This window comes from Schistocerca cancellata, chromosome 8 (assembly GCF_023864275.1).
Source record: "Schistocerca cancellata isolate TAMUIC-IGC-003103 chromosome 8, iqSchCanc2.1, whole genome shotgun sequence".
Lineage (NCBI taxonomy): Eukaryota > Metazoa > Arthropoda > Insecta > Orthoptera > Acrididae > Schistocerca > Schistocerca cancellata.
This window is the reverse complement of record NC_064633.1, coordinates 71,440,027-72,593,459: the sequence shown is the minus strand read 5'-3', so window position 1 is coordinate 72,593,459 and position 1,153,433 is coordinate 71,440,027. Positions and strand designations below refer to the sequence as shown.

The following is a 1,153,433-nucleotide window of genomic DNA, read 5'->3' as shown; positions in this document are numbered from 1 at the left end:
GGTGAATTGTGAGGTAGAATTTGATAGCCCAAACAAGCAGCATCTGCGACAGTGTCCTGTTCAGAATAAGCTAGTGATTTCCCTAGCGAAAAAAAAGAAAAAAAAGACCCTTGGGCAGCGTCCCTCACTCTGCATCTTGACAGTCTCGTGTAATATCACCAGGAGATTTCGGCAGTACGTTCCTGTGACGATTTTCCCCTTATGAGCAAAATCTGTTAGCAAAAAACGCTCACCATCACCTACCATCACCTTACTCGATGATGGTTAGGTAATCGCCATTTTCAGCGGTGGTACACCTAGGTGTTTGTACTGCTTGATTTGTCCATGCTGTCCCTGTAACGAAATTATATGGGTTGGCCTGACACAGCAGCAAGATGTATGCTGCCGCCTCGGTTCATCGGACTTTTTAAAACGGGTGTGTACAGTGACAGAATCCAGTGGACGGCAACTTCTGTCGTGTTCAGAATGCCCTCACGATGTTGCAAACTGGTCCAAGATTCATGTTCGCTTTGTTCAAGTAGCACTGGACCACCATAACCATAAATTGTAGTATTAGTATAAACAAATTACATCTTACTTATTTAAAATATAATTTGAGGTGAGTGATTTTAACTCGGATCACATTTCTGTTTGTAAACTATAGAGTTAATGACTATCGATTTAGACAGTAAGATAATGTTTTTATTTTAACAAGTGAATGGAGAAATTAGAAGAAGTACTATTTGTGTCGGTTCATAGTCCGTTACTCGTATATTGACGGAACAGGGTACGTATACCTACATGCCCAACACATTTAGATTTCCTGCAGTTACCCTGACCTGCTTAAACCGAATGTCGGTAGCGACTTCTTTGAAAAATATACATTCTGTGATCTGAATGGGTATATATAGTCTGCTTATTCAGCATCCAGATCCTGAAGATCTGACGCATATTATGTGCAAACTTTCTAGTAAGCATACAGAACTCCATCATGCAATATTGTCAAAGTCTGTAAATTTCTTTTACCAACGATGACTGGCTCATACCGAATTCACCTTTCCTTTAAATCAAACTACTTCTTCACCCGTACGAGGATACGTAAATGGACTAGAAAAGACAAGGTTGCTTTATCTAGAAAACAGTAAGAGCTTTATATTTATTTGGGCGGTATTGGTCAAAAGGGCAAAAGGGAAGTGACAATCGCTTTAGAGTATGTAAATGTGTGTGTGTGTGTGTGTGTGTGTGTGTGTGTGTGTGTGTTTTTTTTACTATTCAGAAATCAGTTTTGTGAAGAACGCAGGTAAGCTGTGGTGCTGCCACGAAGTGACGAAAACAATTGCATGAGAGCATCTAGAAGGAAACTTATTGCTTTGTCAAAGAATGCCACTGGAAAACTGCTGCGAACAGAATCAGTCACAGTCAAGTGCTCCGAAGTAACAGCCTGTAGATTATTGGGCCTGCTGCCAGAGCTTCTTCTTCTTTCCCAGAACGCACTGAGTTTGACGGAATCGTTGCGTGTTTCTAAGGCGGCACGCGTCCAGATCGCCTGCACTGATTGTTCGCTAATGTCTGCACGCGCAAGTGAATGAGTCAGTATTTTCCGTGGAAAAATAGAAGTAAGCACGCATAGCAGCAAACGGCTACGACTGTATGTGTTCCGCGAATGTGAAAGGTGCAACCAAAGCTGTAGACGATTATTATTCCTATTGGCGGACAAATTATTCGATGGCAATTGCTAATTTGTACGGCTTCGCAATATTTATTAAAACCACACTGAGAGAATGTAGCTCCCATTTTTTTAATGTTTCTAGAATTTCCTGATAATGTTCCGTATGACTGTTACGATGCTGTACGTTTCATTTTCTTTTTTTTCTGTTATGATGTAACTGTTGGGCCAAGTTCGTGATCGGTAAGAAACGCATCCATGTTTAATTAACGCTATCATAAACAGGTGATACTAGGTATTGCTTGATTTCGAAAGATGATTGAGTAACAACAACGAATAATTCACTAACTGATTATCATATTCATCCATTGTTGCGGATAAGCATACATTTCAGAGCTGTTAAAATGTAGATAGTAAATGTATCTGCTTGTAAATCATTACGTAAACAAGAATATATACCTTTGTTTACAAACAACCGTTCAACATACCTGACAAGATTGATTCCTTATTTAGGGTTTGATAACTCATGTTGTAAAATGACACTAAACAGTGATCAGTAAGTATAAATGAACAAAAATATCATATACCTGATTTCTCGATTGTAATACACCCCACCCCCCACCACACAGACACACAATTTACATACTCGAAATAAACTATCACTTACCTTTTCCACTTGGCCAGTAGCGTACAACGCATTATTTTGTAGATGAAATGAACTTTGACGAACCTCACCTTTCGTTATATTCCATTTTTAGATATCATTGAGACACTTAATTACAGGTACTAAAGGGGTTTGATTTAGAGGAAAGGTGAACTGCGTATCAGCCAGACATCGTTAATAAATGAATGGATTAAGACAAACTGAAATCTTACGTTACTGATTCACAGACTGTGAATATCGAATGATGGAGCTGCGTATTCCTACCAGAAAATTTGCACATAAATGCGTCAGCAAGAGGTTTGGAGTTTGGATGCAGAATAAGCAAACAGTTTAGAGCCTGAGTATGACTATTGTAGTGGAGGTTGGGACTTCTGGAAAAGTGAGAGCCACGTTGTTCACCAGGTCAGAAACAAATCCTGATGGATCCCACCAACGAAGCAATAATGTCAGCCACAAGTAGATAGGGCGATATTCGCTATTGACTTGTACGTAAATCATAAACTGCGCGCTGGTCGTGTTAGCTTATTGATAGTGTACAACTTGTTTACTCGCGAATGACGAATTTTTTGCTTACTTCCTAACTGTGGGAGCTGACAGCTGTCATGCTACACTTCGTAATGAATCACAGTGCCATTCTCATCCCAGGCGGTCGTGTTGCATATTATGGAGGCGGGGATAAGCTAACGAACGGGTCAAGTAGACTAACCTCTTCATGTTCATATTTAATAGGAAGCACCACCATTAGGATACTGCTAGCGCTTCACAAAGGTGGGAAATAAACACTCCGATAGTGAAGCCGCTGCAGTGAGTTCACTGTTTGTTACATGACTACCGAGTGTATTGCTTGACGTGTTATAATTTTCGAGACACTCAACATAACATCTCGTAAAATAGCAGGGTGACGTCTACAATAAATACATCGCACGGTGTGCGTTTCACGACCACTATTCATTCGTGTCCTATTGTTGTTAATCCTACTCCAAAAATCGAGCCGATTGGAACAAGATAAACTCACGAGATTGTCATTCTTATTGAACGCCATCTGCCGGGAGACTTCTGTACGTACATCTTAATCGTTCTCTTCGTATTCCTGTTGCATTCTCCGTAAAGAAGTAGCATATCTAGCTAGCTTCGCGTGGCGTGTGAAGAACATTTACTTCTTCAAACTAACCTACAGGCTGAGGGGTTCTGTCTGATTTTGTGCAGCCCACATCACGTGACGGCCACTCCTGACAGCAAAGTGATGCAGCGGCACAGGGACTCTGACGCAGAAAGTACAGGACAGTGCTGGTCGTCCCCTCGTATGGCGGGACATTGGAACACGTAGCGCACTCAGGTCCGTAGTCGAACGTGATCGTTTTGGTGGTCCATGTGCTATGGTGTGTGTTTCTTTGGAAGAGGAGGTGGGGGAGGGGGTGTGGCCTTACTGACCTCTAGACCTTTGTATAAGGTACTTTCAGTGGTCAGTGTTATTGCGACACTGTACCCCTTCGCCATGTGCCTCATACCTAGGGAACATTCGATTTCGACTTCATTCTTACAGACGACAATACGCGATAGCCTCGGTCAACGCAGGTAGAGGAGATCCAGCAACAAGAGGGTATTCAGCGAATGGACTGGCCCGCCTTTCCTCCCGACTCACACCGGTGACAGAAGTTACAGGATAGCGACATGCACATATGGCGGCAGTGACGCGTGAACAAGGTATCAGAGAGCAGCCCCCTGGCGGAGCTGTCGGCGGTAGTCAGGGGACCCACGTGAACAGCCTTTCGACGCGACTGTGGCCGCAGACTTTGAACGCGGAGTGGTAGTTCGAGCTAGGAGCAAGGGACATTCCAGTTCGGAAATCGTTAGCGTATCCGGTATTCAGAAATACACACTGTCAAGACTGTGCCGAGAATGCCATATTTCAGGTATCGCGCACAAGCAGCACTGCGTGAAGTAACCGCAGAAATCAATGCGGGACGTACGACGAACATATCCGTCAGAACAGGGCAGCAAAATTTGGCTACGAAAAAAATGAAATGATCATGTGGCATGGAAACAGACCGACGCAACTGCCCACAACGTCGCCTGCAGAGCCTCTACATCTACATTTCTACATTTCTACATTTATACTCCGCAAGCCACCCAACGGTGTGTGGCGGAGGGCACTTTACGTGCCACTGTCATTACCTCCCTTTCCTGTTCCAGTCGCGTATGGTTCGCGGGAAGAACGACTGTCTGAAAGCCTCTGTGCGCGCTCTAATCTCTCTAATTTTACATTCGTGATCTCCTCGGGAGGTATAAGTAGGGGGAAGCAATATATTCCATACCTCATCCAGAAACGCACCCTCTCGAAACCTGGCGAGCAAGCTACACCGCGATGCAGAGCGCCTCTCTTGCAGAGTCTGCCACTTGAGTTTGTTAAACATCTCCGTAACGCTATCACGGTTACCAAATAACCCTGTGACGAAACGCGCCGCTCTTCTTTGGATCTTCTCTATCTCCTCCGTCAACCCGATCTGGTGCGGATCCCACACTGATGAGCAATACTCAAGTATAGGTCGAACGAGTGTTTTGTAAGCCACCTCCTTTGTTGATGGACTACATTTTCTAAGGACTCTCCCAATGAATCTCAACCTGGTACCCGCCTTACCAACAATTAATTTTATATGATCATTCCACTTCAAATCGTTCCGCACGCATACTCCCAGATATTTTACAGAAGTAACTGCTACCAGTGTTTGTTCTGCTATCATATAATCATACAATAAAGGATCCTTCTTTCTATGTATTCTCAGTACATTACATTTGTCTATGTTAAGGGTCAGTTGCCACTCCCTGCACCAAGTCCCTATCCGCTGCAGATCTTCCTGCATTTCGCTACAATTTTCTAATGCTGCAACTTCTCTGTATACTACAGCATCATCCGCGAAAAGCCGCATGGAACTTCCGACACTATCTACTAGGTCATTTATATATATTGTGAAAAGCAATGGTCCCATAACACTCCCCTGTGGCACGCCAGAGATTACTTTAACGTCTGTAGACGTCTCTCCATTGATAACAACATGCTGTGTTCTGTTTGCTAAAAACTCTTCAATCCAGCCACACAGCTGGTCTGATATTCCTGGGCTCCTGACCATATATCGGTTGCACTCCAGGCAACAGGAAAACCGTGGCCTGGTCAGATAGTCCCGATTTTACTCGGTAAGATCTGACGGTAGGGTTCGAGTTTGGCACAGACCCCACATAGCCACGGGCCCAAGTTGTCAGCAAGGCGCAGCACGAGCTGGTGGTGGCTCCATAATAGTGTGGGCTGGACTGGACAGGGTCCTCGTGTGCAGCTGAACCGGTCATTGATGGGAAATGGTTACGTTCGGCAACATGGCTCAGTATTCCTGCAGAGGACTTCCAACGGCTTACAGACTCCAGGCCGCCTCGAGCTGCCGCACCCCGCCGGGCGAAACGAGCTCCGTCACGATATGGGAAGGTATCCCGTGGTTCTCGTCGCCTCAGTGTAGGTCCCGCCGAGTACGTACGGAACGAGTTGGAGACATGTATTGCGACACGTCCACATACAGCGAGGTCATGCAACAATTGTCGGCCACTCTGCTGGAAATATGAAGAGCCCTATCACAAGAACTCGAAACCGAGCATAAGAACAGCATAGGAGCACGTTGCAGAGCATGCGTGGCCGTCCGTGGTAACTGATCACAGACCTATTAAGAACCGTGTCTCTTTGTAATGTCTAAGTGACCATCGTGAATCGTGACGACTTCAGGGTGATTATTGTCTATGAATAAAAGTGTCATGCCTGTTCGTCTCATTGCACACGTCTTTTAGCTACCTTCTTTACTGTACTGTACTGCAACACTTCTTTCATTGTATGGTCCAACTTTCATCGAGCTACATCGTGTCAAACTTACTTTCGTCCCTTTGTTTGGCTCATTAAAGTGTGTGTATTTGTGTGTGTGTGTGTGTTTGTGTGTGTTCCTCGTCAGAAGGAGGGTAATCATTCCCATTAAGTGATTTAGGGAAACTACGAAATCTTAAACTTAGATAGCCAGACAAGGATCTGAACAGACGTCTTCCTGAACGCAAGCTCAGTGCTTTCTTAGCCCCACTTGCTGCTGCCTGAGGTCCAGATTTTCGTGACACTGTGGCTGCTAGTGCTGACGTGCGAACACGAAGCAGCTCAGGTGAGGCGTCTTCCATGAAGCAAATCTGGACGCCCAGTCACCAGCGATCGCGGTCCGACAGAGGGGACTGCCAGAAGGACGTGGCCCAGTGTCTGGGCGCGCCGCTGCCATACATTAAAAAATCAATAGGCGGCGCTTAGCTGCCGGCACGACAAGGCGCGTCGCGACGCGGGCTGACGCAGCCGCCACTCTGCACTCCGCCGCTACGACATGCGACACCCGGGCGAACCACCTGTATCAGCCGCTATCTGTGTGTACTACGTCCTCACTCCCAATCAGCTGTTTTCTATCTTTTTGCTGAAAAAATTGAAATCAACGAATCGCGAGCGCACTGTGTTCCAAGCCTTGAATTCGTGATTCAGTGTGTTTATGGTGTAAAAAATGATATTGGTGAGAGTAGTTAATTGCACGACTTGTTAGCACCTGTCTCTTAACAATTAAAAACATTCGACCTGCAACTCTTCAGTCCCACATCCCTGGCAGCATCGGAAGTCGAACTTACAGCAAGCATTTCCGATAGAATAAGCAATATAACAAGTCACCTGGAGAAGGCCAGGAACACGCAACAGACAACCAGTACATTAATGCAATCATTGTACGCTGATGAAGAACACGACATCAAGAAAATAATTAAAGTGGAGTGATTAAATTTACGGAATTCTTTTATCCAGGTAACATATTTAAGTAATTAATATTGCAAGATCGCAGATTAACGTAAGCGCGTGATCAGCCATTGCAAATGTGGAACGCTGTTACATTAATAACCGGTGTGACCGACAGAATGTTGAAAGCAAGCACGCAAACGTACGTGCATTCTATTGTACAAGTGCCGGATTTCAGTTTGTGGGGTGAGATTCCATAAATGTTGTAAATGGTCGGTCAGTACAGGTTAACGCTGTTAGTGAATTCTGCTGGAGCTGTCGTCCGAAAATGTCCCATATGTACTTGATTGGAGACAGATCAAACACGCCAAGGTAACATGTCGACACCCTGCAGACCATGTTGCATTACAACAGCAGCATGTGGACGAGCGTTATCCTGTTGGAAAACACCCCCGCAAAGGTAACATGTCAACACTCTGCAGACTATGTTGGATTACAACAGCATCCTGTTAGCCGGCCGGAGTGGCCGAGTGGTTCTAGGCGCTACAGTCTGGAACCGGGTGACCGCTGCGGTCGCAGGTTCGAATCCTGTCTCGGGCATGGATGTGTGTGATGGCCTTAGGTTAGTTAGGTTTAAGTAGTTCTAAGTTCTAGGGGACTTCTGACCTCAGCAGTTGAGTCCCACAGTGCGCAGAGCCATTTGAACCATTTGTTATCCTGTTAGAAAACACTCCCTGGAACCCTGTTCACGATCGAGAGCACAACAGTTCCAATAACGAGACTGACATATACACTCCTGGAAATTGAAATAAGAACACCGTGAATTGATTGTCCCAGGAAGGGGAAACTTTATTGACACATTCCTGGGGTCAGATACATCACATGACCACACTGACAGAACCACAGGCACATAGACACAGGCAACAGAGCATGCACAATGTCGGCACTAGTACAGTGTATATCCACCTTTCGCAGCAATGCAGGCTGCTATTCTCCCATGGAGACGATCGTAGAGATGCTGGATGTAGTCCTGTGGAACGGCTTGCCATGCCATTTCCACCTGGCGCCTCAGTTGGACCAGCGTTCGTGCTGGACGTGCAGACCGCGTGAGACGACGCTTCATCCAGTCCCAAACATGCTCAATGGGGGACAGATCCGGAGATCTTGCTGGCCAGGGTAGTTGACTTACACCTTCTAGAGCACGTTGGGTGGCACGGGATACATGCGGACGTGCATTGTCCTGTTGGAACAGCAAGTTCCCTTGCCGCTCTAGGAATGGTAGAGCGATGGGTTCGATGACGGTTTGGATGTACCGTGCACTATTCAGTGTCCCCTCGACGATCACCAGTGGTGTACGGCCAGTGTAGGAGATAGCTCCCCACACCATGATGCCGGGTGTTGGCCCTGTGTGCCTCGGTCGTATGCAGTCCTGATTGTGGCGCTCACCTGCACGGCGCCAAACACGCATACGACCATCATTGGCACCAAGGCAGAAGCGACTCTCATCGCTGAAGACGACACGTCTCCATTCGTCCCTCCATTCACGCCTGTCGCGACAGCACTGGAGGCGGGCTGCACGATGTTGGGGCGTGAGCGGAAGACGGCCTAACGGTGTGCGGGACCGTAGCCCAGCTTCATGGAGACGGTTGCGAATGGTCCTCGCCGATACCCCAGGAGCAACAGTGTCCCTAATTTGCTGGGAAGTGGCGGTGCGGTCCCCTACGGCACTGCGTAGGATCCTACGGTCTTGGCGTGCATCCGTGCGTCGCTGCGGTCCGGTCCCAGGTCGACGGGCACGTGCACCTTCCGCCGACCACTGGCGACAACATCGATGTACTGTGGAGACCTCACGCCCCACGTGTTGAGCAATTCGGCGGTACGTCCACCCGGCCTCCCGCATGCCCACTATACGCCCTCGCTCAAAGTCCGTCAACTGCACATACGGTTCACGTCCACGCTGTCGCGGCATGCTACCAGTGTTAAAGACTGCGATGGAGCTCCGTATGCCACGGCAAACTGGCTGACACTGACGGCGGCGGTGCACAAATGCTGCGCAGCTAGCGCCATTCGACGGCCAACACCGCGGTTCCTGGTGTGTCCACTGTGCCGTGCGTGTGATCATTGCTTGTACAGCCCTCTCGCAGTGTCCGGAGCAAGTATGGTGGGTCTGACACACCGGTGTCAATGTGTTCTTTTTTCCATTTCCAGGAGTGTAATTTGACAGTCGGCGTGCGTGGAAGAACCAGAAGAGTGCTCCCGCTATCATACGAAATTTCACCCCGATCATATCCCCAGCTGTAGGTCGAGCGTATTTAGTATGCGAAGAGGTAGGTTGCAGGCTGTCAACTGCTCTCCATCTGATCAACCCAGGCCATCACTGGCACCGTGGCAGAGCCAGCTTTCATCAGAAAACGGAACAGATCTCACCCCTGCCATCCAACGACCTCTCGCTTGACATCACTGAAGTCGCAAAAGGCGGTAGTTTGGGGTCAATGGAATGCACGCTACAGGGCTTATGGCTCGGAGCTTACCGATTTGTAACAGTTCGTTGAGTAACTGCTGCTCAAAGTGCTGCTGCAGATGCAGTACGATGCGCCAGAGCCGTACGCCGAACACGATGGCCTTTCCTCTTGCTAGTGCCACGTGGCCGTCCGAAGTCCGGTCTTCCTGCGACTGTAACTTGCCGTGACCACCGCCACCAGCAGTCACCTACAGTGGCCACTTCGTGCCAAGTCTTTCTGCAACATCAACATCTACATCTACATCTACATCTACATCCATACTCCGCAAGCCACCTGACGGTGTGTGGCGGAGGGTACGTTCAGTACCTCTATCGGTTCTCCCTTCTATTCCAGTCTCGTATTGTTCGTGGAAAGAAGGATTGTCGGTATGCCTCTGTGTGGGCTCTAATCTCTCTGATTTTATCCTCATGGTCTCTTCGCGAGATATACGTAGGAGGGAGCAATATACTGCTTGACTCTTCGGTGAAGGTATCTTCTTGAAACTTTGACAAAAGCCCGTACCGAGCTACTGAGCGTCTCTCCTGCAGAGTCTTCCACTGGAGTTTATCTATCATCTCCGTAACGCTTTCGCGATTACTAAATGATCCTGTAACGAAGCGCGCTGCTCTCCGTTGGATTGTCTTGTATCAACCCTATCTGGTACGGATCCCACACTGCTGTGCAGTATTCAAGCAGTGGGCGAACAAGCGTACTGTAACCTACTTCCTTTGTTTTCGGATTGCATTTCCTTAGGATTCTTCCAATGAATCTCAGTCTGGCATCTGCTTTACCGACAATCAACTTTATATGATCATTCCATTTTAAATCACTCCTAATGCGTACTCCCAGATAATTTATGGTATTAACTGCTTCCAGTTGCTCATCTGCTATTTTGTAGCTAAATGATAAAGGATCTATCTTTCTATGTATTCGCAGCACATTACACTTGTCTACATTGAGATTCAGTTGCCATTCCCTACACCATGCGTCAATTCGCTGCAGATCCTCCTGCATTTCAGTACAATTTTCCATTGTTACAACCTCTCGATACACCACAGCATCATCTGCAAAAAGCCTCAGTGAACTTCCGACGTCATCCACCAGGTCATTTATGTATATTGTGAATAGCAACGGTCCTATGACACTCCCCTGCGGCACACCTGAAATCACTCTTACTTCGGAAGACTTCTCTCCATTGAGAATAACATGCTGCGTCCTGTTATCTAGGAACTCCTCAATCCAATCACACAATTGGTCTGATAGTCCATATGCTCTTACTTTGTTCATTAAACGACTGTGGGGAACTGTATCGAACGCCTTGCGGAAGTCAAGAAACACGGCATCTACCTGTGAACCCGTGTCTATGGCCCTCTGAGTCTCGTGGACGAATAGCGCGAGCTGGGTTTCACATGACCGTCTTTTTCGAAACCCATGCTGATTCCTACAGAGTAGATTTCTAGTCTCCAGAAAAGTCATTATACTCGAACACAATACGTGTTCCAAAATTCTACAACTGATCGACGTTAGAAATATAGGTCTATAGTTCTGCACATCTGTTCGACGTCCCTTCTTGAAAACGGGGATGACCTGTGCCCTTTTCCAATCCTTTGGAACGCTACGCTCTTCTAGAGACCTACGGTACACCGCTGCAAGAAGGGGGGCAACATCTCAGAAGGTACATCCACCTTCTCGTAGCTCTATTTCACGACCTCATTCAGACAGTGAGGTGTTGATAATAGCGTCTTTGTCGTCTTGCGTCAACTCACCGTGTCCAGTTTCAAACGTAACTAACGCTCACGACCGTCACGGTGTGTATTTAATGCAAAGCTGATTTGAATACTTGTACTGGAGCTCCTAGCGTCACTCTCACGAGACTGTCAAGAGATATGGACAGACGTCTTTCAGATAAAGAAACACGCCTACCAACTTTCGTTTATACTGCATAGATCCTTCTCGGTGTTGTGACTTTTCTTTCCTCTTCTGTATATTGCCCGACTAAAAACATTTCTAAACATTAATCCACAAACCTGGATTCCTCGGTCAGATTGCCAGTTCCTCCGCGGGAATTAAAACTAAGAAGAGGAAAATAATCTAAGAAGAAATAAATGTCCATCCCAACTAGTCAAACGTGGTAAACTGTCTTCAGAAGTAGGCAGAACATGTTGTTGGCTAAGAGAGACGAGGAACTGTAATATAAAGAGCAGTAAGTACAGCGACTCTTACACCATCATCACCGGTGAGTGGCATGCAGGTTGCTCACAGAGCAAGCTGCGGGAGCGAGTGATTACGGCAGCCGCTGAGGGCACGCGCACACTCTCACAGCAGGAGCAAATTTCTGCCGATGTGATTTTACACACGACTTGTTCCCAAGTCGTGGAAGCCAGATCATGCCTATTATAGGTGACTTCCCCGCGCTAGCAATTTAACGACACAATTGCAAACCCACATCCAAATGGGCTGTCCAAAATCTGCAACTCAGTGGGGCCTGGAAAGCAGTTCTCAGACTTTTTATTACCTTTGACAAGAAAAGGTGTTCCTGTAGGCAGACTTATTGGGGGAAGAATGGGGCACACGGGGAGGGGGCCACTGCTGGCGATTGCTACGGATTTTTGAACGGAAGCGCCCGGAAAATTCCTTAGTACTTACCTTGGTCATTATGCAAAGGCACCACGAGCGCGAAACCCGCTAAAAACAGATCTGTATCTCCAATTTCAGCATAACGGTTTCATTCTTTGATGATGTATGGAACATAAATAAACATAGATTGCAGGGAAAAAAAGGCGTATCAATTTATAAAACGAATATGACCACAAAATGCTCCAAGATTGTTTTTAATATTATCTTTCTGCGGTTGAATTATGTGCAACTTACTTTTAAACAAAATTATGAACGTTTTTATGGTGATACGAGTAGCACATGTATAACTAACTGACCATTATGAGGAGGCGATATAGTCATCATAGTTTATCTCTTCTCAGAGATCTTCGTCCGTCTGTACTATGCAAATGGGGCTCATACAAATGTGACATATAACAGAAAATCTGCGCGTGGCGTTATTAAAGCATACAAGTTTTTATGGTGAGAGCGTTTCGCCTCAGTGTCAAATTACAATATTACACGAAGACGGGTTTGCTATTCCGACTTCCAAAGCGAAGGAAAAAAATTAATCTCGTAATGGAGAACACAGAGATTTGAGCGTGCAACACACATTAGCTCTGATGTAGATTAACGAGTCTGCAGTGATGAAAACCGGAGAATATAATATGGGAATAAAATGGAAACCCAGCACGCCGACTCGTTAAATAGCTGGCAGATTCGTTTTTATAACAAGTCTGAATACTATGATCTTAACATCATAGAGTTTGCCAGTACACACTTGCACTATTGAGTTTTGTTCGCTGCTTTAATGTTTGAGGAATGGCATTAGTCTTTGCTGTTTCCGCCTTTTTTTGCAAAAAAAAAATCATATCCCTTTGCAAATATTTGAAACTTACTTAATAGCTTAATGAGTACTACACGAGAACTATAAAATTATTACTGATGCCGTAGTTTTGCGTATTCTCGTTTTTTATTATTACACTAGAATTTTGTCATGCATTGCATTTGCCGTAATTATGTTATATTTTACATCAACCCGCATCGCCTTAGACAGTCCTTAAAAATCTTAATTCGCGATAGGAACTGATTATTTAAAAATAACGCAGTTTACATAGTGTGCAACAATTTCAGCAAGAAAAATGTATGACGGTTAGTAACCAAAGTTCTGTGTAGTGTTCGTGGATTTTCCAGAGCACTTTTATCTTTTTTCGTCTTTCATATAAGGTATACCGTAACCACAGAAGTCATCTGCACAGAGAAAAGGAATAAATTATAGTACATAATTCTTGTGCGCAAGGAAAATCTCTGACGGAGTACCTAATACTTCACTGATAAAGAAACAAACCCTGTTAAAACCACAACAGACAATGCTCGAGAAACATCGCTAGGAACTCCTAATTCTCTTCTTACATGGTGGAAGAACGTGTAACTACACTACTGCAAAATCGGCACCCTCCTCTCGTTGTCTTATAATTTCAACTAGACAGAAGATGTAACAATAGTGTCACGAAACATGTTCGTGGGTGCATTAAGTGTTCCCCTATACGACGGTACGTCCAGCATTGTCGAACATGATGGTTTTGGTGGTCGAGGTGTGGGGAAGCATAATGTTCCGTGGGCGTACTGCCCTCCATCTCTTGGAACACGATGCATTCATCCGTCAAAGTTATTGTGACACTGTTCCCTTCGCCACGTTCGTCTTTTCTGGGGTGCATTCGGCTCTGAATTCAGTCTTGTAGATGACAATGCGCCGCCGATTCGAACGGCGCAGATAGCGGTGGTGTTAGAAAGAGAGGATGCTAGGTGAATGGACTGGACTGCCGTTTCCCCGACTTAAGCCCCGTGCAGTACGCGTGGGGGGCGAGCTCTTCGACCATAGATACTAGTAGACTGGCCTTGCTGTGCAAAAGCTATAGGGCTGGTGTGGCTCCAACATAAACCACGTGACTGTTGGCAAAACGTGGCGGGATTTCAAATCAGCGGTCTGTCATCCTATGTTTGTATCGTATTTTACCCACATTTCTCAGTTGACTGCCAAACGCTTCCAACAAAAATTACTTTTTTATTTGCGAAAAATTATGTCAGAACTGCATTTGACCTGGATTTGTTCATAGTACCATTTATAAAATCTAACAAATACATCGAACGCCCCTCTGGTGGCCAGCGGGACGAAATTACTATAAACTAAGTAAAATGTCGTTAAAATTCTTTTAAACGGTAAGAGTGGGCTCGTGTCAAAACTTCTAACATTGGATTCGCCACGTTTTGAGCTCTAGTCAGTTATAAAAGAAAATGGGATATGGGAATTACGTCAACTATAGGTGCCAAAATTGTCGACTTTAGGAGCAGGTCCACTTTAGAGTATCAATTTTAGGTGCACTCTAAAGGTTCAGTTCCTACTATTTTTACAAAAGTTTAAACTATCAGTTTAAAAAAAATGACATTTTAGATGAAAGGTGAGACTTTGAAGTTTCAGAAAATAATTTTGGAGCCTACATTTATTTAATAGTATCAGAAGGTAGAAAAAAATTCTCTTCATGTGTCGACTATAGGTGCTCTTACCCTATTATAATTTCACTTGTATATACAAAAAGGCGCGTATGTGCAGATGGCTTAAAGTTTTTCCATTTCAGGGCCTGTATCCAAAGCAGCCTTCGGTTTTCATCCTTAGGGAACCTATGAGTAGGAACGAGAAACAGTTATACTTACTTCTGTAACCGAATTATCACAGATACTTTCGAAAATGGAATATGAGTCTGACTTCACAGGCATCACTTTCAACACTTTAATTTACGTGATACTCTATTTCATGTGTAAAAAACATAAAAGTCACTTCAGCAGATTTCCATAAACGCATCTGCACCATCATAGGAACACTTACACGTGAAATGTAATGCCATTTCCCCCGACAAAACGCTGAGTACAGCCGAAAGCGCAACACGAAACAACCATGTTTTGCCAACAGTCACGTGACTTTAGCCCTGAGATGTTGGAGCCACGAAAATGACGTCAGGGCCAGTCTATTATATTTATGGTCGAAGGGCGCGCTGCAGTTTGCCCACGTGCGCCGTCCAGGCCGCCGGACGGCAGTCAGCAGCAGCGGAACGCCCTGCCGGGAGAACGCGTTGACCGTCGGGTGGCCATGTATTGCTGTCCACAGTCACCACACACCCTATTAATAACCTTGTACCTCCTTTCGTAATGTCCAGATGACCATCACACATCGCGGTGACTGTCATTATTGTCTTTGAATAAAAGTGTCATTTCTGTTCGTCTCATTGCGTATTTCTTTCGCTTACCTTCTGTACTGACTGTGCTGTATCGTACTGTACTTTAGCAGTTCTGTCTATGTATGGTCCAAGTTCCATCGGCCTATGTTACTTGCCTGTGACACATCATGCGAAAGTTAATTTCATCCCTAAGTTTTACACCCCACTGTTCTCCACTCCAGTTGTAGGACCGAGCGAGGTGGCGCAAATCGCATCTGACAAATGCCGGGATGGATCCTTAGAAAGGACACGGTCGACTTCCTTCCTTAATCCGATGAGACCGATGACCTCGCTGTCTGGTCCTCTCCCCTCAACTAACCAACCAGCCAACCACCTGTAGTGTTTTCCCTGCGATTCACCATTCAGAACTTGTCGATAAATAGTTGAACTTGCTCTTGTCATAACAGTTTCGATATACATCTGATAGATACGTACGTACATAATTGCGTATCTCAATCTCCATTTGTGTTATACAGCTAAAAGTATACCTAGTGATATTAGCTTCGATTGCCTTACGAAACAGTTTATTTGGTTGGTTGTGTTTATCGTGGTCTCTACTACACCTCTGGAGATTATCTATGACATTCGAGTCGTTTTCGTTATATAAGGGAAATTAATAGCTTGAAGGTCGTCATTGTTTGGAAAGAGTAACCTGTGAGACTGGCGTAATTTTTACTAAATAGTATTTCGTACAGCAGAAAAATGCTCGGCTTAAATATCACAGGGGGTTGTGATCATTAACAGAAAAGCATTTAATGAAAAAACATCAACGGTGTCCGATGCGCCGACAGACTCGCCTGTATTTTCCTGATGTATAGTTAAAAAATCTGATACATAAAGTTTTGCTCATGGTAATACTTTAGATTTACTATCGGTACACACTGAAGCGCCAAAGAAATTGATATAGGCATGCGTATTCAAACACAGAGATATGTAAGCATCCAGAAAACGGCGTTGCGGTCGGCGACGCCTATACATGGCGAGTGTCTGGCGCAGTTCTTAGATCGGTTACTCCTGCTACAGTGCCACGTTATCAAGATTTAAGTGAGTCTGAACGTCGAGTTATAGTCGGCTCACGAGCGATGGCACAAAGCAAGTCCGAGGTAGCGATCAAGTGGGGATTTTCCGGTACGACCATTTCACGAGTGTACCGTGAATATCAGGAATCCGGTAAACATCAAATTCCCGACATCGCTGCTGCCGGAAAAAAATCCTGCAGGAACGAGACCAACGACCACTGAAGAGAACCGTTCAACGTGAAAGAAGTGTAACCCTTTCGCAAATTGGTGTAGATTTCAATGCTGGGCCATCAGCAAGCGTGAGCTTGCGAACTATTCAACAAACATCAACGATATGGGCTTCCGGACCCGAAGATCCACTCATGTACCCTTGATGACACAAAGCTTTACTCCTCGTCTTGGCCCGTCAACATGGACTTTGGATTGTTGATGACTCGGAACACGTTGCCTGGTCGGACGAGTCTCGTTTCAAATTGTATCGAGTGCATGGACGTTTACCGGTATGGAGACAGCCTCATGAATCCATGAACTCTCTATGCCAGCAGGTGACTCTTCAAGCTGGTGAAGGCTCTGTAATGGTGTGGGGCGTGTTAATTTGAGTGATATGGAACCGCTGATATGTCTAGATACGACTTTGACAGCAGACACATACGTAAGCATTCTGTCTGAACAACTGCATCCATTCGTGCCCATTGTATATTCCGACGGACTTGGGCAATTCCGCCAGGTCAATGTGGCACACTTCTAGAATTGCAACAGAGTGGCTCCAGGAACACGCTTCTGAGATTAAACCCTTCCGATAGCCACATTATTGAGCATATCTGGGATGCCTTGCAACGTGCTGTTCAGAAGAGATGTCCACCCTCGAACTCTTACGGATATATGGACAGCCCTGCAGAATTCATGATGTCAATTCCCTCCATTGCTACTTCAGACATTAGTCGAGTCCATGCCACGTCGTGTTGCGGTTCTTCTGCTTGCTCGCGGGATCCGTACACGATATTAGGCAATTGTACCAGTTTCTTTGTCTCCTCGTGTGTATGTACATTCGTAAGTACATACTGTAGTGTCCATTTGAGCTATATAGCTATTTTGTTAGTCTTGCTGCGATTTCTTTACCATAAATATGTTTAATTTTAAGTTTGAGCTGTATGTCACGATACACATTACTGCTGCAGAGATTCTTTTACGATAAAACGTTTTCTTTCCGGTAAACTGCTGGTGAATTATATAACCAGCCACAAATACCTTCAAAATGGTGTATCTCAATGCCGTAACCGGTTTCGGGCTGCCGTGTCCATTTTCAGGTGACCAACGTTTCCGGTTACATTTTTTTCCATCAGCAGCATGTTATACAATCCTGTACTACACAATAATATTCCAGTTTTTAGCGCAAGTCTACACTGATGAGTCAGAACATTACGACCACTGACCACCGCGACGCTGGACGCAGCCTGGTGGCGCGGCGGGAGCAGACGGGGACGGCGGATCACCCTAGCCAATATACGGGCTACAAAAGGGCAAACCCATTGAGATAAACAACTTTTACATAGAGCAGATTCTTATTACGCAGAGCCTGTGAACGAGCATCTCGAAAACGGCGAAACTGGTCGAATGTTCACATGCTGTTGTTATGAGCATCTACTGAAAGAGGCAGAAGGGCAGTGAAAGTTTCACTATGCGCTAAATGGTTGGACGTCCCCGACTCTTCACAGAATGTGGGTGTTGAGACTTGTCTGCTCTTTAAAATAGGATACATGGTGATCTGTGGCATCTATGCCGAAAAGCAAAATGCACAAATGTTTCGGAGCACACCGTTCATCGTACACCGTTGAATATCGAATTACGCAGCCGATCATCCTTACGCGTTAACATGTTGACCGACCGAAATCGTCATCTACAATCGCAGTGGGAACGGAACCATCGGTAGTCGAACGTCGATCAATGGAAACCTGCCGGCTCTTCTGGTGAATCACATTTTTGCTGCACTAGACCGATGGTCATCTCCACAGACGCCGTCATCGAGGCTGACGGTGGTTCGAAACGTGCCGTGCTCCAGGACACAGGCTGGTGGTAGCAGCACTACGCTATGGGAGCCATTCTCCTGCTCTCTCGTGGGACCTGTGGTAGAAATCGAAGACACGCTGACAGCTGTGAAATACCTGCATCCGTTCACACTTGATGTCTTCCCCGACGGCGATGTCATCTTTCGGCAGTATAATTGTCCGTGTCTCGGAGTCAGAACCGTGCTACGGTGGTTGGAGGAGCATTACAGTGAACTCGCGTTTATGTCTCAGCGACCAAATTCGCCTAATTGAAATCCTTTGGAATCCATCTGGGGCGCTACCGGACGCCATCAGCACGTATGAAAATCGGCGGTCCGTTACTTACGCGAATTACATGACCTGTGCGTGGACATTTAATGCCACATACCTCCACAAGTTTTCTAGTTTTCCTGCTTGTAGCAGAGTTCTGACGTTCCAGGTACCAATTCTCGTTTTGATTTTTTTGCCTCCTTTCAAGTTGTCCCCCCCGGAGATCCGAATGGGGGACTATTTTACCTCCGGACACTGATTTAACATGAGAGGAAGCCATTTTTTGTGCATAAAATGGAGACTGCATTATGCAGGGAAGATAATCTGCGGTGGTATTCCGTTGCCTTCCGCAGTTCTGGAGGCCGCCCCTAACATGGGATAGAGACGCCTTTTGCAGCCGCCCGCTCCGGGTCAGACGCTACATGAGAAGTATAGTTTGGAAAATGAAAGACCCCTAGCCCTCGAAACCTAATAGCGTCAGGGTCGGAAAAGAACAAGAGCTGGCCGAGGGTGGCCAGATAGGAAAGATAAAAGTGAGGAGCCTGGCATAAGTAAGTGGAAGCAACGCCAGGACTCAGCTCGGGGCCCCGTGGTCGCCAGCCACGTATCACTAGGTGTGGCTCCCTGAGGATATGGACCTCGTAGGAGTTGCTGAGGTAAGATGGAATGGACATGGAGAGCTGGAGTCAGATGAATATATATTCTACTACTCGGGAGGAGAAGTAAAAGGAATTAATGGAGTAGGAATGATTATGACAAAGGAATTGGCTAAATGTGTGGAATATGTAGACTATGCAAATGACCGGGTTATTGGTGTAAGGCTGAAAGGAGCACAAAAAGATTTACTGATTGTCCAGGTGTATATGCCAACTTCAGAACATGATGACCAAATTGTAGAGGAAACGTACAATGTAATAGAGAGAATAATGGACGAAAATAAAAAATGCTGCAAAATAGTAATGGGAGACTGGAACGCCATTGTGGGAGAAGAGAAAGAGGGAAACATAGTAGGCAGTCATGGTCTTGGAAAGAGAAATGACAGAGGTGAATGGTTAATTGACTTCTGCAGGGAAAGGCAGCTGATAGCAGCAAACACATGGTTCAAGAACCATAAGAGGAGGCTATACACTTGGAAATCACCAGGGGATAAATACAGAAACCAAATCGATTTTATACTGGTAGAAGAAAGATACAGGAATGGAATCAAGAAGGTGCACACATTACCAGATGCAGATATTAACAGTGACCACAACTTACTTATGGCAGAAATAGAAATAAGAATGAAAAAACTGAAAAAGGCGACAATGGTGAAGAAGTGGGATTTAGAGCAGATAAGGTCCAACAAAGAACAAATTACAGAAATGCTGTCTCGGGACTTTCTAAACACATTACGAGACCAAGAAGCACCTGATAATGCCAACGAGTACTGGAATATGCTGAAAGAAGGAATCATTAAAGCAGGACAGCAAAATGTAGGATATGTAAAAGGGAAAAGATCAAAAAAACCATGTGTCACACAAGAAATGATTTCCAAGATGGAGGAGAGAAGAAAATTGAAAAACAAGAACACTGAAGATGCAAGAAAGATATACCGAAGGTTAAATAACGAACTGCGAAGAGAAACAGAGCAGGCTAGGAAAAAATGGCTAAAAGAGGAATGTGATGAAATTGAAGAACTGGACAGGAAGGGAAGATACGACTTACTATACAACAGAGTAAAGACTATGACATGGGAACAAAACAGAGCAGGAAGTGCTACTATGGAAATTTTGAGTAAAGACGAAGAGGTAGTGTACAAAGATCGTGACGATGTCCTCCAGAGATGGGAAGAATATATAAAAGAGCTATATGACACAAATAGCAAACCAGAAACTCTGGAGCTTGATTCACACAACAGTGTAAGTCATGAAGAGAAAGGACCAACCATCATAATGGAAGAAGTAAAGGCTGCCATTGCTGCAATGAAAAATGGCAAAGCAGTAGGTACAGATACAATACCGGGAGAAATACTAAAATGCTTGAACCACAATGGAATAAGAGAAATTTATGTAATAAAATATATGACAGTGGTGAATGGCCTGAGGATTTTTTGACAACAGTAATAATTCCATTACCAAAAAAACAAGGAACCAAGAAATGCAGCGATCACAGGACAATCAGCCTCATTTCACATACAGCCAAAGTGATGTTAAGAATAATTAATAAAAGACTTGAAAAAGTAATAGAGGAGAATCTCGGCGAGGAGCAGTTTGGCTTTACACGGTATACGGGCACCAGAGATGCAATAGGGCTCCTACGAATCTTGGGAGAATGGTTTATTGAAAAAGGAAGAGACCTATATATGTGCTTCATCGATTTAGAAAAGGCATTTGACAATGTGGTTTGGGACAAGCTGGCGACTATTATGAGGGAAAAGAGAGTGGACTGGAAAACCAGAAGACTTATAAACTCATTATACCTTAATCAAAAAGTTTCAGTTAAAGTGAGAGGAGAAAGTACAAACTGGATCAGTTTCCCTAAAAGAGTAAGACAAGGATGCTGTTTATCACCTACTCTTTTCAACCTGTACTTGGAAAATATGAATGACCAATGCTCATTAGATGACAAAGGAGTAGAAATTGGAGGAAGAAGAGTAGGGTGTTTGAGATTTGCTGATGACATGGTCCTTCTAGCCACAGGGGAAAAAGAATTACAGGATTTGGTGGACACCATTGCAACTAACGGAAAAAAAATGGAATGAAAATTAACACAAGTAAAACAAAAGTATTGGCACTAGGAGGAAATAAGGAAATAAAAATTGTGCTGAATGGAGAAACATTAGAACAGGTGCAAAATTTTAAGTATCTTGGAAGCAGGATAGACACCGACTGGAAGTGCACCACAGAAATTAAAACAAGGATAGCAATGGCAAAAGAGGCGTTTTATAAGAAAAGGAGAATCTTCTGCAGCGGTCTGGACAGAGAACTCAGAAAGAGACTCATAAAATGTCTTGTATGGAGTGTTCTTCTATATGGTGCTGAAACATGGACTATGAGGAAGAAAGACAGAGAAAGGCTGGAGGCTTTTGAGATCTGGACATGGTGGAGGATGGAAAGAATAAGTTGGATGGACAAAGTAAAAAATGAAGAGGTATGAGAAGAGTGGGAGAGAAAAGACAGTTACTAGATGTAATAAAGAGAAGAAAAAGAATTTGGATTGGGCATATATTAAGAAAGAATGACGGACTGATAAAAACAGTTTTAGAAGGTTATGTAGAAGGGAAAAGGAAGCGAGGAAGGAAGAGATTCCAGATACTGGATGACATGATGGACGGTACAACATACAGCAGCCTTAAGAAGGAAGCAATGGATCGCAGAAAATGGAGAGGCAAAGGACCTGCTAATATAGCAGATAACTGATGATGATGACCTCCACAAACCTACCAAAATCCTTCGGATCCCTGTTACGCAGAATCAGTCATGTATTTCGTTCCAAAGACGGACAGGCAAGGTATTAAGCCGGTGCTCATGATGTTTTCTGTCATTAGTGTACACGTATTTTCGATTGTAACAATATGTTAAAGTGCGTGCGATTATTTGGATATTGGACGAAACAGTTGTACACACTTACGTATGTTCCAGTGTATGGCGCTTTGTTTTGATACGACCTTTACTGTTTACAGGACAATGTTCGCGTATAACCCGTTCCAGTGCAAATAGCATACACATTCTACATAAATCACGGTGGCACAGGAATAGTTTAAAATATTCTTCGCGTCACCTTGAGCTTGGACCATGTTCTTTACATTAGATGTTTTCGTTTGCAATACAGAGTATGTATTAAGCAAAGATATAATTCATTTTCTATTGATCATACACCTACACTAAACAGATATACTTTGTGGGAAGTGAAATATGTTAATAACAGAAAATACTTTTGTTCCAAGATTGAACTTGTTATTTAAGGACAAATTGTTTTTCGTGTTTTCTTTTCAACAGCTGGCAGTGTAATTTTTAATGAAAAATTGTAAACCCATCAGACTGCATACGATAAATTAAACATATATGAAAAATTAGACGTATATGAAAACACACACACACATTTACGTACATTTGATGATCAAATAATTTGTTGTTGTTGTGGTCTTCTGTCCTGAGATTGGTTTGATGCAGCTCTCCATGCTACTCTATCCTGTGCAAGCTTCTTCATCTCCCAGTACCTACTGCAACCTGCATCCTTCTGAATCTGCTTAGTGTATTCATCTCTTGGTCTCCCCCTACGATTTTTACCCTCCGCGCTGCCCTCCAATACTAAATTGGTGATCCCTTGATGCCTCAGAACATGTCCTACTAACCGATCCCTTCTTCTGGTCAAGTTGTGCCACAAACTTCTCCCCAATCCTATTCAATACTTCCTCATTAGTTATGTATAATTTATTAGTTACTTTAGCGCAATTCAAAATGAAAAAGTGGCGGGTGCAGGAGGGCCAGACATTTGCTCAGTATTCCACTTAAGAGGTAACTTCGTAACGACATCATAAACTATTTCAAATAATATAAATAGGCCTTGGAGCGGTACCGACCGGCCGCCGTGTCGTCCTCAGCCCACAGGCGTCACCACATGCGGATATGGAGGGGCATGTGATCAGCACACCGCTCTACCGGACTTACAAATAACATATGCGCAAATTGTAATTACAGAATGTTTTATGAAATGTTAAAAATTGAAAATACTTGTTAGTAGGCTATTCACAAGGTCTGTTTAGTGTGGTTATTTTGGTCTCTATTTCTTTCGTTCCATAGTAGCTGGTGCGATGTTCTACGTGTGCTCCTTTTTTTTATTATTATTCTCGATTCTAAAGGTGGCAAGGGTAAAATACAGGGAGCGCAAGGCTATATACAATTTGTACAGAAACCAGTTGGCAGTTATAAGAGTCGAGGGACATGAAAGGGAAGCAGTGGTTGGGAAGGGAGTAAGACAGGGTTGTAGCCTCTCCCCGATGTTATTCAATCTGTATATTGAGCAAGCAGTAAAGGAAGCAAAAGATAAATTTGGAGTAGGTATTAAAATCCATGGAGAAGAAATAAAAACTTTGAGTTTCGCCGATGACATTGTAATTCTGTCAGAGACAGCAAAGGACTTGGAAGAGCAGTTGAATGGAATGGATAGTGTCTTGAAGGGAGGATATAAGATGAACATCAACAAAAGCAAAACAAGGATAATGGAATGTAGTCTATTTAAGTCGGGTGATGCTGAGGGAATTAGATTAGGAAATGAGACACTTAAAGTAGTAAAGGAGTTTTGCTATTTGGGGAGCAAAATAACTGATGATGGTCGAAGTAGAGAGGATATTAAATGTAGACTGGCAATGGCAAGGAAAGCGTTTCTGAAGAAGAGAAATTTGTTAACATCGAGTATAGATTTAAGTGTCAGGAAGTCATTTCTGAAAGTATTTGTATGGAGTGTAGCCATGTATGGAAGTGAAACGTGGATGATAAATAGCTTAGACAAGAAGAGAATAGAAGCTTTCGAAATGTGGTGCTACAGAAGAATGCTGAAGATTAGATGGGTAGATCACATAACTAATGAGGATGTACTGAATAGGATTGGGGAGAAGAGAAGTTTGTGGCACAACTTGACCAGAAGAAGGGATCGGTTGGTAGGACATGTTCTGAGGCATCAAGGGATCACCAATTTAGTATTGGAGGGCAGTGTGGAGGGTAAAAATCGTAGGGGGAGACCAAGAGATGAATATACTAAGCAGATTCAGAAGGATGTAGGTTGCAGTAGGTACTGGGAGATGAAGAAGCTTGCACAGGATAGAGTAGCATGGAGAGCTGCATCAAACCAGTCTCAGGACTTAAGACCACAACAACAACAACATTCTCGATTACCTTTCTAGTTGTTGAGGGGCCATTCTGTGTTTCATTTGTGTGAAGACCTACAGGAAACTATGTAGACATTGTTTGTTGGCTAATTCTAGTTGCTCATTTAGAACGTAGTGAAGTGAACTGAGGGGGTGAATGTTCAAGTTCTTCTAGGAGGTTCATTTTACTGCCTGTATTAGCTGTACGTAATATTCGTAAGTTATTTTAATGTAAGTTATGTGAAGATGGCACAAGAGCCCGATACCGGTTATGATATTGAAGTAAAGCATTTTAAAAGTATTTGCGAGATTCGCCGACATTAATTGACGGCAGCGGAGCTCACGAAGTCCAGTATGGATAAATTTTACGATAAAGGTTTCTTTTATTCATTCTTGATTCGGAATCATATTTGTAACTCGAGACATATGTTTCCCCGAGGCAGTCAGTTCTCGTAATTAAAACTGACTGTTTCATTAAAGTTTCAAAATATGGCCAAGGATTTGACGTTATAGTAGTCATGCTTTTACGTCGTCTGACGCATATTCACTGTGTCACTGATCAAAGCCGGCGTCTCCTACCACATTTTCCACTTTATCCCACCAAAATACCATGCCTTAAGTATAATCTGACATTCCCTGTACGGACGTGGGATTCGGCCTAGTTTCATTTACCAAGAGAAATTACTAGAGATCACGAAGCAGCGTTAGCTGAATATGTGTATTCGGCGCCCTCTCTAACACAAAATCGCTGGCTAATATCCAGCTGCGTCTCGCCCATACGTCTCCGTGAGGAATGCTCTTTGCCAGCAGCTCATGGACCACGAAATGAAACTGCTCACTCTCCCCCCCCCCCCCCCTTCCTGTCTCTTTTTGCGTTCAATTACTTGTCTTGCAGTCCTCCGTACGCTAAATCTTTAATTGAGGCAATTACTCTGTCCCTTGCTTAATGAGCCGCTCCGTCTCAGACGCCGTTCCAAATGAAATTCGGTAGTATGTCACTGGCTCCAATTAAGTCGCTGCTCCTCTGGGAGGACACTCCGCATGCCTTATAAACTCTGACTGACGGGGCTCTCTAAGCCTCGCGTATTTTCTTCGGTTGTATTTGCCACAATAGTGTCTTCAGTAGTCAGACCAAAACTTTGTAACTCCTTCCTCCATTCTGGCTGCAAGTGACTACCCGATGCAATGCGTCCAGCACTCTCTTGGTGTTTGCGGCGAATTCAGAATTTGATAATAACACTGTTATAGCATTCCCAGATGTCTTTATAACTGCAAATTTCCACCCTAGACGTCTTCACAAGCGTAAGAGATATTTTCCACAATTATCTCTCTCTCATTTGCAAATAACTCGTGTCGGCTTTTTGCTGCAGAACACTAACTTTCACTGTGCTATACAATAACTTTTCTATACATACATGGTTCACACACTGTAAATAATTTACTATTTAATCCGTCTGAATGATGATACATATATACAATTGAGATAAAGGCTGTTTTTCATGGAAAAAGTATCTGCCAAACCACTTGCATGGCTGTAAATAATTGTAGAAGATGCAGTAAAATCGTAAAGAATGAAGAAAACCTCCGCTGTCCCTTGCGCACGTTGAAACTTGTTCGGCCGAAATATTTGTGCTTCAACAATCGCGAGACCTTCCACAGTTAGCAATGCTACGTGCCAAAGGAAACGAGATTATAAGCAGCACGAAGCGTCGCTGACAACTGGCCAAAAGTGGAATAAGACGACTCTGATCCAGCAGTTAATGTTGGGAGTGTTTTATAACTTTCTAAAAGTTCATTCAAACGCAAATGGTATTGCGTAATTCATTTAGTATCGAATCACGTTAACGTTAAGCATATGGCAGGTAAATAATACAAATATCGCTTAGTAATGTCTGTGAGCGTCCTAACTCATCCAATCTAATAAACGAACACGTTTTGAGTTAGAATTTTTGCGATTAACACCTTGATCTGTGGTTTGCAAATCACTTACATAATGCATCTGTGGTTTGTAGACGGCGTCATGTTGTAAAATGATGTAACGTTTCGGCAGTAGTGGGGCAAGGTTCGTGTCAGCTCACTCTGCATTGTTGCCAAATTTATTCAAGATGGCAGCGATGACGTCATCCAAGATGGCGGCTTTTGGCGAGATAATAGGCCAATTGTGCTACGACCATTAACCTAACCTCCAGAAAAAATCGCGGGAAGTTTCAATTTTGGCGGGAAAATAAACCAATTGTGCTATGTCCACTAACCTAAGCCTCCAGAAGAAAAAATGGCGGGAAGTTTGATTCCAACAAGTTAATGCATGCAAAACCGTACTTGTCTCTATTATTATTCATTATTATTGATTATAATTTATTAACATTCATTATCATTTATTATCATTTATTATTATTTATGTTCGTTTATTATCATTTATTATTATTTATTAGTATTATTGGCCTACCTCCACTAACATAGAAAATCGCGCCAAGTTCAATCATTTATTCTTATTTATTCAATATGCCTGATTTTGGCGGCAAGAAAGCCATTTCCGTTACAACCATAACAAAAAATCGTCCACAAGTTCATATTCCAACACGATAATCGGTCACACGTACTAGATAGGCCATCTCATCGTAGTAAGTTTGAAATTTTTCGTGGTCACTTATTGTTTCACTTATAAGCTATCAAAATCTCATCAAATAATAATAAACTACACTTCCACTAATCTAAGTCAACTCCTGTGAATTCGTGGGAAATGGACTGAGGTCTTTACTTCAAACAGTACGGTCATCACTAGTTCTCCAGCATCACATCTTCGAGATTGCAGCAGCATCCACCGTGCCCGCTACGAGGTCTGGAAACCAACTGTGTGTTAGTTCGTATCTCAGCCACCCGAGGACGTCGCCGTGACGTCATTTAAGATGGCGGCAAGTAAGGCTATTGGACCACGTCCACAAAGTTTGAATTTTTGACGTCACTTATGCTTCCGCCGCTAAATTATTAAAATCGCTCCACTTGTACTAACCTAAGTCACCAGGTGGGGAAATGACTCTTTATTTCAGGCATTACGGTCAAGCAGGTGTGTCCCAACTGACTTCTCGATGCTCACACAGCGAACTCCAGAGCGCAGCTAATGTAGGCGCGGCCAGCTGAGCGCGCTCCATCGGCCGCTCCCTGGCCGGCTGACCAGTGTCGCCCGCACAGCCCCTGGCCAGAGCCCCAGGTAAGCGGCCAGCGGCGCCTCAGGGTCCAGCCACAAATGGTCAGCCGCGCTCGCCTGCGAGCACTTAACGCTGGACAGGATGGAACCTGTCGACCCCGCGCTGGACAAAGGACACATTCTACCCCAAATTTATTTTTCTGAACAGGTTCGAACCTACCGATAGGATATTTTTTTTCGCACGCTGTACAGATATACTGGATAAGTGCACTGTTTTGTGTCAAATGTGTATATACTGTATTGTGAAGTTAATGTGGTTTACATTGTGTAGCGTTTGTATATACTGCACTGTAAAGTTAATATTGTTTATGTTATGTGATGAGTAGAGAGGAAGTCGTAAGGACAGTGGAGATATTTCCAGAGTAACAGCGGTCAAGAGAGTGTATTTCCGATACTTAGCTCATTGTAGAATGCCAATCAATTAAGACCGCGATCGTGAGATTTAACTGTAAGTATAATAACATCACGGACTTCGGTATTCGGGAGTGCGAATATAATTTTTTGGTCTGTTTGTTTCTAGTTATTCAGTGGTTTACAGGATGCTGTAGTTAGAGAAAAATTGGTGTGTTCTTGTAGTCTACGAGTCTGGATAAGTTTGTAGAAAAAAGGGAGCGGGCAAGGACGAAGAAGGGAGAGTAACGCATTTGTGTTGAGGGGAAGCGATCGCCGAATTTGTGGAACAGTTCTGAGAGGAACTTTGGTCCGTGGTCCGTTGATGTAGAAGGGCTGATTACCGCTGAGTGTGCCGTGTGTAGAGAGAAAGAAAGAAAGATCAGGTTCACAGTGCTTCCTTAGGAGTGGAGAGAATTGGGGTATGTAGTGGGTATTGTAAAGTTAATGTGGCTTACATTCTGTAGGGTTTGTATACATAATGGATTGTAAAGTTACTATTGCTTATGTTATGGGATAAGTACAGAGGAGGACCGTGTGTGTGTGTGTGTGTGTGTGTGTGTGTGTGTGTGTGTGTGTGTAGATTGAGGGGGCTGTGGAGGTAATTTAGCGATTTCTGTAAAAGTAAGCACAGAAAGCCTCAGAAAGAAGAGCAGGATGGTACATCGATAACGGGTCCTTAGGAAATTAGGCCAGTAAATTCGATAAGAAGGAATAAGAATGATTAATCGGTTGTGCGGGGATGTAGGAAGGTTGAGAACATTTGCGTATGTTGAGAGCTGGAAAGGTAGGAGGTTAGGAGCGCATTCAGTATTACTTTGGTGAACAAGTTCTGATAGGGTATGAATTTGAATTTACAAATAAGCTGAGAAAACACGAAAGCGAGCGTGAACTATTTTTGGGGGCACTATACAATTTCGGATAGGTTGACTAGGCTCTTATTATTTTTTTTTTTTTTTTACATTGTCAGATGATCGTTTTAGATTGTGAGGGGAGAGAAGCGCTGGGATGTGTGTGGACGGTGTGTGTGTGTGTGTGTGCTCCTTCTGGGCTGTTATGACAACAGACGTGAAGGTGGAGATGTGTCGCATATAGGCCGGCAAGCAATGGAATGCAGTGTGTTGGACCGCACTGAGTTACGACGGTGGCAGACGGCGCGCGCGGCCTGCCTCGGATAGTCATGTTCGGCGTCCAGGTGATGTGAATGTCTCAGGTGTTAGGTGTGAATGCGGCTGTCATCGAGTCATGTTTGAGGGGTCGAACAGAGGCCTTTGAGCGAATTGAGAGCTGTCGGACGTGTGACTTAGTGTGGGACAGGTTGATTGCGCGTGTCTGTTGAGTTATTTTGCTATGCGTTATTTGGACAGATTAAGAGTACATGGCTATAACAAATGATTGAAGCGATTTCATAAATTCACTGTAGCTCTATTCATTGACATATGGTCACGACACACTGCAGATACGTAGAAAAACTCATAAAGTTTTGTTCGGCTGAAGCCGCACTTCAGGTTTCTGCCACCAGAGCGCTCGAGAGCGCAGTGAGATAAAATGGCGACAGGAGCTGAGAAAACGTATGTCGTGCTTGAAATGCACTCACATCAGTCAGTCATAACAGTGCAACGACACTTCAGAACGAAGTTCAACAAAGATCCACCAACTGCTAACTCCATTCGGCGATGGTATGCGCAGTTTAAAGCTTCTGGATGCCTCTGTAAGGGGAAATCAATAGGTCGGCCTGCAGTGAGCGAAGAAACGGTTTAACGCGTGCGGACAAGTTTCACGCGTAGCCCGCGGAAGTCGACGAATAAAGCAAGCAGGGAGCTAAACGTACCACAGCCGACGATTTGGAAAATCTTACGGAAAAGGCTAAAGCAGAAGCCTTACCGTTTACAATTGCTACAAGCCCTGACACCCGATGACAAAGTCAAACGCTTTGAATTTCCGGCGCGGTTGCAACAGCTCATGGAAGAGGATGCGTTCAGTGCGAAACTTGTTTCAGTGATGAAGCAACATTTTTTCTTAATGGTGAAGTGAACAGACACAATGTGCGAATCTGGGCGGTAGAGAATCCTCACGCATTCGTGCAGCAAATTCGCAATTCACCAAAAGTTAACGTGTTTTGTGCAATCCCACGGTTTAAAGTTTACGGCCCCTTTTTCTTCTGCGAAAAAAACATTACAGGACACGTGTATCTGGACATGCTGGAAAATTGGCTCATGCCACAACTGGAGTCCGACAGCGCCGACTTCATCTTTCAACAGGGTGGTGCTCCACCGCACTTCCATCATGATGTTTGGCATTTCTTAAACAGGAGGTTGGAAAACCGATGGATCGGTCGTGGCGGAGATCACGATCAGAAATTCATGTCATGGCCTCCACGCTCTCCCGACTTAACCCCATGCGATTTCTTTCTGTGGGGTTATGTGGAAGATTCAGTGTTTAAACCTCCTCTACCAAGAAATATGCCAGAACTGCGAGCTCGCATCAACGATGCTTTCGAACTCATTGATGGGGACATGCAGCGCCGAGTGTGGGAGGAACTTGATTATCGGCTTGATGTCTGCTGAATCACTAAAGGGGCACATATCGAACATTTGTGAATGCCTAAAAAAACTTTTTGAGTTTTTGAATGTGTGTGCAAAGCATTGTGAAAATATCTCAAATAATAAAGTTATTGTAGAGCTGTGAAATCGCTTCAATCATTTGTAATAACCCTGTAGTGATGGTGTTTACAGTTATGTGTACTGCATTATTTAGGAGCAGTTTGATATTGTGCACTGAAATTAGGAGCTGTTTGCGTGTCTGCTGACTGCAACATGACACCAGGTACATCAGCGCGAGTGTTTTTTGTATGAGAGTGATCAAGTATATTCGATGAGTAAATAATATGTACGTTAAGTATTTGTTGGATGACATAGAACATGAGAGAGTACGAATTGGTTCTTATTTTTTCTACTTGGAGGTTTTGTTAGATCGAATTGCTGAGGCGAGAACTACGATAGCGCGAGGGATGTGATTGCAGCGTATCTCCGTCTCTCAGCGGTTAACTAAAGATGGGGCGAGCAATGTTCTCGGCTTAGGTACTGGGGGTGTGCTCTGGCCATGTGATAGACCGTGTGGATTGAACAACAGTATTAGGGTCATAGTTTAGCTAGAATATTTACAGAGGAGTATGTCCGACGCGAGTATAAAGGTCCAGGCTGTGATGTGGACGGTCTCGCGCTCGTTGTGTGTGAGAGAGGCAAAGCGGACGATTTTGAGTCATCACAGGCGACTTAGGTTAGTGACTTCGTTTGCCACAATTTTCTTGTGTTGGTAGCGAAACACGAACTGACCATCAGAATTGAGGCTTGGCTTATTTGTATAGACAAAATGTGATATAAGTTAATGTAGGTTAGTACACGTTAGTGCACGTTAGTAAACGGAAGCAAGCATTAGTACATGTTAGCCATTAAACATGGGTCGGTAAAACGACGTGGTGGTCGGTAGGGACTATTTCATTTCATGTCCTGGTGGGCGTGTCAGTGGCGAAAATTGGTTCCAAGTCTAGGTGGTTGTGGCAGTTTTCCACATCAGAGAGGTTAATTATCTGATCAGATTAATCAAACAGTCATGCGAAATTTGTTACATTCACTTGGTTCAAATGGTTCAAATGGCTCTGAGCACTATGGGACTTAACATCTATGGTCATCAGTCCCCTAGAACTTAGAACTACTTAAACCTAACTAGCCTAAGGACAGCACACAACACCCAGCCATCACGAGGCAGAGAAAATCCCTGACCCCGCCGGGAATCGAACCCGGGAACCCGGGCGTGGGAAGCGAGAACGCTACCACATTCACTTGCGGAGGTAATAATCTATGTGCGCGCGATGGCTCATGTGTACGGACGTGTGTTTTCGCGAAGATCTTGGATTAGGTAATCGAAGCATGTGGGGTGAATAATGAGAATGAGGTGATCAGTTAATTTAGTGAGAGCGTTCTCTGTCCGACAGAGCCACGTGGTCGATCGCGCCTTGTGACGTCAAGTAAGTTTCCATCTCGGTAGAAAAAACATTCCAGTTCAAGCGTTCCGGTTCCTGTCTATCGATCTGGAATTCCGAAGTTTATGGGGATGAGAGCGTCCTTTGTGCTCCAGCACCCGTGCTGGTGGCGTGGTATGTGGCGGGAGGGTGGTATGTGGCCGTCGGTGCTGGGAATCTGCGAACTTTAGGACCGATATAGCTTTTAGCGTGTCACGTGATAGAACTTTGCAAACATCTCGGGCGGTTGTGTGGGTTAGGTATCGGCAGGTTCGAACATGTTCAGAAAAATAAATTTGGGGTGGAATATGACCTATCTCCAGCACGTGGTCGACAGGTTCCATCCTGTCCAGCATTAAGTGTTAGCGGGTGCGGAAAGATGTTTACGTAGCCGGACTCTGAGGCGAGCGCGGCTGACCATTTGTGGCTGGACCCTGGGGCGCCGCTCGCCACCTACCTGGCGCTCTGGTCGGAGGCTGTGCGGGCGCCGCTGGTCGCTTGACGTCAGCCGCCCAGGGAGCAGCCGATGGAGCGGGCTCAGCCGGCCGCGCCTACGTCAGCTGCGCTCTGGAGTTTCGCTGTGTGAGCATGGAGAAGTCAGTTGGGACACACCTGCATGACCGTAATGCCTGAAATAAAGAGTCATTTTCCCACCTTGTGACTTAGCCTAGTACAAGTGACGAGATTTTAATAATGTATGTCCGGGTGCTGATTTAGAAATACGTGGCCAGATTTGACTGTCCAACAAAGCAGGTTGCGACTGGCCTATCGACGGGTGTGACGTCAGGGCAGATTCCCCTCTCGAGCAAGCAACTTCGGCGACGAACGTGTGGCGGGGCGTTGCTTGTCCCACAAAGCCACGTGGTGGATCGCGAACCGACCGGCCGATGTTTACGCCGGCCGAGTGGCGCCTGTGACGTAAGCGGCGGCTTGCTGGCTGGACCAGTGCCGCGCGTGGGCTACCGCCGACCGACCTCTGCTGGCGACGACGTGAACTAAACCATTTGGGCTCTGCAGTTCGCTGTGTGAGCATCGAGAAGTCAGTTGGGATACACCTGCTTGACCGTAATGCCTGAAATAGAGAGTCATTTCCCCACCTGGTGACTTAGGTCACTACAAGTGGAGCGATTTTAATAATTTAGCGGCGGAAGCATAAGTGACCGCAAAAATTCAAACTTGGTGGACGTGGCCCAATTGGCTTTCTTGCCGCCATCTTAAATGACGTCACGGCGACGTCCTCGGGTGGCTGAGATACGAACTAACACACAGTTGGACTCCAGACTTCGTAGCGGGCACGGTGGATGTTGCTGCTTTCTCGAAGATGTGATGTTGGAGAACTAGTGATGACCGTACTGTTTGAAATAAAGACCTCAGTCCATTTCCCACGAATTCACAAGAGTTGACTTAGATTAGTCGAAGTGCAGTTTTATTATTATTATTTGACGAGATTTTAATAGCTTATAAGTGAAACAACAAGTGACCGCGAAAAAAATCAAACTTACTACGATGAGATGGCCTGTTTAGTACGTGTGACCGATTATCGTGTTGGAATATGAACTTGTGGACGATTTTTTTGTTATGGTTGTAACGGAAATGGCTTTCTTGCCGCCAAAATCAGGCGTATTGAATAAATAATTTAAATGATTGAACTTGGTGCGATTTTCTATGTTAGTGGAGGTAGGCCAATAATAATAATAAATAATAATAAATGATAATAATGAACATAAATAATAATAAATGATAATAAATGATAATGAATGTTAATAAATTATAATCAATAATAATAAAGACAAGTACGGTTTTGCATGTATTATCCTGTTGGAATTCGAACTTCCCGCCATTTTTTCTTGAAGTTAGGTTAGTGGATGTAGCACAATTGGCCTATTTTCCCGCCAAAAGCCGCCATCTTGGATAACGTCATGCGCTGCTGCCAAGTCTACATGCCGCCATCTTGGATGACGTCACCGCCGTCATCTTGAGTAAATTTCGCAACAATGCAGAGTGAGCTGACACGAACCTTGCCCCACTACTTTCGGTTTCGTTCAGTGGGTTATGTGCTATAACAAATGTCACACAGCATGGTAAAGGACATTTGCAGTGGGGAACTTTTGTGTGTCATTTACCAAAATGTCGCCGTCTACAACCCACAAGAGTCTTATGAAAACTCACTCTGACTGTAAAAGCGGTAGGAACTTGGTAGCCATTGCAGCTGATTGAATTAACATACACTCATTGAATGAGATAGAACATGGAGAGGAGCTGAGATTCTGTCTGGGCACAAAGATTTATTTATTCAATATTTTTCGTTAATCGACAAAATGAATGTGTCAATGGTTTATTTGAAAACAATGCTGCCAATTTATCATCCACATCCATGTCAGATACAGCGCTCGGTCTCTAATGCTTCTGTCATCGATGGCACAGGAACATCTAGCCTCCTTTCCCTCCTTCAACATACTGTCAATTTGGATTTTGAATATATTAAAAGAAGGGAAAATTTAGATACCAATGGTGAAAAACTAGAGACCTGAGCAGTAAGTCATACTCTTCAACTAATTCATGATCCAAAGCTGCCGGCATCCTTCAACAGTGGTCGTTGGAGGAGAGGCTACAATCCCGATAATATATTCGTGTCATCAACAGTTGCTAGGAGCTGTGTCAAGATGATGGGTAAGTCCATCCCATCCACGCAACATAGACCTGTAATCTGCAAAGCGAATGCCAAGGTAATGCCAGGGGAGGTACCTTCCATAGGAAGATTTAATTTTCAGAAGGCCTACTGGGAAAGATTCACCAACGAGCTCGACACAGAAATTGCCAAGAATCCACCGGAACCTGAGATGTACGATGCATTTGTCAAAGGCGTCCTGACAGTTTCAAGAAGGACTATCCCAAGAGGCTGTAGAACAAGTTACATACCAGGACTGACTGATGACAGCAAACAGCTAATGCACCGCTACAAAGACCTTTTCGAGGTAGACCCATTTGCTGATGACACTAGCCGGCCGGAGTGGCCGTGCGGTTCTAGGAACCGCGTGACCGCTACGGTTACGGTTGCAGGTTCGAATCCTGCCTCGGGCATGGATGTGTGTGTTGTCCTTTGGTTAGTTGGGTTTAAGTAGTTCTAAGTTCTAGGGGACTTATGACCTCAGCAGTTGAGTCCCATAGTGCTCAGAGCCATTTGAACCATTTGATGACACTATCGAGGTTGAAGAGGAATTGCTGCAAACAATCCCGGCAAATCGCAAAGCTAAATGGACATCGTTGGTAGAGAACCTTAACATTAATTTCAATAGTAGGTGGGCTTGGAATCTCCTGAAAAACCAGAACGGTGACCCAACGAAATCTAGAAACGCCATCGCAATAACAGCAGATCAGATTGCAACACAGTTACTAATGAACGGGAAGACTAAAGGTCGGAGTACACGGGAACAACTGGACCGAACGCCAGGATGCGAGAAGCATAACCTTGGAGAACCATTCAACTTGGATGAACTAGACTCTGGCATCTCACCTCGAAATTGAACAAAGCTGCTGGCATCGATGACATCAAAGTAGAGCAGATCAAGAAGTTCGGCCGTACCACTCTGCAATGGCTGCTTAGAATGTTTAATGAATGTGTATCAGAGTTGCATATTCCCAAGCTATGGAGGAAAGCTCGTGTGGTTGCACTACTTAAACCTGGTAAGGAACCAAACGACTCTAAAAACTTTCGCCCAGTATCACTGTTATGCCACTGTTTCAAGGTCTTCGAGCGTCTTATCCTTAACCGAATTAGAGGCATCCTCTAAAAAAGTTCATCCCTCAACAAGCTGGCTTTAGACCTGCAAAGTCGTGCTGCAGTCAGATACTGAACCTCACTCAACATTTCGAACAGGGTAAGATAACAGGAGTTGCCTTTGCCGACCTAACAGCTGTGTACGTCACTATCAACCATAGGAAGTTGCTGAGGAAAATTTACCAACTCACCAAGGATTACCAACTAACATGCCTTATTGGTGCTCACCTGCAGAACAGAAGATTCTAAGCGTCTCTCCATGGTAAGAAGAGCAGATGGCGCATACAAAAGGATGGTTTACCTCAAGGCAGCGTGCTCGCACTTGTGCTCATAACGGAAAATTCCAGGCTTCTCATTTATGCTGACTATACTGCTGCTCAAGGAAAGACGTTTGAAGAAGTAGAGGAAGAGTTGACTTCTGTGCCAGATACGCATGGCCCATACTACAAAGCCAATCATCTAAAGCCAAATCCCAACAAGAATCAGGTGTGCGCATTTCACTTGAAGAATAGAGAAGCTCGGCGGGAAATGGACGTTACACGGCAAGATAAACGACTGGATCACTGTTCAGCACCAGTATATCTGGGTGCTACCCTTGACCGAACTCTGTCCTTCGAGAAACATTGCCATAACACCAGGCTGAAAGTTCACGGAATAATTTCTTGAGGAAGCTCACATCCACTGCCTGATGACCAAGTCCTCTCCCATCCTGAGAATTTCGGCTCTTGCTTTGTGTGTGTCCGCTGCAGAGTATGCTTCACCTGTGTGGAGTGCATCTACTCACACCAAACAGGTTGATATTGCAATCAGTGAGACCGTCCGAATGGGATATATGAAGCCAACTCTAGTCGATAAAATCTACTTGCGCGGGATTAGCCGAGCGGACTAAGGCGCTGCAGTCATGGAGTGTGCGGCTGATCGCGGAGGACATTCGAGTCCTCCCTCGGGCATGGGTGTGTGTGTTCGTCCTTAGGATAATTTAGGTTAAGTAGTGTGTAAGCTTAGGGGCTCATGACCTTAGCAGTTAAGTCCCATAAGATTTCACACAATTTTTTTTTAATTGTTGGAATAGCTCCCCCCCACTATTAGAAGGGCTGTTTCTGCTGATGTAGAGAGGGCTAAGCAAACTTATGATCCCCGACATCCCCTGCATGATCATCAGACTGCAGTCCGTCGACGGATGTCGAGAAAGAGCGTGATCGCCAGGACTCAACCACTGGAAGGAACACCAGAGTCTATCCGCATCACCAGGTGGAAGAGCAAGCTACCACCTGTATCCAGCTATTTGGAGATCGCTCAATCGTCTTAGGGTGGGCGTTCCTCATTGCAAGACCAGCATGCGAAAATGGGGCATTCTTCCAGCTGACAGAGATACATCCTGCTAGTGCTGAACAACACAAGATCCGGCCCGCTTGCTAATTTGTCCTCAACTTGAACAACCTTGCACAACACAGGACCTGATCGAGGGAAACGACAAGGCCATCGGAGTTGCTACCTTCTGGAAATGCTGACCGGACACGGAAATGAATGAATTAATGAAGGGAAAATGTAAAACTGGAATACAAACCACGTTCACTATGTATGGTACTGAATATGGCATACTTCCTCTTGGAGTATGAGACTCGTTTTCCTCAAAAAGTTAAAAAAAACTGCATGGAAAGCTCAGAGCACAATGAGGCAGTCCGGAACTGGTCCTGTTATTCAACAGCGGAAGGAATGTTAGGGGCCACAGAATTCATTAACGTAAACTGCCGCTATACATTCTAGACTAGAGAAGCTATTATCCTTTTCAGCGTCCACTTACTGCAGAAAGACAGAAATGAAATGCATATTATTAAGTTGAAAGTTATAACTAAAATGACCATCCGAAAATCTCACAAAGCTGCAGGTTCGTATATACCTATACTAATAATATAGGTGAGAAAGTAATTCTGTCTGTCACGTTTTCCCTGAACTGATTTTGATGAAAATTGGTAGACTGTAGATAGCTTGAACTCTGAGGAAGAACATAAGCTACTTTTGAGAGGAGAAATAAAAAAAGACTTCGGCACATCACAGAGCGAAGCAGAGAATAGAATATCTTTTATTACCTCAGACAACATAAATCATGTTTCAATTTGTTGTATAATGTACACTTTGTATAACATATAGCTGGCTGAGTACCACGACGTGTGGATGTGGCGTCCAGCTCATTCGCTGACACCGGCACCGCCCAGAAGTGACGCTGCGCGCGTCGCCGTGTCGTGCACAGTGGAGCAGCTGGGAGCCAGGAGGGGGGGGGGGGGGGGGGAGGGGGCACATCACGAACACGCGACGGCAGCTGACGTTATTCCACACACAGTAGGTCACTTACTCGCCATCACTCATCGTAACAGGGCTAATGGTACGCGCGTGCGGCTACAGGTAACAGTCAGTAATTAAATAAATAATCAAAGAATAAGCAGTCACCGTCCCAAATGCTTAGTATTGTCAGATAGAACACACAAATATCACATCAAATATGCGTTAAAAAGTCCTCCATCAAGCGGATAAGACATTCGCAATGTTTACGACAGTCAAAAAGGCAATATCGTTCATGGCGAATACAGCCAACGTACCAGAGCAGCGGTGCTGTTGTGTTTTGTAGAATATGCGGGTCGTGCCAAGCACTCACGATTTGTGTTTACAATAATTATACAAAAGGCTCTACAAACTCGAAGTGTGGAGAATAAAATACGCCAAGAAAAGAGAAAGAGTAACTCGTGAAAAAAAAAAAACGAACTAAAACTTTAGCAGCATTAACACAGAATGTAAATGCCCACAAGAGGCATCTTCGAAGTACAAGAGGGATCAACCAAACGAGTGTTCTGTGGACACTCCAGTCCATCGCATTTGATCCTCTTCACATTTCGCTGCATCTACATCTTCATGGCAGTGACTTCCAAAATTAGTTACAGTTCTCCGAATCTTATCTACGAAAAGTGTAAAGCGATGCGTCGTATCTATGTAGAATTTTGTTTAAGGAACAAGCACCGTTTACAAGCCACGGGCATGTCAGTCTTCGCAGTACAATTAACCGTCAGCTGGAAAACCCAACTGACTCAAAGAAATTGATAAAAACAATGCTCTCGGTCTAAGAATGTTTGCCGACTGTTTCGTAACTTCCGCATCATTTATCCCTGTTTTAATGATGGGAAGCTAAATACACTCAAGTATTTCCGAGTCCCTAAGATGTGCTGCTGCCGCAGTTATTGGAAGGCATCCCACTTTACACAGGGCATTCAGTATGATACCAACATGACGGATGTCCCTCCCACTGCACAGATTTATTGCGAAAGAACATTTGGAGAGCACTGGAGTGGCCGTTCAGGCGACACAAAGTGGTCCGCACACTCTCCAAATTTAGCATTTCCATACTTTCACCTATGGTGAAAATCAAAAAAAGAGGTCTATTATGAAACGCCAACGACTCCCGAAAGAATGAAATATCTTATAACACGAAACTGCACCGCTGTTAATTCCAGATGAAATTGAATATGCAATATTGTTTCTCCAGAAACAGTATACAGCGAGAGTAATGCTCAAGGTCAATATTTTGGGCACTTGATATGACAGACGTGATAATAAACATACGAACATTACCTCAGTTAAGTTCTTTCTCGCTTACATTCGGTATAATACGTCAGACGTTTGTCGAACCTGCAGTGCTGTTATCTTGGTACTATTGGATCAAGTCATTCAAGCTCCCTCATACGAGGTGTGTGGGAAAAGTAACGAGACTGACAACAATGCGAGCGATCTGGCAACGCTGTGTTGCTCTGCTCGTGTGGATTGGTGTGTCAATCTCCTTCAGAAGCTCAGTCCGAGTTTGGGCTCCGTACAGCTATCATACCATTTTTCAGAGCGCCAGCACTGTCTTGTTGTTGCTGTGTGTTACGAAAGTGGAATAGCGGAATTTATAGCAACATTATGCCAGCAAGTTTGCGTTAAACTTGGAGAATCTGTGAGTGTCCCTCTGGAACGTTGAAACAGAACTATGGAGAACATTCATCAAGAGTTTTCCGCTGGTACAAATCATTTTTGGAAGGCCGAGAACACAATGAAGATGAACCTCGCTCACCGAAATTTTGCACATGGGAAAGGTTTGTGCCAAAATAGTGCCGCGAAATCTCACAGCTCAGCAGAAGGATAATCGAGGAAACGTGTGCGTTCATCTTCTCGAGAGGGTTGCCAGTGACCACCAACAGTTCACTCGTGTGATCACATGTAATGAACCTTGGATTTTTGAGTACCATCCTGCGACAAGGAGGCAAAGTGAGGAGAGACATACTGAGATACCTCTACGGAAAAAATCTCGAATGAGCGCATCGAAGATCAAAATAATGCTAATTTGCTCTTTTGACAGTAGGGATATGGTGCACAAAGAATTCGTTCCTCCAGGAAAAAACTGTCAACCGAGTGCTTTACAAAGATGTGCTTGAAAGGCTCAGGAAAAGTGAAAATCGTGTAAGACCGAACACTGAAGCCAAGTGCATACTGCATGACGACAACGTCCCACGTCACACGGCCAATTGTTCCACAGCCCCCCCCCCCCCCGCCCCCTTATTCACTGGATCTGGGTCATTATGATTTCTTTCTTTTCCCGAAATTGAAATATGTCTTAAAAGGACGTCATTTTGCGACTCTGGAGAACATTCAAAAGAATGTGACGGACATGTTAAAGGCCCTACTAGTTGAAGCCTTCCAGCGCTGCTACCCAGACTGGGAACGATTCCGCCGGTGTGAAGCTTCCGAAAAAAATAAAAATCAGTCTCATTACTTTTCTCACACACCTCGCCACCTTCTTTCAGATACCGCAGTGAAAAGTATATAGGTATATTAAACGATAAAAATTACTTGCGAACATCAAGAATTTCGACTAATGCCCACTATAAGTTGGCGAAAACCATACCTCGATGTAATTATTCATTCTGGACACATTCGTGGTGGCCTGTCTTGGCTGCCTCACCTTACATATCTAATATTTTTTCGAAGTTTTGTGGTTCAAAATTCCTACCACCTGCGGGATTGCTAAGTACGTTTGTTTGTCGTTTAATCAACGTCTCGGTGACAACTTTGCAAGTTAATTACAGCAGTGAAAGTAATTTAGAATTTTGATTCCAAGTTCATGCGCTGACAGTGAGATTCACCGTAATATCGTTTCCGACGTCAAAAACGCAAATGAGGCGCTCTTAGAAGAGGTGGTGCAGATGCACTCGGAGACGTAAAAGTTTCTGTGGAACACGGTTTGCGGCGGCCGGGCCATTCGCTCGCGCTCTCGGCAAACTTGTCAAGTGCGCCAGGGAAGCGCGCCCGGCGCCCGGCGCCCATTGAAACACTTGCGGCGCTGGCGGGCGCTGCGCCGCGCTAGGCTAGGCTGGCAACTCGCTTCATTAAGCCCGCGCCGCAACTTGCCTAGTTTATAGAAAGGCGGCGCCTCTTTCAGGCAGGTTACACTTCAGTGCAGGTCAAGTCCCAGCCCTGGCGGCGGCTGCGCTTCTACGGGATTACGCCACACGGATGAGCTGCACGACGGTCTCGTTCCGACCCAATAAATGCAGACGGCGGGGCACGTTGACGCTGGCGGTGGCGGGTCGAGCAAGACAGACGGCGCGCTCTTTCCATTCCGCCCTTCCGTATTTAGTATACCTGTACTTGTGGTTCCCCTACTCACTCTGCCTCGTTTAACAAAAAAGGAACTCCGTTTTCTCGTTCTGTACATGTCAAGTCCGAATTTGTGCTCCATCTGTAAATGACTACGTAGTTAGCGAGACCTTAAAGCCTACATTTCCTTCTTTCCTCACCTTCATTACAGGGTGATTCTTATTTAAAAACCCACGAAGTGACATAGTTGATGCTGAGACAAGTAATTTAATAAAAGACATCTGGGACCATAAATGTCGGGAAATACCCCTAAAGTGGATGACAAACGTGAATATGTGACGTCACCAGATGACATACCTTGCCGCAAGTGAAGCATCTGTATTCACACGGATGTCGCTCCCGAGCCTACATGTGCGACTTAGCGGCTAAAACTCAGGGTTCGAGTCTAGCGTCCTGTAGGTAGCGCTTTTTTTTCCATTGCATTACACGATCGTCGGTCTACACTGAGGTCTTGCGGTCTCCGACGATTTAGTGCGAAGTACAGTACCGTATTGCGTCAGAAGGAAGTGCGCATAAGCTTCCGAATTGCGCCTCAAACAGTAAATGACCGATGTTTTCTTTAGTAAATAAAACCTCATTTCAGAACACAGCCTGTACGACTTAATTACATTTTTTTGTCTTGCTCAGGTCCCCTATTTCACGCACTGGACGATCCACAGTAGCAAACGACACACTGTAGGAAACGCTCGGCGTAAGTTCCTCTTGCTGCAAGATCATTGGAATTAGCAGCACCAAAACAGAGACGCATGTGTGCAAGCTCTTTAAATGTAAACCGATTCATGTGTTACCACTACCGCGAGCACTACAGCATCACATCGGATAGGGCAAGGACGAAAACAGAGAGCCTAGCAGGGCGACGATTAGCGCAGCCCCCTGTCGGCTAGGACACGCGTAGTGAGTTACGTCTTCTGATGACGTCACATGTTCAACATTTGTCATCCACCCTTGGGGGTATTCCCCGACTTTTGCGGCCCCATATGTATTGTATTAAATTACTTGTCTCAGCACGGCCATGTACATCGCTTTGGGGTTTTCAAATCTTAGTAAGACTCACCTTGTATACTATAGTAATATAAATTGATGGTTCAGAACATTATGAGCATCTGCTTAATAGCGTGTTGGTTCAGCTCTGGAAAGTTGTAAAGAAGTGGTACTGCGCAGCGAGGATCAACAAGTCGTTGATAGGTATGTGGTACCAGTACCTACGGACAGGTTACGTAATTCCAGTAAAATAGAAGCTGGTGGTTTGTGCACGCGGTATTTGTGTGCTACATTTGTTCCAGCAACATCATCGATGAGATCAGGCCAAAGCATCAATTTGTGCTCACTATCAAGTTCCCCAAATCGCTATAATACGATCGTAGCCTAGTAACACGGACAATTATCATGCTGGAAGATACTGTCACCGTTGGTGAAGACACAGTCTAACATGAAGGAATACAGGTGGTACGCAGTAATTTAATGTTCAGGTAAACCACAGTCGTAATGACGCCTCCGATTACTTGCTCAGGACCAGTGGACCCCAGGTGCATACTCCTCGTTTCCGCTAATAAAGTGTGTCTAAGAGACGTCAGGCGCATTGCAGATTCGTCTTTTCAATGTGTAGCTGGATTCAGCCCAAACAAATACTGCCCATCACGACGTTCATGCGACGATCAGTATAGACGCAAAGAGACGGTTTGTCTCGCGTTATGAACAAAATGATTATTAACGCGGAATTTTACGTTCCGGTTCGATAGAGAGGTCCCAGATTAGTCTAATATTATATTTGTACTATCGCTATGTATTAGCAGCGACAGTAAAACGCGAAGAATGGCCATTACTCCACCAGCGGCTGACCAGCGCCGCTGCTTGCCGGTAGCAGTCAGCGCGCATCAGGACGATGCTTCCGGTGCTGGGATACTGGTCAGTCTTGCTGTTTTACTGTCCCTGTGAACACATATCGATAAAAAGAATATCACACTAGACTAATCTGGGACCGGTCTATCAAATATACGCGTAAAAAAATGGTTTAAATGGCTCTGAGCACTATGGGACATAACTGCTGAGGTCATCAGTCCCCTAGCACTTAGAACTAGTTAAACCTAACTAACCTACAGACATCACACACATCCATGCCCGAGGCACATACGCGTAAAATTCCGGTTTAAAAATCATTTTGTTCGTAACGTGAGACAAGCCGACTCTTTGCGTCTGTATTGGTCGTCGCATGAGGGACGGATGAAGAGTATCTATTTGGGCTGACTCCAGCGGCACATTGCAAATGAGTTTGCAGTATCTGCCGAAACATTAGAGAAAATGCGCGTGCAAATCTTAAGAGAGACACCCGGCATCTGTTCCTCACTGCACCACATGCCCGCAACTGCCGCCAGACAGCATTCAGTCTCGCGGTCGGCAGTGGTCATAATTTTTCGACCTGTCACAGCAGTGACCAAACTAGAGGACGCTGGTCTACGTTAACAGGATATGCTTGTGGTGATACATCATAACGATCACATTGTATAAACTGCCTGAAAGTGAACCTGTATTTCCAGCGAAATAAACTTCAAATAGAAACAAGAAGCAAAAGTAGTAAAAGAGTAGCTTTTGTTATGTGTAGTAAAATATTTCACAGCTGACACCCCCAAAACTTCCAGCACTATGGAACCAAGAAGTTTTCTTACGCTTCTGTGGTTTCCCTAAATCATTTGCGCCGAATTCCTGGCTGGTTTGTTTGATGAAAGCGCGTTTTCACGCCGTTTCTTCCTAAAAAAAAAAAAAAAAATAAAATAAAATGAAATGGCTCTGAGCACTATGCTACTTAACAGCTGAGGTCATTAGTCCCCTAGAACTTAGAACCACTTAAACCTATCTAACCACACATCCATGCCCCAAGCAGGATTCGAACTTGCGACCGCAGCGGTCGCGCGGTTCCAGACTGAAGCGCCTAGAACCACTCGGCCACCCCGGTCGGCTTTCTTTCTCCAGCCAGAACTGGCGCACCTTGTGAAATGACATCGTCGTTTACCGGACGTTAAATCCTATAGTTTCTCCTTTCTTTACTGGTGCTGCTGCGTGTTAACATACGTCTTCAGGCTTTCGTGGCCGTTGCCTCAGAAGGTAAAAACCTTCTGTGTTATTAGGCACGGGCATCTGCTAGGATCGAATTTACTAATATTCAGGTGCCCCAGATGGCTGAAAACTGTCGAATACAGGAGTCGCATTCACTTACGAAAGGATATGTTCCCCTGCTTGTTTCGGGGAAGTCGAGTTTTTGTGTTTATTATTTACAACATGCAACATTAAAATATTTGTAGTACTAAAAGGTGATCTGGAGCTTTGCGTCGGGCATGGATGTGTGTGATGTCCTTAGGTTAGTTAGGTTTAAGTAGTTCTAAGTTCTAGGGGACTGATATTAAGTCCCATAGTGCTCAGAGCCATTTGAACCATTTTGGAGCTTTACGCTACCATTCTTCCTTCCCTTACCGACCAAATACTGGCAGTGAAAAGGGGAAATCCAGTTATTGAGTAAAATTTTTCATTCTTCTACCAGTGAACTAGTGTTGTTTGTAGTAACAAGCAGCGAATGAGAGGAGGAAGTATTCACCAAATTACACTGACGGAAAAAATGACAACACCAAGAAGAAGTCGTGCGACATAAAGTAAAGCTGGTCGGCGTGTTTCTACATCTGAAAGATGATATCTACTCACATTTCACGCTAGTCGAATAACAGTGGCGTTAGTATCGCCACTATGAGGATGCAAATCAGATTTGCATTAAATAAAGTCGTAACGGTCGTGAGCGTCAGTTACCATTTATACAGGGTTATTACAAATGATTGAAGCGATTTCACAGCTCTACAATAACTTTATTATTTGAGATATTTTCAAAACGCTTTGCACACACATACAAAAACTCAAAAAGTTTTTTTCGGCATTCACAAATGTTCGATATGTGCCCCTTTAGTGATTCGGCAGACATCAAGCCGATAATCAAGTTCCTCCTACACTCGGCGCAGCATGTCCCCATCAATGAGTTCGAAAGCATCGTTGATGCGAGCTCGCAGTTCTGGCACGTTTCTTGGTAGAGGAGGTTTAAACACTGAATCTTTCACATAACCCCACAGAAAGAAATCGCATGGGGTTAAGTCGGGAGAGCGTGGAGGCCATGACATGAATTGCTGATCATGATCTCCACCACGACCGATCCATCGGTTTTCCAATCTCCTGTTTAAGAAATGCCGAACATCATGATGGAAGTGCGGTGGAGCACCATCCTGTTGAAAGATGAAGTCGGCGCTGTCGGTCTCCAGTTGTGGCACGAGCCAATTTTCCGCGGGCTACGCGTGAAACTTGCCCGCACGCGTTCAACCGTTTCTTCGTTCACTGCAGGCCGACCCGTTGATTTCCCCATACAGAGACATCCAGAAGCTTTAAACTGCGCATACCATCGCCGAATGGAGTTAGCAGTTGGTGGATCTTTGTTGAACTTCGTCATGAAGTGTCGTTGCACTGTTATGACTGACTGATGTGAGTGCATTTCAAGCACGACATACGCTTTCTCAGCTCCTGTCGCCATTTTGTCTCACTGCGCTCTCGAGCGCTCTGACGGCAGAAACCTGAAGTGCGGCTTCAGCCGAACAAAACTTTATGAGTTTTTCTACGTATCTGTAGCGTGTCGTGACCATATGTCAATGAATGGAGCTACGGTGAATTTATGAAATCGCTTCAATCATTTGTAATAGCCTTGTATTGGACGTGGTGAGCTGACGTTAGTCAAGAACACCTTTAAGGCGACAAAGACGCGCCATTATCAAGACCTCACTGAGTCTGAACGAGGTCGCAGAGAAGCTGAATGTTACTACCGCGATACTGCAGGAAGACTTGGCAGTAATGTAGACACTGCACGTGATTGCTGGCAGCAGTGATCACGAGAATGCACAAATAAAACAAGACTGCGCTCTACCGAGAGAGAAGACCATCGTATTTTTCATATGGCTCTGACGCATCGTACTGTGTCTGCACCAGCAATTTGAAAAGCGGTTGTCACCACAGTGACACAACGACCTGTGACTTCAGTGGTGTCAAGCGAGAGCTGATTGGAGAGCGGGATGGAGATCCACCGTGCTTTCTGATCAAAGCTTGTTCTGCGTCGCTGCCAGTGAGCATAGACTTAAACGACGTATTGGAGAACATCGGCTGCATGAAACGAGACTGTCGCTTAACTGAGAGCCAGCACAGCTCCTGGCAATAGTTTGTTCTTCGAGAATATCGTAAAAGTAACAGAGGGAAACTGTGGCCCATTGCAAGAGATTGCCACCTCCTCGTTATACAGTATGGTGCAGGCACTTCAACACCTGGTCTCAAAAATGGTTCAAATGGCTCTGAGCACTATGGGACTTAACTTCTAAGGTCATCAGTCCCCTAGAACTTAGAACTACTTAAACCTAACTAACCTAAGGACATCACACACATCCATGCCCGAGGCAGGATTCGAACCTGCGACCGTAGCGGCCGCGCGGCAACACCTGGTCTCATTGGCACGCGCACGATACTCACCAAATCTACGTTTCATCAAATTTCGCTCGTGTCTCACTGTAGGCTGCTAAAAAGCATAAGTAACAGTTGTATAGCCTCATCGTATTTCATGCTCTACCTGTCATCCCGCTCAACTCTCGGTCGAGCGAATTTGTATGCGTGTATCTGAGTGTGTGTGTACGCGCGCGCGCACCTGCATATTTCTGTGTGTGTGTGTGTGTGTGTGTGTGTGTGTGTGTGTGTGTGTGTGTGTGTGTGGATGTGTGTCTGTGTGTGCGAGCGTTGGTGCGTGGGTGAGTGTGCTTACTCCATAAAAGAATGGAACGTGCACAAATCACTGTTTTCCGTTGTTTATAGCCCAAAGGACATCCATGCAGCTGTTATTAGGTCGGCATTCATATAAATGCCTCTGCGTCAGAGCAGTACGACGATAATCCCCTCATTAATTTACAGATTGTCATTTCAGATTAGCGCCGACAGGTGTCGACATTTGTTTCATCGCCCATCAGAAGCCTCTGTCTTTTTGTGCTGTGTTTCTCCCCGCTAAGCTGGCTCTTCCACTGTGCAGTTCGTATTACAGATTCCATCGTTTCGTGAAAACAACATCGAATTCATCCACGAGTAGAGTACCACAGATGATCAGTAATAAGGTGAAATTCGTTGGTTAAAGCACAGTTTCTAAACATCGGGCTTCTACCTAGACAGGAGAGTAGGTTATACAGGGTGAGTCAGCTGCCCCTGTCCAAGGATTTTGTGCAATCCGCAATGCCTTCAAACATTATTCTTGAATAATTCGAAGACTATGGCCTGTATCGAAAACGTATACCCGTAAAAAATTTTACTACATTAAATTTCCTACAAAAAGGCCCTGTTCCCTCCTTCTGTTGGACTAGTTTGTGAGTAGCAAGAGAGAGAATATGATATTTGAAGACATTGTAGTTTCCATAAAACCCATGGATAGTGACAGCTGAATCACTCTACATAGCGGTTTCGCACACTTACGTCTTTACATCAAAATACAGGGTTGCGTTTATTTACAACATGGTCCACCTGATCTGGTCCTTTGAAAAAACTGCGACTGTCACAGACATCGATATGTGTTTTTCGCTAAGTAGTAATGTGTAAGGAATAGATTATTTCGTTGTAAGTTTAATACTCGAAGAGTTTTTATTTACCTAGTTATAGTTGTAATACTTGGTACAGAGGCTGGTTTGATGCAGCTTTCCATTCTAGACTATTCAGTGCAAACCTCGACATCTCTTCATCTATTTGAAACCGTCTACCTTAATCAAGCATTGATCTCCCACTACAATTTCTATCCTGACCCCTTCCCTCAACGTTACCTACTGTTCTGAAAACGATGATTTTTTGATGTCTCAGGATTTGTTGTATTAATCAGTTCATTTTTATAACTGTATTCCAGAAGCTTCTGTTCTCTTCTTGTCTGAACTCTCCCCATTTCCACCCAACCCACTCCGGTTCTTTCCTCTTCCTGCTGCGCTGACGTCCCTTTTTCCTCTTTATTTGTGAGTTATCCCAACCCCTTCACTGATCTGTGTTGTTTGCGTTGTTTCTCTCTTGATTTCTGCCATCCTACGTCATGGGACCGATGACGCCGCTGTTTGGTCCCTTCCCCCAAATCAACGTACCAACCATCTTCTTGTCTGAACTGTTTATCCTCCACGTTTTACTTCCGTGCAAGACTGTATTCCAGGGAAATATGGTCAGGACAGATGAACTAAAACTTACATTTATATTCGATGTTACCATTTTTTCTATTTTAAAAACGCTTTTTTTTTGCTATTGACGCCCTGTATTTTTATTCCTCTCTGCTTCGATCATTGTCAGTTATATTTTTCCCCAAATAGCAAAACTGATGTACTGATTTTTGTGTCTCATTTCTCAACCGAATTGCCTCATCTTCGACTGTTTCAAATACATTCCTCTTCCCTGTCTACGTTTCTTTGTGTTCATCTTACAATCTCTTTTCAAAACGCTGTTTATTCCTTTCAACTGCTCTTTGAGGAACAAAAGCAGCTGTTCCTGTATTTATACACTTTTAACATCATTCGATAGCTCGTAAAAAGTGACGCGTTATATATTAATGTTCATAAAAAGACGTTCCTCGAATAAAATGTGAAGAAAATGTCTGCCAACTCAATGCCCATTCCGCTCTATTAGGCTATTTTTATAACGAAGTTGAACTGAACAAACATCACCTTAACACATTTCAGCGGGATATTTAGCCGAGTTTTGAGCATTCGCTTGTGAAGTACTTCGTTCTAATCATCAACACATGCCAAACTACTTTATTTTGTTTGCGAACTATCGACAACTGATAAGATAGAGCACAGGTTCATTTAAAAAGAAATTGCTTTTGTCTATCTGTAAACAAAGCTGTTCTTTGTGTTAAACTTATCGCACAATAATAACCTCCTTATACACTATTACTTAGCGAAAACTGTATTTCGAGATGTGCAGTGCTTGCAGACATTTAGGATGTATACTTTAGATGGATCACCCTGTGTATCCGTGCTGAACAGATCAGTGATCATCACTATAAACCATCTGCCAGGGAAGAAGGCACGAAAGGACAAACTATATTAATACTATGAGGGCTCCCCAATGAAGAATCATCATAACTTTTGTATATTGATACTTTTACTCATCCTCATAACTTTGACGGTTCTTCTCGAAACAGCCTTCTTTGAATTCGATGCATTGTCGCGGCGTCTCTACCAGTCTCTAAAGACACGCTGGAAACAGTTTTTTTAAAATTTCTTCTGAACCGCCTCCGCAGCCTTCACTACTGCATATGATGATCGAAAACACCTCCCACGGTATTTATTCAGGTTATGAAATAGACAAAAGTCGCACGGGGCTAAACCCGGAATATAGGGAGGCTGAAGGATGCACTACACATTGATTTTTACAACTGCAAAATGCGGCCGTGCATTATCGTGGTGCAGTATCCAGTGTGGGTCACGGATATGTAGATTTTTGCGCCAGGTATGAACTAACAAAGTTTTGAGTATATCCCTTAGTATCTTCCAGTTACTGACGTGTGTGCAGGTGCAACGTGCTATGAACCAATCTATGAATATAAAAAAGAAACTAATGACCATATCTTTCCTAGGAAAAGCAACCACATCTGCTATTTTCGCGGTTGGTGATGAAGGAGTTTTCCTCACTGAACTTTTCTCTTGCTGTCAGCATCAAAATCATGTACCCAAGTTTGATCAACAGTGATTACCTTTGAAACAAACTCCGGATCTTCCTCTAGCATCAACTTCATCTGCATGCGAATGACCTTCTGTTCGAAAATCAGCAGTCTTGGAAAGCATCGGCACAATCTCGTTTCGTCTGTAAATTTTTTGTCACCAAATAATGCGTGACACCCAACGAAATTTTCAGCATTTTAGAAAGTGTTGGTAAGGTTATTTGTCGAACTTCTCTCACAATAACATCAGTGTGTTTTGTTTTCCTCTGTAAGAGCAGTATCTAGAGCACCGGTTCCACTTTCCCTGCAAATGGGCTGTTCCTCGTCTTTAAACAATACACGAGCTGTTGTGTAGGGAAGAACTTATCGCGCTTTACCTGCATTGTTGCGGTAGATGATAGTGAACATGTCTTATTTTACCCGTATGTGATAGGCAGGAGCTAGGAGTGCTAACAACGAAACTATATATTAAACTAACTAAATATCATTACATTAAATTATTCTTTAATTAAGAGCCCTAGTACGCAAGGAGCATTGTCTAAAAGGAATTACGCTTCAGCGCAGTGGAAATGACCAGTTGTAATCCCAGTTCATTTGTGGTCGAACATTGTGAAATGTTTTGACGACGCGACTTCTGTGCATTTGCGATTCGCGAAGTCCAGCCGTAGGTATCACTGGAAAGTCTCTACCGATCCGTCAGAAACTACGTACGTCACTGCAGGGAATTACAGCGACGGAAGCATGGCCCTTAATTACCCTCGAGGCATGTGGTACCTATCCTGCCTGCAGTTTATCAGCGCTAGCGGACGGCAAACGGAAATCGATGTGTATACTGCCTGCCTCCTGCGCTTCGTAAACGTCAAGGCTGCAACGACTGCCAAAGCTCCGGAAACAGCAAAGCTTCTTCCGGTAGGAATAATCCTGAAGCACAAATGATCACGTACGTGGGTCACTTTACCTTCTGAAAAAAAAATGAAAGACGACCATTTTTTGCTTGAAATGGCTTTGTTCTTTCTAGAAATATTCGCCTTTGAAATTTATATACTTTTGCGTTCCATCCAATTATAGACAGATTTTTTCCCACTCCTATGTTGCTACATCAAAATATGGTGTCGGAAGGTGTCAACAACTTGATGAGTGATGAAAAAGGCTGTTTTTCTTTGACATAAATGAGCAAAAATAGCCCGCGAGCCAAAACATTACGTGAACACGGGCAATAACACGTTACTTTGGTGTCTTCTGGGGTCAAATAACCAATTAAATTGAGGCGCTGTGTGACAGCTGACACTGTGAGTATGAAGAATGATGTGACGTTTTCTGTTGTTTCCTCTAATTTCATCGGTAAAGCCTGTAGTAAACGCATCGTTGTGTACTATTCAGTAGGGCCGCGCACGCGATGCTGACCTTGGAATGGGCTTGAGAATTCCCTACTTGCCAGAGACCTCGATACGGTGTCGAGACTGTTTGAGCTATGACGTGATTCGAGCGGAGCAAAGGACCACGAACTAACCACCGCAAGAACTACTCTGCTTCAATTTTACCAGTTTGCGAAGCACAAGAGGAAATAGTATTAAATTCTACCTCTGCACAAGTTCATGTTGCGTTCGAACAAGCGCAACAAACGTTCTCATCCAGTATTTATGGATATATAAATATCTATGGTGGTTTTTAAGCAAAGCTAACAGTCAAAGGCGAAACCGATGTCATTCAAAAAGCACTTGATTCTGACCCAGTGCAAAATTTTATTTCTTTGTTGGAGGCTATAACCTTTCGCCAAATGAGTTGCAAATTACCATTTGAGTCTCCGTTCACACATTAGAATGATCGGTAAAAAGTTACAACCTTGAAAAAAAGACCGCAACATTCAGATGAAAGAAGAAAAAAAAATTAAGAAGGAAGAATTCATATTACAACTGACTGTAACTGAGGCTGTGATAACATATTACTGTGACACGACATCTCGTGGAAATATTGTAAACACGAGTCACTAGATCGCAGTACGAGCGAAATCTCGAAAACTGGACTGAATGTTTATCGCAAGTTTTTATTTATATATTAGTTGCTGGTTTTAGTTATGATGTGCAACCTATATCATATTACAGTTCTCGTTCATAACTTAAATCCACAGTACATTAGTAATGTTAGACATCTTACCAAAAGAAGTAGTTAGATCGCGGGCCAATCAAAACTCCTAAGGTGTGACGTAAAGTACTCCAACTGTACGATCCGAGCTCAAGCATAGGTCTGGAATTCAGCACTGATACTTCTTCGACCCTCTGAAACGATTAACGGAACATGTCAAGTGTAGCCAAAGAAACAATCGTTTCCTTGGAAGCGCTTAGCGAACGAACCACTTTTGCTGGACACCAAGACATTTGCCTTTTTCTTAGTTTCCAACTTGTGCGTGTATATACATTTTTTCTCCTATCACGATCTTGTGCTCAGATCTGACATTTCCCCGTTTTTTGAACGCTCCCTTAGACCAGGTGACACTTTGCTATCTAAAACTTTTATCCATTATGTATGAAGATAATTGCGACTGTGGAGAATAAATGTTTCTTTAAATTACTGCAACCAGTCGCCTTTTGTTTTGTTCTTCAGTTTTATTATCTCTTTACCGGTTTTGAACAGCACGTAAAGCACGTTTCGTAAAGCATGTGGAACGTGTTACCTGTGGCTTAGTGTGTGAAGTGCAGGAAAATCAACATCACTGGAAAACATTTATTATGGTTTCCAGTACCAACAATCAATCAACGGGATTGCTTCAAATAGCTTTGTTCGTTCTAGAAATATTCGCATGGGCACACTGCTGCAAACAATCAATAAATATGTACCATCTGATGATGACTCGCTAGGTGGTTCAAAACCGGTAATGGGATAATAAAATTGAAGAATAAAACAAAAGGCGACTGGTTGCAGTAATTTCAAGCTATCTGCTTTTGAACTTGGGCGACATTGTGCGACAACTATCGGGAACGTCACACCTCTTCAGAGCACAGATTTCATTTACTTATTATTTTTTTGTGAATAACAACAACCTATTATGTTCGATCTTTACGAAGTTCACCGTCGACGGAAACGCGACCACGATGAAATTTCGCGAAAAGTTGTTAACAGTCTTTTCGGAAGTGAGAGATTGCCAGAAACGGATCGAAGCGATTCAAGACACTATTGATCAATTAGACCTTTACGAAGGTCATAAAAACAATTTTCTAACGAAAACCTTCGCGTAAAATTAACATCTTATTACTAACGTTGTTCCTTTAAACTCTCACTGTAAAGAAACTACTAGTCCAATTTCTGAGTTGTCATTGAAAATTTAAAGGAAATGTAAAATTTTAAAACAGTAGCGTCGTGTCTGAAAAATGCACTTGGCTTCAAAGAATTAAATGTGGCAGGACGATAACACCCTACCCTGAAGTAGCTGCTGTTATGAGGTGGCCCGCTTGCATGAAGCAACTACACAGATTTGCAACAGGGCAAAATAGGGATAGGCAACAGCTATGGCAAGAATAGATGGAAAAACAGATTAGCAACAATTCACACCGATTTATTGTTAGAAGTGTTGGAATGCTTAACTGGATGATGAAGATTGTGCGTGGCAATATACTTAAATTTTCGCTTGCATTAATACGTCTTTAAGCGTAAGTATAGTCCCAGATCCATTGAACGATGACTGACATCACTTGTTTAGTGTCCCGTTTGGCTCTTCTTGACGGCGACTGTAAATGAGTCCTGATGCTCTCGCTGAAGACTGTCCTCATACTGTATTATTTGCTGCTGAATGGAGAGGTATGTCTGCTTCTTTTCACGCTTGGCGGGTGGATATTTACTTAGAACATATTTGTGTGACGTTAGGTGGAGGTGTGACATAGTCTTCGTCGAGTGCGCCCTCTCTGCAGCCCAATCATAACTATTGTATGTCGCGAGTCGGCGCTTTTCTGGGAAGGCTGTGTCCCGTATTTTCTCGAGGCCACAGCAGATAGTAACGCCACCTTGCAAAAGCACCACATAGTGGTCGTAAAAGCTTCAAATGCGCAATATTTTCATCCAGAACTAGTTTCAGAGGTAATTTAACGTTGCAGGGCCGCGCGGTTAGAGGCGCCATGTCACGAATCGCGCGGAGCATGGGTGTGCGTGTTGTCCTTAGCGTAAGTCAGTTTAACTAGTGTGTAAGTCAAGGGGCCGATGACATCAGCAGTTTGGTCCCATAGGAATTCACACAAACATTTGAAAGTATGGTTATGTTGATCAGTTACACAACACAAAAAATTGAAAATGTTAAGCTCGAATGCAGTTCGCGCATACACCAGTTACGGTTATGCCACTCTAGTGAGTGACAATATTTCCAAGCTACGACGAAAATCCGCGAAATCTGACTGCGTTACCTGTAACACGAGCAAACAGCCCAATTACTGCGCATAAAAGCTTCTCTTTACACTAACGAGGAAAACGAAATTCGAAATTGCAACAACGAAGTGGCTCAAAATACTGATTGCGCTGTGGCAAAGAGCAAGCTGAAATCAGCCTACTCGCTACTACACATTACTTCGTTGTGGATACAGTTTTCAAAACTGAAAGTTTCAGTCTATTGCTTTATTCTGGGAGTTATACTAAATAGGCAATCGATGTACTCGTATAACAGGAAAATATAAGTACGCAACTATACTGAAAATATACAAACTTATAAACTGATTACAAAACGGTAAACTAACGACTTCCTAGTCAGTACCGGCACTGGAAAGTCTCAACTCTCAACAGATAATTTGAGGCTTAAGTATTCTTATAATCCGACTTTTCATGTTGGCTTAAGGATTCATAAATAAACAGGACTTGTACGCATTACGAATTGTTGACGGAAACATTTTGTAAGTGTGAAGCCTAGTCCAGATTGCATACCCAAGATCAGAAGAGGTGTTCATCAATCGTTCCGTGCTGACACCACAGTGTTAGAGGCTCGGTGAAATAGCCGATTGCACAAGATTACATTTGACATTGTGTGGAAATATATTACGAAATTCTGAAGTTCATAGGAGCATGTGGCAACTGTGTTACTAAATCTACAGACGATTTCCTAAGTCGTTCGGAGCACTGTAAAAAGTCAATTTCACCGACGCTTATTCGTAGAGGCTCTTTATATGCTAAACGTAAAGTTTGCGTGCCTACGCCAACATGCGTACGGATGTCACACATTAATGAAGACTGTCGATATCCTTCAGTAAATATCCAAATATCAATAACGTTACCGTCAGGGCAAGAGATTTACACTGACGAACCACGACATTTTGACCACCCTCGCCAATGTAGAGGCGTTACGGGCAATTGTAGCGGTAAAAAAAAATTATATAGCTGGGCAGAGACGAATGAGGGGAACCATCCTAGTTGCAATACGGGCCACCTGTGGGGAAATGCGCTGTTCGTCGGGGCTCAGTTCCAAGCGGGTTCCATCACTGAAGTCTATCTGCTGCACTCGCTGAGACTCCAGGCCACTTTCAACATACTCACGCCTGCTGCTATCTAGACAGGCAAGATGCCACTTGTTATGAGCGGAACGCGCAAGCTATGTCTTTTTTTTCTTTTTCGGCGTATTTCAGTCCTATTTATTTATTTAGCTATGAACGGCTTTCTCTGCAACTCTACCCTCTTTCCAATATTGGCTTTTCTCGATTCGAACCATCATCAGGTCACTTATAATATATGTTTCCTGTAGCAATTAGAACCATCTGTGAAAGTCGCGATTCTTTGTACCTAAGAATCCGAAGATGTCTATTTTACTGCAACGACAACTAAAGTAAGGTTTTGGAAGTCTAGTTCCTGTAACCTTAGTGTGCTGCAGCCAGACATGATCCCAGTTACACCAATTTTAATTACTTCTTTCAGGATGTGTATTGCGGGTTCGCTGGATTAATTATAAGTGGCCAAAATAGTTCATTCTAAATTCCGCAAATGGATGTAGCAAACTGGTAGTTCATTTTTCATATTATAGTAATGTAAGAAGTAAATGTCTTTCATACTAAGAACTGCGTTGCAGACAACCAGAATGCTGTTTTCCATATCCACTGACCATTTTTTTTTTCTTTCTCAGTGAATAGTTGCCCTGAATTTAGAAAACCTACATATTTCTAAACGACATCAAGTCCTTAGTACAATTTCCACACATCTGTTAGCCACTAAGTCTTTGTCCTATTTCAAAATATGGTATTTATGGAGTGAGGAAACTGCAGCTCAAATTTACAGACATGTCGCAACATACTCGAGGTTCACGAATGAGTGTTTAGTAACTTATTATATAATCTATATTTCCAGACAACAATCGATTTATCAGAAGCTGCCTCATAAACACATGGAAAATTTTCCCCTCCTCGTCTTGGATTCTGTTTCCTGAGTTGTAATTCCTCAATTTTTTAAAGTTAAATATCTAGTACATTGTTTTTGTTTATTTCATACTAGTTTTCGGCTTGTTGAGCCATCTTCAGCAAACAACAGTCGTGTCCCGAAGCCGAAAACTAGTTCGAAATAAACAAATATTAGTAGAACATAAACAATGTATGTGTCATTCAACCTTAAAATTTGAAATAGTTCTACCAAGAAAGTCTGGACTGCACATCTTGCTTCTCCCACCGTCAAGACAGCTGAGCTTCAGTGAAGTTACCCACATAAACTTACACCTGACAATTCTGCAGTCACGTTGGTTTCATAGAGCAACCTTTTGGCACCATGAACCGTGCCAGGCTTACGGAAATCCAAGATGGCCTGCTTCAACCACTGTGCTTCGGTACACACGTACTCTTATGTCTCCGATGCAACAGAATGAGCTGTTTTAACGGTTACGGTGGACATAGGGGCAGGTGGGCTGGAAGAGCAATTTGTGTATCCTGGTCTGGACAGCGGTGGGATGCCAGACTGACTGTGGCCCACCATACTGCTCGACAGCCAGGACTGACAGTCTGGGATGCCATTTCTTTTCATAGCAGGACCCTCTCGTTTTCAACTGAGCCATCATTACGGCACGGCGGTACGTCCGTGGTATTCTACTGCCCGTTTTGTTGCCCTTCATGGCAAGACACCCTGTGCTTACATTTCAGCATGGCAATACCCGCCCGCACACGGCGAGAGTTTCTAGTTTCTACTGCTCGTCTTCGTGCGTGCCAAACCGTATATAGGCTAGCAAAGTCGCCGGATCTCTCCTTAATTGGGAAATTTTGGAGCGTTTTGGGCAGGGCCCTCCAAACATCTCGGGATTTCAACCATCTGAAGCGCCAGTTTGACAGAACTTGACACGATATCCCTCAGGAGGACATGCAACAGCTCCCTCAATCAATGCTAAGGCAGGTTACGGCTTCATAAGGGCCAGAGGTAGACCGACGCGTTATTGACTTGCTCTATTTCTGAAGCTCTTTCTCACGAATAAATATCCCATTTTTTCTGAAAGTGTCATAATTTGTTTGTCTGTATATGCACATCGCATCTACCGATTCCGTTCCATTCAGATACTTCCTTCGTGGTGCGTCGATTTTGTCTCAGAATTCAATGTTACGTAAAAGATTTAACACAGTAAGTCACGTATTAAACAAAACAAGTGCTGTATTCAAGAAAGTGTGTACACATCATGAGGGAGCGTTAACACATGGCGCGCAAACTATCCAGACTACATTCGTCCAGTATTTGACAATGTTAACGCTTTAGGACTTCCAACAAATTTTATAAGTAATTTCAAACATTTTCGAAACTTTTTCTCACTGACACCCCCGCAAAATAACGAAAGGAAAAAAAATTATTGCTTACTACCTTTTCGCTGTTCATGCTGTCAGACCTCAGCATCAGGCATGACGCAACACATTTTCCAGACAATATCCACGTATACCACTGAATCCACCTGCAAAATTATATCGTGGTACGACATTCGGTTCAGGAGATATGACCTCAAAAAATAGAGATGTGTGAAAATTTAGCTTTTCTAAAAACGGAACACAAATTACCCAGTATAACTCATCCAGTATTTAAGAACGAGAGAACCAAAGAAAAAAATGGTTCAAAGGGCTCTGAGCACCATGGGACTTAACATCTGAGGTCATCAGTCCCCTAAAACGTAGAACTACTTACACCTAACTAACCTAAGGACATCACACACATACATGCGCGGTTCCGGACTGGAGCGCCTAGAACCGTTCGGCCACTTCGGCCGGCACGAGAGAGCAATCCGGCCTCCCAACGAGGTTCAAACATAATTTGAAGCTGTTTGATACAATGGAGTGGGGAGAGAGCTAGGAGGGCTACTGGTCACATATAAACTCTGTGGAACTCAAAAACCACATTGTTAACTTGAGTTCCACTTCTTACCTGCCTTCCACATCTGAAGAACGAACAGAGGTAGGTTTTCAACGATCTCTGCTTGTGGAAATCATGTTCATTCCTACATGATTGTTTGGCCTCCAGAAATGTCCACACTAGAGAACACAGTATACTTTACATAATTCAAGACTGTTTCTCGGTCTTCCGGTTTCATAGTTCTTTGTGTTGGTCTGTCAGCAGACGCCTACGCGTTCTTTCTTGAGTATTAACTTTCATTTCAGAGATCAAGGAGAATTTGTAGACAATGCTAACACAAAGCCTCAGCTAAAAAACGAACAAGACTACTCTATATTGCCATTTTCTTTAGTGTTTAAAGTTACCAAATGGAGGTAGCAAGCAAGACGGCGTTGAAACCTCCAGATACTAGGCGACTTTTAAGTGCGAAAACGAGACTTGATGCGGAAGTAAATAAAGACAGTTCGGGCAGTGAACTCAGAGGACAGAAGTGAACAAAACGGTGGAGTTTCTGCTCTCCTTTGTACGTACTTTCGGCGCATCAGTATTGAATCTGCGGCAGTATCAGCTAGACATTCTGCTAATAATGAAGCCTCTGGGATACGAGTATTCGATCAACTGAATGTTAGAATTCGCTTCCGATTTCCGACTTCCAACCAAGTTCACCTATTTGTCACAGCGACTTTGAAACTTCCCCGACTATTAAATGAAAAACGTTTTTCTGTTTATTACACGAATCTCTCATGTCATCAGACACTAAAATTGTTAAAAATGAGATTTGTAAAATTACTCAAAAAGGAACTACGTCTGAGGAAACAAACATCTACTGGAAGCATATGTTGAGGCATAAAGTCCACTTAGGGGGGACAACCAAATTTTTTATTCCTTCGTGGTACAAAAAACAATAAAGTAGTCATTTAAAACTCACATTCCTTGTAACTGTTCCTTTGCATTCACTGATCCAGGGAGAAAGGGGGGCCGAAAACATTACACCGTTTGGCCCCGCCCTCCCTCATCCACACCGACCAGCTCGACGTAGACATCCCGTGTCGAGCCGTGGCCCGGTGTCCACGCCATTGTCCTGCCATCGTCCTTCATTGCACTGTCAACCTTCATCTCTGTCCCAGCAACTTCGGTCAGTGACCTCTCGGTTTCGTTAATTGTCCTGCAACCTCTGTCACTGACCGTCTCCAGCACCATCCTCCAACCTAAATCACTTTTCCGTCACCCTGTTTGTCTTGTCTACTTCCATTACAGTATTGTCAATATCCGTCACTGCCAGCCTCCGTCACTATCCTATCAACATCTGCACTGAGGTAACAAAATTCGTGGGATACCTCCAAATATCGTATCGGGCGTCCTTTTCCCCGGCGTAGAGAAGCAACTCGACGCGGGATAACCTTAACAAGTCGGCGGCAGTCTCCTGCGATCCGGGTGCCCAAATCATTCGCTCAAATGGTCCAGAATGTCTTCAGACCAATCTCAAACAACTGTGGCCCGGTGACTTTGGAACGCCACCCATAAAAGTTCCATCGTTGTTAGGGGAGATGATCTCCAAGTAGACGAGCACAACCGTTTCCAGTCAGTGATCGGTGCAGTCGGACCAGAGGTCCCAGCCATTCCGTGTAAACACAGCCCACACCATTGCAGAGCGGCCACCAGCTCGTACGTGAGCTGCGTCCATGGCTACGTGAGGTCTGTGCCACACTCTAAACACACCATCAGCTCTTGCCAAATTAAATCGGAACTCATCTGACGAGGCCACGGTTTTCAGTAGTCCAGGGTCCAACCGATTGGTCACGAGCCCGGGAGAGGGGCTGCAGGCGGTGTCGTGCTGTTAGTAAAGGCACTCGAGTCGGCCGTCTGCTGCTGTAGCCCATTAACGCCTAATTTCGCCACAGTGTCCTAATGCATGTATTCTTCGTACGTCCCCCATTGATCTCTGTGGTTATTTCTTATAGTGTTGCTTGTCTGTTACCACAGACAACTCTACATAAATTACGTTAAGGGGCTCCGGAACGCCCTATACTTGCAATGTTAAAATAACGCTTATAAATTACATCTTTCCTCCCAAAGTAAGTGAGGTAGGAAGTTGAACTTTTTACAGATTATTTATTGGAATATGGGCTACAACTTAACACAGGGATTTTACAAAATTTTAGTTCAGTTATTAAAGATGATTTTTTTTCAATTGTAATGAAAATTCACAACATTTTTTTGCAATTTTTTATTTATATATTCAAAAATATACAGTTTTTTGGAAAAAGGCTGTGTTAAATTATGCAAAAGGTACTGTGTAACATTTACTGAAAGTTTGAAACAAATATGTTTGGAAGATCCATAGAAAACATGTAATTAGTATGAGAAAATAAAAGTTTTGGGAATCGAGCGACAAAGATTGGATTAACTATTTAGTGCATTCCAGGTCCATAGGATGGATTATCTTCATCCTCTGCAAACTCCTCCTTCAGCTTCCTCTTGTTCCTCCTCCTGTTTACTCTTGCTTGTATTTCTAGACTCTTTACAGACCTGTCTGCAGCCCGAAGGCGTTCCTTGTCTAAAGCGAGCATCGCTCGTACCATGTTAGAACCTATCTTCATTCCCATATTTCTAAATACCTTGCACCTTACAATGTTGCCATCATTGAAAGTCGCAACAGCATCATACATACCAAAGTGAAATGTTTCTATTCCAACAAATACAGTCTTGGGGATTCTCGACCATATAACACTATTTACACTTTCATTGGGGTTTTGAGTTTTTCCGTGAACACACTTTTTCAACAGTTCAAGTGCTGCTAAGTCTCTGAAAATAGGTTTAGCCACAACACATACTTTATCTCACCTCACTAAAATGTACCTGATGAACACGGACGTTAATAATAACACCATTTGACAGCAGTTTAACAGCGCCACAGTGGGTCACGCCCATGTAGAACACATTTCAAAAAAAATTTAAAAATAGTTGTAGTCTTCGGAATTGAATAAATTATATATCTATTAAAAGGTAATAGTCTGCAGATTCAGAAAACGCAAAAAAGTAAAAATTGAACTTTTCATGATTTTGAGCCTTTCCGGAGCCCTAAGTGACGGCCGTCGGACACTGCTTTGTCCGTGGTGAGGCGCAAATACTAAAACGTGCTATTCGCGGCACACTCTCGACGCTGTAGCTCTCAGGATGTTGAATTCCACAACGATTTCCGAAATGAAATGTTCCGTGCGTCGAGCTCCAACTAACATTCCGCGTTCAAAGTCTACGAATTCCTGTTGTGCGGCCATAGTCACGTCGGAATCGCTCTTGTATACCCTCTGTAAGCGACACTGCCGCCTTCGTACCGCTGTCCCGTGACGTTAGTCAGCCAGTGGCCAACCCCTGCCGCTGCCGCTGCCCCTGCCCTGCTAGTCTATGCTACTAACCTGTAAACCTCTCAGCGTGTGCCACGACCCTCCCAGCGTCTGCCCTATTCTGCCAACCTACACTGCTGCACCGACCCCAAGCTCACTTCCCAAAATCCCTGTTATTTCTGAATCGTCAAGTCTCGGTTGTAACAATGCCACAGGGAATGAAACGAAGAGTGGAAGAGCGGAGCAGACAAATGAGGAGACTCAAGTCAGATACTGTTCCATCTGCGAGCGTTTCTCCCAATTTTCCATCATTTTTAAGATTCTCGCTTACTTTGGAAAAGTGAAACAATACAAAATCCAAATTCTAGTTGGTTTTGTACCAAATGCTGCACGAAAACTAAGTACTTCTTTCATATAAATTTTCACCCTTTACTAACACCTTAATACTTTAGCCAATGTTCGATTACATTTACAGTCAACCGATATCAAAGCAAAGCAGCCACTACACGCATGGGAAAACTGGACTGGATACTTGTCAGTTCTCTCAGCATTCACGGCTCCTCTTTTACATGTACTCAAATCGCAATACGTATCACAGTCATGGAAATTGCCCGGAGCTGTGTGATACTTACGTATCTTCGTATGTAATAATTTTCGTTCTCCTGAGCAAAACAAAATTTGCTTGACCAAGCTCTACTCCGACAATTACAGGCAGATCCTGAAGCCGTCACGCGCCAGCTCTTTCACTGATCACAATCAAAGGCGGTTGTTTACACATATATCATTTGTACCTTTGTATCGGTGAGCCAGCTAAATGAAGTAATCCAGAAGCACATTAATGAAGGAGGCATTGCATCCTTTTCGTCCTTTCAAACTTCCTTTTAACGAGTGCACGAATTTTTGTACATCATCACTTACAATAGCAACAGCGTTTCAATATCGGAAAAACAAAAGACTAGTCAAGCGAAACAAGTAGCTTCTATAATGGTAGGCGAGTACTGAAGTGACCAGTATCGGTAATTGCACTCCACTCTGCTTCGCAGCGCGTTATTCTGGGTGATGGGTGTTCCGTACGGAAGTGTAATACGCCCATTACTGTGTATGTTACACGTAATATTTTTTAGTTTCTACACATGTACCCATCTTTCTCAATCGTACGGCCTTCACGTAATACATGACATTTCACATTCCTTTCTCTACTTCTTAAGGCCAATAAACGCCAAACAGCTTTCAATAACATGAGACAGCAAATTGTCCTTCTGCACTGACAAATTCAATTACTGGCATCAGTGCCGTTATTGGCTATATTCGCAATTATATAGTGCATCATACTGCGCTTTTGCATCGAGAAATAGACTCACTGGCCGTCATTCGCTTCCCGATTACCTACTTTCATTCACATAGTATTTCGATGCCACACAAAGAGGAAGACAACAGTATCCGTACGGTCTTCCTCAAGTGCAAGGCATGTAACATTATTTTACCCACACGGACACTGAGGGAGGTTTGTAATTGTAACCAAGCCAACTGGTAAGACACCGGACTCTGATGAGGGATGATGGCGAACAAAGGTCCAGAATCCTAAAAACCTAGCCAAATTTTCAAAATTGCTTCAATATCGCCAACAATGGGTGTAATGTGGCTTCTGACCCTTCTGGTAATGATTCTCGTATCAAAATTGAAAATATGGTGAAAAGAATTTGGAAACATTGCTGTAGTGGACAAAAACTGTTTTTGGTGAGCATTTATGATTTTAATGCGCCTATTACTGTCTTTACCACGGAAAATATATATTAGCAACAAAAACAGAAAGCTTTGCGTCTCCTTAATCTTCTTCCTCTTGTGCTTTTTCTTCTTCGTCTTCATTTTCTTCTTCGTTTCCTCCCTGCTGACATTTGTATCATCGTTATCACCCGCAGATTCTGATTCCTCGTCATCCTCTTTAGCAATTACGTCAACAGCTTCCGACGACAAAATTTCCACTTTGCTCGGAGATGGTTTCCACAAGAAGAAATATAGTGATCGATTGTTGCCAGAAGTCTCTGGAACACACCCTCCATAATTTTCACGCGAGAACACATTTGGGGAAACCATAGGCGATATTGCTTTATTATCTTGTTTGCCAATTCCGACAGTTGACTTATCGGTAAAAGTGTGGAAGCAATTATGTCCGGTCCGTGGATTGATAGACTATGGACTCTTGTTGGCATATTTTACAAAGAGCACTCGTTGACATAATGCTTGGCATTTGCAGAGGCTTATCTTCGAAACTTTTCGACGTCAGTTTCTATTTTCTCAGTGTAAATAACAGCACTTTGTAACAGCCGCTTAAAAAACGGTTCAAAGTCAGAACTGCGGCTGGTAGTTGGATTTTAAGACTGATTTGCGCAGGTAATAATACGCAGTTAATGACAGAATGAAAAAATAGGAAGAATCTAAAACTTATCTGTTTTTTTTTTCGCTAGTGTTTTACAATTTTCTTACTTGGGTTACGTAAAGAAGTTAATTAAACAAAACTAATTGTTAAATTAATGACTAAGTAATAAAATAAGTGTTTGTAATTAATTGCGTACCTTCTGTAATTGCCTCCATCTTACAAAATTTCGGCCTGATTTCGCGGAACAAGAAAGTTTCACACGAATGAGGCAGTACTTTTCGAGCCGGTCTAGCTCGCTGCATGGCTCACAAATGAATGCAACGACGGGGCCTGAAATTCAACTTTCGGAAGAAGCAGACGGCCACTGGGATTCAATAGCACCAACATTATTTCAGCCCCGTAAATCAATCACCCTCATTTCCTACGGAAAATACGAGGGCTCTTCGGAAAGTAAAATTCGATTCGTTGTGAAATGGAAACAACAGTGAAAACCCGATGAAGCTTTGCTCATGTGTTCCACAGTGTCTCTAGTATGCCCGGGAGGTATGACGGCGTGGTAATTGATTTTGCCTGATGTTATGCAGACCACATAATGTACTTCTCATCCATTTGCTTCTTCATGATGTTTCTCGGCCCCAGTCTGCAGGGGCAATGAAGATGCTACTGCAGTGTTTTCGATGGGAAGTATTTGATCACCGACCAAACAGCCCATAATTATCTCCCTGTTACGTTCATCTAAGCTCACACGAACCGCTGGTTATTAAGACATTATTTTGGCACAGATAACGAGCTGCAGACCAGCGTAAAGAATTGGCGAGAAGCACAGGCGACAGCCTTCTATGACGAGGGTATTGGAAAGTTGGTACAACGCTGCGACAAATGTCGAAGTGAGAGCGGCGACTATGTACGGAAGTAGTAGCTGAAAAGTGTAGCAAACTGTTGCAGATAAAACATTTCTGATTTTCGCTGCGGTTTATATTTCGCGACCGGTTGAACATTTCTTTCCGAATAGCCCGTGTATGAAAATGTATATCGTTGACGTCAATCTGTTGTAGAATTAGGGAACATGTTTTATGCTCAAGAAATATGACGTTTTTGCTAAATGAACATCTCTTCTATAAAAATCGCATGGATTTCGCAAACAGAGAGCGTGCGAAACTAGGCTCGATCTGTTTCTCCTTGAGATCCACAGCGCAGTAGACAGCGGCGGTCAGGTTGACGCCGTGTTCCTTGATTTCAGTAAGGCATATGAGACCGTCCCGCATTGCCGTTTAATGAAAAAATGCAAACTTACGCAGACATGCGATTGGATTCAAGACTTTTCTTGCACATAGAACCCAACACATCGCTCTTAACGGAACAAAATTGGCAGATGTAAAGGTAATATCCGGAGTAACACAGGGAAGTGTGATAGGACCGTTCCTGTTTGGTGCAGGCTCTGTCAGCTGAACCTGAACGTAAATAAACGGAACATATTGCGTATACATGGGAAAAGAAATCCACTACTGTATAGGTACACTATTGATGACAAACAGCTGGAGACAGTGTCTGCCGTAAAATATCTAGGCGTAACTACTCAGAGCGACCTTAAGTGGAATGACTACATGAAACAGATAGTGGGAGAAGCAGATATCAGACTCGACTTAATCGGAAGAATCTTAAGAAAATAAGTGGCTTGAAAGACTTTTGTCCGCCCGATGCTTGAGTATTGTTCACATATCTGGGATTCCCTGATAGAGGAGACAGAGAAGATCCAATGAAGAGAGGCGCATTTCGTCACGGGAGCGTCACAGAGATGCTAAACAAACTCCACTGGCGGACGTTACAAGAGAGGCGTTGTGTATCACGGAGAAATTTACTATTGAAATTTCGGGACAGCAATTTTCATGAGTTGGACAACATATTTCTTCTCCCCACATACGTCTCGCATATTGACCACGTGGAGAAAATTCGAGAAATTATAGCCAATACAGAGGCTTACCGACAAGCATTCTTTCCACGCACTATTCGCAAGTAGAAAAGGCTGGCGGGATCAGAGAGTGGCACCGAAAGTACCCTCCGCCACACGCCATTAGATGGCTTGCAGAGTATGATGTAGATGTAGATATGCGAAAAAATAAAAGTGCAGCTGTATACTACAGGAAACATTTCTTTTTCTAAGAGGGAGGAATAACAAAGAAAAAATCTGTGTACTGGCACACCGGGAATTTGGCAGCCTCACTACGCAAGCGCAGACTGATTACAATAGATTGCCATATCTTCTAGCGAAAAGAGACGCACCTCGCACACTATCCAAAATATAGGTCTCCTCTCTCATTTTCGAATAATGAGCCAATTTTTTATCCACCTGGAATCGAAATCGCCGTCCGACTGGTACAATTAGACATGTAAGGGGATGCCCAGTGTGACGTTTCCGAGACGTGGAGGCGTAATAAAGTTTCACTGAAACGGACGGCTGCGTCGCCGGTCCAGCCTACGGGAATGTGCCGAGTCATCGCGCGGCGGCAGCCGCGTCAGACGAGCGAAAGAGCGCAGACGTCGACGGCGAGTGACAGGCCGGCAGTGACCGCAGCCGCAAATAACGGACGCGGCGGCGGCGAGCAGACAATCGATTCCGTGCCTCGGCCGACGGCGACGGCCTTCCGCTCCGCCGATGCTGTTCACCGGCTAAATGGACCGCGGAACGCCGCCATTGACGTCCCATAAAGCGACATACGTCGCACTGCACCAAAGGGGGAGCTCTCCCTAAATGACCGCAATAGCCGTTAACGCCGCCGGCTTGCCGCTTTTTTTCGCGCATGCGCGCAGTGGACTGTCACTTTAGCGACCGCTCGGACAGACGGCCCCAATCGTGGGGATGAATCGCACTTTTTCACAATCCAGTGCTACTTACTGGTACGGAAGCGTCTCCACAATTGAACCTTAGTATCTAACACGTCCTCTCGAATTGTTATTATCACTGCAATGTTACTGCTTCGCGTGCACTGTAAAAATTTGTTTGTAGCTGTTGTGGCAGCCCTCTTTCCTAGAAGGTTGACATAAGGTTTATAAACCGAATTAAATGTCAGGATTGTAATTTTCATGTAGTTTGAATCGGGGGAGACGCCGCTATTACGGGCAAAAAAGAAAAATGGCCTGGAAAGATTAATTAACCAGCACAAAAGCAATGACTGGGTCCGTAGAACACGCATCGCATTCTGATAAAAATGTTCTCACTCTCCAGACGTAACTCGACTCCAAAGAATATTAACTGTAAAACCTTAGAATAAACAGACGTCATAGTTCTTCTTAGCAATTAAAAGTGCTCACTGTACTCAACTGAAGTAAAATACTGTCGCTTTTACTTCATTTAGTTTGTAAGTGGAAACGACAAGGTACTGAGAGCAATTAAAATATTCTTTCAAGAAAATTACAGCCAATGCGCCTCACAATACACTGAAGGGAAAAAATTGCAAAAACTAATAATTAATTAATATAGACAAATGACATTTCAGGAATACATTTGTGTAGGTAACACATCTGATTAACATTGCAAGATTAGAGGTTAATGTAAGCGTGAGATAACCAATTGCAAATGCGAAATGCTGATACTTTAGTAACCGGTGTAACCCTCAGAATGTTCAATTGAATTACGCCAAAGAGCATGCATCGTGTTACAGAGCTGGCGAATGTCAGTTTGTGGGATGGAGTTCCACGCGTGTTGCTGTTAGTCACTAGAGTGACGCTTAATGCTGGTTCTGGATGACGCTAGAGTTGTCGTCCAGTGGTGTCCCGTATGCGCTCGACTACGTGCAGATCTGACGATCGAGCAGGCCGAAGCAAAGTGTTGATAGAGCATGTTGAGTTACAACAGCGGTATGTGTGTGATTGTTGTTGTTGTGGTCTTCAGTCCTGAGACTGGTTTGATGCAGCTCTCCACGCTACTCTATCCTGTGCAAGCTTCTTCATCTCCCAGTACCTACTGCAACCTACATCCTTCTGAATCTGCTTAGTGTATTCATCTCTTGGTCTCCCCCTACGATTTTTACCCTCCATGCTGCCCTCCAATACTAAATTGGTGATCCCTTGATGCCTCAGAACATGTCCTACCAACCGATCCCTTCTTCTGGTCAAGTTGTGCCACAAACTTCTCTTCTCCCCAATCCTGTTCAATACTTCCTCATTAGTGATGTGATCTACCCATCTAATCTTCAGCATTCTTCTGTAGCACCACATTTCGAAAGCTTCTATTCTCTTCTTGTCCAAACTATTTACCGTCCATGTTTCACTTCCATACATGGCTACACTCCATACAAATACTTTCAGAAATGACTTCCTGACACTTAAATCTATACTCGATGTTAACAAATTTCTCTTCTTCAGAAACGCTTTCCTTGCCATTGCCAGTCTACATTTTATATCCTCTCTACTTCGACCATCATCAGTTATTTTGCTCCCCAAATAGCAAAACTCCTTTACTACTTTATCCAGTTGAAAAACATCCCCTGCGATGCTGTTCACGAATGGCGACACAACAGGCCAACTCGTCAGACTGACGTACAAATTTGGACTCAGGCTGCGTGGGACATCCACGAGAGTGATCCAGCTGTCATACCGAGTCGCACCCCAGACCGTAACTCGCGGTGCACGTGCAGCGTGTCGAACACGCAGACAGTTTCGTCGAACACCGTCAACTGGCCTCCTCCCGATCGACACGCGGTCTTCACTGTCACCGGAAAGCACGGTAGACCTCCACTCCGCCCTCCAACTAGCTCTCCCTTCCCACCCACCACTGGAGTCGTAAATGGCGGTGGTTTGGAATAAGTGTAATGCAAGCTACAGGGCATTTGGCACGGAGGTAAGCGGTTTGTAACAGTTCATTTTGTCACTATGCTGCTGCAGATGGTCGCCGTCCGGAGCCCGGCCTTCTTGAAGCCTCGCGCTCTGGTGACCCTGAAACGTCCCCTTAGAACAAATTATACAAAACTGTGCTTAAACTGACACACAATAATTTTAGCGCAACGCAATCTGACTATCAAAAATCCCTACAAAAGAATGGCCCAGACAAACATTAAACTATACGTTTCACAAATCACTTACCTCACCAAAAATCTTCTTTACTCGAACTACTGCAATACAGCGAGCGCCACTACTGCCAGCTAAATAAAAGATTCAAACTACGGAAGGCACTCACTACTGATAGGGATAGTTAGCAAATGAAAGATATTAATAGAGAACAAACAATGTATTTACCTTAATAGTCATAATATATATAGCAGTTCATGACAAATTACAAAACTCCGCCATCTCTCTCCCCACATCCACCACTGCTGGCGGCTCACCTCCAACTGTGCAACGCTACGCGCTGTTCACATCCAGCTGCCGCTGCCCAACGCTACAATGGCAGACAACAATGCAAACTAGCCACAGACTGCACATAGCACAGCCAGTGATTTTCATATAGAGCGCTACGTAACGTTGCCAATAAGAAAACATAAACAGCCTACTTACATAAAGAAAACATTGTTTTATGTTTTCTTATTGGCAACGTTACGTAGCGCTCTATATGAAAATCACTGGCTGTGCTGTGTGCAGTCTGCGGCTAGTTTGCATTGTTGTCTGCCATTGTAGTGTTGGGCAGCGGCAGCTGGATGTGAACAGCGCGTAGCGTTGCACAGTTGCAGATGAGCCGCCAGCAGTGGTGGATGTGGGGAGAGAGATGGCGGAGTTTTGTAATTTGTCATGAACTGCTATATATATTATGACTATTAAGGTAAATACATTGTTTGTTCTCCATTAAAATCTTTCATTTGCTAACTATCCCTATCAGTAGTGAGTGCCTTCCGTAGTTTGAATCTTTTATTTAGCTGGCAGTAGTGGCGCTCGATGTATTGCAGTAGTTCGAGTAAAGAAGATTTTTGGTGAGGTAAGTGATTTGTGAAACGTATAGTTTAATGTTTGTCTGGGCCATTCTTTTGTAGGGATTTTTGATAGTCAGATTGCGTTGCGCTAAAATTATTGTGTGTCAGTTTAAGCACAGTTTTGTATAATTTGTTCTAAGGGGACGTTTCAACCCCGCTGCCAGCAGTCATCTACAGTTGCTACTTTCGTGCCGAGCCTTTCTGCAGTATCGCAGAAGGAACATCCAGCTTCTCGTAGCCCTATTAGACCACCTGATCCAAACTCAGAGAGGTGCTGATAATGGCATCTTCGTCGCCTTAAAGGCATTCCTGACTAACATCGACTCACCACGTCCAACCTCAAAGGTGACAGTCACGATTGTTACAGCGTATATTTTAAACAAACCTGATTCACATCCTCCTAATGGCGCTACTAGCGACTTGATTATGCGACTTGCCCGAAATCTGAATAGACACCATCTTTCAGATGTACAAACACTCCTACCAACTTTCGTTTACGTTGCATCACACCTTCTGGGTGCTGCGTCGGTGTATTAAATTATCTAGCTTTCACTTTTTGGATCTGCAGCCCTCGTCCCATCTTTCCGCATTTTCAGTTATACTATAGGATGTAGGTTCCGCCTTTTTGCAAACACTCTGCTTTTTCATTAAGCTGTTCCTCTATGTATTGTAGAGCTTTCTGGGAATGCCTGCCTGAGCGACGAAATTTTCATCCTTTGGATCGGCGCCCAGCCAGGCATTCCCCATCAAATTCTATAATAAATACAGGAACACCTTAATGAAACAGCAGTGTGTTTGGAAAAAGGCAGAACCTACATCCTATAATCAGCTCTTTTAAACCAAGAACCAGTTGATTACAACACCCTTAGCTTGATGCAACCATAAATACGTCAATCCAGAATGCATACAAAACTGCGACTGACGAACAAGATTTAAAAGATTCCTTTTTTTGCTATTGCTACAACAGTGAGTCGTGGTTTTCGTGCTGTTTGCCCGATTGTTGCAAGCATCCACCTATTTCACATCAGTCTTCTGCGTACAGCATTCCCTAGAATTCGAAACTGGGTCGCGGCTAGGATGTTGATAACATGAAACACATTTCTTTCCAAAAATATTAAGAGAAGTCTTTCCCTCACTTGCTGCCCATCAATCAGCAGCAATTTGGAATTAATATTTTTTAAACTCGTATTTGAAATTAATGCTATACATTGAAATACAGGAAGGTATGTCAGTAGACCGTTAAACTGCTGAAATGCAACCGATGTCCAAAGCTAAAGGACAATGGAGATACTTAACACCATGAAATTTGCGTTTGTGGCCGATAATTTTAGTTACATTTAATTTTAACAAAATAAACAACTTAATCGCTTCATCTCGGCTACAGTTATAATTCTGTTGTACACGTGCGGAACCCATTTCTACTTTTCCTATCAGTGAAATAATAATGGTAAGATTCGCTCATCCCGTCTGTCATCCTCTGTGAAAGTGGCGAAGAATTATAAGACTTACTGAATGGAATGAACATTCTATTGAACACAAATATAAATTAAGAGTAGGCCAAAGAAAGACGAAACTATTGGGAACTAGCAGGTTCGAGATTAGTGACAGACTAATCATGCCGGCCGCTGTGGCAGAGCGTTCTAGACGTTTCAGTCCGGAACCGCGCTGCTGCTACGTTCGGAGATTCGAATCCTGCCTCGGTCATGGATGTGTGTGTGATGTCCTTAGTTTAGTTAGGATTAAGTAATTCTAAGTCTAGGGGACTGATGACCTCAGATGTTAAGTCCCATAGTGCTCAGAGCCATTTGAACCATTTTTGAACAAGGTTGGGGCTCATACAAGGGCATACAGGCGATGACTTCCACTCTCTACAGTCACGAGTGAAAAAGTAAAGGGAATGCCTTGCTGCGGTACAAATTACTCGCCGTACGCTGGCTAGCGGATCATGTTTGTTGCACATACGTCAGGACAGGTAGGTAATAGTAGTAGTACGAATAAACGTCGGTCAAACAAACTTGAGCATTTCTGCGCTGTGAAACGGAATGGAAGGTGAGCAGAGTCGCGTCAGCGCCAGTCCGTGTGACAGTGGAGAGTAGAGATGGGGGATCCGCTCTTGAACTAATTCATAGAGTTGAATCTTTCAAAGGAGTGAACAATCAGTGATCCAGAAAAAAAGAACGGTAGCTCCAAACGTTTCCCACGGCATAGAGAGAGAGAGAGAGAGAGGGAGAGAGAGAGAGAGAGACGGAGGATATCAGCAGCGCCTCTGCTGGTCAGAGCACAGTGCACGCCACACAACACAGCCAGCGCCAGCCTCTGCCCTGCTTCTACCTTGGCTACCTGCATTGTGCAGTGCCCCATTGGATTTTGTGTTTCACATATGCTGTGCCATCTCTGTGCGTCGTCTGCCACATGCAGTGTCTGGCGCAGCTTAACTTCGCATCGCACTCTGTCGGCAATCATTTCAGTCGCACGTCCTGCCCTCTGGGCAGTTGATGCGAGCAATAGGACAGAGAGCCACCTAGCGGATAACATAGGAACTACTTGCAACAACCTGCTCACAAGGGAACGGACGATTTGTCTCGGAGCGGGTGAGTTCACCGCTCCCCCCACCCTCGGAACTCGCCCGCTCAATGCTCACCCCACCGTCTCGACTCTAGCCAGAGCGTTGAGCAAAGCGACTCAGGTGTCACTCTGGTCTCTGCGGTCTCAGCTCACGAAGTAATACAGCTCGCGGCTCGACCTGCTCGACTCAGCGCCTCTGCATCGGAGTTCGTCCCTACTGGATATTGTTCTTCGTAGTAATACCGCTATGTATATTACGTTATTATGTTATGTATACATCAATTGTTTTTATTTTATTTTTATTTGTTTAAACTGATTAGATTAGGTTCCTGATGACTCCTCTTACTATACGATTTTTATTATGGACACTCGAATTTACGCTTTAATTACGAGCGAACCGATAAACGTATCGCAAAATGTGATACACCAATATTTTCTTTGTTTTATTCTGCGTAAGGCTATATGCAGCACTTTCGTTTTACAATCAAATTTATATTTTTTTTCTTATTCTGGTACGCATTTTGCGATTTTAGGCGTCTTCGGAAGGAAACGTTCACTTTAAAAATATATGGCTTGTGATGTATTTGTATGAGGTTAATGAAATTTTAATACATAACAGCCAAATATATTGTTAATGTAAATCTCAAGCTACAACATTTTCCGATCACCCAAAAAACCACGATAGTGCAAAATAAATCAATAATCAAAAACTTTGTCATATCGTGGAAATTTCAATAAACAATACAAAATTCTTACTCATTATCTGTGTTAATTCAAAATAGGATCTCTCTAGTGGAGAGAGCGCTCCAGCCAGCCCCGGCTGTGCCTGTGCCGGGAATTCCCGCGCTGCTGCTGCTGCTGCTGCTCTCGCTGGTTGCAGATCGTTACGGCGCCGGTGCCCGCACTGAATTATACAGGGCGTCGCGCCGGGGCGGCGGGCAGCGCCGGGCTACAGCTGGCCCGACTCACCCGCTGCAGCCCCCTACACACAAACCAGTGTCTCTAGCAGCACGAGACTGCGTTTCTGTGTGCGGCGTCATAAAGTGGAAAATTCTCCAAATTCGTTGCCGACGAACGAAGAGTCGAATCAATCTGAACAGTAGCAACAGTCAACCCACCTCGGCAAACTTCAACAGAAACGTCAGTACAGCAAAATCAATATGTCCACAAGGAAACACTGATGGATCATGTAGAACATCAATAACATTAGCAGAATCAACATTCATATTACAGTGAGTCTCAGCATCAAAGACTGTCTTGTAGATAGTTGGACGGCATCGATACACACGATGCATATGCCATCGAAGAATCTTTGGAGATGAGTAAAAGGGCAGAGCACTGATTTATATAGCAAAGCGCCAATACGATGATGTACGCGCGAGCGCCAGAGACTAAGTCCCACATTACCCCGGCTGCGGATAAAGGATATCTACCGTCTACTGCTTCTGTGCACCCAACGTCAACAAGATCTTTTGTGCTCCGAGTGGGAGCCCCAGGAGACGAGATACTGAGTGAGGGCAGGGCTCAGCTTTTGGCAAGAGCTACGTGTATTTATTTAGCAATCTGTTAAATTCTTCAGTCTACAAATGGTTGAAATGGCTCTGAGCACTATGGGACTTAACGTCTTAGGTCATCAGTCCGCTACAACGTAGAACTATTTAAACATAGCTGACCTAAGGACATCACACACATCCATGCCCGAGGCAGGAATCGAACCTGTGACCGTAGCAGTCGCGCGGTTCGGGACTGAACCAACCTCGGCAAACTTCAACAGAAACGTCAGTACAGCAAAATCAATATGTCCACAAGGAAACACTGATGGATCATGTAGAACATCAATAACATTAGCAGAATCAACATTCATATTACAGTGAGTCTCAGCATCCGGCTCCAGTCTACAGGTTCTTGATGTATCCTTGCGGATACTCAGCTGACGCTACAGATCTTAAATACTATTGTACTCTCTGAGCAGCCTCATGGCAGCAGACCCTCGACTTATTTGGTCCACTGACAGGATAACGATTTCCAATGATAATTTTGATATCTGGGAAACCATTCAGGCTAATATGTTATATTTTCATGACCAATTATTAAGATGTTAATTTTAATGATACTGAACAACATTTACTATTTTTTTGAAAGCCTGAAATTAAGTGACAGGTTTGCAAGTTCTACCATGGTGTTACCGGTGGACTTTTATGACATAATCTCGATGTAACCCTTGTCTCACTAATCAGATAAGAGTACATCGAGAAACGGACTGCAGGGATGAAAGTGTTTTTTTTATTTTAAATGATATTTACTGATTAATGTAGAGACACTGGATGGATGATCTTGTGATTTAGAGAGTGGATTGGTGGGCGCTCTCTGAACAGCCTCAGGACAGTGGACCGCAGACTTTCTCGGACCGCTGCTGGGATAACATGTTCCGATGAAAATTTTGAAATAGCACATGGGAGGTTGGAAAGTGTTTATTATTACTTTTGGGTGCATTCAGCGATGCCAACCTGTTAATAAATACATTCTGTCCAGCGACCTTACAACTTTTTAATAAATGTTTTATTCGGTGTCAGTTCTTCTCATTCTTATGATGCGGCCCACCACAGTTTTCTCTCCTGTGCCAACCTCTTCCTCTCACAGTAGCACTTGCATTCTGCATCTTCAACTGAACTTTGTGTTTAATGTTTTTTCACATACAGGCGCCTATCCAAATTAATAGGAAGGTAAGGATTAGAGATCAGCAATGCGAGGAGTATGAATCCAGTGTTGAGGATTGCATGCCTTATAAATGAAAGCACCGCTGTTGCGCCAGTGCTGTACTGACTTCCTTGCTTCCCACCGTAATTCAGCGAATGTGAAGAGCCTGAGAAAGGTGGCTCAGCAATCGCTTCCTACTCGTCGACTCGTTTCCTCAGGCTGTAGCGTGCAGGAGTGACGTAGCGTGGAAGTTGAGAGTACGATCTGTCTGTGTAGTGTAGCAGTGACAGGCTAAAGATGACCAACGCTTGCCACTGCATTGCCACTAACGATGCTGTGTTTTGTGAGGCTGTGGAGGGTGTAAGACGAAAATTAATTAATGCTGACATACTACACATCTGAAAATTAGATTACACAGCTGCAAATTGCTTCACAATAAGAAGAGTGACGTCTGGAGAAATTTCGGTGCTATAGTTTATACATCAGACAGAATACGTATATACTTCATTCAGTGCAAACGAAGTCTTTGTATTCTTGTTGTTATTTTTTATAAGATTAAATATATATCGTTATTATTTTTAAAATAACAATAAGACCATTTTGTTTGCACTTGGTGAAGTTTATATGTATATGTAACAAAATTTCCTGGAACCTGATCGGCCAATGTATAGTAAATAATAATCGTCGTACTCAATATCTGGCCGGCCGGTGTGGCCGTGCGGTTAAAGGCGCTTCAGTCTGGAACCGTGTGACCGCTACGGTCGCAGGTTCGAATCCTGCCTCGGGCATGGATGTGTGTGATGTCCTTAGGTTAGTTAGGTTTAAGTAGTTCTAAGTTCTAGGGGACTGATGACCACAGAAGTTAAGTCCCATAGTGCTCAGAGCCGTTTCAACCATTTGAACTCAATATCTGTATATCTAGTAGCAATACCACGAGTCCTCGGCTATACTTGCGAATTCGTGTACTACCTCTCCTTCCTACGCTCATACAGCCCACTTGTACCCCACAAAAGTCTCGAACAAAGAATTTTCAGTTACGTGGGCAGCGGTGGAGACTTGTCGGTCGAAGTTTCCGAATGAATCAGGACAGCGAGTCCCGAGATGACGTCATAGGATCAGCTGGCGAGTTTAAGGCGAACTCATAGATCTAAATTATGATCGCTATTAAGGAACCCACCGCAAAGAACACTTTGCACAAGTTTTTACACTTTTACTTACGTATATTTCCACATTTGCAGCCTTCTTCTCGAGAACAAAATAGAAACCACTGTGTTCTCATGCTTTTGTCAACAGAGTTCAGAGTAAGGTAAACAAGAAGAAGAAAGTAGCGTACTTAACTGAGATGTTATTCTCATGGAGCCCATCATTTTATTCTGTGCAACAAGATTCAAATTGCCATTAGTTAATAGAATTTTATTTGCGTCACTTTCCTCACTTACCCTTCGAGAATTCTTGCTCTCCGCCTACATACTGTTTGAGAGATGCTTACTTTCTAACTGAAATTTGACTTTGAAATTGGAGCGCGCGGTATATTTTGGAAAACCGTTTTTATTCACTATTTTCTTGGTCGCATTTGGGGAACTTACTTACCGGGTTTGACTATTATGAGTCATCATTAGAAGCATTACCTTATTACGAATATAACAAGTGAAATAATCATCTAGTTCCCATCGAAGTCACATAAAATCGAAAATTCTCAGAGGAAAACTAAGAAGCAAATGAAATTTTATAAAGTAATGATAGATGGCACTTCCAGTCTTGTACGCAACAGAATTTTGGGCTCCTCGGAAGGAAGATCTCAGTTAAAGACGCCGCTATCTTCTTTTTGTTTATCTTAATCTGGACGTTATTCAAATGGTTCAAATGGCTCTGAGCACTATGGGACTTAACTCCCGAGGTCATCAGTCCCCTAGAACTTCGAACTACTTAAACCTAACTAACCTAAGGACATCACACACATCCATGCCCGAGGCAGGATTCGAACCTGCGACCGTAGCGATCGCGCGGTTCCAGACTGTAGCGCCTAGAACCGCTCGGCCACTCCGGCCGGCTCTGGACTTTATTAACAAAAATATCGCAGCACATCGTTTGCTAAACATAACGAGGCAGTAACACCGGTCCATCTACCGATTTACAAGAGAAGCATACAGTCAACGAGTGACAGAGATTGCCCACGTTTAGCACATGTAACGGATGTTGCTCTGATACAGTGTTCCGCAAGCGTTGTCAAATAACTGACGTTCCAAGTCGACCCTGCTGAACACTATACCAGAGTGCCATCTGCCAAGTAGCAAAACTCTGCCCGTACTGTCTTGAGGTAGCCTCATTTCCTGTTCTTTCCTTTTCTCATTTTCCACCCAGCACTTGTATCGCTACTATGTATAATTTACCTTCGGAATGAGTTAATAATAACAATATTAATAATCATAATAATCACTCTGCTATATTCCTGGAGAGGCATAATCGAGGTATAATGAGAAATGAACTTTTATTTATCGGGACATACATGCTCATATCGCAGTCAAGTCGTATCGGGTTACACTTTCTTCAAGTAACGTACATCATAAATGCGATACGTTCGTAACTCCAAACATATTATACAAATGTATGTACGTATGTACCACACCACCTCCTAAACCATACGACCGATTTCAACCAAACTTCGTCACTTACTGTCCGGGAAGAATTGTTGTGGGATTAAGAACCAGATACAAATCAAAGGGATAGAGGTGGGGGTAAAAATTCAGTCCACTACGCGCGAACTCCTTTACCTTAGTCATCCAGTATTTACGAATGTGAGAACTTAGTGAACTGTAACAAACTTTACACATTTCCTTTTCTCGCTGACAAACCTCACAAAATGATAAAAGAAAAAAGTTTATCCATACTACATCCTCGTTGTTCACGTAGCAAAACTGCCGCACGAAGCGTAACGTTTTAATTTATTGCTGTTTTACTATTAACTGTATTCGCGACACATTTTGCAGACAATAGTCACATATACCACTGAATGTACCAGCAAAACTATATCACTGTCTGACACATATATCAGGAGAAATGACGCCATAAACAATGAGATGCGTGGAAAACTGATGCATATGCATCATGCATCACCTTTAAATTTATTACTTTATTGCTACTAACTCTGTTCGCAACACATTTCACATACAGTATCCATAATGTCGCTAAATGTACTACCAACAAAAATATATCATTGTACGACACACAGTTCAGGAATTTGACTTCAAATACTGAGAAGCGTGAAAAAAATGCGGCATCACGTATTACTTTTGAATTTATTACTTCTTTACAGTAAACTCTATTCGCAACACTTATCGCAGACTGGCTCCACATACGCTGCTGAATGTACCTACAGAAATATATCGTTGTGCGACACATAGTTCAGGACACTGGACGTCATAAACATTGAGCTGTGTGAAAATGAAATTGCAGGGCAAAATTGGCGAGAGATACAGATGAAATGTGTGTACAGATTCGAGTGAAATATGTTAAATATAAGTGAAATATATTTGACATGTGCGTAAGCGAGAAAATCCACAGGTAAAACGCTCATCCTAAACACCCGGACACATATAAGTGACGATGTGCAAAAAAATACTGCTGGGGAAGAAACATCAGTCGCCTTTTGGTCTGAGGGTGACAACGTGGAGAGAGAAGGGAGGAGGAGGAGTTGGACACAGATAGGGAGGAGGAGAAGTTGGAAAGAGTGAGAAATGGGGGAAATGGAGAGGGAGGGGGGAGACGTTGAGATGAACAAAAAAAGGAAAGACGAGGAGATGGACAGAGAAAGGAAAGGAGAGAAAATGGACAGGCTGAGGGCGGAGGTGGAGGTGGAGGTGGGGGTGGTCACAGAGAGGAAGGAGGAGATGGAATTAGAGTGGGCAGAGGACGAGATGGACAGAGAGAGGGGAAAGCAGGAGATGGACTAATAAAAGATTACAATACAAACATTCCCGGGTAAAGCTGGGTACTCAGCTAGTGTAACGATAAATAAAGGTTAATTTCATCCCTAGGATTCCTTATTACATCTCGATCATACAGTGCTAAATATGGGCAACATTAATTATCATTATTGTAAATACTGTTTCTTTCCTTAGAACATGAAAAATTTAAAGATACAAATGTTTGGCCTGGAATATAAGAAAAAAGGAAGTAAAAGGTGGGTGATGGGAATCGAAAGCAGTAAGAGCACATTTCTAGTCTGCAGCCTTAGCTGGTTGCGCTAAACGACTCTTAAAACTTTCAACCACGAAGTGCTACAGTGCTAAGTACGTGCTAAGAACGTGTTACAGTCGTGCGAAGAATAGGCAAAACTCGGTGACCTGTTGGGTGGTTGCTGCTAGTGTAAGATGTCTGAAAAATCGGAAAGCTGCGAATACAATACAACTGCGATAGTTGATTGTCCATTAGACGTTGACAACCCAGAAATAGAAGAATAGCTAAGGGGTTGGGATAACAGTGCCAGCAAATAGCTAATTGACCAGCGGGTCACGGAATGGAGCGAGTGCTGCTCTTAGAGCGACGGCGTGCGGACCGCTTGCAGGCCGCTGCGTGGCGCCCACTGACGACCCAGTTCTGCACGGGTGACCGTATGCTGGCGAGCTGGACACGGCAAGCCACTCAGGCCGCGCAAATAATGTACGGCCCGGACACAGCTGCGTGGTGGGCGCAACCACGGCTTGCGCCAGCGGCCGCTCTGGAACGCTAGTCCAGGTGCTTCCTGCGACCAAATCTACACACATCAAAAAAAGTTTTGCATCACCTCGATTCCGAGAGTTGCAGACCCTGTACAGAAAATTGGATTAGAGATCAACATAAACATCATTTCCGCCCTTTTTATTGCTCATGAAAATCACACATTGCATATTGTACCACCATACAGCGAGACCTTCAGAGGTGGTGGTCCAGATTTCTGTACACACCGGTACCTCTAATACCCCGTAGCACTTCCTCTTGCATTGATGCATGCCTGTATTCGTCGTCGCATACTATCCACAAGTCCAGCAAGGCACGAATGGTCCAGATTGTCCCACTTATCAACGGTGATTCGGCGTAGATCCCTCAGAGTGGTTGGTGGGTCACGTCGTCCATAAAAAGCCCTTTTCAATGTATCCCAGGCATGTTCGATAGGGTTTATGTCTGGAGAACATGCTGGCCACTCTAGTCGAGCGATGTCGTTTTCCTGAAGGAAGTCATTCACAAGATGTACACGGTGGGAGCGCGAATTGTCGTCCATGAAGACGAATGCTTCGTCTATATGCTGCCGGTATGGTTGCTCAATCGGTCGGAGGATGGCATTCACGTATCGTACAGCCATTACGGCGCCTTTCATGACCACCAGCGGCATACGTCGGCCCCACATAATGCCACCCCAAAATAGCAGGGAACCTCCACCTTGCTGCACTCGCTGCGCAGTGTTTCTATGGCGTTTAGCCTGACCGGGTTGCCTCCAAACACGTCTCCGACGATTGTCTAGTCTAAGGCATATGTGACACTCATCGGCGAAGAGAACGTGATGCAAATCCTGAGCGGTCCAATCGGCATGTTGTTGGTCCCATCTGCACCGCGCTGCAAGGTGTCTCGGTTGCAAAGATGGGCCTCGCCATGGACGTCGGGAGTGAAGTTGCGCATCATGCAGCTATTGCTCACAGTTTGAGTCGTAACACGACGTCCTGTGGCTGCACGAAAAGCATTATTCAACATGGTGGCGTTGCTGTCAGTTCCTCCGAGCCATAATCCGTAGGTAGCCGTCATCCACTGCAGTTGTAGCCGTTGGGCGACCTGAGCGAGGCATGTCATCGACAGTTCCTGTTTGTATCTCCTCCATTTCTGAACAACGCCGCTTTGGTTAACTCCAAGACGACTGGACACTTCCCTTGTTGAGAGCCCTTCCTGGCACAAAGTAACAACGCGGACGCGATCGAACCGCGGTACTGATTGTCTAGGCGTGGTTGAACTACAGACAACACTAGCTGTGTTTGTCCTTCCTGGTGGAATGACTGGAACTGATCGGCTGTCGGACCACTTCCGTCTAATAGGCGCCGCTCATGCACGGTTGTTTACATCTGTGGGCGGGTTAAGTGACATCTCTGAACAGTAAAAAAAAAAAAAAAAGTTCAAATGTGTATGAAATCTTATGGGACTCAACTGCTAAGATCATCAGTCCCTAAGCTTACACACTACTTAACCTAAAGTATCCTAAGGACAAACACACACACCCATGCCCGAGGGAGGACTCGAACTTCCGCCTTACACCGCTCGGCTAATCCCGCGCGGCTCTGAACAGTCAAAGGGAATGTGTCTGGGATACAACATCCACAGTCAACATCTATCGTTAGGAGTTCTCAGAACCGGTCTGATGGAAAACTTTTTTTGATGTGTGTATAATACTAAACGGTCGCCCAGCCGCGCAGTCTGAATTGCAGGTTGCCACTTTGTCTCAGGATCGTACTAAAAAACACAGGATTCATTAGTTGTAATCACAGGACTGAACCATTCGTGGCCACTGGCAATCCTCAGAAGATCAACGCACACCTTTCTCAGATTGTACTCCTGCTAAGATGTAAGGTTTTTGGGCACCATTTTGGCAAAACCCTCTTGCGTGCACAAGTCTTCGGTCAAAATTTGACGTAAGGTGAAAGTGTTCTACGTTTAACAGATCACCCATCATCCTTTTATAAACGTCGATCTGATCTCACAACAATACACACTGTCAACATTTTCGTCAGTTATTGAAGCTGGTCTCCTTGAGCGAGGTTCATCTTCAACATTATCTCGGCCTTCCAAAAATGATACGCGACAGCAAAGAATTTGTGGTCTTGATGAGAAATGTTCCCCATAGACCAGTTTCAACATTTCAAAACTCACATTCTCATATTCCCCAAGTTTAACGCAAAACTTAATGGCATAACGTTGCTGTAAATTGCGCTGTTCCATTATGGTAACGCACAACAAAAACACGACTTCACTGATGGAGCACTGAAATATCACATTGTGTCTGTACGGAGCTCAAACTAGGACTGTGAGTGTGGAAGGGATGAACACACCGGCCCACACGAGCAGGACAACACAGTGTTGCCGGATCGGTCGCAGTGTCGTTACTTTTCTCACACACCTCGTAGCAATGAAGCAGCATGAATGACATCCGTATGTGTGATCCAAACTCATTTCGACTAGATGACCATCCAGGAAGATCACTGTCTACAAAAGATTTAGTAATCTGACTTGAGACATATCCGTGCCTAATATTTCAGAAAGAAGGGTTGTTAGGAACAATCTCTACAAGTTCTTGGTTGATTTACTTAAAATTTCTACACGATTGACTTATGAACATCTGGGTGGACATAAGCTATATATTTTGTTAGTATACACAGTGTATAAATATATACTTACACAAATTAAATAAAGGGGAAACTTGTTACCAAACATTCCGAAAAATACTTCGCCGATTTGCTGCAAAGTCATTGCCGATTTAGTTCAAATTTCTACATTCAGATGAAACAATGAAGAAAATTAACGAAATATTAAATGCCTAACAAACGAACTACATCGTCGTAAACTGTCGTAATTCGTGTCGCGAGGATAAATTACAGCGGCAATACTTGTCTTGGAGATAGTACCATCAGACGTCAATAGATGGCAGGACGAGCGAAAGCTAGATAGTTTGACAGAAATATGATTGCACACGTTTGCGATTATTGTTTTACTTGCCGTCTTTCCATATAACATATAATCCAGAAGATATTTTAATCCGTGTTTTACAGTAATTTTATTATTAAAATTCACAATGCCACACAAACACTAAGGCAGGTCACAAATACAGTACCAACTAAAGTCAGTAGATCGCGGGCCGATGAAAACATAGAACAGAACCCGAGATTTCCTAAAGTGTGACGTCTTGCTCAAACACAGTCCTACTTGAAACAGTCAAAAATGAGATGAAATTATAGAAGACCAGTTCTCCAAAGACACAATGAGATACTTGTCGCAAAATGTAACAAGTCGCGCAACTAATAACCTTTTCATGCAGGTGAACAAGTTTTCATCCGTCGTATTCTGTTGACTCAAATATACAGTGATTCAAATATGCCCTATTTAAATTGGTTTCAGTTTTCCATGGGGCTTGTATTCGCTACGGTTATCAAAGAGGCACAGGACTAAACACTTTCTGTGGCAAGTGTTAAACATCCCGGGCAATGTTAGGCCCTGCAGCTAGTGCAAAATAAGTCGAAATTTCGTTATTTGCTGCCCTACTTGGAATTCAATAGTCAGCAGTGTTTCACGGCATGATTCGTATCTGGAGGAGAAATGGTCAGCGTTCGTCCGAATGCATTTTCCCCCGCGGAGCTGTGACGTTGTTGTGGCGAGGGAGAGCCTGGTGGGGCGGATGCGTGTCCGCCGCTGCTGGTGAATACCTGCCAGTGATGGAGGTCCGAGGCCTCCACTGTCGGGGGGGGGGGGGGGGGGGGGGGGGGGCGGACTTTCCCATTACGAGGACGACGAGCAGGCCGCACTGGCCACGAATTCCTGCCCGGGCCCCACGCCGCGCGGAAAGCCTCCAGCGGCGGCCGGCGCCCTTCTCCGACGCGAATAACAAACTCTGAGCTGGACGCCACTTCCGTATCGCTGGCAGTGCCTAAAACCAACCACTGTGGCATTCTAAATTGTTTCAAATATTTTACGTGACTAATATTGGCCGTTTATTTCCAAATGAATTTTGAGCCTGACGCTGATGTTGTGTGGTCGTGCGGTAGCGTTCTCGATTCCCGCGCCCGGGTTCCCGGGTTCGATTCCCGGGGGGGTCAGGGATTTTCTCTGCCTCGTGATGACTGGGTGTTGTGTGATGTCCTTAGGTTAGTTAGGTTTAAGTAGTTCTAAGTTCTAGGGGACTGATGACCATAGATGCTGAGTCCCATAGTGCTCAGAGCCATTTGAACCTTTTTTTGCTGATGTTGTGCGTGGTATTGAGGCGAAAAAAAATTTGGAGTGATTACTCAGAGTGGAGGAGAGAGGTAATTCTAGCTAGCAAATACAGGATTACTTGTAAGTACCTGTGGGGTTACAGACGAGGCTAGCATGAAAAAAGACATACTGTGAGTTATGCACTGAAGGAAAAAAAATGGTTTAGGCATGCGTATTCAAACATCAAATACAGAGATATGTAAACAGGCAGAATAGGCGGTCGGCTCAAAAAAGGTTCAAATGGCTCTAAGCACTATGGGACTTAACATCTGCGGTCATCTGTCCCCTAGACTTAGAACTACTTAAACCTGACTGACCTAAGGGCATCACACATATCCATGCCCGAGGCAGGATTCGAACCTGCGAGCGTAGCAGCAGCGCGGTTCCGGACTGAAGCGCCTAGAACCGCTCGGCCACAACGGCCGGCTGATGCGGTCGGCAACGCCTATTTAAAACAAGTGACTGGCGCAGTTGTTACTGTAGGGCAGCGTGGAGGGTAAAAATCATAGAGGGAGACCAAGAGATGAATACACTAAGCAGATTCAGAAGAATGTAGGCTGCAGTAGGTACTGGGAGATGAAGAAGCTTGCACAGGATAGAGTAGCATGGAGAGCTGCATCAAACCAGTCTCAGGACTGAAGACCACAACAACAAAAACAAAATATACAGAAGTTACCTGCACTTCTTTTAGACAAGTTATGCAATCAGTTCATTTCCTCCTCAGTTAGATTTAGTGTCACCTTAATAGTTATTCTACATACCCAACTAATCTCCAGCAGTCTTCTGAACTTTTATTGTCTTCTTGTTATTACTTTTTATTTTTCAAGCTTCGCTCACGACAAGTATTTTAAGAGAAGCCTTTATAACACATAAGCTTATGTTCTACTACAAATTCTCTCTCTCAAATAATCTTTTGTAGCCATCGCAAGTTTTCGTTCTATATTCCCTCTCTACTTGTGCCGTTGTCAGTCGTTTTGCCGCCCGAATATAAAATCTGTTGTACACCTTTTCATGTCTTATCTAATTTCTTTAGAATCATCTGGTTTAATTCGACTACAGACCATTAAATTTGTTCTACTTTTTGTTGGTGTTTATCTTATCATTGCTTTTCAAAACTTTTGCCATTCCTTATATGTGATCTTGCAAGTGATTTGTCGCCTCTGGCAGAACTACAATGTCATTGGGAAACCTTAAACATTTTACTTCTTCTACCTTTATTTCCTTTTTCAAAAGTCTACTTGGTTCTCTCTACTGCTTGCTCTTATGTACAGGCATGGGGAATAGGCTACATTACCATCTCAGGCTCTTATGCGATTATTGATATTTCTAGACCAGGGGGTTCCCTAACTTTTTCTCTGCCGGAGCACTTTGAGAACCCTCGTACTTTGATGGAACAACTTGTTTATTTTGAAGGTTAATATTATTAATAAAATTTTAAAGGTGAGGAAAAGACGTTTTACTTAGTAATTACTTCAAATTTAAATCATAACTAATAATTAAAAATGTCGAAAAAATGCCATTTGGTTAAAGTTATTTCCGCGGAGCACAGTTTGCAAATCCTGCTACAGACTAACGCTAACTTCTCCCAGACGCTGGAATAAACGCTTCACAGGAGAACGTGACGATGTGTTCCAGGAACTGCGGGCGATGAAAAGACACGTTAGGGGCTGGTAGCGCGAACATCCTGGTACATTTTAAATAAAAGTTTAGCTGTTGTTTTATGAAATCATAGTGGAGAAAAGAATGCATTTAGCTTGGTCTTACAGCGTTTTAAGAAAACTGCTCAGACGAATACGCGAGAAACCTTTTTGCACTGTCGACAGTTGAGCCGGATCAAACGTCAGTCTACAGTGTTCTTGGCGCGGTGTAGGTCGGTGTGGAACGCTTACCGGACGAGCTGCTATGCCGAAGAAAACTACCAGTCTGACTCCGACATTTTATTATGGCTGTACTGCGCAAAAACTTTATTCGCCGAAAACATTTTCGTTGCCAGAGTTACTGGGCAGGATTTCATTATTCTCTTTCCTACTTCGTACTTTGAAATGTGACATTAATTACGTGATTTGCGGAGAAAGAAAAGGATTTTCAGCACTTATTTTTATGAAAGATTCATTCTTTCTGAAAAGTTTTAGGAGGAAGATGTGTATGTCAGTGCTAACAGAAACGCTTTGTGCTAAGCCATGAGGAATATCGTTATCCCACAAAAATTTATAAATCCAACCAAATTATGCACGGAAAATACTACTTCCAAGATCAAAATGAAAAAATTTTTACAGATGTATTTACTACCCACAATGACGTAAAACATCCTCTCTATCAGCACTTGCCTTCACGTTCATGAATAAAAACGGCTGCGACACGAAGACACAAAGTTCAAGAAATAAAATTACGCTCTGGCTTATGTTGATGGCAGAGTTTGTTTTCCGAAATAACAAATGATTAATATTTTTACTCAGAAATTAACCTAAGCGCTCATAGGAAATGGTCTGCATTTAAATGTCGATAAAAAAATATATGTGCTAAACAATACCTCCAGTTACGCCGTGTCATATATCTTAATGTGCAAAAATAGTCCTAGCAGCACTAAAAGAGACATACAACCGAGTGTGCCATACGTATGTGAAGCCAGGGTTGTGTCGAAAAAAGATGAAACCCAGAGGACATCGAAAAAGAGATACTAGCCATTGTTTGGAGCCTCTGACGACCCTCTCGGTGGAGAGTGGGGGATGGGGATCTGAACGATAGCCAGAGTTGTATGAGCTGTTTAGAGAAACATCAGGGTTAAAGGGTTTTAGCGGACTGGTCGTGTAATGTTATCAGAAAAAGGCAGATTCATCAAGCTTGTAGTATGAATATTCCTAGAAAGTAAGTTACCATATATAACAAGGTTTCAGATTCTTAGCGTTAAAACGCGAACTACGCATTTGCTTTCGAGAAATTTTGCAATTTTTCCATTTCAGTACGAGGAGCTATATAATGAGCGACAGTGAACGGGTTGTGATTTCTGTCAGCTTACCGCTAAACTGTGTGGGTGAAACATTTCAGCCGGCCGCGGTGGTCAAGTGGTTCTAGGCGCGCAGTCCGGAACCGCGGGACTGCTACGGTCGCAGGTTCGAATCCCACCTCGGGCATGGGTGTGTGTGATGTCCTTAGGTTAGTTAGGTTTAAGTAGTTCTAAGTTCTAGGGGACTGATGACCACAGAAGTTGAGTCCCATAGTGCTCAGAGCCATTTGAACCATTTGAAACATTTCATATCACAAAAACCGTCAGCAGTTGACCTCTGCATAGTCCACAAAAGTACAAGATTGTATCGCAAAGTGGCACAACTATATCCTTTATACCTTGTGGTTATTGCGCAAAGTGAGACCGTCAAACAAAACAAACAAACACTCTTATTTGGGACGGGGTCTACGACACAGAAGTGATTAATACTTCTTTTAAAGAACTGAGTCCCGTGGCATGACAGAGCTTGTGGTTAAGTTTGTTCATTTGAGAGTAATGGTTGAATGTGCTTCACAGTTCTCTAATAAAAGCTCTTCATGTTTAAGTATTTACTACGAAAAGCTAACATCACAACTAATCAAACAATGATCGACAAGACGGCCGCTGGTGGCCGAGCGGTTCTAGGCGCTTCAGTCTGGAACCGCGCGACCGCTACGGTCGCAGGTTCGAATCCTACCTCGGGCATGGATGTGTGTGATGTCCTTAGGTTAGTTCTAAGTTCTAGGGGACTGATGACCTGAGATGTCAAGTCCCATAGTGCTCAGAGCCATTTGAACCAATGATCGACAATGTATAACGTGTGATTTTTATCTGTTCATGGTAAAACTGTCTGTGCCAGACACTTCATATGTCTCAGGAGGGAAAGCATAAAATTTCCAACGACAGAGTCGCTGATGAATCATTGTACTCGTAGCACTCAAACAGACCTTAGAGCTGTTGGTGATGTTGAAGCGTTGATCCCTTTCTCCGTGGGAAACATTCATACAACACGTTCGAACAAGTTGTCAGCTTCCGGCGAGTAATGTGTTCTTACTGTAATAGGCATTCAGATGTAACACACAGCAAGGTTTTAAATACAGTAAATACTAGTTTCCGTTAAAAATATATCTATTTTGTATTATCCGTGTAGTCTCGGATCCGCAGTAAAACGCAAAATCGGAAGCTTGCTATATCATCAACAGATTTCTATCTTGATTAACAGTCTACTGAGTTACATGTGTCGAAGGTTCACTGATAAACAAAAAATGTTGTGAGGGAAAAATCTTTGACTATGTTTTGAGTTTTTCTCTTTTACTTCGTGTGTGAAGACTGTTAGATGGGAGGCACAGTATAGTGTTCGCTAGCGCTCTACAGTTTATATCCCTAGCTTAACTAACTTCATTAGCTTACAGATTTTCCTCACCCCCCCCCCCCCCCAACCTACTTTCTTTGTCGGTTGTCTCGTTTCAAGATGGCTTGTTACGCAGTGACCTGAGCCGTAATTGGAAGGAAGCACAAACGATCCCGCGTCAGCTGTTATGTCGAGAAATTTCGCGCACGACTTGCGTTCTTGTTGATAGTTACAGTACTATTTCTTTTCCCCCGGAAATTGGCTGTAGAAGCGTCTGCAGCATTGCCTGGCAGCGGACCAACAGAAAGATTTATTGCCGGTCGTTAGCCCGTATACGAATTCACACATCTGGCCCCTGTTGCTAATGTAATTCTCACGGTGTAACAGATCTGTCGAGCTCACACAATTCAGTAACTACACTCTCCGTTATTTTCATGCGCGAAACGTTACTGTTTTACGTTAGTAGTGTTCTTATAATGATAACATGATTTACAGAAAGTGGATGATGATTGGTTCCACAACCTTCGTGAAATTTTTATATGAAATCTTTCCGCTTTAGGCTGTTAAAACATTATTTATTGAACATGCAATTTCGACATGTGGTTATTTTCCGGTATTTTGGGATGTTGTAATCCAATTAGTAACAAAAAACTATGACATGCTGTATAAGAGCAGTTTCATGTGGTGATGTTAACTTATTTGAAGTTCCATATACCATACACGTTATTTCACCAGTTTCTGACGTGTATGGTATATGGAACAGCAGATAAATTCCCATCACTACATGCAACTGCTCTAGCTCAGCATGTCAACTTTATGTTACTAAGTGGATTACAACATCGCACAATTCTTGAAAATGATCACGTGTCGAAATTTCAATCGCAGTTAATAATGTTCTAACAGCGTAAAACGGAATTATTTCATTTAATAATTTACAGAAGTATTTTATCCTCTATTAGTTTACTCTATTTTTCTCTCATTTTTGGCACTTGTTAAGTCCCTCCCCTCTCTTAATGCATAAACAAATTAAATGTGGGAACTTGAAAATTGTCTTTAGCTATTGCTTAAATCAGAGGCATTTTAAAGCAATAACAATGCTAGTGCAGTGTAGAGTGCAGCCAAAATCGGTGACAAAGAACGTCCCATTTTAAAAATTTTATTCCCCCCCCCCCCATTTTTCTAGCGTCTCCTCGACAAAAATGTGAATACGTAAAAGAAAAATGTTACGACTATGTGGTATAATACAGCTTTTGATTTTCAAGGAAGAGCATCATGTGGTTAAAAAAAAATCACTTGTTGATTTATTGCCTTCAGTTCAAATATAGTAATTAACTGAAGGGACCCCTCATACTATGTTTGTGTGGCCTCTTCTGGAGTACTGCTGTGCACTGTGGGATCCGCGTCAGGTGGGATTAATAGACTGAGAAAGGTCACAGAAGGCTAGCTCGTTTTGTATTTTCGCGAAATAGGGGAGAGTGCCACGGATATAATATGCGAACCGGGGTGGAAATCATTAAAACAAAGGCGATTTTAGTCGTCGCACGATCTTCTCATGAAATTTTAGTCACCAACTTTGTCCTCAGAGTGTAAAAATATTTTGTTGGCACCCACCTTCATAGGGAAGAATGATCATTATAATAAAATAAGAGAAGTCTCAGCTTTCACGGAGAGATTTAACTGTTTGTTTTTCCCGCACGCTGTTCGACAGTGGAATTGAAGGGAAGTAACTGGAAAGTGATTCGATGTACCCTCCGGCAGGCACTTATTTGTGAATTGCAGGGTAATCATGTAGATGTCGATGTGGATGAGATGTAAATGTTTCCACACTGTCTTCAGACTTAGATATTTCTCATTATAGTCAATCGCAATTGTTCCACTAGTAAAATATTATACTATTTCCTCAAAAACAGGTTTACGCAAGAAAAACTGTGCATTAGTGCATAATTACTCTCGAAGCTTTGATCACAAAGAATCGTTTGAATTTAATTTCAAGTGTGAAATGATATTACATCCGTATAACATGGCAATATGCGCTAACAAGTACACAACTGTCTCGTCAATATCAAATGATTTGCAGCTACTATTAAGAACAGCGACTATGTTAACACCAATGAAAGTATTTTACGGAATAAATAAATTACTTGTCTATTACTTTTTTTCTTTGAAGATATTTTAAAATTTACAGTTAACAATTTTTCTTTTGATGTCTTCACGTGGAATTAAAAGTAAGTACGTAAATTTCGCAATAAGACCAACGTATGAGAATAATTCGTTTTCTGATAAATAGTGAAACTAATATTATCCATGTTATTAAAATTGTGCGAAATGGAAAATAATGCTTTTGCATTCGTTCGTTAAGTATAATAAATCTATGAAGTGTATCAGGTAATTCTTTTCTTCGCTGTATTGACAAATACAATACGCAGCGACAGATCAGTCACCAATCAGTTCCATTACACAATGCACAGTAAAGACTACATTAATGCCATTCTCAGCTGGCTATAAAAATTTCTACTCCATGAAGATCCCATACAAGAAACGTCAAATTGATATAATGTGTTGTGGCGTATCAAGACAGCCACGCCACTCGGAAGTAGCCGAAATGCACGCGTTACACACGCCGGCGGGCGTGAGGTCTTGAAACAGGATACGTAATGAATGCTTTAAAGAAAATTACGTAGCTGCTGTAATACTTAACTTTAATCCATCATTTGTATACAGCATTCTTGATGATACAAGTGAGACTCTCTCTAGATATGGTTAATGGCGCCTTGCTAGGTCGTAGCCATGGACTTAGCTGAAGGCTATTCTAACTGTCTCTCGGCAAATGAGAGAAAGGCTTCGTCAGTGTAGTCGCTAGCAACGTCGTCGTACAACTGGGGGGAGTGCTAGTACGTCTCTCAAGACCTGCCGTGTGGTGGCGCTCGGTCTGCAATTACTGACAGTGGCGACACGCGGGTCCGACATGTACTAATGGACCGCGGCCGATTTAAAGCTACCACCTAGCAAGTGTGGTGTCTGGCGGTGACACCACATAATGTATGCTATATGCTTTGATACGCAAATGATCAGCGTTTCAGCACCACCGCCCAAAGTGCGTAGGAGTACAGTCACCTGCATTCCGGAGTCTACGTAAGAAATGATTACGCAGCGGTTGTCTCATTCAGAAATCGTGTTTGAATTTTGGTTGTTTTTCAGAAGACTGTTGAGCCTCTTCTGACAAGGAGAAACGTCAACCAACAAGTGTCTGATTTCGACAGTGACAGGCTCGTGGCCTGTGATTCATCGTTGCTCGATATTGTTGGTCGCATTGGTTATTTCACCATGGCTCCGCTGTCCTCAGTTAGCTAGATTCAGAGTTTCTTCGACTCTTGTCGTGGACAGCAATGTCTTCAGTTCTGACACGCAATGAGAACAAGTGGTCATTGGCTGCCGAGAGACTGCCAACACTCGCCAGCCGCTTCGGTTGATGGATTCTGTCACAGAGTTGAAGCTGCATGGAATGACGTATCCCTGTCTGTCATCTAAGCCCAGTTCGACTCGATGGTACACATAAAATAAATAAAATTTGGTTATTTGCTACCCTACCTGGCATTTTAATTATAATGGCCATCAGTTTACTTTTTTCTGCTGCCTTGGAATGTACTATTTCCTTTACTGATCTTGTCACTGCGTACACATAAAAGGAATGAGTGCAAGGGTTGTGAATGTAGTTAACCCGTAGCCGATCGATGTGACTCTATTAGGAGACATGGTGAGATCAATGGTATATATGCCGACAGCAAAACTGTTGATTCGTTGCACTTTGTGGAGCACAAGTTTGCAGGAACCTGCTCTCTATGTCTACCAAACAAAACAGTGTATTGACATCAGCCAATATATAACAGAAGGTACCTCGAAAGCAGTTAGCTATAGCTCCATACATTGAAAACAAAAGGCTCTATGCGAACGCTGTGGGGAGTGACCTGAAGGAACTGTCTTTGTTTTGAAGCACGGTGTTACGAAACGATATGTTGATTGTCTCGTAACAACACGTTTCTCAGTAATGCAAGTGCGTGTAAAGAATGGTGCTGCTACGAAAGCCTGCTCACTGAACACGTAACATAAATACGTGGCTTTCTTTCATGAAGCTGGTATTCGTCCCACAGCTAACAGTACCCACATATTGAAGAATCTAATAATTCACTCTTGTACAAAAGATCAGCGCAAATACATTCAGACTGATATTGGAGCTGCAAGCTTTAAAGCGTAACACATTATACCAAAACAGCTCTATAAACTCAACGTTCAAAATTAAAATCTCCACACGGACCCTCTACATCTTACCTTAGCTTGTGACCTATGCTGATGTGAACCAAAGCATATTTAGAATGAGAGTCAGAGAGGCATACCAATTGGAAAGGAAATAAATTTGCCATCGCCCAGAATAGTTAGTCTCCAGTTTCCAGAATCACCGATGTAGTATTATGGAATGTTGTGATTAAAGAAAGCCACTCTTGTTTATTTTATTACGGTATTTAGTAAAAGTAGGTACAAATTTGAAATTCTTCTCAGAGCGGCGACTCCCGCAAAGCACGAGCAGCAAACGTTAGACAAGCAAGTTTTTCTCGTGCGTAAATGTAGCACGGATCTCTTTGCGCGTCAAATTGGCGCGTCAAATTGGCGCTTATGTAAACCAAAGCCTTCGAGAAGTTCCTGTGTGACCAGTCACGAAGCCACCGAACTTCCGTATACTACCAGAGATTATATCAATTAATACGATGGAGGAACATTAGTAGCGATGCTTATTCCATTAGGTGCAGGATAACTCAGCTCATCTGTCTGCAGCATTTCAGCAGGAAGAGAGGAAACTAAAATCGTACAACGAAGTAATGGATAGTGTCGTGGTTTATGGAGTCCAAGGACGTAGATTCTCACCCTGCTACACGTTAATATTTTTTTCCATATTAGCGTTGTTAACTCATGATGGGACTTCCTTACGAATGTTATACATGTTTGTTCTGCAATATTCGATGTTATTTACATTTCCAACTGATATAACAGTGATTGACGAAATAAATATTTGGTGATTTCCGAATGTATGCTTAGTTAGGAAGCTAAGGTGACAGCTTAAATTGCTACAAGTTAAACGAGGAGCAATAAAATTCATATTCTTCCTCTCACAAAGTCGACAGCAATTCCTAAAGTTGTCAGTATTACGTGTGATGTCAAAATGACGTCATGTTTGCAGAAGGTCTCGTGAGATGAATGTTACCCTGCGACCGACTAAATAAAGTACCGCACGGCCTACAGATAACTCGTGGCAATGGCGACAGAGGAAGTCTGCCTCCACGAAAAACTACGTTATTAGCGAGTTTTCCTACCCACCATCACATGTCGTTTTGAGTATATGTGGTCCCCTCTTTACCTACATGTACGAATGTATGTTGTGTAAGACTGACATAACCTTCAGTACTGTGGGAGAAATTTAAAACCATTTTCAAACCTGAGCTGAAGAAGTATCAGTGTTCTATTTTCAGGGTGCACGAAAAAGCTGAGTCAAAGACTAACATAGATTTTTTATATTCTAAGGGAATTTGGGAAAGGTGCAAAATAGAACTGACACAGTGATTATTGAAACGTGTGAAGAGATAGGTTTCTGATTTGAAGTCAGCTGGGTTGTCTTTGTATAGGACTTATTCTGAGATACTAGAACTCTCGCGAGGCGAGCGAGCACTTACAGCGGTTTCCACTGGACGGCTTCCAGCATCGCTTCGTCCTTAAAACCTACTGTGACTGTTGGTTGGGTTGTTTGGGGGAAGAGACCAAACAGCAAGGTCATTGTTCTCATCGGATTAGGGAAGGACGGGGAAGGAAGTCGGCCGTGCCCTTTCAAAGGAACCATCCTGGGATTTGCCTGGAGCGATTTAGGGAAATCACGGAAAACCTAAATCAGGATGGCCGGACGCGAGATTCAACCGTCGTCCTCCCGAATGCGAGTCCAGTGTGCTAACCACTGCGCCACCTTGCTCGGTACTGTGACTGTGTCGAGAGATTTTGGTAGTATTCAATGTGATGATTTGTATACACGCGCATATTAGCACCACACCAACGCGGTCCCAAAAAACGCTTAGCTTTACTTAACCCGATGATGTTTTCGCCTTTTCCGGCGGTGATGAATCACTATACTTCCACTGCTTAATTTACTCCTTCGTCTCACTTCACGGTGATGGATCCTGCACACGTCCGTGGTGGTTACGCTCTTATAAAAGTCATCACGACTGGAGTGATACAGCTGTAACACTTCTCCTGTTTCCTCGGTTCGGCGGGCGATTGGCCGGAAGCAGTTGGGAACCCAGCAGTTGTCGGACTTTGCTCTGTTAAAAAATTCGTACAAGGTGTTGAAAACATTCATCAAAGAGAGAGGGGCTGCTTTATCGTTCTTCGTTATTCAGACTTGTGTGACCGTGCTGGAAGTGTCTGCGTCACTTAACCACTAACATATAGTGGTGTATTGTTACCGTATGTTCTACCAAAACAGAGTGGATTGTTGTAGCCTTGTGCCCCTTCAAGTATAGAAAACGAACTGCTGCACAGTATTATATTGTATCAGTTTACTGCCTCCTGTAGTGGCGTTCTGTGGTACTGCGGCGTAACTTTACGTAACATCATTGTTTCGAGATGATAATTAATAGCGTATGACTACAGTACGTAATTATGCACAGGGACTTTTCGCATACGAGGAGTGCGTACTTTGATGCCTTGACTGTTTTGGTCCGCCTCAACAAAAACTTTCTCCAAGAACGCGTGCGTGCGTGCGCTCTCGCATTCTTACGCCGCAAAGCGTTTCCCAGATATCTCCCATCGCTACAGTCCCGTGCTAGCGCAACCCACTCTAATCACCATCCACTCTCATCTGATGCAATAAAGCTGTGCGTGCGAGGGTAAAATCGAGTTTCACTAGCATAAATTACACAATAAGCGTTATTACTGTGTGTGGTACTCATTACAATTCAACAGTATCAGATTTTTCTGCTGTATTAAAGCTGAACCCTCTCCTTGTCCATTTTCCATATAAATCAGCTAAAGTTCATGGATCAAATTATGTTACGTCTTATTTCCTGTTAGACATCGTAGTCTTCTTCTTCCTCGTTATGTTTCATGGTCACTGAGTTCGCTTTTTATCGTGATTTGGCAATTTTTTCATTTTCTTTTAACTTCGTGTTCGGATACCGCTCCTGTTAGTTAACCAAAGGAAGGAAAGTCGTGTGCGTCATTTTCCTGAGGATCACACAATTCAGGCTTTCGCAGAGGTCAAGTGTACATGGCAACTGAAAAGAGAATCAGCGCTTGGCTTAAGGAACACAAAAGCAATTTTTGTCCGGGCAACACGGATATATCAGCTGTAACAGATCATGCCAGGGACGCACAAAATTTCATTCTCTGATACGTTAAAACTACAACGCTCAATTATTAATATGTTACGCTGTACAGAGAGATAATAGGAATTCAAGAATACTAAAATAAACTTATCAAAAAAGGATGAGAACTGAGATTTAGCCTTAGGTTTGTAGGCTTGCGGACCGCACAGTCAAACATGGGAAGCAGCGCCGACAGTGCTCCAGTGCAACCTCCGTAACACACGTCGGCGCGTCTCCGCGATTTCTGATAATGGTCCGATGACGTCACGTGCACACCGTTGCACGGTTACGTATAAACAGTTCGGCTTGCTCAGCTTCTTTGAGTCCGAAAGTCAACTGACAATGTGTTTATAGCATCTTGGGATACGAGAAGAAACGTGCATTAGAACACGGTCTAACGCCCATTTAACTGAAAACACTAAGGATGACTTTGTTCTGCGTATTATGTGCATTTCACTTTTTGCGTGCCGTGTTAATTATTGCTGGCCGGTGTGGCCGAGCAGTTCTAGGCGCTTCAGTCTGGAACCGCGTGACCGCTACCGTCGCAGGTTCGAATCCTGCCTCGGGCATGGATGTGTGTGATGCCCTTAGGTTAGTTAGGTTTAAGTAGTTCTAAGTTCTCGGGGATGATGACCTCAGATGTTAAGTGTCATTGTGTTCAGAGTCATTTGAACCGTTTTTTGTCGTGTTTGTTGAGGTGGAAATTGGGGACCAGTCCAATGTTCTGCATGGAACTTGTGTATCGTCTGACCGACACTTGCCTATAAATCGGCAAATCGATACTTTAATTAAATGAAGGAAAACAGAATGATTAGCATCAGACATAACATTGCATTTGATGTAGGTGATCATGAGAGCCTACCTAGTCTAAAGAACAGGGAATGCATTTCCGTCCATGTGGCATGCCGGAATCATTTTCAAAGCAATGCCGTTCTCTTTAGGTCGGTTTTTACAGCTGCTCGAACATACGTAATACACGTTAAAGTTTACAGCTCAGGTAAGATACTTGATTTCTAGGTGGAACAAATTGTATAGCTCCTTTTAGAAGCAATGAAAGGGCCTTTTAGTATCGATAGTATCGATCGACAATTTGCTGCATAGCGAATATCTGGTTTATGAAAAAAAAGTAAGTGTGCGCGTCACACGAGCTCAGTGCAGTTCTGCACATTTGACAGCGTGCTGAAAACCACATGAAAATATTGCTCTTTTGACCTGGTACTCTATAAGTGTGTTTGTTAATCGGACTCGCCGATCCTATCCCAGTTTGTCCCACCTCCTAGTGTCGTATGCCAGTGTGCCGCCCGCTGAGCTATAAGAGCTGATCTCGCTTATTAAGGCTTTTATCGTAAATCATGGACTGTCGTGTATGGAATGTGCGCTTGTTGTATGACGACTAGAGACAACTTGTGAGAACCAGACTGGATCAGATTCGTGTTGACTCCAAGTTCTGGAATTACGACCAGTGGTCTGGTACATCAACGTGCAAGTTTTAGGCGGTTGCCAGTTCTGAGCTGGTTTCCCTTTCCATGAAAGAAACTTAACACATATCATTTAAGAAAAAAATACTCTCAATAGATTTCCAGGCAGATGTATATGCGTCCCACCTTGTACTAAGGAGACACTGTGGCACCATAAGTGTATTTCTCCAGAAAGCATATGTGCCATATCCACAATGAGACAATACTCATTCGTTGTGAAGCGTATCGCCGGACACTTTTTACGAAGCGTACCGTCTTGCCGTAGGTTGTCAAGTTTTTATAGAGTCTGTATGTTCTTTACTGTATAATTTTTTGTTCCCCGTGAATGCACAATGTCATTAGGGGAAAAGAAACGTTGACTGAAGGAAGTGTCTACACATGAGGCCTTTATTCAGTGCAATGAAACGTATGTCGTAGAGGCGGTGTGAACCAGCTAGACTTTTACATGTAATGCAACCTGCAGGTTGATACAAGCGGCCGAGAGAATGGCCGCCTCTACAGTCCAGAAGCAATGACGTCAGAGCGTTGCGGTCAGGGGTCTCTGAGGGGCAGTTAGAACGTAGAGATGCAACTGAGCGCCGCTGGTGGCTATGAATAATTTGTATTAATTACCGAGTGCGCGTGATTAAAGTCCGTCCGCTGCCGAATGAGCGAGGCGAGGCTCAGCCCACGGGACGCGGCTGTCCGCAGCCTGTCTGATCCACGGACTCGCAATAATTACGCTGCAACAGTGCGGTAATGCCGACCAGTGGCGTGCGTTGCCGCTCTCTGTGAGAGCCGGCGCTGTTTCTCACGGTAGGAGTACCCATCCCACACGACGGGTCAGGCGGACCTAAAAAGTCCTACGTGTGACACGCATGCATTTTGTGTTATCTGCGAGATGCCCTTTCATTTTATGCAAACTCCCATACGAGCTGTACATCTGTACTCTTGTCTTCCCGTTCCAAAAGCGGATGGAGCGCAAGAGGAATGGTCGCTTAAATTCCTCTATGCTTACCGTACTTATTCTAATTCTGTCTTCACAGTCCCTACAATAATGGTGCATAGCGAGAAGAAGAATATCTCCAGATACGTCAATTAATGCTTGTTCCTAAAGTTATTTTTAAGTGAGCTTTCGCGAGATAATATGTTCAAGGATTTGCCAATTCAGATTTTTCGACATTTCCACGACCCCTCCCCCCCCTCCCCCGCGAGTTAGTTACCCGTATGACTATCCGTGCGCCCTTCTTTCAATACGTTAAACATTCTCTTTTACCGTATTTGGTATGGGTCCTACTCACTTAAGCAATATTTTAATATGGGATTCACAAGTGATTAGTAAGCAGTCTCTTTCGTAGTCTGACTGTATTTTCCCAGTATCCTGCCAATGAAGTGAAGTCTGCCACCTACTTTATCTACGACCGAACTTTTGTGATTGCTCCATTCCTAATCCCTGAGGATTGTTACAACTAGGTGTGCGCTCGTATAAGTTGACTGACTTATAGGATAATGTTTTCTTCGTATTGTGTAGTACACAGTTTTACATACCCGAAAATTTAAAGCAACTTGACAGTCGTTGCAGCGCTTAGAAATGTTATCATGATCTGATTCAATATTTCTGCAACTACCTCTAGGCAGTGCTTCATTATGGAAAAGTGCATAATCTACGAAAAGTCTGAGCTTACTATTAGTATTATTTGACTGGTCATTAATAAACAACATGACAGCTTCCCTGAGGCACGTCTGAAGTTACATTTACCTGTGGCTTAACACCAAAACATGAAGTAGCTTGTTGCTTTCAAACGCGTTTTCAATAACAGGAATTACGATACGCACAAGTAGTTTGTTTCACCCAAGTGTTAAACCTATTGTCCACTTCGAAGTCATTAATGACACTTCAAGAGAGCATTATACCGAATCAGGGGATCGATTTAGATACTTCAGCAAGCTTCGGTTTTATCTGGTGTTACGTCGGCGCGTAGAAAATGTACTATTAACAGTTAAACCGTCGTCATAATCCTTTCTTTATTCTTACACTGATGTTAACCACATACGCGGAATAGGATTATATAGTATTCCTGTGAATAAAGGGTAAGTAGTTCTCCAAAACTCCATATGCACTTTCAACACAGTGAAACAGTACACTGCTGTTTCAGTACAAGCACAAATAAAAACCAACATCTTATGGTCTCAGCAGAAACCATCTGTTTCTAGACAAGCACCTGATAGTGTACTGCTGAGCATCTGATGGTCACTTACAAGTTCTTATGCAGTGATAATATTTTTCGAAAATTTTGTTCTTACGCTGCAGCTGTACGAGTATATGCTGCAATTATTTACCCGATATTTCTCGGAATATTCAATTCCATTAATTATTACGCCATAAAGGCGCTTCTAAATTTAGCCACTACGCTGTAGTCCTCTGTTTAATGGTCAATACTCCGCCGCATAATATTTCTATTTACGTTCATTAGCACATACTAACCATTTCGCATTATAACTATCGGCTGTTCGGCTCGGAATACATCGTTACCTCACCACGACGCCGGCTCAGATATTCCCGTCACTACCCCCCCCCCCTCCCCCATCCCACCCCAAAGTATCAGAGGTCAGCTAGAACGGAAATATCGTCACAAGATGCCCGTTACAACTCAATGTCCACTTGCTGCCTCAATCGGGCGAAAGTTGTTTATCTTTTAGAAAGAGTGTCATTTAATTTTGTTACTGTGAGCTATAAATATCGTCTAGCAAAGTTTCTTCCTTCATAACTTTCACTGAGAGTTAAATGTCTGTAAATTTCCGAGGCGCTGCAGCGTAGTTTACTGCCGCTGAAATCTGAACGCTTACCACGCTCTAGCGCACCATAATCATTGCAGAAACTGGAAACCAAAACGTAAAGTGCTAGCCATTGACATTGCTGAATCTAAGAACTTAAACACCAATCTGTGTGTGCCACTCTTGTCGTACACGCACGACAGCAACCACCGGATTTTTCATTAGAGCACCTCTCTACGAACGGTCGACATCATTATCACCAGCAGTGATTTTGCACCCACTGTAGAATAAAGGCCTTTCCCAAGCTTCTCAGTGCATTGTGGCGTTCAGCTGTAAGTTTTCAGCTCCCCGCCTCATTCTCTCCTCGCTCTTATTCTTTAAATCAAGCAAAAAACATTTTCTCTGTCCAACTTCGTCGGGTACATAATCCACAATTTGCATTTCATTGTCATCACAGCTAAAATTCCGCTTTCAGCTGATCCATTTGACTGGTTTTCATTTCCCGCTAGTAATGCCCAACACGTGCTTCTCCGTTACCCGCCAGCTATCCAACTATCACTCAGTTTTAGAATGGTTTTCGCGCTGAAGGCTCATGTCCCCCTCCCATTACGCAATGGAGGTAAACTTTCGTTTTATGCGCTTAAGAAACTTGGTTTTAAAAACTATATTCAGTATTACCAGTGCCTTATAGGATATTTCTACTCTCCGTCAAGTCCTAGCGTTCAAATATCACATGTTCAAATGTGTGTGACATCTTATGGAACTTAACTGCTAATGTCATCAGTCCCTAAGGTTACACACTACTTAATCTAAATTATCCTAAGGACAAACACACATACCCATGCCCGAGGGAGGACTCAAACCTCCATTGGGACCTGCCGCACAGTCCATGACTGCAACGCCCCAGACCGCTCCGCTAATCCCGCGCGGCGTTCAAATATCCTTAAAACAAAACCGCATCAATTGTTTCTAAGATCACATTGTTAATTTGTATTACTTTCTCTTCAACACCTTGAGCACACACTACTTTAACCTTATTACAAATGAATGTTAAGTTCGCGCAGCTGCCCCGTTCGGAGGTTCCAGTCCTCCGACGGGCTTAGGTGTGTGTGTTGTCCTTAGCGCAAGTTAGTTTAAGTTATATTAAGTAGTGTGTAAGCCTAGGGACCGACGACCTTAGCAGTTTGGTCCCCATAGGTTCTTACCACAAATTTCCAGTTGAATGTTAATCTATTTGCAGATTTGTTCTACTAACTATGTGAATTCTTATTGCGCCCAGGACAAAGCAATAGCTGCGTTTCTTGTATGTCAATGGCTAAAACTGTGTCTTGTATCGTGATGCCAACTCTGATGTCTGCTATTCGATTCTCTATGACCGGTTTCACTAGTGAGGCGCCAGCACCGTCGGATGGTCCTCGTCCTGTGCCAACGTGTCAGGGCGTCGAAAGTGCCACAGTCAGACACGAAGAGCTGCGAGCTAATCTGTTCCCTGCAGTCTCATCTGTCAGATGTGTGATCAAAGCGGCACCCGGCAATGAGCTCACAAGAAACATTACAGATCCAACTCGCACCACTTCGTGTTTGTCTGTGGAATCGATCTGTGATTTAACATCCTAACATTCTATCACCGTCGATAGTAGATAATCAAAAAGTGCGCGATCCAGGTCTGTATTGGCTGAACACGGTCGCTGCGCCCTTGGCAGGCAATGTACACGTTGTTGTTGTTGTGGTCTTCAGTCCTGACACTGGTTTGATGTAGCTCTCCATGCTACTCTATCCTGTGCAAGCTTCTTCATCTCCCAGTACCTACTGCAACCTACATCCTTTTGAATCTGCTTAGTGTATTCATCTCTTGATCTCCCTCTACGATTTTTACCCTCCACGCTGCCCTCCAATACTAAATTGGTGATCCCTTGATGCCTCAGAACATGTGCTACCAACCGATCCCTTCTTCTAGTCAAGTTGTGCCACAAACTTATCTTCTCCCCAATCCTACTCAATACCTCCTCATTAGTGATGTGATCTACCCATCTAATCTTCAGCATTCTTCTGTAGCACCACATTTCGAAAGCTTCTATTCTCATCTTGTCCAAACTATTTATCGTCCATGTTTCATTTCCATACATGGCTACACTCCATACAAATACTTTCAGAAACGACTTCCTGACACTTAAATCTATACTCGATGTTAACAAATTTTTCTTCTTCAGAAACACTTTCCTTGCCATTGCCAGTCTACATTTTATATCTTCTCTACTTCGACCATCGTCAGTTATTTTACTCCCTAAATAGCAAAACTCCTGTACTACTTTAAGTGTCTCATTTCCTAATCTAATACCCTCAATATCACACGACTTAGTTCGACTACATTCCATTATCCTCGTTTTGCTTTTGTTGATGTTCATTTTATATCCTCCCTTCAAGACACCATCCATTCCGTTCAACTGCTCTTCCAAGTCCTTTGCTGTCTCTGACAGAATTACAATGTCATCAGCGAAACTCAAAGTTTTTATTTATTCTCCATGGATTTTAATACCTACACCGAATTTTTCTTTTGTTTCCTTCACTGCTTGCTCAATATACAGATTGAATAACATCGGAGAGAGGCTACAACCCTACCTCACTCCCTTCCCAACCACTGCTTCCCTTTCATGCCCCTCAACTCTTATAACTGCCATTTGGTTTCTATACAGTTTGTAAATAGCCTTTCGCTCCCTATATTTTGCCCCTTCCACCTTCAGAATTTGAAAGACAGAATTCCAGTCAACATTGTCAAAAGCTTTCTCTAAGTCTACAAATGCTAGAAACGTAGGTTTGCCTTTCTAAGATAAGCCGTAGGGTCAGTATTTGCCTCAAGTGTTCCAATATTTCTACGGAATCCAAACTGATCTTCCCCAAGGTCGACTTCTACTAGCTTTTCCATTGGTCTGTAAAGAATTCGCGTTAGTATTTTGCAGCTGTGACTTATTAAACTAATAGTTCGGTAATTTTCACATCTGTCAACACCTACTTTCTTTGGGATTGGGATTATTATATTCTTCTTGAAGTCTGAGGGTATTTCGCCTGTCTCATACATCTTGCTCACCAGATGATAGAGTTTTGTCAGGACTGGCTCTCCCAAGGCAGTCAGTAGTTCTAATTGAATGTAGTCTATTCCGTGGGCCTTGTTTCGACTCAGGTCTTTCAGTGCTCTGTCGAACTCTTCACGCAGTGTCATATCTCCCATTTCATCTTCATCTACCTCCTCTTCCATTTCCATAATATTGTCCTCAAGTACATCGCCCTTGTATAGACCCTCTATATACTCCTTCCACTTTTCTGCTTTCCCTTCTTTGCTTAGAACTGGGTTTCCATCTGAGCTCTTGATAGTCATACAAGTGGTTTTCTTTTCTCCAAAGGTCTCCTTAATTTTCCTGTAGGCAGTATCTATCTTACCCCTAGTGAGATAAGCCTCTACATCCTTACATTCATCCTCTAGCCATCGCTGCTTAGCCATTTTGCACTTCCTGTCGATCTCATTTTTGAGGCGTTTGTATTCCTTTTTGCCTGCTTCATTTACTGCATTTTTATATTTTCTCCTTTCATCAATTAAATTCAATATTTCTTCTGTTACCCAAGGATTTCTACTAGCCCTCGTCTTTTTACCTACTTGATCCTCTGCTGCCTTCACTATTTCATCTCTCAAAGCTACACATTTTTCTTCTACTGTATTTCTTTCCCCCATTCGTGCCATTTGTTCGCTTACGCTCTCCCTGAAACTCTGCACAACCTCTGGTTTACTTAGTTTATCCAGGTCCCATCTCCTTAAATTCCCACCTTTTTGCAGTTTCTTCAGTTTTATTCTACAGTTCATCACCAATTGATTGTGGTCAGAGTCCACGTCTGCCCCTGGAAATGTCTTACAATTTAAAACCTGGTCCCTAAATCTCTGTATTACCATTATGTAATCTATCTGATACCTTTTAGTATCTCCAGGGTTCTTCCATGTATACAACCTGCTTTCATGATTCTTGAACAAAGTGTTAGCTATGATTAAGTTATGCTCTGCACAAAATTCTACCAGGCGGTTCCTCTTTCATTTCTTACCCCAATCCATATTCACCCACTACGTTTCCTTCTCTCCGTTTCCCTACTACCGAATTCTAGTCACTCATGACTATTAAATTTTCGTCTCCCTTCACTATCTGAATAATTTCTTTTATTTCATCATACATTTCTTCAATTTCTTCGTCATCTGCAGAGCTAGTTGGCATATAAACTTGTACTACTGTAGTAGGCGTGAGCTTCGTGTCTATCTTGGCCACAATAATGCGTTCACTATGCTGTTTGTAGTAGCTTACCCGCATTCCTATTTTTTTATTCATTATTAAACCTAGTCCTGCATTACCCCTATTTGACTTTGTATTTATAACCCTGTATTCGCCTGACCAAAAGTCTTGTTCCTCCTGCCACCGAACTTCACTAATTCCCACTATATCTAACTTTAACCTATCCATTTCCCTTTTTAAATTTTCTAACCTACCTGCCCGATTAAGGGACCTGACATTCCACGCTCCGATCCGTAGAACGCCAGTTTTCTTTCTCCTGATAATGACGTCCTCTTGAGTAGTCTCCGTCCGGAGATCCGAATGGGGGACTATTTTACCTCCGGAATATTTTACCCAAGATGACGCCATCATCATTAACCATACAGTAAAGCTGCATGCCCTCGGGAAAAATTACGGCTGTAGTTTCCCCTTGCTTTCAACCGTTCGCAGTACCACAACAGCAAGGCCGTTTTGGTTAGTGTTACAAGGCCAGATCAGTCAATCATCCAGACTGTTGCCCGTGCAACTACTGAAAAGGCTACTGCCCCTCTTCAGGAACCACACGTTTCTCTGGCCTCTCAACAGATACTCCTCCGTTGTGGTTGCTCCTACGGTACGGCTATCTGTATCGCTGAGGCACGCAAGCCTCCCCACCAACGGCAAGGTCCATGGTTCATGGGGGGAAGGCAATGTACATTGAGATGACAAAAGTGGTGGGATACCTCCTAATATTGTGTCGGACCTCCTTTTGCCAGACGTTTGTGCAGACACGACATGGCACTGACTCATTAATTCACTGAAAGTCCCATACAGAAATACCGAGCCACTCTGCCTCTATAGCCGTCCATAACTGCGAAGTGATGCCAGTTCAGGATTTTCTAAATGATATGACTTCTCGATTATGTCCCATAAACGTTCGATGGATTTATGTTGGGCTATTTGGGTGGCCAAATCACCAGCTCGAACTGCCCACAGTGTTCCTCAGGCCAGTCGCAAACAATTGTGCCCAGTGACACGTCGCATTGCCATCCATAAAGATGCCATCTTTGTTTAGGAACATGAAGTCCATGAGTGGCTGCAGGTCTCAGTTGATTCAACTTCAGAAGAAGACTCAGTCCATTCCATGTAAACACAGTCCACACCATTCTGGAGCTACCACCTACATGCACGGTGCCTCGTTGATAACTTCATGGGACCTACGCCACACACGAACACTACAATCAACTCTTATCAACTTAAATCGGGACTCATCTGACCACCCAACGGTTTTCCAGTCGTCTAGGGGGTAACCGATATGGTCACAATCCCAGGAGAGGCGCTGCAGGTTATGTCGTGCTGTTAGCAAAGACACTCGCGTCGGTCGTCTGCTGCCACAGCCCATTGACGCAGAACATCGCCAGACTGGCCTAACGGGTACGTTCTCCGTACGTCCCACATTGATTTCTGCCGTTATTTCAGATAGTGTTGCTTGTTTTTTAGCACCGACAACTCTACACAAACATCGCTGCTCGTTGACGTTAAGTGAAACAAAAGTGTGTGTGAAATCTTATGGGATTTGACTGCTAAGGTCATCAGTGCCTTAGCTTACACATTACTTAACCTAAATTAGTCTAAGGACAAACACACACAGACCCATGCCCGAGGGAGGACTCGAACCTCCGCCGGGACCAGCCGCACAGTCCACGACTGCAGCGCCTCACACCGCTCGGCTAATCCCGCGCGGCGTTAAGTGAAGAAGGCTGTCAACATCGGCGTTATCCGTGGAGAGAGGGACCGAGCGAGGTGGCGCACTGGTTAGCACACTGGACTCGCATTCTGTAGGACGACGGTTCGAACCCGCGTCCGATCATCCTGATTAGGTTTTCCGTGATTTCCCTTACTCGGTTCAGGCAATTTCCGGGATGGTTCCTTTGAAAGGGCACGGCCGAATTCCTTCCCCATCCTGAAAGGGACCGATGACCTCGCTGTTTGATCCTCTCCTCCCAAACAAACCAACCGTGGAGAAAGGTAATGACTGAAAATTGGTATTCTTGACATACTATTGTCACTGTGGTTCTCGGAATATGGAATTCTTTAACGATTTCCAAACTGGAATGCCCCAAGGGCGTCTAGATCCGACTACCCTTCCGCGTTCAGAGTGTGTTACTTCCCGTCGTGCGGCCGTAATCCCGTCCGGAATCTTTTCACAGGAATCTCAAGAGTCACCTGAGTGGAAATAAGAGCTCCACCAATGCACTGCCCTTTCACACCACATATACGCGAAGCTACCGCCATCCGTAAATGTGTACACCGCTATCCTACGACTTTTGTCACCTCACTGCACGCGCTTGCTGAAAATCATCGGGATTGCAAAACACTGAAACTTTGCGTTCTATTACGAAGCGCCACCTCCGTCGCCCTGTCGAGCCGCTACAGTATTACGGCCTAGGAGTGGAGGAGCTGGTCGCGTTAGCAGGAGCGCTCCTTCCCGGAGCGGCAGCAACTCGTCACGGGAGCCGACGGGAGCGCGCCCCGCCGTGGCGCCATTGTTCTCCACCGTAAATCCAGGACGTGGGCGGAGGCGTAAAACACCGCCCCTTGTTTTAAGGCCAGGCCGGGGCGGCGTGATGTACGGCTGTCGCGCCGTCCCGCCGTTAACAGGGAGAGCCGGCCCGGCCGCGCGCGCCCCACCGCACAACCTGCCTCGTCTCTAAAGGTGCAGCCCGTGGCCTACATTCGTAATTGAAGTGTTCACCCAAGCTCACTTGACATTGCACTGCGCATTCTGTCATTTTACAAATTACGTGGACTGTCGTGGTCAGCAAACGCAGATACGCTTCTGAATGCTGCAACTTCACTGCTGTTGAATATTAAACCTCTGCGTAAGAAATCAGCGTATATAACCATATATACCATATATATAAGAGTCGAGGGACATGAAAGGGAAGCAGTGGTTGGGAAGGGAGTGAGACAGGGTTGTAGCCTATCCCCAACGTTATTCAATCTTTATATTGAGCAAGCAGTGAAGGAAACAAAAGAAAAATTCAGAGTAGGTATTAAAATCCATGGAGAAGAAATAAAAACCTTGAGGTTCGCCGATGACATTGTAATTCTGTCAGAGACAGCAAAGGACCTGGAAGAGCAGTTGAACGGAATGGACAGTGTCTTGAAAGGAGGAAATAAGATGAATAACAACAAAAGCAAAACGAGGATAATGGAATGTAGTCGAATTAAGTCGGGTGATGCTGAGGGAACTAGATTAGGAAATGAGACACTTAAAGTAGTAAAGGAGTTTTGCTATTTGGGGAGCAAAATAACTGATGATGGTCGAAGTAGAGAGGATATAAAATGTAGACTGGCAATGGCAAGCAAAGCGTTTCTGAAGAACAGAAATTTGTTAACATCGAGTATAGATTTAAGTGTCAGGAAGTCATTTCTGAAAGTATTTGTATGGAGTGTAGCCATGTATGGAAGTGAAACATGGACGGTAAATAGTTTGGACAAGAAGAGAATAGAAGCTTTCGAAATGTGGTGCTACAGAAGAATGCTGAAGATTAGATGGGTAGATCACATAACTAATGAGGAAGTATTGAATAGGATTGAGGAGAAGAGACGTTTGTGGCACAACTTGACCAGAAGAAGGGATCGGTTGGTAGGACATGTTCTGAGGCATCAAGGGATCACCAATTTAATATTGGAGGGCAGCGTGGAGGGTAAAAATCGTAGAGGGAGACCAAGAGATGAATACACTAAGCAGATTCAGAAGGATGTAGGTTGGAGTAGGTACTGGGAGATGAAGAAGCTTGCACAGGATAGAGTAGCATGGAGAGCTGCATCAAACCAGTCTCAGGACTGAAGACCACAACAACAACAACCACACCGGACAGAAAGATCCCCCCCCCGCACCCTCCACCCCCGCGACGCCTCATACTGATGCCATCAACCACCAACCGCGGGCTTGATAATGGCCTCGATTTGGCGAGGAAGACAGTCGACAATTGAGCTCAGATATTACATATCAAGCTGAAGTCACACATTGATGATAACACCCCACAAAAATTAAAAACTGCACTCCGTCCGATAACGCCTCGAAATTCGCAACGGTGCTAGGCCGATCGTCGTGTCGCTCTCAGCCGATAAGCGTCATAGGGTGCGGATATGGAGGGGCACGTCGCTCTTCAGACCGTTCTCAGTCAGCCCCTCAATTGGCCTTACAAGATCTGAGTGCACTCCGCTTGTCAACGAGGCTCCGAAGACCGACACGGTCACCCATCCGTGTGCTAGCCGAGCCCGACAGTGCTTAGTGCCTAACTTCGGTGATCTGACAGGAACCGGTGTTACCATTGCAACAAGCCTGTTGGCTCATAATACCTCATGGGCCTACCAAATTGCCAAAGTGCGGGGTTGTTGATCGCGACGTTCCACCCATAATTTCCAGGATTAACATGGAGCGAGCTAGCGGAACATTTAGAAGACGTAGAAGAAAGGATCATCGATAAAGCTGAAGTAAATATCCGTGTTCGTGATAATGGTAATTTTAGTGAGTGGGCTCGAGTGATCGTACATAGAACACCCCAACAAATGACACAACCACATCCGGCCCAAACTGCACACACGTCGGGTTAAAAACGAGCAGCTGGCGCTTCTGTTCTTCTTTTTGTGAGGACTGGTAGTGCCATCAGACTTGTATAGCGCTACATCTCATATTTTCATACTTTCCGGTTCTCCCGCAGAACATGATTCATTACCAGATAATGCTGTGACGTACATTCACAGGAATTTCTTCCACATTTTGAGACGATGTTTAGTGCTAATAGGCTGCTCTTGATTAGGAATGCCCTGCTTCCTGTGCTTATCCGCTTTTTATTTCTTGCTCGCTTCGTCCGTCCAGTATTATTCTACTGCCTAGGTAGCGGAATTCCTCAGCTTCGTCTACATGGTGGTCCCCAATTTTGATGCTACGTTTATCGCCAATCTGATTTCTGCTATTCCCCATTGCCTTCGTATATGCTTCGGTTTACCCTCAGTCAATATCCTGTTCTCATTAGACTCGTCATTCCGTCGAACATATCCCGTAATTCTTCTTCACTCTCAGTGAGGACAGCCGGCAAGAGTGGCCGAGAGGTTCTAGTGGCTACAGGGTGCATCATTTCTCGTAGGCACGTTAGGTAACCCGCTTTGAGACACCAAAAATAGGACAGCTCCTTTCTTATTTATTATACTTCATTGACACCCAGAGATGTCTGTTATCACCGAAACAATCGGTTTTCGGTTATATCGGCTTATTCCACGCCAGTTAAATCTTTTTAAACCGATCAAAAAAACACGGTTTCTGAAATAACCGGCTTAGTTCCTGTACTAAATATAGAAAACGAACGAAGATTGATAAACTTTGAGTCAGTTTCAAGATGTATATAATCAAAATAGGAAATTAAATAGATAAATAAAAGTCTGTCCACCGTTCACTCCTTTTCTCGGAAAGTGATAAATCGTTGTACATCACAAAAAAGGTCACTTGTATTCTTCTACTGATTTTAATTTTTTGAAATATTGATCAAAAATCATATTATAATGGGGGACCGCACCGCTATTTGGGCATTACGAATAGTCAGTGGTGAACAGTGAAAAGTGAGGTTGAAAACCTCTACTTTTGTGTTTATATAACCCCTTTCGATGGCCTATAGGTAAATAAATGCATATTACGTAGACAAAGGCAGCAAATCAGCTACTCTCTATTTTTATCGTAAACTATGCATAAATTGTTAAAGTTTTTAAGTTTTCTCCTCATATGATGTCGCAAGTTTGCTGTGGGTCTTCCCGTATCTTTTGAAGCAAATCGAGCACTGTACTTGACTGCTATCACACTTCTTAATGTCCGACAACGTCAGCGAGGAACTGCTATATAGACCAGAGGGGGCCAGTCGTGCGGCCTGCGTGCACAGCCGAGCCATCTAACAGGCCGTGCCACACGGTAACCGGTACATAACTGTTTCAGCAACGCTGTACTACTTCATAGACTATGTGTTTGTTGTTCGTTTCAGTAGGCATTGTTATGAAAATAGCACTTATCAATTTCCGATTTTCTGTTATAACGCAACATTTGAGAGAATGGAAATTTTACGCATAAAAATGACTTTAAAAAAAAAAAGAGGTTTATTTAAAAACCAAAAATTTCAGCAATGCTACTATGGCTAATTGATAGTTCGCTTTCTTACTCGGTTATTAGCAAAAAATAAAAATAAAACGTCTGTTATTACCGAGACCAAACAAATGCCGAAAAATATCGGTTACTCAGAACTAAGATACCGGTATCGGTTTTTCCCAACCCTGTCATAACCTAAGTCAGCGGTGAAAGGTCACGTGGCCGCCTGCCACCAGTTCTAGACCACCAACAGTGCTCCAATGCGACGAATGTGCCGTTTCAGGGGGTGACTAATATTTTGGCCGGTGAACTGACGTATGCGGTCTTATGTCTCCTTCCAGGTGCTTAGTGATGTCTGTTAATAATTGTTTCTGCTCGTTGGGTTGACGTGTAGATGTCGGGTGGCGTGTCTCGAGGCTCGACTGTTTACGCCCTCCTGGCAGGTGGGTGGGCGGCGCCGGAAGCCGGAGGCTCCAGTAGGGGGCGTGCGCGGCCCTGGGGCGCCCCCGGCCTGGCCGGGTCGATGGGCACCAAATGTCAAGGCTGCGAGAGCCCGCCCGCTGCGCTCCGCTCGGAAATTGAGCCAGTCTGGGCGCGCCGTTCCTCTAAGAGGCGCCGTATCGGACGCGCAGCCCGCGCTACCACTCGGGAAATTAAGCCGTGCTGCGCCACCAGTCTCCAGTAGCGCTGGACTCCTGGAGTTCAACAAGCGTCCCAGAGGCAGTATAGCAGATTTTTTGTTCTTCCGCAGCACAATCGTAACTTACGTCACCACAGCAGACTCAGGCGAGTCTGAGTACGCATCAGAACAGACTAAACATTTTAATTCCGTGTGAGCCGTCAGCTGGCAGCTGGCTTTGGCAGCAGGCCGGGTCACAAATATCAAAACTTTCACTCTGTAGCCGGCCGAGGTGGCCGAGCGGTTCTAGGCGCTCCAGTCTGGAACAGCGCGACCGCTACGGTCGCATGTTCGAATCCTGCCTCGGGCATGGATGTGTGTGATGTCCTTTGGTTAGTTAGGCTCAAGCAGTTCTAAGTTCTAGGGGACAGATGATCAGATGTCCCATAGTGCTCAGAGCCATTTGAACCATTTTCACTCAGTACGGCCTCCCCTTACCTCCTCACATTTCGCTGTAGCGGATGAAACTGACATATTACAAAACAAAACTTCCTACGTTCATACCGCTACAAAGCCTTGCTGCCCGACGTTAACCTGGGCTCAGAACATAAAGCCTTGTTCAACTCTCAGCTTCAGCATATGCATGTATAAAATTATAAATAAAACATCCTTACGAACTTTGCTGTCGAGATATTAATGAGAAAAAATAGTAATTAAGTATCTGCATTCCAGCATCAAGCTACAACAGGGACAGAGTTAATTAAGCAAAAGCTAACAGGCACACTTAAGTCTGAGTTATATGTAGCCGGAAAGTATACTGAATTTTGATGTCTTCATAGCACTGAGTTCGGCGAGATGATGCCAGGCATTTAGCTATCTGCTCTAATGTCGTTCGTCACTAAATTTTCCGCAATGAAGTTTCCGATGGGAGCTGATTCAGACATTTTTAAGGACTTAGGAAGATAAAAACTCATAGGATGCTTTAAATATATTTTATCAATAGTGTAGTCTCAGCAAATTCTGAGCCATCATTGCAGTCTACAATCATTTGATAAGAAGTCCTTCCAGCACGTCTTTGAAGCTACAGTAGTCGCTTCGCAACTCAGTGGCGTTCTCTTTCTATACTTAGCTCTTCAGTTAGAGGCTTATATGAATAACACACACCAACAAAGAGAAGAATGTAAGGTACTTGAACAGTAATTGCATTAGTTTTTTATTATTTATTATTATTCTGGATTTACAATGTGAGTACATTTTTCCAGCACCTATTCTAGATTACAGTAAGTCACTAATTATTGTTCTCCACTCTTCTCTATTTGTCCATAAATCTTCAGGAATGTTGTTCTTCCTCATTTCTGACTGAACTCCCTGTTTCCATGTATCAGGTGGTCGTCCCCTTTTTCTTCTTCCAATTGGTACCCAGTCGATTATGAATTTTGGTAGCCTTTCCTGTTCCATTCGTCTGATGTGTCCGTACCATTTAAGTTGTTTGTGCTCGATGAAATCAATAATTGAATTTTTACATTTCATCTTGTCTCTGATTACTTCATTTCTTATTCTTTCTCGTCTTGATATTCTTGCTGAACGTCTCCAGAAATCCATTTCTGTGGCTAATAATTTTGATTTCAGTTGCCATTTTGTTGTCCACACTTCTGAACCATATGTAATAATGCTCCTAACTATTGTTTTAAAAATCCTTATTTTGTTATCAGTTGTTATGTGTTTGTCCCAGAGAATTCCATTCAATAAAGAGATTGTCGTCTTTCCAGAATGTATTCTTGTTCTAATTTCTTTGTCCTGTTTCCCATCATTTGTAATTTTCACACCTAAATATTTATATTCCTCAGTAGCTGTTATTGTTCCCATCCCTTCTTCTAATATTAAGTCTCCATTCACTCCACCAATTACCATGTACTTTGTTTTATTCATGTTTACATTTAGACCTGATTTTTTATATTCTTGAATCAATTTTCTGGTCATATACTCTATGTCCTCATAGTCTTGGGCTATAATCAGTTGGTCATCTGCAAATTGTAACGAGTATATTGTTCTATCATTTATTGGTATTCCCATAGCGTGACATTTTTTCTTCCAATTCTGTAAAGTTACTTGTGTATATATTTTATACAATGTAGGTGAGACGCTACATCCTTGACGTAATCCTTTTGTGACGTGGAATCCATGTGATAGATATTTACCAATTTTTATTTTTGAAATAGAATTTTTATATAAATTTTGAATTGCATTAATTATTCTTGGATTTATTCCTATTGATATTAAAGCTTTCCATAAACTGGATAAAGGCACACTATCATAGGCTATCATAGCATTAGTTTTTTTTAATTGTAATACATGTACAGTACTATAATACCTTTAAACGTCATGTCTTGTTCAGTAAAGGTGGCCTTTGTTTAAAAGCAGCATCATTATTACTTTTCTTTTATTGCGGTTAAAGGTAGACGTAATCCTACTCAGGCAGAGGAACTTTGCACATTATAATATCCTGACCAAAACCGACCTTCCCGACGGACGTATTCGTTAGTGTGCTTTGTACTCACACAGACTTTCAACTGAAGATGATTGACTGAATGACAGATGTGCATATTCCATTTGTTTACTGTTAATATTTTTAATAGCATCATGTTTACGAAAATGGAACTCAGTTATTACCAAATAAAAAATATAGGAGCTGTTTAAAAAACGTTCTGCTGGTCATATCTTTGAAAAGAACCAAGTTATAAGAAGGGCATTCCTGCTAGATAATGTCCGTCTTGTAGCTATATAATGCTTGTATGATACATTTCTTATTTTGCTTCTGGGAGAAATGTTATTTGGGGTTGTCACCGTGTAAATAGGGATGGCGAACGGCCGACTTTGATTTATTGGGAGAATTTTAGGAGAATGTGGTTCACCTGTAAAGGAGACCAGGGATAGAACAGTGGTGTGGCTCGTTGTTTAGTACTGCTCGAGAGTCTGGAACCCCAACAGGTAGAAGCAGGTCACAAGCGAGCTGCTATATTTGTTACCGTTAGATTTCATCAATAAGCAAGTATTACGGAGATGTTTCGGAGGCTCAAATGGGAATTCCTGGAAGGAATGTGACTTCCTTTTCGAGGAACGCTACTGAGAAAATTAAAAAAAAAGGCATTCGAAGCTGAGAGCAGAACAATTCTACAGCCGCCAACGTACATTTCGCGTAAGAACAACGAACATCTGGTAAGAGAAATCAAGTTTCACATGGACGCACATAAACAATCGTTTCTCCCTCGCTCTGTTTACCAGTGGAATAGTAAAGAAAAAGACTAGTAGCGGCTCAAAGTATTCTCCGTCATTCTGGTCTGCGGAGAATGTACGTAGACGTTGATAAATGGGATACCCTCTATGTCGAACAAACAGTACGTCTATTGGGTAAAGAGTTTCGGACAGAATTATTGGCATTGCGAAGTTTAATGTATGTGCGTGTGCGTTGGTGCTGCATTAGCCAGAGGCGGCGGATTTAAGCGCAGGGAAACTTGGTAGGCGTGCCTACCCGCCCCGCCCCCCCCCCCCCTAAGACTTTCTCTCTCTCGCTTCCATTCCCCCTCAACCCACATCCACGGCACCGGGTCTCAGCTGTCCAACTCGCGCCAAGTTTGCAGCACAGTTTCGTACTTCTGAAGCCACCGCTGAGCTCTTCTTTAAAACTTGTATACTGTTCAGCCTAGCATCAGTTTCGCGCGAAAACTGTCGCAACTTTCTGTATATCGGTGCACGACGCCGTGCCTTGACGATCAGGAACAAGCTTGTTGTAAACTTTCATCAATTATGAAAATAGACGTATCATTCGCGAGACCATGGGAAATGATCTTCGAATGTGGCTACCGTAACGACTATACCACCAGTTTATCTCTATGGTGGGCAAGCGGTAGGGAAAGAAATATTGGTGTGACCTTCAGTCCACATGACCGTTAGTCTGTCCCGTCAAAGATCTTCATCCGTGCATTACTAGTGAGTCCTATGTACATTTTAACCTTCTTACTGTAGTCAAGTGGTTGTCTCCTTCTAGAAGATTGAACCGTTCCCCACCTTACACCCCCTCTCCCCAACAACACACACACACACACACACACACACACACACACACACACACGCACGCACGCGCTCCCCTCCATTAGGAAACTGGCGTTTCCTTGGTGCCCTAGGTCGTGTCGTATCAACCGATCCCTTCTTTTACTCGACATGTGCTATAAATTTGTTTCACAAATGATGTATTTTCTCATTAGTTATCCGACGTATCCATCTAATCTTCAGCATTCTCTTGTAGCAAGACATTTCAAAATCGTCTTTCCACATTTCACACAAATACGTTCAGAAAAGTCTTCGTAACACTTACATTTACATGCTAGTTCAACAAATTTCCTTTTTCTGAAACACTTTCTTGCTATTGAAATCGTGCATTTTATGTTCTCTGTGCTTCAGCCATTGATAGTTACTTTTTCTGCCCAAATACAAAACTCATCTACCAATTTCAGTGCCTCATTTACGTCTCAGCATCTCCTAATTTAATTCGATTTTATTCAATTATCTTTGGTTTTTCGTCTTATAAGCCATTTTCGAGGCATTTTTCATTCTGTACAACTGCCCTTTCTATCCTCTGAAAGAAATACACTGGCAAACCCCAAGCCTTTGAGATCTCCATCTAAATTTATCCAATTTCTCTTTTCTTCTCTTGACAGTTTTCTCAAGCTATAGATAATTCACTGAAGAGCCAAAGAAAATGGTACACCTGCCCAATATCGTGTAGGGCCCCCGCGAGAACGCAGAAGTGCCGCAGCATGACGTGGCATGGATTCGACTAATGTCTGAAGTAGTGCTGGAGGGAAGTGAACCGTGAGCCCTGTCCATAAATCCGAGGGAATGGAGAAGAATACGAGGGGATGGAGATCTCTTCTGAACAGCACGACGTGGCATGGATTCGACTAATGTCTGAAGTAGTGCAGGAGGGAAGTGAACCGTGAGCCCTGTCCATAAATCCGAGGGAATGGAGAAGAATACGAGGGGATGGAGATCTTTTCTGAACAGCACGTTGCACAATGGACATGAATGGATGCAGGTGATGAGACAGGATGTTTACGTACGTGTCACCTATCATAGTCGTATCTAGACGTATCAGGGGTCCAAAATCACTCTAACTGCCCACGCCCCTCACCATAACATAGCCACCACCAGCTTGAACAGTCCCCTTCTGACATGCAGAGTCCATGAATTCACGCGGTTGTCTCTATACCCGTACACGTCCATGATCCGCCCGATACAATTTGAAACGAGACTCGTCCGACCAGGCAACATGTTTCCAGTCATCAACAGTCCAGTGTCGGGGTTCACGGGCCCACGCTAGGCGTAAAGCTTTGTGTCGTGCAGTCATCAAGGGTACACGAATGGGCGTTCGACTCCGAAAGCCCATATCGATGAAGTTTCGTTGAATGATTCGTACACTGACGGCCCACCATTGAAATCTGCAGAAATTTGAGGAAGGGTTGCACTTCTGCCACGTTGAACGATTCGCTTCTGTCGTCATTGGACCCGTTCTTACAGGATCGTTTTCCGGCCGCAGCGGTGTCAGAGATTTCATGTTTTACCGGATTCCTGAAACTCACGGTACACTCGAGAAATTGTCGTAAGGGAAAATCGCCACTTCGTCGCTACCTCGGAGATGCTGTGTCCCATCGCTCGTGCACCAACTATAACACCACGTTGAAACTGACTTAAATCTTCGTAACCTGTCATTGTAGCACCAGCTACCGATCTAACAACTGCGCCAGATCCTTGTTGTCTCATACAGACGCTGCCGACCGCAGCGTCGTGTTTTGCCTGCTTAATATCTCTGTATTTGAATACGCATGCCTATACCAGTTATTTTGACTCTTCAGTGTATTATATTACCCCTATATAATTGCTATTTCGGTTCCATGTCCTTCGGCTCTTATAGCTGCCGCTTGGTTTCGGTACAGTTGTAGATAACATTTAGCCCCTGTATTTTATCTCTGCGGTCTTCAAAATTTCAAAGAGGTTATTCAAGTCAACACAAACAAAAGCTTTCTTCTGAGAAGTCTTAAGAGTGAGTATTGCCTCACATGTTCTTAGATTTCTTCGGAAAACATCTTCTTCTACGTCGGCTCCTGCCTTTTTTTTCATTTTTCTGATCAGCAAATAATAAATAAATAAAGTAAATCGTTTATTTAAGGAAATTTTTTGGAGATACACGAGGAAGACGTTGGAGGTTAGTGGAACAATAGAAACGTTTCCGGATGTTTCCTTTATTTATCAATCAATTGTTAATGGAGCTTGATAAGATACGTAATTTATTTTGGTCCACATATTATTGAAGGTAGGCGCTATTCCATGGTTGAGGCATCGGACAACAACACTACGAACTTTCAGGGGCTCGTAACACAGCACACACCTTCTTTGTACATTCTGACATACAAGTATTGGGCGCAATTAGTGGCCACAATAGTGGAGTCTGCAGTGATGTAACAAGTGTCACCAAACGTGCTTTGAATAGACTTCGTGTTCAGGCTCGAATCAAACGTAACCATCGCAGTTTTATCTACGAAATACAAATTGAAAACAGGACATGGGCTGTGTTCCCGGTAATTACTAATAAAAAATATGTTGACAGTTTGATAGTTGGTCGACCTCAAGGTAACTGAAGACAGAGCTCTGTGTTTGTTGAATCTTTTTTGAGAAGTAAATACGTCGTGGCTTACCTATAGACGAGAGGGTCTAGAAGCCCCATTTAGGAAACTGTGACTACATTAGTTTGGAAATTATATACGATGCACTACATTTTTTAATGTTTTTCTTGTAAAGACAGTAGTGACCAGTTAAAGTGATTTACGGGGTAAGGAACGGACTGGGCAGATTCATATTTGAACGCACTGCTATCAGTCCAGCGTCGTAACCGCCGGTTGGTTGGTTTGGGGAAGGAGACCAGACAACGTGGTCATCGGTCTCATCGGATTAGGGAAGGATGGGGAAGGAAGGCGGCCGTGCCCTTTCAGAGGAACCATCCCGGCATTTACCTGGAGTGATTTAGGGAAATCACGGAAAACCTAAATCAGGATGGCCGGACGCGGGATTGAACCGTCGTCGTTCCGAATGCGAGTCCAGTGTCTAACCACTGCGCCACCTCGCTGTAACCGCCGGTTTAATTCATTTGGTAATTAGTATGACGCGACCTCGCGTGTTTTCGAGTCATATAACTTTCCAGCCGTTTGAAAAATAGAGTTTGATAGCCAAATATAACCCCACACCATTAGCTTACGCCGAAGTCATGTTAAAACATTGGTATCTTGCGCAGAAAATTATCGGGCCTTCGCCTTTATGTAGTAAATATCGTAGGATAGTAGTCTAGCTGAGGTGTAGGATCCCCCATAACTGGTTGCCTAAGTCAGTTCAAAGGTCGGAGTAAGACAAGGGCATTCCACTTACAATGCGATAACGCCTAGTAAAGCAGTGTGGTGTTAAAACTAACCTCCTGGTGAAGAACAGCTTCATTTACTGTTGTAAATACGCTGCTGCCTGTTAAAATTGCAGCACCAGAAAGGAAGGAAATTAGAGATGCTAGTAATTGTGTGTATACAGCCTAGTAAGATGAATACATTATGAAATTTGTCGGAAATTTGGTAGTATACAGGAAGAACAATTTAATATACAAAGGTATGGCAGCAGCAACGGCTTAATTCGTCCGGGCAAAGAGTCATTCTATGCTGTTTCATATCTACGCTACGGCTGCTCATCAATCTTCGTGTATGGCGAGTGGTAGCGTGCCTATCACTCAGCAACATATGAGCAGATATTTACAGTCGGTGAGAGCTGGTCAGGGCAATAGTCGAACACATTCTGTGTCAATGTAGGTCTGAACAGCATAGGCAACATCAGTCTTTCCCGTTATTTTATAGAAAGATAACGTCACATTGATCTCGGAGCTAGCGCACAGTCATCGGCCACATCGGGCCACAAGTGTGGAGGTTGCTGTCTGTATCACACAAAGGTTATCGTGTTTTAAAACCAATATCAACCCTGCCATCGCGGTAGCTGTTGGGCCCATATGTCGATGATGAACGTGATCGGGGAACCTTTGTATTCCTCGAAGCCTTCAAACAGCTAAACGTGAAACGCGACGCTGTGCGCACAACCGGAACCCGTGTAAAAAGACGACGTTACGCCACTCCAGTATCCATTGTTGTCGTTGGGCACACCACCGTCGGCGCAGCCCCTCTCTTCTGCTTGTCAGGGGAAACCGCAGCCGTGCTGACAGTCCGTGGTGCTTCAGGTGTCGCCGTACTATCCATGTGGGTACTCGCATTGCTGGAAATGCGCCCTTTTCCTGACTCAGTGTAGATGAAGTGGCTGTATTATCCCATACGGCGCAGCGAGCAGTATGTCCGTCCTCTCGGATGGTAGGGGCCACTGAGATCGTGCATCGCGATGTGCATGGTCCTCGTGAACCCGTCGATTTCACATTCGCATAACAGTCTCGGGATCCTGACCGACACAAGCAGCAATATCACGGAAAGGCAAACCGCAGTTCCAGTCGCTGACGATCCTGCTACTTTCGAATTCCGAATCGTCCTATAAGACGTTTCTCCTTCTTACCCAATGCATGACGCGGTGTTCTCACAAACAATCAAAGTTCAAAAGCGATTTACTAACGAAAAACGCCTTGCGTAATCTTTGATCACACCAAGAGACCAGATGACATTACTCCTATCCACTTCGTGCGGCTCTGCTGAAATTGTAATCATTTGCATATCCAAGTATGTCAAATTGATATTAGTTGCTTGACATATTCATAGTGTTGCAATTTAATGGTCAATAAACTATTATCAGAGTGACTACATACGACAACGTCATATCATATGATATCAAATGAACTCGGTTAAAAACATTAAGGATTAGTATACGTTTCCTGACAGAACGGTGTATGGCGCCTTGTAGTCGGCAGATTCGTCAGCGTGAGACTGATGTTTCAAAATCTCATTTGATAGCAGTAGGCGTGATGCCATGCCACTAACTGTCACCCACACCAGGTGTGAAATGAGTTACGCAAGTTTCACTACACGTGAGACCGCATTTCCTAGAACCTCCTAGTTGTTCCATAAATTCTAGGACGAACGATAAGAGATTAACAACCTGTCGATGAATAAGTCGCTAGACATGGTGCACAAGCTCGATTGCGGAAAGGTAAGGGTGAATATCGCCCGTGCACTTTCGAATGACCCGTCCTGGCGTTAGCCTTAAGTGACTGAAGGAACTCACAAAAAATCTCACTCTGGATGATGCTCGGTAATCCAGGACGGTGGATTTTGGCGGGAAGTTTGAATTTTGGCGGGAATATAGGTCAATTGGGCTACCTCCACTAACCTAACTCCGCTCTCCTCCCCCAGAAAAATGGCGGGTCGTTCAAATTCCAACAGGATAATTAATCACACCATGGTTATCTCTACTAACCTAAGAAATCGCGGGAAGATAGGTCACTTGGGCTACCTCCACTAAACTAAGTCACCCGACCGACACATCCCCCTAGGAGCAATTTTAGTGGTAAAGATAGGTCAGTTCGCGTATCTATACTAAGCTAAGAAAATTGGGTGAAAGAAAGGTTACCTCCACTAACCTAATTCACCCGACCACCACTTCCTCCTAGGCATTCGTGGGAAAAGGAATCAGCCTGCACAGGGGTGCTGGAGAGAGGAAGGTGTGTACTTTATTTATTTTGGGACAATTTATTTAGGGATAGAGTATATTTACCACAGTGATACAGAACACACACTCTGACATACCACACAGCATACGGACCTGTAAACTACTCCTAAATAACTCATGTATAATACTCTAACCATGCGCTTGATATTTGTATAATGTCAAAATAACGCATTGCAGAGACACAGACATATAAACCACTCCAAAATAAAGCAGTACATTTATGCCCAGAGAACAAACGAATCGTAAATTGAAAAAAAAAATCCATCTAAAAGACTCTGCAAGCATGTTGGTTGATCATCAACTGTCGCAATCATGCAGCAGTCTTTATTTAAACAATTAGAGACAGCACCACCATCCAATGTGGTAGCCAGGAGGTCCGCACTCCAACTGACATAGTACACAGTACCACCACCAGAGGGCTCCTTCGTCCATTCTGTGATGTAATCCAAGATGACAGCCATGCCGTCAGCTCATGGCGCGAGTACCAATATCCAAGATGGCGGCAAACAGTGTGTTCACCATGAGGTCTGGACCTAGTACACAGCACCACCACCAGAGTGCACTATCGTCTGTTCCGTGATATAATCCAAGATGGTGCAGGAAAATTGTGAGGAAAGGGCTCTGCCTGTGCTGGACATAAGTCTTTATTGTGCAGACAGTCTCTACACTGTGAGATCTAGATTCCAACTGACATAGTACACAGTATTGCCACCAGAGGGAGCTCTCATCCCTCCTGTGACATAATTTGAGATGGTAGTCTGGAGGGGGAAAATGGTACTAAAATTACATAGCCTGCACTGGGCTGCTGAGGAGAGTGAGGAAGGAGTGTGCTGTATTTATTTTGGAACATTTTATTTAGGGATTTAGTGTTTTTATCTCACTGATGCAAAACAATCACATTGATGTACTTAGGGTCATAATACACAGTCTGCAGTCCTGTAAACTACTTCTAAATAATGCTCTCCAGAAATGCAAACAACTCAAAATTTACCAAAATAATTTCAGCACAGAAATGCAAACTGCTCCTAAATAATGCAGTACCTTGATGATCCAGCACAAAACCGTAAACTGTGAAAATAACACATAGCACAGCGCAGACCTGCTCACAAATTAATGCAAAAGGCATGCAATCCACATGTGCAGCACCACCCCCCACACCCTGTCCACTGGACCGCATAGGAGGTTAGTGGCAGCCAAAGTGAAGTGACACGGCCGTCAGCCATCAAACCACACACAGACATGCATTAGGGTTCAGCACACATGAGGTGGTGGGATCACTTTCATACTTGACAGCTGAGAAATTCCTCTTGAGATACGTATTCACTTAGGCAATGCTGACGCAACTGGGCAGGTGAGCAGATGCTCCAGTGGTGAACAAGCCATCACAGCCATGAGCCGCTGCTGGATGCAGGTGAAAGTTGTTTCTATTTTCGAGTATACAGTCAATGTTATACTGACACCACAGAAATCCAAGGCCCACTCACGAAAGTCTCATGTCCAAGACACATCTGGGCAGCATGTGTCCTTACCATTGATGACAGAGTAGCACAGGGCACATTGTTCCTAGAGAGACATGAGAGACTTGTCTATCCCTGCTTAACTGCCTGGCGTGACTGACACAACACTGCAAAGTGTGCGCACATAGCTACATATCTTTTCAAGAGCACCTAACAAGGTTCTCAATCTTATACTGATGTCACATGACTATGTAAAAAATAAGAATTGGGTCGACCTTATGGAAACTGTATAGTGCCCCAGAAATAGTTAATGCTCACATTCTTTATGACTCAGCTTGTATGCATGCAAATTCTAGCCCCAACAGAACCTCCTTACGAACATAATGCAGAATAACGTCTAATGCAGTATTCCTCACGGACCTGACTTGCTACCAAGTCCATCACATGTTCCGCTTCCTGCTTTCAACACATAAAAAGACTCTTACTCAATTACACTGCTCTCCCACTGAGTACTGGAGCTTCAATATTAGATCGTGAAACCGATCTTCAACCCAGCAATATATCACCATGCACCATGTCAATGTGGTAAAAATACAAATCACATTCTCCACCATACAAAATCATCCCTTTTACATCAGAAAGCTGTCAGTGGATCGAGGTCACTCTCAAACCTGTTGTGCAAAGACTGGCTCCTCATCCCCCCCCCCCCCCCCCCGGTACAAACTTGTTACGGTTTCTGGTCTGGACCTGCCTGCTCGCTCGCATTTCTACACCCATCTCCAGACTCTGAGATTAGAATGGCGTATCTAATTTGACATGGCTCACACTCAGCAGCATCCTACTGATCACTCACGCAATGTAATTTTTAAGATATAGACTGGGAATTATTTCTTTACAAAATCCAAAATTTTAGCTACATGGAGTGTGCTGTAGACCATTGAGTAAATAGAAACAAACAACTGAAAAATTATATCTCCAACCCACCGATCTCGGTGAAGTAACAGATTCGAAATCATCCCTATAGTTTACATGGTCGACTAACGTGGTTCTCATGTCTAGAGAACTGGCGAACTTGTCTTCCACATGCTAGATTCACACACCAACTAAATAAAGTCGCGAAATGTGCAGAAGCAGTCAAACGAACAATTTACAAATCATTCATCCTAAGAAATCGGTCACATATATATTTCATCCCCGTACTTACAACTAAATGTTATGACCGCATTCTCAGTTGAATGACATTCGACAATGAGCGAAGTATCGGAAATACACTCTGTTGACGGCTAAGGCTCTGCAAATATCAGTACCATTCTTATGATTTGACATACTCTTCCCTTTGCTATCACAGTAATAGATGTCAAATCCACACCTTCCTTATCAGTGGACATTGTCATTTCCTTTGCATATGTAGGAACAGAAACATACACTCTATAAGCCTGCTGCTCAAAGTGAACCTATCATACACCCCTTACTACTAAATATAATACTTCATCAATAACTGATTACCCATGATACAAAATAATACTGAGAGAAAATCAGCGATGGTTGGACATGTCTAATAAGTCTTTCTTATGCGTGATACCACTGTGTCTTCGAAGTACAGCCATAATCGTCTCATATGTTAAACTCAATCACAACAAATACTGTATGTTACTGTCACAAGCGGTCTTGATTCTACATGTGCACACATGGATCCATGTTAAAAGCTATACTTGCTTTATAAATCCACATATAGCGTTACCTATGAATCACGTGCTATATCCAGACAAATACCGAGACAGTGATCGTTTTACTAAACGCCATATGTTAAAAAAAATGGTTCAAATGGCTCTGAGCACTATGGGACTCAACTGCTGTGGTCATAAGTCCCCTAGAACTTAGAACTACTTAAACTTAACTAACCTAAGGACAGCACACAACACCCAGCCATCACGAGGCAGAGAAAATCCCTGACCCCGCCGGGAATCGAACCCGTGAACCCGGGCGTGGGAAGCGAGAACGCTACCGCACGACGACGAGATGCGGGCATGTGTTAAAAAACTCGATCCCAACAACTGCTGTGTGTTGCTGTCACAAGCGGTCTTGATGCTATAGATGCGTACAAGTATCAATGTTAAAAGCTATATGAAATGAAATGAAGTCCCATGCTTCTTTACAGAGCGTAGGGGAACGATGCGGGAGACTCGCACCTCCTTACTAGGCAAGGTCCTAATGGAGGTGGTTTGCCATTGCCTTCCTCCGACCGTAATGGGGATGAATGATGATGATGAAGATGACACAACAACACCCAGTCATCTCGAGGCAGGAAAAATCCCTGACCCCGCCGGGAATCGAACCCAGGACCCCGTGCTCGGGAAGCGAGAACGCTACCGCGAGACCACGGGGGCGGACTAAAAGCTATAACCGCTTTACAAATCAGGGTATGACGTTACCTCTGAATGAGGTGCTTTTTTGCCCAGACAAATACCATGACCCCATTTCTACAGCTTTCCGCATGTGAGCATTCCAATTTAAGTTGGAACTGAGCAGAAGTTGGAGAATGACATGTCCACCACACATTCTGTAACCCATGCAATAACAGAATGGTGTGAGTTAGTGCAACAGAAGTGTTTTTTGATCATTCGTTGGAAATGCGTGCAATGTGCTCCGTCTCCAAACTAGATACAGATACTACTGTCCGAAGCAGATTTGCGTCGTCTTCATCAATCAGCCAAACATGCTATCATCGTTATTCTGTACCCCCCTCCCCCCAAATGCCAAAAATTACGAACTATAAAAACTCCACTAACTTAATCCGATATAGATACTGGTGTCTTGACACTCATATGCTTTGCAGTCTAGCACCGAGAAAGAGATTTCGCAATGGTCCCCAGAATAGCATTCCTAACGGGTCACCCCACGTGTTATCGAATTTACCTGTCAAACAGCTGCTGCTGCCTATGTGGGACAATCATATTAAATATACAGCTTTTGATACATTGCAGAGTTCAGTTAGACAGTTACAACACAGGGAAACTGGAAGAGTTTGCCTGCATTGTGGAGAGTTTCCAAATTAATGTCTGAAAGTGATTCAAACTCATCTGTCACAGTGACGGAATAAATGATGGCTCTGCATTCCCTTTCGACAGATTCCTAACGTTACACCCATGTACGCGATCACTGTTTCGCTGCTAGCAACCACCAGAAATTGTCACCCATCCATAAAACTCATCCCCCAACTCAAACAAGCGTTGTCAATCAATCGTTATGTGGTAACCAACAGCATGCCAATGCATGGGTGGGATGGAAAAGACACCGCTGATGAACTGTAATAATAAGCAACACAGTTGATAGTGCAAAGAATTTTAGCAATTTTACAGTAACTTCAACACCGGCCAATGATGTGACAGCATGGTTCCCCAGCTTCAGTATTATAGCTTAACCGCCCTTTCTCTACTTTGCGAGTATCATGTAGATAGATGACTGATCAGTACGTCCATTCAGTTTTAATTCTCGAACACAAAAGTCATCAAAGTATACCAGACAATGCTCTACATATTTCTATCACCTCGAGCATAGTGGTTAATTTACGATCTAGCTCTCTGCGTATGAGAGTCGCAGAGTATTCTCGCTGTCTTACGGTAAAATTTGAGGATGAAAGACCCTCCACATACTGTCATTGACCAACCCGACCTGCAGCACCGTTACCGAATTAATCTGCACCCGATCAGAAAAAGACCACTACACGTCTCATGAATGAAAGCTGATTTCAGAGTCCTAACCCATCCAAGTCCAAGAGATTTCTCTAAATGCCCCCATGTCGAGTTGCCTAGCACTTCTCATCGATGTATAGTAACAGATTTCAAAGAGAGAGCAGACAGTTAAGAAGAACAAGGAACGAATGATTTTTATGCGTGATGGAGCTCCAGGCGGATGCAGTTCCGCGCATTTTTACGTAAATCAACGAAGCTATCAACTCTAAAGTATTGTTGTAGTGTCTGGGATCGACACCTGGTAGGTATTGGTAAGAGAGAACATAGACACACGCACTCGTAAGGCTACATTGTTCTACACTTAAAACGGGCTATAATGTTAGATCGCCTGCATTTCCAACATATCAGTCGTATGGAATGTAGCGCTATTAATATTCCAATGTGAGAAATATATTTCAAGTGCATGACATACATCCTTCTTCCCAGTTTCTGTACGATAAACAATGTTATTGAACTGTAAAACGAGAAAAATTCTACCGTAAAACATTTGCTCTGCGTGATACAAGCACAATATAGCTTTCCGGAGACGTATAGTCTCCACCCTTCACATCAGATCATGGTTCAGAAATTATGCAATGCCTGCATTAGGCCTATATAAAATGATCGGTAGTAGGGGCGGGGGGGGGGGATACCTCCTACATGGAAACAGATGAACGCATAGCAGCAGCGTCCGACATGTGAAAATTACAAGTAATTCTATCACTAACTCTGCAAACAGAACATTTTTCAGGCAAATGTGTACACAGGGATTGCAGCGCCTCACAAGCATCTATCGCTAACATAGTTATGACGGTGAAGAAGATGTAACAGGGAGGATGGGGTACATCGCATAAATCAAAGTTTGTTTAGCGGAATGTGTCAAGTTTCATCACACATGAGATGGAAGTCCTTTGATGACCGACAGGTTTACAGTTAATGATCGCAAGAAGACAGTGCTTTAATCCACATACAAAACACGTGGCTGTATACGAGTAGAACGCAGGCTATTTCATGCGAATGATGCATCTGGACAGAACAGTGGAAAAATTGGCATGCAGCAACTTCTCATACTCTAGAATGCACCAGTCTACCATTAAATCGTACCTCGTTACAGGTCCATCTCAATGGATCAACCCGTCCACTCTCAGTTATCCTTTAACGCAGATGCAAGTAAGTTTAGAGGTGAATGGTTCTGTGTCTTCCTGAAAAGCATCAAATACAGTAGTCAACTCGCGTGTATCTCTGGTACTACAATAGACACACAGTATAATGCTGCCTCGACAGAAAAAGATTGACTGCGTCCCTCATTCTCTTCGTTTTGATGCCGACGTTTTCTTGGATTCCTCTTGTTGCTGCATACTTGTTCCCATGTAGATATTGTTCGGCGCGAACCAAAAGATACGCAACTACTTCCTCAATTTCCCCGCATTTCGGTGTATATTTGGTCAATTTATACCTATTTGCTCGTCATTTTTCGTAATTCTATCGATTTTGTGTCGGATCTATCAATGTGATCATGTTCTGTGTTCCAAAATTGCTTGTAAATGTAGCACAGCTGCCAACACCTAGCCCAGATGCACTGATCAGGAGCCATAGTATAGCACTGTACTCGACTGTATACACTCACCTCCACATTTGGAGAGCTTTCGCTCTGTTTTGTTTTCTTTACGTATTTGTATATGCATGCCTCGTGGACGGCTCCAAGGACCCGGTGCCTTCTGCTGGTGGATCAAACTTTGAATACAGAAAACATGTCTAGATGTAATGCGTGGTTGGCCCACCCACGAACCATATCACAGATGTAACGTATGGTGGATCTGCCTCCGAACATAGGTCCGGATATATAGTCCGTGGCAGATCCACACTCAAACGCTAACTTGGGTGTGGTATATTGTGGATCTGCATCCCAACACCACTTTGTACATTGAGCATGGCGGATCCGCAATATGTCGAGCATGGGATAGGGATTGAAGGTGGATCTGCCACGCGCAATATAACACTGAATGGACCTACTGAGCAGTCATCTATCTACATTTGCAATGATACTCGCAAAGTAGAGAAGGGGCAGTTAAGTTATGATACTGAAGGTGAGGAACCATGCTGTCACACCATTGGCTGGTGTTGGTTACTGTAAAATTGCTAAAATTGTTCGCAGTATCAACTGTGTTGCTTATTATTACAGTTCATCAGCGGTGTCTTTTGCCATCCCACCCATGCAGTGGTGTGCTGTTGGTTACCACATAATGATTGATTGACAACGCTTGTTTGAGTTGGGGGATGAGTTTTGTGAATGGCTGGCAATTTCTGGGGGTTGCTAGCAGCGAAACTGTGATCGCGTACATGGATGTAATAGGAGGAATCAGTCAAAAGGGAACGCAGAGTCATCATCTATTCCGTCACTGTGACAGATGAGTTTAAATGTAGAGGTCGCCAATCACTTTCAGACAGTTTGGAAACTCTCCACAACACAGCCAAACTCTTGTAGTTTCCCTGTGTTGTAACTGTCTAACTGACCTCTGCAATGGATCAAAAGCTGTATATTTAATAGCATCGTCCTGCATAGTCAGCAGCAGCAGTTTGACAGGTAAATTCGATGACACGTGGGGTGACCCGTTACGAATGCTATTCTGGGGAGCATTAAGAAATATCTTTCTCCGCACTGAACTGCACTGCAGCTATGCATCATTGGCCACGCATCAGTGCCTATCTGATTTCTATATCGGATGAAGTTAGTAGAGTTTTTATAGTTCATAATTTTTCTCTGCTGGGGGGTAGAGGATGACGATGATAGCATGTTGGGCTGATTGATTTCAATTGTCTTGGATCTGCTTCGGACAGTAGTATCTGTATCTAGTTTGGAGACTGAACCTTGTCGTTTGCCACAGTTCCTGTTTTTCCCTTGGTTTACTCCTGTCCGGAGTTTCCCCGCTTTCCTAGAGCGCGTTGACGAGCCTCCGTCAGCGCCCACAGGGAGGAAGCGCTGTGTGCCGTGCCGAGGGCGGACGATTCAGTTGAGACGAGTGTTTGGCCCTAGACGACCGTTCTACAGCAGGACGCTCGGTCCCTCTATGCTAAGTCTGGATGGGTCTAAAAGCCCGGGGCACGAGGACACAAGAGGCTGGAAATCTGGTTCAAAAATGGTTCAAATGGCTCTGAGCACTATGGGACTTAACATCTGAGGTCATCAGTCCCCTAGAACTTGGGACTACTTAAACCTAACTAACCTAAGGACGTCACACACATCCATGCCCGAGGCAGGATTCGAATGGGGAAGCTATGAAGTTCGTCTGCGGCTGCCAATAACCTCAAGAATGTGGTGTCAGCACTGAAAGTAAGATTTTCCGTCTAGTTAGTGCAACGGTCGTCGTCTGGCGCGGCCAGTCTCCCGGTGTTGTGGAAGCTATTAATAACTGTGTGGCAACGTTTCTGTGCTTTGAGTTTGTGATCGGAAATTGCCTTGCGTGTGTGTTACTGCGCCCTTGCATGATTGTGCATTTGAACGCTATGCTGACTTAAGGCGCGCATCGTAAAGAAATTAAAAAAAAATTTTTTTTGGCTGTGATCCTTCTGCGAGCTGTTGTTTTTCCATGGCCGGCGTAGGTCGCTGTTTGGATAAGCATGTTGTAAAATGTTAAATAACGATGTACTGTCTGGCGGAGAGATAGAGCCAATTAATTTTATGGATGTCTGAAATGTGAGATTACGTTAATGTTTGCCAATATTTGTTGTGTTTTAGTACGTAGGCATATATAACTTTAGTCGTTGTTATTGTGTATATATTTTAGTCCCTGTGGCATTTAAGTGCTCTATTTAATTATATTTATGGTAGTGCGAAAGGTTCTATTTGGTAATCCGCCTAGCCACGACTGATGTCAGTTGCTCGGTCTGTCTAAAATGTTGGGCCTATTGAGTAGAGACTGTTGTTGACTTGCTCTCCTCAGCTCCGAAGTCCCTATTGATACTACAGTGGTAGTTCTTCCGGAATCTCATTTGCAGACGTTATCAATTATTGTGAGCACAAATAAAGCTACCTTTGCCTCTGTAGGTTTCGTCCGCTGGCCAGAAAGCTTTGGTTAACGATTAAAAGTCACCGACTGGTCTTTATCCAACCTAGTGGCTCGTGTTAGATGAACTCCCTTTCCAGTTCGGGCCACGCTGGGGCCACGCTGGGGTAAGAGTTGCCAAGCTGTCTATTGCTGCTCAATGTTCCAGTAGAATGAAATAAAAATGTTAATTATCTACTCCACCGTTATGCTCAAGAAAGGCTAATTAGAGTAGTTCTGGATAACCTATGTATTGTACACTATTAAGATAGTTCTAGGTTTGGAGAAATTGCTTTTTGTTAAAATTTAGCCTTCTGTGTCGGCAATCCGGCGTATTCCACGATCCAACATTGATACAGAACTGAAAGATTTGCTTTTGATGCATTTGCTGAGATGTGACTTAATTATTTGCTATTGATGTTAATTGCTTCCAATGAATCTTCTTTAATTTGTGGTTATAATTCTTAATGGCTGATCATCCTTAATGATGTAACATTTAATGTACGTCTGATTGTCCCCTATGTCACCTACTAACTTCATTCAGAGACTGGATAGGTGATCCCTGCTAAAGTTTATGCGACTTTTACTAATCGTTCATCTTTATTGTTTATGGTCTTAAAAATATGTTTGTTAAAAAGGAATAATTTTAGTTCCTACTATTTATTAAGTAATTCTTAAGTATTATAGCAAATATTACGAGTGCAAATATTCATTTGTTGTTACACTTGCTTGTTCTGTGGTTTACACTGAAGGGTGTGACAATAAATGCAAAATATAAAGTGAAACGATCGGGCGAATTAATCCTTTCTCTGATCATTACCATTAAAGATAACTAATTTTTTGTCCTACCGCGATTTGTAAAGCTTTTTATAGCTTTTAACATTGATACTTGTATGCATCTACAGAACCAAAACCACATGTGACAGTAATATACTTGTTGGGATCGGGTTTTTTAACATATGGCGTTTTGTAAGACGATCACTGTCTCGGTATTTGTCTGGAAAACCCATGTGATTCATAGGTAATGCTATACATGGATTTATAAAGCAAGTATAGCTATTAACATGGATACTTGCGTGCACCTGTAGAACCAAGACTGCTATTGACAGTAACATACAGTAATTGATGTGATTGAGTTTTTTAACTTATGAGACAATTACAGCTCTTTCTCTAAGACACAGTGGTACCACTCACAGAAAAGCTTATAAGACATATTCACCCATCGCTGATTTTCTCTATTATTTTGTATCATAGGTAATCAGTTATTAATGAAGTATTATGCTTAGTAGTAGGGGGTGCGTGATAGGTTCACCTTGAGCATTAGGGTTATGAAGAATAAGTTTGTGTTACTACATACGCAAAGGAAATGACTATGTCCATTCACAAGGAAGGTGTGGATTTGACGTCTATTACTGTGATAGCAAAGGGGGGAGTATGTCAAGTCATAAAAATGGTACTGATATTTCTATTTCCAGAGCCATAGCCATCAAAATTGTGTGTTTCCGATACTTCACTCATCGTCGAATGTAATTCAACTGAGACTGTGATCGTAACATTTAGTTGTAAGTACAGGGATGAAATATATAAGTGACTGATTTCATAGGATGAATGATTTGTAAATTGTTCGTTTGACTGCTTCTGTACATTTCGCCACTTTATTTAGTTAAGAGAACATGGGGTGTGCATCTAGCATGTGGAAGACAAGTTCGCCAGTTCTCTAGACATGGGAAACACGTTAGTTGACCATATAAATTATAGGGATGATTTCGAATCTATAGCATCACCTAGATTGGTATTAGCTTGTGGATATATGATTTTTCGTCTGTTTGTTTCTAGTTACTCAGTGGTCTAGAGCACGCTCCACCTAACTAAAGTTTCGGGTTTGTATAGAAATAATTACCAGTCTATATGTTCGGAATTACATTGCGTGAGTGACTGGTAGGATGCTGCTGTGTGCGAACCGTGCAAAATTAGATACGTTCTTGTAATGCCAGAGCCTGTTGATGGGTGTAGAAATGTGAACGAGCAGGCAGCTCCGGACCAGAAACAGTAACACGTTTGTACTGAGGGGGAGGGTGGAGGGGGGCGAGCCAGTCTTTGCACAACAGTTCTGAGAGTGACCTCGGTCCACTGACGGCTTTCTGATGTAAAAGGGATGATTTTGTATGGCAGAGGATATGAATTGTATGTTTACTACATCGACATGGTATGCAGTAATATATTGCTGGGTTGGAGATCAGTTTCAAGCTCTAATATTCAATCTCCAGTTCTCAGTGGGAGAGCAGTGTAATTCAGTAAGGTTCTTTCCGTATTTGACGACATGTATGGCACTTTTCGAGGTTTAGTTGTCAGTACAATATGGCGATCAGTGTAAAATAGTTGATTCCTGCTGAATGTCACATCTGTAGAAAGAAAGCAACGGTGGTCGGTGCTTCCCTTGGGCTGAGGAGCATCATGACATATATCCAGTGTGACTGTAAGCATACCAAAATTTTTTTTGGTGCTGTGCAGATAGAAGAGGTCACTGTATGTACAAAATGTGTATATATTGCTTTGTAACGTTACTGTTGCTTATGTTGTGGCGTGACTATAGAGGATGACCACGTGTCCCATCGTAATGGACATATAGATTCAGCACATCGATAACTGCGAGGGTATGGGAGAGACTTTTTACATAGAAAATCATGTGTGCTATAGATACTGAGATTCGTCCCAGAAGCACAGCCGTGGATCAGTGGCAGAGTGTAGCAGAAATCGTAATATTTAATTGTAGTTACACTGGTAAATACGTTCCTGGCTTCCAATATTCTTGTGAGTCTTGTATGCATATGACAATCTGTAAACAACTTTGCGGGTTTAGCTGTCAATGCAGTATAGCTATCTGTGCAAAATAACCACTGAAAGTCCCATCTGCAGAAAGAAAGAAAAGGTGGATGGTGCTTTGATACCGGCAGCATCAGTAACTCGGCAGGTAAATTCGATAAGATCTAATCATAATGCTCGATTCACGTCCTGGGATATAGGAGCCTCTACATAGCGGTGGGAACAATTCTGTGTGTTCAACGCAGGAAGGGGAACATCTGATGGACTGGGTAGCACAATAGGTCCACGAGGAAGACTGAATTCGACGTCATTCTGCATTGTTTTCGGAAAGAGGTTCTGTTAGGGCAAGAATTTGCGTGCATACAAGCTGAGACATCAAGAAAGCGAGCATTAAGTACTTCTGGGACACTATACAGTTTCCACGAGGTCGACCCAGTTCTTATTTATTACATAGTCATGTGACATCAATATAAGATTGAGAACCTTTTAGGTGCGCTTGCAAAGATATGTAGCTATGTGCGCACACTTTGCAGTGTTGTGTCACGCTGGGCAGTTAAGCAGGGTTAGACGCGTTTCTCACGTCACGCCAGGAACAATGTGCCCCGTGTTAGTCTGTCACCAATGGTAAGGACACATGCTGCCCAGATGTGTCTTGGACATGAGACTTTCGTGAGTGGGCCTTGGATATCTGTGACAACAGCATAACATTGACTGTATACTCGAAAATAGAAACACCTTTCACCTGCAGCTCATGGCTGTGACGGCTTGTGCGACCCTGGAGCACCTACGACCCGCCCGGTCGCGTCAGCAAAGGAGCCTAGGTGAATAAGTATCTCGAGAGGAATTTCTCAGCTGTCAAGTATGAAAGTGATCCCACCACCTCATGTGTGCAGGATGGTGGAACTGTGTACTAGGTGAGTTGGAGTGCGGACCTCCTGGCCAACACATTGGATGGAGGTGCTGTCTCTCATTGTTTAAATAAGGACTGCTGCATAATTTCGACAATTGATGATTAATAAGCATGCTTGCAGAGTCTTTTAGATGGATTATTACTTTGCCAATTTACGATTTGTCGGCTCTCTGGGCGTAAATGTATTGCATTATTTATGAGTGGTTTACATGTCTGTAGTCTCTGCAATGCGTTATTTTGACACTTTACAATTATCAAGCATATGGTTAGAGCATTATGCATGAGTTATTTAGGAGCAGTTTGCAGGTCTGTATGCTGTGTGGTATGTCAGAGTGTGTGTTCTGTATCACTGTGGTAAATATACTCTATCCCTAAATAAATTGTCCCAAAATAAATAAAGTACACGCCTTCCTCTCTCCAACACCCCTGTGCAGGCTGAGTCCTTTTCCCACGAATCCCTAGGAGGAAGTGGTGGTCGGGTGATTTAGGTTAGTGGAAGTAACCTTTTTTTCACACAATTTTCTTAGCTTAGTATAGATATGCAAATTGACCTATCTTTACCACTAAAATTGCTCCTAGGGGGAGGTGTCGATTGGGGGACTTATTTTATTGGAGCTAGCCCAAGCGACATATCTTTCCGTGATTTTCTTAGGTTGGTAGAGATAACCATGGTGTGGTTCATTATCCTGTTGTAATTTGAACGACCCTCCATTTTTCAGGGGGAGGGGAGTGGAGTTAGGTTAGTGGAGGTAGCTCAATTGCCCTATCTTTCCGCCAAAATTCAAACTTCCCGTTAAAATCCGCCATCTTGGATGACTTCACGGCCGCCATCTTGGACTACGTCTTTGCCGCCATCTTAGATAACGGTACTTTGTTGCAGAACACAGGTTGTCCCAATACTAACGTATTGTTAGGGCTCATTAAAGATGTAGATGAGAAATGAGACATTACAACTGGGACTTATACCGTCGGTCCTATTTGGTGACTTGCATCACTCGAACACATAACACACTCAGTATAAGTAAAATTGGAAATTTGTGGTAATGTCTTGTGGGACCAAACTGCTTAGGTGATCGGTCTCTGATTATGCGAAGTGTGTGATGTATAAATTAAGTCATCGTTGCTGCTCTCGCTGTAGTCAGTAGATTAGCAACCATCATATCTTGCAGCGATATTAACGCACGCCTTTCAGACTACATACTATACCATACCTGAGTAAAACCAGCCTTAACCGGTTTTCCGCGAAGTGAGCGAGCTTAGGGCACAACTAACGTTGCTTCGCGCCTGTTCTGGTCAATCTCCAGCCTAGTTATGTAGCAGCTGTTCGAACTTCGATGTTAGTAGACGCTGATTCGCACGGAATTCGCGCGTTTGGATACTTCGAGCGCAGAACACTGGCAAGGTCCCGTGACGCTGCGAGCTTCCTCGTCGCTTCGCTGTGTGGAATGGGTTACTTGCGGCCAAACTGTAGCGTTTCAGAATGTGCACTTTTCCCATTACAGTGCAGTCTTACTGCTGTAAGCGAGTAATAAATCATTTAAAACGAGACCCTCGTCCAGGCCTTCAAGGTCCAAGTCAAGGTCATTGTCAATCTCTGCATTGCGCACCCATACCGATGCGGCATGAAGGTACATGTGATTAGCACTCCGCTCTCCCGCCTTTTATACCGACTTTGCAGGGCGGGGAGCCGCTACTTCTCACGTAGCTCCTCAATTGGCATCACGAGGCTTGTTGTTGTGGTCTTCAGTCCTGAGACTGGTTTGATGCAGCTCTCCATGCTACTCTATCCTGTGCAAGCTTCTTCATCTCCCAGTACCTACTGCAACCTACATCCTTCTGAATCTGCTTAGTGTATTCATCTCTTGGTCTCCCCCTACGATTTTTACCCTCCACACTGCCCTCCAATACTAAATTGGTGATCCCTTGATGCCTCAGAACATGTCCTATCAACCGATCCCTTCTTCTGGTCAAGTTGTGCCACAAACTTCTCTTCTCCCCAATCCTATTCAATACTTCCTCATTAGTTATGTGATCTACCCATCTAATCTTCAGCATTCTTCTGTAGCACCACATTTCGAAAGCTTCTATTCTCTTCTTGTCCAAACTATTTACCGTCCAGGTTTCACTTCCATACATGGCTACACTCCATACAAATACTTTCAGAAATGAGTTCCTGACACTTAAATCTGTACTCGATGTTAACAAATTTCTCTTCTTCAGAAACGCTTTCCTTGCCATTCCCAGTCTACATTTTATATCCTCTCTACTTCGACCATCATCAGTTATTTTGCTCCCCAAATAGCAAAACTCCTTTACTACTTTAAGTGTCTCATTTCCTAATCTAATACCCTCAACATCACCCGACTTAATTCGACTACATTCCATTATCCTCGTTTTGCTTTTGTTGATGTTCATCTTATATCCTCCCTTCAAGACACCATCCATTCCGTTCAACTGCTCTTCCAAGTCCTTTGCTGTCTCTGACAGAATTACAATGTCATCAGCGAACCTCAAAGTTTTTATTTCTTCTCCATGGATTTTAATACCTACTCCGAATTTTTCTTTTGTTTCCTTTACTGCTTGCTCAATATACAGATTGAATAACATCGGGGAGAGGCTACAACCCTGTCTTACTCCCTTCCCAACCACTTTGCAGGGCGGGGAGCCGCTATTTCTCACGTAGCTCCTCAATTGGCATCACGAGGCTTAGTGCACCGATAACAGTCCCCCATCAATGGAAAATCCTCGACAATACCGGCAATCGAACTGGGTCCTCCGCATGGTTAATAAATGATTCGGATTCTCATAGCTCTCTTGCTTCTAGTACATCGTTGGTGCTTTGTCTGACTCATCCTAGCCACACCACATCGTCGTCTGTTCACGGTTTGCGCCAGTTAATCTGACCTAATAGGCCTTCCCTCTCACTAGCTGGAAGGAAATTTAAACCACCATCCCCCAGAGGCAGAGTCCAGTGTTTTACCACTGTTCCTACTCGCTCTTTAGTCTGAATCGGCTTGGCCGAACTTTACGAGCACAACAATTCGGAGTGCAGTGACGTTATATGCAGAGAACAGAAGAAATTTCAGTGTTCCCAACTTTTCGCTAGTAAGGTTTTTTTTTCATTTCTCTTATTCCTTTTATGTTTCACCTTGCATAAACACTTTGGGAGTGGAAACTTTAGACCGTAACGCTATCCAAAATTGTCTACTTCATACACAAAGGCCAGCGTGATTACGGACGGAATAAAAATGTACTGCAAGTCTGTGTGAGGGGAAAATTGCGTCGTAAATGTTTGAGGAGGCGTAGTCGCCGGTGGGGAAGCCGCGTGGCCACGGGCCACCAGACACCAGGCGTGCGGTAGCCGCAAGCTCGCCGGCGGCGGTCAACGGACGGCGCAGCTGGTGGGCTGCCAACCCCCAGCAGCTGCGAACTTCCCTCACCTGGCCCTCCCACACCAGCGACTCCGTCGATATCGCCGAGTGACGGACCCTCCGACCGCCAGCGGATGGAGCGGTCGATCATGTTCTCGCCAGTCCGGAATTAAGGGCGGGAAGGCCAAGTGTGCTATCTCGGACGCAATGAAAAACGTCTCGAGCGGCGCGCTGGCTTCGTATGCCGCTATTTGCCGACGTCACAGTCACGCGACAGGACACGTCGTAATGACGTCAGACGTCGTCCGTCTCAATTTCCGTGTGCCTGTAAGCACGGTGGTCGGCAGTGACCAGTCAGACAGAGCTCTGCGGAGTACACAGGGTGAGTCGCGTCACACGCGTCAGTTCTTTTATTTTGTGAACGGTTCGAGGTATCGAAACGAGGTTTTTGGCGAATTATAGCAGGCAGAGGCGCGCGAAATTTTCTTTGGTAACACTTCTTCTTCCACCAACCGAAATACATGGTGATTCTTATCAACGCGTAGAAACGCCGAAGCGTCGTAATGACGCTGAAACATTTAATATAAGACATATGGGGTCGCAAATATCGGAAATACCCAAAAAATGTATGAGAAATGTTGAATCACGTAACGTCATCAGATGGCGTACCTCGCAGCACTTGCAGTGGTTCGGTTTGTGCGTGAAGGGATGATTGAGCGATGCAGTACTTGCATTCGAGCAAACGCTGAAATTTTCGAACATCTCTTGTAAATGTGACCTATTGTAAACGTAGATGTTACAAAATTACCATCTTCGTTGTGACCGAGTCAGAGCGGATTTCCTGTTTCTTTGCTTTTTCTCTTCTTTTTCGTTTATAGACTTTATTCAGCAAAGAAAACGTAGGTCATTCAGTGATAACGATGCAATTCGAAAGCTTATACTGATTTACTTGTGACGCAATACGGTAGGCTCTTATTCTACTGTACTCTGCAGTAAACCTGCAGAGACGTGAGACTGGTAAAGAAAAATTAATCTTACTTCAGTATAAACATACGATTGTTTAACGTAATGGAAAAAATCCTGCCTCCCAGACGCAATATTCAAACCCTGAGCGCTGCGCGTGAAGTCACGCACGTGGACCCGGAACCGTACCGGCGGGAATACTTGGCTTGGTTTGGGATGATCAGGTGCGACACACCGATAGGGTCAACCGCTACACGTACGGTGAGGTACTTCATGTTAAGGCACCACTTGTTCAACGTTTGTCATCCACTGTCGGGGTATTTTCCGACGTTTGGGACCCCATGTGTGTTATATTAAATAAATTGTCTCAGCTTCCTCTATATTCTGAGAGAAGGAAGATTTCTTCAGCCTGTAGCTGAATGGATTGTGACCAGAGCCTACATAACTGGTTTACCGGGAAAGTAAATTTTCCCGTGACAGCGTTTCCAATATTCATTAAAGAAAAAGGTCTTGAAGTCCTTCCAGAAGGCAGCACACTACAAAAGCGCTGTAAGCAAAAGCAGGAGATGGCCAATGAGAATGCCTACATTCTTATCCTGATTCTAATTTGCTGAAATACCTAAGGGTTGAATTATTTAATGGAGTGAGTTGGAGGTTCCAGAATTCGAGGAGTCAGCTGGCATCTCCCTTACGGTGTAGAAGCCGTGCGCGCTCTGAAGAGGGTGGGGTGTTTTCGTTGTGTCTAAGAAGTCGCGAGTAGGTGATCGTTTGTGATCAACTGGGTTACTTATTGCAGTGCAGTGCACAGAAAGAATCCGAACTGTGTTCCAGGTGCAGGCATAGACCCCTGCTTCGGCATTTTCCTATTTTCTTCGTCGAGCTTGAGATGGTGTCGGATAAACGTGGTAGAGTTAGCTGGGGTTAATTTTTTGTGCCAAAATACTTTTAATTTGAGGACGTTGTTTTATGTACTTCTATTCATACTGACTTTGAGCTGTATATCTGTTTTACTGCTTTGAGTATCGCCAGGAGTTGCTAATAAGCAGTTGGAGATGGTGCAGTGAACTGTTAGCAGTGAACATATTTCTGTTCAATGGTCACATCCAGAAATGTTACCAGATAGAAGAGCTTATAATTACTGACTTTGGAGCCGTGAGACATTTCACGCACTCTTGCGGGACAAAGAGAGGGTGACTACCCTTATTTAAACTGATTTTACACATGTAACAGTGTATAGAATTAATCGGGTCCGAAAAAAAATGTTTCCGATTAAATCGGCGAAGCATTACGTCGTTTAATTTGTCTCGGTGCTGCACATAGCAGTGGGTTCATGTACTGCAGACGTGTCTGGGAGAGTGATTTCGCGCGATGCTGGGATTCGGAGAATGGGTGAGCTGACCAGTTGGCTAAGGACGCAACGACAAATGGCATACAAGAGCAACCCATCCCAAGAGATGATGTCATTGCAGTAGTTACAGCAATGGCCAATAACGTACGAAACAAGGCGTGGGGCATGAAAGATTTGCACAAGGGCACCTCCTCCAAACAAATCCAACTCCATCTACCAAAGGCTTAATAGTATACGGAAAAATGGCTTCTGAAATGCAACTCAATGGCGTAGGTAATAACAGACAATTTGTGAGAACCATTGCCAGCTTGAGACTCCTGTATATCTCATTTTGTTTTATGGCTCAAATGTCTCTGAGCACTGTGGGACTTAACATCTGTGGTCATCAGCCCCCTAGAACTTAGAACTACTTAAACCTAACTAACCTAAGGACATCACACACATCCATGCCCGACGCAGGATTCGAACCTGCGACCGTAGCGGTCACGCGGTTCCAGACTGAAGCGCCTAGAACCGCACGGCCACACCGGTCGGCATAACATTTTATGGTTTTCTGTTATATTCACCACGAAATTGCAGGTGCTATTAATTTTGCAAGACGCTGCATGTCTGGACTGGCTGTATGGGTGCAACCAAAGAGCAGTAAGAAAATTATAAAATTTAAAGTGGAAGCTCTAAGGCAAGGACTGAAGGAACGTCTCAGTTTGTGGGACCACTTCTACTGACTGCAGGACTGTCTGCTCAAATTCCATACTTGTTACGTCTCCAAAGTCTTCATCTAAGTCCCTTTACAGCACTACTGTAAAACGTGGATGTCGTAATTCAGCAGCTATAAACGTTAGAACTTACTCTTCACAATGTACGCCATAACTTAGTGAAAACCGCACCACGATGTATTTACTTGTTCCGGAGATATTTGTGGTGGCCTGTATTAACTGCACCATACTGTATATCTCAATTCTCCGCACGCTTTTGTACTTCTCGGCGAACGAGTTGACAACGAGATAGTGTCAAATGTTGGACGTGACCCGAGGCAATTCAACGTCAGACAATGTGTTCATTCCGGTCTGCAGCGACCCACATATCCGGCGTGCCGTACAGAAGGGAACCACAGATGCGTGGCGAGGCAGCAGATGGCCAGGCTGGAACAATAACGGTGCGTCGGCAGAGTTGGGGGCCAGCAGGCCGCGGGCCGTACAATATTTGTGGCGCGGCGCGCCTGCAGGTGTGGCCGCGTGGTGCGGCCCTCATCTGCGCCGCCGTCCGCGGGTTGGTGCCATCATCTGCACGGCGAGAGCGCCGCGGCCGGCCGTATCGACCGCAGCTCTCCTGGCCGCCAGTGCGTGCACCTGCGAGTAACACACGAAAACGTGGCATTCCACACTGGAGTGGTAGAAATGAAGTCGTAATTATCACCTCGAAGAAATCAAGTCGTTACCATGTAACCAGATGTTGGTGTTAGATCAATGGTTCGAGTGGCTCTGAGCACTATGGGACTTAGCATCTGAGGTCATCACTCCCCCCAGAACTTAGAACTACTTAAACCTAACTAACCTACGGGCATCGCACACATCCGTGCCCGAGGCAGGATTCGAACCTGCGACCGTCGGAGCAGCGTGGTTCGAGACTGAAGCGCGTAGAACCGCTCGGCCACAGCGGCCGGCACCGAGCAATGGCCTCTTCATCCGAGAGAAGAGGAACAAATGACAGTGTATCAAGTCGGAAAAATACCAAGGATCAGCCAAAGTTTGATAGACCAAAGAAGCAGCATGTGTTACTCCGTCCTCTGCAAAACGAGCCAGGGCTTGAACACTAACACTCCCTCCGTCAGCTCGTGTCGCTTCGTCTTGGGAGCCTCACGCAACCTGTTTAGAAGACGTCGGTCGTTTGCTCCTTCGACGGTCTGTCCCTTGCGAGCATAATCTGTTATCACTACACCATAGGAATCCCAAAGAACGTTCACGGTCAACTTCCCAGCAATGGTCGACGTGTGGTCTTCGCCTCTTTCAACGATGGTGAATCGTGTTTTCTCTTTTAACTTTTCTCTTTTCCATCGGGGTCAAATTGATGCACCCAGCACTAGCCGGCTAAACAGGAGTGACCTCGATAGACCTGACGTAGCTGCAAAATATCCACTGTGGCTCGACGGGCTTCTGTGTGTGGGAAAGAGAGAGAGAGAGAGCAGACGTGGAACCAGCAGAAGGCGACTTTCGTTTTGTTCAAAACATCTTGTAGGGTGTTGCAAACTGATTCCTGGTAGATTTTCACGTTTCCCACTATCGGTTGGATTGCGATACGCTGGTCTTCGAGCAACAGTGATATAAAAAAATTACCGCATGTTGCTGCGCTTTATTAACGGGGTGAGTCGTTTAGTTTTAGCTCCACTAGCAGCGTGCTACGGCACTGCGACGCACTGATTTCAGAGTGTATCGATTAATAACATACTTCTTTTTTGTCGACACGATACTTAAAACATTATGACTACATATGACAATATCTACAAAAGAACTTGCCCCAGGTCTTACAGCAACTTACCTTACGTCACTTCCCAGTAATTGGAAAAAGGCAAAGGCCACGCACATTTGAGCAGGGTCTCGAAAAGACGCACACCGTTATTGACCAAAGTCGGTGACTTCATTCCGATGCATAATTCTGGAACACGTATAATGCGTATGCTACCATGAACTTTGTGGACAGCGAAAAATCTCCTGTACAGGGTGTATCGAAGTGATGGCGCAAACTTACACGGCTGAAAGCACAGGATAATAGAAGCGCAAACGTCCCAGTAAACACGGGTCCGCAGACGAGCCGCTTGCGAGGTAATCACGACGGTGTGGTTCCGAGCTGCCACTGACGGCATTGTAAACATCGTCCTAGTTAGTACACATTAATTTGAAATTTAGACTTTACTATTGGGTTGTACATCGCAATTATTTCACATTTCACGTACGGGGTACCTGTTAAAGGAGGTCTCGGAAGTGTTTTCCTTGCATCTGGATACAATACTGTGCTCGTCTCTGCAAGGAATTTCGAATCCTTTCGAAAACCCCTGGATCATTCCGGAATTCTTGACAAGCGTGTACAACTCTCTGCTCCAATTCTTCAACACTTTGCTTTTGAGGTGACCCCAGAGACAAAAATACAAAGGATTTAGATCAGGTGATCTTGGAGGCCTAGGTACAGGTTCGCCTCGACCTATCCGTCTACGGCCATATCTGCGCGTTAGATGCCGTCTGACACCAGCAGCAAAATGTGCCGGGGCTCCGTCGTGCATGTACCACACACCCTGACGTTGCTGAAGGGGAACATCCTCAGGCAACGCTGGAAGGTGAGCCGAAGAAAGCTAACATACCTCCGTCCATTAATTTGTGGTGGGAGAATGTGTGGCCCAATGAGTTGATCACCTAGTACCCCTAACCACACATTCAGTGAGAAACGTTGCTGATTTGGTGACTCACGAACAGTATGTGGGTTTATTTCACACCACAAATGTGTATTATGATAGTTAAACACACCATCGCGTGTGAACCCTGCTGCGTCTGTAAATAAAATGTTACATGTGAAGAAACGAGGGTCGACTGCAGCCTGCTGTTGCAGCCACTGACAAAACATCACTCTAAGAACAAAGTCCGCATCATTGAGACATTGAACCCATTGGATATGGTAAGGGTACAGTAAATTGTCATGTAAACTTATCCATACACTACTATGGCTTAGTACAGGCACTTGTGTGGCAATTGTTCTCGTCGAGGTTCCTGGAGAGCGCTGTACTGCTTCCACCACCGTATCCTCAACCTCAGGCGCCTACCTCCTGCTCTGCCATGTGCAAAACCCCCGTGTTCTCACAGGCGCTGATAGACCCTTGTAAATGTACGACTTTCGGGATGTCTTCGATCAGGATATGTTTCTTGGTATAAGAATGCAACTTCCCGTGCATTGTCATTAGCCCTTCCTTACATGAAATGCGTATCCGCATACTCTTCGTCACTGTACGGTTCCATTGTAACTACAACACAGCATAAGTGGCACTCCTCAGAAGCAACTGATACCCTTTGAGACTGTGTACTATATCCGTCCTGCACATCCTGCGTGTATGGTGGGACTCGAGCTTCACCTCTCGGCAATGTTACGTTGTGTAAACAGCGAACACAGGACGGCCTCGAGTGCGCAAGGGGAAACCGTACGATGTTACACACAATGCCGTCAGTGGCGGCGTGGAACCGTACAGTCGAGATTACCTCGCAAGCAGCTCGTGTTCACTGGGACGTTTGTGCTTCTGTTATCGTGTACTTACAGCCGTGTAAGTTTGCGCCATCCTTTTTGATACACCGTGTATATGAATCAACAGACAACGATTGAGTGAAACCCAGCTCGTCCACGAGACTCAAAAGGCAGGTGTTGGCGCCCAGTTCGGTGCTTCATTTGCAGAAGGCATTGGACAAAGTTCTACTCTGTCACCTAATGGACAAAATAAAAGCGTACAGAATCTCAGACCGAGTTTGTGATTGGAGTGAAGAGCTTCTAGCAAATGAAACACAGCATTTTATTCTCGCTGTTATCGTATTCAGTTCGAAGACTGGTTTGATGAAGCTTTCCATGCTACTCTATCTTGTGCTAGCCTTTCTACTTCCGAATAACTACGGCAACCTTTATCTTTCTGAAACGTCATCTCTTGGCCTCCCTCTACGGTTTTTACACCCTACACCTTCCTCCATAACTTAACTGGCAATCTCTCGATGTCTCAGATCGTGTCCTATCAACCGACCCAAGTTGTACCACATATTTCTTGTCTCCCCATTTCTGTTCAGTACCTCATCATCAGTCACGCGATCTATCCAATTAATCTTCAGTCTATTCTCCCTACTGTTTCTTTGGCACTTGTTTTCACATTTCAAAAGCGTCTTTTCAAATGGTTCAAATGGCTCTGAGCACTAAACATCTGAGGTCATCAGTCCCCTAGATTTAGAACTACTTAAACCTAACTAACCTGAGTGCATCACACACACCCATGCCCGAGGCAGGATTCGAACCTGCGACCGTAGGAGCAGCGCGGTTCCGGACTGAAGCGCCTAGATCCGCACGGCCACAATGGCCGGCGTCTTTTCATATCATGTCTAAACTGTTTATCGTGCATAGTCCGCTAACATACATAGCTACACTCAAGACACATACCTCCTAACACTTAAATCTACATTCGATGATAACACATTTCTCTTCTTCAGAAACTTCTTTCTTTTTTCCATTGCCAGTCTGCATTCGACATCCTTTTTATTTCGGCCACCATCAGTTATTTTGCTGCCAAAATAGCAAAATTCGCCTACTATTCTTAGTGTCTCATTTCCTAATCTTATTCCCTCAGAATCGCCTGATGAAGTAAATCTACTTCCATTATCCTTATTTTGCTTTTGCTTACTTTCATCTCATACTCTGCTTGCAAGACAATGTCCATTCGGTTCAACTGATCTTCCAGGTCCTTTGTTGTCTCTGACAGGATTACATTTTCGCTGGAAAACCTCAATGTTTTTATTTCTTCTCCCTGAACCTCAATTCCTGCTCCAAATTTTTGTTTGGTTTCCTTTACTGTTTGGTCACTGTACAGATTGAATAATATCGGGGATAAATTACAACCCTGTCTCGCACACTTCTCAGCCACTGCTTCCCTTTCATATCCCTCGACTCTCATAATTGCCGTCGTATATCTGTACAGGTTCTAAATACTCTTTCATTCCCTTTCATTACCTTCCTTCAAGGAGAAAATCTTCATATGCAAGAATAACAGAAGCGCTAACATATTGTTTCAAGCAAGTGTTACTTTTTCCAAATAACACATCATTTACGACTCTCGTGAATGTCGTTTCTGTAGCAGTCTGTTCTCCCTACTGTTTCTTTGGCAGCTTGTCTTCTATTGTATTCAGATTTGTTTACCTTCAGACATAGAGTCTCTACAAGTACACAGTTCCACAGATAAATTGTCTTCACGGGTAGTCGGTGCCTGGCGTTAACCCTGAAATACTTCTCTTGGCAGGAAAAAGCAGTGGTGAGCTTATTGCTTCCGCTACTCTAGAAAATAGGGACTTAAACTGTCATATATTTTGTTACGCAGCATACAGCTACTTCCACACTAATTATCCATTCAATTTAATATGTTATTTGCTTTGTGTGTAATCGATTTCAAAACCCTTTACGGCTCCATTCACAGCCACTTAGGCGTAGTTGTCGAAATGAAATACTGAGTCTGTCCAGAAAACTTCGAAGCTGGATTAATAAAAAACGGAGAAGCGTTAATATGGTGGTTTTAATATTAGGGGTGTTCTACGTAGTCTTGCCGCACTTCCTTGCAGTACAACGTCCATTACATAACACTGGCTGACCACAGATCTGTGTTTACAGTTGTTAGTTCAAGATGACGTCGCTTATACGCCAGGAATAAACTCAGTCTCCGAACTTTTTGGATGGATGGTATAGGCCAGCAACTAAACCTTGTACCTGTAGCACAGCATCTACTTATGTAGAAAATGAAGGCTTACAGGTTGTGATTTCGATGACTGTGGCCAAGTGCCTGAAGAAGAGGACATAAAAGGATTAAAAAACGATTACAAATGAAGTAAACAAGATTTGTATGAAAATAGCGTTTCCGCTCGGAAACAGAAAGCAAATGAGGAAACAGTCGAAAAGGTTGCAAACGTTATCCTTTTCCACGATGTATCACCTGCAAGTGGAGAGGTGACAGCAGCTGCGCCATCCTATTGGTTACAAAGAAAGAATATTTAATTATTCAAGTAACAATATTTCCGGTCATAGATTCAAACAAAAGGCAAAATTTTTACAAATCCAATGGCCACAATCACGGGCCAATTGCGTGAATAGTAAACAAGTTAGAAAACTTAATGAGCAAATTTGTATCAAAATTCTTGGCCTTCTGCACCCACCACTTTGTTGTTTGGATGGGATAATGAGGCCAGATTAATTTTAATACCAACCTAATAAATAGTTTACGAAAGTCACAAGATGGTGTTAATCAGTAAAGTACAGAGCCATTATGGAAAAATTGGAGATGAAGACAAGGGAGTTGCCCATCTGGCACCACTGCAGTGTGACCAACTAGTGTATCTTCCACACCACTGGGAATGGTCACTGCTGGACCCTGGTAAGGTTGGCTACAGGAGCTATTTATTTTTTTAAGCAGACATTTCACTGTCTCCTACGAGGCAACAAAACCTCGCAGAAATGCCTGCTCCAGTTTCGACCTCTGATGCTGCAAATGTCAGGGGTCAGAAGGCCTGCAGGTGAGACAATGTTTTATTTGGTTATACGGAAGTGCTAACAGGACAGCTAGATTTTAAATAATTCTCACAAATCTCCCCTCTTCGATTTCATTCATCCTGCAAGACATCCTCATGAAGCAAAAATGAAGCGGCGAAAGGCGTTTCGTGGCTACATTCCCTTCGGGAGTTTTCGAAATTAATTGTTAAGGCTTTAGAGGCCACTGCTTGACAAATAGCCTGTTGGCCTGTGTCTCAGATTCTTCGGCCGACGTTTGTTTGGTGGCGGTTTAGTAAATAAAGAACTTCAGTGCAGACCAGGATGTCGGTTGGTCCAGTTAAATGTCCTGAGTCCTTTCTGTATGTGTCAGTCTTTTCCATGTGCGGCTCAAGCAGAGAGCACAGTTATACAGTACAGTTTATACGTTGATGAGTGAGGAGCGCTAACAATCGGTTTTTAATGGAACATTATTCTTATGGATCTTTGGTAATCCATGCAGCCGAGGTGACAAGGTTTCTGTGTTGCACAGGTTCCTCTGTATGTCCACTGAGACAGGAGACGCCTCGATTAACCGATTCGTATTCCGTGTGATACGCTGCGTCGGATCTGTGCTTAGTTTGCGGTACACCGTTGGATCTAATATGTCCTGGATTTTCTGCTCATAATCTTTGGTCTCAATTACATGGTGCCACTTACCTTATTAGCAGGCAGTACCCATACGGGGTGTTACAAAAAGGTACGGCCAAACTTTCAGGAAACATTCCTCACACACAAATAAAGAAAATATGTTATGTGGACACGTGTCCGGAAACGCTTAATTTCCATGTTTAAGCTCATTTTAGTTTCATCAGTATGTACTGTACTTTCCCGATTCACCGCCATTATTTCATACGGGATACTCTACCTGTGCTGCTAGAACATATGCCTTTACAAGTACGACACAACATGTGGTTAATGCACGATGGAGCTCCTGCACATTTCAGTCGAAGTGTTCGTACGCTTCTCAATAACAGATTCGGTGACCGATGGATTGGTACAGGCGGACCAATTCCATGGCCTCCACGCTCTCCTGACCTCAACCCTCTTGACTTTCATTTATGGGGGCATTTGAAAGCTCTTGTCTACGCAACCCCGGTACCAAATGTAAAGACTCTTCGTGCTCATATTGTGGACGGCTGTGATACAATACGCCATTCTCCAGGGCTTCATCAGCGCATCAGGGATTCCATGCGACGGAGGGTGGATGCATGTAACCTCGCTAACGGAGGACATTTTGAACATTTCCTGTAACAAAGTGTTTGAAGTCACGCTGGTACTTTCTGTTGCTGTGTGTTTCCATTACATGATTAATGTGATTTGAAGAGAAGTAATAAAATGAGCTCTAACATGGAAAGTATGCGTTTCCGGACACATGTCCACATAAGATATTTTCTTTCTTTGTGTGTGAGGAATGTTTCCTGAAAGTTTGGCCGTACCTTTTTGTAACACACTGTATATTCTTGATAGCCGGTAACTCTTCTTTTTTCAGAGTGAAAGCTGGTGGTTCTGCTCGGCGCAGTATCCTGGCGGTTTCAGTGCGTGCTTACTTAGTTCTTACACTAGCAAGGGTCCGAAAGGCCACTACAGTACCTAAATTCTTGCTGTGAGGAGCTTTTATACCCGCTTGTTGAGGGAAGCTATAGAAATAAGCAAGTATGACAATACTTTCAATAAAAATAAAAGTCTCAAGATGAAAGGATACGATCCCCGTCTTGTAGCGAACGACCGTCGCAGGTAGCAATGAAAAAATCGCAGCGGTAATGACCACAGAAAAGACACTGCAATTTGGTGCACGAGGTGAGTGTAATCTGCGTCCGCGAGTTGGATTCCAGTCTACCACCAGCAATGGAGGGTGTAGCTTTGACGATGCCACCCACTCGTGCTGGCGAAACGTCACAAAAATCATCAAACAGAGGTCGGCCGAAGAACCCGAGAGAGAAGCTAACATGCAATTTGTTTTCGAACTGAGTCTGTAAATTATAGCGTTGGAGAAGCGTCCTTCTGGACGCCTGTTGTAGCGAGAGCGAGGCGATATTCTGTAATCGCATAATCGAGGCTGACAGGCAGAGGAAGAAGTCGGCGCTGCCACAACGTCCGGACGCCCGTAGATCGATGGCTGGGGGGCATTAGCGGCGACTCGGGTATCCCCGCGCGTCACGCGCCGCGCCGCGCCACGGACCGCGTCCGTTTATACCGCCTCCGCCCCGGCTCCCCGTCCAGCCCAGTCCCCCATTCCCGCTCCCAACCACCATCCCTCGAGACGCAGTCGCTGCCCTGATGACACACATTCGATAATGGTTGGTCACTAGCGAAACGTCACCTCTCAATATTTCATCCCCCTTTGTGGGCCACATCGCAGCTGTCTCACGATCACCTTTTGCCGGACTTCTGATGTGGATGACCCGGCATGAAACGGAACTGTCGTAGGCTTGCGAGGACATTAAGAGGGTTTGTTCTCACGCACCCCCTGTCTGCCTCTCAACATTTCTTCTTTCTATCGTTCTCTCACTGCACTACTACCCTACTCTTCTCAATATCTAACACTTTTTCCCGCTATTCGTACCCACCTCTCATGCAACAACGATATGGTGCTTGTAAGCTACACTGCTGCCCATTAAAATTTTGTCGCAAATAAAGATAGAAAATTAGGCAGTTTTGCTTATTGTATGTATAGATTAAAGTAGGAAAAACACATGGTTAAACTTGCGCGAGGGTTAGAATAATTATTTTTATTATCACCTGGAAAAAATGTATCTCTGACCATGAAAAATGATAATGATGTTAGTCATTTTGTGCATATTCGGTCTTGAAAGCGACACTTTTTTTTCCGCCGATGGATGAACTGGTGGAGATCTCGGGTGCAGAATGCATTTCGGCTGCTTAGAAACTGTTCCACCTCGTCGTCATTCTGGAAATGCCTATCGAGCAATGGCTTGTTTGTTTGAGAAAAGAGAAAGAAATCTCTGGGTGCCATGTGAGGAGGATACGAGGATGAGGCAAAATTTGAAAGCACAATGAAACAGCATGCAGCATATGAATTTCAGACAGCACAACCTCAAGTTTCCGCTGTTAACTCTTTCTCTGCATACTGTGGTTAACACTCAACGACGAATCTATTTGGTACGAATGTGTTATAAGAAATAGGTACGGCCATTTCTGACGGGCTGCTAGAGGACAAAAAATTATAGTAAGCCTATAGGTTTTTTGCAACGTGCGGCTAATGCTGTAAGCCCATGCGTGTATAGGTAGCGTGTATGGGCAGCAGAGAATGTACATTACTGAAATACGGAGCCCTTCGAGAAGACACTTACGTCATCAAATGTTGGGAACATCTGCAGAGAGTATAAAAAATTAATCGATATCGTCTTGGCTACATTAAACCTGTGTAACTGACGAGTAATCTTCCACAGACACGTGAGGTATGAGCAAATGTAGCTGGCTGTGTGAGCAGAGAGGGTGGGAGGAGGCATGTGGAAGCGCTGTTGCAAGAGGGTCGCTACCTGTTGCCGACGGCTGGTGGGGATTATACACGGTCCCATCTGCAGCTCCCCGCGTTCGCGCGCCACTTATAGTCACTCTACGGAACGAAGCGGCGCAGTGGTTGCCACAGCGGACTCGCATTCAGTGGGGGCCGAATTCAAATCCCTGCACGGCTATATACAAGAAGTTCCCTGTGATTTCGCTGAAACGCTTAAGACAAAAACATGACTTATGCTGTAATTCACCGAATTGTAAGCAATATCAATAACATATATTATTTTCAGGGTAATTATGTAGTCATGATGTAAGGTAACGGATCAGAATGTTAGTCGCCCTGTTACGAGAGCACACTCGTCACTTTGAAGATCTGTAGACGGCGCAGGGCTTGCAGGTGCTCACTTGACCCTACCCCGGTGGCACAAGTGGTACGTACGTATCAGCTGGTTGTATTGAATCAGTGCAGTAAAATATATCATCTTTGAGGACGTACAGAATGGCAGAGACGACACACCGTGTTTCGACGTTCCCGTGACCACACAGTGGCTGTAGTTGCCCGATTTCTCGGTGTATCGACGAGAACTGTCCAACGTGCCTACAAAGAATGGTGTACCACTCTCATCCATTTAACACGGCATGAGAACAGCGCTCGTAAACAAATCCTAACCGACAGAGGCCGCCGCCGAGAAGTGTAACGCCTCGTCAGTGAAAGTCGGTTTCAAACGACAGTTATTGCAGCTGTCAGTGACAAAGTTTCCCAGCGAACATAACGAAGAGAATAGTATGCAATGGGCTTTTCGAGGCGAGTACCTCGCAAAAAGACACTGATCGCAGCGGCACATAAATCTGCATGTCTTCAGGGGTCCGTATAACACACAAACGGAACAGTAGGTATTACCTTACTCCCTCAGAAAAATAGTTCTTACTATTGTCAGTCTGCAGTTTATATCCTGTTTACTTCTGCCATTATCAGTTACTTTAATGCACAAGTATGAAAATACTATTAGTGTCCCATGTCTTAATCTAACTCCTTCAGCACAACATGAATTAAATCGACTAAACTCGGTTACTCTTGTTTTACTTTTGTTGTTGTTAATCGTATCATTTTCTTTCGTGACACTATCCACTACGTTAAACTTTTCTAAGTTCTTTGCCGTTCACCACAGAATTTGAATGTCATCAGCAAAGCTTAAATTTCTTAATTTTTTTCCTTCTACTTGATTCCTATTCCAGAGATCAACTTATTCCTCTTTACTAACTGATGAGTGTATGCGGGACATTAAAAAGTTTTAATGATCAGCTTCTGACCATGAAAGTTGATGCTAATATTAGACCTTCTCCACATACTCACCCTTGCTTTAATCAGACACATTTTTCCCAACGATGGATAACTTTGCGGGGACACTTGTTAGAGAAATCTACGTTTCCGAATTATCCACCTCGAAAATCATTACGTCATCATGCCAGAAATGCCAGCCACTCAGTAGCTTCTTCATCCGAAGAAAGAGGTAGAAGTTACTAGGTGATATGTCAGAACAATGTGCGGTCAGTCAAAATCTGATACGTCAAAGAATCAGCATGTGCGACTGCGTCATGCGCAGAATGAACTAGAGCATTGACGTGGAGCGAAAACAAGCCCTGCGATAGTTTCCAGCGTCGCTTCTTGTTGATAGTCTCCTATAATCTCGTCACGAGATTTCAGTAGTATGCTCCTATGACGATATGCCTTTTACGAGAACAGTCTGTTAGCATTAGACCATGGCAGTCTCAATATTACCTTACCTAATAATCTTTGAATCTTGGCCTATTTCGGTGGTGGTGAATCCACACGTCTCTCCTGCCTGCTTTTCTCCTTCGTCTCAGAGTCACAATAATACAGTCAGCACTTGCCCACGGTAACTAAGCGTAAAGGAGGCATCTAAATTGGCCTGATATAGTCCCAACATTTCTGCTGGTGCCTCGGTTCGGGAAGCTTTTTGAATTGGTGTAAGCAGTCCAGCGCGACTGCTACGGTCGCAGGTTCGAATCCTGCCTCGGGCAGGGATGTGTGCGATGTCCTTAGGTTAGTTAGGTTTAAGTAGTTCTAAGTTCTAGGGGACTGATGACCTCAGAAGTTAAGTCCCATAGTGCTCAGAGCCATTTGCACCATTTGTAAGCACTCACGGGACCCAGCGGGGGCAACTTTTATCATGTTGAAAATCTCGGAAAGATCCTGGAAACTGATCCATGACTAATCTTCGCTTTTTCCACTACGGTTACGATTGTGTTGAGCACCAGGGCCTGCCCTTATCTTGCGATTGCCGGTTCTCCGTAGAGAGATGGTCTTCAACTTCGAAGTGCCACATTCAGAGTTGTTTCACCACACTGGAAACGTCTGCACCACCTAACCACTGTGCCATATGATGCTGCACTGTTGTACCCTTCCACCAAGCTGGCATGGACCGAGCCGGGTAGCTCAGTGTTTATCACACTGGACTCACATTCGGGAGGACGACGGTTCAAACACACGTCCGGCCACCCTGATTTAGCTTTTCCTTGATTTCCCTAAATCTCTTAAGGCAAATGCCGGGTTGGTTCCTTCGAAACGGCACAGGCGCTTTCCTCCTCCATCCTTCCCTAATCCGAGTATGTGCTCCGTCTCTAATGACCTCGATGTCGACGGGACGTAGGACACAAACCTCCTCCTCCTTCTTGGATTGTTGCAGCGTTGTCCCCCTTCAAATGCAGAAAATGAATTACAACACAGTCCACTTTGTGGGTAGGCTGAACTTCAATTAATTACGTAATTTTAGTTATTCGAGGTGATAATTAAAAATTTATGATTTGTGTTCGTACTGACCGAGTAATCTGAACGCCCTTCTCCATTACTGCCTTCCTTCCTATTCATTTCACTATTATAAATACAGTTCGTGTTCTACACCAGTTGTAAATGACACTATACTGTAAACTGACCAGAAGACATTCTCGGATCTCAGTATAACTACGTAAACATATACACACCATCGGGGGAGGGGGGTATGTAAATAAATGATTGTAGTGGCAGTTGTCTGTGCAGGTAGAACGGCAACCAGGGTGCATTAATATTTACCCCATCTAGTCCGCTAGGCTGTAAAAGGGCATGAACACCGTCAGATGTTGAGTGATGGCTGTAAAGGACACGGAGGCGCTACTTACTCCTTTGAGGCTGCGTTATCAGGACCAGCGCTGGACACTTTGTGGTCAGCATTGGGCCAGCTGGTCGAATCGTACAATTTCCAGCTTTGCGGGGCATTCGGATGTGACAGTAGCCCGGTGTCGCACTGCACGGCAACTTGGCGTGAGGCATACTCAATGTCAAGGTTCCGGCCGACCACCGCTTCATTGTCCACCGAGCGCATCGTAATCCCTTCACATCTGCGCCGCCGTCCGAGGGCGAGCAGTGGTCTCCCTGCCACATTTCGTGTCGTCCTTTGCCGCCGGTCAGAGACTAGCAACAGCTGGACCAGGGAGTTCGCGTCGTTTGCTTAGGCTGCCGTTAAGACCACAACACGTGCGACTGTCTTTGGGGTACTGCCGTGACCGGAAAGTATGTACTGCGGATGAATGACGTCGCATTGTGCTCAGCGATGAATAGCGGGTGTGCACTACACAGGATGATCTTTTGTCGACCAGTATAGCAGCGTCTTCAGGAGAGGTCCTATTATTCCAAAGTTTTGGAAATCCGCGCGCTGTTACCCAGGCACCGTGGTGTGGGGAGCCATCGGATATGACTACTGGTTACGACCGGTGAGTGAGGGACACCCTGCGTTTTCGTGTGTTTCTTCTCGTGCGGCAGTACCGTCGGGCCATTATTCAACAGGACAATGCTCGTCCACAATTGGCACGTGTTTCAATGAACAGTCTGCGCGATGTTAAGATACTCCCGCGGCCAACAAGATCCTCAGAACTGTACCCGACAAACCACGTGATGTGCCACCCCGCCGTCATATCCGTGTCATTGCCAGTACCCGTCATATTAAGGACAACAATTGTAAGACGACATGCCTCAGGAGTAGATACGACGGCTTTATAACACCCTTCCCAATCGAATCAATGCATGCTTTCAGTCCAGAGTGAAAGCAATGTTATACTGATGAATGGGCTCATACCGTAAAGTTCCTTCTAAATTTAACTTTATATTGTAGTCACTGAAATAACATCACATGCCCTCTCGACCCACGATGTCTGATACCGTTCCCTCCTCCCTTTGTCCTGCAGTGTATGAGGCAAAAAATCACAGGTTACGCACAACTGTAGCGGAAAGGAGAGTACGACAAGCCGAGGCGCAGGATGAGACAGAGTTTCCATCTCTCTGCCTAGCACCCTATCCAGCAGGCAGGGCGAGGGACGCAGAGGGTAGCGCAGCACAGTACACGCCGGCGGTGTGTAGGCCTACCAGCCAGCAGCTCCCTCGTGTCGATACGCGTCGCTTCCCCTTCAGGTGAAATGTTGCGGAAACACGGCGACCCCTGCGCCGCTAAAACTATTTGCCGAAGCATTCGCGGCGGTGAGGGCGGCAACGGGGACGCCCAGCAAGCGCCCGTGTGCTCGCCGCCGCTGCAACCCGCGGGCCATCTTGGCCGCTGAGCAGACGGGCTCCACATAACACCTCGCCTCGATTCTGAGACGACAAAATACCTTCCGAGAAGTTTCACGTTACCACACGAGCGTCTAAATATTCGTTTTGTCGTCCCCTAAGGGAGTTTAAAATATCAGTGCGCCTTCGCTTTGAGTCTTTCTTATAGCCCCCACGCAAATATCAGTGGCAAACTAGCGAGAATGAAGATGTGCACAAGCATTCTGCGCGAGCTGAAGAGCACATCCCGTGGCTCGTCACGACCTATTTCACTCTAGTCACTACATATTTCAGTTTTCAGGGAATCCAGAATTGTGCGGAATTTTGTGCCGGTGCCACGTCTGTTACTGGGACAGTAGAAAGCTCCCAGTTACAGATATGCAGATTTAACGGTTTGCGAATAATTCGTGCATTGTTCGACGATTTTTGAAAAAGTAAAAAAGAAGCCTGAAATTTTCTATTATAACGACAAGGAATATTATCGTTTACATTATACTATTATGCATGCGACTCGTATTTTATTACGCACATCGCGGCTTTCAGGTGCACTGGTTTCTTACTAAAGTATGTAGAACAAAATTCGTTTGACTATACCGACTTCTGACTCTCGGAAAATAAGAACCGCTTTCAAGAAAAAATGAATGAAAAACAGAAAAGAAAGATTATTTCCCGCAAACAGACTGGAAGCAAGTGGTATCGTATCTTCAATGAGTAACTTTGTTAATAAGTTGCCAGTTTCCGGCGATCAATGCGTATTTATTTCAATGGGCTTTTAAATGTGACATGTAGCATGTTTTTTAAATACAGTAAATATCAGTTTCCGGTAAAAACATGTGTATTTTGGATTATCCATGTTTCTCTGTTGTCTGAGTAGCCTCGGGTCAACATTAACGCAAATAATCGGGAGTTTGCTGTAAACGCAGGATTGGTCTTCAAGAGACGAAAGAAACCTGGATTATCCATGTTTTTCTGTTGTCTGAGTAGCCTCGGATCAACATTAACGCAAATAATCTGGAGTTTACTGTAAGCGCAGGATTGGTCTTCAAGAGACGAAAGAAACCTGGATTATCCATGTTTTTCTGTTGTCTGAGTAGCCTCGGGTCAACATTAACGCAAATAATCGGGAGTTTGCTGTAAACGCAGGATTGGTCTTCAAGAGACGAAAGAAACCTGGATTATCCATGTTTTTCTGTTGTCTGAGTAGCCTCGGGTCAACATTAACGCAAATAATCGGGAGTTTGCTGTAAACGCAGGATTGGTCTTCAAGAGACGAAAGAAGCCTCTGTCAGCTTTGATCAACAGGTATGTTGCCAGATACGATTGCTGTGCAGAAACGCTTCTTCTACTTGTGTCTGAGCCTGTCTCAGTCACATCAGCATACCTGACGATTTGGTGTACGTTTTCAGTGTGTCAGTAATTTTCAGTATATCATCACAAAGCCAAAGCGTTCATTCATGAGAAAGATATGTTTTTCATCGTACATTTTCTACCACTATTGCAGAACTAGTAAGAGGAACACATAAATGAGACTACAGCAGTATGTGAAGGGTCAAAATAGACTCAAGATCTGCGTCGAGCGGTCCTGTATCCTAGATACGGTTATTATAACATCGTTCAAGAAATAGAGGCTCTGGCTTCGATTTCAGTCCAGTGTGTTACAGTGAATATTGTAAGATATTACAGTATCGGACAGATTTGTTTTTCTGAAAGCCTCAGCACAGTTTAGAAACTACACCAACACTGCGTTTCAAACTGACTTCAGTACATTTCAGGAGTGCATTTCCCATGTTGGCCGTTCCAACTCTGTTTATCAAATAACGTAAGACGTTTCACATTTCTAACCAAAATTTGCAATCTTCGTCAACAGCTGACAGTGACGTAAATCATTCTAATATGTGATCAACTGTGATTTGTCCCTTCTGAGACACTTCGCAATGAAGATTTCACATACGAATGAAAGCGAAAATTGCCCGCAGAGAGATGTTCGAGTTAGTGTGGCCTAAAGTTCAACAGAAAATTTCAAGTGCCACATAATTCACAGTTAGCAGATAAAACTGCAGTCGTCGGATGAGTAGAAGGAATAGCGTTATAAAGGGCCAAAATACTTGAACCACTCTTCATTCCAGTTGTACATCGTCATCCAGTCGCTCCCACTGGGTGTTATGGAGCAAATACATGTAAATTTGAACCATAAATTTTTAAGTTGTATGCTCTCTAAACATGCAGAAACATTATTTCCTATTTGACTTATAAAACGGCTGACTACTCTGCTAAGAATAAAAGATCAAAAGCGTAGTTTTTAAAAAAAAATTAAATAACGCATCTCCTACTCAAGTAGTTAATCTTCATTTCGATTAAGTCTGAGTGTGGTTACAAATGTTCCTTCTAGACCATTGAAAAAACCTAGAATGCGACGAAAGTGATAGCTCTGAGCTGGCCAGAAACAGAGATTCTGTTACGAACAATGAGAGTCCAAATATTGCGAAAAGAGCTCTTCTCCCCATATCAATCTTACAGTTATTTTTTTAGCTAAACTTGATAAGAAATGTAGTCTACAGCTTTCAATATATGTGGATTTGTTTCGTGTTAGCTAGGACAAATTGATAATGAAGTCTTAGAACCAGAAGACAGTGAGGAAACGACAGCAAGTAACACGAAATAAAATAGAAATTTACGGTAAAGTAATAATGGCCTGGAGTACTTTTCGTGAATTAGACAGGGTTTCGGAAATAAGCTCCTGATAAGTCTGAATCACAAATTTTACGAATTGTGTTGCCATTTTATGGCAGCGCGATACTAACTTTTAATGCGACACTAGTCAGAAACTGAAGATTTGTCGCCATGGGATGAAAAGCTGCATGTCGGAAATTAACACGACAGACAATAAAATAGGCACTTGGATCAGAGCAGGTTACTCCATAGGACACATGTTGAATACGTTATGAGTCGCGCTCTTTAGGGAGAGCTGCGAGCGCACCGCCTAGTTTCCCGGGGGAAAATTAATTATGCGAAGTCTTCAATATAGTAATAGTATACAGGGTTATGTGCACATTATTGTGCATCACTGGAAACAGCGACATAAAATTATGTTTTCAACCATTTAAAAAATACAATACTCATAATTCTATTTAGTTAACCACCGCACTGCAAATTGCATTGTTAACAGAACTTGTCTAAAAATCACGCGTTGATATACATTCGCAGCAAGCGACATAGGACGCTAACCGAAATAAACGGATAGTATGAAACAGTAAGTAATCCCCACTCCCGAATCCAAGTCTTTAGAAAATCCAACTTCCACGCATAAAACAGCTTCAAATATCTGATTACTTTACAAATGAGCTAATGTGTCAAATAGTAAACGCTAACTGTAAGCATGCAAAATCTTTACGGTTGAATTTTGGTTTTGACTTTTTCAGTAGCTTATTTGTGAATAATATGGTTAGGATTTTACATTTACATTCCATTCCAAGAGCTAGTTTTTTACGCATTTCAACGCATACGACGTCGTATCTCTTGAACCGTGTGTCGTACAATGATATAAGTTTGCTGTTAAATTCAGTGGTATACGTGGAGGCGGCCTGCAAAATGTATTGTTAACAGAGTTAGTATTGAGAAAGGAAACAATTAAAACGTCATTCGTGATGCTGAAGGTGTACTGCATGAACAGTGAAAGTTATGTAAGCATTCAACTGTAAGTGCTGTTGTTCTTAAATACTGGATGAATGTAGTCAGGAGTTGCACTGCATCGAGACATAACAGGATGACTCAACTGCCCCTACTGATGGATTTTATGCAACCCCCAACATCGTCAGTTACCACGCGCAAGATTTTCATATCCTCTTCCCCGCTTCGTGAAAACTATTAGTCCTACAGGACTTTCTTGTTAGAAATTTAATGTTGTTAAATTTTGTACTGACAAGTGAGACACATTTTTTCGCTACAGGCTGTAGTTTTCGAATTCTTCAATAAAAACTTAAAAAAGTGACCTACAGATGCATTTTTCTTTTGTAACTCGAAAAACGTGGCCTCCAATGCATTCCAGTAAAAAAATTAACAGCATTAAATTTTAGGTGTATACTTCGCACGTAGTGAGTGAGAGAATATGAAAATCTCACATGTGGTTTTTTATCACACTGTGGGTTGGATGAAACACATAGGTAGTGACAGCTGATTATGTTGGAACGTGAGGTCACTCTCGTTCGTGGTGACGGACAGGTCACAGTCAAACATCTCGTTGCACAATTGGATGTCGTTGTTGGTAGTGCTAACACACTGGTCCAGCTGTTAGGACTCAGAAATGTATGCCTCCTGGTATCCACCCTGCAGCCCTGATCTCGCACCTCCCGACTTCCATTTCTTTGGTCCAATGAATGCAGCACTCCGCGGGAAGCAGTGCGTGGATGACGGGGAGGTTGTTGTTGAATCGAGACGTCGGCTCCGACGGCGACCTGTAGGGTGGTACGGAGCGAGCGCACACGCCCTCCCAGTAAGGTGGTGTGAGACGCACACATTGAACGAAGATTATGTTGACAAATATGGTTTTGTAGCCAAATTAGAGGGGAATAATGTGGTGTATTGGACTCCTCAATAAAACCAACCTGCTTTCATAAAATATGTGTTGCATTACTCGTTGAATACCCTTATAGCTGAGTTTTGAACTTCATGTACCACGAATAATCAAAAAATATAAAAATCTTATTGCTATGTGGACCACTTTTTTGCGAAAACAAGAATAAGAGCACTCTGGTTACTTGATCACTTTGTGTATAAACGGCCTAAGCATGTTGTGGTAAAAAGTTTTAGTTTGGTTATATGATGAAGAGCCGTATTATTAATATAAGGCAAAAATTAGTACTCAAATTTGTGCAGAAAAGTTTTACTGGGCGCTCATTCATATTTTACGCAGAATAAAAATTAATGTTAAAAATTACGAGTATACATTGCTGAACAGAGACTCTGCAGTTGATCATTATTACGGAACCTCCAGGATCTTGTTTCTCCTTGATGTGAACTTGGAAAATTTGGAAATTGTGGTAAGTTCCTAAGGGATCCAAGCTACTGAGGTCATCGGTCCCTAAGCGTACACACTACCTAATCTAACTTAAACTAACACTAAGGACAACACACGCACCCGTGCCCGAGGGAGGACTCGAACCTCCGGCGGGCAGCCACGCGACCGTGGCAAGGCGCCTCAACCGCGCGGCTAGCCCGCGTGGCGTGGACTAGGGAACAGCAAGTGGTGGAAGACTTTGAACACAATAAAACTGACATGCGGAGTTATGGTAGACAGCTATATGCAACAACGAAGTTCTGTGCTGATCTCTAGAGACACCGAAGACTGAGGTGGTAGACGCCAATTGTTTACGCCTGTAGCTGTTTGTGCTTCGCAGAAGAATACTGGCAACAGTCCTGTCAGCTATCAGAAATATTCTGTCGACAATTCTGCTATAGGAGGGTGGACAGTGTTATACTTGGAGTCAGGTGGAAGAGGGTGGCCGCCCGCCAGTCACAGCTGTCTCGGGCTCCGTGGACTCACTGTTTTGTCTATTCTGCACGCAAAAGCAGAGCACTGCAGGGCCTCGTCCTTTTTTTGTGCGTGGAAACCGTCGATTTCACGAGCACGTGGCAGTGGAATGTTGTGTTCGAGCCGAACCGGCTGCTCCACTGCCCATCACAGACATCTGTAACCATACAGTTACTATAATCGAGGTACAGATAATACACTCCTGGAAATGGAAAAAAGAACACATTGACACCGGTGTGTCAGACCCACCATACTTGCTCCGGACACTGCGAGAGGGCTGTACAAGCAATGATCACACGCACGGCACAGCGGACACACCAGGAACCGCGGTGTTGGCCGTCGAATGGCGCTAGCTGCGCAGCATTTGTGCACCGCCGCCGTCAGTGTCAGCCAGTTTGCCGTGGCATACGGAGCTCCATCGCAGTCTTTAACACTGGTAGCATGCCGCGACAGCGTGGACGTGAACCGTATGTGCAGTTGACCAGTTGACGGACTTTGAGCGAGGGCGTATAGTGGGCATGCGGGAGGCCGGGTGGACGTACCGCCGAATTGCTCAACACGTGGGGCGTGAGGTCTCCACAGTACATCGATGTCGTCGCCAGTGGTCGGCGGAAGGTGCACGTGCCCGTCGACCTGGGACCGGACCGCAGCGACGCACGGATGCACGCCAAGACCGTAGGATCCTACGCAGTGCCGTAGGGGACCGCACCGCCACTTCCCAGCAAATTAGGGACACTGTTGCTCCTGGGGTATCGGCGAGGACCATTCGCAACCGTCTCCATGAAGCTGGGCTACGGTCCCGCACACCGTTAGGCCGTCTTCCGCTCACGCCCCAACATCGTGCAGCCCGCCTCCAGTGGTGTCGCGACAGGCGTGAATGGAGGGACGAATGGAGACGTGTCGTCTTCAGCGATGAGAGTCGCTTCTGCCTTGGTGCCAATGATGGTCGTATGCGTGTTTGGCGCCGTGCAGGTGAGCGCCACAATCAGGACTGCATACGACCGAGGCACACAGGGCCAACACCCGGCATCATGGTGTGGGGAGCGATCTCCTACACTGGCCGTACACCACTGGTGATCGTCGAGGGGACACTGAATAGTGCACGGTACATCCAAACCGTCATCGAACCCATCGTTCTACCATTCCTAGACCGGCAAGGGAACTTGCTGTTCCAACAGGACAATGCACGTCCGCATGTATCCCGTGCCACCCAACGTGCTCTAGAAGGTGTAAGTCAACTACCCTGGCCAGCAAGATCTCCGGATCTGTCCCCCATTGAGCATGTTTGGGACTGGATGAAGCGTCGTCTCACGCGGTCTGCACGTCCAGCACGAACGCTGGTCCAACTGAGGCGCCAGGTGGAAATGGCATGGCAAGCCGTTCCACAGGACTACATCCAGCATGTCTACGATCGTCTCCATGGGAGAATAGCAGCCTGCATTGCTGCGAAAGGTGGATATACACTGTACTAGTGCCGACATTGTGCATGCTCTGTTGCCTGTGTCTATGTGCCTGTGGTTCTGTCAGTGTGATCATGTGATGTATCTGACCCCAGGAATGTGTCAATAAAGTTTCCCCTTACTGGGACAATGAATTCACGGTGTTCTTATTTCAATTTCCAGGAGTGTATGTAGAGACATCATGGACGCGTAGTGCTGAAGAGTGTAATGCAATGAGAAGCCTAGAGGCCTTCGTCACTGTCCAGTGGTGGATGATATTTTTACATGGCTATAGCAGTCTTTGTGTATGCACAAAAATACACTGAGGTGACAACTTACCTCCTTATTTCGTGTCGGACCTCCTTTTTCCCGGCGTAGTGCACCAACTCGACGTAGCACGGACACAAAAAATCGTTGGAAGTCACCTGCAGAAGAATTGATGCTTCTGTAGCTGACCACAACTGCGAAAGTGTTGCCACTGGAGGATGTTGTGCACGAACTGATCTGTCGATTACGTCTCGTAAATGATCGATGGGATTCGTCTGAGGCGGTCTGGGTAGCCAAATCATTCGCTTGAATTGCCCAGAATGTGTTTCAAAGCAGTCGCGAACAACTTTGGGCCGGTGACGTGCGCCGCGTCGTCCATAACAATTTCATCGTTGATCATACAATGTAAGCTTTCACGGCCGGTATTGTCTTCACTTAAAACTTCCGGGCTGATAGGCCGTGGTCGAAGTATAAAACACTCTCCTGACGTTTCGTCTCCGACTGCGGGAGACATCCTCGCCGCTTTACCTCCGAGGATGTCTCCCGCAGTCGGAGACGAAACGTCAGGAGAGTGTTTTATACTTCGACCACGGCCTATCAGCCCGGAAGTTTTAAGTGAAGAATTTCATCGTTGTTTTCAAGTAGCCGTACGTAACCATTTGCAGTCAACGATCTGTTCAGTCGGACCAGAGGATCTGGTTGATTTCCTCACACCATCACGGAGCCCCCAGCACCGTGCACAGTGCCTTGTTAACAATTGGGGTCCGTGGCTTAGTGGGTACTGACCACACTCGAACCCTATCAGCTCTTACCAAACGAAATCGGGACTCGTGCGACCAGCCCACGGGTTTCCAGTCGTTTAGGATCCAATCGATATGGAGAGGCACAGGAGGCGATATAGTGCTGTTGGCGTAGGCACTTGCAACCGTCGTCTACTGCCATAGCCCATTAACGCCACATTTCGTCTTACGTCCGACATTATTCCACGCAGCGTTGCTTGTTAGCACTGGCGACTGTACGCAAACGCCGCTGCTCTCAGTCGTCGGTCCTGCGTTGTCCGTGGTGAGGCATACATTTGGTATTCTCGGCACACTCTTGACACTTGGACTTCGGATATTTAATTCCCCAACGATTTCCGAAACTGAATGTTCCGTGCGTCTAGCCGCAACTACCATTCTGCATTCGAAGTCTTTTAATTGCCGTCGTCCGGCCATAATCACGTTGGTAAGCTTTTCCTGTGACTCACCTGATTACAAATGACAGCTGCGCCAGTGCTCTGCTCTTTATAGACTTTGTCACCTGAGTATAGCTTCCTCTGTACGTGCACAAAACTACGTGTACGCGTGTTTTGAATATAAAAGACCGACCTCTTTTGCCTTTTTTTTTTTTGTAATCTTACCTTGTCTTACGGCTCATTAAAATGGCGGTTGGAAGACATTTAGGTGGAGTGCAGAAGACACTGTCTAGCAGAGCCTGTGAGACGGGGTGTTTTACAACAGCTCGTAGCGACACCTGGCATTTAGCCGGGCTCTGTTTAATAGTTGAGGAGGGTAAAGGGGGCGGGGCGGGGGTTGCCGCCTGCCGCCTGCCTCCTGCCGCCGCGTTTGTCTTTTGTCTTCCGCACAAAGGCGGTCCCTGCCCGTGCCCCGTGTCCCGGGCAGGCGGCGTCGCGTGGCGTGGCGCAGTATGGAATTTCCAGCCTTTTGCCGTTGTATAGTCGCCGCGCTTTCTGCTCAGTCGCCGCCAATCGCTTTTCCTCCTCTCCTCCCCTCCCCATACTTTGCGTTCTGCTCATGCTTTCGGCAATAATGGCTGACAGTAGACTTTCGGGCTAAAACCGAGGACCTCACGTCAATGGCAGATTGCCTCTTAATGTTTTTAAAGCACTCTTTCTGCTTACATCAAATATTACTTATTAATGCAGGTAAGAAATAGGGCGTAGAGACGTAGAGAATGAGAGGAAGAGAGAGAGACAGAGAGTGAGAGAGAGAGAGAAAGAGGGTATCACTGTCATTCTACGGCGCTAAAAGAGTGTAAATTCACACCCTTCATTATTTCAATTAGTGAAGTGCAAATGCACTCAACATATTGTCTGAAATGAAGTATTTTGTAAAAGAAAGTAATGCATCTCAGGTTGTTACCCTCACGTTGTACGCCATGTTTTTACACGCAGCTCCCTTTTAACAGACCGCAATCAAGGATCCAGTGCCCAAACGACTACTTAGTGGGACTCACCTTTAGATAAGATCTCCTCACTCACCACTTTCACTTTCAACAGAAGGTGAACTTTTTTTAGGAAATTTAATACTAGGCAGCCTTAGCTGCGGAGAAAGTGTGACATTAAATGCTCTGTAGAAATTATTATTGCTAATGTTACGCAGGTTAGTAGTATAACAGGGAAAGACCTTGGAATCTAAACATCAGTACCTTCGACTAAATATATACGTGCACCACTTCGTTTACTTCCGTGAATTGGGCTTCAATGCAAAGCCACCTCTGACTCCCTCATACCCTTAATGGACGGTGGAATTCTTCAGGCATCCTTAAGTCGCTCACTATACTACCTCACCAATTTCTCACGCCACCATATCTTGCTGGAGTACTTCTGAAGCGGGAACATTAACCGGAAAGCTCAGACTCGAATCGTCGCACAGTACTCTAGAACTGGTCGAACTGGCATCGTGTATGGTATGTGACAGACGCATTGCATTTCCCCACAACAGTTTCGACAGATCTGAGTCTTCCATTCCCCTACCTTAACACTGACTTTACGTGATTGTCTCACTTCATATAGCATTTTTGTATCACCCCTGTGTGCTGTGCTCAAGTTGTTTCTCACTAATTTTGTAATCGAATAATCTCTTTGTTGCCGGACGGAGTGGCCTTGCAGTTCTAGTCGCTGCAGTTTGGAGCCGAGCGACCACTACGGTCGTAGGTTCGAATCCTGCCTCGGGCAGGGATGTGTGTGTTATCCTTAGGTTAGTTAGGTTTAATTAGTTCTAAGTTCTAGGCAACTGATGACCCCAGAAGTTAAGTCGCATAGTGCTCAGAGCCATTTGAACCATTTACTCTCTTTGTTGTAAAAATTATCTTCCATTTATCCACGACACAGAGAACATGTGACTTTGTCACTCACTTAATACTCAAAAATCTTCTGTCAACTGATTTAGAAAAGGAAGATGGACTGACGGGAAAAAATCGCAACACACGAAAATAATTAATGTAGAGTAATAGTATTTCGGGAACACACGAAATGGATCTGAGCACTATGGGGCTTAACAAGTGAGGTCATCAGTCCCCTAGAATTTACAACTACTTAAACCTAACTAACCGAACGACATCACACACGTCCATGCCCCAGAGAGGATTCGAACTTCCGACCGTAGCAGTTGCGCAGTTCCGGACTGAAGAGCCTAGAACGGCTCGGCCAACGCGGCCGGCCGGGAACACATTTTTCAATGTAACATATGTAAGTGATTAACATTGCAAGATCACAGGTTAATATAAGCGAGAGATAAGTCATTGCAAATGTGAAATGCATGCATTAATAACGGGCGTAACAGCCAGAATGTTGAATGTAAGCATCCAAAAGTGAAAGTACTGCGTTGTGCTGGTGGCGGATGTCAGTTTGTGGGATGGAGTTCCATGCGTGTTGCACTTGCTCTTTCAATTGAGGGACGGTTAATGTTTGTTGGGGATGACGCTAGAGTTGTCGTCCGAGGATGTCCCATAAGTTCTCGATTCGAGACAGATGTGATCGAGCAGCCCAAGGTAACATGTCGACACCCTGTAAAGCATGTTAGGTTACAACGACCGTGCGTGGGAGAGCGTTATCTTGTTAGAAAACAACTCTTGGAATTCTGCTCATGAATGGCAGCACAATAAGTCGAGTCACCAGGTTTACTTACAAGTTTGCAGTCACGGTGAATGGGATAACCGCGAGGTGCTCCTGCGGTCATACGAAATCGCACCCCAGACAACAACTCCAGGAGTGCGTTCAACGTGTCTCCCACGCAGACAGGTTGGGTAGAGGTCCTCAACTAGACTACTAACCAACACACAGTCATTACTGGCACCGAGGCAGAACCAGCTTTCACCAGAAAACACAACAGACCTCTCCCCTGCCCTCAACTGAGCTCTCGCTTCACACCACTGAAGTCGCAAATGGCGGTGGTTTGGGGTCAGTGGAATGCACGCTGCAGGGGTTCCTGGCTTGGAGATTTCCTTGAAGAAACCGATTTGTAACCTTTCTGTCACGGTGGTGCTGCAGATGCAGTACCTCGCTCCATATCCATAAGCCGAACACGGTGATATTTCCTCTTGCTAGAGGCACGTGGCAGTGAAGACGCCAGCTTTTTTTTGCGATCGTGCATTCTCGTGACCACCACTGCCAGCGATGATGTACAGTGGCTACATTCTTGTCTCTGCAGAAGAAACGTGCAGCTGCCCGTAGCCCTGTTATAAGACATCGTTCAAACTCAGTGAGGTGTTGATAATGATGTCTTTGTCGTCTTAAAGGCAGTCTTGATCAACTCACCACGCCCTGTCCGAAAGATAACTAATGCTCACGACCGTTACAACGCGTTTTTAAAGCAGACACGATTTGCATCCTCGTGGAGCTTTTCTTTCGTCAGTGTATTTCACTCTTTGACAAATTTGAGTCTTCCATCCGCCTTCTCTGATACTGATTCTGAGTGATAGTCTCGCTTCATATCGATCTTAGTATTACGCCTAAATACTTACATTGAGCAGGTAAAATAAAACTAGCCACAAAATGCTTCTTGGAGTTAAAGATAGGCAGCCCATCTTTATCATCTGCCATGGGTATAGCAGGTGTAGTTTGGGTTGCCATCTTTAACTGCATGAAAGTTTCCTGGTGCACTTTTATTCCACCCATCCTGTCCGATGTGTTGTGCTCCAGAGGTTCTCCATTGATCTTTATCGGCTCTATTCCCTCTTTCATAGGCATTATTTTGAAACATTCACAACCATGTTTTTGTTCCAAACGGGGGAGAAGCATCAGCCGCAGTGCTCTCTGTGACGAGTGTACCTTGCCGTTGCTGCCGCGTGTCGCCTGCTAAGCCCGCTGAAGCCGCCGTGTTTCGCCATCTCGCCGGCCGGGCCAACAGACTCGTCTCCCGGTCGATTCCGGCGCTCCCCGGGGACCCTGGAGCCGGCCTCGCCGCCCCCGCCGCCCCCGCCACCCCGCCGCGGAACTGCCCTCGCGGGACTTAGTGGATCCTGGCCCCGGGCCCATGCACTGCCACAGTGCAAACCACCGATCCTCATTTAACGCACCCTCACGGGGCCGCACAATCCATTTTGCTCGCCGTATAGGGGACCAAATTTGTAACTGAGTTATACTGTTATGGTTTTGTCTCCGTTAGCCACGCTTAAAATTTCGTATATGGGATGACATTTCGTGGAATATTTCTTGTGTTTGCATTGCTTATCAACTAGGTAAGACGGCAGGCATAAAACGAATACAACACTCCTGCGGTAGTAGTACGTATACATAGTCTATCCTTCTTTTTTTAAAAAAAAGTAGAAGGAAGGTCAGCATTGGCCGTAAATTTTGATGATTTATTAACAGCAAAATCGATTTCCGATCACATAATGATCATCTTCAATGCTATAGCGTACAAATTAATGCTCGTAGGCACTGGTGTCTAGTTATTAGCAGTAACAGAAGCCCTGAGACGATCTCTCCCCTGACTAGTTTATTCCTTATCTTCCCCTATTAATCTTCTTCACAGCTCCCTTTAGTACCGTCGAAGTAATTCCCTAGTCTTACGACAAGTCCTGTGATGCTAGCCCCTTCTACTTACCACTTTTTTCGCATATTCCTAATGTTACTGATTCTGTAGAGAAAATTATCGTTCCACACCTTATCACTCTGTGCAACTATCAACATCTTTTTGTAGCACCAGGTCTCCAACGCTTGGATTCTCTTCCTCCCCATTTTTTTCCCCACAATTCATGACTCACATTCAAGGTTTACACTTGATGACAGTACACTTCTTTTGACGAATAATGCGCCCTTTTGACTAAGCCAATCTTCTTCTTGCTTCGTTACTTACAAAGCAGCAGAATTTCTTCGGTTGTCTGGTCCGTGGTCCTCAATTTGATCTTAAGCTTATCGCTATTGTCATTTCTCCTTTCGTCTTTATCTTTCTTCAGTTCACTCTCAACCCATAGCGTATCCTCATTCCAAGTCCTGTAGTGCTTTCTCATTTCCACTGAGAATAGCAATGTCGTCAGAGAATGTTGTTATTGATATCCTTTCATCTTATATTCTGATCCTACTACTGAACCTTTATTTTATTTTCCTCACAGCTTCGTCACTGCACAAGTTGAACAGCAGAAGAGCAACACTGCACCACTGTCTCAGACGTTTCTTAATATGAGCATCTTTTTTTATCTTACATTCTTGTTTTTCCCTCCTTTAATTTATGTGTATATTGTACGTTAGCCGAGTATTATATTTGGTAGTTTAACAGAGATATTTGGGGAAGTTAAATGAGAGTCACAGACAGATAACGTTGAACTCACCAAGTCCTAGAAAGGAAATTGAGAGAACCGATATTCAATTAAGACTGTGCTACAGTTCAATTGGCTTCATCATACATCTTGCGTAAAGGCCATGAGAATAAGATTACAAATGTTTGTTGCATATTCCTCCTCGCCCTATACGAGAACGGAATAAGAAATACAAGCGCTGATACTGGTAGTAAGTATCCTCCTCCATACACCTACAGCGGCTTGTGAAATATAGACTCATCAGCCTGAACATCACGACCACCGATCTACTGTCGATATAAACCCGTCCAGGCGATAGCAGAGTCGCTTGGCCAGGAGTGACTGCCAGTCACACACACGAACGGCCCATGTAGTATCAGTGAGGTTGCTGTCCGTGTGCAAAATGGGGAAGGCGCGCGATCTGCCAGACTTTGACCGAGGGCAGATTGTGGTGGCCCGGAGGCTCGGTACGAGTATTCCGGAAACTGCACGACTTGTCGGGTGTTCGAGGAATGCTGTGATGAGTATCTTCAGCACGTGTAAAACCAAGGTGAAACCACGTCCAGACATCCTGTGGTTGGGCGAACACGCCCTCATTACGGATAACGGATGTCGTAGACTGGGCAGGTTTCCAAAACAGGACGGGCAGGGAAATGTGGCAGAACTAACATCAGGCTTAAATGTTGTGCAGAGTCTAAGTATGTCTGAACTTCCAATTCACCGAACACTCCTAACGACGGACCTCCGCAGCCGACTTCCCAAGCTTGACCCAATGTTAACACCACGATATAGACAACTACGGCAATAATAGACACGTGACCAGCGACACTGAACGTTCGCGCAACAGCAGAGCGTTGTATGGTCTAATAAATCCCGATACGTTCTTCATCGTGCAGATGGGAGGGTGCGAATCCGTCGCGTTCCAGGTGAACAGGTCCTTGACACCTGCACTGCGGGACAGATACAAGCTGGAGGCGGGCCCATTATGCTCTGTGGAACATTCACGTTGCCATCCGTGGGTCCAATGGAGCTGGCTCAAGGCACCATAACGGCTAAGGAGTGTCGTATATTGACTGTAGACCAGGTACACCTTCATGAAATCACGATTCCCGACAGCAGTAGCATTTTTCAACAAGATAATACGCCACACCACAAGGCCAGGAGTATGATGGAGTGGTTCGAGGAACACAGTGACGAGTTCCAGTTGATGTGCTGGCCGCTCAACTCGCCAGATCTGAATCCGATCGAACACATCTGGGACGTTATTGAACATGGCGAGCTCATCCCAGTAATTTACGGGACATAGGTGGCTTTTGCGTGCAGATGTGGCGCCAACTCCCTCCAGCGACCAACCGAGGCGTCACTGCTTCCGTGCCACGATGCGCTGCCGCTGTTATCCGTGGCACGGGTAGACATACCAGCTATTAGGCAGGTGGTCATAGTGTTGATCTTACACTACGCGACGGAACAGGAAAGCTGTTGGATATTAGGTTCACGTTTGATTATGGGAAATTTCTCGTTGATAGCTAATGAAAATAATATAACCAGATCCTCTCTTAGGCGGCTGATACGTAGTAACCATTCTCCAGTACATTCTCTCCTCAGATAACCTCTTGAACTAGCCTTTGTGCTGTCTGTATGCTCCAGTAGAGTTCGTATTCCTCTTACTTTCCCCTTCAATGCTTACTGTTAACTCGTCTTCATCAACGTTTAATAGTTGACCAACTCATGCGTGTTTCCAAGTAGTTATAATGTTCAAGTTCTTAATTCGAGCTCTCTCAACTCATCGTACTTTTACCTCAAAAGCTTTTTCCTTTGTTGCTCCTAATGTTCATACCTCTTTTTTGTACTGTATTACGGTCTACACACAAACATTACTCTGCTCATTCTTATGCGTATTCTACTATCTTTCGAAATTTCGTGTCCTTTAGACTTCGGGCGATTTCCTTTTGCTTATAACTGCTGCTGTTACTCATTGTTAGACCTAACAGAGCTTCCGTTAACAGTGGCCTCAACAAATGTATGAATTACACTGGCATACATTTATAGCTGTTGCTTACGACGAACGGTGAGAAACAGTAGAGCCCACCGACGCCTAACGACAAAATACATACAATATCATCTGCAGTATATATTGATCCACGAAACACCAGTCATTGATAGTTTAAGAGTTTCGATAAATAATTGGACTCAGAAATAGTAGATAACAGTGTGTCCTTACTTCGGTACTGGTCTCAGGAAAAAAAATTTCTTTGGAAGAGTGCTGTCGTATGACAAGACACTGAAGGTACGCGGTATCACCGCTGTTTATCTTAACGTTTATTTAGGAGTACAGTACAGAACATGTTCTGAAACGACACATGACCGGAGAAAATAACTGGTTGTTGGTTAGTGCCGTACTGCTGACATCGTTGTTAATATTGTTGATAGACGAACGATTTAAAGTCCTACAAAATGCTGACTGAAAAATAATGACAGTTGTTTGTGGTGTAATATGGATCCGGAATTCGAATGGATGTTTTAATAGTTGACTTTGCTATTCCTGCACAGTATGGGACATTCTATTGATCAAGTGCAACAGGTCACTCACCATTTGACGGAAATTACTTTGATCATGTCAACATGTGCAAGTCGGCTTTTTGCGGAACTCACGTACCCTCAGTCTGTTTACATTTGTGTCTCCTCCGGAAATGGAATTGCAGTTGTAGCAATTACTGCACTGTTACCTAGTGAAGTAGCTTCACGTCTGCGTAAATTTGCTTTTAAAACGTAACGTGTGTTGCTCTGATGTTAACAGAGAAACCGCGAGGATGTATGCCTACTGCTTAATTTTCAGCAGATCTTCTGTTTCACAGTGTGGCTGTATGTACTACTAACGACGACCCCACTATTTTTTCTGACATTACAGAAAAGTGATACTTAATTTACTTCACCATCTACAGGGAGGGTTTCTGTTTTTTGTGCCTCCCATTTTCTCACGTGCTGGATACAAAGAACACACATCCAGCAATCTAAATCCTACTCGACGGATATTGACATGAGACTGTGAGATGAGTATTGATTAAAGAAATTCCAATTTGTCCATCGAAAAGTGCTGGTGCATCTGACAGTATAGAATTTACACCAGTGTTGAGAAAGTGTTACTCTTTTAACTTTGCATCCCATATATATAATGCAATGGAAACATTAGAAGAACGTACGGTGACAGGTATCCTATTAAAATTAACTGAGGTTATAAAAGTTCAATTTTAGGAATGTTAAAGCAGTACCACTATTCGCTGTAGTACTAATAATAAGAAGAAAAATATTTTAATAATGAAAGTCGTACTATCATGTTGAATGCGGCGCTTGAAACGGAATTTCTCTTGAGAAATCATATTCATTAATTTACAACACGGTCGTCCAACAGGGTTGTGTGAGTTGCAGAAACAACCACGAACGGTTTGTACTACGTCTCTACAACTCTGTCCACCGATTTTCACATTACACATCAAATCATTCACTAAACTGACGGGCGTCGAGAAAGAGTTACCTTGGTAATGGAAATAAGTGTGAGATTTTAAAATTATAGATGGATACCAAGCTTTACTACAGCAAGCAGTTTCAAGTGAATATAGTTATGCAGAGATGAAGAGACTTACACAGGCCAGACGAGTGTGCAGACTGCATGTACACAGGCTTCGGCATAAAGATCACAGCACCGCCATAAGGACAAAAAAACAAGAGTACAACTTAAGTACTTGTAGCAGTTTCATGATCAACTCCATTTAACGTTCTGCTTACAGAATACGTCATACACAAAGCCTGCCGTTCATATTTCTAGTGTTATCAAATGTTTGTTCTGAACTCATCAAAAGCATTTTCATGACATTCATGGAGTCTTATCTGTGCCTCTGGCCACAACAGACGATTTTTTTGAGGCTACAGTACGAGTGACTAGAGCTTTTTGGCGCTAAACGCAGACTGACTCACTTTTTGGTGTGAGCTCTGAGTGCAATATTTGGTCTCTATACGTTACTCTTAAAATTATTGGTTAGCTCTTGAAGGGTGCTTTCACAATGCAGAACTACAAAACGTCGTGAGTCTACGCCATTAGACAAGTTTATATTTGACATGTTATTTAACTATGACTGAAATCTGGTTTCTCAGGGCAGAGCGGATCAGGCTATGGTTGTGGAAAGGGGCCAAAATCAGTTACTGTCAGTTGCACAAAACACACAAACTTTATTTTCCTAAAAACACCTAATCACACATGCCCTTAAAAGGATTCAAAAACAATACGGTTGAAAGTTATTAAAATTGCTTTAAGAAATACACGTGGCTGAAGGCCTTATCTTAAAAAAAAAAAAATTACGTAAATACTCGGCTGAAGGCCACACACTACACATAGAAGAACTGAGGCTTAAGGCCTGGATAACTAGAATTTACAATAGAGAAGAAAATTTAAGAAGGTTTTAAACAAGTGAATTTTCAAATTTTAATCCAAAACGGCTGAAGGGCTTATATTAAAAATATTTGACATAAAAACTCGGCTGAAGGCCACATACTGAACATAGAACAACTCAAGGCTTAAGGCCTGGATAACAAGGGTTTGCAATACAGCAAAAATTCCCGTTTTTTCTTTTTTAAAAACAAGGATCTTCAAAGTTATAACTTAAGACTGCTGAAGGCCTTATTTTAAAATTATTTAGTCTTATTCTTGGCTGCCTATCTCACCTAACCTTACGTTAGAGTTACCTCCTCAGGCCGACCCTAGGAACACTTCTGAGCACCATTGTTCTGTTGTTTTAGATTGTGATTTTTGTCTCAAGTACTGTGCGAGGCCTTCAGCCGCCTATTAATTTAGTTTGTTTTAATTTTAAAATAAGGCAACCCGACCCAGGGACGGCTGAAGGACCGACCAACAATGTAATCAATTCTCTGCCGCCGACCAACGGCACGACAAAGAAAAATATCAGCGAGGACAAAGATACCAGCAGCACTATGTCTTCAAAATTGGCGTCTAAAAACAGCCAAGACACAATAGCCACTCAAAAATATGAACGACACTAAAGGCTATCGAACTACACGCCGTACGGACAGGAAAAGCACACTGCTGAACACCACGCTAATGACCTCGCCGCGGAGACTTGCTCACTGCTCTGTCTGTCCCAACCGACCGACTGCCTACTTCAGTACGCAGGCAGCATTAATAACTGCTCAGTGGAAATCACAGAAGCCACACACAGTCCCACGTTAATACTTGCACCAAGAACTCCTACAATGCTAAAACCAGTCACTGTGGAACAACAAGGAGAAATCACAAGCAGACACACAAAGAGTTTCATCTGATGAAACGACCAACCAACGGTCGTTCCCGCTCCAGTCTCCTTCCGTCGGACAGTACTTGTGTGTCGCCAGCGGTCGGCGAGCACTGGCTGCCCGCACCTCACTGACGCTCCGTCCCAACTGAACCCCCGGTTTTTTTTTTTTACTTTATTGTTATTTTAAAGCCAGTTAACAGGCAGGCTGTCAGCAGCACACTACGCTGCTCTTCAGCCATAGAATATACAAGCAGCAAAAACAGGAGAAGACACATAAGTTACAGAACGGTGGGCAATAAAACAGGAGACACATAGAGACAAACACGGAGCCGTTCACACTCGTCGATAATCCACACTGCTAACTGATGACGCACAAACACTGAAGATGACGATGGCACTGGTGAACGAGGGAGTGTGACGGTGAACACTGAGCACTAAACACGACGGCACACACGAAACACTGAGGGCGGTGATCTCCGGCGCGCGAATGGTCACTATGCGTGTGCGAGTCTGGGGACCTGCCAAGAGAGGAGGAGGAGGAAGGGGAGTGGGAGAGCGAGAGAGGAGAGCAGAGATGCCATGGGCAGGGGAGATAGGGGGAGGGAGGAAGGGGGAGGGGAAGCCCGTGGGAAGAGGGGTGGAGGGAGGGGATGGGGGAAAAGGAAAGAGAAGGGAAGAGAAGAGAAGGGCGGGAGGGTGCCGAAAGGAAAGGACACCAGAAGTGGGGGGGGCAGGGTCAAAGTTGATAGGAGGGGTAGATGGAGGGGACGAGGACATCATCAGGGAGGGGGAGCTGGCGGAAGCCACCGTGGGAGAGGGTAAGGAGGGTGGAGAGATGGAGACCGGGTGGGACGTGCGAATATAGGCGCGGCAGCGGGCGGGGGTGGGAAAGGATCGGGGAGACGAGAGGGTGAGGAGGATTAAGTTTACGGGAGGTGTACAGGATCCGTATCCTTTCAAGGAAAAGGAGGTGGTGGGGAAAGGTGATGAGATCATACAGGATCCGCGTGGGGGAGGGGAGACGGATGCGATAGGCAAGGCGGAGAGCATGGCGTTCGAGGATTTGGAGGGATTTATAAAAGGTAGGGGAGGCGGAGATCCAAGCCGGATGGGCATAACAAAGGATAGGGCGGATGAGGGATTTATAGGTGTGGAGGATGGTGGAGGGGTCCAGACCCCACGTACGGCCGGAGAGGAGCTTGAGGAGACGGAGTCGGGAGCGTGCCTTGGCTTGGATTGTCCGGAGGTGGGGAGTCCAGGAGAGGCGACGGTCGAGGGTGACGCCAAGGTACTTAAGGGTGGGAGTGAGGGCGATAGGACGGCCATAGATGGTGATGTAGAAATCAAGGAGGCGGAAGGAAGGAGTGGTTTTGCCTACAATGATCGCCTGGGTTTTGGAAGGATCTGAACCCCCGGCACACAACGAGCCTTAAATACTAGCGCTCGCTTCAAAGATAATACGACAGTGCTTTTACCGATACGCGCTGCTGCTGCCACTCACTGGCAGGCTAGCCAGAAACTTAGTGAAGCCAGTAAATAGAATAAGAAACGAGGAGACAGTTCCGTAAAGACAAGCTGTCAACCAAGAAACGGCACGAACACGAGCCGCGCACGGCTCAGTGACCCGAAATTTTTGAAATTTTGAATGCTATCGCATTTTGTTCTGCGTAGTCGAGTAGTAGCTATATATGGTATTTCAACTGAGTTAAATATCAGACTTAAACATACTCGGTTACCTTACTACGTCGAACGTGCGCAGTCAAAATACGGCTGAGGATGAACTAGCGAATACCTAATTCGCCTGAGACGTTAGTTCAGCACTGTGCGTCGACTTCAGAGCTGCTAAAAATATCCGCGCAATCGATGTAGCGAGGCCCGTACACAATCAGCAAGCGGGCACTCTTTTGAATAACAAATGAAAACCGTGCAATCACACAAAGGCTGCCTGGCGCTCTACATCGTCACTGCACACAACGGACGCGAACTGCGGCTGACGTGTTCTTTCAGTCATGTTAATTAAAGCACTCATGCAGAACAATCGTAATCACTTTCCACTGCCGCGCCTGCACATCCGTTCCGTGGCACATCCTTCAACGACACTTGAAAACGACATTTCGGCGCTGTAACGAGAGTGAAATCAAATACCACCCTGTTATGTTTGCTAACACACGTCTGATTCTTGACATAATATGGAATTAAATTTCTAGAACGCCTCTCAGTTTTTTATTAGTTGCTTCTCCCGTTCAACACAGATTTCACTTTTCACCTTCCTGCTTGTACAAAATTAGAGAGTGTCGTTTAATAATAAATCTAGATCTCCTCTTAAGCGTGTCTGTATGCTGCGAATTCAAAGATGCAATGCGTACATAGCCAAATATTTTTGTTTCGAATTGCAAAATGCTGTAAATTACCTTTATACTTCGGTGTTAAATCCTGGTAGTGCCTCTAAAGAAATGTCTGACAGATTCATGCCACAAAAGAACTGAATTTATCCGGAATGTAAAATACTAACAAGTGTTCAGTGCTGCATGAATTTTCTGTTCTCCGCTCGATATCATTCAAAAAGATATTTTGCCAAGAGAATATTGTGATCTCTCCTTGTTTAAACAGAATATTTACCTCCATAAAGATTGTATGTAAATTACTTTTGTTATTTACCAGTTTTAATTTATTTAACATGTTATTTTTCTTCTGACCAGCCACTATGACAGTTAATAGGTCAGCTCAATAAGCAAATAGGATTCTGTGTCAAATTAGACATTGCACGCCGTATACTGAATATACCTACAACTGTCGCACAGAAGATCTCAAGATGTAGCGGACCAGGATTCGATTCCCGGTTGTGCCCTGGATTTTTCCTTGATATGAGGACTGGTGCGGGATGCAGTCAGCCTTTTAAGGCCACCTGAGGAGCTTACTGGCCTGTCAGTTGCAGTTCCAAGCTCAAGAAATCCGGTAACGATGGGCAGAGCGGTGTGTTGACCACACGCCCCTCCATACAGGATCCAGTCACCACCGTGTCATGCTCTGCCAGTGACGTTATTGACAGAGGGTGACACGGTAGTCGGTCGGGTCCTACTGGCCCGTACAGGATCAGAACACAGAGCTTCACCTTTGCCTTACATATCATTATTACTAGAAAAGTTTGTGCCACGATTACTGGCCGTTCCGCCACAGGTTTTCATTTAACACATCTGCTGCGTTGAACGTATAAGAAAGGGTCGATAATTTTGCGTGTAAATAAGCCGTTTTGAGCGGCAAACGATTCGCTAACCAGTGCCGTTGGATGTTTATTTGATTTATTTAATGCTCGTAGCTATCGCGAAACAAAATATAGTGCCCGATATATTAACATCAGAATTTCTCTTTAATGTTTTAATTTGTTTCCCATCCCTGTTTGGTTTTGAGTCGATAATAGTTATGAAACAGTCTGATATCAGACTAGGAAGCAGAAGAGAAATCAGGAGAGAATAGAAAAGGCTATATTTCAGTCTTCTAGCCGCATTTACAGAATTGAGCAACTGAAGTAAATGACAAAAACCGAAAGCAGAAATGGTAACTGACTCATCTGCGGTGCGACGTACTGCGGACATCACTACTTCAACGCAGCCTGACCCGATTAACAGTAACGTTTCCTACCATGGCCTCCTGTTAACACCATCCAGTTGTTCGCTTTCTCCCACCCTCCCGCCGCCCGTTCGCGATCCATCCGCCTGTAACCCGTAATTGGTGGTCTGACATCTTGCTCATCGTACTCTGTTGTGGTGACTCGGGCTGACAGATGCTCCCGACAATATAACTCTTCATTTTTACCACTCCGTTACATTTGATGCCGACGGTGTATGACTCACATCGTTGCAGAATATCGGTACCGCGTCCACAAATTTATTCCTAGTGAAGTTGTTCCCTTTAGTTAAATGTCATCGAAACAGTCATTTCTCTACTGTGTATGACCGATTAAAAAAGGCTAGTCAACATTTTTCTCTTTAATTCTTTAGCTGACTGAATTTGGGCCAATGTACGTAGTCTACATGCAGTTTCGTACATGTCAAGAAACACAATATAGTTAACAGGGTGAATCGCGTAATACCTAACGTAAGATATCGAAATAATGTTTTCAAAATGGTGTATTGCATCTACGTATGTACGCAGCAAGCCACTGTGGAGTGGGTGGCGAAGGACACATTGTAAGAATATTATTGGTTGTCCTTTTTGGTTCATTCCCAAATTCAGTGAGGGCAAAATGTCTGTCTGTATGCCTCTGTATGCGCCTCACTCTCTCTCTTACCCTATTCTTTTAATCCCTATGCGAGACTCGATAAAGTCAGTCTTTTTTGCATTCACATTATGTAAATTTACCCAGGGAGGGTTTCGAAAGAACAAAGCCTCCTTTCTTCCAGAAATGCTCATTTGAGTTTCTGGAACATTCCGGTTACATTTTCGTTTAGGCTATACCGTCCAGTTAGTATCCTAGCATCATGTCCGTGAATTCGTCCGAAATCTGTTGTCTTTCCTGCTTAATAAGGACTCGAAACGCTGGAACGAGTAGTCTGCAATTGGTCTCACTACCGTTGTGTAAGGTATTTCCTTTACAGATGCATTTCATTTTCTCACCGCCTCTCCAAGAAATCTGAGTCTTGCCTTCGCCTTGCCTAGTACTGATTTTACGCGATCATTTCAGTTCATGTCGGATCATGATATCGCCGTTAAAAGCTTATGCAATATGATGTGCTCAAAATGTTCCGCACAAATTTTGCAGTCGGACATTATTGGGTTCTTTCTCCCTGTTGCTGGTCATTATATTACATCTGTCCACTACGCAGTGTGAACATTATTTTATCACGCCCTTCAAACTAGTCACTGTTCTATTAGCTAATTGAAGGGAAAAGATTAGAGTTTGTATCAGCTGAGATGTTGAGGCAACTCTTTTCTCCTCTCCTTTTTTTTTGACCAAATAAAGTGAAGTACACAGAAGATACGGTCGGATCTCAGTGTCACTTAGTACACGTACACTCATCGCCAAGTATGTAAATGCGCTGCGAAAGCTACAATGACCGCCAGAGTACATTAGCGTTGTTCGTGTTTAGTATTTTTACCGGGGCCTGGTTGGGTATATAAGGGGAGTGACCCGAGTTTAGGGTTGAGTAGTCGTTGTGAAGGTCACGATGACGTCGGTTGCTCGTGTGAGACAGCGTTATCAACACCTGGCCAATTTTGAAGGGGCATTGTAGGTCTCCGCTTGGCCGGCTAGCCGACCCGTGCCTGTTCATGATTTTTGGGCCATTCGGATGTGACAGTGGCCCAATGTTGGACTGCACGGGAACAAACGGGCAGGCACACTCGTAGGCAACACTCCGGTCGACCACGCCTGACCATCACAAATAAGTGTTTCATCCCGCCTACTCGTCGAGTAGGGGGTGCCTAGTAAAACCTGCTTTCTCGGATCGCTAGACAACAATTCGTGCAAATGGTATTAAAGAGTTTTATTTCGAGATGAATCAACGATAATACTTAACTTTGGCAATAACAAAGAACTGTCGCAAGCAAACGGCGACATGTACAGGGTGTTTCAAAAATGACCGGTATATTTGAAACGGCAATAAAAACTAAACGAGCAGCGATAGAAATACACCGTTTGTTGCAATATGCTTGGGACAACAGTACATTTTCAGGCAGACAAACTTTCGAAATTACAGTAGTTACAGTTTTCAACAACAGATGGCGCTGCGGTCTGGGAAACTCTATAGTACGATATTTTCCACATATCCACCATGCGTAGCAATAATATGGCGTAGTCTCTGAATGAAATTACCCGAAACCTTTGACAACGTGTCTGGCGGAATGGCTTCACATGCAGATGAGATGTACTGCTTCAGCTGTTCAATTGTTTCTGGATTCTGGCGGTACACCTGGTCTTTCAAGTGTCCCCACAGAAAGAAGTCACAGGGGTTCAAGTCTGGCGAATAGGGAGGCCAATCCACGCCGCCTCCTGTATGTTTCGGATAGCCCAAAGCAATCACACGATCATCGAAATATTCATTCAGGAAATTAAAGACGTCGGCCGTGCGATGTGGCCGGGCACCATCTTGCATAAACCACGAGGTGTTCGCAGTGTCGTCTAAGGCAGTTTGTACCGCCACAAATTCACGAAGAATGTCCAGATAGCGTGATGCAGTGATCGTTTCGGATCTGAAAAATGGGCCAATGATTCCTTTGGAAGAAATGGCGGCCCAGACCAGTACTTTTTGAGGATGCAGGGACGATGGGACTGCAACATGGGGCTTTTCGGTTCCCCATATGCGCCAGTTCTGTTTATTGACGAAGCCGTCCAGGTAAAAATAAGGTTCGTCAGTAAACCAAATGCTGCCCACATGCATATGGCTGTCATCAATCCTGTGCACTATATCGTTAGCGAATGTCTCTCGTGCAGCAACGGTAGCGGCGCTGAGGGGTTGCCGCGTTTGAATTTTGTACGGATAGAGGTGTAAACTCTGGCGCATGAGACGATACGTGGACGTTGGCGTCATTTGGACCGCAGCTGCAACACGGCAAACGGAAACCCGAGGCCGCTGTCGGATCACCTGCTGCACTAGCTGCACGTTGCCCTCTGTGGTTGCCGTACGCGGTCGCCCTACCTTTCCAGCACGTTCATCCGTCACGTTCCCAGTCCGTTGAAATTTTTCAAACAGATCCTTTATTGTATCGCTTTTCCGTTGAAAACTTCGTCTTGTTGCAACAACACTGTGTTCTTGGCGGTGGAATTCCAACACCAGAAAAATCCCCTGTTCTAAGGAATAAATCATGTTGTCTACAGCACACTTGCACGTTGTGAACAGCACACGCCTACAGCAGAAAGACGACGTACAGAATGGCGCACCCACAGACGGCGTTGTCTTCTATATCTTTCAGATCACTTGCAGCGCCATCTGTTTTTGAAAATTGTAACTACTGTAATTTCGAAAGTTTGTCCGCCTGAAAATGTACTGTTGTCCCAAGCATATTGCAACAAACGGTGTATTTCTATCGCTGCTCGTTTAGTTTTTATTGCCGTTTCAAATATACCGGTCATTTTTGAAACACCCTGTAAATAAGAAATCTCTTCGGTATAAAGACTCTAATACAAGTGAAGTAATACAGTGGATGCTTGTATCCAGGTCGCTGGTCTTGACGCTATCGTAGAACTCATAGAACCCCCTGAGGCCAGTCGGGTGCAGCGCTTGTTTTCTTCGCTTAGAGAGCGCTGGCGTCGTGTTGTCCTAGAGAGGTCGTTCCGCGTGCGATTGGCTGACGTCTTCTTCACAGCCCTCTCCCCTCTAATCCTGCAGGCAAAGCGACGGACCGTCGCCGTATATGGAGCTCGACAACGGCGGGGGAGGCAGGATCGTGGACGCTCTGAGGGACTGTGATGGCGGGCTTCCAGTCGTACCCCGCCATCCGGCCTTCGCTCTGGCGGAAACGTCCCCCGGAAAATGAGCAGAAGCGTACGCTCTGCCTCCTGAGGTCCGTACGAAGATGTAGAAGGCGTCGGCTGCTGCGGCGTGGGCGGGCCCAGGTCCATCTCTAGGACGAGAGGAGGCGGAGGAAGCGAAGGCTCCGTCTCCACGAGGTCATAATGACACGCTCTGGCGGCTACTGTGGCCGCGCTGTCTTTGGGATACGTGAGTCTGGGGGAAAGACACAGAAGGATTACCGCTGCAATCCGTCTGGGCCTGAAATGAGATACATGCATGCGCCAAGTCGACGAAAGATCTCGCCTCGCGCCCACCGTCTGCTGCCTCTAAGAACCCCGAAAAATATCATATCGTGAGGCGCGAAGCGATACTTGCGGCCTTACTTCGGCGCCGGATGCTGAGGACGGTGGAGCAGTGCCCGATGGCGGCGGTCGTGGAGCAATTCCACAGGCGATGGTCCATGTCGTGGATGCGAACGATAGGAGGTGAGAAACAGTTGCGTGTGTGCGGCGCCAAGTTTGGCCATTTGCTGCTTGAAGTTTCTGACAAAACGTTCCGCTTCGCTGTTTGACTGTGGATGCAACGGTGCACTAGTTAGATGCTGCGTGCCATTGTAGTCACAGAATGTTTCAGATTCATTTGATGTGAACTGAGGGCCGTTGTCCGACACTATGACATCAGGCAAACCTACGAGGCAAAATATAGAGGACAACACCTGAATTGTGTTAAGTGACGTTGTCGACTTTATTGGTAGAGCAAAAGGAAACTTGCTAGAAGAGTCTACCACGATCAACCGACGAATGTTCCACAAAGGTTCCGCAAAGTCACGTAGCCATGGGAATGGCGACTTAGGCCAAGCAAATAATTTTTGTGGCGGAGCGGGCTGATTTTCCGCACATGCGTGACACTGTGACGTTGTGGGGCGGCGGGTAAAAGTTAATCATTTGTTTGTTCGCCTATTTTCTCACGTGAGCCTGGCAACTAATTTTGTGGTCAGCCAGAAAGCGAAGGGAAAAATACTGACCTTAGTTTTCAGTCTGCACGGTTACATTCTGGTCCAGCCCACTGAAAGAAAAGTTTCTGTCCTATTTCTTTGTGCGATCGGGACTATGATTCTAAATAAAAGTATAAAATTCCAATCAAAATTGTATTGCGTGAAGATTCCACCATACAACACTAGGAAATACACTATTTTTAATTGAAAGCAAGTCTTTCTATTCTGGCAGCACGTTTAGCAGTTCAGAGGCGACCTCTACGGTACGTTCCTACCAGATTGTCTTTCGCCCTGACTAAACTTACTCAATCAAAGATTGTAGTAAATGTTCAAAACTAATGCTCGCCGTAAAAGTGGAAATAAAAGTCACCATTTGCCACGCGGAATTGTAATTCTCACAGACGGCACACTAACAGTTACTCTGGCGAATTCTAAGCGATTCAGGACGGTGTAAAGTCCTCGCGCGTTCATTATTCGTTTTTTACCGCAAAATACGCTCTTTGATACAGTTCGGCTCTGACGTCATCCGAGGCAGAGTGAGATTCGACGTTTGACGGACGTAGAGCGGAGCGGACGGCCGAGGGAACATCTCTTGTCTACGACTATCACTGCAGCAGCCTCCGGACGACCGCTTTCTCGGGCGCATAATCATTAATAACATGGAAACTGAAACTTCCCAGCAGATTAAAACTGTGTGCCGGACTCGGGACCTTTGCCTTTCGCGGGCAAGTGCTCTACCGACTGAGCTACCCAAGCACGACTCACGCCCCGTCCTCACAGCTTTAATTCCGCCAATACCTCGTCTCCTACCTAGAATTCACTCTAGAATTCAGAAACTTCTTAATTTTTACTTGTATACAGTTAAGTTTCAGCTGGCTAGAATGAAAACTTGGCCTTCTAGAAATTTCGTAGTGGAACTAACGGTAGATCGTTACCTCTGAAACATATCTTTACTATAACTTATGTAAGCAATTATTAATACTAAAACCTTCAAATTTGGTGTAGCTCTATCTCTTGGTATGTTTCATCATCCACTTTAACCAAAATTCTCTAGCGTTAAAGTTACAGGTACTTAATCTACAACAATTGGGTACATTTTAGTTACAAAATTGGTTTTTACTTAATTAATCAAAAACTATAAGAGGTAGCTTAACGTAGTCTTTCAGTTACTATTTCTGGGGTGAACTGAAGCATAAAACCAACCTTCATGTTTCTAAGTCCATTGTTTAGCGCCTCTGAGTTTTCCAAAAAACGTGGATTCCGGTGTTAATTTTTGTTATATGGTTTTGGAAACCTGCACCACTTATTTATGAGCTCTAACTGCACCTTCTGACCAATTCTGGCTTTCTAGCTTCATTATTTAGTGCCACTTATGTTTCTCTTAAAACTGCATTTCTACGTAAACTGTTATGTCTAGAACATAAAGACTTCGTATGTGGAACTTTATAACACTGAACTATATTTTAACAAAGCTTTAAAAATAAATTTGGATTTTTAATTTCATACTTAATTGTGGTGCAATACTTGCGCGCTACGCGCAGACGCGTTTAGTGACGTGGCGCTTCTAGCAGTGAAGCACACGCGCTCGCCCCGCCCCTGTACCTCACACACGACTCGGCGTTCGGCTTGCTTCAGCGTCATCTGTTCTATTTTGGTGTCCATACAGTGTCGATGCGCTAACTGTTTCGTACGAACAATCCCACAATGTCCTTGGTGAAGTAATTACAACACTTCGTTTTACAAAAATTTGAGGATCAACACACCTGACGGCCCACCGTCATTTTGATCTAAAACCACACCGTTCTGTACAGCAAGCCTATGCCGACGTGGAAAGTATCGGTGCATTACAGAGTTCTGTATCCCATTCTCGTCGCCAATGTTGTATCCTGCCTACTCTTCAAATACAGGGTGCCTACTAAAACCTGCTTTCTCGGATCGCTAGGGAATAATTCAAGCAAATCATATTAAATAGTTTTATTACAAGATGAATCAACAACAAAACTTTGAAAATAACAGAAGTCTCGCAAGCAAAGGGCAATATGAAAATAAGAAATCTCTTCAGTATACAGGGTGATTCAAAAAGAATACCACAACTTTAAAAATGTGTATTTAATGAAAGAAACATAATATAACCTTCTGTTATACATCATTACAAAGAGTATTTAAAAAGGTTTTTTTTTCTCTCAAAAACAAGTTCAGAGATGTTCAATATGGCCCCCTCCAGACACTCGAGCAATATCAACCAGATACTCCAACTCGTTCCACACTCTCTGTAGCATATCAGGCGTAACAGTTTGGATAGCTGCTGTTATTTCTCGTTTCAAATCATCAATGGTGGCTGGGAGAGGTCGCCGAAACACCATATCCTTAACATACCCCCATAAGAAAAAATCGCAGGGGGTAAGATCAAGGCTTCTAGGAGGCCAGTGATGAAGTGCTCTGTCACGGGCTGCCTGGCGGCCGATCCATCGCCTCGGGTAGTTGACGTTCAGGTAGTTACGGACAGATAAGTGCCAATGTGGTGGCGCTCCATCCTGCTGAAATATGAATTGTTGTGTTTCTTGTTCGAGCTAACAGCCAATTCTCTAACATCTCCAGATACTGTAGTCCAGTTACAGTAGCACCTTCGAAGAAAAAGGGACCAAAAACTTTATTGGCTGAAATGGCACAGAAAACGTTCACCTTAGGCGAGTCACGTTCATACTGAGTTGTTTCCCGCGGATTCTCAGTGCTCCATATACAGACATTGTGACGGTTGACTTTCCCGTTAGTGTGGAAAGTTGCTTCATCACTAAACACAATCTTTGAAACGAAAGATTCATCTGTTTCCATTTGAGCAAGGATAAAATCACAGAAATCGATTCTTTTAATCTAATCAGCTGCAGGCAGTGCTTGAACCAATTTCAGACGATACGGTTTCATAACTAATCTTTTTCGTAGGACTCTCCATACAGTTGATTCTGGAATTTGCAGCTCTCTGCTAGCTCTGCGAGTCGATTTTCCTGGGCTGCGAACAAATGCTTGCTGGATGCGTGCTACATTTTCATCACTTGTTCTCGGCCGTCCAGAACTTTTCCCTTTGCACAAACACCCATTCTCTGTAAACTGTTTATACCAACGTTTAATACACCACCTATCAGGAGGTTTAACACCATACTTCGTTCGAAATGCACGCTGAACAACTGTCGTCGATTCACTTCTGCCGTACTCAATAACACAAAAAGCTTTCTGTTGAGCGGTCGCCATCTTAGCATCAACTGACGCTGACGCCTAGTCAACAGCGCCTCAAGCGAACAAATGTACAACTAAATGAAACTTTATAGCTCCCTTAATTCGCCGACAGATAGTGCTTAGCTCTGCCTTTTCTCGTTGCAGAGTTTTAAATTCCTAAAGTTGTGGTATTCTTTTTGAATCACCCTGTATATTCCAATACAAGTGAAATAATACAGTGGATGCTTCTATCCAGGTCGCTAGTCTTGACGCTTCGGTAGAACTCGTTGAACTCCCTACGGCCAGTCGGGTGCAGCACTTATGTTCTCTTCGCGTAGAGGCATTTTTTTCTTTATTGTAAGGTCATTCACCTGCTCCATATTGTGCGTAGAGGGCGCTGCCGTAGTGTTATCGTCCTAGAGAGGGGTCGGTCCGCGTGCTATTGGTTGACGTCTTCTTCACAGCCCCCCCCTCCCTGCTATAACGTTCCCGACCGGCGTGCCGGGGCTTGATTGACTTTTTATTCCGCAACAGGAAGGATTACGTCACTGGGCACCAAGAACTTCGTAATCCCTTCACATCTGCGACTGCCATCCGAGAACAATGGACTCCGCACAAAACTCTGTGTCATCTACATCTACGTGATTACTCTGCTGTTCACAATAAAGTGCCAGGCAGATGGTTCAATGAACCACCTTCAAGCTGTCTCTCTCTACCGTTCCACTCTCGAAAGGCACGCGCGGAAAACGAGCACTTAAATTTTTCTGTGCGAGCCCTGATTTCTCTTATTTTATCACTATAATCATTTCTCCCTATGTTGGTGCGTGCCAACAGAATGTTTTCGCAATCGGAGGAGAAAGCTGTGGTGATTGAAATTTCGTGAGAAGATCCGTCGCAACGAAAGACGCCTTTGTTTTAATAATTGCCACTCCAATTCACGTATCATGTCTGTGACACTATCTCCCCTATTTCGCGATAATATAAAACGAGCTGTCCTTCTTTGTACTTTTTCGATGTCATCCGTCAGTCCCACCTGATGCGGACCCCATACCGCACAGCAATACTCCAAAATGGGGCGGACAAGCGTGGTGTAAGCAGTCTCTTTAGTAGAACTGTTGCACGTTCTAAGTGTTCTGCCAATGAATCGCAGCCTTTGGTTTGCTCTACCCACAATATTATCCATGTGATCGTTCCAATTTAGGGTATTTGTAATTGTAATCCTTAAGTATTTAGCTGAATTTACAACCATCAGATTTGTGTGACTTATCGCGTAATCGAAATTTAGCTGATTTCTTTTAGTACTCATGTGAATAACTTCACACTTTTCTTTATTCAGAGTCAATTGCCACTTTTCGCACCGTACAGATATCTTATCTAAATCATTATGCAAGTCGTTTTGACCATCTGATGACTTTACAAACGGTAAATGACAGCATCATGTGCAAACAATCTAAGACGCCTACTGAGATTGTGTCGTATGTCGTTAATGTAGATCAGGGACAACACAGGCCCTATAACACTTCCTTGGGGAACACCGGATATTACATTTGTTTTACTCGATAATTTTCAGTCTATTACTACGAACTGTGACCTTTATGACAGGAAATCACGAATCCAGTCGCATAACTGAAGCGATACTTCGTAGGCACGCAGTTTGGTTAGAAGACGCTTGTGAGGAACGGTGTCGAAAGCCTTCTGGAGATCTAAAAATATGGAATCAATTTGACATCCCCTGTCGATAGCACTTATTATTTCATGAGTATAAAGAGCTAGCTGTGTTTCACAAGAACGATATTTTCTGAATCTATGTGTCAATAAATCGTATTCTTCGAGGTACTTCATAATGTTCGAATACAGTATATGTTCCAAAACCCTACTGCAAATCGACGTTAGTGATATAGCCCTGTAATTCAGCGGATTAGTCCTACTTCCCTTTTTGGATATTGGTGTGAATTGAGCAATTTTCCAGTCTTTAAGTACGGATCTTTTTGTGAGCGAGTGGTTGTATATAATTGCTAAATATGGAGCTATTTTATCAGCATACTCTGAAAGGAACCTGACTGGTATACAACCTGGACCGGAGGCCTTGCCTTTATTAAGTGATTGAAGCTGCTTTGTTACACCGAGGATATCTACTTCTATGTTTCTCATCTTGGTAGTTGTTCTTGATTGGAATTCAGGAATATTTACTTCGTCTTCTTTGGTGAAGGAGTTTCGGAAAACCGTGTTTAGTAACTCTGCTTTAGTGGCACTGTCATCAGTGACTTCCCGTTGTTGTCGCACGGAGAAGGTATTGATTGCGTCTTGCCACTGGTGTGCTTTTATGTATGACCAGAACCTCTTTGGGTTTTCTGCCAGATTTCGAGACAGAATTTCGTAGTGGAAATTATTAAATGCACCTCGCATTGAAGTACGCGCTATGTATCGAACTTCTGTAAAACTTTGAAAATCTTGGGGATTTTGCGATCTTTTAAATTTGGCATGCTTTTTTCGTTGCTTCTGCAACAACGATCTGACCCGTTTTGTGTACCATGGAGGATCAGTACCATCACTTATTAATTTATGTGGTATATATCTCTCAATTGCTGTTGATACTATCTCTTTGAAAACATTCCACAACTTTTCTACACTTACATGATCAGATCGGAAGGAGTGAAGACGGTCTCTTAAAAAGGCGTTAAGAGCATTTTTATCACCTTTTCTAAATAGATATACTTTGCGTTTCTTTTTGAAGGCTGTAGGTGTTAGGATATTCAGCCTAGCGGTAACTGCCTTGTGGTCGCTAATCCCTGTATTCGTCACAATGCTCACTATTTGTCCAGGATTATTTGTTGCTAAGAGATCAAGTATGCTTTCGCAACCATTTACGCTTCGAGTGGGCTCATGAACTGATTCTTCAAAATAATTTTCTGAGAAAGCATTCAGTACAATTTCGGATGATGTTTTAGGCCTGCCGTCGGCTTTAAACGTATAATTTTTCCAGCATTCGAGGGTAGGTTGAAGTTACCACCGACTATAATTGTATGAGCGGGGTACTTATTTGAAATGAACTCAAGTTTCCTTTGAACTGTTCAGCAACTATACCATTGGTCGCAGCAGCCGGACTACAGACTACTGCCCCTCCTGTAAGCGGTCGATATCACAACACAGACGTCTGCCTTTGGACTGATGCCGTGGACTGCTGATGAATGGCATCGCATTGTGTTCGGCGATGAATCGCGTTTTTGCACTACCGCACATGACCATCGTCGGAGGGTATGACGAGACTGGGGAAGGGGTTTCAGTCTTGCAATGTTCTGGAGAGGCAGAGGCGGTGGTTTGGTGTGGGTAGCCGTGACTTCAGCTCGCGGCTGGTACTGACTGAGGGAGCTGTCACAGCTCTGTGTCACGGGTTTCTTGCGTACTCAGGTGTTATCTCACGCGATAGTTTCGTACTGCCATTTTTTAACAGGGCAATGCTCGTCTACACATAGCATGTGTCTCTGCGAATTATCTACATGATAATGGAGTACTCCAGTGACCAGCAAGCCCTCCAGATCTACCCCCCTAAAATATACTGTATGTTGGATCAGCTCGGACGTCGACTCCGTCCCAGTAACAGCATCCAGGATATGAAGGGCCTATTAGTTGCAGCCACTGAAAACAACGGAGCCCAGTTAGAAGACAAAGCCAGTGGAATACTACAAACAATTACACGATGGTGACACAACAACAAACTCAGGATGGCCTAAAACAAAACAACATATACATTAATGAAAGGATCACTTCAAAGGAAACCTTCAGATAAAATTGGAGACACAAATATCAAACGAGCACACGCTATGCGCTGTCTTGAGGTACACATAGACGAAAAATTGAATTTCCACGAACAAATAAGGCAAAAAACAAACAAAGCAGAAAAAGTACTACATAAACTGGTGAGACCAAATTGAAAACAGTACAGCCTACGTCTACCAGTGATACTGACATACCACTGTGCGCTCTTCGAATCAGTACTCAGCTTCGCAGCTAGCACGGAGGGACACAGGCTGAACCTGGTCAGCAATAATGCATCAGTCAGACGAGGGCTGAGAATATGCCTCATAGATATCACGATCAAATACAGAGCTGCAAGGTACTGATTAAAGATCGGAAGACTACAAGAGGTGCGTGCGTGCCGATACAGACGATATGTCACCTTAAAAGTTGGCGTTTGGATACATGGCAAGGTGAGTGGAACGTAGGTGATAAGGGATGTAGACTGCACGACTTCCTCCCTGACATAAGGGAGCGGTTGAGAATTAAACATGTCGATCCCAGCCGCGGTACGGTAAATTTCTTAACCGGATAAAGACATTATCCCACGCCACGCAGTTAAACCGCCTGAGTGTGAGGCAGAGACCTACATGCACGAATGGGGAAGAAGGTTCCACAGGACGCGAACAATAGACATACACTACACCCAGACTACACAGAAAGAGACAAAGATATATACATAGCAACGAAGAACAATGGGCACAATGAAACGTATTGACAAACAGTATTTCAAAAACAACACGTGAAGAGTACCTACGGACACGACACAACAGACATGCCAATGTGCAACGTAACAACAATCTCCAGAGGGTGAACAGCGATACCCAACGTGATAGCGAAAACAGTGACAATGAAGAGGAACAGGAGGAGGAAGATGTGACAGTAAATGAGCATAAGGTGCTGGCGATCTAGCCAATAAATCACCAAATCAGAACACGTATGAGAACCTGAAGTTAATCCATAGGGTTAGCAATGCATAGTATTACCAATACTGTTTCTCTACTGATAACCAATTTGGATTGTGTATGTGTGTGTGTGTATGTGTGTGTGTGTGTGTGTGTGTGTGAGAGATTGACTGGTGGTCAATAGCTCGAAGAATCGTTCAGAGGTATTCGCCGTCAGTCACAATCGGTGATGGCACTAACAAATCTCTCCTCTATCCTATCATATTTTTATATCCTTCTTAAAAAAAAAAAAACAAGAAAATTTTATTTATATTTCAACCTTAAATCATAGTCATTTTGAAAAGTATTATTCTTTTTAAATGTTATAGAAAAAACAAAAGAAAATAAAGCTGCAAAAAAGGTGAAAAACGATAATTGTAAGATGCATGACATGTTTTAAAATATCAGATAACTGGTCTATAATTTAGCAATAAATAAATAAATATGAAAGGCCTGTTTCGACAGTTGTGGGCCAGCTTAGTTCTGGAGAGGATGCAACGGGTTAGTGATACTCCTCCCAGGAGAACTAGTGCATTTCTGTAGGCCAGAAGGCGTTGCGATGGTTCAGTACCTCGTCGCTGGTCTTAAGCTCCGAGAAGTTTGTGAAACCCCGACGCGCTGGTATTTCTTCTTATGTTTGTAGAAAAATTCAGCTTGTATCAAAACCAGGACTCACCAACTCTGATTTATAGGAAGGCTTTTATTACGCATTTGGTTTCAAAACGTGATCTGAGGTTAATCAGCTAGGTACATCTCGTTTTTAAAATACTCCAAAATTCTGGTAAAAAACATGAGTATCAATAGACCAGTATTTACATTATTATTACACTCTTCTGTTCGGTGGTATTCCTTGACCCCATGGTTCGTACAGAAGATTCTTTACAGCCTCCAGTACCAATTACGGGTTTAACGTTCTTGGGGCGGCACGGACTCTCTCGGAATACCTCAGACAAAAAATAATACAACACGCAAAACAAGTCTAGCCCATTAATAAATCCTATTACATAATATTTAAACTTTCAACTTCTGGACGATGTTCCAAATACACAAACGAACAGATCTTCTGCTAGTAAAGCTTGCATTTATATTTAAAACTGGTACGAGATTTCACCCTCAGTCAACGAAATGAATTGTTTGAAGACATGTGAGAAATCTCAGGCCCTCACAGTGTTCAGAGTCACACTGGTTAGTGGGCTTAAACTGCCAAGTTCGTCGTAAATTTGACTCGATTGCGTAATCACTGAAATAACACCGCCGGTCGGGGGTGGCCGAGCGGTTCTAGGCGCTACAGTCTGCAACCGCGCGACAGCTACGGTCGCAGGTTCGAATCCTGCCTCGGGCATGGATGTGTGTGATGTCCTTAGGTTAGTTAGGTTTAAGTAGTTCTAAGTTCTAGGGGGCTGATGACCTCAGCAGTTAAGTCCCACAGTGCTCAGAGCCATTTGAACCATTTTTGAAATAACACTACATACCCTTTAATTTCGATTCCTCCTTCTCTTTTCGGTACTTCACTTTTTATCAGGCACTTTAAACATGGCCAGTCGAGCTTCTTGTACCAGGCTCCGTCGTTATATTCAGCGTGAAGATATGAACTGTTCAGCAAATAAACATCTCACTCGACTCATCCTATATACACTAGTGCAAGGAAAGTTTAGCTCTGCCTAATACGAACATGTCGTTTGTTTTTGTTGGCCCGACTTTCGCAATAAAGCAACTAACTTGATCGCTGAAGCGGCCTGTATATATGACATCATAAAGTAACGCAGTGTGCTGCACGCCTTTCGTTCAAATGCATGAAAAAGTACACAATCTTCTTCTTCTTCTTCTTCTTGTTTGTTTTCCTCTTCTTTTTCTTCTTACCCCGTTCCCTCTGCAGCGGGGTCCTTTTTTTTGGGTCAATGCACGCCATTTCCTACGGTACAAGCTGTCGAGATGTCGTAGGATGTGTCAGCCGTTTCTTCACCTCGGATGCACACAACAAAGGTGTCGTCGACGTACTCACACCACAATTTACAAGGTGACAGGTCCAGAGCCTGTCTTCCTAAATTTATTTATTGCAATTTTAAAGACATGTTATCCGATATTTCAAAACAGGTCGTTCATATTACAGTTTTCATTTGTTATCTCTTTTTCAGTTTTTTTGCATTTTTTAATCTGAAATATTTGGCATAGAATAATATTTTTTAAAACAACAACAATTTGCGGTTGGAATATAAATACAATTTTGTTGTTTTAAGAAAATATAAAAACATTATAGGATACAGAAGAGATTACCGATTTTAACTGGCGGTGAGTACCTCGAAATGATTTCTTCGTGCCGTTGACCGTCAGCCAAAACGAAATAGTTTATAGTTAGTAGTAGAGGAATGGTATTTCTAACGATATGCATTAGCATTAGATAGTCATCCGTGTACAACATTGGGTGCTTTCACGGTTAGACTGCCAGTGCCTTACGCTACATTTCCTCTAGTATTTGCAATTCCTAACTATCATTTGACTGACAATTTGTCAGCATCCTCATCCTGCTACCCCTGTTCGGTGTCACTGTGAGTGCCGCTGGAGACGGTTGTTACGTTGCATATACCTATATCTCTTATGTCGTGTCCTCAGGTAATATTTCATTCTCACTGTCTTGTCTTCCAAAATTGGCGATCACCGGACTAATTGGACCATCTAAGGGTAGCTCGTGCTGTCGAAACGTCAAAACAAAACAAAACAAAACAAATGTCGGTCGAAGATCCCGAGTCTAAACCCAAACACGCAGTTCGTCACCCGCCTGGAAATGTTTCACCGTAGCCGGAGCCGGTGTGTGACACCAGCACTGGTCGTTAACACCGGCTACAGCGGCCACACCAGACGACACGCCCCGCCGTTTTAACGGCCGGGTATCGACCCGCGTCGCAGCTGGGCAGCGGCCTCCTGCGCCGCACGCGACGCCCGGCCGTCGACTGTATCCGCCGGCTCGGCGCGGGCCGCACTCACAACCGACCTCCACCGTAAATCTCGGCCGCGATGACATCCGGCGTCGCGTGACCGGTGCCGGCGCGGCGCAACCAGTGGCAAACAAATAGCGGCCGACGGCGCTCCGCCATCGGCTTATCCGGTGCATCGCGGTCGGCCGTATCGTCTCCACCCGAACTAACGACGTCGTAGCCCAGAGCTACGACCGTGATTATCACCCGGACAACGCTAAGCGAGTAAACGATGGTATCTTTTGTGATTTCGTGAAACCGGCGCTACTTTCGCAGCCGTAGAATTTGCTATCGAATGAGATTGAGCAGTAGTTAAGAAATTAGACTTTTTGTCAGTATGGGCGAGAGTCCCACCTAGTTCCACACCAGACAAAAGTCACGGAATAGCGATACGAACATTCACAGATGGCGGCAGCATCGCTTACACAAGGAACGAGACAGCAGTGCAATGGCGAGCTGCCGTTTATACTCCAGTGACCCACGTGAAAAGGCCCCGGCGTGATGGTAGCCGCACGACGGGAATTAACAGTCCTCTAGTAGGAGCTAGGAGCGTGGGAAATAGTTAGGGAATCCAATATTCCGAGATGCACTGTGTCAAGAGTGTACCGAGAATCCCATATTTCAAGCATTACCTCTAACAACGGACAACGCAGTGGCTGACGACCTTCGCTTAACGACAGACAGCAATGCCATTCCGGTCAGTTGTCAGTGGTAACATGCAAGCAACACTGCTTGAAATAACAGCAGAAATCAGTGTGGGACGAAAGACGAAAACATCCGTTGGGACGGTGCCGTTGAATTTGGCGTTGATGGGCTACAGACAAGCTACGCGAGTACATTCGCTTTTCAGCACGACATCGCCTGCGGTACTTGTCCTGGGCTCGTGACTGTCGGTTGTACCCAAGACGAATGGAAAACCGTGGACTGGTCACGTGAGTTCCGAGTTCATGTGCTAAGAGCTGACGGTGGGGTCCGAGTGTGGCGGAGAGCCCACGAAGCCGTGGACCCAAGTTGACAACGAGGCACTTTGAAAGCTGGTATTGGCTCCATAATGGTGTGCGCTGTGTTTACACGGGATGGACTCGACCCTCTGGATGTTCGGCTACTTGCAGACCATTTGCAGCCATTCTTGGACGTCACGATCCCAAGCGACAATGAAATTTTTGTGGATGACAATGCGGCTTCTCACTGCGACACAATCGTTTGCGATGGGTCTGAAGAACATCCTTGACAATTTGAGAGAACGGTTTGGCTACCCTGATCGCATTGCGTGAATCCCATTGAACATTTAGGGGACATAAAATCCTGCACAGATAACACTTTGGCAATTATGGACGGCTATTGAGGCAGCATAGCTCAATATTTCTGTAGGACATTTCCCCTGCGACTTTTGTTACCTCAGTGTAAATTATGGTTAAACAACTACATCCCGACATTGAACGAGGCGTGAGGAGTAAATGGATCTCAAGCACGCAAACTTAAAATTGCCGATCAATAAATCGGGGGTACCTCTACGGAAAGCAATTCAGACTAATAGCTCCAATATCCGAAAGCCCTGTCGATAAATAAGAACTGTAGCCTGTAAATTATCCTGTCTAATAACCAGCACGAAACAGCTTTGCTTAAGTTTCGCTGACCATCTTCCACTCTGTTAGCCAATCAGTGACTACTGAAACTGAATAAATGTTGTCCTCTCCCACAGCAACTGACGGCTCACTGACGATTCTTAGTTCCAGCGCTAGCCGGGGTGACTAATCGATTGATGTGGAAGTGCTTGTTAGTCGGCACTAATAACGACGAACTCCTGGTGAACAAGTACTTCAATAATGTATTCCCTATTACACCTGCGATGGTGGACTGCGGAACTTAGGATAATTAATTAGTCTATAACAGGTCGTGCTTCCCCCTGTGACTCTATTTCTGAAGTCACATTACTTTTAATTATAATATCGACGTTATCACAAACGAACAAAAATAACGCTGGTGCTGCTGCTGCTGCTGCTAGTACCAGTAGTACTATTACTAGTAGAGAAAGTAGTCTAAATTTGGGCTACCGTTAATATTTAAGACATAACTCACGTTCTGTTGAAAGTAAATTAAAAAATGTTCCAGTCAACAGTTCTCTGAAGTGGCCTGCATTAATGTATTAAGACATTACGGTGAAATGTAACACACTACCACTAATTTTTCTGATATAGGACTGTATCTAATATTGGCAATTTGACACATCAAAATTTGGGCTAGTCCTAAAAATATTGAGATATCACTCAAAAAACTCAGTAAAATGAATAAATAACAGTTTATTAAATGAGTAGAATGTTAGGAACATGTTATACAGTAACTGAAAAACTAAAGAGCATATCAAAACTGTGGTCATATAAAATAAAACACTGTGTTTTATTGACAACGTCCCAGATATAAATATTTTTATAAGCCCCTGCATATTTGTTGTGAGCCCACATATTACACACAATGCTCATTAAATCACTCAAGTGATCGCAGCCTCTATTGTCCCCATAGTTTTATCTCTGATTGCACCGATCGCCTTGGTCATTTCTGTTTCGTGCCATTTCTTTCTCCTGCTCTCCGGGACATATTTTGGTTTTGTTCTCGGCATTCTTGAACGAAAACTGTCCAGATTAATCATATTGACAAAATGGTCCAAAATGTGGCTGTAGCCAAAATTTAGACCACACATAATACCCCGAATTTAGACAATAACTTCTACGAAATTTTAACTTGTTCACAAAACAGGGAAAACCAGGAGCTACACAGAAACTATAAAAAATGAACACCTGCAAAAGTTTTAAGTCAGTCAAATTGAGTTTATGTTGACTACAACTGCATGTGAGAATAAACTGACATGACGGTTTTACAGAAAACTGACGTGGCCTGAAGCGCTATTTTACAATGTTTCCGTTACGCTGCAACACTCGTAATACCAAATATCCAGCAAACCCAAATTTCGACCGTAGGCGAAATTTAGACTACTTCCTCTACTACTACTAATACTACTACTACTACTACTACTAACGCTAATACTGTTACAATTATCTCTATCCACCTCCATCATTATCATTTCTACTGCTGTTATAACATGTAGTTACGAATACTATTGTTATAGTACCAAAACAACAAGTAGTAAGAATTTAAAAATTTCTGCGCTGGAGTTTCCTAAGAGCCACCCAGGGGCAGACGCTCTCCAAATGCATAGTGCCCTGCTCCGTGATCACTGCAGAGCAAGTTGAATATGAACTTCCTATCAGTTCCTGTGCGGATAGAAGTCTTTGGCTGCACATTATTCTTCTCCTGTACTTACCGTTGCAGCAAAATTCCTCCGTCCCGAGGGTGATTTCCATTCCGAAGCGGACCGTCGCTGTATGATGATCCGCGTCATCCTGATCTCTCGAATTCCTTGCGTACGAAGACATTGCAGGGAAACGGTTTAATTCAAATAGTGACGTGCCTTCCAAGCTGCCCTCAAAATTGCGTCGACAGTATTGTAAAGGATATCTCAGCCTGACTCGTGGAACAGAATATTCTTAAGATCTGATGTTCCAGGCGTGGTCACATTACTAGCCACGTTCTGCATTCAGAGGGCAGTCTCACTCTCTGGAGACTTTTTTAGTGTTTAAGAAGCTCCATTTTCGTTCCTTTTGTAAAGGGATCTGATTTCTTACTTGTTTTCAGTTTTTAGCATTACTTCCTACAATATTCTCAACATTGTAGCACCCATTTCCCTTCAACCAGTACACAGCTGTTATATTCAAATTTGTAGACGTATTACAAGTACCACTAGAAATGCCTTCATAGATACATACCAAGCTTCCCTGGCAACCTTAAGAGTAATCCTCATTGCACCCGTTTATTGCCTGTTCTGGTGTCCCATACATGTGACAAGTTCACCCTACAAAATATTAGTCACTTCCTCAAAGGAGCACACTGGTCGTTTTGGAGCGCTGTAAAATGGATCGACGTGAATAAGCGACGGCTTGATATAAAGGAGCTTTGGGTGTGCCCGTTCCACACCGAGAGAGAAACTGCCAAAGTAGTTGGTATATATACGACTGCCCAAAGTGTCTACAATAAATGATGTACCACTCGCAGCCACGGGACACGGGCAAATTGCGGCGCTGGTGAAAAGATCAGAACCCACAGGAACCGGAAATGAGCGTCACGCCTTGACAATGACAATCGGTTTAAAACCGGTCGAAATTATCTCTGGCAGTGACTGCAGATCCTCCTCAGCAGTTTTCGAGTGAATATTTAGAAGGGAAATCCCTGCAACGAACACGTGGAGTCGGGTACCTCGCAAAAGGTCACTTGTCACAGCGACAGATGAAGCTGTACGTCTTCAGTAAGCGAACAAAACAGTAGCTGTATGGAGACGTCTAGTTTACCTCTTTTCAAATGATTCGAGGCATTGAATATACCGTGAAGGCGAAAGTACACGTAACGAACACTCGAAATGAAAGTAATGTGGATTTGCTTTTCACTAAGTGTCCTTTCCTTTTTGAACTTCCGAAAACCATGTAATATTTGCCCATGTCGAACTTTTTCACTTTTCGCTATTACTTTGTCCGAGTACTGCAGATTCTCTTTACAACAAGTTGAAACAGTTAAAAACTCTTCTTTAATCGTAATGGATTGACCATCATCTGTCATTATTTGCTGCTAAGAACTAACACGTAAAAAGTAACGACTTTTATTACATGAGCGCGTACAGTTTAAATTATATGAGCAATGGTTAGCTTAAACCCAACTAACTGCTTTACGTAAACTATTTTGTTCTTCATTTATATTGTCAACTGGTTCCACCAAGGTTTTCATAGAATATAGTGTTCTGAGGGCCTCTTTGGCACTCCGTGGGGTGATGGAAGCCCCATGCAGCTTCTGCTGCGACGTAGGCCCGTCTGTTGGCAAACTCCATCTGCCACACACTGACCATGGAGTACCTCAGTTAAATAACAAAATAGCAAAACAAATATTTGAACACTTACGGGATATCATCTATGTATAAGTAACAACATTTTGTCCCATATACCTGTTGCTTAAATTATAACAATGCTACTTTTACACGCTGTCGGTCATTTACAGAAAATGTGAGGACAGGAAACTTCACACAATAACGCTTACTGGGAATTTCTGAATTTACTTCAGCCGAATTCTGCACCCATTCAAGCTCTGGCTCAATGGGGCATTTAACCCATTTGTCTGTGGAAGGTGTACTTCAGATCGGAGTTGGTTCAGTTATATTTTAGGTGTGTTTTTAGTGCCATGATACGGAATAACTTATTTACGTGAATAAGGGCGTTTACTGCAACACTGACTGCGACCAAGAGGCGGCGTTTCTTCAGCTTCTTGAAGATGAGTAGCCAGTGGACAGTCCCATATTCCAAGAGGACAACATGCATGTTGACATGACTGCACGCAACGTCGTATGTTTGTCGAACACCGAGACAGCCTAAAGCATCTCAACTAGTCTACTATATGACCCGATCTCAGTCTCATAGAAAATGTCTGTGACCATTTGAAACAGCAGGTGACAAGCTGTAGTCCGCATCTACACAATTTTCTAGCTCTGCTAGATTTAATTATCAATGAATGGCTTCAGCTAGGTATGGCATACCCGAAGAAACTTGTGGACTGTACTCACCGGTGAACTGAGTTTATTATCGACGTTAGAGGCAGAGTTACACTGTATAAGCGAGATATCTTCTAGGAACGACTACTGTTTTGTCCCGAATGTTTAGGTACTTTCTACAAGGATGGTGAATGTGTTCGTAGCGTTTTCCATAACTCTAATAAACACAACAGACACACATAACAGAGACTTTAGTCATCAATAATATATTCTCCTTCACCATTTATAAGTCTGACAACGCTGCGGTAACGTTCCGATTTCACGACTGTAGGAATCACGTAGTTTTGAGTCGAAGAACTTGTCCAGCGTTGTTCGGAGCGCATTTTCATCCGGAAAGGAAGTTCCTTGGAGATTGTTCGATAGAGACCGGAAAAGGTAAAAATCTGAGAACGCAAGATCAGATGAATAAAGTGGCTGCGGAACGATCTGCGAACCCAGCTCCTGCATTGTGTTTCTTGCCGGTCTAGCAGAATGCGGGCGGGCGTCATCCTGTGGTAGCGTCACTTTACATAATCTTTCTGGTCGCTGCTCTTGACTTGCGTCTGCAACAGATCTCAGTTGCTGACAGTAAATGTCAGCAGTGACGGTTACACCTCGGGGGAGCAATTCGTGATACAACACACCGTCGGTGCTCAACTAGATGCATAACATTATCTTTTGTGGATGCGCACAGGACTTTGCTCGGAGAGTGACTGCTTTGTTTGAGATCAGTTATTTCTTTTATTTTCTTATGTTAGCACGAAGACACCATTTCTCGTCATCAATAACGATATAGGATGGGAATGGTGGTGTTGTTCACGAGCCAGTCGATGAGAGCGAGTAGAGAGGCACATATATGTGGCCATCAGCTGAATTTTGTGATTTTGGCTTACAAGGGGAGGCCGCCAATTGTGAAATTCAGATTCGATTCATACTGCGCATAATAAAAGCTGATGGCAAGAGGTGTATTGTGGCAAATCACCAAGATGCACTTCTCAGTCGTTGTCGAGAAAATCGACAGTTAAAAGAAACCGTTGCAGCAGTGAAATACTCTGTACGCTTTATAATTTCCTACAGCGTCGTGGCGCAGCGGTAAGCGCTCGGGTTCGTAATCCGAAGGTCGCCGGATCGAATCTCGCGTCATGTAGCCTTTTTTTTAGTATTTGTTTTTTGTAATTCAAATATATATATATATATATATATATATATATATATCCTGGGGTCTCTGCTCTAATTCGAACGTTTGACTTATACTATACGTATTCGTTTCGGAATATCGTTTCTACGCCTTCCGTTAACTACACGTGTAAACATTATGAAGACAATTAATAACATTTGTGAAATACAACTTTGTTTGCGGAAAACATAATCATGTTCGAAGTCGCCAGTTTTTCCACGACAAACGACTTTCAACAACTTATTATATGCATAATTGTTGCAACTGATTGCCGGGAATTTTTTTTTTATATATATATATATATATATATATATATATATATATATATATATATATATATTTGAATTACGAAAAACAAATACTAAAAAAAATAGTTGCATGGCGCGAGATTCGATCCGGCGACCTTCGGATTACGGACCCGAGCGCTTACCGCTGCGCCACGACGCTGTAGGAAACTGTAAATCGTAGAGAGTGTTTCACTGCAACGGTTTCTTTTAACTGTCGATTTTCTCGACAACGACTGAGAAGTGCATCTTGGTGCTTTGCCACGTTACACCTCTGGCCATGAGCTTTTATTATGCGCAGTATGAATCGAATCTGAATTTCACAATTGGCGGCCTCCCCTTGTTAGAGCAAATACCAACGCGCAAAACAAAAATGCGAAGAACTTACGCAGCAGCCTAATGACTGCACATTCCCCCGTCATGTGGGTGGGATAAAGTGACAGTAGAGCAGTACGCGGCGCTATTCGCCGCACGCTCTCACCGCCGCTGTCTGCTGAACCCTCCGCGGTGAGCCGGCAGACGGCCGCCGGGCTGACGGCTGCCTCACGGCGCCCACCCGTATCTCGCGACGCCCACCGACGGCAAGAACAGCTCTAATAGCGGCCGGAGCCCTTACTCCAGCGACGCCGGACGGCCGCATGAATAAACATGCCGTCGTCGACGCTTTGAGGAGGCGGCGCTCGCGCTGTCCGTAAACATTCACTTAGCGACGTCGGCAGCCCTCTGCGACCCGCATGCCAGCAGCCGCGACACCCGCCACTGCCACAGTCGCTGAGGCCACCCTCCAACTACATCTCGCACCACAGATACATATAGTCAGCACGCGCCACTCTCTGTACAGTGTCAAGGTTTGAAATCAGCATCTAAGTCACCTGACAGACGTAATAAAACCGAGTGTCAGTCTTTACACACTATGGGAAGTGGGGCCGGCAGTTATTTTCTCATTTATAGCTGAATTCGAGCATTGATTTTAACAGTTCGACGACTTTTTCGGTAAGTATTGCACATGCAGTAGTGCAGTTAACCCGTTAACTGCTGTTGGCGTGCTTATACTTCCTGCTACGCCGTGCCGCAAGTGTTGCGGACGTGTATACGCGCACCGCTCGCGTTCTCTTTCAATGTCAGGCACTTCTGAATACGACCTGAGCCGCCGATCTGTCACTGCTGCGGAAGAGTTACTTCCATATCTCAGTGAATAAAAAAGTTTCTAGTGCCTATCATACAACATACGTGCCTCATTACGTGCTATCATTAGCAATGAAACCTAGTTTCGATATTTGGAATAGTTTGTGACACATGACGTTCGCTACGACTACGTGATTCGGGATGCGCAAGAGCGTTAATGGGGGCGCGCAATCGTCCTTCGGATTTAAAACCCGATAACTCGAGAATGAAATGAAATATCCTTCTGCTCTCAATATTAAATAAAATTTTAATATCTTACATACACATACACTCCGACGTATGAGTTAAAATAAACCATAGGCAAAGTTTACGCAGCGCGTTTTTACCTCTGTAAAATCTTTTCAAATTTCGCGCAATGGTTTCCTTAATTAGATGTAGCACAGTAACTACGGCATATAATACAAAGAAATTCAGTCCCTTGTCAAGCGAAGGTATCAGACAATAATAAGCGTAAGAATCAAATTTTTCCACCAAATAGTTTTCTCAAAAAGTATTTCGTATCGGCTGGAACGCCATCCTGCAGCACAGATACCAGCAGTACAGCCATAACAAAAGCCTCCACGGCGAGGAATGCAAGGAGCACTTGTCTAGCAAGAAAAGGGTTAAGTTAATTTCTCCAAAATTCTCAATATTATTGTTATGGTTATTGCTTTTTATCTTTGGCAACGTGAAACAACGACACGTAGGTTTGAACAGTGTATTGACTGTACTTTCTTTTGACAAGCAACGGAATTATAATTATCCAGTGAATTCCTCTAATTTTTGCACTGAGAGTCACTTACTTCTCACTTACACAGGAGTAGAAGACACAATATCAGTATCGCAGGAAGAATTTAGTTTTCTAAAGATTCCCAAACGATACAATAATGTGTGAAATGGATTATTATGCACTTATGAGAAAAGACGTCTGGACGTCTGTTTCTATGGATAATGTCTTTTTTTTTTAGATAAAATGACCATTTACGACAAAATAGAAATTCCGACGTCATCCATATGAGGCCACTGAAATTATTCAATGGCGACCAGTAAAAAATTGTGTCTGACAACCACCAGCACCTGGGTTTCCTGTTTTACGAGAGCAGTCGCGTTACCTGCTTCGGCTGTCCCAGTACGCTTCCCGTCCAACCCAAATCACCAACTTAGCGCACACTAATGCCACAGCGCCTCCTTACTGCTCGCAGTATCTCGCACGATTCCAGCAAAAGGTCGGACCTAGGGCGCATTCACACTGAGGATACCATGAAATGCCGTCAAGGATTAGATATTATTATTGCATGTATGGCGTCTGTTGTTTATGACATGTTCGAATCAGCGTTTATGTTTTAACACATTTGCTTACTCCAGTACAGATACTCAAACAATATCCAGGTAAAAAGACTAATATATCAGAACGCGTCGATTATCGAGAGATATCTTCTAGTGACAAACTGCCTATTTACCTCTGTCTCGGATTCTTCGGCGGACGTTCGTCTGATGATTTTACTGACGTTTCGCCAGCACGAGTGGCTGGCATTGTCAAAGCTTCACCCTCTCTTGCCAGTAGGGAGTTCACCACCGTCAATGGAAAATATGTTCGCAAGCTTTTTGTTTATTTAAAAATAATTTTATCCGTGGAACGAAATATTACTTCCTCTCACTTATCATTCGGTGGAATCCAACGCTTCAGAATATTTCACTACTGTAATGAAGATACCTTTACTGAAAATACTGCAATGAAGGTAAATTCGACACTATTGCAAAAGTCACCTGCAATGGACGCTACCACCAATCATCTGATCCGGATGTTGATTTAAGTACAATAACGTCATGCGCGGTCTGTATCATCCATAAAGACCTAACGAAACAAATGCGTTACTTTTCAGTGGTTGCTCACGCTGCACCCTAACTCAATCATTTAGTTACTACCTGTGTGTATCTGTTGAAGTGTTAGCACATGCATGAAGTTAAATCCAGTGCCACCTTCCATATCTTACATTTATTGTGTTTTACATTCTCTTGTCACATCATTAAACATACTATACAGAGACTAACCCATGACGTATGCCAGGTGAAATAGGTAGACTGCTGGCCATTAAAATTACAACTTGATACAGACGGCATGGAGAAAACGTCAAATTGACATGAAGGGTACTACATTCTTTGATATGCATATGATTAGCACGTCATCGCAACTGCGGAAAATGGGTTGGACCAACGCCATTTACTTTCTGTACATAAGGGATTATTACACAGCAAGTTTCTCGTTAAGGAGTCGTATTGTAATGCTGGTTTGTGAGAAGATAGTTGGAAACATCTACAAGCACGTGCCCGAATTCGAAAGTTGCAGGCTCGTGGCCCGTTGAGGCCGCGGTGTATCAGTCCGCAATGTAGCTGCTCTCACTGGCCGCGAGCCCACGACTGCCATAGAATCGATGGGTTCGTGAGAGCCAAATTCAGCGCCGCACACAATCTCGATGGCCCCACGCGACCAGTGCTCGAAACGACAGAAGTATCAGCACAGGAGGAAGTGGTGCGGCCCATGTGGTGCTCCCAACGACGACACTGGACACGGGAGTGGCACCGCGTCGTCGTTTCAGACAAGTCCAAATCACGATGGACGTATCTATGTGTGCCAGACTGCATACGTTATCGTCGTATAGTTCGAGCACCAGGCGTGATATGGGGTGCAATTAAGAACACAAATCACCTGAGTTTCGAATAGCCTGTCATTTGGACAGCAGAGCTTACACGTCGAACTTGTAAAAATCGTTCTGTGCGCCTTGTCATCGATATCTTCACGGCAAGATAATGCACGACCGCACGTTGCTCGTGCTATCCGGACCTCCCTCTCCACTAAGGTGTTCGACCGTTCTCCTGGCCAGCACATTCCTCAGATGTCTCATCCACTGAAAACATATGGTTAAGACCTGTAAAGCTACCGTAAGGTGCAGTAGGCTATCGTAAGTAAGCGTAGACTACGATAGTTTTCTTAGTAGGTGTGGTCAGTTAAGCATATACTCTCATTACAAGTATATTAGGTCTGTTGCATACCTATTAGGCGTCAACTCATAACGATCGCTTTCTTTAAGTATGCAACCAGTGTCTTACTACATTCTCCTAAAAATTGGAGGCAGTGAACCATCTAGAAGCTGAGTGAGGATAAATAAAGAGCCACGTAACATTCGAAAAATTTTCGTTCTACTTATTGTCTTCCTCTCCGTTACTTAACAACAAACAGCATTTATATCAAAAATGAAATTGTTACTTTTTAATTCAGGTTTTGTTCAAAAATATTTGATTTGTTGTATGGAGCAGAGGAATGTTAAAGTAAAAGTAATAAAAAACAATGCAGATTTCTTCATACAGAACTATAAAATGCAATTTTCTAAAAACGTAGAATTTACAAAACAAACGCAAAAATTTATCAAACATCGCTTCAGTATTTCGTCGAGGTTATATAAAACATTTTTCTGTTACTCACAAACAACTTCTGAACTTACCAATAATAACAGGAAACTCCTGCCTTTGATCGTGATGAAGAACTTTCTATTGAGTACAAAACAACAACAATCATTATATAGATTTCTTTATGTTTGTGCATGTAAAGTACATCATAAGTAATCACTCTAGTGATATAAAAACCCAGAAGCTACGCGACAAACTAATTTGTATTACTTATAAAAAGAAATTTATATTTTGTAACGGTAAAAAATATACAAGGGACTAACACTGAACGATCTGCTGTTCTAATTATGTGCCAAATAAAAAGATAAACAGAAAGAAATCGTCAGGTCACAGTTCCTGTCACGCATTCATTTATGTTTCTTTCCCTACCAACGCTACCGATACTACCAATAATCCTACCATTTACTACGTGATTTATGTACTATACCAAAGCAATGTTTTTGTAGAGCATCACTCTACTGGCACACCACCACTCACTAGCCACTACGATTATGATTTCTGGTACGGAACTGAAGCTTGGTCTGACTCGACGAAACTAAATTTCGTACCCTGTGTACCATCAAATAACCTACAAATTAGAGTTACAGTACATAGATGACGTAGTAAATGGTCAGATTATCGATAGTATTGGTAGCATTAATAGTGGAAGAAATGTAAATGAATGCGGATAGAAAATGGGGACCGACGACCTCTCTCTAATTTTTGTATGTTTGTCGTTCAGTGTTCGTCCATTCTATATCATTACAAAATATAAATCGAAATTTTTAAATTATAAAATGAGTTTAATTCATGACTTCTGCGTTTTTTGAAACCAAAGCATTTACGTTTGATGCAAGTGCAGTTTAGACGCACAAACTTAAAAAAAAAAGGTAATTATTATTGTTGTTTTGTACTCAATGGAATGTTCTTCGTCATGATCAAGGGCAACAGTTTCCTGTTATTGATAAGAGACAAATTTGCTTATGAGTAACAGAAACATATTTTTCATAAGCGCGACGAAGTACAGAAGCGTTGTTTGACATGTTTTTCTTCTGCATTTCTTAAAAATGTTTTCTTTTCCTTGAGGAAATTGCAGTTTTAAGTGCTACATGATAAATCTGCATTTTTTTGTTTTTACTATAACATCCGTCTGCTTCACGTAAAAAATCAACAGCTCTCGAATAAGATTGGAAATTAAACACTGGTAATTTCAATGTTGGTATGAAGACTTTTTTTTTAATAACGAGGAGGAGGATAATTATGTAGAATTAAAATGTTCCGTAGTCTGTGTGGCTCTTTGTATATCCTCAGTTTGTAGACTGTTCACCGACTCCAGTTTCTAGGGGAATCTAGTGATACAGTGATCACATATGGAAAAAAAAACGATCTAAATGAGGTAACAGGCGGTCTGCAACACACCTAATGTACAGGTGACGCAGTTAATGTCTTCACTAGCGAAAGCTGCTAGGAAAACCATCATAGTCTACGCTTTCTGCGGTAGCATACGGTACTTTTACAACTCTACTACAGATATAATAATTTTTCCTAAAATTTCGTGTACTTGCACTAAGTATAATTTCGTTATTTACTACATTTCTTGGAGCTGCAATTTAATGGACAACACTGTAGTTAAGATATCGCCGCTGGCTTTAGTTAGGTAATATCCACCAGCGAGTACGTCCAGAGTGAGTGTAGTCCCGGGTCGGCTGTTGGCCAGACGCGCGGCATCTGTGCGGTATTCCCAAGGCTGCGGCAGCGGCAGCGGCACTTTGTTCGGCGGCACTGCAGCCCTTCAGGGGCCGCGTCTCCCGCTGCCACCAGCGGCATTTCGCCGGAAGCACTGTGATCCTGCAGCGCTACGGCGTGGGAAGGTGGGGGGTAAGGGGTAATCCAGGCCAGGCACTGCAAAGGCTCCCCAGGCACGGAGCTCCACGCCACCGTTTCCGTCGCTACGGAAATTACCTGCAGATGGGACGCCGTTTCGCTAACACTCTTCTCCGCCTTTGTAACGAATATTACAGTAAAGGCGCTACATCTCGCTGTAACTTTGAACTCTTGACTTTAATACGGTGTGTGTGTGTGTGTGTGTGTGTGTGTGTGTGTGTGTGTGTGTGTGTCTGTGTGTGTATAAGTGCGGCTCCTTATGCAAAAGATCGTATGCGTGAAGTGATATGGCGCAACAGTTAAACCTGTGGATTAACAGTCGGATGGCATGACCTTCAAATCCTTGTCCAGTTGTAATGTCTTGTTCCTAAAGTCCAGTTAAATGGTGATTCTAGAGGAAAGTTTTGTGGAACTTTTTCGACAAGCTGTCTACATTTTTTCGAGGGAACTGAATCCGAATTTTCTAAGTCCCACCAAAATTTCGGCGTGGAAGTGGGTCAAAGTGGTATAAATGACTAAAAAATTGACCTTTTTTCGTTTGTTGCTTATAACTAGTAAACGACTTCATTTTCGGCAAAGTTGACAATTTTTGAAAATAAAGAGGATAAAATTTTCCGCAAGATAGGTTCTTTTCTCCACCTGCTTTGGACTGCCGTTCAGGACCTTCATGGTTTGATGTGGTACTGGGCTTTACTACAACTAAGTCAGGAACTGGTCCAATCCGATGTATTATTGAGCGTTCTAATTCATTGTTTTGTCTTTCAGCAAGATTCAGAACAATCTCTTGCAGCCCCCGCTTACTTACACAATGCACTAGGTTTCATCGACTGGCTTGTTCTGTTAAGCCAAAAAATTCTGGCATGTTAGACGACCTACAAAAAATAGTTGATTTTGAAACTAAAATCTGGCTGCGCAGATAGAGTTTCTTTTCGGTTGCAACCAGCTGCAATGCTCTTAACCTCCGCAGCAATCAACATTTTCGTTAGTGTACTTTCTTCGACATGCTTCACAAACCTCAATCGCAATTTTGCCCTTCATAAGGCCAGCTGTCCACTCCTTCCCCCATCTTACTTGCTCCAAGAACATTCTTCAACCCCACTATGGGCCTAAGTGATGATATTTCTCTCCCATTACAAAACACACCATCACGTAGAAAATGCTTATCATTTGAAATCATTATGTACGACTCTTTTTTGCATTTAAACCGAATTTACCAACCTATATAGGTTCTAAGCAACCATACGAGGGCGAGCTCGTAAACAACTGCCGACGCAGAAAACCAACACAGAAGACTGACCTCCTCCCTATCAGGAGTAGGAAGAGGTGGTCACTGTCGTGTCACACATATCTTACCCCTCCACCATGGCAAGTAGTAGCTACCAACAACTCCAATTACATTGTGACACTACTGGAGTTTGGAATTCGGCAATGGATGTGCAACAAAGTACGGTAAGGATGCGGAGTGTAGGTCCTCAGATGGCCAATCTCCTCAGCTTTAAAATCACGCTGACTTCCACACATGCTACACGTTATATGGTTGGTCTGACGTAAAAATTCTATCCTCTCTATTTTCATAAAGAGTGAGTTTGCCGTAAATTGCGTCTTTGCAGAGTTATAAGCAAGAAACACTGTTGTTGTTATTGTGGTCTTCAGTCCTGAAACTGGTTTGATGCAGCTCTCTATGCCAGTAAAGCTGCATGCCCTCCGGAAAAATTACGGCTGTAGTTTCCAAAAAACACTAAAAAGTCAATTTCTTTCGTGGCTATTTCCATATTTGACCGATTTACGGACAGAATTTTTGGTGATACTTTGAAAATTACGGTACAGCGTCCCCAAACACACATAGAAAGCTTGTCAAAAAACCTTCTCTAGAACCTTCCGCTATTTGGCCTTTTTGAGCACCATTTGACTGGACTACTATTCATTACACGTCATATCCAAAGTTACTAGTACCGAGCAAGATTACACACGGCTTCTGTCGCTGCTCAATTCACTGTCCATTGATGACAATGATTTACTTTTCCTTCACCCAGTGACATATGTAACAATGTTATTTCACCCACCTGTCAACACTTTCCGCTGAAATTGTAGCATTGCACTGTTTCTCCTCGCCTTCCATGTGGCCTCCGTTTCGTGACTTTGGTTGGATAAGCAGGTACTTTACCATGCTTAGTACGGAACATTATTTTCAAATATCACACTTTTATTCACCCTTTCGTCTAGTAGTGCAGGCAATTCAGTATCGAGAAACAAGCAACATACAAAAAACCGGTGTCAATTCATCACTAAAACAATGTACTATATTCTTCATTTGACTTGGCTTGCACATACATTACAGTCCGAAACGACAAAAACGAGATGAACAGGCGGCTTTCGCAAAGGGCACATCGTTGTGGCACAGCGCCTGAGAACCAGCGTCTCTGAAACGGCGAAGATGGTCGCTTCTCCGCGTGCTCTGTCTCGAGTGTCGCGGAAAGGAAAGTGAAGGACGGCGAAATCACGAGTTGGTGACAAGGTGTCGGATATCCACGCGTCATTGCAGAACGTAGCGGTCAGAGGCTTGCCTGCCCCACGAAGCAGCATAGACGGCAATATGCGGCAGATGCGACGTCTTAGTCCAATGCTGGGGTAGGAACAAGCGTTCTGGAACATACCATTCACAGCGCACGGTAGAATGTTGACTCCGCAGTAGAGGATTCCTACATGTTGTCACGTTGACCCAATGACAACGATTTCAGTGGGAACGGGATCATCGACTTTTGACAGTGGATCAATGGAAAAGTTTTGCCCTTTCGCATGAATCAAGTTTCTTATTACACCAGATCGATAGTGGTAACCGTGTGCGTCGTCATCCAGGTACACTGTCGCTCAGAACTTGCGGACGCAGCCGGTGAGACATTACGTTGCTATGGGGGACGTTCACATGGGCTTCTTTAATTGAAAGCACCTTGACAGTTGTGGACTACGCCAACATTACTGCAGACCATTCTTCATGTGTACCCGGACGACCGTGCACTCTTCAACAGGATAACTGTTAGTTTCACAAGGGCAGACGCGCGATACACTGGTTTGAGCAGCATGATAGTAAACACACGTTGATATATTGGACACCAAATACGACTGATTTGAACCCGCTGAAATACATATCGGGACTTAACGAACATCAGCTCCGCGTCTACAAACTAACTGCTCTCAATTTACGCGAACTGCCTGTCCTGTGCGTAGACATCTGGTACTACATTTCAAGAAACCAGCCAAGCGATTTTCGAATCCCTATCACGTAGAGCCGTTGTTGTATTCCGCTGCAGAGGTGGAGCAACACGCTATTAAGTAGGTGGTCGTAATGTTCTGGAACATTTATATATGCTTTCTGGTGTGTGAGTGCTATGTTCCGAGAAATTGATATCTGTGTAAACTCAGAGGTAACGTCCGCCCCATTCTCAAGACCATGGTGTGAATGACGTGAAAAGAATTAACATACAAAATCTTCGAACTTTACTAGCTTTCGTAGCTAGTAGTCAGTTAACGCTAATTTTCAGCAGTAAAAAAATAAGTTCACTACCGAGAAGGCAGGAATTCTACGATATGTGTCATTAAAACTTTACACGCAGAAACTGGTTATTAATAGTCAATAAACTTCGTTACCACGCAAACAAATAATAAACAGGACTTCAATAACAAAACATAAATAGGACTAGTATGATGCTATAATAGCTCTACCTAACCCACTTTTTTTTGTTACATAAATTTTGCCTGTGCCGTTCCCACCGCAAGACCCAGACTACTCATGATCGCTTGTGGTGTATTTCTGCGTATAGGCTGAGTCCGTTCGCTCTCTGACCCGCATAATGTTACATTAAATATGACGATGGAGTGGCTGTTGCTACTGAGTAAACAAACAGCGCCGAAATGGGAAATAATCCGCGGCTAAACAAGAAATCCACTGTTTATACGCAGTTATGAGAGAGTTCTACAAGCATGCGTTACATGCAACCGTTACGAAGACGAAGGTAAAATTCTATCTAGATTCCGACCTAATCAATTACTCTGAAACACTAAGGATTATGACACCTATCGCTCTAGCACAGACCAATAGCAAATCCTAACAATAGGTTTAGTCGTCAGTAACATCCACGGATCTAGATGTAGTTGATACGTCGTGGTATGGGAAAACTTAACCAAAACGTAAGGTAAGCCGAGCTCAAAGGCTGCAGGGAGTGAAAGCGTAGACCCAAATGAGGTTACAGTTTCAAATACAATTTAATTTTATTAAACATTAAAAAAACTTGTTCACTGGTACATATATCACAAAACACAATAAATTTTTTTATCTCTATACCTGAAGGGCCGCTGAACATTCACAACTGTAATGTCAGAATGACAACCTTAAGATTCAACATAATAGATAATCACGGTCTGAAGGACCCAACACTTTTGATTAATTATTGACCAATACAATAAGTTAATGAAAGGAATGATTTTAATCATTCGGCCAGAAGGGCCAATCAAATATAAACACAAATGCTGTTTTGAAAATGCTACAAGAATGCAAAACCAACAGTTAATTTACTTCGTCCAAAGGAGCAGTAAAGACCAAAAGACAAATTCATATAACAAAGGTATTTTTTTAATGAAACAAGCTAACAAGATAAAATTAATAATCGAAAAGTGGTAGTGACGTCGCCACTCAGCCTGAAGGGCCTGAATATCAGTAGTAATAAATATTTGAGAATGGTTGAAGTTAGTGAGCACTTAAAACCAGCCCGTGCTCCTCACCACTAGGAAAAATTTACAGTCAGCTGTGCTAGGACTGCCTGCTTTAGCAATATGGCACAGACCAGCAGAACAACTAGAAACTTCACCAAATTGGCGAATCGTCCACATAGGGCACAGCAGCAGCTCTCTATAGCACATATCCAAGCAGGAACTGTTAATGACCCCCACTGGCCTTCGTAAATCTTCGACTTAGTAAATGTGACGGCCAGTACTAAATAAGAATAATAATAATACTCAACAAATTGTAAAATACAAGATCGTTATTGCACTTGGGTCAGAATAAAATTTCAAACACAGCTAATATATTAGGTTCAGGTAATAAGGCACATAGAGTTAACACTCTTTTCTAGTGATAGTTACACTTGACGATATAACAGCAGATCATTGAATCGGGATTTCGGGCACGCCTGAGCCTACTATTATTGCGAAACACCATGGCACACGACCTTAGAGCAATACTCACCCGACGACACGGGCAGAAATTGAGTGAGACACATCAAGAAATTCTCACCGTTAGTCCAGAAGGCAGACAAGAATTCGGCGACAGGTTGCAACCAGCACCAACTCGAGTTATGTCAATCGCCCCAGATCCGCCATAGCAACGCCGACACGCCGCGCCAACAGTTGCCACGCCGAGCTTCCTCATCACACAGCCCGTCCAGAACGACTGCCGCCCTCCCGAGTACATGCCGGCACGGTAGCTCAGCATGTTCGGTCAGAGAGCTGGTTGGCCTCTGTAATAAAAAAAAAAACTGAGTGGGAGGATCAACAAACGAACATGAACGGGTGTCATGTGACGTCCGCAACGACCAAACACAACGATCAGCAACGAACAAAATGAAAAACAAAGTACACACGCTCGTAGCAATCACGTGCGTTCACAGGAAGTTATACCACCTTTCCCGCAACATTGCGCTGCCACACAACCGGAAACTAAACTTCCCGTCTCACTCCGGCAGCAGCACTCGATACTCTCGTCGTCAGCAGGTCTCTCCCCAGAACGCAGCGCCCTCCGAAATTTAAAAGCAAACGGACCAATCGCAGCGGAGCAAAGCCAAGGCTCCGGAAGACGACACACCACACCTAGGAAAAGATGAAGATGATACGGTTCAGTAGTAAGTAGGAGCAGAGGGTGTTATGTGAACGATCATGAGAAATAAATAGCTCTTCGACCTATAATTTCCTTTAAGTCGTCAAGTCGTTGGTTATCACGCTGAAGCAAAGCCAACAATTATAAGAAATGTTTAAAAATCTGTTAAGCTGATAGACCAACCATGTCGACGAAAGCTTTCCGCAGCTCCAATAAAAATCTCGTAAGTGGTCATTTTTTAGAGTCATGGGATCATAATTTCAATTCCTTCAGTTCAAAACATCCGTCGTGGAGACAGCAAACATTCAGTCCTAAAGCCGTACATCCATTGGTTCTGTGTAAACGGTACTCGACCCTCGCCCTCAGGAATCACACACAACTTTGACAACACTAGGATGTGCTGGATACCATTTAACTCATAATGCTCAAGTAACGTACGAAAACGCCACTGGGTAACTTCCTCGAAAATCACCGATATTTCGACAGTTTAACACCCAGTCATTTTACAGGCACTAAGAAACGAGAGATTGGTGTACATAGCAATTTGAACCCGCCGGTGGGTTCGCCTCGTTCTCAAGGTCTTATAGCAACCCTCCTTTGTCGATACATCAGTTACAGCACTGGTCTTGTAGTAAGGAGCAGTAAGGTTCAGGTACTGATTTGCAGATCTATGTAGTTTACACTTCTTTTCCCTAATTCGCTCCAGATAAATTTCTTAATAGTTCCTTTGAAAAATATAAAGGCTATTTTTTCCTATCCTCCTTTACTGCAGTTAATAACCCGCCTCCAAAAATCTCTACATCTTCCAGGTGTCTAACACTGTCGATGACGCATTTTCTATTTTTACTCGCCTTTCAGTTTACGTAACTCACTGTAGAAGAGCGTGTATAGAATACGTCTAACCATATGCAGACGGAACGTTTCACTTCTCCTGACGAGAGAGATCTACGAAAGAACGAAGTGTGCAACACATATCTTAAAGTTGTTGCTCCGTTTCTTGGAAATATTCGATTATGAATAGATCGTTAATTTTAGGTCGCTTTTCAAGACAAACAAGTAAGAAACATCAGTAATTTGTGAATCATTAATAAGTTTACCTACACTTTTTTAAAAAGTATAATCCCTTACTCACCCACAAAGTACTGCCGCTTTTCATTCGTTCACTAAGGGTGCTGAAGTACAATCGTTCATTCTTTTAAGATTCATTAAGCGATCTCTTGTACTGAACACAAACAGTTTGCTCACCGTTTGAAAGAGGGAAAAGTAAGTCTTCGTTGATTCGTATGCAGATATCATTCAAAATTCTATACTCGCTGAGCATAAAATCATGCCTCCCACTTTAAATATGTTTTGAAGTCCTTGGCTAGTACTTAGACGCTATATATCAAACTAATACAATATGTTGTCGTTTTAGTGATCTTCAGCTCGAAGACCGGTGTGGTGCAGTTCTCCGAACTAGTCTAACATGTGGAAGCCTCTTCATTTCATGATAACTACCGGCTTTGATTCCTGCGACACACTCAGCTCTAATCCCATGTGCCCCATTCACCATTCTGTTCCGTGTACGTATAAAACATACACGCTTTTATTTTCTACAATCGGGACACGCAACTATTAAGCGCACGAAAACATCGGAAAGATACCGCTTCTCGTTTCGCCCTTGGTCATTTGTAATGCAGCGTTTTCAGTGTTGCCTTGTTTCAATGAAAGCAAAACTCCTACTGATTTATCAGTATATACTTCGGTCATTAATCAAACAGGGTACAAAGAAGAGTACTCAGTCACGTATTTTTTTAGACATTGTACTTTCTGTCATTACTGGGCGTTATCTGCTATAAGGTTGCACGTGAGTGCATATACACTGTCGTTGTATAGATCTGTTATGTTTTGATCCCTTTATCGTCTATTTAGATTTTTTCGTGATATTTTGAATCACGCTACATATTCATAAGTTGCGTTACAGTAACAAGACGAAATGATTATAACTCATCCCTTCTGTGTTCCCTTTCTCAAACGCAACGAGAGAGTAATAGTCTCCATAAGTGTAATTTATCTCCTGTCCTTAACCCATTGACAACCAGCGGGACATATGCGTCCCACGATAGGTTATCATAGAGCCAATATAGGTGTTTATTACATGTTACTGCTCTAACCAACTGGCAGACGGAAACCTACAAATGGTTGGCAGACTTCTTACAATTACACATTGCACCTGTAGGTTGTGCTATCCACAAGTTCCTTTGTTAACACTCGCCCTCGTATTGTCACATCGAATTAGTTTGCACCTGTAGATAGGCAGCCCAATTATCAGATTGGCAAAGCGGGCTGATTTCACGCCTTGAGGCGTATTGACGCTCACCGCATCAAAAACGAAGCCTACGTTGAGCATCTGTAGTGTGAGTTGCAAACTTTGAGAAATGTTCTGGCCACTGATGTGTGTCTGTTTGCAGTATGTCTTGTAGATTTTACGCTGTCGGCTTCTGAAGCCCTGGATGTACTTAAGAATAATCGAGTATGTTTCGCCCCCACCCCTCCAATCCTCTTGGAAAACGAAACCAGTAAATATTCTTTTTCATATTGTTATTTTTAATTAAGATGTTAATTAAAATTACCATACATTAATGTTTTTGAAATAAAATTGATAGTCAGAAGGTTAAGGAACATGTGCAATGACCCCAGCAGAATCATGTGTTTCGTATGCTTTTAACTATTTTAACCAGACTATATTCATCAGATTAAACTCTAAAAAGCATAAAATGTTAGTCATGGATATCAGATGCATCTATGATTTTTACAGCTTCATTAAGTACATGTTTATAAGATAAATTCTGCTTCGAACAATAAATGTTGATTATACATGGTGACATTACCACTGGAAATACCTCCCAAACCACAAGAAACACTGAATAACCAACTCCATAGACCGAAAGTGAGGAGAGGAGCTGGTGAAATTGGTTAATACAAACCATTGAGAAATGCACGGAAGTGATTTTCAACACATACCTTTTTTTTTAATGGAAACCTGTTATTATTTTAGTGAAACTGAAAATAGAAACAAATACTTAATCAATGTCGTTCGTTATGTTGTAAAATGTTAAGTACATCCGGAGTAATTTGTAACGTAAAGTTGACGCTTAAAGCCTCAGACATTCAGTCACGTGTTGTAACAAACAAGATCTGTAGGGGTATGTTTACGAAGACTACGATGCTTACGAGTTTGGTTGTCTTAGTGTCTGCATGTAGCGCTTGCCGAATTAGCCCTTGTACTCAGAATAACTGTAGTACACTATGTTACCTGACGTCTGTGTACTGCAAACAAGTAAAAACAGAAGTACTCACAGTAGGAACGTGAGAAGGTCGCAAGTACAACAGTGTGTAGAATGTTGTAAGAACTGTGAAAATGGTTTATTCTAACTCTGAAAAGGCAGAGATGATATTTATCTATGGTGAGTGTAGACAAAATGTAGCTGCAGCCTGCTGGCTGTATGCAAAAAGGTACCGGAACAGAGACCATCCAACGCACCGCACATTTGAAAACATCTACAAACAATTGTATGCAACAGGTATGGTCGTAACACGCAAACGGGTCCGTAACAGACCCATCACTGGAGAAGCAGGTGCAGTTGGTGTGTTCGTTGCTTTTCCGTGAACCCACATGTGAGTTCACGTGATATCGCTAGAGGCAGTGCAATGAGTCAAATTAGTGTAATGCGCATACTTCATCGTCACAAATTTCACCCGTACCATGTGTCGCTGCATCAGCAATAATAATAATCGAGCGAATTTCTGTCAATGGGCATTCACAGAGAATGGTTTGCAGTTCTTCCTGTTTACCGATGAAGAAGGTTTCACAAGCCACGGAGCAGCGAATTTACGAAACATGCATTACTGGTCCGTGGACAATCCTCGCTGGCTTCGACAGCAACCGTGGAATGTAAATGTATGGTGCGGAGTAATTGGCGACCATCTCATTGGTCTTCACTTCATGGAAGGCACCAAGACAGCTGCAAAATACATCGAGTTCCTACAAAGTGATCTGCCGACATTGCTAGAAAATGTCCCGCCGGAAACGCGTAGACGTATGAGGTATCGACATGATGGTGCTCCTGCACATTCTGCAATGAACCCTAGGCTGACCCTTGACAGAATGTTTGACAGGCGTTTCATAGGAGATGGCGGACGCATACATTGGCCAGCCTGTTACACTTTTAGATTTCTTTCTGTGGGGTACGTTAAAGGAGAACTGTGATGTGCCTACAACCCCAGAGGAAATGAAACATCGTATTGAGGCAGCCTGTGGCAACATTACACCAGATGTACTGCGTCGTATAAGACACTCATTACGGGGTAGATTGCAAATGTGCGCAGCAAATGATGGGTACCACTTTGAACATTTATTAGGCTAAAGCGTCAGGACACACTCTTTTACATTCTGTAATTGAAAACAAAAAACGAATTTTTAAGTCTAACTACATTTTCATGTTAATGTACATTTTATTCTAACAAATCAGTGCCGTACAGTATTATTCAGAGAAAAAGACTAATAAATGTGTTAGCATGTGTACTAATTAATTCGGTTCTCTCCGATACACACGATAGAACCGCTGAGGAGTTACTTAAGCGTCAGCTTTACGTTACAAATTACTCTGGATATAATTAACATATTACAATGTAGGAAACGGCACTGATTAACTATTTTTTTCTGTTTTCAGTTGTGCTAAAATAGTAACAGGTTTCCATTTACAAAAACATAAGTATGTGTTGAAAATCATACTTCCGTGCATTTCTCAATGGTTTGTATTAACCAATTACACCAAACCCCCCTCCTCTGTGGAATTGGTTATTCAGTGCTTCTTGTGGTTTGGGAGGTGTTTCCAATGGTAATGTTAGGTGACTCACCCAGTATATTTATTTAGACTAGATTGTTTACAATTCGACAAGTAGCAGCTTCACTATTTTCAAGTGCATTAAACCTGTTTAATACACGTGACGAAGTAGAGCGGTTTCCTCGCAGATTAGTAGCTATTTGTCATCTAAATTAGGTTTTATGCCTCTAGAAATTAATCATAGATTGTCTCCTACATAAATTCCTGGCAGTTATAATTTAAGGAGTAGAACACGGCAAGTTCCAAGATCCGATTTCCCAGAAACTTGTCTCAGTGGAAGAGGTGTCAAAATAAGTTAACATGTGTCTCTGCTTATCCGAAGATATTCAACAGTTTCTCAGAAAAACACTGCCAAAGATTTCAACACAATTCAGATGTCAGAGCGCGATAATCTAAGCTGAAATGGTGGCACAGTGGCTAGCGTCGTGTCCTCAAGGGACACAACGGTGTTAAGCTAACTGTAAGGCTACAACTGGGTTTCACAACAAGTGTCATACATTCGTTATTTAATGTCTATGTGCTAGGAAGTTTCGGGGTTTACAATATTTTTCAGTTCATATATTCTTATATTCCAGTCTTATGTCAATTAATATATTTTATTCTTATGTTTATTATTCAGGAAATTTGGCGCATTCTCTTAGATGATACAGGTCGTAGAAACATTCGAAACACAGAAATTCCGATCTCTACGGACATCGCGTGAAAGCAGGCCTGCCACAGTGACATTTCTTCGTATGAATTTCACTCGGAAAAGAAATGCCATTAACGTTAATGAAGATTTTAGCGTTTGCAATAATTTCGCAGAAAACCACGCATAACGGATCACGTTACAGAAAACTGATGCTTGTAAATGGTTATGAGCCAAGATATACACAGGAATTTTAGCCACCGCAAACAGTTTTATATAATTTTCCTATTTATTTGTAGTTTTTTATTTTGTTAATCATTCAGCAGACATACAATTATTAGACGAATAAGAACAACGTTACTTCAAAATAGATTGGAAAACATTCGTGTAGTAATCTCCTACAAACATGGGTACATAAATGAAAAACAAAAATAAAAATGATACTCGAATTTCGAACACTGATGCAAAAGTATTAACCTGCGAAACTGCCACTGTGCCACCGCTTGGATTGAACTGTTTATTGGCTAAACGGCACTAAGTACCTCGAAATCTTTGACCGTCGTTTTCTCAGAAACGGTCGAGTATCTACGTGTAAACTGAGACATGTATTCGCTTATTTTGAACTCTCTTCCACCGAGCGGAGTTTCTGGAAAATTGGGTTATGACACGTGTCATGTTCTCCTCTAAGTTACCAAGATTTATATCTTTATGACGTGACTCGCTCTTTGTACACTATTTTTATTCAGGATTGCTTGTGAACTTGGCTGCTATCCGAAAACTAGTCGCAAAGAACGAAAGACGAATAAAATAAAATAAGTACAAAGTATAGGTATGGAACGTCTGTTTCCAAAAGAAGAAATTAAGACAACTTGAAGACGTCGATCGGTACTCTGCCAAATCGCACTGTACGGATGGAACCTACTCAGGGCAAAACGTTACTGAATTGACTTAAACAGGGAATAGATCGAATCTAAGTGCACTGTCGGCCTAAAGAAATCATTGGTTCACTTACAGGCAGAGAAACTACAATAATAGTGTCCTTGATCTTGTACAAACAAGCGGTTATGTATTGTGGGAAAGAGACTGATAATACTGTTTCGTTTTTTTTTCTTTTTTCGCAGAAAACTCTTGGTAATGAGCCTTTATAATTGGGCACTAGCTAGGAACAACGTGTTTGTTTTTCGTGCTGCGTGAAGCATAGCCGTATTTACCCGGTCAAATATGCCCTCGGTAGCAGCGCCTCTTTAAAGTGAACGTAGGCTGTTTCAAATTAAGTTGTCCACACCATGTTTGCAATTCCAATGTAGTAACTGCACTTAATATGTTCACTAACATTCTGTTCCTGGCCAGACTGACTCGCATCTATAATATTTGGACAGATAAACAGCTAGCCAGATACTACACTCAGCTGACGTCCTACAACGTGATCGTTCCAGTGCAGTAACCTAGCATAGAAGTGACTTAAGTGTAAGTGTTGTACACTTTTAATTAACACAGCCTTGATTAGCGTCCTTAAATATTGTTCTTGAAAACTACCATTCAAATCAACTCGAAAACGATTAACACAGTTCACATTACAATCCTATCGTCAGTTAGTAAAAGGCATTATTAGAAGATTAACATATTTCATGAAGTTATTTACAAGTTCGTGGTCGATCATTAAAAAACGTCAATGAATAAACTCTCGGACACGAAATTTAGATAACTCGCGATACAGTTTCAACTTGTATTCTGTACTAAATCGTCTACGGTACATTGTCCAGTAATTTTGGGCACATAGCTCGCTCATATCATAACCTTTCGCAGACTGGCTGGAATGGGACCCAGCAGCCTCTCGTTTATAAGATTGCAATAATTAACAGTACATTCAGCTACTGTTGTTTGGTGTCTTTTTAATAATTGCAGTTACAGATTTCTATTTCTGAATAACTGAACAGTGGTATAATATTTGTTTGACTGCGGACTTTTAGGAAAACAATAATTGCTAGTGTACTAAGCTGTTTAGGTTGCCAAAATATGGGGTTCTACTTCAATAACAATGTTTTGGATAAGAATGTTAATTACTATGAAACTAAATGAGTGCCAAATCTACTGACGTGTTTCGAGCATAAGCTATCTAAATACTTAATTTTTTGTATATAGTTTTGATCTACTTCATCTAAAAGTTAATTTTTCTTTTAGGACAAAAACAACTGAATGTAACTGGGTAAATATTTATATGTGATACCGAAGTTTGAAATGTCTGGTATTTCTAGCACGGCTTTTAGGTAAACTAATTACAACAATTGGCTTCCAATTGACCAGACGAATGTAATGGGTAATAAAATTAGGTTGGCAAGTTGGTTAATCCATATATAATATTCAAGATTTTTGGTACTGTCCATATGTCAGAAAATAGCACAATCTACACATATAATAAAACTGTAACAAGCCGATGTCTGTACATGGGAGATATTTACGAAAACTCAATATGAGGGGTCTTTACAACAGCAATAAAAGCGAAAACAATTATTTTTAGAATTTTTGCTTGTCTGTCTGCCTGACCGTAAATTTTCACGCGCATCACCCAAAAACTACAGTGCGAAATAGGATGCGATTTACACAGTTGTATTGTTTGTCTAACTTAAAATGTGGTACTTATTTCAATTTCATACACTACGTAGAAGCCGAGTTACCTACAAGTACAGAATGATTTCTTCAACTGGGTGTCAGTACAGGGGAGTCGGAATCCCTAGCATATACAGGGAAACTGTCTTCGTGTAGACTTGAGATGTTTTTTTGTGAAAACAATGTTTCCATAACCAAATTTTTGGTCAAGTGTGAATTGCCCATGAAAATGAGTAAATTTGGCAATTTTTTACGTGAGTCGACTCAGTTTCGTGAAAGGATCATTTCATTATAGTGGGAGAAAAAATCAAGACAGCAGAAGTTTTATAACACTAAACTAAATAAACCAGGATATAAATTATATAATCCGTAAAAATAAGTATTTTGGAACGTTTTATCGTAATAATAATACTAATAATAATGTAAACAGTTTAATCCCTTTATTCTTAAATATTCTTGAATCGGTTTAACTACTATCTTTGATAAGTTTGTCGAGTTGATGCTACTATTATCGTTGATAAGATTGTCGAGTTGACACTAAAAATGTATTACCGTTGATACGTTTGTCGAATTGACATTAAAAATCATTTTCGTACATTTCTTCAGAGGTTCTTATCTTGTCTTATCGACATAAGTGAAGTGGTACAGTTGTGTTTTGGTATTAGTATCTTCGTGCGTTCATCTCCTTTCATTCTCGAATTCACTCTTTAATTGGTGTAACTATTGACGTTGATAAGTTTGTCCAGTAGTAATAATGTTTTGCCCGGGACTTGGTCCGTGTGGATTTGATTTCGAACCCACGCGAATAAATCCTGAAACTTATTATCGGCGATAAAAAAATAAATAAAAAATAAATAAAAAACTTTAGTTGGAGCTGTAAAAGGGGCGCAACGGTAAAGAGCTGAGGTGTTTGTAAGCACATATTCATTAATTTTCGTAATTTGTTTAGATACAACACAAGGCTGTTCCCCTATCCAGGTCTATAGATATTTCATACTCCAAGTATCTGTATCTGTGCGTGCAAACACATGAATCGTTGCGCTCTTTCGAAAGCTTCACCTTAAGTTTTTATTCCCCGTTGCACGTGATCCGCAGGTTTGCCGCGAGAGGCGCCGAGCAGCGGTGCTAGCCCCCCGACCGCGGCTGTGCCGGCAGCTACACGAGGTCCGCGAGCAGCGGAGGAGCGCGGCAAGAACCGGCCCCCCCCAAATATTGATCTGACCTGGGCGGCGCGGCGGCCATGTTCTGCACGGAGGCGCGCCCCGCGGCCCGCGGCCCGCTGCCCGCCCTCGGTGGGCCATCCGGCCGGCGGCGCTCGGGCCGCTGCGCTTCCTGCACGGGCTCGGCCATGCGCGGGGATTACCTTCCGTTAGGCTACGAGTTCCTGTAAACTGCGCTCACTAAATAGACATTTTTACATTTACACGCTATCTTGCACGAGGGACAACCGCAGGCGTAAGTAGACTCCTCGAACAATAGCCGCTAGGCTGCCCTTGTAAATAATTTGTTTAACGACTAGTTTCGTAGCCTAGAAGCCACATAATCGGGCTGGATCTATTAAATTAGAACAAGCGTTTTCTACAAATGTGGTCGAATTATCGTTACAATCAATAAGGAAAAATAGAGCACATTACTTACACGATAAATCACGACATTAATGTTGCAACACGGACGGTACCGAAAATACCTTGTCTATGAATAAATGACGCGATTAGCAGGTCGTCAGTAAGCGGAAAGTGTGGGTCCACGGCTCCTCGAGCGAGACAAATTTTTTTTTTTTTTTTAACTATAAGAACCGTAAGAAATATCCTTCCAACATAATGCGATGAAAGATCAATAACGGGCTAGAACACCCAGTCAAAAATTAGAAACACCTACTGTGAATCCGAAACGGACGATAGCAAGCCGAACATAGCGAGTTAACATTTTATATCTGGGGACAAGCCATCCAGAGCGCGTAAAAATTAATCTGAAACTGTAAACTATCGATAATAACTAAGTAATGGTTCAAGTGGCTCTGAGCACTATGGGACTTGACATCTGACGTCATCATTCCCCTAGAACCTCGAACTACTTAAACCTAACCGGGGACATGACACACATCCGTGTCCGAGGCAGGATTCGAACCTGCGACCGTAGCAGTCGCGGGGTTCCGGACTGAAGCGCCTAGAAACGCTCGGCCACAGCGGCCAGCGCCAATACTAAGTAATAAAAGCAGTAAAACTGACAGGTTACTTTGTACGGAAATGACATACCATAAATAGAGCAGACCGTGACGCACCGAGAAGCAGTCGGGGAAGTACCCAGCTAGGGACTAAGCAATAAGCCGTGTCGGCAGTGTGACAATGACAGAAATTAGCGTGGCGAGATCATATTCGTAGAAAAAAGTGTTCATATCTTGTCCTGGATAACGTAATACAATAAGTACAAGTAACAAATAACATTGAACAGAAAATAGTGCGATTTGTCATATCTTAATTAAGCACGTACTGAGAATAATATGAGTGGAAATCATTATCAGAATAGAAACGTATAAATTATTATTTGAGGCGTCCTTACTTGAGCATATGCTTAATTGTGAGTACTCTCAACAACAAGCACAACATAACGGACGTTTTTTGGGGTTGTATTCTAAGACAACAATGCTTTTGCAGATGTGACAGTGAGCACTGAAAAATCCTCGTCTACATGATACAAATTAATTCTTCTGTGATTTCCAAAGCAAGTGGTTTGTAACCTGATGAAAATGTAAGATATTTCACCAACTGACTGACTGGGAACTAGGTGCAGCATTGTCTGTTGAGAAAACGAGTTAGCGACTGCCAATCTTGGACGGCTACCAGTCAGCAACGCAGCGGGCGCTACAGCACGGGTCGCAACTGAACGCCGTTACAGAGCGACATGGACACTGACGATTCTCTCTACTTTTGTGGGTCACAGGGCTAAGAATCGATACGGTAGGCGTGCCAGGGGGCGACTGCGTTATTAATGAAAGGTTGCGGTCTCCTGGCGACCGCGCAGATTGCGTTTTGGAAATTAATTACCCAGTTTGATGGCGATCTGCCCCGCCGTTACGTGGGCGGCTGTTTTTCTGAACTTTTGAATTATTTGGCATACGTTTGATGAGGCCGTAAACAGCGCTCAAAATATAATGCCCATTCTGTTTCCCATGTCCGAGGGAAACGTTACACGGCAATGATAAACCGCTTTTACTTACCCACTCTGTCAGACCATCACGTCGCAGAAGACATTAATGTGGCTTACGTGTTTTCCGAACGTCACCACAAGTAAGTTATGCCAGTGGGTGATCTGCTCGGAAGTGACGTACTTTCGTTAAACCCGACAGTTCGATCTGCTTCGATTCTTGTTCTTAGCTACACAAGCGAATTCCCAGATGTTGCTAAGAGAGGGCCATGTTTATAACAGAAGCGTGAGCGAATGTGCGTTAATTAAGGCAATAAAAGTTGCCACTTGATGGTTTCGTTCTCATTAATGTTCGCTGATTTTGAGCTGATTTTAAGCTATTTACATTTCTATAAACTAATGTAGGTGAAAGAAGTTGATTTCACTTATAAATTGGCTTGTTACAAGTTTTTCACGTTTATTAGTGTTCCTTGACCTGGAAAGAGATACGGTCGTCGAAAAGTTAGCATTTGTCCAGTATATGATCTAAAACACACAGATAGGGCGAGATCTTTTCTTTGGAGAGAACTATCTTGATTTTGTTACTCTCCTTTAATTTTTCTTGGCTGTCATCACTCGAATTGTTTTATACTATTCCATGGTACGATAGTGCAGAATAAAAACTTTGCAGAGTTCAATGATGAATCATTTTCATCGTTATGTGCCTTTTTCTACTTGCTTTTCCAAAAACTTCATCCTCTTCGACAGCTGTTTAGCTTCCTGTTGTAATAAATTAGATGTATAGTATTTTAACTAGCTTACCAGTAATTTCTCTACCTGATTTTTCGTGGTTGTATGTTAAAGTATTTACAGAGCCAAGCCTGTATAGTCTTAATGGCTTACGCCAAGCTTCTCACTAAAGTTTTCAAAAAGTACGGGGAGAGAACACGTAGTCGTTCGTATCGGTTGAAATACTTCGCCAAGGTTGCCGAGAGCACAGTAGTAACGGAATTCGTCAGAGGTGCAGATTCTGTTGTGCCTCTGTTGCGGAACAACGGGAATCCCTTTCCCAGGCAAGCGCAGGAGTGGCCGGTGCGGGCGGCTGCCTCCACTTATCTTGTTTGTCGAAACTTGGCTCCTGATTGGGTGGGCCTGCGGTTCGTTACGCCGGACACGCGGTGTCCAATCTCAATTAGAGGCAAGTTAGACCAGAAAATCTGCTACCTTTCCTTCCCACACAGTCCAACAGAATCCGTTCCAACCGGGCTGCGTACATTGGCAGAGAAGTTTTAAATGGCTGATAAAACCCAAATTAGATTTATTTGGGATCCCATGGTTTATCCTCAAGAGTAACTTGTTTCTTGTCAGATAAATTGCTGACATTTATTTTTAACCACCGGTGTTAATGACACTGTATTTCTTCCTGCTTACTGCAAAATTTAACTATGGGGTGTCCCAAAAGGAATGGTCAGTGTTCAGGGATATAACTGAAACGATCGTCTGAAGTAAAAACTTATTGTGGACTTAACGCCCGATTCAGAATGGTTTCTGAGACAGAACACATTTAATTTACATTGTCATTTATTTGCTGTATTATTCAACAGATTGTCAGGTACGTCAGGTACGTCAGTACGTAAACACGACAGCATGCGTTTTACAAAGTATCAGTCGAAAAATGCACATTAACTTTTAAACATTAACGCACACGTCACGCATTAGCTATTGTACAGATCATAATAAATGTTTGAATATCCCACTGACAGCATCAGTGCATTTGTGCATTCGTGGGAGAACACGTTGTGTTGCTCATCAGAGCGCCTCTGCACCCTTCCACGCAGGAGCGACCGAGCAGCTCATCTCGCGTATTCACCTTTCGTCTACCACATAAACAAAAATCCTATGGCGTACGATCTGGCCATCTTGGTGGCGACTTAACCGTACTTCCACAACCAATCCAGTGATGTTTCCTCACACGTTAGCAACACGTGTTCCATCTAGGAAACCATTCGAAATAGACCATATTCCATATGAAGTCTTTTCCTTAATTGAGCGTTCCTGTCATAACCATAAATACGGACGATTCTTCCTGGGACACACCGTATAGCTACAAATATCCGGCATATTCACGAAATTAGGAGACCTAGAGACAAATAAAACCTTATGGGATCCAAAATTTAAAAAAAAAACCGTAAAATAACTGCCTGTTGCCTTTTATTCAGTTCATATCTCATTCTCAACCAGCACAACCATGGCCCACATGCATTCAGTACAATGATATTTTATTATGAATAAGTTTTTCTGTAACAAGTGTTTCCTGAGAGAGTTACCGTGCGCACCCTGAGGGAGCCAGTACATTGGCTAGCCAACTGGGCTGGCATTCGGACGGATCGGGCTTCAAAATCGCGTCCTACCATCGATATTTAGGTTTCCGGTATTATCATCTACTCCACTGATGAAAATGACGTGATGGGTTCTTTATCTTCGCGTATCTCGACTTTCATTTCCTCTTTAATGACCTAGTAGTCGACGAGACGTTAAACCCTAATCATCATCATTCTTCTTAGCCTACTCTAGTTACTGGTCAGCACAGCATTCGTCTGGACAAATATAAAGTTATCTCAAAAAATTGGCTCCCTCTAGCTCTCACTTCTTAAGTGATTAGCGTTTAAAGAATGTTACAGGATATATTGCCACAGAGACAAAACTTCGTGAACCGAGGTCATTCACAGGATATAAAAATAATAGCTCTGATCTATTTCCTTTTGCGTACCTCATCGAAAATACGTTCTTTTCGTCCGCAGCGCACATCAGGCCATTAGTATTATGTTCTAAAGTCTAATCAATGCAACTGTAACCATGTTCTTCTGCCTCATATCTTCTTCCTCGACTCGTACCCGTCTTAGTCCCCGAGTAAATTATTCTCCTCTTCTGCGAATATTTTAACGCTCGTCACAATTTTACCATTCTCTGTACTTTGTGAAATATACGTAATGTGTTTGTTGTGTTTTAATCAGTTACATCCTAGTTCCAGGACAAAAATGCTCTCTGATTCCGCATAAACGGTTAAATAAAGGCACGTCCAGAACTATATGGATGGAAGCTGAAAGCACCTGCATATTAGTTTGTGGAACACGCTCAATGGTGTATAAAACACCTTCTACAGTGTAACGCATCCTCGTGTTTACTTTCACCTCGTGATACGAAAGATACTCTTAAAATTTTAATTATCAGATGGAAAAACTTAAACTGCGACCATGATACTTGATGATGGTCTTGTTGTTGTTGTTGTGGTCATGCTACTCTATCCCGTGCAAGCTTCTTCATCTCCCAGTACCAACTGCAACCTACATCCTTCTGAATCTGCTTAGTGTATTCATCTCTTGGTCTCCCCCTACGATTTTTACCCTCCACGCTGCCCTCCAATACTAAATTGGTGATCCCTTGATGCCTCAGAACATGTCCTACCAACCGATCCCTTCTTCTGGTCAAGTTGTGCCACAAACTTCTCTTCTCCCCAATCCTATTCAATACTTCCTCATTAGTTATGTGATCCACCCATCTAATCTTCAGCATTCTTCTGTAGCTCCACATTTCGAAAGCTTCTATTCTCTTCTTGTCCAAACTATTTACCGTCCATGTTTCACTTCCATACATGGCTACACTCCATACAAATACTTTCAGAAATGACTTCCTGACACTTAAATCTATACTCGATGTTAACAAATTTCTCTTCTTCAGAAACGCTTTCCTTGCCATTGCCAGTCTACATTTTATATCCTCTCTACTTCGACCATCATCAGTTATTTTGCTCCCCAAATAGCAAAACTCCTTTACTGCTTTAAGTGTCTCATTTCCTAATCTAATATCCTCAACATCACCCGACTTAATTCGACTACATTCCATTATCCTCGTTTTGTTTTTGTTGATGTTCATCTTATATCCTCCCTTCAAGACACCATCCATTCCATTCAACTGCTCTTCCAAGTCCATTGCTGTCTCTGATAGAACTACAATGTCATCGGCGAACCTCAAAGTTTTTATTTCTTCTCCATGGATTTTAATACCTACTCCGAATTTTTCTTTTGTTTCCTTTACTGCTTGCTCAATATACAGATTGAATAACATCGGGGAGAGGCTACAACCCTGTCTTACTCCCTTCCCAACCGCTGCTTCCCTTTCATGTCCCTCGACTCTTATAATATGATGGTCTTAGCCCTCCCTATAATTCGTCCTTCTATGCGACGGCTTTTTCCCAACGATCAATGACTTTGTGGAGTATTTGACTGTAAAAGCCTGCTGTTTAGGTTCAGAAAAGCCCCTTTTCAAAAATTATCACGTCGCCATTCTGGAAATGCCTGCCACGCAATGGTATTTTCATTCAAGGAAAGAGGAGGAGGTCACTGGGTGTCATGCTAAAAAGAAATATGGAGGAAGGGGGGGTCATACAAAATTTGGAAGTCCAAAAAAGTTGCATGTGTGTTTCCTGTACAGAATGATATGTGGCACTGTATCATGCACCGGAATAGCTTCCCGAAACGCTTCGTCTTGACAGACCCGCATAATCTTGTCCGCAGATTTCGGTAGTATGCTCCTGAGACATTTTGTAGCTTACGAACGTAGTACATGGTGATCACGAGGCTAGACAAGTCATCCCGTTTGACCTTACACAGCCGCAACATTTCCGCTTGTGCTTCGGTACCGTGGACCTCTTAAATGGGAGTAAGCAGCCCGGAACTCAGCGACCTACGGCCTATGTTCTGTTCAAAATGTCGTGCAAGGTATATAAAACTGATCAACTACTCAGATTTACTTTTTACACTACATCGCCTCGTTTGCGATAGTCTTCGAGCATCACAGCATTCACTCGCCTTGTGATTCCCGATTTTTCACAGGGAGGTGGTCCGTCACTCCGGTCTCCATCACTCACAAGGGGAGGCCGCGACTTTTGGAACGCGGATTTACTGCAAACTTCGTACACTCGTAGTGCTCCACGAGGACAACAAAGTGTGTAAGCAGAAGCGCGTACTTCTCCAGCGTTATTGAGAAAATCGCAAGGTAATTTCGGTCGTCCAATATGTACCTGTAAGTGGCCGTTTTTACTATGAAGCAGCGGCAGCCGAGTGATGGCCGGCACGGTAGCTCAGCGTGTTCGGTGAGAGGGTTTAGCTACCCTCTGTAATAAAAAAAAAAAAAACTTTGTGAACGGATTAACGAACAACCTGAACAAGTGTCATCGGAGGTCCACCCCGAACAAATTCACCGAACAATATAGAAAAAAAAATTAGATAAAAAAAAGTGGTTAGCGTTCAAGCCCCGTAATCGCTGGGTCGCTGGATCGAGTCCCGCTCGTCAGGTATTTTTTTTATTTTTAACACAGTCATTTTCTTTACTATTTATATTTCAATTGATGTGGTGGGAAAAATACGTGTAATAGGATGAACTTTTATTAAATTTACAATGTTATTTGGCACTCTACAAATTTTTACTATAACAAATAATATAATATTCGTAACTACCTACTAGTAAACGACCAAACGCATAAAGTGATACTGAAAATGTATGCTTGTCCGTGACTTCAAAATTGTTCGTATTTAATAGAAAGAGAACGAGAAATTGCTTCTCTTGAAGACGCTATTAAAATACACTCGATACTGCATGACCAATGATCAGCGCCGATATTTAAGGAAATGCTGTGTTATGCATGGTTTGCTTTCAAATGATCAGCTGAAAGAGAGGTTTTTGAAAATGTTAAGGAGGTTTTTTCCCACGGAAAACTTCAGAAGACATTGCGTGTGCGGAAACATAGCATTTATTCAATGCAGCTGGTGCCGTTTAACTTTGTTTTTCATGTTTTTACGAAAAATACCATCCCGCAACTTGTACTCGTAATGTCGAAAGTGACGATTAATTGTACATCTTTCGAAAGCCGTCTGTGCCGGTCGAAACTTTGAGGTAACAAGTCGTTCCGGGCTCATTCCAGGTATAAGGGATTTCTCAAATCACGGACAAGCCTACATTTTCAGTATCACTTTATGCGTTTGGCCGTTTAATAGTCGGTAGTTGTGAATTCTATATTATTTGTGATAATAAAAATTTGTAGACTACCAAATAACATTGTAAATTTAATAAAAGTTCGTCCGTTACACATATTTTTCCCTTTACATCAATTGTAATATAAATAGTAAAGAAAATGACTGTGCTTGAACGCTAACCACATTTTTTTTTTTTTTTTTTTTTTTTTTTTTTTTTTTTTTTTTTTTTTTGCATTTTGTTCGGTATTGTTCGTTGCGTTTGGTCTGTGTGGACGTCACAAGACTTCCGTTCAAGTTGATCGTTGATTCCTTTACTTAGTTTTTTTTTTTTTATTACAGAGGGCGAACAGGCCTCTGTCCGAACACGCTGAGCTACCGTGCCGGCAATCCACTCGGCTGCCGCCGCTTCATGGTAAAAATGGCCACGCACAGGTATATATTTGACGACCGAAATTATCTTGCGATTTTCTCAATAATGCTTGAGAAGTACGAGCTACTGCTTACACATTTTGTTGTCCTAATGGAGTACTACGAGTGTACGAAGTTTGCAGTAAATCCGCGTTCCAAACGTCGCGGCCCCCCCTTGCCAGACTCCTTTGACCACGCTCTAAGCGGCTGCGCAACCCAACCGCTGCGACATATGATGGTGCACTGCTGCTGTACACCACGACCAACTTAGAATGGACTGAAACTTCCTGGCAGATTAAAACTGTGTGCCCGACCGAGACTCGAACTCGGTACCTTTGCCTTTCGCGGGCAAGTGCTCTACCAACTGAGCTACCGAAGCACGACTCACGCCCGGTACTCACAGCTTTACTTCTGCCAGTACCTCGTCTCCTACCTTCCAAACTTTACAGAAGCTCTCCTGCGAACCTTGCAGAACTAGCACTCCTGAAAGAAAGGATATTGCGGAGACATGGCTTAGCCACAGCCTGGGGGATGTTTCCAGAATGAGATTTTCACTCTGCAGCGGAGTGTGCGCTGATATGAAACTTCCTGGCAGATTAAAACTGTGTGCCCGACCGAGACTCGAACTCGGGACCTTTGCCTTTCGCGGGCAAGTGCTCTACCAACTGAGCTACCGAAGCACGACTCACGCCCCGTACTCACAGCTTTACTTCTGCCAGTACCTCGTCTCCTACCTTCCAAACTTTACAGAAGCTCTCCTGCGAACCTTGCAGAACTAGCACTCCTGAAAGAAAGGATATTGCGGAGACATGGCTTAGCCACAGCCTGGGGGATGTTTCCAGAATGAGATTTTCACTCTGCAGCGGAGTGTGCGCTGATATGAAACTTCCTGGCAGATTAAAACTGTGTGCCCGACCGAGACTCGAACTCGGGACCTTTGCCTTTCGCGGGCAAGTGCTCTACCAACTGAGCTACCGAAGCACGACTCACGCCCGGTACTCACAGGTCCCGAGTTCGAGTCTCGGTCGGGCACACAGTTTTAATCTGCCAGGAAGTTTCATATCAGCGCACACTCCGCTGCAGAGTAAAAATCTCATTCTTAGAATGGACTGTTGCAGCCTAGTTCCGTTCAACTGCAGAAAACGTATTGCCGCATGATAATCTACTTTATCAATGATATGAAACATTTTGTTTTGGCATCTTTAGCCGAATGCTACGGTACTAAGGCGTGAGAGTTTTAATGATTATCAGAACTACAGATATGTACCTGCAAAAAAAAAAAATTACTTATCTTTATTTTTCCAAGAGATAATTGAAAGTGCATGACTTGTCCTCTCCTGAACTAGTTATTCCCGGGTTCGATTCCCGGCGGGGTCAGGGATTTTCTCTGCCTCGTGATGGCTGGGTGTTGTGTGCTGTCCTTAGGTTAGTTAGGTTTAATTAGTTCTAAGTTCTAGGCGACTGATGACCTCAGCAGTTGAGTCGCATAGTGCTCAGAGCCATTTGAACTAGTTAAATTGCATAACTTGTGGCCATTTCGACACTGTCTGGCGTATCGTTGAGAGGCCGCTTCGCAACCATAATTAACATTTACTTTGTGTATAATGTTCCACACACACGAGAATAACATTCGCATCACTCCTGTTCCTTGCAGTAACTCAGGTCATTCCGGCATAAACGTTATTGGAGCCGCGACCTCCACCAGCACGTGCGCCTTGAGGAATCAGCTAGCCGTTAGCGTGGTAGTGAATTGCCTTCACTGAATAAGCGGAGGCGGAAAGCGGCAGCAAAGTTTCCGCCAAGTTCTTTGTCGCAGAGTTGAGCTGAAAGAGGCCGAGGAATGAGTTTTCTTTGCGGAAACATCCTATTATAATTTTAATAACCCGAAAAATAATATTGGCTCTCTGACGGAGAGGAGCTTCGCCTTTAATCACAACGAAGATGCTCTATCCGCAGCTGTAAGAAGCGAGTTCCGGAGTTTAGAACGGCATTCGCCGGCGGCCGGGACTGGCTGACATCTTATCGCGGATACGGGCGCGACGTCTCGCAACGAGCAGAGTTCTTCTGCCCGCGTGTTCAGTCGGCGCTTCTCGATTCGATCCACGCCATGCCCGAGATTTCCGTCGACAACTCTGCCTTGTAGTACTGACGATTCGATACTTCCCAGACTATGAAGCACTTAAGTGGACTGTAAAAAATCCTGACATGTTGAGACTACAGGCTCTCTTAATAATACAGAGGTAGCAATCAAAATTGCATCACGAGGTCGGATAGCAAATAAGGAATTTTTACTTGTTGTGGATACATACAGAAGGAAGAATATAAGGTTAAATCTGTAGGAGATTTTGGGGTATACAGGATATGAAATTTAGTACAAGCAACTGACTAAATTAAAAAAAAAAGAGAGGACTGCCTCAAAAAATGAGAGTTTAGTGGAAGTCTGAATGGGGTATTATCACTTTATTATAAACTGATTTTTTAATTACAGTTATAATAACTAGCCTAAAGAATTGCAAATATGTATAACTGAAAAGAATTTTAGATAATTAGAGATGTCGTCTAGAGTGACTCATATATATGTTAGAAATTATAGAAGACGCTAGTAAAAGAAAAGGTCGAGTCGAACGGAATCCAAACACCTAAAATGTCCAGTACCCAGTGAATGCTAAAACTACGGGAGCGTCGAAAATGACATTAAAACGGTAGCAAAGCGATTACGTAGGTGGCCCATGGGGCACACAGTGACCGCGACAGTCCATGTTTCTAATTCATGTATTCTGTAACCATTGTACTACTCTATGTTACCACCGTATTAACCAGACTCATAATTAAATTGCACATTAATGCGAAAAAACTTGTTATGATTTTATCCCGACGTTTTCACGAAATATCTACGGCGCGGACTCGAAATGCGCTCGCAGATTTATTTATTTATCGTTAAAGCTATGTGATTCCGAACATTTACCAAACTGTAGATTTAAGGCCGGCCGGAGTGGCCGAGCGGTTCTAGGCGCTACAGTCTGGAGCCGCGCGACCGCCACGGTCGCAGGTTCGAATCTTGCCTCGGGCATGGATGTGTGTGCTGTCATTAGGTTAGTTAGGTTTAAGTAGTTCTAAGTTCTAGGGGACTGATGACCTCAGAAGTTAAGTCCCATATTGCTCAGAGCCATTTTTTTTGTAGATTTACGTTTGCCAGACAGAACTGAAAAGAAAACCACAAAGAACAAGAATATTAGAATCAGATTTTAAGGAAGGCTTCAGTTGAGATTCCTCTCGTTGCGCCACCTGGCCCAATACCACCAGCATGTGTACTACGCGCCGTAACAACAGCTAGCGATGTGCAGGAATATCCATCTCTTAACCAAGCCAGAAAGAAACTTTTTCTTATTTTTTTTTTTTCAAAAAGGAAAACTTCCAGCGTGTATTGGTAGGTTGCGAATAAATTCGATACTTCGTTAGGTGACGGGCGCGTACCATCCGAAATTAAAACACATATCTCACGAATATAACAGCTCAAAACCACACATTGTGGCGTGCTCGTCAGCTGCCACTCCGGTGTCAGTCGTGCTGGAGTTTGCCGCTCCTGCGTGATAGAAAGAGAGCATGCGCCGAGGCAGTGCTGACAAATGCCTGCACGTCAGCTTCACCTCACACTCCCCGCAGCCAGACAGTTGACCACGGGCGCCCCATTTGCCCTTCCATCTGTTACGTGCGTCGGCGCTCACTCCTCACAGGAAAGCGAGTGTGTGCTCGAGGAAGCGGCCCCGCACTTCCTGTATATAACCTCTTTATTTCTCTTCTACGTCCTCCGTTCTGCAGTGATCGCTAATACTGGGCAGTGACTAATTTAGTCTGTGCCCTCGCGATCCAGTGCTGCGAATAAAATCCACGGCAACGTTACTCCAGTAAAACGTGGTTGCAACCGTGATTAAGATATAAACTTCTATGTACAAGATTGTACAAATATCGTTTCTATTTAGAAATACATCAATTTGACAGATTCCTAAAAACACACACACACACACACACACACAGACGCAGAGTGTGTGATTATGTGTGAGACCGAATAACTTTACCCTTTTGTTAAAAAAAAGAAAGTGAATTCCTCATATTGATATAGATTAATCATGTCACCGAAAAAAGGAACAATGAATATGCAATGCTATTTCCCTAGATATTTAAAGACCAGACTACTCACGGAACATAACTCATTCTCTTACGACACAATGCCTCTCTTTGGCTAGAATGATAGGATTACCCAGATGACAGCCTCCACTGAAATGGCGTTGCACATTACATGTTGATATTCCCCAGATGAGCAGTTTGCGAAATGATTTCGAATGGGTGGTTACAGCTGCCACTGACTCCATATACAATTTTGTCCTAATTAGTACAAGAGCATTTGAAACGTTTAACATTTCTATTAATTGCCCATCTATTTGAGCTCAAATTGCACCCGGTTGGGGCGTGCGGCAGGTTCGTGGCGGGTGACCGACAAATTTTGGTCACTTCTAACGCGCCATTGAGGTCTAAGATGGACAGATGGAGCAGGTGGCCTCCAAAATAATCTAACCTCAGCCCTGAAGATATTGCTGACTTGGGACAACTCAAAAGTGAAGTGTACAGCAGCCACATTTATAAAGCTGAAGAACTGGAATAGAGAATTCTACAGCCTTATCAAGATTTGTGTGATGATCCTAGAGAGTTTGGAAGAATTCGTAACTCACTGCAGAGGCACGTGCAGTACTGAATGCGAAAGCTAGACCGCTATCACACAAATTGCGAGATGTTTCGCTTGCTGTCCGTAAATCTACAGATTTACATTGGTTGTCGAAGGAAGGGCGTAGCGGTAGGCGTTGGCGCTTGTACACTGTCCAGTGAGATTAATGTGACCGGCTGCCAGGAGCCTGAACCGCGACCGTCTGCAGCGCGGACCGCTGCGAGGCGTGCACGAGGAGAGTGTGGGGAGGTTCTGGAAGACGGAGACGGCGACACGGATGTGCAGCCAGTGCGCTACGTTTCACGGTCGAGGAATTTCGGCGTGAACAACCCGATCGTTGTGATCCCGCAGATTCTCCAGTGGGTCGATGGCACGGGAGTAGGATAATCTCATCCTCGCACGTACACTGCGATCCGTGTGACACGTTGCGTTGTCCTGCTGGTAGATGGCATCGTGCCCAGGAAAAACAAACTACATCTAGAAGTGGAAATATTCGCCAAGGATAGACGAATTCTTGTGTTGATCCACTGTGCCTTTCGGAATGACGAAATCACCCAGGTAATGGCACGAAAACATCGTGTTTGCTGTCAGACATTTCAGGCCGCACACGGCCACGGTCATCTGTGCGGTGGAGCAGAAAACGTGATTCAGCCGAAAAGACCACCTTTTGTCATTCAGTGCTCGTCCAGTTACGGTACTCGCGCGCAAGTTCCAGCTTTCGTCGCCGACGGACGGCAGTCAGCACGGGCGCACGAACCGTCGAGGAGACACTGGTGGCAGCGCCTCGCTTCACCTGGGCAGTCACTCGCTCCACAGTTGCAGGTCTATTCGCCGCGCACACGTCTCTGGAGCCCCCGTTCAGCCGTCACCCGCGGCCTGTGCTGCATCGCGGTCGCCTCGGCGCCGGTTTTCGATAGCGCCATTTTGCCACGCCCAGTATACATGGTGGTACACGAATTTACAGACTTGGGAGTTTCGGAAATGCCTCCACCCTTAGACGGAAATCCAATGTTCGTGCCCTTTCGTACGTCAGATAAATCTCTGAGTTTCCACATTACAACAACTGCATTGTTCCCTCGTGACCCAGACACGCTTATACGTATGCCCTACACTGCTAGTGCTTTCTCCTGCCGTCTGTGAGTGGTTACGGTGGTCACATTAATGTGACTGGACAGTGTAGTTTCGACGGTCTCTACAGTCACCGTACGACCTTTCCAAGCATGGGTTCCTACCTTCACTTTGCTGCTCAAGACAGCCTGCACAAGATTTAGAAGTATGTCGGTAATTTTTTGATACACTAGAATAAACTCGCAAGAGTCGCAACATTATTACCACTACCCAGGTAGAGACTCAATACCGAGTGATCTGTTGTGGGCACGTGACGTAGTAAGAAAAGTACACAGTTGGAGCAGAGATGAAAAGAAAATCACTACAGCTCCAATACGGGACGCAATGGGAAAAACCAATGACATTATCGACTTTGACAAATTGTAGATTGTTATGGTGTGGAGCCAGGAAACGAGCATCTAGGAAAGGGTGAAGAGAGTAGGCTGTCCGCGTGCTTCTTTCGTGATCACCTATGAGACGTGGTTGAAGCACGATTAAATCGAGAGAAGGCGACAAGTTATTAGATATCCACGTTTCATCACAGAACGCATTGGTCGGAGGCTTGTCCTGTCTGTAGAACATGATAGGTGCTAATCTCTGGCATATCCCACAACAGAGTTGCAAATGTTTCGAAACGCACTGTTCAGCGCACATATTGCTGCGGGGGGGGGGGGGGGGGGGCCTTATGGTGGACTACCCCTACTGGTTCCCATGCAGACCGAACGAAATCGTCATTTACCATTGAACTGGGCACGGAATCAATGGAAACGTTTCTTCTGCTCGAATGAATCTAGTTCCAAGTTACACCAAGTCAGTGCTTGTGTCTGGATATGCCGTCATTCCATGGGACTGCTAGTAGTAATCGAAAGTACAATGACAGCTGCCCGCTACATGAACATTACTGCGGGCCTCCTGCATTACTTCCCCGAGGGCGGTGGCTTCCAGCAGGATAACTGTCTGTGTCACAAGGTCAGTATTGCCGCTAAATGGTTGGGGGCCATGATAGCGTACTCAGATTGATGTCTAGGTCACCAGATTCGTCTCATCTGAGCCCGATGGAACAGGTCTGGAACGTTATCCGGCGCCAGCTCCGAGTCCACAGCACCTAATTTACGAGAACTGTGTGTACTTGTTCCTACTGATGGTACCGCATATCTCTGGAAACCTACTAACGACTTAATCCATGCCACACAGCGTCGCTACTGTTTTGCGTCCCGCAGGTGGGCCAACAAGCTATTAAGCAGGTAACCGTAATGTTTTGGATCATTAGTGGAGGATCGACGTTATAATTTTTCAAGATTTATGAAGAGGCAACTTTCTATAGCGCTCTGATATTTATTTATTTCTGCAACCCGCATGATCTTATTATTGTACGCGATTTGTAAATACATTTTCGACCCATGTAGAAGTAACGAGTAACACTGTTACCGCGATTACCAATGTATCTTTACCGTAGGCCACTTAGCTTTATTCTATATACGTCTTAATACTAATGTAACAAAATCTCATGGGTAACTTGCCAGTTTTTTCGGAATCTAAAGCGTTATTGTAAGAAAAGGGTAGGCTTGGAAGAATGAAAACTAGTAATGTTTACACTGGAAAACTGGAGGTATTTCGGTTCACAAGAGTGTATTTTAAAAAAGATTTAAAAAATTTTCTAATTACAGCAAGCTCCAGATAATCTGTGTTAATACGGAATCCAAACAGCAGGGACTGCCTAAAAATCCAAACTATGCACCTTTTTTAACAGAAACTTCCACTTACTGTATTTACAAAATTTCCTACGTATATACACACACACATCAAAAAAAGTTTTCCATCGCCCCGGATCTCAGAACTCCTGAAAATAGACGTTGACTGTGGATATAGTAGCGGGCTGAAGAATATCACAAGATTCTCCACTTAATACTGCCCACATGTCTCATTTGAGAGCTCATTGCATTAATTGTGCGTTAGTCGCCGAAAACTGATAAGGTCTTCACAAAATTACGCTTAAACACACTGTATTTCGTTTCACATCCTTTCAGTTCACTTTTTGAAAAACAATGGTTGAGTTCTTACTGTTTTTAATCCAGTTTATGACGAAGATTCTAATTTTTCGGATGGTTGAGACAACGGTATGGTGAAACTCACTTTGTCCTGCATACTCCAATAACAGATCAGCGCATTGCAGTGGATGGGGGTGCGCGGTAATGGGATTCTGGGTCGCCTCATTTTCTTTGTATTCCCCGCACCAGCTGACACCCCTGCTCATTTGCTCATTGGCATCGCTGCTAAAGCATACGTGAATGTTTCCGCCCCGCACGCCATCGCAACAGAAATTTATTTCGCAAGATCAGTTACACTGGTAGCAGTATCACATTCCTCCTTCGAAGGATGATTGCATCATCTTTCGGTGGTAAATCGTGGGTTGCATGCATAATAGAGTGCTGTGAACGAAAATATTCTTTCTAATTATAACGGAATACTTGAGGCTTCATTCTTCATTTTTGTCAAAGATCTCCGGACTGTGCATGCATAATTAGCAAACCGGATAATCCAAAAGCTGATATCCGGAGGTCTACCGTTTATCGACGGCCATCTAGAACTACAGATATTTACGAATTCATAGAGACGAAGTTGTTTTAAATATATTTTGCTGTTCACTCAACATGCATAGGTATTTTCGAAATATGCCCACAAGAGGAGGAGGAGATCAGTGTTAAACGTGCCGTCGAAATCGAGGTCATTAGAGGCGGAGCACAAGCTCGGATTAGGGATGAATGGGGAAGGAAACCGGTCGAACCCTTTAAACGAAACGATTTAGGGAAATCAGGGAGAACCTAAATCAGGATGGCTGGAGATAAGTTTGAACCGTCGTCCTCCCGAATGCGATATGCCCAAATGATATCACACACATTTTAAGGAACATATATCAGTATAGCAAATACCAATTGTTAGCAATCACTAACTAATCAATGGAAATTTTGCATGGTGCAAAAAACAGCTCAACAGTCGATTAAGAAAATTCGTTCGGTCAGTGAAACCAGAGTGGTACGACTGTCGTGTCATATGGTGCGCCCACAACGCCACCTGTGGCTTAGTAGCAGTCGCTGCCCTGCTCCGCGCTAGGTAGAACAATGGCAGCTTGCCTTGACGAAAGCCTCGCCTGACAGCTATACATTCACAGTAAACAGTTCCTGTTTCACTTACCGAACAAACACAAAATGGGAATAAATTACGAGTTGTAGTCGTTATGCAATAACGAGGTAAAAATGCGCTTAAAACTTCCATAAATGATGAAAGAGTAGGTTGGTGGAAAGCCGCCCATGTACTTTAGTTTTGTTTAGTTTGTCTCACTCGCTCATCTACTCTTTCTCCTTCTCTTTCTCTATCTTTACTCTGTCAAATTATAAGCAGCAGCTATGAATATACGTCTGCCCACCATCATGACGATTAGGTTTAAGATAAACGTGCAGTTTACCATCAGTTTATGACTTCATATAGGTGATGTCATTATATGCGAACATTAAAATTAGAACCAAAATTGTATTAAATGGGGAAATAGTAGAGCAGGCAACAAATTTCCAGTGCTTCTGATCGAATGTATAGCGCGAAAGTGACATTTAATTTCAACGCAAGATAATGAAATTTACCTTAATGAATGGCACTATTAAACGAACCTTCACCAAGGAATGTAAGAAAAGATACACTTTTGAATTCTTACAAACCACTGTCACTCCGAGTTGTAATTTATGGAGACGACACCCAGATAACATCAGAATACAAGCACACAAAGAATTGCGAGTGCGGCAATGAGATTCTCAAGACACGTGGCGCGTCGCACAAGATAAGATCTCTAATTAAATATAGAAATAAGAGCAGAATTAGGATTAATATCTCCAAATCAAAATACACAAAAGTAATGAAAAGAGCACATCAGTAGGATGGAGGATATTACACTGCACTGTACAAATATCATTAACGACACGAAAAACTTTGTGACTTGGACTAAGCTCTAAAAGTAGACATAGCAATCAAAGCGAAACACTTTTAGAAGTTGTTAGTATCTCCGATAGAGTTCCTTTTTTGCGTCTTCGCGCGGTTGGCTCATTCCTTCCAAATTAATAACACAGTAATCCTGTAAGTTACTTTCCACCTTATCTCTTCTTCACAACATTATTTCAGTTTTTCTCACCTAAGTTTCCTAAGACGTATGTAATGCTAAAATATTTTGTTTTCTTGCGAACCGAATTTTTGTAAATGTATTTTTGTTGCCGATAACTGAGATAATTATGCTAGCGCAGTTGCTAATATCTTAACTGGAATATTTCGTTTTCATATAAATGAATAAGCAGTAGAGAAATGCGTACATTCATTTGTTTTCGAGATAGTGAACCTCAACGAAAATCACACTGATTGTACTTGATTCGTAAAGTTTAACGCAAACGCTTTTGTAACTAAGCAGTAATTATTTCGCACAGAATTCCAGTTGCTGGAGCTCAACGGTGTCATAATTTGGCTAGTTCACAGGACTGATAACGATCTTGTACATATGAGAAAAGATGCCACAAATCGCTTTTTCAGAGTGCGTCAAATCTCAACAACGTCACTTTTTCTTTTAACATTCCTGTTACGCAGCTGTTTCATTCTGCAAATCTGAAATTTTAAACAACGAGAGTTCTTTTATCTACTTTCTTCCTGAAATTACCATTTTGGTAGAAGGTCGACATTCTGAAACGATTAAACTCGTCAACCGAACGTTTGTCTACTGATTCGTTCGTTTACCTTTTCCGTCCAAAGAACATTCCAAACGTTGTAACATGTGGTTTTCGAAAGACGCTGGAGAGTATTTTAGGATTAGCTGTTTATGTGGAAGAATTCTGCTGAAGAACTGGATTTAGAAATTCTGCTGCTATTCGGTGTCGAGGGGGCGGGGAAGGGGGGAGGATTATACAGTATAGTGGATAATAGCAGAAATTCACGAATGTGCTGCATTTGAAAACTAGCAGCACTGCGAGGTACTCACGCGACCTCTTCTTCAGTTTTGGTAGAGATTTTGAGATTGTTACTAGACTGTATTAAATGAGAATGTCGAACAAATTTCTGCTCTCAGAGTGCCATTTAAACGTCGCTATTATGCCCAAATCCAGCGGCTGAATTACACTCATAACGTTTTGGGGAAGGAAACGCACAACAAATCGACCCTTCTTAACTCGTAATGATGGGTAGGTGCGCAGTCAGTTAATAAGTTCGCATTTTTAGGGAGACGCTGTTTAGTTGAAAACTTCTCAACTTTCGGTTGCACTGCTTACTAAAACATTCGGCCAAGAGTTAACAAGACATCCAAGATTTTTTTTGGTCTTTACAGAAACATGGTAATGTATTTCGGGAACATCCTTCAATGCTCAAGGTTTTTCAACTCCCTGATACGTATTGCCTATAAGTGCCAGAAGCTTTATTTTTCATTTTGTCTCTTAAGGAAGCTAAGGGTCTTGTTGAAAATATCTTAATAATAACAATCGTTCTGTCGACACTGTAGATACGGTCCTTAGTGTAGCCTCGGCTGCAATATTCAAACTCTGTTTCTAAAACATCAACTGCATCCTGGCTTGCAGTTAGCTTTTCACCAGATACATTAGTCTGAAATCTGTCTTAGCAAGCCGAACTTGAAATCTTTTTGTTCCTCGCCTGACAGTTAGTTCAACATCATAGCTTTTCCTCGCCTTGTCCGGCCACTGAAAGGCAAGATTTTTCTCGTTGTTGGGTGAATAAAAGATAAAAAAATCTATCCTACCTTTTAAAAGTCTGATGTTTTCAGTGTTGTAGTGCGAAGATTTTTCACGGCTTGTTCCAGAAATTTAGGCTTCGCCGATTCCAAAATGACAAAAGCACCAACACTGTAATTAACCGCAATAGCAATCAATAAACTTTCGTTTTCAGTCTGATGGCTTTACATGAGGGTAAATGACAGCTTCATTTGCAAACAATCTAAGACGACTGCTCAATTTGTCTCCTAAACCGTTTATGCAGGTTAGGAAGAACACTGATTTGAGGAGCGCCAGATATTACTTCTGCTTTACTCGATGACTTTCCGTCAGTTATTAAGAACTGTGACCTTTCTGACAGCAAATCACGAATCCAGTCGCACAACTGAGACGATACTACATAGGCAATTAGGCAATTTAATTACGAGTCGCTTTTGAGGAACGGTGTCAAGCGTTCCTCTGGGTTGTAAACATATGGAATCAGCAATCATTACTTCGTGAAAAAAAAGAGCTAGTTGTGTTTCACAAGAACTATATTTTCTGTATCGGTGCTATTTGACAATAAAGCCTTTTCTTCGAGGTAATTTATGATGATCGAACACAGTATACGTTCCAAAATGCTAGTGCAAATCTACGTTAGTGACATATGTCTGTAATTCAGTGGGTTACTCCTACATCCTTTGTTAAGAGGCGTTTCGGATAACCCGGACATCGATTGACTAGAGATAGATTAACCGGGACTTTACTGCATTTAAATGGTATTTAATGAGAATTTCATAGAAAACGAAAGGATAGTTGTAACGCTGGGTTGTAAATGGCTACTGAAGTGTGACCAGCGATACGCCCGGCAACTGCCCTCGGTCGTGCCGTACGGCTGTGTGCAGAGGGCTGCCCGCGGCGTGTAGTAGCTGTGCAGCGGACAGCCCTACTCGCTCCCCCACGCGTTCCACCTGGCCCAGTGCCCGCCGTGCGAGTATATTAGCCCCACGTTTCGCACCCTTCTTTACGGTACATTCTCTCCTCCCACATCCCCCACTCACTCTCTCCCTCTCTTTCCCTCTCTCATCTACACTCTCTCTCCACCACCTCCCCCCCACCTCCTTCTTGTTTTTTCCTGCGTGCCGTGCCGGTGCTCATCGAGGTAACTTTCCCGCGTGAGCTCGCGGATCTGTGGTAATCCGGAATGCCAGATCCGACTCCTGACGGCAGCAGGTAAATAGCTGAGCCCTTGCTTCCCTGTGACCCTGTGACTCCGTTACACTGCCTGCTACACAGTGCAATAAACACTCCGCCACACAAAGATGTGCAAAAACGTTAGAATGCAAGAGACACGACAGAGGAACAGCATTTTAGATTTTGTTTCTTTTTCTGTTTTTAATGTTTGTGTAAAGTTTCTGAGCGCTTTTTGTCGCACAGCTTCTGTAATACACAAAGAAAGTGTTTCTGTGTCTCTTGATACAATATTACAGGGTGATTCAAAAAGAATACCACAACTTTAGGAATTTAAAACTCTGCAACAACAAAAGGCAGAGCTAAGCACTATCTGTCGGCGAATTAAGGGAGCTATAAAGTTTCATTTAGTTCTACATTTGTTCGCTTGAGGCGCTGTTGACTAGGCGTCAGCGTCAGTTGATGCTAATATGGCGACCGCTCAACAGAAAGCTTTTTGTGTTATTGAGTACGGCAGAAGTGAATCGACGAGAATCCGCGGGAAACAACTCAGTATGACGTGACTCGCCTAAGGTGAACGTTTTCTGTGCCATTTCAGCCAATAAAGTTTTTGGTCCCTTTTTCTTCGAAGGTGCTACTGTAACTGGACTACAGTATCTGGAGATGTTAGAGAATTGGCTGTGCCCTCAGCTCGAACAAGAAGCACAACAATTCCTATTTCAGCAGGATGGAGCGCCACAACATTGGCACTTATCTGTCCGTAACTACCTGAACGTCAACTACCCGAGGCGATGGATCGACCGCCAGGCAGCCCGTGACAGAGCACTTCATCACTGGCCTCCCAGAAGCCCTGATCTTACCCCCTGCGATTTTTTCTTATGGGGGTATGTTAAGGATATGGTGTTTCGGCCACCTCTCCCAGCCACCATTGATGATTTGAAACGAGAAATAACAGCAGCTATCCAAACTGTTACGCCTGATATGCTACAGAGAGTGTGGAACGAGTTGGAGTATCGGGTTGATATTGCTCCAGTGTCTGGAGGGGGCCATATTGAACATCTCTGAACTTGTTTTTGAGTGAAAAAAAAACTTTTTTAAATACTCTTTGTAATGATGTATAACAGAAGGTTATACTATGTTTCTTTCATTAAATACACATTTTTAAAGTTGTGGTATTCTTTTTGAATCACCCTGTATAACACCTGACGGTAAACGCAATTTCTTTAAGGTAGACCGGTCGAGGAGATGATACAAACATCGGATAAAGCTTCATAGACACGATGATAATTTCTGACCTTAATTAACACCCACAGACAAATGTTCTAATTAACGTTCATACAAAACTAGTGTCGGACTTATTTTAACTAATCAAAGGCAGTACTCGGGTCGTGTAGGGTCAAAACAATACGGTCACCAGCCTAGGAGAGGCGCTGCAGGCCAAGTCGCACTGTCAGCAAGGGCATGCGCGTCACTCATCTGCTGCCACAGCCCATTAACGACAAATTTCGCAGCACTGTCGTAATGATTACTATCGTCGTACGTCCCACACCGATTTCTGCAGTTCCTTCACGCAGTGCTGCTTGCCTGCTAGCACTGACAACTCTACAGAAAGGCTGCTGCCCTCGGTCGTTAAGCGTAGGCAGTCGGCCGCCGTGAGAGGTAATGCGTGAAATTCGGTAGCCTCGGCGCCCTCCCGACACTGTCGATCTCGGAATATTTAATTCCCTAACGATGTCCGAAAGGGAATGCCCCGAGCGTCTAGCTCCAAACACTATTCCGCATTAAAAGTCTGTTAGTTCCAGTTGTGCGACAATCATCACGTAGGAAGCCTTTTCGCGCGAGTCACCTGGGTACAAGTGACAGCTCCGCCAACGCACTGCCCTATTATACCTCGCGTGCGCGGTACTGCCGCCATTGTACATGTGCGTATCGCCGTCCTAAGACTTTCGTCTCCTCAGTGTATACTGAACACGCTAGAGATGGGCAAACTGAAACACGTAAATGTTTCGAAACAAATGAAACAGTACAATGTAATGTTTCGATACGGTGTTTCGAAACAGTGAAACAGTTTGTGTTTTGTAATCAAATAAACCTACACATTTTATCATCTTGAATGTCTACTGTATAAGTATGTCCATATAAACACAAATGAGGTGCGAGAGCGCTAATCATAACGCAGAAAGTATGAAACTATCACTTAGGCGTCTTGGCAGTTTCGTATTTCCTGCAGCAAATGCGCTGCTTTTGTGTCATGTGACTTTCATACTTTTCAATTGGCTGAGGAAAGCCTTAGCTGAAGACAGAAGAACCACCACGAACGCAACTGGAGGTGGGAGCAAACTGCAGAAACAACAGATATGCTACTGGGATTCCCACATTCCATTAGTATGGCTAATATACCCATCCTGCTAATTTCCATGCACACGAAGGGAATCATTGTGGATAATAGACACAGTGACTATAGACTCACAAATAACGCCAAATAATTCGAATAAGTAACAAAATATAACAGAAAAAAATTTTGTGTTTCAAGGTGTTTCGAACCGTTACTATAAATTTACGATGCTTCCCGTTCACCATTACACTATCAGTGATATGTCAAACCGATTGCTTGCAATTATACCTACATCAAACTTATGTACATGTCTAATAACTGTCACTCTACGCCTTTTTTTATTTAAAATGTTGTAGTCTTACTTGCGTTTCTTAATATGTACATGAACAGAGAAGCGTATGTTATAAAAAAGTGTAATTTAACTGAATGATTTTCACATATTTATTATTTTGAATGTGAATAGTATGCGTTGTTTTATTGTTTGGTTAGTGTTTATAAAGCAGATGCTACGCCATTTTGGAATAGGACAGTCAGCTAGAACCGAAGCTTTATTTTCGGATATCTTAAGCTTCATGCTATTGCTTGTCAAAAGATTTCGACACTCTTGAAAGTGTTTCATGAAGTGGTATGTTGTGTATCAGTACCTGTGCCGAGCCCGAACCTCGTCCGACACAGAGCGGAATGAAACATCACTGTTTCGATACAATTAGTCCGTTCCAGGCACAGGTGGACTGAAACAGTCTTATTTTGAAACAACGATACAGTTTCTGTGTCTGGCTCGAGATCCGAGACAGGGGCGGAATGAAACACCACTGTTTCGAAACAGTGAACCATAGCCGTTCCGAAACACTGAAACAGTTCCAGGTAGCGATACACTGTATCGAAACATAGAAACAGTGGCCAAGTCTACTGAACACGCTATCGGGAAAGCGCAAAGAGCAGCAGCCTCGTGAATGTGTGAATACGACGACGATTTTGCGCCTTAGAGCGCGTGCGATGAAGATTCTCGTGCGTTCAGCGAGGTACGACGAATAACTGCTAGCAGGTGCGCGTGTGGTCGCGTGTGAGGCGTCGTCCCCTCCGCTGCGGCGCGGCCGTCCATTTGCAAGTACAAGCGCGCCGTCGCCGGTGTGCCAGGGACGTGGCTGAATATAGAGCAGCGCAGCCCGGGAGGCGTTAACGGCGCCCGTGTCCTGTAATTGGGAAACTGGGAGGGCAGGGCGAGAAGAGGCCGCCACGCCGGCTGACCGCTCTTTCTACTCGCCGGTAAAGGATGGATCGAGAGCGAACAGCCTCTTTTTGTTCCTCCCTCCACTGCAGTCGCCGCGAAACTAGCCGTATCTAGATGAGACGACCACTCTCCTCCAGGAACGATGATTAATCGTCCACTAATGCTCTCCTTTTAATCGAAACACACATACCGCTTATCTACATCTTCGTCTACATAAACGCATCACAAGCCACTGTACATTGCCCGGAAATGGTATTTCGTTCCAATTGTCAGCAATTTTCTTTACGGTTCCCATTCGGCTACTGAGCGAGGGAAAAATGATTACCAATATACCACGGTAAGCTACGTGTCCTAATATCTGTTACCTTTTTCTCATAATCGGTATTCGAGGTATACGTCAGGGGTAACGTACTAATCGTAAACTTTCCCTCGAAGACGGTCCTCTAAATTTACTCAAAATGGTTCAGCGAAAACTACGTCCTATTTCTTCCAGCGATTCCTCTTTAAGCTAATCGAACCATTTTCTTACCCTTTGTTATGGTATAAACCTACGTGTCACGATCCAAGTAACGCACCTCTGAATTCGTTCAATGTCTGTCGTCATGCCTTTTTGATTCAAATGGCTCTGAGCACTATGGGACTTAACATCTATGGTCATCAGTCCCCTAGTGCTTAGAACTACTTAAACCTAACTAACCTAAGGACAGCACACAACATCCAGCCATCACGAAGCAGAGAAAATCCCTGACCCCGCCGGGAATCGAACCCGGGAACCCGGGCGTGGGAAGCGAGAACGCTACCGCACGACCACGAGATGCGGGCATATGCCTTTTTGATAAGGACTCCAAACACTGGAACAACAGTCTAGCGTTGGTCGCACTAGCGTATTGTATTGGTTGCGCTTCACACAGGAACTGCATTTTCCCCGAACCCTTCCAACAAATCGGCCGGCCGGTGTGACCGAGCGGTTCTAGGCGCTACAGTCTGGAACCGCGCTACCGTTACGGTCGCAGGTTCAAATCCGGCCCCGGCATGGATGTGTGTGATGTCCTTAGGTCAGTTAGATTTAAGTAGTTCTAAGTTCTAGGGGACTGATGACCTCAGATGTTAAGTCCCACAGTGCTCAGAGCCATTTGAGCCTTCCAACAAATCTGAGTCTTCCATTCAACTCGGCTAACGCAGATTTTACGAGACTGTGCCATTCCACGTTGATTCTAAGTATTACCCCTCAATGCTTACACGATGTCACATGCTTACGTTGTTCGTCACTGAAGTTCCAATCACATACTATGCCATTCTTTCCTTTTGTTACCTTATAGTGCTTCCGATCCTATCTAATAAACAGTTCATGTAAAATGGATAGTGCAACGTTCCTTGCCGCACACCTAATGTTACTTTCATTTCTCTGGAACATTCTCCATCCATCATAGTGTACATCTACATACATAGTCCGCAAGCCAACTTACTGTGCGTAGCGGAGGGTGGCCTTTACCTCAACTAGTCGTTTCCTTTTCAGTTCCATTCGGAGATGGAGCGAGCGAAAAGCGTCTGTCCATATGGCTCCGTAAGGGCCCTAATTTCTCGCATCTAATCTTCGTGGTTCCTATGCGAAATGTATGTTAGCGGGAGAAGAATCGTTCTGCAGTCAACTTCAAATGCCGGTTATGTAAACTTTCTCAGTAGTGTTCTTCGAAATGAATGTCTTCTTCCCGCCAGGGAACCCATTTGAGCTTCCGGAGATTCGTAACACTTGCATGCTGATCGAGCCTACCTGTGGCGAATCTAGCAGCTCGTCTCTGAATTGCTGCTATGTCTTCTTTCAATCCTATCTGGTGCGCATCCCAAACACTCGAGCAGTACTCAAGAATAGGTCGCGCTAGCGTCCTATATGCAGTCTGATTTACAGATCAACCACACATTCCTACATACCGCTGAACCGATTTCTTTCAAATATGGTATGGACACAGCTTGAACACTGAGGAAAAATATACGGTACTTTAGAAAGTTAAAAAAGAAAGTCGACTCCAAAGAAGATGACGCAGGGAATGGAACATCTTTTGTTTATGTCACTAAACTTAAGGCATGTTAAAAACTGTTAGGCTTGTTGCATAATAAACACTTCGTATAGCCTACAGCTACTTCAATCGCACGATGCATAGATGCTCCTGCCACTGCGTTTGCCGCAGATGGGGACCGGGGCGCAAATCACCAGCTATGCTTCCACCAACAGACATGTGAAGCCAGCTGACGTTATTGCGTGTACAGTAGTTTACTTATTGCCCATCACTCGTAATAACAATACTACCGATATGCGAGCGCAGTTGCGTGCGACAGTTAGTTGGTCTGTAATGCTGCGAATTTGAGCTATTCCCGTTCCTGTAAACAGAAGTGACTTCTGCTCTTCACCAGTCACACAGGACTGTTCTCGATAGATAGGATTTAGCAAAGGAGCTAATTCCTCGGTGTATCCAACATAAAATCTAACTGCAATTCCTACAGGCTTTGTGTGCATTGTTCGCTTTAAGCAGACATGTTTTTCAATATCATGGGACGCTAATATCGATATTACTCAGCCGGCCGCGGTGGCCGTGCGGTTCTGGCGCTGCAGTCCGGAACCGCGGGACTGCTACGGTCGCAGGTTCGAATCCTGCCTCGGGCATTGGTGTGTGTGTTGTCCTTAGGTTAGTTAGGTTTAAGTAGTTCTAAGTTCTAGGGGACTTATGACCTAAGATGTTGAGTCCCATAGTGGTCAGAGCCATTTTGATATTACTCATTTGAGAGTCTGTACAGCAGTAGTAATATTCTCTTGAGTGAATTCTTTCTTAAACGCAGAATTTTAAATTTCTGCTTTCTGTCTGCGGACTTTAGTTTCGATATCAGAGGCATTCAAAAGAATCTTAGTCGCACCTGGTGACAAAGTTTTAAATAAGGTGGACCCTAATGCCCAAAGCACTATTCCACAGACTAGGTATAATACTGAGACGACGCTATCAGCATGCTACTGCTGTCTGTCAGCCCACGACTGTGGTGGTCGCTGATGACCTGTGGTGGTCACTGATGACCCAGTCGGGACTACTGCGACTCGATCGCCCGCGTACCGGCCTTTGGAGTAATCACCGGCCCAGTACCGAACTGCGCTCGCCGATTCTCCCCAGACCTTCACACATACGGAAGCCGCTAGTTTGTGCAGCGTTCTGTTTTCTACCGCTTCATTGAGGCACCACGACAGCGAAACTGGCACGATGAGGTGCTAACTATTACAACAGTCGTTTTGTTCTTTATAAATTAACATTTTCTGCTGCAGGTCACAACTTTCCTCCATTTATTTTCTGCACGATGCGTTTAGTGAAACTATCCCATTATCAAGTACATTTATCGTATGTTATGATATTTTTAGGCAAGATGTTTGCAATGTGTGATCTGCCAGGTTATTCTGCTGCATTTGGAATTTCTTGTTGCCCTCTTATGCAGAAACTCACGCATATTATACGTCAGTTACATAAGGGACTGAATAAAAGTGTGGAAACACCAGGAGAAATGCATGCTGGCACATAAAGCAGACGCTGCACGTAGCGCTGTTGTGTTCGGCCACGTTCGGCACCTGTGAAATGTTCTTAATACGCTGGAAGTGTCAGTCGAGGTCGGAACAGTGTTTTGTGTAGTCGTGAGTGCATTATGTCGGAGCTGAGTGAATTCGAACGTGGGCAAATTGTTCGTGGTTACACGGTGGGTGCTTCCACAGCGAACGTAACCCAAGTACAGTATTTGGTGTTTCAAGTGGCACAGTATCGAATATTTATAGATTATGCAGGGAAAGCGGAAAATTATCATTCGGTAAGTCACAACGTGGACGAAAATGTGTGTCGAGTGATGGTGGTAGATGACCATCGAAGAGAATTGCGAGGAAAAATAAGAGAATGACCACTGCAAAAGTCAGTGCAGAACTGAATTTCGCACTGGCGAACCATTCAGCACTTAAACAACATGAAGCATGAAGGGAGCTCAGTAAGCAGGAAACTGTAGCACGAGCTGTAATTCCTAAACCACTCATTATAGATGCAAATCCCCTAACAGGGAAACGTGGTGCTTAAGCCAAAAGTCTGGGCTATGGAGCAATGGAACAAAGTCATTTGATCGGCTGAATCTTATTCACATTGCTACGAACTTCACGTCGAAGCTAGTCCCAAGAGTGAAACATGGTTTCTCTGCAACGTTTCATTACTGCCAAGAATTATATGATAATTTTGGTTGATAAGGTACGCCTCATGGTACATTGTCTGTTTTCCAATAGTGATGCTGTGTTTCTAGACGACAGCGACCCTATTCATATACCTAGCATGGTCTAGGACTGGTTTTGTAAACACCCGGTTGAATTGTCGGACCTCTCGCGGTCACCAAATTCACCAACCTCAATATTATTGATCCTTTGTGGTCTACTCTGGAGTGAAGGGTGCTTCATTGCTAGCCACCTCAACGACGTTACCTCAACTTGTCACTATTTTGCGGGAAGAGTGGTATATGAGACCCTTGAAAACGATACATGACCTGTATTTATCTATTTCTAGACGACTGGAAGCTGCTTTGAATGCTGATGATTTCCTACACCATATTAGGCATGGAATTGTGTTGTTTTTGCTTCTTCCATATTTTTGTCCAGCTCCTGTAATGGACGGCCCACAGCTTATGTTAAAACAGCAGCTAACTGCTGTTCTTACCTTATCAGATAAGATTTGCAGAGAAAGTAGCAGAGGTTCAAAGAAGAGCAGCGTATTCCGTCATAGTTTCATTTAATAAGAGCAAGGACGTCGCAGAGACGCGCACCGAACTTCAGCAGCAGACGCTACGAAGAGAAGCGTTTTTTCAGACCGAGCGAGATGGCGCCGTGATTAGCGCACTGGAGTCGCATTCGCATGGACGACGGCCCAAATTCTCGTCCGGCCATCCAGATCTATGTTTCCCGTGATTTCCCTAAATTGTTCCTGGAAATCGCAAGGATGGTTCCTTTGAAAATGGAAAGGACGATTTTCTTCCCTACTCTCTCGTAATCCTAGATTCGCTCCATCTATAATAACCGTACTGGCAATGGGATGTTAAACTCTGATACTCCTTCGTTTCTCAGTAGCGTAGCAGAGTGGTTTACTGTTGAAATACGGAGAGCGCACGTTCCGAGACGAGTTGGAGAACATATTACTTGCTCCAGCATAGGTCTTGCGAAATGATCATGACTGTAAACTCAGAGAAATTCGACTTGCGCGTGTTAGCGCGCCAGCTACCGGGAGTAGGAGGTACGCCAGCCCCGGGTCGAATCTGCCCAGGTGAGACACACGCTGCCCAAGCATTTGGAACACTTTCTCACTTTTGCTCACACAATTTACTCTTTAGGCAGGTAGACTGGGTACACTGCTTCGTTCTGGGCGTAGGGGTGGTGCAGTGAATAATTAACAGACGAACTTAGCTGTTTGATATCCTTAAACACTAAATCAACATTGGCATCAGCTTTACAACTGACAAACATCAAACGACTGGAAAAGGCTGAATGGGACGTTTAGGTCCTGCCCGAAGTACCATCCGGTACACACCATAAGGTGCATGTAGATGTAGATGCTGATGATGTAGACGGAATAAAGCCCGGAATGGATGAGCATGAGAAGGGAAATCGGTGGTGATCTTTTGATAGTAACTACACGGCAAACTAAAATTTCTTACTAATATCTTGAAAAGTTGTACTATAGGAAACCCAATGACAGGGTGGTGGTGACACTCCAGCTTAGATACTGCGTAAGGCGTTGACCGTTCTGAGATCCAACTGGTACAAGCACACTTTCCATTTCTGTTACCTATAAAGTGCAAGCCACTTTATAGTGTGCTACGAGGTTACTTTGTGCAGCATTGTCACTTCCGCCTTTCCTGTTCCAGCTGCGAATGGTGCGCAAGAAGGACGATTACTGGTACGCCTCCGTATAAGCACGAATCTCTCTAACTTTACTTTCATGGCTTTTTTGCGACATATACGTAGGAGGAAGTAGCGTACTGTTCTAGTCTTCTAAAAGCGTACGCTGTCGTAACTATAACAGTAAAGCACAACGTGATGTATAACATGTGTCTTGTAGCGCTGTGTCACTGGAGCTGTACGCGCATTCCTGTGATGCTTCCGCTCTTATAAACGAACCTGCAATGAAAAGAGCCGCTCTTCTTCGGATCTCCTCATTTCCTCTATCAATCCTGATTGAAGACCAGTATTCAAGTATCAGCCGAACTGATGCCACGAAAACATTCCCTAGATCATAATGCATGCAGGGTGTTCGGTTTCAGACGTTTCAGCCGTACAGGCCAATGGCGCCGAATTTCGATAGCCGTTTCGGAGATGCTTCCATCTTGACCCAAAGGCTAAAGATCGTGCCCCTCTGGACGTCAGATAAATCGCTTCGTTTCCGCATTACGACAATAACTGCACTGTATTCCGCTTCCCCCCTCGTCACGCTTTATACACTCTCTACTGTAGTGCTCCCACCTGCTGTCTTTGAGTGTTTATTGCACTAAGTCTTACAACATAGACGGCGGCCACATTAATGTGACTGCACCGTGTATTTGCTAGGAACTCTTTAGTAGAATCACAAACCATGTCAAATATTCCGTACGCCCATATTTTGTTTGGCAATTTCTCTGTGTATCACTGACGGAATTGAGCGAAAGCTTTCCACTGTCAGCTTCAGTTTTATGACGGTAGATTATACATGTTGTACATTTGAAGAACGTAAAATTATTTACTCCTCCATTTGAGAGATTCGCTGTTCCATTGGCTCGTTCTCAAAAAGCTGCGAAATGACACTCTGCGATTCCTGTAGCTGCTGGTGGCGCTCGCCAGACGTCGGCAGAGCGACAGGGAAGATAAATTCTGCTCCCGCGGGCCGCTGACTGATGGTGATTTGATGGTGCCACCACCGCCCCGCCTAATCCCAGACGTCGTACATTATCCGAGGCGCCGACATCATACCGCCATACTTCTTGCGCGTCTGCCACCGCCAAATGCTCCTGCCAGCGTCCCAAGCATTCCACAGTAGATGCGGCACTAGCTGCTGAAATCGTTCGCCCGAAGCTGCTAATATTAACGTTCGCGAACTACTATTTATCGATGTCTTCCGGTAAAGATTATAGAAGAAAACTCGATTTTCTTTAAGTTTTATGAGAGCAGTCGCTGACAGCTTTAATGAATTTAATGAAGTCCTGGAAGAATTCCGCAGGCTCTGGACATAAAAGTACTTTATTTCATTGGAACGCAGCGGGTATCGACCTTCTTGGTAATTATTAAGTTTCTGAATAGAGAAAAACATACACGAATACAAAAGTTCATTTTAGCTGTTGTCTGAGAAAAGTAACAAATGTATGAGATTGCTTACAGGCTGAAGGGCAGTTAGATTACAGAACGGCAAGTCCGTACACTGTAGTCACATATCTCAACAACTATTATCGTAAAAAAAAACTTAAATATAACATTATAAAAAATTTAAAGCTACGCCACATACCAGTTTCTTACGATTTTTGATTTGAGTTCCGTGACACTAAAAGCTGTTCCTATATGTGACTGTATGGAACACGTTTGATTGATGGTAATACAACTGCCCTTTACTCTATGGAGTAATCTGATAGACTGGTCGTTTTTCTCAGACAATACCTGAAATAAACTTTTCTATTCACGTATAATTTTCTCTATTCAGAAAGTTCGTAATGACCAGGAAGGTCATCGCTTCAGTGAAACAAAAGTAAGCCGAAGGTGTTTTCTCAGAATGTCTTCGTGAAATTCGATTTTCTTATGTGAAGTCTCCAAGACAATAATGGAATTTCACAGCTTCATACAGGGTGGTCAGAAACAGTCTGAAAAGGTTTTAAAGGTGTTGCAGAAGAGGATGTAGCCAGAAATTCAATACGTTGCGACGTTTCCGAGTTATTTAGCATTGAAGTTAGCCTATCAGATCGCTGCGCGCGCAAATTCAGCACTTGCACGCGCTAAAATGCACAGAGATTTGTCGGTCCGTGAGTAACGACTGCTGAAATACTCGTTACAGTTAAAATGTGCCTTTTTTGAATTGATAAATTTAAGCTAGGTGCGCAAAAGCTTTGTTTGTTCGGTTTGAGGAAACAAAACGAAGAACACGTTTGGCGACTTAAATTTGCGAACTTCAGTGCTCGCGGACTCGGAAACGGCTCAAAGTATCGAATTTTTTTCGTAACAACTTTTTTTTTTTCAGCACAACCTACCCTGGAACAACCTCACAAGCTTTTTCTGACCATCCTGTATGTGCTTAGACGTATCTTCTTCTTGTCCTCATCCTCTTTCCAGCTGATTTGGGTTATCACCTATATGCCTCAAACTGCACTTATAATTTCAGTTTCATTTAGAACTGACATAATTTCGCAAACGATACAACCACAGTGAATCAACGACAATAAGTCTTCTGGTAGCTTGAATTAAGTAAATTTGAAAACAATAAATCAATCAATACATTCAATAAATGCATGCGTGGTTTGCCGCTGTAACTCTGCACCCCCCTCCCACAGCCTCAGTGTGCTACCGCTCCATCTCCCATCCATGAACATTTCATTTTGGAACTGCAGCGATTCAGTTCGAAAATACGGATGTCGAAAGAGGTCAACGTGTCAGTGGGCATATTATGGGAAGCTGGTGAAGCAGCTGCGAATCGAGTTCCGAAGTGGACAAGGCTGGCTAGAATGTTCCTTCTAGAACCCTCGAGGATGCTGAGGAACTTTGCAGAGAGTGTTGTAAACCTACCAGAGGATTCGAGAACGTTCTGGGATAGTGAAGTATATTAATGGATTTTTAATGTGTTCAGTAATATTAATATTTATAATGATCTTCTTCTTATTCATCATCGACTTCAATATTAATATTTAAAATGATCTTTTTCATCACCATCGACTTCTTCTTCATCATCGACTTCTTGCCGTGTCTTGTGCAACTACGGGATTGAGGTAATTTAAGCGACTGCTGTGGGTGGCCGAGAGTCCTTCCTGGTTTCTGATGCCACCCTTCCACCCGGGACAGAACTCGTGTACCCGATCCGTCTGCGTCTAAGGTAAAAGCATATTTTGAAATGTGAGATTGTTTTTCAAACAACGTTTAACAGGATGCCGAAAAGCAGGTGATGAGAAGATCTTGCCAGTGATGAACTGAAAAGAAGAAAACAGATGGGGAGTGAGATGCACGTTTAGCTTCATATTGAAAGGGAATGAATAAATTGAGAGAAAACTTAACAGATCCACATCGGGATGAAATTAGAGGAAAGGATCGAGTGGGAGATTCAGCAAGCACACAGAGACAAACAGCTGAAGAAACAAGATTACGTGCGTGAAGTTAGTGAAAGACAACACTCGTAAGCGCATGAACAAAACTTTAATGTACCAGAAGTGCAAAGCAGAAGTAGTAGAGATTACAGTTTGGCAATTAAACATTCCGTTACGATTCCCTAAAGTGTACAACATACACATACGAGATCTCATTGGTAAAGAGGATTAAGTGTGTCAATTCTCCTTTGCCAAGAAGTTCGGTATAGGAACAGCAAGAATGTTTCCACGAGTGGAAAAATTTCTGTTAGCACCTCTGGAAGTGCGTCCGCCAGAATTATTATATTACATGACTGGAGAAATTATGGAATAAAAACATTTTCTACAAAATACGAGAGCGTACCTTGCTTGTTTTTAAATGACAAAATTTGCTGCTACTTTCATAAACAGTGAAGAACATCAGTTCAATCCAGTGTCACGAAATTAAGGTATTTCTAAACATTTAAGTGGATTTAAAAGTGCCTGAGGGTAGTTTTGAGCATTAAAGAGTATTTTTGAGCATTAAATAGTAACATTTTTGCGATTTATTTGAATTTAATTGTTACGATGTTCTCAAACGGTCTTGAGAGGTCTGTTATGTTCTAAGAAAAAAAATAGAAAATGAAGACCAAGTGAAGCGTGACTTCTTCAGCTGGTATTCACGTAAAGGAAACAAACTATAGCACACGGTAAATAACGTAAGCAGAACACTTTCTACGCACATTGGACAAAGGGTCTCGGACAGAATTATTGGCATTGTGTATTTTAATGTTTATACGTGAGCGCTGGTGTTCCATTATCCAAAGGAGGCGGAGTTATGACAGTACACACTATCATATTTCTTTGGCAAAGAAATATGACCAAATATTCGTCAAATTTCTTTGACGTGGCGCCAAATTGGGGTATTATACTGTCATCGTATTTTTCGTCAAAGTCAAGACGGAAAATAAAAATAACTGGCTATTATGCGCTGCAGTTGCTTGTACCACAACTGCATTGTGTGTGCATTTGTAAGAGAAGCCGTGGGTCTTACGTTGATATAATAAAAGCATTCAGAAAAATTTGTTACGAGAGCTGCAAGTGGAGGACATCAGTCTTATACAAATTACTCACGAATGGAAGAGAGTAAATTTCAGTATTTACTCGTAAAGTGACTCGTAATATTAGAAAGCAGAGTACTCACTTGCGTAATGTTATATGTGCAGAGGACAGGTTCACCATAACACTGCTATTTCTTGCTACAGGAGAACCTTAACTTACTATACAGCACTCGAATACCACAGTGAGCATTAACCAAAATAATTCCAGAAACGTGTGATGTGATTTAGAAAGCAGTGAAGGAGGAATATCTGAAGATAAATAACTGTTTAATGCACTATTTGAACATTAAGAACTATCTTTATTTTTGAATAGTTTAATTAATAGAATTAGTGTTCCAACTACTACAAAATTAATGAAAAGCACGAGACAGATGAAGCGCTTTTTAACTTGTGGCATCCAGAGTTCAAAAATACACAAAGAATGAAGAGCTTAGAAATTTCTTTTTATTTGAAAGTGTATCGTCCTCTATCCCTGCTTGCTGAAAATCTGCCTTTGTGTTTCCCGAGGTGGACGGCTGAGCTGTAATTATGGATTTGAAGTCACCTGCAGTACCACCAACACACGATTAATAGCGTGCATCGTGCCCCTTAGTCAATCCCCCACACTGGTCGAAGAAAGGTTATTATAAATAGCCGAAGGAACACCCCAACATGTTTGCAAACACAGGATAGCTGTCAATAGCTGTAGCGCTGCCAGCGCGTCAACGGTTGCATTTCACACTGCAGTGTGCAGAAGACGAACGTGTTTTATGATCAAATCTACGGCGAGGCCCTAGATTTGATCGTATTTCTTCGACGAAAGGCGAGATGTGACGTAGTTCCCTATTACACTATCAAGTTTCTTTGACATAAATATTTGATATATCAGCTTTGACAAAGAAATATCACAGTGTAATAGCGGCCTTAGGCGGGAGGAAACTTGACAGGTATGTCCGCCGCCCCCCCCCCCCCTCCCCCTTCCTGCTCCCTTCACGGCACACCTATACACGGCACTCCTCCCCAGCTGTATAACTTTCGCCAAGTTTGCAGCACAGTGTCGTATTTCTGACTCCAACCCTGAGCTCTTCTTTAAAACTTGTACACCGAACAGATCAGCATCAGTCTCTCGTTAAATTACTGTTTGGCAGGTGAAGTATTCCGTTATGATCGCAATAAATAGTTCAACAATCAAAAATGCGCTGTCACTGGCAAAGTGGATTAAGTGTACCAGTTCTGCAGTGCCAAGAAATTCAGTAGAGAAAGCGTAGGAATGTGCTGCATGAGTGGAAAAATCCGATTAGCAACACTGGAAGTGGCTCCAGTGGAATTATTTCATTGAGTGACAGGAGAAACGCCGTAATCAGAACATGAAAACATGAAAATAAGGACCGAGCGTGGCAGGTTTTCTTCACCCAGTAGAAGATAAACAGAATGATTTATGGAAAGATATCTTGGCGACGTTTCGAACTTTTATTTCCAGAAAGTGCACAAGAACTTAACCATTGGGCTGCAATTACTTTTACCATGCCAAGTAAAAATTTTTAAGTTGTTTATGACATGGAAATATTACAAAATTCGTCTAACCTGGTAACAAAGCTCTTCAAACTTCCTTATACCGATGAGCAAATACTGGATTTCTCTGTGATTAAATATGGAGTAAAAAGATTAAGTTCGGGTATTATGGAATACCATTTGCTTTTGTAGTCGTACCTCCAAATTGATCACATTCTTATCGCTCAAACACATTTTATCGTAATCATCAATTATTTTGCAATAAGTATTCATATTTCTCTTAATAAAATTTAAAAAACGTACCACCCAAAAAATGTTTAAAAATTGTGCACATGGGAACTAAGATGGAATAGTCAGCAAATGTGAAACGAGGATTTTGAAATGCAGAAAATCGTGTAAATTTGGGAGAAAACCATGTTATGTACAGAGAACACAATTTCGGAGATGCTTTTAGTTTAAGTCTTAAAATAATCACCCGTAAACAAACAAAAAAAAAATTGTTTCGATGACAGAACTACTAATTTTATTAACTTCAAAACAACGTTCTGAAATAATTATGTGTTTATGCAATAGAGACGATTCGTTTTACTTGCATCTATCTGCACAAGCCACAAATCTAATCTTTGTTCTCAGCACCTGCTGACACGAAGCATTCAGTGTTGCCTGATATTCCATCTTGGACTTCAAATCATAAGAAAACCAACAGTATCCATACCAAAAATCGAGGAATACATAACGATCTACTACTCCTTTACTTAATAAACTCCATAGTCTTAATCGTTAGTGTTCATTTTCAATAGTTAATGCGTAATTTTGAAAACTGACTCCCCAAAATATTGTCAAAGCATGAGAAAAAATTTTCTGCACAGTAAATCACACGCTGTCTGGAGACGAACTGGATTCGCTACAGAGACATGAGGAAACCTCTTGAAGTAGATCATGCGCCTCCTGCTTGGAAACACCACACGACGGGTGAGAAATGACAGTATTCCATAATACCAGAAGTTCATCTGTTCTAATGTCGAGTTCTGTTCTAATGAGGTAGTGGATTTACAGGAAAGTCGTACAGGAAATTAGAGCTGCGACCTATATAAGAAATATAAAATTTACTGCTTTTAAGGCATTGTGCAAAAGCGTAGAGACAGCTTCTTTATGTAGTTGTCTTCTGTCCGAAGACTGGTTTGATGCAGCTCTCCACCACGTTAGTGTATCCTGTGCAAGATTCTTCATCTCAGCATGGCTACTGCATTATACATCTATTTGAACCTTCTCCCTAACCGATTTGTAACCCCTCTCCCCGCCCCCCTCACACACACACACACACACACACACACACACACACACACACGTTCCTCCAATACAAAAACTGACTATGCCTTGATGTCTCTGGATGTGTCTATCAGCCGGTCCCTTCCAATAGTCAAGTTGTGCCATAAATTTCTTTTTCTCCCAGTTTCATTCAATACTTCATTAGTTATTCGATCTACTTATCTTTACCATTCTTCTGTAACACCACATTTCGACAGCTTCTATTCTCTTCTTGAATAAACTAACCACGTTTCGTGTCCGTTCAACGCTACACTGCAGGCAAATACCTTTTTCTTTTTTAGAAATGATTTTGCCGGACGGAATTCAATGTTCAGACGTTTCAATTCTGATTATAAATGAAAGTACTCTAGTGTTGTGAGTAAGTGATTCGAATGTTGTAACTAACCGATGTCGCCAATAGTCAAATCTAGAACCGCCACTAATTCGTTCACTGGAATTCTTATTCATACAATAATTAATCGCCACTAAGTACCAGGATGTACACTGCCGGAAAAAAGTACACCTGGAAAGACAACGTCAATTTTGATCGACGCATGGGCGATAATATATATCCTGAGAATGGTTACGACGTTGTCCGACAACGGATGTCGTAGTGAACAGCTACCATGTGTTCCGCACAGCCAGAAGGCTCAGTGTGATGCAAACGTATGAAGCAAGCAGGCAACCACGCCATGGGGACACGCACTCGAGCTGTCTACAGCCAACCGAGCAACTTTGAAAGGGATCAAATTGTGGCTTTCCGAGTGGCAAAATGGTTCAAAAACGGCTCTGAGAACTATGGGACTTCTGAGGCCATCGGTCCCCTAGAACTTAGAACTACTTAAACCTAACATAAGGACATTACAGACATCCATGCCCGAGGCAGGATTCGAACCTGCGACCGTAGCGGTCGCGCGGTTCCAGACTGTAGCGCCTCGAACCGCACGTCCACTCCAGCCGGCGGGAAGATGGTCCTTTCGAAGAATTGGTACACAAGTTGGACGTGCTGCGTCAGCTGTTCAACGGTGCTGGTATCAGGTGTCACGCGAACGTTCTCACAACCTTACAGGACGTCCTGGGCGTCCATACAGCACAGACGACCGCCAGGACTGTGAGGGCTGCAGTAGCAGACGGCAGCACAAACAGGACGACCTGTGAATCGGTTACCAGCCCGCCCTCCACTCACGCCACAGCATCGACGTGCGCGCCTCGGCTGGTGCCCCCAGAGGATCGCGCGGAAGTTGAATAGCGCACCGTCGTCTTCTGTTTGCAGCCGTTTACGAGTACCATGTACCTGGTGACTGCTGTCTCGCAGAGTGCATTCGTCCCGCTCCAGGCCTTATAGTCTGGGGTGCGGTAGGCTACAACTCTCGTTCACGTTCGGTTCCTCGAGGGGACGCTAACCAGTCCTAGGCACTTGCAGAATGTTGATAGACCCCGTATTTTGCCGTTCTTGCAAGAGGAAGGTGACGTGCCGTTCCAATAGCATAGTACTCACCATCTGTACGATCGCCTCGATGCCAGAGCGAGCGCCTACATTGCCGGCCGGCCGTACTAATGTGTTTGCTTTAGCATGCGTCGACACCTCGTACCTCAGAACCGCATATCCTATTGATCTGTTAATGTAATCATTTTGTTGCAACAATAAACACTGAGTGATTTGGAAACCTCTAAAAGCGTGTACTAATTTTTCTACGGGAATGTACAGGGTGTTTCAAAAATGACCGGTATATTTGAAACGGTAATAAAAACTAAACGAGCAGCGATAGAAATACATCGTTTGTTGCAATATGCTTGGGACAACAGTACATTTTCAAGCAGACAAACTTTCGAAATTACAGTAGTTACAATTTTCAACAACAGATGGCGCTGCGGTCTGGGAAGCTCTATAGTACGATATTTTCCACATATCCACCATGCGTAGCAATAATATGGCGTAGTCTCTGAATGAAATTACCCGAAACCTTTGACAACGTGTCTGGCGGAATGGCTTCACATGCAGATGAGATGTACTGCTTCAGCTGTTCAATTGTTTCTGGATTCTGGCGGTACACCTGGTCTTTCAAGCGTCCCCACAGAAAGACGTCACAGGGGTTCATGTCTGGCGAATAGGGAGGCCAATCCACGCCGCCTCCTGTATGTTTCGGATAGCCCAAAGCAATCACACGATCATCGAAATATTCATTCAGGAAATTAAAGACGTCGGCCGTGCGATGTGGCCGGGCACCATCTTGCATAAACCACGAGGTGTTCGCAGTGTCGTCTAAGGCAGTTTGTACCGCCACAAATTCACGAAGAATGTCCAGATAGCGTGATGAAGTAATCGTTTCGGATCTGAAAAATGGGCCAATGTTTCCTTTGGAAGAAATGGCGGCCCAGACCAGTACTTTTTGAGGATGCAGGACGATGGGACTGCAACATGGGGCTTTTCGGTTCCCCGTATGCGCCAGTTCTGTTTATTGACGAAGCCGTCCAGGTAAAAATAAGCTTCGTCAGTAAACCAAATGCTGCCCACATGCATATCGCCGTCATCAATCCTGTGCACTATATCGTTAGCGAATGTCTCTCGTGCAGCAATGGTAGCGGCGCTGAGGGGTTGCCGCGTTTGAATTTTGTACGGATAGAGGTGTAAACTCTGGCGCACGAGACGATACGTGGACGTTGGCGTCATTTGGACGGCAGCTGCAACACGGCGAACGGAAACCCGAGGCCGCTCTTGGATCACCTGCTGCACTAGCTGTGTGTTGCCCTCTGTGGTTGCCGTACGCGGTCCCCCTACCTTTCGAGCACGTTCATCCGTCACGTCCCCAGTCTGTTGAAATTTTTCAAACAGATCCTTTATTGTATCGCTTTTCGGTCCTTTGGTTACATTAAACCTCCGTTGAAAACTTCGTCTTGTTGCAACAACACTGTGTTCTAGGCGGTGTAATTCCAACACCAGAAAAATCCTCTGTTCTAAGGAATAAACCATGTTGTCCACAGCACACTTGCACGTTGTGAACAGCACACGCTTACAGCAGAAAGACGACGTGCAGAATGGCGCACCCACAGACTGCGTTGTCTTCTATATCTTTCACATCACTTGCAGCGCCATCTGTTGTTGAAAATTGTAACTACTGTAATTTCGAAAGTTTGTCGGCCTGAAAATGTACTGTTGTCCCAAGCATATTGCAACAAACGGTGTATTTCTATCGCTGCTCGTTTAGTTTTTATTGCCGTTTCAAATATACCGGTCATTTTTGAAACACCCTGTATGTGCTATATATAAATTAGCTACACCTATTGCTAACCGAAAAGCTCATTTAGATAGCCGACATTGAATTACTCTGCTCGAGATGGCACAAGCGCCGAGACAAATCTCCCGTGTCGGGACTAGCATCGGCTTTCCCTCGTGGACAAAGTGGCGTCATAAGGCGTCCCTCGGCAGAAGCAGCTCGCGAATTAGTGCGAGGATTTCCCCCCCCCCCCCCCCACTCCCCAGGCAGCCGCCTTATCTCCCCTTGTCAGGCCGGAGTTGTTAACGTCCGCTGCGACTTTCTGGCTCCCGCCGCAATTAAGCAAAACGTTTCGGGGCGCCGAGGGCCCGCGGAAGTGCGCGAGCCCACCGGATAAGGCTCGCTTCTCACGGGTCAGTCAAAAGCACGGCGGTCAGGAGGCACAACAGCAGAAAGCAGTCTCCACTCATTTCTCATCTACACTCCTGGAAATTGAAATAAGAACACCGCGAATTCATTGTCCCAGGAAGGGGAAACTTATTGACACATTCCTGGGGTCAGATACATCACATGATCACACTGACAGAACCACAGGCACATAGACACAGGTAACAGAGCATGCACAATGTCGGCACTAGTACAGTGTATATCCACCTTTCGCAGCAATGCACGCTGCTATTCTCCCATGGAGACGATCGTAGAGATGCTGGATGTAGTCCTGTGGAACGGCTTGCCATGCCATTTCCACCTGGCGCCTCAGTTGGACCAGCGTTCGTGTTGGACGTGCAGACCGCGTGAGACGACGCTTCATCCAGTCCCAAACATGCTCAATGGGGGACAGATCCGGAGATCTTGCTGGCCAGGGTAGTTGACTTACACCTTCTAGAGCACGTTGGGTGGCACGGGATACATGCGGATGTGCATTGTCCTGTTGGAACAGCAAGTTCCCTTGCCGGTCTAGGAATGGTACAACGATGGGTTCGATGACGGTTTGGATGTACCGTGCACTATTCAGTGTCCCCTCGACGATCACCAGTGGTGTACGGCCAGTGTAGGAGATCGCTCCCCACAACATGATGCCGGGTGTTGGCGCTGTGTGCCTCGGTCGTATGCAGTCCTGATTGTGGCGCTCACCTGCACGGCGCCAAACACGCATACGACCATCATTGGCACCAAGACAGAAGCGACTCTCATCGCTGAAGACGACACGTCTCCATTCTTCCCTCCATTCACGCCTGTCGCGACACCACTGGAGGCGGGCTGCACGATGTTGGGGCGTGAGCGGAAGACGGCCTAACGGTGTGCGGGACCGTAGCCCAGCTTCATACCCCAGGAGCAACAGTGTCCCTAATTTGCTGGGAAGTGGCGGTGCGGTCCCCTACGGCACTGCGTAGAATCCTACGGTCTTGGCGTGCATCCGTGCGTCGCTGCGGTCCGGTCCCAGGTCGACGGGCACGTGCACCTTCCGCCGACCACTGGCGACAACATCGATGTACTGTGGAGACCTCACGCCCCACGTGTTGAGCAATTCGGCGGTACGTCCACCCAGCCTCCCGCATGCCCACTATACGCCCTCGCTCAAAGTCCGTCAACTGCACATACGGTTCACGTCCACGCTGTCGCGGCATGCTACCAGTGTTAAAGACTGCGATGGAGCTCCGTATGCCACGGTAAACTGGCTGACACTGACGGCGGCGGTGCACAAATGCTGCGCAGCTAGCGCCATTCGACGGCCAACACCGCGGTTCCTGGTGTGTCCGCTGTGCCGTGCGTGTGATCATTGCTTGTACAGCCCTCTCGCAGTGTCCGGAGCAAGTATAGTGGGTCTGACACACCGGTGTCAATGTGTTCTTTTTTCCATTTCCAGGAGCGTATTTAATAAGAACCTACCATTCCGAGAGAACAACATCTCTCGGCTGTCAAAGATTGTCATTTATCTTTCCTCGTGCAAAATCAATTTCTTCTGTTTATATTTTACTATCTGAAACATTAAACCAGTTCACATATAATTGCCCGCATCTCGTGGTCGTGCGGTAGCGTCCTCGCTTCCCAAGCCCGGGTTCCCGGGTTCGATTCCCGGCGGGGTCAGGGATTTTCTCTGCCTCGTGATGGCTGGGTGTTGTGTGCTGTCCTTAGGTTAGTTAGGTTTAAGTAGTTCTAAGTTCTAGGGGACGGATGACCATAGATGTTAAGTCCCATAGTGCTCAGAGCCATTTGAACCATTTTTATTACATGTAATTACAACGATGAAACGCATGAAAACATACACGGCAGAACGCACGCCCACACATCTCTTCAATAAACTGATACTGGCATCGATGAATGATGATGATGATGATGATGTTTGGTTTGTGGGGCGCTCAACTGCGTGGTTATCAGCGCCCGTACAATTACCCAATCTTTGCTCAGTCCAATTTCGCCACTTTCCTGGATGATGATGAAATGATGAGGACAACACAAACACCCAGTCATCTCGAGGCTGGTGAAAATTCCTGACCCCGCCGGGAATCGAACCCGGGAGGCATCGATGAAACGTCATTTCTTGTTTACATTTATTCCTCTAATCCAGTCGTCAACTTCCTTACTGAACGGATTGTTGAACTTAACGTTATGAAAAGAGATTTCTACTGCTACCGATAAAACTAGATATCAAATTTTACAACCAGCTGCATTGAAGTTCGTTCTTGTTCTAAGTAACGAAGACAAAAACACCTCACCGTAGCACCACAGCCTAAACATATTACTAAGCCTTGTACAACAGGTAAATTATCGCGTCATTGTAAAAGTTTAAAAAATACCGGATAGCAAAAACGAGATTCAGTCCAGTTTTTTCATATGCGTTAGGAGTTCGCAGAATTACGTGAAATGAATAAAATTTCAGTGCACATTGTAGGGATGCCATTTACTGTCATTAGCGTTTGAGGACCCCACTTGCCGGCCGGTGTGGCCGAGCGGCTCTAGGCGCTACAGTCTGGAACCGCGCGACCGCTACGGTCGCAGGTTCGAATCCCGCCTCGGGCACGGATGTGTGTGATGTCCTTAGGTTAGATTTAAGTAGTTCTAAGTTCCAGGGGACTGATGACCTCAGAAGTTAAGTCCCATAGTGCTCAGAGCCATTTGAACCATTTGAGGACCCCACTTGTTGCAGTTCGCTGCTGCCCTTACCTATATATTTCGAGGCTATTGCACCATCATCAGAGATCATTTCCTTGACGTACTGTATGATATAATATTGGACGTACATACATAAAATACTGGACGTATATAGAAGAGGGATCAGTGTGACCAATTTCGCTGGCAGTTTGTACAAATCGTTTAAATTAACATCATATTTCGTTCCACGTGCCCTCTTTACGATCAGTGATATTCTAATACAGTTTATGTCTTACTAATAATTTTTTTAGCTGTGGCATCTGTTCTATGAAGCAAAATCTTAGGCCTAAATGTGAAGTTAAAGGTTTTTGAACCATTTTTACTGTGTCTGTTATGGTCATTTACTAACTTCTTCTGAAAACTACTCCTAGAATTATATTTAGTTTATTTTTGACATATATTTTGGATCATGTATAGGAGTCCTGTCTTCTCGTTTCACAGAAAGTATACAAAAAAAATGACTAGCTGTAGAAAGCAACTTGTATATAAATAACATCTGTAATAAAGTGGGCAGACAGCAACAGGAACAGCCAAACTTGTTTCTCAGATATATGTTTTGTAAGAAGTGCCACTGAAAACAACGACCATAATCCGGCCTCCATTTACGTGTTTATGTGTCTAACAAATATTTATCTTGCACAGCAAAACAGACAGATATCCACTGTGGATGGCATAACAGTGACGAAAAATTTATGGGAAATATGAACTAGATGGAAGAGCATTTTAATAGGTGTAAAACCTAGAAATATGTGTGTATTTTTAATAAAGAAAACACCGACGTGTTACTTACCTGACATACCTTTTCCAATGGGCAGCGAGAGTGCTGGTGTTCGATGACACAGAAACCAGGCACCGTTAAGGTCGGGTGGGGGAGGGGGGGGGACTGCAGGAACACTCCGTTTTCAAACATTATTGACACTGGAGAAATACAAGCGTACATACCACACACGCTTATAAGACGCAAGTACAGACGTGTTACTTACCAATAATGCTTCTAAGCCCTGTATTGAGTCGTATATCTTGACGTATATCTTGGCGGCTTTCTGTTCTTGAACTCATCTGGGTGACTGTAACGGACGACAGTGCATCTGTCTCGGCTATTTGGAATGAGCCGTTCCTGCAACCAATTAACGTAATAAATTTTCTGTGACTAGACATCAGGACTTTCTGTTTCCATTCTTTACCGAACTTAAGAACATAGCAAACAAACATCCTGCTCTACCACCACATCACTTTCAACAGTTTCTTTGGGAGTGTCTCCATTCAGAAAATTAACGAAAAAATGTAGAAGACATTAAGCGAGGCACACGAACAAACTGTTGCGCTACAGTCAACGCGAATAAATCGCTAGTATATGCCTGTTCCCTTACCGACCATCGACAGCTCTGTTACTTCCAGTATTCGCCGCCCAGAAAAAACAGTTATTTACCTGTTTGTTTTAATTGAATTGCCTTATTGGAAACGACCCATACAACCAAATACAAGATTCATAAAAATGAGCGAAAATTAAATTGTGTTTAATTTATGAACACAGTGATTTTAAAAATTAATAATAACATTTGTACAGTTTGATTTCATGAACTACAAACACATTAAACAGTGTGTCACTTAAAGTTAAGCTTTTACATAAACTAATGAACTATGGAACTAATCAGGATTTAAGTACAAAGTGGAAATCCCATTAAAGATCCCTTTCAAATACTCTAATTTACGAATACACATACAGCCTTAGAATGAGGAGTAATCGGCAATTTCCCTGTCCAGTGACCGCAGTTTGGAGAAGCTAGTAACATCAACAGAGATTTCGTTATTTTGGTAGCCTTGTGTCCTCCTCTTACTCTATTAATGACGACAGTTTCCTACGCTAAATATCATAATTAAGAAACCATGGGGTATATCCAGTACCAAGTTGCTTTGAAGTTAATGTCCTCATTGCACGACGACGACTGTCCTCCTTTCTCCTTACCTGGAAGCCGTGGATAGCAGTATCACTGCGGAAGGAATGTTATAGTGTGTGCGACTTGCATGTTTTTGTCAAGCTGGTCAGCGCGTTCATTGCCCGTAATGTAAATGTGGCTTGGTGTACACTGGAAATAGATCGATTTTCAGTCTTTGAAACTCGTAAGATGTCTTAAGATGTCATATGATAGATATTTTGCTGTTTTCTGCGATGATCTTTCAAGGAACACTGGGCACTTATTGGATCTGTACAGATCAGGACTCTGTCGACTTTCAGCTCTGTTGGATATAGTGCGGCATTTAAGATGCCAATAACTAGAGTTCCACTGTACCAAAACTATGTTTCGGTAGTTTTGGAGCATTACATAAATGATGCAGTAAGTGGTAGGTAGGATTACCGGCAGTATTGGTAGCATTGGTAGGGAAAGAAATATAAATGAATGTGCGAGAGAGAAACTGGGCACCGAGAACTTTTCTTTGCGAATTTGTTTTTGTTTGGTTGTTTATTCTGTACATAATTTGAACCGAACATCACTTACTGTTGGTCTTTTGTGTATTTTATATCCTTACAGAACATAAATTGCATTTTATAAGTAATAATAATTAGCTGATCGTGTAACCTTTTTGCGCTTTTATGCAACTACGGCGATTACTTTTGATGCAAGTACAGTTTACACACACACACACACACACACACACACACACACACACACACACACACACACAAAATACTCAAGAAAGTTCTTCATCATGATCAAAGGCAAAAGTTTCTTGTTATTATTGATAAACGCGTAAGTTGTTTATGAATGACGTTTTGTGTAAGTTCGACGAAGTATTGAAGCGATGTTTGATATATTTTTGTTTTGCTATTTTTTTACCTTTTTGATGAGGAAATTACGTTTTATATAATGTGTCTGTACTGTTTTCTTATCAACAGTTTTCGAAACCTAAATCAAATCATGTCAATTTTGGTTTTTTTCTGTAAGTACTGTTTACTTTTAAGTACAGGCAGAAGGGTAAGTATGTAGAACAAAAATGATCCATAGGTTACCTGGCCCTTTATATAATCACCTAGTTTCTGGACGCTTCACCGCTTCCAGTTTTTAGGGGAATCTTATAAGACATTGATCGTGTACGTAAAGAAAGCGATAGTTATGAACTAACGCCCGATAGATACGCAACACACGTAAAGTACAGGTAACGGCGCTACGAGCTTAACTGACCAAAGCTGCTAATAAAACTAGCGTAGTCTACACTTACCTATGATAATCTGTTGTAGCTTACGGTCGTTTTAGAACTGTACAAATAACTCAGCTGTTAGTACTGAGGTTTTGTACTGATAGCAAGACGGACCAGTCAGGTACACATATTTCGGACGAACGATAAACAGTTGGCTCTTTGAGATGAAAGCTCAAGATGAACGTTTCATTTTTTCGGGATCGGGGCCTCGGGTGGCTCACGGGGACAGCACAGGTGGTGCGTGCGGCGTGGCGCATTCACGCGCCGTCCGCCGGCCGCCATCCGTCTCCGTCGGACGGTAATGCGGCCCAGCGGCCCGGCCCACACTGCGCTGGGGCACCATCGGATCGGAACCGGTGTCCCGCATCCATTTCTCTCCCCCGCACGCTGCGTTCGAACCCTGCAGTTCCCAGGAGCTTCTGCGTTACGTCCTACTGTGTCATGCCATCCGAGGAACAATGGCCGCCATTTGTCAAGAGAAGCTACGGCCTGCGCCCCAGTGCCGCTGTACGCGTCGCGTGCCAGTAGATCTTCTTTGCTGCGTCAGCGGCTAGTTTCTCGGAGACTAAAACTTGAAGAATCCTTTCAAGGTTAGGTCCTCTTTATTTGTTACAAATTTTCTGTATTTTTCATTCATTTTCATTTCGTTAAATTAGGTAGCTTATAAAGTTTTGGATTTAATTTTCAGTTACATTCTTTCGGACGCTAACAGACATTCTGGATGTCAAATAGGATCATTTTCAGTAAAGGACTGCAGCGTTCAACCAAAACTGTGACTTCGAGACACCTTTAAATTTGTCTCTACGACTGTAAGAATGCATTAATCGTACAGATGAAACACCAATTAATACTGCAATTAGAAATACAATATAAATGCTCTGTTCGATAATCACTAATCATGTGATACAGCTGCATTTCAGTCTGAGTGAGGAGAAGTGGGCCGGTACACTTTCTGTGCATCTAGCACAACACTATTTGGTTTGTCTCGCTCGGTTATGTTTTAAACCAGTATTCGAGCCTGGGACGACTGCGAACTACTGCCGTCAAAAGGTAGAGGCGTAACAGCTTCTCGAAGAGCAGGTGATGTCGGTTCTCCATCATTTAATTATCAAGTTTTTTACAAATAAATCAGTGTCTATATTTTATTGCTATGATTGATTGCAGCCGAATTTAGAACATTTTCAGATCTAATATATGCAGTATCTACATTGCTAAGCGGCTAAAAAGGTCACACAATCCGAGTTTCTGGGTGCCTATTTAAGGGCTTGCAGTGGCAAAAAATTTGATTTTCATTATTTCATATAGTTATTGACCGAATTTGAAAAAAATAGAGTATTGTGATAACCCAGTGATTAAGAGGTATAAATTCACGTTAATTTTTACACAAAATAACAAACAGTGTGTGAGGCGTGAGGCAGCTTAACGCATGGCGGCAAAATTACGCAGACAGTATGCATCCAGTATTTGAGAATGAAAGCGCTTAGCGACCTCCAAGACACTTTATAAATAATTTCAAACCGTTTGAAACTGTTACTTGCTGATATCAGATGAAGCATTACGTCAACGCAGCCATCTACCGGCAAAGTAAAGTAATCAGATGTTAGAAGCTGTTCGATTCCTTAAGGAACTAGGGGTGGGCTCACTGGTGACAGCTATCGCCGGCATCAGCGTCGCGTAGCACAACAGGTGACGCCACGTCTCGAATGAACACCAGAAAACGCGCGCCGTTCAAATGGAGTCGCAGTAAAAAAGATCCTAAAAATCATCTCGAATAATTTCAGCCCGAAGGCAGATAACGGTCACTGAAAGTGATCCGAGACTCACGTATTACCCTGAAAAGCGGCTAATGCGGTAGTTGATAACACCATGGCGGATAGAACACGTTCACCCGCGAACAATACGGACTGTACGATGTAAAGCACTACAGATCTGGTCAGGACAATTCGTTGACAGAACTGAGCTCTCGATTCACAATCGAACGTCCCCACTGCTTCCTCTCTTTGTTTATAAAAAGTATATAACTAGTGCTTCACCAGCACAGTTTATTTCCCAATGTGTGCGTTTCACGCGGACGTTGACAGTTGCTTATTAAAAATCTTCCCCTACACCATCCAACACAATTTCCTCAAATTATACTATGAAAACAACTCTTTGTCGAGATCATCCTAGTTTTATTACTGGTGACAAATTTCTTTGAAACTGGAAGACTCCCGGTGAGAATCTATTCTTGTGCACATTCGTTCGGGTGTCCACACATTACGTTCTCGACACCCTACACTAACTGCATGCCAGTAAGCACCTGTACCGAGTAATGCTTTTATCTTTGACAACTAGTCATCAAATGTAAACAGTCGTAAATTTCACCCTGGACACGTCACAGACGAATGTGTATTGTATTTGAAGGTAGCTGCACCCAAGTCGACGAGGCAGGCAATTATTTATGACGGAACATAAGAAGCTTAAAGACACGTGCCTAACACGTAGTGCTCACTCAAGGCCCTGACAGGGGCTGAGATATTCATTTCTGACAGTTGGTTCCTAACCTAAAGAAACTGAATTAAGTATCCTCTACCATCTGTACAGTTTCGAACGTAAATGTTCGGAACACTGTTTATGGGACTGCCCAGATACAGAAAGGCTTCCAGCGTTTACTACGATCGCGCCACGAGAAGTCCGCTCTAAGGTGTGCTGGGGCTCTGTGCGCATGCGCAGCACGAGTGATGAAGGCTTTGCGGCAAACATCAGCCGTGATAAGCAGGTCGATGTCATTAGTTTAAGCTGTAGCGTCGGTGCCACCTGAGATTCCTACAAGCTCTTGCGATTTCGACGTTGGGAAACTGAGCTTGTCGCAGCGCAAATAATGTTCAAATAACTTACGAAAATATAGCCGGGTAAGACAAACTTCAAGTGATGGATGGCTTGCTGACTGCTTGCAGCAGCGATAAGCACTGACTCAGGGTACCTAAAAGAGGCGCGGATTTTGAAGCTCTGTAGAATACAAACAGCAGTAAACGTAAGGATACTCGTGGGTCTGATTAACATTATTTATATGCAATTGAGTACCTACTACAATGAAGGCTAATTGCAAACATTAGAAAAAACAAAGAGTGCAACTGGTTGAACAACATAAGTCAGTGTCTGAGCCTATGGGGTGAGAGCTAACAGAAAAAGCAATCACTAACACCATTTTAAAGTATAAACTTCGAAAGCAGTACTCCAAGTGACAAAAACAGACTTCTTGGAGCTTACCGAGGCCGGCAACAACCGACACAGAGTCTGTGTCCCAGAGCTCTGTCTGAAAACAGAAAGAATTGTGGGGGCGCACTATTTCTCCTTTCCTTTAGTTGGCCCACCAATCCACTGGCACTTTACACGCTTCGGCAAAACTGACTAGTGACTCTGCACCTCCTTGATGCCTGTGGCCAACTACCCCTCCGCCTACTTGATAGGTAGGGATGTTTCTGGACTTTACATTAACAAACTCCCAAATTGGTAGCAACAGCGTTCATCTAAAAGCTAAAAGTCACTGCCCTCCCACTTACGGCCAACAGCAACAGTGTTTTGCGGCACCTTGTCCCGCCTAGAGGCTTTCCGTGAAAGAGGACCTCTGTAAACCCACTGACGTTGCGATTCTCAGTGGTAAGTATCGAGCCCTCTCTGCTAAGACGAGCGTTTTCGTGACCATCCTCTACTGTGACGCCCTACAATAGCGTCTAGACGGTGGACAGTCACCACTTAATTCTCTGAAGTGAAACTTCTCCCCTACGACAGCTGCACAGAGTGTCTGCAGTTCCAGGTATCTAGCCTTAGCAGTTTTCTCTGGTAGCCCAAACGCTACCACTTTTGCCTGCTGTCTGTACTGTGTGTATGATTTCCTGTCCTGGAGTGCCCCTGCTGGCTTCCAACAGCCTTAAGCTTAACAACATACAAGTTATTACAACGTTAATATATGACACTACTCCACCCATAAAATCAAATGACAGCGTATACTGATTAAAGGCATATGCAGGGAAACAACATACACTAAACGGCTAGCTTCGCCACTCAACAAAAGTGACCACTGCCACAAGTTGTCGGTAGTGAACACCAAGTGAACAAGCAGCGCTGATTCAGTCTCTCCGTTGTTTGACCCAGGCAAAGGGAGACATTTAGCGCTACTCGCTCACTTGTTGTTGGTTAATAGTTTACTGTCGACAACGCCTGACGTTTGTCATCTTTAGTTGTGCCTCTAGTATGATAAAAGAAAAAAAATAAGTTAAATATATTTCAGTTATAATGTATATATATATATATATACTAGACTGTCGTGATCCCAGTTTGGCACAGCTTTGGCACAGGAAACAAGAAAGCGGTCGAAGGCGTCCGTCTTCTGGTCGGCTCCTGATCGTTGTCAGAAGGAGGCTAGTTTTTGATTACGCAAAGGCTTCTATTGTTTGGAAAAGAACAATCCGTATTTCTTTACGTAATCAGTATGAATTTTATAATTACCTAAGGGACCTTTACGAATGAACAATAAAAAATTTGCATTTTCAAATGAAATTATTAATAAATGGGACAGATATGAATTGTATAGAAGACAAGGAGCGGCCTTCTGTCTACGACCAGGATGCCGCAGTATTCTCTGCTGTAGTAAAACTGTTTGACATTTATAAAAATAATATGACATGGAGGTAAAAAAAGGAAAATAATAGAATAAGAATTCTGGTAAACACCAAATATATTCAAATAATTCTCACAAGCAATTAAGGCTTATTTATAAACAGTATAGCTTACATAAGTAATTTTCTAACTGTATAGTGCGATCAGATTTCAGCCTGTCCTGTGCTAGCTTCTGGTTCACGTTTTTGTCACAAATTACTGTCATTACTTTTCTCCTTCCTTCCAGACAATTCTTGCACCGTTCAACACCGGTTTACAGTATCGAACATAAATTACTTGAATTTTATTAATTAATACCTGTTGTCTCCACGCTGGCAAGACCGCTCACTTCTATGGCTTAAAGACGACCTTCTTTGAGCTTGCACATTACCAGCAGAAGTACGATAAAATCTGAAGATCTACAAAGGTTTTTTACCGTCATATTTTTTATTTGGATTGAAGTGGAACGTTTAGTTCAGCTTTTGTTGAAAAGTTTCTTTGAGCAATCGATGTATTAGCGTCCGCGCTAGAGGCGCATCTTTGCAGTTGCGTAAATTATATAAAACAAATGTCTTCCAAAGAATAGGTCTCATCTGATAAGTTGATCATTTAATAAACAGCTAGGTGAATGCTTTTCCAAGGATACTCACAGTTTTCATGCGACGGAAAGCCCAATAGTATTCCACGCCTTGACGTTAGTTATTTACGATGGGTGTTGTCCCTGTGCATACGCTGTCTTTTGATTTCAGTATCGGCGTTGCCCTTCCCAGCGATGGTTTGAACTGCGATGCAGAGCGATCTCTAGTGCTATGTGTGCCTAGAAAATGACAAGCTGTTCGCCGTAGAAGTATTGGCAGTTGTCGAGAACGTCACTAAAGTGCATTCTTGTTATTTGAATACCGACTATATTATCGCTTTGCTCGTGGGTGAGGTTCTGCATCCGAATTGGAGACCCGGGCGTGTGAATGTAGTGACAACGCTTTCGCATAAAGTTTTTTCCGTGCAACATGAAAAGAACGACGAAGATGTGAGGTTACCTGTTTAGAGTGATTCGTGTGTCGTACGGTGCGGAAGGACACCCTAACTCCGTCCAGGAGTGAGTCCGGCTGCGATGTACACAACCTGCCTCGTCCCCCCCCCCCCCCCCTCCTCTTTCCAACCCTACCCTTCCCGGCGTGCATGTATTCATTCCGTTGGTATGGCGGTACACACTCTCCCAGCGAAACTCAATTAGCCAGCTAACAAACTTGCTTTCCCGGAAACCTCGCCGGGACTCAAATATTCAGCGCAAGTCCCACCTGCCCTCTCCGCTTCCTCCCCACACAGTGCACCATCCACGTGGAGCATCCACACACACACACACGCGCGCGCCCACACACATACTGGGGGGGAGAGAGAGACAGAGAGAGAGAAGTTCAACTACGAAACATCGTTACCTCTGTGTGTCACGTTAAGATCTGACAGTGACGCGCACGCTATTCCTTCGCTACCATTACCGTCGCCGAAGTATACAGAAATTGCAGTAAATAAAGCAAATGAAGGCGTAAATTGATCCTGTGAACACAATACCCTTTTTTGCTGCCATTTACAAATACGAGTAACCTGCCACCTAATGACTAGGAGAGGTCTTATTTTCACAGTGTTAAATTTTGAGTGTACATAATATAAAGCTTATTTGATTTCTTATTATTTTTGTTGCAGCTTCTAATATTTGTAAACTTACAAGTAATTAGGAAACTGAAACGCTTAAAATGAACAATTCATATATTAAGAAGATAGTAAAATACGGAGATAGAAAAGAGTTCAGATTTATAGAGTGCCACCAGCGATGCTGTCGAGGAGAGTATCCCAGAAAGGCATTGTGCACCTCGCTCCTGGGGAACCGCAGAGCCATCTTCTACTATTCTCCGTCCAAGGGCGACAATCCCAGCAATACTTGCAGCCTGTCGCTCTCAGATGGCGTTATTCTACACCTATCTTGGGTTACTCTACACGGCAGCGTGTATTGTCCTCCATTTCTACATTTCCCTTACAATATAATATTAATATGTTATGGGCACTTGTTTTCGTGGCACTTGAGTGACTATACATTTAGTCCTTACTACACGTTTGTCTGTCGCTGTCTGATCTACTACCGCTACTACTGTCATCTGTCTCGCTAACATTGTCTGTTGAATCATTTGTCGCCTGTGCTCGTTGCCGCCTGTAATCTAGTCGCCACATGCACTATTTATACAGCGCTCTAGATATTCTGCTTGCACAGTCGTTGAGATCGAACAAGGTCTTGTTTCTAATTGACCGTGTTGTATCATCCTGTAAGTGTGCTTCCACCGCGGGACACAAAGACACTGAGCGCCTTTGGTCGGAATTTAAAGGTATTGTCCACCACGTGTTACAGAAATATGTGCCTAGCAAAAATATAGTGGTGGGGGGGGGGGGGGTGGGGGGGGGGGAAGGATCCACCTTGGTTCAACAAACATATTAGGAAGTTCCTGAGAAAGCAGAGAATTCTGCACAGTCGTTTTAAACGTAGTCACTGCCTCGCTGACAAACAGAAATTATGCGAAATGAAAGCAGCTGTCAAAAGGTCAATAAGAGTTTCTTTTAACGAATTTGAAAGCGATATTTTTTGTGCAGATTCTAAAAATAGCCCCAAAAAAGTTTTCTCGTACGTGCAGTCTGTGAACGCTACAAATAATTCAATACCTTCTCCTGCTGACAGTACGGGTAACGTAACGAATCATGATAAACAGAAGGCCGAAATTCTAAACCTAGCTTTCAAAAACTCGTTTATGGTAGAGGACTGCAGTACCATTCCCCCTTTCAATTATCGAACAAACGCAAGGATGGCTGACATAGTGTTCAGTGTATCTGGGACTGTATAACAGTTAAGATACTTAGACGCCAGACAGTATCCCCGCAAGATTTTATGTTGACTATACTACAAATATAGCACCATTCTTATTCATCATCTGTCAGAGATCATTGGAACAGCGGAAAGTTCCACGGGACTGGAAGAAGGCCCAGGTCATAGCAATCTATAAAAAGGGTAGAAAATGGGATGCACGTAATTACCAGCCAATTTCACTGACATCAATTTGTTGTAGAATCATGGAACATATTTTGTGTTCAGACATAATGACCTTTGTAGACTCTGAGAAGCTCATCTGCAGAAAGCAGCACGGTTTTAGGAAACAGCGGTCTTGCGAGACAGAGCTGGCCCTCTTTGTTCATGGTATACAACAGGCTCTATATAACGGCTACCAGGTTGATGGCATATTCCTCGACTTTCGAAAGGCGTTTCACACAGTTCCGCATTGCTCCAAAAAGTGCGCGCTTACGGTCTATCCGATAACATATGCGGTTGGATACAAAGTTTTCTAACAGACAGGGAGCAGTATGTCGTCCTGAATGGGGAGACTTCAACAGAAACAAGCGTAACATCAGGTGTGCCTCAGGGCAGCGTAATAGGTCCGCTGCTTTTTACGATTTACATGAACGAACCTGGTTGATGGTATTGACAGCGGCATTAGACTGTTTCCCGATGATGCTGTAGTCTACATGAAAGTAGTATCACATGAAAGTTGTGTACAAATCAATGAGGATTTGCAGAAATTAAATGTGTGGTGTAATGACTGGCAGTTTTCTCTCAATATTTGTTAGTGTAACATACTGCGTATAACAAAGCGAAAATCCCCATTAATATATGAGTACAATATAAATGCCTAGTCTTTGGAAGCGGCAACATCCGTCAAGTATCTGGGTGTGACTATTCGAAATGATCTCAAATGGAACGATCAGATTACACAAGTAACGGCTAAGGCGAACTCTAGACCGCGGTTTATTGGTAGAATCCTGAAGCGGTGCAGTCCTTCAACAAAGGAAATTGCTTACGATACTTAAGTCCGTCCAGTCTTCAGAGTATCGTTCATCTGTATGGGAGGCTTACCAGTTGGGTCTGATTCAAGAGGTTGAGAAGGTCCAAACAAGAGCGGCAAGATTCGTGACTGGTACATTTAGCAATCGCGAGAGCGTTCTAGAAAGTATGAAGTGGAACACACTTGCAGATAGACTACGCGCTAAACGGAAGGGCTTGCTCACTAAATTCCAACATCAAATCTTCGCCGAGTATGTAGAGCGTATATTATTACCACCAGCTTTCATATCAAGCAATGATCACCCTTCAAAGACAAGGGAAATTAGAGCTCGTACTGAGGCGTTCAGACAGTCGTTTTTCCTTCGAGAGATCCGCTAGTGGTAAAGGGGGGGGGGGGGGGGGATGTAACTTTGGCGCGAATAGTGCCCTCCGCCACAAACCGCTTGGTGGCTAGCGGAGTAGATATGTAGATTTGGATGTACATGTACCTTTACTGCGATCAAGGGTCACAGAACAAAAGTGTGTGCTCTGGAGCCGGCCGAGGTGGCCGAGCGGTTCTAGGCGCTACAGTCTGGAACCGCGCGACCGCTACGGTCGCAGGTTCGAATCCTACCTTGGGCATGGATGTGTGTGATGTCCTTAGGTTAGTTAGGTTTAAGTAGTTCTAAGTTCTAGGGGACTAATGACCTCAGAAGTTAAGTCCCATAGTGCTCAGAGCCATTTGAACCATCATTTGTGTTCTGGAAGACCCTCTCCCACTACAGGCGCAATCAGTGTACTGACCGACGTTTACATGCAGCACAATAGGGTGCCAGATTTTAGATTTCGACATAAGGATCATCAACGAAGAACTCTAGCACAGTATACAGAACACGGGGCCGCGCGGTTTAAGGCGTCATGTCACAGGTCGCGCGGTCCCTCCCGTCGGAGGTTCGAGTCCTCCCTCGGGCATGGGTGTGTGTGTTGTTCTTAGCGTAAGTTAGTCTAGGGACTGATGACCTCAGCAGTTTGGTCCCTTAGGGATTCACACACATTTGAGAAGAACATGGGAACAGGCAACTGGTCGTGATCTCATTTAACTAATTACTCTGCAACTACGTCTGTATTTCACAATACGACGTACAGCCCACAGCGGAAGCACTTTGTATCAGTATTAGCGATTACCTCTGCTGTTCCATTCCCTAATGAAGCAAGAAAAAGTCTTAATTTCTTTAATCTTAATCGATGTTCTCTGAAAGCCTTCAATTGTGTCATTCATGATTTAAATAGTGAAAAACTGCATAGCTTATTTTTTCATGCATAGTCAACGAGTTCCGAGAATTTATTCTCATTTTCATGTGCATTTTTTACATTTTTTTATGTTTGCATACATCAGTTTCTGCTTCCCTTGCGTTGTAATTGCCTTTTTGAGAACATAGTGCAATCGGGAAAACGGACAAACGAATCTTGGATTGTTTTTCTGTAACATGTCTCGATTAAAAAATAAACTGTGTGTGCGATATTCTGTGAAATGGAGGAGGCACAATACTTGGAAGTAGAAAAACAAAAACACAGTATCTAACATCAGAATATAAAATACATTCCGAGACACATCTGTCCTATTTTCTGATCACATTATAGACTCAAAAAGTCAACTTCAGTGCAAGAGAGGCAGAAAGTCACAGATTCGAACATCATAAAAATAGTTATGTAAACAGATTTACTGGAAAGTGAGAATAAATTCTCGACACTCGTTGCGCTAAGCATGAAAAAAATAAGTAACTGCTGTAGTTTTTCATTATTTAAATCAAGCAAAATGTTTGTAAGTCTCTGCTCGCGTACTACTCTCTTTCACCTTTTTCTCATAATCCTTAGGCGAGATGCAGTTTGCTGGTTCTCTAAGTTTACTTAACAGGGTTTCGCGAGAGCAATGGAGCCTTTCTACCAAGCATTCTCATTATGTTCACTGATCATGTCTGTTACGCTACTATTTCGGTCACATCGACTTCTTACGACCCTAGCGCATATTTCTGAATTCGTTTAATGTCTGTTGCCACACTTCTCGATAAGGACTCCAACCACTGGAGCAAAATACTGGAATTATTGACCACAAACCCTTCCAACGAACATAAGTCTAGTGCTCGCGTTTCCTACTTACAAAGTTACGTGTTCTTTCATTATGGCACTTATTAGTATTAACCCAAAATGTGTAAACGGTAAGAAGGGATTTAGCACTTTCGCACTAATCTCGTAATCAGATAGCATTTTGCAATCGTAGGCTTCCACAACCGTTGGCACTGCCAAAAAGAATTCTTCAGGATACGTGACCGTGTTGTCAAAAGTAAATTGCTTCCACGTTTCGGCCACTGTTGACTGATCAGTCATCAAAACACTCTAAGGAAGGCTACAGTGGCTGAAACGTCGGAAAATTTTTACACTTTGACAATGCTGTCACATACCTGAATAATTTTGTTGTTACTCATCTTCAACTCGTCCTTTTTTAAAGAGAGTTGTCACTCGTTAAACTATGTGGAAATTCTGGTCAAATCTTTTCGTATTTCCTTAGGACCATCCGATGTCGATACATTCCTGTAGACTACAACATTTTCAGCAAATTGTCTGATTGTGCTGCTAGCCTCTTCTTCAAAATGGTTCAAATGGCTCTGAGCACTATGGGACTTAACATCTGTGGTCATCAGTCCCCTAGAACTTAGAACTACTTAAACCTAACTAACCTAAGGACATCACACACATCCATGCCCGAGGCAGGATTCGAACCTGCGACCGTAGCAGTCGCGCGGTTCCGGACTGAGCGCCTAGAACCGCTAGACCACCGCGGCCGGCCTAGCCTCTTCTTATAAACCATTTTTGTTCTTAGAAGAAAATAGTGATCCTACTAAGCTTCCTTGGTGTGCAGCCTAGAAAAATGTACTGGATTCTGTTAGTCAAATAATCTTCGAACCAGTCACATATTTGCGAAGTTCCTCTTATAACCGTATCTCGGTTATTAGTTGGCAATGTTGTACATTGGCGATCGCCTTTAGGAAATCTAGGATTGCGAAATACACTTGTTCCCCTTCATCTAATATTTCCAAGATATCGCCTGTGAATAGAGGGTGTCGTGTTTGACACGTGTGGTGTTTAATAAACCCATGATGATTTTGTTACTTAGACAAGCAGCAAATTCATTGAAAACGCTTATGCGACTGTTCCTTCTGAACTACTTTACATTTACACTTCAACAGTCACTATAAGCACCTAGGTGGCGGTAATTATTAAGTGTACAGTTGTCAACTTCTTTTCAGATTCCATTCACATCTGGAGCGTGCGAAGAATGACACATGCTTCTGTTACAGCTCCTATCATAGTAATTTCACCTTCACTACTAGGTAGGGAATGTAGATAGCTGAAACATATATGTAGATCTTAAACTAAAAACCCCTTCCAGAAATTTTTTTCTGTAACTAGATCCTTCCTAAGTACTAGGCCTACTTGCGATATATTAGCTGGACGAAAACAGTCTTCCGCTAGACGCTTTCGTAACGGTTTTCAAATTATCGTTTCCGTATCAGACTTGTCTTTGCTTAAATTACGCTGAATGTTTCAGTAGACTATCCTACAATGTAATTCCGTCGACATAAACCGAGCGAGGTGGCGCAGTGGTTAGCACACTGGACTCGCATTCGAGTAGGAAGACGGTTCAGCCCGCGTCCGGCCATCCTGATTTAGGTTTTCCCTTATTTCCCTAAATCGCTTCAGGCAAATGCCGAGATGGTTCCTTTGGCAGAGCATGGCCGAGTTCCTTCCCATCCGTCCATAATCGGATACAACCGATGACCTTGCTGTTTGATCCGTTCCCCCAAGTCAACCAACAAACCAACAAACCAACCATCGATGTAATCAGTCTGGCGCAACAACCTGCAACCTACTGCATTACAATGAAACTATTTGTCTCCAAGGAGATAAAAGTTGCACTGTAATATTTTTCCCATCGTAATAATACCTAAAACAGCGTACATCCATCTGTACATTAGTAAATATTCTGTACCTTTTGCATTTCATCGCCTATATATAATCAAACGTAAGAGGTGTATAGATAATTCTGAAAAAAATACAAAAGCGAAGCAGTTGTGGTTTTTCGTAAGAAATTGATTGGTTGCATAATTCCCCTTCAGCGACTCTGATAATTACAAAAGTAGAAGGCTGAAAAATACTTCATCTTTCACTAGCGAACGTCATGTCCCTCCCGTAAAATCTATCATCTCGAAATACTTTGCTTTTTAAATGTTAAAAATCTGGAAAATACTACTTTGTATGTTTTCCTATAGTTTACTTCTATCAGAAAAAGTAATGAGCTGAACGTTAACAAAGAAACGGTCTGCCACAAAGTGCGTTACTTGCGCATAGTTCAGGAAAGGGTACAAAATAAACACAACACGACCATTACAATGCAAGCGGAGAGATAAGTGGAAAAGAGATTAATTATTGGGACAACTATAGGTCCTTGCGTTGCCGAACAACAAAGCGCTATTCGTTGGTATAATACATAAAACGGAGAAATTTACAGATTTTTATGAGATTCCAACGTAAGGAAAAGCTTTACTTCATAAAGAAACAACACAAACAATTCTTAATTTTTATTGTTCTTGTCATAGTGGTAACGGAAACTGTTCATAATTATTATGATCAAAATGTACCGTTTAAACTACAAGGTACGATATAGAACGTAACGAAGAAAATTGGCCAACTGAAGGCAATGTGAAAGATACTCATCGACGCAGGAGGTGCGTCACCAAAACGCCCGAGCATGAGACGAAAGAAAGGGAGCCGAGATGTATTGGCGAGAAGTTGTGCGGTATATCAACCCAACAGCAAATTTCAAATTAACAAATTCACGGAAAAGAGCAGTTCTGAAAGAACTACTTCATGCGCTGAATGAATTAATTACGAAACTTATTACCACACATTCAACATTACAGCTTGTTGCATTATCTGTAAGTTGACGATTGCATTACGTGCTTGTTGTACGACCGACACGTACAGAAAAGAATTAAATGTGTGTTTAATGTAAGTAACTGACGTCACGAATACTTACGGATCAGAATTTGCGGATCACTCACTTTTATCACATTTAAAGCAGCAGTTTCCCATTTCCTTACAGACGCAGTGCGTCGTCGTTTTCGGCGGAAACTTTGCGCCTGGCAGTTGCTTCCATTGTTTTCGTGTTAACGCCCCTTTGTCTTGTGCGTTACTTTTGGCTCCGGAGAGCGCAGGCTCAAGTTTTAATGAAAGCGCCCTCCGTTAGTGCAAGGCAGGCTGGCCGCCACGGCGCGTTGACTCCTGTTACTCGGCAACCCGCCACCCACCACCCTATTAGGACGAGCACCAGGGACAACGCTCTGTCGCCCACCGCCTGCAATATTAATGAACGCAACGCTCCTTCTCGGATGTTCTCCCTGCACACACACACAGTGACGTCATCGTGCTACAGTGCTGCTGATAAACTCATCTGACCGAGCGTCCCGGGTGGGTACTTTCTCTTTGTCTTTTAACCGACCTAATTTATAACCACAATGTTTCTGCAGGGTGTCTCCAAATAATTTATATTTGATTTGTCAAAATAAAACAAAGCTTTAAGTCAATCGACAAAATCTTTATTTATTATTGAAATATACATTTTAGGAATTTACTTCCTAAAAATAATGTCAGTTAAGGGGCTCCAGAAAGGCTCAAAATCATGAAAACTTCAATTTGTACTTTTTTGCGTTTTCTGAATCTGCAGACTGTTACCTTTTAATAGATATATAATTTATTCAACTCCGAAGACTACAACTATTTTTAAATATTATTTGAAATGTGTTCTACATGGGCGTGACCCACTGTGGCGCTGTTAAACTGCTGTCAAATGGTGTTATTATTAACGTCCGTGTTCATCAGGTACATTTTAGTGATGTGAGATAAAGTATGCGTTGTGGCTAACCTGTGATGGTTCAATATATATCGCTGGTGTGATTGTCGATTGTTTCATGTTTATTTACTCTGTCGTTATCTCGAAAATATTCGTAATTAATTCTGTTTCTTGAGTCTCTGTTCTGTTGAAGTATAATAATGAGTAGAAGTAAAGCTATTAGAAATCCTCTGAAGGCTTTTAAGAAAAGGAGAAATGTTGGAAAGCCAAAGGTATGTGTTATTACTGTAAATAATAACATTCTAACATGGTACGAGCGATGCTTGCTTTAGACAAGGAACGCCTTCGGGCTGCAGACAGGGCTATAAAGAGTCTAGAAATACAAGCAAGACTAAACAGGAGGAGGAACTAGAGGAAGCTGGAGGAGGAGTTTGCAGAGGATGAAGATAATCCATCCTATGGACCTGGAATGCACTAAAAAGTTAATCCAATCTTTGTCGCTCGATTCCCAAAACTTTTATTTTCTCATACTAATTACATGTTTTCTAAGGATCTTCCAAACATATTTGTTTCAAACTTTCAGTAAATGTTACACAGTACCTTCTGCATAATTTAACACAGCCTTTTTCCAAAAAACTGTATATTTTTGAATATATAAATAAAAAATTGCAAAAAAATGATGTGAATTTTCATTACAATTGAAAAAAATTATCTTTAATAACTGAACTAAAATTTTGTAAAATCCGTGTGTTAAGTTGTAGCCCATATTCCAATAAATAATCTGTAAAAAGTTCAACTTCCTACCTCAAATACTTTGCGAGGAAAGATGTAATTTATAAGCGTTATTTTAACATTGCAAGTATAGGGCGTTCCGGAGCCCCTTAAATGCAATCTAGCACACCTACGGCATTATTTTAAAAGATGAACAAAATTATTCATGACGGCTCAGCCTTTAGACACTGGGATGTGTGCCATTTTGATATGGATATTTCCTTTCAATTGTTATAGAGAATTCGGATTACTGACATACAATTTAGATTTGACATATCCTCATAAAAAAGCAAACCACGTGGTTAAAATCTGAACTGCGGGGGGGCCCAATGACTGTCGCCCCTACCGGATACACGAGTTCGTAGTATATACACATCGGACGTGGGTGCTGTGGCTCCATCTTGCTGAAACCATGAGCTTTCGTTACAACCTGGGAAGTTTTGCAATTCGGACACAAAAACGTCCTTTAACATCGTCACATAACGTTCCGAATTCAGTGTAACTGCACCACCGCTCTAGTCCTCCAAAAAGTACGCCGCAATTATTCTTCGAGTCGACCTCGCAGTCCATATAATAACTGTTGCAAATGCAGGGGTTTCCACGCTTATGTTTAGGATTCGTTTCGCTTCAATAGTGGCACTTTTGCTTGTTGACGTGACCGTTCAGGTGAAAATGAGCCTCGAGAGAATACAAGATGTGAAATGAACGGCACACAGTCATATCAATGACGAACTGAAGCCTATGTTTGACATCCTGAGGCTTTCATTCTTGCACCAATTGAATTTTTTAAGATCCTTTGGTAGAGTTCCGTACAGTGATGATCTATCCACATTTAAGAAACTTGCACGCTTACGGTTGGAGAGATTATGACCGTCACGAACAGATCGATTTACACACTCCACGGAGTCGCCCATTCTTGGTTACCTTGATCTCTGGTTTTCGGTTCGTCCAGTGTTGAGACGGTCTCCTCAAATGGTTTGATCCATTTCCCGATGAGGACAATATTTGGAGCATCATTTACATTATGCAATCCACCATCACTGCAGCTACAGTCGCCGAATCACCGTTTCTGTAAACTTCCCCCACAAAGACCGTGCGATCCGCTCCCGATAAGCTCTCCATATCGACTGAATTCCTAAAGACCAAGAAAACGATGAACATACATCCTCCCCTTCCCAATTCTCCTTCGATTTTTTGGGCATGCACAGAGAGCTTTTCAAATATAAACTTTCTTTTGAGACACCTTGAATAAACCTTATGAAACGAAATTCGTAACTAGGAAAGCGTACGCTGATAGCCTTGAGTCGCTCTACCCACTTACAAACAAAATGGAGAAAATATTTACTACACTCCTGGAAATTGAAATAAGAACACCGTGAATTCATAGTCTCAGGAAGGGTAAACTTTATTGACACATTCCTGGGGTCAGATACATCACATGATCACACTGACAGAACCACAGGCACATAGACACAGGCAACAGAGCATGCACAATGTCGGCACTAGTACAGTGTATATCCACCTTTCGCAGCAATGCAGGCTGCTATTCTCCCATGGAGACGATCGTAGAGATGCTGGATGTAGTCCTGTGGAACGGCTTGCCATGCCATTTCCACCTGGCGCCTCAGTTGGACCAGCGTTCGTGCTGGACGTGCAGACCGCGTGAGACGACGCTTCATCCAGTCCCAAACATGCTCAATGGGGGACAGATCCGGAGATCTTGCTGGCCAGGGTAGTTGACTTACACCTTCTAGAGGACGTTGGGTGGCACGGGATACATGCGGACATGCATTGTCGTGTTGGAACAGCAAGTTCCCTTGCCGGTCTAGGAATGGTAGAACGATGGGTTCGATGACGGTTTGGATGTACCGTGCACTATTCAGTGTCCCCTCGACGATCACCAGTGGTGTACGGCCAGTGTAGGAGATCGCTCCCCACACCATGATGCCGGGTGTTGGCCCTGTGTGCCTCGGTCGTATGCAGTCCTGATTGTGGCGCTCACCTGCACGGCGCCAAACACGCATACGACCATCATTGGCACCAAGGCAGAAGCGACTCTCATCGCTGAAGACGACACGTCTCCATTCGTCCCTCCATTCACGCCTGTCGCGACACCACTGGAGGCGGGCTGCACGATGTTGGGGCGTGAGCGGAAGACGGCCTAACGGTGTGCGGGACCGTAGCCCAGCTTCATGGAGACGGTTGCGAATGGTCCGCTTTGCCGTGCGTGTGATCATTGCTTGTACAGCCCTCTCGCAGTGTCCGGAGCAAGTATGGTGGGTCTGACACACCGGTGTCAATGTGTTCTTTTTTCCTTTCCAGGAGTGTAGATAATTAGTAATGCATAAACGTAAGAATTAGGTCTACTGGTGTAAGTGAAAGATATGAAGACCGCAGGAATTCAGACACTGATGGTTACACCATCATAGTTTGTTCGAGAACACGTGTGGAAAGAGACAAATGAAAGTGAAAGGAAACAAAGTAAAGTGAAACAAGGTATCGCTTGGACAAAAAAGCGAAATGGAACTAAAGTCACATACACTACGTCTATTCTGGTTTAAAAGACCCAGTCGCTAGCAGAGTATATTTATTTAATTTAAATTTAGTAACTGGTTCCCACTGAATGTAGCATAACAATTTTTAAACTCTGTAACTGATGTTTCCAGTTATTTCAGTAGTAATGTATTGCTCTCTTCGTTCAGCAGTAGCGACCGAACTAGAGTCGACACATTTGTGAATGAGATTCACGATCTGTTGCAAAACTAAGATTTCGTAAAACAAACAAAACTTTTTTCTCTGTCACGAATTTTAGAATTGTGGATACTCGTGTTTTCGTAACTACAGTACTGTCGCAGTAAACCATATTTTGTGCAATACCCCATTGAGGTCTGGCCATTACACACTTCCAATCAAATGAATCCTGTACTCATTTCTATGGAGTGCTACGTTTAAAACATGAAGAACTATTAACATAACATCAGAAGTAGCTGTAAGTTTTGCACCCGACGTAAATTGTACGTAATAATGAGTTACAACGTCAAACAAACGCGCAAGTAAATGAAGTGATTGCTCTGTGATTATAAAGTTACATGAAATACGTTTCTTCAACAGCTAAATATTGGGCATTTATTTTAGCATAAGCATTGAGTTTCGTTCTTTTAAAGGATCGTCAGCGATTTTAAAATTATTAAAATGGGACTGCTCAAACTTCCCCTCACCGATTTGATTAACATCAACAATTGTGTAGGGGACGACTAGGAGTTAAGATGTAAATAGCAAGACGCAAATCTCAACAGTTTTCGAGAAAGTAATCAAGGTTTCCGCAACCAAGAGTGCATGCGCTTTGTTTCATTAGTGCGCAGTCTGTGGTTGGAAGAGGCCTGGAGACACTCGAAGGTTTCAGATAGATTATATAATGGTAAGACAGAGATTTCGGAAACAAGTTTTAAATTGTAAGACATTTCCAGGACAGATGTGGATTCTGACCACAACCTATTGGTTATGAACTGTGGATTAAAATTGAAGAAACTGCAAAAAGGTGGGAATTTAACGAGATGGGACCTGGATAAACTGAAAGACCCAGAGGTTGTAGGGAGTTTCAGAGAGAGCATTAGGGAACGATAGACAAGAACAGGGAAAATAAATACAGTAGAAGAAGACTGAGTAGCTTTGAGAGATGAAATAGTGAAGGCTGCAGAGGATCAAGTAGGTAAAAAGACACGTGGGCTAGTAGAAATGCTTGGGTAACAGAAGAAATATTGAATTTAACTGATGAAAGGAGAAAATAAAGCAGAAAAAAGGAATACAAACGTCTCAAAAATGAGATCTACAGGAAGTGCAAAATGGCTAAGCAGGGATGTCTAGAGGACAAATGTAAGGATGTAGAGGCGTATCTCACTTGGGGTAAAATAGATACTGCTACAGGAAAATTAGACCTTTGGAGAAAAGAGAACCACTTGTATGTATATCAAGAGCTCAGATGGAAACCTAGTTCTTAGCACAGAAGGGAAAGCAGAAAGTTGGAAGGAGTACATAGAGGGTCTATGCAAGAGCGATATTCTTGAGGGCAATATTATGGAAATGGAAGAGGATGTAGATGAAGATGAAATGGGAGATATGATACTGCCTGAAGAGTTTGACAGAGCTCTGAAAGAACTAAGTCGAAACACGGCCCCGGGAGTAGACAACATTCCATTAGAACTACTGATAGCCTTGGGAGAGCCCCCACTGACAAAACTCTACCGTCTGGTGAGCAAGATGTATGAGACAGGTGAAATACTCTCAGATTTCAGGAAGAAAATAATAATTCCAGTCCCAAAGAAGGCAGGTGTTGACAGGTTTGAAAATTACCGAACTATCAGTTTAATAACTCACGGTTGCAAAATACTGACAGGAATTCTTTGCAGAGGAATGGAAAAAAGTGGTAGAAGCCGACCTTCGGGAAGATCACTTTGGATTCCGTAGAAATGCTGGAGCACGTGAGGCAGTACTGACCCTACGACTTACCTTAGAAGATAGATTAAGGAAAGACAAACCTACGTTTCTAGCATTTGTAGACTTAGAGAAAGTTTTTGACGATGTTGACTGGAATGTTCTCTTTCAAATTCTGAAGGTGGCAGGGTTAAAATACAGGGAGCGAAAGGCTATTTATGATTTGTACAGAAACCAGAGCCGGCCGGAGTGGCCGAGCGGTTAAAGGCGCTACAGTCTGGAACCGCACGACCGCTACGGTCGCAGGTTCGAATCCTGCCTCGGGCATGAATGTGTGTGATGTACTTAGGTTAGTTAGGTTTAAGTAGTTCTAAGTTCTAGGGGACTTATAACCACAGCAGTTGAGTCCCATAGTGCTCAGAGCCATTTGAACCAGAAACCAGAAGGCAGTTATAAGAGTCGAGGGACATGAAAGGGAAGCAGTGGTTGGAAAGAGAAGGAGACAGGGTTGTAGCCTATCCCCGATGTTATTCAATCTAACGCTGAGCAAGCAGTAAAGGAAACGAAAGAAAAACTTGGAGTAGGAATTAAAATCCATGGAGAAGAAATAAAAATTTTGTGGTTTGCTAATAACGTCGTAATTCTGTCAGAAACAGCAAAGGAACTGGAAGAGCAGTTGAACGAAATGGGCAGTGTCTCGAAAGGAGGATATAAGATGAACATCAACAAAAAACAAAATGAGTATAATGGAATTTAGTCTAACTAAATCAGGTGATGCTGAGGGAATTAAATTAGGAAATGAGACACTTAAAGTAGTAGATGAGTTTTGCAATTTGGGGAGCAAAGTAACTGATGACGTCAAAGTAGGGAGGATATACAATATAGACTGTCAATGGCAAAAAAAAGCGTTTCTGAAGAAGAGAAATTTGTCAACATCGAGTATAGATTTAAGTGTCAGAAAGTCTTTTCTCAAAGTATTTGTATGGACTGTAACTACGTATGGATGCGAAACGTGGACGATAAATAGTTTAGACAAGAAGACAATAGAAGCTTTCGAAATGTGGTGCTACAAAAGAATATTGAAAAATGGCTCTGAGCACTATGGGACTTAACTTGTAAGGTCATCAGTCCCCTAGAACTTAGAACTACTTAAACCTAACGAACATCACACACATCCATGCCCGAGGCAGGATTCGAACCTGCGACCGTAGCGGTCGCGCGGTTCCAGACTGTAGAAGAATGTTGAAATTTTGATGGGTAGATCATGTAACTAATGATGAGGTACTGAACAAAATTAGGGAGAAGAGAAATTTGTTGCACAACTTGTCTCGAAGAAGGGATCTTTCGGTATGAGATGTTCTGAGGCATCCAGGGATCACCAATTTAGTATAGGAGGGCAGTGTGGAGGTTACAAATTGTATAGGGAGACCGAGAGATGAATACACCAAGCAGATTCAGAAGGATGTAGGGTGCAGTAGTTACTTGGAAATGAAGATGTTTGCACATGATAGAGTAGAATGGATAGCTGCATCAAACCAGTCTCTGGACTGAAGACCACAACAACAACAACAACAAAATATATAAATATGCTTAAAATTTTCAAACTCCGTTTTTTCGAAAACGTTTTAAAGTTGCGTCTTCCTGTTTACACGTGTTCAATTCGTAGTCATGCCCTACATGTCCTGTCAATGTGAATCAAATCGGTGAGGGGAAGTTCCTACGTCCACTTCTCAGCCAGAACGTAAATAATCATTAACGGCACAACGTTTTTTCCGTGTTTTACGTCAACAAATTTGTTGTACTTGAGCCAGTTTGAAATCAGACTAATATCGTCAGTCAAATCGTAGAAGTACCTGGAAAATGCGCCAACAGGTCGGTACAAAATTTTAAGTACTGACGATGCTTCAAGGGAATAAAACGAAACACGTGTTGTAAAATGAGTACATGACTTTTGTAATTATAGCGACGGATATACCATTAATAAATTATCGTGTACGTCTACTATATCACAGTAATACTTTGTCTTCATATTACATTTGCACAATCAGTACTTTGAAAATGACCTTTCGTGACAACGATATATAACCGAAGTACCGACAAACGGGCGTTTTCTGTCAGCCTACACTATCTTTCGTCTACCAGGCAAGTTGCAGCTGTTTGGGTGCACCCATACTTCCGTCTACCATGGCCCACTCTTCTCAGTTTGCAAAATTTCACTGTAGGTAGAACTGTACAACTATTATTCAGATTAATATTTTGCTCGATCTAGCGTGACAAAACGGAAAAAAAGAAAAAAACGCCTAGACTTACGTCAATTTTTTAAAATCTATTAATTTTGAAGAGTGGATTAAAAAGCGATAATAGAAGCTGTTTCAGGAGCCTTAGTAGTTAGTCTAGTGTAATAACTGCAAAAAAGTACTGCATTTCTTTCGCCATAATCCTAAACGAATTTTAACGTATTGTCCAAATACAGAAAATCAAGGCCCTCGCAGTCTGTTACAGTGTTTCTCATTAACTTTGTACACATGCCGCAAGTTTTTATTTAGAAGATGAAAACTGCAAGGTAATTACAAAACATAAGCTAGCAATAGGATGGAGAAACATTAAGATAACTTATTACCACCTCTTCAAATAATAACTCTCTTCAGAATGGAAAAACGTCAAACACAAAGAGGTAATATCGAAAAGAACTTAGACATAAATTGGATACCATGACACTAAATACCAAGAAGTGGTCTTCAAGTACTATTTGACATACACAATCGAAACAAATCGTCAGTAATGATGCATTATACCTTCACTTACTTTAAATGCTACCACACATTTCAGTGATACACACTGGCATACAAAATGTCTTCCAGAGATGAATCAGTCACTCTACAAAAAATTAGAAATTAATATTACCAGTTTTTATACATTTTTGGCTCCTTTAGAATGGTATTACCGACATTTACCTAACTTTGAAGTAAACTACATTCTTTACACAAAACGCAAAATTCACTCTACCTCAGTCTGAAATCATTAACAATTTTCAGGAGATAAGCCTTCTTAAATCAATTTTTTCCCTGTAATGCCGCTCAAGGGAAAATCTCTTTCTTTCTACTACCTCTGAAAATGTTAATATTTAAAGTTCAATCATTAATTAATACACTCCTGGAAATTGAAATAAGAACACCGTGAATTCATTGTCCCAGGAAGGGGAAACTTTATTGACACATTCCTGGGGTCAGATACATCACATGATCACACTGACAGAACCACAGGCACATAGACACAGGCAACAGAGCATGCACAATGTCGGCACTAGTACAGTGTATATCCACCTTTCGCAGCAATGCAGGCTGCTATTCTCCCATGGAGACGATCGTAGAGATGCTGGATGTAGTCCTGTGGAACGGCTTGCCATGCCATTTCCACCTGGCGCCTCAGTTGGACCAGCGTTCGTGCTGGACGTGCAGACCGCGTGAGACGATGCTTCATCCAGTCCCAAACATGCTCAATGGGGGACAGATCCGGAGATCTTGCCGGCCAGGGTAGTTGACTTACACCTTCTAGAGCACGTTGGGTGGCACGGGATACATGCGGACGTGCATTGTCCTGTTGGAACAGCAAGTTCCCTTGCCGGTCTAGGAATGGTACAACGATGGGTTCGATGACGGTTTGGATGTACCGTGCACTATTCAGTGTCCCCTCACCAGTGGTGTACGGCCAGTGTAGGAGATCGCTCCCCACACCATGATGCCGGGTGTTGGCCCTGTGTGCCTCGGTCGTATGCAGTCCTGATTGTGGCGCTCACCTGCACGGCGCCAAACACGCATACGACCATCATTGGCAGCAAGGCAGAAGCGACTTTCATCGCTGAAGACGACACGTCTCCATTCGTCCCTCCATTCACGCCTGTCGCGACACCACTGGAGGCGGGCTGCACGATGTTGGGGCGTGAGCGGAAGACGGCCTAACGGTGTGCGGGACCGTAGCCCAGCTTCATGGAGACGGTTGCGAATGGTCCTCGCCGATACCCCAGGAGCAACAGTGTCCCTAATTTGCTGGGAAGTGGCGGTGCGGTCCCCTACGGCATTGCGTAGGATCCTACAGTCTTGGCGTGCATCCGTGCGTCGCTGCGGTCCGGTCCCAGGTCGACGGGCACGTGCACCCTCCGCCGACCACTGGCGACAACATCGATGTACTATGGAGACCTCACGCCCCACGTGTTGAGCAATTCGGCGGTACGTCCACCCGGCCTCCCGCATGCCCACTATACGCCCTCGCTCAAAGTCCGTCAACAGCAGATACGGTTCACGTCCACGCTGTCGCGGCATGCTACCAGTGTTAAAGACTGCGATGGAGCTCCGTATGCCACGGCAAACTGGCTGACACTGACGGCGGCGGTGCACAAATTCTGCGCAGCTAGCGCCATTCGACGGCCAACACCGCGGTTCCTGGTGTGTCCGCTGTGCCGTGCGTGTGATCATTGCTTGTGCAGCCCTCTCGCAGTGTCCGGAGCAAGTATGGTGGGTCTGACACACCGGTGTCAATGTGTTCTTTTTTCCATTTCCAGGAGTGTATTTGCATGGAATCCAGAATTCATCACAAGATTAATTAGCGCCTCTGTTCACATAAAGTGGTTCACAACACGAACAACTGCTCTGCGCCTAATACTTCACAAGTTACATTGTTAGGACTCGGCACCAAAAACTAGTAAATAGTTATGAATACGAACAATACAGCTCCACCAAGTAAAAAAGCAGACGTTCGATTAAAACTTTTAATGAAATTATAAACGTAAATAAAAAAGTACCTAGAGCAGATCGGATTATCGAGAACGAAATTTTGTGTCGTTAGGTTAATAGCCTGTCTCAAATGGATATTTTCAAGTTTAAAATCAGTAAAATTCTCCCTTCTATGATGCCGTGAGCTGGGATCTGTTAGATAACTCAACTATCGACCGCCATTTTCGGCATAAAGAATAAAATTGCCAAAAAATACGTAAAGTTTCTTAATCTCTCACAAAATAAGTTTCAATAAGTAAGTAAAGCATCTTAAATGATGAAAAGTGACCGAAATGGAAAATACTCAGCGCGCGCTTCAACTTCACACTTCGTAATTGCATTTCCAAAGGAGTGAAGATGATGGCTGTGAATTAAAAAAAAAAGAACTACATGGGTATTAATCCGAGTTTCATCTACACGGTGACAGGAAAGTACGGATAGGGTAATAAGAATTATTCCCTGAATGATGGACAGCTCGGTGACAATTCATTGCAAGAAGATTTATGAAGCTATAAATGAGTTTTATTCGTCGCAGAAACAACACAAAAGCTTTTTAATGTACCGGTGTGTAAAAGTTTCTGTGGCGTCAGTTTCCGTCAACGTCACTGCATTTATAGAGCTTCCCCAGCACTTCCACGGAAACTTCTGAAACAGTGCCGGAGTTTCTCAAGGTGCGGCGTAGGACCTCATGTTTTCTAAAGAGCACCACAATAAGTAGTTAAGTAGTTCTGTCGACTCCACATATTACCTCACAGCACCGACACGGAGAAGAACCTCAACGTTCTAGGCTGCAGCAAGAAAGGAGTACTTCCGCTCAACATTTTCATCTGCATAATCGTAGTACAGAGGTGGCGTTGCTTTCTGTCTTTGTATCCACCCTTCCTGTGGAAACATTTTACTAGCCGTAACGCAAAATATTTGTGATGGACTCTCCTTCCAGCGTAACGTGGTGCGTTACGTACGTGGAAAAATTCTCTGCTAGGTCGTTAATCCGCCTAAGTGCTATGTGGGTACATATTTATTTTAGCACGAGTCAGTGAATTCCTGAATCAAAGGTATTTTGAAAGTCAAAGAATCCAAATCCAACCATTTAACGCTCTCTGCGGATTTATTTTATTATTTTTTTTCGTCTAAAACTGCTGTCGGTCAGCAGCACGTGGTCTAGTGGCTAGCGTTGCCGCCTCTGGATCGCGGGGTCCCAGGTTCGATTCCCGGCAGGGTTACAGATTTTCTCTGCCCGAGGACGCCGCGGTTGTGTTGTTCTCATCATTTCAGAATCACTCACGAGCGTGGCAAGATCGGACTGTGAACAGATTGGAACTCTGTACGGGTTCTGATGACCGAGCAGTTAAACACCCCACAAACCAAACATCATCATAAAATTGCTGTTTTGTATATCGACCTGTTCCTAACGAAAGCACATCTTGGCTCACGAGGTTTTTCGCACGTCATCTCAAATTTGGCAGCTTTTAGTTCCTTGAGAATACAGCATGCGGGGCACAATGGAAGCAATGTTGCAACCAATCGATTCCTTTTTTTTTTTCATTTACTATATGCCCTATGCCTTATAAACAGCCTGAAACACAACTTTTAAAGCTAAAGCCTGACGACAGTTCATTGAAGCTTCAAATTTATTTGTGTTTCCAAAGGAAACAGCAGCCTAAACAACTATTCGCAGGCGTTAGTGTGTTACATATGTCCTATATACTTGCGAAGAGAACACGGGAAATTCCATGAAACGTTTTCCGAAAAACTTCTCTCAGTGGAAGAGACATCAAAATAAGCGAACATGCGTCTCGGTTTATCCGTCAATACTCGACCGTTTTCGAGTTGCTGTACTCGCCTTTTTAACTTGAGCCGAAACGATGGTACACAGATCGGCGTCGCGGCTTCTCTCTTTTGCGACTCGTGTTCGAAACACGATTCTATTTCTTGTCCGTAGAAAATAACTGCACGAATGTTTGCCAGTGTATGTTGAAATAACGTTGTTATTATTTGTATACCAGTTGTCTGTCCGTTGAATGATTAAAAAAAACATAAATGAATGAGGAATAACCAACTGCATGCGTCAGTTTGCGCAAAAAAGTCCGTTAAGCGTGGTTTGCCGCGAAATTATTGCCAACGCGTGAATTTTTCAGCATGTCAACGACGTTTCTGTCCGGAGTGAGACTCATATGAAGGAATGTCATTGGGACGAACTTGGCGTGGTGCAATGCTCGTGTATTCTGAATCTCCATATTTCAAATGTTTCAAAGATTGGTTTATCCAGGGAATGTACTAAATCTTTCTAAATAATAAACAGAAAAATAAAATATAAGAAATTAATATAAGAATTGAAACAAAAAAGAATGTAAGAAGATGACAATTTAAAAAGATTGCAACACCTGGAAACACCAAACCCACAGATATTATATAATAAATCAAAGCCTTTTATTGTGAAACTCAGTAGTTACTTTACGATTTATAAAGCGCCCTTTTATCACGTAACGTATAAGAAAGATTCGCCTAACTCCCTCTACGTGTATGTAAGTGAAAAACAAAAATAAAAGTAGCAAACGGGTTTCAAACACGGGGCGCGAAAATCTTGATACCGTGACGCTAAGAACTGTACGATCAACGTACAGCGCACTAAAAGGCATTTACTGTACGTCGAAAACTTTTATCGTCGTTTTCTCAAAAACGGTCGAGTATCTGAGGTTAGACACGTTCACTTATTTTGACCCTCTTTCATTGAGCGAAATTTCAGGGTAACCTGATTATGACAAATGTCGCGTCCTCCTCGTCAGTACTGAGAGAACTGGGATTCAATAAATTGCGAAAGAAAATCGCACTACGGCTAATAACGTTCTCACAAATTTACTGTAACATGGTGACCAACAAAACATCTTAGAGAACAGATAATGACAAAATTACAAAACAGTTGCGAGACTAGTGAAACAGTCGAAAGGCAATCTAGTTTAGCTGTCTCACGGTTTCTCTGCATAGCTTCGGGCAGATGACGAGATAGTGCACCAAATAAGTCCATCGTAGTCCACGGGACATTAAGCTCCAGCATTCCATCCTAGAGGAAATTCTTCACGTGTGTGTAAAAGGCAATGTTCAACGATCGCACGTATGACGTTCGAACTCCAGCAATGCTCATACAGTCTTGTTCTCACACATTGCTGTTCCTTCAGATAATGACCCCTTATCAACGCAGGTAGTACCTGCTGCGTTCACGGATGAAAGATATGGTGGTGCCCGCATCTCGTGGTCGTGCGGTAGCGTTCTCGCTTCCCACGCCCAGGTTCCCGGGTTCGATTCCCGGCGGGGTCAGGGATTTTCTCTGCCTCGTGATGGCTGGGTGTTGTGTGCTGTCCTTAGGTTAGTTAGGTTTAAGTAGTTCTAAGTTCTAGGGGACTTATGACCACAGCAGTTGAGTCCCATAGTGCTCAGAGCCATTTTGATATGGTGGTAGCAAAAACAGTGGAATTGGTGCTTTTTAGTGTAAGAAGACAAGAAAAACATAATAATACCATCATGAATAAGGCGAGGACGTCCACTGACATGACGTCTGTGATTACGCAGAGCCTGAAACCTGCTTGTTAGAACGTCTCGCTTATTCACAGGAAGTGGCGCATTACGCGAGCAACAGCTCACTGAAAGTCACATAGACAAGTGATCCCGAAGGTTGCAGAGAGGCGCGGGAAGTATGTATAACCGTCGATGAAGGGTTGGGAGGCTACGGGTGCGGAATGGTTGCAGTCAGGGCAAGTCGGCGGGCCGCCACGCAGCGCTCCACTCTGTGCAGAAAGAAAGCGGCGGCGCGGTAAAGGTTTCATTACAAGAGAGCTGCTGTCGGAAGTCGCCATCTCGAGGCATCGTCGAATAAAATGAGATGACTCCCTCTTCACGCGCTCCAGTATCCTTCAGATAAAACGCAAAACAGGGCACTTAAAAATTGTGGATTGTATGAACATAACGACTTAATTAACCACACCATTTGAGGAAAGTACATGCTTATTAACCCCTCGCGTGCTCGAACCTCACAGTGGGTATTAGGACTGTGTAATCTGTAACGGGTATTCATTGGACAAATTATACTAGAACGGACATGTGATTACATTTTCACGCTATTTGGGTGCATAGATCCTGAGAAATCAGTACCCAGAACAACCACCTCTGGCCGTAATAACGGCCTTGATACGCCTGGGCATTGAGTCAAACAGAGCTTGGATGGCGTGTACAGGTACAGCTGCCCATGCAGCTTCAACACGATACCACAGTTCATCGAGAGTAGTGACTGGCGTATTGTGACGAGCCAGTTGCTCGGCCACCATTGACCAGACGTTTTCAATTGGTGAGAGATCTGGAGAATGTGCTGGCCACGGCAGCAGTCGAACATTTTCTGTATCCAGAAAGGCCCGTACAGGACCTGTAAAATGCGGTCGTGCATTATCCTGCTCAAATGTAGGGTTTCGCAGGGATTGAATGAATGGTAGAGCCACGGGTCGTAACACATATGAAATGTAACGTCCACTGTTCAAACTGACGTCAGTGCGAACAAGAGGTGACCGAGACGTGTAACCAATGGCACCCCATTACATCACGCCGGGTAATACGCCAATATGGCGATGACGAATACACGCTTCCAACGTGCGTTCACCGCGATGCCGCCAAACACGGATGTGACCGTCATGATGTTGTAAACAGAACCTGGATTCATCCGAAAAAATGACGTTTTGCCATTCGTGTACCCAGGTTCGTCGTTGAGTACACCATTGCAGGCGCTCCTGTCTGTGATTCAGCGCCAAGGGTAATCGCAGCCATGGTCTCCGAGCTGATAGTCCATGCTGCTGCAAACGTCATCGAACTGTTCGTGCAGATGGTTGTTGTCTTGCAAACGTCCCGATCTGTTGACTCAGAGATCGAGACGTGGCTACACGATCCGTTACAGCCATGCGGATAAGATGCCTGTCATCTCGACTGCTAGTGATACGAGGCCGTTGGGGTCCAGCACGGCGTTCCGTATTACCCTCCTGAACCCACCGATTCCATATTCTGCTAACAGTCATTGGATCTCGACGAACGCGAGCAGCAATGTCACGATACGATAAATCGGAATCGCGATAGGCTACAATCCGACCTTTATCAGAGTCGGAAACGTGATCGTACGCATTTCTCCTCCTTACACGAGGCATCAGAACAACGTTTCACTAGGCAACGCCGGTCAACTGCTGTTTGTGTATGGGAAATCGGTCGGAAACTTTCCTCATGTCAGCAGGTTGTAGGTGTCGCCACCGGCGCCAACCTTGTGTGAATGCTCTGAGAAGCTAATCATTTGCATATCACAGCATCTTCTTCCTGTCGGTTAAATTTCGCGGCTGTAGCACGTCATCTTCGTGGTGTAGCAATTTTAATGGCCAGTAGTGAAGTTATAAAGTGATTACATTTACCTGGAGATATACTGGCTCTTAACTTTATCACTATGTCTCCCGGAAACTGTAATTACTTCAGAGCAATACATCACCTATTACTAAGGTACAGGCAGGGTTTTCCTGTTACATGCAAAGCTGGGGTGCTATTGCAAAATAGGAAAGCCTCAGCAATACTGACGACTTAAGAAGGGGAAAATTGTGCTGGGGTGTTAGTGAAGGCATTGGACTTAGGTATTCTGTGCCGTTGTATTAGTCGTAATGCCAGGATGGTGGATAGCAGATCTACCTAGGAAGCAGGAGACCAGGTTTGAAGTTCCTGTTTCGGAAAAAATTTTAATTCATTACTTCTACTTCTATCCTTATCGTATTAAAAACTAATTCGGAAGCTCACAATGTTTAATGGTTTTCTGCTCGATTGTAGCTGGAGGTACATGTGCGTAAGAGTGAGACATCTTGAAGGACGCACTATCAGCTCAGTATCTGCACTTGACCCTGTCTAGCAGTTACCGCTAGCAGGTTTCGTAATTTCAAGTTTCATTAAAATGCTATTACTGCAACGGATAAAAAGGGAGTTGTATGACACTGTTGGTTTGGAGAGCCCGAGGGGTGGGTTCAGCCGCCTAATTGTAAAAGGTTTTCTCTATTGCCTACACAAGCAATGGCCACTATCCTCACCGTGTGTGAGAGTTGTCTCGCAGTGTGTTTGTAGAGTGTACGTAACAGTAGTGGAAGCGCCTGTACTGTCGTGTTCTGTGTGTGTGTTGCAGAAGGGAGAGGAAGGGGAGAGACAGCGGAACCCCGTCCTGTCACACAAACTACTCGTCCCTAATAGCCCCAAGAGGGCCGCCGAACTGAACGTCCCCATACGCCGGATTGATCACTATCAACGAGGTCACATACCCTCACCCTATTTAATGCAAATGTTGGCGCGAAGTTGATTATAAGGAACTTTACGTCACCACTTCTATTCTCTTGCCGACCAAATAATGGCGTAAAAATTTCTCGGACCTGCATTCTCCGAGGCGAGCGCCACCCATGTTGGCATGAGTTGCAAAACTTGGCTACAGACGCGGATACCAAGAACGACAATGACGTAAGACATTCGTAACTATTAAAATTAACCCTCGAGTCTTCCTTTCACGATTAGTGCCTGAAGAAAAGGGATAACCTGTTTAGCTGAGTGACAACGTTCTTGCCTACCACGCAGCGAGCCTGTGATCGGTACGCGGGTTGGAGATTTTCTCCGCTCCTGACTAGAGATGGGCAAAACTGTTCTTTTCAGAGATTGGATCAGAACTGTTCACTCCCTGAAATGAATTAGCTCTTTTTCATGACTCACCACTCATTTACAATAGAAAATAAATGGAAGGCACATTGCCCTTTAAACTTGGTTTATTCCAGTACTACACCTGTATTTTGATCTTATTTGATCCTATTTTGAAGTAACACAGATAATGAGTAAGAATTTTGTATTGTTTATTGAAATTTCCACGATATGACAAAGTTTTTGATTATTGATTTATTTTGCACTATCGTGGTTTTCTGGGTGATCGGAAAATGTTGTAACTTGAGATTTACATTAACAATATATTTGGCTATAATGTATTAAAATTTCATTAACCTCATACAAATACATCGCAAGCCATATATTTTTAAAGTGAACGTTTCCTTCCGAAGACGCCTAAAATCGCAAAATCCGTACCAGAATAAGAAAAAAAAATATAAATTTGACTGTAAAACGAAAGTGCTGCATATAGCCTTACGCAGAATAAAACAAGGAAAATATTGGTGTATCACATTTTGCGATACGTTTATCGGTTCGCTCGTAATTAAAGCGTAAATTCGAGTGTCCATAATAAAAATCCTATAGTAAGAGGAGTCATCAGGAACCTAATCTAATCAGTTTAAACAAATAAAAATAAAATAAAAACAATTGATGTATACATAACATAATAATGTAATATACATAGCGGTATTACTAGGAAGAACAATATCCAGTAGGGACAAACCCCGATGCAGAGGCGCTGAGTCAAGCAGGTCGAGCCGCGAGCTGTATTACTGCGTGAGCTGAGACCGCAGAGACCAGAGTGACACCTGAGTCGCTTTGCTCAATGATCTGGCTAGAGTCGAGACGCTGGGGTGAGCGTTGAGCGGGCGAGTTCCGAGGGTGGGGAGAGCGGTGAACTCACCCGCTCCAAGACAAATCGTCCGTTCCCTTCCGAGCAGGTTGTTGCAAGTAGTTCCTATATTACCCGCTAGGTGGCTCTCTGTCCTGTTGCTCGCATCAACTGCCCAGAGGGCAGGACGTGCGACTGAAATGATCGCCGACAGAGTGCGATGCGAAGTTAAGCTGCGCCAGACACTGCAAGCGGCAGACGACGCACAGAGATGGCACGGCATATGTGAAACACAAAATCCAATGGGGCACTGCACAATGCAGGCAGCCAAGGTAGAAGCAGGGCAGAGGCCGGCGCTGGCTGTGTTGTGTGGCGTGCACTGTGCTCTGACCAGCAGAGGCGCTGCTGATATGCTCCGTCTCTCTCTCTCTCTCTCTCTTTCTCTCTCTCTCTCTCTCTACCTCTCTCTCTCTGCTGTGGGAAACGTTTGGAGCTACCGTTCTTTTTTTCTGAATCACTGATTGTTCACTCCTTTGAAAGATTCAACTCTATTAATTAGTTCAAGAGCGGATCCCCCATCTCTACTCCTGACTCGGTGTTGTCGTTGTCATCATTTCATCATCACCGACACGTAAGTCGCCCAGTGTGGCATCACCTCAAATAAAACTTGCAACTCGGCTGCCGAACTTCCCCGGCCATCAATGCCACACTATCATTTATTTTACTTTTACCGAGGTTAAAAGTAGGATTTTGTACACAGGAAGCCTGTAATCGATCCTGCAACGGTATTACCTGACAAAAATATCCTTTTGGCTTACAAGCGGGACCTTACGGCTCTCCCGTTTTATTTATACTCATAGAATTTGTTGGTCAATGTCCGGACATCAATTTCCTAAAGTAGTACGACCAACTTTCCGCAAAATCGCCTTTGAAGATTAGAAGATTTCCGAGTGCAGTTAAGTACAAAACGTTTGTAGTTTATTACCGAATTCGTCAGTGGCTCATCCTGTAATTAAATAGTCTAAATGAAACTGGAACTCCGCCCGAACAGGCTATGAAGGCCCAACGGTACCGACCGGCCGCCATGTCATCCTCAAATACAGGCGTCACTGAATGCGGATATGGAGCACGGGCATGTGGTCAGCTCTCCCGGCCGTATGTCGGTTTATGAGGCCGAATTAAGCAGTCCCTAAGTCGAATTCCGCTAGTAGCCTGCTTTATTTGAGTTCCATATTTGTTAACAAATAGAAACTTTAATTAATAAATGCGCAATCATATTTTTAATAAAACTACCATCTTCTCATTTTAAACTACTATTCACACTAAGTCCTCCTTTGTAGCTTAGTGGTCAGCTTGGATGACTACCGTGCAATGGACACGGGTTCGATTCCCGGCACTCTCAGTGATTTTTCGTTGGTGAGAGGAATGGAATGCGGTACACTCAGCCTCATCATGCCAGTTGAGGAGCTGCTTCGACGAGCAGTAGCGGCTACAGGTCACGAAAATTGACAACGGCCGGGGGAGCTATTCCATATCACGTCCAATAAAGTCACTGGCGGAGGAAGACACAGTGGTCGCTCGGTACTGGTGGACCCGCCAGGGCCTGTGGATGGAGTTAACGAGTTTCACTCGCACTAAAATGCAAGAACTCACAATAAATTAAAATTTAGTACAAAAATATGAAGCATGGAAAAGGAAATCAAATAATAGCTTTGTTTGCATGACTATCTGTCGCAGCAGCTGTTAAAGTCAGTTATTACTGGTTCTTCGTCTTGAGCTTCCTGCAATTTAATCAAAGAAATTACACAAGACGCGTTTCGCCTTTATTTATGAAGCATCTTCCGTAATTATTCTGGAAATTCGATCCATACATTTGTACGGTTTTGGTTGTTTTAGGTTAAAAGCTGCGTTTCGTTTATGTAGTTGTTTTGCAAGTTACTTGCGGTGTTACTTTACGTTTTCTCCAAACCACTGCTTCTTTCCTACTTGCTAGCAGATGTTGACGTTGAAAGACTTCGATTTATATATACACCTGACAGTTTTTGCCAGTCTGCAATATTTCTTGCGCTGCATTATTTACACTTCACTTTTGTAAACTGAACTGAAGTTATGAGTGTTTCTCATTCTGCACAGTAACAGTGTTAATGTCGGTTCGTTTGTTGTCGTTCACGTTGTGAGTGATAAAACAACATATCATATTTACAAAAAGAGTTCGAAACAGAGTAGGCTAGCGGAGTTATGTGTAGTACTGCCCCCTACAGGCGAGTGATGGTTCGCCATGCCCAATCGCTGTACGAACGGCGAGGTACGTCACCTGGTGACGTCGCATTTTCGGCATTAAGTCATCCAGTTTTTGGGTGTCTCCTGACATTTGTGGAAACATGTGTTGTATATTAAATTGATGTCTCAGTGTTATCTACGTCGCTTCAGGGATTTTTAAACGTTAATCAGGTTCACCACGTACACTCTCTCTCTCTCTCTCACACACACACACACCCAACGCAAAACAATATTTTGTATGTCCTCAGTATCAATGACCGGTAATTGAACATAAAACATTGCTTTCATTAAAACTTTTGATTCCATATGTGTTAATTATTGCTTCTACGTATTAACAAATATGGAGTTAAAAAGAAAGGGTCCGCTAATCGCGAGATTCTAGACAGCGACTTTTTTATTACATTGCGCAGATTCGCTCATAAATTGCAAATGTTTTGTACTTAATCTTCAAAATCTAATCTTCAAAATCGATTTTTTCGAGTCCTTTTTTTTAATGTATCGCACTATTTTACGATATTAATGTCCGGACACTGATGGTCAAATCCTATACGAATGAAGAAAATCTAATAGAGACAGTCCATAAGGCCCCCTTTTTTGATTTCCTGCACAAACATTTTGTCATCCACTTTGATATCATCGTGTAATTGGTTAGTTGTTAGACGAGACGTTGCCATTTATTTTTGTGGCTAAGTGCAAAGTTCTTGTGAACAATACGTAACGAAGTGACCTCCCGCACAGCAGCACTGCAGTCTGTCATAGTTCATTAGGACGACGCGGCCGCTCCAGACTGCAAGGACTCGCTTTGACGGCGTGGAGGAGTGCGCAGATGGGGAGGCAATCGGTCCGCTGACGGCTGGGAGAGGCGTGCGTGAAGAGCTAACGAGACGGGCGCTGCCGCGAGCTCATTACGTTCCGAGTCGGCCAAAGAAAGACGCCGGCTTTCCAATTAACGTCTCACCGCCGCCGCCGTAATCAGCTTAACGGCCGGCGCCGCCTTCCGCCCTTCCCCGCGGCGGTCCGCACGCGCCGCTGCAAAAAGTCCGCTAATTAACTCGACCTTCCCAAAGAGGACACGCCGATAAAGCGGCCATTTCTCCTTCAGAGGCTGCAACGCCGATAATCCAAACAAAATGATTTCCCCGCAAAGCAAGTAGTTAGATGCCGCAAGACACCGTGCTAAGAACAGATTGCTGATACGCGCGGCGTCCGCCGCCGATATTACGCAGTATGACGCCAGATCCTCTCGCATCTGTAACTGACAAGGGAACATCCCCATCGCACCCCCCTCAGATTTAGTTATAAGTTGGCACAGTGGATAGGCCTTGAAAAACTGAACACAGATCGATCGAGAAAACAGGAAGAAGTTGTGTGGAACTATGAAAAAATAAACAAAATATACAAACTGGGTCGTTCATGCGTAAGATAGGCAATATTAAGGGCAATATGAGGTGAGGTGCTCTGTTGTCCCGTGGTTAGCGTGAACAGCTGCGGAACGAGAGGTCCTTGCTTCAAATCTTCCCTCCACCGAAAATTTTAACTTTTTATTTTCAGTTTATGTGAAAAACTCTTATGTTTTCATCACTTTTTGGAGTGATTATTACATCCACAAGAAAACCTAAATCGGGCAAGGTAGAAGAAATTTTTCACCCATTCGCCAAGTGTACTAGTTAGGTGGGTCGACAACATATTCCTGTCATGTGACGCACATGCTGTCACCAGTGTCGTATACAAAATATCAGACGTGTTTTCCTGTGGAAGAATCGGTTGACCTATGACCTTGCGATCAAATGTTTTCGGTTCCCATTGGAGAGGCACGTCCTTTCGTCAACTAATCACACGGTTTTGCGGTGCGGTCGCAAAACACAGACACTGAACTTACTACAGTGAACAGAGACGTCAATGAACGAACGGACAGATCATAACTTTGCGAAAATAAAGAAAGCAAAATTTTCAGTGGAGGGCAGATTTGAACCAAGGACCTCTCGTTCCGCAGCTGTTCACACTAACCACGGGACCGCGGCGCACCTCGCCTCACATTGCCCTTAATACTGCCTATCTTACGCATGGACGACCCAGTTTGTATATTTTGCTTATTTTTTCATAGTTCCACACAAGTTCTTCCTGTTTTCTCAATTGATCTGTGTTCAGTTTTTCAAGGCCTATCCACTGTGCCAACTTATAACTAAATCTGAGGGGGGTGCGATGGGGATGTTCCCATGTGAGCAGTACACGGGCAATAAACGAGAACACATCCTCTAGGCGTCTAATCAGAAGGCTATTCGAAAAATAACTTCCTTTCATTTTTGTAAACGACTCCAATAGATTAAGAATGCTTTTACGTACACTGACAGGAAAGAAAAGAAAATAGAAACACCGAGAAGATGCGCGACATAAACGATAACTGGTAGGCGAGTTTTTACATTTGAAAGCTGATGTCAATTCAGTTGTCGCGCCAGTTGCGTGAGAGTGGCACTAGCAGCGCCACAATGAGGATGCAAATCAGGTTTGCTTTAAATACACGGTGTAACGGTGGTGAGCGTTAGTTACCTTTGAGATGGGACATTAGTCAGGAATGAGTTTGAGGCGACGTAGGCGCCGTTATTAACAACTCACTGAGTTTAGAAGCCCCGTAGTAGGGCTACGAGAAGCTGGATGTGCCTTCTGCGACTTTGCAGAAACACTTGGCACGAGTGTAGCCGCTGTACAAGATTGCGACAGCGGTGTTCACAAGAATGTGCTATCGCAAGAAGACCGGAGTCTGGACGGCTACGAGGGAGGACATCGTGTTCGGCGTGGGGCTCTGGCACGTCGTACTGCATCTGCACCAGTTGCCACCACAGGGACACAACGAACTGTCCTAAGTCGGTTACTTCGAGGACAGCTGCGAGCCGGACCTCCTGCAGCGTGCATTCCATTCACCCCGCGACTTCAGTGGTGTCAAGGGAGAGCTCGTTGGAGAGCAAGGTGGAGGTCTGTTGTGTTAAGGGGCTCCGGAACGCCCTATACTTGCAATGTTAAAATAACGCTTATAAATTATATCTTTCCTCACAAAGTATTTGAGGTAGGAAGTTGAACTTTTTACAGATTATTTATTGGAATATGGGCTACAACTTAACACAGGGATTTTACAAAATTTTAGTTCAGTTATTAAAGATAATTTTTTTTCAATTGTAATGAAAATTCACAACATTTTTTTGCAATTTTTTATTTATATATTCAAAAATATACAGTTTTTTGGAAAAAGGCTGTGTTAAATTATGCAGAAGGTACTGTGTAACATTTACTGAAAGTTTGAAACAAATATGTTTCGAAGATCCTTAGAAAACATGTAATTAGTATGAGAAAATAAAAGTTTTGGGAATCGAGCGACAAAGATTGGATTAACTTTTTAGTGCATTCCAGGTCCATAGGATGGATTATCTTCATCCTCTGCAAACTCCTCCTCCAGCTTCCTCTTGTTCCTCCTCCTGTTTACTCTTGCTTGTATTTCTAGACTCTTTACAGCCCTGTCTGCAGCCCGAAGGCGTTCCTTGTCTAAAGCAAGCATCGCTCGTACCATGTTAGAATGATATTATTTACAGTAATAACACATACCTTTGGCTTTCCAACATTTCTTTTTTTCTTAAAAGCCTTCAGAGGATTTCTAATAACTTTACTTTTACTCATTATTATACTTCAACAAAACGGAGACTCAAGGAACAGAATTAATTACCAATATTTTCGAGATAACGACAGAGTAAATAAACGTGAAACAATCGACAATCACACCAGCGATATATATTGAACCATCACAGGTTAGCCACAACACATACTTTATCTCACATCACTAAAATGTACCTGATGAACACGGAAGTTAACAATAACACCATTTGACAGCAGTTTAACAGCGCCACAGTGGGTCACGCCCATGTAGAACACATTTCAAAAAAAAATTAAAAATACTTGTAGTCTTCGGAATTGAATAAATTATATATCTATTAAAAGGTAATAGTCTGCAGATTTAGAAAACGCAAAAAAGTAAAAATTGAACTTTTCATGATTTTGAGCCTTTCCGGAGCCCCTTAACTGATGAAAGCTGGTTCTGCCTCGGTGCAAGTGATGGCCGTGTGTCGGTTAGAAGGAATCCGGTTGAGGGCCAGCAACCAACCTGTCTGTTTCCTAGACACACAGGACCAACACGTGGCGCTATGGTATGGGGTGCAGCAGCACTCTAGTGGGTATCCCAAACATCCTGACTGCAAATTCGTACGTTAATCTGGTGATTCGACCTCTTGTGCCACTCATAAACTTCATTCCAGGTAGTGTTTTCCAACAGAATTACTCTTGCCCACATACCGCTATTCTAGCCCAGCATGTTCTGCAGACTATCCACATGTTGCCTTGGCCTGCTAGATCACCAAACCTGTCTCCAGTGGAGCCCGTGTGCCACATGATCAACATCATGCGTCCCTGATTGACAGACGAAGTACAACAGGTATGTAGCTGCATCCCACAAACTGGCATTCGCCACCTGTACAACACAATGCATGCATGTTTGAATGCTTGCATTCAACTTTCGGTGGCTACACCGGTTATTAATGAACCATCATTTCACATTTACAGTGGCGTATCTCGCGCTTCCTGTAATCTTGCAATGTTAATCACTGACAAATGTTGCCTACATAGAAGTATTTCCGAAATTTCATTACTCTGCATTAATTATTTGTTCGTGATGAGATTTTTTCCCGTCAGTGTATATACAACCTAAAGCTAAAACCACAACCACTTTCCTACATAATTGTCTAATACGTTAAGGTGCTTGAGAAATCGAGGAATGAGTTTTTCTGTGTCCTCGTTGTAGAATTCGGCCACCTGTGAGCCACATTATGCCTTAACACGCCTTTAACTCGTCGTAACCTTCAAACGACTGTGACATTAGCCATTTTCTTTCATCTTCGGAAAATGGTGAAAATCACTGGACGACAAATCGTGACAGAACGGAGAATGATGATACACTCCCCAGTCGAAACTGTTAAGGAATGTTTTTTGTGTGTTTGGCAATATGTGAGCTAGTGTTATCGTGAACAACAGCATCTGATGCCTTTTGTTCTGAATGGTTCAAATGGCTCTGAGCAATATGGGACTCAACATCGATGGTCATCAGTCCCCTAGAACTTAGAAATACTTAAACCTAACTAACCTAAGGTCATCACACAACACCCAGTCATCACGAGGCAGAGAAAATCCCTGACCCCGCCGGCAATCGAACCCGGGAACCCGGGCGTGGGAAGCGAGAACGCTACCGCACGACCACGAGCAGCGGACTGTTCTGAATGGTCTTCTGAGCTTGTTTAGAGTTTCACAGTAATTTTAGAGTTTATTATACTGCCTCTTTCCATAAAATCGGAAAGGAGTACGCTTGTTGTATCCCAGAAAACATTTGTCATCAATCTCTTCGCAGAAAATGTTTGGTGTCATTTAATGATGAACTAGTGTTTTCTTTACTGACTGTTTTTTCGCATTGACTTTTGCAACCCATACTTTATCTCCTGACACAACTGGAGTGAGCAATTCTTCTCTTTCTGCAACAAACAGTATCAAAAACGTCCGTTTCGGGGGCATTAGTCAGAAGCTTTTGGACCCATAGTGCTCACAATTTGTGATAATCAAGTTATTTCAAAACTTGTTGGCACATCCAAACTGTGTCGGACGGGAAAGCTAAACCAGACTACGGAGCTATCCCGGTACGTCCAGAATCGCTTAGAGTAGAAGGTGGTGCCGTTGTTAAGACTTAGGATTCGCATTCGGAAATCTGTATTGAAATCCCCGTCCTTACATACAGACTTTGATTTTCCTCGTATTCGCTAACCGTTTTACAGAAAATGCGGTCATGGTTCTTTTGGAAACAATTCGTCTATTTTCTTTCACCCATCCTTGTCATTCCCAAGAAAATGGTTCAAATGGCTCTGAGCACTATGGGACTTAACTTCTCAGGACATCAGTCCCCTAGAACTTAGAACTACTTAAACCTAACTAACCTAAGGACATCACACACATCCATGCCCGAGGCAGGATTCGAACCTGCGACCGTAGCGGTCGCGCGGTTCCAGACTGTAGCGCCTAGAACCGCTCGGCCACTCCGGCCGGCCATTCCCGAGCATTTTTTTTAATTTATTGGTTTTTGGGATGTTTCTAATCAGGCATCTGGTCAGTGAGTCCCGGGTCGGAGAAAATCTCCGACGCGGCCGGGAAGCGAACTCTGCCCCTCTCACTTTGTAGTCTGTCGCACTGACCGCGCAGTTACCGAGCTTCAGCTCCGTCTGTAACGACTTCAACGTCATGGGTAAACCCTAATATTCTTCCCTTCACCTAGGCTGTGACTATGCCCTTTCTCCATGATATCCATTTTCTCGAAATGCTCTGTAGCAAGGTATGCAGGAGACATTCTGTGAAGTTTGGTAAGCAGCAGATAGATACTGGCAGAACTGAAGGTGTGAGGGCGGCTCGTGAGCTGTGCATTAAATAGTTCAGTTAATAACATTTCCTGCGAAAGGCATGGGAGGACTTCGAAGTCTGGTGTGGCACAAAGGAAGCTTCACGGATGCTGCAATTGTTTCTCGAGGAATAAAAATAAGATTTTATTATTTTAGGTAAATAAATTCTTAAGTCACACTAGGTACAAGACATCCAGTGCATAATGACGATAGACAGCTGGAGACAAGACGATTACCTGAGGTCGCCTGTGCGGTGTAATACGGGCGCTTCGTGACTATTTTTATAGTGGAAATGAGTCAATTGAGTACCTGGGGTATCTACAGAAAACGTAACGTTACATGGGACAACCATTTACTTCACTCCCATGGTATTTGTAGCCCCACTGTTGCTTGGCTTGTGACTACGATTATTCATGGCAGTTTTTTCATTAATGTAACATCTCCACAAGGCTTCTTAACCTGCTGTCTGAGAGAACTGACACTGATATCCATCTGGTACTTCTGTATCAGAGCATATCTGTAACTTGCACTCAGGGACTCCGAATGACAGACAAAATTTAATTTTAACACTTTGTGCTACATGTTGCAGCTGGCACAGAGATATATCGTAAAGCCACACTTCAAGTTACTCCAAAGAGAACTATGAACTCTGGTATTCTTCACAGAAGATCATTTACGAAACGAAAACTGAGGCCCCTGGAACGCAAGTAGTCAAAGCTTCTCCAAATTGCTGTGAAAACAGAAGGCAAAGAAAGGGTAAATACTTTTTAAAGTCACAGTCTGCATGAACTTCAGACGTTCGGTATGAACCGAAGGGCACTCGACGTCTAAATGAACAGTGTTACCTAATCTAAAACTTCCTTTCACACAGGTGATCATTGCATCTTGTTGCTAACCTGTACTGAACCAATCATTACTCAACCATCACCCCGAAACAAGTATTTTGACTATGACTTGCCACTTACACCTCTCGTAGACCTTATGAAGCATGAACCCCAGGGCGCAACGTGCTTTTGCAGCAGCCCTACCATTAAAACTGCGATTCTTTAGTACGACACCCAGTCCTGCGTTACTTTAAATAGTAACGTGTAAGCAGGGCTTTGCGTCTCCTTCTTTCTACCTATCCATATCTTAGTGTAATTTTATGTGCTTTAATTATTTGTTTAACTATTGTAAATATTTTTCTGTACAAGAAACTGTACATAATTAAATACAATAATCACTACTTAACCAGTTGTAAACAATTTTCATGCATTATGTAAACTGTTATTTGCAAATGTACATAGAACAAAACTCACAATGAATGCTCAGGCCTCATAAACTTTCAATTATTTGGAATATTTCCGTTACCTAAGATGAGTGATGTGACTTCATAAATTTGCATCTTGTGTAGTGATTGTATAGTGTCAAATTAATTCTAAGAATGTTGTGGTTGCAAATCTTGGAGACCATTCGTCATCAAGAAGAGTTTAAGCAATGGCTTGAACAACGAAGTAGCAATCCCATTGACAAGTATTGTTCAATATCGCACCTCACCGTCCTGTATCGTACAACTTCCGTGAAGTGCACGTTGCACAAGTCACAGGTGCCACACATCCAATCCTGTTCCTTGGTGATTCGTCAGCTACCTTCATCAGCCACAAACTACTACAATTCTGAAATATGATGCGTGTATTCTTTCACATAAATGATGATGATGTGCGAATTAATTCGTGGGCTTTCTATTGCAATGTAAAGAAATAATAAATAAAACACACTTCTCCTTTCTCTTAGTTTGAAATTCGAGTACAATTTAAGAACCTCTATGAAATCCAGCATGAATGGAAGATGGGATCCCATTACATGCGACTCAGTTTAAATGATACATTGGAAGTTTAGTAAATGCAGTGAACTATGGTAAAACTAATTATGTCTCATCACTTTATTCTTGTTACTAAAGCTAATCAGCTATGAAGGTGGCTCTGTTTCGCATGGATCCTCCTTGCTGCATTCTTTCTTCGTATTTGAGTGATGGAGTCCTTAACAAATTCCCGATTTTCCTCTGCTCTTACATGTTTTGTTTCCTAATCTACTAGATGGCATGATTTTGTAGTGTATTTATATAGGCATGTTTTCAAACATTGTGAAGATGTATCATATCCAAGCTGCACTCTCTTGTTACATTGTTCAGGGACCGATAACCTTAGCAGTTTGGTCCCATAGGAACTTACCACAAATTTCCAGATTTTTACATTGTTCAGGTCTATATGGTTTAATAAGACGCTTCCACTGTGCAATTACTGCTTTGAAAAATAACACACACATTTTCAAATATCCTGTTTACTCAGTGTCCTCCGATATGTAAATTTCTAAAATAGTTAAGAAAATCAGTTACCTTGTAATATATTACTTCTACTGCCAATTACTTAATGTTAATGTGAGATAATATACCACTGTATTTGAAATTCTTTAAATATATGAAATGTTTGTAATGTTATTGGTGTCAAAAATGTTTCCATGCATGAAAAAACAAGCCAATACCATGTAAATGTTGTAATTAAAATAAAACGCAATCACACTCATGTGTTACTTCTTCTTCTCTCGCTATTGCAGAGTATTTCAGCATCCTCAAACGTTCATTAAATTCCTGTCTGAAAGTTGGACTTCAGACAGAGAACTCCGTCGATAAAATCTGTTTTGGAGTTTACTACTAAAATATTTCACTCACCCCTCACGAAAATTTATTGAATGGCAACACCAGACAGTTAATGTTCCTTTGGCGACAGTTCTGTTGTGTCCTCAGTAATGTCATTAATATAGCGAGACAACTGAGCCTTGGCGTTTTTGGTTTTTCCATAATTTCCATCGAAGTTAATACCAACTACCTTAAATGATAATATGAGGTTTTGCTTACTTTTGGTAGAAACAATAGAGGTGTGAGCTGTAAGCAAGTGAGAACAAACTATTTTCAGAAAAAGTGGAGACAGGTCGTTATAGTAGACAGTGAAATACCGGCTTCTAATGAAAATCATGAAAAACTGCTTTCCGAAAGAAGACTATCGTATTTTCTGGCGAAGTACTAAACTGTTTGTCAGTGTCTATTTCGGAGCAACAGAACGAGTAATTCACACGGATTAAATCTCAGTGCAGATTCTACATTTTAATCATAACACCCGTATTATCCCTTTATCTGGACGACAGATCAGGAATTACGTTGAGGCACGTGTGTTACAAGGCAACTCCGTGCATGTAAATACAAATAATTTTTTTGTGACAGCATTAATATTACAAAAGGACCTATGCTCTAAAATGTATATACATTTAGATAAGTGGCAAAAGGTAACCTATTAGTGAAATGAGCTTATGCACTTTAATGGTCTGTCGAAAGTATATAACGGAGCCATGTCTTCTGAAATCTCCAATGTCCCAAGTTTTATATAATTACGGATGTGCGTCCAGGTATCCAAGGTGGCGATGATGGAAGATTCGTGAGGCAAGTAGCGCGTCGTGTTCTATCCATCCGGCACATTAGATCTGCAGCGAAGAGGAGCAATCTCTCGTCAGCGCATTGTTTCATCATTATACCCGATGTGGAAATTTTTCATGTTTCTCTATCGACTTACTAGCTGAATAACGAGCTGGCTATTTGCCTGGAAACTAAACAGTTGGATAATTCTTCGTTAACTTGACTTCGTGTAACAATTTATTAACGTCGTTTTCAGTTTTTTTTTTTTTTTTAACCTGAATCAATTTCACATTCACAGTATTTGCTCCATCCGGCGAGTCGCACTATGGGACCTTGTACACAAACCCTCTTAGATTCTTTTTTACTTAAAAGGATTAGACGGACAGGGCCCAAACATCGAATTCATTAAGCATTTCGACTCGCTCCTCAAAAACACGCGAAAATTTCGGTTATGAAGACGTTAACATCAGAGCGCTGATAAAAAAAACTGTATGTCTCCTATGGAGCAGTCAAGCGCAAGGGCGCATTTTCTCTGGCGTTTCAGCAGATATTATCAATTTCCTTCTTACAACACAATCGACCCAGACAAATAATGCTCTAGAATTGATTAGTGGGATAAGGATATCATGTAGAACAAAGCGGGAATTATATCCAAATGTCAGAAGTGGTCTAAATCAACCTACAGTCGCCCATTACAAACAGTATTGTAAGGTGCTTAAAAATGTTATTAGGAAGGCAAAGCGTATGTGGTGCGCAAATAGAATAACTAATTCATAGGATAAAATCAAAACCATATGATCAGTTGTGAAGGAAGTGTCTGGTCAGCAACACAAGGTCAACAATATAAGGTTAGTTCGTAGTAAAAATATTTCTGTTACCGATAAATCAGGTATATGCACAGTATTTAACAATCATTTTTGTGCATTGATAGTGAATTAAATAAAACTTTAGTTTCTACAGGGAATCATATAACACTCTTGGAAAATGCCGTACCGAGACTGAAATACTCCTCTGTGATACTGACAAGGGAAGATTGAGTCAATAATTAAATCACTGAAGACTAAGGACGCTCATGCATATGATGGAGGCCTAGCAGAATCTTAAAGTACTGTGCAGCACATGTTACCCCTGAAATTAGCCATATTTGTAATTTTTCCTTTAGGAATAGTCAGCTTCCTGAATGATTAAAGTACTCAGTAGTAAAGCCTCTTTATAAAAAGGGAGAAAGGGATAATGTAGACAATTTTAGACCTATTTCTATGCCATCAGTGTTTGCTACAGTTATTGAAAAGGCTGTGTTGATCATTTTACATAATATAATTTGCCATCAAATGTACAGTTCGGCCTTAGAAGTCGTTTAACAATTGAAAATGCTATATTCTCTTTTCTCTGTGAGGTACGTGATGGGTTAAACAAAAGGTTTCGAATGCTAGGCATATTTTTTTGGTTTAACTAAGGCGTTTGATTGTGATGATCACAAAATATTGCTCCAGAAGTTGGACAATTACGGAATACGGGGAGTAGCTCACAATCGGTTCACTTCAACAACAGACAGCAAAAGGTGTTGAGAATGGCTGTTATGTGGGGTCTCAGTGGAGTACGGTCAAATGGGGGTGTCCAAGGGATCAGTCTTGGGGCCACTCCTGTTCCTTATTTATATACATGATATGGCCTCTGTATTATGGGTAACTCTAAAATATTTCTGTTTGCTGATGACACTAGCTTGGTAGTAAAGGCTGTTGAGTGCAATTCATGACATAAGTTTATGGCTTGTGGAAAATAAACTAACGCTAAATCACAGTAAGACTCAGTTTTTACAGTTCCTGACACACAATTCAACAAAACCCGACGTTTTATTTTCACAGAATGGGTATTTGATTAGTGAAACTGAGCAGTTCACATATTTAGGTGTTCAGGTAGATAGTAAACTGTCGTGGACAGCCCACGTTCGGGATCTTGTACAAAGAATTAATGCTCCCATTTCAACTATTCGAACGGTATCTGAAGTAAGTGATCGTTCGACACGAAAATTAGTCTACTTTCCTTATTTTCATTCGCTTATGTCGTATGGTATTATATTTTGGGGTAACTCTTCCCATTCTAAAAGGATATTTTTTTTGAGAAACTGGCGTTTCGGGCAATAAGTGGTGTAAGTTCACGAACCCTTGTCGACCCCTGTTCACTAGTCTAGGTTCATTGGCCTCTCAATGTATATATTCTTTACTGTCGTTTCTTGTTAACAGTATCAGCTTATTGTCAAGAAGAAGCAGCTTTCACTCAGTTAATACTTGGCAGAAATCCAACCTCCATTTGGTTCGGATTTCCTTAACTATTGTGCAAAAAGTTGTGCAGTATATTGCTGTATCCATTTTCAGTAAGCTACCACAAGAATCCTAAAACATTAGCAGTAATCCACGCGCTTTCAAACCGATACTGAAGAGTTTTTTCATGGGTCACTCTTTCTACTCTGTTGAGGAGTTCCTGAAAAATTAAGCTGATTCTTATGGTATATTGTTGACTGCGTTTGCTGTAACTTGTGGCTCGACTTTTTTGGGTTCATAAACATTTTATTTTGATTTATTATTACTTTTATTTTGTAATTTCATATACTGACATCTTCCATGACCTTGGAGATTTGCTTCTCAATTTGGTCCTACGGAACTTGACGTGTAAATATATAAATAACTCTCTCGCGCGACGTGTCGTTTCGACAGAAAGCCTCAAGTTTGTTTCTCATTCCAAACAAAATTATTTTGAAATCAGAATTTCACGTGCCCAATCGACAGAGGGGTCCTGTATTAGTCCAGGGACAATGAAACAGGATGAATAAACAGTAGTGTTGCAGCGCTGCGGCATCGTGCTAGCAGCCAGCGTAGGCTGTTGTTGCTGGAGTACTGGTTGTTCTTTGTGTTTCACTGTTCCTGTCAACAACACATCGCACTAGACTATTTTGAGACCGCTGCATCGAATGAGCACGAAAAATTCCGATGTAATAATAATTTAGTTTCTAAAGGGAAACAAAACATCGCTTTCAGTCGTCGCAAGAAAGACGTGACGAACGGTATATGGCTTGAGTTGATTCCAGCTATACTCCGCAAAAACGAAACTTCAAATATCTACCGAACTACCGCAGGCGAAGATGCTTCTGGCAATTCTTGGTAGAGACGCCCTGTATATATTTGAAACAGACCCACTTGTTTCCGTAACGTTGTATTGCTGTAATTGCGAGGTTGGCGCTTCGATTCTCGCTAGACGCAATTTTTTTTACTTGAATTTATATTTTTTATCAATTTGAAACGTTCATTAACAAATGCAGAATTGTTATTTTCTAGTAAAACTTTCATGTGTTAATTTTTAATTATTAATCTCACGAAGATGCGAATATTGATAATAAACTGAAATTTAGTACAAAAATACGGAACATCAAATAGAAAATAAAACACTTTTTTATTTAGATATTACAAAAAATTATATAGAAACATAATACTAAAGGGTGTAACGGGTATAAGTGCAGATTTTTTATTGGTGAGTGAACATTACATCAGTATTTATAAAATTTTCAGACTGACAATCATAGCCATTAGGAGTAGTATGTTTTTAGGTAGGTTAGTACCTCCACGTACGTGTAGCAAGAGCCATCAGTGCATATATATTTAACAGCTAAGACATTCTGCATCAAATTTTAATTTATTCAGCATGCTAGCGTTTTAATACGTTTATCAATTAAAAATAATAATTTCTTGTCTTTACTTTGAAAAATATGAAGCAGTATTTGTTAATTAACATTTAAATTCAATAATGGATACGTAATTACAGTGAAAGTACAACAATAATTTGTGGTTAGTGAGGATGTAACCAGCAAATCCGTGACTACAAGAGTAAAATGCTATGCTGTCAGTTATACATTTTACATTATTTACACTTAGCAGCGATCGTAAACATAAATGTCGATTTCTTTCGTGTTCTTGCATCGTACTGCTGCAGGAAATTGATGCCCGCGCGCGCACTGACCTTCAATCCTATAAGTATTGAGAGAACTGTAGAGGTCCAGTCTGAATGGTGCCCTTGTGAGTGCGGTATGTCATTTTTTGAGAAAAGTCGCACATAAAAAAAGGAGTTGAGCGCCGTTTACGTGAACGTATGCAACTTGGCCGCCGACGAACGGTTCGAAACCGTCGGGCAGGGCACAGTAGTAAAGTGTGGCCGAGCTGCGGCGAGTAGCGCAGAGCGGCCGCCCGCCCCTGACGGCAGGCTCCTTGTGCCGGCAGGTGACGAGTATGGCGGCGCCGACGCTGCGAGACTGCTGCCCGGGCGCGGCGTGACGCGGCGCGATGGCCCGCGGGCTGCGACCCCCGGACGCCGGCCGCCGCTGGCGCGCGCACTGCCTCTGCCTCTGCCTGTGCCCGTGCCCGGTGTGCGCCGCCTAGCCGCCTGAGCCCGGCCGCCCGCACGCAGGTTCGCCAGACAACCGGCCACCACGCGCCTCGCCCTGGCCGACGGCTGGTCCTCTACCGAGTGAGTCATCCTGCGTTTCTCATTCTGTTCCCCAGCCGAAACGCTGTTTCGATTAGAGATGGGCAAAACTGTTCTTTTCAGAGATTGGATCAGAACTGTTCACTCCCTGAAATGAATTTGCTCTTTTTCATGACTCACCACTCATTTACAATAGAAACTAAATGGAAGGCACATTGCCCTTTAAACTTGGTTTATTCCAGTACTATACCTGTATTTTGATCTTATTTGATCCTATTTTGAAGTAACACAGATAATGAGTAAGAATTTTGTATTGTTTATTGAAATTTCCACGATATGACAAAGTTTTTGATTATTGATTTATTTTGCACTATCGTGGTTTTTTGGGTGATCGGAAAATGTTGTAACTTGAGATTTACATTAACAATATATTTGGCTATAATGTATTAAAATTTCATTAACCTCATACAAATACATCGCAAGCCATATATTTTTAAAGTGAACGTTTCCTTCCGAAGACACGTAAAATCGCAAAATTTGTACCAGAATAAGAAAAAAAATATAAATTTGACTGTAAAACGAAAGTGCTGCATATAGCCTTACGCAGAATAAAACAAGGAAAATATTTGTATCACATTTTGCGATACGTTTATCGGTTCGCTCGTAATTAAAGCGTAAATTCGAGTGTCCGTAATAAAAATCCTATAGTAAGAGGAGTCGTCAGGAACCTAATCTGATCAGTTTAAACAAATAAAAATAAAATAAAAACAAATGATGTATACATAACATAATAATGTAATATACATAGCGGTATTACTACGAAGAACAATATCCAGTGGAGACGAACTCCAATGCAGAAGCACTGAGTCGAGCAGGTCGAGCCGCGAGCTGTATTACTGCGTGAGCTAAGACCGCAGAGACCAGAGTGACACCTGAGTTGCTTTGCTCAATGCTCTGGCTAGAGTCGAGAACGGTGGGGTGCGCGTTGAGCGGGCCAGTTCCGAGGGTGGGGGGAGCGGTGAACTCACCCGCTCCGAGACAAATCGTCCGTTCCCTTGCGAGCAGGTTGTTGCAAGTAGTTCCTATGTTATCCGCTAGGTCGCTCTCTGTCCTGTTGCTCGCATCAACTGCGACTGAAACGATCGCCGACAGAGTGCGATGCGAAGTTAAGCTGCGCCAGACACTGCACGCGGAAGACGACGCACAGAGACGGCACGGCATATGTGAAACACAAAATCCAATGGGGCACTGCACAATACAGGCAGCCAAGGTAGAAGCAGGGCAGAGGCGGCGCTGGCTGTGTTGTGTGGCGTGCACTGTGCTGTGACCAGCAGAGGCGCTGCTGATATGCTCCGTCTCTCTCTCTCTCTCTCTCTCTCTCTCTCTCTCTCTCTCTCTCTCTCTGCCGTGGGAAACGTTTGGAGCTACCGTTCTTTTTTTCTGAATCACTGATTGTTCACTCCTTTGAAAGATTCAACTCTATGAATTAGTTCAAGAGCACATCCCCCATCTCTAGTTTCGATGCAGCTCTCCGCCCTATATCCTATTAATGGCAAGGTTACAGGCCAATTCACACTACCGTCATTTGTTAATGGTAATGTTATAGGTCAGTCCACACTGCCGTAATGGCACTGTCACGTCAGTGTGTATTCACACAATACGTGTGATGTCTATTCTTTCAGACGATCCGAAAGAAGAGACAGTTTTGATTCTGCAGCAACGGCGAATCGAGACACAGAGGAATTGATGACATCAGCTAGCAGTCAGCAACGATATATGTCGGTGGGCCAGGATTTTAACCCAGATCTCTCGCTTATTAGGAAGATGCACCGATCACTGCGCCTTCCAGAGACATCGGTCACCACAACCGCACAGAATACCCTAGCAACCCTCCTGTCAACATACTACTGACGTAGGGCCCCTGCTCATTGGCCTCAGCGGCGGATGCAGCTCACTGATCTGAGAAGAGTTCGAGGTGAGTGTGCACTCGCGCAGAAGCGGTCGCTGGCCATCACCGCCTGTATTGTGGAAACCTGGACAGGAGCAGAAATGATCAACAAACACGTTATCAGAAGATGCACTTAACTTATACAGGGCTATTACAAATGATTGAAGCGATTTCATAAATTCACTGTAGCTCCATTCATTGACATATGGTCACGGTACACTACAGATACGTAGAAAAACTCATAAAGTTTTGTTCGGCTGAAGCCGCACTTCAGGTTTCTGCCGCCAGACCGCTCGAGAGCGCAGTGAGGCAAAATGGCGACAGGAGCCGAGAAAGCGTATGTCGTACTTGAAATGCACTCACATCAGTCAGTCATAACAGTGCAACAGTGCGATGGTATGCGCAGTTTAAAGCTTCTGGATGCCTCTGTAAGGGGAAATCAACGGGTCGGCCTGCAGTGAGCGAAGAAACGGTTGAACGCGTGCGGGCAAGTTTCACGCGTAGCCCGCGGAAGTCGACGAATAAAACAAGCAGGGAGCTAAACGTACCACAGCCAACGGTTTGGAAAATCTTACGGAAAAGGCTAAAGCAGAAGCCTTACCGTTTACAATTGCTACAAGCCTTGACACCCGATGACAAAGTCAAACGCTTTGAATTTTCGGCGCGGTTGCAACAGCTCATGGAAAAGGATGCGTTCAGTGCGAAACTTGTTTTCAGTGATGAAGCAACATTTTTTCTTAATGCTGAAGTGAACAGACGCAATGTGCGAATCTGGGCGGTAGAGAATCCTCACGCATTCGTGCAGCAAATTCGCAATTCACCAAAAGTTAACGTGTTTTGTGCAGTCTCACGGTTTAAAGTTTACGGCCACTTTTTCTTCTGCGAAAAAAACGTTACTGGACACGTGTATCTGGACATGCTGGAAATTTACTCATGCCACAACTGGAGACCGACAGCGCCGACTTCATCTTTCAACATGATGGTGCTCCACCGCACTTCTGTCATGGTGTTCGGCATTTCTTAAACAGGAGATTGGAAAACCGATGGATCGGTCGTGGTGGAGATCATGATCAGCAATTCACGTCATGGCCTCCACGCTCTCCCGACTTAACCCCATGCGATTTGTTTCTGTGGGGTTATGTGAAAGATTCAGTGTTTAAACCTCCTGTACCAAGAAACGTGCCAGAACTGCGAGCTCGCATCAACGATGCTTTCGAATTCATTGATGGGGACATGCTGCGCCGAGTGTGGGAGGAACTTGATTATCGGCTTGATGTCTGCCGAATCACTAAAGGGGCACTCATCGAACGTTTGTGAATGCCTAAAAAAACTTTTTTGAGTTTTTGTATGTGTGTGCAAAGCATTGTGAAAATATCTCAAATAATAAAGTTATTGTAGAGCTGTGAAATCGCTTCAATCATTTGTAATAACCCTGTACTTCTCCGAGCATACGACGACACATATAAATAATGCAGCTACAAATAAAGTCCAGCTCGTATTGTAGAAACGAGGATGGGGATCTCTGAACTAAAACACGAACGACAATGTCGGCATAGAATGACATAGGAAATAGGCTCAGAGTGCGAGTGGCTGTGCGGCTGCCGCCGGCCACCCTACATTGCAGTGGCCTGCTCGCAGGTGCGGCTCGACAGACGTGCACCATTCGGTCCACCGGATCCCACACGACCGCTATTGGCGCCTGACGGAAACTTGCAATTCTGTTGCCAGTTTTGTTATGCCAGTAGGGGGGTATTGATATGTGATACCACACCCTTACTTATTCAAATGGTTCAAATGGCTCTGAGCACTATGGGACTCAACTGCTGAGGTCATTAGTCCCCTAGAACTTAGAACTACTTAAACCTAACTAACCTAAGGACATCACAAACATCCATGCCCGAGGCAGGATTCGAACCTGCGACCGTAGCGGTCTTGCGGTTCCAGACTGCAGCGCCTTTAACCGCACGGCCACTTCGGCCGGCACCCTTACTTATATATGTGATGTCTGCACCTTCAGACATGTCCAGAAGTAGTGTGTGGTATAAGTTGAGAGTTTTGGTCTGACGGGAGACGGGAGGCATGCGTGGGATGTCCGTGCAGAGTGTTGGCCACCGTGTCCAGCTGATATAGTCATCAGTGCATCTGCCTAGTAAGCAGGAACCCAGGTTCTAATCGAAGTCTGGCACAAATTCTCATCGTGTCCCATTGACACAAATCAATGTGCACTGGAATCTAACGACATTAATTCCTTTGCGTCTCGTATTCACACTGGCCGTCACGTCACACGATCTCAACTCACACGGCTGTTTTCTCACGGGAATGCTCAACTGTTTCTGTGCGGGAAGTGCACGTACACAGTGCGACAGCTTATATGAAGGGCTTATTTCAGCAGTGGTACAAGTCCATTTTTGTTCATTTTGAGATACAGAGTCCTAAAGTTAAATCGACGCTGAAAAATCTGCAGTTGAGTTATCAGAAATTTTCAAGCATATGGCTTCTTGCTAAAGATGAACCTTTCTTTCTGTTTGTTTGGATCTTTAATTTCAGAACCATTATAGATAGAAAAGTGTAGATAATGGACTTGTACCACTATTGAAATAAGCCCCCTTCATATACATGAATGATAGAGTCCACATTTCTACTAAAATGACATTGTATTCATATGGCTAGCAGCTTGACAGGCTAGCTTGTAAGGAAGACGGAAGTGCGGAAAAAACTGAAAAAAAGAGTGTGGACCCGAAAAATGATGTCATTACAATCTACACAAGGGGAATTTTACACACACTACAAAGAGCTCGAGGAAGAGGAATCCGTATTTTGTAAATACTTCAGAATCTCGAAGCACCACTCTTTTTTAATTCCTTCGTCAAATTGCACCCAAAATTACGAATAGAAACACAGTGTTACGAGCTGCCATCACACCACAGAAAAAACTGATTTGTTTCAGGTGGAGTTTAGTTGCCACTCCAGCACAAATTTTTATGCAATAGCCATATCTCCCTCAATACCTTTCCCTTCAGTATTAACAGGTTTTCTTTACATTTGATATTTAGCTTTTAATAGTTCAAGTGCCTTATTTGCACTGGACTTAGCTCGTGACCACCGATATCTGAAAAACTGTTTCACACACAATCCACACAGGCAGCACAGCTCCTTGGCCTTCCACAAATACACATTTCAACGAACAACTCTAATACATTACTTGATGTATACTTCACAAAAAGTACTTTTCCACTGTTGCCGGGTCTGAAGGTTTCAGTCCATTTTTTTACCAAACATTTCAAATACCTGACAACATCCAAATAAATGCCACTTACTAATCAATCAGATTCTACACACAGTACTTCTTGAGCTTTAAGCTGCGGCCATAGCGCTACCCATTTCATTGTAAAATATTAAATTCCGATATGTATAAAAATCTGCATTATAAATTTAGTAGAGGGCACGTAATTTACAAGTGCCATTCAAAAACCATTTGTGTCACATTATAATGAAACACAAATGTTAAAAGATTTAAGATGTTTAGGAGACAGATGCCAACACATTCTTTTATTTGTTCCCCAACGCTTCGTTCCTAACAGAGTTTGACTACTTCCTACCGCTCCTGTAGTACAATTCTCACTGCTTCAATTAATCTTTCGTCATTCTTTATGAAACTATGTTTTTTAACAACAGAAATAATGAAACGAAATGGTTGCAAACATGTATCAAAAACAACAACTGATAGATAAGTAGGCTATATTTCCAGAGGCATCACAGCATGGCCGGCTGGTGTGGCCTAGCGGTTCTACGCGCTTCAGTCTGGAACCGCGCGACCGCTACGGTCCCACGTTCGAATCCTGCCTCGGGCATGGTGTGTGTGATTCCTTAGGTTAGTTAGGTTTAAGTAGTTGTAAGCTACACGGGGGCTGATGACCTCAGAAGTTAAGTCCGATAGTGCTCAGAGCCATTTGAACCATCACAGCATGTGGTGCAGGTGCTCCGTGCCCGACGACCAACAACAAATGAAAAGTGACTACAATTCAGATTTCGACAATACATTTTTACTTTAGATATACCTCGCGGCACATGTATTGTCTTATGTTTGCATAAGGTTTTTCTGCTGCTCGTTATGTCTAGCATACTTCGCTTTCCGCTTGATTCCTTGTATAGCGTATTACAGTGTTTTATCTACGTTAATCCGTTGTCCTTACAAAGAGCACTGAATTGAATTACACTGGTTGCTTGCAATTCGTCGTTTTTGCGAAGCACGTATACAGGGAATTTGACGTTTTGTTGTTAGGCTATTAGAATACATTAATGCTGCAGCTATAGCCTAATCCTCGCGTGGAGCGGATCCCAGAGGCGTGGACTGCAGCATGGCTGCAGGATAAATGCGTCAGTGAGGTAAAGTGTTAAACTTCGGGGGTGTAGCGCGAACGTGCCGTAATAATCGTACTCGACAGGCGACCTTAACGTCCCGCGAGGAGGAGACTCAAAAGATGCAACATCGAAAGTAGAGGAATCCGCAGTGCAGTGTTTAGATCTGTCTAGGGGATAAGGAATCGGATTTTCGTTTTATTGACTTATGAGATTCCTCTAACTTTCCTCTTTAAAATGAGCACAATGGGCTCTCATTCAGGAGGACGAGGTTCAAACCCGCCTCCAGCCATTCTGATTTAGGTATGCCGTGATTTCTTCCTTAGGAAGGACACGGCAGATTTCCTTCCCCAATCCGAGGGAATGACAGTAGTAAGTGTACATTTTTTTCATATTGTTATAAACGGATAGGTTGAGCACACTAACCACTTACTTACTAACATTTTCTTTATAAACGGATCAGTAGAGTGTGCAAACCAACACATCCAAAAGTCACACAACGAACTCCAGATCATGAAATTCGTCCTCATTATTTTTAGTCTTTTTCATTCCTTTACATTTTAGTTTAATGTCACAGTCTTTAAAATATTGGAAGTCCCAGTTATCTATTATTTTATTGAACCTATCTGGAAAAATAATTGTAAATTTATCACCGAGCTCGAGAGAAATTTTCTCTCCATATCTAGGTTTTAAACTTTCGCAATCAGTATTGTAATAACACTCATTTACCTGAAGCTCACTAATCTTTCTAAACAAATTAGAGTTTCTTGCATTACTGAGCTTCTTCAGTAGAGCGTCCATTTATGTAGAACAAAATTTTAATAATCTTTTAAATTTAAAATCTATATAAATATGACTAATGTGTGGGATGATATAAATTTGACATCTTTGTCAAGAGAAGTACTAATCCAATAGAGAAACAAGTTGAGTACAATACTTGCAAATAATAGTTTAAACCATCATTAATTATAGAGTACTTGAGAAGTCAGAAACATAATGAACGTGTTAGTGTATTAAAGAGAATTTATGGAGAAGAATACGCAAAGAACTTTGATAACTATGAGGACACTGATACAGAAAAATGGGAGGAAATAGAAAACTCCGATTCTCTCTTTTTTATGACCATAAAGCAATAGTGGATTTTAATTTGCCAATTAATAATTTCCCTACAAAATTACAAAAATATTTGAAAGATTATTCATTATTTTTAAAAGTTTCTCACTCCATAACCAAAAAGCTAGATAGCACAGAATACACCAAAATGAAACTAACTACTTTATATTATTTGTATAAAGACTGTGATATGAATTTGATAGTTCATTAGAAGTGATTCAGTAGCCATAAGGCGCTTTATCACAATTTTCTAGACCAACTCTTTTGTCACACTGAAATGAAAATTCTTTCTTAAACTATTTGTTGACCAGATTTTTAGTATCAACATCACTAGTTATCTGATTGTACTCTAGCTGTATCTTTTCTTGCACTTCACTTTCTGTTAGCCATCTCATCGATTCGCCATTCAACTTTTGAATATTCTTGTAATTTAGAGTGAAGCCCTTTACCTTCATCTCTGTCTTTTTATCATTATTCTCATAATAGTAACTTTTTGGGCCTATTGAAGCCCAATCTGTAATCCAAGTATTGCCCAATTCATCAGTCCATTTGCCTAACATACAGCCTGTTTCCACAGTATTTTCACCAGCATCGATATATGCTACAGAATTGGTATCAAAATACATGACAGAGTGTCCTAGTTTATCTAACATGTCATATATTCCAAGTCTTGCATTTGATGTAGTGATTGGCACTATGAAAATATTTGTGGATGCAATATTTTCCACATTATAATCCTTGAAATTATATATCATGTGAACCATCTGGTCTGTAATAAAATTGATATCTAAGTTATCTAATCGGTCATCCAGCAGTATCTCATAAAAGTGCTGTAAATTGGTCACATATTCTGTTTGACTGATATTTTTTTTGCCTTTGCCCAAATTTCCCAATAATGAATTACGACATATCTTATCAATGGCTCGTTTTCCTGGATTTTCCTTTACTCTGTCACAATCTAAGTCAATATCCATTTTCTCTTTAACTGTTTTGATATACTCTTCATCACTTTCAAAATTATGTGCACTAGCCTGTAATTTTATCTTCAGAAAATCTTTCACATAATATTTGAACAGCATATTGCCATTATTTTTAAAATCCCAAACTACATATCCTTTTTCTACAGCTTTCTTCACTTCATCAGTCAACTGAAACGTCCCCTTGTGAACATTTATACAAGACTGTGCTTAAACTGACACACAATATTTTTTAGCGCAACGCAATCTGACTTTCAAAAATCCCTACAAAAGAATGGCCCTGACTAACATTAACCTATACCTTTCACAAATCACTTACCTTACAAAAATCTCCGTTACTCGAACTACTGCAATACGGCGAGCGCCACTACTGTCAGCTAAATAAGAGATTCAAACTACTGAAGGCACTAACTACTGACAGGCATAGTTAGCAAATGAAAGACTTTAATAGAGAACAAACAATGTATTTACCTTAATAGTCATCAAAAGTCATAACATATACAGTAGCTCATGATATCCATTTTTACAAATTTCAAAACTCCGCCATCTTTCTCCCCACATCCACCACTGCTGGCGGCTCACTTCCAACTGCGCAACGCTACGTGCTGTTCACATCCAGCTGCCGCTGCCCAACACTACAATGGCAGACAACAATGCAAACTAGCCACAGACTGCACACAGCACAGCCAGTGATTTTCATACAGAGAGCGCTACGTGGCGGCGGCGTTACCAATATAAGAACCTAAACAGCCTACTTACATAGCCCCCATGCTGCCACAAAAAATTTTACAAATTGTTTTGGGCACTGGGCAATACATGTTTGTTAAAATTTTTCATTATCGTAATTATAATAACAAAGAAATCAAATGCACACACTTATTGATACAATGTTGGTCAAAAGCTAAAATTTTCTCACAGTCCATAAAGATAGTCCTGATCATTCATCATAATAGTAATTACAGTTTTTGTTTTTCACAAAGTCTCAATAGTAAAAGAAATTGCACACAGAAGTAGTGGATTTCCATGCAGTCTTGAAGAAGTAGTGTTGTCCTTCCAACGGAAAGACAGTGCTGACTCTTGACATGCTGACAGGTAATGGGCCACAACAGAGCAAACCCACAGCAAAGTCATTCGACGTTTTGAAGAATATTGGTCATCACAGAGCAGACCCACTGTAGTCCTGGTAGAGATTACGGTATTGGTGGGCCACCAGAGGTGCAGACCCACTGCAGTCCTTGTAGAAATAATGGTATTGGTGGATCATCAAAGATGCAGACCCACTGTAGTCCTTGTAGAGATGATGGTATTGTTGGGTCATCAAAGATGCAGACCCACTGTAGTCCTGGTAGAGATGGCCAGCAGCCATCTGTTGTGACTGTGCAGGTGCACAATCACTATTGAATGGTCTTGTGGATAATATAGCAAGTCTATAACCACCACTTTTGCACTCACAAAATTTTTGGAATTGTCCTTAGAATTCTTGCACACAATATAGCAAGTCCATAAACCACCACTTGTACACTCACGAAGTTTTTGGAATTATCCTTAGAACCAGCAATGCTGTTATCCAGTCCCTTGCTGAATTAGTAACACACATGCAAACACTAACAGTCCCAACTTCTCACATATTGTGCATTACTACGACCAACAGAAATGTGTGCAGTGAAATGAATGCTTACCAGTTACTTAATTTGATGAACTGGTGTCAATTACAATATTATAACATGAGAATACAATTACAAAGGTACAAAATACATAATTAAAAACATAACAATACAGATAACATTTGTAGTAAAACAGACTTTACAAAAGAATATAAATAACATATACATCAATGTTACAGGAATTATGACATGAGTACATACATAAAAGATCAGAATAACTTTCAAAACATCAACTTCACACATGAGTATTAAAACAGAACAGAATTAATAATGTCTAACATCTTTACAAAGTAAATAACATATTATTAATGAAAATTATATTTGAGGATAACAATATTCCTCATCACAGTTCATGTAGCTGAGTATTAGAAAAATTCTACAACATAAGTCTTATCAGATAAACATATAAAGACAGGAAGAACATAAATACACAAGGGTACACAAACATCTAGCGGAATAATACAAGGAAAGGACAGGGTTTGTTTTACTGCAGTATTTTGCGAACAAATATTTCTTTACTTCTTGGAGATCTCCCGCCGTTTTTCATTATTTCCAAAAAGTCCTATCTATACCTGCTTTCTGTACTTTTCTCGTATAACCTCTCAGTGTATTTCTTCAAATTCATCGCTACTCATTCTCTTATAGGCTACCCCCTCTTAAGCTAACTTAAATCTACTGAGCTCAGATGCTAAACTAAGGGACGAGGCAATGCAGCAGCACAAAACAATTGACACAAACAGCAATGACAAAAAAAATGGAAATTGGCAAAGCAATTGCAATATTACAACTAATATAAGGCACTGTGCAGCAAACAAGAAAAATGAATCCGTAGTAAAACTGGCTTAACAGCATAATACAAAGTCAAATTCAGTAACATTATGCCTGGCAAACAGCAGCAGCAAAAGCTATAACTTATACCTAAACATGACAAAGCTCAAGAAGAAAAAATATTACACCAAAGACAACAATGCAGATAAGGGAAATGTATATTCACATCTTAATGTCTATGTAATTAAAGTGGTGCACCACAAGAAGTTATTCTACCAAAAAAATTACCAAGTAGTTGAAAAAAAAATTACGTATGCAATTCCTATGAAGGGAAATGTCTTTTTATGCTCCTTCGTTTTTTTGAATAGATCATAAATTTATAATTGACTGGATCTGTAGGCATAAAATAACTATATTAGTACATCTATTAAATTTTATTTTAACCAATGCTGCAATGCAGCTAGAAACTAGATATTAAACGAAATGAGCAAATATGTACAAAGGAAGGCATGAAACATCATTCACTAGCCATATGGCATTTCATAAGATAGTAAAAAAATCTCTCAACTCTAGTAGAAAGATACTTGTCATAATCAGGTGTGCAGATGTAAGAATGTTTCCAAGTAATGAGCGCATTGTATTTGCGGTGCTTTCTATAAAGGAATGTCAATAGCGAGGTTAATGACCTCCCCTTTTTTTTCTATCTGTGCCTCTGAAAAGGACACACTAATGGCTTTTTCTCCAGCTGTCTGACACAGCTGGGTGCCCACGACGCGTTACGTGCAGGTGGTCACTTAACTTTCTTACAGAAATATTTACGACAGCAGTTTCCGCTACAGTGACAGTCTCATATAAAAATGTTTCACAGGTCAAGAATTTGCGTTACAAATCTGTAGAAACAAAATGCTATTGATATAACAGCGTCCAAAAAATTTTCGTCGGCATTGTGCTACATTCATGCATTTACATACATTTCATAACTTCGTCTTCACTGTCATTTCTCAGTTTACTTTGGAGCCTAGTGTTACGTTTTTCACACGCCATTATTGTCACAATATTTCACACGACAACACAGAAAAACACAATTTGAAGAGCAAAAATAGGGGAACACATTAACATAGCACTGAAAATAATATCTAGTTAATTGCAAGCGCAGCTGCGAAATACTTGGTGCAAATCTACATGCATGCCACAACTGTTTTACTGTACAACAATGAAAGACTGCAACTACAAAGGAAATTCTCTCTATAATTGCGCGCTAGCAATAAACAATAGCTACACTAATTACACAAACTACAAGAAAAAAAACAGAAGATTCCAATGAGGTATCCTGGCAGGGTCGCCATATGAAACGTCCCCTTTTGAACATTTATACAAGACTGTGCTTAAACTGACACACAATATTTTTTAGCGCAACGTAATCTGACTTTCAAAAATCCCTACAAAAGAATGGCCCTGACTAACATTAACCTATACCTTTCACAAATCACTTACCTTACAAAAATCTCCGTTACTCGAACTACTGCAATACGGCGAGCGCCACTACTGCCAGCTAAATAAGAGATTCAAACTACTGAAGGCACTAACTACTGATAGGCATAGTTAGCAAATGAAAGATTTTAATAGAGAACAAACAATGTATTTACCTTAATAGTCATCAAAAGTGATAATATTTACAGCAGCTCATGACATCCATTTTTACAAATTTCAAAACTCCTCCATCTCTCTCCCCACATCCACCACTGCTGGCGGCTCACCTCCAACTGTGCAATGCTACGCGCTGTTCACATCCAGCAGCCGCTGCCCAATACTACAATGGCAGACAACAATGCAAACTAGCCACAGACTGCACACAGCACAGCCAGTGATTTTCATACAGAGAGCGCTACGTGGTGGCGGCGTTACCAATATAAGAACCTAAACAGCCTACTTACATAGCCTACTTACACAACCAAGTTCCAGGAAAACTTCTTTCATCATCATTGTGATTGCACTTATCTATTTTTTCTTGAGCACATTTGACACACAAAGGAAACAACATTTTTCGTTTTTATCGATTTGCATATGTACAGGCAAAATAGGGTGATACAATCCTCTAGGACCCAATACTTTACATTTTATTAAACCATACCAATTTTTAGAATCATATTTCAGTCTATCAATTTTTCTCTCATGTTGTTCAGGATAAAAGTCATGAAATTGCACAGGAGGACAAAGACTGCATACGTCAATATATTTTATTTTTCAGCTAACACCATCTGCACTAGCTCCTAATTTTATTGCATTTGTGTGGCCGCCATAAAAAGCATCTCTTGGATTCAACAGTTCAACAATAATTTCAGGCAACTGCTTTCATTTCTTAAGCCTTTTATACTCTGCTGAGTTCAGCCAGTCACATTCCCACATCTCTACCAGATTGTATCCAGTTTTTCGTATTTCTGCAGTGCTTCTCAAAGTCCTTTGTAAATGGTCACCCATCGTATCCTTGTTTTTATTATTAATCATCTCGCGTTTGAAACATTTTTTACATCCATGCCAATAACAGCCATGATATTGATAAACAGTATTAGGTTCTTTATTAAACCTATCTGCTTTTGCATCAGCTATCTTCGCCAACATTAAGAGCATGTTGAATGTTGTTCCCGTTTAACCAAGCTATGGATTCTTTACTATAATAATACAGCAATTGTATTTTTGGGTAAATATTTAGATCTGTAAATAGCCATGCAAACTCCAGCGATGGTTAAATAACAGAATCGATCAATGTTAGCTATCTCTAGAAATTATTTTCTTAGTTCCAGCCTCTTCTCAGTATATCTACATCAGAATTACAGTACTCGTTAATTTCTTTCTACATGTTGACCACATAATTTCCTTTAACTCTAGAGCTATGCTACTTGAGAAATGCATCTCAATCTTTTGGCTTCATAATGTCAACACAGTAATATTCAGTATCACGAATAGGTCCTATGTAGTTTACATTTTCTGGCAAATTGAATAAATGTGGGAAGTAGCCTTTCTTCAATTCTTTCAAATCAAAAGTTTTTGGAAAACTACTGGTCGGTCCTTGGATAAAGTTACTGCTGTCTATAATTTTTATACCTAACAGTTTGATCTCTAATAACATCAGTTTAGTTCCTGTGTAGATGGTATATGCTTCTATTGTATTTTCAACACAGTGCTTCAAAATGAATTGGGAATCGTAATCTTTTACATAGTGATCTATGAATGTATGATAACTGTTCTTTTCAGATATCATCAACCTACAGAATTCATCATTTGCCTTAAATTTATAAACAGCATCACCTCCAAAATTGTGAAAATTTACGAGATTTGGAATATGTGTTCCAGTTTTTTGGGTTGCTTCATAGTCAAACCACACATATCTCTCAGTATAGGTATAAATCACTTTCTTACAGAAGCCTTTTTCACAACATTTAAACTCTTTACCAGCGACTACTTTATTACATTCGAAGCACTGGTAAATATAAAAATCTTTGAATTCTCCATTCACATAGCAACCTTCTTTATTACAATTTGGGCGACCTTGCACTATAAAATCTTCACCAAATCTTCTTTCATGGGTACCACCTTTTTTGAAATACAGGTTGTGTATAACATATATGATTTTCAATTTCTTCTACTTGTTTACAATTTCTGTATAGTTCAAAGCAACACTTATGTTCTTTAGACCTCAAACAAGTCTCTTTGTATCCTTCACACATGTAAGCTGTATCACAAACTTCGGGGTGATTGTTCAAGCATTCTTCATTATAACTGTATCTTTTGCATTTCTCACAATAAATCTTATTTTCTTCACTTTCATGTTGTGGACTTCTGCATAATAAGCAACCTTTTCTCTCTGTTTTACATCTGTGAGCATCCTTGTTGGGATAAGGTTTCTTACATTTATCACAGAAATATGAAGATCCCATGAAAGCAGTCATACGGTTAATTACATCGAAATGGTTGTGATCTTTGTACAGATAAATCTTTACTTCTTTCTCAGAACCGCTGTTGATAACGGAATTGAAATTTTCTGCACATGCAACATTTATTTGGATATCCAACAATTCTTCAACATTTTAGTGTCATCTAAAGTGAATCTTTCTTCATTATATTCACCCAACTGTTGATGTAATATTTCAGTTAACTCTTTCTGTAATTTCTATTTATCTCCTTCTCTGATTTTCTTAATTTCGGCTGTGGTTAGTTCCCTTCCCAAAATATTATTTGTGTGGCATGTTAAAGCCACAATTACTGCTCTAGGACAGCATAGATTATCATCATTCTTCCATGCTGTGATACACCTTTTAGTCTTTCTGTCCTCGGTCAGATTTATCACTTTCTAACGCCTACTACCTCTAGGAATTGCCAACATGTGGATATTAAATGCGCTATCTGCTTTATCAACAGTCTCGTCAGATGTTAATATATCTCTCATTTTGCTACACAAGACTTGAACAGAGTCTCGTTTGTTATTCGATGCATTATAACCTGTAGAAATTCGATAAAACATTTTTGGTTTGTTGATTGTTATATTCAGCTTATCTCCTTTCCTGAAATTAATTCTCTTTTTAGCTACATCTACCTCTTAGTTGAATACTTTCGTTATGTCATATGTATTCTCACTAACAGTATCGAGTTTGGCAATATTAGCATCGTTAAAGACAATTTTATAGTGAACAAACCATGCTTTAAATTTTCCATTAAATCTCGATCTAATTTCTTTAATCTCAAATAAATGCTTTTGTGATGGCTCAGCCTCCATTTCTTGCTCAAATATTTTGCTACTAAATGGCTAAATTTGATCTAGGCTCACTATTTTTTCCTCTCTCGGCAGGCGAGTTTTATCAATAATGTCATCATCAAATCTGCAAAAATAATTTATTTTGGGTCGCGCTTTGGTCTTGATCTAGGCTTTTGGAATACTTCTGGGTGAAATGTAAACTCTTGTAATCCAACGTCATTAATTAACTCAGATTTCTTTAATGTACTATATCCTCTAATCCAGAAACTTTTAGCTCCTTCATTCTCAAATTATCAAGAGTCCTTGTGGGAGGAAGCAATTTATTTGAAACAATTAAGTTAATGAAATCACCTTTCAGAAATCTTCTATATACTAGTAAATTATTCCTCTTGCAATTGTCACGAAATTGAGAGTCTCTGATCTTTCTAAAAGCGTCAGCCATTTATTAAGGAATAAAAAACAGTAGATTTGCAAAAAATGATAATTTTCATTTTTGGTTATTTTGATGTGTCTATTTGTCAGTAAATGTTTTTTGATATAGTTTTAACTATTTCTTTTCCACACTGACACACTGTTTTTCTTTTTTGCCTATTTTCTAGTTAACAGATCTTGCATCTACCTGTGAGCTTGTCCCTAGATGTATGGCTTAAGTAGAAACAACAAAGATCTTTAATTTCTTGACAGCCAATACATTTTTTATAATGTTGTTCTCTATTTAACACATGTTGTTGTTGTTTGTAAAAATGAAGAAAATCTTTCATGTCCTTAAACATTTCCAAAGTACTCCTATAATTACTTATAATCTGTTTAAAACGTTCTTTTTTATTAATATATGCATTTCTTCTAAGCATTTTATTACATTCCTAACAAATATTTGAATGTTTATCCTTTGTATATATGAATAAAAGTTATCAATTGACTTCTCCACTTCGCAAGTTGTACACTTCTTGTACACAAATTTTCATTACTAACTAAAATTATTCCTTAAGAAATGAATCCTTTTTCATGTTGCTGTGGGCTTCAGAACTGTGTAGATAAAGTATTTATACTCATAATTTTCCTTCTACCACTAGTATTTCTACTGTGTGTTTCTTATTTTATTTATGAGTTTTTAGTTCAATACACATTTCACTAAAAGCAAGCTCTTATCTAAAATGACACACTTTGAATGAAAACCAACCATCAATTTTTCAAAGAGAAAAAAACATTTTGTTGAATTTTTAAAAGAGAATGAAATGGAATAAGCCCGCATAGATTACCCAAATGAAAAAGTACATTTATATCTGTATATACAAGAAGACATCAGGAATACACCTTCAAATATATCTAAAAAAAGTTGGCTGCTTACAGCTATAGATAATTTTAAATGTGCAGTTATGTTCTTAAGCAACTCTAAACCCAAGGAAGTTAAAAAATATTACCTTAAACTAGAAAAATCTATCTGTCCTATACTGACTATGTAAAAGAATAGAAGGGTATTAAAGTTCAACAACAAGCTATAGAGTTAAATGACAAAACCATCAACTACAGCTTCAATTGGAAGAGACAGAAAAGAATGTCTACAATTCAAAGATGTAATATTTGATGTAGTGGAGATGAAGAAAGAACAAATTATATACATTGCCATATCAAAGCAGTATTCCAAGAATAATTATTTTAAAGTTAGTAGCATATTATCTGAAAAACATCTTTCAAAAAGATTAAGATATATTTTATGTCAGAAAATATAAATGCACTGATTACAAATTAATAGAGCAAATGCTTAACATTTATTTTGGAGTACACAGAGTGGACAAAAGAAAAGAAATATACAATATGTACTTCAACAGTCTATCTTACTTTGTTGAGAAATTATGTGAACAATTAAATGATATTGTTGAAGTAAGTGAGATGAGAAAAAATTTTTATGACAAAATTTTGACAGTTCCTGCTGTAGAATTATAATTTACTAATGTTTTTTCCTTATATGTAAATGGCGGTGCGTGTTGATCTAATGAATATAAGCCCACTTATAACAAGAAAAATATTTTAGTTATTATTGATGACAATAATGAACCATGGTTTAAAGCTAAAGATGTTGCTTGAATAAATGACTGTAAAAATTCTAGGGATGTTATTAAAACATGTGGATGGTGAAGCTAAACAAAGATTTAAAGATTTTACAGACGCCGTAAAACACAGCGTCCAAAATATTGATATAAAAACTATATTTATTGATGAATCAGGATTATAGTGTGTAATATTAAAATCAAAAAAAGAAGAAGCAAGAGCATTCAGAAAATGGGTTACACATGATATTTTACCAGTTATTTGCGAACATAGTGAATATAAGATTAGAAAAGAGATGATTCATGCTTATAAATACAAATGAAATATTTACGAATTGGATAAAAAACAAACCCAAAATTTGAGAGAAACAGTTCATGTGGCTTTTGATGTAATAAACACAAGAAAGATAGAAATAGACTCACTATTACCCCATGTTGCTCCTGAAACAAACAATCAAAATATAAGACCAGCTTTTGTTGTTTTAAGTTTATATAATTTAAATTGTGAATACTATGTGTTCTGAGCACAATTAAAAAATGTACAAAGGTAAATGGATATAATCAGAAATAGTCACCAAAACAGCGAACAAATTTTAAGAATTCATTATGAACCAAATTCGATAAATTTAGATCAGCGAATGAGATAAAATTTGAGAATTGTTTGCCATCGAAATTATTTCAATACTTTGGATAATTATACACAAGAAGAAATGATTAATGATATAAACTGTATTAATGTAAGAATTGTCGAAAATAAAGGGAGACCTCCATTGCCCCTTTTCCGATTGTCAATTTTCCAGGGATCAGAAATTTAATCCCTGCCAAATTCTTGATGAAAGTCAGTGTCTGAATTTTATGGTCGCTGTGTTTTAAAGTATGCATAAACAATACAAATTTCATCTCCATTGAGATCATATAAATAATTCACACTTTCATCAGCTAATTGATTTTTGAATGTAGAGATTTTATCTTCTTCCTCATCATCAGGATAACATAAGATAGAAAGAATGAAAGTGTCAGTTTCCTCATTCTTACTATTTGGTACATTTATATAGAAATATTTTTATTAGATTTGCAAGTATCCATATTGAGATTTTCATGGTGCAGCAGCGTGTGCGCTGATATGAAACTTTCTGGCAGATTAAAAACTGTGTGCCGGACTGAGACTCGAACTCGGGACCTTTGCCTGTCACAGGCAAGTGCTCTACCATCTGAGCTACCCATGCATGACTCATGCCCCATTACACAGCTCAGATAGTAGAGCACTAGTCCGCGAAAAGCAAAGGTCCCAAGTTCGAGTCTCAGTCTGGCACACAGTTTTAATCTGTCAGGAAGTTTTATATCAGCACACACTCCGCTGCAGAGTGAAATCTCATTCTGGAAACGTCCCCCTGGGCGGTGGCTAAGCCATGTCTCCGCAATATCCTTTTGTTTAAGGAGAAAGTCATTCTACAAGGTTCGCAGGAGAGCTTGTGTACAGTTTGGAAGGTAGGAGACGAGGTACTGGCAGAGGTAAAGTCTCGGTCTGGCATACAGTTTTAATCTGCCAGGAAGTTTCAGATTTGCAAGTTGGTAAGGTGTAAATTGTGGTCAACTAACTATTACTTTAACTACCCAACTGTTGTGTGAATTAGCAAAGCCCAACCATGAACATAAACTTTGTCTCTTTTCTTCCTCAGAACTTTGTCAACGAGATAAACATGTGGATATTTCGTTTTCTGTAGCTCTTGCTCATAAAAATTACCTTCTACATCTTTCACTTTATGCGTGATTGGATTGGAATGAATGACAGATTCAGTGTCGAACATTTTCGTTGACCAGTTGGCAGTATATCCTTTTTCAAAAAGTCCTTTAAGTTTACTGATCCTAACTTTATCTTTTTTTAAATTTAGCCTTACATTAGGCACAATGACGCCTATCTTATAGTTCTTTTCATTAACCTCTGTTGCCTTCATTTTTATAGTCCGATGAACTGTGTTACTGTATTCGCATACTAGTTTTGGGACTAGATCGATCCATTTGTAATTTCCTTGAAGAGCAAATTTATTCCACATCTTTTCCATAAGTGTTCAGTTGAATCGTTCAACAGCAGATGCTTTTAATTCTGAAAAAGTTGAATAATGATTGATGTATTTTTTCATCAGTTCTTGAAAATCTTTGTTGTAGAATTCTTTGCCATTATCTGTATGTAAATTTTTTGGTTTTCTAACTATGAAATTTTTTTCGAAAGCGTCAGCCACATTCTTACCTGTTTTATCATTAACAGGAACAGCCCAAGCAAATTTTGAAAATACATCAATAACAGTCAATAAATAATTATATCCATCGTTTAATTTTGAAATTCCTTTCAAATTATGTGAATCTATCTCTACTAGAACAGCTTGCCATAAATCATCCATACCAAGAGAAATTACATTTCTTCATGTAAAATTTTTTCTCATTGGTTTTTGCAGCTCATTAAAGATTTAAAGATTTCTTCATGGAGCGATTCACCCACGTTTTCACTGCCTGCTGTATGAACGAGATTGGAGCAGCCAGAAAGGGGTGGTGAATTGCCAAACTTCAGCCACAATTTTTTTTTACGAATTTACTTTTCTTCTTTTTGCACGCTGTACAAAGATCTTGAATCCTCTGTCGTCCATTTTTTGTTGTAACTCTTTGAGGATTATGTGTTTCAGTAATCTTTTTGCACTTCAAACAGTAGATGTGATCACTGTGAAAAGCTGAGTGCAAAGAATGATCGCTCTTAAGAGCTGAGTGCAAAGCACGATCGTGATTATCCATTCATAAAGACAAAATTTATTAAATTTTTGAATTATTTCACCAAATATAGTTAACTTAACATCTACAGGAACGATTTTAACTGTATCTTTCAATTTTACAGTTGGAAAATTTGATCTGTGTACCGTGACTGATTGATTGCTTTTGTTAACTTCATATAGCTTATCACCCACTCTTACAGTGTTGTTAAAGTCATAAAAGTTTAAGTCTCTATTTATATTCTTACTGACAACAATAACTCTTTTAAGCCTGAAATGATTGTCAGAATTGTGCATTTTTGGCTCTCCTTCACTCATGAACATAAATTCAATTACTTGTCTACAATATACTTTATGTTTAAGATTACTTAACTCATTCAGGTATGGGGTTATATATTTCACATAATCTGTAAAAAGTATTTCTACTTCTTTTTTGTTAAAGTAATCATCGAATAGTGTCAGAATGCTTGTTAAATTTTGTTTATTACTTGTTGAAACATCTTCATTATTCTGCTTTATACATTCATCAAAGTCTTTTGTAGTGACATAATTACTGAATTTTGTCAGAAACGTGCATATTCAGACTTTGCAACAACATTTGATAACTCATTGTCGAAATAATATTTGTTCACTGTATCCTTTTCATCAATTGGGCTATTTACATTCTCAAGTCTTCTACCTTTAACGGCAATATAACCTTCAGTTACTTTACAAATAGCATTAAATTCTTTCTTAAATTGTTTAGTTACATTGGATAACTCTGGATCCATTAAATTCTTTGTTAAATTGTTTAATTACAATGGCTATCTTTGGGTCTCTTGATGATTAAAATTGCATAATCATGTTTTCTATTTTTGGATCAATTTCACTTCTGAATTTTTCTAGATCAAATGCAGGAGTGCTAAGCCCTTCAGTTTGACCTATCTTATTTCCAAAAATGTCCACTTATTAAATCGAAAAAAATCATCAAACTTATAATTCCCGAAATTTTAAAACAAATAGACACAAATGACCACATATTACTTCATCGAAATTTTGTATTCTCTCAGTATTGTAGTATAGTTCTTCTTTTCCCAACTAGTTAACTAATTGTTTTGGTATATTACAAGCAAATGAATCCAAAACAAATTTTTTGTCATTATTTTTATAGTAACATACAGAGTTGGTACCAGCGTGATCAGAAGTATCTAAATTTACTATTCCACATTCAATTTTTTATGGTTTATTTGGTAATTCATCAATTACGTATACACCACAAAAGTGTTTAATTTTCAATTGTTAATTATTTAGCAATTTTTTCTATGTCAAAATTAGATAAAGGACTGTTAAATTTTTCGACCAGCTCTTCGAAATTTTTTTGTTGCTTTCTTCAGTTCACCACCTGCTTTCGTCTCCATTGCTTGATTAAGTTTTTTCTGTACTTTTAATTCTTTATCAGCTTTTTTCTTGTTTAATACTGCATTTGCGATTGCTGCAGATCCTCCAGCGAGTGAACCAATAGCTGCTAGATTTGTTATTGCAGCCAAAAGTAATGGTAGAAATTCACCTTTGTGTTAGTTCTTTTCCTTCCTTCTTTTTATTTGATATTCAATAAACTTTTTCACCACAGGAATAGCTAATGTAACAAACAAATTTCGTCCAGTTTTCTTGCGTTTTTGTGGTTCATGTCAAAATTAATTGATTTTCGTTTAGTCTTGCCACTTGGAAACAAAGTATAATCGATCTGAAAGTAGTTCATTTATACAGATTAAAAATTTAATGAGATGAAATTTTTATACTCCCAATCCATTGTCATCCACATCTAAGACCATTCCTAACTTTCGTTCCCAAATTTTATTCCTCTAACTAATGTTGCTGCAACTTTTTCTCCTAATGAATCATCACTTACATGCATTCTTTCATTTGCAGCTAACTGAAGTTTTTTAACAGCTTGGTGTCTAGATTCTAAAATGTTATGGTCGCAATAAGCAATTACATGTCTTTTACAAGCCTCGTCTAGTTGATTATTTCCTTGATCACCATGTGCTAGTCTTTGTTCAGCATCAGTGTATGGTCCACACCAATTATATCCCAGTAGATTCTTCTCTGACAATGGTAAATTTAAAGCCCAATTGACTAATCCTTTTCTATATTTATCACTTTCCCAGAATGTGTGTGGAACATACTTAAAAAATATGATCATTTAGGAAATCCCCATAGGATTGTTGATGATGAAGTCACTAAATTTGTTCATCACCATCTGCATTATGATAACATTTTCATTATGAAAATTTATATTCTCTGCTAGTTCTTTGCCATAAATTAGTGCTAATCTATCGATTAATTACTGAACATCATCCATCCAAACATACTCAATTGGTTTTTCTGTATATTTTTTTACTGAATGTTCCCCTTTTTGCTCAGGTGAACTACAATCTATAGTTGGTCTTCTTAAGTTTGGGAAATAGTCATCAACAATTGGTTTTATCATATATTTATATTTATTACCTCTACTTGCTTTCAGTTTATTTGTAGTAATATTAGAACACAATGCTTCTGAATTGTATAATATATCAGCATAATTTGATAAATCTACCCTATCAAACTTTTCACCCATATCGTCCATAGTAATATGTTTTTCAGTTAAAAGACCCATTAAGCCATCTGCTCCTTCATATGTTTCTCCATCAACTGTTAATTTATCTCCTTTAAATGTTACTGGAAATTTTCCTATATATTTAAAAGGCCCAACAGGCCTTAATCCACAAGTAATATCTTCACTATGGTTTACATATTTTAGCATTGTTTCACGTATATTTATTTTTTTTAAACATCACTATCCTTTATTCTTTTGACATGTTTGCTCTGTTCTTCATCAAATTTCTCTAGAAAATTCATTGTTTCCGAATTGTTTAATGTATTATCTCTTTTATCGTTTTCATATTTAATTGTTGGAATATTGTTGAATTGATCAAAATAATAAGGAGCCATTTGTTTTTCAACTTCTCTATTTTCTTCAATAGTTTTCAAAACATTTTCACCCACTCCTTCAATTCCATGTTTGACTTCTTCAATGGCATCGATAACTGGTTGTTTATTCCATTTTTAAAACTCTTCTTTTAACTGTTCTTTTACTCTCCAGTTCTGTCTGGATTTTTTAACGATTTATGTGCCGTATTTTGCAAACATATATTAAGAATAAAAAGCATTACTTAAAATGTTTTTACCTTTAACATTTATGTTTAAGTTTGACATGTACATTTATATTTGATATTTATGTTTATGTTCAACATTTATGTTTGATGATTTTACATTAATGTTTATGTTGTTATGAAATGTTGTGTTTTATTTCTGAACTTACCTTCATTTGGTTTTCTAGTCATGTCTATCGTAAAGAATCTGAACTCACCCTAACATGTACTACACATTTCTTTAAAACCATCAAACTTTAAATGACCACCAACAAACTCATGTAATTTAAATTTGTTTCATCCTGTCTAAAGATATTTAAAATTTTAAATTATCTCTGACTAACTGTTTCGGTATTTTTGAGTACTTTTGAGTTAAGTAAAAGCAATCTATTCCTTTGTATCTACCTCTAGTAAAATATTCTCTAACGATATCTTGGTTCTCAAGAATGAAGTCATCAAATACAACAACTGAATTTTTCTCACATTCATCTAATAGATTGATTTTTTCGTTATTTTCAATAAAACTAACAATTCTTTCATTAATTTTATCTTCAGTTTTTCATTCTTTTTATATATTCTTGATATTTTGGTTGATCTAAACTTTTTGAATAAACATACAAATTATTAATTTTTTCCAATTCAGCCATCCTGGAGCTAAAATACAATTATCAATCATTAATGTTGTTTTTCCACATCCACTCAGACGAATTATTGCACATCAAAGAGAATTTGGTAAAAGCTTACCATGTTCCTTTTTCGACTTCTTTTCTGGAAGACTTATTTTTTCCCCATCAGTTTATTTATTAAAAAATTTAATAGTAAATGAGCAGATTATTTCAACTGAGTGGTAAGTCATCAGTGCTCAAAAAAGATTTACTGTACCCATACAAGATAGCTATACTAATGTTGCACGGGTTGCTTTTTATACAACCTTTTTAACTCCAAACATTACTTCAAAAAATTATAAATTTTACTGTGATGGAAAACAATAGAAATTCCTGTAGGTCAGTATAGTTTAAAATCCTGGAAAAATTTATTCATTCGAAAAATCCTAATATTCACATTAAAGTCGATGAAATTTTAAATAGAGTTACTATTCAAAGTAATGTTAAGTTGTATATAGATATAAAAGAAGATAATCTTGCAAGTGTGTTAGGATTTAGTGATCAAATTGTTGAAGCTAATGAAAAGACTGTTGGTAACGATATGCTTCAAATTATTCCATTTGAGTTAATGAACATAAATTTTAATCTTACTGATGGAATATTTGTGAAGCATACTGATCATTTTCACAGAGAAGCTAATATTATTGCTTCATTAAAGCTTAATGCAGAATTTGTTGGACCAATAATTCATGAACCGAATTATCCTTTAAATATTCCAATTTTTTATTCAATTCAGGACTTAGAAACTACTATAACTGAAGAAAATGATAATTTGATCGACTTTAATGCTGCTTGTGTAACAGTTTTTTTTTAGAAATTTCTTAGTATTTTTATTCTTAAATAAATCATAAACAAGGTTGAGTGTTATCTGTGGTGTCACTGCCAGACACCACACTTGCTAGGTGGTAGCTTTTAAATCGGCCGCGGTCCGGTAGTATACGACGGACCCACGTGTCGCCACTGTCAGTGATGGCAGACCGAGCGCTGCTACACGGCAGGTCTAGTGAGACTTACTAGCACTCGCCCCAGTTGTACAGCCGACTTAGCCAGAGATGGATCACTGACAACTACACTTTCATTTGCCGAGACGATTGTTAGTATAGCCTTCAGCTACGTCATTTGCCACGACCCAGCAAGGCGCCATAGCATTTGATATTGAGATTATAACATGTACCGTCAAGAGCGATATACACCAATTGTGGATTAAAGTTAAGTATTATATCAACTATGTACTTTATTTGCTACTATTAATTCCCTTAACTGTTCCAGACCTCACACCAGTCAGCGTGTAATTAAACGCATGCATTTCGGCCTCCTCTAGCAACACAGTGTTGGCTCTTCTGCCAACATTTCATTATCAGTTATTTGAATCTCCCCAACAAGAACACAGAGATTAATATAAATATTGGATATGGTTGGGTTCATCCTAATCATGCCAAATTATACATTAACTTCAGTTTTATCAGAAAATATGGTACAGATTATCCAACTTATGATGGAAAATCCAATAAAAATTATTCGATAATTATGTAGCAAAACTTTTCAATGTTATCACCATATAGAAAGGTAACAGTATTTGGTCTAGAATGGAATTTCAATTTATTTCTTCATCGGTTCTTATTCAATTGACTTCGACTCTAGCCAATGAGCTAAACATGGAAGGCCATATTCTTAATAGTGGAAAGATAACAACTAAGAAAAATGAACTACTTTATCCATTAGAATTATTCAGTGGATTTTTTAAAGATTATAAAAAAACAATGTGGGAAGGAGATTTAACAGTAATTTTTACATGGTCATCAAGTGCTGGAGATTCTATTTTTTGTTTATCAGATTGTACCCAAGTTGGAGTTGAATATGTGACCACATTTCCAAAAGGGGGAAAAATTGTTGCAGAATCAATGGAAATTCGTCTTCCTGTTGTTAAATTTGAACCAGAATATTCGCTTGAATTAGAACAAGATAGACTTAAAAAACCAAAAATTCCCATATCTTTCTTTGAGCCACAATTTGTAGAGATTTCTGGATTGGATGAAAAAAGAAATTTTGAGTCAGATATTACAAATTTCAACTCTGTAGAATTTGACATGCCTTATTTCATCTTTATTGTTTTCCAGAGAAAAAGGAAAAGTAATCAGTTAGTTGACTCTTCTTTATTCGATAATGTGAAATTACAGAATATTTACTTGAAAAATGGGAGAAATGAAGTTTTTCCTCGAGAAATGTGGAATCTAATTATCTATTATAATTATCTAAAAGCGTATGATGCTTTCATTGATTTTAAGAGAACTATGCAATTGAATGGTGATGTTACTAACAAGGGAATCTCCCCATCGCACCCCCCTCATATTTAGTTATAACTTGGCACAGTGGATAGGCCTTGAAAAACTGAACACAGATCAATCGAGAAAACAGGAAGAAGTTGTGTGGAACTATGAAAAAAATAAGCAAAATATACAAACTGAGTAGTCCATGCGCAAGATAGGCAGCATCAAGGACGGTGTAGGCTCAGGAGCGCCGTGGTTCCGTGGTTAGCGTGAGCAACTGCGGAACGAGCGGTCCTTGGTTCAAGTCTTCACTCGAGTGAAAAGTTTACTTTCTATATTTTCGCAAAGTTATGATCTGTCCGTTCGTTCATTGACGTCTCTGTTCACTGTAATAAGTTTAGTGTCTGTGTTTTGCGACCGCACCGCAAAACCGTGCGATTAGTAGACGAAAGGACGTGCCTCTCCAATGGGAACCGAAAACATTTGATCGCAAGGTCATAGGTCAACCGATTCCTCCACAGGAAAACGGGTCTGATATATTCTATACGACACTGGTGACGGCATGTGCGTCACATGACAGGAATATGTTGTCGACCCACGTAACTTGTACACTTGGCGAATGGGACAAAAAGATTCTTCTACCTTGCTCGATTTAGGTTTTCTTGTGGATGTGATAATCACTCTCAAAAAAGTGATGACAGACAGATAATAATTGTCTGAAAATAAAAAATTAAACTTTAAGCTCGATGGAAGACTTGAATCAAGGACCTCTCCTTCCGCAGCTTTTCATGCTAACCACGGGACCACGGTGGTCCTGAGCTTACCTGATCCTTGATGTTGACTATCTTCAACATCGACTACTCAGTTTGTATATTTTGCTTATTTTTTCATAGTTCCACACAACTTCTTCCTGTTTTCTCGATTGATCTGTGTTCAGTTTTTCAAGCCTATCCCCTGTGCCATCTTATAACTAAATCTGAGGGGGGTGCGATGGGGAGGTTCCCTTGTAAGAGTCCATTCAATTTTATTCAAAATTATCCTATCTATGTAATAAATATGTCTATAAGTATGGATGTGTTCCCTATTAAAAAACAACAATGAAGTTTTGTGGAAGTTTTAGTGAAAAAATTCCGAAAGATACACTTATGTATGTAGTAACGTACAGCAAAAGAATTTGACAAATGATTCACAGCACAGAATTTTTGTTGAAAAGTTTTGAAGTGTCTTTTTTTATTTTTGTGGGTGTGTTGATTTGCACCCTCGAGTGATCCGTTTACAAAAATGTCAGTAAGTAAGTGGCTAGTGTGCTCAACCTATCCGTTTATAACAAAATGAAAAAAAGTCTATAAATAATCTGTGAGTGCGCCCAAGTGACCCACTTACTACTCATGACCTCACTATTTGGTCCCCTTCCCCCAAATCAACCAACCAACCTCTTTAAAATGACATACCATACATGAGAACTTTTTACATTGTAACGCATCAGCAATCGTGAATAATTTAATGATTATAAAGAATCAACCTCGATTGCAAATAGAAACCGGATGCTGACCTAGGTTTCGGCGCGAATAACCATGCCATCTTCGGAACACACTAAAACTACAAACTGCTTAAAGACGCACGGTCCAACATTAATACAGAACGCCGCAAAGGGCAAAAAACACGCATAAAATGTAAAATAAACGGTAAGTGTGTACCATGTCAATAGCTGTACTTAGCTCAAACGTCAGAAGCGTGCTTCCTCACCCCAGCCAACAATGTTCAGTGGGCCGCGGGCTCTCAGTTTACCTGACACAGACTAAGGTATGCAGACAATATAATCAAGACATTAGTGTAAAAAGCAAGATATGTGCAAAGGGGTGCCAAAATCAAGATGATTATGAAGACTGTGAAGAAGGTATTAACTGTGGATCAGGAATGTTTTAATCTTCTTTCTCATTTTCCGTAGGTTTATTTTTTACTTCTTCTAGGAACATTATCTCAGCTAGTGTTGAACCTAGAAGTCTTAAATTTTTACGACATAGTCACATTGATTTCGTATACATACTGGAACAGTGATTCTTGAATTACTTGATTTAAGAAAGATTTAGAGGTGATAATGTAGTGAAAAGTGATGGAAACATTTACTTAAGGATAATTTAAAATACCTGCGTTTCAGTATTGTTAGAACGTTTCAGTGCACATACATTAAAAACTTCATCTCTCTAGCTCCAGTAGTTTGTGAGAAAATGTTTCCTATAGTACACATAACTTAACATTGCGGGGATTGGCGATTCTGTATCCGCTTGGCCAATTCACACTAACAGTCAAGTCATATTTCGTCAAAATGTTCCGCAATGCATTTCAAAAGGCGGCACGTGGCCCCAAGCTCATTGTCTTCCGCTACACAGCCCTCCGCTCATCCTCCATTCTTCGTTTTGACGTGCTGATCGTCCTGAGCAGACATTTGTTTCCGTCAGTTTTAACCGTATGATGAACAAAGTATAGTCCATCTTAAGCAAGTCTCTGTAGCTCAGAATAACTATTGCAACGTACATCCTTACTGTATCGACATTGGTCTCCTTCTGTAATTTTTGCCAAACCCCCAAAATTAAACTTCGTGACAGTACAAAGTTGTCGATATTTGGGTGCCTGATGATGTGTGCTACCGACTGATCCTGACTGTAAGTCAAGTAGTGTCATATTGTTCTTTTCTCCCCTCCGCAACTCTTCATTAGTTATCTGATCTACCCATCAGATCATCAGTATTCGTCACATTTCAAAAGCTTCTATTCTCTTCGTGTCTTATGTATTCATCGTTCGCATTTCGCTTCGGTACAAGGCTACATTCCACACAAATACCTCGAGTAAAGCCTTCCTAACATTTAAATTTATATTTGATGTTAAACAATTTCTCTTTTTCAGATACGATTTCCTTGCAGTTGTTAGCCTGTTCCCAACGACACCACCCTCCCCAGGAGCCCTCCGCCCAGAGATCCGAATGGTGAACTACGCGCGGTGTTTAGTAAGTAAGGCAACACTTTCTTTCTGAAAGCTGGTTGGTTTTATTTAGGATTCCAATACACGATGTCATTCCCTCTCTGCTGGCTACAGAGTCCTATTTTTCCACACAATCTCCGTTCAATGCTGCGGCCTTACGCCACTTTACTGGGAGGGCCTGTATGGCCGCCATGTACCACTGTACTGGTCAACGTCGGACCCAACGTCTTGTTGCAGCAATAACCTCCCCATCATCCACGTACTGCTTCCCGCGAGCGCATCCTTCATTGGAAATTGGAGGGTGTGAGATGGATAGGAAACGACAGTCCAACGAAGTTTTGTGAGATCCACTCGGGTGCGCAGACTTGTGTGAGGCCTTGTCTTCTCATGGAGAAGGAGAAGTTCGTTTGTATTTCTGTGGGGCACGTTTCAACATTGCAGGAGTCGCATCCATGTGCGGCCGGCCGCTTTGCGCCACCTGGCTGCCACGATGACACCTCGCCCAACGACTCACCTTGTTTTTGTTCACTTCCAGGTCTCCAAAGACATTCCAAAAGTGCCAAAGAATATCTGCGATGCTCTGGTTTTCCGCCAAAAGAAACTCAATGACAACACTGTTTGGACCGCACCTCTTACACACGCCATTTTGAAGACTACGGATAGTGCCGCCACCTATCGGAACTTCATCAAACTATAGGGAATGAAGCGGGAATATTCCACGATGCATCACAACAAATTCTGCATGTTTTCAGCCGTGAATGGTCGAGATAAACAACATGTGTTGCATTACGTATTGAACGCTCCTCTACTTTACCTCCGGAATATTTTACATGAGAGGATGTCACAATGTAGAACTCAATGGCCTTGAGAAATACATCTGAATCCCCTTGCCGTTCGCAGTACAAACATTGCAAAGTCATACAGGCTAGTGTTACAATGCAAGATGAGCCAATCATCCAGACTGTTCCCCTGTAACTGCTCGAAAGGTTGCTGCCTCACTTCAAGAACCATACGTTATCTACCTCTCTACATATAGCTCTCCAACTTATAATAATTTACCGCTTTAAAATCTTATGAGTCTTCATTAGAACTAAAAATACAGAGAAGACAAAATTAAAAATTAAAATGAGAAACTAAAAAGTGAAAACGAAGAAGAAATAAAAATGTACCCAATATCAAACAGGAAGTAAACATACAATTGACGCCCATTTAGGTCACTTGACAAGTGCCGTGCTTGCTCATGCGCCATACTTGTAAAAATGGAACAGTTATGTTCGTAGAAGGCGCATCAGCAAACGCGACTTAATCTGTGGATAGTACAGTTCAATTTGTGTTCATGTTTAAAAAAATATAACGTATGATATGGTTAATGGCGCCTTGCTAGGTCGTAGTCATGGACTTAGCTGAAGGCTATTCTGTCTGTCTCTCGGCAAATGAGAGAAAGGCGTCGTCAGTGTAGTCGCTAGCAAAGTCGTCGTACAACTGGGGCGAGTGCTAGTCCGCCTCTCTAGACCTGCCGTGTGGTGGCGCTCGGTCTGCGATTACTGACAGTGGCGACACGCAGGTCCGACATGTACTAATGGACCGCGGCCGATTTAAAGCTACCACCTAGCAAGTGTGGTGTCTGGCGGTGACATCACACATATAACAACAGCTGCCGAAGTTGATTTCGTCGCAAAGGAACCCAAAGAACTTTGTAGAGTGAGAAAGAAGTGGCAGACGAAATATTAGCGTCTCTGCAAAATGAATCAGTGGAATGTCTGGTATCGTACACGCTCGACTGTGCGTACAATGTATATGACGAGTACAATAATGAGATACGTGCTGAACAACTGAAAGTAATATTGACGTAGGTGTCAAAGCCGTGTAGTTCATCATCCTTCTCGGCCAGGGAGCCACAAATCCCGTTTCAAGTGAAACGTTGTAAAGGTCACTCATTGTCTAAAGATTAATTACATACATGGAAGATTATCGGAAGCACAGCAAAAATCAACTACGAACAGATTTCTAATAAGTCCGCGGCAATATGACCGGTGTAGTGCATAAGAACTACGGATATTCAAGAGAGAACAAGATGCACTTGCTACAAAAACTAGTGTTTGTGTATTTCAAGGATGTTCGATACAATTCACAGGATAAAAGAACTAGTGACCTACCACCTTATGCACTGCAAAATGAGCGCGACATTGATTACAGTAATTTTAAGAAGTAGTGGACGGTTGCATAACTTCAAAAAGTGCTACAGAATTTGAAAATGTAAGATAACTAAATTTCAAACAAAACGTCAACTTAACGATGTACAGCAAACTGTAGGTCGTAGTCATGGACTTAGCTGAAGGCTATTCTGTCTGTCTCTCGGCAAATGAGAGAAAGGCGTCGTCAGTGTAGTCGCTAGCAAAGTCGTCGTACAACTGGAGATAAACCTATCTGATCGTTCAATAAGGAATTTGTTTTCAACTCCAGCCAATCGGGTTTTGAAGAGGAAATGTGTATGAAAGGAACCCTGGAAATTAGAGGTACCATGAAAGCTATATCATAATCAACTAACATCAATGCCTTCACGCATTCGTATTTATTATGCCGTCTGTTAATGCGGTTGGGAAACTGTCTGGAAAGTTATTATGCTTCAAGAAGATGGAGTTGCTCTGCTTCCTATGATTCTTTCTCACGTGCGTGATCTTGCAAGGGCAGTAGGGAATATTTACGTCACAGTAAGCAATAGTGGGAAATTTTCGTAATGAAACTACAGCTATGGTGTGAGCACTGGTTTTGACCAATAGATGGTCAAAATACCTTGCTTTTTCTTGGTTCCTGGCACGCGCATAAAAATCATAATCCTTTAGAGCAAACTATCCCTCCCGTGAAGTGTGTGACATTGCATTTCACACCACCTGGAACCACTGGACAAATTCAGCCTCTACATATTTGTTTTTTTTCCGTGCCTTTAAAACGTATCAGTGGAAATAGCGACTTTCACGATAATCTCCACTACAGACTGTTTCGCATTCGGTTTCTTGCCATCACATTCCATTAGTTTTCATAACGATGTTGCACCAATATGATTCTAAAACCATTAAACATATTACACTTCCTGGCAGATTAAAACTGTGTGCCGGGCCGAAACTCGAACTCGGGACCTTTGCCTTTCGCGGGCAAGTGCTCTACCATCTGAGCTACCTAAGCACGACTCATGCCCCGTCCTCACAGCTTTACTTCTGCCAATACCTCGTCTCCTACCTTCCAAACTTTACAGAAGCTCTCCTGCGAACCTTGATCTGAAATTTGGGCTACATGATCAGTGAACATTTCTCTACAAAGTTATAACGCCATGTTAAGAAAAATTTATTGGTTTTTGTTTTAAAATTTTTTTTAAAACAGATGCTTATTTTTTCTCTAAAATTTTGCACTTTTTCTTTTACAACGATTGAATTATACAATATTTTTTACAATTTATTATAAAAATGAAGGAAAAGAAGTAAACAATATTGTGTATCAATTTTATTGATATACATTTAGCAGTTTTAGAGAAAATGTTCCTCAAAGATGAAAATTTTAAAGTTACAGGAAATGGCTTCCAATACATTCCTGCCCCTTATGATGGATTATCAGCATCCTCTTTCTTTTCCAGCGTTAGTTTCCTTTTCACTGGTCTTTTCTTCCTTTTTGCTGCATGTTGTAGGCTTTTGTCTCTTCTTCCTTCACCTCTTAGTCTTTCATCAATTAGGCGCACTGTGGAAATGGTGTTGTGTCCTGGTTGGAAACCTAAACATCAAATTTGATAATGTTTCTTTCATTGTATGTTGCCACTGCATCATACACTCCAAAATCCAATGTTTTTATCTGTAAAAACACTCTTTGGGGAATCCTAATCCAAATTAAATTATTGACACTTTCATTTGTATTTTGTGTTTTCCCATGTAAACACTTTTCTAATAAACTTGGCTGTGATAAATCTCTTAATATGGGCTTACTTACAGCATTTGGCAAACTGTTTTTATGGGCATTTTCCTTTTCTGATTGGTACTTACACCATGAGTCATCATCTGTGGGGCACAGTGCATGTTGTGGGTGCTCATTTGTTGATGCAGTATGGAAAAATAATGCCCATACTGCTCTCCTCATATTGTATTCTGCCTAATTGCACACCCATAATACCTCTGGAATCTATCAATTGCTTCATCTGTCAATCTTCCTCTTCCTCCAAGGGTCTTACCATCACTAAGTTTCTGGGATCCTAATGTCTGCTTTAGTTTGCGTAAGCGAGCCCCCATGCACTTCTGCGCATGTCCAATGCACTCCTGTTTTTTAATGTGAATTTCGTTGCCAGAAGGTTTGAGTTCCTCTACAGCTTTATATCCATTAGAATCACCATCTCCTAGATAGTTATTGTATCGTACATTATACCACTCCTGTGATCTGGAAAAAATTGCTTTCACTCCCTTTACTTCCATCGCTCCACTCGTGCCGTGAAAATTTGCTTCACAACTTTCACTATGTTCGCCCTTGGTATTGCCCTTACATCTACAATGTTTTGAGAGAATAGCAGCATCAGTTACTTTGGAACTGTCTGCGCTGGTAGCTGTCACAACTCCATTTAGAGATTTATGACCTCTACGTTGCCATGATCCATCTAATGCAACAGTTAAATATCTACAATTTCCATTATCTGTCACAGCTTCTTCAACTGCTTTCTTCATTGTTGCTTGAGCAATATCTTCAGCAGAAGATCCCATCAATTCATTATAAAATCCAAACCTGGTTGGTGGTTTTGACAAGTTCATAGTTCCACATAACATTGTCCTTGCAGCACTGCCCTTACCAATGCAACGGTAGCCTAACATTTATATCATACACCTTCTTTCCACCATTACCACTACGAGGAATACTGTTAGGATTAGAAAACGAAACTTCAGCAGCATATTTGTTACACTTCAATAACATTTTACATGTCAAACCAATGTGTGAAGTTATTTTCAATTCCAGTCCTCTTTCTTTGCAAACTTGGCATAATACGTTATATTTCAAAATATTAGAGAGCAAGGAAATGTTAATTATTTCATTCAAATAATTACTGTCACTTTCATATTTTTCAAACTTTTCTTTGCTGTCACAAAGTTTCTTGCTGGAAGGAGTTCTATCACATTCATTTGGAGTAGTCGGTGAAGCAGTCTGAGCAGCATCTCCCTTCGAAACAACAAAAGATTTCATCTTCCAATCGTTGTGCCTTTTCTTAAACACTCGATTGCTGAAACGGGGCATATTGATATCCACAAAACAAATACGTAAAACAGGTACGAGAAAAATTCGTCAAATACGCAAAATTGAACAGCTAAAAAATACAAAGCAAACTCCACAAGTCAACACACACGGTATAGCGTTTATGTTTAGCGATGTGAACAGTCACTTGTCACAGAGATAAAGCCATACAACGTTGGAAAACAAAACGCTGTCTAATTCCGCAAAGATACCCTGCCTGCAGCCAGCGAGCGGCGCCGTCAGAGGTGACACACCGAGTCGCTACAACCGTCTACGCGGCGCGTCAACTTTGCAGCGATAAAAAACACATTTAGAGTGGTGAAACTTGATTCGTTTCATTCAGAAAACTCGAAATAATTTTGCTATCAAAAATACCAAAAAAAGTTAATTTTGTCATTTTCATCGTTCCGACTCCCCTTAAGAGTGGATACCGGGTTGAAAGTCCCGTTCGGTTTGTAATCGCAAGGACTCGGTCTTTGAACTCGGTGGTGCGAACGTTTAGGATCATTGTGGCGCGTCATTTTTCATTCAGTGTGCACTCATTTTCTGAAGCTTACTGTATACGTCCCACACAAGGTTGATCTCTGCGCCTGTCGGACACTCTTTTTCTGTCTGCCTCCCGATGCGCTCGGTGAGTCGTTAGCAGCTAATATTTTTTCTACCATAATTGATAACACGATATTTTCGAATAAGTCTTAATAAAGACTGAACTTGCGACCTCGCACTCGAGGGGTTCTCTGTTAGTGTGTGGACGCCTTTGCATTGCCCCCGCCGCTCCGAATGCGGACGTGGTGCGACAGTACCGAACGAGATTAGAACGACAGTGCAGATAGTCGGCCTCTCTGTTCGGCAGGGAGCAGCTGCGCTCAGCTGAGGAGGCAGCCATGGAGGCGACCGCGCCGCAGCCGCAGCCGCAGCCGCAGACGGGCGCCTCGCCGGCCGGGTCCCCGCCGCCGCCGCCCGGGGGCAGCGCCGCCACCAGCGTCGGCGTCGGCCTCGGCGTCGGCGTCGGCGTCGGCAGCTACGCGCACAGTGTCGACCTCATCATCGGCGACTTCATGGAGCGCCTCGGGTCGCGGCTCAGCATCCTCGAGACCGAGCTCAAGTACGCGTGGAGGGCGCTCGACCTGCTGTCGCAGGAGTACCTCAAGATGTGGGAGCGCCTCGAGAAGCTCGAACTGCTGCTGTACGAGCAGCAGGCCGTGATCGCGCAGCTGCTCGACTTCTACACGGCGGTGGGCACCGGCGAGGCGGGCGACGAGCGCGTGCCCGTCGTCACGGCCGAGGACCTGGAGGCGGAGCGGCTCTCGCGGGAGATCACGTCGCTGCTGCAGCAGAGCGCGTCGGCGTCGGCGTCGGCGGCGGCCGGTCCATCGGCGGCGGCGGCGGCTGCGGGGGCGGCCGAGCGGCGCGCGGCGGCCGTGGCGGCGGCGGCGGCCGCCGCTGCTGCTGCGGCGGCGGCGGCGGCCGCGTCGGGTGCCGACGACGTGCTGCACGTCCCCGACGAGGCCTTCTACCGCAGCCTCAACAACGCCTACCGCGACGACCTGGTCACGCCGGCGGACGTGGCCGCCGTGGCGCCCATCGCGACGTCGCAGCTCGGCATGATCTGGGAGGAAGCGGAGGACGTGGAGGAGAACGGCGCTTCCGTCACTGTCACCACCAAGGAAGAGCAGCCGAGCGCCGGTGAAGGTAACCGCCTTTCTTTGCACTCCACCGACATCTCTTTTACGAAGTAAAAGTCCGTGTTAACTTCGTAGGAACTGTCGTAATATTCGGCTGGTGAAACTGAAACTGCACAGTCGGTCTTCCGCTCCGTAACGTACACCGACGTGACAAAAGTCGCGGAATACCTCCTAATATCGTGTCGGACCTCCTTTTGGCCGCCTAGTGCAGCAGCTAGACGTGACATGCACTCGACAAGTCGTTGCAAATCTCGTGCATAAATATTGAGTCGTGCTCCCTCTGTAGCAGTCCAAAATTGCGGAAATGTTACCGCTGTGGGTTTCTGTGCACGAAGTGACCTCTCTGTTATATCCGGTATATGGTCGATGGGATTTATGCCGGGCGATGTGGGTGGCTAAATCATTCGAATTGTCCAGTGTGTTCTTCAAACCAACGTTCTCCGCGTAGCCGAAAATAACAATTTCAAATTAATGATCGGTTTAGTTGGGACAGAGGACCCAGTCCATTCCATATAAAAACAGACCACACTATTGTGAAGACACCGACAGCTTGTACGGTGCCTTGTTGACAACTCGGGTCCACGGTTTCGCGAGGTCTGCGCCACCGTCAGCTCTTACCACTTAAATCGGGACTCATCTGACCAGATCACGGTTTTCCGCGGAGTCCAACCGATATTGTCACAAGCCTAGGAGAGGAGCTGTAGGCGATGTCGTCCTGTTAACAAAGGCACTTCCCTCTATCGTCTGCTGCAATATTCCATTAACTTCAAATTTCTCCGCACTGCAGTAACAGATATGTTCGTCCCACACTGATTTCCGCTGTTATTTCACACACTGTTACATGTCTGTTAGCGCTGATAATTGTGCGCAAACGCCGCTGTTCTCGGTCGTTAAGTGAAGGCCGCAGGGCGCTGCATTGTACGTGATGAGAGGGAATGTCCGGAATATTGTATTCTCCGCACACTCTTGACGCCAACGGCATAGCCATAGTGGTAACACAGGTTCCCGTCAGATCACCGAAGTTAAGCGCTGTCGCGCTTGGCTAGCACTCGGATGGGTCACCGTCCGGTTGTGCAGAGAGCTGTTGGCAAGTGGGAAGCACTCAGCCCAATTGAGGAGCTATTTGCTCGAGAAGTAGCTCACCCGACACGAAAACTGACAATGGCTGGCTGGGAGACGGTGTGTTGACCACATGCCCCACCGTATCCGCATCAGGTGACAAAATGACCGGCTGTTGTTTTTTTTTCTTTTTCTTTACTTTTTTTTTCCTTCCCTCTTGACACTGGATTACGGAATATTCCAATTTCCTAACGATTTCGGAAAGGATTATCCCATGCATTAGCTTCTAGTACCATTCGACATTCAAAATCGTTAATTTCCGTCATACGGCTAAACACGTCGGAAACATTTTCACATGAATCACCTGAATTACAAATGACAGCTCCGCCAGTACCTGGAGTAAGTGATGTTACCGCCACCTGTACGTGTGCACGTAGCTGCACCACGATTCTTGTTACCACAGTGTATTAAGCACGAGGAAACTACAGTGCGATTAAAATTACTCGATAGTCGACATTTCACGTGTTGGAGCTTGTTTCCTCCAGTGAGACTACTCAACATCACGCCCGAACCGTTCGCCATTGCCAAATTGCCACAAAAATCGGTCATTTCACTTCCACTTCTTTGTCAGGCTTTCTTTCTTGATGTGTTTGGATTCCGAATCCTGGGTCTGGTCCTCTTAAGCGTATTTCATCACACACGATAACCACACCAAAAATAACACACACGCCTCTCCCCCCGCCCCGCTTCCCCCCCACACACAACAATGTTATCGAAATACATGTTTCATACAAGGCACCAACCAAACACTACTGTACTCTTCCGTACAAAACGCGATACAACGTCTCGTATCCAGTTATCTCACAGATATCCGTTTACATTAGATAAGTTTTGCACGACATTGCGTGAGCAACTGAGTCATCACGGTCATAAATATACGAATGCAACATCGTCGCTCTTACTTTTCTTCCTATCATTCTTTTTAGGCTTGGAACCTGCGTGTGCCCCTATAATCTACAACCAAGTGCCAACCAGGACTGCTCTGTTGTTGTTGTGGTCTTCAGTCCTGAGACTGGTTTGATGCAGCTCTCCATGCTACTCTATCCTGTGCAAGCTTCTTCATCCCCCAGTACCTACTCCAACCTACATCCTTCTGAATCTGCTTAGTGTATTCATCTCTTGGTCTCCCCCTACGATTTTTACCCTCCACGCTGCCCTCCAATACTAAATTGGTGATCCCTTGATGCCTCAGAACATGTCCTACCAACCGATCCCTTCTTCTGGTCAAGTTGTGCCACAAACTTCTCTTCTCCCCAATCCTATTCAATACTTCCTCATTAGTTATGTGATCTACCCATCTAAACTTCAGCTTTCTTCTGTAGCACCACATTTCGAAAGCTTCTATTCTCTTCTTGTCCAAACTATTTACCGGCCAATCTTTCACTTCCGTACATGGCTACACTCCATACAAATACTTTCAGAAATGACTTCCTGACACTTAAATCTATACTCGGTGTTAACAAATTTCTCTTCTTCAGAAACGCTTTCCTTGCCATTGCCAGTCTACATTTTATATCCTCTTTACTTCGACTATCATCAGTTATTTTGCTCCGCAAACAGCAAAACCCCTTTACTACTTTAAGTGTCTCATTTCCTAATCTAATACCCTCAACATCACCCGACTTAATTCGACTACATTCCATTATCCTCCTTTTGCTTTTGTTGATGTTCATCTTATATCCTCCTTTCAAGACACTGTCCATTCCGTTCAACTGCTCTTCCAAGTCCTTTGCTGTCTCTGACAGAATTACAATGTCATCGGCGAACCTCAACGTTTTTATTTCTTCTCCATGGATTTTAATACCTATTCCGAATTTTTCTTTTGTTTCCTTTACTGCTTGCTCAATATACAGATTGAGTAACATCGAGGAGAGGCTACAACCCTGTCTTACTACCTTCCCAACCACTGCTTCCCTTTCATGTCCCTCGACTCTTATAACTGCCATCTGGTTTCTGTACAAATTGTAAATAGCCTTTCGCTCCCTGTATTTTACCCCTGCCACCTTTAGAATTTGAATGAGAGTATTCCAGTCAATATTGTCAAAAGCTTTCTCTAAGTCTACAAATGATAGAAACGTAGGTTTGCCTTTCCCTAATCTTTCTTCTAAGATACGTCGTAAGGTCAGTATTGCCCCATGTGTTCCAACATTTCTACGGAATCCAAACTGATCTTCCACGAGGTCGGCATCTACTAGTTTTTCCATTCGTCTGTAAAGAATTCGTGTTAGTATTTTGCAGCTGTGGCTTATTGAACTGATTGTTCGGTAATTTCCACATCTGTCAACACCTGCTTTCTTTGGGATTGGAATTATTATATTCTTCTTGAAGTCTGAGGGTATTTCGCCTGTCTCATACATCTTGCTCACCAGATGGTAGAGTTTTGTCAGGACTGGCTCTCCCAAGGCTGTCAGTAGTTCCAATGGAATGTTGTCTACTCCGGGGGCTTTGTTTCGACTCAGGTCTTTCAGTGCTCTGTCAAACTCTTCACGCAGTATCGTATCTCCCATTTCATCTTCATCTACATCCTCTTCCATTTCCATAATATTGCCCTCAAGTACATCGCCCATGTATACACCCTCTATATACTCCTTCCACCTTTCTGCTTTCCCGTCTTTGCTTAGAACTGGGTTTCCATCTAAGCTCTTGATGTTCGTACAAGTGGTTCTCTTACCTCCATAGGTCTCTTTAATTTTCCTGTCGGCAGTATCTATCTTACCCCAAGTGAGATAAGCCTCTACATCCTTAAAGTTGTCCTCTAGCCATCCCTGCTTAGCCACTTTGCACTTCCTGTCGATCTCAGTTTTGAGACGTTTCTATTCCTTTTTGTCTGCTTCATTTACTGCATTTTTATATTTTCTCCTTTCATCAATTAAATACAATATTTCTTCTGTTACCCAAGGATTTCTAATAGGCCTCGTCTTTTTACGTACTTGATCCTCTGCTGCCTTCACTACTTCATCCCTCAAAGCTACCCATTCTTCTTCTACTGTATTTCTTTCCCCCATTCCTGTCAATTGTTCCCTTATGCTCTCCCTGAAACTCTGTACAACCTCTGGTTCTTTCAGTTTATCCAGGTCCCATCTCCTTAAATTCCCACCTTTTTGCAGTTTCTTCAGTTTTAATCTACAGGTCATAACCAATAGATTGTGGTCAGATTCCACATCTGCCCCTGGAAAAGTCTTACAATTTAAAACCTGGTTTCTAAATCTCTGTCTTACCATTATATAATCTATCTGATACCTTTTGTATCTCCAGGGGTCTTCCATGTTTTCAACCTTCTATCATGATTCTTAAAACAAGTGTTAGCTATGATTAAGTTGTGGTCTGTGCAAAATTTTACCAGATGGCTTCCTCTTTCATTTCTTAGCCCCAGTCCATATTCACCTACTACGTTTCCTTCTCTCTTTTTTCCTACACTCGAATTCCAGTGACCCATGACTATTAAATTTTCGTCTCCCTTCACTATCTGAATAATTTCTTTTATTTCATCACACATTTCTTCAATTTCTTCGTTATCTGCAGAGCTAGTTGGCATATAAACTTGTACTACTGTGGTAGGTGTGGGCTTCGTATCTATCTTGGCCACAATAATACGTTCACTATGCCTTTTGTAGTAACTTACCCGCATTCCTATTTTCCTATTCATTATTAAACCTACTCCTGGATTACCCCTATTTGACTTTGTGTTTATAACCCTGTAGTCACCTGACCAGAAGTCGTGTTCCTCCTGCCACCGAACTTCACTAATTCCCACTATACGTAACTTTAACCTATCCATTTCCCTTTTTAAATTTTCTAACCTACCTGCCCGATTAAGGGATCTGACATTCCACGCTCCGATCCGTAGAACGCCAGTTTCCTTTCTCCTGATAACGACGTCCTCTTGAGTAGTCCCCTCCCGGAGATCCGAATGGGGAACTATTTTACCTCCGGAATATTTTACCCAAGAGGACGCCATCAACATTTAACCATACAGTAAAGCTGCATGCCCTCGGGAAAAATCACGGGCGTAGTTTCCCATTGCTTTCAGCCGTTCGCATTACCAGCACAGCAAGGCCGTTTTGGTTATTGTTACAAGGCCAGATCAGTCAATCATCCAGACTGTTGCCCTTGCAACTACTGAAAAGGCTGCTGCCCCTCTTCAGGAACCACACGTTTGTCTGGCCTCTCAACAGATACCTCTCCGTTGTGGTTGTACCTACGGTACGGCTATCTGTATCGCTGAGGCACGCAAGCCTCCCCACCAACGGCAAGGTCCATGGTTCATGGGGGGCAGGACTGCTCATCAGTTGGTAAAGCGGCAGCTCGTCTGGACAGTGTGAGGATAGTTTCAAGTAACCAAGCTCGTGAAGATTAGCCTGAACAAAGCGATCGTGGTCTTACTTCTGCCGTACACTGTTGACAGCCTTTTTCTCGCACACACTGCAGACCACGAGGTTGTGGTTAGGTTAGGACAAGAGTTTAGTTTCAGGGCTACAGAACTAGTTGTCTGCCGCAGTTCAGTCACTGTTCACTTAAAATCAGCTGTCGATAGAGCATCTCGCTTTTCTGTCGTACCTCGCGATAGCCGCTTCCAACACTGATCCGCGTTACACATTAACGGCATTTCTAAAGTGACTCGCCGTGTTTGTTATCTCCTATAACTCAGGGGTTGCTGGCAACCGATGCGGCAACACTATAGTGACAAGTGAGAGACGTCAACTGTCAAGTAACTTTAATAGGGCTATAGATAATGCTTTGGTTGATTGTCACCGGTGCAATTACACTCATTAAAATAAATCTCTTGCATCATCCCTTACTTATAAAATTCATGGCACAAAAACAAAAATTGGCTCTGACGCATGCATATATATTCATTCATCTGCAATGTCTCCAGATTAGCCAACCAAAAAAGCAAATATTTGTGTAATGACAAAATTTTCTGTTTCCCATGGGAGCTTTTATACAGCACTCTTGAGCTACGTCAATAATAGCCCCATTGTCCGGATGCAGGCTTGAATCTGCTGTGGCATACCATCGATGAGATCGTCAAGGTAGCTGTGGTCCAGACTTTCCCACCGTTCAATCACGGTTCTGCATAGGTCCAGCAGAGTACGTCGCAGTTGTCGACGTTCAAAAACAGTCATCCCAGAACATCACTCCGCCAACACCTTGTTGCACATATGGGATATGACGTTGAAGGAGTTCCAAATTAGCGGGTTCTCACCAACCACGTTGTCTACGGTTATCAGGATACGAACAGATCCGAGTTTTGTCCGGGAACAACACCCGACGCAAATCCTGGGGTGTCCATTCTGCGTGATTTCTTTTCCACCTATAACGGAGTCTGTGGTGCTCGCCACTGTCTTTGGAAATGGAGATTTGCATGATGCAATCGTCTCCTAACAGTCTGATGCGATACAACCCCTGTACTCTCTTCGAACGCCGTATTCATTTCTGGAGCACTCGACGTTTTCTTTGACTCAACAGTCGTAGATATCTATCATTCTGTGCAGCTGTTGAACGTGAACGATCTGTGCGGTGTAAGTCCTCAACAGTGCCAGTCAGTTGGAGCCGGTTCCATTTCCACATCACATCACTTTGACTCCAGTGCAACCGTCGGCCAACTTCCCCTGCTGACAACCCTTTTACGTGTAACGTGATGATGAGGAGCCGATCACTGGTCGCGATTGTCCTTGGCGGCATGATGGGTGTCCAGTCTGTTGCTCTACAGAAGTCTCCGATGCGTCTCTACTGGTGCTTTACTTTCAACTGAAAAGCTTAAATCCACTCGAGTGTGGCGTTCTGCACGTAGATACCGCTTTTGTTAACTGTGTACATGTGTATGAACAACATCAGGAGTGACCTTCCGATCGGTACAGGAGCAGTCACAATAGCAAAATACCTGCATGACATATCTCGGTGATGCAAAACTTTAGTTCCAGTGTCTCGAACACAGATTGAAACCACATTAAGAACCTAGGAAAAGTGAGGTCGTTTAAGCATCACTATTAGTTGCGCAAAGTGCTACGTAATCATGCGGACTAGATTATGCTGCTAAAGACAGAAAACTCTTCAGAGAAGCCTGTGCGGATGAGAGAAGTAAGACCTACATCACACTCGCGGAAATTAAAACTTAGTAAACCATTTTACTACATTCGGTTAGGGTAATCTTTGACGGTATGATTGCCTCTGGCCTACATTTTTGTCTGCTGAAGTCGAACCTAGTAATTTACATTCCATTGACTAAGGAAGCAGAGGCCGATGATGGCCACATCTTAATACACCACTGTCTGACCTATTCTAGGCACGTTCCGCAAGTTACAACTTCCTGTCGTAATTAATGAGACGATTTTTTGCGAAATTTTCTGCGAATTTTTCTATGACATTGGAAAGTCAAACGAAATAGTGTCACACAGTGTTTTGCGTACTAACGAAATGAGGCCATTTGACCCACTGGGGAGACCGGCGACTTTTGTATCGGATTAGACTACAGCAGTTAATGTCTTGGTCACATGCTACTGTTCTAAAACTGATTATCGGTTTTGGCTTAGCAACCATCATCAGATCTAAAAGTTAGGAAACATGAACAAAACGATATCAGTACGTTTATAAAATCAAATAAAGGACATTAAATGTGCGAATAAAATGTACCAGTCATCTAAAAGTACACCACCGAGAACAAGACGCGTAGTCGGTAATTATTACGTAATTTTGTCACTTTATTCGCACATTTAATATCCATTTTCTTGTTTTATAAACCCACTGATAAATTTTTAGTTTGTATTTTCTCATTTTTAGATCTGATGGCGGCTACAGAGCCGCTACCAGTTATATATAACAAGTAACTAACGTAAGATACTTACTCTTACAATTTGCTCTTGCGTAATGTTTAATATTAGCCATGCATCGTAGTACATTTATGAATATTAATTAGACATGATTTTGAATCATGTTAACCAGCTACACTTCTCAGCGTAATGCGCGTTGCATTGAGTACCAGTAATTTAGGAGGAACTTTGATAGATCCACTAATTTTATACTGAACGCTATTCGTGTATGATATAGACGAACAGGAGCCAGATTATAAAGCGAGGATTCCAGTAGATGGAGTATCCTAGAACATCCGTCATGTACCTTTGTGACAGATTCTAGCAAATGCATAAGTGACCTCTGCCGCTGCAGACAAAATAATTCTGACTCAAGACGTAAGGCAGCTTCTGGTATGATGAAAATAATAAACATGTGTAGTTGTGCAAAAAACAACGAAGAAGGCATGGTGCCATTTTTAGATGTAAAGAATACATTTACCACAAACTGTACTTTCCAATGAACATAATAGCACTCCTTTTCAAATAGGTAATAATAATAACTAAAAAAAATTATTATTATTATCAACCGCATGTAATGGAAATAGTTGAATATCGTAAAAATCGTAATGCTGTAACCGTCCTTTACCTTTTAACCACAAAGTAATTATTATTGCAGATTATTTTCTAGCATTGTTACGGTTTTATAAAACTCTGTTGGGGCGCGACAGAACCTGTTTTTTGCGTCTGAAAATTTCTCTTCGTTAAGAACAACACACTGTGCTCTGTTTTCAAGGAACTCTTCAAGTCAGTCGTAGAACTGTTCTGATATTATGTACTCTCGTAAACTGTACATTATGCCACTCTGCAGATCTCTATCGAATGCCTTCAAAGAACACGGCATCTACCTTGTCGCCGGTATCATTATGCATCCGGGTCTCGTGGACAAAAGAACGAGCCGTCCTTAACGCTACCGTTGTATGCAGAGTCGTTGTTGATTTCAACTGACGAGATTTTCGGTCTCCAGAAAGGTCACAATACGCAAGCATAGAACGTGTAGAAATACTGTACACCAGACTAACGTCAGCGTGGACTGCGCAAGTAGAGGGACAACCTATGCGTCAAGACACGCTTCATTGTTGCCAAATTTATTCAAGATGGTGGCGATGACGTCATCCAAGATGGCGGCAACATCGCATAACGTTATCCAAGATGGCGGCTTTTGGCGGGAAAATAGGCCAATTGTGCTATGTCCACAAACCTAATCTTAAGAATAAATGGTGGGAAGTTTGAAATTTGGCGGAAAATAGACCAATTGTGCTATGCCCACTAACCTAAGCCTGCAGAAGAAAAAATGGCGGGAAGTTTGAATTCCAACAGGATAATGCATGCAAAAGCTGTACTTATCTTTATTATGATATTGATTATCATTCATCAACATTCATTATCATTTATTATTATTTATTACCATTTATTATCATTTATTATTATTATTGACCTGCCTCCACTAGAAGATTCCATCCAAATTCAAATTCCAACACGATAATGGCTGCAAAACCTTACTTTTGTTTATTATTATTCATTATCATTTATTAACATTCATTACCATTCAATGTCATTTACTATCATTCATTATCAGTTATTATCATTCATTATCATTTATTATTATTATTATTATTATTATTATTATTATTTACTATTATAGGCCTACATCCACTAGAAAATTGCGCCAAATTCAAATTCCAACACGACAATGTCTCGAAAACTGTACTTCTATGTATTATTATCATTTATAATTTACTCAAGATGGCCCATTTTCTCGGCGAGAAAACCATTTTCCTTACGTTCATAACAAAAATCTATCACAAGTTCAAATCCCAACACCATAATTGATCACACATACGAACTTTCTCCCTCACTTATCTTTTGTCACCGGTAGTCTATCATAATCATGTCAAATAATAATCTGCCCTTGTTGTTGTTGTTGTGGTCTTCAGTCCTGAGACTGGTTTGATGCAGCTCTCCATGCCACTCTATCCTGTGCAAGCTTCTTCATCTCCCAGTACCTACTGCAACCTACATCCTTCTGAATCTGCTTAGTGTATTCATCTCTTGGTCTCCCTCTACGATTTTTACCCTCCAAGCTGCACTCCAATACTAAATTGGTGATCCCTTGTTGCCTCAGAACATGTCCTACCAGCCGATCCCTTCTTCTGGTCAAGTTGTGCCACAAATTTCTCTTCTCCCCAATCCTATTCAGTACTTCCTCATTAGTTATGTGATCTACCCATCTAATCTTCAGCATTCTTCTGTAGTGCCACATTCTCTTCTTGTCCAAACTAGTTATTGTCTATGTTTCACTTCCATACATGGCTACACTCCATACAAATACTTTCAGAAATGACTTCCTGACACTTAAATCTATACTCAGTGTTAACAAATTTCTCTTCTTCAGAAACACTTTCCTTGCCATTGCCAGTCTACATTTTATATCCTCTCTACTTCAACCATTATCAGTTATTTTGCTCCCCAAATAGCAAAATTCCTTTACTACTTAAGTGTCTCATTTCCTAATCTAATTCCCTCAGCATCACCCGACTTAGTTCGATGTTCATCTTATATCCTCGTTTCAAGACACTGTCCATTCCGTTCAACTGCTCTTCCAAGTCCTTTGCTGTCTCTGACAGAATTACAATGTCATCGACGAACCTCAAAGTTTTTATTTCTTCTCCATGGATTTTAATACCTATTCCGAATTTTTTTTTTTTGTTTCCTTTACTGCTTGCTCAATATACAGATTGAATAATATCGGGGAGAGGCTACAACCCTGTCTTACTCCCTTCCCAACCACTGCTTCACTTTCATGTACCTCGACTCTTATAACTGCCATCTGGTTTCTGTACAAATTGTAAATAGCCGTTCGCTCACTGTATTTTACCCCTGCCACCTTTAGAATTTGAAAGAGTGTATTCCAGTCAACATTGTCAAAAGCTTTCTCTAAGTCTACAAATGCTAGACACGTAGGTTTGCCTTTCATAAATCTTTCTTCTAAGATAAGTCGTAAGGTCAGTATTGCCTCACGTGTTCCAGTGTTTCTACGGAATCCAAACTGATCGTGCCCGAGGTCGGCTTCCACCAGTTTTTCCATTCGTCTGTAAAGTATTTGTGTTAGTATTTTGCAGCTGTGACTTATTAAACTGATTGTTCGGTAATTTTCACATCTGTCAACACCTGTTTTCTTTTGGATTGGAATTATTATATTCTTCTTGAAGTCTGAGGGTATTTCGCCTGTCTCATACATCTTGCTCACCAGATGTTTTGACAGGGCTGGCTCTCCCAAGGCCGTCAGTAGTTCCAATGGAATGTTGTCTATTCCGGTGGCCTTGTTCCTACTCAGGTCTTTCAGTGCTCTGTCAAACTCTTCACGCACTATCATATCTCCCATTTCATCTTCATCTACATCCTCTCCCATTTCCATAATATTGTCCTCAAGCACGTCGCCCTTGTATAGACCCTCTATATACTCTTTCCACCTTTCTGCTTCCCTTCTTTGCTTAGAACTGGGTTTCCATCTGAGCTCTTGATGTTCATACAAGTGGGTCTCTTATCTCCAAAGGTCTCTTTAATTTTCCTGTAGGCAGTATCTATATTACCCCTAGTGAGATAAGCCTCTACATCCTTACATTTGTCCTCTAGCCATCCCTGCTTAGCCATTTTGCACTTCCTGTCGATCTCAGTTTTGAGACGTTTCTATTCCTTTTTGTCTGCTTCATTTACTGCATTTTTATATTTTCTCCTTTCATCAATTAAATTCAATATTTCTTCTGTTACCCAAGAATTTCTACTAGCCCTCATCTTTTTACCTACTTGATCATCTGCTGCCTTCACTACTTCATCCCTCAAAGCTACCCATTCTTCTTCTACTGTATTTCTTTCCCCCATTCCTGTCAATTGTTCCCTTATGCTCTCCCTGAAACTCTGTACAACCTCTTGTTCTTTCAGTTTATCCAGGTCCCATCTCCTTAAATTCCCACCTTTTTGCAGTTTCTTCAGTTTTAATCTATAGGTCATAACCAATAGATTGCGGTCAGATTCCACATCTGCCCCTGGAAATGTCTTACAATTTAAAACCTGGTTCCAAAATCTCTGTCTTACCATTGTATAATCTATCTGAAACCTGTCAGTATCTCCAGGGTTCTTCCGTGTAGCCTATACAACCTTCTTTTATGATTCTTAAACCAAGTGTTAGCTATGATTATGTTGTGCTCTGTGCAAAATTCTACCAGATGGCTTCCTCTTTCATTTCTTATCCCCAATCCATATTCACCTACTACGTTTCCTCCTCTCCTTTTCCCTACACTCGAATTCTAGTCACCCATGACTATTAAATTTTCGTCTCCCTTCACTATCTGAATAATTTCTTTTATTTCATCATACATTTCTTCAATTTCTTCGTCATTTGCAGAGCTAGTTGGCATATAAACTTGTACTACTGTAGTAGGTGTGGGCTTCGTATCTATCTTGGCCACAACAATGTGTTCACTGTGCTGTTTGTAGTAGCTTACCCGCATTCCTTTTTTCCTATTCATTATTAAACCTACTCCTGCATTACCCCTATTTGATTTTGTGTTTATAACCCTGCTCTTATAGTAACGTAAGTCACGTCCTTTGATTTTGCAGGGGGGAAGGGACTGAAGACTTTATTTTGAGCAGTACGTTCATCACTTGTTCTCCAACACAGTCAGCACACACATCTTTGATATCGCAGTGCAGTCACCATGACGTCCGCGCTCCAACTGAATTAGTTCAAATCCTCGCCACCCCCTGGGCAGCGCGCGGAGACCCTGCCTATGCCTGTCACGTGAGGCGGCCGGCCTCTACCGCGGGGGGCGAGCCCAGCGATCGCTCCCACGTCGTAAACATGTTTTTGCTGGACACGCTAGAGCTTGCCGAGTTTGACGTCACAGTGGCCCCTTGTCCGCTCACCACGTGTATTTGTCGCCTCCGCACGTTTCCCGCCAAAATTGTCTCCCTCGGAGCTAAATCACATAACGGTCGACCGTTCGCTGCCACACTTTTGGCTCCACGTTTAAACCGGTCGTTGCCGACCGCTCACCATCCATCACATGTCCCTGTGTGAGCAAAAACGCAGTGCTACACTTTTGATGGCAAAGTTTGCTCGACAGTGGAATCCGGCATGACTATATAACAGCACGTTTGGACCGCACTAGAATGCCCGCTTATTGACTCGCTCTCAAACGCGCGTAATAACTGTACAATCGCTTCGCCGCCGTCCCGCTTACGTCACGCACCCTCCATACATGCGACGGACATAGCCTTCTGTAAATACCTGTGAAATGACTCTTTATTTCAGACATTACGGTCATGCATGTGTGTCCCAACTGACTTCTCCACGCTCACACAGCGAAACTCCGGAGCGCAGCTGACGTACGCGCGGCCGGCTGAGCCCGCTCCATCGGCAGCTCCCTGGCCGGCTGACGTCAAGCGACCAGCGGTGCCCGCACACCCCCACGGCCAGCGCACTAGGTAGGCGGCGAGTGGCGCCTCAGGGTCCCGCCACAAACGGTCAGCCGCGCTTGCCTCAGAGTCCGACTACATAAACATCTTTCTGCACCCATGAGCACTTAACGCTGGACAGGATGGAACCTGTCGACCGCGTGCTGGACAAAGGGTACGTTTGGCACCAGAGTTTGACCGACAGTGGAATCCAACATGACGGTATAACAGCGCGTTTGCTCGTCGCGTGAACGCTCGCTGATTCGCTCTCACCACCCCGCTATATTAAATAATCGAATTTAGAATTTCGTATACGTTTGCAAACGTGTTCAACTCCCTAATTTCAATTACTTTTCGAGGACCAGACCGCCACCTCCTCCTCCTAGGAACTAGCGCCAAGTTTGAGATCCGCCAGTAAACAAAGCTCACTTGCTCTTCCGCCACCAACCCAAGAAAATTGTTTCAAACTAAGCCACCAGCACTCAACCTCTTCCTACACGTTTCTGGTAAACGGACTCACCCTGCACTAGGTCCATGGCTGGAGGAACGAATTTACTTTATTTAGGAATGGAGTATATGTATCACACCGACATGTCCCACATCATACAGACCTGCAAAACACTCCTACATAACTCATTCATAATGTTCTAGACACACGCTTGCTATTTGTAAACAGTTAAAAATAACTCATAGCACAGCCTTCAGACATGTGAACCGCTCGTAAATAATGCAAAACATTTACCTCCAAATAGCCAAACAACTGCTAATTTTCGGAAATAATTTCAGTGCATAGGCTGATGGAAGGAGGAACGAGTGTACTTTAATTTTTTGCGACATACGTTTTTGAAACTTTTACCTCTCATATGTCTCGATATGTAAGGCTGACATAAGACAGTTTCTGAACTCCAGTAGTACACTACACTTGGCAACACAACCACACCCATCAGGATATTCATTCCAATCCAGACCTGTAACTCCTCTACAGATAAATTTGTTCAGTTATTTGTCTACTTACTCACATTCTGACCAGATTGCCCTTTATTGCACAAAAACAGCTCACACTGCGCTGTGCTGCTTGGGGAAGTAAGGAAGGCCTGCACTCTATTTATTTGGAGCCCTTTTATTTAGTCGTGGAGTATATTTATCACAAAACACCCGCACTGATCCGATTGTGGTCATCTGACTCAGGCCACAAACACACAAACAACTCCTAATTTCACCACACGATAGCAAACAGCTCTTAAATAATGCAGTACACAATATCAGCAGACGAGCTCTGTTCTCTTAAACTCTCCAAATAAAGCACCGCACAGTGCACAGACATACTCGCAAAATAGTGCAACAGACGCGCCCAAACACCACCAGCTGCCAAACCGACCAAAAGTCTCTGCTCAGCCACCCCCAAACATGACCTCAACACATTCGCATTCGCATCTATCACCGGAGAAATTGATATCGCATATGCACCTTAGATTACGCTCCAAGGCAGGCCACGCGCTCATGTGGTCGGTGGGGAAGCGGGTTCCAGAGTCTCCAGCCAAGTTCAGCTTCTGAGCGCTCGTGACAGCCGACACATGTGAAAGCTGCATTGTTCTTCTCATGTATACCGCCAGCGTCTCAGGTCTGGACCTGCCTTCACGTCTATTGTCAGAATAGCTCATAGCTCGTTGACACACACGATTAACGCGGCCGGGAAAACATTCACTACTCGCATGCAACCGAGATGGTGACGGAAAACCAATCACTCTGATCTGCGCTGCAGCCGTGTGTAATCATTGAGAACACTCTATTTATTTCTTCGAACAACTTATTTAACCATACAGTATATCTATCACGCTATCACAAAACACCAATCCCAGATGTGCCCTGGCCCATGTTGCACAGCTCACAGACACGCACTCAATCATAATTTCAGTACACACTATAGCAAACTGCTACTAAATAATACATCACACAGATGTGTAGATAGCTGGCCGGAGTGGCCGTGTGGTTCTAGGCGCTACAGTCTGGAGCCGAGCGACCGCTACGGTCGCAGGTTCGAATCCTGCCTCGGGCATGGATGTGCGTGATGTCCTTAGGTTAGCTAGGTTTAATTAGTTCTAAGTTATAGGCGACTGATGCCCTCAGAAGTTAAGTCGCATAGTGCTCAGAGCCAAGATGTGTAGATACGCTCAGTACTTGTAAACTATCCTTATAACGCATAGCAGAGCCTGCAGATCCGCTCGCAAAATAACTCAGCAGACATGCGTAGGTACCCCCACTCCGCACCTTGCCCACAGGATCGTGAAGTCACCCATCCCTGTGACTTCAGACCTCGCACAGCCCCTGCTCGGCTTCCGCAAGCGTGAGTTGGCGCGGTCAACGCGCTCGTCAGCGGTCAAAGCAGACACATCCGTCCGTACAGGACCGCGATTCCGAGCTGCGACCACCGAACGCTGGTGAAAGTCAACTTTATATCAACGTAGCGTAATTCCAAAGCGCAGCCTCCACGCGCTAGACACACCATAGCAGCACATGTCTTTACCTCCTATGACACTGTAGCACACTGCGCATTGCTCCTCACACGACATTACACTGCCCTTTAACTACACATAACTACACATCCCTGCTCTTGCCTCGTCGCGTGACCAGCCATCTAAAACTTTCTCAATATTATTCTTACTTTACTACATTTTTTTAAAAAAATAAGACCTAATTTACACCTCCCACCGCACCTAACCTCACACCCGTCCCACCATCAACATACGCAAACGTCCTCAACCCTATCTTGACACTCATATATCACCCCACAAACCATGCCCATCAATCAATTTACCATCCTCATCCCCTCTTTTCGAATTACAAACGTAGCCTCTCTCTAAACACCAATCGACTCATCTTTCTCGCACTTTCAACAGTAAAATTAATTTTACACACACCCAGAAATATCAACCGCAATTAAAGAGTCAAACTTTTATACAGAGCATCAAGCACATACGACACTCACACCAATATTCAAAGCCTGGTCCATATTTACCACCTCCACCTTCAATTAAATATTATTACCATTGCCGCAACATTCTGCCAGCGCTCGATTTGTACCTATTTTTCCGCTCTTAACTGTTGTCACTAGTGGTCGAATATCACTATCTATAGATTGCATAAATTTCCACATAAAAAAAATCTCGCCCTGCCGTTTAGAGACTCCTACAGCCAAACACATAGCATCATTCAGCTATCAATAACTCATCCATCAGGTCTGGGGGAAAGGTCATCCCTTTCTTTCTTTCTTTCTTTCAGCAACAGACAGCTATTTTCTTTTTTTTTTTTTTACAGTGGTAGCTAAACTGCACCAACTTAACATCACCATTCGCGAAACATATCTTCAAATACGTAAACACACTTGCTCAATTACACAGCGGTCCCACTGAGGACATGACCTTCAATATTACAGTTCCTAATCCAATAACCACTGAAACAAGTACTGAATGCTTAAAGTAATCCCATAGCGCCTTACAAAGCGAGTGTCCGAGCGCCGCCGGCGGCATGTCAAAGCCACATAGCTGTCCATCTAAACAGCTGTCCACTCAGCCCCAGGACCAGAATGCTGAAGTGGGCTCTCCCTATACCTGTTCTCCAGCTATTGTCTAACGACATACAGTGCACAAATGGATTCCTTAATAGTGCAGATCTCTATCTCCCCCTTGCATCTCCAACAGGACATGTAAACAGTGCCTCCCCCAGCCAGCGAACCCGACGTCATTCACCCTTCGCTCACAATTTCCACTCGCATATATAAAACCATATTCACTCCTGCCAAAACTCACTTAATAATAAAAAAGCATTCTCCCTTTCTAAGCATAGATGAGTATGCATTTATCTTCACCCATCTGATGTCTGCAATTTAAGTTGGAGAAAGACATATCTGTTACTTTCTGCAACCTGTCTATAAACAGAACGATCTCAGTTACTACAACAGGACCTTGTTTTGACCATTCGCTGGAAATGCGCGCAATGTTGTACGCCTCAAACTAGGTACAAGTCCAACAGATCCTCAACACCTTAACATCTTTATCCTCTACCATCAAACAGTGAAAAAGTCACGAAGGCACCAATGCGATCCACCTCCGGTGTGGACAAACGGAATTCACAATACTCCTCCCGAATAACTCAGAGTGCAACCATCCAAGAATTCCTAACAGCTCGCCAAATCCAACACATCAAACTACAGATGCCTATATGAACAAGATCATATTAAATATACGCACACGCTGCAGGAACCCCTTTAAAGTTTGATAACCCAAATCTAAGCGAATGAGAAGCTGCCTCTGGTCCTTGTTCAAATAGTGTTTTCTAACACGCTTTTGCACACTGCCGAGCATTTCGTGTTTCTGACGTGACTTCGAAGTCATTGTCTGATTCTAAACAGACATTAACACGGACTGATGCACAGCCTCTCACAGGAAACTATACCTTGCACCTTGTAAATCTTATTCTTACAGTCGATAGCATAACATTGAATGATTTTAAATAAAGGACAGCCACAATACAAGGAAAATAGAAGAGCCTGCTGGCGCTGTAGCGACTTCCCTCGAATGTGATTGACCATCTCCACATTTAAACTCGTATGTCGCAGTGACCGAATAGTTTATTACTGCATTCCATTTCTAGTGATTGGACATTTTTGCACATCACCATTTTTGGTGCTAGCAACACCAGAAGTTGCGGTTTATCAACCAAAATTTGTCCCCCAACTCAAGCAAGCATTGTCAGTCAATCATTATGTCGTACCCAATGCACACATGCGATAGATAAGACACCACCGATCTGCAGTAATAGTAGCCATCACAGCTGATATCGCGAAAAATTTTACACTAAGTCCAACACTGGCCAATCATGTGACAGCTTGGTTTCTTAATTTCAGGATCATAGCTAAACCATACATCCTCTACCTTGCAAGTATCATTGCGACCATTCATAGATGACTGCTCAGCACGTCCATTCACACTTAATTCTCGAATACATAAAGACGATCAAATTATACCAGACAACGCTACACATATTTCTAAGACCTCACACATAGTACTCTATCAATCCCTCTGCATATGGCGGTCACAGAGCTATCTAGTCCTCTTACGTTAAAAGACCATCCTCACCTCAGCATTGACCTACCTACCCCGCAACATCGCTACCCAAATATTCCTCAACCGAGCAGATGAATACAGCTACACTCCACCTCTCTTGACTGAATAGAGCTTTTCTAGTCCTAACCCATCCAAGTGCACCTCATTTCTCGAAATGTAACCAAGTCTTGGAGCTTAGCACACCATATCGATCTATAGTAACAGATCTCAAAGTGCTTTAATTTAATAGCATACAGTTAAGAAGAAGAACATGAACGGAGCGATATTTATACACAACGTAGTTCGACAGATTTTTAAGCAAATCATCCAATCTACCATGTGTAAAGTATTGTTCTAGAGTCCACGATCGGTGCATCGAAGGTTGAGGTAGGAGAGAGAGAGAGAGAGAGAGAGAGAGAGAGAGAACATAAACGCACACACACTCCTAAGACTGGAACGAACAGCACTTAAAAACGGCAATAACCTTAGATCGCTTACTTTTCCGTCCTGTCAGACATACATCCTTCTCCCCGGTCACCCTACGCTGAGCTATCTCTACCCCAATCGTAAAACTATTCCTTTTTATGATACGAGCCCAATATAGCCCTGTGGAGACGTCTAGTGTCCAATGATCACACCAGATCACGAGTCAGAAGTAATACTATTACTCCATCAGGTCTATATAAAAAATGATAGTTATTAGCAGCCGGTACATCCTACAACCAAACAGATACGTATAACAGCAGCGTCCAACATGTGAAAGTTACAAGTCATCCCTGAGGCGCCACTTGCCGCCTACCTAGTGCGCTGGCCGTGGGGGTGTGCGGACACCGCTGGTCGCTTGACGTCAGCCGGCCAGGGAGCTGCCGATGGAGCGGGCTCAGCCGGCCGCGCGTACGTCAGCTGCGCTCTGGAGTTTCGCTGTGTGAGCGTGGAGAAGTCAGTTGGGACACACATGCGTGACCGTAATGTCTGAAATAAAGAGTCATTTTACAGGTATTTACAGAAGGCTATGTCCGTCGCATGTATGGAGTGTGTGTGACGTAAGTGGGACGGCGGCGCAGCGATTGTACAGTTATTACGCGCGTTTGAGAGCGAGTCAATTAGCGGGCATTCTAGTGCGGTCCAAACGTGCTGTTATATAGTAATGGCGGATTCCACTGTCGAGCAAACTTTGCCGTCAAAAGTGTAGCACTGCGTTCTCGCTCGCACAGGGACATGTGGTGGACAGTGAGCGGTCAGCGTCGACAGGTTTAAACGTGGCGCCAAAAGTGTGGCAGCGAACGGTCGACCGTTATGTGATTTAGCTCCGAGGGAGACAATTTTGGCGGGAAACGTGCGGAGGCGACGAATACACGTGGTGAGCGGACAAGGGGCCGCTGTGACATCAAACTCGACAAGTTCTAGCGTGTCCAGCAAAAACATGTGTACGACGTGGGAGCGATCGCTGGGCTCGCCCCCACGCTAGTGGCCGGCCGCCTCACGTGACAGGCATAGGCAGTGTCTCCACCCGCTGCCCAGGGGGTGGCGAAGATTTGAACTAATTCAGTTGGAGCGCGGACGTCGTGGTGACTGCACTGCGATATCGAAGATGTGTGTGCTGACTGTGTTGGAGAACATGTGATGAACGTACTGCTCGAAATAAAGTCTTCAGTCCCTTTCCCCCTGCAAAATCAAAGGACGTGGCTTACATTACTATAAGAGCAGATTATTATTTGACATGATTATGATAGACTACCGGTGACAAAAGATAAGTGAGGCAGAAAGTTCGTATGTGTGACCAATTATGGTGTTGGGATTTGAACTTGTGATAGATTTTTGTTATGAATGTAAGGAAAATGGCTTTCTCGCCGAGAAAATGGGCCATCTTGAATAAATTATAAATGATAATAATACATAGAAGTACAGTTTTCGAGACATTATCGTGATGGAATTTGAATTTGGCGCAATTTTCTAGTGGATGTAGGCCTATAATAATAAATAATAATAATAATAATAATAATAATAATAATAATAATAATAATAAATGATAATGAATGATAATGAATGATAATAATGACAATGAATGGTAATGAATGTTAATAAATGATAATGAATAATAATAAACAAAAGTAAGGTTTTGCAGCCATTATCGTGTTGGAATTTGAATTTGGATGGAATCTTCTAGAGGAGGCAGGTCAATAATAATAATAAATGATAATAAATGGTAATAAATAATAATAAATGATAATGAATGTTGATGAATGATAATCAATATCATAATAAAGATAAGTACGGCTTTCGCGTGCATTATCCTGTTGAAATTCAAACTTCCCGCCATTTTTTCTTCTGCAGGCTTAGGTTAGTGGGCATAGCACAATTGGTCTATTTTCCCGCCAAAATTCAAACTTCCCGCCATTTTTTCTTGAGGTTAGGTTTGTGGACATAGCACAATTGGCCTATTTTCCCGCCAAAAGCCGCCATCTTGGATAACGTCATGCGATGTTGCCAAGGCTACATGCCGCCATCTTGGATGACGTCATCGCCGCCATCTTGAATAAATTTGGCGACAATGCAGCGTGTCTTGACGCGTAGGTTGTCTCTTTACTTGTGCAGTCCACGCTGACGTTAGTCTGGTGTAGAATATTTCTACACGTTCTATGCTTGCGTATTGTGACCTTTCTGGAGACCGAAAATCTCGTCAGTTGAAATCAACAACGACTCTGCATACAACGGTAGCGTTAAGCACGGATCGTTCTTTTGTTCACGAGACCCGGATGCATATTGATACCGGCGACAAGGTAGATGCCGTGTTCTTTGAAGGCATTCGATAGAGATCTGCAGAGTGGCATAATGTACAGTTTACGAGAGTACATAATATCAGAACAGTTCTACGACTGACTTGAAGAGTTCCTAGAAAACAGAGCACAGTGTGTTGTTCTTAACGAAGAGAAATTTTCAGACGCAAAAAACAGGTTCTGTCGCGCCCCAACAGAGTTTTATGCTAGAAAATTGTAGCGAAATGTATTATGACATGCAGACGATCGACGTTGGGCGGCTAAAAACTAAACTCCATCTGAACAGGCCATGAAGTCCTATCAGATAGGACTGATAGAGGATATCCGAGAAGGAGCAGCGCATTTTGTCACAAGTTCGTTTACCAATCGTGAAAACGTCACAGACTGATAATTAAATTCCAGTGACAGACACTGCAAAAGGGGCGTTCACTGTGTGGTTTGTTCCTAAAGTTCAGAGAGCGTACATTCGTAGAAGAGTCAACCAATAACTTGCTTTCACCTACATGTATCTCGGAAAAGAACCATGGAGAATGTTTCCGGCTGCCTATGAAACCACGGCTGTACCCCAGGCGTGCACCTCTTCGTCCGAAGCAAATCGACGGCCACGAATGTCTTCTTCAGGGCTCCAAAAATGTGAAAATCGCGTGGGGAGAGATCGGGACTGTGTGGAGAACGCGTAAGGCTTTCCCAGCGAAACTTCTGCAACGTAGTCGTAATCTTGGTGTGCGTCATAGCTCTGCAGGTAAATGCAAACATTTCTCCATGAATGCATTGACAGTCTTGTCTCGCAGTAGGATAAATTTGTTAATCGAGATTGCGATTACTTTTGAATTATAAACAGTGTACTTACCTTTTTGCATCTGTATGATTTTCGTTTCCATGCGACTTATAATTTGCCTGAAAAAAATTAGCAGGTAAATTTAAATTAAGACTCATAATTGGTTCCCCAGAGTCTGCATCTGGCTGACTGCTCCGGCAGCCGCTAAGCACCAAACAGCGCCAAATAACGAAACAAAGCAAAATAACGTCTCAGCTTCACACAGTAATTAAAAGGGCTGCACATACTGTGAATTGATTAAAAGTAAAATAGTTTCTTTTTATTTCATTTTGTACAGGAAAAGACTGACCACTGGATTAATAACAAACTGTTGTATACTCTTCCAATAACGCTACAGGCACTACTCATCGTAGTACGTAAGAACTTACGAGCAATCTTTAAAAAGGAATAAATTATAACTGTACTAGCTCTAGTGAAAACATATATCGGTCTGTCCAGGACGATTAGGAGTCAAGGAATGACTCAAAATGACACGATTTTTTTATTTCTCCGAGACAACAACGAGTGGTGTGTTCGTTCCATTTGGGCCACTTTACTGCGCCTCCTCGGCATACAACATAGAACCCGTCTCGGACATTCTTTGCCGATTACATGAAACAACTGGACCGTTACAAAGGTAAGATTAGAGAGTACCACGAATCGTTGTACGAAAGTATCCTTCGCAACTCAATGAAAGAAGGAAGGAAGGAAGAACAGAGCTTAACACCCCGTCGACAACGATGTCATTAGAGACAGAGCACAAACTCGGATTAAGGAAGGATGAGGAAGGAAATCAGCTGTAAACATTGAAAGGAACCATCGCAGCATTTGCTTTAAGTGATTAGGGAAGTCACAGATCAGCTTATTCACGTTAGTAGAATGCGGATTTGAACCTTCATCCTCTCGAACGCGCGTTCAGAGTTCTAACCACTGCCCTACCTCGCTCGGTTACACACCGAAAGGTGGCCTGCGAAGTATGCAATATGTAAACGAAACCGTTTACAACGTACCACAGTGGTCTACGTGTAGTCGAAACGATCAGTTTGATAAAGAACACCTGGGTCTATCAAGTCGAGAAATAACGTCAAGTTAGTCTACAAAAGCAACTTAACTACGGCGCCTGCACACCGTGCGAGATTTTCAATGTCCACTCGCTCTTTTACGTCACTGACTTGGTCGGCTATTTCGTTAACATTATTAATTTAAACTTTCCAGTGAAAGTAATGAAAGCAAAAGACTTTTGTAGACGTTATGCACAAAATAATTACATTTGCATCTACATATACAGACCGCAAGGCACCATATGGTGCATGACAGAGAGTACCGTGTATCACTACTAGTCATTCCCGTTCCTGTTCCTCTCGTAGATAGAGCGACAAAAAGACGATGGTTTATATGCCTCCATGTGAGCCCTAATTTATCTCATCTGCGAGGTCCTTACGTGAAGTGTATGTTAGTGGTAGTAGGATCATTCTGCAGTCAACTTTAAATGCCGGTTCTCTAAATTTTCTCAATAGTGTTTCGCGAAAAGGATGTCGTCTTCCCTCCATGGATTGCCATTGGTGTGTACAAAGCATTTCCGCAATACTCGCTGTAGATCGAACCCATCGGTAACAAATCTAGCAGCACGTCTCTCAATTGCTTCGATGTCTTCCTTTAATCCGCCCGGATGGCGATCCCAAACAGTCGAATAGTACTCAAGAAATGGTCGCACTAGTATTTCATACGTGGTCTCCTTTACAGATGTATCACACTTTCTTGAATCTCTCTCATACTCGACTATTCGGTTTCTCTACTACACTTCTTAAATGCTCATCTTGTTTCATATCGCTGTGCAATGTTACGCCTAAATTTTGTACATTTAGAGTAAGCTGCCGTTCATCACACCGCCTAGAAATTTTGTCCAGTTCTTCTTTTTATCATCCTACGGTCACTCAATGACGACACGCCCCGTACACCACAGTGTCAACAGCAAAAAGCCGCAGACGCTATTCGTCAAGTCATTTATGTATTTAGAGAATAAGAACGATCGTATTACCCTTCCCTGTGACAATCCTGAGGATACCGTTGTCTAGAAGGCTTCGTGCCACTCACGTGTCTGAAAACCTAATCCGTACGCTCGGACCTTCGTTAACAATTTGCAGTGTCGGAACGTGTCAAACGCTTTCCGAAAATCTAGGAATATGGAATTTCTCGTTCCCCTCCATCCATGGTTAGCAGGGTATCATACGAGAAAAGAGAATGCAATCTGAGTTTCGCAAGGAACGATGCTTTCCAAATCGATGCTAATTGCGAACAGAAACTTTTCTGCTTCAAGGAAATGCATTATATTCGAAATGAGAAAATGTTCTAGAGTTCTGCAGCAAACCGAAGTTAAAGACATCAGTCTATAATTTTGCGGGTCGTCGTTTTATCCTTCTTATATACAGGAGTCGCCTTCGATTCTCTTGGGACTTGGCTTTAGACGATAAATTGGCGATAAATGGAAGCTAAGCAAGGGGCCAACGCTGCGTAATACTCTCTATCAAACCGAACTGGGTTTTCAACCGAATCTGACGACTTACTCGTTTCCAGCTCTTTCAGTTACTTCTCTGCGCCAGCGATGCCTGTTACTATATTCTTCATATGGGGGTCTTTGCGAAGTCAAACGACGGTATCTTTGCACTATCCGCCTATGTGAACGATTTCATTTAAAGCTTCAGTTTTCCTTTTGCTACCTTTTACAGTCACACCAGCCTGGTCACGGGTGGCAGGATAAAATCCTTCGACCCGCTTAGTGATTTTAAATGGACCAGAATTTCCTCAGGTTCTCGGCAAGATCGTTTGGTAAGGTATGATCGGTGGTAGTTGTCCGGATCGTGCACAGATCTTTTTGCAGACGCAAAGATTTCTGCCAACTTATGTCGGTCGTTATTTGTAAGGCCCTTTAAACCACATCCACTTACTCGGCACATACTACTACAGATTGCGATTTACAATTCGTTTAAACTTTGCCATAATTCCTCTACGTCCATCTTATTGGGATAATACAAAATTGCTAAGGCTTTCGTGGCTACTTGTTGACAAACGCCTATTGGCTTCTGCCTCGGGTTCTTCGGCCGACGTTCATCTAATGATTTTTCTGCCGTTTCGCCAGCACGGGTGGCTGGCACTGTCAAAGCTTCACCCTCTATTGCCGGCAATTAGATGAACGTCGGCCGAAGAACCCGAGACAGAAGTCAGTAGGCAGTTTATTGGGATAAATAATGTCCATTCATTGCCTAACTGGCACGACAGCAAGTGCTTAGCTGATTTTTCTAGCAAAAATTCTCTCCTAGCCTTCTTCTTGGATTTAAAACTTTAGTAAGCATAGAGAGGCCCTTTTCGCAACTACAAGGCTAAAATATTTACACAGTTCGCGGGAATCGTGTTCAACAATACTTCACAAGACTGCCTGCCCGTACCACCTACAGTGATCCCATAGACGTCTGAGTCTACTATACTCGGTAGGTTAAAGTCGCCTCCAATTAATATTGCATGATCTGGTTATTTCTGCGCTACTGAACACAGTTTTTCTTTGAATGATTCTAAAACTGCTGCGGCGGAATCAGGTGGCCGGTAAAACATCCGATGATTCACTTGAGCTCATCTGGACCCGTTAAAAGCGTCCATATAAATTCACAGTCAGAGTCAATTTCGACCTCGATAGACACAATATTTTTGTCGGTTTCAATGAACATTCTCTGTGGCGTCTAATCTGTCTTTTCGGAATACATTCAGTACCTTACTAAATATTTGGGAGCCATCTGCTTCTTGTTTCAGCCAGCTCTCTCGGGTCCGAGAGTAATTTCAGCGCGACAATTTCCCTGGAGGACAGTAAGCTTAGGAACTTCGTTACTAATACTTCGACAATTTACTGATAACATTTTGACAGTCAAAATGTCTTTACTTTGCACGCGGTCTCATTTCAGTCTCTGCGTACTGACTGGCGAGCTTTCACGCACTTAAGCTCGCGGACCACAACGCTCCCTGCGCATAAAGTCACAACTATATCTTTCGTAATGTTAATGTTTATGAGGTAACGCACTGATGTGAATGGCAGCCCTTTCCCAGCACAACACGGCAACAAATTATGCCTCAAAACGTACGTGTTTGGGAGAACATTCATTCTATTTTCACCCCACCTACTGATGTTTATATTTATTTACGCGTCATGAACATTGTGTCCTTACTTACTACGTTTTATAATAACTGCCTGAAACATTTCCGTTGCAAAATTTTACAAACCTGATAAAAAAGAAACACTGTTCACGGCACGTAAATAAATATTGATATCTGAAGGTGCGCAGTAAGATATCCTGAATGTCATCATGGAAAAATGAACCCCAACGAAAGCAATTAGTTGCAGTTAATTCATTATAAATTACCTTCAGATTCAACAGTTGCAGTATTCTGATACGGACAAGACCTATTTACTAATATTAATAAATAATAGAAAACCAAATGCAACCAAGAGATAGGCAACCCTAGTCGACAAATGATTAGGAGTGACTTTACACTTTTCGTCCACCGGTCGCGGAAGAAACCTGTCGCGGGCCGGTTGTAGTGCATGTCTGACCTATAAGGGGGAGTGCTACAATTCTTCATTCCATAACGCAGGTCCAGAAATCTGCAGCCAAGAATGTCACAGAATCGACGGAGTCTGGTTGAGACCCTTCACTCGGCTCCAACCCAAGGGGCTGTATCAGTTCGGGAACGATGCTGCAAATTGCAAGCTCCACTTGCAACCCGCGAGCAAGGGCAGCAGCCTTCACGTCTTCCGCCAGCCGCCCGTATGGACTGAGCTTAACCCTTAAGAACCACCGTAGTTGCTCATTAAGAACGACAGCCAAACAAAATGACTTAATTGTTAATTCTACACAGGTAAAATTCAAAATATTTTGAGGTAATTTTCCGCAAGCGTCAACTTTACCTTCTGTAAATGCGAGAACAAGGAATTTGTAATATACAAGGGCGATTTTAGCAAAACGTCACGCGGTGCGCATGCGCTGTAGCTTACCTTTTGTAGGCCAATTTGAGGCTGTCTACTTGCCTTGATAAACCATAAGTGTCTTAGCGGTAAGCATGCGACATCATACGTACCTAATTCGTCCAAAAACGCCGCGCCTAAAAACGGGATTTTTCCGATGCTGGTTCTATTGGTGATAAAAGTGTTTTCGATAGCCCTTGGGCTAGGGACCTTTTGTGTACCCAACAGAAGGATCGTCTTAGTATCACTATCCTCCATTACAGGGTCAAAGCGTGAATTTTATACAAATTGCTTAGGCAAATGGAGCAAATCAGTTGGTTCTTTCAGCATTTATGTTGTCTATGCCGGTCTTGATAGGACTTATGGGGGCGCCATTAGTTCATGGGCGGAAAACCGTAGAAGAGGCCTGTTTTACTATATTTTCGCCGTCACCAGATGATCAATACCCAGGCGATGGTTGCATACGGTTATGCACAGCGAATGGCTGAAAGTTTTTCTAAGATCCCGGTCTCAAAGAATCTTAAAAATTTTCTTGATATCTTTATTCATTTCCAAGATTCAGAGGTTCAAAGTTACCCTACTTCTATATGTAAAATCCGGTTTGTCGCGAAATGTATATAATAAATAACCGCAGCAAACTGTTCAAATTTTAGCACTATATCCCCTAGACATTTGTCTAAAAGACCCAAAACACTTTATCCGTTATCGAGAAACACCCCAAAAATTTGTTTTTTGGATAGCAAAACTCAGCCGTGGTTACCGAGAAGGCTTTTCTCTTTCTTTTCTTCCTAGTTACCTTTGTTTTCCTCTACAGTTTTTACCCTCTACAGTTCCCTCTAGTGCCATGAAAGTTATTTCCTGATGCCTTAACAGATGTCCTATCATCCTGCCCCTTCTTTTTCTTAGTGTTTTCCATAAATACCTTTCCTCTCCGATTCTGCGCAGAACCTTCTCATTCCTTACCTTTCAGACCACCTAATTTTCAACAGCCGTCTGTAGTACCACATCTCAAATGCTTCGATTGCCTTCTGATCCTGTTTTCCCACAGTCTGTGTTTCACAACCATACAAGACTGTGATCCAAACGTACATTCTCAGAAATTTCCTCCTCAGATTAAGACTTCTGTTTGATACTGGTAGACTTCTCTTGGCCAGGAATTCCCTTTCTGCAGATGATAGTCTGCTTTTTATGTCATCCTTGCTAAGGCTGTCACGGGTTATTTTGCTTCCTCGTGTACCTTCGTCTACTTCGTGAACACCCACCCTCGTGTTAAGATTCTCGCTTTTCGCATTTCTGCTGCACGTTATTACTTTCGTCTTTCTTCGATTTACTCTCAATGCATATTCTGTACTCATTAGACTGTTCATTCCATTCAGCAGATCCTACGATTCTTCTTCACTTTCACTGAGGATAGAAATCTCATCAGCGGATCCTATCATTGATATTATTTCACGTTGAATTTTAATTCCCCTCTCGAACCTTTCTTTTATTTCCACCATTGCTTCTTCAACGTATGGATTAAATAGTATGAGCGAAAGGTTACATCTCTGTCTTACACCCTTATTAATCCGAGCAGTTCGTTCTCGGTCTCCCACTCTTATTATCCCCTCTCGGCTTTTGTACATGTTGTACATTACTCGTCTTCTGCTATAGCTCATCCCCATTTTCCTCAGAATTTCGAACATGTTGCACAATCTGACATTGTCGAAAGCTTTTTCCAGGTCGACAAACCCTATGACGGTAGCAGACAGTAGTTGTGTTATAGAAAGAGCGAAGGAGGCATTGGCAATATGGGTAAATAAGAGGTACACAATGGCAGTCGAATATAGCTGGCAGTGACAGAACAGTACTAGAAAAAGAGTGATAGCAGGAGTGCCGGGAGGTGGGTTTGAATTACAAACAGAAAAAGGCAGAGAAAGTGGAAGTGGGTGGGAGCCAGTGATACTGAGAGACAGAATATATGACAATGACAACGAATAAGAGAGAGAGATAGTGACAGTGAAGAGAGACAGCAGCTGTAGGAAGGAAGGAATGAGATATTAGCAGTAAGAGAGAGAGCAGGAGAGAGACAGCGGCAGTGGGAGGAGGCTGTAAGAGGACAGAACGAAGGGGTCTGTGATTGTGACACGGGAGACAATAACAGAGAGACACAGAGGGATAATGATAGTGAGTTGGGCCTAATGAGTGAGGGAGAAAGGGAAACTGGTAGTGGCTGGTTATTAACGACTAAGAGCGATGGACTACTGATTGTGAGTGAGTTACAGTTAGGGGAAGCTCGTGTGAGTGACGGACGAGTTGCATCTTACAAAGAGCGCGAATATGTTCGCGTGTCAAAACTTCTGGGAAATTTCCAAAGGTACCAAGGAAGGCAGAATGAGGCAGCTGGTACCCCACTTTTCACTGAGAGTCTTTTAAATAAAGGGGAACATATTCGCATTTTTTGTGTTCCGATAGAAGCATTTATTTGCCGGTATCGATGCGTTCGTCTCGACTCGACCTACACCACCGCGGTACGTCGGAAACAGTTCGCGTTTACACCTTGTAGATGTAGACGGTGACTCCGCTTGCTCTAAGATGTCGTAATTACCGAAAATTTTTGTTTCGAGTGGTTACGCGAAAGTGCGGAAATGTCTGACGTTACTCTGATTCGTACTCGTTTCTGTGCAATAGGTAGCAGCGTGGGCGACGCCGAAGAAGAGGTGGAGGTGTACAGCGCGCTCGACTACAAGGACTACCGCGGGGACTCCCCCTGCGTGAGCGAGCAGGACCTGGCGCGGCTGAGCGCCATCGACCAGGTCGCGCTGGAGAAGCTGCAGGAGCTGGACCGGCTGACGTCGAAGCTGCAGAGGGACTCGCGCGACCTGCGCGAGCTGCAGGACCGGCTGCTGCTGGACACGCCGGCCGGGTCGGCGCTCGCCGAGGAGAAGGCCGCCGCCGCCGCGGCCGCCGCCGCCGCCGGCGACACCAGCGTCATCGACCAGCAGCTGCGCCAGATCTACGTGGACGCCGACCTGGACGGCTGGAGCTGCCTGTCCGACCTGGGCAAGTCGCGCTCCAGCTCGCGCCTCTCAACCGACAGCGGCACCACCGACCCGGAGGTGGCGGCCGCGCTGCGCTCGGCCGGGGGCGGCGCCGCCTCCGCGGCCGCGCCCTCGCCGCGGGCCTCACCCCGGCCGCACCGCCGCCTCTACTCAGACGTGGCGCCACCGCGGTACGACTACGACAAGCTGCCGTCGCCGGCGGGCAGCCTGCGCACGCGGCAGGACGGCTACGTGGGCGGGTCGACGCCGCCGCCGCCGCCCCCTCCGCCGCCGGCGCCGTCGGGCCAGCGCGGCCAGCTGGACCTGGACCTGTCGGCGACGCCCAGCCCGTCGCCTTCGAGCCCGCCGCCGCCAGCGCCGCCGGACCACTTCCCTCTGCCCGGCAAAGACACCCTATCTTCCGCCGCGTCCTCGAGACCGCCTCCACCCGGGAGCCCGGCGCCGTTCGCGGCTCCCAAATCTGCGTCAATTACTTCTCTCTCTTCCGAGCTGCAGCAGCAGCAGCAGCAGGGTCGGCTCAGTCCGAGGACGCCACACTCCCCGAAGTCGCCGCGAATGTCTCCGAAAAATGTGCTCAAGTTGTCTTCGTCCTCGTCGTCGGCCGCGCAAGCGATGGTAGCGGCTGCGGCAGCGTCGGCGACGAGTAACATATGTACCGCCAAATCGGATTCGGGGCTGTCGTCTATGAGCGGTTGGTCGAGTGTCGAAAAGTCACCCGGGTCGCCCAAGAGCTCGTCCAACAAGACCCCGCCTTCCTCGTACGCGACGGCTGCGGAGGCGCTGATGCTGGGGAAGACGGACGCATTCCCGCAGCCGGGCGACGTCAGCCCCCGTCCGCACACCAGTTCCTACGGCGACTTCCTGTACCGCAGCGAGCAGCCGGCCATATACTCCGTAGCGGGCAGCAACCGCCAACAACAGGCCTACACTTCGGTCTACACTAGCGGTACGGCTAGTTACAAGCCTACCGTAGGGGGATTCCCCGACCTCGTCGAACCGTGCAACAACAACGAACAAAACAATCTAGTCGGCGGCTACCGCAGCTACCGAGACGACCTTCAACAGCAGCCAAATAATTACCGTTACAACGACCGAGGAAGCAGCAGTGACCGCAAATATCAGCAGCAGCACCAGCCGGTGTATCGGTACTACCCCGACAACGAAACGCCGAGCTCTTACCGCTACATGGTCGAGCCGCGAGGGCAGCCACCCACCAGGAGTCTATCGACGAGCGTATACCCCACTACGTCCGCTCCCGTCGGTCAGCAGTATCCTAGCAAAAAGTCCCTCCAGCGCGGCCATTCGACGGGCTCTGTTCCCAGCCAGGGTGTTTCCAATATGGAGGGCTACAAGACGGCCATGTACAGGACTATGTTCCCCACCGGCAATATTACTGACGCTCTTTCTTATTATCCCACAAGCAATCGCTATGACAATAATGTAATGATGCAGCAGCAGCAACAACAGCAAATACAAGGCGGTAACTATGCCCAGCAGTGGGCACCACTGGATCAGCAACAGAGTATCAGTGTTGCAGGAATGACTATGAAACGTGACCACACATCCAGTTCGATTAGGTCTGTCGAGACGACGCAGCAGCAACAGCAGGATCACGCATATATGATGGCACAGTATGACCCGAGACGGCAGCACGACGCTATGTCGGATAGACGAGAAGATTACAGTGGTCCACGCGAGTACACCTGGAGCCAGCGGTCAGATTTAGAGCTAGATCTACGCAATAGGAACCTTCCAGAGCACCACCACCTAATACAAGACGGTCAAGAGTACTTCGATCCGAGCAGTGTGATAGTATCCCAGTCTGGTTACATCTCCATAGCAGCCGATATCAAAGATCCAACCTACGCAGTGGAGGAGCGGTCGAGCAAGAGGGGAAAGCTGAAATCTGCCATGAGCTCAGTCAGCAGCTGGCTGCCAGACTTGCACCTGTCTAGCAAGCGACACCGCTCCCATTCACTGCCGGCTGGCGTGCGCCGCGAAGATCTGGCGATGGGAGGCAAGGCGACCAGTCGCACAAACGCCGCCTCCAAACAACAGTACGTCAGCACGCTGCCCCGCAAAAAGAAGAAGAACCCTCTGGTTTCTACGGTCTCGGGCATCTTGCAGAAGGCCAAACGTAAGGGCGGCAGTGGCGCCCACTCACTGTCAGATCCGGAACAGTCGGAAACGGAGTGGAGCGGACGAACCAGCGTCGTATCCGACAGCGAGGATAGCGTCTTCTCCGATGCTGCGACGCCAGAACACGGTCCCGTATTCGTCAAAGTGCAACGACAACAGCAACAACAACAACAACAACAACAGCAGCAGCAACAGCAGCAGCAGCAACAACAACAACAACAACAGCAGCAGCAGCAGCAGCAACAGCAGCAACAACAGCAACAGCAACATCAGCAGTACCTGCAGGAGCAGGCGATACTAATTCAACAACAGCAACAGCAACTTATGGACCAGGAACAGCTGTCCCTCCAGCAACAGCAGCAGGTACTGCAGAAGCAACAGCAGCAGATCGAGAAGCAACAACAACAAATCGACAAACAGCAACAGCAGATCGAGAAGCAGCAGCTGCAGTTGAAAATAGAAGAGTCCAACATGGCGGCTGCGCAGCCGGAACCCAAGGCGGAGATACCGAAAAGCAGCAGCAAGCCGATCGACCTGGCCGAGTCGGCGTCGCTGTTCGCGACGGTGGGAGACGTGAAACGCAGTTCGGCCCCGACGCAGCCGGCGACCACTCCGGAGGACGGCGCGCCGCCGCCCGCCGACAAGATCCACCTGCCGCCAGGGGCCATCGGAGGCGCGTCGCGCGAGTTTGCCGTCTCGCGGGCGCTCGGCAAGTACCGCCAGAGGCAGTCCTCCACCGTGTCTGAGGACCAGACGGGGGCCGAGGACGCTGTCGGCACGGGTGCCAACAAGATGGCCGACGACAGCCAGTCGCAGGTTTGTGGTTACCGGCACACTTATGTACTTCCCCAAAGTCGCGCAGTTTCAGAAAACATCATGGCACAATTGAGCTGAAGATAGTTTTCGTTCCGCTGCAGTGACATCTCGCTCCTCCGCCCCCCCACCCCTATCTCTCTCTCTGTCCTTCCCCCTCCCCACCCACCCACCCATTCGTGGTGGAGGTTTTGAAAAGTCACTCCAGGTCAAATAAACAAATTCCTCAGCCTTTGCTTGGCTGTCCAGGATCTTTTGTTCATTAGCTATACAACATTCTGCGACATTTTTAATGGTGAATACTCACAGAGTATTCATGCTACCAAATCTGATATAAATGTCCACAGAGGTTCACGAAACTCTGCCGAGAAACATCTTATTGATGCATCTGGATTACTCCACACGAAAAGTTCCACCGTGGCACAGCCTGGAGGACAAGTGACACACTGTCAAGATAAACATCCTCACATCATGAGCATCACCGACTGTACTAATCAACATAATTTCAAAAATAGCAGCGGTTTCGAGTTTTAGCTTATTTTCAAATGTTAGGTTGAAGAAAACACAGCAGCTGTCAACATCAGGGAAAAAAATGAGACGTGTATGAGCTAATATCTCTCATGTCAGCATTGTCACATACACTATCCGTATATAACTGTTGGAAAAAATCTCTGAGCATGGTGTACGTTACTGATGTGTGTAGAAACCATCATTAAATTCCACGAGATTTTTTTCCATCTGTTATTTACCGGTGATGTATGTGACGAATGCTGACATGAGCCATATAGGCTTACATGGATTTTACTTCTTAAGTTAGAAACTGATGTTTGCAGCCCACTAACTAGTTGAAAATGACTTAAACCAGGAAACTGTAATTGTGGACATTACAATAAATAGTGTAGTCGTTGGCGAACATGATGTCATTTAAATATTCTGGTTCGCAGCCATGGAAGAAACGAAAAATGTACCGTTTGCAGTGAAACTGGCTGCTTATTGACATTTATTGGTGTCAGAATTTCTGCTTCCAGGAAGAACCTTTGACAACCTTTGACTATTAAAGGACGTACACTTGATGTAACAATTATTATCACGATCATGTCACGCTGCCCTCTTAAATATTTTTTTTAGTTTTGTTAATAAATGTCGCACCTGGTGGACACACAGTCGACATTAAGAGTGTAGTATGGATATTAATCCGATAGGAATTGTTACACAGAGTGCTACGTCCTTTTTATATTGATGACGAAGACTGCTTTCTTATTATGCATATGAGTATGTAAATATGGTTGATGAGAGGACAGTATCATATCGAAAGGTAAAATTGTGCACTGACGCAATTCATAGTGAGCACTTGAGCATGGCACAACAGGCTGAAACCGATATGGTGAATAAATATATTTAATAAATGTCTAGGCAGAAAATGTAATTTCTAAGTACTACAGGTCTGTGGTCGCAAGTAAAAACCATATTAACATATAAGTTCCTCGAGTCTTCCAGTTACGCTTTGATGTGGGCTATAGCAAACTATTAGATCCTAGCAGTGCGTCTCTGAATTGTTACGGCGTCTGTAGTCATGGCTGCTTAACAAGAACACCAAACACCTTAATATTTCAAAATTCGACATACACTCCTGGAAATGGAAAAAAGAACACATTGACACCGGTGTGTCAGACCCACCATACTTGCTCCGGACACTGCGAGAGGGCTGTACAAGCAATGATCACACGCACGGCACAGCGGACACACCAGGAACCGCGGTGTTGGCCGTCGAATGGCGCTAGGTGCGCAGCATTTGTGCACCGCCGCCGTCAGTGTCAGCCAGTTTGCCGTGGCATACGGAGCTCCATCGCAGTCTTTAACACTGCTAGCATGCCGCGACAGCGTGGACGTGAACCGTATGTGCAGTTGACGGACTTTGAGCGAGGGCGTATAGTGGGCATGCGGGAGACCGGGTGGACGTACCGCCGAATTGCTCAACACGTGGGGCGTGAGGTCTCCACAGTACATCGATGTTGTCGCCAGTGGTCGGCGGAAGGTGCACGTGCCCGTCGACCTGGGACCGGACCGCAGCGACGCACGGATGCACGCCAAGACCGTAGGATCCTACGCAGTGCCGTAGGGGACCGCACCGCCACTTCCCAGTAAATTAGGGACACTGTTGCTCCTGGGGTATCGGCGAGGACCATTCGCAACCGTCTCCATGAAGCTGGGCTACGGTCCCGCACACCGTTAGGCCGTCTTCCGCTCATGCCCCAACATCGTGCAGCCCGCCTCCAGTGGTGTCGCGACAGGCGTGAATGGAGGGACGAATGGAGACGTGTCGTCTTCAGCGATGAGAGTCGCTTTTGCCTTGGTGCCAATGATGGTCGTATGCGTGTTTGGCGCCGTGCAGGTGAGCGCCACAATCAGGACTGCATACGACCGAGGCACACAGGGCCAACACCCGGCATCATGGTGTGGGGAGCGATCTCCTACACTGGCCGTACACCACTGGTGATCGTCGAGGGGACACTGAATAGTGCACGGTACATCCAAACGTCATCGAACCCATCGTTCTACCATTCCTAGACTGGCAAGGGAACTTGCTGTTCCAACAGGACAATGCACGTCCGCATGTATCCCGTGCCACCCAACGTGCTCTAGAAGGTGTAAGTCAACTACCCTGGCCAGCAAGATCTCCGGATCTGTCCCCCATTGAGCATGTTTGGGACTGGATGAAGCGTCGTCTCACGCGGTCTGCACGTCCAGCACGAACGTTGGTCCAACTGAGGCGCCAGGTGGAAATGGCATGGCAAGCCGTTCCACAGGACTACATCCAGCATCTCTACGATCGTCTCCATGGGAGAATAGCAGCCTGCATTGCTGTACTAGTGCCGACATTGTGCATGCTCTGTTGCCTGTGTCTATGTGCCTGTGGTTCTGTCAGTGTGATCATGTGATGTATCTGACTCCAGGAATGTGTCAATAAAGTTTCCCCTTCCTGGGACAATGAATTCACGGTGTTCTTATTTCAATTTCCAGGAGTGTATTATCATCTTGTGCACTATCTGATAAAAAGTATCCCCGAGAAACATTAGTGGGTACTACCACGGTGTGTGTGCACCCATCGCTATTATGAAGGCTTAAACTGTGCTGGACACTCTTTCAACGAGGTGTCTGAACGACAGTCCATTCTTCCCTCAGAACTGAATCCAGGGAAGGTAGTGGTGCTGGACGCCGGGGTGTGGAACCAAGTCGACGTTCTGACTCCCACAGGTGTTCCATTGGGCTCAGGTCGGCTCTCTGTTGAGGCCAACCCATTTCGGGAGTGTTACTGTCCACAAACCATCACCTCACAGACGCAGCCTTACGCCAGGGTGCATTGTCATCGTCACGGCGCTGTCACTCTACTGTACGCAGTACACAGTGTTGCAAAACGTGTTCACATCCTTCTGCATTTAGCGTTTTCTCGAGCGCAGTAAGGGAATCGTAACTTAATCACGAACCCCCCCCCCCCCATCATCTCTATTTCACTGTTGACAAGCATTCACCAAATCCAAACCCTCCCTTGGGGCACAGCATGATTCACCAGTCCAAATCACTCGTTTCCAGCCATCCACTGCCCATTGGCGTAAGACTCGAGTGTCGGTTAGCTGTGAGTACAGGGATACGTGGCTTAACGCACTGTGCTGCCTGCCCTGCCTGTCACGTATGAGACAGACGTCTGGTGTTGGCTCGGCTCTGGTTGTTCCTTCGCGCTTCTGCAACCAAGTCAGACCACCCACATCTGTATACGGCAGCTGTAGAAGAGCTGAAATTGAATTGCTCCTGGATAGCAAAGGTGTGGATGTGGAAGTGGCAAGGGCTGGCTACCCAGAAAAGAAATATTTTTGTCAAAGTGAAACACATTTATTTCTCAGAGTCGTTTTAATTCTTCTCTCCTGTTTCTTTTCATAGAAGGAAATTTGGTACAATGGTAACACTGATATAAAATTAACTCATCGTTAGCAATAATTAAATGAACCACTGTACTTAGCTCAGTTGTTACTGCTTTTATCTTAATTTGAAACAAAAGTTTTCAACTAAAACAAAAGATAGAATTAAGAAATTCTAGCGTGTTTTAACGCAAATGGGCATTAGTGAATCTTTCAATAATGGCTCTGAGCACTATGGGACTTAACTTCTGAGGTCATCAGTCCCCTAGAACTTAGAACTACTTACACCTAACTTAACCTAAGGACATCACACACATCCATGCCCGAGACAGGATTCGAACCTGCGATCGTAGCGGTCGCGCGGTTCCAGACTGGAGCGCCTAGAACCGCTCAGCCACTGCGGCCGGCGAATCTTTCAATATTCAATAATAATTTACTTAACCTTAATTAACCAGATAAAACTTGAGACCCGAAAAACATTACCTTCAGTTGATTTTAAGAAATACTTACACACACGTTTGATGTAATTAACATGGAGAAAATTTGATAGTAAGAAATACATTAACCACATCGGTTAAGCACTAAGAAGAGGATTGGCGCCGTGCTGCTTGCAGCCTACGCGCTCGTCCTCCCGTCACTGGGATCCAGCTTAATACAGACAACGAATCACGCGACCTTTTAGGCTTACTACAACACATGAAAAAATAGAGCAAGTTACCAGAACGGTAATCACAGCTCACCATAGATACTGTGGTGTAGTGGAATTGCCGAAGCGAAGTAGACAATAAAATATTACCAGTTTCCCGTACAATTGGCATTAAAAGGTAGGTGAAGCATAACGCGAATTCAGAAACTGACTGCTGGAGGTAATGTCATAAAACAGTGAAATACTGGTAACAATTAACTCCTTTCCAGCCATCAAATGTATTCTCTAATTTACTCGGTAAGCAAACTAGCATGGAGGAAATAAATGTTAGAGCACGACCAGGGGCATTACAAGAACATCCTGGTGTGAACACAGTCATAGTATTTCCCAGAGACAGGTGCCCACCAAATTCAATTACGGCTGCACAAATCCAGCATTTAACACTCCAGAACACCCTCTTACCAGAGACCATAGATTACCTGTCACTAAACGTACTGCGCACTCAGGAGTGACTTGGGCCCGGAAGTTTCATGTAATCGTCCAAGCAATAGTTTGTCCCACGTCAAGGAAGTGGAGTTCCTAGCCCCACATTGTTGACCAGCCGTGTTTAACTCCACCAACTGCCGTCCGGTGTCCTAAACGAGAAACGGCCAACACTTTCTGCGCAAGCGCGGTCGGCGCTGAGTACCTGCTTCGTGGTACACTCCCGGTATCTACACGGCGACTGGAGACAACAAGTATATCGAATACCTCTGATCGTCACTAGAATGAAATCGAGCTGCAACATGGCTCACCCTGCCCCACTTAATCTGGTACCTGGGGCTCGGGGTAATCTGGCACAGGTGGATTTGTTACGCATTCGCACACAAATGACGTCCGCGTGTGAAGTCACAGAGCTCCCCTAACCAGCCCACTCTGCTGTTGCTGCTTCCCTGCTGACAACACCCTCCCTACTCTCATACTGCTGGGTCCGCCTTTCTTCACATCCAGCCGTCATTTTCGCATTACACTGAGGTGACAAAAGTAGAGGGAAAGCGATACGACCATATATCGATGGCAGCAGCATCCCATCTACAAGATACAAAAGGACAGTGCATTGGCGGAGCTCTCGTTTGTACTCAGGTGATTCGTGTGAAAGGGTTTCCGACGTGATCGTGGCCGCACGACAGGACGTAACAGACTTTGAACGCTGAGCGGAAGTTGGACCCAGACGCATGGGACATTTCATTTCCGAAACTCTTAGGGAATTCGACATTCCGAGATAAATAGTGTCAAGACTGGGCTGAGAATACCAAATTTCAGTTATTACCTCTCACCGAGGTCAAAGTAGAGGCCGATGGCCTTCACTTAACAATCGAGAGCAGCGGCGTTTACATGGAGTGGTCTCTGCTAACAAACGAGCAATTCTGTGGGAAATAACTGCAGAAATCAACGTGAGATATACGATGAATGTATCCGTTAGAATGGTGCGGTGAAAGTTTGCATTAATGCGCTATTGCAGCAGATGACCGACGCGAATACATTTCCTAATTGCACGATATCGCCTGCAGCACCTCTCCTGGGCTCGTGAGCATATCGGTTGGACCCTAGACGACTGGAGAACCGTGGCCTAGTCAGATGAGCCCCGATTTCAGTTGGTAAGAGCTGATGGCAGAGTTAGAGTGTGTGACCCCACAAAGCCGTGGACCTAAGTGTCAACAAGGCACCGTGCAAGATAGTGTTGGCTCCACAATGGGGTGGTCTGTCTGTATACGGAATTGACTGGCTCCTCTGGTCCAACTAAATAGACCATTGACCCAAAATAGTAATGTTCGGCTACTTGGAGTCCATTTTTATGGATGACAATGCACCACGTCAACAGGTCGACAAAGCTCTCCAGGCCGGATACATTTGGAACACCAGAAACACCTCGTACAATAGCGACGGTTAACCATCCGTTGCCATGTGTGAAAGAATCGTTGATGTCAATGCTGAAGTTCAGTCTGCATCCACAGAAGACTGCTGGTCCATCCAGTAGAGAATGTGCTGCGACAGACTTTATAGTAGTCTTTTTCTTGTCTGCAGCTGATGTTGTCATCTCCACGTCTTCAATTGTTTTATATATTGTCTGTCTTGAACGTCGGACTTCATTTTTATGGATGACAATGCACCACGTCAACAGGCCACACTAGCTCACGATGTGTTTGAGGAACATTCCGGACAATTTTAGCGAATAGTTTGGCCACCCAGATCGGCAAGATTAAGCCAATCAGACAATTACGGGACATACTCGATATGTCAATTTGTGCACAAAATCCAGCTCCGGCAACACTTTCGCAATTATGGACGGCTGTCGAGACATCGTCGCTCATTACTTCTGCAGAGGCTTCGAACGATGTGTTAAGTTCGTGCCACATCGAGTTGCTGTGCTACATCGGTAAAATGATGTCGGACACGATATTACGAGGTATCTCGTGACTTTTGTTGCCTCAGTGAATATACGGTTGACTCGATACTTCTGAACGGATATTGTATGCCATTTCCTCGATAGACGCACTGCACCCTCCCAGAACTTGATTGGTCTGTCTGTTGTGTTTGTCGGACAGATGTTCTCGGAAGAGGAGGACGAGGAGTTGGAGGAGCAGCAGCAGCAGCAGCTGCTGCAGCAGGAGACGGAAGTGGAGCGGAAAGTGAAAGCGATGCAGGAGGGAAACGAGCCAGCCCCGCAGCCGGCCCCCCGGACGGAGCCAGAGTGGCAACAGCAACCGCAGCAGCCGCCGCAGCCGCAGCCGCCGCCGCCGCCGCCGCAGGCAGCACCCCACCAGCAGCTGCCGGCGTTGCCCTCTGCTGAGGGAAGCCCCTCGCAGTCCGGCGTGCGGGGCGCGACGCCAGGGGGCCCCCCTCCGCCGCAGCCGCGGCACAGCCTCGAGGTGCCCTGGGGCCGCGACGTGCCGCAGGCGCAGGCGCAGGACGACGACGTGCGCAGCACGCACTCGTGGCGCAGCGCGTCGCGCGTGTCGTCGCGCCGCCAGAGCACCGAGGACAGCATAGACAGCGAGGACGAGTGGTACTGCTACGAGCTGCGCAAGCTCGAGGAGCTGGAGCGCCGCGTAGAGACCGGCGCCGCCGGCCGGCGCGACAGCTTCGACCAGCAGGTGACACGGCCGCCCCAGGCCCGCCTCGCACACTCGCAGGCTAGGGTCACCACACTCTAGGAGACACTCTCGCACCTTTCTCACTACCCGCTCGTACTCTCATCTCACAGCTCCGTCACTTCTGGCCTCCTGGCTCTGCATATCTTCCCACCCTTGCAGGCTTCACTCTCTGCCGTCGACACCTTTTCCAGCCCACATACTGTTTGTCGACGTCGCCTTGTCGATGTTGTGGTGTTCCGTGCGAAGACTCGTTTGATACAGCTTTTAGAGCGAGTGTAGTCAATGCGAGTCTCATCATCTTCTGTCCTCCGTGACCGCTCTCCCCCCCCCCCCAACCCCCATTCTTCCCTTTAATACTAAATGACTATAACTTGGTCCATCGGGATATGTCCGGTGTCAGGTTGCACCACAAATTTCTTTCCTCCGCAGTTCGTTTCAGTATCTCCCCATTATTCGATCTACCTAGTAAGATGCAGCTCTCCGATCTAGTCTATATTGTGCAAGTCTCTTCATCTCTCCGTAATTACTGCAACATGTATCCTTTTGAGCCAGCTTGTTGCAGACAAGCTTTTGTCTTCCTTTACCGTCGTCACTTCTCACACTCCCCTCCAGTACCACACTGGCGTTCCCTGGACGCCTCAGGAAGTTGCTTGCGAACCGATCACATATTTTAGTCGTGCATTACATTTCATTTTTCCCCAAATCGGTTTTGCATCTCTTTATTAGTTCTCCGATCTATTCATTTAATCTTGAACAATTATCTGCAGCATCACATTTCAAAAACTTGTACTCTTTTCGTCTCAGCTGTTTATCGTCCGCAAGTAACTACTATACAAGGATCCACTCCACACAAATAACTTCAAAAATCCTTCCTAACACATTTATATTCGGTATAACTTCGCACCGTTTAATCGCTTTTTCAAAAGTTACAGCTAGTTAGGCCATAGTGCACAACCAGTTTCTCATTATCTGGGTAATTTACTCCACATTACCAAAGATAGAGTATTACTTCAGCCTTCTTTCCTACAATCATTGTCACTCACACAAGGAGTGAAGACACCGAGCTGACAGAAACCCTCCATAGTAAAATATGAAACTATATATATTTCAAACAAGAGATCTAAAATATTAACTCACAATATATCTCTGAATAAAAACATACTTATTAACCCATCACATGTACACTGGATATTTTAAACAAGTTATGTTACAAACAACATTTCGTCAAACACATTAAAAGAGTACTGCACACATACTGAACACATTGCGTGTCCTTATAAATGTTCTTCACTGGGTTCAGTAAATGATTATGTTTACATTAAAAACTGCTGTGACTGGAATCTGTCCCAGGCGTTTTGGTTGCAATGAAAAAATTGTGGTGCAATAGATAACACTTTGTATCCTCCTACTATACGAAATTCACACATGTTTCAGCATATTTCGCATGTCGAAGAAACAAATTTCTGTCCTTTAGTAAACGGCTCGGTGATGCACGTTGCTTATTACTTTGTAATGAAAATCCTCTACGTCCCTGAAAGCTGCATTTCTTGTTTTCTTCTTACATGATAATCTTCTGATTCGAATACCACTGTCCTAAGCAATGATTCTAGTCTTTTGGTAGTACTTTATTCATTCAGTTCTCTGTTGCATCGAAGGCAACACGTGGGAATAAATAACTCACTGTTTGATTCACCGCCCTCTATTGGTAACATCTTCAGTGAGTACATCATTATATTTCGTTTTATTCTCCTGTCCTTTAAGTCCACGTAGTATCCTAAGGCACTTAGGATGTTCACTACCATCTATAATTCACTGCCAGATTACGGCCACTGTGTTTTCTCATACATGTACTGTGTTAACACGCTAATTAAGCAGACAGCCATGCAGCCACATAGCAAGTCTGCCAATTACTTGCTGTGACATGCAAGCGACTAAAGAAATCCTCATACCTGGGGGAAAAGAATATTGTGCTTCTGGCAATCAGTCGCTTTAATTTATGCTTATGTCTGGTGCTTCTTACACAGGGATGAGTTTTTTTCTTTTTTTAAAAAATGCGCTTCTTCAAGTAGGCGGCTGTATTTTAAGATTCAGAATTATATCTTGACTGTAAGTCTTCTCTGTCTGTCAGTAATTTGTGAATATCTCTAATCTTTGTGGAAGCGCACAGTAACGAGAAATATACACAGACACACAGAAATTTGCACGCACACGCACACACATACGCACGCGTGTACCACACATACACACACACACACACACACACACACACACAGATGAGCATAAGCTGACATTGGCAGGAAGGATGTGGTGAAGGGGCTAAGCGCGTCACTGAAATTTCTGTTTTCTGCGGGCGGCCATGTCAGGTGCTTCTCGAGCCGGAGCCACCATCGTTCGAGCCGGGCGAGGACATCAAGGAGCAGATGTCCTTCGTCCTGCAGGAGCTGCGGCTCAAGACGCGCCTCGTGGAGGCAGACGAGCAACCTCGCAGGGTCAGAGCCTCCGACCTATGGGGACCCGAAGAAGAGGACCAACTGGAGGTGCCGCCCACAGGGACAGCTGCAGTCCCGGCCGATGAGAGGTCCCGATCCTCCGACGAAGAGTCTTCGTCGGGGGAGACGAGTGGCCCCGATAGCCCCGACGAGGACGACATGCTGTACGACGAAATGAGGGAGGCGGAGCGTGGCCCTGTCTCTGTACAGGAGTACGAGGGGCCGACGGCGGCCGATCGAGACGGCGAGCAGCTGGTGGGCGATTCTGCCGCCACCCCAGTGGCGGTGGCGCCGCCTCCAGCAGCGGTTGACGGCGCGGAGGAGGTGGCCGCGGTGACGGCAGCGGGGGCGGCGGCAGCGGGGGCGGGAGGTCCCGGCAGCAAGTGGAAGCTGCTGAAGGCGCTCAAGGAGCGCAAGGCTGAGGAGAAGATACACGAAGCGGCCGTCGCGGCGACCCCGGGCGCCAGCACGTGCGCCAGCACGGCCGCTTCTGTAAGTAGGTTCGGGCCGAGCGCGGTCGGCATTGCTGCCGCCCAGCGCCTGTGAAGTGGCCGCTTTCGTCACGGACCCTCCACAAACAGCCCGTGGATGCCTCACCACTGGGGTTGGGAGCTAGAGCTTTTGCAAATAACAGGCCAGATAAAAATGCATCGCAGTACAAGTCCTTGACATCCAAAACTAGGCTACTGTTCGCTTTTGGTAAGATTTCATGCGGCACTCCTCCTGTGCCATCGCAAGCAGTTCTCCACCAAAGCTGTTCAATCTTACAAAGCTGTTTCCGTGACAAGGACTGTGGGCCAAACCATAATTTCCAATGTTTCATTACGATACAGTAGCCAAACTACGTAAACAGATACGTTGTTGGTGGCCAGCACGGTATTAATATGTCGTTGCACACTGAGCAGTGGAGTTCAAAACATTTGCATTTAACGAAATTCTTTGTGTACTCGCATATATTTTACGTAAAACTTTGTATCACTGTATTGGCGTTGTTAGTACATAATGTATATGTTATTGTCATGTCTAGGTAAATGTTTTCTGTGTATTGATGTTCTTTCTGTCTGCCGCCGGCAGCCAGGAAGTTTGAGCCCGTGTACAGTGCATGCACCCTGAATGTGGCAATCGTGCGACATACTAAGATGATGTGGTTTGTTAAGAGGCGTAGTTATACAAACGGTTCTGTAACACGGTAAACATAGGCCTAATGCAGTATACATTTGAGATGACTGTTGCTTTCAAGTGCATGTGGAGAATGTAAGAGAATCTGAACAATTGCAGGACTCCACAGAGGGTCGCGAAGCAACAGCGGAGCCCTCACTGGAAATAGCAGAGGTTCCCAAACACCATCATGGTACTCAGGGGGGTTTCGATACGACCGAAGGGGTAAATATTTAAGTCTTACTGCGCTCTTGCCTATAGTGCAGAACATTAGCCTCGCTAGGAAAAACGCAAGCACCAGTGACGTAGAATTGCTTTTAGTACCTTGTATTAGCGCGTAGAAAGACTCTTCCAGAGCTCGCTAACAAAATAACATCCTAATTTTTTAGTTTAAAAGAATAAAATGGGCAATGCTACCGGACAACCGAGAAGCTCTGGCCTGGAAAGATATGACTTTTTAGATCGTAATACAGTTTTACCTCGACGGCTACGTAAATCGTAACAGACGCTGCTGAAAGCCGTGAGTGTACCACTAGGATCGGTTATTAGAAGTGATGTTTGAAAGATATAAATGCGTCGTTTTTGGAAACATGGCAACATAGTTCGCCAAGTCACTAATGAATTTTAATTGCTAGCTTCTGAAGAAGACGCGAGAAACAAGCAAATACCTTGAAACACGCTGTTTCAAGGGAAACTGAAATGATGGTCACCGTTATTCCTCATGATGCTCAATATGTCCATTTAATGGGGAATGCCGGGAAACATATCTATAAAGAATAAAACATAACTTATTATTTGTGATAGAAATGCTTCCGTTCTTCTAGGCGTCACTGTACGTGAATAATTTACTTACGTCTTCTAAGAAAATCAATGAACTGTGATGTTATACATATCTCACTAATATCCGCAGGTGCTTCCTGCTATCCTCATGTATCTAGTACTAATAATATTATATGTGATATAGTAAAACACCGTATTTTAAGTATTTCAATATTAGCACAAACTGTCCACAAGTTTCAGTATTTTACGTACCCTGCAGACTTGTTGATTCTTTTTTGTACCGACTTTGGTGAGAGAGAATAACAGACGGCATTCTCTGAGGGAACTACGTGAAAGGACAGAGGCTAGGTGGCGTGTTTGCCCGTGAGTAGTGCATGCAGCCGCTAGCTGGTGCTCGCCACCACACCACAGTACCGTCCACACAGAGTGGGCGGCAGAACACCAAGTGGAATCAAGATACGAGTTCGCTCCGGGGGTTTGTACATAGCTATGCCGCTAGGTGCAAAACACTCTTGTCTTCCTCGACAACAGCGCTGAGTAGAAAGAACTCACTCTTCGCAGTTGCCACGCCATTAAATGTCGCGCGTTCCTGAGAGCTCTGTCCACGCTTTTAGCCATAATGTCAATAAAGAGTAATGTAGTGAAATACAGATTGTTTCCATCAGTGTTTTTTACGTTAATATTGACATCGAATGCGGTCGAATAGTCGCACACCATGTATACGGGAATTAAACTCCGAATTTCAAAACCTTCGTACACAGACCTTTGCGTCTTAGTGTCGTATTTTACTGAGGATGTACAAAACGGTGAGTCGTACAAATGTTCTAATACAAAAATTAGTATCGTATTTGATGAAATAGATCCCATATGCAAATAGAGATGCTCTAAGCAGAGCCAGTGTTCTTAAAAAATGCATTCATTTGTTTCATGCTTCGCTATTTATTGATGGTGCTCTGTCAAGTTGTGCAAATTTTTTACTGCAGTGTTCTATTTTTAGACTTAAGTTTTTGAGAGTTTCGTGTGCCTAATACAGATGTTTAGCTTATAGTGCAACGTACCTGGTTATATAGCCGAACTAATGCTGTAAAATGTTTCCTTTGTTAATTTAATAATTATTCCAAGACAGTTTAACCGCTGTAAACGTTGTTTCAGATCTGCACAGGAGACGAAGGGAGATTCACATAGGAAAACAAAGCCAATTAATGTAGCCTTATAAAGTTAATAACAATGTATCCATGTGTGCTAGTCATTCTCAAAACAACGATCTTGTAGTGTTACATAGCATGAGTGTAATAAATGGGAGTAGAATGTAGCATGCTTGATTAAGTAGAACCTGTAGGACATAATATTTGGTGTTTTAAAAGTAAGTCGCAGTATGCTTTCATTTCAATATTCACAATGTGTCTAAGTATAGAAATGGTAAATTTGCACAACCCCTCGACAGAAAAATATTAAACTTTTTTCATATGCAGTGCAACCTGAGACTTCATTTTCTGTTTAAATATGGCGTCTACAGCTCAGGAGAGAACAGGCATAATTATTTACTTATCTCGTGTTCGAATTGAACTGGGTGAATGGAACCAGCCCTTGTTTCATAAGTAGCTCGGAGTTTATACAAAACGATATTTAACCGTCGGCACGCCTCTTTAATACGTAACTTCCAAAAACAAGGTTGTCACCTACGCACATATTTGCCGCTATTCGTACTTGAACAATGTAGTTGAATACAAGAAACATTTTCGTAATCTCTTACTTATTTTTAGAGTCACGGACATAGCTAATTACACTTTTACACGGTGGGTAAGCTGAAAGTAAACACTTTTTTTCATTAAACGTAACTATTTCAATCTCATAGTGCCACTAAGAGTTTTGGAACGTGGCGTCAAATTCAGCGAAGAAAGGTTCAAGTCCCCTCCAGTGGCTTTTTACTGTTAATAAAAAAGCTCAAAGTAGGCAGTTTCAAATCGTTTTATATAAATATTCCGCGCAAAGGAATAGCAGTGAGATAACAAGTTTATCAGTAGGTTGTGATTTTTCTAAGGTTTTTATTATGAGTAGCGTTGCCATACATTGAAGCAATTTATCAGGGTAAGGATTTACTTTCTATAAACTTCCAATGATGACTTACTTCCTTAAATTATAAGTCCTTACATGAAACCGTCTCTTTAAACCATGTTTTCCACAGGAACTGTTCGTGTTGTGTCTATGCATTCCTTCCATCATAGAGCAATGCGCTGAAATATCAGTATGTTTGTTACCATCTCAGGAAACTGAATTATTAGACAGTATGCTAATAATACTACTTGATATACGCTTCTTGTAACTTACATGTACACCTCTACTCAGTACTGTTTATAATAGAAAACTAGTTTTAGATTATTTTGTACAAGTTTTATAACTGTATGTGTGTATTTTCTTGGCGGCAATTTGTATAGTATACATATCAAGGCAAGACATTGTATTGGTTGCTCAAACAACTGCTTATAACTAGCTGCTATAGAACTGTTATCTGTGTCATTGTGATGTCTGTTGTGTGTAAGTGGCCAGTGTGACGGAGATCTCAGGGACTAAGACACTTGCGGAAATTCGACTGCTGACTCAAAGCCTGGCACGAAATCAATTGTTGTTTTAAATAATCGTCTTTCCCTAAGCGTATCCGTCACACGGCCACATGTCGTTCTCAAAATATTTATGTATATGTCAATAACGTTACTAATATATTCGTTTTTGTCCCTTTCCCTTTCCTTCCACCCCTAGAATGGAGCGGGAGTTGGCAGTGAAAGTGGCGGTCGAGGAAATGGGTAAGTTGACTGAGTTACCTTCATTTATTTTATTTTCTATTTCCTTTCTCTCAGTTTCCGATAAGAAGGGAAGTATTACAATGCAAAAGTAAAGTAGTGTAGTTGCCTAAAACAAGTTGCATTCTTGTAAAGGAAAAATTTACTCATGTCACAACATCGAAATAATCACTGTATAAGACGTTACGCCGTGAGTAATTTAAAAAGTTATTTAGACCGTATAATGTTGCTCAGAGTCTAATAAGAACGCTTCTCTCCTAGAACGAATAGAGCAGGACGTAACATTTCTTCAGGTCTGAGAAAGAGTGTCCGAAACACAGGAAGAAGGGAAAATGTTCGAGAAGCATCCAAAACTCTTGTCAATTCTTAACAAAAAAAAAACACACACACACACACACACACAGAGAGAGAGAGAGAGAGAGACAGAGACGCCTTCTCATCTTTCGGTTACCCTGACCCCCCACATCTACGGAGTATGTATGCAGTCACATCTACGTATGTACATAAATACTCCACAAGACACAGTACTATCCGTGACGGAGGGTACCCTATACCACAACTAGTCATTTACTTTCCTGTTACACTCGCAGCACAGAGCAAGGGAAAAGCGACTCTCTGTATGCCTCAGGACGAGCCCTGATTTCTCTTATCTTAGTGTTCCTCAGGCGAAATGTATGCCGCGCGTGATTAGCCGAGCGGTCTGAGGCGCTGCATTCATGGACTGTGCGGCTGGTCCCGGCGGAGGTTCGAGTCCTCCCTCTGGCATGGGTGTGTGTATTTGTCCTTAGGATAATTTAGGTAAAGTAGTGTGTAAGCTTAGGGACTGATGGCCTTAGCAGTTAATTCCCATAAGATTTCACATACATTTGAATTTTTCGAAATGTACCTTGGCGGCAGTTGGAATCGTTCTGCAGTGATCTTCATGTGCCAATTCTCTATATTTTCTCATAGTGTTCCTCGAAAAGAACATCGGCTTCCCTGCAGGAATTCCCATTTGAGTTCCTGATGAATCTCCGTAATACTCACGTGTTGTTCAAACTACCGGTAACAAGTATAATGGCCCGCTTCTGCATAGCTTCGTCTCTAATCCTGCACTGGGTGAACGTTCTTACATCTGTTCAATACGCATAATGAAAACTATCGTAGAAAGGAGTGGAGTTTGCTGCCGGATGCTATATAAAACTCATTTCTTTTCATGTTATCTTGTAGTCTACATATCCGAAACATTTCTCCACATTGTTGAAGAGAGTCTATGAAATGAAACACGGAAACATGTGGTCGAGAAGAGTTACTATTCTTGACATGTGAACGCTACAGAAGTCGTGAACGCTCCACCGTCATCAGGTAACAAATTCGAGAAGGAGATTATCGATACGAAGGCAGAAGTACTATTACTGCTATGGTGGACGTTTAGTTCTACAAGGATCCTAAAAAATATCAAACTGCCGTTTTAGTGGCGTAAGCCGGAGGTAACTGACTTTATAAAATTCAAATTAAAAGATGAGATTTCTCTGTTACTCTGCTACAACGTGTGTAAATTTACCAAATAGTACTGGAGTCAATGACACTCGTAAAATTTCGAAAACCAGGACTCTTTGAAACAGTCTTTCTACCAAATTACATTTAGGCCTAGAGACGGATAGGTCGCGTGATTCGTTTGGTTAAGAGCTGCTACGCTAGCAGCCAACATCGGTACTTCGCTTTAATAAATGACTACGATATTAACTGACATGTCACTTATTGCAAGCAGAATAATTATCTTAAGCTTCCTGGTAATTGAAAATTGAGAGTCTGTTGGGGTAATGAACTTGAAACCTTTGCCTTTCGAGGGTAAGTGCTCTGCCGGCTTTACTTATTTATTTACTAAGGAATGGTCTGGTGGGCGCTCAGGGGCACGAAGAGTGGGCAGGAGTCGGAACCCGAGGCCTGGCCACAGTCTCCCCCTCACCGCCACAGAACCTGTGGAGCGCACGAAAATGGGAGACACAGGAATCAACGGAAATGGAAGGTTTTGTTCTTTATATATTTCCATGTTTTGTTGTAATTTTTACTGTTGTTATGAAATTGTGTGGAACATACTTCATCCACATAGAAAGAAATAAAGACTGAAAAGAAAAAGAAAAAAATATTTACGGTGCGCTCTCCCTTCCGCGGAGGTCGGAGATAGAATCGATCATAGGTGGCTTAGACACCGCCGGAGGGTGGTTAGGTGCCCTCAGCCCCAGGCACCCCGCAAATGAGTGGAGTGTAACAAAGACCCCTTGAAGATAGTTGGCAAATACTTCTCGGTAACGTGGGCTGTGTTCGACTGCTGCACGGACTGTTCGTAAATAGGTGCAGAAGTCGAGGCGGTATTTAGGTCCCACGGAGTAGGTAACCGACCGCCCACCCCTTGGCCCACGTAGTGGCATCAAATTTGGCGGCGGGAAAATGTTTATCCTCTGGCTATAGAAACATTCGCGGTTCGATTGTATCTGGTGGCACTCGCAGAGAGCAGGTAATGATCTTCTGCACGAATCAACAGACGTCGTGTGAAGAGTCGCAGGTCAGATTGTGTTGAGTTGCTGGCAAAGGAGACACAAAGAGGAGAATTCGACAAACCAATGTTGTGCAGTCGTTGTTTTGTGGCAAATTTTCTGTTGACCATGTGATACCACATTGCCCGGACATCCGTGGGGAGGAAGGGCTGTTGGATGGTATTCCACACTACGTGACACTGGAAGGAGGGGTATTTGGTCTCCATCACATTATGGGGAACACGGCACAACAGTAGGCCGTAAAAATCCTTTGTCCTGGGCGAACGAGTATCTGGGAGACAAGTATTTGTGTAACTATAGTTGACAAAAAAGGCCAAAATGAGACACAAATGAGGCACGATGTGGCCGACAGACACTGGTGGTGTGGGAGGAACTTAAGCAAGCTGTTAGAGATATGCGGCGTTCGGTCCACTGTCTTCTCGCGGTACTCACAAAAAGGCCGCAGCTCGCATATAGACATTGACGAGGCCGAGGCCAGCATCCCGTCGGGTCAGGGTAAGTGTAACGGACTTTAAACATGATACCAGCCATAAGATGGAGTTCGCCTGGAGGTTGCGCCCAATCGCCGTCGGTAGAGGGAGAACCTGCACGATGTGGACCAATTTTGGTGCCACATACCGATTAAGAAACTGAAAGGTTTGAAGGATGTCCTGGCGGCGCAGGAGGTTCTGGCGGATGTCGTTACAGATGACATGCAACAGGCGACGGAAATTCGTTGCCGATATGCGTGTGACAGTGGCGGTAAAGGAATTCCCAGGTACCGGAACGTCCGCACAAGCAGCAAGGGTGCCACATCAACTTCCTGGAGGCCTTGTCCAATGTACATTGCAGAAGATTTGACGACATTCATGGCACTGCCAGTGGCAGCTCCATAACGTGTAATCAGTTTGAGGGCTGCTCGAATCTGAGAGCCATAGCGAATGAGGAGGAGGAGGTTATCAGCGTATGCGTGACATCGAAAAGTGGTTTGGCGAAGGGTGAGACCGCAGGGCTCGGTCTTCAGGCCCCCAATGAGGGGCTCTAGGGCAACAGCATACAGGAGGGTAGAGAGGGGGCACCGTTGCCGAATTGAATGGCGGATGGGTACTAGCCTTGACGTGAACTCGCGAAATGCCACTGCTGTTAAGTCGCCGGAGGACGTCGATGAACAGAGGGGGGTTGCTCAAGCGGGCTGTCACCGAAAAACGGGAAACGGTGGCGCACTTTATCCAAAGCGCCATCGAAATCTATAGCGACGATCGCTGCACAGAGTCTGCAGGCCGCTGCTATCACAATTAAGTCGCTGTATTCCCCTGTGGCAGTCTGTATGTTAACACGTCCCCCAAGCGTCGTTTGCTCTGGGCAGAGGACATGAGGGAGTATTGTCTGGAGACGCATCGCCAGTAAGCGGGCGCAAATCATAAATAGGCGTTGAGTAGGGTGACTGTCGAACCGTGGGCTGCTTTGTAGACCGGAATTATGATACCCTCAACAAAGGCGGGTCTTGCGGTTCTTGATCAGATGTCATGAGTTCTTGAAGCATAGTCGTCCACCACGTTGCCGTGAAATCCCGGAAGGCTCGGTAAAACTGAATCGGCAAGCCATCAATATCGGGTGATATGTTGACTGCGCCCTTATCGTCTCGTGTGACCGCCACAATCAAAGTATACGCCTCTGAGTGGGGGAGCACGTGCGTGACGTAATGCAATATGGAGTAATTTGCTTCAGTATCGGCATCTTCTTCTCCGTAAGTACGACGGCAGTATTCGACGAATGCATGAACGATGTCATACTGGTTGGTCACTTTTGGACCATGAGGTGTGACCAGAATGTGATGAGCTCCCAACGATGCCATCGCTCCTCGGACAGTGTATGATGCATCGATGGAATTTCCAAACCCGCATGATCGTGGTGCTCCGTCTGTATTATCACTCCCTGCAATTTGCGGCAGTCAGTGCAATTATCCTCGCCTTAGCAGAGGTAACTTTCTTTATTTTCACACGACCGGTTTCGGACTGTTAAAGCCCATCTTCAGGTATCGTAGCTATGCTGTGAACCCCCGAGCGCCGCGTGTACCAGACGCAGTTTACTGCCTTAGTTCTTTCCATTTCAAACTGGTTGTCTAAGATTGGTGGCTGAGTATCCAATCTCGGAGAATCGCATAATACAAATCGACAGTGTTGCGATGGAAGCCGGCCAAGTCCTTCTTATATCTCATCAAAGTCCTCCAGATCGCTGGTTTGGCGCAATCCATCGACCACGTGAGTGTCGGGTGGTGGCAGGGAAGGCATCGTACGCAGGCTCCCTATGTCTTGCTGAATTGCTGGCGACTAGTCAGGTCACGCATATAAGAAGTATTTAGTTTCCACGACGCACGGCTGCGCCCTACAAATTGTGGCGGAAGGAGGACTGTGCAGCAGTAAGAGCAATGGTCAGAAAAGGCCAGAGGCCAGCGTTCGTCGCCCCGTATCGCAGATCAAAGATTCTGTGAGACATATACCATGTCTAGACGGCTTGTGGAATGACTGGTAAGAAACATATGGCCAGTATGGTCGCTATGTTGGACTTCCCAGGTATCGTGGAGCAGGAGGTCCCACACCACTATATGTAGTTCCTGGCATGTAATATAGTGTGGAACCTGATGTTTTGGGTGCAGAACGCAGTTAAAATCACCTCCTAGGAGGCAATGTTCGTATCGCCCTAAAAACAAACGAGTGATGTCCTTAGGATAGAATTGGGCCCATTCATGTCGTTGTTCGGTGCCCAAAGGGGCGCAGACAGTAATGAAACGTTTCCCCCACGGCAGTGAGTGTCGTGCCGCAAGCTGATGGAAGGAAGGAATCAGAGGCTTGGGCGGTATAGCGATTGATATCTGGGAGACTGGCCAAGTGAACTTCCTGCAGGAGGGTGAAATCAATATCGTAAGCCAGAACATATCCTGCATATGGCGCATTTTCACCCTGGAACGAATGTGGTTGGTGTTGATGGTTGCTATCCGATATAGTGGGGGCGGACCGCTGGAGGGTGGTGGAAGGGCGTAGGTGTCGCGTGGAACGGCATCCCGCTCACCCGCCGGGAGTGCTGGGGAGGGTGTGGTTAGTGGAGCGGCGTCGACGGCGCAGGATCCCGTAACGGGTGCTGCTCCTCGACTTCCTCGTTGTGCCATGCCGTGGAGATGGGCACGGGTATATCGTCCATTTTTTCTTCGTGGTGTAATTTTGGCTGTGCTAGGTCCATTAAATACTTGAGCGTCCTCACGGTGCCTTGGGGGGACGGGCGCAGGCACACCGGTGGATGTCACTGCGCTCACATCGTCTCCTTCGCCTAGTCGCGGATCCGGAAGCGTCTTTCGGGTCGACGGCGGCCTCGTCCTCGAACTGCGACGACTCCTATTGGCCAGAAACGGTGCGGCGCCTTCTCTTGCGACGCTTCGGAGAACGTCGTTTTCCTTACGCAACCTTCCGTTGCCGACGACGCGAAGGGAGCCGCGTCGCTCTGGCAAGGCCACCTTCGGGGCGATGAGCGTGTCTGTCGTGTTGCCGAGGGTTCGGTCAGCGGCCGGCCACGTCGGCACTGTCGGAGCGGATGCCGTCCGAGGCGCTCTCCGTCGAGGTACGGTCTGGGTCATTTGTGGCGTCCGGTCGGTATTGCGAGGCTGCAGGAGCAGCGAGGACACGTCACGGTAGTACCGTAGGCTGCTACGTGGGTGGTCCTTTGGATTCTGGATGTTATGTAATAAGCCGGTGTCAACATTTGGCTCTAAGGTGGCCTTCTTTGAAGCACCCGGAACAACTCCGAGGCTGGCCGTCATACACTCCTGGAAATTGAAATAAGAACACCGTGAATTCATTGTCCCAGGAAGGGGAAACTTTATTGACACATTCCTGGGGTCAGATACATCACATGATCACACTGACAGAACCACAGGCACGTAGACACAGGCAACAGAGCATGCACAATGTCGGCACTAGTACAGTGTATATCCACCTTTCGCAGCAATGCAGGCTGCTATTCTCCCATGGAGACGATCGTAGAGATGCTGGATGTAGTCCTGTGGAACGGCTTGCCATGCCATTTCCACCTGGCGCCTCAGTTGGACCAGCGTTCGTGCTGGTCGTGCAGACCGCGTGAGACGACCCTTCATCCAGTCCCAAACATGCTCAATGGGGGACAGATCCGGAGATCTTGCTGGCCAGGGTAGTTGACTTACACCTTCTAGAGCACGTTGGGTGGCACGGGATACATGCGGACGTGCATTGTCCTGTTGGAACAGCAAGTTCGATGACGGTTTGGATGTACCGTGCACTATTCAGTGTCCCCTCGACTATCACCAGTGGTGTACGGCCAGTGTAGGAGATCGCTCCCCACACCATGATGCCGGGTGTTGGCCCTGGGTGCCTCGGTCGTATGCAGTCCTGATTGTGGCGCTCACCTGCACGGCGCCAAACACGCATACGACCATCATTGGCACCAAGGCAGAAGCGACTCTCATCGCTGAAGACGACACGTCTCCATTCGTCCCTCCATTCACGCCTGTCGCGACACCACTGGAGGCGGGCTGCACGATGTTGGGGCGTGAGCGGAAGACGGCCTAACGGTGTGCGGGACCGTAGCCCAGCTTCATGGAGACGGTTGCGAATGGTCCTCGCCGATACCCCAGGAGCAACAGTGTCCCTAATTTGCTGGGAAGTGGCGGTGCGGTCCCCTACGGCACTGCGTAGGATCCTACGGTCTTGGCGTGCATCCGTGCGTCGCTGCGGTCCGGTCCCAGGTCGACGGGCACGTGCACCTTCCGCCGACCACTGGCGACAACATCGATGTACTGTGGAGACCTCACGCCCCACGTGTTGAGCAATTCAGCGGTACGTCCACCCGGCCTCCCGCATGCCCACTATACGCCCTCGCTCAAAGTCCGTCAACTGCACATACGGTTCACGTCCACGCTGTCGCGGCATGCTACCAGTGTTAAAGACTGCGATGGAGCTCCGTATGCCACGGCAAACTGGCTGACACTGACGGCGGCGGTGCACAAATGCTGCGCAGCTAGCGCCATTCGACGGCCAACACCGCGGTTCCTGGTGTGTCCGCTGTGCCGTGCGTGTGATCATTCCTTGTACAGCCCTCTCGCAGTGTCCGGAGCAAGTATGGTGGGTCTGACACACCGGTGTCAATGTGTTCTTTTTTCCATTTCCAGGAGTGTATATAATTATTGGATGGCATCCGCGGATCTGTAAGTAGGACGGAACGTGGCTTCTGAGATCAGTGGTGACCAGTCAGACGCAGGACAGGATATGTCCGAAACTGTGTCCACTTCTCCGCAGAATGACTGTGGACTGTGGCGCGACGAGTTACTCTGCAGGAATTTCGAATGGCAATCCGAAAATGCGTATCGCACGCATACCTAAGGCCGCTCGGTCGATTGTTACCGCCCCCCCACATTGCTATCAGCATATAAGAAGAGGAGCCCCTGTCTGGGCTCCTGTAGGGTTCGTTCGCACGCTGCGTCGTTAATGATTTTAACATAGACCGTGCTGCTCACGATCGACACATGTATAATATCGGTCGCCGGGATCTTGACTTCCTCTCGTAGAAAATTCTCGTGAGAAGCATTAGACAAGCTGCAACCAAAATTTTCTAATTGTTTTACAACCTGCCTACAAAATCCACACGACCACAGCGACAACGGCCAATTAACCAGCGACGATGGTAGTCCTTGACCGTCCTCGGCTAAATCTTCAGGATGCCAAACCTTAGCGCCATTGTCCACGAAGAACAGAAAGGCAAATATCTAACCACCATATCATCTCTGCCAGCAAGTAGTCAGTCAATGGTACTCCGTAAATGATATCCTGATGCGATTCGTCCAAACTGTGCAGATGACACTAAAGGTTTTTGTGTATTACATTTGTGCACCAGCACTGTGACAGCTAACGTTCACTTTCATGTCGATAGACTCGTGATTTTTCTTTCTTTTCGAAATGCTGTCATATAATGAGTATGTCGCGAAAATTAAAATCAAGCCGAACCAGGATTCGAACTAGTATCCGCATCTTACAGCAATCAGTCACTTTAATTGTAAGACTCTCTAAGCATGCGGAAACTCCTTTGACCACAGGAAATCGCTACGTTCAGAAACTTAGGTAACGGAGACAAAAGTAAATGTGGCTCCATAGTGCAGCTCAGTAAAGCACGCTGAGTCTGCAGTTGTCAACACTGTTCGGCGTAACGAGCCTACAAGGACACCGCGCCTTCTCCTCGTCATCACTTTCGTCCAAATGTATGGTCTATGCGGGAAAGTGATAGAAGTGGGAACTCTAGACGGCCAAGCACTTAGCAAATTATCATTTTTGGTGGTTTTGGGGAGGCATAAGCCAGTCCCTCAGAGACTCACACCTAGTGAGTACGTGGCTGGCGGCCACGGAGCCCCGAGCTGAGTCCTGGCGTTGCTTCCACTTACTTATGCCAGGCTCCTCACTTTCATCTTTCCTGTCTGGCCGCCCTCGGCCAGCTCTTGTTCTTTCCGGACGCTGACGCTATTAGGTTTCGAGGGCTAGGGGTCTTTCATTTTCCAAACTATACTTCTCATGTAGCGTCTGACCCAGAGCGGGCGGCTGCGAAAGGCGTCTGTATCCCATGTTAGGGGAGGCCTCCAGAACTGTGGAAGACAACGGAATATCACCGTTGATTACCTTCCCTGCATAATACAGTCTCCATTTTATGCACAAAAATGGCTTCCTCTCATGTTAAATCAGTGTCCCGAGGTAAAATACTCCCCCATTCGGATCTCCGGGAGATGGGGGGGGGGGGGGGGGACAACTTGAAAGGAGGCAAAAAATCAAAACGAGAATTGGTACCTGGAATGTTAGAACCCTGTAACAAGCAGGAAAACTGGAAAATCTTAAAAGAGAGATGGAAAAGAATCATATGGACTTCGTAGGAGTTGCTGAGGTAAGATGGAATAGACGTGGAGACTTACAGTCAGATGAATGTGTACTGTACTGCTCAGGACGAGAAGTAAAAGGAATGAATGGAGTAGGAATGATTATGACAAAGTAATTGGCTAAATGTGTGGAATATGTGGACTATGCAAATGACCGGGTTATAGGTGTAAGGCTGAAAGGAGCACAAAAAGATTTACTGATTGTCCAGGTGTATACGCCAACTTCAGAACATGATGACCAAATTGTAGATGAAATGTACAATGTAATAGAGAGGATAATGGACGAAATTAGAAAATGCTGCAAAATAGTAATGGGAGACTGGAACGCCATTGTGGGAAAAGGGAAAGAGGAAAACATAGTAGGCAGTCATGTCCTGACGACTTCCTGATAACAGTAATGATTCCATTACCGAAAAAACAAGGAACCAAGAAATGCAGTGAGCACAGGACAATCAGCCTCATTTCACATGCAGCCAAAGTGATGTTAAGAATAATTAATAAAAGACTTGAAAAAGTAATGGAGGAGAATCTTGGCAAGGAGCAGTTTGTCTTTAGAGGAAATACGGGCACCAGAGATGCAATAGTGCTCCTACGAATCTTGGGAGAAAGGTTTATTGAAAAAGGAAGAGACCTATATATGTGCTTCATCGATCTAGAAAAGGCATTTCACAATGTGGTTTAGTATAAGCTGGCGATTATAATGAGGGAAAAGAGAGTGGACTGGAAAATCAGCAGACTTGTAAATTCATTATATCTTAATCAAAAAGCCTCAAAGTGAGAGGATAAAGTACAAACTGGATCGGACTAGGAAAAGGAGTAAGACAAGGATGCTATCACCTATTCTTTTCAACCTCTACCTAGAAAATAGGATTGACCAATACTCGTTAGATGAAAAAGGAGTAGAAATTGGAGGAAGAAGAGTAGGGTGTTTGAGGTTTGCTGATGACATGGTCCTCCTAGCCACAGGGGAAAAAGAATTACAGGATTTGGTGGACACCATTGAAGCTAACGAAAAAAGTTATGGAATGAAAATTAACACAAAGAAAACAAAAGTATTGGCACTAGGAGGAAATAAAAAAATAAAAAATATGCTGAATGGAGAGATACTACAACAGGAGCAAAATTTTAAGTATCTTGGAAGCAGGATAGACACCGACTGGAAGTGCACCACAGAAATTGAAACAAGGATAGCAATGGCAAAAGAGGCATTTTATAAGGAAAGGAGAATTTTCTGCAGCGGTCTGGACAGAGAACTCAGGAAGAGACTCATAAAATGTCTTGTATGGAGTAGTCTTCTATATGGCGCTGATACATGGACTTCGACGAGGAAAGACAGAGAAAGGCTGGAGGCTTTTGAGATGAGGACATGACGGAGGATGGAAAGAATAAGTTGGATGGACGGAGTAAAAATGAAGAGGTACTGAGAAGAGTGGGAGAGAAAAGACAGGTACTAGATGTTATTAAGAAAAAATAACAGACTTATAAAACCAGTTCTAGAAGGATATGTAGAAGGGAAAAGGAAACGAGGAAGGAAGAAATTTCATATAGTGGATGACGTGATGGACGGTACAACATACAGCAGCCTTAAGAAGGAAGCAATGGATCGCAGAAAATGGAGAGGCAAGGAACCTGCTAATACGAGGTGTGGCTAGAAAAAAACCGGACTAGTACTGGTGAAACAATAAAACGAATGCAATAAGGCTGAAAGTCGCGTGGCCTGTCACGTGACTCTCGCTCCGCCTACTGCTCGAGTTTCATCTGCCTCCTGCACTCAGTCTGCCCGTGGCGCCTGTTTTAAGTAGTTGACGTTTTTGTCTGTGCGTCGGAAAATGTTGAGTGTACAGAAAGAACAGCGTGTTAACATCAAATTTTGTTTCAAACTAGGAAAATCTGCAAGTGAAACGTTTGTAATGTTACAAAAAGTGTACGGCGATGATTTTTTATCGTGAACACAAGTGTTTGAGTGGTTTAAACGATTTAAAGATGCCCGCGAAGACACCAGTGATGACACTCGCACTGGCAAACCATTGTTAGGAAAAACTGATGCAAACATTGAAAAAATCGGTAAACTTGTTCGACAAGATCGCCGTTTAACAATCAGAGCAGTGTCTGAGTTAACAGGAGTTGACAAGGAAAGTGTTAGGCAGATTCTTCATGAAAGTTTCAACATGAACAAAGTGTGTTCAAAAATGGTTCCAAAGTGTCTCACAATTGAACAGAAGGAACGCCGAAGAATGATTTGTTCTGACATCCTGGAAAACATTGAAAGTGATCCCACCTTCTTACAAAATGTTATTGCTTGCGATGAATCGTGGTTTTTTACTTACGATCCCGAAACTAAACGCCAATCGATGCATTGGAAAACTCCTGGTTCTCCACGACAAAAAAAAAAGCGCGAATGTCAAAATCGAAATTCAAGGCAATGATGATTTTTTTTTTTTTTGACATCAAAGGGATTGTGCACATTGATTGGGTACCAGAGGGACAAACAGTGAATCAGCATTACTACATTAGCGTCCTGGCTACCCTACGTGAGCGAGTACGGAGAAAACGGAACGATTTGTGGAGAAAAAAGTCATGGATCCTTCACCAAGACAATGCCCCAGCTCACAGTGCGTTGTCAGTGAAGACGTTTTTGGCAAAACACAACATTCCCATCTTAGATCATCCACCCTACTCACCTGATTTGGCCCCCTGTGACTTTCTTCTTTTCCTTAAAGTCAAATCAGCTTTGAAAGGAACTAGATTTGAGACTGTTGAAGCAGTAAAAGAAAAAGCGACGGAAGTAATGTATGGACTTACCGAAAATGATCTGCAGCATTGCTGTGAACACTGGAAAATTCGTATGGAGCGGTGTAGAGACCGAGGAGGAGAGTACATTGAAGGATATAACATGAAATTGTAAATAATTGTAAATAAATGTTTTTTTCCAGCATCAGTCCGGTTTTTTTCTAGCCGCACCTCGTATAACAGAAAACTGATGAGGATGATGAAGCCATTTATGTTAGTGTGGCTATCAGACTATACGAGGGTTGTGGGGTTAAGTCCACGTGTAAAAATGTGTTGTAGTCTAATAAAGATCAACGACAGGGCAATGGATTCTTGACACAGCTCTGGAAATTTATGTAATAAATAAGAATAAAAAGGCTACCGGTACGAATATTAGATGAAAGCCTGAGTCTCCTTGTGAACTAATAGATCACATCTCGTAGCCCTAAGTTTTTGATTAAGCAGTCACAGAGACTTAATAATTTTTCTTTGAAGAAAATTGGGATAACTTTAAAACTTCAATCTATTCAAATTTAAAACTTGCTGGCAGATTAAAACTGTGTGCCGGACCGAGAGCTTCAATGAAGTTTGGAAGGCAGGAGACGAGACACTTGCAGAAGTGAAGCTTTGAGGACGGGGCTTGAGTCGTGTTTGGGTACTTCAGACGGTTGAGCACTTGCCCGCGAAAGGCAAAGTCCCGAGTTCGTGTCTCGGTCCGGCACACAGTTTTAATCGGTCCGGAAGTTTCATATCAGCACACACTCCGTTCCGTTGCAGAGTAAAAATCTCATTCTGTGTTCAAGTTTAGTTTGTAAAAGTGGAACAGATACCATTACTATGAATGCATCTAAATAGCGGTGCTGAACAGATCAAGCTACTCAGCAGAATTCTACATTACAGCGAAATCTGATGCTCAGAACGTACGACGATCCAGCCAGTGGTAAAATACTCGTATTTGACTCGCAGTTGGGAGAACAGTGGTTCACATCTCCCGCCGGCCATTCACATTTAAGTTTTGCTTAATTTCCCTTTATCTCTTGGGGTGAATACCGCAACGGTTTCTTTGATAGGGAACGGCCGATTTCGTCTCTTCTTCCCCAATACAAGCTTCCATTGGTTCGTTGTCGCTGACGAGACGCTAAACCCTAATCTTCCTTTCTTTACACTACGACGAGTGGCAATATATCGCAAGCGTCCTTCTAGTCAAAAACAAATCGCAAAAAAAAAAAAGAAATGGTGTGGAGTACTCATTTCAAAACATCATTCGCCGCAATGAGAAACAAAAACAGTTTTGAAGCATACATAAATCCTTTAAATGAACAGAATTCGGTATCTAGACCAAGACCAATGGATAAAAACTTTGTTGTACCTTTCATGTACAGTACCTTTTACGTAAAGTGTTGTGTCCTGACATCGGTGGGAGAGGGTCAGTCTGCGCTCCCGAGCGGTACAGAGCAGAAGGCAGAAGGACAATTCGCTGTGAGGCATTTGATTGTTTTTTCTTCTGTCTGAGCCAACACTGGTACAGGCATTTACTAGAAATGCAGGTGGTGAGACTTAGTACTGAAATCGTTGTGGAGACTCTTGGACAAATAGGGTTTCGAAATAGTTGTTTATTCCAGACAGGACTAACTAATACACTGGGGGCTAGTTCTAGGGTTAGAAAAAGCTTGAATAACAATGGTACAACAGAAGGCAGTGCAGAAGTCCCAGGAGTGGACGCTAACCACAGTAGCAAACACTAACAGCATCTTAAGGCAACAACGTAGTTGCAAAACAAAAGATACTGAATGTGACACTGTTCACTGAGGCACTCCAAGTGAGAGAGCAGACTTACGCGGAGCTGGACCGAGGCTGGAGTCGACGGGCGCGGATTCGGCGCCCAGATCGTCTGACTGAGAACTCCGCCAAAATACTGAATCTACAGGTGGGGGCACTGTTTTTTCCACTTAAAGCCACCCAGCCAATCCCGCTGGTCTCTTGCAGGCGCCTGCCAATCACAATTTGGTTAGGTCCCCTCTACTGCTGCCAAGGCCGGGATGTTAATGCAGTTGCACTAAGTCCATATTTGGTATCAAAATTGTTCAGCTGAAAGCTAAACGTAACTACTCTGCAGACTAAGGCTTGCAACATTATTGTTATACGTCATTTATCCCCGCCCTTTGGGCTCCCAGGACTAGGGACTGCTAGGTCAACAGTTTTAGGGCGTCTTCGCTCTCTTTCTAACCCTTCTGAGCCTACTGACGTTGTTGTTCTCAGGGCTGGTATCGAGCTGGCTTTATACACTAATACGTACCTGTCGGTTACAGAGTTCTACGGTGGCAAACTACCACAGCACCTAGACGACATATGAAGTTCCGTGTTAATTCCTTGAAGAGTAACTAGCGCCCCAGGACCGCGTCTGGGAGCGTCTGCATTTTCGCAAGGCTCTCCCCTCACGGTTTACTTCATGTAACAATATCTCTCCTAGTTTCGTCTGCTCTCAGCATCGTCTGTGCTTCCGCGTCTTGGAGCGCCTTTCTCACAGCTTCCAGATGAAACTACAGTAGCAAGGAATAATCAATATATTGCAACAGGATGGACAGTCAGAAAAGCTTGTAATGGCGTTGCAGGTAGGTTGTGATGAGAAATAACTGTTAAAGAACCAAATTTGATACGTTGCGCTCTTTCCGATTTAATTAGTATTGAAGGTAGCCAATCAGGCTGTTGCGCGCGCAAATTTAAGCTTCCCACCAGATATACGTAGTGCCAGTTGTTCTCATAGCGCAGGTGAAAAAGCCCGTGTCCGGGTTCGATCCTTACTATCGTCCCATGTCCAATTTATGAAACGCTATCTTTCAGGAAACTAAACTAAGCATACTTTTGGCAACGTCTCTGGCGGGCCGTTTGAATTTGCGCGCACAACGGTTTGAATGCCTAACTTCATGACAATTACCTAGGAAACGGTGCAAAGTACCGAATTATTTTCTTAACAACTATTTCCCAGCACAGCCTACCCTTACATGCTTTTCGACTGTACCTGATCACACCGTACTTGCGTAGGTATCATGATCAAAAGGCACAAATAGAGTATCTTCAGAACAAAACTTTTTATGATTAATATTTACCACAGTATTAAAAAAAATACGCTCTTGTTAAGAACCAAGTGTATACTGTATACGTAGGAATGTTTCACTGTATCTTATCCTTGCATTACTAGTATGTTAAAAACAATATTTTGTACACCATGATGTCACTATCAACAGAGCAGTCAACTTGTCAAAAAAAAAAACTCCCCTTACTTTTGTTTAAAACTGTACAGCTCATTGGTGCAACCTAGAACACATATCACAGCTGTGCTTCCGCTAATTTTCATAAGTTAATATCGCCACGTAATGGCGTCCTTGGCTGCATCGGCCGCTGCGATTGTTGAACTGTAAATTACATGAATGCAGGTTAATTCAAGGAAGGCGGACATGAAATCGGGATCACTTCTTACAAATTAAAAGTGCACAATAATATTCAATTAATATATTATCTGCTTAACTCATACAAATATGCTTACGTTTGTCAGCACTCGAAAGATGTCCGTCTATACACACTCAAGACAAAAGAAGAAGTGAAGTCGATTAAAAAATTAACAAAAGAGCGTATCTTGTCGTCTCTTTAGATCATTTTGTCATAAATTATTTCTTTGCAATCTAAACCTACACAGAGAAATTATTATTTTGCGGCTACATGACAAAAATATATTATTCAATTTTTTAATGTCTCTTCTTTATAAATACTGTTTTTTAAGTCTTTTCGTAATATAGCACTGGGGACGCTATATTGCCCCCCGAAATGTTTATGTCATAAAAAATGTTCGTGTTTTTTGACATAAATATTTCCTCTTTCATGTCCACAGTGTCCACACGCAGGCTTTTCTTTCACAGTCTACATATGTCACATCGTATGTTTACACCGTAGTAATTACTGAGGCGTGTTGCACACAAGGGGTAATACAGATGAAGTTATCTACATAACAATAGAATATACAATTGGTTACGTATACAGTCATGTACAAAAGAAATGGACATAGAATACAATTAGTTTCATTTTGGCTGCTTCTTTTTAGGGTTGCAACTTTTGCAGTGTTCATAGGTATACAATCACGAGTTAGCCGATAAACTTGAAGTCCCAGGGGTGTCAACTGTTCGGTCCCCATTTGGCGCGGCCGTAGGGAAACCTGGGGAAAACCTCGGCGGAGCGACAGACTAACTGCTTTGGTCACTTTCACTTAAATGTTTCTGGGATGTCATTGGAGTACAAGATGTGCATACATTACAAACATTTTTTTGTTGCACTATGCAAAGAATGAGGTCATTATAGCAATTGGTTGCGTTGCCGATGATCTACGCCGCGACGGTTAGCTTGCGACGGCGCCGGTTGCTGTGTTCGGTGCTCGGCGTCCGCGGCGGCTGCGGAGAGGTCAATGCCCGCTCGTCTCTCGCCGTCGCGGAACGTCAGAATCAGCTGATCGGCTGCACGGTTGGCGATGCGCTTCTGTCTCGCCCAGGCGTGGCGGAGTGGGATGATATTCGCCCCCCGCGCTTGTTGGCAGGAGTCAGCTCTGCTACGCATCTCCGACGTAGTACATGAAACATACACACAACCAACGTAATATTTGTTTCCCGCTGTAGATCGTTACGCTAGTGGGAAAGAAGAATTTATTAGTGCGGCAGTTGTTGTTAAGTTTTCGCCAGTTTCCGAGTGTCAAGCTAGCACTGTCTTGCAGAATACATGACATGGATCTTCTCCCGTGAATGAAGTTTTGATGCGCCACTGTTTCCATTACACGTCAGTTTTTGTCTTGATAAAATTATTTATGTTTTCGCCGCACTCGCAGGCACTGGTGAGTGTCCCAGTACGAGCTTAGCACAAACATTCGCCGTTTCTGCGGTCGCTGTTTTGCAACAGTCCACGCATCGCATTCCAGTCTCGCATTATTGTACTCACTGAAATTACAGTCTGTCCCAAAAATATTGACTGTGGGTTCACTTCACGTTAACAGTTCACATTTATAAGCAAATTCACAGTTCTCGTGCGTAATATTGGCGTTTGGCGTCCTTACCGCTGTTGAACGTTCAATACTAGCACTTCACTGTCCATATCACAGTTTCACCTTCACAGTTTTTCACACTGCTTAAAGTAACTGTTTCGATTAGTTCACAAACACTAATGTATTTCATTCAGTCTGAACTGGATTTTGGCTAGTGCTGGACTTTACCAGTCTCTCGCACTAATTATCTCTTTTCATTTTCCACTTAGAGTGGTACTTGCCTTCAGATTTTTTGACTATATAATTGTATTTCCGTCTCATCTGAGGTAAGTCCCCATGCTATGTCTGCCCACTCATTGCGTACTTGCCCTCCAGAGCCAGGCTCGACTTTACAAAACTTTGCCTCTCGCATTATTGTAGACATTTTATAATCTAGGCCTAGCGTGCAAGTTCCTGGATTAATGTTAGATTTGTGACTTTTGTTTACACTACAAATTCGTGCAAATCTCTGCCTTAGCAGATGGCAATATATTTTAACAGTGCTTAGCGTTAGTTGTGTTTAATGATTTGCTTTGTACCTTGTCCACAACACATGAGGTACCTTGGCTGATGTACACCTTGCACTCGTGTTGTTTAGTAAATTATGATTGAGCATATTTCAAGATCGGTATAGACATAAATACATGGAACAACATATACACTATAATACTGAATTTCATAAGTTTCATTACTACTACAGTTCAAAAACATTCATGACACACTAATGAAAAATTCTTTCATCATTACATGCTGTTTATTTTTTTTAATATTTTAAAGCATTTTTAAACATGAAATTTGTAAAATATTCTTAAACCTACGTTCATTTTTTTTCTTCAAAATGCAATTGCTTAAAAATGCTGTTCTTCCTTAACATCTACAAAATTGAATCGCACTAATCTTGTGCGCCTCATTGTCTTTTAATGTTACACTAAAATCTTAACATTTACACACAGAAAAAAATACACTCTAAACTTAACCTATTATTCACATATGTAAAAGTTGCTCTACTGAGCGAACGTCTTTAAGTCTTTGTAAGTATTTTCCTTGTTTCCTTCGCAATTGCCTCCTTATTTGACCACAGGATGGTGTAGTTTGCGTGACAGAAAGTATCGCGAGGTACCATTTCGATGTTATAGGTGTAGCCCTCGATAACACCGGGTTTTTCCGAAAACACATTCTCATAATCTGTAAGTAGCTGTGTCAATTCGTTTTGTTGTGCTTCAGTCAAATGTTCTGACTCCCTGACTTTCATGGCTATCAGTTTCCTTTTTTCCTCTCTTCGGTAATAAACTCTTTATAACATGCTTGTCTTGTACTTAAGTCAGAATATAAATTCATTACCTGTATTCCTTCGAATCTCGACTGAAAGCTCCGGCAATATTTACCGTGCACTTCCCGTGTCCTCAACAACGGCAAAATTACCCGTCTACCCTCATTCGTAAGGCTTACTTCCCCGCACAAGAGGTCGATTTTTGCGTTCCTCCGGCGTAAAAATTCCATCCCCAGGATGAAAGCAACAACTAATCCTTTAACTACTAGGAACGAGCATTTCATTGCTTCATTTCCTACCGTAGACTCGACTTGCACCTGGTGCTTTATGATATGAGATTGTGCACCTATTGCACCTGTTACACGACAATTCTTCACTGGCAATACTGGTATTCTATTATTTTGACTCAAGTACTTGTAAAAATTTGCACTCATGACATTGGTTGAAGCGCCGGTATCGACTATTATCTGTACTGGTGCTCCGTACATATCTGCTTGCAATATAGCCTGCACAACACTTTCGTCGGTTCGGTTACATTTCTGCGCTATGTCTACAAGTTCCTGTTCTATTTTTGTTCCCTCATTGTATCTCAGCATACAAAGTTTATGGCTGTCATCCGTGGATGTGCCCTCACTACACCGTCCTGCAGCCAACAACGGAGAGCGTATTGTGGCTGTCTTTAGTTTAACGGATGAGCATTAGTGGGTTGACAGTTGTCTGTCACTTCCACTAACCTCACATTGTGGTTCTGGTTGTTGTTGTTGTTGCTACTGTTGGGTTGGCCGCCCTGCCTCCCCGATGGCGTATTTTGATATTGTGTGTGGCCCTGGTTTTGCGGTGGTCGGTTGTAACTTCCTGACATGTTCTGTGACGGACCTTGGTTGGCGTTCCATTGTGGCGCTGTGTTTTGTTGCCACTGTGGTGTCGGTTTATTACAACCACGCCACTGGTTTCGGTTGTTCCGCCATTGCGGATTGCCGTTACCATTATATCCATTACTCATGCATCCATCATGATGTCTCTTTCGATTTTGACGATTATAACCGTTGCCGTTATAACCATTGCCATTGTTTGTGCCTCGATTCTGTTGCCGGTGCTCTTGCTTATTCCCGTTGTTACTACCGTTACTGTGGCTGCTATTGTAATCGGCTTTTTGTTGATTACAGCCTGCATGGCTCCACTTGTTTTTGGTTTTCATATCTTCGATCAATAAGTCAACAGAATCCACTACTTCCATGAATTGTTCTATATCGTATTCCGGCACATTGATGAAATGTCTTTTAATTTCACTGGGCAACTTCATTTTTATTAATCTGATTATGTCACGATCGGACATTGGCTCGTCCTAGTACCTGGTTTTGTTTATATACTTTTCGAAATATTTGCGTAACGTTCCCATCTTAGGATTGTACATTTCTGGACTGTACAACTCCTTTCGTAGTCTTTCTTGGACGCTATCGGACCAGAATTTTTGCAAGAAAGCACCTTCAAACTGTTGCATCGTTAGACATTTTTCGGACACGTCGGTCGCCCACAGTGCCGCGTCACCTTGAATAAAGGAGACCACGAACTGTATTCTTTGTCTTTCCGTCCATGTCCTGGGAGACACATTCCTGAAGCTCTTAATAAATACAACAGGATGGACATTTCATTTTTCGCTATTGAAGGGTTGGAATGTCCTGTGTTTTATTACGTTGTCCTCTTTTTTGCACATCTGATTGTTACATTCTGGGACATTCATTACTTCGTGATGTGCGCTGCACGGTATCGCATGTTGTTCGTGCTCATAATTCACATTAGGTTGCGGTTGCGCACTCGCACTCTGCTTACAGTCTGCGTTATTATAGTAATCAGTACGCGGAGTCGGATTCATTATCTGTCCGCCACTACATTGCTTTCCAACGCAGACAGTTTCCGCGCGACCTCCTGTTGCCAATTTGGCAACTCCGCTGTCACACGGGATTTGATCTGTGTTAATTCAGCACGTAGTGCGGCAGCGCTAGCATCAATATTTACACTCGCGGCCGCAGTCGCTTGTTCTACAGCTGTTTTTACGTCGCTTTCAATCTTTGCAGATATCTCGCGATCCTTTACTTCTAGCCATTCATTTAATTCTTTTTCTACTTTTTGAGCTTGCACTTCCAAATACGCGTCAATACTTTTCCGTGCATCTATCTCCACATTATACACGCGGGTGGTTAAAGCCTGGACCTTGTCTTCAAGCCTAGCCTGCGGTATCTGTAATTTTTGCATCTCGCCGGCTAAGCTTTGCACAAGATCGGGGATTTCTTTGCAAGCGTCCCGCATCTCGGCAAGTTCGCTTTGGATACTATCTAGCTTCGCTTCACTGCGCTGCTCTTGCTCAATGAGCTTTTGCGTTAATTTTTTCTCCTGCTCATGTAGCATCTGAGCCAGTTTTTCGTCTCTTTCCCTATCACTTTCTCCGAGCCTACGCAGAAATTCAGCAAAAGGGTCTGCAATCGGTGAGCATACTGGTGCCCCGCTTAATCTAGCACTCGACTGGCCCTCCTGCCCAGGCAGTGGAGTTGTTACTCTATCCCCATTCTGCTGTGGAGCGTCATTCACAGTCCACAGATCCTCGGCCCCCGCTCCGGAAATTATGTTACCCGGGGCGGTGGCTTGGGATTCGTTTACGTGTTGCAAATGATCCTCACTTTCCATATCAACGGAATTTTGTTCTTCTGGTACGGACGCTTTAGGTTGTCCTAACTTACCCATACTAAATTCACTTTAAGCCACTGACGAATCTTTAACACTGATACACACACGAATAATTATCCCCTCCAAAAACAAACATTTAAATACACAAAACGAATAATTATCCCCTCCAAAAATAAACACATAAATACACAAAACACCGAAGGTATCTCATGTGCACTTGGGTTCGATATTCCGCACAGAGCTACACAGGATGCTTGCACAATAGGTCTTACCTTTATTTTTCTTTCTCGTGATCCCTTTTCTTTTCTACACTTTTTCTTCTCAAGCTCTCCTCAGGGTGTGGTTTTGTTGTTGTACATGTAAAGGAATTCATATAAGCATTAATATTTTACAACGATTAGACACATACATAATTACATTCATTACAATAGAATCATACTGATCGGGCCCCAAAGTTGCGGCGCCAATCTCGCGTACGTCGGCCGTCGTAATTTAATATATTATTATTGTTATTATTATTATTTTTTGATTGTTGTCGACTTACGTGGTGGGCCTTAATAAAAATGATATTCCATTTAATTTTGATTTTACGGTTAAATGCTTTCCTGAAGTTCTCCTTTTTAACAATATTAATCTCAAATTATTTGTTACGTTAATGAATGTTAGACTTGCTGCACCTTAAAACATGAGCATACAAGCTGAACAATGTAATAAACTTTCCATATTAATTTCCTCGGCTAGTCAGTTCACTTTAAAGCAAAAGATCTTTAGTTATTAATTATAATTGCGGCCCACACACGCGCGAGAGTATTTTTCTTACCTCCGTTAACCATTGTATTGTAGTCGGAGTCCTGGCTCTGGCTGTCGGCTACGGTACTGAAAATAAGAATTTTAAAGCTACGTATTTCTGCAACTTCGTGCGGCTGGGGAGAAAAATTAATATTATTTTAATAGCGGGCGAGTATTTCGCTTCCGCTAATTTTCATAAGTTAATATCGCCACGTAATGGCGTCCTTGGCTGCATCGGCCGCTGCGATTGTTGAACTGTAAATTACTTGAATGCAGGTTAATTCAAGGAAGGCGGACATGAAATCGGGATCACTTCTTACAAATTAAAAGTGCACAATAATATTCAATTAATATATTATCTGCTTAACTCATACAAATATGCTTACATTTGTCAGCACTCGAAAGATGTCCGTCTATACACACTCAAGACAAAAGAGGAAGTGAAGTCGACTAAAAAATTAACAAAAGAGCGTATCTTGTCGTCTCTTTAGATCATTTTGTCATAAACTATTTCTTTGCAATCTAAACGTACACAGAGAAATTATTATTTTACGGCTACATGATAAAAATATATTTTTTTAATGTCTCTTCTTTATAAATACTGTTTTTTAAGTCTTTTCGTAATGTAGCACTGGGGACGTTATAGCCAGTTACAAGGTTTCTACAATTAAACAGCCCTTTTTTTAAGTTTTTGGTTTTAATTTGATTTGAGGTTCCTAAAAGCTGCGCAAAAGATAATCCGCTGATACTTATAACTGGCATTGTTGTATACGAATAGGTCATAGCATTCATCGACTGCACAAGCGACTGTTTTTTTTTTTTTTCGCTCAAAACGATAAAGTGCGGTTTGTGCACAGTTCTTGCACGAAACCTGACTCATTCGATTTTTATATAGCATTTCAGAGAAGAACGAGAAGCTTCGATTTCACGTCAACTACGAATATCCCCTCTACAGATTTACTTGATCTCCAATATACTACAATATATATCGGTTGTACAGTTGCTATGCCTCAAAGACACTTGGAACAAAAGGATTACAGATGCAAATACGTGTGGCTGACAACGCACTGCCACATCAGAATTCCTATAACATATAATTTGCGGCAATCAGGAACTGAATATATGTGCATATTATAACATGGAATGCCAGGCTGACCGGCAGTACTAAAAAGTCTTCCGAACAAATGTTTTACATGCTATTTCTTTTGTGGGTGCATTGCATTGCCCTTACTAATCTCTCAGCATGGCATCTCTTTCCACTTTATGTACGCATATCTCTTTTGGTCACTATGGATGGTTACTCATAGATTTGTATGGTAGTTACCACTCCCGGTAGCAAATGGGCAATAGTGTGGTACTGTATTTCATCACCTATTTATGAGCAATGGCTGCATTTACATGCGCCCACGTCCAACTTCAGTCAATGCACTAATGGTCAGTCCTCTGCAGGACTTCACGAACTTTATTATCAATTTCCTGTCCTATTACATGCACGCATTGATCGAGTAACAATGGTTCTCTAGATATGCCTCTGCATATGTCCTAATCTATTTTACCTTATTCTCATGATCGCTACGTCAGATATACGATGGTGATGGCATAATGCTATCGGCAGTTTCTTTAAAATTACCGAATAGTATTTCGCTAAAAATACTCCGCCTTTTATCGAATGTGTTGTACCAGTACGTTACGATCTTAGCAATGCATCTAAAACTATCCCCCGACTCATTTATACGGATGTGGCTCCTTTCCGGGTCAGTCACAATAAATCACGTAAAGCGATTTTATCAGCAGCAGTGTTTTGTAACCCAGTTCTTCCATGGATGGGTTAAGTTCTTTAACATTTCTCTCAGCTCGGATCTGCTTTTGCTTTATGTGGTCAATCAACTTTAGCTCGGTCTGCATGTTACTTCTAGGTATTTTACTATAGTTACAGTATTTCTTCTCTTATGTACGCACGTTATGCTATATTTGTTTACATCCAGTCTCTCTATCAATATTTGACGCTCATCAATTCACTGTAGTCTACCAGCATTGCTATATTCTTCTTATAAAGAACGGGATCTTCTGAGACCAGTCTTCGCGTATTGCAATCAGTAACCTAAGTATGTTTTGTACACATGTCGTTACTCCCCACGGAAAAATACCTACCTAGGGAGCATATTTTGCTGTGTACATGTATTAAATTGGTGTTTACATTGTAGTTTGATAGTTATATTGCATCCTTGCACAGTAAAGCGATACACATCGCAAAACCCAAATCCGTCTGTAACGTGTTGTGATTGTGATCCCACGCAGGAATCATTGACGGATTGGTGAAGGATTCTGATATTTCCTTAGCGAGGCAGTCCCCTACCTAATCCACACATGCACACTCTTATGTGACACCGACTCCCTCCTATAATTGTTGTGTAATCTTATCTGACAGAACGTACTTACATGATTTATTTGACCCATGCACTATGTAATTTGACATATAACTTACAACGCTTCATCTTCCCTCTATTAAATTGCACGTGTTGCTGTTATATCCCTTTTATATCTAATATATATAATAATAAGGCTTCCCAGTTCTGTTACAAATTCCGATTACTTCCTGTATATACCGCTTTTTCTAAGTGTACCTGTAAATCACTGTAATACACTCCTGGAAATGGAAAAAAGGACACATAGACACCGGTGTGTCAGACCCACCATACTTGCTCCGGACACTGCGAGAGGGCTGTACAAGCAATGATCACACGCACGGCACAGCGGACACACCAGGAACCGCGGTGTTGGCCGTCGAATGGCGCTAGCTGCGCAGCATTTGTGCACCGCCGCCGTCAGTGTCAGCCAGTTTGCCGTGGCATACGGAGCTCCATCGCAGTCTTTAACACTGGTAGCATGCCGCGACAGCGTGGACGTGAACCGTATGTGCAGTTGACGGACTTTGAGCGAGGGCGTATAGTGGGCATGCGGGAGGCCGGGTGGACGTACCGCCGAATTGCTCAACACGTGGGGCATGAGGTCTCCACAGCACATCGATGTTGTCGCCAGTGGTCGACGGAAGGTGCACGTGCCCGTCGACCTGGGACCGGACCGCAGCGACGCACGGATGCACGCCAAGACCGTAGGATCCTACGCAGTGCCGTAGGGGACCGCACCACCACTTCCCAGCAAATTAGGGACACTGTTGCTCCTGGGGTATCGGCGAGGACCATTCGCAACCGTCTCCATGAAGCTGGGCTACGGTTCCGCACACCGTTAGGCCGTCTTCCGCTCACACCCCAACATCGTGCAGCCCGCCTCCAGTGGTGTCGCGACAGGCGTGAATGGAGGGACGAATGGAGACGTGTCGTCTTCTGCCTTGGTGCCAATGATGATCGTATGCGTGTTTGGCGCCGTGCAGGTGAGCGCCACAATCAGGACTGCATACGACCGAGGCACACAGGGCCAACACCCGGCATCATGGTGTGGGGAGCGATCTCCTACACTGGCCATACACCACTGGTGATCGTCGAGGGGACACTGAATAGTGCACGGTACATCCAAACCGTCATCGAACCCATCGTTCTACCATTCCTAGACCGGCAAGGGAACTTGCTGTTCCAACAGGACAATGCACGTCCGCATGTATCCCGTGCCACCCAACGTGCTCTAGAAGGTGTAAGTCAACTACCCTGGCCAGCAAGATCTCCGGATCTGTCCCCCATTGAGCATGTTTGGGACTGGATGAAGCGTCGTCTCACGCGGTCTGCACGTCCAGCACGAACGCTGGTCCAACTGAGGCGCCAGGTGGAAATGGCATGGCAAGCCGTTCCACAGGACTACATCCAGCATCTCTACGATCGTCTCCATGGGAGAATAGCAGCCTGCATTGCTGCGAAAGGTGGATATACACTGTACTAGTGCCGACATTGTGCATGCTCTGTTGCCTGTGTCTATGTGCCTGTGGTTCTGTCAGTGTGATCATGTGATGTATCTGACCCCAGGAATGTGTCAATAAAGTTTCCCCTTCGTGGGACAATGAATTCACGGTGTTCTTATTTCAATTTCCAGGAGTGTATGACAAATGGGTGTGGCCAGGAATTATAATTGTTACCTTACGGGTGGTAATGGGATTGAACATTTTTCTTTTCGATATACCCTGATACATCAACGACCCCCTACTAGCTTATTGGAGTGTACAGGTTGCCTATGGCGTGCTATTCCCACATCGCAAAGTGATCGTAAATGGATAATACGGAACTGTGTATCATACGAGGTGTGGCTAGAAAAAAACCGGACTAGTACTGGTGAAACAATAAAACGAATGCAATAAGGCTGAAAGTCGCGTGGCCTGTCACGTGACTCTCGCTCCACCTACTGCTCGAGTTTCATCTGCCTCCTACAGTCAGTTTGCCCGTGGCGTCTGTTTTAAGTAGTTGACGTTTTGTCTGTTCGTCGTAAAATGTTGAGTGTACAGAAAGAACAGCGTGTTAACATCAAACGAAAACATTGAAAGTGATCCCACCTTCTTACAAAATGTTATTACTTGCGATGAATCGTGGTTTTTACTTACGATCCCGAAACTAAACGCCAATCGATGCATTGGAAAACTCCTGGTTCTCCACGACAAAATCGAAATTCAAGGCAATGATGATTGTTTTTTTTTGACATCAAAGGGATTGTGCACATTGATTGGGTACCAGAGGGACAAACAGTGAATCAGCATTACTACATTAGCGTCCTGGCTACCCTACGTGAGCGAGTACGGAGAAAACGGAACGATTTGTGGAGAAAAAAGTCATGGATCCTTCACCAAGACAATGCCCCAGCTCACAGTGCGTTGTCAGTGAAGACGTTTTTGGCAAAACACAACATTCCCATCTTAGATCATCCACCCTACTCACCTGATTTGGCCCCCTGTGACTTTTTTCTTTTCCCTAAAGTCAAGTCAGCTTTGAAAGGAACTAGATTTGAGACTGTTGAAGCAGTAAAAGAAAAAGCGACGGAAGTAATGTATGGACTTACCGAAAATGATCTGCAGCATTGCTATGAACACTGGAAAATTCGTATGGAGCGGTGTAGAGACCGACGAGGAGAGTACATTGAAGGATATAACATGAAATTGTAAATAATTGTAAATAAATGTTTTTTCCAGCATCAGTCCGGTTTTTTTCTAGCCGCACCTCGTAGGTCACTTTTTTCGATGAAAGCGTTAACATTATGGCGTAATCATAGCCATGATATCAGGAGTTTCCCTGTCTGGGTATTATTAGTTTCAATATGTAATGCTGATGTTCAGTGTTTCGCTTTAATGAAAGAAAAAAAAAAGATACGTTCTTTGCACGTATACAATTTTACGGCGTTTTCTGCTGACTCTAATATAGTATTTGTGACTGAGCACCGCTGATGCAAAGTAAACTACGCAAAACAACGAAATGTCTTCTTGTCTTGTACATCCCCCGTGTCCAATGTGTCATGTGAACTAAAGTGTATTGCTATGTCACAGTAGTGCCATGTTTTATCATCGGAATACTTACAAGCTCTGAGAAATCTGCTGAAGAGAGACTGCATACACACACTTGTCGCTGTGTGCGTGTCGCCAGTCACCGTCCCAGCGGTGCCAACAAGTGAGCTACACGACTTTTTGTTTTTCTTTTCTACTGCTGTAGAATAATTGAGTTACAATAGTAGTGCCACATATGTGTTTTTATATTAGAAATTTTTAATAGGGAATATTCTGAGACACCTTAATACATTGGTTCTTTTTCTTATGACCTACAGAATAGCACTGTTTATAGGAACCAGTCCTAATTCGGTAACATCTATATATAACGGTATTGTGGCGAACAGTGTTCTAGATTGCGAAAATTTCTTGCTTTAATATTACACTTCAGTATTCTACTTATACTGTCTTTGTTGGAGTCTGTGTTAAGAACCTCCACATAGTTTATGAGTAAAAATTGAAACTGAAGGTTGCAGAACTTAGTTTATAATATTCCCTCGATCTTGATTGTCTGGAAGGTTTACTTGCACACCAGTCAACTTCCAAGTGTTTGTATTACCCCAGTAGACAAATTGCAGAACGCTGCTAAATGCAGCACAGAGGCTATTTTGTCAGCTAGTGTCAAACACGCATAATCCATCTCTAGTTACAAATCGTAGCATGTAATCCGGTAGTACCACTTTCTTTAGCCATGTGCATTAGACGTGCACAAGGGCACTTTCAAAACTTGATAAAATGGCTACCGATACATTTGGTGACTCATGGGCTTGTGATCAGACAGTAAATCCCATTATATATCGTTACTTTGCACTTGCACCTCAAACACGTAAACCGTCTTATTATCGTTCTCAATAAGATTACCTTACCCCAGGCAATATTCTTCTTGCGAGCAGAAGACGTGATTCGATGTTAGGTAGTCACACTTCTCCATTTTGTTAAGAATCTCACTAATATCATTGCATTATATCCACATCCATACGGTAATATTCGTGTACACACAACTATTGCAATATTACAGGCAGCTGGTTCATTAGATCATCAATTATAGCGTTGCCCAATTCCACTTTATGTGTTATAGCCACACGATTTTCATATTTTTTCGAAATTGTTTCCAGTGCTTCCCTGGCAATTTTTACAAAATGTCTCTTGCGGCCACATTATCATTTTTGTGTAAGAGCAATGGTACTTTCATCTCGACGTCATGTCTGTAGAAAGTGTAATCTTTCCTGTGTTAAATGTCATCTTCCTCTCATATCTAGTGCTAACAGCTTCATCCCGCAAATTCCAACTATGTCCTTTGTATACTGCATTTTGTACGTGTGAGCCAGCTCTTTCTGAAATGGTTCAACTGGATTTGATTCTCACATCGCTAAGCACTCGTAAAGACATAATACGGAATTGTACCATACAGAGCAAAATGTCTCAAAAGTAGTACTCTGCAGGGGATACAGTGATGTTTCTTAACCTTGTGGAAGACTGTCTACATCGACAAATGAAGATACTAATTTTAATTTTAATAATCAACAGCCTCATTTGCACCGTTTACCTAGAATTTACCAAGGTTTCAGTCGGGATAACTCAACATTCTTCAGAATAACGGTAACTACCGTTTGTCCAAGCTAAATCTACAAATCTATTAGTTATCGTCAGACTATAAAAACTTATCTGAAGCTGCCTCGGCCCCACTTCACGACCGCGATGCGGCAGCCACGAGTGCTGTACTGGAACTACAAACGGTAGTTACTGTTACTCTGAAGAAGATTGGATTATCCCGACTGAAACCTAGGTAAAGTCTAGGTAAACGGTGCAACTGAGGCTGTTGATTACTAATATTAAAATTAATATTTATACAGTTGCTGACAGGGCCGTGAAATGTTGAAGATATTTAAATGAATGTACTGTACAGAGTCTCGTCTCACAGTTCTACGTTTTGGCAGTAAATTTATCATTTTTTTAACGTTAGCCAGTTTTTTCGAGGGGAATGTAAGACCAAATCTAACCATAACTGTCGTATTAAGAATTAAGTATGAATGATGTTGGAAAAAATGACTGTGTAATAACACTGCTGCTATTTTCCTCAATGTTTATTAAGGAAGTATAATTAATATGTAACATATTAATAATATTTCTTACAAGATGGTTTATCTTCCTCCAATCCTGTCTTTTTTTAAATTTAAATATTATAAGTTCATATAGATGCTCAGCCATTGTAGCTCACTACTCCTACTTCCAAGTGGATAAGCTATGATGACTGGACATTTTAAAGAGTTGTAAGTAATAAAAACGCACATGAAGCAATGAAAAACGTTTTATTTATCACCATTTCACAACAGGACAGTTTAAAACACTTAAATTACCGATACAAAATTTATTACCTCAAAAATGTTGTTACTCTAGCTGAAACAGTTTTACAACACACAGCACAAAAGGAAAAAGGACATGCACATTTAACAAAGACGGCAATACGTCTTCAGGGAAGAAATAGCGCATTCCCATCTCTTTCTGAAAGCAAAGTTTACACAGCCAAACGTTGTCAAAACTCTCACATTCACAGTAACTTGCTGTTTTGATGCTGCTTTCAGGGTAAAAACTTTGTCAGCTTTCAGAAGATTTGATGGAAGTTTAATATTACCTGCATCCTCTGTAGCAGTTAGAGTGTCTTTTTTCTGACAAACATTATCTAAAAAATTTTTAGCCATGGTAAGAATCACAAATAAACACTAGGGAAACCACATAGCACGTTTAACCAGTGGACTGTGTATATTTTCCCAACTTTTCAACCCTCCACCACAATGGGAAAATACTGATCCCCGTCACCGGTATGAAAGCGTCCTGCTTCAGTTGGTTGTTTGGGCGTTGCTTAACAGCTAAAGACCAGCCATCGAAGCATCTTACCCTCATCACATACGTTGTTTATTTACAGTGAATTAACACAGTGTCTCACACATTAGGCACTGAACGACGAGTACCAACGGCGTTAATTCAGGAGTTAAATGCAGACAAATTTCCTTTATCTTCATGCTAGAATTACTGTGTAAAAACAGTTCGAGGTATAATATTTGACACATCAGAAACCTACTCGTACACTTTTGTCTTCCCAACACCACAGGCACCCAGTATGTTCTTATAGACATTAAAGATCCAAGATATGCACACTTCTGATCACGTCTTCTACATTTTCTTGTCGACGCAGTCCAATTGTAAACACGTAGCCTTGTTGCGCTATTTTGTGTGTGTGTGTGTGTTGGTTTGTCACTGGAATCCCCATAACCCACCCAGAACCTAACATTGCTAGATATTCCTCAGGGCGCTACCTCCGTCCACTATTCCAGACATAACGAAAGTATGTGGGTGGATCCAACCCAAACACTATTCCGGATGTAACAGGGTGGCTCCACCTCTGAACACTATTCCAGACATAACACAGGTGGATCCACCTCCGAACACTAAAGGTTGGTCGAGCCATATCCTGGGCCTATCCCGAATGCTGAGGGCTCCTGTGACAAATCAACACATACACCCAACGGTGCAAATGGGCTATAGGATTACAACTGGATTGCATCCACAAGCAAATTTAGAAGGCACGACTAGATGTAATGTCGTCATTATACACTCCTGGAAATGGAAAAAAGAACACATTGACACCGGTGTGTCAGACCCACCATACTTGCTCCGGACACTGCGAGAGGGCTGTACAAGCAATGATCACACGCACGGCACAGCGGACACACCAGGAACCGCGGTGTTGGCCGTCGAATGGCGCTAGCTGCGCAGCATTTGTGCACCGCCGCCGTCAGTGTCAGCCAGTTTGCCGTGGCATACGGAGCTCCATCGCAGTCTTTAACACTGGTAGCATGCCGCGACAGCGTGGACGTGAACCGTATGTGCAGTTGACGGACTTTGAGCGAGGGCGTATAGTGGGCATGCGGGAGGCCGGGTGGACGTACCACCGAATTGCTCAACACGTGGGGCGTGAGGTCTCCACAGTACATCGATGTTGACGCCAGTGGTCGGCGGAAGGTGCACGTGCCAGTCGACCTGGGACCGGACCGCAGCGACGCACGGATGCACGCCAAAACCGTAGGATCCTACGCAGTGCCGTAGGGGACCGCACCGCCACTTCCCAGCAAATTAGGGACACTGTTGCTCCTGGGGTATCGGCGAGGACCATTCGCAACCGTCTCCATGAAGCTGGGCTACGGTCCCGCACACCGTTAGGCCGTCTTCCGCTCACGCCCCAACATCGTGCAGCCCGCCTCCAGTGGTGTCGCGACAGGCGTGAATGGAGGGACAAATGGAGACGTGTCGTCTTCAGCGATGAGAGTCGCTTCTGCCTTGGTGCCAATGATGATCGTATGCGTGTATGGCGCCGTGCAGGTGAGCGCCACAATCAGGACTGCATACGACCGAGGCACACAGGGCCAACACCCGGCACCATGGTGTGGGGAGCGATCTCCTACACTGGCCGTACACCACTGGGGATCGTCGAGGGGACACTGAATAGTGCACGGTACATCCAAACCGTTATCGAACCCATCGTTCTACCATTCCTAGACCGGCAAGGGAACTTGCTGTTCCAACAGGACAATGCACGTCCGCATATATCCCGTGCCACCCAACGTGCTCTAGAAGGTGTAAGTCAACTACCCTGGCCAGCAAGATCTCCGGATCTGTCCCCCATTGAGCATGTTTGGGACTGGATGAAGCGTCGTCTCACGCGGTCTGCACGTCCAGCACGAACGCTGGTCCAACTGAGGCGCCAGGTGTAAATGGCATGGCAAGCCGTTCCACAGGACTACATCCAGCATCTCTACGATCGTCTCCATGGGAGAATAGCAGCCTGCATTGCTGCGAAAGGTGGATATACACTGTACTAGTGCCGACATTGTGCATGCTCTGTTGCCTGTGTCTATGTGCCTGTGGTTCTGTCAGTGTGATCATGTGATGTATCTGACCCCAGGAATGTGTCAATAAAGTTTCCCCTTCCTGGGACAATGAATTCACGGTGTTCTTATTTCAATTTCCAGGAGTGTATGACGGGAAGTGTTACTGTCTTGGATATTCATAATATATAGAAGATTTGGAGGCAAGTCTGTCTAATATAGGGATTTATGGGGTGCTAGGGAGGTAAATGCGTGAAAGTAGATCTGTGGTCAAATTTTATGCCCTAATCTGTTTTTTTTTTTTTTTTGCATTTGAAGCCTGCACACTCATCTCCTAAATTAACACCGTCATGTCGTTCAGTACATGATGCGTGAGACATTGGGTCAGTTCACCCTAAATGTAGAACAGATCATACGAAGACTCGTCGTTAGCTAGTAAACAACGTCCAGACAAAAAAACTGTACTGGATTCCTTTATACCGGTAACTGACATGATCCAGAGTATTTCCATTGTGGTGCGTGATCGAAAGGTTGGGAAGAAATGCACGTTCCTTTGGGTGAACATGCCATGAATTTTTTCAAGTGTTTGTTACGCAATAATTACTGCGGAGTCTGCACCCATTCTTAAACTTCCATCAAATCTTCTCACGGTTGACAAAACTGTTACCCTGAAAGCGGCATAGGAACAGCAAGCGACAGTGGAAGCTTTTGAGAATGAGGTAATAGTGCTTCTCCCTCCATGTAGACATATTGATGCCCGTGTGAAATGTGCACCCTCCCTTTCCTCGTGTGCTGCGTGTGTTAAACCTGTTTCAGCTACAGTAAGAGAACTTTTCATGTAATAAACCCATTAGCTGCGAATAAACTGTTTTAAACTGTTCTGTGAAGTTCGTATGTATTGCATGTGCTTTCCTTCTTCTTCTTCGCGGATGGATCACTTAGGACCACGCATAATCAACATTTGTTGGCCTTCCTTTTCGCCCAGTATTCCTTCATAAACAACGAATGGGCTAGCTTTCGTTGCGTAGACCACGTATGTCTGCTAGTTTTTCTCTCTTCTTCCTCAAAACCCCGTGTGTTTGTGATTTTTCTGATTTCATTTCTATCGTGTAGATTTGGAGACCCTAATTATCTCAGGTCTTTTTCTGTCTGTTTGTACCAGTTCGGTCTTGTAGTTTTGTTCTTTAAAAATGTATGGATTTTGTGCGTTAACCTGTTTGAGTCCATTCTTTCTAAATGCACCATGAATTGGATTCTTCTCATGCGCATTGTGTTTGTTATTTTGGAGATATTTTTATATATTTCTGCATTGGGCTTTGGATAATGCACACCATCTTTAGTTCTTGGTCCTAGGATTTTCCTCATTATTTTACGTTCTTTCACTTCTAATTCCTCTTTTAGTGTTCTGTGTTGAAGGTTTAGTGTCTCAGATGCGTAGAGAGCTTCGGGTTTAATTACTGTTGTGTAGTGTCGTATTTTGCAGTTCCACGAGAGACTCTTTTTGTTGTAAATTTTTTTTGTTAATTGAAACGCCGTCTCCATTTTCTGGACTCTTTTATATATTTAAAACTTAAAAAAAAACGTGCAAACATTGTAGCTTACGCAGTTGGGGGTAGAACAATGGAAATTCTATGTTTTGTATAAGCCCCTGCAGCTACCTTACTGACTGAGTTACATTGACTGTGCATCTATATGAACTTCTAAATCATATTAGAATTAAAAAAGGACACGATACGAGAAACATGAAACATTTTGTAACAACCATTATTATGATATTACATACTTCTATACAACGTTAATGTACATTGTGGAGACTGCAGCACCATCATTAAAATACAGTCATTCTTCTCTTACTTCAACAACACTTAGGTCACTTCTTATTACAATAGCTATGATTACATCATGGCAGTAACACATCATTTGGAAAAAAGACTGACATTAAAGAACCGTCAATTTACTGTCAAATTGTAGATTTTTCAGACAAGAGTCTGTACAATACTCCATTTGTCGATGTAAACAATCTTCCACTGGGTTATTCCCTGCAGAGCACCACTGTTGAGATGTTTAGGTCTGTAGGGTACAGTTCTGTATCAGGGTCTCAAGGAGTGCTTTCTGATGTGAGAATAGTACATCAGTTGCATCAAATTAAACCAGACTGTAAAGATTTGACCCACACTTACAAAAAGCAGTATACAGAGGATTTAGTTGGAATTTGCGGCATGAAGTTGTTAGCACTACATGTGAGAGAGAGGTGACACCATACATCGTTCCTTTAATACAAGAAAGGCCATGTCTACAGACTGGTTTGATGCGGCCCGCCATGAATTCCTTTCCTGTGCTAACCTCTTCATCTCAGAGTAGCACTTGCAACCTACGTCCTAAATTATTTGCTTGACGTATTCCAATCTCTGTCTTCCTCTACAGTTTTTGCCCTCTACAGCTCCCTCTAGTAGCATGGAAGTCATTCCCTCATGTCTTAGCAGATGTCCTATCATCCTGTCCCTTCTCCTTATCAGTGTTTTCCACATATTCCTTTCCTCTCCGATTCTGTGTAGAACCTCCTCATTCCTTACCTTATCAGTCCACCTAATTTTCAACATTCGTCTATACCACCGCATCTCAAATGCTTCGATTCTCTTCTGTTCCGGTTTTCCCACAGTCCATGTTTCACTACCATACAATGCTGTACTCCAGATATACATCCTCAGAAATTTCTTCCTCAAATTAAGGCCGGTATTTGATATTAGTAGACTTCTCTTGGCCAGAAATGCCTTTTTTGCCATAGCGAGTCTGCTTTTGATGTCCTCATTGCTCCGTCCGTCATTGGTTATTTTACTACCTAGGTAGCAGAATTCCTTAACTTCATTGACTTCGTGACCATCAATCCTGATTTTAAGTTTCTCGCTGTTCTCATTTCTACTACTTCTTATTACCTTCGTCTTTCTCCGATTTACTCTCAAACCATACTGTGTACTCATTAGACTGTTCATTCCGTTCAGCAGATCATTTAATTCTTCTTCACTTTCACTCACGATAGCAATGTCATCAGCGAATCGTATCATTGATATCCTTTCACCTTGTATTTTAATTCCACTCCTGAACCTTTCTTTTATTTCCATCACTGCTTCCTCGATGTACAGATTGAAGAGTAGGGGTGAAAGGCTACAGCCTTGTCTTACACCCTTCTTAATACGAGCATTTCGTTCTTGATCGTCCATTCTTATTATTCCCTCTTGGTTGTTGTACATATTGTATATGACCCGTCTCTCCCTATAGCTTACCCCTACTTTTTTCAGAATCTCGAAAAGCTTGCACCATTTTATATTGTCGAACGCTTTTTCCAGGTCTACAAATCCTATGATAGTGTCTTGATTTTTCTTTAGCCTTGCTTCCATTATTAGCCGTAACGTCAGAATTGCCTCTCTCGTCCCTTTACTTTTCTTAAAGCCAAACTGATCGTCACCTAGCGCATTCTCAATTTTCTTTTCCATTCTTCTGTATATTATTCTTGTAAGCAGCTTCGATGCATGAGCTGTTAAGCTGATTGTGCGATAGTTCTCGCACTTGTCAGCTCTTGCCGTCTTCGGAATTGTGTGGATGATGCATTTCCGAAAGTCAGATGGTATATCGCCAGACTCATATATTCTACACACCAACGTGAATAGTCGTTTTGTTGCCACTTCCCCCAATGATTTTAGAAATTCTGATGGAATGTTATCTATCCCTTCTGCCTTATTTGACCGTAAGTCCTCCAAAGCTCTTTTAAGTTCCGGTTCTAATACTGGATTCCCTATCTCTTCTAAATCGACTCCTGTTTCTTCTTCTATCACATCAGACAAATCTTCACGCTCATAGAGGCTTTCAATGTATTCTTTCCACCTATCTGCTCTCTCCCCTGCATTTAACAGTGGGATTCCCGTTGCACTCTTAATGTTACCACCGTTGCTTTTAATGTCACCAAAGGTTGTTTGGACTTTCCTGTATGCTGAGTCTGTCCTTACGACAATCATATCTTTTTCGATGTCTTCACATTTTTCCTGCAGCCATTTCGTCTTAGCTTCCCTGCACTTCCTATTTATTTCATTCCTCAGCGACTTGTATTTCTGTATTCCTGATTTTCCCGGAACCTGTTTGTACTTCCTCCTTTCATCAATCAACTGAAGTATTTCTTTTGTTACCCATGGTTTCTTCGCAGTTACCTTCTTTGTACCTATGTTTTCCTTCCCAACTTCTGTGATGGCCCTTTTTAGAGATGTCCATTCCTCTTCAACTGTACTGCCTACTGCGCTATTCCTTATTGCTGTATCTATAGCGTTAGAGAACTTCAAACGTATCTCGTCATTCCTTACGAGGAAACCTCCCCATCGCACCCCCTCAGATTTAGTTATAAGTTGGCACAGTGGATAGGCCTTGAAAAACTGAACACAGATCAATCGAGAAAACAGGAAGAAGTTGTGTGGAACTATGAAAAAATAAGCAAAATATACAAACTGAGTAGTTGATGCGGAAGATAGGCAACATCAAGGACACTATAAGCGCAGGAGCGTCCTGGTCCCCTGGTTAGCGTGAGTAAGTGCGGAACGAAAGGTCCTTGGTTCAATTCTACCCTCGAGTGAAAAGATTAATTTCTTGTTTTCAGTTTATGTGACAAACTCTTATGTTTTCATCACTTTTTTGGGAGTGATCATCACATCTACAAGAAAACTTAAATCGGGCAAGGTAGAAGAATCTTTTTACCCATTCGCCAAGTGTACAAGTTAGGTGGGTCGACAACATATTCCTGTCATGTGTCGCACATGCCGTCACCAGTGTCGTATAGAATATATCAGACGCGTTTTCCTTTGGAGTAATCGGTTGACCTATGACCTTGCGATCAAATGTTTTCGGTTCCCATTGAAGAGGCACGTCCTTTCGTCTACTAATCGCACTGTTTTGAGGTGCGGTCGCAAAACACAGACACTAAACTTACTACAGTGAACAGAGACGTCAATGAACGAACGGACAGATCATAACTTTGCGGAAATAAAGAAAGTAAAATCTTCACTGGAGGAAGGACTTGAACCAAGGACCTCTCGTTCCGCAGCTGCTCACGCTAACCACGGAACCACGGCGCTCTTCAGCTCACACTCTCCTTGATGTTGCATATCTTTCGCATGGACTAGTCAGTTTGTATATTTTGCTTATTATTTCATAGTGTCACACAATTTCTTCCTGTTTTCTCGATCGATCTGTGTTCAGTTTTTCAAGGCCTATCCACTGTGTCAGCTTATAACTAAATCTGAGGGGGGTGCGATGGGGAGGTTCCCTTTCTAGTACCTCCGTATCCCACTTCTTTGCGTATTGTTTCCTCCTGACTAATGTCTTGAACTTCAGCCTACTCTTCATCACTACTATATTGTGATCTGAGTCTATATCTGCTCCTGGGTACGCCTTACAATCCAGTATCTGATTTCGGAATCTCTGTCTGACCATGATGTAATCTAATTGAAATCTTCCCGTATCTCCCGGCCTTTTCCATGTATGCCTCCTTCTCTTGTGATTCTTGAACAGGGTATTCGCTATTACTAGCTGAAACTTGTTACAGAACTCAATTAGTCTTTCTCCTCTTTCATTCCTTGTCCCAAGCCCATATTCTCCTGTAACCTTTTCTTCTACTCCCTCCCCTACAAATGCATTCCAGTCGCCCGTGACTACTAGATTTTCGTTCCCCTTTACATACTGCATTACCCTTTCAATATCCTCATACACTTTCTCTACCTGTTCATCTTCAGCTTGCGACGTCGGCATGTATACCTGAACTATCGTTGTCGGTGTTGGTCTGCTGTCGATTCTGATTAGAACAACTCGGTCACTGAACTGTTCACAGTAACACACGCTCTGCCCTACAGTAGCGAGCCAGTGTGTGTGTTGGATCTTCCATCAAGCTACGGACCCCCTTGAAGATGTCTCCCGCAGTCGGAGACGAAACGTTGGGAATCACCACAGCATTCATCAACCGACCACGGCATAACAGCCCGGATAATTATAATGGGTCGGTAAATGTAAGTCGCAAGTAATTAGCGAAGTCTTGCCCATATTTCTTATGCTGTTGCAGCTTCGTGTGTCCATCCAGGAGAAAATGCCAAAAATCAATTTTGTCCTTTTCCGATTCGTTATACACGTAGTCCACCACCATTCCCCGTACCCAAGTCACTGCATTGGTTTTTTGGATCGGAAAATAAGATTCTTGGGGGAACAAAAGGGTGTCTGATGAAATTGTGTGAGGGGCGGAGCGTAACAGGAACGCCAATATCTGTTGTGCCAAGTGCCACACTGGAGCCGTCCCACTACATGCTAAACGATGTTCATCAGTGTCCACTGTTGCGCAGCCTAAACATAGTGGAGTGTCTGCCAAATGAATCGCGTGCCGCCGTTGATTCGTTGCGAACTTCCTATTTACCACCACATACCATGTTGAGCGTACCGACGTTGGGAGGTAAACGTTCCGTATAACGCGCCATATCTGTCGCCAGTTCTTGTCTGGGTACTTCGTTTCCAGGGTATTCCTGGGACACCGGCGCAGTAAGAGTTGGTATACATCTCGCGTCGTCGGTAGTCGTGTTGTTGGGAAGGAATCTCTGACATAGCTAAGCTCCAAAAAAAAATACTTGAAATGTGACAGCTTCGGTGAAATATGGCCCACATTGACTGGGGGCAGCATTGAAGTCGGCGCTAGTACATCGGCCAACGCACCCGAGATATTGCGAAATTGACCGCGCCACTGTCGGAAAATTGTACTGACGAATAAGGCCCGTGCCTTTTCATATACGTTCACTAGTCCAAGTCCGCTCTCTCCAGGTGGTAGCGTAAGCGTTGTGTATTTGATCTTAAATAGGTGTCCCACACTCACGCAGGTTCCGAAAGTTGCTTATATCCGTGATGCCATTGTGCGCGTTAAAGGCAGGACATGCGCTACGTGAGTGAGTCTCGGTGCTAGGTATACGTTAACATAGTTCACCCTCTGAATCATATCCAACGCTCTTAATTTCTGTAACAGCACCATTTCCGCATCAGCTTCAATATGCGTCGGTAGTTATCCGCTGCTGTCCGCTGCACATCCGTGTGGAACGTAATGCCTAGGCATTTTATGGCCTTAACTAACATGAGCGGGCCTTCCTCCCCCGGTTGTAATCCTCGACCGACATTCGTGCAGCGTGATTTCTGTAGATTAAGCACGCTTCCTGCCGCCATCCCGTATCGCTGTATCCATGCCAACGCCGTACGTACTTCTTCGCCTGTCCGTGCCACCAGCATCACATCGTCAGCATAAGCGCGGCAATGAAAGGTCAGTTGTGGCAACGGCACTCCCTCCAACCGTCTTCGGAGACCATATAGACAGGGTTCCAAAGCCATTGCATACAAAAATATCGAAAGGGGGCAACCTTGACGAACTAACCTTGAAATAACAATGTAGTCAGTGCCCCGTCCATTCACCGAGACCCTTGATCGCACGCCGTGTAACAGTCGCATGATCACTAGAATGAAGACCTGTGGGATTCCCAATCTGCCCATCACCGCATGCAAAAAGGTATGATCCACTCTGTCGAACGCATGATCGAATCAATTGCGACGAGTGCCCCACGCACTCGGGATGCCGCTGCTAATGCGATGATATCTCGGTAGTCACCGAGCGCCGTATGTACGTTACTCTTACCGCCGAGGCAAGTTTGATCTATGAGAAGTCTATCAGAAAGTGAAGACCGCAGGCGAGCCTCAAGGATGCGCGCGAAAATCTTATAGTCGCAGTTCAAGAGAGTGAGTGGTCTATAATCTCCTGGCCTTCTGCCACCGCGTGGTTTGGGTATTGGGATGATGATACCCTCCGTGAATTCGGCAGGTATCTCAGTCTGCGGTAACAGGAGTTCGTTGTACATCTGGATCCAAGTCCGTCCCATGAGGGATGCAAAGGCGCGGTAAAATTCAATTGGGAATCCGTCCTGTCCTGGGGACTTGTTCGGAGCCCCCCTGGCAATTGCATCTGTCAGCTCGTCCTCCGTTATCGCTGTGATGAAAGTCTCTGCATCCAGTGGTGGTCCTCTATCTGGCATTTCCGAGATGACATCATGTATTGTCTCGTGGTTCACTTGTACAGGTCCATATAACTGGCGGAAATAGTCAGTAAACACATGCGCAATATCACGCTGGTTCACACCTTGCTGGCCAGTTTCAGAGATTAGTTCCCTGATCAATGTCCTGCGTCGTCGTCGGCGTTCACGTACTACGTGGTGCATGGAGGGGGTTTCGGCAGCAACTGTGTCCGCCAATCTCGCCCTGACCATTATACCTTCCATTCTTAGTCTCGTCAGCTGTAATAACTTGGCTTTTATCCTGCGCATGGCCGTGTGCCTTTCCGGCGATGGTTGTTGGGTCATCAGCTCCCTCAGGGCTGTAAAATAAAAATCAGCCGTCGTACGGTTCCACTGCGATTTGTCCTGCCCGTATCGTATCAACGTTCTCCGTAACGTTGGTTTTGCGCATTTAATCCACCACTGGAGAACCGAGGTGTATGCTCGTTGGCGGCGAACGCAGGTCTCCCAGGTCGCCTCTATCGTCCGGCGACATTCAGTGTCACGTAAAAGTGCACAATTCATTTTCCAGTGACCCTTACTCCGCCATATTTTCTGACGCGTTAGTGAAATCGTACAGACGTACGCCATATGATCCATAAAAGCCGCTGGCCAGATTTCGGCATCCAGTACCGCCGTCCGTAGAGCTCGTGTCACATACACTCTATCAAGTCTACTCGCCGAATGTCCCGTTACAAACGTATAACCTGGTCTGTCGCCATGCTGCAGTTCCCAGGTATCCAGAAGCGCCATTTCGGTAATCAACGCACGCAGTTCCATGCATGGCACATAATGAGGTACTTGGTCCTTTTTTTCGACGACACAATTAAAGTCGCCGCCCACTATATAGTTATCATAGCGTCCAGCGAACAACGGTGCTATCTCGTCAGTGTAAAAGGTCGCCCTTTCTCTGCGTTTTGTGGAGCCAGATGGCGCGTATAAATTGATGAAACGTACGCCGTCGACAGTGATCGCTATTCCACGTGCCGAAGGGAGGGACATGACGTCCTCCAGTCCTATTCCTTCCCTGGTGAGGATCGCCACACCGCATCCACTTTCATCGTGCACTGAATAATGTGCCTCGTAGCCGTAGAACTCTGGGGGCGACGTGAAACGCACTTCTTGTAGGAGTACAATATCCACGTCCGCAGCGCATAACATATCTTTCAGCATTTGAATTTTAAGCGGTGTCCGAATGCCATTAATGTTTATCGTGGCAATGCGGTACGCCTGGCGTGTGTTCATCAGTTGTAGGGCGGTGTCATTAAGTGTCTATCTGCACTCCCGGCGCCCCTCACCACACTAAGTTGGTCAACATTTCCCGACCCCTCCCGGCCTCTCGCCAGGACTATCCTCAATCGGCGCGTTCGTATTTTCATTCTGTTCCCGTTGGTCCATTTCTTGCGCCCAGTCACCCAGCATATTTCCGGAACTGGTCGAAGGATGGGAGGCAACGTCGCCACCGCTCTGATGTTGGACAGTTGTCATCACCACTTCCGCCTTCCGGTCACCAGAAGGAGAGTTCAAGTGATCGTCGCTGTGTAATTCGTGCATCGTCATCTCGGTATCTGTTGAATCCACTGGTCTCAAGTCGATACTGTCGTTGTCGTCCACTGTCCCCTCGAGACTATGGCTGTCATCAGCAGAAGTCAGTCGACGCTTCTTTCTTCTCTTCGGCGAACGCTGTTTTCGTTGCCTTGCTTCCGCATCGGCTGTTTGGGTTTCGTATCCTCCGTCTTGGTCCTGGCCTATCACGCTCTCGGTGGAAGCACTGGCAGCCACCACGGATGTGCCTGGAGCGGTCGTCAGCTGCATCTCTTGTGTGGTGTCCTGTGTCTGCTGTGGTGGAACCGGTGGTCGGAGTTCCAGTCCGTTGGTGTCCATGTTCTCTATAGGGGGCAGCTGCTGGTGCCCATCGGAAATCTCCCTCACATCGCCACTCAGGGCTTCCACAAAGGTCAACGGTAAGACAGTCATCTGTTGTGGCGCCTGAACGTCATCATGTGGAGTTTGTACTAAACGTCGCTGGAGGCATTCCGAGCGGACGTGACCTTCTTTGCCGCACCCCGAGCAAGTGCGAGGTTGCCCATCATAGATTATAATCGCGCGACAAATGTACAAATAAGAGGGGACGTGCTTTCGCAGCTCTATCCGTATTTGTCTCACCCCATTTAAAACGGGGTACGTGGTAGAACTCGTCCATTTTTCGGCCACATGGGATATAACTGTACCGTATGGTCGAAAGGCGTCGGTAACAAGTTCAGACGGGACCTCAAACGGAAGTTCGAAGACTCGTATAGTGCGGATCCCCATTCCCGCGTGATCGACTGTAACGGCACCAACATTCCCGTCGGAATGACAGAAACGATACCCGTTCGGTGATCGTTGTAGAAGTCTTTCGCAAGCCGCCTCGTCAACAAGCTTGACATAGACGTCGCTAGAAACGATCGATAAATTGATTCCCACGATTTCCTGTGGATCGATTTTTACCTCTTCCCTTAAGAAACGTTCAATCTCGTGTGCCTTCGATCGTGTGTAGTCGTTCGCAAAACTGAACTTCAAAGTCGTTTTTCTGTACGAGTGTGCCATCTCGTTCTAGACTCACAACACCGCACACGCAAAGCTGCTCCGGCGTAAACAAACAGGCGCGCGCACCACAGCGCGGCCGGCAGGCAACACGGTCCGCACTGTGTCACTGCCGAAGGCAGACTGCCCCCTACACCACCTTACAATTACATATAAAGGCGAACTTGCCTATGCTGTAATTTATGTTCTAACAGACCAGCTGCCTGGAATATTACAACAACTATATGTACGAGAATATTAGCTTATGGATGTGGATGTAGATGCAGCACAAGATTTTGTTAGGATTTTTTAACAATATGGATATGTATGTCCACCTAACATCAAACGATGACTTCTCTGTGCAAGAATAACGCTTCCAGTAGCGATCAGTGTTACTGTGAGCAATAATAACACAGTTTCCTTGTTTGATCTCCAATTGTAAATATATACTGTATAATTGATTTACATGTCAGATCACAATCCCATGAGTGAACAATGTTAGTGGTAACCATTTTACAAAGTACAGTAACACACCTCTACTGGAACCTTTACATCTTCCATAGCTATCGAACATGACGCTACCAGACTAGAAGCTACGATTTACATTTGTGGGAGGAATTGTGCGTGTTTGACACTATCTTATCAAATAGCTGCTGTGCTGTATTCAACAGAGTTCTGACATTTGTCTGCCGGGATAATAAGAACTCATGGAAGGCGACTGCTGTGCAAGTAAACATTCCGGACAATCGAGACCGACAAGAGGTTATGAATTAATTTTTGTCATGTCAACCTATAGTTTCAATTTTTTACCCATAATCTTCGTGGAGATTCAAAAAAAGGCTCCAACAAAGACGATATAATACTGAAATGTAATACTGAAACAGGAAAAACTTATTTCTGACAATCCAGAACATTGTTCATTACAATAGTGTCAACGATAGATAATACCAAACCGGAAATAACTTCTAAAAACAATGTTGTGCCGGAGGTCTTAAGAAAAGGATTCGACGTGTCGAACAGGCTCAGACCATTCCCTGTTGAAGCATGCAGCACTACGACAAAAAGTTTGCGTATTGGCACCAATGAGATAATGACAGTTTGCATACAGTGACAAGCGTAATTCATGTCGTTTCTCTCTTTAGCAGCGTTCTGATAATGACACGTAGTACTACTGTGACCTACAGCACTACATATTAATTTACATGACACACTGGGCGCTGATAACCTCGGTGATGAGCGCCAGTAAGCTCCAGACATACACATACATATCACTTTGGACATCGGAGACATAGAAGATAAGTAGGCATTCCACGCATGGTTTACATGGTATTAGAGATACGCTGTCACAAATTGTATGGTAGAGTTGGCAGGATAGGCTGAATAGCTGTTTTTTTTTTTTTTTTTTTTTTTTTTTTTTGTTAACAACATTCTTAAGGGGCGATAAAAATTTTTCCCTTCGAAGGCCATACAGTCCAGAATCGGTTTGTTAATCACGAAAAATCGCCATGAGCAATGATTCGTTCATACTACCGGTGCACAAGGTTGAAGATACGCGTTTGGTAAAACACAGTGTCTTGCTGCGCGAAAAACTATGTCGCTGGTTGCTGCACATCCTCGTCGGACAGGAGTCGCCGAGTCCTCGAGGCCTTTTCTAAGGGACCGCTGGCGCGGGGAATGGTCACGATTATAAGGGGGGTACTCGAGTGTCTTCCACTAGAGTTGGCTAACTCCTGGACTACGACTTTTGCGATACGGAGACCTGCGTTATCACGAAGCAACTCACATCTCGGTACACAACACCACAACGGTGCTTTTCGACGGACATGCTGCCCCATACACGTTCTTCATTCTCGAATGAATGCCTACTGATGTTTATTCATTGGCATCCAAGAAAAGAATAACAGTACGTTGGTCCTGTTGGGACGCATTTGATAATGGCTCTGAGCACTATGGGACTCAACTGCTGTGGTCATAAGTCCCCTAGAACTTAGAACTACTTAAACGTAACTAACCTAAGGACAGCACACAACACCCAGCCATCACGAGGCAGAGAAAATCCCTGACCCCGCCGGGAATCGAACCCGGGAACCCGGGCGTGGGAAGCGAGAACGCTACCGCACGACCACGAGATGCGGGCACATTTGATAATAACGTCGCCATAGTTCATGTTCTGCATTTACCGTGCGCACATCGGAAAGATACGAATGCCACACTAATGCCTTGCCTACAAGTCGGTGCTTACATACCTGCACTGGATATGTGCTATGTATATACACTGCAGCAACTCCTTCAGACAAGATCTTTTCCATCGCCCCTTGCATACCGTCATGTATACCCGATCGCTATGATCAGGTATACCTGACAGGTATATTTGATCTGTACTACACAGTTCCGTATCATCTATTAACAAGGACTTTACGGTGTGAGAATAGCACAGGAGAGGAAACTTATACACTCCGCTAAGCTAGTAGGGAGTTAACGCTGTATAGAGGTGTTCCGCACCAAAGCTATATAGGGTGTTACAAAAAGGTACGGCCAAACTTTCAGAAAACATTCCTCACATACAAATAAAGAAAAATTGTTATGTGGACATGTGTCCGGAAACGCTTAATTTCCATGTTAGAGCTCATTTCAGTTTCGTCAGTATGTACTGTACTTCCTCGATTCACCGCCAGTTGGCCCAATTGACGGAAGGTAATGTTGACTTCGGTGTTTGTGTTGACATGCGACTCATTGCTCTACAGTACTAGCAAGCACATCAGTACGTGATGTCTTGATTGGGCCCCATGTTCTTCCACCTACGCTCGATGGAGCACGTTATCATGATTTAATACGGGATACTCTACCTGTGCTGCTAGAACATGTGCCTTTACAAGTACGACACAACATGTGGTTCATGCACGATGGAGCTCCTGCACATTTCAGTCGAAGTTTTCGTACGCTTCTCAACAACAGATTCGGTGATCGATGGACTGGTAGAGGCGGACCAATTCCGTGGCCTCCACGCTCTCCTGACCTGAACCCTCTTGACTTTCATTTATGGGGGCGTTTGAAAGCTCTAGTCTACGCAACCCCGATACCAAATGTAGAGACTCTTCGTGCTCGTATTGTGGACGGCTGTGATACAATACGCCAATCTCCAGGGCTGCATCAGCGCATCAGGGATTCCGTGCGACGGAGGTTCAAATGGCTCTGAGCACTATGGGACTTAACAGCTATGGTCAGCAGTCCCTAAAACTTAGAACTACTGATACCTAACTAACCTAAGGACAGCACACAACACCCAGTCATCACGAGGCAGAGAAAATTCCTGACCCCACCGGGAATCGAACCCAGGAACCCGAGGAAGTGCGACGGAGGGTGGATGCACGTATCCCCGCTAACGGAGGACATTTTGAACATTTCCTGTAACAAAGTGTTTGAAGTCACGCTGGTACGTTCTGTTGCTGTGTGTTTCCATTCCATGATTAATGTGATTTGAAGAGAAGTAATAAAATGAGCTCTAACATGGAAAATAAGCGTTTCCGAACAAACGTCCACATAACATATTTTCTTTCTTTGTGTGTGAGGAATGTCTCCTGAAAGTTTGGCCGTACCTTTTTGTAACACCCTGTATATTCAGGAATTAATTGGAATTAGTAACAGAAGCTGGAGAGCCATAATATAGGTATAATATGTAAGAGGGATATAACACCATCACGTGCAACTTAATAGAGGAAAGATTACACAGCAAAGGGAGGGAGTCGACGTCACATAAGAGTATGCAAGTATGGATTAGGTAGGGGACTGCCTTTCTAAGGAGATATCAGAACCGTTCACCCAACCGTCAATGATTCCTGTGCGGAATCACAATCACAGTAAACGTTAGAGGTGGATTTGGGTTTTGTGATGTGTTTCGCTTTACTGTGCAAGAGTGAAACATAACTGTCAACCTACAATATTAACAACAATTTAGTATACATACGTAGTTTAATATGCTACTTAGGTAGGCAGTTTTTGAGTGGCGAGTAATGGTTCGTGCGCAAAGCATATGTAGGTTGTTTACTGCGATACGCAGAGACTCGTCTCAAAAGATCCAGTTCTTTATGAGAAGAATATAGCATTGCTGGTAGACTACAGCGAATTGTAGAGCATCAACTATTGATAGAGAGAATCGATATACATAAATGTAAGATAATGTGCATACATAGGAGAAGAAATCCTATAATGTATTATCACACTGTTGATATAACAGTAACTACCTTAAAATAGCTAGAAGTAAAATCCAGAGCTAACTAAAGTGGAATGACTGCATAAAACAAACGCACGTATTAGGCTGAGAAAAATATTAAGCAAATGCAGTTCATCCACGGAAGAAGTGGTTTACAAAACACTACTATTCATGAAATTCCACTACGTGATTAGTTGTGGCTCACCTACAAAGGATAAATGATCCAGTGCATAGTGTTACAAGCTCTATGACACTGGTAGGATCGGAACATGATGGTATACCCTAATGGACAGATTTAAATAAAATACACACAACAAAGACTGTGAAACCATTATGTCGCCACCATCGTATGTCTGGTGAAGCATAAGGAACGTACAGAGGCATATCTAGACAATCCTGTGCATATGTCCCAACTCTGTTAATCAAGAGTTTCTTTTTTAAATAGATCCTGCATTTCTGCTGGAAGACAAACCCAATATTAATGCCCCCTGGTAGCTGTCTGGATACTTTTGACCAGACAGTAGATCACACATCGCACTATCAGGCAACTAAAGAGAGAGAAGTTCGCACACGTACAGTGTCCATATGGAATTATATATGCTGTATCCTACTTGAAATATGAGGTCATGCTGATAATATATTAAGCACTGTATAATTGTTACGAACGTTATTGCCTACATGATACACTATTCACGTGAGCTTTACTGTTAATGGAATGGCGGAAATTTCTGTTAATCATCTAATGTCATTTGGTACTTAGCTGTCAGGGATCAATTAGTAGCGTGGTGTGATAATATCTAAGTTAGTGTGGTAACCGCTATAGAGTGTGCTGACTATTCTTCGTTTTTTTAGCGTATCTGCTAATACATACTGATTACTGATTAAACAAACACCACACTATACGTAATTTGGCAACGCTCTATCGGATGACCACGAAAAATTCTCTTTAAAAACTTTTTTTTGGTAACATGGAACAAAGTAACGCTTTTCATCGAGATTGGATATCGTATTAAAGACACCATGAGCTGTATTTCTTTATACGAACGTTGACTACAAACTGCGAAAACGAAATTGCAATTTACAGGGCGTTCCACGCTTAATGTTACACATTTCTAGAGGTTGCAGAGGCACTTATCAGATCAAGTTTTACGTAGGAACCCATGTCTGGAAACGTCATCCAAAATTCTACAGAGCGTCAAAATTATGCGCCAGCACAATATATATATATATATATATATATATATATATATATATATGATTCCGTGATGATGTTACAAACTTTCAAGGATGATGGAGACGGATAAATGTCTCAATCTCAGGTACGGGTCCCTGGTCCGAAAACGAAGGAATCGGCAATTAAAAGCGAAAATCATTCTGATACCTCTGACAGTGGAAGTCACATACTGGCACTGTTATTGCTGAGAATGTAAGGTCTAAACTTTCGAAGGTGGAGGTAATTATCACGACAAGAAAAGAAGTCTATTAAACATGGGCTCTAAAATACATATCTGAGGAGTTTCGAACACTTGTTCATCTTCGCTAGTGTGAAATAGGCTTACATCTGTACTGACCAAGTACTCACAGCTCTTAAGGTATGCGTTTTAGAGCCAATGTTTATCAGATATTTTTTCTTGTTTTGGTCCAAACTACCACCTCTGAAAGTCGCATTCCCTGCAGTCTTAGCAACAACAGTTTTGGTACACGCATTCCACTGTCATATGTATCAGAATGATTTTCGCTTGTAACTTTCGACCCGTTCGCTACAGAACCAGGGACCCTCACTTCAAATTGATCCGCCTCCTACATCCTTGACAGTTTATTACACGATCACGGAATCACCATGAATATAAACACATTTATTGGCGCGTGCGCCTATAACGTTGACGCTCTACAGCCTCTATAAGTATATAATACGAATTTTGAATCAGCCTGCATGTGCCGGAACATCACACGAAACGTATCCCTTGAGGGGAGGCGGGAGACAGGACGCTGTGATAATGTTAGCAGTCTGAAACTTAAGCGAGGGAGAGGCTAATGCCCCATCGGAGATCCACGGCCTTGGTGGTGGAATTAACGTTTATAATCTATTACGCTTCTTTGCTGTCATAGGAGGCTCCCACTTTCATAGTTCTGGAACGAGTTCATCACTGTAACAAAAAATAACGACAGATTAGTACTCTGTCGGACGATTACCAATATGGGATGAAACAATTACAGAAAGAGAAGTGCTGATGACAATAAACAAATTGCGTTTCAGAATCGAGACAACGAAAGTTAGGAATGCATATGTTGTAACCCACACTAAATTTTCTAATAAGTGTGCAGATACTTCTCATCAGAGTGTTACATATACATCCGTCGATTACGTGCGCATACTGGAGAGCCATATATCAGCAAGTTCAGTCCATTTGCAAATCTGACAGGAAGCTCATATTTTCTATTTGCTAAAACATACCACCAATGGCGTGTAGGCGTGCGTGGTGAAAGACTGTCAACAAGAGCCTCGTATTAATCCTTGGCGCTCTCTCATTCATTCCGCAATAATACAAAAATGAGCCTCCCTTCGTTGAACTTATTTTTCTCGATGTCATCCTTCAACCCTATCTGGTGATGTTTTCTTACCAAACAGCAGTAGTCGAGAAGAGGTCTAACATGCGTGGCGTAGGCAATCTTCTTTAGCATAGATGTGCCACGTTTTCAACGTGTTGTTGCAATGAAGCACCGTTCTTGCCTCACCCTTCTATGTGGTGTAAACAGTTTAGAAGTTAATCACACTTGTGGGCTGTTTCTGTCTACGTAAAGATGTTATTTAGAACACGAAACTCACTACGAAATGAGAATTGGAATGATACTGTTACATTATGAACTGTTTACTAGGTAATATTGCCCTACAGTACCTAAAGACGAAACAATTAAAATGTGGCACAAATACAGCGTGCATGTCACAGCCTCCCCAGTCATGACTTTGTTTTTAAATACGGCAAGCAATTCAATCAGTGGACAAACCACATATCAGTGTCCGCTAGCAGTTATCTAGATACTAGTGACTGGTTATTGTATGTAGAATGTAAACTTCCCATCACTAATACGGAAACAATTTCCTGATTAGGTTTTGTAGTTCGAATGGTGGCAGCTGCCGCTTGTGGTTGATGCTAAAAAGGAAAGCATATCTATTCCCAATGCAGTCTGCATGGTGACTCGAATATGCAGGTCCACTGATCTGGGTGTGTGTGGTGGGAGTTAACTGTTTATACAACCAGCAGCTCAAGCACGGTGGGCCAGTGGTCACAGCGTGACTGCCTTGTGGCCATCAGACGAGAAGTGGTGTCCATCCCGGGAACACTGGAATGCAGTGTGGCGGTGGTAGTGGCACAGTGGCGTCGGCTTTTGGGACAGGTATGCATGACCATGCACACCTGCGGTATGCATACTTGTGGTACTCCTCCTCGTATTTTTTGTTTGTTTTAAATAAAATGCATTCCTCTCCCTTTCCAATACCACCACTACACATAACAGTGACATGTGGTTTAGGCTGCATTGGTGAGCTATACTGTTTTAAACTAGGATTAAGTGGATTTTTTTTGTTTTTGTTTTACAAGTCCACTGCTCTGCTGATAATGACATCATGGTGTGGCCACCATTGCTCCTAACACGCTATTAATGCAAGGACAATTTCCTTATAGTGAAACGATCCTACTTACAAAGACTTGAGACCCAGCAAGAGTGTATTGTTTAAAACAGTGCACTGTGGTAACTGTTAAACAATAAAAGAAATGTGTTTACAGTAATCTACTTATTTCTGTGTATCATATCTTAAAATAGTTGAAAGTGGGTACTCTGTATCCTGGGAGAAAATTGGCCAAAAGCAGTAGCATCCTGTTACAAAATTGTAACAAACTGCCCGAAAATTGTAAATAGCAATCGAAGGTGGTCATACGTTGGCAGTGGTTGATGTGTGCTCCTGCTGCACTTCTTGGTGACTGACCCACAAATGATAAGTCCACCCCATAATAATAACGGCCATACAAGGGTGAAAGAGTGGAAAAGGGGGTGTAAGACGCAACAGGTGGACGGTCATGATCTCATTAAATTATAGTAATTCAGGGGAAGGTAAAGCAGGAGACGGCTGTCTTCTGGGTCGTAAATCATGGCCATTAATATTAAGGTGAAAGCAACTGGTCACAAATTACGCTTATGTAAATATAACTTAAGAGAACATGTGACCAGTTTGTTTACAACAGGTCGTAACGTAACGTAAAAGCACAAGTGCGTGGTTTCTTTACCTAAGGGTACTATGCCGCCGCGCGGGATTAGCCGAGCGGTCTTGGCGCTGCAGTCCTGGACTGTGCAGCTGATACCGGCGGAGGTTCGAGTCCTCCTTCGGGCATGGGTGTGTGTGTTTGTCCTTAGGATAATTTAGGTTAAGTAGTGTGTAAGCTTAGGGACTGATGCCCTCAGTAGTTAAGTCCCATAAGATTTCACACACATTTGAACATTTTTTTTTTTCGTGCTATGCCAAGTGTGCGGTTTGTTTACATAAAGAGAACAGTAGACTCTGCCCCACTGCTTTCGCCGACCAGAAAATTTCGAGCCTGTTGGTGACCAGGATATTTAATAACTCACTAGCATGAGTCAGTTCATTGATTAGATGCTCAACGTAATTTTCAAGTAAGGCATTTAAAACAGTTCCATATGGTTCGTGCCGCTACTACATCCTTTAATCACCGGAGTCCCCCAAACTATAACTGACGATATGATATCTCAACCTAATACGAGGGGCATTCCATAAGTAATGCTATACATTTTTCCTCTGCCATCTTCCACTGAAAAAAATGCGGATTGTGTTTAGCGATATCGCGGCATATTCCCACTTCAGACTCTATAGTTTCACTAAGTTCCATTTGGTGGCGACGCTAAACAGAGCCTTCAGAATGGTGTATGCAATGAAGGTGCGTTCCAAGCAGGGAGCTGGCATTCTTTTTTGCGGAAAACAAGAGCATTGCAGATTCACAGGAGCTTCCACCATATCTATGGAGATGTAGTGGTCAAAAGCATGGTGTGTCCTCGGGTGTGGCGTTTGTCATCATCGCAACAAGGTCGTTCATGTTGTTGTTATTGTGGTCTTCAGTCCTGAGACTGGTACGATGCAGCTCTCCATGCTACTCTATCCCGTAAAAGCTTCTTCATATCCCAGTACCTACTGCAGCCTACATCCTACTGAATCTGCTTAGTGTATTCATCTCTTGGTCTCCCTCTACGTTTTTTACCCTCCACGCTGCCCTCCAATACTAAATTGATGATCCCTCGATGTCTCAGAACAATCCTACCAACCGATCCCTTCTTCAAGTCAAGTTGTGCCACAAGCTCCTCTTCTCCCCAATTCTATTCAATACCTCCACATTAGTTATGGTGTCTACCCATCTAATCTTCAGCATTCTTCTGTAGCACCACATTTCGAAAGCTTATATTCTCTTCTTAATTATTTATCGTCCGCGTTTCACTTCCATACATGGCTACACTCCATGCAAATACTTTCAGAAACGACTTTCTGACATTTAAATCTATACTCGATTTGAACAAATTTTTCTTCTTCAGAAACGCTTTCCTTGCCATTGCCATTCTACATTTTATATTCTCTCTACTTCGACCATCATCAGTTATTTTGCTCCCCAAATAGCAAAACTCCTTTACTGCTTTAAGTGTCTGATTTCCTAATCTAATTCCCTCAGCATCACCCGACTTAATTCGACTACATTCCATTATCCTCGTTTTGCTTTTGTTGATGTTCATCTTATACCCTCCTTTCAAGACACTGTCCATTCCGTTCAGCTGCTCTTCCAAGTCCTTTGTTGTCTCTGACAGAATTACAATGTCATCGGCGAACCTCAAAGTTTTTATTTCTTCTCCATGGATTTTAATACTTACTCCGAACTTTTCATTTGTTTCCTTTACTGCTTGCTCAATATACAGATTGAATAACATCGGGGATAGGCTACAACCCTGTCTCACTCCCTTCCCAACCACTGCTACCCTTTCATACCCCTCACCTCTTATAACTGCCATCTGCTTTCTGTACAAGTTGTAAATAGCCTTTCGCTCCCTGTATTTTACTCCTGCCACCTTCAGAATTTGAAAGAGAGTATTCCAGTCAAAATTGTCAAAAGCTTTCTCTATGTCTACAAATGCTAGAAACGTAGGTTTGCCTTTCCTTAATCTTTCTTCCAAGATTAGTCGTAGGGTCAGTATTGCCTCACGTGTTCCAAACTTTCTACGGAATCCAATCTGATCTTCCGCGAGGACGGCTTCTATCAGTTTTTCCATTCGTCTGTAAAGAATTCGCGTTAGTATTTTGCAGCTGTGACTTATTAAACTGATAGTTCGGTAATTTTCACATCTGTCACCACCTGCTTTCTTTGGGATTGGAATTATTATATTCTTCTTGAAGTCTGAGGGTATTTCGCCTGTCTCATACATCTTGCTCACCAGATGGTAGAGTTTTGTCGGGGCCGGCTTTCCCAATGCTATCAGTAGTTCTAATGGAATGTTGTCTACTCCGGAGGCCTTGTTTCGACTGAAGTCTTTCAGTGTTCTGTCAAACTCTTTACGCAGTATCATATCTCCCATTTCATCTTCATCTACATTCTCTTCCGTTTCGATAATATTGTCCTCACGCACATCGCCCTTGTATAGACCCTCTATATACTCCTTCCACCTTTCTACTTTCCCTTCTTTGCTTAGAACTGGGTTTCCATCAAAGCTCTTGATATTCATGCAAGTGGTTCTGCTATCTCCAAAGGTCTCTTTAGTTTCCCTGTAGGCAGTGTCTATCTTACCCCTACTGAGATAAGCCTCTACATCCTTACATTTGTCCTCTAGCCATGCCTGCTTAGCCATTTTGCACTTCCTGTCGATATCATTTTTGAGACGTTTGTATTCCTTTTTGCCTGCTTCATTTACAGCATTTTTATATTTTCCCCTTTCATCAATTTCATTCAATATTTCTTCTGTTACGCAAGGGTGTCTACTAGCCCTCGTCGTTTTACCTATTTGATCCTCTGCTGCCTTCACTATTTGATCCCTCAAAGCTACCCATTCTTTTTCTACAGTATTTCTTTCCCCCATTCCTGTCAATTGTTCCCTTATGCTCTCCCTGAAACTCTGTACAACCTCTGGTTCTTTCAGTTTATCCAGGTACCATCTCCTTAAATTCCCACCTGTTTGCAGTTTCTTCAGGTTTAATCTATAGTTCATAACCAATAGATTGTGGTCAGAGTCCACATGTACCCCTGGAAATGTCTTACAATTTAAAACCTGATTCCTAAATCTCTGTCTTACCATTATATAATCTATCTGATACCTTTTAGTATCCCCAGGGTTCTTACATGTATACAACCTTCTTTCGTGTTTCTTGAACCAAGTGTTAGCTATGATTAAGTTATGCTCTGCGCAAAATTCTACCAGGCGTCTTCCTATTTCATTTCTTAGCCCCAATCCATATTCACCTACTGTGTATCTTTCTCTCACTTTTCCTACTCTCGAGTTCCAGTCACCCATGACTATTAAATTTTCGTCTCCCTTCACTACCTGAATAATTTCTTTTATCTCTTCATACATTTCATCAATTTCATCGTCATCTACCAGAGCTAGTTGGCATATAAACTTGTACTACTGTAGTAGGCATGGGCTTCGTGTCTATCTTGGCCAAAACAATGCGTTCACTATGCTGTTTGTAGTTGCTTACCCGTACTCCTATTTTTTTTTCATTATTAAACTTACTCCTGCATTACTCCTACTTGATTTTGTATTTATAACCCTGTAGTCACCTTACCAGAAGTCTTGTTCCTCCTGCCACCGAACTTCACTAATTCCCACTATATCTAACTTTAATCTATCCATTTCCCTTTTTAAGTTTTCTAACCTACCTGCTCGATTAAGGGATCTGACATTCCACGCTCCGATCCGTAGGACGCCAGTATTCTTTCTCCTGATAACGACGTCCTCCTGAGTAGTCCCCGCTCGGAGATCCGAATGGGGGACTATGTTACCTCCGGAATATTTTACCCAAGAGGACGCCATCATCATTTAATCATACAGTAGAGCTGCATGCCCTCGGTAAAAATTACGGCTGTAGTTTCCCCTTGCTTTCAGCCGTTCGCAGTACCAGAACAGCAAGGCCATTTTGGTTAGTGTTACAAGGCCAGATCAGTCAATCATCCAGACTGTTGCCCCTGCAACTACTGAAAAGGCTGCTGCACCTCTTCAGGAACCACACGTTTGTCTGTCCTCTCAACAGATACCCCAGTGTTGTGGTTGTACCTACGGTACGGCTGTCTGTATCGTCGACGCACGCAAGCCTCCCCACCAACGGCAAGGTCCACGGTTCAGGGGGGGGGGGGGGGACGTCGCTCATAACCTGTCTGATTTCCCGCTTGCCAGCTGATCGTACACAGCTGTGACTCCTGCAGTGTTTGAATGTGCAGAAACTCTCATTCGGAGTGATCGGATGAAACACTTGTGTGCCCACCTAGAGGTCTTGTTAGTAGTGCTGACACACTGGTACACCAGTTGGGCTACTCTGAGGTGTGCGCCCACTGGGTTGCTCGCGGTCTGACAGAGGAGACCGTGAAGCACAACAGAGGAACATGTGCGTGGGGCGGAGTCGAACATCGTCTTGGACAATAAAACACAGGTTCGTAATTTCAAACCGGAAACGAAAGGGTAATCTATGGAATGGCGACACACCACCTCTTTTCCGAAGAAAAAGTTCAAAGCTGCGCACTCAGCGCGTAAAGTCGTGGCGACTTCTGAGAACCTGAACGGGTTATTCTCTTCGAATTCCTTCCTCACGGCTCAACGGTCAACTCTGAAGTGTATAGTGATGCCCTCAGGAAATCGAAGAAGCGACATCAGCGTGTTCGTCGCCACAAAAATGTAAACTAACTTGTCCTTTTCCCTGACAACGCACAAGTCTGCGCACCCTGGAGGAGCTCACGTAGCTTCACTGGACTGTACTTCCTCGTCCACCGTACAGCCCGGATCTCCCAACTCCGACTTCTATCTGTCAGTCCCAATGAAGGATACGCTCCGTGGGAAGCAGTACGTCGACGATTTGGGAGGTTTTTGATTCAGCAGGATGTTCGCTCCAATGTCTATCAGTAAAGTGGTACCATCTAGGCCTACATCCCAGTGCGTAAAGCCGTCGCACTAAAGGAGATGACGTTGAAAAGAAGTGTTTTGTAGGCAAAAGAGTGGGGAATAATATGGTTACTGGAATCCTGAATAAATCCAACCTACTTTCAGGAAAATGGTGTTGCATTATTTATTGCATGGCCATTGTCCTTAGCAGGAAATTTACGCAAAATATTCTCCAAGTTTCCCCTCAAATGTTCCGCCACTTCCGCCCCTGAGACAGGGCTCTGTAAAAGCATCCAATGACTGTTTGATCTACCTTTAACTCTTACCACCCAATTTTTTCTCATTTATTTTCTGCACTAACCTCACTAGATACTATCGTACTTTTCATTGATACAAACACGTCTCCACCAGTGTCGTTCAACCTATTTCGGTATATATTCCAACCAGAATTCAGCATTTCCTTGCTAATAACATCTAGTTACAACCAGCTTTCTGTCCCTGGTACTATAACGGTATTTTTGCCGTTTATAAGCTAGACTAATTCTGGAATATTTTGCACAAACGCTCTTAGAGTTAACTAATACTACATTAACATTTTCTTTCTCCGATCTGTCTTTAATTAATGGGGACAGTGCTCTTTCCTGTTTGAAATAAGAATGTTTCTTATCGGGTCTAAGAAACAGTATTTGTATACTACGTATACTCCTACACTAGTAGCTGCTTCCTGGACGATACAAACCTATTGTCCGCCCAGTAGCGGACGTCGAGAAATCTGCATCCAAGATTGTCACAGAGTCGTCAGACACTCCGTTTTAATCCTTCAGTTTGGCTTCAAACCAGAAGATAGCGATTAGTTCCAGGAACGGAGCTGCCAGCCTTCGAGCGACGGTAACCGTATTCACCGAAGCAGCCAGCCACACACAGGAGCCGGCCCGTGTGGCCGTGCGGTTCTAGGCGCTTCAGTCTGGAACCGCGTGACCGCTACGGTCGCAGGTTCGAACCCTGCCTCGGGCATGGATGTGTGTGAGGTCCTTGGGTTAGTTAAGTTTAATTAGTTCCAAGTTCTAGGCGACTGATGACCTCAGAAGTTAAGTCGCATAGTGCTCAGAGCCATTTGAACCAACACACAGGAAACGGGGATAACATCCGAACCCGAGCGGCAGATCAATATGAGCCACGATTTGTAGCCAGGTGCACCCAGTGCACACAAACGCTGCAGGCACAGCGTCCTCCACTTTCCAGATATGACGCCCCTCCCCCCGGCAAGCAAACCGAATCGACACTGGCCTTTCTTCCCGAGCTACCCACTTATTTCCTAAGGCACTAAAATTTACGCAAAAAGCTAGACTAAGTTAGTTTGTACTAGCCACCGCAGTTAGATACATAGATGAAATTCTTCCAAAAAGCTCATCAGAACAAAAACTTAGCTAAATCCTTAGTATAAACAAATCTATGGTTTCCATGATGCAGGGCGTATATTCATGCTGTTAAGCATCCTGAACGATTCTACAGCTCTTCCCATTGTTCAATGCGATGTAATACTCTCCCAGAAAGTGGAACAATTCCCAGCGACGGTAACACCTTTCACTGACCATAGCTTCGACTTGACTGTCGATTGTCTTTGAACAGACATATATAGTAGACGTTATCTGAGTAGGGTCCATACCGAAATGCTTTTCGCACACGGGCAGAAAAACACCAACAGGCAAGTGGCTGTATGCTGCACCAGAAATAGGACCCTTCATTACGGTGACCGGATCGGAAAATGTTTCCAGATTTGTTTGACGTCTTAAATAAGAGACTCGCCATTGCATCAATGGGCGAAGACAGAGAACAGATGTATCATACACTTACCTTGTGATCAACATTACGGAGATGGTCCCGAAATCAACACAAAACAGGTCGGCAGCCAGTGTGGCAGAAGCCAGGGGACAATGTAGAGCTATCTCGACGAAAACTGTTTCTACCTGTATTACCTGCAACGTCCTTTTGAGAGGTAAAGAGCACATTAATCTGCCGCAAGTCATGTTTATTGCAGATCCAGATTTCAGCGCTAAAAGACATATACAAAAAAAAGTTACAATAAGGTAACATGCATGCATTACTATATGTACAGATGTATAAGCTTTACATGTGAGTCAATAATGTGATACATAACTGCAAATATAAGTTAAAACATTATAGCCACTTATACTAAGTGAATCACCTAAAACGTGAACCGCAAATATTTAGGAAATGCCGACCGCTGTGGCCGAGCGGTTCTAGGCGCTTCAGTGTGGAACCGCGTTGCTGCAACGGTCGCAGGTACGAATCTTGCCTCGGGCATGGACGTGTGTGATGTCCTTAGGTTAGTTAGGTTTAAGTAGTTCTAAGTTTATGGGACTGATGACCTCAAATGTTAAGTCCCATACTGCTTGAGCCATTATCGCGGAAATGGATAGTGAGTGCTATTGATATGCGGCTTTCAAAGAATCGATTGGTAGTTAAGGGCTCGTGACTTTAGCCAATAAGCAGAGAGTAGCAGTACTTATAAAGTGCATATTTGTACAAAAACATCCATTATTGAAACGTAACAATGCCGGTTGACGTTATCAGACTAAAAGTAGGGTAAATTAGAATGTTCGAGGTGTTTGTTGCTGATTCTAGTGCGAGTTGTTTACGAGATATCGCATTTGAGAAGTTCCCAGGCTTACATTTGCACAGTACCTGTGGTAGCACGCACTAAAGAAGAACACAAGTGCATACACTAGTTATTTGGGTTCTGACCAGTAACGAGACAATCGCCCTTCACAAGTTGTGTCTATAATGACCACCGGTAGCGACAATTCACGCTTCCAGTCTGGTATGGAACGACTGCTACCATTTCAGCGGAGACGTCCGAGCAGGCTGCAGTAATACATTGTTGCATATCATCGAGTGTAGTTGGTATCACCTTGTAGACAGAGTCTTTCAGCTTTCGCCACAGAAGAAAAAGTCTACAGGTGTCAAATCCAGGGAACGGCTCTGTCAAGGCACAGGTCCTCTGCGTCCAATCCAGGTCTTTGGAAACAATATGTGAAGACGTGCCGTAGTCCTTCGTGCACTGTGGACTGGGCAGTCATCATGTTGGCACCACATGTGCCCCCAGTCTGCAGAAGAACGTCTTCTGACATCTGTGGAAGATGGTCTGTTAGGGTGCGACGATACTTGCGAGCTTTCAGCGTTCAGTCTATGAAACACAGACCTATGAGTTGATGGTTCACTATTCCACACGCCATGGACGCTGCCGAAGCAAACTGGGTTTTTCAATAGCCTAGTGTATGTTACCTGGCCATGATTCGTCAATGTGGCTTCGTCACTAAACAAGATACGTAATCAATTATTCAAAATGACAGTCACAATCGCATTATTTATTTTGCCGCCAACCGCTTTCAACCCGCGATGGGGTCATGGCCGAGAGGTCTGGAACCGCGCGACCGCTACGGTCGCACGTTCGAATCCTGCCTCGGGCATGGATGTGTGTGATGTCCTTAGGTTAGTAGGGTTTAATTAGTTCTAAGTTCTAGAGGACTGATGACCTCAGAAGTTAAGTCCCATACTGCTACTGCTCAGAGCCATTTGAACCATTTTTGAACCCGCGATGGGGTCATCGTCATCATTATAGTTACCAACCGTGCACAGGCAGATTGACGACTCCAGCGAGCGACCAAATGGTGTAAATTGCCCTGAAGATGACCCCATCGCGGTTTGAAACAGGTTGGCGCCAAAATAAATAATGCGATTGTGACTATAATTTTGAATAACTGATTATAAGTAAATTATCGCTGTTGCTCCACACAACTATGTTGTCTAAAAAAGATACGTAATACATTTTGAGTATCCTGTCTTAATGCCCATGTACAGAAATTAACACGATTCACATTATCGTCTTCATACGCCTCTTGACGGAGAGAGATATGATAGATAAAGAACCGTTGTCGATAGAGAACGCGTAGGACACTAGCGTGATTCACGCCACTTCCTCATGCGACTGCGCTGGAGCTAACACGCGGATCAACTGCAACAACATTAATTTCCCCTTCTTCTCTCGTCACTATTTTCCCCCTATTACGTTGTCTAGGTATGACACTACCACTTTTACGTAACTGTTTGAAGAGGTTGATAAAAAACTGCCGACATGGTTGACATCTATTGGGATATCTTTCAGCATACACGGTACAAGAACGAACTGCATTCTTCCTATAGTCTCCATACACCATGAGCATGTCGGCTTTTTCTCGACTGGTATATCCCATCACCCACTCACGACCTATTGCTTGACTATCACTCACTGTTGGACTGTCACACATTAACTGACTAGCAAGTCACACTACTCTCATGGAACACACAAGCACGCTGTAAGCAAACATAACAACAACGTACCTAGCAATTACGCAGGTTGAAGAGCACAAACAAATAGCGGTGTGGAAACTCGAAACGCAAATATAGTGTAAGCTAAAACATCCTACCTAGTAAGTACGCACGTTGAATGACACAAACAATTGTCGATGTGGAAACTTTTCAAAATAGGATATCTAGTAAAAGACTCGCACTATAATCCTGCAACAAACACCACTGACATACTAATTTACTCTACTTTTAGTTTGTTAATGTCAATAGGCATTGTTCCATTTAAAAAAGTGTATGTTTGCACAATAAATGCAGTTTATAAGTATTATTACAATCTATTTATTGGCTAATAATACTAGCCCCTGACTACCAATCCAATCTGTGAAAACAGTACATCAATAGCATTTTCCATTTTCGAAATATTTGCAGTGCAAGTTTTAGATCATTCTTCTTGTATATACACGTAGTTCCAACTGTACTATCTGTGTCATAGGCTGCTCATGTGTAATCTAGACCGAGTGTAATAACAAAAAGGTCAGTGTTGTCAAGATAGTACATTTCTTGGATTCGAACCATAGTAGCCAGATCCCAATGTTTTTTATAGAAATCTCGAAAGTGGAAGCTTTTCGTTACTACCTTCTCAGTAGGCAGCAATCCAAGAGATGATGCCTTGTCGTAAAATATTTCAAACTCCTCCAACAAGTCCACAAGAGAATCCTTCTTAAACAGATCCAGCATCTTTATATCGAGGACGCAACTGCTTTACTATGCACAATTTCAACGATGTGGGTATCTAAATTAGATTTTTCTGCTTTTTCTGCCGCATTTTTGATCTAAAATCATTTTTTCACTGGCTTCAAGCCAGAGTCAGGACATTCAATTCTACAGGCATCTGACTTACGGAATACACTTCTTTTTTAGTACTCTTTTTTAAAACTGGACCCACGTTACCTGCAGTAGAAAACGCCACATTTAGTTTTTGTTTTCTAAAAACTGACGCTATCCTGTTACTAATTTTACCATAGAATAGTAAACGATTGTACTTATCATTGCTATCTACAATGAAATAATTTTCTTTTCGCCTTTTGTTCACTATGTTGTTACAGATGTGAAATTATGTAGATAGTTACGTATTATAACTTTAGTCAATATTACTTTAGTCAAGAAATAAAATAATTGGGAGTGTAACTAATAACGATTTCAAAAGAAATACGAATGAAAAATGGATAGTTGATAGCATTAATGTGAAGCTAAAAAAATGAAGGTTTAGTTATCACAAATGTGGATAATGGAACTTCAGAAGCTGTAGTAAGTGAAACTTGAGTATATTTCAAACACAAAACGAAAAATAACGAAAATAACACTACCATTATCGGTAAATAGTTAACCATAGCAAATAAAAAATTAATCAAACATTTAAAGAATGTAGTGAAATTTTTTCACCAAAAGAAATCTATCACCTAAGAGTAATGAGTCACATATTCCTACCCTTAGAGCAAAAGTAAATGTCCACAAAGTTCCATAAATTATGCCAATTGTAAATAGCACTGATGGCCCTCTTAGTAAAGTAGCAAAGAAATGCTTTGACTTATTTTTAAAAAAAGCATTTTGTTTTTATTCATCATTACTCTGCGAAAAATATTTGTGAATTATTTCAAAAATTAAAAATATATCGGTGTCAAATGACATGAAAATAGAGTCATAAGATGGAACTAATTTGTATACTAACATTCCAATTAATGACAACACTGAAGTAATTAAATAAAACTTTGTAAAACAAAACAATTCTTCCAGTGATGAAATCAGTCAGTACATAGAGGTGCTGATATGTATTTTGGAAAATAACTACTTTAAATTGTATTGTGATATATTTTTTCAGAACGATAGTTTAAGTATGGGTAGCCCCTTTCAGGCCGTTTGGCAGATATTTTTATCAATAATTTGGCGGATATATTTTTTCGGAACGCTCTAGATGCGACAAGTAGACTGAAATATTCCTTCAGATATGTTGATGATGCTTTGTTATTAATTAGAAATGATGATGAAAATATCAAAAGAATTGTCAACAAGTTAGGTGGCCTACATAGTAAAATAGAATTCACATGTGAGATGGAGCCAATTTGGTTTTTAGATGTGAACATTACTACTGTAAATGAGAAACTTTCATCTAGGACTTACAGAAAAGCAAATGCACAGAAAAATTACACCTCATACCACGCCATTTAGTGCAAGAAGGCATATTTTAATTTTGTCATCAACCGCTTATCAAAAATTCCACTTTCAAACACAAGGCTGGATACAACAAAATATATTGCTGAAATAAATAACTACCTACGTAATTACATCAACAACATTTAGAACAACGTACTGAAGAAAAGGCGAAAAGAAAATACACTCTTGGAAATTGAAATAAGAACACCGTGAATTCATTGTCCCAGGAAGGGGAAACTTTATTGACACATTCCTGGGGTCAGATACATCACATGATCACACTGACAGAACCACAGGCACATAGACACAGGCAACAGAGCATGCACAATGTCGGCACTAGTACAGTGTATATCCACCTTTCGCAGCAATGCAGGCTGCTATTCTCCCATGGAGACGATCGTAGAGATGCTGGATGTAGTCCTGTGGAACGGCTTGCCATGCCATTTCCACCTGGCGCCTCAGTTGGACCAGCGTTCGTGCTGGACGTGCAGACCGCGTGAGACGACGCTTCATCCAGTCCCAAACATGCTCAATGGGGGACAGATCCGAAGATCTTGCTGGCCAGGGTAGTTGACTTACACCTTCTAGAGCACGTTGGGTGGCACGGGATACATGCGGACGTGCATTGTCCTGTTGGAACAGCAAGTTCCCTTGCCGGTCTAGGAATGGTAGAACGATGGGTTCGATGACGGTTTGGATGTACCGTGCACTATTCAGTGTCCCCTCGACGATCACCAGTGGTGTACGGCCAGTGTAGGAGATCGCTCCCCACACCATGATGCCGGGTGTTGGCCCTGTGTGCCTCGGTCGTATGCAGTCCTGATTGTGGCGCTCACCTGCACGGCGCCAAACACGCATACGACCATCATTGGCACCAAGGCAGAAGCGACTCTCATCGCTGAAGACGACACGTCTCCATTCGTCCCTCCATTCACGCCTGTCGCGACACCACTGGAGGCGGGCTGCACGATGCTGGGGCGTGAGCGAAAGACGGCCTAACGGTGTGCGGGACCGTAGCCCAGCTTCATGGAGACGGTTGCGAATGGTCCTCGCCGATACCCCAGGAGCAACAGTGTCCCTAATTTGCTGGGAAGTGGCGGTGCGGTCCCCTACGGCACTGCGTAGGATCCTACGGTCTTGGCGTGCATCCGTGCGTCGCTGCGGTCCGGTCCCAGGTCGACGGTCACGTGCACCTTCCGCCGACCACTGGCGACAACATCGATGTACTGTGGAGACCTCACGCCCCACGTGTTGAGCAATTCGGCGGTACGTCCACCCGGCCTCCCGCATGCCCACTATACACCCTCGCTCAAAGTCCGTCAACTGCACATACGGTTCACGTCCACGCTGTCGCGGCATGCTACCAGTGTTAAAGAGTGCAATGGAGCTCCGTATGCCACGGCAAACTGGCTGACACTGACGGCGGCGGTGCACAAATGCTGCGCAGCTAGCGCCATTCGACGGCCAACACCGCGGTTCCTGGTGTGTCCGCTGTGCCGTGCGTGTGATCATTGCTTGTACAGCCCTCTCGCAGTGTCCGGAGCAAGTATGGTGGGTCTGACACGCCGGTGTCAATATGTTCTTTTTTCCATTTCCAGGACTGTACTACAGTGGATGATAGCAATAATAAGTTCATACGTTTACCATACTGTGGTAAAATTGGCGGCAGGATGGTGTTAGTTTTTAGAGAACAAAAAGGAAATGTAGCATTTTCTGCAGCAGGTAACTTGAGACGAATTTAAAAAAAAGAGTACTGATACAAGAAATGTATTCCACAAATCAGGTGTCTGTAGAGATGTGTGTCCCAGCTCTGATGCTTGCTGTGTGGCACAAACCGGTAGACGGCTTGAAGCCCGGTCCTGTGAACGTGTGATTTTAGATCGAAAAAACGTGGCACAAAAGTCTGATTTCGTAGCCCGTCTTGTTGAAAATGAGGAAAGTGTACCAGTTGTGTACCAGCATATGAATACGCTCCATCCATGTGAGATGTGTAGGTTTAGGGACTTGTTGGAGGAGTCTGAAATTCTTTACTACAAGGTGTCGTCTCTCAGGATGCTGTCTACTGAGCAAGTGGCCACGGAAACTTCGACTTACGGGATTTATTTAAAAATCATTGGGATCTGGCTGCTATGGGCCGATTCTAACAACACACTTATCTTACAATAGCGACCTATTTGTGATTACACTTGGTGGAGATCACACATGAGTACATAGTTTCTGGAAGAAAATATATTTTTCACATACATATATCGTGTATCTGAAAGTTCATTAGTTTTAATGCGAAGCTATGTAAATTATAATGCATTTTTATGTTAAACTTATGAGAAACGACATCATGAAGCAGAAATGTTTCGGGTCTTGTTGACATCCCACTACTGGTACGGCATCTTATAACACCATTTTTGTCTGTTCTGATGCCTCCAACTATATTTATAATTTAACAAATTTATTAGTGCAGGTCGTCTGGATAAAATTTACTGTTTTTAAGCTATATTAATTGTAAAATGTGCAGTAATAAATGATGCCTCCAGTTAGTTCACAATCACCACCACATATGCTTAAACGTAAACCATTGGATATTGATTTTAGTTACAACCACCTTATTGCCTTCATGTGCATTATTTTTTAAGAAGTATAAAATAATAAATGAAATCATAATTTTAAAATAAAGTTAATATACTTTTTCAACGCATTACGCATATAGACGGCGCTGAAGAATGGTATGATGTACACTGAAGCCTGCTGTGTGCTAACTGCAAACAGCGGCGTCAATGAGAAATCACCTTTAATACTGATAGTCTAGTCGGGACTACATTTATATATAGTGACTGTAATGTTTTACCTTACATTGGCAGGTCTGTATCACAATACTGACTCAAATGTAAAACTTTCACGTCTGTACATATAGGAATGCAAGCATGTTACCTTATTGCAACTGTTTTTTATATATGTCTTTCAGCAATGAAGTTGGCCACTCCCTGAGCGAAATCTCTGATTGCAGTAACCACTGTTTGCTACTGACTGTTTTACGCTTTAACCCTAGGACGTATATACAGGCTCTCTGAGGCCCTTGTAAGTCTTCATTTTTTTTAAAAATTCTGTAATTTTTTGTTTGATTTCAAACTGCTTTCCGGTACTCTTTCACTAACATTGTGACATTCCTCCTATCAAGTCTGAACGACATAACTTTTAAGTTTTTTGTATAATTCAATACGTTTACCCATACACCATGAATGCATAAGCAGTGCTTCAGAAGCCCTCACACATTTATAAATGTTCTTTAGCCTATATCGTCTTCAACATTTGTGTGGGAGCAGTTATTAATTCAACAATAACTGTAGTGGTATTTCCAGCAACAGGAGTGCCAACAGCAACAGTAGCTGTAGTAGTAATAGGATAACTAAAAATTAATACACATTACTTTCACATATTGGCGATGTCGGTGTATTATTGATCTTTTTGCTATCAAACGTTTTACTATTGCATACTATTGTTGTCCTGTGCTGCTCTTGTCAGCCTCATTGTTATTGTAGTTTGTTTGTTGCTGCAAGGCCCACATTGTTACGAGTATGACTCGTTTAGTGCTGCACAAGCTGCCTTTTGTTGTGGCTTCGACACGCAAAGCAAGAGAGTCAGTAAGTGCAAATGCAGCTAATTTTGAAAGTGTTGTGTCTCAGTGGTTTGAAGATGATGATTCCTGCGAGGAAGGAAATATTTTTGAAGATGCAAGTAGTGAAGAATCAGCCAATGAACTTGCAGATGTGAATATTGAGGCAGATGACAGTCCTTCCGATAATATTATTTCATAAGAGTCTGAAAACGAAGAACCACCACAGAAAGGTATAGAACACCACACATACACTAGTCAGAATGGAACGATTTGGAAATTAGATCCTCCTGCAACTTTTCGTACACCTGTCCATAATATCGTAAAGAAGGCACCTGGTTCAGCCCGTGGTTTGAAAACCTATAAACCTAAGGATCCCTGGAACTATTTCATCTCCAAGGAAATACTAGAGGAAATCATCAACTGCACAAATATTGAAGGCAGAAGAGTGGCTGCTTTACGTGGTAAAACGTTTCGCTTGCTGAAATGGGGGGTTTTCTTGATCTTTTACTTCTTTCTGGTGTTGAGAAGAGTTGGGATGTCCCTATTAGAGAATTATTCTTGGATGAAAAGGCAAATCCTACATATAAGGCCACCATGTCAGTAAACGGATTCGAGGATATAAGGAGAATGATTAGATTTGATGACAGGCGTACCCATGAAGCTCAATCTGCAGGTGACAAACTTGCAGCTGTTCGCTATGTATGGGAACTATTTCTTGACAAGTGTAGAAACAGAATGATTCCCAATGATTTGCTCACAGTTGACGAACAGCTAGTCCCATTCCGTGGAAGATGCAGCTTCACCCAGTATAAGCCCTCTAAACCAGCCAAGTATGGCATAAAAATATTTTGGTTATGTGATGCTACATCTGCATATGTTTTAGACGGAATTGTTTACATGGGAAGGAAGCCCCATGAACATATTCAGATAAATCTTGGAATGAATGTGGTGAAAGATCTTGCTAAAAGCACTGAAGGATCATCAAAAAATATTACTGTGACAACTTCCTTACTAGTGTGCAGCTGGCAGAAGAGATGCTTCAGAAGCAAATTATAATGGTGAAAACAATCAAACAAAATAAACCAGAAATTCCTAATGAGATGAAACCATCTGCCTCAAGAGCGATTCATTCCCCTTTGTTTGTATTTAGAGGTGACATTACAACGGTGAGTTATGTTCCCAAAAAGAAAAAGTCTGTAGTTCTCATTAGTACAATGCATCACGACAGAAACATTGATGAAACTCATGCAAAAAAAAAAGAAACCATATGTAATAAAGTTCTCTAACTCTAAGAAGTGTGGAGTAGATCAAATGGACTAGAAAATTCGTTATTACACTTGCAAGAGACAAACAAGAAGGTGGCCATTTGCATTATGGATGAATATGATGGACGTCGCAGCAATGAACAGTGAAATTTTATTTTTCGCCCAACATCTGACATACCATAGTGGAAGAAGTGATAAAAGGCGTTTGTTCCTAAGAGATTTAGCACAGGAAATGGTAAGACCATTAATGGAACTTCGTATTCAGATCCCTAATCTTCCAAAGAAAATCGTTGATGCCATGCAAAAATGTGGTGTTAAAAAATATGTCATATTGCCAAACCAACTACCTGTTTCAGGAAAAAGAAGAAGATGCAATTATTGTCCATATAATAAACACAGGAAAAGTGCTATGACATGCATTAAGTGTAAAACCAACATTTGTAAGGAACATAATGGCTTTTTTGTGCTTCTTGTTTGTCACATGTTGAAAACTAAGAAAAATGCAATTTTATGTGAACAATGAATAATAACTTTTTGTCAAAATGTTGCCTATATACATAATATTGTGAATAATGAGTATGTTTTAATTGAAGAAATTGGTTGTAATAAATGTTATAAATTGTAAACTGCAACTTATAAGTGAAATAATAAAATTATTTGTATGTGTTGTATGTAAATGGATGTAACTAACAAAAATTCACTCTTAGAGTTTTTTTAAAAAAATAATAAAATGTTAATCAGGCCCACCAGATCCTGTTACTGTATCTCAGGAATCTTTCAATATGACAATAAATTTGACAGAAACAAATTTAACTCCAAAGAATGATTATATGAAAAGAGGAAAATTTTAAGTTAGGGCAGGGCCTTGGAGGCCCTGCATATGCATTCATGTGTGTTTTCGGCACCATGCATCCTAGGGTTAAAGCTGGGCATATCTGTTCCCACATGGATCCAAATCTAACAACGTGCTTTTGATTATTACTGGTGAATTTTCATCTAAAAGAAATTGTCGTGGAAAATTCAGGCTTTTTCACCGATTTTATTGAGAGAAGATTCTTAAGTTATTATGTGAAGTGTCGTACTGAAACATCATTTCAACAACTTTTCTAGACCATCTGCAGCCGAAATGCCGAATTCTTATAGGTAGTGACCTCTTATGGTTTCGAGACCACACTCTTCTACTGAGGCGCCATCGGACGAACCTGCGATACGCGTCTGCAATGATGTGTCCTTGCCGTTGGTGGGAGATGGCAGCAGGGGGTCTGGGCATCAAGTAATAGCGCTGCGTTTCCAATCCACCCACCCCGAGGTGACGTGTACGATACAGCGCTGCGTGATACAACACGGTATAACCGATGTGTTAGTGGCTGTACATGCACTCAGACATGCAAAGACCATGTGTAGTAGCCCTAAATGCTATTTGACGGCGATAAGCATGTCCTCCTTTCCGTTTGTTTCGTGAAATATGATCTTTCTGTTGCGTTTCTCCAATGTCCAGCTCGCTGAATACATTACGTAACACAGACACTGGATGTCATCTTCTGTCTTCTTCATCTTACTGTTCTATTTATTTGCTTCTCGAAGCTATCGTTATTGTGGAAGCTCGCAATAGGTGCTGTACCTAGGCAGGCCGGTTATCGTGTCACAGATAACTCCATCCTTGTGCCACAAGACGTCAGTCTGTGGGAAGTTCTAGGGGAGGTAACTCCGTAATAAGACACTGCACGTATTTGGGAGGATGGTGGTTCAAATCCCCGTCCAGGCATCCATATGTAAGTTTCTCATGAATTGCCTAAATAGTTAAGGCAAAGTCCGGCATGGTTACTTCTAAATGGCATAGCCGATTTCCTTACCCATCGTTCCCTAATCTTAATAATTGCTCTGTCAGTAATGACCTCGTCGTCGACGGATCCTCAAACCTTAATCATCCATGGTAAGCTTGATGTTGCAATGTTTTCTGATTAGGTGTCAGAAAGATTATACCACACCTGACAGGCAAACCACGCAAGTACTGCCTACACTCCTATAGATAGATTTTGGTTTCTGGTGTGTGACGCCTAACTTTTTCACCTCAATGATGAAAGACTGAAGTGACGAGAGAAAACTCGTGACAAGGCTGGGATTCCAACCCGGGTCTGCTGCTGACTAGGCAGATGCGCTGACCACTCCGCCACCCTGTTACAGTGGCTTCGCAGAACTTATGGCAAGTTGAAAAGGAGTGAGTACAAAGAGAGAGAGAGAGAGAGAGAGAGAGAGAGAGAGAAGGTGATATATACGTGTGTATGATAAACTCCTTTCCACATAATATTTCTCTCTTTCATACACCCTCTATGTTATCACATATGACGTGTCACTGATCTCATTTGTACTAAGACTGCAGTAAACGCGATGTGCCTATATGCTTCCACCGCGCTGAGTGGAACGCATAAGATTTAATAAATGTACCTGCAGTCTTCTACAGTTGTTGTCCCGTGCGCATAGAACAGCAATCCGTTATCCTGAGGCTGTAAGAAACTCTTAATGCGGAACTGTTACTTTAGGAATAATTAAATTTCCAATCACTTTGTTTATACTGGATGCAACTCGCTTTAATTAGCAGAACACGAAAAACTGCACAAATATATTCCACTTTAGAGTCACAAATGATTTCTATTCTTCAACAAATTCATGAACTGCGTATTTCTGCAATTAAAATCACATTGTTCTCAGCTACATAGCCATATAGCCTCATATTGCAAATAAAATCTTAACTGACATCGACCACGGCAGATATGTCTGTCCTCCGAGACTTCCGAACCAGCTCTCACATTTATAAACAAGAAATTCCAAATTAAGTCTTACCTGATACGCGGCGGACAACATGTCCGTCCTCCGAGACTACCGAACGAGCTATATCTTACAGCGAAATCACTTCGCCCGCCATCCAGTTTAGGCGTGTTCCGAAGATCTCCGAAGTGCTCCCGATCACTCCTTTTCGTTTCGCAGTTATTTATTACTCTGCTGGTTATTAATACTTGTGAAATAACGGAATGATAGCGTGCTATTGAGAATGCTTTAAATATGAAATACACGTAAATATGCTGTTTAGTTTGTCTGATATTAATAACAGAAGATTGTGATCGCTACCTCACATCACATTACGTCATCCTACCACTGCTGCCATCTCAACTGCTCTAGGAAGACCTTCTGAATATAGTGGCTGCAAAGCCAGAAATATTACTAACTGCATGGAGTACCCTTGTACGCCTCCCTCCACAAACCTAATTCCCATTCACGCCTCAGCCCAAGTGGCACTTCACCTCAACTAATTAGTGACTCATTAAAGATAGTTGCAAACTCTTTACACCTAGATGAACGATTGCTTGGAGCTCATAAAGCAAATACCGATGCGTTTATACAACTTCATAACGTCCAAGGAATTATTTTTTAAAGCCAGAACAGAAGATATATCTGAGACAAATCCATTGACATGACGCTTTTGTAGGTCAGACAAGAAAGCACGGAGTAAAAATACGAATATGAGGATTTGTGTGCTGCCGTTCCGGCCGTCTGAATGGCACGCTGCTCGGAAAGTAGCGCTCTCAGGTGATGTTTACCTCTCTCTCAACGGAGAGCGCCTCACACTTTATATACAGGGTGGTCCATTGATAGTGACCGGGCCAAATATCTCACGAAATAAGCATCAAAAGAAAAAAACTACAAAGAATGAAACTCGTCTAGCTTGAAGGGGGAAACCAGACGGCGCTATGGTTGGTCCGCTAGATGGCGCTGCATAGGTCAAACGGATATCAACTGCGTTTTTTTAAATAGGAACCCCCATTTTTATTACATATTCTTGTAGTACGTAAAGTAATATGAATGTTTTAGTTGGACCACTTTTTTCGCTTTGTGTTAGATGGCGCTGTAATAGTCACAAAGATCTAAGTACGTGGTATCACGTAACATTCCGCCAGTGCGGACGATATTCGCTTCGTGATACATTATCCGTGTTAAAATGGACCGTTTACCAATTGCGGAAAAGGTCGATATCGTGTTGATGTATGGCTATTGTGATCAAAATGCCCAACGGGCGTGTGATATGTATGCTGCTGGGTATCCTGGACGACATCATCCAAGTGTCCAGACCGTTCGCCAAATAGTTATGTTATTTAAGGAAACAGGAAGTGTTCAGTCACATGTGAAACGTCAACCACGACCTGCAACAAATGATGATGCCCAAGTAGTTGTTTTAGATGATGTCACGGCTAATACGCACATCAGTAGTAGACAAATTGCGCGAGAATCGGGAATCTCAAAAGCGTCTGTGTTGAGAATGCTACATCAACATCGATTGCGCCCGTACCATATTTTTATGCACCAGGAATTGCGTGGTGACGACTTTGAACGTTGAGTACAGTTGTGCCACTGGGCACAAGAGAAATTACGGGACCATGACAGATGTTTCGCGCGCGTTCCATTTAGCGACAAAGCGTCATTTACCAACAGCGGTAACGTAAACCCGCATAATATGCACTATTGGGCAACGGAAAATCCACGATGGCTGAGACAAGTGGAACATCAGCGGCCTTAGCGGGTTAATGTATGGTGCGGCATTATGGGAGGAAGGATAATTGGCCCCCATTTTATCGATGGTAATCTAAATGGTGCAATGTATGCTGATTTCCTACGTAATGTTCTACCGATGTTACTACAAAATGTTTCACTGCATGACAGAATGGCGATGTATGTCCAACATGATGGACGTCCAGCACATAGCTCGCGTGTGGTTGAAGCGGTATTGAATAGCAAATTTCATGACAGGCGGATTGGTCGTCGAAGCACGTTCACCGGATCTGACGTCCCCGGATTTCTTTCTGTGGGGAAAGTTGAAGGATATTTGCTAGCGTGATCCACCGACAACGCCTGCCAACATGCGTCAGCGCATTGACAATGCATGTGCGAACCTTACGGAAGGCGAACTACTCGCTGTTGAGAGGAATGTCGTTACAAGTATGGCCAAATGCATTGAGGTTGACGGACATCATTTTGAGCATTTATTGCATTAATGTGGTATTTTCGGGTAATCACGCTGTAACAGCATGCGTTCTCAGAAATGATAAGTTCACAAAGATACATGTATCACATTGGAGCAACCGAAATAAAATGTTCAAACGTACCTACGTTCTGTATTTTAATTTAAAAAACCTAACTGTTACCAACGGTTCGTCTAAAATTGTGAGTCATATGTTTGTGACTATTACAGCGCCATCTATCACAAAGCTAAAAAAGTGGTCCAACTAAAACGTTCATATATCTTTACGTACTACACGAATATGTAATAAAAATGGGGGTTCCTATTTGAAAAAACGCAGTTGATATCCGTTTGACCTATGGCAGCGCCATCTAGCGGGCCAACCATAGCGCCATCTGGTTTCCCCCTTCAAGCTACAGAAGTTTCGTTCTTTGTAGCTTTTTCGTTTGACGCTTATTTCGTGAGATATTTGGCCCGGTCACGATCAATGGACCACCCTGTGTATTTATGATTCCTAGAGCCACGAATATCAACAGGGGATTAAGATGCCCGACATTTATAGTATTATTTATAAGCATGGCCACCGGTACATTAGCTGCACCTCACCTAGCAGCGGTGTGTGATGCATGTACGAAGCATCTGCGTCAGTCAGATGAGTTTCAATGTCAGAGCACGACATCAATGAAGAATAAAAGATCAACATCGAAGAGATGAAGGTGCTGATCGTGGCTTGGGTTAGGGAATGAGTAACCAATGATGCGGTGTACATAAAACGACGATTTACATCTGCATCTATATCTACACTTCACGAGCCACCTTACGGTGTGTGGCGGAGGGTAGTTGTGTTACTACCATCATTTCTCCCTTTCCCGCTCCATTACGCGTGAGAATAACGACTGTCGATACACCTCCATACGAAGACAACACAGAATAGCGGCGACAGTATCACTGTGCACTGCATCCTATGCTGGGCTATTGCTAGCTGCTATCCGAAACATGTAAATATCGGTCCAAAGTCGTTCACCGTCTCCTGACTTACAGTTCCGTTACTCATACTAGCCAACACACCGAGTGTCTGTTTGAGTGCATGATTAGTCGAAAACCCGAGATCCGTAGCAGCCACGTGGAACAACTCCCATAGGCTACATGAAGGCGTGTCACTCACAACAGCGAACAGCGGTTTGCACTGTATGAATAAAGTGACCTTTAGCATGAAGACATGCATTTCCGTGAATATATTCATCAGACTTGTTCCGTAACCAGTTCGCAATAATGTCTGGAAGTCTGTCCTTGGTATTTAAAATCATCCTATATTCAGAAGGTTTTTTCACAATTCTATATTTGTGAACAAATGGAAATATCAGTTAACAAATATTTAATCATAATTTCAATAAAAATAAAATCCATTTATTTTTAATATTATTCGCAATAAACAAGAATATTCAGCTCAATTTAAATTTCGGCACAAAAATGTGAACCATCAGATAGAAAATATAATACTTTTTTCTAGAGATTACCAGAATTATTTATGTATATATTTTTTCATTTAATAATACGGAATTTGGCATTTCTTTGTCAAATTTTAATTTATTTTCATACCATCAGGAATTAAATGTAAAAAGTTTTAATTTTATTGAAAAATGATGATGCAGTATTTATAAGTAACATCCATTTCGTAATTTCAATAAAGATTAAAAAAGTTAGAACTACAGAGAATCAAACTATCAGTATAAAACATACGCTACGCACTCATCTACCGGCAACTTCACCAGTGATCTCTAAATGTCTTTTACTTAACAGAGCTCGGCAACTTTCTAGCATTCAAAGGTGCTTTCTTCGAATGATTCTTCTTTTTTCTTTTTTTAATTGCGTCGTACTGCGTTATGTAACACGTAATAACTATCAAATAACATAAGTTAATGTAAGTATGAAGAAAGCCGAGGAGGGCTAGTCTGCAAGGTCCCACTTAAAGTAAAAAACTTATCTCTTCTCTTGCAGCTCCCTACGAAGTAATTATTTTTGTTAATTCTGCCTGGGTTTCAGCTCGAATTTTCTCGCGATAACGCTTCTCCGTACATTACATTCACCCTTGGATATCCACATTAACCCGCTACGTCACTGATGTCTGCTATGAATAGTAATCATGCTATCACATGCGAAGTGCTTCCAAAGCTCTATTCTTTATGATAGCAATCTTTTTAGATCGACACACGACGTATTGCATTTTAAGAAATTTTCATCCCAGTCATATATTTGCTTAAAAATTCCCCAAATAAATGAGTTTTTTGCTCTATGAACTTGTATAATTTATCAAAGATTTTTCAGGATTCAGGAAAAGAATATTCTATTTGACCGCCACTAATCTGTTACTTCTTATTTTCTTGGGACAAAATTGCGGTCTGAGCTCTTTTGTCTCATGTCATTTATTTCCAGACCCGTTATGACAGCCATCATAACTTTTAAGAGAAGTAATCATTTCCAACAATAAAATGTATTCCTTAATTTGCATCGAACTGACGTTGTCAGAACAACAATTTAAAAACTAATAGTGATTGACAGACTCGCTATTTGAACTCTGTTTCACAGCATACTGCTGTTGACTTGGCAGAGATTGCGGTCAATAGAAATAAGCCTACTCGTAGCTCTCGAAATGGAATGATATCTGATGCAAGAGTACTGACAACAACTTCACACGATCATAATATCAGAGGGACCAACAATTATTTCAAGTTAACAGAATCATCTATTCATCCTTTTTTATTTGTAGGAACGGAATCTATAATTGTGGATGATTACCTTTTATCTGCGATACTAAAATAGCGTCAAGTACAACTAATCCCGGTACTTTCTTAGTAAAAAATGTTAAAAATGAGGATTCTTACTACGAAATTAAATAATACTTACGTTACACCAGAACAGTGGTAGGCACACTCATTAGTCAACAGAGCCAAATATCAGCTGCACAATCACTAAAATCTCTTTTGAGAGCCATAATTTTTAAACTTAAACTATATACGAGGGCTGTTCAGAAAGTAAGCTCCGATTGATCGCGAAATGGGAACCACAGTGAAAATTAGAAATGTTTTATTTTAACAGTTAGCTACACCATCCAGCTACTTCTCTACGTAGTTGCCGTTCTGACTAAGACATTTGTCGTAGCGTTGTACCAACTTTCCAATACCCTCATCATAAAAGACAGCCGCCAGTGCTTTCCGCCAATTCTCTACGCTGGCCTACAGCTCGTTTTCTGTACCAAAATGTTGTATTCATAGCCAGCGGTTCATGCGAGCAGAAATGAAACGCAGGGGGAGTCAATTACGGGCTGTATTGTGAGTAGTCAAACATTTCCAATTGAAAACGATGCAGGAGCATCTTCATTGCCCCTTCAGAATGCGGCTGAGAATATTGCCTTGTAGAAGAAACTGCACGACAGTTATGTAATGTTGGCTGTATAGCTTCAGGCGAAATTTCTCACCAGGTCCTCGTACTTGGCGGGAGACACTATTCTCTAGACAACTTTACGCGATCACTGTGAGCTCAGAAATGAGAGGAGTGACGTGATGCTATCTAGGGTCATACTAGAGACACTGCCCAACACATCTGTGCAAAGCTTTATCGGATTATCATAATCGTTTCCATTTCGCGATCAATCGGAGCTTACTTTCTGAACAGCCCTCGTAGGTAATTTAATTTGAGTACTCCTGAGCCGACCTTTGCTGAAGAGTTCTTTACCTGACGGAGGTACGTTCGCTAACGTCGACCACCTCCGATTCTACCACCCACGCTCGTGTCTGGTACGAGCCCACGAGAGGCGCTGCTGGTGATGTCGTGCTGTGGTCGTCTGCCGCCATAGCCAACTAACGACAAGTTTCGCCGCACTGTCCTAACGGATACGTTCGTCGTAAGTCCCACGCAGTGTTGCTTCTCTGTCAGCACTGACGACTCTACACAAACGCCGTTGCTGTCAGTCGTCGAGGGAAGACGTTAGGCCACTGTGTTGTCCGTGGTTAGACGGTTAGAGGTAACGCCTGAAATGTGCTACTCTCGGCACGCTCGTGACGCTGTGGACCTCAGAGTATTGAATTCCCCAACGATTTCCGAAGTGGACGGCCCCACGAGTCCAGCTCCAAGTACCGTTCCGCGTGCAAAGTCCTTTAATTTCCGACTTATAGCCGTAGTCATGAGAAAGCTTTTGACAATGTTGACTGGAATACTCTCTTTCAAATTCTAAAGGTGGCAGGGGTAAAATACAGGGAGCGAAAGGCTATTTACAATTTGTACAGAAACCAGATGGCAGTTATAAGAGTCGAGGGACATGAAAGGGAAGCAGTGGTTGGGAAGGGAGTGAGACAGGGTTGTAGCCTCTCCCCGATGTTATTCAATCTGTATATTGAGCAAGCAGTAAAGGAAACAATAGAAAAATTCGGAGTAGGTATTAAAATCCATGGAGAAGAAATAAAAACCTTGAGGTTTGCCGATGACATTGTAATTCTGTCAGAGACAGCAAAGGACCTGGAAGAGCAGTTGAACGGAATGGACAGTGTCTTGAAAGGAGGATATAAGATGAACATCAACAAAAGCAAAACGAGGATAATGGAATGTAGCCGAATTAAGTCGGGTGATGCTGAGGGAATTAGATTAGGAAATGAGACACTTAAAGTAGTAAAGGAGTTTTGCTATTTGGGGAGCAAAATAACTGATGATGGTCGAAGTAGAGAGGATGTAAAATGTAGACTCGCAATGGCAAGGGAAGCGTTTCTGAAGAAGAGAAATTTGTTAACATCGAGTATAGATTTAAGTGTCAGGAAGTCATTTCTGAAAATACTTGTATGGAGTATAGCCATGTATGGAAGTGAAACATGGCCGGTAAATAGTTTGGACAAGAAGAGAATAGAAGCTTTCGAAATGTGGTGCTACAGAAGAATGCTGAAGATTAGATGGGTAGATCACATAAGTAATGAGGAAGTATTGAATAGGATTGGGGAGAAGAGGAGCTTGTGGCACAACTTGACCAGAAGAAGGGATCGGTTGGTAGGACATTTCTGAGGCATCAAGGGATCACCAATTTAATATTGGAGGGCAGCGTGGAGGGTAAAAATCGTAGGGGGAGACCAAGACATGAATACACTAAGCAGATTCAGAAGGATGTAGGTTGCAGTAGGTACTGGGAGATGAAGAAGCTTGCACAGGATAGAGTAGCATGGAGAGCTGCATCAAACCAGTCTCAGGACTGAAGACCACAACAACAGCCGTAGTCATGTGCACCTGAGTGCAACAAATACACTGCCCTTTTACACCTCGTTTACTCGATACTACCGCGATCTGTATATGTGCGTATCGCTACCCCACGACTTTTGTCACTTCAGTGCATGTGCGTTAAATCTAACTTGATAGGCTATCCTGGTCAATAATGAAATTATTTATTGATAAAATTACATTGCATCCACAAAATTGAATCGTGACGATGACTGTCAAACACTAATGTGAACGATGTCATCTCCCTGGAAAGTTTGGATAACTCAAGTCTGTATGTTAGTTTTTAGTTTTAGCCAGGATGGCAGCAGGTTCTCATCAATAAGATGGCTTCTCAATTTGCACTTGATACGGTTCATTTTTCAAAGTAATGGTTCGCACGAATATACAGATCCAAACAAAGAAATTACAGCAAACGTTAGTTTTATCTTCTTCATCTTTTTCCGGATCGCACGCTTTTTTGCACACTTCGAGAGAAACGGTTTCGCTCTCCTCAGCGGAGTAGACATTCTACACATTCATTTTTGATGAACTTGAGCACGTTACAAATGCCTCACGTAGCTGACTTCGAACATCAGACAGCCCTCACTTTCGAGGACGCTGTCGCAAGCAGTAACGTCGGTGCGAGTGGCGGCGGGCGCAAGTGATCCGAGTCGCGAGGAAGAGTGGCAACTTCACCTGCACCCCCGTCTATAGCAACTTCTTGCAAATAGAGTCGCTCGGGCTCAAAATAAGCTTCTGCGCAGGGGCCGCCAAGTTTCAGTCGCACTGTACATGCGCGCCTGCACACGGTATTTTGTGGAAGAGCAACAGTCAGGGGCCGAGGGGCCGCATGTGGCTCGCGAGCTCTGTTTTGCCGACCACTGGGCAGAACACATACACAACAGCAGTAACTGCTGCGACAGAGAATCCATATTAGTTATACTTTGCTATTACCGAAGACGAAACGTGTATACAGAACGTCACATCGAATCACAGAAACAATATACGGCCGTCGGAAAAGGGTCCAAACTCCGTGCCAGGCTTTTATCTGTTGGGTTATTTGAAGGCGAGAGTGTACTCAGACAGGCCGAGATGCTTGCAGCAGTTGAAAGATCGAATTTCGGATGAAATTTCCTCCAGTAGTTACGAAAGCTGTGCTAAAAAAAATGGTTGAAACGCCTCGAGTATCGTGTAGCCGCGAATGATAGTCATTTGTCCAATTTAGCACTTCATAATAATGAATGTTGTACCTTGTGCTAAATGTTCCATTTAGTTTCGCTGTTAGTTTGTGTGTTATTGAAATGTGAAATCGCCAAAACATTGTGAAACAACCTATGCAACGCGAATAAATACTCTAAGACAAAAAAAAAGACACACTACGAACGACTTGCGAGAATTGGTCACAAAGTGATATTCACACATGTATCGGCGGAAAATACAAAATCGTAAATTCTGGCTGCCCACGGATGAATGTGTGATGCTGCAGCGCAGCAGCTGGCAAGGATAGTAAATAGGAGACACGTCTACGCCACGGGTTAAAGCATTTTCGAATTTCATCCCGTGCGCTCAGTTGGACAGTAACCATCCCTCGCAGACAAACGAGTGTACAATATACGCAAATGTCAGCATTTGAGAAGTAGTTGGCTCAAAGAAGACGGTAGAAGTAACTGGCGCATCGCTCGACATTTGAATAGGAACGATGCCACTGTTGGACAATGCAGAGAGAAATTGGTGAACCGTGCCGAATACAGCGTCAAGAAGGACGCGGTCGATCTAGAGAGGCGACAGAAGGAGAGCAAGGACCGCGCAATCGTCACAGCAGCACTCAAAGCCCCGCATTTACCATTATCATCGATCCAATGTGCAACAGGTGCTTTAGTGACTACAAGGACCACTAACAGACGGCTCGCAGAAAAGGGGGCTGACTCGCGACGCCACTTTCTAAGACTACCAGTGACCTCAATACGTCAACAAGCCCGTTTGCGGTGGTGTGGGGCATATTCGGCCTGAAATTTCGTTTACTCGAGTAGAATTGTCTTCGGTGGTGAATCCCGCTTCGAAATGAGCCCCGATGACGATGCAAAGACGCGTCCGGAGACGCCCCGAACAGGGTCGGAAACCAGCCTGACGGTGCTCGTCATATGGCCCAACAAACAGGAGTGATGGACTCGGGTGCCCTTTCATTTCGTAGCAGGACACCTTTGGTTGTCAACCGTGGCACCCTTACAGTATGTCGACGATATTTTACGCCCCGTTTTGTCGCCCTTTATGGCAAGCCGTTTGGGCTTACATTTGAGCAAAATAATGCCCGCCCGCACACGGGGAGAGTTTCTGTAGCTTGTCATCGCGCTTGCCAGACCCTACCTTGGGTAGCAATGTACCGAGTGAGGTGGCACAGTGGTTAGCACACTGGACTCGCATTCGGGAGGACGACGGTTCAAACCCGTGTCCAGCCATCCTGACTTAGGTTTTTCGTGATTTCCCTAAATCGTTTCAGGCAAATGCCGGGTTGGTTCCTTTGAAAGGGCACGGCCGATTTCCTTCCCCATCCTTCCCTAACCCGGGATTGTGCTCCGTCTCTAATGACCTCGTTGTCGACGGGACGTTAAACACCAATCACCTCCTCGGGTAGCAGTGTCACCAGAACTCTCCCCAACTGAGAATGTTTGGAACATTACGGGCAGGGCCGTCCAGCCAGCTCGCCAGCTGCATTAAAACTTTTTATTTTCGAATCTTTATCCAAATAACTTTGATGATTATTTTTATTCAATTAATTGGTTTAAATTAATATTTTAAATTTCTAATCATGCCATTTTAGTCATAATATTAAGTACTTCATTTGCCTGTATTTTGTCTCACTCATTCTGCCTTTGGAATCTTTGTGCAATACTTTTTTATGTATTAAGTTTGATTTAATTTCTTCCGTTTTATCTTTTTATATTTTCGTCACTACTACTGCCCCCATTACTTCTATTCCTTATGTTGCTTGAATTTCATTTTATTTATAATCCGTTTTCTCGTTTAAATCTTCATCTGCGATATTTTGTCCTTAGTGCAACAGCAATTCTTGTTTTCAATGTATGAGTATGAAATGTTTGTATGACGGTTACCATCCAAAGAAATGTACAGTCGTGGATAAAACGAGCGAGACCCCTCGCCTTTTCGTTATGCTGATCCGCGCGGCTTTAAAGTCTGCCACATAGCATAACAGGCAAGGCAACGAAGTGCTACCAACATACTATGCACAGGCGTGAAATTAGCAAACTATCTGAACTATTTTAGACTGTTTTCAATAATTTGTAAGACTATATTATTGCTGATTGGTGTGTTAAATACAACACGTAAATATAAGACAGAACTGAAAGACGAAACGTTGATTGGTATGAAACGGACCAATAAAAATGAATTTCAACTTATCGAGTAACATAACTGTTTCAGTAAGACAAAGAACCCCAGACCGTTACGAATTAGCAAAATATTATCCGCATTCGGCAGCGAAACGGTCTGTGTCAACGTTCAGACCAGTCATACTGGATTACCGTTGCTGACCTACCATGAAAGTGTGCAAATTTAGCAATGCGTGAAGATTCATAACGAAATTCACTTAAAAATCATTCAATGCCACACTTAAGTCAATTCCATTATTGACAGAAAAGGAAAAAGGAGGCAGTAACATGTATGAAATTCTACAAGAGTGTCATATTGACATCCACAGGGCGCCAGTACAGAATAAAGGTAGCGATAAAATGTATTGGGGGCGCGAGAATTTCTTAAAATTGCTTTACTGATATTCTACCTGCCTCCATTGAGATTAGAACCGAAAACAAACCAGACCTTCCTTTCACTACGCTAGCAGACAACCCAGGCAAACAGCCCTCTATTATTACCCCAGACATGAACAAGCCGGCAATTTCGCAATGAAAATCTGCAGTTTCTGTTGCATAGAGCTTCCTGGACTCAAAAACACGAATTTTCTTCCTTTATTTCAGCGCTTATGTGACAATCATTCGGGATGTTTATCGAAGTAACAAAATACTGTTATTAGAGAGTAAATTTTGTAGGATAATTCTGCACCACCCCAGGAAATAAACGGCTACATAGCTGCCAAACGTATTCTGCACTGTTTCGAATTCTCCACTAGACTCGCCACAGCCAGAAAACGTTCATTAGCCGAAGTGTTTCTTAAGCTAGTTTCTAAGCAATGGGAATGTTCGCACTTCTAAAACGCGGTGGCATTAATACTGGGATGTGAATTACCACGTGTATAGGCAAATGGATTCTATTTGCATTCCATGATTAATATGCTGATGTATCGACTGCAACTAGAACATTTTGAATAAAGAGTAGCGGGTGTTATTTATGCGGCCCTCGTCTTCAGTAGCTGTCGTAGCTGTTTTCGTTGTTAGGATTTCGTCACCTAAACCGGTAAAAACGGAACCCTACTAGTCTCACTTTCTTGACCGTCTTTCGGTCCACCCAACCCTTAAAACCCGTTTACCTCCAGAACGGGTGGACATAATAAGCGGAAATGTATCGCACTTCTTGCGGTAACCGGTCCCTTGCTGGTGTAAAAAAGTGAGCTTCTATGTCAACGCAATCTAAAGATACGACCGTTTATGTAAAGAAAATTTACGCGAAAGGTCAAAAAATGGCTTCAAGAACTACGCGACCTAACTGCTTAGGTCATCAGCCCCTAGAACTACTTAAACCTAGCTAGCCTAAGGGCATCACAGACATCCATGCCCGAGGTAGGATTCCAACCTGCGACTGAAGCAGACGTGCGGTTCGTGACTGAAGCGCCTGGAACCGCTCGGCCACCGCACCCGGCGAAACCCTATTCACCTCATGTATAATGATAATATATACCGTCTAGTGAGGATAAACTGTATTCGCCAGCAACTCAGATCGTTTGATCATGGAACTTTTACGAAGCTACATTCAAAGTCGTCTGCAATATCCATTTATAAACACCCTAGGAACGTCGTATGCGATATCCATTTCTGAAGACGCTGGCAGATACTGCAGTACTATAAAAGTAGGTAAGAATTTATTGTTATTGGTCCATGCATGACACTTTATTTCAATATCAATTTAACGCGCCTATGTGTTCGTATATGGCTGAAACTAATGAACAAAAAGTAAATAAACAGCAAACAACTTCGATGTTCAAATCAAATGAAAGTCACATGTCGTAATTACAACATAATTTAGTTGTTACATCTACATGACTACACCAACAGGATTTCTTTGCAATCCGGACTTACGTGCCTGGCAGAAGGTTCGGATTATTTCTCTACCGTCCCACTCATTAACAGTGTGCGGGAAAAAGGACCACTTAAATCTTTTCTTGCGAGCCTTGAATTACATTATTACTATGGTTTCTTCCTGTGTAAGTTCCCTAGGAAATAATGTTTTGGCATTCAGAACAGATGGTGGTGATTGAAATTTCGTGAAAAGATCTCGTGGCAATGAAAAACGCTTATGTTTTCATGAATGTTACCCCAACTCCGTTATCAAATCTGGGATCCTCTCTCCCCTATTTCGTGACATTACAAATCGTGCTACCGTTCCTTGGACGTTTTTGCGTGCACAGTCAATCACGTCTGTCAAGGATATTATAGCAGTGGACGGACAAACGTAGTGTAGGCAGTGTTTTCAGTAGGCATAATGCGAATTCTTAGTGTGCGGCCAATAAAACGCAGTCATTTGTTTGCCTTCCCCACAAAAGTATGTTTTCGATAGTTCCAGTTGAAGTTTTACTGGGTACTGAGATGAACTGACAGTGCTTCGACTTGTGTTTTGTCACGTAACCGAAAGTTAATCATTGTTATTGGACGCAGCTTTCGTGTTTAATGTATTCCTCATTCAACAGAGTACACTCCTCGTACACCACACATAACTGTTTCAAAGTATTAAATTGTTACTGATCTTACCAAGTTGCAGTGGTCATCTTAACTTACCGTTTTGAAACAAAGGAAAATATTTTAGCGAAATGTAGCAACTAAGAAGCGGAGTATCCAAACAAACAAACATTTCCGGTTTAAGTAGTTGCAGTAGGTCTACTCCACAGTAACGTAAATTAGGAGCAAAGTCCATAAGTAGATCGTTATCAGGAAAACCAGCCCTCATAATGCAAAGTGCCACTACAAGAAAGAAAGTTTAGAAAAAAATGTCAAAGAGTAGTCGAGGAAAGTGGACGCATTCTGTCTACTGAATCCCAACGCACGCCACTTACGAGGGGACACGCCAAGTGTCACACCCCGATCTTGCTGAAACTTCGCTCAGTGAAAGAGGGGACAAAATAAGTGAACACGTGTCCCGGCTTATCTGCTTACACTCTACCGCTTCTGAAAAAACGACGGTCAAAGTGTTCAATGTGTTGTTGCTATAGTGTAGATACCTCTTAGCGGGTAAGGATTCAACTGAAGCGGTGGCTCTGCGGCTACCATAGCGACTTCGGAACTTTGCGCTGCGAGTTCGAAACCCGGTTTTTCCTTTTTTCCCCCCTCACTCTCTGAATTATCTACGAATGTTTATTCCAATTTATGTTGAGACACTGTTGTCGTTATTCGTCAGTTAATTTACTGTGTAAAGAGAAAAAGTTAAAAAAGAACATACAGTGCGTAGTGGGGCGATCACTCTGTTGTAGAAATAACTCAGAAGCCAGATCGCTTGAATACTGTCTACTGGATAACCCGTTTCAACACACTAAAGGTGCCATCATCGGATCTGAATGTAGATTAACATTTATAAACCATTTGGATATAACGATACATGAGGCAGACCAGATGATTTTAGATCAGCTTGTCTCATTCGTTTATTATTTTTTTAATTCATTAATTACACATAAAGTTAAATGGCGAATAATGACAACATTATTTCAACATAAATTAGAAGAAAAATACGTAGATAATTCTGATAGAGAGGCAGGAAAAAAATAATAAAAAAACCAATATTGACCCGAACACGGGTATCAAAGTTAAGAAGGAACGACGGTAGCCACCGCTTCAATTGCGTTCTCGACTGCAGAAGGTATCTACACTAGAGCAACAGCGCGTTGATAACTTTGACCGTCGTTTTCTCGGAAACGGTCGAGTGTCTGCAGATAAGCCGAAACACATGTTCGCTTATTTTGTCCTCTCCTTCACTGAGCAAAGTTTCCGGACAATCAGCCTATATGACACCTGGCGAGTTCCCCTCGTTAGTCGAGTCGCTTCTTACGCCCGGCGAGAATTCTGCATGCCTGAGAGCAAACTGCGCCACTTGGAAACACGGCGAGCGGGGATAAACAAGTTTTCCTTCTTATAAGGCAACCTTCTACAGATAAAATTCACGAAGTGTTCTTCAGGTTGTCTCTGATATTTCAGAAATGTTTCTTGCGTTAGGCCTGCCGCATATGCAAAACGTAAACATTTCATTTCATGTAACATTTATCAGGTTAAGACATGACGAGAGTGGACCAGTCCCTTCTGAGAAAAATTACAGATTCTAAGTTGCTCCACTATGTAATGACACGGGTACGGGCTTGCGATCTCTCGTTTATGCCATCGATTTTCGTGTTACACATACTTGGCCACTGTGTTGTGGCTGCCATCGTGGAGGAGGCAGTCTGTTTCCTGCCAGCGCTGTTTCCGCAGCCGATATTAACCGCGACGAATCATTCAGTCAACGCTAAATGGCCCATCTGGCAGGGGCAGACAAGGCCGCTATAGTAGCACTTCATGCAGAGGGAGACGCCCATCATGTTGGAAATACATCGCCATTCTGTCATGCAGTGAAACATCTTGTAGTAACATCGGTAGAACATTACGTATACTGTAAAAAATAGCTTTCTGCAAAACACGTTTCTTAGATAAGTATCCTTTTTTATTTATGAGAATCACATATCGTATGTACGATACGGTTTACACTCACTACCTAATGAGCTTTCATATCTGACTTCCTCTTGTCATCTGCTTCCAAGAAGTAAGTTACAAAACATATGTTTTCCCAGGCTGGCGCAAGAATAAAGATCATGCGTGCAACTGAATGTTTAACTGCAAATGTGATCTGCAAAATGAGTTGACTTTTATTATAATTTAGTTCTTATTTCTTATCAGACTAGTTTATAATTAATTACTGTCTTTCCTTCAGCAAATTATGTTTTTTAGTTTTATGTTTACTGACATTTGTTGAGTTTCACAGTTATAAATATATTTTGAATTTTGGTATAGTAACTGAGAACGTTGCAAATAAATATTTGATGTTAGAAAACAGATTAGTTCATTCACTTTCCGATTTTTTAATAATAATTTGGAAAAATTACAACTGGATTTAAGTATATGGTATTACAAAACGGTTTTGTATAGACAAAAAACACATACAATGTATGAAAAATGACCATATAACGTCGACAGCAGAAATACTCAAACGACAATAGCATGGTGCAAACTTCCATTCCAGAAACCACAAGCATTGAAATTTTCTGTTAACATATCATGATTTGCAGTCAGTACTCTCTTTCCGGTTCTGTTTCTAGCTGCTACATCTACATTTCCAATACAGTTCACCTGCGGAAAATATACGTATGTGTATGCTCACCACTCGAGCAACAAGACACACTTCCCAGGGTGCATAGCGATAGTTCCAGATATGCCATGTAGAATAATGCTGGACAGTACACTTACAGAAAGTTTAACTCTTGGCATCGCTCGACCACACCACTCTCCGGTATACTGCTGCCATCTTTGGGTTACGCAGAGGAGAACTGCTTCGTGTTGGGTCTAAACATCCAGCGTGAAAGTAAATCAATCAGCTTGTACACAGGAGTAAAAAACTATAAGATAAAACTAATACACTTATTGAAGGGAAAGAAATCGCAACTCCAAACAATACTTAATTTACGAAATTTCGGGAATAAATTTGTGTAGGTGATTAATATTGCAGATTGACGTAAGGCGGAGATAAGCCATTGCAAATACGAATTGCTGGTATATGAACAACAGATGTAATCGCCAGAATATTGAATGTAAAAATGCATTGACTGTGTTGTACAGGTGCTGGGTGGCAGTTTGTGGGATGGAGTTCCATGTGTGTTCCACTTAGTCGGTCAATACTGGGACGGTTAATCCTGTTTGTGAATGACGATAGAGTTGTCGTCGGATGATGCCCATGCGTGCTCACCTGGTGATCGAGCAGACCAAGGGAACGTGTCGACATCCTCTAGAGCATGTTGGTTACAACAGCAGTATGTGGGCCAGCGTTTCCCCGTTGGGAAACACACCGAGGAATGCTGTTCATGAATGGCAGCACAACAGGTCGAATCACCAAATTCAGTACAAATTTGCAGTCTGCGTGGGTGGGATAACTACGAGAATGTTGTTGCTGTCATACAAAATGGCACCCCAGACCATAACACCAGGTGTAGGGCTGGTGTGTCCAGCACACAGACAGGTTAGCCGCAGGCCCTGAACTGGCCTTGTTCTTACCAACAAATGGCAATCACTGTCACCTAGGGAGAAACAACTTTCATCAGAAAACACAACAGGTCTCCTTCCGCCCTCCAATGAGCTGCCGCTCAAGTCGCAAGCGGCAGTGGATTGGACTGGGTTCAGTGGAATGCACGTTACAGGGCGTCTGGCTCAGGGCTGTCCTTGAAATAACAGATTTGTAACAGTCAGTTGTGTCACTGCTTCTCAAATTGCTGCTGCAGATGCTGTACGATAGGCCGGAACCATACGGACACGCTGATCTTCTCTCCTGTTAGTGTTACGTGGCTGTCCGGATCCCAGTCTTCTTGCGGCCAACGTTGCCAACAGTCATGTACAATGGCTACATTCCTGCCAAGTCTTACTGCATTATGGCAGAAGGAACATCCAGCTTCTCGTAGCTCAATTACAACACAACGTCGTTCAAACTCTGTCAGGAGTTGATATTGGCGTCTCGGTCGTCTTAACGTCTAACATCATCTCACCAAATTCAATATCAAAGGTAACGAACGCACACGGCCGTTACAGCGTGTATTTAAAACAAATATGATATGCATTCTCACAGTGGCACTGCTAGTGCCACTAATTGGAGCTTGCTGTCTAATGCTGATCCGTAGAACAGGTGTCCGTAATCAAAGTGTTTCCGTAGCAGGAACCGGTATAAAGTCATCGCTATCCCCGATAAGAGCCCAACCATACTCCAGTCGCAGCTCTGATGATAATGATATATCAAATATCAGGAGTCCAACTTAATTTACCATCGATAATCATCCCGAGATATCGAGTTGTTTTGGAACTGGAAATGTATGTTGTCCCACTTGCATTGTTCGGAGAAGTGGAATCCTATGGCGAGTAATGGTAACAAGAGTACACTTCCTATCACAGATTTTGAAGCCACTTCCTGTACACCACTCATGCAGATGAATGAGAGTAGTATGCATTTTCCAATGAATATTGTCTTCGGAATATAGGCAAACGTCGCCTGTGTACTGTTATATTTGAATGTCACTGGAAAAGTTATCATGAAGGTTTGCACTGGATAATAAGGGAGTAAAGACAGAGACCTGCGGGAGTCCTCTGCTAATTTCTCTGGGCCCCAATGTAGTTCCGTATTACAAAATAATTTTCTTACTATTGCTCAGAAAGCTTTCAACGTTACGTACGATTAGTTTCGGACTCTGAAGTTTCTCCATTTTCTTCCCTAAGACTGACAAGATGACGTTGTCGAGTGCTTTAGTTAAGTCCTCGAATGCAATTGTCAAGCACTTATTCCGAAAGAAATTCAGATGTATGCCAGTAACTCTCTGTAGAAGACTTTCAGTTGTCCGTTTTCCTTTTCGAAACTCGAGCTGTTTTTTCGGTAATATGTTCCCGTTTACACCGCACCATTTTAAACACCACTTAGTAATCCTTCTTATTACCTTCGCCGAACACAGTAGTAAGGTGACAGGTCGATTGGGTTTATCACATCTTTTTCCCGATATTTGGACTGGGACGACATGACTTATTTTCAGCGAGTCGATTTTTTGTCTTTTGTCTCCATACACTATTGTGAATTTTCAGCAGTAGTGGTTTCCCTTTGTGTGGGATGTGTCGTAGCATTCGGTAGTCAACATAATCCGGGCCAGATGCATGGGAGAGCGCAATGTGAGTCGATCCAGCGAAAAGGATTGTGTAGCGACACCGTCGTCCTCTTCCTATTCCGCCCTATCTTCCTTGTCCATTACGTCATGTGGGACTACCATACACAAGAACGATTCTAAAAGTGTTCGGATGCTGGAGATATGTGCATGTCCATTGTCAGTCCGTTTTTTATGTTCCTTACCACATTCAAAATCCTTGTTATTTGTGTTTCTTTGCAGACTGCAGTGCAGAAATATTGACACGGTTTTCGTTTTTGTACTTGAACATCTTCTTGGCTGTAGCTAGTGCTTTCTTAAGAGCATTAGAAAGATTTTTTTTATTTTCTCAATGCCTCCCTCCGTTGCTTGAGGGCTGCGTTACATTCTGAATCCCACAAAGAGAGTGCTGGATGATGAGTAGTCCGCTAAGTCCTTTTTGAGATATTGCGCACTTCGCTGCTTCGTTGATAAGCAATACCAAGACTTGATAGCGTTTTCTGGATCTTCAGTTTCGATGATCGCTCCCAGTTTTTCATCCAGTAGTGTTTCCTGTACGTTCCAGTTGGCTTTGTTTGTGTTTCATTTCCGGCCGATTGCGTGTTTGACAGTCTCCCTGGGTTCTGCATTTATTATGATTTCAATTGACAACTGATCCGAACCTAAACTACCCGGTATCACTTCCCATGTTGCTCCCGTAGACAATGTAGGGGATGCTATGCTCACGTCTACTGCCTTCGGGACTTCATTTGGTCGTACTATCCGTGCGAGTGATCCTCACGTAGTATTAGAAGGTTTGCCGAATCTAGTGCATCCACTAGCATTTTTTCCCAGTCGATTGGCATTTCAGCAGCCGCACGGTGTATGGCGGCCGTTAAAGTCACATAGTAACAGAAGGCGTTTCCCGATGGAAGCAATGATTGTTGTTATCTGTTGTTTAGAAAGTCTGTCGTCAGTGCTTTGTACGCTGAGGCCAAATTCAGATGGAGATCCTTGATCCGCAGCCTGGCATCCACCATTCGTAATGCATAATGCTGAGTGCCAGCACTGACAACCGAAAAGCGAATATCTTGCTTTACCAACAACGCTGCACCGCCATCTTCTCTAATGACAGAGTAGCCTGAGAATGCGATTGGTACGTTCGGTTTTAACCATGTTTCGTTGATTACACAAATGTTTGGATTAGTTTCGAGCAGAATTATTTCAAAATGTGTGTGATATCTTATGGGACTTAAATGCTAAGGTCTTCAGTCTCTAGGCTTACAAACTACTTAACCTAAATTATCCTAAGGACAAACACACACACCCATGCCCGAGGGGGGACTCGAACCTCCGCGGGGTCCAGCTGCACAGTCCATGACTGCAGCGCCAAGACCGCTCGGCTAATCCCGCGCGGCAGAATTATTTCGAATGCTGTCTTTGTTTGCCTTGTGCGATCTTCTGTTGGATAATCTTATAGGCCATTTTGGGGTGTAAGGAGTGGGAGCAACATATTGTGGATTCTACATTTACATGTACATGGATACTCTGCAAATGACATTCAAGTGCCTGGCAGAGGATCGAATCTGTTTGTAGTACGGGAATAGACCCATTAGTAGCCTGTTGGTTCGGTATCGCAGCCATCATTATACTTAAAATGTTGTTAACGAGGTAGTTCCCAAAATTACTCTTTTGACTGAGTGTATGAAAATGTGCTGGGAAGATTTTGGGACTTATTGGAAGGAGAAGGACGCAGAGTTCAAGAGACGCAACTGGTCCAAGGGTACTCTGCCTTGGGTGGACCCGCTATACTCCATCATGGTGTAGACAGGCATGCCGTATGAGAGAAAGGGGCTGCGGTATCATCACCGTTCTCCAAGTCTGCGGCATTGTCGTCATGGAATGGGCTGGTTGCTACGGATCGTAGGTGGCGGTGCCAGTATCCGCATTGAGCCGCTGTTGTCTCGGTAGGGCCGAGAATCCTCTACCCTGTCTCATAATGTTTGAGGGAGAAGTAACTGCATTCGCATAAGACATTTTTTAAACACAGCTGCTGCTTCTCGGAAGGTAATATTATCGAGACACATAATTTTGTGAATTTCCTTGTGTTTCAGATACACTGCGTAAGTGCGGGGTAGGACACAATGAATACAGACAGATTGATTGACCGCCCCTTCAACAGGCATCACGTCTGTGTGGACCTACAAAGTGCGCACATGTTGTGTTACTTCTTGCATGTCCAAATCGCAAACAATTATAGCACTGTAAGACATACACGTCCGTGGACGGGAACCCCACGAATACGAATAAACCGTAGGAGCCGCTGTGATCTGAATGTCACAGCACAGGCAGGAGACAGGATTATAATTTTACTAAACCTCCTCACGGCAATAACTTCGCAGCAGCTTTTCCGTCAGTAACTCATCCTACACGAGGGAGCTTCCAACGTTATTGATGGTGCCTTGTTTGGTAGCGAATAACTTCGGAATGTAGGCCTCCAATTTTGCTTTGTCTAAGAAAGAATTTTGGACCAGGACATTGGCAGTTAATCCTGACAGTTTCAATTTTCATAGAGTTTCCTCTTCCATCGTTATATTGATTATGTGCTTGAGTAATGAATCACACGTCTAATAACTTCGCTTAGTGCCATAGAGTGGAGCCATCATATTTTTCTGTCTCTGCCTTCAACAAATAAGCTGAACGGCCATTTGTCGGTAGTTTTGCATAAGTTAGCACTGCAACTTACATGTAGGTGATTGGTGGCATCTTCTTGGGTGGCGTCGACAGGTAGCACTTTTTCCCTTTTATCTAGTTGTTCGCCGTGTCCTTCCTCACTGTGCAGTCCTGTTGGCGTTTCTACGAGGGCTGCAGGTCTCTTGCTGTAGCTGCATCGACAGAACATATTGGTATGTGTCTGTGTTGTGGAGCCCGATACCTGCGTTGCTAAGCACTTAACTGACGCGTGCATGAAGCGCATCAGCAACCATTGCGACAATATGGGGTTGATTTTTCGAAGTTTGTGGAACAGATGGGGCTGTAATCGCCAACGTCCATGGTGGTGATCGCAACGCAGCAAAAGTTTTAACAATTTACAGAGCCTCTGGAAGTAGAACAAATACCGGAACGAACTATCATCGCGTACAACGCATTAGCACTAGTCGAGTAGAAAGTGTGTACTCGGTAGCTTACCGAAGTTGTCTCTTCCGCTCCCCAGAGTGAACTGTTAGATAGTTCACATCCTTGGCTAGGTGATTGGAGCACGGTCTCGAAAATTATTGGCATCTTCCTAAACTTCTAGACATATACACAACTCCGGCGTGCAAATCGCTGATTGGCTGCCGTTCTATGGTCGTAGCTCCAAATAGTGAATTTCCGATCCGTTGAGTCTGCTCGAATCGACGTCGTCTTCACTGCTCTGGCCCTATTATCACACGGTTTTGTCCGTCTAACATACGTGGAAAAATGGAATTGCACAGTGATGTGGAATTCAAACAATAGCAACAGCGACGCTAAATATGTATCTGAGATAGGTAGTGAAAGAATACCATCTTGCGGACTGGATTTTAGATATTGGTAACAATAAAGGAATAAAGCTTGTACTAATTATAAATATGTCATATCAGTAACTATTTGACAGGAGTTGCTTGTTGGCAGTAGTTTATACCGGTCCAGCTTCAGGTGTTGTATCTGTACTACAAAAGACATACTCTTCTCATAATATTTTACTTATAGTGTACGCAGCAGTGCTTTATGCGTATGCGATTTTTCGTATCAAAATAATGTGACTTGCCTCTACGTTAATCTTTCTATCGTGCTTCAATGACGATATTTCGTAATAATCGTGTAATGGTACGATTATATTATTTATACAGGTACATATAAGCAATCAGCATTAGGTATATGTATGCAGTTGTCACGGGCAACAGCTGTACATGCAAATATCATAGAAATCATACATATTATGAAAATGATTCTACATACAGTATGTATGTATATTCCACATCCCCTCGTAAACCACTGGACCAATTTCAAGCGAACTTGTTACACATCTCACTTACCAGAATGAAATTTCCGCTCTGTAGCGAATTGTGGGCTGATATGAAACTTCCTGGCAGGTTAAAACTGTGTGCCGGACTGAGAATAGAACGCGGGACCTAGTTCGATTCTCGACCCGGCACACAATTTTAACCTGCCAGGAAGTTTCATATAACTTACTGTCTGGAAAGAATCGCTGTGAGGGTAAGAAATACGTACCTATCAAAGGTGTGGGGGTAGGGGTGGTAAACCACCCGCGAATTCCCAGACTTTATTTTTCAAATGTGTGTGAAATCTTATGGGACTTAACTGCTAAGGTCATCAGTCCCTAAGCTTACACACTGCAGCCCCTCAGACCACTCGGCTAATCCCGCGCGGCCCAGATTTTATTCACCCATTATTTGAGAATGAGAGAACTTAGTGACTTGTAACAAACTTTACACATAATTTCAAAGTTTACGAAACTTTTTCTCGCTGACAACCTCAACAGAATTATGAACGGAAAATAAGTTTACCGCTTATTACATTTTCGTATCCATGCCGCATCAAGCATTACGTTTTATTTAGTTACTTCTTTACTACTAAATTTATTCTCGACGCATTTTGCACTCGGTATTCACATATACCACGGAATATACCTGCAAAATTATATAATTTTACAACACATACTTCAGGAGATATGACGTCATAAATACTGAGATGCATGAATAACTGCCGCGTCATGCATAGTGTATAAACTTATTACTTTTCTGCTACCAATTCTGTTCGCAACACATTTCGCAAGCAGTATGCACATATGCTTCTGAATATACCTACAAAGTTATACGACACATACTTCACACTTCACGAGATATAACGTCATAAGCACTGAGATGCGTGAAAAACTGCCACATATTGCATGACGTTTTAGTTCATTACGTTTTTACTACCAACTCTATTCACAACAAATTTTGCAGGCAGTATCGAAATATACCACCGAATGTAATTGCAAAATTGCATCATTGTGAAATGCATTTTTCAGAAGATACGGCGTCACTGACATTGAAATGCGTGTAAAACGAAACTGCAGGGCGAATTTCGGTGCAGATACATGTGAAAAACTGTGACGTGTGTTAAATATAAGTGAATATAAGTGACATGTGCGTACTTTGGCAAAGTCGCGAGAAAAGCTCTTCCTAAACCCCTGGATCGGTTTCAATCAAGCTTGGTAGACATATTACTTACTATCTGGAATGGAATACTGTGGCGTAAGAAACATCAGAGTGCTATTGTGGTAGGGTACTTGGTGAGAGAGGGTAGCGAGGTGGAGATGGACTTAGAGGGGTAAGGACGAGGAAGACACAGACAGGGGGAAGAGCTGGTGAACAGAGAGAGGAGAAGGACGAAATAGACAGAGAAAGGGAAGAGGTTGAGATGAACAAAGAGACGGGCGAGGAGGAGGTAAGCAGAGAGAGGGGGAGGAGGATATTGACTTACGGGAGGGGAGCGAATAGATGAACAGGGGGGCAGGAGGTGATGGACAGAGGGAATTGAGCAGCTGATAGTGAAAGAGAGCGAGGAGCAAATGGACAGGAACAATGGCTGGAGCAGATGGACAGAGAGTGGAGCAGATTGGAATAATGCACTCAGATACTATATAATACAGCTACTTCTAATTTGTATTATGTCTGTTAGCAAAACAAAGAAATGTGCTGACGCTTTCGTAAAAAGTAGAAATTTTCGTATATAGAGGGCGTTGGAAAACTCCCATTGTAAAGGGCTTGTAGAGGGGAGTGAGTACACAATATTTTGAATAGGAACCCATGTCTGGAAACGTCATCCAAAGACTCTACAGAGCGTCGAAGTTATAAGCCCCGGCGCCTCTGAATGATTCCGTGATGATATTTCAAATTTTTGACGATGATGAAGATGGATAAATGTATCAATTTTAAGTAAGGATTTCTGTACCGGAAACTAATGAATCGAAAGTTACAAGCGAAAATCCCACTGATACCTCTGACAATGGAATAGATATACCGGTACAGTTGTTGCTATTACCTTAGGGTATGCATCTTTCAAGGCAACAACTGTTCTGGAACATGTATTCCACTGTCAGAGGTATCAGAACAATTTTCGCTTATAACTTTTGACTCGTTCGTTTCCGGTACAGACACCCTTACCTCATTGATATATTTATCTTTCTCCAACATCGTCATGGAATCACCCTGTATATACATACCTTTACAGACGCGGCCTCCTCTACTTTTCACGGTCTACAGCGTTACTGGATGACGTTCCCGGTCATGGGTTAATATTTAAAATATTATGTACTCACTTCCTTTTGCAAGTTCTAGAAGTTTGTAATGGGAATTTCCAAAAAGCCTGTGTGACGAAACATCCTGACAGTACTTTAAATATGTCCGCAGCTCGTGGTCGTGCGGTAGCGTTCTCGCTTCCTACGCCCGGGTTCCCGGGTTCGATTCCCGGCGGGGTCAGGGATTTTCTCTGCCTCGTGATGACTGGGTGTTGTGTCACGTCCTTAGGTTAGTTAGGTTTAAGTAGTTCTAAGTTCTAGGGGACTGATGACCATAGATGTTAAGTCCCATAGTACTTACAGCCATTTGAACCATTTGAAGTACTTTAAATGAACAGGCCAATCTACAAAAACAAAAAAATCGTCGAAAATTTCACTTTAATGTTCAACGACAACACATATATTTGTTTTGCTAACAGAGGTAATACAAATTACAAGTAACATTATGTTTATTCTATGACATGTAACAAAAAAAACAATCTTCGCATGCATTCGTGTAATTGCCGCCAATGACGACTGCGTATACTGGTTGCTTCAAAATGAATGCCGGGTTTTGAGGCTTTGCAGCGTTTATTATATTCAACTTACAAGTACAAACGAAAGAGTAACTCAAATACCTTTTATGACAAGTGTTCAATGTGAGCGTCATTTGGAGCACTGCACACATCGAGTCGATAGTGAGTTCTTCCCAAACCTTGTGTCTTGGGTAATTGTTCCAACAACTGCTTCCGTCCTGGTTCTTAAGTCGGTTTGATCAGCCGACCGCTGAGGCACATACACATGATCCTTTATGAAACCCCAAAGGTGAAAATAGCATGGCGTCAAATCGGGTGAACGTGAAGGCCATGCAAAACGAGCTCTGTCATCTGGCCCGTTGCGGCCAATCCAGCGATCGGGTAGTGATTTACGCACCAGCTTGCTAGCAAATAAAGTTCTACAGTTCTCCTTTTTCCAACTGAGAAAAGAACCATAGGTCTAGCGCACCGAGATAAGAAATACCAGTTATAGTTGCTTCACCGAAAAATAAAGACCAATAAACTTGCCGACGCGATATGGCACAAAAAAACATTCCATTTAGGGACTCTCGTTGCAATTGTAACGCTGTCCTCGGATGCGCACATTATGTGTGTTCACATTTCCACTTACGTGAAATGTCGATTCATCACAGAAGACGAAACCATCCAGAAAATCTTCACTGTCATCGAGCAACATTTTGTTTGCAAAGCTGGCACGTAAACCGTACTCTGCCGGATTCACAGCTTGTAACAACTGCAAACGCTAAGGACACAGTTGCAAGCGTGTCCTTTAAGTCTCCACACAGACGTCACGGGAACTGTTAATTCATGACTAGTCTTCTGAACTGTTTTTTAGGGCTACACGTGAAAGAATGTCTCACTCGCTCAATACGTTCTTCAGTCGTTTTTGGTCGCCCATCCTCTTCCCTGTTGCTAAGACAGTCGGTGTCTTCAAACGATGGTATCATCTGCGGATGTTGCTATATATGCTACACCGCTATACTGCTACACCTACCAAATATCCTATAGGGCCTCCGCTAGCACGCAGACGTGCCGCAGCACGACGTGGCATGGACCCGACTAATGTCTGAAGTAGTGCTGGAGGGAACTGACACCATGAATCCTCCAGGGCTGTCCGTAAGAGTACGAGGGTGGAGATCTCTTCTGGACACCGCGTTGCAAGGTTCCCCACATATATTCAATAACGATCATGTCAGGGGAGTTTAGAGGCCATTGTTGTTGTTGTGGTCTTCAGTCCTGAGACTGGTTTGATGCAGCTCTCCATGCTACTCTATCCTGTGCAGGCTTCTTCATCTCCCAGTACCTACTGCAACCTACATCCTTCTGCTTAGTGTATTGATCTCTTGGTCTCCCTCTACGATTTTTACCCTCCACGCTGCCATCCAATACTAAATTGGTGATCCCTTGATGTCTCAGAACATGTCCTACCAACCGATCCCTTCTTCTGGTCAAGTTGTTCCAATCCTATTCAATACTTCCTCATTTGTTATGTGATCTATCCATCTAATCTTCAGCATTCTTCTGTAGCACCACATTTCAAGAGCTTCTATTCTCTTCTTGTCCAAACTATTTATCGTCCATGTTTCACTTCCATACATGGCTACACTCCATACAAATACTTTCAGAAATGACTTCCTGACACTTAAATCTATACTCGATGTTAACAAATTTCTCTTCTTCAGAAACGCTTTCCTTTCCATTGCCAGTCTACATTTTATATCCTCTCTACTTCGACCATCATCAGTTATTTTGCTCCCCAAATAGCAAAACTCCTTTACTACATTAAGTGTCTCATTTCCTAATCTAATTCCCTCAGCATCACCCGACTTTATTCGACTGCATTCCATTATCCTCGTTTTGCTTTTGTTGATGTTCATCTTATATCCTCCTTTCAAGACACTGTCCATTCCGTTCAGCTGCTCTTCCAAGTCCTTTGCTGTCTCTGACAGAATTACAATGTCATAGGCGAACCTCAAAGTTTTTATTTCTTCTCCATGGATTTTAATACCTACTGCGAATTTTTCTTTTGTTTCCTTTACTGCTTGCTCAATATACAGATTTAATAACGTTGGGGAGAGGCTACAACCCTATCTTACTCCCTTCCCAACCACTGCTTCCCTTTCATGTCCCTCGACTCTTATAACTGCCATCTGGTTTCTGTACAAATTGTAAATAGCCTTTTGCTCCCTGTATTTTACCCCTGCCACCTTTAGAATTTGAAAGAGAGTATTCCAGTCAACATTGTCAAAAGCTTTCTCTATGTCTACAAATGCTAGAAACGTAGGTTTGCCTTTCCTTAGAGGCCATAGGAAGTGTTTAAACTCAGAAGAGTGTTCCTGGAGCCACTCTGTAGCAATTCTGAACGTGTGGGCTGTCGCACTGTCCTCCCGGAATTTTCCAAGTATCAGGGGTCATGTATCACTCCAACTGCACACGCCTCACACCATTACAGATCCTCCATCAGCTTGAACAGTCCCTGCTGACATGCAGGGTCCATGGATTCGTGAAGTTGTCTCCATACTCGTACACGTCCATCCGCTTGATACAATGTGAAACGTGACTCGTCCGACCAGGCAACATGTTTCCAGTCATCAACAGTTCAATGTCGGTGTTGACGGGCTTCCTCCATGCAGTTGTGCCTTGAGAATGGCAGGGTGTGCTCCAGTCGAAATATCGGCGGTGGTCGACGACGTCACCTGGCAGCAAACCCGTGAGTTATTTGCATATAGTTTGTCCAAAAAAGTGTAGAATTGATCCCAACTAGAAGAAAAGTCTCTATAAAGATATGTCCGGAAACCAATACCTGTTCAGATATGGACCAGTCTGTCCTCCCATTCCCATCTGTCTGTTATGTAGAAGTAGAAGCTATAGGTAGTGACACAACTGGGTTCGACGCATCCTTCACCCCTGCTACGCAGTGAATCATTACTCTTTACAGTACACCCGGCTACATTCGTTCTGTGTCATATACACTGAGATGACAAAAGTCGTGGCACAGTTCGTAAAATCTTGTCGGACCTCCTTTTGCCCGGCATAGTGCAGCAACTCGACGTTGCATGGGCAAGTCGTTGGAAGCCCCCTGCAGAAATACCGAGCTATTCTGCCTCTACAGCCGTCCATAATTGCGAAAGCGTTGCCGGTGCAGGATTTTGTGTACGAATTCTCTTCTCGATTATGTACCATAAATGTTCGATGGGTTTCATGTCGGGAGATCCGGGTGGCCAAATCATTTGCTCGAATTGTCCAGAATGTTGCCAACAGCGGTGGCCGGGAGACGTTGGGTATTGTCATCCGCAAAAATTCAGTCGTTATTTGGGAACATAAGTCCACGAATGGCTGCAAGTCGTCTCCGAGCAGCTGAATGTAACCGAGAATCCAGTCCATTGCATGTAAACACATCCCCACCATTATGGCGACACTAACAGCTACCATAGCGGCTTGTTGACAACCTTCGTGGAGTCTCCGCCACACTCGTACCCTACCGTCAGCTCCTACCAACTAGAGATGGGGGATCCGCTGTTGAACTAATGCATAGAGTTGCATCTTTCAGAGGAGTGAACAATCAGTGATTCAGAAAAAAAGAACGGTAGCTCCAAACGTTTCCCACGGCAGAGAGAGAGAGAGAGAGAGAGAGAGAGAGAGAGAGAGACGGAGCATATCAGCAGCGCCTCTCCTGGTCAGAGCACAGTGCATGCCACACAACACAGCCAGCGCCGGCCTCTGCCCTGCTTCTACCTTGGCTGCCTGCATTGTGCAGTGCCCCATTGGATTTTGTGTTTCACATATTCCCTGCCGTCTCTGTGCGTCGTCTGCCGCCTGCAGTGTCTGGCGCAGCGTAACTTCGCATCGCACTCTGTCGGTGATCGTTTCAGTCGCACGTCCTGCCCTCTGGGCAGTTGATGCGAGCAACAGGACAGAGAGCCACCTAGCGGATAACATAGGAACTACTTGCAACAACCTGCTCGCAAGGGAACGGACGATTTGTCTCGGAGCGGGTGAGTTCACCGCTCCCCCCCACCCTCGGAACTCGCCCGCTCAATGCTCGCCCCACCGTCTCAACTGTAGCCAGAGTGTTGAGAAAAGCAACTCAGGTGTCACTCTGGTCTCTGCGGTCTCATCTCACGCAGTAATACAGCTCGCGGCTCGACCTGCTCGACTCAGCGCCTCTGCATCGGAGTTCGTCTCTACTGGATATTGTTCTTCGTAGTAATACCGCTATGTATATTACATTATTATGTTATGTATACATCATTTGTTTTTATTTTATTTTTCTTTGTTTAAACTGATTAGATTAGGTTCCTGACGACTCCTCTTACTATAGGATTTTTATTATGGACACTCGAATTTACGCTTTAATTACGAGCGAACCGATAAACGTATCGCAAAATGTGATACACCAATATTTTCCTTGTTTTATTCTGCGTAAGGCTATATGCAGCACTTTCGTTTTACAGTCAAATTTATATTTTTTTTCTTATTCTGGTACGGATTTTGCGATTTTAGGCGTCTTCGGAAGGAAACGTTCACTTTAAAAATATATGGCTTGCGATGTATTTGTATGAGGTTAATGAAATTTTAATACATTATAGCCAAATATATTGTTAATGTAAATCTCAAGTTACAACATTTTCCGATCACCCAAAAAACCACGATAGTGCAAAATAAATCAATAATCCAAAACTTTGTCATATCGTGGAAATTTCAATAAAAAATACAAAATTCTTACTCATTATCTGTGTTACTTCTAAATAGGATCAAATAAGATCAAAATACAGGTATAGTACTGGAATAAACCAAGTTTAAAGGGCAATGTGTCTTCCATTTATTTTCTATTGTAAATGAGTGGTGAGTCATGAAAAAGAGCTAATTCATTTCAGGGAGTGAACAGTTCTGATCCAATCTCTGAAAAGAACAGTTTTTCCCATCTCTACTACCAACTCAAGTCGGGACTCATCTGACCAGGCCACTGTTTATCGTCTAGGTCCAAGCGATATGTCCACGAGTGCTGTAGGCGACATCGTACTGTTGGCAAAGGCAATGGCGACGGTCGTCTGTTGCCATAGCCCATTAACAACAAATTTCGCCACAATGTCCTAACGGATATGTTCGTCGTATGTCCCGCATTCATTTCTGCAGTTATTTCACGCACTGTTGCTTGTCAGTTCGCAATGACAACTCCATGCAAACATCGCTGCTCTCGGTCGCTAATTGCAGGTCGTTGGCCACTGCATTGTCCGTGATGAGAGGAAATGTCTGAAATTTGGTATCGTTGGCACACCCTTGACACTGTGAATCTAGGACTATTGACTTTCCAAACGTTTTCAAAACTGTTAATTCCACGGGTGCTGCGATAAGCACATCAATGACCTTTTCACGCAAATCAGTCACTCACTACTAACGACAGCTCCCCCATCGCACCGCCATTTTATGTCTTGTGAACGCGATACTACCGCCATCACTATCCCATGACTTCCGTCACTTCCGTGTATATTGGTCTGTCTTTCTGCAAGGGTAACGTTCTCCAATACCACTGGTAATTCAATGCACAGAAGTCGGTGATAACAGCACAAGTTAATCTTTTTGGTAAAGAGTGTGGACCTATGATTTTGTCACCAACAGTTCCCTGCCCATACACTGATACTGGAGCGGTCCTGATGTCTCACCTCCATCACCGCAAGAGGTTCTGCACGTGCCCCCAGGTCCATAATGCAACCCCTTCTCTAGTGAATCCTGTCTCATCGGTAAAGTGAACTGCGGATCTTCGACGGCACATATCTCAACAGATATTGGTTCCCGAACAAATCATTTTGAGAATCTTTCTTCTATTTTTGAATAATACTACCCGCTGCAGAAATACGTTACACTTTCTTTAAACATACTGTATATGATCCGGTGGATAATGAAAGCTCTGTGAGGCTGTTGGTGGACGATGCTGTTGTGCATAGGATAGTCGTAACACCAGAAAATATTAGTAAAATGTAGAGGGGGCTTCAGAGAAGAGAAGCTTGAAGTGGGGACTTCCGGTGATCCTCAACATGAATTAGGGTAAAGTACTGCGTATACATTGGGTAAAAGACTATTTATTGTGAAACTACACTGTCGGATTATGTGGATTATGTGACCATTTCAGCTGATCAGGTCCATCCCATGGTACAATGTTTCTTCCACAATGGTGATACTGTGTTCCAAGACGACAGGGCTGTGTTTACACAGCTGACATAGTCCAGGACTGGTTTTATGAGGACGAGGATGCACTGTCGCATCTGACGTGGCCACCACAGTCACCATATACAAATATTATCAAGCCTTGGTGATGTACTTTGGAAGATCTCTATCATCGTTGCCTGAACTTGGAACTATTTAGCAAGAAGAATGGTACAGGATTTCCTTGGAAATCATACAGGCCCTGTATTTATTCACTCCGAGACGGTTGTAAACTTTTTTGAATGCCAACGGCTTTCCTACACTATACTAGGCTTGTTAATCTGTTGTGTATCTGGTGTCACGTTATTTTTGTTCCCCCCCCCCCCCCCCCCCTGTACAAGTTGTGCATCACGGAGAGGTGAACTGTTAAAATTTCGAGAGGGTACGTTCAGAGAAGTCAGGCTACATATTACTTCCAGAATGACTCTGCAATGGAGCGTGTGCTGTAATGAAAGTTACTTTCAGATTAAAAGTGTGCGTCAAACACTAACCGGTACCTTTCGCCGTCACTCCTCTTACCCACTGAGCTATCCAGACAAGACTGACGATCTGTCCTCGCAGCTTCTGTTCTGCCAATACCTCTACATGTACCTCTCTCCTACTTCCCAAACTGTACAAAACATACCTAGCGACACCTAGCGACACTAGCAATCGTGAAAATAAAAATATCGCGGAGAGATGACTAAGCCACAGCATAGGAGTTGTTTTCAGGATGAATATTTCAGTCTGCAGAGGAGTGTACGCTGGTATGAAATTTCCATGCAGATTAAATCAAATTAAATCTGTGTGCCGCATGGTACTCGAGCCCTTACCAAAAAAAAAAAAAATGGTTCAAATGGCTCTGAGCACTATGGGACTTAACATCTATGGCCATCAGTCCCCTAGAACTTAGAACTACTTAAACCTAACTAACCTAAGGACATCACACACATCCATGCCCGAGGCAGGATTCGAACCTGTGACCGTAGCAGTCGCGCGGCTCCGGACTGAGCGCCTAGAAGAGCCCTTACCATCCGCGACCAATGTACTAACCGAGAGGCAAGGTTGTGAGTTCGTGTCCTACACAGCTTTAATCTGCTAGGAAGTTTCAACATATTTCTTCCTCCCAATAACCACCAAATTCAAAAACGACGCAAGAACTGATCGGACACGGGCTGTGGAAGCTGCTTCGTTTGTGAATCACGTGTGGATGCGTGTTTCAGCTGTTGCTCTGCCGCATTTATTTACAGCTATCATGATGTTGCAAAGATGTGGATAATTTGAATAAGGGCTTATGAAAGCGACACTTGCAATTTAGAAACCGGTCGTATTACTATAAGGAGTAACTGTTGCAACTCTTATTTGGAAATTTACCGAACATTTAAAGAGCCCGTCCGATGATTGCACATGACTATTAACACTTTGTATTGTTTTCAGCATCTATTTTCTTGAACTTCATGCATTCATTTGGTTAGCCTTGAAGTAAGCCAACTGGCTCCGAAACGACCTTTCGGAACGGTTCTAGGACGAACTTTTTTTACAGCCGTAGTGCACTGCCTCTACAGTCATTGTGCCCTCAAAATCGCTACCTAGTGCCGGAGAGTGAAGATGTGAAAACGGCCAGCGTGGTGTTACGCTGTAACCAGTCTTTTGTCAAGATTTTCTAATTGCCGCCACGATGCTTTTCGTATACACGGGATACCGATCAGACGGCAAATGTTTCTGTTTTCCGTGGTAGCTATCAACAAGTTGACGCTCTTCGAATGTCCTATGCCTCCCCCAACGAATGATTTCCTTTGATGAGTTTACTAAAAGCGTTTTCTTCGCTGCTACAGACGGGTGCGCCACCCGAAATTTTCGTGATTACTTCTCTGTGAGTGCCTTCGAAGTAACTCATCTGCGCACAGCTGCTATTGTCCGAATAATCTCTGAACTATTGTCGTTCGGGTCATTAACCCTTCATTAATTGGAGTCCTATGTGCAAAATCCTACTACCATTGCTATGACACTAGTATTTGATAGCAGTAACTCAGCAGTCATGAAATGATAACAAGCAGTGGTTCTCGGAGCAGCAAATAAACTTTGCTATCCACACTAACAAGAAGGAAAAATTGAGTGTCGGGAGTCCCTGACGTATGTAGAGCAACATTTTCCTTCAAGTAGGGGCTAGATAACCAAATAAATTGTAGGAAGGGTATCTGCTGAGGTGTGTTTTGAATTTTACTTTGAACTGGTAGGGACACGTATAAAAAAAAAGGTCATACGGACACATGACCGGAATTGGGTTCCGAGGAGGTATGCTCGCTTTGAGGTCGAGATAAAAGATCTTTGACAGTGGAGGTTTCAATTATTGAAACACACGTAAGAACACTCAAGTAAGCGGGATTTTTCTCCCTGTACCAGTGTTTCAGGCCTACAATCAAGAGGACATTAATATCCATGCCAAATGCTCCTATCGCTACCACTTGCAACGCGTTCAGGTCTTACTACCTGCGGACTTGCATTGGCGGCGACCGTGTAGCGCAGACGCTATGCATGCCCTCCTAAGTGTGCAGCTGAACACTAGCACACACAGAACACTTCCACTCGCCTGATGTGTTCTCATATGTGATTTCAATCACTGAAACCTATATTGTCAAAGATTTTTTATTTCTGCCTTTAAATGGGTGTACCTCCCTTAGAACGCATTTCCGGCGTTATGTCCACATGACCTTTTTTTGCGTCTTATCCTCTCAGGGATGATTTCCAGCAGTTGGTCCCTATTTTGTAAAATATTTCTGTATAATGAAGTAGTGTCTGATCAAAGCTACGAAAATGTTTAGACAGATATTGATAAGATTGGAAAGCGGTGCAAAGGTTGTCAACTTGCTTTAAATGTTTAGAAATGTAAAATTATGCATTCGCAAAATGAAAAAAACGTAGCATTCAGCTACTACAATAGCTATGTGTTTCTACTGGAATTAGTCAACTCATGCATCTGATTGCAACAGTTTATAGGGATATGAAATGCAACAAACAGACTACGTCGTAGGTCAAACATGTGTCGAATGTGGGAACACGCGGTTAGTGTACAAAAGAGAATGCTTATGTTTGAAACACTTATGCGACCCACCCTCGAATATTGCTCAAATATGTGGGAACCCCGTACCAAACATGTCACACATTTTCTTGACCAAAGGGAGAGCGCGGAGATGCTGGAAAAAAAAAATGAGCTGGCAGACACGTAAAACGAGACGTAAATTATTCCCAAAAGCCTTCTTACAGAGTTTCGGGGTCAAGTGAGGAATATAGACGTATATTGCATTCCCCTACATATCGTATCGCAAAAACAAGAATAGACACATTACAGCGCACACCGAGGTGTTAAAATAGTCATACTGCCTGCGCGCCATACTTGAGTGAGTGGAATGGGAAGAAGCCCTAAAAACTCGTCCGATGGGAAATGCACTCTGCTATATACTTCAGAGAGTTTGTAGAGTGCAGATGTACGAGGGCGTGCTGATAAGTAATGCGACAACTTTTTTACATGAAAACTGTTACAGCTGTTTAAATATAACAAACGTTACTAACATTCTAAATCTTTATTTTTCACATCTACATATAGTGACGGGAAAAAAAGCACCAGAAAGAAGGAGTTTCTACATCTGAAAGATGATGTCTATTCAAATTTCGCACCTCTCGCATAAGAGTGGCGCTAGTAACATCTCTATGAGGATGTAAATCAGATTTGCTTTAAATACGTGCTTTAACGACCGTGAACGTGAGTTACATTCGAGACTGGACGTAGTGAGTCGATGTTAGTCAAAAATGCCGTTATCAACAGCTAACTGAGCGAGATCCTGTAATAGGGTTACGAGAAGCTGGATGTTCCTTCCGTGATATTGCAGAAAGACTTGGCAGGAACGTAGCCACAGTGCACAATTGCTGGCAGCAGTGGTCACGGAAAGTACGGTCGCAGGAAGACCACGAGCCGGACGGCCACGCACTACTACCGAGAGGAAAGACTCGAGTTCAGCCTATAGATGTGGCGGATCGTAATGCGTCTGCAGCAGCAATTCGAGTAGCAGGTAGCAACACATTGGCACAATGAACTTTTAATAAATCGGTTACTCCAAGGACAGCTCCGAACCAGACGCCCTGTAGCGCGCATTCCACTGACCCCAAACCACAGCCGTCCGCGACTTGAGTAGTGTCAAGCGAGAGCTCATTGGAAGGCGGAGGGAGGTCTGTTGTGTTTTCTGGTGAAAGCTGGTTCTCTCTCGAGGCAGTGAAGGCGGTGTGTTGGTTAGGGGGACGCCAGGTGAGTGCCTGCAACCAATTCTCGTCGTTATCTCACCCTGACTGCAAACTCGGACGTCAGTCTGGTGATTCGGCCCGACGTGCTGCCATTCACGAAGAGCTCTCCGACGGATGTCTTACAACAGGGTACCGCTCACCCACAGTCCGCTGCTGTAACCCGACATGCTCTGCAGTGTCGACATGCTGCCTTCACCTCGTCGATCACCAGAGCTGTCTCCAAATGAGCACGTACGCGTATCATTGGACGACGACTCCAGTGTCATCCACAACCAACACGAACCGACCCTGTATCGACTGGCCTAGTTCAAAAGCCGTGGAACTCCAACCCATAAACCGACATCTGGCACCTGTACGACACAATGCGTGACATTTGGGTGCTTGCATTCATTATTCTGGCGGCTACGCCGTGTTTTAGTGTACCAAAACCAATCGACACCGTCCAAACAGGCCTCGAAGGCCTTAGGCATCAAAAAATGGCTCTGAGCACTATGGGACTTAAGTTCTGAGGTCATCAGTCGCCTAGAACTTAGAACTAATTAAACCTAACTAACCTAAGGACCTCACACACATCCATGCCCGAAGCAGGATTCGAACCTGCGACCGTAGCGATCGCTCGGCTCCAGACTGTTGCGCCTAGAACCGCACGGCCACTCCGGCCGGCCCTTTGGTTCAAATGGTTCAAATGGCTCTGAGCACTATGGGACTTAACTTCTAAGGTCACCAGTCCCCTAGAACTTAGAACTACTTAAACCTAACTAACCTAAGGACATCACACACATCCAAGCCCGAGGCAGGATTCGAACATGCGACCGTAGCAGTCACGCGGGGCCCTTTGGCATCACCGGTTGCGGATACAGAGGGGCGTATGATCGGCAAACCGCTTTCCCGGCCATCGTCTGTCTTCGTGACAGGTACCGCTACTCCTCAATCGAGTATCTCCTCAGTTGGCCTCACAAGGGCCGAATGCAGCCCGCTTGCCAACAGCACTCGGCAGCCCCGGACAGTGGCCCACCCACGTGCTGTCTAAGCCTGACAGTGCTTAGCTTCGCTAGATGCTGGGAACTGGTGTTACCACTGCAACAAGGCCGTTGACTTATTAATGTACCAGCAGCTCACATTTGCAAAGGCTTTTCTCTGCCTTGCCATGTTAATCACTTAAATATGTTACCCAGAGAAATGTATTCCCGAAAATTTATTACTCCACATTCGTGTATTTGCAGCCGTCTGCCGCTAGACGGCTCCGAATGATAACGTGTAACATAGCTGCGGGTGACGTAACTGTATCTGCGCTTGAGAAACAGAGTCCTGTAATCGAGTTTCCAATTAAAGAGTTCGTCCACAATCGAATAATCTCTCCTTCAGCATGACAATGTCGGAGCACGCATGAGGATTTCTACATCTGCAACAATCCGACGCCAAAGGTTTACTGTTATCGATCATCCTCCAAACAATCCCCCATTCCGGTTTTCAGTTTTTTCAGAAACTTAAAGTACATCTTCGAGGACTTCACTTCGATAATGATGATGCTGTGGAAGCATAAATGAGTTGTGGCCCCATCATCAAACATTCTACGAATAGGTATCAACAAACTAGCCTTACGCTGGGAGAAATGTGTTCGTCGCCAGGATGCCTTTCTTGAGAAATAAATATGTAGACATGAAGCTGTAGAATTTTAATAACGTTTGTTTTATTTAAAAAGCTTTAACAATTTTTCGTACAAATTTCCGAGGCTTTACTTTTCAGCACACCTTCGTAGTTTAAAAACTGCGGGCTCAAACAACAACGCCTGTCATGCTCATTGGTGATTTCGTTATTACGCTTTTCTGCGATATTCGTTAAAAGAGCAGACTGATACTTTAGCTTCATACGGGACTTCCTAACAGACGAAATGATGCGCGACAGTGATATGCTGTCGTTTTCGGCAGAATTGTCACATAGTGGGATGACCACTTTTCGCGGGTTTCTGTCAGCAGTGCTTTTCTGGATCTAGTACGTACCAACATTTAGATAAAACCTCTCCTTGTCCTCCCTTAGAACATCTGCGCCTGTGTTTTTCCGCTTTGTCACTGCGTGAACATGAAGTAGGCCAGCAAGCAGTAGAATCTATTACTCGGCAAAGCAAAGCGTTGTCCGAGCAGAAGCGGAAGCTAAGTTCGTCACCACGTACAGCCACGCCCCATTTTTAGCACAGTAGTAGGCGTTGTTACCTCGCAGTTAAACTTGTTAAGTGATTACGGGTAGCTGCGGAGGCTTTCTGTTGGCGCCGTCAAATTTCTTGCCGAAGAGTATGAGAAAGAAATGACTGTGCAGACGGAAACTGTGATGGTACGAGGAAGCAAAATATTAAAGCTAAGTGAGTCGATGGTGTGAAAACGACGCTAGGAGGGACACTACGCTGAGCCGGCCAGAGTGGCCGAGCGGTTAAAGGCGCTACAGTCTGGAACCGCACGACCGCTACGGTCGCAGGTTCGAATCCTGCCTCGGGCATGGATGTGTGTGATGTCCTTAGGTTAGTTAGGTTTAAGTAGTTCTAAGTTCTAGGGGAATTATGACCACAGCAGTTGAGTCCCATAGTGCTCAGAGCCATTTGAACCATTTGAACACTACGCTGAGATCAGTGGAACTGAAGTATTTACCACAAAGAAAAAGTAGCAAAAACGATACAATAAATATGTCACTGATGACATGGATAAATGCGTTATTATGAAGAATACAAGGGAAAACCAACTTTTCAAAACCTTGACACACTACTTCCCACATTACAAGGGTAACAAACAAACTCGGACAAAGGGAGGGTGCAGGGTCGAGAACGGGTATTGGAGGACGGACTGAATGTTGACTTAGTTTAACATATTAATCCACATTGGTATATATGGCAGAAGAAAAATAAATAGCCACAAAATGTAGCAATAGATGGCGCTGTAAAAATAGTAAATAGCGGTCGACTACAAATGACAAATGAATTATACAACAATGCGTAAGGTGTACGTTTGATGTTAACCAAGTTGTACTACTTATTGTGCATGGGTGTACAGGTGTGATACTGTTAGTTAAGTAAGCCCTTCCACCACGGCAAGGTCATATCGCATCGGATGGGAAAAATCAGTTTTTAATTGTCCTGAGGCCAAAAACCGCATGAAAAGCTTCACTCCCATCGGTTTTTAATTGTCCTGAGGCCAAAAACCGCATAAAAAGCACCAATCACATCGGTTTTTTAGTGTCCTGAGGCCGAAAACCGCATAAAAAGCATCGATCAAAATAAGATCGGATTATTAATTTCCGTGTCACTGGCGCAAAACACGTTCAGTACGCTGTCCACCGTTGACTGCAACAATTTGAAATCGAGAAACAGCATGTTTCACAACTGGTCGAAGAGTTTCCGGGGTCACGTTCAGAATGTGTTGCGCAGTGCGTGCCTTCAATGCAGCTAAGTTTGCAATCGGAACACTGAACACATCATCTTTCAGATAGACAGAAGTCACAGCCAGAAGTCACATGGATTAAGATCAGGTGACCGGGACGGACAGGTTATAGGGAAATGGCTGCTGGTAATTCTAGCATTACCGAAATGGCGCTTCAGCAGCAGCTTAAGGGTACTTCGCCGGCTCAATATTATGTAAAAATCAACACCTATTTCTTTCAGGCACTGTTTATAACGTATATGTTTTACAGATTTTTTGTTAATATCAGGTAATGCAGCACACTTTCTAAACAAATTAGAAGTATTTTGAATATTTTTGAACCGGCTTAAGGTTATTAAAAAAGTTACAAAGAAATTGATGCAATTTTTTTCCAAAATGCTTCCTCAAATTGAGGTACCATTTAATCCACTGTTATACATTTGAAAGACACCAAATTTTTACCAGATATGCATGACATGATGGCTGAAGTACTAGACCTATTTAATTCCACCTATTATGTATATTACAGGAATAAAAATTATCACATCTTACATTTTAATTTTTATAATTTTTTTCCTTGTAGAAATATTATTTTTTGTATAATTTAGTTGATTCTGCTACAAAGCTTAGATCTACTACATAAGTATGGACTATTACAAGCTACAGAAAAAACATTAGAGCAATGCTTTATAAACTTCAGGAAATATTTGTACCTGAACTCTGAAAAATACAACTAGTGGGAAATTGCGAATGAAGAAATGAGTCCAATTAAACTGCGCCTCAGAACATTCCTGAACCATAGTCTTCATCCTGCAGCATTTCTTCATCTTCAAGCTTCCTCTTGGCATTCCTTTTAGCACTTCTTGCTTCTTTAGCAACTTGAAGAGCGAATCTTTCAGCTTCATGCACCCATTGTCTGTCACACGCAAGCAATTGATCTTCCACGTTAGAGCCACATTTTATGCCTACATTTCTCAGTACTTCCAACCTTCCTATCATTCCATCATTGGAACATATCACTGCATCTAGTACACCAACTTTTAATATATTTAGTCCTACAAAAACATTCTTCTCCATGTACAATGGTTGAAACTTTCGTTTGTATTCTGAATGCCCCCGGAAGACATTTGCTAAGCAAAACAGGGTCACTCAGGTCTCTAACAATTAGTTTTATTTCATTCATAACAGGCTCAGGAAGAAAACGCTTGCGATGGTGTATTTGACCACTTTCTTTTGTTTTTTGGTAACCACACCAAGAATCTGCTCCTTTATGACGAAGTCCGTGAACAGGATGGTCAAATGTGGACAACGTACGAAAGTCGGTGGCCCATACAGATTTTGTGATTGCTGTAACATCATTCAGAGGTGCAGTTCGTCTAATGGCCAGTCCATATTAACTCTGAAGGTCTAGTTCAGTTTCTGCTAATCTGCCTCGGTAAGACAGAGATTTTCCATCAGATAGCAACTTTCCTTTCATTTCTATTCGTAGCTCCCTCAATCTAGCACACATCCTCTTTTGCACATGTCCACAACACTCCAGTTTTGTTACCAAGGTATCACAACAAACATTGAACTCATTAATTTTATTGAAAGCCTTAGTTCCAGTCGCCTAGGTATTTCGTATATCTAACGTTATAAACAGGATGCCGACCTCTGAAATATTTTTAGAGCTCCATCACACTCCATACTTCCACTGTAACCATCACTATTCTTAGAACACTGATGTTCAATATGTCCTTCAGTGTTACCATGGCACGTGTGGTATTACTTACAAGGGAACCTCCCCATCGCACCCCCCTCAGATTTAGTTATAACTTGGCACAGTGGATAGGCCTTGAAAAACTGAACACAGATCAATCGAGAAAACAGGAAGAAGTTGTGTGGAACTACGAAAAAAGAAGCAAAATATACAAACTGAGTTGTCCATGTGCAACATAGGCAACATCAAGGATAATCAGCACTCAGGAGCGCCGTGGTCTCGTGGTTAGCGTGAGCAGCTGCGGAACGAGGAGTCCTTGGTTCAAATCTTCCCTTGAGTGAAAAGTTTTATTTTTTATTTTCAGACTAATCTGTCCGTGCAATTTTAGTGTGAGAGTAGACGTGATTACCATTCCTCCAGGTTGTACACCTCTTGTGCAACCGTTAGATGTGTTTGGTTTTTGGCAAGTGAAATACTTTGTGAAAAGATTCTATGATTTTGCGAAGCTGCACAGGTACACAGAGCAGTATTGTTTACGTGATCGTGTGTCAATTATCAAAGTTCAGGCACTCACACATAATCAACTTCGCGCTCAAAAATTCCAGGACATGTTCAGATTTGCTTGGACATATGCAGGATTTGACGGTCTACACACGGAAAAATTTAAAAACATATGTTACAACAGAGCACAGGGAAAACTGTGCGACTGTGAAACTGTTGCATTCATTTGTTACATTTTTTGTCACAAACTCTTATGTTTTCATCACTTTTTTGCGAGTGATTATCACATCCATAAGAAAACCTAAATCGGGCGAGGTAGAAGAATCTTTTTACCCATTCGCCAAGTGTACAAGTTAGTTGGGTCGACAACATATTCCTGTCATGTGACGCACATGCCGTCACCAGTGTCATATAGAATATATCAGACGTGTTTTCCTGTGGAGGAATCGGTTGACCTATGGCATTGGGATCAAATGTTTTCGGTTCTCATTGGAGAGGCACGTCCTTTCGTCTACTAATCGCACGGTTTTGCGGTGCGGTCGCAAAACACAGACACTAAACTTATTACAGTGAACAGAGACGTCAATGAACGAACGGACAGATCATAACTTTGCGAAAATAAAGAAAGCAAAATATTCAGTGGAGGGCAGATTTGAACCAAGGACCTCTCGTTCCACAGCTGTTCACGCTAACCACAGGACCACGGCGCTCCTCGCCTCACATTGCCCTTAATATTGCCTATCTTACGCATGGACGACCAAGTTTGTATATTTTGCTTATTTTTTCATAGTTCCACACAACTTCTTCCTGTTTTCTCGATTGATCTGTGTTCAGTTTTTCAAGGCCTATCCATTGTGCCAACTTATAACTAAATCTGAGGGGGGTGCAATGGGGATGTTCCCTTGTTAGAAGACTAGAAGAAAACCGCAACACGTTATCGTTTCTAGATAACGTACTATTGTAATCAAAAACAAGAATGATGAAAATTCCTGACTTAACAGCGGGGTAATTTTTCTGCATAAATTGTGTGTAACGTAAGAGAGTACTGAAGTGTTTCAACACTTAGTTAAATATACGTAGAAGCCACTGAAGGTATTACTTACAGTCAGTCGTCAGGTAATCTCTACGGACGCAGGTTCGAATCCTGCCTCAGGCACGGATGTGTGTGATGTCCATAGGTTCGTTAGGTTTAACTAGTTCTACGTTCTAGGGGACATGACCCTAGAAGTCAAGTCCCATAGTGCTCAGAACCATTTGAACAATTTGGTAATCTCTTAGCTCCTTCCTTATTCGAATCCGAGAAACATATTTCAGTTCTGGAAGTGTCACCTGCTACGTTGACAACGAGCCTATCATCAACAGAATCCACGAAGCCAACCCCGTACAGCATTTTCTCTTTTTCTTTTATGACGAGCCGTTCTATATTCCAGTCAGCGTTCGGCAGTAACGTGTGAAAAAGCTGCGTACACTAGTTCCAGTACGTCTGGCAGCTTAACAGTCTTGTTACTTCTCGAGTCAAATCCGACAGCTTGGCTCCAGGTCTGTTGGGTTCGTGCTGTAATGATACAGTAACAAATGTAAAAATGTAGCATTTTTATGATATCCCTCGATCTGTGAAATTTGTTTTTCATGTTTCTACGATACTTATTTACCTCTGTGGTACAAAACGATGGACATGGTCCAAATAAAGGGGTTATTTTTTCATTTTTGCCTTAAAAAATTAAATTGTTGAGTTTCCTTAATTCATAGAACTTTTATGAACAGTCCTTCATAATCGATAATTAAGAATTTGCATTTGAAATAGAAACAGGAATTTCGCTTCCAATAGACCTATGTAATTAGGAACAAGAAGACGTGCATCATTCATAAAAAAGATGATGAGTTTTATAATTACGAAATGTAGGTGTTTCATATTGAACGAGAAAAAAAAATGATTGTGGGTAGATCTCAACCAACGCACTAAGAACCGCATTGGCTCACATTCCTTTACGTTACCGACTGCACTACACGTTCAATGTGGGTTTGTTTATTATACAGGGTGATTGAAAAAGGATACCACAACTTTAGGAATTTAAAACTCTGCAACGACAAAAGGCAGAGCTAAGCACTATCTGTCGGCGAATTAAGGGAGCTATAAAGTTTCATTTAGTTGTACATTTGTTCGCTTGAGGCGCTGTTGACTAGGCGTCAGCGTCAGTTGATGCTAAGATGGCGACCGCTCAACAGAAAGCTTTTTGTGTTATTGAGTACAGCAGAAGTGAATCGACGAGAATCCGCGGGAAACAACTCAGTATGAACGTGACTCGCCTAAGGTGAACGTTTTCTGTGCCATTTTAGCCAATAAAGTTTTTGGTCCCTTTTTCTTCGAAGGTGCTACTGTAACTGGACTACAGTATCTGGAGATGTTAGAGAATTGGCTGTTCCCTCAGCTCGAACAAGAAGCACAACAATTCATATTTCAGCAGGATGGAGCGCCACCACATTGGCACTTATCTGTCCGTAACTACCTGAACGTCAACTACCCGAGGCGATGGATCGGCCGCCAGGTAGCCCGTGACAGAGCACTTCATCACTGGCCTCCAAGAAGCCCTGATCTTACCCCCTGCGAATTTTTCTTATGGGGGTATGTTAAGGATATGGTGATTCGGCCACCTCTCCCAGCCACCATTGATGATTTGAAACGAGAAATAACAGCAGCTGTCCAAACTGTTACGCCTGATATGCTACAGAGAGTGTGGAACGAGTTGGAGTATCGGGTTGATATTGCTCGAGTGTCTGGAGGGGGCCATATTGAACATCTCTGAACTTGTTTTTGAGTGAAAAAAAAACTTTTTTAAATACTCTTTGTAATGATGTATAACAGAAGGTTATATTATGTTTCTTTCATTAAATACACATTTTTAAAGTTGTGGTATTCTTTTTGAATCACCCTGTATAAAATGGGAAAACTTCAAAGTCGATTGTCTCCGTAAATTTACGAAAAACATTAAGAACAGCCTATTTCTCGAGAGTTTTTAACAGTGTTCCACGCGCGTGTTTCACTACTGAACAGAAAGCAGCCTCGGCGATTTTCATACTGCGCATTAACAGCGCCACAATCAGAGCACAACGCTGCAGAGGCTGTGACTGTACACTATTTTTGAAATAAAAACTACGTGGCTAAAGCGTGATTAAGACGGCTGTTAATACATTTGAATATCTTATAGTTTCCCTTAACGTAACTTATGTACGTGTTTTAGGGAATGGCCATTGTCCTTCCTAGAAATCCTAGCATATGTTTAGAACACCATCCTTTACACCGAGTTTTTCCTCTATCGATAGAAGGCCACAAAAGTTATTCTCTTCCTAAATCGCAACAGACCTCTTTTTGATAATTCTTCCTACCAACCAGTTAATCTAACCCCGATCCTCAGCAATGTCCACGATTCCATCTTTCCCAAACGCATCCACAAGCACCTCGAATGGTACCCATCCTCTTCCACTACCCACTGCAGCTTGTATCTCAACTTTTCCGGAGATAATGAACTCCTAACAAAACTCTTGAACAACATGCACTGCGTCTTGCTTTCCACATCTGACTGCCTTCATCTACCCTTATGCTGTACTGGCTTACGAAGTTCCGTCACCTCCTGCCCTATGTTTGCCATGCGCAGTTTCAACCTTCACCATCGAAAAAAGCATAAGTTAATCTCTGAGGTCTAACCGTCCTGCCAACTGTTACCTCTACCCCACTTGTTCAAAAAGAGACTCCAACCTGCCCTCTTCCTATCAAACTGAAATCCTACCATCTCGTAACTCCTACACTGCTGCTAGAGGTTCGTTCCTCATGTTACATTCTCACCACTACTCCCTCTAAACAATAAAGTAAAAGTAAAGTGTGTGCCAATCAACCGTAATCGAGCTTCTGGCCTAACAGCAAGTCGAAATAAATAAATAAATAAATTGCAGTCCGGCAATAACGCCGCTGAAAGTTAGGACGATATCAGTTAATAGGCATAATGTACAAACAATTCTAAATGCGTGAGACTAAATGCATGAGACAGGTCCCAATTCTTGCCACTTATAGTGCATTTAAAATTAGTTGCGATTTTTTACGTTTGGCTCACCGGTGGGGACAGGACGCCGTTGGCCACGTAACACCAATGGCAAGCCCGCTTTCCCTGCCAGGCCGCCAGCAGTTCGCTTGGTAAAGCGCCCCCGTTGTCACGCTATGGGTAAACGGTACCAAGTAGTGTCGCGGTTCAGAGGCACCTACGTTCATTAGCTCTCGTAGTAAAGTGATATTTTCAAGTGGCCGTCCAAGAACACGTTTCCTGGCTTTGAAAATAATGCTCTGCTGAAAAACATTCCTCCGAACTCGACAATATTAAAGGACAATGAGCAATGCCACTCGGTTGTGATGGGTAAAGGCCCAACAATGCAGCGGCGGAAAGCGGCTATTTTTCTCTGGGTAGAAAGGAATGTTCGACTGGATAATGTTGAACCTAGTTTGTGTAAGACGAAGTTAATTGAACTTTTAGTACTGTACCAGCCGAGAACCTGACCCTACCTGGTCGACGAACTGGCTAACACTGAAGGCATACTTTAATCAAGCTTCCTCCGTACCATGCCCATTTAAATCCGAGAATGTATGGGCCTAGCTGAAAAGAAATGTTGCGAAAAACAACAAGAAATTTACGCTCATTGTGGTTGAAATACTGACAAAAGAAATCACTGCAAATGTTACATCACAGGACTGCTCTCAAGTTGTCAGCCATACCAAGAATGTAGTTGAGGAGACATGGATTCATGAAGGATTGTCTCGAATTTTGAGTAATACTTTACTTCTCTTGTTGCTTTGTTAACATCTTCTTCTGCCTAAACACAGTAGAGTTTACAGATGCACATCTCGCTAACATTCTATCGTATTTGAAAGGGTGACGGAATCGTAAAATACCATATTATTAAACTAGCAACTGAGGGCGATACATATCAATAGTTATGAGAAAGCCCATTCTCAGTACAAAAATAAATATGCAATTTCTTCACTTATATTGTTGCAAGTCCTCAGCAACTCTCGTTTCACAGGCTATGTGTCGTCCTTAAAAACTACATTATTTCATTAAAAAAAAAACTGTAGTTGCTTGAATATCGCGGTAGATTGGAGGCTTCACATATTAATCATAAGGAAAAATATTCTCCTCTTTGCGTGCTATCATTTGCCAACTCCTGTTTCGATATCTCAGACTGTTTATGAGATGCGAGGGATTTAAGCTATGAATACTTCATTCCGACTTTTTCAGTGGCGTGCGTGTTCGTGACGGAGACCTTTAAATACATTCCATTTTCTAAACATTGCAGACACGTAGCAATATTTGTAGAAGTTTAAAATGTTATCTAAATACCATATTCAGCAACATATGACGTAACACACACCAAACGCAAATTCATAGCGACCCCTGTTTTTCACTACAAACCTTAAGAATTTCTTGCAGTAGTTTAGCTAATACCGAAATATCACAATAACCATGACCGTTAACGAAATGATAGGTAATTCATCATAAAGCTGATAAATGAAGCTATAAGATGTGCGAGTCTCGGAGCTTATTACCGTATAGTTTGACAAATATTTCAGATGGGCCAGACTGCGCGGCTGACAGGTTACGCGCCGAGCAGGCCCGGCGCTATCGTCGCCAGCACATCCTGGCAGCTGCGTTTCCCTCCTCGCGCTCCCTACTGAACTGTCAGAAGTCGCAACTAATTTTAAACACAATATACACGTTTCTTGCATGGCGCCCTTACTGTGTTGCAGTTTTAATGGCCAGAATGTATATAACAGATAAAGACGTTACAATAAACTTCTTGGGGTTGAAGCTCTTTTTTCAGTGTTTGCTTTAACAAAACGTATGATTTGGATAGGGTCCGCCTTTAGCAAAACACAATTTTGTTTTTTACCCCAAACATGTTTCACTGCAGTTGCAGCATCTTCAGTGGGCTTTTATTTTATGGCTTTTAAAGATAAAGAATATTCTTTACTGTTTGTATGCATGTAACTATTAGTTTTTAAATCTTAATTAACTTACAGACATTTGAAAAAACACATAAAATTATGAATAGATGCCTTTTTACCACATGGTGTGATATACTGTGTTTCTACAGTGACCCTTTCGTTCCACAGTTTGTCATCTGCAACCACTTACACCTTAAAGTAGATAAATTGTTTAAGCCAAAATTACGATTTGAAAATTGTTATTTCTATGACTCAAATTAATTAATTCTATGTGTGTATGTGTGTGTCTATTTACATTATGTTTGACTTACGTTTTTCTTTTTCCTCATATCCATGACTGTCAAACACTATATATTGAGCTGTCACGTGGGATGCCTAGTGCTGTAGCTGAAGTAGTGCAGTGAGCGGTGACCACTTTTTTTGATTCAGTTGCTGTGTGCGCTGTTTGAAAGTGTAGAAGGCCAGTTCGAGCGCCCTAACAATATGTTAAGGAAACACGGAATACGTACACGAATCAAGATCGAAGTGGCGCGTGGTCGTACGGCAAAACAAACGTTTCCTTCTGGCAATGCATCCCATCATCCTTCGTGACAATGCACCATACCGACACAGCGAGCCCCGTGCAGGACCTCCTGCGTACGCTAGGGTAGGAGATACTGGAACATCCACCGTATTCGCCCAATATGAGTCCGTGCAACTACGACCCCTTCGCCAAAATGAAGATAGCTGTTCGTGGCATTCGCTACAACACTACAAAACGCATAATCCGTGCTATAGGGCTCTCCTTGTGAGGCATCGGCATAGATGGATGTGCTGACGGTATATGACGCCTTCCATCTCTATGTGGGGGTAGGTGATCGATGTGCGGGGCAATTAAGGGGATGTAATACTGTCAAGTCTTTTAATAAAGTATGGTATGAGTTATTACCCTGTTACCACTACTTTTCACCCGCCCCATGTAACAGAGTATGGAAATGAAGTACCATGCTTCTTGACAGATCGTAGGGGGACGATGCGGGAGACCCGCACCGCCGTTCTAGGCAAGGTCCTCATGGAGGTGGCTTGCCGTTGCCTTCCTCCGACCGTAATGGTGATGAATGATGATGATGATGAAGACGACACAACAACACCCAGTCATGTCGGGGCAGGGGAAAATCCCTGACCCCGCCGGGAATCGAACCCGTGCTCGGGAAGCGAGAACGCTACCGCGAGACCACGAGCGACGGACGTAACAAAGTGTAGATTTCACAAACATAATATAATTCATTGACACAAATGAATCTGTTATCAAATTGCCCCGATTATTTGTTTTGTGTGATATTCTGCTAAACTACACTATTTGCAGCAAGTTGACTTAGTTTCTAATCATCCCGATGTTATATTACCTAATACTCCCATTGGTAAGGTAACAACATAAACGTCACAGTCAGTAATGTCACAATCCCTAACTTTTCCGACAACCAATCGTACAAAAAAAACAGCAAAAGAGCGTATTTCTATAGTACACTGGTTCAAATACCAGTAACAGAAATATATTCAATATGGCATTTGTTCGTATAGCCAATTACAGCACAGATAATTGGTAGTTATTAATAGCCATTAAAAATAGATGGCAAGGAAACTGCAATAAACCATACTGCAGAATAACAGTTTACGCCATCTCCATAAGGAGAGGAGTCCGTCATCCCCACTCCACACAAGGTACCTTTGAAGCGACTATAAAGCCGTCGGCACGCGGACCGTGCATCCGAACGTTGAGCGTTGAGCGTGCTGAGTTTCTGACGTCATAGCGTGGAATAGCACGCTCGGGAGTCTTTCCGAACGTGCAGAGCAATATCTAGCATGTCAAATATTTTGAGCGTGCGTCTGAGCGTTGACCAATGAGATAGCACCACGCCATCTACGTCACAAGCACTCCGTCTCCCTTCAGTACAGAGTTGTGAGGCGCCATATTGGCATTCATTTCAAGCCTATATGTATAAATGCCGTTTCTGAGCACCAGCAAATTGAGAATCACAGGAAAACCCGTTGTTAACTGTGTAATTCGTTACAATAAAATAATGAGAAACATCATATTCGTGGCAAAAGAATTATTGTAACTTGCGTATTGTGAGAGTAGGCTATTTGAAGGCAGCGACACACTGAAGATCGCCCCAAAACGTATTTTTCTTGGTACAATTTGTTATAATTAAATTTCAGTTAATAACATATCTACGATTAAGGATTTCAGCAAAGGGTAACATAATCTGATTAGTTGACAAGGGTTTAATGTTGGTTTAGCGTAATGAGTAGAGTCATTGACAAGTGAAGAGATTTATAACGAGGCCGTGGTTCGCGTCTTGACTCTCCCGAAATTTTTTTCCTGACATTCGTGTTTTTATTAGGTTCTGATACTTTATTATTACTTTAATATAAGCATATATTATAATATTTGATGTTATGTAAATATATGTTCACCTTTTTTTTAGGGGTGACTTTGTTGGATTGGCTTAATCTACAGGACAGCTTGCGCTACTTGCCGAAGATATTTTGTTGCTTTTTCTTTTACGCCTCGTAGTTCACATGTTGCAAAGTTTCTGCTACTGCGTAGGAACAGTGATCAAGTAAGACTGACCTTGCGGTTTTTACTAAAATGTGGGAATGATGAAATCGTATGCGGAGAAGTATTCCAAATTTGTAACGCACTGTTTGTAATGGAACTTTTATAAGCCTGTGTCCTTATTAATTGGCATGGTACTTTCCTTTTCGTGGACGATGGAGGAAATGTGCGTTTTAATAGAGCTAGCGTGGGAATTTTACGAGCGCCCGTTGAGTAAACAGTGTGATTACGAACTAGAAGCATCCCTCAACTGCTGCTGGAGTGCGTTGCGATCGCGTATACCACGTTGGGTCCCACGTACCGTATGCACAAGTTGCATCGTTCCTGAGCGTTGAGCAGCACGTTGAACTTGCCACGCTCCACGTTAACGTTCAACAGCACGGTCCGTGTGCCGACGGCTTAAGGGCCACCACAGAAGAACGGCGGATCGCGGCAACCCGTTGCCAAGCTGCGCGATCTGCGTGAGTGAACCGTAGACTGCAACGACCGATCTCTGATCGCTTGGAATTCCCATTAAAATAAAATGAATCGGATGGTGCACGTGTGTGTGTGTAACAACCGATCGCTGATTCGGAAAATTAAATCGTATGCGACTTGTGACAGTGTGGCTGCCTGGCAACGATTCGCTTGTCTAGATATTAAGCAAAATTATGCAGTTTGGATTCACTTCACTATGTCTACGTACAGTAAGAACTTTGCGTTGGAATTTATAATTATTCAGGGAGCACAAATAATTCTGCAAAGTTAAGTTGAAGCCGGAGTTGCCAATTATATTAAGAAGGAAACAAATGTAAAAACATAGATAACCTCAGATTTTGCAGCATTAGTATTTTGAAACCTGTTTAGTAGAAGTATAAATTAAATTAAGTTTGTAGTAAAAATCACATTTACTGAGCTCCATCTGGTGATTTTGAGTTCTTTATGAAACAACTATACGCTTATTAAAGTTTCTAATTTCTAAACAAAGTGAGTTAATATGAAGTGCGCATTTTAATTCAAACGTTTAGGCTTATCCGTTCTACAGTTATACTTAAGTCCCTGTCATTTCATTTAATCTGTCTTATACGACATACGAGTTGTGCAAGCCAGAAGAGCGGTATTTCATAATATTTCTATGGATACTTAGAGATTTTAAAATCGTTGTGTAAATATTTTCAGTTAAACTAAATGACTAATAAGTGACAAAGGGAACTGACAACTTTAAGAAATATTTGCGAAATATAGACAATAAATATGATTACAAATGTATTGCACTGTGTAACAAAGCTTACAGTTCCCAAGAAAAGCGTTTCAAAACAACTTTAATGAATTACAATTCCCGTGTTGTTTTTTTTTTCAGTATTTGTGAACAAGTGAAGGTCAACTACCACTATTGCAAAATATAACAGTTCATTTTCCACAACAGACTTTCACGAGGGTGGTGTTTGAGATACTGTATGAAACTACTTGATTAATCGCTCGTGTGTGTCGGAGACGAAGCGAGCGACTGATTGCAGGCGATATCGCTGGCGATCCTATCATGCCCTATGCCGGGTGTATAAGCAGACTACGCGTGCTGTACAAACGTGCGCTGTGCTTCGTACTTGTCATCTGCCAACATACACAGTTCGCAGCGTAATGTAAACATCTTGCTCTGAGGACTTGAAGGTGAGGCTAACAAACAAATCGACAAAACAACAGGACATTCACGATGTAGCAGCAGCACACACACAGAAAATTATTGGTTAATCTTTAGGACTGAAGATAGTACTGTGTTCGAGCATGGTTAGAGCAGTCTACGTCGCAGTTCGAAAAATCTCAGCATAGCTCCACGACGGGTCTACCGCTGCAGTTTACTCTCGCGATAGTAATTACTATTCACTCTCTATGGTTCAAATGGCTCTGAGCACTATGGGACTTAACACCTATAGTCATCAGTCCCCTAGAACTTAGAACTACTTAAACCTAACTAACCTAAGGACAGCACACAACAACCAGCCATCACGAGGCAGAGAAAATCCCTGCCCCGCCAGGAATCGAACCCGGGAACCCGGGCGTGGGATCACTCTCTATAATTTTTATTTAGTTCATTGGGAATTTAATTTTTAATAAATTTTCTTCCTTGGCTCCGCCCAATGTTCTCGATTTACGTAACAAAAACTATCAGTGCAGATCGCATCTTTTTAAATTTTTAGGGTATGGTAACCGCTTTTAATCGTCCTTAGATCATCATCAGACCAGTAATGTCTCCAGTACAAAGCCGTGACATAAAGTCACGCAGTAGGAAAGTGACCGTCGTGAACCATATACGTAGTCCGCAGAAAGCTGAGTACGTCGCAAGGTAATAAGTTATAACGAAATACAGAATGACTTTATTGATCCTAAATGATGTGTTTCGGCGTATTAATCGTAAGATAATCCTGGACCTGATAGTTTTATGATATTAACCAGCATGAAGAGTCTCTTAATGCTGGTTACATTAATATCATTTAACTATCAGGTCCACTGGTTACCTTGAGTGCCAGGATTATCTTATGGTTGCATGCGCCGAAACACGTCATATTGAATCAATAAAGTAGTTTTGTTTTCAGTTAATCACTTTGCGATTTACTCAGCTTTCTACAGCCTACATTTATAGTAATGTCTCCATTCGTGACGTGTGGAAGCGATACGAGAAACCAGAGAGAAAGAAGCGTCTGTCATCAACTGCAGTGACGCCTCAGCAATGATACTAGTCTAATGGACTTGTATTGAAGCGTGTTACCGTACCATAACAGTAATAACAATCTGCGTTTTAGGACTGATTGTCTTTGTTACTTTATGTGTTCAAAAATTATGTTCTCATCTTCTTCATGTTCATCTTCACTTGCAACCAATTTGCTAAAATCATATTAATAGCCAAATGCATTTTTTTTCTCGTACGACTGTTTCATAGTCATTTGTAGGACATTTTAGCCTTTTTTCTGTTAGTTTACTTAGAAATCATCATAAGTTTTTAAGCATGCAAGAACATACTTCAATGTTTTAAAATGTACTTCCGCACGAAATCGTCTCTTTCAAAATGGCCATTCTGTCGAAAATATAAGGAAGGATAGGCACACAGCAATCAGTCGCAATGCCATTAGTTTTTATTACTCCTGCATATCTAGATTTCGGGTATAAGTAGCCATCTTCAGTGCATTTGAGTTGCAATCGTATGGTGGCATCTACTGCCGCGAGTGTGTTGGACTGCAACTCAAAAGAACTGAAGGTAGCTACTTATAGCCGAAATCTAGATTTGCAAGAGTAATAAAAACTAATGGCATTGCGACTGATTGCTGTGTGTGTCTTCTCCCTTATATTCCAGGTAACTGTGCACAACAGTTCCTTATGGAATCAAAGCTGGTCGAAATTATAATCGAGGTGATTCGAGACAGAGCCAATAATCATAGGCGAAAATGTTTCCCTCAAATGAAATATGTTTGAGCACCATTATCAGCTCCTGGGTAAAATACTTAAGCAATTAGCATAAATACGTTTAGTTGCTTTTAAAAATAATCATCTAAATTTACACGTCTGTCGCCTGTGCATTGTGGTACACGACTTTTCAATGACGAAAAGAAAAGAGGACATCAAACGTAATGGACAAAAAAAGTGGTCTGAAACACAGGTATAGGCGTCCGGAAGGATGGGGGTGGAGATGAGGTTAAAAGGTGTAATTTGGCTTCTCCTGGAATTTAGGATATAGAGTTATCTCTTATTTCAGAATTCTGAATCATTTTGGAAATGGTATACTGTGAAACTACGAAACAGTAGACTTAGTATTGGGGAGCGCGAATGGAAATATTGTGAATGCAACAGCCGCAATATCGACATTTGGTTGTCCCGCTGTTCACGGCTTCGGTTATGTCTTTTTCTGGGCTCAGCATCAGACGTAACATTCTCCAACATTTCCTCTGTCGCTTGCTAATACTGTCTTTATCGAGTTGCAGAAACGGGCCGGTTCGACAACCAATGCAGAGGCCAAAACCCATTGCCGTGACACCCTGATATGCTCGTAGAGGCCACACACCAGAATGAGTGAACCCAGGATGGTCGCGCGGAGTGACCGCGCGGTCGCGGCCGCCATGTCACGGACTGCTCCGGTTCAAATGGCTCTGAGCACTATGGGACTTAACATCTATGGTCATCAGTCCCCTAGAACTTAGAACTACTTAAACCTAACCAACCTAAGGACATCACACAACACCCAGTCATCACGAGGCAGAGAAAATCCCTGACCCCGCCGGGAATCGAAACCGGGAACCGGGGCGTGGGAAGCGGGAACGCTACCGCACGACTACGAGATGCGGACCCCTCCCTCCGGAGGTTCGAGTCCTCCGTCGGGCATGGCTGTGTGTGTTGTCCTTAGCGTAATTTAGTGTAAGTCAGTTTAAGTAGAGTGTAAGTCTAGGGGCCGATGACCTCAGCACTATGCTCCCTTAGGAATTCACACACACACACACACACACACACACACACACACACGCCAGGATGGTTCCTTGGAAAGGGCACGAGCGATTTCCTTCCCCATCTTTGAAACATTCCGAGCTTGTGCTCCGTCTCTAATGATCTCGATGTCGATGGGACGAGACGTTAAACAATAATCTTTACTCTTTTCAGGATCAATAAGCCCCGATGTTATTCAATCTGTATATTGAGCAAGCAGTAAGGGAAACAAAATAAAAATTCGGAGTAGGTATTAAAATCCAGGGAGAAGAAATAAAAACTTTGAGGTTCGCCGATGACATTGTAATTCTGTCAGAGACACCAAAGGACTTGGAAGGGCAGTTGAACGGAATGGATGGTGTCTTGAAGGGAGGATATAAGATGAACATCAACAAAAGCAAAACGAGGATAATGGAATGTAGTCGAATTAACTCGGGTGATGTTGAGGGTATTAGATTAGGAAATGAGACACTTAAAGTAGTAAAGGAGTTTTGCTATTTGGGGAGCAAAATAACTGATGATGGTCGAAGTAGAGAGGATATAAAATGTAGACTAGCAATGGCAAGAAGAGAAATTTGTTAACATCGAGTATAGATTTAAGTGTCAGGAAGTCATTTCTGAAAGTATTTGTATGGAGTGTAGCCATGTATGGAAGTGAAACATGGACGGTAAATAGTTTGGACAAGAAGAGAATAGAAGCTTTCGAAATGTGGTGCTACAGAAGAATGCTGAAGGTTAGATGGGTAGATCACGTAACTAATGAGGAAATATTGAATAGGATTGGGGAGAAGAGAAGTTTGTGGCACAACTTGACAGAAGAAGGGATCGGTTGGTAGGACATGTTCTGAGGCATCAAGGGATCACCAATTTAGTATTGGAGGGCAGCGTGGAGGGTAAAAATCGTAGGGGGAGACCAAGAGATGAATACACTAAGCAGATTCAGAAAGATGTAGGTTGCAGTAGGTACTGGGAGATGAAGAAGCTTGCACAGGATAGAGTAGCATGGAGAGCTGCATCAAACCAGTCTCAGGACTGAAGACCACAACAACAACAACAACTATTTCACAAAAATGGCAAAAAGTCCGAAGGACCACACTGTATTTGTTCCAAAACAATCACAGTAACTGAGTTGAGAAACCAAAGTATGTGATGCCCCGAGCGTCGAGAGGCCAAGACGAAGACTGCTGGCAGTTTTTCCTGACTGCAGTGGCGGCGATCCTCGGTTGCCTAGTTGGCTGCAGTTCAGTCCGAGGGTCGCGTTGAATCTGTTGGACGCTTCACAGAGGCTCCGACTGAGGAACCGTTGCAGGCCAGAGATCTCCCACCTCGACTGGTTCGATAACCGATACTAAACTGCCGTTCCGTGGTTGTGCGCCAGCATAAATACGGTCACGGTTTGCGGATACGGCGCAACCTGCTTCTGGGCTCATGACATTGCGGAGGAAAATAGCGCCCTCGATTGCCGCGCCGCGGTCGTGGCAGACATTCCGTGGACAACAGATCTGCCTGTGTAGCTGTTCTCCGGAAAGTTTACTAACAGTGATGCGAGCGCGGTCGGTGTCTGGCTTGCAAGCATCTGAGCTATAGTGTTGGGGCGGTCGACGCCTGAAGCTCGGATGCCCATTGGATGCGGGTAATATGTCCAGCTGGCGAGTAGCCGAGACACAGCACACCCCACTGCTTCCCGCCAGCTGTGAATAAACGTGACTGTAATATGGCAGGCCTATATCAGTACCTAAATTCCAGAAGCACGTCCCTTCCCTCCAGTGCACAACTTAACCACAGCAGCAATGTAACAACAAACAAGGACAATGACGGTCTCCTGTGACGACATACTAATTTTCACGGCACAGGAATTGAAGCAGGACCTGAAAAAAAGTCATGTTACACTGTACGTGTGCAAATATAAGCTACATTTTTCTGAATACAGATTCGACATTCTGGAAACGAATTTGTCATTTCTTGAACTTAAAAAGAGAAAAAAGATATAATTGCAATGGCGAAAAGATGTTCCCTCGAGAAGGTCACACATCCACGATTTCTACACTATACAATGCTACATGTAGTCATAGAGTTACTATTTCGGCATTTATGAAATGGTTGCAGAATATGTTGTCAAGCTGCGGAGGCTAAGGACTGTGTTGTTTCAATCGTATGTGGTAGGCGGTTAATAGTCGGTTCTGCATGCTAATGTGAGAGTACTTCTGGGATGCACTTTACACAAACAACTAAAAAACAAACAAGAACGCGTCAGTCGATATAAAAAACAGAAGGCATGAAAATAATGCAATAAAATCATTAAAATGATCAGACGCGAAGCTCTGTCGGCAAAGAAAGCATTATGGATGGCATCAAAGCTGAATTAGCGTTTTTTAAAAATTTATTTTCCTTACCTACACTTCGAGGAGCACTAATATATATTGGTTTTGCCGATTATTTCTGTAGATACTCAACAGTACGTTTTCAGTTCTGTTTCCAGTTTGAGATTTTTAATTTTCTTTTTTAAGCTAATATAATTAGTATCTGAATAAAAGTACATTTTGTGACTATTATTTATCAACGCGTCCAACACGCTGCATTTAATCACATGTTGTTGTTGTGGTCTTCAGTCCTGAGACTGGTACGATGCAGCTCTCCATGCTACTCTATCCTGTCCAAGCTCCTTCATCTCCCAGTAGCTACTGCTACCTACATCCTTCTGAATCTGCTTAGTGTATCCATCTCTTGGTCTCCCTCTACGATTTTTACCCTCCACGCTGCCCTCCAATGCTAAATTGGTGATCCATTGATGCCTCAGAACATGTCCTACCAACCGATCCCTTCTTCTAGTCAAGTAGTGCCACAAACTTCTCTTCTCCCTAATCCTATTCAATACCTCCTCATTAGTTACGAGATCTACACACCTAATCTTCAACATTCTTCTGTAGCACCATATTTCGAAAGCTTCTATTCTCTTTTTATCCAAACTATTTACCGTCCATGTTTCACTTTCATACATGGCTACACTCCATACAAATACTTTCAGAAACGACTTCCTGACAAATCTATATTCGATGTTAACAAATTTCTCTTCTTCAGAAACGCTTTCCTTGCCATTGCCAGTCTACATTTTATATCCTCTCTACTTCGACCATCATCAGTTATTTTGCTCCCCAAATAGCAAAACTCCTTTACTACTTTAAGTGTCTCATTTCCTAATCTAATTCCCTCAGCATCACCCGCCTTAATTCGACTATATTCCATTATTCTCGTTTTGCTTTTCTTGATGTTCATCTTATATCCTCGTTTCAAGACACTGTCCATTCCGTTCAACTGCTCTTCCAAGTCCTTTGCCGTCTCTGACAGAATTATAATGTCATCGGCGACCCTCAAAGTTTTTATTTCTTCTCCCTGGATTTTAATACCTCCTCCAAATTTTTCTTTTGTTTCCTTTACTGCTTGCTCAATTTTACAGATTGAATAACATCGGGGAGTGGCTACAACCCTGTCTCACTCCCTTCCCAACCACTGCTGCCCTTTCATGCCCCTCGACTCTTATAACTGCCATCTGGTTTCTGTACAAATTGTAAATAGCCTTTCGCTCCCTGTACCCCTGCCACCTTTAAAATTTGAAAGAGAGTATTCCAGTCAACATTGTCAAATGCTTTCTCTAAGTCTACAAATGCTAGAAACGTAGGTTTGCTTTTCCTTAATCTTTCTTCTAAGATAAGTCGTAGGGTCAGTATTGCCTCACGTGTTCCAACATTTCTACGGAATCCAAACTGATCTTCCCCGAGGTCGGCTTCTACAAGTTTTTCTTTTCGTCTGTAAAGAATTCGCGTTAGTATTTTTCAGCTGTGACTTATTAAACTGGTAGTTCGATAATTATCACATCTGTCAACACCTGCTTTCTTTGGGATTGGAATTATTATATTCTACTTTAAGTCTGAGGGTATTTCACCTGTCTGATACATCTTGCTCACCAGATGGTAGAGGTTTGTCAGGACTGGCTCTCCCAAGGCCGTCAATAGTTCTAATGGAATGTTGTCTACTCCCGGGGCCTTGTTTCGACTCAGGTCTTTCAGTGCTCTGTCAAACTCTTCACGCAGTATCGTATCTAACATTTCATCTTCATCTACATCCTCTTCCATTTCCATAATATTGTCCTCAAGTACATCGCCCTTGTATAGATCCTCTATATACTCTTTCCACCTTTCTGCTTTCCCTTCTTTGCTTAGAACTGGATTTCCATCTAAGCTCTTGATATTCATACAAGTGGCTCTCTTTTCTCCAAAGGTCTCTTTGATTTTCCAGTAGGCAGTATCTATCTTACCCCTAGTGAGATAAGCCTCTACATCCTTACATTTGTCGTCTAGCCATCCCTGCTTAGCCATTTTGCACTTCCTGTCGATCTCATTTTTGAGACGTTTGTATTCCTTTTTGCCTGCTTCATTTACTGCATTTTTATATTTTCTCCTTTCATCAATTAAATTCAATATTTCTTCTGTTACCAAAGGTTTTCTACTAGCCCTCGTCTTCTTACCTACTTGATCCTCTGCTTCCTTCACTACTTCATCCCTCAGAGCTACCCATTCTTCTTCTACTGTATTTCTTTGCCCCGTTCCTGTCAATTGTTCCCTTATGCTCTCCCTGAAACTCTGTACGACCTCTGGTTCTTTCAGTTTATCCGGGTCCCATCTCCTTAAATTCCACCTTTTTGCAGTTTCCTTAGTTTTTATCTACAGTTCATAACCAATAGATTGTAGTCAGAGTCCACACCTGCCCCTAAAAATGTCTTACAATTTAAAACCTGGTTCTTAAATCTCTGTCTTACCATTATATAAGCTATCTGATACCTTTTAGTATCTCAAGGATTCTTCCAGGTATACAACCTTATTTTATGATTCTTGAACCAAGTGTCAGGTATGATTAAGTTATGCTCTGTGCAAAATTCTACCAGACGGCTTCCTCTTTCATTTCTTACCCCCAATCCATATTCACCTACTATGTTTCCTAATCTCCCTTTTCCTACGCTCGAATTCCAGTCACCCATGACTATTAAATTTTCGTCTCCCTTCACAACCTGAATAATTTCTTTTATCTCATCATACATTTTTTCAATTTCTTCGTCATCTGCAGAGCTAGTTGGCATATAAACTTGTACTAGTGTAGTAGGCATGGGATTCGTGTCTATCTTGGCCACTATAATACGTTCACTATGCTGTTTGTAGTCGCTTACCCGCACTTCTATTTTTTATTCATTATTAAAGCTACTCCTGCATTACCCCTATTTGATTTTGTATTTATAACCCTGTATTCACCTGACCAGAAGTCTTGTTCCTACTGCCACCGAACTTCACTAATTCACACTATATCTAACGTTAACCTATCCATTTCCCTTATAAATTTTCTAACCTACCTGCCCGATTAAGGGATCTGACATTCCACGCTCCGATCCGTGGAACGCCAGTTTTCTTTCTCCTGATAACGACGTGCCCGCATCTCGTGGTCGTGCGGTAGCGTTCTCGCTTCCCACGCCCGGGTTCAAAAATGGTTCAAAAGGCTCTGAGCACTATGGGACTCAACATCTTAGGTCATAAGTCCCCTAGAACTTAGAACTACTTAAACCTAACTAACCTAAGGACATCACACACACCCATGCCCGAGGCAGGATTCGAACCTGCGACCGTAGCAGTCCCGCGGTTCCGGACTGCAGCGCCAGAACCGCTAGACCACCGCGGCCGGCCCCGGGTTCCCGGGTTCGATTCCCGGCGGGGTCAGGGATTTTCTCTGCCTCGTGATGGCTGGGTGTTGTGTGCTGTCCTTAGGTTAGTTAGGTTTAAGTAGTTCTAAGTTCTAGGGGACTAATGACCGTAGATGTTGAGTCCCATAGTGCTCAGAGCCATTTGAACGTGATAACGACGTCCTCCTGAGTAGCCCCCACCCGTATATCCGAATGAGGGACTATTTTACCTTAGGAATATTTTACCCAAGAGGACGCCATCATCATTTAACCATACAGTGAAGCTGCATGCCCTCGGGAAAAATTACGGCTGTAGTTTCCCCTTGCTTTCAGCCGTTCGCAGTACCAGCACAGCAAGGCCGTTTTGGTTAGTGTTACAAGGCCAGATCAGTCAATCATCCAGACTGTTGCCCCTGCAACTACTGGAAAGGCTGCTGCCTCTCTTCAGGAACCATACGTTTGTCTGGCCTCTCAACAGATACCCCTCCGTTGTGGTTGCATCTACGGTACGGCTATCTGTATCGTTGAGGCACGCAAGCCTCCCCACCAACGGCAAGGTCCATGGTTCATGGGGGGTTAATCACATACTGACGTAATATAGAAACATTAATTCAAAAAATATGGCATCCGTAGTCATATTAAGAAATTAAACGATGTAGTTTGCATACCCTGTTGAAATATTCTTATCTTTTAGGTATCAAAGTAATATACAGTGTTTTCAAAAACTATTGAGCACATAAATATCACTCCACTGACAGAAGAAGTTTCGTATACGAGTATCTGCTTCATGGGGGACGACACATCATCAAAATCACTATACGCAGGGTGTTACGAAAAGGTACGGCCAAACTTTCAGGAAACATTCCTCACACACAAAGAAAGAAGATATGTTATGTGGACATGTGTCCGGAAACGCTTACTTTCCATGTTAGAGCTCATTTTATTACTTCTCTTCAAATCACATTAATCATGGAATGGAAACACACAGCAACAGAACGTACCAGCGGGACTTCAAACACTTTGTTACAGGAAATGTTCAAAATGTCCTCCGTTAGCGAGGATACATGCATCCATCCTCCGTCGCATGGAATCGCTGATGCGCTGATGCATCCCTGGAGAATGGCGTATTGTATCACAGCCGTCCACAATACGAGCACGAAGAGTCTCTAAATTTGGTACCGGGGTTGCGTAGACAAGAGCTTTCAAATGCCCCCATAAATGAAAGTCAAGAGGGTTGAGGTCAGGAGAGCGTGGAGGCCATGGAATTGGTCCGCCTCTACCAATCCATCGGTCACCGAATCTGTTGTTGAATAGCGTACGAACACTTCGACTGAAATGTGCAGGAGCTCCATCGTGCATGAACCACATGTTGTGTCGTACTTGTAAAGGCACATGTTCTAGCAGCACAGGTAGAGTATCCCGTATGAAATCATGATAAAGTGCTCCATTGAGCGTAGGTGGAAGAACATGGGGCCCAATCAAGACAACATCAACAATGCCTGCCCAAACGGTCACAGAAAATCTGTGTTGATGACGTGATTGCACAATTGCGCGCGGATTCTCGTCAGCCCACACATGTTGATTGTGAAAATTTACAATTTGATCATATTTAATCGAGGAAGTACAATACATACTGACGAAACTAAAATGAGCTCTAACATGGAAATTAAGCGTTTCCGGACACATGTCCACATAACATCTTTTCTTTATTTGTGTGTGAGGAAAGTTTCCTGAAAGTTTGGCCGTACCTTTTTGTAGCACCCTGTATAAGTTACACAAAAAAATGACAGTTTGAGAATTTTGCTCCATCTTGGACAAAATTCAGCGGACGCTATAGACCTAAGTCTCAGATACCATTGCTGCTTGAGAAAACAATTTTACCAAACACACTTCCAACCAGACAGTTCCGTTGTTTGTTCCGTTGCTTCGCAGATGTTTAAAATGATCTTTTTACTGCTCTGCCTAGCATTAAATAATACAGTTTAAGGAATGGCGTCGCATGAACACTGCGTGAGAAGTCTTGTTGTAAGTTTATTCAAACCCTCCATGAGTTTATACCGCATACGTAGGGAAGATGATTTAATGCTGCTTCCTCACGTGCCCCTCGTAAATGTAGAATTCATGCAAAGCGATAGCTTGTTCGGGCTGCTTAGAAGTTTCCCGCATACCTCTTGCACTCGCGAATAGTAAGTCACTCCATATGACTGTTCGAACAACATACCGGCAAATCTCGGAGCCGTTAGAGTACGAGTATCGTTTGCCCAGCCCTAGCTGGTAGTGTATGGACACAAAACGCTTAACGTTCCGATGTTATTCAACTTACATCGATTCAGAACTAGGGAGAACAGATATTAAGAACAGTACGCCAAACACTGTGTACATATACAATGTGAAAATTATTTAAGCCGACAAACACTGGGAGGTTGCACGGGACACCAAAACAAATATTTTTCTCTAATTTCCTGGGAGCATCATGTAATCCAGTAGAGGGCGTATTCGTCTTTCAGTTGTAATGACTAGGTTGCTGTTGTAACGGTTCCCGTTGTACCAGTAGAGGATATACCTGTATTTCGCTCTTCAGTTGTAATAGCTTTTTCATATTCACATTTGGTTGTACGCCTTGACCCAGGGCAGTACTTGTGCTGTGTATTGTGTACTGATTCCCGCGCCCGGGTTCCCGGGTTCGATTCCCGGCGGGGTCAGGGATTTTCTCTGCCTCGTGATGACTCGGTGTTGTGTGGTGTCCTTGGGTTAGTTAGGTTTAAGTAGTTCTAAGTTCTAGGGGACTGATGACCATCGATGTTAAGTCCCATAGTGCGCAGAGCCATTTGAACCATTTTTATTGTGTACTGAACCAGGGACCTAGAAACGACGAGAGGCTTCGTCCTTCCGTAACCCTCAGTGGTTCACAACCCCACAACAGGCCACAACAGTCCACCCACCCCATCGCCACCCCCCATCGAACCCAGGTTATTGTGCGTTTCGGCCCCCAATGGACCCCCACCCCACCCCCACCCCCTGGGAACGTCTCATACCAGACGAGTTTACCCCAGATGTTTGCGTGGTAGAGTAATGATGGTGTACGCATACGTGGAGACAGTGTTTGCGCAGCAATCGCCAACATAGTATAACTGAGGCTGAATAAGGGGAACCAGCCCGCATTCGTCGAGTCAGATCCACAGGCTGGCCGGTACACCGGACCTCGGCACGCCTTCCCGCCCGGGAAGCAGCGCGTTAGGCAGCGAGGCTAGCCAGGAGGGCACTACTTGTTTACTAATGATACTTTATACCTGGAGTGAACACTCTGATATGCTTGACACTTACTACAGGGTGTTTCAAAAATGACCGGTATATTTAAAACGGCAATACAAACTAAACGAGCAGCGATAGAAATACATCGTTTGTTGCAATATGCTTGGGACAACAGTACATTTTTAGGCAGACAAACTTTCGAAATTACAGTAGTTACAATTGTCAACAATAGATGGCGCTGCGGTCTGGGAAACTCTATAGTACGATATTTTCCACATATCCACCATGCGTAGCAATAATATGGCGTAGTATCTGAATGAAATTACCCGAAACCTTTGACAACGTGTCTGGCGGAATGGCTTCACATGCAGATGAGATGTACTGCTTCAGCTGTTCAATTGTTTCTGGATTCTGGTGGTTCATCTGGTCTTTCACGTGTCCCCACAGAAAGAAGTCACAGGGGTTCATGTCTGGCTAATAGGGAGGCCGATCCACGCCGCCTCCTGTATGTTTCGGATAGCCCAAAGCAATCACACGATCATCGAAATATTCATTCAGGAAATTAAAGACGTCGGCCGTGCGATGTGGCCAGGCACCATCTTGCATAAACCACGAGGTATTCGCAGTGTCGTCTAAGGCAGTTTGTACCGCCACAAATTCACGAAGAATGTCCAGATAGCATTATGCAGTAATCGTTTCGGATCTGAAAAATGGGCCAATGATTCCTTTGGAAGAAATGGCAGCCCAGACCAGTACTTTTTGAGGATGCAGGGACGATGGGACTGCAACATGGGGCTTTTCGGTTCCCCATATGCGCCAGTTCTGTTTATTGACGAAGCCGTCCAGGTAAAAATAAGCTTCGTCAGTAAACCAAATGCTGCCCACATGCATATCGCCGTCATCAATCCTGTGCACTATATCGTTAGCGAATGTCTCTCGTGCAGCAATGGTAGCGGCGCTGAGGGGTTGCCGCGTTTGAATTTTGTATGGATTGAGGTGTAAACTCTGGCGCATGAGACGATACGTGGACGTTGGCATCATTTGGACCGCAGCTGCAACATGGCGAACGGAAACTCGAGGCCGCTGTCGGATCACCTGCTGCACTAGCTGCGCGTTGCCCTCTGTGGTTGCCGTACGCGGTCGCCCTACCTTTCCAGCACGTTCATCCGTCACGTTCCCAGTCCGTTGAAATTTTTCAGACAGATCCTTTATTGTATCGCTTTTCGGTCCTTTGGTTACATTAAACCTCCGTTGAAAACTTCGTCTTGTTGCAACAACACTGTGTTCTAGGCGGTGGAATTCCAACACCAGAAAAATCCTCTGTTCTAAGGAATAAACCATGTTGTCCACAGCACACTTGCACGTTGTGAACAGCACACGCTTACAGCAGAAAGCCGACGTACAGAATGGCACACCCACAGACTGCGTTGTCTTCTATATCTTTCACGTCACTTGCAGCGCCATCTGTTGTTGAAAATTGTAACTACTGTAATTTCGAAAGTTTGTCCGCCTGAAAATGTACTGTTGTCCCAAGCATATTGCAACAAACGGTGTATTTCTATCGCTGCTCGTTTAGTTTTTATTGCCGTTTCAAATATACCGGTCATTTTTTAAACATCCTGTACATAGTGAACTACGACGGACAAACAGCACAGCGGGTCTATCAACAACAATATTCCAATCGCCGTACCCAACAACATGCGACGTTTACTGCTGTGTATCAACGTCTGCGTGAGGCCGGGTCATTTGTCAGATCACACAGTGTGAATTCTGCAGTTTGAGAAAACTGTCCTACAGCATGTTAAGTAAGAGCCTTCCATCAGCATTCGTACAATTACACAGAACATGGGGACGAATCAGATGAATGTAAGAAACGTCCTTTGTAGCAGTTGTTGCATCCATTTCACTTACAGTGTGTGCATAACCTGCAGCCTGATGATTACGCACTCGGAACACAGTGTTCGGAGTGGTAGCTAATGCATATAAAATATCCACCCTCTGTGCTCTTTCCAGACGAAGCTACGTTCGGGCGTGATGGGGTCTTCAACATCCACAATGCGCATGTTCTAAGTGAGTTCCACATGCCACATTTACTTGCGCTTATCGAGTGCGGTTCGACGTGAATGTGTGGCACGGTGTTGTTGGTGACTGTTTAATACGGCTCTATCACCTACCCAGGCCATTACATGGCAGGCGTAATCACAATTTGCTCGTCAGAACATTGGTAGAATTGCTGGATGGGATGCCCCTCACTAGAAGACAGCGCATGTGGTTCCAGAATGACGGGGCGCCAGCACATTTCAGTCGTCCTGCGCGTCGACTCTTGAACCGACAGTTCCCAGAAAAGTGGATTCGCAGAGGTGGTCCTTTACCGAGACCTACTCAGTCCCTTGATTTGATCCCTCTGAACGTTTTTGTGTGGCGAGAGATGTGCAATCTTGTGTACAGAACCCCTGTTGAATCAAAAAAGGATCTGACTGCGCCGGTAGTGGCAGGATAAATTAAGTACATTCCTGCAGTCTTTGTCAGTGTTAGACACAACAAGACCAGCCGATCTAACCATTGTTTACAGGTCAATGGAGGCATTTTTGAACATCTATTGTAACTGAAGTAATTGTGTTGAGTTAATGTTGTTGTCTCTAGGTAATAAAGAATTACAAATTGTTTGTGTTAATTTTTGTCTACTGTGAGTAGAGTTGATGCCCTCACAAAATGAAGGAAAATTAGAGATAGTGTTCTCAGTGTCCCATGCAACCTCACAGATTTTTCCGATTTAATTAAATTTCATCCAGAGAAAACTCCTTGTTCTAAAAAATTCCTCGAAGGAAAGTATTACATAAAAATATTTCTTTTGGTGTTCCGTGTAACCTCCCAGAGTTCGTCGGTTTAAATAATTTTCACCGTTTATAAGTTGGAATGGCCAAAACTCAAACGATGTTTGTCCCATTTGAAAATATCTGAACTCGCGGCTAGGCGCAAGTATAGACACGATTTGTGCGCACCTGTTACACACAGGTATGTTGTGAACACAGCTCCACGTTGCTAGTTAGTCAGCTTCGAAAGCAGGATAGACGCAAATGTCATAAAATATTTGTGATTACACCAGAATTATTATTTCCGACGTCAACAGGGTAAACAGCGGATCTTCAGTATCGCAGAGAGAATGTTTCCACAAGCGTAAATCGCAGGACAGAACGACCACAACTGTTTGACGAACAGACCTCGTGTTGCTTACGCAAAGCCGTAAAGGGTGATCTGCAGAGGCTGGACAAAAGTTGGAAAACACGTTGCCACGGCCATTGCGGGGTAGGAAAACCTTTGGCATTCAAAGCACTTCCCAGTCGTCTCGGAATGGTTAAATACAAATGTCGCATGGTCTTCAAGGGAATCTTATTCCATTCTTATTGCAAAATGTGGTAAGTTCAGGTGGATAGCGTTCAAGCACTCTTCTCTCCAAATTAGATAATACTGAAATCTGGTGACGGCGGTGGTCACGGAAGATTTGCTAATTCATGCTCGTGCTCACAACACCGGAGCTGGACCACACGAGCTGTGTGAAGAGGGGGCCTGTCGTCCTGGAACACAGCATCACCATTGAGAAACAAACTCTGTACCATGGGATAGAGCTGATCAGCCAAAATTGTCACATAATCCTTTGCAGTGATGCGACCTAGCAGCGTAGCCATGGGGCCCGCGGAATACCACTATGGCTGCCCAAATCATCACCGAACTCCCGCCATATTTCACTCTTGGTACCTAAACTGTTACAGAAGTAAGAAACAGTGTGAAACTCACCGGGCCAAATCACTTTCATCCGTTTCTCCAGGTTTAGTGGCTTCTGCGCCACTATTTCCTGGCATTTGCACCACCGATAAATGGTTGCTGACGGAGTTGGCGTGTGCGACATTCTGTTGTGCAGTGTCCTTTGCAGCTGCCGTATTCTTATTTTTCGTCACAATCATCGTCAGTGATGTATGTCACGATCGCTCAACACACAGTTTCGTCCGTGTTTTGACTTAGTGGATCATGTTTTCCCTGACTGCGGTATAAATCTTCAATACCGTACCTCTTGGAACATGTAACTCCGACTCCCTTGGGTACGGAAGCACCTACCATACGAGAATCAACAATTTTCCGACGTTCGATTTCAATTAGCTCCAACATAATGCACTCACAACTACACAGCACTCTGTTCTGATCTCGACTGACACTTGCAACGTATTGAGGACACTGCACAGGTGCCGTTCGTGCTCAAATACACTCCTGTAAATGGAAAAAAGAACACATTGACACCGGTGTGTCAGACCCACCATACTTGCTCCGGACACTGCGAGAGGGCTGTACAAGCAATGATCATACGCACGGCACAGCGGACACACCAGGAACCGCGGTGTTGGCCGTCGAATGGCGCTAGCTGCGCAGCATTTGTGCACCGCCGCCGTCAGTGTCAGCCAGTTTGCCGTGGCATACGGAGCTCCATCGCAGTCTTTAACACTGGTAGCATGCCGCGACAGCGTGGACGTGCACCGTATGTGCAGTTGACGGACTTTGAGCGAGGGCGTATAGTGGGCATGCGGGAGGCCGGGTGGACGTACCGCCGAATTGCTCAACACGTGGGGCGTGAGGTCTCCACAGTACATCGATGTTGTCGCCAGTGGTCGGCGGAAGGTGCACGTGCCCGTCGACCTGGGACCGGACCGCAGCGACGCACGGATGCACGCCAAGACCGTAGGATCCTACGCAGTGCCGTAGGGGACCGCACCGCCACTTCCCAGCAAATTAGGGACACTGTTGCTCCTGGGGTATCGGCGAGGACCATTCGCAACCGTCTCCATGAAGCTAGGCTACGGTCCGTTAGGCCGTCTTCCACTCACGCCCCAACATCGTGCAGCCCGCCTCCAGTGGTGTCGCGACAGGCGTGAATGGAGGGACGAATGGAGACGTGTCGTCTTCAGCGATGAGAGTCGCTTCTGCCTTGGTGCCAATGATGGTCGTATGCGTGTTTGGCGCCGTGCAGGTGAGCGCCACAATCAGGACTGCATACGACCGAGGCACACAGGGCCAACACCCGGCATCATGGTGTGGGGAGCGATCTCCTACACTGGCCGTACACCACTGGTGATCGTCGAGGGGACACTGAATAGTGCATGGTACATCCAAACCGTCATCGAACCCATCGTTCTACCATTCCTAGACCGGCAAGGGAACTTGCTGTTCCAACAGGACAATGCACGTCCGCATGTATCCCGTGCCACCCAACGTGCTCTAGAAGGTGTAAGTCAACTACCCTGGCCAGCAAGATCTCCGGATCTGTCCCCCATTGAGCATGTTTGGGACTGGATGAAGCGTCGTCTCACGCGGTCTGCACGTCCAGCACGAACGCTGGTCCAACTGAGGCGCCAGGTGGAAATGGCATGGCAAGCCGTTCCACAGGACTACATCCAGCATCTCTACGATCGTCTCCATGGGAGAATAGCAGCCTGCATTGCTGCGAAAGGTGGATATACACTGTACTAGTGCCGACATTGTGCATGCTCTGTTGCCTGTGTCTATGTGCCTGTGGTTCTGTCAGTGTGATCATGTGATGTATCTGACCCCAGGAATGTGTCAATAAAGTTTCCCCTTCTTGGGACAATGAATTCACGGTGTTCTTATTTCAATTTCCAGGAGTGTACAACAGTGCAACCTGCAGGCTTAGCTAGCATCTGCATTTTCGTTCAAGCATGCATTTACCGCTATTTTTCCATATTTCTATTCAACACCTGTACGTCTATTTCGTTCCAACGCTGTCCATCAAGCAGGTCAGTCTCGGGCACGCCTCATCTCGCCCACTCTTAATAGACCCTTGTCATTTTCCATTTGTTGGAAAGAATACTTCTTGTCTGTCGAAAAGTTGAGTTCCCTCGGCCGGCAGTGCCATAAGATGTGCTTAATAAATTGAAGAAGTACAATACTCGGCGTCCCTACGCGTCCCTTCACGTCACAAATTTTGATGAACTGGACGGTGACGCAAGGAAGCAGGGCGGACAATAACAACAGGTACTTTTGAGGCAGAAAAAAGTCACAGTATATCTTCAACGTGTTCTTCTTGCGCTTCAGTTTCAATTATTATCATACGTTTAATTTCATGCAACGATTTACATCGCTGACGTGGAGGAACATTCAACTAATGCGGCATTATGAGCAAGCTACAAAGTTGCGCACGTCATTGCAACAAGTGGCGTGCCATTTTCAGTGTCTTCAAATCGTGTTTGCTGTGACCGTCGTAGACCGCTTATGCAGAGACAGATAAAGGAATCTGAAGACGTTTGTATCTCCAAGCAAACAGATTCTCGTCGGATCCGACTTACGAACGTGGATCTGGAAAATCAACTTACTGATGAACGCTTACTGAAACCACCGATGTGCCAGGCTATGCGCGGCTTTCAATAATCTGTTGTACGTGGTGTTGACTCGAAACTACGGGTTTTCGAGGAGCTCTTAGAGGTGGTACCTATGGACTACACAACGCGGTTCGCGATATGTCTGATGTCATGTCTGAATCCGCTGAAAACATGGGTTTGCCTTGCGACAGGCTCTGTTTTATCGCGACAGATGAAGCACCTCTAATACTTGGGCGTCAGCAAGTTCTTGTGTCTAGTATCAAAGAAAAAATCATGACCGAATTTGGGAAAGATATCAAATATACACTGCTTTGTCAACGAGGGGGCGCTTCGCGCAGAAAGTGCGCAGTATAGCGACGACATGAAAGTCATCGTACAGTGTGAGAATTTTGTAAGGCGCATTGGTGTCGATCAGCGACAGTCAAAAAGGTTTTTGAAAGATCTGGAAGCAAAATATGGTGAGGTACCTTATCTTTGTGCGGTACGATGGCTTAGTACAAGCAAAGTTCGCGATGTACTCCTTACGCTTCGGAAGGAAATCGGCCTATTCATGAAAATGAAAGGAAAGAGACAGCCAGTATTCAGTGACGACAAATTTTATACAGACTTGGCTTCTAGCTGATACTACGAGACACTTAAATTTGACAGTACAAGTAAAGAATGTTTATTTCTAACATGCATTCACACACACGTTCTGTGTACTTGAAAGGCTGATTCATAAAAGAAACCTAACGTTCCCTGAAAGCCTTTCATCATTACAGTTACCCTGAGACTAATGTTTCACAACTTATCAACAAAATATCGTGCAACTGTGTCAGTATTTTATGACAAGGTTGAAGGACCTGAGCAGCCTACAAAATGAATTCAGATTATTTGACACTTCATTTTCCACTGCACCAGATATTCTGCCTTCGGAAATGTAATTAGAATTATTTAATGTCCAGAACTGCACTCTACTCAAGGACAGGTATTACAAAACAAGCAGTTTGTTAAGATGGTATCGTGACGTTCATGTAGAAGAGTTTCCGTAGCTACACAGGGATGCAGCTAACATTACTTTTACATTTGGGTTAACGTATTCCCATGAACAAACGTTTTCCGTGATGAAGAGCATAAGAACTGCGGAAAGATTCGAGGTCTGCGACCGAACGCTAAAGGGCATTCTATGTGCTTCTTAACGTTGCGAAAAAAAAGAGTTTCACTCCGAATATTGCAGTCAAAAAGAAATATCTTGTATCACAACCATAATACAAAATTCTTATTTATCACTTGGACTGAATGTTTATGTTCAACACATCTTGTTGCAATGTATTTGTTTGATCGTGGTCTCACTACCCAGTTCTGTTACGTGCACGGTGTTGACTGTCGATCAGGGACGTTTCAACCATTAGGCAAGAATACGCGGCCACCTAGGGCGGCAAAATTTTAGTGGTGGCAAAGAGCGGAAAAAATTAACTTCAAATTAAACAGCGAAAAAATCGAGCAAATGAGGAGAAAAAATGGAAGAGAGGAAAAATTAAAACACCGAATTATTTTCAACAGCATACGGAACAGAACCATGGACTTTGATGTTGGTGGGAAGGCTTGCGTGCCTCAGCGATACAGATAGCCTTACCGTAGGTGCAACAACAACGGAGGGGTATCTGTTGAGAGGCCAGACAAACATGTGGTTCCTGAAGATGGTCAGTAGCCTTTTCAGTAGTTGCAGGGGCAACAGTCTGGATGATTGACTTATCTGGCCTTGTAACACTAACCAAAACGGTCTTCCTGTGCTCGTACTGCGAACGGCTGAAAGCAAGGGGAAACTACAGCCGTAATTTTTCCCGAGGGTATGCAGCTTTACTGTATGATTAAATGATGACGGCGTCCTCTTGGGTAAAATAATTCCCCATTCGCATCACCGGGCGTGGATTATTCAAGAGGACGTCGTTATAAGGAGAAACAAAGCTGGCGCTCTACGGATCGGAGCATGGAATGTCAGATCCCTTAGTCGGGCAGGTAGGTAAGAACATTTAAAAAGGGAAATGGATAGGTTGAAGTTAGATATAATGGGAATTAGTGAAGTTCGGTGGCAGGAAGAACAAGAGTTCTGGTCAGGTGAATACAGGGTTATAAATACAAAATCAAATAGGGGTAACGTAAGAGTATGTTTATTAGCGAATAAAAAGATATAGCTCGGGTCAGCTACTATGAAAAGCATAGTGAAAGTATTATAGTAGTCAAGATAGACACGCAGCCCACGCCTACCACAGTAGTACAAGTTTATAAGCCAACTAGCTCTGCAGATGACGAAGAGATTGAAGAAATGTATGATGAGATAAAAGAAATTTTTCAGATAGTGAAGAGAGACGAAAATGTAATAGTCTTGGGGGGACTGGAATTCGGTAGTAGGAAAAGAACGAGAAGGGAAAGTGGTATGTGAATATGGAACGGGGGTAGGGATTGAAAGAGAAATCCACCTGGTAGAATTTTGCACAGAACGTAACTTAATCATAACTAACTCTTGGTTTAAGAACCATGAAAGAAGGTTGTATACGTGGAAGAGGCCTGGAGACACTGGAAGGTTTCAGATAGATTATACAGTGGTAAGACAGAGCTTTAGGAATCAGGTTTTAAATTGTAAGACATTTTTAGGGGCAGGTGTGGACTCTGACTACAATCTATTGGTTATGAACTGTAGATAAAAACTAAGGAAACTGCAGTAAGGGAGGAATTTAAGGAGATGAGACCTGGATAAGCTGAAAGAACCAGAGGCTGCAGACAGTTTCCGAGAGAGCATTAGGGAACGATTGACAGGAATACGATAAAGAAATACAGTAGAAGAAGACTGGGTAGCTTTGGGAGATGAAATAGTGAAGACAGCAGAGGATCAGGTAGGTAAAAAGACGAGGGCTAGTAGAAATCATTGGGTAACAGAAGAGAGTTGAATTTAATTGATGAAAGGAAAAAATATAAAAATGCAGTAAACGAAGCAGGCAAAAAGAAATACAGACGTCTGAAAAATGAGATCGACAGGAAGTGCAAAATGGCTAAGCAGGGATGGCTAGACGACAAATGTAAGGATGTAGAGGCATATATCACTAGGGGTAAGATAGATACTGCCTACAGGAAAATTAAAGAGACCCTTGGAGAAAAGAGAACCACCTGTATAGATATCAAGAGCTCAGATAGAAAACCTATTCTAAGCAAAGAAGGGAAAGCAGAAAGGTGGTAGGAGTAAATGTACTTGAGGACAATATTATTGAAATGGAAGAGGATGTAGATGAAGATAAAATGGGAGATATGATATTGGGTGAAAAATCTGACACAGCCCTGAAAGTCCGAAGACGAAACAAGGCACTGGGAGTAGATAACATTCCATTAGTACTACTGATAGCCTTGGGAGAGCCAGCCCTGACAAAACTCTACCATCTGGTGAGCAAGATGTATCAGATAGGCGAAACACCCTTAGACTTCAAGAAGAATATAGTAACTCCGGTACCAAAGAAAGCTCCAGCCAGAGTGGCCGTGCGGTTCTAGGCGCTACAGTCTGGAACCGAGCGACCGCTACGGTCACAGGTTCGAATCCTGCCTCGGGCATGGATGTGTGTGCTGTCCTTAGGTTAGTTAGGTTTAATTAGTTCTAAGTTCTAGGCGACTGATGAACTCAGAAGTTAAGTCGCATAGTGCTCAGAGCCATTTGAACCATTTTGAACCAAAGAAAGCAGGTGTTGACAAGTGTGAAATTTACCGAACTATCAGCTTAATAAGTCACCGCTGCAAAATACTAACACGAATTCTTTACAGACGAATGGAAAGACTGATAGAAGCCGACATTGGGGAATATCGGTTCGGATTCCATAGAAATGTTGGGAGACATGAGGCAATACTGACCCTACGAGTTATCTTAGAAGATATATCAAGGAAAGTGAAACCTACGTTTCTAGCATTTGTAGACTTAGGAAAGCTTTTGACAATGTTGGCTAGAATACTCTCTTTCAAATTCTGAAGGTGGCCGGAGTCAAATAAAATAAGCGAAAGGCTATTTACAATTTGTACTGAAACCAGATGGATGTTGTGAGAGTCGAGGGCATGAAAGCGAAGCTGTGGTTGGGAAGGGAATGAGACAGGGTTGTAGCCTATCTCCGATGTTATTCAAACTGTGTATTGATCAAGCAGAAAAGGAAACAAAAGAAAAATTTGGAGTAAGAATTAAAATCTATGGAGAAGAAATAAAAACTCTGAGGTTTGCCGATGACATTGTAATTCTTTCAGAGACAGCAAAGGACTTGGAAGAGCAGTTGAATGGAATTATGATATAAGATTAACATCAACAAAAGGAGGAAATGAGACACTTTGGGGAGCAAAATAACTGATGATGGTCGAAGTATAGAGGATATAAAATGCCAAGAAAAGCGTGTCTGAAGAAGAGAAATTTGTTCACATCGACTATTGATTTAAGTATCAGGAAGTCATTTCTAAAAGTATTTGTACGTAGTGTAGCCATGAATGGATGTGAAAAATAGACGATAATAGTTTAGACAAGAAGAGAATAGAAGCTTTCAAAATGTGGTGCTACAGAAGAATGCTGAAGATTAGATGGGTATATCACATAACTAATGAAGAGGTACTGAATAATATTGAGGAGAAGAGAAATTTGTGGCAAAACTTGACTAGAAGAAGGGATCGGTTGATAGGACACGTTCTGAGGCATCAAGGGATCACGAATTTAATATTGGAGAGCAACATGAAGGGTAAAAATCGTAGAGGGAGACCAAGAGATGAATACACTAAGAAGTTTCAGAAGGGTGTAGGATGCAGTAGTAACTTGGAGATGAAGAAGCTTGCAGAGAATAGAGTAGCATGGAGAGCTGCACAAATCAGTGTCTGGACTGCATACCACAACAACAACACCAAACAGTTACTTGATAAGTCTTTACTTAGCTTTGAAGAAACTAAACACGTTGCCTCTGCCTAATGGAAAATTAAAACAGCCTCTACTGATAACGAAACGGGAATCACGTAGACCCCTGCGTCACCGGTGTGGCTAATAAACGTTATAGAACGTTCAACAGAAAATGCAAACAAGGTGTCATTTATTTATTTAACCGGAAGAAAGTGGCTGCTGAAAAAAATGATATTTATTCCTTATTCCAAAAATATGTCAATTAAAACAGAAACGAAATAACTCTACATTCTCCAGATGACCTAGTTAGATGATTCGACATGTTTCCCATCAGTACAGCATAATTTCTAAATTCAAGGAAAAATTCGTTCTCCGCAGAAAGAAGTCCATTTTCATGCATTTAAATAAAATCGGTAATTGATGCCAGATTTGGTTGCAATTGTATATTCAGCTGAGTTCTTGTTCAACATGAACAGCTTATTCTTGCTATTTCAGTTATTTTGGGAAATTGTAAATTCTGAGAACAAAAAATATGAAATTAATGACATTCGTTGTCCTCAATGAACTTTTAGGAAATTCAGGGAAAAGCTTGAAAAGTGAGGACTGTCCCCAGAAATGAGGACGTCTGTTCATCTTATTTTAATGATTAAATGTATAGTAGAAGGTTTCCATTGTTGTGTTTTTGGATGTTGGTGGTGGTGGAGGAGGGGATATCAGGGAGACAGATGGTAATAAAACGGAGAGCCAGGTGAAAGGCTTCCATTTGAAGCATATCCTTAAGTAGCTTCTAATCTCTTTCTTTATATGATCGCTAAGAGAATTGTTGTTGACTTAACTTCAGCTTAGATTCTTTCCACAAACGACTAACTTCTCGCTCACCCATGTGTTTCCACTTGTCGGCAAGCAGCTTAACTTGTACGCCATCCCCCCTGCCGAATCTTGGGTGTAAAATCGAGACTTCAGCATCATAACTAAGTTAGTGATAGGAGCTTGTGAGGCGCTGCAATCCCCGTGTACACATTTTCCCGAAAGATGTGCTGTTTACAGAGTTAGTGACGGAATGACTTGCAATTTTCACATGTCGGACGCTGCTGCTATGCGTTTATCTGTTTCCTTGTAGGAGGTATCCTCCGCTACTAACGATCATTTTATATAGGCGTGATGCAGGCATCGTATAATTTCTGAACCGCGATCAGTTGTGAACAGTGGACAATATACCTCTCCGGAAAACTATGTTGTGCTCTTATCATGCAGAGTAAATGTTTTACGTAAGTAATTTTTTCGTTTTACTGTTCGATAAAATGGTTTATCGTAGAGAAACTGGGAAGAAGGATGTATGTCATGTGCCTGAAATATATTTCTCACAATGGAATATTAACAACGCTACATTCCATACGACTGATAGGTCGGAAACGCAGACGATCTAACATTATAGCCCGTTTTAAGTGCAGAACATTGTAGCCTTAGGAGTGCGTGTGCTTATGTTCTCTCTTACCAATACCTTCCAGGTACCGATCCTAGACTCTAGAACAACAGAGTTGATAGCTTGGTAGATTTACGTAAAACTGCGTCGAACTCCATCTGTCTGGAGCTCCATTGCACATAAAAGTCATTCGTTTCTTGTTCTTCTTAACTGTCTGCTATTACATGACGACACTTGGAAATCTGTTACTAAACATCGATAAGGAGTGCTAAGCTCCTCGACATGGGCGCAACTCGAGAGGAGTGAAGCCTCAGAAAGCTCCATTCATTCCCGAGGCGTCAAGTGTAGCAGTCTTCTCCTGGTCGGTCGTAGATTAATTCGCTAACGGTGCTGCAGGGTGGGTTCATCAATGACAGTGTGAGGAGGGTCTTTCTAATTTTACCCTAAGACAGCGAGAATGCTCTGTGACTCCCATACGCAGGGAGATAGATCGTAAATTAAACACTATGATTGAGGTGATAGAAATATGTGGAGCGCTGTCTGGTGTACTACGATAATAGCTATTATACTGAAATTGGGGAAACATGCTGTCACATCATTGGTCGGTGTTGAACTTACTGTAAAATTGCTAAAATTGTTCGCACTATCAGCTGCGATGCTTATTATTAGAGTACATTGATGGTGTCTTTTTCATTCCATCCGTCCACTGGCACACTGTTGGTTACCACATAATGATTGACTGATATCGCTTGTTTGAGTTGGGGGAAAGAGTTTTGATGGATAGACAGCACCTTCTGGGGTGGATAGCACCGAAACACTGATCGTGTACATGAGTGCAATATGAGGCATCAGTCGAAAGGGAACGCAGAGCCATCCGTTATTCTGTCAGACGAGTCTAAACGTAGAGCTCGTGAATCACCTTCGGACTGTAGTTTGGAGACCTATGCCAACGCCGTAAAACTCTTCCAGTTCGCTTATGTTGTAACTGTTTTTTATTTAAAATCAGCCGATGCGTGTTATGCCATCCGCCGTAAGAATATTATTTACACCGTGCAACATCTAGTTTCCTGCGAAAGGCTGTGGATCAGAACTTCTTAATGTCAGTTTAGAAGCTGCCACAGGACTTGAAGTCGTGGCAGAAAAACGAAATGTTTGGCATTGTACAAAAGCGTGTTAGAAAACTGTGTTTCAAACAACTAAACAGGACCAGAGGGAGCGTCTTTTGCGACTTAGTATAGTCTGTGGGATACGATCATTCGCCTAGATTGCAGGTGATCAAACTTTAAAGTGACCTCTGCAGTGCCTGCATATTTAATAGGGTCGTGGCACACAGGCAGCAGTAGCAGCAGATATTTGATGTGTAAATTTGGCGAGGGACGAGGTATACCATTAGGAATGCTTGGAGGGCTGCACGCTGTGCTATTCTGGGAAGCATTGCAAAATCTCTTTCTCCGCACTGGATCGCACTGCAGCTTTGCGTCATTGTGCCAGCATTGGTGCCAAGGTGACTTCTATATCGGATGAAGTTAGTGGACCTTTTATAGTTCGTAATTTTTCTCTGTTGGGGAGTAGAGAATAACGATGATAGCATGTTGGGCTGATTGATTTGAATGGACACGGATCTGCTTCGGACTGTAGTATCTGTATCTAGTTTGGATACATACCACATTGCACCCATTTCGGCCGAATGGTCAAACCACGGTCTTGTTGCACTTTAACTCAGGTCGTTCTGTTTCTACACAGGTTTCAGCAGGTGGTGGATATGTCTTTCTCCGACTTCTGCTCAGTTCCGACTTAAATTGGAACGATCACATGTGGAAAGCTGTAGAAATGGGATCAGTTGCAAGATGCGTAGGGAGTGACTAAAAACATGTTGGAATTTTACTGTAGCAGCTAGGTTCGGGAAAGGTGACTCGTTTCGAGATATGGGAGTGCCAGAAATATGATTGAGTAGTGGTTGTAATCATTAAAGAATTGTCAATAGGATCCAATGCAGGTATGTACTTGAATGGGAAGACCTGTTTCCAAATCCTAGACATCATTTCTAGCGGATAGTGTAACACGGGAGATCTTAGAAGCTAGTGTGCATTTTATTATGACCTCAATTAGCACATCATCTACAACTACTGTTAGTGTTCCTTCTCAATCAGTCATCGCCTATAACTCAGTGGATATATCGTGGAACCTTTGATATGGTATCGAGACAGAATGCGCTACAAATACTATAGAATTATCTATTCCTTAGCCGAATCGCTTTCAAAATGCGGTAATTTTATCATGAGGTTGCATTGGGGGCTACATGTTGGTCTGATAATCACATTCCTACGATCACCGTCATGGTATTTGCCTGAATAAAAAAATAAAAAAAAACACCTCATTCAGAAGAGTTAATGTCACACCTCGATTTGTAAAGTGGGTATAGCTTTTAACATGGATACTTGTGTGCACCTGTAGAACCAAGACTGCTTGTGACAGTAACATACAGTAGTTGTTGCGATCTGGTTTTTTTAACATCTGGCCGATTACATCTCTCTTTCTAAGACACAGTGGTAGCACTCGCATGAAAAACCTAAGAGATATGCCCACCCATCGTTGATTTTCGGTCAGTATTATTTTGCATCGTGTGGAATCATTTATTCGTCAACTATTCTACTTATTAGTAGTGGAGGGGTACGTGATTTGTCGGCATTTTAGCATCAGGCTTATAATGTATGTGTGTTCCGAAATGTGTAAAGGAAATGACTAGGTCCAGTCGTATGGAAGGTACAGATATTTCCATTTCCACAGCCTCAGCCTTCAGTAGGGTGTATTTCGGATACTTCGCTCATTGTCGAATGCCTTTCAATTGAGACCGCGATCGTAACATTTAGTTGTAAGCACAGGGATAAAATATATATGTGACCGATTTCTGAGGATGATTCATTCTACCTGTGCATGCTCGGTCTGCCGCGTCGGCGACCTGTGCGGGAATGATTCACGTTTCCCATTAACGGCAGCAGCCATCCAAGTGCAGAGACCTGTTGGAGGTTAGGAATGTATCTGAGCTAACTTTGCCATCCTCTAGACGACCGAATAGCGAACTAATACTTAGTATGTGTTGGGTGAATTTCGTGATCAAGTCGAAATTTGAGAAGATTGTGTATGGAGGTGCGTTTGCACTGGACCGTTATTCCCTCCCATGTAAATTGTTCGGTCGACTGTTTCTGCACATTTCGCGCCTTTATTTAGTTGAGAGAAGATCGATTGTGGGGTGTGCATCTAGCATGTGGAAGACATGTTTGCCAGTTTTCTAGACGTGAGAAACACCTTAGTTGACCTTGTAAATTAAAGGGATGATTTCGAATCTGTTACATCACCGACATCGGTACTCGTGGCTGGAAATATCATTTTTCGTCTGTTTGTTTCTAGTTACTCAGCGGTCTAGAGCATGCTCCAGCTAGCTAAAGTTTTGGGTTTGTATAGAAATACACTCCTGGAAATGGAAAAAAGAACACATTGACACCGGTGTGTCAGACCCACCATACTTGCTCCGGACACTGCGAGAGGGCTGTACAATCAATGATCACACGCACGGCACAGCGGACACACCAGGAACCGCGGTGTTGGCCGTCGAATGGCGCTAGCTGCGCAGCATTTGTGCACCGCCGCCGTCAGTGTCAGCCAGTTTGCCGTGGCATACGGAGCTCCATCGCAGTATTTAACACTGGTAGCATGCCGCGACAGCGTGGACGTGAACCGTATGTGCAGTTGACGGACTTTGAGCGAGGGCGTATAGTGGGCATGCGGGAGGCCAGGTAGACGTACCGCCGAATTGCTCAACACGTGGGGCGTGAGGTCTCCACAGTACATCGATGTTGTCGCCAGTGGTCGGCGGAAGGTGCACGTGCCCGTCGACCTGGGACCGGACCGCAGCGACGCACGGATGCACGCCAAGACCGTAGGATCCTACGCAGTGCCGTAGGGGACCGCACCGCCACTTCCCAGCAAATTAGGGACACTGTTGCTCCTGGGGTATCGGCGAGGACCATTCGCAACCGTCTCCATGAAGCTGGGCTACGGTCCCGCACACCGTTAGGCCGTCTTCCGCTCACGCCCCAACATCGTGCAGCCCGCCTCCAGTGGTGTCGCGACAGGCGTGAATGGAGGGACGAATGGAGACGTGTCGTCTTCAGCGATGGAGAGTCGCTTCTGCCTTGGTGCCAATGATGGTCGTGTGCGTGTTTGGCGCCGTGCAGGTGAGCGCCACAATCAGGACTGCATACGACCGAGGCACACAGGGCCAACACCCGGCATCATGGTGTGGGGAGCGATCTCCTACACTGGCCGTACACCACTGGTGATCGTCGAGGGGACACTGAATAGTGCATGGTACATCCAAACCGTCATCGACCCCATCGTTCTACCATTCCTAGACCGGCAAGGGAACTTGCTGTTCCAACAGGACAACGCACGTCCGCATGTATCCCGTGCCACCCAACGTGCTCTAGAAGGTGTAAGTCAACTACCCTGGCCAGCAAGATCTCCGGATCTGTCCCCCATTGAGCATGTTTGGGACTGGATGAAGCGTCGTCTCACGCGGTCTGCACGTCCAGCACGAACGCTGGTCCAACTGAGGTGCCAGGTGGAAATGGCATGGCAAGCCGTTCCACAGGACTACATCCAGCATCTCTACGATCGTCTCCATGGGAGAATAGCAGCCTGCATTGCTGCGAAAGGTGGATATACACTGTACTAGTGCCGACATTGTGCATGCTCTGTTGCCTGTGTCTATGTGCCTGTGGTTCTGTCAGTGTGATCATGTGATGTATCTGACCCCAGGAATGTGTCAATAAAGTTTCCCCTTCCTGGGACAATGAATTCACGGTGTCCTTATTTCAATTTCCAGGAGTGTAATTCCCAGTCTATATCTTCGGAATTATATTACGTGAGCGATCGACAGGGTGCTGCCTAGTGCTTGATATCGAGAAGTACCACGGAAATGGTATAATATTATGGCGAACCATGAGAAAATAGTGTGTTATTGTAATCCCCGAGTCTGGAGATGTGTGTAAAGCGAGCAAACAAGGAAGCAGGTTCGGAGCAGAAACATTAACGTGTTTGTGCCGAGGGCGGGTTTGTATAGAAATAATTCCCAGTCCATATCTTCGGAATTATGTTGCGAGAGAGATCGGTAGGATGCTGCCTAGTGTTTGTTATCGAGAAGCACCGCGAAAATGTTATAAAATTATGGCGAACCATGTCAAACAAAATATGTGTGTTCTTGTAATCCCCGAGTCTGGAGATGTGTGTAGAAAAGCGAGCAAGCAAGGATGCAGGTTCGGAGCAGAACATAAACGTGTTTGTGCTGGGGGAAACGGTCCCGAATTTGTAGAACAGTTCAGAGAGCGACTTCGGTTCGCTGAGGGTGCTCTGATCGCGCGTTGGGGGTGGATGCCTTGTGATCGTTGGCTGTGGGAAAAAAATCTAGTGCTGTAAGGAATATATATACAGTACTGTCCATCTTCACGGTATAAGTATGAAGTAAAAGGGATGATTTTGTTTGGCGCAGGATACGAATTGTATGTTTACTATATCGACACGGTATGCGGTGATATATTGCTGGGTTGGAGATCTGTTTTGCGTACTAATATTCGAGCTCCTGTCCTCGGTGGGGGAGCAGTTTAATTAAGTAGGCGTCTTTCCGTATTTGATTATATGTATGGTAGTTTGTAAGATTTAATTGCCAGTGCAATATGACGATCTGTGTAAAATAACCGCTGAAAGTCTCGTCTGCAGAAGGAAAAAAGGCGGACAGTGCTTCAATACCAGCGGTATCAGTAATTTGGTGGGTAAATTCGATAAGAGCCAGTCATAATGTTTGATTCATTCACATCCTTTGTGTTGGGATATCGGAGTCTCTACATAGTGGAGGGAACGTTTGTGTGTGTTGAAAGCAGGAAGGGTAACACGTGCATTCGGCATTATACCACGCTCTTTGTTCTGTTAGGGCAACAATTTCCGTACATGCAAGCTGAGACATCAAGAAGGCGAGCGTTAACTATTTCTGGGACACTATATAATTTCAGCGATGTCGGCTTGGCTCTTATATTTTACATAGTCATGTGACATCAGTATAAGATTGAGAACAATGTTGGATGCGCTTGCGAGGGTTTGTAGCTATGTGTGCGCATTTCACGCCGTTGCATCAGTCACTCTGGGCAGTTAAAAAAAAGCACGGTTAGACTTGACTTTAATGTCGTGCTACTCTGTCGTCAATGGTAAAGACAATTGCTGCCCAGAGGTGTCTCACAAATGAGAGCTGTGTGAGCGCGCCTTTGAGTTCTGTGACGTCAGTATAAAACTGACTGCATACCTGAAAATAGAGGCAGTTTTCGCCAACATCCAGCAGTGGCTCGTGGCTGTGACAGCGCATGTGTCCCTGAAGCGTTTGTGCTCCCATCTGGTCACATCATCATGGCGCCTACATGATCACGTATTTCGATAGGAATTTCTCAGGTACCAGGTATGAAAGGGATGTCACCGTCTTATGCTTGAGGGCAGCTGTACATGGTTTGACAGCTGATGGCCGCGTCACTTTACAGGGGCTGTTGCTAGCCTCCTGTGCGCTCTACTGGACAGGGTGTGGCGGATGGTGTCTGCGTGCATTGATTCCGTGTCTGTTGGATTCTGTCCGTAGGCTGTGCTATGCGCTATTTGGACAGTTTACGAGTTCTTAGCATGTCTGCACATCACTGTGCTGCATTATCTCGGAGGAGTCTGCAAGTCTGTACTGAAATAATTTCTTTAAGTTTGGAGTTGTTTGCGTGTCTGCAGAGCGTTACTTAGAAGTAGTTTACAGGTCTGCAGACTGTGTATTCTGACCCCAAGCACATCAGGGCGAGTATTTTGTGTCAGTCTGATAAATTTACTCCATCCCTAAATAAAATGTTCCAAAATAAATTACACTCCTTCCTTACTCTCCCCAGCAGCCCAGACAGGCTGCGTCCTTTTTCCAGCAATTTCTAGGAAGAGGTGGCGGTTGGATGACTTATGTTAGAGGAGGTAGCCCAAGAGCCCTATCTTCCTGTCATTTTTCTTAGGTGTGATGCATTATCCTGTTGGAATTTGAACTTCCCACTATTTTTCTGGGGGAGGGGGGGAGTTAGGTTAGTGACCTATCTTCCCAACAAAATACAAATTTCTCGCCAAAAGCCGCCATCTCGGGTGATATCACGGCCACCATCTTGGATGACGTCACGGCCGCCATCTTTGATAACGGTACTTTGTGTCGGAATCACCCCTCCCAATGCAGATTCCCCTCCCTCCATTTTAATATCTCCTAATTAATGGATGTTTGCCTAGGTAGTTGGCATCTGGTTCAGAACTTTAACTTGTCAACCCCACTTCCCGCTCCTCTTCACTCTCTCTAGCCCCAACAACCCCACAAAAACATCAAATAATTTTTCTGGTGAAGCAGATTTTTGTGTCTAAGTGAGCACAATATAATCTTAACTATTTTTGTGAATGGAAACAAATAAGCCACTTTTATAAATGAAACAGCTTAAATGATTATTAATCAAGCAGTACAAATAACCAAAGGCCCTTTTAGTGATAAATGACTTTAAAATGCAGCTTAGAATCTTTGCCTCCTTAGACATGTTTCTCGCTGAGGCGATACGACAAGTTCCAATAAGAATATGGCAACTTGGCAGTTGTCTGTGTGACACTCGTATTCCCACAGGAAAGACACAAGAAGTAACAAGACACAGCATGTGGCAATAGTCTTGCGTGTGGTGTGTCGCTGTCAGTCTTGGTGTGGGCTACTTCCAAACGTGTCACGTATTTACTTAAGAGTGGAAAGAGGTATGACTGTCCTTCCAGCTTTAAAAGCAATATCGATATGTTAGTTACCTTTTGCACACATGACCTAACATGCACATGAGCTAACATGTACAAACGTATAATGGACAGCGACTACACTTTTTACTGCTACATTTTCAAAATACGTGCTGTGTTTTACTTAATTTGGAAGCCGGTAACTATGGGCAGTAGGGGAAAGAAAACAAGGAAAAGAGTTCATTATCAAGCTATGATAGCAAACGACAAGATACAAAGAAATCAATTTTTTTAACCGAATGTTGTTGTTGTGGTCTTCAGTCCTGAGACTGGTTTGATGCAGCTCTCCATGCTACTCTATCCTGTGCAAGCTTCTTCATCTCCCAGTATCTACTGCAACCTACATCCTTCTGAATCTGCTTAGTGTATTCATCTCTTGCTCTCCCTCTACGATTTTTACCCTCCACACTGCCCTCCAGTGCTAAATTTGTGATGCCTTGATGCCTCAAAACATGTCCTACCAACCGATCCCTTCTTCTAGTCAAGTTGTGCCACAAACTTCTCTTCTCCCCAATCCTATTCAATACCTCCTCATTAGTTACGTGATCTACCCACCTTATCTTCAGCATTCTTCTGTAGCACCACATTTCGAAAGCTTCTATTCTCTTCTTGTCCAAACTAGTTATCGTCCATGTTTCACTTCCATACATGGCTACACTCAATACAAATACTTTCAGAAACGACTTCCTGACACTTAAATCTATACTCGATGTTAACAAATTCCTCTTCTTGAGAAACGCTTTCCTTGCCATTGCCAGTCTACATTTTATATCCTCTCTACTTCGACCATCATCGGTTATTTTACTCCCTAAATAGCAAAACTCCTTTACTACTTTAAGTGTCTCACTTCCTAATCTAATTACCTCAGCATCACCCGACTTAATTCGACTACCTTCCATTATCCTCGTTTTGCTTTTGTTGATGTTCATCTCATATCCTCCTTTCAAGACACTGTCCATTCCGTTCAGCTGCTCTTCCAAGTCCTTTGCTGTCTCTGACAGAATTACAATGTCATCGGCGAACCTCAAAGTTTTTACTTCTTCTCCATGAATTTTAATACCTACTCCGAATTTTTCTTTTGTTTCCTTTACTGCTTGCTCAATATACAGATTGAATAACATCGGGGAGAGGCTACAACCCTGTCTTACTCCTTTCCCAACCACTGCTTCCCTTTCATGCCCCTCGACTCTTATAATTGCCATCTGGTTTCTGTACAAACTGTAAATAGCCTTTCGCTCCCTGTATTTTACCCCTGCCACCTTCAGAATTTGAAAGAGAGTATTCCAGTTAACATTGTCAAAAGTTTTCTCTAAGTCTACAAATGCTAGAAACGTAGGTTTGCCTTTTCTTAATCTTTCTTCTAAGATAAGTCGTAAGGTCAGTATTGCCTCACGTGTTCCAACATTTCTATGGAATCCAAACTGATCTTCCCCGAGGTCGGCTTCTACCAGTTTTTCCATTCGTCTGTAAAGAATTCGCGTTAGTATTTTGCAGCTGTGACTTATTAAACTGATAGTTCGGTAATTTTCACATCTGTCAACACCTGCTTTCTTTGGGATTGGAATTATTATATTCTTCTTGAAGTCTGAGGGTATTTCGCCTGTCTCATACATCGTGCTCACCAGATGGTAGAGTTTTGTCATGACTGGCTCTCCGGAGGCCATCAGTAGTTCAAATGGAATGTTGTCTACTCCCGGGGCCTTGTTTCGACTCAGGTCTTTCAGTGCTCTGTCAAACTCTTCACGCAGTATCTTATCTCCCATTTCGTCTTCATCTACATCCTCTTCCATTTCCATAATATTGTCCTCAAGTACATCGCCCTTGTATAAACCCTCTATATACTCCTTCCACCTTTCTGCCTTCCCTTCTTTGCTTAGAACTGGGTTGCCATCTGAGCTCTTGATATTCATACAAGTGGTTCCCTTCTCTCCAAAGGTCTCTTTAATTTTCCTGTAGGCAGTATCTATCTTACCCCTAGTGAGACAAGCCTCTACATCCTTACATTTTTAACCGAATAGTTTCCTCAAAATCGAATGAGGAAGGTTACATAGCTAAGATCACACTCATATTGTAATACAGCGATTGTTAATTTTTTGCGTGAAAATTAAAGGTATTAATGAGAAACTTTCTACCAGAAACAGATGTAGCATTGCTTCATATACACAAAACAGTTTTCTTAAGTCAGATGACTTGAAAGCTCCCTCCATGTGTATCGCTCAATGCTTTAGCGTGGAGCAACAACTCTTTTGCGTCCGACGACACAACAATCGTATCGGCGCTGTATTGCTGTCGTCCAAGTGTGAACCAATTAATATGCTGCAACTACGTTTGTTTGCGGTCCATCACGCGGCTTGCTTCTGCGTCACAACGCGAGTCGCATTGAGCACTGTATTGCATACTATATCACCCCAGTGAGAACCGTACCTAACTTTTTCTGTTGGAAATTTTGAAGTTATGTCATCAGATCGACACCTTTAGTCACACTATTTTCGATTGACAAACTTGACAAACTAGAGAGTCGTGCTTGACTGATAGTGCCCCTATGATAATTCTTAGTTAATATAAGTTGTGAAAAACTCCTTTCACTTCGCACTAAAGAAACACACAGTTGTGAAAATATTAACGCCAAAATAAGGATGGGAACAGATTCGGAATATTAATATTCAACCACGAACTGTAAAGAAACTTAAAAGAGCTCCAACCGAGAGATTATTGTTTTGGAACTTCGGCAGTTTGTAGAAATCTGTTCACACGTAGAATTTCTTCAGTGATATTGTCATCAGAATTCTCATCATAATTGAAAACTAAACTTTTTACAATCGTGAGAAGTTCCGTTTCTGGGTTTGTACATACATTCATTTACACATTTATTCGAAAAACTCTATTTTGAATCCATCAGACCTTAAACTGGGTATCTCCTCGATCTACAACATTATTTTTTGACGATGACAGCACGTACCTTCGCTAATAAAGGATAGGTTTTCATTATTTTACAGTCTCAAATCTCTATTTAACACGAAATAATAACTGACGAAAACCTACGCAGCCTAACCAAATCGTTCAAAAACAGTTTAGTGATCGACGAGCTATGTTAACAATGCTCTTCCATATATCACTGTCTCAAATGCTGTGTGCTATTCTAGCGGTAACATGCGCGTATGCATGGTCAGGCCCAGCCCATAAGCTCTCTAGCTACCCGCACAGCCCTCAACCCAGAATGAAACAACGAAATAAAAGATATTTTTACAACTAAAATAGGGCCACAAAACATAAGATTTTCTCACATCCGCGGAGCCGGTAACCAGCGCAGACTGCATCTTCCTCCATGGGAGGCTGACGCTTGAAGAACCCAGAGTCAGCTACTCAAGGACAACTACAGGCAGCACTGCATGATGTGTGGATCAATCTCCCTCCAGAACGTTTCCAACAGATCAAGGAGTCCATGTCTAGACATGTAACTGCAGTTTTGTGGGCACACAGTTTTAGCTATAAATAACTATAACCACAAACCATATTGTCGTAACGATTTAAATCTGCAGATAAACGCATTAGGTAGAAATATGGGCTAGCTTCACACTGCAATTCTGCAAGAACCCCAAGAGCTTTTTTCCCTTCCCCCTTCCGAACCATCAAAGGCATCAAATCGGTTTCCTCCCTCCCTTCTGCCCAATCAGACGTCCAATGATGAAGAAAAGTGTTCCACTAATCAAGAATTAAACGAACCATGGGGCATAATTATGGTTGCTTTTAATAAGTAAGAAAGATACTGGTTTCCTTTCATTAAATTTGAAAGTATTAAGACTAATGCACATGGGTCGCAATTTGTCGAGAAATTCATTCAACATCAAATCATATAAACCTAATACTGGTGATAGGCACCTTGCATGACATGTTCCGACTCAAACATCTAGTATATATCTTTCATAAATTTCAAGTGTAAACGTACTAGGAATGAAGACTTACCCTTCCTCATTGAACACGAAAAATACACGAGGGAAAAATACTCGAAACAAATTTTTGAACATCTGCTAGAAGCGAAATATGAGCAAATGCACTTAACAACTTTCATTGTCATTTCAGATGTTCTGATATATTTCCTGAGGTTTGTGAGATCTATGGCTAAAAGTTATTGCAACTGTGTTTAAGAGTAGACGTCTAGTCTAGGACAAAATGACTATGTTCTCTTCTTAGCTGGTGCAAAGGATATTAATGGATCAAAACATGATTTTATTGCATCACTAGATGAAACCATTGCAAAATCTAGGCACACACAACTAATTCTATGCACGGTACCACATAGATATGACATGCCAAATGAAAACTGCAAAATCTACGGAATGAATAGTCACTTGATGCAGAAGGTGTCTTACAGTGAACACACCAGAGTTTTAGATGCAAATAGCTTCCTCCAACGGAAAGACTTCACTAGGCATAGGCTTCACTTACATAAAAATGGGAAAAAGAAACTGTGTGTTATCTGCTGAATGCCATCAAAAGTCCACTGTTAACAAGAAGTGCCATAAAACGTGTTACACCAGGACATCAAACATATATGTGGACAATCTCAGAAGAATGAGCAATACTGCAGCTGAAACAACAAAGCCAAAAGTGAATATGCAGTCAGGATCATCAAGGAAAACATCAGAAACAGTGTTAGAAAAGAAGTTATTCACAGTCTTCACAGTCAGCACCAAGTTACCACCAACATCCTGTGCAAAAATCTCGTCAAGTGCCACAAATCAGTCAGCCCACGACATTCTTGAAATGAAATAAAATAAATAAGCGGAAACAGCAAAAAATGTGCAGCCATACTCCAAATCAGTACCACTGGAAACTGTGACAAGATCTTCAACACGAAAACGTAGACCTCCAGCCTACAGCCAGGATTTTTTATGGGCAAGAACACCAGTAGCTCCCTGCTAGCAGCAAACCAAAGGAAAACAAATGCAGAGCAAAATCTTCAGGAACCAAAACTACAAGAAAACCCGGTGAGTGGTGTCAAAACTCATTCCATTGGAAAACAGTCACTATTATCCTTTAAAGTATTACACCATAATATGCAGTCAATGTTTAATAAGTTACTAGGAATAGATCTCTTCCAAAAAACAAAGTCACACTTAGATGTTCTCTGTATTACCGAACACTGGTTAACAGAAGACAAAATTTAAAAAAGTGCCACTTGGCGAATTTACTCTAGCTGGTTATTCTTGTAGGAACAGGTGGGGAGGAGGAACAGCAGTCTATGTAAAAAAAAAAAAAAAATTAAGCTACAGAAGCCTCACAAGGTACAATAATATGCAAATAGAATCAGACTTTGAATTCTCCTTAATTATCTTAACAGACTATAACCTATTGATACTGAATGTATATAAAGCGCCTGACGGGAACATCCAAACCTTTAATCACTCCCTCGAAGCACTAATCACAAAAATTCACTCACTAAACAAAATTCTATTAATAAGTGGAGATTTTAATATCAGCATCCTCACACCTGGAAAAAACAAGGATGAATTGTTGAATATTACAAATTCATTCAACCTATCCCCAACTGTAAACACACCCACCAGGATCACAAAAAATTCAAAAACAGCTCTAGATCAGTTTTTCATAAACAAAGACAAACTACACCACTCAATCGAAGTCATCAGCATAGGTTACAGAGGCCATGAAGCACAAATACTAAGAGCGACTTTAATTACATATGACAATATCCCACAAAAACTAAAATGCAAAGACAATTTAATGATGATAATATAAGGCTTTTTAACTATCTGTTAAGGGCTGAAAACTGGGCAGAGGTCTATAAAGAAAATGTTGTAAACTACATATTAAATTGAAACTTCCTGGCAGATTAAAACTGTGTGCCGGACCGAGACTTGAACTCGGGACCTTTGCCTTTCGCGGGCAAGTGCTCTGCCAACTGAGGTACCCAAGCACAACTCACGCCCCGTCCTCACAGCTTTAATTCTGCCAGTACCTCGTCTCCTACCTTCCAAAGGTACTGGCAGAAGTAAATCTGTGAGGACGGGGCGTGAGTCATGCTTGGATAGCTCAGTTGGTAGAGCACTTGCCCACAAAAGGCAAAGGTCCTGAGTTCGAGTCTCGGTCCGGCACACAGTTTTAATCTGCCAGGAAGTTTCATATCAGTGCACACTTCGCTGCAGGTGAAAATCTCATTCTACATATTTAATTCCTTTCATGAAACATTTCTCCACCACTTCAATACTGCATTTCCACTGAAATCCAGGAAAATTGGAAACAAACACACAAACTCATGGGTAAGAAAAGGGGTAAGGATCTCCAGCCAAAAAAAAAGTGACTTAAAAAATCAGACGAAACACCATGAAGTCGATGATCAGTTGAGGTCATATTGTAAGACCTATTTTGCAATCTACAGAAAAGTAATCCAACAAGCAAAAAAATTATGCAATAATAAATTTATAAAGGCATCTAACAATAAAATGAAAGGCATGTGGACAGTTGTAAAAAATGAAACAAACAGTAAGCAGCATGTTATAAACAAAACATTAAAACTAAACCAAAATGATGAAGTCACATCAGATCCCCACAAAATAGTAAATGGTTTTAATTACTATTTTAGCAAAATAGCAGAAAACCTGATACAGAAAAACTGCCACAGACCAAATACTCAACACCAAACACTAATGGAAACCATACCAGTACAGGCATTAATGTTTCTTCACAAAGTCTCTAATACTGAAGTGCTTACAGCTATAAAAAGACTAAATAATAAATACTCCAGTGGCAGTAACAACATTCCTGATTTAATTGTAAAGAAACGTGGAGAATCCATTGTAGATCCCCTAACCCACACAATAAATGCATCCTTTACAAATGGAGTTTTCCCTGACCTACTAAAGACTTTTCAAATTAACCCACTTCACAAAAAGGGACGTAAAAATGATGTAGCCAATTACAGTCCCATAGCCAACTCAGTTCATTCTCAAAAATATTTGAAAAATGATTTTATAACAGATTGGAAGACTTTACTAATAAACTATCCTCATTAAAAAAACACCAGCATGGTTTTAGAAAACAAAAGACGATTATCGCAGCTATTTATGAGTATCTCAACAAAACCTTAAAAGCACTGGATAATAAGGAAATCTCTACTGGTATCTTTTTAGATTTATCTAAAGCCTTTGATGTAATTGACCATACCATACTCCTTAAGAAGCTAGCAAATAAAGGTATAAGAGGAATTGCAAACAAATGGTTGGAATCTTACCTGTCAAACAAATTACAAAGAGTTGAAATTACTTTTGGAAAAAAGAATACAACCACCCATCAATGTACTGTACACTCCTCTGACACAATGCCTATTAGATATGGTGTGCCACAAGGCTTAATCCTGGGACCCATACTGTTTCTGCTATACATTGATGATATAAGCACAAAGCTTGGTACAGGACATAGCACACTATTTGCCAATGACACGAGTATACTAATAACAGAGGACCACAACCAAAAAATTAAACTGCTTATGTCATCACTCAGCAAATGGTTCAACCAGAACAAACAGATTGTAAATATACATAAAACAATGTACATCAACTTTAGACTCTGATCCCAAAAACAATAAATGCCCAATGTGATTCTAAATAACCAAGAGCTTACATGTGTGGGCTCTGTCAAGTTTCTTAGCAAACGGCTTGAAGAAAATCTTAAGTGGGAGGCTCACACAAATTATATCTCAAAAAAACTATCAACTGTGTGTTACATTTTAAGAATACTCAAAAAATTCGTCACAAAATCTGTTCTCATACATGTATATTATGCTTACTTCCACTCTACATTACGGAATCATATTTTGGGGGAACTCACCTGGAGGTAGTTATGTTTTCAAAATGCAGAAAAAGGCGATATGCATAATATGTAACCTAAGACATAACGAATCAGGTAGACAGCATTTCAAAACAAATGGCATTATGACACTGCCCTCTGCTTGCATTTATAATATCGTCTCATCTGTCAAGCCATACCTGTTAATCAATGACCGCACATTAAAATTCAATGGAGATATTCATAACTATGCAACAAGAAAGCAATCTGAACTACATATGATTCAGTCCAGAACTACCTGCTACCAAAAAACTGTTTTAAATGTTGGGATACAAATGTATAATAATTTACCAAATGAAATCAAAGCAACAAAGAACCCAAGAGCCCTCCATATAAGTTAAAAAAGTATATCTTGGACCAATGCTTTTATACAGTTGATCATTTTTTTGAAAGGGGTTAAAATTGCAAACAATTTTATAATAAATGTTCAATTAGGTCTGAAAATTATATACTGTGCATGTCTATGAAGTATACTGTATTATTATATTCTGTGCATGTCTATGAAACATACTGGATTATTTTACTATTACATTTGTATTGGCTGTTTGTATTTTACTACACAACATTTGTATTTACTGTTTTGTTAAAGATAGATAATTTCCTCATTACAAAATAATGTAAAATCAATTTATTAAAAATTACTTACAAATGTTCTTTTGACCTGTCCAATATCAAATGTACAACTGTACAATTCCCTGATTTGTATTGAGTATTTTGTTTAAGATAGATAATTTCTTCACTACAAAATAATGTAAAAATAAATTTGTAAAAATTACTTGTGAATGTGCTGTCTTGACCTGTCCAATATTATATGTACAACTGTACAATACTATGATTGCTTGGATCAATACAATACAATTCAATACTATACAATACAGTAAGGTAGAGGTTGTTTGAGATGGTACAATTCTTCTAGTCTTAAATTCATGTAACTATCCAGTTCCCAAGGTATTCTTGAAGTCTATGAAATATTTTTGTGCGATTAAGGCAAATTTTTTGCTTTAATTGGTTTGCTGCATAACGTAGTCGATGTAGGTACTCGTTTGACTGCATTGTTGAATGGATGGGAAAGTGTTTGTCACTGATATCAGTGATGAGTATCCATATTTGCAATTTAGAGGAAAAAGGGAAATTGAATGCAAGCTGTATATGTATGTGTACCATATAGCTTCGACTGCACGATAGTTACGTCGTTTCCTAATCCTGTTCAAGAAACGATCAACTTGAGAGAGGTCGGATGATCAAAGAAAGTTGCAGTACATGTATATTATAATTACATTGCAGGGAATCTCTGGCACTTTTGGAACAATAGCAATAAAGCCTTACTATGGACAGATTAATTGTGTGTAAAGATTACTTTTATTTGTAAGGATCACTTATTTTGACTATGATAGAGACTACATTGTTGCTCATCAGAGGTAACAAACCTGTGAGAACAAGTTGCAAATTAACGCTTTTAACCATAGAGGATAATTTTATGTTTTGCCTCTGGCACCCTAAATTATCTCACTTGTAGAAAATGTAATTATTGGTATTATATATGAACCCTTATAAGATTCGATTTAGTAATTATTCGTGTTCTTTCCATGTTCTGTAAGGAGTAGTGGTCTCAGTACTTCGTCCTGTGTAAAACATGATCAGAAATTCATTGCATATAGTCTTCATTTGTTTGCTGTTATACTATCCTTGTAGCTTTCAGAAGCTTGATTAAGAGACAACATCAAATGCTAAAACTTGACATCTTCTAGATGTACTGATGGCAGCATTGTTCTGTCACGCATATAGCATGCCATAGAGTATACGGTAGATACCGGTACCGTATCTGTTAAATACATAAGAACTGCAGGAAACTCCTGCGTGTAATGTTGCTTCCACTTAATTTGACAAAAGTGTCAACAAGACACTTGCTTTTTGGAATATTGACACAGTCCATCAGGCACAGCAGCTTTTTTTCTGATTTGTGGTTTATGTCTTACATAGTTTCCAGTAATGTCTCTGAAAAATCTATATCACAGACTCTACCAATTCCACGTTTTGTATAGTGCCTTGTGAATTCATAGTACAGTATCATACAAATATAATGGAACCATAAAAGCTATTAATTGAGTGCTTTTTAATTTTAGTTCCCCCCTGTCAAATATACATACACTATAGCATCAGGATGAAGATTAACTCTGGTGCTGTGGAATGAGTCTACAGATTTATTCATGGAAAAGAGGTAGAAATGAAAAGTTGTATTTGTAAACTACGCTGTTAACTGTGTTGTAATAATAGTTTAGACACTAATAAGTATTGAGAAAACTCTACTGCTTTTCCTGTACTTGAATGTATATACTGCTTGTGTGTACTTCAGAATACATAATTGTACAAGCGAAGTATTTATTTTCATGCTGTGGGAATAATGGGTAATTTTACTATAAACCACAATATTAGCAGAGCTTGCCACTCGTGAGCACAGACATAAACCAACATAAAATTAATCGTAGAAAGAATGGCTAATTGGGTATGATTTTCCAGTTTCCTTGAATATTTCTCAGAATTTTCATTTTTTTGTCTTCACATAGGGACCATGTTGTTAACACTTTCAACACTGCCCTCTTTACATCCAGCACTTGGTTCTGAACTGGCATATTTAATGGATGTTTGAAATTATATTGCAAAGAACAGAAAAATGATATGAATATGGTTCTTGAATCGTTTAAAAGGAAAAAGTAAGAGTTTTACATAAATGTGAGTTTATTTTACAATATAAAATACAAATGGTTGTAATAATTAAAGAAGAAAACACAAAAATATCGTAGATAAAAAAGTTTTACATGATCTCTCTCTTGAGTAATGCCATTATTACTGTATCTAAATTTAAAAGACATTATCACTGGACTGTCTAACTACAGGTACCTACAAACTACAGTATTTTAATAATTCAGATGTAGTTAGCCTTTGTGTGAAAATCCTGGAAACACTGTGGGTTGCAAAGGCCAAAGCCACAATCCTTGCACCACCATCTACTTTCCTTCCTGATGCGCTTACCAGTCTCTTTCTTCCCCCTGTCTGAACATACTTTGCAATACCTAGTAGTATTCACCTTGTTTGCAGTGGGTGAGACCTTCTCTGGAAAGTGTCTTGCAAATGTCCTCTCTATTTGTGAGGATGAAGCGGCTTGTCGCTGAAAAATATTTCCGCCCTTCTCGGCCAATTTCTTCCCCACTCTCTGAATAAAGTCTACTAGGGGTACATTCTTCCTAGTGTTCTCCTTATATAAAATAAAAATGTTGACAGTTGACACGATAAACAAGTGGAAAACGGCTTTCACCACTTCAAAGTTTTCCGGGCAAATGGATAATAGCTGGAGCACTGATCTGCTCTGTCAACCCTAGCTTTATTCTTATTTTAATCAATAATAACGGTTGGCTTTACAATTTCTGCTATTCCACCTTTGGTCCTCACTTGAATACTAGTGCTGTTAGACTTATGCTTTGTGGAAAGACAAAAAACATCTCGTTTAGACTTCCACTTCACTGCCAAGAGATGGAGTTTCCTTTGACAAACTATCTTATTTTTAAATTTTAATGTTCTGAATATTCGTCGCAAACCTTTCCAGTTTTTCGTTACAGTTCCCACTCCAAGAGCTTTATTTTCCAACAACATGTCCAAAAGAGATGGACTGGTGTAGTATCTATCCATATAAATGCAATGTCCTTTGCGAAACTACTGTGAACACAACCTTTTTACAAGGCCCTGGATACTATTGTCAACACTGCCTGCAGAACCTGTATATACATCACAGTTTAGCATATAACCAGTTAATGAATCGCAGAGAGCATACAATTTTATTCCATATTTATTGGGTTTGTTTTTCATGTATACCCTGCAGCTTGTTCTACCACGCAAGGGACACATTGCCTCATCTATTGTCAGATTCATGACTGGACGAAAACTAATTTTGGTTTATTCACAAAGAAATCAAACAAAGGCCTGACTCTGTTAAGTGCCTCGTCCTTTTCTTCGCCTCTGCTAATGAACATAGCATTGTCATTCAAGTGTAACATCGAATGTTGCGAAAAATCGATCGCGGCTCAACAATTTACTCGCAAATCCAGTCTGCGGAAACGGGTTTGTTGACCAATAATCACTGATTTTCGGCTATTGGACGACGCACATATGCAAAATAATACTTCAGTAAATCTCTTGCAATTTTACTGCCGACCACTTATGCCAAACAGAGTTTATTTTCAGGCTACCTTTGCGTTTCATTGTCGTAATAACGTTACCAGCGTACAGATTCGTTTCACTTTTGATGATCTGAATAAGGTCGTCATCAAAGAAATAACTAAAATATTGAAGCTCCTCATTGGCATCTGAAAAATGCGATGCTCCGCCAACCACCTCCTGGAAATCCGGCAGTGCTGGCTGATCGTCTGGCTCCGACCAGTCTCGCTCTCTGTGCTCAGTGAGCAACACACGACCAGCTACCACAGATGGTGACTGACGGTCTGTACCATTGTCTGCATAGAAAAAAATAATGCTAAGATTGGTACTAAAAGGTACTAAATGCAAGTGAAGTAATGAACATTACTCAAAATGCGGTAATGAATTCTTCACTTTATGAGCAATTAGGACATATATATATATACCTGAATCATCACTTGTACTCTTGCCTGGAGAGTATGAATCCTCTTTGTCAGAATCGTCAATTTCAGATCCTGCATCTCCATAAAGAATATCTAAGATCTCTGCCTCCGTCAGCTCGCTGCCCGATATTTTCACAATCGTAAACACCTGTGAATGAACGGCAGGTAACTTCGTCTTTCCAGTGATCACAGCCGCTCGCAGGATGAGAGAGCCGATAAGTGCTTGCCTCTTGCGCAAGAAGAATGAAATACGTTCACATTAGTTGGCGAAACTGCTTCGGAGACGCGCTTACGGAGCCAAATAAAGGCTCGCCCGTACGGTATACGGGCGCCGTCGCCAACGTCAGGGCGGCGTAGGGGCACCGTGCTGTAAGTGTTTAGAGTTTCACACAAGAAGACAATGCAGCGTACACACAATGTTGACAAGTTTTTCATCAGGTTCTTTGATCCAATCATATGCTACCCATAAGTTATTTCCTGGATTTAACATTAGCTGTCTTTGTCAGGTAACGTGTGCATTCATATTTACGAACTTGTACAGAGTATGAAAGGATAACACACTTATTGTTGTTGAACTAAAGCATTTTGCACTTCACATTGTTGTTAAACTGAAGCATTTTGCACTACATGTTAATTTACAAATGGCGAGCTTTAGCTTTTACATAAAATAAAAATCAATAATGTGATATAGGAAGCTATAAACTGACTGATTTCACATTATTACAGTGTATTTGCAAACTTATATGGAAACAGAACTAACACTCTAACTATAATGAAATACCATATTATTACCTTATGTGAGTGACATGGGTGAACACATGCCTACTGAAGACATATGTGTGGCTCATTGACATACGGAACTAAATAACACTACCTTTTGACCTTTGGTGCTCTTTAGACACACACACACACACCTCTACGAGGTGACTTGCATGGATTGCTGGGTATGGTAGGAGAGTATAGAACTGTGTCTGCTGGGTAGGGAAAGATGTGTGGGAGAAAGGAGAAGCTATGTAAGTAGTGGGAGACAGAAGAGGGGGAGAAGAAATATGGCTGTCAACAGCACTGTCAAAAGGGTGATTAAATATGATAAAAACAATACTGATGGAGTGGAGTTAGTGAGCTGTGATTCCGCGTATGTGTGAGAGAGAGGGAAGTGGTCATTTGGGGGGGGGGGGGGGGAAGAGAGATAATGCAGTGCCAGGACAGAGGAGGAATGGTTTATAAAATGACTGGACGCCCTCCTGTGTGTTCCATCCATTCAGTCTTGTGATTGTAACTGCTCCTGAGAGATACGTGTGTCAACCTCATCTATCTCCGAGTTTTTCGCTACCATTCTTACAGCAAACGCCTTCCCTTCTCTTGACTGCGTACCTCATCTGAGTGGTACAGAAACTGCTTGTGATCTGTCAGTGTTGACGTGATTGTGGGGATGTCATTAGTGAGTCTGTCTGTGTATGTTTGTGTGTGTGTGTGTGTGGGGGGGGGGGGGGGAGCAGGGAAGGGGGTTTATGGGAGTCTCTCTCTCTCTCTCTCTCTCTCTCTCTCTCTCTCTCTCTCTCTCTCACACACACACACACACACACACACACACACACATAAATAGGTAAAGTACTTGGTAGAGACTGGGGAAAGGAACCACTCATGGTGTGCTTCAATGAACTATTTCAGCATCTGCTGGACATGGTTTACAGAAACATCAAAAAGGTCACAAGAGGATAAGAAACCTGTTTTTCCAGAATAAATGAGTTAGGTTATGCAGTGTTTAAGGCACCAAACTCATATTCAGAAGGAGTGAAGTTCATATCACCCTCAGGTGATTGAGATTAAGATTTCCTGAAGTCAATTAAAGTAAAAGTGATTATTAGGATAGTTCGTATCTAATCCTTGTGCTATTGGAGATAGTGCTTCATGTAATGACCTTTTCGTTTGTTCAACCTTAGACACCAGTTTTCCTTTATGGCGTCATCCAGTATAGAGATCTCTTGTTTTAAACTTTGTATGACACCAAAGCTTTTCTATTTTACCTGTAAACATTGTGTGTGTAGTAAGATAAACACAGTATGATGTGCCAACTACTGGACACTGACCCTGTTGTGTATGTAACAGATGACAGAATGGCTTTGGTGTTAAGATATCTGAAAACTGAAGTCAATTCAGATTTTTAATTCTCACATGTAGAATAGGTTATTCATTTGAGGGAAATAATGATTTTGTAATTTTTGTGCAGCCATCCTGGAGATAATACATTCTACAGTAACATCGACAGTATGCCAGACATTCGACCCCGGCGGAAGTCCATACCACTTGTCTCAGAACTTGTAAGTTTCAAATCACACTCTTTTCTGTTATTTTATGTATTAATTAAGTTATTAAGGTTTGAAAGTATTATATAGTAATTGAGATTACAATGTTTATACTTCATAATGTCGCCGTCTCCTCTCACAATTTGAAACCAAATTTTCATTACTGATGAAATTTCTTAGAAGTTTGCATTTTTAGAATCTACTATGATTCATCTGATCTGAGTACCATTTTAAACTTTAGGAATATCTGTGCTACTAATTATTTTGTCTTTTAGTAATTTCCAAAATTGATTTAATAAAATCAGTAAATTCCAAGAAAATTGTGTTTCCTTTTCTCAAGTCAGTAACTAATAAGTAATTAATAATCAGCTACTCTTAATGTAACAGACTTTTCTATTACCACATGCATACCCATTGCAGAACATCAGCTTTTAAGTCAGTAAGCCTTTAGAGATCATTTTGGATGTCCCATATAAGTTACAGAACAACATTTTGAAGAAAGTCTCCCTTTACCACTCAGTACACTGAATCCAAAAATGAATTTAGATAACTGAACACTTTTTATTTCTACCTGAAAGGTTCTTGCAAGTATGTTTAGCATCTATGAGTAATTTTTTTTGTCATCTTAATTTCTCTCATCTATTCCAAATTACACTTTCATGGTTTATTATGCGATGCCTATTTTGACCAAACTATTTTACTGTTCATTTTAGTTAACGATTTCTAAAAATCTCATTTAGGTGAAGTCTACATGTATAATGAACTTTTCAGTGCCTATTAAGCCATGTTCATAATACACAGAAATTGCTTTGTGGCAGCTTTTATATATATATGAAGGATAGGAAGGCAATTAAAGCTCGAGAATGATTATGATTAATTGTGATATGCCTTATAAGGCACCCATTGCTTTATAAAACTCAGGGGAAGAAAGAAGTGATCTGCCACTGCAATCATCACATTATTTTGTTACAACTTTATGTTAAATTGAGGCACATGTACAGGTATAAAACAAACAAAAATTACTGAAGAATGTTAGTCTTAATTTTGGTTGTCTAACCATAAAAAATAGACTTTGTTAATGGATAAAGTATGTATTTGGAAGGTAGCATCACACAACTGCAGTCATATCATTGTAATTCACAATAATTTTTATGATCATTCTCTCAATATCTTATTTTGACAGTACCAAGTCACATAATTTGATTAGTTATTCTATATGTTTGAAAACTAACTGGACAAAAACTAAAATAATATTAAATCTTTTTTATGCTACAATCTTCTGCAGGTTCTCAAGGTATTGACTAGAAAAGTCTTACTCATTAGAACTGCATGTTTCACATTTGAATGTGTGTTTGGTTCTCTGGAAAATTTCCAATGCGCTTCCATAGAGTGAAGATTAACCAATGTGTAATGTAATAAGAGGTTGTTCACCAGTTGCATGCTAAAATAGATTACCATTAATCATGTAGTTTGTTCAACCTTCAGTACTTGTTGTGACATATTTATTGTCTTGTTGTTTGCTAGTAGTTTTCCTGCAGTCCATGACAACAGCGATTGTAAAGTAACCCTATTGTTCGTAGACTGAACTCAAATAACCTATTACAACTTTGTGTTATGCACAGTTAAACGCCTTTTATATTCAGTGTACTTCAGGAAAAATGGAAAGATCACAAGACTTCAATTACGATTGTGTTTCATATCTGTAGATGTGACAGACTGCAGGAGTAAGGTATTCAGGTGATTCTCAGTTAATGCTTTTGTAAAAACTGTTATGATAGAAGTTTATAGTATTTAGAAATCATTTCAGATAACAAGCAATTCTCATTTCTCCTGCAGGGTGTATACGGGGACAAGGAAAAAAAATACCTGGATTATTCCCGGATTTCTCCCGGATATCCCGTTTAAAAAATATGCTTTTTCCCGGGCGAAAATACACTTTTTCTGTTCTAAGTGACAGTATGTTTTCCGTAGATTTTCCCTCGGAACTGTAAAACCTATCAATCCTTTGAATGGTTAACGTTTTATACAGTCGCATAGAACTTCCCGGAAAAAAAAGAAAAGACGGGGCAAAGAAGCTTTGGAGAGACTTTTAATAAAAAAAAAAAAAAAGGAGAGAAGTTTTGGAAAGACCTTTGATTTGCAGCAAAATATACGTTGCATATTTTCGTATTACGAAAGTATAAATGCGAATTGCACCAAACACAGGGCGTTAGTTTCCGGAGCGTTGAAACCGAGGTTGCGATGTTCTTTTGTAAGCGAGTCGTATCTCAAGCCACGAGATCTCGTCAGCCGATGACAGCAGCTATTCAGAGCATATGACACGTGTTATAGTCAGCCAATAGCAAGATCACTGGTTACATAGCGCGAACACGCAAGAGGAAAAGTTAACGGTTTACATTAATGTACACAGTACCGTATATCTACAAGAAAAGCTAAGCTTTCACATATAATGTTAGTCTCTAAGATTAACACGCTACAACAGAACCTAAGCTTTCACATGTAATATTGATCTTTTTTTGCATGTGCTCTACTTTAAGACACATCACACAAATGTGCCAGAAAAATTTAAAATTATGACATAAATGTCTCGGCTCCAAATTCTTGTAAGTGGCTGGTCCTCAAACTGTTCATTTTCGAACGATCTGTGATTTAGATATCCATCCCACTATCTCACACGTAACACAATTCATCTTGCGTGAAAAGAAATTTACTTTGAAAGTAACGCTTTTCTAACTACCGTTCATAATACTATCCGGAGACTGTTATAAATAGGATCGATTTACCAGTTGCCAGAGAGCGCCAGAAAACAGGCATTATTGTGCGTGTGCAACTGCAGTGGTGTAGGAAGCCCGTATGTTCGTGTGTATAAAGCACTAAGAGAGCTTACATTACACCATAAAAGAAACAGTGCATCAAAGGATACTCCAAATAACATCGGAATTTCGTAAACCATACTAAAATGCATAATTCGGCTTGAAGTGCAAATTGGCTTTTTCCAGATTCACAATGCAGTAGGTCCCATCTGATATTAAGCTTTTCAGTGTGGTTTTTGGGATGTAAATTTTCTTGGAGTACCAGTACTCTACGATCTCATTTTTGGTTCTTTATTACGGCATAAGATGATAACGTGCACTTGAAATTGCACTTGAAATTCAGCGAATAGTTGGAACTAGCCAATACTGTAGAATGAAACACTTCGTTTCTAATAAAATGATTGCCTCGGCGGAAAGATTAATAAAGCCAAATTTCTTAAGCAAACTTGCAAAAATAACTTCACTGTTCTGCAAATGCTTGACTGCTGCTAACATGGAAACAAAATAAAATCAGAAAACTGAAATTAATAACATATTTTTGCCCTCCGTAATTTGGATTTTAATTCGCTTGATAGCTCCCGGCCACAGAAATCCGTTTTGTTTTCATTTGACCGGGAGCTGTTAACCCCCTCCCCACTACAACTCAGACAAGTCTGTGCAAGCGTGAATCTGGCAGCTAGGGCGCGCGAGAAAAATTTTTCTCGTTTGCATCTGGCTGCTTGCTGCTACTACAGATACAGCTAACAGCCAAACTTCAAGTAGCGGGATAGTGATGAGGAGCTCGTGAATGAGTCGTTCAAATGAACGCTTCGCTCCAGTGAAGTGTGAACTAACCACTCAATTTCAATGAACTGGTACTTCAAACTCTTCACAGATAGCACACTCCACATTTTTTTCTAGTTCACTCACTCTCTTCCCCTCTCCCTCCCCCACTACATCGGCTCTACGTCACTCACCCTCCCTTCACTTCAGTCAACCTAAGTTCTCCCTCTACTGCCTGTCGACGAATCGCGCGGTGTTTGTGGGGAACGATAGGTTTACGAGGGGTTTGGAAGGTGAGGGGCGAGGGGAAGGCAGCGTCAGCTGCTTCCTGTAGTGCAGACATCATTACCCGTGACTATTTGTGCAGTTAAACTTCGCGTCTACGGGTAGCCTACAGTTGGCTGCGCTTTCAGACAAATGAATATTAAAGATACAAACGAAGAGGGTGGCTGTGTGAGCACGCACAGCCAATATGAAAATAAAAGGTTTACTAATAACACTAAAAGAGGGATTTTACCTGAAATCGTACCAGCGACTACAGGTGACAGTTTACGTTTTGAATCTGGAGGATTATTATTCTCAACAAAAATAAAATCTACAGGAAAACTTCTGAATAACTACTTATCTTAGGTATATAGATTTTGTGACAGTGGTGAACATACTCATTCTATTTTGGATTAAATTTTAAAACGAACATAAAATTGTACTGCATTTCGTTGGTAGCCCTAGTTTTCAGTCCATGAATACAACAAATAATGTTTCATTTGGCAGATAAAGACTATTTTGGGCGCTTCATGAGAAAATGTCGAGCAAGAATACCTTCTTTATATGTGACAGGCTTCTCTGTTTATCTTTCCTTTGTCCCCTTCGACCATCCTCTATTTAACTCAGACGCTGTAAGAGCGTTAAAACGTTGCGTGCATGTTACTGCATAGTTCGGCCATCTGTTGGTAAAATTATGAAGTACTACGAAGCTTTATTGTTTGAGCGAGGCGAAGCGAGCGTAGCCGCGGCGAACTGAGCAACTTCGCCAGGCCTCCGTACTTCATGAATGAACTACTTCGTTTGAACGCTTCACGGCAAAGAGTGAAATGAATGAAGTAGTTCACGGGAATGAACGAGTTCGACCCATCTCTAGAAGGTACTGCTTAATACGCGAGTCAAATGCGCATGCGCAACAGACCGCTGGCAATTGGTCAAACGAACCTAATGTGAACAGTTGTGACGTCATGTTCATAGCAAGCAGTTTATTTTTACGAAGAATTACAGTCTGCGTCCTACGGCATTTGGCATATTTTTGCTATTTGCAGACGCTTGTGTGTGCACGGTTTTTTGTTGTTGTAAATTGCACATTTCCTTTGCCACTAAAGTTTAATTTTTTTCCCTCTCGTTTATATTTTATTGTTGCAGTACCATTCTCCAGTAGCAGGATATAATAACATTCTTTGCTAGAGAATCTATTCTGCAGTCAAAATTACAAAAATTTAACTGAAAGCTAAAACAATGAAAAATTCCCGGAATTCCGAAAGATTCCCGGGTTTTTCCCGGCTTTCTCCCGGTTGAAAAACTTCCCGGGTTTTCCCCGGATTTCCCGGGTCGTATACACCCTGTCCTGGTTTATTTTTAATATTATATACTGTAATGAACTTTTTACCCAGTTTGCCATTTCACTTGGAGCTCCTCATTCCAGCCATTAGGGTATTATGTAGTACTTCTACTTCTGTACACAGTTCATAATTTTATGACTCCTCTCCATCACTTATGATGAAGAGTTACGAGAAACTCACATAAAACTGTTGTTTGTATCTTGCAACTTGTTAGTGATGTTTGTGTTACATGATACAGGAGCAAATGTTAAGGAAACAGTGTGGGCAAGTCTTAAGCTACATTTACACTGATGGATTTGTTGCGGAGATTTGTGCCCGGGACATGTAGCCGATGAGGTGTGGCACAGTTCGCAAGTTCGTGCGACATGTACCTGCAATATCGTCGCCAGAATTCCAAGAAATACTTCGTTCTGGCACATGTGCCTGTATCCGCTCGCTGATCCAAAACACGGCACAAAAGCCAGATACATTTTCTACTGTGTACACACAGTTCACAGGCAGACTCGTTGCATTGCATCTTGGGTACAAGTAATCAGTTGTGTGTACAAGGAGGTTAGGTTTTTGTAGTATCCTGTATCAGTCCTTAAATCTCAATTTGCAAAGGCAGAGTGAACGAAAAATAATACTCTGAAAGTTATTGAAGAATTTCGCGAATGGCATTCGTTGTGGGATCCCACATACCCCAATTACAAAAACAGAAACGCTAAACGAGATTTAATTCATGACCTTGCGTGTTTATTCGAAGTTTCCGATAAGGAGATGGACAGTAAATTACATAACCTGGGGTCACAATTCGTCAGGGAATTCAATAAACCTGTTTTTTTGAAGACATCAGGTTCTGGAAGAGAAGAGATTTGCTCATCAGAATGGTATGCCTTCGAATTGTTGCTCTTCCTATAGGATATAAACAAACCAAGAACGAGTTTATCCACGTTTGAGGTAAGTTATAGCACATTTATTTTACATTATTTGTATCAAAAATATTTATTTACATAACAATCTGGAATGTAATTATGTTCTTTACACTTGTGCACTGAAAAAGAAAGCATTTTCTATGAATTTGACATTCATCACTGAACTAAACATACAAATATTGCCACTGCACTTGTTCTTCGTCAGTGACAAAATATGTAACAAATTCATTCCTCAGTTGATTCGCATCTTCGACAACATTTCTACCCGTTCTTGGTAGCGATGTGAGTGGTGTGGTTGGTCTCTACATCTCCCAGGTTCTGTGGTCCCTCATTCTATATTTTCATAATTGAAACTGCCTGGCGGCAGTTGGTCTCTACATCTCCCAGGTTCTGTGGTCCCTCATTCTATATTTTCATAATTGAAACTGCCTGGCGGCGAATAAATTGTGCGAGCTTCTCGATTTCTTCTTAAGAAATTGTGAAGATAAATGCAGCACAAAGTTACAATACTTGCTTTCTGGGGCCAAGGTGAATCGGTTTTCGTAGAACATGAAAGACTGATGATAATATGCCAAAGGCATTTTCTACAACTCTTTTGGGCTCTGCTGAGCCTGTAATTACATATTCTTTCTTTGAGCCTTTGTTATGACTCTCTGGGAAGGGCTTCATGACGTGTTGTTGTAATGCAAAGGCATCATCAGCAACAATTAGAGTGTAGACACTTCTTCCAGACAGCGATTTCGTTCCTCGTACATGCAGCGCACCTGCTTGAAGGGCTTTGTTGAAGCTTGTCGATTAAATACACCTCCATCTGATACACGTCCGTGTACTCCCACATCTGTATTTGTACGTGTTTACCATCTAAAGCCCCTATGCAGCGAGGGCAGTTCCAGCGAATCTCAAATTCTCGTGCAATTTCCTTCCACTGTGCTTCAGATTTCGGTACCTGAAAAAAATAAACAAAAAGTCTGAAGAATGTTTTTCCCATTTTTTTTATATTTTTATTTTAGTGTACATCGGAAGAGAGAAAGTGAAGAGGACACAATGCTGGAAGAGGAACAGAGTATCTGCAGAAAAGAACAGTACACAATCAGAGCCATCAAGTCAACCGCAGAAGAAGGCTAAAATTATCAGCAGTAATCTAAAGACGACCGAGCGAGGTGGCGCAGTGGTTAGCACACTGGACTCGCGTTCGGGAGGACGACGGTTCAATCCCGTCTCCGGCCATCCTGATTTAGGTTTTCCGTGATTTCCCTAAATCGCTTCAGGCAAATGCCGGGATGGTTCCTTTGAAAGGGCACGGCCGATTTCCTTCCCCATCCTTCCCTAATCCGAGCTTGCGCTCCGTCTCTAATGACCTCGTTGTCGACGGGACGTTAAACACTAATATCCTCCTCCTCTAAACACGAGATGATGCAGCATACGAGGTGCTCAAGTGCACTAGCCAGCACATTGTAGGGAAAAAGGACAACAAGTTCACGTACTGAACTGTAAGCTCCATGACAACACCATTTACTGAGAAAATTACATACCCACCATCTACATTCCTTTCTCCGATTTTTATTCTCCCGTTTTACAATTAGATTCACAGCGCTAGCGTGTAGAAATATGTTGAATGTCAACTGAGAGAAATACGGAACAATAAACGTTTAACAATTTTACAAAAAAAAGATACAAGAGTTGATTTCCGAAGCAAAAATGGAAGAGCTAGAAGAATTTGGGTGTACAAGTGAAGTAACTGAATTGAACTTTGGGGGCAGTCCGAAAATGTATATATTTTTTCAGAAGATAACTGAAGTTGTCAAGTAGTAATAGCTTTTTAATTTTAAATTTTCATTTAAATGAAAGGTAGATAAAGATAACGGTTCCTACATTAATTTCTCCTTGAAGTGCCTTTATTATAGCTTGACACACTTTTGGTATTATTTGAATGATTTTGGATTTGGAAATCCTGTGCATGTGCATCAACGAGCTATACGAATCTCCAGCAGCTAAAAAGCATAATGTAATGGCAAGCTGTTCAGCAGGAGTTACAGCGTCTCGAAAATTTGTGTCCTTTAATGTGTAGTATTGGGCAGTCATATCGTAGACATACAAACAAAATTTTTGAAACCTTGTGTGTCTTGAAATTTTAGGTCACTCATCACTGAACTGTAAGCTCCATGACAACACCATTTACTGAGAAAATTACATACCCACCATCTACATTCCTTTCTCCGATTTTTATTCTCCCGTTTTACAATTAGATTCACAGCGCTAGCGTGTAGAAATTAAGTTCTGCACCAGATGCCAAAAACTTTCCTTGAACATTTGGTTTGTAGTTACCAAGTAGTGACATATTTGCTGCTTTCTTTTAATCAGTTTTTTGTGACTGACTCGCTACATGTCGCCAGTGAGAACGCTCTACTTGGCTACTTGTGCCGAGCACTGGCTACTTGTGCCGAGCACATCTCCCTGAACTAAGTCGCGAGTACATGTGCCGTGATACTTTTCTCCGTGACCTGTGCCGGATACAAATCTCCACGACAAATCCCTCAGTGTAAACATAGCTTTACAGTTTACAATTTTTTTACTTTATTTAGAATATCTGTGGGGAAATTAATGCATTCAGGTGTTTTATTATGGATAAATTATTTGATATATGAATGAGGCTTCCAATCAACAACAATGATAGGCCTAGATCAATCTTCTGTTACTCAACAAACGAAACTCAAAAACTGGCTAGGGTAGAGAGAGAGATGCACTTGACAAATTACAACTACAGATAGTATTCTTTGCAAGATCCCAGACCAGCAGTATAGGATTTAGATCTAAAAGGTATGCAAAATTTTGTTGGTGGAAAAAAGAGGAAAAAGCTGGTGCTCCTTCATTAAGACCAAATGTTCAGCTTTCCTTGTTTCTACCTATTTTTAATTTTTTTCTGTCCCATTTGATAGTCCATCACTTTAGAGGAGAAGTGACCATGAAACTAAACTTTGCGTTCACAACATTGGATCTTTTTCTTGCACTGTTCTTTGACAATACTCATTAGAGATTGTCATTATGCAAAATTTATTAACAGTGTAGTGTGTATAAAAAATAAATATATCACTGGCCACTTTAGTTATGTCGCTTAGGCTCCGTTTAAAACCAAATCCCCTAAATGGAACAGTTTTTTCTAAGTTTCTTTGCCAGCCGTGAAGTCCACTGTTTTGTGACAAAAGCTGTCAAATTTTTGCAGTTACAGTTCTCATTGTCTTGTTCATAATATCACAGAAATTGTTGCTTAATACTACATTTATCTATGTCATCAATGAAATATTTATTGTATGCATTTTACTTGTTTTGCTTCAGGGCAGATACCTGAATACTGCTGCAGTTGGCATCATATCCCTCCTTCCATTATTTGCACACCAATGACTTTCTTGTGTCTTCTGTCGCTGACTCTGTCACACCACTTTCCCACCTTTCTCATTGTCATTGCCAGTAGAATTAATGATGTTAACAGCAAGTTTTACCTTCCTGTAAAGGTATTTTCTGTCTTCACATTTCCTGGATGCTTTTGATGCTTGCACTGCATTGTAACAATATATGCCACTTTGAATTAGAACATTATGTCGTGATGAAATAAGTTTGTACTATGGCTAGATTACCAATTCTCCTTGCAAAGAAATAGCATAATATTTTCTTATTTATTAGCTAAAGATAAGAACGGAGGGAAAATAATGAGAGGTATAAGTTTAGGTAAGAGAAAAAAATATGGAAAAAGTATAAATCTGATGGAGAGAGAACAAGAACAGTAGGTAAGTTAGAAAGCAATGTGCAAATAACAGATTCACAATTGAGATGGGCAGGAAGGGAAGAAAAGAATAATCTTTTTTTATGTAAACACAATTTATTTATTTATCATGTGTAGGCCTAAACTATTACTGTTTGTATTCCCGTATAAACAATACTATTAAAAATGCATGATCTTGGCAACGAAAATTAATTTTCAAAATGTATTGCAGTCATTATTAGTCTCCCATCTTCTGTCACACTTTCCTTTTCCAAGAATCCCTTCTCTGTTGAGTACATGCATGATCGATATGCAGACAAAAATTGCAAGCAGAGTGTTCTGTTAGTGTATTCTGATTAATTGAAGCTGCATGCAGCATGTTTGTAGTTTTTTTTTGTCAAATCCAGTAAGTGTTACATGATGATGTGTAAGTACATTGAAACTCTAGAGCACAAAGAATGTCAGATAATTTTGAAACTGATTATTGAAGACTTTAACAATGCTACTGTTAATGTCATTTTATACATATAGAAATATTTACTTGCAACACACTAACATTCTTCTTTTCAAAAACTTTCCTTGAACATTTGGTTTGTAGTTACCAAGTAGTGACATATTTGCTGCTTTCTTTTAATCAGTTTTTTTGTGTTAAGTTTTTAATGTTTCTGTACCAGTAAATGCACAAATGTCCATTGAAATTACATTAATTTTGTTGTTGTTCCTATTTTTTCATAGTAGTTGCATACGTTTGTGTTGTGGAACTTTACATTAAGATAGGTATTGTATTTTTAAGAGTAATCTGTGAATTGCTAATAATCATGTGAATGTGAAGTACTTTACTTGTTAGTATTAATTTTGTGTATTATAACACTTTGAAAAAGAAGAAAAGCACCAGTTGTCAATTTGTAAAATTTTAAAATTGTCATGAACATATTATTGGTGCAGTGAGTTGATTTTCATGTAATAAGCGTTTTAACAGTTATGGTGCTATTGGCTATCAAGACTTGAGCTGCATAAGAATGGAGAAATACTTAAATAGCATGGGCCACTATTTCAGGTAAGACTTATGACACGGCAGTAGCATAATATCAGATTAAATAAGTACTATATACTGAAAGTACGACTGTCTAATGTTAGGATAAGCATTCTCCCAGTTTAAATGGGACACACATATCTCGGGGACTTGTTCATCTACAGAGAAAGTTTCAATACTACATAAATTATTAGTGTCTTTGGTAAGAGAGCTAACATTGGTAATTAGCACAGACTTGTCAGCTGCAGTACCATGAGCTGCAACTGACAAACAGTTCCCATGACTGAAATGAGAAGTGATCTGATGTATGAAAGAGAAGAATTTTTATTCTATAGAAGCCAGTAAATTATGTAGAGAAAATTCACAACAGTGTAAATGACTTTTAGGGCTTTAAAATGAATTTTTTTTGTCTTAAGATGAGGAATAGCAATACTAGCACTACTTCCAGTGCTTCAGATTTGATAGAGAATGATGTTTGTCTGTCATTTCCCATTGTATAAATGGAAGAATGAGTACAGACAATCACACACACACTCACACACACACACACACACACACACACACACACACACACAAAGCTTTCTGTAGAAGAACTTAAAATATGTAGTACATGTTTAAAGGTAATGATAATAAGATCATAAGAATAGCAAACTGTGGTGTTTTGGAAACTGGGTGAGTTTGCAGATACTAGGAACTGGAATAGTTCAGAAAGTACAGACTGAAATCACAGGAAGTAAATAAGTAGGTGCAATAAAGATGATGTTACAGAGTGGGAAGATGTGAGACACCTCTCAGCTGCACATTCACTGAAATCAAATTCTACTGTGCACTGTTGTATACTGATATTATAGGCAATATACAAGTCCATGAATGGCTGCAGATGGTCTCCAAGTAGCTGAACATTACCATTTCCAGTCAATGATTGATTCAGTTAGGCCAGAGCACCCAGTTCATTCCATGTAAACACAGCCCACACCATTGTTGAGCTACCAGCAGTTTGCACAATGCCTTGTTGACAGCTTGGGTCCATTGCTTCATGGGGTCTATGCCACACTCAAACCCTTCCATCAACTCGTACCACTGAAATCAAGACTGACCAGGACTCGATTTTCCAGTCTTCTGTGGTCTAATCGATATAGTCACAAACCCAGGAGAGGTGCTGAAGGCAATGTCGTGCTGTTAGCAAAGGCAGTTACATCAGTCTTCTGCTGCCATAGCTGATTAACACCAAATTTCACCACACTGACCTAATGAATATGCTCATAGAACATCGCACGTTGATTTCTGCTGTTATTTCATGCAATGTAGCTTGTCTGTTAGCACTGACAACTCTATGCAAACAGCACTGCCCTCAATCATTAAGTGGGGACCGTCAGCCACTATGTTGTCTGTGATGAGAGGTAGTACTTGACATTTGGTATATTCTTGACACTGTGGATCTTGAAATATTGAATTCCCAAACAATTTCTGAAATGGGATATCCTGTCCGTCGTACCGCCAACTACCATTCCACATTCAAAGTCTGTTAATTTTGCTTGTGCAACCACAGTCACATCAGAAACCTTTTCTCATGAATCACCTGAGTACAAATGACAATTCTCCCAGTGCACTTCCCTTTTATACCTTGTGTACGTGATACTAACCGCATCTGTACATGTGCATGTTGCTACCCTCATCACCTCAGTGTGTGATTCACTTGAGATCACTTTGTATGTATTATGGAGGGGCTTTCAAGGCCTGTGCCACTCATATTAAGGTGTATAACTGGAAGTAAAGCTTTCACACAGTCAGTGCATTATGCTAAATCATCCTGAGTAGGCACTCTGAGAATTTCGATGCCATATAGATTTTTCCTGAAGAGCTTTCAATTTAATAAACTATATATTTAAGTGAAACGTCCACATCAATCTTAATATCAGCATCAGAAGAAGTGTATTGACTGAAAAGATGCCAAAACAGGAACAGGTGCACAAGTTAAATTAGTAATGAATTTTTAGCTTTTGGAACAGTTAAGTAGTTCCTTTGTAGGGGTAAAGGAAATGAAAAAATAGAACAATTAATCTATACTGCACCAAATTCTGCATTAGGAATACACAACATGTAGAAATAAGTTCCAAAGCAGTATTAATGAGCTTTTGAAAATCTAATACAAGAAATTACATAATCCATATGAAAGTGAAAGATACACATCTACATACGTACTCAGCAAGACATCATACAATGCATGGTGAAGGTTACTGATTACATCAACCAGTAACAAATCAATAAAGTCAAACATCCACCTTCTGTGCTGCAAACCTGATGTTCTCATATCATTTTGCAATTTTACCTTACATGTTTAATTAGTGTGACTATTTCAAGCAACACACTACTAATACTGTATACGAATGTTACATGATTGTTTTCCCTATTCATCTGCATTAACTTACATTTTTATACATTTAGAGCAAGCTGCCATTCATCTCGCCAAATATAAGTTGTGTCTATCTTCATATGATTGCTCAGTGATGACACCTTCCTGTACACTACAGCTTCACCACCAGACAGCCATAAACTGGTGCTCACCCTGTCTGTCAGATCATTTATGTACATGGAGAATTAGAATGTTCCTATTACATTTCCCTGGGCGCTCCTGATGATACCTTCATCTCTGATCAACACTCACCATCAAGGACAACATAATGGATTCTGTTACTTAAAAAGTAAATATTTTGTTCATATGTGGGCCTCCAAGAATTTTGTTAAAGAAAACATTGTCTGTAGTACGTTGTTATTTATCCTTTATTTGCTGTGCAGGTGGCCAATTTTGACTGTAAGTCATTTTATAGCACCTACAAAAATACATGAATGTGGACAAATATTACATTACATACTGTGAAATATTGTTAACCATAACTGTTATTGTGTTTACTTTCCACAGAGGTAGTCTTACTTATTCATAAGCAGTATGCTATATTTCCTATGTGTTGTGGCATACATTCGGGGAAAAAGAAATAAGAAAAAAAAATTCATATATTCATCCGTATGTGGAATAATACATCTGTATTGCAGTTTGAAATCAAAAACATCATACTAGTAGTAAATAACCACTTCATTTCTTGTGTAGACCACAAGATTTCTATATTCCGACAGTGGCAGAAATCAGCTATTATGATCCCTAGAAAGAATACATTCAAAGATTAGACAGACAACCATCAATAATATTCCTCTGTGTACTTTATATGCTTCGAAGTTGTGCCAGTAAGTGTAATTTAAGCTTATTTCTAGAAACATATTTTGTGAAACATGCTACAACGTTAAAATGAACCAAACAATGGAAAATCCAGGATGGGATGTATAATATTAAATATAAAAATAAATAATAATAAGAATTATGAACCATATGTTACAAAGTCAAGGTGATATGCATAAACTACACATTATAACATAGTAATTAGGGGTAGAAATCCAAATATGCATTTTAAGCGATGTGCATTTTCTTTTGAACCAAGAGTGCAACAATCTGTTTTTCCTCAGCATTTTCCAAATTTGATTATTAAGCAATAGAGTGATTTTTCCATCCTTTATCTGCATACTTGGCACACACATCTCCAGAGCAAAGATGTAGACATAGAAAATGAAAGATACACAAAAGCAGGAAGATGAAAGACAAGATTAGAAGGTAGTGGGTAGGAAGAGGAGAGAAGACCTGAAAGGGGAAATTAGAGAAATTATGATAGTAAAATGTTGCAAAAGGAAACAGCAGCATAGAAGTAATGATGATGTGAAATATTATTTAAAAAACAGAGGAATGAAGAGTGTTAAAGATAGTGGAGATGCAAAGGGAGAAGAACAGACCATAATTTTTTACCAGGCAGATGGGGAACCCCATTAATGATTTGAAGAAGCAGTTTGTTTCAGTTGAGCCTCCAAGAAACTGGGTGTTGCATGAGGGCTAAATATTTTGGTAAATACACTGATCACAACTGTGTTACGTGCTCAGAAATAGAATACTGCGTGTTGCTTATCGACTTTCATTCCGACTTGAGCTCGTAAGTCATCATACCATTAGACATTACTAGACAGAACTTGCATACTATTTGGCATATTATAGTTTAGAAATCAATTTGGAAATGTAGTTGAAAATTTCAACATGGCCATCCTCATGAAAAAGAACCTTGAAAATGAGTCATACATGTATATTTTACAAATTAGAATCATTGCCATCCACCTCCTAACTAATCTCACAAATTACGTAATGAGCAATAGAGATGTTTTGTGTAGCCTTTAACCTTGAACTACAGAAACCAGTTAACCTTTCTTGAAAATCCACCACATTTATATCAAAGCAGAAAAATATCACAGACTGGGTGACAGTATAACTACCCCAAACACTCCTCTGTTCTCTGTCTCATGTTTTATTGTACAGTGTTCCACTGAAATCAAGATCACTTATTTCAGGATGACATTTTGAACTCGAAACAAATTTCTGTAGATGGTGATTTAGGAAGATTTGTGTGCTAAATGGGAAATCAGTATCTAAGAAAAAGTCTCATTAATAATAATAATAATAATAATAATAAAACCCGTGGAGGCCCAGGGAAAAGAATAGGCCTCCAGTATCTTCTGCCAGTCGTAAAAGCTGATGAAAAGAACAAATCACTAATAGGGCTAACCCCCTTTTAGATTAGTTGGTTCAGGACAAAACTAATGAAGCCTCGGACAAGCGCTTTCATGGTCGGGGACAACGCTTGAACCCTATGCCCGTCCACAATGGTAATAACACTGCTAGCCACACGGTAAATGATTTAAATCCAAATAGAGGTGTTTTGCAGGATATGCTTCCTGCAACCACTCTAGAAGGAAAACGAAGACAGAGGATGATATGGTCAGATGAAGTTAACCGACACCTCATGTTCTGTTATTACCAAGCAACAAACTTAGGAACCAGCACAACTGGATACAGATCACAAGTATACACAACATTTATTACCAGATACACAGAATTCAAATTTTAACAGAACAATGCCTAGCTGATCAGATCCATGTAATAATAAAAAATAACAGGATACACCAGTCAGAATTAGAAAACATCAAACAACAAGTTCAAAAAATACTGGAACAAAATAATGTGCAATCAGAAGAAGAAGAAGAAAATACAGTAACGGACTCAAACAAAGAACAACACCCATCAATTAAACAATCAGTTTGTTGTTGTTGTGGTCTTCAGTCGTGAGACTGGTTTGATGCTGCTCTCCATACTACTCTATCCTGTGCAAGCTTCTTCATCTCCCAATACCTACTGCAGCCTACATCCTTCTGAATCTGCTTAGTGTATTCATCTCTTGGTCTCCCTCTACGATTTTTACCCTCCACACTGCCCTCCAATGCTAAATTTGTGATCCCTTGATGCCAAAGAACATTCCCTACCAACCGGTCCCTTCAGCCAGTCAAGTTGTGCCACAAACTCCTCTTCTCCCCTATTCTATTCAATACCTCCTCGTTAGTTATGTGATCTAGCCATCTAATCTTCAGCATTCTTCTGTAGCACCACATTTCGAAAGCATCTATTCTCTTCTTGTCCAAACTATTTATCATCCATGTTTCACTTCCATACATGGCTACACTCCATACAAATACTTTATGAAACGACTTCCTGACACTTAAATCTATACTTGATGTTAACAAATTCCTCTTCTTCAGAAACGCTTTCCTTCCCATTGCATGTCTACATTTTATATCCTCTCTACTTCGACCATCATCAGTTATTTTGCTCCCCAAATAGCAAAACTCCTTTACTATTTAAGTGTCTCATTTCCTAATCTAATTCCCTCAGCATCACGGACTTAATTTGACTACATTCCATGATCCTCGTTTTGCTTTTGTTGATGTTCATCTTATATCCTCCTTTCAAGACACTGCTCATTCTGTTAAACTGCTTTTCCAGGTCCTTTGCTGTCTCTGACAGAATTACAATGTCATCGGTGAACCTCAAAGTTGTTATTTCTTCTCCATGGATTTTAATACCTACTCCGAATTTTTCTTTTGTTTCTTGTACTGCTTGCTCAATATACAGATTGAATAAAATCGGGGATAGGGTACAACCCTGTCTCACTGCCTTCCCAACCACTGTTTCCCTTTCATGCTCCTCGACTCTTATAACTGCCATCTGGTTTCTGTACAAATTGTAAATAGCCTTTTGGTCCCTGTATTTTAGCCCTGCCACCTTCAGAATTTGAAAGAGAGTATTACAGTCAACATTGTCAAAAGCTTTCTCTAAGTCTACAAATGCTAGAAATGTAGGTTTGCCTTTCCTTAATCTTTCCTCTAAGATAAGGCGTAAGGTCAGTATTGCCTCACGTGTTCCAACATTTCTATGGAATCCAAACTGATCTTCCCCGAGGTTGACTTCTACCTGTTTTCCATTCGTCTGTAAAGATTTCACGTTAGTATTTTGCAGCTGTGACTTATTAAACTGATAGTTTAGTAATTTTCACATCTGTCAACACCTGCTTTCTTTGGGATTGGAATTATTATATTCTTCTTGAAGTCTGAGGGTATTTCGCCTGTCTCATACATCTTGCTCACCAGATGGTAGAGTTTTGCCAGGACTGGATCTCCCAAGGCTGTCAGTAGTTCTAATGGAATCTTGTCTACTCCTGGAGCCTCGTTTCGACTCAGGTCTTTCAGTGCTCTGTCAAACTCTTCATGCAGTGTCATATCTCCCATTTCATCTTCATCTACATCCTCTTCCATTTCCATAATATTATCCTCAATAACATCGCCCCTATATAGAACCTCTATTTACTCCTTCCATCTTTCTGCTTTCCCTTCTTTGCTTAGAACTGGGTTTCCATCTGAGCTCTTGATATTCATGCAAGTGGTTCTCTTTTCTCCAAAGGTCTCTTTAATTTTCCTGTAGGCAGTATCTATCTTACCCCCGTGAGATAAGCCTCTACATCCTTACATTTGTCTTCTAGCCATCCCTGCTTAGCCATTTTGCACTTCCTGTCGATCTCATTTTTGAGACGTTTGTATTCCTTTTTGCCTGCTTCACTTACTGCATTTTTGTGTTTTCTCCTTTCATCAATTAAATTCAGTATCTCTTGCGTTACCCAAGGATTTCTACTAGCCCTCGTCTTTTTACCTACTTGATCCTCTGCTGCCTTCGCTATTTCATTCCTCAAAGCTACCCATTCTTCTTCTACTGTATCTCTTTGCCCCATTACTGTCAATTGTTCCCTTATGCTCTCTCTGAAACTCTGTACAACCTCTGGTTCTTTCAGTTTATCCAGGTCCCATCTCCTTAAATTCCCACCTTTTTACAGTTTCTTCAGTTTTAATCTACAGTTCATAACCAATAGATTGTGGTCAGAGTCCACATCTGCCCCTGGAAATGTCTTACAATTTAAAATCTGGTTCCTGAATCTCTGTCTTACCATTATATAATCTATCTGAAACCTTCTTGTATCTCCAGGGTTCTTCCATGTATACAGCCTTCTTTCATGACTCTTGAACCAAGTGTTAGCTATGATTAAGTTGTGCTCTGTGCAGAATTCTACCAGGCGGCTTCCTCTTTCATTTCTTAGCCCCAATCCATATTCACCTACTACGTTTCCTTCTCTTCCTTTTCCTACTGTCGAATTCCAGTCACCCATGATTATTAAATTTTCGTCTCCCTTCAGAGAAACAATCAGAGGAAAACAAAATCTTAAGACTGCCACCAGAACAAGCACAAATAGAACACAAAGTGACACACATGTTAGATATAGAGGAAAAAATTCAGCTGACTTATATAGAATACAAAGACACAAATACAGACATTAGACCTGTAGTGGACTGACAAGACAGCCAGTGCACAGTGACGGGTAACCGAAAGGCACGTGTTTACACACGCCGGCTGGCGTTAGGTCTGAAACAGGATACGTAATGAATGCTATAAAGAAAAGTACGTAGCTGCTGGAATACTTAACTTTAATCCATCATTTGTATACAGCATTCTTGATGATACAAGTGAGACTCTCTCTAGAAATGGTTAATGGCGCCTTGCTAGGTCGTAGCCATGGACTTAGCTGAAGGCTATTCTAACTATCTCTCGGCTAATGAGAGAAAGGCTTCGTCAGTGTAGTCGCTAGCAAAGTCGTCGTACAACTGGGGCGAGTGCTAGTACGTCTCTCTAGACCTGCCGTGTGGTGGCGCTCGGTCTGCGATCACTGACAGTGGTGACACGCGGGTCCGACATGTACTAATGGACCGCGGCCGATTTAAAGCTACCACCTAGCAAGTGTGGTGTCTGGCGGTGACACCACAAGACCATTCTTGCATAGACCACCAAATAACTCACAAGTTGAAACAACAATAACTACTATCAACACAATCATACACAACAAAATAAATGAAAATACAACTATGGAAGAGTTACAACTACTGGTTTATATGGGAGCACTCACTACACTAAATATACACAATAGGCAGAGATCAGAACCAACCAACACACAGAAGGAACCCACAAAACCAGCATGGCAACACAGGCTACAGATCAGAATAGAAAAAAATGAGAAAAGACATCAGACAGCCAACACAATTTATAAGAAATGAAATATCAGACAAAAAACGACAAAGGTTAGGTAAAATCTCACAACAAGAAGCGATAGAGCAATTATATGAAAAGAAGCAGAAATTACAAGCAACAAACGACTTAGAAGATACAAAAAAAGTGAAAATAGCAGGAAACAAAACCAAACATTCAACACAAACCAAAAGAAATTTTACGAGACACTAGATACCACACACATTAAAATAGACAATCCACTAAACATAACATACATGGAACACTTCTGGAGCAACATATGGTCAAACCTGGTACAACTAACAGACATGCATGGTGGATACAAGCAGAAACAGACACATACAAGATGATACCACAAATGCCTGAAGTGATAATTTTGCAACATGAAGTCACCCGAGCAATTAATTCTACGCACAACTGGAAAGCTCCTGGAAAAGATAAAATAGCAAATTTGTGGCTAAAGAAGTTCAGCTCAACACATTCACATCTAACTAAATTATTTAACAGTTACATTGCAGACCCATACACAGTCCCTGATACACTTACACAAGGAATAACTCATCTGAAACCTAAAGATCAAGCAGACAGAGCAAACCCAGCAAAATATCACCCCTTAACATGCCTACCAACAATATACAAAATATTAACTTGAGTCATTACACAGAAACTAATGACACATACAACACAGAACAAAATTATAAATGAAGAACAAAAAGGCTGCTGCAAAGGAGCACGAAGATGTAAAGAGCAACTGATAATAGATGCAGAGGTGACATATCAAGCTAAAACTACGCATACATTGATTACCAAAAAGGTTTTGATAGTTTCCCTGACTCATGGTTACTACAAATATTGGAAATATACAAAGTAGATCCTAAATTAGTACAGTTCCTAAACATAGCAATGAAAAATTGGAAAACCACACTTAATATCCAAACAAATTCAAATAATATCACATCACAGCCAATACAGATTAAGTGTGGAATATACCAAGGAGACTCATTAAGTCCTTTCTGTTCTGTCTTGCTCTGAACGCACTACCCAACATGCTAAATAATACAAATTATGGATATAATATTACTGGAACATACCAACACAAAATCACACATTTGCTATACATGGATGATCTAAAACTACTGGGAGCAACAAATCAACAACTCAACCAATTACTAAAGATAACAGAAGTATTCAGCAATGATGTAAATATGGCTTTTGGAACAGACAAATGTAAGAAAAATAGCATAGTCAAGGGAAAACACACTAAAGACGAAGATTACATATTGGATAACCACAGTGACTGCTTAGAAGCAATGGAAAAAAACAGATGCCTATAAATATTTAGGATACAGACAAAAAGTAGGAATAGATAATACAAATATTAAAGAAGAACTAAAAGAAAAATATAGACAAAGACTAACAAAAATACTAAAAACAGAATTGACAGCAAGAAACAAGACAAAAGCTATAAATACTTATGCTATACCAATATTGACCTACTCATTTTGAGTAGTGAAATGGAGTAACACAGACCTAGAAGCACTCAATACACTTACACAATCATAATGCCACAAATATAGAATACATCACATACATTCGGCAACAGAAAGATTCACATTAAGCAGAAAGGAAGGAGGAAGGGGATTTATCGATATAAAAAACCTATATTATGGACAGATAGACAATTTAAGAAATTCCTTTATAGAACGATTAGAAACTAGCAAAATACACAAAGCATTCACTTATATAAATACATTGGCTACACCACTGCAATTTCATAACCACTTCTACAACCCTTTAGATCAAATAACATCAACAGATACGAAGAAAGTAAATTGCAAAAGGAAATTATACATGGCAAGCACCTGTATCATCTAACACAGTCACACATTGATCAAAATGCATCCAACACATGGCTAAGAAAACGCAATATATACTGTGCGATGGAAGGATTCATGATTGCAATAGAGGATCAAACAATAAACACCAGATATTGTTGTTGTTGTTGTTGTGGTCTTCAGTCCTGAGACTGGTTTGATGCAGCTCTCCATGCTACTCTATGCTCTGCAAGCTTCTTTATCTCCCAGTACTTACTGCAACCTACATTCTTCTGGATCTGCTTAGTGTATTCATCTCTTGGTCTCCCCCTACGATTTTTACCCTCCACACTGCCCTCCAATGCTAAATTTGTGATCCCTTGATGCCTCAGAACATGCCCTACCAACCGGTCCCTTTGGCCAGTCAAGTTGTGCCACAATCTCCTCTTCTTCCATATTCTATTCAATACCTCCTCATTAGTTATGTGATCTAGCCATCTAATCTTCAGCATTCTTCTGTAGCATCACATTTCGAAAGCTTCTATTCTCTTCTTGTCCAAACTATTTATCATCCATGTTTCACTTCCATACATGGCTACACTCCATACAAATTCTTTCAGAAACGACTTCCTGACACTTAAATCTATACTCGATGTTAACAAATTCCTCTTCTTCAGAAGCCCTTTCCTTGCCATTGCATGTCTACATTTTATATCCTCTCTACTTCGACCATCATCAGTTATTTTGCTCCCCAAATAGCAAAACTCCTTTACTATTTAAGTGTCTCATTTCCTAATCTAATTCCCTCAGCATCACGGACTTAATTTGACTACATTCCATGATCCTCGTTTTGCTTTTGTTGATGTTCATCTTATATCCTCCTTTCAAGACACTGCTCATTCTGTTAAACTGCTTTTCCAGGTCCTTTGCTGTCTCTGACAGAATTACAATGTCATCGGTGAACCTCAAAGTTGTTATTTCTTCTCCATGGATTTTAATACCTACTCCGAATTTTTCTTTTGTTTCTTGTACTGCTTGCTCAATATACAGATTGAATAAAATCGGGGATAGGGTACAACCCTGTCTCACTGCCTTCCCAACCACTGTTTCCCTTTCATGCTCCTCGACTCTTATAACTGCCATCTGGTTTCTGTACAAATTGTAAATAGCCTTTTGGTCCCTGTATTTTAGCCCTGCCACCTTCAGAATTTGAAAGAGAGTATTACAGTCAACATTGTCAAAAGCTTTCTCTAAGTCTACAAATGCTAGAAATGTAGGTTTGCCTTTCCTTAATCTTTCCTCTAAGATAAGGCGTAAGGTCAGTATTGCCTCACGTGTTCCAACATTTCTATGGAATCCAAACTGATCTTCCCCGAGGTTGACTTCTACCTGTTTTCCATTCGTCTGTAAAGATTTCACGTTAGTATTTTGCAGCTGTGACTTATTAAACTGATAGTTTGGTAATTTTCACATCTGTCAACACCTGCTTTCTTTGGGATTGGAATTATTATATTCTTCTTGAAGTCTGAGGGTATTTCGCCTGTCTCATACATCTTGCTCACCAGATGGTAGAGTTTTGCCAGGACTGGCTCTCCCAAGGCTGTCAGTAGTTCTAATGGAATATTGTCTACTCCTGGGGCCTTGTTTCAACTCAGGTCTATCAGTGCTCTGTCAAACTCTTCACGCAGTATCGTATTTCCCATTTCATCTTCATCTACCTCCTCTTCCATTTCCTTAATATTGTCCTCAAGTACATCGCCCTTGTATAGCCCCTGTATATACTCCTTCCACTTTTCTGCTTTCCCTTCTTTGCTTAGAACTGGGTTTCCATCTGGGCTCTTGATATTCATACAAGTGGTTCTCTTTCCTCCAAAGGTCTCTTTAATTTTCCTGTAGGCGGTATCTATCTTACCCCTAGTGAGATAAGCCTCTACATCCTTACATTTGTTCTCTAGCCATCCCTGCTTAGCAGTTTTGCTCATCCTGTCGATCTCACTTTTGAGACGTTTGTATTCCTTTTTGCCTGCTTCATTTACTGCATTTTTATATTATCTCCTTCCTCAATTAAATTCAATATTTCTTCTGTTACCCTAAGATTTCTACCAGCCCTCGTCTTTTTACCTACTTGATCGTCTGCTGCTTTCACTAGTTCATCCCTCAGAGCTACCCATTCTTCTTCTGCTTTATTTCTTTCCCCCATTCCTGTCAATTGTTCCCTTATGCTCTCTCTGAAACTCTCTACAACTTCTGGTTCTGTCAGTTTATCCAGGTCCCATCTCCTTAAATTCCCACCTTTTTGCAGTTTCTTCAGTTTTAATCTACAGTTCATAACCAATAGATTGTGGTCAGAGTCCACATCTGCCCCTGGAAATGTCTTACAATTTAAAATCTGGTTCCTGAATCTCTGTCTTACCATTATATAATCTATCTGATACCTTTTAGTATCTCCAGGGTTCTTCCATTTATACAACCTTCTTTCATGATTCTTGAACCAAGTGTTAGCTATGATTAATTTATGCTCTGTGCAAAATTTCATTTCTTACCCCCAATCCATATTCACCTACTACGTTTTCTTCTCTCCCTTTTCCTACTCTCGAATTCCAGTCGTTCATGACTATTAAATTTTCGTCTCCCTTCACTACCTGAATAATTTCTTTTAACTCATCATACATTTTATCAATTTCTTCATCATCTGCAGAGCTAGTTGGCATATAAACTTGTACTACTGTAGTAGGCATGGGCTTTGTGTCTATCTTGGCCACAATAATGTGTTCACTATGCTGTTTGTAGTAGCTTACCCGCACTCCTATTTTTTTATTCATTATTAAACCTACTCCTGCATTACGCCTATTTGATTTTGTATTTATAACCCTGTATTCACCTGGCCAAATGTCTTATTCCTCCTGCCACCGAACATCACTAATTCCTACTATATCTAACTTTAACCTATCCATTTCCCTTTTTAAATTTTCTAACCTGCCTGCCCGATTAAGGCATCTGACAATCCATGCTCTGATCCGTAGATTGCCAGTTTTCTTTCTCCTGATAACGATGTCCTAAATGCAATGTAACATATACCGTACAGTTAATAGGAAATCACACTTGATCAAGGTCCGCATCACTTTCCATTTTTAACCAGACATAACGTCTGAGAAAGGAAAGAAATAATAATAATAAAACATCTGAGTTTGAATGGCAGATTGCCTACTTGTATTGCATTCTCATGTCTAAGAAGATTGCATTTCTAAGAGATATAAATACATACTCAAAACATATCTGAAAGTAGGCATTTTTGGTAACACAAATAAGTTAATAATGTTTAGGGAAAAGTGTCTTACTGAAAGCATATATCTGTTAATAAGCAAATGGTGAATTGCTTCCAGGGCTCTTGGGTGTCCAGCCGGACGCGATCGTTGAACTCCCACGATATGTCGGCGAATAACCTTACCTCCATCATCAGGTGGTTCTGATGGAACGGTCTGTCTGCTCATTGTCAGTGTTATTTCTGTCCATAAGTTGGGCTTTGATTCCCTGTGTCGACAGTCCGATTGCGGGTGCCGACATTCCAACTGTGAGTGCCGATACTCCGATTGTGTCCACCGACCATCCATTTGCAGGCGTCGACCCAGGTCCGCGCTGTCTCCGGTGTCGAGCCAGGTGGTGGAAGATGTAAAATCCTGTGGAGTGTCCTCAGCATCATGTGGTTCTGTTGGAATGGTCTGTCTGCTCATTGTCAGTGTTATTTATGTCTGTCAGTCGGGCTTCAACTCCCTGCGCTGACAGTCCGATTTCGGCTGCCGACATTCCAACTGTGAGGACCGACACTCTGATTGTGGCCACCGACCATCCATTTGCAGGTGCTGACCCAGGTCCGCACTGTCCCCGGTGTCGAGCCGGGTGGTGGAGGATGCAAAATCCTGTAGAGTGTCCTCAGTAGCCATTGCGGAAAGATCTTGTGTTCACTTAAGGTGTGACTCCTTGATGGAGCTAAGTAAGGGTTTCCATGCCTTGCTCAGCTGAAAACCTGTGTCTCAGTTTATGAGATAGTCCGTTACATGAATTTCAATGGCCTCCTTGAAGATACTGTTCCAGTAGAAGGTGGTAGGGCCAGAATCTCGGTCTCTTCGTATTTCACATTGTGTCCAATTTCCAAGCAGTGTTCTGCCAGAGCCAATTTGTTGGGCTGGCCTAGGTGCGTGTGGCATTGGTGTTCTTTGCAGTGGTCTTTGACTGTTCAGATGGTTTGACTGATGTAGCATTTGCCACAACCACATGGAAAATTATATACGCCTGCTTTCTTGAGGCCAAATCCATCTTTCACCGTCCCCGGTCTCTTTCATACTCGCAATCAGAATGTCGGCAGCTGCAGTCGGACTGTCGACACGATGAATTGAGGCACGACTGACGGCTATAAATAACACTGATAATGAGCACACAGACAATTCCATCAGAGCCACCTGATGATGGTGGAAAGGTTATTCACTGAAATATCATGGGACTTCAACGATCGCATCTGGCTGGACACCCGAGAGCCCTGGAAACAACACATACGCCGTGAAAGCCTCCGATCACATAAATGGTGAATTGTTCATTTTACTTCAAGAAAGATGTGAATCCATTATGTTGTTATGGTATTCAGTCCAGAGACTGGTTTGATGCAGCTCTCCAAGTTACATTATCCTGTGTGAGCCTCTTCATCTCCAATTAACTACACCAACCAACATCATTCTGAATCTGCTTACTGTATTCATCTCTTGGTATTCCTCTGTGATTTTTACCTCCCCCACTTCCCTCCAGTAGTAAATAGATGATCCCTTGATGTCTCAAAATCTGTCCTAGCAACTGACCCCTTCTCTTAGTCACGTTGTGCCACAAATTTCATTTATTCCCAATTCTATTCAGTACTTTCTTATTAGTTACATGATCTACCTATCTTCAGCATTCTTCTGTAGCACCACATTTCAAAAGATTGGGTATTATCCTCTTGTCTAAACTGTTTATTGTCCTTATTTCATATCCTTTCATAGCTACACTCCATACAAATACTTTCACAAAAGACTTCCTAACACATAAATTTATATTCAGTGTTAACAAATTTCTATTCTTCAGAAACATTTTTCTTGCCAGTTCTAATCTACATTATATATTCTCTGTACATCAGCCATCATCAGTTATTTTGCTGTTCAAATAATAAAACACATCTGTATACTACTTTAAGTGTCTCGTTTCCTAATCTAATTCCCTCAGCATCACCTGTTTTGATTGACGACTTTTCATTTCTTTGTTTTGCTTTTGTTGATGTTCGTTTTACATCCTCCTTTCAAGACACTGTCCATTCCATTCAACTGCTCTTCCAAGTTCTTTGCTATCTCTGGCAGGATTACAATGTTGTCAGCAAACCTCAGAGTTTTTATTTCTTCTCTCTGAACTTTAATTGCTATTCCAAATTTTTGTTTGGTTTCCCTTACTGCTTGCTCAGTGTACAGATTGAATACCATGGGTATGCTATCACTCCCTTCTCAATCACTACTTCCTTTTCATACCCCTTGACTCCTAAAACTGCCATCTGGTATATATACAAGTTGTAAATAGCCTTTTGCTACCTGTATTTTATGTCTGCTGCCTTTAGAATTTTGAAGAGAGTACTCCAGTGAACATTGTCAAACACTTTTTTTAAGTCTACAAATGCTAGAAATGTAGGTTTGCCTTTCCTTAATCTTTCTTCTAAGATAAGTCGTAGGGTCAGTATTGCCTCATGTGTTTCTACATTTCTCTGGAATCCAAACTGATCTTCCCCGAGCATGGCTTCTATCAGTTTTTCCATTCTTCTGTAAATTATTCATGTTAGTATTTTCCAGTTGATAGTTTGGTAGTATTCACACCTGTTGGCACCTAACTTTCTTTGGAATTGTAATTACTGTATTCTTTTTGAAGTATGAGAGTATTTCACCCGTCTAATACATTTTGTACTCTAGATGGAAGAGTTTTGTCTTAGCTGGCTATCCCAAGGCTATCAGCAGTTCTGACGGAATGTCATCTACTCTTGGGGCCGCGTTTCAATTTAGGTCTTTTACTGCTCTATTAAATTCTGCGTTTAGTTTCATATCTCCTATTTCATCTTCATTTACACACTCTCCCAGTTTAATCTACAGTTCATAACCAGTAAATTGTGGTCAGACTTCACATCTGCTCCTGTAAATGCCGTACAATTTAAAATATGGTTCTGAAATACCTGTCCTTTCCCCCATTCCATATTCACCTACTGTTTTCCCTTGTCTTCCTTTTCCTACTATTGAGTTCCAGTCCTCCACCACAATGAAATTTTTGTTTTTATTAACTATCTGAATAACTTCTTTTATCCCCTCACACATTTCTTCAGTCTCTTCATCATCTGTGAAGCTAGTTGGCATATAAACATGTATTATTGTGGTGGGTGTGGGCTTCATGTCTATCTTGGCTACAGTAATGAATTCACTGTGCTGTTCATAGTAGCTTACTCACTTCCTGTTTTCTTATTCATTATTAAACCTACTCTTGTGCATTACCCCAAGTTGATTTTGAATTTAACTCTGTATTCAGCTGACCAGAAGTCCTGTTCTTCCTACCATCGAACTTCACTAATTCCCTGTATATCTGTCTTCAACCTATCTATTTCCCTTTTTAATTTTTCCAACCTACCTGTCCTATTCAGGGATATAACATTCCATGCTCCGATCCATAGAACACTTGTTTTGTATCTCCTGATGATGACATCCTCCTGAATAGTCCCAGCCCAGAGAGCAGAATTGGGGACTACTTTATCTGCAGAATATTTTACCCAATAGGGTGTCATCATCATTTAACCATACAGTAGTGCTGCAGGCCATCAAGAAAAATTACAGGTGTAGTTTCCCCTAGTTTTCAGCCATTCGCAGTACCAGAACAGCAAAGCCATTTTGGTTGAGGTTAATGATGCCAGATCAGTCAGTCATCCAGACTGTGTAACTACTGAGGAGACTGCTGCCTCTCTTCTGGAACCATGTTTTCTTGGCCTCTCAACAGGTACCGATACCACTCTGTTGTTGTTGCACCTACAGTATGGCTATCTGTATAGCTGAGGCAACAAGTCACCCCACCAACAGACAAGTTTATGCTTTATTCGGGGGAGGGGGGCATTATATGTGAGGTAATGTCACAGACAGCTGATAGAAAGCTTCCTATTGAATATCGTGAAATGTTATTATGCTATGAAATAAATACAGAATGACTTATTGTAATTACTATAATTATGAGTGGAATAGAAACAGTGGGTAAAAAACGCTCATATATAATGAAGGCATTGATGTGTCACATCATTTGGATTTGATTTATAGTTGTACATTTCTACAAATCATCCACACTTTTCTCTCTGTGGTCTCCCTCTCCCTCTATTATATTGTGTCCTACTAATCTCATCTCTGTGCATGACACTTCACAGCCTGGGCCAGTTTGAACTACTTCTAGTGCCATGTTCTTATCCAATTCCCTTGGTTCCCCTCCTTTTACCAGCCTTTTTCTGTCCTTGCATTTGCCCCTGCCTTCCCTTCCTATCTTTCTTGTCCCTCTCTTCCACTCCACCCAACCCAGTCCTCCATGCCTAATTGTTATTATCTTTAGAATGTTTATAAGGAGGACTTTTTCATCTTTCAAAACAACTGTTAAAGTGGACACTGTACTTGTATGTATTAACTGTATACATACACCCATGTCCATAAGGTAAGAGATCCTTGAGGTCAATGAAAAAATAACATTGCATCATGCTCACTTTCTGTAACCTAAACAGTAGCTGAACAACATAGAGGAACAAGGCATTCAGCTATCAGACTGCTAAGCATACTCGAAATAAAGGTCCTTGGGTGTAGTGATTCTAACTGTGAGTTTTGTGTGTGTTTGACCCATATTTTTCAAAAAGGATTCAGTGGCATACACATTTGGAAGATATTACACAGGCCACATCATTGGAAGTTTAGACATGAATGTCATCTGCAGGATGATGTAACAGTTGTGAAGAAGATCCTAGGGGCTATTAAACAGTCATTGACAGTATTGACGAAGACAAGCATGAGCTGGAAACTGGAACAAAGATTGTTACCTTGTCTTCAATGTCTGAAGACATTCAACCATCTCAGCACTTGTCTGGCTAGGGACTATGTTGCAGCCTGCTGGCCTCATGTTTCTCACAACATTGTGTGTTAGTGACTTTGAATGGTTGCTCAGTGACCCATGAATTTTTGGGTAGTGGCATTTCCATGATTGAACTATAATCCAGCCTGGAAAGTGACTCCTACTGTTTGTTCATCTGGTACACCTCTCTGACTCTTTACAATTCTGGCAAAATTGTGATAAAGAATCAATAACGTAGCACCAGTTTCCTCATTTTGAATGACATAATTTTAGACTTATGTGGTGGATGAATGTCTGTAGTAAGTAAATGCAATATGAGAAAATCACACATGTAGAATGGTCTGCTTCTTCTCCCTGTTTTAAATCCAGTTGAACATGTGTGGGATTCATTAAGCTGAAAGACTATAGCCCTAATATTGCCCACAGAGGATGTTTGTTCTATTATGAAAGACTTTAGAGCAAACTGTGCTAAATCACCAAGACCATGGTATAACTGGTTTTCCAGTATACTTTGTATCCATATCACTGTCTCAGAAGCCACGTTTAGCAAAGGTGCCTTTTAATACGAGCACAATAACTTTGTTTTGTGTAGCTCAAAGTTGCTTTAAATTAGGGTTGCATGTTGCATACAGCGAAGTCCATTACCACTAAAATGTCATTTAGCATGAATGTGAGAGAGATTATAAGAATCTGTGAAAATGTATTTGCAGTATCAGTTTGCTAATATAGTTGACTGCACATTATTTCACTATCACAGAAATGATAGCGAGCATCATTTAAGTTCTTGACAACAACGTTTGATGTGAAATCAAATGTGCATGCAGGTCCTTGTAAAACCAGTAGTTAATACATTACTAAGTCTTCATTCATCACATTGTGGGCAAGTGAATTATGGTTTTCATCACAAAGGACGTTTAGGTTAATAAGTAGAAATTTGTGCTAATGAAATGTTAGAACAAGTACATTGTTAGATGGAGAATTTCATAGTTAACAGAACCAGTGACACTATCTTTAGCCTACTGGGTAGAGATTGTCAGAAGCAACAGTTGGGTCCAGTGTACATGAATAAAATGTGATGCAAGCACTGAAATTAAAGATTTAAATTGTTATCTTCTAGGATTGTTTGTAGATGACAAAACTGCATAAAGGGAGGTCACATCATTAAAAACTTAACACTAGTTGCAGGGATATTTGAAGAGAATTAGCTTGTGATGAAAAGACTCAACATAACTTATGTAACTCTAAGCCAAGTAAAAAGACAAAAAAGTCTTATTAATTCCTTCACTTCACATTGTCCATCAATCTCTGGAAAAACTCCTAACTCCATACTGTTTTTCTGGAGGGATTTAACATTAACAAACACAAAAACTTTGCTTTAGGGATGGCAGATGCCAAACAGATTCTTCACAAGAATTGTAAGAAGGTTTAATTCGCCCATGAAGGACAGTTTTTTCCATACCCATGCTCAACAACTCAATAAGTATTGATTACCAGTCTGGGACCCTTACAATATAGATTAATGGAAGAGATAGAGAAGATTCCAGGAAGAGCTGCACGCTTCATCAAGGGTTTGCTTAGTTAATGAGAGTCATAGAAATGTCAACTCTAATAGGAGACACTACAAGAAAGACATCATGAATCATAGAGAGCTTTTCTCTCATATTGTAGTAGTCTGTGGCCAAAATGGTACTGAAACAGAGGATGACGGACTAAAGGCCAAAATACTAAATGTCTTTTTCCAAAGCTGTTTCACAGAGGAAGACTGCACTGTAGTTTCTTCTCTAGATTGTCGCACAGATGACAAAATGGTAGATATCAAAATAGACCACAGAGGGATAGAGAAAGAATTAAAATCACTCAAAAGAGGAAAGGCCGCTGGACCTGACGGGATACCAGTTCGATTTTACACAGAGTACGCTAAGGAACTTGCCCCCCTTCTTGCAGCGGTGTACCGTAGGTCTCTAGAAGAGTGCAGACAGACTAAAGGCCGAAATACTAAATGTCTTTTTCCAAAACTGTTTCACAGAGGAAGACTGCACTGTAGTTCCTTCTCTAGATTGTCGCACAGATGACAAAATGGTAGATATCGAAATAGACGACAGAGGGATAGAGAAACAATTAAAATCGCTCAGAAGAGTTGAACTTTGCACAGAGTACGCGAAGGAACTTGCCCCCCTTCTTGCAGCGATATACCATAGGTCTCTAGTAGAGTGCAGCATTCCAAAGGATTGGAAAAGGGCACAGGTCACCCCTGTTTTCAAGAAGGGACATCAAACAGATGTGCAGAACTATAGACCTATACCTCTAACGTCAATCAGTTGGAGAATTTTGGAACACATATTATGTTCGAGTATAATGACGTTTTTGGAGACTAGAAATCTAATCTGTAGGAATCAGCACGGGTTTCAAAAAAGACGATCGTGTGAAACCTAGCTTGCGCTATTCGTCCACGAGACTCAGAGGGCCATAGACACAGGTTCCCAGGTAGATGCCGTGTTTCTTGACTTCTGCAAGGCATTCGATACAGTTCCCCACAGTCGTTTAATGAACAAAGTAAGAGCATATGGACTATCAGACCAATTGTGTGATTGGATTGAAGAATTCCTAGATAACAGAACACAGCATGTCATTCTCAATGGAGAGAGGTTTTCCGAAGTAAGAGTGATTTCAGGTGTGCCGCAGGGAGTGTCATAGGACCGTTGCTATTCACAATATACATAAATGATCTTGTGGATAACATCGGAAGTTCACTGAGGCTTTTTGCGGATGATGCTGTGGTATATCGAGAGGTTGTAACAATGGAAAATTGTACTGAAATGCAGGACGATTTGCAGTGAACTAACGCGTGGTGCAGGGAATGGCAATTGAATCTCAATTTAGACAAGTGTAATGTGCTGCGAATACATAGAAAGAAAGATCCCTTATCATTTAGCTTCAATATAGCAGGTCAGCAACTGGAAGCAGCTAATTCCATAAATTATCTGGTAGCACGCATTAGGAGTGATTTAAAATGGAATGATCATATAAAGTTGACCGTCAGTAAAGCAGGTGCCAGACTGAGATTCGTTGGAAGAATCCTAAGGAAATGCAATCCAAAAACAAAGGAAGTAGGGTACAATACACTTTTTCGCCCACTGCTTGAATACTGCTCACCAGTGTGGGATCCATACCAGATAGGGTTGATAGAAGAGGTAGAGAAGATCCAATGGAGAGCAGCACGCTTCGTTACAGGATGATTTAGTAATCACGAAAGCATTATGGAGATGATAGATAAACTCCAGTGGAAGACTCTGCAGTAACTCGGTACAGGCTTTTGTTGAAGTTTCGAGAACATACCTTCACTGAGGAGTCAAGCAGTATATTGCTCCCTCCTACGTATATCTCGCAAAGAGACCATGAGGATAAAATCAGAGAGATTAGAGCCCACACAGAGGCATACCGACAATCCTTCTTTCCACAAACTATACGAGACTGGAATAGAAGGGAGAACTGATAGAGGTACTCGAGGTACCCTCCGCCACACACCGTCAGGTGGATTACGGAGTATGGATGTAGGTGTAGATGTAGTCTATGTTCTATTATGAGTCAAGGAACATATGACTCCATTACTCCCTCCAACTTACATTTAATGTAATTATCACAATTTTGACATCTTTCTACTATTGTACTGTGAATGAGCAAAATGGAAAAGGAGGCAGATGTTTCTGAAACATCATTTCCTCTTGACCACAATGCAGGTAGTGGCTTGCACTGTTGTATTGTTATTGTGGTCCACAGTCTGAAGACTGGTTAGATGTAGCTCTCGACTCTGGTTTATCTTGTGCAAACCTCTTCAGCTGTTCTTAACAGCTGCAACCTTCGTAGTTTTGAACCTCCTCACTGTAGTCAAGCTGTGGTTTCCGCTACAATTTTTACGTCCCCACACTTCTGTCCAGTACCAAATTTACAGTTCCTTGTTGCCCCAGGATGTTTCCTGTCATCTGATCTCTTCTTGTAGTCAAGATTTTGCCAGTCTGTTTCAGTACCTCTTCAGTAGTTATCCAGTTTACCTATCTAGTCTTCTTTTTCTGTAGCAACACATTACAAATGCTCATGTACTCTTCTTGTCTGAACTGTTTATCATCCACATGTCACTTCCATAGAGGGCTATAAGCAAGACAAACATCTTCAGGAAAAACTTCCTAACACTTAAATTTATATTTGACATTAACAAATTTCTCTTTTCCAGACTTGCTTTTGTGCTGTTACCAGTCTGCATTTCATATCCTGTCTGTTTTGGCCATTTTCAGTTATTTTGTTGTCCAAAAAGCAAAACTCAAAAACTGATTTTAATCTCATTTCTTGATCTTATTTCCTCAGCTGATTCAGTTTGACTGCATTCAATTATTGCTTTACCTTTGTTGATAATTATCTTATAAGCTCTTTTCCAAAAGGTATCCACTCTTGAAACTGTGTGCCGGACAAGACTTAAACTTTGGACCTTTGCCTTTAGTGGGCAAGTGCTCTACTGACTGAATATCCGAACCTGACCCTTGGCCCATCCTCACAGCTTTATTCAATCAGTACCTCATTGCCCACCTTCCAAACTTCACAGAAGTTCTCCTGTGCAACTTGTGGGATAACCATAGCTGGAAGGAAGTTTTGCAGGAGAACTTCTGTGTTCTTTGGGAGGTAGGAGATGAGATGCTGGTAGAAGTAAAGCTGTGAGAATGGGTTGTGACCTATGCTTGGATTACTCAGTCTGTAAAGTACTAACCCTTGGAAGCAAAGCCTCGAGCTCAAGTCTCAGTCCAGAGCGCAATTTTAATCTGGCAGGAAGTTTCACATCAACATCTTCACACTCCCACTGTGGAGTGAGAATTTCATTTGGCTATCCATTCTGTTCATCTTATTTTCTGAGTTCTTTGCCATATCTGACAGAACTACAATGTCATTGACAAACGTTAAAGTTTATTTTCTTCACCCTGAACTTTAACAACCTTCCCAAAGTTCTCTTTGATTTACTTTGCTGCTTGCTCAGTGGACAGATTGGATAACATCAAGGATAGAGTACAACCCCATCTCACTTGCCTTCCCAACTGCTGCTCCTTTTGCATGTCCTCTGAGTCTTACAACTGCTGTTTGGTTTATGTACAAGTTGTAGGAAAATGGTTGCTCCCTGTTTTCTATGCCTGCTTTTTCTCAATTTCAAAGAGTATTTTCCAGTATACTTTGTCAAAAGCTTTCTCTAACTCTACAATATAAGTTTGTCTTTCTTTAATCCATGAATCTACCTTACAAGTCATAGTGTTGGTACTGACTTGAATGTTGCCAAATTTCTCTGGAAGCCAAACTGATCTTCCCCAAGGTCAGCTTCTGTCAGACTTTCAGTTCTTCTGTAAATACTTCATGTCAGTATTTTGCTACTATGACTTATTAAACTGATCGTTCAGTAATATTCATACCTGTCAACATCTGGCTTCTTTGGGACTGGAATTATTGCATTCTTTGTTAGGGTTAAGGGTATTTAGCTTGAGTTGTATATCTCTTGTATCATGTGGGAAAGTCTTGTCATGGCTGGCTCTCTTAAGGTTCTCAATAACTCTGTGGGAATATCATCACTCCAAAGACTTTGTTTTGACTAAGGCTTTTCAGTGACCTGTCAGATATGTCTCATTGTATGTCTCCCATCTCATATTCTCTTCTTATAACATTATTTTCAAGTTTGTTTCCCTTTTGTAGACCCTATATCATTCTTTCCACCATCCAGTCTCCCCTTCTTTGCTTAATACTGACTTGCTATCTGAGCTCTTGATAATCACACAGCTACTTCTCTTTTCTCCAAAGATCTTTCTAACTGTCCTATCCATGACATCGATCTTATTTACCTTTCCTTTAGGCATGCGTGTTTCGCAGCTTTGCACTTCTCCTGTAGCCATTCCTGCTTTTTCATCTTGCACTGCCTGTCAGTCTCATTTTTTACATGACTGTGATTTTTTTTACCTTCTTAATTAGCTACATTTTTGTGTTTTCTCATTTTGTCATTATCTAGTGCTCCCTTTGAAACTCTCTCTTATCTAGGTCTTATTGTCAAAATTTTCTGCCTATCTGCAGTCCATAACCAATAATTTATGGTAGGACTCCACATCTGTCCATGGAAAATGTTTTACAGTTTAAAACCTGATTTCTAAATTATATAATATACCCAACACCTTCTGGTTTCTCCTGGTCCCATCCACAAATCAATCTTATTTTGTAATGCCGAAACCTATTGTCAACAGTGATAAATTATGGTCTGTGCAAAATTCTACATGGCCTTTTCTTCTTACGTTCCATTCACCCAGTAAATGTTCTCATATTATTTTCCCTTCTCTCCCATTTCTTATGAATTATGGCTTCTCACACATTTACATCTTTGTCTCCTTTAACAATCTGAATAATTTCTTTTCTCATACCATTTTCAAATCTTTTTATCACCCATGGAGCTAGTAGGCACATATAGGTGGGTGTTGGCTTTACTTACCTACCACATTAAGGAATCTAACACGACATACTTCGACCAATAGAATGCCAGTATTATTTTTCCTGATGCCACATCCTCCTGACTAACCTTCACACAAAGTTCTGAAAGGGGGTGTTGTTGTTGTTGTTGTGGTCTTCAGTCCTGAGACTGGTTTGATGCAGCTCTCCACGCTACTCTATCCTGTGCAAGCTTCTTCATCTCACAATACCTACTGCTACCTACATCCTTCTGAATCTGCTTAGTGTATTCATCTCTTGGTCTCCCTCTACAATTTTTACCCTCCACGCTGCCCTCCAATACTAAATTTGTGATCCCTTGATGCCTCAGAACATCTCCTACCAACCGATCCCTTCTTCTAGTCAAGTTGTGCCACAAACTCCTCTTCTCCCCAATTCTATTCAATACCTCCTCGTTAGTTATGTGATCTACCCATCTAATCTTCAGCATTCTTCTGTAGCACCACATTTCAAAAGCTTCTATTCTCTTCTTGTCTAAACTATTTATCGTCTATGTTTCACTTCCATACATGGCTACACTCAATACAAATACTTTCAGAAATGACTTCTTGACACTTAAATCTATACTCGATGTTAACAAATTTCTCTTCTTCAGAAAAGCTTTCCTTGCCATTGCCAGTCTACATTTTATATCCTCTCTACTTCGACCATCATCAGTTATTTTGCTCCCCAAATAGCAAAACTCCTTTACTACTTTAAGTGTCTCATTTCCTAATCTAATTCCCTCAGCATCACCCGACTTAATTCGACTACATTCCATTATTCTTGTTTTGCTTTTGTTGATGTTCATCTTATATCCTCCTTTCAAGACACTGTCCATTCCGTTCAACTGCTCTTCCGAGTCCTTTGCCGTCTCTGACAGAATTACAATGTCATCGGCGACCTTAAGGTTTTTATTTCTTCTCCATGGATTTTAATACCTACTCCGAATTTTTCTTTTGTTTCCTTTACTGCTTGCTCAATGTACAGATTGAATAACATCGGGGAGAGGCTACAACCCTGTCTCACTCCCTTCCCAACCACTGCTTCCCTCTCATGTCCCTCGACTCTTATAACTGCCATCTGGTTTCTGTACAAATTGTAAATAGCCTTTCGGTCCCTGTATTTTAGCCCTGCCACCTTCAGAATTTGAAAGAGAGTATTCCAGTCAACATTGTCAAAAGCTTTCTCTAAGTCTACAAATGCTAGAAACGTAGGTTTGCCTTTTCTTAATCTAGCTTCTAAAATAAGTCGTAGGGTCAGTATTGCCTCACGTGTCCCCATATTTCTACGGAATCCAAACTGATCTTCCCCAAGGTCAGCTTCTACCAGTTTTTCCATTTGTCTGTATAGAACTCGCGTTAGTATTTTGCAGCCGTGACTTATCAGGCTGATAGTTCGGTAATTTTCACATCTCTCAAAGCCTGCTTTCTTTGGGATTGGAATTATTATATTCTTCTTGAAGTCTGAGGGTATTTCGCCTGTCTCATACATTTTGCTCACCAGATTGTAGAGTTTTGTCAGGACTGGCTCTCCCAAGGTTGTCAGTAGTTCTAATGGAATGTTGTCTCCTCCCGGTGCCTTGTTTTGACTCAGGTCTTTCAGTGCTCTGTCAAACTCTTCATGCAGTAACTTATCTCCCATTTCATCTCCATCTACATCCTCTTCCATTTCCATAATATTGTCCTCAAGTACATCGCCCTTGTATAGACCCTCTATATACTCTTTCCACCTTTCTGCTTTCTCTTCTTTGCTTAGAACTGGGTTCCATCTGAGCTCTTGATATTCATACAAGTGGTTCTCTTTTCTCCAAAGGTCTCTTTAATTTTCCTGTAGGCAGTATCTATCTTACCTCTAGTGAGATAAGCCTCTATATCCTTACATTTGTCCTCTAGTCATCCCTGCTTAGCCATTTTGCACTTCCTGTCGATCTCATTTTTGAGACGTTTGTATTCCTTTTTGCCTGCTTCATTTACTGCCTTTTTATATTTTCTCCTTTCGTCAATTAAATTCAGTATTTCTTCTGTCAACCAAGGATTTCTATTAGCCCTCGTCTTTTTACCTACTTGATCCTCTGCTGCCTTCACTACTTCATCTCTCAAAGCTACCCATTCTTCTTCTACTGTATTTCTTTCCCCCGTTCTTGTCAGTTGTTCCCTTATGCACTCCCTGAAACTCTGTGCAACCTCTGGTTTAGTCAGTTTATCCAGGTCCCATCTCCTTAAATTCCCACTTTTTTGCAGTTTCTTCAGTTTTAATCTACAGTTCATAACCAATAGATTGTGGTCAGAGTCCACATCTGCCCCGGGAAATGTCTTACAATTTAAAACCTGATTCCTAAATCTCTGTCTTACCATTATATAATCTATCTGCTACCTTTTAGTATCTCCATGGTTCTTCCATGTATACAACCTTCTTTGATGATTCTTGAACCAAGTGTTAGCTACGATTAAGTTATGCTCTGCGCAAAATTCTACCAGGTGGCTTCCTCGTTAATTTCTTACCCCCAATCCATATTCACCTACTACATTTCCTTCTCTCCCTTTTCCTACTACCGAATCCAGTCACCCATGACTATTAAATTTTTGTCTCCCTTCACTATCTGAATAATGTCTTTTATTTCATCATACATTTCTTCAATTTCTTCGTCATCTGCAGAGCTAGTTGGCATATAGACTTTTACTACTGTCATAGGCATGGGCTTCGTGTCTATCTTGGCCACAACAATGCGTTCACTGTGCTGTTTGTAGTAGCTTACCCGCACTCCTATTGTTTTATTCATTGTTAAACCTAATCCTGCATTACCCCTATTTGATATTGTATTTATAACCCTGTATTCACCTGACCAAAAGTCTTGTTCCTCCTGCCACTGAACGTCACTATTTCCCACTATATCCAACTTTAACCTATCCATTTCCCTTTTTAAATTTTCTAACCTACCTGTCCGATTAAGGGATCTGACATTCCACGCTCCGATCCGTAGAACGCCAGTATTCTTTCTCCTGATAATGACGTCCTCTTGAGTAGTCCCCGCCCGGAGATCCGAATGGGGGACTATTTTACCTCCGGAATATTTTACCCAGGAGGATGCCATCATCATTTATCCATACAGTAAAGCTGCATGCCCTCGGGAAAAATTACGGCCGTTGTTTCCCCTTGCTTTCAGCCGTTCGCAGTACCAGCACAGCAAGGCCGTTTTGGTTAGTGTTACAAGGATCATCCAGACTGTTGCCCCTGCAACTACTGAAAAGGCTGCTTCCCCTCTTCAGGAACCACACGTTTGTCTGTCCTCTCAACAGATACCCCTCCGTTGTGTATCGCTGAGGCACGCAAGCCTCCCCACCAACGGCGAGGTCTATGGTTCATTGGGGAGGGGGATCCAGCAAATTTTTCTAAAAAGAATGCATTCATCAGTAAACTTTACAGTAGAACTTGATGTTCTGAAAAAAATATAATGACTGTATTTTCCCATGCTTTCAGCTAGTCACAGTAATAACATAAGAAGGCTATACTGGCTAATGTTACAAGGCTAGATCAGTCAATCATCCAAACTGTTATCTGTGTGATTGCTGAAAAGGTTGCTGTCCCTCTTCAGGAAATAAAGGCAGTCTGTTTGAAATTGCTCGTCTGAAATTCAAATCGACTGGTGAGTAACATTCAACACTATGTCTTTCAATCCCATGAACCATAAAATGTTTGAATCCTCCTTGGCATGCTGCAGATATAGTGGTCAACATGTTGCTGCTCAGACTTCTCAAACCCTTGCACGGTGGATCTCTTGAAGTCATCCAGTGTGTGAGGAAAGTTTTACAGTGACATTCTGCAAGTTTCAACTATCCCCAACCATGCTTATTCAGGTTCATTTCAGCATTTCACCCCATTTGGTGGACCAAGCCTCCTGTTGGAAAATGTTCACTACGTGGGCGTAGTGTGCTCAGTATTATTGTCTTGAAAACCAAATCCATTGTCAAAATGCCATATGTGTGGTGGGACAATAGGTTGGAGGATCCTGTCCCAAACCTACACAGCCCTGAAATTAACCTACGTGAAGATGAGAGATCTTGAGAACAAGACAGTAATGACACCAAGCAGAAAAGGAGGAGGTAACTTTCTTATTTGTGCCTCATGCTATAAGTCCCTCCCCCCCCCCCCCCCCTCCAAACCCCACCCCATCCCACCCTTCTAAACTAAATAAGTAATCTGTTTATTATTCAAAAGTAATCTCCATAACTGTTAATACATTTATCCCATTGTGAGACAAACAGTCAATGCCTTAATCGAAAAATATTTGCAGTTGCCTATTGAAAGTAAGTGTACACCTCTTCATCTGAAGAAAATTGACAGGCAAGAATGTCTTGGTTTTAACATGGGAAGTAATTGGGACAGTATGGTGGATGTGGAAGAGCTTCCCAGCAAAACTTGTGGAAACATGTGGGCAGCCCACAAGCTGCCAAGTTTGTTTTGGCTACCACGCAGAAGCCCTTACATGTCCTCCATACAGTCCCACTGCCTCACCATGTGATTTTCATATTCTTAGAGCCCTCAAGAAAGACATTCATGGCTGTAGATTTGTTTCAAACACAGAGGTGCATGTCTGAGTACAGTCAAGGTTCTGTAGGCCACCATAAACATTTCTCCATGAAAGCATTGCCTGTCTTGTCTCACAGTGGAAGAAATATATTAATAGTGTGATGATTTCTTTTGAAACACTGATGCAGCACTGGAAGGATGTTTTGCATGTGTGGTGTGGTGTGTGTGGGGTGGAGGGGGGGGGGGGGGGGGGCATGCAACTGTGTGCCCACATGCTGAGTGTATGTACTAATTAATTGTAATAAAGGACTTTGTTTCACAGCTGAGCATTTTGTGGTGTAGTTTTAATGTACCTGTCCTCTTCTGTGTGTTTCCTCTATGTGGTGTGTAATGTTCTGTCAGCCTACGCATTTTATCCATCAGAGATTTTGCATTAGCCCACTGAATGTAATTAAATATTTAACATAATTCCAGAACAGATGAGTTGTAACTTACTGACATTTTTCAGATATGCATAAATGTTATCAATTTGTCAAGATTTGACCCTTAATAGAGCTCAGATGAAACCAGATATGTTTTATAAGACATACAGATGATTTGTCTTATGTGCATTTCAGTAGTAGAACCATTCTTATCATCATTTTGTCATAAAATTTATTGGAAGAATTGGTCTAATAGAGAATTTCCTCTGAGTCACATTGATAACAAGTTTCATGATGAAGGCACAGTGACACTGTTGTAGTGAGGTGCACTTGTCAACAGAACGATTGTTACTAAAGATACATTTTGTACCATTAGTTGAAGTATTTCTGATTATGACACTAATTATGACAATGGAGTTTTTATGCTTCAGTGTTTTTTATTTATTTTTTTCCTTACCATAATATATGTGATGTGGATAGTAATTCTTTGAGAGGGTCAACAGTAAAAACTTGTTCACTGTCTAATTTGTCTTATTTCCTGTAACTTCCACACCATAAACACAGTTGACATACCATAGCCTATAGTATTCTGGCTGCGTGATATTGTCTCATTCATATATATGGGTAAAATGAGGTACATGGGGAAGACCAAGCTTTGTAGATACTAGACACAACAGACTTCTCAGTAACCCCTATTTATCCCAATCTGAACTGCAAATACAAAATTTGCTGAAGTGGACACACCAATAAAGACTTATCCCCTCAAATTATTCCCCTGTTAAGGAAGATAAAAAAGAACAGTTGGTACTGGCTTGATTGGTTAAGTTTTGAGTGATTCGTTTCAGAGATGGAGGCTATATTTAAAAAATTCATATATTAAAAAGAGGCGTGAGATACATGGTAATGCATGTGAATGCACTAAACTTCCAGAGACAGTCGTGTTACTTTATGTAAGGTGTGAAACTGAAATAAGTGTGTACAGACCAGTTAGTTTCTACTTATCACAATACCTTAATAATATCTTGGAGAGAGAGGAATGACAGGCAGCTAAAATTTCTTTAGCTTCAACTTGCTCTTTTATATTGCGCCAGTGCATGCAGTTTGACTGAGCACACTAAAGTATTCTTTACTCAAAACATTATTCTTTATGCAGATGGTGAAATAGTTTATGCCTAGAACAGTTTCCTTCTAATGTACAGAAGTCTTCAACTTTCCCCATAGTGTTCACATAACGAAATGATGATTATAGTATTAACTTTTCTGTGTCATACGATACAAAACTGTATACTTCTCCAACAGCTTTTTTTCAATTTTGAATGGCAGTAAGTTGGTGCTATTGTCAACCTCAATCATTTATATAATCATTTGAGTCTTGTGCATATGTTTTAGTAACTATTACAAACAGTTTTCATGTAACCACATTCATTCATGTTATTTCATTATATAATTTTGGAAAGGGAGTCTCAATCAACTTTTTGTGCCCATGTGTAGCTCTCAGAGGCAGTTTCTGTGAGTACTGTCACAAGAGTAGATGTGCTTCTTGCTTCCTAGTAGCTGTGCACACTACTGACACAGAACTCGCAGGTGAAATAGAAAAACCTGTACCAGTCACTTATCTTACCTTTTCATTGTTCAAGACATCATAACAGTATGTTCACACTGCAATTTACAATGTCAAATTCAGAAACTGAGTTATAAAAAAATGAAACAAAGATAATAGGAAAGCTCTTGTGATAGTCTGCTCAGCATATAGAAATATCAGTCTGCACATGCAATAACATGAATGAGGCGCACTGATTGCCAGCTTTGCTGTTTGCACTTAATGAAATTGTTAGTTATTGCTTAGTTTTAGAATCAGAATAGTTCAAAATGTCTTTTATATTTGTGTGACTAGGAAATTTGTAAAATATTTCGGTTAATAATAACAACATTTGCCACATCTACTACTGTAATGTAAGAGTGGAATCAGACAGAACAAAACTATTATTAGTATATATATTTTATAAGTACTTCAAAGAACATTAATGTGTTACATATCATGCACCAATAAACAAACATTCATAAAACATCACACAACAGTGTACACTGTGCTTTTCATCCTGTCATTGAAGTTGTTATTAAATTAGCCACAGACACTACAGAAGGCCATACTCACCAAGAACAGAAAATGGCATGAAACTGACAGTGACACACAAATTTTAAGAATGAATCATATTCTATAAAATTAAATGTTTCTTGTTTAACAGTGAAGACAGGAAAGACACAGCAAAGAAACAGACTAGTTACTTGGAACCTAGTGGAAAATAAGGAGATTCAGAATTTTGAGTGAACTCTGCTCTCTACAATGTTATTATTAAATTTGTAATGTATTACTTATCCTGAACACTTGAAATTTGACACTGTTTAATATTTCTGTCACTTCACCCAGATTCTGGTAGTGGTGAGTAAGGTCATTTCATGTCTGACTTGTAGTTTTCTACTAATGCTTTTGTTTCATCCTGTGTGTAATCCACATGCAACATGCTATAAGTATGAATAATTGAATATTACACTTGAAAAGTATGTCACTAGTTGACCCAATATTCCAAAGCATTGTGTAAGCACAAATTCAGTCTTCTCAAATAACTTTCAGTATTTTCCCAATTTCAATACAGTTTTGTATTATATGAGTCGATAGGTGCACAGAAAAAGTTAACATTTTGATCTTAGTAATGGTGCCATAAAAGGTGTAATGAAAAAATAGGTATAATTATCATTTCTTCCAGAGTAATTACTAGGTCACAGTTGACTTCAAACTGCACATTGCATATACTTTAGAAATATGTAGTGTATAAGAACTTCTTTGTTTCTTTATTTTACTTTGTTGTTGTGTTTGATATGCTTGCTGGTAGTTGATGTAGTACTATTTCCTGTGTTAATGATGGTGATCTCGTTTGTCAGTCCAGTCAAGCTTTCAGTTCTATATTTCCTCTTCACAACCTTTTTGTTATATCTGATATTCTCTCTCTCTCTCGCTTGCCCAGGAGCACATGCGTGTGCACCCACCCACCCACCCACACACACACACACACACACACACACACACACACTTACACAGAAAGCAATCTAATCATGCAAAATCAGAATATGGATTTTAATTATGTGAAAAATTGATCAAACAGGTTTGAGTATTAAAGTAATCAATAGCACTTAGTGCAAGTAAATGCACAATGAAGACCAGAGGGTCTGAAGATTCTCAACAGTGTTTTGTAATCGTTTTTCACGTGTAGTGAAAGCTAAAGATCCCGAGAAGTCCATCACATTTCTGTGTTAGTATTTCAATATTTACAGTGGAATTTGGAAAGTTAAGTGCCTGCAATGCATATGACACAATATACTGAGTTAAGCAATGTAACATACACTTGATAATCAAATGCACACAAATACAGATTTTCATATTAAATGAAAACTTGATGTTCTACTGAGTCTCAAACCAAATTTGCTGCATATTATGCATGCAATGCTCAAGAATTTGTTTTCTGAATACATCTCAACTCAGTGCCTCAGTATGTCGGTAAATCTCAACTGTCTGTCCAAACTCCACAGGGTCTTTCCTCCATGCATGCCAAACTAACTCCCCTAAGATAAATTATGTGGTAGAGAATGGCTTTGTTACAGCCCAAGATTTGTTTCCACGTTGGGACTTATGCCTTTCTGTGTAGTATGTACTGAAATGAACTTTCCTATCATATTAAAATTGCGTGGTGGACTGGGACTCAAAAATACTCTGCTGCCGAGCATTTTATTTAATAAAGAGGTAACTTCTATGCTGTGCATAAGGCATTTTTGCAGTTACAAAAGTGAAGCAGGCAGGCTAGGAAGATATTGTGGTACCAGAAAACATGTAAAAAGAGTTACTGACCAAGTATTTTGTTGGACTGTGAATAAAAATACAAATTGAATCTTGAAACACACTTTGCATTCACTGACTATGAAAAAGCATCTATTAGTCAAAAAAATCCTTCCTGTGTGGGATTTTATGAGCAAATGATTATATTCTCCCCACCTTGTGAATGCCATAGAAGTCTTATAGCATGGCACAAAAATAATGTTGAAATTAGGAAACCTACTAACTGAAGATATTTGCATCAGTCAAGGAGTAGGTCATGGTTGTAATTTAGCCCGTATTCTTTTCAGTATATATGTAGGTAATTTAGTTACAGAATATAAGTTGAGAATGAGGCCAGGAACTGAAATAAATTAAAGAATGCCCATAATGACAGTATTTTTTTGGTAATCAACCTGTTGTTCAATAAAATTAGGATGATTTTCGGAGCTTTGTAATATCCTCAAAAATTCTGTTTGAGGTATTACATGGAAGGCCCCACACAGTGGCCAGAATATGGCTTGTGTAGGCAAATATCTAGGCCAAACAAAAATAACTCTTAGATGATAGAGTAATTGTACAAGTGTGAATGTTACCTAACTTACAATATTAATCATGATTTTGATTACAAGTTGCATAAGTAGCTGGCATATGTGAAACAATATGAAGGAATCCAGGGAAATAAGGAATGTGGTGGCTGTATCATGTTCACTGTATGCAGAGATTTAAATGAGGAATACCAGATTTCATAGTAAGATACATCATCGGAAATGAGATTTCTGAGAGCTCTAAAAGGCTGCATGGAACTAAATGTATTTAAAAGTGATGATGCATGGGAGAACTGAAAATTTTTAAAATGAAAGTAAATAAAGGAAAATATCTCACAAACATGAACAGAATATAAGAATGAAGAATACTAATTGAAGTTTTATGACGTAGATTGAATGGCAGAAGGAATGTTAGAAGACAAACTAGATGATAGTATCAACTTGCTTTGTGGCTAAAACAGTCATGTGTATTAGTCCTTGGAAGAAGTATTGGAATCCTTAATCACTAACTACTGAGACATAAGCAAACTCCAGTGGAGCTGAGAGACCCAAAGAGAAGACAGACCCTTATTTTAAAGCTTCTGAGACTTGAAAATACTTCTTTCATTGAGAGGAAAATGCTGACAGGAAATAGAAATTGTGAAGGATGATGTGCAAGTGAAAGAGGTAAGGAGAAGTTACCCAACATCAACAACAAGAGTCAATAGCTAGAGGACAGAAACTTTCTAACAGTTGATACAGGAAACCCAACGACCTGCAGGCAGTCAACACATCCACGTTTCAAGCAGAAATGCTGAATGAAATCATGGGATTTTAATAATATATAAACAGGAATATTTTTTTTATATTTGCTTTGTGTGTGTGTGTGTGTGTGTGTGTGTGTGTGTGTGTGTGTGTGGGTGGGTTTGTGGGTGTGGGTGGGTGGGTGGGTAGGAGGGGGGAGAAGCTATTTTCAATACTTGTAAGCATGGAAAGGGAGGTTCAAATGAGTTGAGTGTGGAACAAGTATCTTAGTATATGATATTTAATCTTGTGTTACATTGTAATCAGATGATAGAAGTTTGCAGTCGGTATCATTTTCCTGTAACCAGTTACTGTTACAGAAAATTCATTCATAGTTATTTGGCTGTATAATGGAGTACACAATTTACAAGTCAGCTGGTGGATTGTATACATGCTGAGTTAGTCTGTTTTAAGAGAAAGGGTTGCCAGTCTCATGAGTTCTTTCATTTTCTGAAGTTATTCAGTCACAAGTGTGTTTAGCTACACTCCATTTGCAGGGGCCACATTTAGTGAGTTGTGAATAATAGAGCACCAAAGTATAAGCCAGGCACAGTATTTCCCTTTTTACTGCCTGTTATTTGGTAATGCAAATAATTACTCACTTCGTGCCATGAAGACTATGATTTACATAAATTATACTCTGAAATGATACTAACTTCATAAAAATTAATGGTATGGATATAATAGAGGGAAACAATCCACATGGGAAAAATATATCTTAAAAACAAAGATGATGTGACCTACCAAACGAAAGCGCTGGCAGGTCGATAGACACACAAACATACACACAAAATTCAAGCTTTCGCAACCAACGGTTGCTTCATCAGGAAAGAGGGAAGGAGAGGGAAAGACGAAAGGATGTGGGTTTTAAGGGAGAGGGTAAGGAGTCATTCCAATCCTGGGAGCAGAAAGACTTACCTTAGGGGAAAAAAAGGACAGTTCCCCCTAAGGTAAGTCTTTCCGCTCCCGGGATTGGAATGACTCCTTACCCTCTCCTTTAAAACCCACATCCTTTCGTCTTTCCCTCTCCTTCCCTCTTTCCTGATGAAGCAACCGTTGGTTGCGAAAGCTTGAATTTTGTGTGTATGTTTGTGTTTGTTTGTGTGTCTATCAACCTGCCAGCGCTTTCGTTTGGTAAGTCACATCATCTTTGTTTTTAGATATATAACTTCATAAAAAAGCAGATAAGAATTTCTAAAAGAGTGCAGATAGAAATAATTTCTAAATCAACTATGTGTATTGGACATTTCCATGTGATTCATAAAATAATTCAGTCAGCCAGTATCATCTGATGAGAAAGTTTGTTTCACCAATTGTACCAATAGTTTCTGGTTATTTGATTCTAAAAAATATTGGTGGTTTAAAAGCCATTTATCACAGTATATTGTTTTTAATTTATTACTTCTTTAATTCCATGATCTCAATTGATTGTAGGTGACAGATGTACCCATTGTTTGTGGTTGCTGTGTCAATTTGTATATCAGTTGTTTCCATATATTTACATTCACTCATTCAATAAGTGACATGTGAGAGGTGTCATATCTCTTACACATTTGATTAAATTTTGTATCTTTGTTTTAGAAGATCATGTAACTGTTTTTGACATTCAGATGGCTGTATGTTGCCACTGAACCGGAATCATCTTGGATATGATTGAGGAAAGTGTTAAAGACCCTTATGACCCAACTCTGTTGCTTTCCCCAAGTCCACAAGCCTGACAGTTATTGCTCTGGCAAGTAATGTTACGTATGCACTTGAACTTTTAGAAATGATATTGTTGCCTGTAATGAAGCCATGAGAAAAGGAAAAAATTATGAATATCCGGTCAGATCTAAAAAATTTCAGTGTTGTTCAGGTACTCACGTAGGATTTAAAGTACAGTTGGGGAGCACGAGTAAACATAAGCGTGTAACTACAAGTTTTATCGGTAGCATCTACAGCCAGAAGTGACATTTAAATTTATAGTAAATCACAATGTATGGAAATATGAAGTGAGAAAAGGGAATTAGTTTATTTGTGGATAAGTCATATCTTTGAGAAATCACAGATTTTATGGAACTGAGATTGGTTGTAGAGTGCTTGTTTAACCTACCCATAAATGTTGCTTGAGAGTGTTGGAAATATACCAGACTCTACCGTGAGCAATCATAAAGCCTTTACAGAGTAGAATAGACATCTTACATATAAGTCTTGTAGAAATGGTAAAGAGTCTAAGATAGTAGGTACCTGAAGAACCAGTTTCCAGTTAAGAATGTAAGGAACTATGACAGTTTTCCATGTGTTGCCCACAAAAGTATTACAAACAAGAGATCTAATTTATAACAGGATGTCATTTCTCCCATCTAGGAAAATGACAGCAAAGAAATACTTCTGTGATACAGCACAGTACAAGCTACCCTCATCTTGTCTTTTCAGTTACTTTCAGAAATTAGCTCTAGATACCGAAGATAAATTTTTAAAAAATCTGCCCTCTTCATAAAAAGAAACAAATTTTTTTTTCAGCAGAATGAGATTTTTGAAAGTGTATTGATCAGCCATCTTTTAAAAAGTGTGCCATCACGTGGAAAAGGGTGTAAGAAATAGTTTAGAAATTTGAAAATGGGCATTGGAGCAGGCATCATTAGTCACAACAACAGACTTGAATATTTAAGCTGTGTGGAGGGATGTAGAAGAGATAAGACAATTGATAATACTCACAATCAAGCCAATGACACATGGACTGTTAAATGATAGGAAAGAAAAAGAGTTGGCAGAGGGAAGCAAAAGGTCACAGAGCAAAGAAATAACTTAAGATCTTCATCAGTTAAAAATAAAGTACAGTCCTATTACTATAACTAAAAGCTCATCAGAGAAGGAGAAGGGAAGAGATGAAAAATGCATTCAGTTGGTACAAATTGAAGTGATGGGACCCTGTGTGTGTTGGAGCCAAAATCTTCAAATAAAGAATTATTATAAGTTCTCAATTTCAGGCATGAATAATGCAACATGTAAACCATGTTCAGCATGTGGGTTACACTAGTACTGCTCATATTCCATATGTGTTATATTAGGTTCTTATTAATTTACTGGCATAGAAAATTACATTAGTTTATACTGGTACTGAGAGGTATTTTTTATTTAATAAAAGACTAGTGCATTATGTGTTGTAAGGTGATACACAGCATTGCACTATCCACACAGTGCACTCTAAATACAAGTGGAATTTACTGCTAAAGAGATATGTGAGTAGAAATTAACGTAAATCATGTAGTGTGGATGTAGATGTAGATTTTCCCTTTGTATATGTCAGTAATAGAGTAAGAGTGGTAGCTTATCCTGTAATGAAGTCATAAATAGAGTAGATATGAATGACATTGGAATCCCTTAATAAGTCTTTGTCGTTGAGTATTTTTGTGTTCAGTACTCAATACTTAACTCTCAACACTATTTTGACTATTCTGTTGTTGCCTTTTTTTCACCTTTAGAAGTTTTGTGCAGCAGACTTTGCAGTCAGGGCAGCCATAGTCTGAGTGCATAATTTTGAAAAGATAAGACTGCTTTAGCTATAAGTGCTTTGTTTATAGGCAGACTGGCTTTGCAACACTTTAGTTGTATACTTGACATATTGATGCATCAGCTGTTAGCAGACAGTCCAGTGTGCATCTGTTGGTAAATGATGGACCGTGAGCTGCTTAATTTTGCGTAATCCCATAGATGATCGCATATGGTCTGTTTTGATCAGTATTTCAGTATATGTGGACCCCATTACACTGTTCATGGTATCATGGGAACATCCCATTTTATATTATGCTATTTTATGTTTGATATCCACTACTTAGAAAAATATTCCTGACTTTGAATACTGGATCATCCCATTCTCTTTTCTCGATCAGAACATGACTCGATTTTATTGCACATGATGATGCAGCTAAAATGCTGCAAAACTGGTCATGCCTATAAAACCATCATATCTTTTCAAAACTTTTGTGTCCCACAACATAAAAACATAAAAAAAGCTTCTAATTCAAGTGCATTTTTTTAATTTCCAGTTTCAATGTTGTTTGTATTTGGCATTTGTCCATACAGTTACCTTCGTTCTGTTTTGAGGTCTCTTTTCCTCTCTGTGTATATAATTTGATTTATTTATTTATGTGGGTGGTGTTTAATTACTTGTTGATCAGACTAGAAACAGAAAACAGGAAAGTTATTGAACTTTTAATATTCACAGTTGTTTTTCTGTATTTCATTTTTGCAAAGGCAACTGGTGCTCTTGACGTATATAATGTTCAGAAACAATAGAAATTGATGTTAATGCATATTTAATTATTGTCATATCATACACTTGAGTATCTGAAACATTGTATTTTTAACTAATGCTTAGTAAAGTAATGATTTGCAGCAGATAATAATTGAGCATTATTGTGGATTGTATTTTCACATTTTTTACTTAATGACACTCTGTTTCTAGACAATGGCAGCAACCAAGCGTAATGCCGGGCTGACATCTGCAGTTCCCAGAGCCACTCTTAATGATGAAGAATTGGTAAGTTCATATAAGATTATCATTGTTAAAATGTTTCTATTGCAAAATTGAATAAAAGCTTGGAACAAAACATTAAAACAGTCCATTTTAAGCATGGAGAAACTAATTAGTGGAATATGGTTGGACAGTCTTTGCTCAGATAGGAATTAAGATGTTGCATTTATGTGTGAGGGCTGTTCTAAAAGTAAGGTGACTTTTTGAATGGCATGGGCAACATACATTCGATTATCAAGCTTTTTTTTTTTTTTTTTTTTTTTTTTTTTTTTTTTTTTTTTTTTTTTTTTTTTTTTTTTTTTTTTTGCCCCCCCACACCCATGTCCCGAACATATGTTCACAGTTTCAAGTGTATTTGTTTTTGACAGATGGAAAGGTTAGATGTGTTTTAGTGTACTCAGTGAATTTCAGTTATTATAAAAATGGAGCAAAGAATTTGCAGCAAATTATGTGTGAAAAATGTAATCAAGTGCTCTAAAACGTTTGAAATGTTGACAGTGGCATATGGTTAGTCTGCTCTAAGTAAAAAATATGTTTACAAGTGGTACAAGCTCTTCCAAGATAGCCGAGAAGATGCCATTGATGAGCCTCGCTCTGGACACCCCAGCACATCAACAACAGATGATAACATTTAAGCTGTGAATTACTGTAAGAGAAGTTGCTGAGGATGTTGGCTTATCGGTTGACTCATGTCATGCAATTTTTTCAGATGTTTTGGGCATGAGAAATGTGTCAGCAAAGTTTGTGCCAAAACTTCTCATTTTGGATCAGAAGAACCATCACATGAGCATCGATCAAGAGCTCTTGAATGACATCAATGAGGATCCTGATTTGCTGAAAATTGTCATAACTGGTGATGAAACATGGTTTTACGGTTATGATCCCGAACCAAAGCCCAGTCGTCCAAAAGGAAGCATCCTGGAGAGCCAAGCCTGATGATCTCAAACCAAAGCCCAGTCGTCCAAAAGGAAGCATCCTGGAGAACCAAGCCTGAAAAAAAAAACACACCAAGTTTGATCAAATTTCAAAGCTTTGCTGTCTTTATTTCTTTTTTTTTTTCAATTACCGTGGCGTAGTGCATCATGAATTTTTGCCTTCAAGGTCAAAGGTCAGTGAGGAGTATTACCTTGCTGTTATGCACTGTTTGTGAGAAGCAATACACAAAAATCGTCTGGAATTGTGGAAAAACAGTTCATGACTTTTGCATCACGACAATACCTCTGCTAATTTGTTGTTGCTTACGAGAGATATTTTGGACAAAAACAACACGAAAATCATACCTCAGCCACCATACTCACCGGATTTCGCCCCCTGGGACTTTTTCCTGCTCCCAAACTGAAGAGACCTATGAAAGGATGAAGATTTTAAATGATTGAGGAAATAAAAACTGCATGACTGGAAGTACTCAAGGCTGTACCAAAAAGTGCGTACAAAAAGTGCTTCGAGGATCACAAGAAGCATTGGAACAAGTGTATTGTGTCTGAGGGAGATTACTTTGAAGGGAACAACATGAATATTGATGATTAAATAAATATTTTTTCATAAAAATATAAAGCCACCTTACTTTTTGAACACACTTTGTGCTTTGTAACATGCTGCCTTTATGTTAGCATACATACTGCTTCTCAAAAGTTGTCTTTTGAACTTTTATTTGCTCTCATAATGGAAACATATGTAACCTGGAGATGCTTGTTTTCACTGATACTGTACCCAATGCATTCGTTACTATTGGGAGCAGAAAGTTGTTAATGGATACATGTACTTAATTTCTTCTCTAAGACCAATTACAAGTAGCATGTACTCAGTTGAGACAGTAAGGAATGGGTGGGCCCTACAGAGAAATTTCTGCAACCATTGTTTAATGTGCTTGTTCAGAGACTCAGTTCATCTCTGTTGTTAGTCAGATAAATTTATCACTTTCTTTGTTAATGTAGTAATAACAGACTGCATGTAAGGTCATCATCTTAGAATTTAACATATTGTCATTGAATTTGTAACTGCAGGATCAAAAAAGTTTTTGCAAATACCTTTGCTATTTGTTCCATGTGATCCATTGTTATCTTTTGAAAAGAGTATTGATTTTTTTATTATATTGTCATGTAGAAGAAGATGTAATTAGATGAATGATGAATACTAACTTCACTCAATGAAGATTTATTCAGCACTTGCACATACAAGAGTGCGGAGCGAACTGCTTCCTGGCAGAACACATACAGTATATATACTGTTACAGAACATTCCAATACAATGATTCTTGACATTTGTGGATACTTCTAGAATGTACTCAGACCAAATGTAGAAATTAAAATTTTACAGTTCAGGTGACTTTTGAACTCATGACCCCCCATGCAACAGTCTAGTATCATAACCACTACACCACAGGGAATGTGCTATTCAGCCTCTTCTGCAACGTTGCTCCCTCCTTAAGAGAACAGCGTATCAGTGTTATGTCGTCCTAGTGTGGGAATGAGTCATTGGTCCTGCATACTCCCAATGACTGATGTTCGCACTGGCAGTGATCTTCTTAAAACTTCCTTTGCTGCTACACTCTTCATCACCTTTCTGCTTGTTGCCTGTCACTGGAGCTTTGAGTTTACCTTGGGTTGCAGAATCCTTATAAGGCTTCATTTGAAGGATGTGGACTGTAGCTCAGACCTTTCGTTGTTTTGTGTTGGGGATAAAATCTTCAACTTCATAAGTAACATCAGTCGACTGTTTTACAACCTTATAAGGTCCAAAGTAGCACCTGAGGAGCTTCTCAGAGAGACCAACCTTCCGAACAGGAGTGAAGAGCCAGACGAGGTCACCAGTCTGGTAGACAACAGGGCGGTGGCTCGCATCATACGTTTGGTGATCGTTTTCTTGAGCCTGCAGCATGCAGAGTCGAGCTAACTGCCAAGCTTCCTCTGCTCTGTTTAACGCCTGGCTAATGTAGTCCTCGTCCATGTCATCAGGATGTAACGGAAACACAGTGTCCATTGTCTTAGTTACCTCACATCCATGCACCAGGAAAAATGGTGTAAATCCTGTGGTGTCTTTGTTTGGTGGTGTTGTAGGCAAATGTCACAGAATGTAGCACCTCATCCCAGTTGCTCTGCTCAATATCGATGAACATTGATAGCATGTCAGCCAAGGTCTTACTAAGGTGTTCAGTACGCCTGTTAGTTTGTGGATGGTAGGCAGTCATTATGTGATGGGTAATGTTGTACTGATGGCTTATCTCTGTCACAAGATTTGATTGAAAAACTTTCCTTTGATCCGTAGTTAACAACCTTGGAGCACCATGTTTTAATACAATGCCTTCCACGATGAATTTGGCTACCTCGAATGCTTTGTTTTCGTGGCTTTTGGAATGGCATAGCATGTCAGATAATCAGTGCAAACAATAATCCATCTATTGCCATTAGCAGATGTTGGAAATCATCCAAGGAGGTCAATCTCAACACGCTGGAAAGGCATTTCAGCTGGTGCAAGTGGTATGAGTGAGCCAGGTGGTTTTTGAGGAACTGTCTTTCTCCTCTCGCACTCTCGACAGTGTGACACGCAGTGATGGACACTCCTAAATAAACTTGGCCAGAAAAATCTCTTGCGGATCCAATTGTATGTCTTGTTAAATCCTAAATTTCTGGCCTCAGGTGTGTCATGGAATTTCTGTAGAATATCTAAGCGCATCACTGATAGACACCTCTTTCCAAAAGAGTCAAAATTTTTCTTGCAAAGTAATCCATTGACTACCTTAAATTTTCCTTTACATCCTGTGACCGATTAAAGCCAAGCATAATTTGAGATATCTTGGTGTCCTTCTTCTGCTCAGCAGAGAGATCCTGGAGTGAAGTGAGACAGTCACTATCTTCATCAAAGTCTTGATGGTCTTGCACAGGGTTTCTAGAAAGACAGTCGGCATCTTGGTGTTTTCTTCCACTTTTGTACACTATGGTAATGTCATACTCTTGAAGACATAGTGCCCACCTGGCGAGTCATCCTTTTGGATCCATAAGACCTGCCAACCAACAAAGTGAATGAAGTGCATTTTCAACTTCTCGCGGCATAATGAATAATCCATTAAATTTCGGGCATGCAATATGAAATACAAAATTGCACCTCACACATTGCACAATGGTTCACCAGTGTTGTTGTTAGCACAGAGAAAACTTTTGCAGTGTTCCTTCACACCATTACAATATGAACATCCATCAACCCCCACTATAAATCTCTTTAACAAACAATTAGAAATTGCAAACTCCTCAAAATTTCTACGCTTCTAGATTCAGGAAATCATGAAATGGGACACACTCATGAACTGTGTCAGCAAGAAGCTAAACAGAAAATGCTATGGCACAAAAATACTTACTATGTGTAGAAGAAAAAAAAAACATCAAAAAATGCATGTTATCTGCTGCAATATGGGATAATATTTTGGGGAAACTTTTTAGTAAGAAAAATGCTGTTTCATATAGCACAATGTTATATAATCTGTATATTGAGCAAGCAGTAAAGGGAACAAAAGAAAAATTCGAAGTAGGTATTAAAATCCATGGAGAAGAAATAAAAACTTTGAGGTTAGCCAGTGACATTGTAATTCTGTCAGAGACAGCAAAGGACTTGGAAGAGCAGTTGAATGGAATGGACAGTGTCTTGAAAGCAGGATATAAGATGAACATCAACAGAAGCAAAATGAGGATAATGGAATGTAGTCGGATTAAGATGGGTGATGCTGAGAGAATTAGATTAGGAAATGAGACACTTAAAGTAGTAAAGGAGTTTTGCTATTTGGGGAGCAAAATAACTGATGATGGTCGAAGTAGAGAGGATATAAAATGTAGACTGACAATGGCAAGGAAAGCGTTTCTGAAGAAGAGAAATTTGTTAACATCGAGTATAGATTTAAGTGTCAAGAAGTCATTTCTGAAAGTATTTGTATGGAGTAGAGCCATGTATGGAAGTGAAACATGGACGATAAATAGTTTGGACAAGAAGAGAATAGAAGCTTTCGAAATGTGGTGCTACAGAAGAATGCTGAAGATTAGATGGGTAGATCACATAACTAATGAGGAAGTATTGAATAAGATTGGGGAGAAGAGAAGTTTGTGGCACAACTTGACCAGAAGAAGGGATCAGTTGGTAGGACATGTTCTGAGGCATCAAGGGATCACCAATTTAGTATTGGAGGGTAGCATGGAGGGTAAAAATCGTAGAGGGAGACCAAGAGATGAATACACTAAGCAGATTCAGAAGTATGTAGGTTGCAGTATGTACTGGGAGATGAATAAGCTTGCACAGGATAGAGTAGCATGGAGAGCTGCATCAAACCAGTCTCAGGACTGAAGACCAGAACAACAACATAACACAAAAAGGATCATAAAGGCAGCTGAATTAGCAGTACCCAGAAGCTCTTCCAAACCGCGATTTAAAGCACTCCAGAAACTACCATTGCCATGCTTGTACATTTGACATGGTTACTTACCTAAAGGATTTTTCAAAGGCTAAAAACAACTTAATATGTACAAATCAAGACGTCTGTACATATGACACCAAGCAAAAATTGGATCTTCATATTGAGTATGCAGATACCACCCTTAGATAGAATGAACCACTGTAGACTTGGGAAAAAACTTTGCAATAAACTTCTTCCGCCACATCAAGATAGTAAAAGAAATGCAAAAGTTAAAAATGATTCTAAATTAACAAATTTGCAAGATAGATATCATTGTAAGTGAGTATATGTTGGCATAAATTTAAATTATTCTCCTTTTTCTTTCAATATATTCCTTTTGATATCTGTTGTATTGTATGTTAAATTATATTACTGTTTTAATGTAGTATATTGCACTGTGTATTGTACTCTATTACATCCTTAAAATTATTTACATCTTTGAGTTAATTACATTGTAATGTGCCATGTATTTAAAACTGTATACCAATGTACAAAATAGTCATATCCCATATCAGCGATTTGTCTGAATGGATAATTGATAAAAAAATAAAAAATAAAAATTAACAAGGGTCTCTTTCATAAGAAATATGTTCTACTCATTTCAAACATAGCTGCAGTTCATGTGAATTTATATTGCATAAAGAGAAACAAATCTGTGTTTTAATATAAATGAAATATGAATAATAATATTCTGTTCCTCTTTTGTCACAGAAAATGCATGTGTACAAGAAGACACTGCAAGCCCTCATCTACCCAATATCCAGCACAACACCCCACAACTTTGTTCTGTGGACAGCGACATCACCAACTTACTGCTACGAATGTGAGGGTCTGCTTTGGGGCATTGCAAGACAAGGGGTTCGCTGTACAGAATGTGGTGTGAAATGTCACGAGAAATGCAAGGACCTGCTGAATGCTGACTGCTTGCAAAGTTTGTATAAAATGACTTTTAGTTAATTTAAGCTCACATTACAACAGTGTAAAGTAGCTATGAAATATTACTTACATGAATAATAAGGGAAGGAAGCTTATTAACTTTTATGCGATTCAGTGAGCATCATATTACATCTACATTTACATACATGTGCCACAAGCCATCGTATGGTGTATGGCGAAGGGTAACTTGTACCACCACTAGTCATTCACTTCTCTGTTCCATTTGTAAATGGAGCAAAGGAAAGATGAACATATATATGACTCCATGAGGCCTAATTTCTCTTGTCTTGTCATAACAATCTTTACACAAAATGTAAGTTGGATGCTGATAAATCATTCGGCAACCAGATGCAAATGCTGAGCCTTCAAATTTTCTCAATAGCGTTTCACAAAAAAAAGTCATAATCCCCACAGGGGGTCCCATTTTGAGCTCATGGATCATTAGTATAGTACTTGCCTGTTGATTGAACCTAGCATTGACAATTCCAGCAGCACGCCTGTGAATTGCTTTGCTGTTTTCCTTTAATTTTAGCTGGTGGGGACCCAAACATGTGAACAGTACCCAAGAATGGGTCACAGTAGTGTCAGAGTTGCCACAAGTTCTGGAAATCAGGGAATTCCAAACGTATCAGGGAAATTTGAGGAAAAAAAAATGGAAAAATCTCATTTTTGTCTCAGTAGCATGAAATTGTTCGTTTACTGAGATGTCATGCTTTCTCGCTGGCAGCTGAGCATGTGCACTCCTTCTCTACTCTCTCATTCTACTGCTTCTCCCCTTCCACCCCTCCCCTCAGCTTACAGTCAGTGCTGACACCAATACTTGCTGCTAGCCTAGCAGCTGCCGATGAGAGGCTGGGAGGCGTGAGGAATGGTTTGTTTGGATCTGAGATTGCTAACGCTGTGCCCGGAGATAACAGTCATGTGTGCGTGAATTGTGTCTGAGTGATTGTGTGAATGTGTGTGCACTGCACTCTCATTTTCTGACAAAGGCAGTAGCCAAAAATTTAGTTGTGAGAGTGTGGTTGTCTTCTCTATGTGGTTGTCTGTGGCTCAGTGATCATCTCTATGGTGAGTTGCTGACTATCCTCGTTACTATTGATTCTCATAGTATAGGCGCAAGTTATCTGTTGTGTGGGTGATCACTGCAGTCTCATTTCATCAACGTGGTGTCTGTGAGACATGAGTATCTGGCCACACGAATGGACTACCGTGATGGGCCAAAACTGTAGGCCATTTCTGTGGGTATCTCTAATGGATCGGGCCTGCCAATCTCAAGCGCATAGTTCCCACTAATGTGCAGGAGCTGCCTGTTAGATGTAATGTTGTCAATCTGCTCACAGGCGAGGTCTGTCTGTCTGTGGCACAGTGCGGTGAATTTTCATGGTTGATCCATGAACCCAGGGCTGTGGTGCTCCTCAGCAGGCGAGAGGCCATGGGCGATGGATTTCAGGAATTGTGAATGTCTCACCACATTCTACAGTGCAGCGTTTTATAGAAACTTTATTTACTCTAGTACATTTTGGCACCCCAAAATGACGGTTGCTAGAAGTTTGTATGCAATGTACTCATGCGTTTCTTGAAAGAAAAATCACACAATACCCCTAAAGTAATAGGCATAACACAGTGGGTAATAACCAACACCAATGAACATAGTAGAAGCAATATTTTACTGGTGGTCAGCCATAGTGTTAGTTTACATGACTCTTCCACACCTTATACATTTCTTTCAAGAGGCCTACGTTCTTCTCAGGTTATTTCTGAAAGTGACTCCAACAAAATGTGTATTTTTGTCATCAAATATGTTTCACTTTATTGAAATAAAATAGCATCAGTGGTCTTAATGAAACATATTTACGATTTGGCCCACTTTCTCTATCTAAAAACAGTTCATTACAAAATATGTTGCTGTTAGTATTCAACATTTTTGCTCAGATGTTTAGAAATAAAAAAGGCCTTACATTTTTTTTGTCAACTTACATTTTTACATACCCTTGAGATCTCAGAATTTGTCAGGGAAAAATGCCAAAACTTGTCTGGAAATCAGGGAAATATCAGGGAATATCACTTGGGGAGACTTGTGTCAACTCTGATGTTTTCTATGCATTCTCATTAATAGATGAGGTACACTTTTGTAGAATTCTCCCAATCAACCAAAGTTGACCAGTTGTATTCCCTACTACTGATCTTATTTGCTTGTTTCATTTGATATTGCTCTGCAACGTTATGCCGAAATATTCAATCTACTTGACTGTGTCAAACGCCACACCCTAATACCGTATTGGAACATTACAAAATTGTGTTTCCTACTCATCTGCATTAACAGATTTTTCTACATTTGGAACAAGATGCTTAATTTGACAATAAATAGCAGAGATTTTTTCACAGACCAAAAAGCTGCTGGAGGTAATAGGCTACGAAGAAAAATGAGTACCGAATGTTGGTAAGCTGTAAATGATTTTAAAATACAAGGCCTTGTGAGTGACACATTGCATTGAGACTTATCTGGGAGAGGAATATGAAGCATAAAGGCAGAGATCCAGATATTAAGAAATGGAGAAAGAAGAACTGTTGTTCATCAGTCATAAATATTAAGCATAAAATTGAGAACTCACAAGTTGGATAAAGGAAACTCCATTACATGCAAACGTATCATAGACTTTCTAGACTGCCTGAATACTGAAGTTTCTATGTCCCTTGAAGAAGGATAGTGACAAATTGAGGCTATTTCATTATCCTAGTGTTTGAGTCTCTGTCATCTCTCTTTGTTTCAAGTTGTGTCAGCTCCAAAGAGAACTCCTATGATTCTGGATCACTGAATATAGTTCACATTATGTAGGAAGGCATCCCTATTTTCAGCTGTTCTGTGTATCCCACACCATTAACTGCTAGCAGCCAACAAGATTCATTCTCTCCTTGAGCAGCTGGCCATTAGTTACAAGCTAGACTATGAGAATCTCTCTCCCACATGCTGTGACAGTCAGTTTCATTCACAGAGCAACCGAATTAGTCATTCACGTGTTGATGTTACTTTCTTGTAGCAGTATAGCTGCAAATGTGCATCTGTAAACATTTTAGTGTTATTTCCAAATGAATGTGTCAGATGACTGCAGTAAACATGAAGTTACTCACAAGCAACTTTAACTAAATTTTTTGCGTGTGGAGTGTCGTCTTAGTTGTGCAACTGGATTTATGATTTCCTGCCAGGAAAGTCACAGTATATAGTAATCAACAAAAAATCATTGATTAAAACAGAAGTGGTATCTGGCATTTGCAAGGAAGTATTGTAGGCCATCTGCTGTTCCCCATCTAGTAAACGATTTAGGAGACAATCTGAGTAGCCCTCATCGACTGTTTGCAGATGATGCTGTGATTTACCATCTTATAAAAACATCAGGAAAAGGTATTAGAAAAGGTTTTGAGAGAACTCCAGATTACTGAAGTCATGTTAAAGAATGGTACAGCCAAGACTGTGACCAAAGACAAAACTAAGAGTTTCCAAGTTAAGATCAATGCCAGGAAACCATTTCAGATATCAGATGGGGAAATAAAATAAGAGAAATTAGACATCTCACAGAAAGATTATAGTGTTTGTTTGAGATGAGTAGTATAGATATTAATGTTAGTGCCTTTGAGAAACATCTGAATTCCCTAAAATTGAAAGCTGCAAGGCCCAGATTCTATACCAAATTTTCACCTGAGTTAGCCCCTCTTCTAATTATCTACCATAGAGTTTTCGAACAAAAAACCATGCCTAGTAGCCAGGAAGAAAGCACAATTGAGAACAACGTAAGTGAAGGATAGTAGAAGTGATCCACAAAACTTCCGACTAATATCCTTGACATCCATTGATTGTAGAATCTTCAAACATGTTCTGAGCTCAAACATAATGACGTATCTCAAATAGAATAACCTCATCCATGCTAAGCGGCATGGATTTGAAAAATATCAATCATGTGAAATACAAATCACATCTTTCTCACATGACATTCTGATAGCCATGGATCAGGGCAGCCAAGTAGACCTAGTATTTCTCGGTTTTGTAGGAGAATTTGATTCAATACCATATGTATGCTTATTGGCAAAAGTACAGTCATATGAGGTATGAAGCGAAATTTGTGACTGGATCGAGGATTTTCTGGTAGGGAAGATGCAGCATGTTATTTCGGATGGAGAGTTGTCGACAGATGTAGAAAAAAGTGGAAATAATTTCGAGGGTGTTCCTTGGAAGTGTGTTGGGGTCCCTGTTGTTCTTTTTGTATAATGACCTTAGACTTTTCACAGACAGTAATCTATAATGGAGTACTGTCTGAAAAAACTGCACAGATATTCTGTCAGATCTTGATAAGATTTCAGAGTGGTCCAAAGATTGTCAGCTTTCTTTAAATGTTAAAAAATGCTTAAAAAATGAAAAGCTATGTATCGTAGGACTACAGTATCACTGAGTTACAATTGGAACTGATCAGCTCAGAAATACCTGGATGTAACATTTTGTATGGGTATGAAACGATCTCATTGGCTTGGTTGTAGGTAAAGCAGGTGGCAGATTTCAATTTATTGGTGGAATATGAGGGAAATGCAGTCTACTTAGGAGATTACTTACTAATCACTGTGTGACCCATTAGAGAATATTGCTCAGGTTTGTAGAATTTGTACCAAATAGGGCTAAATCGGATTTTGAAATTACACAGAGGAGGACAGCATGAGTGGTCACAAGTTTGTTTGATCTGTGGAAGAGTGTCACAGAGATTCTGTAGAAACTGAACTAGCAGGCTCTTGAAGGTAGACACAACTATCCCGAAAAAGATGGTGATGGTAGGAATATAATACAGCCCCCTACACATCCCACCTGTAATAATCATGAGGACAAGATTAAACTAATTATAGTGTGCATAGAGGCATTTAAACTGTCGTTCTTGCTGTTCTCCATACATGAATGGTATGGGAAAAGACTCTCATAAATGGTACAGTTGGAAGTACCCTCTGGCATGCACTTCACAGTGGTCTGCAGAGTATGGGTGTAGAAATAGAAGTAGATCTCAGTCGTGTGTCATTGATATTATAGTCATAGGATTCTAAATTTCTTCATCATGTATAGTGCTCAGTCATAATTTCTGTACATTTAAAGCAAGTTGCCAATCTTTGCATCAGTTCAAAAATCTTATCACAATCTGGCTTAATATTGTATAGCATTGTTTGGATAGAACTTCATTACAGATCATTGCATCATACATCAGGTCATTAATATACAGCTTGAATGGCAAGATTCCCAATACACTTCCCTAGGGTATTCATGAAGTCTCTTCCACATCTGTCAATGGGTCTGTCCAAGATAACATGCTGCATCCTCCCATCAAAGCAATTCTCAATGCAGTCAGACTTTTTTTTACATGTTGTATGATTATACTCCCAGTAATAAGTACTGATGCATTACCACCTTTCAGAAGTCAAGAAATACTGCATAAACCAAACTACTTCATCCTGTAGATTTCAGTTAGATTATTACTTATTTATTTTTAAGTTTCATGTACCATGGGTCATATGCATGATAAATCATAATGATGTGAAATGTGTTATTTTACATTCGCACACCACAAAGTATGTTGCAAGTATGGCTGCATGCTTAAAGTTTTTTTAAAGAAAATATGCAGGTGTGAGTTAGTTATTCTCGTCCACCACATTACAGCAGAAGAAAATATTCTAATGGAAAGAAGGAGTGGTCAAGCAGAAACTTTTTCAGTTTGTTTTCAGCTTTTACTTTGCTACCTGTTAGACATTTTATATCACTGGGTAAGTGATCAGATATTATAGTTACAGCCTAGCACAGTCCGCCCCAATAGCTAAGTGGTCAGCGCAACGGAATGCTGTGCCAGGGGGCCCAGGTTTGATTCCCGGCGGGGTCGGAGATTTTCTCTGCTCAGGGACTGGGTGTTGTGTTGTCACCATCACCATCATCATCATCATCATCATCATCTCATCCCCATTGACATGTGAGTGGCTGAAGTGACATCAACTCAAAAGACTTGCACGAGGTGACCAGTCTACCTGATGGGAGGCCTTAGCCACACGACATTTCATTTCATTTCAGCATAGTGCGGTGGCCCGGAGTAATGTTAAGCTCTCTCTATACAGCTTAAATGTTTTCATGGACTTACTTGTTGAAGAATGCTGGTTTTGCTTTCTTGCAGCGCCGATGTCTTCTGCTAGCACTGGACGCTTCTCCGAAGATTTCACTGCTAGGAAGGGGAAATTTTCACTCTCTCATTCTCTCTCTCTCTCTTCTTATTTAAAAAATATGCTACTCTTGGAATATCATTCAATGCACCAGAACATATTTATTTCAACTTTGTACAAAAAAACAACTAAACTTTATGATGTAAGCCCACACATTACTGGACACCCAGAATCAGTTAATTACACATTTTTGAACACATTTAATACATAAGCTTTTATCATGGCTGACTATCCACGTCCAGTCCATGTACTCTCAACAGCAGTTCAACGTCTAGTAAACAGTCACTATTTCAAGTCTCTCCACTTGTTTTTTAACACTACAATGCTACATTACTCTTCGCTCATCCTTATGCCCTGCATTAAAATAATGCGTGTTCGAGACGGCTGGAACATGAGTGTCCCCAGACTTTCGTAAAATTCTGGGGGCACTACATATCTCTCCCCTTAGCTCGAACACTTGTTATTTTGCACACAACATATATTTTAATAATTTTTTTAACACTTATCTTGTTACTTTGTACTACTTAAAAACATTAGGTACAAAAACTCTCTTCCATCTCCGTTATTTCATTAAGCTGTTGGTAATATCTTTCATAGACATAGTAGTTTGATAAACTAATAGTACAACGATTTAGGAGACAATCTGAGTAGCCCTCATCGACTGTTTGCAGATGATGCTGTGATTTACCATCTTATAAAAACATCAGGAAAAGGTATTAGAAAAGGTTTTGAGAGAACTCCAGATTACTGAAGTCTTGCTTCCAGGATTGAGCCAAAATAAATCCCTCACCCCCCCCCCCCCCCCCGACCCCCCCCTCCCTTCCCTTTTTTTTTTTTTTTTTTTTTTTTAAAAAAAAAAGAAGCTGTTGCAGTGATAACCACGTTTTCCGGGTCTGAAAAAAATTTGTTGTTTAGTTGTACTGGGGGTTTTCTCTTTTTTCTATCTCCTCAGACAGGAATGGTCTTTTCTATTTAAAAAAATGTAGAATTCAAATTTACCAGGTGAAACTTTCCACTACAATCTGAGGTCACTATACCACCCTTTCCCTTTGGGTTCCAGTCTACGTAAGGGTTGATACTATGAAAACATCTTCTTCCTCATCCTTGGGTAGGTATGCCCCTTTCATTTATACTAAACTATGGTACAGGTCAATCCCTTTTTAGTGCCCCTGCTCGCTCAGTATAGGTCAGCCTCCTCTGGGTCTGCCTACCTGCCTCTTTTTCTCTCATTTCATCTATATCGGATGTGCCCTCCCTATCTTCTGTAACAATGATTCATAGTCTTGCCTCTTTTGTATTCCTCTGCACACAATTTTATTTAAAATTTCCAGGTAAAATTTCTATCTACATCTCCTTTCCTCCTCCTGAGTCCTTCAGCCTACCTTCGCTTGTTCATTGCTTACAGCTCACTTATATAGCCTTAATAACTAAATTTGTTTCGTCGATGGTTGTAACTTTATTTCTTTTCTTCGGGCTATTCGGTCTGAACAATCCTATTATTCATCAGAAACTTATTTGACTTGATACCTCTGGCTTAATATCTATTTCTTTTTATCTCCATTCATATTACTTTGTATTACTAAAGCTATGAACAGAGGTGGATATACACTTTGTTCCCCCCTTGTTCCTTTAGCTTAAGCTTGAGGAGATGGACAGTTTTTAATAGCCTCGATTCTCTCTGGGTCTGGTTTAATGCCTTTTACTCCCACAATATGTCCTAAAAACTTTAATTCCTGCCTCGCAAAGTGAGATTTGCTTAACTTTAGGGTGATGCCCTTTTCCTTAAATCGGTCCAAAGTTTATTTCAATGTCCTACAATATTCTTCCCAAGTAGGTGAAATAATGAAGATGTCATCCACATAAATAACTAGTTCTTTCAATAACTCTCATCCAATAGCCCTATCAAGTGCTCTTATAAATACCGATACTAATATATTTAGTCCAAAAGGTAGTATATCAAAGTGGTGAGATTTTCCATCGAACAAAAAAGCAGTTTACTTTTTTGAATCGGGATGTCACGGGATTTGCCAGTACCCAGCCATCAGATCAACAGAGCTAAAATACTGGGCATCCTTAAATTTAGTTAATAATTCATCTATATTAACCAGATGATCTCTTTCAGTTTCAATATGACGGTTGAGAGTGTGTGCATCTAGCACCAGTCTCACTTCACCTTTTATCATTACTACTAAGGGATTATTATAGACACTCATACTTCTTTCTATTATATCTTGATCAATCATTTTATTAATCTCCTCCCTAACTGCTTCTTTAAGACTTATAGGTATAGGGTATGGTTTGCAAAAGAACGGAGTCTCATCCTTAATCTTAAATTTGGAAACATTATCGCTAACGGTACCCAGATTCTCTGGAAATACTGAATGGTATTTAGACAAAATTCTCACTAAATCCATTTGCTGTTCAATATTTAACACTTTAGATTCACATACCTTTTTGTGAAAATCGTCTTGTGGACATGCGGTATTAGTTAACTCTATCTCAGGAGACAACTGAGCTGACGCGGTTAATTGTAATCTTTGGCGTTCAGATGTTTGATTATACATATTGCTGTCCATCACAAACTTAATGCAATGTTTATTCTCGGGTTCCCCCACATAAATACAGTTCTCGTCAAAATTTAGTATAACATTGTAATCAGTTAACCAGTCTAAATCAAACAACATGTCTAAAATAGAAAGAAACGTTCCACATGGGAAAAATATATTAAAAACAAAGATTCCATGACTTACCATATGGGAAAGCGCTGGTAGATAGGCACAATAAAAAACACACACACAAAATTTCGAGCAACCGGGGGTTGCGAAAGCTCGAAATTTTGTATGTGTGTTTGTGTGTTTTTTATTGTGCCTACCTACCACTGCTTTCCCGTTTGGTAAGTCAAACAATATGTCTCTATGTATGTCTTCCACTACTAGCAAAGGTTGTTGAAACGTCATATCACTTATATGGCAGTGTGCCAAGGTTTCGTATTTAACAACCTTACTCTTATTTCCAGTTATACCAACTATGTATACCCCAGTTACTGGTAAAACAGGTAAATTACTTTTAGTTTTTAATGTATGAAAGTATTCCTTAGAAATAAGTGATACTTCACTACCAAAATTGATGAATATGTCTACTTTGTGGTTTTCTATATCGCCTGTTATAATAGGTTGTGGTGGTGTAGTTATTTTGTCTGCTTCCTCCAGCAGTAAACACTCCTTGGTAGGTACTTTATGCATAAAGGAAACCTGTACCCTCTTATTTAGGCCTCTCAATGTATTTCGACGACCTGGGCCCCGCCCTGTGACCAGATTGCTCCAGTTTTTCCTCGTGGGTAGCAACCACGGGATGATTTCCAAACATTGGAACTGTGTTACCCCCTGTTCCACAGCTGTTGCTGGGCACGAATTCCTGCGTAGTTACAGGACCAAGGTTGGACGTTAATGGTTTTCGTGAACAAACCCTCTATTTACATTCCTGCTACGTCAGTGGACTCAGACAAGATTGGATTCATAAGGCTTTGACTGGTTATTATGATTCATATTATTCCTTCTAAAATTCAGATTTTCTTGCGCATGCAAGTTCTCGTTCCTGTTTTTATTGATTCCATCGAGTGCATCTACAAAGAATAACAGTTCCTCCACCGTTTTCCACCCACTGCATAGATTATCTTTTCTAGCATAAGTAGGTAGACGTCTTATTAAAATTCTAAATAACCCCTCTTCTTCCATTGGTCGATCTAAATATTTCACCCTTGTCAAATGCCAGTCAAAATACTTGCGCATTGTACCCCAGGCATTACTATAGTATTTAGGATCCCACAAATCTGAGATCAACTTCTCTTGTGCACTTGAAGACCAATATTTTTCCTTAAACTTTCTCTGAAAATCTTCCCAGGATGTGAAGTTTTCAATATTTACTGTGCCCCATTCTGAAGCTTCACCCTCCAAATAACCTACCACAAACTCTATTTTCTTAGCATCCTCCCAACTTTTAGGTAATGCTTGGTTAAACCATTTTAAGAAATGGGTGGAGTGTACCTCCCCATCTGGTTTGAATTTAGGAAACTGTCTCGAAAAGCCTGAATTTGATCCCCATTGCAAATCAGTTATGATGTCCTTATTTAATATAATACTTTGGGAGACTGTACCTTTCTCTAGTTTCTACTGCATAAGCTTGAACTCTTTCCTCAACATTTCTAAGACTTTCTTGGTGTTATCTAAATCAGAAGTTACAATAGACGAAGAGATATCAGCACTTAGTTTCTCTTCAACCTTTCGTCATATTAATTCTTCTACTTGTTCTTCTAAGCCATTCAAATTTATAAGCTCTGCAGTCATTAACTTTTCTTTGAAGTTCTGTTCTATGGTGATTTGACCACTGAAATTTGCGCCTGTACTAGGGGGAGCAACTTATCTTGTTTCTGGACATTGATTTTTAGCGTAGTTAATTCTCGTTCGACCACATCAAATGTAACATTACATACATTTTTCAAAGAGTCGTATTTTTTGTTAAATTGTGTTCCCAAATTACCACATTTACAGTCTACATCATATTCTAATTTTTGAACTAACTCTTTTAGATGAGCTTCATTTCTTTGTTCAAAATCCTTAAATAAAATATTTGTCTGTTCACTCAGGGAATCAGAAAATTCTTTTTTCCATTCTTGCATCTGATTACTAGGGATATTAACTTGAGCCTCTAGTTTTGTGTTTTGCAAATCTAACTTAGAGTTTAATTCTGCCTTCAGTTCATCCTGTTTTGTGTTCTGAGATTCAAACTGTGCTTTGATAAACCTTCGCCTAAATCTGGCCCCTGTTTTTAAATTCCCGTAGCCCCAACAGACTCTATGGATTGATGTTATTTTTCCATTGTGTTTTGTTTTGCCTTTAATCTAGTTATCATTAAAAGTACACTCGCTTATTTCCACAACCTTCCAAACTTCACAAACAATCAAAGGTCAGTAGTAGCTCACCCGGTGTCGGTGTAACGCGTCGTCGGCACTGGTGTACGGTGGCGTCAGTGTCGATGGACGGCGGCGTCGGCTTAGGTGGATGGCGGTTTCGGCGTAGGTAGACGACGGCTTCAGTTTATGTGGACGGCGGCTTCGGCATTGGTGTGATGCGACATCGGCATTGGTGTATGATGGTGTCAGCATTGGTGTACGGCGGTGTCAGCATTTGTAGATTGCGGCGTCGGCGATTTGAGACTAACTGCAGTGTTGTGTGATTTTCTTGATTCCCTTAATCATTTCACCATTTATCAACACAATATTTCTGGATAAGTATTGTGGAATTGCTCTTCAGCCTCGCTGTTATCGGTTGCTATGGCAACTCCCAACTGTTTTTTTTTTCTTTTTCTTATAACTTCTTTAATATTTCCCCTTTTTTCTCAGGTCCTTTCTTTACAGTCGCCACGTTCTTGCAGTGGCCCGGTGTAATGTTAAGCTCTCTCTATACAGCTTAAACATTTTTGTGGACTTGGTTGTTGAAGAAAGCTGGTTCTGCTTTCTTGCAGCGCCGATGTCTTCTGCTAGCACAGGACGCTTCTCCGAAGATTTCACTGCTAGGAAGGGGAAATTTTCACTCTCTCATTCTCTCTCTCTCTCTCTTCTTATTTAAAAAATACACTACTCTTGGAATATCATTCAATGCACCAGAACATATTTATTTCCACTTTGTACAAAAAAACAACTAAACTTCATGACATAAGCCCACACATTACCAGGCACCCAGAATAAGTTAATTACACATTTTTGAACACAATTAATACATAAGCTTTTATCGTGGCTGACTATCCACATCCAGTCCACGTACTCTCAACAGCAGTTCAACGTCTAATAAACAGTCACTATTTCAAGTCTCTCCATTTGTTTTTTAACAATACAATGCTACATTACTCTTTGCAGCTGGCCACGGAGTTTCTGGGGCGTATTTGCTTATTCTTGACAGCTGGCGCTGAACACTTGCCAGTGCTGACGAATTATCTCCCTTCCAGTTTCGCCTGCACAAACAATAAATGAGTGCAGTATCCCATGCTCATCCTTACGCCCTGCTTTAAAATAACGTGTGTTCAAAATGGATGGAACACAAGTGTCTCCAGACTTTCGTAAAATTCTCAGGGCACTATAATAGCATACCCCTTTTTGTGCTAAAGGCAACTGGCATTGTAATTGTGTACATCACTGTTCCTTTCATACTGCAGTGGATTATTTACAACAAACTTCATGAGGGAATAAATGTACTGTGAAGCAGTAGTCAAAATGCCCAACTCCATGAACAGATATCTACAAGATGATCATGGGTGAGTACCACATATTTTTCTTACAGTACATTTTTGAGCAAAGAATGCTTTCTTTCTTAAAGATGAGTTACCCTGAAACATTATTCCATTAGACATTAATGAATGGCAATATGCAAAACAAATCAAATTACTGATTTATCTCTCCCCATTACTTGAAATGATTCTGTGTGCAAATGTGGTTGAAGTAAGTTGTTTTAGGACTTTCCAAATGTAATGTTAGAAAAGTTGGTATCACATGAATTGGTATTGGATCCATGCTGGTAGGTAGGGAGGAGGTCATTCTCTTTGAGATACTTCATTACATTTGAACTCAGAATATGTTCTAAGATTTTGGATGACAGTTTTGCAGATCACTTCCACTACCGCTCTTGTAGATGTATGTGACCTGTGCTTTATTCCAACTTCTGGACACATTTTTTTCTCAACAGATATACAGTATATTATGGATCAAGGAGAGGCTAAGTCAACCATGAATTCTGTATTATATGTTTTAGGGATTCCATTGAATCCTGGCACATTCTACAAGTTCAGTTATTTTAACTTTTAACTGTTTCTCAATGCCACTGATACTAATATCCAATGTTTAATCTGTAAAAAAAAAGCTTCTGGTACTGTGATCTTCTGCAGTTTTTTTTTTAATTTATACATCCTAAAACTGTATTTTAATGGATTTCTGAGCACTTGAAAACTGTGAATACAATAGTTTTGCCTCAACCACAGTAAAAGTTATCATACAATATCTCAAAATCTTTGGTTCTGATTTTTTTATGGCAGAGGTACCAGTACAGGGTACAGATGCAATCTGGCACTGATCGAGCATTGCTAATATCTGCATCACTCATTTTTCAATGGTGTGAGAATTAACCTGTGGCAATGTTTCTTGGTCTTATTTTGTAAAGGAACATTTGAAAGTAAAGTTAGCATTTCTACTTTCATAAAGTTATTTGAGGCTCTCACAACCACTTCTTGATATTTTGCCTGTTGCATTCATGTCAGAATATTCAGTTGACAGTTGTTTAGTGGTTTCTCTGATGTTTCATCAGCATTGTCAAAGATTCATCCTCCATTACTGGTGGTGGACTAAAGTCAAACCCATAGCTAGAAGTTATATGTACTTGATGTGCCAACATCTCAGGACCTTTCTGTGATCATTACTGTTATAGTATCCGCTTTGCTTCTTGCAACAGTCATTTCCTAAACCAGGGGAATCCAGTATCTGTTTGTCTCAATAGCTTGTATATTATAAATTATTAGCCATGACAATTTGTCATTGAAACAAGAGAAAAGTATTCCTGTGATGCCACTATACTGCACAGAACTAAAATGTATTAATAAGGTACTAAGCCAATAGTTTCATTTACTTTGGTCAGGTCATTTCCCTAAAATGCTTAAGACAAATGCCATGATGGTTTCTCTGAAAATGACCTTATCATCAGTGATACATAAAACCCATAAAATTTCTTTTGTTCTTTGGTCACATCCAATAAATGAGGCTGACAAGTAAAATCTTCCTCCACTTCTTCCCAGAATAACTTATATTGTCAAACCAGCTAACATAGTATGCCTCTTTTGTCCATGAGGCCCAAGTCATTCTCCCCTTCCAATGACATTTAGCTATGTGCCTGACACCATTACAAAACTTGCCTGATATAACCTGCCATTACCGTATATTTCAAACATATCACTGCTAAAACATACATAATCTAGGTAAGAGAAGACTGTGAATGTATCTACTTCTTTTTTGAATTTCTCAGTTATGTTGTTTGACTAATGAAAAGTTTTGTAATCAATGAATCTAGGACATTTTTAAGTTTGTGCTGAAAAATAATTATTGATTCTTTTATGTTTGTGTGTTCAGTTTTATTATTTTATATTATTTCAGGTTTTGTATGGTTTTGCTTAAGTCTCATATTTTGTAAGTTTGACATAATAAAAAATAATAATTTGTACTGGAAATACTATATACATATTTTTAGCTATGCATGTAATTTGTTTTTACATTTGTATCTTCTCTTTAGCATAAATGTTCTAGTTGTCCCATATATTTTGTCTTTTGTTTGGTTGGATGGTGAGCAGTATGTGAATCATACTGTGGTCTCATGTAGGTGTGGTAACAAAACAAACATATACAGGATGAAAGTTATTCAATAATGACTGCTTCACAATATTTGACTAGCTCCTTTACCAATTTCAAAGTTATTTTATTCAAACAAAAGAGTAAGTATGTTGTATATTTAGTAATTGCTAAATACATAGAATTAATATGTATCAGCATTTTTTCACAAGCAAATTTATCTGAATAAATATTAACCTTTCTTATTATTACACAGGGGCTGCTGAGAAGAGTTCAAAACATGGAGCTGAAGACAAAGCAAATAGTATCATCACTGCCATGAAAGAACGTATGAAGCAGAGAGAACGAGAGAAGCCGGAAATATTTGAACTTATCAGGTAGGAGAGACATCTTATTGGAGCACAGAGAATTTCCTTTTGGTATAAAAAGTTAATTACATTTTGTTAATCTGGTGTTATAAGTAACTCACAATATTGGCAATAATAAATCATTCTGTAAGTGCTTACTGCAGTTATAATGAAGAAAATTGCTACTTGAAGATATACAGCAACCATTGATTTTTTTATGTAGCCTTATTTGTGCTGAGATATGTTTTGGGTTTTCACTCATCTTCAGTTGGTTTAGTACATATTTTCATCAGTGTCATATTTTTGTTGGTTACATCTTAAATGCTTCAGCTGCCGTGTGCAAAGTATGAATTTCTTTAGCTACCACATTTCCCAAGATGTATTTTATTTTAATTAGTACTTAGATGCAATTACTTTTATTCCGTAACTTCACTGAATCAGCATCACATTCACTATGTGCCCAACTTACGTGTTTGTTTACATCAGCAAATACACCCAGAATCAAGCTTCAATTTTCTTATACCTTAAAAAAGTGAATTATGTTAATAGGCTTTATATTGATTATGACAAGGTTCCATACTCCCCTACCAACCTTAAATACTTGCCTCTATGTCACTGAAAAAATGAATAATGTCGTATATCCTAGCGTAACATACAATGTGTATATTGTAAGGAGGTGTGCTAGGGTTTTTTCTCCCAGCTGGAATTTCTTTTCCAGATTAATGCTATAACAATGACTGTGCCAGTAACTAACAGATAGTTATCTAACTAGTGGTGTAGTGACTATCTGGCATCAACAAAATGATAACTAAAATTAGCATGAATGTTACAAAAGTAATATGTCATATTGTACATATAAAAAGTAAAACCACACACTTACAAGAAGAAATGTACTGTAGTAGTGAATCCAGCATTGATTCAGAATTGCTTAATATCCATGCAAATATGATATATGTCCCAATCTGAGGTATCCCTGGCAATTGTGTCAATGTGCAAATTCCTGCTAGTTGTGACTTCAGCCACTTTGAAGGCGTGGTACTCAATAGTACAATTAATTGTATAGAATGTGAACAAAAAAGAATCCTTTTTTTGTAAATAATGCTATTACAAAGCTTCAGAATGTACAACATTTTTTGTTTTTGGGATAGTGTGTGGTAAAGAGTATGAACTGGTTTTCTAAACTACCAGTAAAAGCACCAATACAATTGGCCTTGTAAAAACACTCTTAATGGCAATCAATTTCAATGTATTTGAATGCTGTACTGTGAGCCATCTTTATAGTTACTGCAAATGAAACCTTTATTTGCTTAAATTGAATGGTTAAATCACTTGAGGTATGAGAGAGACCTCTCCAGCTTGTGAATCTTTGGGGATAGTAGTTTCAGTGACTTTATTTTGCGTAGTTTTAATCTGCAAATGGACGGCATTAAAAATTTTGTATGATTAAAATTGCGTAGTATTATTCTAATCATAAGCTGAAAAGCCATAGTTACAAGTTTCCTAATATTGAATGAAAACAATCAGTATATGAGAATATCATGTAACTGGGTAGATAAAAAGCCTACTCACCAAGCAGTGATAGAACACACACACACAAAATGTTATAATAAGGCAAGCTTTCAGAGCCAGTGGCTTCTTCTTCAGACAGAAGTGTTGAAGGGGAAGGAAGAGAGGTGAAAGGAAAGGACTGGAGAGTTCTAGGAGCAGGGATAGATTTCGGAAAAGTGACGCAGAACCACGGGTCAGGGCAGACTTACCGGACGGGATGATAAGGAAAGACTGATTGTCGCGGACTGCACAGGATAATCTTAAAGCTCTTAGGTTTTCAAATATCATCTGGTGCAGTCCCCAACAATCAGTCTTTCTGTCCAGTAAGTCTATCTATCCAATTACATTATATTTTCATATAGTAATTGTTTTCATTGAATATTAGAAAAGTTATAACTGTGGCTTTTTGGCTTATGATTAGAATAACACTATGCAATATGAATCATACAAAATTTTTAATGCTGTCCATTTGCAGATTAAAACAATGCCAAATAATGTTATTGAAACTGCTATCCCCACAGATCCACTAGTTGGAGAGGTCTCTCTCATACTTTGTATATGAATGGTACCAAGTGATTTAACTATGCAATTTAAGCAAATAAAGGTTTCATTTGCTGTAACTATAAAGATGGCTCATGATACGGCATTCAAATTGGAATTGATTGGCATTCATCCTTTTGCCTGAAGAAGGTGCTTGCCTAATTATAACCTTCTTTTATGTATGTGTTCTGCTGCCGGTTGCTGAGTATGTTTTTTATCTATCCAGTTACATTATATTTCATAATATTCGGGTTTTCTGTTAAAGCCACTTATGAGGAAGAAAGTAAAACAGCACATTGTTTTGTATAAAATTTTTGTTTTAAGTTCTGTACACGAAGAAACAATATATAAGGGAGAAACAATTTTTCTAACGGTTTGAATGCACTCCTGTTGTAGTTAAAACTGATTGTGAGAAAGAAAACAAATATCGTTAATATATACAATATTTGCTTAGAATTATATACATGGAGGAACAGTATATATCAGAGAAACAGTTTGTGCAATGATTCAAAGGACCTGCTATCATAATTAAAACTGAATATGAGAAAAACAATGAAACTACTAATTTTCACGACACAACATGACTTCTTTTTGGTGCTACCCACGCAGGGTGCAAAAAAAGTCAGTTAGCCCAAAATGCAGTGCAATGTTTTGTGGTTTCAGTGGTTTATACAGAGTTGTTTGCTATACCATAGTTATTGAAAGTGTCGTCCATTGTTTTCTAGACACTTAACACATTGTTTAAACACTGATTTACATATATTGTCACATAACTCCCCATTATTACCAAAAATGTTTCCAAATTATTTTTCAGTGAAATCCCTTAAGTGCTTAATGGTTTTGTAGCGAAAATATTGTCTTTCAAAACCCTTACATTGAAAAATCAAATCATGTTAGCTCTGGTGATGTTGGAAGCTATTCAGTTTTACTCCATATTCCTATTCCATCTTGAAAATCGTCAACCAAAAGTGCACAGATGTGTAATCTATAGTATTGTGGAGAACTGTCTTGCTGCAAAATGAAGTTGTTTCACACAGCTTCAGATACAGGGGTATTCCATAATTCAGTAATAGCTTCACTTAACATTTCATGACACATCAAAAAAATAAGGCCATATCACTATTTTGCTGCATTCGCTTCATCAGACCAAAGGATTGTTTTTTTAAAAGTTAGAATCACTTTCACTGTGGCCTACATTCTACTTAAAGAATTCACGTCTTTGATCAGTATCATTCATGTTTAGGGTGTGTGATAATGTAGACTTATAAGGCTTCAGGTGTAATGTTTTAACATTCTACTTAAATCTCTGTCAGAAAATTATAGTCCCGTAGAAGCTCTTCTTGCAGATTTCTTGAGTGATTGAATGAATGCCTGTGCAACAAGCAGCCACTGCATGGTAAGTCAGCTATAGAATCTGTAACATTGAACCTTTGATTTAATTTGTTGTTAACATGACTGCATGATTACTGTGTATGCGGGAACTTTTCAATGAAGGATTGTATTACATCTTCATAATTTTGATAAAATTTCCACCACATCTGTAAAGCAAACAACCGCTGTTATGTAGACAATTTTTCTCTTCACAATTGTAGTAACACGATTCACGTTTCCGTCGCACTTCACATAGTGTAGACCGGGAACTATCTGCTAGGGATGCCCGATGTGAACTCAACTGGGCACAGCCCTTACTGCCTGAGTTGTTGTTGTTCCGCTGGCAGAGGGCACAGCCGAATTCTCGTGTGCCCTCTGCTGGACGGAACTTTACTAGCGGCAACTACTGTCCATGAAGCGCCATGCCGATGTGCGCCTCCCGCGATCTTTCTGGTGGCTACTGCAATCCTCTTCCTTCAGGGGTCAAAGCCACTGTGATCCACAGTGTTGGAAGGTGGAGCGGTGTGCAGTAACGATGGCCTCCACGTCCATTGGAAGGCTAGAGTCGGGGGGATCTGCCAACCCTCGAGCCTGAACCTTCGAATACGGTTGGAAGTTGTCCCACCACTGGAGCCTGGGACTGAACGGGCGACAAGCCGTCAAACTCCAGATCCTGGTCCACCTCAAAAGGGGCAAGACCCAGTGGCAGGGATGATGGGGAAGGGACGGCCACAGGTGGACCAGCCTTCTGAGAAACCAGGCCAGCGAGGGGGGCCTACTCTCGCCGGGGCATTTCAAATGATGGCGATGCCAGTGCTGGAGCTACTGGAGGCTGCCAAGGCTGAGAACCATCGCAGTGTGGCGGAGTCACAGGTGGGTGGGGTGGTAGCATCCCCTGAGAAAACAACATGGGTGCCGGCAATGGGGAAGCCGGCGCCCGAGGGGTCGGAGGGTGGGTGCCCAAACGTCGACGTAGCTGATTTTGGTGACAACGTACCTCCTGGTCCCCCATCTGCAAGGTATAGAGCCAGCAGTGATTGTGGCGCAGGACCACTGCCGGTATCCAATGTGGTTTGCGACCAAACCCACGTGCCCAGACCGATATACCCGGTGGAAAGCTGAGTATCCCATTCTGTGAAGACTGGCAAGGACCAGGCCAGAGGAGGTGCAGCAGAGTCCTAGGTTGATGCCCGTGGAGGAGCTCTGCGGGGCTGCATTCTCCCATCGGTGTGGTCAAGTATGCCATCAGGAAAAACGTCAACGCCTCTCCGCAGGAAATTTGTGCACATACTTTTTCATCTGGATCTTAAATGTGCGCACCATGCGCTTGGCTTCCCCATTCAATTGTCGAAGAAAGGAGGGGAGCAAATGTGCCAAATAACAAAGTGCCTACAAAAATCCTGGAAGGTCTGCGAAATAAACTGAGGTCTATTGTCCGATACCAGGGTGACTGGAAGACCTTCCACAGAAAAGATTTTCGCTAGTGCCTGGATTGCAACTTCTGAAGTGGTTGAGGAGCACCAAACCACATATGGGAATTGGGAATAAGCATCAATGACAATGAGCCAAAATCCATTGAGAAACGGGCCCACAAAATCTATGTGACCACGTTCCCATACCTGGGTTGCAGGTGGCCATGAAGAGAACGCTGACCTGGGAGAACCTGTTGTCTCACACATTAGGAACAGGCGGCCACCAAGTGCTCAATTTCTCTGTCAATACCAGCCCAGTACACATGTCTGTGAAACAAGGTTTTAGTTCGGGAAACACCCCAGTGTCCCTCATGTAATAACATGAGGACCTCCCGTCACAAACTTGCAGGAACAACCACGCGAAAAGCTGTATCATCGGTAGCCAGAAGGAGAACTCCTTCCAAGACTGAGAGGTGGTCTCGTAGAACAAAATAATTATGAAGAGGGTCCGAGACCCGGCCTGGAGGTCAGGACGACCACCCCTGCTGAACGAGGCGAACTACTAGCTGTTTCCCTGGCGACGCAAGAGCTAGTGATCGGGAAGCCATCAACCGCATGGCGGGATGCCACATCGAAAACACATAATCTCCTCCTGATCAAACTGAGGATCCGGGCCCACCGGAAGACAGGAAAGAGCGTTGGCATTGGCATGCTGTCCAGTAGGCTAAAAATGAATATCATAATGGTACTTAGAGAGGAACAAGGCCCAGCACTGCAGTCTGTGGGCTGCCCTATCTGAAATCTGAGAGGCGGGACCAAATAACAATATTAATGGCTTATAGTCAGTGATTAAATGAAACTTCGTGCCATACAAGAAAGGGTGAAACTTGGTAACAGCGTAGACAATGGCCAAAGCCTCTTTTTCCACCTGGGAGTAATGGGCCTTCATGGGACTAGGAGTTTTAGACGCAAATGCCAGGAAACTGCTGCGCCCATATCTACTTGCAGTTGTAATTGGCGTGACCGAACCGACGCCTCGATAAAGAGTTTGTGTGCTGATGCGACGGGAGCCTGTATTATATCTCTTAAAAAAAGTAATGTAACTGTTTATTTAGAGGAAACACTCTCCTAGTAAATTTGTTTGTCCTTTGATTTATCGTGATCTGTTACTGATTTTTGGTGGAGTTAGTTTTTACTTTTAGCTTTCAAAAAAATACAAAAGAGATATAATAAGCAAAATAATGAATTTCGTAGGTTGCCAATTATGTATTATATCTGGTTTTATCGAGCGCCAGGCTCCCTAGAAATTACTGTAAATGCAATAGCGTAGTATTACTCAGTTACAGTTCACTATCATAGAAAATAGACAAGTTTTAATAAAATTATTTCACTGGATTACTTCAATTAATGTCACTGAATATTTTTACATAATTTCTTCTGCTCCAGGTATCAGATATTATGCTGTGAAAAAATATTTTTAAATGTACCGCGTAATGGCGGCTAATTTTTAACCATCAGAGATCACTGTTACTCGCTCCGCAGCAGCTGGAAACATGCTAAATAATTTTCATTACATATTCTTTCCATATGATAAATGTGGCGTAGGTTCTTGAAATAACACACGGAGATCACTTTAAAGTAATATATTCTTACTAGGACACTGTTTACACCATTAAATATTTGCAATTACGTTACGACAGAAACAAATGCTAGCGCAGCACAATAGCTTGCATACCTTATTCCAGCTAACACCAGAACGAACAGAACAAAACAGACTAGACAGAATAATGAACACTGCATTGTGTTTTATACTCTTACAGAGATGATAATACTTCTTTTAATTACTTACACATTATAATCTCATACACTAAATATAATGTCTTTTCTGCATCTATCGATCTATATTGTATATTTTTACAGTTAGTGTTATTGCCTTTCGATGTTTGCAGTTCATTTTTGGTCACATACAGTCATTTTTATTTAGTTTCACCTCAATAAGGGTGAATATTGCAAAAGGGACACTACACCTGGCCCAATGAAACTTCCTGAATGTCAATGTCCATGTCCTCTGTACCTGCTTCCTTCGATTCTTTTGAGGCTGAGCGGCAAACTTTAGCAATGTGGCCTTTTTTATTACATTTGCGACAAACGGCCCAACGCTGGGGGCACTCTGACTGATCATGATGTATATAGCACTTGTTTCATGGTGGCCATGAGCTCCGTCTGCTGCTCAACTAAAACCCGCACTAAATCCTCCATGCCGTGGATAAGCTGCGAAACCGGAACAATGATGCAACATGTGAAAGAACGACTCTACTCGTCGCCAATTGTGTAGTAACATGATACATGTTTCCGTTGCACATCACATAGTGTAGACCAGGAACTGTCTGTTAGGCATGCCCAATGTGAACTCAACTGGGCACGGCCCATGCTGCCTGAGTTGTTGTTCTGCCGGCAGAGGGCACGGCCAAATTCTCATATGCCCTCTGGTGGATGGAACTTTACTTGCAACTACTGTCCGTGATGTGCCGTGTCGATGTGTGCCTCCCGCAATCTTTCTGGTGGCTACTGCAATAATTATCACAGTTCGTGCTTGCAGTGAATGCACAAATTATGTCATGGATCCGATATTCACTTGTGAAATAACAGACCAGTTCTGCCATCACTCTTTTAAGAAATTTTTCTGTGCACAGGTTCTGCGATTTTTCAATGTGAAGAGTGTTAATTAACTACCTGCCTAAAATTTCACCATTGACAAAAATGGCCAGTTGTTAACTGCCTTAACCTTTCTTCTAGTGTAGATTATCTTTGTAACAGTCACATTAATCCAGTTGTAATTCTACTAGTTAAGTAAGCATTTATGTTATTGCTAACACAGTCACTTTTGTATCATAAATTTAGAAGTAAGTCTACTTTTAAAATAAGCTACCACTTCTCACTGAAGTACATATGTTATACATTAATCAAGGAATATAAAACTATTATTTGTTTCAGTTATACAGAGGCATGTATCAGCTTTTAAGCTTCCAATATTAAATCTGTAAAAGCAATTGACTTCAGACGTAATTTCTGAATGGTATAAGAAAATTGTAACTTGACTTCAGATGTATTTACCAATTTTAAGACACACACAAGTCAGCCGTACAGCAAATTCTGGATTGCATCAGTGCATCACTGCAGTTGAAAATTTATGTGCTACACATATAAATGTGAAACAAGGAGCTATAGTTACAGAATAAAAGTAGGTGCACCTACAATTAGTTAAGTGTAAATATACAACTTGGGAAATGAGGTAGCTAAAAAATCTTGATTTGGCACAGTGCAGCTGCAATTTTAGTCAATGCAGTCAACAAAGACATGGTATTAATGTAGATATAAATGCATTATACCAATTTATGGTGTTGGGCAAATGCTCAAAACATGTTGTGGTGTAAATAAAGCCCTATAAAGAAAATGGCTTCCTGCTGTATTTGTACAAGTTATTAATTCAAACCATATAGTTCAACCAACACTGTCACAAAAAAAAAAGTATGTTGGAGAAAATATCTCACATGTATGAATAGCAACTGTCATTAAGCTTGGGATCATTGTCCAGTTAAAAGCTCCGTTTATTAACACTTACTGGGTATATTATATCTATGGCTCAGATTTTAGGTACACTAAACAACTAATGTTTCAATTGAATTGTATTCTCGAGGAAGGAAAGACAAATTTCAATGTTTTTGATGTTTAGAATGCATTGATATAACAACAGGATACAGAGAGATAGAATATATCTTATTGGTTTTCAGAGTCCTTATTTTTATCAAAAGCAACATCCCCTTGAGAAATCTGTAAAATTACGAGGAGAGGGAATGACTGGTTAGTATTCACAAGTATCTCAAGTGGTGTAATTCCAGTTTTCTGTTAGATACATTTAAAAGTACAGAGAGGAAAAAAAGTCCTGACTTTTGTAAATGAAAGCAAGTGGGGTAGGTTTTTGAAGGGCAAGTCTCTCAGACCCCGGGTTGGGAGAGCAAGGGCAGACATAGATCTTTGTTTCCCCTTGTCCTCACAGTGGGTGGGTTGTTCTCAATCTACAGGTCCAAATAAACTGCCCATTTCCACATTTTCTTCCAAAGGAAGTCACTAACAGGTCCAAAACTTACAAATTTTCTATTTTTAAATTTGTCTGTTGGAAGTATTGAAATGTTGGCTCCAGAGGTAAATACTGGCTAGTCATTCTGCCTCTTAATAATTTTGCAGAATATTTGTTTTATGCTTCCTATTTTCTTGCTTATGCTGCATAGAATAAACCCTTGTATCCAGTAATGTTGACTGTGAGAAACTGTTGACAGAAATTTGAAATCATTGTGATATGATATTTTACTAACACGAGTGTAAGTGACAAGATGACTGCAACACCACAACTTAAGTCATTGTGGCACTATATTTTATTAATATGTGTGTGAGTTATACAAGATGACTACGTAGCACTAAGAGCCATAGCAGTATATACAGGGTTCCCATTTATCTTGACCACACTAAATAACTGTTTGTCCAGATGAAAATTACAAAATGTTTCATGCAAGTGTTCTTTAGCCATCAGCGGGACATCAATTGGCATGATTGCCTTCATTGTAGCTTTGTTTTTTACAAAGATATGAACAGCGGTATGACTTTTTTAAATGGATCCCAATATTTTTTATTCGGTAATTCATTTCCTCTCCTAAAGACCTATTCAAATATGTATCACAGTGTACCATTCACTGAAACACTTAGTTATTAATTACATAACACATCATTGACTTTGCGCCCGTGATCAAAAACTCGTCCACTTGCTGGAGTTGTCAGAAAACAAATGAAAACCAAGTAGAAATGTAACACACAACTGACTTTGATTCTCCTGTACCATTACCCAGGAGTAGAACATTCAAACATTCAAAGGTACTCAAAATGGTGACCCTGGACACCGATACACTGGTGCACTCGTTGAATGAAAGAATTATTTACTGCTTCCAGTGTTGCCTGCTGAAGAGAATTACAAGCAAGCATTTTACATTCCTGCATGTCCTCTGGAGTTGTTGGAATATCATGATAGACAACGTCTTTAATGCATCCCCAAACAAAAAGTCCAGAGGATTTAAATCAGGAGACCAATCAGGCCAAGTAACTGTTCCTCCTTGACCAATCCATCTGGCACAATACCTTCAGTTCAGAACACGATGTGCGTGCAAGGCATAATGTGCTAGACATTCATCGTGTTGTTACCACATAAGCATTTTGGTTCTTAGCGGCACTTCATTCAGAAGAGGGGGAAGAATTCATCTGAGGAAGTTGGCATATGCTGTGGCATTTAGACTACCATTCATGAAATAAGGGCCAGTAATTGTAGTACCAAGCATCCCCAACCAGATGTTAACTCTCCATTGACACTGATGTTGCACCTGTCAAAGCCATCGTGGGTTGTTGCTGGACCAATAATGCATGTTTCTCGTATTTACCTGTCCTTTGTTTGAGAAGGAACATTTATCAGTAAATAGGACATTGGAGAAGAAGTTCGGGTTGGCGAGGATTTGCTGCTGGGCCCACTGACAGAACTGTACATGACTCTGGAAATAATTCCCACGTAATTCTTTATGTAGGTATACATGGTAAGGATGGAACCAGTGTAAGAACACGTACACTGGTTTTAGGAATTCGAATATCGTGTTCAATCTGCTGTGTGCTCACATGTGGATTCATAGCAGTGGAAGGGAGAACAGTAACTTCGGCAGCTTCATCTCTGAGAGTGCTGTGTCGATTGCAATGTCGTGGATTGAAACTTCCCATTTCATGAAGCGTCACAACGAGATGAGTAAAAATATGTCTGGAAGGTGGGTTCTTGTCTGGATATCGCTCTCTGTACAGTCCCACTCCCTGCGTAGCATTTCGCCTACCTTCAACAAAAACAACAATAAAAGAAAAATTATGTCGATGCAGTTTGTAGGAAGGACAGCCTTTACTGTATGCCTACTCTACACAACAGTATTTAAGAGGACTAAACTACTGTTCTAAATGTACCTGTACATAAGAAAACAGCATTGCAATTACTGTTCTGCTAACTTACATTCCCCATAGATGAGCAGCATTTCTACCTTTTCTTCTCACACAACTCTTCAACTGATGATGGTTGATGGAATGATGGGTGTGCATTTTACTTATGTTTACATTTCTCTTCTATCAATGTCAGCACATGGATGTGTTCCGTTACCCGAGTACCTGCGCTAAGCTCTGGGAGTGTCAACATCAATGTTGTGTTATGTAATTAATAACGTTGTGTTTCAGTGAATGGTACACCATGATACATTTTTGAATAGGTCTTTAGGAGAGGAAATTAATTATCGAATAAAAAATACAGGGTTCCATTTAAAAAAGTCATACTGCTGTTCATATCTTTGTAAAAAACAAAGCTGCAATGAAGGCAGTCATGCCAATTGATGTCCCTCTGATGGCTAAAGAACATCTACTTGAAACATTTTGTAATTTTCATCTGGATGGTCAAGATAAATGGGACACCTTGTATATCGTTTTGTGTGGATGAAATTTAACAATATATCAGTCCACCTTCAATTTTTGTGAACTTTCTAATATCATAATTGTTACAAATCTATACAGGCATATGTGTAATTCTTAGAAACAAAGAAGAAAAAAAGGAAAAAATCACTGGAAAATGCCTAACAGAGCTACAAATTTCCTCTGATGTTGAAAAAGAAGTACAGCACAATACTCTGCTTTATCACTGTACTGTGCCACTTTGTTTTGGCTCCTCTAGTGGCATGCTACTGTTCTATGGTACAGGGATGTGTGCCAGGACTGCACACATGAACCTGCATATAATGCAATATTAACTATGTAACCACCCCAGGTCCCCTCCCCCCTAAAAAAAATGGTAATTAAAACTTTATGACGACCCATCATATTAATTTACACACAACAATAATAAAGAAAGCAAACCTTCATCAGTCACAAACCTATTTATTTAATACATTCTTTACTGGAACAGTACAAAATCTTCCCCAACAAATATTCAAAATGAAACTTACATCTACTGAATGCAAAGTAGAAACATTTCCAGGACAATCTTTATTGATAGTGTCATCTGAGTTTAGGTAGCAAAAACCATAAGAAAGATGAAAAGCTGATATTCAGTGATATTATTTATTTATTTTGTTTAGCGTGCAGCATAGTACATCACATGAATTGAATATAAGTCGTCTACAACACAAACATTAAGTATGCATATAAAATGTACAGGTTATATTCAAATAAAAAAAGAATAGATATGAAATTACAAAATATATAAAACCACAAACTATATGAAAAAGCAACTACACCTGAGCCTCCATGTACTACCACTTTTTCGGTAGTATGCAAGAAATTAGGGCAGTGCCCAGTGAAGGCTGTCAGTGGCCAGTCTTCAACTATATATTTAACCATTTCTATAGCAACTCCACAATTGCACTTGGCAGAGGCTATTTCCTCCCTATCTGTACAATGAGTCAGCACATCTACCACCATTTGTTCAATGCTGTACTAGTTCTCATTAGTAATAGAATACTACACATGAACTAGCACAACCTGCACTAGTCAGTCATTGAGATCCCCTAACACGCAGCAGGTTTTGGTAGTATTTAAATAAGTGTGTTAAACAATAACACACTTGAGTCATTACACGTCAAATCAAGACAGGTGCCAACCTGACCTCCTTCGATTTTCATAAAATTTGGTGTGTTCATTGCATGTGATGAGAATGAAAAATATCGTATTACAGAATTTTAGCACAAGTAAAACAAGATTAATGGCAACTTGAACTTCTGAAACTGTGTGGAAAATTTGACAAACACTGTTGGCAGAAATGGCTGTAACATCTGTTCTGATAAATATAGAACGTGAAACAAGTAACTAAAACAAGCTTTTCAATGATAGGTAATTTTGACATATTTAAAAAACGTACACAATTAAGGTTAGTGACCTTGGCCTTTGACCTTGAATATAGTGAAGTGTGTCACTTTCAAAATTGGTGAAAAAAATATTTTGTTCTTCATGTTACATTATACAACACAATAAAAAATCAAACTGAGATGACAATGGGATTTGGAGGTATAAGTTAATATGTACAGCAATATGTTGCATTAATGCAAAATAAATTGTATTCAGACTCTAACAACATCACACAAAGCACTGAAAAACATGTTTATTGTTAAAAAGTGGTGTTATAACATAGCACAATAACTTACTACAGACAACAGGCCAATAGCAAGCATTTATAATGTGCAAGGTCACGCACTATAACGTCTGACCTTCAGTTATGCAAAATATGATACAGCCATCACAGCCGAACACAGGGAGGCATGGTGAACAGGTTAAGATTTACAGATACAAATATGTCAAATGTATCATGTAGATTTACTATGTTTCAATACTGGGAAACAACATATAACACTGTTTGTTCATCTTTTCGTGAAAGGAAATACATTCACCCTGTTGCTGTTTTCACATTAACCTTTTTAATAATGTCCTTGCCCACAGTTAAGATGTCAGGTTTCCCAGGGTACACATATGAAGGTGAAGGCCCGTGAAGATTAGGAAGCTAATTGAAACCTCATTGGTGTATTCATTAACCTTCAAAACATAGCCAAGCAATCAGTTACATCCGTACATGCATGCAACAAATGACTTTCATTGGTTCCTAGTTAAAGATTCATTTGTGATTGGAGAAAACTTTCATTTCAATATTGTAATGGCCAGCGAGACTAACACAATGAAACTTGTGTGTACCTGCAATTGTTTAAATTTGTGAAAACTGCTCTTGAAGGAGAGATTCTTCTTCATCGTACCCACTGTTACTTGTATAATGAAAGTGACACACTACAATGTTCTTGGAGCACTACTCAACCGACTGTCTGGGTGTCATTATCTGAGAGTTGTAGATGCATTGCAGACATGGCAGAAAGTTTCTTGACAATACCAGCAATACCATCACAAGGTTCTTTGCCATGTGATGTAGCAAAGATATGTCACTCTGCAGAGACATTGAAATCAATCTAATGAAAGATCCAAATTCATATTAAAACCTTTGAATGCTCCAAATTTTTGGAAGAAGTGTCAGAATTTGCATCTTCTCACTGCTTGTGGTCTTGGTACTGAATTTCTCTTTCAGTTGCATTATCATTTCAGATTCAACATTTGTTTCATAATCCGCATTTTCTTCCACACTTGGTATTTATTTACTTCAGAATACCTCAGACACTTACTTGAACGTTATCTGTGCATACATTTTCTCTCCCAGTATGTTCTTTTTCACTGAAGACTTGCCAAGAGATACAACACTATCATTTAACGCATCTAAAGCTATTTTTGGGGCTATAGATGCATCTGACCCATGTAAGGTGCTATGTGGGTTTGTGGATTCCATTTGTTTCAATGTAGTTGGGTTAGTCACAGGCCTTTGCCCCTCAGTTAGTTTGTTTCTACATTTGTTTATGTATTCTGTACTCTGTCGTTCTGCCACTGATCATGTAAACCATCAACATTTGCGCTTCACATAGATTTTTCTTAAATCTGTTGTGTCCATCTTTTCTGAATTGATTACAGTCTTACATGATCTTCTCAAACTCCAGCTTCAAGGTAGATTTGTGTAATTTCAACACACAACACCTTTTGCAGCAACTATCTGTGTAGCAGCCACACTGCCGTCCAATATTTGATAGCTTGATATTGGCCTACCTACATTGTTACCATGGTGTGCATTGCTATAGCAATGCCTTTTCAACAAAAAACAGGTTTGTGTCATATTTTGGAGTCTCAATACAATTTATTTTGCATTAATACAACACATTACTGAGCCTATTAATTAGTCTCCTAATTCCATTGTCATCCCAACTTTATTTTTTAATATTTTGTATAGTGAAACATGAAGAAGCAAATAATTTTTTTTATCAATTCTAAAGGGGATGTATTTGAGGTATTCAAGGTCAAAGATCATACCTTAATTGTGTAAATTCTTTGAATATGTCAAAATTTCATATTATTGAAAAGTTTGTTTCAAGACCTTTCCAAAATTTTGTGGTTCAGTGTTCTATTTTTATTAGAACAGAAGCTACATCCATTTTTTGTCAGCAATGTTTGCCAAATTTTCCACACATTTTTAAAACCTCGAGTGACCATTACTCTTGCCTCACTTGTGTAAAAATTCTGTAATTTGGTATTTTTCATTCTCTTGTCATGTGCAATGAACACATCAAATTTTATGGAATTTGAAGAGGGGTCAGATTGAAAATTGCACTTTTCTGTATTTATTTGGCATGAAGTGACTCACTTGTGCATCTCTTTTTTAGAAACTGGCTCTTTTTTTAATGTTTGAAAACTGCTAAAGTCATTCCATTTTTCAAAAGGATGTAAAATATAACACAGACAATTATGAGTACATCAATAGTTCCTCCAGTAATTATGTATAAAAAACTAACATCCTCCTTAGTTACAATGGTATACTGTCTGGGTCACAGCATGAATTCAAAGGGTAAGATCAATGTAACAGTAACATACAAATGCCTCTATAGTACACTAAATGTGATGCAGAGTTAATAGTTTATGATAAGAACAAATTTTTAGACTTGTTAAAAGCTTTTGACATTTTTGGTCACAAAAGCCTTCTTGTTAAGATTGAACATGATGACATGCAAGTCCTCTCCAACAAGTGTACCAGTTCTTTCCTTGGTAATCAGGGGCTTATTTTTGAAAGCCCTGATAAAAGACATTCATGGTTTGATGCCCCTTATAAATATGATAAGGAAAGTTCTGGGTGTGTGCTTCCACCTTGCTGATGGCTCCATCCACAGCCCTGTTCCTTTTACACCCAGTAACCATTAGTGGTACCTGCAGTTTTGATATCTGCCATTCCTTCCACACCAAAAATATGTTCTCATATACCCTGGCCAACTGTGGGTGGCGTATCTGTTGTGCTAAGGTCTGTCTTGCTCAGTATGCTGAAGGTCTCATGAGGACCTTCACAGACAGGCACTACCCTCCCCCAACCTAGTAATATGAAAACACCCCTAATCATCCCACCATTCCCAAGAATCAGCTACAAAGGGGCCCCCATCGTGCCACCCAGTATTGCTCTGGACTGGAACAACTGAACCATATTTTTTGCCAGGGCTTTCATTATTTGTCATCTTGTCTGGAAATGTAGGAGAGCCTACCCAAGATTCTTCCCACCACTCCTAAAGTGGTATTCTGTCAACTACCCAACCTACCTTGTCCATCCCTGTGTTAACTGGTCCATCCCTGTTCCACTGCCAGATCCAGTCCCTTGCCACAAGGATCACATCCCTATGGAGAACGAAGGTGCAGGACCTGCCCAGTCCACCCACCCAGCACTTCCTATTCCAATCTTGTCATGAACTTGCTGCCAAACAGTGGCTAAGAATGAAGTTGTATTCAGCTGAAAATAACATGCTTGATTTCAGTGGCTGCTTCACAACCTGCACCATCTGGATCCTCACATCCATCATCAGATTTTATGAACTACACAGATTGGAGTTATCCTTGCAACACATCCTTCACTCCCATAATGCTCTTTGCCTCAGTCTCCATTAACCCACTATCCCCACAGCCCCTATGCAACAGCTTCCCCATCTTCAGTTCTGTCACCTGCTCCCAATCCAGTCTTCATGTCACCTGCTTCATGTGCCACATCTCACTGTCACCAGTCTCAATGTATCATTTGCCTAGCTTGTGCACCTGCCACCCCTCCTTCCCACATTTCTAGTTAACAAACCTACTGTCTCCTTCCAAGACACTAGGAACCCACCTCCAAACCTTCTTCATGCCTCCCACATCTCTCTTCCACCCACCCCACTTGAAACAAGCATCTTTCCTACCTTAAACCACCCACTGAAATGACATACAGGCCTTATGTGTCCAGCCAGCACACTGTAGGGGCAGGTGTGTGTGTGTGTGTGTGTGTGTGTGTGTGTGTGTTTTGCATGCTTGACAAAGGATGTGATTGGATATCACTTAGGTTATCTACATGAAGAATGTTGTCTACTTCTGTTCTGGCAAGCTCTTTTAATAGGAGCTTGAAGTGTTTTTTGTTTTATACATTCTGCTGCTGAAATGTGTTTTTCTTCAATTGATGAGTAACTATTATACTTTGTTTCTTGGAATACCAGCTAACAGAATAATGTGTGCACTTTTATTCTTCCTGTCTTTTTAGATGTTGTGCATCAGCATAAAAGTACTTGCTTGTATGAATAGTGTCATCTCCTTCTTCTTTCTTCTTATAGAAAAAAACAAATTCTTCTAACCTTATAAGTATCTCAGAGCTCTTTTGACATTTTGGTAATTCTTTTTCCTTGGATCTTTTGTGAATCAATTCTCATAACTGAATGTGAATGCAAGATATGGTTTGGTTTTACATGACAAAGAAGTCTTTGTATGGCTTCACAGTAAGAAGAGTAATGTGTCAAGCTTCTTGATTTTCTTTACTTGTCTTCCCCTGTGCAACTAAAGCAGTTTTCATAGCATTGCAGTCAGTCTTCTTGAATTTTTCCAGTACTTTTTTCACATACTGTCTTCAGTATTTGTATCCATAGGTACACAGATTTTCTGCTGAGAGTGTAAACTATTAGGAAGTCCCTCAAAATTTTTTTGATCTTTGAAATACAACTTATGCCTGGATGATGTAACTTCTTGTACCACTCTTGTTTTTCTTCTTCTTTAAGTAATGATTGTGTTCTCTCTTAAATGTTCACTTTATACAAACCATTTCTCGTTTATGGTCTTTTTAAGTTGAGTATTCTGTCTTTATATTTTTGAACAGAATGTGTATGAAACACAACTGTGTACCAACTTTCAGTGATAGCATTCATATACAACAGATCTCTACTCAGTTCAGGAACATACATAACATCCTTGAGAATACAGTTTTCATCCAGAAAAATTCCTGTTGCAACTATCTTCATTAATCCACCTTGTTTGGCAACTTTCACAGAACCATCACAGTCTTTCATATTTTTTACCTTGTTTACTTCATTACATTTATGTCCTGCATATGCAATATCAGTGATCATGACCATTTCTTCTTCCTCATTAGCTTCTTTTGAAATATTTTCTTTGTTTCATTCATATGTTTCATGTTGTGATGGTGTTGGACCATCTTACCAACAACTTTACACTGTGGCAGGGCCCAAGCATATCATTGTCAACATTTATGTCTTTTCTCATAATGTGGTGGCAAAGGTAGCATCTAATAAGATGTACTCCAAGGGTACACTGTAAGAAACATGTAAATTAACAGTTCACAGTTCTGGTGTCAAATAGTTATAATAGTTATAATATATGACATAGCTCCATTCAGCAATACTAAACAGTCCTCCAAAGTAGTACGTTCAGTCAACGATTTAACAATTGCAAATTTCAGGGAAAGCCTACAGCAGTTAGACTGGGATGAGGTGTACCGTGAACCTGATGCCAATTTAAAATATAATTTATTTCATGACATTTTTGTAAATGCATTTGAAAACTGCTTCCCCAAGAAAATAGTTAAATATACTCGTAAGAAACCTTGTAACAAACCATGGCTTACTAAGGGTATAAAAATATCTTGTAACCGGAAAAGGGAAATGTATCTGACAGCAAGAAAGAGTAATGACCCAGAAACTATCAAACATTATAAAAACTACTGTGTTATATTAAGAAAAGTTATTAAAAAATCCAGAAGTATGTGTATCATGTCTGAAATCAGCAACTCTGATAATAAAATTAAAACAATTTGGAATATTATTAAAAGAGAAACAGGTCAACCAAGAGCACAGGAAGACAATATTACCATCAAATTGAATGAAAACTTTATGAACAAAAAGTCAGAAGTTGAAAATATTTTTAATAATCATTTTCTAAATGTTGTGGATATAGTAGGAGTTCATTAGAAGATGCTAGGCTGTTAATGGAAGAGGCCATACCTATCCAATTTGATACAATTGAAATCTCACCCACTTCTCCCTCTGAAATTAGGAAAATAATAAACTTGCTTAAAAGCAAAAACTCACATGGAATTGACGGCATTTCCAGCAAAATACTAAAAGCTTGTTCTCAACAGATAAGTAAGATTCTCAGCCACCTTTGTAATAGCTCTCTGGAACAGGGCATTTTCCCTGATAGACTGAAATATGCTATTGTTATACCTTTGCATAAAAAGGGGGATGGATCTGATGTCAACAATTACCGTCCAATCTCCCTTCTAACAGCTTTATCCAAAATTTTTGAGAAAGTAATGTATTCAAGAGTAGCTTCACATATCTGTAACAATGAAGTACTAACAAAATGTCAGTTTGGTTTCCAGAAAGGTTTTTCAACAGAAAATGCCATATATGCTTTCACCAATCAAATTTTGAATGATCTGAATAACCGAACACCACCCATTGGGATTTTTTGTGATCTCTCAAAGGCTTTTGATTGTGTAAATCATGAAATTCTGCTAAACAAGCTCAAGTATTGTGGCATGAGTGGGACAGTGCACAAATGGTTTAATTCGTACCTAACTGGAAGAGTGCAGAAAGTTGAAATAAGTAGTTCTCATAATATGCAAAGATCAGCACATTCCTCAAACTGGGGAACTATCAAGAATGGGGTTCCACAAGGGTCAGTCATGGGTCCTTTGTTGTTCTTAATATATATTAATGACTTGCCATTCTATATTCATGAAGAGGCAAAGTTAGTTGTCTTTGCTGATGATACAAGTATAGTAATCACACCTGACAAACAAGACTTAACTGATGAAATTGTCAATACTGTCTTTCAGAAAATTACTAAGTGGTTCCTTGTAAATGGACTCTCACTGAATTTTGATAAGACACAGTACATACAGTTCCGTACAGTGAATGGTATGACGCCATTAATAAATATAGACCTTAATCAGAAGCATATAGCTAAGGTAGAATATCCCAAATTTTTAGGTGTGTCCATTGATGAGAGATTAAATTGGAAGAAACACATTGATGATCTGCTGAAACGTTTGAGTTCAGCTACTTATGCAATAAGGGTCATTGCAAATTTTGGTGATAAACATCGTAGTAAATTAGCTTACTACACCTATTTTCACTCGTTGCTTTCATATGGCATCATATTTTGGGGTAATTCATCACTGAGGAATAAAGTATTTATTGCACAAAAGTGCGTAACCAGAATAATAGCTGGAGTCCACCCAAGATCATCCTGCAGACATTTATTTAAGGATCTAGGGATATTCACAGTAGCTTCTCAGTATATATACTCTCTTATGAAATTTGTTATTAACAACCAAACCCAATTCAAAAGTAATAGCAGTGTGCATAACTACAATACTAGGAGAAAGGATGATCTTCACTATTCAAGATTAAATCTAACTTTGGCACAGAAAGGGGTGAATTATACTGGCACTAAAGTCTTTGGTCACTTACCAAATAGTATCAAAAGTCTGACAGATAACCAACAAGTATTTAAGAAGAAATTAAAAGAATTTCTGAATGACAACTCCTTCTACTCCATAGAGGAATTTTTAGATATAAATTAAAAAAAAGAACAAAAAAATATATTAATGAAAAAATAAAAAAAAATAAAAAAAATAAAAAAGCACAAAAATGAAAAAGTTGTTATATTAACTTAAGAATGTTGTTAAATTAACTTAATTATGTCATGTATTGGAAAATTTGACTCGTTCCACATCATTACGAAATATCGTAATCATGATCCATGGAACTAGTATTAATCTAATCTAATCTAATCTAATCTAGAAAATAACAGCCACTTCTGGTAGAATGGAGTCCAACTTGAGGTCCTTGGTTGGCATCCAGTTGAGATCCTAGATGGTATCTGGGTCAGCTGGGTGCAGGCTGGGCACTGGGATGTCAGCAGAATGCTGCTGGCCAGTGGGAGACCTGTGCTTGAAACAGTGGCAACTGCCAGGGCATGAGGGTGCTAACATGTTCAGCCAGGCAACAGTGTCCAAGGCAGTGTATGGCCTATCTCTACATTGGAGTCCAGTTGGAGTTGTGGGCTGCACTGTGTTGACCCCCAGACAGAATCTTGGGTATTGTTGAAACTGGTGCTGGTGATCACTACAAACAGATGGACAGCAAGGTGCAGAATCCAGAGCGTGAATGAATACTGGCAAGTAGCAATTGCACAATGTGTTAAATAATTCAATGGAAGAAATTCCATTAGATGTCGCATGATGTGCGGATGCTACGTAGTGTTGTGCTTGTGGCACCACAGTTGGTTGTGTATGCTGCTAGTGGGTGATGCTGGTGCTTCTAGTGGAGCCCACTGGAGTCAGGCATATTCACACAGCAACGTGTTACTGTTAAATATATTGACAGGTTGCTGTTGTGGTCTTCCAAAGTTTGGTAAGTACATGGTGTTTTCGATCATGTGTGGCTAGCTTCAGCAGATAATGCTAGGAGTACAGCAACCTGCCAGCTGCAGGTGTGTGTACCAGCGGTAACAGTGACCAGGCGAGTGGCCTGGTCAGATTAATATGCGATAAATGCAGTGCCTTCTTACTTATTTTCTTCACTGATGTCTTCTTTCATTTTCTCTTCGGTGTTGACTTTTATTCTTCTCTTCAATGATGTCGTATTTCTTGTTTTCTTGAGTGATGTCATATTTCTTGTTTTCTCGAATTATGTCTTCTTTCTTGTTTCCTTCAATGACTGGATCATCTATAATTTCTTCCGATGTGAAAAGTGCTATTTTTGTTCTTAAACTAACTGCCTTCTTCTTTATGATTTGTCCTCTTGCAGTGAGGACAGGTCTTGAAAGGTTTCACTCTCTATTTATGTTTTCTTTAAAGTGCATTTCTCTTCTCTTGCAAAAGTCCAAAACCACCTTGACTGTTATAAATTATGTCCTTTCTTTTATTTTTGTTAAAATGAACATCAAAGGTGAGTCTCCTCTTTATTAATATCTTTCAGTTGTTCCTCTTCCCTTATGAGCCTGCCCTTGGATTTTCCATAGTCTGATTTCCACTGGGTGACGAATCACATGTTGGAGAGAAAAGTTTGCATTCATCTGACAAAAAAGGCAGTATCTCAGGTATGAGCATAGTGTGTGACATCTTTTGTTATTGGAGATGATTCAGTCAAATGCTACATTCTGCAGAGCACTTGTAGTACTTGCCATGTCGCAAGTTTTTGTTGTGTTGGAAACTATTAAATTCTTGAAGCAACTGCTGAGTTCTTTGAGAAGTGGTTCTCTTGTATATTAGTTTAAGTTTATCATACATAGCCTTGGAAGTTTCACAACATAACATGTATGACTTTGCTTTCTTGTCACTTGTCCTCATTAAATAACGTTTCACTTTGCTGCCACTTTGTTGTCATTTTCTGTTTTTTCTTCTGAATTGCATTTTCAAGTGATTCAGTTCCATCCACAATATAGACAGAACAATATTTGGATTTAGGTGTCCCACATGGTGAAAATACTGCTGGCCTTGAACACATATATATGAAGAAGTTCTTCATTTTCTTGAGACTTTTTGAAATTTTTTTTAAAAACAGTTTTTGAGTGTTCTTGCGATGTGTTAGTGTTGATTTTTCCAGCACCATAAACACCATGAACAAGAGGAGAATAGAAACCTTTGAAATGTGGTGTTAGAGAAGAATGCTGAAGACTAGACAGGTAGGGCAAATAACTTTTGAAGAGGCACTGAACTGATTCGAGGAGAAAAGGGCTTTATGACACAACTTGATGAAAAGAAAGGATAGGTTGCTAGGACACATCCTGTGACTTCAAGGAATAGTTCATTTGCTAATGGAGGAAAGTGTGAAGGCTGAAAACTCTAGAGGAAGACCAAGACGTGATGACAGGAAGTGGGCTTCAGCAGTTACACAAGGACGAAGAGATTTTTACGTAATACACTAGTGTGAAGAGCAGCTTCAAATGAGTGACATAGAGATTTGTTCATTATAAGGAAAATTACTGTGGTGGGTAGCTGTAGTAATTATCACTTCAGAATTTTCTCATCTCCCTAAGTGAATTGGCTATAGAAGTATTGTCATGACATCTGAGGTACACAAATGACACATATTCTGAGAAGCGGTCAAGGAGCAGGAGGTGGTCTGCTCTAGGCGAAACCCTGATAATAGAAGTTGTGTTTTGATGTTTGAAGCTTTTTATTAAGTGGGAGAAATAATTATATTTGATGATGGTAGGAATTGACATAATTTTGCAACAAGATTAGCTATTCTGTAAGTGTGACGTGTTGCCAACAAAAGGAATTGTGTAATGGAAAGTCTGGTTACTTGTAGTACAGAATGCTGCAAGCAGTCCCAAACTTTCATTGTGGGACTTATAATGCCTGCCCACACATATTGTGTTGCAGAAACCACTTTAAAATGTGTTACTGTGTGGTCTTCTCAGAGTAGTAGAGTGTAGTAAAGCTGTTATAATTTACACACTCACTTTTAAATAATTGTTAATAGTTATTGATGTTATCATGATGAATGTGTTAAAATATGCTTGAAACTTTCAAGTATTATTAAATATTAAAAAGTCAGAAATTGTAGAAAAAAAGTGGGCAGATTAAACAGATATAACACCTAACTTATTTAGTATTCGAATCAGATTTATCACATATTTCATTTTGTAGTATAAGATGTATTTCTTGCAGAACTGTGGATGTTGCGTACAGATAAATATGGCGTTAAAAAGTGTCATGAATTGAAATGAGGAATGCAAGAAATCTGATCCTCATTAAGGCGAAGGTAGACACATTCAAGGAAAAAATTTGACGAGTAGCTGAGATCAAGAATGTGAAAAACAAGGGAAATTCAAAAATGAACAAAAAGGACAATAAATTATTAAGTAAATAAAGATGATACTAAAATGCAGGAAAAGGAGGTTTTGGAAACTATTTTTCAGATGTCCCTCAAAACAGAAGAGCTATGCAAGGTTTATTAACTTGGCTGAAGCATTGCATGAAACATGACTACCTAAACAAAATTTTCAAAAGCTTTATATTTTTTCCCACAACTTTCTGAACTGTGTATCGTACACAGATGTACTCTATAATGCACCAGATTCTTTTTAAAAAGCCTTGGGTGTAACATATATCTCTATAGAAATGTAACACACTGTGAAATCATATAGCTTAATAATTTCTTCTCTTTCTCTGTTTTATTGGACACTACTTTCTCGACAAATAAAAAAAAATGATGTTTCATAGGTTTTATGGCATTCAGAGACCTAGAGAAGACTGCACAACTTTGTAACAGGTACACAATTCCGTAACTGAATTTATCTTTTAAAATCATTTTAATTGTATCATTTGCTGGATCACAATTCATGCTGTACTCTCAAGCTACAAAAATATGTTAAGTATTTGGTTCATTTAGTGATGAGGAGGGGGCAAAATGAGTTTAGTTTCACTCTACTGGTTTGAATACCTACTAAGATCTGAAATGAAATCCGGCATAGAACATGTTGACAGGTAGTTTCTCCCAAGTGTGTTAATGAGTTCTGAGCTGTCTTCCCACAGCTACAAATGTTAATTATGTGAGACCCAAGCCAGTAACATACACCTTTACTCCATTGTTGTAGGTAAAGATACTATAATTTCAAAATTTGTGTCTATAAAATTGTACAACTATATGTTGGAAGAAGGAATATCCAATAACATTTTGAAGCTAAGAAGTACTGCAAATGTGTTGTGTTGAAAAGACTGATAATGATGGCTACTCAAAACTGGCAGTAGTGTACCAGATGTGATAACTTGAAAAGAGAGCTACCAAATTCATCAGATTCATCACACCTATTACCTTGAACCCATCCTCAACACACAAACTTGTCTAAGCTGTGAGGCTGCAAACCTTTCCTGCATCACTTTCTAAGAACTGACTGTTTGTATTAACCAACATTCCACAAATGGTGTAACCTCTTGAATCCATTTTTCTGAACTTGTATAGTATTATTAGCATTTGTTCTTGGGTAAAAGGAATGCCTCAAATGTACCACCCTTGAATTAGCTTTATCTCAGAGAACTGAAAGGTTTAACATCGACCAACACCCACAATTTTATGTTCATCATGGTCTGTAGATTCCATCAAGAAGGAAAGTCTTCAGGCATATGTGGTTTGTCAGTGTGAACACTAGCGAAGAGAAGCACATTAATAGTTAACAGCTATCAAATTTGATTTCCAGATATTTGGAAATCATCAGTTTCACTGAGAAAGCCTTGATGTTTTGTTTCGCCCCATAAATGAATGTAGAGATTGTAGCCGTATGCCATCAATGTATGTTTTCAAGAATGTTTATGGCTCACTTAGTTGTTACCTCAACTGCCTTAAGATATAATGTTGCTTTCACAGTTTGTCATAGAGTAACAAATCCTGTGTGACTGTTCCAAGTTTCAAAGAAGAAAAACACCACATATAATACTGTATTTGTTTACAGTTGTTGCCCTTGAATGATAACATATATCTATGCTTTGCTTTTAATTACACACACAAAACTATCAATTGGAATAAATGATATCTTCAAAAAGAAAGCTGAGGCTATTTTCTTTATGAAATTTGCTTTTAATACAGTTTGTTAGATAGAATTGCATGCGAGTATTGTTGTGCTTCATGTATTCATAAATTTTCTTATAAATGAAAAAGAACCCACAGCCGTATTTGGTTATGTTAACCAATTAGTTTGTTGTAAATCAAATACCTGTTGTACAGAGATACCTGATCCCTCTTAATCTTCTGTGTATAGTATACAAGAATCCTTGACACACAATGTCAAAATTATATTTCCACACTTTTTAGCCATTTTTCATTCTTTTTTATCTATCAAGTACTGAGTTGTCTTCTTTGAAATTATCCCTTTTAAGTTTTGCCTGAAATTTGTTCTGGCACTGACAGCCGTGGCACCAAAAGGTTTGATGTCAACAGAATGATGTGTCTGTGCGAGAGATTTAGAGATTTGTTTGAGAAAATGAGATGAAGAAATAGGTAACTTTTTTTATCGATAAATTAACTTTCAGGTTAGCATGTGTGTAAATGCCTGCATCACTTTCTGTCATAATTTCTAACTCAGTTAAATTTTCCAGAAACCTGTGTCACTGAACTTCTGAGATCACTCTGTGCTGTGTCCATAAAGTTAGTGTTTTTGTAAACTAGTCTTATGTTATTGGTATGTTTAAACTTTTTTTCGTGATCCAATTTTCATTTTCTTGTTAAAGTCTTCTTCAGTTTTTTGTGCTCCAGTTTCTTTTGGTCTACCTGGTTAGTTTGTTGTAAACTTTCTCGTTGTGATCATAGCTCCTTCTTAAGATATGAAAATTATTAATGCCATAGTTTCATTACTTAATTCAAAATTCATAACATGTGCAACTGTAGCTCAATTTCTGTGTAAAGGAGACACCATTCTGGCATATCTCCATTATACCTCAGAAGGGATTTAAAAAAATAAAAAAAAAAAAAAAAATAAAAAAAAAAAAAAATTGATCTATGACGTCACAGGTATCTTGTAGAATAGAATAGAATTCTATTCTATTCTATTCTACAAGATACTGGTGACATCCTAGATAACAATTTTCTTTTTGTGAATCTGACAAGGATAGCCTTTGTTCCTTTCTACAAAGTCTCATTACCTCCTCTGAAACAAGTTTTACTTTTTCCTTCTCAACTCAACAGGCCATCTTGATAGATATGGATATGCACTTCAGAGATGAGTCCATAAAAACCTCTGTTTATATCAGAAGACCAACCACCAGTAGTACTTCCATTCTGGTAGCTGTCATCTGTTCCACAACAAAATGGTTCATCCTCTATAATCTTGGTGTTTGTGGGCACATCACATACAAAGTGAGAATTTGGAGATACCAGATATATGAATTTCTTTGTCAGAGACTCAACTGTGCAGCTAGTCCAGAAACAATTTCCAGTTCTATCTCACTCTTTGAAATCAACAAACCCATTGCTGCTGCGAAGTAGTCACTGGCTACTACTTCTCATATCACATAATATCACCTAGGCCTTGAAAGTCTCAACTACATCCTTTACAAGGCCTGTGATTGCATCATGTCCTGCCCTGAGATAAGGAATGTCCTACTCAAAATCCTACCCTGATCACCCAAAATAGTTTCTTTTCCCCCAACTAAGCTAAACAGTGCACTAGACCATCCATACATTAATCTTGTTCTCAGTCTTGCATCATACTGTTCTTTTTACCATTTCATTTCATAGAAATGGTTCAGGTTTGGGGTAAATATTATTGTTTTTGTCTATTTTATTTTGTTTTGGTACATAAACATATATTTCTTCAGCACTTATGATGTCAGTCAATACACAAATGTTTTGCACTTTACAAATTTGATGATAGGGACACAAATACCATGTCGTTCAGCAGATATTCGAACTAATTTGTGTGAAAGCCAAAAATGTAAAGTGAAAAAATCTTCATGCATATGTTGCCTCATTACAATATGAGGAATCAGTGGATCCCAAAAGTCCTCTTTTTCTCCATGTTGAGTCCTTTGTCATGTACGATTTTGAATTGATAATTGTTCGATGTCTGTTCTTTTATCAACCCACTTTTAATGTATTTCTTCATGTAATCTTCTAGAGAGTGAAACTACTAACACAGGATGTATATGCCCTGGGGAAACCTGGAACATCCTGGGAATTTTTTCATTTGGGAGAAAACTCTGAAAAACCCGGGAACTTTTTAGTAGAATTCCAGGAATTTTTCAGTGCTTTAATTTTCAGTTGATTTTTTTTTTTTAATTGACTTGTAAGAACTGATATCCTGACAAAAAAATCACTGTTTCCTGCTACTACAGAATAATACTGTAGGAATAAAGCATAAAAGAGATAGAGAAAAAAATGAAAGCTAAGTTGCAAAGCAAATGCACCATTTACAGTAACAAAACGCGGTGCTCACATAAGCATCTGCCAACTGCAAAATGTGTCGTGTGTCAAAGGCTTAAGGAAGAACACTATGCAATACTTCATAACTGCTAACTGCTTCCAATGAGCATGATGTCACAATTGTGTACATTAGATTGGTTTGAGCTGTTGCCAGTGGGCTCAGGCGCATGTGAAGCTGAGTCACATATGAGCAGTATGTTCTTCTGCTTAGGGCTACTAGAAGTGCGGCTGTTAGCTATATCACCAGTAGTGACAAGCAGCCAGATGCTACCCAGGAAAATTTTTCTGGTGTGCTCAAGCTGCCAGAATTGCTCAGGCACAGAACAGTCATGAGTTGTAGTGGGGAGGGGGTAGTCTACATGTGATCCATGTTTACATTTAGTGGCATTGCTGTTTCCTCTTTGTTTCAGGCTCTCATGTCAAATGAGAACAAAACAGATTTCTGCGGTCAGGATCTGTCAAATGAATTAAGACATTCACATAATTACGAAAGGCTAAAATATGTTCTTAGTTCAATTTTTGGATTTTATTTTATTTCCACATTTTTGGGTGACAAGCATTAATCACCTTGCAGAACTATAAAATTATTTATGTCGTTGCCGAAGAAATTTGGCTTTAATTAATCTTTTCCACTGAGGCAGTCAGTTTATTTGAAACGAAGTGTTTCATTCCACATTATTGGCTCTTCTGGCATATATGGCATTACGCATTAATAAAGAACCAAACTCAAGAAAATATAGTCCTAGTACTCCAAGAAAACTCACATCCTGAAAACCATACTGACTTTGAGGACCAGCCACTTATAAGAATTTCGAGCCCAGAAGACCAGACATTTATGTCATCATTTAAAATTTTACTTGCACCTTTGTGTGACATATCTTAAAATGTAATACACACAAAAAACAGCCATTATTATACATAAAAGCTGAGCATTTCTTTTAGCTGCACTATGTTTACTAATTTAAACCAGTAACTTTTACTATTTGTGTGTTCGTGCTGCTTAACATTGATGTTGCTATTGGCTGACTGCAACATGTGTCCTATGCTCTTAATATCTGTAGTCAACGGCAGGTGAGATCACATAACATGGCTGTGATTGCCTCACACAGGGCACCACAATCTCGATTTTAGTGCTTTGGAAACTGACATGCTGTGTTTTGTGGAATTCAAAGTTACAATTTCATAATACAAAAATATGCAGTGTATATGTTGCTGCACATCAAAGGTCTTTCCAAACTGTCTTTTTTTTGTTTTGGTTTCATTTTCTAAAGTGGTGGGAAGTTCTACGCCAATATATAAAACCTTAACCATTCAGAGGATTGATAAGTTCTACAATGCCAAGGGGAAGTATACTATCAATTAACATGGAAAAAGTGTATTTTCACAAGGGAAAAAGTGTATCTTTTAATTGGGAAATCTTGGATATATCTGAGATTTTTTTTCCTTGTCCCTGTATGCACCCTGTAACACCTCTGAACTATGTACACCAACATTTATTGTACCAATGGCTATCAGAGCCTAGCCTCACTAAAATAACACTAAGTACCCCTTTTATGGCTGTTTCCATTGAGTATACTAAAATTATCATCCTGAAATACTTCGTTCACTTTGTTCAGTAGCCTACTAACTGAGAATATACACTTAATGCCCCTCCCAGAATGAGTCAGATATGTGTTGTTCTTACTAATTACCTGCTACTGCTATCACTGTCAAAATGACAGGTGGTTGGGTGGCAACACACACTCATGCACAGTTTGAAACTTTCACATTTACCTTTGTTATGTGCAATGGGAAATTGTTGCCACTGTGCTTCAACAGACTTACCTATGTAGCATTTATTTGACAGTTCACAAATTAAAAGTTTGTGAAACACCATGGTTCATATTTACGTCTCAAAAATGAGATCGACAGGAAGTGCAAAATGGCTAAGCAGGGATGGCTAGAGGACAAATGTAAGGATGTAGAGGCTTATCTCACTAGGGGTAAGATAGATATTGCCCACAGGAAAATTAAGGAGACGTTTGGAGATAAGAGAACCACTTGTATGAACATCAAGAGCTCAGATGGAAACCCAGTTCTAAGCAAAGAAGGGAAAGCAGAAAGGTGGAAGGAGTATATAGAGGGTCTATACAAGGGCGATGCACTTGAGGACAGTATTATGGAAATGGAAGAGGATGTAGATGAAGATGAAATGGGGGATACGATACTGCGTGAAGAGTTTGACAGAGCACTGAAAGACCTGAGTCGAAACAAGGCCCCCGGAGTAGACAACATTCCATTGGAACTACTGACTGCCTTGGGAGAGCCAGTCCTGACAAAACTCCACCATCTGGTGAGCAAGATGTATGAAACAGGTGAAATACCCTCAGACTTCAAGAAGAATATAATAATTCCAATCCCAAAGAAAGCAGGTGTTGACAGATGTGAAAATTACCGAACAATCAGTTTAATAAGCCACAGCTGCACAATACTAACACGAATTCTTTACAGACGAATGGAAAATCTAGTAGAAGCCGACCTCGGGGAAGATCAGTTTGGATTCCGTAGAAATACTGGAACACGTGAGACAATACTGACCTTACGACATATCTTAGAAGAAAGATTAAGGAAAGGCAAACCTACGTTTCTAGCATTTGTAGACTTAGAGAAAGCTTTTGACCATGTTGACTGGAATACTCTCTTTCAAATTCTGAAGGTGGCAGGGGTAAAATACAGGGAGCGAAAGGCTATTTACAATTTGTACAGAAACCAGATGGCAGTTATAAGAGCCGAGGGACATGAAAGGGAAGTAGTGGTTGGAAAGGGAGTGAGGCAGGGTTGTAGCCTCTCCCCGATGTTATTCAATCTGTATATTGAGCAAGCAGTGAAGGAAACAAAAGAAAAATTCGGAGTAGGTATTAAAATCCATGGAGAAGAAATAAAAACTTTGAGGTTCACCGATGACATTGTAATTCTGTCAGAGACAGCAAAGGACTTGGAAGAGCAGTTGAATGGAATGGATGGTGTCTTGAAGGGAGGATATAAGATGAACATCAACAAAAACAAAACGAGGATAATGGAATGTAGTCAAATTAAGTCGGGTGATGTTGAGGGTATTAGATTAGGAAATGAGACACTTAAAGTAGTAAAGGAGTTTTGCTATTTGGGGAGCAAAATAACTGATGATGGTCAAAGTAGAGAGGATATAAAATGTAGACTGGCAATGGCAAGGAAAGCGTTTCTGAAGAAGAGAAATTTGTTAACATTGAGTATAGATTTAAGTGTCAGGAAGTCATTTCTGAAAGTATTTGTATGGAGTGTAGCCATGTATGGAAGTGAAACATGGACGGTAAATAGTTTGGACAAGAAGAGAATAGAAGCTTTCAGAATGTGGTGCTACAGAAGAATGCTGAAGATTAGATGGGTAGATCACATAACTAATGAGGAAGTATTGAATAGGATTGGGGAGAAGAGAAGTTTGTGGCACAACTTGACCAGAAGAAGGGATCGGTTGGTAGGACATGTTCTGAGGCATCAAGGGATCACCAATTTAGTATTGGAGGGCAGCGTGGAGGGGAAAAATCGTAGGGGGAGACCAAGAGATGAATAAACTAAGCAGATTCAGAAGGATGTAGATTGCAGTAGGTACTGGGAGATGAAGAAGCTTGCACAGGATAGAGTAGCATGGAGAGCTGCATCAAACCAGTCTCAGGACTGATGACCACAACAACAACAACATGGTTCATATTATCTAAAGCTTCCTTAACATGATGGGATGAAAGAATTTCCTGAATAATATCAATTAAATATGTGAACCACTAGTTTCCTCACATCCAACTCATTGTTTAGTGTCATTATATAACCAAAGATAATTTAAAACTATAACAAAGTGTTACGGTAAATTAGATTCTTATAAAAACAAAATTAGTAACACAGTAAACTTTTATGCATAAATTGAAAAAAAAAACCATGAGAATGAAAAATAAGTGTCAAAATATGTTAACAAATAAGAAAAGTGCAGAGAATGATCTGCTATACATTAAAATATAATAATGATAAAGTTTCCATAAACAGATACACAGTCTTACATGGACATCTGGAAGGAACATGCAGAAAGACTGAATGGGTTATACGAGTGAAATAAGAATCACTTAAGACAGAACTATCTTTAAGAGTTTTTTATTAAAGATAATTGTTCAATATATTTGAATGTATGTGGCTAGCTACAGAACTTCTTAATGCATATTTGTTGGTTGGATGAATGCGAATTATATTGTTAATTGTATCTGAAGGAAAATTCACTTAATAAAACTGGAAAAATTTAAAAAAAAAAGAGTTGTTAACCAGTGATTACCTTCAGGAGATAAAATATATAGTACTGCCAATAGCTGCATAAAAATACACTCACTATCCTTTGTTTCAGAACTATTAACTCTTTTCTCAGGAAAGAGAGCTGGTTAGGATGGGGAAGGTTAAGAAGGAATGGCAGATCACTCAAGTCCCAAGAAAAGAATGATCCATGTCTTGTGGAGATAAGGGCCAGCCAGAGATTAAGGGGGAGAAGTCGGAGAGAATAAGAGGTCAAAGATAGCACTTTGTCAAGCACTTCTGTTCATAGAAGATAAAGACAGAGTGAGAAGTAAAGATGGGTTAGCAAAAGACCAATGTATAGTGTAAATAAGGCTAGGAAAGTGGAAAATGAGGTAAAATGGAGGGAGGAAAACAAAAAAGCATAACGAGTGTGTGTGTGTGTGGGGGGGGGGGGGGGGGGGAGGTGGCAAGATGTTCTAATGAAGATTATGTCTAGGAGAGTGTCGGGATGTGAGAATGTGATGGAAGGTAAGTTCCCATGATGGAGTTCAGGGAAACTAAAATTGGTGGTTCCAAATAACCCATGTGTTATAGCAGACACTCAGGGTCCTTTAGTTCATGCTGAAGAACACGCTCAGCAACTTGGAAATGGTTGTCTTCAAGCTTTTAAGTTCATTTATGTAGTCAGCCAGTTTAATGGTGGTCATTTCTATATGAAACAAAATGCAGCAGACACAAGCTGGTTGATAAAAAATGTCCATGGTTTTAGTGAGGTGAAGTGTCAGAGAAAGTTTCTGAAAATTTAAAAAATGACCAGATGAATTTGAGTTGGGAAAAGGGTTGAGGTGTTGTAGGAAGCGGAGGAGCTCTTCTGCATCATGAGTCTGGACCAAAAATATGTTGTAAATAAAACTATGCCAAGCCAGGAGGCCCAGCATCTGGATCAAGAGAAACGTTTCTTCCATGCAGCCCATAAAAAAATTGGAATACCAGTAAAATGGGGTTAGCCTGGTTCCCAAAGTGGTTTTCCTGATTTGTTTGTAGGGCTGACCTACAAAGATGAAATAATGATGGGATATGATGAAGTTGCTGAAAGTGACAATAAACATGCTTTTAAAAAGACTGTTGGTGGCCATTGGAAAAGGCTGAGAGGCCACATGTGAGTAGGATTTTAATGTAAATTGAGGTCTCAGGAGTACTGACGAGGACGATTCCAGGTGGAAGAGGGATGGGAATGGATATTAGATATTCAAGAAGTGGTTGGTGTCTTTTTGCAGAATGGGAGCACCAGAGTGATGGATTGGAAGTGCAGCTAAACCAGGGCTAAAGTGTGACTGGCAGCACTTCGAAATTAGTTACAACAGGATGGCCGGGATGGTTATTTTGTGTATATTTTTAAGTGGTTAGACGGGGGGTGGGACTATTGTTTTAAGGATTTTCTACAGCTCACTTTTGATGGAAGGAATGGAGTCATTAGGAACAATCTTGTAAGTGAAGTTGTCAGAGAGCTGATGATGCCAATCTGCCACACATTCTTCACAATCGAACACACCACTAGTGGATCCTTTGTCCATAGGGAAGATAATGTTAGAGCAGTCTGCCTTCGGGTCACAAATAGCTCAGCACAGATTGAGTAAAGTTTTTCATGAAGGATTTAAGTGAGTGTTCTGTGAATGGCAGGGAGGATGATTTTGGGGACAAGGAGGAGGTTCCCTTTGTGACATGGGTTGGAACTATTCAAGGAAGGGATTGATGCTCACTCTGTTAGTTGTGAATTGGGATTGGTTTGTGATGCAATATTTCCAGTTCAGGTTCATTATTACAATCTTTTTTTTTTTTTAATTTCTTATTTATTATGTCTCATTACTTCTTTACTGCTTTCATTTTTTCATCCATGTTCCCCTCCTTCCCCTCTTTCCCATTGCCTTTCGTTATCCTCACAACATGTGAATCACTCTCATCTTTGAATCTGAGTGACCTACCCTTCCATTTCAACCTTCCCCAGTCCATTGCTCTCTCCTTCCTGAGGAAGTAACTAATAGTTCTGAAATCTTACATAGTGTGTATACTTTTATATATATTTATCAGCAGTATTGAGTATTTATTCTCCCAAAGGCACAAGGATTGCACAGGAATATGGAAACACCATGAGAAATTCTGGCGTGAAGATAAATGCCAAGCCAGCAGGTTGCACTGTTGTGTTCAACCATAAACGGCACCTGTGCAATGTCCTCAATACATTGCAAGTGTCAATCATTGTCAGGACAGTGCCCTGTGTAGTTGAGAGTGTGTGATGGTGAAGCTAAGTGAATTGGAACATGGACAAACTTTCAGTGCTTGTATGGTGACACTTCCATAACTAAGGTAGTCAAAGTATTTGGTTTTTCAAGAGGCACTACTTCAAAGATTTAGACAGTATATGGAGAAAGAGAAAAAAGCATCATCCACTAAGTCACAACACAGACAAAAGTGTGTGTTGAGTGACCCTGACAGATAGTGATGAAAAACAAAAGGACAACACCTGCAAAATTCAGTACAGAATTGAATGTAGCACTAATGAACCATGTTACGTTACACTGTATTATATAAATACTTGTTCCATAGATCACGAATACAGCATTTTGTAATGATATGGAACATGTCTCTTTAACATAAGTTTTCTTTACACAAAATAAGTAATTAATTTTTTTATACTACTTCAAATCTATATATTCATCTACTGAGTAGAAAGAGTTTTCATTCAGAAATAAATGTTGCTTGGCTATCTGTCAGACTTTTAATGCTATTTGGCAAATGACAAAGGATTTATGTCACACCATAATTCACCCCTTTCTATGCCAAAGTCATATTTAATCCAGAATAGTAAAGATCATCCCGTCTTCTGTTTTTGTAGCTATGCATTTCACTGTTATTTTTGAATTGGAATGTTTGCCCTAAAACAACATGGTGGGAGCTCCATAATCATGGAATTGCAGGGTAAGCTGAAACATCAAATGGTTTCCTACTTGTGGTCAAGTTTATGCCCCAAGAATGAAACATGGTGGGAGTTTGGTGATGATTTGGGCAGCCGTATCATGGTATTCCATGAACCTCATGGGTACTGTGCCAGGATCCATTACTACCAAGGATTATATGACCATTTCGGCTGATCAGGTCAATCCCCAGTACAGTAGTTGTTCCCCAGTGATGATGGTGTATTTCAAGGCAACATGGGCTTTATTGACACATCTTGCATCATCCAGGACTCATTTTGTGAACACAAGGATGAATTGTTGCTAGTTCCCTGGCCACCACAGTCAACAGATCACAGTATTATTTAGCCTTTGTGGTCTACTTTGGAGAGAAGGGTACATGATCACTATCCACCTTCATTACATGATCGATATCCACCTTCATCACTGTTGTGTGAGCTTGCCCTGTTTTTGTAGAAAGCGTGGGATAAGATTCCCTTGAAAACCTTAGAGGAACTGTACTCATCCATTCTGAGATGACCGGAAGATTTTTTTTTTTTTTGGTATGGCAACGGTTTTTCTATACCATGATAGGCATGGTGATGTGTTTTGTTTTTGGTGTTTCCATATTTTTGTCCACTTCCTGTATGTACAGGATGATTATAATTACAGTTCCAGCTTCAAAACACTCTAAAAACAACCACTGCTTAGAATGATATCAAACTTATCAAAGAAGAAGAAAGTGCTATTGGTGGGCAGGGGGGAATGAAAATTTTCCCAATAGATGGCACTGTAAGCGTCATAAAGTAAGTGGATTCGGCTATAAATGGCTGTTGAATAATAGTACAACACTTGCAGTGTGAGTTGCACATGAAACCAACAGTACTGTGCGATGTGCATGACCGCACAAGTGTGGCATTGAACAGTTGTGGCACTGTTAGTTAGGTAAGCCTATCCACCGTGTTAAGGTCATACCACATCAGAAGGGCAAAAATGATTTTTAATTGTCTTGAGGCCAAAAACTGCATAGGAAGCAACAATGACATCAGGTTTTAATTTTTCTGAGACCAAAAACAGCATAAAAAGCAGCAATGAAATCGGTTTTTAATTGTTGTGCAACTGTCACAAGACATGTTCAGTATGCTGTCCACTGTTTCTTACCACAAGTTGAAATTGAGAAACAGCATGTTCCACATCAGATTGGTGTGTCTCAGGGATCGTATTCAGAATGCATTGCACAGTGCATGCCTTCAATTTGCAATTGGAGCACTGAACACAGCATCTTTCAGATAATCCCACAGCCAGAGGTCACATGGATTAAGATCAGGTGATTTGGACAGCTAGGCTTGTTGTGCAATTGGTGTAAGACATGTTCAGTATGCTGTCTGCTGTTTTCTGCCACAAGTTGAAATTGAGATACAGCATATTCCGCAACAGATCTGTGTGTCTCAGGGGTCATATTAAGAATGCATAGTGCAATGCATGCATTCCGTTCAGGTATGTTTGCAATCGGAGCATTGAAGACAGCATCTTTCAGATAACGTGACAGCCAGATGTCATGTCGATTAAGGTCAGGTGATCTGGACAGTCAGGCTGTAGAGAAATTCTAGCATTTACAAAATTATGATGCAGCAGCTGCTTCACTGGCTGTGCGCTGTGCAGAGGTGTGCTATCTTGCATAAAAATGATGCCAACTGTAGATCAATGCTGTTGGATGGTTGAAATGACATTGGTGTGCAAAAGACTCTTAGTATTTACCAGTGACAGTACAGGTAACAGTATCTGCAGGAGCCATCTCCTTAAAAAGAGGGGTGCTACAATAAATGATACCATCAATCCACACCACACTGTTAACTTCACAGGATGGAGTGGTACCGATTGATATGCAAGCAGATTTTCCATTGCCCATATTCTATAATTCTGTGTACTGACGTGTTCTTGGAGATGGAAATGGCTTCATCTGTCTGTAGAATGTTCCATGGCTATTCGTTGCCACTCTTGTGTGAGCAACAAATTCTAGAACAAACATTTTTCTTAGTGGCAGGTCCACATGAAGCAACTCCTTAACATGGGTAATTTTGTATGGATAGCACTGCAAGATATTCATAGCGTTTTACACACCATGTTCACAGGCATGTCCAATGTTGAGACAATTCCCTCTCTACATTGCTGTGACAACATCTTCTACTGAAGTTGGATCTATTGTTTTCCTCCCCCTGCCATACTGCACTTCAAAAGAACCTGTCATTTTGAGTTTCATTATAATTTCTCCAGACACTTGGCAGACATCAGACAAATGCCTTTTTTCATACCTCTGAGTGTCTCGAACGACTACAGAGCTGCTGACACAGTGTTATCATTCTTGTAAAAGAGCTTTACCAGCAGCGTGCGATTCTGCATTGAGACAGTCATGCCGACTGTCTTAGGTCCAAAGGAACAGCCATATACCCCACATCTTTTATTTTGTATGTTCTGCCACTTTCAGTACCATCTAGTATTTCATTTTTGCTAACTTTTTTCCTCCATATTGTTTCCCCACTTCTTCAATAATATTCTGTTCAAATTTTTTGACATAATTCTGAGCAGTGGTTCTTTTTTGTAGTGTTTTGAAACTGTAACTTTATTTATAATCACACTTGACTAGCCAGCAGTTCTGCCTCACAATTTTTCATAAGCAAAAGCTTTAAATAACGTTAAAGAAAAATGCAGAATTGTAAAAATTTGGTTTTATAATTTGTCAGGGAAGCAAGACTAGCATAGAATGGAGACGAATAAAAGGTAAGCGGAAAAAATATGTACTAATAATACAGATAATTGCCGTGTAAAATTGAGATGATAGTTAGTCATTTTTTTGTCATTACTTCAGTCTATGGTGTATGACTAAATGAATAATAAGAATATAATAGAGGGAAACATTCCACGTGGGAATGAATAATAAGTTATAGAAGGAGTAAGGGTGACAATTCGCTTAATAATTGAGGTACTGGCTTATTGATAGATACATGAAAAAGACTGAGTGTTCTCTCTTAGGTTTTCATGGCAAGAATAATTAATAGTGTGTTCTTTCAATTTGTTGTTTCCATTTTATCTTCAATATCTCAACAAGTGGGTTGGTTGTTGAAATATTATGCATAAAATTTAAACAACTCAGCAAAACACCCAGAAGGCCATCATTAAAAGAGAAAATGTTGGTAGCTTTTGGAAAAATCTTTCTTCAGAGCTATAGAGTAGCTTACATAAACACACTCATATGCCCGCACAGCTACAATGTCCTAGGTGACTGTGTTGTGCTGGGACAATGTAGCTATGCAGGTGTGTGTGTATATGTATACTCTATAGCTCTGAAGAAGGTTTTCTCTGAAAGATAGCAACATTTTCAGTCTTCTTCATGTGCTTATCGATGACTCAGCACCTCAACTGTTCATTGAGTTGTTACTTTTACTCTTTCCATTATTTATATTCCAGTAAGGACTTTCCTTTACCATATGAGTAACAGTAATATCAGTGACAACATATGATTAACATGTAATAAGTGTATTATTGTGTTAATGAGAGATAAACATATAGTAATTTGAACAGAATTTGGAATGTAATTATTCTGCACAACAGGCTTGTCAATGGCTGTTGTCTGTTTCAGTAATTCCCATATTCACACATATCCTGTTTTTAAGAACTTCTTGTATTTAAACCTTGTGCAGTGAACTTACTGAAATACTGAGAACACTGTAATTGTTTTAGAAGGCTTCTTGTTCTATGTATATTTTAGTATTTCGTAGTACAATAACATGAAAATAAAATAAAATGAATAGTCATACAATAGAATATTAGAAATATTTTATGCTTTTAGCAGTCTTGCTGAATGCTATATAGTGCAAACTGAAATGAGATTTTAAGTCACAGTGTGAATCAATTTTTAGATATCTTAGCAAACTGTCAGAATAAAAATATTAACAATATATCATTATCCATAAGACTGCAATGGATAATTTGGTTTCCTACTAGGCAGAGGAAAACATCAGTTTTCAATAGAATCTTCTTTCTGTTATTTTTTGCTTATGTACTATCACAGGGCTGTATTTGGAGTTGAAGAAAAAAGTCACATTGGGCACATGAAAGCTGTGAAACAGTCCGTATTAGATGGTACCAGCAAGTGGTCAGCAAAAATAGCCATAACAGGTTTGTTGTTATGACAGACTACTGTGCTGCCTTCATTTATGCTTCCCTTTTGCCTTTTCTTCCCAAGACACCTGCATCTACCCTGGGTAAAGATATCTCAAAGCAGGCCTTCTTGTTTAACAGAACAATAAAAACAATTTTTGATGTGGCTTATAATTCTTGCATTGACAGTTAATTTTATTCCTTCTGTCATCAGAGTTTGCATAAGAAGTGCGTGGAGATGAGACTGATTGCTATCTCTCTTACCTAGGTTATTGTGCCACGAGATATTTGCAGGTATCATAATTTCACATTGCTGCAAATAAGATTTTATATACTTATAGTAGTGAGCAGTTCTTCCTATTACATTAAAGCAAAGCAGCTGCTGTTCAGAAAGGGAAAGCAAGATGCTGTTTTGTCATATCCTTACCCACTGTGCATTTCCCCCCCCCCCCCATGATATGGAATGTGTGTTTGCCCTAGTCTCCTTATGTTAGGAATTAAAATGACTGTTCTATTACTGGCAGATGCTATTGTGATGCAATGACAACATATTTCCATTAGCAATATTCTGGGAACAGATATTAGCATCTTTTGCTGTCCTTATCCTGCATGAGAGACAGCAAGTTCATTAGAATGATTATATGCTCACGAAGAACTTTTTTTTTGCATAAGCATATAATAAAATTAGAACACTTTAGCTCAGTCATTTTAATTCCAGACTACTATTTCAGCTGAATGCTCACTGTCCCTTGCAGTGCCACGTTTCCTCTTGTTATGCTTTCCAGATGCCCGGATTGTCAGTTCATTTACTTTCATTTCTTCATTTTTGTATTGATGTGGTTTTGTTCTTTGGTGTGTATTTTTATATTTCCACAGAAACACCTTTTCAGTGGATCCTGACACACACATTGATTCAATCGAACAGGCCGAAGAAATGGTATTAGAGGGAACATCCAAATGGTCTTGCAAGATCGCTATCACAGGTATCACGGCCACAACATGAAACAAAAATAATGCAACCATTAAAAAAATTGAAAGTGAAAGCAAACCCCCAAAGTCATGGAACCTGCACTCTTCTTCCTTTAGAAAAACAAATATTATATCCTAAGGATTTACAGTCTCACCCTTCTATAGCAACATATGCCTCACTGATAAGTTTCACAAATAGACACTTCTCACCTACAGCCTCCATATTCTCTGCCTTTCTTTTTCTTACTAGTCTTCTGTATATAAATCTTCAGGTGTTGTTCTCTGTTGAAAATGTAGCTTTGCCAGCTTCCTTAGGCATATGTGTAATTGCAGCTAACAGTTTTCTGTCTTAGATGCTTACTTCATTCACATGTCTGTGGGAACATTTAAGGATATAATCAGGCAGAACTACCTAAATGCATTTCATTGTCATTGCTTAAATGTCCTTTGCCCTAGATGTAGGTATTATTTTAGTTTTTATTACAATAATGTAAATTCAGGATTGGAAATGATAAACAACCACTCACCTGTAGCTGATTGATGCAGGGTGCAGAGATGTAAGTAAACAGCAGGGAGGCTTTAATATCTTTCAAGCAGCCATTCTTTTTGTAGTTTAAGTTTACAAATTAACATACATAACACACAGACAGCTCCAGCCACCTGTTGTTGCAGTGACAGTGTTATCACATTGCAGTGACAGGTTATTGCAGCCTTCTCTGTGTGTGTGTGTGTGTGTGTGTGTGTGTGGAGGGAGCAATAGAGAGAGAGAGAGAGAGAGAGAGAGAGAGAGAGAGAGATCATGTACAAGGAGTGACAGCATTCAACTTAATAAAGTGTCCATGCTGTTATATGTGTCCGCATACCACACATCAATCGGCTACAGGTAAGTTGTTGCATTTTTTTATTATTTTGTTCTGTATTGTATATTAGAATATGAAATTCATGAGACCAATAACACTGAGAAAGTCCTTCATTCACATTTAATACAACAGCCTTGAAATTTGTGAAGATAATTTCAGTGACACTTCAGTGATTTGCAGCCACAATGAAATTTTGTTGGCATGAGTTAATATCATTTAGTAGATAGTATGATTTACTGTCAAGAGCTGCTGGTAGAATGTGTTTACTGATCAGCCAGTTTCAGTCCATAGACCATCATCAAGTTCACAAAAACATTTATAACACCTTACTAGGTGACAAAATCAGTGGCATCAGATAATAAAATCCATGAATTCATCATTGTTGTCAAATAGTAAATCCATATTATTCTACTGATGTTTAATGTAATGTGAATGAATACACTGATGTGCACGTTTTTGTGATTGACAATGTTATTTTCTGCTATCTGACAACAGTGACAAATTCAGGGATTTTATTATTTGATACCATTATGTTATCATCTAGTATGTTTTTGTGGATCTGATGATGAAACTGGTTGCTCAATAATGAAATTTTATCAGCAGTTTTTTTTTTGATATTCTTCAAATTTGTGTGAGTTGTGGGACACAACCTTCTTAAAATATCATTTAGAACTTGCACACAAGTTAATCATAAATTTGGGATTTCTGATAGTGTCTCTGCCCATCTTAACTGTAGATGAGGAGGGTATCAGTATTATAATTTCAAATGATATTGTGCAGGTGGAATTCTAAGAATTGTTTGTTGCACTGTTGTCAGTTGGTGTGTTTGACTATCATTACAAAACACACTCATAAGTAGAACTTGGTAGTAATCAGTCAGGAGATTTTAATGTCATTGTTGTTATTATGTCAAATTGAAATTATGTTCACACTACTTGGGTGTTATTCAGCAGCAGTATTGAACATTTGTCTCTGCATCCCGCACTAATAACTGATCAAGATACAGAATTTTTCTGTGTGAATGAAGACTACTTTCCCAGTATTGTTCTTAGTATGTTTGTGCTTTGGACCACACTTAAGTGCAAATTTTATTTCCATTTATCTCTTTAGCAGACAGAATTATATGCATTATTACCTTTGGTCTCTTTACATGCTCAAAAAGATATTTAATGAAATGAAATATTGTAAACAGTGACCTCACAGTAATAACTTAAATGTTTCTGTGAATGTGGTTTTTTGAAGCTACATGGAGGTCACAGAAGAAAGCAAAAAGGGGAAAACCTCATAAGTAAGTGGTACCCTTAAAATGTTTTCTTCAAGAGAGAACCAAAACCACTTTTAGATGTTAATGTTTTTACACGTTTTTATGTTCTCTTTCGAGGATACTGTCCATTTTGGGCTTAGAAATACTGAAATGCATTTAGCTTAGTTCTGGTTAGGTGATATAACTGTAGACAGAAGGTTAACTTTACACATTTGACATACTTTGTATTGTTTCCTGTTGGCTTGTAGAAAATAATCCTTACAAAGTAAGCATGTTACATGCATTCATTAAACTTACAGGCCTGGTAGCTACAGTACACATTAATCCACATGTGAAAAATGCATATACAGTTTTTATGCCACTGTAGTTTTTTTTTATAGATGTAGCCACTAAATGAAATATGTAACCTGAAATGAATGTAAAATGTGTATTTTACATTCTCATTTCAGTTAAACAGTCAAACATACAGATTAGTGGACAGTCTTTTTAAGCTGCACAATTAATAAACTTTTAGTGGTATTCACTCTCACAGTCACAAGTCTGTAATGAATGAAGATTTGGCATTCTTATCACAAAAAATTTTAATCAGTTGGCAATATGTGGAAAATAACTTTATCTAAATCTTTCTTTTCCTTGATTCTCCTAACATGCATGATCAGTCTTTAATGCACACACTTATTGTGCTGCACGCATATCTCCTTGCAAAAACAATGTTTGTAACCTTCACAAAATCCCCCTGACGTTCAGTATTCAGCAAACAGTTGTATTTGTTTTTCTTGTTTCTCTGCTATTGTCACTTCTGCTTTTTTGAAGCTGTGAGCAGCTTTATAAAAGTGAGGCACATACATATTTGACAATTGCTCCACCCGGTCTCTTACCAAACTATTCATGTTTATGTCCTCTACCTATCAGTTTCTCCTGTATGTCATTTCCAGCAACATGCACTGTCCACTTGTTCCTGTCTAATTATAATATGTCACACTGTTTCCTCTGACAATTTTCTTGTTATTGTGCACTTTTGCCTCTGACTACTAACTTCTCAAATTTTAAGTGTCAGTTGTCATATCGTAATATGCCAAAGGTAAACAGGAGACAAAGAATCTTGATAGTACAATGGGAGCTGTATTTTTTAAAAACTTCCTGGCAGATTGAAATTGTGTTTTTACATAATATTCCATTTTGCTTTACATACAATAATTTTGATCCATGACAAATGTTTGGCCACCATTCATGACTGAAAATGGAACAAAGAACAAAAAAATTGAGTTGGTAGGTGACAAATTGGAAGTGGTCTCTCATCTTTACAAATAATTTCAATGTTTTTACATGTTGTGTTGTGGTTTATTTTATTTTTATTTTGGTTGTGCAAGTATTTTCAAAGTGTTTGATACATTGCTTTGGATGTTAAGGTTGGAGTTTGCATGTGTAAATATATATTATTTCAGTTGTTTCATGATTTTTTTATTTCATTGTTGCTTACAACTGTTGTTCTAATATTAACATACAAAATTGTGCTGCTTACATTGCATGTTAATATACAAACAGCTTTCATTTACTAAATATGCATGTTTTTGCATTTATAGTAATTTCCATGGTACTAGAAAATCATTGTCCACTTCATTTATAGTGTAAATAGTAATGCTTCTAGCATGAAAATTAAAGTTAGATTTAATTAAATTGTCATCTTTGTAGGTCATTTGTTACCAAAAATCATAATTTATAATAGTACTGATATTTTACTTTTATAGAATTTTCAAGCATGTGCATGAAATCAGTTGTGTGAAATCCTTAGCACTTTTACATAATAATTTTAAATGCCATAAATTGATGTGTCCTGGGTGTAAATAACCTACTTTACAGTAGGCCTCCTATTTCCTTGTAATCACTGCACTACATGGAAGAGTGAACTACTTGCTTTTCCTCTTGATAAGTACGTGCTTGGTGTATTGTTGTTAAAAATCACAACAAATCTACATATCTGATATTAAGAAAGTCTTTGTTGATATGTGTAGGGAGTTCAGATGTAAGTATTACCATCTCAGTATGTTTGTGAAAGATATATGCTTCAAGACCAAGTTTTCAATCTATCATTTGTCATACTTGTCTACAATTGAACGAGATGACTTCTGAATAGACAAACAGCATGAAGTAGCCATAGAAAAAACCAGTTCCAGAAAGAAGCTACAGCATTTTTAGTGTTTTCTATTACACTTCTGAAATGTTATACATTGTCACATTAATATTTTCACCCAGCTGCAAGTGTGGAGAGTGGTCTGAACCAGTAGTTGTCCAGGAGAGTGGGACAGCAGTATGTTGTTTGTGTCAACCTGGCTTGATTTATCATTTCAGGCACCTACATTTTCTGATCTATATTTTCCATTATTTCTCTAAGCCACAGGCATCATGAGAGATATAGCAGAATCTGTGGATGTATTCTTCAGTGAGCATCATTTTTTTGTTTGCTTCTGTTTATAATACAATGTTACAACTATCAAATGAAATGAGTCATTTTTTAAGGTGTATAGCCATGTAGAACAAACTCAGAAGATTATTAGCTGGTAAAATGTAAAAGTGATGTAAAAAATACAACACTGAGGCAGTTTTGTTAAAAAAATATTTTTTTAGTTCTTCTCCTCTTTTAGCAGAAGTATAAAATTGATAATTTTGTCTTCCCAATAATCAAACTGTGAAATTACATTGTCAGTAATTATGGCTAGTGATTAGGTAGCTAATTATTTTCATACAAATGAATGTACTATAAAGAGAAAATTAGTTGTGTGATTAGATTTAATCATTATGAGATCACTCATGTTTTTCCCTGACCGGGGTATCAAATCTGCATTGCTTTTCTGGTATTCATATACATTTGGCACTTCTCTGATTTTATTCCAGTTGCTTAGGAACTTCAATCCTATGTGCTGGCATAAAACACAAACCGATAGGTCATACTGGTATATTCCTTACCCTTGGCGACAAGTTGTTTAGACATTCTCAAATCAGTTGTTTCCTGGAAAATGTCGTTTGAAAAGCATTCAGCTAGAAAAGAGACTAATTGTTATATAAAATTAGAAGAAAAAACAGAGTTTTCATAATCTTTACATTGGCAACATGTGTGCTCTTCTATTATTTTCCATGCCATGTTGATATTTAATTCTCACGTTGTCATAAATGTTACTTTCACTGAGTATTAATTGCGGCTTTAGTATGTTCTGAGTACTGAAAAACTTTCAAGTTGAATCACAGATCAGAATTCACATGAAACTCATATGCCCCATGTAATTGGCTGGGAAAGCTGCTTCTGAGATCAGAAGAACATAAGACCATGCAACCTCCAGCTGCATAATCCTCACTAAAGGGCAGCAGTATTTAAACCAGCCATATGGTTGTTAGCTGTTTTACTTTTTATGCCACAATAATCCAGAATCAAATTTTACACCTTATTTTCGTATGACATACATGTATTTTTTATTTTTCGCTCACCTTTATTCTCTGGAAATAGTAAGTTCCAAATGTCTCCTCCAGTTGGTCAGTTGCCATGGTCTCATTCTCTAGGCACTGAAATCAGCAGTGCTCACAAGGGAATAGTCCTCCTTGTCACATTGAAACTCATTTCAATTTTTTATTTAATTTTTCACTTTTAGGCATCTGTATGGGCATAAGTATAGAAAGATTTAACTGCTGATATGAACTGGGAATAATTTTGATATTTTTTGAATGCTTTTTGCACTTAAAACTGTCTGGTGTAGAACCATGTGATTCACACTTTCATGCCACAGCTCTGAATAATCAATTGAAAACAATCAAAAGATAAACAACTTTTCATACATATGTATATACGAGGGGCATTTGGAAAGTCCATGCAAAGTCAGAGAAATGACACCACCGGCACATATCATGGTCGTTTATAGTTATTAGTATCTTTGGAAAGAATGCACACCAAGTTCTTTGTGTTTGGAATTTGTGTGAACAAAGGTAGTTGAGTGATTGTCAAAAAATTGGACGAAGAAGAATTTCACGTGGTGATTAAACATTACTTTATGAAAGGCAAAATGCCTCAGGAGACTAAAGAGAAGCTTGATAAACATTACGGTGACTCTGCACCTTCAATTAGAACAGTTTATAAGTGGTTTCAAAATTTTCGGAGTCACCATATGGGGACAAGTGATGCTGAACTTTCTGGACGCCCTGTGGAGGTTACGACTCCAGAAATCATTGATAAAATCCATGATATGTTGATGGATGACAGAAGAGTTAAGGTGCGTGAAATTGCTAGTGCTGTGGGTATCTCAAATGAATGGGTACATAATATTTTGCATAAACATTTGGACGTGAGAAAGCTATCCACAAGATGGGTTCCGCAATTGCTCACGCTTGACCAAAAACGGAATCATGTGCAGTGTTTCAACGATGGTTTGCAGCTGTTCAGAAAGAAAATGCAGGACTTCAAGCATCGATTTGTCACTGTGGGTGAAACATGGATACATTATTATACTCCTGAGACCATACAATAATCTAAACAATGGGTTACCAAGGGAGAAGACCAGTCCTTCGGCCGGAAAGGTTATGGTGACTTTCATTGGGATTCGCAAGGGATAATCCTCATTGAGTATCTGGAAAAGGGTAAAACTATTACAGGTGCATATTATTCATTGTTACTGGACTGTTTGAAAACCGTGCTGCAAGAAAAATGCCGGCGATTGGACCGCATAAAAGTCCTTTTCCATCACGACAATGCACCAGAACACTCCTCAGCAGCTGTGGTCGTAAAATTTATGGAAATAGGATTCCAACTCATTTCACATCCCCCATAATCTCCAGACTTGGCTCCCTTGGACTACTATTTGTTCCCCAATTTGAAGAAATGGCTGTCGGGACAAAGATTTTATTCAAACGAGGAGGTGATTGCAGCAATGGCCAAAGTGTATAAGTCTAAAAGGAGACTATGTCGAAAAATAAAAAAGGTTTACCCCAAACATGCAAGTAGTTTATATTTTTGCCCAGACTTTTCACATGCCCTCGTAATTTTGGTTTTCTTGGATAGATAATTGTCAACAAATATAGAAATAACCTTAGGCATGCCCCCGAATTGTGTTTTGGTACCCTTGCTATTCGTGTCATATGTCAGTGATCTGGCAGACAATGTTGGGTATAACCTCAGACTTCTTTTGGTGGGCAATCCAGTTTTATCATAATGAATCACTAGCTGAAAATTAGCATGAATATTGGTAAGATTTCATAATGGCTCAAAGATTGGCATTGTGCTCTAAACCTTTAAAAGTTTAGAATTATGACTTTTACAAATTGCAGTAACACACTATCTACAGTATCAGTGTGTTATAATTGGAATCAGTAAAGTCATACAAATACCAGATTGCAGTTGTTTGTAGGCATATGAAATGGAAAGATTACAATCATGTCATGGCTAAAGCAGATGCAGACTTCGGTTCATTGGTAGAATACAAGAAAAACGTGATCTGTCTGCAAAGGGAACTGCTTACAAGGCATGCGTGCAACTTGTCTTAGAATGTTGTTTAAGTGTTTGTGCCTAATACCATAGGGAAGGGCACATTAATGGTGACAGATTTGATTCACTCATGGAAGAATGTCATGAAAATTCTGAGAAAGCTGAACTGGCAGATGCTTGAAGATAGACACCAACTATCTCATGAAAGCCTGCATACAAAATTTCAAGAACCAGTATCAAGTGAGGAAGCCAGGAATACAGTACAACACCCCCCCCCCCTCCCCACCCCCAATGTATCACTCCAATAGTTATTGGAGGGACTAGATTAGGTGAATTACTGAATACACAGAGACATTTAAACACTCATTCTTCCCACACTCCCCATACAAGTGGATCAGGAAGAAACACTAATACATGGTACTATGGGAAATATCCCCATAATGCACTGCACAGTGGCTTGCAGAGTGTAGTTGTAGATCTGTAAAATGTTGATTGTCCTTTGTTGTTTCTGTGATATAACTGTCTAGTGTACAGGCAGGTACTGCTTTTCTGATACACTCTGACACACTGTCATCATATTCTCCCCAGATTTTGCTAGTGATCAAAACATTTTGTCACTGCTGATGGTTCTGAGGTGGACAACACATTTTATTATGAAGAAGAGCTGTATTTCAGTGATACTCTCACACGCATCAACAATGTAAGTATCATAGCTACATCATCTATATTTACACTGATCAGCCAGAACATTAAGGCCAACTGCCTTATAGGTGGCATGGATAACAGCGATGATGCATCATGGCACAGAAGCAATTAGACCTAGGTAGGTTCCTGGAGGGAGTTGGCGCCACACTTGCACACCCAAGTCATGTAATTATGGTAAATTTCAGGGAGGGGGGTGATGAGCTCTGATGCCACGTTCAGTGACTTTCCAAATGTGTTCGATCGCCATCGTGCTCCTGGCCTTTTGACATGGCAAATCTTGTTGAAAAATGCCACTGCTGTCGGAAAACGTGATCGTCTTGAAGGGACTCGGAAATAAAAGCCTTGTATTAGCACGAGGTAATTGGTTACCACAATAAAAGCAATTGGATCATCCCTAAGATTGGCAACAAAGCAATCACAGTAATACTTCCTCATAGGAAGCGACAGACCTGAAAGGTAGATGTATAGGCCGTGCAGTGATGTATCTCACAATGCAGTGTCATTACGTAATGCTGCGCTTGTAGTATTACCTTCTACGTTAAGTAACATACTGCAGAATCAGAATTCTTTCTTCAGTTGAGAAGTACTGCCAGATAGCTCACAATGAACCAGATTGTGAAAGTAATATCCATATTGTTACTTGGATTTCAGAGTTTGTTCAGCATCCAAACAGTAGGTAATGCCAGTTAAATATCCTCAGTATTTCCATAATTAATATTGAAACTCTGATGGTTATCAAACTAGAATAATATGCTGAACAAAGATGGATGGCAGTTGAACATGTTCAAATCCTTAGAAGCCATACATCTCTTTATTATATAAATATGTCAGGTCTTGAACAAGTCTGCCTGAAGGTTGACATTAATTGTTTTTCCAGAATAAAAATAAATATCACATGTATTACTGTAATCCATTGGTAAAAATGTGTTAAATGTTTCTTGTATCTATATCAATCCAATAGTGGACTCGCATTTGGTAGAACGACAGTTCAACTCTCTGTCCAACCGTCCAGATATATTTTTCTGTGATTTCCCTAAATCAGTTAAGGCAGATGCTGGGATGTTTCCTTTGAAAAGGGCACAGTCAGTTTCTTTTCTCTTCCTCCCACAACCCAAATTTGAGCTCAGTCTCTGATGACCTCTAGGACATTAAACTCTAATCTCTATTTTATATCAGCCCAGAATTTAGAACAACTTATCCCTCCCTCCATCAGCAGCACACCTTCTGATAACACATTTGTAATTTCTGTCTGTTGGCTCCCCTAATGAATAAGTTACTTAAAAATCACCATCAAAGTAATGGGATTCTCTATATCCCCCCACCCCCCTTCTCTCTCTCTCTCTCTCTCTCTCTCTCTCTCTCTCTCTGTGTGTGTGTGTGTGTGTGTGTGTGTGTGTGTGTGAGAGAGAGAGAGAGAGAGAGAGAGAGAGAGATTCTTTTTGCGACTGATAAGTGTGCCTCTAACTTTAATTTCTAAATTTTTATATTTTCAATTTATCCAGTATTTTGGCCAAAACAAACCATTATCAGAGTAAAGATGGGAGACTACTAGTAGCTTCTCATACCTGCTTGCTCATATTTTTATAGATTTGAGGGTATAACTGGCAAGTAAAAAAAAAAAAAATAAATAAAAATAAAAAAAAAAATTACAATTGTTAGTTAGTAGTGGAACACACTATGACTAAGTTACTGCTGCAGCTGATCCCAACTCCCTTTCACTAATCTCACAGTCACATTTTTAGATATGGTGTTATACTTCAATTAAGTTAACTCAATAATAAACATTTATGCGATTCTAGTGGGAGACGGGGCAGGGGGCAGTTGGCAACCAGTCACAGGTTTCTATTGAATGCCACGTGCATGCTGTGCTGCTTGTTTTGTACGTACATGCAGAGACTTATCAATTGCTATAAAAGAATTTTATAGCACAAATAAATGACTAGTAATGCTGCCCCAACAGCATTGCAGTCTGTCAGTCACATAGTTATTTTATCTGAGCTATAACTAGGTTTATAAAACTTTATTTGCTTAAGAAAATCAGCAGTTAAAATAATAAATCTACATGCTTATTTTCCATCTTTCTTTCTGTCAAGAAACATTGTATAAACTCCGGTACAAGATTATCTGTGTCTAAATATTTGCAGTTACTGCTGTCATCTTTGTTTCCTGTGGAGCAGTTGTGGATTTAATTAGAAATCAGATAAAATCATATTTACTGATCTATTTACAGCCTTCTTGAGGGTAGATAGTAACAAAGATTGATGTTTTTGATACCAATGATTGGGCATTGTTGCTGCACCAACAATATACAACCTGTGCTTCTGTTAACCATATTCTTCCAGTGTCATCAGCACAATATTCTGACTGAATAGTGTCTGCAATGACATTTTTATTAGTGCAACAAATAAATGTTTACTCCCATTAATTCTTTATTTGGGGATTATCCATAGTGCTGCTTCACAAATTTCACTTCTCCAGAATTGGGTGAACGACATGGTGTTTTCTGTAAGATATTAAAATATTATTTACTTTATCATATGCGGCATTTACAATACAGTGAAAGTCAGTAAAATAAGCAGATATCCCTTTATTGAATCTGTGCTCACAGATGTTTTGCTACCTATAACTATTCTTGATTTCTCAGGTTTTTTCAGTGGGTTTGATTAATGGTTTGCTTGTGGGTGTTCTGCCAAGTTCTTGAAGTATTGTGTATAAAACGGAAACAACAGATGACCCAGCCCTAGCTGAGTTCTTCAGGTACTGCGAGTGGAGCTCTCATATTATAAAATTTGTCTGTATTCTCAATGCAGTTTCTTCATATCTTCCAACATCAATAACCGCTTTTGGAGTATGTTGAGTTTTCAGTTTACACTGAGGTGGGATACCTCCTAATATCCTGTTGGACCTCCTTTTGCCCAGCATAGTGCAGCAACCTGATGTGGAATGGACTCAACAAGTTGTTAGAAGCCTGCTGCAGATATATTGAAGAGCCCAGGAGAGACACTGCAGGCGATGTGCTGTTAGAAAAGGCACTCTCATTGGTCTTCTGTTGCCATAGCCATTTCATTCCCTTCCCTTTTTCTCCTGTTGTTCTGATACTGCCCACAGTACTTGAGATAGTATTGGCTCACACAGTCTCACACATCATTTGGTGTGCCAGCCATTCGTGTAGTGGTAATCCCATAGTAATATGTTGTAACACATAAATTACTTCTTGTTCATTGTCCACATTGGCAACTAATTTTTTACAAAAAAAATAGTTTATCCTCTCTTTCATAGTACCTAAATAAGTCTGTTGATTATATCCAATGATTCCTTTGACACTATGTAGAAGTTAGATAACTGATCATATGAGTAATACACAGAAAGTGCCTGTCCTATGATTAAAGTACCCCCTGCCTCCCTCCACTCGCACACACACACACACACACACACACACACACACACATACACAAAGTATTTTTTGAAGTAGAAGGAACCTGTTCGTGACACGTGAAAATTTGTGCCGGACCAGGACTCTAACCTGTATTTCCTGCTTAATGCAAATGGTCACGTTAACACTTTGGCTGCATGTGCACATCTCAAGGGCTTTCCCAAACCTCCATATGTCACATTGTCCACAACTCTTGCACTCATCATTGTGTGATTCCATTACAAGTAGAGACAAAAATTTATTGTTGTCATTTTAGCCAATCACGGCATGTATAATAAATACATCATTGATGATTACAATGTCTGTGTTTATACTGTCTCTGTATCTTTACATTACACTGTTCTTGATGGTTACAGCTGTTGCAAATATTAAAAAATGAATTTGCAATTTATGAATACATATTGACATTAGTTGTTTGAGACACATGACAATTTGTGCTGTGGTCACCTCAACCATTTTGGTTATCCATGCATGCCTACAGGACCAATCCAACCTCCATATGTCACATTCTCCGCAACTCTTATGCTAATATATTTCATGAATATTTTATTATTGCCATTTTCGCCCATTGAGGCATATACAGGGTGTTTCACAGTTCATGTTTCACACTTCTAGAAGTTTTAGAGGGGATTTAGTAGGTCAAGTTTTAAACAGGAATCGTTGTCATGAAATGTCATCCAATAACAGAAAAGAGTATCAAAGTTATAGGCGCAAGCACTTGTAAATGTATGTATGTACAGAATGATTCCGTGATGACGTTACAAACTTTCTAGGATGATGGAGAAGGATAACTGTGCCAGTTTGAGGTAAGGGTCTGTGTACCGAAAATGAGCAAGTAAAAAGATATAAGCAAAAGATGTTCTGATATCTCAGACAGTGAAATACATGCAACAGTACTGTTGTTTCTAAGATTGTAGGGTAGGCAACTTTCAGATGTGGTAATATGAACCAAAACAAGAAAAAATGTCCAGTAAACATGGGCTGTAAAATACATACTTTAAGAGCTGTGAGCACTTGTTCAATGGAGGAGATGTGTTTTTCACACTAGCAAGGGTAAGAAGGGCTTATAGCTACTCAAGTATACCTTTTAGAGTGCACATTCAATGCACATTTTCTCTTGTCTTGATCCATACTACTGCCTCTGAAAGTTGCATATCCTACATTTTTAGCAAAACAGTACTGGTACATGCATTTCATTATCAGAGGTATCAAAATGATTTTCGCTTGTAACTTTTTACTAATTCATTTCTGAAATAGGGACCTCTACCTTATATTGATACACTTATCCATCTCCATTATCCTTGAAAGTTTGTAAGATCATCATGGAATCACCCTGTAGATGCATACATTTACAGGTGCCACTGCCTGTAACTTTGACACTCTGTAGCGTAATTAGGTGACATTTCTGGAAAAATGTGATCTACTAAGTCCCCTCTACAACCTCTAGAAGTGTGTTGTAACATGAATTGTGAAACATGCTGTATATGAAGGCATTTCAAAAAGTAAAGATACAATGGCTCGCAGTCCTTAAATAGAACATTTATTTAGAAAATGTCAGTTACATCTTATTAACTGGATTATTTGTTATTTTTTGACATAATCACCCCCGTTATCCAAACATTTGTTAAGTTGGTGCACAAGCTTTTGTATTCCACAGTCATAGAAGGTTACCGCCTGTTGTCGGAACCACATTTCAACTTCATCTTTGACCTCTTCATCCTCGTGGAGTGATTTTCCACCATGATGTGACTTCAGGTAACGGAACACATGGAAGTCGGTGGGCGCAAGGTCTGGGCTGTATGGCAGATGGTCCAATACATCCCATCTGAATTGCTTGAGTAGTGCTTTAGTTACAAGTGCTGTGTGAGGCCGAACGTTGTCATGAAGCAAGCGGACTCGACTTTTCAGCATTCCCCTGCATTTGTATTGAATTGCCCTTCGAAGACGTTTCAAAGTCTGGCAATATGCAGCAGCATTAATTGTCATTCCAGGGGGCATAAATTCCAACAGAAGAATGGCTTATCTGTCCCAAAAAACAGAAGCCATGATTTTCTTTGCTGAAATCGACGTTTTGTATTTCTGGGCTTTTGGTGAATTCGAATGGCGCCATTGCATTGATTGTTGCTTGGATGCAGGTGTATGGTGATAAATCCATGTCTCATCATCTGTCACAATGTGATCAAGGAACTCATCACCTGCTTCAGCATAGCGTGTGAGGAAGTCGAGTGCAAAGCCCATCCTTTTCTTTTTGTGTTCTTCTGTTAACAGTTTTGGAACCTAGCATGCACACAATTTCCTGTACCCTAAATTGACAGTCACAATGTCATAAAGAGTTGTCATTGACATGTCCGGTATTATCTGATGCAATTCTTTCAATGTGACACATCTATTTGCACGAATTGCTTCCTCTGTTCTCCGAAGGAGGGCATCAAAGATCACAGATGGCCGACCTGTTCTTTGTTCGTCATGAACATCGGTCCTACCTTCAGAGAAATGACGACACCATTTCGTTATATTTTGTCGATTCATAATGTTCCCATAAACAGAAACAATTTCTTTGTGAATATCCGCTGGTCGCTTACATTTTTCATGAAGAAAACGTATGACGGAGCGCACTTCTCATTTGGCGGGATTCTGAATCAGCACAGCCATTTTAAACATGACCTACTCGAACCAGAAGCAACGTTCAACTGCTGAACGACCACGAGGAGAAAGCTAACGGTTCAAGGTTAACACCAGTGTTGCCAACTTGCTTCCCAAAACTCTTCTGTTCCTCTGGCATATGGTATATCTTTACTTTCCGAAATACCCTCATATATCATTACAATGTCCTGGTCTAGCACAAATTTTCAAATCCAAAACCATTTCATGATATTTACAACAGAAAACCATTTTGTAATATTTACAACAGTTATAATCATAGAGAACAATGTCTGTTCCTTCAGACATGTGCATACCTGACGGACTTTGTAATTCAAAGTAACAGACACTGTATAAACACAGATATTGTAATCATCAGTGCACTAACATATCTGTGCAGGTAGTAGAGACAGCATCTTTCCTGAACTTGAATATTTGTTTTAGTTGTAACTGTAGGAATTTACTGATACCCAGTATTTAGATGAGTCCTCAAAAACTGAATCAAAGTGAATCCGGTCATGTCCAGTCTCTTGTTCTATTGCATTAGTTGACCTGGAAACATTCTGTTTAAAATATGTTTGCTAACCAGTAAGAAATAATCCACATACACTATAATGAAAATAGCTGGTAATAATTTATAAAGAAAATGGATAGTCTGAATTTAAAACCCATAAGCTTTTGCAATTAAACTGACAAAATACATTTATTTATAAATTGTAATGAAAGAAACTTTTCCTGATTACATTACTAAAAACAGTTTTTCTAGGTGCATGCATTGTTTTACGAATTTTTGTTCCTTTTCTTAAGTATTTTCAACTCATGACTGCCAGGAAGTATATTTCATAAAATTATTTAATTGGTCCAATGTCAGTGTAGTCAGAGTCCACATACTGATAACTTAACTCGTTACACATCCCTAAAGGATTTCCTCCATGATAGGATTGAGAGGGCACAACAAGTGTATGAATGAGAAATGAAATAGTAGCAACACCTTGGACTCTTATTGATGTAGTAAAGAAGAGAGCAAATTGTCATGGTTGTGCTTATTTCCAAAATGAACTTAGTGCAGGAGTATTAAAATAAGCTCTGATGCTCACTGAACTAGCAAGACAAGAAACATTGTGGAAAAAGTCCTACCTTGGAAGATAGAACCATACATAGAGGAAAAAGAAATGGATAGACAAAAGGAAGACAGTGGAAAAAAGTGAACTTGAAGACAACTTCACAATATGACAAACAGATGGACGAAGAATCTTCAGTAGAGCAGGATAATTCAACACAAATGGACTTCAGCTCAATGTAATATGAAAAACAATGCAAATCTCGAAACTTCCTGGCATATTAAAACTGTGTGCCCGACCGAGACTCGAACTCGGGACCTTTGCCTTTCGCGGGCAAGTGCTCTACCAACTGAGCTACCGAAGCACGACTCACGCCCGGTACTCACAGCTTTACTTCTGCCAGTACCTCGTCTCCTACCTTCCAAACTTTACAGAAGCTCTCCTGCGAACCTTGCAGAACTAGCACTCCTGAAAGAAAGGATATTGCAGAGACATGGCTTAGCCACAGTCTGGGGGATGTTTCCAGAATGAGATTTTCACTCTGCAGCGGAGTGTGCGCTGATATGAAACTTCCTGGCAGATTAAAACTGTGTGCCCGACCGAGACTCGAACTCGGGACCTTTGCCATTCGCGGGCAAGTGCTCTACCAACTGAGCTACCGAAGCACGACTCACGCCCGGTACTCACAGCTTTACTTCTGCCAGTACCTCGTCTCCTACCTTCCAAACTTTACAGAAGCTCTCCTGCGAACCTTGCAGAACTAGCAATCCTGAAAGAAAGGATATTGCGGAGACATGGCTTAGCTACAGCCTGGGGGCTAAGCCATGTCTCCGCAATATCCTTTCTTTCAGGAGTGCTAGTTCTGCAAGGTTCGCAGGAGAGCTTCTGTAAAGTTTGGAAGGTAGGAGACGAGGTACTGGCAGAAGTAAAGCTGTGAGTACCGGGCGTGAGTCGTGCTTCGGTAGCTCAGTTGGTAGAGCACTTGCCCGCGAAAGGCAAAGGTCCCGAGTTCGAGTCTCGGTCGGGCACACAGTTTTAATCTGCCAGGAAGTTTCATATCAGCGCACACTCCGCTGCAGAGTGAAAATCTCATTCTGGAAACATCCCCCAGGCTGTGGCTAAGCCATGTCTCCGCAATATCCTTTCTTTCAGGAGTGCTAGTTCTGCAAGGTTCGCAGGAGAGCTTCTGTAAAGTTTGGAAGGTAGGAGACGAGGTACTGGCAGAAGTAAAGCTGTGAGTACCGGGCATGAGTCGTGCTTCGGTAGCTCAGTTGGTAGAGCACTTGCCCGCGAAAGGCAAAGGTCCCGAGTTCGAGTCTCGGTTGGGCACACAGTTTTAATCTGCCAGGAAGTTTCATATCAGCGCACACTCCGCTGCAGAGTGAAAATCTCATTCTGGAAACATCCCCCAGGCTGTGGCTTAGCCATGTCTCCGCAATATCCTTTCTTTCAGGAGTGCTAGTTCTGCAAGGTTCGCAGGAGAGCTTCTGTAAAGTTTGGAAGGTAGGAGACGAGGTACTGGCAGAAGTAAAGCTGTGAGTACCGGGCGTGAGTCGTGCTTCGGTAGCTCAGTTGGTAGAGCACTTGCCCGCGAAAGGCAAAGGTCCCGAGTTCGAGTCTCGGTTGGGCACACAGTTTTAATCTGCCAGGAAGTTTCATATCAGCGCACACTCCGCTGCAGAGTGAAAATCTCATTCTGGAAACATCCCCCAGGCTGTGGCTTAGCCATGTCTCCGCAATATCCTTTCTTTCAGGAGTGCTAGTTCTGCAAGGTTCGCAGGAGAGCTTCTGTAAAGTTTGGAAGGTAGGAGACGAGGTACTGGCAGAAGTAAAGCTGTGAGTACCGGGCGTGAGTCGTGCTTCGGTAGCTCAGTTGGTAGAGCACTTGCCCGCGAAAGGCAAAGGTCCCGAGTTCGAGTCTCGGTCGGGCACACAGTTTTAATCTGCCAGGAAGTTTCATATCAGCGCACACTCCGCTCCAGAGTGAAAATCTCATTCTGGAAACATCCCCCAGGCTGTGGAGCTCCATTAGATGGGTGTCTGAGGATAATACTACATCCAATTTGTGTCTGTGTACACATTCATCCCCCCCCCCCCCCCCTCCCCTGCAGCCACTCCAGCAGTATTCCAAACACATATTCAGAAGGATCTTATTATAACTATATATAGTTATAATAGAAGGAAACATTCCACGAAGGAAAAATATATCTAAAAACAAAGATGATGTGACTTACCAAATGAAAGTGCTGGCAGGTCGACAGACACACAAAAGAACACAAACATACACACAAAATTCAAGCTTTCGCAACAAACTGTTGCCTCATCAGGAAAGAGGGAAGGAGAGGGAAAGACGAAAGGATGTGGGTTTTAAGGGAGAGGGTAAGGAGTCATTCCAGTCCCGGGAGCAAAAGCTTGAATTTTGTGTGTATGTTTGTGTTCGTTTGTGTGTCTGTCGACCTGCCAGCACTTTCATTTGGTAAGTCACATCATTTTCGTTTATATATATATATATATATATATATATATATATATATATATATATATATATATATATATAAAAAGAAAGATGATGAGACTTACCAAACAAAAGCGCTGGCAGGTTGATAGACACACAAACAAACACACAAAATTCTAGCTTTCACAATGAACGGTTGCCTCGTCAGGAAAGAGGGAAGGAGAGGGAAAGACGAAAGGATTTTGGTTTTAAGGGAGAGGGTAAGGAGTCATTCCAATCCCGGGAGCGGAAAGACTTACCTTAGGGGGAAAAAAGGACAGGTATACACTCGCACACACACACATATCCATCCGCATATACACAGACACAAGCAGACATTTGTAAAGGCAAAGAGTTTGGGCAGAGATGTCAGTCGGGGCAGAAGTACAGAGGCAAAGATGATGTTGAAAGACAGGTGAGGTATGAGCGGCGGCAAATTGAAATTAGAAATTAGCGGAAATTGCGGCCTGGCGGATAGCGAGAAGAGAGGATATGCTGAAGGGCAATTTCCCATCTCCGGAGTTCTGACAGGTTGGTGTTAGTAGGAAGTATCCAGATAACCCGGACGGTGTAACACTGTGCCAAGATGTGCTGGCCGAGCACCAAGGCATGTTTAGCCACAGGGTGATCCTCATTGCCTGTGTCCATTCATGCAAATGGACAGTTTGTTGCTGGTCATTCCCACATAGAAGGCTTCACAGTGTAGGCAGGTCAGTTGGTAAATCACGTGGGTGCTTTCACACGTGGCTCTGCCTTTGATCGTGTACACCTTCCGGGTTACAGGACTGGAGTAGGTGGTGGTGGGAGGGTGCATGGGACAGGTTTTACACTGGGGGCGGTTACAAGGGTAGGAGCCAGAGGGTAGGGAAGGTAGTTTGGGGATTTCATAGGGATGAACTAAGAGGTTACGAAGGTTAGGTGGATGGCGGAAAGACACTCTAGGTGGAGTGGGGAGGATTTCATGAAGGATGGATCTCATTTCAGGGCAGGATTTGAGGAAGTCGTATCCCTGCTGGAGAGCCACATTCAGAATCTGATCCAGTCCCGGAAAGTATCCTGTCACAAGTGGGGCACTTTTGGGGTTCTTCTGTGGAAGGTTCCGGGTTTGAGGAGATGAGGAAGTGGCTCTGGTTATTTGCTTCTGTACCAGGTCGGGAGCGTAGTTACGGGATGCGAAAGCTGTTTTCAGGTTGTTGGTGTAATGGTTCAAGGATTCCGGACTGGAGCAGATTCGTTTGCCACGAAGACCTAGGCTGTAGGGAAGGGACCGTTTGATGTGGAATGGGTGGCAGCTGTCATAATGGAGGTACTGTTGCTTGTTGGTGGGTTTGATGTGGACGGACGTGTGAAGCTGGCCATTGGACAGGTGGAGGTCAACGTCAAGGAAAGTGGCATGGGATTTAGAGTAGGACCAGGTGAATCTGATGGAACCAAAGGAGTTGAGGTTGGAGAGGAAATTCTGGAGTTCTTCTTCACTGTGAGTCCAGATCATGAAAATGTCATCAATAAATCTGTACCAAACTTTGGGTTGGCAGGCCTGGGTAACCAAGAAGGCTTCCTCTAAGCAACCCATGAATAGGTTGGCGTACGAGGGGGCCATCCTGGTACCCATGGCTGCTCCCTTTAATTGTTGGTATGTCTGGCCTTCGAAAGTGAAGAAGTTGTGGGTCAGGATGAAGCTGGCTAAGGTAATGAGGAAAGAGGTTTTAGGTAGGGTGGCAGGTGATCGGCATGAAAGGAAGTGCTCCATCGCAGCGAGGCCCTGGACATGGAGAATATTTGTGTATAAGGAAGTGGCATCAATGGTTACAAGGATGGTTTCCGAGGGTAACAGACTGGGTAGGGATTCCAGGCGTTCGAGAAAGTGGTTAGTGTCTTTGATGAAGGATGGGAGACTGCATGTAATGGGTTGAAGGTGTTGATCTATGTAGGCAGAGATGCGTTCTGTGGGGGCTTGGTAACCAGCTACAATGGGACGGCCGGGATGATTGGGTTTGTGAATTTTTGGAAGAAGGTAGAAGGTAGGGGTGCGGGGTGTTGGTGGGGTCAGGAGGTTGATGGAGTCAGGTGAAAGGTTTTGTAGGGGGCCTAAGGTTCTGAGGATTCCTTGAAGCTCTGCCTGGACATCAGGAATGGGATTACCTTGGCAAACTTTGTAAGTAGTGTTGTCTGAAAGCTGACGCAGTCCCTCAGCCACATACTCCCGACGATCAAGTACCACAGTCGTGGAACCCTTGTCCGCCAGAAGAATGACGATGGATTGGTCAGCCTTCAGATCATGGATAGCCTGGGCTTCAGCAGTGGTGATGTTGGGAGTAGGATTAAGGTTTTTTAAGAAGGATTGAGAGGCAAGGCTGGAAGTCAGAAATTCCTGGAAGGTTTGGAGAGGGTGATTTTGAGGAAGAGGAGGTGGGTCCCGCTGAAACAAATGTCAGAATATAATATTTTCAATTAATATTTCAGTACTTGATATAATCAAAAGAGGATGACTACCAATCCCTCCCTCCAGTACAAGGACTATCTACTGTGAAAAGTTTGAGACATACTTAAACAACTACCTATGATCAACCCAGGTGCAAGCTCTTTAGAAGAACTAGACACAGAAACAGAAATGCTAACCAAGAAAATACAAAAGAGCTACAAAACACGTAGTCATCAAGAATTTTAGTCTGGAACAACAATTTTAAACTATTCACGACTCCTAAATGAGCTGTACACTTAGATGTCTATACAGAAAAGGTTGGAAATGTTTCCAAAATCCCACATACTGCAGAGAGATGCATTGACTCTCCTGAATATTATGCAAAATAGTAGTGCAACAGCAGCACAAGCTTGGGAAGGATAACGTGGCAAATTACCTGCTCAACACCAAAGGAACATGGAAAGTAATGAAAAAAAAAGTGAAACAATACTACCAGAGAGAGCTGTTAGAGACTCACTCAGCCAAGTTGAACTCTACACAACATTATATGAAAATCAAATGGCAATGCCACCATACCAAAACCAAGACAATATACATGAAGAAGATAAAGTTCATCAATCTATAAAAGAATTCAGGACTGCACTACCAGTGAGGAGATTGACTCTAAGTACATCCACAAAAAAAAATTACCAACTCACCAGTGCCAAACCAAATTATCTACCAAGAGAGGCCATAATGCTGGCAACAGGAATGTAAGTAGCCATGTAATTAGTGAGTTCTTGAGACTATTGAATGCAATGGACACAATTCAAGTACTTAAAAGAGGAAAAGGTGTGACACTATCTGACTTATAGAGCAGTCAGCCTTCTGCCCACTCTCAGGAAGGTATTTTTAGAGAGTTAATAAAGCAAATGGAAACACATTGTGAGGAATATAACATCATTAGTCCAGAACCTCTTGGCTTCAAGTGCAAACTATCTGTCAAATTCCAGTTGCTTCTAACCACTTTAGCAGAAGTTATTCCATTGCATGGGTCTTACTGGATGTCAAGAAAGCTTATGACAGAGTATGAAGGGAGAACCTCATAGTGAAATTTTGTGTTCAGACCCATGTCCCTGACTGCAATGTGAAAATCATTTTGATAACTCTTCACACAACAGCACGACAGGAAATGTTTTGTACAAGTAGAAGGCAAAAAAATCTGAACTAAAGACTCCCATGGCTGTAATCCACACATATTATAAAATGGATGTGTGTGTGTGTGTGTTTTCCACGAATCTTTGTAAAACAATGGACCAGTTTCAACCAAACTTGGCATGCATATCCCTTACCATCAGGCAACAATCGCTGTGGGTGTAAGCACCACATATCTATCATAGTTCAGGAGGTTATAAACACTGAGACACATGTAAAACTGCCGCTTTGTACAATATGTTTAAATTTATTACTTCCTTTCTACTAATTCTGCTCACAACACATTTTGCAGAAAGTATCCACATATGGTGCTGAATCTACATACAAAACTGTATCATTGTATGACACATAGCTCAGGAGATATGACTTTATAAACACTGAGGTGTGTGAAAAACAGCTGTGTCTTGCATGTCGTTTAAATTTATTACTTCTTTGGCACGAACTCTTCACAGCATATTTCTCTGACAGTATCCACATATGCTGCTGAATGCACCTACAGAAATATATATTTGTTATTGTACAACACATACTTCAAGAGATATGACATTATAAATACTGAAATACAGGAAGAAATGCCGCATCATGTACGAAGCTTTAATACACACATCAAAAAAAGTTTTGTGTCACCCTGGTCCCCAGAACTCCTGAAGATAGACGTTGACTGTGGGTATTGTGTATCACAGACACAGTCCCTTTGACTGTTCAGAGATGTCACTAAACCTGCCCAAAGATGTAAAAAACCAAACATGAGCAACGCCTAGTAGACAGAGGGGGTCTGACAGTCGATCAGTTCCGGTCATTCCACCAGGAAGGACATACATGGCTCGTGTTGTCTGTAGTTCAGCCATGCCCAGACAGTCAGTACCATGGTTCGATCGCATCTTCATTGTTACTTTGTGCCAGGAAGGGCTCTCAACAAGGGAAGTCTCCAGGTGCCTTGGAGTGAACCAAGGTGATGTTGTTCGGACATGGGGGAGATGTCAATGACATGCCTCTCTCAGGCCGCCCAAGGGCTGCTACTGCAGTGGATGATCGCTACCTATGGATTATGGCTCAGAAGAACCCTGGCAGCAATTCCACCATGTTGAATAAAGCTTTTTGTGCAGCCACAGGACGTCATGTTATGACTCAAACTGTGAGCAATGATGCACAACTGCACTCCCGACATTCATGGTGAGGTCCATCTTTGCGACCACGACACCATACAGCATGATGCATATGGATCCAACAACATGTTGAATGGACCGCTCAGGATTGGAATCACATTATCTTCAGTGATGAGTGTTGCATTGCCTTCAACCAGACAATCGGAGATGTAATTGGAGGCAACCCGGTCAGGCTGAACACCTTAGATGCTATGTTCAGTGAGTGCAGCTAAGTGGAGGTTCCCTGGTGTTTTGGGGTGGCATTATGGGGGGCCGATGTACGCCACTGGTGGACTGGAAGGTGCCGTAACAGCTGTACAATACATGAATGCCATCCTCCAGCTGATAATACAACCATATCAGCAGCATATTGGCGAGGCATTCATCTTCCTGGCCAACACTTCACACCCCCATCGTGGACATCTTGTGAATGACTTCCTTCAGGATAACAACATTGCTCGACTAGAGTGGCCAGCATGTTCTCCAGACATGAACCCTATCGAACATGGCTGGGATAGATTGAAAAGGACTATTTATGAACAATGTGACCCACCAACCACTATGAGGGATCTATGCTAAATTGCCGTTGAGGAGTGGGACAGTCTGGATCAACAGTGCCTTGATGACCTTGTGGATAGTATGCCATGACGAATACAGGCGTTCATCAGTGCAAGAGGATGTGCTACTGGGTATTAGAGGTACTGGTGTGTACAGCAATCTGAACCACCAACTTGGAAGGTCTCACTGTATGGTGGTACAGCATGCACTGTTTGGTTTACATGAGCAATAAAAAGGACAGAAATAATGTTTGTGTTAATCTCTATTCCAGTTTTCTGTACATGTTCTGGAACTCTCAAAACTGATGTGATGCAAAACTTTTATTGATGTGTGCACATTAAACTTTAATACTAAAACACTCCTACAGTTGAGTAAACATAAGGAAATGTCAGACACCTGGTAGCACTTTTGGCAGCTTTCAACTGTGAATCACAAACAGCTGTAGACAAAAATGATAGCCATATGTATATCTATGAAGAGGTGTTGCCATAGAGATGTTTATGTAATCATATTGTGGGCATACAAAGCAGCAGCATCCAGTATACAGAAACTGTCCAGTAGCATTTTTCTCAATTTGATTACTGTATTTATAAATTTGTACATTGTGCATATTTCTGTGCATGACTGTTTTGTAGTTTCAAAGTATTTACACGAATAAATGGAAATAACATTGTTTTGATAGTTTACTACAAAAACAGTTCACTTTTTATGTTTGTTTCTAATAGAAAATTGGCAAAATGTCTGGTTTGTCAGCTACTTTAATATATATACCAACAAGCTCCCAGCAGTTCAGCTTTTCTGTCCTAGTCTATGTGCCCAGTGCCCAGTAGTTAAAATCCCAGTGCCTTCAGAAAATAGACTAGGACGGAAAAGCTGAACTCCTGGGAGCTTGTTGGCAACAAAATTATATACCAACAAGCTCCCAGCACTTCAGCTTTTCCGTCCTAGTCTATGTTCTGATGGCACTGGGATTTTATTACTGGGCAAAAAACTGCAGCCAATAATAATGAGAATGCAGACAATTAGACATGAGTAAAGTCAGTAAAATAATGTTAAACATAACAGGGCTATTAAGAAAAAAAAAGGAGGTGACTACTGTAGACCAGTGGATACCATGATAAAACCCATCAAATATCTGGGTATTATACTCGAGAAAGGGTTCACATATACGGTCTATGTCCCAGAATGGAAACAAAACTGAATAGAAATTAGAATCTATGTAACACTCCTCATAAGAAAAGAGCCTAACATTTACCCTACCATGTAGCTGCAACAGTACAGAGCAACAGGATGATCAACAATTGTACTTGGAGCTACATCATGGGAGAAAACATATGTGTCAAACATTAAGATACTGGAACCCCTGAAAATAAATGCCTAAAGCAGAGCCAAGAATCTCACATTTGGTTTAGAACAAGATAAGTACACAAAGAATTATTAGAAAAATACCTTGTACAAAAGATGAAAGATCATGTGGACAGATTATTTACAATAACAGATGTGAGCAGAAATATTATAAGACAAGTCAGAAATGTAGGAAGAATCAGCTCACAGAGAAGGCTCAGATGCAAAGTGCCTAGAGCTATTATTGAACACTGGAAAGTTCAAGATGGAATAACAACAATATTATGAAAAGAGTAGATTGCTACTCACCACATAGAGGAGGCACTGAGTTGCAGACAAGCGCAATAAAATCTTTTCCTCATCATCATGAGCAGCAATCTATTGTTTCCATAATATCAGAGCTGTCAGTGAAAACATATGAGGAAGTCCAGAATATAAATGTAAAATTTCCAACTAAACACCCAGGAAGGTGAAATATGAACATAACTAGACAGCAATAAAGTTCGACTAAACACCACAGCAAGGAAAGAACCCACCTGCCCAAAACCCATCTGGAAGTGATGACATCTGTAACAAATTATTAGCCGCCAAGGAATTTTTTCAGGGGACCAAACAGACAAAAGTCTGACTGTGCATTGACCAGACTGTATGGTGTATACTGGCACACCTCCCACCCAAATTTGGCAATTTTCTCATGAACAGAACTAGCAACATAGGGGTGAGCATTGTCTTGAAGAAGTCTGACACCAACAGCATTAATGTTATGGTGTTTATCATAACACAACTTAACCAAAGTTCTAATATAGGCTGCAGCATTCACAGTGATTCCATGTTCAGCAAAGTTCCTAGCATACTGAGTCACTCTGAATTTGTACTGGTGAACCAGCATGTTTCCAATCCATAGAGGCCTGCTTTATTTTGGATGTATAGTGGTATGCCACGACTCATCCCCAGTTATGATTCCTTTCAGAAAGTCATGCCCTTCTGCAGCATAATGCATCAAGTGATCCAAGCTTTTCATCATTCTCTGACCATTGTGGTTGTCTGCCAGGTTCTTAAGCACCCAGTGAGCACTGACTTTAAAAATTTCAACATATCATGAACAATATCGTACACTGCACCATAGGAGACTTTGAACTGCTGTGACAATGTTCATTGTCGCATATGCCTGTCATTCAAAATTACTGCCTTAATGGCTTTAACATTCTGCAGAATTGCATCTGTTACAAGATGCCCAGAGTGTGGCAGATCACAAGGATTCACAAGGCCTTCTTGGAAGTATGCACACCTAATGGGGACATTGCTATGATCCATACAGTTGTCCCCATACACTCCATGCATGTCTCTGTGATTTACACTCGGTGTATGCTCTCTGGCCGACAAATATTGAACTGCTCTTCACTGTTCTTCACAAATTGATGATAGTAACATGCACGCCATGTTTATTTTGTAGTTCAGGCTTCTCTCATAAAAGCTGCAGATGAAAGCGAAATACCATTTGTAGCACAAACTTCAAACCATGTCAGCAAGAAATGTCAGCATTACAACTGGAATTACAGGGGAGAGAAAAATTATTGTGCATTACTTTCTGATCCTCCCTCATAAATAAAGAGAAAGCCACCAAACTGCCCAACAGCCTACAAGAACAAACCACCAAAGATGATTGCTCTTCTGACACAACCCATGTATTCAGTGTACCAAAAGAACTTTTTCACAAACCTTGCAATTTTGAAAAGTACTTTTTACACTCATGCAACATTCACAAACCCTTTTTTTCCCCAAAAAGAGCATATGTAATTTGAATATTAACATATTTATCTGCATTTCAGGGTACAAATTAGTACATTAGAATAAAATTCCTAAAGAATTTCCCAACATTTTTCTGCTGTTCCTCTTCACGTGCATGAGATAAATCTTCTATAATTTCCTCCTACTGGATGTATTTCATCTGTTTTAATGTTATATGTGAAATAAAGTTCATTATTTATTATTAATATTTCCCCCTTTCCCTGAATAAAGTAATTGTGCAACTACCATTTCTGGATGTGTGTGTGGAGTATAAGAAACCTGTTTGTCCAGTTGTAATCTTGATACAGTGTTTGGTATTATAGCATTACAACTCATAGTACATTTATTTTGAAAATTATACTGCTATGAAAATAATACCCATCGGATAATTAGAGCATGAACTAATCTACAGTTGCCCAGAAATACAAATACTTTATGTAAGCATTGTATACAGCTAAATGTCTTCCTGGTAAAGTGTAATGAATTGTTCTTAAAATACACGTACACTCTTGTTCAACAATGGAATATTTTAATTCCAGCAGGGAAAGATCTTTTCTTGAAAATGCAAATGAAAGTTATTTATTTTGATTCTGTCATTTGTTTCTTGTAAAAGTTCGCACTTTTGGTCACAGATGAATGTTTCTCTGTATGTAAGTTGTGATAATATAATATCATATTTTCAAAAATACATTTGCATATTTTTATGCCATTGTCTATTCTCCTTGCACATCCTACCTTCTTGCTTTTTTTTAATTAATTCAGTAGTAGTTCGCAACTCAGGGTTTACTGCACTAAAATTATAGAAAAACTGCTTTCACATTCTATGCATTTGGCAGTATTCATTTGGAACTATAGGTCCAGGAAATTGTATTATATTCTGCTTACAATTATTTCTTCACTTCTTCTTCACCTATGAGCAAAATAGGTTTTAAGCAGCAGGAGTTGGAAGTTTTTGAATATATGTTTTGGTTTTGTCACACTTTGCAAACAAACAATAGAATTGTACAGTTTCTGCTGTAGTGACATTATTGTCAAATGTTGTGAATCATTCTGTACTGCTGTGTCCAAGTGTGTTGAGGAAAATTCCAATTTAGTTTATGTGAAATGTTTACCTCAGTAGGGAAATTTTAGATTAATATTTATTTCATGTGAAGAATAAATCATAGTTTTCATTTTTTATGCTGTCAGTATTGTACCACTTGTTATCCCACTCTTCTCCCCTTCCCACTGAAATCTGTGCTTAGGGTAGAGCCAGTCTTCTCTCCTCCTGCAGCAGACTGGCACCATGACAGAGTTATTTCCCTTGTGTTCTAAAACATTGCTCTAAAAGGGAAAAACATTCAGTTCTGCTGTTAACTGAATTTTCATTTGATTTCAAGAGTATAAGGGGGCAGTCAAATGAATATGAGACAGAGGGAAAAAGTAAGTAAACTGTTTATTATTTCAAATGCACTTGCTGTAACTGTTAATGCATTTATCCTATTATGAGGCAAGATGATTGATGCCTTCATGGAAAAATGTTTGCCATTGGCTATGGAACCATGATTGTATCCAGGCATGCACTTCTTCCAAAGCAAACTGACTGCCACAAATGTCTTTCTTCAGGGTTCCAAAAATATGGAAGTCTCAAGGGGAGAGATAGGGATTGTATGGAGGATGTGTAAAGGCTCCACTGGAAAACTTCTGTAGTGTAGTCCAAACAATCTAGGCAGTAAGTGGGCGGGCACTATCCTGCAACAGAGTGATGCTGTCCGTCAGTGTTCCTGGTTGTTTGGACTTGATGGTCCACATTGATTCTTGTAAATTGTTCACATACTGCTGTGTGTTGATTGTACCACCATGTACCAGAAAGTAACTGAGCTGTGGTCCCTTGCAGTCAAAGAAATTGGTCATCATGATTTTCCCGGAGCTGGCATGTACAATTTTGGATTTTTTGCAGTGGGGGTGAATCCATATGCTTCCATTGCTGCCTCTGACACTTGCTTTGCAGCTCAAAATTGTGTTGCCATGTTTCATCTTCCACAACAGTATGAGACAGGAAATGATATCATTCACCATGATACCCTTCCAGGTTCTGCAGTGATGTCAGTATTCTCTTTGGTTTCTGCAGGCTTTGGGGAACCATTGCACACAAATTTTCTGTAACTTTAGATGCTTCTGCATGGTGGCATGAGCAGTACTATGACTCATGCCAAACATGAGCTTAATGTCTGGCACTGTCCATTGTCTGTCATTTCTGACAGAAGTGGTAATGACATGAGGAGCCTGTCCTGGCCGACTGCTGTCTTTCAGTGACATCTGACTTTGTCAGAATTTTTTCTTCCACACAAACACACATGCATGTGACACACTGCATTTTCTGTGCACAGCAGACATTCAGGCATGAATTTCACTTCCTGAGACTCTTTGTACCATCAAAACTGCGCTACGCCTTGTTGTTCTTTTCTCCCAGTGTCTATAGTAAACTCGAATACACACACTGACCTCATGTCGAGGATGTCTAGCAGACAAATGGCAAAGTGATGAATGTTTTTGCTGTTCCTTCCTGATTTCTAGTATAGGGCACTTCCATGCAACACCTACTTGTGTTATCAATGTCCACACCAGGCTTGTTATGTAACCTGTCTCTTTTTTCATTTGACTGACCCTTATACTCAGAAAATATCATTCTTGTGAAACACAGCTAGCTCTTTATACTCATGAAGTAATGAGTGGTATCGACAGGGGATGTCAAATTGATTCCATATTTTTAGATTTCCAGAAGGCTTTCAACACTGTTCCTCACAAGCATCTTCTAACCAAACTGCGTGCCTGTGGAATATCGCCTCAGTTGTGCAACTGGATTCATGATTTCCTGTCAGAAAGGTCACAGTACATAGTAATAGATGGAAATTCATCAAGTAAAACAGAAGTAATATCTGTCATTCCCCAATGAAGCGTTATAGGCCCTCTATTGTTCCTGATCTATATTAATGACATAGGAGACAATCGGAGTAGCGGTTTTAGATTGTTTGCAGTGATGCTGTCATTTACCATCTTGTAAAGTCATCAGATGACCAAAAAAAATTGCAAAATTATTTGTATAAGGTATCTGCATGTTGCAAAAAATGGCACTTAACCCTGAATAAAGAAAAGTGTGAAGTTATTCACATGAGTACTAAAAGAAATCTGCTAAATTTCGATTACGTGATAAGTCACACAAATCTGAAAACTGTGAATTCAACTAAATACTTAGGCATTACAACTACAAATAACCTAAATTGGAATGATAACATAGATAATGCTGTGGGTAGAGCAAACCAAAGACTGTGATTCATTGGCAGAAGACTTAGAAGGTGCAACAGGCCTACTAAAGAGAATGCTTACACCACACTTGTCTGTCCTATTCTGGAGTATTCCTGTGCAGTGTGGGATCCACATCATGTGGGACAGACGGATGACACAAAAAGTTCAAAGAAGGGCAGCTCGTTTTGTATTATCGCAAAACAGGGGAGATAGTCCCACAGACATTATACATGAATTGGAGTGGCAATCATTAGAACAAAGGCGTTTTTCATTGTAAAGTGATCTTCTCCTGAAATTTCAAACACCAGTTTTCTCCTCCAATTGTAAAACATTCTGTTAGTACCATCTGCTTAGGGAGAAATGATCATCATGATAAAATAAGAGAAATCATCGCTCGCACAGAAAAATTGAAGTGCTCGTTTTTCCCGCGCGCCGTTCGAAAGTGGAACGGTAGAGAGACTGTTTGAAGGTGGTTCATTGAAACCCTCTGCCAGTCACTTTATTGAGAATAGCAAAGTAATAACGTAGATGTTGATATAGATATTTGCTCCAGTATTTCATCTTTATATTTATGACTGTATATTGTAGGACTTCTAAGTTATGGAATGATCTGTATTCTCTTGAACAAAACTGTATATTTCTTTGCCTGTCCATCCAAATAAGTTTGCAAATAACCATTTGTTAAACAGGAGATGGTAAGTAATTTGCATTTTGAAAATCATATAAATTTCTATAAACAACTTACAATACCATTCATTTGTGGTGTTTCATTTAACTCAAGGGCATCTTCCCTCTATCTCACTAGTAAGCTTCAGACTTTCTAGTAGTACCATTTTATGTCATCTGTTGAATTTCAGTTTGAACTCTGTTCATCACAGTTAAAGCTGTACAGTGCAGCTCACAAAAAAGGGTAATGTTCCTTTAGTTAAAATTTGTTGGCATTTACCTTAATGGTTCTGAATCTGTTGAAGAACATATCTGTAATAGTTTAAAAAATTCTGACTGTCAACTCCAAGGCTCCTTTTTGCATAATCCTCTTAATTGAGTACTTGTATTATGAGAGCTGCCAAAATGCGCATGCCACCAACAGTACCTGAGGGTTCAACAGCTGCCATCCCTTCCTCACCAAAAAATCCCCACTGTACTGGTTGGTCACTTGGGGACAGCACATGTGCAAAGATTGGACCTCTTTGCCCAGTATGCTGTATGTATCCCAAAGACCTTCACAGACAGGCACTATCCCTTATACCTAGATTGGAGACCGATTTCATGTTCCATATTTCCACACACCCACAATCTTTCCACCACTCCCCAAGAACCAGCTACAAAAGAGCATCCCTTTCATCACTCCAGACTGGAACACGTGAATCACATCCTTCTTCAGGGCTTGGATTACCAATCACCATGACCTGTAGTTAGGGACATCTAACCCAGGATCCTTCCCATCACTTCTAAAGCGGTGTTCCATCACCCATCCAACCTCCATAACATACTGGTCCATGCCAAGTCATTCCCAGTCCCAACCCTTTGCCACAGGAATCATATCCTTTTGGAAGACACTGGTGCAAGATCTGCCCAATCCACACACCCAGCACTTCCCATTCCAGTCCTACCACAGGCTTGTGCTGCTCCGTCAGAGGCTTGGCCACCTGTGAAAGCAACTGTGTTATATGTCAGCTCTGTGACTGTTATTGCTCAGCTTTTTATACTAGTATGATAATCAGCCAGCAATCTACCAGGATTTACGGCCACCACCCGACTGTCGAAAAGCAAAGTGGGCCACCTTGAGCATAGTATGCTTCATTTTAATGACTGCTACACAACCCTGGCTATCTGGACATGGTCCTCGACCACCAGCAATTTTGAACTGCATAGTTAGGAGTTGTCCTTACAGCATATGCTCCACTCCAAAAATCATCCCTGTCTCAACGAATAGAAATCTAATGCCCTCCTCCCCCCTGCCCCCTCCACCACCACTATCCACTTAACTGTTTCCATCTCCTCTTGTCCTAGCAGCTCCTCCCAACTCGTGTCCTCTCACTCTTATTGTGTGCTGCTCAAATTGTGTGGTGCTCTCTCCCTACACACCCATGTCTTCTCCCCTTCTCTCCTCCTCTCCTTTCCACTCTCCATTTCCTTCCCCCCCCCCCCCCCCCCCACTCCATCCTCCACAGCTTCCCTCCCGACATTGTGTCTGGCAGCCTTGGCCCACCACGTCTAATCCCTGCACACTCTGCAAGCCAGCACTAATTCCTCTTCTCCTGTCCCACTCTGGATTGCTGCTCCCATTCGATGCATTTGAGTTGCATTCTGGCCAAGCTTTTATCGAAGGCTGAAATATTTGCAGCATTCATAGAACATAGTTCACATTAATCTCCAGTATAAGACAGTTCAGAGTTGTAGAGTCATATCTTTCATCTCAACATCCCAGCTTTTTGGACAAACTTCGTCAGTCATTGAAGTAAGTCTTGATACTGTGCAGAAAGCATTGTGTGTTGGGAAATCAACCTTTCTCCAACACCAGGTCACACTATTCTGTGACATTAGGTTAAAGTGAAGGAACTTTGTTTTGAGTATAACACATCTTTACAGATGATCGGGTAGCACACTTCAATCCAGCCTTATTAATATAAATAAATGTTGAAAAAATCAAAGGTAACTTATTTTCCTATGGGAATTGCTTTGTTGAAGTGATAAATTCTATTACTGTTATCTTCCAACTGACTAACTAAATGATAAGTGAGTACATATAAAGATAAAAATGCACCAGTAGCAGTCGAAAAATTCGTGTATGTAAAGAATCATTTTGATGGCTATTGAGTGGGTTCTGTGCTTTTATTGATAGGACTTTGAATTGTAATCTTTCTTTTTGCTGAATCATGAACTTAATTTGGGTAAAGATAAAAATTAAAAAGGATGGGAAAGAAAATGAGCCATGACACTGTTCCGACATCTGTCCAAAGTAATTAAAATTTACGCCGACATATGAGAGTTTAAACTGTGTTATTTCTGAATGTAAATCCAGTGTCTTGATCTCAGCCCCACCTTGTTGAATCATTGATCCAAAATCGATACCTAACATAACAGATGAGCCTTTCAAGATGACAGTGCTCCAGCACTGTTATAGAAGGAGTGAGAAAGCAAAGCATTAATTTTTTTCTGCAGTAACCCGTGAAGTTCTGGAGCACTTCCAAGAACTCACTTTCCTCATGAGATCTCCTCTTGTCATAAATGTTGGCTGATGGATGTTGTTTCTTACAAAAAAAGAGCACCAGAAGGTGTTGGAAATGAATGTGGGTATCCATCAGTAGACACGTGGAAAAATATCCAGCAGTGTACCTAATGTTACACCTAATTTTAACATTGAAATTTAGAACAGTATTGAAAAAACATTTTGATAGTCAACCAAACAGAAGAGAAATACACATCAGGAAAGTCAAAACTGTTCATTCAAAATGGCTACAGTTTTGGTAATGATAAAATTTTGTATCGCCATTTAAATATAAGCATAATGAGTGAGTGTTATTGTCAGCAGACACTTCATTATTTATAAAAGTACTATGGAACGGAATGGCTAGACTGTACCTACTATTAGCATGTTGAATTCTAAGTCCTGAAAATAGACAAATATAGAAATACAAAAACTGTTCTAGCTTTCAGAACAGTTAGTTCCTTCCTCAAAGACAAAATGGGTACGTTGTGGAAAGTTAGAAAAGAGGGGCAATTCACTCAGACCCAGGATCAGAATGATCCACAAGTGGAGACAAAACCATAGGGAAAGCATCAGAACCAGGCTGATATAGCAAGGAAGGTGTGGGAAGACCTTTTCAAACATACACATGATGTTTATGAGATTCTAATGATTGTTAATGAATTTGTACATATACACGAGGTATGTTCAAAATATTCCGGAACATTCATAATTTTGCACCAGTGGTGTGTTGGAGCAAAATGTGGTTGGTATCTCTGTACAAGCCTTTTTTATGTGTAAATGCCAGGAGTTTTATCATTGTATGTCTGTTAGTTATTGCTCCGTGCTATATTGATTAGAATGTTGTGTCACACAGTTTGCAAATTTTGAGATGGCAGAGTTAGAGGAGCAATGCTTCTACATTAAATTTTTCATAAAACTCAAGAAAACCTTTACAGGGACACACCAAATGATACTGGAAGCCTATAGTGATGAGTGTTTAAGCCCTACTAGGTTTTACAAATGGTTCACATGGTTTAAAAATGGCCAAACAGAAGTTAAAGATGACCCACATTCAGGATGTCCTTCGACATCTACCGACAAAGCTCATGTCAGGAATGTCAATAAAATTGTGTGTGCCAATCGAAGACTGGCTGCCTGAGAGATTGCAGAATAATGTAACATTTCAATTGGATCATGTCATGGAATCCTACACAGCATCTTGGAATTCATCGTGTTACCGCCAAGTTGGTCCCATGGATCGTGAGTCAAGACCAGAAAGACCCTCACCTTGCAATCTGTTGAGAGCTTTTGGATTGCGCAAATGAGAATGAGGTGTTTCTTAAGTGAATCATAACTGGTAATTTTATTTTATTTTACTTGTTTAGTTCTGTAGTACCAAATTGAGGAGCAAATCTCAGAGGTCATGGAACGTGTCAGTACATGAACTACAACATAAAATTAATAACAGATAAAATAAAATGTTTATGAACCAAAAACAGACAAGTCAGAAGTTTATATATAAATGCCATCAACAATCTAACACAGGAATCAGCTTAATTTTTCAAGGAACTTCTCTACACAATAGAAGGAGTGACTCATGATGAAACTTCAGTTTCAGTTTGAAAGTGTGAGGATTACTGCTGATAGCTATGAATTCTTGTGGTAGCTTATTGAAAATGGATGCAGCAATATACTGCACAATTTTCTGCAAAAGAGTCAAGGAAGTGTGATCCAAATGCAGACTGAATTTCTGTCTAGTATTAACTGAGTGAAAGCTGCTAATTCTTGGGAATAAGCTAATATTGTTAACAAAGAACTAAAGTAAAGAAAATATATATATTGAGAGACTAATGACAAAATACCCAGACTGGTGAACATTAATTGACAAGAAGTTCACGAACTTTCACCACATTTTGCCTGAACTGCCCATTTCTGAGCCAAAAATATCTTTTGAGAATGGGTAGAGTTACCTCAAAATATAATACCATATGTCATAAGCAAATGAAAATAAGTAAAGTGTCGAAAGTTCACTTACTTCAGATACCATTCGAATAGCAAATATTGCAACATTAAGTATTTGAACAAGATAGTGAACTTGGGCTTTCCACGACAGTTCAGTATCTATCTGAACACCTAGAAATTTGAACTGTTCAGTTTCACTAATCATATGTCCATTCTGTGAAATTAAAACGTTGATTCTGTTGAATTGTGCATTAGAAACTGTAAAAACTGAGTCTTACTGTGATTTAGTGTTAGTTTATTTTCTACAAGCCATAAACTTATGTCATGAATTGCACTATTTGAAATGGAGCCAATGATGTGCACAACATCCTTTACTACCAAGCTAGTGTCATCAGCAAACAGAAACATTTTAGAATTACTTGTAATGCTAGAGGGCATATCATTCATATAAATAAGGAAGACGAGTGGCCCCAGCACTGATCCCTGGGGGCACCTCCCATCTGACCGTGCCCCACTCAGGCCCCAAATCACAGCCATTCTAAACACTGAATAATGACCTTTCGCTGCCATTGTTAAAGTAAGAGGTGAGTGAACCAATTGTGAGTTACTCCCCATATTCCATAACTTGTCCAACTTCTGGAGAATTATTTTGTGATCAAAACTACCAAACACCTTAGTTAAATAAAAAAAGATGCCTAGCATTCAAAATCTTTTGTTTAATCCAACCAGTCCTCACAGAGAAAAGAGAATACAGTATTTTCTGTTGTTAAACCACTTCTAAAACTGAACTGTGCATTTGGTAGCAAATTATGTGAAATAAAATGATCTAACATTCATACATACACAGCCTTTTCCATTTAGCAAACACTGATGGCATAGAAATAGGTCTATAATTGTGTACATTATCAGTTTCTCCCTTTTTATAAAGCAACTTTACTACTGAGTACCTTAATCATTCAGGAAACTGACCATTCTTGAAGTAAAAATTACAAATATTGATAAGTGTAGGGCTAACATGTGCAGGCAGTACTTTAATATTCTGCTAGGCACTTCATCATATCCATGAGAGTTGCAGTCTCCCCCTTGTCAGTAACACAGAGGAGTACTTCAGACATCAATTTCAGAAAGGCATTTCCCAAAACGAGTTATGTGATACCCTGTAGAAACTAAGTTTTTCATTTAATTTACCAGCAATGCACAGAAAATCATTGTTAAAGACTATGTATATACCTGACTTATCATGAAAACATATATTTTTACTATGAACTGACTTTATATCGTTGACCTTGTGCTGCTTGTAGTGTCCTGCAGTTGGCAGAAAAGAACTAACGATCACCTTTGAACACGCTTTATTTAACTAAAACGCCTTCTTGGTGTACAATAATTTCCAAATGCCAGAACAACAAGAAGCACAACAATTCTTGCAGTGGCAAACACCAGATAAGAGTACAAGATAATGAAAGGAAATAATTACCAAAATACTATTTTCTACTGAAGGCTATTGGCAAGTGTCTACTAGGCTAGGGCCAGCGTAGGTATTGCCCAGAGCTGTCCTAGCTGTAGGTAGACACTGCAAGTCTGACTCTGCTGGCGTGCTTATAACACCGATTCAGCAGAGTGCTACACGTAGACACATTAGTTCCAATTGGTGGAGCTCTATCACATGGCTTTTAACGGAGTAGTGACATGTTTGTGCAGAAAGTCTGTTGATGTTTACATCCACTGGCGATGTTTTGATCTGAGCTCTCGAAGGAAGGTCGGCAGCCCACCTTGCTTGTGTGTTGTGCATGCCCTCTAACTGATAAGGGGCTGCTACGACATTTGTCCCCCTGAAAAAAGAATGCACAGTACCACAAACGTCCATAGGAGTAGGGACATAATGGCTGACGTCCATAGGTTCCCGGCCAGAAGGGGCTGGAGGCGGCGATCCTGCAGGGCAGCGGGTGGTGGTGGCAGCAGCTGAGGTGGAGGGGGAAGTGGAGGTTCCGTCACAGGGCAGCTGGCAACAGGCACTGGTGGCACCCTGGTTGGAAAAAACACAATCTGCATCAGATCATATGAGTTTAGGAGATCTTCCAACATCCTTTTTCTTGCAAACTCACTAACAAAATTAATAATGAAGGCACCACATATAACAAATTTTTGGTACCTCCTATAAAGTGAACCAAGAACCCTCTCTAGCTTGACCAGAAACACTCTGAAGTCAGAGTTAGGGGTTCTACAAACAACAACAAGTAGAAGTTTAGTTTCACTAAATTCAACTGCTCCTACACAGCAATCAAATACAAATACCTGTTCAGTGCAGTGCCGTGATACGTCTACGGACTCAAACTGAAGACAGTTCTTTTACATTCATGGACACCCCCCCCCCCCCCCCCCCCCACTCCATAAAGAACTCCTTGAAAAAACAGCCAGCTAATCTATATCCTGGTAAAGGAAGCCTCTGAATTGGGACGTGGTGCTCTGATATACCAATAATGTCAGAGTCAACATTTATAAGCAGTTAACTAACTTCATCTCTAATACCTCTTACACTTTGATGAAACATGCTAATTCCTTCTCTACTTGGATACCTCTCAAGGTGATTCCTTTGTTAGAGGGTTTTTGTTTAAGCAGAGATACCTATCAGCTGACTTCAGTCTGCAAAAGGTACAGCTCTAACACCAATTACTACAGGAATTTTTCCGTGAGTGATCCCACCACCACCCACTACACTGTCAGCTATAAGCTTTGCCAGCCTCCTTCCCATCCCATTGAGGTGCAGACCATTCCTAGTGAAAGTCAGTCTAATGGTAGACTCAACTGGCACCACTCCAATGTAAGCCATGCCCTCCAACATCAGTGCCTTCTCCAGTCCCATGTTAAAACACCTAATAGCAGCATTAAGGTGCGACCGATCATGATGCAGAAACAGTTGCGTGAATTGCACATCAGTGCCACCAGTCTGAGTAGCTACCATTACCAGGTCACCACCTACATCATATTCCCTGTCCCTATCAAGACTATCCCCTGTTCCACCCACAATCACTACCTGATCCTCTTTTGTAAAATTCTTACATTACTTCCCCATGTTAACAGTCACAGAAGCCAACTCTGCACTAGGCTTTACAATGCTGGTGGTCTGGTACTCACTTCCCAACACTTCCTGCAACTGCTGGCCCACACCCTTGCCATGTGAACTACATAGCAGCAAACCTTCTTCTTTCTGTTACAATTTGCATCTTACTTAGGCTCCCTAACGGCTGAGGAATGCTGCATGTTCCCTACACCTACAGCTACAAGAGCCTCCTCTCCACTCACCTCTGATAGTTTGTTAAGTCTATTGGTTATAAGCAAAGTAAAACTGTCTGAATAACTCCTCCTCCTAGCTGCTTGTTTACTAACTATCAGTTTCAATTCCCCCGTGCCCTTCTTCCTCCACAACTTAGACATGGGTCTTCAGTTATCATATTGAGACCAAGGTTCAATCTTCACAATGAGTCAGAAAATGTTCTCCAAGACAAAATCAAACAATGGAAAATCCAGGATGGAATGTAACGTATTATGAGAAGGAAAGTTGCTACTCACCATATGACGGAGATGCTGGGTCACAGATAGGCACAACAAAAAGATTTTCACACTTAAAGCATTCGGCCAATGGCCTTTGTCAACAATACACACACACTCACACACACACACACACACACACACACACACCCTCCTGCAAACGCAACTCACAAGCACAACTGCAGTCTCAGGCAACTGGCAGTGCGGTTTCAGTTGCCTGAGACTATAGTCGTCTCTGTGAGTGATATTGGTACAAAAAAGAGAAAAAGCTTATTAGGCAGGGTCAAATGTCAAAGCCATGTTGATATTTTCTTTCTCTTTGAAGGATTAGTTTATCAAGGATAAACTGTTAACTGATGATACTATCGGGAAGTGTTGTGACACACGCAAGAAAATGTGAGAAGAAAACAGCCTGAAATGTGGCAAGACAACTTGTGGCTCTTGCACCACGATTATGCACCCGCACATTCATCCCTGTTGGTGCGTGACCATTGCACAAAAAACGAAATCACTGTGGTACCTCGTCTTATGTACTCTCCAGATCTGGCCCCCATAGTTGAAAACACCATTGAAAGGCTGAAGATTTACAAGAATAGACGAGATAAAAAAAATTCACAGACGGCACTTCGCACGATCCAGCAGGAGGCGTACCAAGACTGCTTCCGCAAGTGGAAACGACACTGGTAGTGCTGTATCTGTTATGGCAGAGAGTATTTGGAAGGGGACTATGTGCAATAAGTAAAACGTAAGCACAGAAAAAATTCTGTGGACAAAGTTCCAGACCTTGTATGGTGTGTATTGCCAGCAACATCTTATGGAATACATAGTTGCTAATCTGACAGCAGGTATCAATAAATTGCCTTTTAACTCTTCTCTGAGCACAAAACATCAGCCATTGATGACACCTCATCTAAATTACTCCTCAATGATTGTAGTATTCCATATCAAACCAACTGCATACAGGTAATGTAACTATCAGTCACTAATCTGTACATACTGATAAGTTTGTGGACACTTGTGTAACGATTACGTGTACGTCAAGAGATCATTCTGATGTGCTTCCTAGACAGTAGCACATTCAGTTGGATTCACTAAAGGTGACATTCACAATAAAATAATTTTTTGCCACATTCTGATTTGGAAAGAAAGGGGAATATTCTGCAACCCATCAACTGTCAGTGAAGATACCAGTATAGAGTGCAAATGCAGTTTTTGTGTAGCGATATCCCTGTTTGAGAAGACACAGATCCTGCTTGATTTAGTAAGGGGTGTAATTGATCAGAATGACATCGTGATGGATCCTACAAGGAGAGAACATTTTTAAATTTATTAATTCTCATCAGTAGAGATATAGTGTAATTAGCTGTCCAGAGAGTGAAAGGACCAATGAAACCCTACAGTGTCATTGCTGTTCAACACATGTTTAGTGCTTGTCACCAGTGTTTTATCCCCAGTTTGTAATTATACAATTAAAGTCTGCTCTCCAGTTATAATGAATTTAACTACCAATCAGTTCTGGTCACATCTCTAACAAGAGTGTGTAGCATCAGTAAATTTCTTAACAGCTGTTCGGAGTAATTATATTTCTCATTATAACTGTTCATGTCTTTATTTTAGCATTCTTTGACCTTAGGTAATTAGGAAGTCATTTTCTCAGGAAAATAAAAACTTTATTCCATTGTTGTAGAGCAAAACATTCTGCTGGTTTCTTTCAGTTGCAAGTAAACCATGCTGTACACCAGACAATCTGTGCCACCTTCTTTCACTAGTTTGTATTTACTGTTCCTTTATTGTCTTTTCCCCTTGATGACATGTAGTTATCAGTTTTGTTTTTCCCTGGCTAGTTAATTTTTTTGGCTGGTCTAAGGAACCTAACTTTTCATGTGACAAAATCACATGGACAATTTTCTTACATTTCTCTTCTCTATTGAGTACAAGAACTATTAGCACAAATCAATAGAAGTTGTTATGACCTTCATAATGCGAAATATAAGGTAATTGTATCTTCAGGAATCACATAATCAAGGAACCTACTGGATATGATGCAATCTGCAGCTCACATTGCTCAGTTATTCCTTCAAGTTCTTATGACTAGGTAATTAATTATAATGCACCCTTTACATTGCACAGTAAATGAGGACATATTTTTTCACTGCAACATCCTTAGGTAATTGTTTCACAGATATTCCTGGCCATGTCAGATTTTTACATAATCTCAAGCTTTCGAAAACTTCCTCTGTCACCTCCACCATCAGGAGCTATCTGTACACAGTGTGTGGTATTTTGTTTAGTTGGATGAAATAGGTAATGGAGATGCCATAAAATCATGGAACTTCCATATGCTACCAGAGATTATGTCAACATCTGTGATGGAGGAACATTGGTGGTGATGATGATTTTGTTAGATGGTGAATAACTCATATTTCTCTGTAGTCTACCAGACAGTGTGATAAAAAATCTGCAAACGCCATCTCTTGAGCCACCAAGCCTATACTGCCTGCCTAAAATCTATTGCGACTTATCATTACTGTAATAGATACCCCAACCTATAGGCTAAAAAGTACCTATATGGAGGTGTGTGAAGGTAGTATGTGCATTTTTGATGACCACTATGTCCAGATGGCTTAGTGGTCAGAGCATCTGCCTAGTAAGCAGGAGACCCAGGTTCAAATCCCAGACTAAAGAAATTTTCAACTTTCCCCATTGATTTAAATCAATTCCCATTCCCAGACAGTATTCCTTTGTGTTTTAATTCATAATAGCTGCTGGATTGAAACGGCGTATAATTAACATATATTGAGGTGGAGACGGCCAATGATCTCTTCGGTGCAGTGCATACCAGGCTCGAACTCTTATAGGAATCATCGAAATGGTGTGACTAATGAGCATAATTGGTAGGAATCACTACATTAGTAGTGTGTGGATGAATTCAGACTTTGGGTCTGTGGGGAGGTGTGCTAGGGTAGTCCACGCAGTTAAGATGAAAACTATGTCTGGATGGCTGAGCGGTTAGAGCATCTGCCTGATCTGGCACAAATTTTTCACTTTCCTCATTAATTTAAATCAGTGATCACTCACAGACAATGTCTGTAATTCCTTTGTGCCTTAAAAATAAATAATTAAGCCAATAAAGTCAATAGTAGGTGACTGCAAACATCATATTGAAAACTGCCATATATTCATAGACATACTTAAACAAATCAGAATCAAAACAGACAACATTATGGTCAGTTTGAATGTTGTCTCTTTGTTGGTAATAAAAAGTCCATGAGGGGCATACATAAAGTTATTATCAGTCCACTTTGCTCTTAAGACTGTCAAAATGTTTTGTCATACTTTGATGAGCATCTACTTAACACTAGAACCGCTGGTATTTGGACATACCTAGAACTGCAGTTGGGTCACTAATGACCTGCGATCTTTTCCTTTATTTCCCCTATGTCAATGGGTTATTGTTACTGCCAATGAATCTATTGTTAGAAGCACTAGGAAATTTAGAATGAAATTAACAAAAATAAACAAGGTTTACACAAATTATAACTTTATATTTTAAAACTTACATGTATTTGCTGAGTGTTTTTACTGGGTACCATTACATAATGAACACAAATAATAGTCTTTTGATGTACATTTGTTGCACAGTTTTCTTGCAGATATGAAACTTTACAAATGATTTGTTTCCTTCACAGTTAGACTTAGAAGGCAATTTGTTCACTTTTTTGTCTGTCAGGACTATCTTGAGGTCTGACAGGGACGATAGTCTTTCTCATCGCTGCGTACTTCTCAGCAAGCTCCTCCCCCAGCTGCAGGAGGAAATGCCTGCGTTTCTATTTTTTATCATTTAGATAATTGAACAATACCCACGCATTCATCCCAGCCAAATCCAGCAAGTTGTAAAATGTGTGAACAGGCCAACGTCTCAATGGTGCTTTGACAAGTATTTGCGAGCCATTTGGTCAACCACGTCCACTCCATATTTAGAGCAGTTATAAAATGTAACTGTATCTGGCTTCTTTTTTATACCATCCTCAATCGTCACAGAAGGACACATGGTGCTCAGAATCAGGACATTCTTGTTGCTCTTACCCTGATAAACAGTCAGTGTGGTATCACCTTTTTGCAACAATACTGTGCTCTTGCCTTCTTGATACAGACTGGTATTTCCCTGCGAAATCGATTTATTGGGCCCACAAGCCTAGTAGAATTAGGTTTCAGTGCCTCAGAGAGTGCTAAGGAGGTGAAAAAATTGTCACATGTGACATTTATTCCTTCGTTGAGGTAAGATTGCATCAATTTTTTTACAACAAAGTCACCAAGATGCTCATCACTCCACCTAATGTCATCCTTTCCTAGATAAGGGATAGCATTCACAATATATTTTGAGTCTTTATCTACCGCCATACAATACTTTTGCCCAGTTTTTAGGCCATAAACTGCGTGAATCTGCAACGGCACTTTGAAGGAAAAAGCTGTTTGTCAATTGTTATATTATGGACCTGGTATGTAGCTAGACTGTGCATTTGCAATGAACTCATTCCAGATTTCTGATACCAAAGGAAACTTGTCGTCTCTTAGTCATTCTGATCTTGTGGATCTAATGTCAAATCTGAGATAACGCATTAGCTCTCTGAATCTGTCACGAGCCATTGTTGATTTCACAAAATTATTATGGCACCACGGACATACAATATAGCTATAAAAGCTTCCAGTTCTTCAATTTTTATAATCCACTCATCTGAGATCAGTACATGACGTGCTTCAGTTTCTGTACATTTTACAATATGTTTCAAAATTTTGTCCATTATCATTAGATGCCATGCACTGTAACAGGTGTCATTCATGTTTCGTTTTGCATGTGGAGATGGTCCTGTCCTATCTTTGAAAACATTATGTTGTCCATATCTTCCAGCTGAACAATCACCTATTACTCCAACTTTCCAGGTTGTTCCATCGGGTGCTACAATATCACTACCTGAAGGAAACTGAAGTAGTCCAGAATCCTGGGCATTTTGTTGTCCACGCCGACCTTGAGGACATCCACTTCCTCGAGTTGACTTAGTCTTTGTGGCAGCTGTTCCTGTAATAGTAGTTCTACATATTAGAATGCGATTTAATTTTGAATATATTGTGTAATATTAGAACAAAAAAACACCTTCATAAATGTAATATATAACTCATAAAAATTCAACAGGAAACAAAGTATAAACATAAGTGTTGCAGTTAAAATTAGTGTCTACACATCATATACATAAACAAAAATTATTATAAAGCAAACACATAAACAAGCATACCTTTCTCATCAGCATTAAGTAGAACCTTCTCAGGGCTAACATCGTCTTCTGATGAAGAATCTGGAACTATTGGCGATGGAAATTCTTCCTCAGATATAGACTCCAGCAGTTCGCTCTCAGATTCATTATCTAAAATCTCATTTAGAGCATTTATAATGTCCTCTTCTGGGCATAAAAATTTGGCCATAATATATTCGTAAGTTACAAGCACTATCTACATAGACAGAATGCACTACTAAACCCATTTTTGTGGCACAAAACTCTGGGTGCGCAATATCTGCATACAAGGTCAGACTTGTTTAAACCTCTCTCCCTCTCGTCCCCTGCTGAAAACTGGAATGTCAGCCGGAAGTGAAGTAAAAAGGAGTTTTGCAATTGTTGACCAAAGACACACTAGCAATAGACCTGAAGCTACACGGAAAATGCGATTGTTATAGTGACTGCGCTGGGTGGATCAGAACTGACCCTTTCGCAGTTCTAGGTGAATCTTCATATTTCTCTTTTATGTTTTCGCCATAAAATGTGAAATGAAGTATAATCACTATTTACCTTATTTCATAAAAAGTCACAGAAATGTAACACTCTAGGCAATAATACAAAAGAGTGACGAACAGAAGATATATCAAGTGGGTCAGGAGTGACTCAGCCGCGGTTCTAGTGTTAATGTGTAGTGATAAATTTTAAGAAATCATTGAGCAATGACCATGGGATCTCCATTGTCTTTGGCAGTGGCTAATTTCTTTTTGACTATTCAGAAATGCATTAAATTCAGCTCCTCTTTGTTCATTGCAACTTTTTCAGTGTGTTGACGACACTTTTATAATCTGTCCACTTGGGATCAAAGCTCTTCACTGATTTTTTCATCATATGTATAGTATGTACACTAATATCAATTTCACCACTGAGATGGAGCGACATGAAAAATTACTAGTTTGTAGATGTTCTGCCTGAATAGTGATCAGATGGATGGCTTGGCAACTTTGTTTCTACATCTACCTGTATGTGCAAGTCACCATACCATGCGGGGCAGAGGATACCTTGTGTTATTACTGCTAGTCATTCCCTTTCCTATTCCATTCACAAACCGAATGCAGGGAAACCTGTATTTGATTCTCTACAAGCCCTGATATATCTTATGTTGTCTTTATAGTTTTTACACGAGAAGTCTGTTGATGGCTGGAGGATTATTAGAAATTTGTCACAGATCCTAGTTCTTATAATTTTCTCAACAGTTTCCCATGAAAAGAATTTTTGGTTCCCTCCAAGTATACTCATTTGGTTCACAGAGCATAACAATCAAATATTGATTGAACCTACTTGCAACAAATCTATCAGCATGCCTCAGATCTGCTTTGATGTCTTCCTTTATTCCACCGGTGGTGATTCCAAACACCCAAGCAGCACCCAAGAATGGATAACACTAGTGTCCTACAGGCATTCTCCTTCACAGATGAGCTACACTTTCCTAAAATTCTCCCAATAAACCAGAATCTACTGTTGCCTACCCTACAATTGACCTTCCTGATTCCATTTCATATCGCTTTGCTGCATTAAACTTTGATATTTAATCAGTGTGACTGTGTCAAGCAGCACAACACTAATACTGTATTTGAACATTATAAGATTTTTTTCATACTCATTTGCATTAACTTCCATTTTCTTACCTTGTCTAAGTCATATTCATTTGCATTAACTTCCATTTTCTTACCGTATCTAAGTCATCATGTATCCTCCTTCAGTCACTCAATGAAACCACTTTCCTGTACCATACAGTGACTTCAGAAAATAGTTACAGATTGCTGCTCACCCTGTCCATCAGATTGTTTATGTATGTAGAGAACAAGATCAGTTCTATTACAGTTCCCTTGTCTCTGATGAGCACCCACCATCCTGGACAACATGCTGGGTTTCGATATTTGTATGAAATAATTTGTAGTTCAATAATACTATCAAACATTGCTGCATGAGCAATAAACCTAAACATAATCATTAATAATAAACAAAATTTTTAGAGCCATGGTCACCAGTATTGTGATATTAATATTTCAGACACTGGTAAATGATCACTATACTTATATGCTTTTAATACCACTGCCTACAGGGTCCTTCTTTTTGGACCAAAAGTGTAGAAAAAATTCTTGTTGGCAGCCTTGAGCATAATAATTTTGTATTATTGTTTGTAAGTTTTATTCGTGATTCACAGTATGCTATAAATCAGGTACACATGTTGGTAGGAATGGTGATGGTGCTGGTTGAATAAAGGTGCAAGGCTTGCTTTGTTCCTCCAGTCAAGCAAAATTCAACAATTTCCAACAACCAACAGATGTTTGGGAGACTGGTCAAATGACCATTCTCTGAGAAGGCAGGAATGTTGTCCCTCCACCTCCTCCTCCTCCTGCTGCCGCTGCTGCAGCTGCAATTCCACTTAGCCACATTTTGCACTTTGCAGCTGCTCTGTCTTCTGTTTGTATATGAGCATGTAGTTGCTACTCACATCTATTTGGCCCTTTGCTGGTGATGAGGCTACTAATTGTGGCCAACATTGGTGTTAAACTACCTAATTCATTTATAAATCTCCAATGCCCTCAAGTGCCATGAGACTGACCTATAAGCTATGGGCTTCTCTTTGGGCAGATACAGTTGTACTTCTGAGGACCCACTAAATCAGATGTTTCCCTGTAATTTGTAAGATCTGGTTTACATGGTCATTATTGTGCCACATGTAAACCTATTCCTCTGAGCATGTTCTGTACAGTAAATAAAGTATTAAAGAAGATATTACACAAACAATAAGTCAAGAGATGTGAACTACATTTTTGGGGGTGTGGAAATCATTTTGAAAAATGAAACCTATATTTGGTTTATGAGCACAATAACTTTTATGTCATTCCATTATCTCACTATACATGTGCCTTTGGTACCTCAAAATTTTTAATAATAGTACATTACAAAATATTATCAAAACTTATGTAGTTTGAAAATCTTGGTCTTGAAGAACATTGAGTGTCCCAACTGTTGACTATTAACTGTTATTTTGTTACAGGTACATCATCTTTGGTAAGTGTGTGTGTGTGTGTGTGTGTGTGTGTGTGTGTGTGTGTGTGTTGCCAAAACTATGCGTAAACTAAGAGTTCTGTGAAGCGTCCAACTTCCCTTCAGTGTTTTCCATTTATATCCTATGTTACTATAAATTTCCACCAGTCAAAACCTAGATAAAGAGAGCTTTCATTTATCTCATATCAGCTCTTTAGAGTTGTGACTGCATACCTATTTCCCATACTATTTTGCAAATGAGAAATATATAGCTGAATTATACCCAACACTTACTCATTTCAAAATCATGTGAACTTCTGTCTATTTTGTGAAAAGGTACCAAATGAAGAATGACTTTGCATTATGTAAAAAAAAAAAAAAAAAAAAAAACATTCACGGCAAAAAAATAAGTAACTGTAAAGGGAGTCCATTCATTCATATATCATGAACAAAGTCTTCAGGGATGTATATGCAGCACAAATTTGTGTTTAAACATGGAAAATCCATGATGAAATAATAGCAATATGAAAAGGATAAGCTGCTACTCACCACACAGAGGAAGTATTGAGTGAAAGTCACTCACATTGAAAAAAGATTGCTAATATTATAAGCTATTGGAATAAGTTCTTCATCAGACATAGACAAAACAAAACACACACACAGGCCACTGTTGCCTCTGGGCCCAGTTGCAGCTGCATCTGAGGTCAGAACAGGTATATAGTGGGGAAGTGGAGAGAAAGCAGGGTTGGGATAGGGGAAGGTGCTAGTGTTGGCTGTGGGAGTCTGGAGGGATGTGGTGGGGACAGAGCCAAGAGGAGAGCACTGCACAGGTGCGCTGGTAGGATGGAAGACATGTTTGAGCTGGTGTGGAAGTAGCAGGAAAGGGGATAGGCAGGTGGAAGACAGGGCCTAGTGAAGGCTGAAGCCAGATGGGGTACAAGAACAAAGAATATGTTGCTGGGAGAGTTTCCACCTGCACAACTCAGGAAACCTGGTGTTAGTGCGAAAAATTCAGATGGCACAGGCAGTGAAGCACTTGTTGGAGTCAAGCACGTTACGTTGGGCAGCATGCTCAGTAACAGGGTGGTTCAGCTGTCTCTTGGCTGTGGTTAGATGGTGGCTATTCATTCGAACACATAGCCCAAACAGAATGTGGCACAGTGGGTACAGCTAAGTTTGTACATTGCATGACTGCTTTTGCAGGTGGACCTGAATTTCATGAGGTGGGAGATTCTTGTTAAAGGGCTGGGGCATGTGCTGGAGGAGTGATGTATGTGATAGGTCTTACACCTAGATCTGTTTCAGTGACATGAGCCATGGGGCAAGGGGTTGGGGGCAGGAATGGAATAGGGCTGGACAAGGCTATTGTTAAGTTTGGTTGGGCATCTAAATACCACTGTGGGAGGGATGATGAGGATATTTCTCATTTCAGGACATGATGAGAGGCAGTGGAAACCCTGGTGGAGAACGTGATTCAGTTGCTCCAGTTCTGGGTGGTACCAAGTCACAAGAGGAGTGCTCCTTTGTGGCCAGACAGCAGGCATGTGGGAAGTGGTAGGTGACTTGAGGGACAAAGACACAGGAATCTGTTTCTGAAAAAAAATGGAGAGGAGGGTAATTCCAGTCTGTGAAGGTCTCAATGAGACTCTTGACATGTTTGGAGAGGGAATACTTCTCATTACAGATCCAACAACCATAGGTTGCTAAACTGTTTGGAAGGGACATCTTTGTGTGGAATGGGTGGCAGCTTTTGAAGTAGAGATATTGTTGGTGGTTGGTAGGTTTTATATGAACAGGGTTACTGACGTAGCTATCCTTGATTTGAAAGTTGACATCAAAAAAGGTAGATTGTGAGGCTGAGGAGGACTGTGTGAATCGAATGGGGGAGAAGGTGTTGAGATTCTAGAGGCATGTGAATGGGGTAGCTCACCCTTGATTCAGATGATGGGTCTGATCATGGTGAGGGGTTTTAGATTTTGTGTCTTAAGGAAAGGTTCCTCCAGATGGCCCAGTAATAGGTTGGCATAAAGTGGTGCCATGTGGGTGCCCATTGCTGTACCACAGGTTTGTTTGTTGTTGATGCTTTCAAAGGAGAAGTAATTATGGGTGAAGATATAATTGGTCATGATGACCAAGAATGAGGTTGTTGGTTGGAATCAATCAGGTGCTGGGAAAGGTGGTGCTCTGTAGTAGTCATTAGGAATGTTAGTGCAGAGAGAGATGTCATCGACAGTGATTAGCAGGACACTGGGTGGTAAAGGGACAGGAACAGTGGAGAATCCGTAGAGGATATGGTTGGTGTCTTTTATACAGGAGTGTAAGTTACTGGTAATAGGCTGAAGGTGTTAGTCCAAAGGAATTATCTGTGAGAGCACAGTAATCAGAAACAATGGAGCATCTTGGATAGTTGTGTCTAGGACTTTAGGAAACATGTAGAACAAAGGAGTGGTGGGGCTGTAGAGGGAAACAGACTCAGGGCAGAGGTTCTTGTGTGGACCTAGGAGTTTGAGGAGTGGCTGGAGATCCTATATTTCTGGTATGGGGTAATTGTAGCAGGACTTGCACATAGTCATGACTGATGCTGGAGTCCCTCTGCCAGGTAATCCCTGTGTCTCATAACCAAAGTGATGAAATCTTTGTGTAGGATTATAAATTCTTGTTGTCAGTCTCAAGCATAATAATTTCATTTTATTCTCATATTTATTTTATTCGTGATTCACGGTATGCTGTAAATCCGGTATACATGTTGGTGGGAATGGTGATGGTTGAAGAGAAGTGCAAGGCTTGCTTTGTTATTTCAGGCAAGCAAAATCCAACAATTCCCAACAGCCAACAGATGTGTGGGAGACTGGTCAAATGACCATTCTTTGAGAATGCAAGAATGTTGTCTCTCCTCCTGCTGCTGCAACTTCACTCTTCCACATTTCTCACTTTGCAGTTGCTCTATCTTCTGTTTGTATTTGAGCATGTAGTTGCTGTTCACACCTATTTGGCTTTTGTCAACTGCAACAGACTTAGACTACTAGTTGTTTCTAGCATTGCTGTTAACCTTCTTCATTTATAAATCTTCTATCCACTCAAGCACCATGAGACTGGCCCATCAGCTATGGGATTTCCTTTGGCGATATACAGTTGTACTTCCGAGGACCCACTAAATCAAATGTTTGCCTGTAATTTGTAATTGTGCCACATGTAAGCCTATTCCTTTCAGCATGTCCTGTACAGTAAATAAAGTATTAAAGGTGATGTTACCCAAACCATAAATCAAGAAATATGTACTGTATAATTTTGAGGGTGTGGAAATCATTTTGAAAAATGAAATCAATATTTGGTTTATAAACACAATAACAATTACGTCAATCCATTACTCCATTAACTCACTATATATGTGCCTCTGGTACCTCAAAAATTTTAATAAGAGTATATGCTGACTTTAAAACACCTGTGATTTCACTTTGGCAGCTGGAAGTAATGTAATTCAGCAAATAAAATAAAATAAAATAAATAAAAGATGTCAGTGTTTCCTCCAAAATTCTTCTACAGAAGAAATCGCTTTGCTGTGTGAAATGAACTCTTTTGTAATTTTTACTGCATCAAGAAACATATTAATGATTTTCATATGCAGTGTGGGAATAGTAACCATAAACTAAATTCACGATGTAGACAGAAGTTTTCCAAAACTGATAACATAAAAATAATCCATACTCTTCACAGAGGAGCTAAATTTGTGTGGGATAACTATTTGAGAACTGTATGTGTTAATGTAAGCTTCATCTCATTTTTTTTAATGCATCAATAAAAGAAATCATTTAATCAGATTTCTGTGTTCATATAAGTCTACAAACAGCAGTTGTGAACTGTATGATTTGATTTCAGTTATCTGCGCCCAGGGTTTGATTGCAAAGGATAAAAGTGGAACATCTGATCCATATGTTACTGTACAAGTTGGAAAAGTTAAGAAGCGGACCAAGACCATGCCACAAGAGCTCAATCCAGTTTGGAATGAAAAATTTTATTTGTAAGTTAATAACAATATAATTAATAACTGTCATTTGGTATTTTTATATATCCATAATATTGATCAGGAAATTTGTTATGTCTCCTTGATAGCATATATGTGTTACATATTTCTGTCTTAATGTTTTAAATTACTGTAGTAAATCAGATTGCTACCATACTGAAAAAGGCTACATGTTGTCCATTTGCATGAGAAATTTGTATAGAAGTACAGGGTGAGCAAAAAGTCTTCCCCTGATTACAAAAATTTACAACAGAATAACTGTTTGAAATAGTAAGTTACATTTGATGTCGTTACATAGGTTAGTGTTACTACTGACCAACAGATGGCGCTAGTGCTCCACTACACCAACGCGGTCAGTTAGGTCACGTTAGTTGCTGGCGAAATGGCGTCGTAACAGAAGAAAGTGCAGAGTGTGCTTTGGTTTCACGAAACGAAATCGCCCATCAGTGTTCAACATAAATTTCGGGCTTCTTATGGATGCAGCCCTCCTGAAGTTAAGTCAGTAAAGCAACTGTATGCAAAGTTTAACAAAACAGGCAGTGTTGAAGATCGTCCTCAAAGTGGCAGGCCTCTTGTGAGTAATGCAACTATTTATCATGTTCGGTAATCGTTTCAACAGAGTCCATCTAAATCAACTTGGCAAGCATCACATGAACTTCAAATACCACAAGCAAATATGGTGCAGATTCTTCATGAAAGACTTAGGGTGCATGCTTATAAAGTGCAAATTGTGGAGGCCTTGCAACCGAATGATTTGCTGTCACATGCTGAATTTGCAACTGAGATTGTCAACAGGACTGATGACACTAACAACTACTTAAATCGCATATGCTTTACTGAATTGAAGTGAATTGAATTGATGAATCCACCTTTCATGTCAGTGCAATGGTAAATAGGGATATTGTTATATGGGGTTCAGAGTGTCCACATGCTACTGTACAGTCACAGTGAGACAGCGAAAAAGTGAATGCTTGGTGCAGCCTCATACATAACGAGGTTTTTGGACCATTTTTCTTTTGCAGAAAAATCCATTACGGCTAACATTTACTTAGACATTTTGCAACAGTTCATTGCCCCAGAGTTAGAAGAATATCAACCATAGACAATTTTCCAGCAAGATGGAGCAACCCCCCCCCCCCCCCCCCCCCCTCCGCCCCGGGCTTTGATAGTGTGTGGTTTCTTGGTTTCCTGTATGAAACAGTTCCAGATCAGTGGATTGGAAGGAACAGTCCAACACCCTGGCCATCGCACTCTCCAGACATTACACCCCTTGACTTTTGTTTCTGGGGTTATATTAAGGACAGAGTCTTTGTCACATCAGTTGCTGACTTTGATGAACTGAAGGCTAGGATAGAAGCTGCTGTGGGTACTGTGACAGAGCACATGTTACGAAATACCTGGCAGGAACTGGAATACTGCCTTGGCATTCTCTGACCTAGCAAGGAAGCTCACATTGAGGTTTACTAACGTAAGTGGTCTTAAAAAAAACTAGTAACATTAACCTAAGTAACAGCATCAAATAATTGTTATAATCAGGGCAAGACTTTGTGCTCACCATGTATATGAAATGTAACCCTAGGCCTGAATTTAATAATAGTACTCTCTCTCTCTCTCTCTCTCTCTCTCTCTCTCTCTTGCGCATGCACACTCACACACACATACACACACACAAAGATTAATTGAATTACTTAAGAAGCAAAATGATTTTACAATTGTTTATTGCCTGTTAACAATATTATATCACTTGGAATTTCATAAGATATTTTCATGCTTGTTTGTTTTACGCCAGTGCCAGAACATGGTAACATTGTGAATAACAGAGATCATTTTTATGGCCAGTTTGAAATATAAGAATGCTGCTGCTGTTTTAAAATTTTGCTCTGTTAATGAGCATATGTTCAGTCACTGGATGCAGAACGATCAAAGTTGTACAGTACCATTTTGGTGCTATAATGAGTTTTCATTAAAGAGAGCTAGCAAATATAATTTTGCCATGACTTGTTACCAAACTCTGCTCCATACTTAAAATGCTGCAAACTGTGTTTTGCATAAATATCAAAAAATACACTTCATTAAATGCGTTTTTACTTTTGTATTTAGTTATATTATTCAAAAAATGTTATGAATCACTAAATACTTAGAAGTTTTATGAGTATACTGATGAATGTTGATGTCTAATAGCTATGTCCTGTGATGAGGTAACTTATTTATAATGTCCTATGGTTATAGCAGTTCTTGAAACCCTGAATCCCAAAACAGGCAGAATTAATTGCTGCAGAGATGCATTCTTAATTTAGCTTTATATTTCTTGAGATTCCTAATTCCCAATCTTTTCTTGTGTTGTATGTAATCATTTCACCTCAATTAGAAACTGACTTTTATTGTTTGTAGTTAATAACAGTAAATCTACTGAAGTGTAGATCTAAGAATTGTCATATCCTTCAAGAAACACAAGCCATTGAATAAACAACTGTATGCAATATATTTATTGCCCTTTTTTTTTTTAATTATACATCTCATTGACATCTGAACATTACACCAAAAGGTTATACCTAAAGATAGAGAAACTGAAAGGATTTTAGCTATGAAAAGAAACAAATATCTTGAAGTCATAACAGCTACAGATACTTCTCAGGGCAAAGCAAGCTGCTCTGAGCTTTTTGGTTAGCTTATCAAAGTATTAATTCCATGTTAATTTGTTGTCCATCAACACAAATAAAAAAGAGAGTTGGCAGAATCATCCAGGTCAGTAACCTTTTTGAAAATCTATATTGGGCAGGCAGTTTCAAAGTGTCATTTCTATTCTTAGCTGCTATGTAATAGGAGAGGTATCAAAAACAATCAAGGAGTGAGTTACGTACTTCCAAATGGTGAACATGTACCACATCATAATTAACAGGTACTATGAAAATGATATATCCAACCTGCAATTTTAGTAAGTCTACAACTTTTGTATTTTGTTATGTCCGCAGTCGTTTCAGTATTTTTATCTCCCTCCCCCCCCCCCCCCCCCCCCCCGCCTCTGCCCTCCCCCTCCATTCTTGTCTGTTCTTCTACTGTCCACTCATGTGTTTTATTATATCTCATTTTATGTTTGCTCTTACTAGTTGATTTCTTTTTATCAGTCTGTTTACACAATTTCTCTCCTCATGTGGCTGCTAGTATGCATTTTTATAATTGTTTCTTTCAATTGGCACATTTCTTATTTCCGCAGCAATGAATATCGTATCTGCCCATTTCATGTAACAAGTCATTAGCACTTCACTTGTTGACTGGCTTGAAATAGCATTTATAATTTTTTATGTCCTGAGTTCATTTTGCTGTTCATAATTTGAAAAAGAAGTGATCATGCCAGGTGCACTATGTATTGGATATTCATTGCAGTATTCGTAAACTATTGCTAACAGTGTTTGCTTAACAAGTAGTCTTTTTGTTTGATAGAAAACAATGTTAAATGTTACCAACATTCATTTCTTGTTATAAAAGTGTAAAGATATAATGCTTTAAAGTTTTTTTTCATAATTTACCAAATTTTTTGACTAGAAAGATTATTATTAAACAAAACTAAAATAATATTTAACTAATGGTGTGCTACCCCTTAGTGAACTGGAGACAGAAGTAGCTGTAATCTATTCAAATAAGATTTCACATAAAATTACATTAAACAAATGTTTTATATGACTCAGTCTGGGTTTAGGTTTATGCCATTTTAATTTAATTAATAGTGACCAATAATCTCTAATGTCAATATTTAAGTAATATTAAATGTTGGTAGTTCAGGTCTTCAACAGAGAGTAAAATGATTCCTATCAGGTAACCAACTTAGGTTTATTAATAAACTCATCTTAAGCAATTCCAGACTAATAATGATTGACAGGAAGTCTAGAAATTATTGCTTACCTCAATGTAAATGAGATTGCAGGTATACAGTTAGATAATGACCATTTGTGTGTGTGTGTGTGTGTGTGTGTGTGTGTGTGTGTGTGTGTGTGTGTGTGAGTGTGTGGAGCAAGAGAGAGAGAGAGAGAGAGAGAGAGAGAGAGAGAGAGATAGACAGAGACAGAGACAGAGAGAGAGAGAGAGAAGGCAAAAGAACACTAGGTGAGAATTTTCGCTCATGAAGTTAGCAATTATAATAATTGTTACTGTAGAAATGAACATTAACAGCAACAACCGCAAGAAGCTTCTTTTTTTGTGAGGTTACCAGTTTAGGTTTATTTTAGACCACCCTCAGACCTATCACCTTGATGGTAGATGGGGGTGGTAAACAGAGCAGGAACTACAACTCCACGAATGCTAACTTACAGTCTGAAACAGACCTGTGTGTGTTTGTGTGTGCATGTGTGTGTGTGTGTGTGTGTGTGTGTGTGTGTGTGTGTGCGTGTGCGTGTGTGCAGAGAGTGGGGAAGGGGGGGGGGGGGGGGGGGACCGGTCAGTGGAATATAATGGGTGAAGAAATGGCAGATTGAAGATAGGGACTAGTGAAAATAGAGGACAGGAAGGAAGGTTATGAAATGAGTAGAGCCCGGAAAAATTCAGATTTTGCAAAATAGATGCTAACTATGCCTCAAAATATGAAATGCTATTTCATTGCGATTTGTATCCAGATAAACTATTTTATCAGAGATAGTTTGAAATAACTTAATTTTCTGCATATAAATATCAATAATATAACCAGTTTTCCGCTACTGGTACTGTACATCTTCTGGTGAACCCCAATTTGGAAAGATAAAGTGTGCAAGGAACTGTTAGCAAGATAAAAAATGTACAAACGCAACAATCTGTCAATGCGCTCAATGATATGGCACCATGCCAAATGGCTCCATGGCAACTGTGGTTGGTTGAATGGGCTATTTAAGATACATGCTGCGTAATACAACATAGAAGTATGGGTAGACCTACTCAGTTGTGGGAAACAGAAATGTGTAACTTTTTGCTAGCTAAAAATCAGAAGATGGTATAATTCAGACACTTTTAATGTGGAAAATTAGGCATCACATGTTTTGAACTGTGGTCACATTGAATACCCCTCAAACTATGTTGTTAACAATTCTCTGCTAACCTCAACAAAAAATTGTGCGGTAGCCATCCTGAATGCCTGGTGTTGTGCATTGGTCATTGTTTTCTTTTCTTATTTGGAAATAAGTGAAGCAATTAATCCGTGTCCATAACAGATTTTAATCAGCATCTTTACAACACCAAAAAAGACCAGCGATCCCTGTAACAGTGTCACTATGTTTACATGCAACATATCTTCTGAAATATGAGAACTGAATTTTGGAAACCGTTTTCTGCTGTTGCTGTTGCTGAAGCAGATTTACTGGCCCAAGTAAATATGGCACCTGGAAAATAGATACTGGTTATGATTTACTCACCACAATCGCTATTTCTCTTCAATTAGATGAGGTGTAAATAGCTTCAGTCTCATATTTCTACTTATCCTTTACTGCACATAAAGTCACTCCATCCATATTAGCCAAAAATTTTTAAAAACAAACAAAACCTGTTAATCCAAGCACATTTCAAAACTAGTTGCATTTACATGCAAGTGAAAATTGACTGCGGATTTGGAAAACCAGCCACCAGAAGCGGATTTCCAGAATCAATTTTGGTGTGTTACATGGCCACCCAGAAGCGGTAGGCTACTGGGAAATCGGCTTACGAAATCCGCTTTTGGGATCCCCATGTTAATGGAATATGTGTCAGTTTTACTGTAGTCTGCACCCCTACCAAAGGCAGGTGGCACTTGTTTTCCAGCACTGGTCCTTTCCCTTCTGGCAGTCAAAATTCTAGTTTGCTTACGATCACGGCATCAACCACTATAACCTGTGCTGCCTGCCTTCTGTGCTATGCTGAATGGAAAATGAAATCTGTAACTTTTTTTGACTGCACCAAAATCCTTTCTCTAACGCAAAAATAGCGTTACTGTATGCTAGGTTCTACTTCTATGCTATAGTGGCCGGCATGAAAATAATGCTTCAAGGTCGTCTCACCATATTACAACATTGCCAGTTTTTTTTTATAGTGTTAATTTCAGATGTTCATTTTGAGCAACTTTTTTTTTAGTCTAGAATATTTCCAAAAGAAAATTCTAACTATCTGCCAGGAAAGAAATTAAAACTAATGTTACAAGAAATATTTTAGAAAAATAATTTTTTACTTCAACCTGTGGTATCAACAAAATCACTAATGTAATTGGACTGAAAAAAAAAATATGAACATCCTCAAAGTTTAAAGATCCATATGCTGCATCTTTTATTTCAGAAACATAAAAGTACTCTGACATAAAAAATAAAATATTATAAGAGGTGTGAAACTGTGCCTACTACATAGCGAAAAATGTAGTCACTGATTATTTTTCATTCTGTAGGACTGCAAAGAAACTTCCTGTGAGAATGTTGTTAAGAAAACGACAAAATTATTTTTGGTAACATTTCAAACATCATTATTGTATCATATCTTGTACAGAGGCAAATTACTTCCTCGATATTCCGTGCACAGCAGCGCGCGAGTTGTTGTAGGCCGTCGCCAGGAGTTTTGTTTGGACCTCTCATTTTAATATGACCTAGAATATTGCCTACTTTCCAAAAATATTTTACTGGCTGCTAATACATAGCCTTTGTCATTGCATCAATCACTCAGAATACCAATATACACTACGTAAAAGCAACTATAGTTATTTTGCAGCCAATATTTTCTATCAAGTCAAGCAAAATATTTGTTTGAAAGGTTTTGTGAAACCCAAGTTTTATCTAAATTTGCTATAAGCCTATTATTCTCAGCACACAATATGTGCTTGGTACACAAAAACCTCATTCTTACTACTGCAGTGTCCCTGTCTTGTGTTACAAATTTCGTCCATCTTTACAGTTTCTGAATTAAAAACAAAGTGGGAGGAGAAGATGGTGCATTGAAGTGACTGGCCAGAATAATCAGTTTTATCATGGACATTACCCTGTATTTCTCTAGCCATCAGATACTATCCTCTGTCATACTAAAGTAATACAATTCTGTGTTCTAGCTTTTTGTGAAAATCGTCAAATATCATAGATTTCTATGCTCTTCTTGGAGAATCAGAATAGGTGCTGAGACTGTTCTGATGTTACTGCACTGTTTATACATACAGTCAATATAGAAGCACCACAACATTTTGGCATTTTATGAACTACATTACCCTTACTACGAAACAGCCAGTAAATCCTTCTATGAAAACAAGGAGTTAAATTTCGAATGTACAAGTAAACCGAATGTAGTAAGATTATTACCGAATGTGAAGACATTCAATACAGGTTGTTAGAGAAAACTGTTGTTAATTAATGCAGAATTGACAGTCTTATTTTAATTGACAGTTACTGTCGAGTAAACTAATAGCCACCACTTATGATAAAATTATCAGTCGTCTACAGTAAGGGAAAAAAATTCGCAGTATGCCCTCTATAACTGAAGTTAATAGACAAACATTTAAATCAAGCCAGCTTTTTACATAGACAGCACTTACCTACACTCAACAATCTTATGGCTCCATGTCTTCAGATTCACTGTCACTTGTTTCAGCAAGGTGTATCATTGCAGATTCCACTATGGTGCCTCTTAAACCCTGGTTCAAGTAATCAGTTTCTTGCTATGCTTCTGCGTGTTTTACACACCTCTCCCAGTCCTGCTGAGTAACATTCTCAGGAGCTTTGTGTGTTAGCTTCTTGACATCAGCAAGTTCGAAAGTAGTGTTTCTTTTCATTACTTCTCGATTTACTTGGGCCTGTATCAGTTCAATGGGATTATACTGGCAGTAATACGGTGGTCAACATACCACTTGGTGTCCTATTTCGTTTGCCAGTTGAGCTGATTCTTAAGTCTTTTTGGCACCAACAATTTCTTCCTTAGATAGGAGTTCTGCCTTCATTTCATCGACTGAAAATTAAACATTCTTTCTCTTTAACCACTCCATAATATCTGCCTTGCACCAATTTGAATGTGGCAGCTTTTCTGTCTGAATGGAGTGGTAGCTGGTGTTATCCATCACGATAATTGACCCTTCTTCCAGCACTGACAGCAGTTGCATAAACTAGTTCTTAAAAACTTCTCCATTCATTTCTGAATGGTAATCTGATTGGCAAGAACTTTTCCCAACATGTAAAACAAATTTGGCCTCTGGTATGAAGCCTATGGTTAATGAACCAGCGAGGGCGATGATTAATTGGCCACCTCTACAAGCAGGTACTTTCAAACTGCCGTTTCCTTTGGAGTCACGCCATATATACTTATTGTTATGGTTCTGTGAAACACAAGTTTCATCCAGGTACACTACAGGCCTGGTGTCTTCAGCATGCAAGGAGTGCATTGTACACAAAAACTTTCCTCTTGCTGCCACAAAGTCTCTGCATGCCATTAAGAATTTCCATCTGTCATTACACTTCTTGAATTGGAAACCAGGGGAGTGGAGAAGATGAAGAACATAGGTCTTTGAGCCTGAGTAATTAATTTTTTCATGGAGGTCAGCCTGTATTTTTTTAGCTGTTGGATACTCTCCTCTGTCGTAATATCCAAGTACAGTTCTATGCATGAGCTCTTTCTTAAAATCATCAAAGTCGGTTGATTTCTGTTCATGTTCATATACCTTTCTTGGAGTATCGAAACCTCATTCATGTCCGGAGATTCTGCCAGTGACACAGATTTGCAAATGCAGCTTACAGTTGACTTGGAGACACCACATGATTTAGCACTAAGTTTATGAATTTGCACAAAATTTAAGTTATTCTTTGCTTCTTCATTGTCAGGCAGATCAGTACAAAAGTTGAGTACATTCGATATGATAAATTTCGATTGCTTATGAATGTCCTTCTGCCCTTTATGCACACCAACTAAAGGAGTACTACAAGTAGGCCGTTGCCCCTCCAATGTTGATCACCACCGAACACACACCAAAGCACCTTTGTAAAGACAGTGAGGCACTGAGATAAGACATGAATACTTGATATAACATGGTAACACTGAGCTTTCAGCTGCTCTGTCCTACCACACTGCTGACGGTACCTACATGGTAACAGAGTCAAGAGGCAGGCGAATCACAGCCCGCAGCCTCTGCTGGTGGCAGGCAGCGGCTGTGACCTTTAGTGCCGGCCACTCTAGTCAGTTCAATCTGTAGTGTTGTTAAACATAGATCTCACAGCTGTGAATGCCCATGGAAGTTCAAAATTCATAGTCTGCAGATTTTTTAATCATTGAATTGGGCAGGAAAAGCCAAGCGATGTCTGGAAACACCTTACTTCGGTGACACATTCAGTTCACTGGCGGGAAAATGCTGCTGCATTTCAACATAACAATCATTCTTGAAAATGGAAATACTGCCAGATGGAGAAACAAAAGGTCTTTTGCAACAAAAAAGTGTGGAAATTTTTGTAAAAAGCAAACAGTCCTGCAAAAAAGTACCCAGTCAGCACTTTTTTAAAGTCACTTTTCAAGAACTAATCTTGGAGAAAAGAGAACCACTTGTATAAATATCAAAAGCTCAGATGGCAACCCAGTTCTAAGCAAAGAAGGAAAGCAGAAAGTTGGAATGAGCATATAGAGGGTCTAACAAGGGCAATGCACTTGAGGACAATATTATAGAAATGGAAGAGCATGTAGATGAAGATGAAATGGGAGATATGATACTGCGTGAAGAGTTTGACAGAACACTGAAAGATCTAAGTCAAAATAAGGCCCTGGGAGTAGACAACATTCAATTAGAACTACTGATAGCCATCCCTGACAAAACTCAGCTACCTTGTGAGCAAGATGTATGAGACAGGCGAAATACCCTCAGACTTCAAGAAGAATATAATAATTCCAATCCCAAAGAAAGCAGGTGTTGACAGATGTGAAAATTACCGAACTATCTGTTTAATAAGCCACAGCTGCAAAATACTAACACGCATTCTTTACAGACAAATGGAAAAACTGGTAGAAGCCAACCTTGGGGAAGATCAGTTTGGATTCTGTAGAAATGTTGGAACACATGAGGTAATACTGACCCATATCTTAGAAGATACATTAAGGAAAGGCAAACCTAAATTTTCGAGCATTTGTAGACTTAGATAAAGCGTTTGACAATGTTGATCGGAATACTCTCTTTCAAATTACAAAGGTGGCAGGGATAAAATACAGGGAGTGAAAGGCTATTTGCAATTTGTACAGAAACCAGATGGCAATTATAAAAGTTGAGGGGCATGAAAGGGAAGCAGTGGCTGGGAAGGGAGTGAGACGGGGTTGTAGCTTACCCTGATGTTATTCAATCTGTATACTGAGCAAGCATAAAGGAAACAAAAGAAAATTTCAGTGTAGGAACTAACATCCATGGAGAAGAAATAAAAACTGTGAGTTTTGCCGATGACATTGTAATTCTGTCAGAGACAGCAAAGAACCTGGAAGAACAGCAGAATGGAATGAATAGTGTCTTGAAAGGAGGATATAAGATGAACATCAACAAAAGCAAAATGATGATAATGGAATGTGTTCAAATGAAATTGGGTGATGCTGAAGGAATTAGATTAGGAAATGAGACACTTAAAGTAGTAAATTAGTTTTGCTATTTGAGGAGCAAAATAACTGATGATAGTTGAAGTAGAGATGTTATAAAATGTAGACTGACAATGGCAAGGAAAGTGTTTCTGAAGAAGAGAAATTTGTTAACATTGAGTATAGATTTAAATGTCAGGATGTTGTTTCTGAAAGTATTTGTGTGGAGTGTAGCCATGTATGGAAGTGGAACATGGATGATAAATAGTTTGGACAAGAAGAGAATAGAAGCTTTTGAAATGTGGTGCTACTGAAGAATGCTGAAGATTAGATGAGTAGACCACATAACTGATGAGCAGGTTTTGAATAGAATTGGGCAGAAGAGAAATTTGTGGAACAACTTGACTAAAAGAAGGGATCGGTTGGTTGGACATGTTCTGAGGCATCAAGGGATCACCAATTTAGTATTGGAGAGCAGCATGGATGGTAATAATTATAGAGGGAGACCAAGAGATGAATACACTAAGCAGATTCAGAAGGATGTAGGTTGCAATATGTACTGGGAGATGAAGAAGCTTGCACAGGATAGAGTAGCTTGGAGAGTTGCATCAAACCAGTCTCTGGACTGAGGACCACAACAACATAACAACAACCATCTTCACTCATATAGCATGACATTTTATATTAGCACATCTAATCATTTACAAACAAAAAGAAAAAAAAGGTGTGTATGTTGCCAAAAATAGATGCTAAATTTTCCTGTAGAAATGAGATATATGTTTCAGGAAAAGTTTCTGCCTGTTCAGTTCAGCAGACATGAGGGAGGGGAAAGAGGGATGTGGCGGAAAGCACGGGGGTGGGGGAATCAGTTCAAAATGGAGTATGTTATAAAGCAGCCACTATATCAACCATCTACATCTACATGACTACTCTGCAATTCACATTTAAGTGCTTGGCAGAGGGTTCATCGCACCACAATCATACTATCTCTCTATCATTCCACTCCCGAACAGCGCGCTGGAAAAATGAACACCTAAACCTTTCTGTTCGAGCTCTGATTTCTCTTATTTTGTTTTGATGATTATTCATACCTATGTAGGTTGGGCTCAACAAAATATTTTCGCATTTGGAAGAGAAAGTTGGTGGCTGAAATTTTGTAAATAGATCTCGCCGCGAAGAAAAACGTCTTTGCTTTAATGACTTCCATCCCAACTTGCGTATCATATCTGCCACACTCTCTCCCCTATTACGTGATAACACAAAACGAGCTGTCCTTTTTTGCATCCTTTCGATGTCCTCCGTCAATCCTACCTGGTAAGGATCCCACACCATGCAGAAATATTCTAACAGAGGACGAACTAGTGTAGTGTAAGCTGTCTCTTTAGTGGACTTGTTGCATCTTCTAAGTGTCCTGCCAATGAAATGCAACCTTTGGCTCCCTTCCCCACAATATTATCTATGTGGTCTTTCCAACTGAAGTTGTTCGCAATTTTAACACCCAGGTACTTAGTTGAATTGACAGCCTTGAGAATTGTGCTATTTATCGAGTAATTGAATTCCAATGGATTTCTTTTGGAACTCATGTGGATCACCTCACACTTTTCGTTATTTAGCGTCAACTGCCACCTGCCACACCATACAGCAATCTCTTCTAAATCACTTTGCAACTGATACTGGTCTTCAGATGACCTTACTAGACGGTAAATTACAGCATCATCTGTGAACAACCTAAGAGAACTGCTCAGATTGTCACCCAGGTCATTTGTATAGATCAGGAACAGCAGAGGTCCCAGGACGCTTCCCTATGGAACACCTGATATCACTTCAGTTTTACTCGATGATTTGCCGTCTATTACTATGAACTGCGACCTTCCTGACAGAAAATCACGAATCCAGTTGCACAACTGAGACGATACCCCATAGGCCCGCAGCTTTATTAGAAGTCACTTGTGAGGAATGGTGTAAAAAGCTTTCCGGAAATCTAGAAATACAGAATCAACTTGAGATCCCCTGTCGATAGTGGCCATTACTTCGTGCAAATAAAGAGCTAGCTGCGTTGCACAAGAATGATGTTTTCTGAAACCATGCTGATTACGTATCAATAGATCGTTCCCTTCGAGGTGATTCATAATGTTTGAATACAGTATATACTCCAAAACCCTACTGCAAACTGACGTCAATGATATAGGTCTGTAGTTAGATGGATTACTCCTACTACCCTTCTTAAACACTGGTGCGACCTGCGCAATTTTCCAATCTGTAGGTACAGTCTATCGGAGAGCGAGCGGTTGTATATGATTGCTAAGTAGGGAGCTATTGTATCAGCGTAATCTGAAAGGAACCTAATCGGTATACAATCTGCACCTGAAGACTTGCCCATGTCAAGCGATTTGAGTTGCTTCGCAACCCCTAAGGTATCTACTTCTAAGAAACTCATGCTAGCATCTGCTCGTGTTCCAAATTCTGGAATATTCCATTCGTCTTCCCTGGTGAAGGAATTTCGGAAAACTGCGTTCTATAACTCCGCTTTAGCGGCACAGTCGTCGGTAACAGTACCATCGGCACTGCGCAGCAAAGGTATTGACTGCGTCTTGCTGCTTGTGTACTTTACATACAACCAGAATTTCTTCGGATTTTCTACCAAATTTCGAGACAATGTTTCATTGTGGAACCTATTGAAGACATCTCGCATTGACGTCCGTGCCAAATTTCGCGCGTCTGTAAATTTTAGCCAATCTTTGGGATTTCGTGTTCTTCTGAACTTCGCATGCTTTTTCCATTGCCTCTGCAGCAGCGTTCGGACCTGTTTTGTGTACCATGGGGGATCAGTTCCATCTCTTACCAATTTATGAGGTATGAATCTCTCAATTGCTGTTGCTATTATATCTTTGAATTTGAGCCACATCTCGTCTACATTTGCATAGTCAGTTCGGAAGGAATGGAGATTGTCTCTTAGGAAGGCTTCTAGTGACACTTTATCCGCTTTTTTAAAAAAAATTATTTTGCGACTGTAGGCTTTCCCGGCGTAAACTATTAATGAAGGTTTCTCGGGTCTCCAGCCGGGTGGTAGCATTGATATCTCACGACGTTTTGGGAAGTGTCATACTACCCATCTTCTGGCAAAGTCAGAAGATGGGTAGTATGACACTTCCCAAAACGTCGTGAGATATAAACTCTACCACCCAGCTGGAGACCCGAGAAACCTTCATCAAAATTATTTTGCGTTTGTTTCTGGTGGATTTGGAAGAAACGGTATTGAGCCTAGCTACAATGACCTTGTGATCACTAATCCCTGTATCAGTCATGATGCTCTCTATCAGCTCTGGATTGTTTGTGGCTAAGAGGTCAAGTGTGTTTTCGCAACCAAATTCTGATGTGTCTGCCATTGACGAAATATTGAGTGTGTGGCAATGCTCTAATAGTAGATGGTGGTGGGTAGTTGCATAGAAGAGGTGCTACACTTGTGTCTGCTGTAGGTATGTGACCTATGCAACAATGTGTCACATGAGTGTTGGATCTGGAAGATTAGTGGCATATGGACAGGCAGGCATGTAATGCAACTTAGGTGGAAAACATGATTCAGTTGTTCCTTTGTTAGATGTCATTGATTGATATTGTGATTATCTCTTGCTGAGTCTTGGCACGAAATATATTCTCTCCATAAACATTCTCACACATTCCAAAAGAGAATTACGCTGCCCACTCCACTCACTGAAAATGTATCTATTCCTAACCTCGTGCTAGAACCCCCATCCTGATAGATCATATGTTTATTTCACCAGTGATCAAATGTCTTTGCCTCTCTGAAAGCCACTACATTTATTTCACCAGTGATCAAACATCATTGCAATCAGACCTGTTTCACAAACTGAAGCACAGTTGTTTGGAATTGATGAAATATTCTGCTCTACTTTCCACCAATGTATTGCATGGTCATATATGATGGTTATCGTAAGTTGAACTAATATCTTAGACCTGTTATTATCAGCCCAGAAGTTTTAAGTGAAGGCCTGTTATTATAGTCTGTTATTGTGCTAACATTGTCAGGGTCCTGTGTTCATGCCATAGAGATCTGTATCCTTGCTTTCTGTTGCATGACTGCAAGGTTCTGTTACCTATTCACAGTGTACACAACACTCAGCTAATCACTGCATTCATATACTCATATATCCACTGGTAGCTCATTCAATATCACAGGAGTCAGACGATAAGGTAATTCAACCAGTAACAGCCCAGCAGTATTGCTGCCTTCAAGTTTATCCATTATTTTTAATGCTGCCTCCATTTGTAATGTGGGAACCCTACTGACAGTAACATCTTCTTTTACTCAAGAAGCATTATTGCAGTGATAGCACATAAAGAGTTGTGATCACTGTCATGCACACTCATGAGCAGAAAAATTGTCATTGTAATGATATCGAGATCTCAATATCACACACTGTAAATTTCAAGCTTGGAATCCATTCTTTGCATATTTTACAGTTTGCATAAACAGCTTAGTGTGGAATGTTTGACCCCATAAAAAACAGCATCAATTTTCATTTATGTTATTTTAGTATGTCATAATGCTTCATCACTGAATTTATGTTCAGTCCATTATATCTTAAGACCCCGTCTTGTTGAGACTAAGTTGGGATTAATCGTTGTTTAACAAAGACCTGTATGAGGTATCACTCTCTACCCTTTGTGTATTTTAAAGGCAGAACTTAAAAATAGAGACTGCCAGTTGTTTCCATATCTCTAAAAATCATCTGTGTGCTAGTTAATGAATTTGTCATGGTACTGATGGTAGTATAAAGGAATCAGATGGTAACAATTAGTAGTTGGACATCTCTCATCATTGGCCATTTATTTTGATATGGAATGGTTCCAGTTGCAGTTCCAGTCATTAAAAAGCAGGTGCTTTCTCCTCTCTCTTGTGCATAACATGTTTTGCTGGGTGTCATATGATGGGAATTCATTTTTCTTTTCAGCAGTAGTTTATTTTCTTCCTCGGTATTCAGACTATTACTGTTGTTAACTACAGTGAATTTTGTAATAAATGTTATCTCTTGTAATATAATATCAATCATAAATAAAATAAATTAAAGATAAACCTAGATAGTGTGGAATGGAAAATAAACCTCTGGCTCCTGACTACCAGAAATCTGTGTAGGGCACTTCCTTATATCACTTCATGATTCAGAATACTGAGTAATTACATAACATTAAATAAAGATATTTTGTAAAATATATTAAATACCAATGAGATCTTTTATGATCACTAAGAATACTCGCGTGTAAAGCTTAGAACTAACGTGTATTTTCCACAATAAAACAGGAGTGAATAAGGCATATCCATTTAAATAGCACTTTTTTGCTCTGCATTTTCTATTTGTCTCCTCATACCTTCTTTCATTTGTTTATTAATGCTTTATATGTTTTTCTCTTTCTGTTTTATTTGGTTTATATTGATCAATGTCAGATAACAACTATTTATATCTCTGATTGAAGTGTATAAGTTTATAGTATTGAATATTAGTTAGTAAAAAATATTTAAATTGCTCCAACAAATGAATACATAGCCAGAAATGTGTTAATGTAGTTCCAAATAAATGTTTATCATATCAGTTGTATAACATCAACAAGGAGAGAAACATTCAAATTACTTATTACAGTGAATGTCACAACTCATCAGATCGTATCAAAGTCCGAGTGTGGGATGAAGATAATGATCTCAAATCCAAACTGAGGCAGAAACTTACACGAGAGTCTGATGATTTTCTTGGACAGACTATTATTGAGGTAACGTAAAAAAAAAAAAAGAAAGAAAAAAATGTTATAATACCAGCATTAATTATTATAAAGTGATTAAAATTCACTAAATAGTGAAGCAGCTTTGTGGCTATTTCAGTATAGCAGAATATACTCTTAGTTGTAAGATATACAAAATTTAGTTTTCTAACTATCTAATTAACAATTTACAGATAAATTGTTGTGTGATATATTTCAGCAAGTAATGGTTTATCACACTTTTTTCCCTGATACTTTTGGCCAATCATTATTTGTCTGGAAGTGCACTTTATGAATTTTTATCAAACTAAGAAGTGTGAAGTTTTCAGTTGATTTTATGCAATGGGTAATTTGTGTGTCAAACAAAAATAGCAAAATTTTCAGAAATGATAGCCTCATTTCTCATGCTATTTGTATATAATTGATGTAGAAGGGAAATTAGAAGGAGTTATTGTTATTATTTTGGTGATGTCTTTCAAGTCTTGCAATTTGATAATGTTAAAGTAAGCCTGATTTCATACCTTTGCTATGAACAATAAAAACTATTTTTAGCATCAGACTTTTATATTATCTGATATGATAAAAAGATTCATTGGATTATTTACAATGGAAGAATGAAGTAAATAACATTTTTATTTCATAATGGTAATGGAAATGCTTGGATGGAGCAGTACATAAAATAAGGCCATTCAGCTGTAGCAGATTGATGCATGCAGCAGAGACGCACATAACAGAAAACAGCATTCATACTTGCTTTCGAGCACTGTCTCTTTTTCTAACAAAAGTACACATGTTCACACACACAATTGTACAGACACCCAAATACATGCTCCTGTGAGGATTGTAAGACTGATTATTGATATTCAGTTATTGAAAGCAGTTGCCTGAGCTAATGTGGGTAGGGAGTAGGGAAGGACACCAGGAGGAGGTAGTGGGAAAGAGACAGGTTTTTGGACAGATGACTTTGCGGTTGCACATCAAGACAAAGAGAGTACAGAGGCTGGACCTAGAAAAGATGTAGGAGGTGGGAGAGAGGGAAATGGAGGGGTGGGGGAGAGGTGAGGATGAAGAGAGAGAATGGAGAGGAGGAGGAGAGAGAGGGGAAAGGGGGAGAGAGGAAATGCTTACATTGGATGAGGGAGTGGGGGGGGGGGGGGGGGATTGAAGAAGGCAGTGTGTGATCTGGGTGGAGAAGGAGTGTTGTGGAAAGAAGAAGGAAATGAAAACATAAGATGAGGGAGTAGGAACAAGTTAGCAAAGATTTAGGCCAGGAGGATTGTGAGAGACAGTTCCCATCTTTGTAGTTCAGAGAAACTAGTTCTGGTTGGGAGTATCCAAGTGACCCATGCAGTGAAATAGCTGTTGAAGTCATTTACATTTTGGTGTGCAGCACGTTCAGCAACTAGATGATTAAATTTGCAGATGGCCACAGTTTAATGATAGCCATTCATGTGAGTAGGTAGCTTGTTACTTGTCGTGCCCACATAAAGTGCCATACAGTAATTGCAGCACAGCTGATATATAACATGACTGCTTCCATATGTAGCCCTGCCTTGTATTGGCCTGTGATAAAACGTGGCTGGTGGGTGTATGGAAATGACCTATCATGTTCAGTATTGAGACTAGTATTATATTAGGAATGGAGAAGATATTCTGTAGGTTGGGTGTGCAACTGAAAACTACTTTGGGGATAGTGGGTGGGATTTTTGGTAGGATATTCCACATCTCAGGGCATGACAAGAGGTAATTGAAGCCGTTTGGAGGATGTGGTTGAACTTTTCCAGACCAAAGTGATACTGGGTGATCAGAGGAATGCCGGTCAGTGGATGGTTAGGAGGTTTCCTGTTCTCAGATGAGCAGATGGCATTGAAGACTTGTTTGTGTATGAGCTGGACAGAAGATTGTCTGTTGGTAAAGATGCTGGTGAGTGAGATTATTAGTATACATTGAGAGCTCCAGCTTTCCACTACAGATGCGACATCCACAGATGGGGAGGCTATAAGGAAAAGACTTTTTCACATGGATTGGGTGCCAGCTGTCAAAGAGGAGGTATTATTGGTGGTTGGTGCACTTCATATGTGAGCAGGTGCTGAGGTTCTGGAGGGAAGAGCAAAGGTTGTCTCTGTCATGAATTCAGATCATGAAAAATGTCATCATTGAATCTTAACCGGAAAAGGGGTTTTTGGAATTGATCAAAAGGAATATTTTCTCCATAATTGGGCACACAAAGGTGACATGTCGGTATCCACAGCAATGCCATGGGTTTCTTCATAGATTAGGCCTACAGAAATGAAATAATTGTCAGTCAGGATGTGGTTGACCAGAAGGGTCAGAAAAGAGGAGGTAGGTTTGATATCAGGAGGATTCTGGGAAAGGTAGCATTCCATGACTGAATGGCATGGGTATGGGGGATGTTATTCTGTGAGCACATTGCATCCATAGTAAGGAGTCTAGTGGTGACAAGGTGGGAACTGTGGGAAGACGGTTAAGGAACTGGGCAATGGATTGGATGTAGGATGGCAGTATATGGACAACAGTTTAGAGGTGTTGATCAAAATAGGCAGAGGTTCATTCTGACAGAGCATTGTACCCATCAACAATTGGGCAGTCAATTTGGAGACCCATGGAGTTTGGGTTTGTGGATTTAGGGGAGTGGGTAAAAGGTGTGAGTGTGGGGGGTTGCTGGTGTGAGAAGGGAGATGGATTCAGGTTTCAGGTTTTGGGATGGAAAAGGAGCTGCAGGAGGTCATGTTGCACTTGTCAATGGTATCATGGTCATAAAGTTGTATGCAGAGGTGTCAGAAAGTTGACGAAGACATTGAGTCACATAGTTACTAAGACTCAGGACCACAGTGGTATAGACTTTGTCCATGGGAAGTATGTTAGAGTCTGAATTTATGAGATGATGACAGCTGTGTATTCTATAAGAGTGATGTTAGATACACTAGAGAAGGATTTAAGATAGAAAGGTGAGGCTAAGTTTGAAGTGAGGAATCCTTCAACGATTACCAGGGGATGATTGGGTGGGAGGAGAGGATGATTACAAATCTTCTGTGCCATCTCCTTCTCTGACACCAGTAAATCTGTTATCCAGCCACTGACTAGCACTCCTCTGACCAGCCAGTATCACCCTGGCCTCAGAAAGGTCCAGCTACATTAATAAGTGCCATACCACAGGTAAATGGATAGGTTAAAGTTAGATATAGTGGGAATTAGTGAAGTTGGGTGGCAGGAGGAACAAGACTTTTGGTCAGACGAATACAGGGTTATAAATACAAAGTCAAATAGTGGTAATGCAGGAGTAGGTTTAATAGGAATGCGGCGGGTAATAGGAATGCAGGTAAGCTACTACAAACAGCATGGTGAACGCATTATTGTGGCCAAGATAGACATGAAGCCCACGCCTACTACAGTAGTACGGGTTTATATGCCAACTATCTCTGCAGATGATGAACAAATTGAAGAAATGTATGACGAAATAAAAGAAATTATTCAGATAGTGAAGAGAGGTGAAAATTTAATAGTCATGGGTGCCTGGAATTCGGTAGTAGGAAAAGGGAGAGAAGGAAACATAGTAGGTTAATATGGATTGGGGCTAAGAAATGAAAGAGGAAGCCGCCTGGTAGAATTTTGCACAGAGCACAACTTAATCATAGCTAACACTTGGTTCAAGAATCATAAAAGAAGGTTGTGTACATGGAAGAATCCTGGAGATACTGACAGATTTCAGATAGATTATATAATGGTAAGACAGAGATTTAGGAACCAGGTTTTAAATTGTAAGACATTTCCAGGGGCAGGTGTGGACTCTGACCACAATCTTTTGGTTATGGGCTGTAGATTAAAACTGAAGAAACTGCAAAAAGGTGGGAATTTAAGGAGATGGGACCTGGATAAACTGACTAAACCAGAGGTTGTACAGAGTTTCAGGAAGAGCATAAGGTAACAAATGGCAGGAATGGGGGAAAGAAATACACTAGAAGAAGAATGGGTAGCTTTGAGGGATGAAGTAGTGAAGGCAGCAGAGGATCAAGTAGGTAAAAAGACAAGGGCTAGTAGAAATCCTTGGGTAACAGAAGAAATATTGAATTTAATTGATGAAAGGAGAAAATATAAAAATGCAGTAAATGAAGCAGGCAAAACAGGAATACAAACGTCTCAAGAATGAGATCGACAGGAAGTGCAAAATGGCTAAGCAGAGATGGCTAGAGGACAAATGTAAGGATGTAGAGGCTTATCTCACTAGGGGTAAGATAGATACTGCCTACAGGAAAATTAAAGAGACATTTGGAGAAAAGAGAACCACTTGTATGAATATTAAGAGCTTAGATAGAAACCCAGTTCTCAGCAAAGAAGGGAAAGCAGAAAGGTGGAAGGAGTATATAGAGGATCTATACAAGGGCAATGTAGTTGAGGACAATATTATGGAAATGGAAGAGGATGTAGATGAAGATGAAATGGGAGATATGATACTGTGTGAAGAGTTTGACAAAGCACTCATAGACCTGAGTTGAAATAAGGCCCCTGGAGTAGACAACATTCCATTAGAACTACTGACGGCCTTGGGAGAGCCACTCCTGACATAACTCTACCATCTGGTGACCAAGATGTGTAAGACAGGCAAAATACCCTCAGACTTCAAGAAGAATATAATAATTCCAATCCCAAAGAAAGCAGGTGTTGACAGATGTGAAAATCACCGAACTATCAGTTTAATGTCACGGCTGCAAAATACTAACGCGAATTCTTTACAGACGAATGGAAAAACTAGTAGAAGCCGACCTAGGGGAGGACCAGTTTGGATTCCGTAGAAATATTGGAACACGTGAGGCAATACTTACCCTATGACTTATCTTAGAAGCTAGATTAAGGAAAGGCAAACCTACGTTTCTGGCATTTGTTGACTTAGAGAAAGCTTTTGACAATGTTGACTAGAATACTCTCTTTCAAATTCTGAAGGTAGCAGGGGTAAAATATAGGGAGCAAAAGGCTATTTACAATTTGTATAGAAACCAAATGGCAGTTATAAGAGTTGAGGGGCATGAAAGGGAAGCAGTGGTTGGGAAGGGAGTGAGACAGGGTTGTAGCCTCTCCCCGATGTTATTCAATCTGTATATCGAGCAAGCAGTTAAGGAAACAAAAGAAAAATTTGGGGTAGATATTAAAATCCATGGAGAAGAAATAACAACTTTGAGGTTCGCCAATGACATTGAGATTCTGTCAGAGACGGCGAAGGACTTGGAAGAGCAGTTGGAATGGACAGTGTCTTGAAAGGAGGATATAAGGTATGTAGCAGAATTAGGTAGGGTGATTCTGAGGGAATTAGATTAGGAAATGAGACACATAAAGTAGTAAAGGAGGTTTGCTATTTGGGGAGCAAAATAACTGATGATGGTCGAAGTAGGGAGGATATAAAATGTAGACTGGCAATGGCAAGGAAAGCGTTTCTGAAGAAGAGAAATTTTTTAACATCGACTATAGATTTAAATGTCAGGAAGTCGTTTCTGAAAGTATTTGTATGAAGTGTAGCCATGTATGGAAGTGAAACATAGACGTTAAATAGTTTAGACAAGAGGAGAATAGAAGCTTTCGAAATGTGGTGCTACAGAAGAATGCTGAAGATTAGATGGGTAGATCACATAACTAATGAGGAGGCACTGAATAGGATTGAGGAGAAGAGGAGTTTGTGGCACAACTTGACTAGAAGAAGGGATCGGTTGGTAGGACATGTTCTGAGGCATCAAGGGATCATCAATTTAGCATTGGAGGGCAGCGTGGAGGGTAAAAATCGTAGAGGGAGACCAAGAGATGAATACACCAAGCAGATTCAGAAGCATGTAGGTTGCAGTAGGTACTGGGAGATGAAGAAGCTTGCACAGGATAGAGTAGCATGGAGAGCTGCATCAACCCAGTCTCAGGACTGAAGACCACAACAACAACAACCACAGGTTCCCAGTTTCATGATGTCCAGTGCACTTTCCATTCTATAATACTTTAACATACTCTATGCTATGCTAATTTGCTGCAAAACTTAACTGTAAGCCATTTCAAGTGTTAATTTTTCAATCCAGTCAACGAAGGAAAATTAGGGGAAGAATTCATGTAGTAAATACTTTTGTATAGTGATAGGAGAGAGTGCCATGAACAAGATACTAAAATCCTTACTGATGGAGTGTTTGTGTTAGGGGAGGGGTCATTTAAAGGTACTGTTTTTTTTTTTTTTTTTTCTTTTTTTTAAAAAAAAAGCTTGCATGTTGCAGGGGGTGGAAAAAGCAGTATTTTTATATTGCTTTATAAGTATAAAATTAATGTTTATCTTTAAATGCAGTGGCTTAAGAACAAATATTGCATGTGTGTACCAAATCTAAGTGCAGTAGAACCATATTAAGTTATAAATTGTGTTCCGTGGGTGTAACAGAGTGGAAAGGTGGGGTTGGAGGTCAGGAAACTGAGGGAAGATAGGGTTCTGGATTATGTTCATGCACTGTCCTTCTCCATAGGTCTGCAAACTGAAAATTGAGCATATGATTTCCTTCTCTATCTACTCCGCTACATCACAAGTAGCAACTGCATTGTGTTTCACAAAGTTATACTAACCCTCAACAGTGCACCTTATGACATGTGCAGACATACCGCGGGGAGGGAGGGGTGGGGGATGTACTTAAATCTCCGCAGACTATTCAACACTGTTAGAAGGGAAATTGATTCTTAGTCATCCTGTACATTATCTGTAGTGTTCTTCCAGGAAAGGCAACTTCCCTCACTACAAGTGCTGCTCACTTTTCAGCTTACAGACAACTTATATCTCTACAGCATTTCCTATTCAATTGTCTGATGTGAGTAGACAAAATAACTTCACTGAGTTTGTATTTATATAGTGGAATTATTTTCAGTTTATTGAATTGGTACTTAGTTCCAGTTTTTAATGGTCCACTCTTCTCAGTCAGCATGTAAAATAAGCAATTTTTACAATTTTTTGGTAAAATTTAATGAAGCAATCAACATAAATCAATTTGCACATATTTACTGATTCTTGGACATTTTTGATGTTTTAAAGAAATTCAGTCATCATTAAGCCCCCAATCAGATGAGTTAAAAGTTGCTTTGCCCAAAATGAGGTGTGTCCATGATGAAAGTCCTGTAATCTGCAAATCTTATCTGAAATAAAAAACAAAAAAAAAGTTTAATCTGTAGGATATTATGCACAAACTAATAGCACAGTTTTTCTAAACTTGAAAAAATAATAAAATGGTGGACATTTCAAGAAAAGATGTAATTTTGTCATATGTTTCAGGTCACTGATTTGGAAATAACTAATGAATAAATTAAAATAAAAAATTAGAGATACACCGTATCTCAAGCACAGAGTTGCAGGCACAGTGGATCACTTAGTGATGACTGAATTTCTTTAAAAAAAATCAGAAAATGCTGTCCAGGAATCAATAAATAATGTGAAAAACAATTCATACTGATTGCTTCATCAGTTTAAAAAAATCATAAAAACTGCTATTTGTTAAAGCTGACTGGCGACAATGAACCCTTAAGTAATCTTTTATGTAAAACTCCTTTGCTGTAAAGAGTTTAAGTTGTAAGTGTGATGATGTCAGTGACCTGTGTAATGTTAGTGGGAAATTCTATGATCTACCTTTCATCGTACTTCGATTGTAAGTGTGATGATGTCAGTGACCTGTGTAATGTTACCTTAGGTGTGGTACACACATTTGATAATTTGTTTTCAACACACTTTGCTTGAAGACAGATATTAATTTTATGCTATTTAAACAATATTTTTAATTATCTGTGATTTTTTCCATCCCCACCAACATGGAAACTATTGCTCCTAGAGATAAAATGAATAGGACCTCTTTTGTAGATAATTTACTGTAGTTTAATTTTGTGCTGGAAACATTTTCACTATAAGCTGCAGTTTTTGAGTTATTCAAGAAAAGCATGAAAATTTCACTCCCCAATGCACAAATCCTTTCAGTCAGGATTTTTAGTGTGTTGTTCATTATACTCCCCTCTACCAGTGTACAAAATTTGTGACTACACAATTTTTCCCCCAGTCAGCATCTTTTTGGTCTTTGTTGAACTGGGCAGTAGAATCATATTGTATGATTCCATGTTTTTGCTTTCTGTTGCATATGTCAGTTTACTGAAAGACTTGCACCAGCCCACAGAGCCACATAAAATTATTATTATTATTATTATTGAGATATTTATTTATGAGCCCATTTCTACTTGTTTTTTCTGTGAAAACATGTTATGACCTTCCTTCTAACTTCCTTTATAGTATCTACCATTTATTTCTGTTATACTTCAATATTTTTTCACCTCTTATTTTTAACTTTGTTTCAGTCATTCCAACAATGTAGGAAAAGTTAGAGTGCTGCTTATGATAAAGATGGCATATTAAGCTGCAGACAGGCACAATTAAAAGACACTTACACAAAGTTTTTGCCACAGTCTTCACCAGAAAAATAAAAATGCAAGCCATTCATTCACACAAGCTAGCACACTTCACATGCAGGATGGAAGCAGCAATCTGTAGGAGGCTGGGAAAGGGGTGGAGATAGTAATGTACAGATGGTGGGAGGGGGGTGGAGCACTGTCTGGTGGAGTGTGTAGGGACTTGAGTGCCAACATGCGCAGTGTCAGGAGCTTGTGGGGCAAGATGGGGAAAACAGAGCAAAAAAGGAGAGGACTGGGAAAAGATAGGTAGGTACATTAGCAGAGGGCAGCATACAAAGAGGGTGGGAGATGAGAATGGAATGTCCCTTATTTCAAGGTGTGGAGATAGATAATCAAAGCCCTATCGAAGCATACGGTTCAGTTGTTCCAGTCGGTGATGCTACTGGGAGATGAAGAGGCTGGTTCTTGGGGGTGAGAGGGGAAATGGCACTGTAGATCTGTTTGCAGACTGGGTCTGAGGGATACTGCATGTCTGTGAAGGCCTTGGTGAGACCCTCAGCATACTGGGCAAGACAGTTCCTGTCACTACAGTTATGCTGTCCTCAGGTGGCCATGCTGTATGGGAGGGACTTTTTGGTGTGATAGGGATGACAGCTATTGAAATGCAGGTACTGTTGGTGGTTGGTGGATTTAATGTGGGCAGGGTTGCAGATAGAGCCATTAGAGAGGAGGATGTCAATGTCTAGGAAGGTGGCATGCCGTTTTGAGGAGGATCAGGTGAAGCAGATGGGAGAGGTGTTAAGGTTGTGAAGGAATGAAGATAGATTGTCTTGGCCCTAAGTACAGATCCTTAAGATATCATCAATGAAATTTGAAACAGACTAAGTGTTTGGTGTTTTGGGAGGCATGGAAGATCTCCTCTAGATGGACCATAAGCAGTTTGGCATAGAAGGGTGCCATGCGAATGCCCGTGGCTGTACTGTGGATTTGTTTGTATACTTTCCCTTCAAAACAGAAGCAGTTGTGGATCAGGATACAGTTAGTAAGGAGTATGAGGAATGAAGCAGTGGGTATGGAGTCTGAAAAACATTGGGAAGGGCAGTGTTTGATAGTGGTAAGACTATGGTGATGGGGCATGTTAGTATATAGGGAGAGGGCATCAACTGCGATGGTTAGGTATCCAGGAGGTAAAGGGGTGGGATTAGTGGATGGTCAGTGAAGGAAGTGGTTGGTGCATTTGTCATGAGAGACCAGATTACTGGTGATTGCTTGGAGGTGATGGTCAATGAGGACCAAAATTCTTTCAGTGGGGGCACAATAACCAGCTACAAAGAGACATCCAGGATTGTTGGGTTTGTGGATTTTGAGGAGCATGTAGAAGATGGATGTGCAGGGTGTCATAGGGGTGAGGAGAGAAATGCATTCAGAGGAAAGTTTCTGGGAAGAGCTTAAGTCTTTAAGCAGGGATTGGAGGTTGTGTTGGACTTCTGGGATGGCATCACTCTGTCAGAGCCCAATAACTGCCGAAGGCTTTTTGCCACATAGTCACTGCGATTCTTAACAACAGTGGTGGAACCTTTGTCTACATGTAGGATGATTAGAATAGGAATTGTTTTGAGGCTATTCTTGCTTTGCTGAAAGGTTGGTGTTCTGAGGAGGGGACCTGGGGAAGGATAGTGAGGCTATGTTGGAGGTAAAGAATTCCTGGAAGGTGGCCAATGGATGGTCACCTGGAAGGGGAGGAGAATCATGGTTGGATGGTGGTATGAATTGGAGGAGGCAGGGTTCAGTATTGGAATTAGGTTGGTTTTGGTTGGAGGGATTGGTGGCAAAGAAGTATTTTTAATTCCAAGAAGTGGGAGAAGGAGAATAGGTCTTTGGAAAATCCAGCATGGTGAAATTTGGGTGTAGGCTAAAGGTGAGACTTTCAGATAGTGCTGAAACATCTGTGTAACTGAGGATTTTGGTGGAAAGGTTGACAAATGTGTTACAGACATTTTTCAGCTCTGAATTTGGTGGAGTTTTGATAGAGATTTTTGGGAAAGGTCGGCTAGGCAGGGTTTAGGTGCTGCGAGGTATAGTCAAGAAGGAATACTGTGGGTAAAATACAGGTTGGACAGGGCCGCTGTGAGGTGGCAGTAGAATGTCACCAGGTGGGATTAATTGCTATGGAGGTGGTGTTCGGAATATTCATCCAGGTGCTGGAGAGCAAGGGATTCAATTTCAGAAATGTGATGTATGAAGCAGGGATTGCACAGTAGCAGTACCGTGCAGAGGCAGGAGAGGTGGTTCTGGGTTTGCTTGTGCCCTGGAGATGTGTTTTTGCAGTACCAGATTTGTGATGGTTAGGAACTTGCAGAATTTGAAAATGTGAAGGTCGTTGTGAAAGGAGGAGTGGGAACAAGAAAAAAGGATTTTTTTTTTAATTAGGCAGTTAGGTGAATTCCATAGTTTAGGCAGCATTTAAGGAATAGTATTTGGGACTGGATTTTAGCCAGTCACTCCTGTTGTCTCCCAATCATCCAACCATCATTACCTTTGTGTTCTACCTACAGCATTTCTGAAAAATTCTCTTCTGCCCCAGCAACCTCCAATTAAATATCATTTTTCTGAAATCTTGTCTGACACATGGTATCCCACCTAATGGGCTTACCACTAAAACTGGCATCCCAGGTTGTCCGTCAGCCTACTGCAAGGGCCTTCACTTCAATTTCCACCAGTCCCTCAACATAACCAATATGGTCCTTCATAATTATGCAATCCAAGTTCAGACCATAATTGACAGCCCTGCTTCTTTTGCAAAATCCTTTTACTCTGTGACCAAAACTTTATGAACATTGTCACAGCAATAGAAACTCTTGCCTTCCAACAGTTGGAACAAAGTTCCCAGCACCATCTGAGAAAGCTGTCCAGCTACTCCTATCTCATGTCTGCAATGGACTACCTCTAGACAATAAAGAGCCTGTAAGTCTGATCCAACCCTCGTATCAACCCCTCACAACTCCTCAACCATGTCTTGCTGGCTTACTCTGTCTTCCATATCCCCAAAAGGTTTCTCCTCTCTCCATGAATCACATTGCTCCTTAAGACTCATCCTGTAACACTGTTGCGAATCTTTTTGCCAAAACTCTGTCCCCTGCAGAGGTCTCAGTACTTTCTAGGCCCATTTGAAACCCTGATGTCTGAATCCCTCCCCTCCTCACATCAGCAACCTTGCCATCTCCCCACCCCCCTCCTCCACCACTCCTAACTTATACATACTCAAAAAACCCTATTGTTTGTTCCATTGTGGCTGTTGGCAGTTGCCTCACAGAATGGACCTCTGCCTTTGTTGGCTAGCATTTCCAAGCTATTGTCCATAACCTCTTCTCCTGTATGCAAGATAATGCTCTTCCTTTCACCACTTTTCCACAGTTCCTGTCCTGTTAGAATCAGAACCCTTGTTGGTCACTGTGAATGTAAAGTCTTTGTACACCAACATCCCCCAAGCTTATGGCCCTGTGGCCGTGGAATACAATGTTTCCCAGTGTCTCCCTATTACCAGACCCACTACCTCATTCCTAATGGCCCTGGCCAACCACATTCCAACCCACAATATATAAACATACCCATGGTACTGCCATGAATACTTTTTTATGAGCCATTTGAAGTAATTTTTCATATCCAATCAACGCTTAAAACCCCTTGTCTGGACCAGATTCATTGATGACTTTTTCATGATCTGGACACATAGCAGAGACAACCTTTCCTCTTAATTCCATAACTTCAACACCTACTTACAAATCCAGTTCACCTGATCCTTCTCAACTCAGTGAGCCACCATTTTAATCTCCATCTCTGAAATGCTTCCATAAATACATCTGTTCACTTCGAGTACATCAACCACCAGCAGTACCTCCACTATGACAGCAGTCACCTGTTCATTGTCAAAAGTCTTCCTTACAGTATTGCCATCCATGAATTCCACATCTGCTGTGGAAATCATAAGTTTTGTAAATATGCCAATAATGTTGCCACAGTACGAGGTGCATTCAAGTTCTAAGGCCTCTGATTTTTTTTCTCCGGACTGGAAAGAGATAGAAACATGTGCATTGTTTTAAAATGAGGCCGCGTTCATTGTCAATACGTCCCAGAGGTGGCAGCACTGTACGGCAGATGGAATTTTACTGCCAGCAGTGAGAATGAGAACTGTTTTAAATACTTAAAATTGCGACATTTTTCCCTACTTGAACAGCGTGCAGTCATTCGTTTTCTGAATTTGCGTGGTGTGAAACCAATTGAAATTCATCGACAGTTGAAGGAGACATGTGGTGATGGAGTTATGGATGTGTCGAAAGTGCGTTCGTGGGTGCGACAGTTTAATGAAGGCAGAACATCGTGTGACAACAAACCGAAACAACCTCGGGCTCGCACAAGCCGGTCTGACGACATAATCGAGAAAGTGGAGAGAATTGTTTTGGGGGATCGCCGAATGACTGTTGAACAGATCGCCTCCAGAGTTGGCATTTCTGTGGGTTCTGTGCACACAATCCTGCATGATGACCTGAAAATGCGAAAAGTGTCATCCAGGTGGGTGCCACGAATGCTGATGGATGACCACATGGCTGCCCATTTGGCATGTTGCCAAGCAATGTTGACGCACAACGACAGCATGAATGGGACTTTCTTTTTGTCAGTTGTGACAATGGATGAGACGTGGATGCCATTTTTCAATCCAGAAACAAAGCGCCAGTCAGCTCAATGGAAGCACACAGATTCACCGCCACCAAAAAAATTTCAGGTAACCGCCAGTGCTGAAAAAATGATGGTGTCCATGTTCCGGGACAGCGAGGGCGTAATCCTTACCCATTGCATTCCAAAGGGCACTACGGTAACAGGTGCATCCTACGAAAATGTTTTGAAGAACAAATTCCTTCCTGCACTGCAACAAAAACGTCCGGGAAGGGCTGCGCGTGTGCTGTTTCACCAAGACAATGCACCCGCACATCAAGCTAACATTATGCAATAGTTTCTTCATGATAACAACTTTGAAGTGATTCCTCATGCTCCCTACTCACCTGACCTGGCTCCTAGTGACCTTTGGCTTTTTCCAAGAATGAAAGACACTCTCCGTGGCCGCACATTCACCGGCCGTGCTGCTATTGCCTCAGCGATTTTCCAGTGGTCAAAACATACTCCTAAAGAAGCCTTTGCCTCTGCCACGGAATCATGGCGTCAGCGTTGTGAAAAATGTGTACGTCTGCAGGGCGATTACGTCGAGATGTAACGCCAGTTTCATCGATTTCGGGTGAGTAGTTAATTAGAAAAAAAATCGGAGGCCTTAGAACTTGAATGCACCTCATAGTTACTGACAGATAATATACTATCCATCTCATCCACAAACAGATATTCAGTGCTATATGCTCCTCTGACACCAGTAAACCTGTTAACCAGCCACCAACCGGAATTCCTCTGATCACCCAGTATCACCCTGGCCTTGGAAAGCTCAACCATGTCTTCCAGTAGGACTTCAGTTTCCTTTCGTCATGACCTGAGATGAGGAATATCCTAACCAAAATCCTACCCACAGTGCTCAAAGTAGTCTTCTCACCCCTATTGAAACTGCAGAACATCCTTGTCCATTCCTATTACAATCCTGCTCCCAATCTTGCAATCCATGGGTCATTCCCTTGTAGATGTCCCAGGTAGGAGACAGTTCCCATATACCTTCCCACTCCCTCATACTACAGTCCATTTCTGAGGTAGTTACTATCCTATAAAAGGCAGGACCATGTGTAAAAGGAATCATGTTATAAATCAGTTATGGTGCAATCACTGTGCAGCATTCTCTATGCTCATGACTTGTAACTGGCTGTCTACTCTCATGATTTGTCACTGCTGAACTGTGGCTAATCACAATGTTGACCATCTAAATGCTGAACTTGCTGTGCACCACAGCATAGCCTAAATGACTTTAACAGCTTCTTCACTATGTGTGCCATCTGGATACTCACTTGCAGAACAGGTTTGTCTTAACTACGAATGAGAATTCTTTCTCCAGCATGCCTTGCGATTTTGCAATCCCCTTGACTTAAACCCCCACTAAGCTGTTTCCCACTGTCTCTCCTTACCTTTTCCATTTTTTCTTCTGCCATTGGTGTCACACCATTTCCCCATCCAGATTGTGTACTATCTTTTCTGACCACTCTTCCACCCATACCCACCCACCCACCCACCCCTCTCTTTCTCTCTGTCACCCTGCTCACTCTTTCCCACTGCTGTACCGCCCTTCCCTCACTCAATCTCTCTATTCACCTTCCTCTCTGACCCCTCTCACCTCCCTCTCTCTTATTCTCTACCCCATGAAAACACCTTTCGTTTTGATGCATCCACTGAGTCATCTGTCTTTTCTGATCCTATCTTGAAGTTCCTTGCTATCACCTACGTGCCTAAAGTGTCCCTCCCAAACCACTCCTACATTTGTCAGCGTAGGTAACTTCTCTCAATAGTCAATAATCATTGTCGCCAGGGTAGCGTACTTTTGGGTATGTATGTGTGTGGTTTGTGTGTGTGTGTGTGTGTGTGTGTGTGTGTGTGTGTGTGTACTTTGTAGTAGAAAAAAAGTCCCGAAAGCTAGGTAACACTCTTTTCTATTAGTTCTGTCTTTCAACACACATTGGTCTGCTAGAGGTGAGATGTTGCCTTTCCCATATTTTACAAATTGTTCCACCCAGGAATTTCATTATTGCTACGGTAGAGTCTTGTAACACTTCTTGCAAAGCTGTGTCACTTTGTGGTTCAGCTGCCTTACAAATTATTACATTGTGTCCTTGTGCATTACATTGCATTTCTATTGGCTATGCATCGTTATACACTCAGTATATTGACAGAAGAGAAAATTGTATTAAGTAAACTTCAAAATTATGAGGGAGAATTGCTGACTAGTACTTACTTCAGGATAATGTCAGTGGTGTGCCTACCCACATACACTATCCTGGCTATTGGAACCAATAGCTCTTTCCTCAGAGCAGATGTGTTTGTGTTGGGGAAGGTTAAAGCAGAAGAGTAGGTCACTGAGATCACAGGATAGCAGGTATATCCCTTTCATCCTGGAGTCTGAGTGACCTGCCTGTTGTTCTTAACTTTCCAGATCCATCCCTCTGTCCTGCCAGAGGAAAGAACAGTTGGTTCCAAAAGCTAGAATAGTGGATTTAGTTACATGTGTGTCGGTGGTACTGACATTTTTCCTGAAAGTAAGTAATGGCCTGCACTTCTCTCATAAATTTACAGAATATAAAAATTCAGCAAATTAAGCAGGCATAATATAACACTAGAAGCATAAAGAAAACGAGATAGGCAGTAAATGCTACATGGAAAAGCAGGAATGGCAAGAGGAGAAATCTGAAGCTGTCGAAGCAAGCATGAGTATGGGAAAGATAGATTCCACCTATATGAAAATAAAAGAGAACTTTGGTGAAAAGTGAGACACATATATGGAAATGAAGAGCTCAGATTGCAAGCCAATACTAAGCAAGAATAGGAATGGCTGAAAAGTGGAAGGAGTATGTAGAAAGACTACACAAGGGAAATGGAGCTTGAAGAGAATATTACAGAAATGGAAGAGTCAGTAGATTAAGATTGGAGGATAAATATGACACTACAAGAATAATTTGACAGAGCACTGAAAGTTCTAAGTTGAAGTAATGCTCCTTGAATGGACAATGTTCCCTTAGAATTATTGAGAGCCTAGGAGAACCAACAATGAAAAAAACTGTTCCGTCTAGTATGCAAGAAAAATTTGGTAATTCCAATTCCAGTGAAGGTAGGCACTGATAGATGTGAATTCTACCAAATAATTTTTAATAGTCGTGGCAGCAAAATATTGACACCTATTTTTTACTTGAGAATTTAAAACTGATACAAGTCAACCTATAAAAAGATCAAGTTGCGCTCTTGTAAAATATAGGAGCTTGTGAGGCGGTACTGACCATACAACTTACCTTGGAAGATAGATTGAACAAAGGAAACCTATATGGATATCATTTGTACATACAGAGACATCTTTTGACAATATTGAATGGATTGCACTCTTTGGAATTCCGAAGATAGTGGCCATAACATGCAAGGGGTGGAAGTTTATCTACAACTTACATTGAAACCAAGTTGCAATTATAAAAGTTTAAAAACATGTAAGGAAAGCAGTATTTGAGAAGAAAGTGATACATGGTCATAGTTTATCCCCAGTGTTCTTCAATCTGTGCACTGAAAAAGCAATAAAGAAAATCAAGAAGAAGTGTGGAAAAGGAACTAAAGTTCAAGAAGAAGAAAAAAAATTGCTGTTTGGCAATGACATTGCAATTCTGTTAGATATGTAAAGGACTTAGAACAGCAGTTGAACAGAATAAATAGCACCTTCAAAACACATTATAAGATAAACATCAACAAAAGTAAAACAAGGGGAATGTAGTAAAATTAAATCTTATGATGCTGAGAGGATCAGATTAGGAAATAAGTCACTTAAAGTTATAGATGAATTCCATTATTTGGACAGCACAATAACAGACATCACCCAATGTAGAGAATATATGAAATGCGGTCTGGTAATAAAAAATAAACTTTCTGATGTTTAAAAATATAACATCAAACACTAATTTAAATGTTTGTAAATTTTTTCTCATTTGTTTTTTCTTGAGAGTAGCCATGAACACAAGCGAAACAATAGACAAGATGCAGAAAGTGCCTTTGAAATATTTTTGACTAAACGAGGAGTCACCCCAGAATATTATCCCAAATGACCTCAATGGATGAAAATATGCAAAACATGTGAACTTAACTGACTTCTGTATTCCAAACACACACACACACACACACACACACACACACACACACACATAATACATGCATGAATGTATGCCTGCTTGCACACACACACACACACACACACGCACGCACGCACACACACGCACGCACACATGCGCGCACACACTGATTACAACATAAAAAGCTAAGTAGGTGTTATGTATCTTCCTCTTTCTTAAAACTTTCCACACTGTAATAACTTTTTCAGCTTAAACACTTTTCAGTGTTTGCTTCTGTAGTTTATAAATATGGGTATTTATACAAAGAACACACACATCTGTTGAAAGACAACACACACATACACAAAGATAATAAAAAACTAAGATCAGCTATTTGTCTTCCTTATTTCTGAAACATTTGCCTTTTAAGAGGTTTTGGTGTTTGCCTCTGCAGTTTCTAACTTGCAGTCCTTTAAATTTGATCACATTTCATAGCTTAGCTTATCTTCAAAGCCATGTAATATGCGGTATTCTCTGAAAAACTAAGTCTGTGACAAGGCAATATGTAGTTTGGTCTATGCCTTATTCCATAAGCATGTGTGAAAGAATTTGCTCTGAAGAGCTATTTTTTTTTTTTTTTAGCTCAAATGGGATACACAAAGAATCATTATTAAATCAAGGATCTTGAATAATGGTTTGCATAATTGCTCGTTGTGTGTTCCTGTCATAGCTCTGATGATTTTTTTCTGTAGCTGAACACTCTGAAGACATTTTCTATTTCAGTAACTCAAATAGTTATGCTATATCTAACAAATGATATAAACGATGCATGATAAACAATTTTCTTCACAGCTAAGCCAGTTACTTTATTTAAAACTCTCATTGCATAAACAAAACTGTTTCAATCTTCAGTCCACATGGTCAGCTCTTGACAAGTTTTTGTTTATAGTAACTCCAAGAAATTTGACAGTCTGCAGTAATCAATTCTTTGCTCTGTAATGTAACTGTGATATTCAGTATGTGGCAAAAATATGAAGCAGCCAGAAAGGAAGGAGGAAATGAAATAAAACTTCGTGGGTTGAGAGGATGTGGTGTTCTTTCAGTGATTACAGAATTGAGTCAAATTTCCAAAGAAACTGGCAGTGTGTCTCCATCTACCACTATGATGTTGCACCCCGTTAGTCTGTAAATGAGTTCTGTTCAAAAAAATTCCAGAACTTTGTCCACAAAATCCTTCTCTGCGTATCTTTTCTCATTGTGCATGGGTTCCTCCACAACTGATACATCTCCCCTAATGCGATTTTCACTTCTGGAAGCAGTCTTGGTACACCTCATGCTGAATCACATGAAGAGCTGTCTGCAAATTTTCTTTTATCTTGTCTATCATTGTAAATCTTCATTCTTTCAGATGGGTTTTTAACTTTGGAAATAAAAAACAACGTCCACACAACCCAGGTCTGGAGAGTACGGAGGGTGAGATAGCGTAGTGATCTCATTTTTTGTGCAGTAGTCACACACCAACAAGGATGAAATGGCAGATGCATTATTGTGATGCAAGAACCACAAATTGTCTTGCCACATTTCAGGCTGTTTTCCTTCTCACATTTCCTCACAGTCATTGCAACACATAACGATAGTACCATCAATTAACAGTTTGTTCCTGTGACATGAATTCATGATGAACTAATCCTTCAAAGACAAAAGAAGCTATCAGCATGGCTTTGACATTTTACCTGACATAATGACCTTTTATTTCCTGTCCCGCTGTGAAGATTGAACCTTGTCTCAACAACATAATCATAGACCCATGTTTCATCACCAGTTACAATAATTCTCTTAAGGAACAGCTCATTCTCATTTTCATGATCCAAAACCTCCACACAGATTGTGAGGCGAAGATCTTTCTGGTGTCGACACATGAGCCATGGGAAAAAACTTGGTGGCAATGCAATTCATTCCAAGATGCTGTGTCAGGATTTCAAGACATGATCCAACTGAAATGTTACATTCTTGTGCAATCTCTCAGACAATCATTATTCAATTAGCACGCAATGTTTTAAAAAAATGGTCAAATGTATGTGAAATCTTATGGGCCTTAACTGCTAAGGTCATCAGTCCCTAAGCTTACACACTACTTAACCTAAATTATCCTAAGGACAAACACACACACCCATGCCTGAGGGAGGACTCGAAATTCTGCCAGGACCAGCCGCAAAGTCCATGACTGCAGCGCCGTAGACCGCTTGGCTAATCCCGCGTGGCCACAATGTTTTATTGACGTTCCTGACATTAGTATCATCAGTAGACATCGAAGGACATCCTGAACAAGGATCACCCTTAACTTCTGTCTGGCCATTTTTAAGTTGTGCAAACCATTCGTAACACTGAGTGCAGCTTAATCATTTATCACCATAGTGTTACTGGATTATTTGATGTATCTCTATAAAGCTTCTCCTGAGTTTCATGCAAAATTTAATGCAGATTTGTAGCTCCTCTAACTCTGCCATCTCGAAATTTGTAAACTGTGCGACACGACATTCTACTCATTACAGCACTGAACAATAACTAACAGACACACGACAATGAAACTTCTGGCAGTTACACATTAAACACTTGCAAGTGCAGGGATGCTGACTGCGTTTCACTCAAATCCACCATTGGCATGAAATTACGAATGTAATTTTTTGAAAAGATTTTGTTCATATACTGGTCCAGTTGGGAAGGGTGTCATAAAACTATTGTATCTCCTCTCGTGAAGTAAGCTGGCCTGCAACTGTTGTAACTTGTCCTTGATATCCTGGATATTGGCACAGGGGTATAAATGACATACGATGTGGTACCCCACATATTGTACCGGCAACAGATCTGGGGATCATTCTGATCACAGGAATACCTCAACAGCATATTCACCAAAAATAGTCATCCGGGGTAGAGCAGACCACATTTTATCTCTGAACACAATGTAGTGCCATTCATCAGCAGTCCATGCTCCCTACTCATGGCACTGTTCCAAATACAGCCATCTGTGTTGTGGTGTTAACGGCAGCCTACACATGGGACGGTAATTCTCTGGTCTGGCCACTGCTAGTCTCCAACAAATTGTATAGGATACAGAATCATGCATGGAGTTCATTATTTGTTCTCAGACAGCGGGCACAGATGTGTCTTACATGAGTATGCATTGTCTCCATGTCATTCATTGTGATCTCTCAACATCTAACATGCTTCACACCACTATGTACTACCAGGCCTGGTAGCAGCAGTAAACACATAAAAACACTTATACTCTCAGTGGCTATTCTACCTATCACAGGTGTCTGTTGCTTGTATCTCCTTCCAACTTGGACAGGCTCTCTCACCTCTTGTTTTCTGTTTATGAGTTAGGATAAGACCCAGCTTAAAAATTTTCTGTTGAAACCATTAGCAGCCATTTTGTGAAGCAATAGCTTATAATTAGTTGTAGTAGTAGTAGTAGTAGTAGTTTATTCATCCAGAGACAATTTACATTGCATGGATTTCGTCAAAAAAATACATAGTATATATATACACACATATAGGATGAACAATACTATACAAAATACAGATGTGCATAGTAGACTACGTAACATCAGACCACATTGAAATAGCATGTACAACTTTGATTATTTACATTGATGTATGAGAAAGACTTTTTACATGGAATATACAGTTGATATTTAGATATAACACATACAATTCTAGCACTTTTGTACATATTATTTATTTAGATCATAGCAACAATCAGATAAAAATTACTATTGGCACAGAGTACATAAATATAATTGTTTAGTATGGAGCTATTCCAGGTATTCTTTTACACTACAATAGCAGTTGGTCATTAAAAATTTGAATACTGCTTCTTTAAATGAAGACAATTTTTTTTATTTCTTTTATCTTTACCGGTAGTTTGTTATACAATCTACTTCCTTGTATGTTTGTTTGTTTCTGTGCCAAAGCCTTGTTAACTGTTTTTATATGAATGTCATTGCACTTTCTTGTGTTGTAAGTATGTAGATCCGAGTTGGATTGGAAATTGTTAATATTTCATTTTATATTAATTATGCTTTTCTGTATATAGAGGCATGGTAGGGGTAGAATAGTCAGCTGTTTAAATAATTGCTTTGAAGGAGTTAGCCTTGAACTGTTGGTAATTATTCTAACAGCTCGTTTTTGTAGAGTGAAGATGGTTTTGAGATTTTTCTTACTATGACCCCAGAGAGCTCTGCCACATTCCCTACTACATACAAAGCTAATAACGCATAAAGCAAAGCAAGCAGAGCTTAACTTATGTGAGAGATACAGGATATGGGATTTCCAGTCTAAATTTTCATCTATATGTACACCTAAGAATTTTGTGGTAGCAACTCTTACAATTTCTTTATTTTGTATTCTGAGATCTAGATCAGAGTGTGACTTTGCTTTCCTGTAATGGATATAATTAGTTTTAGAGATATTTGTGGTTAATTTGTTCACTTCAAACCAATTTTGCAAATATTCTATAACTCTGGTTGCAGATGTTGGCAATACCCGGTTTATGTCAGTTACTACAATGTTTGTGTCATCCGCAAACAGGGTTATATGAGTACCATTTACTGGAATCTTGATAATTTAGTGAGGTCACAAAAGATACTAGTATTTCACAGCTTATTATCAGTTATTTACTTACATTAGTGATTAATTTGTTATTAGCATGCACAGTATTTTCCCCCTTTCTAAATCTCTGTTGATTATTCAAAATACTGTTATATTTTGTTATCTGTTTTTTTTAATGGCTAACCTGAGGCATGGTCACCCAGTCCCAATTGCAGGTTGCTTATTGAATGTCTCCCAGTGGCAACAAAAGTTTGATTCTCAATATTTGATATAATTATTGACCAAATTTAAAAGTATTAAATGCTGACATAATTTAGAGGTTATAGCTTGAGGCAGCATAACTCATAAAGCTTAATTTACCCAGACATTATTCATCTTCAAGTTTTCGCGGCGCAAAGACTGCTCCATTAAGTTTCGGGAATGCAGCCGCATGAATTCTGCTTCTTCTTCTAATATTTCGGCTGTATACCTTTCAGCCATCTTCAGAGAGAGCCGTACGACTGACGCTCCAGCGCTCGCTCCATCCTTTTAAACTCGCGGACCGCGCCACTGCGCATGCGGCCACAGATAAACAAGGCGCCAGTGATGTTGATCGGCGGCAAAGACGTACAATATGCATGAGTTACGTCTGTGGCTGCGCAATCGATCCATGCTGGGAGGTCGATGTATTACTGGGAGCTGAACTGTAGCGACGTCTTTGTGAGTTCAATATTGAAAGTGCTGGATTCCATGATTTATCTAATGTGAAACCGCTGTCTCTATTAATTAGATTGTTCGTTAAGCGGATTTCAATGGCCTCTTTTACTACGGAGTCCCAGAAAGATGAAACAGAAGTCAGAATTTCGACATTTTCATATACCATAGAGTGACCAGAATCAATACAATGCTCTGCCACAGCCGATTTACTGGGTTGTAAGAGCCGAGTGTACCTGCGATGTTCCGTACACCTCTCTTGGACTGTACGATTCGTTTGTCCGATATATGAGAGGCCACATTCACATGGTATCTTGTAAACTCCAGGTTTGCGGAGTAGTAAGTCATCTTTAACGGAACCCAGGAGTGCAGCCGTCTTCGCCGGTGGACGAAAAATCACTTTTACTTTATGTTTAGTGAGGATCCGTCCTATTTTGGATGAAAGGCTTCCCACATACGGCAGGAAAGCCATGGATTTAAATGTTTCCTCGTCATCTTCTGCATTCCTTACGGACACCTTAGGTTTTATTTGTAGTGCCTTACGTATCTGTTGTGGAGAATACCCGTTGTCCTCAAAAACTCTCTTCAGATGTAAAAGTTCGTCTTTTAAACTACTTTCATCAGATATGACGTGTGCTCGGTGTACCAAAGTTCTTAGAACACTACTCGTCTGCGAAGGATGGTGACAACTATTTGCATGTAAATATAAGTCCGTATGGGTCGGTTTCCGATATACTGCATGACCCAAAGTGCCATCTTCTTTACGCCGAACCAAGACATCCAAAAATGGAAGACATCCCTCCTTTTCCACTTCCATTGTAAACTGAATTTGTCCATGGATGGAATTCAGATGGTCTAAAAAGTCCTGCAATTTGTCCTCGCCATGGGGCCACACTACGAAGGTATCATCAACATACCTCCAAAAAACTGTAGGCTTCAAACTAGCAGACTCCAGGGCCTTCTCCTCAAAGTCCTCCATAAATAAATTGGCCACCAAGGGTGACAAAGGACTACCCATGGCGACACCGTCAGTCTGTTCAAAAAAGTCGTTATTAAATAAAAAGTATGTGGAGGTCATCACATGACAACTATGATTGTGCCAATCACCTGGCGTCACTATTGAGGCCGCTTGTGGGAAAATGTGATCATCATATAAGGAACTCTGCAGATTTCATTGGCAAATTAAAATCTTTGAAACTGAACACCTCCGATCTATTAGTTAGTTTTGATGTAGTGTCGCTATTTACTAAGGTACCTCTCTCTGAATCTTTAGATCTCATTGGAAAAAGTTTTGATAAGGAGATTTTAGCTTTGTTTCACCATGTGATGACCTCCACATACTTTTTATTTAATAACGACTTTTTTGAACAGACTGACGGTGTCGCCATGGGTAGTCCTTTGTCACCCTTGGTGGCCAATTTATTTATGGAGGACTTTGAGGAGAAGGCCCTGGAGTCTGCTAGTTTGAAGCCTACAGTTTTTTGGAGGTATGTTGATGATACCTTCGTAGTGTGGCCCCATGGCGAGGACAAATTGCAGGACTTTTTAGACCATCTGAATTCCATCCATGGACAAATTCAGTTTACAGTGGAAGTGGAAAAGGAGGGATGTCTTCCATTTTTGGATGTCTTGGTTCGGCGTAAAGAAGATGGCACTTTGGGTCATGCAGTATATCGGAAACCGACCCATACGGACTTATATTTACATGCAAATAGTTGTCACCATCCTTCACAGACGAGTAGTGTTCTAAGAACTTTGGTACACCGAGCACACGTCATATCTGATGAAAGTAGTTTAAAAGACGAACTTTTACATCTGAAGAGAGTTTTTGAGGACAACGGGTATTCTCCACAACAGATACGTAAGGCACTACAAATAAAACCTAAGGTGTCCGTAAGGAATGCAGAAGATGACGAGGAAACATTTAAATCCATGGCTTTCCTGCCGTATGTGGGAAGCCTTTCATCCAAAATAGGACGGATCCTCACTAAACATAAAGTAAAAGTGATTTTTCGTCCACCGGCGAAGACGGCTGCACTCCTGGGTTCCGTTAAAGATGACTTACTACTCCGCAAACCTGGAGTTTACAAGATACCATGTGAATGTGGCCTCTCATATATCGGACAAACGAATCGTACAGTCCAAGAGAGGTGTACGGAACATCGCAGGTACACTCGGCTCTTACAACCCAGTAAATCGGCTGTGGCAGAGCATTGTATTGATTCTGGTCACTCTATGGTATATGAAAATGTCGAAATTCTGACTTCTGTTTCATCTTTCTGGGACTCCGTAGTAAAAGAGGCCATTGAAATCCGCTTAACGAACAATCTAATTAATAGAGACAGCGGTTTCACATTAGATAAATCATGGAATCCAGCACTTTCAATATTGAACTCACAAAGACGTCGCTACAGTTCAGCTCCCAGTAATACATCGACCTCCCAGCATGGATCGATTGCGCAGCCACAGACGTAACTCATGCATATTGTACGTCTTTGCCGCCGATCAACATCACTGGCGCCTTGTTTATCTGTGGCCGCATGCGCAGTGGCGCGGTCCGCGAGTTTAAAAGGATGGAGCGAGCGCTGGAGCGTCAGTCGTACGGCTCTCTCTGAAGATGGCTGAAAGGTATACAGCCGAAATATTAGAAGAAGAAGCAGAATTCATGCGGCTGCATTCCCGAAACTTAATGGAGCATTATTCATCTTGTATTTGAGAATGAGAGCACTTAGTGACTTGCAACAAACTTTACACATAATTTCAAACCTTTATAAAAAAAATTTCTCCCTGAGCCCCTCCCCCCCCCCCCCCCCCCCACCACCAAAAAGCATGTTTATTGGTTACTACATACTCGCTGTTCTTTCAGCTAAACTGCTGCATCAGGCATGACGTGTTCTTTACCACTGAAAATTTGTACACATTTTGCAGAGAGTATCCGCATTACCATTGAAAGTGTCTGCAAAATTGTCACATATTTTGAGGAGACATGACTTCATAAACATTGAAGTGTGTGAAAAACTTGCTTCTGCTTAAAACACAACACATATTACCCAAATTATACTCATTCAGTGTTTGATAATTTAAACTTAATTTCAAACTTTTTCCTATCTGTTTCTCACTTGCATGTTTAATGACAGATACTGAACACGCTTTCTCATTTGTGAAGTAATCAGAAGTTTGATGCTGTCTCATACATAGGAGTTTGATTTTTTTTAAACTGGGGGTTTACTGGTAATTTTCAGATTGCTTATGCAATGTTCATTCACATATTTAAGGAACATTAATAATATCAATATTGAGTGGAAATTTGCCATCCAATCATATTTGCCCATTTTGTAGACAGGTTGAACTTACATGTATTTCAGCCTGTCAGGAAAGGAGTCCTCATAAATTGATTTATTATGTCAAATAATGGAAACTCCAGGTAGGAATATCAACAATGTAGGAAAAGAAGTTCTGCTTACTATAAAGAAGACACATCAAGAGAAAAACACACACACACACACACACACACACACAAACAAGCATACCTCACACACATGACTGCCATCTCCAGCATCTTGGGCTGGAATGGAATATCACATGTGATGCAAGCAGCAGTCCGGAGAGGGCAGGGAAGGGGAAGGGGAAGGGGTAGTGGTGTACGGTGGGGAGAGAGACGAATGCTATCTTGTGGAATGTGCAGGGACTAGACTGCTAGCAGGTGCAGTGTCAGGATGTTGTGGAACAGGGCGGCAGGGGGGAAGGAACAAAAAAGGAGAGGAACTGGGAAAGATGGGTGTATGCATTGGCAGAGGGCAGCAAATAAACAGGGTAGGAGACGAGAATGGGAAGGGAATAATAGGACAGAGGGGATAGAAACTGCTGGGTCAAGGGTGTGGGTACAGTATGTTACTGTATGTTGAGGCAGGGTTAATTATGGGACTGGAACTGTATTTTGTAAGGATTATTTCTATCTTCTCAGTTCAGAACAGCTGGTGGTCGAGGAAAGGATCCAGATGGCTCTGGTAGTGAAGCAACCATTGAAATCGTGTGTTATATTCATCTGCACGTTGTGCCACAGGGTGGTCTACTTTGCTATTGGCTACAGTGGCCATTCAACCTGGTCGACAGCTGGCTGGTAGTCATACCAATATAAAAAGCTGTGCAATGACAGCAGCAGAGCTGCTAAATGACGTGGCTGCTTCCACATGTGGTGCAGCCCTTGATGGGGAAGGATAAACCTGTGACAGGACTGGAGTAGGAAGTGCTGTGTGGGTGGATTGGGCAAGTTTTGCACCTTGGTCTTCCACAGGGATAATGATCTTTGTGGTAAGGGGTGGGGATTGGGAGAGGCATGAGATGGACTATAATGTTGTGGAGGTTGGGTGGGTGACAGAACACCACTTTAGGAAGGGAAGTGTCTCAGGTAGTATGTCCCTGATTTCAGGGCATGATGTTATGTAATCAAACTTCTAGTGAAGGATGTGATTCAGTTGTTCCAGTCTGGGCTGGTACTGGGTGACAAAGGGACTCTCCTTTGTGGCTGGATTTTGGGGGTAGTGGGTGGTGGGAGGATTGGGGCTGTAAGGGTAAATGGCACAGGAGATCTTTTGCAGACTAGGTGCGGGGTTTAGTGCCTGCCTGTGAAGGCCTCAGTGAGACCCTCAGCATACTGAGCAAGGGAGTTTTGTCACTGCAGATGCGCCATTCCCAGGGAGACAGGCTACATGGGAGGGATTTTTTGGTGTGAAATGGATGATACTTGCCAAAATGTAGCTACTGTTGGTGGTTGGTGGGTTTAATGTGGACAGAGATGCAGAAGGAGCCATCAGAGAGGAGATGGTCAGCATCTAGGAAGGTGTCATGCAGGGTTGAGGAAGACCATGTGTAGCAGATGGGAGAGAAAGTGTTGAGGTTGTGAAGGAACAAAGATACGGTGTCTTGTCCCTGAGTCCATATCATGAAGATATCATTACTGAACCTGAACCAGACTAGTTGTTTGGTGTTTTTGGAGGCTAGGACAATCTACTCTAGATGGCCCATGAAAAGGTTGGCCTTGGAGGGTTCCCATGGCTGTGCCGTGGAATTGTTGATATACCTTCCCTTTAAATGAGAAATTAGTTGTGGGCTAGGTCAAAGTTAGTAAGATGTATGAGGAAAGAGGTAGTGGGTTTGAAGTCTGAAGGATGTTGGGAAAGGCAGTGTTCTGTAGTGGTAAGACTATGGGAATGAGGGATGTTGGTGTATAGGGATGTGGCATCACCAATGACGAGTAAGGATCCAGGAGGAAAAGGGTGAGGATGGTGGAAATGGATTCAGGGGAAATGTTCTGGGAAGGACGTAAGGCTTTAAGCAGGGATTGGAGTTAGTATTGGTCTTCTGGAATGAGATCAGTCTGGTAAAGTTTGTCTGCAGGTAGGAAGATTTATGTTGTGATATGTTTAGAGGTTGTATATGGCTGTTCTTCCTTCTTCTGAAAGGTTGGTGTTTTGGGGAAGGATGGTAGGCTACATTGGAGGTAAGGAATTCCTGGAAGGTGGTCAGTGGGTGGTTAGGTGGAAGGAGGAGAGGATCATGTTTGGATGGTGATATGAACTGGAAGAGGCAGGGTTCAGTGTTGGAATTGGGTGGTTTTGGTTAGGGGGATTGGCAGCAAAGAAGTGCTTTCATTGCAGGGATCAGAAGAAGGAGAGTTGGTCTTTGACACAGACAGGCACTATCCCTATGACATAATCTGCAGACAGATATTGCGTGCCATTTTCTTTCACAACCCCAATCCTCCCACGACTCCCAAAACTCAATCACAAAGCCACAATGATCATATCCCTGTGGAAGACCCAGGTGCAAAACCTGCCCAATCTACCACCCAGCACTTCCTATTCCAGTCATGTTACAGGTTTATCCTAGCCCATCAGGGACTGCACCACCTGTGAAAGCAGCCATGTTATTTACCAGCTCTTCTGCAATCATTGCACAGCTTTTTATATTGGTATGACTACCAACTAGCTATCCACCAGAATGAATGGCCAGTGCCAAACTGTGGCAAAGATAGACCACCCTCTGGCATAATGTGCAGCTGAATATAACACACTTGATTTCAATGGTTGCTTCACTACCAGAGGCATATGGACCCTTCCCTCTGCCACCAGCTTTTATGAACTGTGGAGATGGGAGTTATCCTTACAACACATTTCTGCCCTCCTTAATTATCCTGGCCTCAACATACAGTAACATACTGTCCCCACACCCTCCACCCAACAATTTCCACCCCCTCTGTCCTATCGTCCCCTCCCCTTTCTCATCTCCCACCGTGTTAATTTGCAGCTCTCTGCCAATGCATTCACCCATCTTTCACCACTCCTCTCCTTTATTGCTCCTTTTTCCTCCACCTCCATGCTCCACAACCTTTCGGCAATCTAGTCCTTGAACACTCCAGCAGTTCACATTCATCTCTCTCCCCACCTGTACACCACTATCCCTTCCTGTACCCCTTCCTCATCCCCTGCATATTGCTGCTCACATCCCACATGATGTTGCATTATGGCCCGAGATGCCTGAGTTGGTGATTGTGCGTGTGTGAGATGTGCTTGTGTGTGTGTGTGTGTGTGTGTGTGTATTTACTGATGATGGCTCTGGCTGAAACTCAACTCAGTGTGTCTTCTTTATGATAAGTAGCAATCTAGCTTTTACTACATTGTTGATTATTTGGCAGAGTTGGGGGTGCAGTGTTATGCCATCTTTCTTTCAGTACTTTTGTTAGAATTTTGTCCCAGCCCTCAGATCTAAGATTTTTTCTTATGGAATTTATAAACCTAGCCACTTCTTGACATATTACACAAGTAAATTAAAATTCTTCAGATCTGTGTTGCATTTTCTGCAGTTCATGTGAGGAGGAGCAAAGTTACCCATTTTATTTGAAATTGTAAAGTACCTGCTAAATTCTTCCCAAATCTGTCTGGAGTTTGTAACAGTATCCCCAACAGTTTCTAATTTAGGGTTAAAATGAGAAAGTTTTCAACACATTTTTCAGTCTTGACTATCTGCCAAACAGCATTTGATTTGTCTGTGGCATTTAGATGAATTTACTGTTTGCCGTTTGTTTTGCCTGTCCAACAACTCTGCCAGATATTTATTTGTATTTGTTTACATAAATGTGAACTTTACATTGTCATTTTTTTATTTTTGCCTTTTTGTGCAATTTTCGCTTTTTAATGTTAGAGATCTTGAAACCTTCAGCTATCTGTTGGTATGTTTCCCTATATTTGTCGCACACTATTGTGAAAGGGAAACACTCATGAATACTGAGACAAAAGCTTTGTAGTTAGTGCTTAGTGAACACTGGTTGCTGAATGACCAAGAAGTTTCATACACAATTTTAGGGGAAAAATAAATCGCCACTCTCCATAAAGATGACCGATTGAGTTGCAGACAGGTACAATGAAAAGACTGTTACATGTTATAGCTTTCAGCTAAATCCTTCTTCAGCATAGAAAAAACACACACACAGTCACACAAGCAGGTGCACCTCATGCACATGTGACTGCTACAATCGGCAGCTCTAACTGGAATGTAACTTTCGTGTGAATAGCCGTTTGGAGTGGGGACAGGGAATGGGGAGGGAAAGCAGTGTATGGATGGGGTGGGAGAGGGGAGAAGTGTGCTCTCTGGTGATGGGTGCTGGGGCTAGATGGTGGCCTGGCAAGACTGTTGTGCAGAGTCAGGAGGTGCGCTGGGGGAGGGGGGAGGAGCAATGGAAAAGGAGAAGAGCAGGGAATGGGAGATGATAGGTGGGTGCATTGGCAGAGGGCAGCACACAATGAGGGTGAGGGGATGTGAGATTGGAGGAGGTGATAAGAGGAGGATGGAAACTATTATATGGAAGGTGTTGGGGCAGTAAGTTACGGGAGGTTGAGGCCAGGATAATTTCAAGAGCAGAGAATGTGTTGTAAGGATAACTCTCATCTGCACAATACAGAAAAGCTAGTGGTGGATGGGAGGATCCAGATGGCCCAAGTTATGAAGCAGCCAGTGAAATCAAGCATGATATGTTTCACTACGTGTTGTGCCATAGGGTGATCTATTTTGCTCATGGCAGTAGTTTGATGGTGGCCGTTCGTTGTGGTGGACAGCTGGTTGGTAGTCGTACCAATATAAAAAGCTGTGAAATGGTTACAGCAGAGTTGGTAATGACAGGGCTACTTTCACAGGTTGCCCATCCTTTGATGTGATGATATAAGCCTGTGACAGGATGGGAACAGAAGTGCTGGATGGGTGAACTGGGCAGGTCTCGTACTTGGGTCTTCCACAGAATATGATCGCTGTGGCAAAGGGTTGGAATTGGAAATGTCATAGGGATGGACTAGGAAGTTAGAATTACATATTAATACCTTCAGCTGCTGGCGGGCTTAGTTATATATCAGTGGGGACAGGTGAAAATATGTGCCCTGACCGGGACTCGAACGTGGGATCTCCTGCTTACATGGCAGATGCTCTATCCATCTGAGCCACTGAGGGCACAGAGGAACACTGTCTCACGCACACCTCTCACAAGACCCACATTCTCACCTTATATGTCCACACTCTACATTCATAGTGTCCTTACCTAACACACTCATTACTCGTGGAAGACATTCTTACCAAGTCCTGTAAGAGTTCGGGTAATACGTGTGCATCTGCAGAGAAGAGGAAGGTCATGGCTGGTATTTCCAGAACTATATACTTCTATGGATATGGTGTCTGTTCTTTCAGACATGTCCGAAAGAACACACACTATATCCATACAAGGACTAGGAAGTTGTCGAGTTTGGGTGAATGGTGGAACACTACTTTAGGTGGGGTGGAAAGGCTCTTAGGTGGGATTCCCCTCATTTAGGGCATGATAATAGATAATGAAAGTCCTGGTGAAGGATTTAGTTCAGTTGTTCCAATTTGGGTTTGAGACGTCCACCGTACTGGGAAGGGGGTTCGTGTCACTGCAGGTATGCAGTGCACAGGTGGCCAGATTGTATGGGAGGGATGGCAGCTGTCGAAATCGAGGTATTGTTGATAGTTTGGACAGAGGTGTGGGTGGAGCCACCAGACAGGAGGAAGTCAACGTCCAGGAAGGAGGCGCACTGAGTTGAGGAGAACCAGGTGAAGCAGATGGGAGAGAATGTGTTGAAGGTGTGAAGGAATGAGGTTAGGGTAACCTTGTCCTTTTTCCCCCACACATTACATCCCGATGCTGTGTGTCGCAGTCTTGCCAGGCTGCCACCGAGCTTTTGCATGCCCCTCTAGACAGCACTATTCTCTTCCCCGACCAAAACCCAGCTACCCCCTCCCTTCTCCACCCCACTGCAGGTTGCTGTTCATATGACAGTCACGTTCCGGTTGGAGCAGCCAGTGGTAGCAGTCATGTGCGCGTGAGGTGTGCTTGCTTGCATGGATGTGTGTGTGTGTGTGTGTTTTCTTTGTTGTAGAAGGTATGGCCAAAAGCTATAATGTGTAACAGTATTTTTGTTGTTCCTGTCTGCAACTCAACGGGTCACCTTTATTGTGAGTAGCAATATACCCCTTTCCTAATAATATTGATATCTGGAGTTTCCATTGCGAGAAGTTTCAATCGTTTTCAGTACAAATCTACTTACATTTTGTTGATTGAATTTCATGTCTCTTATAACTATATAGCTTTAATATAAATTTGGCAGTTTGATATAAGGCCATTTGTAGGTAACAAGTCCTTCACAGAAATGGAAAATCTATCATCAACGAAGTGAAAACAAATAATACCTTTTTATACAACTTTTCTTTCAGAAACCTATTCAGAAAAGTTTTAAATTCATTTATAAATGCATATGTGATTGAATAGCTGGGAATGTGTTGTATGCCAATAATTAGTATTTATATTGCAAAAGTTCTATGCAGCACCTTTCAAGTTATAGTTCATCATTCAAGTAATTAAAATTTTGTCGAAGTTCAAAGCTTGGTAACTGTTCTACTAGAATCTATGGTTCTCCAAACCCATTTTTTCTACAACAGCTCCCTGGAGAATTGTATCCTGTAAATGAATTTAACAAGTCAGTATTGCCACTTTTAAGCCAGTGTTCTTTTAAGCATACAACTTTTACAGAATTTGTGTTCTCTAGAATTACTTCAGTACATATAGCTTGTTCGTCATTTCAACTGATGGGCCACTTATGTTTAGGTGCTTTATGAAGATATTTTTGTGTACTAAATCAAGCAGAGAATCATTCAATAACAACATGTCTGATACCTGTGTGGGTCCTCATTTCTACATTGCATTCCTGCTTCGTTTTGTTACTTTTAGGCAGATTTCTTGGCAATTGGTTCATCTCATTAGTTCCCCTCTGGAGGAGCACCTAACACAGTAACAGATGTATTTCTGCTTTAGCTAACAAGATATATCAGCTTGAGAACCCTGCTTGTAGAGATAGCACTCATTTTACTCATATACTGAGATGCATAACATGCCATGTGAAACAGTTAGTTTGATAATTGCTTATGTCTAATAACTTAACGTATACAAATTTTGCTCATCCACATTTCAATTTCAAATTACTTAGTCCAATTTGTTTATTATTTCTTGTTGCTGAAGATTAAATGGCTACAATAGAAATGTGGAGGTACTGAAGTGCATTAAGGATAATTGAAATTTAAGGTAAAATTTAACTATAAGTAGAGTTTTGTTGACAGGAGACATCCTGAAGCATCAAGGTATAGTCAATTTGGTAATGAAGAGAAGTGTGTAGGGTAAATATTATAGAAATAGACCAAGGCTTGGCTACAGTAAACTGATTCAGGTGCATGTAGGTGGCAGTAGTTATGCAGAGAGAAAGAGGCTTGCACAGACGAGTGTAGAGAGCTGTTTCAAACTTGTCTACAGGCTGAAAACCACAGTAATGACAAGTTTTTATGGACAACAAATCTCATACCATGTAGCTGCAATCTAACAAGATTTGTAGGTCATAGCTCTAATAGTACGGAAGTTAAATTATTAATAACTCTTCACAAATGTTGCTATGTTTCACTCAGGGCATGTGTGATTATTCTCCAAAAGAGTTTCTCACCAAAAAAGCATTGTACTCAGTGTGAAAGATCAGCAGTTGTTTAACCTGGCAAATTCAGATGATTTAAAAGTCATATGAAAATCTGCATCACAACACAATACAATACAGTATTTTGTTGTATTATTTGCAGTATGTGTATTTCATTTGTCTACTGAAATTATTGAGTATCGTGATGGTAATGATGATCTCACATGTTAAAGCAAACTAGATGATTTTGCTCCCAATATTCATAATTTGTTTTGGATAAATAAGACAATATTAGATTAGATGTATTAGAAGTACTTTTCGTTCCATGTAGATTCTCAAGGATGTACAACAGATCATAAAAACAGGAAACATAATACAGATTTACAATAAATATTATGTACTAATGTACTTAAAAAGATTCTATGTGAAATAGTCCTCACGAATGTGGACTAAATTTTTAAAAAATTGGAAAAATATATTAATTTTAAAAGGTAACAACAAATTTGTCATAAAACATGCAAATTTATATAATACACTGAGGTACAGCTGATAATTCTTTGGCTATTACAGTTACATACACATCATCAAACAGAAAAATCTGTTTACAATGCTTATTTACATTAGCCACAGCACAGCACTGAAGATGTGTAAAAGTCAGTTTTTATATAATACATTGTTTGGTATTATTAATAATATACACACATCACAGGAGAAGAACTTACCCACCAAAAAAACTTTTTGGCTCCTCTTAAATTGAACTTTATCACTAGCTAAACATTTTATGGTAGTGAAGAAGTTATTGGAACTATGCGTTCCTGAATGATGGACACATTTCTGGAGCAAACTGAGTGACTTTAAACATTTACATAGATTATTCGTATTTCTAGTATTAATTCTGTAAACTGACATGATGGTTTGAATAATTATTTATGAAAAATTTCATTGATTAAGAAACATATTGGAAAGCAGTAGCTAGAATCCCCAATTCCTTGAACTGGCTTCTCCAGGACATTCTTGAGTTGACACAACAAATAATTCATATTACATATTTTTGGACTCTGAAAACCTTACTTTGGCATGATGAGTAGCTCCAAAAAATAATTCCATAAGACATTATGAAATGAATGTAAGTGAAGTATGCTGATTCTTTTATTATTATAGCATCTACAGTATGACAATTATTGAACTATATATATAAAAAAAAAGTAAATGAATTACAAACTATGGCATGCACACACTTTATCCAACTTGTAAACGTCACTACAGATATTCGGATTTAGGTTATGACATATTCAATATGCCTTCCATCATTGGCAATGATGTGGTGCAGACAAGTAGCAAAATTATGCATGGCCCACTAAAGTGCTGGTACGTCAGTGCTATCGATGACCTGCTGAATGGCTGTTTTCAGCTCAGCTATGCTTTTGTGGTTATTGCTGTACACCTTGCCTGTAATATAGTCCCACAAAAAGGAATTGCATGTGTTGAGATCCAGAGAATATGGTGGCCAATGAGCCCCATGCCTTTGTGTATGCCAGGGTGTCAAACCCTCTCCTTCTTCGATGGGGTCGAGCTCTGTCTTGCACGAACCACATCCTGTTGAAATCAAGGCCACTCTGATAATGGGAATGAAATCATCACCCAAAACCTTCATCTAACATTCAGCAGTCATCATGCCATCAAGCAATATTGCACTGATTATTCCACGACTGGACATTGCACACCACACAGTCACGAGTTGAGGATGAACAGACTTTTTGATCACAAAATGCGGACTCTCAGTCCCTCAAATGCACAAATTTTACTTATTAACAAACCCATCCAAAGCAAAGTGGGGTTCATCTCCAAACCAACCCATGCACATGCATACCAGTTCCCATCATGCCCCGCGACCAGCCACACAGTTTGAGCATCCTAACGCAAACTGTTCAGAAGTTACAATGATTTTATTTCATGCAGCTCAAGAATTATCACAATATATGTCTGACAAACAAGTTTTGTTTTTCAAATTTTAGACACAAAGTATTGGCTAGAAAACATTTCTTAATGTCCACAACAATTTTATAAAACGGTCTTTCCCAAAATTTCTTTTATTTGCTATTATAGCAATATTTGTATCATCTGCAACCTAAATAAATTTTACATCTGGTAATGATACTGGTGAAAGGTTACTGAGATATACAAGATAAAATAAGGATTGTAAGATGGAACCTTGTGGAATAACTGATATAATTTGGTTCTAGTTAGATGATGCCTGATAGGTGAATATTGGACTTTTTCGTATCAAAGAGAAGTAATTTGAACCATTTTGGAGCATTTACTGTTACACCAAAGTACTCTAATTTACTTCTAAGGTGTTGTGATTTGCACAGTCAGATGCCTTTGACAATTCATGAAGAAGAACCTTCCTTAAATCACAAAATGTTTCTCACAAGCTTGCATATTATAGTTAAATCTGAACTTGATTTATTTAATGTAAATGCATTTTCTTTAACATAACAGGTCCGAACACTTTCTGGGGAAATGGATGTGTGGTACAACCTCGAGAAGCGCACTGACAAGTCTGCTGTGTCCGGTGCGATTCGCTTACATATAAGTGTTGAAATTAAGGGTGAAGAAAAGGTAAGCTATTTTACATAATTCAGTTATTCTTGAAGAATATGCCAACAATTCCATGCTGTTTGTTGTACAAGTTGTAGCACTGAAATTTGTTTAATAAAAACACATTCAAGGATGTTGCAGTAGCAATTTTATATGTATCAAATGTATTATTTTTTATCATTACTTGTGAAGGTACTTACCGTGATCCAAGAAATAAATATTAGCAAGTGGAAACAGATATTAATCTTCCTTATTCTCAAGCATCTACTGTTTGACAGTGGCTCATGATGAATATGAAAATCAGTTTTAAATTTCCATCTGTGGTCAGACGAGGATCACTTTCATGTATTCATTCACCTTATAATTCAAATGTTGTTCATGGGACTATCATTTCTTCTTTTATCCCAAGACATGGCTTGTGAGTCACTGATTTGAAAAATATGAATAGTTGTGGGCACCAGAATTTTATGCAGGTTACTGTTAAATACTCATTTTGAACCACAAGTGATTGTAGTTTTGTGGTCACTAAATAGAGAAAGCAATGCAAGGCTCTTTGAAGCCACCAATGGATTTGATTTTTGTATTTATTTATTTAACTTTTACACTTCATAGGAACATACTTTTCCAATTTGCTTGATATAGTTATTTTGCTCATAGTTGCACTGCCATATTACCTGTAATGTTTCCGAGCTTGCTCAGAGACTGTTACACTCTACTAGAGACTAATGAAAAAATACATTTAAAATAGCATCTTGACATGGATATAAAAAACCATTTTGACTGAAGATGTGGAGCAGTGGAAAACACTGAACATGTGTTCAGGAGAACAATGATTTGACTCCTTGTCCGTCCATCCAAGTATAGGTTTTCCCTGATTCTCCTGATTCACTTACAGCAAATAACATAGTTTTTCCTTTGAAAATGGTATTCCTTATTTAACTTTCTTCCCCAATCCGAGTTTTTGCTCCATCTCCAGTGATCTCATCATTAACATGATATCGAATCCGAATTTTCTTCCTGTTTCAAATTTAGTTTTCTTGGTTCTGAAGCTTTATCAGAGTATGCAGTGTTTTGAGAATTTCCGTGTAAATTCTAGAACCACTCGCTCTTCGACCATCTCGAACACACGATATTTTAAATATAAGTGTGAGAGAGCCTATCTACTGTGTGTTGCATGTGTGCAGGTCCGAAGTGTGTAGTAAGAAGACTGTAGACACAGCGGTCGAATGGCACTGACAAGTGTTTGGAAAAAAAGGAAAACAGTTGAAATATTGTTAAATGGATGTTCATCTTGGACTTGGAAATGATAAGATGTGTATTCATATTCAGGATGAGAATGGACCTGGTTTTTTGAGCCAACTTTCTCTTGTGTGTAAATGAACTCTGTTTCTAACCTTTGGATATGCAAAGGGACTTACTTGACAGTGTTTGTTTATTTGGAGAATGAGATTTGTAAAAGTTTTGATGTTTGAATATACTTCTTTAAGTGAAGCAAAAGAAACTGCGTACATGTGCTTATTTTTTTATAAGTAGAGAAAGAGTCTTCAGAAATTCCTGTTCCTAGCAAATATACTTTGGAGAAGAAGAGAAAAGGAGGTTGCAGCAGCAAGCTAACCAGCAAGGAAAGTCGGTGGACAATCTCAAGTAAGTTGCATCGTTAAAGACGTGGGAATTTACACACATACTTCATCACTTTAAGTCATCCAAAGCATTAGAACTTGGCGACCTGTGTGGAAGGACAGAAGAAAACAGGAATTTTGAGACGAGATAAGAATATGTTATGTGTTGCCATAGCACCCAAGTATAACAAGATGAGGAAATCATTACAAGAATCAGGATAAAGCCCACCAATCAAATGAAAAAAAAAAAAAAGTGAATGCAACAAAGGGAAAGACATAATAAAGTCATAACGTTAAAAGAATGGAGAGAAGATCTCAATGTATTAGACTAAGAAGAGATACGTTGTGAACAATTTGACTAAGAAGATCTGGTGTGGGGAGTATACAGCACTCACATGTATCATGAGGACGCAGATGGGGAGACCAGCCTACATTCGACTCCGCCAGCACCAGCTTCTGTTCACCAGTGCTGACCTGCCGCCACATCCACCCACCTACACAGCGAGAATTCTACGCCGGGTGAGCATGAAATAAAAAATTTATTATTCTAGTAAGAAGTGTTACAAATACTGTGGGGTGAACTTTTACTGTGTAATTGGTATAATCGAAATTAGTGTTAAATGCTCACAACAGCGAAAGTCTATAGAAGCATGGACAGTATACAACAAGTTGGAGAGACATCAGAACCAGCCATGGCTATGAGAATTACCAAAGAAGGGCCTGACTAGCCTGAGTTAGTAAATCTAATCAAAGCTCAGAATGTTAAGTTAGACTGAGTAAATGCTCAATTAAATAAAGCTTTAAATGCTTAGAGTCTGCAGTTAAATGCTAAATTAGATGCTCAGAGTACAACTTTAAATGCTAAATTGGATGTTCAGAATGAAACTTTAGGATTGTTAAGTGCCAAGGTAGATTCACAAAGTAAAGAATTTAGTAATCTATGTGAAGGCATGGGAGATTTGAAGACTGAATTCGATGCTTTGAATACCAAAGTAGAGAATTTTAAGATAGATTTAAAGAATGAATTGACTAGTTCCCTGCACATTCATGTAAACCAACTCTTCACTGATCTTAGTAACAAGCAGAATGATACTTTCCGATGTTTAGCAAAAAAGTTAGAATTTGATATTGAGGAAAAATGTAATATGGTCGAAACCAAAATTAATGAAAAGTTGGGATCATTTGCAAATGTACGTAATGTTAAGTTTAATGCTGTAAAGCAGGGATTGAATACTTTAAAAGAGAGCATCAAAAAGCAAGATAAGTTAGTGCAATAATCCAATCGCAAATTATAGGTGCCAGTACACTAGCTGTCAGTACACAAGTAGATAAGGTAGGTCAGAGTTTCAAAGAGAATATATCCAACTTTGATATTATAAATCTATGTAGTTTGGAGGAACCATTTGAACAAATAAGTGATCAAAAGAATGACATCTGGGAATCTGTCGCCTATGGCTCTTCCGAACTTACCGATACCAGGAAGGGCGTAGATGAACTCTGGAAAGAATTCAAGCTTATTCAAGACAAAGTAGAAAAAAGAGTATCTTCACCTGTTGTGTTTAGGAAAGTGGTGACTGATTTGCAGTGGGGAGACTTTCTAAAGAAGTTTAAAGAGAAATACTGGTCTGCCAGTGCACAAGAAAAGTTTATACCAGATCCATGGGATCTGGGTGGAGTCATTTGTCCCCCAGGGACGTTAACATTCTGAGTTAATGGGAAGAGTGATGACCATCAGTTCCTGATTTGTTTTCGGTGTTTCATCTGTAATAATTTTCCAGCACCGAATTCCCTCAAAGTCTTAAACTATTCTATCATCCCCCACTTAGAGGTACTGGAAAAAACCATACCAGCAAGAATTTGTGATTACATCATCCAAGATTGCTCCTGGTAAGAGATTTCATTGTTCCAGTCGGTTAGACTACTAACAACCCCTAACTCCGTATATAATCTCTTATGGAACTAAAAAAGCATCTTCATAAGTGCTTCTGGTACTACTCTTATGTACCCTGCAAGATCACACAGGGGGTAGGAATTTGCACTGTGCATTCGTACCTACCTGTCCCCAATCTGGACTTGTCCCAACTTTGCTCAGCTGCAGCATGAGGTGGAAATTAGCACGCATATTGTCTCCGATCTCCGTCATTTGACATAGCCTTGGGACAAGATATATTAGGTGCACCTGGTCAGCTCTTATCTCCCTTGGTTTTGACTGCCGTGGTCTCCACGTATACTTAAGTTATATTTTTGCTTGGAATGATCTTGGTATGTAATCTTTTCACCAGTTTCTGTGCAAACCTGTGTGTAGAGGTCTGGGCGAAACCAGCGGCATCAATTTTGTATATCATGATGATATGTGGTGACATTACGATGACCTCAACAGTGGTTTTTGTGAAGGCTGCCTGGTGATCCCTTTCTCTGTCAAGTAATTTCTGAAGTCATGGGAATACTATTCTCACACTGAACGTAATATAGTCATGGCAGCTTTTGCCCTTTTGTGCTATGTGAGTTTTCTATCCTTGCTGAGCTGGCGTTAGGACACCTGTGTTATTCTTTGACAGATGTACTGCCATAATCAGTCCACAGTTCCAGCTTATACTAACAAAGAGATAGAGGGGCTGGCCAGTACTTACCTCAGCTCAGTACAGCTGATAGATACACAAAAAACAGAACCGAAAATTTACGTTCCTAGCTTTCGGAACAAATGTTCCTTCATCAGGGAGGAGAGAGGGGAAAGAAAGGGAAGAGGGAAAGTGGATTCAGCTACTCACAGGGTTGTGAGTAACTGAATCCACTTTCGCTCTTCCCTTTCTTTCCCCTCTCTCCTCCCTGATGAAGGAACATTTGTTCCGAAAGCTAGGAACGTAAATTTTCGGTTCTGTTTTTTGTGTATCTATCAGCTGTACTGAGCTGGAGAGCTGCATCAAACCAGTCTCAGGACTGAAGACCACAACAACAACAACTTCATTGTGTGCACAAGGACATTGTTGTCAATTTTCATCGCACACATTGCTGCACTACAGTGTTTTTAAGTATGTGGTCGCACTGTATTGCTGTATGTAACCCTTGCCTTGGCATTTTGTTGCAGTATTCACCTGCAACTATTCAGATATATGAGGGTGAATAAAATATAAATGGGACGTTATTTTAAAAAAAAAAAATCATTTATTCAAGGACACAAGGCAGTTACAGTTTATTTTTTCCACATAGTTTCCCAGTTTATAAATACATTTTTTTCAGAAAGAAGGAAGATTTTATCATTGCGGCATCCTATAATGAAGCTGATTGCTTTAGGAGCCAGTTGTGCGCAAAACTCTCCATGCCCTCATCATCTTCATATCAGTGCCCACCAAGAGTTTCTTTAAGCTACCCGAACAAAGGGAAACCTCAGGGCGATAGGTTCAGGCTGTAAGGTGAATGATCAAGTTGAGTCCAGAGCATTTCCTGTAGTTAGGATACCTTTCCAATATGGGTCCAGCCATTGTCACCTTGGAGGATGACCTGTTGGGTCAGTTGGTCTCGTCTTTTGTAATGATATGTCTCCCTCACTTCCTTCAATAGCCCACAGTAGTATACAACATTGATTGTGCACTGTTCATGCAAAAAATCAGCAAGCAGACTGCCCCCCCTCCCTCTGCCTCCCTCCTAGGTCGAAAAAAATGGTTGAAAGAACCTTCCGAGGTGACAGTCGAGTCTTGGCTTGCCTTCACTAGGGCTCCATCCCCTTTCCTCCACCACTCCTTACTGGCTTGTTTAGATTCTAGTGAGTAGTGGTGGACCTATGTTTCATTACAGGTTATGATCTGACCCAAAAGTGCATCACCTTCTTTTGCAAACCTTACTGTAAGCCTCTGACAGACCCCCAAACATCTCAACTTTTCATTTCCTGTCAAAAGACGACTGACCCATCTGAAACACACTTTGTGGAAATATAGGTCATTTGTGATGATCACTTGACAGCTCCCATAAGTTATTCCTAACTTTTCTGCAATTTCTGACACTCTTGCCCATCGATCACCTTCAAGAATGTCTCCAACTGCACAAATGTTGTCCTCTGAATGCTGATCCAAGGACGGTGATCATGTTACCGGTTTTCCACATCTTCCCACCATTCCTTGAATTCTTTATGCTGCACAAATGTATGCCCTTGATAATATTTGATGATCAAACTGTGCAGTAGAGATGGGCCAAACGGTTATTCTGGAGTAACCGTTATCACAGTTCCAGTTATTCTTTGATAACCGTTATCGTTAACCGTTATTAATAACTGCCAAGTTATTTTTCGCTAGCGAATACCGATAACTCCGACAGTTAAATAACGACATAGTTGGAATCCATCAGTTTAGTTATCAGTATAACTGCGAGTAGTGTGAAATAGCAGGAATGTCGTATGAATCGTGTCATAACCTTAGCTTATTAACTCCGGGTACATTTTAGTTGATGTTAGAACGATTATTAGTGTTTCATATTATATGTTTGTAGGTTATCGGTCGCTATTAGAAATATTATCTTCGCAGCTGCGACAGAAAGTACGCGGAACTTCGCCAAAGCACTGTTTAAGTAAAATGTTAACAACGTGCATTTTTAAGTATGAAGTAATATGTAAACTGAGTACTGTAGGTTAAATTCGAAGCTTAATTTCTTGTGCTGCTCACATAACAGAATAAAGTGTACAGCCTTATAATACAACAAAAAATATACGTAATGTGACAGATTCGTTTACTCCTGTGCTGTAAAAGCTACTCCTATTGGGGAAAGTGTGAGTACGCTAATCCAAGTTTTATGTCAGATTTGCAAACTGCTTGATTTCTCCAGCGACAGCATGTTTATAACATATGAAGACATGCAGATCGAAAGATTGACAGTGTTACATTTCTGGGACTACAACTCGATAATAAATACAGTTGGGAAGTGCATACCACATTTTTTCATTCTGTTATTTCATAAAGGAGCATATTCTGTGGGAACTTATCAAACGTAGCAAAAGTTTTTTGCATGTAAAAGCGTGTAATAAAAATCGTTTGTGGTATCAATTCAAGAACATCATGTAGGAACCTGTTCAAGGAACTTTGTATTCTAACCACTGCTTCCTAATATATTTATTCCTTTATGAAATTTGTTACAAGTATTTCCAACCAATAGCTTAATACATAATATCAGTACTAGAAATGGGAACAGCAATCTACATAAAGACCTAAAATTACTTACCTTGGTCCAAAAGGGGTCCAATATTCAGGAACATGCATTTTCAATAAACTGCCAGCAAGTCAGCAACCATTAAAAACTTGGTTTCAGATAAGGCATGGTTTACAGTGTGTTTGAAAGACTATTTGATACAGAAGTGTCTGATTCCACCCGTCATCAATATGCCGGAAATGGCTATTTTAAGTGTGTCTATGACGTCACTACATACACATGGCAACAAACACGAAGATACATATAAATAATACAATAACATTTCCCACCAAAAATACAATCAAACCAATGGGACAACTGCGGGAAGTTGGGGGTTTTAGGGTGAGGACAAGCTAGTAAAAAAAACACACCATGATCCCAAAACACAAAATGAAGAACAAAAAGAAAAAAAAAATTACAGCATTCTGCTACACCAACAAAAATCTGCAGGAATCGGACACTTCCCTTGAACAATATCGGTCAACTATAGGTGACCATACCAAAACACCAATACCCACAACTAAAAGTACGAAAATTGGAATCAGACATTTCCCTTGACCTATATAGGTCAACCTCAGATGACGATACTAAAACATCAACACACACAACTATGAAAATGGGAATCAGTCATTTCCGGTGACCTATATAGGTCCACCACAGCTACTGATGCCAAAAAACCAACACCTACAACTGCGAAAAATAAAACCACAATCCCAAAAGTCCACAAATCAATCATCCCTACATAAATTAAATCACATTCAATACATCATAAATACACAAAACATCACAGCTAGAAAAAAAAAAAAATTTTAATTACCACCAGCAAATTCCGGCACTGCAACCTAGATCGACAGCCCCCCCCCCCCACACACACACACACACACACAAACCAACTCGTAAACACCGTGCCGTAATGACATTCACACACCACAACACCTTTACGTCGAAGCAGACGGGTGGAATCAGACGCTTCCATCGACCCCTTCTTCTACTCTGTAGATGAATATCGTAACAGAGACTGATAGACCAGCTTAGGTAAAAATTCTGCTATATTTCAGTTTTGACAGCACTTGGTTGCAACAGTGAAGATCGGGTATTCTGTGTACGATAAATTTATTAAAAGTACGTAACTGTGTTTTATTCTGTCAGTGTACCAATTCTGTAAATATTAGCAGTTACTGTGATATATTCACATATTTTGACAATCTCCTGACAAATGATGAGGATAATAATTATTATATTCCACTGTATTATGTTATACTTTCTGACATGTTATTTGTCATTCGCGATGGCCAGCGGCTATTTCCGTAGCAGTACGAAAATATTTGTTCGCTCCAGTTACTATCCTCTCTGGAAATATCACCTGGAACTACGACCTTTAACTGGAGTCACCGAGTCAGGAACGTCTAGACACACAGTTATTCCGTTACCAGCTTCCAGGTTATCTGTGGTGGTACCCCGATAACTACCAGAGAACTAGAACTACGAGCCAATAACGATAACTGCCAGAGGAGAATACCGGTCTCTGACAGTTATTTCCATAGTCGCTCGAATTCCTAAGTAACTTTCCTTCTACTACCCGTCCAAGCTAAATTAACACGTAAGGCGGTGGCTTAAGGGAACGACCGTACTTGTTAATGCCTGTACTGCAGCTCCTATCAGCCACGGCTCGGACATTAACTTTATTTAATTGTTTATGCTAAAAGTAACGAAGGCCCACGAAATAGTACACAGTTCTTATCAACAGATGGCGCGCAGTCTCACAGTTATTCCCATGGTCTATAGAACGCCTTCCAAATGCGCAGTACGATCTTCGGTCAACAGATGGCGCGAGGCACTGTTGACAGTAAACAGTTATTGAAATAACTGCCAGAATCAGAGGAACGGTTATCGCAGTAACCGTTACTTCTCAGTAACCGGTTATTTCTATCAGTTACGTTAGTTTGATCATCAAATATTATCAAGGGCATACATTTGTGCAGCATAAAGAATTCAAGGAATGGTGGGAAGATGTGGAAAACCGGTAACATGATCACCGTCCTTGGATCAGCATTTAGAGGACAACATTTGTGCAGTTGGAGACATTCTTGAAGGTGATCGATGGGCAAGAGTGTCAGAAATTGCAGAAAAGTTAGGAATAACTTATGGGAGCTGTATGGGAGCTGAATGGGTCCAGCCATTGTCACCTTGGAGGATGACCTGTTGGGTCAGTTGGTCTCGTCTTTTGTAATGATATGTCTCCCTCACTTCCTTCAATAGCCCACAGTAGTATACAACATTGATTGTGCACTGTTCATGCAAAAAATCAGCAAGCAGACTGCCCCCCCTCCCTCTGCCTCCCTCCTAGGTCGAAAAAAATGGTTGAAAGAACCTTCCGAGGTGACAGTCGAGTCTTGGCTTGCCTTCACTAGGGCTCCATCCCCTTTCCTCCACCACTCCTTACTGGCTTGTTTAGATTCTAGTGAGTAGTGGTGGACCTATGTTTCATTACAGGTTATGATCTGACCCAAAAGTGCATCACCTTCTTTTGCAAACCTTACTGTAAGCCTCTGACAGACCCCCAAACATCTCAACTTTTCATTTCCTGTCAAAAGACGACTGACCCATCTGAAACACACTTTGTGGAAATATAGGTCATTTGTGATGATCACTTGACAGCTCCCGTAAGTTATTCCTAACTTTTCTGCAATTTCTGACACTCTTGCCCATCGATCACCTTCAAGAATGTCTCCAACTGCACAAATGTTGTCCTCTGAATGCTGATCCAAGGACGGTGATCATGTTACCGGTTTTCCACATCTTCCCACCATTCCTTGAATTCTTTATGCTGCACAAATGTATGCCCTTGATAATATTTGATGATCAAACTGTGCAGTCAGTCTCTGGAAAACTGCTGTTACTTGTGCTCCTTCATGAGCAAGAAATTTTATAATTATGTGTTGTTCATTGGAGGGATGTAGATGTTGCTCCATCATCATGAGCTTTAGTTGTGGAGCTGTTGAAGCTGTTGGAAGTATGTAACAGATGGCTCTTTTCACTCCTAACAGCCCCACCCAACAGTACTTGAAGTGTTGGTCTGGTTCTACCAGCTGTTGATACTCAGGAACAAAAATGTTGTTTATATTTGATTCTCCCTCATATCTTCGGATTTTTCATTCTATTCTGTACCCAGGAAACTATTTTTAAGCTTCAGAAATTTTATATGATATTTTCAGTGTAGTGCTGTGTCAGTTTTAGCAAAATGTTTTCTTTGACATTATTAAACATATTGTTGTTTTGTCAGTTAAATAAATTCCCATATTTTAACAAGCTCATAGTTACTGAATTAATCCACCTTGTTTGAGCCAAAAATTCATTTAATTTTCTGTTATATTGTTAATATATCCAATTCAGGACATAACATTAATTATTTGCAGTTTTGAGCATGGCTGTTATTTGGCAACTGTATATTAGTTTCAGTATAAGATTAAACAGCCAACCGCCTCTACTAGGAGTATCTTCATCAGAATGAACAGTTGCTAAATCCTTAAATTACATTGCAAAAAAGCAAAAGTCAGAATTTTGAGCAGCTATGCTCAAGTCAAAGATAAAACAAAACATTGTAGCTTTCACCATGTGTACTCAGCTGGGAGCATCAGACTTTTAATTATTTGACTCTGTTTCAGGTCGCACCTTATCATGTACAGTATACATGTCTTCATGAAAACTTGTTCCATTCTCTATGTGAAGAGAACAGCGGAATGGTCAAATTACCGACAGCAAAAGGGGATGATGCTTGGAAAGTGTACTTTGATGAAGCAGCAGAAGAAATTGTTGATGAATTTGCCATGAGATATGGCATTGAATCAATATATCAAGCTATGACGTTAGTATACATCTGGTTCTTGTATAACACATATGTGTAGCTTGTGTACATTGCCTTTCATGATTTAATAACAGTTTCAGGCTAAGATCTCTTCAAAACCTCAAATGTATAACAAGATTTTGATAGAAATGTTAGTAGTACTGTTGTCATTATAATAAAAATGGCGTGCACTCTTAACATATGGGGAAAAAGATAAAATAAGAAACAGTTGGATACCTACCTCAAAAAGATAAAACCATCTGTACTTTAAATTTTGATAACGGTTAATGTATCAGCCACTAGCATTTCTTATGTGTGCAGTGACCTCGTCAACAAAATTCAGAGCTTTCTGTATGTAATTGGATCTGTTCACCCAAAACTGTATCTTTAAAGCTGAAATGCGTTAGTTGTCTGTCCAATACACATTGTGTTCTTTTACTGCACCAGAATTCTACCACGAATTGACCTATCAGTTCACAAACCTGCTCATGTGCTCATATTGCTCCCAATAAAGCCCCATCCTGCACAGTTCATACTCAATAAAGTAGATTCCCTAAAATGCCATGCACTCCATCTACTCCAAATTATACATCTGTGGAGTTGAAAGAGCACTTGATATATTGCTACAGTTTACAGGAAGCTTTCTGGATTACTTTTGGTGTTAAACTGTTTCGTGCCACCATCAGTGAGGTGTGGCTTCCTTCCATTGCTTGAGGTTCACACTCTGCTCCATAAAGAGAAACAAGGCACAAGAAAACAATTCAAGTTATTGGAATGGGGCATGTATGGTTGGTTACCTTATAACATTTTAGACAGGATGTTGATCATGTTACCGGATTTTGGGCTCTTGACTGGAAGTTTCCGTGCTCTGTTTCAGCAAATAGTGCTCTCAATTGTAACAACGAACTTCGATATACTATCTGTCATACCTTTACGTATACAATATCATAACAGTCACTTTATAGTCTTATGTTATAGCTTGAGGTTCACACTCTGCTTCATAAAGAATGTGCCTGGAAACTGAGAGGTCTTGGGTTCGAGCCTCAGTTGGATCATGAATTTTTTGGTCTTCATTTTAACCTAGAATTCGCATTTCTATGATATGAGGAGTTGCCAGAAACAACACAAGGCTCACATTCCACACTGAAGTGTAGGTGCCCCTTCCTGGTTGTATAACTGGGTAGCTTAGGGACATGCAAAGCACCAATGTGGCATGCAGTTGAAAGTCTTGCACCAGGCCATTGAGCCACATGAAATCATTAGTGTTATTAATAGTACAGCTATGTTTGAAATATGTAAATATCAAACACTAATATATTGCAAATCAATTTAAATAACAATAGTACCCAGCCTAGTTTCCTAATGACCATAATGTTTGTAAGAAACTAAAAAGCCATCTTGATTATTACAGGATATTAACAAAATGCAAATTAATGAGATACATAACTTGCAAATTTCTTTATTGCAAAGAGTAATTACATTTTTAAGAAATTACAGCTCATCAGAAAACTTAGGAGATGAAATATGGTGAATACTCTTCAAATATTGTCAGACACATTGGACTGAGTTTTGATCAATTTAAGAAATATTTTAATTGTATCATAATTCAGAATTGCTGAACACACTTCATATGTAATCTTGTTAACATCAAAATTCTGTTTTGATTTTTACACTGTTAATTAAATAAATGACATGTAAAAAGTCACATTCTGAGGAAAACTGACTTTAAAATGTACATTTGTCGAGCAAGTTTCAAAACAACTATGTTCAAAGTACTGTAGTATTAACTACAGAAACTAAAACATGATATTTCCATAAATAATGGCCACTTCTTGAATATAGAATTTGTTCATGAAAGCCTTTAATGTTTGATAGGTTTTTATTGTAATTATTGTTCTCTATTTATTATCTGAGTAGGAAAGTCAAAACATAATCAGCCATTTGAAACTGGAAGTAATTCCAACATTTTGGAATCTCTTGACATGGAATGACACACATTATTTTGATATGATTATGAGGAGACATATTTGCAAAGTCTGTTAAAGTACTAGACAATAGTAACGATGATCTTGCAATGTCATCTTACATTGTGTAGCTGTTATCTACCAATGAAATAAAAGTATCTCTGCAATGGAATTATATTTCAGATGTAATATAACATATTATGCCAGCACTAGCTCTTCTCACAAATTAGGAGTCCATTGCACTAGTATTACACAATGTGTGATAGCAATCATGAATTCTAGCTGAGAACTGCGAGTGGTATTTCAACTAGTATTGCATTACAGGATTTCAATCTACAGTAAATAATAGGGTCTGTTGACAGTTGTAGAGGATTTTTAAATAACCTTTGTGTAAACTAAAACCTGGTGGACTCTCCATCACTTTTAACAACTTTGATATAGGTAAGGGTGGCAATTTTGAAAATTTTATTGACATATCTAGAAGGCTGAACTCTGAACATCTGATTTATGTGTGACACAAGATAAAAATGTTTATGCAGTTCATTACATTTCAGTGTTTTGTGGAAGTGTGGGGAACATTGCTGACAACTATATACATTTACTTTACTGTTTTCTAATAGTGGTGTTAGTGAAATATTTTGACTTGGCCTATTTACCAGAGTCAGTAGAACACATTGAGCAAGAATCAGTGGAGGAGAATGGGGTAGGACTAGTTCAAACAGCTGTAAACATGGTAGCATTTGATCAGTCAGGTCTAGGACAAGGAGGACTAGATCAGGATGGTCTAGAACAAGCAGGACAAGATCATAGTGCAAGCAATGTTTTGCTAGGGTTTCGAAGCAAACTGGAAATGTGGTTCAATACAGAGTTCAAAAAATCTCCAAAATAGATGTTAAAATTTCCAAAGAAATTGATCAAGTGGATGCTAAGCTTTCAAAAGATATTTTGGAAATAGACAATGAGGTCTCAGGTGTAGAGAAAAGGAATGTAAAGTCAAAAGACAAGATTTCAAAAGAATTTAGTTGTTTAGATAAGTTGATTTCAAACTCATTCTTGGAAATGAGAAACTAACTGAGTACTCAGACTGATGAGGTGAAAAATGAGATAAGTGGCCAAGTGACAGCTATATGTGATAAAGCAGAAAAGTTGGGCAAAAGAATGCATAAGGTAGGAGACAAGTTATCAACGCAGACTCCAGACTGGGAGGTGTAGAACTGAAAGTAATTGAAGTGGAGTCACTGGTGCAGGGATGAAGTTTCTATTGTAGAAGCTAAGTGCAGATGTGAAATTTAAACTGTCAATAAGCAAAACACTGATTATATTAATTCTTTGAATGATAAAATTGAGAACATAAAGAAAGATGTATCTGAGAAAGATAACAATGTTACAGTAATGCAGCCACTTCACATGCAAATTTTATTCATGTGCAAAAACAAGTGTAGCAATCACAAAAACGGTCTTGCTCAAAATACTATACTTGAGTATTGCTCATCAGTGTGGGATCCGTACCAGATCGGGTTGACGGAGGAGATAGAGAAGATCCAAAGAAGAGCGGCGCGTTTCGTCACAGGGTTATTTGGTAACCGTGATAGCGTTACGGAGATGTTTAACAAACTCAAGTGGCAGACTCTGCAAGAGAGGCGCTCTGCATCGCGGTGTAGCTTGCTCGCCAGGTTTCGAGAGGGTGCGTTTCTGGATGAGGTATCGAATATATTGCTTCCCCCTACTTATACCTCCCGAGGAGATCACGAATGTAAAATTAGAGAGATTAGAGCGCGCACAGAGGCTTTCAGACAGTCGTTCTTCCCGCGAACCATACGCGACTGGAACAGGAAAGGGAGATAATGACAGTGGCACGTAAAGTGCCCTCCGCCACACACCGTTGGGTGGCTTGCGGAGTATAAATGTAGATGTAGATGTAGATGAAATGATTCTTCAATGTTGGGTGTAATAACTTGTCTAATATGCCTGTGAAAAGTTTCCCCTGGGAGCAACACTGCAAAGATAATTTACTTCCTGAAATAGATAATGATTTAAAAATTAAGTTTGTAAACAGATTTCTTGGGGGAGAAGCATTATTTTGGGTTAACCAACTCAAAGGCCAATGTTAGACGTTTGTGAGTTTGAGAACGTTTTTGAAGAAGTTTTAGTCTGAAGCAAGGGAGGTTGGAATTACGAGTGCATTTTTAAATCCTTTGTAGCAGAAAATGTAACCTATTTATTCTTCATTAAAATCCTGTGGCAAGCCACCAGTTGAAGTCACTCTCAATTCTCAGCTGGACTCTGTGGCTGCTATCACACATCTCATGACATTAGCACAACAAACACATAAATTGTGAGAAGAGTAAAATGATTTCAAAGGATAATGTACTTACTTTTTGTCATGACAGTCTCACAGGCACTGAAAATGCATTGTTGAGTGTCCCAGGATCATTTTCAGTTCTGGACAGTACTGGCATTATAGTTTCTATTACATTTGAAATAATAGTGCTGGCCACGTAATCCAGTGGCAGAGTTACTTTTATTTTGTTCGTAGAATAACTGGAACACAGTGTAACATCACAATGAATGATCATTACTGCTGTTGTGTAATACTTTAATAGACATTGCAAATACATCTGCCCATAATCGTATCAAGACAGTATGTGTCATTTCACATCAAAAGATTCCAAAATAGTGGAATTACTTACAGTTTCAAATGGTTAATTACATTTTGACCTTCTTGTTCAAACAATAAATAGAGACAATATTCACAATAAAAACAGATCAAACATTAATAATTTTCATGAACAAATTCTATATGCAAGTAGTGACTCTTAATTTACGGAAATATAATGTGTTTATTTTTTTTTAAACTTGCTCCTTAGATGTACATTTCAAAGTTAGTTTTCCTCAGAATGTGACTTCTTAGATGTTGTTTATTTAATTAACAGTGTAAAAATCCAAACAGAACAGAATTCTGATGTTGATAATATTACAAATCAGGCTGTTTTACAATTCTGATTTACAATACAATTAAAATATTTCATATTTCAATAATCAGTTAATCCATCATGTTTGACAAGAATTGATGTGTATTATGGGTACTCCATCTAGTATGTTCCTGGATATTCAAGAAATTTTTAAAATGGTATCATTCTCAAACTAGATTTAGTGCTGTTGTTATTTAAACTGCTTTGTAATGTGTTAGTTTTTTATGTTTGTCTGTTTCAAATGTAGTTGTAATTTTAGCTTTCCTACAGACTTTGTTCTTTTTCTCAGTATGAGAATGGTAAGTTGACTGTTATGATACTGTATAGGTATGGCTATAGGTATCGCCGATAGTATAACAAAGTTTGTTATTGCAGTTAAGAACATTGTTTGCTGAAACAGAGTGTGAAAACTCAAATGAAGAATCTGGTACCTAGTATTATAAAAAGGATAGACTGCTACTCACCATGTAGAGGAGGTAAATTGGAGACTAGCACAACGAATAGACTGCTAAACATGCCAGGTTTCAGCCAAAAGCCTTCTTCTAAAGTAGGCAGCACATACACATTCACTCAAGCATAGCTCACACACACATGACCCCTGTTCTGGCCACTGAGGCCAGACTGTGAGCAGCTGCACATGATGGGAGAAGCAATCTTGTGTGGTGGTGGTAAGGAGGAGGCTGTGGCTGGGAGAGATGACAGAAAGAAGGGTAGTTGAGGAGGGGGGGGGGGGGATGGTAAACTGCTGCTTGTGAGAACATACAGGGACATGATGGGGACATTGTAGGGCAGTTGGTTGCAGTCAGGAGGTTAAATGGTGTGGGAGGGATAGGAAAAAGGAGATAAGTTGAGGAGGAGGAAAAAGACTTTGGTGTGTTGGTGGACTAGAAGGCTGTGTAGTGCTGGAGTAGGAGCAGGGAAGGTAAAGTCACTCCAGTAGGAATAACAGTACAGATAAGGAGATGTGAACAACAAAGTCTTCATTTCTTTATCTTGCAAGCTTTATGTCTAGCTTGTTTGCAAGTTAGAACTCATTCCCTGTGCTCTTATAGTCTCTTTGTGTATTTACACTACAGTAACCACCCACATTCCTAATTAAATAAAAAATACATTGAATAAAATTAGGTCTAAAATTATATGTAGGATACATTTCCTATGTATCAGACAGCTCAGCTATTAAAAACCCATTCATAACCTAAAACATGACCAAAGTAACATGCTGTATTGTGTAGTTTGCATGATTTAATAAATTTTAATTAATAATTCATTCACAGATTTTAGTACAAATTCCCTCTGTTTTGATTTATTATGTTGGTTATCTAAAAGTTTAATGAATAATTCTTTTACAGGTTGTGATTTATTATGATGGTTCTCGACTGTCAGGAAGTAACATGTGTATTTTACTGTTTAGGTTCATTGTTATGGATGTATGTGTGCTTTGTTACTTAAAAATTTTCTGCTGACCAGTAATTTATTTTGAAATGTAATGCAGTCATAACAGTAAAATGTGATCTATCACATACATTCTATACAACATTCAGTGTGACTTATTTGAATAATGACTTACAATGTCAAATTTCAGGCACTTTCATTGCTTATCAACAAAGTACCTGTGCCCTGGAGTGCCTGCTGTGATGAGTACTCTTCTTGCCAACATTAATGCATATTACGCACACACTACAGCATCTTCTGCTGTATCAGCAAGTGACCGCTTTGCAGCGTCAAACTTTGGGGTGAGTAGTGAATGATACACTGAGATATTCCGCAACTTTATCAGATTACAACAACAACAACAACAACAACAATAATAATAATAATAATAATAATAATAATAATAATAGGCCTGAACTAACAATAAAATACACTGCTGAATGTGAACACTTCAGCACACTGAAGTTATGGAGACAGGAGAAAAAAAAAGTTTAACACTCTTGAGCTAAGGTATACATTGTTGCAGCTTTAGCTGAACATAAAATGGAAATTGCACGAATCAAATAGGAAGATCGTGTTGTATACAAACTAATGTTAGACTTAAAGATTAATGAATACTGTTTCAAACAGCACTTTGAATGGTGTACCAGAATAGAGGATGTAATGACACTTTACAGGCAACCAGCAGTAAATATTTTAAGGGGACTAGGATGTCAAACAGGCCGACTACGAGAAGGAGAGGTACCCCAGGACATTTTAATTTGCACTGTCTATACTTTTACAAATAAATTCATAAAACTTTGTCAGCATGACCAGAAAGAATTCAGAATTCACTCTCATAGTAGTGGAAGTTCAAAAACACGAAAAAATAATATTTTTTAAATGTGAAATTTCATGATTGTTTTCACTTACTGTTGGCTGAATTTGTTGCTATAGGTACACTTTTCTTCATACGTAAGAGAGATTCTTCAATGAATTTTGCACAGCTTACGAACCATACTTACAGGTGTATGAAACTCTAGAATTCATTTAATCTGTGGAAAAATGAATGGGCTGTTACATTTTAAACTTCATGTTTAGAGAAAACTCGAATTTTATAGTTAATTATCTCAATTTTTATTACAGTTTTTAACAGATTTGGGAAATTCTAGAGTTCCATACACTTATAAGTATGGTTTGTATGCTGTGCAAAATTCATCAAAGAATCTCTATTACTTAAGAAGAAAAGAGTACCTACAGCAACAAATGCAGCCAATACCAAGTAAAAAAATGATGAAATTTCACATGTAAAAAAAATTTGTTTTGTTATGTGTTTGAACTTTCTCTGCTATGAGTGTGAATCCTGAATCCTTCCTGGTCATGCTAACAAAGTTTTATGAATTTATTTGTAAAAGTATAGACAGTGTAAATTAAAATGTCCTGTGGTGCCTCTCCTGCTCCAAGTCGGCCCGTTTCACGTCCTACCCCCCTTAAGATTCAAAAAGTAGTTGAGAAAGATTACGTATACTTAACAACAACAAAAAATAACTATTTGTGGACACTAAAATTAATTTGCTGATGTAAGTATTGATTGAGGACACTTGGATTTTTTTATGACGACTTTTGGATTCCCAACAAGGGTACAAGCATATATTGCAACTGCCATTGACAATTTGTTTTTAGAACCAACTCACTTCAGTAATGTAGATACATATTGCTAGTGTATAGTGCATCTGACCAGGATAGACAGATTTTTTTAAAAATGATGACCTGTTACTTCAAGATTATAAAAGAAAAGAAGTAATTTGCAGAGTTGTAAACAAGGACTCAACCAGTCTTTATAGAATGTTTGCAGAAAGAATTGTGAGATGAGATTTCTAAAATGAATGGTAGTACTTAAGTTCTGAAACTCATAACAGAAGAAAGCACAAGATGACACCTCCAGATGAAGAATATTTAGTGACCTCACAGGACAATAGTTCACAGCAGCTTTAATGTATTTCATAGCCACGTGGCAAGACAGGTACAGTACAATTCTAGTCACTATAGTAAATAGCACAATGAACGAAAGCAAACTGATGGCGGGCTTCGATATCATACATAGATGGCATGTCACAGGTGTCCATGTCCACACTGGGCTCTGGCACAGAAGGGAGCTGCTGTGGTGGGGGTGGGGCAGTCAGAGCTGGTACAGCAGTTTGATCTGATCCATCTTGGGCAGCCTATAAACTGAGGGAGATGAGAGAATTACTGGAACTAGCTAACAGGTCTCAGAACCAGAATGCAGGAGCAGCTGAAGAGCAGGAGGAGATATAGCTGAAGCTCTGGTGGAAGACAACCGAAAGGTGGTATCACCACAATGTAAGTGATGGCTGATGTGTAGTCTGTTGCAGACAGAGATGATTTTCATGGTGTGTCACCATCCAGTCCCCCATGGTTAGAGTGAACATGTGACACCCCTGGTGCTACCAGTTGACTGCTGGAGTCCACTTGTCTTGGCATCTGGAGCCCTGCACCCATACGCAGGTGCCTGGCTGGAAGCATGGAGTTAGCACTGCAGACAGTATCACAGGCACTGGCAGTGAGGAATGGAGGAGCACGCAGAGTTGATGGCCATGGAAGATTTTTGCCAGGTTCTTCTCCCCTATTGGCATCAATATGTAGGAAATAAAAAAAAAAATTGTAGCAACCCATCAGTAGAAGGGTCGTTCACATATTCATTTATATGTGTTTTAAAAGTTTTCATGAATATTTTGCCTCACCATTTGATTGGGGATGGAAAGACAGAGACAACAGGTGTTGATGCCACTTCAGCACAGAACTCGCTGAAAACCCGAGAACAAAATTGTAGTCCATTTCCAACACCAGAGGAAGTCCTGCAGTACCGAAAATTCTGCTGAGCACTGCGACTGCAGCCTTTGCACTCATTGACCGACAGCTGACCACATACAGAAAGTTGGAGTACACATTTAGGACTATCAGCCAGGTAGTATCCAGGAAGGGGCATGCAAAGTCGACATGAACCTGTTCCAGCGGGTGTGGGTGCATCGGCCAGAGTGAGAATGTTTAGCAGGGAGCCACTTGCTGTTATTCACACTGGTACCACTTGCTGATAAGGTGTTTGACCTGATGGTCTATTCCTGGCTAGTTCACATGGTGATGGATGAGCAGTAAAGTTTGTGAGACAGTCCAGTGACCTTAGTGCAAGAGCTATAATATCTTTGGGCACAAAGGTTCCAGCAGGACGACCCAGAGAGAACATTGATAACTCTGCCCACCAAGATTAGCCAGTATTAGAAATGAAAGTGATGTCGCAATAGATTGGAATCTCAAGTGGGAATACAGTCCGGCCATCCCTGTTGTATATATCATCATACCTGTTGTTAAATGATCTCCTTGGCCTCAGCCGCAGCTGCATTGGCACCCATCATGGGAAAAGCATCATCCACCTGTTGAGCCTCTTTGTCCAATGGGAAGCACAAGATCTCGTCTTGGTTGAAGTCAAGGTTGGGGCTCATCAGGACATGGGTTAGGGCATTCACATTTGTGTGTTGAGTACTATTGTGGAAGTGAATTTCTTAATTGTACCGGCTAAGAAAGAGTGACCAGTGCTAGAGCTAGTGGGAAGTACTGTCAGTCAGCTTTGTTATGGGACTGAAGAGGGAGATCAACAGCTTATGACCTCTAAAGAGGCGAAACATTGTTCTGTATTTGAATACATTGCAAAGGTGATAGCAAGGGCCTCTTTTTCGATTTGCACATATCAGGCTCCACTCAGAGGCTTCTGCTGCTGCGTCTAGCTGTTTGCCCAGTTGAAATTTTTTGTGAAATAGTGCTGATAGGAGGGCCTTCTTCAGGGTCTTGAATGTCTGTTCACATGCCTCTGACAATACGAAAGGCATACCCTTCTTTCTTGTTGAGCAGGTGCACAGTCGATGCCACATCTGGGGTAAATTTTCTGCAGTACCTTATTTTCCCCAAGAGTGACCAGAACACCTTTAAATTTGTGGGACAAGGAAGTGCAACCAGTTTCTCTGTGCCTGTAATATCTTTGTGTTTATGTTAATGATCAGGACTTTTCGTGGTTCCTCATCCAGTGGTAGTATTATGCAAGGTTCAGAGAGATTGACCTTATTGAAATACTGGCCTCTTGTGAGTATAGAGAAAAGCACAGGCGCAGTTTCCTTGACAGATTTTTCAATTAACCAAAAGTGTTGCCAACTCACTTTGCAGACATGGTTTCAATGACTTCAAGACTGTCAATCCATCAGGCTCATTCTCGATGGCACCCAGTAGTGCGAGGGGCATGGATCATGCTCAGCAGTAGCAAGTGAATGCCGACTTCTTTAATATAATGTGTGCTGTAAAGTTCTTCACTTTTCCTAGACCCCCCCCTCCCCCCTCCTCCCTCAGAGAAAATGTCAGAGTAATCCTTACTGAGGGTTTCCAATTCACAAAAAAGTACTTGTTCTGAGACCAGGTGGACCGAGGCATATGTTACCAATTCTAAAATAAAAAATACATTAAGGCCAAATAGATTCTTTGTATCTGTACTGTGAACAACATGGAAGGTAAGGTGTCATATCTCATTTTTGTACATCACCACAGTTGTGAGTGATCATTGAGTGGAATGTATTAGCAGCACTAGCAACTGGAGATACATTTGAATGCTTAACAAGGATGCACAGACACCAGCACAAAGCGAGCATGATGAACAGTTTCTTAGGAGACCACTGTGGCTTGAGACTACAACAAAACCATGTTAATGTCTATTAGGTCCTGTGAAGGTGAGTATTTTTTGTCCAGAGCACAGCAGCCAGAAGCAAGCTGTACTTCCTTCTGGCATGTCTCGCTCTATGCCCACTTGTTGGAGTAGTCTTCTCTGACATGTGTTCAGAAACAGTCTAGGCATGACTGAAATGAGGGCGTGTCAGGGGCTGAGACTATTTTCCTTTTTTTTCTGAGAAGGAGCTGGAGTGTAGCAATGTATGCACTCTACTGTTGCTACATTTTCTGTGTTGTCAAAGTTGGATTCTCTGCTGGGTCTGAAGTGACAGCTCCTGCCTCGCCCCAGAATTCAAATCAGCGACCCATTGCCTAGAAAACTGCGAAGGACTGAGCCCATTTTAAAACGTCCTCCAAAGTAGAATCCTCAAATTGTAGAGCTTTCTGATGCACCTTCTTGTCCAGAGGTGCCCAAATGATCGCGTGCTTAATCGTTTACCTCTGCATATGATACCTTATGTACTGGAGTCACAAAACGCCATTTCCAACTGAGTCCCACCAGGTGAGCTTCCCATGTGCTCTATGACTCATTAGGCTGTTTGCGACACCAATGGAATTCCACATGGGATGCAGTGATGTGAAAGTATTGGTGAAAGTAGGTAGTTAATGGAGCACACATTTTGTCAAAGATCAGGTGAGTCAGTTCTGTGAGAGGGGCCAATTTGCACAAAAACTGGTATGTTCTGGGCAAGATCTGTGACAGGAAAAGTGATTTTCCACATGTGAGTCCAATATCTGGAATGCTGGGGACACTTCTTATATGCTTCCCACTGTTCTGCCATCTTGTAGTGAGGAAGGAGTCATGGCAAATTTGTAGCCGATTGGTGGGAGAGTTACACTTAAAACAGGGCTTCCTTACATTTCTGGCCCTCTAACTGCTGTTGCAGAAATTGCTGTTGTACGACTACCACGACACACCCAGTGGCCTGTCGCTGAGGGTCTGTGGTTACATAACTAACATGAAGAATACCCATTATCATCAGCATTCATGGTGTAACTCACAACATAAAAAAGACATCAGACGACACCTCCAGAACCAGTGTATTTAATGATCTCACAGGACAAAGTTCATAACGGATATGATGTATGGGGTAGCCACATGACAAGACAGTTATAGTACAGTGCTAGGCTAGCATAGTAAATAGCATGATAGCAAACGGAGGGTGATAGCATGCGTACATTGCATGTCACAGGTGATGCTGGTAGGTGCCTGTGCAGCCATCATGCACGATCACTCGGCTGCAGTGGGAGGGGAGGGGGGTAATATGTAATTCTGCAGTGGTCTGTCTTTTTACTGTTCAGTCATATGGTCATGTGACAGTGCAACCAAGAATGTTTCAAAATGAGAGACAATTATGTATAACTCATGGAAGGAAACAAGTATAATTCTGCTAGCATATTGTTTATCTAACATTTTGTTTCTGTTTGTAATTACTCATGTCTTTTTCTCTCTGTTTTCTGTACTCATTGTATTCTTTTCTGTCTGATTTTAGAAGGAGAAATTTGTTAAGCTGCTGGACCAATTGCACAATTCACTTCGGATAGATTTGTCAATGTACCGCAACAACTTTCCAGCATCGAGCCAAGAAAAACTTATGGATCTTAAGTCTACTGTGGATCTGCTCACCAGCATCACTTTCTTTCGCATGAAAGTCCAAGAACTTTCTAGTCCTCCACGTGCAAGCACAGTTGTGAAAGACTGTGTAAAAGCATGTCTTCGATCTACATATCAGTTCCTCTTTGAGAACTGTTATGAGCTTTACAACAGAGAATTCCAGGTCAGTATCAAGAAAATGAAGGTGTAATTGTCTAAAACAAAAATTAGCCATGAAGGAAACAAGTAAAACACAAACATAGTTGTGTTACTTTATTTATTTTAACTAACTATGTTTAATTAGTAAAAACAGATCGAATTATTTTAAAAGCGCTTGAAGTATTTTGATAATATCAGTGACATTAATTGAGCATTTCTAATTCACTCCTTTATTCATTCATTCTTATCTTGCTTTTTAGTTGTAAATAAGGCCCACATACACAAACTATAACTTAACTTGCAATTTCACATGAGGAGCAGTGCGATAAATGTTTCAACTTTAGCAATACTGATCTATTTTCCATAACATATATTACCAATGGAGAAGTGGATTCTTCCTGCCCATCCTTAAAAAAATGTAAAACAGCTTGTTAATTGTTGTTGACATATATTAACAACATACTTTTTAAAGAGATGATGATGTGTAAGTATGGTCCACGACCTTCACAAGGTAACATGCTTTAGATAATGTGTACTGTGTAAGTTTAACTGAAAAATTGAAAAGATTTATGAAATCCGATATAACACTTTGTTAAGGATTATAATTTTTTTCCCAACTTTTCAAAATATAAAGTGTCTGACTAGAGTACTAGAGCGGTTGTAGACGAATGTGTCAGAGAGGAAGTTACCCTGTGAGCAGAGTGGTCAGGTTGGGATCTGTCTTGTGATGGTGAATCTTTTTGTGATTGTCGGCTTGGTCTCATTGATAAGGTATCTAAGAAGGAAGCGGAGGTGAGATTAGAAGTTTCTAGAAGGTTATTGAAGGACAGTGGAGGGGAATAGTGAAGGTATGTCATTTATGAAGGTGCAGAAGATTTCCCATGCCACCTTTTTTACTGTAATTAACTTTTCCATATCTTAGATGCTCAGCAGCCATCTTATTTGATATTTGATTAAGGACGCAGCAAAAGGCACAGTGGTGAAATACTGTAAATCAATTTGAAAAGGCAAGATTCAAATACTTAATGAGCCATCTCAATTTAGATTTTATGTTTGTTCTCTTCAGGCACTTCAGGCACTTACCAGTAGTATTCATTCAAGAAGGCAATGAAGGCAATGATTGATTCCGCACCCAACATTCTCCCAACCTGGGCTTGTGCTCTGTTTTTAATGATCTCACTGCCATGAAGACTCCAGTAAATCTTTTTATTTCACACTGAGGGCATACATGCCAGCATAATTATGATGGCTTGCAATTAAGCAGTAATGAAAAATGTCGTAACTTCATAGGTCGACCCAAATGAAGCCAAAAGGGACCAAGAGGATCACGGGCCTCGCCTGGATAGTTTGGATTTCTGGCACAAACTTATTGCACTCATAGTGTCCGTCATAGAAGAAGACCGCAATAGTTATGCTCCTGTACTGAATCAATTTCCTCAGGAGCTCAATATTGGCCAGGTAAGTTAGTTGAAACCTTTCTTTTTTAAGTGAAAATATTTGAATGGCTCTGTGTTTTATGCCATTTGTTTCACTCTTTTGACCTGAAAAACTGAATTCTGTGGGAATAGCATTTTCCAGGCTTACACATGTAAGCTGTAAATGCTGCTTTCTTGACTGGAATAGTGGTCCCTAATTTGTAGTTCTACCCAATTTCTCCAATTTCATGTTTTTTGCGACTCTACACCATAAATTTATAGCCCCTGTGAAAAGCCGATAAGACCAGTGCTAAAAATTCCCTGATTTTACATTTCTTCCTAGTAAGGTTTACCTTGATTCTAAGTTTCTATTCAGTGTCTCATTTGACTTTGTCCCGTTTTCATCCTATTGACACTTGTGAGGGGTACAGACGGACGGCATTCATGCAAAATACTTTTGAACATGTTTCCTGAAAATTGTCTTGAGCAGCTAGCTTGGCATCCCACATGCAAAGGAAATATCTTAGACCTTGCAGCTTCAAATGGACTGGACCTTATCAACACTGTCAGTATAGAAATGGGGATTAGCGATCATGATGCCATTATAGCAACTATGATTATGAAATTCAATTTCTGCTAGATAGAGCAGATAAGCGCTTATTAACATCTCACTTAAACAGTGAATTGGCATCACTTAGTTCCAAGTGTATAAATGATGGAAAAGACCCACCACGGTTTAATAACAAAATTCAGCGGATGCCAAGGAAGCAGTGGCTGTTGCACTGTTAGTTCAAAGGGGAATGCATAAATGATGACAAACAAAGGTTAGTAGAAATTCATGTGTTTGTGAAAAGATATATTCGGAAAACATACAACTACTGCCAGCATCACAGCTTAGCAAAAGATCTGGCAAAGAACCCGAGAAAATTCTGGTCATATATAAAGTGGGTAAGCGGGTCTAAGGTGTTCGTTCACTCCCTTGTTCCTCATTCTGGTGTGGCAATTGAAGATCACAATACGAAAGCTGAAGTTTAAAATTTCACATTCAAGGGATCGTTTGCACAAACATACCGTCATTTGACCATTGGATAGACTCCCATATGGACGACAAAGTAATAAGCATACCTGGCATAGAGAAACAAGAAAAGGATTTGAAAGCAAATAAATCACCAAGTCAGGATGGAATCCCAGTTTGATTTTACACAGAGTGCTCTCCGGCATTGGCTGCTTACCTAGTTTGCATTTATCATGAATCTCTCACCCAGCACAAAGTCCCAAGTGACTGGAAAAAAGTGCAGTTGATTCCCATATATAGGAATGGTAACAGAAGAGACCCACAAAATTACAGACCAATACCCCTAACTTCTGTTTGCTGCAAAATCCTTGAACATATTTTCAATTTGAATTTAATAAAATTTCTTGAGGATGGGAAGCTTATGTGCAGGAATCAGCATAATTTTAGAAATCAAGGCTCATGCAAAACTTCGCTTGCCATTTTCTCACGATGTATTGAGAACTACGGATGAAAGGCAACAGCCAGATTCCATATTATTAGATTTCTGGAAAGCATTTGACATGGTTCCCCATTACAGACTGTTAAAAAAGATACGAGCATATGGAATAAGTTCACTGATATGCGAGTGGCTCCAAGACTTCTTAAATAATAGAACCCAGTATGTTGTCATTGATGGATTTCAGAGACAAGGGTATCATCAGGAGTGCCCCAGGGAAGAGTGGTTGACCGCTGTTGTTCTCTGTGTACATAAATGATTTGGCTGTCAGTGTGGGTTGTAGTTGTTTGCTGCTGATGCCGTGGTGCACAGTAAGCTGTCGAAGTTGAGTGACTGTAGGAAGATAGAAGACGATTTAGACAAAATTTCCAGTTGGTGTGATGAATGATAGCTAGGCCTAAATATGGAGAAATGTAAGTTAATGCAGATGAGTTGGAAGGGCAAACCTGTAATCTTTGGATACAGTATTACTAGTGTCCTGCTTGACACAATCCAGTTGCTTAACTATATGGGCATAATGTTACAAAGCAATATGAGGTGGCACAAGCATGTGAGAACTGTGGTAGGAAAGGTGAATGGTTGACTTTATTGGGAAAATTTTAGGAAAGATTAGATTAGATTAGTTTTTCGTTCCATAGATCCATGCTGAGGAGATCCTCGTGGATGTGGAACATGTTTTATTTTTTTTTTTTTTTTAAGCTGAAATAACAATACTAATTTTTGTTCCTGTATATACAATACAAGAAAGATATACCGAAGGTTAAATAATGAACTGCGAAGAGAAACAGAGCAGGCTAGAAAAAAATGTCTAAAAGAGGAATGTGATGAAACTGAACAACTGGACAGGAAGGGAAGATACGACTTACTATACAACAGAGTAAAGACTATGACATGGGAACAAAACAGAGCAGGAAGTGCTACTATGGAAATTTTGAGGAAAGATGAAGAGGTAGTGTACAAAGATCGTGACGATGTCCTCCAGAGATGGGAAGAATATATAAAAGAGCTATATGACACAAATAGCAAACCAGAGACTCTGGAACTTGAATCACACAACAGTGTAAGTGATGACGAGAAACGACCGACCATCATAATGGAAGAAGTCTGCCATAGCTGCAATGAAAAATGGCAAAGCGGTAGGTACAGATACAATACCGGGAGAAATACTAAAATGCTTGAACCACAATGGAATAAGAGAAATATTGAGGTTATGTAATAAAATATATGACAGGGGTGAATGGCCTGAGGACTTTCTGACAACAGTAATGATTCCATTACCGAAGAAACAAGGCACCGAGAAATGCAGCGAGCACAGGACAATCAGCCTCACTTCACATGCAGCCAAAGTGATGTTAAGAATAATTAATAAAAGACTTGAAAAAGTAATGGAGGAGAATCTTGGCAAGGAGCAGTTTGGCTTTAGATTGAATACGGGCACCAGAGATGTAATAGGGCTCCTGCGAATCTTGCGAGAAAGGCTTATTGAAAAAGGAAGAGACCTCTATATGTGCTTCATCGATCTAGAAAAGGCATTTGACAATGTGGTTTGGGACAAGCTGGCAACTATAATGAGGGAAAAGAGAGTGGAGTGGAAAACCAGAAGACTTATAAATTCATTATATCTTAATCAAAAAGTTTTAGTTAAAGTGAGAGGAGAAAGTACAAACTGGATCAGACTAGGAAAAGGAGTAAGACAAGGATGCTGTTTATCACCTACTCTTTTCAACCTCTACTTGGAAAATATGATTGACCAATGCTCATTAGATGACAAAGGAGTAGAAATTGGAGGAAGAAGAGTAGGGTGTTTGAGATTTGCTGATGACATGGTTCTTCTAGCCACAGGGGAAAAAGAATTACAGGATTTGGTGGACACCATTGCAACTAACGGAAAAAAAAATGGAATGAAAATTAACACAAGTAAAACAAAAGTATTGGCACTAGGAGGAAATAAGGAAATAAAAATTATGCTGAATGGAGAAACACTAGAACAGGCGCAAAATTTTAAGTATCTTGGAAGCAGGATTGACACCGACTGGAAGTGCACCACAGAAATTAAAACAAGGATAGCAATGGCAAAAGAGGTGTTTTATAAGAAAAGGAGAATCTTCTGCTGCGGTCTGGACAGAGAACTCAGAAAGAGACTCATAAAATGTCTTGTATGGAGTGTTCTTCTATATGGTGCTGAAACATGGACTATGAGGAAGAAAGACAGAGAAAGGCTGGAGGCTTTTGAGATCTGGACATGGTGGAGGATGGAAAGAATAATTTGGATGCACAAAGTAAAAAATGAAGAGGTACTGAGAAGAGTGGGAGAGAAAAGACAGTTACTAGATGTAATAAAGAGAAGAAAAAGAAATTGGATTGGGCATATATTAAGAAAGAATGACGGACTGATAAAAACAGTTTTAGAAGGTTATGTAGAAGGGAAAAGGAAGCGAGGAAGGAAGAGATTCGAGATACTGGATGACATGATGGACGGTACAGCATACAACAGCGTTAAGAAGGTAGCAATAGATCACAGAAAATGGAGAGGGAAAGGAATTGCTAATATAGCAGATAACTGATGATGATGATGATGATACAATACATCATTTTTTTAAGCTGAAATAACAATACTAATAGTATGAGTATATACAACACATCATTTGTTTCTATTAAAAAAATTCGGCGATGGAGTAGCAGGAGTTCGCCACTAGTAAGTCTTTCAGGCTCCTTTTAAAATGATCTTTATTTGTAACTAAATTTTTTCTGTTTGCTGGTAAATTATTGAAGATGAGTGTTCTTGAGTAGTGGACCCCTTTTTGAACTAAAGTAAGTGCTTTTAAGTCCTTGTGCAGATCATTTTTGTTCCTGGTATTGTATGTATGAACTGAGCTGTTTGTTGGAAAAAGAGATATATTATTTATGACAAATTTCATTAAGGAGTATATATACTGAGAAACAGTAGTGAGTATAGCCAGTTCTTTGAAGAGGTTTCTACAGGACGCCCGTGAATTTACTCCATAAATAATATGTATTACACGCTTTTGGACTCTGAAAACGTGAAGAGTTACCCCAAAATATTATACCGTATGACATTAGGGAATGAAAGTAGGCAAAGTATGCAAGCTTTTTCATTTTTATGTTGCCTATGTCTGCTAACACTCGAATTGCAAATACAGATTCGTTAAGGCGTTTCTGCAGTTCTGTGGTGTTCTCCTCCCAACTGAATTTATTATCAAGTTGTAATTCCAGTAATTTAAGACTGTCAACCTCTTCTATTTCCTCTTCTTCATACTTTATGCATATGCTGGGTGGAAATCTCTTATAGGTTCTGAACTGCATATAGTGAGTCTTTTCAAAGTTTAATGTCAGTGAGTTGGCTTTAAAGCATTTATTAATATCCATGAAAATACCATTAGCAGATCTTTCTAGAACTACACTCGACATACTATTTATTGCAGTACTTGTGTCATCTGCAAACAAAATGAACTCTGCTTCTGGCAGTGTAACTGATGAGAGATCATTAATGTACACAAAAAAAGCAATGGCCCTAAGATGGATCCTTGTGGGACACCACATGTAATTTCTTCCCATTCTGATGATGACTGATGACTTAATTCACTAGTCCCTCGCACTGACATGCTTTGTTTCCTATTAGTGAGGTATGACTTGAACCATTTTGCAGCACTGCCCGTGACACCATAGAATTCTAATTTATTTAAAAGCATGTTGTGGTTCACACAATCAAATGCCTTTGACAAATCACAGAAAATACCTGCTACTTGTAATCTGTTATTTAATGAATTAAGTAAATTTTCACTGTAGCTGTAAATAGCCTTCTCGATATCAGAACCCTTCAGAAATCCAAACTGTGTTCTTGTTAATATGTTATTTGTGGTCAGATGGTTGAGAAGCTGCCTGTACATTACTTTTTCTAAAATTTTTGAGATTGCTGGCAAAAGTGAAATCGGTCTGTAGTTTGAAGGCATCTCTTTATCCCCTTCCTTGAATAGAGGTGTAGGCGACTTGCCTACAACAAATAATTGCATAGCCGTCCGGTATAATGAGTTAACGAAGTAATATTTATTCATGAAAACTCACAATGAGAAGAAACTAAAAACAACAGAGAAGTAACAAAAAGTAGGAGATCCTATAGTCTTACGGCAAAGATAAAAAACAACACATGACAAAAAAAAAAAACTCTCACGCGCTTTTGATCTCACTTTGCACCAGACATGAAAAATATCACTGCCACACAGCCCCCCCCCCCCCCCCCCACCTTAAAGTGCGGAGCCCCAGGGATATCTTGATACTTGAATTTTATTCGACGTCCAGCTCTGGTGTGCGTCGGGTGTCTCGGGGGCGGTGACGTTGTTGTTTGTGGTGGTGATTCACCTGTCTCGGATGATGTACTGAGCGGTGTTTTGGTATGCTCTGCGTCCATCATGTGTTGATGCACAGGCGTGGTGTCAGAGGTCGGAGAGGGTAAAACACATGCTGGCTTGACACATTCAATCGATAACTTTGTCGGAACACCATTGTACATTATGTCCACGGTATGCTTATTTCTACTCAGCACCTGAAATGGACCCGTATATGGTGGGTGTAAAGGCGATTTGACTGAGTCTGTTCGCAACATTATGTGAGAGCAATTGTACAAGTCTTTGTGTACAAACACCTTACGGTTACCATGGCGAGAAGGTGGTGGGCAACGTATATTTGTGCAGTGATGTTTTAGCTGCTGCACCCAGTGTGTGAGGCCCTCTGATCTAGGTAGTAAGTTTGGTACAAAATAATCTGCTGGAATCCATAGCAGTTTGCCGTAAACCATCTCGGCAACTGATGCACCAATATCGGGTTTGTGAGCTGTCCACAGGCCTAACAACACTAATGGTAATGCTTCCGTCCATCTCTCTTGATGACACATCAATGCTGCTTTGAGTGTTCTGTGCCATCATTCGACCATACCATTACTGGCAGGGTGTTGGATTAAGGAGGCTTAACATCTGCATATTTTAGCCAGTCAGGAAATGTCCCAGTTATAGTTGACTGGTTGCACAAGTAACTTAGAATTGTACTAAACTCACAAGAACATGCCTTAATTAACTTTGGTGATATTTCATTGTAACCACTAGAATGCTCTGTTTTTAAAGATTTTATTATGGAAGTTATTTCTTTTGGTGAAGTGAGTGACATATTCATGTACATGAAGCTATTTGTAAAGGCTAGTTTCAGATATTCAAGGGCATTATTTACTGATCCTGACAATCCCATTCTATCAGTAATGGATATAAAGTACTTGTTAAATAGATTTGCCACACTACGCCTATCGGTTACTAATGTGTCATCTACCCTTAATGCTATTTGCTCCTGTTCCTTTCTGGTTCTACCAGTCTCCTCTTTTACTATATCCCAAATTGTTTTTATTTTGTTCCCTGACATTGCTACCTCCTTCTCGTAGTGCATTTGTTTAGATGTCTGAATTACTTTTTTTAATATTTTACAGTATTCCTTGTATTTAGCTAAATCATCAGCATTGGAGCTATTCTTGGTCGACAGATACATTTTCCTTTTTGTCTTACAGGAAATCTTTATTCCTTGTGTAATCCATGATTTTATTATAGACTTATGTTTAATTTTAGTAACTTTTAGAGGAAAACAGTTTTCAAACATGGTACTGACATTGTTCATGAATGTGTTATATTTTTCATTCATGTCATGAGCACTATAAACATTTTTCGAGTTCATATCTTTGAGCAGTTTTCTGAAACACTCAATTTTTGGTTGATTGACTACTCTCCTGTACTCAGATTTAGCAATCTTGATAATCTGCTTAGAATTTACATCTAAAACAAGGAGCTGCATGTAATGATCTGATAGTCCATTTACTGCAGGTTTTATGATGTGATTTTGTTCCTTTGATTTGTCTATAAAAATGTTATTAATGGCTGTCCTTGAGGATTTAGTGATTCTAGTTGGAAAGTTTACAGTGTGAGTTAGATTGAAACACAACATTACTAACTGCAGTTAATTATTACTGGAAGATTGCATTAGAAAATCTGTATTAAAGTCAATAGTAATCAAAATTTCTTTGTTTCTTCCTGTTTAATAACCCAAAAGAGCTTCTAGATGATTTATGAATAGATTATAATTTCCTGCAGGTGCTCGGTAAATAGTTACTATTATATAGGATCTGTTATGGAACTCTACTTCTGTTGCACATGCTTCTAGATGCTGCTCTAAACAGAATTATTAATGTCAATGTTCTTGAATTTATGGCAGTTTTTAATAAATGTGGCAACTCCTCCTCCATCCATATCAACACTGCAGAAGTATGAAATGTCTAACATATCTATACCAGTGGTCACTTGAGTGGTTCACCTGTAAAGGAGACCTATTCTTGAGTTCTGCTAGAGCGTTTGGGATCCATACCATGTTGGACTGAAGGAAGACATCAAAGCAATTCAGAGGCGGTCTGCCAGATTTGTTACCAATAGGCATGAATAACACGTAATGCTAAGAAGATGCTTTGGGAAGTCAAATGGGAAACCCTGGGGCGAAGAAGACATTCTTTTTGAGAAAAATTATTGTGAAAATTAAATAACCGGCATATGATACTGACTGCCAAATGATTCTGCTGTTAGAATGAAATTTTCACTCTACAGCGGAGTGTGCGCTGATATGAAACTTACTGACAAATTAAAACTGTGTGCCGGACCGAGACTCGAACTCGGGACCTTTGCCTTTCGCGGGCAAGTGCTCTACCATCTGAGCTACCCACGCACGACTCACACCCTGTCCTCACAGCTTTACTTCTGCCAGTACCTCGTCTCCTACCTTCCAAACTTTACAGAAGCTCTCCTGCGAGTTCCGAGTGGAACAAGAAAGGAAATGACAAGCAGTGGCACAGGGTAGCTTCCGTCATGCACTGTATGGTGGCTTGAAGAGTATCTATGAAATGTAGATGTAGATGATGTTACTGAGCTAGTTATAAGTGGAACAGAAGACACATGGTTTGCACCATGGGTGGTGGCAGAGTTAAGGTAATATTTTAGGGCATTGTGGAGAGGGAAGATGTGAGAGAGGAGGTGCTGATGTGATCCATGAATGGTGTTGCCAACATGTCTTGCAAAATTTAGCTTCACCACACAATTATGATACAACTACTGCTAGTTTACTGCAATAATGGAGAAACAAGTCGATGCAAAGTGTTCCGGGCTGAGCTGACATGAGACAAAGGGGCGCAGTCATCACCTTTTCTTGTACCACTTGTAACTCAGTGTCATCTTATTGCATGTATTTCCGATGTGTTGCGTTCAGCAACAGTATCAATCATTAACCTTTTAAATTCAAACACTTAGTTTTGAAGAATATGCTCAGTCATAATCAAGGAAACATCGCCCATTTGGCTAGTGAACTCTTATTGGCTGGTGACATTAAGTCAGCCAGTAGCCAGTGCAATCACCACACCACACTAACAGATCTAAAATGAGTTCACCTATTGGATATTTGGAGAGGAGGAGTGGCCCTTCAGTGACAGGAGTGCAGGTAGGGGTGAAAGAATTTTGTGAAGTGCTGAAAATATACTCTTCGTGCAGGTAATGTGCTATGACAGAGATGTCACGCGAAAATAGAACAAGGGTTTTGTGAGAGCTCATTTTAAAGACTTTTGTGTTCAAATCTGACATGATACAACTACATAGAGTACTCACATATATACTTTGCAGTGCATGCACCACCCACTGTAGATCATAAAGATTTGTAGCAATGATTGGGGGCATGAAGTTAAACTGTGCTACCTGCACTTTCTTTCTGATTCACTGAGCCAGCTTCTAATAAGCTTGTAACATCAGTTCGGAAAGTAAACTCATTATTTCACGTATCTGTTTCTCTCATCAAGCCTAAAATAACACTTTAATCGTGGTGAGTATATGAAATGTGGCTTGTAAGAAAAGCATTAAACAAAAACAGCAGTGGTGACAAACTGTGTCATTAAGCAGATCTCCGGTCTTATACTTATGGTTTATCCACTTAGCTGTTGTGATGTTCTTGGTTTAATTCAACATGTTCGTGATTTTTACTTTTTTCTGGGTGAACATAAAGGATGATCTCTCAAAAATGAGTGTTTTGAATGTATAATTTGTGCTTGTAGCTGTCAGAAAACAGGTTGATTACCTTGTACCCAGGTACCAATTTCAATTGTTTGAAGAATTTTTTCCTGCTGTCACACATCTGTGATTTTTTAAGAACTGATTAAATTCATTACCACAAATTATTGTATAAACATGGTGTTGTACATTGAAGTTCCTTCACTTAGACCAATTTTATACAAAGTATTAGAGAGGGTTACAATTTTTAGTCATATATGCCAATTACACATGTTTTTAACATTATCCTTGATTCTGAAATTTTGTCAATTTTTTGTTTTTTACATCTGAACCTCATGAAAACATAAAATGGGGGTTTCACTGTATTTGCTGTTTAATATCTTGTTCGAAACTGCCACTGTATGAGACCCATTGCAAACAATAGAGATCAAGCAACATTTTTCTGTGATGAAAAATAATCTGTTTTCATTGGAACTAACAGAATGTTACCAGTTTATATGATATCCCCAGAAGAAATATACCCAAATTCATTAAAAATTTGAGTTGGATGGGAGGTGCAATATATACAATTCTGTGTGTAGTGCGACATAACATTCATCCATGTTTCACTTATGTATAAGGATATATTCCAGACAGTTGCTATCATAAAATACTTTCTAACACATAAATTTGTATTTTATGATAACTTTATCTCTTTCAGAAATGCACTTCTTGCTAGTGCCCATCTTCACTCTTTTTGCCTCCCATTTAGCAAAACTCATCTTCAACTTTCAGTATTTTGATTTCTAATCTAATTCCCTCAGCATCACATGATTTAATTCGACTGCAGTCGGTTACCTTTGTGTTACTTTTGTTTAGAACTGCTGCATTCAACAAAACAAGTCTGGCACCCAACATACAAGGTATCAGGAAGTGAACCCCTATCACAGAAAAGTAACTGTTGACAGGGTGTTTGTATCTGTAACACAAGTAATGTGGGCAACATGAAGTAAAACAATTAATAAGTTTTTGTTAAAATAATATGCATAGATATACTCAGATTTTGATGATGAATTTTGTGTGGCACTATAGTTGGAGCTCTACAAACTAGTCTAACCTAATACACTGAAAGATAACTATCTAATCTATTGATCAAAGTTCAGTCTGAACTGATGTATGTAATAGGGTTAGTTCACGCTCAAGTCTGAATAACACTGTGACACTTAACAGTTACTGTCTATCACTCATTTAAAGCATCTGGCTATAACTACGGCAACTGATGCCCTACATCTACTGATGAGAGCTATAGACTGGAACTGGTGATTTGCAACTGTTGCTGGCAATGAACTGGTCGAGTGTGGCTGTGCATCCATGTTTAACCCATGAGCAGCAGAGTGATGTCCATCTGTCACCTGTTTGGTTGATACTGAAAGTAGTTCTTGCTATCAGTACCCTCTGTGGCAGCTGACATAACTTCAGGCAGATTGTGTGGTCAAAGCATGATTAGGTATCTGTTTATGAGTGCTCAGGATGTCTACAGGTCATGGAACTCAAACGGTTCCTTGTAAGTCTTCAGTTAAAACTTCTTTATTGACAGAGAAGCCTCTTTCAATTGTAGAATTTCCATGAACATGCATAACAGCTTCTGCACAAACTTAATGATGTCATGGTTCACTCCTTGAGGTAAATTCATCAGTAAGAGATCAAGTTTGTCCTTTTTAGGATTGAACTTTGACTATTTTTAATTTTGAAGGTCTCCTCTCAGCAATTCTTATGTACAGACTCTAAAATAAGGGAATTATTTATAAAATAGAGGACTTATTTGTCTGTGTGTGCAAGCCATGCAAGCAAAGTCTCTGCTATTGTGGTCTGTAGACTTGAGGGGCAGGTGCAGATGGAGAAATATGGAAGTGTGGCTTCATTGAACTATATGTAGTTATTGACAGAAATAAGTGCACAGATATTTTGCAAATTAAAGATAGTCAATGGTGGTTCATGTTTATCACTGAAAGTTACACATAGCTCCATTTTCTGAAATTCTCGAATGACAACTGCATTGGAAGAATTTGTGTCAAAACGACATATGACTCCAACGACAACTGAGATAGTGGAGAGAGAGAATATTTTCAAGATTGTGAATATTCTGAAAAACAACTGAAGCAATTCAGTCCTAAACTTGTTCACTTTCTGGTGAATTTACTGCAAAGTGTGAACCAAGATATCATCAAGTTAGTGCAGAAGCTATTATGCATATTTCATAGAAATGCTGCAGTTGAAAGAGGCTTTTCTGTTAACAAAGAAATTTTAGTTGAAAACTTACAAAGAACCCCTTAAGTGTGAGGTCACAAGTTCAATCTTTAGTAAGGCACATTTGAAAATGTTGTGTTAACAGTTATGACAGGAAAAGTATTAGGTTCTAATGATTCATCCTATGCATCAGGGTGGTAACAGAAGATGAGTGTGGATGGTACAGACATCAACCTTATAATGTGATGTAGGTATTACACTTCACAAAATGGACATGGTCGACATTCAAGAAATGTTCTAAACAAACCATTAACTTGAACACCAAATGAAAAATGGCACACCACAGTGATCACAGAGGTTCGCACCATCAAGTTTGAAGGCAAATTCCTTGGGAGTTACAAACCATGCAGGACATACAGCTAGATATCCCTCTTAAAGAATATGAATAGAATCATATTGGTGTAATGGGGTGATGAGAACTGATAGAATGTGATGGCATGCAATCAAATGCACAACAGTCTGTTGTAAAGGCTTTTGTGAAATGCCCTCCTTTAAAGTGTAGCTGTAAATAGTGCAATAATATTTTTCATTGGCTACATCCAGAGTCTGAATTTATCCAGATGGTATGAACTGCAATGTCACACACTTTTCAGGAGGGTGAGTTTGCTCTAAATGAATGTGATTTTTTATACACAGATAAGGAATCAAACAAAGGCAAGATTATTTGACCAGCTATTGGTCAAAAGCAGTTCTCATACCATGATTGTCTCTTATGCCCAATTACCCACTTTTGGTTGCTATGTTGTATTTCCTAATGCAGGAGAAAGAATTATAGGGGGCAGAGCACCACCAACCTCTTGCAGCACAATAAATAACTTCCTAGCCAATGTACCAGCCAGATTCACAGTGAGCATGATCATATATGAACGTGTTAAGACACTGATGTTAGTTAATCTTGATACAACTCTCTTGGTACCTATAATTTCCAGGGTTCCTTTCTTATGCATTTCCTCTTCAAATTCTGATTGGTTGTAGTTGAAAACAAATTTGTTGCTGAGCGATGGGGTAAGTTTGTTTATCTCATTTACAAATTTTCAGTCAGATTCCACAGTTTGGTGTGCATCATCAAGTTGACTCTTTGCATGAAATTTACTGAGCGATGGGGTAAGTTTGTTTATCTCATTTACAAATTTTCAGTCAGATTCCACAGTTTGCTGTGCATCATCAAGTTGACTCTTTGCATGAAATTTTGTTATCTTACATTTTCCAGTTGTGTAGCACTGTTTGAAGTTATGAAGCCATACACTGTTTCCCTTGAAATCACTGTAGTATATGTCAAGTGCTGTTTGATGGGCATAACTGTATCAAGCATCCTTGAAATGCACAAACACCAGATTTTGTTACAAGTGTGTGCCTTGTCCTCCCTTGAATATCTATAGTTTTTCATCTACATTACATCGTCATGCTGCTGCAGACTTATTCAAAATCTGGTCATAATGGTTTCTTAGTATGCTGCTGATGATCTTCCATGCAAGCAATTATCTTCAGTACCCACTCCTTGGATAATGGTTGTCCTTTACTACATTCCACTGGAGCGGGGATTTGTGGCTCCATGTCTGACAAGGATGTTGAACTTCATGGCTTGGCACCTATTTCAGTATCACTTTCACTTGTTAAGCATTTATCATCATCATTTTACTCCTCATGTATATTGTTTGCCCAGTTGAGTGTGTAATACACCACACATCCCAATGACTCATACTGCAGAAATGCTAATATTTCATCTGCTATCTTTCGCATGCTGCAAAATTTGTTGGGTTCGTTTTTGATGGAATGTCGACTTCGGCAACTGTTGTTGTAGATATAATGCAATATTTGCTTTGTTTATCACTGCCATTGCTCTGCTTTGTATCAACACCACTACCATTGTAGTTCTGTTGTGAGTTACTCATCAGCAAAGCAGTTCAGCTATGCTCCATAGCCTCATGCTGTCCTTGCCATTGGATACCTCCAGTCCCATCCCTTGTTGCCATTAACAGTCAGTATTGTGGTTGCACGATAGACAATATGTGGGCCGTGGAATGCCGTAAATGTCACTGGCCTCTTGCAACCTCACACTCAAGGGTTTCCTTTTGAGAAGAAGGTACAGTTGTTGCAGAAAGAAGTGTTTACATTGCAGTACAATTGTTAGGTAGTTTACTTAATAGTAAGAAACAACTGAATTTGGACATTACAAAATCAATGATGTTTCATCAAAAAGATTAGATGTCTTAAAAAAGAAGAGATCTGATGACAATGAAGTAGCCAACCTTAAAAGAAGAACAGTTGTAGAACTAAAAGAGTTAAAAAATAAATAAGAATGACTACAGAAAAGGCAAAAGAAGGAGCTGCAATTTAGATGTTAAAATTTCAAGTTTACTTAAGAAACTTAAAGACTGAATCTTTTACTGTGATATTTAACGTTTGAGATAAATTTTGTATCTTCTTATATTGTCTTAAGTAAAATTGTTAAGTTATCACTACACTACTATCTTAAACAATTTGTTTTTTAATTAGTGTAATGATAAATTTACCTGAGAATAGTCACATGTCATCCTATGTGAGTGTTTAATGTTTTGATAGCACTTGATGGATGGTATACAACAAGTGACAAATAGTTCATTATTAATGCTGACATACAGTTTAAATGATATAAGAATCATTATGTTCAACTTTCATTTCAAACAGCTTTCAGGTAAAAAAAAAAAGAAGAAGTGTTTTTTGTCATTGTACCACACATTTTTTCAAGAGGTCATGAATATAACTAAAGATGTAATGAAAAAGTCATGAAAAGCTCATGAATTTGATCATATGAAAAAGCTGGCTGCTGTGGCCGAGCGGTTCTTGGTGCTTCAGTCTGGAACCGTGCTGCTGCTTTGGCCGCAGGTTTGAATCCTGCCTTGCGCATAGATGTGTAGGCTGTCCATAGGTTAGTTAGGTTTAATTAGTTCTAAGTCTAGGGACTGATGACCTCAGATGTTAAGTCTCATAGTGCTTAGAGCCATTTGAAACATTTGTTCATATGAAAATCTGTAGACACCCTGGTGCTCTCTAATTGGCAGCTGATCTTTTATCTCTGTAGGTATTGCTCTGTACAGTGTATGACTAACTGTGTACACATCATCCCTCCACTGTTCAAAGGCTGGAGGGGGGGAATGGAGGCTGATGAAATTTCTACATCTACATCTACATCTACATTTATACTCCGCAAGCCACCCAACGGTGTGTGGCGGAGGGCACTTTACGTGCCACTGTTATTACCTCCCTTTCCTGTTCCAGTTGCGTATGGTTCGCGGGAAGGACGACTGTCTGAAAGCCTCCGTGCGCACTCTAATCTCTCTAATTTTACATTCGTGATCTCCTCGGGAGGTATAAGTAGGGGGAAGCAATATATTTGATACCTCATCCAGAAACGCACCCTCTCGAAACCTGGCGAGCAAGCTACACCGCGATGCAATGCTTAACAATCATATACAACTGCTTGCTCATCAAAAGATCTGTATCCAAAGACTGTAAAGTTGGACAGGTCACACCAGTATTCAAGAAAGGCCGTAGGAGTAATCCACTAAATTACACGCCCATATCATTAATGTCATTATACTGCAGGATCTTAGAACATATACTGAGTTTGAACATTATGAATTACCTCAGAGAGAACAGCCCATTGACACACAGTCAACAAAGATTTAGAAAACACCATTCTTGCAAAAAAAAACTATCTCTTTACTCATATGAAGTGTTGAGTGCTACTGACAAGGGATTTGAAATTGATTCCATATTTCTAGATTTCCAGAAGGATTTCACACTGCATGTCACAAGTGGCTTGTAGTAAAATTGCGTGCTTATGGAATATCATCTCAGTTATATGACTGGATTCATGATTTTCTATCGGAGAGGTCACAGTTTGTGGTAACTGGTGGAAAGCCATCGAGTCAAACAAAAGATATTTCTGGCATTCCCCAAGGTAGTGTTACATGTCCTCTGTTGTTCCTTACCTATATAAAAGATTTAGGAGACAATCTGAATAGCTGTCTAAGGGTGTTTGCAGATGATGCTGTAATTTATCATCTACTAAAGTCATCAGAAGATCAAAACAAATTGTAAAACAATTTAAAAAGAAATATCTGTATGGTGCAAAAATTGGCAGTTGACACTAAATAATGAAAAGTGTGAGACCATTTACTTGAGTGCTAAAGTAATCCATTAAACTTCAGATACACAACAAATCAGTCAAATCTAAAGGCTGTAAATTCAACTAATTACCTAGGAATTACAATTACAAACAACTTAAGTTGGGAAGAACACATAGAATATATTGTGGGGTAGGTGAATCATAGACTACGTTTTATTGGCAGAACACTTAGAAGATGCAACAGACCTACTAAGGAGACAGCCTACACTACACTTGTCCGTCATCATTTGGAATGTTGCTGCATGATGTGGGATCTTACCAGATAGAGTTAACAGAGTACATCAAGAAAGTCGAAAGGAGAGTAGGAAATTTTGTATTATTGAGAAATAGGTGAGAGATTGTCACTGACGTGACACAGGATTTGGGGTGGACATCATTAAAACAAAGGTCTCTTGCGAATACAAAAATATTTTGTTGATGCTGATGTATATAGGAAGAAATGATCATTATAATAAAATAAGGGAAATAAGAGCTAGGTGATCATTTTTTCCGCCCACTGTTCAAGATTGGAATAATAGTGAATTATTGTGAAGGTGGTTCGATGAACTCTCTGCCAGGCACTTAAATTTTTATAGTATCTATGTAGATGTAGAAAATCAACCAGCCTTATGTGATAAGTGTGAATGTTGCTCTGTAATAAGTGTGGATATTGCTGCATATTAGTTGGAAAGGGTGTACTCTGCAAAAATTTAGGCTTATGGTTTGATTGGGCAGCTGCTATGGGGAAGAGAATGGAGTGACTGGTGGGGCTCTGCCATGGGATTTCAGGTTATGGCATAAAGACCAGAAAGTTAAGGAACAGGTGGCAAAAATTTGTACTCTTCAAGCAAGGTTAGAAAATGTGAAATTTGATCACGACAACTTCGTACATATGTAAAGAAATGTAGGGTGCAACAGATCAATGCGGAGAAACTTAGAGGTAATCAAACAATGGAAAATCCAGGATGCAATATTAACAATATTAATAAGGGGATAGATAGCTACTCACCATACAGAGGAAATACGGAATTGCAGACTGGCACAACAAAGAGACTGTTATACATTTGAGCATCGGCCAAAAGTTCTTCTTCCAGAGTAGAAAACACACACACAGATGACCATTGTTGGTGGCCACTGACTCAGTGGCCAGAGACAGTGGTCATGTGTGTGTGAGTTGCGTTCGCATGATTGTGTGTATGTTTTCTATTTTATAAGAAGCCATTTTGGCTAAAAGCTCAAATGTAGATCAAAATTAGTGATAAGTTGGGTGAGAAACAGGAGCTCTACTGCCAGGTAGTAGCCGTGTGAGGGATGTAGATGTAACGTGCCGGGCTCTTTCCTCATATTAGTGCCTCGTATTAGTTCACGTCACAACCGGAAGTACCGGTATTGAAACATTTCCTCACCCAGTAGATAGTGCTCAGTGTTCTCTACCTACCTTGGTTTGTTTATTCAATATTGTCTTCCCGATAGCTGTGTCTGTCTCACCTGAATCACACTGAAATTAAGAAGCCAGGATACTAGGTGAAGTTTTCCATAATCAAAAGTCAAGATCGTATGCATTGTTGAACATTTATGCCAATCACTGTGCGATTTATTTGTTATCACTCGCACACACAATATTCATGTGACCAGGCCTCTTACACTTAATTGTCACAATAGGTAGGTCAACAACTTCCAGTCTTTAACAAAGTTTACAATTACAATTAACAAAAAATTAACCAACTTGTTGCACTTTTGCTCCAAAAGAATCTGACCTAGAACTAACTGAGAATTGCACCAGCTCGGGCCTTATATAGATGAGCGCTTGAATATTTGACTATTTCTGTTAATATATTATAGTTTATAATTTCCCAGGGTTAAAATTATCCTTTCTAACCAGTTCTGAAGTTAACTATGTTTTTTTTTATTTACATAACATGAGTGAGCTGTATTAATTTAAATACGGGGAACTAACTTATGCATCCGCCGTGGGAGTTCCTGACTTATAACCATGGCAGCCCTTTTGAAAAATAATTTTTACATATTCAAATTTACTGAATTCTTAATTAATGCACTTACAAAGTTGAGACTGGAGTTATTTTACATAGAAAAATAGAGGTAGGAAAAGTATCGAAACAGATCTCGGAATTATTTGGTAGTTTGGTCACAATTGGCACTGAAAGTCATACAGGATACAGATTTTAAGGTCTTAATATCTATTTAACTACTAGACTTTAGGTTAATTTAAACACTTTGCAGGAATCAGTAAAATTTAGGCTTTCTTTTGGATGCAGTCTTATAGCTGAATTTGATCTATTAGCTCACTCGAATTTTACTTAAATGTATTGCACAATATATATCATTGTCCATAACTGTTAATAGTATACATTTTCAGTAAAATTGATTAGCTCATTACTTTCAGAATAGACATTAGAATGTACAGAAATAATAGATTTTACTGTGGGAATTTTATTTAAACTATTTCTGAATTCTGTACTATGAGGCTGAAGGCCACAGAATCTGTAGCCGGAATCTGAGTAGTTGGGTGGGGGGGGGGGGGGGGGGAGGGGGAGGGAATTCATTGCTTAACTAAGTTACTGAAGGAGTGTAAAACAAAAACAGGATAGCAGTGGGCAATGGGCAATCCTGCTACGTTACATCACCCCCCCCCCCCCCCCCCCCCCCGTCATATGGAATTATACTGATGAATATTTTTAAATATGAATCTGGATAATTCCATGGAAAAAAAGTTTACATACAGGTGTTACATATATACCAACATCATTTCAGTTTAAATTCACACATGTAGCATTTCATACACTAAAACATTTCAATAGAAAACCCTGGAGGCACTGTTCATCAAATAACACATATTATTCAAAAAGACAGAGTAAAAATTAACACATTTAAATTTGAATTTTCAATGACATATTGAAATCTTCCTATCTCAATACAAGAATAGTAACAAAACAAAAGAAAACATGTACAAAAAATTGACATAATAATATTTACATTACATGAAAACATTCTTATTTCACACATGACAGCTATCTGACAGCTTGTTATATTGATCATAAAACAATTCGTAGCTTACTGGTGAGTGATTCCTCACACTTGAGCTAACTCATTCCACTTGAGATCTCTGTCGTAGTTTAAATGTCCTAACTGAAAATTTCCATTCCTCCCTCTGTTCCTATCTCTGGACATTCCCCCTTCACTTCTGTCTCTGCTCTGGTTATTTTCCCTCCAATTACTCCTATTGGCATTACCATAATTTCTAGAGTTAGATCCACTCATATTATTAACATGGAAATCTCTCCCTTGATTAATATTGTCATCAAAACTTCTCCTACTGTTATCAATGATAGGTTTTACTCTCTCTACTTTGTCCACATAACTTAAAAATTCATTAATACTACTCCTTGGTGCAGGTACCAGCAATTCTCAAACCTTTTGTGGTAACTTTGTTTCAAATCTGATAATAATCACGTCACTACCCAGTTCCTTATCTAAATATTTCAGTTTGTTAATCCAGTACTGACAAAAGCCTTTGATAGTTCCCTTTCTAGATTCGTATCTCTCTCCTCCCCAAAACTCACTCAGAATCTTTTGCTGTTTCTCCTTAGACCAATATTCCTTCAAAATGCAGTTTTGAAGTCACCCCATGAGTTACAAGAATCAGCTTCTTGTGCAGCCCAACCATAAGCATCTCCTATCATAAAACCTCTAGCAAAAGACATTTTCTCTTTATCACTCGAGGTATCAGGTAAGTCATTGAATTCTCAAACAAAATCTAATGGATGCACTCCCCCACATGGGTCAAAGTTACTGAATTTCTTACAACTAATAAAAGAACTATTTACACCATTACACGAGTTGTGCCTTACAGTTTGCACTTTCTTTTCCATTTCAGCCAACTTAGACTCTACACTAGCATTTACATTCAGTAGCTTAACATCTAGTTCACTTTTTACATCCTCAATTTTGCTTTCAATTTTAGATCTATTTTCAGCACAAAATTTCCTAGTTGCTTGTACTTCCACCTTACCCTTTTTCTCAACAGCCTGTACTGTATTCACAAAGTCCACACATAACTTCCTTCTCCCCTCAACGCAATTAGTACTCACTTTTTTAAGTTTGTTATCAGTCTCTTCCCTTACTTTTATCATATTATTATCACAGTTCTTTTCTACTTCATTCACATGCTGTTCTAATCCAGACACTTTTTCCTGAATGAGACTAACTTCCTTTTTAATGTCATTAGCTAGCATGGTCATTCTGGTACCCATGCTAATCATATCATTCCTCACCTTACCAAGTTCATTTCAAAGTTCACTACTTATATCATTACCCATATTATTCACAGCCCCATGATTTGCATGAGCATATCTTGTAAATTATTCTCATTTGTCGAAGCCTGTACCCTTTGAGCACCACTACCAGTGTTCTTTTCCTCACTGAAGCCCTTTCCATCAACATAACTCCTCTCTCTTCCCACCTTGTCTCTAATTGCAGTGGATGAAGCCTTAACATCTTCGTCCTGAATACCACTTACTTCACTGTCAGTTACGGTCGAATTTAATTCTGACCTATACCCACTGTCGTCTGTGAATTCTAATACTTCAACTTTTCTACCCCCTAAAGTGTCACTCCCTTTCATTCCACTCACAATGTCACTTATGTTTTCCACTCGCTCAGTCTCTACTGCTTTGTTTTCCTCACTTTCCATTTTGATGAAAGTTGCAATATATATATACTGCCCGTACGATACCTTAAAGTTCCAGGTGTCTTCTCTGTCAGTCGTCAGCCAGTGTCTTATTTATGATGTCCATGGTCTGCTACTGCTGCTGTTGCTGCAAATTCATGATCTGCCAAGCTGCTCTTATTCCTATTCGGCGCCTGCTGTCACTGATCCTGGTCAGCTATGTCTGGCTTGCGTGGATTGGCTGCTGCTTCCATCATGGCTGCTGCTGCTGCAAACTCGTCGTGTTGATTGGCTGCTACTGTTGCGGCTATTCTTAAACTGCGCTTCTCACTTCTGCCATTGTTGCCACTGATTTCACTCTCACTCGAAGTTGGTCTTCCAAATATAATCTTAAGGCTCGTAAGTTCAATATGCTCAGCCAAAGGGGCACCACTTGTAACGTGCCGGGCTCTTTCCTCGTATTAGTGCCTCGTATTAGTTCTCGTCACAACCGGATGTACTGGTATTGAAACATTTCCTCACCCAGTAGATAGTGCTCAGTGTTCCCGACCTACCTTGGTTTGTTTATTCAATATTGTCTTCCCGATAGCTGCGTCTGTCTCACCTGAATCACACTGAAATTAAGAAGCCAGGATCCTAGGTGAAGTTTTCCATAATCAAAAGTCAAGATCATATGCATTGTTGAACATTTATGCCAACCACTGTGCGATTTATTTGTTATCACTCACACACACAATATTCATGTGACCAGGCCTCTTACACTTAATCGTCACAATATACAATGATATACATCATTGTCCATAACTGTTAATAGTATGCATTTTCAATAAAATTGATTAGCTTATTACTTTCAGAGTAGACATTAGAATGTACTGAAATAATAGATTTTACTATGGGAATTTTATTTAAACTATTTCTGAATTCTGTACTATGAGGCTGAAGGCCTTAACTAAGTTACTGAAGGAGTGTAAAACAAAAACAGGATAGCAGTGGGCAACCCTGCTGCGTTACATAGACTACAGGAAAAAAATTTGGTGCAGAGTACCAGGTCACAAGTTTTGTGAAACGAAAGCCTAACGTTACCCATTTAACAGAAAACTTAGGACAAATGTGTAAGGACTGCAACAAAGAAGATCAGTTGTTGATAATTGCGGGAGATGGAAATAGGCTGGCTAAAAACAAAAATTATAGTATTAGGGGTGATCTGGACAAAATAGGAGTACCTACTGAGCACACAAATATTGGTTTGTGAAGTTTATGTTTGCCATGATCAGTCCTGGGTCAATTCTGCTATAAATTGAGTAAAACTGGAGCTGAGATGCTCCTTCAGATGAATGCAAAATGACATATTGGTGCTCTTCCAGTAGTTGTTATAGGAGGATATGGATCTACTTCTGATGACCTATATGTCAATGCGAGGGGAAGCACAAGTTAGCAGATTTACTAGTGGAAAATGGTAGAGAACCACCAGCGCACTGAGTCAAATCCCTGTAATTATTGGAGTCAGTGAGACACTGACATTCAATCAAATTCAGAATTCAGAGTGGCAGCATTTAGGGAAATTAAATCAATAGAGACTCACCGTCCATCTTTAAAAATAGAGAAGAAAGTGAAATCAGCGTGCATCCTCAGAATATTGGTGGGAAGAGAGGGGAGAATGAAATAAATGAGTTGTTAATTTATTTGCAAGTTCTTAACCATTGGAAAGAAATTGATATCATCCACCTGTCTGAACACAATATAACCACAGGGATAGAAAAATCTTAGCCCTTTGAGTGCTGCACCGGCACGTGTGGCTGGCCATGTTGAGCCTGCCATTGGGGTCCGCTAATCTGTGTACCTGCGCTGGCAGCCACTTCTGCGGTCTACTGTGTGTGCCTGAGCTCTTCACTCAGCCGTCCTCATCCTGGCCTGAGTATTTCTGGAACCACGGCAGTCGTGACAGTCTTGCAGTTAGTGTGATCACCGACGTTACAAATAAACACAGGATATCTGGATACTTATTCCGTAGCTTTGAATCTGAAGATGAATTGCTCGACAGAAATCTGAAGATGAATTGTTCGACAGACCTAATGTACACTGAAACTTCTTATGCTGCTAACATGTAACTCCTCATCAGAGGCTTTCTTTCATTTGCAGTTAGTTTTTGAGAATTTCCATAAGGTCTCAGTATACAGCTGTCTCTTATTTGACTTACTAATACTTAATTATCAGATTTTTGTACACAACTTACAATGTAAACATTGTAGAATCCATAACGACCAAACATTGACATTCTTCTGTACTAGCACAATAATTCGCCAGCAAACAACCTTTGAGGGAAGTGTCTGGATGCTGAGACACACTTTTGAAGCTAATCACTATATTTTGAGAGCATTAACCCAATAAATTATTCCCAAAGAAACTTCAAAATCAGAAATTCAATTTTGAATTCTTTTTAAATGGGACACAACTGTTAATGTACAGTAGAAATAAACAATGATTTATAACTTTTGTTTAACAATTAGATAAGGAAGTACTCAAGTTTCTAAAGTACCTAATTAAATGTCACCTTTAATACCTAATGACCTTTTGTGCTTCAGAAACAGGCAAGTGTGTGCAACTGACCAACATGTGCTGTTTTTCCCTTTCCAAATGTAGGCCTAGAATTTTTACACAAATCCAGTGTCCTGTACAGCAGTCCGTTACTGAATATTATTAGAAAATTGTAGCCTGGGTTGCGATGAAAGATATTTATTTAAGCAGCGACTAGTTTGTGGCGAAGCCCATTTTCAAACAACCATGTCAAAAAGGAATGTGACAAACACATTATAGCTGTTAATAAAACCATAGAATATCGATAGATTCTTCTATGGTTTTATTAACAGCTATAATGTGGTTGTCACAGTCTTTGTTTTACATGTCGGTTTGAAAATGGGATTTGCTCAAAACTAGTCACCGCTTAAATAAATATCTTTTACCACAACCCAGGCTACAATTTTGTAGTAATAATGCTTGAATTTTGATAATAATTGATTTTGATAATAATAATAATAATAATAATAATAATAATAATTGATTTTGATAATAATAATAATAATAATAATAATTGATTTTGATAATAATAATAATGCTTGAATTTTGTAGTAATAATGCTTGAATTTTTTTGTTTAATTAATGATATTTGCACTAAGTTTAAGGTTTAACTTCTACCAAGAAGTTATGGAAGAATCCATAAATTTGTACTAAGTTTTTATTTTTACACCTTCTGTATGAACATTTGAAGTATCCAGTCTGTGTTTGTCAGCACAGACTGGATGTTTCACATGTTCATATGTAAGGTGTTTGTCAGCAAAGTATTTCATCTGGAGAGGCACTTCAAGCTGAGATAATTCACTGATTTCCCCCTCCCCACAGTTTTATTTCCTGTCCTTCTTTCTCATCTGGGCTTCGGATTGGCAATGGCAAAGTTAAAAATATTTGTTTTTTAGTTTTTGTAATTTTTTTTTTTTATTTAAGTAATTTTTTTGAGAAGTAAGGGCTTCATTTCATCTTCCAGCTGTAGCAACTTGGCTAAAAGTTCTTCTTCGTGTGGTATGTTTCAAAACATGGGTCAATGCACGAAGGTACATTGCATGTTTTGCATTCATATTTAATTTCTCAACGCACATTCTGTTTCGAGCAGACTGCACATCTGCGCCATAGTCTACGTTTCTTGGACTGGTCACTTGGAATGACATGTGGAAAGTGCCTTCCAGTAAAGCGAAGAGGATTCTCTTCATCAGAGCGTCTTCCTTTCCTATCTCTTCTCCATTCTGTAGCAAATTTTTCCACAAGTTCTCATACCAGACATAAATGAAAATCTGCTAATGATATTTTGCTCCCTGTCACCGATCTGTGAAGAGTGTGAGCATTCAAAAAACAAAGGTCCACAACATGAAAAAAAAACTTTTTGTACCATTTAACAGATTTACACAGAGATGCAACAGAGCTTAATAGCATATCGAAGTAGTCTACTGCTCCCATATTTGCATTTTAATCAACAACATAGCATGCGCGTACGGGTAGGACCCAACGCCCCACCCCCTAAACCGCCCATCGTACCAGTGAATAATACATCATGCTGTTGCTAAATAGTCATCATGGCAGTCAGTACAGTAAATTTTTATCCATTTGTTGCATCCTACCCGTGCACGCATGCTGGTAGTTCTACTACAGCACGCGTACAGAATTATCACTTTTTTTGTCAAAAATCACGTTACTCAAATTGAATAACTAATATCGCCGACTACATCTACTTTTAATGCTGATTAACGTAATACTATTAGTTCTGTCATTAATTGATAATTACTTCCCTAAAATACCATATTTTACTTTGTCTCTCCTATGCTGCAATGTATATGAACATTAACTTTCCTGCCTTAATCTCTGACCGTTGTTGTCATCAACCTCTAGACATACATCGTGAACCGGGGGCTCAAGGATGCAACAAATGGATAAAAATTTACTATACTGACTGCCATGATGACTATTTAGCAACAGCATGATGTATTATTCACTGGCACAGTGGGCGGTTTAGGGGGTGGGGTGGTGGGTCCTACCCTTACGTGCATGCTGTGTTGTTGATTACAATGCAAATATGGGAGCAGTGCTGCTAGTACTACTACAGCACGTGTACGGGATAACCACTTTTTTTGTCAAAAATCAAATGACTCAAATTGAATAACTAATATCACCAACTACATCTATTTTTAATGCTGATTAACGTCATACTATTAGTTCTGTCGGTAATTGATAATTACTTCCCTAAAATACCATCTTTTACTTTGTCTCTCCTATGCTGCAATGTATACATTTTTGCCAGTCGTCCTGTTTTTCTTTCTCGTGTCACGCATTTCTGTAGTGTTGCAGGTAGTCAGCATGAACACTTTTCTCTTGTTGTAAGCATTGCGTCAGTTGACATAAATTCAACTTCTCCTTGCTTCTTTTGTAGCTTCAGAAAGTTTCACCTTTTCCTACGAACAGTACCGCATGCTGCTGTTCTCTGTTTGTGAAGCCAGAGGAACAAGGCTGGACTTGTATACCAATTGTCGACATACAGAGTACGTCCACATCAAGGTATGGCTTCATTAGTGTTGCCACAATATCACCAGATTTCCCCAAATTATGGACTTCAATTTCTGTTGTTGTGCCTGTGTATACAATGAAATCCAAGAGGTATCCAGTTTCACATTCGCACAACACGAATGTTCTGATTCCAAATCTACTTCGTTTCAAGGCCTGTAGTCCCTTGGCAGTGAATTAAAAGAAAGCTTCCAAGTCAATGTAATTAAACAAAAAAACAAAAAACAAAAAAAAAATGATATGTGCAGACTCACCCATCAAAACCTATACAGTATTTTCTGTTGATATAGACTCATGAAAAGTTGCACAAAACAAGGTTTCACAGTACAGATAAAGGAAAAAAATGCAAAAAATTATTAATTTGTTATTATATCACACAAAAAGTATTAATATTTTTCATTCACTATTTGACTTCAGACTTAAAATATTCTCAAAATTCTTAGAATTCCTGGGACCAATATCTTGTCAGTGCCAGTGTTGGTTAAAAGCAAAAACCATCAAGTTGTCAGTTCGTTTGGTGGAGGAAATATTAATATACATAATTAAGTTTGTATACAACCCTCAGAGTGCAAGTTCTATTTGCACCTGGTTTATTTTTGAAAGTAGTTTTCTTTAAAAGATAATAAAGTGTGCTAATGGTAAGTCATTAAAGAATCTTTGGATCACTACAGTTATCAGAGTCTTTTCACAAAAAAAAGGACTAGTAGAAATACTGCTCTTACTTTATGTTAATGATCTACCAATTTAATGGAACCAGGAAGCAGAGTTGGTCCTGTTTGCAGATGTTACAAGTATTTTTGTAAAGCTGAAAAAAGAAGAATCAATAGAGAAATAGTAAATGATGTCTTTGTGAAAGTTAGCGAATGGTTTTGTACATATAGGCTAACTTTAAACTTTGAAAGAAAAAATGCATTTCACCTAGTTTTACACATTCAAAACATTCCACCTCCTGTTAATCTAGCATATACAAACAAGAAAACTGTAAGTTCTTAGGTGTGCATGTTTGTGAAAACTTAAATTGGAAGAAACGTGTTACACCATTTAGGTCCAGCTACTTTTGCTGTAAGAATAATTGCCAACTTTGGGGATATTCAAGTCATTAAGTTAACATAGTTTGCATATTTTCATTCATTGATATCGTATGGAACAATATTCATGGTGACTCCTTACTCAGGCGCCGATGACAGAAGTGACCTCGGCGGGCACTGGTGACACTGGGAAACTGGACCTGACAGTGTGAGTCCCTAGTGTGTGGCAAAGTCAACAACATGTGGAATCAGTAGGTGCTGACAAATCCTGTGGGCAGTGGGCACCAGCTGAGAGAACATAGTGAAAGTGTTGGCTTGTTGAGAAGCACAGACGATGGGACAGATGCAAGTTAGTGTGCGAGAGGAGCACAATGGTGCTTGTTACTGCGTATCAGTGTGAAAGGGTGTAGGTTGGAGCCCAGAGAAAGGGATGGAAAAGGGGTAGAGGGTGAAGAGCGACCACAGCAGTGGATAGGTCGTTGCTGAGGGTGGTGTGTGGAAGGGCACAGAAAAAGGCAAGCCGGAGGGAGGCCAGTGGTGGCGGGAGAGTCTTCGTCACTGCATGGATTTGAGATATGGAAGAGGCTGACCAAAGAGAGACCTGGGATGATGGGAAGGACATCGCCACAGCATGCATTTGGAGTTTGGACGGAGCTGGCAGAAGGGGGGCCAGGGGCGGCAGGTGAGACATCGCTGTGGTGTGCATGTGGAACACAGGAAGATCTATACCACAGATAGGTAAACAAAGCATGCCTGTTACCCAGAAGAAGTGACCTGTAGTGCTGCATTCTTCTCGAGCTGAAGTGGTCAATATTGTCTGCATGGGACTGAAGTGGCAGTGCAAAGTAGTAGGCAACATCGGGCACAGTTGTGAGACGGCAGTGTCAGAGTTGGTGTCAATGTCACTGAAGGATGACACTGGAACTACAGACTTCAAACACTTTGACAATGGAGGTGTTGCTTTAACCTGGAAAGGTAATTGGCCATAGCTGCATCCGCATGCCAAGGGCATAGGCGTAGTGCAGCGGGGCGGTGTTGTTGCACTTCATTGCGATTTATTTATTGATGTCCACCTACCTAAGTATAGCATCCATTCACCACCCATTGCTCTGCATTAGTAGATACTATGTAGATGATGCAAAAAGCAGCGTTGAAGAAAACCACTGTCCATACTTACGATTACAAAGTCCGCGTAACTCTAGTAACATGATAAACCTGTAAATCTCTATTAATAACGGGCAAAGTGGGTGCTTCCCTCCTTCATTGAAAATGTTTGTTTGTAGATACTGATGTTTTATTACAGTCCTTTTCATTTATGGCGTCATTTATATTGGTAGTACGTCTACTACTAATTCGTGCAGCATATATCACACATAAGACAGCCAGAAATGTGCAAAGTCCAACCCGAAATATTACGAGATTCACTCAGGCAATACTCTGTTACAAAGCGAGTTCACATTTGGTCCTTTTCAGTGGTTTCTTCAAAAGAATATGCTTGCCAAATTGTTCTGTATATGCATATGGAACACGCCACGCAGAATATTCACAGAGGCTGATAGTTTCACATACGGTTTATTCTGCAACCAACATTCCAAAACCACTCAAAACTCCACCGAAATGTCCGTAATTGCATCTGCTAGCATGGCGATATAAACCGAGTACAATTTAACCATCATTTCTTCATCTTACAGATAATTTTTTTGGACACATTTAACATGACCTCCTCGTCCGACAGTGAGTCCACGACTGACTGAATGCCGTCATCCACAGAGCATATAACTCATTCCATTAGGCGGGAAAGACTTTTCTCTCATTGGTTGATCAAACTGATCATCCAATCAGAGTAAACTTTCATGATGAATTTCGCACGCAAACCACTTTATTCCAGTCAGCATTCCCATATGCATCTACATCATTTCATATAGCAAAAATTTACAAAGTGTTCCACAAAACCGAACAAAACGAAAAGCAAAAGAAAGCTATACTGGAAATATACTTTGGAATTAAGTATCCTCTTCCTATATTTCTGGCTGCCTTACTACAGAAGCAAACACTCCTAGACATACATCATCCACCAGTTAGGGGGAGTCACCAATTTCATAACACTTGCTAGTTACGGATGGTGTAATACATTATAAAATTGAAATTTGACATGTGTCCCCACATAAACACTCACACTCATTCTTATCTGCTCCCACCCTAACACAAAATATAAATATCAATTTTTCCTTACGAAAGCAAAATTATTAAAAGTTTACAATTAAAATTCTTTAAAAATGACTTGTGTGCACTGAGAGTACTGTTAGTATTTTCAAATGACAAAGAAACTTAAATTGTCATGACTCCTATCTGAATTTACTTTTCTAAGTGTCTGTTAAGTACTTTTTTAATAGGTTTTATTTTATATTTTCAAAAACTATTAAAGCTATCTGCATGAAAATTTTACTCAGTGTTCTTCTAAATTATAAAAGTTCCTATAACAAATTTGAAAACAAACAGATCATATTTATCATTGTTATTTAGTTTCTTAGGTGGGATTAATAAGTGATGTTAATATGTTCTACACCAAGCAGTTCTCATAGTCCGCACACCGCGACAGATGACATTATGATGCCAGCAGCGGACTACACAATGGCCGGGGCTGGAGGCTTCATTGCCAGCCTCCAATACAGCTTGACCTAACAGAATAAAACTTACTGCAAAACTCTGCAGCTGTGTAAATAGCTGCAGTGTTACAGGCTCATGGCTAGAGAGAGCCACTTGCAGGTCACGGGTAAGGTTCGGTGCAGCAAGAGTGGTGTAATGTCAGAGTAGAGCCAACAGGTGTGTTCTGAGCCATGCCACCCTCATTAGGAAGTCTGGTCACGGCTGTATCTTGGTGACGAAGGCAAGAATTGGCAGTGCAGTGTCGGGTGTGGCTGAGCAAGGGGGCATGGTGGACAGGCTGCATGGCAGTGAAGATGAATCCAGCTGCTGCAGCATGTAGACTTGAGACTTATCACCAACGGAGGTCTGAGTGATGCAAGCTGCAGAAAAAGAGTGGATCATGGCTGCAACATGCAGAGCAGCATCAGGCTCAGCTGTAGGTGGGTGGTGGATGAGATGATAGTGCAGTGTGCACAGTTAGTAGCCTCGTCAGTAGTGGGGAACTGGGCAGGGCCCCCCTCGGGAGGAAGGCTAGCTGTGGCTATGTGAGCATCGGTCACAGCTGCATGAAAGTGGTGGCCGGGTGACAAAGCAGAGCCTTTATCCTTGTCACCATCAGAATCAACAGACGAGAAGAGTGCAGTGGTGTCATAATGATCCTTGTCACCATCTGAAGTCACGACGGTGTCACCCTTGAAAAGAGGGCTGGCCATTATGCATTTCCATAACTAGAGTGTCATGAATGATAAGGCTGCTTAATAGCTGATTAGTAAGTGAAGGTTCTCATGCAGATAAATAATTTTTATTTCACGGTGTAGAAGAGTTCACAATAAATAACAGTTCTGAATATCAAATGTGTGCAAATGCTGCCTGCTGGAGGAATGCAACACCTTAAGTATCCAGCAGGCAGAAGGTTACATGTGTGTGCTGACAATCACATGACCTGCTGGTCGTGATAGCCTTGCCACTATTATCATGTGCACTGCTTGGGAACATGGTTGGTACCCTCTGGTGGTGCCTGTGACAATCAGTGTGGAAACTGATTGTAAATGATACCATCTCTAGAGCACACAATACTCGTTTGCTGTTTGTAAATAACCTTGGGAGAGACAAACCTGCAGGCTGAGGATAGGCAAACAGGAAGGACAGAGCCATAGTGCTGGAAGTATAACATAGCCTATATATGGCTGATATGCAGCAATAATATCAGATTTTGGAGATAAAGCTGTCAAATAGTTTATGTGCTTTTCCTGATTTCATTCGGTACTACCCTATGGCATTCTGGGATGATTCATCAGTGTTTAAAAAACGTTTTGTTGCACATAAGTGTGTAAGGAGGATGATACATGGTTCCACTCTAGAACATGTTCTTGACAGCTGTCTAAACAGTTGGGCCCACAGCACATTTACTCTGTTGTGAAGTTTATTGTGACTGACCAAAGCAATATAATAGCATTCACAACTATAATATTACAAGGAGAAATGATTTATGCTATCCATGACTCAGCCTTATTGTGGAACAGATGGAATGAGATATTAAGCCATAAAAGTCTTTGACTACCTACTGAGCAATTTAGAGAATGTAATGGAAAACAGAATTAAATTCAAACACAAACTGAAACCATACTTGCTTGACAACTACTTCTATTCCATATAAGAAGTTCTGAATGTGTAATGATTTGATCTCTCTCTCTCTCTCTCTCTCTCTCTCTCTCTCTCTCTCTCTATATATATATATATATATATATATATATATATATCATCATCATCATTTATTGCCTTATCGGGCCTTTAAGGCCTACAGCAAGAAGAACAAAAGGAAAAGTAAAGACAAAAAGACTTACAAAAGTACTCTATACAGTAGTAAAAGTTACATATGTACATTACAGCTTAAAGAAGAAACGAAAAAATAAACAGGGCATTCAATCAAAGGTTTAAAAGGCAAGAGGGATACATTACAGAAACAAAAAAAAAAATATATATATATATATATAAACAAAGATGATGTGACTTACCAAATGAAAGTGCTGGCAGGTCGACACACACACAAACTAACACAAACATACACACAAAATTCAAGCTTTCGCAACAAACTGTTGCCTCATCAGGAAAGAGGGAAGGAGAGGGAAAGACGAAAGGATGTGGGTTTTAAGGGAGAGGGTAAGGAGTCATTCCAGTCCCGGGAGCGGAAAGACTTACCTTAGGGGGAAAAAAGGACGGGTATACACTCGCACACACACACATATCCATCCACACATATACAGACACAAGCAGACATATTTAAAGACAAAGAGTTTGGGCAGAGATGTCAGTCGAGGCAGAAGTGCAGAGGCAAAGATGTTGTTGAATGACAGGTGAGGTATGAGTGGGTAGTTAGTTAGCTATTTACATATTTCATGGCTCAGAACATCGGCCTCTCTGTATGATATGCAATGAGTCAGTTTTACAATTAAAGCACATCTTCTCAGCAGAAAAAATGGCAAAAGCTGACCATTTACACAATTTCTTAATTTTTTTCATGCTTTGTGCCTCTGCACTTCTGCCTGACATCTCTCATATATATATATATATATATATATATATATATATATATATATATATATACCTAAAAACAAAGATGATGTGACTTACCAAATGAAAGTGCTGGCAGGTCGACAGACACACAAACGAACACAAACATACACACAAAATTCAAGCTTTCGCAACAAACTGTTGCCTCATCAGGAAAGAGGGAAGGAGAGGGAAAGACGAAAGGATGTGGGTTTTAAGGGAGAGGGTAAGGAGTCATTCCAGTCCCGGGAGTGGAAAGACTTACCTTATGGGGAAAAAAGGACGGGTATACACTCGCACACACACACATATCCATCCACACATATACAGACGCAAGCAGACATATCTGCTTTCATTTGGTAAGTCACACCATCTTTGTTTATATATATATATAAAGAGAAACTCTTTGTCTTTAAATATGTCTGCTTGTGTCTGTATATGTATGGATGGATATGTGTGTGTGTGCGAGTGTATACCCGTCCTTTTTTCCCCATAAGGTAAGTCTTTCCGCTCCCGGGACTGGAATGACTCCTTACCCTCTCCCTTAAAACCCACATCCTTTCGTCTTTCCCTCTCCTTCCCTCTTTCCTGATGAGGCAACAGTTTGTTGCGAAAGCTTGAATTTTGTGTGTATGTTTGTGTTCGTTTGTGTGTCTGTCGACCTGCCAGCACTTTCATTTGGTAAGTCACATCATCTTTGTTTTTAGGTATATATATATATATATATATATATATATATATATATTCCCACGTGGAATGTTTCCCTCTATTACATTCATATATATATATATATATATATATATATATACCAGCAACAAACTGTCCCCCATTCCACATCAAATGGTCCCTTCCCTACAGCCTAGGTCTTCGTGGCAAACGAATCTGCTCCAGTCCGGAATCCCTGAGGCATTACACTAACAACCTGACAACAGCTTTCGCATCCCGCAACTACCCTCCCGACCTGGTACAGAAGCAAATAACCAGAGCCACTTCCTCATCCTCTCAAACCCAGAACCTCCCACAGTAGAACCACAAAAGTGCCCCACTTGTGACAGGATACTTTCCGGGACTGGATCAGATTCTGAATGTGGCTCTCCAGCAGGGATACGACTTCCTCAAATCCTGCCCTGAAATGAGATCCATCCTTCATGAAATCCTCCCCACTCCACCAAGAGTGTCTTTCCGCCGTCCACCTAACCTTCGTAACCTCTTGGTTCATCCCTATGAAATCCCCAAACCACCTTCCCTACCCTCTGGCTCCTACCCTTCTAACCGCCCCCGGTGTAAAACCTGTCCCATGCACCCTCCCACCACCACGTACTCCAGTCCTGTAACCCGGAAGGTGTACACAATCAAAGGCAGAGCCACGTGTGAAAGCACCCACGTGATCTACCAACTGACCTGCCTACACTGTGATGCATTCTATGTGGGAATGACCAGCAACAAACTGTCCATTCGCATGAATGGACACAGGCAGACAGTGTTTGTTGGTAATGAGGATCACCCTGTGGCTAAACATGCCTTGGTGCACGGCCAGCACATCTTGGCACAGTGTTACACCGTCCGGGTTATCTGGATACTTCCCACTAACACCAACCTGTCAGAACTCCGGAGATGGGAACTTGCCCTTCAGCATATCCTCTCCTCTCGCTATCCGCCAGGCCTCAATCTCCGCTAATTTCTAATTTCAATCTGCCGCCGCTCATACCTCACCTGTCTTTCAACATCATCTTTGCCTCTGTACTTCCGTCCCGACTGACATCTCTGCCCAAACTCTTTGCCTTTACAAATGTCTGCTTGTGTCTGTGTATGTGTGGATGGATATGTGTGTGTGTGCGAGTGTATACCTGTCCTTTTTTCCCCCTAAGGTAAGTCTTTCCGCTCCCGGGATTGGAATGACTCCTTACCCTCTCCCTTAAAACCCATATCCTTTTGTCTTTCCTTCTCCTTCCCTCTTTCCTGACGAGGCAACCGTTGGTTGCGAAAGCTTGAATTTTGTGTGTATGTTTGTGTTTGTTTGTGTGTCTGTCGACCTGCCAGCACTTTCATTTGGTAAGTCACACCATCTTTGTTTATATATATATATAAAGAGAAACTCTTTGTCTTTAAATATGTCTGCTTGTGTCTGTATATGTATGGATGGATATGTGTGTGTGTGCGAGTGTATACCCGTCCTTTTTTCCCCATAAGGTAAGTCTTTCCGCTCCCGGGACTGGAATGACTCCTTACCCTCTCCCTTAAAACCCACATCCTTTCGTCTTTCCCTCTCCTTCCCTCTTTCCTGATGAGGCAACAGTTTGTTGCGAAAGCTTGAATTTTGTGTGTATGTTTGTGTTCGTTTTTGTGTCTGTCGACCTGCCAGCACTTTCATTTGGTAAGTCACATCATCTTTGTTTTTAGGTATATTTTTCCTTCATGGAATGTTTCCTTCTATTATAACTATATGTGTGTGTGTGTGTGTGTGTGTGTGTGTGTGTGTGTGTGTCTCAGAGAGAGAGAGAGAGAGAGAGAGAGAGAGAGAGAGAGAGAGAGAAATTGAACATACTTAAGTATAAATGCAATAAGCACGAAAAAAATTAAGAAATTGTGTAAATGGTCAGCTTTTGCCATTTTTTCTGCTGAGAAGATGTGCTTTAATTGTAAAACTGACTTATTGCATATCATACAGAGAGGCCGAAGTTCTGAGCCATGAAATATGTAAATAGCTAACTAACTACCCAACTTAGCTATTGTATCCCTGGATAGTTTTCACATTTTTGTCTGTCATCCATTTTATACAAGGAAATAATCTTGGCCATCTGCCATTAGAATGGAATTCCATATTTCGTCCAACATTAATTTATTAAACAAAGAAATCTTTATTTCAAGCAGAGGCCTCCATATTTTAGTAGCTCTGTTTACATACTATCGGTTGCACTAGCTTTCCTGTTTGTAGACTGCATTAGTGTGAACTTCGTCTTCGATAGTGTTGTCAGATTTATAGAAGTATGACTTGATATTCCATTTCTTCATTTCATATCTACATCTTCCACAGTTGCAACCTTATTGCCCCATAAATTTTCATAGTAGTTTCTCATATAGTATAGTATTCAGTTTGACTTTATCCTTTACTCAAGCATTGATATATCTTTGTTTTATTTGGTATGCTTTGCAAGCCTGTATATCATGTTCAGTATTATTTTCGTATATGCTGCAATCTTGTTTCTCCAGTGTCCAGCCTTATGAGAAATGTTGTTCAGGGTAGATGAAACTTGACAGATGAAGTGAAAACAACTCATTTACAGAAGGAAATAAATGTCCAGAGGATCCCAAAGTTTAACAGTTATTTTTCTTTTTATTTGTTTTAGTCTGTTACTCACTGCTTTCTCTAGTTAGTAAGTATTGATTTATCCTTATATAATTAAATTTGAAGGTAAGATGGCATTGGAATGAGGAAATAAGTGTGGGATGGACAGAAAAGAAAGACATTATTAAATAGAGGGAAAGAAGAAATTTTGGAAAATGCACCCGTAAAGTTGCATCAGTTTATGAAATTTATTAGTTCAGCAGTAATACTCATTGACAACATATAGCTCTGAATCGCTCAAGCCCTTAGTAGCTGGTACCATAGATCCCTAGAACAGTAGTATAATGAAGTCTCCAGAAAGGAGACCTGGGAGAGAAGAGGAGCTAACAAGAGGGAGAGCTAATTTATTAGGTCACTAACATGTTTTATGTGCACAGCATTTGAGGAGCAGTTAAAGGAAACCAGTCTCATTACAGAGTATGTGCACATTTCTAGAAATGCTACTAAACCTGTGGTGAAGAAACAAGTCAGTAGTAAGATACACCATTACCATTTAGAAAGATAGGCTCATTCTCTCCTGATGTCATTTCTGTGAAGATGGTAACTACATTTTTGTTTGTCTGTTTTCCATTCTTGTATAACTTTTTCAAGTGCACAGTTGAACGATAGTGTTTACAAACTGTTTTCTTGTCAGAAAGGACTAGAAGTTGTTCCAAGAAATTGAAATTGGAATTCTGCATTTATAAGGTTTTGTTTAGTTATTTCCAGAACTTTTGTGTCTTCTACAAATTCCTATAAGGTTTTGAGAAGGAAGTCTCTGTCTGTTGAATCATATGTTGTTGTTGTTGTGGTCTTCAGTCCAGAGACTGGTTTGATGCAGCCCTCCATGCTACTCTATCCTGTGCAAGCTTCTTCATCTCCCAGTACCTACTGCAGCCAACATCCTTCTGAATCTGCTTAATGTATTCATCTCTTGGTCTCCCTCTTCGATTTTTACACTCCACGCTGCCCTCCAATACTAAATTGGTGATCCCTTGATGCCTCAGAACATGTCCTACCAACCGATCCCATCTTTTAGTCAAGTTGTGCCACAAACTCCTCCCCAATTCTGTTCAATACCTCCTCATTAGTTATGTGATCTACCCATCTAATCTTCAGCATTCTTCTGTAGCACCACATTTCGAAAGCTTCTATTCTCTTCTTGTCTTAACTATTTATCATCCATGTTTCACTTCCATACATGGCTACACTCCATACAAATACATTCAGACACGACTTTCTGACACTTAAATCGATACTCGATTTTAACAAATTTCTATTCTTCAGAAATGCTTTCCTTGCCGTTGCCAGTCTACATTTTATATCCTCTCTACTTCGACCATCGTCAGTTATTTTGCTCCCCAAATAGCAAAACACCTTTACTACTTTAAGTGTCTCATTTCCTAATCTAATTCCCTCAGCATCACCCATCTTAATCCGACTACATTCCATTTTCCTCGTTTTGCTTTTGTTGATGTTCATCTTATACCCTCCTTTCAAGATACTGTCCATTCCATTCAACTGCTCTTCCAAGTCCTTTGCTGTCTGTGACAGAATTACAATGTCATTGGCGAACCTCGAAGCTTTTATTTCTTCTCCATGGATTTTAATACCTACTCCGAACTTTTCTTTTGTTTCCTTTACTGCTTGCTCAATATACAGATTGAATAGCATCGGAGAGAGGCTACAACCCTGTCTCACTCCCTTCCCAACCACTGCTTCTCTTTCATGTCCCTCGACTCTTATAACTGCCATCTGGTTTCTGTACAAATTGTAAATAGCCTTTTGGTCCCTGTATTTTACCCCCGCCACCTTCAGAATTTGAAAGAGAATATTCCGATCAACATTGTCAAATGCTTTCTCTAAGTCTACAAATGCTAGAAACGTAGGTTTGCCTTTCCTTAATCTTTCTTCTAAGATAAGTCGCAGGGTCAGTATTGGCTCACGTGTTCCAACATTTCTACAGAATCCAAACTGATCTCCCCCGAGGTCGACTTCTACCAGTTTTTCCATTCATCTGTAAAGAATTCGCATTATTATTTTGCAGCTGTGACTTATTAAACTGATAGTTCTGTAATTTTCACATCTGTCAACACCTGCTTTCTTTGGGATTGGAATTATTATATTCTTCTTGAAGTCTGAGGGAATTTCGCCTGTCTCATACATCTTGCTCACCAGATGGTAGAGTTTTGACAGGACTAGCTCTCCCAAGGCTGTCAGTAGTTCTAATGTAATGTTGTCTACTCCCAGGGCCTTGTTTTGACTCAGGTCTTTCAGTGCTCTGTCAAACTCTTAACGCAGTTTCATATTTCCCATTTCATCTTCATCTACCTCCTCTTCCATTTCCATAATATTGCCCTCAAGAACATCGCCCCTGTATAGACCCCACTATATACTCCTTCCACCTTTCTGCTTTCCCTTCTTTGCTTAGAACTGGGTTTCCATCTGAGCTTTTGATATTCATGCAAGTGGTTCTCTTCTCTCCAAACGTCTCCTTAATTTTCCTGTACGCAGTATCTATCTTACCCCTCATGAGATAAGCCTCTACATCCTTACATTTGTCATCTGGCCATCCCTGGTTAGCCATTTTGAACTTCCTGTCGATCTCATTTTTGAGACGTTTGTATTCCTTTTTGCCTGCTTCACTTATTGCATTTTTGTATTTTCTCCTTTCATCAATTAAATTCAATATCTCTTCTGTTATCCAAGGATTTCTACTAGCCCTCATCTTTTTACCTACTTGATCCTCTGCTGCCTTCACTATTTCATTCCTCAATGCTACCCATTCTTCTTTTACTGTATTTCTTTCCCCCATTCCTGTCAATTGTTCCCTAATGCTCTCCCTAAAACTCTGTACAACCTCTGGTTCTTTCAGTTTATCCAGGTCCCATCTCCTTAAATTCCCACCTTTCTGCAGTTTCTTCAGTTTTAATCTACAGTTCATAACCAATAGATTGTGGTCAGAGTCCACATCTGCCCCTGAAAATATCTTACAATTTAAAATCTGGTTCCTAAATCTCTGTCTTACCATTATATAATCTATCTGAAACCTTCTAGTATCTCCAGGATTCTTCCATGTATACAACCTTCTTTCACGATTCTTGAACCAAATGTTAGCTATGATTAAGTTATGCTCTGTGCAAAATTCTACCAGGCAGCTTCCTCTTTCATTTCTTTGCTTTAATCCATATTCACCAACTTCGTTTCCTTCTCTTCCTGTTCCTACTGTCGAATTCAAGTCATGCATGACTATTAAATTTTCATCTCCCTTCACTTCCTGAATAATTTTCCTTATCTCATCATACATTCCATCAAATCTTTGAATCATAAGCCTTTTAAAAACAACAAATATTAGCACTAGCCTTTTATTCACTATTTCCATATACATGATTATCTGTTTAAGATTTAGATTTTGCTGTAGGCAGGATCTGTTACTCCTAAACCTAGCTTGATATTCTCCTGTTTATTTATCTGACTGAGAATTTAATATGTACAGAAGAGCTTTCAATAGTATTTTGTATTATAAAGATAGTAATGAAATTCCTCTGTAATTATTGATATCTCTTTTTTCCAACTTTTTATGAAGTGGATGATTAATGCAACCTTCCAGTTATCTGAAAATTGTTTCAGAGTCCCAAACTATACCTAGTTTTTCTTTTATAATTATGGCATTTCTACTAGATTTTAGATTTTGTGCTGTGAAGCCATCTTCACCCATTTCTTTGTTGTCTTTTAATTGTGTTGATGCAACTTTTATTCATATCAATACTTAGTGGTTTCAAATTTTCATTTGGAATAATATCATAGAATTCGAATTCTTTGGTCAGTTTTTCACTGTTCAGTAGCTAAATATGCTGCCAATAGCTTACTGTTCTCTCTGTTGTTAAGTGTAAGTATTCTACTTTCTTTCATAAAGTGTACTAATTGTGGAATGTACCCAGGCATACAGTTCTTTAATGTTTTGTAGTAAACTCCTGTATTATACTATATTTTCCAATTAGTGTTCGTCTTCTTACTATACTAGTTATTCTAAGCTTTTTTTCCCCTCTAACTGCTTCTTCCCATTTACCATACATGCTTTCTTTGCTTGTGCTGTCAAGATATTTCAAATGCAGTATGTTTAATGGCTTCAGTAAAATTTTTGTATCAGTATTCACTTCCTTCAGTTTCTTTTGAAAATCAATTTCCTGTTCAAAGTTTTATTATTAATTCTATTTGTTGTACTAGTTTGTTTCATAAGTTTATGTTTCAGAATAAATCTTACTTAGATCTCAATTGGGTTGTGATCAGAACCAACTTCAATTCCTCTCTTGTCTCTAATGTTCCTGATTTCTTGACATTTATAGCTGTAGTGTGATTTGAAGATTGAATGACTTGTGTCTAAGTACCAACCTTTAGCCATTATTGTCAGTTCTGTTGTGAGCTGTATAGTTTCCAATAACTCTTTAGAAAAGATTTTTCCGTACCCTTTTGGGAATTGATGGCTCTCATCATGATTATTACGTTGTTCTTGTGAACTGTCAACAGTCTGTTTTTCAGATCTTCCCATCAGTTTCCTACTTCAACTTGAGTGTCTTGTTGGTGTCTGGTCGTTGAATAGAGAGTAATATTTAAGTTGAACAGGGAGTAATATTCATTCTTGCATTTAACTGTGAAAACAGAAAGTCTTTCACTGAAAGATACAAAATCAACATTTCAAAGTGTATTATACTGTTGTGAACTGCAAAGGCTGTTCCTAATGTTCTTAGACTTGAGTTGGAAAGTGTTACAGCTTGTTCACCCTTAAAAATTTGATAGTTCACACTATCCATTCTTAGGCCATCAACATACCTTGTGTCTAGTGTGGCTGCTAGAAGGATGTCACTGCTGTTCAAAAAGTTAATTGTCTGCTTCTGCTTGAGTTTCTCAATTTTTTGTATTTCCTCGTAAATTTCAACTTAAGATTACGAAAGTTTTCAGGAGCCCACCAATGGTTCCTTGTATGAGGGTGCAGACACTCCAGGATCCAAACATCTCCTTGTGCCTCATTCAGGAGTGGTAGATTGGCCACTTTGACTAATATTTCTTTTTTGCCCACCACACATCATAATTACCCTATTTTTGCAATGTAGGCAGACATATGTCTATCAAAGTTAAAACATAGATTGTTAATTTTAGAGTGTTATTTTTCAGCTGCCCTAACATGAGGTACAGATGCTGACAAACACACCAAATCTGGAAACAGACGTATCTGAACTTAATTCTTAATTTCCATGTTAACCCTAAGAGCAGGGCTGCCTCTTCTCCCAGTTACGCTATACCGATGAACTTCAATTAGGCCATAGGTTCTCAACCTTGTCCAGCCAACCACCCCCTTTCCAAAGAAAAAATACTCATCATCTCCCCGTTTTTCAGAGAAAGAAAGTCAGACACAATTGCAATCTGAAATGAATAACACAAACTTTTCCAAATTGCTTTGATCGTAACATAATTTTCGAATAGTAATTCAGTGATCACAATAACCTTACAGAAGTTTGGAAAGATATGGAGAGAGCTAATAGGAGATTAAATTGTGAACTGTCATGAGGTGTGCTTCAGCTACTGGATTCATAAGAGCACTGCTCTATGTAAGTAGGTATCTGTGTTCCAAATCCAGTTGGTTCACAATTTTCATCACTCAATTAATGTTTAATTCTTAATTAGAATTGAAGAAAAAGAAATCACATTATTAAAAGGTGTTAACAGTTTTCGTGTCATTCTCAAATGTTGATTAACAAATACATATTTAAAAAATTTGCAATAATTTCAGTCAGAGTTCTGAACTTGGTGTAATGACATTAACTTTTCAATATTTGGCATCATGCTTGTTATCAGCAATCTTAAATCGCCACATCCTGTGATTGACTGTCTGTATCTAATTTGCAAACCATGCTAAATCCTCTTACTGCTGAATACAAAGATGGGAAAGCAATCAAATACTTCTTTGCTGCAATCCATAAAGCTTGATACAATGTAGGAGTTTGCCTTTGAAATCATAATTCTTTATGTCCATTTCTCATTTTAATTTTAACTCTCCATTTGTTGAGAGTTCTGTAGGTGACTTGCCTACAACAAATAATTGCATAGCCATCCGGTATAATGAGTTAATGAAGTAATATTTATTAGTGAAAACTCACAATGAGAAGAAACTAAAAACAACAGAGAAGTAACAAAAACTGGGAGATCCTATAGTCTTACGGTAAAGATAGAAAACAACACATGACCAAAAAAACTCTCGCACACTTTTGATCTCACTTTGCACCAGACATGAAAAATATCACTGCCACACAGCCCCCCCCCCACCCCCCTTAAAGTGCAGAGCCCCAGGGATATCTTGATACTTGAATCTTATTCGACGTCCAGCTCTGGTGTGCGTCGGGTGTCACGGGGGCGCTGACGTTGTTTGTGGTGGTGATTCACCTGTCTCGGATGATGTACTGAGCGGTGTTTTGGTATGCTCTGCGTCCATCATGTGTTGATGCACAGGCGTGGTGTCAGAGGTCGGAGAGGGTAAAACCCATGCTGGCTTGACACGTTCAGTCGATACCTTTGTCGGAACACCATTGTACATTATGTCCACGGTATGCTTATTTCTACTCAGCACCTGAAATGGGCCCGTATATGGTGGTTGTTCGCAACATTACGTGAGCGCAATTGTACAAGTCTTTGTGTACAAACACCTTATGGTTACCATGGCAAGAAGGTGGCGGGCAACGTATATTTGTGCAGTGACGTTTTAGCTGCTGCACCCAGTGTGTGAGGCCCTCTGATCCAGGTAGTAAGGTTGGTACTAAATAATCTGCAGGAATCCGTAGCGGCTTGCCGTAAACCATCTCGGCAACTGATGCACCAATATCGGGTTTGTGAGCTGTCAGCAGGCCTAACAACACTAATGGTAATGCTTCCGTCCATCTCGTGTGTCCACTTAACTATTTGTCGACCTTTGGCGTCGTGTCCCTTGAGTGCATCAGTGAGTGGTGCTTGCACTGCAGCCGTTGCTGGTAGGTGACGTCTATAAAAATTTATTAATCCCATGTATCGTCGTAGCTCTTGGTAATTTGTCGGTTTCAGAAGGGCCTGTATCGCCGCGATCTTCTCTGGCAGAGGCAATATACCTTCTGATGACACAGTATGGCCGAGGAAAGTGACTTGGTTCTTGTGCATGACGCATTTATTTTCGTTTAAAACGACTCCGTAGTCAGATAGACGCTTGCGAAGTTGACACAGATGCTGTTCATGTGTTTGACTATCCAGAGAGAAAACCAAAATGTCATCAAGATAAGCAAAGCAAAATGTTAATCCCTTTATCACCTCGTCGATAAATCGCTGCCAAGTCTGTTCTGCATTCTTAAGGCCAAAAGGCATAAATAAAAACTCGAATAATCCAAATGGTGTACTCACTGCTGTCTTCTGAACATCTCTTGGAGCCACCGGTATCTGGTTGTATGCTTTCTTGCAATCGAGGACGCTAAAAATTTTTGTGCCGGCCAAAGCACATGTGAAGTCCTGTATATTAGGTACTGGGTATCTATCTGGAATGGTTCTTGAGTTTAATGCTTGGTAATCCCCACACGGTCTCCATGATCCATCTTTCTTACGTACTAAGTGTAGGGGTGAAGACCACGGACTGTCTGACCGGCGAATTATTCCCGCTTGTAACATTTCCTCAAATATCGCCTTTGTTTCTGTCAATCTCTCTGGTGCGATTCTACGTGCTCGTTGTGAAACTGGTTGTCCTGGCATGGTACAAATATAGTGAACCATACTATGTTTAACTTCTTTTGTCTGTCCATCAGATCATCTCCGAATCTTCTCTTCGTCATGTAGCTCTTTGGCTACAGAGTTGCCAATCGCCTGTAGCTTCTCACAAGTTGTATGCCCTTTAGTGCTTGATATTGCACTGTTGTCCATCAGATTTAACAAACGTTTTCCTTGTAAGTCGACCGCCAACTCGAAATGTGCCAGAAAATCAGTGCCCAAAATAGGTTCTGATATACCAGCTATCACAAAAGACCAGGTAAACTGTTTGGAAAAACCCATATCGATCTTGCACACTTTTCATCCGTACATGTTAATCACCGAGTTATTCACTGCCTTCAAACGTGGCTGTATGTCTTTTTCGTTGTGTGGCACATGGCTGACAGGAAGCGAACTAATGTCTGACCCGGTATCCACCAAAAACCTTGTACCTGTAAGTACGTCTGATACATACAATCTTTTCGAAGCAGGAGGCATATGTATTGATGACTGTTGTCGCTGACATGAAAACACTGCACTGTTTCTGTACATACCTTGGTTGCCTGAGTAGGCGCATGGTGATGTACATCTTGTAGCATCCCTCCTAAAACGTTTATGGTACCAACACACCTTACGCTCGTCCTCTTGTTGACTTCGTGTTTCACACCCAGCCCGGTCTCTCTTGCGCTTAAAGATAACTTGTGTTCATTGTAGCATGCGTAGTTGCGCTCGCAAATCCTGTATTGCAGTTTTTAAATCTCTAATTTTGTTTGAACTTTTTGTTGTTTGTCGCGTTGCGACCGCGGCACAGTTTACTGTTATATCATCAGTTTGGTCTTGCTGGTAATGGTAGTTACCGTACGTGGCATCTGTCGATGTCATTGCGACTGTTGCAGTAGGCTCGTGTGTCTCGTAGATTCTGTCTGCAGCGAGCAGCAGTTTGTCAACTGATCTTTTGTCATATATAGCTAGTGTAGTTCTTACTTTCATTGGTAGCTGTTGTTGCCATATGTGGAGCAACAGTCTATCAGAGACTGTCGATCTATCTACCAGGCTGCATAAATGACGCCAGTATTCTGACGGGGTCCTATCTCCCCGTTTCTCTTGGTACAGTACTTGTTTGACTCTGATGTCGTCTGACTTCACACACCGAGAAATTAATTCTTCTTTCAGTCTACGGTATGCTCCTTCAGTAGGCGGGTTCTCTATAATGTCAGATATCAAAACCGAGGTTTGGTGATCCAAATTACTTATCACCAAGGTGAACTTCTTGTGATCACTGAATATTCTTTGTTGTAGAAATATATTTTCCATTACCACGAACCATGTGTGTGGCTGAGAAGGCATGAATGGAAGCACCCGTAATTGCAACCGTTGAGTTGGTGAAGCATTGAAACCAGTGAGTACTTCAGTTGCTGTTACTTGCTGTGGTTGTGCTGCCATGGTTGTTGAACCAACGTCATTCCTTTGGTCCGGTATATGCTTTAAGTTCATATCTTTTGAAATATGCAACTGTAAAGTTTCTATCTCATTCTGAAGCCTATGAATTTCTTCCGTTATCGAACCGTATCGTTTGCCGTCGTTGGTCATTGCTTTTGCAGTTAATGTTCGACGTAGCTAACGAAAGATTTAAAGTTCCTTAATCGGAGGTCACCAATTATGTAGGCAACTTGCCTACAACAAATAATTGCATAGCCATCCGGTATAATGAGTTAACGAAGTAATATTTATTTGTGAAAACTCACAATGAGAAGAAACTAAAAACAACAGAGAAGTAACAAAAACTAGGAGATCCTATAGTCTTTCGGCAAAGATAAAAAACAACACATGACAAAAAAAAATCTCTTGCGCACTTTTGATCTCACTTTGCACCAGACATGAAAAATATCACTGCCACAGTTCTATTAGCTCATCCTGCATGAATAATTCTGATGTTTGTACATCAGGGAAAGGTTCCAGTACCCAATCTCACATTGACATTTGAAGGAGCTGCTGAAATCTGTTTGTAAAATCTTTTTTAAGTCCATCCAAGGGCTTACAAAATACTAGAGATTAGATTAGATTAGATTAGATTAGTTTAGATTAGATTAGATTAGATTAAGTTTTCGTTCCATAGACCCAAAAAATGAGATGATTCTCATGACTGTGGAACATGTCAGAATGTATGACATAAAAACATAAAACATTTGAATATAATACTTACTACCCTGATCATTTGTCAGGAAATAGTCAAAAGTGAGCTAATACAATGCAGTAAACTGGGACAGCTAATATTTACAGAATTAACACACTGTCAGAATGAAACACTGTTAACCACTATTAATAAATTTATCATACACAAAATACTTATCTTTATTGTTGTGATGAAGTGTTATCAAAGCTGAAATCTAACAGATATTTTTACTGAAGGTGACTTAACAGTCTCTGTTAAGATATTCATCTATGGAGTAGAAGGAGTTGCCTATCAAAAGTCTTTCAAACTCTGTTTAAACCATGCTTTATCTGAAACCAAGTTTTTAATGGTTGCTGCCAATTTATTAAAAATTTGTGTTCCTGAAAATTGGACCACTTTTTGGATCAAGGTAAGTGATTTTGGGCCTTTATGTAGATTCTTCTTATTCCTAGTATTGATACTGTGTACTGAGCTATTTGTTGGAAATAGAGATGTATTACTTGCAACAAATTTCATTAAGGAATAAATATACTGAGAAGCAGTGGTTAGAATACAAAGTTCCTTGAGCAGGTTTCTACAAGATGTTCTTGCATTTAAACCACAAATGATTCTTATCACACAGTTTTGCACTCTAAAAACTTTTGCTCGGTTTGATGAGTTGGCTCAGAATATGATCCCATACGACATAATAGGATGAAAGTAAGCAAAGTATGCAAGTTTTTTTATATTTATATCTCCTACAACTGACATCATTCTTACGGCAAATACAGATTTGTTTAGGCGCTTAAGCAACTCTGTGGTATGCCCTTCCCAACTGAATTTATTATCGAGTTGTAATCCCAGAAATTTAACACTGTCAACCTCTTCAGTCTGCATGTCTTCAGACATTATACTCGTGTTGGAAGGAAATCTCTTACAGATTCTGAACTGCATATAGTGGGGCTTCTCAAAGTTTAATGGCAAAGAATTAGCTTTAAACCACTTATTAATGTCAGTGAAAATTTGATTAGCAGCTATTTCTAAATCTGTACTTGACTTGCTACTTATTGCAATGTTTGTATCATCTGCAAACAAAACAAACTTAGCATCTGGCAATGTAACAGATTAGAGGTCATTAATATACACAAGAAAAAGCAATGGACCAAAAATGGAACCTTGAGGAACACCACACGTAATTAATTTCCAGTCAGATGAAGACTGACTGCTTACTTCACAGGTATTTTGCAATGACATGCTTTGTTTCCTGTTAGATAGATAAGACAAAATTCATTTTGCATCATTGCCGGTGACACCATAATACTCTAATTTACTTAGGAAAATGCTGTGGTTCACACATTCAAAGGCTTTAGACAGGTCACAGGAAATGCCGGTAGCCTGTAATTTATTATCTAATGAAGTAAGTATATTAATATAATAGAGGGAAACATTCCACGTGGGAAAAGTAAGTATATTGATTGATTGATTGATCTCACTGTAAGTGTAAATAGCTTTCTCTACATCAGAACCCTTCAGAAATCCAAACTGTGACTTGGACAATATATCATTTGCAGTCAGATGCTTAAGGAGATGCTAACACACAACCTTTTCAAATATTTTTGAGAAAGCCGGCAAAAGTGAAATTGGTCGATAGTTTGATGGTATCTCTTCATCTCCCTTCTTGTAAAGAGGCTTAACTTCAGCATATTGTAGCCAGTCTAGAAATGTTCCAATGATAAGAGATTGATTACACAAATAATTTAAGATAGAACTTAACTCGCATGAGTGCTCTTTGATTAATCTTATCATCATTTGTTTCCACAAAAGAAAGATTTGGAAACTGATGCAATTGTTTTAGACCCAAATTATATCTGTGCAAGGCAAGTTTTGACACAAAAACAGAAATAGTTAACTTTTCATTGATTATAATCAAGTCAGCACCTTGCAGCTGTAGATTTATTTCATTAATTTTACTGGATAAATTGCTCAGATAAGTTGTATCACCATTAAATTTCAATTAATTATCTCTCAGAGAGTGATATTTCTTTTCAAAAAGTGTCACAACTGTACCAAATAGATTATAAAATTCTTTTTAGGCAGGTACCATTTGACAGTTATGAACCTCTACATCTACATCTATAGTTATATCTATACTCTGCAAACCACCATGAATTACATAGCAGAGAGTACATCCTGTTGTACAAGTTATTAGGGTTTCATCCCATTCCATTGGTATATGGACTGCAGAAAGAATGATCATTTGAATGTTCTTATAGGGCCATCACTTTACTCTCATTGTTTTCAAACCTAATAGAAACAATAATGAAAAATAGACTCATGGTGTACTTAACAAAGCACAATCTGCAGTGGCCTGGTGTTATGTTAAGCTCTTTGTATACAGCTTAAGCGTTTTCGTGGACTTAGTTGTTGAAGAATTCTGGTTCTGCTTTCTTGCAGCGCCGATGTCTTCTGCTAGTTCCGGACACTTCTCTGAAGATTTCACTGCTAGGAAGGGGAAATTTTCACTCTCTCGCTCTCTCTTCTTATTTAAAAAATATGCTGCTCTTGGAATATCATTCAATGCACCAGAACATATTTATTTCCACTTTGTACACAAAAAAAAAAAAAAACAAAAAAAAAAAACCTTTATGACGTAAGCCCACACATTACCGGGCACCCAGAATCAGTTAATTACACATTTTTGAACACAATTAATACATAAGCTTTTATCGTGGCTGACTATCCATGTCCAGTCCACGTACTCTCAACAGCAGTTCAACGTCTAATAAACAGTCACTATTTTGAGTCTCTCCATTTATTTTTTAACAATGCAATGCTACATTACTCTCTGCAGCCGGCCACGGAGCTTCCAAGCCGTATTTGCTTATTCTTGGCAGGTCACGCTGAACACTTGCCAGCACCAACGAATTATCTCCCTTCCACAAACAATAAATGGGTGCAGTATCCCATGCTCATCCTTACATCCTGCTTCAAAATAATGTGGGTTCGAAATGGCTCGAACACAAGTTCTCCAGACTTTCGTAAAATTCTGGGGGCGATACAAATCTTCTGTGTTAGGAACAGTTTGGTTTCGGGATCAGCTATATCATCATCATCATCATCATAATCATCATCATCAGGATTTCCTTCCAGTGAGCCACGTAGAAACTTGGTGAATAATATACCTCCATTGATTTCTGTCCTGGTATAGCTTTTCCCTCTCCACTACATCCCATATTACTCCTCTCCTCTTGAGATCTTTCTTAACCTGGTCTGCCCATCTCTTTCTAGGACACCCAGTTGGTCTTCTTCCTGGTACCTCCATCTCCAAATACTGGCATGGAGTTCAAGTCAGGTGCATTCGCTTCACATAGCAAGCACTCATCCTCTCCTCTATAGTCAATGTCACCTGCAGGTTTCTCCTTACATAATAATTCTTGACTCTGTCTCTCCTAGTTTTTTGTAGAGCTGACCCAAGGAGCTTCATTTCATATGCTTGTATTTGACTCTTTTCTCTCTTATTTATGACACAGGCCTGTAGACTATACATCATGATTGGCAGGAGATAAGTTTTATACTTGGTCTACTTGGCTCTTAGAGGGACTTCCGTGTCCCAGATTAGATTTCGTATGTGATGAAAAAAGCTAGACCCTTTTGTGACTCTGTTTAAGACTTCTAGTTTGGAACTTCCATCGCTACCCAGATAGTTGAAACTTTTCACACACTCAGCCTTCTCCCCCTCCAGTATGATGCTACAAGGAGTGGGTGTCCTGGTCATCTTCATTGTCACTGTCGTTCCAGTAGTCTAGTCTCCTTTGAACCTCCATTTCCTTCTCTCCCCAAACGGCAATGTCATCAGCAAAAACAAAAGCACTGAGATCTTCATTTTATTCTTCCTTGATTTTTTTCATGATTGTGTTCCTAAGTGTAATGAATAGTGAAGGGGAGAGTGAACTGCCTTGCTGAACACTCTCTTTGCCTTAAACCAATTTGATCTTCCACCTCCTACTTGTACGCTACTCTCGAAACCATCGTACAGCATCTGGACTTTTTTAATTAATGAGTCAGGAAAATTATGTATTCTCAAGCATTCCCATATTTTACCCCTTGGTACACTGTCATATGCTTTTTCCAAATCCATGAATACTACTATCAAGTCCTTTCTTTCTTCCCAGTACTTCTACATTAACTGATGGAGGGAGAAAATGAGATCTATTGTTTGTTTATTTTTATTTATTTATTTATTTAATTATTTATTCATTCCATGTAATCTGACGGTACACAGTGTGTTACAGATGTCAGAAAAATCAGTTGACATTGTAAACATATATTAACATATAGTATCCTAATGTATTATATTGCAAAGATTGGTTAAGTTTACTTCACTCCATTGCTCAATGTTTTCAATTTAACACAAATAGCAAGATTACTGTTTAGGTATTCATTTATAGAGTAAAAACAGTGACACAACAAATATGACTTCACAACTTTGTTAAATGTTATGTTGTCTTTGATAGACTTAATACTAGTGGGAAGATTGTTCAACAGTTGGAGGTCCATGTGGAAAGCTCCCTTCTTTCACAGTTGAGTGTTTGTTCATAAAACATGCAGATTTGAGTTTTTCCTGGTGTCGTGTTTATGTATTTCATTATTTTTTATGACTCTGGAGTCAGTTGGCATTATGTGGTTTCTGAAATATTTTAGAGACTCGAGAATGTAGAGGCAAGGCAGTGTAAGGGTTTGCTCCCCATAATGATCCTCATTGCTCTCTTCTGGATATTGAATTTGCTCAGGGCAGTTGGAGAATTTCCCCAGAATATCACACCATGTTTTAGGTGGACTTGTATGTAAGTGTAGTGGACGCTGGTTACTGTTTCCAGGATAGCACATGATTTCAGTACACTCAATGCACAACAGCCAGTACTAAATATGAAATTTACCTTTCCTGTATGTGTATTCCATTTTAGGTTATCTTTTACCCACAGATTCAGGAATTTGAAAAGAGTGTCAGTATCTATTGGCTGGTTACTTACAGTACAAGTGGCTGAGAGGAATTTGCATGTTGCTCTGTGTGAAAGTTCATGGAAGCTGTCTTTTTGGTGTTGATAGTTAATCTGTTGATTTTAGCCCAGTTACTGAGTTGTTCAGTGGCCAAGTTCACAGCTTTTTGCACAGCCTCTATATTCTTCCCTTGAGGAGTACAGTTGTGCAGATATTATTGTTTTGTGTGCATCTACATTCAGACTCAGGTCATTAATATACAGGAGGAAAAGTAGAGGTCCCAATACTGAGACCTGTGGTAAATCTTGCTTTACAGTTTTTTTACTTGATAGGATTTCTGTTATTGAGTTGGTTTGTCTATTAGTGTATTTCATGCTGATTCTCTGCATCCAATTGGTTATGAATGAAGCAATCCAAGTGTTTGCAATTCCTCTAATACCATAGTGTTCTATTTTTTCCAGCAATATTTTGTGGTCAACAGTGTCAAAAGCCTTTAACAGATCCAGAAATATGCCTGTTATGGGTTGTTTTTTATCTTTAAGATCTAATAGCTTATTTATGAAATCATATACTGCAGTTTCAGTAGATTTGTTGCTTCTAAACCCATGTCATGCTAAACTTAGTATTTTTTTTTTCTTTTTTTCCCATGTAGTCCATCAGTTTTTTGTACATTATTTTTAAAAAACTTTAGAAAAGCAGGATGAGATTGAGATAGGCCCTATATTCACCTTTTTGGAGACAGGAATTACTTTAGATAGTTTCAGAGCTTCAGGGAAAGTACCTGCCTGGAAAGAACAGCCACAGAGCAAGTGTGTGTACACAATTTTTGATGACAGCTGCTGGGAACCACCAACTCCAGTTGAATATGAATTTTTTAACTCTCTGAGGGCTTTTGCAACATCATTTTCAGTGACTTTGGTAATGAAAATTGACTTTGCACATGTGTGACATTTTTCGTTTGCTGGTTGGTAGTTTGTGTTAAGATTATTTTTGACCAATTTTTCAGCTATGCTTGTAAAGAATTTGTTTAAAGACTTCACCACAACTTGGGTATTAGATATAGATTCATTGTTGAGTTTGATTTCTATGTTCATGTGTGTAGCTTTGATTTCCCCTCTTTCTCTTTTTATAATATTCCACATCCTCATCATTTGCATCCTTTTTGTCTGTCTTATCACTCTTCTTAGGTTCAAATGGTTCAAATGGCTCTGAGCACTGTGGGACTTAACATCTGAAGTCATCAGTCTCCTAGAACTTAGAAGCAGGATTCAAACCTGCGATTGTAGCAGTTGTGCGGTATCAGACTGTAGTGCCTAGAACCCCTTGACCACAATGGCCAGCATTCTTCTTAGGATACATGTGTAGTTTTTATAGTATTCTGTTAATTTGGGGGGAGTCACTACTTTGTTTATATAACATGTGGAGTATTCTTTTATGTTTGCAAGAGATTTTTATAGCTAATGTAATCCAACTCTTGTTTCTCTTATTATTGTTTGTTCTTACTTGTTCCCCTATTATTTCTGAATCCAAGCTGTTGCTCCTCTAATTGGTGTTCTAGAATTATCCACAATCTTTTTTCTGTGACCTTTTCCATTATCTTAAGGCGGTATGATAACAGTGTGATTCCTCAGTAGTTGTTGCATTTCTTTCTATTACATTTCTTGGACAATTATGTTATAATACATTTTTTCCAATCATCCAGCACTTTTTTTTCTTTCCATGTCACACCAAGAACCTGGTGTAACCATTGTATTCCATGGATTCCTGTTCATTTAATCATATCTACTGTCAGCTCATCTACTCCAGCCACCTTACCACTTTTCATCTGTTTCAGGGAATTCTCAGTTTCTAACCAAGAGACTGGATCCTTCTCCTCCTCTAATTCCATGACTTTGGTGTCATTTTCTTGTGCACCTTCCCCATTCAGTAAGATTTCAAAATAATTTTTCATCTCTTGTCTGATACCTTCTATGTCCCTGATAATATCCCCAAGCTCTGTTTCAGTTGCTTTTATGTCCTCTCTGTCAGATCTGTTACTTTTCAATAACCCATATAGTAGTTTTTGGCTGCCTTTGCTATACTGATCTAGTTTCTGGGTGAATATTCCCTGACTCTTCTCCCTGGTTCTGATGTCTTTTTTCAAACACCATGTTTTTCTTTGCCGTATTACATTTTTTAATTGCGTCTTTTACTCTGTTGTTCCACCAATTGGTTTCTTTGTCTTTTGACTTTACTCTTTGTTTTGCTGCATATCTGCACAGCACTATTAACTATAGATGTTTTAAATAGGTTCCACTCTTCCTCTACATTACCCCTTTCAATTTTTGGCAATTTTTGTGCTATTAGATTTTGTAAACTTGTCTTATTTTTTTTCTTCTTTCAACTTCCACTCTTCAATTTTGGCATTCTTTGTACAACATTCATACTTTTCTTCTTATAATTTAGATCAGCTGCTAGTAACCTGTGGTCATTATCCAAGTGCTCACTTGGTATGACTTTAGTGTCCCTTACTTTTCCTCCAGTTAATTTGTCTGTTATTATATAGTCTATAACTGTCTTAGATTGGCCATCCCAGCCATATACAATAATTTTGTGGCTATCTTGTTTCTTGAAGAATGTGTTATTCACTAAAAGATGATTCCTTATGCACAGATTTAGAATTTCTTCACCCTCAACATTTTGTCTTCCATATCCAAAAGGGCCCATCACCTCTTCATATCCATTTCTATCTGTGCTGATCTGAGCATTCAGATCCCCAATTATCATAATGTTATCTTCTCTTACTTGGTCTTCCAGTTCTTCAAGGAATTTCATTTTTTCTTCCTCACTTGCACCCTTGCTAGGTGCATACACTTGGAGTATAGTAAAACTATTCTTTCCCAAGTTCACTTGTGCTCTAATTATCCTTTCACTTACAAAGCTCACACCAGTAACTGTGTCAATGTTTTTGTGAAACACAAACCCCACTCCATTTTTTTCCTCTTCTTGTGACCCTGCCAATACAGTTTGCACCCACCTCTCAGCACTTTAGAGTTTTTTCCCTTCCATTTGGTCACACTCAATCTAAGGATACGAATCTTTCTCCTCTCCATCATGTCTACAGTCTCTTCAGTCTTTGCTGTCAAGGTTCCCACTCTCAACTTCTTTTTGTCTTTTTGTTGTGTTCTAGTTTTCTGTTCCTATTTAGTGCATCTTCTTGTGTTCCTTGGAGGCACTAGACAAAGGAAAATGTATAAGTCATATTCCTTGACTTTACCAAAGCCTTTGACACAGTAGATCTCACAGTTCTGCTAAATACACTGGACACTGGATCCACTAGCAAATAAGGGGTAGGGAGTTTAGCAAATAACTTCTACCTGTAAACCCGAAAAACAGAGTGCAACGGGTGGGGATCTCTCAAACTAACTCCAGTCTTACCTCCTATCTAACCCAAAATACATTAATATTGGAGTCTCCCAAGAAAGTCTGCAGAGCCCAATATTCTTCTTGATACATATAAATGAGTTACCCCTGTAGTCTAACACAGTGAAACAGTACTATTTGATGATGACAGTAATACTCTAATAAATAATGAACTACCAAGTGTACAAAATGAAAAATTTGGAGAAATGCTCATTCATGTATGCACGTGAATAGAAAACACCAAATTAATTTTACATGGAGAAAAGGTGACTCTCCAGAAGTCAATGATGAGCTCAAAGAATATGTATCAAGGATAAAATTTCTACAGATGCGTATGACCCACAACTAAAGGTGTCTCAACGTGTTACTGCCCCCAAGAAGTGAATATTTCAGCAGTTTATAAACTTAGAATAATAAATTTGGTGTATAGTAGCTCATATACTAGAATAATATGTATTGCACTTGTTCATTGTATAATTAGTTACAGCACAACCTTCTGAGGAACTATTGAGCAGAACATACAAACAGTCTGTAAGCTACATCGAGCAAAATAGTGAGAGTCCTGGGAAGACAAGATATAAGATTTAGTTTCAAATCTCCTAAGGAGATCAAGGAGATGTTATTAAGGACAGTCTCAACTTCAGGATTCCTGGGAGTTTCAACATCCCTTGAGGTTGTGGAAGCAATTACATTGGTCAGTTCATCCACACCATTCCCAACCACTGTGCAGAACATCAATGACGTATAAAAATCAAGAACTGGAGAACTCTTCAGTTGCTGAGCACATCCTCACAACCAAACATAAAATACTCTTTGACAAAACAGAAGTTTTGTCCCAGGCTCTACATACTGGGACTCTGTAATTAAAGAGGCTGTAGAAATAAGAATGTGTGAGAAATCTTCAACCATGACAGTGAATACAATCTTAGTAGTGTACTGAAACAAGCTCTTGATGCAGAGAAGAGCCAGAGATATTTGTCTCATCACCTGTCACAGCTTAACATAATTACTGACCAATCAGTAGCAGTCTGTGGGCTGACAGGCCACTGCAGCAGCAGTTTTGACAAACCAGTTGGTCCTGATGAAGATGATGGAGGTTACTGTTGAAAGTTCAAGGTTTGCCCTGAATTGGCACAGTAAGAAATCTAAGAACGTTTTATGTAACTTCATGTACAGCCTGTAAGCTGCAAAAAAAGGACTGTACAAAAAGCAAAAAGAGAAATCACTGCACTGAATTGTTTAAATCTATGGGAACTTTCGCTGTTCTATGTGAATACATTTTATGAACAGCGATCCACATAAAGAAAGACATCAACCAGTATGCAGCAGAAGAGATCTCTACATGAACACAGAACCAGATCCAGCTACCAGTTTTATCCTAGAAGGAGAAACAAAACAAAATCCCGAAGTAGTGTGATAAAGCAAAGTTTTGGTTCAGTCAGGACCAACTGACTACCGTGTCATCCTCTGTAACTAGCATTGTTTGGTGGGGTATGGAGAGACACAGAATCAGCATGCTGCTCTCACAGCCTTTGTCAGAGTTACTGACCATGGAGCCACTAATTCTAATTCCAAGTAGTTCCTCAATTGGCATCACAAGGCTGAGTGCACCATGCTCCAGTCCTCCCTCCAAGGAAAAATCCCTGGTGCACCAGGTATCAAACCTGAGTCCTCCACATAGCAGCCAGACATGCTGAACCCTGAGCTACAGAAGTGGACAAATTAGAATTCTGTATACAAGGGCTGATCAACAAAGACCGAGAAAGACTTAATTTTTTTCCACGCATAGTTATTACAGCATTTAAATTTTAAGCTTATTTTTTTTCATTGTGCTCCACTCCTACTTGAATACACTTTTTATAGTGTCTCTGCCAGTCTTCAAGCTTACGGTCCATGCCATTCTATGTCAGACTCTTGAGAATCACCTCACTTTTCTTACACACTGCTTCAGAGTTCTCAAATGGAATGCCCTGAAGCTGTGTCTTTAGAGGAAGTTCTGGTCATTTCCTTGCAATATGCTTACTCAGTTTAGCCAGTACCAACATTTAGTATGGTGTTGTAACATTAGTGTGAGGAGGAACTGCATGCTGGTAAATCAGCAGAGAGACACAGCTCCTCATGACTCATCTGCATTCGCACAGACTTTTGTTCAAGAGTCAAAAAATGTGGCACTCGGTGGGCACAAACACGTCATGTGGAGATGATCGTGCACGATCATAAAGACACTGCCATACGGAATCCTAAATACTTCACTGAGTTTCCGTAATGTAATCCACTTGTCCTCATGGACAATCACAGCAGCTCTGTTGATATTGACTTCAGTCACAGCAGAAGCCAAAACACCAGGCTCACCTTACTTAACACAGACATGACAGCCTTCTTTGTAGTTATTGAACCACCTAAACACTGTTGAACATCAATCCTGCATCCAGCCATCCCGATTTAGGCTTTCCGTGATTTCCCTAAATCGCTCCAGGCAAATGCCAGGATGGTTCCTTTGAAAGGGTATGGCTGACTTCCTTCCCCATCCTTCCCTAATCCGATGAGACCTATGACCTTGCTGTTTGGTCTCTTCCCCCAAACAAGCAAACCCAACTGTTGCACAAGTTGGTGCATCTTCACTTTACACTTACTGTAGCTTTTCATAAGTTTCAGTGACTGTTTGGTTCAAATGAACACAGTTTTATTGCACTGTACTGCTCCTCTCGCATCAACTCTATAGTTTGGTTTGCTAAATTCATAGAGCCTACAAAATAGAACGTTACTACCAGCCTACCAATACAAGAGTGCTGTCACCCATGGACACTTAAAAAAAAACCACTTTTTTCAAATACTCATTGTACAGACAGGAAAGTGTCACAGAAGCTACAGGAAAAAAACAGTCTCCTGTCTTTGTTGATCAGCCTTTATAATGGAATGATTTTGTACAAAAAACTTCATTGTGGATGGTCATCTCCATATGACCTGTTTGTGCCCACTGAGTGCCACATTTTTTGGCTCTTGAACAAAAGTCTGTGTGAATGCAAATGAGCCATGAGAAGCTGCATCTCTTGAACAATAGAAAATCCACGATAGAATGTAACAATATTATGAAAAGGAAAATTGCCACTCACCATAGAGCATGGATGATGAGTTGCAGATAGGCACAATAAAAAGACTGTCAGAAATAAAGCTTTTGGCCAGTAAGGCCTTCATCAAAAATAGATCTCTCTCTCTCCTCACACACACACACACACACACACACACACACACACACACACACACACAAATATACACACTAACGCAACTCACACATACAACTGCAGTCTCAGGCAGCTGAAGCAACACTGCGAGCAGCAGCACCAGTACATGATGGGAGTGGCAACTGGGTAGGGGTAAGAAGGAGGCTGGGGTGGGGAAGGGAAGGGATAGTTTAGTAGGAGTGACAGCACTGAAGTGAAGTGCTGCTGGGGAATGCGCAGGACAAGGTGGAGAGAGGGTAGGTCAGCTGTGTGCAGTCGGGAGGTCAGATGGAGGGCTGGGGGGAGGGGGGGGGCAGTGGAAAAGAAGAGAAGCAAAAAGGCTGGGTGCAATGGTGGAATGAGGGCTGTACAGTGCTGGAATGGGAACAGGGACTGGATGGGTGAGGACAGTGACTAACAATAGGTTGAGGCCAGGAGGGTTATAGGAACATAGGATATATTGCAGGGAAAGTTCCCACCTGTGCAATTCAGGAAAGTTGGTATTGATGGGAAGGATCCATATGACACAGGCTGTGAAGCCTATGTTTAAAAGGGAAATACATGTTTCAGGAATATCCCAAAGATTAGCTGTTAGAAAAAATATGTGCAAACGCTGACAAGGATTACTTGAAATGATAAATTATGTTGACAATTATATTGATGATTAACTGCCATGATTAAGGTGCATCTTACAATACATCCACTAGAATAATAAAATATGATATACAGACACCTAATATAGTAAAGCAAATAGTGCATGCATTTATGTATCTTTACTGGTAAGCATTTATAGGTTTGTGTATCTGTATTGTGTAGATTTATATGTTGACAACATCCATACAATTCATGTTGTCTGCGGGTGAAAAAATAATTAATAAATAGGAAAAGTTTTAATTCCAGAAGCTCAGGACTAGTATCTCATATTATAACTGGAGATAAAAATTTATTGTACGAGGAAACAATACATACATTTCTATCGTCATCTCATTCCTTGTTATGTTTGTACTAAAAAGCAAAGAGAATAAGGATTGTGGGAAAAATTATGTACACTTACTTCACTGTAAGCAGTCACTCTTTTATAACATAGAACAGTGGTCACAGATTGATATGGTAGAGTATGCTTCAAAATAATGGAAAAAAAGGATTCTACACAATGACATTATTCCTCCTAACAAGTTAGCCAATGAGTAGTGAATTCATCATATCCAGGAATTTTTCAAGGTTTCAAGAAGTCTGATCATCTGCAGAACTTCTACCAGGAACATCCCAGTTCCTGTCTTCATACATGGAAAAACTAAGCAACCTAACTACAGTTATTGTGCCGTATGACACTAAAAACAGTATTTGAATTTCCGTTAACAGAAATATTTGTTCACAGTTGTCTGCAGCAACAATGTGGAGCCTTTTTGCTGTCGATATGAAGTATGCTTTAGAAGAACATGAGCAGCACCGCCTTTGCAAATCATCAGCATACATGAACTTACACTTCAAAGTGAAGTGGTTACACACTAATTATGTGAAGGATGTGCCTCCATATAAAGGATCGGTTCCAGAGTATCCAGCGTAAGTACAATATACATTATTTGTAGCAGTAAAATGACAGAAATATTTAAGGAAATTCTTTGTGAAGTGCTTTTATAGGTCTTCAGTAGGTAAAGTGCTAACTTATAATATCCAGTGCATTCTCATCAAAGTTTCCAAAGGTGGCAGAAATGTGTGCGTGGGGTGTGCTTGCTTGTGTGAATGAAAATATGTGTGTGTATTTCCTTTTTTGATGAAGGCTATGACTGAAAGCTATTGTGTAAGTGTCTTTCTGTTGTGCCTGTCTGCAACTTAACGTATCATCTTTATGGTAAGTAGCAGTCTATCTTTTGCTTAAATTGTTTATATTCCAACCTGGAGTTCCCATATTTTAAAATGCTAACTTAAATGTCATAAAATGGCTTGCATCCAAAACAAGTATAGGAAAAAGAAATACCCAAAAAAGATCAATGAAGATTAATTTTAAGAATGGTGAGTTCTTTTAAGTGTTCCATAGAGGTTAGTCTGAAATGAAATAGGAAAGTCACTCAATACTCTGATAAAGCAGTCTGTTCTCTCCAACCTGTGACACAGGGTCCTGAACGACTTTTCAGTTTTATCTCTGAATAAGCTCATTTCTCCCATCTTTTCCTCTCGTACACAGGACAAAGGAATCCACACTTCTGAAAGCTAGCATTTGTGTCTCATATTGTTTCTGTCTTGTCTGTTCCCTCCCCATAAGTAAACTGTTTTCCATGTGCATTTGCTTGTAAGTGTACAATCAGTTCTATTAGACAGATGCTCATGTTCTCTTTTTTGTAAATTGTTAGTTGGGGAAATTATATGTCATAATTCCATACTTTTACAGTTTTTATTTTGTATTGTAGTCACATAATATTGTGATTGATTAGATTTAAGTCATGGCAATATTGTTGCTGCCCTGGGGTGTTTGTTATTTGTTTGATGTTGTGGAGGTTTATCATTTAGTTTTTGTTATTACTGAATTTTTGTAACTATACTTAGGTACAGTAGCTCAGTGTTTCATTGGAGGTTTTCCTGTTGCTGTTTCTTATATGAAAAAAAAAACAATAGGACAAACAGTTTCATAAAAGGACTTTCTGCAGTGTTTTACCCTGTGAGAGAGTACACAAGATAGTAAAATTATTCATCATGGTTGCCCTACTATGCCGTTTTCTAGGCTCTACAGCTCCAGGTGGGACTAAACAGAACCATCTGTTTATCATCAACTTCTATCTCATAAGTAGTTCACAAACTAATTTTTCATTAATTCTCTGGTTGGATAGATTTTGTGCCTGTTACATTTCCATCTGAATGTTTAGACCACTTTTTGTGTAATATGCCCACTGCTCACTGCCCACTGCTCACTGCCCACTGCTCAACAAGGTTCAAGGTAAGAGTCCTGATGCAACATAAAAGTAAAACACCACTGGTTTAGCTCAGATGCTTTGCTAATATTTGCAGAGTTGACTTGTGTGAGATAATACAAGGCGTGTTTTTTAAGTAAGGTCTGTTTGAACATAAGTACACAATGAAAGATTATTTCAAAAAAGTAAATTTGTTTTCATAAAGTACATACCTCACTCCATTTATCAACATAGTTGCCAAGTTTGTTCAAACATGTATCATACCTCTCAACCAATTTTAATATACCCTCTTCTTAAAAACTTGCCTCCTGCTCCGATAACCAAGAATTTACTGCCATTTTCATGTCATCGTCATTATTGTAACGGTTGCCACTGAGGTGTTCTTTGAAGTGGAGGAACAGATGGTAATTGCTCGGCACAAGGCAGGACGGTAGGGTGGGTGGTCTGAAACTTCCCAGTCAAAACTGTCCAGTAAATCGTGGGTCTGACCTGCAGCGTGAGGTCTTGCATTGTCGTGGAGGAGGACAATTCCGTTTCTCAGCATGCAATGTCTTTTGTTTTGAATTGCTCTGTGTAGCTTTCTCAGGGTTTGGCAGTATGCTTCTGCATTGATAGTGGTTCCTTGTTGCGTGAAGTTGACCAACCAAACACCATGCTTATCCCAAAACATCAACACTATGATTTTGCACTGGGACAGTGTCACCTTTACAGGTGAGGGTGTGTGTCTCCATTCCATGCTGTGTTGCTTCGATTCAGGTGTGATATGTGAAACCCATGTTTCATCTCCAGTTATGATCTGACCTAAGAAGCCATCACCTTCTTTGTGATAATGAGTCAAGAACTTCATCACACACTCAAACCTTTGGTTTTTGTGGTCCTCTTTTAGGAGTTTCGGGACCCAACGGGAGCATTGTTTCCTAAACTTTAGGTGTTCAGAAACAATGTTGTAAAGCACTGATCTCAACACATAAGGAAATTCATTTGAGAGACCTGTTATTGTGAAGCACCTTTTCTCACAAATCCTCACTTCAACTGAAGCCACCAAATCGTCTATAATTAAAGAAGGGTGACCAGAGCGGTCCTCATCATGGACCTTGTCATGGCCGTCTTTGAATTCTCATAGCCACATACGCACTTTGCATCCACTTGTAACAGTATCATCATACAATTCACAAATCTGTTGATGAATTTCTGCAGCAGACAGGTTCCTTGCTGACAAAAACTGTATCACTGAGTGAACCACACACGCTCCGGGCGAGTTGATAGTCTTAAACATTTTTAAAGCACAGAACACAACTGTACATGTTAGCAGCAGAGCTAAAACTGAGCACAGTTGTTCCCGAGGCTTGCTGGTACACGATGCAGGTGCTCATTGCAGTATGTGCATGAACTACTAGTGTCTATAACAAAATGGACCTTACTTAAAAAACATGCCTTGTATCTTGTCAGAGAAATTTTCCTTCTTATTAAATGACTGTCTCCAGTACATATAAGTTATAAACACATCTGTAACAGGCCTCTAACGGATAAAATGAGGTATATCTGTGTAACTATTTACAATAGTATGACCACAAGTAACGAATGTCAATGCTGGCACAGATTAGTTAATAGTTTAGGGTTGGTGCTTGTGACTTGAAATTTCATTGGAGTCATTGCATAGGGGCAGAAAGGATTCCCAATTGGATACACAGATTATGTATAAAAGAGAGGATAAGAGATGAAGTTTTGTCCCCTTTTAGGTGGAGACTGAGGTTGTGAAAATTGAAATGCAACGGCTTCAGAGGAGTGGCGGGGAGGGGGGGGGGGGGTGAGAATGGGGTGTGGGAAGGGTAACAGCAGAGGTACCAAAAGAGAATAATTTGGATAGTTCTGTTACCATTGAGCAAAAGGACATGTATAGCCTGTTGAAGGGTAAGGGACTCATTCAGCTGCAGAAGAAAGTAGTGCAGAGCAGACAATCAATAAGAACTTAAGAGACAGATTGGAAACTAAGTTGAGTATAAAAGAAAGGTCTTGCTGTTAGGTAGCAGTGATGGATGATAGGCAAACACATTCAGAAAAAACTATAATCAGAGCACCAGGTCACAAGTATTGTTAAACTTGGTACTAACTGTGGCCAAATAGTAGACGATATTGAGGCAGCAACTAGGGATCTGAATGAAGAGAATCAGGTATTGATAGTCAGGAGACCAAGCAGGAACCTGACCAAAAATAGAGAATATAGTACCAGGAGTCACCCAGAGGAGCTAGATGAAGCAACATCATACACATGTTGACTTTAATGAGGTTCTGCAGCAGCACAGCCAGTCCTGGATGAACAAAACTGTCAGGCAACTTAACCAAGAGCTGACTGGGTTGCTGCTGACTGTGGATAAAGCTTACATTGGTGCTATGCCTGTTGCTGCTGGGGAAAGATAAATTGGCTGAACTGATTTGCTGAAAATATAAGATTGGCACCATTGCTAGTAGTAGAATTCCTGTGATTACAGATGTAAGAGGTAAGCCTTTATCTGGAAGGATGAGTTGTCATTTATATAGAAAATAAAATGAAGTTCACGTTTATTCGTATCAATAGGTTATGCCTAGATCAACAATCAAAAGCCTGTGCTTATGAGCTAATGCTGCCAGAAAACTCATTTGTGATTGTTTCAGTGTATAGAGCCCCACTGGGAAACTTTCACATATTGATACAAAAATTTAGTTCATTATTATGCTACACAACAGACAAATTTTTTTCTGAAAAATTTTGATAAAAGGAATGATTTGGAAATGTTACTTAACACTTACAATATGTGCTCTGTTGTTAATTTTCCCACCAGGATTACACAGGAAGGTAGTACATTAATAGACAATATTTTTGTAAATGAACACTTAAATCAGTGATAGAAATGTGTCTTAGTAATGAACAGTCTCCATGACCATAATACACGACTGGTTAGCCTAGAATCTTACCTGGTTACAATGACTGTTCAATCATCCAGTGTTTACACTCCTTACACCAAGCGAGGCATCGTTTGACGTTTACTGGCGTGATGTGTGGCTTATGAGCAGCTGCTTGACAATGGAAACCACATTTTCTCACCTCATGCACAGTTGTCATAGTACTTGCAGTGGATCCTGATGCAGTTTGGAATTCCTATGTGATGGTCTGAATAGATGTCTGCCTATTACATATTATGACCGTCAACTGTCGGCGGTCTCGGTCCGTCAACAGACTAGGTCAGCCTGTACACTTTTGTGCTGTATGTGTCCCTTCATGTTTCCACTTCACTATCACATTGGAAACAGAGGACCTAAGAATGTTTAGGAGTGTGAAAATCTCACATGTAGATGTGTGACGAAGTGACACCCAATGACCTGGCCATGTTCGAAGTCCGTGAGTTGTGCAGAGCCCCGCAGTTTTCTCTCTCACGATGTCTAGTGGCTACCGAGGTTGCTCATGTGGAGTACCTCTCAATAGGTGGCAGCACAATACACCTAATATGAAAAATGTATGTTTTTTTGGGGTGTGCCTATACTTTTGATCACACAGTGTATAATCTGTTGCTTTATCCCTTGAGTATATATGCCAATCCTCTTAGTTACTTCCAGGAAATAATTATTAAATACATTGCCCACCTGGCTATCATTTATTATTTGGTTGTTTCTTTAATAACAAAGTCCTTGCATTCCTCAACTGATTACCTGGTGTTTCTTTTAACTACTGCCCAAATAGACTTAATTTGATTATCTGAATTATTGGTTTCAGAAATTATATGGAGATTTTTTGGTCACATTTCTTAATACAATCAGTATTTCTTGTAATATGAACCGAGTCCTACTTCAGTGTTTGTCTCAACCATATCAAACAATTTACTTTCCCTAGCACACAATATTTTGATCCCTTTTATAATTCAGGGCTTTTTTGATGGCTTATTAGTAATGTATTTATTATTTTTTTGTGAAAGCAGCTGTTAAACATTGAGAGATGCCCACCTAAAAATACATTAAATTTCAAACTGACATATGCACATCTTTCCAACCAGCTTGCCACAATGTTGCCTTCTAACTTTTTGTTGTCTGTTCATTGATTATTCTAACCTTTCTGAATGTGACCATTTCATTGTAACCAGGAAAGATTCTAGTAGCACCAGTCGTGCATCATGGTCATAGAGACTATTCATTACTAGACACATTTATATCACTGATTTAAGTGTTCATTTACAAAAATATTGTCTATTAATATACTACCTTCCTGTGTAATCCTGGTTGGAAAATTAACAACGGAACACATATTGTAAGTGTTAAGTAACATTTCCAAATCAAACCATTTATCAAAATTATTCAGAAAAAATTTTGTCTGTTGCATGGCGTAATAATGATGTAAATGTTTGTATCAGTATGTGAAAGTTTCACAATGGGGCTCTATACACTGAAACAATCACAAATGAGTTTTCTGGCAGCATTAGCTCATAAGCACAGGCTTTTGATTGTTGATCTAGGCATAACCTATTGATACGAATAAACGTGAACTTCATTTTATTTTCTATATAAATGACAACTCATCCTTCCAGATAAAGGCTTACCTCTTACATCTGTAATCACAGGAATTCTACTACTAGCAATGGTGCCAATCTTATATTTTCAGCAAATCAGTTCAGCCAATTTATCTTTCCCCAGCAGCAACAGGCATAGCACCAATGTAAGCTTTATCCACAGTCAGCAGCAACCCAGTCAGCTCTTGGTTAAGTTGCCTGACAGTTTTGTTCATCCAGGACTGGCTGTGCTGCTGCAGAACCTCATTAAAGTCAACATGTGTATGATGTTGCTTCATCTAGCTCCTCTGGGTGACTCCTGGTACTATATTCTCTATTTTTGGTCAGGTTCCTGCTTGGTCTCCTGACTATCAATACCTGATTCTCTTCATTCAGATCCCTAGTTGCTGCCTCAATATCGTCTACTATTTGGCCACAGTTAGTACCAAGTTTAACAATACTTGTGACCTGGTGCTCTGATTATAGTTTTTTCTGAATGTGTTTGCCTATCACCCATCACTGCTACCTAACAGCAAGACCTTTCTTTTTCTACTCAGCTTAGTTTCCAATCTGTCTATTAAGTTCTTATTGATTGTCTGCTCTGCACTACTTTCTTCTGCAGCTGAATGAGACTCTTACCCTTCAACAGGCTACACGTGTCCTTTTGCTCAGCGGTAACAGAAATATCCAAACTGTTCCCTTTTAGTACCTTTGCTGTTACTCTTCCCATGTGGAGTGATGGAACATGGTACACAATGCAGTGATCTTATGGCAGGGTGTAAGTATGGTGAATGCCCAGTGAATGTCATCTGCCAGCGTGTGTAGTGCAAACAGTAAAATTCGGAGGCTGTGGTGTTATGGTGTGGTCGTGTTTTTCATGGAGGGAGCTTGCACCCCTTGTTGTTTTGCATGGCACTATCACAGCACAGGCCTACATTTATGTTTTAAGCACCTTATTGTTTGCCACTGTTGAAGAGCAATTCGGGGATGGCGATTGCATTTTTACATGATCGATCACCTGTTCTTAGTGCTCGGCCTGTGGCGAAGTGGTTACATGACAATAACATCCCTGTAATGGACTAGCCTGCTCAGTCCTGACCCAAATCCTATAGAACAGCTTTGGGATGCTTTGGAATGCCGACTTCGTGCCAGACCTCACTGACTGGCATCGATACCGATTTAGAGACCAAATATGTCTGCTTGTGTCTGTATATGTGTGGATGGATATGTGTGTGTGTGCGAGTGTATACCTGTCCTTCTTTCCCCCTAAGGTAAGTCTTTCCACTCCCGGGACTGAAATGACTCCTTACCCTCTCCCTTAAAACCCACATCCTTTCGTCTTTCCCTCTCCTTCCCTCTTTCCTGATGAGGCAACAGTTTGTTGCGAAAGCTTGAATTTTGTGTGTATGTTTGTGTTCGTTTGTGTGTCTGTCGACCTGCCAGAACTTTCATTTGGTAAGTCACATCATCTTTGTTTTTAGGTATATTTTTCCTACGTGGAATGTTTCCTTCTATATAACCATACATATATACCTAAAAACAAAGATGATGTGACTTACCAAATGAAAGTGCTGGCAGGTCGACAGACACACAAACGAACACAAACATACACACAAAATTCAAGCTTTCGCAACAAACTGTTGCCTCATCAGGAAAGAGGGAAGGAGAGGGAAAGACGAAAGGATGTGGGTTTTAAGGGAGAGGGTAAGGAGTCATTCCAGTCCCGGGAGCGGAAAGACTTACCTTAGGGGGAAAAAAGGGACGGGTATACACTCGCACATACACATATCCATCCACACATATACAGACACAAGCAGACATATTTAAAGACAAAGAGTTTGGGCAGAGATGTCAGTCGACACAGAAGTGCAGAGGCAAAGATGTTGTTGAATGACAGGTGAGGTATGAGTGGCAGCAACTTGAAATTAGCGGAGATTGGGGCCTGGTGGATAACGGGAAGAGAGGATATATTGAAGAGCAAGTTCCCATCTCCAGAGTTCGGATAGGTTGGTGTTGGTGGGAAGTATCCAGATGACCTGGACGGTGTAATACTGCGCCAAGATGTGCTGGCCGTGCACCAAGGCATGTTTAGCTGCAGGGTGATCCTCATTATCAACAAACACTGTCTGCCTGTGTCCATTCATGCGAATGGACAGTTTGTTGCTGGTCATTCCCACATAGAATGCATCACAGTGTAGGCAGGTCAGTTGGTAGATCATGTGGGTGCTTTCACACGTGGCTCTGCCTTTGATTGTGTACACCTTACGGGTTACAGGACTGGAGTAGGTGGTGGTGGGAGGGTGCATGGGACAGGTTTTACACCGGGGGCGGTTACAAGGGTAGGAGCCAGAGGGTAGGGAAGGTGGTTTGGGGATTTCATAGGGATGAACTAAGAGGTTACGAAGGTTAGGTGGACGGCGGAAAGACACTCTTGGTGGAGTGGGGAGGATTTCATGAAGGATGGATCTCATTTCTGGGCAGGATTTGAGGAAGTCGTATCCCTGCTGGAGTGCCACATTCAGAATCTGATCCAGTCCCGGAAAGTATCCTGTCACAAGTGGGGCACTTTTGGGGTTCTTCTGTGGGAGGTTCTGGGTTTGAGAGGATGAGGAAGTGGCTCTGGTTATTTGTTTTTGTACCAGGTCGGGAGGGTAGTTACGGGATGCAAAAGCTGTTGTCAGGTTGTTGGTGTAATGCTTCAGGGATTCCGGACTGGAGCAGATTCGTTTGCCACGAAGGCCTAGGCTGTGGTAAACGAATCTGCTCCAGTCCAGAATCCCTGAACCATTACACCAACAACCTGACAACAGCTTTTGCATCCCGTAACTACTCTCCCGACCTGGTACAAAAGCAAATAACCAGAGCCACTTCCTCATCCTCTCAAACCCAGAACCTCCCACAGAAGAACGACAAAAGTGCCCCACTTGCGACAGGATACTTTCCGGGACTGGATCAGATTCTGAATGTGGCACTCCAGCAGGGATACGACTTCCTCAAATTCTGCCCTGAAATGAAATCCATCCTTCATGAAATCCTCCCCACTCCACCAAGAGTGTCTTTCCGCCGTCCACCTAACCTTCGTAACTTCTTAGTTCATCCCTATGAAATCCCCAACCCACCTTCCCTACCCTCTGGCTCCTACCCTTGTAATCACCCTCGGTGTAAAACCTGTCCCATGCACCCTCCCACCACCACCTACTCCAGTCCTGTAACCCGTAAGGTGTACACAATCAAAGGCAGAGCCACGTGTGAAAGCACCCACGTGATCTACCAACTGATCTGCCTACACTGTGATGCATTCTATGTGGAAATGACCAGCAACAAACTGTCCATTCGCATGAATGTACACAGGCAGACAGTGTTTGTTGGTAATGAGGATCACCCTGTGGCTAAACATGCCTTGTTGCACGGCCAGCACATCTTGGCGCAGTGTTACACCGTCCGGCTCATCTGGATACTTCCCACCAACACCAACCTATCTGAACTCCGGAGATGGGAACTTGCTCTTCAATATATCCTCTCTTCCCGTTATCCACCAGGCCTCAATCTCCACTAATTTCAAGTTGCCACCACTCATACCTCACCTGTCATTCAACAACATCTTTGCCTCTGCACTTCTGCGTCAACTGACATCTCTGCCCAAACTCTTTGTCTTTAAATATGTCTGCTTGTGTCTGTATATGTGTGGATGGATATGTGTGTGTGTGCGAGTGTATACCCGTCACTTTTTTCCCCCTAAGGTAAGTCTTTCCGCTCCCGGGACTGGAATGTCTCCTTACCCTCTCCCTTAAAACCCACATCCTTTCGTCTTTCCCTCTCCTTCCCTCTTTCCTGATGAGGCAACAGTTTGTTGCGAAAGCTTGAATTTTGTGTGTATGTTTGTGTTCGTTTGTGTGTCTGTCGACCTGCCAGCACTTTCATTTGGTAAGTCACATCATCTTTGTTTTTAGGTATATTTTTCCTACGTGGAATGTTTCCTTCTATTATAACCATATATACATATATATAGGTACACCACTTTCTCAGAACTCTGCAGGAGGAAACTGGCACTACAACATGTTCTTCATTCCCACCACCCACTTGGCCTTAATTTATATTAATTTCTTCGGTCTCAGCATTTCATCACAATAACTATTTCTTTCTTCACTCAGTTTAATTTTTCTAGATATTTAATTTTCTTACCTTTCCATTTTTTGCTGTCCTCTTCACGCCTCTATCACATACAATGCAGTTAGCTTTTCGCTGTTATTAACTTGTACACGATGTTTTCATAGTAATCTGTGTCTTCCACATTACACTATCTTCCACCTTAAGCTCTCAGGTTTTTGTAATAACTTTTATATGTGTGTTCCTGCCGTTGCTTGGTGAGTAGAATTTGGGTATCAGCCCAAACCTGATGGTTACTTCTATCATAATTTGTGCATTCTTTTTCTATTCTTAAGAACACACACACACACACACACACACACACACACACACACACGGGACAGCATAGTCAACAGGACCAATTGTGGACTATGGTACAGAGCTGAGTGGAACATCTGAATCAGGGGATCAGAGGGCTCTGCGCTATAAGGTGGTTGGGCTTTGGGTTCCACTGTATAGGTCAGGAGTCCATTACGTGCAGGAGGTGGCTACATGGGTAGCAGGGGCTGTGTGTCATGGACTGGGCAGTTTTGTAGGTGAGAGGGTCTCGGGGAAACACAAAAAGAGCTTCAGTCTCAAAAGGGTGCAGACCAAACACCGGAAAAACATAGATACAGGATCCATCAGTATAACATTTGTAAATTGTCATACCTGTATTGGGAAAGTACCGGAGCTTCAAGTACTAATAGAAAACACTGATGCTCAAATTGTTATAGGCACTAAACACTAGCTAAGGCCTGAGAAAAGTTCAGCTGAAATTTTTGTGATGAACGTAATGGTGTTCAGAAAGGATAGGCTAAATGCAGTTGATGGTGACATTTTTGTTGCTGTTGGAAGTCATTTATCTTGTAGAGAAATTGAATTAGAAGTTAGTATGGGCAGAGGTCATTTTTGGCAACCAAAATAAAATAATATTTGGAACCTTCTACCAAGCTCCCAACATAGATGATACAATTGTTGAAAGGTTCAAAGAAAACTTGAGTTTAATTTCAAACACATACCCATTATTGTTCGTAGTGATTTTAATTCACCCATGAAGTGCTGACAAAAATTCATATTTAAATCTGTAGGTATGCATAAAACATCATCCAAAATTGTGCTAAATGCATTCTTTGAAAATTATTTCGAGCAATTGGTTCATAAGCCCACATCAATAGTAAATGAGTAAACGGTTGTGAAACACCCTCGACATCTTAGCAACAAATAATCCTGAACTAATTACAAGCCTCAAAAAGGATTTGGGGATTAGTGAACACAGGGTTGTTGTAACAAGATTGAATGCTGTAACCCCCAAATCATCCAAAAATAATTGAAAAATTTACCTATTTTAAAAAAAAAGAAACAGAGGAAAATTCACTTCAGACCTTCCTGAGAGACAATCTCCACTCCTTCCAAATTAATGGTGTACGTGTAGACCAGATATGGCTTGAATTCACAGAAATAGTATCGACAACAATTGAGAGATTTATAACAAATAAATTAACAAATGATGTAACTGCACCTCCTGGGTACACAGAGTGCATCAGAGCACTCCTGCAGAAACAATTAAAAAATCATACATAATTTAAATGAATGAAAAATCTCCAAGACTGGCTATCTTTTGCAGAAGCTCGAAATTTAGCATGGACTTACCACAAATGCAAGACAATAGTTTCCGCAATGAAACTTTGCCTTGAAACCTGGCAGAAAATCTAAAGAGATTCTGGTTGTGTGTAAAGTATGCTAATGGTGATAGCAATGGAAATACTATTGACGACAGTGCTGCCAAAGCAGACCTTCTGAACCCAACCTTCGAAAATTCTTTCACCTAAGAAGATGAACTAAATATTCCAAAATTTGAATTAAAAATAGCTGCCAGCATGAATAACTTAGAAGTAAATGTCCTCGGAGTAGTGAAACAACTTAAATCACTTCATAAAAAACAAGTCTTCCTGTCCAGAATATACCAGTCAGCTTCCTTTCAGAGTCTGCTGATCCAATAGCTCCATTCGTAATGATCATATACGACTGCTCGCTTGGTGAAGATCCATACCCAAAGACTGGAAATTTGGACAGGTCACATCAGTATTCAAGAAGGGCAGCAGGAGTAATCCACTAAATTACAGTCCCATATCATTAATAAAACCATGCTGCAGGATTTTGGAATATATACTGTGTTTGAACATTATGAATTACCTATTGACACACAGCCAACAATGATTTAGAAAACATCATTCTTGCAAAACACTACTATCTCTTTACTCATATGAAGTGTTGAGTGCTATTGACAAGGGATTTCAAATTGATTCCATATTTCTAGATTTCCAGAATGATTTCACATTGCACGTCACAAGTGGCTTGTAGTAAAATTGTGTGCTTATGGAATATCGTCTCAGCTATGTTATGGGACTCATGATTTCATATTGGAGAGGTCACAGTTCATAGTAATTGATGGAAGGCCATTGAGTCAAACAGAAGAGATTTGTGGTGTTCCCCAAGGTAGTGTTGCAGGTCCTCTGTTGTTCCTCTTCTATATAAAAGATTTAGGAGACACTCTGAACAGCTGTCTTAGGTAGTTTGCAGACAATGCTGTAATTTATCATGTAGTAAAGTCATCAGAAGATCAATACAAATTGCAAAACACTTTAGACAAAAATATCTGTATGGTGCAAAAATTGGCAGTTGACTCTAAATAATGAAAAGTGTGAGGTCATACACATGAGTGGTAAAAGGAATCCACTAAATTTCGGTTACATGTTACATCAGTCAAATCTAAAGGCCATAAATTCAATTAATTACCTAGGAATTACGGTTATGAACAACTTAAATTGGAAAGAACACAGAAAAAAATGTTGTTGGGAAGGAAAACCAAAGACTGTGTTTTATTGGCAGAACACTTAGAAAATTTAACAGATCTACTAAAGAGACTTGCTACACTACACTTGGCTCTCCCCTTTATGAGTACTGCTGCATTGGCTGGGATCCTTACCAGAAAGGATTAATGGACTACATTAAGAATGTTCAAAGAAGAGCAGCACATTTTGTATTGTTGCTAAATAGGGGAGAGAATGTCACTGACATGATACAGCATTTGGGGCAGACATAATTAAAACAGAGGTATTTTTCATTGTGGCAGAATCTTCTCACAAAATTTCAGTCACCAACTTTGTCCTCCGAATGTGAAAATGTTCTGTTGACACCAATCTACATAGGCAGGAACAATCATCATAATAAAATAAGTAAATTTGAGCTTTCACAGAAAGGTATAGGTGTTGATTTTTTCCGCACACTGTTCAAGATTGGAATAATAGAAAATTATTGTAAAGGTGGTTCGATGAACCATCTGCCAGGCACTTAAGTTTGCAGAGTATCCTTGTAGATGCAGATGTAGATGTGGACTGGGAAGGTAGGATGGGAACTTGTGATGGTTGCAGTCAGGCAAATTGCAAGAATGATGGAAGTGATGTTAAAAGTTCTTAGGTTTTCGTAGTGCATCATTCTTGACAGAATATTCCAATCTGGTGTTTTAACCTTGTTCCTGGAACTGGCTGCACACTGTCAATTTTAGCAAGGGTGAAGTTGGGGTTTTCTCAGCGGGCTGGCAGAGAATAAACAAAGTTTTATCATGGGGCTAGGTAGAAACAAAAAAATGGTAAGGGATGGGTCGGGTTGATGGTAAAGGAAGCAGTAGTGTAAATGACTTTTGAAATAAATAATTTCTGTGCTCAGATTTAGAGATGGTATTCTAACTGTTGTTAAAGTGAAGAGACAGTGTAGAAAAAATAGGGAAGTTATCATATTTAAACATGAGTAATTTAGATGCTGTGTTGCCGTTTACAGCTAAAGGTACAAAGTAAGTAGCAGGGTTTGTGCTATGGGTGTAGAAGAGAATGTAAATATGTGTAAGAAAGGACAGAGAATGGATGAATGAACTATGGACAAAAATAAAGACAATGATAAAAGTAGGATAATATGAGAAGCGGAAATGAAGTGTGTCAAATCAGCAATAATATTTCTGTACTTTCTGCATTTGTGACACTAATCATTCTTTCATCTCAAATCCTGTCCTGCTACCTCCAAACTGCCAATAATACACTTTGTACATTAACACTGATGAACACTATGACATTGACACCATGTAACACCACCTTTCCCAGCATGCTCCTGAAACCTCCTAGCCAGCCACATAGTGAAACATAATTTTTTCTCCTTTGAAGGCCACACCTAAAAAAAATCTGTAGAATAGCATGATACCCTCCAGTGTAATCCTTTTGATGCACCTCCCCCCTTGCCCCCTAGAAGAACCTTTCTAACATATATGTCATCTCATTGTCTCTGTAGAGTTGCACCATGGGGGCAAGGAGAGGATGTTGTTTGGTGGCCGGTATCCTCTTTCTATAACACAAACTGCACTCATAGATTAACTGGCTTCTTTATTTATAAGTATGAAAAGTTTACTTAACTCAAGATATTCATTATGTTGTATATGATACACATTTTCCTCACTGCTGGTGAACAACAAAGTCTGCTATGTGCACTTCTATGGTTCTGTCTCTGAGTTAGTGGTGGTGCTAACTGCTACTGCAATTTCCACTGTGTGTGGCTGATGACTCTGGAACTTACTTGGTGCGATTGCTTGCGACAGACTTGAACTAACTCACCTTCTGGTCTGCAGCGATGATCTAAATACTGGCGGCTGAGAGGGAATTGGTGGCACCTTCCCTGCGAGTCTGCTGTTGGCCTCTATCTATCTATCTGGCACCAGCTTACACCAGCACACTAACCATCTTACATCTTTAACAACTTGTCTGGTGCAGATTCATTGATGTAACTTTATGATCTGCCTCCATCACAAGTATAGCATCCGATCATTCCTCCAGGACTATCTCCACCACACAAATGGCTCCATAAAATGTATAAACAGACCACCGACAGATACTCTGTAAAGGTAGCTGTGACCCATTCTACATTACAAAGTCTTTCACCCTTAGTTGTAGTACCTGTGGACATAACACCTACAGAAGAAAGCAGCAGTTATCCATATGTGCTGATAACTTTGCCAGAGTGTTACACTGACATAGTATAATGTCCAGCAAAACCAAAAACAGGTTTCTCATATCATTATTTCCATACAAGTAACCACTGTGAACCAGTCACCAAACAGTTCTCCCCTTTCCATACAACAACATGCAAGCCTTGGAACAGTGAACCATATCCTCTGCTAGAGCTTCATCTACTTTTAGCCATGCCCCAATATGAAGGATATGCTACCAAAAGCCTGCCCTCATCTCCATTGCAGTATTCCATGCCCATCCAGACTACACAGTATTTTAGTGTATCCCTGTGTGACTGCTGCAACCAGTCCTACACTACACAGGTCAGTCTTGTTGTTGACACATGGACACTCTTACCTTTTCTTACTGCAGTCTAGTCATAAGCATTTCCTATCCAATCATAGGTAGGGCCACATGTGAAAACAGTCACCTCATATATCATTTTGGTCAATTACTGTGCAGGTTCTATGTGGATATAACTACTAGTGAGCTGTCTATCCATGTGCACTGCCACTGTGAAACTATTACTAAACTGCAAACTCAACTATCTTGCAGTGGAAGATACAGCATACAACAACATCAGTAATTTCAACAGTTGCTTCAGTTCTCATGGAATTTGAACCCTCCAATTTCTGCTGCCTCCAGGCTCCAATCCCCAGAGACAGTGGCCATGTGTGTGTAAGCTGTGTTTCTGTGAATATGTTTTTTATTTTGGAAGAAGGACTTTGTCCGAAAGCTTAATATTTTAGCAGTCTTTTCATTCTGCCTGTCTTAACTCATCACCTCTTCTTTATGTGTAAAAAATATAGATTTTATGCTCCAGTTAATTGTCCAATATGAATTTTCCAATATTTTCTTTCTAGGTGGTTTGAACCATTTGTTATGCAGTGGCTTAATGAGAATGATGATGTATCACTGGAATACCTGCATGGAGCATTTACTAGAGACAAGAAGGATGGTGTAAGTAATATTTTAGTGTTTAAAAAATGTAATAAATTATTGAAAGGGTACTTCACTGATCTTTTTTTACTGATTTCCAGTTCCAGAGAAGCAGTGAACATGCACTTTTCTCAAATTCAGTTGTTGATGTGTTCACCCAGTTGACACAGTGCTTTGATGTTGTTTCAAAGCTTGAATGCCCTGATCCTGAGATATGGAAACGCTACATGAAACGTTTTGCCAAGACAATAGTAAAAGTATTGGTAGAGTATGCTGACATCGTCAAAAAGGAGTTTCCTATTCATCTCAAGGAGGAGCGAATAGTAAGATTTAAGTAAATCTGTAGGAAAGTTAATGTTTTTTATGAAAATTTGTGTATTTTTTTTCATACCTGTGAAATATTTTCAATTTCACTAATTTGTCAGTATTGGTGCTAAAAGGACAGCAGCTGCTGTATTCTCAGCTCTCTGTTAAAACAATTTCTGTATTTTTATTTTCTTATTATAGTTACCTGAATCTGCCAAGCACTGACCAATACATTATTGTTTTATTTTGCAAATTTTTCTCTCAGCTTGAGATATTAAGGTACATAGTTACTATCTGAGGACGCAAAACTTGTAGGTGGAAAATCTTGTTATGAAACTGAAGGCTCCTTGCAACATTCTGAAATTCACAGTAGTTACAGCTGCTACTGTTACTGTAAATTAACTTTGGAATCATTTTTATCTGTAATGAAATTTCATTTCTTTGGCATGGTGGTTGAATAGATAAAATTTATGCTAGTTTGTGTACTCAGTTTTTCTAGGAAAAGCCAGAAATTTTTGGTTCTTTGTAGGCAGTATGTGAGGTTTGCACTCTTACAAGTGAGGGTGGTCAAAATCTCATGTGCCATGGTAGTGACTTGCCTGCAGAACCCTCAAAATTAGCAATTCTCAGGAAATTTCAGCTTACTAGAAAAGACAAGAAATTCTGAGAGCCTCTAGGGGGAATTGAACTTCTCATTGACAAAAATAAATGTTTTGAATCATAGTGTTACAAATCACTGGGAGATTCTGTTGTGGAAAATAATTGGTTGTGCAAGCAAGTAAGGACAGATGAAGAACAGTATGGAATTGTAATGTTCGTTGCTCGATTGCACCTACCTCTATTGTGCTCACCAACCTCAGCGGTCTTTGTTATTGTCTGTGGGTTCTTGGGTTCCAGGTCTGTTTCCCTCTGTACAATTTCGAGTTTGGTTAAGTGAAATGTGTTCAGGAGAATTTGTCACATAACTGTGAAGCTGTTCTTTTTTAATATTGTAAAAGAATGGAATTACAGGTCAATTTTTGAACATCTATGTTTTGTAGACCAGAACTGAATATTCATGCTTTTGTTTCTTTTTATGAATTCCATGCAGAATAAAACTTTGCCAATTTTCTTACACTGTCAGGCTTCAAGTTAATATGAAAAGCATCTGACTTAAAACATGATGCATTGTTACTACTGCACTCTATTGATATTGCATTCCAGTGACAACAGTTTGAAGTGTGTTCCTGCACCACATACTACTATCAAGTTGTTGAGAAAAAGTGACCAAATTTGTGTAAGGTGAGAGGCATTTTTGTGCAGTAATCACAAGGTTTTTCCCATGTGACTAATATCTCATTTTTATAAAGAAAACTGCATTATACACAACACTTTTTCAGTCTATGGAAGAGGCAAAAGCAAAAATGGCAGATATATTATTAGGAGTGACAGTGCATGAGCAACAACATTGTTTTGAACAATTAAAAACAGATATCATACCTTGATAGAGAGGTGATTACAATTAATAAGATGAAAGTTAATTAATTATTACAAGTTTGTAATAACCTGTGCTTGCCGGACTATCTTTTTATTTTATTGTTGTAGGAAAGTTTTGGTAGAATGTAAATACTTTTGAATTAAAGGAGAATACTCATTGAAAAGCAGAAACATTGAGTCATCAATAGGCACCCACACACACAAAAAAAAGAAAACACGCTAGCTTATGTAGGAACCCTTTTTTAAGCTACAGTAAAATACAAACAGAAACACACACATACACATGGCTGTACTCTTGCGAGGTACTGCTGGACCAACCGTGTCATTTGCTGCATTTCAGAGGAGGACTAGGTAGTGGCGGGTGTTGTGTCAGGTCGGATGGGTAGAGGGAGACAGGTGCGAGGCAGGGAGAGGGATTGGGAGTGGTTGGTTAGCAGCTCAGAGGTAGGCAGCTGGTTTACCAGCCAGGAATGAGGAAGGTAGGGTGGCTAATACACAGGCAAAGCATGTGATGCACTGTTGTCAAAGCCAGTGGGGAGCGAAGTGCACTGAAGGTGTCATTGGAATGTGATTTGGGAGTGTGTGACTGGACAGAGGATGGGGAAACTGTTGGATTGAGGGTGTGGGGGCAGTGGGTTACTGGAGATTTAGGCTGGAATCGTTATGAGAGCAAAGGATGTGTTGCAAGGATATCTCTCCTCTGAATAATTAAAAAAAGCTGATGATGAGGGAAGGGTATGATGGTCCGGGTTGTGAAGCAGCCATTGAAAATGAGTATCTTGTGCTTAGCTGCATGTTGTGCCACCAGGTAGTCAACTTCGTTTGGTGGTACCTAGTCATACTGATGGACAGTTGGTTGGTAGTCATACTGATATAAAAACTCTGCAGTGATGGGAGCACAGTTTGTTTATGATGTGGCTGGTTTCAAAGATTCTCAGCCTCTGATTAGGTAGGATAAGCATGAGACAGGGTTAGAGCAGGAAGTGCTGGGTGGGTGGATTTGACAGGTCTCATATCTTGGTCTATCACAGGCATACAATCCCTGGGGCAAGGAGTTGGGAGTGGGAGTGGGAGGTGCATAGGAATTATCTAGATGTTTTTTAGGTTGGGTAGGCAGTGGAATTCCACTATAGGTAATGTAGGAATGATCTTGGGTAGGCTATTCCTCATTTCAGGACAAGATAAGAGATAATCAAAGCCCTGACAAAGCATCTGGTTCAGTTGTTCCAGTCCAGGGTGGTACTGGGTGACAAGGGAGGCACTCCTTTGTAGCTGCTTCTTCAGGATGACGAGAGGATTGGGGTTTGTCTGAGAATATGGCACAGGAAATGTGTTTCTGGACTAGGCCTGGGGGATAATGTCTGTGAAGGCCTTCCTGAGACCTTCAACATACTGGGTAAGTGAGTTCTTCCCCCTGCAGATACATCATCAATGGATGGCTAGGCTGTATTGGGGGGGGGGGGGTATTTTAGTGTGGAAGGAATGGCAGTTGTCAAAATGCAGGCACTTTTGGTGGTTAGTGCATTTAACATGGACAGAGGTGTGGAGGTCAACATCCATGAAGGTGTCATGCAGGGTTGAGGAGGACCAGGTGAAGCAGGTGGGAAAAAAGGTGTTGAGGTTGTCAAGGAATGAGGAGAGGATGACTTGTCCCTGAGTCCAGATCATGAAGATATCATCATCAGCCAGCCTCAGTCACACTAGGAATTGGGAGTTTTGGGAGGTTAGGGATGGTCCATAACCAGGTTTGCATGGAGGGTGCCATGCAGGAGCCCATGGTTATGCCGCAGATTTGTTTGTATACCTTTCCTTCAAAAGAAACATAGTTGTGAGTCAGGGTGTTGTTGGTAAGGTATATAAGGAATGAGGTGGTTGGTTTGGAACCTGAATAATGCTGGGGAAGATAGTGTTTGATAGCATCAAGGTCACAGGCTTTACATACAGATGTTGGTGGAAGGAGGTAGCGTCAACAGCAACAATTAGAGGTGTAGGAGGTAAAACGGTGCAGATGGTTGAGAGTCAGGGAAGGAAGTGGTTAATATCTTTAATGTGGAATGCTATGTTTGGGGCAGTTGCTTGTGTTGTTTGGAGATGTTGTTCAGCAAGAGCAGAAATTCTTTCAGTGGGAGTACAATAGCCAGCTACAATGAATTGTCCAGGACTGTTGTGTTTGTGTCTATTGGGGAGCATGTAGAAGGTGGGTGTGCAGCGTGTCATTGGGGTGAATGGAAAATGGACTCAGAGGGGATGGGTTATGGGAAGGCCCTATGGATTTCAATAGGAGTTGACGGCTATATTGGACATGTGGGATGGGATCACTGTGGCAGAGGTTTTAGATGGAGGAGTCAGGCAGTTGGTGAAGGCCTTCTGTAAAATAGTCACTGTAACTCATTACGACAGTGACTGAGCACATGACATAACTTACACTTGGCCAAATGTAACGAATTCCTTCTGCCTGATTCACTTCCTAATTTGTGCTCTGTTATCCAGTTCCACTTATAACCACCTAAAACTTTTACTCATTTATTTCACACACTATTTCCCATTTCCTTAATACCATCCCTACCCCAATGAACACCTGCTCCATCTCGCTGCACTATTCAAAAATATAACGCTTTCCCTGCTCAAAATCCATTCCCACATCCTGTTCCTTAAATGTACCCTTTTCTGGATCCCATATCTTATACAATGACAATCACCTCTTTAGACATTGCCAGTCCCTGTCCCCCATAAACTGAGTACTGCATCAATACCTTTCCATGGCACAAGCATCCCAGAACCACTTCTATTCCCTCCACAAGATACTGTTACTGTGCAATCCTTGCTACATACATGACATCACCAAGATCGAAACCCTTGCACTCCAACACCTAGAGGAGCATTCCAGACACCACCTCCATAGATTGTCCAATCTGTTGGCATCCTATTCCCATATCAGGGCAGCACTATCTGTCAACATCATCCTGGTCACAGCGAACCACCTAGTCCACCCCTCATAGCTCTTAGTGACCTTTTAAATTTAGCACAGCTGCCAAACTGCGTTCCAGCACTCCATTAAATCTAGAACCCAAGCAAACCCAAAACACTGTTGTTAACCTTTCCAACCTTGCCAAAGACGTACTCCCTTTTTTCCAAAGCCTACAGTGGAAACACTTTTTTGCCACCAATCCCTCGAACAAAAGCCACCGTAATACCAAAATTGAACCTTGTATCTCCCATACCATACCACCATCCAGCCATGACAGTCCCTGCTTCACACCTAACCATCTCCTGGTCGCCTTCCAGAAACTCCATACTGCCAACTTTGAAAACAATTGATAAAATTATTTAATTGGTTATAATAGAAGGAAACATTCCACGTAGGAAAAATATACCTAAAAACAAAGATGATGTGACTTACCAAATGAAAGTGCTGGCAGGTCGACAGACACACAAACGAACACAAACATACACACAAAATTCAAGCTTTTGCAACAAACTGTTGCCTCATCAGGAAAGAGGGAAGGAGAGGGAAAGACGAAAGGATGTGGGTTTTAAGGGAGAGGGTAAGGAGTCATTCCAGTCCTGGGAGCGGAAAGACTTACCTTAGGGGGAAAAAGGGACGGGTATACACTCGCACACACACACATATCCATCCACACATATACAGACACAAGCAGACATATTTACAGCAGACTGTATCTGTATATGTGTGGATGGATATGTGTGTGTGTGCGAGTGTATACCCGTCCCTTTTTCCCCCTAAGGTAAGTCTTTCCGCTCCCGGGACTGGAATGACTCCTTACCCTCTCCCTTAAAACCCACATCCTTTCGTCTTTCCCTCTCCTTCCCTCTTTCCTGATGAGGCAACAGTTTGTTGCAAAAGCTTGAATTTTGTGTGTATGTTTGTGTTCGTTTGTGTGTCTGTCGACCTGCCAGCACTTTCATTTGGTAAGTCACATCATCTTTGTTTTTAGGTATAAATTATTTAATTGGATAGATAAAAAATCTACTCACTAAATGATGGCAAAACACACACATCAAAGACTGTTGTAAGTGGCAAGCTTTAGGAGCCAGTGGCTCCTTGTTCAGGGAGAAGGGTTGAAGGGGAATGAAGAAGGGTGAAGGAAAGGGACTGGAGAGGTCTAGGAAAAGGGTTAGAGTTTCGGAAATTCACCCAGAACTGGGGGGCCAGGGGAGACTTACCATACAAGATGAGAAGGAAAGACTGATGAAGACAACTGTCTTTCATGCGTGTGTTCTGCTGCCACTTGGTGAGTAGATTTTTTTATCCATCCAATTAAATAATTTTATTAACTGAAGACATGAAGTCTGTAAATGAGTCTGCAATCATTTTATTTTTGGCACTTTAATTTTCACAAGTCCGTCTTGATCACAGATTTCTTTACACTTTATTATTGGTTTTGGCTTACTGCCATCTTCAGATCTGTTGTAAATATAAATATTGTGTAAGTGACCAGGTTCAATTAGTTAATACTAAATCTATAAAGTATTAATGATGCATGAAATATAAAAATATAAAATATTTTTAGCCATGTATGTCAGCCATACATACTATTAAAATATTCTGATAAAAAATCATTGTCAAATTAAACATGTGAGTACATGGTACGTGCTGCTAATACTCAGATTGCGTCAGGTATTTATACAAGAACCTAATGCCAGCAGAGGGCACTTTAGCTAGAGTACATAATAAACCAGAGTCTCCAATATAAAGATTAAAATGCAGTATGCACTGTCTTTAGTTAAAATTTTTCTTTGGTTAAATCAGCATCTGACATTAAAAACATATTTATATGCTGATATACTATATGTGAAATTGGAATCATACTTGAAATCCATAAAAAGCACAAATACTATACAATACAGCCCTTAGCCTGGTTAGGTAACATACAACGTTTTATGAATGCCAGTATAAAAAGTATAAAATAAAAAAGTCACAAAATCTTCTATCCTTAAGAGATCAGTTAACAGTGAATGTAATTATAATACAATTAATAAAGTAGGGCCCCTTAATTAAAAATAGAAAATCTATAATCAATATTATATTAGAATGCGGAATCGATGGTGAATATGTCATGGCTTCCTGGTTTTCCTTGGCTGAGCTAGCGGAGGATGGCCCAGTCTCCTCATTGCTGGTGGCTGGCACACGCCAATCTGCTGGGGTGCTCCATGCTATTCAAACTAGTAGGTCTCTGAATATATAAAAGTAAGCATTCAGGTTAAACTATTTCTGTCCATTCAGTAGTAATTGCGGTTGTTGGTTTCTGTGCACATAAATCTCCATTTCTTTGAGCAGGTTCATTAACTGTCATTTTGACGTCCTATGCAACACTTTCATATTACTGTCTATATGTCCTACCGAATGTCTTTCTCTGTCCAAATGTGTATGAAAAGTGCTCTTATTTTGACTATACATATGTTCTCTAAAATGAGTCTGGAAATTTCTTCCTGTCTGACCAATGTAAAATCTATCTGTCCTGGCAGCTAATCTTATAAACACCAGATGCCATATATTTATTGCTCTCATTGCCAACTTTGTGCCATAGCTTATGAGCAATTGTACCTTTCTTTTGAAACCCAATTTTTATTTTCGTTTTTCTGATGTCTTGCGCAATTCTGTCGGAAAACGCACCATTGAATGACATAACCATAAACTTCTTGCCCTCTGGTTCTATTGGCTTTTTCCTGTAATAAAGTGTAAAGAAATCTGTGATCAAGATGGACTTGTGAAAATAAAAGTGCCATAAATAATTTTACCTCCAACTTGGCGTCAACGTCCTTCCTGAGGTCACTTCATAAGAACACTAACTTTTCAGTGGAAGAAAGGACAGCCTTACACAACCTGAAAACAGATCCTGACCTATTCATCCTCCCTGCAGACAAATGCTCCGTAGGCACTTCCCAGAAACCTTTCCCTGAGTCCATCTCTATCCTCACCCCAATGACATCCCCCACAACCATCTTCTGCATGCTCCTCAAAATCCACAAACACTACAATCCTGTACATCCCATTACAGCTGGCTGTTGTGTTCCCACTGAAAGAATTACCTCTCTTGGTGACAAGCACCTCCAAAGAACCTAGCCTTCTATGTCAAAGATACTAAGCAACTCCTTCACTGACTCTCCACCACCTCAATGCCTTACCTCCTGGATCTCCACTCATTGCTGTTGATACCACCTCCCTATACTCCAACAATCCTCATGCCCACTACATCTCTCAATGTCCTTCAGACTCCAAACCCACACCTCACTCGTTATTCACCTTACCAACTATAAAGTGACACAGTTGCTTTCCATTTGAAGGGAATGTTACAAACGAATCTGTGTCACAGCCATGGGCACCTTCATGCCATTCTCTTGTGCCAGCTTGTTTACGGGCCATCTGGAGTAAACTTCCCTAACCTGCCAAAGCTCCCAACCTTTAGTCTGGTTTAGGTTCACTTATATCTTCATGATGTGGACTCAGGGACAAGTCACCCTATCCTCATTCCTTGACAAACTTAATGCCTGCTCTCCCATTCACTTCACATGTGCTTCATCAACATAACGTGCCATCATCCTGGACATTTACCACCTCCTCTCTGATGCCTCCATCCACACCTCTGTCCTGGTTAAATTTAGTAACCACCATTTTCACAACTGCCATCCCTTCCACACTAACCCCCCCTCACCCCAACCCAGTATAGTGTAGCCACCCACGGACAACGTATCTGCAGGGATGAAAACTCCCTTACCCAGCTATGCTGATGGTTTCATGAGGGCCTTGGCAAACAGGCATTACATTACCCCCCCACCGGACCTAGTCCACAAAAACATTTCCTGTATTTCCTGTGCCAATGACCCCCAGTCCTTGCACCACCCACGAGAAGCAGCTATGAAGAAATGCCTCCTAATCACCCAGTACAATCCTGGACTCAAACAGCTGAATCAGATCCTTCGTCAGGGCTTTGATTATCTCTCATCATACCCTGAAATGAGGGATAGCTTATCCATGGCCCTTCCTCCCCCACCTGGTGTTCTATCATCTGCCCAACCTACAAAATATCCTAGTCCATCCATATACCACTCCCATTTCCACTCCTAAATCCTCACCACAGGGATCATATCCCTGTGAAAGACCAAGTTACAAGACCTACACAATCTACCCACCCAGCACTTCCTATTGAAGTCCTATCACAAGCTTATCCTACCCTTTCAAAAGCTGTGACAACTGTGAAAGCAGCCATATCATATGCAAACATTTCACAGTGTCTTATGTCACATGACCACCAACCAGCTGTCCATCAGGATGAATTTCCACTGCCAAACTTGTGCAGAACAAACTGAATAACCAGTGTCACAACATGCAGCTGAGCACAACATGCTCAATTTCAGTGGCTGCTTCACAACCCATGCCTTCTGTATTCTTCCTTCCACCACCTGCTTTTCTGAACTATGTAGAGGGGAGTTATCCTTGCATCACATTCTTTGCTCCTGTAATCATACCAGCCTCCATCTCCAGTAGCCTACTGTCACCACACCCTCCATGCAACAGTTTCCCCTTTCTTCATCCTGCTGCCCCTACCAGTTCACATTCCCACATCACCTTCACTGTGCACGACTCTTCACTGGCTTCAAAAACCTGTATCACATGCTTAGCCTGTCTACCTGCCACCCCTCCCTCCTGCATTACTAGCCATCAAAGCAGCTGTGTCCTAGCAGGTTACTAGCCCCCAGCACCAATCTTTCTCTCTGCCTCCTGCCTCTCTTTCCCTTGTCCCATCCCACCTGACACAACCACCAGTACAGCCTGGTCCACCCACCGAATTGCAACACTGGCACAGTTTGTCTAGCTGGCACTATGTAGGGGCATAAAAGGCATGTGTGTGTGTGTGTGTGTGTGTGTGTGTGTGTGTGTGTGTGGTGTACTCTAACTCAACAAATAATTATTATGATAACTAGCAAGTTTTCTTTTTATGTGTGCCCATTGACAACTCTAAGCTTAACATTTAATTACTTTGTTTAGTGTATGATCATGAGTGGAGGTTTGGCATTTCAAGTAGTTAAAAATGAATTTCTGTCATAAAGATACTGATTGGTGTATGGTTCAGCTTATTTCATATGGACTATCAGTGGTTGGGAAGGGAGTGAGACAGGGTTGTAGCCTCTCCCCGATGTTATTCAATCTGTATATTGAGCAAGCAGTAAAGGAAACAAAAGAAAAACTCAGAGTATATATTAAAATTCATGGAGAAGAAATAAAAACTTCAAGGTTCGCCGATGACATTGTAATTCTATCAGAGACAGCAAAGGACTTGGAAGAGCAGTTGAATGGAATGGACAGTGTCTTGAAAGGAGGGTATAAGATGAACATCAACAAAAGCAAAACGATGATAATGGAATGTAGTTGAATTAAGTCAGGTGATGCTGAGGGAATTAGATTAGGAAATAAGACACTTAAAGTAGTAAAGGAGTTTTGCTGTTTGGGGAGCAAAATAATTGATGATGGTCGAAGTAGAGAAGATATAAAATGCAAACTGGCAATGGCAAGGAAAGCGTTCTGAAGAAGAGAAATTTGTTAACATCGAGTATAGATTTAAGTGTCAGGAAGTCGTTTCTGAAAGTATTTGTGTGGAGTGTAGCCATGTATGGAAGTGAAACGTGGACGATAAATAGTTTGGACAAGAAGAGAATAGAAGCTTTCGAAATGTGGTGCTACAGAAGAATGCTGAAGATTAGATGGGTAGATCACATAACTAATGATGAAGTATTAAATAGAATTGGGGAGAAGAGGAGTTTGTGGCACAACTTGACTAGAAGAAGGGACCGGTTAGTAGGACATGTTCTGAGGCATCAAGGGATCACAAATTTAGCATTGGAGGGCAGCGTGGAGGGTAAAAATTGTAGAGGGAGACCAAGAGATGAATACATTAAGCAGATTCAGAAGGATGTAGGTTGAAGTAAGTACTTGGAGATGAAGAAGCTTGCACAGGATAGGGTAGCATGGAGAGCTGCATCAAACCAGTCTCAGGACTGAATACAACAACAACAACAACAATCAGTGACCAAGGAAAGAAACTTTTTATGTTTCAATTACTATAATTTTGTAAGTAAGGTTCCTGTATCAGTGCTTAAGACATTTACTGAGTGTTGTGACAGCTGTTTCAAAAGATTTCCATTTTCAAGGATGTCTACATTGTCCCGATGTATATATAACATGTATATATGTGTGAATATATAACATCTGTACCTGGTGAATGTTTTAGTTAAACTTCAAGTGAAATTCTAAAATATTGATTTCATATCAAGTTTGTACCATTTTATACAGTTTGCCACAATATTTTGATATAATATTGCAGATATATCCTGTGATTTTTACGGCTCATGCCATAGATGTTTCATATTTACATAGTAAATATAAAATAAAAATAAAAAATAAATATATATTCTGTTACTACATAAAATAAAACATCTGTTGTGTGAACTGTCAAAAATTACAGGAAATATTTATAGTATTATATCAAAATATTATGCCACACTGTATAAAACAGTACAAAATCAATGTGAATTTGCTATTTTAGAATGTCACATGAAATATAACTAAAAGAGTCACCAGGTACAGTCACACTAGGTGTTATATATACATCAGGACAATGTAGTTGTATCTGAAAATGGAAATCTTGCAAAACAGCTGTTGTAATACTCAGTAAATGTTTTAAGCAGTGATACTGGAACCTTACTTACAATGTCCTCTTGAGATATATATTTCGCTGCAGGCGCAATCGTAAAGAAACTTATAATAATTTTGTTATTATTTTAGTTAAAATTAATGAGCATGGTGATGCTAGTCACATTTTTCAACATATCTGTTTTGCAGGCTTGCATACTGATGAATAACATACAGCAACTGCGTGTACAACTAGAAAAAATGTTTGAATCAATGGGAGGTGAAAAACTTGAAGAAGATGCAGCTAACATTTTAAAAGAGTTGCAACAAAATCTAAACTCTGCTTTGGATGATCTGGCAGTGCTTTTTGCAACAAGGTAAAATTTTGTATTATGTCTAGACAAGAGAAATATAAGGAGAAATGTTCAGTAAAGTTTGCCATAAAATGCTATTATAATTTTTGTATCAACAAGTTACTGAGAAAATTTGTTATGGAACAGAAGTTGGATGAGGGAAGAGATTTTCAAAGCATAATGTTGTGGGCATCAGAAAATGCAGGAAAGAATCAGAAATACCATCTCTTCGAGGTTGCATACCTAGTTGCTATGCCCAGTGCTCTTTTCCACTTTAGATCTCCATAAAATACATTTTTAATGATTTCTCTTTTCTGTGATACCTCTTATACCAAATTATATTTAATAAGCTGATTAAAATGCTCTTATTCATTAACGTTAGAAGTTATGACAAGAAATATAAAACAATTGGTGATGCATTGTACACACACACACACACACACACACACACACACACACAATCAACAACACATTTATGATTATAGCATAATTGAATTGGTGCCTTTGCCATGAATGTCTAGGGGAAGATAATAGAAAAACATCAGTAGGAGAGTAACAGTGTGAATTTATGCCAGGAAAAGGGACAGCATATGCAATCTTCACACTCTACCAGCTTTTAGAAAAACAACAATTGTAGGCTCATAAATTACATGAGGTCTTTATAAATCTAGAGAAAACATGTAATAGAGTGCCTTGGCAAAAAATTTGGAGATAATACCAGAGTTGTATTATGTCCTGTACAAGATATATACGAAAATGCAAGAACAAGGATAAGAAGGAGTGTTGGCATGACAGAGTGGATACCAATTTGCATAGTCTTGTATCAGAGATCTCCGCTCAGTCCCTGCTGCAACTGTGATCTGGTTATCAATGCCCCATCAGAAGGAATTTGAGATCAAGCCCCTTGCTTCATGCTGTTTATCCACACTAAAAATGATTAGGAGTACAAACTGGAAGACTGGAGGTAAGCACTGGAAGACAAGGACTTAAAATAACCAGAAGGTAAATAGAGTATTTAATCCTCAGAAATGAGGAAGGTTACAGCCCTAATGAATGGGGAAAGCCTGAAGAGGGTAGGGCACTTCAGATATCTTAATCAACTGTGGCAAGTAATAGAAATTTCGATTCTGAGATAGATCACAGAGTGCAAAGAAGATAGAGGAATTAGAAAAGGATGCCTGAAATATCATGTCAAAATAATAAATTTCAAAGTCAAGGGGATGACTTGTAAGGCGGTTATAAGGCCAGCATTATTGCATGGAATGGGGACATGGGCCACAGTGGAGAACCTGTGGAATAGGCTAGATGTAGTTGAGATGAAGATGTTGAGGTACATGTGAGGAGTCAGCAGAATGGATTGAGTTCTATTTAAGAAAATCCAAGAAACTGTAAAAGTTGTTTAAGTGCACGAAGACTTCACAGAAAGAATAAAGCTGCAGCAGAGGTGGATGGACTGCATCTGAGAGGAACAGATGGAAAAACAACTGACAGGGTATGACTGGCTGGATCAGGAAAAGTGGAAGAAACTTGTTAGGCCTGTTAACCCTGTGCAAGGAAAGAAAAGATGGAGGAAAAGGAGGAGGAGGATAACAGGAATCGGTGGATCTCAAAATATAAGAAGGTTTAGAAAGTCAGATTGCTAGGAATTTAGAATTTGCAACAAAGAATTTAATAAAAACATAGGTTCTGATCAGCTTGTTATAGAGGTTTGTTTGTGGGAAAGGGGAAGGAAGCTCTTCTAGGCGGTCTAAATGGGATATTAGGTAGAGTGCACTTCAGTTCTGTGCATGATGTCAACAAAATCATAACTGTGCCAAAGAAGTTGGTTATTGCAGTCTGTATGGGCACAGGACAGTAATGAGAGGTTCACTCCTTTGTAATTTTTCAGAAGAGTCAATAATGCTAGAGCTGGCTGTGATATTACTTTATGTTGGTTGGCTCATTGTGTGCTGTAATATGGAGTTGGCATTTACTGAAACTAAGCTAAGAGACTCCAAGGTCCCCAACATTTCAGTTTCACAATTGGTCCCTATAATAAGAATATCCTCATTGTATCAAAATCACACAGGAGACAGAGTGTCATAAATTCCAAGTAAATACCCTCCAAGTGTTGCACACTGCTTCCTATGGCCATTCCAGTGATCCCTTTATACACTCCTGGAAATGGAAAAAAGAACACATTGACACAGGTGTGTCAGACCCACCATACTTGCTCTGGACACTGCGAGAGGGCTGTACAAGCAATGATCACACGCACGGCACAGCGGACACACCAGGAACCACGGTGTTGGCCGTCGAATGGCGCTAGCTGCGCAGCATTTGTGCACCGCCGCCATCAGTGTCAGCCAGTTTGCCGTGGCATACGGAGCTCCATCGCAGTCTTTAACACTGGTAGCATGCCGCGACAGTGTGGACGTGAACCGTATGTGCAGTTGACGGACTTTGAGCGAGGGCGTATAGTGGGCATGCGGGAGGCTGGGTGGACGTACCGCCGAATTGCTCAACACGTGGGGCGTGAGGTCTCCACAGTACATCGATGTTGTCGCCAGTGGTCGGCGAAAGGTGCACGTGCCCATCGACCTGGGACCGGACCGCAGCGACGCACGGATGCACGCCAAGACCGTAGGATCCTATGCAGTGCCGTAGGGGACCGCACCGCCACTTCCCAGCAAATTAGGGACACTGTTGCTCCTGGGGTATCGGCGAGGACCATTCGCAACCGTCTCCATGAAGCTGGGCTACGGTCCCGCACACCGTTAGGCCGTCTTCCGCTCACGCCCCAACATCGTGCAGCCCGCCTCCAGTGGCGTCGCGACAGGCGTGAATGGAGGGACGAATGGAGACGTGTCGTCTTCAGCGATGAGAGTCGCTTCTGCCTTGGTGCCAATGATGGTCGTATGCGTGTTTGGCGCCGTGCAGGTGAGCGCCACAATCAGGACTGCATACGACCGAGGCACACAGGTCCAACACCCGGCATCATGGTGTGGGGAGCGATCTCCTACACTGGCCGTACACCACTGGTGATCATCGAGGGGACACTGAATAGTGCACGGTACATCCAAACCGTCATCGAACCCATCGTTCTACCATTCCTAGACCGGCAAGGGAACTTGCTGTTCCAACAGGACAATGCACGTCCACATGTATCCCGTGCCACCCAACGTGCTCTAGAAGGTGTAAGTCAACTACCCTGGCCAGCAAGATCTCCGGATCTGTCCCCCATTGAGCATGTTTGGGACTGGATGAAGCGTCATCTCACGCGGTCTGCATGTCCAGCACGAACGCTGGTCCAACTGAGGCACCAGGTGGAAATGGCATGGCAAGCCGTTCCACAGGACTACATCCAGCATCTCTACGATCATCTCCATGGGAGAATAGCAGCCTGCATTGCTGCGAAAGGTGGATATACACTGTACTAGTGCCGTCATTGTGCATGCTCTGTTGCCTGTGTCTATGTGCCTGTGGTTCTGTCAGTGTGATCATGTGATGTATCTGACCCCAGGAATGTGTCAATAAAGTTTCCCCTTCCTGGGACAATGAATTCACGGTGTTCTTATTTCAATTTCCAGGAGTGTATATCTGACCTTCAAATGTGAATCAATTTCCCCAGTTGTTGGATTGGAGGAATGGACCAGTACCATGGCCACTACATTCTCCCGACCTCACTGTTATAGAATTCTTTTTGTGGAGTGAGATTGGTGGAATAGAACAAACAGTTGTGTTAAACACACAGATATTTATTGAAAGAAACACCAATAAAGGAGAGAAACTAAATACACTTTTAAGAAAACAGAAGCTTTTTCACTTTTCATTGCCATTTTAACTAACAGCATTGTTAAAGAAAATCTGTTCACAAAAGCAGAACATATAAGAGCTATTATCAAAAAGTAAACTGTAATCATGTATATCACTTTCAACTGTCTCATTGTGTAACATTTTATCACATTGATATTCACAAATATTCTGTTTTAGTGGTTTTGTTAAGAATTCTGCTTTTATTTTTATCCTTTGAAATGTACTGAATGTAACTCGTACCATCAATTACTTTCTCTCTGATGAAATGCTGTTTTGTGGAAATATGTTTTGTTCTTGATTTATCTCTATGATTCTTGGAGTGTATAATTGTTACTTGAATATCACACTGCACAAGTGTTGACTATCCAATCATTTCTTTCAGGTCAAGATTCTTTGTAACTCTCTCATCCATACTACCTCCTTTGTGCAGGCTACTGCTGTTTCCATCATGTACAATGCAATTTCATTTCATACTGTTATAGTACATTGGAAATCCCAGCAATACTATCACATATCCGGTACTACTTTTATGAGCATCTATACAAGTAGCCCAATCAGCATCAGCGAATGCTACAAGTATTTGACCAATGGGATAATATTTTAATTTGTAATGTGCTGTTTCCTTCACTTACATAAGAACCCTTTTTGCTGCATTCCTATGATTCACACTAAATTTTGAACAATATTTTGAGAACTTTGGCACCAAGAAAGCTGTCTGGTCAAGGCCTTTGTGGAAGGTAAGGGAATCTGCCAATAAGCTCACTATATGGAAGCTTTTTTTACTTCATTATCACATATCGCATCAAGGAAATTTGGTTTGGTTTCCACTAGTTCCTTGGCTCCCTTAACATTCTCTGCCAAGTTGTTAATTAATATACTACCTCCGAGAATGATTAATTGTTCCATATTTGTTGTTTTCAAATTTCACTTCTAACATGTGTGACTGCAAGCTCATGTGCTTGATTTTAAAACAACAATCTGAAAGAATTTTTACCTTTTGCATTTCCTTCTCATCCTGTATGGTAAGTCTCCCCTAACCCGCAGTTGTGGGTGACTTTCCCAAAATCTACCTTTTTTCCTAGACCTCTCCAGTCCTTTTCCTCCACCCCTCTTCCTTCCCCTTCAACCCTTCTGCATGAAGAAGGAGTCACTGGCTCGCAAAGCTTGCCAATTACAACCGTCTTTTATGTGTGTGTTCTGCCACTGCTTGGTGAGTAGACTGTCCAGTTAAATAATTTTGTCAACAATTGAGTGTTTTGTTGTTAGATTTTCCTTTAATTGGCTATGCAATATGCGCTCTTCACATCATACTGATTGATATGCCACTTTTTCACAACACTAACTGCTAGCAGTAGACAAGTTGTTTCTAAATTTGAAACAGGAACTTGACTAATGCACTTTGTGACTAAACAAGCTTTAAAGATTGATTTCTCACCAATTGTCTTCTTTTTCAATATCCATCTTTTTTTACTGAAGTTTCACCAGATGATAGCTTGACCAATTCCCATGCATCCCGATACACCAAGGAGTTAATGCCTTCACTCATTGCAACTATCCATTCAGTACCTTATCAGAATTAAGTGTTGCATGATACAATAGTGGTTTGTTGTTGTAACTTCCTCACACATCATTTGTTTGTGCATCTTCAGTATAAGCTTTCTCTTTTGAACAAAGCATCATTGGATGACATTTAGTTAGTCTCATTTCTCTTTTTGTTATATTCTTTCTTTTAGTGTGCAACATTGTTGCAAATTTACAGTGGGTTCCACTGTTTCCCTATAACCTTCAATTAATAGAAACATTTCTTCCAAATTCTGCTTCTGATCTGAGAATCCACAAAATTCCTCTTTTTTGCTCAAATGTTCTATTTACTTCTTCGCAGCATCAATACTTAAAACTGGTAGTGCCCCAACATTGCACAGTTCAATAAAGTCTTTCTGTCCTCTATTTCAATTGAGATTTTGCCTATTTGTTACATGATTTCTTATGTGTGCCATTGATGTACACCATCTCATCCCAAGAACTATTTACCTAGTAACTTGCTTCCTAGCAACTGTGAGCTTACATATTCATTAATCTTGTATTGAGACATTCAGATATATCATTCCAGAATGAGATTTTCACTCTGCAGCGGAGTGTGCGCTGATATGAAACTTCCTGGCAGATTAAAACTGTGTGCCCGACCGAGACTTGAACTCGGGACCTTTGCCTTTCGCGGGCAAGTGCTCTACCAACTGAGCTACCGAAGCACGACTCACGCCCGGTACTCACAGCTTTACTTCTGCCAGTACCTCGTCTCCTACCTTCCAAACTTTACAGAAGTTCTCCTGCGAACCTTGCAGAACTAGCAGTCCTGAAAGAAAGGATATTGCGGAGACATGGCTTAGCCACAGCCTGGGGGATGTTTCCAGAATGAGATTTTCACTCTGCAGCGGAGTGTGCGCTGATATGAAACTTCCTGGCAGATTAAAACTGTGTGCTTCGGTAGGTCAGTTGGTAGAGCACTTGCCCGCGAAAGGCAAATGTCTCGAGTTCGAGTCTTGGTCGGGCACACAGTTTTAATCTGCCAGGAAGTTTCATATCAGCGCACACTCCGCTGCAGAGTGAAAATCTCATTCTGGAAACATCCCCCAGGCTGTGGCTAAGCCATGTCTCCGCAATATCCTTTCTTTCAGGAGTGCTAGTTCTGCAAGGTTCGCAGGAGAACTTCTGTAAAGTTTGGAAGGTAGGAGACGAGGTACTGGCAGAAGTAAAGCTGTGAGTACCGGGCGTGAGTCGTGCTTCGGTAGCTCAGTTGGTAGAGCACTTGCCCGCGAAAGGCAAAGGTCCCGAGTTCGAGTCTCGGTCGGGCACACAGTTTTAATCTGCCAGGAAGTTTCAGATATATCATTGTTCTGTAGTGTATATATCATAGTTACTTCATGCCAAATTCCTTAAGACTTACAGAACTGCAACTATTTGGGCGAACAGAATGGTAGGCCATTGTGAGTGCAGATTCTCTTTGAAGTATTTACTGATTTGATTTCCCATTGGAGTCAACCATTTCTTGAATTCTTCAAATACATAATACTTATTTGTGAAAAAATATACAAATATGTATCTGCTTGCATCATTCATGATGTTTAATTAAAGATCTATTTCCTCCCAAACTTGGAACATCAGTAGGTCCCATGAGATCACTATGAACAAGCTCTAAATTGTTTGTTCATTCCTTTGAATTTTGTGATACAGTTTTCAGAAACAGACCTTGTGTCAAATGATAATTAAATCAAAGCCCTTAGCTGCTGACAGGTGTTGTTGATATACATCAATGGGGACAGCTGAAAATGTGTGCCCTGACCAGGACTTGAACCTGGGACCTCCTGCTTACATGGTAGATGCTCTATCCATCTGAGCCACCAAGGGCACAGAGGATAGTGCGATTGCAGGGACTTATCCCTTGCACACTTCCCATGAGACCCACATTCCCAACTGTCCACAACCTACATTCATAGTGTTTCTAATAGATATTTGCCCATTCACTCTATACTCGTGCCAGACTAAGCAGACGAGTCCCGTAAGAGTTCAGGCAAAGCGTGCGCATTCACACAGAAGAAGATCAATGGCCAGGTAGCCTTTATCTATATGAAGATGGTATCTGTTCCCGAAAGAACAGATACCATTGACGACTGTACAGATTGTCTAGAATGAAATGATAATTAAATCAAAACCCTTAGCTGCCAACGCCTGTCAGCAGCTAAGGGTTTTGATTTAATTATCATTTCATTCTAGAGAAGCTGCACAGTCATCAACGGTATCTGTTCTTTCGAGAACAGATACCATCTTCATATAGACCTTGCATCAGTTTACTCATCAGATAGCCATCACACAGATTTATTTCACCTTTTTCACAGTCTCATCCCAGGACTGCTTCCTTTTATATCAGATTGTTGATTGCACTCTTATTGACATGTGTCATTTCACGATGCCACAGATCTGGTGATTTTGTGTTAAATCCACTGTTTCTCAGTATATTTATTGAACTTCTATCATCTGCTCATGTCTTCATATTATATATAAATATACATACAGCAGCATGTGTATATGTATGTCCTGCATGAAGGTTAAAAAATCGGTATCAGCACTCTGGTGGTTAGTATCTCCAACATCACATAGGAGCTGAGATATGGGCAAAAATGTGTTGGTTTAGCACCTGGAATGTAGGCAGTCCTGCACAACATGCATGTTGTGTGGGAGTATCATTAACCTGTTTTGCAGTGTTTACAAGTGTGGATGGACACAGCTTGTAGAAGGATGGGATGGGTAGAGGAAGGTTTAGATGGAGGAGGTAGGACAGGGGAGAATGGATAGGAAGAGAGGGGATGATAGAGACATGGGGGTAGACAGAGAGATTGTGGGAAAAGGAGAAGGGCAGAGTGATTTGGGGGGGGGGGGGGGGGGCAGGAGGAAGTAGGTTGGGAGAGTAGGACACAGGAGGAGAGAGATTGATAGAGGTCTGGGAGATATCTTCAGTTTTGTTAGATCAACTGCACTTTATTTTATAAGTCATAGAATATTTTCCATAGATTCATGATTTTTCATTTGTAGGAAATATAATTTCTGTATAAGTTACACAGTGTGACATAGGCTGTCCTTTGGAGCATATAATTCTTGAAGTTCTTCTTGGATTGTTTGGTATTTGCCAAATTTTATTCACAAATCAGTGTCTATTAGTATCATTTTCACATTTTCATTTTGTATGACCAACAGGTGTAATTCTCTCCATTTTGTTTGTCAGTACTGTGTCCGTTCACCGTCATCTCTATATATTTCACATATTGTTCTACTGTTGTTAAAAGAAAATGTTTTCTTTCACTTGAAATTCACAAATACAGCATCAGTTAACATTTTACAAATGCATCACACAAAAATACTTGGACAGTTTCAGCAAATGTCTCATCTTTCCCACAAATGCAATTGTTAGATTGGCTAATTGACACTAATACAGTTGCCTGTTTCTTTATTAACATTCCTGGGCCTATAACCACTGTAGGAGTAAAATAAAGTCATATTACACACATTAATATTTAGTGAACAGAAAGCAGCATGCACCATTAAAGCAGAGAAACTAACTGCACGTTTTAACAGAACAAGTCTTCTTGATTTTTCATTGCCTTTCTAAGCGGCAACAATATGAAATTTAATTCAGTCATAAAAAATGGAACAAATAAAGGAGCTTTTATCTAAATACCTAACTTTATCTCTCAGCAGAGATGAAATGTTTGGGTACGAGACACTGATAGACACTCCAGAAGTCCTGGTTGCTCCTTGGCTGAAGATATTATTTGTGAAACACCTGGTTGTTTTGAGTATGTTGGACAGTCATTAGCATGCAGATGCCAGTTGTGCATTAATGTAAACAGATGACATTTTCAGCAACATCTATAAAACAATATTTATCACATGACAGTCTGAACATTCTGAAGATCACTAGCTTTGGAACCTCCATGGGTCTCTAACGGGAAAAGGGTACACCTGTGATATTTTTTATTTTGTAAAGAAATTGTTTCTGTTAATGCTCTCTAAACTTTGTAAAATTTTGTATAAAAGGTTTTTTTACACCCTGCATCTGTGGGGTATATTAATATGGAGGGAGGGCATCAGTGGTAAGTAGCAAGGTGTCTGGGGGAAGTGGAACAGGCATAAATTTTAGACAGTACAATAAGTGATTGTTGCCCTTAGTCTGTAGATGTAGATGCACCATAGAAATGACGTGTTCAGTGGGTGCTTTGAAGGCAGAACCTACGGGTTGTTGAAAAGAAGAAACAAACATGTTGGAACATGTGGTTTGGGTTGGAACCGATAATTTGCACTTAACAGATTATTCACTGCCATGTAATGCACAATACACAAAGCTTGGTTAGGAGACCAAAAAATACTATCTTGTAGGGTCCTGAAAGAATCCTGGGAAGAAATGTATCATTTCAGGTCTTAGTGAAAGATTATCTGAAGCCTTGCAGAGGATAAGAATGAGTTTTTGACATAGGAGGTAGCAAATAATATTGGCAATTTTTTGTGACTCGGTGCTTTGTTAGCAATGACTTGGGAAGGCATCTTGGATTACAACTATATAACACCAAATATTTGTTTGTAAACTGTCTGAAGAAGGTCCTTGGAAAAAAAAACCAGCAGCATAAGCCACAATCCACACAAAGGCCTCAGAGTAAGTGTGTTCCCTTGGTGTGTGTGTGTGTGTGTGTGTGTGTGTGTGTGTGTGTGTGTTTCTATAGATAAAGTGTGTATGTAGCTTATGCAAATGATATGGTGTAAGCCAGTGTTCATGCAATAGAGTTGTAATCCAAACTGCGTGAACATGTACATTATGTAGTTGGTGCGGCTACCCAGGTGTTTATCAAAAGCAAACAGCTGCGCAAAGTTAAAATATTATACCTCTACTTCCAGGAAATAAATCACAGTTTTCATCCTTGATTATTAGATCTGAGTAAAAGTTTTAAACAAATCTGGGTTTTGGTGTTTCCACTTTTTTCATTGTTTAGTTAATAATACTTGGAGGAAGTTGTGTATTAGGTGTCACACTTTCTCCTGTAAATATAAATTAGACAGTAAAAAAATATCAGGGTAATTTCCTTGTATGATGGTAATACAAGACTTCTGTAACTTAACAATACCCAGACTAATATTTGATGAGAGCCAGGGAAATTGTACAGATTTACCTGACACCTTTAACGAGTTGCAAATCATAACCCACATTGCATTTTACGTAGTTCTAATCCTATTTTGGTAATTTCCTTTGTTTAAGTTTTTCTGAACATTTGTGTATGCTTGTCTTTAATTTATTTTGAGATACAATTAAACAACATTGCTTCCTTCCTACAGTGATCTTTATCAGCAAAGAATTGTCTTCTGTCCTCTAATGTATTAAGTACACCTATACTGTTACTTGTTTCATTATCATCCTACATGAAGCCTACATTGTTCTTACATCAACTGTTTCATGAGTTTTGGAATACACTGGGTAATAGGACTAGTTCTAAAGAATACATGTGGAATTAATCACAATGGATAATGTAGCTGTTTTTACTTTTCAGGAATGTATGTGTATTTCGGTTGTCATATTATTAAACATTCAGTTCTTGCTTCCATTATTTGAGGTTTGGGGTATTAACAGAGTCTAATTTTCATATGCACAGCATTATAAATTCCATGTACTATTTTTTCTTAATACTTTTTTGCAAACTTTATTATTATTATTATAAGTGTTGCTGCAGCATATATGCAGTGTAGTGCTAATCCGATGGGGGTATATAAGGTCCAACATATAGGCAAGCGATTAATGTGGCATTTGTGTCTTTTTGACGGGTGTGCAGTAATTGCAGAAATGTGAACTGTGGCAACATTACTATCAAATGCATCAAAATAGAACCAATGTGGTGTTCTTCATCTCTTGTTTGCCAGAGGACAAACACTAGTGGACATCCATTGTTGAATGAGGAATGTGTTGAAAACAACCAGTGTGGAATGGTGCACCAAGTTCCATGCTGATCATTATAATGCACATCCCCATACTGAAAATTTGATAATGCAGACGTTTAACACCAACTCATGTGAGAGACACTTGAGCAGCTACCCTATAGTCCTAATTTCTCCCCAAGTGATTCTCATGCCTTCAGGGACTTAAAAAGACCTCGAAGGGTCAAATATTCCTGTCAGATGAGGATGTGCAGCAGGCAGTTACAGACTTCTTCATGCAGCAGGACACTGTGTTTTACCAAACAGATATCTTCAAACCAGTACATTGGTGGGATGATTGCCTTAGTGCTCACAGTGATTTTGCTTGATTGGCGTACCAATTCTGAACTGTACAGCCTTTGCTTGCAAAGTTTTTGACTGACCCTGATATTATTACTGTTGTTGTTGTTGTTGATTCGTACAGTGAGCAGAGTGGCTGCGCGGTTTGAGGCACCATGTCACAGATTGCACGGCCCCTCCTGCCAGAGGTTCAAGTCTTCCCTCAGGCATGGGTGTTTGTGTTGTTCTTAGTATAAGTTAGTTTACGTAGTGTGTAAGTCTAGGGATCAATGACCTCAGCAGTTTGGGTCCTTAGGAATTCACACACATTTGAACATTTTTTGTTTTTTCATGTTGGCCAACTGAGGACCATGAAGTTCAACTATTGTGTTTGGAGTGGGTTTTGATGTCGACCCACTAGTTGTGCATCTTATAACTGTGTCATTTCTTCCTCTCCTTTGTCCACAGAGCACCAGTCTACTCTCTTGATGGTTTGTCCTGGAACCTCATTTGGTTAAGAATTCTCTTGATAAATGTCTGCTCTCTCAAATCTCTTTCTGTACCTTCCAGTTCCTGCAGATCTTTTATCACTTCTGTTTACTTGCTGACTTGATCTTCCTCTTTTGCCAGCTGGTCAGTATCCTGTAGATATGTTCATACAAGGCTAGAAGTTTCATCCTATCCATGTCCATGATTTTTCCACATTACTTGCAAAGCTCCTGGTCTGGTCATCTTTTATACTGATTATGTTTCTCGACTGATCGCAGTATCTTCCTCATTATCTTTCTCTCTTGGATTCAAAGTTTCTCTTTGTGAAACCATTGTGTTAAATAATTGGCACTCTGAAGAATTTAGGACTTCAGGACAGATAACTGTTGATAGTGCTTTATTTTTGTGATAGAGAGGGTACACTTTTTGTTATACGTTCTCTTGGTCATTTAGTATGCCAGTTCCAGCTTGTTTACTTGAGTTGATAATGCTTTTTTCCTGGCAAGATTGGGTTCCAGTCATTCTCCCAGGTATTTAAGCTTGATGTGGCGTTTTTTAAATTTTTTTTTATTTTTTATTTTTTTTTTTTATTTTACTGTTCCAGGTGCAGTGTGCTCCATGGAGAAAACATTTGGAGGTCCCTGTCTACTTAACTCCTTTCAAAACACTCTTATTGCCTTTAGTAGTGCAATATTAAAGAGGACAGGGATGTGACTATTTGCATGTCTTACTCCTGTCTTGATTTCAGAAATTCTTGAAAATGTTCCTTCACACTTTACTCAGCATCTGATGCTGGAAAAAATTATCTGTCTCCTGATCCAGCCCTAGTTCCTGCAGGTTTCTCATGAGAGTAGATCTATCACTTGAATCATATGTCTTCTTAAAATAAAAATAAAAGACAACAGCACAGTCATTGTCAGCTGTCATAGCATTGACTTTAAATTAAGTAGTATTATGTTCAGTACAAAAGTGTTCTTTTCAGAATCATCAGTGGTAGGGAAAATATCACATGCAGCAGGTATCAGTGAGCTCCGTCCATAATTATTAATGTCAGTTACGTCTTCTTTCTTATGCAAGGGATGGATCAAAGCAGAAGTCCAATCACTAGGTAATGTTTCAGTCTCACAAACATTTTGTAGTATCCCCATCAACTTGCTTACTGTCTTATCTGTAGCTTGCGTCCATGATTCAGTTGGTATTGAATAATCCACATATGCTTTGTTGTTTTCAAAGGAACTGGATCATATCTATCGTTTCTTCTTTGTTCGCTGATTTAAAGTTTGATTGCTTGATGTTATCTTCATAAATAAAGAATGTATCAGGTGGTTCACAGTTAAGGAGATACTCAAAGCAATTGGTCAGGGCAATTGTCTATAGTCAGCTCTCTTTCTGTCCTCTGAAATGTAAAGTTGGTGGCTATAATGACCAGGATTTTTAAAGCTTCTTAAGAAATTTCTGGTACTGGTATTGGTCTTCTTGAAGACTTCATCCAACTGTGTTAATTGGTCATTTGCGGCTTCAGTTGTACTTGTCTGATGGTCCTGACAGCTGATTTCTGTTGATCTATGAACTTATCCTTGTTGTCATATGTCTTTTTCTAGTTCTTTTTCAGCCACTCTGTCTCTCTCCACATCACCACTTCATCACTGTCCAAATCACTGCTTCATCACAGGTTGTTGTCCACCAGGCATGTTTCTTGTATTTTAGCAATGGAGCTGTAACAATGGATTTGTAACTTCATTAGGTCATCCCTCTGTTAGTCTCAGTTTTACATTGCAGTGCTTCCAATTCCTGCGTCAAGTGATGACAATTTGAAAGTTTCTGTAAATCAAAGTTAATAAGCTTGAATGATTTGGTTTTCTTAGTGGTGTTGTGTTGAAATGTTGGTTTTATTTTGAGAGGTAGTAGTCTGAATCTAAATTTGCATCCCTTAGGCTAACACTTTTACATTCTGGGTCTGTCTATGTATTTCCTCCAGCTGGCTACATGGTCCTTCTATAATTCTCCCAAGAGGTGGTTGAGTGATGTCCCATCTTTTGCTTCCTTTGCAAATGCTTGAAGGGCATTTTATTCATTATCAAGTTTAAAACCTTAGAGAGGCCCTCTAGTCTAGATTCTCTCCATTCCTGTTGGTCGGTACATGGGCTGGGTATTCTCTCTCAGCATCTCTAAACTTGTGCTCTTTCCCTAATTGGTCATTGTAGTCACTGACTAGGATGGCTGTATGATGCTCTGGGTCCATGCTAATTTTGTCCACATATTTCTTCTAAAAATTTGTCAGTATTTTCAGTGTTATGTTCCTTGTCATCATCATTATTGTAAAAACCAGCTAGCATCTAATCACATTTGTTGGTTTATTCATCTCACATTTTATATAAAATGTGCCTTTAACTGCAAATAAAGGGGAGTATGGAGGGAAATGATTGGTGACCAAGACCAGAATAAGCTGATCTATTCCAGACTGTATAATTTACAACTGCTTATGCACACTGCAACAAAAGTGCACTGATGGAGAAGCCATTTTTTTAAAAATTCATATTATAATTTGAAAGCACTCATTCAGAACATTGATTATAACAATAAGTAATGTGAACATTGATATTTGTAAATGTCGTGCATAAGGTGCTTTTTTTTCTTATCCCACTGAAAACAATATATTAATGTTTTGCTGTATTCACTTCTCCCATTATTTAGAATATTCTTCTACTGCGGTTTACGTGTAATAGTAAGTCCAATATGTTACGTTAAATGCAGTTAAAATATTACTTTTGCATTTTAGTAGAGTGAAAAATATTAACATGTTATTCTCTTCAGATACAGATAACAGATATGTTGATTCTGTGAATTTATTATCTTTCTTGCCAGCCTGGAGCCTCGTATAACAGCAAGTGTGAAAGAACTAGGAGACTTACTTTTAGCTATCAAAGGAGGAGGGCAGGTTACACTGAATCAGCCATCTCAGAGACATGCTGTGGCAGCAGAAGCAGATGAAGTGTTGAGACCACTTATGGATTTGCTTGACGGTAATTTATGTTGGCTGCTTCTTTTACTCCTGATTTAGATGTTTTGATAAATTCATTTTTTTAACACCAAGACTTTTATAATAGAATTGGTGACTGAAACATCCTACATGTGTTCAACTAAAATTTTAATATTAATTTTTGTAAGTTTGAAAGAAACATATCGCTTGCTTACAAGGACAGTGAGACAAATTAAAAAAATACAATACTTGTGGAAACTTTACCTAAAGAATTAATTCTATAAAAGTTATACTGAAATAGTATAAGCTTCCTTTAAATTTGAAGTAAGCATTGTTGGCAGTAAATTCTGTTGTATTTTCGTGCATATTGAGGCACTTCACACCTGTTTTTCAGTGACATAAATAGAAGATGCCATTTCGTAACTTGTGTCACTTTTGTTGCTGTGGTGCTATACGTTGTGAATCATTTCAGTCAGATAATTAGAAATTGTGTCTACATTTATATATCAACTTTTGCTCTACGATATACCACAAGCAAAACTTATACGGAAAAATGCAGTCGGTTCTTTTGCTTCTCAATTATTTCATCACTAGTGAATTTAAGTATTTTATCTGCATATGTTTTAATCACTTTATCTGCTCACGATTTAGGATCACTATCACTGTATGCTGAATCGTGTGAAAAAACAGTTCTAAAGAGACTGTTGAAAGAGCTGTGGAAAATAGTTATGAGAATACTGGAGAAGACTGTTGTGCTTCCTCCAATGACAGACAAAAGTGTAAGTTCTCTCTTTCTTCTTTTGCCTGTATCATCTGGTATTTACAAGAGCCGTTCTATAAGTAAAGCAACAAGGTTTTTCTTCTCTGCTAATTTCGATCGAAAAAAATGTGGAATTTATCGAGGGACATTGTGGAATCGTGTTCCGGTAGGTAGTGGCACTACGTGTAGCCCACAGGATGATGTTTGTAACGGAGGCTAATTCCAATTAGAGAGCTGCCGACGAGTTCATTTTGGAGGAAAACCAGAGCCCCACAAATATTTACAGGCGCCCGTCGAGCGAGGAGTCTCGTCATCGCTATAGGGTCGTGCAGACTCGTGCGATCTCCCACGTGTCAGCCAGCTACACGGCAGTGACTCCCGTAATGTCGAAATGCAATGTATGCACCCTCTTTCGTGGTGGTCAGTAGATTACAATCGAAACAGTTTGCAGCTCAACTAAACGTCTCTTTTGGTAGTACTGACACACACATCAACCTGTGTGTGTGACCGCTGGGTTGCTCACTGCCTAACAGAAGACCATAAAGAGCAGTGAAAGACCATCTGTACAGAATTGCTTTCACATTATGAGGCTGATGACAATTTTTTGTTAAACATCATCGAGGCGATGGAACGTGGGATCGTTGCTTTGAAAAGAAACAAAACAGAAATCGATGGAGTGGTGCCGTACCACCTCTCCTCCGAAGGAAAAGTTCAAAGCTGCACTCTCAGTCGGTAAAGTCGTGGCGATAGTCTTCTGTGACTCTTCAGTTTGATGTCGTCCCTCGTAGTACAGTGATATACTCTGAAGTGTATTGGGCTACCCTCAGGAAATTGAAAAAATGACTTCAATTGTTCAATGCCACAAAAATGCAAACAAACTTCTCCTTTACTGTGACAGTGCAAGACCTCACCCAAGTCTCCACACCTGATGGGATCTCACAGAATTTCATTAGACTGTTCTTCCTCATCCACCTTACAGCCCAGATTTCACAACTTCTGACTTCCATCTGTTTGGCCCCACGAAGGGTGTACTCTGAAGGAAGCAGTACACGGGTGACGGGGCGGTTATCGATTCGGCAAGAAGTTGTCTGCGAGCTCTGCCAGTAGATCATGTCGCATTAGGCCTAAATTGTTAGTAGTGATTCAAAGATCTGTGTTTGATCTGCATGGCTTTGATACGGGGTGAGGCATCTAACACGTGCCACCCAAAATAGCTGCATAATGATTAAATATATTGACAAGTGGTATACATTAAGTTACAGCAAATAATTTAGCACATTATTAGACATACACAAAGCGTTTTTAAGGTTTATAGAAGGTGCATTAAGCTGACTTTGTTTTTTAATTTGCTGAATTTAATCGTATGGTGCCACAGCCCATCCCAGTAAGGTGGCTTAAGGCCATCACATGGAATGGAGAATATGTTGAAAAATAGGGTTTTGTAGCCAAAAGCATGGGGAATAAAATGGTGTACTCAAATCTTGAATAAAACCAACCTACTTTCAGAAAAAATGTGTTGCATTACTTATTCAACAACTCTTGAATTTTTTAACATGATTGTATGATGTATTTGGAATAATTTATAAGTATTGTACACTTTAATGAAGTTGTGTCTCATGTTTGCTGAAGTCACTAAAAATATTCACATAAATATGTATTTAGTGAATCCCAGTACAAATTGAATGCTATACAGTGTCTAGAAGAGAATAGTAATTTTAACTTTAATTCTGCTATAATTGTTATATACTGTCACTTTTCCTTTGTCTATTTATGTAAGGCAGTAAGAGAGGGACTTAACTATGAATTGACTACACAGAAAGACTCAATACAACTCAGTAACAGTACATAGAGTCTATGTGATTGCCGTAAGCCTAGTAACAACAGTGCATCCCAATTTGTTATACAATATAGCACTGAAGATGGTCACTCAGTGACAGAAAATCGATTTTGCAATAGAAAAATATACGACCAATGCTGTCTCTTTTTTCAAGTATAAAAACGTTCAGTGCTAATGGATCATGATGAATCTCAAAAATTTTTGGTGTCTCACGAAGTCCATATGATAGAGTATTGCCACCACCAGTTTCATGAAAGGGGCTTTACATGGTAATAAGTAGATGTCTATAATATAAACATCTCATGAGTTTATATATCACATTCCCCAACATGTTTGTAATTTAAACTAGGTGACTCCTGCCAGGACTTGTTAATCATAAATGACAGTAACAGAAACTTCCTAGATAAAATTTTTATAGGCATAAGTGTTTTTCTGCTGAATGACATCTCAACTGAGTATAAGTTGAGAAATGACCCATAATAAATGAAAATCTTTTTTCCTGAGAAACCTAAGATTTAAAAAAAATCTTTTTTCTGAAATCCTAAATTAGAAATGTTATGTCATGGAACATTCTGAACTCTGTCAACTCTTGTTTTTGGCCTATGTAAATGACCTACTAAAGTCATTAAAATCATTTTGATAAACTACTATGTTCATTTACAACACAAATATAATAATAAAATGCCTAAAGAAAGCTCAGTCAAGACAAAGCTGATTCATAGTAAAACGTTTATTTTAATCTTAGAAATCCAATCTTATTTATTATGAAGTAATAACAATGACTTAGAGGGTCCAGAAAAAAATATTAAATTATGCAGGTCACATTAAACTTACATTCACTATTATATGATGAATCTCTGATTGCCAGATTGGTTTACTGAGTCACTTGCAAAATTATTCAGATAATTTAATGAAGTATGACATTAACTTGGTTCCTTTTTATTCCATCAGGCTGCACCAGATTCAGCAGAACTTAGTGTCCTCAGTTACAGACAACCAAACTACTGTTTGTACTTTACACAAAAATAATCTTTTCCACATAACATCATTTACATACCAGTATCTTCAACATAATTAAAACTAATCATCATTATAACTATGAAGGCTTTTCAGAAAGTAATGAACCACATTTTTTCCCTCATTCGAAAACAGTGCTATGAATGTGGAACATTAGGTATGTATTATTTGAAGTCTCCTGAGTGAGCATGCCAAGTTTCCTTCACTTCTGACAGACAGCGTATCTGCAGGACAGTTTCAAGATGGTGTGTGTAGGTGTTGTAGGTTACAAATAACATGCCGTTATTGAATTTCTCACTGCAGAGAAAGAAACTGTGGGGAATATTCACAAATGCTTGTGCAAAGTCTACGAAGTATCTGCTGTCAACAGACATACAGTTAGTCACTGGGCACAGAGGGTGAGCTCATTAGGAGGAGGTTCGGTGGAGCTCCAAAATTTTCAGTAGTTTGGGAGATCATCCATGGTTGTCACACCTGACACCTTACCTAGCCTCCACGAACTTCCACTTATTTGGGCCATTAAGGGATGCCATTTGTGGAAGACATTTTGAAGATAGTGAGGAGGTGATTTACACAGTGAAGCACTGGCTTTGCCACCAGGACAAGGGTTGGTACCGATAGGGCATACACGCCCTTGTTTCAGCTCGAGGAAGACCATAGAACGGGATAGAGATTATGTGGAAAAATAGGGTGTGTATATAAAACAATTCTTTCATGTGTGTAATTCTCATCATGTTCAATAAAGAACTGTTGAAGAAAAAAGTGTGGTGCATTACTTTCTGGGCAACCCTTATAGTTTCCATAAACCATCAACATCACACTTCTGTACATCTATTCAAAACTTTATCTATTATTTATTATTTATTTATTTGCCCAACAATCATTTTAGTACATTGTTTGTACATGTGGTATAGGATAGTGGTAAACATAGTTAATTTACAATATAATAGTAATTTTAACTACATCGTTGACATAATGAAAATGCATAATAATGTAGGTTGATGTACTACATTGCTTTTTCATGTGATACTAGCATTATTAAATTAGATGACATGATAAGCATAACATAAACCATATTATGAATTGACAATTAGTAAAATTTGGTAAATGAGGTTTACTTATTATGATGTTCCGTAAATTCAGACAAATAATAGAAGCAGTGATCAAGCAAGAACTGTTTTAACTTTATTTTAAATGCATTTAATGTAGGTATGGATTTTAGGTAAGAAGGCAAATGGTTGTATAACATAGCTCCAGCATAATACTCTCGTCTTTTGCATAAGTTTGTATTTACTGTGTTCATGTGTAGGTACATCTTCTGCCTAGTTTCATTTGTGTGTATATCATAGTTGTGTCTGAAAAGATTTTCCTTTTTTAAGCTGCTCCCTTTTGTGAAAATTAGTGTTTCGTATATATACAAGCAAGGTATCAGCAATATTTTGAGAGTTTTAAAAAGTGGTCTACAGGAATGCTTGCATTTAGGTATTTTTGTCATCCTGATAATCTCAAACTGTATTTTAAATGTTTTTGTAGAATTTGTGGAATTCCCCCAAAAAATTATTCCATACTTAAACAGTGACTGTATACTACAATGGTACATTGTCAGGACTGATGAGCAGCTTGTATACTGAGTGAGGATGCTCATCTTTTACATCAACATATTTGCAATCTGACGTTCCCTATATCAGTAATAGACATTCTTGTAAGATGTTATGCAATAATAGTATACAGAATTGGTTCTTTAGCTTGTCATGGATAAATTATGCAATTTTGTGTATCATCTTTCTAAGTGCTGACTGCAAATACATAGGTAGTAACACATATGTCATCAAGATAGTAAATTATGCCATTTACATAATATAACATATGAAGCAATGCTTATTAATAAAATTACTTTTCATTGAATTTATTTCATTTATCTGTAATCACCATAGTGATTGCATGAAGCAATACAGCTCTACAGTTCTAGCAATATTAACCCTACCAATTCAATATCTGTGTGGTATAGCAGTATGATTATTAAATTACCATTGTCTGTATTCAGGGGCAAACTAATAAGAAAATTCAATGCATACATACAGATATTAGTTAACCACAAAATTAACTACCTAAAGTATACTACATACTATGCCTGGTTATCAACTTCCAAAACTTTATCTCAAAGTAACATACACATCATCAGTTTCATCAACTTCGAAATATTACCTCAAAGCTAACTATGTATCATTATTATCGCCAAAATTTTTATTGTTATCAATCTTCTGGAAACGGTATGTTCATATGTTCAAGTAACCTGTATGTTTTCATTATAATCATCATAAACACCCTCTTTCAAAATATTATCTTAAAGCAAACCTCTTTCAAAACCTTATCTTAAAGCAAACAGTATATCGTCATTGTTATTGTCATAATCTTAATCTCCTCCCAAGTAGACACAGTATTCATATTCTGGTATGTACCTCTCTCATTTTGGAAGAAAAATGTGGTTGTGGATTACTGTGTGTGTGTGTGTGTGTGTGTGTGTGTGTGTGTGTAAAACAGCAGAGTTGCTGCTGTCTTTGTTAGCACTGATTTGCAGCTCAGGTAGACACTGTTCTGTCACCAGAGGAGGAGTCTTCTATTTTGGACAAAGGTTGCTCTTTTAGTACAAACAAAATTTTAGTTTTAAATTGTTTTACAGGAAATGACTGTATGTCCTTAAATACACCATTAAATAATTTTAGAGCCACCATTGGGGAACTGTTCAGCATCTTAGTTGATCAATATCTTGGCCTGTCTATACTGCCTTCATAGTGAGTGCTGTGTTGACAAAGTTCATTCCTCTTCCTGTAAATGTCATGATTTAACTTTGTGTGAATAAGCCAACTGAGTATATATTGGCTGAAAACAGTTAAACCTCTTAACCTGGAAAAAATTGTGTGCAGTGCATTTTTTTTCCTTGAGGTACTGATCCTCATTCCTTTGTTATGTAATAAAAGCACATTTTTGTACCCTGCAGAATGGCCCCACAGTAACAGTCCACAAGTAATGTGACCATGAAACATTGCAAAGTGTACCGTTAGTAGGTACTATTGTTATATAACATTTTTTAGTTTCCTCAAGAGATGTAGAACCCTTGGAGTTTGAAACATACATTTTTAATGTGCTGTTGCCAAGTTGATTTGGTGTCAGTGAAAAAGCCCAGAAGCTTAACAACTACTGTGTCACCCAGTGCTCCAGTATCACTTAGGCTGCATATTCTCCTCTGTATTTTGTCTTCATTAATTTTCATCTTGTTCATCATGAACCAGTCCATGGCCTCACTGAATAGGACTTCTGCTTGTTGAACAGCATGAAATACATTCTCCTCTTTTGTGAACAAAGTTGTGTCATCAGCAAACTGCAAGGTGTGCCCTTTGGAGTCTATGTCATTAACAAAAATTAGGAACAACAGGGGCCACATTACAGATCCCTGTGGCACACCATGTTTGAAGCCATTTCACCTGAATCTGCTCCTTGCACTTGTACAGTCATGCCATCTGTTATTTAGGTAGGATTTGAATTTGTAGAACAGCTCCCCCAATACCATATGATTTTAGATTGCTGAGAAGGGCCGTATGTGGGATACTATCAAATGTCATACCAAGGTCAGAGAATTCCTGTGCTGTCGACTCCTTGTATTCAAGACCCTTACTTATATTTGTAACTAATTCAAGTACTGCTGTCGTAGTTGACTTTTTCTTCTGAAAGCTGTGCTGTGTATCATAAAAGAGGATATTTCCTTCAAAAAAATTCAATAGCTGATCTTTCGTTATGGACTCCAACACTGGTGCTGTAGATGTAGGCATGTAGCTCAACACTTCATGTGGATTACATTTTTTGTAAACTGGTACTGTGAGTGCTACTTTCTGGAAGTCTGTAAATTCCCAGGTATCAAGGCATTTATTTATTTATTACATCCTGTAAATATCAGGCTTCCCTGATTATTTGTAGCTGTTTACTATTTTTATTGTCTTTTGGGTACACTCTCTTCCACATTACCATGCGGCATTTATTTTCAAATTTCATAGCAACAGCATTCTGAAGTCAAGAATTTCACCTATTGCACTTTCCCCTATGTTTGTAATATATTCAGTAAATTCAACTGGATTGCAAGAATTTGAGCAAAAAGAGACTTTTGCCTATGTTCATTAACCAGATCCCATGCTGCCTTGCAAGGATTGTGAGCTTCTTTAATTTTGCTTACTCTACTTATTTTCTGTGCATCCTTTTGGCCTGTAAATAATTTCAGTATAGCCTGTCCTTAATGCCAATAACCTCAGTGGCTTTGACATTATCATTTAGTAGTTGTACAATGCATTTTATTTTAGCTGATCTAGAGGTGTACCCACTCTTTACTTTGACAGTTTCCTGTATGTCTTTTTATTTGGCAGTTGACTATCCCTTGGGTTTTAATGAAAAATTATTGTCATATTTAGCTTGAAGAGTCTGGAACATGGAACAGAATGTATCATTTTTGTGGAAGTCTTCATACATTTGATACCAATCTGTAGAAGACACTGCAGATTTGAAATCACCTAAATTTTTCATTGAAATTACCCTACTTCAGAAGACATAATTTGAATCCCAGCTGGGAATTTTTCAGCTACTTAATGATGTTGTCCATAGCTTCATTGTTACTGCACTGTGATCTGCAAGCATAGGGACAATGACACTTACTTTGTAGTCTCAAGTATTTAGGATTGTGACAGCTGTATCAAGACAGCATCTCCACTTGTTGGTAGAGAACTTGCCAAAAATGGTCCATAGCTGCTTAATAAGTTCATATAAGCTCTATCTTTGTCACTACCTTCCCTGATATGGATACTGATGTCTCCACATAAGGCAGTTTTTGTTCCTAGGCACACTAGATAACACAGACAGCTTTCCAATTTGGTGATGAAATTTTAAAAATTGCCATTTTAGGAGTGGTACACAGAAACAGCAATTAAGTTAGCATCTGGCAACTCCAAAGCAGCCAATTCTAGATCCAAGTCCACACAGAAATTATTTACATGAATTGTCTAGGCACTGAACTTACCATTTGCATATACTGACACACCACCATGCATAGGAAGATGTATTTTGTGTCAATGATTAGTAATTTCTTATGTGTATAAGTTGTATGTTTCTGATAATCATCATCATATCTTAGCACAGAAAGGGTGGCACTCATTTAATAAGATAATTGTGACAGATAAATAGAAAAGCTGAAGAGATGACGCAGCACAGAAGAATGAAAAACTGAAAATAATCTATGGCCTGGAGCCATGTATCACCAAGCAAATAACTCATAAAGAATATGGTTCGCTTTAGGATGAACATCTTTACTGATCTACATTCTGTACAACACCCTATCGTGATCAAATGTAATATAACTATAACATTTTACTGTATATTGCAACCCAGATTCTAGCATAAGACACAGCACAATATATTCAGTGGTTTCTTCATAGACAAATCTGTATTCTTCAGTTTTACTGTTCTACTGCCATTGTGTGTGTGTGTGTGTGTGTGTGTGTGTGTGTAGGCCATCTTCCACTTATCTTTAAACACATTACAAATTTTACTTAAATATTTCTCCCACCAGTTGAGATCCAGCTGTTTACAAAATTTGGCTAGTCTTTGCCTCACTGATTCTATAGACACAGTAGATTTTAAATAGCTTTCAGCTCTCCTTTCGGAAACCCAGCTACTTCTGACAGCTTCACTAAAACAGCTACATCATTTTCTCTGTTTGCTGACAAAAAAAAAAAGTCTTTTAAATTACCACAATCCCTTACATCCTAATCTTCATTCTCTACTTTGATCAAAACTTTGTTTTCAACTTGTACATAATAATTACATGAATTATCTACTTCGTATTTTATCCTATACATATCAGATACATTGAAGGTTCCTAACATGTGATAAAGTATCATTCTGTTCAACATGCAGTTCTGTTTTACTTTCTGACACATCTGTTGTAATGTGGAAAATTTCTTATGTCAGCCTCTGTTCTGTATACTGCTAGGTACTTGATTTCTGTATTGATTATTCTGTCAAATATATTATTTAATTTATCTGTCACATTATCTGTTTTCTCACATGCATTTGTTAATTTCCCCTTTAATTCATCTTCAGATTGTGTTAATAAGTCATGTAGTCCATTCATTACCTTGTTATATACTTCTGCTGTCTCACCACTCAGTTTATTTTTTGTTTTTATTATCTTGTCATTTATTTTTGCTATCTTATCAGCTATTTGGGCACTCAGTCATTTTCAATCCATTTTGTGATTTACAGGTTCCCTCACCTCTTTCAATACTCTTTCTAATAAAGTCTGATGTAACCCCAGATCATTCTCGGTTGTCAATACAAATTCGATGCTTGCCATTTTTATTTCTTATAGTGACAGTGTTGTTAGCATATTCCGATGAATGTGGCTCAATAATTCCTTGGCCAAGCCACATATGGACTTGACTTAAATATTTCTTTCTGTTATGGTGAGAATTTTTGGAGTCTGCTGTATTGTGTTTTCTTTTTTTCCCAACAACTTTCATGCTGACATTGGTGTACTTTGTATCTGTGAACTGTAATTTGTCACTAAATATTCAGTATGTTTCTTTTTTAATACTAACTGAGTTTTCAATAACTAATTCTGATTCATTTACTATATGGAAGCACCTGAAACGACCGTCAATTTCTGGCTTCCTGTAGTGACTCCAGCACTTTGTACTAAAGCTTCAGTTTGATCAAGAAGATCTTTTCTGGTTTCTATGACTAAATCCCAAAGAAAGCAGGTGTTGACAGATGTGAAAATTACCGAACTATCAGTTTAATAAGTCACAGCTGCAAAATACTAACATGAATTCTTTACAGACGAATGGAAAAACTGGTAGAAGCCGACCTTGGGAAATATCAGTTTGGATTCCGTAGAAATGTTGGAACATGTGAGGCAATACTGACCCTACGACTTATCTTAGAAGAAAGATTAAGGAAAGGCAAACCTACGTTTCTAGCATTTGTAGACTTAGAGAAAGCTTTTGACAATGTTGACTGGAATACTCTCTTTCAAATTCTGAAGGTAGCAAGGGTAAAATAGAGGGAGCAAAAGGCTGTTTACAATTTGTACAGAAAGCAGATGGCAGTTATAAGAACCGAAGGACATGAAAGGGGAGCAGTGGTTGGGAAGGGAGTGAGACAGGGTTGTAGCCTCTCTCCGACGCTATTCAATCTGTATATTGAGCAAGCAGTAAAGGAAACAAAAGAAAAGTTCAGAGTAGGTATTAAAATCCATGGAGAAGAAATAAAAACTTTGAGGTTTGCCGATGACATTGTAATTCTGTCAGGGACAGCAAAGGACTTGGAAGAGCAGTTGATTGGAATGGACAGTGTCTTGAAAGGAGGATATAAGATGAACATCAACAAAAGCAAAACGAGGATAATGGAATGTAGTCGAATTAAGTCAGTTGATGCTGAGGGAATTAGATTAGGAAATGAGACACTTAAAGTAGTAAAGGAGTTTTGCTATTTGGGGAGCAAAATAACTGATGATGGTCGAAGTAGAGCGGTTAAAAAATGTAGACTGGCAATGACAAGGAAAGCGTTTCTGAAGAAGAGAACTTTGTTAACATCGAGTATAGATTTAAGTGTCAGGAAGTGATTTCTGAAAGTATTTGTATGGAGTGTAGCCATGTATGGAAGTGAAACATGGACAAGAAGAGAATAGAAGCTTTCGAAATGTGGTGCTACAGAAGAATGCTGAAGATTAGATGGGTAGATCACATAACTAATGAGGAGGTACTGAATAGGATTGAGGAGAAGAGGAGTTTGTGGCACAACTTGACTAGAAGAAGGGATCGGTTGGTAGGACATGTTCTGAGGCATCAAGGGATCACAAATTTAGCATTGGAGGGCAGCATGGAGTGTAAAAATCGTAGAGAGAGACCAAGAGATGAATACACTAAGCAGATTCAGAAGGATGTAGGTTGCAGTAGGTACTGTGAGATGAAGAAGCTTGCACAGGATAGAGTAGCATGGAGATCTGCATCAAACCAGTCTCAGGACTGAAGACCACAACAACAACAACATGACTAAATTCATTGCTTCTCCAGAAACAACTTAAGTAGCATGTTTCAGTTTCAACATAGTCTGTTTGAATGGTACCTGTAAAATAGGCAGTGTTTTTCTCAGATTCTGACAGGATCATAATTCTGTCTTGCAGTCTTGAAGTATCCAGTAGCTCATAAATATCTTGGTGTAATAAATTAAGTTTGCTTTGACAGTCAGTGAGTGCCTTCACCTGACTGCTACATGTTCGGACATTTTTAAATTTACATCTGTTAGGTATTGATCTGCTACCCAATTATGATTTATGAATATCTGTGCCAGACCTGGATTCGAACCCGGATTTCTTGCTTACCACAGGCGGTCACCTTAACCGCTTTGGCTATCCATCCATGCTCCTTGGACCAACCCAAACCTCTAAATGTCACACTGTCTACATCCTTCTAACATAGGGCACTAAATTCATCACCTAATGCTCACAACAGTAATGTTACAAGCATTAGGTGATGGATTTAGCAGACTACAAGAGAAGGATGTAGACAGTGTTACATGTTGTGAGCATTAGGTGACGAACTTAGTGGCAATGCGACATATGAAGATTTGGGTTGGTTAGGGGAGCAAGCGTGAATAGGTAGCCAAAGTGGTTAAGGTTGCTGATTGCGATAAGTGGAAAATCCAGGTTTGAGTTCTGGTCTGACTCAGATTTTCATGTCACTGTTGCTGGTGGTGGTGGGGGGGGGGGGGGGGGGTCTATCCCTGATACATCATTTGGCAGTCAGCAAATTAATTTTGAAAATATTTCATACAACTGTGGACCATCAACAGTGTCTGTTGTTTCAGACATGCATGTAAGTTTTCATTTACATTCATTGTCATCTTTTGATTATTGTTCTTTTTTTCATGCATTCAGTTGAGATATGCCCAAACTTACTGCAACTGACTCATCTCTTTCCCACGCTCTATTGGTTGCAATTGCTTGACATATGACCACTGGCACCACAGCTGAAACACTTTTTGTTTGGAACAGAAGCTGCATTTCTGATGATTGTGTTACATGTCCTTGACATTTTTGTCACTTCATATTCTGAAGTTTTCATAACTGTAAATTTTTTTATGTTATTTCAGCAACAACTTTACCCCAGTTTCATAAATTCTCAGTTTTTTCATAGAATCTTGCATATTTTGTATGTCACAAAAATGTGTTGTTCATGAATCATCTTCTATCCACATTTATCATGTATTAGAATAGCATGTCCTCATCAGGGTCACCATGACTGGCAAGTCTTTCTTTCAGCCCTTGAAGAGACTTCCCATTTCCTCTGTCATTGTGACAGTAGTTGGAGGATCTCTGCAACACTAATATGCACATTGAACACTTCTTGCATAGCTTTTTTCAGTTCAGATGTTTGGCTCTTCTTACCTTTAACCAAATCATTTTTTCTTCAGTTGGCTCCAACTTACTACAAATGTTGTTTCCTTGGAGTCCAGGATACACTTTTAAATGTATGTTTGTCACTGCCATGAAATGACTGCAACGTATGCCCTCAAAATCATGAAATTATAGTGAAAATTTATGTTGATCATGATAAAAATTTTGCTTCATTTTTTTCATCTGTTTCTGGATTAGAAATTCCATCATCTTTTTGTTCAGTAAAGTCGAACTTTTATTGTTCCTAGGCCTTTGGCTCCAAAGCAATGAAAAACGGAAAAAGCATATTGGATACCTTAATGTAGAACTGGGCAATACATGTTACCTTCTTTGCTCATTAAAATCATGCTGTAGTGAGGAAGCAGTAATGAATGCATATCATGCCTACTTCCATTCTTGCCTTAAATATAGAGTAAGTTTCTGGAGACACTCTAAAACAGCTAATTGCAATTTCAAACTACAAAAAGGCCATTAGAATCATGTATGGATGCAAACCTAAAGACTCTTGCAAAGCTCTTTTTAAGATATCTGTTATTCCTCCATTCCATGTGTATGCATTATGGAAACCCTTATATTATTTAAAATAAATGTAATAGATAAGGCCTGCGGACTGAAAAAAATCTCTGATATACATTATCACTTTACCAGAGAAAACAAAAATTTACTTCCTGAAAACATAAAAGTCATTACTGAGGTCAAAGTCTTTGGAAATTTTCTGAAGTCATATTTACAACATCATTGCTTTTACTCCATTGAAAAATATTTAAATTCATGAAGTGTATTATGTAAATAATTAATGTATAAAATGTTTTGCTGTAACTTAAATAAGTATGCATAGAAATAACTTTCAGAAGTGTACTTATTACTTGACTTGTCCAATGTCTTATGCAAAAGATGCTTTTGTAGACGACAGGACCAGTAAATACAACACAATAGCCTTTTGATTTGCATCCTCCTCATCTTGTTCATAATCTAGCTGTTTACATTCTGTGTTGTCATTAATTTTTAATAAAAGTTCTTCTACGTTGAATGAATAAAAACAAATTTCAGTCTTCATTTATATTCTAATCCTACTGTGTGTATGTAACATATTGGAGATTGTTCCCTACATGGGTTCTGCTAAATGGCTCTTTGATGAATGACCTCTTAGCTTCATGTTTACAATATTTTGATTGTAAAGTAAAGCCAGAAAATACAGTTATTTTCCATTTTCTGTGTCCTCTATGACACCTTTTGAAGACTTGTTTTTGTAAAGGTTTAATTTGTTTAAACAGTGCTGAGGTTATATTTCTGTTTACTTTTTTTACTTCAACTAACACTACTATTTGAAAATATTTTTTGAGCTTGCTTAAGTCAGCAATTTAGTTCACCTTTGACAACATTCTAAAATAGCACAACAGAATCTGTTTGAATGTATTCATATTAATGCGTAGTTAACCTAACATTGCAAGTTGTAATTTGGCAATTATTTCTTCTATTTTTTCATTGCTTTGTTGCCGCAGGCAAAACTTTGGTTAAGACAGTTTTTCGTAAAAATCACAGACAGATTTCTACAAACTGTGTTGTCAATCATTTAATTGGGCCTGGAAGGGTCTGTGACTTAGGCGTGCGACCGCACATGCCACACACACACACACACACACACACACACACACACACACAAAATGGCCAGTACAACACTGCTTGAGTCTTCTTTATTTTCGCCTCTGGTGAATCAACACACCCATTATTTACCATCTCTGGTGCTTCACTTCTGTATCAAGAGTAACAGAACAGAGATAAATCAAATCAGGTTATTCTGAGAAAATTATATTAGGATATTGGACACTTGTAGTATTAGGTGAAGGGTAAACACTGTAGACGAGAGACACCAAGGCACGACTACAGTAAGCATGTTCAAAAAGATGTAGACTGCAGTATTTCTATCAAGATTAAGTGATTTGTACAGGACATACTAGTATAGAGAGCTGCATCAAACCAGTCTTTGAACTGAAGACCACAACAACAACAACAACAACATGGTAAAAGTTATAAGAAGTTTTATCAGCTGTGGAATGCTTCCATGTACTCTGAAATGATTTTCAATGCTTGTACCTCATCCAACTGTTAAAACTGAGTATTTCTTTATCTCTATTGACACTCACCATGGGTTATTGGTCTGTGTTATTTCTATACTTGGTTGGAAGTTTGCTCTTGTGCAAGCCATAATTCTACCACTGTAGTGATGCCTTTAGTTTACATTTCATTTTTTGCTTTGATTTCAGATGATTTTAAAGAACCTCACAGATAATGCCAAGAATTTGGCTGCAAATGCGAAGATTGAAGACATGTCTCGTCTTTTCAAGAACCACATGGCTGGAAAACAGGATGTAAAAAACGCTCTTAGTGGAGTAATGGTAAGTTAGTTTTTCTGTAATATCAGCACATAATGTTTAAAAACTCATCAGTATTATGAATGAAGTTACTGATGATAGTGTACATTAATGCATTATATAGAATTGTATAATTACTATTTCAAAAAACGTATACAGCAGTTAAACGATACAGTACTCTCTAAAAATTATTATGCATTTATTTTCTAGGTTTGAAGGAATACTTATAAGCATATCTCCTGTTCTCACTTACACATTTAAACTTAAATTCTAATCAAGTCTTGCCCTAAATGACAGGTTCATTGCAGTATTTAAGAAATATTTGAGTAAGCACAACATTTTTTGAATGTGATCTCATCCTTTAGAAATGATTGATGAAAGCCTGTGACTGTAAAAACAATGGAGTGGTGTTTGAAATAACTTTTATGATAAGAGTCTCAGTTTTTTTTTTCATTTATATTTTGCACAACACATTCCAGGGAATGATTCCTATTTTCAAGTGTGCTTTCTGTGTCCTATGCTATTTATGCATATGGTTTTGATATATGAAGTACTGTATTATTCTTTTGTCTCTTTTGGTTTCTTGTGATCCAGTTGTTTAGAAACTCGCACCTATTTAACATCACACACAATTTTCTGTGCACAGTACACAACAAAAATTTTCACACACAATTTTCTGTGCACAGTATGTAATGAAAATTTTCATTGTGTACTGTGCACAGAAAATTGTGTGTGATGTTTAATATGTGCATGTTTCTGAACAACTGAATCACAAGAAAACCCAAAGACAACAGAAACAGAAACCACACTTGAAAATGGGAAACATCTCCCAAAGCATATAGTGCAAAATATAAAGAAAAAGAAAATCTTGACCAGTTGCAGAAAAGTTATTTCACAAACAAACCCAACACATTTTCATGTATCTTTTGTATCATTAGTCTCACTCCAACCAGATGAATTGTTGTTTCCATTGTAGTCCTAGAGTCATCATGATTTTTGTATGCTGCAAGTGGAATTGATTTTTTTTTTTTTTTTTTTTTTTTTTTTGTTATCTTATAAATTAATTTCTTCTATTTTTGTCAACTACAGTGATTTATTTGCTTTTAAATACAAAATGTTACTTTTAGCCATAGAACTATATTTGACAACTGGCTCAGAGTTAACTCCAGCCTTGAAAAGCAACTAACTTAGAATATAATTTTTTGCCAAAGACAGTGTAGTATCTAGAGATGCTTAAACAATTCAAAGATTTGCTCTGAATGTTCAGCAAAATTAATATTTTTAAGTAATTGATTTACAGTTGTAGTATTTCTGTGTTAATAATGTATGAAATAACTTTTGTGTTATTACAATTTTCTATTCTGATCAAAAGATAAATATGATAACCGTAAGGAGGAATCACAGCACCAAAGATGAATCTCTCTTGTTCTGGGATTTTAGTGACATGGCCTCCCTTTTTAATGTTTCCCAATTTATCCCTTTCTCTTACCTGAGGAAGGAGCTATACTCCAGAAAGCTAGAATATTGTACGTACTTTTGTAGGTATCTATTGGCTGTACTGACATTTCTCATGAAGGTAATGGGTAGCAATTCTGCCTCTTAACTTTATAGTTTTCTCAAGAGAATTTTCCTTTTAGTATTTTTGCAGAAACTTCAAGAAAGAACTAAAGGACACAACATGAAGCATGCACATGATGTAATTGCTATTACAAGACACATGTATTTTATTTTATGACACCAACCAAAGGCAGAGATATAGTACACAGCAGAGAGATTAATATAAACATTTCACTTCAACACTTCTCCTAAATGTTTATCTTGCTAAATGCAGTATTTAACACATTGCAATTAATGATCTTAAATATTTAAGCCGGACATGTGGGTATGGTTTGGTGAGAATATCTGCAGCTTGCTGATTGCCTGGTACGTGCTCAATGGCTAACTGGTCTTCTTGAATCTTCTCACAGGTATTTAAGAACATGGTAACATGGGAACATGAATATGCTTTGACCTCTTGTGAAAGTCAGGATTTTTGGCCAGTTTAATAGCACTTGCGTTATCAACAAGAAGAACAGGAACACTCTCCAGTGGTGAAATTTCTTCATAGAACTTAGATAGCCATATTCCTTCTCTTGCCCCTTCACTGGCAGCCACATACTCTGACTCTGTTTTTGACAGTGATATCCAATGTTGCCACCTGCTAGCCAAAGTAACTGCTCCTCCACAAAATCTTGCAACCATGCCACTAACTGAGCATCAGGTTGCTGTATCACTGGCATAATCAGCATCAGTATATATCTCCAGTCTTCTGTTTGCGTGACTAGCATTGTATTTTATACCCAATGACACTGAACCTTTTATGTACTTTAGGATTCTTTTTACCAAAGACCAGTGATTTTCTTGAGGATTCTCTAAAAATTTTGACACACAGCTCACTGCAAATGCTATATCGGGCCTTGTACCAAAAGCTAAAAACATAAGACAGCCAACTGCTTCTCAATATTGAGCATTAGTTGGTTTATCACTGGTTAACTCATTTGGCTGCAGATATTGCTCAATTGGAGTTGACACAGGATTTGCCTTTGTCATATTAAACCATTGAAGAATACCTTTAGCATAACTTTCTTGATTAATCTCTATTGATCCATTATAATGACATACAATATTAATATTTAAGAAATGTCCTACTGGCTCAACAGTAGTTTTAAACTCATCTTGAATTTCCTGTAGGAAAACTTCAATATCCTTCTTCTTACTTGCAGATATTAATCCATCATTACACACAGAACTACTATCAACCTATCATTGCAATTTGCTCTATAGAACAAACATGGATCTACCTTACTTTCCCAAAGCCCAAGATTTATTAGGAAGTCCTTGGACCATTGGTTCCAGCACTTTGGGAATTGTTTTAGTCCATATAAACTTTTATGAAGTTTGCATATCCAATCAGTTCCATCACTAAATCCCTAAGACTGCTCCATATATATCTCTTCTGGAGAGTGTTCCTGTCCTTCTTGTTGCACAGATTTTTCATCAAATTGTGCCAAATGAAGTTGCTCACTAGCAGAAACACTCAAAATTTATCTAATTGTATTGTGTCTAGCAACAGGACTGAACATTCGCGATAGTGAGTACCTTTTTGTTGACAAAATCCATGATGAACCACTAGTCTTGCTTTATAGCAATCAATTTTACCATTAGCCTTACACTTAATTCTGTAAACCCAACGGTTTGCAATGGGCTTATGATCTGGTGGCAGAGGTTCCAAAGTCCACGTAGCATTTTCTTTCAATGAAATCATTTCTTCCTCCATTGCTCTTCTCCAGTGTTCACGGTCTACAGAATTAATAACCTCTGAATAATTCTTTGGCTCATTTATTTCAGCCAGAATAATTTCAATAAGGCACTTTGTGGTTTCTTCAGTTGTTGCCTATTCCTCAATTCTCTTTCACTAGAACTTTCTTTTGTAGGCTCCTTAAACACACTTGCATCTTCATGATTCTTCAATTCTTCATTGCCTGTTTCACTTGGGAGTAACACCATTGTCCTACCAGTTTTCTCAGGTTCAAAAGCAACATCCTTACTCTGAATAATCCATTTTTCTTATTCAATCCACACTCAAAAGCCGTCAATGCCATCAAAATAACCAACAAAGATTCCTGATTTTCCTTTTGGATCCCATTTCTTTCACTTTTCCTTTGGAATATGAACAAAACACTTCACCCTAAAAGTATGAAGTTTATTTTGCTGTATCACCTTTCCAGTGAATACCTCATCCACACAACTTGTACCAGTTCTGTTTAACACATAAACAGGTGTGTTTTCTGCTTCTCCCCACAAAAACTTAGGCAGGCCCTGAGTTAGCAACATGGTTCAAGCTAGTTCCAAAACTGTTCTGTAATGGGCTCTGCACATCCATTCTGCTCTGGAGTATAAGGATTTGTGATGACAAGTTGTATGCCATTTAATTTCATCAAATCTTTAACTTCAGTATTATCAAATTCTCATCACCATCACATTGCAATGCTTTTGGTAGTTGACCACAAAAATTCTTCACAATGTTCACCATTTCTGTAATCTTCTCTGCAGTCTCGGACTTCTGCTTGAGAAAATATATCATGCATAATCTTGAAAAGTCACAAGTGAAGCAAAGAAAATATTCTGCTCCTCCCAGCGATTTACACTCAATAGCTCCACACAGATCAGCATGAATCACTTCTCCAGGTTGTGTGGCATGCTGCTGTTGTAACTGAAAACTGCTGTGATGCTGCTTCCCACATGCCTTACAAAATTCTGTGCCGAAGTCTTCAACTTCAACACCATGCTGCTTCAAGAATTGTTTGACATGATGCTTGTTTTGTTGACCCAAGCATTCAAGCCAAATTTGCAGAGAGTCCTTTGACCCAAAATTTACCTCAGGATCACAAGGCTGAATTTGTTTTGTCACTCAAATCAACATCTTCAATAAGTTGCCACTGCATATGCCACACACTTTTACAATGCCATTGTTTCAGAACTCACACGTCTTTCAATGAATAAAAGTCTAATCCCTTGTCCATAGCAGATGATACAGAAAAGAGATTTCTTCGGCATTCTGGAGTGTACAAAACATTATACGTATGGCATAACTTCCATTTTCCATTGACAAAAGCTTCAAAATAAATAGTCCCTTTTCCCAGTGTGTTCATAGTCAAATCATTGCCTGTGCATGTCTGCCGTGGTGTTGCAAACTTAGTAAATGATGTATAACACTAGGGTTTTCTTAGCCATGTGATTCGTTGCTCCACAATCAGTGATCAATGAGTCCTTGTCCAATTCTGCATTTATTGCTTCACCAATGAAGGCCTGGTCAGGCAAATCCCTTTTATTTTGGTTGTGGACAGTTTTTTGTTTATGTTTCACATTTGGACTTTTTTTTTTTTTTTAATATGGTCAAATCCACCATAACCGAAACATTTGAGCTTCTTTTTGTTTGTAGACTTTTTGCATTTGTCTGACGAAGTAACATTCGTCATAGTGATGCCATCTGTATTTTTAATGTTTGCTTTGGAAACGAAAAGTGCAACTACCTTGTCCTGTTAACACATCCATTAAACGTTTTAGTGTTTGTTGAACTTCAGATCTTGCCCACCACGACTGTCACAGACTTTGATAATTGTCAGGCAGTTTGTCAAGTAGTCGCACCATTAACGATGAGTCATCGGGTTTCACATTGAGTTCCTGCAAGTTTTCAAAACAAGCGAGATGTATCACCATGTAAAAATTGAAGAATTATGACTGAACAGAATGTGCACCTTGCTTTGTTTTCTGTTCAAACACAGCATGTAGCTTGTCCCACACATCTCGTGCACTCTCACATGCAACCAACAACACCATGACGTTTGCTTCTACAGTTCTAACAATAATCTGACTTGCTGCACAATCAGCTTTGTCCCGTGTTTTTAGTGCAGCATTAAACACATCTATTTGTGCCAATGTTGCATCCGCTGGTAAACCTGCAGGTTTTTCTATGTCACCAATACACACTTCATATGCACCGTCTGACGCATGTAATAAATTTCGTACTGGTAACTTCCAAATAGTCCAATTTTCAGCCCCACACAGCTTCTCTATGCCATGAAAAGCCATTGGAGTCCTGTAAAACAGTTCAGATTTACAACCGCAAAAATTCCACAAGAGAAACGTGCAGCAATTGTTCACATATATACAGTACGAACTGTGCATAACATGCAACATACGCTAACACATTTCTGGCATCACAAAATGTAAAATTTCAATACCCAATTCCTTTCTTGAATAGTGTACTGGGTCCAAGTGTACATGCCAACATCAGATCATGATGACGAAGAAGCCGAGAAAATGTATAATGAAATAGAAGACATCATTCCGTCTGAAGGAACAGGAAAAGTAAATACCTTAATCATGGGTACTGGAATAGTGTGGTTGGACAAGGCAATGAAGCAAACATTGTTGGACAATATGGATTAGGAAAAAGAAACAACAGAGGAGGAATGCTAGTGGAATTCTGTCACCAAAATAATTTGGTGGTGATGAACACTTGGTTCAAGAAAAGGAAGAGTAAACTATACACATGGAAGAGCCCATGAGATGTGAACAGATATTAAAATGGACTACGTACTCATCAAACAAAAGTTTAGGGGCAGTGTGAAGGATGCCAAGACTACGCCAGCTGCCAACATCGACACGGATCACAACCGTTTGGTTGCAAATATCAGCATGAGGCTGAAGAAGATCCGACAGCATGGGAGGAGAAAACAGAGATGGGACTTGGAAAAGCTAAGTGAGAATAATTGGCAGTAAGAGAATCGTTAGAGAAAAAATTTAACAAAGTGGGACACAAAAATACAAGTGCAAGTGCGAAAGCTCAGTGGCAAAATGTTAAAATTGTTTTGTTAGGTACTCTGAAGAGTGAAGCTGGGAGGGAAACAAAGTGAGCGAGAAAACCCAGATTGCCAATGAGATGATGGAGAAGATGGAGGAAAGGAGGAAGTGTAAAAATGTTGGTGAAGAAGAATACAGAAGACTTAACAACGCCCACAGGAGGGAAACAGACAAAGTGAAGGAAAAGTACTTAGAAGAAATGTGTGACGAAGTAGAAGAACTACAAAGAAGAGGAAGGTATGACCTTATGTTCGGAATAGAAGATTCTAGAGGACAAGTGGTTACTGAACAAGTGGAAGTGCTGAAAACATGGGAAGAATAGATAAGGAAACTATATGAAACAGAACATGGCCCAGATGACATCAACATAGAGCCAGAGGAAGCTATTGACAAAGTTGAAAAAGGGCCCTGTATACTGACAAGGGAAGTAGAGAAGGTGATAAAGGACATGAAGAGTAGGAAAGCCACAGGGGATGATGACATACCAGTGGATTTGCTCAGAGAAATCAGAAATGAAAGTTTGAAAGTTCTGACACAAATCAGAAACAAAATCTATGAAACTGGAGAATGGCCTGAAGACATTTTGGATGCCACAATGGTTACTCTTGAGAAGAAAAAGCAAGCCAAGAAGTGTAGTGATTATAAAACAATTAGTCTGATATCACATGTGGCAAAGATCATTGCAAGAATACTAAATAGACGATTGGAAAACAAAATTGAAGAAGTCATGGGAGAAGACCAGTTTGGCTTCAGGAAAGGAAAAGGGACCAGAGATGCCATTGGCATGATGAGGATATTGTCCGAGAGAGTTTTGGCCATTAATGAAGAACTTTGTGCTTGTTTTATAGACTGGCAGAAGGCCTTTGACAGAGTCAATTGATGAACATCCTTAAGGAAATAGGAATCAACTGGAGAGATTGGAGACTTATAAGGAACTTGTACCTGGGACAAAGGGTAAAGGTACGACTGAACTACAGAGAAAAAAACAGTGTGGAAATAGGAAGGGGAGTGAGACAAGGATGCTATCTGTCACCAAGTCTCTTCAACCTGTATGGAGAAATTCTGGCAAGAGAAGCACTGAAAAAATGCGGAAACTTCAAAGTAGGAGGACGTCTTATCAACACCATCAAGTATGCAGACAACCTGGTAGTGCTCGCTAAAAATCAGAGACAGCTGCAACACATGAGGAACAATTTGGTGGAAACAGGAAGAAAATACAGCATGGAAATCAACATCGAAAAATGTGAATCAAAATGTGAATTGGTTCAAATACCTGGGAAGTTTTATCACAAAGGATTCCCACTGCACCAACAAAATCCGAGCAAGAATCACCATGGCCAAAGGTGCTTTCAACAAGAAGAGGGCTCTGCTGACCAGCAAGTTGAGTTTGGCATCGAGGAAAAAAATGATAAAGTGCTACATTTGGAGCATTGCACTGTATGGAGCAGAGAAAGAAGGAGAACAAATACTTAGAGAGCTTTGAAATGTGGTGCTGGAGGAGAATGGAAAAGATCAAGTGGACAGATCGCATAAAAAATGATGATGTACTGCGAAGAGTAGGAGAGAAGAGAAGTATTCTGCACACAATTCTTCAGACAAAGGCTAACTGGATTGGACATCTACTTATACATGAGGGACTCATACATGATGTCATCGAAGGGAAACTCAGAGGAAACATCTGGACGACATGAAAGATGGAAGGAGATATAACAGACTGAAGGAAGAAGCTGAAGACGGAACAGTGGAATTAGTAATTCTTCGTATGAAGACATGGACCTGCCACTAGGCAGAATACTACATAATAATAATAGTACTGGGTCCATAACCTATTGCAGAAAATCCAAGAAAGAACTAAAGGGCACAACATAAAGTATATACATGACATAGTTGCTATAACAAGACACATGTATTTTATTTTGTGATACCAACAAAAGACATAGATATAGTACACAGCAGGGAGATGAATATAAACGTTTCACTTCAACAGATATGATAAATAAGATTACTTTTGTGGTTGATTCGTATGTGACAGAATCACATACACAAGAATTTCTACACCCTCTAACCTCGAAAGCATATCTAATGATAAAACTGGGGACCATGACAAAATGAACTGATAGATACCATCTCCTGACAAATAAAAGGTAGATACATGATGAACTGAAATCTCATTAATAGTAATGAACAGAACTTTTTCCACTTTGGTTTCAGTGTTGCCAGTCTGTGTCTCTTTGATATGTAATTGAATCTCATGATTTTTACTGACTAAAAATGTGACCATTATATTCTCTTCAAACTTTTTTGTTTATGAACATCTTTCTCATATTCATTATTCCTACTAATACAGAAATTTGTTATGTTGAATCATTTAGGACATCTCAAAAGAAGTCGAGAAGAATCTCTCGCCAAAGCAGTGTGCTGTGCTTGATGTGGCACTGGATACAATCAAACTATATTTCCATGCAGGTGGTAATGGATTGAAAAAAGCATTCTTGGAGAAAAGCCCTGAGCTCCAGTCACTTCGTTATGCTCTCTCACTGTACACACAAACAACAGATACTCTAATAAAGACATTTGTCACAACTCAGACAAATGAAGGTAAGCAGTTTCATATTGCACTTTGTTGCCTTTTACTGTGTGTCCTCTGTTCAGTATCCATGACAACATGTTACAGTATCAAACAATTGGTGAATGGAATTTCCAGGTGTAAAACATTCTCACAATTTCAAGGGAAGACCTCTCAGCTCTGCTAATCAAACAGAACTACTATTTCAAGAAAGAGTAGGATAGTTACCAAATAATACGTAATAAATTTGACAGTTTTTAATTGAATGTATCTGCAAAGGAAAATCATATTAAACTGTATTTCCCACTATTTTAGTAAACTAAAAGAAAAAAGTGCCAATTTTGAGAAACAATGCCATCTGCTACACTGTCAGTTGTTCGATGTTTCATCTATCACAGTAGATAAATACAGGCCATAAAGGGTATGAGAGCTTTAAACTGTTGATTCACATCTTGAAACACACGTAATGGTTCACCTATGGCTCTCCTGAATTGAATTGTAGTGTTTTACATAATCACTGCAGAAAAATGATTAGTTCACATTCACATTCACTTGTAGAAATGTGAAGAAAATTACCTAAAATTTATCTAATCGAGGAACAAGTGTTATGGCTCTAATCATACTGCAACACATCATCCCTTAAGAAGAAAGAATAAGAGGAAGGTAATATTATTATGTGGTTCATTTCATAAGTAACTAATATACTCCTTGTTAGGATATTACAGGCACTTGAAAATCTTCTTGGTGAAAACATCCTTTACAAGCCATCTTCATTATTGTGTTCTGTGTGCATAAATAGAGCACAGAGCAAAATGGAAATTTCTCAGACTCCAATACCTTAAACAAGTAGTTTCTTTTAAGACCAGACAAACAGCAGGTAACAGAGATGAATTTGTGTGCTGGAGGGATTGCATTCAAAACTTGAAGCATAAATCATAAATATTGTCCTGACTGATGGGTTACCATACGTTTGGTACCCAGTGATATTGATGTACAAATACATCAAAAATACAACTGAACTCTGGTATGTCCTTTTAACCAATCATGTGCTACACTTATATGAGAAATATCTCATTAATGTTCAAATTATCTGTCTGTTATCATGCCTTTCAGGTATTTTGCATCCATTTGTTCACCTGTAGTACTCTACTGGAAACCTGTATATTCAGTACAAAAGTGCATTGCCCCAATTTAAGCAAAATGGTTCAAGGATCCTCCTACAGGTATCAGAGTTCTTTCCTTGCCCGATGAAGTCAGCTGATCTCAATACTTTTAAGCAGATGTGGGCCCACAATTGTACAGTCATACAGTCATTACATATGAACATGGTTCCTCCAGACTTTTGTTTTTCCATGGAATCCAAGACATCATAGTAATAATTATAAAAGAGGCCCCTAACTATTACCACATTAGTGGTCTCATTTGTTCTTCTTGTATCTCACTCTTTACCTGTCTACCTCTCTGTTTATGTACATTTAGCAAATACAGGTGGAACATAAAGAACATTGCTGACCAAAATCAGTGAGAAGCCAGAATATAGAGAGAAGGTACAGAAATAGTGAAGTCAGTTATATTTTATGATCCTCTTGATCATTATTTTCTTTTGAACTAGCAACTCAGACATCTCTTAACGCAATATTCATATCTAAATTATAATTTTTTATAGTTTTCCATGCCAAATCCTTTTAATCCTTTCTCTCCTTAGCTGCCAAAGAAGGGATTTTTTATGTAGAGAGTGCAGAATGTCACATTTCTAGCATTCCATTTGTACTCTTTTGGGATGATACTTTATTAAATACAGCTATTTGAGATCTCGTTTCTACTGTAACTTTTTTTATCTTGTACTGTTTCCAGTTCCTATGTCCAGTGAAAAAATTCCACATTGTTGTCTTATGAAATTGTTGATGAGACAAGAGGAGGTTTACACATGTCTATGTATCATTTAAATTCAAAGTCGTCTTTGGAAATCACAAACACTCAGATTTCAACTCTGAATACAGTATTTTGTAAACCACAATTTATGTAGTAAGAGAATTTATAGGGGTGCAAGTGATAGAATTAATCATCCAAAACTGAATGTGTTCATGTATGTGTGTGGAACACTTTGCACATGTTCACACTTGCTTTTATGTGCTGGTATGTTGTGCATGAAGTGTGTATATGTTCATTTTATTGTGCAGGGAGAATTTTTTGTTTACTACCAACAGCTTAACTGGTGGACCTGTATTTTACTTTGGGTGTGTAATTGCTGGTAGATATGCCTGTCAGTGTAATATTGTGTATAAATGGTGTTGGATGGCTTCAGATTTGAGAGATTCACTTAACTGATATATGCTTTTCTGAAGAATTCATAACAGCATAGATATATTTGTCTGTGTAGCATGGTATCTTCCTGACTGTAAGTAAAGTACTTCAAACGGTTCAACCCTCTGTTGCGTATTATAACCTACCCACATTTATGTAAGCTTTCTGTGTGAGCTTCAGATGTGATTTGCATGATAGTAACCAGTCTTCTCTGAACCTGTGTGTTGTTTTTGTTTTTATAAATTGAAAAAGTTGAGAAGATTTTGTATGCTTTTATTTCTAGTACCATTTCTGTGATTGTCCAAAAAAGAAACATATATGTTATTTTATCTGTTTTCTTTCCTCCTTTCTTTTTCTTTCATTAAAAACACTAAAGTTCCACTTAACAACAAATCAAACCTTAGACAACGTTCAATATCCATTGAACGTGAAGAGGAAGAGGGAATGGAAGGGCTAGAAGAGCCTCTGAAAGCCAAGAAACGTAGGGAATCACGCCAAGGTAAACATTTTCCAAGTCATTTGCTAATGCTTGGTTAATGTGACTGAAGATAACTGAGCTTAGATAGAAGTAAACTAGAAATATGCACAAACTGAGATTAGCATAACTCACAAAAAAGATTGGATTCCAATCAGTAGATACAGATTTATTTCAGATTATTATGACACGTATGTACACAATGGTTTTGCTGCTAAAGCACCTGCTGCATTGCTGCTTAGCTGGAAAGAGTAGTGGAACTGTCAGTTTGTAATTAAATGCTAGATAACCTGTTACAACAGTTTACCATTTTAATACATCTAATGTTCTCATTGCTAAATCTCTATAAATATTGTTGCACACCTTATTAATGTATGGGATGATGTTATTAAGAGAATGACATGGACATTGAGAATGCAAATAATGGGACTGTGAAGAAGATACAGCATAGTTATGTAGTTTCATGTAGTAAACAGATTAACAGAAGTAAAGAAAATGTTGACTTCCTAGGTATTACATACAGATGATGGAAAATTCTGTTAATGTAAGGAGTACTTAGCAGTTGCATTATACCCACTCTGATGTTGATTGTGCACAGTGACATATGAATGCATAGGTATACATTGCATAAGTTGGACTAAAAATATGAATGTCTTGTTATATATTGCATTAATTGGACTAGTTCTTTAAGGCTTAAACAGTGCCATATACTGTAGACTTGAAGTAGGAGTGTGTATTAGTAACTGTGGATCAAGAAAATCTCAAATGTGTATTCTGTTTCGTGTGAAAAGTGTGCTTTTCTTAATTTCAAGCAAATTAGCTAAAGTCATTATGGACAGTGGTGAGATGGCATTTCAGATACTCACATTTTTTTTTACTTTGTTGAACAGTTTTGCGTCACACAAGAAAAGCAAGTGAAGATGGTGTATCTGGTTTTAAATAGCAGGATACATATAATAATGAAGATAATCAATTATTGATATTAGAATGTAAATAGGTTGATGAAAAATCTACTTACCAAGTGGCAGCAGAGGAACACATACACACGAGGATTTAACTGTTACAAGCTTTCATAGCCAGCAGCTCCTTCTTCTGACAAAAGAGTTGAAGGGGAAGGAGAAGGTGTGAAAGAAAAGGAATGGAGACTTTTAGTGAATCACCGAGAAGCCTGGGTCAGATGTGTGTTCCCAGGGAGGTGCATCCACTTGAAGTTGGAGATAAAAGATATTTGACAGTATCAGTTTCAGTGTTTGAAAACCACATGAGAACTCACCAAGCAAGTGGAAATGCTATGTCTGTACCTGAAAGAGCAGTGATCTGGAACCCTATCATGTAGTAACATTACCCTGCTTACCTCCAAAGGCAAGTCTTCAAACAGGAGAGGCAGGGTCACTTACAAGAAATGCTTGCCTGTGAGGCATTATGGGAGGCATGACTGGTCTCATGAGGCACCAATAACACCTGCCCAAACATTAAAGGTGGAGCTGATGTTGATGGTTCACTGCCACTGTGTCATGGTGATTATCCATAACCCACAGATGTTGCACAGTTGGATGATATTGGCCTTCATAAAGGTAGTCTTATCTGTTAGTTGGTTGAATGAAAGAAATCCCAGCGCCACAATGGCTTGTGCAAAGAACCAGAAATGGAACCGTAGCTGCGAAGGTAAGTCCATAGGCCCACCAGCATGCGCTAAGCCAGACAACCATACAGAACATTTTCCATGACAGCTGCAACTATCTGTATCACTCACAATGTGTGCAGGCCTTATTACCTACAGGCTTGCATCTGCAATGACATTTTCATTGCTGGTTCATAGTACAAACCACCATAGTGTGGGCTTTCTGTCATCCATTCTATTCACAGATGAGGCTACCATTTTTGGGGGTGGTAAAATCCATCTAGACAGTGCATGTCAGCTAAGGAAAATCCCCATGGCACGGTGGCAGTTCATCTTTATTATGTGTGTAGATGGTTATTGTTGATGCCGCAAAGCACCAGTTTTCCTCCTGCAGTAGATCACAGGTGAGGTGTAGCTGCATTTCCTGCGAGTGATTCTGTCTTCCCTTCTGGAAGACTTGTGTGTGGTGGTACAAAGAGTAATGAGGTTACTACATGGTGGTGCTGCAGATCCCTGTTCTTTTCAGTGTGGGCCTAAGCTATATAAAGCAGTGTTTTGGATCAGTTCTGCTGTCCCTCATGTGTATGATTGTGATGTGATCTTTGGTGAAAGTTTTCTGCTCAAGATGACCATGAAAAATGCTGGATAACTGTGGATATTATTTCTTATATAACATAACAGCTGTTCTATCTCATTACAGGGACCTATTGGTTGACCTTTAGCCATTTCAACAATCTTCCAAAATCATTTATAGAGTTAAAAGCATGTTTTTTTATTGTGGTGCATTTAAATGATGCCATCATAACCACTATTTTTTAGCATGCTGTAAGAAGTAGTTCAATATAACACTGCCAAAGTAGCTGTGGAAGAATAAATGTACCAAAATATAGCATGTTTCATTAACATATGCTTATTTGGCATTCTCAGTTTTTCCATATTTATGCATGGATCTTGCTTGCCTATGTGCATGAACTTAAGTTAACAATGTTCCATATTAGAATTAATTAATCCTTTTAGTTCCACATGGCACAATCAGGTCTATGATTTTTGAAGAATGTGAAATTTTGTGAACATGATTTCTGAACTCTACCTTCAGAGCCTGCTGAAATAATCAGTTCAGTATGTTAGATGAGTCTCCAGATATACACAGTGAATGGATACTGTAGTCTTAATATACTGTTTTACTAAACACTTGTCATTATTCAGAAATGAGTGCACAGTGCAGCTGTGTGCGAAATAACGAACTTTCTCCATCTTGGCTGCCACTTGTAAAAACTGATCATTGAAGTAATCACGTACACCCTACTAACTTAATACTATTTTCTTACATGTAGCAGCGAAAAACATTCATTCAGTGAGATGAATGGGAAATGAGTGGTAATAGGAAGCCCTATATTAGAAAAGCAGACTCCTAACTGTTGTATATCCCAACTGCAGGAAGTTTGCCAGTGCCTGTCATAATAGTGATACCAAATATATTATTAATGGCCTGCTCTGCAACATGAAACTAGAATACTTGTTACATCACATTACTCATCAGGAATCCTCACAACTAACATCAGTTTTCCTGAACTGTAAAAGTTAGGATTTTTCCTTCAAGACACACACCTACACTGTAAACTGTTTGTTTTCCACATTTTTCTACACTTTCTATCTGTGTGTCAAGCCTTCTGGCTCTTTTCTTCTATCTTTTTCCTACCCAGCACTCCCTTCTGAGTCTGTGTTTTTTCCTCCCTCTCATTCATTTGTCTTATTATTGAGCTTGCTGTTAAGTTTACAAAGTACAGGACTCTATTTGAGAAAGATCCATTTGATGAGGTGACAGTGGAAACTGAGAACCATCTTGTCTTGTCACTAACAGTGTTGGAAAGGAAGACTTGTATAAAAATCCATAGAGGAATTGGATCATGCAATCTCCATGCTTTGTGGCTGAGAGATGTCACAGTAGTGATCCAACTAGGTCTAATAAATATTAAACCATCACTGCAGTTGGGATATGTTACCAACAACACAACTCATGAATGGGAAAGTCAAACACAAAGAAAATGTACCTAAAATACTCCACAATGATCCTAAGGAATCTTATGGTCTTATTTCCTATTTCAGATAGCAGAACTCAATAAGACTATCATGGAGAGCAGTGCCGGTATGGCATCTAGATTAGATAACATCCAAATTAAACAGAGAAAGAACTTTAACCCATCAACAAGAGAATAGAACCTACAACTCTTCAACAGCTGCATGATCAGGTGCTAAATAGTAAAGATATATCAAAAGAACAGAGTGATGGTCTTATTTCCTGTTTCAGGTATAAGAACTCGCTAAGGCTATCATGGAGAGCAGAGCCAGTATGGCAGCTAGATTAGATAACGTCCAAATTAAATATAGAAAGAAATTTAGTCCATAAGCAAGAGAATAAAACCTACAACTCTTCAACAGTTGCATGAGCAGCTGCTAAATATCAAAAACATCGCAAAAGGCAGAGTGATAGCTCTCTTAAAGGGGAGGTATGGAATCAAAGTACCCTAAGAACTTTACATGAGTTACTCTTTTAAGGCATCTCTACAAGCTACTAGAACATGTTATTCTGAATAGAAGCCTAGCTACAATTGAACCTTTACTTATATATGTGCAAGCAGGTTCTTGACCCAGGGAAAGCTGTACAGAGTAGCTCTTGAATCTTCTTTGGTTCATGTAGGGCGAGTTTGGTACTTGTCATGTTACTGGTGTGACTTTTGTGAATCTAACAACAGCACGTGACACTGCCAATTTCTGATTACTACATATGAAATTGTACAACCTGATGAAGGACTTCTATCTTACTCTGCTTATTACTCTCTTCACTTCCAAGTGCACTGTAGTCACTGGAGAGCACAGAAAAATGGACTACCTCAGGAAAGTGTCCCTGTTCTTTCTGACAACTATACCAATGTCCAAGTGCTGATTCCAATTACAAGAAGCTTTCTGTATGCAAATGACCTTCCTTTTGCTATGCAAAACAAAAGCTTCAACACTGTGGACATAAATCTGACAACTGTGCTCAGACATTTATCAGTGTGCTATAATCAGAACCAGCCAAGCTTAACCAATTCAAGGACATGTCCTTACGTTCCAACTATGTAGCAAATAAGCTCACCATGAGCTATATATAGTATGGTCAGGATCCTATTAACATCATTGTCATCCTCCAAAATACATAGGAGTAATGCTTGTTAGAACTTGTTACAGTCAAAAACCATTGTAAGAACAACAAAATGAAAAGCTCCACACAAAATGTTGTGATTCACAAATTGTCTGGCTTGAAATGAGGCCTACATCCTCCAACAATCCACCCACAGGCAATTGCATTGCACTTTCTGCTGGACAATATGCCTTTCCCATGCAATACAGATCACTGGTTCTACCTTTTCTTCCTCCTTCTCATTCATTTGTCTTATAATTGAGCTTCCTGCACAGTATATAGGATACAGGACTCTGGAAATGTTCCATCTGGTGAGGCACTCAATGAAACATGGAGGCTGTTACAGATTTCCTCAAGCCTGCTCCAACTGACAAACATTATTACCTAGCTTTAATAGTGCCACCTTCTTATGCAGAGAAGTTGCTACTGATAAGGAGCCACATCAAGTGGGTAGAACAGTGAGCAGCCCTACCTGCCGCATGAACGATGTCCAGCAAGAACTTCCTGTGATCATTTAAGAAGCTCGTATGCCTACTGAGAAGACAGGTACAGAAGAGTGGAAGGACAGAATGCCTCCCCTCTGCAGACAGATTCTAGCAGCTGATCAGCTACCCTTCTGGACGCAATGAAAGCTGGTTGTTGGACATTGCTGAACAGATTATGATCCAGACTGGAAGATCTAAAGATAGTATGAAGAAATAGATATTTAATGTTGATGATCCATCCTGTGAGTGCAGATAAGCTCAAACCACGAGCCTAATGCTTCAGTGCCTGCTGTGCCCAACATACTGTACAGAAGATGGATCACTCATGCCACCCCACATGCCTTGGAGGTTACACAGATCTTCTTGATTTGATTGTCAGTCTGACTCAAGAAAAAATAAAATGAGTACATTTGTCTGTTATTTTATATTTTGTAGTTGTTTGACATGCTTTAACTTCCACATTTGTAGTCTTAACTTTTCATTTCATCAGCCATCGCCTTTAATGTGGTGCTTGCCATGTACTTACTAAACTAATATCTTTCATCTCTGCTCCAAAGATATCATTCCTTTCTTTCCCCATCTGTCATGCTTCACCTCGGGTTATCACTTTCCTGCTTCATACCCATCATAGCCCCATCACTATCCTACCACAACATGTTTGTTGTCTCCTATCTCACTGACTTTTCTCTTCATGCATAGAAGAATGAGTTGGATGAATAAAGACAATCACCAAGTAAAGACAAGGTTTCAAGCAAAGGTCTTTGTCTACCCTCATCCTCACTACTGCTGGATCTCTGTAATTCTGGGAGCTGAGTGATCTGCCCTTCCATTTTAACCTTACCCAAGCTATCCATCTGTTCTCCCTGATGAAGGAACTATTAGTGCCAAAAGCTAGAGAAGTGGGTCTCTTTTAATTTTATATGTATCTGTCAGCAGTAATTTTTTCTGCTGAAGGTAAGTAGCAGAAGCTGTCTCATTATTTATTAGTTTCCTCATCAGTGCACTGTTGTTGTAACCACATCATCATTGTTATATTCACCACTGCTGTTCTCAATGGTTGGTAAAGAAGCTGTTACATTTAGCACTGTTTATTCTTTTATCACTCTTCCTCATTTAGTCTTTGATCTCATTACAGGACTCATTCTTAATGTTCTTGCATTTGTCTGGCATTATTCATGTGACAGCTTTATTAACCACTCTCTCCAGATCTTCTGCATTGCAGTGTGTATATTTTCATTAATTGATATGGTTGAACTTCTCACATGGTCTCCCAGGTTTATTATTTCCATTTTATTCACAGTATTTGTGTGACTGAGCCTTTGATCTTCTCAAGGTGTTGTGAATAGTGTTCTTGTGTGTAATCCCTCCCAGGACTCCAGCTGTAATGTCACAGCTCTTGAAGGAGATGACTGTGTTGGTCATTGAGATCAGATCAACAACTTGGCTGAACAACCATGAGCACACTGCTAAAATTTCCACATGTTGTAAAGAATTTCCATTTTTCCTCAACTTGACCAACATTACATATTTCCTTGCAGAAGCTGTTTGTGCCATATTTGAAAAATAGGTATGGAATAGTGCAATGTGCTATCTGTTATATCAAAGTCTCATTCAGCCATGACCAGGAAATGAATCACACTTTAAATATATTAGTGTGCACATGTTGATGGGTTCTTTTTGTTTTTTAAAAACTGAAAATCAACATAGCACAAGGCATAATACTACTCTTAAAACCAGTATGAAAAATAATAAATTCCTGATAAACCTTGCTGGCACACTCTTGGTTGCATTCATTAACATCTTTCTACACAACACATGTATGTTAACGCATATTTTGTCAAGTCATATTATATTTTCTGCATTCACAAATGAAATCGTATCTCCACATCATAAGTCCCCTCATTCCAAAAATATCTTTCTGCCAGAGAATCTTTTCCATTTGAAACCAATATTTACCAAAACATTGGTAAGGATGGTTATACTGCAACTCTATACAAACTACTGTGAAGTGCACAACAGATGATTCTTAGCACATTAGGGTTTTTTCCCATTCCAACTGCTCAGGAGTGAGTGATGAACAAGTGCTTAAATGCCTCTGTCCATGCTATCATTAGTGTAATCTTATCTTGTTGGTTCCTACAAGAGCAGTGTTGGGGGGCTGAAGAATATCTCTAACTTCTTCACTTAATACTAGGTCCTGAAATATTGTGTATAGGTTATCGCAAGATAATTTGCATCTATCTTCAGTAGTCCACCAATTCAGGTTTAACACTTATTTCTATGATGCTCTCCTTTTTAGGCTGACTGCATTTTTCCAGTATCTTGCCATTGAATTGAAGTCTTGTTGCCTTTCATTCCTATAACTGAGGGTATGTGATAGTTCCAGTTCATATCACTACAAGTTGCTACACTCAGGTATTTGCTTGAATTGACTGATTCTAATTGTGAATCATTGATAATGTAGACATAGCCCTCTCCTCATCTACCCCTTCCCCCACCTCCCTGCCCCCTCATTTTTTAAAGAATAGAACTGCAATGTATAAAACAGCGTCGAACATTTCACTACTTTACAAATGTGTTAAATTTTTAGATTAGGCATGTAAGATTCATAACCCTGATTATGTTGGTTTGATTAGTTTTGGATGTTTCACCCAAAGACCAATGAAAAGGTGTAGAAAAGTTTTGAAATCGTGTTTAATGTTTGGTGGAAGTCACTAAGTGTTGTCATTATCAAACATTGTAAAGTTCTAGTCTGGGTAATCGCACTCCATTTTAAGAAAAACTAGTTTTTCAAATACCTCAAATTTTTTTAAGTCATATCCCCTGAACTGTGTGTTATACAATGATATAATGTTGCAAGTGTGTTGAGTTACGTATGTGGATAGTGCCTGCAAAATGTGTTGTGAATTGAGTTGCTAGTAAAAAAGTAGTAAATTGAAACCTCATGCCTGATGCTGAAGTTTTTTTACCTGAACAGTGAAAATGTAGTAAGTGATAAACTTTCTTTCATTCAATATTTTGTGGGGAATGTTAGTGAGAAAGAGTTTAACAAAGGTTTCAAATTATGTGTAAAGTTTGTGAGAAGTCACTAAATGTTCTCATTCTAAAATATGGATGAATATAGTTAGGGTCATTTGTGCACTGTAAGTTATGCCACCTATATTCATATACAGTTATTATGTTACGTTAATGTAAGATTATGCCTCTCAATCAGTAGATTATCACAGCAATTGACATTTTAAAATGTCAGTAATTATATAAATACTGTAGTTCAAATTTTTGTTGCCCCTGGAAGCCATTAAATAGGCAACCAATACCTGGAACTGGGCAGTGTCTTAGACATTTACTAATATAAATGTTTTCTCATTTTGTGAAGTGCATAATTTTACATTTCTATACATTTAAAGTAAGTTATCAATCTTTGCACCAGATTTAAATATTATCAAGACCTGATTGAATATTTTTGCTGCATCATCAGGCGATACCTCATTACAGATAACTGTGTCAGCTGTGGAAAGTTTGACATTACTATTAATATTGTCTGCCAGGTCCATAACATACGATATAAACAACAAGGGTCTCAACACATTTTCCCAAGGCAGCCCTGAATTTACTTCATATCTGTCGATGATTCTCCATCCAAGATAATGTGCTGCTGCCTCCCTATCAAGAATTCCTTGATCCAGTCACAATATCTCATATAACCCTACGTTTGTTAATAAACATTGTTGTGGTACCAAATAAAATGGTTTTTGAAGTCAAGAAATACTGCATCCACCTGAATTCCCAGATCCTGGGCGTTGAAGATGTCTTGAGTTCCATGCTGGTTGACATGGAAGAGGTCATTCTGTTTGAGGTATCTCATATATCTGAACTTAGAATATATTCATGAATCCTATAGGAAATGGATCTTAATGATCACTTTTGTTATTCTTCTGTAGAAGAGTATGATCTGTGTCTGTTTCCATTCACTGTACACAGTTTGTTCTTCTAAGTAGGAACCACACACACATTCACACTAGCTCAACTCACATACATGACCCCTGTCTGTATCCACTGTGGTCGGATCACAGTATCCAGAGACGGTGGTGACGTGTGTGAGCTGTGCTCGTGTGTATGTATGTGTGTTTTCTATTCCACAAGAAAGCCAGTCTTTCCATTGCGCCTGTCTGTGACTCAGCATCTCCTCTATATGATAAGTGGCAGCATATCCTTTTCTTAGTATTGTTTATGGTTACAGAGTAACTAGTCATAATGGAACTATCAGTGTTCTGTCATATATATCTAGTTTGTAACTATTCCTAATGAAACAATCAATTTTGCATCATAAATTACAGTTTTGATAAAATAAAAAGTAATTACCAACTGTTGTGACCATCTTTGTTGGTGGTAGGGAGACCAGTAGTTGTGGCCAAAGCAGCAGTGTATTTAGCTCTTCTCCCCCATCCTCCTCCCTTGTAAGTCTAGCCCTACCTGGCCACCTCTCATCTCAGCAACCAATGTCACCAGACAAGGCTCTGCATGTACCTATCAAACAATCAACACAGCAAACAAATGAGCCGTAGATACAACTACAACTGGCTGACATCTGGCCCACTTGACTCACTGAAACTTCAGTCACAAAGTTGTTTTAGTCAAAGTATAACTCAGCTGCAAATTATGTATAGAATTCAACAGGATCCATCAGACCATGGAGCTTTGTTTGATTATACCAATTTTAGCTGTTTCTCAACGTCACTACAACAATGTTCCTGTCATTTATTTAGTAAAGGAACATTTGAAAGTGGAATTCAGCATTTCTGCTTTTGTGTTGATACTCTCAGCTTCAGTGCTTGTGTCACCAATGAGTGTCTGTACACTAACTTTGATACCACTGACAGCCTTTACATGTGACTACAGTAGTTGTTGAAAACTTCACACATTATCCTCTTGACAGCAAAATGAGTTCTATTCACAGTCTCTCTATCTATACTGTATTTTACACAGAAGTGTTATACAGAAGTTGCTTTTCTTTTTACAGTGACTATGTAGTATGGAGGATCCCTCCCATCAGAAAATCACGCATCATTAGACAAGAACAGTAATGTGGCAGGAATTTTTTTGTGACCTGACCTCACAAAGGCTTTTGGTTGTTTACAAACTTGACAAGTATGGCATTAGGGGTAGTGCCCTATAATAACTTAAATCCTACTTTTCAAACAGAAAGGAAAGAGTTCAAATTACCATAAATGGGAAAAATTATTATTCTGATTAGAAAATAGTATCTCAGAGTATCCCACAATGCTTCATACTAGACCCAGTCATATTTCTGTTCTATGTCTATGATTCATCATTAAATATCAGATCTGTTTGCTTCTGCGTTAAGTGAAAAATCGAAAGTCAGAAAAAATCCCAAATCTTTGATTAACATCCATGGTAACTAAGAAACTTGATTTCAACGGAATTGGTTAACTTTAAATATATCTAAGACTCACACAATGCAATTCAAAATGAAACAGTCAAAATACGAGTAGGCTGAGATTATTCACAACATCCAACCATAAAAGAAATTGACTCACTCAAATTCCTAGCGCTAAATTTGGATACAAATTTGTACTGGCAGGTACACATTGAGTACCTAGCTACCAAACTGAACAGCTATGCATTTGCAATGCAAATATTATCAACTACAAGGGCCGTGGACACAAAAAAAGTATCACATACCAGTCACTTTAAATCCATTACAAGGTATGGTATTGTTTTTTGAAGCAATTCGGCAAACGTAGGGCAGACACCGAAAAAAATAATTTGAAACACATCCATTGTATATTATAAAGGACCATGTTGCCCACTATTTAGGAAACTTAAAGTATTAACTCTCTCATCCCCATATATTTTTGTGATTACTATCTTTTGTATACCAAACACTAATTATTTGAGGTAAACCATTTTGTTCACACACATGATACAAGAAACAAAGAAAAACTTTATGATTATGACCCACTGCCTCAACCTGTATACCCATATTTCTCATTACAGCAAATGAAAATTTAAAACAATTTCAAAGGGAGAAGTTAATGCAAATGAAAAAAAACATAAAAAAATATGGGTCCACTGACAAGAAATGTCTGTGAAATGCTATTACTCAGTGGATAATTTCAAGCAGGACAAACTGTACATAATTTATTCGTATAGCAATTATTGTAACTGTATTGTAAATTTTTGACATGTTTCCTGTATGCGAAACAAATCGATTGCAAATGTATGTCATGAAATGAATAAAATGCAGTTCACATAATGAATGTCAGTCAGACAAGGATGTTTTTATAGACCACCAGCATCCGCAACAAATGCCCCAGAATGTTTCAGGGAAAGTCTTGAGTACATAGGAAATAAATATCCAAATTATCCATTAGTTATAGGTGGAGACCTTAGCATCCATTGACGTTTATCACAGGAGGCAGAAGCAAAGATTCGTGTAAAGTTATTCTAGGAGCGCTCTCAACATACAACCTTGAGCAATTGGTTAGAAAACCAACTCGATGTGGGAACATATCCTGTATCTTGGTGACAAACAGACCTGATCTTTTTGAGGAAGTTAATCTAGAAGAAGTTATTAGCGACAGTAATGTCGTTATGGTTTCTATGTCAGTGGAAGTTGCAAGAAAACTGAAGAAACAGTGTAGAATTTTCTTGTTTGGGAAAGCAAATAAAAGTGTCATTAATGAATATCTTCATATGCAGCTCCAAGCATTCACCGTGGGACACAAAGATATTGAGCATCTTTGATCAGAATGTAAAGGTATTGTTTACCATGTGCTAGAGAAATACATGCCTAGCAAAAATATAGGGTAGGGAAAGGATCCACCTTGGCTCAACAAACATATTTGGAAGCTGCTGAAAAAGTAGTGAATTTTTCACAGTTGTTTTGAACATAGTCACTGCCCTGCTGAGAAACAGAAACTATGCAAAATGACAGCATCTGTCAAAAGGTCAATGAGAGATTCTTTTAATGAATTTGAAAGCAATATTTTATCTGCTGATTCTAAAAATAATTCCAAAAAATTTTGGTCATACATAAAATCTATGAATGCTACAAATAATTCAGTACCTTCTCTTGCTGACAGTGCGGGTAATGTAACAGATGATGATAAACAGAAGGCTGAAATTCTAAACCTAGCTTTCAAAACCTCATTTATGGTAGAGGACTGCAGCATCATTCCCTCATTCAAGTGTTGAGCAAACGCAATGATGGCTGACATAGTGTTTAGTGTATCTGGGATTGTAAAACATTTAAGATCCTTAAACGCCAGGATGACATCTATCCCAGACAGTATCCCCATAAGATTTTATGTTGACTATGCTATAAATATAACACCATTCTTATCCATCTTATATCAGAGATCATTGGAACAGCGGAAAGTTCCATGGGACTGGAAGAAGGCCCAGGTCGTAGCAATCTATAAAAAGGGTAGAAAATCAGATGCACATAATTACCAGCCAATTTCACTGACATCAATTTGTTGTAGATTCATGGAACATATTTTATGTTCAGACATAATGACCTCTCTAGACTCTGAGAAGCTCATCTGCAGAAAACAACATGGTTTTAGGAAACTGGTCATGCGAGACACAGCTGGCCCTCTTTGTGCATGATATACAACAGGCTCTAGATACCGGCTCCCAGGTAGATGCCATATTCCTCGTCTTTCAAAAGGCATTCTACTCAGTTCCACACTGTCATTTGCTCCAAAAAGTGCACGCTTATGGTCTATCCAATGACATATGCAGTTAAATAGAAAGTTTTCTAACAGACAGAGAGCAGTATGTTGTCCTGAATGGGGAGACTTCAACAGAAACAAGCATAACATCAGATGTGCCCCAGGGCAGCGTAATAGTCTTAGAGTATTGTTCATTTATTTGGAACCCTTACCAGTTCAGTATGATTTAAGAGATTGAGAAGGTCCAAAAAAGAGTAGCAAGATTTGTGACTGGTACATTTAGCCATCGTGAGAGATAAATTTGAAGTGGGACACATTTGCAGATAGACTATAACCTCCGTGACACAGCATTCATGAATGCCTGTGCTATGGTAAGTGAGCGGGATTCACTTTATGAGAAAGGATTTTTTATAGATATCGACCGTGTGCATCTGAATGGTGGCAAATCAGACTTACATCCACTCTGTAAAAACAATGATACATCAAGTAAGTTCAAAATGCAGTCACACGTCACTAAAAGTTTCAACCTGCTAGTATCGATGCGGCGGTTGGCAGGTGGCGAGATGGCGAGGCACAGAGCACACACACAACCACAGCTATGGCTCTTGATGTATCGGCACTTTCATTCTTCTTAGTGTTGCAATACTTTTCCCTTTAGTGCCTATGGAATTTTGCCACGCTGTGTGGGCGTTGGAACAGCATACCCAAGGCTCAGCAAAGCTATGTCTTCCACGAGAGCCTCCTCGCTCCAGAAGGTGTTGCTCAAACCAGAGCCAAACTCCAACTACTACTGCTGAGCCCGTTGTGCCGTGCAGTGCCCGCGTGCATTTTCCCGTGCTCGCCTGCCATCCGTCTTTTACCGCTCCCTGACAGACCAGGTATTCACCCGAGGTTTTGGATTCTACATATCCTAACACATTGCCTACGTATGGATCAGACGCACAGTCACAATTTTAAACATCTTACAACAGTTTCAACATTTGTTACATTTCAATTCTATTAGAATATTGCTTGATATTTGACATAAACATTATTATTCACATTGAAACTTATTTACAGTTTTCTTAATATAATGGCGTGAAACAAAAAAGAAATGAAATCAGAACATCAATTACACAAGTTTATCAAAAAATCAGAAGAAAAGAACTACTTATATGTACAATAGTATAGAGTTGTTGTTGTTACAAGATGACACACTAAATGGAAGGGGCTGCTCACTAAATTCCAAAATCCAATCTTCACCAAGGATGTAGAGCATATATACAGGGTGTTACAAAAAGGTACGGCCAAACTTTCAGGAAACATTCCTCACACACAAATACAGAAAAGATGTTATGTGGACATGTGTCCAGAAACGCTTAATTTCCATGTTAGAGCTCATTTTAGTTTCGTCCACCTACACTCAATGGAGCATGTTATCATGATTTCATACGGGATACTCTACCTGTGCTGCTAGAACATGTGCCTTTACAAGTACGACACAACATGTGGTTCATGCGCGATGGAGCTCCTGCACATTTCAGTTGAAGTGTTCGTACGCTTCTCAACAACAGATTCGGTGACCGATGGATTGGTAGAGGCGGACCAATTCCATGGCCTCCACGCTCTCCTGACCTCAACCCCTTTGACTTTCATTTATGGGGGCATTTGAAAGCTCTTGTCTATGCAACCCCGGTACCAAATGTAGAGACTCTTCATGCTTGTATTGTGGATGGCTGTGATACAATACGCCATTCTCCAGGGCTGCATCAGTGCATCAGGGATTCCATGCGAAGGAGGGTGGATGCATGTATCCTCGCTAACGGAGGACATTTTGAACATTTCCTGTAACAAAGTGTTTGAAGTCACGCTGGTACATTCTGTTGCTGTGTGTTTCCATTCCATGATTTGAAGAGAAGTAATAAAATGAGTTCTAACATGGAAAGTAAGCGTTTCCGGACACATGTCCACATAACATATTTTCTTTCTTTGTGTGTGAGGAATGTTTCCTGAAAGTTTGGCCATACCTTTTTGTAACACCCTGTATTAACACCAACTTGCAGATCATGCAGTGATCGCCATTCAAAGCTAAGGTAAATTAGAGCTCGTACTGAGGCGTTGAGACAGTCGTTTTTCCCTCGTGTGATCCAGGAGTGGAACAGAGGGGGGGAAATATGACTTTGGCGTGAATAGCGCCCTCCGCCATGCACCGCTTGGTGGCTAGCAGAGTATATGTGTATATGTAGATGTACATATCCATTTTTTGTGTAGACAACTGTTCTTGTAATTTGTAGCCACAGTTTTACATGCTTCTGTCCAGAGGTAAATGTTTGGAGTTCCTCATAGTGGTGAGACATGAGTGCCTCTTCCAGTTACTAAATATGTAAATCTTGTTTGAGCTGTCATTTGTGCTTTAGCAACCATTGTTGCCACAGCTTCCGTGTGGTTACTGATCCTAGTTTCAGTATGGGCATCTTCAAAGAGATCTACATCTACATCTATACTTCACAAGCCACCTTGCACTGTGTGGTGGAGAGTACTTTATTTACCACTGTCACATCCCCCTTTCCCATTCCATTCATGAATGGTTAGTGGGAAGAATGATTGCTAGTAAACCTCTGTGTTGGCTTGAATCTCTCCAATTTATCTTCAAGGTCATTTCACAAGATACACATAAGAGGAAGAAAATATATTTGTTGACTTATCAAGGAATGTATAGTCTCAGAACAATAACTGTAAACCACGCTGTGATGCAAAATGCCTCTCACAGCATCTGCCATTGAAGTTGCTTGATGTCTCCTGTGACACTCTTGTGTTTACTAAATGAACCTGTAGTGAAGCACTCTGCTCTTCTTTGAATCTTTTCTGTTATCTGTATCAACCCTTTCTGTAATTTCCTAGCAATACAACTTCTCTGTATGAAGCAGCAATAGCCGCAGAAAGCCTCAGGGAACTTCCAGTGCTGTGTGTTATGACAGTTACAGTATTGTGAAAAGTACAGTACTTGTAACATTCCCTTGGGGGTATGCCCAAAGTTAGCATTATGTTTGAAGACTTCTCTCCATTGAGAATACCAAGCGAGGTGCCATGTGATGGCTAGGACACTGGGCTCACATTTGGGAGGATGACGATTGAAAGCCACGTCCAGCCATCCAGATCTTGGTTTTTCACGATTTCCCTAAATTGCTCCAGGCAAATGCCAGGATGGTTCCTTTGAAAGGGCACAGCTGATATCATTCCCCATCCTTGACACAGTCCGAGTTTGTGCTCCATCTCTAGTGTCCTTGATGTTGACAGGATGTTAAAGCCAATTTTCCTTCCTTCCTTTCCATTGAAAAACATTGCTATGTTCTGTTTGCTAGGAATTCTTCAGTTTAATCACACAGTTAGTCTGATATTCTGGTTGCTCATATTTCGTTCAATAGGTAACATTGAGGAGCTGTATCACATGCCTTGTGGAAATCAAGGAATATGGTATTTACCCAGGCATTGTATCTGCCGCCTTCTGGGTTTCGTGTACAAACAGAGAAAACTGGACTTCACATGATCATTGTTTGGGAACCATTGTTGATTCCTACAGAGGAGATTATCAGTCTCCAGGAATGTAATACACAAGCATAAAACATGTTCTGAAGCTCTACAGCAGACCGATGTCAAGATATAGGCCTATTTGTTGCCATTATGTCTAATATAATGTATAATATATTTCCAACACAAGTGGGTTCCTGAACTATCTGCTCTATCATTCCCACCACTTTTATAAGTGGTGGGCGTCACAATACATCCTGTGAACATTGCTAAATGCCTTATTTAATAATGTTCACGGGATGTCTTGCCACGCCCACCACTTGTAAAATTATAAGCATCCCAACTGATTCTTAGATGATAGATGCTCTTCCACTGATGACGCTGTGTTTGAGGAACACTCATACTAGCAAACTGAGCTTATGTCTAAAGTTTTTAGTTACATCTGGGAGTGAGTTTTAGGCTAATGAAAAAGATTCAACTACAAGGTTATATACAACCTTTATAATGAGTCTTGCCTAAACAGTTTGCATGATGCTGTAGCTTCTGTCTTCATGGTTTTGAAGTTCTCTCTGCTGTGACAAATACACCATCTCCATAACTCATTGTCTTGTCATTTCAGTATACTCTTAGATTTAACCCAAAAACTCACAACTGTCAGTTTCAAGTTTTTACCGGATTTTGGTACCTAGTATTATATGAGCTTTGCAGGTTCTTAGGACTGTTTCAAACTCTTCGACTTTGTTGTGACTGCTTTGGCAATTGATCTCCAGGAGTTTAATCATGTAATCTGGGAGGGGGAGTGCATTTGCTTCAATCTTACCCTCATACTTGAGGGTCTCCTACAGCTAGGAATGGATGCAGAATCGCCTAAGAAACCCTTGTATGCACTCCAGCTTCTGGTATGTAGTGCCCTCTGACCCATTTAGAGGCACAGAGAGTCCTACAATTCTCAACCCTATAGCACAAGTCTAGCAAGTCACAGCGTAACTTTTCACAGCTCCTTTGAAATCTTTGGTTCAGGTTTTTTGCTCAGCAAAGAACCAAAGGGCCCCAATAAGTTTTGAGGACTGCTTCAGATTATGATGAGGTTTGTTGAACTCTGTGAGCAATGCTAATCTTCTCAAGCTTCTGTGCCAGTCACTTGACTGCTCCAAGAACACCAGACAACAGGCATCCTTCATTCCAATGTGTATCACAACTTGTATTTGGTTGCGCGTTGTACCCTCAGCGAATACTGGAATGGCTTCTTTAACATGGGGAATGATGTGTCTAGGAATGCACACAGACAGCACAAGGTTATCCTTCCCCCACCTGTTGCTGCCGTTTCCCAAGAGGGAGGGGAGAGCAGTTGAGTTGCCAATGATTAACAGATCCCTACCTTTTTGTGTTCACCTCCCCTTGACAGTGGACACAACAGGTATCCCAACAGGTGAAGTATGTGTTACTGCCTCAGTTTCACTGGAAGACAGTGTTCGTACTTGTTGGTTAGAGGGATGGGGATAACACCTGGAGTTCTTCTTGGCCCCTGCCTCCCTTATACAGGCCTGTAGACCTTCCCACGGACAAGTCACTCAGAACCAAGTGGATGAGTGGTGATAAATCTTTTGATAGATCTTGTACTTCATGTAAAGGAAACAATGGCCATTGGTGAAAGTAATACCTAAAATATATTTGGTATCCTTGTATGAGGTGTGTGAGATGAAAATCAGTAGTTTCATCTAACACACCCATTCGATGCAGCTTTCAATCACTTTACATTAGTGTGCTGCTGTGTTTGATGTGTTATGTCAAACAGGGATGGTGTTTGCCATGTTTGAGATAAATCTGAATTGACAGCATATTTGATAAGCAAGTTTGACCCTTTATACAGTTGTTTGTTGACAAAAATTTAGTTGCTTATCAGGCTTCTGAGATGTTGGATAACATGAGTGTTGACACTTTGCCATGCATAACAGAATTCTGAAATAGAGTTTGTTGGAAGTATGGTATTTTCATCCGATGTCACATCTAGGACAGCAGTGCTTTATGTGGGAAATGAAAGTCATTTTAAAACTCTATTTGAATCTCAGCCTTGAGAAAAGAATTCAATATCCAGTTTCAATATAAAATAACTAAAAAGTACCAGTATTACTGAACAGGACACTTCTGACTTATAACAGTTTTACAAGGAAATATGGAAAATACAAAATTATGTGAAAACCATGTGTTTCATCTTGTACCATTGAAAACCACTGATTTCACATTCTCTTTCAAATTATTGTTTACATGAAATTTTCTTGTCCCTAGTTGAAACCGTTAACCTCACTACATCAGAAGTCCATGTAAAGAGCCTGTTCTGCTCTTGTTAATTGCTCATTGTGATTATGGATTTTATCCATCAACTTTTTATCTCTTACCAGCTGTTATTACCTGTTTGTATAAAATGCTTGGACAGCAATGTTTGCATGTTTTTATGAGTTTTGGTACTGACGTTTGCTTTGCCAAATCTAGTTTTGGTATTGAATACTCATAATTGTGGTAAGAAACAATGTTTTGAACCTTGTAATTAGCATGTGTGCATGTGATAAATGAGCAGTATGTAAATTACTACTTTTGATTCCTGCACATGACTGTGTTGTTAAATCATTTATATTTTTCTCTTTCTGTCAGGAATAGTATTGGGGAGTGTAAATCTGTTTGTTGCATAGACATTTTTAGATATTGTGGCAGGATGAACTGTTCTGTCTGTTTTTTGAATGTTTTTTCTATACAAAATCTGACATTTATGACTATCTGTTACTGCACTTAACTACAATGTTTGTACCAAATTCTTGTTTCTGCAAATATAAAAGCATTTGCCAAATTTAATTTGACCATATTTGTTTCACTTTCTCAATAAATTATTTATATACTGTATTTTTTTCACAGAAGCACAGAGTATTGATGAGGGTAGTGTGGGAGAAGTTTCCATACAAGTGGATCTGTTCACTCATCCAGGAACTGGAGAACATAAAGTGACAGTCAAAGGTAACACATCAAGACTGACTTTATCCAAAAATATGAATTACTTTCATTCCTATAATAATAATAATTTGGTTCTAATTTTCAGTGCCCTACAAACTTTTGATACTCAGTAACAAATCTTGATACACATGGCCAAACATTTCCGTTCTAGGTAAAATAACCGAGATAGTGTTTTGCATAGTAAAATGTATTACATTTGATATAGACAAAACACTATCTATTACACTGACTATATGGGTATACTGTTCCTCTCCATGCCAGGTAGTCATAAGAATAATCCCAACAGCTGAGGTTCAAGCACATCTGTCAGTGATTCTACAGAACAGCAATACAAAATGTAACCTAGTACAGTTGAAACCCAGTAAGCAGTCAGGCCATGAAAGTACAGTGTAAGCAAGATAGAGACTTTAGCACAATGTGATTCGAAGTGTCGCAGCTGCCCAGGGGCAGGGACGTCAATGGTCAGCTCCATTTGACAGCCTGTTGGCACTTCTTACTGGCCACTGGATGAGTCATTGGCAGCAGACATCACATGATATAAACAGCATTGTTGGAGTACAGAGATATAACACCCTATCTCCCTTTGCCAGAGTGTAGGGCCAGAAGTGCCCCAATCAGTATCATGATCACTGTACCATGAGGCGGGAGGTGTGGATGGGCAAGCCAGCTAAAGGTTTGCTGTCCATCTCTACATCTGGTGTCACTGTGTTCTCTGCTTATTGAAGGAGCATGGTACTGTTGCTGGAGTCAGATGAAACTGGAGTTCTGGTCTCTGTGCCTGTGCTGGAAGTAGGTGATACTGGTGATGGAAAAGGGTCCCATTCCATGGGATACCAGCTCCATCAGCTCTAAACCTGGGGATGTGGGTCTACCAGGCATCTGAAGGGCAGCAGTGCTTGTCTAGAGGCGGAAGCTGCCAAGCATGGGCACAGCTGGTTGAGATGTCATACCAGTATGGTACTACTGGCATCAAGTGTAAATATTTATCATTCCTGGTGTGTCTATGATTCCTATTATCCATCATGAGATCCTCCCAAAGGCACAAGCCTAAACCTCTGTGCCCAGTGAGTAGTGGGGGCAATGGTTGGGCTGGTGTGTGCATGTTGTAGACCTCTGGGGGTCCCAGAGGATCAATTGTTGGCAGAATTTGATGCCAGGAACTGGGTCAAGACCTCAACCGTAGTTTTAGCTGACAGCATTGTCCGCATCTGAAACTTAACAACTAACCACTCAGCTTATCCTAGGCCCCTTCAGTGGCGAGTACTTTCTGAAAAGTGATTACTGTCTTCCTTGTTATGGTGTTTGACATTTGAACTACGTAAAGAAACTGGGAAAATAAGTCTATGATGATGAGCTACCTCTCTCCCAAAAAGGAGCCAGTGAAGTCCGTATTGATATACACTCCTGGCTGCAGTGTTGGCCAGGCATAGAACAATTGAAGGGGTGCTGACTGGGTTGACGTGCAGGTCATGCTGGAACAGGCTGTCCCCTCAATGTCCTGCATGCCAGTAAGTGTGCTGCTCTTGCAAGTGCCTTCATACATGTCTTCCCCTAATGGACAAGGTGCAGGATGTTTATGGCATGCTGAGCACACAGCAGTCTTCACTGTCTAATGTCGGCATCAGTACTCCCTGCATAAGTATCCTGTTTTTTAGGGGAAAATATGTGTGAAGCTCTTTAAGGGAGTGGGATGGGAGGTGTTCTGGCCAATCTCAGTGAATGTATTTCATAACTTGTTTGAGGATAAGGTCCTAAGCTGTAACCTTTGCAATTACAAATTCAGCAACAGGAAACTCTTGTAGGTGGTTTTGTAAGCTGTCATCTGTCTGGAAGGACAGTGTTTCACAAGAATCAAATGTCAGATCTGGTGCCATAGGTAGTCTGGATAGGGCATCAGCATTAGCATGCCCTGCTGTTGGCCAATAATGAAATGAATAATTGTTATTGCTGAGGAAGAGGGGCCAGCATTTTTTTCTGGAAGGCAGTTCTTAGGACCAAATAAGGAAATTAATGGTTTTTGGTCCATTATGTGTGAAATTTTGTGGTGTAAAATATGTATGGAATTTTCGATTGCCAAATATAATAGCTAGTATTACTTTCTGATTTGCGAGTAATTGATCCAGGCTGAAGTCAGCATTTTAGACATACATACAATAGGTTGTTCATACCTATATCTCTTTTGTGAGAAAGAACTTTCCCAGTCCCATATTGAGACAATTTTTGAAAGTGATAGGGAGGAGAGCTTTGCTGTTCAACTAGCTTGTGAAGATAGCAAAGAAATCTTTGAGGCAATGTTTCCTGAAAGTGTTCCTTCTGAATTCACCTTTTCAAGGACACAGGTAAGATATTTAGTATGCAATTATTTAGTTCCATATTTTAAAAATAATTGGTTGATGATATTGGAGCAGCACATTTCTCTCTTTGTTTTGATGAAATTGTGAATGCAGCTACAAAGAAGGAGTCATAGTCTGATAGCAAACAAAGGATTGTGGCAAGATATCTACATACGTTCTTCATCGGTAAAGCCACTGCTAGTGTTGTTTACTCCAAGTTAAATGAAGCCTTGGATTATGCCCAGCTTTCTCATTCAAAGTTGTCAATGAGAGGCTGTGATGAACCCAATCTTAACAAAGCTCTGAATGATCTTAGACTGAATCTTTGATCCTGCTAGGAATAAAACAGTTGACTGATGTTGCCACATAAGATACAAATAATCCACAATGCATCCCAAAAAGGAGTATAAGACTGGTGAAAATGCTTCAGAAATGAACTTGTTTTTATATAATTTTTTTTATTGCCCAAATAGCTTGTTGGGAAGATTATGGAAAAAATACAATCACATATGAAATTTCTTTGTCACTGTTTTGTGAAACATGTTCTTTCTAGGTGACTGAAATTAGACCCAGCCTTTTTTCCAGATCAGTAAAATCAGTTTTGTTTAATCAAAATGGTCAATAATTTTAGTTGTAAGTTTATCTTCCATCTGTGGAGATATGACTGAAGGTCTTTTAAGTACACAGGCACTTTAGTATTTTCTGCCGCTTCCACAGAGTGGCTCGAAGTCCTTTAAAACTCAGTATGTGGCCTAAATATTCCACTCACTGATGAAAGAATTCAAACTTTTGTAGGTTGTACTTCAATCCATTTTGTTGTAGTGCTGGAACACTAGACGTAAGTTACAAGATGTAGCATACCTATATATATCATCCAGATAATTGACTATTCAAAATATTTTGAATCAGCTGCTGCAAGAAATGCTGGAAAAGTCTAGTGCACTACCGATTCCTAAAGGTAACCTTTTGCATCTGCACAATACAATTAGGGTGTTTATGACCATGAATTGGCGGAGCTGTTCATCTAGTGGCAGTAAAAAATAAACTGCAGATAGATTAGTTTTAAAGAAGTACTGTCCACCTGATAGTATTGACATGAACTCTTCTGGTCTTGGAATGGGACAATCTCTGATTGTGCATTTACAGTTAATTTAAAGTCACCAGAAACACATAGAGACTATTTGGTTCTCGTAACAATTCCAGTGTTATTGCATATTGATTAGGTGTCAGGATGTCTTGTTCCATCAGATGACCTAATACAGGCATGAGTTCATCTCATGATGCTATTGGAACTGGTTCAGCTCTAAACTAGTTAGGTGCTACAGAGGACTAGTTAAATCTGAGTTATGTAATTATTTGAACACCCTAAGGTGGGTTGGAACTCCATGTGGGAACTACTTAGGAGATGTCATCATCAGGAGAAATAAGACTGACATTCTGGTGATCAGGCCAACAGCTGTGCCACAGTGATGCTGTGGGCTGAGGATGACATGGTGGCTGGTCAGTACCGTTGGGCCTTCATAGCCTGTTTGGGCAGAGTTCCCCCCACTCCCACTATAGATCAAAGCATGGAATGTCAGAACTCTTAATCCTGCAGGTAGGTTAAAAAATTTAAAAAGGGAAATGGACAGGTTGAAGTTAGCTATAGTGGGAATTAGTGAAGTTTGGTGGCAGGAGGAACAGGACTTTTGGTCACGTGAATACAGGGTTATAGATACAAAATCAAATCAAGGTAAAGCAGGAGTGGGTTTAATAATGAATTAGAAAATAGGAATGGCTGATAAGGTACTATGCTCAGTGCAGGTAGGTTAGAAAATTTAAAAAGGGAAATAGACAGGTTGGAGTTAGATATAGGGGAATTAGTGCACTTTGGTGGCAGGAGGAACAGGACTTTTGGTCACGTGAATACAGGGTTATACATACAAAATCAAATCAGGGTAAAGCAGAAGTGGGTTTAATAATGAATTAGAAAATAGGAATGGCTGATAAGGTGCTATGAACAGCATAATGAACGCATTATCATAGTCAAGATACACACAAAACCCATGCCTACCAGAGTAGCAGAAGTTTGCATGCCAAATAGCCCTGCAGATGATGAAGAGATTGAAGAAATATATGATGAGATAAAAGAAATTATTCAGATAGTTAAAGGAGACAAAAATTTAATTTTGATGAGGCGCAGGAATTTGATAGTAGGAAAAGGAAGAGAAGTAGGTGAACGTGGATTGGGGGGAAGGAATGAAAGAAGAAGCTGTCGTAGAATTTTGCATAAAGTATAATTTTATCATTGCTAACACTTGGTTTAAGAATAATAGAAGAAGGTTGTATATGTGGAAGAGACCTGAAGATACTTGAAGGATCCAGATTGATTATGTAATAGTTAAACAGAAATTTAGGAACCAGAGTTTAAATTGTAAGACATTTCTAGAGGCAGATATGGGCTCTGACCACAACTTATTGGTTTTGAACTGAAGAAATTGGAAAGAGGTAGAAAATTAAGGAGATGGGACCTGGATAAGTTGAAAGAACCAGAGATTGTTGAGAGTTTCAGAGTTTGCTTTAGGCTATGGTTGACTAGAACAAGGAAAGGAATACAGTAGAAGATGAATGAGTAGCTTTAAGAGACGAAATAGTGAAGACAGCAGAGGACCAAATAGGTAAACAGGCAAGGCCTAGTGGAAATCCTTAGATAACACAAGAGATATTGAATTTATCTGATGAAAGGAGGAAATTTTAAAATTCAGCAAATGAAGCAGGCAAAAGAGAATGCAATCATTTAAAAAATGAAACTGACAGTTGCTAAGCAGGAATGGCTAGAGGGCAAATGTAAAGCTTTAGAAGCATATTTCAGTTAGGGAAAGATAGATACTGCCTGTAGAAAAACTAAAGAGACCTTTGGAGAAAAGAGAAGCCCCTGTATGAGTATCAGGAGATTAGACAGTAAACCATTCCTAAGCAAAGAAGGGAAAGTTGAAAGGTAGAAGGAATACATAGAGTACCTATACAAAGGAGCTGAACTTGAAAGCAATATTATAGAAAGGGAAGTAGGCACATATGAAGATGAGATGGGAGATATGATGCTGTGAGAAGAATTTGACAAAGCTCTGAAAGATCTATGTTGAAACAAGGCCCTGGGGGTAAATGATCTCTGTCAGAACTGCTGATAGCCTTGGGAGTGTGAGTCATGACAGAACCCTCCCATCTCGTGTGCAAGATATATGTGACAGGTGAAATAACCTCAGGCTTAAATAAGAATGTAGTAATCCCAATTACAAAGAAATCAGTACCTGACAGGTGTGAAAATTACTGAACTAGCAGTTTAATAAGTCATAATTGCAAAATACTAACATGAAATCCTTACATAAGAATGGAAAAACTGGTAGAAGCTGATCTCAGGGAAGATCAGTTCGGATACCGAAGAAATGGAGGAACACGCTAGGAAATGCTGACCCTACAACTTATCTTAGAAGACAGATTAAGGAAAGACCAGTCTACATTTATAGCATTTGTAGACAAATGGAGGACGTTTTTGACAATGTTGACTGGAATACTCTCTTTGAAATTCTGAAGGTAGCAGGGGTAAAATGCAGGGAACAAAGTGCTATTTACAGACTGTACAGAAATCAGACAACAGTTATAAGAATTGAGGGGCATGAATGGGAGGCAGTGGTTGAAAATGGAGTGAAACAGGGTTGTAGCCTACTCCTGATGATGTTATTCAATTTGTACATTGAGTGAGCAGTAAAGGAAACCAAAGAAAGATGTGGAATAGGAGTTAAAGTTCAAAGAGAAGAAATAAAAACTTTTAGGTTTACCGATGACATTGTATTTCTCTCAGGGACAACAAAGGACATGGAAGAGCAGTTGAACAGAATGGACAGTGTCTTGAAAGGGATATTTAAGATGAACATCAACAAAACCAAAACAAGAATGATGAAATGTAGTCAGATTAAACTGCGTTGTGCTAAGGGAGTTAGATTAGGAAACAAGACACTTAAAGTATTAGATGATCTTTGCTTTTTGGGCAGCAAAATAACTGATGGTGACTGATGTAGAGAGGGTATAGAACATAGACTGTCAATGGCATTTCTGAAGGAGAGAAATTTAGTAACATCGAATATAGATTTAAGTGTTAGGAACTCTTTTCTGAAGGTATTTGTCTTGAGTGTATATGGAAGTGAAACATGGTCGATAAACAGTTTAGGTGAAAAGGGAATAGAGCTGAAGATTAGATGGGTCAACCATGTAACTAATGAGGAAGTGTGGAATGGAATTGAGGAGACAAGAAATTTGTGGCACAACCTCACCAAAAGAAGGGATCATTTGAGAGGACACATCCTGAGACATCAAGGGATCACCAATTTAGTATTTGAGAGAAGTTTGGGGTAAAAAATGTAGAGGGAGACCAAGAGATGAATACAGCGAGCAGATTAAGAAAGATGTAGGTTGCGGTAGTTATTTGGAGATGAAGAGGCTCACACAGGAGAGAGTAGCATGAGGAGCTGCATCAGACAAGTCTTCAGGTTGAAGACCACAACAACAACATGCTTGGTAAAAATAGGTCTTAAAATTTGGTGCATAGCGCATCAAGATCATCAGCTAATTGCTGATATAATGGTGATGTCATCTACTATTTTAAAACCAAAAGCTGAAAAAGTGTCCATCCCAAAAATGTTTCATGCCTGACATAATGGCACAACTAAGAAAGTAATTAGATATCTGACTTTTGTGTACAGTTCTGTTATTGTGCATTTACCATGCACAAGTATGCAGTGCATGCTGCAGGATTGTAACCTGTCTGCTGTCGGCTGGAGAGACAGAGAAATAATGGGAGTGTAAGTTTCCTCATTTATAATAGGAATTGGTGAATTGGTATCAGCAATAAATTTTAGTAACTGGTTGTCGATTGCTAGTGGACGAGAAACATTTCATGGTTGCTCTGTAAAATGGTTCAGCTGTGAGTGTACCATGCTGCTGCAGCATCATCAGTGTGCAGCTTTTGCAAACTTCCACCACTTGTCTTTGCTTACAGTACTGCACGTAGTTTGTTTCCTGATACGGGCACTGAGTGCTCATATATTTACCAAAACAATGTGGGCATTCTGTATACCACTTCCTGCTGTTATAGTGAGGTTGAGTGGTAGGAGGACTACATGCAGACTGTGAGTCGAATATGCACTGCTGCTGATTCATTGTTTGGGCTTTCTCCCTAAATGCACATCATGTTTTTGAATACCAAGTCTGATGACAAAGATAAATTTGATGAGTCCTGATCATGCTGACTGTGCTGTGAATGGGACTGCCCTTTCTAGATTCTAGGGCACTTAAATCAAAATTGTGCTGAGCTACATTCAATACATTAAATGGGTTTACAGAAGATAAAGCCAATTTCCTCAAAATATTGCTATGCAGCATCTGACATTTTTGAAATTTATCGTCAGTACTTCTTTGAGAGTACGATTTGTTAATTTCACTGCCTGTGCAGATTCTTCTTTATGAGTGCATACATAATTATTACATTGTAGTGGACTTGACCAGAAGAAGGGATCGGTTGGTAGGATATGTTCTGAGGCATCAAGGGATCACCAATTTAGTATTGGAGGGCAGCATGTAGGGTAAAAATCGTAGGGGGGAGACCAAGAGATGAATACACTAAGCAGATTCAGAAGGATGTAGGTTGCAGTAAGTACTGGGAGATGAAGAAGCTTGCACAGGATAGAGTAGCATGGAGAGCTGCATCAAACCAGTCTCAGGACTGAAGACCACAACAACAACAACAACAGTGGAATTGCTTGTAATTCCGCTTACAATTATTTGTGTGATGAACCAACCTTATAGTCGAGCCCACACACTCTGCTGAGAGGAGGCCAATGTGACTGAATGCAAATGAAACTCCAGCATGAGGCAAACACATTTCTTACAATGACTGAGACGCATATGATCGAGCCCGATAGAGTCCATCGGTTATGTGACCACGGTTGATAGCATGAGGTTGACCATGTCTCGTAGCCGTGTGCTCACAGGCAAGTCTCTATATGGCCGGCTCCCTCCACTATCCACGGAGTGCAGTGTTTTTCACGGGCAAGGTGGAAGCGGCTGCATAAACAGATGGGCCAGCTTCTTCATGCGCACGTTCGGGGAGTCCACGATCGCTGGACCAACGTGCTTCATTGCTAGGCAGGACAGCTCTTCGTGCAATGTGTCCAGCACATTGCAATGCCTGGCTTTCACTGGTTCTTGCTTTGTCATCACATGTCCAGTGTGCACGGCGCCATTGCCGGGCTTTCGACTAATGGTAAATCTGCACGCACACGCTGCGAATGCTGTGTCGGCCACGATAGTAGTTCTAGCATTTGCGCGGCTGTGTGGTGGGCCACCACAGATATCCCCCCTCAGAGAACGGAGCTCGGGAGCTGCGTGACAGCACAGCCATCAGTCTACAACCCTATCCTGTCGTAATTCGCATGCTATGTGGTGACGTCAGCAGTAGCACAGTGGCTGGGGTCTGGTGTAGCAGCGATTGGGTGGCAGCTGGTAACATCAGCACGTGGTGCTGGCTGGCGTGCCTCTTGCTAGTGGCAGCAGCAGCAGCAGCAGCAGCAGGCAGGACTGTTGGGCATGTGAGGGGGCACGTCCTCCGTGCAGCGGCTATGACAGGAGTAGCTGGCGGTGCTGGCTCCGAACTGTCTGAAGCATTGCACGGCTTAAGTGTATGGCTCTGTGACATCGTGTCTATTGCATGAGTCCTGGAACTGTGATGGACACATCCAGCGGCACAGGGGCGGCATCCAGAGCTCAAAGGGGAAACGGTGATGGTAAATGGCATGGGAGTATGACTGCCTGGTCACCTGGCATGGCAGAGGCATCTCAGCATGGACACAGTTCCAATAATGGGGACTGGTGCGGGGGAAACCTGCCTTGACACCTGATGTGGCGGAGGCAACATGGCATGGATGTGGTCCCAGGAGTGTCAACAGATACACAACCGGTGACGTGGGCGGCGGAGTCTGGGGCTCAACTGGTAACGGCTCAGCAACGAGGCGGCCTGCGGGAGACAGGATCTCTATGGCAGGTGGCGTCTAGCGCACTGGGTTCTCACTCATTTGGTGTCTGGCCACATGGCACAATTGTCACGCAGCACAGGCATTTGAAATGGACGCACTGGCGGGAGCCCGTGACGTAGTCTGCTGGCGGCTGTGGAGAGTGGGGGGAGGGGGGGGGGGAGAGGGCTATGGGCTACTGCACGTGCTGTCTAGGTGGGGTGGGGTGGGGTGGGGTGGGGAGGGGTGAGACACACGTGGTGGTGCAGTGACAGCTGGCAGTGGGATGACAGTCGGTGGCATCTGCGTGTTGTCAGCGGTAATTATGGGTGGTGCCGGGCTGGCGGCATGGGAAGCTTCCTCGGCAGTTATGTCTTCTGTGGAGTTGTAGAATTCTGTGGCATCAGGAGTGGGCAAAATGTAAGCCAGTTTGACACGATCGATGGTGACCTTTGTCAGTTTGCCATTGACCTCGAGCTCCAGCGTTCTGTAGCCACGGGTGATGACGCAGTGTGGTCCCAAGTACTTGGACCGAAGTGGTGGCTGTGCGGCGTCAGTGCACAACATGACATGGCTGCAGCATTGCAGGTCGGCATGCACAAACACTTTGCCTGTACTGTACCGCATCAGCGTGTGCATTCAGAGGCCAGCAATGTGTGCACGTAAACGTTCTGTCAGTGGTGGGGTGGAATGGTTGTGCAGCAGTGGTGCTTCCTCCAAGAAGTCCCCTGGAATAGCTAGTGACTGCTGGTATATGAGGTCAGTGGATGAAGTGGCAATTTCCTCCTTGGGAGTAATTCAAAGGCCGAGCAGTACCAGGGGAAGTGCCTCTGTCCAAGCCGTGTCACGGCAAGTTAAGGCAGCTTTTAGTGTCCTGTGGAGACTCTCTACCATGCTGTTGGACGCCGGATGGTAGCTTGCCATCTTTTACAGCTGCACTCCACACAGTCAGGCAATGTGTGTGAACAGCGTGCAGTCGAACTGGCACCTGCGGTTGGTGGTCAGTTGACTGGGACAGGCGAAGCGAGCCATCCATGTTTGGACAAAGGCAGTGGTGACTGTCTTGGCAGTGATGTATGCAGTTGGCAATCGGAGCCGGGCACAGGCACCAGTTCGAGTTGGAGGCCGCTGGAGGCATCGTGGTGCAGGCTATTTAATTCGTTGTCACTCTCCTGTATGTCAGCAATGTTTTCAGAGTTCACGGGGGGAGAGATGATGGCACACGTGTGAGAAAGGCAGTCGTCCATGATGTTGTCAATGCCAGAGATGTTGGGGATGTCTGTGGAGAAGTGCGAGATGTACTCCAGCTGCCAGAGCTGGCATGGTGAACACTTATTGTGATTGTTCATGAACGCTTGTGTGATCGGTTTATGGTTCATGAATATAATGAAGGGACAAGCTTCAACAGACGGCAGAAGTGTTTCACAGCCTCAAATATTGCTAGTAGCTCACAGTCATAAGCGCATTAAAGGTTTTTGCTGTTCTGAGAGCTTCCTGGAGAAGAAGGCGAGTGACTGCCAGCTGTCGCCGACGAGTTGCTGTAATGACGCACCTATAGCTGCCTGGCTGGCGTCTACTACGACGGCTAGCTGTGTGTCATGCACTGGGTGCACTAGTAGCATCGCTTCTGCAAGGGCACGTTTTGAATCGTTGAAACATTTTTCCACTGCATCTGTCCAGGGAACAGAGTCTTCTCTTTTGCTGTTGGGCCTTGTAGGACTGCAGTCAAAGGTTCCTGGACGGCAACGGCGTTTGGTATGTGTCATCGGAAAAATTCCAGCACCCCCAGGTAACGACGTAATTCTTTGTACATCGGTGGACGAGGCATCTCCATGATCGCTCATACCTTTTCGGGAAGTGATTTGCAGCCGCTGGGGTTGATGAGGTGTGTGAGGAATTCTGTCTCAGCGACTCCAGACACAAACTTTGCTGGATTGATGATGATCCCGGCTTTGCTGAAACACTGGAAAATGGTTGTTAGGTGTTGGCGGTGGAGCTTGGGCAACCTCGAAAACACCAGGATTTTTCCAAGGTACGCAAAGCTCTACGGTAGGCCTCGTAAACATTGTCCAGGAAATGCTGCCAAGTTTGGCATGCATTTCTGAGTCCAAAAGTCATAAAGAGGCTCTCAAACAATCCGAAGGGTGTCGCTATTGCCATTCTTGGAACATCCTCATTCACCACAGGGATCTGTGTGAATGCCCTCCCACAGTCAGTCTTTCTGCACAGTAACTACCCCACCAGAGCATGGCTGAAGTCCTGCAGGTGTGGTACTGGGTAGCGATCTGTCACTGTTCGCACATTTAGTGCATGGTGGTCACCGCATGGACACCACAAATTGTCCGTTTTCGAGTAAGATGCAAGGCAGAAGACCAGGGACTGCTTGATGGGTGGATGGTGCCTTGTCGCAGCATAGCCTCAAATTCGGCCTTAGCTATGGCGAGCCGATCGGGGACAAGGAAACATGGTCAACTTGGGGTGGGTGGAGTAGTTGTGGTTAATATGTGGTGTACCGTGGAATGTTTGACTTCTTTCGGTGTGCCAGGTTGTCGAGTCAATTCTGGAAATTGGTCTAGTATATAGGCGTAGGGACTGGAGCACTGCACTGGTTTCACATTGAAAAAGGCAGCGTGTCGCTGCTGTCTCACTATCTTCAACCCGGTCATAGAGTTGATCAACTAGGTGTTCGCTGTGTCAGCTAGCAAATTGAAGTGCGCCAATAAATCCGTGTCCAGGATTGGCTCATTGACGTCTGCCACAGTAAGTGTCCACATGAGAATGCGTCGCAGCCGAAGGTTCAATTCTCGGTAGTGTGTGCCATACATTTTTATTCAGGTCAGTGACAGTTCCTTGCTTGATCTTTTGTCCCTGAGCATAGATCATGAGTATATAGACAGGTCACAGCCCGTGACTATTAGGTAACTGACACTGTCATGCCACTCTGCTACATAGAGACACCATGATATGGCACCACAGCTGGATGCATCTAATTCTGGCTGGGGTTGGCATTTGGGTGCAAGTAAGGCAGCTGTCAGTTTGCTGCATCATTGCCAAAGTGGGCGTGGTACCAGCAGTAGCCATCAGATGTTGGCACTTATGTCAGCGACATAGTGTCAGGCGAGCTACTGCAGTTCGGGTCACGTCATCCGAAGCCAGAATGGCTGTTGCTGCGGTTCCTGCTGCGCTATGGTGGTGAACGCACCAAGTGCTCAACCTGCGTGGTTAGTGATGCCAGCTGGGTAGCCAAGTTGTGAACTTTGGTGTGGAGCTTGGCATCCACTGTGGCATGGCCAGGGACAACGTTTTGACGTGGTCCGAGCATTGGTGTTGGTTCTATGGCGGCACAGGCTGCAGAGGCGACGATGTTTGGTGCTATTGCGAGTGCATTGAGGACTCTGTTGACCAGGTTCAGTATGCTATCCAACTCCATCTCGGGCTGGGCTACAATCACTGCTTGTACTTGCACTGGCAGGCTGCGCACCCAGATGGTGCGTAATATCGAATCCAGGACCATATCAAGTTGCGCCAGGGCCCATAAATGGCTCAGGATCTCTGAGGGCCTCCTGTCACCACATTCTTGATGTTGCAACAGCTGATGCACCCATTGCTCCTGTAATGCTGAAATATGGCGGATTAGTCCATTCTTCAGCTGCTTATGTTAGGACTGTGTTGCTGGAGTGGTTATAATGTCTTGCACTTGAACAGCAATATTCTGGTTGAGCTGGTTTACGACATGGCCAAATTTCGCAAGCTCGAATGTCATTTTGTAGATATAGAACACTGCTTCCACCTGGCTAATCCACAGGAATGGATAGCATGGCCAGAATGGCAATATCCTAATTAACATTTGTCCCGTGCTTGTAGTAGGGTTTGCCGGTTCGACGGTGGCATGCTTGCATGAATTTTCATGGGCCAACTCCTCGCGGGCTGTTCATGCCCGTAGCTCAGCTTCCAGCACCTGGTTGCGCCTTAGCAGGTCCTGGACTGTCCTTTCCAGCTCCTCTGTGGTTGCCATCTTACACGATACTAGACACATTCACACAAAATTTTAACACAACAAGCACTGTTTAGTTCGCATTCACACATGACTGTGGTTCACAAAAAAAAATCATTATTGTGCGAGGTCGTAAGCGTAGATAAGCAGTTCGTGTCAGGGCAAATGTTAAAAGAGAAAAGTTTGTCACCATGCGTTGGCCTTCAGATCATGTCTGGGTCACCAGGGTAGTGGGATTACTTGTAATTCTGCTTATGATTATTTGTGCGATGAGCCAACCCTATAGTGGTGCCCATGCACTCTGCTCAGAGGAGGTCAAGGTGGCTGAATACAAATGAAACACCAGTGTAAGGCAAACGCATTTATTACAATGATAGAGATCATGTGATTGAGCCTGATATATTCCATCACTGACTGTGTGACCACGGTTGACGACTTGAGGTGGGACAGTGCATGATCTGGAGGGTGTACACTCCACAAGACATCTTGTAGCCGTGTGCTCATGGACAAGTCTCTGTATGGCCGACTCCCGGCACTATCCATGGAGTGCAACATTTTTCGTGGGTGAGGCTTTTGCGTGCGCACATGTGGTGAGTCCGTGATCATTCAACCCACGTGCTTCGTGGCTAGGCAGGACAGCTCTTCATGCAATGCATCTGGTGCATTCCAATGCCTGGCTCACTCTGGTTCTTGCTCTGTCTTCACACGTCAGGTGCGCCCGTGCCATTGCTGGGCTTTCGGCTATCAGTAAATCCGCCTGCGTGAGCTGAGAATGCTGTGTCGGCCACAATAGTAGTTGTAGCATTCACATGGCTGTGCGGCTGGCCACCACACTAATGATTCAGGAATCAGCCCTTCGAGATCAGTTGCCCATGCAGCATATGACTGATGGGACTTCTTGTGACAATGAAATAATGTGAGCCTAGCTGCTACAACATGTAATTGGAATTCTGGATCCATGATTATTGAACTTAGTTTGTTTTCCTCAAACACACATTGACTTTGAGTCGTTGTCTCCAATTTTACACCTGCTATGGTGCAACATGCTCTTTGTTGCACATAAAATATGGATACACTGTAGTCACTTGATAGTTCACAATTCCGGTCCACACCAGATCATCAGAAATTGTAGAACACACCAAGAGAATTGTCCTAATACTCCAGAGCGAATAAAATTCATGACTAGTCTATAATACAGCAAACTACAATGTAGTTCAGTTGAAATACAGAAATCAACCAGGTCAGAAAATTATGGTGTAGATGAGGGAGGGACTTTAGCACAGAATGATTTGAAGTGTTTGGCAGCCGCCTGACAGTCAGTTTACATCTCTGGCCTGAGGTCAGCATCCAGGTCCATGTTGTGGTCCATTGGTGCCTCTTACTGGCTGCAGGAGGAGTTGTTGACAGTGGACATCACAGGGTATCAACCTCACTATCAGAAGATGGGAAATAGCAAAATACAAAGGATTCTTGTAGTGGGAAGTCTCCTATTTTGTAAGATTTTCAATTACAATGGAAGAAATACAGTCATCAGTCCATAAACACACACTCCATTGAACTAATTAATTACCTGTGTTAATATAGTCAGGTTCACTTGGATTAAGTTATGCTAACATAAACTTCACTACATGCTTTACTTGCGATTATTGAGTACCGTACAAGTTTTATCACTTATTTCATCTGCTGAGACTTTAGTACTAATGTTTCTCTTGTAAGAACAAACACAGTAATAACATTTCGCATGGCACATCAGAGGAGGCAACAAAAACTTTTACACATGCTAGTAACTACTTTGACATATCATATTTAAAAGAAAATAATTTGTGAATGTAACTAAATAAATTATTGAATGATGATGGAATTATACACTGAAGAACCAAAGAAACTTGCACGCCTGCCTAATATCGTGTAGGGCTCCACGAGCACACACAAATGCCACAACATAATGTGGCATGAACTCGATTAATGTCTGAAGTAGTGCTGGAGGGAATTGACACCATGAATCTTCCAGGCCTGTCCTTAAATTCGTAAGAGTACGAGTGGATGGGGTTCTCTTCTGAACAGCATGTTGCAAGACATCCCAGATACACTCAATAATGTTCATGTCTGGGGAGCTTGGTGGCCAGTGGAAGTGTTTAAACTCAGAACAGTGTTCTTAGAGCAATTCTGTAGCAATTCTGGAAGAGTGGGATGTCGCATTTTCCTGCTGCAATTGTCCAGATACATCAGAATGCACAATGGACACGAATGGATGCAGGTGGTCAGACAGGATGCTTATGTGGCTTTCACCTGTCAGAGTCATATCTAGACATATCAAGGGTCCCATATCATGCCGTCTGCACACTCCCCACACCATTACAGAGCCTCCACTAGCTTGAACAGTCCCATGCTGACATGCAGAGTTCATGGATTCATGAAGCTGTCTCCATACCCGTACACATGCATCCACTCATCTAGGCAGCAGTCATCAACAGTCCAATGTCGGTATTGACGGGCCTAGGCGAGGAGTAAAGCCTTGTGTTGTGCAGTCGTCAAGAGTACATGAGTGAGCCTTCGGCTCTGAAAGTCCATATTGATGTCATTTAGTTGAATGGTTCACACACTGACACTTGTTGATGGCACAGCACTGAAATCTGCATCAATTTGTGGAAGGGTTGCACTTATGTCATGTTGAACAATTCTCTTCAGTTATCATTGGTCCTGTTCTTGCAGAATCTTTTTCCAGCAACAGCGATATCAGAGATTTGATGTTTTACTGGATTCCTGATATTCACGGTACACTTGTAAACTGGTCATACGGGGAAATCCATACTTCATTGCTACCTCGGAGATACTGTGTCCCATCGCTTGTGTGCTGTCTATAACACCACATTGAAATTCACTTAAATCTTTATAACCTGTCAGTGTAGCAGCAGTAACTAATCTAACAACTGTGCCAGACACTTGTTGTCTTATATAGGCATTTCCGACCTCAGCACCCTATTCTGCCTGTTTGCATATCTCTGTAGTTGAATATGCATACCTGAATCAGTTTCTTAGGTGTTTCAGTGTATTATGCTTTGTAAATTCTATTAATGCAAAGTGTTGATAAATTTGAAATTGAATTCAACACATTAGCTAACTTTGTTATACTAGATCAGTTCACTTTTCAAACCAGGCATAGGATCTTATTGAAGGTATAGTGATTCCAGTTGAATGAGGCATTATCATGTTCACTTTCAATACATTTAGTAAAACAATTAATAATTCTACTGATCCATATCCTAATACAGTTGTACAAGAAGCATGTAGTTCAGTTTAAAATGACGAAAGATAAGCAGTATGCATTTATTAGCTGGCAATGGTACTGTTGTCCTCTTGTTACTACTCCACACTTCTTGCTTAGGTGTAATTGTATTGGCTGATCATTACCAGAGGATGAATCTTACTACCATATCCATTCAGTCAGGTTCATCAGAATAATGCTAATATTCATTATGCTTTAATGTAGTCTGCTTATCTTTTGTGGCATCTGAGGCTATCAGTTTGCAGTTTGATCGTTCACAGGACTTTTTTTGAGCTCCCATATCCAAAATGCTTCACCAAACTATCCAACATATCACCTCTGAAATACATAAATGACCAAAATTACAGCATCATCACCGTCTTCTTCTTCTTCTTCTTCTACAGTTTCCAGCCCATGGGGTCTGTTTGAAATATAAGCCTCCCCATCCTTTGCTGTACTCCCACCATGTTTCTTTCTCCACTCTGCCCCAATCTTCTCCTCTCTCTTTCATACATTCCTTCACTACAATTTTCCAGCTGTCTCTCAGTCGTCCTTTATGTTTCTTGCCTCCTATCGTCATTTGTGCTGCTGTCTCAGTACCCTATTAATTCTTGTTCTTTTAACATGCTCATACCATCTGAACCTTGTCTTCTCCATGATCTCTTGCATGTACTTCTCTTCCACTATTGCTTTCTTCATCTCATTCCCTACTCTATCCATTCTAGTAAGTCCTATCCTTCTTTGAAATTTCAACTTGCAAGCTTGCATCCTCAACACCTACCTTTAGAGGATAATGTACCCATTATAATATTTACTTACTTTTTGGTGGTATATCCTTGCTCTATATCAAGCTCCTTACACTGCACAGAAATCCATGTGTTTTGCTTCCCCTTTCACTACAATCTCCTTATTCCTTCCACTGTCTTCTATTACATTCCCCATGTACATTCTACTAACTGCCCTCTAATACTTGCATCCAGTGCTACTGTTAGTTGATTCCTTGTCATCACTCTGTCCGCCGCTCGTGGTCTCGCGGTAGCGTTCTCGCTTCCCGAGCACGGGGTCCCGGGTTCGATTCCCGGCGGGGTCAGGGATTTTCACCTGCCTCGAGATGACTGGGTGTTTGTGTTGTCCTGCTCATTTCATCATCATCCAGGAAAGTGGCGAAATTGGACTGAGCAAAGATTGGGTAATTGTACGGGCGCTGATAACCACGCAGTTGAGCGCCCCACAAACCAAACATCATCATCACATCCTTGTCATCACCATAACCTTCCACATCTCTGCATTAAATTTCAATCCATATTGTCCCACTACTTCCTTCCTTCCATACATTTTAGCTTTTCTTTTGAGTCTTCTTCTCCATTTCTCCACAGTATTAAATCATCTGCAAGCACCTTTGCTTTCATATTGCCATTATGTATGGTGTTGCAGTGTGATATAATAAGTAGCGTCACTGGCTGGTTTGCCTTGGCTCACCAATTCAGACTGAGCCATCAGCAATTTTTATCATTTTCTATTTATAATTTCTGGAAGGTTCTTGAAATATCTTATTTTTGCATTGTTTGTACACCTGGGATATTCTGTGATTGTATAAATACTACCAATCTGGAATATTCAGTGAATTCTCCATACAGGAGATCAATTCTGTTCTGGCCATACCTCAGTTTTAGTTATATGGATGCTTTCAGTACCAAGTGCTGCACTTCATTGATAATGACCCTGTCACTGGAGTTGGACTTGATTGTTGTTTAGACAAGACATTTTTGGTGGAGACGCTGAGTACTTCAAAACATCTGTATAGACAGGAACTGGAATACATAATTCCTAAGATCCATCTATTCAGGTGACAGATGGATTCCAAAACACCAGTAAGTCAGCTGCAGATCAGGCATACATCAGTTTTTTCTGGAAACGCTTTTCAGGATCCAACGAAATGGCTGATAGATTCAGCTGGGTCACCAAATGTAACAGCTAGAATGACAAGATGTATTTGGCAAATGTCTACTTTTCTTAGACATTACAGCCAAGTAGTGGTTTGATAACAATGAAGAGAAGCTCAGTAGCTGGTACAGATACCAGGCCAAACAGAAGAATACTTTTAGTGACAGTCAGCTGCAAGTCCATTTAGTGAAAGAACAATTGAAGAACAGGACACAATTTCATGGAGAAACATCACAGTCAAAGATAGAGAATGTTTTGGTCCTTTGCCACTTTGTGAATCTGACATAACAGAAGCCAAATAAATCTCACACTTGAAACAAGTCATGAAAAACATGTACTATGCTCATCTGGTAAATATTGTCAGAGGAGTAAAGTAAGTGGCGCCAGCAAATCAAGAAAACGCAAATGACAGACCTATGACTGACTGCTGAATGTGGTCCTATGGCAGTTGTGAAAGACCTCCATGGGCTCACCTCTTTCATACACCAGAAAGTAAAAGAAGAGATATAGCAGTGTGTGCCTGTCATAAATGTTGAACAGTGTACACAAGTGATAGCAGCCATGAATGTCAAACTGACAAGTCAGGCTGTAATAGATATTGTTGATGGAGTTATGTATTTATCTTTGGCACCAATCTCCACCATCAGTCTAATGCACTGTGAGTGACAGATTTGGCCAACTCTGACTTATACAGCACATTCAACTGCAGATGATTATAGGTGACCTGTTTGCCATAGATCATCATCATGATCATCATGCTTTCCAACACACTGTAGCCATTCCCTGTTGCCATAATAAAGGCACCAGACACTCACCTAGTCAGGGATGCAGGAAAACTAAGTGAGCTAATTATCTATGAAGGTGAAGCCACCACAGATGAAAACCCTCCATGGGTGACAGTTGTGATGATGACAGAAACTCTCATTAATGGCCAATCAATCCGGGTGCTAGCCAACTCAGGGACTTCTTTTTCTGTACTGTTGAATGGTTATCATCACCAGCTAAAGAAGACTATGTCCCCTGATATGAAAGTGATTGTGCTGAAAAATGGGAAATAAACACAAATGGGAAATAAACATTCAGCCAACATATATTGCAAGAATAACTATCAATGACAGACCACAGCCTTACAGATTTGCCATTTTAACAGAGTGTAGTTATTCCAACAAGCACACGTAACAAAAATTGCTCTGAGCATTTGGTTAAAGACATTGTCCCACTGTCATCAATGAGATGAATTCCACTCATCATTCGAGATGCCCAACTGAACAGTGAAACTTTTGTTGATTGCAGAAAGCTACTCAGGCTCACAGAAGAAATAACATACCAGTGGCAAATCAAGGTTGACAAGGCTGACAACCAAAAGATGGATTCCATAACTCCTGATGGCCTCTATGAGTTTAAAGTTATGCTATTTGGGTTATGTGATGTTCTGGCTCTCTAAGAACATATGATGGACAACCTGCTTCAACATCTTAAATGGATGAAAGGTCTTTGCAATCTGGATGACATTATTGTTTTCTCAAAGACATTTAAAGGACATCTATTCTGACTGATGGCCATGTCAAAGTGTGTTCAGGCTTCGGGTCTCCACTTGAATCTGAAAAAGTGCCTCCTAGCTGCCCAAGAAGTAGAAATCTTGGGGCACCTAATGAATGGCAGTGGAGTCCATCCCAATCCAGAGAAAATAAGAGCAATTACAGATTTTTCAATTACTTGACACATGAGAAGTTTTCTTGCAGTGTGCTTGTGCTACTGTGCTTGTGCTACTGGCAATTCATAAAGCACTTGTGTACCAAGGCACATTCCTTGCAAGAACTTCTGCAGGAAGACACTAGATTTTCCTGGAATGATTCACAAGAGCAATCTTTCCTTGTCCTGAAGGAGACTCTAACAACTTCTCCAATGCTTGCATTGTATGATGAGAATGCCAAGACAGAATTTCACACCAACCAGTCGAGATTATTGTCGGAGGTAGTTCCATGTTGAGACTACACACAGCATGATAACCACTTTCCATCCACAGATGAATGGCGTCATATAATGCTTTAATAAGACATTGGGAGATACGCTTTCTATGTACATAGCTGTCAAACAGAAAGATTGGGGTTCAGTACTGCCCTTCATGACATTTGCAAACAACGTTATGAAGCAAGACACTACAGACTTCATGCTATTCCCTTTGCTACATGATCAAAATGACAATGGATACACCATCCCCATTTCAACCAGACAATACTCAGAATGACTACGTGAAACAACCTTATCATCAGGACTGAAGAAACAAGGCAGGTGGCTCACATACTGGCATTGGATGCCCGGGAGATGGACGGAGGCCACTATAGCATGTAGTATGCACCAGTGAGATACAGCCTGGCACACTTGGTATGGATTTCTATGCCTAGGCTTAAAGTTTGATTATCGGAAAAATTACTTAAGTGCTACTTTAGGGCATGTTGTATCCTTTGTCACTTGTATCCTTCATCACGTATGAAGTTGAGGATTATGTCACTTCATCAAGAAGACAAAAGTTTAGAGATGTCATCCATGTCCTCCCTATGAAGCCCTACTGCATTCCAGATGCACAATCAATGATGGACAGTTCAAGGAACCTGAAGACCACACAACTGTCCCGAAGTTTTGATGGGAGGGGCTACCTTTGGTGTCCATCATAGTGAACAGGATGTAACAAGACAAGAGTGCAAGGTTCTGCCAGTGCCACCACACAGAGGACCACTGACAAGATCTAAATCCAGGGTGCTGTACACAGCTCCAATGAGGACTTCTGAATCAGAGGGTCACTGTTACTTCACGAAGAAGCAGTTCTGTGAATTCTGGTGCTGCAAAGTGGTTTAGTGGTGAGCATCTGCCTGGTTTGCTGTGGGTCACCAGATCAAAACTGATCATCAGCAGTTATTTGTTTTTTTTTTTCCATATTTTATCATTTCTTGAAGGTCCTTAAAATATCTTATGTTTGTATATCTGGAACTTTTTGATGGTTCTACAAATATTGGCATTCTGGAACATTTGATGTTTGTATAAATATCTGCACTATCTGTGCAGAACATAAGTTCTGCTGTGGCAGTATATCGCTATTAGTAATAAATGTGCTTTCCATACTAAGTGTTGCACTTAATGGATGACCATGTCTTTGTATTTGGACTTGATTGTGGTTTAGACATAATAATTTTTTCAACTCCTATTTGCACTGCCTGTTGTGCCATATCAGATCCTTCCTGTTTTTAAACTACTCACACTTCCTTCATTCATTTCATTTATTCTTCTCATAGTCAGCCTTCCAATTCCACTTATCTGAAGGATTTCCCAGATCTTGTCTCTTTTCATATTGTCGTAAACCTTCTCAGCATCCAGAAACATCATTACTAAATCCTTACCACATTCATAGTGTCTCTTGGAGCAGCATTATACTAAAAATTAGATCCACTATCAACCTTCCTACTCTAAACTGATATCATTCCTTTTTCAGTCCACCTCCTACTCTCTTATGGATATTCTCAAATGCCTTGGAAGCACGACACATCAATTTTGATTTAGTTTTGTGCAGATCCTTTTAAAAATTGGGACTATAATTCATGTTCTTCAGTCTTCAAGTGCCATTCATTCTTTCCATTCTGTTGTCATGACCCCATAGAGCCACTGTATTCCAGTAATCCAGCTGCTCTCACCTTCTTCACAAATATTTCATTCACTCCAGGCACTTTTTTCCCTTTCATGGTCTTTATCACTTCCTCTACTTCTCTCCAGATTAGATCTATCTTAACATACTCTACTTCTTTGGGCTCCTCATTTTCCTCATTCATATTTCCATTGGAGTTTAGTAACTCTTCACAATATTGCTTCCACATCTCCTTAATTTCCTGTACATTCTTAATTTTCTTTCCATCTTTATTGACCATCTTGACATTTTCCATCATGAGCCTCCTCTTAGCTTTAACCATTCCAAGAGGACTTTCTCAATCCCCTCACTGTCCTCTTCCATCATTTTTATTCAGTCTTCCATCCATTTGCTCTTTTCTCCTGCCACAACTCTTTTAGTCACAATCTTCTTCTCGGTGTATTGCTCTCTTGCTTTCTCTGTTCTCTCCTTAAACAATGTACAGAATGCATTGTTTTTCTTTGTAACTTCATTACTCTGTTGTTCCCCCATGGTGTTTCTTTCCAACATTTCTTATCACTGATTCTTCTGCAGACTTTTTCAGCTGCTTCCACCATCATTGTGTTGAACCTTTCCCAGTCTTCCTCTAATGACTGTATTTCATACCTTGGTACATTGTTCTTTACTATTTTCTGTAATTCTTTGCATTTCTCTTCTTTCAACTTCCACACTTTTATCTTTCTTTCCCATCTTTTGCCCCCTTTTCCTATTTAATCCCTCTAATGACCACTAATAAAAGATGGTGATTGTTATCTAGGACTTCAGAAGGTAATACCTTGATATCTGTGACTTTTTTATTTGCATCTTGGTTGCATATTATGCAGTCTACCACAGATTTGTTCAGCAAATCATGGCTGTACCACATTACCTCATGACTTTCCTTCATATTAAACCATGTGGTGGCAACTGCTCAGCCATTACTTTTACAAAAGTGTAATAATTTTTGTCCTTTTTCATTTCTCCTTCGCTACACTTCCATTGTCAATATTTCCTCATGCCCTTCTCTTTCCTTGCCCATGTGTATTTAGATGTCCTATTGTCATGATCTTCTCTTTATTTGGTTGTCCCTGCATTTCCTCTTCAAAGCCCATCTTCTCCACAGCAAAACATCCAACTACTTGTGGTACATATACTTTCAGAATTTCCATTTTCTTCCCTTTCACTTGTACTCTGACCTTCATCATCCTATCTCACCTCCACTTTCAATCCTCCTCTCATAACTAGTACTATTTGACATGTCTTCCTTCTACCTCATTCCCACTCCAGTAAAGTGTATATCCATTGCTCAGTTCCCTACTTCTTTACCCTTCCACTTGTTTTCTGACAATCCTAGAATATCAAGTCCTCCTATTCATCAAGTCAATCACTTCCTCCACCTTCGCTGTCAGTGTCTAGTATGCTCACTGGACCAAATCTTGGTCGTTTGGAATAACTGGTTCATCTTCCATTACATTTATTCTCTGTGGGGCATGTTTGAAAGTATGTATTGTATTCATTGTTCGCTTTCTGGGTCTATCATAGCTGAATTTGTTACCAAAGTTTTGTCTCTGGTTGGTTTGTTCATGGGAGGTATTTTATTCCCCTCCTACCCTTCAACAGCCAGGAGCTGTTGACAAATGTTCCCTGATCTGATACTCTATGGGTTAAGGCTTTCCAAGAGTAACTGACAGAGTACAACACAAAATGAGCAGACTGACCCTGTCTCGCAAAAACACATGAACAGTTTAGTACACAGCCCACAGAGGCTTCAACTGAACATTCTGATAACATTATAACTTGATGATATCTGGCTGATACCTAGTTGAAATATCATATCTGATAGTGAATGGAAATCAGCTGAAACCCTAATACAGATAGGGTACTCAGTACACCATGAAAATTTCATAAACCATTTTTCATCAATAAAAAATAAAAATAAATTCTTATATATTATAAGAAATATCACCTCTTAGAAATACAAATAAAGAAAATGACAGACTATTGTTGTGACAGTGCCACAAGATTTAAAAGTGCCGCTATGTCAGTACGCGAACACAGCGATAGAGGCGCTCCGCAGCTCGGCTGAGCGCAGGAGCGCCACCTAGCTATGAACGGCGCCAGCCGCATGTCACAGCACGGCAGTTGAGTGACAGATACGGAGTTGGTAGCATGAAACTCACTAGTGTTTCTACATTTGTATATGCATGCAGATTATTAGTGAATTAAAGGTTATAACAACTATAACACAAAAATCAACCTTAATTATTATTTTAAAAATATATATCTTTTAGCCATATCTGGGAATGAAATTTATTCTCAGTCAAGAAGCTTGAGGTTTCTTCGTAAAACATTCACAATGTTGTGCTCTCTGAACATTTATATGAGACAGCTATACAATGAAGTGTCTTGAAGCAGGCCAAACTGTGATTTGATAAATAAAACTTAAGAATATTTGTAATAATTGTAGAAACATTCCCAGAATGTTTTAAAAGTAATACCCATGCAATTCAATTGACATCCCATAGAGTGTTTAACAAGATGAGTTTAAAATGTGTTAGTTTGTCATGTTTTTACCCAGACTCTTTACATTGATGAGAACATATCAGGTTTCAGATGGTAACAATTGTAGTTCCTAAATTTCTGGATGCTAGATAAGAATTGATTTAAAGTAATGATCATGCAAACTATTGCTACATCAGTTTCTTGCTATCACTTACTTAATTCTGAGAATGGAGTCACAGAATTTAAAAAAAAATGGATAAATAAAATAACACTCCAAATAGATACACTATTTTGTTGGTTGGTTGGTTGGTTGTTTTGGGGGAAGAGACCAAACTGCGAGGTCATCAGTCTCATCAGATTAAGGAAGGACGGGGAAGGAAGTCGGCCGTGCCCTTTCAAAGGAACCATCCCGGCATTTGCCTGGAGTGATTTAGGGAAATCACGGAAAACCTAAATCAGGATGGCCGGACGCGGGATTGAACCGTCGTCCTCCCGAATGCGAGTCCAGTGTGCTAACCACTGCGCCACCTCGCTCAGTCACTATTTTGTAATAATATGTTGCTTTATGGTTTGTTTGAGTTGTATCACTAAAGGAGGGTTGTTTTGGTCTTCAATCCAGAGACTGGTTTGATGCAGTTCTCCACACTAGTCTGTCCTGTATAAGTCTACATCTCTGAATAACTGCATCCATTTGAATCTGCTAACAGTATTCATCTCTTGGTCTCCATCTACAGTTTTTACCCCCCCCCCCCCCCCCCACCAACACACACACACACACACACACACACACACACACACACACACACTTCTCTCCAGTATTAAATTGATGATTATTTGATGTCACAGAATGTGTCCTATCAACCAACCCCTTAGTTTTAGCCAGGTTGTGCCCTCAAATTTCTTTTGTGCCCACTTCTATTACTTGTGCTATCTACTTATCTAATCTCCAGCATTCTTCCGTAGCACAACATTTCAAAAGTTTCTGTTCTCTTCTTGTGTGATCAATGTTTTGCTTCAATACAAGAATACACCACAGACAAGTGCCTTCAGTAAGACGTCCTAACATTTAAATTTATATTAGATGTTCCCTTTTTCCAGAAATGATTCCCATGCTATAAGAAGTCTACATTTTATATCCTCTCTACTTTGGCCAATATCAGTTATTTTACTGACCAAATAACAAAACTCATCTACCACTTTTAGTGTCTTACTGCCTATTCATTTTCCTCAACATCACTAGATTTAATTCGACTACATTCCATTTCCCTATTATGTTCTGATTTTGTTGATTTTATGTTGTATCTTCTATTCAAGACACTGTCCAATTCCATTTGGTTTATCCTCCAAGTCCTTAACATTGAAATTTAATTGTAACTGAATTTTATAAATCACAAATTTTAAAATACTTATTTTTTCAAAGTGTGTATTCCACATATATTATCAATGTCTAAAAACTGCAGTTAAACTGCTGCTTATGACTAATATATCTCAGCTGAGAGCAAAGGAAAGTCATTATTGTAGTATCTGACTCCCACCCTTCCCTCCCACTCACTGTTAGTTTATCAGGAGCTTCTTATGAGACCATCTTCCTTCCAATATGTGGAATTTTCAAGGTTTTTTCCCTCCAAATATGAGTAGCCATCCTGTATAAACATAGGTTTGCCTTTCTTTAAATGCTTCTTGGAGATAGGTCATAGGATCAGTATTGCCTTGTGACCTACATTTCTCTGGAATCCAAACTGATTTTCACTTGTGTTAGTTTCCACCAGTTCTCCCATTCTTCTGCAACTAACTGATGTCAGTATTTTGACTTATTAAACTGATCGTTTGATAATAGTCATCCTGCGAGTACTTGCTGTCTGTATAATTGGAATTAGTACATTCTTCTTGAAGTCTGGGGCTATTTCACATGTCTGACATATCTTGCATACTTGTTTAAATAGTTTTTTTAGGGGTGCCTCCACAAGGATCTTGATAATAATGGGGGAATGTCATCTACTCCAGAGTGTTGTTTACTCTAGGGGCTTTGTTTACACTTCAGTCTTCCAATCTCCATCAAATTCCTCTCCCATCCCATCTTCATCCATTTCCTTTGTCCATTCTGTAATATTGCCTTCAAGTTCATATCCCTTCTACCGCCCCTCTATGTGTTCCTTCCACTTTTCAGTGTTCTCTTCTTTGCGTAGTATTGGCCTTTCATAAGAACTCTTGATATTCATACAGCTGCTTCTCTTTTCTTCAAAGTTGTCTTCAATTTTCCTGTAGGTGGTATTATATTTTCCATAGTTATACATGGTTCAGCAGCATCCACAGCTGACGGCCATGCAGGAGCTTAGTGGAACTTGTGGCCCCAATTCGTATTGTTCTATAAGAACTACTAAAAAAACGCAATAACAGTACACAATGCTGCCGGCTGACCTGAACACTGGCAATAGGCCAAGACAAGGTGTCCCAACTCTCAATCAACTACCACAGTCAAAACATGTAGTGGTGTGCCAACAGTTGTGTGCGAGAGATCCCCCAGTGACCCTAGTGTAAAAAGCAGAGGACATCCTGCCACAGAGCTACTGGAACTGTGACTTGCAGAGTGAACCCTTCCATGGATGGGAGGAAAATACTATCCGAGAGGGGGAGGCAATGGCACAATGCAAAAAAATTCTGAAGTGGGTCTGACACCTGGCACAGTGGACAGTCTGGCCGTCCATGTTTTATTGTGTGCATAACCTGCCGGAGCAGTGGATCTGCCACCACAGCAGAGGTAACATGGGAATTGGTGGTGGGGAAGCCATCACTGTGTGCCTCACTTCTGTATCCAGTTGAAAACCAAGCAGTTCCTCATGGTTGAATGAGGGGTCAGTGCCCATTGGGTGACAGGACAGAGCATCCATATTCACATGTTGTGAGGTGGGACAAAAATGGATCTCATAATTGTATCAGGTCAACAAGAGAGTTCAACGCTGAAGACAATGAGTGGTTTCATCTGGTAAGGACACCAACAGGTTGAACAGGGAAACCAATGGCTTGTGATCAGTAATTAAATGAAATTTTCCTTCCTACAAGAACGTATGAAATTTTTCAAATCACAGACAATAGCAAGAGCCTTTTTTCATCAGAGAGTAATGTTGCTAAGCCAAGTCAAAAGTTTTCAGCACAAAGGTAGTAGGCTGTTCAGAGGTGTGTGAATGGCGATGGGGCAGGACCCTCAGCCCCACTGTACTAGGATGCATCCATGGCCAGCACCAGATGCTTGCCAGGTTGAAATGTTTGAAGACATGTCACAGAGCAAAGACTATCCATAAGCTGCACAAAAGCATGCTCACAAGTAGATATAATAGAAAGAGCACATTTCCAAAGCAACATATGCAAGGGGTAGACGATAATGAACATCAACAAAAGCAAAACGAGGATAATGGAATGTAGTCGAATTAAGTCGGGTGACACTGAGGGAATTAGATTAGGAAATGAGACACTTAAAGTAGCAAAGGAGTTTTGCTATTTGGGGAGCAAAATAACTGATGATGGTCGAAGTAGAGAGGATATAAAATGTAGACTGGCAATGGCAAGGAAAGCGTTTCTGAAGAAGAGAAATTTATTAACATCGAGTATAGATTTAAGTGTCAGGAAGTCGTTTCTGAAAGTATTTGTATGGAATGTAGCCATGTATGGAAGTGAAACATGGATGATAACTAGTTTGGAGAAAAAGAGAATAGAAGCTTTTGAAAAGTGGTGCTACAGAAGAATGCTGAAGATTGGATGGGTAGATCACATAACTAACGAGGAGGTATTGAATAGAATTGGTGAGAAGAGGAGTTTGTGGCACAACTTGACAAGAAGAAGGGACCGGTTGGTAGGACATGTTCTGAGGCATCAAGGGATCACAAATTTAGCATTGGAGGGCAGCATGGAGGGTAAAAATCGTAGAGGGAGACCAAGAGATGAATACACTAAGCAGATTCAGAAGGATGTAGGCTGCAGTAAGTACTAGGAGATGAAGAAGCTTGCACAGGATAGAGTAGCATGGAGAGCTGCATCAAATCAGCCTCATGACTGAAGACCACAACAACACAACAGGCGATAATTGCTGCTCTGGAAATAAAATTGTGATAGTATGCCATTTTTCTGAGGAAGGCCTAAAGTTCTATAGATTAGACAGGCAGTTGCAAAGCCATAATGATGTTCTGTGGGGCATGTGTCCTGTCTGGAAATTTCATGATCCAAATACACAGTGGCAGGCCGAAAAAACGAGAATTTGCAAGATTACATATGAGGCCCACGGCCTGTAGGACAATATACAAATAACAGAAGTTACATATATGATCCTCATTGATAGCACCTGTCATGACAATGTCATCAAGATAATTAATGCAGTGAGGGACAACCATCATAACCTGTTCTAAAAACATTGAAAGGTGGCAGGTGCACTAGCAAACCTAAATATTAGTATTGATACTAATAGAGGTCAAAATGTGTATTAACAACAAGCAAATGTTTTGATGCCTCATCCAACTGAATGTGAAGGTCAGCTTCAGTGAAATCAGTTTTCGAAAAAATTGACCCTAGCCAACTTTGTGAACAACTCCTCCGAGCAAGACAGGGGTAAGTATCTATGGTTGACTGTGCATTAATAGTGACCTTGAAGTCTCCACATAGTAGAAGCTGACCAGATGGCTTCTTGATGACCACTAATGACTTAGCCCATTCACTTGAAGAAATCAGACTAATCACTCCCAGTGACATTAAGCCAATCAGCTCTGTCTTTAACCTGTTCACATAAAACTACTGGCACTGACTGTGCCCAAAAACAGTGGGCACAGGTTGAGGGTTGGAGACAGATGAGTGCCATTGAACTGTGTGTGCAACATAAACCTGGGGCAAATAGATCTGAAAACTCAGAACACAAAGAATCCAATTCATGATAAGGCACTTGGTCCAACACCAGATGCATTGCATCTGTAGTGGAAAAATCAAAAGCAGCAAAGACATCTAACCCAAACAGATTTTCAATACTCACATCATTAACTACCAAGGATATAACAAAGTGGATAACTGACTTGTACACTGTGTCATGTGTGAATTGGCTGAGTATAGGAATCTGCACAGAGAAAGGAAGCTGGTTATTTTAATAGTTTAACAATCTATGCTTGATGCATGTCACTGGCAGGGACCAAAGCCTGGCATATGTCTATGAGTTTAGCAGGGACACAGTAGTCCCCACATTAGCTTGTAGGATCATTGTTGGATCCACCAACCACACTTCAATGAGAAATTTGTTCTGGCTTGCAGTCAGGGGCAAAGTCAGTGATGAATTAGTGTGAATATCATCATCCATTGATACCTGCAGTGACTCCTGTAGGAAGGGAGTGGGTGGAGAGGGGCAGGGAAGGAGGAGGGAGGGGAGGCAGTTATCAGTACCTCTGCTATATGACCTTTCTTTTACATTTATGGCATGAGACCCACCACTTAGGGCATGCTGCCCATTCCTACCACACAAAACAAGATGGTCATGAATGACGTAATGTTCTCAGTTTCTGCTGCTGACAACAAGTTTTTCTGCATCAGACTGGTTGATGTGTTTGTGCCATGGCTGAGGCAGTGCACTAGGCTCCATACACCAGGGTTAGATGCTGTCAACAATGGTAACATCTCTAATTGGCAGTCCACAGCATGGGAGAGCTTGAACAGCTGTGCAATATTCAAAACCTCTTCCAACATAGGATCCTCAAGTTGAAGGGCATGTTGCACCTCTTTATCTGAGACCGAAGGAATGATTGTGTATCTGACTGTGGCATCTGCTTAAGACTCCACAGAGTTCCGTCATGACAAACTGATACTTACGACTATGGCTGTGAAGCTTGGCTGACCAAAAGTAATACAACGGCTGGTGCTCTTTGCAACATTAGTAGAATTCAACACATGTTATGGACCCATGTGTGTGCTTGTGGTTGTAGGTGGACAGAAAACTGCACATCAGAAGAAAGTGGACCTGGTTCTTGCAGAGGAGCTGAGTGCCACAGTAACTTATACATATGATGCGGTATCCACAATACCTCCTTGTCAGCCACTCAGAGCACCATGAAATGTTTGCAAATTCACTTCTCATAAGCACCACTGTCTTCCATGAATTCAACATATGGTGGTAACAGCAGCAGGGGAAAAAGTGGCGGCTGAGCCTGTGCAATGTACCAACAACTGTTCCAACATGGCCGTTTTTGTTGCTGCATAAGGGACTTGTGTGAAGCTTCCATGGAAGAACTGATTGGTAGAAAACCCCAGAATCTGAAAATAACAATTCAACCCTCTTCATTGCAACTTGTGTTCTAACTAGGAGCACAAGGAAACACACAGCCATACAAGAAAAACAATTTCATGGGTCACAGAGCAACAACAACAAGCATCAGCAACAACACCAAGAGTACAGTGCAGGTAGTTACACATCTCAAATAAATTAACAACTAGGGGCCCAGAGGTCCATGTGTGTCCTCATAATGATGCTGTCCCCATGAGATGTTGCTGGTGTAGTGCTGTGTATGCACGGTAGACCAGATGATGGCAGGCAGAGATTGGGCTGCCCCCAGCAGCTGCCTGGGGTAGTTGCAGGTACACCGTTTGAATGTTGGCTCACAATACACTTGCCTAATGGCCTGTGGGTGGTAGGTGTAGTACTGGACAGGTTACTGCACTAGTACCCTATCCTACCCTCCAAACTCCACAGAAGGTCTCCTAGATACATATTGTATTTTATATACTACTGATTGCATGACTAAATTAACTAATCTTATATTTGCTTACATTAAAAAAATCCAATTAATTATAAAATTTCAGCATTATCAAAATTATATTTCATCTAAACCTTGCTTTACTTTTTTTATGGTATGTGCTATATATAACTCCTTTTACAGTCATGACCAACATTTTAATGCTCGAAAGTGTTTTGTAAATGGCACATTCATTTAGGGACTTCAACAATTTATATACTGAACTGTTGTGATTGATCTTATTTCAAGGCTGTTTTGTAACTGATGATGCATTTGTGATGAACACATCTAACCTCCTGTGTTGTGCTGAATTAAATTAATTTTGGTAGGGATAACAAAAGAGATGCAAAGTCCAGTAGTCTGAGAGAATATTAATTTTATTTTCTGTTACACTGTAATTACAGCTTTTTTATTGACTTACATTTTCATTCCATGGAGCCAGCATGATGATGGCTTTTGCAGACATCAGAAATATTGTTTGTTGTTGTTGTTGTCTTCAGTCATGAGACTGGTTTGATGCAGCTCTCCATGCTACCCTATCCTGTGCGAACTTCTTCATTGCCCAGTACCTACTGCAACCTACATCCTTCTGAATCTGCTTAGTGTATTCATCTCTTGGTCTCCCTCTACGATTTTTACCCTCCACACTGTCGTCCAATACTAAATTGGTGATCCCTTGATGCCTCAGAACATGTCCTAACAACCGATCCCTTCTTCTAGCCAAGTTGTGCCACAAACTCCTCTTCTCCCCAATTCTGTTCAATACCTCCTCATTAGTTATGTGATCTACCCATCTAATCTTCAGCATTCTTCTGCAGCACCACATTTGGAAAGCTTCTATTCTCTTCCTGTCCAAACTATTTATTGTTCATGTTTCACTTCCATACATGGCTACACTCCATACAAATACTTTCAGAAATGACTTCTTGACACTTAAATCTGTACTTGATGTTAACAAATTTCTCTTCTTCAGAAATGCTTTCCTTGCCATTTCCAGTCTACATTTTATATCTTCTCTACTTCAACCATCATCAGTTATTTTGCTCCCCAAATAACATAACTCCTTTACTACTTTAAGTGTCTCATTTCCTAATCTAATTCCCTCAGCATCACCAAGCTTAATTCGACTACATTCCATTATCCTTGTTTTGCTTTTGTTGATGTTCATCTTATATCCTCCTTTCAAGACACTGTCCATTCCGTTCAACTGCTCTTCCAAGTCCTTTGCTGCCTCTGACAGAATTACAATGTCATCGGCGAACCTCAAAGTTGTTTTTTTTTTTGTTTTTTTTTTTTTTTTCCTCCATGGATTTTAATATCTACTCCAAATTTTTCTTTTGTTTCCCTTACTGCTTGCTCAATATACAGATCAAATGACATTGGGGAGAGGCTACAAATCTGTCTCACTCCCTTCCCAACCACTGCTTCCCTTTCATGTCCCTCGACTCTTATAACTGCCATCTGGTATCTGTACAAATTGTAAATAGACTTTTGCTCCTGTATTTTAACCCTGCCACCTACAGGATTTGAAAGAGAGTATTCCAGTCAACATTGCCAAAAGCTTTCTCTATGTCTACAAATGCTAGAAATGTAGGTTTGCCTTTCCTTAATCTATCTTCTAAGATAAGTCGTAGGGTCAGTATTGCCTGTAAAGAATTCATGTCAGTATCTTGCAGCCGTGACTTATCAAAATGATAGTTCGGTAATTTTCACATCTGTCAACATCTGCTCTCTTTGGGATTGGAATTACTATATTCTTCTTGAAGTATAAGGGTATTTCGCCTGTCTCATACATCTTGCTCACCAAATGGTAGAGTTTAGTCAGGACTGGTTCTCTCAAGGCCGTCAGTAGTTCTAATGGAATGTTGTCTACTCTTGGGGCCTTGTTTCGACGTAGGTCTCTCAGTGCTCTGTCAAACTCTTCACGCAGTATAATATCTCCCATTTCATCTTCATCTACATCCTCTTCCATTACCATCATATTGTCCTTGTATAGACCCTCTACATACTCCTTCCAACTTTCTGCTTTCCTTTCTTTATTTGAAACTGGGTTTCCATCTGAGCTCTGGATATTCATACAAGTGGTTCTCTTTTCTCCAAGTTCTCTTTAATTTTCCTGTAGGCAGTATCTATCTTACCACTAGTGAGATAAGCCTCTACATCCTTACATTTGTCCTCTAGCCATCCCTGCTTGGCCATTTTGCACTTCCTGTTGATCTCATTTTTGAGACGTTTGTATTCCTTTTTGCCTGCTTCACTTACTGCATTTTTGTATTTTCTCCTTTCATCAATTAAATTCAGTATCTCTTCTGTTACCCAAGGATTTCTACTAGCCCTCGCCTTTTTACCTACTTGATCCTCTGCTGCCTTCACTACTTCATCCCTCAAAGCTACCCATTCTTCTTCTACTGTATTTCTTTCCACCATTCCTGTCAATTGTTACCTTATGCTCTCCCTGAAACTCTGTACAACCTCTGGTTTAGTCAATTTATCCAGGTTCCATCTCCTCAAATTCCCACCTTTTTGCAGTTTCTTCAGTTTTAATCTACAGTTCATAACCAATGGATTGTGGTCAGAGTCCACATCTGGCCCTGGAAATGTCTTACAATTTAAAACCTGGTTCCTGAATCTCTGTCTTACCATTATATAATCTATCTGATACCTTCTAGTATCTCCAGGATTCTTGCAGGTATACAACCTTCTTTCATGATTCTTGAACCAAGTGTTAGCTCTGATTAAGTTATGCTCTGCGCAAAATTCTATGAGGTACTTCCTTTTACATGATTTACCCCCAGTCCATATTCAGCTACTACATTTCCTTCTCTTCCTTTTCCTACTATCGAATTCCAGTTACCTATGACTATTAAATTTTCATCTCCCTTCACTGTCTCAATAATTTACTTTATCTCATCATACATTTCATCAATTTCTTCATCATCTGCAGTGCTAGTTGGCATATAAACTTGTACTACTGTAGTAGGTATGGGCTTCATGTCTATCTTGACCACAATAATGTGTTCACTGTGCTGTTTGTAGTAGCTCCTATTTTTTATTCATTATTAAACCTACTCCTGCATTATCCCTATTTGATTTCGTATTTCTAACTCTGTATTCACCTGACCAAAAGTCTTGTTCCTCCTGCCACCAAACTTCACTAATTCCCACTATATCTATCTTTAACCTATCCATTTCCCTTTTTAAATTTTCTAACCTACCTGCCCAATTAAGCGATCTGACGTTCCACACTCTGATCCATAGAGCGCCAGTTTTTTTCTCCTGATAACGACATCCTCTTGAGTCGTCCCTGCACGGAGGTCCAAATGGGGGACTCATCATTTAACCATACAGTAAAGCAGCATGCCCTTGGGAAAAATTATGGCTGTAGTTTCCTGTTGCTTTCAGCCGTTCACAGTACCAGCTCAGCAAGACAGTTTTGGTTAGCATTACAAGGCCAGATCAGTCAGTCATCCAGACTGTTGCCCCTGCAACTACTGAAAAGGCTGCTGCCCCTCTTCAGGAAGTTAGAGACATCTTCCTTACATCCCATTTTGAACATTGGTTTCACACCACTGATTTTGTGAACAGCTGAATATGCATGTGTTTTCTCTATTGCTGCAGTTAATTGCATAATTTTTCAGATTTGTTTTAAACATACCTTTTCAGTCACACTGGGTATGGCATCCTAGCCAGATGAAATTTTTTTCATCAGCATGATTATCACCTTGCATACTTCCTGCTCATGCACCACCACCAATTCTGACTTCATACATTGAGTGAGGTGACATGGGGCCTCAACCTGTGCATCTATAATATGGGTTGGTTGGTCGATAAAACTCGTGAAATAGTTATTACTAATCTTATGTATAATCTGTGGGTTTTTCATGATGTTATCATAATGTTTTATGATTAATGGTTCCGTGGTCATTATCTTAGAGAGCTCTACTGTATATGTCCTGTGGTAGCGTTCTTGCTTCCTGCACATGGGGTCCCGGGTTCGATTCCCGGTGAGGTCAGGGATTTTTCCTGCCTCGAGATGACCGGGTGTTGTTGTGTCATCTGCATCATCATCGTCATCATTCATCCCCATTACAGTCAGAGGAAGGCAATGGTAAACCACCTCCACTAGGACCCTGCCTAGTACGGAGTGCGGGTCTCCCACATCGTCCCCTACGCTCCTCGAAGTATGGGACCTCAACATCATCACTATATATGCCAATTAGCTCCTTACATTGTTACATATATTTGTTTCAGCAGATACCATTGCTCTTGAATATTTATCAAAATTTAAGTTGAGTTTATTTTTATTTTGCACATTCATTAAAGCAAAATAGATCAATAAGTTTCTTAAATATTTATTGATGTCCTACTTTCTTGCACAATTTTTCTGTTTTTAGATTATGCAGCTGTATTGTGCATTTTGTTGGCTTATAGTGAAAACTTTGTATCTCAGAAAAATTATGCCTGGTTTTCTCACGTTGTCATGGCTGCCTAAACAGTATTTGTGGTCTTCCTCACTAGAATGCAGCACGTAGCCCGTTACCTATCATTTGCTCACTGATTGTTGAAATACAAGGTTTCCAGCCTAATAATGCAAGAAAAATATTTTTGTTTTATTTTTGAGATTCAAGTTTTTCATTCTGAGCCTATGATTTATTAAGGCATGAAGAGTTTATTTTATATATAGAGGTACAACATGTTTTGATGTTTAACAAATTAAGCTCTTTATATTCTGAGCAGCAACTCTCAAAGAAATATTACTTAGGGCAGTGAAAATTTTGTGTCATTTTACTGAGGAGTAAACTATAGTGCATATGCTTTCACATCCTTTGATTCCTTATTCATAAGCATGAAGATAAAATTAACTGTTTCTGTTTTTAAGTCAACACACCTTTAAGCATTTTCTCTAAAAGCATTTTCTTATCACAGCGTTTGCTGATAATTTTTTCAACTAGGTCTCCAATATTTAAAAGCATAATGATGTTATTATGATGTAAGCCCTATGAAAATCTACTCAGTTACATACATTAAGAGTGAAATGAGCTTCCACTTGGTCATTTAGTATTTGCCATGACTTATTATTTTTAGATCAAATCCTGTTGTAGTTAACACTTCACCAATTTTTGTTAGTGGAAGGAATTGGGAGGAGGACTCACCTCCAGAATTAATCTTCCATTCTGTGCCAGAGTATTCTCTCTTTTAAAACTTCCTGTCAGATTAAAACCATGTATCAGAGCAGGAGTCAGTGCTCTTTCAACTGGGCTACCAAGGTGGGACTCACTCGCACTGCTTCACTTCTTCATGTACTTCACTAGGACAAATCATGCCTCTATAGCTCATTAAGTAAAAGCATTGCCCATATAGACATAACCAGTTCAACAAATCTTATCTCGGTGCAGTGGCAAGTTAATGGGTGTTATATTTTCAAACTGCAGAAACCTGAATATGACAAGCAGATTTTAATAAAACCATGGCTTCATTGCAGGATATATTACATAGTTTTATTACAAGGAAAAAATCTTTCAGTTATTATTAAGTTACAGATCAGTTCCTTAACAGTAGCAGAGCCAGACAAATTCCATTTAGCAGAGTCTGAAATATGTTTTGAATTTTTTGTGTATGACTATTCCCAAAACTGTTCACTCCTTCCATTGTACTAGTTTTTGTACAGTTGGTGGACAGTTCATTGTTCCTCTTGCATTTACTTCTCAAAGTCCATTTTCATACTTCTGTTGCAAAATAAGAGAATTAGCTTCTGCATTGTCAAATGGATCCACTATATTGGTTATATTTTGTATACTACATGCTGATTGTCTTCCAGTGTGAAACATTATAGTTTCCACAATTATGTGTTTACCTATTTTTTAACCTGTCATCATCACATTGCAACATCTTAATTATTTTAACCTTAAAAATCATATCTCTGCATGTTTCCATGTATCATTTGATCACAGCTGCCATCAGTTAAAAATCAGACTTCTGAAAACACCATGTGCTGTGTAGAGGAAGCACAGGACAGTTGATAGTCATGCAAATAATTTATCAAAAGAGCATGTTCATTTTTGAAATCTAACACCAACAGCTTTTACACTGTATATGTTCCAAGGATTTTTCACTATATAATGCACAGTTACTACATCTAACTTCATATTTATTGAAGAAATGTCTACATATAAGGGATGGTCACAAAATTTTGATTATGATCTCAAAAAAATCAAGCTGCAGCCACGAACCTTGGTAATAGCGTTAGGCCTTACCCACATATTCATCCTTAAATGAGACAATTTTTTTTTCCGAAATGATGGATGAATTGGTTCTCTGTATTTTGGCTGTTAGGAAATCATTCCACCTTGAAAATCACTTCATCATCATTTTGGAAATGCCTTCATCTGACAAAAGAGAAAGAAATCACTCTTGATGCCATGGCAGAAAAATAAAGGAATTTGGAGGGGGGGGAAGGGGGCAGCAAAATTTGATAGAAGTATCATGTGTGAGGAAATAAACTGAGGCCTTTACATGGAAAGAAAATTTCATTTTGATAGCCTCCCATAACTTCATCAGCTGATGTCAGTTGATGCCTGTGTGATGATTTGTCCCCACCACACATCCATGGCTGTGTGAGGAAATTATCTGAATTGACCTGGGGCAGCTGCAACACTTTAGCTGCCACCTAGGTTCAGGAGGCTTTTGGAATGGGTGTGAGCAGATGTGGAGACCAACATGCAGTGCCCTTTCTCAAATTCAAAATGTAGGGAAAGATGTTGAAAACTGATAAAAGATTTTCACTTTTCCACTGTCACCTTGATTGTGGTGTATTGATCTTCGAGCACCAATTCTCTTGCAATCCCTAGTTCTTCACAGAGAGATGGTCTACCACTATGTTCGCCATCATTCAGACATATTTGACCATACTGGCAGTGCCTCCATCACGTAATCACAGCATCATATGCTGGAGCATTGTGGCTGTACACTTCTGCCAACTCAGTGTTGATTGTTACAGTGTTGTTCCCCTTGAAATGCAAAAAACTAGTTGCCTCATGGTACTCTACTTTATCAGTGTACAGTGTCATTTTGTTCTAATTCCCCTAGCAGCATACTGTGGTGCTATGGTATGGTGATTTCAGTGTTTACCATGGCTGCAAGCATGTAACTTTATTTAACCTTTATCTGACGACATGCCGATCTTGTCACACTACCGCTGACGTGCGGTCTCTCAGACCACCGCATTGTTGGCGTCGTACAGGCAACAATTTGATGTGTTTTTTTTTTATTTTTATATATATAAATACTTGAAATACATGTATAAGGATTGAAAGGCATGTAAATTTACTTGTGAAACATACTGTTTATAAAGGTTTTTTGATATATTCCATGATTGTGTGTTACAAACATGAGCGGAGAAGGAGCAACGAAATAAGAATTTAAAAAAATACAAATTTTTTTACTTTACCAAACACTGTTTAAAACAATAAATCATAAAGCACTCTGAGTAACTTAACATGCTAATGACTTATTTCAGTCTTGTAATAAAAAAAATTGCTATAGCACAATATTAGCTGCAATTTTTACATGCAAATGTTGCACATTGTAGACAAATAGCCTTTTGTACGAGTTACATGAATAACCCGTTTTTCTCTTTAGTTTTGAAGGGCAGGTGTAGCAGGTTTGCCTATTTATACCTCCTCCTTCAGGGTCTGGTGCTTGTTCTTCTGGCGCATCGGGTCCAAGAACTCTGATGATGGTCGCTCTTAATTCCCATGACCACTTGCTGTTCACAGCACGTCATTTCATTTGAGGCAATGCTAAAGCTTGTGCTAATATTTTCAGAAAAACTCCTCTATCTATTGGCTTGTTGGTAAATTGTGTGTTTTAGATCACATACGCATTTACCCCACTCAGATCGAAAATTCTGTAAAAAATTGCCATCGGCCATTGTCTTGTCCTTCGGCTCGTCGAGTAAATTTCGCATTTCTTGTTGAGCTCATCCACATCTCCCTCTGTGGAACTGTAATAGGCAATAATTTCAGGTTTGTTTGTATGCCTATCTATTTCATTAGAATGGTGCATTGATGAAACTAACACCACTTATTTATTTTTTTTAGGCACATATGAACATAACGTTTTTGTACCCGTGAAACCAAATAACGCAGACCCTTCTTCACAGTTTTTATTTGGAAGAGATTCATTAGGTAATTCTTTCTTTCTTTTTTTTTTATGCTTCCAACATACGTAAGGTCCTTATTTATCAAATAATTGACCAACTCAATAGATGAAAACCAATTGTCAGCAGTAACATTGTGATGTGAGCCGTAAATTGGCTTACATAAGTGGATAACAGATTGAGTTGGTACCAAAAATTATTCTTCTTCAGACATATCCATTGTAGAAGTAGCTCGTTTTGCTGTCACACATACTCATAGTTTTGATGGTGTATTTGGCAGGTTTTTGTGGCATGTACTGAACAAAATAAGAACAGCCTCGGAAAGGCACCAAAATTTCATCCACAGTGACACTTTCTCCTAAATTGTACAAGCTTTAGGAATTGGAAACAAATTTTTTCAAGTATGAACAATACAGCTGCAAGCTTATCACTCAACAATCTTTCACTCCTCTCTGTTGCATCGTCGAATTGTAAACAGTGCAGTAGTACAAGAAATCTATTTTTGCTCAGAATAGACCTGAAAATTTCATGGCCAGAACCGTCAGATGCAAAAATGTAGTCAGAATTTGCATGATTTGATTTGAAAACTGCCGAATAGAATAATATACCAAACAACGCTCTCAGTTCTATAGAGTCTAATTCACCGAGTTCAGGCCGATTTTCACGTAAGAATTTATTTCTATAAGCAGCTAGTTTTTCTTTCATCCATTTCAAAATTTCATTCATTATTTCAGTATCTACCAACTTGCACCAAATGTGAAGAGGATCATGCTTTTCATTTTTAGGCAACTTGCAAGAGGGTGATTTTACAATAATATTGTGTGCAGGAGTTCTAACTGCTCTGTTCGGTGGATTTTTGGACCACTTGTACCAGTTCTTGCCATAAAAACTATTTTAAATTCTTTGTATGGGATCTAGGTCTTCCTCTTCCTTTTCTGAAACAACCATTTCTGTATGATTGTCAGAGATTATTTCTTCGTTCTCAGAGTTGTCTGGGGTCTGTCCCACAACACTGAAGTCCAAATCTTCGGTCCTCTAACCAACGTTGCACAGTTGTTTCAAAATGTTCATTAGTAACACATATGTGTTACTGTTGGTCCTTTTTTGACCTTTTACTGCCAGACGGACCGGCTACTACCTATAAAGAAGAATGACAAAGTAACCCCTTTGTTGTAAATAATTACACTAACGCTGACGTGCGGTCTGACAGACCTCCGTCAACATTTAATTAGTTCTAATTCACCTGTCTAGTGGAAAAACTTTCACTCACAGTTACATGAGTCGTTTTGCACTTCTCAGAAGCTACTGAAATGGCAGCTTGATAGTGATCGCGGGAAAGTATTTAAATCACGTATTGGAAAACACGCGCAGTCTCACAGACTGCACGTCAGCAGTTAAAGGTTAATCAAGGTTATAATTAAAGCTTTCTGACTACCTCTCATACTTTTCTGATCATAATGTCAATGGGAAAGCAATGTTGATGTACTCAACACACCATAGTAATTGAAATAAGAGATCTGACACATATAGAACATTTTATTGTATGACTGAGATATCTGTATTTTTATTAGTCTTACAGTTTTTATACTGAAAAATTATGTTTGGTTCAAAACTGTCTACATGATTTTTTAGTGCTACTTGTTTTATAATAAATTACTTTCAGTTAATATGTGAAATATTAATTGTTTAATGACATCAGTCACATTTTCGTGACTATTTAATGATGATACCTAAAATCAGAGTATAACTGTATAATTGTGATAGAGAGGTGAGCTGACAACCTAGTAGTGGAACGCAATGCTGAGCACAATGTACTCAACTGCAATGGTTGCTTCACAGCTTGTGTCATCTGTTCCATCCCTCCCCCTCTCTGCCGTACTATCTTCTCTGAATTAAGTAGAGGGAAATTGTCCATACAATTCATACTTTGATCCCATTTCCCATTGGTATCAGCCTCCACTAGGCCCTGTCCCACACTCACCTGCACTCTTTTTTTCACAGCCTCACTTCACTTATCCTCCTCTTCTCAGTCATTGTCTTCCTTCGTTCTGCTGCCCTATCCCAACCCAGTCCTCAAGTGCACACACATATGTCAGTGTGAGCTCACCAACACCACATTCCTGTCCTTTTCCTAACTGCCTCTCTCTAACAGCCCTCAGCCAATCTCCCCTCCACATTTCCCACCACTCTCATGTCTTTTTCTCTTCACTTTTGCTCCTTCCATTACAAGTTGTAATTCGAACATTTATTACTTCACAGTGGTGGCAGCCAATGACTTAAAGTGGCCCACAGTAACGGGAATGTTCCGGCCATTTGTGGAAGTTAATCTCATTGGACCTCATTTAGCTGATAAAAAACGAAAGCATGCAACCAAATCTAAATCAAACAACTGGTCTCCAAAGTACAATGAAACTTTTCATTTGTAAGTATTACACTTTGAAATTGACATTTTTCATAATATTGTTAATTTGTTTCACTTCATTGTTGAACACATTTATTTTTTTACAGCATTATTGGAAATGAAGAGCAGCTGGATTACTTTGAACTTCACATATGCATCAAAGACTACTGTTTTGCTCGGGAAGATCGTTTAGTTGGTGTAGCTGTAATGCAGCTCAAAGACATTGTGGAGCAGGGTTCATGTGCATGTTGGCTCTCACTGGGGAAAAGGATACAGATGGATGAAACAGGTTGGACAATTTTGAGAATATTATCTCAGCGAACGAATGATGAAGTAGCAAAAGAATTTGTCAAACTGAAGTCTGATGTCCGGACGGAAAATCCTTTACCGAACCCAACGTGAGAGTCCTGGGATTGATAGGTTAGTGAATGGAAATGACTCCTCCACCGTCCGGCAATATTTGCCACAAAAAAGCAGAAGAAATGTGAAGTGAAATGTGTGTGCAGTGAAGTTTGTTAGGTAACTATGGCTTTAAGTGAGCTGGTACAAATTACCATTGATCACAAAAAATAAATAAATAAATAAATAAATAAAAAAAGAGACAGTATAAAGATTTGGAAAAACCAACACCATTCCATGTGATTGCTAATCGAAAGGAGGAAACTGCAATAGCAGAAGTTTTTACAAAAGGAATCGCACATAATATAATTACAGAAATGAAGGAAATGAAACAGCTTTTGTATTTCATTTACAAATTATCTTTTAAAGAAAAAAGTAATAAAATTTATCCCAAAAAATGCTTGTTTTGCTGGTTCAAGCAACATACAAGACCATATTCTGAATTTCTGTAATCACAGGAACTGTCAAAAGTTTTCAGCAATACACAAATGTGCTATTGTTAAATGTTTGGCGATGTACATGGCTTGAAAAGACTTTATTCAGTGAATGGAAATTGTGACCAAGTGATGTTAATGTGCTTCAAGGACACATTGTCTGTTACCCATGTGCTCTCCTCACATTTTCATAACTAGACCAATGGTTACAATGTATACATAGACTCCAAAGACAAGATGTGCTTTTTTGAAAAACTTTTGCATCTTGTCTTGAATGAAACTGCATTTTATTATTCTAAATGCTCCAACAAAGCACCAATAATGTGCCCCCTCATTAAGTTCCATGTGAGACATTGTTAAAATATTTCATGTTCTCTTTGCTTCAGAACACTGGTATCCAACTATTTCACTGTGATATTTTTGAGGCTACCTGCCTTCCAGCCTCTTTGACAGGTCATATCGACCACTTAAGATCTCTATTTCTCTCTTTATCTTCCATAACACAGTAATAGCTTTTTAAAGAAAAATGTATGCTCATGTGCGTATGCATGTACATAAAAATTAGATCACTTATAAAAACTCAGTCACAAATGATTTACGTATTCTGTTATCCTCATCAGAAATTATAAAGCAGCAGTCATGGATCACGTTATTTTTGTTACAGTGATGTTACTGAGTATGATTCAATTGTTTACTGACTACGAATGCTTGTAAATAAAATCTCAGCCTTGAGCAGTATAAGGAAGATGTTCATTTTCTGTTTGGTTGTATTGATAAAAAGCAGCATAATATCATTACTAATAACACAATGAAGTTATAATTCTACAATTACATAGAAGTGATATATGTGATGCAGCTTTGAAGAGAAATTTTTGTTGTAAGAAGTTCTCTGCAATAAAAAGGCTGATGAGAATGACATGTTTATGTAATCAGACTTTGATATTTCAGTTAAAATAATTTCATTTGTTGTATCATCATTTGCATAATCTCCTTAACATAAATACTTGTGCCTACACAGTGTATGTGAACAAGAAACTAAAACAAAATTCTGCTGCATTGTTTGTTATAACTATATACAAAAATGTTGTCTGGGTGGTAGTGAAACATCAGTTGAAAACATCCCATAATAATGTTTATTGCATTGTTTCCTACCTTTGTCATGCTTTGTTACTGCCATATAGATTACTGAAGGTGTTGTAGCAGTTTGTAAGCACATTGAATCTTGAAGATAACTATTTTTATATGTCACATTTTCAGACTCTGAAGAAAGTAATGAATTTTTCTGTCTACATGACTATCTCAGTTCATGTGCACAAAATACTTTTTTGTAAGTTCAGTTTATTTCATAAGAGAAATATTATTAAATAATTTCATAGAGTATGTGCATATTTTGCTAGTATTATGGATTATACACAAATTTCCTGTGGTTTTGTCTGCATTACATCTGTGTTCCATTTACAGTTAAAAAGTGGGTTCATGAATTACCTTTGTAAAGAGATGCAGTTTTGCCTACAGGGCAACAGCTTATAATTGTGAAACATGTTGAAATATGTTTGCAACAAGTACAGCAAACTATTAAAGCTTTCGAAAGAGAGACATATGTAATGCACTGAGACCTTCCCATTTACAAGATTAATTGTCGTGTGCTTAGTTTTAGTTTCTAGTTCACAAAAATATTCAGTCAGATAATTTAGTACTTATGATTATTAAAAGAAATAGATTTGATAGGAAGATGCTAGATGCCTCTGATGGGAACACTTGAAGGATGCAGGTAGTCAGACATCTTTAACAAATTTTACACATATTATTTGCCATTCGTGCCAGTAGGTTATCTTTATTTAAATATAATTGCCTGGTCACTCGAAGTCGTCATTGATCCTTTGAGTTCTGCTTCTAATCTGTTAATCTTGTTTCCACTTTGGTACCACAAATACATTTCAGTTTTTCTCCTGAGGCATACACTACGTAGAATTCTAGACTACTTTTTGTAATCATGCTATGAGTAAAGTTTGTGTTAAATACTTGCTTACAAGTACAAAATGGGGCCAAAAAGCAAAGTATACTTATCTTTTATTCAGACAGCAAATAATGTGTGCAGAGATATTTGAATGACACATTTTAAGTACAAAATCTTTGTATTGCTATCAGATTGTATCAGCTGATATAAATTAATCACATAGTTCCAGAAAATCATGTTTTTACAAATGCTGAATGTGATACAGAGGTATCTGTTATACTTTTGCAAGCCCAATAGTTTTTTTTTTCTTTCTTTATTTCCTTTTTTTTAATTGTACCCTGTGCTTTCTTACATGGATTCCGATGACCTGCAGAGAAATTAGAGAAATCGGTTAATTCTAGTGATAAGGAAACAGAATTATGGAAAATTTTAATAGTACACACCAGTGTACTTCAACAGACCATATTGTTTAATTTAATTTCCCAACAACCCATATTGTTTTAGTGAACTCTCCCATATACGTTTTTCTCATGTCTTTATTTTTCCAATTTTAATGGAATTAAATTTACACATAATTGATATGCAATATAATTCAATTTACAGTGGTAACATTGAAACAGAAATATTTCTTGAAGAATAGAACTTCATTCAAAATCAGCTAAAGTAATTAATTTAATAGAACAGTAACATAGTGAACCTCAAATTTAAACTTATGTTGAAAAGCACAAAAATGAATGAAAATTCTGTTTTGTGGCTATTTGAATAAGCACGTAGTCTGGAATGGAAATGCAGCCATTTGAGTGGAAACAGTTTCATAAATTAATTTTGCATGTGTTACAAATATGAACTTTCAGTTTCAGGTTCATTTAATATTTTTTATTCTCTGAACTACAGTACACTAGAAATAAAACATCAAATTTATATTTATTATTGTGATTTCTTACAAAGGAAACATTTTTGTACTCCGAAACACATTGTAATGAAAACATTAGTGTGTTAAGTAAAATATATTCACTAAGAAGTCAGACTTGTTACCTGCAACAGAAAAAAAATCAGAAAGATTAAAAAGGAATACAGCATGTCCGTTGTAGTGATATTATCAGTTCCTAAATACATCAGTGGTCATTGAAATAAGTTTAAATGTCATCACAAATAAATGAATCAGAAACACAGACATATGATAGAAAGTTTATTCCATACATAAATATATTACTTGGCCTTAAGGTACTGGCAGTTCTTTTTCTGAATCACTGAGTCAGTATATTTATGTAACTATATGGGACTTACCTTTTCAGGAAAAATTAATTAAATCACACTTCTTCTAAAATTATTATACTAACCTGCATCATCTTTCATTAAATTCTTATCAATTATGGTTCCTGTCAAGTATCTTAGCTTGTTCCTTTCAAATTATATCTAATGCTTATAGTATTACTCTTTTCAAATAGTTCATTTTTTATTTTTAGTGTCTATAATATAATGTTTTGATATAAATTGCAGTACATTAAATATTTTAAATGAACCAAAAATGAAACTGTTACACTTACTGACAATACAGTATTTACTATTGTCTGCATGACATTTCAAAAGATGTTAAGATAGATTTTAAATTCTACCAGTAGGCATAATTATAATCAAAAGGCAGAAACTACAATATCTGAGAATGTTTGAAGTTTATTTTGAATTGCAATCTGCCTGTGCTGTTCTTTTGTATTTTTGTCATATCTCTAGTCATAATATAAACTATATGAAAATCATGTCCCAATGCTATTGTTCTTTGTTATAAACAAGAGGACAGATAAAAATGTTGTTAAAAGTACATTTTTCTATATGAATGTGTAAACACTAAATTAATTTTAGTGTAGCAAGTAACTAAAAATTCCAGCTACGTAAGAAACATTTTTGAATGAGCATGTAATTATTACTGTATTGTATAAACTATGATAAATATAATTCTCCTGTTCTTCCATTATAATTGAAAAGTGCTCTATTGGTGTGATGACATGTTGATATTTCAACTTCCTGTAGCCACACTTTGTTGGAAAAATATGTTCGAGATTTTTTTTGTGAACACAAGTCTTTGTGGTATTTTCTAACTGATAAAGTGGATTTTACTTTTACTGCATAATTAAATGCATGTTGCAGGCCATAAGCACCATGTGGAAGCTTTATTCAGAAAAAAGTGTTTATAGTCATGGAACAAAGTATACTGACATTTGAGTAACAAAGAATGATGCTATTCATGAAATATGACACCCAATAAATAGAAGTCATACTTGTATGAAAGCTCATTATGAATACATAGTAGCATCTGATAGCAATACTAGTGATTTTTAAAAAGATAAAATTTAGTCCAACAAATTCACCCATTTCTTTGCTCCTATATTTTGCTATGTAAGAAAGAGCGATCAAAGAGTAAAAAGACTTCAACTTTTATTTCAATGTGCCAGTTTGTTTCATTTTTATGTGTGATTGAGGTATAAGTTTCTCCTGGTTAAAAATAAGTCTCGCTACAGCTGTCAACTGTCATGATGGACATAGATTCATAAATGTTTTCTGTGACTCACTGTCTTATGTAGTACACACGTTGGTGGCCATACAGACATGAAAAGCAATTAACTACATTTTATTTTACAGAAAATTTCATAATCAAGGAAACCCTGTAAATATTCAAGCATGAAAGTAATTTTAATGTTTATATGCTAACCAAGAGCATTTATGATGTGAATAACAAGGCCAATAGTCCAGCTAAATTGGTTACAGAAATGTGCTTGCTCAATTCTTAATTCTCCATTCCTAAGGCTAAAGAGATATGTGTGTAACTGCTTTTATTCTAATGGTGTACACTTTTTTCTGTCAGAAGAGGGGACACCATTGCATCTGTAGTATGTGGTACTCAGTTAGATAAAAATGCATGCACATGTAAATTTATGAAGTAAAATCAGCTTCATCAGTTCCATATGTTCTGCCTTGTCCCCCTGCCCCCACAGAGGTAACTGCAGGAACTGACATCCAACTTTAAACTAGAGAAATTATTATGTTATTGCAAAATTATGTCGTATACGAAATTTTTCATTTTTATATAATGGAATGCAGGATGTTATATCAGCATGCCTTCATTTTGGACTGTAACATATCTGGATTGGGTGCTGTTTTAGGTCTGTAATTGTTAGTGAGAACATATTAAATGCAGTTATACAAGATGATAATTTCAAGTTTTGACACCCTGCCAAAGAATTGCAAATTGTTATTATTTTTTTACTCTATAGCAAGCATTTTCTTTTTTGTAACATTTTTGTTAGAATGTTTTTCAAATGACAGTACAATATGCAATATAAAAATAACTAAAATGACATTATCTGCAGATTAGGAAGAGGAAACAAAAGAGATATGTACTCTGAATGAAGTGGCTTTCACTCATTAATTGGATATTTGTACTTATAAATGGTCTGATAAATTTAAGTTGCCTCTTGGGCCAAGTCTGTCTTCAGTAAGTCAATCAAATGTAAAGATTAACAAAAGAATCTTGTGTTAATGTGTGTTGGAGTATTTAAATGTTAACATACATGTACAACACTGAATAACATTATTGTATCATGAAGGTTATGCAGGCTAGGTACTGAAGGCATGCACTTTTACTTTAATAGCAATAACATTTCCTACCTTGAAGGTTAAGGAATGTGTAAGATTAAGCACATTACTTTGGAATCAAAAGGTTGCAGTATCACAGTCAAAATTAAAATTGCAAAAAACACATCTCACGGGCAAAGTGCATTACTACTGTGGCTGAATGTTGATTGTAAAACTTGTATTAATTTATCAATATCATTTTTAACATTATAAGTTATTTGTAAGGACTGCAACCTTGTCCATGAGCAATAGAATGACACAGAAAAGAAGAAGAGAGGGACATAAAGGGAAAGGAAAAGTGCTCTTTTGGTATGCACTTACTTCCTTTACAGGTACACCTTTATGTTGTCCCCATTCTCCGTTATATTATATCATTTACATTTCTGATTGAGCCATTTATTTTCTATGTTACTTCCTTCGTATTTAAAAATCCAGTCAGACCTTCAGAGAGCCAAGTCATCTTAATTGATAACTTTCATTTTGTTTTCATTATTTTTATTTTTTAAAGTATCACCATTTTAAACTTATTTGAGAAGTCATTAATAGTAGGTTTTTAATATGAAGTTACAGTATAATCCTGAGAAATAAATTCACAATACACATGGAGGCAGAAAGAGATAACTAAAATAACTTAGTAGATTTTGGAGTATTTATACAAAAATGTTTGTAATTAAGTTGCAGTTAGCAAATACATAACTCAAAACCATGGTACATTAGGTAACAAGAATCAGATTACAACAGTAATAAGGAACTACGAAGAAGAGCAAATCATAAACTGGCTTTTCAAAGGAGATGGGGCTAATTAGTCAAGTCTATGAAAATGTCAAAAGCTTAAGCTGTGAAAGAAGTATCTGGTACAAAGTCAGAAGGATAATTAAATATAACATGCACCTCTCAAGTTGTGTAAGTGTCTATATATAATTTATTGTAGTTTTCTTTTTTTTTAAATTAGTGTGAGCGTCATTTCTGATTAAACACAACTGTACTACCATTTACTTTGCAAATGTTGTCTTGGTCTTGTAAGATAACAGATTACAGGATTAGAATACCTGGTAATAGTACTGAGTGCAAATGCTGCACATTCTTTAACCTTTAGGTAACGTGACAAAGAAAGGTAACAAAAATCCACTTTCCATTAGGTATTCACTCTGCATGGGAAGTTTTGGAGGCAGAAAAATGTAACATATAAAACCCCATATTAATTGTATTTTGTTCAGTCCTCTTCTTGCTGTTTTTTGAAGACCCTTAATTTTATTCTTAAGTGCAACTTTCACAGCCTGTAATGAGGCCTAGCCTGGAAACTAATGTGTGTATCATACCTGCAGCAACATATATCACCCTTTAATTGTATTATCATGGCTTTAAATCTAATTAATCAGAGAATAATTACAAAAGCAGTAGACTGCCTGCTTTAATTAAAATGTAGCATTTACCGTATAATCACTGAAAGCTGCAGTTGTTTGTCATCTTTTAGACTATAAAATGTAGTTTATGAGTGGTTGTATATTTCTTTATATTCTCATTACATGGGTAGTATTTTATTTGTGTTCTTAGTCCATATACATCCTTTCAAGTAATGAAGCATAATTTGAGATTTCTCATACTGTTGACTTCTGTGTTATGATTTACAGTAAATTGTTACTTCTAACTTTCACCACCACTTATAATGTCTTCTGGGGCTGAATCTGTATTTATATAATTTATACCTTTAATAATTTAATATGACACACTAAATTGGTCAGCATATTTATTCAATCTACTTTTTCTGTGATTGAAATTATTGTGTTTGTGTTTTTTAAAAGTGCTAATGTACTGGTGTTTTGTTCGCAGGAGATCAGAAATATGTAAATTATTTTCAAACAATATAGTAAGAAGGAATGCAACCACATAACAATACATTAAGTTAAGATGATACGAAAACGTCTTGGTTCTGAACAATAAGTTCTTTTTTTTTTTTTTTTTTTCCTGAGTGAAACGAAACATTTATTCAGAGAACCAAACAATAAAATTCTGTATTTTGAAAAGTCTGAAATACAGTTGATTTCAACTACAAACCAAATACATCTACAACTGAAATAAAAATTCACTCTAATCATGTTAGCAGTGTTTTTAATTTGATGTTCTTAATGAAGTAATGAACTTGATGCTTGATGTCATGTGCATATAGGGTTCTCATAACAGACACACCAGCTTATGAAAAATACTCTTGTGTCTGTTTTTGTCATGATCTATATTGTGATTCCATGAAACAAATATCATCTGACTGATAATTTAACTGTACCTATATGGTGCAATTATGCCCATGCATCGTCACTAATAAAAATTGTTTGTGTGTGAATAAAAGCATGTTCAAATGTATTAACAGAAAAGTGAAATATAATTTTTACAATTATTATAACTTACAGTTATCTCTCAATAAATAAATATTTTCTGCACTGTGTAAAACTAAAATGAAACTTAGAACAGACAGTGTCTTCTGCCCAAAAGTTACTGATTGTTATTTCCTATGTATACTAAGAAATATAGTTTCTTAAGTTTTCTACTTTGCTCTTGTCAGTTTTCACACTGTTCTAAGTTTTATTATTCATATAAATGATGCAGTGACACATCTCACCGCCCGTTACTTGTGGATTTTTATTTTCTTCCTATCCCTTTCCACAGTAATTTGGTAAATGAAGAATACAGTGACAGTTGGATATTGTAGGAAAACTGTGGTACTTAGCGTAAATGAAGAAACTGGATACTGTTGTTGATTCAGAAACTACTTCTATATTTGCTCTGTGAAACTCATAGTTGAGGTGTGGAGCCAGAACAAAAGTTACATAACATACCAGATGAAGAAAAATGGTATTGTGTGACTATAAAGAGGTAACAAAGGTGTATGATCTAAATGACAATTTTTAAACAGGGGCATTAGCCGTGATGTGAAGAAAAGTCCATAACTTTTGTAGCATTCATTCATCATGGTCTGTCTGTAGATGCTATTAAGAAAGGGAACCTTTAAGGACGTGAAATGAGCCAAAGTACACACCAACAAAAGAATTCATAGAAACTTAATCCATAACTGGATTAACAAAAACTAAAATTACTCCAATGATTACTATTATTCGTGCCTACAGTAAATAAATTAGTGTCAGGAAAGGCACTACTCCAAATAATCTTGTGCTCCCTCAGTTGTATTAAGTAGTTTATCTTACATTGGTAGCTTAATTTCCCATAATTAAATTGGTGTTAAAGAAAATAGTTCCCTTTGTCAGTTAACAAAAGACACCTGTTTACCGTACACTACCACTTGTCATACAGCTTTACAATTGCAGGGTATATACGGCCCGGGAGATCCGGGAAAAACCCGGGAATTTTTTAGAATTCCGGGATTTTTCATTCTTTTAGATTTCAGTTAAATTTTTGTAGGTTTGACGTGTAAGATCTGATACGCTGACAAAGAACTTTAGCCTACTACTGCTGAATAATACTGCAGCAATGAAACATAAATCAGAGAATAACACCAAAATAAAAGTTTAGTTGCGTGGAAAAAGAGTAATTTACACAATGGACAGACCAATTTGCCGAACCGAAAAGTGTCAAAGGCTTTAGGTCGAAGATTATGCAGTACGTCCGTAACAACTAACGTGCATTCGATGTGCTTGCGTCGCAATTGTTTACGGTTCTAACAGATCACTGGAAAATATTACGAATAGTGACTTGAGAAGCGTTACTTTCAAAGTAAATTTCCACGCAAGATGATGTATGTTACGTGTGAGAATGTGCAGTGAATTTTTTAAATCACAGGGCGTTATAACTCTCATTCAAAACGTACAGGTATCACTTGAGGACCAGCCATTTGAAAAATTTCGGGCCCAGAAGATAAGCCTTTTATGCCACTATTTAAAATTTTACCGTACATTTGTATTTGATATGACTTAACGTGTAACACACGTTAAAAAAGACCGAGCTTCAGTTAGTTTTCATATTTAATGTAGTTCTTTCACAGACAAAAAATTATGCAATCGATGGCAAAAAGTATAATTGACCTTCAAAAAAAGTGAATAATATGTTACTGAGCAATGTCACAAGTCTCTTCAAGCCAGAGCACTTCGACTTTTCTGTAGTATAGAAAAGACGAAGTGTTCTGGCATGCAGAGCAATACCAGTTCTTTTCTTTTCTACTTTTTTGCCGGTGAATTGGATCTTCGTCTCCGAACAGCTCTAACGTTCGCTACTACTTCTTTCTAACTAATCCTATATATGGACAACAGAAGGCAGCACCAGTCACGCGACAGGTAGCGGGACATCCGTACCTTGCTCTCGTACGAAATTAGTCCAGTTTCAGAGCGAAAACCTGTGTCAAGCGCAGCTACTATATTCCCCGCTCTAAAATTTGCTTTCAGTAAGGACAAGTATGTCTTTTACCTCTTCCATTCCTCATTTTTTTCTGATTTTATTATTTTTTATTTAAATACAAAAGCTTGCGGTTTAATCGTTGTTAAAGACCTTTAATTACTGTCTTTCGCTTTAGAATCATCATCATCATCATCATCATCATTTAAGACTGATTATGCCTTTCAGCGTTCAGTCTGGAGCATAGCCCCCCTTATACGGTTCCTTCATGATTCCCTATTCAGTGCTAACATTGGTGCCTCTTCTGATGTTAAACCTATTACTTCAAAATCATTCTTAACCGAATCCAGGTACCTTCTCCTCGGTCTGCCCCGACTCCTCCTACCCTCTACTGCTGAATCCATGAGTCTCTTGGGTAACCTTGCTTCTCCCATGCGTGTAACATGACCCCACCATCTAAGCCTGTTCGCCCTGACTGCTACATCTATAGAGTTCATTCCCAGTTTTTCTTTGATTTCCTCATTGTGGACACCCTCCTGCCATTGTTCCCATCTACTAGTACCTGCGATCATCCTAGCTACTTTCATATCCGTAACCTCAACCTTGTTGATAAGGTAACCTGAATCCACCCAGCTTTCGCTCCCATACAACAAAGTTGGTCGAAAGATTGAACGGTGCACAGATAACTTAGTCTTGGTACTGACTTCCTTCTTGCAGAAGAGAGTAGATCGTAGCTGAGCACTCACTGCATTAGCTTTGCTACACCTCGCTTCCAGTTCTTTCACCATGTTGCCATCCTGTGAGAATATGCATCCTAAGTACTTGAAACCGTCCACCTGTTCTAACTTTGTTCCTCCTATTTGGCACTCAATCCGTTTGTATTTCTTTCCCACTGACATTACTTTCGTTTTGGAGATGCTAATCTTCATACCATAGTCCTTACATTTCTGATCTAGCTCTGAAATATTACTTTGCAAACTTTCAATCGAATCTGTCATCACAACTAAGTCATCCGCATATGCAAGACTGCTTATTTTGTGTTCACGTATCTGAATCTCACCCAGCCAGTCTATTGTTTTCAACATATGATCCATAAATAATATGAACAACAGTGGAGACAGGTTGCAGCCTTGTCTTACCCCTGAAACTACTCTGAACCATGAACTCAATTTACTGTCAACTCTAACTGCTGTCTGACTATCCATGTAAAGACCTTTAATTGCTTGCAACAGTTTGCCTCCTATTCCATAATCTTGTAGAACAGACAATAACTTCCTCCTAGGAACCCGGTTATATGCCTTTTCTAGATCTATAAAGCATAGATACAATTCCCTGTTCCACTCATAACACTTCTCCATTATTTGCCGTAAGCTAAAGATCTGGTCCTGACAACCCCTAAGAGGCCTAAACCCACACTGATTTTCATCCAATTCGTCCTCAACTAATACTCGCACTTTCCTTTCAACAATACCTGAGAAGATTTTACCCACAACGCTGATTAAAGAGATACCTCTGTAGTTGTTACAATCTTTTCTGTTTCCATGTTTAAAGATTGGTGTGATTACTGCTTTTGTCCAGTCTGATGGAACCTGTCCCAACTCCCAGGCCATTTCAATTATCCTGTGTAGCCATTTAAGACCTGACACTCCACTGTGTTTGATGAGTTACGACTTAATTTCATCCACGCCAGCCGCTTTATTGCACTGCAATCTATTGACCATTTTTTCCACTTCCTCAAATGCGATCCTATTTTCATCATCATTCCTATCCCATTCTACCTCGAAATCTGAAACATTACTAATCGCATTTTCACCTACATTGAGCAACTCTTCAAAATATTCCCTCCATCTGCCCAAGGCATCCACAGGATTCACCAGCAGTTTTCCTGACCTGTCCAAAATACTTGTAATTTCCTTCTTACCTCCCTTTCGGAGACTGCTAATTACACTCCAGAATGGTTTTCCAGCAGCTTGGCCCATAGTCTCCAACCTGTTTCCAAAGTCTTCCCACGATTTCTTCTTGGATGCTGCAATTATCTGTTTGGCTTTGTTTCTTTCTTCAACATAACTTTCTCTGTCTACCTGGGTTCTGGTATTTAGCCATTTTTGATACGCCTTCTTTTTCCTTTTACAGGCTGCCTTGACTGTATCATTCCACCAAGCTGTTTGCTTCATCCTACTTTTACACACTACTGTTCCAAGACATTCTTTAGCCACTTCTAGTACTGTGTCCCTGTACCTTGTCCATTCCTTTTCCAATGACTGTAATTGACTACATTCAACTAACTGGTGCCTTTCTGAGATCGCTGTTATGTACTTGTGCCTGATTTCCTTATCCTGAAGTTTCTCCACTCTTATCCTCCTACATATGGACCTGACCTCCTGCACTTTCGGCCTCACAATCCCAATTTCACTGCAGATTAAATAATGATCAGTGTCATCAAAGAATCCCCTGAATACACGTGTGTCCCTCACAGCCTTCCTGAATTCCTGATCTGTTATTATATAGTCAATGACAGATCTGGTTCCCCTGCCTTCCCAAGTATACCGGTGAATGTTCTTATGTTTAAAAAAGGAGTTTGTGATTCCTAAGCCCATACTGGCACAGAAATCCAAGAGGTGTTTCCCGTTCCTGTTGGCCTCCATATCCTCTCCAAATTTACCCATAACCTTTTCATACCCTTCTGTTTGATTTCCAATCCTGGCGTTAAAATCACCCATGAGCAGAACACTGTCCTTGTCCTTTACTCTAACAACTACATCACTGAGTGCCTCATAAAAACTATCCATCTTATCTTGATCTGTCCCTTTACAATGCGAATATACTGACACAATCCTAATTTTCTTGCTAGACACTGTCAAATCTATCCACATCAGTCGTTCGTTTACATACCTTATTGCAACTACGCTGGGTTCCATTTCTTTCCTGATGTAAAGCCCTACACCCCATTGTGCTATTCCTGCTTTGACTCCTGACAGGTAGACCTTGTATTCTCCCACTTCCTCTTCTTTCTCACCCCTTACGCGTATGTCACTAACAGCTAAAACGTCCAGCCCCATCTTACTTGCAGCCTCTGCCAGCTCTACCTTCTTCCCAGAGTAGCCCCCGTTGATATTAATAGCTCCCCATCTCATTACCATTTGTTTGCCAAGTCGTATCTTAGTAACACGAAAATCCGAAAAGAAAGGACTGTAAAAATGCACAAAATCTTTTACGGAAAAAATCTCTTATTATTCTATTATTCGCTTTAGAATAATAGATTTTTTCCGTAAAAGATTTTGTGCATTTTTACAGTCCCTTCTTTTCGGATTTTCGTGTTACTAAATTTTAGCTCCGGTCTTTATTTTAATACTTAATTTCTTAAATTAGGTTTATTTTTCAAATATTTTTTAATCCTGAAAGTTATTGTTTGATATGTATATTTAAACATCTGTGGGAGTTAGCAGTTTAAAATAAATAACGCTATCATTTTCATTTGTTTTAAAAACATTTTATTACAGAAACATTTTAATTATTATTAGACAATACAACAAATAAAACAAATAATTTAGAAGGAAGTACCATGTGTAACAAACAACAAAGACTGTAATTTAGAAATTGACCTTGGAGAATAATTCACTTAGAGCTGTGTGCGAGAGCATTGATTCGTTCTGTAACAGATTCTCGCTCTACCTGAGCGTTTTGAATGGTCCCCTCAAGTTCTGCCTTCTTCTCTTTAAGCTGTCTTATTTCTGCGTCAACAATCTTCCTTTTAGTCAGATGATCCTTTTTCCTGGATGACTCGTCGTTTCGATTTTTGAGGTCTTCAGCATATCGATCTCGTGAGTTTCTTACAGAGTGTATAAGGGACTTTGTTACAGGCACTCCTTGGACTCTGCCGTGTGTCTCGATGGCGTCGTACACCAGTCTTCTGCTCACTACAGATTGTTACCTCGTATTCTCGAAGAGGCACTCTTTTGTTCACCGAGAATCCTCGCTCCGCAGCTGCTTGACCGTGCGACAAAGTGAGCGCGATTTCCATTGCCTTCTTCAGCTCGTGGAACATTGCATTCAGCTTCTTGAGACATTTCATCCAGAACTCATCCAGCCGTTGCTCCTTTTTGGTGAATGTTTCAAATTTTGTTTTGCAGTTCTACTTTACAACAGAAGCGTATTGCGCTTCTGCTTTATCGGCACATACATCGTTCATCCAATTGCTCTCCACCAAAATCTGTAGAAAGGAATGAAATCGTTTGGGACCAGCCTCCCTGCACACTATTGTGGGATCAAAGCAGCTTACAGCTTTTGTCAACCTAAAGTGTAAGGGAGATTTCTCCATCAACTTTGACACAAGCTTGATCATTCCTCTTCTGCATTCGTTCCGGAACTTAGCGATTTCAAGGGCTGTGAGAGACCTGCACTTCCTGAATTCATTCTTAACGGGAACCCAATCTTGACGTGGTTCACACCCAGAAGTTTGGATTCTTTGTCCAAATTAACTGACGGCGAGATCTTCGTCGGCTGGACAAATCGTGTCATCGTTGTCTCCATTATCTCTGTCAAAGCAGAGTGGAGGAACGGTGCTAGCGGCCAACCGGATTGGAAATCCTTTAGGAAAGGTGTCAAGTCTCCAGCAAGAGTCTTGAAAAAGGCAATTTTCGGACCAAGTAGCTTGTCCTTGAGGTGATCCTCCACTACTCTGTAGCTAGCACATTTTGGTTTGTTTTTTTCTTCCAGTTTTCCAACAAATATTCGCAGAAACGTAACCATTACTAGAGCTCACTCAGCAACTTCCACATTCTGTAGCCATCGGATCGCACAAAACTTTAACGGAAACAGTTCCGATTCCGTTGTCGAAATATACAGAGCTCATCTGGCACAGACATCCTTAAAAATATTGTACAAGGCACGTAAAAACTGAATTATCATCCACTGTGTTTCTTGAATTGCGGACTAGAAGGCGCCGTGAACAACGTGAAGCCCGTTTTTGTTGTTGTCTTCAGTCCTGAGATTGGTTTGCTGCAGCTCTCCATGCTACTCTATCCTGTGCAAGCTTCTTCATCTCCCAGTACTTACTGCAACCTACATCCTTCTGAATCTGTTTAGTGTATTCATCTCTTGGTCTTCTTCTACGATTTTTACCCTACACGCTGCCCTCCAATGCTAAATTTGTGATCCCTTGATGCCTCAGAACATGTCCGACCAACCGGTCCCTTCTTCTTGTCAAGTTGTGCCACAAACTCCTCTTCTCCCCAACTCTATTCAATACCCCCTCATTAGTTACGTGATCTACCCATCTAATCTTCAGCATTCTTCTGTAGCACCACATTTCGGAAGCTTCTATTCTCTTCTTGTCCAAACTATTTATCGTCCATGTTTCACTTCCATACATGGCTACACTCCATACAAATACTTTCAGAAACGACTTCCTGACACTTAAATCTATACTCGATGTTAACAAATTTCTCTTCTTCAGAAACGCTTTCCTTGCCATTGCCAGTCTACATTTTATATCCTCTCTACTTCGACCATCATCAGTTATTTTGCTCCCCAAATAACAAAACTCCTTGACTACTTTAAGTGTCTCATTTCCTAATCTAATTCCCTCAGCATCACCTGATTTAATTCGACTACATTCCATGATCCTCGTTTTGCTTTTGTTTATGTTCATCTTATATCCTCCTTTCAAGACACTGTCCATTCCGTTCAACTGCTCTTCCAGTTCCTTTGCTGTCTCTGACAGAATTACAATGTCATCGGCGAACCTCAACGTTTTTATTTCTTCTCCTTGGATTTTAATACCTACTCCAAATTTTTCTTTTGTTTCCTTTACTGCTTGCTCAATATACAGATTGAATAACATCGGGGAGAGGCTACAACCCTGTCTCACTCCCTTCCGTACCACTGCTTCCCTTTCATATCCCTCGACTCTTCTGAATTTGAAAGAGAGTATTCCAGTCAACAATGTCAAAAGCTTTCTCCAAGTCTACAAATGCTAGAAACGTAGGTTTGCCTTTCCTTAATCTGGCTTCTAAGATAAGTCGTAGGGTCAGTATTGCCTCACGTGATCCAATATTTCTACGGAACCCAAACTAATCTTCCCCGAGGTCGGCTTCTACCAGTTTTTCCATTCGTCTGTAAAGAATTCGCGTTAGTATTTTGCAGTTGCGACTTATCAAAATGATAGTTCGGTAATTTTCACATCTGTCAACACCTGCTTTTTGTGGTATTGGAATTATTATATTTTTCTTGAAGTCTGAGGGTATTTCGCCTGTCTCATACATCTTGCTCAGCAGATGGTAGAGTTTTGTCAGGACTGGCTCTCCCAAGGCCGTCAGTAGTTCCAATGGAATGTTGTCTACTCCCGGGGCCTTGTTTCGACTCAGGTCTTTCAGTGCTCTGTCAAAATCTTCACGCAATATCGTATCTCCCATTTCATCTTCATCTACATCCTCTTCCATTTCCATTATATTGTCCTCAAGTACATCGCCCTTGTATAGATCCTCTATATACTCCTTCCACCTTTCTGCTTTCCCTTCTTTGCTTAGAACTGGGTTTCCATCTGAGCCCTTGATATTCATACAAGTGGCACTCTTTTCTCCAAAGGTCTCTTTAATTTTCATGTAGGCAGTATCTATCTTGCCCCTAGTGAGATAAGCCGCTACATCCTTACATTTGTCCTCTAGCCATCCCTGCTTAGCCATTTTGCACTTTTATCTCATCATACATTTCATCAATTTCATCGTCATCTGCAGAGCTAGTTGGCATATAAACTTATACTACTGAAGTAGGCATGGGCTTCGTGCTTATCTTGGCCACAATAATGCGTTCACTATGCTGTTTGTAGTAGCTTACCCGCACTCCTATTTTTTTATTCATTATTAAACCTACTCCTGCATTACCCCTATTTGATTTTGTATTTATTGCCCTGTATTCACCTGACCAAACGTCTTGTTCCTCCTGCCACCGAACTTCACTAATTCGCACTATATATAACTTCAACCTATCCATTTCCCTTTTTAAATTTCCAGTAAAACGGTGTCTACTCCTTCAATTTCTTTGAAAAAAATTTTAAGTTCCCTTAAGAACGCGAAGTTGACGTTAGGGCCGTCCATCGATACCTGTAAAAGCTTTTTCATTGCTTCGCCGGGAATTTTTTCTTGAAAGACTCGAGTAGCTTAGATTAGATTAGATTAGATTTACTTTCATTCCAATTGATCTGTAGTGAGGAGGTCCTCCAGGATGTGGAACATGTCAGAAAAACAACAATACACGACAAATATTTACAACTAAAACAAGTAAGCTAATGTACCATTCCACTGGTCCCAAGTGGAATGATCGTCATTTTTTTAATGAACACTAAGAGTCATTTTACAAATACTAATGCACTGAATTTAAAATAAAAAAGTTTTTTATTTATTAATAAGGTAATAAACATGTAATACAACTACTGTAATACTTATTTACAATGAACATATTACTGCACTGAAATGGTGCAGAAGTTTGATTAAACTTACACACACATACACACACACACACACACACACACACAAATTTTCAATGAACACATTACTGCACTGAAATTGTGCCGAAGTTATGTTGTACTTATATACAAATCAGTGGGTTTTACTAAGAAATTCATCAATGGAGTAGAAGGAGTTGGCCACCAATAAATCCTTTAGGCTTCTCTTAAACTGAATTTCATTGGTTGTTAAGCTTTTTATGGCTGCTGGCAAGTTATTGAAAATGTGTGTTCCTGAATAATGGACACTTTTTTGTACAAGACTAAGTGACTTTAAATCCTTGTGAAGATTATTCTTATTTCTAGTATTGATTCCATGAATTGAGCTGTTGGTTTGAAAAAGTGATATATTTTTAATGACAAATTTCATTAAGGAATAAATATATTGGGAAACAGTAGTTAGTATCCCTAGTTCCCTAAACAGGCTTCTGCAGGATGTTCTTGAGTTCACACCACATATAACTCTTACTGCACGTCTTTGCGCCCGGAAAACTTTAGCTTGGCTTGATGAATTACCCCAAAAAATAATCCCATATGACATTATGGAATGAAAGTAAGCATAGTATGCCAACTTTTTCATTTTTATATCCCCTATGTCTGACAAAATTCGCATTGCAAACAGAGATTTGTTAAGACACTTCAGCAGTTCTGTGGTGTGCTCCTCCCAGTTGAATTTAATATCAAGCTGTAATCCCAAGAATTTAACACTGTCCACTTCTTCTATCTTCTTGTCATCATATGTTAGACATATGCTCTTGGGACACCCCTTACAAGTTCTGAACTGCATGTAGTGTGTTTTTTCAAAGTTTAGTGACAAAGAATTGGCTAGGAACCAGTGATTAATGTCCACAAATATTTTATTGGCTGATCTTTCTACGACTACATTTGATTTGCTGTTCATTGCAATGTTTGTATCATCGGCAAACAAAACAAACTTGGCATCTGGTAATGTTACTGATGAAAGGTCATTGATATACACAAGAAAAAGTAAGGGCCCCAAAATGGAATCTTGTGGGACCCCACATGTAATTAGTTCCCAGTTGGATGATGCCTGATAGCTTGATACATGCCTCTCTCCTAATAACACCCTTTGTTTCCTGCCAGAGATATAAGATTTGAACCATTTTGCAGCATTTCCCATTACACTATAATATTCTAGTTTACTTAAAAGGATATTGTGATTTACACAGTCAAATGCCTTTGACAGATCACAAAATATACCAGTTGCCTGCAGTTTTTTGTCTAATGAATTAAGCACATTTTCACTGTAAGTGTAGATAGCCTTCTCAATATCAGAACCTTTTAGAAATCCAAACTGTGACTTTGACAGTATGTTATTTGAGATAAGATGGTTATAAAGATGACTGGACATTACTTTTTCGAAAATTTTTGAGAATGCTGGCAACAGTGAAATTGGACGGAAATTTGATGCTATTTCTTTATCTCCCTTCTTAAACAGTGGCTTAACTTCAGCATATTTCAGCCACTCAGGAAATATTCCACTGATAAACGACTGCTTACACAACAGCTTAATATGTTACTTAGCCCAGAATCACATTCTTTAATTAACTTTGTTGATATTTCATCATACCCACTAGATGTTTTTGATTTTAAAGATTTTATGATGGACATTATTTCTGTTGGGGTAGTGAGGGTCAAATTCATGTTATGGAAGTTACTTGAAATGTCTGGTCTAAGGTAATCCATAGCAGCATCTACCAAACCTGACAACCCCATCTTTTCAGTAACAGTTATAAAATTTTTGTTAAAAAGTTCTGCAACACTATACACATCTGTCACCAATGTATCATTTACTCTTAATGCTATTTCTTCCTCTTCATGTCTAGTTCTACCGGTCTCCTCCTTCACTATATCCCATATTGTCTTTATTTTGTTATCTGATATGACTATCTTTTCCTTGTAATATATTTGGTTTGACATCCGTATTACAGTCTTTAATATTTTGCAGTATTTCTTATAATGAGCTATAGCATCAACATTGGAAATGTTTCGGATTGACAGATACAGTTTTCTTTTTGTTTTACAAGGTACCCCTATTCCTTGAGTAATAATCCATGGCTTCTTTGTAGACTTTGCTCCAACCTTGGTAAGTTTTGGGGGAAAGCAGTGTTCGAATAAGGTAAGGACTTTATTAGCAAAAATGTTATATTTTTCATTCATGCCATGCGCACTGTAAACATCAGTCCAGTGAATGTCTCTGAGGAGTGTCCTAAAATAATCAATTTTTGGCTTACTGATTACCCTCTTGAGCTCAGATTTAACAGATTTTATATCCTGTTCAGTATTAACATTTAACAGAAGGAACTGCATGTCATGGTCTGAGAGGCCGTTGACTATTGGTTTTGTAATATAATTTTGTTCATTGGACTTTTCTGTAAAGATATTATCAATGGCTGTTTGTGAGCAAGTGGCTATCCTAGTGGGGGACTTTACAGTGGGAATTAAGTTGAATGATAGTGTTACTAACTCAAATAAGTTCTTATTGGGAGAGTCTTTAAGGAAATCTACATTGAAATCACCAGCAACCACTATTTCTTTGTTTTTGGTTGTTAAATGGGCCAGTACAGCTTCAAGGTGGTTTACAAACAGATTAAAGTTACCTGCAGGTGCTCGATATACACTTAATACTATGAAGGATTTTTTGTGAAATTCTAATTCTGTTGCACATGCTTCCATATGCTGTTCTAGGCAAAATTTATGAATGTCTATGTTCTTAAATTTATGAAAGTTCCTGATGAATGTGGCAACTCCTCCTTTCTCCATTTCTGATCGACAAAAGTGAGATGCTAACCTAAACCCTGTAAACTTAAAAGTTCTATACCAGTGGTCACATGATGTTCAGAGAGGCAGATTATGTCAGCTGGGTTTGAAGACTCTAATTCATCTATGCAGACAGTTAATTCATTAATTTTATTTCTCAGTCCTCGAATATTTTGATGCAATACAATAAAGATAGCTGACATTTCACATTGACTGAGTTAAAATTGAGTGGAGTTAAACTATCTGCTGACAGTTGAAAATTCTTAACCAATGGCTGTTTATGCTGATGTAATAAACTGGAATTATGTTTTTTGATTTCTTTCTCAAACTGAAGGTTTGTCTCAGTTCTAACCTCTCTTAAAATTTGTTTTCTTTCTGTCCTCCCTACCCTAAAAAAGGGTCTTTTCTCAATCCTATAACCACTGGTATTTTACCACTCATGACAGTGCCTCCCCCCTTTAGCTTTCCTGCTATTTCCCCAGCCAATTTACCCTCCCCCTTCCTGTTGAGGTGAAGGCCATGCCTAGTATAATCCCACCTACTGAGAGAATCAACATGAACCACACCAATGTGTGACCCCACACCCGACATGAGCAGCCGTTCCAGCTCCAAATTAACTCTCTTGACAGAAGAGTTCAAATGAGGTCGGTCATGGCGCCCAAGAACAGATACAAACTCAACACTAGTATGCTTCAATGCTGATGCAATCTTTGCCAGGTCACACTCTATACTGTACCCAGGATCTCTGTCAATACCTGCCCCACCCAGTATAACCACAGTGTCATCCTTAGTGAAATCTTTGCAAAGTGATCCTAAATCCTCTGTCACCTGCTCCAGCAGAGCACTAGGTTTAAAACAATTGGTGACCTGGTATTCTGATCCTAGTTCATCCTGCAAAAGTTGGCCAACACCTCTCCCATGGGAACTACCTAACAACAACACTTTCTTTCTCTTTACTGAATTCCCTACAATCTTACTTTTCAATTTGCTGTTGAAAGTTTGTTGTGCCCTGTCTACATCTGCACCTGCATGAGGCTCACCAACTTCTAACTGAAGCAACAGGTCAAATCTATTTTCGACATTCACCATAAAGCTGTCAGACAAAGTTCTAGGCCTGTTCCTCCTGTTGCCAGTTGCCACTTCCCACCTCTCTTTACCCTTCTCCCTCCTTAACCTGTCAAGCAGGTTCGGAACGGTACAATTAAATGTCAGTTTTGCGTCGGATTCAAAAAACTAGGCTCACAGGAGAAAAACCATAAGGTGACCGAGGCCGCAATACAGCCTTGGAGACAAGTCGGCTGAAGGACAATGTATTGAATCGCGACGCAATTTGTGTGGTCCATCGTCATTAGCAAGGTCAGAAGGTTACAATTAAATGTCAGTTTTCCGTCGGAATCGAAAAACTAGACTCACAGGAAAACGACCATAAGGTGACCAAGGCAACAATAGACCCTTGGATACAAGTCGGCTGGAGGACGATGTATTGAATCGCGACGCAATTTAAGTGTTCCATCGTCATTATCAGGATCGGAACGGTACAATTAAATGTCAGTTTCTGTCGGATTCGAAGAACTAGCCTCACAGAAGAACGACCATAAGGTGACCGATTCAGCAATAGACCGTTGGAGACAAGTAGGCTGGAGGACGATGTGTTGAATCGCGAAGCAATTTGTGTGTTCCATCGTCATTAGCAGGGTCACAACGTTACAATTAAATGTCAGTTTGGCGTCGGATTCGAAAAACTAGACTCACAGGAGAAAGACAATAAGGTGACCGAGGCAGCAATAGACCCTTGGAGACATTTCGCCTGGAAGACGATGTATTGAATCGCGACGCAATTTAAGTGTTCCATTGTCACTAAGAGGGCCGGAACCTTACAATTAACTGACAGTTTTGCGTCGAAATCGAAAAACTAGACTCACAGGAGAACGACCATCAGGTGTCCGAAGACGCAATTGACCATTGGAGACAAGTCAGCTGGAGGACGATGTATTGAATCGCGACGCAATTTGTGTGTTCCATCGTCATTAAGAGGGTCGGAACGTTACAATTAAGTGTAAGTTTTGCGTCGGATTACAAAAGCTTCACTCACAGGAGATCGACCATAAGGTGTCCTAGGCAGCAATGGACCCTTGGAGAAATTTCGGCTGGAGGATGATGTATTGAATCGCGACGCAATTGAACTGTGCCATCGTCATTAAGAGGGACAGAACGTTACAAATAACTGTCAGGTTTTCGTTGCATTCGAAAAACTAGACTCACAAGAGAAAGACCGTAAGGTGAACGAGGCAGCAATAGACCCATGGAGAAATTTCGGATGGAAGACGATGTATTGAACTGCGACGCAATTTGTGTGTTCCATCGTCACTAAGAGTGCCGGAACCTTACAATAAACCGACAGTTTCTTCGGAATCAAAAAACTAGACTCACAGGAGAACGACCATAAGGTGACCGAGGCAGCAATACACCCTTGGACACAAGTCGGCTGGAGGATGATGTAGTGAATCGCGATGCAATTTGAGTGTTCCATCGTCATTAGGAGGATTTCAACGTACAATTAATTGTCAGTTTTGCGTCGGATTCGAAAAACTAGACTCACAAGAGAATGACGACAGAGTGACCGAGGCAGCAATTGAGGCTTGGAGACATTTCAGATGGAGGACGATGTATTGAACCGCGACGTAATTTGTGTGTTCCATCGTCATTAAGGGGTTATGAACGTTACAATTAACTGTCAGTTTTGCCTCGGATTCAAAAACTAGACCCATAGGAGAACCACCATAAGGTGACCGAGGCAGCAGTACACCCTTGGAGACAAGTCGGCTGGAGGACTATGTATTCAACTGCGACGCAATTTGTGTGTTCCATCGTTATTTGCAGTATCGGAAAGTTAGATTTAAATGTCAGTTTTGCGTAGGATTCGAAAAACTAGACTCACAGGAGAACAACCATAAGGTGACCGAGAATGCAGCAGACCCTAGGAGACATTTCGGCTGGAGAAGGTGACCGAGGCAGCAATAGACCCTTGGAGACAAGTCGGCTGGAGGACGATGTATTGAATCGCGATGCAATTTGAGTGTTCCATCGTCATTAGCAGGGTTGGAACGTTACAATTAAAGGTCAGTTTTGCGTCGGATTCGAAAAACTAGACTCACAGGAGAACGACCGTAAAATGATCAAGGCTGCAATAGATCCTTGGGGACCTTTCAGCTGGAAGACGATGTATTGAACCGCGTCGCAATTTGTTTTCCACCGACACAATTAGGACCGAAACCTTACGATTAACTGAAAGCTTTGCGTCGGAATCGAAGAACTAGACTCACAGGAGAACGACCATAAGGTGACCGAGGAAGCAATACACCCTTGGAGACAAGTCGGCTGGAGGACAATGTATTGAATCACGATGGAATTTGAGTGTTCCATCGTCATTAGCAGGGTCGGAACGTTACAATTAAATGTCAGTTTTGCGTCGCATTCGAAAATCCATACTCACAGGAGAACGACTATAAGGTGACCGCGGCAGCAATAGATCCTTGGAGACATTTCAGCTGGAGGACGATCTATAATTGCGATGCAATTTGTGTGTTCCATCGTCATTACGAGAGTCTTAACGTTACAATTAACTGTCAGTTTTGCGTCGGATTCGAAAAACTAGACTCTCAGACGAACGACAATAAGGGGACCGAGGCAGCAATACACACTTGTAGACATGTCGAATGGCAGACGATGTATTGAATCGCGACGCAATTTGTGTGTTCCATCGTTATTAGCAGGGTTGGAACGTTACAATTAAATTTCAGTTTTGCATCGGATTCGGAAAACTAGACTCACAGGAGAACAACCATAAGGTGACCGAGGCAGCAATAGACCCTTGTAGACACGTCGACTGGCGGACGATGTATTGAACTGCGACGCAATTTGTGTTTTCCATCGTCATTAGCATGGTCGGAGCGTTACAATTAATTTTCAGTTTTGCGCCGGATTCCGAAATGTAGACTCACAGGAGAACATACATAAGGTGACCAAGGCAGCAATAGACCCTTTGGAGACAAGTCGGCTGGAGGACAATGTATTGAATCTCGACGCAATTTGTGTGTTCCATCGTCATTAATAGGCTCTGAACGTTACAATTAATAGTCAGTTTTGCGTCAGATTTAACACCTAGACCCACATGACAACGACCACAATGTGACCGAGGCAGCAATACACCCTTGGAGACAAGTCGGCTGGAGAACGAAGTATTGAATAGCGACGCAATTTGTGTGTTCCATCGACAATAAGAGGCTCGGAACGGTACAATTAACAGCTAGTTTTGCGTCGGATTCGAAAAACTAGACTCACAGAAGAACGACCATAAGGTGACCGATGCAGTAATAGACGCTTGGAGACAAGTCGGCTGGAGGTCGATGTTTTCAATCGCGACACAATTTGTGTGTTCCATGGATATTAGTAGGGTCGGAAGGTAACAATTAAATGTCAGTTCTGAGTCGGATTCGAAAAACTAGACTCACAGGAGAATGTACATAAGGTGACCGAGGCAGTAATAGGCCCTTGGACACAAGTCGGCTGGAGGACGGTGTATTGAATCGTGACGCAATTGGTTTGTTCCGTCAACATTAAGAGGCTCGGAACGGTACGATTAACAGCCAGTTCTGCGTCGGATTCGAAAAACTAGACTCACAGAAGAACGACCATAAAGTGACCGAGGCAGTAATAGACGCTTTGAGACAAGTCGGCTGGAGGACGATGTATTGATTCGCGGCGCAATTAGCGTGTTCCAACGTCATTAAGGGGTTCAGAACGTTACATTTAACTGATAGTTATGCGTGAGATTTAAAAATTAGACTCACAGGAGAACGACCATGAAGTGACCGATGCAGCAATACACCCTTGGAGACAAGTTGGCTGGAGGACGATGCATTAAATCGCGACGCAATTTGTGTGGTCCATCGACATTTGTAGGGTCGCAAGGTTACAATTAAATGTCAGTTTTGAGTCGAATTCGAAAAACTAGACTCACAGGAGAATGAACATAAGGTGACCGAGGCAGTAATAGACCCTTGGAGATAAGTCGGCTGGAGGACGATGTATTGAATCGCGACGCAATTTGTGTGTTCCATCGACATTGAGAGAATCGGAACGGTACGATTAACAGCCATTTTTGCGTCGGATTCGAAAAACTAGACTCACAGAAGAACGACCATAAGGTGACCGAGGCAGTAATAGACGCTTGGAGACAAGTCGGCTGGAGGACGATGTTTTCAATCGCGACACAATTTGTGTGTTCCATCGATATTAGTAGGGTCGGAAGGTAACAATTAAATGTCAGTTCTGAGTCGGATTCGAAAAACTAGACTCACAGGAGAATGTACATAAAGTGACCGAGGCAGTAATAGGCCCTTGGAGACAAGTCGGCTGGAGGACGGTGTATTGAATCGCGACGCAATTGGTTTGTTCCGTCGACATTAAGAGGCTCGGAATGGTACGATAACAGCCAGTTCTGCGTCGGATTCGAAAAACTAGAATCACAGAAGAACGACCATAAAGTAACCGAGGCAGTAATAGACACTTTGAGACAAGTCGGCTGGAGGACGATGTATTCAATTGCGACACAATTTGTGTGTTCCCTCGTCATTAATAGGTTCGGAACGTAACAATTAACTGTCTTTTTTGCGTGGGATTCCAAAAACTAGACACAAAGGAGAACGACGATAAGTTGACCTTGGAGACATTTCGACTGGAGGACGATGTATTGAATCGCGACGCTATTTAAGTAGTCCATCGTCATTAAGATGGCCGGAACGTTACAATAAACTGTCAGTATAGCGTATGAATCAAAAAACTAGACTCACAGGAAAATACCATAAGGTGACCGAGGCTGCAATACACCTTTTTAGACAAGGCGACAGGTGTACGATGTATTGAATTGCGACGCAATTTGTGTTTTCCATCGTCATTAGCAGTGTCGGAACGTTACAATTAAATGTCAGTTTTGCGTCAGAATCGAAAAGCTATACTCACAGGAGAACGACCATAAAGTGACCGAGGCAGCAGTAGACCGTCGGAGACAAGTCGGCTGGAGGACGATGTATTGAATCGCGACGCAATTTGTGTGTTCCATCGCCATTAAGAGGTTCGGAACGTTAAAATAAACTGTCAGTTTTACGTCGGATTCGAAAAACTGGACTCACAGGAGAACGACCATAAGGTGACCCAAACAGCAGTAGACTCTAGGATAAAAGACGGCTGGAGGAAGATGTATTGAATCGCGGCGCAATTAGTGTGTTCCATCGTCATTAAGGGGTTCGGAACGTTACATTTAACTGATAGTTATGCGTGAGATTCAAAAATTAGACTCACAGGAGAACGACCATGAAGTGACCGATGCAGCAATACACCCTTGGAGACAAGTTGGCTGGAGGAATATGCATTAAATAGCGACGCAATTTGTGTGTTCCATCGACATTAGTAGGGTCGCAAGGTTACAATTAGATGTCAGTTTTGAGTCGAATTCGAAAAACTAGACTCACAGGAGAATGAACATAAGGTGACCGAGGCAGTAATAGACCCTTGGAGGCAAGTCGGCTGGAGGCCGATGTATTGAATCACGACGCAATTTGTGTGTTCCATCGACATTCAGAGGCTCGGAACGGTACGATTAACAGCCATTTTTGCGTCGGATTCGAAAAACTAGACTCACAGGAGAACGACCATAAGGTGACCGAGGCAGTAATAGACCCTTGGAGACATGTCGGCTGGAGGACGATGTATTGAATCGCGACGCAATTTGTGTGTTCCATCGTCATTAGCAGGGTTGGAACTTTACAATTAATAGTCAGTTTTGCGTCGGATTCAAAAACTAGATACGCAAGAGAACGACCACAAGGTGACCGAGGCAGCAATACACCCTTGCAGACAAGTCGGCTGGAGGACGATGTATTGAATCGCGACGCAATTTGTGTGTTCCATCGTCATTAAAAGGCTCTAAACGTTACAATTAATAGTTAGTTTTGCGTCAGATTTAACAACTAGACCCACAGGAGAATGACCAAAAGGTGACCGAGGCAGCAATACACCCTTCGAGAGAAGTCGGCTGGAGAACGATGTATTGAATAGCGACACAATTTGTGTGCTCCTTCGACATTAAGAGGCTAGGAACGGTACGATTAACAGCCAGTTTTGCGTCGGATTCGAAAAACTAGACTTACAGAACAACGACCATAAGGTGACCGAGGCAGTAATAGACGCTTGGAGACAAGTCGGCTGGAGGACGATGTATTCAATCGAGACACAATTTGTGTGTTCCGTCGTCATTAAGAGGTTCGGAACGTTACAATTAACCGACAGGTCTGCGTGGGATTCCAAAAACTAGATACACAGGAGAACGACGATAAGGTGACCTTGGAGACTTTTCGACTGGAGGACGATGTATTGAATCGCGACGCTATTTAAGTGGTCCATCGTCATTAAGATGGCCGGAACGTTACAATAGACTGTCAGTATTGCGTCGGAATCGAAAAACTAGACTCACAGGAAAAGGCCCATAAGGTGACCGAGGCAGCAATACACCCCTGTAGACAAGTCGGCTGGAGGACGGTATATTGAATTGCTACACTATTTGTGTTTTCCATCGTCAATAGCAGGGTCGGTACGTTACAATTAAATGTCAGTTTTGCGTCGTATTCGAAAAACTAGACTCACAGGACAACAACCATAAGGTGACCGAGGCAGCAATAGACCCTTGTAGACAAGTCGAAAGGAGTAAGATGTATTGAATTGCGACGCAATTTGTGTTTTCCATCGTCATTAGCAGGGTCGGAACGTTTCAATTAAATGTTAGTTTTGCGTCGGAATCGAAAAACTAGACTCACAGGAGAACGACCATAAGGTAACCGAGGCAGCATAGACTCTTGTAGACATTTCGGCTAGAAGACGGTGTATTGAATCGCGACGCAATTTAAGTGTTCTATCGTAATTAAGAGGGTCGGAACCTTACAATTAACTGACAGCTTTGCGTCGGAATCGAAGATCTAGACTCACAGGAGAACGACTATAAGGTGACAGAGGATGCAGTAGAGCCTAGGAGACATTTCGGCTGGAGAAGGTGACCAAGGCAGCAATAGGCCCTTGTAGGCAAGGCGACAGGAGGACAATGTATTGAATTGCGACGCAATTTGTGTTTTACATCGTTATTAGCAGGGTCGGAACGTTACAATTAAATGTCAGTTTTGCGTTGGATTCGAAAAACTAGACTCGCAGGAGAACGACTATAAGGTGACCGAGGCAGCAATACAATACACCCTCAGAGACAAGTGGGCTGGAACACGATGTATTGAATCGCGACGCAATTTGAGAGTTACATCGTCAACAGCAGGGTTGGAACGTTACAATTGAATGTCAGTTTTGCGTCGTATTCGAAAAACTAGACACAGAGGAGAACGACCATAAGGTGACCGAGGCAGCAATAGACCCTTGGAGACAAGTCGGATGGAGGACGATGTATTGAACTGTGACGCAATTTGTGTGTTCCATCGCCATTACGAGGGGCTGAACGTTACAATTTACTGTCAGTTTTGCGTTGCATTCGAAAAACCATACTCACAGGAGAACGACTATAAGGTGACCGAGGCAGCAATAGATCCTTGGAGACATTTCAGCTGGAGGACGATCTATAATTGCGATGCAATTTGTGTGTTCCATCGTCATTACGAGAGTCTTAACGTTGCAATTAACTTTCAGTTTTGCGTCGGATTTGAAAAAATAGACTCTCAGACGAACGACAATAAGAGCACCGAGGCAGCAACACACACTTGGAGAAAAGTCGACTGGAGGACGATGTATTGAATAGCGCTGCAATTTGTGTGTTTCATCGTTATTAGCAGGGTTGGAACGTTACAATTAAATTTCAGTTTTGTGTCGGATTCAGAAAACTAGACTCACAGGAGAACGACCATAAGGTGACCGAGGCAGCAATGGACTCTTGTAGACATATCGACTGGCGGACGATGTATTGAATTGCGACGCAATTTGTGTTTTCCATCGCCATTAGCATGGTCGGAGCGTAACAATTAATTTTCAGTTTTGCGTCGGATTCGGAAAAGTAGACTCACAGGAGAACGTACATAAGGTGACCGAGGCAGCAATAGACCCTTTGAGACCTTTCGGCTTGAAACGATTTATTTAATCGCGACGCAATTTAAGTGTTCCATCGTCAACAAGAGGGCCGAAACCTTACAATTAACTGTCAGTTTTGCGTCGGAATCGAAAAACTAGACTCACAGGAGAACGACCATAAGGTGACAGGCAGCACTAGATCCTTGGAGACAAGTCGGCTGGAGAACGATGTATTGAATCGCGACGCAGTTTGAGTGTGCCATCGTTATTACGAGGGTCTTAACGTTACAATTAATTGTCAGTTTTGCGTCGGTTTCGAAAAACTAGACTCACAGGAAGGCGACCATAAGGTGACCGAGGCAGTACTAAATCCTTGGAGACAAGTCGGCTGGAGGACGATGTATTGAATCGCGACGCAATTTGTGTGTTCCATCGACATTAGTAGGGTCGGAACGGTACAATTAAATGTCAGTTTTGCGTCGGATTCCAAAAACTAGATACACAGAAGAACGACGATAAGGTGACCTTGGGGACAATTCGACTGGAGGGGGATGTATTGAATAGCGACGCTATTTCAGTGTTCCATCGTCATTAAGAGGGCCGGAACGTTACAATAAACTGTCAGTATTGCGTTGGAATCGAAAAACTAGACTCACAGGAAAACGACTATAAGGTGACCGAGGCAGCAATACACCCTTGGAGACAAGTTGGCTGGAGAACGACCATAAGGTGAACGACGCAGCAATAGACCCTTGATGACAAGTCGGCTGGAGGACAATGTATTGAATCTCGACGCAATTTGTGTGTTCCATCGTCATTAATAGGCTCTAAACGTTAGAATTAACAGTAAGTTTTGCGTCAGATTTAACAACTAGACCCACAGGAGAATGACCAAAAGGTGACCGGGGCAGCAATACACCCTTCGAGACAAGTTGGCTGGAGAACGATGTATTGAATAGCGACACAATTTGTGTGCTCCATCGACATTAAGAGGCTCGGAACGGTTCGATTAACAGCCAGTTTTGCACCGGATTAGAAAAACTAGACTCACAGAAGAACGACCATAAGGTGACCGAGGCAGTAACAGACGCTTGGAGACAAGTCGGCTGCAGGACGATGTATTCAATCGAGACACAATTTGTGTGTTCCGTCGTCGTTAAAAGGTTCGGAACGTTACAATAGACTGTCAGTAATGCGTCGGAATCGAAAAACTAGACTCACAGGAAAAGTACCATAAGGTGTCCGAGGCAGCAATACACCCTGATAGACAAGACGGTATATTGAACTGCGACACTATTTGTCTTTTCCATCGTCCATAGCAGAGTCGGTACGTTACAATTAAATGTCAGTTTTGCGTCGTATTCGAAAAACTAGACTCACAGGACGACAACCATAAGGTGACCGAGGCAGCAATAGACCCTTGTAGACAAGTCGACAGGTGTAAGATGTATTGAATTGCGACGCAATTTGTGTTTTCGATCGTCATTAGCAGGGTCGGAACGTTACAATTAACTGTCAGTTTTGCGTCGGAATCGAAAAACTAGACACACAGGAGAACGACAATAAGGTGACCGAGACAAAAGTAGACCGTTGTAGACATGTCGGCTGGAGGACGATGTATTGAATCGCGATGTAATTTGTGTGTTTCATCGTCATTAAGAGGTTTGGAACGTTAAAATAAACTGTCAGTTTTGCGTCGGATTCGATAAACTAGACTCACAAGAGAACGACCATAAGGTGACCGAGCCAGCAGTAGTCCCTTGGATAAAAGTCGGCTGGAGGACGATGTATTGAATCGCGACGCAATTTGTGTGTTTCTTTGACATTAAGTGGCTCTGAACGGTACGATTAACAGGCAGTTTTGCGTCGGACTCGAAAAACTAGACTCACAGGAGAACGACCATAAGATGACCGAGGCAGTAATAGACCCTTGGAGACAAGTCGGCTGGAGGACGATGTATTTAATCGCGACACAATTTATGTGTTCCATCGTCATTAGTAGGGTCGGAACGTTACAATTAAATGTCAGTTTTGCGTCGGATTCCAAAAACTAGACATACAGGAGAACGACGATAAGGTGACCTTGGAGACAATTCGACTGGAGGAGGATGTATTGTATCGCGATGCTATTTAAGTGTTCCATCGTCATTAACAGGGACGGAACGTTGCAATAAACTGTCAGTATTGCGTTGGAATCGAAAAACTAGACTCACAGGAAAACGACCATAAGGAAACCGAGGCAGCATAGACCCTTGTAGACAATTCGGCTGGAAGACGATGTATCGAATCGGGACGCAATTTAAGTGTTCCAATATTGATTAAGAGAGTCGGAACCTTACAATTAACTGTCAGTTTTGCGTTGGAATCGAAGATCTAGACTCACAGGTGAACGACCATAAAGTGACCGAGGCTGAAATAGACACTTTGAGACATTTCAGCTGGAAGACGATGTCTTGAACCGCGACGCAACTTGTGTGTTCCATCGTCACTAAGAGGGCCGGAACCTTACAATTAACTGTCAGTTTTGCGTCGGAATCGAAAAACTAGACTCACAGGAGAACGACCATAAGGTGACCGACGCAACAATAGCCCCTTGAGACAAGTCGGCTGGAGGACGATGTATTGAATCTCGACGCAATTTGTGGGTGCAATCGTCATTAATTGGCTCTGAACGTTACAATAAATAGTCAGTTTTGCGTCGGATTCAAAACTTAGACCCACAGGCGAACGAACATAATGTGACCGAAGCAGCAATACACCCTTGGAGACAAGTCGACTGGAGGACGGTGTATTGAATCGCGACGAAATTTGTGTGTTCCATTGTCATTAGCAGGGTCGTAATGTTACATTTAAATGTCAGTATTACGTCGGATTCGAAAAACTCGGCTTACAGGAGAACAATCATAAGGTGACCGAGGATGCAATAGACCCTAGGAGACATTTCGACTTGTGGACGATGTATTGAATCGCGACGCAATTTAAGTGTTCCATCATCATTACGGGGGCGTAACGTAACAGTTAACCGTCAGTTATTCGACGGAATCAAAACACTACACTCACAGTAGAAAGACAATAAGGTGACCGAGGCAGCAATAGACCCTTGGAGACAAGTCGGCTGGAGGACGATGTACTGAATCGGGACGTAATTTGTGTGTTCCATCGTCATTAATAGGGTTCTGAACGTTACAATTAATAGTCAGTTTTGCGTCGGATTCAAAAACCTAGACCCACAGGAGAACGACCATAAGATGACCGAGGCAGCAATACACCCTTGGAGACAAGTCGGCTGGAAGACGATGTATTTAATAGCGACGCAATTTGTGTATTCCACCGTCAGTAGCAGGGTCGGAACGTTACATTTAAATGTCAGTTTTGCGTCGGATTCGAAAAACTAGACTCACAGGAGAACAACCATAATGTAACCGAAGATGCAATAGACAATACGAGACATTTCGGCTGGAGGACGATGTATTGAATCGAACCGCAATTTAAGTGTACCATCGTCATTAAGGGGGCCATAACGCTTCAATTAATTCTCAGTTTTGCGTCGGAATCGAAAAACTAGACTCACAGGAAAATGACCATAAAGTGACCGAGGCAATAATAGACTCTTGGAGACAAGTCGGCTGGAGAACGATGTATTCAATCGCGACACAATTTGTGTGTTCCATCGTCATTAGCACGGCCGGTACGTTACATTTAAATGTCAGTTTTGCGTCGGATTCGAAAAACTAGACTCACAGGAGATCGACGATAAAACGACCGAGGCAGCAATAGACCCTTGGTGACATTTCAGCTGGAGGACGATGTATTGAATCACGACGCAATTTGTGTGTTCCATCGACACTAAGAGCGCCGGAACCTTGCAATTAACTTACAGTTTTGCGTCCGAATCGGAAATCTAGACTCACAGGAGAACGACAATAAGGTGAACGAGGCAGCAATAGACCCTTGATGACAAGTCGGCTGGAGGACAATGTATTGAATCACGACTCAATTTGTGTGTTCCACCGTCAATAATAGGCTCTAAACGTTACAATTATTAGTTAGTTTTGCGTCAGATTTAACAACTAGACCCACAGGAGAATGACCAAAAGGTGACCCGGGCAGCAATACACCCTTCGAGACAAGTCGGCTGGAGAACGGTGTATTGAATAGCAACACAATTTGTGTGCTCCATAGACATTAAGAGGCTCGGAACGGTACGATTAGCAGCCAGTTTTGCGTCGGATTCGAAAAACTAGACTCACAGAAGAACGACCATAAGGTGACCGAGGCAGTAGTAGACGCTTGGAGGCAAGTCGGCTGGATGACGATGTATTCAATCAAGACACAATTCGTGTGTTCCGTCGTCATTAAGAGGTTCAGTACGTTACAATTAAAAGTCAGTTTTGCGTCGTATTCGAAAAACTAGACTCACAGGACGACAACCTTAAGGTGACTGAGGCAGCAATAGACCCTTGTAGAAAAGTCGACAGGTGTAAGATGTATTGAATTGCGACGCAATTTGTGTTTTCCATCGTCATTAGCAGGGTTGGAACGTTACAATTAAATGTCAGTTTTGCATCGGAATCGAAAAACTAGACTCACAGGAGAACGACAATAAGGTGACCGATGCAGCAATACACCCTTGGAGACAAGTCGGCTGGAGGACGATGTATTGAATCGCGACGCAATTTGTGTGTTCCATCGTCATTAAGAGGTTTGGAACGATAAAATAAACTGTCAGTTTTGCGTCGGATTCGAAAAACTAGACTCACAGGAGAACGACCATAAGCTGACCGAGGCAGCAGTAGACCTTTGGATTAAAGTCGGCTGGAGGACGATGTATTGAATCGCGACGCAATTTATGTGTTCCATCGTCATTATTAGGGTCGGAACGTTACAATTAAATGTCAGTTTTGCGTCGGATTTGAAAAACTAGACTCACAGGAGAACGACGATAAGGTGACCGAGGCAGCAATAGACCTTGGAGACATTTCGGCTGGAAGACGATGTATTGAATCGCGACGCAATTTGTGTGTTCCATCGTCATTAGCAGGGTTTGAACATTACAATTAAATGTATGTTATGCGTCGGATTCGAAAAACTAGACTCTCAGGAGAACGACGATAAAGTGACGGAGACAGCAATAGAGGCTTGGAGACATTTCAGCTGGAGGACTATGCATTGAACCGCGACGCAATTTGTGTGTTACATCGTCACTAAGAGAACCGGAACCTTACAATTAACTGACAGTTTTGCGTCGGAATCGAAAAACTAGACTCGCAGGAGAACGACGATAAGGTGACCGAGGCAGCATTAGACCCTTGTAGGCAAGGCGACAGGAGGACGATGTATTGAAGATCGACGCAATTTGTGTGTTCCATTGTCACTAAGAGGGCCGGAACCTTACAATTAACTGGCAGTTTTGCGTCGAAATCGAAAAACTAGACTCGCAGGAGAACGACGATAAGGTGACCGACGCAACTATAGCCCCTTGCGACAAGTCGGCTGGAGGACGATGTATTGAATCTCGACGCAATTTGTGGGTGCCATCGTCATTAATTGGCTCTGAACGTTACAATTATTAGTCAGTTTTGCGTCGGATTCAAAAATTAGACCCACAGGCGAACGACCATAATGTGACCGAGGCAGCAATACACCCTTGGAGACAAGTCAACTGGAGGACGATGTATTCAATCGCGACGAAATTTGTGTGTTCCATTGTCATTAGCAGGGTCGGAATGTTACATTTAAATGTCAGTATTACGTCGGATTCGAAAAACTAGACTCACAGGAGAACACCTATAAGGTGACCGAGGATGCAATAGACCATAGGAGACATTTCAGCTGAAGGACGATGTATTGAATCGCAACGCAATTTAAGTGTTCCATCGTCATTAAGGAAGCCGTAACGTTACAATTAACTGTCAGTTATGCGACGGAATCGAAAAACTAGACTCACACTAAAACGACCAAATGGTGACCGAGGCAGCAATAGACCCTTGAGGACAAGTCGGCTGGAGAACGATGTTTTGAATTGCGACGCAATTTGTGTTTTCCAACATCATTAGCAGGGCCGGAACGTTACAATTAAATGTTAGTTTTGCGTCGGATCCGAAAAACTGTACTCACAGGAGAACGACTACAAGGTAACCGAGGCTGCTATACACCCTTGGAGTCAAGTCGGCTGGAGGACGATGTATTGAATCGCGACGCAATTTTTGTGTTCCATCTCTTATTAGCAGGCTCGGACCGTTACAATTAAATGTCAGTTTTGCGTCGTATTTGGAAACTAGTGTCACAGGAGAACGACCATAAGGTGACCGGGGCAGCAATAGAGCCTTGGAGACATTACTCCTGGAAGACGATGTATTGAATCGTCACTAAGAGGGCCGTAACCTTACAATTATCTGACAGTTTTGAGACGGAATCAAAAAACGAGACTCACAGGAGAACGACCATAAGGTGACCGAGGCAGCAGTAGACCCTTGGAGACAAGTCGGCTGGGGGACGATGTATTGAATTAAGACGCTATTCGTGTGTTCCATCTTCACTAAGAGCGTCGGAACGTTACGATTAACTGTCAGTTTTGCGTCGCATTCGAAAAACTAGACTCACAGGAGAACGACAATAAGGGGACCGAGGCAGCAATACACACTTGGCGACATGTCGAATGGCAGACGATGTATTGAATCGCGACGCAATTTGTGTGTTCCATCGTCATTAGCAGGGTTGGAACGTTACAATTAAATTTAAGTTTTGCGTCGGATTCGGAAAACTATACTCACAGGAGAACAACCATAAGGTGACCGAGGCAGCAATAGACCCTTGTAGACAAGTCGACTGGCTGACGACGTATTGAATTGCGACGCAATTTGTGTTTTCCATCGTCATTAGCATGGTCGGAGCGTTACAAATAATTTTCAGTTTTGCTCCGGATTCGGAAATGTAGACTCACAGGAGAACGTACATAAGGTGACCGAGGCAGCAATAGACCCTTGGAGACATTTCAGCTTAAAACGATTTATTTAATCGCAAGGCAATTTAAGTAGTCCATCGTCAATAAGAGGGCCGGGACCTTACAATTAACTGTCAGTTTTGCGTCGGATACGAAAAACTAGACTCACAGGAGAACGACCATTATGTGATCGAGGCAGCAATAGACCTTTGGAGACAAGTCGGAATCGAAGAACTGGACTCACAGGAGAACGACCATAAGGTGACCGAGGCGGGAATAGACCCTTGTAGTCATTTCTGCTGGAAGACGATGTATTGAATCGCGACGCAATTTAAGTGTTCCATTGCAAATAAGAGGGCCGGAACCTTACAATTAACTGTCAGTTTTGCGTCGGAATCGAAAAAGTAGACTCACAGGAGAACGACCATAAGGTGACCGTGGTAGCAATACACCCTTGGAGACAAGACGGCTGGTGGACGATGCATTGAATCGCGACGTAATTTGTGTGTTCCATCGTCATTACGAGGGTCTGAAACGTTACAATTAACTGTCAGTTTTGCGTCGGAATCGAAGAAATAGACTCACAGGTGTACGACCATAAGGTGACCGAGGCAGCAATAGATCCTCGGAGACAAGTCGGCTGGAGGACGATCTATTGAATCGCGACGCAATATGTGTGTTCCATCAACATTAAGAGGGTCGGAACGGTACTATTAACAGTCAGTTTTGCGTCAGATTCGAAAAACTAGGCGCACAGGAGAACAACCATAAGGCGACCGAGGCAGCAGTAGACCCTTGGAGACAAGTCGGCTGGAGGACGATGTTTTGAATCGCGACGCAATTAGTGTGTTCCATAGTTATTAGCAGGGTCGGAACGTTACAATTTAATGAAAGGTTTGTGTCGGATTCGAAAAACTGGACTCACAGAAGAACGACCATAAAATGACCGAGGCAGCAATATATCCTTTGAGACATTTCGGCTGGAAGACGATGTATTGAACCGCGACGCAGTTTAAGTGTTCCATCGTCAAGAAGAGGGCCGTAACGTTACAATTAACTGTCAGTTTTGCGTCGGAATCGAAGAATTAGACTCACAGGCGAACAACCATAAGGTGACCGAGGCAGCAATAGATCCTTGGAGACAAGTCGGCAGGAGGACGATGTATTGAATCTTGACGCAATTTCTGTGTTCCATCGTCATTAAGAGGTTCTGAACGTTACAATTACCAGTCAGTTTCGCGTCGGGTTCAAAAACTACACTCAAAGGAGAACGACCATAAGTTGACCGAGGCAGCAATACACCATTGGAGACATTTCTGATGGAAGACGTTGTATTGAATCGCGACGCAATTTGTGTGTTCCATCGTCATTAAGGGGTTCGCAACGTTACAAATAACTGTTAGTTTTGCGTCGGATTCGATAAACTAGACTGTCAGGAGCATGATACCAGGTGACCGAGACAGCAATAGACCCTTGGAGACAAGTCAGCTGGAGGACGATGTATTGAATCTTGAAACAATTTGAATGTTCCATCATCATTAAGAGGGTCTGAACGTTCAATTAAACGTAAGTTTTGCGTCGGATTCAAAAACTAGACTCACAGGAGAACGACCATGAGGTGCCTGAGGCAGCAATACATCCTAGGAGACAAGTCGGCTGGAGAACAATGTATTCTATCGCGACGCAATTTGTGTGTTCCATCGTCATTAAGAGGGTCGTAACAGTGCAATTAACTGTCAGTTTTGCGTCGGATTCCAAAAACTAGACTCACAGGAGAACGACTATCGGGTGCCCTAGGCAGCAATACATCCTTGGAGGCAAGTCGGCTGGAGGACGATGTATTGAATCGCGACGCAATTCAAGTGTCCCATCGCCGTTAAGAGGGCCGGAACGTTACAATTAACTGTCAGCTTTGCATCGGAATCGAAAAACTAGACTCACAGCAAAACGACCATAAGGTGACCGCGGCAGCAATAGGCCCCTGGGAACAAGTCGGCTGGATGACAATGAATGAATCGCGATGCAATTTGTGTGTTCCATCTCTCATTAGTAGGGTCGAATCATTACAATTAAATTTCAGTTTTGCGTCGGATCCGAAAAACTAAACTCACAGGAGAACGACCACAAGGTGACCGAGGCAGCAAGAGACCCTCGGAGACATTTCGCCTGGAAGACGTTGCATTGAATTGCGACGCAATTTGTGTGTTCCATCGTCATTAAGAGGGTCGTAACAGTACAATTAACTGTCAGTTTTGCGTCGGATTCCAAAAACTAGACTCACAGGAGAACTACCATAAGGTGACCTAGGCAGCAATAGAACCTTGGAGACATTTCCGCTGGAGGACGATGAATTGAATCGCGACGCAATTAGGTGTTCCATCGTCATTAGTAGGGTTGGAGCGTTACATAAAAATGTCAGTTTCGCGTCGGATTCGAAAAACTAGGCTCACAGGAGAACGACCATGTGGTGACCGAGGCAGCAATAGACCCTTTGAGACTTTTCGGCTGGAGGACGATGTATTGAATCGCGAAGCAATTTAAGTGTTCCATCGTCATTAAGAGGGCCAAAACGTTACAATTATCTGTCAGTTTTGAGTCGGAATGGAAAAACTATCCTCACAGGGGAATGACCATAAGGTGACCGAGGCAGCAATAGACCCTTGGAGACCAGTCGGCTGGAGGACGATGTATTGAATCTCGACGCAATTTGTGTGTTCCATCGTCATTAAGAAAGTCTGAACGTTACAATTAACAGTCAGTTTTTCGTCGGATTCAATGCTACACACTCAGAAGAACGACCATAAGGTGTCCGAGGCAGCAAGAGACTCTCGGAGACATTTCGCCCGGAAGATGATGTATTGAATCGTGACGCAATTTGTGTGTTCTATTGTCATTAAGGGGTTCGGAACGTTACAATTAACTGTCAGTTTTGCGTATGAATCTAAAAACTAGCCTCACAGAAGGTCGACAATATGGTGACCGCGGCAGCAATAGACCCTTGGAGACAAGTCGGCTGGAGTACGATGTATTAAATCGCGACGCAATTTAAGTGTTCCATCGTCATTAAGAGTGCCGAAACGTTACAATTATCTGTCAGTTTAGAGTCGGAATGGAAAAACTATCCTCATAGGGGAATGACCATAAGGTGACCGAGGTAGCAGTACACCCTTGGAGACTAGTCGGCTGGAGGACGAGGTATTGAATCGCGACGCAATTTGTGTGTTTCATCGTCATTAAGGGGTTCGGAACGTTACAATTAAGTGTCAGTTTTGCGACGGATTCGTAAAACTAGACTCTTGGGAGAATGACCACCAGGTGACCGAGGCAGCAATAGACCCTTGGAGACAAGTCGGCTGGAGGACGATGTATTGAATCTCGACGCAATTTGTGTGTTCCATCGTCATTAAGAAGGTCTGAACGTTACAATTAACAGTCAGTTATTTGTCGGATACAAAGCTACACTCTCAGGAGAACGACCATAAGGTGACCGAGGCAGCAAGAGACCCTCGGAGACAAGTTGGCTGGAGGACGATGTATTGAATCGCGACGCAATTTGTTTATTTTTTATTTATTTATTTATTTATTTATTTTTTGTTCCGTGGGACCAAATTAAGGAGAAATCTCCATGGTCATGGAATGAGTCAATACATCAAATTATAACACGATATTAGAAACAGATAAAATGAAATATAAAAAAAAAACATATTCAGGTGACAAGTCGTAAGTTTAAATGAAGACAATCAACAACGTAACACTGGAATTTGCTTAATTTTTTAGCTCTTCCAGGAGCTCCTCGACAGAATAGAAGGAGTGAGCCATGAGGAAACTCTTCAGTCTAGACTTAAAAGAGTTTGGGCTACTGCTAAGATTTTTGAGTCCTTGTGGTAGCTTATTGAAAATGGATGCAGCAGAATACTGCACTCCTTTCTGCACAGGAGTGAAGGAAGTGCATTCTACATGCAGATTTGATTTCTGCCTAGTATTAACTGAGTGAAAGCTGCTAACTCTTCGGAATAGGCTAATATTGCTAACAAAAAACGACATTAAAGAAAATATATACTGTGAGGGCAATGTCAGAATTCCCAGATTTTTGAATAGGGGTCGACAAGAGGTTCTCGAACTTACACCACATATAGCTCGAACAGCCCGTTTTTGAGCGAAAAATACCCTTTTTGAATCAGAAGAATTACCCCAAAAAATAATACCATACGACATTGTAAGTAGGCTGCTTATGTTTTCTTTATGTAAGTAGGCTGTTTATGTTTTGTTATTGGCAACGTTACGTAGCCCTCTATATGAAAATCACTGGCTGTGCTGTGTACAGCCTGTGGCTAGTTTGCATTGTTGTCTGCCATTGTAGTGTTGGGCAGCGGCAGCTGGATGTGAACAGCGCGTAGCGTTGCGCAGTTGGAGGTGAGCCGCCAGCAGTGGTGGATGTGGGGAGAGAGATGGCGGAGTTTTGTAATTTGTCATGAACTGCTATATATATTATGACTATTAAGGTAAATACATTGTTTGTTCTCTATTAATATCTTTCATTTGCTAACTATCCCTATCAGTAGTTAGTGCCTTCTGTAGTTTGAATCTTTTATTTAGCTGGCAGTAGTGGCGCTCGCTGTATTGCAGTAGTTCGAGTAATGAAGATTTTTGTGAGGTAAGTGATTTCTGAAAGGTATAGTTTAATGTTACCCAGGGCCATTCTTTTGCAGGGATCTTTGATAGTCAGATTGCGTTGCGCTAAAAATATTGTGTGTCAGTTTAAGCACAGTCTTGTATAATTGTTCAAAGGGGACGTTTCAACATACTATGTGTTCCTTGCCTTCACTTTCAAATACTGGGATCGTTTCTGCGGCAACGCCAGGATGTTGTTTTATAGTCGAGAATCTCCATTCCGATGCACTATTTCTTCTTAACTGTATCCCTCGCATCCTCACATTGACGAATTAACACAGAAATTGCGTCACAATGAAATACTATGTGTTCCATGCCCTCTCTTTCCCAATCTAGCAACGTTGCTACAGCAACGACAGGATTTTCCTATGGGGTCGAGTATGACCTTTCTGATGCACTATTTCTTCTTTACTGTATCCCTCGCACCCTCACATTGACGAATGAACACAGAAATTGCGTCAGAATGAAATACTATCTGTTCCATGACTTCTCTTTCCCAATCTAGCAGAGTTTCTACGGCAACGACAGGATTTTCTTATGGGGTCGAGTATCTCCTGTCCGATGCACTATTTCTTCTTTACTGTATCACACGCTACCTCATATTGACGAATTAACACAGAAATTATGTCACAATGAAATACAATGCGTTCCATGCCTTCACTTTCAAAATCTGGGATCGTTTCTACGGCAACGACAGGATTTTGTTTTATAGTCGAGTATCTCCTTTTCGAAGCACTAATTCTTCTTTACTGTATCCCTCGCACCCTGACATTGACGAATTAACACAGAAATTGCGTCACAATTAAATACGATCAGTTCCATGGGATCTTTGATAGTCAGATTGCGTTGCGCTAAAAACATTGTGTGTCAGTTTAAGCAGTCTTGTATAAATTATTCTAAGGGGACGTTTCAACATAAGCGTATGAAAATATGCGAGGTAGACTACTTTTCGTGTTGAAGTGTTACTTATTTCAGATACTGTTCTAATGGTAAATAAAGCAGCATTTAGCTTCTGAACAAGATCCTGGACATGGGCTTTCCACAACAGCTTAATATCTATCCGAACGCCTAGGAATTTGAACTGTTCCGTCTCGCTTATAATATGCCCATTCTGTCTGATCAAAATATCGGTTCTTGTTGAATTGTGAGTTAGAAACAGTAAAAACTGTGTCTTACTGTGATTTAGCATCAAATTATTTTCCACAAGCCATGAACGTATTTCATGAACTACATTATTTATTACTGTTTCAATATTACACACAAGATCCTTCACTATCAAGCTGGTGTCATCAGCAAACAGAAATATTTTTGAATCACCTGTAATACTAGAAGGCATATCATTTATATAAATAAGAAACAGCAGTGGCCCCAGCACCGACCCTTGGGGAACACCCCACTTAACAGTGCCCCATTGGGACTGAACATCTCTACCACTCTCAATATTGCGGAGAATTACCCTCTGCTTTCTGTTCTTAAAGTAAGAGGCGAACCAATTGTAAGCTACTCCCCTTACTCCATAATGGTCCAACTTCTGCAGTAATATTTTGTGGTCAACACAGTCAAAAGCCTTCGTTAAATCAAAGAAAACACCTAGCGTTCGCAACATTTTATTTAATCCGTCCAAAACCTCACAGAGAAAAGAGAATATAGCAATTTCAGTTGTTAAACCATTTCTAAAACCAAACTGAACATTTGACAGCAAATTATGTGAATTTAAATGCTCCAGAAACCTTGTATATACAACCTTCTCGATAACTTTAGCAAACACCGATGGCATAGAAATAGGTCTAAAATTGTCAACATTATCAATGTCTCCCTTTTTATAAAGTGGCTTCACTACCGTGTACTTTAATCGGTCAGGAAACCGACCACTCCTAAAGGAAAAGTTACAGATATGGCTGAGAACTGGGCTAACATACATAGAACAATACTTCAGTATTCTGCTAGATACCCCGTCATATCCATGAGAGTTCTTGGTCTTTAGTGATTTAATTATTAAGTCAATCTCCCTCTTGTCAGTATCATGGAGGAGCATTTCAGGTAACAGTCTCGGAACACTTTTTTCTAAGAGCGCTATATGATTCCCTGTTGGGACTAGGTTTCTATTTAGTTCACCTGCTATATTCAGAAAGTGATTATTAAATACTGTACATATATGCGACTTATCAGTAACACAGACATTCCCACTAGCACTAATTCTATATCCTCGACCTGTCTTTGCAGACCAGCAACTTCCTTTACGACTGACCATATGGTTTTAATTTTATCCTGGGACGTAGCTATTCTATCTGCATACCACATACTTTTTGCCTTCCTAATAACATTTTTAAGCACCTTACAATACTGTTTGTAATGGGCTGCTGCATTTAGATTTTGACTGTTTCCAACGTTTTGATATAATTGCCACTTTGTTCTACAAGATAATCTTATCCCTATAGTCAGCCACCCAGGCTGCCTGTTTGTGCTAGTACCCTGTTTTAAACGTTCTAACGGAAAGCAACTTTCAAAGAGCATGAGAAAAGTCTTGAGAAAAGCATTATATTTATCGTCTACTGTATCAGCGCTATAAACATCTTGCCACTCTTGTTCCTTTATAAGGTTTACAAAGGTCTCTACAGCAACTGGATCAGCTTTCCTAAACAGCTGATGACTATATTTAACACGTGTTGCAGCATAAAAATCTTTTAAAGTTAAAATTTGCGCATCATGATCTGAAAGGCCATTCACCTTTTTGCTAACAGAATGCCCTTCTAGTAATGAGGAATGAACAAAAATGTTGTCTATGGTTGTTCTGCTGTTCCCTTGCACTCTCGTTGGAAAGAATACGGTTTGCATAAGATTATATGAATTAAAGAGGTCTACCAGCATCTTCTTCCTTGCACAATCACTTATACAATTAATATTGAAGTCACCACATGTAACTAACTTTTTGTATTTCCTATAAAGTGAACCAAGAACCTCCTCTAGCTTTAGCAAAAATGTTGTGAAATCGGAGTCTGGGGATCTATAAATAACAACAGTTACAAGTTTAGCTCCGTTAAATTTAACCACACCTGCACAACATTCAAACACCTTTTCAGTGCAGTACTTTGAAACATCAACTGACTCAAATGCGATGCCGTTTTTCACATACATGGCTACTCCCCCACACCGCAAAGAGCTCCTCGAAAAGCAGCCAGCCAACCTGTATCCTGGTAAAGGAAGCCTCTGAATTATCTCCTTATTTAAGAAGTGTTCAGATATACCAATAATTTCAGAGTCAACATCTATAAGCAGTTCACTAACTGTATCTCTAATACCTTGTATATTTTGATGAAATATACTAATTCCCTCATTACTCGGATACCTAAGCTTTGTCAAAAGTGATTCCCTTATTAGAGAGACTTCCCTTAAGCAGGAATAGCTATCAGCTGACTTCAATCTAAAAAAGGTGCAGCTCCAACACCCACTACTGCAGGAATTTTCCCATGAGTGATCTCACCAACCCCACCTATGCTGTCACCTATAAGCTTTGCCAACCTCCGCTTCCCATACCTGTTGAGGTGCAGGCCATGTCTAGTGAAACCCGTCCTGCTGATAGACTCCACCGACACCACTGAAATGTGACCCATGCTTTCTGTCATCAGCGCACCCCCAAGTCTCATGTTATTACGCCTGATGGCTGTATTAAGATGAGGCCGATCGTGACACTGAAACAGTTCCACGAAATGCACATTCGTGTTGCCAGTCTGAGTGGCTATCTTTTCCAGGTGACCATCTATGTTATACTCCCCATCCCTATCAATACTATTACCAGCCCCACCCACAATCACTACCTGATCCTCTTTAGTAAAATCCCTACATAACCCCCCTATGTTAACAGTCACCTGAGCCAACCCTGCATTAGGCTTCACAATGCTGGTGACCTGGTACTCCCTCCCCAGCACTTCCTGCAACTGCTGGCCTACACCTCTGCCATGAGAACTACCTAACAGCAGAACCTTCTTCTTCCTCTTCGGCTTTGCAACTGTTCTAGGCACAGTAACTACTGAGTTCTGCTGCATACTTCCTACATCTACAACTACTAGAGATTCCTCTCCACTAGACTCTGACAGTTGGTCATATCTATTGTAAACACCAATAGTAAAACTATCTGAAAATCTTCTTTTCCTAGCAGATCTCTTGCCAACAGCCAGCTCCCATTCCCCAATCCCCTTCTCCCTCCTCATCCTATCTAGCTCCTCCTGTGCGTTTTTCAACTGCACCTGAAGGGCACAGATCTTACGCTCCTGCTCCTCTATGAATTTACTCTTGCTACATAACCTGCAGTTCCAGGAGAGGATCTCACCAGAATGCCCACTGGCTTCCCCACTGCATTCCCCCCAGTGAAAATACTTCGAACAAGTCTCACACCGCAATCCACTACCCACGATCCTACGGCAAAGCCCACACTTCTCACTCATGGTAAAATTTTACTTCTTCTAAGTTCCGCTACTACAATAAGAAGATGTTAAAAACCTGACTACAATAATCACAAACTTACTCTACAAGGGAAGTAACTACTATTATTAACAGTATTAATAAACAACAAATGTGAATATAACAAAAGACTAATACAGAAAGAGAATCAAACGTGTAATGACACAGTAACGAAGCTGTAAACAGTTCCCAAAAGGTTCTTCTGAAATTATTTCACCAGAAAACACCAAGAACACCGGTTGAACACTACTAAAGTTCCTAAATAAACCACTATACACAAACAATTAATTAGTACTTAGCTTTCGATGCGCCGCTACAGCTGCAACTGGTCAGCGCGGAATGTAAACACAGGCAAGAGGTTAAGTTGCTCGATACGAAACACTCACAAATATCAGGTCACAACACAAGAAAGGCAGAGGTGAATGAAGAAACCACTAATTCGTCACTTATATAGTAAATATTATCACAAAAACCGTTAAAATATGTATCTGAAACCTAAAAATATATGAAAACTTAGAGAGCGATCTCACACGCAGTCACTCGCTTATGACGTCACACCAAAGAGTTCGGCCGTAGCTGTACTGGGACGCCGGGCGTGCCCTCCGCGCCGTCCTCGAGGAACTCACTGTTGCGGAAGTAAGTGCTGTGCGTGAAATGCGGCCGATTTCGACCGATACCTATGATTTTGTGTGTTGGGAGAAGAGCCGAACGCGAATTCTGCCGTGCGCGTACAGAATGTGATCGCCAACGGCCATACCATGTTAAATACACCGGTTCTCGTCCGGTCACCGAAGTTAAGCAACATCGGGCGCGGTTAGTACTTGGATGGGTGACCACCTGGGAACACCGCGTGCTTTTGGCTCCCATTCTTTTTTTTTTCTTTTCCTTTTTATGTCGCTACCCCTGCCAGCCCTCTTTTTATACTACCTTTCTGTTGTGACAAAGATGCTTTCTTAAGCATTTTAAACTAATGCAACGGTACGATAATGCGGTAATTAACTCAGTTTGAGGGAGAATGTGCTATCGAAGTGTGTCGGGAAGTCTTTGAAACAGACGAAACAGTACGAATCTGCAGGTGAGTCCTGAAATGCGTCAGCGCCTATTGTTGTGCAGCACTGTACAGTACCAAATTTGATTTGTAATCCTAAATTTATTCTTTAGTCGCGTCGTCTAGTCCCGCAGACGTTTGTCGTGCTTGCGCCGTCATATGGACCACGACCCGAGCGGCAGTCGAGGAAAGTCAGGACAAGTCGGGACGGGGACAGGGACCAGGACAGGAATGGTGCGAATGCAGTGCAAACTACGCAAACGCCTGGTGCGAGGAAGCCCACATCGCTACCAGTGGCGCCCTCCAGCACGACTCTGCCACAGCCCGCACAGGCCATACGCCGGTCGGCCGCGCGCCAGCCAACACCTCGGTGCAGCGCGCTCCGCGCGGCCGTCGGTGTTTCCGTCAGTCGCGTGCTCGCTGTGCCACGTGGCGGATATTCGCCTCGCGGTTGCTGTTTTTCATCACAACTGTGAGTAGACATGGATTCTGAAGATCGCGAGAATAATATTCAGTGTGAATTTGACCGCAATGTGTCCCGACCGTCTGCTTTAGAAATTCATCATTGGTTAATCGATGACTTAAAGTTAACCGACAGTGATGTCCTCGGATTGCAGTTAGATACGTTCCTAAATTCTCTTTTCGTAAAGCTCAGTGGGTCGACAGAAGCGTCCGATCCCACGCGTCTGCTTTGACCCGTGACGTAAGGGTGTTGTCGTGTGTGACGTCATGATGGCGCGGAGTTTGGTTTGAGTGTGGCTGTCTCTAGTTCTGTTTTATCTTATTTTATTTACTTTTCTGATCTGTTCTATCTCGTGAGATTTTTTTTTTAAATTTAAAAACGCTTATTACTTATTTTAATTATCTGTTTCCTCCAATTTCGGTTTTAGTTTATTATATTTATCTTTCTGATCTGTTCGTTCTATCCCGTGAGATTTTTTTTTTAAAAAAGACAAAAAACACTAATCAGCTACTGAAGCATCTTTATTATCTATGGGTTGCAGGAGTTACGACCGCTGGGGAGGTAGGTGGGTATTCATGCATGGCTGTCTTCACTTACACGTTGTAGCTACGCAAGGCGTCTAAATTTGTTTATATTTAGTTTGCCCCCCACCCAAAACACCCCATTTCCCGCGCTTGTCCCGTTAGTGTCATTAGGTTCTTGTGGAAAGTGTGTGTGTTTGTTTTTGTTTCCGCCATATTTGTGACGTCATGGGTCAAAGCAGACGGGCGGGATCGGACGCTTCCGTATTTCCGCCGAAGGCGTCTCAAAAAGCGGCGCAGCGTGTCGTTCCTGACTCTGGGACGGCTGCCCCTTCCGGGCGCCGTCAGCAGCATTCGGTGGCCAGTAGTCAGCCCGCGCGTGCGGACGACCGCCGCCAGGAAATGGTACGCCATTTGAAGGGTGTGTTACATTCTGGGGAAACGGGCAGTGCAGTGGACACCGACATAGTTACCGCGCCAATTCCGGTCCATTCCTCGCAAAAGCGAAAAGCCGAGGACCCTCCTGAGCGGCGCGCTCGCCCCTCTTCACAAGATCTCGCGTCGGTCCCTCCCACGCGCGACGTACCTGTGTCGGTGGGAACTTCCGGGGCGGCCACGCTCACGGATGTTGCGGGTGCGTCTTCGCAGACGCAACCGTGTGACTGGGGAGAGGATGTGGAGGAGGCTGACGGTACTTTCACTACCGTCTAGCTTGTTTGTTTGATTCTTTGTGTATCGTAGCCCACCTTCCATCTGTTGTCGCTACTATAAATGTATACCGGTTGGCGTCGCGTGCTAAGTACTTGAGCTTGGTGGACTTTTTACGTTTTGTTGCTGCCGACGTAGTCTTTTTGGGAAATACGGAAGCGTCCGATCCCACCCGTCTGCTTTGACCCATGACGTCACAAATATGGCGGAAACAAAAACAAACACACGCACTTTCCACAAGAAGCCTAATGACACTAACGGGACAAGCGCGAGAAATGGGGTGTTTTGGGTGGGGGGCAAACTAAACATAAATAAATTTAGACGCCTTGCGTAGCTACAACGTGTAAGTGAAGACAGCCATGCATGAATACCCACCTACCTCCCCAGGGGTCGTAACCCCTGCAACCCATAGAAGATAAAGATGCTTCAGTAGCCGATTAGTGTTTTTTGTCTTTTTAAAAAAAAATCTCACGGGATAGAACGAACAGATCAGAAAGATAAATATAATAAACTAAAACAGAAATTGGAGGAAACAGATAATTAAAATAAGTAATAAGTGTTTTTAAATTTAAAAAAAAGTTCTCACGAGATAGAACGAACAGATCAGAAAAGGAAATAAAATAAGATAAAACAGAACTGGAGACAGCCACACTCAAACTAAACTCCGCGCCGTCATGACGTCACACACGACAACACCATTACGTCACGGGTCAAAGCAGACGCGTGGGATCGGACGCTTCTGTCGACCCTCTTTTTGCAAGAAGTTGTGTCCGATCTTTTACAATTTGTTCCCGGATATCAGGTGTTGTTTAACTTTGATCCGGAATGTATCTGTGGCACTGCGTTGTTGGTTAGGGCCGGCATTGCTTACACGGACGTTGCTACGATACCTAACGGGCGTGGGGTGGCCTGTACGATCAACAACATCAGATACGTGAACGTGTACGCACCTTCCGGTGCTGAGGGGAAGCTGCAGCGACGCGTGTTTTATAGCAGACATATTTGTCATCTTCTCTCTGGCAACCACCTGCCCATACTGATGGGTGCAGATTTTGTGTGTTGGCTGATAGAGACCAGGAGCCACGGCCCTACAAATGTCTAGAACTACAAACGATTGTGACGGAAATGAAATTAGTCGATACCTGCCGTCATTTGTATCCCGACGAACCGGGGTTTACTTATTACTACGTGGCAGGTCGGAGCCGGATCGATCGCATTTATACACTCCTGGAAATTGAAATAAGAACACCGTGAATTCATTGTCCCAGGAAGGGGAAAGTTTATTGACACATTCCTGGGGTCAGATACATCACATGATCACACTGACAGAACCACAGGGACATAGACACAGGCAACAGAGCATGCACAATGTCGGCACTAGTTCAGTGTATATCCACCTTTCGCAGCAATGCAGGCTGCTATTCTCCCATGGAGACGATCGTAGAGATGCTGGATGTAGTCCTGTGGAACGGCTTGCCATGCCATTTCCTCCTGGCGCCTCAGTTGGACCAGCGTTCGTGCTGGACGTGCAGACCGCGTGAGACGACGCTTCATCCAGTCCCAAACATGCTCAATGGGGGACAGATCCGGAGATCTTGCTGGCCAGGGTAGTTGACTTACACCTTCCAGAGCACGTTGGGTGGCACGGGATACATGCGGACGTGCATTGTCCTGTTGGAACAGCAAGTTCCCTTGCCGGTCTAGGAATGGTAGAACGATGGGTTCGATGACGATTTGGATGTACCGTGCACTATTCAGTGTCCCCTCGACGATCACCAGTGGTGTACGGCCAGTGTAGGAGATCGCTCCCCACACCATGATGCCGGGTGTTGGCCCTGTGTGCCTCGGTCGTATGCAGTCCTGATTGTGGCGCTCACCTGCACGGCGCCAAACACGCATACGACCATCATTGGCACCAAGGCAGAAGCGACCCTCATCGCTGAAGACGACACGTCTCCATTCGTCCCTCCATTCACGCCTGTCGCGACACCACTGGAGGCGGGCTGCACGATGTTGGGGCGTGAGCGGAAGACGGCCTAACGGTGTGGGGGACCGTAGCCCAGCTTCATGGAGACGGTTGCGAATGGTACTCGCCGATACCCCAGGAGCAACAGTGTCTCTAATTTGCTGGGAAGTGGCGGTGCGGTCCCCTACGGCACTGCGTAGGATCCTACGGTCTTGGCGTGCATCCGTGCGTCGCTGCGGTCCGGTCCCAGGTCGACGGGCACGTGCACCTTCCGCCGACCACTGGCGACAACATCGATGTACTGTGGAGACCTCACGCCCCACGTGTTGAGCAATTCGGCGGTACGTCCACCCGGCCTCCCGCATGCCCACTATACGCCCTCGCTCAAAGTCCGTCAACTGCACATACGGCTCACGTCCACGCTGTCGCGGCATGCTACCAGTGTTAAAGACTGCGATGGAGCTCCGTATGCCACGGCAAACTGGCTGACACTGACGGCGGCGGTGCACAAATGCTGCGCAGCTAGCGCCATTCGACGGCCAACACCGCGGTTCCTGGTGTGTCCGCTGTGCCGTGCGTGTGATCATTGCTTGTGCAGCCCTCTCGCAGTGTCCGGAGCAAGTATGGTGGGTCTGACACACCGGTGTCAATGTGTTCTTTTTTCCATTTCCAGGAGTGTATTTCTGGTGACAAAAAGGGTTGTGTTATCGAGTCTCAGGTTCACCCCGTCCTCTTTTCGGATCACTGTGCCTGTGTTTGTCACTTCCATTCTTTGCTAGCCACAAAACCCCGTATGCGGACTATGTGGAAGTTCAATGTTTGTCATTTGTCGCATCCTGGTTTTGAACCGGTCGTTTCTCGTGTGTGGCAGCAGGCTGCGAAATATCGTGCCGTGTATCCCACTGTTCTATCGTGGTGGGTGGAATACGTGAAGCCAGCGCTCCGTAAAGCTAATTGTGAATTCAGTCGACAGCTTGCTTATTGGGAGAGGTCCACCATGCACTTTTATGAAACTTGTCTCAATGACGCGATCAGCCTACAGCCGCAAACTCCGGGTCTCAGGCTGGCGCAGATTCGGCAAATTAAAACCCGCCTTTTGGCTCTGAAGACGAAGTCGCTGAAAGGTAGTGTTGTGCGGAGTCAGGCTCCTGGTTCCTTTGACGACGAAGTGTCCTCCTTGTTCCATTACTTGCGAGAGCGCCGTCGGGCGGCGCGCCGTAACGTCACAGAACTGGAAACAGCTGATGGCGTGCGCGTCCGCACTCAGTCGGAGATTGTTGCTGAGGCGCACCGGCACTTTGTCGATCTTTTTAGTGCTAAAGATAGTGACGACGTCGCCGTCTCTGATCTCCTTGCTGACGTTCCGCGGGTTCTCACAGTCACCGATCGTCTCCACCTTACTGAACGGTCCACTGTCGAGGAAGTGCGTGACGTGCTCACACAGTGTGCGAAGAACAAACCACCAGGCGCTGACGGCTTACCGCCGGAAGTCTATCTTCGCTTTTGGCATCTCTTTGGTCCTATACTGACCACTATGTATAATGAAAGCTTAAATGGTGTGTCGGTTCCTGCATCTTTTTTTGGAAGGCGTAGTGACCCTAGCTCCAAAGACGCCGACTAATCGTAAAATGTGTGACTTACGTCCCCTCACTCTCCTGAGCGGTGACTACAAATTGTTTACGAAATGTGTAGCGCTTCGTTTGAAAGTGATCGTGGGCAAAGTGATTAGTGCGTACCAATTCTGTGCGGTGCCACAACGCACAATTTACGACGCTGTGTTGACGTATCGCGACGCAATTGCGTATGCGACGACGCACAGACAACCAGTTTGCATTTTGTCGATCGATTTTGCTATGGCGTTCGATAGGGAGGGCCACCAATATCTACGGCGGGTGTTGCAACAATTTGGTTTCGGAGCGACATTTATCAACATGCTCTTTACTTTGTTTACGGCGTCGTCATCTCGAGTTTGCATTAATGGATGTCTCTCGGAGCCTGTTCCCATACGATGTTCAGTGAAACAAGGATGCCCTTTATCTATGGCGTTATTTGCGATCTCTTTGGACCCTCTGTTGCGGAAATTGGCATCTTCTTGTCAGGGTCTGCGTATTGGCGTTACCAAACACGTGTGCAGTGCATATGCCGATGATCTCGGTTTGTCGGTGACCTCGGTCTCCGATTTAGACGTCATTCGTGCCATTCTCAACCAATACGAACTTGCCTCGAGTATTAATCCTCGCAAAACCGTCTTTCTACCGATTCGTGCGGTTTCACGGGACTTCTCGCGCCCGTGGTTTACTGTCACTCGTGAACATAAAATTTTGGGCGTCCGATTTCGACCTAATCTCTTGCAGGCGGCGGCTTCCAATTGGCGTCTTGTTCTGTACGGTATACGCGCGTTGGCTCACTTGAGTGCCACTCGCACCCTGGCGCCAACACAGAGGGTCTCGCTGATGATGATGATGTTTGGTTTGTGGGGCGCTCAACTGCGTGGTTATCAGCGCCCGTACAATTACCCAATCTTTGCTCGGTCCAATTTCGCCACTTTCCTGGATGATGATGAAATGATGAGGACAACACAAACACCCAGTCATCTCGAGGCAGGTGAAAATCCCTGACCCCGCCGGGAATCGAACCCGGGACCCCGTGCTCGGGAAGCGAGAACGCTACCGCGAGAGGGTCTCGCTGATCAGTTCTTTCTTCCTCAGCAAGGCTGGTACCCAGCCCAACTACTCCACGTACCGACAGGACTAGGACGTGCCATAACGCAAGCGGTCTATTGGTTTCTGTGGCGGGGGGATGTTTTTTAAAGTGGCCTATCTCACGTGTACTTTGCCGCGTGACCGAGGCGGGCTTGGCCTGACACACTTTGTGACAAATGCATCTGCTTTACTGATTCATAGGACCTGTGTCACGATTGAGAGGAGCGCCTCGCATCTTACGACTCTTTTGTTCCGTGTTTATCGTCCCTCATCTGAGCTGGCTCCACTCGATCCGACCGGGATCCCATACCGCCTGCGTTATGTTCGGGAATGTTTCGTTCGTAAGAGTTATCTCGGTGATGGCGACCTCGATCCTCGGACGAGATCAGCGCGGGGCGTGTATTCCGCTTTGCGGGGGCGGCATGCAGGCAATAAGATGGAACTGCGTTTTCCTGGATCGGCGTGGCGGACAGTCTGGGCCAACATCCACGCCTCTTACTTGCCGCCGGACGTTAGTAGTTCCTGTTATAAGGTCGTGAATCGAGCCTTTCCCACTAACGACAAGATGTGTCGCATTCATTTGCGGCCGTCTGGCTTGTGTGATTATTGCCGATGCGACGACACGCTCGAACACCGATTTTCGTGTCCGCGGTCAGCGTCGATTTGGAACATGGCAGTTAAGCTTCTTGCCCTGGTCAATCGCACGAGTCCTACCAGCTTTTCAGTGGACGTTGCGCTGATTCCGGATTTTCGACCTTATCCGGCAACGAAACGTGCGGCTACTACGTGGCTCACTGCACATACTGTCTATGCTCTCTTGCAATTGCAGCTGACGGATGATTTTCGCTATCTTGAATATCTGTCTGCGCAGCATCGTCTTCTTCACTCCCGGACTGACTATACTCGGACTTTTGCCAATTTTTTAACAATTGCTCTAAATTATGCTTTTGAAAAACTGCTGTGATGACACCATTGTTTTCCCAAACACGTATTTTTTCTTAAAATTTGATTTGTATTTTCTATGGAACGTAACACGATACCTGGATAAATGACTTAAACGATTCCTAATACGTCACTAATTTGATGCGCAGGACTGTTTTTCTTACTGTAACCGCCGTCGGGACGCTCACGCAATATTGGCGGCCCATACGTAAATAACGTATATATTAATACTTTTGTTTAAGTCCATGTATATATCTATCTATATATTTTTCTTTCCACGATGGGTACTTCCGTGGCTTGTTTTCTAGTTCTGTCCAAAGCTTTTTGTTTTCTTTCCGTTAGATTCAAGTCGATTGGGGCATGAATTGTTCCGTTGTTTTTGAGAATATCATTGCCAAACAAAAAAAAAAAAAAAAAAAAAAAACGAAAGCAACTTTTAGTTAATCTAGTGCTCCTACGTTTTTTAACCATTCGCTCACAATGTCAAGTGATGATTGATTGAATGTTTACGTTTCTTTTTCTGGCACACTGTACCGTTCACTCTCGTACGCAACGGGATGAGCTGGTTGCTTCATGATTTTTTTTGGCTTTTTTGTGGCTGTCCTTGTTATTTCTATGAATTTTTGTATCGCGGATTTGACTTTGAAACTACATTATTGAATAATGTTTGACTTTAGTTTCGTGGCAGTGATAGTCAGTGTTTGTTTTTAATAGTGACGTTATCACATTTTGCTTCGTGCTTGTGCTCCACTCAATTTTAATTTATGTCGCTGCAGAACTTTACAGCGGTTTGGAGACACCACAAGCAGCGATGTTTTCTGTTGCTAGTTTCTAAAAAAGAAAAAAAAATGTTGTATAAAAAATGTTGAATACACCGGTAAAAAAATGTTGAAAAAAGTTGAATACACCGGTTCTCGTCCGATCACCGAAGTTAATCAACATCGGGCCCGGTTAGTACTTGGATGGGTGACCGCCTGGGAACACCGGGTGCTGTTGGCACCCCTTCCTTTTTTTCCCTTTTTATGTCGCTACTCCTGCCAGCCCGCCTTCCGTACTACCCTACTGTTGTGACAAAGACATTTCCTTAAGCATTTTAAACTACTGTAATGGTACGAAAACAAAAATAAATAAAATAAAATAAAATAAAAATAAAAATGAACCAATAAAAATAGTACTGTTGGCTCCCCTGCATTTTTTCCTTTTTAAGTCGCCACCCTGCCAGCAGTCGTTTCATACTACCTTTCTGTTGCGACAAAGATGCTTTCTTAAGCATTTTAAACTAATGCAACGGTACGATAATGCGGTAATTAACTCAGTTTGAGGGAGAATGTGCTAACGAAGTTTGTCGGGAAGCCTTTGAAACAGACGAAACAGTACGAATCTGCAGGTGAGTCCTGAAATGCGTCAGCGCTTATTGTTGTGCAGCACTGTACAGTTCCAAATTTGATTTGTAATCCTAAATTTATTCTTTAGTCGCGTCGTCTAGTCCCGCAGACGTTTGCCGTGCTTGGCCAGTTCACCAGAAGCGATACACCGTTATTTGTCTACCTTAAGACTCTCACAGTTACTTCTGCCAGGTGCTCCCCGAATTTACCAATATATTTCGCCTGGTGACGAGGCATCTGGCTACCTTAAGAGAGTCATAGTTACTCCGGCCAGTTGCTGAATGTTTTACCGAAGTCACATCTTCAAGACACCTCTGGCTGGTTCACCAGAAGCGATACGCCATTATTTGTCGACTTTAAGACTTCCACAGTTTCTCCCGCCAGGTACTCGTCGACTTTACCGATATATTTCGCTTGGTGACGAGGCATTTGGCTATTTCAGCCGTCTTTATTCATCAGAAATGAATAACACATACATATTACAAAAGTATGGCATAATGTTAAGCCGGTGTTAGTAACACTCGAATGTCCGCCACCGAAGTGGAGACTTACAGGGCGACACCATGTGAAAACCTATGTATAGATAAGAAAGGAAAAGAAGCAAACACAAATAAAAAGACAAGAAAAGACAAGAACAAAGACGGATATTCCTCCTGTTGACAGGCCCCAGGAGTCAAGGCGAAGAGATATCCGGCAGCCTATCCGACGCCGGCTCGTTCCATCAGCCTTGGCGCCGTCATATGTTCGAAGATGCGATAGCTCGTGCAGCAGCTCTGCAGTACCCTCGTGCTTAGTACCGCCAGTTCTCGGGGTCGAAATCCAAGTGCAGAAAGGTCCCTCGCCGACGCTGGACACCATACACCGCTCCAATTCAATGTTGGGGTGGACATAGTAACCTCCTCGACGTCTCGATGCAGGTTGGAGATGACACGCCGGATGGACGGCGTGTCTTAGTAGGCCGCCTTCTGGGAGTGACACCAGTCGAGCCGGAGATGGTCTCCGACTACCTGGGCGTCGATCACGCGGGCGATGCCGTCTTTAACCGCCACCACGTCAGGCTTGTGGATACCCTCAGGTGTACGGAGGTGGGGCTCCATGGAAACGTTGAAGCTCCTCTGCACGAGTCCACGAGCGACATAGCGCACGATCGCGTCATGTCGTTTAACTCGAGACCCGTGCGTCCTGAAGGAAGCCTGCAGTACGTGGTTGGCGGTCTCCACGGCTTGGCAGCCCGCGCGACATCGGGTGTCCGCCTCTCGCCCCCGACTGCGCCGTGCCCTCGTCGGGAAGGCGTTGATGCGGGCGCGGAGGGCGTCGATGTAGTTATGCTCAGATAGCAGGCGACTGGTGTCGGCGACCCATTGGTGTTGCCCCTTGACGGCGGCGGAAGATGACAGCGCCGCACCGTCAATGGCAACGTGCAGGCGCGCAGCCCACATCTCTCCAACCTGCGTCGACGATTTGAGGAGGTGGTCTTCCCACGTAAGGTGCCGCTCCAGCACCTCGATCTCACGCTGCACCTCGTCCAGGCCTGCACCGTCGAAGGCTGGCCCTATCTTCTTTAACGCCAGGAGACGGGACCGGCGAAGGGTTCGCCCCATCCATCGGCATGATGGGATGCCGAGGCCCCCCTGGGCAACAGGAGCGTGGAAGTAGCCCAGGGGAGTATTCGCCGGAAGGCGGAACCATCTCCTGACGGCGGCCCTGATGGTCACGTCCGCAGCTTTCAGGGCACTTACCCGGGTGTGGCTGAGGGCCAGCCCATGTTACAGGCGAGGCAGAAGTACATTGGTGAGAGCGTGGAGGCGCTGTTGCGGCTTGAGCGGTGCTCGGGAGATGACGTCAAGCTGCTCCCCCAGGTGGCGTCGGGGACTGAAGACGCAGCGACCCGCCGGTGGAGAATTGCAGCCCCAGGTACCGGAAGGTTTCACCCACACGTAGGGCAGGCACGGTGGTGTTGCCTGCCTTGAAGGTAACGTCTCCGTCTACCTTCACCTTCTTGTCGCGTTCAGACGCGACCATGGCGAGGGTGAAACACTTCCGGGCGTTGATCTGCAGCCCCAGGTGTGCGAGGGCTGCGACGGCTGCGTCGATGAGGGACTGCAAGCCCCCTCGCGGTCGATGCGAACAGCAAGACGTCATCTGCAAAGGCCGCAGCGTTGACTCTGCGACCAAGAATCCGAGCTCCGATGTGGGAGGGAAGTTGACCCAAGACATAGTCCACCGCAAAATTGAAAAGGAGGGGGGAGAGGGGATCGCCCTGACGTACGCCCCTTGACGGCTGCACAGACACGCCCACGCTGGCGCCGTCCGCTATCACCGTCGTGCTGCCCTCGTAGCACCTCTCGACGTACTCGATAAAGCAATCCGGCAGGCCATGCGCCCTCAGCATGGGGCGGAGGGCAACATGATCTACCGAATCAAATGCTTTAGAAACGTCGATCGACGCCACAAAAACAGAGCGACAGGAGCGGACTGCGTCGGTGAGAGCAGTGTCCAAGATGAAGGTGTTTTCCAACATCCCATCCCGGGGGATGAATGCCCGCTGACGTTCGTCCACAGCACGTGCACCCATCAGGCATGACGCGAGAACCTTGTGAAAGGTCCGCGCCAGCACCGAGCAGTTCGTAATGGGGCGAAAGTCAGCGGGGGATGTTGGTGCAGCCGTTTTGGGGAGAAGTGACGGCCGCGCGCTAAGCAGACGCTCGGGAAGGGCGCGGGCCAGGAGGAAGAGATTCATGACTTTCACCAGGACTTCGTGCGGCAGGCGCCGCAGCTCCACTGGAGTAAGGCCGTCCGGCCCGGCTGCCGATCCCCTGGGCGGCAAGGCAACAGCGACCTCCTCATGTGTGACCGGCCCAGAAGTCCAGCAGACCGGGGATGTCTGGTGGCGGCTGCAGCAAGGTGCCATCCAACAGGCCACGCACGCAACGTGCACGCGACCTACGGAAGGCATCCTGCGTCCGCGCGTACTCCCAGCGGCGCCGCTTGCGCTTCTGCAGCGGCGGAGCGGCAGGCGGCCGCTTGGATGGTTGGCGCGGCCGCTGCGTCCTGGTGTTCGTCCCCTCCCCCCTGGACCCGACTGACGCAAGGGCATCCGGGAGCATGCCCAGGATGACATCAGGTGGCGTGCCCCGCCCCAGACCAATGTCTCGGTCCAGAGCAGAGAAACGCTGGGCGGAAGCAGGCAGACCCGCCAGTTGCTCCCAGATGGCGGCGTCAGTCGGCCCCTCCGCCGGCGGCCCGGTGGTGTCGGCCGCGAAGTCCTCAGCTGCGTCGTCGGACGGCGCAGCGCAATCGCCCGCGTCAGGCAGCGGCCTCGCCGCTCCCCGGCGAGACTCCGGCTCTTCCCCCCGACCGAACTCAAGTGCCTCCATGAATTCGCGGACAAGCTGCTTGTGGGCAGCTTTCCGCCGTTGGCACTTGATTGCCTCGAGCGTTCGGTCGGGGAACATCCTGGTCAGCTCTTGGATGACAAAGAAGAACCGTGCGTCCCTCTCAAGGAACAGTTCCGCCTCCGCTTTGGCGAGCGATAGGACTTCTTCTTCCGTCCACCTCGCGCGATGTCTCTCCGTGATGATCTCCGCGTTGGCGGCTGCTGGGTGTTGGCGGCGGCGATGGACCCCGAGACCGTTCTTGGTGGTGACTGTGCGGTGGCACTCACTGCAGGCAAACGAAGCTACACATGCTATCACATCTTCGTCACGGCCGGTTGGCCGGATAGGTGCTGGGGAAGCTGGGGTGGCACCTTCAGCGGAAGGGCCACCATTTTTGTTTTCTTCTGTGCTGCCCCCAACTATAAGGGATAATGCGAGGGGGGGGGGCTGGTAACCCCCCCCCAAGCCCCTGGTGCGGTCTTCCACTCTGCGAAAATCAGCCTGCCGACGTGAAGGGCAGAAGACCGCAGGAGAGGAGAGGCTAAGAGGGCTAGGCCCATGTATTGCGCATCACTCTCCCTGTAGCTACAACCCAAGGAAGGCACCTCGCAGCAGCAGCACGACTACATCAAAACCGCGCTTCGAAAAGCCGAGTCCGGATGCAGCCACACTGCCGCCACTTGGCCACCATAAGAGAGTCATAGTTACCCCTGCCAATTACTCACCGTTTTATCGCAGTCACATCTTCAAGACTCCTCTGGCCAGTTCACGAGAAGCGGTACGCCATTATTTGTTGACATTAAGTTTTCCACAGTTAGTCCTGGCAGGGGCTCATCGAGTTTACCGATATATTTCGCCTGGTGACAATGCATTTGGCTACCTTAAGAGAGTCATATTTACTCCTGGCATTTGCTCACCGTTCTACCACAGTCACATTTTCAACCTCCCTGTGGCCCTCTCACCAGACGCGATACGCCATTATTTGTCTACCTTAAGACTCTCACAGTTAGTTCTGCCAGATGCTCCTCGAATTTACCAATATATTTCGCCTGGTGACGAGGCATTTCGCTACCTTAAGAGAGTCATAGTTACTCCTGATACTTGCTCCCCATTTACCATAGTCACACCTTCAAGCTTCGTCTGGCCAGTTCACCACAAGCGATACGCCATTATTTGTCTATCGTCGAAAGAAAGACGAAAGACCGAGAAATCCTCTTAGTTGCCTCTTAGTTACCGGTGTAGGGAAATTCTTAATCGCAGACAACTTTTCCGGGTCGGGTTTAATCCCTTCAGGTGTAATCACATGACCTAAAAACTTTACCTCACCTTTTCCAAATTTTGACTTTTTCAGATTGGCTGTAACACCATGTTCTTGAAATCTCTGAAACACCTTTCGTAGAATAGCTAAATGATCTTCCCAGTTCTTAGTGGCTATCAACACGACATCTACATAAACAGTTACCTCATCCAGAAGTTCAGGTCCTAACACAAAATCGAGAGCAGAAATAAATATTCCCGAGCTTACATTTAAACCAAAAGGCATGACCTTAAACTGATATGAGCGGCCGGCAAATATAAAAGCAGTATATTTCTGGATTCCTTGGCCAATTTCACCTGCCAATAGCTACTTCTTAAATCAAGTGTACTCAAAAATCTAATGCCATGCAATTTTTGCAAGTGCTCCTCAAGTGCTTCAGGTCGAGTCCTTATCGGTACAATTAGTTTGTTTATTGATCTGGCGTCCAGTAATAGTCTGACACTACCGTCCTGTTTAAGTACGGACAAAAAGGGACTTGAGTACGGCGAATTCGAAAACTCGATAACATCCCAACACAGCATTTTCCTAATCTCATGCTTTACAGCTTCTCGTCGGGCGTAGGGTACTGAATTTCTTGCTTTGCAGAACGTTGAGTGGGGAAGCACTTCCATTTCTTTGAAAAGATTTTCTTGTAACTTACTAATAAATGGAACAACTCATATTTCTGCTCCCCCCTGAGTTCAGTCGATTCCTTGGCTTTAGCATCGATCTCGTCTTTGTCAGGAAGTAAGTCTTCATACTCATTGTCATTTATGTCATCCCATTTAGTCAGGTCATTTGTCTGATCAAAGCACGGTTTGCCTCTCCTCTGTCGTCTCCAAAGCTGATGCAATGTCAACACTGCCTTCACCTTACTCCTTAACAAGTTAACCACAACTTGTTGCTGATTTACGATAAAGGTACACACTCCAGATTCAATATCTATCACTGCTTTTGTTTGTCGAAGAAACTCCATCCCCAAGAGACATGGAACTGACAAGTTCTTTACTATTAGAAAGTGGCAAAAAACCAAAACAGATTCTATCTGCAGTTGAAGCTGCGTCTGTAAACTAACTCTCTGTTTCAATGGACCAATCGCTCCCGATATGGAGCAACCCTGAATCGGCAATGATAGAACTTTTGAAACAGAAGACACCTGTCTGAAAAGACATGATATCACATTGATGTTTGCTTCTGTATCAACAATGGCTGTGACAGGAATGTTGGCAATAGAAATCTTAATCGAAGCCTGGACCTGTTCGTCATAAATGTCATTAATGTCTTGAGCTTCTAGGTCAGGTGCAAGGTCATCTCGTAAGTCGGTCTCATGGTCGTACCGTATCGCATTAACATACTCAGAATCAGAGTATTCGTTAGTACCCCCACTGGAACCGGCAGCGACCTCTAGGAGGCTGAAAGGGGCTGCCTCTAATTTTCCGCAGGATGTTTAACCTGTTTGTCATTCATGGCCTTAAGTGTTTGTTCCGTTTCATATTGGTGCTGGTTATGTGGTACAAATGCCGGTGTAAAGGGGTAAAATCCACTGGGTGCATTCACTTGTGAATAGAATACTTGAGACGGCTGCTGTCGCCCGATCTTTTGGTTCCCGGCAAAACCATTTCCTTGTGAAGGAAAGTTCGCATTTGGTGCCATTTGAAAATTGTTCCGCGGTCCTCTGTCCTGTGAAAAGTTGTTCTGATATTGTGCTGGGTGGCCTCCGCCTTGCCCATGCCACTTGCTATTTTTCGACCTATAACTTTGATTGTACACTGGCCCATTTGAAAAATTACCAATCGTTTGTGGAGAATTTCCATACTGCTCAGGCGCAGAATTGAAGGGTGGGTTTCCGTACTGATGTTGTACCTGGTGGTTGTAAATTGGGTGGTATCTCTGCTGATTACTGTAATTGGTTTTCTGCTTCCGTTTAAAGTTATTGCCGTTTGCGTTTTGATAACCGCTGGCAGGTTGGTAACAGCGGTCGCCGTAGCTCGCTCTCTCCTTCGGCGCATTGTTGTCCGCGTGCGATGCATTCTGCTGGCTGCCAGGGAAGAATTTGCCGCTGCCAACCTTGGAGCGCACATCCTCGCTAATTAAATCTAAGGAATCCAGCACAGAAAGGAATACATCCGTGTCTTCTTCGGACACATTTACTAGTTTCTCTCTAATAGACACAGGGAGTTTGCTTTTGAGAATCATAATTACGTCCTTGGAAGAAATCGGAGAATCCCAGAATTTAATTTTTGCTAGATACTTCTCGAAGTATCGCCGGAGACTTCCATGCTTCTCATTGAAAATTTCCGCACCATACACCTCCTTCCTTAATCTTTGCTGTACCCCATTACTCCAAAATTTTGCCAAGAACATTTTCTCAAACTCTTCATAATTCCTACACGTGTCTACCATTTCCGTTCCCCATAATGCTGCATCACCAGAAATAAAGCCAGTGACGAACTGAATACGCTGTCTGTCTGTCCAGCTCCTGGGAAATATGCCGGAAAAATTCTTTAGGAATACGATGGGGTGTATTTCTCGTTTCTGCGGATGAAAAACAGGAAAAGTTCGATGCTTAATCACACTTTCCTCTTGCATTAAACTCACAATTGTGGGCGGATCATTTAGTTTCCTTACTCGGGACTCAACAGGACTGTTGTTTTGCATGTAATCAGGTGGTGAACGATAAGGAGTTGACTGACATTCGTCACCGTCTAAAGAGTTGTTCCCTATAGTTTGCGTATGTGTGTGTGCGGATTTTCTACCCAGTTTCTCAGCATTCTGACTTCGTCCACTACTTGCTGCTTCCACTCGGGAAGATCCCGTGTAAGTGTCCTCCGAATCTGTCCCAATTCAGAAACCACTGTGTCTCCCGACTTACCAGGAGCAGCTAAGATTTCATAAGTTACATCCTTGACAGTCTCCCTAAGCTCCTCCCTGACCTTCTTTTCGATAAAAATATCTTTACCCTATATCCATTCACCGTAGTGTTCCGACAATGCCTCTGCGTGTGCTTTCATGGTGCTCTTAACCTGTTCTTCAATATTGATCGAGTCTATCTGCCTCGACAGATCCTCCACTACACCTTCAATGTCAGATACTGCATTTCTAACTGAGTTTATTTCTTTGGTAGCTGCCTGAATTTTTGTGTTTAATGTTCCAGATACTTCAGCTATTTCACTTTTCACCTGTTTCTGCATTTTCTGAATTTGATCACTGATCTTAGTTTGCACCTCACCCAAATGGGTATTTAATTCAGCCGTAATTTCTTTATGCAGATCTGTTTTGATTGTGCCTAGCTCTGTTTTTAATGATTCGCTTACAGCATCTAATCGGGCGTTAACAGTCTCATTTTGTGTTTTTATAGTCTCATTTACTGCGTCAAACTGTTGTTTCAGCATTTCCATTAACGCACCGAGGTCATTTGTAGCTGCAGCGGGAAGAGTTTGGACTTTAGGGTCACTTTCCCCTGTTACAGACATGGTTACTTCAGTTTCCACACGGGAACCTACCGTTCGCGATCGTAAAGGGTATGGAATACTATTAACGTCTTCACTCCCGTCTCCTGTTGTCACCTGTCTCTGTTTACTATCTGCCATTTTCGTCAGTAAATCACGTGCTACGCAAGGCTTTCGTCATTTGTCAGTGACGTGGTGAGTCCGCTAAGAGCACCGCTCTCGCGTGAGCAACAAATGAAATTCTATCTGGCGAGAAGACAAGATGGAACCTAAACGTTTCAGACAAATGAATGAAGATGCTCTTCACTGCAAATTGCGCACACTATCCACCATGTTGAAAATGCAATACAGCTATACTAACAATGGGGAGAAATAATTTCTATTATCGGACTACGAAGAATTTTACTTTAAGAGATAAAATAAAGCAGATTTTCTATAGCGGGAAGGAGATATAAAGGATGTGGATCGACTTGGAAAAGCAACGTTGCTACTGAAGCACTACACTGCGTATGCAAAATTCTGACTTACTTTTTGATGGCTTGATTACCGCTATGTTGTCTCAGCAAATTCACGTCTCTTTTCTTTTCTTTTCTCTCGGTAATTAAACTGCGATATTGACCAGCATATTATCCGTTATTCTCACAGAGAGATGATGTGTACATGAAACGACAGAACATTTATTAACACAAGCACATAGAAAATTTTCCAAGTATCTGAACTAATTTTTGGTCAAGTCCCTGTTCGGGCGCCAAGTGTGATGTTACATAATAAAAGTGATGTTATTCAATGGAAAGTTGGAAATTGAGATTTAACTAACTGTTTTATCAATCACAATTGGCGTAAGAATCATGGATTGACCATTGTCATAAAATATTGCATTATGAGATGTGAATAGTTTTTACTTGCAGTTTCGCCTGCCTTGAGGCAGTCACAACTAGCGTGCTATTGATTAAGAAGTTGCGTTATCGTCTTTCTAATTACTTCATGATCGTAGATACGATCATACCCGGTTGTGAAGTTATTGTTATGACAAAACAATTTCCTAAGGGACCAGAAAGTTCTTAAGGGCGCAAAAACAACTGTAACATCACACAAAAGGGAAATTCAATATTAAAGCTGATGCAAGAAGACGATAAAACAGTTTTCTTTTTATCAATGTAACACGCACATTGGACTGCTGATCTTGGAGTCTGTAATATTAGCAAAATGCATAATTAAAATGAAAATAATACTGAGGAGATAATAGAAATGAGCACTGCTAAATGATTCAGTATTCCCAGAACAAATATTTATTATAACTAAAACATATATCGTACCTTAAGCTTAATACTACAATGACGGTAGATTTTTATGTCCATATCATGTCCATTGAGCGCTCTTTTATATAGCCATTGTCTTCTTTGAGTCGCTCGTGCGTCGTCACGGTAAGTTATAACAGTTCTTTACACTTCACTCACACTTAGACATAACACGTTTATATACATTTAGTAAAAATTAGATCAGACTACCACAAATCTGCGTCCGTCTTACTCGAGAAAAACAGTACAAGTCTTTTTAGCGCTCAAAGCTTCATTTGTTCTCCAGCGAATAAAATAATGAAGGATCGCATATCCATCCGTACTTTTCTGTTTATATTGCCGCCCAAAGACGACGAATTACATTATTTAGAAAATTCCACCGTCGCCATGCAACGCCTCATTATACATTAATCATTATTTATAAACAAGTATTTGCCTTCTGGCTGAAAGTATTAACTACTCGTATTTGCTGTTTTAATGAAGTCAAAAATAGCGAATATCACAGACCCCATAAGAAAATGATGTCGTTGTTGTAGAAACGTTGCTAGATTGGGAATCATACGGCATGTAACCCATAGTATTTCATTGTGACACAATATATGTGTTAATTCGTCAATGTGAGTGTGCGTGGGATACAGTAAAGAAGAAATAGTGCATCGGAAAGGAGATACTCGAGCCCATTAGAAAATCCTCTAGTTGCCGTAGAAACGTTGCTAGAATGGGAAAGATAAGGCATGGAACGCAAGGTATTTCATTGTGACGAAATTACTGTGTTAATTCGTCTTTGCGCAGGTGCGAGGGATACAGTAAAGAAGAAATAGTGCAGTAAAGGAGATACTCGCCCCCTTAAGAAAATAATATCGATGCTGTAGAAACGTTCCTAGATAGGGAAAGAGAAGGCATCGAACACATTATATTTCATTGTGACGCAATATATGTGTTTATTCGTCAATGCGAGAGTGCGAGGGATACAGTAAAAAAGAAATAGTGCATCGGAAAGGAGATACTAGACCCCAAAACAAATTAATGTTGTCGTAGCAACGATTCCAGATTGGGAAAGAGAAGGCATGGAACCCTTAGTATTTCATTGTGACGCAATTTCTCTGTTAATTCGTCAATGTGAGGATGCGAGGGATACAGTAAAGAAGAAATAATGCATCGGAAAGGAGATATTGGACCCCATCAGAAAATACTGTCGTTGCCGTAGAAGCGTTCCTAGATTTTGAAAGAGATGTCATAGAACCCACAGTATTTCATTGTGACGCAATTTCTGTGTTAATTCGTCAATGTGAGGGAGCGAGGGATACACTAAATAAGAAATAGTGCATCAGAAAGGAGATACTCGACCCAATAAGAAAATGATGTCGTTGCCGTAGAAACGTTGCTAGATTGGGAATCATAAGGCATGTAACCCATAGTATTTCATTGTGACGTAATATCTGTGGTAATTCGTCAATGTGAGTGTGCGATGGATACAGTAAAGAAGAAATAGGGCATCAGAATGGAGATACTCGACCCCATAAGAAAATATTAACGATGCCGTAGAAACGTCCCTAGATTGGAAAAGACAAGGCATCGAACTCATAGTACTTCATTGTGACGCAATTTCTGTGTTAATTCGTGAATGTGAGGGTGCGAGGGATACAGTAAAGAAGAAATAGTGCATCGAAAAGGAGATACTCGACCCCTAAACATAATCCTGTCGTTGCCGTAGAAACGATCCGAGATTGGGAAAGAGCAGGCATGGAACTCACAGTATTTCATTGTGACGCAACTTCTGTGTTAAGTCGTCAATGTTAGCGTGCGACTGATACAGTAAAGAACACATAGTGCATCGGAAATGAGATACTCGACCCCATAAGAAAGTCCTGTCGTTGCCGTAGAAACGTTGCTAGATTGGGAAACATAAGGCATGTAACCCATAGTATTTCATTGTGACATAATATCTGTGTTAATTCGTCAATGTGAGTGTGCGATGGATACAGTAGAGAAGAAATAGGGCATCAGAAAGGAGATACTCGACCCTTTAAGAAAATGACGTCGTTGCCGCAGAAACGTTGCTGGTTAGGGAAATATAAGGCATGTAAACCATAGTATTTCATTGTGACGCAATTTCTGTGTTAATTTGTCAATGGGACAGTGCGTGGGATGCAGTAAAGAAGAAATACTGCATCGGAAAGGAGATACTCGACCCAAAAAAAAAAAAAAAAAAATACTGTCGTTGTCGTAGAAACGATCCCAATTTGCGAAAGAGAAGGCATGGAACCCACAGTACTTCAATGTGACGGTATTTCTGGGTAAATTCGTCAATGTGAGGGAGCGACGGTTACAGTAAAGAAGAAATAGTGCATCGGAAAGGAGATACTCAACCCCATAAGACAATCCTGTCGTTGCCGTAGAAACGTTGGTAGATTGGGAAAGAGAAGGCATGGAACCAATAGTATTATATTGTGATGCAATTTCTGTGTTAATTCGTCAATGTGAGGGTGCGAGGGATACAGTAGAGAAGAAATAGTGCATCGGAAAGGAGATACTCGACCCCAAACAAAACCTATCCCTGATTGGGAAAGAGAAGTCATGAAACACATAGTAATTCGTTGTGACGCAATTTCTGTGTTAATTCGTCAATGTGAGGGTGCAAGGGATACAGTAATGACGTAATAGTGCATTGGAAAGGAGATACACGACCCAATAAGAAAATCACGTCGTTGCCGTAGAAAATCATGTCGTTGCCGTACAAACGCTGCTAGATTGAAAAAGATAAGGCATGGAACCCATAGTATTTCATTGTGACACAATTTCTGTGTTAATTCGTCAATGTGAGGGTGCGGGGGATACTGTAAAGATAGAATACTGCATCGGAATGGAGATACTCGACCGCAAAACAAAATAATGTCGTAGTAGCAACGATCCCAGATTGGGAAAGAAAAGGCATGGAACCCTTAGTATTTCATTGTGACGCAATTTCTGTGTTAATTCGTCAATGTGAAGGTGCGAGGGATACAGTAAAGAAGAAATATTGCATCGGAAAATACTGCATCAGAAAATACTGTCGTTGCCTTAGAAGCGTTCCTAGATTTTGAAAGAGATGTCATGGAACCCACAGTATTTCATTGTGACGCAATTTCTGTGTTAATTCGTCAATGTGAGGGTGCGAGGGATACACTAAATAAGAAATAGTGCATCTGAAAGGAGATACTCGACCCAATAAGAAAATGATGTCGTTGCCGTAAAAACATTGCTAGATTGGGAAACATAAGGCATGTAACCCATAGTATTTCATTGTGACGTAATATATGTGTTAATTCGTCAATGTGAGTGTGCGATGGATACAGTAATGAAGAAACAGGGCATGAGAAAGGAGATACAAGACCCCATAAGAAAATATTAACGATGCCGTAGAAACGTACCTAGATTGGAAAAGAGAAGGAATCGAACTCATAGTACTTTATTGTGACGCAATTTCTGTGTTAATTCGTCAATGTGATCGTGCCAGGGATACAGTAAAGAAGACATAGTGCATCGTAAATGAGATACTCGACCCCATAAGAAAATCCTGTCGTTGCCGTAGAAACTTTCCTAGGTTGGGAAAGATAGGCATGAAACCCATAATTTTTCATTGTGACGCAATGTATGTGTTAATTCGACAATGTGAGGGTGCGAGGGAAACAGTAAAGAAGAAATAGTGCATCGGTAAGGAGTTAATGAACCCCATTAGAAAATACTGTCGTTGCCATAGAAACGTTCCTTGATTTTGAAAGACAAGTCATGGAACCCACAGTATTTCATTGTGACACAATTTCTGTGTTAATTCGTCAATGTGAGGGTGCGAGGGATACAGTAAAGATGGAATAATGCATCGGAAAGGAGATACTCGAACCCAAAACAAAATAATGTTGTCGTAGCAACGATCGCAGATTGGGAAAGAGAAGGCATGGAACCCTTAGTATTTCATTATGACGCAATATCTGTGCTAATTCGTCAATGTGAGGGTGCGAGGGACACACTAAATAAGAAATAGTGCATCAGAACGGACATACTCGACCCAATAAGAAAATGACGTCGTTGCCGTAGAAACGTTGCTAGATTGGGAATCATAAGGCATGTAACCCATAGTATTTCATTGTGACGCAATATATGTGTTAATTCGTCAATGTGAGTGTGCGAGGGATACAGTAAAGAAGAAATAGTGCATCGGAAAGGAGATACTCGACCCCATTAGAAAATAATCTCGTTGCAGTAGAAACGTTGCTAGATTGGGAATGATAAGGCATGGAACACAAGGTATTTCATTGTGACGAAATTACTGTGTTAATTCGTCAATGTGAGGGTGCGAGGGATACAGTAAAGAAGAAATAGGCCATGGAAAAGGAGATACTCGACCCCTAAACCAAATCCTGTCGTTGTCGTAGAAACGATCCCAGATTGGGAAGGAGTTGGCATGGAACACATAGTATTTCATTGTGACGCATTTTCGGTATTAATTCGTCAATGTGAGTTTGCGAAGCATACAGTAAAGAAGAAATAGTGCATCGCAAAGAAGATACTCGACCCCTTAACAAAATAATGTTGTCGTAGCAACGATCCCAGATTGGGAGAGAGCAGGCATGGAACTCACAGTATTTCATTGTGACGCAATTTCTGTGTTAATTCGTCAATGTAAGGGTGCGAGGGAAACACTAAGTAAGAAATAGTGCATCGGAATGGAGATACCCTACCCCAAAACAAAATGAAGTTGTCGTAGCAACGATCCCAGATTGGGAAAGAGAAGGCATGGAACCCTTAGTATTTCATTGTGACGCAATTTTTGTGTTAATTCGTCAATGTGAGGGTGCGAGGGATACAGAAAAGACGAAATATTGCATCGGAAAGGATATATTGGACCCCATCAGAAAATACTGTCGTTGGTGTGGAAGCGTTCTTAGATTTTGAAAGAGATGTCATGGAATTCACAGTATTTCATTGCGACGCAATTTGTGTTTTAATTCGTCAATGTGAGGCTGCGAGGGATACACTAAATAAGAAATAGTGCATCGGCAAGGAGCTACTCGACCCCATAAGAAAATGATGTCGTTGCCGTAGAAACGTTGCTAGATTGGGAAAGATAAGGCGTGGAACATAAGGTATTCCATTGTGACGTAATTTCCGTGTTAATAGGTCAATACGAGGGTGCGAAGGATGCAGTAATGAAGAAATAGTGCATCAGAAAGAAGATACTCGACCCCATAAGAATATCCTGTCGTTGCCATAGGAACGATATCAGATTGGGAAAAAAGGCGTGGAACCCATAGTATTTCTCTGAAACGCAATTTCTGTGTTAATTCGTCAATGTGAGGGTGCGAGGGATACAGTAAAGAAGACATAGTGCATCGTAAATGAGATACTCGACCCCATAAGAAAATCCTGTCGTTGCCGTAGAAACGTTCCTAGATTGGGAAGGATAAGGCATTAAACCCATAGTTTTTCATTGTGACGCAATGTACGTGTTAATTCGACAATGTGAGGTTGCGAGGGAAACAGTAAAGAAGAAATAGTGCATCGGTAAGGAGATAATGGAACCCATTAGAAAATACTGTCGTTGCCCTAGAAACGTTGCTAGATTGGGAAGAATAAGGCATGTAACCCATTGTATTTCATTGTGAAGCAATATCTGTGTTAATTCGTCAATGTGAGGGTGCGGGGGATACAGTAAAGATGGAATAATGCATCGGAAAGGAGATACTCGACCCCAAAACAAAATAATGTTGTAGCAACGATCCCAGATTGGGAAAGAGAAGGCATGGAACCCTTAGTATTTCATTATGACGCAATTTCTGTGTTAATTCGTCAATGTGAGGGTGCGAGGGATACACTAAATAAGAAATAGTGCATCAGAACGGACATACTCGACCCAGTAAGAAAATGACGTCGTTGCCGTAGAAACGTTGCTAGATTGGGAATCATAAGGCATGTAACCCATAGTATTTCATTGTGACGCAATATATGTGTTAATTCGTCAATGTGAGTGTGCGACGGATACAGTAAAGAAGAAATAGTGCACTGGAAAGGAGATACTCGACCCCATTAGAAAATAATCTCGTTGCAGTAGAAACGTTGCTAGATTGGGAATCGTAATGAATGTAACCCATAGTATTTCATTGTGACGCAATGTAAGTGTTAATTCGTCAATGTTTGGTGCGGGGGATACAGTAAAGATAGAATACTGCATCGGAATGGAGATACTCGACCGCATAACAAAATAATGTCGTAGTAGCAACGATCCCAGATTGGGAAAGAGAAGGCATGGAACCCTTAGTATTTCATTGTGACGCAGTTTCTGTGCTAATTCGTCAATGTGATGGTGCGAGGGATACAGTAAAGAAGAAATATTGCATCGGAAAGGAGATATTGGACCCCATCAGAAAATACAGTCGTTGCCTTAGAAGTGTTCCTAGATTTTGAAAGAGATGTCATGGAATCCCCAGTATTTCATTGTGACGCAATTTCTGTGTTAATTCGTCAATGTGAGGGTGCGAGGGATACACTAAAAAAGAAATAGTGCATCTGAAAGGAGATACTCGACCCCATTTAAAAAACCTCTCGTTGCCGTATAAAGGTTGATAGATAGGGAAAGATAAGGCATGGAACACAAGGTATTACACTGTGAAGAAATTACTGCGTTAATTCGCCTATGCGAGGGTGCGAGGGTTACAGTAAAGAAGAAATAGTGCAGCAAAGGAGATACTCACCCTTAAGAAAATAATGTCGATGCTATAGAAACGTTCCTAGATAGGGAAAGAGAAGGCATCGCACCCATAATATTTCATTGTGACGCAATTTATGTGTTAATTCGTCGATGTGAGGGTGTGAGGGATACAGTAAAGAAGAAATAGTGCATCGAAAAGGAGATACTCGACCCCTAAACAAAATCCTGTCGTTGCCGTAGAAACGATCCACATTGGGAAAGAGCAGGCATGCAACACATAGTATTTCATTGTGACGCAACTTCTTTGTTAATTCGTCAATGTGAGCGTGCGAGGGATACAGTAAAGAAGACATAGTGCATCGGAAAGGAGATACTCGACCCCTAAACAAAATCCTGTCGCTGCCGTAGAAACGATCCTAGATTGGGAAAGATAAGGCATGAAACCCATAGTTTCTCATTGTGAACCAATTTATGTGTTTTTCGTCGATGTGAGGGTGCGAGGGAAACAGTAAAGACGAAATAGTGCATCGGTAAGGATATAATGGACCCCATCTGAAAATACTGTCGTTGCCATAGAAACGTTCCTTGATTTTGAAAGACAAGTCATGGAACCCACAGTATTTCATTGTGACGCAATTTCTGTGTTAATTCGTCAATGTGAGGGTGCGAGGGATACACTAAATAAGAAATAGTGCATTGGAAAGGAGATACTCGACCCCCAAAGAAAATGATGTAGTTGCCGTACAAACGTTGCTAGATTGGGAATCATAGGGCATGTAACCCATAGTATTTCATCATGAATCAATTTATGTGTTAATTCGTCAATGTGAGGGTGTGAGAGAAACAGTAAAGAGGAAATGGTGCATCGGTAAGGAGATACTGGACCCCATTAGAAAATACTGTCGTTGCCGTAGAAACGTTGCTAGATTCGGAAACATAAGGCATGTAACCCATTGTATTTCATTGTGAAGCAATATCTGTGTTAATTCGTCAATGTGAGGGTGCGAGGGAAACACTAAATAAGAAATAGTGCATCGGAATGGAGATACTCGACCGAATAAGAAAATAATGTCGTTGCCGTAGAAACGATGCTAGATTAGGAAACATAAGGCATGTAAACCATAGTATTTCATTGTGAAGCAATATCTGTGTTAATTCGTCAATGTGAGGGTGCGGGGGATACAGTAAAGATGGAATACTGCATCGGAAAGGAGATACCCTACCCCAAAACAAAATGAAGTTGTTGTAGCAACGATCCCAGATTGGGAAAGAGAAGGCATGGAACCCTTAGTATTTCATTGTGACGCAATTTTTGTGTTAATTCGTCAATCTGAGGGTGCGAGGGATACAGTGAAGAAGAAATATTGCATCGGAAAGGATATATTGGACCCCATCAGAAAATACTGTCGTTGCCGTAGAAGCGTTCCTAGATTTCGAAAGAAATGTCATGGAACCCACAGTATTTTATTGTGACGCAATTTCTGTGCTAATTCGTCAATGTGAGGGTGCGAGGCATACAGTAAAGAAGAAACAGTGCATCAAGGGAGATACTCGACCCCTTAAGAAAATGATGTTGTTGCCGTAGAAACGTTGCTGGATTGGGAAATATAAGGCATGTAACCCATAGTATTTCATTGTGACGCAATTTCTGTGTTAATTCGTCAATGTGAGGGTGCGGGGGATACAGTAAAGATGGAATACTGCATCGGAAAGGAGATACCCTACCCCAAAACAAAATGAAGTTGTTGTAGCAACGATCCCAGATTGGGAAAGAGAAGGCATGGAACCCTTAGTATTTCATTGTGACGCAATTTTTGTGTTAATTCGTCAATCTGAGGGTGCGAGGGATACAGTGAAGAAGAAATATTGCATCGGCAAGGATATATTGGACCCCATCAGAAAATACTGTCGTTGCCGTAGAAGCGTTCCTAGATTTCGAAAGAAATGTCATGGAACCCACAGTATTTTATTGTGACGCAATTTCTGTGCTAATTCGTCAATGTGAGGGTGCGAGGCATACAGTAAAGAAGAAACAGTGCATCAAGGGAGATACTCGACCCCTTAAGAAAATGATGTTGTTGCCGTAGAAACGTTGCTGGATTGGGAAATATAAGGCATGTAACCCATAGTATTTCATTGTGACGCAATTTCTGTGTTAATTCGTCAATGTGAGGGTGCGGGGGATACAGTAAAGATGGAATACTGCATCGGAAAGGAGATACCCTACCCCAAAACAAAATGAAGTTGTTGTAGCAACGATCCCAGATTGGGAAAGAGAAGGCATGGAACCCTTAGTATTTCATTGTGACGCAATTTTTGTGTTAATTCGTCAATCTGAGGGTGCGAGGGATACAGTGAAGAAGAAATATTGCATCGGAAAGGATATATTGGACCCCATCAGAAAATACTGTCGTTGCCGTAGAAGCGTTCCTAGATTTTGAAAGAAATGTCATGGAACCCACAGTATTTTATTGTGACGCAATTTCTGTGCTAATTCGTCAGTGTGAGGGTGCGAGGCATACAGTAAAGAAGAAACAGTGCATCAAGGGAGATACTCGACCCCTTAAGAAAATGATGTTGTTGCCGTAGAAACGTTGCTGGATTGGGAAATATAAGGCATGTAACCCATAGTATTTCATTGTGACGCAATTTCTGTGTTAATTCGTCAATTTGACAGTGCGTGGGATACAGTGAAGAATAAATACTGCATCGGAAAGGAGATACTCGCCCCCAAAACAAAATACTGTCGTTGCCGTAGAAACGATCCCAGATTGGGAAAGAGAAGGCATGGAACCCACACTACTGCAATGTGACGGTATTTCTGTGTAAATTCGTCAATGTGAGGGTGCGACGGATACAGTAATAAGAAATAGTGCATCGCACAGGAGATACTGAACCCCATAAGACAATCCTGTCGTTGCCGTAGAAACATTCCCAGAATGTCAAAGAGAAGGCAAGGAACGCATAGTATTTCATTGTGACGCAACTTCTGTGTTAATTCTTCAATGTGAGGGTGCGTGGGATACAGTAAAGAAGAAATATTTCATCGGAGAGGAGATATTGGACCCCATCAGAAAATACTGTCGTTGGTGTGGAAGCGTTCCTAGATTTTGAAAGAGATGTCATGGAATCCACAGTATTTCATTGTGACGCAATTTCTGTTTTAATTCGTCAATGTGAGGGTGCGAGGGATACACTAAATAAGAAATAGTGCATCGGAAAGGAGCTACTCGACCCCATAAGAAAATGATGTCGTTGCAGTAGAAACTTTGCTAGATTGGGATACATAAGGCATGTAACCCATAGTATTTCATTGTGACGCAATATCTGTGTTAATTCGTCATTGTGAGTGTGCGAGCGATACAGTAAAGAAGAAATAGGGCGTCGGAAAGGAGATAATCGATCCCATAAGAAAATATTAACGATGCCGTAGAAACGTTCCTAGATTGTAAAAGAGAAGTCATGGAACATATAGTATTTCGTTGTGACGCAATTTCTGTGTTAATTCGTCAATGTGAGGGTGCAAGGGATACAGTAAAGAAGAAATAGTGCACCGGGATGGAGATACTCAACCCCATTAGAAAATTATCTCGTTGCCGTAGAAACGTGGCTAGATTGGGAAAGATAAGGCGTGTAACACAAGGTATTCCATTGTGACGTAATTTCCGTGTTAATAGGTCAATACGAGGGTGCGAAGGACGCAATAATGAAGAAATAGTGCATCAGAAAGAAGATACTCGACCCCATAAAAATATCCTGTCGTTGCCATAGGAACGATATCAGATTGGGAAAAAAAGGCGTGGATCCCATAGTATTTCACTGAGACGCAATTTCTGTGTTAATTCGTCAATGTGAGGGTGCGAGGGATACAGTTAAGAAGAAATAGCGCAACGGAAAGGAGATAATGGACCCCATTAGAAAATCCTCTCGTTGCTGTAGAAACGTTGCTAGATTGGGAAAGATAAGGCTTGGAACCGATAGTATTTCATTGTGACGCAATTTGTGTGTTAATTCGTCAATGTGAGGGTGCGTGGGATACAGTAAAGAAGAAATACGGTATCGGAAAGGAGATACTCGTCCCCAAAACAAAATACTGTCGTTGCCGTAGCAACGGTCCCAGATTGGAAGGCATGGAACCCAGACTATTCATAGCGACGCAAATTCAGTGTTAGTTAGTTAATGTGACGTTGCGAGGGATACAGTAAAGAAGCAATAGCGCATCGGAAAGGGGATACTCGACCCCATAAGAAAATATTGTCAATGCCATAGAAACGTTCCTACATTGGAGAAGAGAAGCCATCCAACCCATAGTATTTCATTGTGACGCGATTACTGTGTTAATTCTTCAAAGTGAGGGTGCGAGTGATACAGTAAAGAGGAAATAGTGTATCGGAAACGAGATACTCGACCCCATAAGAAAATCCTGTCGTTGCCGTTGAAACGTTGCCAGATTGGGAAAGATAAGGCATGGAACACAGAGTATTTCATTGTGACGCTATTTCTGTGTTAATTCGTCAATGTGTGTCGTGCGAGGGATTCTGTAAAGGAGAAATAGTGCATCGGAATGGATATACTCGACCCCACAAAAAAATCCTGTCGTTGCCGTAGAAACGATCCCAGATTTTGAAAGAGAATACATGGAACCCATAGTATTTCATTGTGACGCAATTTCTGTGTTAATTCGTCAATTTGGGGGTGCGTAGGATAAAGTAAAGCAGAAATAGTGCATCGAAAAAGGGATAGTCGACCCCTAAACAAAATCCTGTCGTTTTCATAGAGACGATCCGAGATTGGGAATGAGAAGGCATGGAACACATAGTATTTCATTGTGACGCAATTTCTGTGTTATTTCTTCAATGTGAGGGTGCGGGGGATACAGTAAAGATAAAATACTGCATCGGAAAGGAGATACTCGACCCCAAAACAAAATAATGTCGTAACAACGATCACAGATTGGGAAAGTGAAGGCATGGAACCGTTAGTATTTCATTGTCATTCGTCAATGTGGGGTTGCGAGGGATGCAGTAAAGAAGAAATAGTCCATCGAAAAAGGGATACTCGACCCCATAAGATAATCCTGTCGTTGCCGCAGAAACGTTGCTAGATTGGGAATGATAAGGCATGGAACCCATACGATTTCATTGTGTCGCTATTTCTGTGTTAACATTGCAATGTGAGGGTGCGAGGGATACAGTAAAGAAGAAATAGTGCATTGGAAAGGAAATACTCGACCCCATAAGAAAATCATGTCGTTGCCATAGAAACGTTGCTAGATTGAGAAAGATAAGGCGTGGAACCCATAGTATTTGACTGTGACGCAAATTCTGTGTAAATTTGTCAATGTGAGCTTGCGAGGGATACAGTAAATAATAAATAGGGCATCGGAAACGAGATACTTGACCCCAAAACAAAATCCTATCGTTGCCGTTGGAATTATCCCAGATTGGGAAAGAGAAGGCAAGGAACCCATAGAAATTCATTGTGACGCAATTTCTGTGCTAATTCGTTAATGTAAGGGTGCGAGGGATACAGTAAAGGAGAAGTAGTGCATCGGAAAGGAGATACTCGACCCCATAAGAAAATCCTATCGTAGCGGTATAAACGTTGCTAGATTTTGAAAGATAAGCCAGGGAAGCTATAGTATTTCATTGTGACGCAATTTCTGTGTTAATTCGGCAATGTGATTTCATTGTGTCGCTATTTCTGTGTTAACATTGCAATGTGAGGGTGCGAGGGATACAGTAAAGAAGAAATAGTGCGTCGGAAAGATGATACTCGACCCAAAACAAAATCCTGTCGTTGCCGTAGAAACGGTCCCAGATTGGGAGAGAGAAGGCATGGAACACATAGTATTTCATTGTGACACTATTTCGGTGTTAATTCGTCATTTTCGGGGTGCCAGGTATACAGTAAAGAAGGAATAGTGCATCGGAAAGGAGATACTCGACCCCATAAGAAAATCCTGTCGTTGCCGTAGACACGTTGCTAGATTGGGAAAGATAAGGCATGGAACACATAGGATTTCATTTTGACGCAATTTCTGAGTTACTTCGTAAACGTTAGGCTCTGGGGGATACAGTAAAGAAAAAGTAGCGCATCGGAAAGGATACTCGACCCCCAAACAAATTTCTGTCGTTGCCATAGAACGATCGCAGATCTTGAAAGAGAATGCATGGAATCCATAGTATTTCACTGTGACGCAATTTCTGTATTAATTCGTCAATGTGAGGGTGCGAGGGATACAGTAAAGAAGAAATAGTGCATCGGAAAGGAGATACTCAACCCAATAAGAAAATTCTGTCGTAGCCGTATAAACGTTGCTAGAATTTGAAAGATAAGCCATGGAACGCGTATTATTCCATTGTGACGGAATTTCTTTGCTAATTCTTCAATGTGAAGGTGCGAGGGATACAGTGAAGATGAAACAGTGCATTGGAAAGGAGATACTGGACCCCGAAACAAAATCCTGTCATTGCTGTAGAAACGATCCAAGATTGGGAAGGAAAAGGCATGGAACCCATAGTATTTCATTGTGACGCAATGTCAGTATTAATTCGTCAATGTGAGGGTGCGACTGATACAGTAAAGAAGAAATAGTGCACCGGAAAGGAGATACTCGACACCACAAGAAAACCCTGTCGTAGCCGTATAAACGTCGCTAGACTTTGAAAGATAAGGCGTGGAACGAATAGTATTTCCTTGTTACGCAGTTTCTGTGTTAATTCTTCAAAGAGAGGGTGCGAGGGATACAGTATGAAAGAAATAGTGCATCGGAAAGGAGATACTCGACGCCAAAACAAATTCCTGTCATTGCCGTAGAAACGATCCCAGATTGGGAAAGAGAAGGCATGGAAGCCATTGTAATTCATTGTGACGCAATTTCTGTGTTAATTCGTCAATGTGACGGTGCGAGGGATACAGTAAGAAAGAAATAGTGCATCGGAAAAGAGATACTCGCCCCCAAAACAAAATCCTGTCATTGCCGTATAAACGATCCCAGATTGGGAAAGAGAAGGCACGGAACCTATAGTATTTTTTTGTGACGTTATTTCTATGTTAATTCGTCAATGAGGGGGGCGAGGGTACAGTAAAGAGGAATTAGTGCATCGGAAAGGAGATTCTCGACCCCAATACTAAATCAAGTCGTTGCCGTAGAAATGATCCCAGATTGGGAAAGCGAAGGCATGGATGCCATAGTATTTCATTTTGACGCAATTTCTGTGTTAATTCGTCAATGTGAGGGTGCGAGGGATACAGTTAAGAAGAAATAGTGCACTGGCAAGGAGATACTCGACCCCATAAGAAAATCCTGTCGTTGCCGTAGAAACATTGCTAGATTGGGAATGAGAAGGCATGGAACTCATTGTATTTCATTGTGATGCAAATTCTGTGATAATTCACCAATGTGAGGGTGCGAGGGATACAGTAAAGAAGAAATAGTGCGTCGGAAAGAAGATAATCGACCAAGAACTGAATACTGTCTTTGCCGTATAAACGATCCCAGATTGGGAAAGAGAAGTTATGGAACCCATAATATTTCATTGTGACGCAATTTCTGTGTTAATTCATCAATGTGAGGGTGCTAGGGAAACGGTAAGGAAGAAATAGTGCATCGGAAAGGAGATACTCGGCCCCATAAGAAAATCCTGTCGTTGCCATAGAAACGTTGCTGGATTGGGAATGAGAATGCATGGAACCCATTGTATTTCAGTGTGACGCAATTTCTGTGGTAATTCGTCAATGTGAGGGTGCGAGGGATACAGTAAAGAAGAAATAGTGCATCGGAAAGGAGGTATTCGACCCCAAAACAAAATCCTGTCGTTGCCGTAGAAACGTTGCTACATTGGGAAACAGAAGGCATGGAACCCATAGTATTTCATTGTGACGCAATTACTGTGTTAATTCGTCAATGTGTGGTTGCGAGGGATACTGTAAAGATGAAATAGTGCATCGGGGAGGAGATACTCGACTCCAAAATAAAACCCTGTCGTTGTCGTAGACACGATCCCCGATTGTGAGAGAGAACATTGTGAGCCAATTTCTGTGTTTATTAGTCAATGTGAGGGTGTGGTGGATACAGTAAAAAGAAATAGTGCATCGGAAAGGGGAAACTCGACCCTATAAGAAAATTTCTTTGTTAATTCGTCAATGTGAGGATTACAGTATAGAAGAAATAGTGCATCGGGAAGGAGATACTCGACCCCATAAGAAAATGCTTTCGTTGCCGTTGAAACGTTCCCAGATTGGGAAAGACACTGAATGGACCCATAGTATTTCACCGTGACGCAATTTCTGTGTCAATTTGTCAATGTGAGGGTGCGAGTGATACAGTGAAGAAGAAATAGTGCATCGGAAAGGGGATACTCGAGTCCAAAACAAAATCCTGTCGATGCCGTAGAAACGTTCCTAGATTGGAAAGAAAAAGCATGGATCCCATAGTATTTCATTGTAACGCAATTTCCGTGTTAAGTCGTCAATGTGAGGGTGCGAGGGATACAGTAAAGAAGAAATCGTGCATCGGAAAGGAGTTACTCTACCCTATTAGAAAATACTGTCGTTGCAGAAGAAACGTTGCTAGATTGAGAAAGAGAAGGCATGGAACACATAGTATTTCATTGTGACGCAATTTCTGTGTTAATTCGTCAATGTGAGGGTGCGAGCGATACAGTAAAGAAGAAATAGCGCATCGGAAAGGCGATATTCGATCCCATAAGAAAATCCTGTCGTTGCCGTAGAAACGTTCCTAGATTGGGAAAGAGAAGGCATGTTACCCAGAGTAATTCATTGTGACACAATTTCTGTGTTAATTCTTCAATGTGAGGGTGCGAGGGACAGAGTAAAGAAGAAATAGTGCATCGGAAAGGAGATACTCGACCCCATAAGAAAATAATGTCGTTGCCGTAGAAACGTTGCTATATTTTGAATGATAAGACAGAAAAGCGACGTTATACGGATCGGAGCGTTGAATGTGAGATCCCTTAATCGGGCAGGTAGGTTAGAAAATTTAGAAAGGGAAATGGATAGGTTAAAGTTAGATATAGTGGAATTAGTGAAGTTCAGTGGCAGGAGGAACAAGACTTCTGGTCAGGTGACTACAGGGTTATAAACACAATGTCAAATTGGGGTAATGCAGGAGTAGGTTTAATAATGAATAGAAAATAGGAATGCGTGTAAGCTACTACAAACAGCATAGTGAACGCATTATTCTGGCCAAGATAGATACGAAGCCTACACCTACTACAGTAGTACAAGTTTATATGCCAATTAGCTCAGCAGATGACGAAGAAATTGAAGAAATGTATGATGAAATAAAAGAAATTATTCAGATAATGAAGGGAGACGAAAATTTTATAGTCATGGGTGACTGGAATTGGAGTGTAGGAAAAGGGAGAGAAGGAAACTGTGATATACACTCCTGGAAATTGAAATAAGAACACCGTGAATTCATTGTCCCAGGAAGGGGAAACTTTATTGACACATTCCTGGGGTCAGATACATCACATGATCACACTGACAGAACCACAGGCACATAGACACAGGCAACAGAGCATGCACAATGTCGGCACTAGTACAGTGTATATCCACCTTTCGCAGCAATGCAGGCTGCTATTCTCCCATGGAGACGATCGTAGAGATGCTGGATGTAGTCCTGTGGAACGGCTTGCCATGCCATTTCCACCTGGCGCCTCAGTTGGACCAGCGTTCGTGCTGGACGTGCAGACCGCGTGAGACGACGCTTTATCCAGTCCCAAACATGCTCAATGGGGGACAGATCCGGAGATCTTGCTGGCCAGGGTAGTTGACTTACACCTTCTAGAGCACGTTGGGTGGCACGGGATACATGCGGACGTGCATTGTCCTGTTGGAACAGCAAGTTCCCTTGCCGGTCTAGGAATGGTAGAACGATGGGTTCGATGACGGTTTGGATGTACCGTGCACTATTCAGTGTCCCCTCGACGATCACCAGTGGTGTACGGCCAGTGTAGTAGATCGCTCCCCACACCATGATGCCGGGTGTTGGCCCTGTGTGCCTCGGTCGTATGCAGTCCTGATTGTGGTGCTCACCTGCACGGCGCCAAACACGCATACGACCTTCATTGGCACCAAGGCAGAAGCGACTCTCATCGCTGAAGACGACACGTCTCCATTCGTCCCTCCATTCACGCCTGTCGCGACACCACTGGAGGCGGGCTGCACGATGTTGGGGCGTGAGCGGAAGACGGCCTAACGGTGTGCGGGACCTTAGCCCAGCTTCATGGAGACGGTTGCGAATGGTCCTCGCCGATACCCCAGGAGCAACAGTGTCCCTAATTTGCTGGGAAGTGGTGGTGCGGTCCCCTACGGCACTGCGTAGGATCCTACGGTCTTGGCGTGCATCCGTGCGTCGCTGCGGTCCGGTCCCAGGTCGACGGGCACGTGCACCTTCCGCCGACCACATCGATGTACTGTGGAGACCTCACGCCCAACGTGTTGAGCAATTCGGCGGTACGTCCACCCGGCCTCCCGCATGCCCACTATACGCCCTCGCTCAAAGTCCGTCAACTGCACATACGGTTCACGTCCACGCTGTCGCGGCATGCTACCAGTGTTAAAGACTGCGATGGAGCTCCGTATGCCACGGCAAACTGGCTGACACTGACGGCGGCGGTGCACAAATGCTGCGCAGCTAGCGCCATTCGACGGCCAACACCGCGGTTCCTGGTGTGTCCGCTGTGCCGTGCGTGTGATCATTGCTTGTACAGCCCTCTAGCAGTGTCCGGAGCAAGTATGGTGGGTCTGACACACCGGTGTCAATGTGTTCTTTTTTCCATTTCCAGGAGTGTATTTGGATTTCAGACACTTTGCATATGAGAAAAGGACAGCCATCGAGCTGTAGTTTGTAATGATACTAAGCATGACAACGCGAGAGTAAAGAAACGAAATCTGTTTATAACGTGCGCCTATACCAAGAAGCGTGGACAGCGTTTAAAAGGCACTTTTAAACACTATGACTCGCTGGGCGCAGATATTTAAAATCATTGCCGCAGCGCTTGATAGCAAGAAGCTGCGAAGCAGAAGAAAGAACAATTTATCATTTGTTAGGAAAATTCTAGAGTCTTTATAGTTAGTTGTACTTTGGTCGCCGATATGTTAACATGTACTTCATTACCTTTGATGTTTGGTAGCCGACTTGTTAAGACGTGTTGTGTAGCACCGCTACAAGTTATATTTCATTTAGTGTGAAAAACCACGTTATCACCAAGAGAAAAAAAAACGCTTTTGTAATCATTGTGACGATAAAAAATTCTTACGCGCACGCCAGGACATTTAATTTTTTACAAAATATCACATATACAAAAGCAGCGATTGTTGGACTGCTCCATGTATGAGAAAAACATAAAAATTTAAGTTTTGTATTCATTGTAAATTTGTTAATGTTTATAGTTTAACGCCTTTGTTCTTTGAGGATATATTGATGCTTCACTGTCCAGAAAATCTATGCTTATTCTTTTCTTTAAATTAATCACAAATAATGTTTATCTTTAAATGAACTTTGTTGCAGGTTCGCTCTTTATCGCGGTGTCTCGATTGTATTTGGGAGACCATTAATGTGTTCAATTTCCGATCTGACAACCTTTTTTACAACATTTCACTGTTTTGCATCCATTTCCAATTTTTTATTATTATTCAAATAGGTCCCTTAGGTAATTTCATTGAAGAGTCTGATTGCGTGAAAGCAATCCGGGATAAGAGGTCATTTGAGAAGCTATTTTCGCGCAATCAATCTGTACGTCTCCTGAACACAATCGAGAACCGACGCATCGGCGATCATTAATTGATTTTTCTCTCTTTCCAAGTCGTACCAAAAAACGGCCAAGGAGAACTGCCGTGAGTACGCAATCTAGTGTTAAAGGGTACATTCTTTATCTTGTCGGCAAACATTGCCATAACTTATCATCATCAATGTTATATTTGGTTAAATGAGAAAAGCAAAAAAAAAAAACCTTTTAACGCTAGATGTGGCGCCTGAACAGGGACTTGACTAAAAAACCAATTTGTTCTTTTTATTTTCATGCTACCATCTGGAGAAAATTGGAAGCCAAAACCAGTGATAAAAAAAAAGGATGCATATGCAGAAAATCGCAGTTAGAATGCACAATAAGTAGCAGCGCGCAAGACAACTAATGTGAGTACGATTTTTCATTACGTTTGAAGCTTTGCGTACCGAGCATTCATTCGGCTCGTGACATTCACTCTCTACGCTTTTTTCCTTTTCCTCAAGCAATTTAATTTCCAAATTTCTGTTTTCTTTTGCTATTAGATCCGCCTCTATCACATGATTTCGCTTACAATAGTTAGAAATAGTTAGTAAGTATTTCTATTGTTGTGCATTTTAGTGAATCTCAATGGCCGCTATCTGTGCCAGTTTCAGTGCTCTATAAGTGTTTTTCATTTATCTTATGATTCCCGTTGCCATACTGGCATTTTCGCGTGTCAGAATTTCAATTTTTTTTTATAACGTGCAAGCAATATCTGAGAAATCAGGACGCGAAATCCTTGGCGCACCTGACAAGTGAAAATCATAATTTAAAAAAAATTATCTTTTCTAGCTCGTGCAGTGTAACTACTTTAAATTTACGATGGCTGATGAGCAACCAAGGCAACTTAGACCGCGCGCGGGTGTAAACAAACCTGAATCTCGTAGTGAGGGAACAACAGACGACGAAGCGACACGTGAGCTGTCGGCGCCACAGACCGCGTCGCAGTCACGTGAGTGCTCGCTGTCAGATATACTAAAATTGTTTGCTGATATGAAAACCAGTTTTGAAGCAAACATGGCACAGCTTACAAACAAGAGTGATAGCATTGAAGCTCACATGGGTAATCTTGACACTCGAATGGCACAGTTAACAAACCAAAGTGACAATATTGAAACGCAAATCAGTCAGTTAGCAAACCAAAGTGACAGCAGGTTCAACAGTTTAGAATCAAGGGTAGAGGACACTCAAGTGCGAATGAACAATATAAATTCTGTTATTACCGACATCCAAGCACAAATCAAAAAATCGAATGACACCATGGAGGAAAAAATTAAAGCCATTACCACTGCTTACGCAAGCGAGCTAAACGCAAGCGTACACGCAAAAATTGATAGTGTTCTTTCGATGGTGGAATCCGCCGAGACCAATATTGGTAGCAAGTTCACAGATATGCAGGCCCAAATAGATGTGTGTAAATCAACTGCGAGTGACTCTTTGAAACATTACAGTGATGTTTCAAAGAGAGTGAGCCAATTGACAGAAGGTGTCAACCACGTTGGCGAGCGAGTCGAAGACCTTGCTCAGCAAATAACCGATGTCAATATTGACAAAAAGATCGCAGATGTCAACACCGGTATAAGCAATATACTTAATAGGGAATTTGAAGAGTGGATGCAATCCAAAGAACAGTACATTGTCAGCAAGGTACACGCTGAACTAAAGGGTACGGTTAAATCTGCTACAGCAGAAATTTTAACCGCTCCCGGTACTTCTGGTGACACTTTAACCAGTGAATTAGGTGAAATCAGACGAGCATTTAGCCTCCATCTTCCGGAATGGAAACGTCAGCTAAACAATGATATAGATCAACTGAAACGACAATTTACGGAATTGCAAGGTGACAATCAAAGTGAGTATTCGCTACCTCCAGAACAAGATAATCGTCAATATCCCGCGTGTCAGGTACAATTCTCACCAACAGCAAATAATACGCGTGACGAAACTTCTACGTCACGTAGTCATGCCGATCAACTAACACTCGTTGAACTAATGCGAGACGAGTGTGTGCTAAAACACAGAGTTTTTCAGCCTTTTATACCTGAAAAACGAAATATACATCCCATGGTATTTCTAAAATCATTCACAGGTGCTTTTCCGGAATCATGGAACGACAGGCAGCGGATACAGTTCATCTTAGGCTATGTACACGGTGTAGGATCAATTTGGGGTACAGAAATAATAGACAAATCTCACACCTTTGCAGATTTTGAAAAGCATTTTTGAATAAATTCTGGAGTTCAGGTATACAACAAAGGCTCCGAAAGGAGGTTTACAACGCCGAACCTTTCAACACCAAAGGAGGAGGTTTGAGACGTTATTTTGAAAAATATCTACGTAAAATTCAGTATTGGGACACGCCCATTTCAACCAAAGATGTAATCATGATCTTAAAGTCAAAACTTCCTGTGTCAATAAGAGAAAAACTAGTTAATGTGAGTGAAGAAGACCTAGAAGCCTTTCTTTCTGTTCTTGACAATTTGGATATGATCTATGAGGATGTGCGTGCGAGCGCGCGGTATAATTATAATAATGGACCGCCCGCTCCGCAGCAGCACATAACAAATTGCGTCAATGGAATGTCGTGCCAACATAACACGAGACAACCAAACGCTCAGCCTTATGGCAATCATAACAGCTTCAACCGCTGTAATGGAAAGCAATATAACAAATATCCACACCAGAATAATTACAATCCGATTTATCAAAACACACAGCAACAATACGGTAATTCACCGATAAATCACAACGGTAATTACCAGTACCAGAACAACAAGACGAATAATGGAAATCGTCACAAGGGAAAGAAATGGAACAATTGTAACAGACCACAACAGTACAGTCAGCCGAGTCACTTCACTCCCTCTCACCAAATGAATTTTGCACAGTCGAAAAATGCGACATTTTCTCACCAACCCAACCAACAGTTCAGGAGCAATAGTCAAGACAATTCGTCGCATGCTTTTCCTGACACCGCCGGCCATAATAGCCAAGGAAATCCGACCATGTTCTACACACAGGCGAACCAAGCACCAAACGCGATGTCAAATAACACGCAATCAAGAGATGCACAAGTCGTATGTGATACGAACGCAAATTTTCGACCTGGTATGTCACAAAATACTAGTCAAGTAAAAGTAACTGATATTTCAGCTCCACCCCAGTCGGAAAACCATTAGCAGCTTCTTTAGGCCTCCACGGGGAAGCTGCGGAACCAGTGGGGGGCAACTTCATTAAAAGACATATCAACGTAATTAGATACGAAGACGGCAGAGACTTACGGGACGAACTATTAGACGAAAAGAACACCTACGAAAACAACGACCTTTGGGAAAACCAAGTACAAGCGTCAACTCTGATTCACATTTATGATATACCAATCATTGTCATCATCGACACAGGTGCAAATATTAATGCTATGTCTATGTGTGTATATAAAAATGTGTGCTCTGTAACAAAAATTCCTTCACTTCCTGTACAAGGATGTACTGTATCTGGAGCAGTAGGCTCCCTAGTACAGAAGGTTAGCTTGCAAGTACAAGCAACAATACAATTTAAATCCGACTGTATACAGTGCACATTTTTAGTAGTAAAGAACCAGTCAGTGCCATGCTTGTTAGGAATGGACTTTCTACGAAGAAATCGTGCCATCATTGATTTAGCTGAAGGTAAGTGCACGTTAAGACTAGATGGTAGGACACTGGTCATACATCTAATGAGAACCAAAGTCAGGATAACCAACCTGGAACGTAAAGTGAAAATACGTAGACTTTCTGACAGGCAACACTACCACCGTGCGGTTGACGAGTTCAGTGACGTCAACATGACCCTGACTTATTACCAACTGCCGACGAGTTACGCATAAAAATTGTGGAAACAGACGGACTCGACGACAGACAGAAGTATGAACTACATGATCTATTATCAACATTTGTGAACATTTTTTCCAGAAAACCAGGTATCATAGCAGACTATGAATTTAACATGAGAGTGAAACCCCATGATAGTTTTTGCAAAACAACCTATTCAGTTCCGCAGTCCCGTATAAAGAAGCCGTCAAACAAGAAATACGTAAAATGCTTAAGTGGAAAATCATAGAACCGTCCGACTCTCCCTACAGTAGCCCGTTGTTACCTGTTTTCAAACACGATGGAAGCGTCAGACTTGTCCTGGACGCAAGGAATATTAATAAAATCATCATTCCAGTATGCACAAGACCAGAACCACTCGAGGAACAACTACAAAAATTCCATAGTGTGAGGTTCTTATCCTCAATAGACCTCCGAAGTAGCTATTGGCAGGTGAAACTATCATCATCATCGAGGAAGTACACAGTCTTTATCTTTGCCGGCAGATCCTATCATTTTCGTGTAGTACCTTTCGGTCTCAACATTAGTTCTGGTGTTTTTATTGCAGCACTTGATCATGTGCTAGGACCAGAGTTACTTGACAAGTCACCGTCTATGTTGATGATTTACTGATAGCAACGACTTCCTGGGAAGAACATTTAACTCTCCTACAAAAGATCTTTCAAAGATTCTCTGATTTTGGTGTTACTGCAAATTTACAAAAATCCAAATTTGCCTAGAAAGAAGTCAAGTTTTTAGGACATATAATTTCTTCGGAAGCAATCTCACCTGATCCCAGCAAGTTAACAGCAATAGAAAATTTCCCTGTGCCTTGCACTAAAAGGCAACTAAAAGGTTTCATTGGATTAGCTTCATTCTTCCGTCACTTCATTCCGAATCAATCAATGAACAATCCCGCATTGTTAAATTTGCTCAAGAAAAACGTCCACTGGATGTGGACTTCTGAATGCCAAAAAGCCTTTGACAAGATCAAAGAAGCTCTTCTAAAGAGTAACATTTTAAGTCATCCAAACATGAGTTTAGATTTCTGCATTTCTTGCGATGCATCGTTTCAAGGATTAGGTGCATGTTTATTTCAAATAGACAAAACTGATGGGCAGGAGGAAGTCAAAGTAATCAGTTTTGCCAGTCGGGTCTTAACCGAATGTGAGAGATCATATTCGGTAACCGAATTAGAGGAATTAGCCGTTGTGTGCGCTTTTCGCCGCTTTAATTACTATATTTATGGTCATAAAATCAGAGTATACTCAGATCATCAAGCACTGAGCTTCTTACTCTCTTGCAAACTGTATCATCCTCGGCTTACTCGATGGTGTTTATTCCTACAAGAGTATGATTTTGAAATTATTTACGTAAAGGGCAAGAATAACATCATTGCTGATGCATTGTCACGTATGCCGGAAGGATTGCCGGAGCCTACTGAATTAATAGAACAGATTTCTAATCACAAAATTCTTCTTATGAAAGATCCTCTACATCGGAGTTACTTTCTGCGTCTTTGCCGTCAAATGAATACTCTTCAAGAAACAGATAGCAATTGGCTAGAAATTAAACAGCTTCTTCAAAACAACCCTGATCACTCGTTGTCAAAATTTTATAAAGTACACAATGGAGTTTTGTTTCACCGAACTTCTGTGTTGACAGGAAGGTGGTGTGTCTGTATTCCTAAAGATTATGTTGAACATCTCATCTGGTACACTCACCTCCCCTGGGGTCACTATGGCCCAGAAAAATGCAAACGCAAGATTTCAACATACTGCTATGTACCTAATCTTCACAAAAAGGTGCACCAATTATTAAGAAATTGTTCCATTTGCCAAAAGGCGAAACCTTTCAACTTGTCAAATGCCTTACCTTTAAACCCGATACGTACAGAAAGACCAAACCAAATCGTCAGTTTGGATTATGCAGGTCCATTTCCTCAGGGAAGAGGAGGTGTGAAGTATCTGGTCGTATTGTTAGATCTTTTTACCAAACACATGAGACTCTATGCAATGAAGTCATCTAATATACTTCCACTAATTAGACGTATTGAGAAAGACTATTTTCCTCGCTTTGTCAAGCCTGAAGCCATGTTATCTGATAACGCATCAACTTTCGTGGGGAAACGATGGAAAAATTTCCTTGTAACCAACAACATCAGACAAATTTTGATATCCCGGTATCGACCGCAAAGTAATCCCACAGAAAGAGTATTCAAAGAGTTCAATCGTTTCATACGAACGTATATTCCAAACCAGCAGACACGGTGGATTGATTTCGTCACACCCTTTGAGGAGATCGTTAATAATTTACCTCACACATCAACTGGTTTCACACCATCAGAACTAGTCTCTAAACGACTAGAAAGAAATGAATGGGTAGACCCCAACCCAAAATTACAACACCCTGAAGTAACATTAGACGACAAGTTAAGACAAGCTCTCATATCTTTAACCACTCATGCCAACCTTAGAAAAAAGGCACATGACAAACACATTAGCAAAGTCTTCTCGTATCGTATAAATGAACGAGTGCTATTAAAGACCCACTTCAAACCATCTTCGATTCATCATAAGAATCGCAAGTGGCAGCACTTGTATGAAGGACCATATATTATCTTAAGAAAGCCGCACATTGGTTGCTATCTATTAGCTGACCCTGTATCTGGACGAATAAAAGGATTGTTTCATCACGCAGCCTTGAAGAAATACCGGGTCAACCACTGAAAATATCTGTTAAGTTAAGCTCCTAAAATAAAATATACACACACTATAATTTGTCATAGTATGTGTGAAGTACCAACGTATGTAAGAGTAATGCACAGGACTAACACCCTGTTGACCTGCCACAACAAGATAAGTAATTTATATGAGCACCTGAAGTAAAACACATTTATTGTAGGAGAGCAAGATTTGCCTTAGATGTAAGTTAGTTTTAAGTAAATTGAGCCATGAACGGCCACAGCCGAAAGAGCTGACAAATAAATACACTCCTGGAAATGGAAAAAAGAACACATTGACACCGGTGTGTCAGACCCACCATACTTGCTCCGGACACTGCGAGAGGGCTGTACAAGCAATGATCACACGCACGGCACAGCGGACACACCAGGAACCGCGGTGTTGGCCGTCGAATGGCGCTAGCTGCGCAGCATTTGTGCACCGCCGCCGTCAGTGTCAGCCAGTTTGCCGTGGCATACGGAGCTCCATCGCAGTCTTTAAAGGCCGGTTCCCACTAGGGCTGACGCGCGTCAAAACCGCGCGTCAGCGGCGTGGTTGCCATGGAAACGGCGTCAGCGGCACGGCGCGGCGGGCTCTGCGTCGCGGTTTGCCCATGTCGAACCGCTTCCGCTGCCGCGTGACGCGCTCCAAGTGCGCGCCGCCAATCACAGAACGCGCTGAGCGTGACGTCAGGTACGGCACCCCGGGCCACACGAACTTCCGCCGAAGCGCTGGCGCGGACGCGGCGGCAGCTATGAAAAACATATCATCTGATTCCAAGGAAACTACTCGGTAGAAAAATTTGATTCTTGGGCATGTTGTAGCCTGATATCTTCTCTCGATAAAGGACCGAATTTCTTTTCGTTATTCGTCGTAGTTACTTGCTGTATCGCATTTACGTAAACCTTTACACGAAATTTTAATGAGTGTGCAGAGATGAAAACGCATTGCGTGGACTTTGCGTACAGTTCATTTTAGGTTATACATTATTGCGTATGAAATTTAGTCAACATATCGAAATTGTTTTTAAAGCTGAGAGCAGATCGATAGCTATCAGCGTTCTCGAGATATTGAATGATATGTCGGCGGACGGGCTGAGCCGTGACCGACCGCGGCTCGCTCGCGACGAGACCGATACTTCGTCCTGCTCGTCGTAAACCATGTGGTTGTATCAACCGCAAATTTCGTAAACGTTTCAAGAAATCGAAACGTGTGTTTTTGCAAACGATAACTTGTGAAAAGTCATGTATTTCGTCGCATGATAAATATCCTAAATCTGTTTATCTACCGAGATATGAAAGTAACTACAGTTTTTCAGAAGGGATAGATCAATTTTTTTAAACGGCATTAATAGCATGTCGAATGAGAAGTTAAACCGAAACTAATTTGCTGGTATGTCATAAGACGTAATTTACTAAGTATGTAGAGCTATTGATTATTTCCTTTCTTTTTTCTTTATCCAGTGTACTTTACTGATTCAAGACGCGTTTCGCCTTTTACTTTAAGGCATCTTCGGTGGAATCTAGAATGATTCAGTTTTGTTTTGATATGTGATACTTGCAGATTATAAAACAGTTCACATCTTTTTTTTACGTGAATGACTGATTACTTACAGTGAATCGAGTTTTTGGCGGACATATACGTTTCCCCTCACCTGGTCACATGCTGGAGGTTGAACTAAAACTTAGATTATGGAACATAAGCACATTTTCATGTTCGCTCTTTTTTCTTCTGTCACTAGCAGTAGACGTTTTACTGAAAACTCTGATTTGACGTCGTAACTACAGTGTGTTCACCTCATGTCCCTTCCTGTCTGGTCTGTTTATGTACATGTTGCCAAACTGCAGAATTATATGCTGAAAACTAATGTTTGTTTATTTTCGTTCTCCTTATATCTGTATGTGTGTGTGGGTAGCCGGTGATAGTTATAGAAAGTTGCAAGTGAATCCAGTAGTTGTCAGACAGTGGTTGAAAGATTTGGTGTTCAGCTGATTTCAGTTTTGGTTTAAATGTTTTGTGGAGGAGTGCATGGAAGAGTAAATTCACTGCTTACATTAACAGATAAAATAGTAGAATAGTATTTCAACAGATGATTATTATCAGAATAGTATCAACCAACCCCTTTGTCCTCACTCTTTGACGCCCCATAATACGTCCTGTCAACTAACCCCTATTGTTGTCAAAGTTGTACCGTAATTTCCTCTTCCTCCTCTATTTAATTCCGTACCTCTACTTTAGTCACACGATCCTCGTATCTAATGTTCAGCATTCTTATGAATCACCACGTTTTGAAATCGTCTATTGTCTTTTTGACAGAACCGTTCATCATCCACGTTTCACTTACGTACAAGGCTGCACTCCACACGAATACTTTTGTAAAATAGTATCCAACCATTAGAATTTATATTCAGCGTGAACAATTTTTCTTTTTCAGAACGCTTTTCTTGCTATTGACAGTCTTCAGTCAGGTTTGCGTCTGCACCAGGAAATGCCTTACAATTTAAAATCTGGTTTCGAAAACTGTTCGAAATATATATTATTCTTTCGTGATTCTTAAGCAAGGTGCTGGCGATGATTACATTATGCTCTGTGGGAAATTCTATCAGGTGGCTTCCACTTTCATCCCTTCCCCCTAGCCTCTTTGTTCTTACTGTTTCGTGTACCTGCTACCGTATCACATTTTAAATTTTTGTCTCGCTTAACTATCTGAATAATTTCTTTTGTCGTACATTGTTTCAATGTGTTAGGAGATAGTGAACAATCGTGAACGGTAGTCATGAAATCTGTTCATGGTGAAATGAGAAAACATGAATAATGAAATACGTGAAAGAGTACATTGTACAGAAAATGAAAAATTGGTATGTCTTCACCCAACTTCGTCTTTCCTTCATGTAGGTGTAAGATACAGTTAATCAAACGCACCGCGCGTTTCAGTGGGTCCTGCCCGTACCTCAGTGGCTGTCCGTCATTGGCTACCGCTAACGTCTGCCGCTTCCAGATGGGAACGCCAATTCCGCGAGCCGCCGCGTCAACGCGGAAAACGCTTGCCGCTGCCGTTACCGCACGCCGCGCTGCCGCGCTCTAGTGGGAACCGGCCTTAACACTGGTAGCATGCCGCGACAGCGTGGACGTGAACCGTATGTGCAGTTGACGGACTTTGAGCGAGGGCTTATAGTGGGCATGCGGGAGGCCGGGTGGACGTACCGCCGAATTGCTCAACACGTGGGGCGTGAGGTCTCCACAGTACATCGATGTTGTCGCCAGTGGCCGGCGGAAGGTGCACGTGCCCGTCGACCTGGGACCGGACCGCAGCGACGCACGGATGCACGCCAAGACCGTAGGATCCTACGCAGTGCCGTAGGGGACCGCACCGCCACTTCCCAGCAAATTAGGGACACTGTTGCTCCTGGGGTATCGGCGAGGACCATTCGCAACCGTCTCCATGAAGCTGGGCTAAGGTCCCGCACACCGTTAGGCCGTCTTCCGCTCACGCCCCAACATCGTGCAGCCCGCCTCCAGTGGTGTCGCGACAGGCGTGAATGAAGGGACGAATGGAGACGTGTCGTCTTCAGCGATGAGAGTCGCTTCTGCCTTGGTGCCAATGATGGTCGTATGCGTGTTTGGCGCCGTGCAGGTGAGCGCCACAATCAGGACTGCATACGACCGAGGCACACAGGGCCAACACCCGGCATCATGGTGTGGGGAGCGATCTCCTACACTGGCCGTACACCACTGGTGATCGTCGAGGGGACACTGAATAGTGCACGGTACATCCACACCGTCATCGAACCCATCGTTCTACCATTCCTAGACCGGCAAGGGAACTTGCTGTTCCAACAGGACAACGCACGTCCGCATGTATCCCGTGCCACTCAACGTGCTCTAGAAGGTGTAAGTCAACTACCCTGGCCAGCAAGATCTCCGGATCTGTCCCCCATTGAGCATGTTTGGGACTGGATAAAGCGTCGTCTCACGCGGTCTGCACGTCCAGCACGAACGCTGGTCCAACTGAGGCGCCAGGTGGAAATGGCATGGCAAGCCGTTCCACAGGACTACATCCAGCATCTCTACGATCGTCTCCATGGGAGAATAGCAGCCTGCATTGCTGCGTAAGGTGGATATACACTGTACTAGTGCCGACATTGTGCATGCTCTGTTGCCTGTGTCTATGTGCCTGTGGTTCTGTCAGTGTGATCATGTGATGTATCTGACCCCAGGAATGTGTCAATAAAGTTCCCCTTCCTGGGACAATGAATTCACGGTGTTCTTATTTCAATTTCCAGGAGTGTATTATAGTAGGAACGTGCTAAGTGCCACCTGCTGCCACTAGTTTTAAGTATAGCAAAGCTCTCTCCTCTTGAATGAAATAAATTAAAATGATCATTCAAACCAGAATGATTGCTCGTAGGTAAAAAAAAATTTGTTTAAGGTCGCTTACTCTAATGAGGTAAATGTTATGTTATGCATAAGGAGGGTGTGACAACAAATTTTATGAGACCACCTATGAAACGCAGCAGGCAAAATGCAGCAGCTTAGCATATAAGAATCAAGTAAGTAAATAACGATCCAGGTAGCAGGAAAGAAGTGCGCAACTCAATTATTTTATTATAATAAGGAGAAAACCGTATACGCTCATAACAATTTTACGGTACAGTGCAGCTGAAATACTTACAAAGATCATTTATAAATAAACTAATTTAGTACTAGAAATATCTATTTCAGGTCCTCGAGATACGACGATATTTTTTTTAGAAAACCAATTTTACGATACATGGAACAGAAGATAGTTAACAGACACAGTTCACTGCTAATGCATGGTTTAAGTAATTTTAGATATGCATAGAAAATAGTTTAGAGAGCTGGATCAGACGACACTGAAACTAGTGTGTCGATTTAATTATACTATTTGTCATGAATAACTAAGGTTATAATAATTTATGTTAAGCTCATCATATCATACATCATTTACACTGTGTCTTCATATCTCTTCACTCCATAAAAGTCTTTTGTGTTTTCCTCTAACCAGTATCCTTACCATCCTACCTTATCCAGTAGAGAAGTGAATTTTACGAGCTGGTTGCATGAATGATACATACAGGCTATACGAATGGATAGTCGTGACACATTGCTTGTCGACGGGCTATGCTTATTCTCCCCAAATTTCGAGTTCAATTAAGATTTGTTAAGTGCAATTGCGCGACAGGGTACACCAAGTTTCCCAATTTCCCTAATGGTAGTTTGAACACGAACTGTTCATCACGTAAACGAAGCCACATTGGCTATGTCTTCAAACTAACGACGTAATAGAGAGAAAATAAAAGAGCTGAACTTGAGAAAAGAGTAACCATTGTAAAAAGAAAAGAATAACAAGATTTCGAACAAAGTGTAAACCTAAAGTGCCTTGGAAGCACAAACTACGAACAAGAGACACGCTTTTCGTCAGGCCTTGTAGTCACAGAGACTAAATATTTCTTTGTAAATAATTTTTAGACATGACATGTATACTAAATGTTAACTGTACTTGGTAGTAATAATGCAGTCAGTAATAAATGGACACGTATATGCTGCTGCGTGTGAACCGACTATAGACAAGTAATTAATGGACACGTATAAAAGTGGTGCGTGTGAACCTTAACATGACGACCAAATAAATGTGAACACGAATTAATAATAACGTGTGAACTGAAAAGGTGATAATTCCAAGGACACGTGTGAAATACCGCGTGTGAAGTAATGTTATAAGTACTTGTACCACGAAACCACGATGTAGAAAGCGGAAGAGTGAAAGTGAATAAGTGTTGTACTTACCACAAACGGTACTGTACACCTTTCCACGGACGCATTCTTCGAAACAGCTGCGGGAGTCGCCGCATCTGGCTGCTTCCGTAATCCAGAGTCGATGAAAAACTGTGTAAAAACTCACACCACGGCTAGTAGCCACCAAACGCTCTGCTTCTCGCAGAATACTGCTGCTAGCGTTGTGGAACTGTCAAGTTATTATCACGTGATTGTGACCAACGGACGTAACACTGTGTTCGCTGAGCGCTCAACAATCAATTTTTCTATGCACAACGAGCGCGGATGCCAAATGTGATTGAAATGCATTCAAAATAAAATATGATAAAGCAATGTATTAAGCACTCATGTACCTTGTGAAATTATAAAGACACTAATCGGAAGAGTCTTAAGCTCGATTTTGACAATTGCTATCGAATTTACTGACCAGGCCGATTAATGACGAAAACGTGTCGAACCAAATAAAACCAGAAAAATAGATAAATATGAGAACTAAGCATTCCTAAGAGAATGAGACCTTATGTACATAAACAATTGTTATCCTTACCTGATCCAATTTTCTTTTAGACTAAGTTATTAGTAAGTAAGCACATTCTAATACAGATTTTTTTTGTATTTTTCATGTACGAAAACATAAATGGAAGCACGGACGTGTGTCAAGTGAAATAGAGACCGCCACTATACGGCTCAACATGTTGCAGAACCAATCTTCCAGTTCCTGACCCACGACGTATTTCCATCGCAGCATCACACCCCGACAACTAATCCAACTTCCACAATGAAAGTGATGCCCTACTTTTCCTCCACTGTGAAAATGTAATCAATTTCCCCACTCAAGTGCAGTGCTATCATTTATACCCGAAGTTCTACCACTCCCAGTGCAACTCATACCTACCCAAGTGTAGTGAAACATTTTTTTTGCAGGTCATGAAAGCCACAAATAAGTAAAGTGCTACGTATTTACTGCAAGAAATCTTTGACGAAACAACGACAAAAATATTCCTGTAATATATCATTGTAAAACAAGAATGTCAATTTTTTGTAACATTTTTTCCACGAGTGCACACAGCACCCAGACTTCCTGCGAAGTCAAGTAATTCATTTCTTTGTTATTTTTTAGTATTTATTATGCCATGTATAATGCATCTATGTATGTGTATCTTTATCTTAATTTCATTATCTTTTACCGAGGAATGAACATTTGTTATCCTTGTACAACACATTAGAAAGAGCACAGTTCAATTGTCATGTAGTTACCCTATGGACAAATTACTATCAATTTCAGTCGTACGAATATACTTACCTGATACTCTGTATGTTAACCACTTTGCTTGATGTAGTGTGTAAAATCTATTGTAAGGAATTTTTGCAAGTAACACTAACTTGTTTTGCGAAAGCAATAATATCACGACTACGCGTGAGTCGCGATGATCCTGACGGAGTCATCGCTCCTCAAGCGGGAAGCAATGTGATATTATTGGATTTCAGACACTTTGCATATGAGAAAAGGACAGCCATCGAGCTGTAGTTTGTAATGATACTAAGCATGACAACGCGAGAGTAAAGAAACGAAATCCGTTTATAACGTGCGCCTATACCAAGACGCGCGGCCAGCGTTTAAAAGGTACTTTTAAACACTATGACTCGCTGGGCGCAGATATTTAAAATCATTGCCGCAGCGCTTGATAGCAAGAAGCTGCGAAACAGAAGAAAGAACAATTTATCATTTGTTAGGAAAATTCTAGAGTCTTTATAGTTAGTTGAACTTCTGGTCGCCGATATGTTAACATGTACTTCATTACCTTTGATGTTTGGTAGCCGACTTGTTAAGACGTGTTGTGTAGCACCGCTACAAGTTATATTTCATTTAGTGTGAAAAACCACGTTATCACCAAGAGAAAAAAACGCTTTTGTAAACATTGTGACGATAAAAAATACTTACGCGCACGCCAGGATATTTAATTTTTTACAAAAATCACATATACAAAAGCAGCGATTGTTGGACTGCTCCATGTATGAGAAAAACATAAAAATTTAAGTTTTGTATTCATTGTAAATTTGTTAATGTTTATAGTTTAACGCCTTTGTTCTTTGAGAATATATTGATGCTTCACTGTACAGAAAATCTATGCTTATTCTTTTCTTTAAATTAATCACAAATAATGTTTATGTTTAAATGAACTTTGTTGCAGGTTCGCTCTTTATCACGGTATCTCGATTGTATTTGGGAGACCATTAATGTGTTCAATTTCCGATCTGACAACCTTTTTTACAACATTTCACTGTTTTGCATTCATTTCCAATTTTTTATTATTATTCAAATAGGTCCCTTAGGTAATTTCATTGAAGAGTCTGATTGCGTGAAAGCAATCCGGGTTAAGAGGTAATTTGAGAAACTATTTTCGCGCAATCAATCTGTACGTCTCCTGAACACAATCGAGAACCGACGCATCGGCGATCATTAATTGATTTTTCTCTCTTTCCAAGTCGTACCAAAAAAGGCCAAGGAGCAATGCCGTGAGTACGCAATCTAGTGTTAAAGGGTGCATTCTTTATCTTGTCGGCAAACATTGCCATAAATTATCATCATCAATGTTGTATTTGGTTAAATGAGAAAAGCAAAAAAAAACCTTTTAACGCTAGAAAACATAGAAGGTGAATATGGATTGGGGCTAAGAAATGAAAGAGGAAGCCGCCTGGTAGAATTTTGCACAGAGCACAACTTAATCATAGCTAACACTTGGTTTAAGAATCATGATGGAAGGTTGTATACATGGAAGAACCCTGGAGATACTAAAAGGTATCAGATAGATTATATAATGGTAAGACAGAGATTTAGGAACCAGGTTTTGAATTGTAAGACATTTCCAGGGGCAGATGTGGACTCTGACCACAATCTATTGGTAATGACCTGTAGATTAAAACTGAAGAAACTGCAAAAAGGTGGGAATTCAAGGAGATGGGACCTGGATAAACTGAAAGAACAAGAGGTTGTGCAGAGTTTCAGGGAGAGCATAAGGGAACAATTGACAGGAACGGGGGAAAGAAATACAGTAGAAGAAGAATGGGCAGCTTTGAGGGATGAAGTACTGAAGGCAGCAGAGGATCAAGTAGGTAAAAAGACGAGGGCTAGTAGAAATCCTTGGGTAACAGAAGAAATATTGAATTTAATTGATGAAAGGAGAAAATACAGGGTGATTCAAAAAGAATGCCACAAATTTAGGAATTTAAAACTCTGCAACGACAAAAGGCAGAGCTAAGCACTATCTGTCGGCGAATTAAGGAAGCTATAAAGTTTCATTTAGTTGTACATTTGTTCGCTTGAGGCGCTGTTGACTAGGCGTCAGCGTCAGTTGATGCTAAGATGGCGACCGCTCAACAGAAAGCTTTTTGTGTTATTGAGTACGGCAGAAGTGCTTCGACGACAGTTGTTCAGCGTGCATTTCGAACGAAGTATGGTGTTAAACCTCCTGATAGGTGGTGTATTAAACATTGGTATAAACAGTTTACAGAGAATGGGTGTTTGTGCAAAGGGAAAAGTTCTGGACGGCTGAGAACGAGTGATGAAAATGTAGCACGCATCCAGCAAGCATTTGTTCGCAGCCCAGGAAAATCGACTCGCAGAACTAGCAGAGCTGCAAATTCCACAATCAACTGTATGGAGAGTCCTACGAAAAAGGTTAGTTATGAAACCTGAACGTCAACTACCCGAGGCGATGGATCGGCCGCCAGGCAGCCCGTGACAGAGCACTTCATCACTGGCCTACAAGAAGCCCTGATCTTACCCCCTGCGATTTTTTCTTATGGGGGTATGTTAAGGATATGGTGTTTCGGTCACCTCTCCCAGCCACCATTGATGATTTGAAACGAGAAATAACAGCAGCTATCCAAACTGTTACGCCTGATATGCTACAAAGAGTGTGGAACGAGTTGGAGTATCGGGTTGATACTGCTAGAGTGTCTGGAGGGGGCCATATTGAACATTCCTGAATTTGTTTTTGAGTGAAAATAAAAACCTTTTTAAATACTCTTTGTAATGATGTATAACAGAAGGTTATATTATGTTTCTTTCATTAAATACACATTTTTAAAGTTGTCGTATTCTTTTTGAATCACCCTGTATAAAAATACAGTAAATGAAGCAGGCAAAAAGGAATACAAACGTCTCAAAAATGAGATCGACAGGAAGTGCAAAATGGCTAAGCAGGGATGGCTAGAGGAGAAATGTAAGGATGTAGAGGCTTGTCTCACTAGGGGTAAGATAGATACTGCTTACAGGAAAATTAAAGAGACCTTTGGAGATAAGAGAACCACTTGTATGAACATCAAGAGTACAGATGGAAACCCAGTTCTAAGCAAAGAAGGGAAAGCAGAAAGGTGGAAGGAGTATATAGAGCGTCTATACAAGGGCGATGTACTTGAGGACAATATTATGGAAACGGAAGAGGATGTAGATGAAGATGAAATGGGAGATACGATACTGCGGGAAGAGTTTGACAGAGCACTGAAAGACCTGAGTCGAAACAAAGCCCCCGGAGTAGACAACATTCCATTGGAACTACTGACGGCCTTGGGAGAGCCAGTCCTGAAAAAACTCTACCATCTGGTGAGCAAGATGTATGAAACAGCGAAATACCCTCAGACTTCTAGAAGAATATCATAATTCCAATCCCAAAGAAATAGGTGTTGACAGATGTGAAAATTATGGAACAATCAGTTTAATAAGCCACAGCTGCAAAATACTAACACGAATTCTTTACAGACGAATGGAATAACTAGTAGAAGCCGACCTCGGGGAAGATCAGTTTCGATTCCGTACAAATACTGGAACACGTGAGGCAATACTGACCTTACGACTTATCTTAGATGAAAGATTAAGGAAAGGCAAACCTACGTTTCTAGCATTTGTAGACTTAGAGAAAGCTTTTGACAATGTTGACTGGAATATTCTCTTTCAAATTCTAAAGGTGGCAGGGGTAAAATACAGGGAGCGAAAGGCTATTTACAATTTGTACAGAAACCAGATGGCAGTTATAAGACTTGAGGGACATGAAAGGGAAGCAGTGGTTGGGAAGGGAGGGAGACGGGGTTGTAGCCTCTCCCCGATGTTATTCAATCTGTATTTTGAACAAGCAGTAAAGGAAACAAAAGAAAAATTCGGAGTAGGTATTAAAATCCATGGAGAAGAAATAAAAACTCCGAGGTTCACCGATGACATTGTAATTCTGTCAGAGACAGCAAACGACTTGGAAGAGCAGTTGAACGGAATGGACGGTGTCTTGAAGGGAGGATATAAGATGATCATCAACAAAAGCAAAACGAGCATAATGGAATGTAGTCGAATTAAGTCGGGTGATGTTGAGGGTATTAGATTAGGAAATGAGACACTTATAGTAGTAAAGGAGTTTTGCTATTTGGGGAGCAAAATAACTGATGATGGTCGAAGCAGAGAGAATATAAAATGTAGACTGCCAATGGCAAGGAAAGCGTTTCTGAAGAAGAGAAATTTGTTAACATCGAGTATAGATTTAAGTGTCAGGAAGTCATTTCTGAAAGTATTTGTATGGAGTGTAGCCATGTATGGAGGTGAAACATGGACGGTAAATAGTTTGGACAAGAAGAGAATAGAAGCTTTCGAAATGTGGTGCTACAGAAGAATGCTGAAGATTAGATGGGTGGATAACATAACTAATGAGGAAGTATTGAGTAGGATTGGGGAGAATAGAGGTTTGTGGCACAACTTGACCAGAAGAAGGGATCGGTTGGTGGGACATGTTCTGAGGCAACGAGGGATCACCAATTTAGTATTGGAGGGCAGCGTGGAGGGTAAAAATCGTATGGGGAGACCAAGAGATGAATACACTAAGCAGATTCAGAAGGATGCAGGTTGCAGTAGGTACTGGGAGATGAAGAAGCTTGCACAAGATAGAGTAGCATGGAGAGCTGCATCAAACCAGTCTCAGGACTGATGACCACAACAACAACAACAACAAGGCATTGAACCCATAGAATTTCATTGTGACGCAATTTCTGTGTTAATTCGTCAATGAGAGGGTGCGACGGATACAGTAAAGAAGAAATAGTGCATCGGGAAGGAGAAACTCGACCCCAAAACAAAATCCTGTGGTTGCCGTAGAAACGATCCCAGATTGGGAAAGAGAAGGCATGGAACCCATAGTATTTCACTGTGACGCAATTTCTGTGTTAATTCGTCAATGTGAGGGTGCGACGGATACAGTAGAAAAGAAATAGTGCATCGGATAGGAGATATTCGACCCCATAAGAAAATCCTGTCGTTGCCGTGGAAACGTTGCTAGATTGGGAAAGATAAGGCATGGAACCCATAGTATTTCATTGTGACGCACTTTCGGTGTTAATTCGTCAATGTGAGGGTGCGAGGGATACAGTAAAGAAGAAATAGTGCATCGGAAAGGAGATACTCGACCCCATAAGGAAATTCGGTCGTTGCTGTTGTGAATTGGCAGTAGCTGATTCACTGAGTTTGGAGGAAGCCGAGAGGCACTCGTTTAAGCTCACGCAGACTGGCGTGAGGTCTGGAACAGGACAATGTAATTAATATAGCCAATAAGGTACCTTGCTGCTGGAATACTTAACTTTAATCCATAATTGGTGTACATCGCTCTTGACGGTGCATTAATAACAATCTCAATATAAACTGGTATTGGCGCCTTGGTAGGTCGTAGCATATGACGTAGCTGAAGGCTATGCTAACTATCGTCTCGGCAAATGAGAGCGTATTTGTCAGTGTGGCTTCGCTAGCAAAGTCGGCTGTACAACTGGGGCGAGTGCTAGGACGTCTCTCTAGACCTGCTGTGTGGCGGCGCTCGGTCTGCAATCACTGACATTGGCGATACTCGGGTCCGTCGTATACTACCGGACCGCGCCCAATTTAATGGTACCACCTAGCTGGCTGTGACACCACATCCTCCCCCGCAAATCGGCGAACGGTTGTGTTATAAGGCTTCCGCCCGCTGTTCGGAGGACCCCATGTTGACGTATGCGACAAGGTGCGGAGCTTAACAACAGGCGAGGCTGTGCCACCCGCACCCAGCCATTCGGTCCGAGGGGAGCTGGGAAACACCTGGAAACCTAGTCCAGGGTGCACGCCAACATGCGGGGTATGCGCCCGAAGAAAGTCAGGAGGGACCGAAGGGTCGACCTCCATCGGAGCGGAGCACCCGATGGGCGAAGACGACAGATGGTCCGGAGCGGGCAAGAGTTCCATGGCGGAGGACAACTGGTGACGGGAAGCGATCGGCGGCGCGTCACCCAGGGAGGCGCCCGGCGGTTGCAGTGACGCGTCCACTGCGGGCGTCGCCGGCGAGAGAACAGGCGGCGGCGACGGCGGCGGGTCGCTATGGGGCAAAGTGGAAGGCAGCGTCGGTAACACCTGGGGCTGAGGCGAGCCAGTAGATGGGTCCCCAGGACGCTGACCGGACGGCACCGTCGCTGAAAGCAGACGGGGAGCGGCACAACCCGGGCGACGACAGAGGCGCAGCTGATTGAGATGCCGACGCACCTCACCAGAGGCCCACAAAACCAGATACATAGCGCGGCCGAGGCAGCAAAGAATGCGCCCTGCGAGCCAACGCCGTGAACCTCGATAGTTGAGCGAAAGTATACAACGTCGCCTGGGGCAAAAGCAGGTGTCTGCCGCTGCACAGGAACCTGATGCGGCGGATGTAGCAAAGACATCAAGGTTCGATGAGGACGACCATGGAGCAACTCAGCCGGCGCGCGACCATCTCGGGGCTGAGAGCGATACGTGGACAAAAAGAGCAATACCGTGTCCTCCCGAGAATGCGACTCTTTCAACTTCAACATCTGTGACTTGAAAGTCCGGACCTAACATTCAGCACCGTTTGACTGAGGCGAAAACGGCGCGGATGTCAGATGTTGAATACCATTGGCCTTGCAGAGTGACTGAAATTCTGCAGACATGAATTGTGGGCCATTGTCGGAAACAATAGTCTGTGGAAGACCTTCAATGCAAAAGATAGCGGACAACGCTTGGATGGTGGCAGAAGACGTCGTGGAAGACATCCGGACAACAAAAGGAAAATTACTGAATGAATCGACAACAACCAACCATCGAGCATTCCAGAATGGACCAGCAAAATTGATGTGTTAGCGTTGCCAAGGGGAAGCGGCTTTTGGCCATGCAAAGAATTTCCGCGGTGATGCGGATTGTTGGTCGGCACGCGCCATGCAAGAGGAGCACAGATTCGTAATTGCAGCATTGATTCCGAACCAAGTACAGTGCTGATGAGCAAGTTGTTTCGTTCTCACTATACCCCAATGTCCTTGGTGGAGAAGCCGTAAGACAGAGGACTGTAACGAACGTGGGACCACGACCCTGGACTGATCATTATCAGAACGCAACAAAAAACACCACATCATACAAAATGTCTCTCCTTGAGAGCCAAAAATCGGCGAACCAACGGATCCTCGAGCCGTGACTTTGACAAGGGCCAATGCGTAGCAACAAAACGCAGAACTGTAGCATGGACAGCGTCGGCAGCTGTGGCTGTAGCTACATGATGAAAATCAATCGGAAACGATTCGACCACGTCATCGGTTTCCGAATCAGTGAACATGCAAGCAAGTTCAGAGGAATCGAATACTCTATCCTCAGCAACAGGCAAACGGGACAACGCATCGGCGTTTCCGTGCTTAGCAGTGGACCGATACAAGATATCGTAGCGGTACTGCGAGAGGAAAATTGACCAGCGAATGAATTTCTGCGCCGTACGTGGAGGTACACGCTTGGTCGGAAAAAAGCGGTATCAAAGGTTTGTGGTCCGTGATGATGGTAAAGTGACGACCATACAAGAAATAACGAAACTTTGTAACACCAAATACGAGAGCCAAAGCTTCTTTCTCGATCTGTGAATAATTTCGTTGCGCAGACAAGAGCAATTTGGATGCAAAGGCAATAGGGCGATCATGCGAGCCATCTTTGTGCGCAAGCACAGCACCATCCCAAAATCCGTTGCATCTACCATCAACAAAAGAGGTTTCTTGGGATCGAATGGCGTAAGGCAAGTATTGGAAAGCAATGCCGATTTCAACTGGCGAAAGGCACGTTTGCAGTCCGTCGTCCAAACGAACGGAACACCTTTACGGTGTAAGCGATGAAGCGGAGCTGAAATGGAAGAGGCGTGCGGCACATATTTGTTATAATGATTAATTTTTCCCAGCACACTCTGTAGCTGCTTCAAATTCTGCGGCGAAGGCAAGTCTTGTATGGCACGGAAGTGCTCTGGACTGGGATGTATGCCTCGGGCATTGAGTACATGGCCCAGATACGACAATTCACGAGCAACAAACACACATTTGTCCTTCCGCAAGTGAAGACCATTTTGTCGCAAGACCTAAAATAATGTTCTGAGATTGGCTAAATGTTCTTCCGTCTTTCCAGAGATCACAATATCGTCCAGATAGTTTGCTGCAGTAGGGACCGACGCACAAACAGTTTGTAAATATTGCTGAATCAATGCAGGGGCGGATGCACACACGAATGGCAGTCTTTTGAATCGGTGTAATCCAAGATGCGTGTTAACCACCAAAACGCGCTGGGATTCCTCGTCCACCGGTATTTGCAAGTACGCATCTGCTAGATCCAGCTTCGAAAAATATTTTCCCGGGCACAGTTTGTCGAAAAGTTCTTCCAGGCGGGGTAAAGGAAAAGTTGCAGTCGCTAGTTGTGGATTCACTGTTACCTTGAAGTCCACGCAAAGTCTCAATTTTCCGGAAGGTTTTTGCAAAATTACTAAGGGTGATGCCCAGAGAAAAGCCTGCACACTTTCGATCACACCTTGTGATTCCAAATCGTGTAATGTTCTTGAGACCTCATCACGCAATGCGTAGGGAACATTGCGCGCTCTGAAAAATTTCGGTTGCGCGTTGCCTTTCAGTTCCAAATGTGCTTTATAGTTCTTAGCGCAACCGAGGCCCGGTGCAAAAATTTTTGCAAATTCTTCACATAGACGAAAAACACTGGCTGAAGGCAGGATAGGACGTGATTGACTATAGACAAGTTAAACAACCGAAATAAATCTAAACCAAACAGTTGCTGTAGAAACGTTCCTAGATTGGGAGACAGAAGGCATGGAACCCATAGTATTTCATTGTGACGCAATTTCTGTGTTAATTCGTCAATGTGAGGGTGCAAGGGATACAGTAAAGAAGAAATGGTGGATCAGAAAGGAGATACTCGACCCCATAAAAAAATCCTGTCGTTGCCGTAGAAACGTTGCTAGATTGGGAAAGAGAAGGCATGCAACCCATATTATTTCATTGTGACGCAATTTCTGTGTTAATTCGTCAATTTGAGGGTGCGAGTGATACAGTAGAGAAGAAATAGTGCATCGGAAAGGAGATACTCGACCCCATAAGAAAATCCTGTCGTTGCCGTAGAAACGATCCTAGATTGGGAAAGAAAAGGCATGGAACACATAGTATTTCATTGAGACGCAATTTCTGTGTTAATTCGTCAATGTGAGGGCAAGAGAGATACAGTAAAGAAGCAACAGTGCAAAGGAAAGGAGTTACTTGACCCCAGAAAAAAATCCTGTCGTTGGCGTTGAAACGTTCACAGATTGGGAAACACAAAACATGGAACCCATAGTATTTCATTATGACGCAATTTCTTTGTTCATTCGTCAATGTGAGGGTGCGAGGGATACAGTAAGGAAGAAATAGTGCATCGGAAAGAAACGTTGCTAGATTGGGAAAGAAAGGCATGGAATCCATAGTATTTCATTGTGGCGCCATTTCTGTGTTAATTCGCCAATGTGACGGTGCGACAGTTACAGTAAAGGAGAATTAGTGCATCGAAAAGAAGATACTCGACCCCAAAACAAAATCTCGTCGTTGCCGAAGAAACGATCTCAGATTGCGAAAGAGAAGGCATGGATCAAATAGTAATTCATTGTGATTCAATTTCTGTGTTAATTTGTCAATGTTAGGGTGCGAGGGATACAGTAAAGAAGAAATAGTGCATCGGAAAGAAGATATTCCATCCCATAAGAAAATCCTGTCGTTGCTGTAGAAACGATCCTAGATTGCAAAAGAGAATGCATGGAACCCTTAGTATTTCATTGTGAGGGTGCGAGGGATGCAGTAAAGAAGAAATAGCTCATCGGAAAGGAGATACTCGACCCCATAAGAAAACCTGTCGTTGCCGTAGAAACGTTGCCAGATTGGGAAAGAGAAAGCATGGAACCCATAGTATTTCATTGTGACGCAATTTCTGTGTTAATTCGTCAATGTGAGGGTACGAGAGACACAGTAAAGAAGAAATAGTGCAACGGAAAGGAGATACTTGACCCCAGAACAAAATCCTGTCGTTGCCGTATAAACGTTCCCAGATTGGGAAACAAAAGGCATGGAACCCATGGTATTCCATTGTGACGCAATGTCTTTGTTAATTCGTCAATGTGAGGGTGCGAGGGATACAGTAAGGAAGTAACAGTGCATCGGAAAGGAGATACTCGACCCCATAAGTGAATCCTGTCGTTGCCGTAGAAACGTTGCTAGATTGGGAAACAGAAGGTAAGGAATCCATAGTATTTCATTGTGGCGCCATTTCTGTGTTAATTCGTCAAAGTGAGGGTGCGAGGGATAAAATAAAGAATGATTAGCGCATCGAAAAGAAGATACTCGACCCCAAAACAAAATCTTGTCGTTGCCATAGATACGATCCCAGATTGGGTAAGAGAAGGCATGGAACACATAGTATTTCATTGTGACGCAATTTCTGTGTTAATTTGTCAATGTGAGGGTGCGAGGGATACAGTAAAGAAGAAGTAGTGCATCGGAAACGTGATACATGACCCCATAAGGAAATCCTGTCGTTACCGTAAAAACGTTCCTAGATTGGTAAGGAGAAGGCATGAAACCCATAGTATTTCATTGTGACGCAATTTCTGTGATAATTCGTCAATGTGAGGGTGCGTGGGATACAGTAAAGAAGAAATAGTGCAACGGAAAGCAGATACTCGACCGCATAAGAAAATCCTGTCGTTGCCAGAGAAACGTTGCTAGATTGGGTTGGTTGGTTGGTTGGTTTGGGGAAGGAGACCAGACAGCGTGGTCATCGGTCTCATCGGATTAGGGAAGGAAGTCGGCCGTGCCCTTTCAGAGGAACCATCCCGGCATTTGCCTGGAGTGATCTAGGGAAATCACGGAAAACCTAAATCAGGATGGCCGGACGCGGGATTGAACCGTCGTCCTCCCGAATGCGAGTCCAGTGTCTAACCACTGCGCCACCTCGCTCGGTGCTAGATTGGGAAAGAGAACGCATGGTACCCATAGTATTTTATTGTGACGCAATTTCTGTGTTAAATCATCAATGTGAGGGTGCGAGGGATACACTAACGAAGAAATAGTGCATCAGAAATGAGATAGTCGACCCCATAAGAAAATCCTGTCGTTGCCGTGGAAACGTTGCTGGATTGGGAAAGATAAGGCATGGAAGCCATAGTGTTCCATTGTGACGCAATTTCTTTGTTAATTCGTCAGTGTGAGGGTGCGAGGGGTACAGTAAAATAGAAAAAGTGCATCGGAAAGGAGATACCCGGCCCCAAAACAAAATCCTGTCGTTGCAATTGAAACGATAGCAGATTAGGACAGAGAAGTCATGGAACTCATAGTATTTCATTGCGACGCAATTTCTGTGTTAATTCGTATATGTGATGGTGCGAGGGAACCAGTAAAGGAGAAATAGTACATCGGAAAGTAGATACTCGACCCCATAAGATAATCCTGTCGTTACTGTAGATCCGTTGCTAGGTTGGGAAGGATAAGGCATGGAATCCATAGTATTTCATTGTGACGCAATTTCTGTGTTAATTTGTCAATGTAGGGGTGCGAGGGAACAATAAAGAAGAAATAGTGCAACGGAAAGGAGATACTCGACCCCATAAGAAAATCCTGTCGTTGCCAGAGAAACATTGACAGATTGGGAAAGAGAAGGCATGGAACCCATAGTATTTCATTGTGACGCAATTTCTGCATTAATTCGTCAATGTGAGGGTGCGCGGGATACAGTAAAGAAGAAATGGACCATCGGAAAGGAGATACTAGACCCCATATGAAAATCCTGTTCTTGCCGTAGAAACGTTGCCAGTTGGGAAAGATAAGGCAGTGAACACATAGTATATCATTGTCACGCAATTTCTGTGTTAATTCGTCAATGTTAGGGTCCAGGGGATACAGTAAAGAAGAAATAGTGCATCGGAAAGGAGATACTCGACCCCATAAGATAATCCTGTCGTTGCCGTAGTAACGTTCCTAGATTGGAAAAGAGAACGCATGGAACCCACAGTATTTTATTGTGACGCAATTTCTGCGTTAATTCGTCAATGTGAGGGTGCGAGGGATACAGTAAAGAAGTAGTAGTGCATCGGAATTGGTTTCTCGACCACATAAGAAAATCCGTCGCAGGCGTAGAAACATTGTTAGATTGGAAAGATAAGGCATGGAACCCATAGTATTTTATTGTGACGCAATTTCTGTGTTAATTCGCTAATGTGAGGGTGCGAGAGATACAGTAAAGAAGAAATAGTGCAACAGAAAGGAAATACTTAACCCCAGAACAAAATCCTGTCGTTGCCGTAGAAACGTTCCCAGATTGGGAAAGATAAGGCATGGAACCCATAGTATTTCATTGTGACGCAATTTCTTAATTAATTCGTCAATGTGAGGGTGCGAGGAATAGAGTAATGAAGTAATAGTGCATCGGAAATGAGATACTCGACCCCATAAGAAAATCCTGTCGTTGCCGTAGAAATGTTGCTAGATTGGGATAGAGGAGGCATGGAATCCATAGCATTTCATTGTGGCGCAATTTCTGTGTTAATTCGTCAAAGTGAGTGTGCGAGGGATAAAATAAAGTAGAATTAGTGCATCGAAAAGAAGATACTCGACCCCAAAACAAAATCTTGTCGTTGCCGTAGAAACAATCCCAGATTGGCTAAGAGAAGGCATGGAACACATAGTATTTCATTGTGACGCAATTTCTGTGTTAATTCGTCAATGTGAGGGTGCGAGGGATACTGTGGAAAAGAAATAGTGCATCGGATAGGAGATATTCGACCCCATAACAAAATCCTGTCGTTGCCATGGAAACGTTGCTAGATTGGGAAAGAAAAGTCATGGAACCCATAGTATTTCATTGTGACGCACTTTCGGTGTTAATTCGTCAATGTGAGGGTGCGAGGGATACAGTAAAGAAGAAGTAGTGCATCGGAATTGAGTTTCTCGACCACATAAGAAAATCCGTCGTACCCGTAGAAACGTTGTTAGATTGGGAAAGATAAGGCATGGAACCCATAGTATTTCATTGTGACGCACTTTCGGTGTTAATTCGTCAATGTGAGGATGCGAGGGATGCAGTAAAGAAGAAATAGTGCATCGGAAAGGAGATACTGGACCCCATAAGGAAATGTGGTAGTTGCTGTTGTGAATTGGCAGGAGCTAATTCACTGAGTTTTTAGGAAGCCCAAAGGCACACGTTTAAGCTCATGCAGACTGGCGTGAGGTCTGGAACAGGACAATGTAATTAATATAGCCAATAAACTACCTTGGTACTGGAATACTTAACTTTAATCCATAATTCGTGTAAATCGCTCTTGACGGTGCATTAATAACAATCTCAATATAAACTGGTATTGCCGCCTTGGTAGGTCGTAGCATATGACGTAGCTGAAGGCTATGCTAACTATCGTCTCGGAAAAAGATAGCGTATTTGTCAGTGTAGCTTCGCTAGCAAAGTCGGCTGTACAATTGGGACGAGTGCTAGGACATCTCTCTAGACCCGCCGTATGGCGGCGCTCGGTCTGCAATCAGTGACAGTTGCGACACTCGGGTCTGTCGTATACTACCGGACCGCGGCCGATTTAAAGGCCACCACCTAGCTGGCTGTGACACCACATTCCTCCCCCGCAAATCGGCGAACGGTTGTGTTATAAGGCTTCCGCCCGCCATGGGGAGGACCCCATGTTGACGTATGCGACGTGGAGCTGGAAAACGCCTGAAAACCTAGTCCAGGGTGCACGCCAACATGCGGAGTATGCGCCTGAAGATAGTCAGGAGGGGCCGAAGGGTCGACCTCCATGAACCCATGGTATTTCATTATGACGAAATTTCTTTGTTAATTCTTCAATGTGAGGGTGCGAGGGACACAGTAAGGAAGAAATAGTCCATCGGAAAGGAGACACTCGACCCAATAAGAAAATCCTGTCGTTGCCGTAGAAACATTGCTATATTGGAAAAGAGAAGGCATGGAATCCGTAGTATTTCATTGTGGCGCCATCTCTGTGTTAATTCGTCAATGTGAGGGTGCGAGGAATACAGTAAAGAAGAAGTAGTGCATCAAAAACGAGATACTCGACCCCAAAACAAAATCTTGTCGTTGCAAAAGAAACGATCCCAGATTGGGAAAGAGAAGGCATGGAACACATGGTACTTCATTGTGACGCAATTTCTGTGTTAATTCGTTAATGTGAGGGTGCCAGGGTCACAGTGAAGAAGAAGTAGCGCATCGAAAGGAGAAACTCGACCATATAACAAAATCCTGTCGTTGCCGTAGAAACGTTCCTAGATGGAAACAGAGAAGGAATGGAACCCATTATATTTCATTGTGACGCAATTTCTGTGTTGATTCGTCAATGTGGGGGTGCGAGGGTACAGTAAAGAAGAAATAATGCACGGAAAGGTGATACTCGACCCCATAAAAAAATCCTGTCATTGCCATAGAAACATTGCCAGATTGGGAAAGAGAAGGCATGGAACCCATAGTACTTCATTGTGACGCAATTTCTGTGTTCATTCGCCAATGTGAGGGTGCGCAGGATACAGTAAAGGAGAAAAAGTGCATCCAAAAGGAGATACTAGACCCCATAAAAAAATCCTGTCCTTGCCATAGAAACGTTGCTAGATTGGGAAGGATAAGGCATTGAACACATAGTATTTCATTGTGACGCAATTTCTGCGTGAATTCGTCAATGTGAGGGTGTGAGGGATACAGTAAAGAAGAAATAGTGCATCGGAAAAGATATACTCGAGCCCAAAACAAAAAACTCTATCGTTGACGTAGAAACGATCACAGATTGGGAAAGAGAAGGCATGGAACCCATAGTATTTCATTGTGACGCAATTTCTGTGTTGATTCGCCAATGTGAGAGTGCGAGGGATACAGCAAAGAAGAAATAGTGCATCGGAAAAGAGATACTCGACCCCATAAGAAAATCCTGTCGTTGCCGTAGAAACGATCCTAGATTGCAAAGTAGAAGGCATGGGAAACACAGTATTTCATTGTGACGCTATTTCTGTTTTAATTCGTCAATGTGAGGGTGAGAGGGATACAATAAAGAAAAAATAGTGCATCGGAAAGGAGATACTCGGCCCCATAAGAAAATCCTGTCGTTGCCGTTGAAACGTTCCTAGATTGGGAAAGAGAAGACATGCAACACATAGCATTTCATTGTGACGTAATTTCTGAGCTAATTCGTGAATGTGAGGGTGCAGTGATACATAGAAGAAGAAATAGTTCATCGGAAAGGAGATACTCGACCCCATAGGAAAATCCTGTCTTTGTCGTAGATACATGCCTAAATTGGGAAAGAGAAGGCATGGAACACATAGTATTTCATTGTGACGAAATTTCGATGTTAATTCGTTAATGTGAGGGTGCCAGGGTCACAGTGAAGAAGAAGTAGCGCAACGAAAGGAGATACTCGACCCCAAAACAAAATCTTATCGTTGCAAAAGAAACGATCCTAGATTGGGAAAGAGAAGGCATGGAACCGATAAGATTTCATTGTGACGCCATTTGTGTGTTAATTCATCAACGTGATGGTGCGAGGGATACAGTAAAGAAGAAATAGAGCATCGGAATAGAGATAATGTACCCCAAAACAAAATCACGTCGCTACCATAGGAACGAACTCAGATTGGGAAAGAGAGGGCATGGAACCCATAGTATTTCATTGTGACGCAATTTCTGTGTTAATTCGTCGATGTGAGGGTACGAGAGATACAGTAAAGAAGAAATAGTGCAACGGAAAGGAAATACTTGACCCCAGAACAAAATCCTGTCGTTGCCGTAGAAACGTTGCTAGATTGGAAAAGAGAAGGCATGGAATCCATAGTATTTCATTGTGGCGCGGATTCTGTGTTAATTAGTCAAAGTGAGGGTGCGAGGGATAAAATAAAGAAGAATTAGTGCATCGAAAAGAAGATACTCGACCCCAAAACAAAATCTGGTCGTTGTCGTAGAAACGATCCCAGATTGGGTAAGAGGAGGCATGGAGCACATAGTATTTCATTGTGACGAAATTTCTGTGTTAATTCGACAATGTGAGGGTGCGAGGGATACTGTAGAAGAGAAATAGTGCATCGGATAGGAGATATTCGTCCCCATAAGAAATTCCTGTAGTTGCCGTGTAAACGTTGCTAGATTGGGAAAGAAAAGTCATGGAACCCATAGTATTTCATTGTGACGCACTTTCGGTGTTAATTCGTCAATGTGAGGATGCGAGGGATACAGTAAAGAAGAAATAGTGCATCGGAAAGGAGATACTCGACCCCATAAGGAAATTCGGTCGTTGCTGTTGTGAATTGGCAGTAGCTGATTCACTGAGTTTGGAGGAAGCCGAGAGGCACTCGTTTAAGCTCACGCAGACTGGCGTGAGGTCTGGAACAGGACAATGTAATTAATATAGCCAATAAGGTACCTTGCTGCTGGAATACTTAACTTTAATCCATAATTGGTATACATCGCTCTTGATGGTGCATTAATAACAATCTCAATATAAACTGGTATTGGCGCCTTGGTAGGTCGTAGCATATGACGTAGCTGAAGGCTATGCTAACTATCGTCTCGGCAAATCAGAGCGTATTTGTCAGTGTGGCTTCGCTAGCAAAGTCGGCTGTACAACTGGGGCGAGTGCTAGGACGTCTCTCTAGACCTGCTGTGTGGCGGCGCTCGGTCTGCAATCACTAACAGTGCCGACACTCGGGTCCGTCGTATATACCGGACCGCGCCCGATTTAAAGGCTACCACCTAGCTGGCTGTGACACCACATTCCTCCCCCGCAAATCGGCGAACGGTTGTGTTATAAGGCTTCCGCCCGCCTTGGGGAGGACCCCATGTTGACGTATGCGATGAGGTGGGGTGCCTAACAACAGTCGAGGCTGTGCCACCCGCACCCTGCCATTCGGTCCGAGGGGAGCTGGGAAACACCTGAAAACCTAGTCCAGGGTGCACGCCAACATGCGGGGTATGCGCCCGAAGATAGTCAGGAGGGGCCGAAGGATCGACCTCCATCGGAGCGAAGCACCCGACGGGCGAAGGCGACAGATGGTCCGGAGCGGGCAAGAGTTCCATGACAAGTGGTGACGGGAAGCGATCGGCGGCATGTGACCCAGGGAGGCGCCCGGCATTTGCAGTGACGCGTCCACTGCGGGCGTCGCCGGCGAGAGAACAAGCGGCGACGGCGGCGGGTCGCTATGGGGCAAAATGGAAGGCTGCGTCGGTAACACCTGGGGCTGAGGCGAGCCAGTAGATGGGTCCCAAGGACGCTGATCGGACGGCACCGTTGCTGAAAGCAGACGGGGAGCGGCAGAACCAGGGCGATGACAGAGGCGCAGCTGATTGGGATGCCGACGCACCTCACCAGAGGTCCCCAAAACCAGATACATAGCGCGGCCGAGGCAGCAAAGAATGCGCCCTGCGAGCCAACGCCGTGAACCTCGATAGTTGAGCGAAAGTATACAACGTCGCCTGGGGCAAAAGCAGGTGTCTGCCGCTGCACAGGAACCTGATGCGGCGGATGTAGCAAAGACATCAAGGTTCGATGAGGACGACCATGGAGCAACTCAGCCGGCGCGCGACCATCTCAGGGCTGAGAGCGATACGTGGACAAAAAGAGCAATACCATGTCCTCCCGAGAATGCGACTCTTTCAACTTCAACATCTGTGACTTGAAAGTCCGGACCTAACGTTCAGCGGCACCGTTTGACTGAGGCGAAAACGGCGCGGATGTCAGATGTTGAATACCATTGGCCTTGCAGAGTGACTGAAATTCTGCAGACATGAATTGTGGGCCATTGTCGGAAACAATAGTCTGTGGAAGACCTTCAATGCAAAAGATAGCGGACAACGCTTGGGTGGTGGCGGAAGACGTCGTGGAAGACATCCGGACAACAAAAGGAAAATTACTGAATGATTCGACAACAACCAACCATCGAGCATTCCAGAATGGACCAGCAAAATTGATGTGTTAGCGTTGCCAAGGGGAAGCGGCTTTTGGCCATGCAAAGAATTTCCGCGGTGGTGCGGATTGTTGGTCGGCACACGCCATGCAAGAAGAGCACAGATTCGTAATCGCAGCATTGATTCCAAACCAAGAACAGTGCTGACGAGCAAGTTGTTTCGTTCTCACTATACCCCAATGTCCTTGGTGGAGAAGCCGTAAGACAGAGGACTGTAACGAACGTGGGTCCACGACCCTGGACTGATCATTATCAGAACGCAACAAAAAAACACCACATCATACAAAATGTCTCTCCTTGAGAGCCAAAAATCGGCGAACCAACGGATCCTCGAGCCGTGACTTTGACAAGGGCCAATGCGTAGCAACAAAACGCAGAACTGTAGCATGGACAGCGTCGGCAGCTGTGGCTGTAGCTACATGATGAAAACCAATCGGAAACGATTCGACCACGTCATCGGTTTCCGAATCAGTGAACATGCAAGCAAGTTCAGAGGAATCGAATACTCTATCCTCAGCAACAGGCAAACGGGACAACGCATCGGCGTTTCCGTGCTTAGCAGTGGACCGATACAAGATATCGTAGCGGTACTGCGAGAGGAAAATTGACCAGCGAATGAATTTCTGCGCCGTACGTGGAGGTACACGCTTGGTCGGAAAAAAGCGGTATCAAAGGTTTGTGGTCCGTGATGATGGTAAAGTGACGACCATACAAGAAATAACGAAACTTTGTAACACCAAATACGAGAGCCAAAGCTTCTTTCTCGATCTGTGAATAATTTCGTTGCGCAGACAAGAGCAATTTGGATGCAAAGGCAATAGGGCGATCATGCGAGCCATCTTTGTGCGCAAGCACAGCACCATCCCAAAATCCGTTGCATCTACCATCAACAAAAGAGGTTTCTTGGGATCGAATGGCGTAAGGCAAGTATTGGAAAGCAATGCCGATTTCAACTGGCGAAAGGCACGTTTGCAGTCCGTCGTCCAAACGAACGGAACACCTTTACGGTGTAAGCGATGAAGCGGAGCTGAAATGGAAGAGGCGTGCGGCACATATTTGTTATAATGATTAATTTTTCCCAGCACACTCTGTAGCTGCTTCAAATTCTGCGGCGAAGGCAAGTCTTGTATGGCACGGAAGTGCTCTGGACTGGGATGTATGCCTCGGGCATTGAGTACATGGCCCAGATACGACAATTCACGAGCAACAAACACACATTTGTCCTTCCGCAAGTGAAGACCATTTTGTCGCAAGACCTAAAATAATGTTCTGAGATTGGCTAAATGTTCTTCCGTCTTTCCAGAGATCACAATATCGTCCAGATAGTTTGCTGCAGTAGGGACCGACGCACAAACAGTTTGTAAATATTGCTGAATCAATGCAGGGGCGGATGCACACACGAATGGCAGTCTTTTGAATCGGTGTAATCCAAGATGCGTGTTAACCACCAAAACGCGCTGGGATTCCTCGTCCACCGGTATTTGCAAGTACGCATCTGCTAGATCCAGCTTCGAAAAATATTTTCCCGGGCACAGTTTGTCGAAAAGTTCTTCCAGGCGGGGTAAAGGAAAAGTTGCAGTCGCTAGTTGTGGATTCACTGTTACCTTGAAGTCCACGCAAAGTCTCAATTTTCCGGAAGGTTTTTGCAAAATTACTAAGGGTGATGCCCAGAGAAAAGCCTGCACACTTTCGATCACACCTTGTGATTCCAAATCGTGTAATGTTCTTGAGACCTCATCACGCAATGCGTAGGGAACATTGCGCGCTCTGAAAAATTTCGGTTGCGCGTTGCCTTTCAGTTCCAAATGTGCTTCTTAGCGCAACCGAGGCCCGGTGCAAATATTTTTGCAAAATCATCACATAGACGAGAAACACTGGCTGAAGGCACAGTCTGGTTAACTGATAGGACATGATTGACTATAGACAAGTTAAACAACTGAAATAAATCTAAACCAAACAGTTGCTGTAGAAACGTTCCTAGATTGGGAAACAGAAGGCATGGAACCCATAGTATTTCATTGTGACGCAATTCCTGTGATGATTCGTCAATGTGAGGGTGCGAGGGATGCAGTAAAGAAGAAATAGCTCATCGGAAAGGAGATACACGACCCTATAAGAAAAACCTGTCGTTGCCGTAGAAACCATGCTAGATTGGGAAAGAGAAGGCACGCAACCCATAGTATTTCATTGTGACGCAATTTCTGAGCTAATTCGTCAATTTAAGGGTGCGAGTGATACAGTGAAGAAGAAATAGTTCATCGGAAAGGAGATACTCGACCCCATAGGTAAATCCTGTCTTTGCCGTAGAAACATTCCTAGATTGGGAAAGAAGAGGCATGGAACGCATAGTATTTCATTGTGACGAAATTTCCGTGTTAATTCGTTAATGTGAGGGTGCCAGGGTCACAGTGAAGAAGAACTAGCGCATCGAAAGGAGATACTCGACCCCAAAACAAAATCTTGTCGTTGCAAAAGAAACGATCCCAGATTGGGAAAGAGAAGGCATGGAACCGATTAGATTTCATTGTGACGCCATTTCTGTGTTAATTCATCAAGGTGAGGGTGCGAGGAATACAGTGAAGAAGAAATAGTGCATAGGAATAAAGATAATGTACCTCAAAACAAAATCCGGTCGCTGCCATAGAAACGATCTCAGATTGCGAAAGAGAGGGCATGGAACCCATAGTATTTCATTGTGACGCAATTTCTGTGTTAATCCGTCAATGTGAGGGTGCGAGCGATAAAGTAAAGAAGAAGTAGTGCATCGGATTCGAAATAGTCGACCCCATAAGAAAATCCTGTCGCCGTAGAAACGATCCTAGATTGGGAAAAATAAGGCATGGAACCCATTGTATTTCATTGTGACGCAATTTCTGTGTTAATTCGTCAATGTGAGGGTGGGAGGGATACAGTAAGGAAGAAATAGTGCATCGCAAAAGAGATACTCGAAACCATAACAAAATCCTGTCGTTGCCGTACAAACGTTCCTAGATTGGGAAAGAGAAATCATGGAACACATAGTTTTTCCTTGTGACGCAATTTCTGTGTTAATTCGTTAATGTGAGGGTGCCAGGGTCACAGTGAAGAAGAAGTAGCGCATCGAAAGGAGATACTCGACCGCATAAGAAAATCCTGTCATTGCCGTAGAAACGTTCCTAGATGGAGAAAGAGAAGGCATGGAACCCATAGTATTTCATTGTGACGCAATATCTGTGTTGGTTCGTCAATGTGAGGGTGCGAGGGTACAGTAAAGAAGAAATAGTGCATCGGAAAGGAGATACTCGACCCAATAAGAAAATCCTGTCGTTGCCATTGAAACGATCATAGATTGCAAAACAGAAGACATAGAAACCATAGTATTTCATTGTGACGCTATTTCCGTGTTATTTCGACAATGTAAGGGTGCGAGGGATAGAGTAAAGAAGAAATAGTGCAACGGAAAGCAGATATTCGACCCCAAAACAAAATCTTGTCGTTGCAAAAGAAACGATCCCAGATTGGGAAAGAGAAGGCATGGAACACATGGTATTTCATTGTGACGCAATTTCTGTGTTAATTCGTCAATGTGAGGGTGGGAGGGATACAGTAAGGAAGAAATAGTGCATCGCAAAAGAGATACTCGAAACCATAACAAAATCCTGTCGTTGCCGTACCAACGTTCCTAGATTGGGAAAGAGAAATCATGGAACACATAGTTTTTCCTTGTGACGCAATTTCTGTGTTAATTCGTTAATGTGAGGGTGCCAGGGTCACAGTGAAGAAGAAGTAGCGCATCGAAAGGAGATACTCGACCCCATAACAAAATCCTGTCAATGCCGTAGAAACGTTCCTAGATGGAGAAAGAGAAGGCATGGAACCCACAGTATTTCATTGTGACGCAATATCTGTGTCGATTCGTCAATGTGAGGGTGCGAGGGTACAGTAAAGAAGAAATAGTGCATCGGAAAGGAGATACTCGACCCAATAAGAAAATCCTGTCGTTGCCATAGAAACGATCATAGATTGCAAAACAGAAGGCATGGAAACCATAGTATTTCACTGTGACGCTATTTCTGTGTTATTTCGACAATGTAAGGGTGCGAGGGATAGAGTAAAGAAGAAATAGTGCAACGGAAAGCAGATATTCGGCCCCATAAGAAAATCCTGTCGTTGCCATAGAAACGTGGCCAGATTGGGAAAGAGAAGGCATGGAACCCATAGTATTTCATTGTGACGCAATTTCTGTGTTAATTCGCCAATGTGAGGGTGCGCAGGATACAGTAAAGAAGAAATAGTGCATCAGTAAAGATATACTCGACCCCAAAACAAAATCCTATCGTTGACGTAGAAACGATCCCACATTGGGAAAAAGAAGGCATGGAACCCATAGTATTTCATTGTGACGCAATTTCTGTGTTGATTCGTCAATGTGAGGGTGCGAGGGATACAGCAAAGATGAAATAGTGCATCGGAAAGGAAATACTCGACCCCATAAGAAAATCCTGTCGTTGCCGTAGCAACGATCCTAGATTGCAAAGTAGAAAGCATGGAAAACAATGTATTTCATTGTGACGCTATTTCTGTTTTAATTCGTCAATGTGAGGGTGCGAGGGATAGAATAAAGAAGAAATAGTGCATCGGAAAGGAGATACTCGACCCCATAAGAAAATCCTGTCGTTGCCGTAGAAACGATCCTAGATTGGGAAAGAAAAGGCATGGAACACATAGTATTTCATTGTGACGCAATTTCTGCATTAATTCGTCAATGTGAGGGTGCGCGGGATACAGTAAAGTAGAAATAGTGCATCTTAAAGGAGATACTAGACCCCATAAGAAAATCTTGTCCTTGCCATAGAAACGTTGCTAGATTGGGAAAGTTAAGGCATTGAACACATAGTATTTCATTGTGACGCAATTTCTGTGTTAATTCGTCAATGTGTGGGTGCGAGAGATACAGTAAAGAAGAAATAGTGCATCGGAATTGAGTTTCTCGACAACATAAGAAAATCCGTCATTGCCGTAGAAACTTAGTTAGATTGGGGAAGATAAAGCATGGAACCCATAGTATTTCATTGTGACATAATTTCTGTGTTAATTTGGCATTGTGAGGGTGCGAGGGATACAGTTAAGGAGAAGTAGTGCATCGGAATTGAGATACTCGACCCCATACGAAAATGCTGTCGTTGCAGAAGAAACGATCCTAGATTGGGAAAGCGAAGGCATGGAACCCATAGTATGTCATTGTGATGCAATTTCTTTGTTAAATCGTCAATGTGAGGGTGCGAGGGATACAGTAAGGAAGTAATAGTGCATCGGAAAGGAGATACTCGACCCCATAAGGAATTCCTGTCGTTGCCTTAGAAACAATGCTAGATTGGGAAAGAGAAGGCAAGGAATCCATAGTATTTCATTGTGGCGCCATTTCTGTGTTAATTAGTCAATGTGAAGGTGCGAGGGATAAAATAAAGAGGAATTAGTGCATCGAAAAGAAGATACTCGACCCCAAAACAAAATCTTGTCGTTGCCATAGAAACGTTCCCAGATTGGGTAAGAGAAGGCATGGAACACATAGTATTTCATTGTGACGCAATTTCTGTGTTCATTCGTCAATGTGAGTGTGCGAGAGAAATAGTGCATTGGAAAGAAGATACTCGATCCCATAAGAAAATCCTGCCATTGCCGTAGAAACGTTGCTAGATTGAGAAAGAAATGCCATGGAACCCATAGTATTTCATTGTGACGCCATTTCTGTGTTAATTTGTCATTGTGAGGGTGCGATGGTTACAGTAAAGAAGAAGTAGTGCATCGGAAAGGAGTTACTCGACCCCATAAGAAAATCCTGTCGTTGCCGTAGAAACGTTGCTAGATTGGGAAAGATAAGGCATGGAACCCATAGTACAGGGTGATTCAAAAAGAATACCACAACTTTAAAACTGTGTATTTAATGAAAGAAACATAATATAACCTTCTGTTATACATCATTACAAAGAGTATTTAAAAAAGTTTTTTTTTCACTCAAAAACAATTTCAACCCAATACTCCAACTCATTCCACACTCTCTGTAGCATATCAGGCGTAACAGTTTGGATAGCTGCTGTTATTTCTCGTTTCAAATCATCAATGGTGGTTGGGAGAGATGGCCGAAACACCATATCCTTAACATACCCCCATAAGAAAAAATCGCAGGGGGTTAGATCAGGGCTTCTTGGAGGCCAGTGATGAAGTGCTCTGTCACGGGCTGCCTAGCGGCCGATCCATCGCCTCGGGTAGTTGACGTTCAGGTAGTTACGGAGAGATAAGTGCCAATGTGGTGGCGCTCCATCCTGCTGAAATATCAATTGTTGTGCTTCTTGTTCGAGCTGAGGGAACAACCAATTCTCAAACATCTCCAGATACTGTAGTCCAGTTACAGTAGCACCTTCGAAGAAAATGGGGCCAAAAACTTTATTGGCTGAAATGGCACAGAAAACGTTCACCTTAGGCGAGTCACGTTCATACTGAGTTGTTCCCCGCGGATTCTCGTCGATTCACTTCTGCCGTATTCAATAACACAAAAAGATTTCTGTTGAGCAGTCGGCATCTTAGCATCAACTGACGCTGACGCCTAGTCAACAGCGCCTCAAGCGAACAATTGTACAACTAAATGAAACTATATAGCTCCCTTCATTCGCCGACAGATAGTGCTTAGCTCTGCCTTTTGTCGTTACAGAGTTTTAAATTCCTAAAGTTGTGGTATTCCTTTTGAATCACCCTGTATTTCATTGTGACGCTATTTCTGTGTTAATTCATCAATGTGAGGGTGTGAGGGATACAGTAACGAAGAAATAGTGCATCGGAAAGGAGTTACTCGACCCCAGAAGAAAATCCTGTAGTTGCCATAGAAACGTTGCTAGATTGGGAAAGATAAGGCATGGAACCCACAGTATTTCATTGTGACGCAATTTCTGAGTTAATTCGTCAATGTGAGGGTACGAGGGATACAGTAAAGAAGAAGTAGTGCATCGGAAACGAGATACTCGACCCCATAAGTAAATCCTGTCGTTGCCGTAGAAACGTTCCACGATTGGGAAAGAGAAGGCATGAAACACATACTATTTCATTGTGACGCAATTTCTGTGTTAATTCGTCAATGTGACGGTGCGTGGGATACAGTAAAGAAGAAATAGTGCAACGGAAAGCAGATACTCGACCGCATAAGTAAATCCTGTCGTTGCCACAGAAACGTTGCTAGATTGGGAAAGAGAACGCATGGAACCCATAGTAATTTATTGTGACGCAATTTCAGTTTTAATTCGTCAATGTGAGGATGCGAGGGACGCACTAACGAAGAAATAGTGCATCGGAAATGAGATAGTCGACCCCTATAAGAAAATCCTGTCGTTGCCGTAGAAACGTTGCTGGATTGGGAAAGATAAGGCATGGAAGCCATAGTGTTTCATTGTGACGCAATTTCTGTGTTAATTCGTCAATGTGAGGGTGCGAGGGGTACAGTAAAATAGAAAAAGTGCATCGGAAAGGAGACACTCGGCCCCAAAACAAAAACCTGTCGTTGCAATAGAAACGATAGCAGATTGGGAAAGAGAAGTCATGGAACTCATAGTATTTCATTGTGAAGCAATTTCTGTGTTAATTCGTATATGTGATGGTGAAGCCTCTCTCTCCCTTGAGCATAGTGCGTGGGCGCGGCGATAAAGCCGGTTCACTGCACATGAGAGACTGTAAGCAGAGATACAACACGTCCCCGCTTCACTGGTGACCCCGACGTGATCTGAGGCTAAAAAAAAAAAAAAACACGTGGTGACGAACGTTCGCCGGCACGAGAGACGTGGAACCGCAAGTAGGCTTGCTCGTATTCGCCCGCGCCGAACAGTGCTCCGTAGTAAGATTTTTTTTTTTAACTAACTTTTTTTTGTATTGTTTTTGTGCGTGTATGTTTTGATCGCAGACTGCTTAGTGTTATTTTTTTCCGTGTGTTTCCCTTGTGTTATTTTCACTGTGTACTTTCCCCTTGTACGAGGATTCGAATCTGAACTAAGATGGCGACACTAGAGGAGTTGCGAAAGACCGTCGAAGAACTGCTCGCACGCAACACGAGGCTAGAGAGTGAGCTACAGGCACGGACTACACGCGCGGACGCCGCGCAGCCACAGACAGCTCAGGACAATGTTGGCGCGCAAATCCCCGCCACAGCGGCGCCTCCTACGACCGCCGGAATGCCGACAAGCGCTGGACGGGCATTGATCAGGCTGCCTCCCTTTTGGCCGCGCGACCCTGCAATGTGGTTCAGCCAGGTGGAGGCGGTATTTATGAGCAACCTCGTGACCTGCGACCTGGCGAAATTTGGGCACGTAGTGAGCCAGCTGGACCAGAACTATGCGGCCGAAGTGCGCGATGTAATCACCGCCCCGCCGACGCAGACAAGCTACAAACGGCTCAAGGAAGAGCTGATCCGGCGGATTTCGTCGTCAGAGGAACAGCGAGTGCACCAACTGCTGCGGCAAGAGGAATGCGGTGATCGAAGGCCCTCGCAGTTCCTGCGCCACTTGCGGAGCCTCGCGCAGTCCGACATGGTGCCAGATTCGCTGTTACGCACTATCTGGGTGCGCAGCCTCCCAGCTCAGGTGCAGGCAGTGATAGCCGCACAGACGGAGATGCAGCTGGACGCCGTCGCTAACTTGGCCGACAGGGTGCACGACGCGCTGACAACGGCGCCTAGCACCGCGGCTGCGGCAGTTTACGACTCCGTCCCCCCACCTCCGTGGCGGCCGGCGCCTCCCGCACCCGCACAGGATGCCGACCTGCACCAGCTAGTGCAACACTTGACCGCACAGGTGGCAGCTCTCTCGACGCAAGTCAACCGGTTGGCGCGCTTGCAGCAAGAGGGCAGCACGCGCCGCAGCGGCAGCAGACCGGGCGACAGGCGGCGCGGCTCGCGCAGCCAGCAACGCAGCAACAGCCGCTCCAACGGTACCCCGCCGACGTCGCAGCACGCACAAAGCGGCTACTGCTGGTACCACGCCCGCTTCGGCAACGAAGCAACCAGGTGCCGCGCTCCTTGCTCGCACCCAAACGCCAGCTGCGACCGGACCTAGGCGCACCCGGCTGCAATATGATTTCGAAGCGTCTGTTTGTTGCGGAACGGGGGGCAGGCGTGAGGTACCTCGTCGACACGGGTTCGGACCTCTCGATATTCCCCCGTTCTATGTTACGAGACCGCAGGCGGACCGAGGCACTCCACCTTACAGCGGCGAACAATTCCGCTATTAAAACTTACGGCACACACAGCCGCAATATAGACCTAGGCCTACGGCGCACGTTCTCGTGGACTTTTACCGTGGCCGACGTCAATGAGCCGATCCTGGGCGCAGACTTTCTCAGCCACTACGGGCTACTAGCCGACATCGCAAACGGCCAGCTCATCGACGCCACAACTAATTTAAAGATAGCGGGACAGCGCCGGCAGGCCGCATGCTACAGCGTTAAACCCGTGAAGTGCCCCGGACCGTACGCTGACATTCTTGAGCAATTCCCCGATCTCACCCGCCCAGCCGGTGCACCGAGAGACATCAAACATTCGACGGTGCACCACATAATAACCACACCCGGACCCCCCACATCGTGTCGCCCATGTCGACTCGCGCCAGACAGACTCGCAGCAGCAAAGGCAGAGTTCGAGGCCATGCTGCGGCAAGGCATGCGACCATCGAGCAGCCCATGGTCATCGGCGTTGCATTTAGTGCCCAAAAAAGACAATTCGTGGCGCCCGTGTGGGGACTATCGCGCCCTTAATTCGCGAACGGTGCCGGACCGATACCCAGTCCCACACCTTCAAGACTTCAGCTACGCCTTGGCGGGCTGCGCGGTGTTCAGCAAGATTGACTGCGCAAAGGCGTACACCCAAATTCCGGTGGCGCCCGAAGACATCGAAAAAACGGCCATCGTAACGCCCTTTGGGCTTTTCGAAAGCCTGTTTATGACTTTTGGTCTTCGGAATGCTGCCCAGACTTGGCAGCGGTTCCTGGACGGCGTCTTGCGAGGCTTGCCATTTTACTTCGCGTACCTCGACGACATCTTGGTGTATTCCAAGTCGCCCGAACTCCACCGCCGCCACTTAACGACCATCTTTCAGCGCCTGAGTGAAGCCGACATCGTCATTAACCCCGCTAAATGCGAGTTCGGCGTGACTGAAATTGAGTTCCTCGGCCATTTAATTACGCCCACCGGATCGACACCGCTACCGGAGAAAGTGAAGGCAATACAGAACATGCCGCGTCCGCAGACGCACAAAGAATTAAGACGTTACCTCGGCATGTTGAACTTTTATCGACGACACCTGCCCAACGCCGCAGCCGTGCAAGATGCACTGACTAAGGCGTTACAAGGTCCTACCTCAAAAGGAAAGACCCTCGTGAATTGGACAGACGCAATGGAGCAGAGCTTCACGGACTCAAAAAGGAATCTCGTGGAAGCGACGCTGCTCGCGCACCCGGTTCATGACGCGGACTTAGCGGTAGTCGTGGACGCCAGCCAGGCCGCCATCGGCGCGGCGTTACAACAGCGCGTCGGCGGGAGTTGGCAGCCTCTCGGTTTTTTCTCTAAAAAGCTTTCCGCTTCGCAACGTGCTTGGAGCGCTTATGACCGAGAGTTGCTTGCGGTGTACGCGGTGGTGAAATACTTCCGACCGTCCATAGAAGCCCGACAATTCGTCATTTTCACCGACCACAAACCCATTACACACGCGTTCGAGAACAACCACACTAAGTGTTCACCGCGCCAACTCCAGCAGTTAGAATACGTGTCGCAATTCACGACTGACATTCGACACATTTCGGGGATAGACAATATCGTCGCCGATTGTTTGTCCCGAGCGTGTGCCGTTATTTCACCCCCTGTGAACTTTGAGGACGTGGCCCAAGTACAGGAGGGTGACGAAGAACTGCAACGCTTCCATCACAACACTTCCAGCGGCCTGCAACTGGAGCTGGTGCCTGTCCCCGGCTCCGCACGGAAGATTTGGTGTGACACCTCAACCGGCACGCACCGACCGTTCCTCCCGGAGAAATTCCGGCGCAGTGCCTTCGACCGTGTCCACGGACTGTCACACCCCGGCACCAACACCACTGCGACGCTCGTGGCTGCGCGTTTCGTCTGGCCCGGGCTTCGGAAGGACTGTCGCGAATGGGCGCGCACTTGCACCGCATGTCAGCGCGCCAAAGTCGGGAGGCACACCCACGCACCCGTGGGCACCTTCCCGGACGCGACACGCCGATTCGCGCACGTTCACGTGGACCTCGTCGGCCCGCTTCCTCTCTCACAAGGCAAGCGGTACCTCCTAACTATGGTGGACCGCTTCACTCGCTGGCCGGAAGCAACGCCCGTCGCGGACGTCACAGCCGAGACCGTCGCCACCGGATTCGTCGACACCTGGGTGGCACGCTTCGGATGTCCCAGTCACGTGACAACTGATCGCGGCCGCCAGTTTGACTGCGCGTTGTTCACGCACGTCGCCAGACTGTGTGGCACCCAGTTACACAGGACAACCAGCTACCATCCGGCGTCGAATGGCATGGTCGAACGGTTCCACAGGACTCTCAAAGCCGCTCTAACCTGCCACAACACCTCATGGCCAGAGGCGCTTCCACTGGTGCTGCTCGGCCTGCGAGTCACGCCGAAGGAGGAGATCGGCGCGTCACCTGCCGACCTCGTTTACGGGCAATCTTTGACAATCCCGGGCGATTTTGTCGAAGATATAAGACTCCCACGCGACGCCGTGGCACCCACTCTGGCAGAACGTCTGCGCAGTCACATGGCCGGCCTCCGAGCGCACGCACCGACGCGGCACGGCACCGGGAAGATATTCGTCCACGCCGACCTGCAGCGCTGCACGCACGTCATGTTGCGTACCGACGCAGTACGGCCACCTCTCCGACCGCCCTACAGTGGACCGCACCGCGTGATCGCCCGAGGAGACAAAACGCTGGTCCTCGGGTGCAACGGAAAGCCGTCGACAGTGTCAGTCGACCGCGTCAAACCAGCCTACGTCTTGCCCGCTCCATCAGCCACGCATTTTTTCGACCCGGCACAAGATCTGCTCACGGACGACACTCCCTCTGCCAGCGGTTAGACGGAACCCGCACCCGGAGCCGCCGGTGACGCACAGCTGCAGCCTGCTGTCATCGCGCCGCCACGTGCGCCTCCCACCACCACGCCCAGGCAGCTGGTACGGCCGCCTGCTGTCATCGCGCCGCCACGTGCGCCTCCCACCACCACGCCCAGGCAGCTGGTACGGCCGCCTGCTGTCATCGCGCCGCCACGTGCGCCTCCCACCACCACGCCCAGGCAGCTGGTACGGCCGCCCGGACCGCGCCCGCCACAGGCGCACCGGTCGCCCCCACCACAGCCGCCAGCGGACTACCTCACGCGCGCCGGCCGCCGCGTCCGATTCAAACGGCCGTGCTGCGTCGCCAGCGCGCCACAACACCCAAACCGGCAATCACGCGCCCGAGCCGCCGAACGCCGTCAGAATTCGGCGCCCACGAGCCGCCGTCCGCTGTAGAGACCCAACCTCCAGCTGCAAGTGCCTTCGGCCAGTAACTCCAGTCGAGCCCCGGACACCGCCTCCTGCGTTCGTCACAGCTCCTGGACCCGCGTTCGCGTCGTTGCCTCCGCCGCGTCGGGCGTTGAGGCCGGATCGGCATCCGCGCCAGCTTACCGCATTCACTTCTCCGTCGAGCTCCGGACATCGCGCTCCACACCGCCCGGCTTGTCCGTAGCAGCTCCCGGACCCGCGTTCGAGTTCCGACGGTACCGCACTCGCGCAAGCGCGTTCGAGACGTCTCCATCAATGTCCTGCAACGTGCGCCTTCACGCGCATCGCTACGCACAGTCGCAGCCAGTGCCTGCTGCCGCTGTCACTAACCGCCAACGCGAGGACACGCCCACCGCACGCTCGCCGGTCCGGCGCGCTGACGTCATGGGCCACCGCCCTTCCGACGCCGACCGACCCCCACCAAAGCTGCCGCACTGCCATCATGCAGCGCGCGAACTTTAAACACACGCGCGCCACCGAACGATCGCCGCGTTTTCGCAGCTACGGAGCTCCGCTCTCCAAGGAGGGATCTGTGTGGCGGCAGCACCGTCCAACGCACGAAGGGCTGAACTACGGCACTGCCGACACAAGTAGGGGCAGCTGTACCGTTACGCAGAATTTCGGCAACGGTGCGTCGCACACCGGACCGCACGGGAACAAAGCAGGGGGCAGTGCGAGCTAGTCGACGCGACGCGACACACGTCTTCCCAGTTTTTCCGCCGCGGACCACGTGCGTCGAGTCAACGCGACTCCGCCGTAAACGCGTATGCGCGGTTTAAACGCAGTCGCCGTTAAATTGTCTTTCGCTTCTTCGCGGACGTAACGGCGCCTCCGGTCGCGCCAAGAGCAGAACATTATGTGTCGCGGCCTTTTGTCTCGCTCGGTCCACGCGGTCGCGCCACGGTTCGTCACTGGAGTGTACACCCTCCGGGATCGGTGACCGAGCCGTGCCGACAGTGCAACGCGCCTGTATAGACGGACATTAGCGAGGTATATTATTTGTCATTTTGTAACGGTAGGAAAAATAAATGTGTCCTGTCCAGAAACCGCTTTACTCGTTATTGCTAGAAAGCCTCTCTCTCCCTTGAGCATAGTGCGTGGGCGCGGCGATAAAGCCGGTTCACTGCACATGAGAGACTGTAAGCGGAGATACAACACGTCCCCGCTTCACTGTCGTTGCCGTAGAACTGTTGCTAGATTGGGAAGGATAAGGCATGGAACCCACAGTATTTCATTGTGACACAATTTCTGTGCTATTTCGTCAATGTGATGTCGCCAGGGATACAGTAAAGAAGAAATAGTGGACCGGAAAGTAAATACTCGAACACACAACCAAATCCAGTCGATGCCGTACAATCGATCCCAGATTGGGAAAGAGAAGGCATGGAACGTATAGTATTACATTGTGACGCAATTTCTGTGTTAATTTGTAAATGTGGGGGTGCGAGGGATACAGTAAAGAAGTAATAGTGCATCGGAAAGGAGATACTCGACCCCATAAGAAAATCCTGTCGTTGCCATAGAAACGATCATAGATTGCAAAACAGAAGGCATCAAAACCGTAGTATTTCATTGTGACGCTATTTCTGTGTTATTTCGACAATGTAATGCTGCGAAGGATAGAGTAAAGAAGAAATAGTGCAACAGAATGCAGATACTCGACGCCATAAGAAAATCCTATCGTTGCCATAGAGACGTTGCCAGATTGGGAAAGAGAGGGCATGGAACCCATAGCATTTCATTGTGACGCAATTTCTGTGTTATTTCGCCAATGTGAGGGTGCGCAGGATACAGTAAAGGAGAAAAAGTGCATCCGAAAGGAGATACTAGACCCAATAAGAATATCCTGTCCTTGCCATAGAAACGTTGCTAGAATGGGAAAGATAAGGCATTGAACACATAGCATTTCATTGTGACGCAATTTCTGAGTTAATTCATCAATGTGAGGGTGCGAGGTATACAGTAAAGATGAAATAGTGCATCGGAAGAGAGATACTCGAGCCCAAAACAAAATCCTATCTTTGACGTAGAAACGACCCAGATAGGGAAAGAGAAGGCATGGAACTCATAGTATTTCATTGTGACGCAATTTCTGTGTTGATTCGGCAATATGAGGGTGCGAGGGATACAGCAAAGAAGAAATAGAGCATCGGAAAGGAGATACTCGACCCCATAAGAAAATCCTGTCGTTGCCGCAGAAACGATCCTAGATTGCAAAGTAGAAGGAATGGAAAACATAGTATTTCATTGTGACGCTATCTCTGTTTTAATTCGTCAATGTGAGGTTACGAGAGATACAGAAAAGAAGAAACAGTGCAAGGGAAAGAAGATACTTGACCATAGAACAAAATCCTGTCGTTGCCGTAGAAACGTTCCTAGATTGGGAAAGAGAAGGCATGAAACGCATAGTATTTCATTGTGACGCAATTTCTGTGTTAATTCGTCAATGTAATGGTGCGTGGGATACAGTAAAGAAGAAATAGTGCAACGGAATGCAGATACTCGACCGCATAAGAACATTCTGTCGTTGCCAGAGAAACGTTGCTAGATTTAGAAAGAGAACGCTTGGAACACATAGTATTTTATTGTGACGCAAATTCTATGTTAATTCGTCAATGTGAGGGTGCGAGAGATACACTAACGAAGAAATAGTGCATCGGAAATGAGATAGTCGACACCATAATAAAATCCTGTCATAGCCGTAGAAACTTTGCTGGATTGGGAATGATAAGGCATGGAAGCCATAGTATTTCATTGTGACGCGATTTCTGAGTTAATTCGTATATGTGATGGTGCGAGGGAACCAGTGAAGGAGAAATAGTACATCGGAAAGTAGATATTCGACTCCATAAGATAATCCTGTCGTTGCCGTAGAACTGTTGCTAGATTGGGAAGGATAAGTCATGGAACCCACAGTATCTCATTGTGACGCAATTTCTGTGGTATTTCGTCAATGTGAGGTCGTGAGGGATACAGTAAAGAAGAAATAGTGGACCGGAAAGGAAATACTCGAACACACAACCAAATCAGTCGATGCCATACAATCGATCCCAGATTGGGAAAGAGAAGGCATGAGACGCATATTATTACATTGTGACGCAATTCTGTGTTAATTCGTCAATGTAGGGGTGCTAGGGATACAGTAAAGAAGAAATAGTGCATCGGAAAAGAGATACTCGAACCCATAAGAAAATCCTGCCGTTGCCGTACAAAAGTTCCTAGATTGGGAAAGAGAAATCATGGTACACATGGTATTTCATTGTGACGCAATTTCTGTGTTAATTCTTCAATGTGAGGGAGCGAGGGATACGTAAAAGAAGAAATAGTGCATCGGAAAGAAGATACTCGATCCCATAAGAAAATCATCCAGTTGCCGTAAAAACATTGCTAGATTGAGAAAGAGAAGGCCTGGACACATAGCATTTCACTGTGACGCTATTTCTGTGTTAATTCGCCAATGTGAGGGTGATAGGGATACAGTGAGGAACAAGTAGTGTATCGGAAAGAAGATACTCGATCCCATAAGAAAATCCTGTTGTTGCTGTAGAAACGTTGCTAGATTGGGAAAGAGAAGGCTTGGAATCCATAGTATTTAATTGTGGCGCCATTTCTGTGTTAATTCGTCAATGTGATGGTGCGAGGGATACAGTAAAGGAGAATTAGTGCATCGAAAAGAAGATACTCGACCCCAAAACAAATTCTTGTCGTTGCCGTAGAAACATCTCAGATTGCGAAAGAGAAGGCATGTAACACATTGTATTTCATTGTGATTCAATTTCTGTGTTAATTCGTCAATGTTAGGGTGCGAGGGATACAGTAAAGAAGAAATAGTCCATCAGAAAAGAGATACTCCAAACCATAAGACAATCCTGCCGTTGCCGTACAAAAGTTCCTAGATTGGGAAAGAGAAATCATGGAACACATGGTATTTCATTGTGACGCAATTTCTGTGTTAATTCTTCAATGTGAGGGAGCGAGGGATACAGAAAAGAAGAAATAGTGCATCGGAAAGATGATACTCGATCCCATAAGAAAATCCTGTTCTTGCCGTAGAAACGATCCTGGATTGCAAAAGAGAAAGCATGGAACCTATAGTATTTCATTGTGACGCAATTTCTGAGTTTATTCGTCAATGTGAGGGTGCGAGGGATACAGTAAAGAAGAAGTAGTGCATCGGAAACGAGATACTCGACCCCATAAGGAAATCCTGTCGCCGTAGAAACGTTCCTAGATTGGCATAGAGAAGGCATGGAGCCCATAGTATTTCATTGTGACGGAATTTCTCTGCTAATTCGTCAATGTGAGGGTGCAAGTGTTACAGTAAATAAGAAATAGTGCAACGGAAAGCAGATACTCGACAACATAAGAAAATCGTGTCGTTGCTGTAGAAACGTTGCTAGATTGGGAAGTATAAGGCATGGAAAACATAGTATTTAATTGCGACGCAATTTCTGTGCTATTTCGGCGATGTGAGGTCGCGATGGATACAGTAAAGAAGAAATAGTGGACGGGAAAAGAGTTACTCGGCCACATAAGAAAATCCGTCGTTGCCGTACAAACGTTCCTAGATTGGGAAACAGAAGGCATGGAACGCATAGTATTTCATTGTGACGCGATTTCTGTGTTACTTTTTCAATCTGAGGGTGCGAGAGATACAGTAAAGAAGAAATAGTGAAACGGAAAGGAGTTACTTGTCCCCAGAACAAAATCCAGTCGTTGCCGTAGAAACGTTTCCAGATTGGGAAACATAAGTCATGGAACGCATACTATTTCATTGTGACGCAATTTCTTTGTTAATTCGTCAAAGTCAGGGTGCGCGGGATACAGTAAAGAAGAAATAGTGCATCGGAAAGGAGATACTAGACCCCATAAGAAAATCCAGTCCATGCCATAGAAACGTTGCTAGATTGGAAGAGATAAGGCATTGAACACATAGTATTTCTCTGTGACGCAATTTCGGTGTTAATTCGTCAATGTGAGGGTGCGAGGGATACAGCAAAGAATATACGCGATACCATAAGAAAATCCTGCCTTTGCCGTTGTGATATTCGCTATTTTTGGCTTAATTAAAATAGCAAATTCAGCCAGAAGGCAAATACTTGTTTATAAAGAATGATTAATATATAATAAGGCGTCGCATAGCGACGGTGGAATTTTCTAAATAATGTAATTTGTCGTCTTTGGGCGGCAATATAAACAGAAAAGTACGGATGGATATGCGATCCTTCACTATTTTGTTCGCTGGAGAACAAATGAAGCCTTGAGCGCTAAAAAGACTTTTACTGTTTTTCTCGAGTAAGACGGACGCAGATTTGTGGCGGTCCGATCTAATTATTTTTACTAAATAAATAAAAACGTGTTCCGTCTAAGTTTTGAGTGAAGTGTAGGAAGAAGAACTGTGGTAACTTATCGTGACGACGCACGAGTGACTCGAAAGGACAATGGATATATAAAAGAGCGCTCAATGGACATGATACGGACATAAAAATCTACCGTCATTGTAGTATTAAGCTTAGGTACGATATATGTTTTAGTTATAATAAATATTTGTTCTGGGAATACTGAATCATTTAGCAGTGCTCATTTCTATTATCTCCTCAGTATTATTTTCATTTTAATTATGCATTTTGCTAATATTACAGACTCCAAGATCAGCAGTCCAATGTGCGTATTACATTGATAAAAAGAAAACTGTTTTATCGTCTTCTTGCATCAGCTTTAATATTGAATTTCCCTTTTGTGTGATGTTACAGTTGTTTTTGCGCCCTTAAGAACTTTCTGTCCCTTAGGAAATTGTTTTGTGATAACAATAACTTCACAACCGGGTATGATCGTATCTACGATCATAGAAGTAATTAGAAAGACGATAACGCAACTTCTTAATCAATAGCACGCTAGTTGTGACTGCCTCAAGCCAGGCGAAACCGCAAGTAAAAACTATTCACATCTCATAATGCAATATTTTATGACAATGGTCAATCCATGATTCTTACGCCAATTGTGATTGATAAAACAGTTAGTTAAATCTCAATTTCCAACTTTCCATTGAATAACAACATCACTTCTATTTTGTAACATCACACTTGGCGCCCGAACAGGGACTTGACCAAAAATTAGTTCAGATACTTGGAAAATTTTCTATGTGCTTGTTTTAATAAATGTTCTGTCGTTTCATGTACACATCATCTCTCTGAGAGGAAGACCGAAAATATACTGGTTGATAATGCAGTTTAATTATCGAGAGAAAAGAAAAGAAAAGAGACGTGAATTTGCTGAGACAACATAGCGGTAATCAAGCCATCAAAAAGTAAGTCAGAATTTTGCATACGCAGTGTAGTGCTTCAGTAGCAACGTTGCTTTTCCAAGTCGATCCACATCCTTTCTATCTCCTTCCCGCTATAGAAAATCTGCTTTATTTTATCTTTCAAAGTAAAATTCTTTGTAGTCTGACAATAGAAATTATTTCTCCCCATTGTTAATATAGCTGTTTGCATTTTCAACATGGTGGATAGTGTGCGCAATTTGCAGTGAAGAGCATCTTCATTCATTTGTCTGAAACGGTTAGGTTCCATCTTGTCTTCTTGCCAGATAGAATTTCATTTGTTGCTCACGCGAGAGCGGTGCTCTTAGCGGACTCACCACGTCACTGACAAACGACGAAGCCTTGCGTAGCACCTGATTTACTGACGAAAATGGCAGATAGTAAACAGAGACAGGTGACAACAGGAGACGGGAGTGAAGACGTTAATAGTATTCCATACCCTTTAAGATCGCGAACGGTAGGTTCCCGTGTGGAAACTGAACTAACCATGTCTGTAACAGGGGAAAGTGACCCTAAAGTTCAAACTCTTCCCGCTGCAGCTACATATGACCTCGGTGCGTTAATGGAAATGCTGAAACAACAGTTTGACGCAGTAAACGAGAATATAAAAACACAAAATGAGACTATAAAAACACAAAATGAGACTGTTAACGCCCGACTAGATGCTGTAAGCGAATCATTAAAAACAGAGCTAGGCACAATCAAAACAGATCTGCATAAAGAAATTACGGCTGAATTAAATACCCATTTGGGTGAGGTGCAAACTAAGATCAGTGATCAAATTCTGAAAATGCAGAAACAGGTGAAAAGTGAAATAGCTGAAGTATCTGGAACATTAAACACAAAAATTCAGGCAGCTACCAAAGAAATAAACTCAGTTAGAAATGCAGTATCTGACATTGAAGGTGAAGTAGAGGATCTGTCGAGGCAGATAGACTCAATCAATATTGAAGAACAGGTTAAGAGCACCGTGAAAGCACACGCAGAGGCATTGTCGGAACACTACGGTGAATGGATAAAGGGTAAAGATATTTTTATCGAAAAGAAGGTCAGGGAGGAGCTTAGGGAGACTGTCAAGGATGTAACTTATGAAATCTTAGCTGCTCCTGGTAAGTCGGGAGACACAGTAGTTTCTGAATTGGGGCAGATTCGGAGGACACTTACACGGGATCTTCCCGAGTGGAAGCAGCAAGTAGTGGACGAAGTCAGAATGCTGAGAAACTGGGTAGAAAATCCGCACACACATACGCAAACTATAGGGAACAACTCTTTAGACGGTGACGAATGTCAGTCAACTCCTTATCGTTCACCGCCTGATTACATGCAAAACAACAGTCCTGTTGAGTCCCGAGTAGGGAAACTAAATGATCCGCCCACAATTGTAAGTTTAATGCAAGAGGAAAGTGTGATTAAGCATCGCACTTTTCCTGTTTTTCATCCGCAGAAGCGAGAAATACACCCCATCGTGTTCCTAAAGAATTTTTCCGGCATATTTCCCAGGAGCTGGACAGACAGACAGCGTATTCAGTTCGTCACTGGCTTTATTTCTGGTGATGCAGCATTATGGGGAACGGAAATGGTAGACACGTGTAGGAATTATGAAGAGTTTGAGAAAATGTTCTTGGCAAAATTTTGCAGTAATGGGGTACAGCAAAGATTAAGGAAGGAGGTGTATGGTGCGGAAATTTTCAATGAGAAGCATGGAAGTCTCCGGCGATACTTCGACAAGTATCTAGCAAAAATTAAATTCTGGGATTCTCCGATTTCTTCCAAGGACGTAATTATGATTCTCAAAAGCAAACTCCCTGTGTCTATTAGAGAGAAATTAGTAAATGTGTCCGAAGAAGACACGGATGTATTCCTTTCTGTGCTAGATTCCTTAGATTTAATTAGCGAGGATGTGCGCTCCAAGGTTGGCAGCAGCAAATTCTTCCTTGGCAGCCAGCAGAATGCATCGCACGCGGACAACAATGCGCCGAAGGAGAGAGCGAGCTACTGCGACCGCTGTTACCAACCTGCCAGCGGTTATCAAAACGCAAACGGCAATAACTTTAAACGGAAGCAGAAAACCAATTACAGTAATCAGCAGAGATACCACCCAATTTACAACCACCAGGTACAACATCAGTACGGAAACCCACCCTTTAATTCTGCGCCTGAGCAGTGCGGAAATTCTCCACAAACTAGTGGTAATTTTTCAAATGGGCCAGTGTACAATCAAAGTTATAGGTCGAAAAATAGCAAGTGGCATGGGCAAGGCGGAGGCCACCCAGCACAACATAAGAACAACTTTTCACAGGATAGAGGGCCGCGGAACAATTTTCAAATGGCACCAAATGCGAACTTTCCTTCACAAGGAAATGGTTTTGCCGGCATCCAAAAGATCGGGCGACATCAGCCTTCTCAAGTATTCTATTCACAAGTGAATGCACCCAGTGGATTTGACCCCTTTACACCGGCATTTGTACCACATAACCAGCACCAATATGAAACGGAACAAACACTTAAGGCCATGAATGACAAACAGGTTAAACATCCTGCGGAAAATTAGAGGCAGCGCCTTTCAGCCTCCTAGAGGTCGCTGCCGGTTCCAGTGGGGGTACTAACGAATACTCTGATTCTGAGTATGTTAATGCGATACGGTACGACCATGAGACCGACTTACGAGATGACCTTGCACCTGACCTAGAAGCTCAAGACATTAATGACATTTATGATGAACAGGTCCAGGCTTCGATTAAGATTTCTATTGCTAACATTCCTGTCACAGCCATTGTTGATACAGGAGCAAACATCAATGTGATGTCATCATGTCTTTTCAGACAGGTGTCTTCTGTTTCAAAAGTTTTATCATTGCCGATTCAGGGTTGCTCCATATCGGGAGCGATTGGTCCATTGAAACAGCGAGTTAGTTTACAGACGCAGCTTCAACTGCAGACAGAATCTGTTTTGGTTTTTTGCCACTTTCTAATAGTAAAGAACTTGTCAGTTCCATGTCTCTTGGGGATGGAGTTTCTTCGACAAACAAAAGCAGTGATAGATATTGAATCTGGAGTGTGTACCTTTATCGTAAATCAACAACAAGTTGTTGTTAACTTGTTAAGGAGTAAGGTGAAGGCAGTGTTGACATTGCATCAGGTTTGGAGACGACAGAGGAGAGGCAAACCGTGCTTTGATCAGACAAATGACCTGACTAAATGGGATGACATAAATGACAATGAGTATGAAGACTTACTTCCTGACAAAGACGAGATCGATGCTAAAGCCAAGGGATCGACTGAACTCAGGGGGGAGTAGAAATATGAGTTGTTCCATTTATTAGTAAGTTACAAGAAAATCTTTTCAAAGAAACCAGGAGTAATAAAAGGGTTCGAGTATAAAATGGAAGTGCTTCCCCACTCAACGTTCTGCAAAGCAAGCTATTCAGTACCCTACGCCCGACGAGAAGCTGTAAAGCATGAGATTAGGAAAATGCTGTGTTGGGATGTTATCGAGTTATCGAATTCGCCGTACTCAAGTCCCTTGTTGTCCGTACTTAAACAGGACGGTAGTGTCAGACTAGTACTGGACGCCAGATCAATAAACAAAATAATTGTACCGATAAGGACTCGACCTGAAGCACTTGAGGAGCACTTGCAAAAATTTCATGGCGTTAGATGTTTGAGTACACTTGATTTAAGAAGTAGCTATTGGCAGGTGAAATTAGCCAAGGAATCCAGAAAATATACTGCTTTTATATTTGCAGGCCGCTCATATCAGTTTAAGGTCATGCCTTTTGGTTTAAATGTGAGCTCGGGAATATTTATTTCTGCTCTCGATTTTGTGTTAGGACCTGAACTTCTGGATGAGGTAACTGTTTATGTAGATGACGTGTTGATAGCCACTAAGAACTGGGAAGATCATTTAGCTATTCTACGAAGGGTGTTTCAGAGATTTCAAGAACATGGTGTTACAGCAAATCTGAAAAAGTCAAAATTTGGAAAAGGTGAGGTAAAGTTTTTAGGTCATGTGATTACACCTGAAGGGATTAAACCCGACCCGGAAAAGTTGTCTGCGATTAAGAATTTCCCTACACCGGTAACTAAGAGGCAACTAAGAGGATTTCTCGGTCTTTCGTCTTTCTTTCGACGATTTCTGTCTGGTCAAGTAATGAACAATCCCGCTTTGCACAATCTTCTCAAGAAAAGTACGCATTGGATTTGGACACCAGAGTGTCAGAAAGCTTTTCAGGCAATTAAAGATGGTCTTTTAAACAATAACATTCTCTGTCATCCACAAATGGACAAAGAATTTTGTATCACCTCAGACGCTTCGTTTGTTGGAATTGGATCTTGTTTGTTTCAGATTGAATTAGTAGACGAAACAGAGCAGATCAGAGTGATTAGTTTTGCGAGTAGGGTCTTAACAGAATGTGAAAAGTCCTATTCAGTTACTGAACTGGAGGCACTTGCAGTTATTTGGGCCTTCAAGAGGTTTAATTATTACATTTTTGGCAGAAAGATAAAAGTATTTACGGACCATCAAGCACTTTCGTATCTTTTGACCTGTAAATTACAACATCCGCGCCTGACCAGGTGGTGTTTATTTTTGCAAGAATACGACTTTGATATTGTGTATATAAAGGGCAAGGATAACATTATTGCAGACGCACTTTCTCGTTCACCAGAAGGTCTGCCTGAGACAAGTGAGTTGGTAGAACAGATGTCGAATTACAAAGTTCTTCTTATGCAGGATCCCATTCATAGAGAATATTTCTTGGAACTGTGCAAGCAAATCCAGACACTACAGAGCACAGATCCTAAGTGGGGAAAAATAATCAGACTTCTTCAAGAAAATCCAAACCATAAGTTGTCCAAATTCTTCAAGATTCATAATCAGGTATTATTTCATCGTACCTCTGTGTCATCAGACAACTGGCTTGTTTGTATACCTAGCAGTTTTGTCGAACATCTTTTGTGGTATACCCACATTTCTTGGGGCCACTATGGTCCAGAGAAGTGTAAAAAGAAGATTGCTACTTACTGTTATGTGCCCAACCTACATCGTCGGATACACAAATTGCTAAAATTCTGTGTCATCTGCCAAAAGGCGAAAGCTCTGAATATTCCTACTTTAATTCCATTGAATCCGATCATCGCAGAAAGACCTAATCAGCTCATTAGCATTGACCTGGCTGGCCCTCTACCGATGGGTAGGGGAGGTGTCAAATACCTCGTTGCTGTTCTCGACAACTTCACAAAATACGTTCGAATGTATGTTATGAAGACATCTTGTGCTCCGCCTATTATACGCTGTCTTGAAAATGACTATTTCCCTCGATTCGGAGTCCCCGAATCTATACTTTCAGATAATGCATCCAACTTTACTTGCCGCAAATGGCGTGAGTTTTTGGCCCATCACAATGTCAAGCAGATCTTAATATCACGTTTTAGGCCTCAGTCGAATTTGACTGAGCGGATCTTCAAGGAGTTTAACAGATTTGTTCGGACGTACATTCCAGACAAGCAAACACGTTGGGTTGATTTTGTGACACCTTTTGAGGAGATAGTTAATAATTTGCCACACACTTCCACAGGTTTTACTCCACACGAGCTGATATCTCGAAAGAAGGAACAGAATGAGTGGGTTGACCCTCTTCCCAAGATACCTAGCCCTGAGATAGATCTAGATGTCAAAATTCGAGAAGCTTTAAGTTCCATTACCACCAATGCTCAATTAAGGAAGAAAGTCTATGAGAAAAAAGTAAACAAAGTTGTAAATTACCATGTAGGTGAAAAGGTATTACTTAAGACTCATTTCAAGCCATCCTTAATATGTAAAAAAATCGCAAGTGGCAACACATGTACCAAGGTCCTTACCTTATTTTAAGGAAACCGCACATAGGGAGTTATTTATTAACTGACCCGGCTACGGGGAGAGTAAAAGGCTTATTTCACCACCAAGACTTAAAGAAATTTTATAATGGTAGTGGTTAAATACCGTCGTGGAAATGAATTCTTGCTTACTGGAAATTCCCTTGTGTGAACTGTTAATGATAAGTATTGTGTTGAACAGCGCACTGACTACATGGTAACGGCTACTACATGTCATCTTTAAGTATTAAATGATATGTATGGAAAAATTGTTTATAGTGATGGACATGAACTGATATTTCTTCAACAAGCTGAAGCAGGAAATTGAGGTTGCACCAAGAATTTCAATTTAATTTTAAGTTAGTATTAAGAAAAAAAAAAGTGCTTGCGAGGTGATTGCCCGGAGCTAAATAAAATATGTAAAGGTGATAAATGGAGGAGGATGCGTAAATAAGCACTTCTCTCAAGGTACAAGAATATTTATAGATTTATTTTTAGTAATGTAAGTACTTGAAGTTCTGTTGTAAAAGCCCAAATTATCTGCTTAAAAAAAAGGTACATGTTCAAACAGTCCAGACAGTGGACAGGAGTAGAAGAAATAGCTTAAAGTTCAGTTAAAGCGTGCTGTTAAATGGAAAAACAAGTGGTAACCCACATGTGTTCATGCAAGGAGACAATAAGCTGTAGTAAACTAAGTTAGGTGAAATACAGTACAAATAGAGGCAAACCATGAAGCATCAATAATGTAGCGTAAGTACTCCACGAGGCCACTAATTGCTATGAAAGTAAACTATTTCCCTGTGATCTGAGCCCAATGTAAAGAGTATATGAGGAATGTTAGCTGACGAATCGATTTCAGTAGAATCGAGGTATTAAATAACCACACAGCAAGCCCCCTGTATCATAAATGAGTCCAAATAAAGATCTTCAGAAGATTTGCAGTGTAATCTAGCGACCATTCAATACCCTAATTGAAGGCTAATCTAAAGAACAAGCAATGCAGTGATATTTAAACTTAATATTGACTATAACCAGAGTAAGACGTATAAGTATCAAAGCATGCTGTAATGAAAGAGGTTGAAATTTATATATGTGCCTATGTTTATTAAGATAATTTTATTTACATGCAGATTTTATTGCAAAAATGTCTCCTAAGACACTCCTCTTATGAAATCCATTTTCCTTGTGCCCGTTCCTCTTGATCCTGGTTCATTAACCCAGACCAAGGGTCGACTTGTAAAAGGCACGTGTGCTTCGAAGCAAAGCAGTGCTTATGAGAAATGAGACACGTAGCGTGATGAACTTCGCTAGCTTTGGTAATGTTTGTTATGGACCGGTTGCGTAAACCCAGTGAACTGCCGGTAATTCCATTCATGCGAAAAATAGTAGACACGCGTTACCCTATTTTTTTTTAACAGAGAACGATTGCTGAGTACATGAAGCGAAGAGGGAGACTTATTGTTATCCAGTCTGCCCTCAAATATAAAAAAAAAATTGGCAATCACAAAGGAAAGCACAAAAAGAAAAAAAAAGATTCAGCGTTAAATGTGTACTCGTTAAGTAATAGATATGCTGCGTGGCAGTAGAAAATGATCTTGGGTGCACTAAAGAATAAATGCAACGAGTGTTGCGAAACCTGTAGTTTTCATAATGAGGAGATGAGCACTTAAAAGAAAGTTTGAAAGAATATTTTTAGGTTCACTAGTGAAAGCAAATCTTGAGATATAAAGAGTCCATTCATAAAGCAGTTGTTCACTGGACTTAACAAAAGGAGTGACCATTAATTGTAAATATTAGCTCGTAAGTGATATTTTGTAAATAGTAGAATATAAGTCTTTCTATACCAGTGGAGGAAACGTGCAAAATTGATTGTTTTGTAAATGAACTCTATCGGCGAAGGAACTAAGCACGAATGCTGTGTGAAGATGCACACCAAAGTGCGACGTGCATAATAAAATTAACTGTTCACTGTCTATTAGGGGTAGTGTTGTACTGCAAGTGTAAAAAGAAGTCAAGGCTACGACAACAGGTGCAACGCAAAGTTCTGTGTTGTTCTAAGTGCAGCGACAGCTAAAACATTCGTCGTCACTTACCTGTGAGCCTCATGGGAGGCAATTGACAGAGAAGTATGGAGGCAGCTTCAGTGTCCGGCTCCTCCGATGGAAAACGCGCGCGAGGTGTTTGTATCGATGCACTCGTGTGATACGAAGTTCACAAAAAAAAAAAAAAAAAAAAGGGGGGGGGGGAGCAATCGACGACCAGCAGCTCTGTTACAGCCTGAGCGCGAACGGATACTGAGTATTGGAGCTCACGCAACACTGTGCAGCCGCTGTGAGTGGCTGACGTGTGGCTGACGAAACAATCCAAACTTTAAACTGCTAACCGCCATGACTTCAATCGTACATGCTGGAGGAAAGACATTTGCACACTTGTGTGACTACATTTTCATACGTAAATTAAGCAATTTTCTTGAGTTGAAGTTAAGATGAGTGAGAAGTAGATTGTTAGATTACTCAGGCCTTAAAGCCATTAATACCGGCACTCCTGAACACTGCTAAAATGAATTATAATCCTGTCTCTTGATGGACAAAGAAAATGAATGTGCACTATAACCCTAAACTCCAGACCAGTCCCGATCCTTAACAAATGTATCCAGTAGCTTGTAAGTCATACTAATAATTTTCCACTTCTTCTGTTTCATATTGTAAATAAAAACCCGGGAAGCCACTTGAATTCCTGGCACCACAGTGGAAAGGACAGATGTACTGCATGATGAACGCCGTAGACAGCTAACACAGAAAGTGAAAGCATCACGAAGTGTAGTGCTACGTTATTAAACTGTAATTGAATCACAAGGAGTCAACAGATGCTCGAACATTGTCCACTCTAGTTTAGTGAAAATAAGCACTCACTGTACTCATGTATTAGTTGTTAAGCTCAAGAGAAAGTAATTTCTGAATTCTATCCCCTGAAGTGCGAAATGAACGTTCACTTATTGTTATAAGCAAATATGGACCAAACTTAAATATGCACATCAATGTTAATCTTGGTATTATGGAATGAAGTGACTGATGAACAAAGAATGAAAAACTTTATTTTGAAAAATGATAAATATCTGATATATGTTTATAAATGTAATTTCAATTTATGTACTTTGTACGCCAGTAACATTATGTAAATGTCACACCAAAAATCACGAATATCTCATGAGGACATGAGGATCGAGGTAATCCTTCGGCATTCCCTCTCTCCTCATGGGAGGCAATGTGATATTCGCTATTTTTGGCTTAATTAAAATAGCAAATTCAGCCAGAAGGCAAATACTTGTTTATAAAGAATGATTAATATATAATAAGGCGTCGCATAGCGACGGTGGAATTTTCTAAATAATGTAATTTGTCGTCTTTGGGCGGCAATACAAACAGAAAAGTACGGATGGATATGCGATCCTTCACTATTTTGTTCGCTGGAGAACAAATGAAGCCTTGAGCGCTAAAAAGACTTTTACTGTTTTTCTCGAGTAAGACGGACGCAGATTTGTGGCGGTCCGATCTAACTATTTTTACTAAATAAATAAAGACGTGTTCCGTCTAAGTTTTGAGTGAAGTGTAGGAAGAAGAACTGTGGTAACTTATCGTGACGACGCACGGGTGACTCGAAAGGACAATGGATATATAAAAGAGCGCTCAATGGACATGATACGGACATAAAAATCTACCGTCATTGTAGTATTAAGCTTAAGGTACGATATATGTTTTAGTTATAATAAATATTTGTTCTGGGAATACTGAATCATTTAGCAGTGCTCATTTCTATTATCTCCTCAGTATTATTTTCATTTTAATTATGCATTTTGCTAATATTACAGACTCCAAGATCAGCAGTCCAATGTGCGTGTTACATTGATAAAAAGAAAACTGTTTTATCGTCTTCTTGCATCAGCTTTAATATTGAATTTCCCTTTTGTGTGATGTTACAGTTGTTTTTGCTCCCTTAAGAACTTTCTGGTCCCTTAGGAAATTGTTTTGTGATAACAATAACTTCACAACCGGGTATGATCGTATCTACGATCATGAAGTAATTAGAAAGACGATAACGCAACTTCTTAATCAATAGCACGCTAGTTGTGACTGCCTCAAGCCAGGCGAAACCGCAAGTAAAAACTATTCACATCTCATAATGCAATATTTTATGACAATGGTCAATCCATGATTCTTACGCCAATTGTGACTGATAAAACAGTTAGTTAAATCTCAATTTCCAACTTTCCATTGAATAACAACATCACTTCTATTTTGTAACATCACACCGTAGAAACGTTGCTAGAGTGACAAAGACAAGTTATGGAACCCGTAGTATTCCATTGTAACGCAATTTCTGTGTTAAATTGTCATTGTGAGGGTGCGAGGGTTACGGTAAGAAAGAAGTAGTGCATCGGAAAGGAGTTACTCGACCCCATAAGAAAATACTGCCGTTGCCGCAGAAACGTTCCTAGGATGAAAATGAGATGGAATGGAACACATAGTATTTCATTGTGGCGCCATTTCTGTGTTAATTCGTCAATGTGAGGGTGCGAGGAATACAGTAAAGGAGAATTAGTGCATCGAAAAGAAGATACTCGACCCCAAAACCAAATCTTGTCGTTGCCATAGAAACAATGTCAGATTGCGAAAGAGGAGGCATGGAACACATAGTATTTCATTGTGGTTCAATTTCTGTGTTAATTCGTCAATGTTAGGGTGCGAGGGATACAGTAAAGAAGAAATAGTGCATCGGAAAAGAGATACTCGAAACCATAAGACAATCCAGCCGTTGCCGTACAAAAGTTCCTAGTTTGGGAAAGAGAAATCATGGAACACATGGTATTTCATTGTGACGCAATTTCTGTGTTAATTCGTCTATTTGAGGGTGCGAGGGATACTGTAAAGAAGAAATAGTGCATCGGAAATAAGATACTCGATCCCATAACAAAATCATGCCGTTGCTATAAAAACGTTGCTAGATTGAGAAAGAGAAGGCATGGAACACATAGTATTTCATTGTGACGCAATTTCTGTGCTAATTTGTCAATGTGAGGGTGCGAGGGATACAGTAAAGAACAAATAGTTCATCGGAAAGTAGATACTCGACCCCATAAGATAATCCTGTCGTTGCCGTAGAAACGTTTCTAGATTGGGAAGGATAAGGCATGGAACCCATAGGATTTCATTGTGACGCAATTTCTGTGATATCTCGTCAATCTGAGGTCGCGAGGGATACAGTAAAGAAGAATTAGTGGACCGGAAAAGAGATACTCGACCACACAACCAAATTCAGTCGATGCCGTACAATCGATCCAAGATTGGGAAGGAGAAGGCATGGAAAGCATAGTGTTACATTGTGACGCAATTACTGTGTTAATTCGTCAATGTGAGGGTGTGACGGATACAGTAAAGAAGAAATAGTGCATCGGAAAGCAGATACTCGACCCCATAAGAAAATCCTGTCGTTGCCAGAGAATCGTTGCCAGATTGGGAAAGAGAAGGCATGGAATCAATGGAATTTCATTGTGGCGCCATTTCTGTGTTAATTCGTCAATGTAAGGGTGCGAGGGATACAGTAAAAGAGAATTAGTGCATCGAAAAGAAGATCCTCGACTCAAAAACAAAATCTTGTCGTTGCCGTAGAAACGATCTCAGATTGCGAAAGAAAAGGCTTGGGACACATAGTATTTCATTGTGATTCAATTTCTGTGTTAATTCGTCAATGTTAGGGTGCGAGGGATACAGTAAAGAAGAAATAGTGCATCGGAAAAGAGATACTCGAAACCATAAGACAATCCTGCCGTTGTCGTACAAAAGTTCCTAGTTTGGGAAAGAGAAATCATGGAACACATGGTATATCATTGTGACGCAATTTCTCTGTTAATTCGTCAATGTGAGAGTGCGAGGGATACAGTAAAGAAGAAATAGTGCATCGGAAAGAAGATACTCGATCCCATAAGTAAATACTGCCGTTGCCGTAAAAACGTTGCTAGATTGAGAAAGAGAAGGCCTGGAACACATTGTATTTCATTGTGACGCTATTTCCGTGTTAATTCGTCAAGGTGAGGGTGCGAGGGATACAGTAAAGAAGAAATAGTGCATTGGAAACGAGTTACTCGACCCCATAAGAAGATGCTGTCGTTGCCGTAAAAACGTTACTAGATTGGAAACGATAAGGCATGGAACCCATAGTATTTCATTCTGACGCAATTTCTGAGTTTATTCGTCAATGTGAGGGTGCGAGGGATACAGTAAAGAAGAAGTAGTACATCGGAAACGAGATACTCGACCCCATAAGGAAATCCTGTCGTTGCCTTAGAAACGTTCCTTGATTGGGATAGAGAACGCATGGAACCCATAGTATTTCTTGTGACGCAATTTCTGTGCTAATTCTTCAATGGGAGTGTGCGAGGGATACAGTAAAGAAGAAAAAGTGCATCGGAAAGAAGTTACTCGATCCCATAAGAAAATCCTGCCGTTGCCGTAGAAACATTGCTAGATTGAGAAAGATAAGGCATAAAACCAATAGTATTTCATTGTGACGCAATTTCTGTGCCATTTCGTCAATGTGAGGGTGCGAGAGATACAGTAAAGAAGAAATAGTGCAACGGAAAGCAGATACTCGACAACATAAGAAAATCCTGTCGTTGCCGTAGAAACTTTGCTGGATTGGGAAAGATAAGCATAGAAGCCCCAGTGTTTCATTGTGTTGCAATTTCTATTTTAATTCGTCAACTTGAGTGTGCGCGGGATACAGTAAAGAAGAAATAGTGCATCAGAAAGGAGTTATTCCACCCTATAAGAAAATCCTGTCGTTGCCATAGAAACGTTCCTAGATTGAGAAAGAGGAGGCATGGAAGACATAGTACTTCATTGTGACGCAATTTCTGTGTTGATTCGTCAATGCGAGGGTGTGAGGGATACAGTAAAGAAGAGATAGTGGACCGGAAAGGAGATACTTGACCTCACAACCAAATCCAGTCGTTTCCGTACAATAGATCCCAGATTGGGAAAGAGAAGGCATGGAACGCATAGTATTTCATTGTGAGGCAATTTCTGTGTCAATTTGTCATTGTGAGGGTGCAAGGGTTACGGTAAGGAAGAAGTAGAGCATAGGAAATGAGTTACTCGACCCCATCAGAAAATCCTGTCGTTGCGTTGGAAACGTTCCTACACTGAGAAGGAGAAAGCATGGAAGACATAGTATTTCATTGTGACGCAATTTCTGTGTTGATTCGTCAATGTTTGGTTGCGAGGGATACAGTAAAGAAGAAATAGTGCATCGGAAAGGAGATACTCGACCCCATAAGAAAATCCAGTTGTTGCCGTAGAAACGATTCTAGATTGCAATAGAGATGGCATGGCACACACAGTATTTCATTGTTACGCTATTTCAGTGTTAATTCGTCAGTGTGATAGTGCGAGGAAGAAATAGTGCAACGGGAGGCAGATACTCCACCCCATAAGAAAATCCTGTCGTTGCCAGAGAAACGTTGCAAGATTGGGGAAGAGAACGCATGGCACCCATAGTATTTCATTGTGACGCAATTTCTGTGTTAATTCGTCATTGTGAGGGTGTGAGGGACACAGTAAAGACGAAATAGTGCATCGGAAATGAGATAGTCGACCCCATAGGAAAATCCTGTCGTTGTCATAGAAACGTTGCTTGGTTGGGAAAGATAAGGCATGGAAGCCATAGCGTATCATTATGGCGCAATTTCTGTGTTAATTCGTCAATGTGAGGGTGCGAGGGATACAGTAAATTTGAAATAGTGTATCGGGAAGGAGATACTCAGACCCAAAACAAAATCATGTCGTTGCATTAGAAACGATCCCAAGTCATGGAACACATAGGATTTCCTGGTGACGCAATTTCTGTGTTAATTCGTATATGAGAGGGTGCGAGGGAAACAGTAAAGAAGAAATAGTACATCAGAAAGTAGATACTCGACACCATAAGATAATCCTGTCGTTGCCATAGAAACGTTGCTAGATTGGGAAGGATATGGCATGGATCCCATAGTAATTCATTTTGACGCATTTTCTGTGCTATTTCGTCAATGTGAGGATACGAGGGATATAGTAAAGAAGATATAGTACGTCGGAAATAAAATACTCGATCCCATAAGAAATTCTGCCGTTGCCGTAGAAACGTTGCTAGATTGAGAAAAAAAAGGCATGGAACCCATAGTACTTCATTGTGACGCAATTTCTGAGTTTATTTGTCATTGTAAGTGGGCGAGGGTTACGGTAAAGAAGAAGTAATGCATCGGAAAGGAGTTACTCGACCCCATAAGAAAATCCTGCCGTTGCCTTAGAACCGCTCCTAGATTGAGAAAGAGAAGGCATGGAACACATAGTATTTCATTTTGACGCTATTTCTGTGTTAATTCGTCAATGTAAGGGTGCGAGGGATACAGTAAAATAGAAATAGTGCATCGGAAAGGAGATACTCGGCCCCAAAACCGAATCCTGTCGTTGCAATAGAAACGATCCCAGATTGGGAAAGAGAAGTCATGAGTCTCATAGTATTTCATTGTGACGCAATTTCTGTGTTAATTCGTATATGTGAGGGTGCGAGGGAAGCAGTAAAGAAGAAATAGTACATCGGAAAGTAGATACTCGACCCCATAAGATAATCCTGTCGTTGCCGTAGAAACGTTGCTAGATTAAGAAGGATAAGGCATGGAACCCATAGTATCTCATTGTGACGCAATGTCTGTGCTATTTCGTCAATGTGAGGTCGCGAGGAATACAGTAAAAAAAAATAGTGGACGAAAAGGAGATACACGACAACACAACCAAATTCATTCTTTGCCGTACAATCGGTCCCATATTGGGAAAGGGAAGGCATGGAACGCATAGTATTTCATTGTGACGTAATTTCTGTGTTAATTCGTCAGTGTGAGGGTGCGAGGGGTACAATAAAGATGAAATAGTGCATCGGAAAGGAGATACTCGTCCCCATAAGAAAATCCTGTCGTTACCGTAGTAACGTTCCTAGATTGGAAAAGAGAATGCATGGAACCCATAGTATTTCATTGTGACGCAATTTCTGTATTAATTCGTCAATGTGAGTGTGCGAGGGATACAGTAAAGAAGAAATAGTGCATTGGAAAGGAGTTACTCGACCACATAAGAAAATCCGTCGTTGCCATAGAAACGTTCCTAGATTGGGAAAGATAAGGCATGAAACCCATAGTATTTCATTGTGACGCAATTCCTGTGTTAATTCGTCAATGTGAGGGTGCGAGGGATACAGTAAAGAAAGAGTAGTGCATTGAAATTGAGATACTCAACCACATATAAAAATCCTGTCGTTGCCGTTGAAACGATCCTAGATTAGGAAAGGAAGGCTTGGAACCCATAGTATCTCATTGTGACGCAATTTCTGTGTTAATTTGTCATTGTGAGGGTGAGAGGGATGCAGTAAAGAAGAAATAGTGCATCGGAGAGAAGATACTCGATCCCATGAGAAAATCCTTCCGTTGCCGTAGAAGCGTCGCTAGATTGAGGAAGATAAGGCATGGAACCCATAGTATTTCATTGTGACGCAATTTCTGTGTCAATTTCTCATTGTGAGGATGGGAAGGTTACGGTAAAAAAGAAATAGTTCATCGGAAAGGAGTTACTCGACAGCATAAGAAAATCCTGTTGTTGCCGTAGAAACGTTCCTAGATTGAGAAAGAGAAGGCATGCAACACATAGTATTTCATAGTGACGCAATTTCTGTGTTAATTCCTCAATGTGAGGGTGCGAGGGATACTATAAAGAAGAAATAGTGCATCGGAAATAAGATACTCGATCCCATAAGGAAATCATGCCTTTGCCATAAAAACGTTGCTAGATTGAGAAAGAAAAGGCATGAAACCTATAGTATTTCGTTGTGACGCAATTTCTGTGTTAATTTGTCATTGTGAGGGTGCGAGGATTACGGTAAAGAAGAAGTAGTGCATCGGAAAGGAGTTACTCAACCCATAAGAAAGTCCTGTCGTTGCCGTAGAAACGATCCAAGATTGCTAAAGAGAAGGCATGGACCCCATAGTATTTCATTGTGACGCTGTTTCAGTGTTAATTCGTCAATGTGAGGGTGCGAGGGATACAGTAGAGAAGAAATAATGCATCGGAAAAGAGATACACGACCCCATTAGATCATCCTGTCGTTGTCGTAGAAACGTTCCTAGATTGAGAAAGAGAAGGCATGCAACACAGTATTTCATAGTGACGCAATTTCTGTGTTAATTCCTCAATGTGAGGGTGCGAGGGATACAGTAAAGAAGAAATAGTGCATCGGAAAGGAGGTAGTGCACCCCAAAAAAAAACCTGTCGTACCCGCAGAAACGTTGCTACATTGGGAAATATGAGGCATGGAACCCATAGTATATCATTGTGACGCAATTTCTGTGTAAATTCGTCAACGTGAGGGTGCGAAGGATACAGTAAGGAAGAAATAGTGTG

At 41.5% G+C, this 1,153,433-nt stretch overlaps 1 protein-coding gene, 2 non-coding genes and 1 pseudogene across 3 annotated transcripts; 3 read left to right on the top strand and 1 right to left on the bottom strand.

Annotated features, from left to right (window-relative positions):
- Window positions 1-354,252: 354,252 nt before the first annotated feature.
- Window positions 354,253-1,011,610, top strand: LOC126095361 (protein unc-13 homolog C). Its single transcript, XM_049910168.1, has 30 exons — window positions 354,253-355,054; window positions 384,852-385,815; window positions 385,867-388,177; window positions 395,320-395,868; window positions 398,232-398,849; window positions 403,053-403,096; window positions 572,500-572,590; window positions 623,059-623,133; window positions 629,273-629,492; window positions 644,365-644,485; window positions 683,553-683,659; window positions 735,169-735,310; window positions 751,465-751,591; window positions 787,590-787,709; window positions 798,145-798,344; window positions 804,842-804,992; window positions 810,948-811,232; window positions 812,498-812,665; window positions 870,905-871,089; window positions 886,989-887,085; window positions 887,166-887,387; window positions 898,706-898,872; window positions 913,786-913,943; window positions 914,552-914,679; window positions 929,275-929,406; window positions 938,160-938,385; window positions 941,034-941,156; window positions 960,534-960,632; window positions 1,002,535-1,002,697; window positions 1,002,784-1,011,610. Exons 1-30 carry the CDS (start codon window positions 354,253-354,255, stop codon window positions 1,003,076-1,003,078), a joined length of 9,090 nt encoding a protein of 3,029 aa, XP_049766125.1. The 3' UTR covers window positions 1,003,079-1,011,610.
- On the bottom strand, window positions 905,975-906,049 carry Trnat-ugu (transfer RNA threonine (anticodon UGU)). Its single transcript has one exon. It is a non-coding gene; the product is annotated as a tRNA-Thr (tRNA).
- A 38,035-nt stretch (window positions 1,011,611-1,049,645) lies between the features above and the next one.
- On the top strand, window positions 1,049,646-1,049,764 carry LOC126095778 (5S ribosomal RNA). Its single transcript, XR_007521985.1, has one exon. It is a non-coding gene; the product is annotated as a 5S ribosomal RNA (ribosomal RNA).
- An 8,358-nt stretch (window positions 1,049,765-1,058,122) lies between these two features.
- Window positions 1,058,123-1,058,251, top strand: LOC126096126 (5S ribosomal RNA; annotated as a pseudogene).
- The last annotated feature ends 95,182 nt before the right edge of the window (window positions 1,058,252-1,153,433 follow it).

What these genes read in the sequence shown, in the direction of transcription:
- LOC126095361 (XM_049910168.1), top strand. Translation starts at nt 354,253, where the DNA reads ATGGAGGCGACCGCGCCGCAGCCGCAGCCGCAGCCGCAGACGGGCGCC. An exon ending in TTTACAACAGAGAATTCCAG is followed by an intron (nt 811,233 to 812,497) that starts GTCAGTATCAAG and finishes GTAACTTCATAG; the next exon opens with GTCGACCCAAATGAAGCCAA. An exon ending in AGGAGCTCAATATTGGCCAG is followed by an intron (nt 812,666 to 870,904) that starts GTAAGTTAGTTG and finishes ATTTGTTCACAG; the next exon opens with TTGTCTGCAGCAACAATGTG.